The sequence below is a fragment of the Manis pentadactyla genome, chromosome 8 (genome assembly GCF_030020395.1).
Source record: "Manis pentadactyla isolate mManPen7 chromosome 8, mManPen7.hap1, whole genome shotgun sequence".
In the NCBI taxonomy this organism is placed as follows: domain Eukaryota; kingdom Metazoa; phylum Chordata; class Mammalia; order Pholidota; family Manidae; genus Manis; species Manis pentadactyla.
The window spans coordinates 98814270-99967702 of NC_080026.1; the positions used below are offsets into that span (position 1 = coordinate 98814270).

Below are 1153433 nucleotides of genomic sequence, written 5' to 3' on the forward strand. Positions count from 1 at the left end.
CTCATGCTGTCAGAAGGATTTCCCTGGATTTCCCTAAAGGATACTTGGAATTAGAATCTGGAATGTGTGTGTGTGTGTGTGTGTGTGTGTATGTGTGTGTGTGTGTGTGTGTGTGTGTGTGTGTATCACCTGCTTCTATTTCTTGGTACTTTACAACACAGTGTCTAAGAAGAGCTTCTTTTGGTAATACTGTTTTCCACCCAATTAACAGTGTTTATAAATCTGCAGTGGAGTTGATGAGAGTGGGGATTTGCTGAACAGTCTCTCTTATGCCTCCCCTTCTCACCTCTCCTTGAGAGCACAGGCTGCTTCTGTTTTGTCTCTTTTTCTTCTTATTTCCAGTTTCCCTCCTTCTCCTCTTTCCTTCCTCTCTCTCTCTCTCTCTCTCTGCCCACTGTTCTCCCCACACCCATGCTAATGAATGCCTCCTTTCTCTTCCTCTCTCCCCCAGATGCTTCTGAAACTATCACAATTTGTTTCTGCCAAAACTTTTCAGTGTCACAAGAGTCTATTTTAAATGCCATGAAGAGCTATCCAAGATTTACACATGACTCCTAATCGCCCATGTATCTCAAATGAATGTGCTAGAAAAGTATAGAGAGAAAAAGAAAAATTAACATAAATGAAACCCTCAAAGTTATTTCACTCCTCAAACCTGAGACTGAGCTGCTTTGTTGTGCTTTCTTGCTGAGAGCATCTCCGTTACCAAACTCTCTGCAAACTGAAGGCAAGGAGGCTGCCCTGGGCCCCGCTGGTGCTCTGGATGCCCCCGCCCGGCCGGCAGCATGCGCGCCCCACACGGCGTGCAGAGCAGACAGACTGCAGTGGCGTCAGATGCACCACCACCCAGGCAGCACGGCGGGAGCCTGTGATGGAAAGAGCTGGTGTCCTCCCTGTGTGCAGAGGCTGGGTCCACCCCTCACATGTACTGAGGAGATGATTTTGATGTTTGGTGGGAAGTTGGACAAGATGACTTCAGAGATGCCTTCAAAGTGAACCTCTGTGATTATGTTAATTTTTGACTCTTAAGAATTAAACTGAAGTTTAAACTCTTGCTGGAAGAAACTGGAATTCTGCTGTCCTGTATGTCACCTCAGCCAGTCCCTCTAACCACAGAGGCTTTCCTAGTAATCAGCATCCCATCAGCCTCTAGTGGAAATGCTTCCCTCCTCGGGGTTCTACCTTAGCCCCGGACTCTTTTTCAAGTATAAACAGTAAGGCAAATGCCTCCCTCTGAAGTGGCCAAGAAGGTGGGGGCGCTGTCCTCCCAGCACAGCTGCTGGTGGCCTGTGGGCTCAGACGTGGTGTGGCTCTGCACAGGAGAACAGTCATGGTGACCTTGGCCCACGCCCTTCTTGCCTCCCTTCTCAGCGGAGAAGCTCTGTGCTCCTCCCAGGGATGCATCCTTCTCCCACCTTAAAAGCCGAACCAAATTTATTGCCCCTTCTTTCCTCCAGCCAAACAGGTGATTTCTGCCAGGGCAGGAAGAGAAAAGGGCATTGTCTGCTTCTATGTCTGGCTCCCCTTCATTTCATTGAACTCACACATTCCCTCTTCATGTCACTGAAAATGTTATTTATCGATCCTGCTGACAGCGGCAGTAAATAGAGCCCGGGCTGTTTTACATCGCTGATGAGAAGGCAGGCTCCATAACTCATCAGGCCCAATCTGATTCCACATCAGTCCTCTTCCCCTTTTTTCTTCTCTGTATCTCATTACAGAAACAGGAATTAATACACATGGACAGAAGAGAAATGAGTTCAGCAGCTCTTAGGGCTTTTGGGGGAAGGCAAGCATCTTCAGTGGCTCCTTGAGAAAAACTGACGGATGGGTCAGCCTGGTTGCCATCTGCAGGCACGCCCTCATTGAGTCCCATTAGCTTAGCCCTGATAATAATAGACTGTGGGGTCATCATGCATTCGGGCTTGAGCTGAGTGTTGCAGGATTACCGTAGAGCTACAGAGCCCCTCTAAACATTCTTCTGAATCTCAGTGCACAGATACAGGCCAGGGATGCCCATAAGACAAAATGGCTCATTCTCTTGAAATGCCTATTTTTCTTCAAGACTTATGTGGAGTTGACTCAAATGGATGTGAATTTTAATGGGAAACTTCAAAGAAATTTCATTCATGTGGTGAGCCTCTTGGAGCTATGCTCAGGCCCTCAGCGACAGGCAATCACCTCACTCTGGCTTTGTGGCCTTCTCAGAATACTTTCAGAAATGAGCCAACCTACTTATCCTGCTCTTCTGAAAGCACCATCGTTAAATAGGGACCTCCCTTTGGGGAGTTCAACCCACAACAATAGAAGCTGAGTCTACAGTGAGAGGCAGAGTATCAAGTGGAATCTGTGCTTGATGTAGAATAGGAAACCTGAGATTATTTTCCAGGCCCATCCCTCTGTCACTGGATTTCAGGCACATAACCCTCTTTTCCTCAAAACTCACTTTCCTCCTCTATTAGGTGGGGCCGGAGGTATCTGCCTGCCTGGGTACTTGAGAGCATGAACTATGACAAAGAGGGGAACTTGGCTTGTTAACATTCTAGTAAATGGAATTTTTCTGCAGGATTAAAGCACAGAATCATCACTGATTTCTGACAACAGGTACAACGTTGTAGGAGTATGTTCCAGTCCCACCATGTAAGGCACAATTGGTGTCATGGAGAACCTGCGAGTTGAATCCAGGCCAGGCACTGGAGTATTATTAAGTGGGACGGAAAGCTGATTCTGATCGAAGAAACTCCATGTCTAACTAAGAAAATCAAACCAATGTCACCGATGTGGGACAAACCAGCAGACAATAGCAAGAATGTCCATGCCGGCTGTGTGTTCAGACTTTATAATAAAAATCAATAGAAGGGAATCTTTCTAGTGTATGTGAGGCATTGTCCTAAGGGCTTTACCGGTGGTTATCCCCTGTAAACCTCCTAACAAAAGCCCAAAACTTAGCTTCATTTTGTAATTGAAGAACTGAGGCTTAACAAGATGAAGAGGCTTACCCATGATTCTGTAGGGTTTGCACCCAGATCTGTTTGACTTCAGAGCCCCCGGCCAAGAGGCTCTCACAGGATGATGGCTGTGCGGGGACGAGGTGCCTGAGAGTGGCAGAGAAAGCCCAGTTTCTTCCACCTCATCCACTGAGCATTAGGGATCCCAGAGCCCTCACTGTGCCAGTTTCTTCATTTGCAGAATAAAGGGACTGACTTTGATCATCTCAATCCAGAGATTCCAGATACACTTGTGAAAAGGGAAACTAGGCAGATTCAACTTCAGCCTACAGAAGCTCCTGGTGGATTTTGAAGTCTTTATTCCAAAGAGAGTGAAGAAGGCATGACACAGTCCTAAACTAGGCCTTGTTAATCTCTCAGGAACTGATGCCTTTTAATTTTGGAAAAACAGAGGTGGAAAAAACTCTACAAGTCATCCACTGCTTTGATATAAGTTTTTAATATTTAAATATATACATTCAAATGTAAATATAGATATTCATGTATAATATCGGTCTATGTATATGCACACAAACATTTATCATTATTGTCATTGTAATTTTTATTAACCTGCTTGAACTTTAAGCAAACACTCCCTCTCACACTGAGAGCTTCAAGCGCTGAGCACTGAGGCATTTGAAAATCCCAGCTCTTATTCCTTTTATTCCTTTTTTGCCATCTTTAGAAGTTCCTTCTGCTGCTTGTTTTCCATCTATTTCATAGTTCCTAACTTTGCTTAAAATCATTTCTAATTCCTTACATTGAAAAGTGGATTGCAAATGAAGTTCAATACGGAATGTTTTGTACCAAGAGAACTAATGCCCTGTTTTCCCCCCTAATGAATGCCAAAATCATCACAGACCCAAGGCTCATGAATAATGTATATCATCCAATTAAATGCAAATGCTGTTCAGTTCTTGCAAGTGGTATGCAATGCCAGTTCTGGCCTTCGAGTGGGCACTGAGGCTGAGGACTGGAGAAGGGGTTGGGGAGGTTGTGTGGTTGTGTGTATGTGTGCGTGCATGCACATACACATCTGACAGCTAAGACCCCACAACTTGTAACATGCTCATTATGTCCTAGGAGTTAAACTTCCCATGCTTGAGTCCATAAAGAGATGTTTTTTCCAACCATAAATAGAACTCATCTTAAATTTCTAAATCACCAATATTTAATAGCCTAGGAACTCTTGCCTGGTCATGCTGTCTTCTGCCTGTAAAACCATCTACTCTAATTGGCCTTCAGACCCTTCTCCCCAAGCTGGACTGCTTCAGGAGGTCAGCCTCTGGAGGCCTCCTCTCCAAGTAAGCTATAGCCTGGAGGGACTCTATGGGTAGCTCATTGTATTCTTTAGGCTCCTGTTCAAGAAGATCTTCTTCTCCAAGAGATCCAGGCAGCCTTTTGAGGCTGCTGAATTGGATGTGTTCTTAATCTGCCATTGCCGAAAACACAGAGCCAGGAAGACTGCTATCAAGTCACTGCTTTTACACACTCAGTAAAGGTGTCATTTCACAGATCTGAGTCTCAGTTTGCTCATTAGAAATAGAAGGCAATAAACCACAATTGTGGAATCCCCAGGTGTGTGCATAGACTCAAAGTGGTGTTAATCCTGAGGTCTGAAGTGCAAATGTTTGTAATTACCCTCTTTACCTTGAGCATACAGATGTCTTCACTTACAGCTTCCTGACTGGACATGACAAATCTCCTGGACTTGGGCTGGCCTGAGCCTGATTAATGTTGTTCATAAAAATATTCATCCATCAGGGTTTCCATTTGTAGAGTTTAGTTGTGCCAAATAACAGAGCCAGTCCGTGGCTTCTTAGAATTACACCATCTAATAATGAATGCTGGAGACAGAATTTTTTTCAGCCTGAAATCTCTTCTTGTAACTCAGGGCTGATGAGTGCTGCCCTACATTTCTCGATGGATCCAATTTAACACCAGACGAAGCAGTGACTCAGACTAACTTAAATATCTCAAGACGAGTTTCACCTTTTCCTCAGAGGCCGTATCAGTTCAATTGCATAAGTGCAAATTTATTGAAAGTGGTTTGGTGCTTAGCTTTTCTCTATTGGCAGTAATGGAGTTTAAATTTATAGCAGGCTGATGAATTTCAGATAAGAGAACCATTACCTTACAACAACATTAAGGAAAAATATATAACTCCGATTGCTGAACCTCGAATGTGTATTGTTTGAATGAGGGGAGATGGATGAGGTAGGCTGACATTTGCAAATGTAATTCCTTTCCATCCTCACAGTGCTAGCCCAGGAGTTTGAAAGCTTGGCATATTCCAGAAAGGGCTTGGAGAGTTATGCATTACAAGTGCATTATAACAAAGTAGCAGGAGCAGGATATGATCTAGAGGTGAGGGATTTTTCCTTCTCTTTAGTAATGCAATTGGAGGTATCTTTGGCAACACACCAAAGCGGTTACTGGGCTTTGGTCATTCATTTGGTGCTTGTAATGTGTGTCTCTCATATGTTATTTTCCTTTTACTACATGGCTTTGTCTTCCCAGGGAGTGGGACTCTGACACTGTGGAGACTAAAATGAAGGATGCCCAGGACGAGTGTGCAAGACCTCAGAGAGGTCTGGGATTCTCCATTTTCTTGAGACACCTGGTATACAAAAAAGGTGAAATATCGAAAGGTTATAAATATTCTGTGACATTTTTAATTGGATATGCTGAACAAATTAACTCTTTAAGGTAAAAAATAAAATAAAATGCAATATTATTGTGCTATGCCTCGGATAGTCACAGAAGTGATGAAATAGGGGTTATGGACCATATTTTTCCATAGTGGAACATGCTTCTGGCTGTGTGGTATGAACTTCATTTTTTCCCGCATTCTGTCATGCATCTCAGCAATAGTATGAATAACCTCATATGGAGATGAAGTTGAAGTCTAAACGTCTAGATCCTTTGTGGGTTTGTCTGTCAAATAGCCTTTCTGCTTTCCTATTTCCACCCCATTCCCCTAAAGGCCTGAGCTTTCCAAAAAGTTTCATTCTTGAGCAAGTTACCTATTTTTTCTGGCTCTTGTTCTCCTCATCAGTAAAATGCACATGTGTCTGTGGCAGGGGCAGGGAGTGGTGGTTCTCAGTGCTGCAATGGCCCAAGGTGAGACTTCAAACCCAAAGAAAGGCCTCAAGGCCACTTCCTCAGGATGAGAAGCACCCTGGCTGCTGTCAGAGGAGAGTGGCTTCACCCAGCCTGCAAGGAAACCACTGTTTGCAGGGCTTCCTCTGTTTCCTGTTCTCAGGTCTCAGGCCCCTTCTCCGGTTTGGGCTGTGCAGGGCAAAGCAGCCACAGCTCGCCCTAGATGAAGAAAAGGACGTTTCATTGCTATGAACCCCCAACCTCCGCCTTCCTGAGAAAGGAGTGGCTGCGGCAGGAAACCAGGAGGCCCGCTCTGTCATTTTAGACAGTCACCTCTCATCTCGGGCTGCTGTTCTGGCACTGAGGGTGGGGGGGTGTCGCCTTAATAGCACATGTAGGGGACTTTGTGTATGGCTTGCATTCTTCGCTTTACAACACCAGAGGAAGCCCGGCACTTAAAATGCAGTTCGCTTTAAGAGAGAAACCTCTGTCTTCTGTAAAAGATACCAGGGGGATTTGTACAGAATGAGACATTCGTTTCGTAGTTATACACACAGCACATTGAAAGAAAAGGGGCTGAATTGGTTGGCTAGTCGTTTATTTTGAAAAGAACTGGCTCTTAACTGAGCTCAGCAAAGTTTGAATGAAATTGAATAGGCAAACAACTTCATGTTTTGCCAGCAGTTTCTCTCAGCCAACACACAGCTTTTGGGGGGGCCCAATCATGGAGAGGTTGATACTGTCATTCTGGGCTGAAGCAATCAACTGTGATCCCTTGTTAGAATAGCGCAATTGAAAAGCCCCAGACTAAGGTGGCCTTAAGCGAAAAACAGTATTTCAAATGCAAATTGCAGAAGTGTCCAAAGCTGAACGCCAATTACAATTTTTAATTTGGAGTCTTGAAAGCCCTATCAATAACCACAAGTTGTCTGCTTTTTAATGTAAAGACAATGGCACATATCAAAATAATAAAAGTCAAAGTAATAGAAATCACATTCCATTTTGATTCAAGTGAGAGGAAATGAGAGATTATTTCAGTTTCCTTAGTTTACAGATGAAGAAATGGAGGCCTGCAGAAATGACCCCAGTGCCTTAACTGGGGTGTAGATTCCAGCCCCAACCCCTTTTAGTGTCTTGGCTTATAGAAATTGATATCATAGAGCTTCTGAATTAAGGACAGATTACTTTTTTTTGGTTCCATTTTAATTTTTCTAAAAACTCATAAAATATCATTAGAGTGCTTTTTAATTTTTTCTGAAAAGCAGGAAATCGTAAGATTGATAAATAGTTTAATGTGAACCTGATGGCTTGATTAATTAATCACCAAGCTGAGGAACCACTACAATTCATATGTCAATTCAGACTATTTTCGGGAAATGATTTGAATCAATTGCTAATGAAATTGAGAAATTTAGGAGCCGTTTTCTGACTTCCAAATGACAGGGCTCATATTTAACTCAAGAGACATGACAGTTAATGACAACATAAAAAGTGCCATGAATTATTTTCCAGATCATGGGAAAATTACAGCATCTCCCCACTGAAACAGCTCTCAGCTCATCAGCATGAAAATAAACAGCCTTAATCACATGCTAAGAAATCTTGGATGCTGTTTAAAATCTAGTTTCTTTTTTGAAATAAACAAAAACCATAATCCTTAGAAATAATTGTAATATTTTATAACCTTTTTTTAATACAGAATGATAGACGAACCTCATTTTAACTGATATTACAGCTGAAACCGTATAGAAAAAATTGTAGATCATCTTTCTTAGATCTAATTACTTAAAACCCTTCAAATAGGTTGAGTTGAATTTTTCTTCTTTGCTTTAATTGCTAAACTGAGCTTTCCAGTTCTGCTTGTCTTTAAAAGGGCTTGCTTTGTATATCTTTCCATAACTTTTCATTTCCATCCAGACTCCATAATTAAAGTTCCATCTTAGATATAACAAGACAGTCGTTGTGTGTTAATGAAATATCAATGGAAAGTGCACTGATCAATATTTAATCTAATTAAGGTGTATACAAGGCAATATTGTTATTTAATTAACTCAAAACCCCATAAGTAATATATGAGTGTTTAAATTTTTATTAATATATTTGTTAAGAATTTTTAGATCATGCTGTTTTATGGGCTTACTTGAGAGATATGAAATTAAAATGTTTGTCAAGATGCTACTGGAGCAACTATTAAATGTGGTTCTTAATCATCTTAACAGTCCTTAAGGTTCCCGTGCAGTTCTAATAATCTTACGAAGGATGGGAGATGATTTTGCCACAAACAAGGTCCACATGTAGAACCTTTCTGGAATGGTCTTTTGGTTTTTTTTTTATGTTCTTATGCCACTTTGCAAGGATGACATATAACAGGGCTGGTACATGCAAGAAAATTTGAAATATATTCAATACTTTTTAAGAACACTCTATAAAGAGCTGTACATTGCTGGAGACAAAACTATATTGAATGCTAGTATCATTGGATTATTATATATAGACCCATAGGACTTTAATAACACAGCCTCACAAATTTTTGTCTAATTACAACGTGGAGGCAAACGTTGGTGAGACAGTGATTATCTCATACAAAGAACATACTCAATTGTTGAGATTTTCAGACCTCAAAATATGCAGTTACAATATGGGAAAACACTTAGGTGAAGGTCTTGAAACCAAATCTAGGAAATTTGTGCTTAGACATTAATATACGTGGTGCTGTGCAATGTACATTTGCGCTAAGTTAAGAAATAGTGCCAAGTTACAAAGTCAAAGATCTTTTTTAGGGCTATTGCTCATGAAGTTTGTAGTGTTTCATGGTTCTGAAAATCCCACAGGTAAATCTAGCTATTGAACCAGAGTTATACGCTTGAAACTTTCCATCCTATGTACAAGCAGACACTTTTAGAGACACTTGTTTTGGTCCCCATAGCTGTTGGAATACCCAAAAAACTGGGAGACTTTTTTCCTCCAAATAAATATAAAGACCAAATTTGGTGGAATGGTGATTTTATTCCAAAGGCTTCTATTGCTTCCCTCAATCCTACGATTTTAGTGTGGAAAGAATATAGGAGTTACAGGGACAATCTATTTTTCTCTGCCATTCCTAGTTTGTATATCTTGCCTAAATGTTGGAATAGCATATTTATGTTTTTATCTCTGTGAATGAGGGAGTGAGGGGTAACTCATACCTTATGATTCCCCATCTCTCCTATAACAGATAACAGGGTTGAGTCATCATAATTTATATACATCACATGTTTTTCTTCCTCTAGAGAAGGGCTGCAAATGCTGGAGACTACAGTTATGGAAGATGAAAAAAACGTGAAAGGTGTGGGGTAAAGATGTTCCAAATAGAAGTGAACTTTTAAATATTTCTGTGTGATTGTTGGTAATTAAGCCATTGATATGTGCATGGCCAGCTAACAAGAATGGCTGAAAATGATTACTTTCACCTCTGTTTTTTTTTGTTTTTGTTTTACCACAGTTGGAAATATCTTGAGTCCACAATTCCTATTGTATTACAAATCTTTTATAGAAAGATGACTTTTAAGACTAATCAGTTGTTAAGGCAAGTAAGGGAAAGATTCACAGAGCCCTTTGTTCTGTAGGCTCATGTGTGAACCCAGCCTGATGGTTGGGCAATCAATCTTGGAACTACGAGGTACCATGCACCTGTTGGGGGGCCTGAGATGGGGGAACGGGGCCAGGACTTTACCAGCCTGACCACAAAACCCCCTCCCCCATACTGTTTCCTCTTGGAAATGATGAAATGAAAATACTGGGATTTGTTTACTCTTTTCATATCAAAACTGACATTTTAAAGGTTCTTGGCCAATACACAATTAATTTTTAATTTCAAGGAAAAGGAAATTGAGAAAAAAATGAGAACTTTGGTCCAGAGCAAAGAACACAACTGGAGTATTTAGGAGAATTTCCTAGTACAGCTACTCTGACTCGGAGGTAACGGAAGTATTCTAACTGGTCTATTTATTATATTACCTGCAGGTTTTTCTTCCCAAAGAAAAATGACTCTTTATTTTCTCTGTCATTTTGAAGCCTTTCTTTTTTATTAACTGCTTCATTGAGGAATATTTTACATACAAAAAATAATGAATTTTAAATATACAATTCTATGAATTTGGCAAATATATGGTCCTGTAACAGCAACAATCAAGATATAGAAAAATTCCATCATCGCCACAAATTTCCTCTTGCCCTTTTGCAGTCCCCCTTGCTAGCCAGAGGCAGTCACTGAAATGCCTGTTGTCACTATAGTTTTGCCTTTACTAGAATTCATTCCAATGTAGGTCATACAATAGGTAGTCTTTTGTATTGGGCTTCTTTGAAGATTCCTCATGTCATTGATTATTTCAATAGTTTGTATTTTCATACTGCTGAGTAGTATTCCTCAGATCAGTATATTAATCCCACTATCAATATATTAATATGTTAATTCATTTACCAATCAATATACCTTTGGGTTTATTCCAGTTTTTAGCTACTAAGAATAAACCTGATGCAACATTTTCAGAATAGTGCATTTCTTAATTTTGATGAAGTCCTCTTCATCATTTTTTTTCTTTCTATGATTCATGCATTTTTATGTCCTTTCAAGAAAGCTTTGCTTAACTCAAGGTCACAAAAATTTTCTCCATCAAATTTTTCTGGAAATTATACTGTTTGGGTCTTAATTTTAATTCTATGATCTATGCCAAGTTACTTATCATTTATGGTGTTAGATAAGGGTTGGGGTTCATTTTTTCACTATGAGATCCACTTGTTTGGAGCACCATTTCTTGGAAAAAAGATTTTCTTTCTCCAATTGAAGTACCTTGGCAGGTTTGTTGAAAATCAATTAACCATATAGGTGTGAGACTATTTCTGGACTATTTTATTTGATTAAACTATATGTCTATCACTCTATTTTAATTAATGTAACTTAATAGTAAGTCTTGCTAATAAGTTACATACTCCAGTGATCTTCAATTCTGAAATAGTCCTAGCTATTCTGGCCTTTGCATTTCTATACAACTTAGAATCAAATCATCAATTTCCTTACAAATCTTTCTGGGATTTTGATTAAGAATACATTGGCTCTCTAGATTAATTTTGTAAAATTTGACATTATAACATGATTCAAGCTCCAGATGTATGAATACTATGCAATTCTCTCACTAATACTGTATAGTCTTCAACATACAGCTCTTCTACAGATTGTTTTATATTTATCTGAAAATATCTCATGTGTATGATATTGCAAATGGTATCATTTTTAACTGCAGTTTCCAATTGTTGATTGCTAGTGTATGAAATAACATTGACTTTTGATTATTGACCTTGTATCCCACCATCTTCCTTAAATCACCATTAGTGTGCGTATGCTTTTTTAGATTCTTTGAATTTTCTACTTAAATGATCATGTTGTCTGCAACTATGTATAGTCTTTATCCCTTTTAAATCTGTTCATTTTTACTTCATTTTCTTACTTTACTGCACTAGTTAAGATCTCCCACACAACATCAAATAGAGATGGTGAAAGTAGACATCCTTCTTTGTTCCCTATCATAGGCAAAAAGCATTCAGTCTTATGGATGATGTTCACCTGTAGGTTTTTCATCAGGTTGAGGAATTTTCCTTCCTAGAGCTGAGAGAAATTTTAAAACTTAAGTAAATAGAAAGAGATATTATATCATGGATCTGAAGACTTGGTATCACATATCAATTGTTTTCCCAAATTGAACTATAGATTCAGTGCAATTCCAATCAAATTTCCAAAAGACTTTTTGGTAGAAATTGAAAAGCTATTTCTGAAATTCCAGTTGAAATGCAAAGGATCAAGAAATTCTAAAACAACTTTGAAAAAGTTTGCTTGAAAAGGTGGAGGAATTATATTATCCAACTTCAAGATTTATTATAAAGTTACAGTAATCAAAAAAGGGTGATGTTAGAGTCAAAATAGATGAACACTGGTACAGAATAGAAAAAGAGACCCCCACAGATGTGGTTAGTTGACTTTCAAAAAGGAGGGAAACATTATTTGATGGGAAATGAATAGCCGTTTCAACAAATGATGCTGGAAAAAGCTGACATCAATATGCAAAAAAAAAAAAGAACTTCAATTCATATCTTTCAATATTAACAAAATTAACTCAAAGTAGATTATGGACCTAAATATAACACCATAACTACAAAATTTCTAAATGAAAATGAAGGGGAAAGTCTTTTCTAGATTCAAAACTAAAAGGAGAAACCATGAAAGTGATAAATTCGGTTTCATCCAAATTAAGGACTTCTGCTTTTCAAATGAGACTGTTAAGAGAATGAAGAGACAAGCTAGACTGGGAGAAAAGATTTTCAAATCACATATCTGATAAAGGATTTGTATCCAAAATATTACAGAACTCCTAATATTTCATTGTAAGAAGTAATCCAATTTTAAATATGCACAGACTATTAAAAGGACAGAAGTTCCAATCTATATGTAATAGATGTTGTGGAGGAAGAAATAGAGAGAATGCAGGGAAAGCAATATACCAAAATATAACTGAGAATTTCTAGGAACTAACAAAAGACATGCACCCTTAAACTGAAAGAGATGACAAATCAGGACTAATATACACAACACTTATGCTATCTTGAAAAATACACCTTGGGCCACTAAGAGTAAAGAGAAAAATCTACTTATTCTCATATCTTTGCCTCAGAACCTGCTTCAAGAATGTAGGTAACACCTGATTTGTCATCAGCAATATTGGATACAAGAAAATAGCAGAGCACTTGAAAGTGGTGAGGAAATTACTTTGATTCTAGAAATCTATCTGCACACACATTGTCCTTTGAAGGGTGACTGTGGACATAGAAGGTCTATAACTTCAAACCGTATCTGAAAATAACTGCTTACTAGAGGATGAACTACATCTGGAAAGAAAATGAATCCAGAAAGCAGGATTATGTGTGAAGATATAGTTAACAGAGAAATGAGAACCACTTGTTGTTAGTCTTAATAAGTATTTATTATGAAAAATGAATTTTTAACAACTGTGTAAGCTAAAATTCCAGGTGGTTTCCACATGGGCATTGGTGAAGGCAAAGGGAAAAACTGAGGAAAATGAAAGTGGTCTGATTTTTACACTGTTCTGGAGGAATCGTAATTACTAATTAACTGATTCCAGACTATAAAAGAAATAAAAAGTACAACTAATTACAGAAGTACCTCACATAGAGATGGCTCTGCTCATGATGTTTTACCATAACAGCTCTTGAAAACATACCATTTTTTGGACACAACTTTTTCTTTTTTGGTATAATGATGACTTTTTCACCTAAAACACACTAATTAAATACACTCTAAGGTGCAGTATTTCAACATTACATTTTTAAGCAAAGACACATTCACCAATTTACTAGACATACTTTTTAGGCAGAGATGATCATATGGAACAAAATTATTCGGCAGGTCATGATGGTTCAATGAACCAAAACGTTTTTATTTGTGAATATTTGCCAAGGGAGAAGGAGCAGGAGGAGCTTCCTCTTCATCTCTTCAGTCTGTTGAGGATGGATGTTTTTCCTGTATGTTACAATGTGGTTTTGGATGTAGCCTTTATTTTGTTAGATAGATGTTTTGCTGTTCTTCGATTTTATTTAAAATAGTTTGAGTGCAAAATAAAACATGACCTATAAAATGTTACCTAATGGTGCCTCATATCGAAATTACTGAGTATCATAATTCTTCCAAGTGGTAAAGATACCTCAAGACAAATGCTGGGCATAGAAGCCACAGGGCATAAATCTGCAAAGAAGTAAAAAGCTAACCTTTTCAAACAATATGGCTTCTCTCTCACTTACCAACTTTACATTTCCCTGTATGGCCCCGGAAGATGACTGGTTAGCCAGAGACGGGTAAGATTCCTCAAGGGAGGAACAACCTAAGACAGGCACAGTCGCAGGGGGGCCATCAGGTGAGAAATCGGGGATCAACAGAGGTGAGGCTTAGAACCTCACCCCCCTGTTTTGAGAGAAATCTTCTGCATCCATGGATATTTTATTGCCCTGGTCTAGCTCGGATTAACACATAGTCTACAGGCACACACCTGATCATCTACATTTGCCCTCTTACAGCACTAAATTATGTTTTCTACCTTTATCTTGCATCTACCTACCACTTCAGCATTTTATTAAAAAATAATAATAATAATAATAATAATAATAATAAGGGAGAAATGTGGGATTCACATATACATCAAGTATAAAAATCAAACGAATAATCATAATTGACCTGATTGTTTATAGTTCATGATGCGTGATCAAAACCGAAAATTTCTGTGATGACTGCCCTTGTACTGTTCACCATATAAAAACTTATTCACTATGTAAGAACTTGTTCACCATGTAAAAACTTGTTTGTTATGCTTCAGAAGATTGGAGACTGTTGAGAATTAGGCTTGGGGTTGATTAATGATTGTGCGTTGAGTCCCCTATACAGAATTTTATTGTTGTTACCAACCATATGATCAATAAATATGAGAGATGCCCTCAAAAAAAAAATGTTACCTAAGAAAGAGGTGCAGAATAATGACTGCACCTTCTAAGAGTGACCCCTTACACCTCTCCTACACCAGCTAGCACCCATCCTGAAATTTTCTTTGCATTTTATGGTAAGTACATCAATAGATACATTATGTATCTATTGGCTTTTAAATTATCACCTCTATCTTACATAAATTTTTTTGATTTGTTCAACTTACATATCTTTCCCTTTGTGCAAATTGTGTGAGTCTACAGGGATGAAATGGAGCACATCTAATTTTTCCCATTAAAACAGATTAACAGGGGTAAAGAGCTTGCAAGTCATCACTCCTGTCATTATAAGGAAAAGCTGGGCAAAGTGAAAATCAACAACTATTCTTGAACCCATCAGAGAACTGAAGTCATAGGGCAAACTGTGACCAAAATCTGGGGAGACTGGTGCATCCAGAGACATCGAGCACTAGAAATTTTCTCACCTGGAATTGAAGCCACCAGAATCTATAAGTTGTATAATACTTCCTTTCCTAGTAATTTTGACAAATAGCTGTAGACTGAGTGCTAACTAGCTTGATCATGACAAATTCCTGGGGGCTGTAATCAAAAGAGAGCCCCCACACTTTCTTGGGCTTTCCTTCCAGGAACCCCCACAGGTTCTCACAGTGAGGATCTAAGAAAATCTCCTGTGGCTCTGACAAGGGAAGGGGGAAGTCACAGGGACAACCCTCTCGTTTCCTTCTCTATAAAAAAGGCTGTTTAATCTCCAGGGAGAAATACTTTGCCACAGCACAACACTGAAACTTCATCTCACCTGGAGAAAGATATTTCCTTCCCTCTGCAGTCCCTTCTAGCATCTGTATTTCACCTAAGAGGGAAAGGGAAAGGTTAACAAAGACAGAGCTTCAAGGAAATACATTGAAAATGTGAAACAGGGAAGGTGAGGGAAGCTGTCTATCCTCCTTGTGGAGGGACAGAAACACTTGCGAAGTCCACACCCTGAGACAGAGGTCTACAAAAAGGCAGATTTCTTGCCTCGCCCACATGCAACCATCACACCAACAAACCTTCAGTACAGCAGAGAACTGCAGCTGAGAAAGCTGTAAGACATGGACCCCCTCTAAGAGGTAATACAAAGAGAAGCCTTAAAGCCAAGGAAGAAACAAAAACAATGACACTAGAGGAATTTGGAGTCTCTAATCTCTTTAACTACAAGAAACATTAAGCACAGCCCAACTCAGAGCCAGATGAACATAAAAACCCTCCCCCTAATAGGACTGTTTACTGCAGTAGCTATTATTGATACAACATATCAACTTTCAACAAAAATTCAAAGGCATACCAAACGGTGAGAAAAAACACAGTTTAAGACAAAACAATCATCGTGACTGCATCTAGACATGTGAATTAACAGATAAGGAATTTTAAAAAATAGATCAGGAATTGAAAATAACTATGATGAATATGTTAAGGGTTTTAATGAAAAACATAGAAAACATGCAAGATCAAATGGGTATTGCCAGCACAGTGATGGAAACCTTTTTAAAAAAATCAAATGAAATGTTAGAAATCAAAAACAGAAATGAAGAATGCCTGTAACAGACTCATAAGTAGACTTGACACATTCTAGAAAAGAAACAATAAACTTGAAAATAGGTCAATGGAAACGTCACCAGCTGAAACACAAACAGAAAAAAAAATGAAACAATATCCAGGAACTATGGGGTTATAATGTATATAAAATGTATGTACAATTTCAATATCAAAAAGAGAAGACAAAGAGAATGGGGTAAAAGAAATCTTTGAAGTGTTAATAGCTGAAATATTACCAAAATTAATTACAGACATCGAACTATAGGTTGCAGAAGCTCAGAAAGCACTAAGCAAGATAAATACTAAAAAAAAACACCACACCTAGGCATATCACACTCAACACAGAAAACCATAGACAAAGAGAAATCTTGAAGGAATCTAGAGCAAGGAGAAAAACCTTCCCTGTAGAGGAACAGGTACAAGAACACAGCAAGTTATCATATCACAGACCATATCATACCTTACACAAAATTTAACTCAAAATGGATACAGTCCTAAATGTTAAATGCAAAACTGTAAAACTTCTAGAAGAAAACCTGTATGACCTTGAGTTTGGTGATGACCTTTTAGATGCAAAACCATTAAATAAAAAGATGGGTAAGTTGGATGTCATAAAAATAAAAATTTGTTCTGTGAAATACATTAAGAGAATGAAAAGACAAGCCACAGACTGGGAGAAAATACTTGCAAATTACATATCTGATAAAGGACTTCTATCCAAAGAGCTCTTAAAACTCAGCACCAAGAAAACACCCTAATTTAAAAAGGAGAAAATACCAAATACCTCAGCAAAGGAGATATGGAGATGGCAAGTGAGCTTATGAAATGATGCTCAACACCGTGTGTGTCATTGGGGAAATACAAATTAACACAACAATGAAAGATCAGTACACACCTATTAAAATAGCTGAAAAGAAAAAAACCTGACAACTAATTACTGGTGAGGATGTGGAGTAACAAGAAATCTGATTCATGGTTGGTAGGAATGCAAAATGGTACAACCACTTTGGAAACAACTTGGAGGGTTTTATTTTTTTAGATAAAATATTTTTAAAGTATGGTAAAATATAAACATAACATTTATCATCTTAACCATTTTGTAAGTGTATAGTTCAGTGGCATTAAGTACATTCACATTATTGTATAACCATCACCACCACCCATCTCTAGAATTTTTATTATCTTGCCGATCTGAAATCTGTCTCCATTAAAAAATAACTTCTCATTCCTCCTTCCCTCAAATTCCATTCTCCACTGAAAGAAACTAGGGTTTCTAAGAGAAATGACAGTCTCAAAGGTTCAGGTAAGGATATACAGGATAAGCCTGGAACATCTCGTAGTGTCAGAAAATAAGGAAGTGCTAAAAACACACACACATACACACAAAAATACAAACATACAAGCAATAGGATTATGTCAGAGAGACACAGGTGCCAAGTGAAAGAGCTACCAATGGCCAAAAGTGGAACAATGTGAGCAACAAAATAAATAACATGTATTGGCTATAACCCAATATAAATATCTATGAGTCTATCTTGATATAAATAAATTGATTAATTAATTAGAATAGGCAAATCTCCTATACAGAAGAATTCCAAACAATATATGCAATTACTTAGAATTACTTAGAATTAATTAATTAGAATAGGCAAATCTCCTATACAGAAGAATTCCAAACAATATATGCAATTACTCTTTCCTTAAAGAGGTTGATCATAATTCCCCACTCCCTTAAGTGTGGGACGGACTGACTTCTCTCTAAATAGTATAATATGGGAAGATGGGGAGTGGCGGGGTGGGGGGAACTTTGGAAGAGTACTTCACTGTGGAGAAATTTGACAAACTCAGGCATGTGATCGAGTTTAATGTCATCAGAGAGAGGTTGAATTGATAGCAGGTGCACTTGCTCTAATGTGATAACAATGGCACTTAAAAAATTCTGTGGTCTTCCAGGAACTCACAACCTTAGTTTAAGCATGAGAGAAAACATCAGACAAACCCTAAATTGAGAAATATGATACCCAGTACCTGACCAATACTCTTATAAAGTATCAAAGTCATGAAAAACAAGGAATATTAGAGAATTTTTCAGTCTATTGTGTTCTAAGAAATCTTGATGACCAAAGGTAATGTATTCTAGATGGAATCCTGGGACAGAAAAAGGCATTAGGTAAAAACTAAGTGAATCTGAACAAAGTTTGGACTTCAGTTAGCAATAATGAGTCAATACTGGTAATCAGTTTTGACCAAAATACTAATGTAAGATGACTATCTCTGCTCTAGAACATGAATTATTTATTAAAGTCTATAAAAACATGATAAATTAACATTAAGCTTCTATATTCAATCCCACAGAAGTTTAATAAATTCAGTAAAATATAAAAAAATACATTATCTTTCTTTCAGGGTCCCATCATTTCCTTGTGGTCCAGTACTCACAAGCCAAGACTATTGGAGAACACCCCAAACCCAGTCACTTGTACTGTGACGCAGTTAAGCTGAGCTATTGGTTCCTTAGTTTTCTTTCTGTAGAGCTCTGTGAAAGCTTGAGTGTGGGTAAAATGAGAGTTCCTGTGGCCAGGATTATCACCTGGCCCTGGTTAACTAGCTCACTGCACACCTGTGGGCAATTTGACTATATATAAAGAGCTCGGCCCAGTGCTGTGGGCGCGACATGGTGGCAGGGCTGCAAGGCTGCAGGAGAGCAGAGCAGAGCAGAGGCTGGAGTGGTGGCAGCACTGAGGACAGAGCCAGAGGACGGCTGTGCAGGATGGCTGTGCAGACAGAAGGGCCTAGAGGCAGAGACCAGCTTGCTGTATGCAGGCTCGCTCTGAGTGAACGGGATTTTAGTGACTGATCTGCCACCTGGAAATAAAGTTGGGTATAACCCTTTCACCCCAAGAATGTTTTGCTGTCAGTTTCTTTGGTCACATTGAATCCATAGTGAACTTGCCCGGGGCTGAAACCCATTGGCAAGATATTGAGCAACAAGCATTGTGAAATGACTCTGGGCCTTCACTGTGTTTGTACCTTGCTTAATGGAGAAGATGTACTCCTGGAATTGATTCCTAGAATCTCTTTCAAAAACTGGGGAAGAGAGGAAGAAAATGACTCCAAGCAAAATATGTCTGAGGTTTTTCATGGCAAACTCTCTAAAGATGAGGAGAAAAGCCTATTCCTAAGAGGATATTTTAAGAAGGAATCATAGGTTATTGGAGTTAGAAAAAGTCATGGATAAGATCTTTAGACAAGATGTGGAGACCAAACCCCAGAGAGATTAAATGACTTTCCCAACATCATAGTTTGTTAGTCTCAGTCTGCATGCTTCTCACATTTTAGTCTTTTACCTCCTTAGAAAATTTAACCTTTTTCCATACAGCTGTTGAGATAACCTACTGATCGTACAAGCTAAATCAACACAAGGGACATATCTCAGAAAATGCCCCCAAACTGCCTCCCTTTTCATTATTGAAAACCATGAGATGAAAGTCTTTAATAACTCACTGCGCCAGAGGACCATTACTGTCAGCATATACCACTCAGCCATATATTATAGCTTTTTACTTCTCCACACAAAATTGCTTTGAAATTTACATTTGCTATAAAGGATTCAAGTCCATCACTATTAATTTTCTTCTACAAATTATGTTTAATTATCACCTCTTTCCACCTAGGAAGAAACCTCTCTTGTACTCCTGTCTCCATATAGCTCTCAAGAAGAGTTTCCTCAGCATGAATCTTTGATGGTGATTTTATATCCCTTACTTGCCCTTTCTCATCAAACTCACACAGACTACTTAGAGATATGGAAATGAATGGTTTGCCTGGCTCCACATTTCCTGCATACATATGAAACGTGGTCTCCCTAAGCAGGAGAAAAAAAAGGTAACATTTTCCAGCTTCAGCTTATGGACAATTAGCCTAGAAACATTCCATTTTAAGATTCAAAGCAGCTTTGGAAGTTCACCCATGATTGATTGCTTAACAGCTCTCATATCTACTAAAGAAACTTCTTGAAGATTCAGCCATCTTTCTGATGCTTCAATAGTCATCTTTACTTTCCTTCAGTTTGGACCCCTAGACAAAACTAATTTAAAAGAAATAGAGAAATCCAAAATTGCATTTTATTATTTTTTCATTTAATTTCTATGCTTCCTTACAACATGAAATCGAATAAACAGTGTCATGTTTGGAGTCAGAAAAATCAGCAATCAAATCATAACTCTACCAAAAACGTATGCAACTTCAGGCAAATCGCTTATCTCTGAGCCCCTGTTCTCTCAATTTTAAACATAAAGCTATTTTACATTTAATATTAGCATACACTACACTTGACACACTCAAGGAATTCAAATGTTAATTGTCTTTCCCTACCAGATTCAACGAAGCAATTATTTTTCTTTACCATTTTGTTTGCAAGTGATCGAAACTCAACTCAAACTAGCTTAAGCAAAAAAGGAAATTGATGGAATCATATTATCTAGGAAATCCAGGCATGTCTTTGGCTTTAGACATAGCTTTATTAAGTTTCCCAAACAATGTTGTCTCATAGCTCTTGACTGTTATGTCACCTTGGAGTTGTGAACATAAGCACTAACTAAATGGCTGGCAAAACAGCCAGTGTAAGTTACAGATCTTCAGCCCTCTCTCCTATCAGCCCCTCAATCAAGGACACTATCTCCCACTATCTGTATATCAAGTTCAGGGAAGATTCTCATTAGCCTTGTGTGAATCACCCACCCATCTCTAACCCAATCACTGTGGCTATGGTGAAGGGACTATTCAGTTTGGCCAGCCTGAGGAAGGACCTACCACTGTGGTAGAGAGCAAAGTGCCATGATTACATTCCTATCCAGATTATATAAAGTGAGGGAAACTGAGGAAGTTATAGGAATGACTATAGAAATAATATGAAGGGAAAAAATTAAAAATAAAGAAAAACTACAGCTCCTACTGTACAATATTGTCAGTCAACAAATAAGTATTTGGCTTCTTTCTTCATTACCTGATTTCCTTTCCCCCGCTCTAGATTCTTTAGGGATCTACAACCCACTGATTTTGTCCCGATGTATGTTTTATAAATAAAGTTTTATTGAAACATAGCCATACTTAGTCTTCAACATATTGTCTATGGTTGAGTAGTTACTCAACATCAGGGTTGAGTAGTTGCAACAGAGTTCATATAGACTACACTAAATATTTGCTACCTGGCTCTTTTCAGAAAAAGTTTGCCAATCTATGTTCTATATTACAATAATAAAAATAATGAAAGAGACAGAAAAACACTGACTTGGAATATTTCCTTGAAATAAAATGGAGAATTGGTGATAATTTGTATGTAATTTTCATCTATAATCTGTTAGTAATAAAATATGCTAGAAGATAGAAAATGTATCTTGGGAAAAAAAGTGTCCTCCACATAGTAGATGCTCAGAACATATTTTTAATGCATATTTAACAGCATAACCAATCACTAAATCCATTCAAGCTTCCAAATTAGGAGTTATCCTTGTTTCATCATTTTCCTTCACACTCCATGTCATCCATACCCTTAAATCTTCTTAGCTTCACTTTCAAAATATGTCCTGAATGCCTCTACTTCTCTTCTTTCAGCTGACTCCTTAGTGCAAGCCTAGATAATTTCTTATCTAGACTGATACACTAATTTTCTAACTGGTCTCTCTGGTTCTATTCTTACTCATCTCCTCTCCTTAATCCCCTCAAGAGCCAAGAGGGGCCCTTTTAAAAACAAGCCAGTAATATTGCTCCCTTCCCTAAAACCCTCCAATGGCTTCCTTTGGAGGGAAAGGAAAACTTTACTTATGAATTGCAGCTTCTTGTCTTTGGACTACAAGTCACTACATGAACTGGCCCCTGACTACCTTTTAACCTCAACCAGATTTCACTCTAACCCTTCACCCCACTCTAACTACAAAAGGCTTCTTTGGTTCCTAGAATATACCATTCTCATTCTCACATTTCCTCTCCTTCCATCTGCCTAAAATTTTCTGCTCCCATCCCCAGAAATGGCTGGCTGATTTTGCCTAGCTTCAGGAATAAATTCAAAGGTCACCTCTTCATTGGATTAAATGATATTTCCACATAACTTTTATAGAATATAAAATATTATGTGAGTTCTACACAAGGGCATAAAGGGCATATAAAAGTGTAGGCAAAGGGTCTGTTTGTGTTTATACAGAGGATCAAAGCCTAATTGGGCTACCCCGAAAATGAACTAAGATACGATATGAAAAAGAACTTCCAACATCTGCACTCTCTGGAAGACTCATGCCAGAAGATGATCATCAAAAAACCCCAACAAAGATCCATGCACTGCTCCAGCTGTAGATGCACTCATCCCACCAGCTCCTGGACTTGCCATGGGAATGAGGAAGGAGATATCTAAGCTGGCCTGTGCATACAGTAAAACAACAAATTTGACTGGATCTATACTGTTGGAACTCAATCAAGAATTAGGAGAAGTGCAAATTGTAGCACTCCAAAATCTTACAACTATAGACTATTTACTGTTAAAAGAACATAAGGGATGTGAACATTCCCCAGGAATGGGTTGTTTTAATTTGTCTGATTTCTCTCAGACTGTTCAAGTTCAGTTGGACAATATCCACCATATGATAGATAAGTTTTCACAAATGCCTAAGGTGCCTAACTGGTTTTCTTGGTTTCACTGGAGATGGCTGGTAATTACAGGTATGCTTTGGTTATGTAACTATACTCCTATTATGTTAATGTGTGTGTGCAATTTAAGTAGTAGCTTAAAACCTATACATGCTGAAGTTACTCTCCAAGAAGATATGTCAAAGAAATAATCTTCCCATGTTTTCTTCCGCCTGCTACTTCTATAGCTTTTCCTCTTCCTTCCTAATTACAACCCTTAAATAGAATTCGTGCCTCATATCAAATTTACCGAGTATCATAATTCTTCCAAGTGGTAAAGATACCTCAAGACAAATGCTGGGCATAGAAGCTACAGGGCATAAATATGCAAAGAAATAAAAAGCTAACCATTTCAAACAATATGGCTTCTCTCTCACTTACCAACTTTACATTTCCCTGTATGTCCTCAGAAGATGACTGGTTAGCCAGAGACGGGTAAGATTCCTCAAGGGAGGAACAACCTAAGACAGGCACAGTCGCAGGGGGGTCATCAGGTGAGAAATTGGGGATCAACAGAGGTGAGGCTTAGAACCTCACCCCCCCTGTTCTGAGAGAAATCTTCTGCATACGTGGATGTTTCATTGCTCTTGTCTAGCTTGGATTAACACATAGTCTACAGGCACACACCTGATCATCTACATTTGCTCTCTTACAACACTAAACTATGTTTTCTACCTTTATCTTGTATCTACCTACCACTTCAGCATTTTATTAAAAATAATAATAATAAAGAGAGAAATGTGGTATCCACATATAAATCAAGTATAAAAATCAAATGAGTGTTCATGTTTGAACTGACTGTTTATAGTTCATAATGCATGAGCAAAACCGAAGGTTTCTGCGATGGCTGCCCTTGTACTATTCACCATGTAAGAACTTATTCACTATGTAAGAATTTGTTCTCCATGTAAGAACTTGTTTGTTATGCCTCAGAAGATTGGAGACTGATGAAAATTAGGCTTGGGGTGGATTAAAGATTGTGCATTGAGCATTGATTCCCCTATACAGATTTTTATTGTTGTTAACAACCATTTGATCAATAAATATGAGAGAGGCCCTCACAAACAAACAAACAAAAAAAAAAAGTACACACTTCCAATGGTAAAATAATAAGTAACCGGGATGTAATGAATATAGTCAAGATATTGTAACAGCTTGGTATGGTGATAGCTGGTACCTAGAATTGTCATGTATATAAATGTTGAATCACTATGTTGTACACCTGAAACTAATGTAATGTAATACTATGTGTCAACTACCCTTCAATAAAAAATAATTATCTACAAAAAAAAAATATTATGGTAATAAAGGTGATATTCTATTTTCTCTCTGGTTACCACATGCATTATGAGATATTCATTGTGTGTAAGTACAAAGTCATTGACATCATACCCTATTGTTTATGATTTCTCATCTGCTTGTTAATAGCCTGACTTCCTAACATGGCCTTGGTGGTGACTGGGATGATATGAACACAGTGACGTACATCAGGTGAATGACTCTTTTAATGAAACGTAGCAATGCAATATTCATGTATTTACTTTCACAGGCTTTGACTAATTGTTTCATAATTAACTCCAGCTCATCTATTTCCTTCAATTACTGAAATTTTTTGAATTGTTGAAGTTAACAATCATTGATAAATATAGATTTGAAACTGATATGTACTATGAAGATAAGAAACTCTATACTCTACTTTAAAAACTCAATAAAGTTGTATATTTTGACCCAGCAAATGTTCAGGTAATTCAGACAAATATCATCATCAACACAAAAACATCAAGTCTCAAGATTTTTTGAAAGCTTGTGACCAGGAGGCATTTACTGATTTTCTGTTGCAGGACAAGAAGTTTTAATTGACCCTAAATATGACTTTTGTCCATCAAGGGTTAGCATTACATAATATACACTTACATTGCATTATGACTGACCGTGGCTGGTTCATAGTAATTCTGAATATCCATAAGTTAAAATGAATATATTAATGCAGGTGAAAACTAATTTATTAATCCATACCCTTGGGGTACAATCCTTCAGCCAAGTATTGGCTTCCTTACTGAGCATGTTTGTCGATCCCATGTTTGTCCACAAAGATATCTTGAGGACTTGGTCAAATGCCATCAGAAAAATCCAGGTGTAAAGCATGATCTACAATTTTAAAAACAGGCAATAGAGTTTGTCATGATTTTTTCTTAACTGCTTTTTCTCCTCAGTACTCATAAAGCAGCTTGTAGTTTTGATTAAAAGTATCTCAGATACATAGTTTGTCTTGCCTTTAGTTTTTGGAAAACCATATGCTGCCTCTCTCCCTCTTATCATCTTGCAGTTCTCCTCATGTCTGGGCTCTTATTCAGAAGATGTCTTCAAACCATGGGGTAGCCAGCCATGAAGGAACTATGCACTCAGATAGAACCGCAAGTCACTCTCTTACAATCTTGCTGACTATCCAGGGTCTCAGTTATCACACGCTCAGAAACACAGATTCCAGTACAAAAAGCGTTTCCTTTGACCAGAAAGACCACAGGAAATGTGAGTTTATTTTGCACATTATATGCATTGTTATGATGAGGAAGAACTCTAGAAATTAGGAAAAGACCTTAGCCTTGTCAGTACGTGGAATCTGCAGCATTTTCCCCACCATGAAGTTTCACTGGGCAGTTGTCACTCTGACATGAGCGGAGTTCAACATCTCCCACTAGGTGACCACCACAGAGACAGAGCTTCAACTGTAGGCACAGCTGTAGCTTGCTTCATCTGTATATTTCTTAGAAACATGGACCAGTCCTGGGAAGAGAAGAAGAGACTCTCTCAATAGATACTGAATATGGTTTCCATAAATGGATCCAAAGCAAAATTCAGAAATTGTTGGCAATGTTTTCGCCTCACCTCTACTTCCCCTGGTTAATAGCTCTAGTCCCTCTTTTCTCCCAAGGGCTGGGCCACCTTGCTTCTTAATGGTTACCGCAGTTTCTCAGTCACTCCTCCAAATCCTGAACATTATTTTGTATTCCTGATTTCTTTTTTTATTATCAACTCTTAGAAAGGAGCTACTAGAAAATACTGTAAAAACATTTTGAAGGGCCATAATATACATCGCCAGAATGGCATTTCATTTATTCGTCCCGGAAGTGAGACCTCTTGTTGCCATGTAGCTTAGCTGTCAGGACAGAGAGCTGAAGCCAGCTGTATCCATATGATTTTACTCTTTCTTCCAGGAAATTGTTTCCCATTAAGATAAGGCTGTAAACCCAATAAATAACTTCCCTGTTAGCTTCAGAAATGTTCTGAAAACTAAGTTATGAATAATTAATTTGTTCATCTGGATAAACAGACTCCCTTGTCAAAACAATAGATTGTTCATGGGGCACACAGCTCACATATCAAACTATTTTAACTTCAAAGACTTGCTTGAAGATCTTTATCTTGCTGTGTTCACCAGCCTTCAACTATTACATCATATTTTGGCCATTCCCTATCAGGTCTTCACACTAAAGACCTGCCTTAAACCACTTGAGCCTAGATCCCCATACCCCACATATTTCTACCTGTGACCACCCTCTCCTGAGACATGATTAAGACTCTTAGGATAGGTCCTCCCTTACAGTAGAGGATTTAATAAAGTTAGCTTTGCTTAGGCTTCAGTTTATTCTAATGGTCTTTTGGGAAGTCAGCAGTCTCAAAACATCCAACATATATGTATCAACTGTCTTATTTTCTGATACCTTGCTAGGCACTGGGTGACTAAGGGTGACACAGTCCGTGAAATCCTTGGGGATGGGGGAGAAATATGTTAATCAAATAATTATAAATGTATAAATTCTAGTTGTGATTAGTGTTATAAGGGAAAGTCAAGTTTCTGTGGGAGCAAATAGCCAGAGAACATGACACTTAGGGAGAATAAGGATTTTGCATTGAGTAAGTAATGTTTGATCTGAGATATCAAAGATGAATCAATCTTAACTAGGAGAAATTGGAGAGGAAGGGGAAGAGGAGGTGAAAGAATGGAAGGGAAGGGGATAACCAGGGAAAAAGGGGAGAAGCAGGGAAAACAGAGGAGGGGGAGGTTGAGGGGGAAGAGCTGGGAAAGAAAAGAAGGAGGAGGAAGTGAGAGGAAGGAAAGAGGGGAGTCTGAGAGCTTTTCACGCATGTGGAAAATCCATGTGACAACAACTGAAAAAAAAATCCTCTTCTCCTGGAACAGGGAGCAAAAAAGAAAGTGGTGTCGGCAAGTCCAAAGAGGTCAGTAGGGCTGTAGACCAGAAAAGTTGTAGAATTTAACTTTCATCCCTATTATTGCCAACATTAAGTATTACCACATTTTCATCTCTGCTAACTTGATAAATGAAAAAATAGCCTGTTATCTCAATTTTTAATCCTTTGTTCACTGATGAACTTACGAAAAAGAGGCAATTTAACATTTTTGTTTCCTCCATTATAACTTTTCTCTTCATATCCTTGACCTCAATGTATCCATTGAGATTCCTAGTTTTGTAATATATTTGAATAAGATTATATATATTAAGTGCTATTGGCCCTTCAGCATAATTTTTATAAATATTCCTCCAAGCTCTTTTTTTGGCTTTTAATCTTTGCATTATTGTGTTGATACATAGAATTTTATTTTTATGCATTAAATCCATGAATATTTTTGTGATTTTTCCTTTGCTTTTCTGCTTAGAGTCTTTAATCCAAAGACTTCAGTAATCACCTGTATATTTTGAAAGATTTTTATGATTTTTGTCTTCTACATTTAAATTGCAGTATTTCATATCTGATATTTATTTGGGAACATGTCATCTCTTAAAGATCTAAATCCACATTTTTCCCCTTAATAATTTCCCAGTTGTTGTGAGCTGTTTGTTGACTCACCTTTCCTTTCCTTCTCTACAAGTTTTTGATTCCTCCTTTATCATCTTTTTGCTTCCTCAAATACCAGAGTCTGTTACAAAGCCACCTATTCTACTTCATTTGTCTGTTTGTTTATCCCGGGGCCACACTGATGTAATTATCAGAGCTTCACACTGATGTAATTATTGGAGCTTTAATACCTGGCTGCAGCCTGTCCCAGTTCTCACCTGGTTATTCCTCCAGCAGCACTTTAGAATAACAGTATCAAGTTCTGAAGAAACAAATCCTTTTGAAGTGTTAATTTGGAGCGTGTTCACAGAGCCACCTTCTTATATTGGAATGCCATTCCAGACACTTTGTACAGCACATACATTATTTAGCTTACTAATTCAGCCTTCCAGAGCTGTAATTGGAAATACTAAAACCCGAAGACCTCCATCTGAGATCAGCTTTCATCACTTCCAGCATCTGCTTGAGGAGTCTTTTAATTTTTGCTTTCTCATACGTAAGTTGGGGGTCCCCGTGCATTGCAGGAATCTATTGGGAGAATAAGATAATAATGTATGGAGAAGCTTTTGTGGGCAACAGGCCAAAACTGGTCCTAGAGTCTGGAGCTAGACTAGGCCTTCCCGGTGGGGCTGTGACCCCCCAGGTCACATTTGCAGGATGAAGTTTTGTAATTAGCAAATACCTCAATGTTTAAAAGATACCTCAATGTAACTCCTGCTATGAGGTGAAGAGCCTTAAAAATTAAAAAGACAAAGTAACGGTCCCCTTAACCCCAAAGAACTTGGATTTGGGGACACTGAAATTTATTTAAGGGCAGAAGGGGAAAAATGATGGTTACCTACGTGTTCATCCTATGTGAAGAAGAGAAGATTTGTCACAGTCATACAAACAGCTAACAGAAAAGAAGGCCAGGAGTGGACCCTTTAAAATTCAGCTGGTCCTCTCTGCAGGGGGTGGGGATGAATTTCAGTGAGAATGACAATCCCTTCGCTTTTCCTAGATGAGATCTCTCTCCCTCCAGCCAGAGAACTGTTTGCCCAGGTGCAGCCTTACGGGAAAGGCGGGTCCTTGAGAGGCCTCCTGGAAGGCATAGCCACCCTCCCCTCCTCTGAGGCTGGACTCCAGGTTGTCACACACCCCAGCAAGCCCCAACAAGTTAATTTGTAATCTTAGGGGAAAATGATGGTTGCACTGTGTCTGTCACTGAGCACTCTCCCTGCCAGTTTAAACAGCTGATTAGTTAGCACCACTGGAATCGATCGGCATCAGTTCCACCTGCATGCACCCACCAGGAACCACTTTATTGTAAATCAATCATTCTGAAAACATCTCACAAAGGGGCCAGGCTTTGCTAACAAGCCGTCAATTCCTGCTGCCTGTTGGCAGCACCCAGCAAATGAAGAGTGCAACTAACATATATTCAAAAATTATCTCTTCAGGTTCTTTTGAGCCTGGACAGAGGGGTGGAGAAGCAGGGATGGATTGGGGCTTCCTAATGCATGCACATGCACAAGGTTTGGGGTTTATCTCCCTGGAATGAGAGCCAAGGTTTGACTAGGCCCTCCTTTAAAAAAAATGGGCAAAGATGTCAATAGACAGTTCACAGAAGAAGATATACGATGGTGAAATACCTATATCACCACAGATTGACTAAAATTAAAAAGACCGACAACACCTAACATTGGTAAGGATGTAAACTGAACTTCCAAACTTTGTTGGGGAGAATATAAAATGAGGTAATTACTTTGGAGAAAGGCTTGCAATTTCTCATAAGACTAAACATATACCTACCCCAACACCAGCAATTCTACTCCCACATATTCACCAAAAGAAATGGAAATGTGTGCACACAAGGACTTGTACACAAACATTCACAGCAGCTTTATCCATAATAATGCAAATCTGGAAACAACCTGGGTGTTCATCAGTGACTGGAATGGATAAACAGAGTGTGGTATATCCATACACAAGGGCTTCTACTCAGCAATGGCAATGAATTACTGATACACACAGCAACATGGATGAATTTCAAAACCATTATGATGAGGGAGGAAACAGACAAAAGAGTACTAGCTCTATGATTCCATGTATATGACACTCAAGAACAAACAAAACTAATCAATGGTGGGGAAAAATAATAGTGGGTGCCTCCAGGGAGGTGGTGGTGAGTATCAATTGGGATGTGGCATGAGGGGACTTTCTGGAGCAATAGTTAATATTCTGTATCTTGATAAGGGTTCAGATTACACAGGTGTGTGCATATGTCAAAACTCAGTGAAGGATCCACTTAATATTTCTATATTATATTTTACGCAAGTTTTATCTCAAACTCAAAAGTAAGAGAAGTGTCAATAAATACTAAATTAATGATATATGTGTGGAAGTGTCTATGGTAAAATGTATTATTAAAGTCCGCAACTTACTTTAAAATGCATTTTAATATAAGATGGATTAATAACTGAATGGAAGTTAGGATGGATAGATAGATATGACATAAAGCAAGTATAATAAAACCTAAATAGGAGTGGGTAGGTTGTTCACTGTAAAATCCTTTCAACTTTTCTATATGTTGGTGTGGGGAAAATGCAAGCTCCTATGGCCAGGATCCTCACCTGACCCTAAACTACTGATGATGTAATTGGCCTACTGCCAGGCTAAGCCTCTCACACCCTTGGGCAATGAGCTATTATTGACTGAGTCACTATATAAAGAGCTCTGCCCAGTGCTCTGGGCTGAGGCAGAGGTGGAAGTGGATTACAGACCTGCAGATGGCTGGATGCAGAAGTGATCCTAGTGTTCGACCTCCACTGGGAGAATAAAGCCAGGTATAAACCCTTTTACTTCAAGAACATTCTGCTGTCATTTCTTGGTCTCACCGAATCCATAGTGAACTTGCCTGGGGCTGAAGCCCTCAGGCAACACAGTTGGAAATTTTTCATCATACAATGTTGGTGTGGGGAAAGATGAGATGGAGGATCTTCCTTTCTTGGTCAGCACTAATAGTACACACGGGCTTTGTGTCCTGTCTGCTAAATCATGGGTCTCTAAATCAGTCTTTACCCTTATACATTGACTAGATAAAATGGTTAACATTTTGACTATCCAGAAGACAAACCTGCCAGATAACACTGGGAACACACTCTTCAGTGAAAAGTTGTGCAGGAAATATTATAATTTGTTTCTAGGCACCTTCTGCAAAACATGTTCAACTCTTTTTTGTTCAAGAGTTGGGACAAAGGCATTTCATCTTGAGATATTTTCCCCCTACCTTTGTGACTTCTATCTGGATCTCAGTATGTGGGCAGGAAAGCTGGAGAAAACTGTGCTCCCATTCTGGGTAATGGAGAGCTCTATTGTTCATGTTTGGTTGGAAGGCATGAAGGTAATAACCTGATTTTGCCAAGTGTGGTCCAGACAGCCTCATGCAGGAACTGCTCAGCTCATTTGCTGACAGATGATTACATTGTCAGCACTGCATGGCGGAGAGTAATTGTGTGATGATGACTCCCTTGTAAACCTTGCATCAGAAGGCAAAACTCCAGGAGTAGTTTGAGCAGTGGGGAGGAGTGGAATTGGACTGTAAGGGAGAACAGCTGAATGCCTGTGGCCCATCGACTTCAGTGGGGGTTTGGGAAGGCACAGATGGGAGAACCAGCTTAAAGTCACTGGGGAGGGAGTTATGGTAATGAAACATCACAAGTTAATGGTTATAAGATAACATGGTTAGAAGGAACCTTGGATTGATTAGGACTTGGCAGCCAAGGTGGAGCAGAATTTAAGGAGGCAGTCGGTGTGTTGAAACTACTGGCACTGGTGTAGGAGTGAAGCAACCAGCTGCTAAATTTAGCTTTGCCTTGGTTCCAGTCCCAGCTGGCCACTTACTAGCTCTGTGACCATCAGCAAATCACTCCAACTCTCTAGGCCTTTGTTTTACCTTACCTGCAAAATGACTTAAATAATTGCAGCCCATATACGGTTGTTGTGAGAATGGTGAGTGGGGTAAAAAGCTAAGAATAATGCTGCACATGTGATGGTGCCATGTAAGTGGTCATTGTGACTTGAGGCAAACTGCCCTTCCTCTGGGCCTCAGGTAGTTCCTGAGTTCAGTAATACGGTGTTAGTCTCCAAAGATTACTCACTGTTGCTTGGCTACTGTCTGCCCTCCATTCAGGCTGGAGATTATTTTTCTGGGTAAGGGCCCTAACTTACCACAGCAAACAATATAAATTCAAGATCTGAGCAAGTTCGTTTTAGGCTCAGCATTCTTGAGGATTCTTGCAGAGAAATTAGACACAGGGTCCCTGCACTTCTGGGTGGTAATATAACATTTCTAGGCCTTAGCACCCTCTTTTTTAAAACAGGGATAAAAAAGACAGCTTTTGCAGGGTTATTATGAGGATGAGAACAATAGCATAAAGTGCTTGTCACCGTACTTTGCACATAGCTCAATACCTGGTGCATGGCTCAATAAAAGATATATATGTGTGCACATGTGAGTATATATACAGATACACGTATATGCATATATATACAAAGCATCAATATACACTTACATGTAGCTATAGTAATAATTACCATATGTATAGGTATAGTAATAATCATAATTCAAAAACTATACCCAGCTGAATGAGGGTTGCAGATGAATATTTATTTACACATATGAGTCCCTTTTTTTAAGGTGTTTTAGAAAGCAATTTAGAAAACAAGGTACAATTTAGAAAGCAAGGATCCAGCAAATGATTGGTTTACCTGTGTTTGGTAATTCTACCTAGTGGTATTTAATTTTACCTAATTCCATTTAAAAGTGGCATATATTATACTATATAAAGCTTATGGCTACTTAATACCCCCATGTATTTATACTGTTATCATATATGTATCATATATGTGTTATCATACTATAATGATATACTATCATCATAAACCATGACTAAACTATCATCATAGTTTAATGACATACATTCACTCAAATCCTCAAGCCAGCAAGAAAAATAACATGTAATCTTAACTCTACCTATCATGTGTAACCAAACTAAGAACCTGAGGAGATATGTAACTTCACTAAGTCTTTTGTTAAACATGTTTGGTAACCTATCATGCACTCAGAATAGTGTTCTATGTTTGGGGCATAAAGAGGACTAAGACACTATAACTGTGTTTGGGGGGTTAAGATCTAAGTTAAGTAGTATTTTTCAAGGTCCTACCAGATGTGCCCTAAAAGTAAAAGTTTCTGGTTAAAAAATAATATGTGAACTTTGACCTCCTGCTTACTCACCTGGCAGAGATTCACAATACACATGGGTATATTAAATGTTCTAAGAAGTCCTAGAAAAACCACTTTATTTAACTCTGCACTTCAACATTATTTCACCACAGAATCTCTTTGCCAGCAAAACATTCATATTATTTGGGAAATTTGTGGTAGAAAGGGGTAGACCTGAAAACATGTGATGTCCTGTGACAAAGGCTGGGACAGGTGTAGCCTGAGAACAGGGAGGACAGAGGAGCCCAATCTGCCTCATTAACCAAGGGGTCAAGAAAGTCTCCCATTTTTGAGCCAAAGTCATATAGCAAATTATGGAGTCACTGGGATCATCCCAGAGAGCCCTGAACCACACCACAGTGCTTCTAGCAAGAAAAGACAGCCTTTCCACATTTACTCTTTCCACTCAATGGAGATGCTTCGAGAAGTGTGATGTTTTTCAGTTTTCTGTTCTGTTCGGGAAATTCAGCCCTGGTTTCTCAATATGTGAAACAAGAAGGTTGAACGTCGTCGTTTCTAATCTCATGCTGGAGTCGCAGGATTCTGTGACTTGAAGGTAGAGTCTGGGTGGTTTAAGGACCAGTGGCCCACATCCCAGAAGAGCAGGTCATTTCTGTTGGAGCCCTAACCCCAATGCAGCTGACAGGCGAGGCTCTTTACAAAGAGGTTGATCTCATTAATGGTTAAATGTATTGATTTAGCTGCAGAGGATCACAGACTTCTTCATAATAAATACAGTGAAAAAAAACTTCCAGTATAGATTCAACTGTAAGATAGAGTGTGGAACCCAGAAAGCCATAGGCTAATTGCTTTGAAACCTCCACTCACTAAGTTACCAATGGGTAATTCTAGATTATTCTAGGACCTAGAGTTGTGTCCACAGAATCACAAAGAAGAGGCACATGAATGAGTGCCTTGTGGCCACACTTTCATAAGCAGCGCTCCTATGCTACTACTTTCTATAGAGACTACAGTCATATGTTACTCAAACTAGGATCTCTAATCCCAAGGGTCTGTATATATATTCTAGGAGTTAATGCATTTAAGAGGAGATAAACAAATGACAGAGTCAGGGAATATTTTAGAGGCATGCTTGCTCAGTTAAAGTTTGAGGATAAAGGGAAGTCATAAACAGCCACCAAATTTCTGACTTGAGTAATTGTGATTTAGGGGGAAATTTCATGCAGGTTTCACTAATCATGTAATGCAGACATTACCTTAAATTAAAATTGAACATTCCAGGACCATCATTAGTAAAGTATTAATAAAAAATGGGGTCTGATTGTCCTGGTCTAGTAAACAAAGTCTGGATGGCATTCATAACATTCTGAGAGGCTTACTTTGCATTCTGACTTCCTCTGTACTTCTGTACAAAAAAATTCACTGTAGAACTAGATCTGAGGCTCAATCTTTCTATAATTTATGACAGCTTCTATGACTTAGTTTCAGCAAAAAGTATTATCTATCACACTGAATTAACGGTGTACATTTGAATTTTATTGGTTTTATAGTTTTGTTTTAACTTGACTTTCAAATGATTTTGCTTTATAGCTGATAGTTTTCAATCCTTTTGTTGTTTAGCTGAATAAGAACTATATGCAAGATTTCATTCCTAGTTTTGTATTATTGATTTATAGAATAATTTAACATATATATATATATAATGCCTGTCATATGCCAGGCACCTGTTTTAAGTGTATTACAAATATTAACTCATTTAACTCTCATAAGAATGTTATGAATATAGGTATTGTTATTATCCCCATTTTATAGATGAGAGGAGTGAGACAAGAAGTCTAAAGATTTGGCCAAGGTCATATAACTAGTAAATGGCAAATGTGAGATTCAAACATAGACTATGCTCTTAAATAACAATAATTGAAACTAACATGAAGAAGATCTATGAATTTTTTTCGAGTATGTTATTCAAGTTTGAGAAATACTGTCATAGTTAATTTGATTCCTTGAACAGAACATAGAGAAGATTCAGTGCAACATTCTTCTTTTTATCCCAGAGGAAATGTAGGCCCAGAAAAGAAGGGGCAAGTATTTTTTGGAATTATTTAGTAGTTGTTTTGTAATGTTATTCCAGCTATTTCAACTTTATCTGATCTCTTTGATCAGATTGTGAAGAGTCAAGGTCTTTACTATCCTCCTGGGACCATAGGACGGCACTGTCCAGCATAAAGACCTACAAAATTCAAATAGGCTCAAATGAGATTTAGCCCAGCTAGGGACCTAATTGGCTGAGGATAGCCGGCCACATTTCTTTCCTGCCAAGTATCACAGGAAGTCTTTAATACGAGACAGCACTGGCCTGTCTGGGCCACTGCACTGACCCTATATATCTTCCCTTACAACATGCCCCTTCCTTTTCTTGTCCTTTCCCATTGGCCTGGAGAACTCCTACTAAGACTGTAAGACCCAGTACAAATATTGTCTCCCTCCTGATACTTTCTGTGATCCATCAACCTGATTTGCTGCATTCTTTCTGTGCCCTCACTATCCTCAGAATCTACCTCTATTGCTATACTTCTTACACTGCAGTATAATCAACGTTATTTCTATCTCAATGACTGGATGCTTGAGGGGCAGGGACTATGCCCTATTCACTTTTGTCACTCTAGAACGTAGTGTTATGGCTGAATTGTCTCGCCCCCAAATTCTTACACTGAAGTCTCAACTTCAGTATATCAGAATGTCACTGTATTGGAGATAAGATCTTTGAAAGGGGTGGTGAAGTTGAGATGAGGCAGTTATAAAAAGTGGAAGGGGCTCCAGGGATGAACTCACACGGAGGAAAGGCCATGTGGGGGCACAGCCAGAAGGGGGCCACAGGGAAGAAAAGGGTAGAGGCCTCAGAAGAAAACCAAACCTGTAACACTTCTTGCTTAGGCTTGCAGACTCCAGAACTGTGAGAAAATAAATTTCTGTTGTACCACCCAGTCTGTGGTATTCTGTTAAGGCCACCCTAGCAGACAAATACACCGAGTACAAAGCACTCACATACAGGGGGTGTCAAAGACTGAAGTAGACACATTTGGATTTATAATTTATTTCTGTTTGTCTCTATTTTAAAATAAAAGTGACTCGCCCAAGGCCACAGAGCAAACTGGTGAGAGGCTGTGATTAGAAAAACAGGCCTCTACTCATCTAAATCGCAATGCTGCTTTCAAACCCAAATTTATGTGATTACATAATTCAATTTTTTGTGATTTGGTGTATCTGAGGGCCCTCCAAGAAGCACAACGTGTTGGCTTTGACATTATAAACCTCAGAAACAAATCCTTACACCTAGGAGAAGATGCCTGTTTGATATGACTATATTAGGATCCATTAAAGAATAAGGCCACGAAAGTGGAGTGTGTGTGTGGTGGGCATGTGCATGCTCACAAGCCTGCACGGATGTATTTGCATGCACATGATCACATAATGTGATTAATTTGATCAGAATCCTCAAATGTGATTAATTTGATCAGGTCCCTTTTTGGAATCATGATCCCATTCATGCTTTTAGTATGTTCCCAAATTCAATGTCTGTGCTTTGAACAGCAACTATAGACAGGAGGTGGGGAAGGACATAGTAATCCTAAAAGAACATAATAAGAGAGGGAAAATCAGCAAAGGCAGACCTCTGGGCTCCTGGCTGAAGGCTAGGGTAACCATATGCCTGAGACTGCATGCAAGGGAGGCACACTGGAAGGGAACCATGTGAAGAGAGAGGTGGCAGGAGCCATCAAAGCACTTTTAGGGATCTTCCCCCTACAGTGCACATGGCTACATTCTTTGCTGCCCCTTCTCAGACTTCAAATGCAGCCTAAGTCCTATTCTGCAAGCTGTTGGGACTCAATAAGTGTTTGTCGAATGGATGAATGAGTCAAAGGAGCTGATTTAACTGGGAACACACTTTAATGTTAATCTTAGAAAAAGGAGGTGAGTTCAATACTAGCCCGCAGTAGGGACAGCAATTCAGTTACCAACATGAACAGACAACAAACTCGGGCTAAAACGTGGCAACTTCATGGGGCACTTGGCGGCAGCAACTTGTCCTTTCTTTTTGGTCTCTCCTTTCCCTTTCCATCCCCTGTTGACTATTTGTAGCACCACAGCATGGTATCTCGGCTTTCTCATTTTTTTTTGAGTCTCCTCATCACTGTGTGGGCTCTGGGAAGCCTACGTTGGCTGATTAGTCATTTGTTTTCCTTTGTCCGCCCCCCCCCAACTGCTACCCGCCCCCGCCCCCATATCGTTGAATAACTCCTAGGGTCTTCTGGCGAAGGAATTTGGCCTGTGTGAACACCACACAAACAATGAATGGGAACCTTATTTGTTTAGAGCTGGGAAATAGAGTCTGGAAGAAGTTTAAAGCCCTGAAAAGACCAAAGTGTGTCCTGACTCCCTGGTGGTTGAGTAGGTCAGAGAATAAATGTAACCTTGAGATTTCTGGGTCTCTGCAAGCAGGGCAACAGTATTCAGAGCAGAGGATTAGCTAGTCTGTTAGTTAACGCATGAAAATACCTTCGCAATTTTCCCTGCAGGAGGTTGGAGAGGGGGTAGAGAATGGGATTAGTTAGGAGGAAAAAGAACCTTGAGGAAAGAAGGATGCTTATTTTTTGGAGGCAAAGAGAGAGGACAAAGTCAGATGCACATTGGAATCTGTTCTTTGGATGACAGAGGGTAGGATGGGCTTTGATCTATATTTAGTCCCCGAAGCCCAGGGCCGCAAAGCAACCTTTGTTATGCCAGAGAGACTCATGTTGGACACCAGAACAAGGGCAAGAGAGGACGGTGGGAGAGAAGAATTACAGGAGAATGAGGGCACACAGGAGGGGCTGCAGTCGGGGAAGGGGGGCCTGCTCTTTCCCGCCTTTGTGAACACACAGACAAGTCCATCAAACCCGAGGCAGGCTGCGGTGATGAGAAAGATACATAACATGATAGAGCTTGGTAGCAGGCATGTGTGATTGAACAGACCAATGAAGAGATAACATTTGAAAGCTTTACTGCTTGGAAAGCTGTTAGCAAGCTGGTGTCCCCTTCATCATGTTTAATTTTACTTTTACTACCCTTCATTTGCTTTGACGGGTTGATGTTGCCATGGTGCGGTTGGAATTCTCATAAAAGTGCTGTTACCCTTTCAAGATGGCCATTTTTTTCTAGGGTTTATACCACATTTTATAGTTATGTCAGAAGGTTTACTTGGTTTATGAATTCTCCAAGCTCCAAGATTGCTCTCAAAAACTCCGGGTTGCCTTTAGTTCTTGCCATTTAATTTGTGATCTTTTAACAACAGTCACATCTTTGGGTGCTGTCCCAACATAATTAGAAATGCATCTTCTGGCTCACACAAGTAAACAAAGGGCATACAGAGAAACCAAACCTACTTTTCATAGGTTGTAAGTTCCAGAATATATGTAACTGTCTAGTGTGTGCTGCTGAATATTGCACTTGATGCATAAAATGGTAATAAATAAAATAACTATGACCAAGTATGAAGTCTAATGATTAATATCTAAGCATATAACTTGATGACTCCTTTATTTCCTCTCTAACAATTCAAGGCTGGTAAACCATGTAAGAGGAAAACACTCTTTATTAAATCCTTACCAAGAACCCAGGCTTCTCGGTATGAATAAGCTTTTGAATAGGTCTTCAACTTCACCAATTATAGCCTGTTCACTTACTCAAATAAATTTAATTACTCACTAGATCTGTGTCTAAGAAATTTAAGAAAGATGAATTCAAGGCACTATGTACCACCACATTTGAGGGGTAATCTAAACTGGGATTACCCCTCATATACTGCAAGACATATATTGTCAGCCTATATTGCAAAACAATGTGGTAGGATCTGTTATATAATTTCGATGAATTAGAATGTGATTTTACATTAAGATTTGAGGTGAGACATCAGGAGTGTATTGCAAAGTCTGTCTTTCAGGTTTATCCTGGTCCATAATATTTAGTCTATCCTAAATATTTAGTCCACTCCATCACATTGTAAGATCTGAAATGTGGAAGTGATTTTGAGACACGGCAAGCTGCCCATATGTATTGGTTTCCTGTTTGTTCTCAGCAGTTACCACATACTTAGTGACTGAGACAATACAAATGTTTAGCTTAGCGTTCTGGAGGTCAAAAGCCCAAAATGGGTCTCACTGAACCAAAGTCAGTGTCAGCAGAGCAGCGTCTCCCCTGGAGGCTCTAAGGGCGAATCTGGTTCCTTTCCTCTGCCAGCCTCCACGCGCTGCCTGCATTCCACGGCTGGTGGCCCTCTCCCTCCATCCTCAAAGCCAGCAGCGTTCCATGTTCTTTGACCATTCTTCCCCAGTCACATATCCCTCAGCCTCTCTCCTTCTACGTCCTCTCTCATTTTAAGGACTCTTGTGATTACACTGGGCCCAGAGAATCCAGGAAAAATCTCCCTATTTAAGGTCATCTTATTTGCAACCTCAAACCCATCTACAACATTAATTCTCCTTGGCCATGTAAAATAACATATTTATAAGTTGTAGATTATGATATGGACATCTTTGGGTTGGGGGGTGTCTTTATTTTGCCTATCACAGCACCCACTGAAAGTAGCAAGCATGTGAGAGGACCCCTTGGGGCAGTACTGAGAAGACTCACTAATTAGAATTGGACCAAATGACCAGAGGCCAATTATAAGCATAGAGGTTACATGACACTTTAAGGTACAAGAACTGAATCTCTCTAACTTTAAGCTTCCCCACTGGTAAAATGGGTGTAGTAACATTTTACTATCAACAAGCAAGAGTTTTAAAAGCTGCAGAGTATTGAATTATGTATACAGAAAGTGCTTATTTAACTTTTCCCTGACTATTTTACATTTTAATATCTGAATTCTGCTATTAGAAATAACAGCAATATACATCCCTATATAGCTCTGATTATTTTTTATGATAATTTCCAAGTTGTAGTCATACGGGGTCCAATGGTGTGAACATCTTTAAGAATATTGATACCTTCCAAAAAGGCACACAGGTGCAAGTTTATTTCTTGGAGGAAGCACTAGATGGAGCAAACGAACCTGCTCATGCTCAGTCCTTCTGGGTTCCTGAGGCCTATCATGAAATGTCTAGTGATAGGCATTTTCATACATCACGGCCACTAAATGCAAAGGAATCACTCTTTATGGCACTCAAAAAAAAAGAAATTCCAGAGAGAAAAAATCCTGTTACAGTTATGTAGGAGTTTAAAATGCAAATTTCAGTGTGGTTCACAGGTCCCCCCCATCCATGATATTCATCATGTGGTAATTTTTACAATACACATGGACTTTAGAATGGACTTTAGAATCTAACCTCTGTGTGAGATATGGTTCACTTGTACCAATGTACATTTGTGCCAGCAGTGTGCATTCAATGCGTTTATTCAACAAGTATCTATTGAGGGTCAACTATGTGCCATGCCCTGTTCCGGACACTTGTGATGCATCAGTTAACCAAAGATTCCTGCCCTCATGGGGCTTACATTTCTGTTCAATACATGTAGCCACTAAGTATACTGATTGATGCAGGCATTCTTAGAACAAAGCTAATTTGGCTAACCTTGATATTATCTGTGCCTAATTTGATCCATAAATAAGGCTATAAGGAAATCAACTTGAGTGGATAACACACTCCTCATGTATCCTCCACAAATGTGCATTGTCCCAGGCATCCTTTTGGCCGGAAGTAGTGATGGCAATTGTTTTAATTCAACATCATCTCTTTTGGGGAAATGCTCCCCACATATCACCTCTGGTTTTGATGAGGCTGGCAATCCTAAAATTCTGGCCCCAAAATGTGGACGTAGGATTATAATCCAAGTGAAGCTAATCAGAATATCTCTATGAATTTAAATACTGGCTTATTCATAGAAGATGTCTAGGAATATAAGATGTTTGGAGCCATACGTCAATATAGGGGGATCCCAGAGAGGGGGACCCACTGCTGCAAGCCCTGGAGGGACCTTGTCCCCTCCCTTCCTATGGAAGCCATTCTGCCCCATTTTTCATGTAATAAAGTCCCTCCTCCCTCAAACTGTTATCTGGAGCTTAAGGTTGTTAGAGTCAGTTTCTGTTGCTTAGATCAGAACCATAAAGATAGACACTGGGTGCAGTCAGCAGGCCATAACAACCGAAAGAAATTCAATGAGGTTTTAATAAGCACTTCTTTCAATGTGCCCAGAATAAAATCATATAATGGCAAAGTTGTAGGGAGCTTAGTCCTCATCTAATGCAATCTTCTTGCTTTTCAGGTAATTTAGTCCCAATGTGGGAAAGTGACTTGTCCAAGCTGCCACAGGGATTTAATGGTAGATACAGAACAGTTTTATATACTTAGGTCAGAGTAGTATCAACAACAACTAAACTATAAGAGTTACTATTATAAATTCTGAAAAAAATAATACAATAGTATCACTTTAACTACTGTATAGGGAAAGATTCCATTTTTAAGTAGTAGGTATGTAGATCACATATGTGTAGTTGGTAGTGGAAATTGGGGTGGACACCTATAACTAACAATTATATTCTTCCTAGAACTATGATTTTGCTGTAAAAATTGGGACCCTGGCCTCTAATTATCATATGGGGATTGATCAAGTCTTGGAACCCCATTTGTCCTTGTGGTAGATGACTTCTAAAATGTATACTCATGATCCCCACATCCTGGTATTCACGCCCTTGTGTAATCTTCTCCCCTTATGTGCGCACAACTGACCTACTTCTAACCAATAGAATATGGTAAGGTGATGTGATATCAATTCTATAATTACATTACAAAAGATTGTGACTTTTTCCCGCTAGCAGACTCCCCGACAGACTGGTGGATGAAACAAGCTACCGCATTGGAGAAGCCAAGTGGCAAAGAACTGAGGGTGGCCTCCAGTCAACAGCCAGCAAGGAACTGATGCCCTCAGTCCAAAAGGCATGAAGACTGGCAACAGCCACTGAGTGAGATAGGAAGCCAGTTCCACTTCAAGTAAATCTTGACTGCAGCCTTGTGAGAGAACCTCAAGTCAGCAGCCCAGGTAAGCCACATTCAGATTCCTGACCACCTAAAACTGTGAGTTAATGATTCTGTATTCTCTTTAAACCACTAAGTTTTGTGGTACTGTGCTACCACTAGATAGCAATAGATTGCTAATCTAGTCCTTGATGGAGTATAATCTTTTCCCTTCCTGAAAGACTAAAGCTTTCTCCCCATGGCTGTATAAGAAAGTAAGTTGTACTATGGGTTTTGAACACACCAGGCTAAAGGTCCCTATACAAAGTGGCAGGAAGTACATTTGCCCTTCAGGGTCAACCAGCTATAGAGTAGCTAAGGGTTATGAAATGGGGAATTGGGATATGCAACCTTTGCCCACATGCAACGGTTACTATACCTTAGAAGAAATTTCTGCAGGAAAGAAAAGTAAGAATCAAATGGCACTAGTAGGAGAGGGATATAGTTAGTCTCACTTGTGTCCTTAATTGCACATTTTTATTTAGTTTTAGCCAACTGGCATTTAAACACCATTTTAATTATGTTAGCACTGGGAAAGAAGAGTATTTTGTTTGAGTTTCTTGTTCCAACTTCCTTTCTTAATTGTCTTTTCATTCAAGCCAAAGACTTATGGTGGCAGCCACAGCCCAGTTGAAAAACAATCCATTGTATCAGTGCCTGAGCCTCGTAACAGAGCACCTTAATAAGACCAAGTTCTGTACTTCCTGACTACCCAAGATGGATTATGTTCATAGTCCATTATTTGAACGAGGGTATCTGACTTATGGCAAATCTATCTGAAACAGTATTGTAGAACTGTATTTTATCTTTAAGAAATGTATTTGATAAAAGTAAGATATTTACTTCTGTTGCAGGAAGGAATTTAAGCAGAAAAATTTCTCTGTAATGTTTGTTGAATCATATGAGAATGATGAGTGGGAACAGGATAATACATCAACAAAGTAACTTGAAAACCTCAGTTGTATTTTCATTTCAGGAAGAAAGGCTGAGCTACGGGTGCCCTATGGTATTGCATGAAATACTTTTCTTCTTTTTTCCAAGTCATGCATATCACCCAGGAATTCACAAGGGTAGCATCTCTGTTCTCTATTACTTAAATTTGCACAAGCATGCAATCAATTCTTCTTTCCTCTCCTTCCTCTTTAGGGTTTATGAAAAGAGTTGAAATTTACAGTCTTTGAGGATGCCAATCTTTGTTTGGAATCATAGAATCATAGACTGTAAGAACCAGAGGGGACCTCTGAGATTATCTAATCCAATTCTCTCATTTTACAAGTAAGACAATCAAGGCCTTTTAGTGAAAGATCCTGTCTGTGGTTGATGCTTTAAATGACACCTGGAGGCCTGAACCAGAAGAGACCAGGGTCAGGATTCACAAAAAGCAAGGAAATCATGAACACAGAAAAGGAGTTTTAACTTCATTTTGGTTATAATTTTTCTTCTTTCTTGAAAGAAGTTAGATCAAGAATAGAGGGCCAAGGGTAGACAGACTGGTGGCCCAGCCCCTGGGTACTCAGCCTGGCTTACTCTAACTCTGTGACCTTTGAAATGTCATCTGATTTCTCAATTTCTGCATTGGTAAACATGGAGAAAAACAAGAGGGCCAACTTCTTGGGTTGTGGTGAGGATGACATGAGTAAGTGCATGTAAATCTGTTAACACCGGGCCTGACTCTTAACAAGGGCTCCTGAAATGTTTGTGGTCATTATTATTAGCTCCTATTTAGTATTATACCCTCCTGAATCTGCTGACCTTTGATAATAGCAAATCATTTTACCTTTTGGGCCTCAGTTGGGGCATCTGTAAATTGAAGGAATTTCAGTATTAAGATTTTCTTGTCTTTGGTCCTGCTCTCCAGCTTCCGTTCGGAAGCTGTCTCCTTAGCCTTCAGTGGTGTCTTCTATCAGCCCCCAGCTCGGCTGTCTCTGCGCCACAGGACCAGAAGTGCCAGAGGGTAAAGCTTATGGTTGAACCTTCTTTGCTTCCCCTTGGACCTAATACAGTGTCTTCAACTAGGAAGGCCCCATATTAAATCAGCACTTTGCTACTGAATTTTTATTGCTTCTAGAGAAAAGGCAAGCTTGATGAGTTAATGCAGAAACAGAAGATTCTAGCCTAATAACAGCTAAGGACAATTTTCCAGGAGAGTTTTTGATTAGTACCAATAGTTGAAGGAATAGTGGGCTATCAGTGCACATGACGCGGTGGGAAAGCTGGTAGAAGGCAGATGAAACAGGAATGGAACCAAGACATCAACTGGGGATGAACTGAACGATCAGTTTTAATGGAGGGGGGAGTCTATACCGGGAGGTTAGGCTAGGTCTAGTGATAGAGAGGCATACACCAATATTTATTCATTATTTTTAGTTACTTATCCCTGAGGCAAAAGAAGACTTGGTGCTTTAGCTGATTTTTAGAAGTACTTGAATTGTAGTTTTGAGCGTGAAGCTCTTTAGTTAGCAAGCACAGCATGCGCTGAGTGGCCCTCATGTGATTTTTCACCCCCCTTTCTTGTCATCCTCAGCGCTTCCATGACAGGCAAAGGCTTTGAAAGAAACAAAGTGTGGTGTTTTGCTCACTCAAATGGACTGTTCCCTGTTGTCAGAGCTTAAATTTTAAATCATTCTGGTTGCTCAATGTGGAATCCAGCAAAGAACCTTTGTCAGAGAAAGGTCAGAGGCATCTATTAACAGAGAGTGACAACTGTACTTCAGAAAACAATTGCCCTCTCCCAACCCTGCAACCTTCACAGAAGTCTGTAGTTGGCAAGATATTTAACAGCACCTTGCCGTCCATCTTGGTGCTTAGAAGTGTGGGCTGAGACAGTGTAGTGACATCTGGGAGAATAAAGGATAGAAAGAACATTTTAATCTCTGGCCAGGTCAATTCAATGCCATTTCAGAGAACATTTAATTTTTTTTTTGGCTAGCAAGTCTAAGGTAACTGAATCACAACCATAGAGTTTTAGAGCTGGGAAGAGTTCTACCCTCCCCCCAGGGACCAGGATTCTTTGGCCCTGCAGCCAATATTGTGTTCTATAGGGGGGGGTCCATCCTCTATCATCCTTTCTGCCTTTGGTCTCAGTTGGTAGAGAAAGCTTTGGTTTCTGGTGACCTCAGGCCAGGTCAACCAACATGCTGCAGTGGCTTCTCAACACTTGGCTGGCATCCTGACACTACTTGACATGCTCTGCCATCGTGATGCTTAATTGTACTTATCATGAGTGGATAAATCAGTGCACTTCTCTAGACTTGCAGGGCCAGAATGAGCAAAGCTGAGAGGCTTTTCTTGTTTTGTAGATGATGGAGAAGTGACAGGCTCACCCTTCCTAAACAATCCATGTGCAGGAGGCAGGCAGTAGTGCAAAATCTTACACGTTGCATGATTGTAAAAGTTACGTATCTTGATCTGGCTAAGCAGGATTGCAGAAGCAGAGTGACAAACTGCATCAGTAAATTCCCTTCTAAATGTGTGTCTGTGTGTTTGTGCACATGTATGTGAGCATGCTCAGGTTTCCGAAGCCCATCACAGCTCTGCATCCAGAGAATCAAGATGACCAAAAGCTGTGTAAGGAGGAGTGACATGTGGGCTATTGGCAGCCAGGTCATTTCGCTTAAGTGCCCAAGTCAAGTAATCACCATGAACTCCCAAGTACTGCTCCAGATGCCAGTCGGAGTCAAGTTACTGTCCTAAGGGGAGGGGAGGGCCTCTATATCTCCCTGTTTTCTTAGTTCACTGCTACCATGGACCCCTGAACCAGGCCAGCCCCATCTTGAGCAGATTTTATAGAAATCTCTTTTCCCAGAATGGTGGTGGCTGTGGAGGGAAGGAATCTGCTCAGGAGAGCATGTTGAGACCAAGAAGCTGCAACATCTGATAAAATGATGAGGTCCTCCGGGAAATCTCCACAGGCTTGGCACTAGCTCTGCGATTAGTATTGGCCTCACTGGAGGATGCACATTGCCTTTCTCCAGCCTCTTGGAAGGAATAATATATGATTAGGATATTACTCTGATATTGACATGCTGGCATTTCTGCCTTAACAATTTTTAAAGGAACAAATAGGAGTTTACAGAGATAGGGACTTAATAATCCTGGAAGACAGCTGAGGGTGGTTGCAGGCATGCATATTACATTTTCCTCCAGTCTTTCTCAGGTCATTAATGGCACCCCAAGTATGAAGGACAGGGATTGGTACCCTATCTATACTCTGCAAATAATTGCTGGTGAAGTGGATTTTCAATAGCTGGGGTCAGGAATTTCAAGTTGAAATCCTCCCACCCTTGATTTCCTCCTGAAGATTGGAACTTTTTTTACTGCTCCAGTGTGGTACACAGAGCTGATCTGTTTCATAGCACTTCAGTGTCAGGGACCATAATTTGACCTGACTTCTCTCCAGATGTGTACAATAGTAAGTCTTGCCAAAAATGGGCTCACCTCTGTTTTATCCATTTGAGTTTAGACATAGGCACCACAGGCTGACCTCAGTTTTTAAACCACTTTTTAGAGATGTCATCGTCATGAATAATGCACTCAGTCTCTAAATGAGTTTGGGCCACTTCAGGTCACTGACGTGAATTTGCTTTCATTTCCAGTGTGGAGGGGTGCAGAATGAATAAGACACTGGGTTGAAGTAGAATAGAAAGTTTGCAGCTAGATGCAAAGAGCTTTTCTTGTTTACGGTGTTGTGATAGGATCATTTTTAATTTGACTTTTTTTTAAAATGAACTTCTTCATGTTTATGAAGTTTAGAGTCTTACTTCTTACATGCCATTATCATGTATTTGCTTTTGTTAGGCATGAACACTGACCATAAAAAAAATCTTGCAAGAAGACCCACATTATACAAACAATATGAAGTAAACCAGCAGTGCGATCTATTAGCTCTCTACAGTCCTCGCATGGTAGAGTTGTTTGGTAGGACTCAGTCTGAGGGGTTACAAGTTCATGTTTCAAAGGAAGAAAAGAAGATCCTAAAATTCCTGAGAGGTACCCATTCATGGAACTGAGGTGTTTGGAGGTAGCATGGGTGGGGAAAAAATGGGTTGCTCAAAAGAATGTATATGACCTGGCTTCACAGGAGAAAGAAACTAGACAAGCTTGAGCTGATGAATTGCATCAGGGCTGGAATTCTGAACTGGAGAGATGAGAAGAAGGGAAAGCATTGTCTGCACACACACAGAGTTAAGGGCTGAACTGTGTCCCACCCAAACCCCTATGTTGAAGCCCTAATCCCCAGTACCTGAGAATGTGACTGTATTTGGAGATAGGGCCTTTACCAAGGTAATTAACGTTAAACAAGGTCTTAGGGTGGGTACCAACCCAGTACAACTGGTTTCCTTACACGACAAGGAGATTAGGACATAGACACACACAGAGAAAAGGCTACATGAAAACACAGGGAGAAGATGGCCTCAGAAGAAAAATGTCTGCTGGCACCTTGATCTTGGACATGTAGTTTCCAGGGATGTGTGAAAATTAATTTCTGTTGTTTAAGTTACTCAGACTGTGGAATCTGCTATGGCAGTCCTAGCAAACTAATAACACACGTGCATATACACTGTCACTTCTTAAAATTTTAAATGAAAGCAGATCAGAGTATAAAGTTTTACAGTTCACTTTTGCTTTTCATATTTCTTATTATTATGAAAATTTAGAAAGAATTCCAAAAAGTAGAAAGTATAATACAATGAACATTTATGTACCTACTATAAATATTTAATAAATTTTAACTTTTAGCTGTTTTTACTTTAAATCTTTTTTAAGGATTTAAGACATTCTGGTCACAACTGAAACTCCCTTGGTACCCCACCCAAATCCTAGTCTCTCTCCTTCCCAAACTACAGATAACATTATCAGAATGTTTTGTGTATCTGTCCCATGTATATTTTTGAAATTTTAATGCATATACATGTATCCATAAAATTCATATTATGGTTTTATGTGTTGTAACATTTTACATTAATTGCATCCCATTGTATGGATAATTCTGCAAACTAAGCACTTTAACAATTTTTCCATACTGACACATTTGGTTGTGGTTGATTCATTTCATCTGCTGTATAATGTCCCACTGTGGAGTTACACCAGATTTATTCTTATTTACTGATAGATTTTAGGACATGTTTAATTTGTTATTACAAACAATGCTTCAATAGCTATTCTTGAACACATCTGCTTGCACGCATATGTGAGAGTTTATCTGGTGAGTACACTTACAAGTGAACTGCCAAAATACTTTTCAAAGTCATTAACGTAATTTGGTTCCCATTAGCAGTGTACATGGGTCATTTATTTCTTTGTTTCTTGCCAACACTTCATTTCATCAAACTTCTAAGTCTGATGATTGTGAATTATCTCAATTCTAATTTTTCATTTTCCTGATTATTCATAAAGTTGCCTATCTTTTTATAGGAATTGGTCACCCTGTTTCCTCCTCTTTAAATTGCCTATTGTCACCTCAGTCAGGTTGAGTAGCTTTTTCTTATTGGCATGTAGGAGTACACTGTATATTCTGAATGCCTGTAATATTGTCAATTATATATGTTACAAGTATCTTCTTCCTGTTTGTGGATTGTCTTTTCGCTTTTTTAAAGAGGACTTTGGTTAAACATAAGATACTAATGTAGTGAAATGTATCAATCTTTTTCTTTATGATCTATGCTTTATGTGTCTTATTTAGGATATCCTTTTACAATCTTGTAAAAATATTTTTCTAAACGTTTACCTAAAATTTTTGAAGTTTTCATTTTCATACCTTTAATTTTCTGGGGAAAAAATATAAAGTATGAGGTAAGGACCTGATTTTATTTGTTTCCATGTAACTAACCAGTTACCTCAACCTCATTTACTTGGTAGTCAGTCCTTTCCCCACTGTTCTTTATTGGTGCACCTGCCACACACCAACTTCCTATGTTTATTTGCGCTTCTACTACTGAGCTACTCTGACCAATGGTTAATTTTTCTGTCTGTGCACAAATGCTACAGTGTCTTTACAGTTATCATTTTAATAAGACTTATTACTCTACAGGCACATTCCCCCTCATTTTATTTTCAAAATTGGCTTACTTTTGTTATATTTTTTTAAGTTCCATGAAAGATCCCTGTTGCAATTTTGCATTATTTCAGATGGGGTGACAGGCTGAGGGAGGAAGGGAGACCATGCACAGGTGCTGTAAACTCCCGATTTGTTTACGCAAAATATAGAAACTTAACAGAAGTCAAAGGGCTATCAGCATTTCATCAAAGTAACTCTCAGTAACCCAATGACTGAGGAAGAGTGAGGTTGTGGGTAATGCCAAATCTGAAAAATATTAAAATCTTGTTGCACTGCAGTTCCTTTATAATTGAAAATGTTATCACGCCCCCTGAAAACTCAGTGCTTCCATCCAAGGCAGTGTTTGTGGACCGGGGTCTGCCTTGGGATTTGAAAGAAGGCTTACAGCAAGCATCCTTGATCATTTTATTTGCCACGTGCTTTCCAGCAGTAATAGAAGTTGTTTCACCTCACACATTTTAATTGAAATTGCATGCAATTTGTACATTAATTTAGAGAAAATGAAAAATTGCCAGTATTGAAACTTCTCATGAATAAACCCAGTATATCTCTCCATTTATTTAGGTACTTTCATGTACATTAGTAAAATTTATATTTCTTTTATCCATGATGTTCTAAACATTTGTTGCTGTTGGGAATGTTTTTTTAATTGTATTTTTTTTAAGTTGTATATTTTTTAGACTATTTTTGAATTGGTTATTGCTAGCATATAGAAATGCTACTAATTTTTTTATTGATCTTCTATATGACAGTCTTACAATTTCCAATACTTTGTTGTAGGTCTTCTTAAATTCTTTAATGCATGAAATAATATTCTCAGAACAGTTTGCTCCTTCTTCCCAATTCTTATATTTTGTTTCTTTTTCTTCTCTTATTGTGTTGATTAGGAAGCCAATAAAATGTGAAAGAGAAGCAGTGATAGCAAGAATCCTAAATTTGCTTCTAACTTGAAAGGTTTCTAAAGTTTTATCATTAAGTAAGTTGTTTTCAGAAGATTTTTTATAAATAATATGTTATCAAATTAAGGAAAGATTTCTTCATTTTGCATTTTGGTAATAACTTTCCCCTTTTTAAAATCCAGAATGAGTGTTAAAATTTATTAAATTCCTTTTCTGTGTTTATTAAAATGACCATATCACCTTCTCCACTCTTTTATTCTTATGATTTACATAGAGAAATGTCCTAATATGGAATTATCCTCGCCTGGCTTAATATACATAAAAATTAAGATTTCTTGATATATGTATTGATTTCATTTAATAAGTATATGGCATTATATATTACATATTTAATATCTAAATGTATTATTTACATATTTAATATTTCAATGGTAATATGACAGAATACATAGCATTTTCTTTATAAAGAACTGTGCTTGCATAGTTTTTATAAGTAAATAAGATATATAAGTAAATAAGTTAACCATATACATCACATGTACTGATTTTCTTTTTTTCTGTTAAAGTATCATTGATACACAATCTTACAATAGTTTCACATGAACTTATTTTCTATATAAACATGTATTCACACTTTTTTAAAAAAGTGTGTCAGTTTTTTGTGTTTACTATCACTTCTTTGTTTTTCTATTTTCTGCTTCTAACTTTCTTTTGTTCATTTCACTTACTTTGATGTAAGCTCAAAATTTGTTTTGTCTGTCTCACATAGTTGCAAGATTATCTCTTTTATTTTCCATATCTTTTTGTTTTAAAATAGCTTTATATAAGGACATAAGTTTACCTCTGAGTAATACTTTAACTTCATCTCACAAGCTTTTCCTTGCATTATTTCTCCTGAGATTCTGAATAAGTCATACATTTCTTTGTGGTTTCTTCTCTGATTCAAATGTTGAAGTCGGGAATGTTCATTTCCAAACTTACATTTGTCTATTATTTTACTGAGGTTAGGATAGTTAATTTGCATCATATAGATACATTTTAAGGGTGTTGAAGTTTTCTTTTTGTGTTTAGGAGTTCTATTACATCAAACTGAGTGTTTGACAGGAGGTGGGTAGATAATCTGTTATGGATAGTTTAAGCATGATAATTTGCTTCCATATTCAGGAAATAGATATAAAAATAATTTAAAATTGTATTTCCGTTCTTAAAATGTTAAAAACAAATATGCATGATTATAATTTTTAAATTTATAATTTTCATTGAGGAAAGAAGGATGAACAGAAAATAGGGAACAATGTAAATAAGACGCAAGAAAAAGAGATGGAAAAAAAATGGCAATGCAAGATGTTAAACAGAGACACATACCTCAGGAGTCAAGGTAAGTACAGATAAACTAAATGTACTTATTTTAAGAGTGACTGTTTGAATAACAAAAGAACACTCAATTATAAGCAAATGCCTTAAAAGTAATGCAGCGAATTTAAATACAACTATTTGAAGAAAAAGAGTAATCAGGAAAATATCACCAAAAGAAAACTAGTATGTACTTGACAATATTAATAGCATGTAAGTTAATATAAAACATGATTATAAATACAATGACTACAGATAGAAGCAGCAATTAATCAAGACTATATAAAAATCATGAACTCGTGCATCCAGCTATGACAACATACACATATGCGAACAATCATAGTGGAAGATTTCACACAATTTGCTGAGAAATTATCAAATAAAGGAGATAAAAAGTGTAAGATATCATGAACATTTTCTTATGTCATTTAGAGCTTTAATTTCATTTTAAATGTCTCTATAGTTTTACTTGAATAGGTTCTGAATGAAATTAAATGACCCTTTTTCTTCATCACTTAGCATGTTGCCAGTTTTTTGCTTTTGCAAAGAGCATTGTGATAGATACACATCTTGCACTACTATGTTTTAGATTCCTGGAGACCTGAATTTCAAGGTGGTATCATTTTATTTTAGTCTGAAGAACATCCATTAGTATTCAGAGTGCAGGTCTGCTGTGGACAAATTTTTCAGGTTTTGTTTGCCCAAAAATTTTACCCTCACTTTTAAAGGATATTTTCCCTGGATATACTTCTTGATTTCAGCACTTTAAAGATGACATTCTATTGTTTCTTGGTCTTCATTGTTTCTAAGAAGTCAATGTTAATTTACATTATTATTTCACTATATGTAAAACTATAAAATATGTTTTCCTCTTTGTGCTTTCAAACTTTCCCTTGAAATTTTACTATATGTGCTTAGCGAGATGTGTGTGTGTGGTGCATATATTTATCCTGCTTGGGGTTGTCTGTGTTTCTTGAATCTCATAAAAATAGAAGTTTTTAAAATCAAATGTGGGAAATAGTAGCTGTTATTCCATCAGAATATTTTTTTGCCTCATCTTCACTCTTTCCCCCTTCTGAGACTCCTGTTACACATACTTGAGGCTGTTTAATATTGTCCAAAAGAGCCAGGATGCACTGTCACTTTTCCTCAACTTTTGTCTCTGTTTTTTAACTTTGAATAATTCCTATCCATCTATCTGCTTGGCCTCTTTCTTCTATCATCTCCAACTTGCTGTTAAGTACATCTGTTTTTTTTCCATTGTAGTCCTGTGCTCCCTGTTGTCCAATGCTTTATAAACTTTTGTGTTTTTTATACCTATTATTAATGGGAAGGCTAATTCAGTACTAGCTTCTCCATCATAGCTAAAAGCTAAAATTGTATTTTTTTTAATTCTAGAAATTTTATTTGAAATGTTTATAAATTCTGGTTCTCTCGGGAAATTGTCCATCTTTTAATTTATTGTGTCCATCTTCCTCTCTCTTGTCTTGAACAAAGCAATCATATTTATTTTAAAGCCTTTGTCAGCCAACTTATAATGGGTCTGTTTCTATTTTCTGTATTTTTTTGTTCCAGAGTGCTGTCTTTTAGTGTGATAGTAGTTTTTTTAATTGAGGTATAACACATAGAAAAAAAATGGGAAAATGTTAAGTTTAAATTTGATGACTTATCACGTATGTATAATGACTATGTAGCAACTACCTAGATCAAGATACAGAATATTTCAGAATCCTGGAGAGCTTGTTTATGCCTCCTCTCAGTCATTTGTCCTCAAGAGGTGACCATTACTCTGATTTTCTGTCTCTATAGGTCAGTTTTTAAACTTCATATAAATGAAGTAACATTTTATGTACACTTTTGCATCTAACAACCTTCACTTTATGATGTCTTCAGATTCATCCTTGTTGTCCTATGTATCAGCAGTATGTGTTTTTCCCATTGCGTGCATTTTTCTATAGTCTGAATGTACCACATATTATTTACTATTCTATTCTTGAAGAAGACAGAGGTGGCTTCCACCTGGGGTATTTAAATACAGTTGCTATGATTATTCTTGCACGTGACTTTTGATACAAATCAGCTCTCATTTTTCTTGGGTGTATGTCAAAGAGTAGAATTATTGGGGTTGTAATGTACATGGATCTTCAGCTTTAGAAGATATTTACAAATAATTTGCCAAATATTTGTTCTCATCTCTGTGGAACCTGCCCTTTGGTCACTTTCAAATAATCTCATCCTGTGCAAGTACAGCCCAATGCTCAGTCACAAACCTTCAAGGAATCTCCAGACATAGGTATTCCAGTCTTTCTGTGTCTTCTCCAACACCTGATATTATCATTTCTTTTAATTTTAGCTATGCTCATAGGTATATAGTAGTTTCTCATAATAGTTTATTTTGCATCTCTCTGATGACTGATGATATCAAACACCTTTTTATATGCTCATTGGTTCTAGTAATTTACTTATGTTATAAATATATAGCAACAAATGCAGATATGCAAGCTGATACTAACTTCTTCTGAAGAAAGGTTCCTCTCCCCTCACAGCACAGGTAAAGTAGAATTTAAAGTGATCATTTCTCTTGTGGGTCTTTTTTTGGCTCCTCTGACTGTAATTCTGTGATATGAGATGTATACACCTTCCTCAGGGCCTTTCTCCAGTCTTAGTTTACTGGAGAATTACTCCTCACAGACCTCTCTGCTAAAATCCTATTACCCCTCTAGGGGTGACAACGGTAGAATTTTTAAGTAACCCCAGGCTGTTTCTCTCTCTTTTATGCCTGCCCGTGTTCCATAGGAAACACTGAGTGCTCTGTTTTGGTGGGTGCGCTGTTTTTTTCAAATGCAGACTTCCACTGCCCCTCAGGTCTGCTGCTTAGGCCAGCAGCTGAGGCCCGTGGCGCTGGGGTTCCTCCGACATGAGTCCGAGAGTGGTCAAACCCCAGGGGACGTATCCTATCCCCGAGTGGTTTCCCAAAAAATGAAAGGTGAGGATGTAGGTACTTCCTCTGCTTTCCCTTGGGAAGGACTCATAATCCAGCTTCACTAAAGAAATCATCATCTGATAATCTACTTTTGACATTTTTTACTCTCAAAGTGGTTGAAGGGTTTCAGGAGTCATGCTCTGAAAGTCTGCATTTTGGTGAGTCAATTTGCTCTGAAGTTTTATTTCTGTCATATTGTGGTAGGCTGAATAATGGTTCTGGAAATATGTCCCTGTCCCTAGAATTTTAAAATCTTTTATCTTATTGTAATAAAAGAGACTTTGCCAATGTGGTTAAGGATCATGAGATCAAGAGATCAGCCTGGATTATCCAGGTGGGCCCAATATAATCACTAGGGCCCTTATAACGGAAGGCAGAAGGGTCAGAATCAATAGTAGGAGATATGATGACAGAAGCAAAAGGTTGGAGTGGCATGTAGACGGGGCCATGAGCCAAGGAATGCAGGTGAGCTCTATAAACTGAGAAAGAAAGGAAACAATCTCCTCTGGGGCCTCTGAAAGGAATCAGCCCCGCCCACACCTTGGCTTTTAACCCAGTGAAACTAATTATGGATTTCTGATCCCCAGAACTGTAAGGCAATAAATTGTGTGGTTTTAAACCACAAAGTTCATGGCAAGTTGTTACTGTAGTAACAGGGGTCTAATACAGGTATCCTGCTGCATCAGGCAAAATGTCAAGCTTTATATCTTGTTACCCAGACCCAAAATTCCCTTTGAAAACTGGGTTATTTGAATGGTTTGATTAATAGTACACATGGCTTCTAATTACAGGACAGACTTGAAGTACTTAGGAGGGCTCTCAAATTTTATTTCCCCTTGGGTGGCCAGTAACAATACATGAAGACTGAGCATCACTTTTCTGTTATACCTGGTTACAAATAACAGCTCTCCCATTTGTATTAGCCAAGTGACTCTGGAGAAGATACTTCAACTATTTTTATTTCTTTATTTACAAAAGGGGATATCATCATCTACTTTTCCGGATTGGTCTGAGGATTAAGTGAACTTATTTAAAGTTTGGAAACCTTTTAGTTTGTAGTAACTGATTTAAAAAGTATAGCCACTAAATAATATTAAATAATTGATGATGAAATTGAGACATGAAATTCATGCTGAAGTTAAGTTGGAAGTGTTTATTGAGTACTTAATGCTCAGGACAATCTTAGGTGCTGTGGTGGGTTTAAAAATATTTACCCTTGAGGTGGTTACAAGGGAGGTACCTTAACGCTGCCTTGGAGAAGTAATGGTCCAAAACAGTTTTACCTCACTTAGGTGAGACATCTCCATGATTCCAGAAGACAGAGTGTCCTGGTGGAGAGTAGTTAGTTTTGAGATGTCAGTTTCCTCTTGTAGAGAAAATAAAAGTTCCTATGGCCAGGATTCTCACATGATGCTCGGCTCCTTGCTCTCTACACATGTGTGGGCAATATATCATTATTGACTCTGTATAAAGAGCTGTGCCCAGTGCTCTGGGTTGCAGAAGAGCAGAGGCTGGAGTGCTTGCAGCACCCAGGACAGAGACTGAGATGGCTGTGGGGGCAGAGAGGCACAGAGACAGAGACCAGCTTGCTGCATGCAGACTTGCTCTGAAGTGGATGGAATTCTAGCGCTTGAACTGTGAGGATAAAATGAGAGTTCCTGTGGCCAGGATTCTCCCCTGGCCCTGGTTGATTAGCTCACTGCACACCTGTGGGCAATACATGGCTGTTGACTCTATATAAAGAGCTCCGCCTGGGCCATGATACAGTGGCAGGGCTGGAAGGCTGCAGGAGAGCGGAGCAGAGGCTGGAGTGGTGGCAGCGCCAAAGACAGAGGCTCAGGGGACAGCTGTGCGGGACAACTGTGCAGAGAGGCCCGGAGGAGGGCTGTGTGGGACGACTGTGCAGAGAGGCCCAGAGGATGGCTATGTGGGACAGCTGTGCAGACAGAGAGGCCCGGAGACAGAGACTGGCTTGCTGTATGCAGACTTGTTCTGAGTGAATGGGATTCTAGTGACTGACCTGCCACCTGGAAATAAAGTTGGGTATAACCCTTTCACCCCAAGAACGTTTTGCTGTCAATTTCTTTGGTCACATTGAATCCATAGTGAACTTGCCCAGGGTTGAAACCCATTGGCAAAACAACCTGCCACCCGGGAATAAGGTTGGATATAAACCCTTTCACCCCAAGAATGTTCCTCTGTCATTTTTTGGTCTCACTGAATCAAGAGTAAACTTTCCCAGGGCTAAAACCCATGCAAGACACCTTTTCTTGTAAAGAAAGAAAGTGTTCACAGCATATAAAATGTATTTAGTAGTGCTATATAGTAGTATATTTAAAACATTTTATGTAACTTTTAGATAGTTTGACTGGATATAAAATTCTTGGTTCACACTCTATTTTGCTGAATTCTTTGGACATACTGCTCTAATTTGCCTGCTTTTTATGTTATATTTGAGAGGCATGATGCCATTCTAATTATTTTACTATCATAAATTGTTTCATCTTTTATGCCAGGAGATGAGATTTTTCCTTGCCTCTGAAGTCTATTAGTTTTACTGGGATGTATTTTGGAATTGAAGTTTCCAGGTTCATTTTCTCAGATACTTAATGTGAACTTTCATAGGTGGATTCAGGGTTTGTTTTTTTTCTGAAAGTGATCTTGGATTATAATTTTAAATATTATTTACATTACCTTGTTTTTGTTTTTGCCTTCTCAGACCCCAGTTGTATATACAGTATTCCTTCTTTTTCTAGCTTTTATTTCTGCCACTGGTCTCTGCTTTTTTACTTCTTTTCTTACATCATTTTTGTTTTCTTGGTTGGTTTCTGAATATTTCCAGTGTTCCTTATTAATTTTCACTTGCTGCCATTACTTTGGACATCTTGTGATTTAGTGTTCATTTCTAAGATATTTGTCTTCCACTTTTTTTCTGAATTCAACCAACCTTTTTATTTCTTCCTATTTTTGTCCATTCTGTACTTAGTTATTGAATTTCTGATTAGTGCACTTTTTTGCATTCCCAAATGCTTACATAAAGCTACTTAAATAATATGGAGCATTGCTTAGAATTTTTCTGTTGTGTAACTTTCTATTTTCTGGTAGGTATGGGCAGTTTCATGACCTGAGGTGAAGAATTTTTGTTTTATAATTTTTTGTACTAACTCCCTATAGACTTGGGTGTTTTTTCTTCTGTTCATCTCCTAGACTTGGGATTATCTGCAAGATTCTTAGTTCAGTGTCATGCTCTTTTCTTTGTAAAGCCCCATTTCTTTTGTGGATGTTTATTTAAGAGGTGTTCTTTGTGTGCACTCTGACTTTTGGTTTTGGTTTTGTCTTTCAGGATCATAAGTCTTCTCTTTCTGTTTCTATTCCCTTTAATCCCCCAACTGCCAAAGGAAAAGAGAACTTTTCCTTCCTTTTTTGCCTGTATGTCCTCCAGAAGCTATGCCTTTCAGAATCGGCCTCTTTGAACTACACATATTTTAAACTCCTCTCCTCTGGTTAGGGTTCTCCTCTACCAGGAAACATTCTTAATGTTTTCACATTTAGAGTGGGCTTCCCATTTTGGTGGAACTTCTAGAGCAATATTAAGCCAGCTGATAGCTCTGGCTATCGGTGTTTTTAGACTCTGCTGACGTCAAGGCTTGTGGTGGACATGTGAAAGACTGTTCACTAGCATTTCATGTCTTCCTTTTTAAAATTGCAATTGCTTTGAAGTTTGGGCATTCTCTCTCTTCTATTTATGCTGAGGGTGTGGTCTTGGAATAAAAAATAGAGACAGAGACACAGAGGTGGAGGAAGAAGAGGAGGAGAGAAGGTGAGAAGAAGAGGTTACATAGGGAGACACAGGCCTAAGCAGCAGCCATTGTCTTGGCTCCCTGGGAGCCTTAGGTATGTTTTTAATAATTCAATTATTAAAAAACAAAAATGTTTTTTTGCCAAAAAAACCTAGGTTTGCCTTTGGCTGACTGAATTTGGGCTATTTCCTAATGACTCTTTTCATCACATGCCTAGAAAAGCCATTTAAAAAGTACATCTTCATTATGTGCACATATTTTCTTAAATTTGAATGCCATGTAGCCTCTTAAAATCACTTCAAAACATGTGTGTTTATGAATTTATATACATGTGTGTATGCATGTTTATCCATGTTTTGTGTGTGTGAAATATTTTGCTTCTCCCTACTTTAGCTACCCACTCCCTGTGTTATGCCCTTTAACTTGTAAACATCAATCTGTTACCAGTGGAATGTGTTGTGTTTCCCCAATTCGAAGGAAAGAATTCAGTCAAGAGACAGACTTAGGAGAATTTTAAACAGAAGTTTATTAAGCAAAGCATAAGTATACTCTCCATTAGGGTGAAGAGCAGCGCTGTCTGGAAACCAGAAGCAGCCCCACCATTAGGGTTAGGCCGGCTTTTATTTTTTCTTAAGATGGCCGGAAGTCCTGCCCTGCATCTTATGTCATTTGATTGATAGGTTGATTGACAGCTCTAGGTTATATAACCTTTCAGTGTGCAGGCACCTTACCCATAAGTACTAAGCAAAGCCCACAGGGGCCCCAAACCACAATGCTAATTAGATTTAGGTGTTATTTTTTAATGAGTTGGGTTTACTTTTGGACAAGGTCTTCGGACCTTGAGGATGCCTTGTAATCAGGGAAACCCCTGTGGTCTTGGGTATCCTGATAAACTAGGCATCCTTGACTGTAGAACTGGGAACTAAGGAGGGCTTAGGGGTTGGCCAGGGAAGTCTTCCTTGGTGATGGGCTGGCCCTTTTCTCCTGCTTATGTCTAACTAACTGCCTTACTCTAACAAGCCTACTAATGTCCGATTCTTAATTTCTAATATTCCATTCTTATAAGACTTTCTGTATTCCCAGTTCTTACTTGAATAGTTTCTTTGTTCTCATCTGAACTCATCAAGACTTTAGTCTCCAATTCATTGATCCCACCACTCTGTCACAATCCTTTACCTCTGTGTCTTTCCATTCTCTCCTCATGCAAAAAAGAGTCTGTCATCTTTTACTAGAATTCAGAGCTTGCAATCTCAGAAGCATACAGGGTCAGGCAGGAAGCATGAACGAGTGAAACAGGCAAAACAGAACATAGCAAGAATGGGTAGAGATGCGGTGAACCAAATGGAATGCGCTCCATCTAAAAGCATTCAAATGTATAGTTTTAATACAATGAACGAACCAAGCTAAATCTGTCTCCAGGCTAAATTTGTCCATTCACCTCTCACCTTATTTCCAAGTGTTGCTAGCCTCTAAAACCTCAACTTTTGTTGAACTCGCTCTGCTTTCCTCATGTCTGTCTCTAAGTTGCTTCACATTGCAGAAGAAAAAAAAATCATACCATCAGGCTGAGCAGCTTCACTTTCAATACACTATCACATCCTGAGGCAAGCACTCTGCACTGAGCAGCCATCCTTCCATGCGTCCTAGGAAGTTTTCTATTCCTTTCTCAGACATGACAATTTCATGCTTTCTCCTCTTTACAAACCTTCTTATCAGAATGCTTTTAGCTATAGTAATAGAGTTCCCAATTCAAACGGCTTCTATTTGTAAGAAATCCACTCTCTAATCTCAGTTACTTGGTATATCCTGTTTATTTATTTCTTAGCAATCACTTCAATCTACAATTGTTTTTGGGTTCTGCATACTATTTATTTTATTTTCCTCAACCAGAACATAAATTCACTGAGGGCAAAGACCACGTCTCTCTTATTCACCAAGCAGCTCCAGGGTCTAGAATAATGCTTGCCATATATTAGGTCCTCAATAAACAGTTGTTAAATGAAGGAATTAATCAGGACAAAGGTTCAAAAATGCTTGAAATTGTAAGGATGAAGCGTTTTTTGCAGGTAAGGTCTAGGACAGGGCTTGGCAAACCTCTTTCTGAAAAGAGCCAGATAATAAATACTTTCAGCTTTGCAGGCCATTCCATCTCTGTCACGACTATTTGATTCTGCCACTATAGCGTGAAAGCAGCCATAGGTAATACAGAGTGAGTGGGAGTGGCTAGGTTTGGACCATAGTCATAGTGTGCAAACCTCTGGTCTTGGTGAACAGGTCTTTGCACAAACCAAAACCCTCAGCTTACACTGCTACTTGCAGATTCTAAGGAGATTATATGTGCATGTTCATATCACACCTATACTGTGTACTGAAGAACAACCCAGTAGAGTGGGGGAGACTAAGGACCCTAGAGCTAGATGGCTCCATTCAAGTCTTGGCCTGCTGCTTATGTGATTTGTGACCATGGACAAGTCATTATCCTCTCTGCATGTATTTTAGTTTCTCCCTTCTTAAAAATGGGTAATAACAGGATCTATGTCATGGAGATAAATGAGGTAATCTGTGAAACATGTAGAGCAGAGCTTGCACATAGAAAGTACTAGATGTGTGTGCTGAATAAATGTGGACTAGGTCGTTGCTTAGCACTTCGCATACCTTGTTTCATTCCTTTGCCACAGAAGCCCAGTGAGGTAGGTAAAAGTATTAGCCCCATTTTAAAGACATGAAAAGTGGGATTCAGAGAAACTAGGTAAGATTCCTATGGTCACTCAGCTAGTAAGTGTTAGTATTGGGGTTGGGTAAATACAGTTAGAGATTAAAATCTGTGTAAAGAAAGTATGATGCATTTTTCCTAGCCAGTATTGATTAAAAATAAAGATGCCAATATAGACTGGCTTCTGCACTGGTTTAGAAACATAGCTGCAAATATTCTGACATGCTTCCAATCAGAAGGCATCTAGGTGGATTTGAGATTGCTTCAGCCAGTAAAGTACAGTGAAGCAACACTACGTGACTGCCAAGGCTAGAACATAAAGGGCCCCTCAGCTTTTGGCCTGTTCACTGGAACATACTCTTGTAGAACTCTGAGCTGCCATATAAAAAGTCCAGTTATGCAGAGGTTACCATGGTGTGAGGAAGCCCACGCTACATGGAATAGTCATGCACACATTCGTAAATCAGTAGTCCCATCTGAGCCCAGCCTTGGCGTGATCCAAACCCAGAAGCTGGAAATGTGAATGAAAGTCTTGAAGTGATTCCAGCCCCCAGCCATGGAGAAAAGTATGGACATTTAACCTCTTCCCTTCTGACGCCCCAGACATCACAGAGCAGACAAACCATCCCCACTGTGATCTGTCTGAGTTCTTGAAACACAAAAATCCATTCGCTAAATAAAGTAGTTGGTGTTTCGCGCTTTTAAGTTTGGGGTTGCTTTGTTACTATGTTGATAAATAGAACAGCTTCTACCCGGATTTTCCTGAACTATAGTTTAGTTTCCTAAACTATAGCTTATAGTTCCGTTTATTAATGCTGGTCTTCCTTCACTTCCCTGTGGTTTTGCTTTGATGCTACGCTGATAGTCTTCTGAGCCATCCAGCATTAGAAGCAGCTAAGATTTGAACCCAGGAATTCTTCCTTTGGAGCTGGGCTACTGACCCACTAGGTGCTCTACTAGGTGATCTTAAGCAAATCATTTATTTCTTTGGGTCAGTTTCTTCTTCTTAAATGGTGAGCAAAGCCTGCTTTTCAGGAGTGCCATGAAAATCAAATGATACCATAGGCATACAACTGCTTTAAAGGAATTTAGACTTCAGACCTTTGGCATGAGACCTGGGGCAGAGTAGCATTAATCTTGCTGGAGTTCAAGTCTTACATAAATGCCTATTTGCCAAAACAAATCAATAGTGTTGATGCCGCAGCCTTCAGAAGAGCAAGCACACTTCTCACCATACACTGGGGGCTCCTCAAGGGTCTGTGTGTGTGCACGTGTATGTAATTTAATAGCAGGCCAGCCTGGTGATTTTGAAACAACTCAAGTGTCTGACATGAAAGTGAGTGACAGTACTTGGAACGAGGGCCATGAAATGCAAGTACATTGCAAATCACTCAGTTGTGCTGTCAGGGGAATCATAGTCACCATATATATTTTCTTAAATGTAGTTTCCCAGCAAACCTTTCATAAAAAATTCATGGCTGTTACTGACCTCCGCTACATGCTTGCCTCCACAGTTTCCTCTTCCCTCTCAAATATAACCCACACTTGTAATGCGCTTGTGGAAAATGCTGTTGATTGGCTATTGAACAGCTATTCTCTGCCCTTTTCCATTTCTGTCTCCTTTTACAGAGTCCTGAAAACCTACACTTGCCATCCCAGCATCCTATGCAGTGTTCATGAGGAATAAGCAATGTCCTTTGGGAAAGGTCTTTTGTAAAATAATTCCCTTAAGTGGAAATAAGAACACATAGTGCTGGCACAGGCTTTCCCTCTTACTCTTTCAATTACCTTGAATGCAGTAATGGAGATGGAGCTGCAGCAGCCATCTTGTGACAATGAGGGTAACTCCAAAAGTGATACCTGCTCTGATATCTTTGAACCAAACACCTCTCTCTATAAGAAAAGTGGGTAGAAAGTTTTGTAAGCCACTGGAATCATATTTATTTTACTTGCAGATGCAGACAATTCTGACATAAAACTTGTGCCATGTGCAATTGAACTCTTGTCCTAAGTGAGCAGATAACTGACTTCCCCACACCTTATGAGGATGGTAGAAACAAAAGCCCTTGAGTGTAGTCACATGGAGGCCATGCACTTCTCTCTCCCTCTGCTGGACCTTGACTTCATAGGCACCCTCTCCACATCTCCCCAGAGCTTTGCCACTCTGCTATTACAGGTCATGAATTTCTTCTGCCTTGACCACTGCTTCAGCTTCCCTGAATTTCTTTGGTTCTCCATTGTGGTGCTCTCCAATTCTCCACATTGAAGCCATGAAAGACTTTCTAAAAGCAAACGTCCACCTACAGATTCCTGTTGAAAGGAGCATCCCAGTGCTTACTTGTGGAAGTCTGAATTCTTCACCCTGCTGAGACGCCTTCTGTGTCCCTCTCTAGCTTCTCCTCAGCCAGTTCTTTTGTACAACCCCCTCTCCACAATGTTCTCAGCTCCTCAAACTCTCAGCTTCAGTCACACTGAATTTAAAAATCCTCTATCTCACTGTTTTAATCCCTCTGCCTGGGAAGTCCCTCTCACTCCAGACTTCTGTGCTGTAGGTACACAAACACACACACACACACACACACACACACACACGCACACTCTTCACTCCACTCTAGAGTTGTTGTTCCTGTCATGTGTCCCCACAGAACTCTAACCCAACACTTGGAGAAGCAAACACACAATACAAGCAAATATCTTTCTGAGTAAGTCATAAGCTACCTGAGGGCAAGGCCTGAGTGTATCTTGTTCACTGTTGTAATACCAGAGCCCAGAGAAGTGCCTTGGAAGAAAGAAAGGAAAAAAGAGAGGAAACAAGGAAAAAGGGAAGGATATTTCTCTTTATATTCTGGCCTTACTCAGTTCACTGGTTATTGTGGTAGATTATTTCAGGCTCTGGTGTTAGGGTGATTTTCAGTTACTACTGAGGCACTCATCGATTGGCTGACCCAACTGCTATTTCCAACTTCCTTTTTTTAATCCATTTTCTAGCCAAGCCTGGTCATGTGTCAAAGTGCTGACCAATGGCACATGTGAAGAACTGTACTGTGGGATTTCTGGTGGGAAAGTTTTTGCTTTCTTGATTAGGCAATACCATTTTCTCCTTGATCTTCCCACTTTGTTTCTACTGGAATGTAGACTTGATGGCTAGAGCTGCAGCAGCCATCTTGTAACCTTCAGAAACAACCAGGAGAATCATGAAGACTTGCAACAGCTCAAATAATTTGTCTTTTAGTCATCACTTGTCAGGAAGTTTGTATAATTGGGTTTTACTTTTTTTCAATTAGGATTTAATCATAAATATTTTTAATATGTCATTAAATATTTTTCATAAGTATCAGTTAGATTGTCTACATACCATTACATTGAATGAATATACCACAGTATATTTAACCATTTTCCTATGCGAAGGATGTTTTTTCCTGTTTCACAAAAATATATGTGAAAACGTTTTTTCATTTTATATATTATTCAAATTTGAGGAATTGAGCATTACAGGCAATTGTACACTGTGATGGGCTGTAATTATGGGTTGGTGTTTGGATGAGTACTAATTTGAATGCCCCCTGAGTTTCAGAAGATATGAGGAATGGGTGTGGAGCTTCAATGGCTTATATCTATGCAGGGATATATTTTCTAAAGCATGATAGATATCCAAATTTGCCTATAGAGCCCAAGGCCCAAATGAGCCCAGTTAGACATTCCACCTGTGTGATAAGAGTCAGGTCTGGAGACATCTGGGGCTGAATTGGAAAAAGTGTTACCTTAGGAGACCTGTGGCTCCATAGCTGGTATGGAGAAACAGAATTACCCTTGAGAAGAGTCAAGGTGGCTGCCAGAAATTAAATAAATGAAATAAATGGACATAGCAAAAATGGAAATAAGAAAATGAGAAATGGGGTCATCAGTTGGGAAATCAATAAAGCATAAAGCACATTGTGTGGTTGAAGTCTAGGGTGGAAGTCACAGACACCACATAGACATTGTATTCCTGCTGCAAAATGCCTGGCTGCAATGGGGGAGGTGAATGCAAGAGCAAAGGACCCACTTCATCTCAATAATCCTACTCTTCATTTTCCTACTAGTGTTCCAACATTTTTATAATAAAACTATTTCTATATGGAAAAAATAAAGAAAGAATTGTTCTTAATGAAGTAAAGAGGGGATTGCGGAGGTTGGTCCTATATTCTCTGTCCTTCTACTGTCTCCCATGGCAGCCCTCAGGAATGTTCTGTGTTGTCAAGGGTACATAGACTGTTCCATGTCATTCCTCCGAGCAGAGCAGGGCAGGGATAATTTGTAGTTCTCTTTGAGAATCTGTTGAAATCTATTGGCCTGCTCCTTAGAGGAAAAATGTCCATATGCAAACATTCATAAAATTCTGCTGACTATTTCAGAGTTAAGAATCCCACTTTAAAAGCAGGAATGCTGAGATTCAGAGGCCATAACTACCTGTTCTCACTTCTCTACTACTCATTATGCTAAGTGTAATGCTTAGTAGCTCTGAAGTGCTACTTAAGACACTGTCTTCCTACCAATGAGACTTAAGTTGCTTATAGATAATAAGAGTTTAAGATTGGAGATGAAGAAATAGGGAAAACATGACTACTTCGGAGGGCCCTGACTATGCTGAGTGCCTCATATTCCTCTGGGCACCCGAACCAGGTGTTCTGAACCACTATCCTGGCACAATGTGTCCCACAGAATCCCAGTACTCCAGGGAACTCCTCCTCCCCACTGCAGACCATGTCCACCCTCTTTGACAGCCATCACATATTCACTTGGTCCTTTCCTTTCTGAGCCCCATCCTGCTTTTCCCTGCAAGGATTCTACTCATCTTCCCAAGCCTCATTATACCTTTGTGAGGATGAGCTTTTTCTAGCATTGATCTCCATCTGGACCTAGTCCTCAGCTCATCATTTGCTCACAACCTGGGCTCATTTTCAATTGTGTTTCTCCATGGCAAAGCCAAAGAGAGGGATTTGTGGAATAACAGGCCAAGGAAGAAAGAATATCACATAAATTTAAAAAACAAGCACTGAATTTGATAGAACAGAACAAGTACTAATTGAGTTCAGCGGAAGACAAAGTTAAAAAGGAGAGTATAGGGTAGAAGCCACTGTGATGTCTGGATTGGATGGGGCCTTGAAGCCACTGATGTCAAGCTTACCATATATTAAACTCTGTGCCAAATATCTTACTACACAATCTTTTAATCCCCACTATAACCCAAGGGAGGTATTATTATTAGTATGCTCATTTTGTAAATGAGGAAATTGAAACTCAGAGACATCAAGGAACTGACTCAATAGCACTGAGTCAGGATCAGAACCCGGATCCATCTGATGTCAAAGCTTTTACTAGATTCCAAAACATGAGATTGACAGTGTCCAGCACATAGTAACTGCTCTATCAATATTTATTAAATGCCTTTTTGGAGGGGTGGAAGATGGCGGCGTGAGTAGAGCAGTGGAAATCTCCTCCCAAAACCACATATATCTATGAAAATATAACAGAGACAACCCTTCCTAGAATAAAGACCAGAGGACACAGGACAATATCCAGACCACATCCGCACCTGAGAGAACCCAGCGCCTCGCGAAGGGGGTAAGATACAAGCCCCGGCCCGGCGGGAGGCGAGCGCCCCTCCCCCCAGCTCCCGGCGGGAGAAGAGCAGGCAGAGCGGGAGGGAGACGGAGCCCAGGACTGCCGAACACCCAGCCCCAGCGATCCGGGCCGGAGCGCAGACACAGTATGTGCCCAGGGGGCCCTGGATACTAGGGAAACAGGGCAGCAAGAACAGTGAGCGGGCACCGGAGGCTGGGTGCCGGAGGACACCAGAAAAGCGAGCGACCATTTTTTTTTTTTTTTTTGCTGTTTTGTTTTGGTGAGCGCTTTTTGGAAGTCTTAAAGGGATAGGGACCCCAATACTAGGGAAACAGGGCAGCAAGACCGGTGAGCAGATGCCTGAGGCTGGCGCCGAAGAATAAAGAAAAATGACCAGCCACATCTTTTTTTTTTAATCAAAAAAATTTTTTTTAATTTTTTATTTAAATTTTTTTTTTTTTTTGGTTGTTTTGTTTTGGCGGGTGCTTTTTGGAAGTCTTAAAGGGGTGGGGCCGGACACTTAATCCAGAGGTAGGGAATCTGGGGATCTCTGGGCACCCTAACCCCTGGGCTGCAGGGAGCAGGGAGGCCCCTTACGGAGATCAATAGCCTCCCAGCAGCTCCTGCTCCAACACGACTCCACCATTTTGGAGTAGCTGCCCGAGCCAGGCCACGTCCACAGCAACAGCGGAGATTAACTCCATAGCAGCCGGGCAGGAAGCAGAAGCCCTGTAAGCCCACAGCTGCGCAGCACAAGCCACTTGAGGTCGCTGTTCTCCCAGGAGAGGAGGGCCACAAACCAACAAGAAGGGAAGTTCTTCCAGCCGTCACTCGTCCCAGCTCTGCAAACTATTCCTATCACCATGAAAAGGCAAAGCTACAGGCAGACAAAGATCTCAGACACAACACCAGAGAAGGAGACAGACCTAACCAGTCTTCCTGACAAAGAATTCAAAATAAGAATCATAAACATGCTGACAGAGATGCAGAGAAATACGCAAGAGAAATGGGATGAAGTGCGGAGGGAGATCACAGATGCCAGAAAGGAGATCGCAGAAATGAAACAAACTCTGGAAGGGTTTATAAGCAGAATGGATAGAATGCAAGAGGCCATTGATGGAATTGAAACCAGAGAACAGGAATGCATAGAAGCTGACATAGAGAGAGATAAAGGATCTCCAGGAATGAAACAATGTTAAGAGAACTGTGTGACCAATCCAAAAGGAAAAATATCCGTATTATAGGGGTTCCAGAAGAAGAAGAGAGAGGAAAAGACATGGAAAGTATCTTAGAAGAAATAATTGCTGAAAACTTCCCCAAACTGGGGGAGGAAATAATCGAACAGACCACAGAAATACACAGAACCCCCAACAGAAACGATCCAAGGGGGACAACACCAAGACACATAATAATTAAAATGGCAAAGATCAAGGACAAAGAAAGAGTTTTAAAGGCAGCTAGAGAGAAAAAGGTCACCTATAAAGGGAAACCCATCAGGCTAACGTCAGATTTCTCAACAGAAACCCTACAGGCCAGAAGAGAATGGCATGATATATTTAATACAATGAAACAGAAGGACCTTGAACCAAGGATACTGTATCCAGCACGACTATCATTCAAATATGATGGTGGGATTAAACAATTCCCAGACAAACAAAAGCTGAGGGAATTTGCTTTCCATAAACCACCTCTACAGAACATCTTACAGGGACTGCTCTAGATGGGAGCACTCCTAGAAAGAGCACAGCACAAAACACCCAACATGTGAAGAATCGAGGAGGAGGAACAAGAAGGGAGAGAAGAAAAGAATCTCCAGACAGTGTATATAACAGCTCAATAAGTGAGCTAAGTTAGGCAGTAAGATACTAAAGAGGCTAACCTTGAACCTTTGGTAACCATGAATTTAAAGCCAGCAATGGCAATAAGTACATATCTTTCAATAGTCACCCTAAATGTTAATGGGCTGAATGCACCAATCAAAAGACACAGAGTAATAGAATGGATAAAAAAGCAAGACCCATCTATATGCTGCTTACAAGAAACTCACCTCAAACCCAAAGACATGTACAGACTAAAAGTCAAGGGATGGAAAAACATATTTCAAGCAAACAACAGCGAGAAGAAAGCAGGGGTTGCAGTACTAATACCAGACAAAATAGACTTCAAAACAAAGAAAGTAACAAGAGATAAAGAAGGACACTACATAATGATAAAGGGCTCAGTCCAACAAGAGGATATAACCATTCTAAATATATATGCACCCAACACAGGAGCACCAGCATATGTGAAACAAATACTAACAGAACTAAAGGGGGAAATAGACTGCAATGCATTCATTCTAGGAGACTTCAACACACCACTCACCCCAAAGGATAGATCCACTGGGCAGAAAATAAGTAAGGACACAGAAGCACTGAACAACACAGTAGAGCAGATGGACCTAATAGACATCTATAGAACTCTACATCCAAAAACAGCGGGATATACATTCTTCTCAAGTGCACATGGAACATTCTCCAGAATAGACCACATACTAGGCCACAAAAAGAGCCTCAGAAAATTCCAAAAGATTGAAATCCTACCAACCAACTTTTCAGACCACAAAGGCATAAAACTAGAAATAAACTGTACAAAGAAAGCAAAGAGGCTCACAAACACATGGAGGCTTAACAACATGCTCCTAAATAATCAATGGATCAATGACCAAATCAAAATGGAGATCCAGCAATATATGGAAACAAATGACAACAACAACACTAAGCCCCAACTTCTGTGGGACGCAGCAAAAGCAGTCTTAAGAGGAAAGTATATAGCAATCCAAGCATATTTTAAGAAGGAAGAACAATCCCAAATGAATGGTATAATGTCACAATTATCGAAATTGGAAAAAGAAGAACAAATGAGGCCTAAGGTCAGCAGAAGGAGGGACATAATAAAGATCAGAGAAGAAATAAATAAAATTGAGAAGAATAAAACAATAGCAAAAATCAATGAAACCAAGAGCTGGTTCTTCGAGAAAATAAGCAAAATAGATAAGCCTCTAGCCAGACTTATTAAGAAGAAAAGAGAGTCAACACAAATCAACAGTATCAGAAACGAGAAAGGAAAAATCATGACAAACCCCACAGAAATACAAAGAATTATTAGAGAATACTATGAAAACCTATATGCTAACAAGCTGGGAAACCTAGGAGAAATGGACAACTTCCTAGAAAAATACAACCTTCCACGACTGACCCAGAAAGAAACAGAAAATCTAAACAGACCAATTACCAGCAACGAAATTGAAGCGGTAATTAAAACTACCAAAGAACAAAACCCCCGGACCAGATGGATTTACCTCAGAATTTTATCAGACATACAGGGAAGACATAATACCCATTCTCCTTAGAGTTTTCCAAAAAATAGAGGAGGAGGGGATACTCCCAAACTCATTCTATGAAGCTAACATCACCCTAATACCAAAACCAGACAAAGACCCCACCAAAAAGGAAAACTACAGACCAATATCCCTGATGAACGTAGATGCAAAAATACTCAACAAAATATTAGCTAACCGAATTCAAAAATACATCAAAAGGATCATACACCATGACCAAGTGGGATTCATCCCAGGGATGCAAGGATGGTACAACATTCGAAAGTCCATCAACATCATCCACCACATCAACAAAAAGAAAGACAAAAACCACATGATCATCTCCATAGATGCTGAAAAAGCATTTGACAAAGTTCAACATCCATTCATGATAAAAACTCTCAGCAAAATGGGAATAGAGGGCAAGTACCTCAGCATAATAAAGGCCATCTATGATAAACCCACAGCCAACATTCTATTGAACAGCGAGAAGCTGAAAGCATTTCCTCTGAGATCGGGAACTAGACAGGAATGCCCACTCTCCCCACTGTTATTTAACATAGTTCTGGAGGTCCTAGCCATGGCAATCAGACAAAACAAAGAAATACAAGGAATCCAGATTGGTAAAGAAGAAGTTAAACTGTCACTATTTGCAGATGACATGATACTATACATAAAAAACCCTAAAGACTCCACCCCAAAACTACTAGAACTGATATCGGAATACAGCAAAGTTGCAGGATACAAAATCAACACGCAGAAATCTGTGGCTTTCCTATACACTAACAATGAACCAACAGAAAGAGAAATCAGGAAAACAACTCCATTCACAATTGCATCAAAAAAAATAAAATACCTAGGAATAAACCTAACCAAGGAAGTGAAAGACTTATACTCTGAAAACTACAAGTCACTCTTAAGAGAAATTGAAGGGGACACTAACAGATGGAAACTCATCCCATGCTCCTGGCTAGGAAGAATTAATATCGTCAAAATGGCCATCCTGCCCAAAGCAATATACAGATTTGATGCAATCCCTATGAAACTACCAGCAACATTATTCAATGAACTGGAACAAATAATTCAAAAATTCATATGGAAACACCAAAGACCCCAAATAGCCAAAGCAATCCTGAGAAAGAAGAATAAAGTAGGGGGGATCTCACTCCCCAACTTCGAGCTCTACTATAAAGCCATAGTAATCAAGACAATTTGGTACTGGCACAAGAACAGAGCCACAGACCAATGGAACAGACTAGAGAATCCAGACATTAACCCAGACATATATGGTCAATTAATATTTGATAAAGGAGCCATGGACATACAATGGCGAAATGACAGTCTCTTCAACAGATGGTGCTGGCAAAACTGGACAGCTACATGTAGGAGAATGAAACTGGACCATTGTCTAACCCCATATACAAAAGTAAACTCAAAATGGATCAAAGACCTGAATGTTAGTCATGAAACCATTAAACTCTTGGAAGAAAACATAGGCAAAAACCTCTTAGACATAAACATGAGTGACCTCTTCTTGAACATATCTCCCCGGGCAAGGAAAACAACAGCAAAAATGAATAAGTGGGACTATATTAAGCTGAAAAGCTTCTGTACAGCAAAAGACACCATCAATAGAACAAAAAGGAACCCTACAGTATGGGAGAACATATTTGAAAATGACACATCTGATAAAGGCTTGACGTCCAGAATATAAAAAGAGCTCACACACCTCAACAAACAAAGAACAAATAACCCAATTAAAAAATGGGCAGAGGAACTGAACAGACAGTTCTCCAAAAAAGAAATACAGATGGCCAACAGACACATGAAAAGATGCTCCACATCACTAATTATCAGAGAAATGCAAATTAAAACTACAATGAGGTATCACCTCACACCAGTAGGGATGGCTGCCATCCAAAAGACAAACAACAACAAATGTTGGCGAGGCTGTGGAGAAAGGGGAACCCTCCTACACTGCTGGTGGGAATGTAAGTTAGTTCAACCATTGTGGAAAGCAGTATGGAGATACATCAAAATGCTCAAAACAGACATACCATTTGACCCAGGAATTCCACTCCTAGGAATTTACCCTAAGAATGCAGCAATCAAGTATGAGAAAGATCAGTGCACCCCTATGTTTATCGCAGCACTATTTACAATAGCCAAGAATTGGAAGCAACCTAAATGTCCATCGATAGATGAATGGATAAAGAAGATGTGGTACATATACACAATGGAATACTACTCAGCCATAAGAAAAGGGCAAATCCAACCATTTGCAGCAACATGGATGGAGCTGGAGGGTATTATGCTCAGTGAAACAAGCCAAGCGGAGAAAGAGAAATACTAAATGATTTCACTTATCTGTGGAATATAAGAACAAAGGAAAAACTGAAGGAACAAAACAGCAGCAGAATCACAGAACTCAAGAATGGACTAACAGGTACCAAAGGGAAAGGGACTGGGGAGGATGGGTGGGTAGGGAGGGATAAGGGTGGGGAGAAGTAGGGGGGTATTAAGATTAGCATGCATGGGGTTAGGAGAAAAGGGAGGGCTGTACAACACAGAGAAGGCAAGTAGTGATTCTACAACATTTTGCTATGCTGATGGACAGTGACTGTAAAGGGGTTTATAGGGGGGACCTGGTATAGGGGAGAGCCTAGTAAACATAATATTCATCATGTAATTGTAGATTAGTGATACCAAAAAAAAAAAAAAGGGCAATTCCTGTGTGGTAACCTCCAATGAGTTCTACACAAGAGTATAAAGGGCATATAAAAGTGTAAGCAAAGGGTCTGTTTGTGTTTATACAGAGGATCAAAGCCTAATTGGGCTACCCCGAAAATGAACTACAACACAATATGAAAAAGAACTTCCAACATCAGCACTCTCTGGAAGACTCATGCCAGAAGATGATCATCAAAAAACCCCAACAAAGATCCACGCACTGCTACAGCAGTAGATGCACTCATCCCACCAGCTCCTGGACTTGCCATGGGAATGAGGAAGGAGATATCTAAGCTGGCCTGTGCATACAGTAAAACAACAAATTTGACTGGATCTATACTGTTGGAACTCAACCAAGAATTAGGAGAAGTGCAAATTGTAGCGCTCCAAAATCTTACAACTACAGACTATTTACTGTTAAAAGAACATAAGGGATGTGAACATTCCCCAGGAATGGGTTGTTTTAATTTGTCTGATTTCTCTCAGACTGTTCAAGTTCAGTTGGACAATATCCACCATATCATAGATAAGTTTTCACAAATGCCTAAGGTGCCTAACTGGTTTTCTTGGTTTCACTGGAGATGGCTGGTAATTACAGGTATGCTTTGGTTATGTAACTATACTCCTATTATGTTAATGTGTGTGCGCAATTTAAGTAGTAGCTTAAAACCTATACATGCTGAAGTTACTCTACAAGAAGATATGTCAAAGAAATAATCAATCTTCCCATGTTTTCTTCCACCTGCTACTTATATAGCTTTTCTTCTTCCTTCCTAATTACAACCCTTAAATAGAATTCGTGCCTCATATCAAATTTACCGAGTATCATAATTCTTCCAAGTGGTAAAGATACCTCAAGACAAATGCTGGGCATAGAAGCTACAGGGCATAAATATGCAAAGAAATAAAAAGCTAACCATTTCGAACAATAAGGCTTCTCTCTCACTTACCAACTTCACATCTCCCTGTATGGCCCCGGAAGATGACTGGTTAGCCAGAGACGGGTAAGATTCCTCAAGGGAGGAACAACCTAAGACAGGCACAGTTGCAGGGGGGCCATCAGGTGAGAAACTGGGGATCAACAGAGGTGAGGCTTAGAACCTCACCCCCCCTGTTCTGAGAGAAATCTTCTGCATACGTGGATGTTTCATTGCTCTTGTCTAGCTTGGATTAACACATAGTCTACAGGCACACACCTGATCATCTACATTTGCTCTCTTACAACACTAAACTATGTTTTCCACCTTTTTCTTGTATCTACCTACCACTTCAGCATTTTATTAAAAATAATAATAATAAAGAGAGAAATGTGGTATCCACATATAAATCAAGTATAAAAATCAAATGAGTATTCATATTTGAACTGACTGTTTATAGTTCATAATGCATGAGCAAAACTGAAGGTTTCTGTGATGACTGCCCTTGTACTGTTCACCATGGAAGAACTTTTTCACTATGTAAGAATTTGTTCTCCATGTAAGAACTTGTTTGTGATGCCTGAGAAGATTGGAGACTGACGAAAATTAGGCTTGGGGTGGATTAATGATTGTGCATTGAGCATTGACTCCCCTATACAGAATTTTATTGTTGTTAACAACCATTTGATCAATAAATATGAGAGATGCCCTCACAAAAAAAAAAAAAAGTATACACTTCCAATGGTAAAATAATAAGTAACCGGGATGTAATGAATATAGTCAAGATATTGTAACAGCTTGGTATGGTGATAGCTGGTACCTAGAATTGTCATGTATATAAATGTTGAATCACTATGTTGTACACCTGAAACTAATGTAATGTAATACTGTTAACTACCCTTCAATAAAAAATAATTATCTACAAAAAAAAAAAATTTATTAAATGAATGACAAATGAAGCAATGAAGGGGGGATGAAAGGCTTATATATTTGTAATTGAGTTATACATTCATGGTGGAGGGCAGAAGCTTCAGTGGAGTAGGTGATAGCCCAGTGACTGAACCACTGATGTTTACTGTGTGCTTACTATGTGCAAAGGGCTTGAACCCTTCAGGACAATCATCTTGAAGTGAACCAAAGAATACTGAGCATTAGACACTGGCCCTGTATTGGGCCCCCAGGATGGCAAATTATCCTCAAGCATTCACAGCTCAGATGCAGAAGTAAGGCCTGTAACGTACTTCACACCATGCATAGGGCTATCTGGGGATTTAATTTACCTGCTCTGTACTCACCCTCTACAGCCAGGAATAACTCATCAGGAGTTAGATTTCTTTGGCTCGGGGGATTTTGGAGTGATCTATGGGCTTCAAATACAGTAGGAACCCACCCCCTTCCCCTGTTCTCACAAGCTCCTCATAATAGACTCCCATATAACATGAGCAATTTACAGTATAATGAATTTGTTTTATTCTAGTTCATTCTGGGCACTGCAGCCCCTGCCTGCCTTCCTGGTGTTTTATTTACTCCTCAGCCATTCTCATTTTGTAGCTATTCCCTTCAGCTCTCCTTTTTGTAAGGTCATTCTAAGGACAGGATGTCGCAATGGCCAAGATGAGTTGTGAACAAGTGCAAGCCAGGTGTGTGTTGGTGATTCTCTCTCTTCTCTCAGGCTTTCTGAAATTTAGCCCATAAAGAAAAATATCACATGCTCAAGATTTAGTGCCCAAATTCTGATTTTGAGGTCCGTGTCATGCAGATGAATGCCCCTGAGCCAGGCACAACAGAGCAGTTACTGGGAGAGATAAGGTGATTCAGTGTCATACCTCAGTGGGCTGTAACTCACAAGGGATGGTAGGGGGGACATTTTTGTAACCACTAAAATGTGTAAGGCCAGCCTCAGCCCTATATATTGCTGTTTCCCACAATGGTTGTTTCCTGGAAACTCCATCTCTTTCACCACAGGGTGCTAGAGGCATTGAAAATTAGTCAGTTTGCTATACCGGCCTAGTTAACACTTTTGGCAGGGCATTAATACAAGATAATAGTAATCACATTGGTGTTAAATATTTGGAGTGTTAGGGCAATAGCTTTGAATCTCAACCCACTGCATTTGATTAATAGCATTGCTGATGGTGGCACCAGAGAAGATGGACTCCCCAGCCTTCTTGTCCAGACAGTATAAATACCCAGTGCTAAATGCTTCATATATATGTGAATGCAATTAAGATTAGCTTCTAATTGTTTCTGGCACATGTTCTTTAATGCCAGAGCCTTTAAGTCACCATGGTCAAAGGGCAATGCATCATAACAGGTTACAACATCCCTAAGGATTTCTTGATTGACATAAAAATGTTTTTTTTTCCTCCAACTGATTGACACTATGGCAGGTGTGATGTGATGGCTAAGCTTCTAGTTGTCTATTAAAAGATCTTACATAGGGGAGAATGTGACTTCAGTAATTAGTGTCTGCATTGGGGGTTGAGACCAGCTAAACTGTGTATAGTGTTCTTTTGGGGGCAAGGGTACCTTGGGGATGGTAGGACAATTTTCCAGTGAGTCTCTTGGTGAGAACAACTTGAAAATTTTATTTCTAAAATTTCTAGAGTGTCTCTTTATTTTTCCTGGAGGGACCCAAATAGAAAGCAAAGGTTTATGGTGAAGCAACAGGATGAACTCTAGCCAGAAGTAGGACAGTTGCCAATAAGAGAGTTTGTCTTTGTCTCTGTGGAAACCCTGTGCAACCAGTTGGGGAAATGAGTTTACCTTCAAAAATTGGTGCATCTACTTCCACCATCCATTGGGAAAGGGAGATGTTGTGTCTCAAGAACTACAGAAGTCATACCCAAACTGGTGTGCTTGAGTGGCAGATGGGCATCCAGCTGTATTCTAAAGCTTCGTGTACTGGGAGGACAAGATTTCCCTCATCTTCCACAACTAGTCTCCCATATGCCTGCCACTTGCTCTGTACCACTGTTTTGGTCTGGACAAAGGGTCCTCAAATGCATGTTTGTTCATTGGAGTAGTGGAAGTTTTGGAGACAAGAAATCCATGGATCTTCAGCCTGTTGTCCCCTTAGGAACTCCTGGGGGACGAGGCCCTCGATTTCCCCTGTGTCTGGAACAGATGAGCCAGTAGGAGGGAGGAAGCATTATTAGGTAAAGGTGATTCTAACATCCTGGAAAGGCAAACTATCAGGTTTTGCTTAAAAATAACAGCCAGGCCTATCTGCTCTATGTGTTTGCTTGGGTTAGCAGCTGTCAATCTTCTCGCGTTCAAGTTTTCCACCCCACTAAACCAAACAAAGGTTCACAGAGGGTCTGCTATACCTGCTGATGCTAAAATCAAAAGAAGAAAAACAGACTTTTCAAGGGGGTCACCTTGTAATGAGAGAATAAGATATATATACCAAATAATGAATCCATAGAGCTAAAGCATGTGGAAACTGCGTTCAACAAATGATGTACAAGTTCAAAGAGGGAAATGATTCATTTCTCTGGGATGAGAAGTGATCTACAGTGTCAACAAAGGCTTAACAGAAGAGCTGATATTTAAGCTGAGCTTAAAGAATGAGTATGGTTGTGCCAACAGGAAAACACAGTATCTCAGGAGGAAAAGGGGCATTCCCAGCAGGGGTGTGCCTGAGTGAGGGTGTCATGCTCCTCACCCTACAGGAGCAGCCTGGCAAGGCGGAGGGGAGAGCCGCAGCAAGGCCTCCTAGGGGATGTTCATTTATTCTGGAATTGTTTATTGAGACCCTACTGTGTTCCAAGCACTGGACTGTGCAGTAATTACCATGATGATGGGGATAGGATATGGTGTTTCGACTTCTTTTTTTTCCTTTATTCTTTTTCCTTTTTTTTTATTCTATGAATGGGACACTACTATAGGAACTCACTACTAAATTATTATTATAATATAGTATAGATTAATTACATTGAATATATATTATAGATACTATTATATATATAAGAAAGTGACTTACAAGAAAACAGAAGAGTTTGTATTTATAGTAATTTTTCTTGTTGCCAAGAAGAAGAGCTCTGCTGATGTGGGGAAAGAAAAGATTAAGATCTTTAACAGCAATTACATGTAAATACACACACACACACACACACACACATACACACACACTACATATATACTATATCATACATAAATACATATCATATTTTATACATACATATATACTATATAAATATTTATAGTTACACTATATTATATAAAAATACATATATAAATTTATATAAATATTAAATAATATTAAATACATATTTATATATAATAGATTCTCTCAAACCTAATTTTTAGTATTAATAAATGTCTTGTGTCCCATCACTGTTGGTCACCCCCTAGAGTTTATAAGACACTGGTGAGCACTGATCTGGGATATGGGAGAAGAAGGAGAAGAAAGGAATAAAGGTGGCTGTGAAGATTGGCACCGGATGGTCAAGGCCTTTAAATTCCATTACCTTTGGGAATAAGGCACCATTGCCAATACTTAAGCTGGGGGGATGACATCATTACATCTATGTACTAAAATAGAATCCTGTCAATGGATGGTCAGACACCAGAAGGTAAGGGACCAGTTGGGAGGACTGTAAGGTACGGAATGTTGAGGATGTTAGCTATGCCATTGGCTGTGAGGATAGAAAGGAGTGGTCAGGATGGAGAACCATTCATTAACTGAGACCTGATTGGATGTGGAAGGTGCTGGAGCAGAAGGAAGACATCCAGACAAATGCTTAGGTTTCTCTCTGAAGCAAAGCTGTGAACATTGTGCTCTTACTGACATAGGAAATCCAAGAATAAGGAGAGATTTGTGGCGATAACACTGGATACAGTTCTGGACAAGCTGAGTACGATGTGCCTATGGGTGTTCAAGACTATTAAAAAGTAGGAAGTTTTGAGAGATGGATATATAACAGTTAAGGAACCACTACATTTTTAAGAAAAGGTAGGGGAAGAAAAGCCATTGAGAAAAAGACAAATGGTCAGAAACGAGGAACTAAAGGAAGGGAACTAATATTTGTCTAGTATGTATTTTAAGTCAGACCCTGTTAGGGACCTAACTCATGCTATTTCATCCTCATAGTAAGCTTAAAATAGCCTTATCCTGCTTTATACATGTGGTTGAGATGTTTTGAAGTATGAACTGATTTTTTCCTGCAACTTCTTTGTACCCATTAGCCTTTTCCCATGCGGCACCCATTAATTCATAGAATGAATTTTACAAAAGAAAGTAAGAGAAAAAGGCTTTTGCTTTTAGTGCCTAGGACTTTAATTTTCAAAAAGAAGTAACATTAGAGAATTTGAAAACAAAAAGAATTGTGTCTCTGATTTGCAGTTCGAGCCCAAGAAATCAGGAAGGTCTGGAGCAGAAAGGGCACCCTGGTGTGTCCAGCGTGATGTTCCACAGTCAGCCTCCCAGAGCCCCTCTCGCCTTAGCAAGGTGCAGGAGCACCAGAAGGCTTCATGTGAGAGTGGAAAGATGGGGGGAAGGGTCTCAATGAGTCCCACCAAATTTCTTACAGACCTCTAGAGAAAGCCAGGGGGTGGCAGACTGTGTCTTGGACACCCAGGAAGTGCAGGGAAACAGCTCAGAGAGAGGTGAGCCTGACAAATCCTTGGGTTCAGGAATGAGGTATGACTCAGGGGTGACCTGCGTGGACAGACCACAGAAGACCAGATGGGAATGGGCATCTCAGCAGATGTCAGTGTGTCAAGACTCTGACTCATACAGAATCAGGAATCCTCAATCCAAACCTTAGAGTTGTACATGCCCCCCAAGAACAAATAAAGAGCCTTAGGAAAAGAAAAGGGAAACCATTGAAATGATTGAGATTGAGTATTTGCTCCCAACCCCACCTGCAGAATGGGGGTCTAAACACTGGAGAAAAATAAAGGAAGTTATATTTCTTGCACTGGTAAATTTGTGGTCAAAGATTCATATCTGCGATAATCAGTAAAACTACATTTAGGAGTGGAGGCTAAGGTGATTTCCAAAGCCAGGCAGGTAGACAGTGAGGCAGCTTGCATCTGAGGCTAGGGCTGCCTGGCTCCAGAGCCTTTGTGGTTGCCTCTTAGTCCATTTGCAACACACATTCCCATGTTCTAGAGTTAAGAGAAAAATGGTCAGCTTTGTCAGACTTTTGGGTCTGGCCAGGAGGAGATTCCTAACGTTTCCTGCTTTCATTTCCCAGTAGTGCTGAGGGCAGATAATGGAGTAGGTCGGCTGAAGACCAGACCCAGGTCTTCATCTGTAAACCTCCCATTGTTCCATCTACTGCAAGAAGCCAGCACCAAAGTCACTACCTTTGACACAGGAAGGGAAGGGTTAAAATTGGTAAAAACATGAGTTTGGGTGCAAGAGAGTAGTTAAAGGAGTTTGCATCTTATAGTAATTTGTGTTAGTGCAATTAGAAAAGGTCAGCTGAAATGGAGAAAGGAAAGGACTGAGGTCTCTTAAAGCAATTATACAATGAAAATATGCTCTCTGCCAGGAACTGTGCACCAGCACTATTGCAGGTGGGACCTGTGGGCCAGTGTCATCAACGTCACCTGGAAGTTTGTTAGAACCAGAGGTTCTTAACAGCCCCTCCCCCAGATCTACTGAATCAGCAGATCTTGAAATGGAATCAAAAATACATTTTAATAAGCCCCCCAATTGGCTATTATGCACATTGAACTTCATGAAGGGCTGCTATAGAAATATGAAAGGCAAAATTGACCAGAGATAAGGAAATGGATTATGGAGAAATAGGGACCCAGGTGAGGTTGGAAATTATAATCATGTGAAGTAGCCCACCCTCACAGTGATCAGATTCTCCATATGAACTCTTGGTGACAGCTTGGAGATATTCAAAGAGAAGGGGGAAGTGTGGTAGCCCAGAATACATAGAATTGGCTGAACACATGAGCCAAAGGTCAAGAAGACAATAAACCTGAGGAGTCCAAGACAGTGTGATTGACTTGATCAGACCACACTAACTACACAGGTAGGGTGGAAACAGTCCCAGGACAGAGACACCTAATGGGGAACCTTATCCAGGGAAAGGGATTTGCAGCTGCCGTGATGACTGAAGGGCCTTCCCTGCAGTGAGTGATGGAAGAGGTGGAAGGAGAGGGTCGGATACATACGGTGGTTCAAGTAGTTTGCTGCAGTGGGATGAGGTAAGAGACAATGGCAGCCTTTGCCCTCTTATTCACAATTGATTCCAGGCTTTTTCTAATATCACAAGGAGGTCTTGCCAGCAATATAGGGAAATTCCTGGGAAAGCCAGAAAAACAATCCCCTTTCCATAAACTCTTTATTGGTTTTATTCCTTCATGTCTCATCTCCCTTTGCCCTCCTCAGATTCTGGTGTTTCCTGAAAGTGTATAATTCTGCAGTCCTGTTCCACTTCCCCAACTTCTGAAATACAACTTAGCATCAGAATGCAATCACATATGCCTTGCTTCTCCGTGGGATGATTCTTTTTCTTTTGCCTATCTAGAGAAATCATTTGACTCCTCTGTGTTGCGCTAGACCACTGTCTTTAACAACAGTGGTGTCATTTTGATGTGTTCTGTGAGGCAGTGGGTGCTTTGAAGTTGGAAGATAGAACAGACATGGATAAATAGTACTCTGAGCAGACTGCTATTGCACCATTATTGCGAGCAATTATTTCACTGAGTGACACATCTGATAAAAAGCCAGCCACCTTCTTCCAGGAAGCGTCTCCATCGCTACAACTAGGGAGTGGCATCTGATTTCTTTTTTTTTTTTAATAGACAGAAGATTGCTAATTATCTGGCTGGAGCCTTATGCTTCCTCCTTGTTTGGTTCTGTGTCCCTTTCTGTGAGTGGGGGTCAAGGGTTGGGATGCTGGCTTTGGGAGCGAGCCTGGGCTCAAGGCTCTTCCCTGGGATGGACCATATAGTGACCTTTGGACTGGTCCTTTCCAGGTATCCTTTTTGCTTGATTCCTCCTCAGTCTGTCATTATCCTTGACAATTTTCCCTTTCTGGTTGGCAAGGCAGATGTGACGTCTTAGAAGCTTGAACAGCTATGTCTAAGAAGACTTGGCATTTGATGTGCTGTGATTCTGATCACGTACAGCACTAACTAGGTGCATGTCATTGTGCTAAGCACAACTACCAATATTAACTCACTCCGTTTTCATAATAATGATCGTAGGTACTATTTCTACCATCCTCATGTTTTCAAACAGGGAAACTGAGGAACAGAGATGAATCAGGGCCACACAACTAATGGTCAGCAAAGCAAGATTCAAAGACCGTTTGGCTACAGAGCCCACCCAGCTTCCCTCCTGGCTGCGTTATGCCATGTGGAGGGTGTACCGCGCATCAGCAGTGAGGGTGGTGGTGTGGTGTACATAGTGATGAGTTGGGGGCTGAGGCGTTGGGCTTTCTGAGGTTTGCACTGAGATTTATTGCTCAGTGCTTATTCTGGAAGGACAGTTCTTCAAGTGGCTAACACCAGGACCCTGACTACTTGAAGAGCAGCTTCAGTCACATGGGACCCACAGTGTGGGGCCACTACAGCCCAGGCTGGGACAGCTAGCTCCTGGTTAGAAAACTGGGCAAGGGGCAGACCAGATGCACCCACTGATGGGGAGGTAGTCCCATTGCTGGTGATGGTGGAATGGCCCACATGTAAATGAGCCGCTTGGGAACATAGGGCACATGAGGTGAGGCCTGCAGTATCAGGTCAAGAGCTGGGAAGGTTGTTGCTGGCAGAACTTCTCTGGTGGAGTTGGCTGCCTAATGACTGGTCCTGTAGTTCCGACTTTACCCTGGCTCAGTCCATGGGGGATCATTTTCTGAAATTCCTACATTTCTCTCCGAATTTGACATTAGAACAACTTGTCTAGGTAGTCCATATCTGTGTGTATTTCTCTTTTTTCCCCATAAAACTTATTATTTCCTGCTTTAAACAAAGATATCAGGACCTGAAAGTTTTGCCCTTGCCTGATTTCCTGGCATTATGTAAAGACTGTGTGGTTTAATCAGATGGCACATTGATGATAATAACTAAGCTGTTACCTAGAATTAAGGAAGTATATCATTAGCCAGCTTTTCATTATAAATGTGGTAGAATATTGTTATTTCTTTACCTCCTCATTTCATTTCACTTCCCCATTCCTATGCCTAGTTGAAAATTGGGCTTTGGTAAAACTGACTGAAGAGGTATATTACTATCCTAAGACACTTTGTGTTGAAAATATGAAACAAAGGTTCGTTTGTCTTATGGGCATTCTCAATGTCAGTTAATTGTTTGTTTCATGCATGTGCCAGAATTTCCACTAATTTCCAGTATCGATAGAAAAGGAATAATCTAAATAAAGAGCTGAATTTTCAAAAATATTATTGAGAAACCAAAACAAAAAAATCATTGAGTTTCAAGGAGAGAACGAATGTGATTCAAAGCTACATACTGAAACCAAATCAGAGGTAATACATACACAGGGTGCACCAAAAAGTGAACAGACTAGGTAGGTAGAAAGCACAGAAGGATGTGTCACACCAAAGAGCGGGGAAGTCTATTTATCTTTAGCTTTGGGATCTTGAAGCAGGGGTGGAAGTAAAGGTGAAATAGCTATTTGGTAAACAAAAAGAGTGTCTGCCATCAAGAGTTTAGGAGACATCAGAATCCACTCTTCCTTCTTGTGAAACAGTCTATATAATTTTCCCACACTTTGGGGCCCTGTTTTCCAAGGAGGTGTAATAGCCACCCCCAGATCCTGGGGTAGACACTTGATCCAAGCAAGAAGAGGAACATGCATCCTCAGACTTCCTGGAACAATCATGAATGGGAGGTTGCACAGCTGCTCCATTATAAGCCTGGGGCTGCTCTTCGCCATCTGTCCCTGCATGATGGGAGAGCTTGTCTAAGAGTGAAGTCAGCACAGAGGAAAGCAGAGTCTAGGGACACAGAGACAAAATTCTCATGTGTCATTTGCACACCTGGTTCGTGTTGCTCCTGAAGCCATCACTCTGGACTTTCAGGCTCATAAGTAAGGAACTCACTCCTTTTGCTTAAGGTAGTTAGAGTTACATTTCTGTCCTTTCCAAACTGATGTAGAACTGATTTACTCCCTTGAGGCCATAAGAAGATTTATAACTAAAAGTGTTTTGTGTTTCTGAACAAGGATCAGGAAGACGTACACATAACTACTAGGAAATTAACATTTGAAGTTCCAGGGATCAACAAAGTTTTTCTTAAAATGCCAGATAGTAAATATTTTAGGCTTTGTGGGGCAAGAAGCAAAACTGAAGATATTATATAAATACTTATGTAACCATTAAAAAAATATAAAAACCATTCTTAGCTCCCCAGCTATGAAAAAATTAAAAAAGTTAGTTGCCTTGATTTTAGCCTGCCGGCATGACAAAAAAAAAAAATGACGTATCTTACTTTGAATATTCTTTCTGTTCTGTCTCTTAGAAGAAAAAGTTCACTTCATTTTCATTCTCCAAGACCCAGCACAAATATCCCTACTATGGAGTTCCCTGTAACGGCCTAGGCAGGGTCCCTGTTCCCTGTCTTGCTGTACTCCACCACACTCATAATTTTTATTTTATTCCCTCACACACTTTTGACATTTTAGAAATTGTGAAACTTCAGACATAAAAAATGATGTAAAAATATTAAAATGAACACTTGTGTAACATGTGTGAAACAACGCATAACAGTTAGTGCATTACCAATACATTTGAAGCCCATTTTGAACCCTTCCTAAAACACATTTCCTCCCTTCTCTACATGTATCCACTACTCAGAAGTTGGCACCTGCCATTCTGTAGGATTTCATTGTGATTTTATACCATCTGTAATTATTCTTACATACGTAGGTATAACATTGTTAATATGTTTAAACCTTTATATAAAATATATGGTTCTTCTAAAATTTGCTTTTTTCCTTTCCTTTTTTTCATCTCAAGACTGAGTCTGTGAGAGTCATCAAAGTTGATTTATGTAGCTATAGTTCATTAACTTTTACTGCTCTATTGAAATACATGTGATGAATGTACCACAATCTGTCTATTTTCCTGTTGATGGACATCTAGGTTGCTTCCAGTTTGTTTTCCACATGCAAAAATGTGCTGTTCTGGAAATATTGTGCCTGCATTCTTGCATACATCTGTTAGGGTGACTGTCTAGTGAATATGAAATTGGTAGTGTATTATGCATACCTTCAAATATACTGGAGATTGCTATTTTGCTACCCAAAAGTGGACCATTTCCCTTCTTTCCAGCAGTCTATGAGTACTAGTGCTCTAAGTCCTTACTAAAGCTTGGTGTTGTCAAAAATTTTTAAGTTTTTTAAATGGAGAATTTCAAATACACAAAAAGTAGACATAATACTATAATGGACCTTATATATCCTTTACCCAGTTTCAAGAGTTATCATCATACAATCAATCTTGTTTCATTTGTACTTTTATCCACTACCTCTATCATATATCATTTAAAAGTAAACCCCAGAGATAGGCATCACAATCATTTAATCTGTAACTATTTTATTATGTTACAACTGTAAGGAGTTTTTTACAACACAACCACAATACCATTACCATACCTTTAAATGTACTTTCTTAATAGTACATTTCCAATAATGCCATTATCATCATAAAATTTCATAAGTTTATTTAAAGCAGTATCAAGTAAAATCTGCATATTGTAATTGGTTGATATTTCAATTGGTTGATATGTCTTTTACATTTATTTTGGTCTGTAGATTTCCTTTCCATTTTAGTTCTTTTTTTTTCCCCCTGTCCTTATTTGTTAAAGAAATTAGATGTTTTGTTTTGGAGAACTTTCCACAAACTGGACGTTGCTAATTGCTTCTCCCTGGTGTCTTTTGATATGTTTCTGTAAATTGCTAGCTCATTCTACAGACTACAGGATTGGTGCTGTATTTTTCAATAATAATGTCTAGTTGTGTCACTTCTTTTTACTTCAACAGTTGATGTTAAATCTCTAGATTCATTAATTCATTTAATGTTGCAAAATACTGCATTCCAATCCTCTCATTCTTTCTTAATTGATTAGCTGGAATACTTTGATTAAGAGAAATTTCCTCTACTATTAGTTTATTTAGTGATAGGGTTCATATAGTAAAGATGAGATAAAGATGATTAATTGTACTTATTTACCAGTTCTTGAAAAAATGACTTGGTTAGCAACCATCCTTCAATGACAACAAAATGAATTTATTTTGTATTATCTTGAATTTATAATGTTAAAAAATTCATAAAGGCTCATAAATTTCAATATATTTGATGGGTTTCAATCCATTCTAGTTCTTATTGTTTCTAAAGCTCACATTCTCAACTTTGGCTGATGGATCCTCCTAGAATTGGGTCCTGAGTCCCTTTGACAGTTTTGAACTCTTCTTTGATTTCTATTATGACAAAATATCCCATGATCATCTTGTATTTATCCTTACCCAGACTTGGAACTATCTGTTTCCCCAAGAAGCCTTGTTCCTTTCAGTGGGAAATGGCATTTGGAATCTATAATCTGGGAGTTTAAGATTATTCATAAAATATTTAATTCTTGTTAATCTAATGGGTATATAATGATAGAGTGGTATAAATGTATAAAACCTTACTGTGTTTTTTAATTCATTTTACCTAGATAATTACTTAGCTTGAGTGTTTATATTACTTTTGATGATTCGGGTTTCTGTTCCCATAAATTGTCAGTTCATATCTATTGTCCATTTGCTTCCTTTGGATTGTGGTCTTTCTTATTGATTTGGGGGAGTTCTTTATATATTTTATATACCTGTTCTTTGTTAGCTATATTTAAAAAAAAAAACTTCTGAGAGGCTGCAAAAAAGTTGGCAGAGTAGGATGGCAAGGCAAAAGCTTCCTCTCATGTACATACCAAGGAAGTAACTACAGCAAATACAACTCACCCTGAAAATGACCTGAAGACTGCAGAACACACCCTCTACACCTGGTGAAGAAAAGACTACATTAAGAAGGGTAGTGGCAGAGCTGTGATAGATAAGGACCCAAGCCCTTGCCCCAGGCCAGCCCACAAGCAGGAGCGAGAAAGACAGAGCAGAGAGAGGATACACTGTCAGGAATCCAGCACACCTAGCCCTGAGGATCTGCTCCGGAGACACAAGTCCACATTGCATTGGGCTTTGGTGATTAACAGGGCTGGACACCAAGGAGAGCTGGAGCACTGTGGAAGGCCGAAACTTCTGTCATTTGTGGAGGACAGGCATGCTCTGGTGGTCCCACTGAGACCCAACATAGAGGAGGCAGTTGGAAAGATATACCAGAAGTGGGAAGTGTGCCAGAGGGGTAGGTGTAAGAGGGAGCTCTTTCCAAAGGGGAGAAACCAGGTAGACTATACTTCCTCAGCCCTCCTTCAGCCCAACTGGTCCATCACTCATGGGAGTCAGCTCCAAAAGCTCCATTTCCCTCACTGGTGGTGGTGCTTGCCTGTGAATCTGTCCACCTGCCTGGCCTGCTTGGTGCAGCAGCAGTCAGACTTTGCTATCTAGCAGGCAGAGGGAAGACATTTTCCTTGCTTTCCTGGTCCTTCTTCAGCCCACTGGTTGGGAGCTTGTGGGAACCAGCTCTAAACTCTCCAGGTCTCTCACAGGCCTTAGCCCCTCCGTGGGATTCCCCTGTGTACCTGCCCTGCCCAGCCCACTTTGTCTAGCAGCAGGTCACCATTGCTGACCAGCAGGCAGAGGGTGGCCCTGCCCACAACAAATCCTAGCAGAAACACCGCTGTTTTGTAGCACATGAAGGACACATAGAGGCAAACTGTCAGCTGCTGCTGACAGAGGTCAGCCACTGCTGGCAGACAGGCAGAGAAGCAGCCCTGTCCACTACCCACCAACAGCAACTGCAGCTCCACTGCAAAGGAAAATGAGGCACAGGTGAACAAAGAGTCTCAGGATTCTGGGCACCACAGGATACCCACTTCATAAAGCCATTACTTTATAGACCAGGAGGCATAGCTAATTTATCTAATACAAAGGAAGAAACACAGAAACACAGACAAAAGGAGGAGGCAGAGGAGTATGTTCCAAACAAAATAAAAGGATAAAACACCAGAAAAAGGCCTAAATGAAATGGAGATCACCTATCTTCTTGATAAAGATTTCAAAGTAATAGTCATAAAGATGCTCACCAACCTGGGGAAAAGAATTGATGATCTCAGTGAGAACTTCAATAAAGAGATAGAAAATATGAAAAAGAGCCACCCAGAGCTGAAGAATAAATACAGAAACTGAAATGAAAAATATAACAGAGGGAATGAATAATAGATTGCTGGAAGTAGAAGAAAGAAGTAATGTGATGGAAGATAGAGAACAGCAAAGTAACCAAGCTAAGGAACAGAAAGAAAAAACAATTTCTAAAATCAGATGCTAAGAGAGTTGTGTGACAACTCCAAGTGAAACAGTATTCAAATGATAGGGGTCCCAGAAGGAGAAGAGAGAAACAAAGGAGTAGAGAGTCTCTTTGAAGAAATAATAGCTGAAAAGTTCCCCAATCTGGGGAAGGAAATAAACACATAGGTCCTAGAAGCACAGAGAGCTCCTGACTAGAAGACAACACTAAGACATATAGTAATTAAAATGGCAAAGATTAAAGATAAAGATAGATAGAATCTTAAAAGCAATAAGAGAGAGATAGACTTTTCCCTAAAAGGGAAGCTCCATAAGGCTATCAGATTTCTCAGCAGACACTTTACAGGCCAGAAGGGAGTGGTGTGAAATATCTGATGTATTGAAAGGGAAGAACCTACAATCAAGAATCCTCTACCCAGCAAGGTTATCATTTAAAATTGAAGGAGAGCTTAAAAGTTTCTCAGATAAACAAAGGTTTAAGGAATTCACCACCACTAATCTGGCCTTACAGGATATTTACATCTGTAGATGTAAATGTTCTTAAGTCTAAATATTTTTAATCAGTGAAAATAAACCTACAGGAAAAGGTAGTAGACCAATTACTAAGCGAGTATGAAGTAAAAAAAACAAAAGTAGTAAAATCAACAATACACAGAATTATACAAGGTATATACAAAAGATGTAGATTATGAATCTTATACATAAAGAGTAGAAGAGGAAGAAGAAAAAAAAAGTACTTTTAGACTGTGTTAGAAATTGAGTGACATCAACAATATAGACTTTTGTATATTTAGGAAGTTATTTGTGAACTTTATGGTAACCACAAACCTAAAACCTGTAGTATATACACAAATTTTTTTAAAAAAGGAACCCAAGCATAACACTAAAGAAAACCACCAAATAACAAGACTATAAGAGAAGAAGGCAGGAACAAAGAGAACTACAAAACCAGTCAGAAAACAATTAATAAAATGGCAATAACTACATACCTATCAAAAATTACCTTAAATGTAAATGGGCTAAATTCACCAATCAAAAGACATAGTGTAGTAAAATGAATAAAGACACAAGACCCATCTATATACTGCACACAATAGACTCACTTCAGACCAGAAGACATACATGGACTGAAAGTGAAGGGATGGAAAAGATATTTCATGCAAAAAAAATATATAGGATAAAAAAAGCAGGAATAGCAGTACACAGACAAAATTTGACTTCAAAACAAAGAAAGAAACAAGAGTCAAAGAAAGACATTGCATAATGATAAGGAGATCAGTCCAACAAGAGGATATAGAAATAATAAATATCTATGCAATTAACATATGAGCAGCTAAATTTATAAAGCAAATACTAACATACCTTAAAAGACATACAGAATGCAACACAATTATATCAGGGGATTTTAACACCCACTTACATCTATGGACCAATCAATCAGATAGAAAATAAATAAAGGAACAGAGGCATTGGGTGATATTAGAGTAGATGGACTTAACAGATATATACAGAACATTCCACCCAAAAGCAGCAGGATACACATTTTTCTCAGGTACATGTGGAATGGTCTTCAGAATAGATCACATACTAGGACACAGAAAGAGCCTCAACAAATTCAAAAAGATATAAATTACATCAAGCATCTTTTCATATCACAATGGTATGAAACTAGAAATAAATTGCATGAACCAAAAAAAAAAAATCCACAAACACATGGAGACTAACCAACATGCTTCTAAATCATCAATGGCTCAATGAAAAAAATCAAAGAGGAAATCAAACAATACATGGAGACAAATGAAAATAGGAACACAATGGTTCAAAATATGTGGGATGCAGCAAAAGCAGTTCTAAGAGGGAAGTACATAGCAATACAAGCCTACCTTAAGAAACAAGAACAATCTCAAATAAACAATCTGAATACACAAATAAGGAAACTAGAAAAAGAAGAGCAAATGAAACCTGAAGTTAGTAGAAGGAGGGACATAATAAAGATCAGAGCAGAAATAAACAAGATAAAGAATAAGAAAATAATGGGGGAAAAAAATCAATGAAACAAAGGGCTGGTTCTTCAAGAAGATGAAAAAAATAGATAAACCCCAAGACAGGCTTATTAAGAAAAAAAGGACACAAACAAAACAGAAATGAAAAAGGAAAAGTTACAATTGACATTACAGAAATACAAAGAATTATAAGGGAATTCTATGAAAAGTTATATGCCAATAAATTGGACAAACTAGAAAATATGGACAAATTCCTAGAAACAAAATCTTCCAAGACTGACCCAGGAAGAAACAGAAAATCTGAACAGACCAATTACCAGTAACAAAATTGAAATGGTAATCAAAAAACTCCCAACAAACAAAAGTCTAGGAACAGATGGCTTCACAGATGATTTCTACCAAAGATTTAATGAAGAGCTATTAATGGTCCTTCTTAAAGTATTCCAAAAAAAATAGAAGAGAGGGAATACTTCCCAACTCATTCTACATAGAGTCAGCATCACTCTAATACCAAAACCAGACAAAGATACTATAAAAATATAGACCAATATCCATGATGAACATAGATGTAAAAATCCTCAACAAAATATCAGCAAACTGAATTAAAAAATACATCTAAAGGATCACCCATCATGACCAAGTGGGATTTATTCTAGGGATACAAGAATGGTACAATATTCATAAATGAATCAATGTGATACACCACATTAAAAAGAAGGAAGGATAAAAACCATACTAACATCTCAATAGAAACTGAAAAAGCATTTTACAAAATTCAACATCCATTCATGATAAAAGCTCTCAACAAAATAGGTACAGAGGGAGCATACCTCAGCATAATAAAGGTCATATATGACAAACCCACACTAACATCATACTCAGTGGTGAAAACTGAAAGCCTTTCCTCTAAGATCAGGAACAAGATAAGGATGCTCATTCTCATCACTTTTATTCAACATAGTGCTGAAAGTCCTAGCCATGGCAATTAGACAAGAAAAAGAGATAAAAGGCACCCAAATTGACAATGAAAAAGTAATACTGTCACTATTTGCAGAAAACATGATACTATATATAGAAAACCCTAAAGACTCCACCAAAAAAACAATCAGAACTAATAACTGGATTCAACGAAGTTGTAGGATACAAAATTAATACACAGAAATCCATTGCATTCCTATATACTAACAGTGAACTAGCAGAAAAAGAAATCAGGAAAATAATTCCATTTACAACTGAATCAAAAAGAATAAAATACCTAGGAAAAAACCTAATGAAGAAGGCTTGTACTCTGAAAACTATAAGACACTAATGAATGAAATGGAAGAAGACACAAACAAATGGAAATCTATCCAATGCTCATGGATAGGAAAAATGAATATTGTCAAAATGTCCTTCCTGCCCAAAACAATTTACAGATTCATTGTAATCCCTATCAAAATACTAATGACACTTGTTCAATGAAATAGAGAAAAAATCCTAAAATTCGTGGAAACACAAAAGACCCCAAATAGCCAAAGCAATCTTGAGAAAAACAAGGCTGGGGGTATCATTCTCCTGACTTCAAGCTATACTACAAAGCTACAGTAATCAAAATAGTATGGTACTGGCACAAGAACAGACCCAAAGATCATGGAATAGAATAGAGCCCAGATATAAACTCACACATATAAGGTCAATTAACATATGACAAAGGACCCATGAATATACAATGGGAAAAAGATGATCTCTTCAATAAGTGGTGTTGGGAAAAGTGGATAGCTACATGCAAGAGAATGAAACTGGATTACTGTCTAACACCATACACAAAAGTAAACTTGAAATGGATTTAAGACTAAATATAAGACATGAAACCATAAACCACTTAGATAAAAAACATAGGCCCAAATCTCCTGAACATAAGCATGAGAAATTTTTTCTGGACATATCACCCCAGGCAAGGGAAACAAAAGCAAAAATAAACAAGTGGGACTACATCAAACTAAAAATCTTCTGCAAAACAGGCTGTAAAACTCAGTGCGGGTCTGGGGAGGGGAATGTGAATATGAAACTGAAATGCCCTCACCTTGCAGTGCCAGAGCTTGTACTTGTCTTTAAAAAGTAATGATGATGATGATTCCAACTTCTTAACAACAACAACAAAAACTAACGTGTGACCTTTTTACTATTGTTATCATTTCTTTCAATCAAGAGAAATTCTTAATTTTAATACAGTTCAATATATTTCTATTTCCTCAAGTTTTTCTCTTTGTGGTTTGTACTTTTTTGCATCTTGGAAAAGACCTTCCTGAAGAAGACAAGACTCAAAGTGGACATGTGAGGAGACTTGCAGATCCTCTCCTGGGTGAAATGACCATAACTGGCAAAAACTGTCTAAAGAACAGCCATTTCAAGTCTCTGGCATTTGTTCTAAGAGCATACAGTACATGAAGAAACATTTATTCAAAAAAAATCTACAAAATTTTGGTAAGAATAGTTAGCATCTGTGATATCAGAGCCAGGACCCACTCTCTCCCTCTCCTTTCCCAGCTCAGTATGTTGGAAGTACCACTCTGAATTCAGTCAAGAAAATGAGGTTCCCTCTCCAATCAGCTCTCATCTGGGTTACTGTATCTCTCTAAGAGAGGCCAGCCACCAGCATTTCTCATCCTTCTCCAGCTCCATGTAGCAGAGTTTCAATAAGACTCTATTTACAAAAATGGCAGCAAGCCACATTTGACCTAGGAGACAGAGTTTGCCAACCCCTGCTATACATAAATCTACATCACCCTTTTTACTGGGTGCCTAGTACTCCATGGAATGGATGAATAAATTCACTATCCCTCATTGATAGATATCTGCTGTTATTTCAGTTAAAAGGCCTCTTAACCAAGCACTATTTATCAACTAGCTGGGTTAGCTAATGCTTTCTCTCCACCCTTCTGTAAACCGGCTTGCTGCTTTCCACATTGCACTGACATTTTATACCTATGTGCTGTTCTTTACCCCACCTGTCTTGTGCTTTCAGCAGCTGAGTTTACCAGCAGTCCTAAGTTTATTTAAACACATGTACTTGTTATTGTAGTATGCAATTTAATTAAATAGCATGTTAACCAAGGAGATAGAAATACAAAAAGAGATTGTTGATACTACAAAAACAAAATTGGTTCTTTTTGGAAAGACCTGATTAATATAAATTGCTTGGGAAAAAAAGTCTCTGGTATCAGGGAATGGGTGCGATAACTACAACAGACTGATAATCAAAGAGCGTGAGGTGGGTGGTGGTTGTGCAAATGCCCCACATTAGTTCTTTAGAAAGAACAGACCAAGCTGCTACCATTTGTGTGGGCTCAGGTGCTGCCTACTTCCCGCAGGATTTTCAGAGGCTGGTCTGGGTGGGGAAACTGCCTTCTGATGACACCCCATGCTCCCTCCTTCCCCAACAACCTTTCCAGGTCTTGGGGGGCCTGTTCTGATTTTTAGCCTACATACATTGTCAAAGTCTCTGACTATGAAAGGCTAGAAAGCATGAGATTCTATTTCTTCTCCCAAAAGCCCAGTCCATTAACATTTAAAATAGCACCTAAGCCTGTATTTACATTTTGATATCATTCATGCTTTATTTCCTTGGCACACTGTCTATTCTGTTTCCCCTAGTTTTTCTCCCAGGCAGAATCGATCTTATCTGACATTGCAAAGCAGTTAACATTGATTCTGGTGAATGGTCTACTTTGATTTTTGCTACAGGGAGATTTTTAGCACAAATTCACATATATTGTTTTCTCAACAAATAGAAAAATATGTTCCACATTCATTGTGCTGAGTATGCCAAGCCTGCTTTTTTGTAACTCACTGTCTCATCTATTTTATTTGCTTTCTCTGTCACTGTCGATCTTTTCCTAATACTTCATCTTTTATGCAGACTCCTTCCTTGGAGCCGAATTTGGCAGTGGAGTTTGCCTAACTAATGGGGACCATATGCTCTGCAATTACATTCCCCCAACAACGTTCAGATTTGTTAGCAAATATTGGAGAAGGCAAGTTGAGAAACTGGAGTTCAAAACCTGTCAGGAACTGGCACAATCTGTCAGGTAAACCGCTTTTTCTGACCCCTGTGAATGAGTTCTGGCTTCTGCTGGCAGATCAGGGATTTGTTTTTGAAAGTATCTATTAATAGATTGTTCTTCAAATGGCAGTGTCTCTCTTATGTGTTCACAATGGCGTAAAGTCTTTACCCCTACAGATCGATTTTTAATACATGATTATTATCTGTTTATTTATTGGTTCCATCCCTCCCCAGACTGGAGACTGAGGTCATGATGTCACTCACTATCATATCCCCAAATCCCAGTAGAAGAATGTGAACATAAGAGCTATTCGGAAATATTTGGCAGACAATCTCTAGAATACATTAAATGCCAATACATTGTACACATTACATACATATAACTTGAATGGTTTTTCTCCCCATTCCATAGTCTTTCCTTTCTCCAGTTACATCAGCATTAACTTTGGGAGTCCAGCCTCCCTAAAGAGTTCAAAGTCACAGGGTTCTGGGGATTTAAATCGTGGCCCTGAAATCACTTCCCTAATTTTTAAGAGGCCTTTTTTTTTTTTGCCTTGAAACAAAGTTTCATCTGTTGCCCTGTGAGTATGTGACAGAATGAGTCAAACTTTTAGAAGGTTGTCCTGGGTTTTGATAAGCTAAGCAGGAGAAAAGAATATTGTTTCACTGTGAAGATACCAAGAAAGGATAACTAACTTGGGAGCAGGTAGCAGAGGGGAGAAACATTCTAGTTCTCCAAGGGCCGTCTTTGGAAGCCTGCATGCCGGAGCCTACTGCAGGAGCAGGTGGTCCCTCTGGCCATGGTATGGCCCTGAAGGGCTTCTCAGGCACACACCCAATGACAGCAGACCTTCCTCTCCCCCACTGCCCACTGCAGTCCTGGGCTGCCACTTGCTGACTGTCTCCTTGGAGGTGTAGCCATCTGTCTGCACGTGAGCCTCAGAGAGACAATGGAAAGGCAAGCCCATGGCTCCTATCAGGCCACAGGTTCACCTTCGTTAGAGAGAATTACACCAGGCTGGCAGGCCCCCAGGGACTCTGCCACCCCTGACCCTCACCACCCCTAGGGACGTGGGGGTGTGCCACAGAGACACCAGAAACACACATCATTTTAGAACACAAATACATAAATTTTTAATCTGCGAAAAATACAAAATGAAACCATGTACAAGTTATGTACAAACCCTTTTTACAAGACAAGAGAGTAATCACTGGTTATTACAGATGGCAGAGTTGGGTAGATCACTTCAGAGCACCAGCATTTATTCTCTCCTCCAATTCCTGTTAGTCATAGTAATTACTCATAATCATAATGCCAACAATCAAAAGTTTGAAAGACAGATGGATAAGCCACGCTCTCTTTCCTTCATGAACACTTGGGCTGACCACTGTGTAAGTGTATTTTTTTCCTTTGTTCCCTGAAGAAATGTTGGGTGTAGGTTTTGGTGTTAAGGGGGAAAGTTTATCTTCAGCATCTGGTTAGTGGGATGTGGGCCAGAAGTTTTAGGTAGGATGTGATTGGGCCACGTGGGAATGGACCATTTTTAATTAGGATTTCCAGGCAGATCTTGGTTTATGTTTGAAATGTTGCAGCTCTGGTCTAATGTATCTCAGGCTGCTCTTAGCGGAAGGAAGGGATGGGGAGCAGGCTGCTCTGGGGCAGCCGGGCTTTGGTTGAGTGTGGAAGTGGGGCTCTGTCAACCTTGTTGGCACGGTTCCCGTACCTGCAGGCTGCCGTCTCACATGGACCCTGAGTCCCACGTGAGGAAGGCTCTGATTTGCCCTGGCAGGCGCATGTCAGTGCATGTGTACATTTCCATCTGAGATTCTGAGCAGCGGGCCAGGCAATGCTTCCTAACAGGCTCACTGGGGAGCTGGGGTGTCCCTTTCGTTCCTGTTCTGCTGAAGAGCAAGGTGGAAGAGAAGAAACACAGAAGACCTCCAGGGGATAAATGCACCAAAGGAAACCTTTTTAAATTTAAAATCTACCTAGAAATTAATGGCAGTTTTCACCAGGCCAAGAAACCTCCCCCCTCATGCTGTCTGTCCATAAAAGCAAAATGACTGTCGCATTTGTTTGAAGAGCCCTGAAAGCAAAGTTGCCAGTGTTTGTGTCATTCAGTGGGGGGATGAGGGGCAGCAGTGACATGAGCAGGAAGGTGAAGGGAGAGGCCCACCTGAGACCCCCTCCTTTCGAGTCCTTCTCCGGGAAGAGGGCCGGGGGCCTGGAAGTCCTATCCAATGCCCATATCCGTGGAGGCCAAAGTAACACAGAGTGGTGGGCTGACTGCCCACTCTGAGTCAGGCCTCATGACAAGGTTGGGGGATAAAGAGTAATACTCAAAGTCCCTGCCCTTGTTAAGTATGTCCTTTTACTTCTGAGTCACTGTCTCAAATACCCTTCATCTGAAACCTCGTAGATGACCCACCCTCTGTGTCCTAAAGTTCCCCCTTTCTGGCTTCCCATTTTGGTCTGAGAGTATCCTAGATCTCCTATCCCAAGAATGTCTTCTTATTTTGATTCTTTAAGCTCCTAAAAATATGGTTGTGGTCCCCTAACAGTCTTCTGCCAGCTGATCTTCCACACCTGTACTTCTTTGGAGAACTCAGCCATGCTCCTCACTTTACAAATATCACTGTGAGTCTGGCTTCCAAATCAGAACCCTCTCCTCAGCTCTGCTGTGTCCACTCCCTTCGCCTGCAGGGCCTTTTCTCACAGGGAGCTCTCGGCTTCTTCCACTCTGGATGAATCTCATTTCCCAGCTGCCCGTATTCGCTGACTCTCCCTCCAGTCTTGTTTTCTTATTTCCTATTCCACCACATCATTCTTCCCTTGAGATCCAAATTCAGTGTTCCTTTCACAGAGAGCCTTTTCCAGAACCACAAGTCATTGCCCTCATATACCCAACCCACACACCAGCCCCTATTAACTCCAACTAAACTTCTACAACTATTTTGATCCCACCAGTTATTTGAGGAAACAGGTGCTCCACATGAGTGTTTGGCTTGGAAGGTGCATCCTTGAGAACACCATGCTGTTGAGAAAACATGCAGCTTTCTGCGTCTTCTCATGATGACCTCCAGGAAGCACTGACACCTCAGAAGTGTCAATCTAGCAAATGCACGGGCATTGGTGTTCATCACTCTTTGTTTAAAACTTGCAGTGGCTTTCCATGACTTTGTAAATGAAGTCTCAGCCTCTTAGCTTGGCCCTTAGGACTGTCTTCTTTCCAGCCACTTTCATGAGGTCACATCTTAGTTTTCCTCAGCTCCCCTACATGAACTTGTCACCATAGACAAAATGGTCTATGTACAGAAATCACATTCCTATCAGTGATGCATGGCTCATTTGACCCCCTCTCCCTGGAAAACCTTCACGCTCCACATTTTTCAAGTCATCTATTGCCTATTGAAATACCTCCAAAAACTATCAAGCATTGTATTTCTGTATTCTTCTCAACCCATGTAGTTCAATGCAACATCTTTCCCCTTTCAACCTAAAGCACTAACTCTCACCACCATATACAATGCTCCTGGCTGATGGCACTTGAAAATGTAATTTGTGTCCTTTTGCTATTGTTCTTTCTTCCCAGCTCTTTGACGTTTGTCTTGAATTGGGCCTGTCTTTAAACACAAAATTCTTAGATCCATTTTTGAAAAATGAGGCAAAAAAGGAAGGTCTGGTACAGATAGTTTAACTCAAAATTCCTTCCCCAGTCTAACCCCATGAGGCCTTGACATCCAGGAGCCTCCAGCCCTCGGGCTGAAGGACAGCTGCCCTTGAGCACACAGGCTCCCTTCCCTCTGTACTCGTTCCAAGCAAGCTTACCATATGGATGGGAAGTAGGCAAGTATTCCCTGAACTGTCTTATTTTATGTCAGTTTTGAAACTGAACAGCTGGTCTTGCATGAGCTGCAACTCACTAGAACAGTCTTCCCTTAAACAGCCAACATGTCCACCATGGTACAAGCCGGCCAGAGATGGTTTCTACTCACTACTCTTCAAAAATAAATTCTAAGGGCTACCTCACCACCTCAAATGTCACATGATTTAAATGCTACATTATTTCTACTGGATAGAAAGAAAAGATGGCCTTTGGGAACATAGGAAGACTAGGGAAAGGGAAGAAAGGTAATTTTACAGGTCCATTGCAGGTGAAATTTCAGTTCCTCCTGTTCATTCAGGGGGGCGAGTCAAGCCCTAAACAGTGAAGGCCCCTTTCAAGGGCCACAGGGATTGGCAACTTTGCCACCATTCCAGAAGAGGCAAATAGGGACAGAATAGAAAACAGACTATAGGGACAGAATAGACAGCAGACGGATTCTGCACTGGAACTCCATGGCCACGCTGAAGAGATTAGCTTGGTCTGTGATGAGTAAGGTGGCTCTCCTCCCCAGTCAATCGGTTTGATATTCTCTTATTCTCTCCCTTCCTACCTCTCTTCCTCCTTTTTATCCTTCCCCTCCTTTCCTCCTTTACTGAGGTTGTCTTTGATAATGAGAAATAATAAATCAAAATTAGACTTATGAATGTAAGTAGCGAAGAGATACTGCATGTACTAATTGAAGAAAAAAAATCAAATAAATAGAGCACAGGAAATGAAGTGAGATGTAAGACTGGTTACCACCTAAAGCTCAGATCCATGTGCAGAAATAAAAATGAGAAAAACGGCAGGAATCTAGGCATCCTGAGCCTCTAGCTACGTATTGGAAAGTGGGATATGGGTTAGAGATGAAGGGATTGACTGCAACTGAGCCTTGAACCAAGGAAAAAGGCTGGGATGAGATTGAGAAGAAAACCATAGGAACACACAAAAAAAATCTCATCCATGTGATCCAGCAGAATTTCAATTTGGAAATTTGCATTTTGCATCTAAGGAATCTCCAGAGTGTAAAGCAGGGGCATGAACCTAACTGCTCTGTGTCCAGAAAGGAAAATACACACCACCCTCAGGAATATTGCTTAGTCGATGCAGCAAGAAGGACCATTATTCTAGCACAGGACAGGATTCTGTCCACGAGCTTGTTCACATGCTCTCACTCCCTTAGATCATGTCCTCCTAGATCTGAAAGGGACCTTAGAGTCATCTAGATGAATCACTCTCATTTACAAATGAGGTCACTGAGACTCAGAGAGTTTAAAGAGCATTTTCAAAGTACATAGCTAGTAATTTGCAGATTCAGCTCTTGAAACCTCATATTAAACCATAAGTAGGAAAGTTGGACACCTTCACCTTTCACCATGAAAATATCCCCAACTTTTTTAGGCTTTATCACTTGCCCCCTTACCAACTGTAACTAAACAATTCTAATTCCTGTTTATTTAAAGTCTCAATTAAATTGTGTACAAAGTATATCGTAAGACATCCCAACCTTTAGAAGGACAGAGCTTCTGGGTGGGTGATCCTCAACATACCTTAATCACAATCAATGTTATTTAAGGTGTTTATATACTGGTTTGAGGTGCTATTTTAAAATGTAAAATTGCTCAGTTGAAAGTAAAGGTTTTCTGAATGAGAGATGCTGATGCTGATGCTGATGAGTGGGCACTAATGAACGGTGCTCTCTGCTTTCAACAGCCTGCTGGTGAATCTTTGATCCCCAAACCACCCAGAAGTCTTCAGTCTGGAAAGATGGAACCCTAAGCTGGGATGGGAGACCAGAGCTTTATAACATGGACTGTACCAATGATGACCATTATTAGGATTTAGCCAGAAAGATGGATCTGCCACAGTGGGTGGGAGGAGAACTCCCTCAGGACCAGGGAACTCAACAAACAGAAACGCATCAGGACGTGCTGGCATTCCCTTCTGCTTACAGTCTTGTTTCTGTTTTCATTTCACTTTCAACATACCAAGCACCAGTTTTCATCAATGGAGCCATCAACCAGTCACTTTGTATACTTCCTTAAAATGTTTCCTATTTTCTGGCCCAGAACAATCCATTATTACAAAGGTAAAACTGTCTTAGCCATTTTGGTTAAAAAAAAAAAAAAAGTTTAGATTCAAACCTCTAGCCATTGTGTGCATGGAGTTTACACTTCCGCTTCCAGACTGACTTGGTATGGAGCCATGAGGAAAAGAGGGCCGCGGGCATGGGACACTGGCCCTGGTTCCTCTAAGGGAAGATCATGTAGGTGGCCCACATTGCCTGCCAGAGGACACCGAATAATTACAACAAATTCAGAAATGGTTATCAGGAACAAGAGCGAAGGAGACTCTACCAGGGTTCATGAAGGAAAGAAGAGCGTGGATTGATGGGAATGTACTAAGGTGACCCCAGTGCAAAATCATTATGTAGAAAAAGGCCTAGCTTTCAGGTAGGATGTAAAATCATAGCAAGGATTTCACCTCACAAGCCCATGGTACTTCTGTTGGAAACCAGGAAATGTTCATAAGCCTGAATATAGACTGCTGACGTCATTTTAGTCTGCTGAGTAGACTAGTGATTGGTTATAAGAAGTTTTTAAACAATCCAATTGGACATACATTATATTCACAATACTTTTATAGAACTAATTCTACAAAATGTGACGACAGGGTAACCACAGTCTGACAAGTCACTTCAGGAAGGTGCCTACAAGGTGGAAACACGGCTATATTGGCTCTGCAGGGAGTGGACAGAGGTGGGAGCTCATTTTGCCTACATTGGTAATTGGAGTACTTAGTGGACATATATTTTCATGGTGATTTCATTGCTTGACTCTGATTTGATTTGCACTAACATACTAGGTACCCCAGGATCAAGGTTGAAAGATTTGATGAAATAGATATCATGGGATTTGGGTGAATATTTTGGTAAGTTTGGTGTCTTAAGTGTCCACGGGGTACATTTTTTAGAAATTGAAAATCACTGTCACATCCATGCTTCTCCAGAGACCCTGATGATTGTATCAAAGATTGATAATTTTGAAGTCAGAAGACTTGCTAAATTGTTTGGAACATAACAGTTGCCAGGACGACTGTACACTGAGCATGCAAGCGACTGCAGAGCTCTGAGACATGGTAATTGCATCTGATGGCTAGAAAAACCCTTTGACCACCCATTGGAAGTGGCTGATTCATTTTATTTCATTGCTGGTAATTTTCAAAGGCCTTTTCTAACAGTCTGTATTGAGTGCATTTGTTGCTTTCCTTTTGTTGTTATTATTATCTATATTGTTGTAGCAAGTTTGTGTGTTTTGTGCTGGCAACTAAAGGAAAGCCTGAAAAATTAAAATCTGGGCAAAAGTCATCTCCTAGGTTATGGAAACGTTCTGGCTTTTAACCAAATAGTGAGAAGAATAAATGTATCATCATATCCTATTGTTAAGTAAAATTATTCATTGGTGTTTACAGATTTTCAGGCAGAAAGCTCTAAGACTTGAGGAATCAAGAGAAAGTCCACCAGACCCCTCCAAAGTTGAGAGTTCTTTCATGGGTGGTTTGGAATATGAAATGGAAGCATAACAGCATGTAGGAGGTCCCACCATGAGAACTGCAAACAGAGCAATGTCTTGTGCACGTCTTGTCCTCAACTACCACATTCCAGGCCAGCTCACAGCCCTCCTGGTATTGTTAAGAGTTGGTTGGATAAACCTGATCTGGCCATTGTAGAAAAGCTGCAAGAAGGTCTTCCCTTTAAATATATGAATAAAAGGATGAGAAATACAGAATGAAAACTAAAACTACAAAAATATGACTTTCAACTGTGAAAATAAATAAGTTTCCATTTATTAAGAGCTGGTGTCAGTGCAGCCAAAATACACACCCATCCAGGAAATACACCTGCCCCCCTTTTTGCTTCTTTTTTGAATTTTCTAAAATACATGTTTACATCATTGGACCATTTCTAAATTGCTTTACTAATCCACTTCCCTTTGTTACAATTAATTGTGGTGGTGACCATCATTCTCCTCAAAGAAAAAGAGAGAAAGAAGAGAAATACGTGTTAAGGAGTCTGGCCACTTGTTCATTTTGATTTTGCATTGTTTAGATAGAGGGAAGATATTTGACAATGAAAAAAAAGAAAAAATATATTTTCTTTCTAATAAATAAAAATAATTTAAAATGCTAGAGGCTATACATGACTATTTTAGTATGTTCATTTATCAATGAAATCATTTTCTTTTCCAAAATACATGGAAGCAATATTCAAGGCAGACAAACAGAAAGATCTGTCTACTTTATTTTTCTTGTGATTCTTGCTTATCCTAACATTTCCACCTGTGATTCAGCATGTAAGAGGAAGAAAAGTCACATCACCATTTATGAAGTTTGTCAGGCTTTAAAAAAATAGTTCTGGTCTCCTGGGAGTCAACATTCATCTTCAACTTCTCTGATTGGTGGAATCAAGCTGCTTGTGGATTTATATTGGTTGATCTGGTTAGCCATGTGGGTACTCATGGGCTTGATTTGAATGTTTCTGGGATACGCATTATCCGGTTCATCTGTAAACCATTTCTTTTCTGCTAAAAGGCAAAACGGATAGAGAACAAGAAGGAGAAAGGAGAAACTTAATTAGTACTATAGTAAAGCCTTTGGAAAGCTCATTACAAAATGTAAAAAGTAATCAATAGAAAGGGGCAGTGAGTAATTACTAAGAGAAAGACAGTGCACCACAGGGAGAACCCCAGAACCGGAAACATACTGCCACTGCCTGCAGCAAGTGATGTCCAATGGGCCATTGGGACTTAGAAGCACTGTGGGTGGACTTCAGAGGATAAAGAAGGGTCGGAATATGCAGTTTGGCAATGTCCTATGGGTTTCCTTTGGCGGACTGAAAAGCTTTGGTGGGAAGGAGATGCTGAATATATCAAATATTGGGTATGGATATTGTGCCTAAGGAAAAGATTTGTGCATCCATTGACTGGAGTGGAACATCGAGGGACACTGTCCCTGGCGTAGAGCAAGTAATCCAGAATCTTATGCAGGATCTCCTCCTCCCAGATTTAATTTGGCTTTGGATGGAACAAGCATCCTTAAAGTCATATCTCAATGATACCACTCTGCTATTTCTTTTGCAGCCAGTTTTAAGGGTCTTAACATAAGCCCACAGATTTTGCTGGCCCATGAGAGTGAAAATCAGAATAGCAGTCAGTGTTTTAAGAGGATTTTGAGATGGTTTTTATTTCAAGAGAGAAAACTCTGTGTTGGCGTAAAGTTATGAAAAGAATTCCTCGTCACAATATCTTAACCGACTGTAGTAAGGCAAGCTGTTGACAAGGATGCTCAACCAAGTCTTGGCATTTGTTTCCACCCTAAATACAGAGATGGTGGACAGAGAATGCTGAGTCAGGCCATTCAATCTAGGGCTGGGGTGAGACTGGAAATGACCCTAGCATCCTCTTAGCAGTTCAGGGCTATTTTACAAGACTCAGCCCTCATTCCTGCCTCTTTCTAGGATGGAAACTTTCTGGAAAATTGGCCATGTATATATATGAAAAGACTGTGCAAATAACATACTAACTTGGGAATCATATTAGTGGCTTAGGAAAAGAAAAGAAAAAGGGAAAGAAAAAGCTTTTAAGCACACCCACTGTTATAGAGACAATGGCTTATTTTCTTCTGAGCAGAACAATTCATAACTGCCTCGCCAGTGGTTCTGCACTGATATGTTAATAAAAGTTGCTCACCTGGCTTGACAGAGAAGTGCAATTGTGTGTGTGTGTCCCTGCTTGGCTAATGATTTATAAATTCAGCATCTCTGATCAGCTCATGACCACTCTGCTTATTTCTCCTTAGTACGCACTTTCTCTTACTGTGTCAGGAACCCTGAGCCTTCAACGTAAACACTATTGCAGGAGCCGGGCTGTGCCTTGGCGAAAGCTTGCCCACCAGCCTTTGTTCAGCAGCTCAGTTTATCCCCCAAGAAACTTACTGTCTCTTGGATCATTCCCCACTCCCCTCTCCCTGCTCTGGTTCTCTCACCTTATTATAATTAAGTTCACTTTGATTTGAACAGATTGGACCATAGGAATTCATAATGGTACATCTTCCCAGTGAAGCTAACTGATTAAGTGCTTTAAATTATTCCCCCTGACAGAATGATAAAGTTACAATCTGTTCTGAGATGATCTACAGCTTGCCAGACTCCTACAGCTTCTTTCTACATTCATTTATCTTTTTGTCAAGCAGAGTTTTTTTTTTTTTCCTAAGCTTCAATTCCATAGATCTTTTAAAGTCATCAGCACATCTGAATTATTAATGAGGCTTTAGAGGCAAGGTTCCTGATGGGCTGGTTAAAAAAGGTTGTATAGAAATCCAGGACTGTGTACACATCAAAATAATTTCAGCTCCATTTAAAAAACCATTTAGTTCAAGTGTGACATAGATGAACCATTATGCATTTGTGGAAACCAATTTTTTGTGATCTACGATTAAACTAACCTTTCAGAGAGGAGTAAAGTGTGATGGTTATCATGTTTTAAAAGCATTGCCAGGCTGCTGAAACAATTTCAAACTACGACTTTTTCCAGCGGTTTATGTGCAAAGATGATTTTCAGAAGAGCCCAACCCGGCGTCCGTGCTGTTTGCCTGAGCCACCCATAGTTTTGGTCGGGTCATTATGTGGACTGATTTTGCAAAGGGATTTAGTGCTAGGTTGGACATGCCAGGTTGGAAGGGAGAGTGAACTCTGCTTGGAAGGAAACAAGTAGGTCTTTTGGGTGAAAGACCTTAGACAGCTGCAATTTGCTGAAATTTTTACAACTGCTGCAGAGAATAATTGTTCAGAATTTAGTCTTTACAGTTCAATTCAAAGTTGGCATTTTGACCTTTCACGGCAGACAGAATATCAATTTCCTTCTGCTGACGGTAAGAAAGAGGGCATTATTTTCCCATTTAAGTTTCTTTCTCTCTTTCCTTTTAAATTTCTTGCTATAAAAAAGAAAGAAAATATCTAAGCAGAGTAGACCCTGCGTTTTGGCCGTTGAGCTGCCGCACAAGGAGTTGTGCTAAAGCACATCCTGGTGAAGAGGTGAGGTTTCATTATGCCTGTGAAACAGACTTTTTAATCAGGGTGCCTTCTGGGATATAAATATATGTGTTTTGGGAGACTTGGTCAGATAGGATGTTGGAGAAATGGAAATATTTTACTAAACATTTTACTAAAATGTCTAGGGGAAAGGTACTTTATGAAGAGATTCTCCAAAAGCGCTTCAGAGAAACACATACTTTAACGATGGCCAGTCACTTCAAGTCTGACAATGACACTTTGGTTTATTAAATCTTGCCTTCCAAAGGAGAAACTGAGCCAATGGGAGGCTACAAAGTTGGCCATAAGGAAGAGCACTCAGGAAGGAATTCAGATGAGTGCTGAAGTGGTCCAGGATAAATTCAAATCCCTGAGTTTATCTCCTCTCCCTGCCTTATCTCGCATGCCAGAAAGATTTCCAGGAGCTTTATTTTCATCCCTAAGATGAGAAAAGCAATGGATCTGGCTATGAGGGCCTCCTCACTGCCAGAGGAAAATAGCCCCTTTTATTAATAAGCTTCTTGAGGATTCAATGCACTGTGTCATCATTGTGAGTATAATGTGTGACCTGCCTGGAGTTAAGGAAGGAGCAGCATTTCATGGTCAGTGGCAAGCGGGCTAGTAAAACAAGATAAAACCTGGAAAATAACTGCAGAGAAATGCTGGTAAGCGAACTGCCGCTGCCACTGGGAGATGTCACCTGTCCAGACCAACCATGCCATGAGCTGTCCACTACAGACTAGTAATGAGGCACAGGCAAGGAGATGGCATAGGGCACTACTGAAGTCAAATGGATCTGGCTCTCTCACATGCTGGCTCTGAGCAAGTTGTATGTAATTTATCTTAGCTGCAGTTTCTCTTCTGTACAATGGAGCTAATGATCAGAGTTTCCTAAACCTGTTGTTTGGATAAAATGAACTAGGGCTGAGGAAGCACTTACCACAGGTCTAGATACATGGTAAGTAAATGTGAGTTGTTAAGTCTATTAGAATATCAGTAATATTAGCTGGCATCGCAACATGGTGGCAGAGTCCATAGACATTTAAAATCCATTCTGCACTTCCTGGCTGGATCACTCTGAACAAATCCATCCCTCAGTCTGCAGCTTTCAGAAAGTGATCCCACAGCATGTACATCTGAGGTTGTCATGAGGCTTGAATGAGTTAGTGTACATGACGTGCCTAGAGAAGTGGGCCGTGGTAGGCTAGGGTATTGGCTTTCAGTATGAGGTTAGCATTCATGTGTGCCTGTGCTCTCAGTACTAAAGGACTACATAACGGTGTACCACTCACCGATGGTACGTGAGCTGGGGTGGACAACTACAGTATATAAACTGGGTGCTGGCCTGAAGATGGGGATGTGAGAATCGAGATAGAGGGGGATTTGGTTGGGCAATTTTTCACTTGGAAGGTGATGAGAAGAAGGTGTGACCCAAAGTTCTGTCTGGTAGAGGGGTTCAGGGCTGCTCTCCTTGCATGACACCTGTGCCTTTAAAATATTGGCTTTTATTCTATAGGCATCCCACCTCTGAGCCATCCATTGTTACTTTCACCAGTGAGATGGAAGGGTCTAGAATGAGGGTCAGGACTCCCTCCAGCTTTGGGCATCCTGGAGGAGTGGTCTGTCATGGGGAAGGACCCCAGGCCTGGGCTGACCTTACTGCCTAAGTGACCAGAAGCAGAGAAACAGGCTGTACTGTGAGAAATGGCCCCCGTCGCCGGCCCTGTGGCTTGTCAGTGCTGTGGGATTTAGCCTACTCATGTAACTACTCCCCAGAGAAGGGAGCCTTAGGGGGGAGACAGTAATACAGCAACGTATTTGGAATAATTGGCCCTCTTCTCACTGTGCCACAAGCTGAGGTTGAGAAAGGGCTTGAAAGGAAAATATTCCATTTAGACAGAGATAACTGTTGAGAAGAGTCAGCGCTAATGAGGAGCGCAGGCCTTCAAAGGTAACGTGGTGTGATTTCACATCTCATGTTTCTGAAGGCAGTTCGCTGGCATTCACCCAAGGCCCAGGAGACCCCCAGGCCCTCAGTGGACCCCATCCACGCATACTGCTTCCTTTCCTCTCTGTGGGCCAAGTATGGCCATTTCATAGAAATGAAAATCACCTGTACCAGAACCAGAGCAGTTCCCATTTATGAAAAGTGCCTCACTTCTTTGCAACTGTTCACCGTGATTCTATTTGCCTCTTCTAAATGCAAGTCATATAAATGATGTCATTCACCGGGCAGAGCAAACTGCCCCTTCCTGGCCCTCTTCAGTGGCTCTTGGTCCAGCTGACATCTAGAGGGCAGACTTCTCCCTTCTCCCTTTTGGATGGCAGGGGGTAATCCCTCTCACCTCCCTGTGCAATGAGGGTGCAGCCTCCTAGTGGGAGACAGGCAACAGTTTAATGACAGGTGCCCATAGCTACTTCTTTATCATGTTATGACAAAGCAGGGATGAGCTGAAAGAAGCTGATTGAGACATTGATTTTTTTTACCCTGTCTTGCCTTCTACAGGCCCTGAAGTTTCTGCACTCTCCTCTTTCTCCTTCAGGAGCCTGTTGCTATAGGAACCTGGCCGGTTGGTTTAATTGTCTCTATTGGGATGCAGACACCTTTAGGCTTTTCCCATGCTGAAGAAAGAACCAGTCAAAAGGTTTTTCTGGTCATTCTGAGATCTTGGCAACGCTGTCAGGAAGCACAGTCTGTCTCCCTTAACTTGCAAGACTTCTTCCTTCCTAGAAGCTGTGTACGCAGCTTGAGGAAGTGCCAAAGAGCATAGCAGCATTGTCAAGCAGGCACTCATACTTTTTTTTAAAGATAAGCCAAAGGGTAAAGATAATTGATAAAAGGATGAAAGGTATAAACTGTTTGTCAACTTATTTCAAAATATCTGCTGAGCTCTATTGTGGGTACAGTTCTGGGTCATAACCTTTAACATTCACAACAGACTTTGAAACTTCTCCCAATTGTAGTAGAAATCTAACTATATGTACAAGGGGCCAGCTTTCTCTGTAGCCTTTGAACTGGCTTCAGGAAAGGCTGTGGGCAGCAGTCATTTGGGATATCAGCAAATTCATCATCACCTGGATGCTGGGGCTGAAAACTCACTGAGCCTCCTGGTCTACCCACTTACTTAAGGTTCAGCCCTTTCAAAGCCTGAAGCAAATAGGACTGAATGGCTTACAAATTGCTTCTCATTTAGAATGGTGCAGTTCCTAGCTGTTCTTTTTAACACCCATAATTTCTCTTCAAATAATTATTTCACTTTCTACACTTACCTACTTCATTTTTGTTTGGAGTGAGGGGGGAGGGGAGAGACAAAATATGAGAACTTTGTGTGCCTCTTTCCTAAGATGACTGGAAAAGAGAGGAGGAAGTTTGGGGTCACATGGAAAACAACGAGGAAGACTCTTTGTTCTATTGTGGAAAGTATAATACAGCAGTTTTGACTAATAAAATAGAAGTAACAATGATATCTTCTTCATCACTGAATATCTCACTACCCAAGTACTACAGTCAACTCTCAGTTGTGTCCCCGAAGTCCAGGGAAAATCCCAAAATTTCATCTCATGTCACAGTCTGTTCCTGCTCCATTCCCATTACAGTATCATCTTATTAGAGCTGCTAACAGATTGTATATAAAATGCATTTTGGATTTACTTCTCTCTATCTGTTCAATCTCTGGTTGGGATTTAATAAATGTCTGAAAAGCATGTGGCAGGAGAGACCTTGGGTAATACAGAGAATGGATGGTCAGCCCCCAGATGACTGGGTGTAGGCTACCGAGTTGATACATTCAGCTGAACAGTTTTAGTTTGGGTCATACTGATCCAACATAAAGGAGACCAACGCCTTTGCCATTAACCCTCCTGGTTTAAATTAGAAGGAGGATAAAATATTAACTGAGAGCCAGTTTGCCAAATGAAATAGCTGCAAATGTTTTCCAGAAGAGTTTATCATCTGGCATCATCATTTGATTTAGGAGGTCTTGCCAAGATCAACACAGAGATGTGGACAGACTGATGGGACTGGGTTGGGGTGGTGGTAATGGGAGAACGTGAAGAAAGCTGGATTTCTTGATGGGAAAATGCTTTCAGACTTGGAGCAAGGACCAGGGTGGGCAGGAAGGCCACGTGCAGATTTAAAGGCAAGCCAGATGGAGAGAAGTTCCCCCCAAATTACCCAGCCCAAAACCCCGGAACACCAAAACAAACTCTAAGGGATCTAGCGGTAGAGCAGCGGTACAGCCTCATCGCGCTGAGCAATTTAGAAAGTGGAGGAAGGAGGAGAAGAAGGAAGGGAAGAGTAGGGGAAATGGGGAGGTAAAAAAAAAAAGCAAAACAAAATAAATAAAACCACAAACAGAACAATATAAATAAAAATAAACAAACCAATAACAGAATAAAATTTGTAACTCCTTTTTTTTTTTAATTTCACAAAAGTTTTCACAAGGACAACGTCATAGAAGAAAACCCCCAGCAGTGGCTAGGTCATGCAGAACCATTAATTGTCATACCTTGGCCCATTCTATTCATCCTTGTTGCACTTTAGAGAGAGAAGTAAGCTATGTGAGTTTTACAATGCTTTTAAACTGTCATATTTCCTGTTGAGCACTTTAACTGGCACATTCTTATAGTTATAAATGTTCTGTGGGTATAACTTTATAACCTCCTTTGCAAAGAATGCATGGAGAGCTCTTCATGATCCAAAACTGGGGTATATGTGTGTGTACATACATATATACACATATATATGTGTATATGTGTATATTCATAGATATAGATATATATATATAAAGATAGTTATACATAATATATAAATCAATATATATAGGGACAAAAATAATTTGAAAAAAAAATCTTCCACTCCTAGGGCTTCACTATATATGGGTACCATTTTTTCCCACCTCTTTACTGGTCTGAGTCCTGTACTGCCCTGTCTTTGGTGTTGGGGCAGAGGTTCTAACTGAGCCTCACCATTTTGTCAGTAAAAGTGCTTGTCAATTCACACAGCAAGCAAATCTCCAAAACTATCATGCTTGGGAGAACAGGGATTCAAAATCTAAACCCCAAACATTCACCATAAAAACACCTTTTTAGAAATGGTACAGCTGTGACATTTTTCTCCTCCCCTCCACCCCTATTCTGTTTAATGGAATTTTTTAAAGTAAATGTTGCAAATATGTATATATCAGCCCAGGGCTAGTCCAGCCATACAAGAATTTGGTTATATGAACTACTGTACTGCCTAAAGCATGATTTGCATACATAAAACATCCGAGAACTGTTTATTGAAAAAAAGGGCATTTTCCTACTTCTCCTGTCATGCTTATTCACTGTTGAAGGGAAGAGAAGAAGAAAAAAAGAGAGAAAAAGAAAGAAAAAAAGAATGAAAGAGAGAGAGAAAGGAAGGAAGGAAGGAAGGAAGGAAGGGAGAAAGAAGAAAGAGAAAGAAAGGAAGGAAGGAAGGAAGAAAGAAAGAAAGAGAAAGAAAGAAAGAAAGAAAGAAAAAGAAAGAAAGAAAGAAAGAAAGAAAGAAAGAAAGAAAGAAAGAAAGAAAGAAAGAAAGAAAGAAAGAAAGAAAGAAAGAAAGAAAGAAAGAAAGAAAGAAAGAAAGAAAGAAAGAAAGAAGAGAGAAAGAAAGCAAAAGAAAAAAAAATTATAGCAAAATGTGTTTGGCTCATTGCTGCACTCTTCTGCCACATCTGATGACAAGGGACCATTCTCCAGCATTGTCATCCCCTCGCCTATGTGAAGTGGCTATGCTCACAAAGTGGATGACATGGGGCTTTTCCCACTTGGGAACTGTCTCCCACCTTCTGCTCTGAGGTAGCCAGTACCAGGCAGCTGTGCCAGTGCTCTCAGGTGGTAGCTGGCTTTTGTCCTTATTGAGTAAACTGTGGCTGGATCCTCCTACCTTCTGATTTACTCCGAATGTCGGTGCCTGGAAAACATGATCTGCTGCTGGGTTTGTCTTCCTCTCTCTCTAACATGGCCCCAGCCCTTGCTCCTGCCTGGCATTGGGGGCCTAGCTAATAACACAGAGGGGAGTAAAAAGGTCCCCTGAGAATGCATGGAAAAATACTCGCTCTTTCCTGAGCATTATTTATTCTGTACATAAGGTAATTCACCTTTTAAAAGATGTAAAAGTCCCAGGAAGGAAGGCAGTTTTTAATGACTTACATCTGATATTTATGATACATATGGCTTTTCATCCCAAATGTCAAAAGTGGAAGAAAAAACAAGCTATTCATATGGCAGCATAAGGAGACAGAATAACAATTTAATATGCAATGAAACCTCTTTTCCCTTAAATTTAATAACTAGAATTTGCTACATCCTTGAGTACTATTCCTTCCTCCATAGTATGGGTAGAAATGTTCCTCTGAGCATCCAAAAGAAGCTAACTATGGGACAAAAGGCCTTGCAGAGTAAAACATCTCAGATGTTCTCTTATTACAGTTACAAGCAGGTGCTTCATAATCACCTGCAGGAATGGCGAAAGCCTTTCAAATGCTTCACCTCACTTCAGCCCAGAGATGGAAAACAATCCATACATCGTGGGTGCTTTTCGGTTGCTTGTTTTAAAAGAAACATGTTGATTACTCCATGTGTATAAAATTAAAAAAAAAGAAAGAAAGAAAGGAAAATAACAAAGTAAAACCCAAGCACCCCGATAATTCTTTTAAATCAGAAGAAACTTTTCTTCTACCTTAACTCAACTTCCTTCCCATAACTGACTGACATGGATCACAAGCACTCTCTTCTAATCTGTGAACCCCTTCTGCAGTGAGCTATTTATGTCTGGAGCTTGCCTTTGGGTTATTTTTTTCCCCCTAGAATCATAAATAACTTTTTGGTCCTTCTGCTTATTTGCTGTTGTGCTCAAGGGTTTTATGGTGGTGAAATAAAAATGACAACCACATGCACACTATCATACATATGCAAATATGTGTAAAAAAAAGGGGGGGACTACAGGGGAAAAGGGGAAAGTTACTGTTGGAAACACCCACTGGGGAAATGAGTGGCAGATAGTTTCACACACGGTGGTAGTGGATACACATATCAGAGCCGCTCTTCCTGCACGTACTTCTGTTTGTCTCGGGACTCCCGGGACTTGGGCCGGTTCTGTCGGTTTGCTGTGGATGGGATGGAGTGAACGGAGGAGCTCTTCTTGCTGGAGGACTGGGATGAGTGGGAGGAATGGGAGAGGCTGGCCCGGGACTGGCCGGCATTGTGGTCAAACTGCATCAAGCAGAAGATCAGGTCTGTTGGCACGAGCTCAAACTCGTACGGAGGGTTGGTGATGACGTACCTGGACAGGGAAGGCAAAGAGGTCACACACAGGAGGATAAAGGGTGGAGACCACACATCTGTCTGAATCAAAAGGATCCTCAGGTGTATCAGAAGAGCTGGAAGATGGACTTCTAGCTGGTTCAAGGCTCTAAAAATTACCTTCTGAGTTGAACTATATCTTCCTCCATTTAGCTCAACACAGGAGGCCAGCCGTGAGTCCTGGCAGCGATGCTGTTAGCGCCGGTAGTGGGACAACAAAATGGTGCTGCCTGTGGTCTATGTGCCCCTTCCAGTACAATATCAAGGTCATGCTGGTGCATGCAGGAGGTTTCATGTACTGCATATTTCAGTCTGGAACGTTCTGTCAAATCCCAGACACACAGCACAGGATATTTGTTTATCACCATCTAGTGTCTTCTTAGTCCTTCCTCACTGTTTACCTTTTCAAAATCCACTTTTTGAGGATTTTACTAAATGGGAGGTTATGAAATGCCTTCCTGCCTGTCTGTCCGCTCTGTTTTACCTGTTCTCCTCATTTTGATCAGGCCTTCTCTGGTTAACACCTGACCTGGTTTAAAAAATCACTGTTTTATCTATGAAAGTGAATCTCAAAGTGTGGTCCTCAGGCTAGACATATCAGCATCACCTGGGAGCCAAAAAATGCAAAGTCTTAAGCAACCCCACCCCAGGCCTACTGAATCAGATGCTCTGGGCAGGGGATCCAGCAACTTGGGGTTTAACAAGGTTTACAGGTGATTTTCATGCTCACTAAACTTTGAGAACCCACTGGTCTATGACAATTACTCTCAACTGTAATCTCTAGGCATTAAAAAAATTATATTTATTTTCATTCTGGACCAGTTACATCAGAGTAATCAGAGTATTTTTAAAAAGCACCCCAGGTGATTCTAATATGCAAGCAGAGCTGAGAGATCCTCATCTCTATAGCTTTGTTTCCTGAAGTGTATTATGCAAACACAGATTTTGGCAATTCTAGAATGTACTTTTAATTTGGGGCTTCTATGAATTTATTTTAATGCATAGCAAAAAATATAATTAGCACATATAAACTGTTTTATTTTCTGCTTAAGGTGATAAAATTTTCTTAAAATAAATATAGAAAAGTAAAAAAGTGGGTCAATTAAAAATATATTAAGTAAAATTTTGACATCTAAAATATGGCAAAGGAGCCATTCATCTTAAACACTAGCAATATGAACTATCCCTATATTAGGTACCAACAGAATTATCCAAGTAGCCAGAGTTTGGAGGAGATGTTTCTATTCACGCTTTCAGGTGATGGAACTATTCTATAAAGCTTTAATTCTTCCCAGCATTTCTTCATATCTGCTATTAGTAATCAAACAAAAAAGCTTCCCATAACCTCCAAGCTTGGTGTTGGATTTAATGTGGGCAGAGTAATTTGCATGTTGATAGTAGTACACAGACCTCTGCCTTCCAAGTACGGAAAGGAGAGGGCACTTATGTCTCTGTATTTGGGTGGGAGAGCACAGTGGAAGCACACTCACCTCTTCGTGCATTGGCTGGGAGTGCTGAGGTGAGCATCTCTCAGCCGGTAAATTCCAAAACAAAGCATATTATACGTTTTCAGAGCTTTGCAGAACAGGTCACCATAACAACCACCATCCTGGGAGACAACAAAAGAACAGAGAGAAACATCATTTTTATTTGCCTGGAAGTAGAGGTCTGGCCTTGAAAGCCTGTTTTGGTGTCTCCTGAGCTGGAGGGTCTGTACTGAGGGACTATAGCTGAAGACATCAATGTGGCTAACAGCCTACACCCAATACTGCTGATTTTTAGAGATCAGATAATAATGGGGTTTTCCTCTGGTTCTCTCCAGTTTTTCATTGGTAGCAATGAGAGCTCTACAGAGATTGCACCCTTCTCTCACTTTGAGGGAGGGTGTAAAGCTTGAAGGTCTCATATGTATGTTCAGCTGAGGAGAAGAAACTGGCTCTGCAAAATGGTGATTATGTTTAGCCCCAGCTCAGCTGTAATCACTGTGATCTGACTGTGTTGTCAAAAACTGCTTGAGTGATAATTAAAATCACTGTAAGGAGAAAAGACCCCACCAGGTACTATGGTGACAGATTCACCCAGGAAAGGACTGTGTGAAAAGCACAATTTACAGACCTCAGAGATGGTGAGGGTGCAAGAGAATGTGTTTCCCCAGGAGCTGGAGGTCTGCAGGCTGAATAACTGGGATTCACAGTTCTAATCAGTTCACAGTCACCTTCCAAGGGTCTGAGGTCTGACATGGAATGTGAAGCAAATTCATTCACTTGGAAATGCTGGCTTCATGTAGCCAGGAAGCTTCAGGTAGGGGTTATTACAGGAGGGCCACTTAAGAAGGACTTGACTGGGAATAAAGTGACTGCACTTGTGCTTCCTGTCATGGAATTTCCAGATGGGTATCATAACAGAAAAGATAAAAGTGAGCTAAAGCTTACCATTATTTAAAGTCTTTATCCTTTTAGACTTTATCAGTAAGTAAATGGTAGATAAAGAGAGCCATTGATTATGGAAGCTGCATTTCAAAAATGCTCAGTCCCACATAGGTCCATGCTTCCAACCAAACTAAACATACGTCAGCATCAGCAGACATGGAGAAAGTGACCCTTTCCTTGGGTGACACTATTGTTTGTACAATGGATTTATTGGTTTCCAAGACTTGTGGACATGACAATGCCCAGACCCTTGAAGGCATCCTTGAGGTAGTGTTGGGAATAAAGGTCGCAAATGCATACTTCTGCCAAGGCTTGAACCAAGCTGGCTCACAGAACCCAAAGGGAGGCATTGGTCACCTCTGCAGAGGGGGAGAGCGTGGGGGAGAATGCCTGGGTCCAGCCTCAGAAATTAGAAGGCCTCGGTCTGGAATTAGAGCCATTAAAGGATCCATCTGACACACTGTTTAGCCAGAGGTTCTAGATGCACATAATTACCAGCAGTATTTTAAAAACCACCCATGCCCTGGATCATATCCAAATACAAAAACTCAGAATCCTGGGGACTAGGCATGGCCAATAGTGGTTTTTAAAAGCTCCTCATGGGCTATTAATTGCAGCTGGTGTTAAGTAGCCCTGAACTGTGCTGAGACCCTGTGTGCGGAAAGGGGTCCCAGCCTTAGCTGCATGTTGGTGTCACCATCTGCCTCCTGTGTTGCGGTAGAAGGTATCTGTGGGAAGTGAACCCACAGGCTCTGAGGTCAGTGTTCCTGGTGTAAATTCCTGATATAGGGCCAGTCCCCAGTCTCCCTGTGCTTCAATCTCCTTAGAGTATCTGAAAATAGAATGTATGTCAACGGGTCACCTTGAGAATAAAAATGAATGACTACGTGTAGAGCACAGTGCCTGACACACAGTAAACCATGAATATCACCTCTTAGACTTATTTACCATATAAGGTAGAAAAGTTTTTTTTACCATATAAGCCTAGCCTGTCACTGTCTGGCACGCAGTTCAGTCCAACCAAGCTATTCCCAGACAGAGGGCTCGGGTGACCTCTGTGCCGGGAACTCACCCCCAAGTCTGCAAAGGGCCCGTCCAACAGTGCTAACTGGGCCACGCGGCAGCGGTCCCTGTTGGCCAGCGTCTGGGGGGTGCTATAGCCCCCTCGGAGAGCATTTTCCTCGGCGATCAGAGCCTCGAGCTCCGGAGTGGCTCCTCCTGTCACCAGGGTCCGTATCAGCGTAAGAATATTGTCATTGAAGTATGTCTGGGAAGAGAGAAAGAGATGGGGGAAAGTCCTTTAAGTGAACACCCTAAAGTCACGACAACTGACACCCAAATTACAACTTTTCTTGGTACCTTCTGTTTAAAGTTCTGGCCTGTCTCTTCAAATAATTTTATGTGGGAAGTGAAAAGACAGCAGCCTTCAATTATTCCATTCTTTTCTCTCCTACTTGCTTCTACCATGAGAGTCTGACTTTTAAATACCAACCCCAGGGATTTTTCACTAAAAGGCTAAAATCTAAATAGTTGGTGTCTACCGTAATTGTTAGTAAAGATGTAAATACTGCTTTTCCTCCCCAAATCCCATGCGCCTACAAGCAACTTTGGACATGTGTATAAAATGCAGCCTAGGCTGTCTCTGAGGTCCTGTCATGGATGCGACAGGAAGCCAACTCCTCCCAACAATAGAAAAACTTCTTTCTGTGTTGGAATGAGATGCCAGAGCATCATTAAGGGCACATGCTCAACAATTTACCACATGCTTTGATAACAGTCTAACCCAGAAGTCTCTATCAATTAAACATGCCAGATAAATTTATGATGAGAAAGATGTCCTGGTGGGTACATTTTTGGTTTTATTTTTTAAATAGCCTCAGTCATCTGAGGCAAATATAGCTTAATAGAGAATTTTCCCTCTATGTGTACATCTGTCTCACATCTGAAACATAACAGGTCTGTCAGGGACAAAACAATAGGAGTTAAAAAAAATTAATAGGATGTCAAATAAAAGAGCTCAAAGAGACATTTGTCACCCAACCTAATTCAAGAAAAATCTCAGTTAAGGGTCTGCATTCCATTTTCCAGCATTTGAAGAAACTGAACAGGCTAAATCAAATCAAACCACATCTTGGCCTGTGGCTTTTAAGAATGTATGGACCTTTGGGGGCAGGTTAGGAAAGAAAGACAGCTGCAGTTTGACTTCAGCAGTTTCTCAGACAGTTTACCTGGCCAAACAGAGCAGGGAACAAACCACAGAAGGACGAGCTCTCAACCCTGGCTGGCCAGCACGAGTCCCATGGCTTGGGGGAGGTTGCCTAATCATCCAGGACTTTGATTTTTCTCATCCGTAAAATAACCACAGTGATTAAGATCAAGTCTATATGCAAAGAAGTCCTTGAGGACTTCTGAGCTTAGCTAATAGCTGCTAGTGGGGCTGGATTCACTTTACTCCCTGAAATGCTCAAAACACCCAAAGTGATACGAAATTCCAACCGCAAAGGAAACTGTTATTCAAAGCCAGTCAGACCCTAAGGAGAATGTATCCTCTACCAGAGCTCAGACGTGCTCCAGGGCAGATAAGCAGAACAAGGACAAGTACAGGAGGACATGTTGCTGGAGTAGTTAAGGGATGAGAAGCAGGCTGATGGTTTCATGATTTCACCCTTAGTAGCTGCGTGACCTTGGAAAGTTATCATTTGTGTGCCTCAGTTTCATGATCTATAAAATGTAATAATCAGGTGGTTATGAGGACTATATAACTAAGATATGTGAGGCACTGAGGCAACCACTTGGTGCACAGGAAGCCCCGATAAATACTTCTGCCCTGTTATCAGAGACTTGGGGCCTTTGCTCATGAGAGGAACAGTCAGGTAATCCCAACCCCACCTTTTTTAAACTCTTATATTTTTTTAGGGGGTGTGGCAAAGCAAGGCTGTTCCTTTCATCCTTGAATCTAAAGTTCTCAGTTTGCCTCCATTCTAAGACCCCATTTAGACTTAGGAATGGCGCAGGAAAGGTCCCCAGTGGACTGCATCCTGGGATGTGAGAGCAGCAGGAGGACAGGCCATCAAAGGCGTAGTGCAGTGGAGGTTGGCTTGGGGCACATACACTAATATTTCCCGAGGTTTCAGAGGGAAACCCTCTTCCCAACAGTCAGATAACCCATCATTAGAAGCAGAAGACCCCTCAGCCTTATGGCACCTTAGACAAGTGTGTGCTGGACACAGAACTTGGACAACGGCCTTTGCATGATAATTACACTTTCTAGATTGAGACAGAGGGGAGGAGCTCAGCAGCACGCAAGGTAGATGGCAGAACATTCACAACCTTGTACACGGGAAAACAGACCTCTCCTCGCTCAAATGTAGAGAGGAAAAAAGAGCCCATATAAATATTTTAAAAAAGGAAACCACAGTATTTCAGATATAAAGAGAAATAATCCTGACTGGTTAAATAGTTATTGCAAGAAGTAAAGAAAAATTTAGGAAGCGTTTGTATTGGAATCAAAATAATTTTTTTAAAAACAAGTAAAAAGTAAAAGATCAGATGATAAGAAAGCTGACTTCATCCAACTTATCCAATAATTTTTTTATGTAATATTGAAATGAAAATGGATGTGATAAGAAATAACTAAAAGAATCCAATACCCTTTCATAATAAACACACTCAACAAGTTTGGACTAGAACAGAACTTCCTCAAATTGGTAAAGGGCATGTTTTAAAAACCCACAGCTAACATCGGACTTATTTCCCCTTAAGATCAAGAACAAGAAAAGGAAGCCACCTTTCACCACTTCTATTCAACACAGCACCGGAGTTCTAGCAGGGGCTAGGAAAAAATAAAGGTATCCATATCAGAAAGGAAGTAAAACTACCTCTTTTCACAGAGAACATGATCTTGCATTTAGAAAATCCTAAAGAACCACTAACATGCTATTATAGATAATAAATGACTTCATCCAGGTTTCAGGATATGAAATCAATATACATAAATCATTTCTGTATCTATGTACTTGCAATGAACAAGAATGAAATTAAGATAACAAATCCACTTACAATAGCATCACAAAGAATCAAATAATTAGAAATAAATTTAACCAAGGAGGCATGAGACTGGTACACTGAAAACTGTAAAATATTATTGAAAAAAATACAGAAAGTCTAAATATATGGAAAGACATCCCATGTTCATTGATTAGAAGACAATATTACTATCACATTCTTATTTATTATTATTTCTTATCATACCCACTTCAGTTTCAATATCTTACATAAAAAATAATTGGATAAGTTGTATGAAGTCAGCATTCTTATCATCTGATCTTTTATAGTTTGCATAGATACTCTATTTAAAAAAAATTATTTTGATGCCAAAACCAATGCTTCCTAAATTTTTCTCTTGCTTCTTCCGGTAACTCTTTTAACCAGTCAAAATACTCCTCCAAACAATCTATAGACTGAATGGAATCTCTATCAAAATCCCAAAGACCATTTTTAAAGAAATGGAAAAGCTGATTTTAAAATGTATATGAAATTGCCAGCAACCCCAAATAACCAAACAATCCCGAAAAAAAAACCCCAAAGGTGGAGGATTCACATTTTCTGTTTCAACACACCACAAAGGTATTGTAATCAAGATGCTGTGGCATTGACATAGAATATATATATATGAACCATAAGACTTGAAATGAGAGTCCAGAAATAAACTCACATACTTTTGGTCAATTTATGCTCAGCAAAGGTGCCAAGACCATCCTGTGGAGAAAGGATACAGTCTCTTAAACAAATGGTGCTGTGACAACTGAGTATCCACACTCAGAAGAATAAAGTTGGACCCCTACCTCATACTCCATGCAAAAATTAATCAAGAATGGATCAAAGCCCTAAATGTAAGAGCTAGCACTATAAAAAACTTAGAAGAAAACATAGGGGTAAATTGTCATGACCTCTGATTTGAAATTGGATTCTTAGATATGACACCAAAACCATAGGCAACAAAAGAAAAAAAAACAGATAAATTGAACTGCACCAAAATTAAACATTTTTATGCATTAAAGTACACTCTCTAGAAGTGAAAAGTAAACCACAGTATGAGAAAAATATTTGCAAATCTTATATCTGATAACATCTAGTATCCAGAATAAATAAAAACACAACCCAACAGGATAAAGATAAATGATCAAATTTTTTAAATGGACAAAAGACTTGAACAATTCTCCAGAAAAGATATGCAAATGGTCAATAAACTAATGAAAAGATGCTTAAAATACATCATCAGTCATCAGGGAAATCAAAATCAAAATCACAATGGGATACTTCTTCATTATCTACTAGGATGATTATAATCAGAAAGATCATAAAAGTTTGTGAGGATGTGGAGAAATTGGAACCCTAACACATTGCTTCTGGGAATATAAAATGATACACCCAACTAATAAACCATTTGGCAGTCCTCATATGGTTAGACATAGAGTTATCATACAATCAACAATTCTACTCCTAAGTATATACCCTAGATAAATGAAAAAAATATGCCCGTATGAAACTTCTACACAGATGTTTATAGCAGCATTATTCATAATAGCCAAATGGTGGAAATAATCCAAACGTCCATCACCTGATGAACGCATAAACAAAATGTGTTATATCCATGCATATTATTAGCCATAAAAAGTTATGAAGTACTAATACATGCTCCAACATGAATGAACCTTGAAAGCATTATGCTAAGTAAAAGCAATCAGTCACAAAAGATTACATATTGTATGAGTCCGTTTATATGAAATGTCCAGAGGAGGCAAACCTGTACAGATAGATAGGAGATTAATGGTTGCTTAGGCCTGGGGAAGGGAGACCATGGGATAGTGGGAGTAGCTAAAGGGTATGGAATTTCTTTTTGAGGCAATGAAAATGTTCTAAAATTGACAGTGGTGATGGTTGCACATATCTGTGATTACAGTAAAAGCCATTAAGTTATATGCTTTAAATGGGTGAATTGCATGATGTTAATTATATCTCAATAAAGAACTAGTTCAAAGATAACTAAACTTTTAATGGCCAGATTTTTATCTGTTAAAAAGCATCAAATTGTATTATACATTGAAAAATTTGTTAAGTGGGCAGATCTCATGTTAAGTGTTCTTATCACACTAAAAAAATAAAAAGAATCAGGAACTTGTAGAACAAAAAAATCACACACACACACAATCAGTGATGGGGAAGTAAAACTAAGAAGTTTGCCTATATTACACAGAGAAATGTGTAGTAAATATTTTTCTTTTTTCTTTTCTTTTTTCTAAATGAGAAAACAGGTAGATATTGAGGCAAGACAAATAGAGAACAAATTGATAAATAGCAAGTATTTCCAAATAATGCTGTAAACAAAAGTTAAGCAGGTAAAATGAGCACACAGGCAAGGAAACAAATGAATACAACCTGTTCTGACCTGAAGAATGAGCTGAGGACGCAGATCAACGTAGTTCACCAAGTAAATGTGGCCAACACCTAGACCTGAACTAGGTGAATATTTGAATTTAAAATACTACATGAAGAAAAAAGTGACCTAATGCAATGCTATAAAAATAAAGAGTACAAGATCAGGTTAGCCAGAGACTTCTCTAGAAAACTTACGAGCAATGTTAACTGAGTTTTGAAAGGACATATTTATTCCAAGAATTCTACTTGCAGCTAAATTGCCAGTCATTTGTGAAGGCAATAGAAACATTTTTGAATCTGGGTACCTAAGCATTTACTCATTTACTTCATTAAAAAAAAATAGCCAGAAACAAAAATAAGCTTCCTTCAAGATCATCTTAAACTTTAAAAGTTAAAAAATGGGCAATTATGGTTTTAAAATATCAGCGATATATATTAAAAGATGGGATTTAAGAACTGAATGCGAATGTCAAAAGTAATTCTTGAAAGAAAATATGATATAAAACTATCTATTAATACAATAATATGAAACTATTCTTAAAAGTCAGAAAAATGAGGTAGGAGAGAAAAGGACAGACATAAAGGCATGTAAGCCCTGTTCTTACAGAGAGAGGAATCAAGAATTGCTATATTTTTCTAGATGTTAATACTTAAGAAAGTATAGTTTCAAGTAGACTTACAGAATGTCTGGTAACCACTTTTCAATTACCAGTGCCAGTTAAAAATCGCATGGGTAGTTTACACATCTCTAGAGAAAATAAGCAAACAAAATACAGTCCAAATACTAAAAGATGGGTAATAAAAGACACAATTATAGAAGCATTTAAAAAGCGTCATACAAAATTATAATATCGTGTCTTAACATACATGAGTGAAATGATTTGCTAAAATGGCAAAGATTCTCAGACTCATTCAAAAACAAAACCAAAATCAAACTCTGGTATCTTCAGAGAGAAACAGGAAAAACAGTATCAAACAGAAATAGAAAAGTATATTTCAAGGGAAATTTTTTAAATATCACATTAAGCAAGTTAACTTTATGTTGGGCTTATAATTACAATAAAGATATAACTTAATTGTGGGAAAAATACTAGAACTGAAATATAGAAAGCAAAATTACTTGGCAATTATAGTAAAATAAATATATACTGAGAGTGATGTGTGAAATATCACTGGGTTTTATAGCTCACAGACCCAAACATAAAAAAATTAAGGATATAATTAGGGTGATTTAGATTTGTATTAAACTTTGTAATTTTTAGATCGTTTCCAAACTATAATTATGAAAAATATGATTCAATAGCTCAAAGTATAAAATCTCAATATACATAATAAAGTATAAGCTGTAAGTCTACATTTTAAAAATTAATAATTAGAAACAGAAGTAAATATCCCAACATTTCAAAGTTTAAAAAAAATATCCTAAATAACTATAGGTCAATATGGAAATTAAACTTAGAATACAGGGTATTTAAGAATTAAAGATCATTTGAAAATGACATATAAAAATATCACAGATTGAGGTCTAAGCTACAGAGACAAATTCAGAGGCTTAAATGCTCTTATTAAATGTGAAAGAATTACAATAAATAATACTAAGCATTAAAAGTATTGTCTTTTATTCTTTTTTATCTAAGAAAAGCAGGAGAATGAAACAATAAAGCATCAATTAATGAAATAGTGAGAGAATATTTAGTGAATTGATAAATAGAAGAAGTACTTCTTTGGAAAATAAACCCATGACAAGTAAAACTGAAAAAAATAAAATAAAATTATAAGAAACATAGTGTCATCTACGTTTGAGAATGAACCCTACTATTCTGGCATCTCTCTTTAATACCACAGTCAATGGACATGTGTAGGAAGAAGAGCTACCATTTTTCAGCAGAAAGCAAAGTAATGATCATCTGCAGACAGACAGAAAAGATTATGAGGAAAGGAGAAAATCCATGTTCCTTAATATGTAAACTGGATATTATAATGTTATATTTTTTCCAGTAACATTTTTAAGTTTCATATATGTCTAATTACAGATCCAACTAGACTTAAAAAAAATAGATACAATTATGCTAATTTCCTCTATTAACAGTTTGTGGAACTATCCTCCCAGGCATCATAATACATATTAAAGATTTCATAGCTAAACATTTTAGACAAGGTTAAAAATTAGATCAATCAACCAGAATGGACTAATAAGAACCATAGTCTAGAAGTTATAAGACCTTGGTACAGAGGTTGGCAAATATGGCCCTTAAGCCACATCCAGCCTACTAGCTGTTTTTTTTTTTTAAATAAAGCTTTCCTAGGACCCAGACATGCCCATTTACTTATGAATGGGCTTTTGTGCTATACTGGCAGAGTTGAGTAGTTTCTTCAGAGTCTGTATGGCTCTCAAATACCTAAAATATTCATCTGACCCTTCACAAAAAAGTTTACTGATCCATGTCTTAATATAAGGACAGCGTAACACACCATAAGGGAAGAATGACTATTCAGCAAGCAATTCAGGGGAAATTGGCTATCTGGAAAAAATTTTCAATAATATGGTAATGATTAAGTAAATAATGATGTAGTTACATGACTTACATTGTACAGATATTAATACTATGTTTTCAGAGAATATTTAATGGCATGATAACAGTTCTATGATATAATATTAAAATGTTAAAACAGTACCCCCAAAAAATCAAAATCTAAAATTCATGTTAAAAGCAGAGACCTCAACTAACATATTTATACTTATTAAAAATAACTATACTTTGTACCCAAAATTTTATTTAATTCTTGATGATAGAACTGATTCATTTTTATTTTTTCCCACTAATTTTATTTGTTTTATGCATTTTCTACTGTAAATGAATATTTTTTTATTTCTACAAAAGAATGTAAATGGAATTCATACAGCTCAATAGCAAAAAAATCTCCAAAAAAACTGATTAAAAAATGGTCAAAGAAACCGACTAGACATTTTTCCTAAGAAGACATTCAAATGGCCAACAGGTGCAAGAAAAGATGTTCAACATCACTAATCATCAAGGAAATAAATGCAAATCAAAATCACAGTGAGGTATCACCTTATGCCTGTTAGAATGACTATCACCAAAAAGACAAGAAATAACACGTGTTGGTGAAAATGTGGAGAAGAGAAAATTTTCTACACTGTTAGTGGGGATGTAAATGATATAGCCACTATGGAAAACAGTATGGAGGGTCCTCAAAAAAATTATAAATAGAACTACCATGATCTAGCAATTCCACTTCTGGGTATTTATCCAAAGAAAACAAAATCACTATCTTGAAGAGGAATATTCTGCACCCCCATGTTCATTGTAGCATTATTTACAATAGCCAAGACAGGTAAACAACCTGAGTGGTCATCAACAGATGAATGAATAAAGAAAACTGGTATCTATATATATGTACACATACATACATATGCAATGGAATATTATTCAGCCATAAACAGAAAGAAATCTTGCCATTTGCCACAACATTATGCTAGGTGATATAAGTGAGTCAGAGAATACAAATACTGTACAAGCTCATTTATATGTGGAATCTAAAAAAATTGATCTCATAGAAAATAAGAATGGATTGGTGGTTGCTGGGGGAAGGTGAGAAGTGGAGGAAACAGGTGAAGGTGGTCAAAGGATACAAACTTTCAGTTATAAGATGAACAAGTTCTGGGGACGTAATGTACAGCACAGTGCCTATAGTTAACAATACTGTTTTGTATATTTGAAAGTTACTAAAAAAGATTTTTAAATTTCTCAGCCAAAATAAAAAAAAGGAACTATGTGAGATGATGAATGTGTTACCTAAACTTACTGTGGTAATCATTTTGCAATATATACATATATCAAATCATCACAGAAATCTTAAACTTATGTAAAGATGTAAGTCAATTATATCTCTATAAAGCTGGGGAGGGGGAGGGGTGAAGTAAATGTTATCAAATAGTTAAAGGCAAAAAACATTGCTCCAAACAACCTGATAAAAATGTAGCTGAATATTTAACTGATCTCAGGATACCTGATAGGCCTCTTGTTTTTAAAAGTCTATACAAGAATTCACAAAATACGCATTTACGTGATTACACACAAATTGGAATTCTACATACTTCAAAACTACCAAAACACAATTAAAGGGTCTAGGGAAAATGGTAATCAGTGCCTGCCAGAGGGCATGAGATAGCATTTACACACCAGTGCAGGTAGTGCGAATTGGTACAATTGTTTCTCAGAGGTAATCCAGCAATATTTATCAAGAGCTTTAAAAATGTTCATATTTGCTAAAAATTAAGTAAGTTTATCTCAAAATAATAAATTGTTCCTTGTTCAAAGATTTATGTACAATAATGTTTATCACAGGGATAATTATTGTTATAATAAAAAGTATAAAAATCAAAATGTCCCACAGTAGGTAATGGCTACACAGATTCTGGAACATCCACACGTTGCACTCTCATGAAGTCCTACGGAGGCTTTGCCAATCATGATACCCTAGAATGTGACATAATTAAATGCTCTGGATAAAATACTAACTTAAAAAAAAGAAAAAAACAAGATGTAAAACTGGATAATGCCATATTAATCTATCCATCTGGAAGGAAACATACAAAATATTAACATGCTTATGTTTGGGTTTTGGGGATACGGGTCACTTAAATTTTCTTCTTTATGTTTCTGTGCTTTCCACATGCTTCACACTGAGCATGAATAACTTTTCTAATGTGAATATAGTCAATGATTTTTAAACAGAGAAGCCTGTAAATTCTGCTTTGCAATGTTAAGTCTAAGGTCAATGTGAAAGATTATTGTTTTGTGAAATCTTTAGGATTTGACCTCAACGTGTTTACCTTCTGTGTTGAAATCAGTTACACTGAAACAGCATAATCTTCTTGATCAATCAGTCACTGACATTTATTGAGCACCTACTAATCCCTGGGTCTTGGTTTGGCCTGAAATTGTATGCTCTTCAAAGAGTGTGTCACTTTCAAAATTGCCCATCGAAAGGTCGAATTTCAGGGTGGGTCACAGGGTTTGCGAGGTGTCTGAACAACTCTGGAGCACTTAGGACTCTCAACACAATCCTGTGCCCTCGGAGATGGCGCCATATCCCCAATCTGTCTCCTTTGTTCTCCATGTGGGTAACAAGGAGCGGCTCTGAGGATGGCAGGATCTTCTGGACAGAGAGTAATGATGTCCTTCCATCAGCAGAGCACTCTTGCTCTGTTTTGATGCCTCAACATTCAGCTGCAGAGAAGTACTTTGGGCACCATGTATGGGTGTGCTCTTGTGGGCTTGTATCAAGGTCTCTGTGATCCGTGTAACTTGGTGGTAGGAAGACTATGCTTTCCCTGAAAAATGTCTCATTGGTTGTATTGGGGGACACACATATCTTTAGGTGCTCGGGGTGCTACTCACAGAGTGTACAGTGGTTGCAATGAAGCACCAAATCCAGGGCATTCCGCCTAGAAAGTGGCTGTTTCCGAATCATGGGGCCACGTTCCAATAACCACAACTATTCCTTTGGAAGACGTACCCGCTAGAACAAACCTCTGTACAACTCACCTGACCCAGAAGGCAGAGTTCTTGTCTGGGTTAGCTGAAACACTAACTAATTGAAGAATTGAAGGAACACAAAATTCAGAAGGGAGGATTGTCCTTTGAAGGTGTGATCCTTGCCTCCTAAGCTTTTGTCCGGCTAGTCTTTCCTGTGCCTTACCATGACCCTCTGTGCTAGAAGCCTCCTAGCAATGAGGGACTCCTGCACTGACCCTCCAACCCCAACAAGACTAGCCTCCAACAAGTGTTCTGGGCAGAAAGGCCTTTGCTACAGCTATTGCTGCACCAGATTGGGGAGCTTATGAGACCTTCAGGTCCTGCTTCATGCCTGTGTAGCCAAAGAAGAGGGGAGTCCCTCTTTCCACTGCCAAGGTCAGGATTCCATACCTGGCCAGGGAAGGATTTCTTTTAAGGAAGGTGACATGGCACCCCTGGTTATGTGCACCGACTTTAGAATTCGGCTAGTACGGTTTTACATCCCTGCTTTGCCATTCAATAACTGTAACGATGGGAAAGTTCCCTAACTTTTCTATGCCTTGGTTTACATCCATGTAATAGGGCTTTAAAAAAAAAAACAGCTTATAGGAGATTGTTAAATGAGGTACTTTGTATAACTTCTAATGCACAGGAACACTCAACAAATGGTAATTTATAAAAAGAACAACCAACAAGCAATGCAACCAGTTCAGGAAAATTCCCTTCTCCCTGTGCTTGTGTCCTCACCTCTCGTATCAGAGAGCCAGTCAATATCACATGCATGGCACCCTTGGCCTTTACATTTTGATGATTCTCAGATCTGTCCGTAGACAGAGTTAATCTGCATTAGGGAAACCAAGAAACGCTGGGAAAGGACCAGCTGACGGCAACAGGGAAATCTGAGCCCGCAGCGCCATCTAGCCTGCTCTGCAGACGCCCCTCCGCGCGAGTGTCTCCAACACGCTCGAGCATCTTCCTCTTTTTATTTTTTTAAAGTATAATTACCAGAGCTTATGTTTCACAGTTAATGCTGTCAAGCCTTTTAAACTAATTGGTCTTTTATAGAAAATTTAACTGAAAATTAACACATCTTTTAATAACATTGCCTTAACTTTAATGGCACTTTGCCTTTCGTTTATAATTGCTCTAAAATTGTCATTTTCCATGTCATAGCTGCCATTTTTTATATTTGCTCGTTTTCATGGTGTAGATTTTTATTTTTAGTATTTTTCTTTCATGAGGGACGAGGACTATTTGATTTTTTTCTTTTTTTTTTTTAAATCCCCGGCCTGCCTGGACTGATGTGACTGTGGTGATATGTTCCGAGTCCAAAAGAACGTATTCCCATCGCTACGCTGTGGCTGGTGAGAGCTCATGTGTCTCGAGATGGCTGTGGATGGTGTCTTTCCTTGTGAGCAACAGAAATGGAGGCTCTTGAGTGTAATTTAAAGAATAGGGCCATGGAAGAGAAATTTGTTTATGTAACTTCTTTCACAGCACTGACCAAGCACTCACTCTTCTCTTTAAGACTACTTTAAAGGTTTGGCCCTTAATGAAAATACAGTTAAGAGAGTCAATTATGTGGCCAGATGCTCACATTCCCTAGTCTTAGCAATATAAATCTGTTATTTCTGGCAAACAGAGGCCAGATCTATCTCTAATATCTCCCTGATATTAGAGAATAGAACACAGAAACATTGTATATATGTGTGTATATGTGTTTGTGTATAAGTACACACATTACACTTCTATGTACATGCATATATGTATACACAAACATATATAATACATCTACTTCTTTGTAGTTACATTTGATCTTAAGAAATATTTTTCGGGTCTGTGAAAGATTTTCACCTACTTTTGTCCTCATCTGATTACCCTAAAGTGGTAAGCGGTTGTTAATATCATTGTTAACAGTTGGACCCAACTGAGTTCTAGACAGTGGAAAAGACGTGCAAGGGTGCTGGTGAATTGGGTCCAGAAGCTCTAAGTCCTATTTCATGGTCCAGTACCATGCTGCCCATCCTCCAAGTCGTTGCCATTTTCATGAAATGCTAATGCATTGGGCATGCAAACAGCCACCCTGGCGTTGTGGTACAGTGGGCAAAGGAGAGACACACCTGACATACAGCACTCATGGTGCAGCTTCTCTTGGGCTCCTGGTGTTTCAGCAGTGGGGATCCCTCAGTGAGATAGTGTCCTCTGTTGTGCTTCTCAGATACTTAGTGCACTGGCAAAGGGGTCATCTGGATTTTCTCTGCCCTTTCTCTTTATACTGTTATGCATGGCTTTTTAAAATTTTTTCTAGATTAGGTAGACCTACAAACCTGAAACTTCATGAATTATTTTCTACAAAAGTGATGGCACTACCAAGCTGATGCTGGGAATTGATTAGCTCTTATGGTAGGATGCCCCTTTTTCTTCGCAAAAGGGGTTGTCTTCACACCGCTCCTTCGATACAGATGGTTTGGTGTTGTGGACTTCTGCTTGGGAAAGGCTGAAGGAAGATGTACACGACGTGCTCAACATCCTGACTCAGAGGCTGAGTGAATGGCCAGGAGAGTGAGGATGCTGTCTGACCAGAGGCGCTGTAATGCAGGCTCACAAAATTCGAAGCAGGGCTGGTAAGTCTGGTTCAGTGGGATGGACCACACAGGGACCAGTAGGAGTGCAGCAAGCCTGGTGGAATGTAACAGGGCACAGCGCAGGCTGTCACTGAAGGGAGAACTCCTCAGCTCTAACCAACTGTTTCTTTGTGGGGATCTGGGAATCTGCCTTGTGACTCCAAACCAAGGAAGCTGGAGACCCATATTTTAAGTATAATTTTATAGTTTTAAAATACTGGCAACAAATCCCATTAAAAAATAAAAACTTTGGGAAGTGCAGAACTTGTCTGCGGGATGGGTGTCACCCAACTGTGCTCTTCTGAGACTTCTATGAGAGACCATCTATCAGAAGCAAGATAAGTACACATGCCAGTGTATTGTGCTGTTTCTCTTCCTTTTTTCTCCTAAAATGAGCTACACTAGGATGGGATATTGGACAGAAAAATAATCAGGGATTACACTTTAGGGGTCAACTCAGCGGCCCACTGTCCTCCCAGCCAGTGTGCACAGGAAACAGTGGCACAATGAGGATGCTGGTGGTATCAAAGACACAGTGCATCCTCTAACCAAGACTGCAGTGTCTGTCTAACCCTACAACTTGACCAAGTGGTCTTCTGTGCTCAGAATGCTCTCAGTGTGGTGGGTGGTCTTGCCAGTCCGATAGCTTCTTGTGTGTATCCCCTGCCCCATACCCATTACATTCCAGCCACAGAGCCTTCCACGCTCCCTCAGACACACCAAACCCAGCTCAAATCACTTTTCAGCCTTTGCCCTTGCTCTTTCTTCTGCTTAGTCACTCTCACCACAGGTGCTGTCCTCTGATTTCTCAATGTCAGCTTCCAAGTTACCTCCTAAGATAGCTTTACTCTGTCCACCATGGCTAGAACAGGTCCTCAATACACCCATTCAATCTATTTCATGTTCTATAAATCAGTCATCCTGATCTGACATTATTCATGTACTCCTTTACATAGTTACCATAATGTACATAGTCACCACCCTCTAGAACCAAAGTTCAGAAACCACGAGGGCAGCGTCTTCATCCCTCCTCCTCACTGCTGAATATCCTCAGCATGGAAAATGGTGCCTGGCATGTAGTAAGTGCCCAAAAAAGGGTGCTTAGTAATAATAAGCACATATATATAGCTTGTCATGTCCTAAGCATTGCACTCATCACTTTATACCCTCAACTGACTCATCATCTCAACAATTCTATAAGGTAAGTGCTATGATGATCCCCATTCAAAGACAGGAAAACTGAGGCACAGTGAGGTTGAGATGACACAGCCAGTGAATGGCAGTGCTGGGATCTGCATTCAGTCAGTCTGGCTAGAATCCAAGCCCTATCTTCTTTCTAGGGAGGGTCCAGGTGGAACTCAAATTGGGGGTGAAGTAGGGGGAAGTGATGGCTGTGTGGAAAATAAATCTGAATACTCATGTGTTAGTTTCAGCTCTAAATACAGAGAGGCTGCCTTTCATCTTTTTTGTGTATGTGTGTGTTGGAGCAGCAAGCTGGTATCATGCTAAAAAATACATTTCTTAGTTGTGATCTTCTTCTTGGGCCACAGACCCATAAGCATAATTACTCCGTCTCATCATAGGTTTCTGCTGCTGATTCGCAGGAGAAAGCCACGAGGCTATGTCTGTGACATCCCTATCTGTTCCAGGAATGCCTGTGATGGATCAAAACATTATACTTTTAACAAATGAAGCTGTGAGCAGCAGGAGCTGTGTTATGAAGGACAATATTCAGGGACTATTTAGACACATGATTAAATGGCAATTTTGGGAGGAGTGCTTGAAAAAGGAGATCACTGACATCTAAAGAGGTATGTGTGTATGGATGTCGTGATGTTACCTGTAAGCAAATGCCTGAGATGGCAGCTTACTTCTGGCTCCTGCTGCTTGGAGGACTCTCACGTTCTCAGTATATTTTGCTGCCAATGCCTTTAGCTCCTCCTAGTTACTGCCTTGGCACTGCACTAATCTCCTTTGTGTTCATAACTGAGCATTGGTGTGGCATGCAAAGAAGTCACAAGTTACATTGTAGCAGAGGGTCTAGATCCAGGCGAGTCTGTTGAAGGAGACCCAATTCGGGACCTCACTGTAAAACTTGTTCACCCTGGATGATGAAATCAAGGCCTGGGGTGATTGGACAGGCATTTCTGATTAATGATTTGAAAAGTCACTATCAGTAGATTGGTTAAATTTGTCTTGCTTCAACCCTTAACCCAGGTGTATTCACATGATTGTCCAAAAGATCAGATACTGTAGCTGAAGAGTGTCACAGTGCTGGCCCCTCAATAAATGATGTGGATGCTGATAATTATAATGACAGTTCCTAGGTTCCTGACATCCCTTTCACCAGACTGGAAATCAGAAGAAATGCTGTTCACAGACCATTGTATCCATACATGTCTTAACCATCCTCTCCCAAACATTTCAGTTTATCTTTCAAAAGAGATTAGAGATGGCTTAAAAAAAAAAATCAAACTAATTAGATTTCTCATCTGAGTCTCCAAGAACTGACTCTCAATGAATACTATATATACAGAGAGCCAAGCAACTCAAATACAGATGAGCCCTCCACTGCCACCCCATGGCCACTCTGTGCCCCTGTGGCTATGTATAGGTGAAGTTCTTGGGTGCTTAACACCAGTTTTATTGGTTTATTGGTATGAAGGGCTGGCTTCATGGGTATGTGGCTGTGTAGTCACCCCAGGGCCCTTGCACAGGAGGGCTCCACTGTCAGTTAAATGCTCTTCCATCCCCATTTTGAAATTCTTAATAATTCATGAAAAAATGGCCTTGCAATTATGTAGCTGATCTTGCGTGAAATACAATGAATATCTGATATGTAAAAACAATTCTATATATTTAGATTTTAAAATATTTTAATAGAGTATTTCATAGTTCTGGGGAAAAATTGTAAATAGTTTAATCATCCCTTAACGAGAACAGTCTTCTGTAATCTCTGTAATGAGGATCAAAAGTAAAATGGAATTTTTAAAGAGATGAATTACAGAAATCTGTTTGAAGCTGGATTTGAAGACTGTGAGCACTATTACAGAGAAGACGGTGCTGTAATGGGCACCTCCTGTAGCTTCTGTCTTTCCTTCTGGCCTGCTTAAGAACTTTGCCCAAACTGAGCTCTGTATCACTAGCAGGTACAAAGGTTGGGGTCAGTATCATCTGGCCAAGAGAAAGGCCGTGAGCCCTGGGAAACCAGGAGCGCCCTTCTGTGGGGACCACTTTCTCTCCTTCTTGGCTTAGAAAGCAGTGGTGTGGCATGAAGCCCAGTCAACCTTAATTCAGACGGATGTTGTTTCATAATTAGTTTTAAATCCGTAATTTTGATTTTTAACTAAGATACGCTTGCAGTTGGACCACCTTTAGGAATATAGAATAACCTAAATTAGTCGCAAAAAGCTTTATGTTTTTTCTTTCCTCAAATAGAGGTCCTTCTGGGACTAGCTTTAGTGAATAGATGAGAATAATGCATAATTAGCATATCACTTGTTTAACACATTCAGGAGAATAGCCTTTCTTGAGCCCTCTAAGAAATGTAGGTGTATAAAAACTCTCTGAGTTATGTTTATGGTTTTATTGTGTTCAGTAAAACTTTTTCATGGATCCTCTAAAGGTCAGTTCTTATCCAGTCTGTGTATGTTCACAAATTACGGATTTAAGAATTTCAAAATGAAGAGGCTCTTCTATCTAACAAAGGCCCTCAGTGGCAACACTTCACAATCCAGGTTCTGACCCATTCGAATGTCCGCTTTTGCCTTCTGCGATTGAAGACAGGTCTGCTAACCTGGGACCTACTTTTTGATTGTTCATTGTTTTCAGTCTCAAAAGTGAGAAAACAATGCCTCGATTGTTTGATGCATATCAAGTTATAAAACAAACTGAAGATGCTTTTGATCCCTCAGCCTGCCCACATCTCTCACCACCACTCTATTCCTTCCTGCAGCAGAGACCTGACCAGCCTGGCGCTCACATCCGGTCCTCTCCCAGGACTTCCGTCCCAGTGACTGGCCATGACCTAGGAGTCACCCTTGACACTTTGTCCTCTCCCACCTTCTGCTCATATTTAATCTATTCCCAGGTCCTCTCAATTTTACTAGCGACCACCACTCAAATCCATCTGTCTCCCTCTGCCTCTGTCAGCTCTACCCTAGTCCAAACTGTGAGAGTCTCTCACACGGACTTCCTGCTGCTATCTGGCCTCTGCAGTCATGCTCCACATAACAGCCAAGGCAAATCCCTCCAAACATACACTTGATCACATCACTTGCCAGCCTAAAAGCCCTTCAATGCCTCCTTATTGCTATTCAGAAAGGGATCAAAACCATGAACATGTGTTCCGCAAGATCTTACGAGTGCAGACTTGCCCAGGGCTCTCCTTCCTTCGCTGTGGTCCAGCTACTCAGGCCTTCTTTGGCTTCCTTGACATTGTTAGTTCCCCCCCACCAGGCCTCTTTACTTGCTTCCCTTCTTTGAGGAATACTCTTTCCCACAAAATCTCCCCTCTTTACTATTCAGATCTTGACTAAAATAACTGTCATTTCTTTGTGGAACATTGCTCTGATCCCAAGACGAGGTCAAGTGCTCACCTATATTTATTCATAGCCTTCTTTGCCTTCCTCACTCTTGCAAGAATTTACCATCAAATGTTAGTTTGTGTGATCGTCTGATTAACGTCGGTGGCCCCTTCTGTGCTGCAGGCTCTGCATGGTTTTGCTCTGCCCTGTGGCTCCAGCTCCAGCTCCAGCCCCGTGCTCGCAATGCTGGAGGAAGGACGCGCTCCACTCCGGTATCCCACACCCACTCACCGCGCTCATGAGCGAGTCCAGGACACTGACAGCGAACGCCGTCCCGCAAGCAAACGGCTGCGTGAGGTACAGTTCCGTGTCAGGGTCATCGTCGTCATCTTGGTCCAAAAACTGAACATTAGTATCGTTCACTAGAAGAAATGTAAAATAAGAATTAGTTCAAAGGACCACACACAGGCAGCGAAGCCAGAGAAAAAGCAGGCTATTGGTTTAGAAACACTTAAGGCACTGAAAAGGAAAGAAGGCATGGGAGAAGCTGTAGATGGGACTTGGGGTGCGGTCGGTGGGACTCAATGGACTGCTCCTATGTGACTGATCAAATATCTGAGGCCTGGAGGGCAACGAGGTCAAGCAGGCTTGCTCCACAGCAGGCTGCTAGAGTACAGCAGACAGTGCTGGGTAGTCCTTTGGTATAGTTTTGGAATCATGACCGGAAAACACCCTGAAACGCTTTTTGGTAGCCAAGTCCTTTGAGAGATGGACAATTTCAAGGATGAATAGCCATAAGCAGCCATGCTGGGAAAGGTAAGTTTAGCCACAAGAAAAAAAAAAAACAGCAATTTATTGAGAGTGAAAAGCAATAGACTGGGCACACAGCAAAGGCAAATAGCAAGGAATTAACCCACAGGCACAACCCACAGCCTGCCAGGGGTTGGGCCTGGGTAGTGTCCAGGGTCCCTGGTACTGAATCCAGGCCCACACCCTCAGGCCCTATTTAATACAAAAGCAACCCCAGGTGGGATGTATTCCTGGCTGCTTCTGGCTGCTTCGCTGACAAAGACTTGCTCTGCACTCCAAGCTGCATGGGGACACCCACATTCTCCCTTTCCCCTTCTAAACAGCTCAATCTTTGATGTACTTCAGCTCAAGCAGATGCAGTATTTGATGCTGTATTTCATTTCCATCTGAGGATTCCTCAAGGACTCCTCCAGCATGCACGTGCAGACTGATAGGTTGTGTCACTGAGATGTCTTTAACTTATTAAAAATTAAATGACAAATTAATTTCCATTCCCATCTTGGCTTCAGAAATTATCAGTTTTGCAGAGCAAGTAACAGGGGGGAAAGTGTGTGTGGTGGGGGAGGAGATGAGCGCTCATGATTTCTGGAATAATTATCATGCTTTTAGGAAAAGAATAGATGAGGTTTCCTTTTCTGATCCCTTGCTAAATGTATCAGCTGCTCATTTTCTTTCCTAGAGTTATTGTTTTAATTATTTTTTCTGGGGGTAACTTTTTGGATAACTTTTTTTTTAAACTTTTGTTTGTTAACTGTATGAGGCAGAATAAATGATAATAGGATAAAAGACTGGACTTGGAGTTATTTTTAAATGATATCTTGTTTCCCTAGAGAAAGATTCTAATGGTGGAAAATCTTTGCTCTGTTGTTCCAAAGTTGATCATGTCTGGGTCCCTACTGTCTCAGCAGCACTCAAATTACAGGCTGCTGGGTGAAACTAAGAAATGCAGGATCTGACAGCTAGGCTTGAAATCCAGGCTCTGCACTGACTCCCTAGGGCAAAGCACATCATCCTTCTGCACCTCAATTTCTCTCTCTGTAAAATGGGGGAAATGACAGTAGCTCTCACAGGGTTGTAGGGAGAGTCATATAGATTATGCCTGATGAGCACCTTGAGAAATGGCAGCTGCTCTCAGAACCACCTTCCTGCAGTTCAGTGTTCTGTCCACCGCTCCCTACATTACAAACATTTCCAGATTCCCTCTGACCCTCTCACAAGTACATAAGGCCTTGCACAGGGATCCTACTAGAGTTAAGTTGTAGATTTTCCTCCCTTCCCTCTCTTTACTCAAAAGCATGTTGTAGGCCACAGTTTAGCCTTCCTGCTTTGTGAGTCAGAAGATGTGAGCTCAGGATAACATGCCAAGGAGTGTGGTTTTAATTATGCATAATAGCCCAGGATAGCATGTGTATCAACAGCCCAGAAGGAGCAGAGCCTGTTACTTCTTTTCAAGAAAATGGGGAAGGGTTGGTACTAGACGTGGAGGGGGAGTGGTCACAGTTAGTGGGGATGACTCTAGATTCTCAGTAAGCTTGGGATTTGAGTCACTGGGAAAGAACTCAAGGTCCGAGCCAAAGCTGAGTGAAAATCTTGTGTATTGTTCTGGAATACCTGGTCTTGGAGAGAGAGTAGACTGTTACCCAAAGCCTGTTTTTCACAGAACAGTAATAATATGGGTGCTAAGAGGTGATTTTTTAAAAATTACTCTAAAATGTATGTGGCTAAATACAACTGGGAAACAGGTTAAATAGCTTTAAACAAATTTCCTTCTTGTGGAACTTCCAGGAGCCTTTGACCCACTAACATCAATGGGATTTCTCCAAGTAGGTGAAGACTGGGATATAAAGTCTAAAAACTTGTTTGACCTTGAGGTCCTCTGTGTTTTTTGAAAGGCATTTTACTGGGTTGGTGTAATGCAGAATGCATCTCAGAACATGTCGGTAAATAGGAAATATTTGTGGGGAAGCAAAGAGCTGAAGCGTTGGGATGATGGTACGATGCCAAAGGTGATATGACCACTGGAAAAGTAGGACTTAAGGTAAGGCAGAAGGTAAGGGAGATGTGAACTCATGGAAGGGTTTCTGGGCTTAGAGGAGAAATTTGGTGAGGGACACAGACTTCAGGAGATTAAACTAGGCTAACGGATTGTTTGAATCGTCATTTCAGATTTGGGGTACCAAGAAAAAGCCCATGAATTCCAAATGGAGAAAGAAATTCCTGGCAGTGATGGCTATGAAATGCTGCTGAAGCTCCCTGAGATGGAGATGTCTGCATGAACTTTCCGGCCTGAGGTTTGAGCTTCAAAAGCTCCCTGGGTCTCTTACAAACCTGAGGTTCTGAGAAGAGCAGTCCAGAAACCTAGGCTTTTAGCCAACTTCTCAAAACATGAAAAAGACACCTCTCCTACTGTTGGAAACAGAAAATAGTGTGATACTCTTTGACCTGAGTGCATTTGTCCTGATAAATAGCTACATGTACAATAATGTGGTACTGAATGGTGGACAATTTATTCCTTAGCTTCTAGACACCTCGCCAGCAAGATTATTGGGTTAAAAGCCTGCTGTCTTATTTTGAAATATATTCTGGGGCCAAGAAAATGGCATGTTAGTTTCATTTGTGAGTCATTTGAAGGCAGGTGCTCCCCACCTCGCCCCATCCACCCCTCCGCTGAGCAGCACTTTTGCTGTCTCTGTTTAGAAGATCAATCCCAGTTCTGAGACTTGATGCTGATGGGTGCCTTCCTTGATGCTATTAACCAAGTCATGGAGAATCGTGGAAGTGCTTCACAAATGCAGTCTGGACCAGAGCCCTTCATCTTTCTGATAAGTCCACTCTGAATCTCCCAGAAAGGACCCTGGCTAGTGGGGTGGGGGTCAGAGTACAGCGTGTGCCCCAGTGGCTGTTAACCTCATCCATGGCACCCTTCTTGACATCTGGCTTTAGTAAGAAAAGGTCCCCTAAGAGCTGGCTGCATTTATGGTTTCAGAACCGGAGCTTCTGAGAAAGAACCTATTAGGGAAGAAAGGCAAATAAGTCAGAATAAAGGGAAATAAACAGCTGGAGGGAAGGCACCAACTTAGGTTTCTTATCTTAAAATTTTTATATTTCTCCTTTGACTTCCTCTGAGAGCTGTGAAGATGTGTCAGTCAAACTGACAGTGTGTTGGGAGAGGAATAGGAGGGAGAAGGCAGGAGAGTGGGGGGACACACGGAAGAGGAAAAAAAGAGGCCCAAGCCAAAGAAAATGAATTAGAGCAAAGATGCTTTGGAAACAACTGCCAGGTCAGATGGGTATGATCAAAGGTTTACTGATGCTGTGTGGGGAAAAAAATCATTAAGAAAGGCCAGAACAAGACAGTCAATTCCAACCAGAGCCACAAATAAAACACATTCGAAGCAGTGCCATGGGGTAGCCTTTCTGTTACAGCCAGTGAAATAAAAACAAGCTGATGATAGTTGGACACACCAAGAGCAGAACAAAAGGAGATACTGATGGGGAGGAAACAGTGCTTCTTACCCAGTTCAGTTATCATTAGAATGTGCGTTCCACTGTTTTTTTCCTGATTGACTGATACCAAAGGCAACTTGCCAGGTTTAGCTAATTGGATACAGCATTTAAGGGTTGGGGAAAGGGAGTGGAGGAAAGTACAGAAAAAGAAAAGAGTGAGGGAATAACAGAGGAAATGTTCTAAAGCAAAGGGGCCCAGGGCCATAGGGAGTTAGTATGTCTCTTGGGGAGAAGAGTCTCTGAACAGTTTTGCAAATTCACAAATGGTAGCAGGGAGCGCCATGGCTGGTTTAAAAGCTGGATTCTACTGGCCCATGATTACAGCCCTTACAACGCCACCACTTTTTGGAGCAGTATGGCATTCATTGAGAACGGCCTTTGGCTGAGAAGCTCAACTGGGATAGATTAAATGGAGAATTATTACACGTTAGCCCATTGCTTCTACCCAGTTCTCAAAATGGGTCTGACTTACAGCTGAGGCTGTGTACCTCAATAGAGGTGTCTGACTGTAGGAGCCATCAAGTTATTTGCAGCAAAAATCACCAAAAAAAGTCCAGACTATGCCTTTCCTCCTTTCCTTCCCCTCCCTACTTTATGCCCCAATCTCGAACCCATTATCTCAAGCTCCTTTGGAAACAGTGGCCAGTATGAAGGAAACTGTCCATTCATGTCAGAGGAAAAATAGATCAGTTTTCCCTTTGCTAATCTGACATATTGCTACCTATGCCACCCTCCAACCTCCCCCGAAACAAACCCCACTAGAGCCAACTATGCCGACGGAACTAAGAAACAGGCCAGCCTCTTCATAGCCTATGGTTAGAAAAGAGGACAAAAATATCCACTCAAAACTGATATTCACCCCTACCTAGTTCAGTGATGATGGGGATGTTGACCCCAGTCGTGATGGAGGGCTGGCGTAACATCCCATGCACTGGGCTGTTATCTGGAGAGGATCTGTCCATTCCTGGAGGTGTGAACCCTAGTGGGATGGAGAGAGAGAAATGAGAAAAATCAGAGATGTGGAAAATTTGGACATAATGAGAGAACTGTGCCCATGGACAATCCAAAAATAAATGTAGCTTACGCATTATTTACAGGTCAACAACTAGCAGTCCCAGGATAAACTCTGATAGATTGATTTTTAGAAGGACAAAGTAGGCGGCCATTATACATAATTCTAACCCACTTTGATAGTTCCCTAAAAACTAGTCCCTCTACCTAAACATTTACCTCTCTCTACACCAAACATTGACCTGCCTCACAGACGTTTGCTCCCCTCTCCCTGCAGGCACACAGAGAATGGTAACTCCTTGAAGTTAGAGATGGCATGTGACATAGAAACTGCTGTGGCCCATGAAAAGTGATCAGAACACTGCACAGTGTCACTGCAGATTCAAGCATTTGAGCTGCTGCCTCTCTTCCCCGGCCACGGCGACCGTGGGAACATGGGTAACTACGGGAATGAAGGCAGGGCTCTAGTCCTGGGCAGGAGCCCAGACTCACAGAGTATTCTGACTGAGTGAAGGAGCAATCCGTGTTGCTGCAGGACACTGAGATTTGTTGTATTGTTCCTATGACCACACAAAACCTAACCCTTCCTGACTTTCATCTGTGCCCATGGACAATCCAAAAATAAATGTAGCTTACGCATTATTTACAGGTCAACAACTAGCAGTCCCAGGATAAACTCTGATTGCTTATTCTCTTGTCAGTGAGTGACTGAAGCTTGGGTTTTTGACAGGTTCTGGCTAAAGCAAATGGAGGAAATCTGCTTAGGGGCTTTAGGAAGTGTTTCCTTGCCCTTAAAAACCATCACATAGGAAGAGATTCTCTTTTAACCCACTTGACTTTGCTTTTGTGCCTGTAGTGCCTGGAACGTGACAGCCCTCTTGCAACTGGGATGGGCACCAGTTGAGGACAAAGGCAGCTTAATGTTATTGGCTGAACTGAATGATGGAAAGATAGAACTGTCCATGAGTTCCTTAACTAACGAGCCCTAGAGTCCAACCAACTGACATCAGGATTTCTTACTACATGAAATTTATATATACTATATGTAAATGAGATTATAATATATAATAATGAGGTTATATATATTTTATACAAATAATAGTGATACATGAGTGTGTGTGTGTGTGTGTGTGTGTGTGTGTGTGTCAGATTTATGGTAAAAAGTCCTGTGGTAGGGTGGTTTTATATATGTATGGATGTGTGTGTATATATGCATGTATACATATACATATGTAACATATATACACAGTTATATTTTTATATATATTTTTTCTTTTGTTTAAGCCAAATTGAGGAGGATTTTTGCTTTTGTTTTTTTTACCTGCCGCTGAACTCATCCTATGTGATTGGCTACATATTCCACTTGCTTATAGAAGATTCTTGAACTTCCCAGTGTGCCTAACACAGACCTCATAAGGTATATGCGGGCACAATAAATTGGAAAGCAGCCTACCTACTTGGTCTGTGATTTTTTGCAGTTTAGGCTTTTTTAGGTTTCAGACCAAGCCCCAAGTACCTATTAGTATCAGGCTGGCCCAACCACAACTTCAAGTTTAGTAAGGGTGAGAAATCTTCCCAGGTAGGCTGAAAGGCTGCCTCTTTAAGGATGTGCATAGAGACTTATAAAAACAAAGCATTGATTTGCCTCATATATTCATTTGGTGAAAATTAATTTTACCAAGTGAAGTACATGACATGTGGTACCACCAGCCGCGTTTTAGTTGTAAGGCCCAGTTTGCTCCCCCACCTTAGAAGACAGGCAGATGGACATTCACATTTGTTTTTGTTTCTCTTCTTCGCCCTTGGTGGATGGCTGTGTGGGTTGATCAGTGAATCAGGGACTTATACAAAGTCACCAGCTAAGTTTCCAAGGAAAGATTACAAATACATTGTGTGACCAGATTCCTGACTTAGTTTCCAGTAATGTGACAAGGTTAGGTTGATTCTGTCCTTATGATATGGGTGAGGTTCTATCAGGAATGAAATGACAGGTGCTTAATAATTGCCTGTTGTTTTGGAGGTGCATAACGCATGAAATGCCAGAAAAATATAAAAAGGTTTCCCTATTTTTTGGTCTCCTGTGTATAAATTTCATACTATTGAATGCCATACTTCCAGCAAGAAAAAAAAGGTTTTATTTTCTCTTCATTCCATGATTGCAGTTAACTTTATTCTTTATGTTGACATACTGTGCACAGGGTAGGTAATTTTGAGTAACAGTAGGCTGTCCATTTTCTAAACTTTGGAATGTGTGTTTTTCAGCCAACCACATAACCAAGAACATGCATTTTAAATGCTAGCTGTTTTCTTCCCCTAAAATAGCAAAGGGGAAAACTAAACTGTTCTCATCAGAAGTTTCATTCAAAAGCATGAAAAACTGCAAGTGACAGCTGTGCAGATTCAGTGGAGGTGACGTTTTTGAATTTCTTCAACTTGACAAGTAAACACCTTAAATCAGTAATGCTATATGCATAATACATGGCCTATATTTTGACATCCATCATCAAATGCTGACTTGAGAAAATATGGGTTCGTACGTCAAGGAAGAGCACCCATAAAACAGGGAGAAATGCAGGTCACACAGTATTAGGAAAACCGTATTTCATTACAGAACCTGCAACAAACCAAAGCATCCTTTTATTTTATCTTATTTAAAGATTCCATTTTCAGCTGTGAAGAGACTCAACTCCTTTGCATGAAACCTTCATTTAGAAATGACATCTTGCCTCGCAAGCCTACTTCGTTTTGCTTTCATATCCCATTTTCCCCTTCAGTCGCCAAACCCGATTCCATTAGCGTCTGCAACTGACAAGCCATGGTGGGTGTCCAAAGACATCTCTCCATTAACGGTCTTTACTGTCCTATGCAGGGACCCTAAGAACAAGGTGCTTCAGTTGGCAAGAACACCTCGGCAACAGTAATGTCTCTTTTTCTTTTGCTGCTTTTCCAGCCACACATTTTTAAAAGTAAAAGGTGAAGACAAAAGAAATGGGTTCCACCTTTTTGTTCCCACCTTGTGTAGAGTTGTGTTAAAGATGAACAGAATTTTTATTAGCATTGTTTCTTTCTTAGAGGTCCGAATACGGGAACTTTGTGGTTTGAAATGGCAAGGCTGACCCAGATTCCCTCAGTGACCTTGGAAAGAACAGAAATTCAGGTGCCTTCCCTCTGACGGGAGGAGGCATTGCAGCCTCTCATGCCATTTGATGTCATCTACTCCACTCATCACGGCAGCGGTTGATAAAGGGACAGGTCTAAATAGTGTCCGGTCCTGGTTGTCTTGCTCCCCACACCATTATTTGGTGCAGGGGATTTTTGGTTGAATTTTACCTCTCTCTACCTAAAACAGAGCTCCCAGTTCTGCATGGGAAAGCCCTGGCACGTGGAATCCAGGGATCCTAATCCATTGCACTAGAGGAGGATGAAACTGGGAAATGCTCTCTTCATTAGTTAAACTAGCAACTGGGAAATTAATTTTAGAAACAACCACTTATTTTGCCAGAAGAGATGACTTCAAATGCTGGCATTAGAGAGATGGAATGAAAACTCTCAATCAGGAAAAGATTCAAGTTCAATCATCTACAGCCCAAGGCCTTACCAACATGGCCTCCTGATTCTTAGCTGTGTCCGCAGCACTCTCTGCTGAGTATGGATATGGCAGGCAAGTTTGGGCGTAAAAATGGCTTCCAAAGACTATCTGGTGTCCTTAAATTGAAGACCCCTCCCCATTATAATACAATGTGACAGGCTTATGTTACCTGTTCTACCCTTTGGCATCAGGCATAAATGGGCCCAACACTGTCCCTGCTAAGCAGACTAACTCCATATACCTTATGAGAACTTTAGGCCAGTGACTGGTTTTCTATTTCTTTCAACTTTCCCAGATTGTCTACATTATTCTTGGCTTAGAGAGAAGACATGGAGTGGAACAACTAGGAGCGTGGATTTTGAATCCAGATGTATATTGGGTTCAAATCCTGGCTCATCCACTTATTAGCTATGCCACTGTAAGCGTAGCACTGACTCTTTCTAAGCCTCTCTTTCTTTGCCTTTAAACCAGAAGTGTTTCTTACATAGGACAGTTGTAAGGATAAAATGAAATAGTGTATTCAAAACATTTAGTACAATGCCTGGTATGAAGCAAGTATTCAAAAATGTCAACTACCAGTGCTAATATTTACTAGTCACACAATAAATATTTGTGCATATGTACAGCATCCATTGCTATCCCTTCCCTATGGATAAGGAAGTGAGGAAGCTTTTGGTAGATTTTTTAAAAATAATTTTCACATGATGAAAATCCTGGAAAATTAATGGGAAGGCCATGAGCGGTGTGGATATATTTTGGTAGAAATAGGCAAATCAATGCAGTGATTAAAAATAAAGCCCAAAATAAGGAAGGAGAATTTTGGACATAGGGATGGCTAGGATTTTCTTTAGGTATATTAAAAAACTGGCAGCCGGTCCTCATGTAAGAGGTTTTAACTCCTTATGTCAATTGCAGAATCTCTCTGGAGTCTTCTTTTTTCAGACATGATCTTCTTCCCTTAATTATGTAGGGGCATAAACTTTTCTCCTTTGTTGCTAAAGCTCCTAAAATTCACTGTTCTCTACACTCTTTTCCAGCATTTGTGCTCTTGCCCACAAGTGACATTGTTGGGTTCAGGTGAACAAATCTGCAAGTGTCTGGTGTTCTCTTTACGATATTGATTATTCTAGGGGCTAGCAGCACTCAGCCACCGCCTGAGAAGTCACTGGAAGATTAAGTGACCTTTAGTTAAATTAGACAAAGGCATTTCAGTTAGGATGACTTCAAATTGAAGAATTTAACACAAACACTTGGCCTATTACGAGAAAGTTCAAGAAGAGATGTAAGGCAATAAGGATATCACCAAGATGCATAGATACAAGATAGATGCATACATCCATCTGCAGCATCCAACAGGCCCATGTGGTTGTAGGCAAGGAACGGCAGTGGCTCAGACAAGACCTGCCCTATGGGATGAACAGAATAGGGTTCCCGGGTAATGCAGAGGTGAATGCATTAGAAAATGAGTAAGATGCAAGTCATTGTCTTTTTGGAACTCAAAGCAAAGGCAAGAATATTCTAGATCTAGACTGATGAAGATAATTGAGAATGAAGAGGCGAGTTTAAATAGAACCTCAAGAGAAAAAGTAATAGCCAAGATTTACTGAATGCTTACTATGTACTAAACTCTTCTCATGAAATAAATTAAATTCTCAAAACCATCCGGTTTTACAGAGCAAGACACTGAAGCACAGAGAAAGCAAGCAATTTGCCCCAGGGCATACATCTAGGGATTAGCAGATCTCACATTGGAACCAGGGGAGACTGACTCCAGAGTGTCCTCTAAAGTACCAGGCCATCCAGCTTCTTATTATATGTCAGAGCTGTACAGAGGGCTTTTTCCATGGGCCACCTGGTTTATTCCTCACAACAACCCTACGAGTGCAGGGACTCTTAATATTCCCATTTGGTAGATAAGGAACCTAAGACACAGAAGAGTCAGAGAACTCCCTCAGGCAGCCCAGCTGGTAAATGGCAGATCTGGAGCAGCAGCCAGGCAGCCTGGCTTCCAGCCCGAGGATGACCATGCTGCAGGCTGCCTTCCCTCTGGGCGTGAGGGTCTCCCCTTCTCAAGGGCTGCCACTGTGGCACCCGGTTGGGGGCCCGAGGTCTGACGCTTCTGTGTTTTCACTTTTCAACAATGACAGATAACAACTGGGCCCCACTGTTGTAATGCTTACCTTGCTTTGGTAGCATGCACAACTCAGTACATACTATAAATGCTTTATTACAGCACTTTTCCAAGGGGGAAAACACAAAGTACTTTCTAAATCTTCCCTAGTTAAAGCCCCGAGCCTTTCCAGGGAGAGAGGGAGACAGAAATTCTTATCAATCACCTCCCCTAAAATAGATGGGGAAGTGAGGGTAAGTGCCTCCCCAACCTCCATAGATTTAACATAAAGGAATTGGTTCAAATGGTAAGCCAAATTATCTTTTATTGTGTGCATATAAATGATGGTTAGAAATCCATATGCTATGTTAAACTAGGGAAATAAATTAGGTCGAGTCATCTAGGTTTGCTGAGACAGGTATTCAATATGAAGTTGTAAAAGGAAAAGATCACCGTTAAAAATGATCTATAAAGACATGTTAAAATCAAGAGAAACATCTCATATTACATCATCTATGAGATGAATTAAATTTCCTGTTAATGCCAGAAGGGGGAAAAAATCCCAAAGCCAAATGTCACATGAAGGAAAGATCAATAAAAATATTTTGATAAGTAAATGCAATAATGCTATTTAATACATGATTGGCAACCACTGAAACATAAATTATCCAAATTTCCCATTGCTGCTTATGGGAAAATTATGCAGATTAGAACTTGATTAGGCTTATATCATGAGACTCAATTTGGACTTTTAATCTATTAAGCTCCAATAAATGAGGCATCCGAATAGCTCCCCTGAGCAAGTACAGTAATAGCCGCAGCAGTCATTTTTGTAGTATGTATTCCAACAAAATCTTCGGCAGCAGAGGCAAAGAAAATTCCTCATACAGAAGCACAGTTACTTTCTAACTTGTAGGGGGAAAAATCTACACACACAGGCTTGATTTGGGAGATAGATTTTTGGAAAAGTCTGCAAAAGAAATCTGGTCAAGGGAAAACCTCAGTTTAATCTTGTAATAGTTTTTCCTAGGAATTTTCAGTGGCTGCCCACCAAATTGGAGTCTCAGAGTCATGAAGGCCAGGCAGCTGACCAGTAAATAAAAAGCAGTTATTTACCAGAGCAGCAGTTCCTCCTGGCACTGTCTGGAGGCTACACCAATCAACCAATGCCCACGAAGGAGCCTGGGGTGGCGCTGGTCCCCTGGGGATCTGGCAGCCAGTGTCTGTGAGGGGCAGGCAGGAATGCCCCTGCCAGTGTTGTTAACTGCTTTAGACCAAAAAACTCCTGTGCTTGGAGCAAATAACTGCCCCTACCCAGAGCCTGAAAATAGAACTTCAAAACCGGACAAATAGACAATTCTGAGGAACCTAAACCACACTATTAGGTCTCTTTTGTCTCACCAATCACCCTAAGTTAGAAATGCAAGAGCTTGGGAAGTCCTCTCATCAGTCCTGCCATTTTACAGATGAAGAAACTAAGGCTCAGAGCAGAGAGGTTACTGCACCCAAGGTCATGGAGTCAGTTAGTAGCAGAGCCAGGTTGGTCGAGACTGTTATCTGTTCTCCTTCAGATCCTCCCTTGCATAAGGAACCCATTCCACAGTGTTGGGTGGGTGTGCTGAGGGGGAACCCTGTCCCTACCCTGGCCTCAGAAGTGGCACCATGAAGCCAGATAGTCTGACTTCACAGGATAGCGAGATAGTCCCCTGTCATCCTGGACATGTGGCTGGCTTAAGATGGGCCTGTCACCCAAGTTGGGACCAATCCATGTTCTCCCCTGGACCTGCTTTAAAAATTGTTAATGATGCTGTGTTGCAAAGCCAGAAGGACATAAGTATGGGGCTGCTGGTGACCATTTAGCCCCCACCAGGAAGCTACTGAATCAAGTGGTGAAGAGAATGAGACAGAACTGAAGCCAGAGGCACCCCAGGTATATGACTCCCTTTTTATTTAAGCCTTTTTGAGTTGGATTTCTATCTCTTGCATCCAAAATTCTCCAAATAGTACGGTAACCAAGAAAAAGAATCTATGTTCTTTTTTTGGTAAAATGGTCCATGCATGTCTGATTTTCTATAAAGACAAACAACTGTATGTTCATTTAAGGTTACTTTTTTCACTTTCAGTGACCAGGGACAAGACCCAGGTCACTACCCTCTCCATCTCTTCTATTTATAATAAGTAACATCGATAGTTTTAACACTGCTTTTTTTATAGAGATAGTGTTTGATGAATGCCTCAGGAGGCTGACTCTATCCATTGCATACAGTACCTCATCTTTTTTAGAGTTCATGTTTTGGGTCTGAATTAAACCAAGGCAAATTAAACCAACCAACCAAAGTTCTCTACAGCTACTTGGCCATTAACTTTATCATAAGACACATTCGGCACTTAGACAAGCCTCACGCACATGAAACAAATGCATTTGGAAGAGCTGTCTCTCCAAGTAGACAGTCTCTTCAAGTAAGCTTAAAAACCGTACTGTTCCTGGGATCTGTCTCTCAGAGGGGTAGGAGGAAGGGAGGGAGGAAAGGAGAGAGGGAAGTAGGCGGGAAGAGAAGAAGAAAACTAGTCACAACTCAAACACAAGGAGGACTACAGATTTGGGAGGAAACCTAATATTCACCTGGTCTAATGTCTTTGTTTGCCCAGGAGCTCATGGTGTCATGGTGAGTTTTCCACAACTTCTCAATTGCTTTTTACCCCCTCTGAATTCATTTCACAACTTAAAAATAACACATACTCACTTGGGCAATATGAATCAAATTGACTTAAAATTTTAAATACCTTTTGGCCTAAGGAATTTCACTTCTAAAACTATGTGTACAGTCATAATTTCCTTTCATTAAGGACTTGGTTACAACATTTCTTCATTTGTGGTTATTAAGGAGCAGTGCTAAATTGAAAGCAATGTGAATATTCAGCTTTAGGAAACCGATTATGTGAAGAATGCATCCACTAAAAATAATGCAGAAAAACATTTAAGACATAGATTAGAGTCTTTGGATAAAGTATTTGAGGAAAAATACAGGTCATACACAAGTCATAATATGTACAATCCATTTTTGAGGGAAAAATATTTATATCTACAGAAACAAGACTAGTATGTCAGCTTTCTTATGTCCAAATGGTAAAATTATATGGAATGTGTATTTTCTTCTTTTTGCTTACATGGAGATGCTAAGTTTTCTAAAATAAATATATTTCATTTGTGCAAACAAGAAAAAGTGCAGAAATTATAAATTAATAAAATAAAAAAGATGGAAACCTTGAAACTTTGTGTGATCTTTATGGGATGAGAGTGGCTAGATGACATGGTGGATGGACTCACATTGTTGAGCCTTAATGATACTAAAGGTCATTTTAAGATCCCACTTGCTTTGGAACTTGGGGAAACTGAGGTTCTGAGATAGAAGTGACCAGTCAAAGGTTACAGATCAAAAAGAGGGTTGTCAAAAGTTTCCATTTCTCCACTGTTTCAGCTCCACCACTTCATATGAGTCATATTTAATCTCAGAGCAAAGGATGTCAAGGACACACACAGCTATAAAGAGCCCCTGGAAACCTACAGTGCTCAGTAAACATGGCTGAGGGAGGAGCAGTCAGAGCTGGTTCCCAACACAGAAGAGTGGCACTAGCTGTGTTTCATCCCTGTTCCCACCAAGTTTTACCCAGCCCAGCTCCTACCCCTCCTTCACTTCCTCCAGGAAGTTTGCCTTGCCTAACTTCTCTCCCCATTTAGATATTGCATGAAGATGTCTTTTTCTGCACTTTCCCCATTCCCTTTATTCACTCTTTTAAACTGTATCAATTACTACTAATTATGTCCTAATGACTACATTCTAAGGTTTAAATGTTTTTAAAGCATCTTTAATGTTCTCTTTTTTTAAATCTTCATACCTATTGGAATCTTCATTTCCATAAGACACAGACTATCTTAGTGTTTTCTTTATTGATACGATTAATCTGTAATTTCTGGTCTAGACCCTCCCTCTTTGCAGTCACCACAAGAGGACAAAGGCTGTTTTGCCACTAACACAGGATCTTCTTTTTCATGCTTGATCACATTTCTAGTAAACTCAAGGCCTCCTATGTCAGGGAAAAGGTAGACATATACATTGCAAGACAGTGATACCTAGTGGATACTAATAAAACACACAGAAACGGCCCTTGTACTTACTGCTAAGAGTATATACCATTTTGTTTCCATTACATCAACTTTTTTCTCCCCCTTTTGTGAGCATTAATCAAATAAATCCAAAGAGCTCATTAAAGTGATAGATTGACTGAAAATGTAACCACCTTTACATTATAAACAGTTTCTTTATGTCCTCAGTGCTATAGGCTTTGTTTTTTAGTATTTGTCATGTAATTCAAATGTCCTTTAACATTTAAAACACCAAATGCCAAATGGGCCCCAGTTGTTTAGTTTAGTATGAACCAATGGCCAGCGTAGCAAAAACCAGAACTAAGAAATCACAAGCAATCTAAAACATCCGTATCTTAAGGGCACAGAAAATTAAGTAGCTGCAAAAGATGGATTTGCCAAGCGATCCAAGGCAATGCCTTGTGATTCAGGAAAAGCAGAGTCCCGTCACTGACAGCTTCCAGCCAGCTGCCTCTGAAAGGTTCTAGAGACAGGACGCCCGGCCCAATATAGCAGCTGAAGTTCCAAACATTTGATAGTCTTTTAAAAGAAAGCACTGTAAATTTTTTAAGTTTTGAAGGCTCTCCTGTATATATGTTTATGATGGCGCATGAATATATAACTGGAATCTTGAATTTGGGGAGGCCAGGCATTCCCATGCACACATGCAAAAAATCCTCGAGAGAAGAGGTTGGTAAGCGCTAGTTAGGTTTTGAAAACTGTTTATGCCTTGATGAATTTCCTTTGACCACAATCTGAAATGAGCTGTAACGTCATGGATAAGCACTTGAATTATGGAGCTAGACTGCCTGAGTTTGAGTGCTGCCTTGTTCAGTTGCTGGGTTTGTGAGCTATGGCAATTTACTTAAATTCTGTGTCTTAGTCTCCTCATCTGCAAGATGGGAGAATATGTCATGAAGATTAAACGAGGTAAATAATACAGGTAAACTCTTAGAACGGTGCCTGTCACAGAGTAAGCACGTTGTGAGTGCTAACGTTCCTGATGATGGTGATGATAATGGCAATAACAAGTTGGTAATGCTGACAGAGAATGTACAGAGTCAAAAAACATGGGTCAACCCCTAACTCCCTGCAAGAAGAACTTGAGGGATTCAATGTCTTATTCAAACTCAGTTTTCCCATCTGTAAAATTGAGGTGGATAAGACAATGCTCCGAATCCCTTCTGGTTCTCAAAAACCTATCATCCTAATTCTAGGGCATTTAATATAATAATGGAGTCATGATAACTATGAATTTCATTACTCGATATTCAGGAATGACAGCAGAATCATCCAAGGGGTTGTTTTTTCTTAAGGAAGTGGGAGACACAAGCCCTCTCTTCCAGTATCCTTGTACATAGTCGGCATCCGCAAACACGCCGATATATGCATACAGGAGACACACACAAAATGCACGGTACCAAGAGATTCGTGAAGCCTGCACCTCACATCTCTAGGCATGGTATCATATGCTCTCAGGGTGATCCTCCCTCCGGGAGCCCTGCCTCCACTCCACTCCCTAACAGACAACCCGGGTTCACCTCCTGCCCTGTGATCATAATCGTGGCAACTGTTCTCGTCCCCAATGGCTTCATCTGGAAAATGGGGATGACTTCAAGGTCTCTTTCAGCTCTGAGGTTTATGTCTCTTTCGTGAGGCCAAATTTTAAAAGTAAGCTTGTACAGAATAAACTAGCAAAGAGAATCCAAAGGGTCTCTTTTCAGAGGCTCCCACAGCTCTAGTGCAGAGTCTGCCTTTCAATTCCATTTTATACCTTCGCCCAGAGAATGAAATTTCAGTGCCCAAACCAACGAGAAGGATGTACTTTCTCTGAAGTTGCTGTAATAGCCGAAAAGGCCATAAATAACCATTTATTAAACAAACAGTACGGGCTAAAGGAAGAGAAACCGCCACAATTAGGCCCCTGGGGCCTGCAGGCATGGAACGTATCAGTGGGACTCTCTTATAATCCTGGCAATACGTTACCAGTTGTTCCATTTTCTTGACGTTATCTTCATAATCAAGATGCTATCCCAGCCTTTGTGGGCTTTAGAACTATTTTTAATTTTAATTTAAAGAGCAATTAAAGAAAGACAATGGATACTCGGGATAATAAAGTAAGTGATTAGCAGCATGCAAATGACAAAGGCTTAATGATAATATGGTTGGAGTCTCTAAAGGGCTTATGGAGAGAAAGCCCTTTCTACATGTGGTTGTTCAGCTAATGTGTCTCAACCCACAATTACAACATTGCTGACACCATTAACCAGTGAAACAACATCACTTCATGAAATCCTTGTTGCCTCATTAAAGTAGAAAGGGTCAGGTAATTTACCAGCGTTGTATGTCTAGTTTTGTTGTTGGTAATTAGCAAACATTACCCAGCATGGACTCCCGCTGGGAGCTGGAGAAACTTTGTGAAATATTAAAGAGGAAAGTCTTTATATTTCACTGGAAAATTGAAAAGAGATGCAGTAATATTCTCCCTGGCATTCCCTTGCATGTAGGAAAAGGAAGGAGCTAGCTGGAACTCTCTCACTTAGGGAGAAATAGTCCGAATGCATTGGGAAGTTACCGTCCAAATCAGCCCCCTGCATCTGGATGTATACTGGCACATAAGGTCTTTGTTCCTGTTTGCAAAAGAGGGTAGGGTGGGGAGGACAGCAAAATTGCAAGCTACTTTATTGCTCTTACTTAGGTTTTTTGAATTAATCTCCTTGAAATAGAGGAAAGAGGCTATAAAAAGTTTTCTCTTTGGAATGCTTTATGATTTAAATAAGCACCAGAATTGTTTATTCAAAAAGTTAGTTCTATATTTTTTTAAATGTAGAGATAGAGGAAATATATCCCAGGGCCCTGACTTCCTGACTCTCTGCTTCTTAATGAAAGTCTCCATAGACCTTGAACTGAGACCCCGCCTGCAATGTGGGCCAACACTTGGTGTGTTGTCAGGAAGCAAAATGGTACCTTATTCTTTAAATGGAACTTTTGGAACATAAAACACATTCCAATAAATGTGAACAGAAAATTATGAATTCATTAAACTACTTTGGTATCTTGCGCTATATATAATATTTATATTCCGACTACTGTAAAATATGCTTTAATATCTTTAGGCAACTATAAGGACTTAAATATTTATAAAATGGCTAAAGATAAAGTATGGCCCTCTTATTCCTACATACAGATGATGTAAGGCATGCAATCAAAGACAATAACACTCTCTACCCATTTGTCATCTTAAAGGAGCCGATCAACGCGCCATCCCTCGTGTGCCATCTACATAAGAGTTGTTGCCGATACAGGCAACTCCAGAGGAGTTTGCGCCTTAAAAACTACCTAGAGTGCTATAGTTCACAGAAAACAGGGCTTTCTGAAAATGGAGACAAAACAATAAATTTGCAGGCAAAACAGCTCCAAGAGGGGCTTCAAAATACTGCTGTATTTATCTCTGGGACATCTGGGAACAGGAAGCATTTTGATTTAATATTTCATAACATAGAGGCAATTGCTTCCTTGCATGGTATATAATTAATGCTCATAAAAAGGAGGTTTTTCAAAAATTCCTCAGTATCCTAAATACAAACAATCAAACAAACAAATAAATAAGAGACACACCTGGGCTTCCTTTAGAAATGTGGATCAGCCTCATATTATCCAATAAAGAGAAAGCCACCCTGAATTTATAATCACCTGGGGGCCTATTAAAAGTAGGTTTATAGATTAAGTGTGAAACTTCAGTCCTGACTTTCTCATTATTTACTGTCCTTACTTGTCATTAGACCCAAGGTCTGATTGCTTTTCAAAATTCTTCCATTTCTTATGCTAATTAGGCATTAAGAGAACTACATGCACCCACCTTCCTTGATCCCTCCCATGCAGATTCTCCTGGTTTATTTTCCCTACTCTTCCTGGATGAGGGTGGTGTAAGGCTGGGAACCACCTGGAAGTTTGTGAGTCAAAAGTTCATTTCTCGTACACCCCGTATTTTCATAATACCCACTACATGCCTTCTAAACTCTCCAGCAATCACCTTTAGGAGGCTGCCAGTTCCTTGGAGATTTAAACTCAGTGAATCAGCAGCCCTGATATGAGGATCACAGATGGTCACCTTGGGTGAAGAAAGGAGTTAGGTCTGTGCTTCTCAACTAGGGTTGCACCTTTGAATCTTTGATGCCTGCGTCGTATGCCTGGAGTCTTGATTAATTGCTCTGGGATGTGGCCTGGGCCTGGCAAGGTTTAAAATTTCCCCAGCTGGTTATAATGTACGGTTTAGGCAGAAAAACCATGGGGCTAGGTAAACTTCTTGAATTTGAAAGTGAGTATTTCTGCGTACATACATGGGGAGGTAAAAAGAGGGACAGAGAGAAGATCCATCATTTTTAGATATTTAAAGGGATTCAAGGATTTTACCCGAACATCAGGGCTACTGTCACAACCAATTGCTGTAGAGTAGATGTGCAGAGGTCTTCTGTCGGTGAGCTGTCTGAGGCCCACCTTCTCTGCTTCACTGAGAAGCTCCATGTGGGGGCTACTCTAGCCTGTCTAGGGAGGCATAATCCCAGTGGTCACTGTTACTGTTCCAGTTCTTCTTCACTTCCTCTGTAGGCTTTTATAAGTCCACCTCACCTGGATTGCTCACCTCCCAAGGTGTCTTGGTTTCCACCACTATCTATTTTCTGTGAGCATCTAGTGACAAGCAGAATCAAGAGTAACTCTGGCTGCTAAGTACAAATGGGTAACCCTACTTTGCTATTTGTTATTTTGGGGATCCAAATGAAGAAAATGGTAGAACTATCCGATCATAATAATGACAAAAACAGCTCATGTTGCTTGTGCTCTCATTACTGTCCTAGGTACTAAGTGTTTCACACCCATTCACTCAGGCTGCCATGTCTGGTTGTGCAGGTCAGGCACTGAGCAACAAGTCACCTAAGCACTCATATCGTGGACATGGTACAGTCACATATTTGTTACAATATTGTTCTTAGCAGATGGTAGAAGTGTGTTGTTCAGATATAATCAGTATATTATGAGAATATTTCAACAGACGGAAGTAGAGTGTCTTGAGAAAGAAGTGACTTTTTCTGACTGACGTAAAGGTGCTGTATGGACCAGAGAGAGCTCTATATCTCATTTACTTCTCACAGGGATTTGATGAGCCCAGTACAATTTGTATTCTCAGTGAGGAAACTGAGGCACAGAGCAATGAAGTAGTCTGCCCAGGCCTCACAGGCAAAACACTTGTGGCAGAGCTGGCCTTCAAACCCAAGCTGTCAGTTTCAGAGCCCACATATGCCATGGTTAAACTTGACTGCAAAGTGCTATTTCTACAGCCCAGATGCTTTACAAAACCCCTCTGCAGCCATCATCACTTTGGATCCACACGTGGCCCCCCAGGGTATATAGGTGGGGCCACTTTAACAAACCCCATTTGGCAGATGAAGACGTGAAATCATGGAGCATTTGTCTGAAGTCAAATAACACACCACTAACACATGCAGGATTTAAAACCTGGTCCTGTGACCCTACGCAACTGTATCGTCACTCTGACAGCCCGTTTGTGATTCACAGTCCCACAGTGACCATATAGTGATTATGCAGAGCAATGAACCCCAGGCCCCAACATCCCCCTGCCCAGGTGTTAGGACGCCACTGGCCAGCCTGCCGCTGAGAGGGGTTCCATCCCAAGGTAGCCAGGAAAGCACTCAGGAGCCACTCAGAGCTCCCTGGAGCAGAGAGGAGAGATGTTTTCTGCCCTTTATGGAACCTTGGAGGTATCAATCCTACAGCCGCCTCAGGCCTTGGGCTGGTATTGTGCCAAAGTACCCACAATGGGGCCGGTAGGTTTGAGCATGAGGAGCTAGTAGTAAAGGTTAAAGGAATGGGATGATTTGCTCTAGAAAATGCTTGGACAAGTCTAACCATGGCTTCTACTGACAAGTTCAATTTCTTTGATCTTTGTAACCCAGTGCCCAGCTATCAAGGGAATGGAGAGTAACTGAAGCCTGGAAGGAAGGGATGTAGTATTTAATAAAGGCATAGCACTGCTTTATCTCATTTGAGGGCAAATTAAGACAGAGCTGGCTGCAAACAATGGATACTGGGATTAAATCATTTATTTGCTCACTCCACAAACCTCTACTAAGCATCTACTAGGTGCGAGGTGCTATGCTAAGTATTTACATATATTTCTGACAGTTGGTGGGAGTAAGGAGGTCAGTAAGATGATAGAACAGGCCATTCTTTGGAAGGCCTATCCAAGTGATCAGTGACCTCACCCACAATCATTTCCTTGGGTACCCTGAAACCTTTATGCCCTTCAGTTACATCATTGGACACACAGCCAAGTGCACCTTCCTAAACATACTTGGCCTTTCCTACATGCATGCCTTCTCTCTGTAGGTCTCAGCCCCTTTCATCTGCCTGTAGCCCCTGATGATAATCAGACCTATTCTCAAATTCAACTCCACTTCCTCTGGAAGTTCCCCACCCCAACCACTGCAGCCCAAAGCAACTGCTTCCCTCTCCTAACACACTACGTGGTGACATCCATGCGGCACTTAGAGTATCTGGTAGAAAATCTTCACTGGAGATACCTAACAGATGCCCAATGACTACTTGAATGCTTTTCTATAATTTAGGGAATAATTTATACCAGAACATTCCATGAAGTATAACTGAAATACTTAAGGAGCATTCATATCCTTAAATATTCTCTAAATCTAGAACTAAAGTCACTTATAAATAAGTTGGTTTCTTTGCAGGGCCACTTTTTAGAAAAGAAAAAAGATTTTTGGACTTCACATGAGTTTTTGCCTATAAAAGGACAGGTAAGACAAAAATGCATTGGACAGTTGGAGAGGTTTGTTTGCCAGCTTGAGGCTTGCACACTATCTTCACAGCCTGTGGATTAAATTCAGGTCTTAGAAAATTATAAATAACTCCCACCATACATTTTGGAAGGTAGTTTGGAATGTTCCAGACCCCATATTGCATTCAGGTAGTTCCATACAACTTCTTTTACGTAACTATGTCACTTCTTCCCATATATCCCACTAGCTCCATGGCAGCCTGATCATGGAAAGAGCAGCAACATTAACCTCAGGCATATGGTGCAAACCCAACTGATGCTCAGGACAAGAATACTTGATTGATTCATCCTTATCCAGAATCCCATCGGGGGCCTTAGAGAGTCCACGGGATGACAAGACTTCTTGTACTTTTCTCTGATTATACAACGGTACTTTCCTCCCAAAGAACAGCTTGTGTGGACCATTTTCTGATCGTAATGTATTGCCTGAAATCCTAGGCTTTGGGGGCCAGAGTGGTCTGTTCATTCTCATGTACTGCCTTCTATGGAAACTTACAGCTGAAGAGTGGGATAGATAATGAATAGATTAAACCTGGAAATATTTTATATGTTTCTGGACAAAAGAAAGCAGTATCTGGGTCTTTCAAACTTTCCACCCACTTCTAACAGCTGCAAAATCAAATCTATAGCAACAGGGGGAAAAAAAACCCTGAATCACACAGTTCGCAGGGGCAAGCCAAGCAGAACTCTTGCCCTCTCTCCCAACTCTACTCTTGTTTATCTAGATGCTTCTACAGCAAGGAAGACTGGGACCAAGAGAATCCCAGTGTCTGTTTATTGGGATGGGGAGGGCCACAGACCCACAAAACAGAGATGTATGGAGACAACAACGGTCAAAAAAAACGTCAGCCCTTGGGTATAAGAAGCAGTTTAGGAGTGGAGCTGGCATGCCTCAAGTGCTTTCATATTCCCAAATGTTTGTCCCCGGGGATGCTACCATGACCCTTAATAACAGATGTCTAGATTCAGGCCTGATCTCATCAGCATAACACTGTTCTCCTTTAAGGGGCCGATTGATGTGGTGAGGGAAGTACAGGGTTTGGAATCAGACAGCTTAGGGATCAACCTCACGTTCTCTCAACTAGCTATGAGACCTTGGGCAAGTAGCTGAATTTTCCTAGGCCTTGGTTTTTCTCATCTGTGTAATGGAGATAAATAACACCTGCCTTGGCAGTTACTAGCAGGATTAAATAAGATGTTGTATGTGAATGTGCCTCATGCATGACTCACCTGGAAAAAAAAGAATTACCATTTTCAAAAGGAGCATTAACTAGGCACCCAGGCTTTGAGGAATAAAGCAGCTCATGAAAGCCTGAGGCGAGGATGATGAATTCAGCCTCCCTCCATCACCAACCCACATCTGTTTTCTGTCTCTGAAGCTGAGATTTCCTTTCACTGCAGTTGTCCCAAGCTGGGCACAGCCTGAGTGGGGACGAAAATCTGCTCTCTATGTGGTCAGAAGGAAAAGGTTATTTTGTACATTTAAGATGTTTCTTCCCCACATCCACTTCCCAAGGAAAACCCTCTCTTACGGAGGGCCTAGAAACTTCCACCAGTTCAGAAAGTCGTCCAAGGGTCTCAGTCTCTTATTACAGCTATTGTTTCTCCTTGTTTCCTTCACTGGAAATCTATTACCAGCATAGTAAATGGAAGTCTTAAGAGGATCTCTCATGTGGTAAAATATGCTGTGTAGGAAAAATTCTCCCAAGTTGAAGTCATTTAGAAAACAGCTGCAATTGCCACTTTGCTGAAATACATCTGCACCACTGTGCTGAGATTTGTCTTATGATGTCCACAGAAGAAATGTAACAGGGCAGGCCCCTTTCTGTACTTGAGACCTGCTCAGAGCCCTAAGCCAGATTTTCTTTATTGTTTAGTAAGCTCTTTTAATGAAATGTACTACTCTTATTATAGAGGACTCAAAATAAGATCTAAATCACAAACCAATAAAAGAAAATTATTGGGCTGGGTATCTAAAGTTACTACCTAGAGGCTACTCTAGTGTGGTATTTATAAATCTCTAAACAGTTAAGTATAATTGTCTTTCTGGTTTTTGGGACTGAAGCCAACAGCAGTTTCAGTTACAACTGAAGGAAAGCAACGAGCTTTGTGCATTCGGCGGGTAGAGAGAAAGGGCTTCTCCCCCACCACCATTTCAGAATTGAGAGAGAATATTGTGGTAATGAAATGTTATACGGGAGCAGAAAAAATGCTTCCCTGATATCAGGGAGGGAGGGATGAGCATATGTGTACAGGGATGTTTGCAATTGCAAGGGAGCAAGCCGGGTGTGCGGGTGGTGAGGCTGGGGCCGTGGAAGAGGGAGAAAACCGGGAATGGTGGCTGTTGCAGGGTGACAGGGGAGCTGAAGATGGGGTGGTCTGTCAAAATTAATGAAAAATCCAGAGGGGCAGCTGCTCACCTCAACACAGGCAACTCCCCTCCCCATCTTAGCCACCAAGCGCCATTCTGGAAGGATCTGAAACCTTCCATTAAAAGACCCAATATAATTCCAATCCTGCCAAACACCATAGCTCTCCCTATGGAGTAAGAATGTTGATTATCCAAAACACAGATCCCTATGTAATAAAAATACGGAAAATACCAGAGACCCTCAGTGACAAAGGACCACAGAACTCTCACCTCACCTGATTTCCCTCTCACCACCAAGATCATGCCATCAGCTTCCCTTTGGCAAATGGACACACAGTGACAGGATGTTCACTATATTTTTAGGCAGCCTGTTCTGCTCTGGAAATGTCTTCCTTATGTAGGGCTAAAATCTGGTTCTCCTTAACCAGTAGCCATTGGGCCTGGCTTTGTTCAATGGAGCAGAAGATAAAACAGCCTTCTAGTCTGCTAGCCCTGTTCCCTTAACCACTTGGCAGGTGACAGGCTGTCCAAGCAGTGCCCCATTCTGGTCGTCCCCTGGCAGCCTTCTTGCATTTGTCAGCTCCTCCGTTCAAGTGCTCACAGCTCTTGACATGCTCCCTCTCAGCTTGACGAGGATGAACCCACCACTGCACAAAACGGTACCTTCTATCAGTGAGGTTTGTGCAGCCTGTGTTTAGTGATTATTTGAAATGGAATGCTCAGTGCTCTTCCTTACATTCTATCCTGTCTGTTTGTCCCAAAGTTCCAGTTTAGGGAGGTCCTTTGGAATCCTGACTCCTGCCATTCAATAACTTAGAGATCCTAATCTACATGGTCTCCCCCTCAAAGAGAAAACAGAAGTCACACTGTCTTCTCTGGAACAGTAAAAGCAATCTCAGACTTTTGGATGTACCCTATGCACCCAGTCAATGCTGTCTCTCCAAGGACCACAGCCATACTTCCATAGAAAAATGTCATTCCCTACCTGAGGCTCTTAACCTTTGCTGAAATGCAGACAAAGGAGAGCACTGGCTTATATGTGGACAACATTTAGTGTAACTGACTGAGGGTCACAGAGGCTGGAGGAACCGTGGGGAGGGTGTGGGAGGGGGGTGAGCGTTTCCGTGCGTGCTCATGGGCACATAACACATGCTATATGCCTGCTGTGTCTATGTAAGCCACCACTAACTTATGTAACTTGATGGCTATAAAGAGGCATAGAATATAGAAGAATAAATTTGGACGAGATGAGGAAAACCAGGCAGTGGACATCCGTCCTAGTTGGTGACACGCGCTCCTCCCTCCCCGGGGATGTCAGGAACCCAGCTCAGCTTGTGGCTCCTCGGCTTCAACAATGGTTTCCTCCGCCCTTTCTAAGATGCTGCTCTTACTTCTGCCTTTCAACTTTTTTGCCTCATACTCTCCCCTGTGGCACTCCTCTGCTCCTGAATCCAGGATTCATTTCCACCCATCTATCTGCTTTTCATGCCCACCTGGATTTTCCACCACATCCGTGTGGAAATGAACCGTGGTTAAAACCCACCTCTACCAATATTAACTCTCCCACAGCCAGACCTTCCACTCTGCAGGCCTCTTCCCATGAGCATGTCACCAACCCTCTGTCACATTCATGTAGTCTGTGTAACATCTACTAGGTCTTATACTAGAACCTAATGCTCTTTTTCCAGTTCAAGGTTCCTGCTCTCCTTGTGGTTCCTACCCAGGGTCCCTCTTTTTTCTCAGTCACTCCAAACAATGTTCCCAAGACTTCCAGACCCAACTCCCTAAAGCTCAGGTCCAATCCCACCTCTCTTGTGCTTTGAAACATGCTGTAGCGCCCCAGTGCCAAATGAATTATTTAGAGCTTCTAACTCAAAAAAAAAATTTCCTCAATGCCTGGCCCCTTTCCCCTCTGCCTTAGGTCTCCCTGGTGTCTTACACATACCCTGCATTCCAACAAATTGTACTCTCTGCTGTCTCTCAAACACATCACCATGTACCTCTGCCTCCTCTTTTCTGTTCTTTTCTCTAGTTTCAACCACCACTATTTGTTTCCACCTGCTGAAATACCAAGTTTTTCAAAGTGTCCCTCAAAGGCACTCTCTCTTCTTGCCCTCAGTGTCACCCTCCTTAGAGTATAATTCTCTCACAGTAATAAACCAGTGTTCTGAAGCAGTCACACTTTTCCATAAGGAACACTTTTCCATAAGGGGTGTCTTATGCACTGTCTCCCTAGCAATCCCTAGCAACATCTTCAGGACAGGCAGCATGAATCAGACCAATGCAGAGCATAGAACAGGAAAAGGAACAACAGAAGAACCTTAACACCAACATCCAAATTTAACCCAGACTTTGAAAACTACCTGCTCCATCTTCTTAAAGAGACCCAGGCTCTGAGGGAAGCACACTGCTGGCTTTGGGGAGGAGTGGGGTTGCCGTTGAGATCTCATATCTGCCACCTTTCAAAAACTGTCATCAGGAAGAAGGTCTGTCCACTGGGCAAGTAATATCCTTTACTTAGTGCTCAAGACGTTTGCCAGAGACTGACAAATACAGCCAGTTAGGCGGAAGACAGAGCCTGGGCTGCACTGCACCCCCTAATCCCTTTTCTCTCCACTAACAATCTTCAGTCTTGGGAAAACTAATGACTACCCAAAAAACATGGAAGGAAGAAAGCAGACCAATGAGCTGAGCCAACATAATTGGCCTAAAGAAGCAAAGTGGTTTAAAGATTAGGATCCCTAGAGAGCAAGACACCCAGGTTAAAATTATTACTTAACCTCTGTGAGCCTCAGTTTCCTCTTCTTTACCATCAAAACAGTAATCTCCTTATGTCACACACTTCCTCTGAAGACCAGTGAGGGAAGTGGTTCTCAACCCTGGCTGTGCTTGCAAATCGTCAGAGAGCTAATAGAACTCCTGAGGCCCAGGTTGTCTGCAGACCAGTTAAGTCACAATTGCTGAGGTGCAGCCCAGGTGTCAGTATTTTTTAAGTTTCTTAGATGATAACAATGTGCAGCCATGGGTGAAAACCAGTGATCTAAGAAATGCATAGCGTCTCATTGGGCAAAGCGCCTACCACACCATGGCAGCAACACTCATGAAGCATCAGCGCTATTAGTACAGTTGTTATCGCCGGGAAGGCACTGCTTGTGGTGCCCAGATGGGCTTTGTTTTGGGCTCAGAGTCCTCACAGAGAAGAGGTATTTTCAGGTGCAATAGCGCCCATCTCTGCAAGGAATATTTCACTCTCTGAGCTCATCACATATTCATCTCTCTTATAAAACCTGCCACCTCAGCTCTCCAGCCCCCTTTCACTCTCTGGTTCTTTGACCTCATAGGGATTCATATCTTGCTTTGTTTATGGCCTCTCGGTTTATAAAGCGTAACTCTGATTTGACCTCTCCATCTCCCGTCTCAGATCTGGTGGCTACTCATTTTAATATTCTCTCAACAGCTCCATGGAATCCTCTGCCTCATCCGAATCTCCACCCCAAGCTAGAGCCAACTTCTGCCTCTCCTGCTCTTGCTGCCATGCACTGCAGAGAAAGCTGCAGGGCTGTGCTGACCGGCCTCACTGCACCGTCCCAGTTCCAGCCTCGGCGGGTCCTCTGGGGCTCACACGTGCCTTCCCCTAACCCCGTGACGTCCCTTACATGTGCCGCATGGTGTCCGCTGTGAACCTTTACCGCCATCAGTCCCCTGTCCCAGCTGTCCCAGTCCCTTGCGTCCTCAGGGAAAACCAAACTGGCTGCTTCACAGAGAGCAGAAGCCTTCAGACTGAGCGTCCTCCAGCTTCCTCCTCCTCCTCACGCAGCCTTCTGCCTCACCTTCTCCTGCTTCTCTCTGTCCCTCTCTCTATCATTTAACAACTACCCACTGCAGCTTCAAGCTTTCTCTGTGGGACCAAGTTCTTCTCCTTCAGCCCCAAGCCTGTTTTTCCTCCTAGGTCCTCTGCTTACTTAATCACAGGTTACTGCAGCCAACAAATATGGTATATTTGTCCTTAATCTAAAAACCAAAGGGAAATCTTTTCTCTGATGAGATCCTCTGAAATATTCTATTTCTCTCCCGATCTTCACTTACAAGAGTAATATATACGCTCAAATTCTCACCTCCCATTAATACTGCCGAACCCCGAATGCTGGTTTCTGCCGGCTAAAGGCTGTTAACTGTTCTTGCCAAGGTCAACATAGACTTCAGAGGGTCAAATGCCCTGTTTCCTCTTCAGGCCCTCGTATACTTGACTTTCTTGTAGTATCGGGCACTGCTAATCATTGCTTCCTCTCAAATAAGTTCGGCCCAGCTAATGCTTACAGCGTGCCAACTCCATGCCAGCGCCTGTGCTAAAGGCACTCGGGACATGAAGCTCAGCAAGATGAGGGAGAGTCCTGGCCTCTTACAGAGCTCACAGTCTACTCAAGAAAACACACATATCAACAAGTAATTACGATGTAGCCTAAACTGTTCTCTGGATTCTATTCAACTCTCTTCTCCTTTACCTTTCACACTGGTACTTCTACTTCCCTAAATCTTTGCTTGCTGGTTTCTCTGGGAAATACCTACTTTCAGGGCCTATACCCAACTGTCGCCAATGATTTCCAAGCCTATATAGCTTCAAACCTAACTTCATCTCTACAGCAGTATGTTCTTATTTTTTGTTGGATATTCTATGGATAATTCCAACTCTAATGGGCCAGGACTCAGTTCTTTGCCATCGTCCCCAAGCCTGTTTCTCTTCCTGTGTCCTCTGCTTACTTAATCATTCACATCCGCCCAGTAGCCAACCTTGAAACTCATTCCCATCTGCTGAGCCTTGCTCATCCACACTGCTTTCCCATGCAAGTGGCTTTCGATGGCTCTCTCCTGTTTCAAATCCATCTCGACCTTGTCCTGCCCTTGTGGCGGGTATCACTAAAGCTGGACCATCAGCCCTCATCCCATCCTCCTAGTCCCCTCCAGTCATCTTCTTACATGGCTCTTGCTACCCATCTCTTCCCACCTCTAAACCGTATCATATTTTTGCCTGTTATCTTTTTAAAACATGGATTTGATCGTCATCTTCCCATAAGTCCAAACCCTTAGCAAGGCAGCATGTCTAGGCTGTAGAGCTACACTGTCCAACATGGCAGCCACTAGTGACATGCCACAATTTAAATTTAAATTTATTAAAATAAACTAAAAATTCAGTTTTTCAGTCACACTAGCCATATTGTTTATTTATGTATGGATCTTTGTATTTATTTATTTTAATTAAGGTATCATTGATATACAATCTTATGAAGGTTTCACATGAGCAACATTGTGGTTTTAACATTCACCCATACTGCCAAGTCCCCCCTCACCCATTGCAGTCACTGTCCACCAGTGTAGTAAGATGCTATGGAGTCACTACTTGTCTTCTCTGTGCTGTACTGCCTTCCCTGTGACCCAGCTACATTATGTGTGCTAATCATAATGCCCCTTAATCTCCTTCTCCTTCCCTCCCTACCCACTCTCCAGAGTCCCTTCCCTTTGGTAACTGTTAGTTCCTTCTTGGAGTCTGTGAGTCTGCTGCTGTTTTGTTCCTTCAGTTTTGCTTTGTTGTTATACTCCACCAATGAGTGACATCATTTGGTACTTGTCTTTCTCTGCCTGGCTTATTTCACTGAGCATAATACCCTCTAGCTCCATCCATGATGTTGTAAATGGTAGGATTGTTTTCCTCTTATGCACACTAGCTATATTTTAAGTACTAAATAGCAACTCGTCCACAAATGTCACCTCTTCTGGAAGCCTTCTCATTCCTTGAAATATATAAACTGAAGAGCCCTCTGCACTTCTGTATTTCTCACGGTCCTTGTCTCACTATACTGTGATTGTTTATGGGGGTGCCTCTTCCACTCACCTGGGCCCCTCAAGGATAGTGGCTGAATCAAACTCATCTTTGGGTCCTGGGTCTTTATAAAGCCTGACACATAGTACATAGGGTACTCATTTATCCCTCTTTCTTTTCTTAAGAGTTACTCTTATTGGGAGACTAAGCAGGGAGAAACCATAGATGCTCATTTCATGATCTGATCTAAAAGCACGGTGGGAAACTCAATCACAGGCTCCCTCTTTTCAGCTACTGCCTCAAGTGGCTCTCTGAGAATGCACTTTCCCTCCCTCTGCTCACCCTCCCTTCCCAAACCAGACTCAGTTCTTGTCTTTTAGAACCACAGGGAAATAGTCTGGCAAGAGCCACTGTTGTACCAGCTGATTTAAATTGAAATGTTTTCCCCAGATAAATGTGTGCTAAATAATACACCAGCTCTCCAGCCAAAGGGAAGTGACAGGCGCTCTGTAAATAAAGGCACTTAGTTGCTGGTAAAGAGCTGTAAAGTGGTTCTGAGCTGATGTTTGCTGACCAGCAAGAAGCAGCTTCACCTGCTTTATATAATTGTCACTGGAGTCTTGCCTGCTGTATATTAAAACTGCATCTCATAGACCCAACTGTCACATCGGATATACCATCTAGCTTTGGGTATGCCACCTTTCTCTGTAATTGTTTCTGACAACCAGCCATCACATCTCAGATCTTTTCAGAAAGTGTCTGATCCATGTTCCCTAGGCTGGGTCAGTTCTGACACCATGTGGCCTAGAATAGCGACACCAAACAGAAATGCAGAAAGGGAAAGAAGGTTTTGCTGGCCTAGGAGACCAAGTAACATCCAATGATAAGTGTCTGAACACAAATCCAAAGGAAGACTCTACCTTCTCAATGTTAACACACATTTCTCATGTTACATTGTATCATGTTAGAAAAAATTTCCTTAAGGATGCATGAACACTCTAGTCTAAGAGCACACACATTGGTCCTGAGTCCACATATCTGTCTGCTGCTTTCTGGAGAGATGGTAACATAGCTCTCAGGGAAAAGCAAAGGATGGGGTTTCATAAGGACTGTAGAATAAATAATGATGAAAATTGGATGGCAGCAGCCAGAAATCTACATAGGTATCACTCTGGGGAAGTTAGATTTGTTTCCCAAAATGAAAAGAGTAACTAAAATCTAATTTGTACTCTCTGCTTCGAATCCACCTGGAGTGTGGTCATGCCAAATGCCCGGATGAAGGGTAATAAAAGCATCTGAGGCCAGTGAGTCCTCCAGTTGGTCATAAGGATGCCAAGGAGGGACAGTGGCAGAGGAACTCAGTTTGCCCACCTGGCCCGGCAGGCTGGGACAAACCCAAAGGATGAGCTGCGTGGTGAGCAGCCAGAGGCCATCAGTGCCCACCCACTGGGGAGTAAGCAATGTATCATGTTGATGGCCAAGCCTCCTAGAAGGTCAGAGTGTCACCAGAAGAGAGTATGAGAAACCAAGGACAAGACAGAGGCAGACAGAGTAAGAAAAAGAAGGGAAATGTGGGCTTGATGGTCGTACAGCACTGACAGTCATGGAGAGAAGGGTCTGCTTGCTGGTACTGGGGGAGCACCGCTCCACCCCACTGCTGACCAAGAGTCTATGAAAATCGCCACTGGCTACAGACCACTGGCTACAGAGCACATCCTCTGCCTTCCTTTGTGGGGTGTGTGTGTGTGTGTGTGTGTGTGTGTGAAGTACTGCCTTTCTCTCTTCTTCCTTATCTCCCATCAAAATCTATTCTTCTTGCTTATTCCTGTGCTAAAACAGTACAGAGAGGAGGGAAGGCATTTTACCAGTCTGGTCATCATATTGGATTTGAGAAGCTGGGATAAGGTTTATGAGAGCCGGAAGGGACACCTATATCAGCTTCATGTGTGACTCAATATACTTTGAGATTCTAATCTGTAGATTGGAAATCACAGTTACTGAATTGGGAGGGATTAGGCCCATTAGGGTGGGGGAGTGTTTCCTGTCCCTCCTGCTCAGTCCTATCTCCACCCAAAAGGAGCTCTTCTGCTCTGGCGCCTGCCCATTCCCCTTGCTGGTTCCTGCCAGGGGAGGAGCGACTGATCAGGTTGGCCAGCACGTTCACTGGACTAGGTTTCGTGAGTGTGCAGATTTATTGTGCACGAGACACCTGGGGACCCTGTAAGAATGAAGAGTCTTCCCCAGCAGGTCTGGGGTGGGCATGAGATTCTGCACATCCAATAAGCTCCCCAGGTGACGCCCATGCTGGGACAGGGGTGGGAGGACACACATTGAAGAGCAAGTATGTGAAGCAGGAGCTAAAAGGTAGCCTGTCTCTTCCACACCCTAGAAGGCCAGTGTACTGTCTCCGCATACCCTTATCACCTCCCTGAGCAGGCCGTGCAGGAGGCAGGCCCTGGCTCCCAGCCCGCATCTGTGTAGAGAAGAGCTCTCTTGTAGAGCTGTGACATGGTACCCTGCCCTGCAGGCATGGCTGAGCAAGAATACCAAGATTCAGATGTGGAGCTGAGAGGGAAGATGGTGGAGCAGAGAGGTCAAAACAGTGCCTCAGGCTGTATCAGTTAGGGCTGTGTCTGGCATAGAAGCCACTCTGTTCCAAGTATGAAGAAAGTTAGAGGTTGATACAACCATTGGAAGGGCTAAAGGAGCACAAGGTCACCATTAGTCACTTTACTTGTAACACCAAGTGGAAGTTTTTCCTGGGCTTCACCAGCAGCTTCTGTAAATCTCAAGACTCCTGGAGAACCCCACATCCTCCTTTTAGTCCCTAGAAGTAAAGTCAGTGGTTCTGAGACAGTGGCCCTGAGAGCAGCTTTGAACTCACATCTGCCCAGAGTCTGGCTGCAGCTGCCTCCAAAGACTCAAGGCCTCTATTTCTCTGCTGGTTTCCAGATCTTGCTCCCATGCCCCCTTCTCACTGGCAGATGGCAGCCCAGAACCACGCAGGGGAGAGGCTTCAACAGACTACTGTTCCTGGCTTCTCTGCAATGCTGGGCAAATGTCAGAGGACGGGCTGAGTTGACAAAAGATAATGTAACACCCAAGTCCAGGCTGCACAACCAAGCTGAGTTTTATCTTATCAATGAGATGGCACTTTATCCCGGCAGCTATTGTTCTCATGGGCTGTGCTCCCCCTACTGTCAATCAAGAAGGATGGGATTCAGGCCCCCATCAGGCCCCCAATGCCACCCATCCAGTAGACCACATGTGACAATGATCCTACAGTTCATGGCAAGCCTACACAGAGGTGTTACTCAGAGGAAAATGCTTCACACCCTATCCTGCCAAGGCCTTGATCAGTGAGATTGTTTGTTTGGGGTTTTGCTGCACTGTCTCTCTGAGCCTCCCTGATGCCGTCTCTACTTGTAGCTATGTTCCCAGGAGAAAAGGAAAGGTCGGTGCAGAGCTGAGAGGGCAGATGTGTGTCACCTCTTGCTAAATGACTTCTAGTGTCCATATAGTCCTCACTCCCTGAGATCACCACTCCTTGGTCAGCATGTAACAGCATAAAGCTTAAAACCCCCATGCAGCTAAAACAATGGCACAGCTTAACACAGGTCAATGGCAAAAATATATACTAAGGAGAAACATGGGGAATTGTTCAGCCGGCATCTTTTCAAGGCTCTGACATTTAACTGGTGACCCTCGTCATAAAGCCACTGTTTGAGAAGGCTTAGGAGATGGCAATTTAAAGGCTGGTTTATACTTTGGGAAGGCAGCTTATTTTGAGTGTGGGTGTTCAGGTCTCAAGCCTGCTTCCCAGGATGGCAAGAAGAGGCAGCAGATGCCCCTTTGAAAGCCATAACAGCAACTGCAGGTTTCACTGCCAGGCAGGCTGATGTGAGCCTCTTTGAATTACTGAGTGAAGGATATCCCTCTTGCCAGCGCCTGTCCCCCGTAGGCACAGCAGAGAAGTATTATAGGCTGTCCTTACCTTGGGAATTAGCCTGTAAGACCCCGATGCTGTCATCAAACTGCATAGATTTGATGTTGAGTGACGCCAAGATGCATTCCTTGTCCTGCAGCGAAGTATCATCAATATTATTCTGATTGGCTGACAGGATAACGCACATGTCACAGAGGTTGATGTTGACGGCCCTTAAATCAGCCCGACTTAATGGCGTACCCTTTGGCATAGAGGAAAGAAAAAAAAAAAAAAAGCAGAGGCAAAAGTGAGACTGAGGAAGGAGAGGGAAAGGGGAAAAAATAAAAACAAATTAAAGATTGAGCCGGAGCTTTGGGAAATTATTTAACAAGTATCTTTTTTATGCCTTGACATTAAGCTGGCCTAACTACATTCAAGGGAATAGGAGCTGTGTGCTAATCTAAAGGGTAGTCGGTGCTGATGGCAGCATTTTAGGCTTGCTCTCAATACTCAATCAAGCTATTACTAACAAACGAGGGAGAGGAATAATGCCAGGGTTCTACATCTTCTTCCTGCCTGGAAATTGTCTTGATTTAAGTAACTGTCCTGTGGCAACATCGGCTTTCAGAATGTAACAAGGGGGTGGGTTTCCAATGCCTGTTTATTTAATAACAGGTCACTTCTGTCTCAGGGAAAAGACAGCAGCTTCAACTAGACTCTCCAATGCAGCCAAGGGGAAACTGCCAGTCAGCATGGTGTGATGAGGTGGGGCTGAAGGCCCTGCTCAGTTTGCAGGATGAGGGAGGCAGTGGAATTAGTGTTGAGTCTTGCAAAGGGGAGATGGAAAGGACTTAAGCTTCAGGTCATATCACTTTCTTGCATATATTCAGCAATAAAAAAAGAGAGAATTTCCTAACTGCCCAAGAAACACAGGAAAGGTTAAATACATCATCGGATATATATATACAATGGAAGTCTATGCAGCACCTAAAGGGACTGAACCAGCTCTCCACGTAGGCACTGACTTGGAAGGGTCCCTCAAATAAATGGATAAGTAAAAACAAAACAAAAGAAAACAAAAACCATAAGTTCTAGATAATTCGAAAGTACGATTTCACTTATGTAAAAAGAAACCCACAAAATAAAGCTATATATTTATGAATGTCTTTATAAATGTATGTATATTCAGAGAGAAAGTTCAGGAAAAATACATACTAAACTAATAACAGTAATTACCTCTGGGGAGGAGAATAAGATTGGGGGTAAAGGAAAAGTTTGTTTTTGACTTTATATACTTATGTATTGTTTGAATATTTTATAACAAGAACATATTTGTATGTTACTGGTATAATTAAAAATAAATAAGCCAGTAAACAGATTTCTTAAAAATCCCGTAACAACAAAAAACAGTGGGAAAAAACCTGGATCAAGGGGGTAAAGATAGAGAGGCAGGAATACAACCACAGGTAACATAGAAGGGTTAGTGTTGGAGGGGAGGGACATGGCCTCCACGTGCTGTGTGTCCTCAGGAGGGGTCACAGCAGAATTAATCAGGCCATCCGATGTCAGAGCTCCGCAGGGGCCATGTGGCATCATTTTGGAATTCACATCCAGCCACCAGCCTCGCTGGTTCTCCAGCCCACTTCTGCTTTGCCTGTATGGAGACTTGAATCACCTTCAACTCACTGACTGTGTAGGGAGAGGGTTTGCCAACTGCCATCTATCTCTGGATGGCTTCCTCCAGTTCTCCTTCCTGGAGCAGGGACTTTGAGGAGATGGGATTTGGCTGCAGAGAGGGAAACGATCAACCATCTTTTATGACTCACTGACAGTCATGATTCTATTCTCAGACCCCAAAATGTTGCCACAAAGTGGAATTATGGAGGAAGAGGCATTTAGTGCTATGGGGCTGGGAAGCTACCAGTTCCAGGCTCCAAAGAAGTATCTTTTGAGAGAAGAAGGATCTCCTCTTTTCCTGGGATCTCTTGGTACAAAGTCTGACTAACTTCCTGAATCATTTTGCCAGTGCATAAGCCTCAATTGCCTACATCCATATTCTTTTAATTTTCACCTTGTAGGGAATCCAGCAGTAATTGTGATATAAGACAATCCCTGTGCAGTTATATACATATGATTTCAAAACTCAAGAAATACAAATGATATACATAGAAACACCTTGTATTTCTCTGGGTTGGCCCTATATATAAGACACTGTTTAAACAATAAAAGATGTTTAGATGTAGGTGAAGGTCTATTTGGTACAAACATGTTGTGTTAAGCATGCTAAATTTTGGAGGCTTTGAACAGGACCTGCAAATAGGACAGCTTATTCATATATAGGCCGGCAGGTGAGTGCAATGTACAAGGGCATGCCAAAGGAAACACACACACACACACACACACATACACACACACACACAGACTCATGTAGCCCAGCACAACAATAAGCTCTTTACAAAATACTTTTTAGGCCCCAGCCTGTGTGTTCCCAGGGAACCCTGTGGAAAAGCACAAACAGGAAGATAATCATAGACATCTATAACTAAATCTATCATGTCTGAAATTAGCAAGATACATATTTATGCTCTTCTATATATATGACTATTTGTTTCTCTACAGGTGACTATTTTTAACTAGATGTGTTCACTAAGTCAGTGGATTTTTGGCCCAGCATCCAAAAGGTATCTGTGTTTTCTCACTTCCTTAAATATTCATTGAGCACCCATTGTACCAGTGATGTAAGGACAAATGGGAGCTTCTAATGGGTACTACTTGTGGGTAGATTCTTACATGTTCCTTATTGAATTATATTAATTGACTTTTTTTCTGAGGTTCTAGAAGATTATAATAGAAACAATGGACTCCATCTCCAGAAGTGGGAAAAAACCCAGATCCCTTGAAATGTAGCATCAAATCTACGTTCCTCAGTTTTAGGGATATAAACTTCTGAGAAAAACCTTTGCAGGAAAAGGGCTATGTGTGTGGGTTTGTGACATGGAGAACTATACCAAATGTTGAAATGTACAAAACCTAGAATTTCTTGGGAGAGTATGGAAAATACATTGATTAATGAAGAAGTGGTTAGTTACATGACTCCCAGATCATATATCCCATGTCCTTACACTAAAATGTATAGTCCCAAACTGTTGCTTTTAGATTTGGATCCTAATGTTTTAGAATCAAGAATATCAAATGCACATATATGGACACACACACATTGCTGGGATTCTAAATGAATGGGAGGTAGGGGGTGGCCAGCAGAAGGGGTTGGCCTTCCATGCAGCACAAACACATAAAAAACTCCTTTAATACATTTAGTTAAAAACAATGTGGCACAATCAAGATTTCCCCAAACATTAAGAATGTTACAAATAAAATTATATCAATAGTTCTTTAAGTAAATTCTGCTATAGGTATCATAATATTGCAAAGCACTAGGTTTGGATAGGCAAGAGAGTGTTTAGACACCGATACGGTTAATAAACTTGTTACCAGCTAAACTTCATGTCTGATGAGTGACTGAACGTGGCTGCAAAAGGTCTCCTAGGATTAGGATATTCCTAGACAGAGCAGAGGGGAAGTTCTCAGGTCCATAACTAGATGAAGCAGCAGAGGCCTGATCAAAGCTAAAACTCTTATATCCATCTGGGATTTTCTTTTGTGAATGAAAAGAAAAAAGCATCAATAATGTGACCTTGGACTTACAGGCAATATGGACACTTTGGGGAAGTTATGCAGTGTCTCCCACTCCCGTTTGAGGTACTCAATGGAGCCCACAAACACGATGTGCTTGAGCTCGTGGTAATGAAAGTTGCTGGCACGGAGGGGCATCACAAGGTTCCGGAGGCCAATCAGGGCTGAGCTGACATCGCCGAAGATGCAGACCACGACGTGGCCACTCAGAACGGTCATGGCAGCTTCACTTCGCGTCTGCAACAGGGAGGAGCACATGAGCACTGGAGAAAAGACCTCACAGGGTTGTGCGAAGGATGAGAAACACCACTTTTGTAAAGGGTCGAGTAAACATATGCTGAGTGCTTACTAGATGCTACCATGTGCTATTATTTTTATTTTATCAGTGTTATATATGTGTCATATATACTTATAATTTGAGTATATGTGTATATATTATATTGCTATGATAAATATGTCAAAACATATACCCATATACTTCTTTCAGAAAGGTATGCCCATACATACAAGCAGGAGATCTTTCATAATGATTGTCAGGGGTCAAAGAAGAGGAAATAGCAGTATTTATGTTTTTTGAAAAGAGAATTCTTAGTTCCCATGAAATTGTTGACCAAATGAGCTGCTGTTTCTGTCTCTCTTGCTGAGATGTTGAGAAAATGGTCAAAACCTGTGTTGGTCTCAGCTCCAAAATTTAACTTTTGAGTTACAGGCTTATCAATGAGGTTTCACAGTGCCCTGCTGCTTCTGTAGGTAGAACATGATATCCTGGCAAACCATCGCCTACCACCTGTTTTTGTATGGCCATGACCAGTAAGCTAAGACTGTTCCTTGTATTTTTAAAAGGGCAAAAGAATTTAAAAGAAGAATACTTCATAATATGTGAAAAATTATATAAATTCACTTTCTAATAAAATTGTATTGCAACACAGCCAATCTTATTCATTTAGGTATCGCCTATGGCTGCTTTGACAACTACAATGGCAGAGCTAATTAGCTGTAACAGAGACCGTACAGCCAAAACCTGAATTATTTATTATATGACCCTTTCCAGAAAGATCTTGCTGGCCCTTGTCCACTGTTGCCTTGGGGCTTCCAGGGACATGCCTGGAGTGAACCCCAGGTGTAGGCTACTAGAAGACGACTCCCAAACAATAATTAAAAGGATCTAGAGATAGATCAGCAATAGCAACAAGCCCAGGTCTTCCCCTAATCCTAGGCCTGTATCTAAAAGGAGATGAATGAAAGAATAAAAACACTCCAGTTACAGGAGGACCCCAGCTTCCCAGGAAATACAAATGGTTAGCCACAGCTGGCCCTTCGTTCACCGTGTTAGTGGAGAGAAAAACACAGCAGGCCAGTTGTGGGCCTTTCTCTGCCTCTGCTTCTGGTCCAACTCCTCCTGTCATGCCTTCCTTCCTCCCTGTCCACCCACCGCATGCCTGAATGGCCCCATGTGGCTTACAATGCTTTGAGGAAAGCATATTAATGTCCACTGCACATATCAAACTCTGCTGTTTAATCCCTAGAATTGACCAGTGTATTATTGATTGTTTAAATGCCAATATTGCAACTCACGACAATGTCAGGGTTACTACAGTAACCTCCAAGGAGAGGGAGAAGCTAGCTTTCACTCCCTGATTGTTAGAATAAAGCAGGAACTGCCACCATTATTGGTTTCACTCTGCCACAGTACAGGGACCCCTAAGACAGGGGTTATAAGAAATGTCTTACAAACAGTGACCAAGGAAGACCCACCAAGGAGTCATATCTCACATGACTGCTTCATGGAGAAGACATGGAGTTAGCTATCTTGGCTGTGTGCAAGTGTGAGTGTCTGGGTACCCATAGGGGAGCTTCCACCAGTGTGTATCATGTTGTGATGGGGCTCCTAATGATTTTTAATTAACCAGGTCGCCTGGGAGGTTAGCTCTGTTCAAAGAGGCCAAGGAATACAGACTGGGTCTGGAGTAGGGACTGGAAATCTATAACAGAGAGTCTAGGAAGGCACCAGTTAGCAGGGTGACTGAGGCACAATGCTGACCCCAGGAGCTTAGATCTGGGACTAAAATGCCTGTCCTTAGACTGGCCACAGCACCACCACCTGGGAGCCTTGTAAAGATCCCAGTTCCTGGGCCTCAGCCCCGGAGAGTCTGACTCTGCCAGCTTCAAGACCCACCAAGGAAGGTACTCACATGGGTATCTTGTGCTTCCTCTGCATCCTTCAGGATCTAACACAAGCTGGGCCTTAATGGCCTTAAACTATTTGAGGTATTACGTGTTTGTATCCAATAAGACTTCCTTGGACTCTTAAATGCATACGAGACCTTCTACCCTAGATTTGAATAGCACTTTGTGCCTCGCAGCGCTTAGCTTTAAATATATTTTTTCATGATTACATTTTATGTCTTCTATTTAAATGATCATTTCCTCAGGACTGAGGCCATCTTATATTTTCTAACCTCCAAAGCAATTAGAGCCCTGCTCCCAGTGGGTGCACACAACCCCAAAGCCTCTTTACATAGCTGTCTCCTCTGAGCATTCTCATCTCCACTCCAATGTTACTTTCAAGAAGGCTTCTTGGACTACACTGTCTGAATAGCACTCCCCAGGCTCCCTGTAGCCCATGACCCTGCTTTATTTTCTTCACAGCACTTTATCAATCTCTGAAATGTTATTACACATTCATTTGTCTACCTGAAGATATCTTCTTTGCTCCCCCTAGAATACAGGCTCTATAAAAGTGGTCATTGTCAGGGTTTGTACCCCCAGCAAGGAGAATAGTGCCTAGCACATATTCTCTTGTTCTAAAGGTTTTGTTAAGTGATGCTACTTTTCAGATGAGACAACTAGTAATGTACCTCCTTAAACTCTTTCATGCTGGAAGAGGACTTTGGATGTCAGTTAGTCATACACTCCTTAGGCATATCTAGGAAGTTGTTAAAACCCTGGTCTCCAGATAATGGCACCCAGTTTTGGACCTGCCCCAGGAGGGTAACACCAAGCAAAGTTTAGATCACCAGAGCACAAGTGTGATGTATACAACCTCAGGATGTACATACAGGCAGCAGTTTCGTGATGGGAGCTATTGGCACTTCTGGTTAGTGGAGCAATGGCTATTTCCTGAGAATTCTAGCTTTCTGCCTCTTGTCTGCAACTTTCACACCTCTAAGACAGCCTCCAGCACAAGGCTGTATTGGCTCTTAATGTCTGATTCTAATTAAGATGAGAACACACACACACACACACACACACACACACACACACACACACACATTCAGATAAAACACAGAGAAACATCTAGTGGATCAGTGTCCAAAGCCATTCTGAGGAGCTGGAGCCATCCTCTCTTAGGGAGTGTGGTCATGACATCAGATGATAGGATTTTCCTGGCTGGCATAAAGGAGCAGGCCACAGAAATCTGGGGATGGAAGGCACAAGGGAGAAAGGACCCTTCCATCTGAACTTCCTGATCATTAATCCATTTTTCATGGATTAACAAGACAATAAACTGTAGGTAAGCTGATGTAGGCATTAAAGTGTAACACTGTTAATCAGACAAGTTTAAAAAGCAGAACGTATTGTTTTCCATGCTGACATTGCTGGGACAGATGGCAAGAAGCCCACTGCTGCTACAGAGGTGAGGAGACCATAGAACAGGGCTCTGAGCGCCTGCCTTTCTGAAGGGCAACTACGGTGCATCTCTGTCATCCTCAGCAAGAGTACTGTCTACATCATGTGCTAAGGAGGATCACAATATGCAAGACATTGTTATAAACAAATAACAATACAGGTAGCATTCTGATATCTTCATGGCATTTGATAATAATAATAATAAGTAACTTTATTGAGTCATGTGTTTTAGCTTTCAATCCTCACTAAAACCCTATGAGTCAGGGTCACTCTCATCTCTTCTTACAGATAAGAGAACTGAAGTGCAAAGAGGTCAAAGAGGTTAAGTGATTGGCCCAAGATCAAGCAAGCTCTGGCCCCAGAGCCTCATGCAGAGGAATTATGGTACAGCCTGCCTTCCACAATGCCTTCCACATAGTAAGTGATTACCCCCTATTGTAATGAGCCAGTAAATATTTGCAGAGATTGAAAATTCCACTCTTGGTTCATGTTCTGATGAGAGTTCTAGCTGCTTCACTATGTGTCCTGAATTTTAATTATCAAAAATAATTAGGACCAGGGACTGTAACCTTCCACCATCTAGGTAGGAAAACCCCATTCCTAGCAAACGTGGCTTAGGACAGAAGCGGATGGCATGGTTTCCGTGGTTCCCCGCTCACCAGGATGACTTTCTCTATCTCCCTGGGTGCACACCAGTGAAACATCCCGGTAGAGTCATACTTCTTCACGTTGGAGTCCATATTGTCAATCTGATCATTGCCAGGAATTAACAAGGGGTCATGCCTGGGGAGAAAAGGACACGAAAACCTAAGTGGATAAATGTAATAAATTATGAATGGGAAGTGCCCCCTGAGTTACATCTCAGAGGAGATCAAAGATGCAGAAGAAGTGGTTGTGTCACTTGAAAGCCATTCTTCTAGCAGAACCCATCCTCTGAACAACTGCCCCAAACCACTACCACCTCCTGGAAGTGCAGGTGACCTCTGTCAGGTAATAATTCTGCCTTTCTCTCCTATTGCCTGTTTCCTAAAATGGCTTTCACATCTTTTTGTGGATTTAGCCAATCTGTTTATGGAGATCTCATCCTTACTCTCATTTTTACCAGCTATTCAATCTCTCTCTCTCTCTCTCACATACACACACACACACACACACACCACTCAAAGGGTTGTTATTAGCTTTGGCAATGAAGAGGAAGAAATGGGAATAGAGACTCATGCTGACTGACTGGCACGAGGATGGAAAGCCAATTACTTGCTCTTTCTGACTACAACTTGTGACGTGATGCTCTTCACAGTAAAAGCTTTAACAGGCTGCACTTTAAATATTTTAGCAATTTGCCCAATCAGATTTTGCTCTCCCTGGCTGAAGCCCTTTAAAGATTCAGCAGCATGTCACTTCAGAGCAGACTGACTACCAAATGCCCACATCTGGAATACATGATTTCAATACTAACCAACACCCTCTCTCCTGGCCTTGACAACTGTATTTGCACGAACTGTCTGATGACGATTCCCCCCACCTCCCAAGTACAGTGTTCCTTGGATGAGAGCCTCAAGCTTAAATGCATCTTAATAAACTTGTCTTGAATTCTCAGGGCTACATTCACCCTCTCTTGCCTTGTTTACTGGTGGAAAAGGAAAATGTTTCCACTGAGGCCTCCCCTCCAGTGGGGTGGTAGAACCTCACCAATACCCCTAAGAATCACAATAGAATCAGGCAAGTCTAACAAGCTTACAGCATGTGAAATACACTTCTGCATCTTGGGCCATATCCATTGCCCAGATTCTATCTGAGAGTGCTTATATACCTCAGTTTTAGGGAAGGCCATCTGGACTTCCACAACACTGACTACATATAATTAGGACAACGTCCCAGGTATACCTAGCTAGCCTCGCAGCAGAGCTGTCCTCCCTGATTACTACTGTCAATTTAAGAGAGAAAATACAAATAGATTCAAATTCCAAAAATCTATTATAAAATGATTTTACCTTTTAGATTATCTATTGCAAATATCAAAGGGTAACCTATGTTTAGTTTTTAGCATTTCTCCTTTGAAATGTCTCTGATGCTTCTCATTTATATATTTGGAACACAGAGAGTAGGACTGCAATCCCTCCTCCATGGTCCACAGACCTATAATTAAGCTTTTGGGACATCTGCCATGACCCTTCCAGTCTGCCTTCTACCTCCACTTAAGATGGTGAAACTCTCACAGCATTTATCTATCCCTCAGAATTTGCTTTTAGGCAATACCAAATTACAAATACCACGTGGGGCAATCCTGCAAAGTTATCTTCAATAAGCATGCTAGATTACTACAGGAACTGTCAGATATGTCTGACCTTAAAAGGAGAAGAACAATCCACTGGGGAATAGCATCTCAGTAGCTGAGTTGTTGGGAGGGCTCAAGGTGTTATAAACCACCTGACCACCTTTCAAATACTGAACTTGGCCAAAAATGCTAAAATGAAAAGGCATTGCTCCTAAGAACTGGTCACAGACTGGGACAAGAGGAAATTTTTTATGTTTTTGTCCTTGAGGAATTATTAATGAATAGTTTTGCTGATATCCATCTTGGTTAGTGGGTGGACAGGAACACCATAGAGAAGAGGTTTGCAAAAATGACTGGAATGAACTCTTCCCAGTGCTAGGACATATTTTAGTTGCAAAAGAATCTTAGTAAATTTAGACTGAAGCCAGGTTCAAATTCTCTTGCTCTGTTTTTTGGTTAAGGAGGAAGTATTGTCTCAAAAAGGTCTGAGACCTGCTCCTAATACATTCAAAATTTAAAAGATATCCAGGACTATGGTCACATAGCATGAGCAAGAAAGCAAATGATACAGCAAGCTGGCCCAAATTCCCTTTAGAAAATACGTGCTTTGGGAGAGAGGTCCATACATTTTGGTTACCTATCTTTTTGGGAAGGAGTCATTCCTTGGTAACAAGAGCCTCCAACCCTCACCTTAGAAAATAAAAGAAACAAAGCTGAAGATCAATCATCCCTTAATGAGAGGAAAAAGACAACTTTTTCATGTCAAGCCTCATTAACTAAGGTGAGGGTTTGGGGAAACCAGGCATAATTTGACATGAGGGCTACAAGCCATGATTTCTGCTGGACTATTCAGAAGCACCTGAGAAGTCTCAGTGGTATGCCATATTGCACTCCGTACTCTCCATAAACTGAGGTTTACGGAGTTTATGTCAATACAAGAAGTCCAAGTGTTTGCCACTGAGCACAATAACCAGCAATGCTGTGGTCAGGGGAGGCCCAGGGAAAGAATCAAGCCATTGTTGCCATGGTAATGAAGACCTTCAGAAACCTCCCTGAACCAAGTGTCCCCAAATCACTGGTTTACAAAATGAGGAAGAAGACCACTTTCAAAGGCTCGCTGACAACTCCTCAAAGACCACTTAGTTGGAACCAAAGACCAATACTGGATATTGCCTTTCATATCTTTCATATAGCCTGGTCTGGATAATTTAAATAGGAGTCATCCAGGACTTTCCTCAAAGGGTCTGATCTGAGGACAGTTAAAAATCTCTCCAAACAAAGATACTTCCTTTTCTGACCAGTTATGGTACCTTGGGTCTGAACTCTTTAACTCCTTGAATCATCAAAGCAACCAATAAACACAAATCCTCTGTTTGGAGGATACTGTAATGATAAGGACACAGTCCCTAGTCAAAGAGAGAGGGTCATGATATAGAAAAAGAGAGAAAATGTCAATAAATAATTGTGATACACCATAGTAAGTGTGACAGCAAAGTAATGTATAAGGTGGTATGAGAACACCAAGAAGGAAGCTAATTGCCTGGTATTTGGAGAAACAACAAGGATGGCTTTGCAGAGAAGGTAACATTTGATATCATCCCTGAAAGGTGAGGAGGCATCTCAGCATATTGATGTTGATCCACTAGGGCCATTAGGACCCACTCAGAGAAGTGAGGCCCCCATGAGCCAGAGAATGGCACCCAAAACCATGGCTGACACACTGGCTACATCCTGCCTAACAGGAGGAGTATACAACTCAGGCCAGGCACACCAGCTGTCCTTCGAAGTGCAGTGGCAGTCAAGTGCAAGGTGAGTTCACCTGACTGAGTGTGATTGATCGAGAGCATACTAGGAACCATGTGTGGGATTTAAATGGAACGAAACTCATGTTTCCAAAAAAGGAAGAATGTTATAAAAATGGAAGCTTTTTAAAAAAATGACATGAGATGCTTCCCAAAGCAGTGGATTTCTCACCGTTTGAGACATTCCAGAAGAGCTGGGATATAGAGGGGATTTCATGATAAATGCTGGGTGAGCCTAGAAGACCTTTCAGGTTTGAAGCACTCTTCTGCACTGACAGAGAGATGGCTGGAAGGAGTCTGGAAATAACAGGCCACTGCTGGACATCGAAAGGCCAGAGGGCACTGAGCAAGTGAAGAAAAGTTGGTGGAGCAGATGAGAGGAGAAGGACTGAAGACAGATGACTTCATCCTTCCATTAAAGGCTAGAGCTGTTCCTCAGTCACTGGATGTCACTGTCAGGGAGGAAACGTGGAACATGATTCATTCCGGCAACACGAGAGTCTCTAAGTACTTTGGGCAGACAGGATAAATCTCATTTCCATGCCTGTTCCTGTAGTGAATTCAAGTGCCTTAGTTTAGCTTATGCTGCCAAGGGATCTCTGACCCAGGTGATGAGTGAAGCATCGATTGTCCACAGGAACTTACGCTGCTAAAATGAAGTTTACGGAGTTTATGTCAATAGAAGAAGTCCAAGCGTTTGCCTCTGAGCACAATAACCAGCACTTCTGTGGTCAGGGGTGGCCCAGGAGAAGAATCAAGCCATTGTTGCCATGGAAATGAAGACCTTCAGAAACCTCCCTGAACCAAGTGTCCCCAAATCACTGGTTTACAAAATGAGGAAGAAGAAAAGGCTCGCAGACAACTCCTCAAAGACCGCTTAGTTGGAACCAAAGACCAATACTGGATATTGCCTTTCATATCTTAATTATTTTATGCATTTCTTCAATTCACAAACTAACACCAACTCCCCTAAAATGTACAATTAATTCAAGGCTCATCTGTCATTTACCACTTAGCCAATGTGCATGGCTTATTTTAGGGTAACAGAAAATCTGTGAGGTGAGGTGTATCTGCTGTATGCTGTTACAGGCAGAACTGTGTCCCCACAAAGTCTGCATGTGGAAGTCCTAACTCCCAGTACCTCAGAATGTCTTTATTTTGGGATATGGTCTTTAAAGAGGTAATTAAGTTAAATTAGGTCATTAGTGTGGACCCTAATCCCATATGACTGGTGTCCTTATAAGAAGAGGAAATTAGGTCACAGACATGTACAGAAGGAAGGCCACGTGAAGACACAGGGAGAAGACGGCCTTCTACAAGTCAGGGTCAGAAGCCTGGAACAGATCCTTCCTTCATGGCCTCAGAAGGAACTGACCCTACTGACACCTTGATTTGGACTTCCAACCTCCAGAACTGTGAGAAAATATATTTCTATTGTTTGAGACACCAGTATATGCTACTCTGCTGTGGTAGCGCTCGGACACTAATACAACAATCCAGCCTGAATAAAAACGGGCACCTTGAATAAAAACTGTATCAAACATCACTCCACTGAGTGGAGTGTCCTTCCCACTGCCTTTCTTGCACCTTGGTCTCACCTGTTCATTTCATAGAGAAAAGCATCCTGCCGCAAGTTTAGGAATGTAACACCAGAAACACACAATATCTTATTCAAAGAGTTTGGGCCAGCATCCCTCCCCTCCCCTGCACCATCCTACCCCCACACACATACACAATTAGAGCTGCTTTGCCATCTTCTCGCTGGCCTTTAACTTATACCCACATTTGAGGATCCATACCTATGACAGCCCAACACAAAGAAAAGAGAAAGGCTGGGCACTAGCCAGTTAATTGTTCATTTGAAGCAAGAGTCTTTTATCAAATGGAATGTTTTGGGAGTGGATAGCACTGAGGGCAGGAAACCACCTATGTCCTTAGTGACTATACAGCATAGCAGCTCCAGAAGGGCCACTGCTGGCTCCAGAATCAAAATGCCCATCTTCAACTCTTCGCTCATCTAATACTTGCTACATTGTATCTCACCTCAATTTCTTCATCTGTAAAAATCATCGCCATTAATAAACGGATTCAACTTGAGGATTACACGAGTAAAGACCTGTCATGCACTTAGCCTAGAACCTGACATACAGCATGCCCTCAATAAGTGTTAACCACCATTATTATTATCATTCTTTATACTTTGCTTAGAACCCACTCATGGACTGTACCTGTTATAATGGTGAAAGGAGAGAGTAAAGGTAGAGCAGTTCAATAAGAAAGATGCAGTTACTACTACTACACTAATACTATGATGGACAACCACCATGAGTTACACCCTTATAAATGTTGCTAGCTAAAACTTGCCTACATTTTATATTGACTCCTCATGATAATACTTGTAGGTAATTGCTGCCATTATTACCCATTTGTAGGCAGGGGAAACAGAGTGGATAAGTAACATGGCTAATGTGGCACAGATAGTGAGAGGAGATGCATGGCTTGGAACAGAAAGATCTCCTTGATGGAAGCTCAGAGGCGTCCATCCCACCTCCTCCCGCTGACCAGAGGCAGCTGGACCACTGCAGCGCTCCAAGCCACAGTGCCCTAAGCTGCAAAGACAGGGAGGTCAGCATGATTAGCATGTACAAGATGCATAGCCCGTGGGAATAATCAATAGAAAATTATCCCATGAGCCCTTGCCAAGACACTATGCTAAGCACAGCCTCCATAATCAATTGAGGCTGGGCAAGCTTTTGCCACATCCCAATAAATAACGGCTCCATTTAGGAATATCTGCATTTTTATAACAACTGAGGAGCCCCACTGACTTAAATTTTTCTCACCGTTGCTTCTCAAATCTCTGCTCACACCTCCCAAGTCCACAGCTAGAAATTAAGCATGCCTGCCTTCAAATAAAGAATAAAAGATCATTGTTTTGAGGGTTTGCAGAGCAAGGAAAGACATTTGCCATCAATTAATCTCAGGAAGTGAACTAAATGCCCTGCTATAGCAGAAACACAAAAAGCTTGCCTTGAAGACAACTGCCTAAAGCAGAACCACAAATCCCTTTTCCTGTGAACCTGCTGCGAGGAGGCCACTATCACATTTTAAAGAGCACAGTTCCCCTTTGGTCAGGTACAGCAAGGCCCAGTTTTTTCCTGTGGCACTGGGTTCAACACTGGACTTCAGAAATTTACACTAAAGTCCAAGTAAACAAACCAAAAAAAAGTTATTAAGGAGGAAAGTTACAAAATGGTTTTAAAACCTCAGCCTCTTCCTTGCTTGATCTTTGAGACCTCACTTCTCATCACAGAAGGCCTCTCCTGTGGGGACAAGCCCCCCATTTAGGTTAAGGCCCACCCTGCTGTGGTCCCCCTGGGGAATGTGAGACTAAAATGTGGGTGAATTTCTCATCCTTCTGCAGGTTTTTCATCCAAGTGGCAAATACTAATTTATTGAGGATTTATTATAAGTCAGGCACCATAGCAGGGCTATTAGGACATTTCTGAGGTTTTAAAGTTTACTTCAAGTGTTCCCCTTGAAGCTGTCCTTTTTGAGAACCACAGAGATGGTTTTCTCCTCCTAGGAGCTCCTACAGGAGTGAGAGATGCTTTTTCAAGGATAGTAATTTGAATGTCTGGTTCATCCATTAGATGGTGAGCTTCTTGAGAGCAGGGAACTCCCATTTTACTCTTTGGTGTATTTCAGAAACCCAGCAGAGGACACAGTATATGTTCAATAAACAACCAGCTAACAAGAGTTGCTGATGAATGATCTCTAGTCTCTGAACTCTTAAACCAGTCAATGGAAACTCACCATACCTTTTATGGAAATCAGAAAATGTGCCCCGCGAGAGCCCATTCACCTTTGATACCCTGTGACAATTTGTTTTGGGTACAACCAAAGCTCTAGGACTGTTTTTCACTTCATGGGGACTGTATTTGAAGCAAGGCATCCTGGTCTGAAATATGGCTCTAACCAGCCAGGCTGCCTGGAGTGTGCCTGGAGCCAGCTCCAATCAGCAGCAGGACTCTCCTCGATAGCCAATGGTGGTCAACACAGGTGTTTTTAACTAAGCCTCTATTCTGTGCTCCAATGCCAAGTCTGAACACTTTGGTAAGGAGGGCCCCATCACATCAAGCTTCTGTCACGGCTCCGACTCAAATAAGCAGTGGTTCTCAAAGTGTAGCCCCATACCAACTGCTGATGCAGCACGTGGGAGCTTGAGGGAAATGCAGATTCTTGAGCTCAGCCCAAACCTACTGCATCAAGCTCTGCTTTAAGAAAGTGCTCTAGATGATTCAAATACATGCTAAACTTTGAGAACCATTCTTATAAAGATTTACTCAGATGGAGAAACTGTGTGGTTTGAGTCAATCCTATTAAAGTTAATAGCAGTTGGCAACATACAGACTAGAAGGCTATGATTCTATTCAGCAAGGCCGGGACTCAAATCATGCAAGCGGGGATATGGGTATAAAGTTTAAGGAGGTGCCTCATATGTCTCACCTGAGTCCTGGCCCTCCTTATTCAAATGGAGAATTACAGCACTGGGGACAAAAGCACATCCAGGTTACCTGCCTGACTTTCTTTGTGACTCTGGAACTCAAAGGGTTGAATCTCAATACTTGATGGGTTGCATCAATACCACTGGGACGCCACAGTAAAAACTCTCTCTTGCTGACCTCTATTTCCATGAGCTAATCAGCAAATAAACAAACATAAAAGAGCAAATGAACTATTAGTTCTTATAAAGCGCAATACTTACAATTCAGTCCTCTATCCTCCTTCCTCCCCATCTCTTCTTCCACTCCATAAAAAACATGGCAGTTAGTAACTAAGTCCTTGAAATCAATGTTCAAAAATGTCAGATCATTTGAGCCTGGGGAGAGTCTCAGGTGGTCTCCTCAAAAGAGCTCCTATTTGGGTTTTCAGCATCATAAATGACCTGCCTCATTCTGGAGTGCCTTTTATTTATGGGTGTATATTATCTCCTGCTCTTTTGCAAAGATGCTGACTTTTGGATTCTGGCTCCTGCCTTACCTTACCCTCCTACACTGCCTCCACCCTCGCATGCAGGGGTCACCGCTGCTGAGACAGGGCTGCCCACCCTCCTGCCCCCATCCCTCCAGACGGCCACGCCTGGAGCCACCTGGATAAAACCTTCAGGCCACGCCCGAGACACTGCCAAAACTAGAGCTCTTCTCAACTTCTTTGTACCTATCTACTTACATTTTTTCCTGCCTAACAAGCAAACAGTCAAGAACTGCTGCCACCTCATACGTCACCTCTTGTTAGGCAGCCACCATTCTCAGAGGAAGAAGGAAATTACTGCCTTTACGTTGGGAGACAGCTTGGGAGAACTGACATGTTCTTCAGTCCTAGAGGAAAGCGTACAAGATGCTCTTGAAATGAAAGGACAGGATAATGACCCTCTGCTGAGCATGCAATGTGTCCAGGAACCTGTGTCAAATCCACCCAAGCCTTGGTATGATAAGACCCACTATTTCTTTCTTCAGCAGTCCCATGGGGGCCCGTCATTTGCTATCTGTTTGTGCATTAAGAGGTGATCTTACTTAGCTGAGCACCCCTGTCTGCCTTTATGCTGCCCAGTGGAAGGGGTTGTGAGAGTGGCGTTCTGTCCCCAACCCTGACAGGGCTCAGTTCATTGTGCCATTTTCTATTACCAGAGCCTTTCAGACTGGCAGTCCCAATAAAAAGATCCCATGAAAAGTATGAGTCAAAGGGGGAGGGAACGGGATTTAACAAGCAGAGGAGTTTTTTTCACTTAATGATCAGTAAATGCCCAAGAGGACAATCTGTTTTCTTCAAATCATATTTCCCCTCCTATTCATGAAACTCATGTCTAATATTTTCTGCATCTCATGACATGAAGCTCCACTCACAGCATTTAATTTCTGTGTTTTTGGTAGCATTGAGTATCCTTGTTAGCTCGGCTGCGGGCTAACTCTGGTAAACTGTCTACCCAACACATCAGGCATAAATCCTCAGGGCCCATGGCTACTCTATCTCATCCAAGTTCCCTGGAAAACAGGTGAAACATGGACTGTGTCGAGAATGCTGTGTGCCCTTCCTAGGGAGACTGTGCAGTCCGTGGCTGGTCCACTATCAACAGCAGACCCAGGGTGGTTTAGCATCAGCGGACCTTGGCAGAGGCTGCAGCTGGGCTGGACCTTCACTTTACACTTCAGTATTTACATAGCATATGTTTCTGGGAGGCCCTGAAGGAGACTTCTAAACCCTTCCTTACACTGTTACCAGTGATCCTCCTAAAACACAGGTTAAGGAGCTGCCTTCTCAAAAACTTGCAAGGGTTCCCCACTGCCCCTGACAGTGGGTGCCAGCACAGTTTCATGCTTTCAACTCCAGCTATACCCCTCCAGGGACCCCTTGCTCCAGCCACACCAAGCCACTTACTATGGCCTGAGCACATTTCCTATTTCCTCCATTGGGCAGAACAGTGGAGGAGTTAATGCTATGGGCTTGGAAGCTAAACTGCCTGGATTCAGATCTCTCCTGTTAGGGAAGACCAACCAGATTTATTAGACTTGAAAGCTGTGTGACTCAGTGCCTCCATCTGTAAAATGGGGAAAAGAGCAATTCCTTCTTATGGAGTTACCACTAGGATTCAAGGAGTTCCCAGGCATTATGCTCTTGAAATGACACTGAGCACCCAGTAAACAATTAACAAGGGTAGACGATATTACACATAGAGAATTCTCCTTATCACAGAGGGCTAGGTTAGAGGAAACCTCCTTTAGCAGCCAGGCTCTGCCTCCTAAACCAGAGGTAATGGCAGCTCTTTTGTTCTCATAGCTCCTGCTAGTCAGTATCCCCAATTGTCCCTGTTTCATTTTGCCATATATGCATGTCTCCCTCCTACATTAAACTGAGTGTTTTGAAGACAAAGACCCACTCTAATCCATCTTATTTTACATCCCGCAAAACCTGTCCGCACACAAGCCCGTCCGCACACCTTGAATATAGCAGGCTATCCCTAAACATTTGCCAGGTGGGAATCACTCTAAGAAGAGGCATGGAAGCAGGTGACTGAGAGGCACACTTTTGGGGGTTCTATTTGAGGATACTGGGTGAAGGCTCAGGACAGTGTCTGCTCTATACTATCCACCCACTGGAAAAATATCTCAGCATCCAGAAAACATCTGTGAACACTACTTGAGGGTGGCTGTGGAAAGGACTGAATGTGATTATAACCTGGGCAGGGATTTAGGGCATTCATGAATCTGCTTTAACTGTAGTCAAAATGGGGTCCAGTGTACTTTTTTCCCCCTAGAGAGACTTTTCAGAGAGCATTCACTGGATGTGCAATGGGGTCTGTGAGACTCCCAAATTAAGAAGCTTTGACTTAGTTGTTTAAGCCCTCCAAGGCCTTACAATCGAAGGAAGACACAGCTATCCTTATAAGGCACAAACCCACTAACTAGGAAGAACTGGGCACCAGAAGCTTGCTGATTTCAGAGGAAAACTAGGAAAGGTTCCTTAAACCATTCCACATTGAGACCAACAACGAAGGCAAATAACGGGCCTGGGAGCTCCCACAACTCACTCCTCCTCAGGGGGCACGGAGCCAAAGGTCATCCAGCATGACGCAGGCCTGGGGTGCAGACACTCGCCATTTGGCTCAGTCTGGCTGTGAGGGTTGTTTTCTGTCAGGGTGACTAAGAAATGTAGTGCATCAGGGTCCACACACACAAAATGAGGCTGTTCACCTAATGATCGTGCAGAGAGCTCAGTGACACTGAGCCTGATACCAGAACAAAAGGGAGACAAAGACCATTAGTGCAGAGTCCCCATAGGATTTCGTGCTGGCAGATGGTCTGCAAGAAATCCTCACGCAGGAGGCTGTTTTATTTGCAGAAGCCACTGTGGTAAATTAAAGCCCATCCTAACCCATTCTGGGCTCTCTGGTTTCTCTTGTAGCTATTCCTATCACTGCCCATAGGCCACTAAAACCTGCCCACATGCAGAATGATTGATTCTGCTCAAACAGCAAGCCACAAACTCCTGTCGAAAAGCCCACTTCAAATAAGTCATTAGCTTCCTTTATGGATTTTTCAAGTCATAAGGAATAGGACCTGGGAGTCCCATCTTCTGTAGAGTAGAAAGGGAGTGTTTGAAAAGGTGGGGGACCTGGAGAAGTCACAATATACTGCTTGAGCCTCTCTGTTTTCTCTCCGTCAACAAGAAGGATCTAGCAAAATAGGCCCAGACAACCTCGTTGTCAGTGGCAGCTATTCAAGCCAAACCAGACTGCCCATGGGTCCTTCATCACACGCTGGAAGTGAAGGAGAATAGAGAAAGGGCTTAGCACCCTGTCTGGGGTCCACAACAGACAGTACGCAGAGCACTGGGAACATAGAAAGTCATGGTGAAGGAGGAGTGGCTAAGACCTTCTGACATGTCAAGGGACAGTCCCTTCCTGCTGAGCTGCGAATGACCCCCTGGTGGGGAGGGGGCTGGCGGTGTGGCCACAGGGGCAGGCTAAAGGCACCAACACCAGAAACCCAAGTTGTGCCACTTGGCATGTTTCAGCTCCCCGCCTGACCCACGTTTAACAATTCTGATGTACCACGGAGCAGACAGCTCCAACCCGGGATGACTGCCTCCCTCAGCCCCTCTCCAACAGGCAATGAAAGCAAGACCCACTTTGAAAATTCTCCCCCATCATGCAAACTGACATAGGCATGCTTTTCAAAAACCCACAGACAATCTGTTGATCATTACTTATTTACAAAGGCCTTCGGGCAGAAAGTCCTGTAAAAACCGTACTTGATATGGTATACACTAGCTTTTTTCTGCTTGTGGAAAAAAAGTCCCCCCAAGGCTACCTCAAACCATCACTTTCTATTGCACATAAAATGTAGCATGTAACACTGAAGTATTTAATATATATGGTATAATATATCTACAGGAAAGGCATTTGTGTAGAAGTATGTTACCCTGGATTTGGTAATTTGATGTTTTGCTGAAGGCTATGACTTAAAAAAGCTTCCACCTTGTACAGAAGACCTGTCATCTTGGTACCCAGGGGCCAACAGAATAAAGAAGTACCCTTAAGCAGCAAAACTCTGACACAGCTTTGAAGCATATGAAAACAGTATAACGCCTCAGAATTATTATTACTCAAGATCAAAGAAATGAGCCATACTTTACATAGCAAACAGGGACAGGGAATGTGGCTCCAAAGGTTTCAGACTTTTCAGACTTCTCTTTATTTATTTATTTGCTTCTCTAAATTTAGGCAAAAGAAAGTGCCAGGGCTTTTCTCTAGTTTTAATGGATAAAACTATTAGCATGAGACAAGGCGATTACCTAAAGGTGAGTAAGTAGGAAATGAATGCTAGCATGACAAGTCGCATCATAAAAATGAGAAGCTTGGCAGTTGGTGCATTTTATTCCTCCTCATAAACTGTAAACAAGCATGTAAATCAGCAACACCCAAGCAAGACTGAGCAAAGGGGCAGGCAGAGACCAGTTAAGGAAGCATTTAGCAGGAAGAGATGATTATAATGGAAAAGTACATGGGGCTGGGTGAGTTTTCCACCAGAACCTGTGCCCTCAATGGCATGGAGAAGGGCTGCCCGGGTCTACACCCTAGAAAGGTGATCTCGGGGGGGGCCAGGAAGATATGGATGTGTGGGGAAAGAGGAAGGCAGGGGAAGTTGCCATAATTTTATTTCAATAATCAAAGGGAAGAGCGTGGACAGTGGTAATGAAAAGAAAGTAACAGCAAGATGGCAGGTGTCGCCATGAGTGACCATTTAGGGAAAGCAGTGCAAGTCCGAGATGGCTCATGTTTCCCTGAAGGGCTGCAGAGTTAGGATGTGAGAGGAAGTAAGTCCTGGGATTGGCAGATGGATGACAAAAAGGAGAGACGAAAGATAAAGAGGCCACGAGGAGGAGCCGCAGAACTCTTTGAAATTTGAGTTCATATGCCATTTCCTAGAGGAAGCCACCATCAAGACAGAAAGAAGGGAAGCAAGGAAGAAAGGAAGAAGGGAGAGAGAGAAAACACTGTATTTCATAATTAATATTGCTTTTAGCCTGAGCACAACTGGAGTACGTTTGAACTTTGCTTTGGCAAGTCCACGGATTATTAGACTTTTTTTATCAGTCAAAGTCAATTAACAGAAATTTGATTTCAATCGACAGGATCAAAGGAAGGTAATCTTCAGGTTCATTTCCGATTGTGATGATACATCTCACATATGGCCTTCAGTGCAGACAACAGTCCTCGGAGGGGCTCCCGCAGAAAGAGACTTGCCGGCGGCACACTAACCACGCGCGTCCCTCCGATTGGTCGCTGCCGTCATTAGTGCCACGGCTGTTTAGGAACTACACACAGACGGGACACGGTGACAGCTACGACTTTAAAGCCTATGTATTTTTCAAACGGCTTTTCAAACTGTTTTTCATGACAGAATTTTTTCAGCTCTATCATTAACTGCTGACAAGCTGACAGAATAAATACTCCAGCCTTTAAGAAGCCATCTGACGGTCCCGTCCCCCCGACCGCCCCCGCCCCCCCCCCCCCCCCCCCCCGCCACTGGCTGTGGAGGGGAGGCCCCGGGCCTGGGCTGGAAGGGGAGCGGCCAGGCGCCCGGGAGAGGGCGCTGGAGGGGGCACCCATGCAGCCACGGGCCCTCTCCTTACCTCATCAGCTTGGGCGAGGAGCTCGGAGAGTTCCGCATGCCTCCGTTCCGTTGCTTTTTTTTTGGTGACAGCGTCGATGGCTGCTCATCTTCAACTGGAAATACAGGCAGCTCATGAGATTATGAACACTTTGAGGGCAGACTGTGAAATACAGGCAAGATATCAAAGGACACACACGCACGGCTCAGTCACTCACTAGGAATTCACGGCTGTCTTTTAGGACCCAGCGACAGGGGCCAAATGCGTTAGCCAAAGAGGCCGGCTTAGGAGAGGGCGAACGCGTCACCTCTCCACACTCCAGCACTTGCACATGCCCTTTAAACAACCGCGACAGTGTATAAATGCCCTGCTACTAGAAGGAAGAGCAATCATAATTTATCAGCATAAAAAATAGCTAGACATGGGAATACTGGATCATTATTCCTAGAGTTGATTTTGGCTACTTGCTGGGTAAATCCAAGGGGTTTTCTCATAACCAAAATCAGAAATAAAGTCGTACATGAAATAGCAGCATAATAGCTGGTGGCCTGCTGGCTCTGCAAATGAACCAATTTAACTGGTTCCAAATCCCTGCACGCAGAGGAACAGCCTTGGAGAGAGGCAAGGATATGAGGGCCTCACAAGCAATGTTTCTTCGGGACTGGCAACACTGGTGCATGCTGGCTCGAGAATCCCCAGCCCAACTCAGCTCTTGCCTCTCCACCTCCCAAGAGGGTGGGCACGTGGGGCCGAGCGCATGGCATTCTTGCTTAACTCATTAGGACTGGGCTGTGAGCTTAGAGGACCTGGCGGGAGAAGAGGGCCCCGATGGAAGAGGAGGTTGCCACTGAATGGTATTTCTGATAATGGGGTGGGGGGTGCGGAGGGCAGCAAAGGGGATTGGAAACCAAAGGCTGTTTTCCAAATGCCTAAACCACACAGATCGCTAAGCAATGTGAAGCTTCACTCACAAACAACACGGCACACTCTACTGCTTCAAACACCCACTAATAAGCTTTACAGATGTATTAGCCTGCATCATGCCTCCTTTTCAGAGAGCTGCTTGATAATTAGCAGACGTACGCCCAGCCTGTGACCCAAGGGCATCAGCGGCAAAATTCTAGTCCTCCTCTCCCCAACCCCACAATTCAGGCTGAAGCTGTAATGTCAAGAAGGAAAAATAGGATTCCCGGATTCTTATAGTCAACGGCAACACAGACTGGAGGAAGCACCCTCAAAACTCAGAATGCACGGCAGTTACCTTAAATCTAAGAAGAGAAATATTAGAGTGATGACATCAAAAGAAGCTTGACGTATATTAAAGGGGTACAAGTCTTAGGTGGGGAAGAAAATGCCATCTCAGCTACTTGACATTATGCAGGAAGACCCATGCCAGGACATGCACTGTATTGTACTTCCCCGAAAACCCTAAATAAAATTAGCACATTATGATCCCTGGTTCCAAGGGATTATAATAATCCAGCTACCCTCAAAGCCTGCTCAAAGCATCATGCCTGGTATACACCCCATTCTACCGCCAGTCTGGGACTGTCTAAATTTTGATGGACACATGGAAAGGGAGCAAGAATGTGGTTTGAGGTGAGACTAATACCAGAAGAAACAAAGGCAAGAAAACCTCTGCAAATATCACTCCCAGCCTACCCCCAGCCCTGGCCCCCAGAGGCCCAGGCTCAGGCTGCAACCGTATCAGTCACTTAGGGCTCCAGGCAGCAACTGCATGGCTGGGAGGATATCGCATCTTATCAGAAATGAGTATCCACAGCAAATCACACAGAGACTAAACAGCACTTAAGAGATTAAAGGAAATAAATGCAAGCCACATAAATGGTATTGAAAAAAATCACTTAAAGGAGATATGCATCTCTCGGCAAGCAAACAGGCACCCTGAGCTTGACCTGAATTCATCTTCCTTTCACAGGATAGGGGGCCAGGCATCCCAGGTGATAATGGGGTAGAAAGTCAGTGAGACAGAGAGAGAGGGGAAAGGGGTTTGTGTGTGTGTGTGTGTGTGTATACTTTTGCACGTTTCCCATCTTAGGATGGAATAGGAAGTCTTACACTGACTCCACCACAATACCAGGTCACCTTTTAACATGGACCACTTGCGATTATTGTATTCTGTTTAGGGTGATTTAGATTAGTTAAGTAGCAAGATGGACTAAATAATGTGTTTGCATGCTGAGTGGGTCTAGTGAGGGTGAAAGTTCTTTTCTTCTCTATCAAGCCTTCTTATGATTAGAACAATATATCCAGGTCTTCTACACAACGTAGTCTACTATGGCTAGCTTTATAAAGGCCACCAGACATTGCAATGGTTTTGTCCAGTTATGCAGTGAGTCTGGATTAGTTGAGACCTGAACAGAAGTCACTCTCACTGGCATTTCTGTTGGATTCTTTTGCTTAACTTCTGCTTCCCCATTTGTACTAGGCCTATAATAAATAACCCTCTTCAGTTAAGTGCCCATTATCCTTGCACCTTGTCACTGTTTGTTTACCTGCAATGATCTTCAGATAGAAGAGTTGCAAGTTAATGCCTTTTAGCCAGCTCCAGGGAGACACCTTATTCTGATGCTAAAGTTATGCCTCCTCCTATGCAAGGAAACTATTTATTTTCCCTGCAACTCAGAAAGATCATCCATCATAATCATACTGCATTTAAACTGGGATTTGTTCTCTTAAATGAAACTCATGTTCAAAGGTTTCCTCCTACACTCACGACCTGGAAATGCAGATCTGTTCCCTGAAGAGATGGGGGAAAATATCTCCATCTCAAATATATGAATGTTGTGTAATGGAGACCATTACATATGGCTTAGATCCCACAAGAGAAAAAGTGGTAAATTCTTTCTCATAAGTAGAATGTAAAGCATATTTAATTATTATCCCTTATATGGATTCTATCAATTTCTGTATATTTAAAGAAAGCAGATCTAGGAAAACTTTTAGTTAAGCTATAAAATACAATTTTCATTTCATGGAATTAAAAGGGAGACTTAAATTTTCTTATTTTCACAAAAGACAAATGTATTGAAGTAATGGGCCCCTGCTTCATGCCAAGGCGCATTTACACGTTCGTGTTTAGCCTGCTTTTTAGCTGATTACAATACACGTCTGTCTCTAGCATTTTCACTTGCAGCATGCTGTGGAAGCCGGCTTCTTTAAAATACAAACAAGTTCAGGAATCCAATGTGGAATTTTTATAGGAGCTGAACTCCATCCAGTCTCCAAGTACTCATAAAATTCAAGGGCTTGTTTTTGCACATCCCTCAGTATAACACTTAAAGTGCTGTTCTAACTTCCCAGGGCTCGCTTGTCTAATAGGCACTGAATCTAACAGTTTTACAGTTTGGGAAGACTCCGTGCTAGAAAAATGTCAGGCAAGTCTAATGAGGCTTCAGATCCCTGGCTTTGCACTAGCGTTTTATTTAAAGTTACAATGATGTTTTAACATGTTTGCTTATACTTGACTAAAGAGGATTCATTATTTCGATGACATAACCTCCAGACAATGTTCTGGAAATTGATTTAAGATGCGGTAGTAATTCCAACTGCCTTAATGCAGAATCGAACATCTGTAACAACATTTTACTCGACTTTTCACCAGCATTCTGTTTTCAAGCACAGGCAAGGCTATATCTTCCAGAAACACTGGCCAGAACTTGGGGCTTACTTCAAGATGATCATATATTTTACTGGATTTTTTTTTTTAAAGAAATCCCTTTCTTTATTGGCCTAGCCAGCTTGCAAACACGGTGCCAAGGTTACCCATGCCTCTATGTGGGCCCTTCAAGGAAAACGGGGCAACAATTCTAACTTTGGGGTTTCCCAAGTAGTCCAGTGCTGACATGGGATGGGCCCGATGCTCAGCTCCAGCCTGAGGCATGTTCCTTTTTCCCTGTTTCCTCAACAGGGTTTAGGGGAATGATGCCCTTTGCCACTTAAAGGTAAGTTTGTTGGCTGGAGTTAAAAAATAGTTCAAAGCAAATAAACTGGGAAACCTAATAAAAGGCAAACGATCCATAAACATGAGAGGACTGGCTATCTCCATTACCTTATTAATCACCACATCTGGAGAACCCACATCTGCACACACTTAGCAGGTCATTAGTAATGTCATATTCACACTGGAATCACTCAGAGTAAGAGGCATGCAAGTGGCTTGAATGCAAAGGCATGGAGCTAACAGGGCTTCTGACTGAAGTCTTGAGCAAGCGGCTAGTTTTGGAGTAGGGGAGTTTTAATTATTGATTGTTTTTGTATGGTTTTTCTCTGCTATGTTGCTGCCCCATAAGCTAAATGCATGCTGAAATCTCTTTCCTTCACCTAAGCTTAGCATGTTAAGAGAGAAAACTGAGGGGTGCAGTTGTTAAAAACTGGGATGAGTCCCAGAACTCCTTCACCTGGCTCGGTCACAAGCCGAGAACTGTGAGTTGTGTTCTTGAACTCAAATGGGTCTTTGGGATAGCGTGATCTAGCTTCAACCTTGGCTGCCAAACAATAATGAGAAAAGAAAATGGAAATTAATCCTTTGTGAAATTTTTCATTAGAAAAGTTCCAAACTCGCTTTAACACTGAGCAGAATTACAGCTTAAATCAAAATGGTAGTTTCTTTCTCACAGACAAATGGCAGGGTTTTTTTTTCTTTTCGTTTCCCCAATGACTTCTTGAAATTCTTTTTGCTGTGTTATTGTCATCGACATCAGAAGGGATAATATGTCAGAAGACAATCTTGGTTGTACAAATAGTTTTAAAAAACATAGAGCTCCTTCTCTATCCTATGATATACGCAGACACAGAAAACTCAGTTGAGAAGCAAGAGCAGACCTATTATCTCCTGTAGCCTGCTGAAATGCATCCTCCTGAATAATCACTGTATTCTGTGTCAGTGACTCTCCAAACTCTTGTTTTCATCTCAAACCGCTGGCTTGGCCAGGCCCCCTTGGTTGTGACATTGCTGCCTAGCTTCGTTAAATGCCCCTCCTAAGAAAGGGGGATGTGTCACATCTCCTTGTATCGTGAGTGACAAGAGTGAAAAGTAGGTGTGTGTTTTCAGTCATTCAGGATGCAAATATTGTTTTACTAGAACAGAGGGTGAAAAAAGAGGGTGAAATTGCCAGACGAGGAATCTAACAGTGTACTTTCTATGTTCTGTAGGTTTACCAAACTTTCCCCCAAAAGAAAACATGTAAGACTTAATAATACAGTCATTTTGCAATATGTAATTCAAAATGGACAAACCTCCCAAGCCCCAAGCTGACCTGACCGCTCTATAATATGATGGGAAGCCTAAGACCTTCACCAGAAAATCTGCCTGGTTAACTCTCAAGGTCTTACAATGTGGGCACGGAACAGCAGTCCCTGCAATGGAGAGCAGAACGGCACCTGCTTTCTGGAGGGACATTTTTGTCTTGTAATCATAGACTACCGGAGCCCTGGCTGGCTGTCACACAAACCAGACTAGTAGGAAGGTGTGGATGTTTCCATAAGCAATGAAGGAAAAACAACAACAAATACCAGCTAAATAACCCATTTGGTGAGTTTAGCCCTGGCTTTGCTATAAAGGAGCCCTTGACTATTGTTTTAGGATGAATCCTGTAGTGGGGAATGCCCCGTGCCCATGAATGAGCTGAGCAGCTAAGCACAGCAAGACAGGGTAAGCCAGGCATCAGAGCCAAGTTCTCTGCCTAGAGGGTCAGTGAGCAGCTCAGTATCAGAACACGGAGGAGTCCTTGGAATGAGAGTTTCTGGTCTGACCAGCTTGGGACAACATGTGCCACCAAAAAGTTGGGTGAACGCTTTGCCATGCTACCGATAAAATTAACCCATAAAGCTATTTTTTGAAAGATCATGGCAAATATTAAAACACAGATAATGAAAAGATGAATGATCACAATGCTGACCATAATCACATCTTTAACATATCACATACATAACACTCTGCAATTGAGCAACCACTTTATCACATACATTAGCAGGCAGGAATGACTTCACAATGTCTAGCTATGAAATAGGAAACATATTTACTTGCAAAACCTAGAAGATGTAGCTTAAAAACAACCACCACCTGTCATTATGTAAAATGAGGAGGGAAAGGGTCTCCACCTGGCCTGCCTCACCCTAGCACGGCCTGGGGGGCACCTGTGGTAGGCTGAGGGGGCAGGGAAGGAGGGAGAGGCTCGTTGGAGCTTTCTCATTTCTGGCTTTTGTGGAGCTAATAGAAGAATGAGGAGGGAGACTTTAAGGAACAATAGGTTATGTAGAAGCTAATCACAGGGTATATTTCTGGCTCTATTCACTGCCTAGGAAACCTGAATTGTGTAAGTTTTAGTCCATCAACACAGTGTAATGAAAGAATTCAGCTCCTACATAGGAGGGAGAAAAAACACTATATAAATATACTAACAGAATCCACACGACCTGGACGGCAGTGTTCTCTACAGAAACACCATGGGCCTAACAGATGCTCTAAAATCAAACTGGGCGATCCGATGTGCCTACTGAAACTATAGGCTCCCATCTCAAACCGTAGGCCTCAAGTTCTCTGTATCCTGTTCGGAGTCCAACATTCATCAGAATCTCCTGTATCCAGACACTCAGCTCATATATCTTCAGTCAAAACCTGACCTGCTAAAGTAACTTGCCCGATGCTCCGTTCTGCTCAGTGTCCGGCAGGAAATCCCTTCTGGAGATTTGGTTGCCTTTGGCTTTTTTCTTCCATTTTTTTTTTCTCAAAACAGACTGTTAGTTACTATCATCTCATGGGCAAAGAAGATTCTCAAGCAAAGATCACTAGATATTAGCTTCTCAGAGATGAGACGCAGAGATGAACAATGGAATTCTAAAAACAAATACACAACCGAAATAAGAGATGCAAGAATTTCCTTGAATGATTACTATGGAGGTTGGAGACGGGGAAAGTAATAGAAGATGGAAGATAACTTTTACTCCCAATCAAACTAGGAAAAAACATGTACAGGAGTCCAACAAAAACAGCCTCTTCTCAACTTTCCTTTCCTTTTCTTCCTGCTCCTTACTCTCAACACCAAGGAGATGGGAAAGGCTTCAAAGCCAAAAAGTATACCTGAGTCCTTTTTGTAGCCCTGGCATGTGCCGTACCTGTTTGTGGGAGACAGGTTTTGGATTAGGGGTGAAACCTGCCAAGTCCCTGGCACCAACAGCTGCCTTCTTTCTTTTCCTTATTTCTCAAGTTCCCGAGTCACCAAACTATGGTCTGGGACATGATTTTGTAAAGCCCATGAGCTAAAAATGGCTTTTACATTTTTTAAATGGTTGGGAGAAAAAAATCTAAGAATAGTTCATAACACATTAATATAATAAATTCACATTTCAGTGGCTATAAATAAAGTTTTATCAGAACCTGGGTAGTTGTTTCTCTCTAGGGTTCCTTTCGCTCTACAACAATGGAGTTGAGACTATATGACTTAAGATATTTAGCAAAGCCTAAAGATATTCACTAGTTGGCCCTTGATAGAAAAGGTTCACTGATCCCTCCTCTCATTTATCTTCTCGCATTTTTCCAGGTTTCCAGTTTTTGAAAAAGCACAGTACTCTTCCCAATCCACCAAGGCAGCCAAACAATAAAAGAAATAAACATGGAGCCCACTTCATATACTCAGATTTGAGGAAATGGGGAGAGACAGAGGTAGTTTAGTGACTCAAATGTCTCTACCACCCAGCCAGCTCTCAGTCCTGCAAGTCACCTTGCATGTGAGGAAACCAGCAGATGATTGTCCCATGTTCCAACTCAAGTTAAGTGAGATACATCTGCCCTGCACTTTAAGAATCAAGTCAAACCACATCTACCATAAGCAGTTCCTTGAAGCTGTCAGTGTGTGGCTCTAGTCCACCCTGCAAGAGCCTGTACAAGACAACAGATTAACCATTAGACTAGATAGGTTGAAAATATACAGCTTCAACCTTTCCCCAGCTAGCTCAGAGCGATATATAGATGATTATTTCAACCGTCAGCTGCCGCATAGATTTAAACCCTTGCACAATAACTCCCGGATTCATCTGCCCCTTGTCAAACTCGCACGACTTCAGTTGGAGGCTACATGGTGTGGCAGTTTCACTGTGAATCCAGAATGATCCAGACGGCTCCTGTCTCTTTGTTAACAGGAAGCCAAACTGATGAGTTTGTAATGCATTTCTTATCAAAGGTAGTTTCAGAAAAGAAAATGTACCCCATCAGTTTGGCTAGACTATCACATATACTAGATTATGGCCTTAATCAGAACATCTCTGTTATTTTCATGAGGAAATAGATAATTCTGCATCCATCCCATCCCATGAAAATCACTTTATGCCAATGAATTATGTATTTATGAATTTCTAATTATCCTTGAATTTTTTTTCCCCTCTTGCAAAATACTTAATAAAATCATCAGCTGGAGCCTACAAAGCAATGGTGCTTAGTAGATACAAGCATGCTAATATATTTTTTTAAGTTAATGCTGTTCTTTTTTAGCTGTGAGTCTAAAATGATCATGGTGAATAAAGGGATTGTAATTTTCAGCTCATATGTTTAACAAAGACAAAATGGGCTGTAATGGAATTTATGGAGCCTGTAAAGGAACTCTTTTTCTAATATGGTTTATTATCAAATAGATTTGGATTTACAGTAGGATGAATAGGGTCCCTCAGAAACGTATCAAGAGAAAATGCCTGTAAGGTATTGAACACTGTCCCTGGCACACTGGAAGTGCTCATATAAACAGCAACAGCTGCCACTCTTCTGCTACCTGTGTAACCCCTACTGACTTGGGAAATGCAGTACTTAAATGTCAGCATTAAAATCACTATTTATCCTGTCTTTATTTAAAATTCGGATATTTTATTCATCATGGATTTTTTTTTTTTTTTGGCATTTGATTTTCTTAAGTATTAAACTGTCATTTCTCTTGATTACTGAAGTTTTTGGTGTCCCCTTAAATCTGGGGCCCAAGACAAGTGGCTCCTCTCCTCTGTCTAGTCCTGTCCCTGCCCCATCTGTTTCTTAAGGGTATTCCGTGTACTGGTTCAGCCACCCTGCCTGCCCTTACGAAGAAGTTTCAGTTTGTACCTGCATGTATGTCTACATGTTCCCTGTTCACAACTGGACAAGACAAATATAAAACAAGAGTTATTCTTTTGACCACTTCATGCTGTTTGCATGAGATTGTTAAAGAAGACCCTTGCAAGAAAGGCTTCCTTGTGGATTTGCAAATTGTCAGACATCCAAAGGAGTGGAGCAAAGATCATGCCGCCTCAGAAATCTGAGATTTGCCACCTGCCCAGGGTGAGAAACAGAAAAGAGAGAAAGGGTCAGGTTTCTCATGGACTTAATTTCACACCTCACATCAAATTCTCCTGGTTAATACAATGTTGATTTACATTTCTGCTTTGGGGTAAAAGTTTTTATTTGCTTATATGTTTTGACTCAGATGTTACCTCCCTTCTCTTTTTGTTTCTCTTCCCCCTAAACAGATTCAAGTAAACATGACTGGCAGAAACTGTCAATCATATATTCATTTCCATTTTCACTTTGTTATTTACATTTTAAAATTAATGCCTGCCCCAATAATTCTATTTGAAGATCAGTCTACAATCTAACTGTGTATATGTGAATTTTTTTGTCTGCACCATAAGATGTTATGCAGATAAACTGCTGTTAATATCATTATTATTACCAGTTTATCCATATCTTCCATTGAGACAGTTGTGTCAAGAGCCCCCTAGAATTCTAATATGTATTCCAGATGGTGGCACCGATACTTTCCCTGAAACTCAGATAAAGGTAAAAGGTATGGGTTTTTGGTGCAACCCAGGTGCACTCCATGGCCTGATGAAGAATGTTCTGTCAGAACATTTTAGGAATACTGTATGCTTTTAACCTTGGGAGTTAAGGACCAGTTCAGATTGTGATTTTGCACTAATAGTGCATTTAGTATATTGTTTAAGGACAGAGTCACCTTCTAAAGATATTCTTGAACTATAAAATCATTATCTGTATTCTACTATAATTCATTCTCAGACATATCCTGTGCAACATTTTAAAAGGCTAGTGCATGCAGGCCCCTTTCCAGTCAATTCGATCAGAAAACAAGGTGTGGAAGGCAGGAGAAGAGCTTGAAGGGTATAAGGATGTTCTGACCTCACTGTGTTTGGCTCAAGGCTAGACCCAGAACCAGAGCCCAGGTCTGCTGACTTCTAATCCAGATCATCTGCTGTCAGAATTCTGCTCATAAGAATAGCCTAAAGATATGAGTTTCTAGAGTCAGGCCACATGCCCAACTTCCAGCTCTGACCCTTGCTGGAGCTCTGCTTACTCAATACCACAATGTCAAAAGATCTGTGGTTGTCTCTGCTGAATGAATGAGGACACCAGGATTTGGAGATACAGTGGGCTTAAATGGGGCCACACACTGACAGCTGGAAGGCCAAATACTGTCTGATGGGCTCTGCTTGGCACCACCCTGCTGCTCCACAGGACTTTATGTGTAGGTCAAACTTTACATCTGAAAATTGCCCATAAAAATATGGATTTCCAACTTGTTTTAACATCTTGCAGAAACCTGGGCTCAAATTCCAGGACGGTAACTGTCCAATGGGGTAAAAGCTCTCCAGCTGCTCAAATACCCCAACACTGACTACTGTACGCCAGTCACATAGCAGATGCCCCTCTTTTACATCTCTGTCCCTGGCTCCAGCAACACTCAAGTGTATACCATCCCTGAAATAAGGACTGTAATGGGCGATCCTTCTACGAATGTCAGCTCTCACCGAGCATAGCACACAGGCCGTGAAGCCACACTGCTGGGTCCAGACCTGGGTATTGAGAAAATTACCTAACTTCAGTCTTCTTATCTATAAATGGGAGTAATCAGAGTACTTTCCTCATTGGACTGTTTTGAAAATGGACTGAAAATATGAGAAGTGGTTAGAAGAATTCCTGGCAAGCTCTTGATAAATGTTACCTATCATTATTATCTTGGCTTTGAGAAATCAAGGTAATTAGAGCTCTTAGCCATCAGGTCCTTCTTCACAATGCCAATCTGCTTTCTTTTGACTCTGTTATACTCAGATAGGTTCATGCTCTCTCCTCTGCCCCGAGCAACTGCTCTAATACCCAACCACCAGAAAGGGATGAGATTTACCACCGCCTCCCTCATCCTCTGCATCTTGTTTCAACTGTCACCTTTGTCCCCTATTTCATATGGCCCCAATGAACTGCTCAGGTCAAAATAATTAGGCTATGCCAAGTGTCATAAAAACAAGAAAAGCCAGAAAATGGTTAAACAGACCTCAACTGGAGAAGGCTGGGACTATTCACAGCAATAACAAATGAAAGTCAGATGGAAATGTGGAGAAACCCCACTGTTCCCTCTAAATTACAGGAAATCTGTGCTGCCTGATGGTGAGGGGCTCTTTGCCCTGAATTTCTGGTGGGAGGTTATGGGATTGGGGACATACATGTGGGAGACGGTGGGAGGGACAAGGGAGTGATGGGGTAAAGGGGCAGAGACTCCTCACTATTCTTTGCCACTAGGTCTTCCTTTCACCTACCTACTCTTCAAGAAACAGGTTAGCCTGCTTCCTCCAGGAAGCCTTCATAGATGACTCTAACTCTGACATCTCCTAATTCCTTTGCATTATAATTTGTTCCCCATTTCAATGTGTCCTATTCCCCAACTAACTCCTTTACTATAGTTTACAAATCTCTGAATCTCTCATAGTGCTAATCCCCTCGTAAAGTTCTTAGTAAACAGCTTGTAGTTGCCAAAGAGGCAGTGTTGCAGTGAGGAGAAGCACAACCTAGTGGTGAGGAGGCCGGGTTCTAGTCCTGGCTTGGATCAACTGTGCGGCCTTGGCAAGACACTTCCCCTGCTGGGGGACTGGCATTAAGTATAAGGGCCTTTTCAGCTCTGATTTGTAATGGTGCTGGGCTTAATGCTCTCTTCTGTTACTTGACAGATATCACAGAAGCCAGCGTGGACTGAAGGCCTCATAACTCTTCTGCCACAAATAATTATCCAGCACTTCCTAGCAGATGCAGCCCAAAAGTACTACAGAATAGGAAAAGCAGGATTTCTGGTCCAAGAAAAGTAGAATCTAGCTCAGTGGTGATCAACCCTGCCTTTCAATAAAATGAACTCAAGAACTCTACAGAACACAAATTCTGGACTTGAGTCCCACTTCAGACCAAGTCAACAAAAATCTTGAGGGTGAGAAATGGGGGCAGGATATTGCTTTCTCTTTTTTTTCAAAACCTTTTAAGAGAATCACAGTAAGAGAGAACCAGAAGTCTAGCTGAAGAAATGAGGCAATTGCATTGAATATACTATATATATTATATATACTATATATATATTATATATACTTTTAAATATACATATATTAAATATACATATAAAATATGCAAACTGTATGAAATAACACAGTACAAAAGGTGATAATGTCAGCTGAAGGCTGAGTGAAATACCTTAGTAAGGGCTAGAAGTAGTTTTAGACAATCTGGGGTGGTCAGGGATAAAAAGTAAGATGTGAAACAAGCATCTGGTGGATAGAAATGTCAGCTTTGTTCATCTGCATATTCCCAGAACAAAACACAGGGCCTGGCACACTGGGGTACTTAAGCCATGATGCTGAATAAACTAGAGGCAGCAGCAGAGGGAGGAAAGGGCATGCCAGGGAGAGGGGACAGACTGAACAAAGGTAAGGAGGTTGGAAAGTATCAAGCTAGAGAACTGTAAGAAAATCCACTTGGCTGGAGCAAGAAGATTTACTTTAAGGCAGAGTAGGAGTATAAGGGGCAGACAGCGTAAGCCTTTAAATTTAGGTGACAGAATTTGGATAATATTCCCTCAATTCAAATGCTTAAATTCAAAAAGGGCAACGGATAGTTGCATCTTGGCAACGTCTATCAACTCCCCCACCCCACCCAACTCAGCCTACTTTCTTCCTGCGCACTTAAATGTTATAAGGGTCCAAGATAAGATACACACATATGTGCATGAAACTAAAGACGAGAAGGAGGTCTCTGGCAATGGTCCAGTTCCACTGGAGGTCTCGTTTTCATTCTGGAGAGTATATTTGACAGGAAAATAAAGTTATTTAATGCCTTGAAAGGGGGTCCTGTGAAACTCACAAGGCTGCTTCCTCACAGCCCAGCCAGGCAAATCCACCCTTTACACTGGGACGGTTATTTTCCGTCTTCAACTACTCAAGCCGATCCTGTCCCCTGTAAAGAGACTGGAAGGAAAGTCATCAGGATCAAGATTTGACTTTAACAAGAAAACTGATTATAATCAATATTTTGAAAAACATTTTCAACAGAACTAGTGCTTCCTAGTGGATTCACTGGGAAGAAAATGTTTCCCCAATCGTCTACTCTTTGGTTTCACCTAATCAATAACACTTCAGGATTTGCTCTGTCAAAAGCACATAAGTGAATAAAATAAGAATGACGTTATGTTATCTGGATCCTTGAACTGCACCCCCTAGCCCAGTATGCCTTTAAAAAGGTTAAAAATTCAAAAGAAAAAAAATTCCTATTGGACTCTCAAAATTAATGGTTACAAATTTTTAAATTACAAAAAGAGTAAAATACTTGCAGTTGTAATTCATTATAGACTGATAGGTAGCATTTAATAATGAAAAAATTAACAAAAAATTGGTCATCCTAGGAGGCATTTTAATTCTCTTTTGTATCCTCAGTACATCCATTGTCTCCCATTCGGGCCTGTGTTGACACCCAAATGCCCTGTATAAAAGCATTAAGTTTTGTAAAAAGCCAGTAAAGAAAAATGTAGTTGTGTCTTAAAAATATATATATCAGAATGAAAAACAAGCTGTATGGGGACAAAAAAATACACAAAAGAATAATTTTTTGTTTCTTTGCCTCACTGATGCCCAAACTGATGAGCTGATCAGCCTTTGTGTGGGAAGCCTTATTCTAAAAAAGCCCAAAACCTCTGATCCTGTTTGTCAGAAAGTAAGTTCTGCCCCAGTGAGTAAAGCAACATTTTTTGGTTAATTTTGGTTTCTGAAGTAATTTTTGATGAAATAACATCATGCTAAATTAATTTTTTTTTTAACTTCTTACATAAGTTGGGGGAGGACATGGGAAAGGCAGTATATACAGAGAAGACAAGTAATGATTCTATAGCATCTTCTGTGCTGATGGACAGTGACTGTAATGGGGTATGTGGGGGGACTTGATAATGGGGGGAGTCTAGTAACCATAATGTTCAAGTAATTGTACATTAATGATATTAAAAAAAAAGTTCGTACATAGCACAATAATCTAGTACATAAGCTACCTTTATAAAAATGCCCCTCATTATTATCATTAGTTTGGACTTAGTTTGTATAGTGAAATATTTTATAGAAATGGGGACTTGACATACACCAATGATTAGATGGCGGAGGTAACTTAGTTTTAGGGGTGAGAATCTGGTATTGTATAGTTACCTTTTAAAAACAGTAGCATTTATTTAACCAGGACTTGTTACAAAAGAGCATTAAATCAAGCAAGTTGGATTTAAAGAAATATTAGCTACTCAGAGGAGTTGTCTTTGTGGAGGTGTGTCTTCTTAACAAATCAGCAAACTCAGTTTTACAAATTCATTAGAGAAATAAAGGAGAATTTGAAAAGAAAGGGGGTAGTGCCTACCTAGAATACAGCCAGGTAGAGGGTTCCATTTCTAGAAAAGCAGTGCCACCTGCTGGTAGATCTGCATTTCAAGACCCTCTGGGGTTTGCTGGCCATCATCTATCTTGCAATCTATGCATAAATATACAGCAGTATTTCTCAGCTGCTGTTATACATAAGAATTTTATTACCAGTCGACAGATTTCTAACACGCTGGTTGCAGTTTAATAATCCTCTATTACCTGAAGTATGGGTTATATAAAAACCTAGAATGTTAATTGTTGACAAACCAATTCTAATATGTAAAGCACTGTAAGTCACCCAGTAAATATCCAAATAAATCAAAAAGGATAGCTCTTTTCCTCTAACAACATATTATTAAACACCACAACTTGATCACTTACATAAAAATCATGTTCATGCATTTCGATGTACTGAGAAGTCAGGAAAAATGCATCATAACCTTCCTGAGAGCTTTTCCTTCATTTACAAGTTAGAGGAAGATGTTTTTGCAGAGAGTATTTTTCTCTTTCTTTTTTAAAAAAGTACATAAACCAAGGTGCCATTTAGGAATTTTCTCATATAACAAAACCCAAGTATAAATAACTAAGATTACATCTACAAAATGTTATATTTTTTAAATGGCAATAGAGAAGTCATGGAGAATATAAGTCACTGATACAGTGAGCTGAGAAACACTACCTGTCATTTTTCAGAAAAAGATCACACAAAGACGATAGCAAAGGAACATAATAAAAGGGAGAAACAGGAATGTGATAGGTGACTTTGATTATATCTGGAAAGGAAACTGTGAAATAAATTAACACCCAAGCGTCCACGAAAGGCATATTGTAGCTTCACTGCAAGTGATCATTATGCAACAGAGAAGGCTGGGGATTTTGTAAGAACAGAAATAAAGTGTATGCTGTGAAATCTGGTGGTGATAACTAATGACCACACAACTTACAACTCTGATTTGATCTCTAGCAGAAAAAAAATAAAAAATAAAAAGTGCTCTACAGGATAGATGTATGCAATAAGGATAGTATTTTTCACTTAAAACAAATAAACCCCAAATGGGATCAAAGGGTCCCAGTAAATGAAAAATGACAGCTCCCACGATGTCCTGATTTGATCTCAGGCAAAACCACCATGCTGAGTAACACTCCAGAGCCTAGGAGGAAGGCAGGCATGGGTGGAAAATTCGGGCCCAGTCTTGGCACCCCCATCACTGAACTAATCTTCACTAACAAGAAAACCAACAAGAAGCATAGCCCAGCTACCCATCAGCAGGTTAGGCCAAGGTGATGATGTGAAGTCTCAGCACTATAACCAGACCTCAGAGATGGGCTGAGGTCATGACCATCACCAAGAAAAGAAATCGTAGAATTTGAAAGGAAAGAAGTCTGTTCCCCTCTTATTTGCTCTCTGACCTTTCTTCCACCTTCCAAGAACACATGGAATTTGCTATCTCCATGTCCATTTTAGAGATGGAAAATTCATAAGGCAGTTTTAGTGAGATGATGAATGATGAGACCCCACATCACAGTTGCTCTGTGAGATTAGTCCTATTGTTATCTCCACTTTACAGATGAGGAAACTGAGGAATAGAGATGTAGAACTTGCTCAAAGCCCCCTGGTAGTAAGGGATGATGTCTGTTCTGGGCTTGCCTAGATGAAATGAGATTATGTTGGTACCCTGAGAAGTACAAAGAATCATGCATCTCTATAGGGCATTGCTCTTATTATAACATCGATTTCTACTGAATATGCATTTGGAGAACATATCAAAACATAACTGCACCAGGACTGATTTCCGAAGTCCCCAGAAAACACAGAAATCCCACCCCTTCTCTCCCTTTCCCTGCTCTGAGGTTCCCTAGAATTCAGGTTCTAATTGTCAAGGAGACATCTTAGCTCAATGCACAGGGAGGGGAATGGCTTGGGAAACCCCTACTATATAGCAGAGGAAAGACAGGGGATGTCTTCCTATCAGATACCCATCTTCATCTTCATAGAAGAAATCTGTGGAGTGGCCCTTCCAGCAACTAGCCCCTTGCACATTTCACATACCTACCCCAAGACTTCCAGGGCACCTGACCTGAGCCCCTTCCTCCCCCACTTGCACTGCTAACAAGTTTCAGCCCGTCACTTTGGCAGGCATCTCTCCTCTCTGCAGGTCACTGTTCCTCCATTTTCAGTAACACCTGTTCAGGACTTTGGCTTTGAAGCACCCCTGCTGGACGTGTTCTCTCGGTTGGATATGTTACAGGCCACACATGGACATTAGCTCATCTGCACTGAAGAAATGGCCAGATCAACCTTGACAAAATGCAGAGAACAATTCAAAGCCACACAAAGGTAAGAGAATGCTTGGTGCGGTCTGAGAGTTCTGTGAGCAATTGAGAAAGCTCCCTGACCCCTCCTCGTTTTGAGCAGAATAAGAATAGTGACACTTAATAGAAAATAGCCATGAGACACAGCCTTTGGACACCTCAAGATGGAAGGAATTGTCACTTGGGTGCTGTTGGATTCGATCTGCCTACCTCTAGTCAGAGTCAATGACCCTAATAGTCATGAGTAGCCTTAAATGTTTCTCCACTGTCAGGCAGACTGACATGGCTGCCTGCGAACAGCCTTACAGCTCTCTATAAATGAGCCCCTTTTATTACCCGATGCATTAAAATATTTTTTTTGCCACCCTGACTCACAGGAAAATGACGAGGTTAACCAAAATTAGCAAAACTGAATGCAAATATCACAAGTCCTAGATTGTCTACAACATGCTCTTAACATACACACAGATCCTTTGTGAGGTGACATCCCTGTCCCTCCTCATTTGAACTATTGGTGGATTTTTGCCAACGGTGATTTAATTCTGTCTAGATCTACTCTAATTTTGGATCTGACTGAATTCTGTTTCTAGATCTTCTTTCCCAATATTTAACCTTCACAAAGAATATAGATTGTATATCTACTAGTTGATCATTTTCAAGATCCTTTAGTTATATTGTTTTTGTTACATTTACCCCTCTTAATTTTCTTGTAGCCCAGTTCTTTATGTTTACAAATAAATACATCATGCTTCAAGTTGCTTAGGAAGTTTTAGAAAACTTCACTGACCCAGAGCCATCTTGCTTCTGGCATACCAATTATTCTTTTAACTGATCGTTAAGAATCCTATGTACTCATTCTTTTACTCATCAAATATCTACTGAACTAAAATCCTTCAGGCCATTTCCTACTCAGGTATCTTGCCAACACATGAAGCCCAGCCAAAGATGCCAACACGCTACATTTCAGACACTGGAGGGAGGAAAGCAGCCCCTTTGTCCTTTCTTGACTGAGTGCAATCCAGCAGGGTCCAGCCCAGAAAGTGGGCATTAGCCAAAATGGAGATCACTTTAAGGCAAGCAGTCAGCTCCACTCCCAGACACAAGCCCACAGATGCCCCTTTATGCACTGTCAATACATCCTGTGTGGCTTTCTGGGAGCAGTCTTTCTCACTTGACTTATGTCTCTCAGTGTAGTTGACCATCCCTGATGCAGATTTGCCTCAAGAACTTTGGCTCTGAGTTTGCATAAGGTTTTCTCTGTAGCTGTGGGCATATCTGGTGGTATTCACACTGCCACATTGAAGGAGATGAAATAGAGGCCTTCAGGTTTACTAGAAGCAGCCAGGGGAGTTTTTTTCTTGCTGTTTTCCTTGACTAAATGAGATGATCAGAGAAGAAAGGTCACCTTGCAAATCGCCAGACTCATCACCCAGCTTGTCTAACGTGGACATCATAAGAATGTGCCTTCAGAACAAGAATCTATGGACATGCCTAGAACCTCCCTGCAAAGTAGGCACCTTCTAGCTATGTACAAAAAGATCATTTTAATGCTCTCTGAGGTTTCAAGTGTGAGGGTCTGAAAATACTGGATGTGTTTCTGTCCATTTAGATTGCTTTTGGGAAAATGGTTGGCTGGAGAAGCAGAACTCTTGTAAGTAAATACGGGGGTGAAGGGTTGCCTGATCAGTAATTCAACACTGGTTTGGGAGAAAGCCCCCAAGAGAGGAAAGCCCACACAGAGCCAGTGGGATGGGCGCATCATACCTCTCCCCACTTCTAGACGTTGGCATTCTCAGCGTGCATGCCTCACCACCTTGAGGGAATCCAGAACTCAAGAGCTTTTCCATGGTGTTTTAATGACCCTTTGGGGTCAATGGTGTGTACAAATTCTACAGTCATGAATGCTGACAGACACAATGAACACAAAGGTCTTGTGCACAGAGAAATAATAAGGAAATTTGCACCATGGTACTCAGAAAGGCCACACGACTTCCTCGGATTTCATGTGGCAGTACTTCACAGGAAATGTGTTTTATATTTCCAGTGGAGTAGGATAAGTGGTCAAAAACTATGGTGGATTTTGAATGAATGGGATGTGAAGTCCTTTATTACTTTTTCCCTTCATAGATGTAAGGAGACAGGCTGTCTCCCGGAGAAAAGCCTCTTTGCCAGACACAGACTTAAAAAATAATTCCCATGAGCTCTAACCAAAGCTACCATAGGCAGCTTGAGCCAAGACCCTTAGGGCTGGTCCCATGTCCCAGCTGGTGGCCCCACTTACTTTGTTCCGGCTGCCCAGCCTGACCCAATGCCATTCATGCCAGCAATTGACAGCAGCCTGCCTCTGTCCCCATTAACACACTCAATATGTGTATCTCCCTGGAATGGGGAGGATGCTGAGGGAGGAAGACAAGCTGGGTAGAAAAGGGAAGTAGATGGGAAGATCCCTAGGACCAGGGGCAGTGGATGTAACTTGGTCGATCTCCAGTCCCTGCTGACACTGAGGTAAATTCTCCTGCAGTAAGAAGGAAGCTGAGTCCCAACAGGAATCACAATGGCAGCTGGCTGGGTCAACTGAGGAGAATTAAGCTCAATAAATTTAACTAATGGAATTCAACTGCTTCAAAGCCATTAATTAAACTTTCTTTAAAAAGATTTTAACTTTTTGGATTTGCAGTTGGATAATGTCCTTCAGCTGCGGAGTCTTGGAGTCTGTAGATCCCCTAAGTCTTCTCAGACCAGCTCGCTCCAGCCTCCTCCTTCCTCAAGCTCCCCTCTGCTGGTCTTCTCCACGCTCACAGGGGTCTCCCAGCTGCGTCCTCAGCACCAGTCCCTTCTTCCACAGCTGTCCCAGAAGTCTTTCCAGAGACGTCATTTCCCTGGTCAAACACTTTGAACACTTTCTGTTGTATCACAGATGAAGAACGAAGCCCCTGTGGCCTGCCTCTTGCCAGTAACTGGGTCCTACTGATCCTTCAGGGCTCCATTCTGGACACTCCCTGGAACAGGTCTCAAGCTCCAGCCAAGCTGGGTGAGCAGCTGTTCCTCGGGAGGCTCTGGGCCTCCCCGCTGCCGTGCCTTTTCCTGTTAGGCAGAACAGTTTCTCCTGATCTCCAAGGCACATCTGAAATGCCACATGCTGTGGAGTCTTCCCTTGGCTGACCAACAGGAGGCCACCTCTGGATCTTTGCGCTGCCAAGCGCTTTACGCCTCTCTCACAGCACTCCAGCCTTGCCTGAGCTTTTCTTACTGGAATCCTTGTCTTTTCCCCTCCTCCTCAGAGATGTACTGACCTCTTATTCCTCTTCAACTGTGTGAGTAACTGAATTTACTTCACAGGCTGTGGAGCCATCCAGCTTGTTTTCAAAACTCCAGCCCCACCAGTGACTCGCTGCGTGACCCTTGGCAAGTCATTTAACCTTTTTTGTGCCTTCGATGCTTTATCTATAAACAGCACAGTATACAGATGCCTCAGTTTACAGCTGCCACAACTGTAACAGTTCCTATCTCATGAGAAGGATTAAATTAATATTTGTAAAGGACATAGAACAGTGCCTACATGTGGCAAATGCTGTGTTAAATTTAACAATGACAATGTACACACGTGTGTACGTGTACACACGCATACACCCTGCTGTGTTGGCCGAGTACCCTGCATACAGTTAGAGACGAGACAACACTCGTTCTTAACGTGAACCCAAGTTAAGCAATCAGCCATTTCCCGGTACTACCACCTTACCTAGCCTTGGTCCTAGGTGGAGGAGACATACATAATAACAGACCTATCTGGGACATGAGACGATTCTCAGGTAAGTTAAAAACATTCACCCAACCTCAAAGGGGATGGAAATTTTTCAGCAAGACTTAGCTTCACTCTTCTCTCCTCACCACTGAGCACGATCTGTTTATAATCTCCGCCTCTGCTCCATTCTGGAAGTGGTTCTCATTATGCTGTCCCATGCTCATTGCTTCTGCGCTTAAATGTCAGTAGAAGATCCCAAACTCTAAGATCTTTCCCATGAGAATGCTGGCAAATGTCCTGCATTTGTTGGGCCAGATGACACACGTCCATTTTAGATGAAGGAGCATCCAAACTGAAATGATGGGCACCATCTGAGAAGGAGAATCCCAAGGCCGGATTGAGACCACGGGCCGCCTGCTCATCCCCGTCTGGAGGCCACTTGCAGGCAGGATGCAGTGAGCCTGGGCCACCACCCCACAAGCCTCTCTCTGGTGGCTTTACACCATTATTGGTCTGATACTAATTTGAGACAATGCCCAAACTCATCACAACAAATTAGCCACAGACACACAATAGCAATCAACTCAAGGGGCTACCCTGAATGCTGGCTGGGGGATTCCCTGCCTCCATGAGCCACACTCTCCCACAGATGTTTCTAAAAGCCTCTTCCCAGAGGCCCATTTAGAGAGAAATTAAATGCAACTTTGACTTAATTAACGTTTTAAATGATAATGAATACAATGTAGATTCATAGGAGGCATTTACATTGTGTTGTAAAATTGATAAAAATTTAATAACTCTTTGTTAATAAGTTATGTCTCCCCAGACCCATAAAGCCTAAGGCACTGCAAACTCTAATCCAGGCTCTTGGTGCAGGTGGAGGAGGAATGCAGAGATGGACTTGACATTTGCTCCCAGCCTGCTCTAATTCAAACCTCTGCTTGTTCATCAGGACTTGATTTCATACAGTAAAGGTCAGGATTTGGGCTCAAGGCAAAGCCCTGACAAGAAAGCTCAAGTGAAAGGCAGACAGGCCCTGGCATCTGTCTCCTGAGAGAGCGGAGGAGAGGGGGGAGATGGGATGGGAGCAACTGGCCACATCGGGCCTCCGCCATGGAGGTGAGATGGGGGATCAGCGGCCCACTGCAAGGAGCCGTCAGGGTGAGTATGGCGACAACTGGCCACTGTCCAGAGTAAAAATGCAAAGATACTTCCCACATCACCTTGCATAAGGACCTCTGCTGAGCTTACTTGTGGCACGCCAATGTCTTTTCTAGTTTGTTCTTGAATACCCAAGTCCCTTCTTCAAGTGTCGTATCACTAGGAAGCTAGGAAGGGAACTGATTTGAATGTGACAGGGGCATTCAAAGGACCCTCGGTCTTTCCTCATTCTGATCTTTCTACTTTCCGCCTCCCAACTCTGCTTCAAAGGACCTCTTTTGAAGGTGCCTTTCATCCTTACATGGTGCCTCTTCACAATATACTGATCTTAAAGAATTTAGCAATACTTTTTTGGAGGGATGGGGTTGGGGGCGACAAAGTCCCAAAATGCAAGTCAGCTCTTCACACTAAACTGTAAAAAAGAAAAGGAAAGAAAAAAGAAAAAAACCCCAGCTATTTATTATGAATGCAAACCTGGTTTGTTTGGAGCTCTTTTAGAGCTGGGCAATTTCAGAAATTCTTTTCAAAGGCAATTCTGCCCAAACATTACTTTTGCCTCCCGATGAGGTGACCACAGTATAGGCATGTAGGAAGGCCTATTTCCAGTCAACTAAATGTGGCTACCCTGAAATCAAGTGAGAGGCACTGTTTTCTGTAACCTTGCCTGCTACCAACAGACGTGCCCAGAGAGGCCCTCCCAGGGCACTGTTCATCTCATGGAATGATGAGATGGCTGCCTTGGCCTACCTGCCTCCCTGTTCTCACTTCCTGCAATGAAGTGCAAATGGACAGACTAGGAGGTGGTGCCAGGGCTAGCTGAGGAGCTAAAAGCAGAATCCAAAGGCTGCTTCAGTGTTTGCTGTCACTGATGCTGGAAAAGAGAGAGAAAGACGGGGAGGCAGGGAGAGAGCACACCAGCATACACAAGGACATGGAGAAATCACAGACATGGAATGAACGAACTTGAGGAAATGGGGAAAGCTATGATGAAACTGATTTGGGCTGAGTCCCCATTGGCTCTCTTTTTTACTATCGTTCTATCACTGATGGCGGTGTAGGAAGAAAAAGTCCCGGTTTCAGAACCCAGAAGTAAAATAAATAAAACTTGAGGAAGTTCACCCAAAACTATACATCAAAGAAAATAAGATAATTATAGGCTGTTGATTTTTTCAATGTTGCTTATTAAATTAACTCTCCCTTTAAAAGACAACGGAGCCTGTCACCATAGGGTGTGTCCTGTTTTAGACCTTCTCCCAGAGCTATTTCCACCCCTTGCCCCAGTATCTGATTTTATGTACTTCAAAATGCCATTAGTTCACTCAAGTGACTTCAGTTCTATTGACAATGTTAATTCTCTGCCCATACAAACCAAAGGCTACTTGGGATAAGCTGATTTTGTTTATTATCTGACAAGACTCAAGATTACACTAAACTGATTTGGCTATGTCTTCCTTCAACCTAATCATATTGGACTTCTCCTCTCAACTTAACTATTGAATTCAACAAGGAGTTGAATGCCTCCTTGTGTTATATTTATATCCGAAATAAAAGTCATGCACAATTTAAAATTAGCTACAGTAGTTTGCAAAAGGGTGGATGTAATTGTGCAGGTTTAAACTATTAGTAAATTGAAAGGTTGGTGTGAGTGATCACACGTGTACTTTAGCTAAAACTATTTCCAAGTGCAAGTCTAAAGATCTGTTTCTCTTCTAGCACATGATTAATTTGTTCATGCCAGGGTTACTGACAGATTGTGGCCAGCATCATGTCAGGCAGGTCTCAGCAGGTTTGAATCGATAGGGTCCTATGTTGTCACTGCATCATAATTTTAATTGTCCCTTTCTATTAGACTTAGCAATCAGATATCAAGCAAGACTGAAATAACAAGAATCAATTCTGAGCAGAGGAAAAGCACCATTTTACAAAGTCATATCAAGGGGAAATGGAACTGATTAGAACCTAAATCTATATTTATGTGTGTATGCTAGACATATGTATCTTATGTCTGGCATATATTTCATATTTGATAGAATAAGAATATTGCTACTTGTTTAAAGTCTGGGTGCATATCATTCTAGTGCCTTTTAAAAGAGCTGGTACTCCTCAAGGACCAGGCAGGGTAGAAATACAATCAGGATGGTCAGAAAACGGTGATATGTGCCCGGAACCTAGCCTGCCATATCAAACAATCCAGTCTTGCCAAAAATAGAACAGTCTTGTGATGAATCCTTACTGGTCACTACTGGCTTCACTTTTCGGATGCTGTTTTTGAAATATTTGGTAAGCGAGTCCTTCTTGGAAGATCTTTCTGTCCGAAGAGCTTGGCCTTACCTCTTGTGAGTTCAACAGGAGACAGTCATTAGCATATTATGGGAATTAACAGCAACCTGCGTGCAGTAACGGACCGCACCTCCAAGGAGAGGTGCGCTGAGCAGGCGGGCCCTGCCGTTAGAAGGCAGATGTTTAAAACCGTGTGAACACTTTTAATATATTACCACTCCTCTGGGAACTGGCTCCTTTTCTTCCCACTTCAGAAAACACATAATGGGACTCTGCGTTTCAATTTAACGTCCCTTGAAAACGGAAATCTTTCCCCTTGTGAGAAAAAAAATAGTAAGGAGGGAGACGAAAAGCAAGAGAGAAATGAATTCGGCAGTCTACAAAGTGCGCTGGCTCAACTGGGAAACGGCGACCCAAGCAAGCTCCGTAATAATATAATGACCTTTAATGAGTGTCTTGGGAAACGATACAGCCCTAGCATAAAAGACAAAGGGCAAAACCCATCATGGCTCTGCTGACATTAATTCAAAATGATTTTCAGAACAACTAAAGAATGTAAGAGAAGTAATCTGATCCGCCCATCTGACCTCACTTTGATTCAAGGGCCCTTCTCCTGCCATTTCTAATTGTCGAACCCTCTACATTTCACATCTGCTCATATTTAATGAAAAGCCCACTCTCACCACTGCTCTTTGAGCCAACCAGATCTGTCAAATGGGCACCACCCAACCCCACCAGCAGCGAGGAAAGCCCGGGGTTGCTGTTGGAGCTCTGCCAGTGGAATTCTGTGTAGAGATAGACATTTTTTAATTGGAGAAGAAGGGCTTATGTGGGCACATGAAGGGGCTCAAATTGGAATGGATTTTTCTAACTTATTATTAATGGTCAAAGGTGAGTGGACTCACACAGAGATGGATGAAATCTGCTTTTGTTTGATGGAGTGACGACGGCTGGGAGACAAATGAAACAGAGGAGGCAACCCCCAGCCCCAGCCCCCAGCCCCTAGCCCCGAGCTGTCAGTACCAGTTAAGGCTTCAGCACACAGCCGGAAGCTGCACGTTTCCATGGTGGGGCTGATTCTGGAGGGATAGGAAGGACAACACTCTCATGCTCAGGATGTTACTGAGAGGACAAGGCAATCCCCCTCCAAGTTCTCCTCCTCCTGGCCTCCATCAACTCTTGGATTAAATTTCAGAGCTGAGAAATCCCTCCAATTATGGCTTCTCCTGGATAAAATGGAAGTTACACATACTGGGGATCATGGGCCTCATGCAGGGGGCACAGATTTTGCTGTGACTGGTGTGGGTGGCTAGTGCCATAACACGACCACAAAGAGCCCAAATGAGTCCTTCCTTTTCTCCACTGCATCTCTGGCCAACATCTTAGAGTCTAGAGGTTATCTGAAAACAGAGAAATTATGCCTTAGCAGATGGGTAACCTAGGTGGGCAGGTGGCTTCATTCGCTACCAAAAATCAAAGAGATATGGCCAAACTGTGTCACTGTAGCTCATCCCTTTGTTCTACCCCCATCCCCACCCCAAGCCCAGTTCCTGTCTTTGAACCTAATATCTTGCCACATCTCTTAGACAAATTCTTTGTGTGGGTGTGACTGAGTTCACCTTCTAGTGCCATATGACCTAGAGAGAAATTTCCCAATGAGAATAATGGGGTAAGAGCTCATACTGTGGTATCTGCATGAAACACTGTAAAGGAAACGTCTTCCTAGGATTTTAGGCCAATGTGGTTAGGAGAGTCCAAAATCCCTCTCAATACAACCTCTATTAGATATTACTTTTACAAATCAATCCTGTCCCTTGGCACTGTTCTGGAGGAGCAATAAATCATGAATCAGAGAGGATGATTCTCTGGTCCTAGATCTAACTTTTCCAAATGCCTCTAAGACAACTCCATGCACAGATCATGCCTCAGCCATGAACTGCAGGTCCAAACATCAACACTGGGCATGATACACCACTCCCCTGCACACACCGATGTTAGGGCTCCCTCAGCCCTAGAAGCCTCCATGGGTCACTGTGCTCACCAGGCTGATACCTCCTTCAACACTGGCCCAGGTAAGTCAGCAAGTTTTTCATGGGAATAAATGCTCAGGAGCAAAGTCCTCTTCCTCCTTGATGCCTGTGGGAATTAACTCCAGCTGGTGAGAATTTAGTTCAGCCAGCTCTGGATACTTAGAAGGGAAAAGAACAGGTGGCAATTTAGTCACCAATAAATGTGCCAGGTTTCAAGAGGAAGCGATGAAGCACAGAGGGAAGAATTCTACCTCCCAAGCTAGGAAAAATGTGAAAAGAAGGTTACAAGTCTACTTTCAGGCATTCAAGTCGTCAAGTGGAACCACAAGCTCTTCTGCCCTTAGCTGAGGACCCCTATTGCAGCACCTCTATGTACAAGCCAGAGCTTTCAGAAACACCACGTATCAATGGTGTGAGTAAGACACCAGCAAAGTCCATGCTGAAGATGAGGATGAGGGAGGCCGCAGGGACCAGCTACCAACTGCGAGGCCATGACGGGTTATGTGACATCACATCTCTGAGCTTGTGGGCTCATGACCTCAAAGGCCTGCACAACAGACCCCAGGCAGTCACTGAGTTTTGTGTTCACTTGCAGTTTTTGTTGGTGTTTGGGATCATAAATACTACAAGATACCTCAGTTAAACAGGGGGCTGTATTTTTGGAAAAATGTTAGATAGTAATGGACCAGTCCTTTCAATTAGTCATGTCTCTGAGGGGAAGCCCCAGGCTCCACCAGACTACATAGGTTGGCGGGTTTAGAATACTCCTTTCCAGAACAGAGGACACAGTCTGGCACTGGAGGAATGAGATACAAGTTAGAGAAACACACTTTAAAAAAAAAAATTGCACCTGTACCTCCACCCTGTTGCCTTTTGGAAGCTGAGCTCACTGAAAGCAGCTGAACGCCAGAGGGGTCTTGTTCTCTCATTCCTTCCTCCCTTTGCCCCAATCCAATTACAGCCTCTCCCCAAATATTAAGATACACATTTTCACACCTCTGTATTAATATGCTATTGGATTTGCTGTCATATGAATTTCCACTTAAATTTATTTAACTGAGAAAGAAGGAGAACATCACTAGACTGTCCTAACACAGTCCAGCACTCCATGACAAGGAGCCCAAGTTCACAGGATGGGAAGGGAGGCCTTCCCCGGGACATACACAATGACACAGGCTGCGAGGGTAACACGTCACCACATACGGGGTCACACTGGGAAGAGAACATCAGCTTGGCTGACTCACAGAACCACAGCACAAGACAGAGATGATACCACAGACAGCACAGACACAGAAGGGCATGTGTTGGGGTTGAACTTACAGGCACGGAAACTGGTGGAGCAATCATTAACAGAGACAGAAGAAAGTGGGAAGGCTCTCTCAAGGGTGTCCACGTTACCACGCACACGGCCTGACATGCACGAGCAGTCACGCTCAGAACGTCCGCAATCAAAACAACATGCCCGTCTCATTCTCTTGTAGATGGACATCTTGGCTATAACCATGTGGGTGGATGGGAGGAGAGGAAGAGTGGTAGTTAATGGCAAGGTCACACACAGCAAGGCAGCTAGACGGGAGCTAAAGGAATTTAACACAGGTCTTAGTTCACATCAACAGTCTTGACCCAGAAAAAAAATACAGAGTGACTGTTCATCACAGTTTGGTTGCACATCAGAAATAGTAGCAAAAATATAAATTGCCTTTATAGTCCCCCAAGGCTGTTGCATATTATTTTTCTTCCCTAGGTAAAGCGGGTGACCACAAGAAAGGGCATGGCCGGTAACAGTCGGGTTCTCAGATGAGAAGAAATGCACATCATAGACAGCAAAAATGTAACCGACATTTTTCCACTTGCCCAATTAATTCAGGAGGACAAAATGTACACACAGCCAACCAATTAATTGCTTATCTGGTACAATAAATGGTTTTTGCAAGATGCAAAAATACCTAATATGTAGGCTTTCTAATTTCCATTCATTTCTGGGCATTAAGCAGAGCTCGGGACAAGCTTTCATCAGATTAGATACAAAATGATTACATGTTAATATAAAATCTGAGGATGCCTCTGCTGAACTTCCCCAGAGTGAGTTTACATGATGCCTACAGGAATTTAAATTTACCCTTGACAGAACAAATATCCAAATCTGTCCACATAAGAAATGCAGCTACTCAAGGCTAACGCTGTGTATTTGACATTAAAGGCAGTTCACAAATAAGAAATCACTGAAAGCATATGAGATGTTGGTCTATTGGAATGCATTTAGTTACTCATGGGTGTATTTTCTGCTTAAAGCTGAGAGAATCTGAAAACTGCATCAGCTATTTTTCTCCCCATCCACCTAAAATTCAGAAAGCAAATGGGCTATTGGTTAATCATAATTTTTTCTTATATAGCACATATTAGCCAAAACAGATTAAAGATCATGAAACATGAAATAAGAGAATAGATCTCACGTAACATATCTTATTTAGATCTGCATGCAGCATTGATAGTTCTTCTAAAGCTAGTATCATAGGTTCCATACTACCTGGGTACCCAACTCAGGTGCTAATCTACCAAAGTTGCTGGACATCCCTATAGTCATTCTTAAGACCCTTCACCTTTACGCTTCAGGCCAATTTATATTTCAGTACAACAGGAGGCTTTTTGTACCTCATTTGGATGCTACAACAGGCAAGCTTGTTTGCCTAGCACTTAACATGAACCAGCCCACTTCTCTCACAGAAAGGGAGAATTCGTATTTATTCCAAGCATCACAGCCAACTGGGAAACCGAAACTGGAGAGGTGTTATTCCCTGTGCCCAGACCTTCCATTTTAAAACTCATTTTTCCCCCTCTTTTTCTTTGTGGAAAATGGTTGCACTCTTACTTTAAAATATGGCTTGTGGTTTTGCCCTCTTTGAATGTTACAGTCACCAGGAAGAGGGGTTTAAATCTCTCAAATGGGTCAAGTCCTGTTCTAAGACCTTTATGACTTGCCATACAGTATATTTGTCAAGCAGGGGTAACGTTATGATTGTGAAGAACAGGCATTGGGGGAGATGAATGAAAGATCTCTTCAGCAGCAACTCCATTCCCAAAAATTGGCTCACATTTTTAGTGACATGTTCTTTTAGTATCCTAGCTAGTCAGTTCAGATCATCATCATGCAGCCCCAGCCCTGTTCAATGCGTGGTAAATCATTCCTGGGCTCAGCTTTTACCAAAAAAAAAAAAAAAAGTTCTACTATAGCATTTGAATCAGAAGAATTTAGAAGCATGGTGTGAACACCCAGACACCCAAACAGCAATGGTGGAAGTCAAGACAGGAAGAGAAGTCTTCAGTTGAAGACATGAAAATAAAATTATTGTAACTACATCCAGGTTTGGTATACAACTTGTAGACTGCTTGCTTGTTTTTTTAATTCATTCTTTTCCTGGAAATATTGATGCATTATTTACACAGAGGGGGGAAACGAAGATGATTTTTTATTTCACTGTAGATAAATTGTTTTGAAAAAAATTTTAATCAAATGCTGTAGCAGAAGAGAAGCCCATCAAACTCTGAAAAGCTATGCTTCTCATTAGCAACAGTCCCTGGTTTTCATTTCCATACTCCCCCTTTGGGTTCATGTACAATAATAGGATCTGACACATTTATGGGGAAAGAAAGTTCTTCCATACATATACCATCTTTAAGGACAAAAGAAGGGAGGATGGGGTAGAATAAGTTTTGAAATGATTTTGTCAGAGGTAAGCCCATCATAGCGGGTGACTTACACCTCCTATTTGATAAGGGTTCAGGAGGAAAGACAACTGCAAACCATGCCTCTTGGGAACTGTTTGTAACTGTTACTGTTGGCTATTCTGGAGACCATGCATTGTTCTAAAATTTCATATCGTTAGCATGCAGGAACAGGCTGAAACTGGTAATCGAAGCAGCACAAAACCATTTGCTATAAGAAGATTAAATGTTAATTATAAGCAGTCACATTCCAAAGCAGCGAATGCATAAAAAAGCAAACATGCTATTACTCGTCACTCCTTCCCACTCCTCACTTGTACTCTCACACCAAATACAGAATAGAAATCTCAAAAGACACACAAGCACCACCACAAAAAAAAAAAAAAAAAATCAGCAGGAATGATCAATGAGAGGCTCAAAGACAAGACAGAAACAGTTAAAAATGACTGAGCCCCACACTGTGACAAACCTTTGTGAATCACAGTGTCTAGACCCAGGTGCCACCGACTGGGAGGGTGGCTCTCGTGCTCTACTTCGGGATGGTCCATGTTCCCTGACCCCCTGTCAGGTGTCTTCGCCTATACACTTCCAGGTCCACTTTCTTAGAAGGTAAGGCCCATGGTGACCTCCTGTCTGGTGGGGTGATCTGTCAGGCTTGAAGGATGTGTCCCAGTCAGAAAGAGTCTTCCTCTGGGCCATTGTAAGAGTCATAAACAAGCTCTTAACTAAGAACGGATGAAGATTTGCCTCCCTGGCGGGAGCTGTTCCAGAAAATGTGGACACTGTGTAAAATTATACTCTCAAGTCATAAAATAAAAGTACCAAAATTAAATCATGGACCTCCTAATTTGAAAAATATCACCCCTTTTCTCTTTCAGCTCTCTCTGGCTTCCTAATCATTAGTTTTGTTTTAGTGACTCATGGGATATTCAGAACCACTGGTATTTTATTTCCATTTCTCCATGATTGTTTCCTTTTTTAGAGCTGATGTGGGTTAGAAGGTTAATTTTAGATATCAGAATGCCACTTAAAACTCCCAAGGTTAGATTTCAAAGAGCACTTTGAAAGTTTCACTACTTACTTAAAACAGAGGTAAGTTTCTTATCTACTCCCTGGCCCTCTCTCCTTTGGTGTTGCTGATTTTCTTTTTTCCATAGACACCCATTGCTGTCTTCCCAAATCTCAATCGTCCGAAAAGGGAGCTTTCCCCTGGGTTTCAATGGTAATACAAAGTAGATCTATGGGGACATCTAGTGGATCTGTCTGGAAAAGCAGCTAGTTAACAGACCGCCTTTCTCTGAAAGGGGCCAGGAAGAGGACCCTGTGTGGCTCCAAGAATTAAAATGTGTGCTGTGTCATTTCAATTCAGTGGTTCTCTCAATCCATAACGGATGCTTAAGCGGCAGTGAGGACGAAGGAGTGAGAAGTTCTAGGAGACGGTCCTCATGTGGTCAAGAGTGGCACCTTGCAAACAGCATTGGCTCTGCCACCAAGGCCAGAAGAGTAGGCCCACTTCAGCAGCAGTTGGCTGGGTCTCTTCAAAGCCCTGCTGCTGCTTCCTAAGTGGGAGAGGAGGCAAGGGTGTGTCTCTGGAAGGTGTGAATACTGTTGCTATCTGTCCTTCTGTCTTAGAGCTCCTGGAACTTTATGCTCAATTAATCGCCTCCACAGGCCAACTTAACTCTGGGAAAGCAGACGTATAAGCCTCCGGGGACTCAGTTTTCTCTTTGGCCCACATTATAAGGTTTCTGTTCTTGGGCCTTACCACAGATTCAAAGAGGCTATGCGGCTGCCAGAAATTAGGCCGTGCGTCCCACCTTCCTCCACAGAACTCTGTCCTAACAGTTTTATAATTTGAGAAAAAGTTTTTATGTGTTTTCCTTCACCACAAGGAAGTGGATATTCATCCAATATTTCCATTATGACTTTCCAGTACTACTTGTAAAGACAAAATTAAAGTATTTCCTTAATGGACATCATCAGAGATATCTGTTTACTTTTCAGTGTTTAGAACTGGGAGATTTCTCAGACGTACTCTTGAACAACTTTTCCTATATTTTCAAAGGTCGTGATCATGAGAAAGGAAACCTGTAGAGAAGCGGCTGCTGTAGATGTGGCTTAGTTACTGCTCTTTCCTTGCGTCAAACTGACAATCAGCTGTCAAACGCAGGCTCTCTGCTGCCTAGCCCTTCTGAGCCAAGCCTGGAATGAAGAAGGAGTTGGACTCCATCCTGTTCTCAGCACCATCTGCCTCCTGCATCAGCAACCAAATTGTCAGCCAATTTCCAATTGCACAGTCTTAATTTCCAGGGTGGGTTAGAAGGGGCAGGGAAAGCAGTGCTGGACTGAGAGGTGCAGGTGAAGTTTTCCAACTGCTGGGGAAAAAATATTTTAGGTTTTAAATGGAGCAAATTCAAGGGAAGACTGGTGTAGAAGGAAAAAAAATTGCCTTTCAATTCACAGACACTTTTCAGATCGCAACCTCATGTTCAAAATCAATCCGGTGAAGGAAGGATTAATTCCAAGCCAAACTCTGGAGCTGCTCTTCATATGCTCAGCAGCAGCTAAAATTATAAGGAAAAACATCTATGGAAGAAAATGTCCATCAAGGTATAAGGCTGAGGTATTTGTTTGATGTAACACTGGGAATCAGAGAGCATTGTTTCCAGTCCTATAAATGAGGAATGATGTCTTCCCTTAGCAAAATTTATCCTCTTATCTTCTGGAGGAAGAAGATCTTCCATGTGATTTTCCAAGAACAAAAAGAGGGGGCCGCAAAGCTCATTAACTCAGCAGTACAGAGTACACAGAGCTAGTTGGTCCTGCCCTCGACACCATGCTGTGGCTGAGGAAGGCAGAGGAATTTGGCACTAGAGTGGTTTGTTGATAGGCATCATGTTTTCCACCCATTCTGGAGGTAAAGGGAGAGGAGGAGTCAATTTTGGCAGATTTGTGCGTTGAACTGAAGAAGGTCATTGTTTTGTTTTGTTGGTACATTGGGCCTTCTATACCCTCAAACTCTGAAGACTAGCCAAAATCAGGTAATGAAGTTGGCTGCTGGAACGTGAGAGTACCGAGTGCTGAGATATCTTCTCCAAATTCCAGGGCCTCTGGACTGAACTGCCCTGCAGGGTGGGCCTCTGTATGCGAGGGAGGACCCCATGCTTGTGGCTGGTAGAAAGCAGCCTGGCTCTAAGTCACACACAGAAATGCTGGCCCTAAAATTGCCACATCTTGTTGGTTGAGTGGGGTTCTACTCCTTGAGTAAGTTAGGAGTTCAGGGACTTCTTTTACTTGTTCAGACTTCTACATAGCTAATGAAATGGAACTTTCTCCTTGAGCCATCTTTTCCACCTTGAACAAGTAAATGGATCTTCCAACATGCCTAACCAATACCCAGGGAGGAACTGTGTATGTCCTAGGGGATCCTGATTGAAAGAGAAACTTTATTGTAAAGCAAGGGAACTTCATAGACTGTAGGAAATAATTACCACTGTGGAAATACTTGTCTCCAGTAAGGCAGTTTAGATACTTACAGTCCCAAAGTTTGGTGTCCAATTAATTCTCTAGCAAGCACTTTCTCATAGAGAGAGGCAAATATATTGTAAGAAATACATCACTCTCTCTGTAGAATACTTCAACACTTATATATAAAAATGTACATTTTTACATATAAAGTACTGTTATATATCATATATATATCACAACCCAGGAATATATATGTAGCACATGTGCTTTGCTTCAGGATAGGAATTCAAGCTCAAGAGCAGAGGAGACCAAGTATAATTTATCAAAGGCAAAGCATGGCAATGACCCCCAATCGATGAGGCATCGAGAGCTATAGTGGTAATTACCTCAGCCTACTCAGCGTCCCTGGAAGGTCCTGAGACATGGCCTTCAAGAGAAACACTGCTGTCAAGGTCTTATTTTCAAATGGAAAAATAAGACAGCGCCAGAAGCTGGCAAGAGGCTGGGGTGTGGGGTGGATGAACGGAGGGGGTTCCCTGCTCTCAGGGTTCTCCAGCTCCACGCTACTCTGCAGACTGTGTTAGATGAGGGCGTTGGGGCATGATGTCACTGCTACATGCAACACAAATACCAAAAGAGGAAAAAAAAAACTGAAACTGTACAGAAAATAAAAGAAGTTTCTCTTCTAGAGAAAGACAGGGGCACTGGACTCAGGGCTGCTGGGAACCCATTTTACTCACAATATATCACTACCAGAGGGCAGTTAAAATAGAGTAGGGGCCGTATTCCAAGGCAGCAAAGGGAAAAAAAATAAATCAAAAATATGTCAATTATTATAAGTTAAGGAAAATTCCTTCAAACACATCAATTTAGACATGACTTGTCCCCTAGGAGTCCACCCATTGGCAAATGTCTAGAGGCTGGTGGGGAGGAAATGCAAATCATTAGACCAGGTTTGTTATACAGAAAAAGATAATGAGTAAGTAGCAGGTTCTGAGAGCTTGCTCCTTGGCCAGACAGCTGAATTTGACTGTCTTCCTTGATGGAGTGCTATGAAGAAGTGGAAAGAAATGCAACAGTTAACCTATATATCACAAAATTTTCAGAAACGGAATGTCCACACTCGATATTTCTCCACATAGTACAACATAAAACGTTTCAGGTTATTGACTGCAAGTGAATGGGGTGGTAGGGAGGGGTTGGAACAGGAAGACCTGGTTGGAAGGGGAGGAGGCTTAGGAAATTGTAGATAAAGAGCAGTGACTGTCATCAGCTCTGCCTTCATGGAGATGTGACATTCCAGGGTGAATTCTTAATACCTGGCCTAACAGATTTGGACAAATGATGGTGGGGTCAGTTTCCCTCCCCAACTTAGGGCACCAGGCAATATATATTCAAAGGCACAAGAACCCCTTCCCCCCATGAACTATTAACAATTCTCACTCCTAATGAAAATGTCTTTGCAACTAAAACCTATCTTCCTCAATTTCCTAATTTGCCTGGCATGTGCATGGGAAGGGTCATGGTTAATAATTTGTTTTATTCTAACCACCCCTGACACATAATACATTTGCATCCTTCCCTCCGTAACACAGGCTTCTATGGCTTTTTAATTGGGATGAACAATATTTGGACAATTCTGATTGCTACCAAATATTAACCCCACAGCTCAGGCCCTTTATGAGATGAGGAGCCCCTGGGGTAAGGGGGTGGTGCAGAGAGAAGGGAGCAAGACCCTTGTCACAATGGCTTGGTTTTGGAGAGGAATCCCTTTGGCACAATCTGTGCTGTGCATGATGGGAGATTGTATGCTTCACTAGCTGAACCAACTTTAAAGGAAATGAAGAGAATAAAACCATTTCAAACAATTATTTGCCCCTCTCTCCAGGAAGAAGGGAAAGTCAGCTGCTGTTTTCTTGCCTGGAACCAAGATGGAAAAATATCCTAAAGGCCAAGTTCTCATTTCTAGGGACTTAAAACCTGTCTGCTGGATCCCACTGAGGTGCCTCTGAGGGCCAGGATCAGAGCAGGAGTCAGAGAAGCTTTCCCGTCATCCTTCCCATTTCCACTCTGGCCTCCCTAGAGTTTGTTCTCTGTCCAGTCACTAGGAAGAGCATTTAAAATAGGAATTGACTTCATTTCCTTGCTCAAAATCTCCCAATGGCTATATTTATTATAGAACTAAAACCCAAGTTTCTGCCTTCATCTCTCATCTCATCTCATGCCACTTTCTCCCCAGTCCCACCATTCCCACTGGCCTTCCTTCCTTCCAGCACCACAGATTTATTCCTGCCTCTTGGCCTTTGCCTCATTCTTCTGCTTGCCTAGACTGGGTACTGGCTTCAAAGTCACCTCCCAAGGGAGGCCTTCCAAACCTTTCCAGCTAAAGCAGAGGGCCTACATGGCTCCTCACACCCTCCAGCAGTCTCCTCTCTCCCCTTGGCATTTATCTCTTTCTGAATTTATTAATTGCTTTATGGTCATTGTTTGCCTCCATTCACTAGAGTGACGGCTTCAGGAGGGCAGGAACTTTATCTTGTTCATCCCTCCAACCCTAGCACCAAGAACAGTGCCTGGCACAAAGAAGGTACTAAAAACATGTGCATGAACAATCCATAGGTGGATTTCATGGAGACCCCCATGGGACCAGGCTCTTCGGCAAATATCCAGCCATGGGTTATTGGCCTCAGCCCTCCTCTGCATTTCCCACCTCCTCCACTGCAAGAGTTTCCTTTCAAAGAGCTCACCCGCTTGCATTTTACGTGTATTACTCCTTCGTGTTTCCTACCACCTCGGGATGCTATGTTCCCTCTAATGGCAATGACCAGGAAGATGCCTGTATTTGTATGTTCATGACCAACCACGCAGGGCTGGGGTAGACGGCCCGGTGAGAAGGGCCTTTTGAGTTATGGAGTTGGGGGAAGACTGGATGGGGAGCCTTCCTGGGAAGTTGTCAGAATCAGAGAATTCTTACGCCCCAAGAAGTGAGAGTCTCTTTGCCTGAGGTACTGATAAACACCCACCTCAGTAAAGGGCTGGAGTTGGGGGTAAGCGGCCATGGGTGTGAATGGAGACGCCCGGAGCAAAACAGTGGGCCTGAGCTGCCCCCAGATCGGGAAGTGGCCTGAGACAGTGTCTGCAGAAATGGCCCTAGACCACGTGCTCCCCAGGGGTGTTTGTCCAAGAGGCGGATGTCTCCATGCTCCAGCAGAGTGATCACACAGTTACTGTGCCCCCCTTTAGGAGCGCAGTGAGAGAAGCCCTTGGCTCAGTCGGCATAGCTCAGGAACGTACGCTTCTGTCCGGTTTTGGCTTGTGAGAAAGCATTTCACGGGGTGATCTTTCATGACTGTGCTTTTATTCATCAGACCCAAGGTCATCCACTTTGCCCTCCCCTCTCTTACAGAACAATGAGGCCCCTGAGAGCCCAGAATCCCGGACGGCCCCTGGGTGAGCTGAGCCCTCGTCTCGTCTGTGGGCTCCGTGTCATCTCAGCACTCTCATCCTCCCACTCAACTTGGAGCCTTCCTGTTCTCTGTTCGTAAAATGGGATTAATAACACCCCCTGTCAATTACACAAAAGTTACGGTGAGGATCAGAGAAAATAATGGTCATAAGGAGCTTTGAAAACACTGAATCACAGTAGGAAGGAAGGCGTTATTATTGTTTTCTCTAGGGTTGTGAACGATTCCATTAGGCAGGGCAACATAATTACTGCAAAGGCATGGCCTTCTCGAGGCAAAGCCCGCTTTAAATCCTGGTTCCTCAGAAGCTCATGAGTCGGCATTCCTGACTTACCGTCCATCTCTTTCCGAAGAGGCCCCACGGGCGAGCTGCTTTGGAAGGAATTTCAGACTGGATAGCCAGAAGTCACTAGCCCAATCTAGTCTACCCCAAAAAGCAATGATGCTGGAGGCTGGCTAACGAGACAATAGCAAAGGAGGCCAATCGTGATGGCCAAGTTCTTTTCTCGGACCGGTGTAAAGGCATCACAGCTAAAAACTCTGGCTTTGGCACCAAAACTTGCAGTAATCACAAACTGAAAAAGAGTCAGCTCCCATTTGGGAGTCGGAGTCCTCTGACTCAGTTTCTCTTTCAGCCCTAGTACAGCCATCTTTACAGCTGGTGGTCCCCCGTCCAGGGGACATCCCTATGCAAAAACACTCCCTCCTCCACGGTCTTAGCTGCCCTCCTTTTCATACACCATACTTACTATGTGCAACTGCACACATCTACACAGGCATCCCTTTAGTCAAGAAGTGGGGATTCGGCACTAGGTTCACTCCTATGTGTTACATATCGATGGTGGTGATTTTTCATCCTCTGCTCTAATAAAGTGAGGACAGGTATTTATTTCATGTCTCTTTAAACTGCTGGGTGAAACATAAACATATTCAAGAAACCTCTTGATGTTTAGTGTTTCTTTAATAGGAGAAGGAGGAGGGAAACACATTTGGGGAAAAGGAAAGGAGAGAGGGAGGGAAAGGGGTAAGAAACGCTACTTACGCCGTTTGCAGCCGCATTTTTTAATTCTTTTGGGATCTGTGATGTCATCATGACAGGCCTTGCAGTAAAAAAATGCCCTGGAGAAAGAGAATGGAAACACTGACACGTTTCATAATCCACCCAAATGAAATGAGTACCACATTTCCTCCACTGCGGTGCCAAATTAATGAAACACGCCAGCACTAATTTCCTTTCATCTTCTGAAAGGTTTAGACATTTACAGACGGAAATGTTTGTTGCAAGACGGTTTATTTCAAACACGGGACTCTGCGATTTGAGTTAGTGCTTCTTTTAATAAACTTTCATTTGAACAGGAACCGGGGGAAAGGTTGCTGATGTGACACACTGAGCCTGCTCGCTCGCCCTTCATTTTTATGAACAGCACTGAGGGCTGCTTCCCAGAGCACATGGGCCATGAGCCCCGGGCCCCTGGCGGGGGAGTTCAGTACATCTCCGAAATCTCACAGTCTGGTCAAATATATACTAAGGGGGGTGCAAAGGTGACGTTCCACGGTCAGATAAAAGCAGTAGCCTTGTCGCTTTGAAAGCCCTATTTCTCTGCAGTCAAAGTGAGAGAAAGGCTGAGGAGTAAAGTGGGGAGGGAAAAACAGAAGGGACAACACAAGTGGGTCCTCTGCCAAATTCTTTCTGGGACTTCACAGCCTATGTTCACTCCCAAAGGGGCAGGACCAACTCCCATCCCCTCCAGCCTTAAGAACACGTAATAAATGAAGGTTTTCTTCTCACTATGGAGCACAGCTCAGCTGACCGCTAGAATGGGGTGGGCAGAGGGTGTTACAAGGTTGGGTGGATAGAAGGAGATCCAGAGGAAGCAATCAACAAGAAATTCCCCTCCTCTGACTTGGGTCAGTACGTGAGGACGAGGTTCATCGGCTGTGTCAAAGGTAATCCGGATGAGACACAGTAAGATGGCCCAAGCACTCCTTAAAACGCACAGGGCCTAGACCTTCACTGAAGGCCTGTCCTTTCTATACTGGGGGCACTGGGATAAAACTCACACAGCCTTACAAACTTCTGGATATGGGGACTAACAAAATCTCTGGTTTTATACTGTACTTCACCACTCCCAACGTGAAACTGAATACCAGGGATAAACAGGGCCTTTCTTGACCAGGGCTATAAAGAAATACACACAATTCATGACCATTTTAATCCTAGGTTCCTTTTCATGTTTTTCGCAGGATGCATTTATGATCGCACTGGCTGTAAGGCAATGTTAAGACTTGTGCATCTGAAAGAGCTCTTTGCGACCTTGCAATCAGATCCCTGAGTCCCCGAGGACTCAGTGTCCTCACCTGTAAATCAAGGATGTTGTCATGACCTGCTCAAAAGCATCCTGTGCTGGACTTCGCCAGCCCCGGGACTTCAAAGTGCAAGTCCAATGCTCTTTCTAACCTAGGAGCTCATCCACCATCTCTTTAAGTGCCAGTTCTCATCCATGTTTTCGCAAAACATAATCTCATCATTCTTTTCACGAAAGAAGAAAAGATAGCTGATTGTTTGCCCTGAGGTGGCAAAGTGGCTAAGAAGCCAATCAGCGGTGACCTGCCCTGCAAGAGGAAGGACAGGAAAGATGGGAGCAAGTTTGCTTACACTTCCTTTGGCCATTTTCTCCCTTTGATGCTCCTATGCATACTAATAATGACAATAACAACAGCCAACATTTATAGAGCACAGACCATACACCAGGTACTATGCTAAGCATTTTATAAGTATTAATAAATGTTTTGATTCTCAAACAATCCTTTGAAGGATGTACAATTATTATCTCTGGTTTATAGAAAAGGAAGCTGAAGCACAGACAGGTTAAGTGACCTGCCCAAAGTCACACAGCTAAGAATGGCAGAGCCAGGATTCAAATCCACACAGTCTAGCCCCAGAGTCCAAGGTCTTAAACACATCTCTACTAAAGAGATGATGAACTGATAATGAATCTGAATGGACTGTTGAAAAGATAAAGTGTGATTACTTCATGAATTAAAGCTGGATTCTGAAGGGGAAATGACCAGATAGGTAAAGTTAATGAGTGAAATGGGGTGGGGGTGGGGGTCTGTGGTGCCCTGGAGATACGTTCCCCAGCTGGAAGGGGCAGAGTATCTAAGCTCCAGCTGATTTTTGTCAAATGTCGCTTCTTTGCAAGCACCTTGTCTTGCCCACCCATCTTTGCCTCTCTCCTGCTCACCTGGCAAAGCCGCCCCGCCCTACTGTACACCTCCACCTGCCCCCAGAGCTGAGGAATGGAAGCTGACTGTGCTCACTGCCTCACCTTAAGTCCGAGGCCGTGGACTCCAGAGGCCTGTTCACCCTCCTCAGGGTCCACCCCGTGCCTCCTCCTCCAACCTCAGTGCTCTCTGCTCTCCGCTCCACCTCCTCTCCAGCTCACTGCACCCCTTCCCCAAGCAGCCTTAGGCTGGTGACTTTGACACGCACATCATCCAGAAGACCAAATCTATGACCCACAGGACTGCTCTTTAGGGTCTCCTTGTCCTCTGGTTTGTTGCGCTCGGCCAATGGGAGGAGCCAGGACACTGGAGGGTGAGAAGAGACAAGCCCTCCCCACCCCCAGCAAACTCATGAAACGGGCAACATTTCTCTAAAGGACACAGATCCTGCCAGACAGCCTTTCCTGCACTAAACCTTGTTCTCCAGGTTCCAACAGCCCTCCTTCCCCTTGACTGCAGGTCTAGGACTGAGAGTGCCTCCCCTCTGTCGCTAGTGCTGGGGTGCTCTCACATTCTTGTTGGTTTTCCTTAGCTCTCTGCCCATGAGTACATACAGTCCCTTCCTAAAACTCACCTCCCTTTCCCCATTTAAGTGTGCCATCTGCTTCTTGCCAGGACGCTCACTGATACAGTACCCCAACTTACATCTCCAGCTCTCATCTTTCCCCAGAACTCTAAAGTTTTAGATCCAACAGCCTTTATGACTTCTCCACATGTATGTTTAGTACACATCGCCTACTTAACACTACCCAAACCAAATGGAATTCTTACTTTACTAGCACCCTAAACTTGCTCCTCCTCCAGTTTTCCCCCATCTTAGTAAGATCCCAGCCTCCAGCCAATTGCAACGCTCTTAATCTAGGCTCCATTATTGATTCTTCTTTTTTCCCTCATGTCTTATATCCAGTTCATCGATGGGTCCTACAGACTCTCTAAAATATATTCTAAAGTGGTCTCACTTCTCTCCACCTCTGCTCACCCTTCTAGCCCAAACTCTACTCTCTCACCTGAACTATGCAGTATTCTTCCCATCCCTCAGCCTCCACTCCTGCTCCACCATATCCCATCCTCTTCAATGCTGGATGTACAATGGAAAGATCTTTTAATAATGTAAGGCAGACGACATCACCCCCAGCTTAAAACCATCAGTGACTTCATTTCATAACAACTCCAGCCTCTGTAGGAAGGCTGATGGGAACCAGCCCCTCCTTTCTCTCGAACCTCATCTCACAATTCTAGTCCCTCAGATACTCTTTCCCTTGGTTCTCTGAGCACAAAACTATTCCCACCATATCTCTTCTTCCCTTCTGATCTTTGTGTGATGGATTCTTTCCCATCACCTCCATCTCAGCTCAAATGGCACTCCCACAGAGCAGCCTTCACTTACACCCAGTCTTAATCAGTGATCCAGCTGCATTAATTCTTTGCACCATGAATAAACAAAACCGCAATTCTCTCCTCCCTAGAACATGAGCCCAAGAGAGCACGAACTTCCATCCACTGCTCACCACTCTTTTCCTGGCACCTAGGGCAGAGTGTTCTAGAAAGTAAGTGATGAATGCATTAGTATGAGAATAATGCCCAGTAATTCTGGAGCTCCAAGTTTTTCAGGAGAAACAAGTAATTAGAGATTTTATATATAAGATTATGACTTCTTCATCTCAGCAACATTTTTTAAAAGTTATGACTCAAATGAATCATGTCTGCAAGCCAAGTTCAGTCAACAAAGCACCATTTTGTGACTTTTACATTAAAGACTATGTTCCAAGTTTATCTAATAATGAAAATATTTAGTGGCAAGGAGTAAAGGACAAGTGAACAAGTGCTTGTCCCAAAATGACTAGGACTGGAATTGGGTGGTTTCATTTCTCCTAAAACACTGCATCTGAGACATTCTGTGAGCTAGAATCCACTCACTTCTTTTGTTGCTTTTTTGCAGCAGGAGGTGCAAATTCAATACTAGATCATCATAATCTACTTTTCCATTTTTACAAAACTTGTGTAGTTACATACAAATCTCTAAGGTCCTTTCTGTGGTTTTCTGCAGTCTTCATCTATTTGAAATCCCCTAACTGACAGCATTTGTTCTGACACATCACACACCATGGAAAATTACAAGCTGGTGTTGAGGCTGACTGTGTCAGCATGTATTTGTGAATACCATAAAACACTGAAGTGAGACATATTGCACTCCCTAATATAGGAGGTAATTTGTTTTTTGGACTGCCTGGTATTTGTGACATTCATTAGTGAGAGATGCAATAGGAAATAGAATTACACAAATGGGAGCTTCATATTATATCTGCTCTCTGGTAGGGACATGTGATCTATGGTGCCCCATGTCCCCCAGCCCCTGTACGTGGTGCTGAGATGCTGCCTCCAGCTCTTGTGTTTCACAGTCTAGACGTGAGCACAACCCTCTCTTCCAGAGGACCTGAGGGGCTTCCACCCCACACCCCCACTTTCCTCTCTCAGGTGAACCTGGTTCGTGGGGTACTCCTAAAGGACAGTGAGGACCCAGGAGCTGAAGAGGGAGGTTTTCCTCTCTCACACCTGAATAATGGCAATCCTTTCCCAATGTGCAGAAGTAAATTTAGTCATTAGCTTGGTTTTAAGGATTTTTTTTTCTTTTGCCTCTCCACTCCATTTTATTTTTCCTAAAAGCTTTTACCGCTAGTCTGGCTAGTTTGCAAGAGCAGGTGAAGAGGAAGGAGGTAATAATAAGCATCAGTTGTCAAACATCATAGTTCCGTGCTCAGCATGACTTGGCAAATAAGAATGGAAGCTCTGGAACCAGCCTTCCTGGTTTTAAACCTCGGCTTTACTACTCATGAGTAGTGTGGCTCTGAGCAAGGGAGTTAACCAATCTGTGCCTTGGTTTCCTCATATGTAAAATGGGAAGAGTAATGGTACACTTCTCATACTGTTTTTGAGAGGAGTCAATGAGCTCATCAATACCTGGTACCCAGTACTTAGAACAGTGCCAATACAGAGTAAACTCTGCATAGAAATTTGGTAGTATTAGTAAAATTTGGTGGGAAGTGTGGGTTTTAGGAAAGGAAAGACCAGTTCCAACCTGGGCTCTGCCACATGCTTATAAGCTATGTGACCTTGGACAAATCATTTATCTCAGTTTTATAGAGGAAGAAACCAAAGCCCTGAGTGTTTTTAGAAGATTTACCTTTAAGGTTATTTTTAGGGATGGCAATACAGAATGTAGACCCATACATAGCACAGGCCTAGCTTTGAGGAGGAACTTGTTAAATGAAGACAAGAGCCTTATATAAATATAGACCTTCATAATTGGTAGTTTATTTAAAATATTTTATATAACATTATTTTGAGCTATGTAACCTGACCCTGAGTCACCTTTATCTTCTAATAAGTTCTTCCTAGTTCATAGGGTAGAATCAAATATAACAGTATTCCGTGATGCTCTGCAAAGAACCTATGATTTCCTAGGTTGTTTAAACAGGTCTAAGGATACTAAAAGAAATGTCATAAAACATGGAGGCCAGGGAAATCCTGAGCTGCACCTACAGGAGCTTAAGGATTGAACCTGATGACTTCTGGCACTTACCGAGAAGGCCACAGTAGAAGTATAGCTAGTTTAGTATTTCATCTGAAATTAATCCAAACTGTTTGAGATTCCATTTGGCACTGAAAGTAGAAAACTGATAATTCTTGAGTAAATCTGCACTGATAATATTAAGTAAGAAGCACTAGACAAGGAGCCAGCTGACCTACATTATGTTCTGGGTCATCAAGAATCAGAACAACTCTGATTAGCGCTCTGGAACTCCCTTTCTTCCCCTGGAAAATGAAGGAGCAGGTAACCAGTCCTCACGGTTCTAAAACACTATTATTCTAATTCAAAGACGTTGAATTGATTTTGTGACGGGTACATAGAAGCATTTGAAAGCACAGTCTCTTTTCCCTAAGACTCGGCACCGCTCAGTACCAATGGACACGTGTTAAGAAGTTTCGGGGTTACAGCCTTGTACATACTGGAAGCACGCCCACCTCCGTGCATCAAGATGTCTATGGCTAGGCCAGAAAGGAAGGCAGGTGAAAATAAACTCTTACCTTTTAACTTCTTTGGCATCACTTGCGATGAAAAATCCTAAAGTACCTTCTTGGATCTTAAGATGATTTCCAGGATTAATTAATATACTGCTCAGTGAACAAAAAGAAACAAAGAAGACACATTTGTCAGATTGTGTTCTGGATAAAACCTTGAAGGCTACACTGTACTGTTAATTTTATAGGGGGCCCGCTACTCTAACGCTTGGCCTAAAGATCTTGTCTGAAGCCTAATGTCCACTGTCCCACACATTTAATTAGATAATGTCCTCACAAAGCTCTGCTGCTCCGTTCCCAGGCTGGCATACTCCTGTTGCAGAAATGCCAGCAAATCTAGGTTTCAGTACCGTGTTTGTATAATGAGGTTGCCATAGAATAGACTTCTGATTTGAAGCAAAGTTCCTAATAATGTATCCCTTTGGAAACTGCTGTTGATGGTCAACATTGAGTGTTACTGGTTGAATCAAGCTACTGCTACATCAGCCTAACATTTGTCAGATGACAGAGCATTAATGGGACCCCTATGTGCATACAGAAACATATGTGTATACACACCACATGTTACTGCAGGGAATGGTACAAGACACCCATAACCATGCAGAAGCAAACAGAACATCTGCATGACACTGATAAAGACAGGGAAGCGGATTCCATGTGCCGCCTATGTAGAAAGAACTGGACTGCCTGAACAGTGAAAAAGAAAAATGCCAGCCATTAAAAATACTTAATAATTCCACTCCGCTGTTTACAAAAATGTATGGCAGTGTTTGAATAAGGTATGTGTCCAGTACATCCTGATTGGGGCAAGCTGTGATTAGAAAACAACTGTAAATAATCCCTAGAAAAACTTCCCCTGCAGAGAAGTATGAACCTAATATATACATTGTCCTATTTCAGAGTAGTATAAATAGATTAGCTGACCAAGTTGTGTCTGGACTGACAGAAGAGATAAATGTATCCTAATCTAATAGATGGATGAATCAAACAGGTTTAATTTTCTGCAGATCAAAAGCAGAATACAGAAATGTCTTTCAGAAAACAGAGACTGAGATAAAGCTTCAGGTTATTGGACACAGAATGTAGGCACTTTAAATACAGCAATAGAGATAGCAGAGATATTCTTTGATCTGAAAAGCTGCTTAAGGTAATAGACATTTGGAATTAGGCTAAAGGAAGTCCTCAACTGCCTAAAACAATCAAAATGGAGGATGGTAATTAACATGGAATCTTTTACTGCTGGTAAAACCATTCTAGAGAAGTGCTGTGGCCAACAGAGTGATGTGTCTGTAGCAATACAGGAAGGACCCAGGTGAACCTTTGTCCTATGCGGAGAACTCAGAGTAGATCATTATTGCAAAATATATATATAATTGTCTATGTTCACAAGAGCATCCACTATTACCCATAAAAAGACGTGACAGAAGGAAACCAGTCCTGTGTCATCACTGTTATTAACACTCAGTACTAGCAAGAGTCCGAGAAGATTCCACAGGCAATCTTCTCGCAGGGGGGTTCTTATCTTTTTATATTTTCTGTCCTAGAACCACAGGCAGCAGTGAGATTCTTCACAAATCAGGAAGCAGCAGGCCATGCTTACAGCCCCAGCTTGCAACAGGCAGGCTGGAAAGGCACCTCCTAATTATCCCGCTGCCAAGTCTTCACGTGGGTGTAACGGCCGTGAGATTTTTCAGGATCATGAGAAAGGGTCAGAGCCTGTGCAGTTCACATGGATTCCTTTTACAAAGTCATCTAAATGCAATGTTATAGAAAAGCAGAATTCTGGATTCTGCAGAGTTTCTTACCCCCTTTCCTGCAAGGCAGTTCTTACATGCCCTGGCTCTGCAGTCAGAAGTTGGGTCCAAGTTCCAGCATTGCCATTTAGTAGCTGTCTGACTTCAGGCGAGTTCCTAAATCTCCCTAGAACTTGAGTTCCTCATCTATAACATTGGAGTGATGATAATCATAGTCTTTCTTCTGAGGATAAAGTGAGATAATATATATATAGGGCTCAATGCATTTTGGTTGTTATTACTTTTATTATTTGTTATCACAACAAGAGCCAAAAGTGTGTTCCATTTTCAATGGAGCTATCAGATTTTCTTTAGCTGGCCCCATGAAATGGAGCACAGGGTTTTCTTGTCAAAATATCCTCTCCATAAAGAGGTGAAGTTGCAGGGTTAAGAACTGTATACTCCAGAATAATGTACAAGCACATACATGAAAAATTCTGGGTATTTCTGGAATCTAAAGAAGCTAATTTCTTAAAGTTGGAAAAGTCTCCATTTTGATATGTATTCATGAGAGCGCCAAAAAAGCTTCTGAGTGAAAAAGTACTATCATGATTTCAACAATGTCATTCAGAAGGGGAAATGTGACACTCATCCATGTCTTGATGACACCTATGTACAAAACAAGCCTCACACAGAACCCTGTTTCCCTTTTTTACATTATGTGCCTCATTAATTGCACTGCAATTATCAAGTCCACAGTGTCATGCTGGAAATACAGTGCTAGCAAGGTTCCTGTTGATGAAAAGTTTCTTTTCATTTCCTCTGTTCTTTATCAACAGTGAACAGAACTGGCCTACACTACGAATTTGTCAGTCCAGAGACTGCAGGTTCAGATTATTTATTACAGCCTTCAAGCTTGCTTTTGTCAAGTTACTGTGGTGGAGAGCAGCGGTTCTGTGCACTGATGTAAGGTAGATTTGTGTTCAGGTCTCAGCTTCACTGTCCCGTCAATGACAGTAAAGTGAGCAGGTGCACGGGTCAGGCCCACAAACTTAGATCTTGGTCTTGGGCATATGGATGCAGCTAAGCCTCTCTCTTCATCTGTAAAATGAGGTGAATAATCACTGCCTTAGAGTGTTGCTAAGAGAATTAAAGTACATAGTATGTGCCGAGTGACTGCACGTAGTATGTCCTTAATACATGGCCACTGTTAATAATAAACAAGGTTGTTACATCAACTAAGTGAGAGGGAGATCATCTCTCACAGCATCACAGCTATCCATTGTGCCTTTAGTGCTAGTGGACTACCCAGCAGGCACTCTATTGGCGTCAGAAGATCTTTCTACTGATTGAGGTCTCCAAAACATTTCGTCCCTACACAAGATCTGGAGATGGGCTGATTGAACAGGCCTTTGTTTGCACAGAGGAGTATCTCTCTGTTCCGTAGACCATATGGCTGATTGTGTAAAGCATCAAAAGCACCACTGAGGATGTCACTGACCACGTGACTCCTGGATGCCCTCTTGTTCTTTGAGATGGGGTAAGCGGCTTCAGATCTTCTCTTCATGTGAGCTCTGAGGCTGTGTGTTTTCCAGCTAACCAGGTTAGGCTAAGGCAGCCTTTGAGTTGGAATCAAAAGAAGAAGTCCAGCTTCTGAGAATAATGGAGAAAAGAAATCTAGATAGACACATAAAAATGCTTACTGTGCTGGATTCCACTCACATATTTAGGGATCTGGTAAAGAAGCATGTGTCCCTAGTTTCAGGGGACCACTGCATATAACACTCCCTGTGTAAGGGTACAAAGTTTCAAAGACTTTTTGAGGAGATATTTTACATTTTTTGATAGTTGAGACATTACATTTTCTATCCACATTCCAAATGTAGAAAGCTTAAATAAAGTGTTAATCTTCTTTTTGAAAATATAAAAAGATAGGGATCCTAGGCAAAAGTAACTTCTTTTCCCCCCTGCGAGGTGCCTACTACCCTTAGAATATGTTACTGACCTCCTAATGGGAATATGTAAATCTTTCTAAAGGGCTTTGATCTTTTAAAAGGATATTCAGTGTTAAATCTGTTTTGTTCTTATGACTGCCAAAAGCCTCCCTCTGTGTGCATCACTTTAAATCAGTCTCTGGCTCCAGTTTTGTGTAATTCACTAGCTTATCAGAGATAAACTTCAAGATGTGTCATGTGAAGAATCGAGAAAATCTCAAAGAAAAAAGTCCATATATCAATTAGCAGAATTCCAACAGGGACATCTTCTTGGCAGGGGTGGATTTTTCCTCATTTTGAGGAACCTATAAATTATCCTCTTTCTTCTATGACCTTGTAATTTCAACTGAAAACATTCAGTGACAGCTGGAGGCCAAGGGCTGGTGGTCCTTTCTCCAAGGATTCTTGTTCTCTTTCCTTTGCTCTCAGACTAGTTTTGTAAGTAGACTTATTCTTTGGCTCTTTGCCACTATACGGAGCAAATATATGTATTTTCTGCAGGGAACCCGTTGTCGAGTAAAGGAGTGAGAAGCATGATCTTATATTACTTTTGTAAATAAGTTTTTCACAGTAGCCAGCTTAGAGCCCTACATGCCATAAGCACTTTTCAACCATTTATTGAATGAAAACCGTAAGTCACTGGTCTCAGTTTCAAAAGTATCCATCTCTTTCCCTCTCTAGTAGGGAGAACGGTAGGCACAGCTCTTCTTTCAGAGACCAAGCTTACCAAAGGAGCAACCAGGCCTCCGCTGGGGGGTGGATAATAAGTGAACAATCTCCTGGACACAGTAAGCATAAATATGTAAATATAAAAATACATAAATGGCTAGCGACTGGGGGAGTTGGAGCAAATGATTTCAATATTGAAAACACCACTCATTAGAACTGAAATACATGTTCCTAAACATGAAACATATTCACATGGAACTGGCTAGTGGGGCTCAGTCCAAAAGGGAAATGTCCCTGTCTGGTTCCTCCAGGAGAGCGAGGAGCTCCAGGCCTCAAGCTGCAACACACTCCATGACGTATCTCCTCCTGAACTTGGTCAGGTTGGAGATTTGGGACGTGAGGAAAAATGATACATTCCCTTTCTCCACCACTTACGCATAACATCTGGGAAGCACCACCTAGCTTCAATCATCATAAACTTTTCTTGTTTGTTGTTTTGGGAGACAGTAATTCAACTGAAATAGATTTTTTAAAGGCTTTTATCCATTATGGATAAATATGACAGGTGGGTATTTCTCTCCTCTCCCCTCAATTTTGAGTAGGTGTAATGTACCATTCCCTGAGCAATTTACAAAAATATCACTCACATGAGAATATAATTTGTACTTGATAACATATAATTATATCTCTGTCTAGCAAGCTAATGGGACTTCATTGACTATAGCAAGAGAATAAGAGCCATCTAGGTCTTCAGTTCAGGCTCTGCTCAGATGAATCATGTCACTGGGAAGTGGCCTCTTTGACCACACAAAGTCATATACAACTGTCAGTGCATGGGACTTTAAACAAACTGTTTCCCCTCAGAGAGTACAACTGCCCTGCCATTTATGGGCTGTGTTAGGGCACAGCCTACAGAAACTCCCAAATCTCAAATCTTATTGCCTTTCTGGAACTTTTCATTTCTTCTGGGATTTAAAACATATGCTGCTACAGTCCCACACAACTGGACACACACACTTTTACTTATGGAATATATGTACGAGACACAATGTGTATTCCATGCTTCCATATACTTAAGCCCAGTTCACTTATACAGAGACAGCATAATAAAGATTGCTCCCAGATGGTCATATCAAATGACCACCACTGTGGTCCACCAGTGATACAGGCAAGGACTTGTTAAGCCTGAGTCCATCTCAACAAAAATGGCATTTAAAAATACATTTTGCATAAGAGGAAAATAGTAGCCTTATGGGCTAGAGAAGCAGGAGTTCATCTGGGAAGGACAATGCTGGATCTTTGGCTCTGGGAGCAAGCCGTGTCACTTTCTGGCACACTTTAGGACAAGTCATGCCTTCATCACAACATGCCTTCACCACAGGATAAAAGAACTCAAAGGCCAGAAGCCAACAGCAGAGGTGCAACCACTGTGGACCTTTGGAGATGCAAAGTGTTGCAGTAACTTCTCGCAGTTGGATCATATTAATAATACCAAACTGACAGGAAGCCACCTCTATTTTCACACACCTACTCGAGAAGTCACAGAAGAGTCTGACTTGGGAAAGAGTTCCAGACACACACACACACACACACACACACACACACACACACACACACACACACAACAAATACAGACAAGTGACAGTGATTACAACCACAGAGAAAAACAACTCTGGAGAAGATGAACAAGTAGGCATCTCAATAGTATGTTTTCAAGAATACTGCCCAAAGGCACACATTATTGAAAAACTACACTGGAAATATTAACCCAAATAGATACACAAAATAAAAGTTATCAGTGGGGATTTGGTCATGCTTCATGCAACACAAAACAGCATCAAAACAGGGTGAGGCCACATGGTCAAAGCTGAGAAACTTCATAGTAAGACAGATGCCCAAACACACCAGGAAACAATAAAGCCATGAGTTCATCTCAGTAAACAGTACTCATTCATTAGACCAAACATGGCAATCTGGAAGTTTAGTGGCAGGGTTCTAAGTCTGTAGTGAGTACTGCCCAAGGTAGAAAACACACAAGATGGTAACATCAAAGTCAATTTAAGGACAAAGAGTTAAGTGTAAGGGCTTGGTCTCTGTTTTGTGGACAAAAGGACACGAGTTCTGCTCTACGAACTGGAAACCAGACACAGGGAGGAAGAGGCCACCGGGAATGTGGATGTGTCACATAGACAAATGGCACCACAGAGTCTGGTGGACACCGAGACACATCAGGACAGGACAGAAGCAGACACCAAGGGCTAGAGAGAAGCCGTCCTCCTTTTCAACTTTCATAGCATTTTGTTCCCACCATCAGTGCCATGATTGAAAACAGGATTATGCCCTTGTTTTGAGTTTTTTAGGTTTCCTGCAAAGAAGTTAGTGCGTCATAGAAAAGAATCAACAAATCAAACAATAAAAGCAATATCTTCCTTTCAGTTTTTATGTAGTATAGTTGGAGAGGGGTTTGTATATAAATATACATATACATAAATATATATGTATATACTAGACAAGGGAATGAGATCATATATACATATACACATAGATATCATCTCTATCTCCCTGAATTCGTGGCAAATGGTTAGTCCTGTGGTGAGAGGTGAAGATAGAGGGTGAGGTTGGGAAGCAAGTTAACGAAGAGTGCATACCGCTTTCGGCTTCTGCAGAACGACAAGAAAAGAATTTAAAATCAAACAATTTGATAATAAATTGATTGACACCAGAAGGAAAGAAGAAATAAAACCTTTGTCTCAAATTATTTGAAGGATGCACAGGGGAAAACAAGGCTTTTCAACAAAGCATGAAAACAGTATCATGAATAAAAGAACAACAAAGGAGGTAGTTAAACACAGGCTGGAGGCAAGGGGGTGGAAGGGAGAAGCAGTGTTCTCCACATTGAACACCTGATCACTTAGAAATGTGAGGGGAAAGGAAATGGGAAGCCTTTCAATGAAGAAAAAGATCACAGTTATTATCTCAGGGTCAGAAACATGGGTTTTTTCAATACGGATATCATGTTGGATAAATCTCGTGCTCTCTCAAAGGCATGATCCACATTCCCTGAAACACACCTTTTTCCACAAGAACCAATGTGCTTCCACACCGAGACCAAGCCACAGTTGAGGAGTAAAGCTGGCAAGTGCACACAGAAAGCCCAAACAAAGCCAGAACAAGTTCTTTTCGTTCTTCTCTGAAAAAAATGTAAAGACTATCTACATCTATAAATATGGCTTTGTTGAAAATATCTCAGATTTGTGCATTAATTGGAGGCCCATCAAAGACAAGATTTTGTCTCTAGGGAAAGCTCTGAGTTATTTTTTCTTAGTTTGGGGACAGCAGACTCACACCAAACCACTAACAGCCTTTCTCTCTCCTTCTTTGTGAACAAAAAGGTGGCAGGTGGGAGGTGACTGGTCAAGGTTCAGGGGTAGTCTTCTGCCATGACATTATTCCAGAAGGGTTGAGAAACACATCAGCATCACCCACATCTTAACACTTTTTTGAGAGATGCACTGAAGTGATCAAGAGAGAACACTGAATTACATAAAGATTTACTGACTTGGCAACACAAAGAATATCATTTGCAAAAACTGAGGATGTATGTTTCCCCCTACATAGGTACAGGTGAGTATTGGCAGTAACATGGCCAAACAGCAATCCCAGAAACATTCACCTTATCTGTTGAACAGTAAACAGCCAGGATTCTCAGTTTTTTGCAAATAATATTCTTCACTTTGCCAAAACAGAAAAGAAAAATGTATATATACATATTCGTTAACTGCTACTGCCATGTTCTACATGTGGTCACCAAATCTACCATTTTTTTTCTTGCTTTTGGTTGATTTGGACTTCCAAACAGCTTGACATTTGATCACATTGCCTTTGTGAGCAATCTGATCTGGTGATTAAGGTAATGGAGAACATTGGATTGACTTGCTTACAATCCAGTGTTTTTTGGTCATAGAGACACAGACTACACATTTGGAGTCTGGCTTTATTCAGTCATTCATCCAGATAATTAAAACTCCCTAAATGATGGTTTAGGGAACCTTCTAGTCTTGTCTTGCACTCTGCTCAGTTATTAAGGCATATGGTAGAGGGTATCTGTACTCTATACCTGGGCATCTATGGGAAGACTTATTTACCATAGCTAGGACAAACCATGGATATTATTTCAGAGGCCAAATGCCCAAGCATTTCTCAATAAGCTCTCTTTCTTCCAAGACCATTGATAAGACTTGGGGAGCAAAAATCATCTGTATTTTATCTGTAATGCATACAGTGCTCCATCAACAAAATCCCTTGTTAACATGATGCTTCCATCTCCCGGCGAGAACTCATATATTGACTGGGGTGTTATCTATTTCAGCCAGACCCAGACCCTCATCAGTCTGATTTGCACATAATTAAGTACAAAATAAATAAATAAAGAGGGCTCCTGCCTCTGAGCCCAGCTCTCCTGGCTAATTTACATGAGGCTGATGTTCTGCCACCTGGATTTCGGTTGCACAGGGAGAAGCACATATGGTACACAATAGTCTGCTTGTAATTTGCCTATCAAGAGAGCTGGTATCTCCCATCACGGCTCTGCCCCAGGCCTGCTGTGAAGGAGGCCAAAGTCCGCCTACTTTTTGCTCACAGCAGTAGAAAAGATTTTTAGGATACCTGAAAAGGTAAAAAGTTCAAGTTGGCATGATCAGGGGGAGGTGTGTCTGCCTCATCCCTTGCCCCTAGAGAAACACTCTCTCAAAGGCCCAGTGGGGCATGTTATGCCAGGTGGGGCTGGGATAGAAGCAGCACTGTCTGGTTGAGCAATCCTTGAAATGGGCCCTAGAGTCAGGGAGGTGTTGCATCAGGGTTCCAAGCAAATAAATAATGTGTAAGAAAGAAGTGGACGGAGCATTCCAGGTGAATTCTCACCATCGTAAATGTCAGCCGGCCGCAAGGTCACCACAAACTTACCGGCTCTCTCGGTTGGCGGACTTGTACTCAATGGCTATCATTAGGAGCTTTAGCTTCACAAAACACAGCCTGCAATGAGATGGAGAAAGCTCCCAGTCAGTGCTTCTGAAGGGCCAGAGCTACGCGGCAGACGCTGTTAGGACCTTTCCAACTCCGTTAACGCCGTCATTATGCAAGGCACCCTCATACCACAGTCACTGAGCCAAAGGGAGTAGGGTGGGAGCGGCAACCCCCCTCTTCCCCATTAAACCTGATTTCTCGCAAGTGATAAGGCACTAAATGTTCAAAGTGCAAATTGCACTCAGGTCTGGATGTCTAGACAGACCCCAAGCAGGGATTTGTGTCTGGGGATTTATGCTGGGCCAGATTCATCAGTTACTCATTCAGGTAGTAAAACGTTAACTGCAGGGGGAGGGAGGTATTTGGAGCAGCTGGACCTGTTATTTGGATGCCATTTCGGTCTTTTGTACAAATGGCTCATGTTGTTTTTCCGAGCAGACCCCTGTGTACTTGGAATGATGGTAATAATCCTTAGCCTCTAGCACATGAGCACAGCACTGTCACTCCTGGCTCTATCCAAGCTGCCTCTCCTCGTCTGCCCAGTGCTCTCGCCCGCAGCCCTCACTGCTTCGAACCTGGTTCTTTCGTTCCTGCCTCTATGCCTTAACTCATGTGGTCCCTGACCCCTGGAATGCCATATCTATCCTCCCAACCCATCATCCCAGGCCCACGTCAAATCTAACCTTCTGTGCAGGGTTTCTGTACTACTTCCACACTCTGCTTTTCTGTTCTCAGAACTCCTCCAGCACCTAGTCTCCAGCCACATCACTTGGCCCTTAGTCAATTTTATACTGGCTGTGCTTGGTCCCTATTGTCTCATGTGTCTCCTCAACCAGTGCAAGTTTCTTTAAGATTTTGGACTTGTCTGGAATTCTTCACAGTGCTGTGCATGAAACCACAGAGACAGAGAAGCTCAAGCAATGATTTCCACTTACTTGGGCTTGATCTAAGAAAATAATAAAAGACCCAGTAAAGTATTTATGCTTTCAAAGATGTTCAAAGTAGAACTATTTTTCCAGAGTAAAAAAATTAAAAGCAACTTAAATGTCCAATAATCAATAAAGTATGGTATATTGTATAAGCATTCAAAATGATTTTTGAAGACTATTTCCAGGTATAAGATCAACAAATAAAATTATATAGATACAAACATGTAACTAATGTGATACAATTAGCTGGAAATACATACTTCTATATTTATAGAAATACAGGCTCACACAAAAAAATTATTATATACATTATATATTACAAGCTTCTACAATAAGCATTATCACTTATGTTTTAAGGACTTTTTGGACTGATAGACTGAGAAATGAGTAGGGGGTTATTTAGCTCCAAAACATTAAAGGAGAGGAGGTAAGGGTCATAGGTTAGTGCCTTTCTTCATGTTCTCACTTAAGCCCCACAATATCCCTAAGAGGGAGATATTACCCCAGTTATTCAGACTTCTATTATTACCTCTCCTTTACAGGTGATGAACTAAAACTCAGGAAGCCTATGGGACTTGCCCAAAGTCCCCAGCTAGTACCTGGAAGGATATACAACATCTGCATCACTGGTGAAGTCTAATTTGTATTGGGAGAGATAAGCAATAAGCAAATTACAAGCAAATAAATAATAATCAATTTGCAGATGAGGACAAGTACTATGCAGAAAACAAAGCAGCCTGAGAGGATAAAGAATATCTGGGAAGGTGTGTTGTCTACGATGGCCCAGGACAACTATTCTGAGCAAGTGACGTGAGCACAGAGCACTGGAGCGTGATGAGAAGAGGCAGGCAATGGGAGGATCTGCAGAAAGCATTTCCTAGGGAGTGGAAACAGCAAGTGCAAGGGCCCAGTGGCAGGAAGGAAACTGGGGTGTTTGGGGACCAGCAATAAGGGCAGTGAGCCTGCAGCTGAGGGAGTGGAGTCTAGAGTGATGTGATTAGGCTGGGGAGCTAGGCAGGAGCAAGATCATGAGGACTTTGCTAGCCACAGCAGTTTATTCTAAGTGAAATGGGAGGCTTTTGGTTGGTCTTAAATAGAAAAGCAACATAATCAGATATATTGGCCTTGTGGATATACTGATTATAGGTAAAGTGCTGGTAAGGCCTCATGCGTCCAGTGGAAATAAGACCAATTGCTCCTTCCTTCATGTGAGGTCCCTCTTATTACTTTCAACGCAGTCAGATTTCAAAGGACCACTTCCATTCACGCTCATTTGGGCTCTGCCAGTGATTTGCAGGATTTCTGATTCCTGCCAGCAGACTCTAATGACCTGGGCTTTGTGCTGATTATGCAGTTTGCTAAAACACCAGCCCACATATCTAACTACAGCTGGAAAAACGCTCTTCTTAATTTATGTCCCATATAGCACCGCTACCATGCACCTTTTTATGGGGCTGTTACTTCTGGAGCTTAAATTGTTTAAAATATCAGATGGCTTATGCAATATTTGTTGAATCAAATTACCAGATTAAGTGACTGCTTTCTAAAGTAAATATCAGCTAGATGCCAAAAACTCAAGGAGAAAGCTGATCTTAGCACGGAGCGGGAAGAAGTCAATTTGCTGATAGCCTGTGAACAACGGCCTCTCTGATTTGGGACTTGGATGGTTCACGGGATCAAAGATATTAATTGCTTTAACAATCTGATCCTAATGGTGAGAAGCAAAGAAACAGTTCACAGTAATGGTGAATTATGTCTTCCTAGCTACAATACCATTTATGAACTAGATATGAAAAGAAAGGAGGTTTCTAATGCAGGAAAATCAATAAATCTAAGTGGCCTTGTGCATGTTTTTAATTTCACAGGGAGTGGACCAGCAGATGTCTAAGTCCTCTTTCACAACTTTCAAATTCATATCCAAGATGCTTTTCTACTGCCTTATAGAAGCCTCTTTTTAAGAAGCTCTTGACCCACAGCAGGCCATTGTTCACTGGCCAAAGGGGCGGAGAGGAGAGGCACAGAGGGATGTAAACAAAGTGGTATAAGCAAACAGTGCCACAACTATAGATTTTTGGACTCAGGCCCTTCAAGATGGTCTGCTCCTACCTTTCTGATACAGGTGACAAACTGAGGTCCAAAGGGGGGACAGAGAGTTGCTCAAGGTCAAATGGCCTTTACACAGAAAAGACAAAAGTGGATATCAAGCAACTTGTTCGAGGTTAACTAGCTTTTGTGTTGAAATGCCAAAAGTTGAAATCCAGTCTCAATGCAGCATGTTGCACAAATGCTTCTCATAAAAGTGGAGGAAATGAAGCCAGAAGCCCAACATGGAGATGTGTTCTGTTTGTACATGTCAGTACAGCATTTATAAAAACTGTACTGCAGAAAGGGTGTAGAAAGACATAACAGCAGTGATATGCTCAGTGATATTAACAGGTGAGTTCATTTAAAACCTAGCTTCTCAGGTTTCCTTGATCAATCAGATGTGATCACACTGAAGCCATATTCTATATGGCCAAAAGGGACTGGAGCTTTGGAGCACTTACCCCTCTGGATGGGATATGTGCTCTCCATTGTGACACAGTCCCCAACACACCCTATCGTCTCAAACCTCCTCATTCTTCACTTTGTCGCTCACTGCCTGTCTCCTATGAGGCATTAATCTGTCCTCCGGTCATTATCTTTCAGATGTTTGCAAAACATGAATCTTGAGTAATTTGCAATTTACACTGAAAACAGAACTATGTCTCTCTCTGTTAAAATCACAGGTTTTCATTATAGAGTTTTTTGCCACTGAGAATTGACCAATTTCAGGGTGCTGGGCTTCATGCTGCAGCAGAGATCCAACCTCTGTTGGGGTCCAATGGGGAAGAGCAGACTAAGGCGAGTAAAAAGGGGAGCTCGTGTATGGTGTGGTGTGCTAATCAGTTGTTTACTCATCTCTCTGCCCCCTAGACTGAGCTTCTTCAGTGCAAGACATATGCTTTGTCCCTCTGGCATTTTGTAAAGTGAAAGAGCAAGCATTCAATGATTAAATAAATGTCTGAATGAATGGGAAGAAAAATCTCATGAGTCGCTGGAATGATACAGAAGAGTAAAAGTGGTAAACTAGGGAAGTCTAGGTTGAGAAGCCTTGGAAGTGAGTACAGATAAAATAAGATACTTCCTAACTTGTTTGTTAGAAGCAGAAAGATTGGAAAAGAAGGATGTAGAAAGAAGTAACAGTAGCGATATGCTCTGGGAATCTAATTTTTGCCTTCAATCCACTATGCCACGATGTAAGTACAGTTGTAAGATACAGGCAGCAATTTATATCTGGGACTCTCTACAGCTCCTGTTACAAGGGGTTCATTCCCGAAAATATGCCTTCAGACCACACAGAATTGATGTCCTGAGATTAAATATTTACTTGCATCATATGACACCATTTTTTTGGTAAAGTAAAATAAGCTTTGCTCAACCAATCCCTACGGTCATTCTTATGGCTTGCCTCAGTCTAGGGCACCTCATCATATATAGGTCTAGAGCAGGATGAGAAAGGAGGCTTAGGGTGAGGTAGGGTATAAGAAAGAAGAAAGCAAGTCTTCACAATGTGATAAACAGGAAAAAAGCAGCCGTAAGTTAGCAAGAACTTAATTCTTAGCTTCTAAAATAAAATGTCCCAATATGTTGAGTGTAGGAAGTTGCTGGTTGGGAAAATAATTACAGGGGACTAGAGATTACTTATTTTAAGAAAAAAATGCCACTTGTCGCAAAAAAGGTCTTAAGCCAGCAATCTGCAATAAAGCTGTTGTAATAATAAGTTAGATTGCCTTCCTGATAATTATTAAGTAGAGGTCTACCAAATTTGACAACGATATTACACAAAGCCTATTTTTTTTTTTTTTTACTGCCGGCATCATCTGTTAACTATAGTAGTTTCAACCCAGATGTTCTTGAACAAAGGCTCTTAAGAATTAGAGTCCAACTACCTACCCAGAGGGAAATAAATTTTTCTTGCCATTAAATCAGCTCCCTTGACTAGAAGGATTGCTTGCTGATGTGAATGAAGCATAGAAGCCTGTCGTACAGTTTGCACCTTCTAATGTGCTCAGGAAGAGTAGGCAAAGATGTGGTTGGGGGCTGCTGAAGATGGCTCACCCTGGAGTGAAGTGGGTGAGGGCAGAGAGGCAGCCCTCACCAGGCGCCCTCCGAACCCAGCACCACCACGAAGCACCAGCCCCTCTTCAGTCATCCAGAGGGAAGCTGGGAATGTCAGCCTGATGCATGTAATCAGAGTAGATACAGATGTAAAGAGTGTATGTTGGGAAACCAGATCTCTAGAATCTAGGCACTAAAATGAAAAAGATTCACATTTAAGAGCTTTGATTTAAAATGATAGGTTCTCAAAAAGGAAACACCTAGTTAAAGAAAATTTGAAACAGCAGGATTTGTAAGACTCAACACCAAGAAAATGGAAGTGATTTAAAATGATCATGGGGGTGTTGTTCAGATTTCATTTTCCAAGAGCTTTGATAGAGGTGTGATAGGAAGGCTTAGAACACCCCCAGCCTCACACACACACACACACACACACACACACACACACACACAGTCTCCACTAACCTACCTAAGACACTTGAATTTAAAACAATTACAATCTTTGCTATGAACACTTAACATTTGCCTAAAATGTGAATAAATACATTTTTAGAAAGCTTTGCTAGTAGTATTAATCAGAAACATAAAATGTAAACTGTGTGTTTGTTATACATACCCAGCTTCAAGCCAAGCACCTAGCACCACCCCATTTCCAAATGGCCTGCCTCATGACCCCTCCTGTAGAGAATTCTACACCTGCCGCTGCCTGTGTGGCCTTTGCTTAAGGGTCACTTGTTTTTTCACTAGCATATAGAAGGATTGCTGGTCACCTTCTGGGTCCCTGTCCTAGAAATAATCATTTCATAAGTAGAAATATTAATATTCCTATCTGTGTTCATACATGTTCAGTTCTAATTACAATCACCCCCAAATAATTGGATGAATAGAGCCAGTTCTTTGAGGAAAATATTTTTTAAACATGAGACTTGAGCCCCTTCACAAATTCTCATAAAGTGCTCATTTCTGCAGCCTGGCTAAACAAATCTATCGTAATAATCAGGTCTACCACTTCTTTCCACTCTGTGCTCAGATTCAGATGTCTTTCTCTAAAAAGTAATGATTTCACAGAATTCAAGTTAAACTAGCTGTAGTTTTCAGTGGGCAGGAACCCCAGCTTTCTCTAGGCAGTCTTAAATTTTAAGGTTCCTCAAGTGGCTTCAGGAAAGATCTGTTCATGTAAAGCAACATGGGATGGCAGCATGATTTTCTGAACATCTAGGGGCCTTGAATGCTGGTGGGCAATGGATGGAGCCCCCAGCCCCTATACTCCCTTAAACCAGCATAGAAGCATACATGCTTGAAGCTGGGCTAGAGAGAAGAACTCCTGCCCTTAGCACCGCAAAGATCTGATCAGACTCCCCAAGTTACCCAGGCATTAAATATTCCACATCAAATCTGGATTTTAACTCCTCCATCAACTGCAGGGGGACAGAGAGAGATACACCATATTTTAAATATGTCTGTTTGTTCTAATCCCTGCTAAGCTGTAAAACCTCATACAATTAAGCTGTTATATTTTGCAAGTGCTGAACGATGGACTAATATGCTCACAGTGAGACTGAGAACCGGGAACATGGCGTTCCTGCAGTGGCCAAACCTCTGAGCGTGTGGTTTCCTCCAGCTTCTCCTTCCCCCCTCCCTCCTCTCCCCTCTGCCCTCACTTTCCTTCTTGGAGTCAGAGAGGAGCATCCTCACATTTTCTAGTTCTCATGATAAGAACATAACTGCTGTTTCCCCCTGAAAACACTGCATGCCAAAAAAAGAAAAAAATCTGATTTGTCTCCTTCCATCTAAAGAGGAAATTAATTTGCTCCATTTGGAGAGCTGGGCGGTGGGAGAGTTTTATGTGGTACTGTGTGACTCCCAACCTTCTGATTCCCTCTCCCCTCTTCATTCCCTCTCTGAATCCAAACTCCTCACAAGGCACAGCTCAAGTGTCATCTCCTCTAGGAAGCCTCTCCTGGTCACCTCCAGCCTGCCAGGAGCTCTGTCTAAACTGTAACTCTTAGCATCCATCAAACACTTATCAGTGGGTGCTTAGCTCTCCCTGAGGATGGGTATTATTTTCCTTAGCTAGACTGCAAACTCTCAGAAGGCAACCACTGTAGGGAAACAGCATCCTTTATTTGGCATTTATAAGTACTGTTTCTAATCTTTTAATGGGCATATATTTGATCAAAACTAACTACAGCTTCCTCTAGAGATGGCACCATGCCTGGCACACCGGCATACATATCCTCAGTTCACTAAGTATCTCATCAGTTGACTGGCTGGCTACTGATGGCAGAATTTTCTAAAGGGTAGGAATAAATATAATCTGTAAATGCCACAATGGATTTCTTTCTTTCTTGGTGCATACATTATATTCCACGGGCAACATGGTAGGGTGGTGCGGAGGGGAGAAGGGACAGAAGGGAAAATGACATTGGCTAGTACTGAATGGAAGTGGGATCATTCCTATTTCAGAGATGAGGAAACCGGGAGTAAGCACGAAGTCCAAGTTCAGACAGCTGGTAACTATCAAAGGAAGGAAACCAAATTATCTTGTCCCAAATCATATATCTAGCAAGTGGTTAATCTGGGGATTTGACCCCAGACTTTTGCAGCTCCATAGCTCATGCTCCCTGACATCACACAACAACATATTATGGGAATTGTGCAACAACAGGATGCTTTAGTGGAAACATGGCCTCACACTCCAGCCCCTTGATTCCTGAAGGCTTGGTGCTGGCCACCTGCATCCTCCACAGCTGCCTGCTGAGGAAGGCAGGAAGTGGGAAGGAAAAAGGCACAGGTAGCTTTCTGGTGTTCAGAGAACAATGGATGACACCCTCTCTTTCAGATCCCAAAGCTCCTTTTCCTGGATCTTACTTCCACACAGTGCCAGGGCAAGCCAGCTATGCAAAACCAAGAGTAGATGCTCACGAATTGCTGGCCCTTAAAAGGAATGCCCTAAGGGCATCCTGGGGAAGGTCTAGGACATACCCACCATGATCACCAACAAGGCAAATATGTGTCTTTGAGGGCTGCATCCAGAACTGTCCCTGATTCCCTGTGCTTTTCTGCGTTTAACATTTATCTGTTCTCCTAGCCTGAAATTGCTTTTATGATCCCTAACAGAACACTGACCGAGAGTATTAAAGGGCTCAGCACCCCCATGTCTTTCTCCTACACTGATGTGGATTAGGCACAGTGAATGGGGACAGCAGCCAGGGGTTTGCCTGGCATGGCAGAACACAGACGCATTCCTATGTCCCTAGAGATTACAGAATACCTTACATGAAGAAGGAATGACGGTGAGGAAGCTTACACAAAGGCCCAATCAGCTTGTACGATGTAGTCTGTTTATGTTCCTATGATTTGGCTAAAATCAGAGAGAAACATTGCAGTGACTGAACCCACAGTGGAGAAGAGATGTTTCCAGCCTGTGGTGTGGAGAGATGGAGTCGATGGAGCTCCCAATCATCAGACTTTGAATCAGAATCCCTTGACTTGCTTATAAAAACATGCAGGTTTGGGGGCCTTACCACAGATATTAAAACCTGGAGATGGAGCCTAGAAACCTCCCCACTTAATAAGCTCCCCAGGAGCATCTTAATTAGCCAGTCTTCATCAAACAGCTCCTCCAAGCTGCTCCCGACTGCACAAGGCCTCAGCAGCAGAATCCTGGTTCTGAACTCGTCAGCTGGAGGTATGGGAAGGGGCACCAATGTCCTCTGAGTCTCAGTGTCCTTGTTTGTGAACCAAGGACAGTGATATTCATATAAATGTCCCAAGATCATTGGGAGGATTCAGTGAGAAAATGTCAGTAAAATATTCAGAAATGATACTCTATTTTGCCTAAATCAGTTACTATTTTGGGGACAAAGGTGCATCTGCTGGTGATACACATGGTGAAGCCAAAGGCTGGCACAGAGCAGTCAAAGTGTACAGCTGCCATGAGTCTCAGAGGAGCCAAGGAAACCATCTCTCCACTTGAAATTTTTAAAAAGCTTGCCTTGGGGGCCCTTTCACCCCCTTTCCTCCCCTCCTCCCCCATTATGTTCTCATGGGAAAGGACCTCAAATTCCACCCACTTATGCTGCCCCCTTATCTTTTCATAGACTGACCCTCTTAGCCCCTGAGAAAACTCTAAGCTCTCCTGTGGGTGTATCCCACCCTGCAAGGGAGCATTCTGCCAGCCCAGCGAAGAGCAAATTTATTTCTTTTCATGCTTTAAGACGTTACTGGCTGCATATTGTTTTAATGCAGCTCATAATTACAGAAACGGCTCTGAAAATCTGTATATTTTATCTGTGCTTTATTATACCCAGAATATTCTGCAATCCTTTTTCTTCTACATGAACCAGCTTAAAATATATTTTGGCGTCCTTTATGTCATCTTGAAATTGAATAGCCAATTCTTACTGTAATGAAAATACTCACGCGCCAGCCCAGTGATATACAGCTCTACACTCTAATTACAGCTGTGCCTTAATTAACCTGAATTGAAGAGTGTTATCATTAAACTGCTGGTAACTTTGAGTTACAGCTTTTCTTTAATTTAAAGTAGAAAACACAGATAATTAAGCCTCCAGATAATCAAATGCTTGAGGAGAGCTTCAATGTTTGGGGATGTTCCTAAATCTCATTAAATGTCCTCTCTTTATTGATTATTTCTACCTCTGCTGTATCATTGTGTTCAACGAATAATAGCACTAAGTTGAACACATTCTCCCTCACATCAGAAGTTTCTGTGGTTTCTTGTATTCCAGAAGCTATACCGAACAAATTATAAATTCTCTGATAACAAGGTGTGTCTGAGAGATTTTTCTCCTCCTTGAGACATGTTCTAAATATGAAAATCAAAAAGGGAAATATTTACAGCAGCCACTAACATCCAGCTCTTGAACAGCGTCTGAAGGGTAGTGAAGTTTCACACCACCCAAAGGGTCAAAGCTGGCTGACTCACCTGACTATAGGGCCAGGTCTAGGAGGTAAATGCAAATCTGGCTTGGTGAATACATCAGGGACGGGAGAGCCTACACAAAACTCCTCCTTACAGCAAACTGCAACCAGTTAGCATTTGGTAGAAATACAAGGCCTATGTTGACTCAAACGAATTTCAAGACAGGCCAGAAATCTAGTTTTTGTGGGAAATGTCACTTTTTGGAAATATTGGCAAGTAACTCTTAAGAAATTAAATACTACATAGGGCTAATATATGAGTGAAATTCAGTATCTTGGTTGCAGCTTCTAGGGGCAGCAGTCCTAACCCTCCAGGTTAACACTCTTAAAATGAACTGACTGGGCTCCCAGCAGCAGAGAACCAGAAGCAGTGGGAAAGCAGGTTTCCAAGGGAGCCCTCATGTTAGAAGTAAATACTGGCCAAGCCAGGGAAAATCAGTAGCCAAGAAAGGGGGCTTCACACCCTCCCCTGCTAATGCCCCAAAACCACCAGAGCCTGCCAGGCAATGACGCTCTTCTTGTGCTCAGACCACCCCTACAGTACATATAAAGCCATCAGTCACTTTTTTGTAGAGCCAGCTTCTATTATAAGCCCTGAATTCTCCTTAGCTTTCCATCCCAGGCAGGCAAGCTCCAAGGTAGAGAAAATCCCCTGGGACAGCCTCAGGGATTCCAGAACCCAGTGCCTCTGAATGGTTAACTTCTTCCTGTGGCAGGAAGAGAAATGGCTCTCAAAAAAAGGAACATATGGGAGTTACCAATAGGGCATCCATTTTCAGAAACTCCATCCGAATGAATTACCTATTCACTTTTCCAGTCCATTTAGCATTTAAACTTTCACTTACAGACAGGGTGAGACATTTCAGTAAACAACCAAACCATTTCGGATTGCTTGGGGTCTGCGTCCGGGGACAGACAGGGTGCACCTGCTGTGCTCACCGGCAGGAGCCTGCAGGTAAACACCGAGCTACCAGGCACTCTGTCCCCTCTCCACCCTGCGCAGAACAGAAAACTGAGACAGAGGAACCCAAGAGCCCCAGGACCATCCTCTTCGAACCTCCCTTTCCAGGAGGTGGGTCTCGTCAGTAAGTAAGCAGAGAGCACAGGGGAACAGCTCTTCTTCCTCAGCCCCATGGGTTCCCAGATCCCCTGTTTCTTCCCAGTTTTTAACCAGTGAGACTGAGTTTAATCCTTTGCTAAGGTGTTAGTGCATCAGGCATAGTGTTTCAGCACGCCTACGGAGTTTGTGTTTTCACAGGGAACAAAGACCCTGTTTAGCTTAAACCCAACATGAGACTCTAGATTAAATCCAACATCAAAGGCACCATCATCGTGACTGAAGTTTCTTGGGACCCAGGATACCTGGAGCTCCTGGGGTCATACTCCTTAGGTGACCTCAAGGGGTCATGGCAGGCTGGGGCCGTCCCCATGGACTCACATCCATCCTGCTGAGCCAGAACCAGGAGAAGCTAAGCTTCTTAGTGTTGTAACATGGCAGCTGTCCATGTTGCATTTCAAGGCCTCCTTCCAGTGCCACATTTCCTCAGCAAATTGTGAACACACTTTGAACAGTGGCTTCACTGATGTATCTGTGATCTCACTTGATTGAAAGAGAGATTAAAATTCCTTTTATCAAGAGGCTAGCAAGATTTATTGTTGCCCTGGTAAAATTATAGAGATATGGGTTCATGCCACCCTTCACAACTGTGTCTACATCACTGGAGCATAATTCAAGACATTCAGGAAAACTGCAGTTGGTAATTTAGGACAAATGATGGAACCAAGCATGAAAGTCTCAGGACTGGAGGGAAAAGTAGGGTCAGCAGAAATCCCCCAGGCAGGGGCCATGTAATGATCCATCTTCCTGTTCATCACATGAGGCTGAGCCCACAGACACCCTCAGTAATTGTCGAGGGCCCCAACTGTGCTGGGCAGAGGAGGAGTGTCTCTCCTGCAAGGGGCACATTAACTGTCCCTGAGAGCCAAAGAGCATATGGCTGACGGTCACTTACTCACAAACAGTAGGGAAGGACAGACCCACGAAGGCACTGGAGAGATATTCTGTGTACATTTCATTTGAGACTCCTTCTAGGTAGTATTTCTGCCACGTGTCTTCCTCAATCTAAGGAGAAGAATACAGGGAGAAGGTTTAAGATATGGCAGTAGGCTGTGAAAGGGAAGCTTGAGTCACACACCATCTGGTGAACAAATGAATGCACTGGTTATATGATGGTGACCTTCCTCAGCAACCAGGAACAGGACCACATCACCCACATGCTTTCCATGACCCGAAACTCATCGACTGGAAGAAAGTTCCCTCTAAAGTGCTGCTTTTTTAACCTGTATGAATTCCAATAGTGGGGAGGCATGGGCATTCACCCGCGATATTGGCAAGTAGGTAAACAGACACGACTTCTTTGGAGAGCAAAAAAAAAAAAAAACTGTTAAAAAAAATTTTTTTAAGTATATACTTTTTTACACAAAAATTCTATTTTAAGTATTCATGCAAAGAAGCAAACAATATAGAAAGATATATGTATAAGAACATCCTTTCTGTTTATGAAAAATCAGAAATAACCACAAGTGGCATATTTATACAATGGAATACAGAAAAGCAACTAAAAATGATGATGAAAAAGTATATCAGTTCATACAGAAATTATATAAGGCACATTACTAAATAGTATATGTAGTCTGACCCTATTTTTAAAAACATACCCTGTAATTACTGAGTTTGTAAAGCCATAGGAAAATATAGAAGGCTTTATACCAAATACTAACAGTTGTTAACACAGTGGTAGGTGACATTTTTTTCTCTAAAGATTCGTGTATTGTCTGAAAGCTTTTACAACGAGTGTATATAAAACAATGCGACAACACATGTACTTCTACACTGGAAAAAAAAGTAGATTTTTCCAACCTCACCCTGAGTATCACAAGTAGAAGAATATGTAATTTCAGAGAGGTCCTATCCCAGGTTTCATTAAAATGTGGTTTTTTTTCCTAATTAATGAAGTTCATCTGGTTTTCCCAACAAATGCTCTTCGTGTTAGACATTTCTGAAGGCATTTTACATTAGAACTGATCTTTAAAAATTATGAAGTGAATAACAAAAAGAATGCTGAGCCCCGCTGGGGGCCTGGGGATGTCATGAGTTCCCAAAGCAGGCAGACGATGTGGTCTTCGGGTGTCTGAAAGCCGCTTCCTCCCACGGCACCTCCACTGGGAAGTTAGATAAAGAGGGAGAATGAGAGAGCTTCCCAGCCAAGAGGAAGTGGCTCTTTACAATGTCTTGTGCTGATGTTGAATTAAAAGGCATCTTGCCTATGGCCCAATAGATGCTTAAAGTTGAAAGAGACTTGGGAACAGTGAGAAATGCACACCTACCTACTGGGTGATACTCTGTGACACAAAACCCAGGAATAATTTAGAAATAAATGGAATGCTCCCTGCTTCTATGCTATTTGTCTGCTTTGTGTCAGTCTGGGTGATTAGATTACGTGGGTTAACCTCATTAGTTTGAGCTGCTTGGAACCTACTCCCACATTAGACATTAGCTATGCGATGCTGCTGGGTATGGGCTGCATATCTACAAATCGGTCTTCCCCAGAGTAGGGTCTTTAAAAAAAAAAAGCATTCAACCATTTCTACTGCTAAACAGAATGATTTTAAAAATGAACCGCAATGTGTTTCCCTAAACACAAACTTTTTAATTACCCTGAATCATAAGCTTTCAACTTTTTTTTGTCAAATAAAAAACTTTGTGTTTTTATAATCAAGGTCATTCATTCTAACGAATGTGAAGAAAGCCTAGTGCCTAGTGTGCTTTATCAAATTTGAATACAGAATATGTTGAGCATTATATTACCATAATTTATTGATAAATAGGATTGCCAATTATAAATCCTCTTTATGCACAAATAGTATTCTTGAAGTGAAAGAATTCAGCTTATTCTTTAGGCAGAGGCATTCCTTTTAAAATCTGTTAGTTGTGTTGATAATTTAAGTATTACCCTTGATTTTTAAAAATAATGAATATGAACCTTTATCTCAGTTCTTGATTGTTGGTGGTATACCTAACTAATATAGTTTTAATAAGTTTATGTTGTGGTCAGTATTTTCATGCCTCTGTGACCTAATGGAACTACTCTTTAGAACAAATTTTATTGTAGGTTAATCATTAAACTTTTTAAATAAGTAGAAACAGATTCTTTGTATGATAACAGTACTTGTGTTTGTTTTCAACCTAGAAAAAATTTTTGTTTCACTGATTTCACTCATTCATTCAGCAAATATTTATTTAGTATATTATTTTCTTAAGACCTATTCCAGTTGCTAATTAAATCATACTCAAACTGGTATTTCTTTTTCCATATTTTTCTCTTTGCTGGAAATGCACCAGATATGTCTGGCTAAGATATATCTGAACAGATATATCTGACCTTTACTGATTTTTCCCACATTTTTTTTCCTGCAAGTTTGCCTTTGTGGGCTAATCTCAAAAGAACTGAGACATGTGCTAGGAAAAAATATACAGAACGTTCTGGAAAGTAAAATGTCTCCTTCTACATCCATATGTGGATTCCTAGGTGGCATCTACAATGCTAGATATAGTAACATTGGATGGATTAAATAAACACTGAGGGGTTTAAATTCATTGTCATAACCTTTCGTTTAAGATTTCCACATCTTTAACACTATGTCTGTATAAAAAAGCCAACATGTATTTGAAGTTTCTGATAAAGGTGTTCTACACATACACACACAAAATGTAAAAAGAGTTAAGAAAGGTAATTTTTTAAATATTTATTTTAGCACAATTAAATTTTTTAAAAACCCATATGTGTAATGTAAGAACCAAAATGTCAGTAATTATAGTTAATACTGAGACCCTGTCATCCTTGAAGGCAAGATGGACAAGTTGTTGTGGAACAAGGACAGGAATGGGCCGATCACATCAGCAGAGTCCGGGATGAGCACCCGGCCTCACGTGATGTTCTGGCACTCCACACACTCAGGCAGCGCTTAAATGATCACTTCCCATAAAGGTTTACCTTCCTAAGTCTCAGGCACGGCCTCTTTCACTTAACTTTGAAAAAGTCAAAACGAAAGTGCACCCTTCTTTCACCACTGTCAGGAGCAATGGAATGCATTTTTAGGAAAGGAAAGACAAGTATAAATTACATTGAGTTTAAAACACATGTGCTTCAGTGGACTTCAAAGACTAGTCTGAAGAAAAGCATGTAAATTATCTCATTGGTTTTTTATATTGATTACATGTTGAAATGATAATATTTTGGATATATTGGGTTAAAAATATTACTTAAAAAAATAAATAAATAATAAAACACTTGTGCTTACCACAAGTGAAAAACGACAGTGAGCAGAGATCTAGAGAGGGGGTAGTTATTGTCATCATGACTCCTCTTAAACAGATGACCAAACAGAGGACAGAGAGGTTGAGTAACCCACTGAAAGTCACAAAGCCAATTACAAACAGAATTCAGTTTCATGCTCTTGACCACCCTCCACAAGACCACTTGGCAGAATTGCTGGGGTCAATGCACAGGGAAGTACCTGAGGTGCAGGATTTGAGGACAGGGAGAATTTGCAGTGGAAAAGCACCTAAGGGGGAAATGCCAGAACAGAAAGTCTTACAATCTGGAGTAAGACTTTGTGAGCAATAATACTGATCTTGAGATGAGCTGCAAGGAGAGTTCAGGCCTCCTCTCAGAGCATGACAGCATTACTTCTGGTCTATAAAATGGAAACATCCCAGCCTACAACTTCTTGCCTAAAGTAGTAGAGGCTGTTCTCCACATTTGTGTTGTCAATGAATTTTTAACTGTAAGGTGAATACACACTTCTCAGCAGAAAAAAAATGAATGAATGGGACCAAAATGACTTCAGGAAAGGTGCCAAAATTAATTACCAGCCATTCAGCAATCAGCCAAAGACAAAGCACTCCCTGAGGCCACATCTCTCCCGTGGCTGTTACATCGAAGGCCAGCCATTTAGAAGAGCGCCTAGCAAAGATGGAGCGGTGATGCGCTGTGGGTCCCCTGTTCATCAAATACTCACAGGATCTTCCTTGAGGTAAGGGAACTGTGCCATTAGGCCAGCTCATCTATAATTCCTGTGATCTTACTTATCTACACTTCATTCTCTAACTTTCCCACCAGTCTAGCTCAAGTCCCCCAGGAAAATGGTTGTACACCAGTCCATGATGCTCCACCATCAAAGCACCTTCCCACTGGAAGCATCGGCCTTGGCCCTGGGAGAAGTAACAGCTCCCTGATCCCAGGTTCTGCATGTGTTACTAATGGTGGCTTGGTAATGACACCTTTTACTTTTTATCTTTTCTCTGATTAGAGTGAAACTGTGTTTCTCTAATGCTACAGCCCAGCAAATGTGAAGAATCAACCATCCTGGCTGGGGTGTGTTACAACCACTGTGATTTCTACTCCCAGCAGAGAATCTGAATAACCATGTTGATTACTGCCAAATAATCTTGCAAAAGTCCATCCTTACCTCTGGAGTCATGTAAATAATTCCAAAGATTATCATATATCAATCCTTATTTAATTGAAAACAAGTACACTGTTTTAATGCAAATATATTTATATTATGCACATCAAAAATAATGAACTAAAAGGAAATTATAAAAACCAATGACCATTATGTTAATGGCTGCAATAAGAAGAGGTGAGTCATAAAATATACACTAACATTGCCCAAAACTGGTAGTAGGAGGCTACTGTGTTAGAAGATATTTATTGCATTTGCTATTTAAAAAAAAAATCTATCCAAATTCTCAATTCTTCCTCTAAAGGATGCACAGTTTTAAATCATAAAACTGCTTAATAAGAACTAATTAGCTACATCTAAATGAATATTTGTACATATAAATCACACAATACATTGTCACTGTCCTATATAACATGACAGTCTAAAACAGAGTGCAGTGACATGAAATGACCCAACATGTCCTAGCTCCCATAAAAACACAGTTATTCCTACAAAAAAGAGAGAACACCCACAAGAAGTACTAAGTCCTGGACTACAATAAAAAGCATGGAATCAGCATTTATGAGCTTCAGGCTGATGAGTATGTGGCTGGTTACTAAACTGTGTGGAGTCATTTATCCTCATTCCTCAACGGCTTGCTCCGTCACTGTGAAAAATCTGATTTAATGTTGTATCTAATCATTTCTTGCTAGAAAAAAGAATGTAAAGGACAACTGAGTGCTGAGAAGACTTTATCCCTGGGCTTCCTAGTTTCTCTCTCTTCTCCTGTACTTCCCTTTATGTTCCAATGTTAATGAACTCGCCCCAGTTTTTAATCAGTGGGCAAGTGGCTATCTCTATCTCCCTCCCTTCCTTGCCTCAACATTCTTCAGTATAATTACAAATCCCTAAAATCAGCTCATGGAATTAAAAAATAAAACGTTTGCATCTTACTAGCCTAGCTCCTCATAGATGCCAGAACAGAGGACGTCTCACTGCACAGCTTTCTGGGGGTGGAGCAAACAGGTGATAAAGCTGAAACCAAAGGAAAGAAGCAGAAGAGATGGGGAACGAATGGTGATTTGTACGTTTTCAAAATGTGTTTCTTCTCTGTGCCAAATAGCATAACAACGCTGTACTTCCTGGACGTGGACTCAGGTCAGCTGCCCTTCTGTGAGCAGCACTGGATTTCAGGGACCCCATAATGATTTGGCATTCTGCAATTATGGCCTATTTCACATTGCATTTTCCAGAATGTAGGTATAGGATGAAAGGATCTCAGATTTTTCCAATGGCTTCAGGACAATGTCAATTAAAACAAATTATTTGGGATTTGATGGAATGCCAAATAACTGGTTGCTTTAGCACTGAACGAATAAATAAACAACTCCAGAGATTAATTTCAGGTGGACTTGAGCCAAATTTCTTATTCCCAGACTAGTGGGCTGCAGACTATCAAATTTCTTCCATCAGGCTTTATGGAAAAAAAAAATGTGTCCACATGAGGTGTTCAGAGATTAACAGACCACACCACATGAAAAAGTTAGAATATATGGCACCTTCCCTGTCTGCCATATATGTTACCCCAGCCCAGGTTATTTCTGAAGAGGCAAAGAGGGCCAGAGGGACTGAAGTTAAAGGAAAAGTGATGAGAGTTTTTCAAAAGAATTATTATTTATAAATTATTTAAGAAAGTGTTATCTAGGTGGCAGGAGATTGGTACTTTTTTCAATATGTAAATGGTTTCTCTACTCTCCCTCACTTCTCTCCAATGTAGAAAAGATGTTTACGCTTAAGGTATGTCAGACCTTTTGAAAGATTGACCTATTCACTGTCTGTTCAAATAGGACTTTGGTTTGGCAATCTTGCTAATAGTTAAGAACATTCTCATTGGTGCTTCAAATAATAAGGCTCTTAAAATGTCACAAAAAATTATTCTAATCTGGGTAGGGCAAGCAAAAAGTAATGTTCCCAAGCAGATGCTCGCCTGAGGAATCCTCATGAGGATAATTCAGCCCTCAGCATGCAGGAATTTACAGGACAGTTTCCCAACCTATTTGAAATGAGGAAACAGGGTTTTGTTTGTATTTCTAATATCCACTCTTCTGCATACTCAAACTTCTACAAAATCTAACAGAAATGAAATCCAAAGCAAGCAATGAAAAGGCCAGGGATGCAAAGTTCAAGGCCAAAATTTTTATCATCAGATTCAACTGACATAAAATTCATCTATCCAATTGGTCAAAAGGTTTCTAAGCACTTACTCATCCCTTGTATGGATGAGCAGCCGAGTTCCCAGTACCCATCCACGGACTGCACTCACAGTTGTGCTGTCCCCACTCTATCTTACCAATATTCCTTCTCAATACTGTCCCCAAGTCTTTGTAAAGTAGAATTATTCTCAGCTAAGATTGCCCATGTAAATTTGATGGAACTTACTAACAGAAGTTACCCTGAACATAAGAGAGTGGAGAGTAGATTCTCTGGTGTCCCCCCTGAAAATGTAGGTGGTTTTGAAGGCAGAATATTTTATCTGAATCTCTAGTGCCTGGAAAAGTACATGGTACATACTAGGGGCCCAATAATATTTGTTGAATGGATGAAATAATTTGGGAAGCCCTGCATTTAACAAAAGCCAAACTGGGAACTTTTTTAATGCCATGCTTTTGCATGTAACACGTTAATATGAATTGTAAACCTCCAAGGGGAAACATGGTATTTAGTCACAGAATTCTTCATTCCAAGGAGCAGCTCATGGAGATGGGCAATGCCCATTTAAAAACTTTCTTTCCCTGATTTCCCTACCACGGTTTCCCTTGATCCTTCCTTCAGAAATATATCTCGCTATAGCCATTTTCAGTTGTCAAAAGCCAACTCTTTCTACAAAGTCCACACCACATGCTATGTCATCAGTAAGGCCTTTCCTGATTCTCCCAACTTGACGTGCTCTGCTTCACTTTAACGCGAATGCTCCTCTGGGCAGGCTCGGAAGGCTAAGTGAGGTTATCGGTGTGGAATGCTTAGAACACTACCTAGCCCGTAGTAAGCACTCAGGACGTTTTTATTATCATTAGCTACCACCACAGCATGTGAGTCTTCTGACATCTGATGAGAACTACAGTAAAGCAGAGTTTGGAGCAGGAGCCCCTCCCTTATGCACTCAACATGGTATCTTCTAGAACAAGTGGTGTAGTACCTTATAAGGTGCTTATTAGAGGTGCTTAATTAATATTCGTTGAATCGAACTGAGTATGACAAAACTGGAGAGACACAAAGAAATACGCACACATTTTCCAGGCACTCTAATCACAAGTACGGACTGATAACTTGATAGCATTTAGTGTTAGACCATGAAATGAACCAATTCCTGCCTCCAGTGCTAAAAAAGAATTCTGCATTCTTGGGATCCAATAGGAAGCATGTACAATTGGGTCATTTCCAAACTTCCCAGAAAACTTCTTAGTAGGAGCAATATTTTTCTGGGAAATGTTGTCATCATAAAACATTTTGGACTACTTAGCAAGTGGCTTATGATTTTCTAAATTCTAAATCCAATGACTTGGAGGCTTGCATTTCAAAGAAGGAACTGTCAGGACCTGGTTTGTCACCACTGATCTAACTGGAGCCTCCCTCCTACTAGCCAGGAATCCCACTGCCGCCCCTGAAGAAAAGAGCCCTTTTCTCCCAGCCTCAAGACTGCACTGTCTTCCCCATGTGACTCTGCCCTCTGTCTTCTCTTTGTCTTCACTTTTTGGGTTCCAATGTAGAGCCAGACAGAATTCAACATGAAACAGACTGAACCAAGAAAGGGTACCTTTGGCAATTCCATTAATTCTAAATTCAAAACTTGAGGGGAAAAAATAACTATTGCCCAGTTACTTATTTATTTATTTATTTACTTGCTTATTTATTTAGAACTCGGAGAAGAGGAGGAGAGTTAGAAGGAAGAGCATTTGAATAAGCACAGGAATTATGAGATTGCTTTTGATGAGACAAACCACTAGAGAGTTGCCTATCCTTTTGCAGAATCTTCAGTACTTTAGAAAGTTTGGAGAGAATCCTATCACATCTGCTGCTGTTAACATTTGGGATGATTTCTCATGAGCGAGCACATCTGAAGGCCACTTAACAAAAGTCCTCTGAGACTCTGAGTCCAGTGCTTCCCAGACTCTGATGTGCATGCGAACCACCCAAGGGTCTTAGTTAAATGCAGTTTTTGACACCAGAGTCCTAGGGTGGGGTCTAAGATTCTGCAGTCTAACAAGCTCCCAGCCAACACTGATGCTGCCCACACACAGGCCACACTTCGAGTAGTAAGGAGCAGTTCTCAAGGACAGTGAAAAACGTGGAGCAAGTATTCTCCATGCTGCCTTTGAGGACCAGAGATTGAGAAAACAGGATTTGAGTTACAGATGAAAAAAGGATGCTTTCCTTGAGTATCACTAAATATTGGAGCCAGTTACAGAGAAAAGTTGTAGATAATTAAGCACTGGGGTTCTAGAACATGTTTGAGTTTTGTGGTAATGAGTCTAAACAATTTTCAGGGATCCAGATTTATCCACTTAGTCTCTCCCCTGATCTAATAACCCCAATGATAGCTTAACCTTTATTTCAATGTGCGCTGTGTATAGAGAGAACAATGACACAGCTGTATTTAATTCAACTAAAAATAAAGTTTCAGAAAATGGCCCTGATTTGTAACCCTAATGTCCATTCAACTTCCCCATTTCAGGACACAGTGTTGTGTGAGGACAAAAACACTTGCCAACTCAGTCCTGTTTTAATGACAGCAGATTCTGGATACTTATGTCTCCTATCGCTGTACAATACGGCCTAATAAAGTCGAGCCAAAGAGACTAGATTTCATTTCAGAGCAAAGGGTTCGGCCATAAACTTTTGCTTTCTGGCTGAACAGAGCCATTCTAGCGATGAGCATAAATTCTGCTAGTTTTAGGTATCAGGATGACTGGGAAGCCAAATGGGTTATTTGTGAGCCAGGTATCCAAGGCAGAGGCACCCACTTTATGGTGTATTCATTGTTATCTGGAAAATCTCTTGCCAGCTAGAGAATATTTTCACAGGAAGTTAGAAACGACTTCAGAAATTCCCCTCTGTGGCTCCCCAGAGTGGATTTTAGGCCTCATCAAAAAGACATTTGGTTCAGAGATTGAAAGTGGGCAGCCTATAAATTGCCAAGGTATTTAGCTGGGCTTAGCAGTTTCCATTTCAGGGAGGCCACGATCCCGAGTGAAGTAGCAGCATAGGAAATACCAAACCACATGCAGGCTCTGGGTTCAAATCCCAGCCTCACCAAGGGCCTGCAGGCTAAGCTGCATAACCTGTCTAAGTCTCAGTCCCCTAGCCTGCAAAATGATACAAACAATAGTACCTACCTCCTAGGAAGGCAGCTGAAATGAAGTAAAGCATATCAAGTGCCTAACACAGTGCCTGGCAAAGAGTTAATGTTTGCTGAGTGCTTCCGATGTGTCAGGTGCTCTTCTGGTTTAGTCATACTAAAAGATGGCTTTTACTGAGCGTGTACCTTGTAGATAGATGTTCTGTAAGTGTCAGCTATCCTTATAAGTAGTGAGTAATGACGATGGTGATGGCGATGGTGGTGAGGAAGGAACATAGGCCAGTGGGATGTTGGGCCTGTGATACATAGCTTCTTACTGTTCAGCTGCTATTGAAAAAGCCTGGAAAACCACTGATCATCAAATGATCCTCTGGACTGAGGAGAAAAGTAAGCATCTTGAGTCTGTCCCCAAAAGATAGCAGCGTTCTGTGGAGGTCCTTCTTACCCCCTGCCTTTCCTCATAGCCAGCAAATTCACTCTGAATAGATGTCATGATAAGAGAGAAGTTAATTAAGGGAAATGATGACCTCCCCAAACAGGAGAAGGGTCATGTGTGGATAGCTCCTTTAAGCTGTCGTGGGAGGACCCAGCGGGGCCTTCTAAAAGGAGCCCTGAGCCGGCAAAACCCTGGGGGGTAGACTGGAGCTGCTCCTTCTGGTTCCTGGACTTGACTCTAGCTCACATCCCTCAACTGGAGACTCATTACCTCTTTCCTCTCTTATCTCTCATCCTCTTTCCTGGTAAATGGCTTTACTCCTTGCTTCCAGCCTCACCTCCCAGATTGATGTTGAGTATCAAGGATACCTGGCACATCCTTGGTCCACAGGATAGACATGCTAATAAGCTGCTGCTCGTTCACACATTACCTTTAAAAAATACTTGTTCAACGTGTGTTTGGAGAAGAGGCCAAGCACTGGTTGGGAGAGACAAGAGAAGAATGATCACTGGTCAGAGCCCTCAGCCTCTGCTGCCCTCAGCAATTCAGTCCTGGCCCCAGTTTCACATACTCTCCTCAGCAAAAGAAAACCCTTGCAGTTAAGTGGATTCTTCCTTTTTAGAAGGCAAATGAGAAAATATCTGTTGTTATTTGAACAATAACCCGTGCCTCTTGGGAAAAGGAAAGTCATCCCTTCCACCCCAAGTAGTTTACCAAAGTACTTTTTCTAATCACAAACTTTATGCCTCCTGGGAAGAAGATTTCTGGAAGACACATTTTTCTCCTCTTTCTTATATTTCTAGGAAGATTTTAGCATTTGTCATAGTTAAGTATTCCCAGAAAACTGCCAGGCAGGTCCTTGGTTCTGCACTTGGTATAAGACAAGATGAAAGAGAAGACTCATGATGTTCCTGTTTGGGCAGGGAGAGGTCTCTCTGTGGCTCTGTGCTCACTGGTCCCAGGAGCAAGTCCAAGTCCATTTCAGTCCTCCAGGAAGGAGCCGGAGGCTGCTGCTTTCTGAGTTCTCCAGGTAGCTCCTGCCAGTACACAGCTGCTCTCCTTCCATCACTACCACTGCAGGGCTCTGTCCTGGGCAAGGCTGAACTTGCTAGTTGGGCTTTCATGACACATGGGGAAGAATAGCCAGCAAATCTTCATTCACTGCAGAAGCCTGAGAAAAGCCAGACAGATGTACCCAGCTTTCACCTGTATATGCAGATAAAGTCCTCTAGATTTGCAGGGAGGAGACTGGGTTCTTGAAAGAAAGGTTAAGGGGGCTGGGGGAAAACCATTTAGGCTGATGAGCAGTGCTGCTGCCCTAGAAAATGTATTCAGGCAGAAAACTCAGCTAACTTTGAATCTCACCACAGTGAGTTCTGAATCTTCTACAACATCCTCCATTTACAAAGGCGCTGGCAACACAAAATTGTAAGCAACAGAGGGAGCGATACCTTTCTGCCACCCTAGAAGATGATTTTCCGCCACCCTAGAAGATGGTTTTCTACCATGTTCATCTCTCCATCTCCCCCACGCAGTGGCCCAATCCTAAGCTGGTCTCAGTCTCACTTCCAGTGGAAACCCAAACAGTACCACCCACTCTTAGAAGGAAGAAGGCGGTAGGTGCTTTCGTACCCTGGTAATCTTTATTAACAGTCCTCCAGGCTCTTCCATTTTTTTCCAGTGGGTGAATATGAGGCTCAGAAAGGCTGGATAGGATGTTGATGTTGTAAATCAGTCTTAGAACATTCCTCTTCCCCCAGCTTCCTGCCCACTGCACAGCTACCCAGCTTCCTGCATGTTTCAAAAGTGAAGACGAACAGGAAGGGTGAGGGCTGTGCTGGCAAATTCGTGTAACACTGTGGTCCATGGGTATACCTGCTGGGGAGACACCATCCAAGATTTTTGTATGATCAAGTCCAATACCTAATCCAGATTCTGAAAAGGGCACCAGATACTCCCTGAGCCCAGTTCTTTCCTCACTAGTCTATTCAAGGAGAAGAAAAATACCCAGTCACTGAAAGAAATGGCCTTTCCATGGCCAAACTTCAGCTAAAACAAGAAACCAAAAGAAACATCTTAAGGAATCATACTTAATCTTGTCACAATCTAGAAAAAGGAGAAACGGATTAAATCCATTGTCCTACACAGCATCACAATAAATATGGAGGCTAGGAATAGACACAGACTTCTCTTGGCAGAGCTTTTACACACCAAAGTCAGTGGGCACAGAGATCAATGTTACTTTTCAATGGGCAGAAATAACCCTACCTACTAAAATGGTATGGGGGGAAGGGAGGAAGCAAAACCTCTCATTCATATATATCAATTAATTCCATCCACTTCCCACTCTACTTCCCATCCCCCAGTGTATACAAAGCACAGCATCAAGGCAGGACATCTGTATTTCTTTGAACTCGAAGCCCTAATCAGTGGGCTGACATCACTCTTGTTACTGTGAAATACATATGGCAGTTAATGATAAAAACTACAAAAATTATACCCAGTTGAAAGGTTTTATTGCATTCCATTTTTCAAGATGGCAGATGGATGCCTAAATTGATCTCAGCATCATTTTACTGGTGTCCCTAAGTTTCTCTAAATCAGCCAAATGAGTGTAAAGTTGAAACAGCCACCTCACATTGTTCTTACCAGGAGATGTGCAGAATTCCACACACTGCAGCTTGCCATGCTATGCTATTCATAGCATCTGATGAAAAGGTGGATTACCTCAAACTCACTCCAAAGAGAATGATTATTAAATATGCTAAAGGACATGATAATGATGGCACTGCCTCAGAGGGAATATTCTCTCTGGTCTGGCCCTAAATGACAACATAGAATATGGCTTCTAAAGTGATATCTGGGATCCAGGTAAGATGGAATAAGCACATTCTACCCTGTATCTTTCACTGAATACATCTTTTAAATTAGACAGAATCATGGAGGCACTATTGAAGAAGAATAAGTAGTACCAGCAGATTAGGGAAAATGACCAGAATTGGAAGTACCACCAAATCAACAGTGAGTTTACCACCGTCTTTCCTCTTGGATCTAGCCTGACCTCAAGACAGCCCAGGACTTGTAAGGACCAGGATGTGGACAGAGAAAGCTCTAAGAGAAGCTCTCATTCTCGCTCAAGACCAGCAGAGGGAATTCCCAACACTTAGACAGAATGGGAAAAATCATGGTTTTTCTTTTCTCCCTTTTTCTCTTCTACCTTTTTCTTGTACACCTGCCCCTAAGGCGTCCAGTGGTAGCAGTAATAATAGGGTCAATGGAACTGGAAGAGATTAAAGAAGGAAGGAGAAACTTCACTGGTTAGAGGACTTATGACCCCAAGAATGTGGGTGAACAACACCACCAACCAACAGGCTCTAACTGACATTTACAGAACACTCTGCCCAGCAGTAGCAGAATCAAAATTATTTTTATGTTCATGTGGAACATTTAGAAGATAGATCACATAAAACACACTTCAACATATTTAAAAGCATTGAAATCATACAAAGTAGGTTCTCTAATCATAGTGGCATCAGACCACAAATTAATAATAGATAAGAGGAATATCTCCAAATACTTGGAAACTACACAACACACAGTTAAATAATCCCTAGTTCAAAGAAGAAATCGCAAGTGAAATTATATTTTTAACTGAATGAAAATAAAAATACAATATATGAAAATTTGTGGAATGCAGCTAAAGCAGTGCTTACAAGGCAATAGAAAACATTAAATGCTTATATTAAAAAAGAAGAGTCTCAAATCAATAATATAAGCTTCATCTTAAGAAGCTAGAAAATAAGAGTAAAATAAACCCAGGGCAAGCAGAAAGTAAACAGAAAAATATAAGCCAGTAGCTTTACTCATAACTGCCAAAACTTGGAAGCAACCAAAATGTCCTTCAGTAAATAAACAGAATTAATAAACTGCATTACATCTGTGTAAACAATGGAATATTATTCAGCACTAAAAAGGAATGAGCTGACCCACTCACTCCTTCCTTCAGATGGTTTTTAGCTTTCCGCCATTCCCTGTCAGCAAACAGGTCTTCATCTCCCTCCCCTGCTCAGCAGCAGCACTTGAATTGGGTGACAATTCTGAGGAGGCATCGTGTCTAGGGAAGACAGTGCTGCCTGTGGCTTTTTCAGACTAACACACCTTGGAGGGAATGGGGCAGAGAGATGTATTCCCTACCTTTGAAAAATACCTTAACTTTTGTATTGCCAGTTTGGCATGGTGGGGAAACCTAGGACACTGCTTTTACAAATATTGCAAAGTGATTTCTATTCTTAGAAGCTATTGACTTGAATACAAAACTAAGCAGTGTTCATACTGGAGACATTTCTCTCAGGAAGCAACATGTAATAGTGGGAAGGCACTGGGCTGAGAACCGAATAAACCAGTGGAGTTGTGGCCTCACTCTACCACTTCCATCAAACTGTGCCACCAGTCAGTCATCTTCTCCTCCTACTCTACAGATGAACAGGGGTCAGAAATGCCAGCTACTTTGCATTAGGCACATTTCCCAAGTGATATTCAATATAATGCTTATGCATCTAGTCAAATGAAAAATAATGTAAGAAAAATGTGTATCTTATAAAGTGCTATGCCAACTTGTTATAATTTTTAAATTACACCCATTCTATTAATTCAATGGTGGTTCCTTGCTTTGGCCTCTCAGATACACAGATTAGTTGCCTCAAAGTTCTGGGTTTCTCATCACTGTTCTGGGTGTAGATTTATACTTGAGGTCACTTTAGGACAGTGGTAACCAATAGATTTATCAAGGGAATCTGAGATTTTTATTCCTAATGGTCTGATAGCATGCCAAGACTTACTTGAAAAATCACTGATGGTGGGTGGGTGACCACACAACCTAAGTTAGAAAAACTGGAAGGGCGAGCTAGGAGGACTCAGCCTGCGGATGCCCGGATGCACTCAGAAATGCACACAATTCATTAAAGACTAAAAATCTCTGAAAGAGCTCATTTTGATGTTTGCTCAGAAGCTTGGTCAAGATGGCCTTATTTCACATTAGGGACAATATCCTGCCAGCTGATAAGAGTCAGGGTGAGTAGGAGATTTTCAGGGTTTCACACTGAGTCCTGGCCACTGACACTTCGGTTGCCCTGTCCTCACTGGGCAGGGGCTCTGTTTGTAAGTTACATAATCTTTCTATGCTGCCTTCCCCTTTGTTCAGTCTGTGCCAAGAGCCAAATAAAAGAATCCATATGTGATTACAGCTATAAAACCAAAAGGAAAATATTAGACAAAAATATAACATTTTGGGGTTTCTAAGTTTGTTTTACCTTTAATGCTAGGCAGACAGTTTACACAAATCATTTTGCTGCAAAGTAAAGAATAATGAGTTAAATGTGTTCCCTGTCACCATCAATCGTATATGTTTGCCTTTGATTGACCAAACATATATAAGACACATGAAATGACTTTCTAATCATGTTAGGAGGAGGGAAGAAGGGAGAAGGGGAGAAAAATGGGAAGGGGGAGTTTCAACCTTTTTTATTTTATTCAGAGATTCCATTGACATTTTCTGGCAATCTTCTAACATGTTGTATGGGCTTCTCTTCACTAATAGTGTTTGCCTTGAGAATTTGTAAAGGTCTGAGAACTCTTTAATTCAATGTTCTAGAAATTACCAGGGCCAGAGAGGAACAGAATCCCATGTTAATAGTTCATAGATTAATTCTCACTTCATTTCAAATCATTTGCAGGGAAGTTGCTCTGCTTTCAGGGGGGTATGAGTCCTCCTGGGCAGGGTGAATGGCACTGGGGGAGGCAGGCAGAGCGGCTGATCTACTGAGATACAAGTAGGGAGAAAAGATGCACGATTACATTGATCCAAACAGGATACTGAGGTTTAGCAAATTCATTTCAATTCATGGGTGTTTATTTTGATTTGTGAATTTAAACAACATACTGACTGGATTTTCTGGCAGTTGAAATGGTTTATAACCAAATCTAACCAGCCTTCCATGCATCTTCGCCAAGGATTATAAAGCTTTGCATTTCAAGTTCCCATGTGGAGCCAAAGCTCTTTAATTTGGCAAGGGAACAATGTACAGTAGCAAAGGAAGAAGTTATCAGCACCCAAACCAGCCCAAGTTGTAAGTCCTCACTGGCCCTGGCCCCACCCAGCTGTGTGTCAGAAAGGCTGGCCAGGCTAGGCTGAGACCAAGTTATTCATTCATTTATTCAACACACATTGAGTACCTATTATGAGTCAGGTGTTGTTCTAGACTGGGGATTCAGCAAGTAGCCCTAGGCTTCACATTGCTTACACTGCCGCAGGGCAAAGAGGAAATAAGCAATAAATGCCATGGAGGAAAACCAAGCCAAGAGAGCACCTAAGGAAGTGGATGTATGGGGTGTACAGTGGAGGGGGATGACCATTTTCAACAGGCAATTCTGATGTCTTTTCACATGGAACCTTTATTCACCCCATGGAGGCAAGGAAAACATCTGATCCCTTCCTAGAGAATATAGGGGTCAAGTGGGACACTGCTCCCTGTAGGGAGTCTCAGAGGCCCCAGGGACATTTATGAGCTTAGTCACTTTCTCGCAGGTTTTCTTGCATTTGCCAGGAAAAGTATTGAGTCATAAAGCATTCCTTTCTTAGAGATACACCATATTTTGGATTGGAGAATCAACATTGTAGAAATGTTGATTCTTTCAAAAAAACCCCAAAAACGGACCAACACATACACTGTCACCTGACATAAAAAAAAAAAAACCTGGAGCTCCTGGAGTGCTGATAAGTTACTGTTTCTTAATCTGCTGATTACACAGTGTTGAATTTATGAATATTTCACAAGCTGTCCATTTATTAGATGCACACTTTTATGTTTGTTCGTTATACTTCAATTAGAAGTTTGTTTTTAATTCCTTTTTAAAAAATGTAATACTAATGTTTTAGGGAAAGATCTCACTGAGAAATTAACATTGAGCAAAGACACTACAGATCTGATGGAGGGAAGCCATGCAGCCACCTAGGAGAAGAGCATTTCAGCCAGAAGGAACAGCAAGTGTGGAACCCCTGTACAAGCCAAAGGGAGCATGGGTGACATGAAGGAGCAGAAGAGCTCTTACGAAATAAGACCAGTGAGGTTATAGGAACCCGACTGCTTAAGACCTACAGGCCTTTGTAAGAACTTTATTCTGGTGGATGGGACATCATGGAGAGATTTACGCAGGAAGGTGACAGGATCTGGTTCATGCTTGAGAAGGATTATTCTACTACACTGAGGATAGACAGGAGAGAGGAAGGGACAAGGGCAGAGCAGGGAGACCAGTCAGGCTTGTCTCTAGGAGAGAGATGGGGGTGGTTTGGATCTGATAGAAAGTGCAGGTGGTGAGAAGGGCTCAGGTTCTGGGCACATTTGGAAAGTAGAACCAAGGGGATTTCCTGCTGAATTGAATGTGGTGTGAAAAAGAAAGGAGCTAAAGGTTGACTCTAAAGATTTCAGTCTGAGCAACAGGAAGAATGGCATTGTCAGTAGTGCAATGGGAGAAGACCAGGTTTACAAACAAAGAACAGGAATTCAGTTCTACATATGTCAGGTCTCAGATGAGATGAGAGATTCAAATAGAGATGTTGAGTAGTTAAATAGATGATACTCGGTTCAGGGGAGAGACTTTGAGTAGAGATATAAATTTGGGAGTTATCTATATAGCTAGATGAGAGTAAATGAAATTTCCAAGGAAGTGAGTATATTTGTATTGGGAGCCACTCTCCACTGGTGAGGAGTATTTGCAGAAGTCCACTGTCATGACACCGTGGATGATTAGGGTGGCATAGTCAAAGGGTTTGGAATAAGCAGTGGTTTCCCATCTCACTATCTACCTTCACCATGTGTGTTCACTTAGCCAGATAAACCCTCCACTCTGGCGCCATGAGCCTTCTCTTCTGGAAGTAAAAGCCCACCCAGATCCCGGCCTTATCAGCTGCAGCACTGGCTCCGTTCCAGAGATCCTGTCACCTACCTCTCTCCTGCTCCACACAGGGTTGAGGCCTGAGTCTAACATGCCTCCCTCACTTGGATGAGCACCTCTGGTGTGCAGAGCTTACACCCATCAGCCAGTAAGAACTTGTTCGCTCCCAGAAGAACCTACCTGAGCTAATGAACTTTACCTCCTGAATACAGCCATGTTTAATGCCATTTCCGCCTTTAAAAATTTGTTATTTCCTGACTTGTCCTAGCCTAGGCTAACCCCTCACCTGTCTTATGACCTCTGTGCTTATAGAACGGCTCAGAGAGGAAGACTGACAAGGCCCACAGCATGGGGTTGTGCAAACATGTGCCATCTATCCAGATCAGAACAGAAGTTTCCTGAAGCTTATGAGTGCCTCCTAGCCATGAATAGGACAGAATGATAAGCACACTGCCTGGAACGTGGTAGGTGCCCAGGGAATCTCTATTGAATCAAGAACTTCCATAAAATAAACTATGAAAAGCTAAAACGATGACACTAATTAAGGTCCCTCATATCATCTATCATATTTCCTCTTAGTTTACTCAAGGACCCAGAACCAGTTTGTCTGGTCTGACATGCGAGTCTGTCAGTTCTAAGCTTTCTGTGCAGACATGGGTTGCTGAACTCTTATCCCACAGTGTCAGTTTCGGCCACTGGAGGATGGGGATAATAATAATGCCAATTTAGGTAGGGCATTGTGAGAATTCAGTGATATGATGCAGATAAAGCACTTGGCATAGGGCTAATTGCATAGTTAGAACCCAGTGTATTCCAGCTATTATTAAAGATTCTTGATTTATATTTCCAGCTCCTAAACCATGTTTTTATATGTGTATATATGTAAACACACGTATGCACATAAACACAACTCAAAGTAAAAGTATTAAAACAATTCCCTTGGCTATAATTACTGCTAGGACTATGTATTGCTGTAAGTTTATCTCAATATGGTAATAACAATAATGAACACATGGTTCTCATGTCCAAAAAAGCCCACCTCAGCCAGGATACAATCTGAATAACACGGGCCTGATTTCCCTAGTGCTTCCTCATTCAGAAATAGAAACATGTGAGGGAAGAGACTGTGTTGTGATCAATAGTAAGTAACATTTTATCCACAAACTCCAAATCTTGTGAAGTAGGAAAAAAATTAAGTACATCACATACTTTCTCCAATTTCATAATTGATTTATTCAACCAAGAAATAATTACGGAGGGCATGCTATCTTGCAGGCCATGTGCATGTGTATGTGGTGTGTATGTGTGTGTGTGTGTGTGTGTGTGTAGAGATTAGATACTTAAATTAGATTAAGTGCTAGGTAGATTAGCAGATTTAAAACAATTGGTGTCATGAGAATGATTTAAATGTCCTAAGTCTGAAGACTTGATGTAGACTGAAATTTTAAGAGTTAATCACCCTGTAAACACACATTACACCCCCACACACAATTTTTCTTGCTCAAGGACAGCTAATCTTAGTAAGAATAATAAATAGCACAATTCTCAAAAATAGCAGGTCAAGCCCCAAGTTGAAACCAGATACACTGAAGAGAAAGTTAAGTATTACATGATAAAACTCTAAAGCTAAAACAAAACAAACAAAATTAATGGATCTTACATTACATCCAAGTGAGAAAACCACATACAGAGTAAGTGTGGCCACTTATCTGGGGATGAGGTGATGGCGGATAGGCTAGACAAGCTCATTGTCTTGGTCTTTACAGAAGACATTAGGAAGATTGTCAGTTGAACCTGAGGTGGGTGGTAGAAGGTCAGATAGTGGTAAATGATTAGGATGTTCCAAGCCTGGTTGATAGCATAGACAGTAAGTCAGAGGAACAAGGACGTTCACCTGTCGCCCTTAAAGGAACCTAAGAGTGAAAACTGGGCGCTGCCGGACAACATGCTTAACCTGTCTTAGCAATGCGCTGCTGGGCCAGAGGGCACCTGAGTGGCCAACCTGAGCCTCTTTCATGAAGTTACCATGTTTATGTAACAAATCTCTGTATACCAGAATCAAGCATACCTTGAAGGTTAAGTGGAACAAATTAAGGACAAATTGCCATAAAAGTCTTTACAATAGTTAGCATATTTAAAGAATCCATTACTCCAAAAGATGTGAGCTAACAGTACAGAGAGATTCCCCAAAACTTCAGATCAAGATAGAATATCCAAAATAGGAGCTAGGCTTTGGGGGCAATGACTCGGGAACTAGGGTGAGGATCTCTGAAAGTGACACTGCTGCGGGGATAAACAGTACTTCCCCATACTTCCTGGAACCTCGGAGCCGGGACTCTTTCGTGACTCCCATGTACGAGTAGCTCCTCTCTCTTTTGCTGAGCTTTATGGTCCTCTCTCTCAGGCTTGGCTTTTGGTCTCACACAAGCTAAAAGGGGAATGGATAGTCACTCTGCTTCTGCCTGTAATACGCCATCACAGTGTCAGCCTTGTTCTTCTTCTGTCAGCAGGAGCAGAGTACAGTGTACTCTGCAGAATGAAGAACAGGCTCTGTGCCTGCCTAGGGCAAGGGAGAAGGTGAGCTCACATTCTACTTTTGGCTTCCAGAAACACTAAGTGTTCTCAAGGGATCAAATGCTGCCAAAGCCTCACCCCATCTCCCTCCATTCTAACAGGCCTGCCTGTCCGCATGGAAGTGCTGATGAATTATCCACCTAGGACATCGGGGACACTGGGAAAGGAAGCAATTTCTGCAAACAATAATGCATTTACAGATTCTCTTTTCCATCAGCTGCCCCCAAATAAAAATAACTTAAGGCTTTGTAACCCCTGGAAAAGGAGATATACATAAAACACACCAAGGAGAGTGTCCTTATGGTGTCCACGATGGCCTCAAAGAGAGAAGATCTGGGATTTGGAGAGTAAGTGCACAAAGATGATGCGACAGAATGGGGACCAGGTGCTGAAGGCTGTCCCTATTTGAAATGAAAAAAAACATACGAAGGCAAGCCTTCTTATTTCCAGGTCATGTGCTTTAGCAAATTCCAACACAAAGACCACCTGAATGTCAAAATGCATAGTCAGAGAGCTACCTCCAAACAGGGAGGAGGAGTTGGCCCCAGATAGAAATAACACAATAACATGACCTCCAGAGGCAAATGTGTTTTCAGTTAGACCAGGGCCGGCCAGGCCTCTCCCCCAAGCTCTTCCTAAACAGGAACTTGGCAGTGGAATTAGCTAGGCTGGAGGGGATGTCCTTGGCTGCAGAGGTGAGGCCCTTCAGAGCCTTGAGGAAAGTTGGACAGAAGTTCTTTCTCCCTGCTGGTAATAACACCAAAGAATCAGTGTCACATCCATTTTATTAATTTTCTTGACAGGCAGCTCTAGTTTCCATGCAAGCACCACAAAATCAAAACATATGCATGTCAAGTGCCCCATGTGTGGTAGGGTCCTGCCGAGGCCGTGTTACATCAACACAAGGAAGCAGAGCCCAGGTCCTCAAACCACGTGCCTGGTCCTGTGGGCAATTCCCTGCTGGAAGACACTAACAGAGCCAGAGGACATGCAGGTGACAGTTCTTTATCCCGCTCTGGGCTCCTCACGTTGAATATAAGAACCCTGGGAGACACAAAGCCATAGCTGGTTTTGGGCTCATCTCTACGTCTGGCCACACCGACCTCCCTGTCACCTCTATTTTGCCTACATTCAGTTTCAGCCAGGCAGGGGAATAGCGGCCTGAATGGAAGAAGCCATTGAAAGGAATGCAGTGTCCTTACTTACGAGCTGGGTCTGAGCCGGGAGTTCTATGGAGTTGAGATCTTTGGGCACATAGTGAGTTGGATTTTTTTATCAAAGCATCCATTGCTAAAGTGATTGAAGGGACACCAAAATGATTTGTTCTTTTATGTATACTACTGTTAACTATAAATTGGCTGAATAGTATAAATTGGGTGAGTATGGAGGGCAAAGACCTAGAAATATTCGTGCTCTAAATCATACCACTTGCAGACGTACAGCACAAGCACTGCCAGACTTAGTCCATTTCCTGCCTCCCCATCCTTCCCACCCATCCCTCTCACACATTCAGGACCATTTTCCCAGCTCCACTGAGTATCTTATTATTGGTGATGGATAGAACAGTAATGGCAGCAAGAGGCTGGAGATCTCCCACCTTTGTGATCAGAACTCCCAGCCCCCTTTGCAGGACCTCTGGTGACTCATTAACTTCCCAACTCAACCACTACTAGTTCAGGAGGAGGAATGCAGATAAATGAATAACAGGGAAGGGGACTTAAGTCCAGATCTGAGCTGAGGGTCTCCAATGCCAAATCAGGAAGGCCCAAACAAGGCAGGTTTTACTGCACTGGTTTGCCTCCTTCACTGTCTAGACTGAGAACAACGCAAGGGTGAGGACTGTTGTTGTCATTATCCTGAGCACCAGAGCCCTCCCAGCAGCAGGGGCCTGGACCCTCAACCCAGTGCCTGGAAACACTTCTGGCCTAGCGTGTGGGGACAGAGGTAGGTCTTTCTTTGTCTGAGTCGGCCCAGCAGGCAGAGGCCACTTTGGGGACTTTGGGGTGGCTGCCCAGTGAGCTCTGTGGGCTGAGCAGGCAGACAAGGAGATGAGCATCTCCAGACCGCCTGTCTCACGGCGCAAAGGGCGCCGCTGCTGAGGACTCGGCTCATCATTTCACTCTCCATTCAAATAACCATGGCATGGCAGCCCTGCTGGCCTCCTTGATTGTGCAGAAATAAATAAATGAATTATGTTGCTGGGGTTTGGGCTTTAGCACAAACACATGGTCTGTATTTATCCACACACTGAGAGGTCCACCAGCCACTTGATGTAAAAGAACAAGATGATAATTCTTTTCTTTAGGCTCTGGTACCATATGGAATGTATATAAATCATATTTTTGTTTTAACAGCGGAGGCTTTGTTGATAGATAAACATGTGGTTTATCTAAAAAAAAGAGAGGATTGTGCTTTGAACAATCATTTAATGGCTGTGGATGTGCCAAATAAAAATAAAAACATAATTTTGAAAGAAGTTGGCCTCATGCCCAAATCTGTAACAAGGAATTTCTGCTCAACCAAAGTGGTTAAAGCCCGTCGATCTGTTTTGAGTTTAAGCTGTGCTCTCTACTCAACCCCACGACAAATTGAATCCGGGGCTAATGTGCTCTAATAGGACAAGACGTTACCTTTATGAATGACCTCATGGAGAAGAGGTTGGCGAGCATGGTGGAGAGGCCTTGAGCCAGGCAGCTCTGGGCTATGAACCCCAGCTTCAGCTCTGCGAGGCAGATTGCATCATCACCCTCTTTCCAGTTCCAGCTTGGGATGTTTAGCAGATGGGCCTGTGGAAACAGAAACAGGTATGAGACCTGCCTTTGTTAAATGTTCAATTGTTTAAAATCTCCTCTGGGAAATGCAGCATTGCCCAGCTGCTTTGGGTCACCAGACTCATCCTTTCTTTCCTTTGCCTGAGCCTGGTGTTTGGTGTTCTATTCAACTCTTACTACTCATCAGACTCCAGTTTCCCTGAAATGTGGCTTCTGCACCTATGAAGCCCAAATCCTCCCCTCAGGTCTGTCATTTGGCCAAGTAGAGTCCAGAGGGAATTTCCCTTTGTGAAAGACACATCAGCCCATGCTACTAGGATGTCTGGCCAGGCTGTTCGTAAGTTGGCTCCTCACAGATCTCAAAGATCCTCAGGCTCCTCAAAGATTTTCAGACTGTCATTTGCTTGCATCTTTTAGATTTCTTTTTTATCTGCCTTCCCAGTGCTCCAAATCAGTGGCTCCCAAGCTTGAGTGGTCATCAGAATCACCTGGAGGGTTATACAAACATATATTGTCGGCCCCTTCCCCAGAGTTTCTGATTCAGTAGGGTGTGTGATGGAGCTGGAGAATCTGCACATCTAACACGTTTGAGGTGATGCCAGGCTGCTGAGCTGAGGACCACACTTTGAGAGGCACTTCCCTAAATCATCAGGCAAATCACAGTGTAGACATGTTATAGTCTCTTGCAGATGGACTGATTCTCTTCAACAGTTAGGTTACATCCTGAGATAGGAAACCAGAGGCATGCTCACTCATTTTTTTTAAGTGGCATGAAGCACAGAGTCACTGATGATCCATCTGATGAAAGAATCAAGGTTCACAAAATTCTCCAAAATTGGGAAAAGGGGTAAAAACCTAATCAGAAAAGATTTTAAAGGCCTTAATGTCAAGTACAACATTTAGGTCAAAAAAATCAATTATGTAAATTCAAAACAAGAAAACCTAATCTGGCAGCAGAGACGAGGGGAAAGAAAAAAGCAGACTTAACTATGTGGGTGACTAAAACCACAAAGAGAGGCCAACAGTGTGACAAGTTACAGAGAAAGCCGATGCTTGCTTGTCAGAAATTATCTCCACATAGTGGGAGAAGAACATTTTGTTCTGTTGTGAACCAGTCAGGCTAGTTTCAGACTACTTAATCCAGCTGAGACAGATTTAAAGAGGGAAACTGATGAATTGAATAACTTCCAGAGAAAAACGACAAGCACAGGCGAGCTTAGGTTCTGGAAAACATCTTCTGAGGACCAGTTAAGAGAACCAGCGGTGTTTAGCCTGAAGAAGGGCCACGCCTTCATGGAGGCACGGTGGCCACCTCTGAATACCTAGGTGCTGCTGGGGCAGACTGTTTAGGCTTGCCATGCTCCAGGGGCCAGAATTAGGACTAACTGGTGTATATTACAAGAATGCACTTTTTGGACTTGGTCTATAAAGGAACTTTTAAAGATGTAACTTGACTAATAAATGAAAAAGGCTGCCTCTAAAAATGCAAGGTCTTTGTCCCTGAAACTCAGTAAGTGTTTCTCTAAATCGCAGCAGAAAAACCTCTTGTTTTGCAAGGGAGGTTGAATCAGAGCATTCTAGGTGCCGGCTAAGGCCAAGATATACAGCCCTGAAATTACTTTTTCTCTCCATGTATCAGCAAACACAAGCAGCACCAAGGAAGCTTCCCTTCACTTCCAGGCCAAGACATGAGAGTTGTGCTAGGAGAAGGAAGTGGAAGACTGTTGTGGAAACAGAGAGAAAGTCCAATGGCCCCATGTTCTGCTTTCAGAAATACTACTCTTGTGAAATTCCTTCTTGCAAAATCCAGTTCTGTGACAATCTCGTGATTCCTAAGCCAGCAGGGTTTACTCCTGGGAGAAATGACCATGTCATCCCTGAGGAGAGCACAATTAAAACACGACTGTATGCAGGCCATAGCAGATGGTAATTTCTGTCAAGCTGAGTGTCAGAGACCTTCCCCCACGGTGTACCCAGTTCTAGCAACTAGCCCTGCCCTTTATCCCATTTCTCTCCTTACTCCTCACTGGCTTAAGAAACTACTTTTCCCCTTTACTTCCTTAAAGAGCATACAACAGTTTAAATGGAGAAATACTCACTTGCATTAATATCATCTGAGAAGAATGAGGAGAAATTACATCTAAGTAATGAACAAGTAAATCTTTAAGGGTGAAAAGAGATTTGGGTGGTCCAAGCCCCAGAGAGGCACACATAACCTACATGGAACCTTCAAAAAACAAATAAAACATTATATACATTATATAAAGAGCTCATGCACCTCAACAAACAAAAAGCAAATAAGCCAATTAAAAAATGGTCAGAGGAGCTGAACAGACACTTCTCCATAGAAGAAATTCAGATGGCCAACAGGCACATGAAAAGATGCTCCACATCGCTAATCATCAGAGAAATGCAAATTAAAACCACAATGAGATATCACCCCACACCAGTAAGGATGGCCACCATCCAAAAGACAAACAACAAATGTTGTGGAGGATGTGGAGAAAGGGGAACCCTCCTACACTGCTGGTGGGAATGTAAACTAGTTCAACCATTGTGGAAAGCAGAATGGAGGTTCCTCAATAAACTAAAAATAGAAATACCATTTGATCCAGGAATTTCACTCCTAGGAATTTACCCTAAGAATGCAGCAGCCCAGTTTGAAAAAGATAGATGCACCCCTATGTTTATCGCAGCACTATTTACAATAGCCAAGAAATGGAAGCAACCTAAGTGTCCATCAGTAGATGAGTGGATAAAGAAGATGTGGTACATATACACAATGGAATATTATTCAGCCATAAGAAAACAAATCCTACCATTTGCAACAACATGGATGGAGCTAGAGGGTATTATGCTCAGTGAAATAAGCCAGGCAGAGAAAGACAAGTATCAAATGATTTCACTTATCTGTGGAGTATAAGAACAAAGAAAAAACTGAAGGAACAAACAGCAGCAGAGCCACAGAACCCAAGAATGGACTAACAGTTACCAAGGGGAAAGGGACTTGGGAGGGTGGATGGGAAGGGAGGGATAAGGGGGAAAATGGTGCACACATAATGTCGGTGGGGGGGACATGGGAAAGGCAGTATATACAGAGAAGACAAGTAATGATTCTATAGCATCTTACTACACTGATGGACAGTGACTATAATGGGGTATGTGGGGGGACTTGACAATGGAGGGAGTCTAATAACTATAATGTTGTTCAAGTAATTGTACATTAATGATATCAAAATTTAAAAATTAAAAAAACAAAAACAAATAAAACCTTTCCATGCAGGCCTCTCATCTCCCGATGTGCCATCCAGGGTATGAAGTCCAGGCTTTTAGGCCTTGAGCCCCTCATGTCCTCATCTGGTTTGAGTTCCTTAGACATATTGTACATGTTATTACACTGGAAAGTCAGGTTTGTTTCATTTCTCAGGCTTCCACCGCCTCCTTTTTTGGCCATGATTTCCTCTCCAATTGCAGGGCAGGGAGCAGGGAGGCATTCACCAAAGGTGGGGAGGGACATATATATGCATGAAACAAAAATAGGAGATTGGCCCAGGAACTCAAATGCTTTGTTTCTGGTAACTCAGTCCTTTCTCATTTGAGGGAAATTTGGATACAGTGGAAAATGCCAGCATTGCTGCATAAGAGTCTAGAGGCAAGTCCTCTCCTCTGGAGAATGAGACAGCTAGGGCATGTCCCACAGCACCAGGGGCTCCCTCCGTTCTGCTGTTGCACCACTTCTCATCTCAACAAGAAGGAATGCGAAAAAGGCCCTCCTGGGAACCAGGAGAGAGAAATTCCAGTCCCTGATCATCTCACTACACATACAACATTGGGGAATCCACCATGAGAAACAAAGGTCACTTCAGAGAAAACACTTTAACACTACCGCTCAAGTGTAAGAGTTTATAGCAAGAAAGCTCCAAGGGCTTTGTGAATGCCCAAATCTCCTTTGGGCCATTAGGACTTGGCTTCTAGGTCAGAGACAAAGACCTCTTTCTCTACAGCCTGCTGGGAAATTTTTTTTAAAATTATTTAATAGCTAAATCATTTCCAAGATGTCATAAACCATTCTTTCCTTGAAAAGACTCAAGCCATTTACACTGAAGTCAAAAAAACACCCTGCTCTTCTCTCTGGGCTCAGAGATGGCTAGGCTCAAGAGTGTTTCTCTCTGTGAATTCTAATGATACTAAAACAGATCCACTTTAGTCCTTCTAGAAAGCCTATTCTGAGAAACCACAGTTTGGTTCAGCGGGTTGTGACTCTATTTAAAGAGAAGGTGGCCGTTGGCAGTTCTGTATTTTAGCTCACTGGCTGCCAAGTGACCATGAGTTGTACCCATCAGAGCTGCTCCGTCTGAGACAGACCTTAGACCCCACCGCGGTCCGAAGTCACACTGGGATGCTAAAATGCACAGATGGTCAAATGAGGACTAAATGAGATAATGGATGTCAGAGCTCTTTTAAAACCACAAAATATGAAACAAATGTCTGACATTATTATGATGGCAAACTCAGGACCAGTTTTACATAGAGAGAAAGTAGGCAGCGTCCCTAGAATACCACCATCACTAGATCCCAGGGGACTGAAATTCTTTACCTTTTAAGACTGGCATCCAGTTGTGGAATGAACTATCCCTTAGAATATGTTGACAGTGATATAAATTTACACACATGTACCAGGTTGTTTCCAGAAAGCAAGTTTTAATGGATGGAGAACTTTGGACATCTAGTCACTGGTGAAAGGAAGTGCAAGAGAGGAAGAAAAATAATATTGTAAGGGAATGGGAGGAAAAACATTTTGAAAAGGAAGGCGCAAGCACCTTAGGACACAGATCAAAGTGTAAAGCAATGTGAAGACTGTCCATTTGCAATTCTATGAGGGATGAGATGACAAACAATGACCTGTGGACTTTCTCCTCATCTCTAGATGAAAAAAGTGAAATGACTGAGAAAAATGCCGTGTCAAAGTCACTCTGTCCCTTGCACCCTTACTAATCTTACAGGGGCAGAATCTCGTAAGTGATTGCCTAACTCTAAAACCCAAATAGATTGGGTAGTTCGAAATAAAATATGTCTTAAGCAAATAACCATGGACGGTATCTTGTCACTGTTGCTGAATAATTACAATGCAGAGATCTGTAAAAGACATTCAGCTTGCTATGATTATGCGAATACTGACCAGGTACCATCTGGATCCTAGGTCTGCTGAGCGAATTTGAGTTTGACAAAAATCATGTAGGTGAAATCCTCAATTTCTGGAAGATGCTACATCCGCATTCATTGGAAGAAGAAAAGGAACTGACATCCCTTATTAAGCATACAACACTAATTTTCCTCTTCAATCTAAATGCAGCCAAAAATCTAAACAGCTTCAAGCACTCCCACACTACATGAAATTTCAAATCACAAATGAAAGGAGAGTTCATTGCCTCAGGAGCTGTCACCAGCCACAGCCTTGCTAATAAAATTCACCTCCACCTGCGGGGGCTGCTGTCAAAAACTTCTCCAGATTGATGCTTGTGATTTACTAATATCCTCACTTTATCTCTTCCACGACCTTGGGTTTTCCAGAGACAAATAGGAAAATGGACACACAGGACCTTGGGTGCCGACCACCAAGCCCACTGGCTGGAGCACCACATGCTGTGCAATGGAACCACCTGCCGAGGGCTGGGCAATGGTTGACAGCGGGCAGCAAGCTCCAGTGATAGGCTAGTTACCGACAGCAGGCTCCACTCAACAACGGCCTCTGATGGGCCTCCACACAGCAAAATGGGGCCGCAGTTGCCAGCAATTAAGAAATAATGGCATGGCACTGGTGCATTTGGCAGAACAAGGTCTTCTCTGGGGCACCTGACTGCCTATTTTGTAGGGAATATGGCCTATAAGATGGGACACACACTCACTCATAACCTAACAGGGAGTTATTCTGTTCAGACAGGACACCTGATTCCAGGTACTGAGTAGCCTCCAGTTTCTAAGCCTCATTAAGGGTAAAACCAGTTTCATATCAAACAGAGAAAGGTGCCACCTTCCCTCCCCCAAAGCTGTTTTCCTGGGAGTTTAATGGCAGGCCGAGTGAAGGAGCATCGCCTCTGAATGAGGGACTGGACTCCAATTTACTGAGTGGTGATCACAAGGGAAACAACATGGAGCCCAATGTTTGTTTTCTTTCCAATCCCTCTTACAAACTATAACACTAGGAAAATTCCTTTATGTTTAATCTCTGGATAACCAACTCTTTAACTGAATGCAACCATGCAATGTCTCATCTTGAATTTGGGAACACCACATTCTACACCCAGCATTATGTTCCGTTCCTCCCAGTCACCTGGTCTCTGTTAGAAAAGTGCTATGACTTGTCTGAGACACCCTCTATGGCTTGATTGTTAAATCCCTGAGGGCACAAAATAGGACTTCCCCTTTGCTGTTATCCACAGGGGTTAGGGAGGTCAGGTAGAGCCCTGACCACACAGTAGGCATTCAATAAATACTGACTGAAGAAATAAAGCACTGAAAAAAATGAAGCACTTAAGACAAGAAGATGCTGGAATAGGACCTAAGAATGCATCAGTATTTCTGAACCTAGAGGTCCAATAGGTGCTTCCTGAATGAATGAATGGATCAGTACATAAAGGAGCTTCCTTCCAGAGACCAACAGTAAATGAGGTGTTTGGACTGAAATGTCCCAGGGAGGTTTTTACTCACCACCCTTCTTTATCCAGGCCTTTGGATTGCATCAGTATGTGTGTGTGTGCATGTGTGTGCGCGTGTTCGGCAGCACAGTAAAGAGACGACACAGGACTCACATGTGCACCTCCACCCCTGGGACAGGCTCACTGTCCTACCTTGTTGTGATACTGCAGCATCTGAGTGATGATTCTTATCTTCGGATGGTAGTTCTTGATGGAGATCACTCTGAAAGAAAAAGCCAAAGCTGAGGTGGGGTCTGCCTTTCCCTGGGAGTCTGCTGGGAAGACTGAGCTGATGACAGGCACACCTCGTTCTAGTGCAGATTCACTTTACTGCACTTTGCAGATAACTGCATATTTTTAACAAATTGAAGGTTTGTGGCAACCCTGCATCATGCAAGTCTATTGGGGCCATTTTTCCAACAGCATTTCTTCACTTCGTATCTCTTTGTCACATTTTGGTAATTCTCACCTTTCAAACGTTTTCATTATTATTATATTTGTTACGGTGAGCTGTGATCAGTGATTATGACTCACTGAAAGCTCAGACGATGGTCAGCATTTTTAGCAATAAAGTGTTTTTTAATTCAGATATATATATTGTTTTTGACATAATGCTACTGCACACTTAATGGGCTATACTGTAGCATACACATAACTTTTATATGCCCTGGGAAATCAAAAAATTCATTTGACTCGCTTTATTGCAATATTCACTTTATTGCGCTGGTTTGGAACAGAAGCCAAAATATCCCCGAGGTCTGCCTGTCCATCCACATGGACCGAATGTGGGGCCAGCAGCCAGGGCTATCCAGAGGGTTGGCAGGTTCTGGGCCAAGTTCAACTGTTTCGAACCACTGTACCCCGAGATAGTGTGAAAAAGAAACCACAGAATAGCCACAGACTGTTTCCTGGGCATAAAAGAAGAAGGGGTCCTGTGGTGCCTGGGTGATAGTATGTGAGCATGTGGGTCCTAGGGGTGGAGGGTTCTGGAGCAGGGGTTATGTGCTTGCTGCCTGTGTAGGCATCTAAACAAAGAAAGTGCAACTCATGGGGCCAACAGAGGTTTGTAGTCTCACATATCCTAGACACAATTTGCTCTGTCCAGTTCCCCAAGTTAACAACTTCAGACACACACACAAACACACGCATAGGGCACCACTGTCATAAAAATGATTTCTCAGCAGGCGTCTTAGGATGGGATCAATGACTCAGATATCAGCATCTAAATGATGATGTTAATGTTGGTTAGAGAGACATGCCAAGGCCTTCTGGAGGTCACGATCTGGTAGAAAATTCTCCCAAACTGCCCTTAGTCTACAGTCAGTACCAACAATTGCCTCCTCCCCCCAGACCCAACCTCAGCACTTCTGCTACGCATAATAATTACTGTGCTAAAAGGGGAGGGGCAGGGAGCAGAGGAATAGAAACACCTGGATTCCAGTCCCAGCTATTGTACTAATGAAGTGGATGACCTCCAGGAAATCCCCGGGGCACTCTGTGACTGTTGCCTCATCTGGACACGGGGGGCAACAGGACCTGCTTTATTTATTTCACAGGCTTGATATGAGCAGCAAATGGAAGGCCAGATGTGAAAATGCTTTGATATCATTAAAAGCTCTCTCCATGTGTAAGTTATGGTTTTTGTCATTACCAGCTCTGTCAGGGGTGACATTGTACATTTCCTTCTGAGACAAGGAAGGCTAAAGAATGGAATTCCACAGGAAGGCCCACCCCCTAGGCCTAATCAGCAATGCAACTGTGCATTTATCATGACCACCCCACAACTTCCCACCAAGAAACATTTAGGCTTCATCCTTTTTTGTGCAAAGACAGAGAGAAGGCAGCCAGGGAGCAGGTTTGTCTGAAAAGCTACAACTTGTGAATTTAGGAAATGGATCACGTGTAAGACTCTCCCTGCACAAATCCACCCTAGGCTTTTGCACTTGAAGGATTTCATTTTATTTTTGAAAACGTGTTGTGTTGGCCCACGCTCATAACTCAAGGACTTTAAGCCTCTGTCAGACCTCTGAATTCAGTTCACAGCATCAGCCAGTTTTCTGCATTAGCTCATTTCAAATGGATCTTTGACATTTTAATTTCAAAAGGGGCAGATTGATCTCATTAAACTAAGAAGAAAGGAGAATTATACAAATAAGGGAAAGAGAGAGCCCATTTTTAACCCTGAGCTTCCCATTTCCTTTTCCTTCCAAGGCCTTAGTTCTGATTCTGGTCAATGAATGGCTTAATTACATTTCTGATACAACCTCTGTTCAGTAATTTTTATGCCCTGGCATCATGCCAATCACCCTGATAACCTATAAGCCTTCATATTCACCCTATCACAGTCAAGGCTTAAATAAAATATTGTGATTAAAATAAATGCCCATTTCAAAGCTAGTCTTCATTTCAAGTATTCACTTTGGGAGAAAAAAAAAGCAGCACTAGCCCAAGACTTCTCTGTAGGGTCAAAACATTAAGTTTTATCTTTTTTTGTTTCCTATTTGAAAATTTGAAAATAATGAAGCCTCATTCCTTAAAGTTACATTTTACCATTTCAACAGAAAAACTTGGTGCAGGATGGAAATTCAAATTCAAGGAAAGGGCCAACTGACACAGGTTAAGCTGAGGCTGTTCTAGCCACTTTCCAGCTGGGACTAGTTAGGGCCATGGACCCAGGTGTGGAAGCATGCCACCATTCTACCAGCTCCCTGCAGTCTGGCAAGCCCAAAGCTTGTAAGAGTTCATGCATCACCGTCCTTAGACCGACTACGCTAAGCATATCGCCAAGGAAAGGCAAGTATGGAGAGAGCACTGGGCCAGATGTCACCTGCCAGACACAGGACCAGATGCTGAGGGAAGGACTTGCTCATCTGAAATGCGGTGGAGGCATTCCCCCACCTCACCTATGGGGAAGCTCATGTCACTTGGGGCTACTGACTACATTGTAACAATGTAACATTGCAAAGGCAACTTCCCACCCCTCCACCTCAGGTAAATTGCCAGGACACAGTACACCAGGCTGCAGGGAGAGGGGAGTCTTTGTCTAGATCAAAGGTTGGCTGCTCGCTATTAGGCAGGTGTTCCCAGGAATACAGTGGGAGTGAGATGTTTTCTCTCTGTTCATCTCTTCCCCAGAAGGTTCTCTTTACTGTTCCCTCCCAGCTCTCTTAACTATTCTGCAATTTATGCCGGAGGAGAGAAAAATCCAAGGGGCTTTCACTATCTGGGAGCAAAATATCTTAACTTTTTAGACATTCCATAGCCTCGGGATGTCAGGAATAAGGGTCTATGGTTAAGAACAAAAATGGAACCATTTCTTCTGAAATGAGAAAAAAATGAGTAGGAGTAGAGCAGAGAGGGGCCTCAGACAGGCCAAGCCCACTTGCAGGAAAGGCAGTGGGCAGTCTTTTCCAAAGAATACCCCCCATAAGATGTTCTACAAAAAGAAGGGGGACTTGTAGTCAAACAGCTTGATCAATTCTCTGTAGAACATTCTCTTAGAAATTCATACAGTAATAGCATTAGAAGCACTGAGAAGGTTTTCAGTGAAGAACACTATTCCACTTTGGAAAACTAGCCGAAATAAACTAACTGGTCAACAAACTCCTCTTGAGAGGTGGCGGGGTATTGATCAATGTGCTAGAGACACACTCAGAAAGCTCTACCACGGTGCTTCTCAACCTTGGCACTACTGACAGTCTGGGCAGGATGATTCCCCACCGTGGGGGGCCGTCCTGTGATTAAGGTGTGAGCAGCATCCCTGCCTCCACCCACCAGCCGCGAGCGGCACCCAAGAACATCTCTGCATATCTCATGTCCCCTGGGGGACAAAACCACCCATAGTTAAGATACTCAGGCCCACTCCCCTTTAGGGAACCCGATACCTTATTTCAGGCCCGCATGCATCTAAATCTATCTTTCCTTTTCTAATCCTGTCTGAAGTATCTCAATTCTAAGACCAGTTAGAAGCCCTGGCTGAGGTTCCTGAGGGTGAGGCCTTGTGTCATTGCCCTCCAGTCACCAAAGCCTCAGCAACCCCTGGTCGATGCTTGTGACGGATGTGGAGTGGCTGATAGGGCAAAGAAGGTCCCACAGAGATGGTGCTCGCCAGTGCCACCAAAAGGGAAGCCCGCGGGCTACAGAGCGCGGAGCCCAGAACCTTCCCCAGCCGCCCCACTGTTACCTCATGATATTGGAGGCATCTTCTGCATCGGGGTCAGCGCAGTATTTATTGGCAAGGATGAGGCACGCATCTGCTGACTCTATCTAAGACACCAAAAGGAAAAACCACAGAACACAGGCGTATAAACAGCCACGCTTGGTTACAGTCTTTCTCTGTTGACAGCGCTGGGGAACCTGGGGCTTTGCAAGGAAAGAAAAAATAATCCTGAGAGATTTCAGTTTTTGTCAAAAGTGTAGGTGGCCAAGTTCTTGTTATGGTATAAACATTTTCTCTTGTTGCTGTTATAGGATACAACATGGACTTGGTAATTATACTTTTCATTTTCAATAGTCACTTATGAGAAATCTTTCCAGATTTCTTTAAAAAACAATTAATTAAGGCTTTCAGTCCTCTCCCTGCCTCCCTTCCTGAACGTCTGCACCGTCATCCTATCACCCTGATTTTCCCATTTGGGAAATGGAGTTAGGTGGGCCAAACTCCTTCCTGTCTGGTTACCAAGTTAACTGAGTAGTTGGGGATTCAGAAACTTAGACTCCGAGGTCCCTCATCTAACCTTTTTCACATCTGAACTGTGAAATAAGAGGAAATGAGACCCTGCATCAGATAACAGCTCAAGACTGTTTAGTATTCAGTGAGCATTCAGAGATTCAAAGGACAACAAATCTATGTGTATGAAATGATTTGTTACAGATGACCTCAAAATACAACCTACTGACTTATCGAAACACGAGCCAAAAAAGACTTAGTCCTTGGAGAGGATCATGAGTTGTGCTAATAATTGCCTGCATCTAAATTAGATCCATGAACAATAACTATTTTTCTCCATGTTCTCATAAGATTTCACATTAGTCATAACTTGGATCATGTCTGGATAATATTAAGATTAACTGGACTCCATAAGCATAAGAATTCTCATGCTGGCTCAGGTCTGCAATCTGTCCTATTTTGTAATTGTACTTAACAGACCATTCCTGCACTTGGTGGGAGAGCGTGTTTCCTACATGGTATGTCACAAATTGTCTTTAGTTTTCTTTAATAATCCAAAGAATTTACCCAAATCCTTTTAGCTTTTTCGTGTTTGCCAGTTACATCATTTACTAAATTATGTTGCGACCATAGTTAGCATTTAAATGTCAGTGGGTTTACAATATTGATCTGTACCCACTGGCAAGCAAATATTGGACATGCTTACAAAATCTGTATGAAATAAGCAATGTAGCAGATGTCATTTTGCTGTATCCCTTCCCCCGTATGCCTCAGGTGTGCTTTATGAGGAGATTTTTGACTTAGCAGGTTTTAGAAAGATTCGCCCATTGTGATATAAGATAGCAGCATATTTAGTTTTGCACCTATAGCCTTTGGTAGGGGAAGAAAGGAAGCTCAAATTTTTTATGGCCTGGCAAAATTTTATTTTATATTTTATCTTTAAGTTTCCTTTCTGATGTAAGTAATATATTTCAGAGCTACACTGAGTCCAATATAAGTATTCAAGATGGGAATCACTTGATTTAGTATGTTGTATATGAGACTGTAGACTCCATACCACTGGTCTGCTTCCTTCAGGGGCACTGATATTGAGAGAGCCAGCAAAATAAGTTTTGTGTTATGACCAGTCCTAGTAAGGAAAGGCTGGTAGGTGGTCTAGCATATGCCAGCAGAACAAAGTCCTAGCACCAGGGGAAGGGTGATGTCCAGGTTGATAGTATCTGACTTATCTCATTAGGGGTTTGGTGGCGACACCTGCCATCCTCAGAGGCATGTCCCCTTCACCACAGTCAGACCGCCTTTCAGATGCAGTTAAAGCAGAAGTCACTTCTTTCTTCTTACCTTGACTCTCGCAAGATCATGTGGATTGAGGACTGAACCCTGATAAAACTCCACCTGAGTAAAATGTCGTTTGAACAGAGCTTCAAGCTCCAGGTTAGGGGAAATGCTGTCAGGGAGAGAAGAAACAGACATTAATACAACAGCCGTTAATAGTGCAGACTTCATGGCCTCCTTTCTCTAAGACTCGCACAGAGAGAGACCTCTGGGAAAACGCTTTCTCCTTCAAAACAGTCCCCTTACTTACCATAAATAAGAGGCTCAAGAAAAATAAAACCCCAGCCCAGCTGAAAACCAAAACCCCCTGCTCTTCCCTCCATCAAAAGCCTCTTCCAAGCTTTTCCACCTCATGGACTTCTCATCCTCCAGGGCCTAGATCAAAAAACGTCACCTATGAGCAGCCACACACAGAGGTAATTTATTCCCCATACTGTCTTGATTCATGCATGTGGACACTATTCTTCATCCTTAGTGCTGAGCTATACAGACATCTTTCCCATTGAAGGACAAGGATTTAAACATTGGTTGACCTGTTCATTTATTTATTACTACTGCAGAGATGAAAAATACCTACTCTCTATAAGGGACTCTACTAGGCCCTGGGAGGTGATATTAAGTTAGAACCCACTAGGTGCCAAGGACTGAGTGAACCCACACTTACCTAACACTTATGAAGTACTCAGAAATAATAATCACTGTTCATGTTTTTGAGTGTTTACTGTGTGGCAGACACCCTTCTAAGCACTTGACAAGTACTAATTCATTTAAACCTCAAAACAACCCTACAGGAATGTATGCCATTAACCCAAAGCTTTCAGAGGTTTATTAACTGGGCCATCTACTACAACGCTGATACTCATAGATGCTGGGGACACAAAGGCGAATCCTAGCAGTTGAAGCATTAGCAGCTAGCTTGTTGATTCAGACTAAAGCAGTGGGTGGGAAAAAGCAGCTGCCTGTGCAAACCAGGCCAGTCTTCCAGATCCACTGCAAACTGGCCTCTTCCAGGAAGCCTGCCCTGATGGATGTTGTGCCCTAACTGTTGCATATGTGCTCACCCTGGAATGCCCAACCAATAGGAGCATAGACCCTACACACTGTACTTGTCTTGAATCTTCCAAAACACTCAGGAGAGGACTGGCCCCACAGCTGGTAAGCACTGGCTAAACACTGAATTGGGTGTGATGGCTCTGCACCTGCGCTCGTGGACTGGCCAGTTTTTTCAGAACTTAGAGAAGTCAGTGCTAAGAAAAAAGTTCTGGTGCTCAACCATGTTGTCAGTTTGGTATTCTGTGAACAGATGTCAAAAGGAAGGAACTGTACAGAATGTGAGCTTATAGGGAAGTCAACCTCAGTGGGATCTCAGGGCGTGAATGAGTCCTGGGGGTCAGCCCATATTGAGCCAACACCAACATGTGAAGTTTTTCCTTAACAACTTGGGGCAGGGCTGGCCCCATGATGCACCTGTCTTCATAAAAAATAGACAGCGCCACCACGTCAACATGCCTGGGCCTCCCAACAATCCATCCCTGTGCAGAGTAACTTTAACCTAACATGAAATCAGGCAGAGCTTAAAATCTCAACAACATTGAGTGGAGGGGAGATATCTTCCTTTCCTCACCTGAAAAACAAACATAATAAGACCTACTACCTAGGCTGATTATGCAGCCTAATAAATTTTATCTTTCACAATAACAGCTAACATTTAGTGGGCACTTACTGCATGCCTGATACTGCTCTGTGTACTTAAATGAATTGCTTCTTTTCATTCTCAGAACAGCCCAAGGAGGTTGAAACCATTATAGTCTCCCCATGTTATTGGTGTGTAAACTGAGGCCCTGGGAGGTGAGGTGACTTGTTCAGCAAGTAACTGGTTGAGTCAGGATTTAGCTGGAGTACTCTGAGTTCAGAGTTTGTACTTTTACTCCTTCTGCCGACTAAAGGAGAGACTGTAGGCAAGGTGACCAGCACAGTCCTACATGGACAGTCTCTAGCAAAGGCAGCTGTTGTTGCTTTTATTACTACCTTAGAGCCTGCTTCCTCTATGTATGTGTCCTGTGTGGTCGCTATGTTACTCCTGTGCTTGTGAAGAATCCACACCAAACGGTAAATCATTCCACTGTGGACACACTGGGTCACACAGATCCAGATGGCTGAGGGGACAGCAATGCTATGTTTGACCCACAATGAACTCCATTGTTATTTGCCAGAATTGCCTCCACAGACAGAAGCACGGGTCTTGTGACTGAACTAGTGTGTCACCTCCCTTTCCGCTGGTTCCATATCATCCTCTCTAATGAGGCCAGAGGGGATTGTGGGGGATTCAACTCTGCCCTGCCTCCCAACTCACCCCCATACAACCAGTCCCACAGTCACTCAGGGTGTCCCCCTCAGGGTGCCTGGTTGGGTGGAGGGTCTCAAAACAGCAGGGACCCCTTACTTGTGAAGAAAGACGATCTCCACATTGACATCATCCCGGTCCTTGTGCAGAAAGTCCTTCAGGAAGTTGGAAACACTCTCCAGAGTGATGTGTCCGCAGACCACAATGTGCCTGAATGGGAGAGGCCAGTGAGATGGGGCCGCCCGGCACAGACCCGGCACCCACCCTGGCAGCACAGAGGAAGCACGCAGCTGCAGGGAAGCATCTTCTCCTTCAGAGGCTCCAAAGAAGCCTGGCTCCCATCCCCAGAGGGCTGTGAGGCAAAGCAGTGGTGCTGGCAGGTGTTCAGAGACTCCTCGACAGGAAAGGCATATGGCTTCTCACCTGATGCTGCACAAAATCCTATTAAAAGCTCAACCGTTTGGCCAAGTGGTTTTATGCATTTAACAATAAGTGACATTATGCTTGTGCTTAAATGCTGCATTATCAAGTCCCTTGCAGATCCCTATCTCTCCCTTTCTGCCCACAAAGCGTCCTCCTGAGAGATTTACCGAATGAGTCTTGGTTTATGACATAGAGCTTATCAGGTAATGAGATAACAAATCTTGCTGAAACGATGATTTTGTGTGTAGGAAAGCGGACTTTTATCAGGGTGGCTAATGTGCGGCTTGACACATTATGGGCTGTGCTGGCCATAAGCAGTAAAAAGGAAATTTTGCATTTTTCTGCCATAACTCCTCCGACAATGGGGGCATGTAACACTTTACAGTAAGTGAGCATTACTCAGGGCTAAATGGGTGGGATGCCTAGGGAATTGGAGATCATGCTGCAGGCTGTGCATCCCCAGACAGCTGCTTGCAAGGGTGCCTCAGATTTTCATGAGAGCCAGAGGAATTTGCCTCAAGATGGGGAGAAGCAGAAGGGATGAGGCTCAAACTGGTTGCCTTTTCCCAATGTGGTGGCTCCCTGTGAGGAGACGAGTCCTCTTTCAAAACTGAAACCAAAGTCTCCCCAAAATCTTTGGGCTCCTGGACCAATCTGCCTGTGACACCAGATAAACTGTGGCCACTTGGATTTGCTACAGGATCCGTTCAATCAGGAGTAAGCACTTTGGTGCAAGAGTTAGCCCCGTGTCCAAAAGCTGGGAACTGGCTATGGAGATGAAACCTGCTGTCTTCCAGCAAAGATACCATAGCAAGGGGCTCAGCCCAGGTCCCTGTGCCCCTCAGGCTGATGGTGACTGAGGCCAAACCCCTGACTGGGCATTGAGGCATGAGCAGGTGGCAATCAGGAAGCATGGTGATTTCATGGGAAAAATTTAGAAAGGCCAGGTCCCTTGCACTTCATAATTGCTCTCTGCACATTCCAATAAGGCAGAAAGCTCGTTGGCTAGAGGCAGCTCATAATAGGAGGAAGCAATGATCGCTTATGCAATGTTCCATTAGATGCCATTACAAGAGCCTGGCCTTTTGTTGTAATTTGGTGCTTGACTAAGTATGTGAGAATAATGCAGTAAACTCATTGGTGAAAGGATAATGATGCAGAACAAAGAGTAAATCAATAATATGCGTGATACAGTTAATAATATCACCATTATGGACTGTTATTGTTACGGTGCTGCCCTGAGTGACTGCCCAAGCAGAGCCATTGCAGGGAGAGGAGACTGTCAATGGGCTGCCCTCAGAGGACACATTTTAACATGATCACTTTGATCTCCAACCAGTTATCTGCTGGGTTAAGGGAGGTCCCTTGGCCACCCATCCAAATTTTATGCCCCAAACCCATATGACTACTCCCTCCTGAAACATGCAGCATGTCTGAATAAATTATGTTAATTGAACACTTACATACATTTTCTATCATATCTTAAAAAGTTTCCTGTGGCACGTGCATTTATGTGGACAAAACAGGCTGCAAATGAATTTGCATGTCCTGAATAAGATACCTGATTTTGAATTTTCCAAGTGTGTCCAGAAAATGACCAAAAAACAGGCTCTCCCTCCTGATCTGACTTCTCTGCAAAAGATAGTAGGGCTGCTTGAGGAGATTCTAATGCTTTCTGCCCACAAACTTCAATGATTGAGAACAAGGCCAGATGAAGGTGCCAACGTACAGGCCCCTCCACAGGACAGATACGTGGTGGAGCTCTTCTTGTCATACAGATGTGAAAGTAAGCCAGATTTAATTCCCTGTTCTGCTCTGTGCACATTCCAGTAAGGCAGAAAGCTCACTGGCTTCATGTGTGTGCTCTTGGCCAAGCTACTTATCCCCATTCAAAAGGTGAGGGAGTGAGAGGTTAACACCACCCAGCCAGCTTCCTGCACCAGAGTTCTACACCAACATAAGTCTGGTTATCATTCAAAGCTGGACTCAAGTCAGCAATAGGTCCAGCAAAATGCCAGAACATTCATCCTTCCTATCCTGTGTGCAAACAATTGAATGCACATCTGCCAGCATTCCCTCTTCCTCTTCTGAAATCATTCATCTCTAGGACGGACGTGTAAAAAGTGGAAGGGAAGGTGAGTTCACCCTCTTACCTTTGAATCAAAGGCTCAGCCAGCTGATTTATTCAGCCTTAGAAAAAGTCAGGGTTCTCTTAGTTGGAAATATGCTGGGTACATATAAAATATATTCCAATGCAATCAATATTATCCCTTAAGCCTTTAATTAGCTTTCACTTCTCTTAAGAAGTAGACAAATGAGAAGGGAGGGAAAGAAAAAGGATTGACTTTTCTCATTTGATGCCAGCTGTCCAATACCATTCTAGACTATTGAAAATATATATCTTTCAGCTATAGCATGATTTCTGGAGTGGAGAGCAGTCTTTATCAAAAAGGAAGAAAAACAATCTTCCTTCAACGTAATTGGTATTTTTGCTCAGAAAAAGCGAGATTGATTGAAAGCAGATTGCCTTTTTGCCCAAGGAGAGTTATTAGGTACATTATCATGGCAACCTTGGAGAACCCATATTGTTCTAATCTGTCCTATATCTGATTTGAAGATTTATGGCTTCCCCCTTTTGTGCCAATAATCATTTCCCTCCATTTTGTTTCCCGTACAGTGGAAGTTACCAAGAAGCCCACATACTGAAAATGTTTGAATGCAGTTAGAATTGACGGATGGGGAGAGGCCGCCTCTCTAACTCAGCATCTGCTTTAGAAGATCTGCTCCCACCAGCCCATGGCTGACAGAGGCTGGGGGCCCTGCAGGAGTGCAAGGGATGGATGGAGAAGGGGGAAAATTTATTTTCCAGAAATATTTTCAGGACTTTTGAAAATTCCAGATGCAGTCATTTGGGGAACAATGTTTTTGTGAGGAGAAAGCAGAATTTCTTGTATCCTCAATGACTGAAAATATAATTGAAGATATTTAAGATTGAAAGCAGGGTGTGCCTTCCTTGGAAGCAGAGCGATGGTTGCTCACGGTGCATGATTTAAAGAATGCCAAAAAGATCCACATCCAAAATTATCTCAGTCGGGTTCCATGACACCTACAAATCTACCACGTGAGATTCATACCTTGATAGCCCTATGTTAGCTCAGCTCAGACACTAAATAACTCAATAGTCTTGGGCAAGGTACCAATTCTGCATTTTGCAGCAATAAAGTCAGAGTCCCTGAAAGGCTGGGGCTAGTACCTGATCCACGACGTTATCCTGACGATTTATTTAAACAGGTAATACATGTGAAAGGACGAGTAAAGGGCCTATGCCATTGTAAGCATTATTAAACCATAGTGATATCTGTTAATCAATATGTAACAGACATAAATTGCTCTATGGCCCCTGGAACCTCATCTAATCCTCAAACAATCCTGTGTTCCTACTATCAGAATCTTTTCAGATAACCTCTCTGAACCTCCATTTCCTTAAGTCATGTGCCTGACATCCCGCAGCAAGTAAAGTGACTTGTCCAGCATGTGATCCAAGCCCATGATTCTAATTCCCACTAAGATGAAGGTGATACAGTGGAGAGAACAGAGGCTTGAGGATTTCAGCTTCTGCTCCTTCCTGTCAGGCAGGACTGGGCCAGCAAGAGGTCCTTCTGGACACACAGTGGAGGGGTCTTCACTGGGCCAGGAGAGAGGGGACTGCGATGACAGAGATGAGCCTCATTTAAAGCATTATCACTAGATAATGTTGTATCACTAGATTCTGGCTGCACCCGGCCAGCTGGGCCAGTGGGCTCAAGACAGCAAAGGCTGAGTGACGGCAAAAACAAACCAAATTTTTAACTTAAGCCAGACAATCTGGCAAGCCATGGGGCTGCAAAGTGATGCACATATCCACTTTAGACATTATATACCATGTCCAGCCCAGGACCGCCTCACTGGCCCAATGATCCAGAAGATAGATGGGAATCTAAAGGATCCATTTATAATAGAGACTATTTAGTAAAGTTACAGTCTGATGGTAACTAATGCTGCTCCGATCTGTGGCTCTGGATCTGAACTTTATTTGACTCCCGGCCATCTTAACGACTGACTTCGATAGGGCCTGGCCCCTCGGTTCGTGAAAATGGCCAGCAAACCAAGACAATAACCATTTATCAAAGTGTTGTCAAGTTCTGTGAACAAACCTTTCTTGGGATAAACTAATGCTAATGGCTGGATTAAAAGATCCACCTCAGATGCATAAGGAAGCATCTTAAATGCCAAAATAGCAGCAGATGGCATTTTGTGGGAAAGAGTTACTCATCCAGTGTGAGTGAGCATGCCTGGTTTGGGGTAAGAACTCCATAGACTTGGGCTGGAATGAATTAGGGGTGGGTAACATTGGTGTGTCATGGAGCAAGCATGACATCAAGTGACTGAGTGTAACTTAATCAGTATTAGAATAATGCTTGACTATTATAAACTATCAGGGTTAACCGGAAAACTGCCAATTGTTTATCTCATGGCTATACCTTCACTAAATATGTATTGATGTGCTTCTTCCATTATTAACCATCTCCACCTTCAGAACTCTCTTCAATCACTCTACGTCCTTAGATTCTCTACCTCTATTGGGCGAGAAAGGAAAGCTGGAATGCTCAGCTGGGCTGGAACCTCCCTTTCAGAGCCCAGTTCCACTGGTGCCTTTCAGAATAGACAACTCAGAGGTACCGACTTACGGCAGGAGGCATAACTAGAGGATAGAGAGGGGGCCACCGATATAGCTTCTCAAGGCCCCCGTGAATGAGGCACCCAGAGAGCCACTGAAGTTCAGTTCAGCTGAATGCAAACTGAAGTCTATGCGCTTTTTGGAAGACTCTGGTAGTGTTTCTTAGAGCCAGCAGTCCTTGCAAGAGGGGACTATCACAGTGATGAGCTCCCTTCCACATCCTCACATGTATCTCAGTGTCAGACTGGCCCTGGTGAATGTTTAGTCTAGTGTTCGCAATATTTTGATGTGAACACTGAGGCCCAGATATTCAGTGCAAGGTGAATGCCAGAGCAAGGGCAGACCTCCCCCCTGGATGTGATGCCTTCTAAATAGAGAAGCAGCTAGTGCCACTGAAGGGAGCTTGGGCTGGGCATTGGGAGACTTGGTGTCTGTCTGGTGTGACCTGGGGCCAGTCACAATCAAGTGAGGAGGCCCAGCCTGACGGCAGGGATGCTCCTGCCCCAGGCTAGATCAGGCCAGCATCATATCTTATCTAGACGTCTGCAATAGCTTCCTGATTCAGTTTCCTTCTTACTCCCCATGAAAAGCTAAAAGAGCAGTACCACCCCCGCTGAATATGCTAAGGAGCCGGATGGAGGCAAATCCCACTGCATCAGGCGTCACAAGGGCAGAGAAGCCTGAGCTCTCCCCTGGCAGAGCCTCTCTCTAGGAAGACAATGTAAAACGCACTGCTCTGGGCTGTTTATTTTTAAAGATACTATATCCATTTTTACTGGAACAAGTATAAAGAACTTAAAAAACCCATAGCTATCCTGTCACAATAAATCACACAGAGTAAATTGAAAATCCTATACAGCTTTCCCTGAATACATTGTGCTCACTTTGTCAAAGAGGTAGATGAAATGTGGCATATATTGATCTAGATGTCTGTGTAAAACTATAATATTTATATCAAATACATATGCCAGAATCTCTTCTGTCTTTCTGCTGAACCTTCTAATCATGCTTTTCCTGGTCCTATCTCCTCCCAGCACCTCCCACCACTGGTAGCTGCTGACAACACAGGGTGAATTTTAAGAGGGATTTGTCCAGGGAATTCAGCCGCATTTTATCACACAGAAGACAGGGTGGGGGTGGCAATGACCCCACAACCCAAACCACACAGTAGTCAGTACTAAAGGTCACATCATCCCTCCTGCGTTAGACTTGAACCATCAGTGTCCACTTAACTCTCTTTCCAAGACTCTCATGAAAGCTGAGACTGAGGAAGATTCCCAGCCTGACATTCTGTATCACCTGCTAATGCTTCCCTGTGTTTGGGTCATGTCCTTCAGGTGACAATTAGCCAGGTTTTCCCTGAGGCACATGACCCCATTGCCCAAAAGGAAGGCGGCTAATCCAACTCCTGCCTTCCTGTTCCTCTTGTATGGAGAGCCCATCCCACAGGAACTGACTTCCCTGTGGGGGAGATGGTCTTCAGCAAACAAAAGCCAAGTCCAGGCTGTGTGGGCCCCATCCTTCCACCCAACCTTGGGACCTGGCTCAGAACTCCTGAAACTTGCTGTGCTTTCAAGAGCTATCTGTTCACGAATGGACTGGTTGGTGACGTATGCTTGGCTTGGACACCTATGTCATAGTAAATGTAAAAGAAATTTAACAGTTACTTAACTGCAAGCCAATCAGATCATTGGCTGATTCTGCCGTCTCGGATCTACTACCATGTTTCAAGTTTGCAAAAGTTCAAGACATGAAAGGAGGCCAAAAACAAAAACAGAACAACGTGAGCGTGAGCGTGTGTATGGAGCCCACAATGCTAAACCCTGACTTTAACCATTTCCTGTTAAAACAAATGAAAAAACAAAACCAAGCAAACAAAAAAGCCCAAGGAGGTTCAGAGATAACTCCCTACCCGGGGTCACATTTAGTACTTTGCTAATCACAAAGAAAGGAAATGCCTTCTCCCTCCTAGTGAGGAAGAGAATAAAGCAATCATCTTACCCAGCTGTCAATAGAGCTACTCTGGAGGAGACAGGCTGTTTTGCTATTTCCCTAAATAGGGGCAGAAGGCTGAGCAAATAGATCCCAACAGTGCGACAAAGGCATCTCTGTACAACAGAGCCCCACGGTCAAAAGACAGACTATTGGTGCCCCCCTCAGAGACACCGGGGGTCCTGACCAGACCAGACCTTCCTGCACAAAGAGGGTGCATCTTATCCTCTGTAGATAGTCAGAACCTAAACCACCCCAGAGGGATCTGTGTCTGCACCCTCACCATTCCAAATCACAGTTAGACCACCATAATTAGGCCATGCATGAGGAAGGATCACTCATCTTTTGGAACTTGTTACCCAAAGGCAACCTCAGTTTATGTCTTAAAAATAAATCCTGAGAACCTCATTGTAAGACACTGGTTGTATTTACCTGTCCAGCATGTACCCTCCCTTCTGTCAACAGCACCTCATTTTTCATGTGGGAACCACCCCTCCCCCATCAGATATAGTCTTGGCACCCTTAATCAAGGTTCTTTGCCCAGCCTAGCCTATCAGTGCCTTTAATCTTAAATGGAGTGACACAAAGTTCCGGGTAGGAACTGATCCATCCTGATGGCAACCCCATGAAGACCGTCCCTGAGCTCCTGCTGGCTGGATCTCAGCGGCTCCTCTGGCTCATCTCTGTCCTTTCCAGGAGCTTGCCCTTCAGCTTTCCTCTGAATTCCACAAAGTACTCTGACCTTCCCCAAAATCTCTTCTCCTTTTCTGCTTAAGTCAGCAAGAATCCGGGGCTGTTGCCTGTAACCAACGAAGCCTCTCTGACAGATTTGTTACCTTTACTTTCTCACTTAATTCTCACAACAACCTAGTATGCAGGTATTATCAACCCCATTTTGATTTCTTTCTCTCTCCTCCTTCTTTTCCTTCCTTCCTTCTTGGAAGAGGAATTTTTCAGCCTTCTTAAATAAGCAATCCCATAATTGCCCAAATCTCAAATTGTCCAGGCTCTTCCTTGTGTCTCCCACCAAAACCCTTGCTCCTCTGCATCTACTCATCCCACTACTGTATGCCTGGTGGCCTTTGGCCAGATCTAAGTAAGCCAATCCTCCTTTGACCTGGTTCTTCCAACCCTAGATGGCTCTCTGCTCTTCCAGCCCTGAACAGTACCTTCCTGTATTCAGATCAAAGAGGAAATGGCTGATTGTACTTGGTAATGCTGCTTCTGAACAGAGAAGAGAAGATTAAGGCAAAGGTCAGCCACACCCTTCGGGAATGAAGGTAGAAAAAAGGGAAAATGAGTCCAAACAAAGAGTGATTCTTAATTTTGCCTTGTAGAGGAGAGACCTGCTAGTTCTGATTTGCAAAGCAAGCCCCCCCCCCACCCGACACCCCTGGTGAATTATGCTCCGAGGCTATAGAACATGTGCTGTTGGTACTGACCCTCCCATAATGACAGGCAAGTTGACCCATCCTGGCCCATTCCCCAGCCACACCCAAGGGTGTTGCCCCAGCCAGTATAAACTGCGAGGCATCTACTCTGAGTAGGCCCAGTGCACTTCCACAGGCCACAGCAGGCCTCCGGCATCTGCTACACACATAAGAACTGAGAGGAGTCCACAGGTACCAGGGCCTGCTGAGGCATAATACACCACAGAGGGGTGTCGTAAGAGGCAGAAAGGAATGGAACTCAGGGTAGCTTCAGTAGCTTCCCCACCCTCCCAAATCTCTCTTTGCACCTCTTCTATTGGGTCCACCATCAGGTCCACGGGTTCCTAGGTGCAGAAGGTACCCCACTCCTTTGCCCTAAACTACTCCAGTGGGCACATATATCAATGTGACTGACCGAATGCTTTTAGAAGCATTTACTCTGAACTGCTTGCACCCTTCATGATTATTCTATACCTTTGTGATTTTATTGAACAAAATTCCTGTCAAAAGAACATTTTACTGGGATGATGCTCCTATGTAGTCATGCTTCTGTTTAGCTGCCACTGGCTCCTCGGATGGTTCTGATTGGTCAAAGTCTCAGGTAAACCCCAGCAGCACAGAATCACATTTTCCCGCTCGGCATTTTAACCACAGAACCTAGCACAGTGCCTGGAACATGACAGGGCCACAGATTTTTTGTTAGTTGAGCAAATACGTTGGGATGGGAGCTTTCTTAAATCTATTCTATACACTAGCTGGCATTTGCCTTTGAGGTCAGTGGCTAAGGTCATTAAACCTCACAGACATGGGCATGTAGGTATCTCTGAACTGCTCCATGTCCCCTTATGGAGAAGGTATAGGGAGGGGAGATATGATTGCTTTTACTGACAATTGGCCCCACATTTGGGGCAGTCCCTGACATTCTGAGGGTGGGAACAGATCACTGTTATGCAACACCAGTGTTAGAGGTGGAGGCTCCAACCCAGAGAGACAGGGAATCGGGTTTTCATGAGTTTCATGGTGCATAAGCCGCTAACATTTTTTAATAAAAAGAGACACTTGGACTTGGCCAATTTGAAATTTTCCTGATTTATTTTCATTGTATGATGGCATCCTCAGTGGGATGAACCCCAAAACTACAAGGAACTGTTTTGTACAGCTGTAGAAAGACATCTGTCAGAATGAATGACATGGCAGGAAGGCAGAAATCCCCATGCAACTTAGTCTCAGATGGGTACGTTTCTTCTTCAGATTCAGAATCTATCCAGCAAGGATTCACCCAATCAAATGTGAGATTGAGTAAAAAGAATCTTCAGGGGTTATGATTAGAAAAGTCATATTCAGAATTCTTTTTTTTTAATGAAAGAACATTTGAGAGCAAAAGTCTAGATTTGAATATGACTTTATTTTCCAGGTATGTAGTTCATCTCCCACCGACATTTCTATTCCTGTTTTCAGAACAATAGCTGGAACACTTTGATAAGTGTGTGGAAGGGAACAGAGACAGCAGGAAAGTGGGGTGGGGGAGGGGGAACAAGCCTTCATTCCATTAGTATTATCAGGGATTGATTTAATAGGAATCCAAGTCTCTTTAAATAGAGCTTCAAGTTTGAAAAGGACTGAAGATGTGGCTTATGAGAATCCAAAGCAGATGCAAAGAAAGAAGCGCCCACATCCACACCCACCAAAACCCCTCTCGTTGGGAAGGAATACCTGGCATATTACATTACACGATGCAGCATCTAAGGACACTTGCTTTTGGTATCTGCCCCTCAGTTCTGAATTTCAGAAGTAGGCAAGGGGTTATTTTTCCAAAGTATTAGGGCAATCTCATTTTTTTTCTTCCCCAAAAGTTTAAATGCTAATCAAAGCAGAATGCCTAATCAGTCCAAGATGGTCTGTCAACTTGAATTATCTGTTTGTCTTCCTATTTACTGTATCTGTCTGTCTACAGTTCTTCATATCTCCGTGAAGATCAGTTATTGGGGCCTGTGTTTCCTTCTGACTAGAATAGCTACCAGATGATCCTTCCTGGTGATATGTTGATGATTTGCTAATTTATGGCTTTTAAAATCTAGGAATCTGAAAACATTGCTGGGAGTTCAGGCCAGGGAGCACATGAGCCAGGCAACAGGAAGGCTGAATGACTTACTTGTCCAGGGATCTGAGTTTGCATGAAACATAAAGCTTCGGTCACATTTCAACCAGAGTGACGCCTGAGATACAGAAGTCATAAATGACATCTTTAAGGGAGCATCCCTCAAAGGAGCAATCCCCCCCCACACCGTGGAAAAGGGAGAGTGAGTGTTGCCCAAGCCATACATAGATGGGAAAGGAAATGAAGCTCGTGATACTGGGCCCAAGATAACACCACATGAAATAAACCCACATCTTATTCCCAAGTGCTAGGGCCAGGCTTTCTCAGAAAAAGTAGAGCTGGAAATGCTATTGTAGGAGGACTGTCATCTCTGGGAACTAAGAAGGGAGTTTTAAATAAGCTCCGAGTTTGAATTCCCCAACCACTTTGGTGGCTAAATAACTTTATGTGTAGCTCAAGATAGATGTGGCCTACTTGGAGATTCTTATGGGTGTGTAGAAATACATTTATCCCCAGTGCCTGGCATGCAGCAAGCACTCAAACATATGTGGAATGGATGCAGATGAAGGCATGACTCATGGCCATTTTCTGGGTGAGAGGTGGACTACGGGGTAGATGAAGTAAGTTTTTAGTAAAGAAATAATCCCCATTCCAGCACAGCAGATTACAGTTATTAAAAAAAAAAAAAATCTACAACCCCCGTGGTGGGCAAAACCTACACGGGATGGGGAAAAATAGAGTGTAATTTCATGTTAAAACACAACAGCCAGGTCAGAAGGAATAGAAGGAGGTCTCAGAAAGGAGCGAAGGATGCGTGCTGAAGTGCCTATTTCTGATAAAAGAGACACAGTTAAATAAGGATCCAATAATATGGGACCTGGGAAGGTACGCAGGGGGCCCTTTCCTGGTGAAGTCAGCAGAGAGCACTGTTCAGGCAAACAAGAGCCTGAGAGAGAAGGAAGATTCTAAGACTTAGTCCCTTGGAGGTACATCTAAAGACTTATGGTTGGGAGGAGGACTCATGTAATATGAGTTTTAAAGCTTGGGTTTAGCTCCCCTCAGTCTAGGCCATAACAAAGGCTGGGGTAAGTAGTCACTGAGCAGGCTGTAATGTCCCCTCCTCTGAGCAGTCACCTCCCAGGACCACTTTATCTAGAGTAAGTAATCCTTGTTTTGCTTTTTAACAGAATCATTGTCTTTTGTTTTTGTTTTTGCTGCACATATTAAAATTTAAACTTGGCATTTTCGTCAATCGCACTGTAACCTCCATGTGGACAGGTTCCGTGGCTAGCTTGCTCACCACTGACTCCCTGGCACCCAACACAACCCAGCACAGAGGCGCTCAGTGGGCATCCACAGACTGAATGAATGAACTAGGGGACGTGGTAACAGGAATGGATGGTGAGGTGGTGAGATGGGTGACTAACAGTCCTTAGTTCTTGAAATCTTGCTCTCAATGACTCAGTGCTCTTTAAAATGTGAGCATTTACATTAAAGAACATACTAAGTCACTCTTCGCACTTTTAAATGCAAACACATGATGAATTCTGCCACCTCTGTGGCTCTAGGACTCCTTTTTATAACTCTGAAGCCATATCTGAGGTTGAAGGCAGACTGCCTAACTCACTCCAGGAGCATGCAGCCTCCTGAGGGCTAATACTCCCAGTCAAAGCCCTGAGATAAACCCAGGGTGCCCCTTGTGGAGGACTGCCCAGGAGGCGTTCCTGCTCCTCTAATTCTCACTGACAGCTAATAAACTACCACCAGAGAAGCGCTCTGAGTTATGCTGCAGACCAACCAAGGAACTGAAGGGACAGGTGGCTGTGGCTGCCAGGGCAGAGTGCTCTTCTTAAGATGATATGCGGGCAGGCACTGCCCACGAGGGTCTGACAGATTCCTACAATCCACCACGGCTGGTGACCCAGCACATGAACTCCCCAGAAAGGACGGAGCCAGGAAGGGGTCAGAAGTGTTGAAACTCACAAATAAGGCACAAATCTCACTTTGGTCAATGGTCCGTCCATCTCTCCCTGACATCCCTTCATTGTCAGAAGTGTTCCAGAGACAAACAAATTTCTAGGCCAACAAAATGAGAAAAATCAAGGGGGAAACGGTTTGGTTTTGTCCCCTCTCCACCTTTTAGTTCTGGACTCTGGGGCCAGGAAGCTTAGAGGCAATAGGTGAGCGGACGGAGGAGATAGGCCTGAGATGATACTCAAGCATTTCTCTTCCTCTCCAGCCAATGCTCAATGTTCTGGACCCATTTATGGGTAGAATATACACAATAGGATCACTGAGTTCAGAGCGGAAAGATATCTAGAGAGGCACCCTGGCCCAGTGGAGCCAAATGCCCCTGGGTTCAGATCCCACATCTACCCATAGCTTAACTGTGCATCATCAGGCAAGCCACTGACCCTCTCTGTTCCTCAGTTCCCTTACCCACTGCAAATGGAGATGATCATAGCTTCTTCACATGGTTGCTCTGAGGATTAAGAGCTATGCAAGTTTCATGGCTTTTATTACTGTCACAGAGGACAGTCCTAGGGCTTTGGGCTACATTGGTTCTCATCCTTATTTCCAGAAGCATGCAGCACTCTTGTGTCTATGTGGGGAAGAGCTCTGTGGGAAGCCCCAGCACTTAAGCTTCACAGTTCTCTCAGAGCACGGCTAGAGCCATGTTAGGCCATTACAACTATTCCCCCAAGCAGAAGGGGGACCCAGCTTCCTCACCCAGAGGGACCTTTCCCCTAAGTGAAGTACATTCGCTCTCCTGTGCCCTTTGCCTACTCCTTGTCCTCTATCATTCATTCTTCTCTCTGTGGGTCCTCTTGGCATTTGGCTGCCAGGAATCAGCAGAATGACCCAAACCCATCCTATTCTCTGCTCTCAAAAACACCTGGCCCAGGACTGCCTCAGTTTCAGGCCCCAGACGTCCACCATGGGAAATGCAAGGTCTGGATGGCTCCCCAGCCTGGCCGTACAGACCAAGGGGGTTACAGCAAATGGATTCCTCTGTGGCTGATGATTTTCCACGGCCCTTGGCCATATGACCCCGGACCGTGACCTTGTCAGTTCTCATAGGCTAACCAGGAGTGGGCTGAGTCACACGCAGAGAGGAAACCTCTGGGGGAAAACAGCAGGGGCTGTGGGAGGAGGGAAAGCAAGCTGGGATCCCAAAGGCCACGGGAGCCTCACGCCTCTGCTCCCCCACATTTGGGCAGCTTTGACTGTGTATGAGGGGAAGGAAGAGGAGGCAGTGGCCTCAGGAGGCAGGCTGGGCTGCAGGAAGATGACTCGCTTGCATACGACCTGGGATCTCAGTCCAGGAGGCTAATTGTCCCTAGACCTCCAGCTCAGAGGTCTCCTTCAAACCCCTGGTTATTGATTCCCACTTCTGTATTCTTAGGAGCGTCAGTGCATCAGAGTAGGTTAAACTAGGGGACAGCTGACCCACACATGCATGTGTCCCCACATCTACTGCTGGCTCCAAAATATCCTGTGGGGAGTCGAGGGAGGAATACTGACGAGAACCATGGAGTGAGCCACTCTGGGCTCTTGATACACAGTGATGGTGAGGATGTTCTGGGGATATTACATGAAGTGTTTATATTATGCCAGACAGACAGATCAAAACTGAAAATGAGCCGCCAACAAAATCTTCCAATTCTCTGATATCCTGAACTTGGGTGTTGCATAAACAAAACTCCTCAGGTTCTCTGCCTTGTTGTTTTTTTTTTTACTTTAAATAATCTTTGGATTTCAAAGTTGTATGCCTTCATAGCTTTGGGTCATGAGTTACCTTGAGTTCTCTGACAAGCTAATGCATTGTGAAGAGGTTATTTCTGAATAAAACATGTACATGTAAACAGATCCCTTAACTATGTATATTTTTTAATTACTTTCTGGGTGTTTGTTTGATGAAATCCTAGGGAAAAGAGTATATGTACATGTGTCCATGAGCACAGCACATATATTTATGCATACACAAAAACACGGGGCCAAGCATGCTATTTTAAGAGCCTGAACTCTATCTTTCAACGAAGTTTAGCTGCTTTCCCTTTGCAAATGCATTTAATTTTATCTGGAAACTTTTTGACGTTAGAAATAGAACAACTGTAGTTTCTCATTATGTTTGCTGCCAGAACCCATGCTTGGTTGCTCAACTAAAGACCTTATATTGCTAATTACTACCACATGCCCATATCCCAAGCGAAAGAAAACTTATTGATTCTGACAGCCCATTCTCTCAACACTGAATTCCAAATGAAAACTCAAATTTTGGCCAAACATAACATTTCATCAATCTTGTTCTACTGACTGGAAAAACAACATCAAACAAAGGGTGCTAATGGCCCTTTATTACTGTTCCTTTCCCAAGCTTATATTTTCTGATGAAAGATCTAAGTGACCAAAGGGCTTCTTTAAACTACTCAGTAATTAGCTTCTGAACCAGGAAACAAAGCATAAAGTAAAGTGAACAGCCCCAGTGCTGATGACAGCACCTACTCTCTGTCCTAAGGGTCGGGGACACTGGAGACCCAAAGAGAACATTAAAAGCAAAGTGTGCATTTTCATAAAGGAAGGAGGAGAAAGACAGAGAGAGAGAGAGAGAGAGAGAGAGAGAGACTGAGAAAACCAGGCTAAGAGCAATGATAAAGATGACAGAGATGGAGCCCGAACAAGAGCAGCGGGAAGTCTGTGATCTGAAGTCATCAGCCCTCAGGGGTTGGAGCGGAAGTGCCCAGACAAAAACATGCCGGGTTCAGACCAGGGGCGGTGAGTGACCTGGTCCAAGGGCCTCATCTGGGTCACCCATCAGCAAAAGCTGCCAACCACCAGGCCCACCCACACTGGACTAGGGAAACTACTGGGGGGAAAAACTTTCACCTGGAGTGAGAGTCAAGAAATATTTTCAACATATACTTCAGGGCAATTGATTTTACTGGCTTCTTCAGGGGCAGTGATAAGGAAATGCTGGCAGAGACAGTGAGGTGGGGAGGCCATAAAGACAACCCAAGGCCTGGAATGCCTTCTGTTTTATGGCGACCTGTCCACACCTTCAAGGAAAAACGAATAGAGAAGCTGTTTTCCTCCTGGCATGGAATAAATGACCAATGAGAATCTCTAGACTTATTTGGCCTTTTGGAACCAACCAATGGCCCAGAAATCAGAACAGCTTGGTTCTAATCTCATCCAGGGCTGTTAAAATAATAGGAAGAGGAGGGCTCCATTAGAGGGAAGGTGGAGGAACGTGCTGCCTCTATGGAAAAGTCGCCAACTGGCCTCCTCTCAGCCACTGTCCTTTGTTCCTTTAAAAGGAAACTGGTGTCCTGTGGGTAGTTTAAGAAAATGAGTCTCTTTTCCCACCTCCTCATTTTCTGAAGAGAGGACTGGACACCTGAGCTCGCAATGCACTGGATCACTGATGGGAGAGGAGGTTTGCCCCATCCAATATGACCATCAGGCAGGGAAGAGGCGGTGGAGGGAAGTGTTTCACTTTCTCTTAAAAAACACAATAGACTAGTCAAGAGTTCATTCAAAAATGCATGGAGAAAACCAAACTGAGGTCCCCGGCAGGAACCGCCATGACCAGGAGTGGGCACGAGTGGTGAGAGTCCTCGGCCACCGGCTCTGGGTGTGTACACAGGCACACTGTCCTTGAGCAGGACACCGAGGATGTATGCACCTCTCTCGTGGGAGCCAAAACAAACACAATAACTCAAAACAACAAAGACAAACATAGATGACTGCCCAAGAAAAAGCTTTAAAAAAACAAAAGAATGGTTGCTGTCAGCCCTGCCTCCCCTCCAGCATTCTCCGCTCAAGATGGTACCCTGGCAGAAGACAGAGATGGTAAAGCCCCACCATTTACTTAGGAGCAAAACTTCTGGATGATAATGGACCCATCTATGGATACTGATATTGATAAAATGATCTGAGCACAATTTGAAATCGTCCCTGAGAACAAAGCATTCGTGTATGAGAAGCCAAACAAAGGACTCATCAGGAGTAGAGTGTAGTGCCCTGACAAACTGTAAATAAAATATTTCTTGCCCACAAAGAATTTCAACTGAGTAATGAGGCCCTTTGAGGACAAGTTGGTGCCTTCTGGCAAATGAGAACTGGCTCCCTGACGGCCACAGCACTTGTACAGAGGGCAAGGTGACCTTGATCTTGCCCTCCCTAGGACTTGCCCACTGGAGCATGATCTCATGTTATCACTGCATAAAAACCCCATGGGATGGCCTCACATTAGTCTGAGGGGCAAGAAAGTAATCCCTAAGTCAGCTGATGTAAAGAATGAATAAACTTGGTTTACTTGCTTGGGATTAGAACAGAAAATACTGCCCCCATTATAAATGGACACTTTCAGGATAAATCCATTCTGTCTCTTGGAAAGATGGGTGTGGAAGGAAGTTGCGAATGGGAACAGCCTAGGGAGTTGGTCCCTGTGTGCTAACTTCCTGGAGTGATTCTGACATCACACCCCTCACAGAACATGGCCCTTCCCTCAAGAAGCACCTGGGTAGGGTGGGAGGGAGCAGGGTGTCACCACCACAGGGACTCTTTAAAGTCACTCAACCACATCTTTCTGATGCAACTGACTTACTTTCTGCCTCCATGTTTGTTAAAAGTTCCGCCGAATTTATTCCGATTCAGGATGAGAGCAGCAATTTCGGGCACGTAGCGGGCAAACATTGCCTACATGCATGAAACAAAGAAACAAGAGCCAAAAAAAAAATGGCATGCAGAGAGGATTCTACCGCAGCGGAGGCGGCAAAACCTCTTGGCATACTTACTTTCTTCCACTAACCGCACTATAGGAGCCCCCGTATTTCTTGCGGTTTCCTATTAACTCTATGATTTCAGGGACGTAGCTGGCAAACATGGCCTGAGGAGAAGATAGGAGACAGAAGAGAGACTAAAAAGACAGGCCAAAGAAAGGGGAGGACCTTTTCAGAGGGGGGATGCTAAGATCTGAACACACAAAAGGATCAGAACTGCAAAGGTACATATTGATATGTTGGATTCTAAACAACAAAAGCACACAAAGGGCAAGCTCCTGAAAATAAACAGGACAAAACAAACATTAACCAACCTAGACAACTGAAAAAAAATGACAGTCAAGAAAAACACAAAGGAGACGGAAATAAACAAGTTGGCATCTAGCTCTTCTTCCTAAAGAGGAATAAAGAAAAGGGTTGCATGCTGGTAAGATTACACACACCACACACACACATACACACATTACAGCAAAATAAGACCTTTCTTTCTAGGTAAAATTCAAAGGCGAGCCCATGCCTTTATGAGTGATTAAAGATAATAATCACCAAAAGAAGATTAAAGTAATATAAACTTTTCCATTAAAAAAAAATCACTAAAAAGCACAAAAGGTAAATTCAGGAAATCACGTGGGAGGAAAAGACAGCAAGGAGAAACACAAATCTGCCATGTTTTGTCCAACAAACATTGTGCTTGTGGCTGGATAAATGCGTCTCATTGTCTACAGGGACCTCAGGTACCATGGAATGCTTGCGTTAACGTACACACACACATGTACATTTATATACATGTTTAATGTATATGTCATATGCATACAAGACAGACAGATGTGTATGCATAATCCAAATGTGTGTGCGGTGTACATATGGGAAAGCTGTGTGTGAATTAGGATTTTAATCACTTACCTCATACACAGCAAAAACCTCAACTTAAAATGAGCTACTTTGAAAGACAAAACGTAGCAACCACCATTGTGTTGCCAGAAATCTCCCTTGGAAACTACATCATAACCAACCAGTATGATCTGCAATGACCAGAAAGGCAAGTAGGGCAACTGTCTGACTCACAAACAGGGAGGAAAAATATCCCACGTGTCATGGCACAATGGGCTTAGCTGCTAGGAAAACCACAGTGGGCTCACTTGGCAATAGCCACCAGTAGGAGGCCGGTAGGCCTTCCGTCCTCTAACGCAGGGAACCTGCTCTTCAGGTCGGGCCCCAGCCACAGTGTTTGTTGGAAGTTCGGGGAGGGCTGTGAAGGAGGTGGGAGAGCTCCGGAAACCGCAAACCGTCTACCTCGACCGTCAACAGCATCTGCCAGGTCAGATGAGAGCAACTGTCCTTGCAGCATATCAGAGGCTGAATCACATTACTAAGGGGGACAGACACGCTCCCTTAATAAGTGAGCATCACTTTCTTAAGACAATTGTTTGCTCCTGGCTACATGGCTTCCCTGATAAGGACAATGTGCCTTGGTTTCTGGGGAACCAGCATAATACACGAAAGAAATATGCAGAAAAGTTACCATCGTGTTTGGGTTACGTAGCCTGATCGTGACACTAAGGCCATCACTTGCTTCTAAAGCAGAAACACAGTATCAAAATGGAAAGCTTTAAGAAAATGGATAATCGAAAACATTAATGACCATAAAAATCAACATCATAATAAAGAGTTTTTACCAGCCCCCCGAGGATGAAGAACACCATGAAGAGGCGCCCAAGCGTGGTCTTTGCATAAACATCCCCATAGCCGACAGTGGACATGGTGACCATGAGCAGATAGACACATTCCCAGTATGTAAGAGCTTGGTTGTTCTGGAAATTTTCCCATGGGTCCCCTGAATTCTCCACCTAAAACAAGGGGGCAGGGGAGAAAAAAGGAAAGTCAGCCAGGAACACAAAGGCTCCAGCAGGCTGCTTGGGTTTGCGCCTCCTCGTCCAAGATGAGAGCTGCCCTGGGCTGATGCTGTAAGTGAAGGCTCAGAACCTCTTAGCAGGCAGCCGAGCAGCTGTAACACAAACCATGCTGATTGCGGAAGAGAGGGCGAGGAGGTAAGTGTCCCTTGCAGGTTTTATTTCTCATGGTTAAAGATTTGAAGCCAACTGAATTTTAAGGCATTGCCTCCGGCCATGTTTTGCAGCATTGTTTTCCAGGGAAGAGCCACATCCTTGCCCTGCCTTTCTCTGTGAGCTCCTGCTCAGTCTGGAGGGCCTGGCTGCCTCACACACACACACTCCCACAGAAATTCTAGACTCTCCCACAGAGGGCCTCCTTCTCTCATCATTTTGACCAAGAGGAGCCCTGATGGACTTCACTCATTCAGATCTTCTGCTCAACCCAAAAAAATATCTCTTGGAGCCCGGTTCTGCTCTCCCTATTTTGCAGAATGTCAAACAGCTCTACCCTGCCAACTGTAGAAATTTCCCTGGGAGCATCACAGTGAGCTCATGAGAACAATCTGCTCTTGCACAACCCTTTAGACTGAGGGCCAGCAAGCTTCTTCTGTAAAGGACCAGATAGTAAACATTTTCAGCTTTGTGGCCATACAATTTCTGATCTCTCTTAAGTGACAGCTCAAATCTGCACTTGTAGGTGAAGACAGCCAGAGGCAATCCTTAAGCTAATGGGGTGTGGTCAGATTTGGAGAGTTTTGTCCCCCAGGGGGTCATCTGCCCATCTCTGTTTTAGACTTTACAAAACACTTTCTGTCCTCCCAACATATCTGATCTGCCAAGGGAGCTCTAAAGAAGGCAGGAGAAGTACTTTAGATACTCTCAAGAGAGGGACAGTGGGGCAGGATCTCCAGGTGCACCCCAGATCCCAGCCCTACAATACACCAGATGGCCAGTGCCTGTGACCCGCCAACATGGCCCATGTGGATGGCCCACCTCCAGGCCCCCTGGCCCCCAGGCCTCCAGGACCCCAGGACCTCTGGCTTCCAGGACCCCAAGCCTCCAGGCCCCCAGGACCCCTGGCCACCAGGCCTCCAGCTCTGCCTCTGCAGAGAGTTTCCAGGACCTGGTCTCTTTCACCAGTGCTTTTTCTCAACATGCCATTTTCAGAGAGGTTTCCTGCTTAGGGAGAAGGTACTGCACTCAATAGGAAGATGGGGTCACTGGCCTACCAAAGTCCGTATCTGTGATTTTGTACTTGGCAGAATTAGGGTAACTATCTAAGGGTCATTTCAGTCAAGAACTCCATCAGCATCAAGGGGTGGGTGGGGAACCGTCAGACCTGGTAACTGAGTAGGAGCCTCTGCTTCCATCCCAGCCTGTCTTCTTTCAGATGGCAATTGAAATAAATCCCAAAGATAGGTGGACTCAATGCATCCTTCCATCCGCTCCTTATGCAGATAGAGGCTCAGCAAGCGAAGGGGACCTTTAACTCAAAGCTTCAGAGTTAGATGAGGCTCCTTCCCACCATAGCAGTTTGTGTTCCTACAAAACACCCTCTGACAACAGCTGTATTCCAAAAAAGCACCAAAAAGGTCTGCCTTGGGAAGGTAAGAATAGCTTGACTTAATAATAAAAGGCTTTCAAAGAGTCATTAATTTAAAATAATTAACATTGTTGAGATACAAAATAACTTGACAAGTACTCAAAGAAAAGGATCAAAGGTGGCTTTTTGTAAGGGGAAGTGGAGAGAAACTGAGGGATCTGAACATGTTTACTGAGAGATGTCGGTCCAACTCCAACCTTGTCCCCTAGGCCTTTTCAGCCATTTGCTGAGGAAGCACTGCCATCTGGTGGCTCTCTGGTGTTATTGCAGACAGGGCGAAAATCTACCAAAGCCCCCACGCAGGCGAGTTGACAAACGCAGGTCAATAGTGAGAACATTACTCACCATTTGAAACTAGTTTGGGGTAAAAGGGTTGTAAAGCCAAACAACTGTGCAGTTGCTTCTCCTTTTCTTACAGCTGGGCTGAAGTTTATTTCCAGGGAAAAGAATTTCAGGTAATAAAATGACTCAGAGAGGGGCTTGTTCCAGAAAACCCAGAAGCGAAGCACCTTCAAAGATACTTACCAAATGGATGAATCCGGCGGCTGTGAGCCATGTGCTGATAAATATGGAAAGCAGATTCACAAGCTTGATGGAATTACTGTGAAGAAGAGACAACAAGCAAAATCCCCAAGTTAAGGGGCTGCCTTCCAGAGTAACAGCCCACGTCTAACTCCCCAGTATTGCCTCCACCAGGAGGGAATGTCCCAGAAGGTAGCTACGGTCAGCCGGAGCCCACAGGAAGATTCTTTCTGGGCTACCAAAAGGCGTTCCTAAATTAACCCCTCCAATTGTGTTTACATTTTTTTAAATTAACTTTTACTTTGAAAATCTTTGCATCTTTAGAAATTAAAAGAACAGAATTATGAACACTTGTATGACCCGCACCTAGGCTGACCAACTACCATTTTGCCACATTTGCTTAATCTCTATCTTCATTCTCTCTTTTTTTTTTTTTCTGAACCACTTACAAGTACGTTGTAGATATCCTGACACAACCCCCTAAATATTTCATCATTCGACACATAAGAAGGACACTCACTGGGCAACGCAGTCGCGGTACAATTGTCATGCCTAAGGAAACCAACATGAATTCAGTAATGTTATCTAATAGGCACTCCTTATTTAAATATCTTTAAATTTACAGTTTCACCAAAATTAAGTCTTTTGCAGTTTTCCTTTTTTCACCCCAATCCAGGAACTAATCAAGGTTCATGCATTGCGTTTGGTCATTCTGTTGCTTTAATCAAGAAACCTTTCCTCTAAAGGGGCAGATAGTAAATATTTCAGGCTTTGCAGGTGATAGAGTCTCTGTTGCAGCTGCTCAACTCCACCACTGTAGCATAAAAGAGTCTTGGATAACATGTAAAGGAATGGGTGTGGCTGTGTTCGAATAAAACTTTATTTACAAAAAGAGGCAGTGGGCTAGATTAGCCCATGGGGCTATACAGTTTGGCAATCCTTGCTTTAGTCTCCTTTAATCTATAATTTACCCTCTACCCTTTTATGTTTGTTTTTAATGACGTTTAATTTCCTTTAGACCCAGGTCAGAAGTCTTATGGAATGTCCACATTCTGGGTTTGTCTAATTGTTCTCCCATGATTAGATCCTGTTTCTGTCCAGAAAATCTTGCTGTGATGACATCACATCAGGAAATCCCAAGTCAATTAAACTAAGTCCAGTCACTGGGTTAAGATGGGAACACCAGATTCTGCCACTGAGTCACCCATTACCCTTTGCAATTAACATGCCATCTGTGCAGTGAGACCTTGACCATGTGAATATCCTATTCCCCAATGACCTTATACCTAAAATTTTCAGCATCCACCAGTGTTCTTTGAGTGGATCAAGTGGAACTCATACATTTTAAGTGTCCTGTGAGCAGAGGCCTGGTCTGCCTGGATTCTGGGAGCAGTAAGTCCCAGGCACATAGTAGGTCCTCTATGACTATGTGCTGAGTGAACTGGTCTCTTCCTCTGTACTCTTCCCACTGAGCTTCACCCTGTTTGCTCCCACTGGGTTATAGCTCTGTGAACACTGTTGTTTTCAGGTCTCTTCCCTGTCCAAAGTCTCCTGTTGACTAACATACTATGTCTAGACTCTCCGACCACCCTCAGTACCCTTTGAAGTTCAGGCTTGCCTACCTCCACTCTTCTACATAAACTCTTAAAACCTTCATCACAGCCAAACCTAATTACCATGTCTGTCTTTATGCTGTTACTGCACTGGAAGGCCCTTCCCATCTATCCGGGGTCAATCCCCACCTTTCCCTAAAGTTGCTCCTGCCACTTGAAACACAAAGTGACTCCTCATAGTTTTTACCTGCAGCCACTCATTGGTAACTGATCCCACTGTCTTAAGACATCTTTTACAACATCGTTTTATATTGTTATTTGTCTCTTGTGTTCCTAGCTTGAGAAAACAACTCTATTTTCTACCTCTTGCAGCCTCCCCACAGTGGCCTGCCACCAACCACAGGGTGTTCAGCCATTGTTCTTGACTGCATCTCTGCCCTCCCCCACCTCTTTCTCATGGGGAACCAATGGTTTAAGTTCTAAGTGTTTAAGATCAAAGTAAGAGTAATGGCTGACACTTTCACAGTGATAACCACACATACCACTGTTCTAAGCACTTCATGCATATTAACTCATCTGTCCTTCACAATGACTCTTTGAAGGCATCCAAAAGTTAAGAAATTGACCCACGTTCACAGCATAAGCAGCAGAGTCGGAATTTGAACCCAGGCAGTTTGGCTGTAGAGTCTGCCATCTTGGCCACTACGTGGTCACAGCCTGGCGTGTGTCAGAAAGCCTCCCAGGATTGCTAGAGCAAAGCTGTGCCTCCCCCATTCTCCAGGCACAGGAGATGAAAAGGTCAGGGTGCTGACCCAAGTTGGAGAGAGAGCCTGTTTAGACATATTGACTAACTTTGTGACCTGCCACAGAAAGAATGGAGAGGAATCATTCTAAGGATGACCCCTTTCCTGGGGCCCCCACATAGAGGAATGTAGGATGAGGCTGTGGTTGCAGGCAGCCTGAAAGTTCAAGGAGGAGCCTGTCAGTGGAGGCGGGTCAATGGTTCTTCAGTCATTGGTTCTAGGACAAGCATGATGCCAGACCCCAACTTTCCTTTTTCTTAAATCTCTTCGTTCCTATAACTGAGCATAGGAACTAATGGTCTTAGTTTTCCAAAATTGGTTCTGACAATTCAGGGAAAGAAATAAGCAGTTGTTTTTGATTTTGTTTGATACTCATCTTTTAAATACATGGGATGACTTCCTTCTGGCTCAAAAACACACTAGAAAAACAACAAAAATGTCTACTCTGTCTTTCTTGGTCATTTCTAGAGTTACCAGATTACAATAATTGCCTGTAGCAATGGCCAATATTTATTGAGTTCCTATGATGGGCTAAGCACTGTGTTGAGTCACTCATTTTCTTCATATTTTTACCATTTACCCTTTGGTACAGGTATTATCACTGTTCCCACTAACCAGACAAGGAAACTGAGCTTAGTGCACTTAAGCAACTTTCCCGAGAAAACATGGTTGGTAGGTGGCAAGGTTAATACCCAAATCTAGGCCTGTCTGATCCAAAGCCGATTCCCTGAAATAATTTGGAGGCTGCATGGAGAAGCTGCAAGGACCTCTGCTCCTACTGCTCTTTGGTTTGTCCTACTTCTCTTCCTCAAGGACAGCTCCATCCACAGCCTCTGACTGGGGTGGGGTGTCCCTTGAAGGCTCCCACATCTCCCTCTACTTGGGTGGGTGAGTGAGGTGGTACAAAAAATATATGCTTGGAGCTCTAGAAGGTCATCTGCCCCAGAAAAAGCCTGCCTGAGAATGGGGCTGGGAAGCAGAACCGTGACGAGAGCATCTGACCCACTGGATCCAGGATCCCCAATTCCCTCTTGGGCCCCAGCTGTTACCAAGGCCAGTTCCTGGTGGCACCTGCCACTTTTGATTAAGAGCCATCTGCCTACAGCAGAAGGGGTTGATATCCAAAATGCTCTCTGACAACCTAACCACTGATCAGGTCTACACAGCAGGACTAGGGCTGTCTCCATCTGAGACAAGAGGGCAGACCCTGTACCACCAATTATTGTGCCCAACAGTGTGATTGGTCCAACAGCTCTGGAAGTTCTGGTATGAATCTGCCATTTACAAAGACAAGCACAGATCTGCCACATTCTGGCCTTTGTCCCTTTTTTTCCAGACACCATCAGGGGTCATGCTACCACCCCTCTCTCCTCTAGGTAGTTTCTGTAGCTGTGAATGGAGATCACCAACTGACTGAAATAATGTTTAAAATCTTCCATCTCAGCCTCTCCTTGCAGCTGACAGTACCACAGCTCTTGCTTTTCTGTACCCTGGAGCAGCCTGCACAGCCCCAGAAGCCTACTCATTGGCCTTCCAGAATCTTCTCTCCCTGACATCCCATCAGCCACAGAGTGCAAAGTGGAAATATGGCACATAGATAGAAGGCATCCACCCAACACGCCGCATCAAGTGAAATAACCCTGGCAATTAATGAACTCAGCATTGTTCTGGACACACCACCACCGCCTCCCGTTTCCAACTAGTTCCTCAATGGGAAGCTGAAATAGAGCAAAACCCACCCTTCCGCCTACCTTGTGACCCTCTGAGGTGACTCTAACACTGGAGAGTGAGACCAAATGAGGGACAGGTATCCTGTGGCAGAGGGAGAGATCTCAGGGAAGCATGTACAGATGGCCCCTGACGTAGGATGGTCCAAACTAATGATTTTTCAGCTTTACGATGGCGCGAAAGCTACCTACATTCTGCAGAAACTGTTCTTTGAATCTTGAATTTGGATCTTATCCTGAGTAGCAATATGCAGCACACCCTCCCTCGTGATGCTGGCCTGTGGCTGCGAGCTGCAGCTCCCGGTCAGCCCCACAGTCAGGAGGGCAAACACTGATATACTCAGAACCGTCCTCTACCCAGGCGACCATTCCGTTTTTCACTTTCAGTACAGCATTCAACGCATTACATGAGATATTCAACATTATAAAACAGGCTTTGTGTCAGATGACTTTGCCCAACTGTAGGTTAATGTAAGGGATCTGATCATGTTTAAGGTAAGCTAGGCTAAGTAAGCTACGATGTTCAGTAAGTTAGGTGGGTTAAATGCATTTTAGACTGATGATCTTTTCAACTTACAGTAAGTTCATTGGGCTGTAACCTTACTGTAAGTTGAGGAAGATCTATATTGTTCATTCTCTGAGATTACCAAGTTGATTGACATGCATATTGCCGGATGCTTGGAACCTGATAAAGAAAGCACTGTCTCACCAATAACCATGTGGAGCCCTCTTGAGATATTAAAACTATTGGAGTCTCTGAACCTCCTCGTACTTTGTAAAAATAACCTAAAATATGGTGATCATTAATCTCCGAATGACTGTCACAATGATCTTAATAGTGCTTACGGGACCTCTTGCTGTGTGTAGAACATTTAATCATTGTTACTGAAAGAGTCCATATTCAAAACTGAAATCTGATTATTTTTTTGGCATCAGCATCATTACAGATCCCCAGTATTAAGAATTTGCTTTCCAAATTAAATTAAGAATTTGCTTTCCAAATTAAACTATACAACCAGGCAATCACCTATAAGCGCTGTGAAAAAGATGCAGGGTTAATTCTTGGTAGCTTTTCTCTGTACTCAAGAAATACAAACCTTACCGGGTTGTCCAGGGCTCCTTGGGAGGAGGGAGAGGGGAACAGGGGCAGGATTGGGTGCTGTGCATGGCAGAAGAGGCCACTGTAGATAGGCAGATTCTGTAGCCAAGCACACAGGTCCGAGCCAAACATGAACTTTCCAAACAGAAGGTTAGAGTATTTGGAACCATTCAGATTCTAGCCCCCTTCTCACATCGTGAGGGAGGGATGGATTGTGACCTTATCCTGAGAGCCTACTCATCTACAGAAAATCATTTCATGCCTCCCATTACCACTTCTGGGTCCCCATCTCAGGAGTTCTCACTAGCCATTAGATAAGTGCACACTAGTGATACAGTGAATCACCCAAGGGCAGGCACAGGTATCTTTCTGTTCTTGTAGATCAGAGACCTTTTCAAGAACTCCATAGATACTGGGAGAAAGTCTGCCTCTTTCTGGGAGTATAGCTGTAAATCCAGAGCTGTTGGGGCCATCTTTGCCCTCAGTGTATTTAACAAGACAGGCTTTGGTTAGGACTGAAATTGTCATCCACTTCCCCCAAACAAGTGCAAGTTTGTCCCTATTCTGCCTGTATACTGTTTTCCTCTTTGTTTCTGGCTGAGGGTACAGCCAGATGCCAATGACCTTATTTCATTTTATTGTTACCTTTGTTGGACAGATGTAAAATAAAACTGGTATTTGAAAAGGCCATTGGACTATACTACACAAAGATGAATGGTCTGAACTATAAGACTGGAGTGAGGCAAAATCAAGTTCTTGATTTTTTACCCTTTCAGTACTCTACCCCTTCCTTAAATACCTCTGGATCTCCTTCTGCCCTCACTGCCTAAGGACATTCCCGGATACCACCTGCCTGGGAAACTGCCCTGCGGCTGCTCTAGTGGTCTGTGGCCTTAGATGCTTCAAACCAGTCCCCTACACAGTTGGACTAGATCTTTCTAAAGTGTAAATCTGACCACCTCCCTCTCCTGTTTAAATCCTTCAATTCTTTCTTGCTTTCTGAGTCAGAGCCATGGCATCTGAGAGCCTTTGTGATGTGGCCCTTACCTGGACAATCCCCGAGGTCTCTGCATTGAATACTCTTTATATAAAACTTAATCTTGGAACCATTTCTGAGGTCATATATGTAGTACAGTGATTTTAGTTCCCAAAATATCCCCCCAAGATATGTGCATCATGGAATGCTATATGGGAAATAACAGTTTTGTGGTAGAATAGTAGTAAGGGTTATCTCAACCACTGGTGACGTTGGAGAGATTTTACTTTATCCTTTATGCTTTTCAATACTGTTGAAGTGTTCACAGTGGGCATATTGTACTTTAATAATTAGAGGAAACACTAAAGCAACTGTCATTTTTTCGAAGACCTGTTAGGTGACCCATATTTTCACCATCAATACCGACCTCATTAAATGAGAGGTGGAATGACAGCCTTTACACAGAGCTGCTGCTTCTGCTCTGATGTAGAAAAGGTGTCTTCTCGCCTGTGAGTCTGCTCGCCAGTTTGTAGGGCAACTGAGGAACTGCCCGAGCTCAGACAATGACATGGAGTCCGCCGGTGTCCCCTTCAGTGTGCCCTCTTCAGGACACAAGCCCTTGAGGCCCGCCGGCTGGCTGGTGAATAGCCCTGATGCTGTCCCCCACCTGTGATTTGCCCCTTTCATCTGTGTTTTCTCTGTCATCCGGCTCACTCGTTTCCTTTTGCTGCCCCCTTAATTCCCCCTCTCTCTCTGTCTTTTTCTCTCCCCACACCCCACACCCATGGAATTCTCTGCTCTGTTTCTTCCAGCTCTTGCTAAGCAAGGCAGCTGAAGAACAGAAAATGAAACCACAACTTCTAGTCATTATTTCACATCACCTTTGCAATGTCTCCATCCCTACTTAATACAACAGATTGGGGGAGGCGGGGGGGATTGATTGGCCACCAGAGAAAGCCAGACAGAATCTCCTGAAAGGTGATCATGGGGCTCCACCCACCCTCCTGAAAGGTCACCGTGAAAGCACAAGAGTACAGAGGAATCACCAGAAGATCTCTTAGAGTCCAGAGACCTACAGAAACCATAGCTTCCACTTCTCCGTGCTTCCAGATCTGTGCTGGGGTGGAGCTGGGACTGGCCAGGCCCCTGGGGAAAGAATGGGCTCACAGAGTTGCTCCAAAGCCCCTGTGGTTCTTACAATTAAATCAAGTTTTAATCTGTGCCTCGTGATCTGGCTTTTCCCTGCCCTCGACCCTCACCTTCTCTTTGCCATCCCAGAGCCCCAGTCTCCAGGGGAACCAGGACGACTCACGAACTCCTCCAAGTGCTAAGTTCTCCTCTCCACATGCTTTTTGCAGCCTCCATGACTGGCAGTCAGCCCCAACCCTCCCATGCCCAACCCAGCCCTACCAGGATGACATCTAGTCTTCTACAAAACTTACCTAAGGTTTCCCCTTTCCTTGAGTTCCCCACACTCGTGCCAAGCCTGGCTGAATGACTCTCCTCTGTGCCTCCCACCACCAGGCATCCTGTGGGTGTCTCAGCCCCAACCTCCCACCCTCAGGCTGGCTTTCCCTGCTGCTAAGCTGGGACAGCAGGACTGTCCTGGCACCACCTCACTGCTGGTGCAAACCGGGGCTCAGGTCAGGCTTGTGAATGAACTCAGTCACCTGTATGAGCAACAGGAACTGGGACAATCCAGGCTGTGGGGTTGTGATGAAAAGGCCCCTTGGACAATAGGACTTTTATTCAGTGGGAAGCGGGGTACTGGGGAAATGCTTTCTGGGGCTCAGGATGGTAGAACCCCGGCAGCCCGCCACCGCAGGGCTCCCTAGGGCCACCCTCTCTGGTTCAGTCACCTCATTTCCCGGCCGGCTGCTTCAGCCTCAGCCTTCTCCCCTGTGCCATGAACCGCCCATAACTGCAGCGTTACTGGGTGGACCATTCACCAGGACTGCAGTGTATATCCTGCACCCAAAGGAGAGGAATCTTTCCCAAGGAATGGAACACTGGTGGGTTTCTTGGCATAAGTCATTCAAGTGGCTCACCATTCTCTTAAGTCCAAAAAGGATCCACATGGAATACAAAGAAGGTAAGAGCCCAGTTCTCTCCACATTATTCCTCAGAGTAATGGCACCTTTTTAGAAACACTACTGTCAGAGAATTAAAATCCCCCTTATTTATGGGATACACTCAAAGCAGGGGGAGAGAGAGAGGCCCTATACTATGTTATAGAGTGAAGATGACTTCACAGAACACCATCCCCACAAAAAAAGAAAAAAAGTCTCTCAAATACAGCCCTGTGCTTGGCACCAATTCTACGTTAAAAAATGCAGTCTAGTGGAGCAGTTGTGATGTAGGTAATTATGGGGGATTGCTAGCTTTGCTGATAATTTTAATTTCAAGAGTAATATGAGTCCATTGCATAGAAGAGGCATAAAAAAGGTAGAAATGGTTACTGTTGCTCAGAAAAAAATATGAATAATAATAATATTCTCTCTATATTAAAAACATCACATGCTATTAGATGGAGTGCTCACAAATTCTGACCCCAGGGTAAGGACAGTGAAGGGTGGTGACACATACAATAGAAGCTTCCTACAGCATAATAGACTCATTTTCTTCTTAACTTGGCTAATAGAATGTGAACGTACCCCACGTTCACATAGATGAATACTTAGCCAGAGGAAGCCAATTTGGAATTAAACGAACCAAAATAAACAAACAAAAAAACACTAAGATCCAGAGGAAAGCCACTAGCACATCACATCTGTTGGATGTGACAGTTTGGGAAGCTGAGTCCCAGCCTCAGTTACTGGGTAAACAGCACTGAATCCAAGGCACCCCCACCAAATACAGGTATATTCATTATAAATCACAAAATACAGAGGTGTCGTGTTTTCAATTATTTATCAAACACGTCAACCTAGGAGGAAATGGAACATTAGCAGTGAGCTTCTTAAAGTGTAATTTCCTATAAGAGAAATTTATGACCTGTGCTTATTCTCCATTAGAGTGCCTCTAACCTCTTTTATTAGTTTATTCATCAAGGCAGCCTTGGTTTCAGGCCAGTTCTGCAAACCTGCAGGAAAGGGATCTCTGGGGGGTTTTTCCTCCTGGTCCAGTAGTGTTTTCCAGATCATAACACAGTTAACAGAAGCAGTCATGGTGCATTTGGCGGGAGGTTTTTAGGTATTCCCCAAAAGGCAATTCACAGAGCAAGCCCCAGGGACTACACTGGCTATAAAGTGAACATCTAAAATGTACTTGGAAATGAAATGATTTTCTGTTTGCCATATGAGGTTTGTGATTGCCTCCCAAAGAGCACTGCTTCCATTGCTTTTACATCCAGGTTCAATTTCTTATTTAGTGATGTAATAAAGGGGTAATTCAGAACCGGGGAGCAAGGACTTCCCAATCAATGAGCAGATCTGTCCCTCATCCACAGTGTCCCTCACCACAATGCTGTGGCTGACTTCCAAGCAACCCCACTCGATCCCCAAAACTGTCTCTACTCCCCCATATGCACTGCTGTTTCTCTCTCTGCCATACAGTCCTCAGCCCTACAGATGAGAGTGATCCACACCCTTCTCCAGGCTTCCTCCAGATCTCTGGGGTAGAACACTCTGTCTGCGAATAAGAACTCTAACTTTATTGTGATGAAAGCAAACACTCCTAATATTTACAACTTGGCACTGGGGGCTGGAAGGAGGGGAAAATGTGAGAAAGAAAATCTTACCTTGTCTTAAGGATATTCAGAAACTGCAAAATTTCTGAAAACTGGATCAGTCTGAGAGCTCTTAAAAATCTCAAACCTGGAAAGAGAAATGAAATAGAGACCCATTATTTTCAATGAGTGGTTTTAATGTTCGCACTCCACCATTTGATGTACAGCTGCCAGGGCTGAAGGGATAAGAAGTTCTTGCAGAAGATGAAACTATCCTGTACCTTGGACGTAGCCCTTCATTCTGATTCTTGACTGGTTTAATTTCAGCTGGTAAACCGACTTTCTCATTGAAGGAGGCCTGTTTTGAGCCACCATAGAGGAAGGTCTGGCGGGGAATGCTCGTTTTAGCAAGGTCTCTCATTTGTTCATCTCTGATTTAAAGCACTGTTTCTAAGTTACCTAGTTATTTGAGAGGATTTCATCTCGGAAAAATACTGACAGTAGCTCAGGGTAAAGCTCATGGTAAGAGCAGATTAGGAACAAATCGGATAATCTTAAGTCTTTAATTATTTTTTTATCTTTATCTTTAGTCCTGACAAAATGAAGAGTATAACCCACAGTATTATCTGTTTTCTACAAGGTTCTATACTTTTCTCCCAATCAAAAAAAAAACATCAGTAAGATCTCATACACCATAGCTTCAGGGTTCAAAACCAGTATGATCCACTTTTTCTAAGTGTAAAGATAAATGTTTGTCTTTTCTAAATCAGGAACCTCTCTTGAATGAACAAGAAGACCAGGCTTTCTAGGTGGCAGAAAGGAGAGGGAGACGAGGCAGGAAAACACAACCAAGGATTAAAGAAAATACAAATTATTGTTGCATGTTAATAGCTCAGGGTAAAATACAGTTCTGTTGAGATCAAATTCATGACTCAAAAACATTCTGAGTCACTCATGGGGCTTTTTAATGCTTGGTCATCATGCAAGAGATTTGTTCACAAAACACTGATTATCACAGTTTTGAGATGCTTTCAATATCACACCCTCTCCCAAGGGCATTTCCTTTTGCAGATTTTCCAAAAGCATTTTATTAACCATCCTCATGTGCCAAGTGCAGTGCTAAGCACAGAGTGGGCTCAGTTGTTGAGAGGCAGCACTAAGTCAGTGGGCGAGACATTATTCTGCCGCCTAAGTGAGATAGTGAGACTGGAAAGCACAGTGGTGGGAAGAAGAGACCCCAGAATAAGTAAGGGAAAGGAGACAGACCGGAAGTTTTCCTGTAAACTGCTCCACATCAAGCCCACCTAGATTACTCCTAGTTCAAGCCTGAGGTAACAAGGAAAAAATGAACTTTAAGCCCCTGGGGAAAACAGCCCAGGTCACAGGAGAAAGAAAAGGATAATGACTCAAAAGGAAAATTTCTCATCAGAAAGGGGTTTACCTTCACAAACAGAAGATTTTTTTCAGAAAACATTTGCCTTCTATTCTAAATGACATTTATATTACTTTTATTAAACAAGAAAGTACAAAGATGAGAAGGGGTGTTGATGAAATGAAATGGCTCAGGAGCTAAAAACACATTCCTAACCAAACTGATGAAAGGCTGACTTAACACCACTGGAAACAGAACTTTAGGAGTACAAAATTGAGAAGTAATCTCAGAAAGCAGAGAAAATAAGGAAAAGGGAGAAAAAAATAGATGAAATTTAAGAAAATAGAGATGGAGTGGAGATCACAGAGATCCAGACTATGAATAAAATGTCCTCCAAAGGGAAGTACAAAGTACACATAGATCATAAGTAATGGCCACAAACATGACAGAAAAGAACTTTCTAGATACGAAAAATGACTGCGATTAAAAGGCCAAATAAACAACCAGCTCTTAGAGAACAATGCTGAGAAGTAACTGACTTCTTTTTCCTTCAAATTTCAAGTATTAAAATAAATGAAAAAATTAAAATGAAGTGTCAGGGTGGAGAAGAGGTTTATCATTAATGCAACTAGGATCACATTATATTACAGTGACTTAAATGACAGGTGTTTAACACCCAGAATTTTAAGACAAGGAGAGTCTGATCCAAGATTTTTATACCTGATCAAGTATTTATTCAAGAGTAAAGGCCACAAAAAAATGTTTTCAAACATCCAAGGCCTCAGAAACTGTATCATTTAGGCAAAACACTTTCAAAAAAGTTTGCAAGCCTTATTAAATCAGAATGAGTGACAGGGGATAGAAAGCATATTCTAGCAAATTCTGTTGTTGGTCCAAAGCATCCAGCCCAGCCTAGATAGCTGATACTCTAGAACTTATGTCACATATTGCTGAGAGATAAAATAACAAATTGAGAAACTTGCAACTAGAAAAAGACTGGCTGTACTGAAATCCATCAGGGATGTAAGGATATTTTAGTAATGTATTAGCCACTAATGCTTTTATCCTGAAAATCCTGTGTGTGTATACGTGTGTATACACACACACACACACACACACACACACACACACACATACATACACATATATTTATTTATGCTTTTTTTCATTTATGAAAACAAAAATAGAATACAAATGACCCAAACTTTGAACTCAATTTCTTTCTTTTTATATTTGATGCTGTTTGCATCCTGTATGATTTGTTTCTTTGTAGCTTGCTACCTTTTGAAGTGACTCCCAAAAACATAAAGGAATAGGAGCTTTTCTTTTATTTGAGGCTTATGAAAATAAAGGTAGGGAAAAGTTAACACAGCAGCCACAGGTTTTGTGCTCTTGCTAAAGGTAAAGTGTAGCTTTAGCTCTGAGCACTTTATCAATGAAAATAAGCAGGGAGACACTACAAGATTAATAACATATGAAAGAGAAAAATAAGCTGGTTCTCAGGAGAACAGAATGGAGTCCAGAGAGAAATGTCTCCCTGAAAAAAATGACTCTAGGCAGTGCAGGAGCATTCTCAGGGCATGAACAATGCGGGGCGCTTTGTTTACTTGACTGCCCTGTGCTGGTCATTTTCACAGCACTGGGTTTCATTAACGCAGGTGAGTAAACAAAGGTCTACCTGGGTTACAAAAGTCAGTCAACATTTTATCCTTAGATCAAGTCAGGCTATCTAGTGACGTGGCAGCCTGAAGCATGTATACTCAGGCCACAGTTCACGCAGCTCCCTAACTGCTTTCTGGCCTGGATGGCTTGTGGTCTGTCTCAGCACAGCAGGTGGGGTGGGCCTGTTAGAGGTAAACTGGATCAGGCCACTCTTCTGCCCAAAACCCTCCAGCGGCCCATTTCACAGTCAAGGTCCGTGAAGGACCTAAAGCAAGGCCACTCCCGTTTCCTTGGGCCCAATGGCCTCCTCTTCATCCTCTTCCTGTCCCTCTGCTCTGGCTGTCTTCCCCAGGGATCCCTGATGGGTAGGCATGCTCCTGCGGGCCTTGCCCAGGCTGACCTCTGCCTGGAGCGCTATTTCCGGGGTGGCCACACCCTTGCCTGCATCAGGTGTTCAGGTGTTTGCCTAATGCAACTCCAGCAGTGGACCTTCCTTGGATGCCCTATCCAACACTGCAACTTCCCCCGAGTCCACCCCCCAAAGCCCTTTGTTACTCTTGCCTACTTTGCTTTCCTCCTCAGCATGAAGCCCTAGCATCTTCCTTTTTTATGTTATTTACTTTCTGTCTCCGTCTCCACTGTGTCAGCTCTCTGACGGGAGGGGCTGATTCATGCTTTGTTCATGGCTTTATTTCATATGAAACAGTGTTTGGCATAAGGCAGATGCTCAATAAATTCTTGAATTGAATAAATGAATCCAACTTTTGAGAAAGAATTAGATGGCAGAGAGTTAAGAGCAGGTACTCTGCATTCGGAACTCTGAGACTACCCCCCTGCTTACTGAAGGGAAAAGCCACAAGCTCTGGGTGTCCACCTGATAGAGACCAGGGCTGGAACTCTGAGGAATAGGAAGCAGCCAAACCAGGGAAGAGCCCTAACCAGCGCTGTACCCAGACAGAGGCCCTGAAGGAATATGGACAGCGACTCAGATTACCTAAAGGAAGCCAAGAAGAGAGAGGTGGGATGGCAACGCCTAACTGACAAATCATTCATCTGCCTAATATATGCTTATTATTTACTCCATATAATTTTAAATCTTTTTTAATATCTCTGACACCAAATGAGATGGTATATTTCTTCCCTACACATATGTATAACAGTAACAGTATTATACACAACAGTAATAGTAGCATAACTTCATTCAGGTACCCAGACCCAATTCCAGTGTGTATAAGTATGTGGGAGCAGGTCTTCCCACACATATTTACACCAAGTAGTTCTTGAACGCCAGCAGGGTGTTGGAAAACTCAACTCAATTCTGAAGCTATCTACCAGGAGACAGCGCCAGATTCCCAGGCGAAGGGCTCCATCTTACAAGGCTGCCTCCACCCCCAATTCCAGATGCGGGTTGCAAGCCCCAGGCAGTTCCCTGTGCTTCTGACCTACCAGCTGCAGGTTGGAGGTTCTCACGACCTCCCCCTCAGGTTTGATTAATTTGCTAGAGTGGCTCACAGAACTCAGGAAAATACATTTACCAGTTTAATAAAGGATACTGTAAAGGATACAAGTTAACAGCCAGATGAAGAGAGACACAGAGCAAGGTCCCAAGTAAAGGAGCTTCTATCCTTGAGGAACTTGAGGCCTGGCTCGGTGGCATGTGGAAGCGTTCTGGTTCCCCAAGCACAGAAGCTTCCCCGACCAAGAAGCAGGACCCAACAGAGCAGAGCAGGCAGGGCAGAGCTGAGGGGGGAGCTCTTTTCGGGTTTTGTGAGGGCTTCACTACTTACTCAGGACTGACTAAATTATAGGTGATTGGCTGATTCAACCTCCAGCCTCTGCCCTTGGGTGGGGGTGGGTCCAAAAGTCTCTCATTAACATGACAAAACACCCATTTCACCTTTAAGACTCTGTAGTATTGTTTTCAGGAACTGTGGATGAAGGCCAAATATACCTGGGAAATACACATTTGGTCATAAGAATGATCAAATATGTATTTCTTATAACTCATTATATCACATCTCTGAAATAAAATGATATTCTAGGGAAACATAAAATGGTTATAACAGTTGTAAAGAAGAAAATGTGTGTGTACCAAGAAACATGAATTATGCCCCACCAAAGGTACTAGGTCCAGATAGTTTTACAAGTGATTTGCTTTAAATATCAAAAAATAGAAAACTTTTCTATACTGTCTCTGTTACATAATCAAATAATTAAAATGGACTTTTTCCCTGTATTCTGTATTGGTATAGAAAGCTGGCATTACCTGGACACAGGTACTCCACACACTAGAAAAAAAGAGGCAAGCCCATCACACTAATGACTAACTATAAGAATCCTAAATAAAGAAGTAAAAAGCTAACCTTTTCGAACAATATGGCTTCTCTCTCACTTACCAACTTTACATTTCCCTGTATGGCCCCGGAAGATGACTGGTTAGCCAGAGACGGGTAAGATTCCTCAAGGGAGGAACAACCTAAGACAGGCACAGTCACAGGGGGGCCATGAGGTGAGAAATTGGGGATCAACAGAGGTGAGGCTCAGAACCTCACCCCCCCTGTTTTGAGAGAAATCTTCTGCATCAGTGGATGTTTTATTGCCCTTGTCTAGCTTGGATTAACACATAGTCTACAGGCACACACCTGATCATCTACATTTGCTCTCTTACAACACTAAACTATGTTTTCTACCTTTATCTTGCATCTACCTACCACTTCAGCATTTTATTTAAAAAATAATAATAATAATAATAAAGGGAGAAATGTGGGATCCACATATAAATCAAGTATAAAAATCAAACGAATATTCATATTTGACCTGATTGTTTATAGTTCATAATGCGTGATCAAAACCGAAAGTTTCTGTGATGACTGCCCTGTACTGTTCACCATGTAAGAACTTATTCACTATGTAAGAATTTGTTCACCATGTGAAAAAAAAACAAACAACAACAACAACAAAAAAGAATCCTAAATAAAACACTAGCATGTCATATCTGAGACCATATTAAATGAATAACACACACAAGCTGTATGGATGTTGCAGGGCATAGCCAGATCCCTTCTTCAGAGATCATTATTCAACCCCCACTCAGCTCCCAATTCTGATGAATGGCCTCACCCATTACTACATGCCTGCTAGGGGCAGCCCCTGATGACTGGTAGATATGCAAACAAAGGCCTTCTATCTTGCCTCCATTTGGGACAATCCTGAAGGGCCACCCAGCTGCAGAGACCTCTGTTGGATGGGCTGAGGCCTCTGGTGCAGCTGTACCTGAGGTGGAGCTCTCCACCCAGGCCTAGTCCTCTTCTTTTCTCATAGTTACAGACATTGAAACCTACCCAGGAGATGGTATACCAGAAGACCAGGTGTTCTGATCATATATGTGGTATGTTGGAGGTACTCAATAAATGTTCATTTCATTGTGGAAAGCTATAGAATCAAAACAGCATAGGATTGAACCCAACTCAACACAGTAGCCAACAAGAGAAATAGACACAGAAAGACACACACACACACACACACACACACAAACACACACACACACTGTATGGTATTATTGTTATTTTAAATAATTGGTGAAATAATGATGTTGACAATGATGTAAATCTATCACTATTGATCATTTACTATGTTCTATTACTTCTGCATGCCAAAGCCTTTAACTCTAGTTTATTTAATCCATATAACAGAAGAAAATAGCTAAGGATTAATAGATGACATAGCATATTCAGCACACAGTTTGTAAGCAACAGAACCATGCCTCAACCCAAATTTGTCTAACTCCACAAAGCCCAAGCTTGTAACCATTGCCCTGGCACAGATGCTGGCCAGTCAGTTCCAAAGTCAGTACTCAAGTAAGCACTTTCGTTGCTGAGATCAGCTTGCCGAACTCTCCTAGCCATTTGCATTCCTATCAGTATGTATCCCCAGGAGACTGAGTACCATGAATTAAAAAAAGGAAGGAAGGGAGGGAGGGGAGAGAGAAGAAGGAAGGGAGAAGAGAAGGAAAGAGTCCCAATTTGATAGGCCCCAAATAGGAGCTCATCACTGTTTTATTTTGCTTTTCTATGCTGACAAATGAAGTTAACTATTTTTCATATGATTATTAGTCATTTTATTTTCTTATTTTAAATACTTTATAGTGGCCTTTACCTGATGATCTGTGTGTTTATCTTATTATTAATATATTTGAGCTCTTTTATAATGAAGTAATTATATGTTCTATATTATCTCTCAGTTCGTCATTCTTCTTTTAATTTTGCTTTAAGTTTTTTTTTTTCGAAGTCCAACATTTTGATTAAGGTGGGTGTTTTTTTTTAATTCTAAAATGTGTTATATGGTCATATATACCAGTCTTCCTATCATTGTTTCTTTTTAATATTCAAAAATGGCCATCTCCAACACAAAACAGATTTTTTTTAATACATCTATATTTTCTCCTTGTACTTTTAGGGCAGTGGTTCTAACCTTGGCTGCACATTTAAATCACCTGGGAAGCTTTAAAAATGACTGATTCTTGGCTCTCACTTCCTCCCCCCCCATTCTGACTTAATGGGCCTAGGGTCCAGCCAGCAGAGAGAGTTTTAAAGCTCTGAGATGATCTAATGAGCCATCAAGGTTGACAAGCATTGCAGACTTTTTCTGCAAATGAGCAGATAATAAATATTTTCGGTTCAGTCACAACTGCCCACTCTGCTGTAAATGAATGAATGTGGCTGTATTCCAGGAAAATTTTACTCAAATAAATAGACCCTACTTTGCTACACCTGCTTTAGGGAACTGCTCTTCAATTCCATGTGCACACGAATCATCTAGGATTTGTTAACATTCAGATGCTGATTCTGACTTTGATTCAGTGGGTCTGACGCGGGGCCTCATACTCTGCATTGTTAACTAGCTCTAAGATGTTGCCAGTGCTTTTCTCAGAGATCACACTGAGAAAACAAGCCTGCAGGGTAGTGGCTCCCAGATTTTGCTGCCACTACAATCACCTGGGGATTTTAAAACAATCCTGATGCCTACCTCCCATCCCCAGATATCCTAATTAATTGGGTGCACCCTGGACATCAGAATGTTTTAAACTTCCCAGAAAATTCTAAGGTGCAGCCAAATTTGTGAACCACTGGTTTAGGATATCTTTTCTTTTCTTCTTTTAACCTTAACTTACTAGTCCACTTTGATGCATTTATTTATTTTGGTTAATAGTGTGCCAAAGGGACCAAACCTTTTTTTTTTTTCTCAAATAGTTAGCAAATTTCCCTTTACCTGAGTAATCATTTGAGTAATTTAAAACCAGTAATATACCACTAAGCATGCCTCACTACTTTCAGTCAATTAATTTTAAAGAACATACTAGCTAACTATAAGGTAGAAGAAATCAGAAATATAAGAGACAAATTAAAACATAATTCATTCAACTTAAGGTGTTTGGGGGAAAAGTAGTCTTAACAGCAGTAGGAGGTAGATGATTTCTATTTTCGTGCTTATAATTGAATAACCAGAAAATCAATAAAGATTAAAAGTGATAGAAAGCTCCAAATCATTTTATAGGGGCAAACAATAAAACAAGAAAATAAATAAATAAATAAATAAAAGTACTGGCTAATCCAATTAAGAAGCAAATGGGAGGGGAAAAAAGTCATGCATAATTATATACCAATAAAACCAAAAACCTCAGTTAGAGGGGATGACTTTCCAAAAAATATAAACCTTGAAAGCTGATAGAACCAAACTAGAAAATCATTACAGAATAATAATTGTGATGGAAATTGTAAAACTTATTAAGAGCTTTCCCTCGAAGACTTTGCACCTATATCATTTATTATTAAATTCTTTAAAACATCTATATCTTATAGGAATTATAAACTATTCCATAATACAAAAAAGATAGAAAGCTGCTAAACTTGTTTTGTAAAATACACATTAAGCCTGTACCTAAAACTGACTGAAGCACAAAATTTTGAAGCACAAAAGTAAAATACTCTAATCACACTCTAATCATTAGAGATGCTAAAAATTCTACATAAAATGCCAACACATCACATTCATCAGTGGATTAAAATAATGCAGAGCATTCTGGTTCAACATAGCAGACTGAACTGAATGGTTTTATCTTCCCCTTCTCAAACCTCACTAAAGTAATACTGAAGAGGAAAAAAACAGTAAAATCCCCCAAGGACAAAAAAGAAGGGAAGACAGACTAACTACATCATGTCAGAGAAACGTTAGAGAAATGCACAAAATGTTGGCAGATGAAAAGTAGATATTCAGTAGGTAATTAACATGACAGAGCTGAGAAACCTGACTTACATTTGCATAATATATACTAAGAAAAAATATATATCCATAATGGTAACAGAATATAAGAAATCCTTGGTCAATAAATTTTTATGAGGAATTCCACAAAGACTGAGGTTGGTGGAGGTGGTGGGTAGGGAGATCATAGAGAAGAAGGAATCAGCTTCCAGAAGGCAAAATGAGCTGAATGACACTGGGAAGAGGGTGAGGTGGGACAATGGCCCTGATTGATTGGGGTACCAAAAGGAAGCAGCCAGGAGACAGCAGTAATTGTGGGCATTTTAGTTGTTAAAGCAGTATCCTGAGTGAACAGGTGACTCCTGAAAGAAGAGATTGTCTGCACAGCTAGACAACAGTAATTGGACCAAAATGCACAGCTGCATATCCCCCCCCACAGATGAGTTGCAATAAGCAAAGATAGCATGCACATATGGGCTAACAGAAATCTCACATCCAAAAAGCAGCACAAAATCAAGAATCATAAACATTTAAGGTAATTCAAGCGTTCTTTGGAGAAAGGCACATATTCTACCAAACTGACATTTGAGAATACAACATTAAAGGAACAACTTTAGAAAAAGATTAACTGAAAACCATAAAAAGTTGTGAGAAAATGTGTCAACTCAACAAAAATCAACTAGATATCTTAGAAATTAAAAATCTGAACATCAAACTTTAAAAAGTTAACTAAATAGATGAATGGACATAACTTTATACAACCTAGGGGGTTGGACTATCAAACAGAGATCTCTTCATACAAAGGGACAGAGGGGTGAAAAGTTAAGAGACATGGAAGACAGGTGTAGAATTCTTAGCATTTATGTAATTGAGTTTCCAGAAAAAGAAAATAAAGGCAACAGAAAGCAGGAAAAATTCAAATTAATATTAGAATAAAGTTTTCCAGACAAAAGGATAACCTACATTCTCAGGCTGAAGGCCATTAAGTGTCCAGCAGGTTAAAATTCAAAAGACCCAAATCTAAGCATATCATGATGACATTTCAGAACATCAGTGTGAAGCTATAAATGCCTCAATGCAGTGAAAATCAAATTATTGTCACAGTTCCCCTGGCTGCACTGGATGAAAGGAAACAAAGAAAGGATATCTTCATAACTCTCAGGAGAAATTATTTTGAATCAAGAAATATATACTTTGCTATTTGGAAGACAATTAAATCCTCCAAAAAAGTGAGAAGAAGCAATGTGAGAAAAGAGTAAAAGCAAATGATTAGTTTATGTGTTGACTAAGTAATATAAAAAATAGTAATGATAATAGCAATGATATAAAATCAAGATTTCTAGGTGATAGTATATTGAAGATAATGGTATAAAGGAGAGCAGTGGGGGTAAGAAAGATGAGCTAAAATTCTTGTTCTGATTTTGGGGAAAAAACTATCAATTACATATATTAACAAAAAATTTAAGTGTTTAAGTGTCTATATCAAAAACTTAACTTGTTTTGAATTATAAATACAAATTCCACAAATTAGAGGAGAAAAAAGAACACAATACTTTGATCAATCCAACTAAAAGTAAATAATTGAAAAAAGAAACTAAAAGAGCATATTAATTAGAAAATACTATTGCAACAACAAAAAGAGCCCAATTATTTTAGTAATCACAACAAAACTGAATGAGTTAAATTCATCTATTAAAAGACAGAGACTCTCAGATAGCATAAAATAGAATAACATATTTCAGATGCAGGATGCTTCTAAGAGATACACTGACAGACAGAGGAAAGTCAGAAACAGAAGCCTGGATAATGTATACTAGAAAAATGCTCAGAAAAAAAGAGGCAAATAAAGCAAAAATGATATCAAGTAAAGTGGCAGTTACTGTGCAAAATTATTAAATAGTCATATCGCATATTGAAAAAAGGAACAATCCACCAATAATATGTAACAGTGAAAAAACTTTACATACCCAAGAATATATCTTTGAAATATTTAAAGCCAAACCTGACAAGAATGTACCAAACAACAAAAAAGTTGATGATGTCACATCACAATGAGAGACTCTCATATTCATTTTTCTGAAACTAGCCAAAAGTAAGCACAAATAAAGAATATTCACACATTTAATTCCTTGGGACATATTCATGTATATCTATATGAATGGATAGACAGAGAGACACACACATATATTACTCAGTAAGGCCAGGAACATACATTCTTTAATAACAACAATTGAATAGTTACAAAAAGTGATCATGTATTAAGACACAAGAAGTTTCACTAAATTCCAAAATGCAGAAATTATACAGGCCACACTTACTACAGAGTACAGATTTTAAAAATCACAAAAATATAGGAAAATAACTGTATTACATAGAAAATTTAATGTATGATAAAATCATCACAAATCAAAGGGGAGACAAGCATTTGCAGTTATGATGAAGCAAAGGGTTAACAATGGGAAGCAATTTGAACAGTCACCTCATACCATAATTGAAATTTAATTAAAATGAATTAAAATTAAATATAAATAATAAGCCATAGAAAAACTGAAGAAAATGTAATTATATATTTATTAGCCCTTTGAAGAGAGAAGGATTTCTAACCTCTTTAAAGATGTGGAAGGGATCATAAAAAATTTTAAACATCAAATTAGCCATTATAAAAATATCAAAACTCTACATTTCCAAAAAAAAAATGCAGATGATAACCTACCAGAAAAATAATTTAATCAAATATGATATAGTAAAGGTAAATTCTTTGTAATGTCAAAGCATGTATGTAAAACACTATCACTAGTTTATAAGTAGGCAAAAAATCATAAACAGGTATATCATAAAATAGTAAATATAACTAGTAAATAACCATTAGAAATTACTACACTTGGTTGAAATAAAAGAAATGCAAGTTAAACAAAAACATAGTAACATGGTGTTTATTCTATTTAACAAGCAATTTGTTTGAGTTTCACCCACTAGAGATGACTCCACAATGAGACAGTCTTATAATTTGAAGGTGGAATTGTAAATTGATATAGCCTTTCAGAAAGTAATTCTGCATTATAAATCAAACTAATACCATTTATGGTAAATATCCTCAAAAAATATAACAAAATATGAAAAACGTTTCAGAAACAAAGATGTTTATTGCAAAATTTTTCACTATACAAGAAAAATAGAAAGCATCTTAATATCTTAAAAACAGGTCTTCTTCAACATAATCCATCTTCTTTATGGGATATTATTAAAGTTCAAAAAATAATGTAACAAGGAAAATGCTTATACCTTAATATTAAGTTAAAGGAATATGGTATAGAAGGTAGAACGGTGGTTACCAGCCACTGAGGAGAGGGGTAAAGAGGAGTTATTTAATGGGTACAGGTTTCAGATTTTCAAGATAAAAGTGTTCTGGAGATCTGCTTCACAACAATGCAAATACCCTTAACACCACTGAACTGTACACTTAAAAATAGATAAGAAGGAAATGTTTTTTGCCACAAGTGAAAAAAACCAACCAACTAGAAACACTGAAAGAAAAAGTAGGACATAAAGTGCATGTTCTTTATGATAAAGCTATGAAAACCATATGCATATGGAAAATAAAACTATAGAAGAAAAGCATAAAATGATGAGAGTGGTTATGTTAACAGAGGCGGCATTTTGGATTCGTTAATTTTCTCAAGTTCTAAAATGTTTCTGTAATATTAATGTAAAATCTTGATTTTTATTCATAATTTTTGTTGTTGTTACAAAGTTAGTGGCAAGTTATGACTGAGCGCAGATCCTCTGGCTCTGAGCCTTGTGCCTATGTCAAAGATTCAGGAACCTAAGGCCAGTGGCTCTGGGCAGTGAGGACCCCCAACCACTGCTGTCCCTTCAGAGGGTCAAACTTGGTGCCTGGGACCTGAAAAACTAGATTGGAGTCACCCTGAGAACTAGTACCATGGAATGTCAGCACCAGCCAGGTAGACAGGTTAAGTGATTAGGACCTCTTTCTTAGATGGAGGCAGAACCGCTCTGCTGACAGATTGAGGGGCATGCAAGTAAACAGTAAATTATTCGCCTTTCAAAGTCCCCATTACCCCAGGACAGAAAGGACTCAGGAGATTCCTGCAAGCAAGGTTCCACTGAGAAAACACAAAAGCAAACACATCCCAGCCTGTGGTGGAAGCCTGACAGGGTTTTCCAATTTGCTATTTTCCATTTCCTTTAACTCCTTAATCTTTAAATCCAGAAAGCTGAAAGGTTGAAATAAACCTCTATCACTTCTAATCCCTCCACCCCCTCGTAAATCCTGAAGAGTAATTATTTTTGTGGTGTCTGACAAGGTCACAGTCTGGCCTTGCAGCCTAAGAGCATCAACAGAATTCAGGAGTTATTGGGGCAAAGAGGGACAGACACAAGCACGGGGAAGCTTCTCTGTGGGGGAGTCCCCTGCACCCTGCTGCCATCACCAGGTCCCACCTCCCATCCTCAGCTCCAGCACTGACAGGACCGTGTGCTTCTCAGCCCCAGCACAGAGTGAATCGGACTCTCTCCTTCCCAGCTGGAGGGACAAGACTGTCTTTCTTGCTCTCAAATGCCCCTGGGCTTTTGTTCTCACAAAAGTAAGAGCTTGTGTTATACAAGCAATGCTTGCTTGTCTGATCTTTTCCAGTCTTTTCCCTCGGTGATTGTTCAGGTTGCTCTTTCCTCACCTTTGTTCCCAGTCCTGGTTCCAGTCTGACAGATACTAAACATCAGCTGATATTCAAACTGGTCTTGTCACCTTTCATTCATTCATTCATGTGACACATGTGCAGTCAGTGTCTGCTCTACACCATGCACTCTCTGTTCTTTGACACTGAAGGCCCAGGAGTGACACCCCTGCTTCAAGAATCTTCTGTTTGAATAGGAGAGCCAGAAAAGAGAGAAACAATTTTTTTAAAGGTAACAAGTCTTACAGATTTTACCTCTTAGATATCTATGAACTAAATTGTCCTCTCCTTCCCATAGCCAGAGCCATGGTCTACACGCCCTTACTCTAGCTTGACCAACAGCCGCCAAGCGGGTCTTCCTGCTTTACTTTTATTCCTTCCGCCCACCATGCCCCACCACCCAGGCACAAAGCAGCCAACATGATCTTTTCAGACATCAATCAGATCACATTACTCCCAGCTAAAAGCCCTCAGATGGCTTCTATCTCAGTAAGAATAAAATTCAGATCTTTACCTTGCCCTGGAAGGCTTTACATGATCTAGTCTCTAGTCATCTCATTTCCACTCTCCCCATCCTCATTCTCTCCACACTGTGCTTCTGCTCCTTGAATATTCCCCAGTTCATGCTCAGCTTGGGGCCTTCCCTTCCATTCCTTTCTGGAATATTCTGCAGGCTTGGCTCAGTTGACACTGCCTTTTCTGGCCACCTTATTGAGACACCACCTTTACCCTGTTCTTCTTTGGAGTATGTATCCCTATCTAGAGAGTTCATTTTTGCTTTTTTCTTGGCTTGTCTTCCTCAGAAGGTAAGTTTGACTGCAGCTGGCACGCACCTCAGATACCTGGTCATCACTGTGCCCATCATCTTGAACAGTGGTGACTGGCACACAGTAAGTGCTCACTATGAAAATAAACGAATGAATGTATGAGAAACCCTTTCAAAGGAAAAGTAAGAAGACAGGATACTAAGTGAAACCCATGGTTTTACTCGATTACTCAATCTTTTCCCTAGCTTAATAATCCCACCATTTGTCCTCATCTATCTAGCTGCTTTAATATTTAATATTTAATATCACCAATGCTGAATGTTGTAGAACACAGAGTAGCTTTTTCCTGAAGTGAAGGGAGAGAGAATGTAACAATCTGGTGAGCAGGTCTAGGGTCACAGACATGGTGCATGAATTTTGAGATTCCACAAGAAGTCCAGGTAGATGTTTCAGCCTAATAAGATTTTTATGCCAGTTCGAATGAAAAGGACTGACTAGGAGTCACCTATCGCTTGCTTATTAATTGGAATTTTGTTAGACATAATTATATAATGCAGAGGTAGTATGAGTTCTGCCTATCCACATCAGAATCTGCAACTGGGCTCCAAAAGGCCTCCAGTTCATTTTAAAGAAGCTCCTGGTACCACTAACCTTTCTGACTCTTCCTAAGACTGGATCTTTTGGTCAAGACATGTAAATTTACGCCATTTATTTCTAACTCTTATACATTATAGATGCCCAAATAAAATAAAATTTCTCTCAGAAAGCAATAGAGACCAAAAAAAGTCTTCCCAGAGGATGCATCTTATGGTCTCTGCTGGGGAGAAATAACGAAGTACCCCCACACCCCAAGACAGGCAAGGCGACATTCCCATGGCCCAGTGTGAGGACAAAAGAAATACCATGGTTGCCCCTGAAAAAAATATTGTCGATAGTTCCAAAGCCTCTTCTGAGAACACTGACTCACTGGGGATTATTACCACTTAATAAATAAAGCTGTTCTCATCATTTGCCAAGCTTTCCCCAACATTTCTGAAATATATTGTTTAAATGCTTAAAAACATTCAGGAGCACTAGAGACCAGTTAAGTTCATCTAAGGAGAAAGGCTAGGATTTCTGCCTGCCCAGCATCCGAGTCCAGGGAGCCCGCCAAGCAGAGGGCTGTTGCCAGTCCACTGGACATTGCCTGACACCCAGCCCACAGGAGGGTGCGCCTTTCCTGGACAGTCTAGGAATGTGGGTGCCTTGGGGGAACTGGTGCCAGGGCTGGGAGAGACCTTACCCCAAGAGGCGCAAACCCTGCAGCGAGACACCAGCGACTGCCAGCAGTTCTGCGGTCCCTCCTGGTCAGGAGTAGCGGGCCCAGACCTCACCCGGTAGCCTTTACGGAACAAATCCCCCAGGGACTTTCTGCGCTGCCTCGTAGGTTTGTAAACTTCTGTGCCGCTGGGTGGGTGATGGTAGCCCAGAATCTTACTGGGGATCATGGTAGAGGCAGATTACTGGCTGGGCTTCAGGTTCCCTTCAACTCACTCCTTGAACATGCTGATGCTCCTCCGCAAGGCCCTGGAGGAGACTGTTCCTTGGATCCGTCCTGCAAACGGGTCCTCCTGTCTAGCACAGTGTAGCTCACCAGCCTTCATATCCTGGCGGAGCAAGTAGAGACTCCATCCTCCCTCAGCCACCAGCCCATCTGCAAGAGCCCCAGCGTGCTCTGGACGTCAGCCGCAAGAAGCCTCCTCAAAAAGGCACTTGAAAAGGAGGGGGAAGCACTCTAATCCATTCTATCCTACAAGCCGATCAGCTTCACTCTGGAAATTATCACATAAGCTCCTTTGGACATGGTTTAGGGGGAAGGAAGGAGAAAAGGCTATAATTCCTCAAATCAGGGAGCACAGAAATAGGGCAGGCTGCAGTTTGGGGTCCACTGGGCCATTTATTTTCTTTTAGTGATCCTGTCTGATGATTGGAGATTCATAAGAAGGACTCCTTGATAGGATACCGTGCTCAACTAGAGAGAAAAATGGAATAGCCCCACTGCTCTGTCCCGCCTCCCACTACCAACAGAAGCCAAATATGCAAAAAGGCTTTCCAGAAGAAGACAGAAGGAAGCACTGCTGTTATAACTCCTCGGCCCCCTACACTCCCCTGTCCCACAGTTCTCAGCATCTTCTTTCACTACCAACACCAGAGCCTCTTTCCCTCAGGGCACTGAATGTATCGATAGCAGGGACAGAAAGAGGGAAATTATTAAAAATAAAAACAGAGAAACATCTAGATTGCATAAGTTGTAAATCAAGGCTCCCCATAAATTGGCTCCCTCTTCTTTTTCCAGTCTTCACATTGCCTTCTAGCAAAGCTAAAATAATCAGATGGAATTTGCAGACAGAACCACCTTTTCCTCCTCAATGTAGATTAGCTCATTTACCCACCCATGACATACTGAACACCTATTATGTGCCGAGCATTGTGCTGGCTACTGAGTATTCAGCAATCAGCAGGAACAATACAGGTTCAACCTTGATGGAGTTCATGGTCTAGTAGGACAGAGAAGCAATATAAAGATTCTACCATAATTTTAATTAATTAATAATTAAAGCACAAAGCAAGAGTATACGTGGCTTCTATGTGAGCATGTATGCATGTATGTGTGCAGGGTACATAAATGTGCATCTGGATGTGCTGTGCATGGAAAATGTCGCAATGTGTGAAAGGGCTTCACATTAATTCTGAATCCTAATGGTTGAGTAGCAGACTGACAGATGAAAAAGAGACAAACGTTGTGGTAAGGGGAGTTTATTTAGGCTGAGGAAACATCATTTCATATATCCTGAGAGGGAAGAAAATGACCTGTTCCTTACCTGAAGGGAACTCAATGTGTTTAAAATGAAATAACAGATAGGAGACTAACTTTGCAGCACCTGTAGTTCTCTGTATAACTATAGGTCTTACAGACATTCAGAGGATAATGAAGAAATATTAAGAACAACATTATGTCCACAAATTTGAAAACTAAGGGGAAATAGGCAAATTTTGTTAAAATGACAATTTTTTCAAAACAACACAAAAAGAAGTTGAAAATCTAAATAGCCATACATCTGTTAAAGAAATTGAAACTTCAATTAAGAACATCACACGGAAAATTTCAGGTCTAAATGATTTCCACTGGAGAATTCTACCAAACATTTAAGAAGGAAATAATACTAATCATATACAAACATTTTTGTAGAATAGAGGAATAAAAAACACTCCCTGAATTGTTTTATGATGTCAGCCTATGACACCAAAATGCAACAAGTAGCATTATCAAAGAAAAGAAAAGAAAGAAATTACAGACAAATACACCTTAGGAAGACATGCATAAAATGCATACTAGTAAAATTAATCTGGAAGAATATGAGAAGGATAATACTTCATGACCAAGCAAAGTTTATCCCTGAATGCAAAATCAGTTTAACAAATGAAAACCAATAATGTAATTCACCACATTATCAAATTAAAGAAGAAAAATCATATGACCATTTTAATAGATGTCAGAGAAAAAATACAACACCCAATCTATGACAAAAACCATAAATCTCATGTGGTAAGTGCTAAAGACAGTGTGTTACGGCCTGAACAAAGACAAGCTGATTAATGAAACAGAATAGACTCCAGAAATAGACCCACATATATACAGTCAAATTATTTACAACAAATGCCAGTACAATTCCATGGAAAAAGGAAATTCCTCTCAACAAATGCTGTGGGAAAACCTTGATATGTATAAAGGGAAAGAAATGGAGATAATTCTTACCTAACACTATACACAAAATCAGCTTGAGATGAATAACAGACGTAAGTGTAAAAGCTAAATGTGAAGCTTCTAAAAAGGAACATTGCAGAGTATCTTGAGGATGTGAGGTAGGTAAAGATTTCTTTGGACACAAAAGGCACTGACTGTTAAAAATGATTCATAAATTAAAATCATTAAAATTTGAAACTTCTCATCAAAAATGCTGAAGAACATTAGAAGATAAGCCACAGATTGGGAGAAAATACTTGTAATATTCGTATCTGACAAGAACTTAAGGAAATGCAAATTAAAACCTCAGTAAAATATCACTACCTTAGAATGGCTAAAATTAAAAAGTTGACAATACCAACCATCAGCAAGGAAACAGAGCAACTGTCACTGTTGTATATTAACAGTAAGGGTATAAAATGGTACAACCTGTTTGGAAAACAGGCAGTTTCTTCTAAACATACATCTATCCTATGACCCAGAAATTCTATTTCTAAGTATTTATCCAAGGAAAATCAAAATATATGCCCCCTACATCACTTGTACAGGATGTTCATAACAATTTTATTCAAAATAACGAGAGTTAGAAATAACCTACATGTCCATCAACAGGTATAGATAAACAAACTGTGGCATATATCCACATAGTGGAATAGAATTAGCAATAAAAAGGGGAAATCCACTGAGATAGGTATAGATATGGATATAGATATATCTCAACAAGTATGAATCTCAAAAACCTTACTTTGAGTGAAAGGAACTAGACACAAAAAAGAATACCATCTGATTCCATTTATATGATGTTCAAAAGCAGGCAAAATGAATCTATTGTGACAGAAATCAGGAATATGATTGCCCATGGCTTGAGGGATGAGGGCAGTTACTGAACAGAAATGGGCACAAGGAAACTTTTCAGGATAATGGAAGTGTTCTCTATCTTGGTATGTGTGTTAGACTATTTCATACCAGTACATACATCTGTCAAAACACATTGAACTACACCATTACAATTAAAGTATTTTATTGTATGTCTAATATACCTCACTGAAAACACTCAGATGGGCTGCCTCCTGAGACAGGGCAGCGATCTCCTGGTCCCTAGAGGTGCACAGAGGCTGCTTGTACCAACTTGCAGAACACTGAAGGTGAGCTTAATGTCTCAGCAGAGACTGCCTGCTCTAACCCTCTAAATTCCCTCCCAACTTTGAGAGAAAGATTAGGGTCACGAAACCACAGAAACTCAGAGGGATGGCTGGTTCAGCGGGAAGAGCAAAGGACTTGTTTCAGGCTCTGCCATCAGAGCTGTGGGGCCGAATGAGCCATGCGACCCCTAGCCTCAGTTTCTCCATCTCTCAAATAGAGAGTTCAATATCTACTTTACAGATGACTATCCAGATTAAATAATGTGTGCAAAGCCCTGCACGAGGACTGACAGGAGGCTGTTCTCTGCAAATGCTCCTCCACCAGTCTGCCAACGTTCTGGAGCCCAGCCAAACTGATCTATCTCCTGCTCAAGGAATGCCCACCACTAATGGGCAGCCTGGCCTCCTAGCATCAGTGACAAAGCCCTTCCTATCTCCACAGAGCCGGCCTGCCAGCTTCTGCATAAGACCCCACTGTTGCAGTCATGAGATGTGTGGCCTCTGGACCCAGACTACTGGGACTTGGGGCCTGGCATCTCCACTTAGGAGCCACGGCCCACACACTCTTGGGAAAGTTATTCAAACCCTGCCTCAAGTCCCTGATTCTTAAATGGGGAAACTTCTCAAAGGTTTCACCACAAGAAAAGGTTTCTAATACTCATTTTTTTAATTTAAATATTTCTGAAATTTAAAAAATGTTTTAAATTCATGTTCACACAAATGAATCAGGGCTCATCTCTCTGGACATGTATGTACTGCAAATTTTGTCCCAAACTGTACCCATGTTTTACACCCCTCTCAGTATGTCCTACAGTTGTGACCCCAGGTTGTCTGCCCTAAGGAATTCAGTGAGGGTTTTATTTGTCCCTGAAGGCCATGTTGCCAACATGGAGTGCTGTCCTTTATCTAAGTCGCAGTGGGAAATGCCCTGTTCCTTCTCCCCTACATCAGGCTTGTTTTTCTTGGGGGGTGGAGAGTGGTCAGGAAAGTAAAACATGAAAATATTAATCCATTCTTCCAAAAATATTGACCTAGCAGTTAGTGCTGATACAATTGACTCCTTTAGTGAAGTCAATGGATACCCAATTTCCTAGATCCTCTACAAATTGACAGTATATTTATTCAACTACACCTTTTAATTAGGAAGACAGGCGGGATTCTGGACCCAGAATAATGTGACTCAAATCCCAGCTCTGCCACTCCTTGGGAGTGAACATGGTCAAGTTCTTTCAACTCACAGTGTTTCAGTTTCCCCACCTAAAAATGGAAATAGCAACAGTAACTTACCTCATAGGGAGGTTGTGCAGAGTAAGCCAGTATGTCTACAGCTGTAATTACCCTCAGCATATAGAGTCCCTGAGTGTTAGCTTACTATGGATGGGATTACTATGAGCCAGACACTGAGCTAGGCACACTGGGACACAGACGTGACTAGCTCTTGATCCTCTTAAGGGATTTCCAGTCTTGTGGAGCAGCTTACGATCTACAGTTGTATGTATTTAGCTAGATAGCATCATTGTATTTTAGGAGAAGACCCTCACATGAGCCCTTTTTCCTCACTTGTTTGCTGATATCCACAATCCCACCATTAGAACAGCAGCTTTCCACAGTTAAGTAAGGCCTGTGCTTCTGGCATTTGGAGGTGTGCGTTTGAACACTGACTCCCCACCCTGTGCACAGTGGGAACCTGAGCTGATTCTAGAAAACCTGCAAACCTATTACCACATGTAAAAAGCAAAGACTATAATGATACCTCTAAGGGATTGTGAAAATAAATTGATTTAACATGTGTTTTAAAATGCCTAGCACACAGAACATGCTACATAAATACTCACTCATGGTCTCCTCCCAAGTTCCTGCACTTGGCCTCTTTTCTTAGGGTGTCATGGTCTGGTCCCTATTAAAATGCACATCTGCCTAAGGGTCATTTACCCTTCAGTTAGAAAGAGGGGTTGATAGTGACGGAAGAAAAACTATGGAGCCACCTGGGTATGGAGGAAGGGAGCAGGTACAGGATGGAGTAGAAAGGGGCAAAAGGTGAAGCAAATTATTAATTAAAGCCAATTGTACTTGTTAGCAAGTGATGGCCCTATTTTTAGCTCTCAAAAAAGTCATCCAACATCTGTGATTTGGAATGGGAAAGACAAATGTTAAGGCTGAATCTGTGACCAGGTATACATTATTATTTATTGCAGTTTGAATTAAGTGCCTCCAGGTCACCTTCCCACACTCTTACTCTTTAAAATTGGAGACCAGAAGCCTGAGGTATCTGCACAGAATTCAAGTTACAAGGAAAAGCATGCTTTGCTTTAGTCCCTGGTTTGTCTAACCAAGAAAATTTCTCATCTCCAATTAATCTGCCTCCCTCCACCCCACCCCATCTTCCTCCCTCCCTCCAGCAGTCCCTCCATCCTTCCTTCCTCCCCCCGAGAGCAACCCTCTGAGGAACAGAGTCTGTAATACAGCCCTGCATCCCCTCCTCATCCTCCTCCATCACCAGCTAGCATTAAACATCACTGACTTCTTGGACCCCGTACCTTCCTCTCATTTCCAAAGCAACACCTCTGTGTCCTGACACACCACGAGCGATGCTGGAGATGACTGAATCCAACCATGTCCAGTGTCCCTTCCTTTTCCCCAAGATGAAAACCTGGGCTCAGTGAACAGAACTGGAATAATCCTCCCTAATCCCACTTTCCATGCTGAGCCCCAGCTGGAAAGCTGATACGTGGCCCTAAGCTTCCCTCCTGCCTGACATTTGGACCCACTGGGGACAGATGGCGGTCCTCAGTCACTGAAGTCCCCACAGGTTTGAGATTTGATATGTGTTCCCCCATCGACTACAGGGAGCACTTGAATCAGTTTATGTGGTCAAAAACACCCCACCTCACCCCATATAGAGGGATAAGCCAGGACAAGGCCCTTGCCATCTGAAAGTAGAAGGGATGAATGTTACCAGGTACCTGCAGCTTCAGGACAAGAGTAAACCAGGACTAAAGTGAACCAGGAGAGACACCCAGGAGAGACACAGAATTTATGGAGGCCCCTTTGGAGAGGCAAGCCTGCCTTTGCTTTGTCCGGAGAGTGAGCGCCCCCTTAAGGTGTGTACCCTGTGCCTCTCTCTTGCCTCACCCTAGTCCCAGCCCTGGTGCCTGCAAGGAGTCCGTCACTAAGTTCCTCTCTGAAATTGGCTCTGCATTTTCTGTCACCTGTGGCAAAAGAGAAACATGCTAGGTTATGATTGTTGTGAAATGGGGAGACCTATGAAGTCAAGTCAGAGATCAATGTTGCTTCCTAAAATTAAATTCAAGCAGCATTTTTTTGCCAGTAGCTTTGAATAAAGACTGAGAAAAACAGTGAATTATATCTTCAATTACAGTTTACAAAGAAGAGAGGCACTCCTTCCAAGTGCATGCTCTTGATTTAGCTCTCTATAAAGGCAGGAAGCAGAACGCTGATTCTGGGATCAGAAAACCATTTTCACTTGGGGCCTCAGGGGCCAAGGGATTTAGCTATGTTTAATTCTGGTGCTCAAAATTCATTTAAGGAAAACTTAGCGGATGATGATAAATTGTTTGCTTTGGGGGGATTAATTTGCCACTAGGTGCACCTTAGCTCTGTTCTGTTCTGATGCTCGAAATTACCACCAGGATAAACTTGAAGAACCAAAATCAGGGGTTGACAAAACTTTTTTTCTCTTAAGAGCTAATAATAAATACCTCAGGCTTTACGAGCCATACAGTCTCTGCTGAAACTACTCAACTTAGCCACTGAAGCATGAAAACTAGCCATAGACAATACATAAGAAAATAAGCCTGGCTATGTCCCAGTAACACCGTATTTCCAAAAATAGGCAGTGGGTCAGAATCGACCTACAGGCCAGAGCTTGTCAACCTCTGATTTAGGACAGAAACCCTTTGGAGGGAAGAGAGAATGGTGAATTTGCCAACACACGCTCTTTGAAGTTGGTAACATTAGCAGTTTCTTCTTCTGGTCCCTGCACTCATTTTAGCACCTGATACCATGCTGCTTTTATTTTCCTAACTTGATTCAGGTATTTCTAAGTCATTTCAGCCTGGGAACTCCTTGGGTTCAGGGTCTCTGCCTCTCTTCCTTGTGTGACTGTAATGCCCAGCACAGCTGGGCACACTGCAGTCACTTAAAATGATGTTTCCCTTGCTGAATGAGGGTGATTCACATCTCTTCTTTGGTATTCAAGGACTTGGAGACCTTTTTAAAATAAGAGGAGAAAGAATTTCTTCCAAAGGATGAATTGTCACCCCTCCATCGCCCCATGCGCATCATGCTTCTAGAAAGTCCTGAATAAAGCTGTTAGAGGCGTAAACCAATTTGCTCCGGCCAAAAACAAGTTAGCAGCTCCCACTTTGTGATTCCAAAGTCTTGGCTCACATGCTTATCCCAGAGATTTTTACCCATAAACATATGGCTATATAACTTCTGTCTCCTTCATATCCCTAATGTCCAGCATGTGGTACTACAGGCCTTTGTATTTTCTGTCACCTATGGCAAGAGAGAACCGTGGTAGGTTATAACTGCTGTGAAATGGGAAAACCTATCAAGTCAATTCAGAGATCAATGTTATCCTGAAATTAAATTCGAGCAGAATGGTTGTGCCAGACAGTTAAAATATCTGTTAGACAAGACTCTGTGCATTGGACTGCCTAGTTCAAACCCACATTTAGCACTACTGAGTGAAATAAGCCATCTCCAATCGCAGCTTACATTCCTCACCTCAGTTTGTCCCTAAGCACAGGGAGGTCACTGATCTGACTCTGCACGGCAGACTTCACTTACCTGACAGTTTCATTAACCTCACCAGTGTCTGCATATCTACTTTGAGTGACAGGGGATGAGGACTGAAATCTCCATCCTTTCATAGAACCAGTGCAGGACGCACAAAACTATCTGCTTAATGGTCACGTGACAACAGATACCGGCTGTAAAGTCCTTACATTGTATCACCTCACTGATGAAGATAGATCCCACTTAAGCCCTGAATCTGAATCTGTACAAAATAGCTCGTACACAACAGGAACAACCTCAGAAAAGACAAACTGCCGCAAGCTGGTTTCGCCTATGAAAATGCCTGCCAGGACATGATTAATGTGGAAACAAATAAGGTGGGTCACTGCTATATCATTAGCAATAAGTGGATTCTCTCTTCCACTATGAATGAACTGAGGTTCCACAAATGAACTGAGGATATAACTGAACAGCACACCATGTTGTTGCTTATGCTGTTTTTCTATACAGCTGCCCGAGGTGTGGGTTTGCAAATAAAATTAACCCACTGTTATTTTAGACTGATTATTCAATCAGCAGGTAAATAGGCCCTCTTTTTCCATCAGGTGCTTTCTTGTGGCCATTTCACTGACTACATTAGGGGACAAGAGAAGAAATAAATGGGCACAAGTTTCAAACCCACCAAACAAAGGGTAAGAATATAGATAAATGGAGTGACTTAATCAGTAAAAAGTCAGTGTCCTTATTACCTATCTGGTTCTTTTCTGGGAGCTATTAGGGACAGAAACACTGTAAGACATGGTCGCTAAAGAAAACAAACACAAACAAAAATAAAATCAAATGAAATAAAATAATGAAGAACAGCAACTAAGCAATCATAATAATTTACTGGAATACACTACTATGTATAAAATGAAGGTTCCTGTGGCCAGGATTCTCACCTGGCCCTGGTTGGCTGGCTCACTACACACGTGTGGGCAATAGCTTGTTATTGACTCTATATAAAGAGCTCTGCCCAGTGCCCTGGGTGAAACGGTGGCATGGCCACAAGGCTGCAGGAGAGCAGAGCAGAGGCTGGAGTGGTGGCAGCGCCGAGGACGGCTGTGCAGGCTGAGAGGCCCAGAGGCAGAGACCCACTTGCTGCACGCAGACTCGCTCCGAGTGGATGAGATTTTAATGACTAACCTGTCACCATGGAAATAAAGTTGGGTATAACCCTTTCACCCCAAGAACATTCTACTGTCATTTCTTTGGTCACACTGAATCCATAGTGAACTTGCCCAGGGCTGAAACGCATTGGTAAGGCAACTATGAAGATTTTAAGAGTGCTGAGAGCAAGGTCCACAAGTCAGAAATCCATGGATAAATGAAAAACTTTGTCAGTTGCCAAATTAAACTTCCTTTCATAATTCTTAAATCAAAACTGCTGAAAAGGACAGAGAAGACAATAAAAAACAAACACAGAAACAAAAATGTCAGATTTTTTGGAAAAGGGAGGGAGGGAGGGAGGGAAGATCTGGGAGTGCTAGTAGTAGATAATCTCTAATATCCTGTTCAAATCAAATTTTTATAATCATGTAGCTCAGTTGCTTCCAGAGGTCACTCATGAACAAAGAAATAATGCTTTAAAAAATAGCAAAAAAAGGAAAAATTTAAATTATTTCATAAATCTGCATTTTCTGTAGCTACTTTGTGCCCATGAGCAAACACTACTGCATAGGGAACACTGGTTCACTCCCATAAACCTCTTCTGCCTGGGGTCCCTGTCCTGCCCAGATGCACTTGAAAGATGAAGCCCTAGGCTTACTGAGATGCTAATTTCTGAATGATCCCACTCACACCAGGAGGACAGCTTCCCAATAAGATGTTACATCTCAGCGGCTTCACCTTGTGGAAAGATTTCTTTTTATAAATGCTAATTGCAACTCATTAATTAAGAAAGATGTTACACAGGGCAGGAAAATCACAGAGTCAGCGTATCTTGCAATTTTCTCCAGTATTTTTCATGAACCAAAAGCTTCGATCTGATGCATTTGTGTGACCTTAAAGGGCAGTACAGGAGCTGAATGTCACAGCTTCTGACTCAGAGGTCATCAAGGAGCTGATATGGAAAGGGTCTCCCAGTTTAGAAGGGGTCAAGCACCCATCCTCACAGAATTCATGCAGTACTGTGGCTAAGGGTAGACACTTTAAAGACGGGCCTGGACAAATTTATTTCTGTCTCATGTTCAAGACAGAGTGTTATTTTTCATTTTTTCATCTCAGCATCTAGGATAATACCAGGCACATAGTAGGTGCTCAATAAATGAGCTGATTAAATTTAAATCCTGGCTTTATCATCTATAAACTGTGACCCAGGGTACCTTCTGTAACCTCTTGGAGACTCTGGGAGGTGTTTTTTTTTTTTGCTTTTTTTTCTTGTAAAATGGAATACATCAGTTTGGGTTCCCTGGGAAGCAGAATCTAAGCAAGTTATTCGATTGCAAACAATTTATTTGGGAGGTGATCTCAGGAAACACCAGCAGGGGAGGGAGGTCATGAGAAAGAGATGGGAAAGAGGCAGCAATAAAGAGGTCATCCAGCAAGTATCACTGTGGATACAAGGGCAGATTCCCGCTGCCAGTGTGGAAGGTGCACGCAGAGGTGTCTTGCTGAGAGGTGAGGGACTTGAAGATTGATCCATCACAGCTAGCAGTCACCGGTTGAGGGAGCATCAGTTCCCCAGAGCTTACAACCTGGAGGCAGGTCAACAAACAGGCTCAGTGACTGGAGAAAACCCTCAGGCTAAGAAATGCTGATGCAGGCAATTCAAAATCCAGCCACCTGCAGATAGGTAAGAGCCAGGGGTTATGGATGGGACACTAACAGGGCCCACCTCAGGGGAATAATCAAACCAGCCTGGGAGGTTGTTATGAGACTTAAATGGAACAGTATCTGGAAAGGATGCATTATTACTACTGTCTGCATTATGCCTCCATTTACTGAGGGCCACGTCAGGTAGAAAAACACCGCCCCAAGGGTGTCTGAATACAGCATAGGTCCAGGGAGATGCCACATCCTGTCCTTGGAAACATGCACCAGCATATTAAAGGCTCTGAGAATTCTTTCAGTAAAGAAACTCTCTAACTAGCATTTCCCAAAGTTACTTGACCATAGACCTCTCTTTCTGTAATGCCTACCCCCATTCTGTGTAATCCGAAATTCCACAGAGAACATTTAAAGAAATGAGACCAGTGGATTTTAACCAGGAAAGCATTCCAGAATTTTCAGCTCACCCCCAAAATTTTGCTGACAAATACGTTTCCTTAGTGCCACCCAAATCCTCTGATCTCACCTTCTTCCTTGATGGACTTAAACCCACACTGATGATGGGTTTTCATTTCTCAGGCTCATGCTGGTGTTAGCTCACAATTTGAAATTACACTATCTGGGACCCACATGGACAGCTCCTATCTCCAAGGAAGGGCTCCTTGCAATCTGCCAGAAGGTGGATAGCGGCTACCATGTCCCATGCCTTTACCAGGCAGCATTACCTAATGGAAGGGAGTCTCCATCCCAGCTCTGCCACTTACTAACTTAGAGAGATTAAGTAGTCCCAGCAGCATTTGCAGGATGGGAAAATGAGTCTGGAGCACAGGTTGCTAAAGATTGAGTAACTACAGCACAAGGTGCCCAGCACTCAATGAATGTCACCTGCCTTTCAAATTGCCTCCTCTAACCCCTCCCACAAGAATCTTGATTCAAGTTCTTACTGGGTTGCCATGTGAAGAGGAAGTGGAATGATGAGAGGGTAGGAATGTTGCCTGAATAACTCAAGCCACTTAGTGAATATCTGGAGCTGCATAAAGTTGGCTGTTACTTTCTGATCTCCAAAAAGTGTGTGTGTGTGTGTGTGTGTGTGTGTATAAAGATAGATGATACACTTATATACGTACCTTCTGGTAGATATAGATCGATCTAGATCTGTATAGCCACCTATCTATAGATACATAGACAGATAAATATTTTGTTCAATAAACACTTACTGAGCATCTGCTGGTGCCAGGCACTGGCTATGTGTCTGTTTGTCAGACATCTTCCCAGCCTTGAAGGGGTTAAAGTCCAGAGAGGCAGACAGACTATACAAATAAACTCTCAAACATATAAACCTTTACAAATTGCTACAAGTGGTCACAAAGTTAACAGTATTCTATGTGGGACACTTTAAACTATATGGTGAGATTAGGCCTTTCTAATGAGGTGGCAGATCGGCAAAGAACTGAAGGTGAGACGGGGCCAACCCCAGGGAAGCAGGAGCGGGCACCGGCCAACGGAGGGAGCAGCATGTGTGGACAGAGCGCCAGCAAAGGGCAAGGGTGACACCTGGGGTGATGGGGCAGGGGAGGCGCAGCACAGAAGGCAGGAGCCCTCTGCCGTAGACCCTGCAGGCCGTAAGGAGAAGACTCATAGTTTAAGAACAAGGAAAGGCATAAAAGCTTTGAGGAACATGATCAGACTGAAAAGGATTTCAGCTTTTAAAAGACCCCTGCAAACAGTCTTGGAAGGAAGATGAGTGTGAGATTCTCAGAGCCTATTTTCCTGCCTACTACTTACTGATCTCCAAAAAGTATGATTATAATAACAGCAAACACAGTGGGTCGATTAACTTTCTCAGCATTTTTAAATAACTCATTTCATCCCTACCAAACTCTACTGGAGGTGGATAAAGTTGTTCCCATTTTACAGACACAGCAATTGAGGCACAGAGAGCTTAAATAGCTTGCCCAGGCTCACCGGCACCCAGGTGATGGGACAGTAGGCCTCCTAGCAGCAGGGAGGCAGTTTCCCCACTGTTACTGTCTGAATGGAAACAGCAAGCAGCAGCTATGCAAAGAAAGGATCAGGGGCCAAGACCTCACCCTTTAAAATATTTACCTAAGACTCAACAAAAATGGGAGCTCTAGTGCCCAAAGCGAATGTTCCAGAAGCTTGACAAAATGAAAATAATAATATAACTAATTAGTGAAGGAAAAGGATGTGTGAAAAATGTAAATCCCAACTTCACTCCTTTCATACCAGAAAGTTCATCTGTATTACATCAAATTTAAAAACAGAGTTAAGAGAAAATGTGACCCCACCTTCATTATTTTTCTGAATTGTTTTCTTAGTCACACCAGTATGTCTTAGCAGCTAAAAATTACCAAAAATTAGCATTCCTTCATTTTTCTTCCAGTTTTTTTCTGTTATGTTCATATAAACTTAAGTTTAACACTTTTATTTTTAAAACAGCATGTATAAAATGAATTCACTTTACATAAATTTTTGTTTCTCTAACATTCATTTATCTAATGCATAGAAAGATGTCTAAAATGACCTTTACCCGGTTAGCATTATTTTTATGTTGTTTTAGTTTGTTTTATGTATTCTTCTTTGTATTTTTTGTGTTGCTTCCATTTCTTTCAAACGTGTCATTTTTATGAAAGTTATAAGAGGATTGCTCTGAAAAATACGTAATTAAGATATCCAGATTTCTTTTACTCTGTCCCATAAAACATAATCTTCATGTTGGAATAAAATAAGAGCTTCCTTATTTTAGAGGTTTGGATGCTTTTTTATGGTTTCTGGGCTGCAATGTACCAACCAAAAAACAAAGCCCCTCCTCCTGTCCTGAGCTAGGGAGGGCCACTGTCTGGGAGGTTCTGAGTAGGGCGCTGCGCTGTCCTCCAAGCCCCGCTGCCTTTAAAGGGAGCAGAGTCCTGGCACCTCCTGGGGCACCAGTGCAGTGAGCTGTGGCCTCCGGACATCTGCATCACTAATGCCCCAGCAAGGTCCTTCCACTCAGCGATGAGCTGCCTCCCTTTCCACTGCCTCTGATGCCCTGTGGGTCAGGGGCAGGAGGATATGAGCTGGGAGAACTAAGGGTCTGGACTAGACATGCATTTATTCACATCAAAGGAGTGTAAGCAGGTCCCACACAGGGAAGTGATCAGACTATAACAGGCTGAGAGAAAGCAATCAGCAATAACTGGCAAGATAGAGGTGAGAGTGAACACAGGAAAATACATTCAGAGAGAAGGAAGTCCAAGTCAGGTCATCCTCCTCAGGAACCTCCTTTGAGGTAAAAGGGCTGCAAGCAATGAGGGAAAAATGAAGCAGGCTGAGCAAGAGAACAACAATGACCCTCGCCATTGGCTTAGGATTAAAAAACATAATATTTCCTTTGATCTCACAGTAACTCCGTTAGGGAGCAAAGCCAAGATCTCATCCCCATCTTAGAGGTGAGTAGTCCAAGGTCAAGCAGACTGAGAGGCATCCCTGTCTGAACCACAACTGCTCTCTGAACCCATATCCAGGGGTTTATTTGCCTGATCACTGGGCTGTAGGGTCTCCTCTCTCTCTCCCTCCACCTTCTCACAGAAGTGACAGTTGTAGGAATCAGATATGCCCTGCAGTGCCCCCCGTGGATCCTAGCCTGCTCCTAACTCTTACCCTTGCTAGCTTCGTAACAGGGGTCAAAACCATGCTGACTTGAAAAACTTGGTGGAAATCCCATTTATGGCTTCCTAATAAGCTGTCCTGTGCAGCTCCTTCATTTCCAAGGGAGGAAGGATTCCAGGGGAGGTTAAATTTCTTGCTTGGGTTTAATGCAAGTCAAAGTCAAACTTTGGTAGTTGCCCAGGTATAATTTCAAGGGAAGAAGGGTTCAAGGTGACAGCTCTCTATGGGAGAAAGAGCTGGGTAGGATATTATTCTGGATATCGCAAGCTGGCCAACCAATGTGTAATGAGTAATTCTCACACCCCTCACAGAACTGTGCCAATAACCTTGACCAATAGCACACCAACCCTCCTATCAATGCAGGTTTAGTGAAAGACATTATCCATTAAAAATCACAACATTTCATAAACTTCCTGTTGTGTGTTTTTTTTCCCCATGCTTTTCCAAAGCAACTGGCTTGGTATATAAATTGCACTGTGTGCTAAAGAATATATGACGCAGCTGTGAATTACAAGGTCATAATTTTACCAGCAATTTTAGATGCTGCCATAAACCATCCAAGGTCTGAAGAGAGTTCTAATACATTTTGATTTTTTTTCCTAAGCTACCAGAATGGCATTGCTAAGCCAGTTATTAAAAGATACTTCATTTTTTGCTTTTGTTTTAGGAAAACAATAGTCCAGTATTGCTGACTCTTACCTTCTTTATTTTCTGTTATACTGTATCACTGCCTTTTCTCTTCTTAAATTACTGGCCATCTAGCCTTAGATTGATGTTCCCTTAGCCTTCTTGCAAGAAAGATAAGCTTCTGCTGGACTATGAACGAGCGAACTTCCCAGGGCAGTGCAATTTTTGCCTAGGGCTTGCTAAGGGGATGCAGGCATGACCAGGTGGCCCTGTTCAGTGTGACATGGAAACAGTTCTCTGGCATCTTCAGTCATTACCTTCCTGCGCCCTTCAGCCTGAGTTCCACCTACTTCTGGGCTTTTCCTCAAGTTTTTAGGCCCTTGTTTATTTGCAAGTACTAACTCAGTTTCTCTTGCCCACCCTCCCCTTCTGTAGCTAGCAAAATTCTACTTTAGACTCCAAGAACCAAAACAAAAGCCACTTCTGTTGGAAGGCCTTCCCCGGCACATGCTGCTGTGGCCAGAGCACTCGGCTGCCGCACTCAGCACAGTGCACTGCAATTCTTTACCTACTGCTCCCCAACAAATACACTCACAAGCCTGCATCCCATTCCTTTTGCTCGTTCATTCCATATGATTCCATATGAAGGGCTCCTTTTAGTCACTCCACTAAGATTTTACATGGTGCCTGGAACATAGCAAGTGCCTAATAAGTATCTGTTGAGTGAAATAAAATGGAGGGGGGTGGATAGGTGGGTGAATTCCATCTACTGTGCATCTGTAGGAGGTGGTCAAAGAGAAGGACCATATGGGGTAACAGGGATGGCTCTGCTCCAGTTCCCCAACCTTCCCCAACGACCCAGGCTGGCCTGCCTTCCTGGGAGCAAATCCACTCGTTTACTGTCACCACCACTGCAGAGCCATCAGCTACCCCCCATATAAACTGAACTATCCACACTAACCTACTTCTTGGTTCCCCAAAGCAGCATGAGACTTCCTCCCCCTGCTCACTTTTTTCTCTTTTCTGGATCCCCTTTCCCCACATCTCCATTTGAACAAACCCCACCCACGCTTTAAGGCTCAACTCAAATCCCATTCTCCCAGCAAGTGCATGGCATCACATCTCCCTGCTGTCCACACAAAGCTCTGTACTAGCACACATGTGGCTCCTAACCACACACAGTTCACCCAATCTGAACTCACCCCAAACTCACTGGCGGCACTGAGAATGCAGGGGCCTGCGATGGCTCTTATACCACAGGGGGAGTCTGACTGGTGAAAAGGCCGCTGATTCTAGTCCTGGCCATGCTTCCGACTAGTTGTGTGACACTGGGCCAATCCCAGACATCTTGGAACACCCATCTCTGCACATCAAGCTGGGGCAAACAAGAGCACCTACCTCACAGAGTCAATTAGATACAACAGTGTTCACGAATGGTTTCATGGAGATGAATATCAGAGAAGTGAGGTGCATCTTGTAAACAGGCATGAACAGACTCGAGCAGTCCTGACAGGCCCCTGTTTCTGTTAGCCACTGAGGTCCTCCTTTCCTATGTTATATTCCCGTGGCACTGAGCTTCCTTTCAAACTAAAAACTGAACACTCAAGCAGGAGATTCAACAATGCATAATTTTGATATGCTTTCACTCTTACTGTGAAATATACACAGGTTGCTGACACTCTGCTCTTGATTTACAAGCCTATTTTTCTAGGAGGTCCCATCCCTCTAAGGCTCCTTCATCCACTCAATTTGGGCAGCCACAGGCTTGGCATGTACTGTCCATCAATGGAAACTGTCTGCCTGCTCCACAGTCCTTGCCCACATGATGGCCTTCGAGGACAGGTGTGGGGTAGTGAAATAAATAACAGCTGTTTCACTGATGCCTGTATTCAGTCATTCACAGAAAGGTGAGGAGGACAAAGAGGATTTTCCATTTGGACTCATTGGTATATCCCCCTGGCTTTAATATTCGTTACTGCATTATACCAAAACAAGATACCTGATCTGAGAAAGTCAGGCACACTAGATTCTATCATGCAATTACTGTCCTACTAAGTTGAACTCAATTATGGGTATAGATATGTGTGTTTCATGTAATCAACACATGGATAATGTGTGAATTATATCCAAAGTAAAAAGTACATTTGCATGCATTACAATGCATATCTTCTCATGTTTACTCATCAGTGTTGTTTAATGTTTATTCATTCCCATGTTATAGTTACTCATCAAAGATTTTAGGCTTCCATTGCAGACGGTATTTTGAATTCCCATATCTATAACTAGATTAAGCTACTCTAGGTGGAAATTGTATCTTAGATTGCACACGACACCTCGCATGACAAGCACAGTGCCATGATCAACACATTACGTGTTAAATGAATCATTTATTCATCTCAAATTGCAGTCCCAAATTCTCCTCTTTTTTCTCTCTGTTTTTTTTTCAAAGCCTCAAGAGGCATTCTGACTCTACTCAAATTGTTATTGCTTTGCGCCCTGTTAAAGGGACCCAAAATTGGGACTCAGGGTGGCCCAGTTCCAAGCCTCCTCTTATGTAAAGAGAACTATAATCCTCTGAGCAGGGAACTGTAAAACTGACAGCAGCTAAGGGAATCATTTCCCCATGCAGCTAATGCTGTGGACCCAACAGTTCCATAAGCAAATAAAATCTCTCTGACAATTAAGTTGCTGTTTAAGGCCATTTGTTCTGGAATCCCCACAAATACTCTTAAAGATTGCAAAATTGTTGATGATGAAGAAATAGACTACTAGCTAGAGTATAATAGTTTACTGAATTAAGACAAACCAGGAACAAACATGAATGGTATCATACAAAAACCTTTAAAGGATCTAATTTCATCCTACTTCCATTTTTACTAGTATTTTTCTGGACTGTTTTCCATTGTCAAGACAGAAAATAGGGAGTTTCATTGTTTTCTGGCTACAATGTAGAGATAACATGTTTGCCTCTCTTTTTTTTTAAATTATTTTTTATTTTGGTATAATTAATTACAATTCATGAGCGACATTGTGGTTACTAGACTCCTCCCATTATCAAGTCCCCACCACATACCCCATTAAAGTCACTGTCCATCAGTGTAGTAAGATGCTACAGAGTCACTACTTGTCTTCTCTGTGCTATACTGCCTTCTTCCCCATGCCCCCACCTATATTATGCGTGCTAATTGTAATGGCCCTTATTGCCCTTCTCCCTCCCTTCCCACCCACCACCCCCAAGTTCCTTTCCCTTTGGCAACTGTTAGTCTATTCCTGGGTTCTGTGAGTCTGCTGCTGTTTGTTCCTTCAGTTTTTCTTTGTTCTTATACTCCACAGATGAGTGAAATCATTTGGTACTTGTCTTTCTCTGCCTGGCTTATTTCACTGAGCTTAATACCCTCTAGCTCCATCCATGTTGTTGCAAATCATAGGATTTGTTTTCTTCTTATGTGTTTGCCTCTCGTTTTGATCAAGATGAAGACTGGGAAGATGCAAGCCAATGAAAGGAGCTACAAATTTTTTTTCTAAATCTTTCTCTTTAATCTCTAAGGAAGTTTATCTAAAAATCCATTGGCACTCTCCAATGGGCAGGGAATGAGAGTGAGAACTAGCAGAAAGTTTTTGACCAGTAGATAGGCAAATAAACATAGAGATAGTGGGCAAATCACTCCATTTACATTGATTTTCCAATCTGCAAATAGGGAGTGTTTGAAAGATGCTTGTGACATTTGGAAGGTGTAGTCTAGAAAGCCCCAGTTAATTTCAGACTGCTTCACATGCATTAATGAAATGGACTATGGGTTTCTTATTTACTACTCAGTCCTGACTCGTCCTTCAAAGAACTGACCTGCTGAGGATAATGCTCCTGTCTCCTCCCAGTGACTAATCATCATTACAACTGCCAAGAGAGTCTGGTCATACCGACTCTGTTTCCCAAAGTACAGAAGTAAATTTTCCTATTTTACAGATACAGGAACTAAACCCCACAAAAACCTCCAAAGAAGGATGCACCAGGGACCCAATTACTCTCTTCTAAGACATACTCTCCTTCACTATTTTCTGTGTGGGTGATGGCACCACTGATGGGGAGATATCCAAGCCCAAAACCAGTCATTCTAGATTTTTCCTACTCCTTCATCCTCCACATATCCATCTGTCACAAAGTGTCTCAGGGTCTTCCTCCTGAATATTTCTCTACATTTTCCTCTCTGCTCCTTAACTCCTGCTTCTGCCTTACAGAACACACACACTCATGACTTCTCCCTGTAACTCAGAAGTGGCCTCAAGTAGTCCCTTGTCTCCAGCCTAACTCCTCCCAGTTTCTCCCCACATTGTGCTCTCCACACTCTTCCCTGTAGACTACAGGATTCTTGAAGATTTGCAGGGAGACTATTCCAAGATCATCAGACTTGCACATTTCAAACTCCCTCACATAATACTCAAAGTTGTGGCAGACCTGGCCCCTGACTGCTGTGGCTGCCTCTCCAGGGCCCTGTCCTCATCACATTCGGGTCCCATTAAAGACACTGCTTCTGAACCTTTCCTCTCGCAGCTCCTTGCCTATCCCTGGCCATCACTTACTCACCATTCAGGCACTGATGCAACCAACATCATCCCCATGAAACTTTCTTGTCCCTCTAGAATAGAACTGACCATTCCCTTGCTGTGCAAAGCGTAGGTTACTTCATCTATATTTTTATTATACTTATTTTTTTATATGTATCTTCTTCAGTTCGATGCTAAACTGTCTGGGAATAGACATTGTGTCTTATATCTACTTTGTGTCCATTACCTGGTACAGAGCCTAGCCCAAGACAGGTACCCAATAGATGCTTGAACAGATGAATGAATCAATTAATTAAAAATGTCATGAAACCTTTACCATTAACCTACTCCTATTACAGGGTTTGGTACATTATGGCCCATGGGCCAGATTGAGCCTGTCGCCTTGTTCTGGATAGCCTGCAAGCTAAGAATGGTTGGGTTTTTTTCTTTCTTTACATTTTTTAATAATTGGAAACGATTAAAATAAATTTTCATAGAACATGAAAATTGTATGAAATTCAAATGTCAGTTTCCATGAATAAACTGATTCAGCCACATCAACGCTTCCATGCGTTGTCTATGGCTGCTTTCCCGCAACAAAGGCAGAGTGGAACGGTTACAACAGAGACTGTATGGCCCCCAAAGCCTAAAACATTTACAATCTGGCTTGTTAGTGAAGCATGCTGATCCCTATCCTAGAGAATGGAACATGGGCACCCTTATCATTTTGTTATTCGTGCCATTGTTCATTCAACGGATACTGACTGAGTATCTACTATGCTTCGAGGGTTCTGCCAGATTCTGGGGATAAAACCTAGAGCTAAGAAAGATACCTACATGATCGAACTCGCAGTCGGGGTCTGCAGCAAGAGAAAGAGGCTAATCAAATAATCCCACAAGTACCTTTGCAATTATAACTCTGATGAGAGCAAAGAAATGGTAACCCTCCATTACACATAGTTATATAATTATTAAAGATTGTCAAATCAGTGCTCACACTGTACGCGCTAAGGCGGCTCTCTCAACCTCCGGCTTTTTCCATCCTGAGACTCTACCTTCCCGATTGGGTTTCTCTGTTCGACTGACTTGTGCCCAGCTTCTGCTCCCTGTGTGACACTCATCTTCTATAATCTCATCACCTAGAGCAAGGTCTGACACATGGGAGACACTCAGGCATCATCACTGAATACATGAAAATCAATTAACTAGTGACAGAACTGTGGGCAAATTCCTTGGCTCCCAAGTAAAATGAAGGACTCGGTGTGCTCAAGTCCTCCCAGTTTTGCACTCTGCAATTCCTCATGTCCTTCGAGCTGGCCCCCATCTGGCTTTCTGATTCACTCATTTCTGTGGGCATAAAGCAGCCTCCCTCTGCCTCTGCAGCCTGATGCATCGTCTCCTAGACGACACGTGACCCCTGCTCAAGGCAGTGCAGCCTGCACCAGCCCAATCCGGAGCCCACTGCTGACAGACAGCAGAGTGCACCTCGGGATTTCAGCCAAGGTCTGCTCAAGGTCTTTATAAAGGGTGGCCAGACCAAACATAACACCAGCAGAGAACAGAGATGACATGGCTTTATAAATTGGCCTGTTAGAGTTAAGAATCATGAAAGTTTCCTTTCTATACCCATTTTTAAACTGCAACTTCAAGATGGGTGGCTATTTTAACACACACACACACATATATACACATGCTACTGATCATGTTTTAAAGATCCTGGAACATAATGAGCTCTGAAAATCAGATTCCAGGATTACTTCATAGCTCTTTCCCCCTCTGGAATCAGATGTTTTCCTTTGGCATCTAAACCCCATGGAAGTGGTTTGGACAAAAGGACATTTGCACCCGTGGCTCTTTGTTTTCCTTGCACTGTTAACTACCTGGTTCTACAGCCGCCACAGCCAGATAATCAGAGTGCTTCTTAACCAGCCTCACAGGCTCCCAGGATTCCTCTTAGTCTTGGAATAACAGAACCAACTGTGTGAACGCGTTTCCTCCTTAAAAATCCTAAACTTGCCCTATGACACTAGGGCACCGAGAGCTCCCTCTCCTTGGGGCATAGCTCCCACCCTTATTCCAGTTTCTTCCCATCTTGTTTGCCATCTGAAATAAATTTTTTTCACCTTTGTTGAGATGAAGTCCAGCCAAGGAGTCAAAAAAAAAAAAAGACAAATGTCATAACAGAAAAAAAATCAGGCTTTCTCTTCCCTAAAAATGAGCTGATAGCAGGAATGACAATTCAGGATAAAAATAGTCACTACTTTTTTTTTAGCTTCTTTTCATATTATTCTGCACTTGCTGGGCAACCGAAAGCATATCATATGAAAGCTCTATTATCTTCCACAGAAATGACCTCTGGGACTCACCCAGTGGTAATACGATGCTAACTCGCCTCCCAGGAGGAAAGAATGAAATAGTAACACAACACTAACACAGTGCAGTCCTCATCTAAATACTGCAGTTCTGGTTCATATATCAGCGCCGCTTTACTGGGACGTGCGTATGAGTATTATGACAGCACTCAAAGTTATTAATAAAGTTCCTATTACCGTTTAGGTTTGACAAACATATCTAGGCAGAATCTGTGCGTTCTTTCATTTTCTGACGCTGACAGCTTGACATGCAAAAAGGAAAGTGACAGATCCTTCAATATTTCTTTCAAATCCAAAACCAATTCAGTCAAAAGAATCTTACTAGGCTTAAAACGATTATATAAACAATTGAAGACGGTCTTTTTTTTAAGTGAAACAGGTAATGTCTTTACTCTGGAGTCAGGCTAGCGTGCCTGCTCTCCACCTGCCTTGGAAGTCCATTGAGATTTGGTTTCGTACAGAGAGTGGTTTCAGCGCATGCTCAGTCTGAATACATATGTTTACTTTTCAAAACTCTCCCTGACCTGACATTTGCGTTTTTTAGGCTCTTCCACATAATATGAGGACGTTTTGAGGGACATGTTATCTTCTAAGAGCTAAAAACTTAGGGCCTATTTTGGCCAAAGTTAATTAAGTAGGAATCAAGAGAACTATTTCCTTTCCCTGGGTTTCATTTCTACTTTCTCTCACTAGGCGGCAGAAGTGCACAACGAATCTTCTCAGAACAGAGGCTGGAAAATGCAGTTTTGCTGACGAGAGCATTGGGGAGGGTTCTGAGCCCTGTGGGAAGAGGACAGGCACTTGGGCAGGTCAGTCCAGGGGAAAGCCTGTGACATCTGGATTTCCCACAGGTCCCCTTGCGCTTGCCATGGGGCCTGCGTCCCTCCTCTCCACCAGACCAGGGGAGAGAAGCAAAGGCTATTGCCTAAAATGAATAAAAAACAAAATATGGGAATAAGTCCTCAATGTGCACTTTGCTCCAACCTGTAACATTTGAAAAACACATCAGAGTGTTTTAAGTTACCCAAGATACTCATCTACCACATTAAGAACATTTATTTGTTGATCTGCTGTATCCCATTTGGAGTTGTCAGCAGATGCCAAGTTACATAGGCTTGATAATGGCACTGGACAATAGAGGTGATCAGAAGGCAAATCATCTAAGATGACCATTTCCTAGAGAGAAGACACCAGAATTCCCTGTGTCCCAAGCAGAGAAAAAATGCTGCAAACGATACCAGTTTCTAAGGGGCAAGTCACTGCAGCCAAAATAATTGATCTGGAAGGGGAGAATGAAGAGGAGGGGAGAAGAAGGGGGAGGAGGAGGGTGGAGAAGGTACTACTGGACACTGAGAAGGCATCTATATGGCAAGAATCAGACAAAGGTGATCAACAGCCACCCTTTTAAGAAGGGCATTCATTCCCCGGCTAGAAGTAGCCTTCCTCTGGCATGCTTCACTCATTTGTTATCTTCCTGTCCCTGCAAGCCTGTGGGTTTGCAACCTAGGGTGGATAGACCTGTCCTTCCCAGAGTAGGGGAAAGATACCTAGTCATAGTTTAACTCCAAGCCCAGCACAGCAATTAGCACATCATACTTGTTTTAAGGTTTGTTGAGTGGATGAGTAAAAACAGATGGTAATAATAACAATGACAATATTTCATTAGGGCTGAGATTAGGGTAGAGCAAGTGAGATCCCCAGGGGAGAAAATGAAAGGACATGCTCACTTTCAGGGCCACTGCCTCCCCCTAGTTCCCTTTTTATAACCGATGCCAGTTTTGTTTATATCCTTTGTCTCTTTGATACGGCTTTCGAAGATTTCTGCCGTCACATATAAGGGCTAGTCCTGAACAGTGAGTACCTCGTGGTAATTAAAGAGTCTGAAATCACAAAGACCTGAGTTCAAATCCGTGTTGCACCACTTGCTAAAATCACACAGCTAAGGAGACAGTTCACCTCCTTAAATTCTAGGTTCTTTTATTTTATAGGGCTGTTAAGAGGATTAAATGTGATAGGCATTTAAGGAGCTGGGTCCAACAAATGCTACCTTATACATGGTAGCTATAACAATAAGAACAATAAGCAATAGCAAAAGTTAAGATTTTAGTGTATTATTACTATTACCTTTCTACATGATTTCAGAGGAAAGTTCATGCCCAGTTTATCAAAACTGATTAGGAGCTACTGTGTGCAAAACACTGTGCCAGACATTTAGCGGAATATAAAAGAATGGAGCAGCAAATCTAGAGATCAGATCACAGACTTTCTGTAAAGAGCCGGATAGTAAATCTAGGCTTTACGGGTCACGGGGTTTGTCTCATTGCCAAATATGTAGATGAATGGGTGTAGCTGTGTTTTAATACAACTTCATTTACAAAAACAGTGGGCCAGGTTTGCCAACTCCTAATCTAGTTGATGAACCAGAACACGTACATATTACTTATAAAAAGATGACATCAGAAGACTGCCCATGAGTGATTCAGATAATAATGGTTTTAGAAGAGCAATCACAACCGGTCGAGTTCAGGTGAGTAGAGAGGATGGGTGAGCACCTGCTAGAAAGGGCAACTACCAAGGTCATGGGGCGGCGTTGATGTATCTGCGATCGGGGAGGGAGTGGCTGGCCAGGAGTTCTGGTTGGAGACAACAGGAGAGAAATTCACAGAGGCAGGGTGGGGAGGGAGGCTGAGTGGGAATATAAAAAACAAAGACTGTGAGACAGAGTTCTTACAAAAAGGAAGAGTTTGCTGTGCCCCCAATCTGGCGGGGGGGAAGTTGTAAGTGAATGGTACCCTTTGTGATGTGGGTTGCTAAATTCTTATCTGGCCTTTCGAGAGAAGTCTGAATTTAACAATTGCCACATGGGAGCATAGAGATATCATACTGGTATTTAGTAATTATCTCAAGTAATACAATGTATTTTGTTAAAAATGGGGCTCTGTTCATCACCCATCGTTTTCCCTTACTATTGCCAGCAGGCCTGGGCATCTGGCTGTCACTACGTAGGATGACTGGGAGAGAATGTTTGTTAAAATAAACTATGCTGGGGGTGGAGAGGGGTCAGCCCTAAGGGAACCCTTCCCTGGAGGAGTGAGCAGAGGGACTCTATCCCGGGGGGAGGGATGTCAGGCTTGAGGGCAGGGAAGGGTGGGAACTGGGCCTGGGATCTCTCTCCTCCCTTCTTCATCCCAAATCTCTAACACATCTGCTTCCTATTTTCCTTAATGTGTCAATTCTATCCCAATTCCAGGGATTTTAGAAAGAAACATCAAGCCAAACTGGTTCTGGAAAAATAGTAGTGACTAATAAACACAAGCAAAGGGTCTTACTCTCACTAGTAACCCAGGACTTAGAATACCTTAGAATGGGATCATGTATGGGACATTAGAAGTCTTTCTAAAGAGGGCTTCTATGTTCAAATTGAAATGATAATGTGAAATATCACATGCTGGGTGTATCTCAAGATGCAAATGATTCAGATTTTAATTTCAAAAACATGCTGAAGTAAGGGATTACATCAATAAAATTAAATGATATTTTGGTACACAAAAACAGTAAGGTGCACTGGAATGCCAGAATCCTGGAAACTGGCATAACAGCCACCTCTAGAATTCAAGTTCCACCTTGTGCTAGGCTTGACCACTGGTTCCCAAAGGGTGGCCCCAGACCAAAAACATCAGCCATCGCTTGGGAACTTGGTAGCAATGCAAATCCTCAGGGCCCACCCCATATACTGAATCAGGAACTCTGGGAATGGGGCCCAGCAATCTGCATTTTAACCAGTGTGATCCTGATACATGCTACAGTTTGAGGATCATTGTTCTATCCAGAACATGTAGTGTCCATGTTCAAAAGCAACTATCCTCAATCATGACCAGAAAGTCTGATTCAGTGGGTCTGGGAAGGGACTTAAATATTTTTCTTTTTAAGTTTCTCAGGTAATGCAGGTATGTTCCTGATTTAAGAACCACCACTGTGCAGGGCTTCTCAACCCTGCACGTGTTGAAATTACCCAGGGAACTTTAAAACATTCTGGTGGCTGAGTTTCACCCCAGCAGTTCTGATGTTTGGTCTGAAGTATAATCTGGCTAGGGGGAAGTGTCAAAACTCCCCAGGTGAAAGAAGATGTGGTACATATACACAATGGAATATTACTCAGCCATAAGAAAGAAACAGATCCTACCATTCGCAACAACATGGATGGAGCTAGAGGGTATTATGCTCAGTGAAATAAGCCAGGTGGAGAAAGACAAGTACCAAATCATTTCACTCATATGTGGAGTATAAGAACAAAGGAAAACTGAAGGAACAAAACAGCAGCAGAATCACAGAACCCAAGAAGGGACTAACAGTTACCAAAAGGAAAGGGACTGGGGAGGATGGGTGGGAAGGGAGGGATAAGGGCGGGGAAAAAGAAAGAGGGCATTACGATTAGCATGCATAGTGCGTGTGGGGCACAGGGAGGGCTGTGCAACACAGAGAAGACAAGTAGTGATTTTACAGCATCTTACTACGCAGATGGACAGTGACTGTGAAGGGGTATGTGGGGGGGACTTGGTGAAGGAGAGAGCCTAGTAAACATAATGTTCTTCATGTAATGATACAAAAAGAAAAAAAACTCCCCAGGTGATTCTAATATTACTACCAAATATAATATACGCTAATATGTAACTGTATCTAATATACATGTTAGTAGGTGTAAGAATCACCTGGGTAATTTATTCAACCAAATTCCTCAGCCCCCCTCCCCTAAAGAGTCTATAGATTTTGGGTTGGGCCTGAGAGTTTTCATTTCTAATGAGCTCTCAGGTGATAGGCTGGCCTGCAGACCACACCTCAGTGGCTCTGCTCTAGGAGGAAGATGCTTCCTGGTTAGATATCTGAAATCTCCTTTGGGTTGGGATGGCCAACTTTCTTCCCTCTGTTCCTCCTCTGAATTCCTGTACATTTATGATTCTTCCTTATAAATATTCACCCAATTAAATTATCAACCTCTTAAAGGCAAGCTCTATGTTTTCCCCTTCTGGGCTATTCCTAGGAATCAGTGGCTTGCACAGAGAAAGTGTTCAGTTGAAGAAGTGCAGCAGCGTCTCGGAGCTGCCTCCTGGTGCTCATGTGCTTCCTACCTGATCTGCTAGCCAGGTCAATCCATCATGGCCCTGATCTCATCGAGAAAAATCAGGGCATCTATTTTTTGAAGCTGATACCAAGGTAAATATATATCCGGTCATAGAGATATAGGTTGCCCGAGGAGGCTGTTCCAATAACACTCCAGTTGAAGCACAGCCATCTGGGAAGGTTTTGGCATCTATGAAAACCTACCACTGAATTTGTCCCTTGAAGACATTCATTTAAAAATGTTATTTCCAATTTGGCATGTAACAGAGCCATGCAAGTCAATGAGGATTTAGAATCTCTGCTACCTACAGAAGGCCTCTTATTTAAAGCATGTCCCTGGCAAAGCAATATCAAGGGAACACAACCTGAAATCTCTTATAGGGGAATAATTTCTCTAGAAGCAGTTTTAGCTATAGCAGCTACCAGAACAGCAATCAGCAACCTGAAAAAATACCTGGACCTTTAGCATTCCACTTTGCTGTGGCTGCCTTCCTTCGGGGTCCAGACAAAGGAGCAGAACTCGGTGAGTTTATTTCTCTTGCCACACTACCACCAATCTAGTCCCAGAGCTATTATCAAGATGCCTGGTGCCACGGAAGCCACCCCCCAAATAAGCTCAAGCAAAGAGTAGAGCACGTAATCACTAACATGGAACTACTTCAAGATGGACTAACAGCAGTACCATGTCTTATTTTTATTTGTTTGGCCATTTGTATAGAATAAACCAAGAGGCTCAGAAGAGGGGGCTAGTAAAAAAGGGGAAAAAAAGAGTGGTATTTTAGGTAAAAATAAAAAAGGAATTTGGAGGCTGGTAAGAAATAGAAATTGTGTTAACTTAATTTTTCCAAAACATGGAAATTCTTCTTAATTTCCCTTCTCACCTGGGAGTACCAATGAAATTCTGTTGGAGAGAATTTTGTCAGGGGACTGGAGCAAAGAAGAAGCGGGGCTCACTATTTGATCCGATTGGGCAAGACAGACTAATTTTTTTGAAGTGTAACTATTACGGCTAGTCAATTTTACAGTTTGAGAGACAGCATAATAAAGTACAAAGGAACATGGACCTTGGAGGTAGATTGCCTGGATCAAAATCCTGCTCTTCCTTTTATTTACTATGTGACTCTTATCAAGTTACTGAACCTCTCTTGGCCTGTAAAATGGGGCTAAAAATGGTCCCTATGTTATATTATTGTTTAGAAAATTACCTGGGATAATTATAAATTGTACATGTATTTGCACATACATACCTATATGTAATATGAACACAGCCAACACTACTCTGGTTACAGAAGCACTTTCTCTTTTAGGGTGTCCTCTCTCTCCCTCTCTCTGTTCTCAAAGACACCTGACCCCAAAAATGGTGGCCACACCTTTTCTTTTATTTTACTGTTATTATTTGAAATAAAACCACTGAATACAGGGAAGGGTTGACTTGGAAGGTGTTGGGCTTACGGAATCTAGATATCCAGCCATATCAGGTTGTAGACATGACCTCGGGGGGCTCTCGAAGGCCCTTCCTTCCAGACCTTGGGCACTGGGACCAGGAACCCCTTTGAAGGGGGGAGACGGTGAGTTCAAGCTCACAGTGATTGAGTCAAGTCAAGTGATCAGATGCTAATACCTTATGGGAGCGCACAGTGAGCCTAATCAGATGCCAATACTTTATGGGAGCGCACAGTGAGCCTACTCCACCCCACTAGCCACAAACTGCCCATTGGAGCCATTTGTCTCCCTTCTTTCCCTCCGGTTTACTTTTCTCTCACTAACCGAGCAAATTCCAGGATAGTCCTGTAGGGGGAGCCAGAAACCTTTGCTTTGAGAGCCCAAAAGGCCATGGCAGCAGCAATAAGAGACCAGAGGAAATAGGGGTTAAAGCCAGGCCCAGGGTCTCCGTGTTGTCTTTTTTTTTTTTTTTTTGTCTGCAGAGCCCTTAAATAATGTAATTTGGGTAGGGTGGTAGGAAGTTTCATTTTGATGGTGTGCTAATGATCTCTCTACATCTGTTCAGGTAAGAAATTTTCTTCTTCTCATAGACTTTTTACCATTGGTCCTTGCACAAAAAAATCACTTCAGTAAACATTTGTTAAAATTCCACTGTTCACAAGATGTGCAAAAAATAGAAATTCATAGTGTGTTCTGTCAGAAGACACACTCTGGAGCAGTGTGGTCCAACAGAACTTTCTGTGATGATAGAAATGTTCTGTACCTATGCTGTCCAAGATCACAGCCACTAGCCACATGTGCTATTGAGTACTTAAAATGTACTAATATGACTGAGAAATGGAGCTTTTATTTTATTTTGATTAGTCTACATTTAAATAGCCAAATGTGACTAGTGGCTACCACATTGGACAGCACAGTCCAGACTAGAAACTCCTGCCACTTGAAATGTGGTCCCCAGACCAGAAGCACAAGCATCGCCTGGGAACTGGTCTAACTGCAGAATCTCTGGGTTCACCCAGACCTACTGAATCATAAACTACATTCTGACAAGATCTCCTGGTGCTTCGTATGTACTTGGAAGCTTGGGAGGCACTCATTTATGGAGAAATTAATTCAACATTCATAGTTGGAAGCTATATATAAGTGATTCTCATCCTGTCTGCACTTTAGATGCAGTTGGGGCACATTAAACAATGCTGAGCCCAGGTTACCACCTCCCAACCCAGAGACTCTGATTTAATTGTTTGTAGGTTTGGCCTGGACATCATGAGTTTTAAAAGTTCTCTGGGGGATTCTAATGGACATCCAAATTTGAGAACCAACCCAGTATTATCTAGGACAGTGGCTCTTAAAATTGGGTGAACATCAGGATCACCAGGAGGGCTCGTATAGCAGATTGCTGCACCAAACTCAGGGAGTTTCTGATTCCTTGAGTCTATGCTGGGTTGAAATAATCTGCATTCCTAACAAGTCTTCAGGTGACACAGGTGCTGCTGGTCTGGGAACCACACTTTGAGAACCACCAGCCTTATAATTTTAAAAGCATAGGCTCCAGAATCAGGCTGACCTGGGCTGAGTCCTGGGTCCACCATTCACTACCTGGGAAAGTAACCTAATCCCTAAACCACAGCTCCATAAATGGCAAAATCAGGCTAAAGGTATCTACTCATCAGGCATCTGTGAATATTAACTGAGATAATGCCTGAGATGCTGACTCCAGTGTCTGCTCTTAATAAGCAACCATAAATATTCATTATTATCCTTATTGTGTGAAGACTCATTCATTCGCTCAGTAAGTACAACCATATGTGCAAGGCACTGTTGCAGGAACTGGGGACACAGCGAAAAAACAAGACAGTGAAGGTTCCTGCCACACTGCTGTCATGGAACTTGGATTCTATCTGATAGCATAAAACAGACTGGTTATTTTGCTCTTACAGCACTAGTCAAAGAGCAAAGGAAAAAAGATCAGGAAGGAATTCAATCCAACTGGGGGAATGGGAAAATGTCATACAGGAGGTGGAGTTGGGGCTGTGTATCAAGGGGGAGAGGAATGCCAACCAGAGAGGCAGGGCAGAAATTCACCCCTGACTCAATGCAAGGGAAGACACAGGGGGCCAGATGCAACTAGCAGCCTGGTGGACCTGGGGCAGGAAATCTATGGAGAAGGGGAGGCTGGGAGTCAGAGCTGTGTTCCTGGAGAAGCCCAAGAGGGGCTCCCTCCACTCTCTGGCCAAAACACACTCTGTTTTTATATTGTTTTGTGTTTAAATCTCAATACACTGAAAATCACTAATGTCAGGAAATGGAAACCAGCCAAAGGCTTTCACTCTTGATTACCCTTACCAAATGCAGAGGATAGTCAGCCTAAGATCCAGATATTAACTTCACCTCACCTGCTCAGGGAGTAGCCTTGAAGCCAGACGCCCTGTGAAGTGGATCAACAACAGAGAGACTCCAGAGGCTACAGCTGATCTCTAAAGAATGACCACTAAAAGGCAAACAGGGTGTTCTGACCCCAAACATTGCTCTCCTTGGGAAAACAGGGACATACCATCACCACCTGCTCACCTCATTAGCACTCTAAAATTCCAGTTTCTCTGCTCTTCGAATACACACCAAAAAAAAAAAAAGCCAGAAAGCAATGAGTTCCAAGGAAAGAGGGCTTTGGAGAAGGAGATAATGCAGACCTAACATGTTCCCCTCAGTTGCTGCAGCCACATAGGAAGGGACACGCAGACTTCAAGGTGACTTGGCTTAAGAGCCACGGACAACAGGTACATCTATCTAGTAGTTCACCTGTTCCCAAGAAAAAGAAAGAAAAAATAACACTACATGGAAATGAGGAGAGGGGGGGTCTCGGGTCCAAACAAGATTTCTTCCTGCAGATAGAATGGAGGTCCCTGTGGCCAGGATTCTCACCTGGCCCTGGTTGGCTCGCTCACTACATGCATGTGGGCAATACATTGCTATTGACTCCATATAAAGAGTTCCACCCAGTGCTCTGGGTGACACGGTGGCATGGCTGCAAGGCTGTGGGAGAGGAGAGCAGAGGCTGGAGTGGTGGCAGTGCCAAGGACAGAGGCCCAGAGGATGGCTGTGCAGGCAGAGGGCCCAGAGGACGGCTGTGTGGGCAGAGGGGCCCAGAGGCAGAGACTGGCTTGCTGCATGCAGACTCGCTCTGAGTGAACAAGATTTTAGTGACTGACCTGCCACCGTGAAAATAAAGTTGGGTATAACCCTTTCACCCCAAGAACATTATACTGTCATTTCTTTGGTCACACTGAATCCATAGTGAGCTTGCCTGGGGCTGAGAGTCATTGGCAAGACACCTCCCATACAGGCTGGAAATGATGCAGGGTATGGAGGGCCCTGAATGCCTCCTAGAGCTTCTGGACTCCAAAAGGCTGTGCAGAACCACCATTAGAACACGAGTGTGGGTCCCAACTCTAACTCTTCCTGGCTCTCTGACTTTGGGCAAATTACTTAACCCCTCTGAGCCTCAGTTTCCTTTTTGGCAAAATGGGAACAATAATATTAATACCCCTTTTGGTAGGCAGAAGAGTGATCGCCCAGAAATGTGCATAGTAATCCTGTCAATATGGTATCTTCACAGGGCAAAAGGCAATTAAAGTAGCAGACAAATTAAGGTTGCTAATCAGCTAACTTTAAGATGGGGAGATCAGCCTGGATTGTCCAGGTGGGTCCCTGATGTAATCACAGTCCTTAAAAGGAGAAGAGGGAGGCAGAAAAAAGACAGAGGTGATGACAGAGAGCAAGGTCAGTGAGATGCAGCGTGAGAAGAACGCAACCCATTATCACTGGCTTTGAGGAAAGAAGAGGGGGCTGTGAGCAGAGGAATGTGGGAGGCCTTGGAAGCTGGAAAAGCAAGGAATTGGAATCCCTACAGCTTCCAGAAAGGCACACCGTCCTGAAGATACTTGCATCTTAGTCCAGAGAGACCTGTGTCAGCTCCTAGCCTACAGAACTATAAGATAATAAATTTGTGTTGTTTTCAGGCACTCTACTTGAGACAGTTTGCAGCAAGAGGAAACCAGTACATCCCTCTGGCAGGGCTGTGAGGCTGGGGCCTGCACACAGAAAGGACACTTTCTTACCTAGGGTATTATCATTCGTGGGCACTGGCTGCCCTCCACACACACGGCAGGCTCGGCTCCCTCCCCTCAGGAACGTGCAGCCTCCATTCTGCCCGTCTCCCTTCTTCCTGTCTCCAGGTCACCACGAGCCTCAGCTGAGCCCCGGCCTCTCAGAAACCCCTGGCACTCCTCTGCCCACACGAGCTCTTTCTCCTGTGAGCTCCCACAGCCCTTACAGCCCGTACCTGGCAATTTCGGACGTAATTACACAGCGGGTAGTGTTGCCTTCTGTTGCTGCGTGTGTGTTTATTTTGGTTCCAAAACTAAATTGAAACCTTGGTCTCAAACAGGACTATGTTTTGTCCTTTTGTTGTTGTTTTTAAGGACCTGTACTTTTTTTTACAATCCTGTTTTTATCACCTTTTGACACAAAAAGGGACTGCCTAAGGCATATATTTATAAACAGATATATTAAATCATTTTAATTGTCTTGTGGCTGGACACGAACTCATTTTTCTATTTTTTAGCAGTCTGCTGATCGGTCTAAAGTCTAAGGTCCAAGGCCAGGTCTAACACAGGCTAGAGAACCAAGTTTCAAGTTTTTCTTTTTTTTTAAGTGAAATATAGTTAATAGGCGATATGATACTGGTTTCAGGTGTATAGCATAGAGATTTGACAACTATATACATTACTAAATGCGCACCCTGATAGGTGTAGTTGCCATCTCAGCTAGTTTTTCAAGCACAGTTCAACGACTGTGACTCCTTACCATCCCGACTTCATCAGCGAAGAGGGCCTGCTGTTGGCAATCATAGTAAGGCTAGAAAAGAGGGAGATCAAGCATGTTCCTCTCACCCCAGGGCTGAGCACACAGTAAGTGCTCAACAAAAAATGGTTGGATGACTAAGTGAGTGCATTATTATTTTTCTCTACTCTCTACTTTTAACTACACAAGATGACTCTCAACGAAACACATAAATAAACACAAAGAAGGTATGGCCCATTGACCTATGAGGGCGCAGGGGCTGAGGGGAGAGATAAAGTTCCCAAGAGAATGAGACAAACAGATAAAAGAGCTCTCCCCAGAGCATGTTATAAAGTCTCAAAATAAGAATCATCTCTCATTTCAAGGTACATTTATTTTTGTGAGGTAGGACAAGGAATTTTTGAGAAAAACAAAAATGAATAAGCTGGTGTGTGGGAACATGAATTAAAATAAGCAGCGACTAGCTGCCTGCCGACGTGGATGTCCTCATGTCCCGCTGCCTTATTTTTGGTTCCATTCTGGTTTGTTTTCTTCCCTGGCACTTTAGGATATGATGGGTAGGTTAGAGAGGGAGGCTGGGGTTGATCATTAAGCTTGTCCTGGTACAAGGTACTTAGCTCACATTACCTCGCTGAATCCCCACCACAACCCCAGGTGGTGAGTGCTATTCTTATCCCCATTAGGCAGGTGAGAAAACTGAGCAGGAGACAGGTAAAGCGACCTTGCTCCAGGAGATGGATGAGCAAGCGGCTGAACCAAGAAGCGAGCTGAGCTGGTGGAGCCCAGAGCTCGGCTCTGGCCCGCTCTGCTCTATTGCCTGAGGGTGTGCAGAAGCCCCCAGGCTCTCTCCAAGGCACAGCAGGTCTGATCTCCATGCTGCTAAGGTATCCTGGCCTCAGGAGACACCACGCTGGCTCTACGTGTTTCCCTGGCCCTGGCAACTCTAGAAACTGGAGGCGGGCAAGGAGGAGTGGGAAGGAAAAGAGGAGACGGGAGGATGTATGTTCTTAAATAAGACCTCTTCCCCTCCCTCCCTGCCAGCCTGAAGTGAAGCCCTCTGTGAGTAAGAAGAGATGGAAGGGCACCAACACAAAGCGGCAAAACCAGCTAAGTCATCCCACCCAGGCCTCAAAACCCCAAATCTAAAGGTAGGGACGGAGGCAGAACAGAGCATGAGTATGGACGTAAAGTCAGAACAAACCTGGGACAAGTCACCCCTTCCGCCACTCCCAGGCTATGTGACCCTGGACATCGTCACCCTTTCTGAGCCTTAGTTTCCTTATCTGCAAAATGGGAAAAATAGTTCTCCTAGCTCAGAGGTTTGAGTACTAAGTGAGTTCATGTAAGGAGCTTATCAAAGTGCCTGGCACATAGTAGAACTGGAATAAATATAAACTGTGACTGTTACTACATTGTCAAAAGCACAAAGATAACAATGAAATCCAGGAAATAAATACTACACTATGCAACCATGTATTAACAATCAGAAACCAAATCTAGGGTGGATTATGCCCTGGGAGAGGTAAGGGCAGGGGGCAAGGTGTTCATTTTGGTTTTTATCCCCTGTGGTGCCGGCTCAGCACAGCCCTCTGTCTCCTGTGGGCAGGAGAACTGGGATGGACCTCAGTTTCCTGCACTTACCCCAAACGCCAGCCAGGAGAGGCAGTACCTTTGCATTTTCCAAAAGGAGCATAGCACTTCCTGAAATGCCCCATTTCATGGGACTGTTCCTTCTACTCTGTAAGTCCATACCTCGCGGGAATGTGCATTTTATCTTTGGCAGCTCATTGGTACAATAATTGTTGCACGATGTAATAATCCATGTATTAAATCAGACACAGGGACCTTCCTGAAATATTATTTTACTGGATTCTCTTCCATAATAGGCAGACTAGTTTTGGATCTCACCCACAGGGCTTAGTTACCAAAAACCAAAAGCATTTCATTAAAGGGGCTTTCTGCTACAAGAGAGAGAGGCTATTTGTTGTTATTCTTTCATTGCCTGAAATAATATTGTTGGTCTACATTTTCAATTTCACCAGCACTGATGCTTCCTAGCACACTATATAATTTACTTTTTTATTAGGTTTGTTTTTCTTTCCTGTCCCTCCCCCACTGCAATTTCAGAGGGTAAGACATTGTCTGTTTTATTCACTGTTTTTCCTTATCATCTGAAAAAGTGCCTGGCATATAGTAGGTGCTTAGTAAGTATTGTTCAATTAATGAACAAACTGAAGTAAATTTTAGACCTTTTTTTTTAAAAAAAATCACAGCTAATGGGGGGAGTCTAGTAACCATAATGTTGCTCATGTAATAGTACATTAATGATACCAAAATATAAATAAACAAACAAATAAATAAGCAAGGTGCAGAAAAAAAAAATCACAGCTGATGCAAAAGTGTGTCTCATTACTCTTCCCTTTCCTTTTTTTTCCCCTTTTTCTTTTTGCTCTGATAGATTTTCACTAGATCAGAACATCTGAAAACCAGGATTAAATCATGCATGAAAAGCCATGGATTTTTAACACATTCTCCTGACACTAAGGGGAACATTTCACTCCAGCAAGGAGATGGCTCCACACCCTTGCCTGGGGTGAGACCTTCTGGCTGGAGAAGAGGGATGTCTGCACCCCAGTCATGAAGGGGGCTCCCCAATCAGCTATGACCACAACAGACCAAGACAGATGGACCCTGACAACAACTCGATCCATGAAGCAGGAGACCTCATAGGGAGCATGAGGATGGTAATTTAGTCCAAACCTCCCATTTTCAGATGGGAAAACTTAGGGTCCAGAAAAGCACAGCGGTTGTTCAAGGGCACAGAGTAATTAGAGAACAGCCAGAAACAGAAGGCAGATTACTTTCCTCCTTTCTTTCCTCTTTCCTTTTTTTTTTCCTCTCTCCTTTTTTTTTCCTCTCTCTCCCTCCCTCCCTCCCTTGCTCTTTCTTCATACCTTGTCTATTTGTTCGGTGGCTTTTCGGGGGGGGGGGGGGTGACACAGGGTTGGGGGAGTGGTTATTCACAACAGAATGCTTGAGAAACAGCCCTGGCTGGCAGCCCATGTGTAGTTTTGACTCAGGAATACTGGTGATTTATTTTCGCTAACTTCCCAGTCCTGCCCAACAATCTAGATCCCAAATTTTCCCAAATTTCCCAGTAATAATGCAAGGGTCTTAGAGACTTTTGGAGCTGAAAGAACCTTAGAAATCATGGAGCCCAACCTTTATTTAACATTTGAAAGACAATAGGCTGAGTGAAGAAAAGTGAGCTCCCTTGGTCACAAAGTCATTTAACAGCTAAGCTGAGGCAGCCTGAAGCCTTGGTCCTAAGCACATTTAGGTCACACTGAGGATGCTTCCTGGATTTGTGTGTGACTCTGATGGTCTCATCATACTGGCTAGAAAGCCCAATCTAAGCAAGCACATCTCAGATCAAGAAAGAAAACATTTCCATTGAGCAAGTGAATATAATTCTAATAAGAAAACTAGAAGAAAATAGAATCCTTATAGGATATACACATACACATAGAGGCACACACATATGTATGTGTGTATATGATTATTATATACATTATATATAAAAGATGCTTATTTTTAAAATATTAGACACTAGGTATATAATAAATTCACAGTGCTAGCAAGGAAATCAAAACTTATTGCTAGTGCAGCATACCTTGACACAGTATTTTTGAAAAGTTATCCATCAATATCTATATCAACTAAAATATACATATTCTTTAATCCATCAAGTCCTCTTCCAGGAACATGGAACTATCTATAAAATTGAATTGTAAAAATATGTGGATGAAGGTATTTATTAAACCATTTTTTTATAGTAGAAAAAGAAAACCAGGTGGTCCATCACTAGGGTTATAGCTGCATGAACTGTGATACAACTTATGAAACTTTATTTAACTGTCATAAAATGAATAGCTATAGAGATGAAGGGATGTCCACCATTTACTAGTTATTAAGAAAACCAAATTATAGTGCTCTCTGATGGATACAATTATTTCGCACAGGGACCCCCTCCTCTACAGCACTATTATATGTACACAGCCATGTTTGTTTGTGGTGGAATAGCATGAAAGGAAGATGTCGAAGCCTGTTAACACTGAGCATCCCAGGAAGAAGGCAGTGATGGATGCAGGGTGAAGAGATGATTAATAACTTCTTTACACATCTTTGAATGTTGATACAGACTACAATACATATATATATTACTTTGAAAAAATTAGGTTCAGATAAAAAATTTCTAAAAATAAAGACAGAAAAAACCCACAAATAGTCTTTTGAGTCCCATTTCTGCCTCCCTTCTACCCCTATAGGCCACGGCAGCAGGAATATTCTGAGAAAAGTATTCAGAAAAGAGAACCTCAAAGCTATCTCTCCAAGTCTTTAGCTGCCATGACCACCCTCTGCGCTCGCTACTTTTCCCACCAAATTGTCTCAGTTCTGATACAGGAAGTGACCTGCCAAGCAGAGACAGGAAGTGACATGCTGAACAGAGACAGGAAATGAGATGTGAACACAGAATTTTAATACAGGCTTGATCTCCCTTGAGGTGATGGGTGACCCATGATGCTTTATTTTATCCTGCCTTACAAAGAAAGTCGTAACTATGAATAAACCATGCAGGACTCACTCCTCATAAAATTAAGAACAGATAGAAGCTAACTTCAGCAGGCAGGCCTCCTGGGACACTTGAACCAGCTACTTGGAAAGTTAGCCTTGTCCCCATGGGCTTCATTGTCCAGTTCTAACTCCAAGTTGAATGAAAAGTGATAGCACCATGAACACAGAGGTGCTGGCTCTGACAGTGATGACCACTAGGCTTCCACAAGGATAAAAACTGCATTATCTGCAGCACTGATGTGCAAACCCCTCTGGGATAGTGCTCCAAAGAGAACTGTCACCATCAGCTTGTAGGACCCCAAGAGTTGTTCCCATTAATGCACAAAACTTTCTTTCTGTAAGGACAGCCCAACCCTCGGACGCACCCTAGATTCTATATTTCAGCCACGGCTCAGGAACCTGTAAGAAGAAAGGAAGAGAGATTGACTTACCAAGCCAACTTCTGTTCAAGTACACAGACACGAACACTGGGGGGACTGTGAAGAAATCTACTACAGAGTTCACTTCTAGCCAGAACCACAGCTTGTCATTGGCTGCAATAAACTGGGGAAAAGAAAAGAGAAAAGAGAAAGAAAAAATGAGGAGCTTAATGATGGCATTCTAACTAGTCTCCTTTGCCAAAGGGTATGTTTTTGTTTTTCATGGGGGCCTGGAGGGACCTAATATGTTATTCTCATATCTACACCAATCACATGCTACTTTAGTCTTAGAATTCAGATACAGAGCCTTTTCCAGAGAGTGGCTATATGCGGTTAGCTTTAGAGAAAGACCAGACAGTATATTTTTCTGTAGTTTTCAATAGCATCATAGAGAAGTTTGAGTAATCTCACCCCTATTAGACCCTCTAATGTAAATATAACTGCAACTAAAGCATATATATGCATTCATTCACACACACACACATAAGCAGGGTCTAGTATAAATCCCCCAAGCCCCAAATTCTGCCAATCTTCCCCCTCAATTCAACCTTCATAGTTGTTTTCTCACAGCTAAGTGAGCACTAATAAACATAACTCCTAGAGTAGAAGGTAGGTTTTTTTCCTATTTAAGTTAACAGTACATTCAGGTTCGAATAGAGAGATGAGAAACAGCCAGTCAATAGAGATATTAATAATTATTTCAATCTCTATTTCTGCCCCTTGGAACAAAATTCACATGGACTTCAGAAAAATGCTGAGTTGAGGAAAGGTTTCTCTCACAGACTGAAAATCAGAATGTGAGTCTGTTGTGTCCCCTGGAAACATGGGGCTTCATCTTGCTTGTGAGAGACGCTGCTGGGGGACGGTCCCTGGGTGCACGGCTTGCGTGCCCCACCGTGACACTGAGCAGTGCTGCTCAAACTTACCCGCAGGCCAAAGTAGAGAAGGAAGAACACGTTGAAAGCCATGTCGATCTGTAATGTGAAATCTTTGTAGAAATTCTGGCAGGATTCTATTGGGCTAGTAGACAGGGAGAAGAAAAGCAAGAGGTAAATGGCGAGCATCGTCAGGTCTCCCACAGTGCCGTGTGGTGGTGGTGCTCGGGGCAGACAACAAAATGAACATCCCAAAATAAAACCTTTGGTCTTTCTACCCCCTGTGATAATCAAGCAAGCATTGCCAAGGGGGTCTTTCCATTCAATTATTCAGTCTTTTGGGTTTTTCAAATTTGTTTTTATAATTTTATACACACACACACATATATTTATACTATTTTTATCATCATTCAACAGCTGAGCCAAGAATCTAAAGTGGATCATGCAGACACCTTGAAGAAAGGACAAGCAGGGGAGACCACCAAATTCCTTAGTTTCATATTAACCCTTAAAGAGCTGACTTTTTCCTTCAGAGGACACGTACCAAACATCCCAGGCAAGCTGTGGAGGCGAGGATCCTGGTTGATGTTCTGGCTAGACTAGGTATGGGCTGTATGTGTAGCACGCTGACACAGGAAAAGCAGCATTGTCCCACCAGTAAAATTCAAGACCTTTAAGCCCAAATGTTGAAGCAGTACTCTAAGGGTTAATTTCTCTTTTTCTGGCATGCAGGGTAACTGGCTTTGTGTGTGTCAAGCAGCCAATGCGAAACCCCACCACACTCTACTCTAAGAGTAGGCAGCTCCGAAGGGGACCACTATACAAACTGGTGCATGGCTTCCCCGTGCTTTCCCATGTCAAACTGATCAAAGGATCAGAGTGTAAGTTTTGTGCTGGGTGGGAAGCAGGAAGGCCTCACAAGCATCTCAAAACAGTGAATGAAAATTCATAGTTTACTGTTATCTGTAAGCAAATGGTAACACTCAGGCCAAGAACAGAAAGAAGGTGAGGTGAGGGAAAGGGGAGGGAAATGGGGAGAAGCAAAAATACTTTCCCCAGATGGGAAGCAATGTGGACCCCCAGGCCAGTGCAGGGCCAACTTAAGAAGTGCAGGATGGAGGGTTCCCCGAGTATCACCACTTTGGAAATCACTGTGTGCAATACCAGTTAGTATAGTGGTACTTCCGTGAGGACAATGCTTGGGTGTTCAACAGGCAGGAATCTGCGCAGTACGGGATTGCAGGGCCCACTCAGAGGCATGGTGGGCCCGTCTGTGGGACTCTCGGGTCACATTACATGCATCAGATTTATGCATTCTCCATCTCTGTTACAAGTCAGACATGCCCTGGTCATCTCCCAAATTACAAATATGTGGAGAAACCTCCAGACAAGCATTAAGAGTAATGTACATTTGCATTTACAAACTAAGCGGACTGAACAAAAAACAAACACTGAAAGACCGTTCTTTTATAAAGGAAAAGACAACTGCTCATGATAGTTACTGGTGGAGTTATTAGTAGCATATTTGGGGGTCCTGTGAGTACCTAGCTCCCATTTATTCCCTACGGTAGGGAAGTGGGAGGACAGATGGCATGGAACTTGCTTAGTCTGATGCTGAAAAGCGACAGAGCAAAAGAAGCTAAGCAACCCAGTCTGCCACTGCTCTTTGCCTGCTCTCTTATACAAGTCATTTAAATGAAAAAAGGAAAATCTAGGCTCAGAGTTAGTAAGTTAGTACGTCACATTTCTGTAATTCCTAAACCATGACAGTGTTTTGTTTCATTCCAACATGACCCACAGGTGTCAGAGTTTTTAGCTATTCTAGGTGCAGTGACAAGAATTACATGAACTAGGTTGACCAGAAATCCACTGCAGATTCCAAGGGATGAAGAGACAATGCATCTCTGTAGTATGTAAGCCACTGGTGTGAGGTACTACTTAAGATTAGGTGGTGTGTGTGGGTGTGTGTGGGTGTGTGAGAGAGAGAGAGTGTGCAAAGGAGTGAGGATGGGGAGCTCTGTTAGTAAATATTGCGCTCATGTCTTCACTGGTGCCAGCAGCCACTTAGCTGTGCATTATAAACTTGTATTCATCGAGCTTGATGTGCACACAGTCAAGGGGACAAAGAGAAAGTCTTGGTTCCCAAGTCTATCATGGTAAATCCACTCTCACTTCACTAAGGCTAAACAAGAACCTTACTGTTGGGCTCATGATAGTTACTGGTAGAGTTATTGGTAGCATAGTTGGGGGTCCTGTGGGTACCTAACTCCTATTTATTCCATAGCCTATGTGGTTAAATTAGTAATAACCTTGAAGTACATCTAGCAGGAAAAGTATTTGCTAGGTTGTGGAAGAGAATGGAATAGCGAGGGAAGAGATGTTAGGCCAGGACCACTGAGGATATTTCGGTTCAATATAAATGGAAGCAGATGTTCAGAAGAGTATAAGGGAGCAGGTTGTAGCGACTTCTCTCCATTGTTCCTTGTCATTTCTGCTGCTCCACGCTATATTGCCCATACCCAACGGCAACAGTGAGAGGGCCTGATGCTCAAGGACACAATTGAAAAATATACCTCAGCAGTACCTCTGATTCACAGAGAACAACACACAAACCACAATAGGCTTTTTCTCTAGTCCTCCTTTCAAAAAAATTAGAAATGATTTAATCATTGCTTCATATCATTCCTTGAGTCCTAGATTTGAGCTGAAATTATAAAGGGAGTAAATCGTGCTGCTGGTGCTGGCAGTTTTTCCTGTGGCTGCAGGTCCCCAATAATATGAACACACTCTGCTGAGAAGGAGGAGGAGAACAGAAGCAGGGAACTGGGACAGAAGGACACCAGCCCCTGGAAGCCGGGTAGTGATCAGACCTTCCCAGCTTACTCCTGATTGCCGTGAGAGTCTGAGGAGAAAAGTCCTGCCTGGTATTCTTAAGTGGCAACAGAACTGTTTATCTGGATCACCTCCAAGGTAAATCCTCCAAGGGCCATTAGTCCATGGACTCACACAACCAGAGACCACAGGGCGGATATTTTAAAGTCCCATCATTTCATTCCTCAAATGGAAACACCCTGCAGAGAAGTTCACTGATCTTATAATAAGAAAATACATAATCCAACAGCAAAAGGTTGGCCATGGCAGTCAGAATTTATTTTCCTCCCAAAGAGACTTTATGTTAATGATCAACGCTCACTGTAGGATGGAGAATGAAATATAGAGTTCTCTTCCTTTTTGTATCAAATAGGAGCATGCCTTGTCTAGATGCATGGAAGTTTCAAGAGCTGGAAGAGAAATCACTTATTTTAACCACAAAGGAAGGTGATTCTGGATTACACACCTAAATGGGGATTGCCATTCTGATGAGGCATGCCCCCGTAAGAGTGGGCTTTGTATGGACATACATTGCCAATAGTAAAAAAGAAGTGGAGTTTTAAAACTAAACTAAGGACACTGGTTCTGATCCTGGTAGTAGAAAACTGGCTTTACCTAATTGTTCTTGTTTAACTAATGGCTTCCTAATTGGAGGATACAAGATACTTGGTAAACTAATGACCTATTCATTCCTTATCTCACACAGTCCATGGATCAAGTATGATACTAAAACTCTAGGCAAATTTAGTGTTTTGGCCAGGACTCTGAGACTGGGGCACCCTCAAAGGAACCTCAATAAAGAGCTGCTTCTTATGGGACAGAAGTTCAAGTGCAGGACAGAGGTTGAAATAAAAACTCTTGTTTCCTCTTGACCATCAAATAAGCATATCCTCAGTATGTAGAGGTCTCTATAGAGGAAAATGAAACTCGCCCAAAGTGGGAAATATCTCTCTTTCTTCATCTGTTTAACAATACGATACCCAATGAAGGCCCATGATGAGAAGATCTGACCATCCTTCCTAAAGACGGACTTAAGAACTTATTTTTCAAAGCATGAGGCATGCAATGGCTACCCAGGCCTTTGTTCAAAGGGCAGGGGGCTAAGGACAAATTCTCATTTCCAGCAGTTGTTCCTTTGGATGTCTGCATCATCTCCAAGAGGGAAGTAATTGCCCTCTCTTCTCAGCCTGGTGCTTTCTGAAATCTGTTTCCTAACTCCCTGAGTCTGTGTGTCCAACCCAGTGAAGCTATTTCTCCAGGACAATGGTTTTCAAAACTTAGCATGCATCTGGAGGGCTACTTAGAACATTGGTGGGTCCCACCAACCAGAGTTTCTGGTTTAGTAGGTCTAGGATGGGGCCCTGAGAATTTCCATTGCTAACAATTTCCCAGATGTTCCTCTGCAGACCCAGTTTTTTGAGAACCACTGCTCCAGAAGAACTTTCTTGCAACCACATGCTAATTACAGGTGTTGCTGCTTGATAAGATTCCCATTCAGACCTGAACAGAGATGATTCAGCGTTTGAGCCTGTCCCCAGTAACCAGCTGCATACCACTTAACTAATTGCTGAGATCAAGGGGTTGAACATAAATTTTCAGTTTCAGATGTGAACACAGGGGAAAAATTTAAGACCATACAGGAAGTATGACTATGTATGCTTCACTAATAACATTCCTATTAACAGAGAGGGCATGAGGAGCACATTTTTAGTTTAAGATTAAAAGGAAAATTGGTGAAATATAGAGGGGGAGAGGTTATGGAGACCATCATTTATTTAGAGATAAAAAGTGTTAAGGAGGAACAAGAATAGCAAACATCCAAGATTTAATAAATAGATGCCTGAGAAGGGAAGAGATGAGCTGAGGAACAAAACAGCACTTTGTGAAATAATTTCCAACATTTAAATTCTCCTCGTTCTTGTGGCTCATCCTTTTTTTAAATTGAATGGAGCCTTCTCAATTCCCACCAGGAGTACGGACCCCCAGAGTTCAGGCCCACAGCACTGCAGTCATGAATCATTACAATAAATTTCATGATTCCAGACTCTTCTCCCAGTCTCACCTCTGCATTGTGGCCAGATTAATTTAATTAAAAGATGTCGTTCATCTGCCATCATGGTTCCCTTCTGCCTCTTACATCAATTCTAGGCCTGGCTGTGAAGAACCTGAAACGCCAGCCTCACCACCTCTCCCATTATGTTTTCTACTGTGCTCCAGGCTAAGCTCTTTGCTTCTGTGAGCTTGTGCCTTCATTCTTTCGTGAATGTGCCACATGTATTCCTAATTCTAAATCTATGCTTTTTCTGTGGTCTCTTCAAATGCTCCTTCCTCTTTGTGTTCAAACCTTTGGCAGATTTCAAGGCCAACAGGAATATGCGGCTCAGCAAATCTCTTGGGCCTTCACTGATATCTCCCATCTCTGAATTCCTATAACATTAGGAGCAAGGAATTCTAACCTGTCTCATACTGTTGACTCTTACTCAATTCAATATCACCATACCCAGCAATAGTATAGAGTTTATACATACTATTACATTTGGTCCTCACAGCTTGGCAAAAAATAGATACTTTGTTATAATCCCTGTTTTGCAAACGGAGAAGCAGAGGCTCAGAAACCTACCCAAGATCATGTAACTAAGTGGTGAAGGTGGGACAGAGACCCAGTATTCTTTCTGCCATACCACTTTACCCCAGATGAATTGCAACAATCTTGGAGTGGTAAAAGAAGCATAAGATGTAATATCCGCTATCCACAGAGACTGGCATGAAGCTTATGCAAAAACAATGGGAGTTGACAGATTTATGGAGGAGGTAAAACTGCCCTAGGAGAAATGCATGTGTTTGTTGGTGGTCTGGGAAATTTCAGAAATAGCTGACCTGTCCCACCTGTGTCTAATCCTGCTCTGTAATGACTGTATTGTGGGACATTACTAATCCCCGGGAGTCCTTCCTGAGACTCTGAGTGGTAGTGGCATCATGGAGCCTGACCCCATTTGCTGAAGGTAAGTTCCACTGCTTATGGAAGAATAACTCCTAGTTCTCCATCTGCTTAAAGATGGGTGACCCTCAAGATGCCCTAATTTCCCCTCAGTCTCTCATATTCTAGCAGAACAAGAATGAACAAAGTAATGGGTATTTAAATAATTTGAACACTTCTAATTATGGACCAGGCAATAAGTTTTGCATCCATCCTATTCCATCAAAATATAGAAAATGATGGCATCATATAGTCATGGGTAGTACAGAACCTATCTGCAACCAAAAGGGAAAAAATCAAAGTGACTGAGGTTTTCCTAGTAATGTCTGGATATAGTGGATAAGCAAAACGCCTCAGGTTTCCTGCATACAAAACAGGAGTAAAGCACCTGGCTCATCAGAATATGAGACCAAGACATATTAAAAGGGACCCAAGTCTTTGCAGTGTACTCCAAATTAGAAATCATTGTTATTATTCATATAATTTTAGGTTTCAGAAAAATATCTTGCCAGCTAATAGCAATAGCCACTTAGTGTGAATGGCATGATACTAAGTAATCATGGAGAATGCAGTAATCTTTACGGAGACCATTGTCTTCTAATCTGGACAGTATCCCAGGATTGCCCAGGAATTAGACTGATCAAAACTAAAGGTTTTTTATCCTTAGCTTTTCTTAGTGCCCCCATTATAATTACCTTGCAGAGTTATGTACTTGAGAGCTTATCTTTCCAATGTTGGTGATTTAGGTCTTGACAGTGGGTGGGGAATATATTCAGTAAAATGGTAGTATTTATTAGTTCTACCATATAGAAGCAAGACTCTTCTGTTCGCTATCATTATGACTTTATCCCAGAACATCTTGGAGTAGTTATCTTCTAAGAGGTTGTTATCATTGGTGGGTCAGTTTGTGTTTAACCGTTAATCAATTCTAATGATACTAACACCAAAATGGGCCTTTTGTTTTATCTTAAAACACTTCTCCTTAACCTTGCAATGGTTCTAATGTGAATAGAAAACACTTTTGTTACTCGGCAGTATTGATCTATCATGATCCCAAGCCAGCCAGTTAAATGGCTTTGTTGGGAAGTCTTCAGGGTTTGTGTCAATAAGTCTATTCATCTTCCTGCCAGCAGCAGGCTTCTAATTATGCCTCTGCTCAGTTGATAAGATGTGATCCAATAGCCACAAACATATGCCTCATTGGGGTCACATTAAAATGAATTAGAACAAATGGAGAGGTGATACGGAAACCTGCATTACTCTTTGGAATCCTATGTACTCTGTCTTCTTGAGTATTGAGGGATAAGGGGAATCCTGGAACAACCAGAAAGGTAGATTTCAGAGCAGTCTTATGGCTCAGGGTGTCTACCTGAATAATTAGTCCTGATAATTACACATCCTTCTCAGAGACAAAGAAAATGACACAAACTGCTGATGGAGAGAATAAAATACGTCAGTTCCTTACACACTGGATTTCTCAATGAAACACACAGATTTGTTTTCATGAAACTCAGATGGTAAAATCCCTGTCAGTTTCTTATGGAGTACTTCTAAATGTTCTCAGAAGACTTCAATATCATATCTGAGTTTGGAATCTCCTTTGTATCTTCATTCCATCTTTTCACCCACTAACGCACCCAAATAAGTAAATCAAAAGAAAATGTGGGCATTGCAAGTTGACTTCAAGAGCAATTAGCAGTTAGGTAGTTTTAGAATCTGATAGAAGAGTTAAAAATCTCAACTCTCTCCCTTACTAGGTGTATAATCATGGGAAAATAATTTGACCTCTCCAAGCCTAGGTTCCCTCACCTGTAAACTGCAGATTAGGATACAAACATCAAAGGCTGTTGTAAGGATGAAATTGGGCAATGGGTAAAGACTAAGCACTGAACATGTGATAGTTATTTTTCAAACTAAGGTAATAACAACAGTGGTAATAAGAACTGTAGAAGAATGCCAAACAAGGCAATCATGCAAATAACCAAAAAGTAATAGAATCAATTATTTCACACTTATTTTTTTAAATATGTCTAGTTGATTGCCTCCTTACCAGGTGCTGCAGTGTAACTCAAATGCCTGATTGGATGTGCAGAAAACTAACATCTGGTATGATTCTGTGTATTCAACCATTAAAGGTGGGTAATATTAAAAGAGAAACATTGGGAAAATTATATTTTCATAAAAGCAGCTACACGGTCTCGTAAATACTAAATAATTAAACAAGATTTCCTCATAGAGAAAGCCAAGAGTCACTTTAATGAATGACCACAAGAGGTTGTGTATTCTTCTTTTCCCGGGTCTTCAGCAAGGAGAGAGCTTCATTTGCCTGGTTGGCTTAGCACGGATCTGGAGGGAAGGCAGAGGGAGGAACCATTCATATTTCTTCTAAATATCTCTTCCAATTCTACGTCCATAAGATTATGTATTTCTTCACTGTTGGACTCCTGGAATGATGTCCAAGACAAGCTACCCACTAATACTTGTTTTCTGCAGCTTGTCCACAGACTACAATTATTTCAATCATAGTTGTTACCAGAGTAGAATTAGTGTTCATATTTGCCAGCAACTTTTATGTAATAAATCAGAGTTAAAGTACTACATAAAAAGATCTTGCCAAATGAGTACTACACTTCAGTTTTCACTGAACTGCCTGAGGAATCATGACTGACTGCTTCTTATTCTGTCATTTCCATATCTCCACTGACTCTAGCCATCTCTTTTTTTTTACTAACTCTTATTTCCCTGCTAGAGGGATGTGATGGACTAGATAACCAAACAGCACTTCAAGCATATACACTCACTCACTGATATTACAAAACAGACAGAGTTCCTCAAGGGCAGGCTCAGTGGGCCATGTACAGGTTTGGGTGGTACATGTGGGTGGGCAGACACGGGCATGTATCTACAGCCTTCCAGCACAAATCTATGCCCTCTACCCAATCCCAACCTTACTCTGGGACCATCCACAAAACAGGATAGGTTGAGTGAGGAAATTAGAAATAGGGAGAAGGGGAAAGAGAAAAAGTCCCAGGTCCAAATGGAAAGCAAGGAACCCAGACACAATACCTGGCACGGGGAGCAGTGTGTCTAGCCCTGTAGGCATCCTCCTCTCATGCCTATGAGACTTAGACCTGTGGAAGCAAGAATGGGCATTCATCCTACCACCACCTTCTGCCTGCTGGACATTAAATGCTGCCATGCATCTGTTAAGAGACCCATAAATAATTGTCTATCTAGTAATAACCACGCGGCAGCTCTGAGACTGGGGGGAACAATTGCCAGGTGTCACTGTTTCCGAAGGAGAGAGCAACCACAAGCATGAAGCCTGGGGCCGCAGTTTCAAGGCACTTTCAGCTCAAGCCTTCCCAAATAAGAAGCTCCGGTAATTTCACAAAGAATGCTAGAGGCTCCTAACAAAAATCAAGAACCTTCTATTTACAAAGACTGGCCGGGTATGGCCAGGTTGAGCAGGTGGGTTAGGATTCTCACAGTATTAGCTTTCAAATCCTTGTGGGACCTCTTAGGGCTTCTACTGGGTTCAGACTTCAGAGTTCTTCTGTTTGAGCCTTCTTCTCCAGAGGCGTTTGCCTTGGATTCTTCTAGGCATTCCCTGGTCACCTCACTAGTCTTCTATTCAGCTTATGTCCTATGCCCCCATCCTGTCCTCCTCCCTGGCTTTAATGTAATCCTGACACACCTGGACAACCTGACCTTGTCAATGCCCCCTTACTATGGATCTATCTGCAAGGACTTTAAGTGCAGAGGCCAAACAACTGACTCTACAACCAAGCTCAGCCTGCTCTGGGTCCAGACTGGCAGTCTCATCAGCTGGGGGTAATGAGGGTGCACGACACAGACACCTTTCCTGTTCTCTTCCATAAACTCCAAATTCTGCCAGCAGCCTAAGAGATCTATTACAGTCTCAACACTTCTATCTCCCAGCCACATCGGGGCCCAAGCACACAGTGGTACAGCATACAGTCCCCTCAGTGGTCTCACTTCAAGAGCTAGAATCACAGGGATTTCCAGTGCTGATGACCTGCCTGGTACCATTTTGGGAGGCCTGAAGGCATCTGGGAGAAAAAAATAATTATGTAAAGAAACAGCTGTTTCATTTACCTGCTATTCCACTTGGAAGAACAAAAAATACTGCCACATAACAAATACACTCACCACCAGGATACCAGCGTTCCAAAGTTAAAAGTTACATATGAACTTGCATGGGAGGCTAAAGGACAATTCTGATAGCTTTTCCTGAGGTTACTGTTTTGTTGAGAACATTTTTTTTGAAGGAGGCATAGAGAAAGACCTGGTATAAGTCTTTCTGACATCTGGCATAGAAAACAAGTATACCTTTATTACACAAGGGAGAAAAATAACTGGCTTAGCTCTGTCTTGGGCCGACAGCAGAGGGGTGGAGGTTTTGTAAGTATTCCTATTTAGGAGTTTTGTTGAGAGCCCAGCAGCCTCACAGCCAAAAAGGAGAGTCTGAGATGTTGCTGATTAGGAGTCATGAGTCTGCTGAGCGCAAAGCCGGAGTCACTCCTTAGGAATGCTATGAGCGACCTGGGCCGTGGAGACCAACACCGCCACAGAAAACCAGATGGGACAGCTTACCTTTAGGAACAAATTACCATTGTTCACAGGGAATGTGGTAATGACTTGCCAAATCCTATGATTATGCCATCATATCTTCAAGCGTACACTCTTTATTTTCTTCTTAACTACTTGTTAGGAAAGTAACTTATCTCCTGGAGCATCTCTTTTCTTTTCTTTTTTTTATGATTATTCGTTTGATTTTTATACATGATTTATATGTGAATCCCAGATTTCTCCCTTATTGTTATTATTATATATTTTTTTAATAAAATGCTGAAGTGGTAGGTAGAGAGCATCTCTTTTCTTTCATTATTTTTCTTTCCTGCTTGCTTCTGGTTAGCCCTGGAACCCACTTTTACTGAATTTGTCCTGATCATACCTTAGAAATAATAGCTCTTCCACCACATCCATGGTGTCCATTTGACTCTTGGATCCAAATTTACTAAGGAATCCATGGCTACTTGGGGTAGCTTCTTTTACTTTGTTTCCTTCTTCTTACTTCTATTGCTATACCTTTGATTTTCTTTAGACTTGTTTTCCCCATCACTGCAAAAATATCTCTTGAAGGACCCAGGATGCCCCTAGGAAGCTGATTTCCAGTGATTTCCTCCTTTGTCTGTGTGAAGGGATCCATTTATCTCCACTCCATGTTGGGTTTCAGAAATCCCTTTATTTTATCCAGAAACACTGTTTTTCTGAGAAAGAGAAATGGGTCCCTTTACTGAAGAACCTCACAAAAGAGAGTCCTTTGTTTCCTTTATCAAACCCAGTGAGGAAGGCTCTGGTAAAGTGAGAGCATTTCAATGTGCTTGTCAGGACACTCGTGCCGCATGGGTTGCACTTAATTCTATCTAAGCTCCTTTCAGAAATGGAAATGGCTTCCGTTCAAAGGACCCTTATACTGGTTACCAAAAGAACATGTTATGAAATTCTAAGCAAAGTCTATTTCTGTAGGGTGAATAGGATATGTATAATAAAATAGGGAAGAAAAGAAGTATGGGAAGAGCTTCAATTTACTAAATATCCTCCAGATATGTGGAAATCATGATTCATGAGGAAAATTAAAAATAAGACACAAAGCCTTCAATCTGTGTTGCTGTGACTGCTTAGAGCACATGTTCATCTAGAAGACTCTGGCAAACTAGTACTCCCAGGAATTCTCGAGGAACCTTACTCCTATCCTAGGGTTATCAGAACTTGTGAATGCCCATTCATCCTCTTCCTCAATTTACAGCCAAGGTATGGTCTAAAATGTAAAACACCTATTTATGTGAAATAACAAAAAAAAATCCAGTAAGAAAAGAGATCCTAACAATTATATTCTATAAAAGTCCATTCTGAGAATAAAAGGGAGAAAAAAGAAAAGGAAAAACACATTAAAAAAGAAAAGCAGTTTTAAAGAAAGTCATTAGATGGCCCTAAGACAAAAAATATTTAAGGAGAGAGAATGATCACAGTTAATAATCAGCAATGTAGAATGAAATGCCAACATGCATCAATGAACATAGTATTCCTTATGGTACTAACATTTTATATCTTTTAAAGTTGAATCAGTGGTATTCCAGTTTACACAATAAACTAAGACAAAAGCCAATGATGGCATTTCCCAGGACATTTTGCTTAAGAGGTGTTTTTTCAGTATATATTTAGATACTTACTAGATATAAGCAAAACCAAACTAGATAAGTGTTCATTCAGAAAGATGTGATACAGTACCATAATACTGGTCACTTTGGGCACATCCATGCACAGTTGGGAATTTGTAGGACTGATCATCCGGTAAGTTGCTGCTGTAAAAACTCACACTTGCTTCTAAATTCCTTTTCATTAGCCTTTGCACAGCATACACCCAAAACCAGATTTCTCTCTTTCCCAATGTTCTAGTCTTGAGTTTTCAAGAGACAGAGTGGACTTTGTGGGTATCACGTCACAATGGGGACCCACAAGGATGTCCAAAGAGCACCCTAGAGCCCAGCACTTCAGTGTATTGGAATGCTCGCCACTTCAATTCCATGCATGTGCCCAGTACTCACTACATTCAGGGCTGGGTGCTGGGGGAAAGCACGCAACATGCATAGGCAGTGCAGGACAAGGATCTGGGTGACCTGGAGGTGACAACCAAAAGGGTGAGCTTGCATCATGCAGTGACAACCACAGCTTGGCCTCAGCTGCCATGCAGAAAAGACCTACATCAAAGAGTCTGCAGTGCGGCTCCTGGGTAAGAGTTGACATGAGAGAGGTGAGTTACTTCAGCAATGAAAGACACGGGCAGAAAAATGTTCAAACCACTATAAAGAGAACACTGTACAGAGCACTGGCATTACACGCAAGGAGAGGCAGCTTTGAGGACAAGGAGGGGAGAGACAGAGGGAAGGTGTGGACAGAACTGGTCGTTACTCTGATGAGATGGTTTCCCTGGGCATCCTTTCATATGCATGTCTTTTTAGAATTGCATCAATGAATAACCTCATTCGAGTCTTTAATATCAACCATAATTTTTAAGATGCTTTGAAAATTCAGAAGCACCAAGGCATTCATTACATAAAGATACACACCATGTTGTCCTGTGGTTACAGTTCGTTAGAGAAGCAGAGCTGAGCTGGTTAGGTAAATAAGAGACAGTTAAGTGCCAACACCCTTCACACTTCAGTTACAGAGCTCATGGTGACTCCCAGGCATAACATGGTGTTGAAGAACCCAATGGTCATGAAAGCTCGAGAAGGTGCAAAGGGAGGTCCCACTATACAACTACAACCCCTGAATTTAAACCCACCCCTGAGGGTGGCCATCATTTCTTCATCTCAGCATGCATGGCAGGTCAAAAGTGAGTGTACCACATATACCTTGACCATTTCACAGAACATTAGTTAAGGTGAGATTCCCCAAAGGTTTTTTTATCACAATCAAATAATCAGCAAAAAAAAAAAATTAAAGTTCTGAAAGGAAAAAAATACTACTGACTCAGCAGGAGCCCTCCAAGCTCCCCTCTGGTACCAAGGCCACAAGGGCTATCTGAGACAAATGCTTTCCCATGAACAGCCTACGTAACATCACATCTGCTTTCTTTCTTCCTCCCTCTTTCCCTCTTGTGATCTCTGACACACTGAACACAACTCAAAGGATGGTGGGGTTGAGCTCACGATTTCTCCCTCCTGGTTCTGGCTGGACCTAGTGGGAGGAAAGCAGACACTCCTCTTAAAATGTTCTCCTGGAGCTCAGCCTTCCCCTCCCCTGCAGGTGTGACTGCAGCCTTGAGGGGGAACTGAGGCCCAGTATGAATGAGCAGGGCACTATCTCAACCTGATATGTTCGGTGAGAGCTGAACACACACCAGGACTCGAGCACCAGGAATGTGGGATGAGCGTAGCAGAGCAGGAGCACAGGATTCCTCCCAGCACCACCTGGCTCACGCCTCATGATGCAACTGTTTCTGCTCAGTCACAACTTATTCCCATTATTGATTGAAAATTTAAAAGACTTAAGTTGAATGACATGCTTTCAAAAGGATTATACTTGTGAATGAAAATACAATATTGTGTACATTCACTCAACAAATTTCTCCAAGTTTCTTCTTCTGTGATAAGTACTATATTATTAGTTCTAGCAATATAAAATTCAATCAAATATGGTTCCTGCCCTAAGGTCATTTTCTCTTTAGTAGAGGAGTCCACCCAGATTTTAATTCCTGGAAGTATATATATATGCAAGAGAGCCTTGCTTCAAAATTCTACCGACTATCCTGGATGACATGGGCATGTTACTTAATGTCTCTGTACCTCAGTTTCCTCATGTATAAAATGCAAGTAATACCTACCTCCCCGGGTTGTTGAGAGGAATAAATGAGTTAGTAAATGTTAACTGTTTGGTTAGTAGCTGGCACATGGTAAATGCTATGTCAGTTTTAGCTATCGTGATCATTAGTACTTAAACGCAGGTAAGAAACAAAGGGCTCTGGAAGCAGAAGATGGCCTCTGCCACACTTTTGAAGTAGATCTTGAGTGATAAGTAGGAATCAGTCAGGGAGAGAAGGCAGGAGAGGTACTGGAGCAGAGGCATAAACATGGGCGGAACTTAGAGGCACAAGAGGACACCGTGCATTCTGGGGATGGAGGGAGGCTCCACACGATGGGAGCCTACCTGTGCCATAGGACTGGCAAGAAATAAGGCCAGGCAGGAGACTCTGTGCCTTGGCAGCATGGCTAGTCTTTATTCTCCAGGGAACAGGCAGCTTAAATACAGGAGAACGATGCCATCATCTTTGATTTGCAGGAAGCTAACTTTGGTAACAATATGGAGAAGGAACTGGAAGAGGGGAACACGGAAGCAAAGAGGTCAATCAGTCACATTAAATTCCAAAGGAAAAAAGTTGTCTATGCAAATACTAAGATGAGAACTGTGATGTAGCACGATTCAAGTATCCTACTATCCCGGAAAACGCCCCTTCCAAGGCCAGATGCTGCTGAGAGTTCTTTAGGGAGGGGATTAGGCCCACGGTATCACTGGGGCAGTTGCCTCAACCACGCAGGTACTTCTCCTACCTCAGCCCTCCACCCCTGTTGCAGTCTTTGTGACAAAGTTTTGAAACGATCCACCCCATTAAGCAGCTATTCTCTCTGCTATCTGAAAGGCAGTCTCTAAATTAGAGTTAAAATCCACATACACTGGGCACATTTCAGAACTTTGAATGTACACACTAGACATATGCCAGCAATTACAGACAAATTATAAGTGAACACACAGAGGCACGTACAACACTTTCTCTGCCTCTACTTTCCCAGCTCATTTTCCAAAGAACTTGGCTAGCAATGCCACCAAGCCATGATACTCAACTGCCTCTTAAATGTTGACCAAATCCTGTGTGTACGTAGGCACCTGTGAGCAGCATGAAATGGTTTTCCTTCAGTTCATGAGAAACCCATTCTTTAGGGGTTTAGACAGCCTCAGATCCCAGAGCGTTGCCTGAGAATACAAGTTCTAGGGAATATAGCGTTTTTTTGGTTGGAGTCCAAACAGCAAGAAGGGAAATGCCATTTTTGATAATGAGCTTTGTCTTCAAAAGCTTTGTCTTCACTACCACGCATGCTTGATGCTCACTTAGCTCAGATTCCAAGTAGAAGTATGGGTGGAACTCTGGACTCTCAGCTGATGAAGCAAAAACAGGAACATTTTGTTCATATACTGCTGTGGCCATGTGGCCATACTTCCTTGGTGGGTTTTCATGTGTTCCAAATCCATTCTAATTCAGAGTTTCCATAATGCCAGGACAAGAGTACAAATGCTGACATGGGGGAGAAATGAACCCTCTTGCACTTGGACTCGTGAAGAAGAAAGCACAATGAACTGAATTCATAGTAGGAACACAGACTGATATTCTCTAAAGTGACTGCTACTGTGCTGTGAGCTGACACTCCAGGAGATGGGCAGGCAGCAGGCAGGCAGCTGTGGGGCAGCCACGGGCGCACGGCCTCATCCCAAATGAGAGTGTGATAGGTCTTAACTAAAGCTGAAAAGAAGCCATCCAAACCAGGTGGCTGTTATCTCTGCTGAAAGAAGGAAAGGGCAAGTTTGTCTTGTCTGGTTAGAATGCAAATGACTCTCAGCTACCTAATGCCTCTCCCTTTCTCTCCCAACTGATTAAAAAGATGGGTACCCAACAAAGTAGCTTTCCCCCTTCCACTCTCCCAGTAGGTGAACAAACATTACATGCACAGGACCCCGAAGAGGTGACACAGGAAAGTAGCATCAGGGCCTCATCACCTTCCCCAGGTCGCTTTCCTGGACCTTAAAAGATGGAAACCAAATGGGCAATGACAAGTGAAAGAGCCCCTGTCCCTGTCCCCAGCATCTTTCCCAGCAGCTCAGTAAGTAGGTGTGTCTCAGCTGCTCCTACCAAAACCTGTGCTCCTGCTGAGAAACAGTGCTGTGTGCGCCTCCACACGTATGCATCAGGGTGAGAGCTCAGACGAGTGTAACGCAGGAAGAACAGCTTTTCAGAAAACAGCAAGCTGACAGTGTCATCAACAGAACTGACCAAGGTTTGATATTTTTATTCGGAGAGGCGATAAAGAGAAAACAGGGGGTTTAGAAATCTGTACACTGTTTTTCAAAGTAGTCAACAAAAGATTGTTTTTAGCTGACTGTAAGCCTCAATCTAAGTCACTGTGACATTAACACCATTTTACAATTCATTAACATGACCTTATACAAATTTTGGTGTCTATTTTTCTATTTGGTTATTGCTTTCTTAAAAATGTAGTTTCTTGCAAGGGAGTTTCTTTGTGTTGATGGAAGAGTTCTACATTCTGACTGGGGAGAAAAAAACTTAAATCTACCTGTGATAAGATGTCCTCAAACTATACAGAAGAAAACTCTGAAAAGAAAACCCAAAAAATGTCTGTAACTGAGTAGAATATTGTGCCAAGGTCGATTTCCTGACTTTGACCATGTAGTATGGCTATCCAAAATACAAAAATCCAAAAGTGTTATCGCTGGGAGAGAGGAACAGAATGTTGCTTTTGCAACTTCTTGTGACTCTTAAACTATTTCATAATTAAGTTACAACCACAAAATCATCAGTTCCTTTTCCTGCATGGTTTTACCTTAGTTAGGTGTCAAGCTAATTATTCTATTTGTGGTGATATATCAGCCTCAAAAAATATAGAAAGTGATTTCTTCCAAAAGTATTTATTTGGCACCTGTTCTCTGTATAGTACTTTGTTTGATTCCAAAAGGTACAAAAGTGGTAGAAGATAGACTGGAAATATGAACAATATTAACTGCCTTGCTCCCTTTCTCGGAGGAACACTGTTTGAACACTCGGAGGAACCAGAGGTGTCATTTAGCCACCCATGCAAATTCTCATAGACGGTCTCTCAAGACAGAAACCGCTGTCAATAAATGCAGGGTATTAAGGTGATAGGAAGCTCCTGGAATTAACCCACACTAATCTCCTCAGGTTAAGCAGAGGTCAGGTAACAAGCTGTGTTGAATGATGCTACTGATGTTATAATGACCTTGCCACTCAACAAAAAGCTGGTCCTGGACTAAGCTATCTTTCAGCTTGTCTTTTCAGCCTCTCTCTTTCCCTTCCCAGAGCTCAGTGCTCAACATACTAAGAAGCCAATCACTGATACCTCCTTGATTAGGATACAAGGTGATACTGAGAAATATTTTGATTTTTTTTTTTTTTTTTTATTGAAGGGTAGTTGACAACAGCATTGCATTACATTAGTTTCAGGTGTACAACACAGCGACTCAACATTTATATACATGATAATTCTAGGTACTAGGTATCACCATACCAAGTTGTTACAATATTTTGACTATATTCCTTATGCTATACATTACATCCCGGTTACTTATTTATTTTACAATTGGAAGTGTGTTTATATATATATATATATATATTTTGTGAGGGCATCTCTCATATTTATTGATCAAATAGTTGTTAACCACAATAAATTTCTGTATAGGGGGGTCAATACTCAATGCACACTCATTAATCCACCCCGAGCCTAATTTTCGTCAGTCTCCAATCTTCTGATGCATAACGAACAAATTCTTACATGGAGTACAAATTCTTACATAGTGAATAAGTTACATGGTGAACAGTGCAAGGGCAGTCATCACAGAAGCTTTCGGTTTTGTTAATGCATTATGAACTATACACAGTCAGTTCAAATATGAATATTCATTTGATTTTTAAACTTGATTTATATGTGGATACCACATTTCTCTATTATTATTATTTTTAATAAAATGCTGAAGTGGTAGGTAGATACAAGATAAAGGTAGAAAACAGAGTTTAGTGTTGTAAGAGAGCAAATGTAGATGATCAGGTGTGTGCCTGTAGACTATGTGTTAATCCGAGCTAGACGAGGGCAATAAACATCCATGTATGCAGAAGATTTCTCTCAGAACATGAGGGGGGAGGTTCTAAGCCTCACCTCTGCTGCTCCCCATTTTCTCACCAGATGGCCCCCTGCGACTGTGCCTGTCTTAGGTTGTTCCTCCCTTGAGGAATCTTACCCGTCTCTGGCTAACCAGTCATCTTCCGGGGCCATACAGGGAAATGTGAAGTTGGTAAGTGAGAGAGAAGCCTTATCGTTTGAAAAGGTTAGCTTTTTACTTCTTTGCATATTTATGCCCTGTGGCTTCTATGCCCAGCATTTGTCTTGAGGTGTCTTTACCACTTGGAAGAATTATGATACTCGGTAAATTCGACATGTGGCACGAGTTCTATTTAAAGGTTGTGATTAGGTAGGAAGAAGAAAAGCTATAGATGTAGCAGGCAGAAGAAAACCTGGGAAGATTGATTATTTCTTTGACATATCTTCTTGTAGAGTAACTTCAGCATGGATAGGTTTTAAACGACTAATTAAATTGTGCACACACATTAACATAATAGGAATATAGTTACCTAACCAAAGCATACCTGTAATTACCAGCCATCTCCAGTGAAACCAAGAAAACCAGTTAGGCACCTTAGGCATTTGTGAAAACTTATCTATGATATGGTGGATATTGTCCGACTGAACTTAAACAGTCTGAGAGAATTCAGATAAACTAGAACACCCCATTCCTGGGGACTGTTCATATCCCATATGTTCTTTTAACGATAAATAGTCTGTGGTTGTAAGATTTTGGAGTGCTACAATTTGCACTTCTCCTAATTCTTGGTTGAGTTCCAACAGTATAGATCCAGTCCAATTTTTGTTTTACTGCATGCACAGGCCAGCTTAGATATCTCCTTCATCTTTCCCATGGCAAGTCCAGGAACTGGTGGGATGTGTGCATCTACACCTGTGACAGTGCGTGGATCTTTGTTGGGGTTTTTTGATGATCATCTTCGGGCATGAGTCTTCCCGAGAGTGCTGATGTTGGAAGTTCTTTTTCATATCGTATCTTAGTTCATTTTCGGGGTAGCCAAATTAGGCTTTGATCCTCTGTATAAACACAAACAGACCCTTTGCCTACACTTTTATATGTCCTTTATATCATTGTGTAGAACTCATTAGAGGTCACCACATAGGAACTGCATTTTTTTTTTAATCATTAATCTACACTTACATGACGAATACTTTGTTTACTAGGCTCTCCCCTATACCAGGTCCCCCCTATATACTCCTTTACAGTCACTGTCCATCAGCGTAGCAACCTGTTGTAGAATCACTACTTGTCTTCTCTGTGTTGTACAGCACTCCCCTTTCTACCACCCCGCTATGGATGCTAATCTTAATACCCCTCTTTTTCTGCCCCCCCTTATCCCTCCCTACCCACCCATCCTCCCCAGTCCCTTTCCCTTTGGTACCTGTTAGTCCATTCTTGAGTTCTGTGATTCTGCTTCTGTTTTGTTCCTTCAGTTTTTCCTTTGTTCTTATATTCCACAGATGAGTGAAATCATTTGGTATTTCTCTTTCTCTGCTTGGCTTGTTTCACTGAGCAAAATACCCTCCAGCTCCATCCATGTTGCTGCAAATGGTTGGATTTGCCCTTTTCTTATGGCTGAGTAGTATTCCATTGTGTATATGTACCACATCTTCTTTATCCATTCATCTATCGATGGACATTTAGGTTGCTTCCAATTCTTGGCTATTGTAAATAGTGCTGCGATAAACATAGGGGTACATTGGTCTTTCTCATACTTGATTGCTGCATTCTTAGGGTAAATTCCTAGGAGTGCAATTCCTGGGTCAAATGGTATGTCTGTTTTGAGCATTTTGATGTACCTCCATACTGCTTTCCACAATGGTTGAACAAGTTTACATTCCCACCAGCAGTGTAGGAGGGTTCCCCTTTCTCCACAGCCTCGCCAACATTTGTTGTTGTTTGTCTTTTGGATGGCAGCCATCCTTACTGGTGTGAGGTGATACCTCATTGTAGTTTTAATTTGCATTTCTCTGATAATTAGCGATGTGGAGCATCTTTTCATGTGTCTGTTGGCCATCTGTATTTCTTTTTTGGAGAACCGTCTGTTCAGTTCCTTTGCCCATTTTTTAATTGGGTTATTTGTTTTTTGTTTGTTGAAGCATGTGAGCTCTCTATATATTCTGGACGTCAAGCCTTTATCGGATGTGTCATTTTCAAAGATATTCTCCCATACTGTACGGTTCCTTTTTGTTCTATTGATGGTGTCTTTTGCTGTACAGAAGCTTTTCAGCTTAATATAGTCCCACTTGTTCATTTTTGCTGTTGTTTTCCTTGCCCGGGGAGATATGTTCAAGAAGAGGTCACTCATGTTTATGTCTAAGAGGTTTGTGCCTATGTTTTCTTCCAAGAGTTTAATGGTTTCATGACTTACATTCAGGTCTTTGATCCATTTTGAGTTTACTTTTGTATATGGGGTTAGACGATGGTCCAGTTTCATTCTCCTACATGTAGCTGTCCAGTTTTGCCAGCACCATCTGTTGAAGAGACTGTCATTTCGCCATTGTATGTCCATGGCTCCTTTATCAAATATTAATTGACCGTATATGTCTGAGTTAATGTCTGGATTGTCTAGTCTGTTCCATTGGTCTGTGGCTCTGTTCTTGTGCCAGTACCAAATTGTCTTGATTACTATGGCTTTATAATAGAGCTTGAAGTTGGGGAGTGAGATCCCCCCTACTTTATTCTTCTTTCTCAGGATTGCTTTGGCTATTCAGGGTCTTTGGTGGTTCCATATGAATTTTTGAATTATTTGTTCCAGTTCATTGAAGAATGTTGCTGTTAGTTTCATAGGGAGTGTATCAAATCTGTATATTGCTTTGGGCAGGATGGCCATTTTGACGACGATAGTAATTCTTCCTAGCCACGAGCATGGGATGCGCTTCCATCTGTTAGTGTCCCCTTTAATTTCTCTGTAGAGTGACTTGTAGTTTCCAGAGTATAAGTCTTTCACTTCTTTGGTTAGGTTTATTCCTAGGTATTTTATTTTTTTTGATGCAATTGTGAATGGAGTTGTTTTCCTGATTTCTCTTTCTGTTGATTCATTGTTAGTGTATAGGAAAGCCACAGATTTCTGTGTGTTGATTTTGTATCCTGCAACTTTGCTGTATTCCGATATCAGTTCTAGTAGTTCTGGGGTGGAGTCTTTAGGGTTTTTTATGTACAGTATCATGTCATCTGCAAATAGTGACAGTTTGACTTCTTCTTTGCCAATCTGGATTACTTGTATTTTTTTGTTTTGTCTGATTGCCGTGGCTAGGACCTCCAGTACTATGTTAAATAACAGTGGGGAGAGTGGGCATCCCTGTCTAGTTCCCGATCTCAGCGGAAATGCTTTCAGCTTCTCGCTGTTCAATATAATGTTGGCTGTGGGTTTTTCATAGATGGCCTTTATTATGTTGAGGTACTTGCCCTCTATTCCCATTTTGCTGAGAGTTTTTATCATGAATGGATGTTGAACTTTTTCAAATGCTTTTTCAGCATCTATGGAGATGATCATGTGGTTTTTGTCTTTCTTTTTGTTGATGTGGTGGATGATGTTGATGGACTTTCGAATGTTGTGCCATCCTTGCATCCCTGGGATGAATCCCACTTGGTCATGGTGTATGATGGTTTTGATGTATTTTTGAATTCGGTTTGCTAAAATTTTGTTGAGTATTTTTGCGTCTACGTTCATCAGGGATATTGGTCTGTAGTTTTCATTTTTGGTGGTGTCTTTGCCTGGTTTTGGTATTAGGGTGATGTTAGCTTCATAGGATGAGTTTGGGAGTATCCCCTCCTCTTCTATTTCTTGGAAAACTTTAAGGAGAATGGGTATTATGTCTTCCCTGTATGTCTGATAAAATTCCGAGGTAAATCCATCTGGCCCGGGGGTTTTGTTCTTTGGTAGTTTTTTGATTACCACTTCAATTTCGTTGCTGGTAATTGGTCTGCTTAGATTTTCTGTTTCTTTCTGGGTCAGTCTTGGAAGGTTGTATTTTTCTAGGAAGTTGTCCATTTCTCCTAGGTTTCCCAGCTTGTTAGCATATAGGTTTTCATAGTATTCTCTAATAATTCTTTGTATTTCTGCGGGGTCCGTCGTGATTTTTCCTTTCTCATTTCTGATACTGTTGATTTGTGTTGACTCTCTTTTCCTCTTAATAAGTCTGGCTAGAGGCTTATCTATTTTGTTTGTTTTCTTGAAGAACCAGCTCTTGGTTTCATTGATTTTTGCTATTGTTTTATTCTTCTCAATTTTATTTATTTCTTCTCTGATCTTTATTATGTCCCTCCTTCTGCTGACCTTAGGCCTCATTTGTTCTTCTTTTTCCAATTTCGATAGTTGTGACATTAGACTGTTCATTTGGGATTGCTCTTCCTTTTTTAAATATGCTTGGATTGCTATATACTTTCCTCTTAAGACTGCTTTTGCTGTGTCCCACAGAAGTTGGGGCTTAGTGTTGTTGTTGTCATTTGTTTCCATATATTGCTGGATCTCCATTTTGATTTGGTCATTGATCCATTGATTATTTAGGAGCGTGTTGTTTAGCCTCCATGTGTTTGTGAGCCTTTTTGCTTTCTTTGAACAGTTTATTTCTAGTTTAATGCGTTTGTGGTCTGAAAAGTTGGTTGGTAGGGTTTCAATCTTTTGGAATTTATTGAGGCTCTTTTTGTGTCCTAGTATGTGGTCTATTCTGGAGAATGTTCCATGTGCACTTGAGAAGAATGTGTATCCTGTTGCTTTTGGATGTAGAGTTCTGTAGATGTCTATTAGGTCCATCTGTTCTAGTGTGTTGTTCAGTGCCTCTGTGTCCTTACTTATTTTCTGTCTGGTGGATCTGTCCTTTGGAGTGAGTGGTGTGTTGAAGTCTCCTAGAATGAATGCATTGCATTCTATTTCCTCCTTTAGTTCTGTTAATATTTGTTTCAGGTATGTTGGTGCTCCTGTATTGGGTGCATATATATTTATAATGGTTATATCCTCTTGATGGACTGAGCCCTTTATCATTATGTAATGTCCTTCTTTGTCTTTTGTTACTTTCTTTATTTTGAAGTCTGTTTTGTCTGATACCAGAATTGCAACACCTGCTTTCTTCTCTCTGTTGTTTGCTTGTAATATCTTTTTCCATCTCTTGACTTTAAGTCTGTGCGCGTCTTTGGGTTTGAGGTGAGTCTCTTGTAAGCAGCATATGGATGGATCTTGCTTTTTTATCCATTCTATTACTCTGTGTCTTTTGATTGGTGCATTCAGTCCATTTACATTTAGGGTGATTATCGAAAGGTATGAATTTATTGCCATTGCAGGCTTTAAGTTTGTGGTTACCAAAGGTTTAGGGTTAGCTTCTTTACTGTCTTACTGTCTAACTTAACTCCCTTGTTGAGCTATTATAAACACAGTCTGATGATTCTTTATTTCTCTCCCTTCTTATTCCTCCTCCTCCCTTCTTCATATGTTGGGAGTTTTGTTGTGTGCTCTTTTTAGGAGTGCTCCCATCTAGAGCAGTCCCTGTAGGATGCCCTGTAGAGGTGGTTTGTGGGAGGCAAATTCCCTCAACTTTTGCTTGTCTGGGAATTGTTTAATCCCTCCTTCATATTTAAATGATATTCGTGCTGGATACAGTAGTCTTGGTTCGAGGCCCTTCTGTTTCATTGCATTAAGTATATCATGCCATTCTCTTCTGGCCTGTAGGGTTTCTGTTGAGAAGTCTGATGATAGCCTGATGGGTTTTCCTTTGTAGGTAACCTTTTTTTTCTCTCTGGCTGCTTGTAATACTTTGTCCTTGTCTTTGATCTTTGCCATTTTAATTATTATGTGTCTTGGTGTTGCCCTCCTTGGATCCCTTGTCATGGGAGTTCTGTGTACCTCTGTGGTCTGAGAGGCCATTTCTTCCCCTAGTTTGGGGAAATTTTCAGCAATTATTTCTTCAAAGACATTTTCTATCCCCTTTTCTCTCTCTACTTCTTCTGGAATACCTATGATTCTTATATTATTCCTTTTAGATTGATCACTCAGCTGTCTTAAAATTCTTTCATTCCTGGAGATCCTTTTATCTCTCTCTGCATCAGCTTCTCTGTGTTCCTGTTCTCTGTTTTCTAGTCCATTAATGGTCTCTTGCATCTCGTCCATTCTGTTTTGAAGTCCTTCCAGAGCTTGTTTTATTTCTGAATTCTCCTTCCTTAGTTCTTGCATATTTCTCTGCAAGTCCATCAGCATGGTTATGACTTTTGTTTTGAATTCTTTTTCAGGTAGACTGGCTAAATCTATCTCCCCAGATTCCTTCTCAGGGGAAGATGTAGCAGATGCTGAAGCTGTCTGGGTTAGTCTTGTCTGGATCATATTTTTTTGCCTTTTCATGTTGACAGGTGCTATTGACTGTCAGCTGGGAGGGCCAAAATTTTCACTTGCTGCTGGCCTTTCTTTACTGGGACAACTGCGACCCCTAGTGGCTTGTGTTGGGTAATTGCGTGTAGAGTGGGTCTTTGTGTCTTGCCTGGCCGGAAGGGAGAAATTTCCCTTTCTGTGGGCGGAATTTGTCTCAGGCTGCTTCTCTGCTTTCGCAGCGCCCGGTGGGGGTAATGGATGGGGGGGCTGCTTGACTGTTTGCCTCCGTGAGGGGTCTCAGAGCTGTTGCCCAGGGGGTTAGTGCACCCGGTTTTCCCTGTAATTTCCAGCTGCTGTTCTGTGACCTGGGTTGTTTCCGTCAAGCTGTTAAGTCCCTGTCCCTTTAAGACTTTCAAAAAGCCCCCGCTTTTCTTTGTCACAGGGGCATCAGCTTCAGCACCCGCTCTGAGGTCTTACTCCCTGTTCCCCCAGTATCCAGGGCCCCCTGGGCATGTACTGTGTCTGCGCTCTGGCCCGGATGGCTGGGGCTGGGTGTTCGGCAGTCCTGGGCTCCGTCTCCCTCCCGCTCTGCCTATTGTTCTCCCGCCGGGAGCTGGGGGGAGGGGCGCTTGGGTCCCGCCGGGCCGGGGCTTGTATCTTACCCCTTTCACCAGTCGCTGGGTTCTCGCTGGTGTAGCTGCAGTCTGGCCACTGTCCTGCGTCTTCTGGTCTCTCTTTTAGGGCTAGTTGTGTTTGTTGTATTTTCAAAAGTATATATGTTTTTGGGAGGAGATTCCCACTGTCCTACTCATGCCACCATGTTGGCTCCGCCTCCGAAATATTTTGATTTTTAAAAAAACAACCAGAAAGGCCTCAAGAATGAATTTATAATTGTAGGATTTCAGGTAATCTGTTAGGAGAGAGATATTTTGGAGTATAGCAGTCTTTGTAACATCCCCCCGCCAAGGCACCCAAAGGTGGCCATCCAGTCTACCTACTAAAATACTGCTTGTCCTAAGCAATTCTATTGGTCAAGGCCAAAATTAGGTGGTAATTTTGCCTTTCTGTGCAAATAAAGTCAAGGTCAAAATTAGGTGGTAAAGAGAGATCCTTAGAATGCCCAAGAGCATGCCAATTGTTTTGTTGTTCTGAGAAGCTCCCTCTCCTAGAAACAAAAGAAAAACGGAGAAATGTGCAAAGAATAAAATCTCCTGGAATTGAAGCCTCACGAATGAATATCCAGGAAGAGCCTTCCTGAAATAGGAGATGTGACACTGCTGTCAAACTAACACTGTTATTACCTACAGGTGGCTTGGGCTTATAAGGAGTCTGAAACTTTGACCTTTGTCTCGCCATTTAAGGGGTAAACAACTAGAACAGCTTGAACTGGAAGCAAATGAGTTATTCAAACCACTCCCTGCAGAGCTGGGGAACTCCTACAGCAAAGAATAGAAATAATTTTTTTTAGAAATTGCTTATAACCAGTGGAAGACAGAAGGGTCACAGAAATATCTGGCACCCATGAGAATGAACATCAAGAACCAATGGGCTGCTGAACCCCCCCTTCTGTTTCACACTCATGATTTTCCCTAGAAACCTCTTACTCATTCACCTTTGAACATGAAGCTCAGTGGTAGCTTCCTCCAGGAAGCCTTCCCTGATCCTCCCCTCCCCTGAAGGTAACAAGCCCTTTTCTGGGTTTTCCTTGTCTTCATAGATGCATCTATTGTGGCAATCATCACTCAGGCAGTAGCCATTTGTTTGCTCATCTCTCTCCCTTCTCTGCTAGACTGTGTGCTCCCTAAGGGGAGGGGCTTTAATTGTGTGTGTCTGTGTTCCCACTAGGAGACAGGGGAAGAGCAGGTAAATTAAAAGATGGAGGGAGGAAATGGAAAGATCCGGAGAAAACAGATTATAATCCAACAGCACCAAGATGAGGGGCCAAGCTTCCTAGAGAAATCCATCTTCCAACATGACTTCAAGTGGCCCCAGGACTCTATAGAGATTGAGAACTTAAATCCTTTGACAATGCCACCAGCTACGAAATGACTACAATCCCTAGCGGATGCAAGGCCCTCAGAGGACTGATGTATGGACTTCTCTTGTGTCCTGGGCAAGTTACAATGATCTCAGCTAGGTGTGTGCGGGGAAGATTCTAAGCCTCAGAATGGGAATGAATGGTCCTGGAAGATTCACCCTCAGTGAGGCCGTCTGATCTACTAGCCATGAAAAATGAAACCCTGAGAGGGTTATGGAGATTTTGAGTTCCATAGTAAGAGGATCTCCACCAGCATAATGGACTTCCCTGCGTCATTAGGTATCACAAAACCAAATGCCTAAGGCCAAATTGAAACACATTTCTCTTAAACTAATGGATACATATTTTTCTCTTCATATAACGATTATCTTCCATCACTGGGAGGCCAGGATGGAAATAATACATAAAAATAAATAGAGATAATACATAAAGATAGTCTTCCTGGATATAAACCCATATGCTCTATTGTCCAAATAATGCTGAGTATAATACATTCTAACCTTCAGAAAACACAGTAACATTTCATGCTGCCTTACGCAGAGGAAGACGGATCCTAGCCCAGTTTGTACTCCATGCTGCATGTATGGTGAAGGTTCCATGGGCGACCGTCTGACCCCAAGCATTTAAATCACTTAACGTTAACTGTCTCTTTACTTTGTCCTCTCAAATCAGCATATATTTGGATAGTGGCCTCCAGTCATCACTCTCCCTTGGTGTTAAAATATTAATAAAATATCAGGATTATTTTCTAAAATTGTATGAAATTGTAAAAATTTTCAAAGTTGTCACTAGATTCTGAAACACCATGCTCTGTGTATGCCATTTCAAAAAGACTATCTGTCCTTAAATGTGAGCTAACTAACAATGGAGAAGCAAAGAAGGAAGTATGCTCGTTATGAGTAGCAACAAAATTGTGTGACTCAAAACTCCACTTTTGCTTAGACGCAACTACGAATAACATGATATCACAGTGGGAACAAAGCAAAACAAAGCCACTCAGTGGGCCTATGTGCCAATGAGCCAGTTTTACCCTAAGGAGGGAGACGACTAGTTTAATTTAAAGCTTAATAGCAACCTCATTACATATAAAATACTTTTCCTCAGTTAAAAAAATTATCTAGTTGTGCTAAGGCAATTGAATTTATAACAACATCATTACTGTTTGAAATTTAAAAAAAAATAATTTAATGTCATTGCGGCCTAACTCACTGTTAATTCAATGAAAGAGTTTTTTTTGAATTATCAACCTGACATTGAATTCATTGTTTTTCAGCATAGTAGTTTTAAAATTCACTGAGTAGAGTTGTGAAGTTTAAATTACTTAAAATATGACAAGTGCTTAGACAGTTGCTGGCACCTAGCAAAGGGCTCATTAAATGTTTCCTGTTAATGTTAAATGTAAAGCCACGAACCAAGCTTCTGTCAGCTTGTGGCAGATCTCCCTGCAACCTGGACCTTCTTTGCTTGTATGAAATACTGCAGGTCACTCTCCCTCTTGCTTGCTAAGCTCCAGCCACACTTACCTTCTTTTTCTTCCTCCAAATCCCCAAGGTTTTGTCTATCCACTGGAAAGCAAGCTCCATGAAAGCAGAAAACTTAGTTGTCTTGTTCACTGCTCCACCAGAGCCTAAACTAGTGCCTGGGACATGGCAGGTACTCAATAAACTTCACTAAATGAATAAAAAATAAGTGGAGGATCCAAGGAAGGAATGAAGGAAGGAAAGGAGGATTCGAGTCCTAGAGCTCAGCCTCAGCAAAGTCTATAGCTAATAACAGTTTGCTAGTGTTTCCCTTGTCAAACCATGATTATTAGCATGCGGTTCCTCCCACCTCAGTTCTTATGGATGTATGACTTTTGTACCCACATCAAAGAATTTTCATCTCTCTTATCCCAACATAACAAGTCCCTTGATGATTTAATGTTATATAATATGTGCAACTGAAAAGATGTTTAACATCTAATTTTTGACTTACATTTAACCACATACTTCCTATCTTAGTTGAAGGCAAAACAGAACATTTCCTTGTCAATTGCTTTTCTAGGTTATGTGAAGAAGAAACTGACAGCCTATCCCTTCTTAATCCAAAGCTCTTCTTCTTATGTACATTAATAAAGGAGCACCTCCTAAATAAATTGGAGCCCACCTATGCAAATCTCCCACACTTTAAGTGTGTTTACAATGATGAAATTGTCCAGGACTCCACAGAGATCAGCATATAATAGGGTGTGTAATTTTGGAGTTAAGAAAAAGGACTCTGGATTCAGACCAGGGGCTCGAATTCTGGTCCCAACTGGTAAGCATGTGACATCACGCAAGCTATTTAAACTTTCTGAGGCTCCTTTTCTTCACCAGTCAAATGGAGAATATCACAGCAGGGCTACTGAGTAGAATAATAAGTTTGTAAAGGGCTTATCTTTGCACATAGTAAGTTCTTCATCAATATAAAAACTGCTAACAGGCCAAGGGAGAGCAAATCAGAACAGAAGTCAAAATCCCTTAAGGATAGCTAGCTAAGCCAGCGATAGACCTTGCAAACGTCTGACAAATATTGGCTGAATGAATGGCAATCTCCTGGTGACTGGCTATGTGGCAGCCCTCACCTGCCTTCTCTGCTGATGTCTGCCCAGGTTGTGTGGCGCTTCTCACACTTATGGGATGCATTTTATCGATTGTCTTTCCCCAAGCCTATTATAGGCCAAATTGCAATCATACCATGGATGCTTAATTAGGGAAGTGCCTCTGTAAGACTCTCATGCCTTTATAAATCAATACTTTCATCTCTGCATTGGCATTTCTGTTTAGAAGAGCAAACCAGGAGTGGCCAGCTCTGGGCTGAGAATCTAGAACACGGAGTATAACAGCTCCACAAGTTGACTCATTTGTGTAAACTGCTTAGGCCTCTTTTTCTCCCCTTTAGACAATAGCTTTGACTGCTTCTTATCAGCACATCTTCCATTTCACACACTCCACTGTCTGACAAGAAAAGTGGAGAGTGGAAAGCCACACTGTTTTGTATGTACTAAGCAGCAGCTCAACCTTATTTGATTCAGTAGATTTTTTGGAGATGAGGAGAGAGATATCTGGCTACAACAGCTCCAGTCCAACACCCTTTTCTTAGTTCCAATTGCAAAGGTTTCCTTGCTTAAATTTCCAACAAAACTTTCTACCCTATCCTAGGTGCCACCTTCCATAGCTGCAGGTTGATCTCAGTAGGCATTAAGCCTCCATGCAGAAATGAGTGCCCATTATAGCAGAGCAAAAAATGAGACATGCTCCTGGAGCTACGGCGAAACCAAAGGATGGAGAATATGCCTAGACAAAGGGTCCTGAGCCTCCACTGTCCATTCACGGGTGTCCATAGACAAACCCACATAAAATGCATCCACATGACTTTGTTTTAGACGTAAAAGCACTTTTTCCCCCTTATTTGTGTACTTTGCTCATTTTTAATATACAAGCAAGAGCTCACCAAATACACCAAACCCCCAATCTGACCCTCAGTAACACTGAGACTTATTTTTACAGCAGTGTTAACTACACATACCAGCCATTATGTGTACTTTTGAAGTAATCCTCATCCTGTCAACCGCTGTAAGATCCCAGGGCAGATGCTGAGCAATTCTGGTGCTCAGCGGTTATGCAGTACGTGGCCCAGCCCAGCGGGTAATTTTCCCTAAGTATAGATGTGCTTAAATGGCACCTACCAATTATAACTCTTTGTAAGAGCACAGATGCGGCAGGCCCACTCTCCCAGATGCGCGCACGTTCCCACCTCCACAGAGCGCTGTCTGCCTCTTCCCTCTGAGCACTCGGTGGCCCTTTTCCCAGGCACTGAAGAAGCCAAGAAAACCAGGACCAGTGCAGTTTCTCTGTTCTCGGCTCTGGCTCTGAGACCTGAGCCAGAGAAAATCTGCTCTCAGACAAGACCACCCTTCTGGGATGACTGTAGAAAAAACTGGTCACCTGCAATACAGCCCCAAATTTCCACCTGTTCACAGGCCCCATTTCACAACTACCCAACAACAGCCCAAGACAATTCAAATGAAGCACGGTAATATGACGTTTATTTCACGTTCCAAAGGCCACAGTTTCTCTCCTATTCATTTTTGGTCTCACAAATTTAGTCTTGAAGAGAATATGACAGGCTCCTTGCCATAAAGTTCTGGCTTCAAATAACAACCTCAGAAGGAATTTGAGGGACAAACCAAAGGTGAAGGCAAGAAAACGTCAGAAACACCAGGTTAGATCAGCACTGAGGTTGAAATAATAAATCTGAATTGTCGTAGCACTGATTCTGAGCTCCATGTTTAATCATACTGTACTATTTTTAATTACTAAATGTCAAACGTGTTATATATTCTCCTCTCCTCCCGCTGCCTCTGTCTCCCATCAATCTCCTGGGCTCTTTGCTCTCTCCCCTTCCCCCTTTGCTTATTATGGAAGTAAGAGCACGCTGCTCTTTGAGGTGTGGCCAAGGCGGAGCAGGATTCTTGACTAGGACATTCCAAATTCTTACCACCATGCTCTGCTGGGGGAAAAATGAAAGAGAACTTTGAGATAAGGTGATTTCCTGCCGTGACACTTCAAGATCTGTCCAGATCACATCATTCCTTTCACTTGCTAGCTATTTCATACACCTTCTTCTTTTCTTGTTTTCTTTTCTTATTTTTGGGGCAACTGCCAACAAATGCACGCTTTTGGATTTTGAGTAATTTGTAGTTGACTATTATTTATTTGTGCAATTGGTGTAATTAAATCTAATTACAAAATTGGTGAAAGACTGAGTAATCCCATAATTAGAATGTGCAATAATAACTGTTGAAATCCCATTGTTATGACGTGCCATAATACAATTATGATGTGCGACAATGTGGTATAATTCACAGGGTGCCCTGCAAAGAGGGGAAGCAGCGCTAGTCGGGCATGTCTGGAAGGCAGTCAAGGCTGGAGACCTGGAAAGTCACTTTCGGCACCTAGACATGGGTTTCCTCATTCGCCTAACCCTCCACATCTACGCTCTGTGCGAACCAAAGGCAGAAGCAGAGGAGACGTGAGGAAGGTGCCTGGGGGGCAGGTGCACCCATGTCTCCAAGACATGGTCCCCAAAGCACCCAACCTGAAGACACAGAGCAGGGGCTGCAAGGGACAGACTGGGATTTCTGAAACCTTTATTCCTACAAGTCAGTTTTACATTTGAATTTGTAATCAGGGCAAAAGAATCACAGATGCTCGCACAATTACAAGTGGGCCTAATGATTACGGATGGGGACACAGTTCCTGGCTCACAGTCTTCCCCATCTACTCCACCTCTGGTCATCTTCTTGATAAATGTGACACACATGAACTACTGAGAATGCTGAACTCTTTTGGTTCTGTGTTCTGCTAATTGTTCATGACATTTCCCTTGACTGCATGATACCCACCCACTTCCTCGGTCAGGCTCTGGACCAGGTCAGCAGCAGCTGCAATATATCTGACACCCCATTCTCCAACCCCAGCCTCTGGGCTTGGGCTTACCTACTCAAGAGTTCCCCATCAGCCTCGTTCTCCAACCTCTAGGAAATCTCCAAATCCTCAACCCTCAGCCAGCCATTTGCTCCCTGGCCCACCTCACAACCCTCCTTGTCCAGACGACTTTCCACAGTCCAGCATTATCATCACCCCTCCGCAGCCACCCTCCATCCCTAACAAAAGTCCTCCCCATGATGGACTTAACTCTGCTCCACAGGGGCCTCTGAGCAGCTGGAATTCCTGGATCAAACCACGCAACTGAAACGACTGGTTTCACTTTAAACTCATGATCTCACCCTGCGAACAGACACTCAGTGCTGACTGGCAAACTGCTATTTGTCTTGAATTGGTTTGCTTTCCAATTTCCCAAGGCTACTATTTCATAGTTTCTCTTCTCTCCTCTGACCTCCTAGGCTTTTTCTGTACCATGATGTTCAGCTGACGGCCTCACTTCATAATGTTATTAAAAATAATGCACAAAATCAGATCAAGGGTCACTCTCTTTCCAACAGCAGCCCTCCCAGCCTGCACTCACACGCACCTGTCCCCTCCTCTTTGCCTCCTCGGTCCGTCCATGGAATGAGTTTCCTTTCTCCCTCAAAATGCCACACCTCCAGGGATGCTCTTTCAGGCTTGTTCTGTCTGCTCTCGCCATTCCTCTCTCACTACTGGTGCACTAGCAACAAAATATAAACTTGCTCAGTATCTTCCATTGTATAAAACAAAAACCTTCCTCAATGCCACATACCACTCAGATACTTGCCTCTTTCTATCTTTATAGCCAGATTGATTTCCAAAAGAGCCGCATCCCTCAGTAAACCTCACCCTGGCCCTTTCCCTACTACTGGATATGTCTGTACTTGTCAAAGGCACTGACGATTCATGCAGCAAACGCCACAGGTGACTCTGGCTCCAGAGTGGCTTCCCTCAGCAGCGTGCAGCAGTGGACCACTTCCTCCTCTCTGAAGCACTCTCTGCCCCAGGCCCCCACCATCCCACCCTCCCAGGCTGTGCTCTCTCTGTTCCCCACCCAGGCTACTCCTGCCTTACCCATCCTCTATCCTAGGCCACTCTCTCCTCTTTCCCACAAATGATTCCACTCATTCCCATGAATTCAAATCCTCTTTGTATTTTCTAAAGTATGACTCCAGCGCAGACTTCCCTCCAACTTTTGGGCTCTCAGATCTAACTTTCTTACTTGCCTTTCCTCCTCCATGTGTCATAGACCTCTCAATTCAACATATTCATGACAGAAATTTTAATTTCTCACCAAACAACTTACCCCCAATGCAGCCCTTCCCTTCTCGGTAAATGGCACCACCATCAACCTGTTAATCAAGCCAAACACCTAGAAGAGCCCTCGATTCCTCCTTATCTTTCACTCCACTCTAACCCATCAGCAAGTCCTGTCCAAAGTGTCTTTCCTCTTGAACTTCTCTATGCCATCCTACTAGGTCAAGCCACTACCATCTTCTGCTTTACTGACTCTTCTTTTATCTTTACATTACATGATTACAGAGTGAAATTGGTTTTGTATACTTGCCTACTTGTTTTATTTTTGCTTTTTTATTGGCCTGTCTACCCCGCTAGCCTCTAAGTGTTGCCTGGTTATGTTTACTGGCTTCTAGCAAGCCAGCACTGATGAGGTAATTAAGTTTCCATTGAATGAATAAGTGAATGATGTTGGTATCTGTAAGCTGCAGAGTATGTACCCAGGAATCATAAGAGTCACTACAAAAGCTGGAGCCAAAGCAGAACTATTAGTCAAAGAAGCTAGACGTTCTTTAAGAAGTTAAACATGGACATATCACATGTTATGGATTGAATTGTGTCTCCTCAAAATTCATATGTTGAAGCCCAGCCTCCACTGTGATGGTATTTGGAAACAGGGCCTTTGGGAAATAATTAGGTTCTGATGAGGTTATGAAAGTGGCGCCATCACAATGGGGTCAGTGCACTTATGAGAAGACGCAAGAGAGTTTGCTTCCTCATGCCCTCACCTGCCTGCCATGTGTGGACACAGGAGAAGGTGGCTATCTGCAGGACGGAAACAGGGCTCCCACCAGAAGCCTGCCGTGCTGACACCTTGATCACGGACTTCCCAGCACCAGAACTGTAAAAAATAAACCCTGTTGTTTAAGCCACCCAGTATAAGGTACTTTGTTATGGGAGGCCAAGCAGATCCATGCAACACTTGTGCACAAATGTTAATAGAAGCATTATTTGTAACAGACAAAAAGTGGAATCAACAACTAAATGTCCATCAACTGATGAACAGAAAAACAAAATTTGTTATATTCACATAATGGAATACTATTTGGATGAGGTACTAATATATGTTGTAACATGGATGAACCTTGAAAACATCATGACATTCTGCAAGTGAAAAAGTCCAGTCACAAAAAGCCATGTTTTATAAGATTCCATTTATGTGAAATGACCAGACTAGGTGAATGTATAGTGACAGAAAGTAGATTAGTGGCTGCCTAAGGTTGGGAAGATGGGGTGGGGGTGGGGAATGGGGAGTGACTGATAATGGACACAGGGCTTCTTTTTGAGGTGTTGAAAATTTTCTAGAATTAGATTGTGGTGATGGTTGCACACCTCAGTGAATATACTGAAAACCACTAGACCATTTTAAATGGGTAAATATTATGGCATATGAGATATCTCTCAAAAAAGCTGTTAATAAGAAAAAGAGGAATAAGAGGAAACAGAAGAGAAAGAGGAGGAGAAGTTGTACATTATACATGTAATGTATATCTACGGGCTCACCTTTAAAATATAAATACTCAATTTCATTGAATCTAAGTTGCTCTCAATAAGAAGATGGGTCACTATTTTATGTACCACCAAGAAGGAAAACACCTGTCAGTTATAGCTTTAAGAAGCCATCAGTTGTAAACACACTTCTTGACTTTGGAAATGTTACAATTTTTAAAAAGTTTTGTATCTCAGAATGAAAAGAATGAAATATGTTTGATTTTTTTCAGTTCTAAGCATCAGGTCCTGATGCCTTCTAAATAGGAATTATTTCTTTGAAGGAATTCCTTAGCCATGAACCCATTTATAAGACAAAAGAATCAACATTTATCAAATGAGTACTGTAAGCTGGACATTGGCTTTGCATGTAAATTTGACTTTGAATACATCATCCACTTAATCCCCAACCTCTAACCTTCAAGACAAGCATAATGCTCCTATTTTACAGACAAGGGCATGGGTTATAGAAAGGTCCCATAGTTTAAGTAAAGAGCAGAGCCAGGATTCTGAGCCATATCTCTGTCTTCACAATGCGGCAGAATCACGAATGCCAAGTTCGAGTGAGAAATCTTGCGAGCACAGGCCTTCATTATGCTTTTTTCATGAACCCTATTTTTTCCCTGTATCGGCTATAGGTATATAGATGCCAGATCAATCACATCATCCCACCCCCCCCACTTTTTCTTGGTCACCTCCTCCCAACATCAACTGGTATATATTTTTTAAATGAGAACTATGATCTATATGTGGAGAGTTTTCGGCCACCCCTGAGATCCCTACCTTCAGTATGTGGGTTTGCTATGAAGTCTTCAAGAGCTGCAAGAAGGAAAACGCGGAGATACTTGAAGACGACACAGACAGAACAAAATGAAACATGAAAAACAAAATGAGGAAAAAGTGGTATGAAGGGCAGGCACACCTCAATTTATGCTGCAGATGTTTTCCTGAAAATTATGTGTAGATCAAATTGATTTATAAACTAAATCCTATTGTAAATTCAACAAGAGCACTGTGATGGAAGCTTGTGATGGAAACTTTTATAATGAGAAAATCCTTTTGTGCTCAGAATAGCCAATTTCCAATGTCTGGTTCAAATTCAGTTTTCTTTTTTTTCTTCTTTTCAAGTGAGGCTCACCTCACTTACACATTCCATAGCACCTGCCCCCAGGCCCTTGGCGGGCAGGAATGCCATGAGACTAAAAAACTTTTTAAAGACTTTTAAAACATGCCTATCTACTCTATTTATAACAGTCAATTCCAAAAATGCATTAAATACAATGGGATGCTTCTCAGAAGAGGGTGAGGAAGTGTAAGCCCCGGAATGCAATTCTAAACCTCCACTGGAAGTGGGGCAGGAGGCTCAGAAGAGGAGAGTACATCCCCTGGGTTCCCAGAAGCCGTGGGCCCTTCTCTCCGGACAGCCGAGGGGTGACCGAAGTCAAAGGAGCCCAGTACCCACTGCCAGATGACCCCCGTGGCCTCCTTGCACACACAAAGCAAGCAGCTCCCTGGTCTTCCTGTGTGGTCACAGGCTGCACAGTGGCCATCCACATGGTTTTTTAAAATCAGAGGTGTTATGTATTTTTTTAAACCTGGATTTCCAGAATCACTTGAAAAAACAGAAGACCTGAAAGCTTTGTGCCATGTTCTCACTGGGAATAAAAGCTGAGAAGGGTCCCCTGCAGGCCAGTCTCCCCCATACGGCCCACTCCTTACTGTAGTATGTCCAGCCTGACTCCAGTGGGCATTTCCACTTGAATCACCAAAGAAGGCCCTTCAGAGAAAAGCCCCACTGTGTGGCTCAACCATGTCAGCCCAAGGGCAGCTCAGCTTCACCCCATCCCACAAAGAGCCCACCAGTATCCATGTATCCATGATTGCGACAAGGTCCTTTCTCTACTATTGGGCCAGTTTTCAACACTGATGACACTACCTTTCTCCTTTTTCGAAAAATGTATTACATGTTATTTTTTAGATCCATCGCAAATTCTTTCTGGTTCTCTGGTCTTGAAGTGCCTGCCCCGTTCCCTTCATCTAGGGGCAATCGTTACTCTGTATCAGTGCCATCCCCAGAATCAACACTGGAGTCGCATCTCTGGAACTTGTGCTTCACAGCCATGCCTAATAAATTAATTTTGCCCTTTCAGACTACAGGATGTAGCAAGGAGCATTGATTCTTTTCTTCCTACTTTCCATCAGCATGTTGGAATAATCTTGATGTTATTCTTCTAAGAACCTAATATGTACATTCTTTTCTCTGAAGCACTACTACCAGTGAGCTGGCACCAGAAACAACATACAAAGGCACGGGCACGCGGGTTCACTGTGCTCGAACTGGGGGCAGTGGTAGAGGCACAAATCCTACACCCAGGCAGATCCGGTGTCTTGGGTGGTAGGGGGCATGCTGCCCTGGGCCCCATATGCCTGGGCAGTAAATGAAGCAAAATAGGACATGGGAGGTAAATATCAGTATGTAAACCTCTCCCATGGTAAGGTTTCTTAGCAACCTTAACTCTTAATTCATGCAGGAACCGTCCCGATTCCCCTGGTCTGTTTCCTGTCAGTGGAGTCATGACCCGCTGCTGCCAAACAGACTGAGCAGGAGTACTCTGCCCACACTCTTTCAAGCTCATTATCCTCACGACAACCCACTTATGATCAATTCTATTCTACAAGCGGAGAACCTGAAACTGAGCGTTTAAAAAACAATAACTAGGTTTCCTCCAGGGCACTGTTCTAACCCTCGAAACATGTCAGGCACTGTTCTATGTGTTTCATATGTTGATTCAATTACTCTTCACAACACCCTTATTTGCACTATGATTAATGTTATTATCTTCCTATTACAGAATGGGAAAACTGAGGCACAGATAGGCGGTTAAGTAACATGCCCACATTCACCTAGCTGGCGGATGATTTAGCAGAATTTGGACTCAGGCCATTTGACACTAAAGCTGGGCTTTAACCTCTAGGCTGACTTGCTCAAGGTCACACCACTGGTCATGAGAGCACAGACAGTCCACCCCATGTGGTCAGAATTTAGAGACCCAGGAGCAGCCATGCACTCTGCAGTCTCTCTAGACCACCGTGGGGCCCAGTCTCCGCAGCATCTCCTGAGACTGGCCAACAGGCTGGATGCTCTGCCTTCCCTTGGGGGAGGCTGGAAAAATGATTCCTTGTCTTACTTATTTCTAAAATCTCAAATTAAAAACTTCAAGTGCAGCAAATAGGCCATAGGAAGGAATTCTGGGCCATTCTGCTCATACAGGGGGACGACTCTAATAGTGGTCTCAAAGGGTCTTCTCTAAACACAAGGAACAGAACTCGTATCAATTATCTCTCCTGGTGAGTTTCAGACAACATCTAGTTTGGAAATCTCAAAGTACCCAAGCTCCTGGACCTAATCCTCCTTACCCCTTTAGCCATATATTCCAGTTTTCTTTTGAAGGTCTGCCTGAAGACATAAATGACACCCAAATTCATGAAGCCACCTATTCTGTCTTTTCACAGAAACTAGGGATGCTGGGCTCTGAGGAGTCCCTAGTAGTCACTGACCCAGCCACGAGCACCTGGGTCTTACTAACAATGGCCCTGGGGAACACACTAAAATCATCAATCACTCACCCCCACACATCTTAATAGAGAGTTGATAGGTGGAAGGTTTATAAATCAGGATGAGTCATTCAGTTCACCAAGGGAAAAGATAAATAAATCAACACTCCAATTAATTTTAACATGAAAAGAAAATGCTTGTGAACAGTGCTTCAGCCAAATCCGCAGGGTCTGAACTATCTTAATTATTCACAATGCAAACTGCTTTTACTGCTTGCTGGATAATTCCTTAATGCCTGCCATCCTGCTTCCTCTTCTCTTCACTCATCTTTTCTCCATCCTCCTGTCTTCTCATCCCTGTTCTTTATTCCTGAAGAGCCAAAAGGAAAGATCTGGAAATGGCCTTCCAGGCATCTAATCTTCTTTTTAAAAATGTTAACGGATCTTTTACTTTTAATGAACTTTTCAAGACCCTAATTCACTTGATCTGGAATCCCTGGACTCCTGTAGGCTTAAAAATCCACAGATGGATTCAGGAGACCCCCTGGACTTCCAGACATTGTATGCAGAATTGTGGAGCTGGGGTGTGTCCTCACTCCCCACCTGCCCAGAGGTCCAGTTTTCGTAAAATTCTCAAGGAGGTCTCCGTCCCCTGCCACCTTCCAAAAAGAGCATTAAGCATTTAAGAACTAATCCATACCTGCCTAAGCACTGCATCACAGGGACATTATGATACAGAATGGGAGATTCTAGACTTTGGAGGCAGACAGAGATCTGTCAAGTTAAAATTCCAGCTCTGCCACTTCTACACTGTATGAATTTAGACAAGTATCTTAACTTCCCTGATCATAATAACGACTTCATCACAGGATTACTGGGTGGTTAAACAAAATAATACAGGAAAGCACATAGCATCCATATACTGAAGGGGCAAAATGAAAATGCTCTCTACAGGAGAAAGGAAAAGGTAGATCTAGGTTCATTAGCAATGAACTGCTCTCCTGTCTTTGGGAGGTGCATCTCAGGCTTCATTACAGGTGAAGGTCACTGTTCCACAAAAACAGTGGGGTTGGCATGGCCCCTGGGAAATTCACAAGAATCAGATATCGGAGCACTCTTTTTTGAGTATCATATTAGATTATAATCCTTTTTATGGATCTCACAGTGAAATGCCCAATCTGAATTAAAATAAACCTCCCACCCTCTGCTTCCCCACCCAGTCTACCCACTATCCCTTACCCCCAACATAATATGATAAGCGAGGTCTAAATGTTTCAATTATGTAAAATTCAAGGTTGCATCACTGTAAGAGAACTAAAATGACCTGAGGGAGCATGCCCAGCCAGCCACCTGGTGTCCTGCTGCAAGACATCTCCATCCCAGAAGCAGCCTGTTTCTACCTGGGCAGGCCAGTTCTGGGGTAAATACCAACAGGAGGATTCTAGACCCTCTGGCTGCTCGGGCTTCCAGGACAGCATTAATGATTCCAAGAACATCCTGCTTAGTCAGCTCCTGCTTTATTGGCTGGACTCCAGATTCCAGGGAGATAGGGCCAGGCAAACACTGGGGTTCACAGGACCCTACACACTGCATTTATGCTTCCCAAGGCAAAATGGCCAGAAAAAAAGAAACTTTAGCTCAATTAACTGAAACTAGGTAGGGACTGGAGCTAATTGCCATTCTCTACATATCTGATTTTACATGATGAATTGAATTGTGGGGTGAACTGCCTTTAAAGAATTATGCCATTTCCCTTTGGCATTAGAGAACTATAATTTGGAAGCCATTTGTAGTGGCCATAGTTTTTCTCACCAAACCATGTTCTAACAGAGACTGTTGGTTTTTCAAATGACATCAATCCACCCACTTGCTCACCTTGGTGCTTCTCAGGTGATCGCTGCTCATCTATACTGTCATCTTTAAAGTCTTTATTATCAGCTTCACTCCCCACTTAGAGAAGCAAGTTAAAAACAAAGTGCAGGAGAGTTAGAATGTACCTAGGATGAATAAAAAATGAGAACCACATATCCCAGGTGGACTATTGGGATAGAAGACTTAGGGCCCGAAACCCAGAAGGCTGGAGGGTCACTGCCAGGACTCATGAAGCTCACAGGCCACAGGTCCATTCTCTCCACCACAGGTGTTTTGCCCTTCCTCCTGGCTCTGACTGGCTGCCATGCCTCCTTTCCTTCCCCAGTCCTGGAAGGTGGTCTCATAACCAAGGATCCCTTCACTAGGCAGCACAGTTTCAGAGAGCACAGGGTCAAGGAGGGCATAGGCTTACCTGGTTACCTGGCAGAGGTCATGAGCAAAGGGGAGAGGGAGGTGGAAAGTCTTGGTGGTGCGTAAAGAACCAAACCTCCCAGCAAGCTAGAGATCTGGGGCAGTAAGCAAGTACATAGGAATCTTCACTGCTTGGAGTATCAGAGAAGTTTCAGAACAGAGAAGTCCCTGAGCAAGCCAACTGTGCCTCTCCCAACATGAACTTGGTGGCTACAGAAGGGTTTGGAATTTTCCAACCATTTCTCCACAATTGGCCTGTTGCTTAAGTTGGGGCACAGAGAAAAGATGCTTTCCATGAGGGTGGTGATCTTAATCTCTGTCTCTCTCCTTTGCCATATTTGCTGAATATCCAGGGTGTTACAGTTCCATGGACCCAGACACACTCGGGGTTCAGCTGATCTAATTAGCTCCAGATGTGTCTGCTCCAAAAATAGAGAATTAATTATTCTAATTTCTATTCTAACCAATAAGGCATGGCCTAGGCCCATGGCTCATAGTCCCAGATTGGGAGAGGAGCTGTGTTCCTTCTGAACAGTTCCTAAAAGGCCTTGCACCCCACCTGACTGTGCCTTTGAAAGTTGTATTCTTCAGAGCTGAGCACATGGATGTGAATGTGCTTTACTGCATAGTTTCCAAGTCTCCGTGGATCCACATGGAGAATACTGATGGATGCGCCTCCTTTGCAAAGGTCCACACACTACACGAAGGGCTGTGGGCAATTCCAGTGCCCAGAGTCTCAGCCCAGAAATCAAGAAAGCAGAGCTGCTTCTCATCGATGCTGAAGATCCGGACCCAGCTCCAGCATCAGCTCCCTAGAGCAGCTTTTCCTTACCCCACTGAGGTGCTCACTCCTGCCCCTTACAGGCACCCTGCCCTAGGCTCCCCTCCACTGATGCAGCAATTTGGAACATCTGTCCCTGAGCTGGAGCTCCTGGGATTCAGATCTTGGTGGTGCTGCCCATTACCTATGTGATCCTGGGGGAGATCCTTAGTTTCTCCAAACCCCAGTCTCCTCATCTATAAATGAGGATGATGGCAGTGGAAAGGTTCAGATGAGTGAATGAGAAAAAGCTTAGGTGATGGACTAGAGTTACTAGAGCACAGGAAGTCCTCAATATACTTTCATCACTGTTTTTGTTACCACTACTATGACTTGTCAGATTCCACGTGAGACTTTGAGCTCCTTGAAGGCAGGAAAGTTTCTCTGTCCTCCCCTGTGGCCCCAGCACCCAGCACAGTATGTGGTGCAGGATAATACATACATGCCTAATGGATGAATGAATGATGTCAACCCAGTAAGCGGTGCTGGACTACTGACACTCAGCTTTCCTAGGCAATGGTTGCCTTACAAAGTCCTCCCCTGCAGTATCCTCAGAAAGGGGAGACTGTCATAGGGCATGTCAGGCGGAGAGGTCCTGAGCATGGCAGGAACAGGCAAAGGCCAATGGATGGTGCAGCAAAACAGATGAGCACTGGTGCTGACCGATGGGTGTTCTTGGGCACATGCACTTCTTTCCAGCCTCAGTCCGCCCCTTGTGTGTCTTAAGTAGAAACTGGAACTCTTAGGAAGATGGGGTTATTATTTCAGGAAAAACAAGATGGGGAGGAGGAGTATGATCTCTCTTTCTCCACCTGCCCCAGTGGACTCTACCAAGACTAAGAAAACCAGCAAGTTCTCAACAGGCACTCCTTCTGAAGTCACAACAGAAGACAACTGGCGTCCCCAGTAATTCTCTCCCACTGATCTGGGAGCCAGTTCCTCCCATTACAGGACCTCAGTGTGCAGTGTTCCACCCTGCCTCTCTCTGAACCCATGCGGCAGGAAGCTTGTGACATGCCTGCTGCCGGCCACAGGCCATGGGCAGCTCACAGAGCTGCCCTGCACAGTTGGACACTGTGTAATCATCACTGGAGAGGTGTTTCTGTTCCTCCTCCTGTGACCTCAGGAGGAGGTGAGGACAGGGAGCTGGCAGGCAGCCAAGAAGCCATGGTGGCCACATGCCCACATGGAGGGGAGTAACAACCCTCTGAAGCTGGCACTGCCAAGGTCCCATCTGCATCCCAGACAGCACCAAGGATCCCCCTGCAGGATCATTACCTCACCTGGGCCCTGACTCAATAACCCCGTGATGCTGTAGGCTGAGACCCCAGGATCTACTTCTAAAAGGGTCTTCCTGCCAATGTCCTGGAAGCCTCTGTTGCCAAGTGATACGTGACCCTCATTCAGGAGGCCTACTCTCCCGGAATCCAGGGAAGGAAGGGGGGCTCTGTACAGCTGGAAAAGGTGTGCTTGAACAGACCTTTCTGATTTTAGACACAGTATTTAATATCTTATTTGGAAATGCCAAATAATATTGGAGGAGGGCATGCTATTTTTATGATTTTTCAGGAAGGGTCATGGACTAATAAGAGGTTCGGAACATTGCCCAGAGGGTTCTTACCCCTGCTGTGTGTACATATCACAGTGCTATTTATAACTGACATTGTTGCCTCACTCCTAACAGTTATACATGGAAACAACATAATAATTGAGAACCAACAGATGTACACATCCCTTTAGCTTACCTACTTCTTCTCTCAGATCTAGAATATTCTGGACTTTCAGCAAAAGCTAAAAGCTTTTTAGCAACAGCTGAAAGGAGCTGACCAAATGCCCTGTATAGAAACAAAGACCCCTGTCCCGATTGTCTTCCCCCGGGAGACTCTGACACGTCCTGGCTTGAGAACCCAGCCGACTCCTTCCCCAGGCATCAGATGCGACGGGAAGGCCCCTGCAACCACAGACATTTGTCAGGGTGATTTGGTGCGGTTCAGCACGGAAAGCAATTTCTTACTCAGAAAATCATTTATCATGGACAGTCTGTCGAAAACAATCTCATTTCAAACCCTTCTCAGAGCAGAAAGAACTGACAACTGGCACGAAGTAATCTACAATGTGGCCATGGGGGCTCATTTATCTTCCCCTCCCCCAGCCCAGGACTTGATGTTTTCAGGAGAGAAGAGGAATAAATCACATCGGCTCTGAGGAAACCTGTTCACCCCTATAAGAGGGGCGTCAGATAAAAGTGGGGGGCCATCGGGATGGTCACACACTCCTGGGTGTATAACTGGAGATGTTTTATGGTCTCCGTTTCACTAACAGCCTGTAGCCAAAATAACTTCACTATTCTAAAAGAGAGGTGCACTTCCCTCATGACAAATAAGGTCTTTTTGTACTTTTGGTTCATCATAAAACCCAGATCCTTCTACTTTGGGAGTAATTAAGGAAAGGTTTACCTCTTTTTTTATATAATCTGACTTCTTTGCCTGGGGCAGTATTTCCTTTGCCACACCATGGCATGGAGTTTATGGCATATTAGATAATTATTTTGTGCATGCCATTTCTACTCCTTGGAAACAGCCAGAAATCAAGCAATTTGGAGAAAAGCAGAGGATGAAAAATTTTCCCTATTAAATTCCTGGCATTCTTTTTTTTTTCCTGAAATTGGTTACATAGGAAAAGTGATCACTTTCTTTACTGAGCATCTGGCTGAACCCAGACTCCAGTTCTGAGGTTCACCAGGCCCCAGAAAATGCCTATGACTTTCAGAATGACATCATTCGCAAGCTCTGGTCAGTGACTTGGAAGGTCCTGCCAAATGCAAATTCTGGCATAAATGCTATACTTCCTGGGAACAAATAAAAACCAGACTTATAGATGGGCAGCTTCTGCCAGTTCTCAGGAAGATTCACCTTATGATTGTAACAACTTTGCTTCTGAAATAAATCACTATTAGAGTATGACATTTTAGGACCTAATTGTCCCCAAACTGTTTTCGTTTCACTGTCATTACCAGGAGTCTGAAATTTTGACTTTGAAAGTGTACATGATTTCACCTAAGAAAACTGTAGGGATTACAGTTAAAGGTATGGGCTCAAACCCTCCTTGTGCCAGTTCTGGGCTATCACGTTAAGTGAGTCACTCTGATCGTCCTGTGCTTCAGTTTCCCCACTATACAGTGCGGGCTGCACTGGTACCTACCTTGTAAGCTGCTGTGAGGATTAAATGAGGTGACCCTTTGGAGGGCTTAGCACAATGTCTATCACAGTGTAAGCACTCAATTAAACATTTTTTAGCAAATCCTCCGCCAGTGATAAATTAAGGGATGGGCCAACTCTCAGATTCCTGGGAGCTAATCTGTAAGAGATGACCAGAAAACTAACAAGATGGTAAAACGGGATTTTTGAGGGAGAGTAGTTATCATATTTGATCAGGAAGGATATTTGGAAAAGTCACTTGTGGGGAAGGAGATCTCTGTAAGGACAATTTAAAAGACCAGTGGGTCTCTGAACTGCTCAGGCAGCTGAGGAACTTCTATAATAGCTTTCTTCTTCCTCCTCTTTCTCTTCCCCTGCATAATGCTCAGTCTCTCCAATGAATAAATATTTCACAAATATAGGAAGACTATCAACTTGAAGGCATACAAAATGATTCACCTGTCTTGGCATCTCCTTGGTCAAACCATGCTCTGAGCTAACTGGACACTGGCCCTAAATACTCTCACTGTTTTCCTCATTATTTAACCACCTCCAGCAATCAGAAATTCTAGGTTGGCCACTGGTAGTCACATGTCACTCCTCATGAGGCACCTACCCACAACCCTCACTACCATCAGGGCCAAACCCCAAGGGACGAGGGGACCTCGGGGCTCAGAGTGAGAACCAGCACTGCTTGAGACAAGAAAAGAGAAGTCCACCATGAAAGCCACATCACTGTGACTCCCCAGGGGGTGTTTTTGGGAGGTGGGGCTGAAATTCTTATGTAGGGATGCACGTTTACATCATTAGCAATACAAATAGTTGCTGACTCTCAAAATTAACGAAGCAGTTTGTGGCCAAGAGTTTTTCGTTTTTTTAATGATAACAAGGCCATGTTCTGGAAGGAACATGGAGATTAATAACCACTCCAAGTCCATCCCAAAGTATGGACATAATGGGAAATAAACAAAGATGGATCAACCACTCAAGAAAGCTTAACACCAAGAGTTAGCTCAGTGTATCTTCCCAATTATGTCATGCAGAGGCATCTCCCTCACCTCATTAACTGGTATACACATAGAACAAATATATTAAAATTGTAATAGTAATGTAATCAAGCATTATTTAGCAGAAAATCCACTGCAAAAAAAGCATTCTATATGATAAGGTCAAATAGCAAAAATAATAAAAAGAAGTATTTAAAAGCAGATTGTTTAAAATTCACATCTTTCACTCTACTTGTATTCATCATCGAGAAGGAAGAGCATTTATTCATCCTACTGTCTGCCAGGCACATGCTAGGAAGTTACTCATTTCCTCACCTCAGTGTTAAGGCAAGTGGTACCATGGCCACTGTGTACATGAAATGACTGACTCACATAGATTGTAACTAGAAGTGCAAGGTTACACTCTTAAAAAGAGGCAGACCTGGATTTGAAACCCAATTCTGTCTGAGTCAAAGTCAATGCTCTTCCCACATTGCTAGCCCACACCTAGAGCTGTGATGGTACGTGGAACAAGTCCCCTGACATGAACCAGGGTGGGATTCACATGCTGACCATGAATTGCTTTTACTCTAGAAACCAAAAACAAAGAGTAGTGACCATAGCAAAAGAAAAAAAAATCAGAAAAGAACAAGTGCTGGCAAGAATATGGATGAATTGCAGTCTTTGTACATTGTTAGTGGGAATGTAAAATGGTACAGCTATTATGGGAAACTATTTGGTGATTCTTTGTATAGATAAACTGAGAATTATCAGATGCCCCAGCAATTTTACTCCTAAGTATATAAGAATTGAGAGCAAGATGCAAATAAATATTTGTGCAGAAATGTTCACAGCAGCATTTTTCACAATAGCCAAAAGGTGGACACTGCCCAAATACTCATCAACAGATGAATGGATAAACAAAATGTGATGTATCCATACAATGGAATGTTGCTCAGTCATAAAAGGAACGGAATACTGATATAGGCTACAACATGGATAAACCTTGGAAAGAGAATGCTCTGTGACAGAAGCCAAATGCAGAAGGTCACGTAAGTAGAGTTCCATGTATATGAAACATCCAGATGAGGTAAAGCCATAGAGACAGAAAGCAGCCTGGTGGGTACCAGGGAAAGGAGGTGACTGCTGAATGGCTACAAGGTTTCTGCTTGAGGTTATGAAAATGTGTTGGCACTAGGAAGAGGTGAGAGCTGCACAACACAGTGAATGTTCTAAATGCCACTGAATCATACACTTTAATAGAGTTAATGGTTGATTTTATCTTGTGTGAATTTTACCTCAATTTAAAAAAACAACCAAGAGTTGTAAGTGTAGAAGACAATTTCACAACTTTCCCATTCCACTCTGTCTACTGTGGATGAGGAAACTGAGCCACATAGGTCTAACTGCCCGACCTGGAGTTATAAGGCTGAAGTTCTGCTGGCAAGGTAGGGGTTAGAGATGAGCCCTCTGCCAATTAATGTAAGGCCCCCAAGGGACACTGGAGTAAAAGGAGAAAAACATCAATAGGAATATACATATATCTTCCTCAAGCATATGAGCACATGTCAACTCCTGACTCTTGTGCTCAAAGCTATGGTTCCTGGGAAGTCTTTCTCCACCCCCACCCCAGGGACAATGCCTTGTTTCTATGTGATCACGAGTCATGGAGAACTAAGCATCATGGAAAACCCTTGACTGCCCACAACAGAGCCATTTACATGTTCAGGAGGAGTACGTTTCATTTGCTTCTGTTTGAGCAGAAGCAGATAACCTCACACAACAATCTGATTACTATTTAATTTCCATAGCTCGTTCATTACTGAAGCCATACTGTCTCAAGAGAAGGACCTTAAGTAACTCGAATTTTCCCATGCCTGGACTGACAAATACTTAGCCTGGGCTTTAGTTGGGACCAAGCAACTGGGGAAATCATGGTTACTTTATCCACTTTTGCTGATACTATCAAAATCCTGAAATACCCAACACCTTGAAATTACATTGTCCCCTCTTTTACTATTTGTACATGTGACAGGGAGAAAATTATGCTTGATGGACATGTTTCAGACACACAAATCCTTGAATAGATACTTATCTACTTGCTCTGATTACTTGTCTCTTATCATTGAACAGTTAGCTTCAGCAAGAGAAGTCATGAGGCAGGAGGCACATTCTTTCTTCACTGGCCTGGCTTTCTGAAACATGTGGTTTTTAAGTTGTTGCTTTGCATGCATGAGAATACATGTGAAGATACAGTGGGTGTATTGCATACGCATGTGTATAATGAATATTTCTTCTTGTTGAAAGGTACAGTGAAACTGACGATAACACTTCTCAACCCAATTCTCCAAAGAGTTTGTAGTATTTAGGTCTAAGCCTCTTAGACACTAAGCCTCTCAACATTTCTAAAGATCTTAACTGAAACTCAGTTTGTCTAGGAGGAAAATTCCAGTCATTAAAGTCAACAACCTAGAAGTCACTCTTGATTTTTCTTTATTTTCAACTAAACAGCTTGTTCTGTCTGTGATGCCTCTAGCATGTGCTCACCACCTTCACTGCCTCCATCCTAGCCCAGGGCATCATTCTCTCAACTGGGACTGGTGAAACAGATGTCCGATATTCTCCTTACTTTCATCTTGCACCCCACACTTTATCCTCCACATCACAGGCAAAATGACTTTTTTGATAACAGCTTTACTGAGTTATAATTTATATACCATACAATCCAAACCACTTAAAATATACACTCAATGGTTTTTCAGGTATTCACAGTTGTGCAACCATTATCACAATAAATTTTAAAATGCTTTGCTCAACTCCAAAAGAAACCCTGTACCCTTTAGCCAACAATCCCAAATCTTCCCACCCCTGCAAGTGCTAAGCAACTACTAATCTATTTTCTTTCTCTGCATATTTGCCTTTCTTGTACATTTTGTATAAATGGAGTCAAATAATATGTGATCTTTTGTGACTGGCTTCTTTTTCTTGACATAATGTTTTCAAGGTTCATCCATGTTGTGGCATGTGTCAGTATTTTGTTCCTTTTTATGGCCAAATAATATTCCATTGCATAGATAAATTACCTTGTGTTAATCCAAGTGTTCATTGATAGGCACTGAGGGTATTGTCACTTTTTGGTTATTGTAAGTATTGCTGATATGAACATGTGGGCACAAGTTTTCTGTGGACATATGTTTTCTTTTCTCTTGGGTATGTGCCCAGGAGTGGGATGGTACATCTTATAGTAGGTAACTCTATACTGATTTTTGAGAAATTGCTAGACTGCCTCCCAAAGTTGCTGCACCATGTCGTATTCCCACCAGCAAGGTACAAGGGCTGCAATTTGTGAACATCCTCATCTTTGCCAATACTTGTTGTGTGCTATCTTTTTTAATATAGCCATACTAGTAAGTGTGAGGTGGTATATTTCACTGTGGCTTTGACATGCCCTTCCCTGATGACAAAAGTGTTGATAAATATCTAACTTTCATTCATTGTTTAGTTTGGTTGTGTTTTTATTACTGAGTTGAAAGAGTTCTTTATGTATTTTAGACACAGGTCTCTTGCCAGATATATGATATGCAAACATTTTCTCCCATTCTTTGGCTTGTCATTTCATGTCTTGGCAGTGTCCTCTGAAACACAAAAGTTTTATATTTTGTTGAGGTATAATTTATCTACTTTTCTTTCGGAACCATACCTAAGAATTAACTGCCAAATCCACTGTCACAAAAGTTTAACCCCTATGTCTTCTCCTAAAAGTTTAATAGTTTCTGCTTTTACATTTAGGTCTTTGATCCATTTGGAGTTAATTTTGTATATGCTGTGAGGTAAGGGTCCATCTTCATTCTATTGCATGTGGCTCTCCAGTTGTCCCAGCACCATTTTTGAAAATACTATTCTTTCCCCATTGAATGATATTGGGACCCTTGCCAAAAAGTAATCAACTATATAGATGTATGGGCTTATTTCTGGACTCTCAATTTTGTTTCATTAATCTGTATGTCCAAAATGGCTTTTTAAAAGCAGAAATCAGAATTTATTGCTCTCTCAGTAAAATGGCTCAATCCCCAGCACAAGTGACCCTCTCTTCCAAGGGTTCTTACTGGGAGGCCCCAGATTCCCAAAATGCCCTTGGAAAATATTCAGAGAGCCCACGGACTTGGAAGAGAAAAACTACATCTTCACTTTTATTAACCTCTAACTCAAATTTAGCATGTCCTTTAATTACAAATGTAGGCAACAAACTAGAATAGTATTAATAATACAGCTGACTTTGTTAGCAATAAAGCCCCAGATATTTATATATGATTACAATTGATGCCAATATCTCAAAATATCATTTACATTAATCCTACTTCAAAATTATAGGGGTGTATTAGAACTGCTGCACTTGATTTTGATGATAATGCACTGATCAAGAAGCACACATACTCTATCATGAATTTGTTTTTCATATTCTGGTAACTGTGTTTCATCATAGTTGATTTTTCTACGATCCAATGTTTTTATCTTACATATCGTCAAATCTTCTAAGAAGAGGGTCATAGTCTTCACTAGATTCCCAAAGGAGTCCTCAGCACAAAAAGTTAAGAAACGCTGCTTTTCCTATTACCAGTTTTATTTTCTTCCCAGCACTGAGCATCAACTGAAATGTTATTTATTTATTTATTGACGTGTTTATTATCTGTCTCTTTCTGACACTATAATTGGTAAGTACCCAGTGATTAAAATAGTGTCTGCTACATAATAGCCATTAAATAAATATTTATTTGGTTAATTACTGAATCATCAGTCATTTTCTAAACAAGAGATAAGTCATCAGCTCAATGAAAATGAACACTACTGATACCAAGTAAACGATGTATAATTCATACTGAAAGTGATTTCGCATTTATACCATCATCATCAGATAAATGTCAGTATGCCCTATGTTCTGTACTAAGTCCTTGATGTGTAGGATCTCATTTACTGGTCTCAGTACTAAGGAGTGGCAATTATTATTATCCATATTTATAGTTGTGGAAACTAAGGCTCAGAGAGGTAAATTTCTCCCGAAGGTCACACAGTTAACAAAGGATTTGCAACTAGTCTACCTGCTTCCAGAGTATCAGTTTTGAGCTATAGCAAAACACTTACAGGAAAAAAAAAAAAAAAAAAAAGGAATTTCAGAGAAAGAGAAGAGGATTTTTCTTATTGTTCAACTGAGAAAGCTGAGATCCTATGAAGTTAAGAAATACGCCCTAAGATATATTCAGGGGAGATTTCCAGAAAAATGTTCTTTCCATTGTCCTGTTGATGAGCCACAGCAGGAAAACCCCTTAGCAAAAATACAGCAGACCTGGGTGCTAACAGATTGCCTCCTATGAGAGGATAAATTTCTGAGAAGGTTTGCTCTGCAAGCATAATTAATACTAACAGGCATTAACTGAAGTCTGTTCTTTCCTTTCCTGGGGTCCAGCTTGCTTCTCTAAATATTAGACTCGGCCTCATTCAGGACATTAAGCACTTCATTAAGCTGAAATCCAAGTTAATTTGATTGCACAATTACAAACTGTCCCTGACTGGAGATTGTCTCATTTGTCAGGTGGCAAGGGGGTAGCATGGCCTGTGCCATGCCAGATCTGCATTTTATCCCCAGCTGGAGGGATCAGTGTTTTCTGGCTGTGACCTCATCAAGCCATAGAGGAGGGCAGTTAAGTTGGAGCAGGGCGACAGACGTTCTCCTTACTAAAGTTGCCCAGGGCACCAGAAGGCCCATCCATCAGGTCTGCAAGGGAAGAGGGCACAGGAAGCATCCTGGTCAGCTGCAGACAGCAGCAAATGGGGTCAAACCAAAGACCCACTGTGCCCAGGATGGCTCACACACATGGGCAGTAGGCATCCTGGTGGCCCTTTCCTGTCCCCGTGCAGTTTCACTTCACCAGCTGCAGGCTCACGGGACAGGTTGTTCAGCTTGGGTATACACAGAGGCCCAGGAGATGGATAAACCATGTTGTTTTCAACAGTGATTTTGCTGACAGGAACAGACCCTGCAAAGACCAGGCTTTGTGAAGTCGCATTTCTCTCTCCTCTGCTGTTCATGCACGTGATGAAATGACCTCCTCCTAGTCCTCTCCAGGAGACACCCCTCCTCGGCCAGCCCAGTCCCTGGACTGACTCTGCCATATAGATGTTAACCTTGCCTGAAGAGGCCTGGCCTTGGAATATCATGCTGATAAACATCTTTGCCTGGGTGTCCTGTGTCAGCCAGATATTAACAATGTGATAGGTGGTGGTGGGAGAGCTTAATCTACCAGAGAGTCTGACAGTGTGAAATACGGTGGGGACTTTCAGTACATGGTATTTGTCAGCCTCCAAAACGGCCGGAGACTGAGGTCGACCACCTGGGCAGTACCCAAGGTTATGTGATCTTGCACCAATAACAACTCTGAATGCCAAGGTCTGGTAAGCTTCCCTGGTTGGTAATACTGCTTGCAGGTTGTTACACATGGATGCTGAACAAGTAAGTCTGTCTTTGACTCCACAGGGAGAGAAAAATGGGAGCTCCATGCTTGTAACTTTCCTGGATATGCCCTATGCACCTCTTCCCTCGGCTGATTTTTATCTGTATCCCTTCCCTGTCCTAAACTGTGAGTACAGTGGCTTTCAATGAATTCTGAGATCCTTCTAGCTATTTATCAAACCTGGGGGTGGTTTGGGGAGCTCCCTGAACTTGCAGTTGGTGTCAGAAGTGACAGTCAGTGGTCTTATGACCATCCTCCCTACTCCCTTCCTCCATATTATCTAAATTCTACCTGTTCCTGGGACCCTAACTCTGTCTCCATCCCGGTGGACGCCCTATATTACTGCAGCCCATAGAGCATGCTCTCTTCTGGACTCAAAGCTAGGGTTTCTCAAACTACTTTTGCACAAAGCCCACAGAAGGATATGTATTTTACATCACGAACCAGTACACACATATGTTTATGCAGTATATATAGCTCTATGTATAAAAAATAAACAAAAGTTTCATAAAATCACACTTATCTTCTGGAGCAGTATTTTTATCTAAGGCTGTTCAACCGCATCTTTTCAAAATGCTTGTTGCAACCCACCCCACTGCTTTCACAAACCATTAATGAGTCGAAATTTGCAGTTTTAAGAAGCTCAGGTCTTGTCCACCACCTCGATAATTAATCATGTCACTGCTTTGCAATACATCTTGCTTTTATTTCTTAACTTTAGTGTGTTCACATGTTGTCTCTCTAAAGACCTCATTAAGAGCTTCAAAACAAACCTCCAAAGAACAACACACTAGTATATTCATTTTTTTGGCCACTTTCATGCTGGGCACTGTACTAAGAGCTTCTTTGTAATCCTTTCCACACGCTACGCAAGGTAGATATTATTACCATCCCTCATCACCATGTCACACCATTTCACAAAGGCAAGAACCTATAGCTAGGAAAGGTTAACAAGCTTGCCCAAGGACAGCCGACTCTGAAGTGGCACAGCAGGATTTAACCAAGAAAGATCTGATTCCGGATCCTGCTACTGACTACTAGGCAATGTTGCTGTCTTCCTAACCATTCCCACTCCTGGCCAGAGCCTCCCAGCTGACCCTCAGCCCCTCAGTGAACAGGGCATCGCCAACACATGAGTGCATAAGACTGGTCTGGGCAGCTCGAGCAGGAGGACGCTGACAGATGTTTCCTCTTCAGCCAGTGCACTTTTCAAGCAGGAGTTGGTGACCTTCTGCCCGAACACAGCAGCCTCAGGCCTGTCTGTTACGGTTCCCCTCACCCATCTCAGGGGAGTCTCCTCTTCCGGAACGCCAGTCACCCCTGCCTGCTTCCCTTCTACTCCGCCTTTCCGGCACCAATTAAACTGTCACAGTTGGCTGGCTTGGAGACAGGTGGGCAGGAAGAAATCCAAGGGAAGCAGGGAGATGCGGCTTCTCTGGCAAGCTGCTCTTCTGCTTTCTGTCAGACTGGACTGAAGACTGGTCAGATGGGCCCCCAGAGGCCTCCAGGAGCTCCCCAGCGGTTGGTAAGAGACACAGCCTTGTGAAGAAGTGGCAGTTGCTCACATCTGTTTGGGCACCCCAAGGGTGGCAAGGTCCTGGGGCTGCAGATCTGGGTCTCAGATAGAATGATTTCAGCCGGAGATTATCTGCAGCCATGAACCGCAGCCCAAGGAGGAAATTTTCCTCTAAAAACAGGTGCTAGTCCAAGTATAAGAGAAGCAGAAAACTGAGTACTTAGATCATGCCCCATAGACCCAGCTCCCCTTACATACGGCCTTCAGTGTTGCCTGGTATTCCAGGAAGAGCTGGAAGCCTAGGGCCTCCTTTCCTAGTTGCATTAGCATTGCCCTACATTTTCAAGATTTCACATGCACAGTTGGGGAGGGGTATGACCACTCAAGGAGAAAGAACACACTGCAGAGAGACTCACGCTTAGAGATGTTCTATATGCCAGGAGGGGGAGAGTTTCCAATCAATCATCAATCTCTGCTTAACCTTTGGGAATGAAGACTGCCTTCTGTCAGCCACATTATCTTCATGGCAGAAGAGACAGGAGGGAGTGAGCAGATAAACCAACCCTCCAGAGCAGGAATCCTTAGCTCAGGGTCCATGGACCGACTTAAGGGTCCCAGCAAACAAAACTCCTAGAGCGTTCATCAAATTCCCAAAGGGGTGCTTGACCCACAAAAGGACCACCACCACTGGTGATCTACACACATTGCTTCCTATAATTTTACTTGCTGTAGCTACTGACTATTACTCCCTCTCGCCTCCTCCAAGCACATGTATGTGTGTGCACAATAGACACACAACCAGGCAATGCCCCCTGCTCATCTATCCCTGGCCTCACCATGCACTTGTAACAGATTGAGTTCAGAAGCACTGACAGGCTGTATGGCTGCCCCAGAGCACATCTCAATTATTAATGCTGCTCTTTACAGACCTTGCCCTATTATTTCTGTTCATGTTATCATGAAGAGGGCAAAACCTTAATGCACTCCTCGCCCACTTCCTCCCACTGCTGGAAAAGCATGTCCCAGGTAGAGTCATCTAATAAGCATCCGTGTTCTTCACCTTTCTCTACATACCACTCCTGCAGCCCCCTCTGGGGCATCAAAATCAAGTGTAACTCAAACAGGGCCATGGGTTCATTTCTGCATTTCCTGGAGGTAGAGGAAGGAGGAAGAGGTAAAAACACCAGCTCTCAGAGAAAGAGACAGGGCTCTCTGCCTGGGCATGAACAGGAGCAGGAGGCAGAGTATCTTTGTTAAGAAGGACTCATGCCTCATAATAGATTCCAACATCTAATAGGTAGGCCCTGAGTCCTACTTACAGATTCTTCCTTAGAGTGTCATGATAGGTGAAAGGTGGTGTGAGTATTTGCCATTTGGAAACCTGACTGATGAAGTGGCTCTACTTGGAATCAAGAGTTATTATAATGGAAACGCCATCTTTATCCTAGCTCTGAAAATATCGGAGCTCTATATTCAGGCAGAGCCTAATGCTACCGTAACATTCACTGTCAGATTTCCATGTGAAAAGTGAAAGGTCAGGAGCTGGAGATAGAGCTTAGACTTAGGACCATATCTGAGAAGAAAGGTCAAGAAATGCTTGTGAATGTGCTTTTGAAGGGACCACAGCATGAGAACTTCACCAGTATATGTTGAACCTAATGCTCAGGAAATTGTGAACTTTAAGGTTGATGAAAACTATGGCCAGGACTCATCTATGTTATTAGCTCATGCTTTTATACACCAGAAACTTACACCAAGTTTCATATAGTATCCTCATTTAGCAAGTAAGTCAGAAGACAGTTTCCAACACTTATCAAACCTTACACAGCTAAGATAATCAACTCTGTTTTGGTCAAGTCAGTACACGGCAAAACAGACAGATTTGGGCCTCTTTTCTTATAAAAGATCTGACAATTTAAGGGGGTTATATTCACTTCCATTTATGTCCTGGAAAATACACTCTTGTGACTTAGCAACCATGTTTAAAAAGCTCTTGCAGTTCTTAAACAAACAGAGTGTATGTTTATGAGGTCCTAACGACATTATTTTCAGGGATGATGTAGAGTTGGTGACATGCAGCTTTGGGATTTACAGTAAGTCATGGATGACTTATCGATGTGGCATACAGTATTTGCCTAGAAAAAAGTAGACATTTACTGAAGTGGTGTTTGAAAATGTGTTTGATGGAAAACAAGCAGAGCACATAAATACCGAGGACTCCTCATCGTGGAAAGGGAAGGGGCCTTTTTTTTTTGGGAGGCCGAAAACTAAGAGTTAAGAATATTTTCTGGTACTCAGGGAGCACAGCTAATTCAAGACCAGAAAGAGGGACAGTTTAGAATAGAGACTGAGGACGGGAGGCCCACATCTGGCCTGCAGAGGTATTTTCCTTGGCCTGCAGATTACTTGAGAATTTTAGAGTCGTGGACATACTAAGTGGAAATCCAACATGAAAGCACAATTTCCTCTCTTCTTTTTGAAACATGGTAGATCTGGCTGCAAGAGTCTGCATCCCTGCTCGAGGACAATCAATCAGAGCTGGGAATCCACATCAGGAGCTGGGACCCCCCACCCATTTCGCTTCTCACCAGGTCCGCCACCCTCCTCTCTAACATCTGCCTCCCCTGTCTACTTGAGCTTGCAAACCCCAGTGCAGGAAATGTTATTTGTCACTGGGGTACCCTCAGTGAACAGGTCTAACAAAGCAACCCTCATTTTCAGATATAAAGATGAACAAAGCACACGTTTCTCCCAAAACTTATCAGAAAAGCAAAATTATTCAGTTCTTTTAAAACGGTTGACATATCCACAGGTGCCATATTTTTTAAGTGCTGGATTGCTGAAGTCAGTATTTCCCAAAGCCAAGTCATAAGACATGGTTTGAAATGGAATGCTTATTTTTGTTTTCTCTTCTGAAACAATTAGGCAATGCTGGGAGGGGTGTGGTAGGAGGCATCTGTCTCTGGGCATGTTTTTCTTATCTGTGAAAATTTCCAGATGGATGGGACCCACAGGAAGGGAAGAAACATGGCCAACTTCCCATCAGACATGGCAGACAGAGTGCCTAGAGCCCACTGTACTTCTAGCAACCCACAAAAAATGGCTTATTTTAAATTCTTTAAAATCAGAAGAAAGAAAGAAATGTAGTATTAATGACTATGTAATAATGCGTCCAGCCTGGATTATATTCATCTTTACATGAATGCAGTCACGAAATATAATTTTTTAATAATATATATGAGAAAGGGACCCAAGGAGGTGCAAGTACACAGATCCACGAAAATCACAGTGAGGCTTTGCAGGAAGATGCTGGTCTCCAGACGAACATCCCATGTCACGCTGTGGACACTTTGTCAGCAGCACAGCCTCACTTAGCCAGGGCTCTCCTCCCCACCACAGCCCTGGGTGCTCTGCACGTGGCAAGTTCATAAACAAGGTCCCTGAACACACATTGTACCCTGACCCTGGTTTCGAAAAGATGGTGCCTTTCAGCCAGCCACTTCTGGCAATTTCTAAATAGAAGCGTCTGAAGGTTTTCATCATGTACAATTGGCAAATAGGTATTACCACTACCAGGGACAGCTTGTTTTCTGATTTTGTGTGCATGCGCGCGCGCACACACACACACACACACACACACACACACACACACACACACACACACACACACACACACCCTCCCTTCTCCCAAATTCTGCAAATAGTGTCCTGTGCATCAAAAAGTCCCAAGGGCATCCTTGGTGCAAGGGATTCTATTTTTAAACCACAAATGACTCATCACTTGACCGGGGTCTCCCCAAAGCTACAATTTGTCAGGCTGTCAGGAAGAAGGACAAGAGGAATAGAAACAAAGACAGAGGTCACATCTCCATTCCTGTCTGCTGCCCATAAATCCATGATGAAGCTGCAACAGTCCACACCACACTTCAGCACAACCATGGTTGTGTTAAGCAGGCGCTCTACCCTCGTGTTTGGATTAAACTGTCCTGAGCTCTAACCTTTCTCTCCAGCTGGCTCATACCCTTATCTAGGCAGTTTCTGCAGGCACATGTGGCCTTGACTTTAGGTAGAGGACCAGTACTGTACAACAGGAAGGCAATCAGCCTCTTGTGGTGAAACACCGTGCTAACTGCAAAAGACATAACAACGGGGACTGCAAAGGGAACACATGTTCTTGCCCCCAAACAATCGTTCTTTGAAAAGAGGACAGAGAGCTAAGACAGAGTCAAATAATGCAAACTTTCTTTTGAAATTCTGCAGAGTTGTGAGGAGAAATAATTCATTCTAATTTTGGAAGGTAGAGTAGCTATGGATTTACAGACATAGTTATCAAATAGTGTTTCTACAGGAGAAACAAATGGGCAGTTGGGCAAAATGTCCTCAAAAGTTATGCATAACGAATTCCAAACAAGCCACATCAATGTATTCAGCCTTGTTAACCTCTCACAACAGAGTTGAACTCCTACCACCCCCTCAACAGTACAGAAAAAGAAAAGAAGAAAAAAAAAAGGTAGCAGGATCATAAAATCATGGAATTCAAGGCCAAGGGGGATGAAATAAACTAATCTCGAGCACCCACCTGGCTGGACTTGATCTTTTCCATTATTTCCACCAATAATGATCTTATCCACTATTCCAAAAATAATCCACTGGGATTATCTTTCTTTTTTCCATGGCCCTAAATTTTCCCCATGATGGCAGCCTGACATTCCAGAGTAGGTGTAACAAAAATCACTGTTTGCTTTGCTTGCAGTGGATAATATTTTGCTAGCACATCTTTGTTCATTTATTTTATTTAATAGAAACCCAAGTGATCCAGTAGGGACTCCCTGCCTGGACAGGGAGGGAAGAGCTGACTTCTAGCTCTGGCTAGTTGGTTCCCTGGAGCGGGTCACTTAGCATCATTCCCCAGGAGTGGCTGCTGAGGGATAGGGAACACCGGCACCAAATAGACTCTGAAGCCTCTTCCAGTTCTGACATTTTATTCTGAAATTGTCTTTTGCAGCAAACCCGGAAGGTCTCGCTCCATCCTCCCTCCCACTCCTAACATAATCCCTTTGTTCCCCAGGAAATGCCAATGATGAGCAGTTCCCTTGATGCTTCTGGATGCCATGGCATGGGGTACCTATGTGTCACCGCACAGCGAGGAACAGGCAGGGGAGCCGAGCCTGACCCAGTGAGGAAGGGGCAGGAGGAAGAGCACCTACCCTCAAGGCACACTCTCCACCTGTCCCCTCTACCCGGTTGGTACCCAACTGGTGAAACCATGGCAGTCTGGGAATCTGGGTGAGGTAGATTGGTTGACTTAGGCTTGCTCCCATGTCAGAGAATCAAGTGTTGCCACTAAAGGTTAGATTCTGAAAGGGGACAAGGACTTCCCATTGGGAGTAATTTACTGCCTCTTTGCCCCTAAGGCATCTCCTCTCCCCCCATCCCTCAGTGGGCTCAGCTCCTCTACCATCTGACATTCCATTCTTTCAACAGCTGCTGGCTCTCCTGCTGGGTTCCCTTCACAGATGTGCAGTGCTTTTCTGAACATCCTGCCCTTGAACTTTCCCTACCCATAATTTTCCAAACCAAAGCCTAGCAATAAAAATGTCAGTTCAGGATGGAGAAAATTGAGGGGGAGTATTTAAAAAGGAAAAAAAATAATAGGGAGATGCTTTATATACACAATGCTTTGTGTTGAATTCCTCAACAAAGGTTAAGTGCATGCCATGATTTTTCAAACAGGGCATAAAGGCAGATGGCTGGTACAAATTTCTCAGAACATTGCCTAGAAAGGCCAGGTCGCATAAAGGAGCTGGGCACGGTATAAAACAGTGAGCTTTCTCTCTGCGCCACAGGCAATCCAGCTGTTCTTGCTGCAGTGGGAGGGGCCATGCCAATGGCGACAGTGGAATAGCACCCACAGTACTTTACAGTTTACAGAGAAGGTGATCTGTGCTGCCCTCTCAGCTCTGCCAGGTGTCTGCTTCCAGGCTGGACACACAGGGGCACTGGATCAACACCTAAGTGCACAGTCGGTAGGAACAAGACTGGAGGAGGAGGCCAGATACTTTCCATTGTTTCAAAGTCCTCCATAGAAACCTCTTTTGGACCAAACTCACCTAAAGTCCATTGGTTTGATAATCCTTTTTCTAGGCATATAAAGATTACACAACACAAAGTAAAACCATAATAAATTGACTAAACTCTGCAACTCTCTAAAGAGAGAAACTATCTGCTGGGGAGCAGACCTCTTGTTATCTACTTGCGTGTGCCAACTCACAGGCACAGAGCACTAGGTAAGGACGGGGAGGCAAAGGGTCTTTCTATGGAGAGACCTGAAATAGAAGGGACCCTTGAGAGACAATCACCTTTCTGTGTTCTTTGCTGACTTGACCCTGTTCCATCACAAAATCCTGCCACTCCACTAAAATTAAAGGGAAGAGAGCCTTATTAAACCATAACCTAGGAAGAAATGAATCAAGGATCAAATGGGCATTACATAGCACCATCCCCTGTACACATCTCCCAGGCCCTATGGAGACAGCGGTGACAGGACCCTGACTGCTGACTTGAAGACTTGGCCCCAAAGGTGAAAAATGGGGAGATGGAGAACAAATGAGAAAACAAAACAGATGCATTGGCAGGGTGAGGTAGGCGACCTCTCGTTCCTACATTTCACTCGACCCACTGGGTCACTTAAACGCTCTTGAATTTCACTTCATTTTTTTTTTAATTTTTTAATTTTTTAATTGGGGTATATTACAGTATAATGCACAAATTTTAATGTACAGGTCAAGAAATTGACATGTGTATACATCATGCAACCATCATCTAGATCAAGATATCAAACATTCTCAGTAATTTTCTCTCTCCCTCACCTATTTCGCCCATCCCCCCACACCTTCCTCTACGGCTACCGCCAGTCTGTTTGTTCATTTGGTTTTTCAGATTCCTCACATAAGTGAAACTATGTGATATTTGTCTTTCTCTGATTTATCTCACTTAACATAATACCCTCTAGGTCCACCCATGTTGCTGCAAATGGCAAGACTTCATTCTTTTTAATGGCTGAGTAATATTCTGCTGTATATATGTACCACTTTGTCTTTATCCATTCATCTATAGGTGGACACTTAGGTTGCTTCCATATTTTAGCTATTGTAAATAATGCTGAAATAAACATAGGAGTACTTATATCTTTTCAAATTAGTGATTTTGTTTTCTTCAGGTAATGGAATTTCACTTCTTGACACTTGGAAGAAAGATGCCTTTAGACCTGCTGGATTCAAATCCTGGTTCTGTGACTTATTAGCTACATGGCGTGGGGCGAACCTTGCAGCTTCAGCCTCCTTATCTGTAAACTAGGAAAGGCAGTAAGATATACCTACCAAATTGTTAGGAGAATTCAATGAGATGGCACATGTTCTGTATTTTAAATTGCTTAGTACTGTACCTCACACACAGCCCCTAATCAGTAAGTGTTAGTTCCCTCCACCTACCTTCCCCTTCTGCCCTTTTGAGATTATTTAGGCTGAGGGACTTGAGACCCAGCCGTGTGAAGACTCAGGTGGGTAAAACAGTTTGGTAACTGGTCAGTTCTGCTAAAGCTCTTGGGCATCCCCATTTATGTCAATGGTGCCAGTTTTATTATCAGAGGCTATGGAAACACTCTGGTCAATGTCTATTGCAATCTTGAAGACAGTTTTCCTTAACCACACCTAACCATAAGCAATTTTACATGTGGGAAATAGCATTATCACACTGACAATATCTCATATGAATGAAGAATATAAATGAATGAATGGGTGAAAAGATAAAATTTTAAAGACTGGGGGAAGGCTATTTTCTCATTCTAACATCACTGATGCTCTAGAATCCTGTCCTTGGTTTAGATGCTCTCCAAAATGTGTGCAACTATTCCCTCCCCTTCCTAATGTCCATATACCCCAAACAGCACTGCTGATACCAGAAGCCACAAGCAAAGACTGATAAAATCAGCAAGCAGGCACCCCCTCAGTGTACCAGCAATTTTGGAGCAGATAAAGTCATTAAGGAAAATTTTAACAATGCATAACCTTTCAGCTTTACTCTGCTAACAGCAGGCAGCTTGCCTTTCAGAGACATGAGTCTGCAAGGCAGTCACCAGTAAGCAGGACTTGACCTTCATTTTCAGCATATGCATCATTAAATATTCATAATCCACATAACTGTAGCATAAAGTTTAAACATGAATCAAAGCAATAAATATCTCCACACAGGCAAGTCATCCTGTCCAAAAATGCCCCTGGAAAAAATGCAAAAACCCCAGGGACCTAAGCCTCTCTCCCTTCCAATTTTCTCTTGAAATTCCAGAACCAGCAGGAATGGCTGCAATACACAATCCATGAATCCAACCCTCACACTGACATCATTGGGTCTTTTTTTTGTGTGTCTATTAAAGAATTACTGTTCCTATGCCAAAGGGAGGGAAATAGACAGGGATGGGCCAGCAGCGGTGACATTATCACCCACAGTGTGTCTAGGGCACTTTTGAGTTGGTCGAACAATATATTTAAAAGCTTTGCTTCTCAGAATATCAGAGTGCAGGGGAGAAAAGGGGCAGCATAGGCATCAAAAGGCAACAGAACTAGGAGCTGGAGTGGCATGTGCCTTAAATTGGGCACTTTTAGACCTGCTGGATTCAAATCCTGGCTCTGTGACTTACCAGCTATGTGGTGATAAGAAGAATGGAATAGAAATGGAGTTCTTTTGAACAAGATCTGCCTCATGTGGCTAATTTAGTATCTTTTGGGCAATGGGATGACAGTGTGTGGAAGGCTTAATGCGCCTCTGTGTCTGTGAAGGAATTGACATTTGTGTCTATCCAAAGACTTGCTGGAATGTCTCCCTCTGCTTGGGTGTTTCTGGAGTCTACCACTGGGATGATGATGTGTAATTTCAACACAGTTTAATGTAATTGTAACTGGGTTATTGTAACTTCAAGAAAAGTCTAAAGCTCTCTTTCCAAGATGCCCAAATGGCCAGCCAAACCACCCGTGTGTAAAATCAGTGACAGTTTTGAAAGAAAAAGATGGATTAAAAAAATTTACAATCTGCTTCCTTACCCACTTTCCATTTGCATGTTATGTGTGGACAGAATTTCATTTTATCTTATTTACTATACTTGGTTACAGTTTGTCTAATGTTTTTTTTTTTTTTAGCCTTGGGAGCCTTATCATAAAGATTATAGATTCTACTTGAATTCTTCCCCTTACTTAATGGGAGCATGCCTGCTGGCTTTCAGCAGAAGACGGTAGACTACTTCATATTGCATATACTGACTGTCACCCACAAGACACTCACTGGTCCTCACAAAACAGAACCATCTGGGACACAGCTTGAGAACCACCTGCAGTGACGCAAATCAAAGTGGAAAGAATTACATAAATAAACATAAGGTCTTCTTATAAGCAAAGTCTCACTGTGCCCGACCACAGTTTGGTGACAGAGAAGAAAGACTGAGGTTAGGACCATCCTGAGGACAATCTCTGTTCTAAGATTTTTGGCATTTTTGCTGAGAAAATCTGAGAACAGGACTGAAGGTTCATCCTTGGAAAAGACTCTCTACAAATCCATAAAGGAAACCAGAACCAGAGAGGACTCCCACGCCGGCTTTCCTGAGGCTTAGCAGAACCATAGCTAAATCCAGAGGCCACTGGGGGTGGAGCCTAAACACCGGGATCTACAGAGCAAGAGACCGCCTCTTAGTAGACTCTGTAAAAAAGGACACAATTCAAATCCATCTAACAAGAGCATTTTATTTCTGAGAAATACAGAGGAGCAAAAAGGGTGAGAAAGGGAAAGAAGGTGCCAAGGCTGCCGTCCTTCTAACCGATCACCACACTCACCGCCTCCTAAGGGTTTTCTCTGTCTGGGGCACACAGACTACATGCCTGAACCCACTTCCCAAGCTCCAGCGCGGAGGTGGGCAGGGCACACACCCATGACATGGGAGAACGTTCCTCACTCCTGGGGAAAGAATGCAGAAGTAAGACTGGAGGCTCTAGAAGATCTTTGCTTCAACTCAAATATGGTCCAGAATTATTAAGAGTAGACATTAAAAAGGGGCTTACCTTCAGTGATATACCAATTAGAGTTTTCCAAACTTAACAAGGTTTTCTCTTTCTTGGTGAGGAAGAGCTGACAGAGAGCACATGTGGAATCTGATGTCTTGGAAGACTTTTAAAGAACCCTCCACATGAGGTGGATGAGGGCAGCCTCTGATTTTCTCACACTTTGCTAATCCCCAGAGAGATGTGATTAGAGGAGATGTTTTATTTGTTTCCCCTGACATGACATTTTGGCCTTGGCTCCCAAATGCACAAAATCTTTTGGCTGGTGACCAGATACCTCTGAGAAATTCAGAGCTTAGGTGTGCATGAAATTACCACCATCCTAAGCACAGAAGAAGAGTGCTAAGCTCAGAATTCAGGCACACCAGGGCCTACACCAACAGGGACACCAAGCAGTTTCCTAGGCTCAAACTCTAGCATGCAGCCATACCAGGGATAGAGTTCAAAGAGTTCAGTACACTCTCACAGTGGACAATTCATGAAAAGAGCTCAATGCTGCTGTCCAGTTGTCAAGTTCATATCACCACAGAAAGCCAAGTCAGTCCAGCTCAGCTCCAAATTCCCAGTTACAGTCAGCTTCAAGCTTGTAATAGAATAGTTGGAACAATGATGTACCCAGAGGTGACACTTGCAGGAACCAGAGCAGAACTGGCCTCCATCTAGCAGCTCTGCTCAGTGACTCTTCAGCTTCCTACATAGCCTTTCCCGTCTGTCAACAGACCCCCTTCCAGGCCCACCCTAGAGCACCAGTTCACATCACTGGCACCCCAGGGATCCGCATAAGTGTGCACTCTAGGAATTCTCAGGTGGCCATGGGCCTCCCCCTCTGGGAGTCATCATGAACTCCTCCATTCCACCTCCTTACCTTCACAAGTGGAGAAGCACCAGTGAGCGATGCTTCAGAGGAACATTCAGTTGGCAGGTGCAAAAAGTTTCATGCTTTCTAATCTGACCTCCAAAAAGATTAAAGCACTGGAAACTCTAATGAGAAAACGACTCCACGACCACCCTACATCCATGGCAAGAATGGCTCTGACCTATATTGGTTGGACACTGCAACCCTCCCAGAGGTTACAGCCCCCATTAGCCTGTTGACATCTTCAGGGCCAATACTCCATCAGCAAACAACTATTTAAAAATAAGTAAAACCCAGTGAGAAGACTTGACCTCATCTATGCTGCCTCTGTCATACGCCAGCAGAATCACAGTAACCCTCCATGTGAGAGTTTGCTTTTCTGTTCAGAAATCAGCACAGAATCACCCTGCCTTCCTCCAAGAGTCTTCTGCACTCAGGACGCTCTTGCAAAGGGTAGTGTTAAAGTGAATGGAATGATCAGTGTAAAAACTCATGATTGTTTTAGAAAAGAGGGCAAGACCATGTTTTGCATACTCACTTCGACGAATCTATGAAGTATATCACAAGCGCACCAATGCTGAGAGCAAAGACTAGGACAACCTGCAAAAGAAGAGAAAAACATCATCACTTAAGAGCTGAACACCAGGTTTTTTGACATAGGCAGCATCTTGGAAACAGAGCCGATCTTGGGTTTCTGGGGCCTGCTTGGACATCTAATCCCCGTGATGCCCGCACATAACACCGTGACATCGGCACCTGATGTTGCCCTGGGCAGCAACCTCGCTGCTGACCAACAGAGGTCAGGGGAGTCTTTCATACTGTATGGCCCGGAGTTGTTATCCAGTCCAGCTTCTTTGCAGCTGAAGTCAATGTGCTTCAGTGGGAAAAGAGCAGGTAAAAATCTCAGAGGATACAATTTTTCATATTACCTGTTTCACAGGCCCAAAGGAACTCAAATAAGAGAATATTAATCTTTATCAGCTTTGCTGAGGCTTAATGTACACACCATAAAACTCACCCATTTTAATTGTAAATTCAATCAATGACTTCAAGTAAATTTACCAAGTTGTGCAACCATCTGCGTGATGCAGTTTCCAAATGTTTTCTTCGTCCCAATAAGATCTCTCATGCCCATTAACAGTTAATCCTCATTCCTACCCCCAGCAATAGGCAACCACTAATTTACTTTCTGCCTCGATGCAAGAAATATTAATTTGAAAAGCACAAATTTACTGCTTGTACAAATGCATGTGTGTGTGCGCACACACACATGTACTGGTGTAATACTTCTCAACTATTTTGAAAACTGTTGGATAAGGGAAGCCAAATTAGGTAATACATTATGCCATTTTATGACGATCCTTGTTCTTTACGCTCTTCACTCAAAGTTAATCACCACTGATATAAAAGACAGTTTTGGCATCTCCTTCAAAGGGTACCTGTCACACTAAAGTCCACCAAATGAATATGTAGCAGATTAGGCTGATATTGACACTTCGGTCCTCACTCAACATTCTTAATTTGTTTGATTTATCACAGAGGAGACCAGAGCACCAAAAAGGATGTTTGAAAATAAAAGAGAAACCAAGAGCCAACAATTGAACTTGAGAACAAACAGTAAATACCAGTATCACACGCAATGCCAGGAGCCCACAAATACCTCTAGACATGCTAACATCCTAAAGAGACTGCAGACGGAGAGGAGCTAGCAGAGCCAGTCTCCTCAGAGCATCTACACATTGGCATTCCTCTGGCATTGGCTGGTGGATAGAGATGAATCCCAATTTATGCAGACTAGGCATGATCAAGCTGTGTATGTCTGTGTTTGTATGTGTGTCTGTGTGTGAAAGAGAGAGAAAGAGAAAGGAAAGAGAGAAAGAATCACACACACACATCTATATTGTGTGTCTGCCAAAGTGGCTGATAGAAAATGACATCTGCGTATTCATCTGAAACACTGCAAAACTCCATGGAGCTACTGTGCAAGGATTGTGGACTACACAGTAACAGACTGACAATTAAAACAACTGGATACTGTAAAAGGATTATACAGTGTCATGGCACCTGATAAATTCTCCTTATGAAACAAACTGTTAAAACAATACACCATTAATTTTATTCTTCCATTTTGTTCTAAAACCTCAAACACAGTCCAGTTGAGTCCCAGGAAACTCCTGCAGTCTGTTGGTAATTCCCATGCACCCAGTGCTAATCCCCTGGCAGGCTCATCTCAGCCTCTCTCCTAACACACATTCATTTATTCATTTTTTGCAAAGTTATAGACAAAACAGTGAACAAAGACATAAACAGGCCTCTGATTTTCCCTTTATTATCTGAATGAGGCAGCCAAACAAATAGCTTAAGATTAATTTTGATCTGTACGGCTATTTCTGAGATGTAAGCAGTTAGATCCTGGCCCTGACCTCATTCTCAGAGGCTGCAAAGAGAAGGGGTGTGGCCTCTTCTTCATTCACAAACAGATGATCCAAGACTAATCTCTGTCAATTTGGCTCCGTGTGTCTGCGAATGCTGAGCTGCTGCCAGAGCTGGGTATAGGAGCCTAGAGGGGAGGCGAAGGGGGAGGAAAGGTAAGATATGCTTGCAAATGACATCTCTATCATCCTGAAATGATCTCAAAATCTAAGTTCTCATACAGTGGTGATGATTTCCCAGCCTTGGGGCGGCCAAAGTAGCTGACACTCCTTTGTCCCAGCTGCCCCTACTTGGCCTCTATGATGCAATAAAAAACGTGCCCCTTAGTTAAGTAAATCCTCCAGTGACAGGAGGGGAGGTCTGGTGCTAGCCTCCTACGATGCAAACTCAAATAGCAGCATCTCTCTGATAAGGTAAGGGAGGGAAAAAATCCAAGAGGAAAATGACCTCCAAAGACCCCTGGAACTGAAGATTCTGATGAGTGGCTTTGCGTGTTCACATGCTCAGCCAAAGGACTTTCTCTCAATGAGGTACTGAGTATCCAGACTGTCCCACCCACCCCCACCCCACCCTCCAACTACCTGCCTCCAGGCATGAAATTATCAATGGGGAGAGCATCTGCTTTAGTGTTGAGGCAAAGGTGCACGGTGAGTTTTAAACTTGCTAAATGGCTCTTTATCATGTCAGGCTTGATTACACTGCCAACCTGGATCCAGGTGCTGCAGAAAATGAATCAGCTCTTTGGATATGGCCATGAAAATAGGAATCCAACAGAGATTCATCTCCTAGCAAAGCACTAGTGTTTTCTCTCTCTCTGTCTCTCTCTCTCTCTATCCTCTCTCCATTTCTCATCTTTCATCTCTAGCTCTCTGGCAAATCCCCCATTGTCTAAGAACCTTTCTCTAAATATGAAAAAAGTCCAGTCCAACTATGCACAATGATTAGATTTTAGCCTAAATGGTAATGGTTATATCATAGAGCAGCTCCAAATAATCATCTAAGTACTTATTTCACATCTGCTATGCATAAGGTCCTAGGAAAAACAAAAGAAAGAAGTCCACTTGGAGTCATAAAATAATCTTTAAAATGAACCTTACGCTATTACGGAATTAGTGCTCAATTATTTGGTATGGGTATAGTTGCTATATAATAAGCTACTGATTAGGTGAAATATACATAAATGAAGGAGTTAGGGAAGAGTAGGAACAAAGGAGCTCTAATCTCAATATCCTCTTTGTTCTCCAAGTGTCCTTTGTTCCTACACAGTATCACTACTCTAATATCCCTTCAGGAAGAGGGAGGGCCCTTGGGAATCCTTGCATGCGCTCCTGTAGTCCAGGGTAAGGGGCACTGAAGCCCAAGGGACATGGTGAGGTGAGGCCAAGAAAAGCATAAATCTGAGACGGGACACCCTCACCCTCCAGCAGCTGCGTCACAGAAGACCCCTTACAATGACCACGCACTTCACAAAGCACGGTGGCAAAGAAGAGCTTGTGAACACAGTCCGACGCAGGGGGTAGAGTGAGTGTCCCCTCTCGGCACACCCCGTGCTAACTACCTCTCACTAAGCCTCTGCAGCCTTTCTCACTTTTCACAGGCTCACCAAATCACCTTGGCTAACTTGCATGGTGTTAACTGCCATATTGTTAGGTTTACTGAAAACACCCATAGGTGGTGTGGTGATACTAAGCACTGAGAGATATTTACAGAGTGCCAGGTTCCTGAAAACAAAAAGCAATTTGATAAATGTCATTGGAACAATGGTGCTCTGGAGTCATCTATTTTCAAAACTCCAAGATCAAACATGACATGTGTTTGCACAGAAGAATGCCAGGAACAAAGACACAACAAACACACATATGCAGAGTGTATTAAAAAAAAAATGTCCCTAATACCCAGCCCCAGTGTCTGGGGATAAATGGAGGACAGAAAGAGGATATCCACAGCCATCTTCATGATGGACATTCCAGAAGGCCCCAAAGATCTTCCAAATGTCTCAGAAAGTTCATAAAATTGGGAAAGAGTGCGGCAAAGCACAGAATGTGGCCCCTGAGGTCACTGGAGCCCTCCGAGGAAAAGACAGATCCAGTGATGTTAAAACAGAGGCAGATGAATCAGGAAAGTTTGCCTGAACTAGAACCTGGTTTCAAGTTGTTGGATTTATGCCCAAATGCTTTCAGTTGACAGTTGAAGCTGCACGGGCCTGTGGACGTGGACTTGCAGCAGAGCCTCCCAGAGGCGGCCACCCCTGGAATCCTACCACGAGCTTTCCTTTGAACACCTAGATGCCTTCATCCCACCCTAGGACTGCTGGGTAAATCAAGACCTTCCTTGATTCCAGTCAGACACTTGACTCTTACCACCTTTATAGCCAGCCAGATTTCCCAAAGACATGGAGAAGAAAACTGGGCATCTCTATTTTTAACAGGCTGCTCCAGTGAATCTGTCGTGTGGCCAAGAATGGGAGTCACTGAATTAAAGCCATTAGGGGAAACCACTTAGCTCAAGTCAGAGATTAATTTACAAATGTCGCCTTAACAATGAGCCCATTAGGACATATGCATGAGGCCTGCAGGCTTCGAGAATCGTGCTAGGAGTACTCTAAAAATTACAGAGAGGAGGATGAATTCATTCTCTCCCAGGCAGGTTTTACACATTCTGCTCAGCTCATAGCAGAATAAACGACCCTAATTAATGATTCGGCATGTTTGACCGGGGCGTAGCCAGCTACTGGCAACAGCAACTCCTCAGAAAATGGACAATTTTCTATTTTTAATCCCAAAGCCACCTGATTTTTTTTCTTAAGGTATAATTTATGTACAATAAAATTCACTACATAAAAAAAAATAGACATGAGAGACTCCCAAGGCAAAATAATCTGAGGACTTTTGTTTATGAGATAACGTCATCCCAGCACCCAACTTAAAATGTTTCATCTGGTGAATTTAACAGCTTCAACAAACATTTATTGAACTCTTAGGCACATGGCCCAGAGGGAGAGAGAGGGAAATAGAAAACTAAAATAGTTAAGTCAGGCCTGGTCTTTGCCCTCAACAAGCATGAAATCCAGAAGTTTAAATTACTCAGAAGTCCTTTGTGAATTTAGTCAATGCTACACCTATAAAAATAGACACTTCTGGGAATTGCAAAAGAGGGAGAAACGAGGTAACACCACCCCCATTGCAAACTTCCAAAGGGAAAGGGCAAGAGGAGAATGGAAAAACGGAAGAAAACAGGGGAATTCCTGACTCTCCAGGGCCCTATGACTGACACGTGGCAGGGAGAGCAAAGGATTCCAGTAGGGAGACCTGCCTGGATTTGAACTTCAACTCTTCTCAAATAAGCAGCATGCTCTCAAACACATAACTTAATTTCTCCAGGACTCAAGTTTCTGAATCTGTGACATGGTGGGATTGGAACAGATGATGATCAGTAAGGACCTTGATAGGTTACTGCACCTGTGAAAGAACAAAAAACCTGTTGGCTGGAAAAGGCAGAGCTCTTCTATGCCAACTGCATGCCATTGGTATATAATTATAATTCAGCATATATAATTAATTATTACAGTTCAGCATGATGTAATGATTAATTATAATTTAGGCAATACTATGGATCACTAATGTGTGTCAGAGAGGCTGGTTTCTTTCATAAAATCACAAGTAGGAACTCCATGGACATTTGGATTCATGCAGGAAGGATCCTGTGAGCTAGTCTCTACTTTGTAGCACTTAGCACAGCAACAATTTTACATTTCTCTGTGCAATCAGAATAATTCCTCTCCTCTTCTGGACTGCAAGTTCTGTGAAGACAGAGTGCATGTCCATTTTTGACTTGTCTCTAAATTCCCAGAAGATAGCAAAGTATTCCTATCAATATCTGTTAAATAAATGACTATTTAGAGAGAAGACTGGAAAATGAGTTTGGAAACTGGGTGTAGTGAAAGCAAGGGAGAGCTGGAAAGACATGCACCCTCCCTGAGTGAGACTCTGGAGTTTAAAACCTCAGAGGTGAGGCGCAGTGTCCTGCGCTGGCAGGAGCCAAACGACACCTGGCTAAATTGGAGGGGGGCTGCAGAGCATCGTAGCTGAGACCAAGGATCTGAGATGCACAGGGGTTGTTAGAAGAATCACATGCACAGCCTGGAAGGTGATGGCTGCAGCTGCTGTTGAGAGCAGAGCCAAGGATGGAAGCGATCCTGAATAGTGGAGGAGTCTGGAGGAGGCAGGCGAGGGCACTGGGGAGAGCAGACCAAGCCGGGATTTAGTCCGATGGCGGAAACCTCAAGAGAAATGGTTTTGTAGAAGGATGGAAGAGGCAACGGAGGGCCAGAGGGCCCAGTGGTCCCTAGGAGCTGAAGAAACAAGCCCCCTCCATAGAGAGAAGTGAGGGAAACTACATCTCTAGGAAAAACAGGTTAACCTAAGGTGGCAGATATCAGGAGGGTTATGTGAATAAAAATTAGAATCAGGACTGGGAATCTGTGGAAACAAAGTGAAGCACATGTCACGAGAAGGTGAGGCACAAAATAAAATAACTATAAATCTATATGCAATACATGAATATACATGTATGTATGAAGTGTACACACACACTAATATTCCACTAGTTAATCACAAATGCTGGATCTCTATCAATAACTGTTAACCAACTACATTCCCAGCAATGTGCCTCTGTCAATTTTCAAATGAGGTAATTTCAATACGACGATTGATAAAAAGGAAGCCTGGGAAAATAAAAGGGCTCCTTCTAATGTAAACTACTAAGAACAAGTTTATTATAAATCACACCTCTGCTGGTATACAGACAAATTAAGTACAACACTGGGATTTTTGTGGACGGCAGAGGAAAATTTGGCAAATATAAAGTATCTGGATTCTTCTTGGTTTTTCTTTTATGTTTCCCCAAAGAAGAACCTGGGGCACAAATTATAAATCAACTGCCTAATCTCTTCCCTTCTGAGGGCCCTGTTGACATAACTCCAGGGCACAAGCTGTGTGCTCTTCTGCAGGTCAGTGCTCCCCAGCTGCCAGGAAGCCATCATCTATCTCACATCCTCGGTTTTGTTGACCATGCTCATCTCATTTTGCACAACTTAAAAAAAATGCACAGTTAAATGTGTTCCTCTAAGACCTCAATTTATTAAAACTGAAGTAAGAGATTGAAATGGTGGAAAGCAATTGTCACATTAAGTCAGAAAAGTTTCCCAAAAACCTGTGTCCTTCCTGAGTCAAGGTTTAATGGCACTGAGATCTTACATCATTGCATCATAAAACTTAAAAGGTGGGATTTTTTTCATATTTTTACCAATGGCACTAGAACTGATGCATAGACAAGCAAGATGAAATCTTCCATTCAAGGTCTAAAGTTTGAAAGACCTTTCCTGTCTAATTATTGAAAAATGTATGGGAAAAAGTTCCATCTGCTAGTGGAGTTCCCAGTTTCACAGCTAACGAGCTTTTTGAGAAATTGTCTGGCTTAAGTGTATGTAGGTTTGGCCAACTGGATTTTTAATTTAATTAGGTTTATAAGAGGAGAAACTTCTACAGCACTATCAGGTCACAGTTGCCACTTACTATCACCAAAGACTAAATTTATGGCCATTTTTGCTCTACCTCTCAAATCCTGCTGCTCTTACAGCATATTAAAGGCAAAAATGGAAATTAAAAGCAGGGACTGAAACAGATACTTGAATACCCAAGTTCATAGCACCTTTATTCACAATAGCCAAAAAGTGGAAGCAACCAAAGTGTCCATTGACAGATGAATGAATAACAAAAGGTGGTATATACATACAATGCAATACTCAGCCTTAAAAAGTGAGGAAATTCTGACATATGCTACACATGGGTCATGAACCTTGAAGACATTATGCTAAGTGAAATAAGCCTGCCACAAAAGGATAAATATTGCATGAGTCCATTTATATGAGGTACGTTGAGTAGCCAAGTTGATAGAGACAGAAAGGAGATTGGGGGTGCCAGGGTGTGTAGGAAGAGAGGAATGGGGAGTTAGAGTTTAATATGTATAGAGTTTCTATTTGAATCAATGAACCAATATCTGGAAATGGATAACGGTGATGGTTGTACAACACCGTGACTCTGCTTAAGCCACTGAATTATACATTTACAAATGGCTAAAATGGAAAATCTTATGTTATGGGTAGTTTATCACAATTTTAAAAATAGAAGGTAATTTCTGAGAACCTGCAAGTAGAACCCAGCAGTATATTATTTATATTACAGAACTCAAAACATAATCAGCTTTTCTCAGAGTGATATAATATCTCTCCTTTCAATAGCCATGAGTACCTCCAAGAAACTTGTATTACAGGCAACTGACTCTTCCTCTCTGGGATATTTGATCTTATCCTTTAGTAACATGGAATTTCTGCTTTATTTTCCAGAATCTATCCCCATTAGCCACAGAGACCTACGTGGGTCTCCACCTTCCCCTTCTACTCCCATCCTCACCTACTACATAAAGTGGGCTATGAATTTCTTAGGGATCGGGGATTCTGACTGAAGCCAAAACCCATTTAGTCTTTTGGTAACTATAGCTAAGGTCCCAGATATGACTGGGAGTTTTAAAAGAATATGCCCCTTACCACAAAAAAAAAAAAAAAAAAAGAAAAGAAGGAGGGAAGGAGGGAGGGTGTTCTTGGCTTATAACCACTTTAAAAACACATGACAATTTTCTCTAGAAGATAGTGAAATAGAGAGCATTTGGTCTCCAAGTCTAAACCTCAAGGCCAAGCTGCAGTAATGACTTGATCACACAGTCCCTCAGTGAGTTACTGAGACTTTAAAGTCACCCCTAGAAACAATTTAAAATGTCCATCTTCAGCAGTAATGATTTTGCTACCAAAAGTGTTGCTTTTAAAAAGGGTTGTCAATGTACTCTATGAAGTAGTGCCCCCAAAGCTCCTCAGAATCAAGGGAGTTAGCCGAAGATGATAAACAACCATGCCTCTAACAATAGGACTCTGACACCAGCATTGACCAGGCTTTAGAATCAGTCACCTGCCCCACTCTGGGCTTAACCACGGATGTGGACATCCACACAGTTGGTTCTGAAAGTGTCACTCTGCTTTCTCCACTATAGAACTGACTGTGATCATAACAAAGGGGTTGGCCTTGGCCAGCGCCATCTGGGATGAGAATGAACCTGGCAAGCCCCTTTGTTAAGATTTACAGTCGGTTGAAATCAGGGTCTCCAAAGAGAAGGCACTAGCCTGTCCGCTTCTGACATCTCTCTTTCTCTCACAGCAGAGAAAATGGGATTTTGTTTGTTCGTTTTTAACTATTGAATTCTTACAGATAAGCGACCCTTCATGAAGGAAGTAGAAAGCTTTACAGGAAAGCACCCTCGTGCTGACAAATTCCCACTCCCACAGCCTGGATGATCAGAAGGCAGGGGCAGCTTCACGGACCTCAATACCTGTGATTATGGACGTCCTGAGCGGGGCAGATGCCCCAAAAATCACTGCCTTGCTGCTGATTTAGAGGTTGAACAACAGCCCCAGCTACTGCCCCAGTTCCTGTGGCGTCTAAAGAACCTCTCTTTTCCCCAGGGATGATCAGAAGCTAATAATGCCTCCCAGAGTAACTGCAGCTCTGGCTTCCTGGAGACCGACACTCAGAAAACCACAAGCTGCACTTTCACGGGGCACGTGCCGGTTGGGGAATGGGAGCATGGTCAGCTAACACAAGCTTTCCAGCCTCACACTTACCTCAGAAACAAAAGAGGAGAAAGAGGATTGACTATGGAATGCAACTTCTTGTCTTTTTCAGGCCATCTAAAAGGGGGAGGAGCGAGTATGTGCCGGAGAGTGCTCCTTCATACTTCAGCGCCTCTGACAGGCGGACCAAGCACACAGCGCCTCAGCAAGGCAGGGGCCAGAACACATGGCAAGGACATTGTATTTCCTATGTTTAAGAGCTTCAATAATTTGATAGCACTCTTATCAAGAAGGAATCAGAACTGAGGTAGATGTCCTTTACCCTTTTGCACACATTTTCCAAGTTTGCAATTTATATGCAGGAAGATCCATCACCTCTCCGTGCTTAGGGGCTCTTATTGTCATAATCTGGCCATGCATTTTAGGACAGCCCCAGCCTAACCCCCAAACTCCCCTCCTCGTCCACTCCATTAAAATGATCTTCATGCACAATAACTCATTCCTCTGAACTCTTTGACCATTCTGTGGTTATCCATCCATCCATTCATTGTACACAGTTGCTAAGTGCCCACGATAGAGACTCTGGGTCAAGCTGGGATGGGATACCAGAGTTGGAGAAGAATGCCCCTGCTTTCTAGAACTTGAACTCTAGTTTTCAGTCTTGTGCAAAGCAGGATGACAGATGCCAACATGAGGTTCCCAGCACCAGAAGTACTTTTGAGACATTTATGCCCGTCCCTCACAATGGTTCTCACACTTGTGTATCAGAATTAGCCGGAGGGCCTATTAAAACACGGATTGCTAAACCCTACCTCAGAGTCTGACTTAGTAAATCGAGCTGAAGAACTTGTAACTCTGACAACTTCTAGGTGAGGCTGATGCTGGTGGTTCAGTGAGTGTATTTTGAGAACCACTGCTTTCATAACATTTTAAAAGTTTATCCTTTCAAGATATTCAGTCTTCTTTGGATACAGGTGTAAAAGCGTTTTAAATAGGTTGTCTTAGGTATGCACTATTTGGACAAAATTCCCTCAAAATATCTCTAAACTTCGAAGGCTTCTGAAAGAGAGAAAACTGGCTAGAACTCAATGTTGAAATATTATTCAAAACCATTTACATACTCCAGTTCAATGAGCTAGATGATGTCAGCAAGATGTTTTGGTTTTGTTTTTAATTAAGTTGATATATCTTCTCCATAGGAAGATAACTTGTGTTTAGATATGATACCATTGCTTCCTAATAAAACTATTAAAACCCCCACTTCTGATATGTAGGCTTTGAATTCTGAAGACATACTTTGCTCCAGGATTATAAGACTTGTAACAGTATGGCTGAGAAGACTTTGGTTTCCAAAGAATCATAAATACCACAAATGGAAAATGGGAGCTCACCATTAAACTACTCCATTCAGTGTTGGAAAGAACAGTGTTAAAGAATAGCTGCCCACATGACTTCCAAAAACAAAGGAACCAAATTTTATACCTCTGCCCATTCTTCCCAGACATGTCTAAGACAGAGGGAGGACAGACCAACTCCCTTTGTTCAGGCTCCACCCTGTGCAAGAACGTTCTGGAGTGACTTGGCTTCCCTGTGCACTCTATTGTGGTGGACCTTTGTGAGAATGCAGTTTGCTTGGCACATTCTCCCCAGTAGTGGTCGTGTTTGTCACTTAAAGTTGCCATTCGAGATATGGTTTTAGATGGTATTTCAGCAACATAGCGTGGGAGAATTATTTTTACACCTTGTTTCTCTTTCTTTTTCCTTTCCTTTTCTTTTTTCTTTGTTTCTTCTATTAAAAAATCAGGCCATTCAGAAGCAGAAAAAATGACAACTCTGAGACTTCCCTGACTACCCTCACCCATTGCTCTGTTGAAGGGGCCTCCTGAAAGACCCTGAGTAGACTTTATCAAAGCACTATTATAACGTTGTCTACTGTAATCACCAGTTTTCTTCTCAGTGTCTTGGCTGTGACCTCCTTAAGTGTAGAGAGCACATCACTCATTTCTGTGTCCCTACCACCCACTCACTGGTTCACTCCCCAAACATCTGCATGACTACCACATACCAAACTTTGTGTTAGGTCTGGATATAGAGCCGGAGAGCCAAGGAGGGTCCCTACCCTCATGAACCTTACAGTCTAGAAGAAAGGCAGACATTCAACCAATGTCACACCGGCAAGTAAAAATTGTGACATGGCGGGAGGACTCTGAAGAGAAATGGAGAGCTTTGTTGGCTGTGGGTCCGAGGGGGATGCCTTGAGGAGGCAGGATAAGACAGGGTTAACTAGAATAAGATGAGCATTTCACACACAGAAAAGAGGCCCATCTAAAGCTTCTTAACCACTGTCCCACTGATGTTTGCGGGGTGAATGGAGGGACTGAGATGGTGTCATGCACTCACCATGACAGGGTGGGTAAGGGCTGGGGGAACACTGACTGAATTAAACTGAAGGCAGATCCACCATTCTCAAGATGGAAGATGGATCTCCAGTCAGAGGGTAGAAAAACTGGTGCACGGAGACCTTAAATGTCTTACGCCATAGGCAGAGCTGGGCCACATATCTGGGTTTAACTCCCTGCATTTGTTCTTTTAATCCATGACACCAAAGCTATCTCCTGAATTTGGGGGCATGAGCCCATCAGTGTCCCCAGACCCTCCCATCACACTTTCCTTGATGGGAGTCTGTTGAGTTCCATCAGCTTTCTGTGGGTTCCGTTGTGGAGAAGCATCAAGACTGGAAGGTTTTCTTAGATGGCACTGATAGCAGATCCCACCTCCACCACACACCAAAATGACGGCGCAAAAGGCATGTCTTGATTTCACTTGTCCACCAAACGATAAGCAACTTCTCTTATCTCCAAAGAAATTATTTATTTACTGGTTTGTTGTACCTATTGTTGGCATATTTTCCATTCTTATACCCCATGATGGGAAATTCTTCTACTAAATCCAATTCTACAAGTAATAATCATTCAAGATTATTTCCTTTGAATTTTATATTAACCCTCTTTCTAGGCCCTTTTAATAACCATGAAGAATAATGAACAAATCTAAGTTGTTAGTGATTTAGTACAATGATGCTGCTGTCACAGTGTGTGCCTGTGATCCACTGGGACCGTTTGTCAAAAATTCTGTGTTTTGTTAAATATCTGTTAAAATTTTCCAAATATTCTGAGTCCAAAGGCTTGAGGAACGATTCAGACATCTGCATTCTCAGCAAGCACACCGTTCCCCCATTCTCTGTAATTCTGACATATTTTGAAAAGGTCCATTTAATGCATCAGTTCCTCTATGGGAAGGAGAACTTAGGAGTTTTTAACACCAAGATCACCAAGTGACACCCCAGAGCAATGACATCAGCATCTCTGGGGGTAGAAGCCGACATCAGTATTTTTCTGATATATCAGAAAAGAAAGCTTCTGAAGTAACTGCAATGTGCAGCCTGGGTAAGAACCACAAACTACATGTACAAGAAGACCGAGGTCACCTGGGCAGTGAGTGAGGAATCTTAAGGCAGAGGCTGTAGAATATGCAAGAACAACCAGGGGACTGGGTAAATGGAAGCCCAACATGGAGAGTCAGTGGTCTCTGCAGGCAAAGTGGGGAGCTACCTGGGTCTCCAGTACCTCCTTGGCTGACACTGGGCCTCAGTTAACTCAGTCACTGAGGAGCCCCACCTCTCCCCTCCACCACACACATACCGCTCCTTGAAACCAAGGCCAGCAGTGAGGCTACTGCATGCTGGACTTCTGGGGGGATAGAGACGGTGTGTGAAGACTAGGACTGAGTCTGGGGCCAGCACTGATTGTGCCATTTGCTGCCACCTGAATTTTGGTAGGCTGAGTTGTTTTGGCAGGCTCTTTCCTGGCTCTGTGGGGTCCCTTGAGCAAGTAGAGCCATCTTAATCCTGCTCCCTGGCACCTCTGGGTCCAGGTGCAGGGTTTGGCCCTCAAGCATGAGGATGAGTGGACAGCTGCTTCCTTCCAGTGGCAATGCAGGCCTCAGCCCTTGCCAAGAAACAGGCAAGTGCAGAAGGCACGGGTGGATCTGGCTCAGAGACCCCCTAAATCCAACCAAATCCATATCTTTTTGAGCAAAATGTATGAGTCCCCACAAACCTCCATCTCATGGTACTCCATTTGTAAAACTATGTAACAATAGCACTTGTTGGTCCCTGGGGAGCAGAAGGAAAGTGGCAAGGACCAGGGACACGTGACGGACTGGTCATGAGGATGACCCCTCAGTGTCCATCAAAACCACAGTAGGTATTTCCTCTGTGTTCAAGACCCCCAACCAGTGGCATAAGGGTCAACTTCAGGCCAGTCCTGTCCAAGAAACAGCATTCAAGCCACATTTATAATTTTAAATTTCCTAGTAGCCACATTAAAAAAAAAAAATTAAGTGACATTCATGTTTATATTTCATAATTAACCCAATATATCCCAAACACTTTTACTTCAATAAGCAATTAATAAGGAAAGTTATTAATGAAATACTAGAAACAATCTTTGTGCCCAACCTACCCACGGCAGTACGTCTTACATAAAGCAAGTCATTGCGTTTAGTGAAAATGAGTCCTACTAAAACAACAAAGTTGTGTTTAATAGAAAAATATTTTATATTGCTGCAGTTTTAAAGTTTATATTGAAATCAATGTTATATGAAATCTGAAAACTCAGCTCCTCACTTGTACTAACTAGCTACATTTCAAGTGCTGAATAGATACATGCTAGTGGCTACCATACTGGACAGCACAGAGAGAGAATAATTCCAGCTTTGCAGGAAGTTGTTTGGGGCAGTATATCTCTAGACCCCTTAATCAACTGAAAAGGTCCCTCTTCTCTTTCTACCAGTCCAGAAGGAGGACCCTTTGAAATGTCCTGAGTAATGTGCACGCTCCCTCCTCTCATGAAAAGGGCTAGAACTATGTACCCACACACTTACCAGCCATGTGACCTTGAGCAGATCACTCTCTGTGCCCTGGTTCCCACATATGTCAGAGGGGAGTAAGAAGAGCATCTACCTCAAAGAATTATAAAAATTAAAACTTAATATTTGCAAAGCACTCAAGACAGAGTCTGCCATGTAGTAAGTGCTCTATAAATAAATATTAAATAAATAAATTTACAGCACGATGGCTGTTGATTGGGCACTGAGCACACTAATATCTTTCATTCCAGAATGATCTTACTGGAAGATGCCAAGAAAACCTCTCACCTATGAACAGCTACCAACATTGTGGCTGCCAGTATCGTTCACTGATTAACTCAAGAAATATTAACTGAGTTCTTGCCTTAAGAAAAGCACTGGGACCCCACACCTTGGGGGAAAAGAAGCTCAGATAGCATGAAGTATTCCAGAATGTTTGTCCCTTTCCCATCCCTTAAATCATACTCCCCCAGTCCTCCAATGGAAAGACAGAAAATCATTCCTTTTGCAGTTTCCCTCTTACTCAGGCCACACGCAGCTCAGGCCAGCTCCTCACAGAAGGCCATCCTGACTGTCCTTCCTAAAGGTGTACATGCACACAGGTGTACACAGCACCACTGTCCCCTCACGCTCTCTCATTTCCTTCAGTGACTTACCATTCCCTGAAATCACTTTATTTATTCACTTCTTTACTTGCTTGTCTAACTTCTAGGGAAGATAAAATCTGTAAGGACAGACACCTGGTACATTTGGTCCTTGCTCTGACCCCCAATACCCAGGTCAGTGGTTGGAACATAGTAGGTATTTTATATAGAATTGCAGGATGAATGAATGCCCTCTTTGATGTATGCATTCCTTTGCTTCTCCTTGCTTCATATTCCAAAGCACATTTTATTTTTTACATTTTCAGGAGATACTATCTCACACTACTTGATATAAATGGTAAACTATTTTTGTGTATATGTCTTGTCTCCCAAGCTGACTACAAGCCCCTTGAGGCTGTGGTCTGAATGTTGCACTCCTCCTATGGCCCGCTTAATATTAGCCCAGCATAAGGCACATCTTCAACAAATACCTGCTGAAGAATGATGAGTGGGAAGGACAGAGTCCCCAAATTAATCTTCTTAGTCACACATAGTGGACTTATGTCTACAAATAATAATTTGTAAAATGATGTAAATACATATATATACACATACATCTATTTGTGTGATATGTTTCCCATTCTAATTAAATGAAGCTATTTTTGCAACTATTTTCCAGTCCAAGAGTAAAACTGTAAAGAATAATACTAAATGTTTGAACATTAAGTTGGTTTTCTTTAGTCAGATGGCAGTGTTTCAAAAAAGCTTTGAGTCATCTTTGAGATTCTTTGCCAGGGCTACAGCCACTACATTTAAAATGGCACTTAATCTTAGTAAACACATTTCTATTGCAAATGATTTGTTCCAATAAGGCAATTCCTTGGCAAAGAGCTGCCATTTCTTCTAAACCCCCTACCAAGAAGAGGTGCATAAAAACATTATAAGCACCAGAGATAAGAAAGCTTGAAAAGTTCTCTTTATCAGAAGTCACCCAGATACATTCCCTAAGGGGGAAGAAGGAATTCGTTAACCCTCTTCCCCCAGTTCGAATCCTATGGAACTTAATTTCTGTAAATATTTTCTATAAGATAGGTGTAAGTAAGTTCTCAAAGTTTAAAATAAAGTGAGCTATTGGCATGAACATACATCCGTATTTCCTTTCTCTCTCTTAGTCTCTTCCTCCTGTCTCCCTCCCATTCTTCTTCTCTTTCTGCCTTTCTAAAGCAAAAATTAGGAGATTGGTCACATGCAAATATATGTCCTATTTCTATAAAAAGCTGGGTTCTGAGAGATTAAGCATACAGACCAATCACTTGAAGTGGGGGAAAAAAATCCCATAAAGGTTAAATTAGTTTCTGATGTACTTATTACATGAAGGGTCTATTATGATAAGCTATTATACTTGCAAGAAAAATTGAATTCACATTTATGCAACTCATCTACTCCTAGAGAAATGCAGATAAAAATTTTATGGCAACCTGAAAAGGTTTGTGGAATGGATATAAAAAAGATCAATACTCTAAGATTTTAGTGTCATATTGAAACAGTAGAAGCTCAAAGCAAGGGCTCAATTTCCAACAAAAAAGAAAAGTGAGTTTATCCAGTGAGCAGAGGAGAGAATGGTCATTCAGGCGGGGGCAGTCAGGGAAGGAGCTAGTGAAGTGTGGTTAAGCTATGAAGGAATAATAGGTAGAATATCAAGGGTGGAAAACAGTCCACTTACAATTTCATTTATTCACCCATATTTATTGATATCCTGCAATATGCTGGACAACATTCCTAGCCCAAGGAATATTGCAGAGAAAAAGGGACAAAGGCCACCTGTGCAGCTGAGAGACGTGAGAAGAGGACTCTTTCTAGAAAATAGTTATAACAACACATGCACAATCTGATGTTTGCATGTACGTACAAGAAAGAGAGGGATTTATTTTTTCTTTTCTACTGCCTTCTCCTTGAATCTTGAAAGTTTTCTGTTATGATGACCTCTAAAATTGCCTGGGGGCTTTGTGAGATTTGCATTGCAAACAAGGAGCCTCCCTAAGTCTCTCATTTCCTTTCTCCCTCCCTCCCACCATAATTAATAGGGATGCAGTTAATGACCATGCCAAATCATAAAAGATTTCTTCTGACTCCTTCAAGGGTGCCTGTCTTGATGACAGCCTGCAGGTACAGCCAGCCGTGAACCACACTCTATTTATAGGCTTCAAACCCAGTCAGAATTTGTATCACACATGACCAAAAATGCAAGCCTCCCCCAGGACCCAGCATCCTAAAGGAACCTTCTCCTCTTCCCCAAACCTGCCAGAGGCAGTGAGGATACCCACAGAGTTCCTCCCAGAGACGTGTTCAATCAAGATCCCTTCTCCCACCTGCAATCAAGGAACCTAAACAATTACTGAGCTAATCATTTAAATGATGCTACTGAGAAACAAAGCTGTTTTCCTTGTTAAAAAATGTGTTTGCTGTCCTGTCCATTTATCTCTTTCGTTGGCAGTGCTCCGTATTAATTTATTGCCCAATGAAGCGCAGACTAGCAGGGTTGCTAAACCATGCCTAGGGGAAGGCCCACTGTTTCACCCTAGCAAAGGCAGCCTGTGAGCCAACAGCACAAACCCAGTGCTCTGGGCATCACAAACCTGTGCTGACTAGTCCTCGCTCTATCTGCTGCCCAGAGACACAAACAGGAGGCAGGTGTACAGCTTTTAGAAGGATGCAGGTGATGAATAATTACTGATTGTCAGCATAAATGGAGTGATTTTCACCTGTTAGCCACTGCCCTTGGGTTCCCTTTCTATTGGATGGTGCACCTCACTGCCACAAGTGATCTTGTGGTGAGCTTTGGAGCGGAGAAGCCAAGGAGGAAGGTGATGAGGAATGGAGAGGCAGGTGGGCCTTGGCCGGCCACAGTGTCTGCCATCCCAGCAGATGTTCTCCCTCTAGATGGAAGAGTGTGCCTGTTGCTTCCTTTGCAATTCACAGTTCACGATTAATCATAAGGTCCCTGTTAAAATGTGTGCTTCAGCCCAAACCCCAGAAAATGATTATCTTGTGTGTAGAAGGGCTTATCACCTGCAACTCTCTTTCATGGATGGTCACTGGAAGCTTGTGGGTAGTCAACGACTTGGATAGCACATGCTCCCTTTTTGGAAGGTTTTGACCTCAGAGAGCCTTTACCAACAGGAAGTTCAAGAGCAAAGGTTGAGGGAATGGCCCTGGGTGCCAGGATTCCCTTCTTACCTAGCTCCACACTAGCAGGAGGTTCAAAGGGGTGAACCCAGGAAATATGGGCCCTTATTTGGGTATATAACAGTGAAGGAGGAAGTCTTCTCAAAGCCAACAGAACAGCGCACCAAGGATGATTCCAAAGATTCAAAAATGGCACTGAATGTTACCTCCAAGAAGGAAGCATCAAGGTCATGTAGTCCTGGACCTGCATTTAGGGGAGAAAACTGGGACCCAGTGAGGAATCGATTTGTCCAAGGCCCTACTGTGAGTCAGAGGCAAAGGCAAAATTAGGAGGATGGATGAGAAAAAAAGAAGAGAAAAGCCCAGAGGGTCTGCCTTCCACCTGCCATGGTCCCATGGCTGTCCCCTCAGAGAGGGCCCAGCTGGCCAAGCCACTCTCAAACACAAGGCGTATAAAACCAAAGCAATCCCCACAAAACAGACAGACACCCTCCACTCCTGCAGGAAGCTCTCAGCAGGCTCCCTGGTCTCCCGTGAGTATCCAGCAGAAGGGCGAGAGGGAGGTGAGAGGAGCACACAACGCCGCCACCGGGAAGGGAGGGGCTGGGGGGCCCAGCATCGCCCAGACGCCAGCCGACTTGTGCAACCCCTCCTTCCACTCGTCTTATCAAATGGTGGGCTTCTGCTGCCTTCCATCTGGTTACAAGGGTTGCTGTGGTGAAATCAGAGGACAGCATTGTGACAAAGCCACCAAGTGTGCAGAAAAGGTCTTCAGTTCACTAGAGAAAGGGAAAAATGTGCCAGTGGGAGTCCACCCCATCTCTGTTGCTTGCTATATTCCTTTCTCCTCTGAACCATGTTTCAAATGGTACCCCACTATGTGCACTGCCCTCACCCCTCTTCTCCACCTTCACAAGTCCTAGCAGTCTGTGGAGATCATGAAGCTTCTCCTTGCCTCTCCTGATCCCAATGACATTGTCCTCCTCTGAGCACAGACAACACAGGAACCATGGCCTCTGGTTAACCACACTGCTTTTCAGAGCAGGCATAGCAGACGTGCACAGACTTGGTGCCTGGTATGCACTTTTATTTAATTCAATTAACACCACCATAAGAAGACCCCTTGGGAGCTGAGGCCAACCTGTGTGTACCTTCCACCAGGGTGCCTGGAGTGTGCTCTGAGGCCACCTGTACTGGAAGCTCTGGACGTACAGATGCCTGGGCCTAACTGCAGACTTGCAAACTCAGAATCTGGATCCAGACTTAGAGTAACTTCTTTGGGGTGCCCCCTATAGCAAAGGTGTACCATAGACATGAGATGGCACTCACTAACCTGGTACTGTAACCACTGATCATGGAGACGTAACTAGGATTCGAGTCAAGGGACCTGGTTTGAACCCTACCTGTATGGCCCCATGGAAGTTTCTTAATCCACTGGGCTTTAGTTTCTTTACCCTTAAACAGACATTGCAGGTCTGTGGCTCACAGATGTGAAGTTTCTCACATAGATCCAGGCTTAACAGGTACCCAGTTAGAGGTGTTTGCATTAAGAGCAATGTCTGTGCAGGATTCTCACAGGTTGATCCCATAGCTGACCTGAACAAAATCTGCATGGGGTAAGCATCAAAAGGCTAGTAATCAGACCTAGGTTGGGAGTACACTAATAACGTAACAATTATATAATAACCTAATATAATCAACATATTACTTATTATATATTAAGTTAATAATGTAATATTAATAGCAGCAAGCATATATATGGTACATATCTTGTGATAGGCACTATTCTAAATATTTTATTTATATTAATGCATTCAATCCCCACAAAACATTTTAGGAGATAAGTATTATTACTAATATCCCCATTTTATAGCTGAGAAAACTGAGGCCTGGGGCTTTTGGGTCATTTGCACAGTGTCCTGCAGCAGTAAATGGCACAGAGCTGGGATTCTGATAACCACCACTGCCCCCTGAGATGTCTGCTGGCTGCATGGTTAATCCCTTCTCTTTGTTGTCTCTGCCCTGGGATCTGTCGAGACATGCTCAGTAAGTCATTCTCGCTTTATAGAGAGCTTTGCCTTCCCCTAGAAAAAGCCCTCTTTCCCTCAGGGGAGGAGAAGAGGAGGTGAGAAGCAGTTAACATGACCCATTCCATCCACTGGCAGGGTTTGCAGGGCTGTGTTCCAGGCCAAGTCCTAACAAGGATGGGCATCCCTGGGCCTTCACTCCAATGGGCTCAGATTCCAGGCTCCTCACAATGAGGTCGACTGATGCAAAATGCAGAGATGGCACCCTGGTAGCTTTTCCATAATGTGGCTGGGCCTAGGATGGGGGCACTGTCCAGCTAGCTGATGCATTTTTTAAAACTTCTTAATGATTGATGCCACCTCCCCTGGGAGAGGATTTAGCTGAGAAGACGGCACAGCACATGCTAACCCATCAGGGAAGCTGAGACAGACCACAGGGCAGACACCGGCCCCCAGGATCTGCCCTGACAAGTCACCTCCAGGGACAGCAAGTTCTCCAAACTGAGTGGCATTCCTCCTGAGACGCATTCTCTGGACTTCTGCAACCACTAAAAGGGCCCAGATCCATGGAATGATCTTACTTATCCATGGAACTGGCTCCACCCCCCAAACTGACTCAGCAGATCCCTTCTGCCTACTCCCACGGCACAAAACTGGGTCCAAGGCACCATCATGTTTCACCAGATTATTACACTATCCTTCCAACTTGTCTTTCTGCTTTCTACATTTAACCCTAAGCACCACAGGCCAATGGGAGAGTGCTGATGTTCAAAGCTTCCTGAGAAGTCTACAGTTACCTCCATGAAAATGGCTTTTGAGATCTTTCAATTTCTAATAGCACATCCAAGGAAAAAGGAATGCTGATGATGTTTCCTTTCCACCCAAACAATTAGAGGGTAATACCATCCATTAATCAATGCCAGGAGCTGCCCATTTGGCTAAATCATACCATGCCCACCCATTCAAAAATGAGCATGGCTTGATTTTCAAGTCAGTCCGGCTGAGTATATGTATATAACCAGGGTGCTCTGGTGTAAACCTTTGTTAAAATCTGTGTAACTTAGCGAGTCTTTCAATACCATTTGCATTTAGGAAACTGGAAAGAAATTTGCTCAGTACCGACAGTAACTCTGGCCAGCTGCTAGGTGCTATAGAGGACAAAAGAGAAATATAAAATATGATTCTCTCTTTTAACAAATATATATGTCTCATGGGGAGACAGAATGAATATCCAACAAATAGACCAACAATCATATCAGATTGTATATGCTCAAAAGCAACTACAGGAGAAGAGATACTAAAAAAAAAACCTTAGGAACTGAGAAGCAGAGATCAGTGTGACTAGAATGGCTGGATAATCTATCAGAATGTAAGTACCGCGATAAAGGTGTGAAGCATAACTGAGTCCCAGCACTGTGTCCTGGAAAGCGAGAATATTTAGTGCCCTGGGCTTGAATGCTCCTCTGCCCTGCACGTACTAGAAAATAAGAGGGCAGCCTCATTTGACTATCGTAGAGACTTGTCATGATGGTAAAGACAAAAATAATTTTCCCCTGCCCTATTGGTTCACCCAAGCAACTCAACAACTGAAGCGAGGCAAATAGGATTTGGTGTAAAATTAAGAATTGGGTAAACATGAAGAATCCCATGACTTAATCTGTAAAAGAATATTATCTCGGCCCAAGTGGGTAAACTGAGGGATAGTAAAGTCATTAAATTGTCACAGCTAAAAGGAAAAACAAGTCTTCCAGCCACTACTGGCCACCCCAAAGCTAGTCTACTTTGTGAAGTAAAGTGACCCGAGTACACACACTACATTGCAAATGCTACAGACCTTCCTATATAAATGGCTGTTTCTTATAGAGTGAAACCATACATGAAGAGCCCCTTGTGATTAACAGGAAAGGTGTCAATTCTAGATGTGCGGATCAGAAGCGTTCCCACACTTCTTTTTAGAAGCTCTGGCATTTTCCTTTCCGCCACCTGTAGCACTGAGCCAATAGGGCCGAGCCGGGCAGAGCCAAAGGACTCCATTAAGTTTTGACAAGACTAATTTTGGATTTAAAGCAAATTCTGTAAGACAACGTGATACTCTACGACACTTAAAGTAATTATTCTATCGACTATTTACTTATACATGTTAAAGGAAAGAAACTGGGGTGGGTGTTTTAGGCTTTTCTTATGACAGGTTTTTTGAGAGTAAATAGAAAAATCCCAAAGCAGCCACTGTATATACTTAATGCCATGGTGGAGGCCCCACCTGCTGCACTGGAAATTAGTGGTGGGAAGAGAAAGAGATGGAAGCCAGATCTCCCCAGGGCATTAGAATCCCAGCAGGAATACAGGGCAAGGCTGAACAAATTAATAATACCACTTCACAGTTAACTGGTACCTTTCATTGGGGAATCTCAACGTACTTTACAAATAATACTTATTTTCCTGTCTCACAGAGGCAGGGAGATAAATGGCAAGCGCAAAGGTCACACAGGAAGTGTGCGATGATTTTAAGAATAAAATCCAGACCTTATTCCCTAGTCTCTGGTCTAACAGATCCCTCCCCTCCCCGCCTCCCAGTGCATCTCACCCTTGCTCTTTCAACCACCTATGGCATCTTTGAAAACATCTAGATTCTTATTCCTCCACAAGAGAACATCACATACCAAAGACCACTTGGAACCTGAAAGAAATCTTGTCCTCATCTTGAAATCTCAACTGGAACAACAAAAGCTTATCTAAGTTCAACAATGTGATAGAGACGCCACAAATCACCAAAGCAGGAGAAAATGTTGGGTTGGTTAAATAGGATGGATTTTCAGACTAGGAGGATACCTCTTTGGGTTTTCTGATTCTGATTGTAGGGCAGCTATTTTACAACTCTGTAAATTTTATTTACAGACATGTTAGAACTCAGAAGTGAACTGAGAGAGAAAATAAATGATAGCAAAGCAAGTAATTCTTGTCCGTAGATATGTAAATTCTGTCTTGTCTAAGAATTCAGCTGACACCCGCTCCGCTTGGGGAAGAAAGAGCTTGGCCTCCATTTGCACATTCATTTGCATATATTCCAGATCTATACATGTGTCTGTTCTTCTGGTTATAACATCTGCCTGGTTCCCTCATTGATTAAGAAGTAGATTAAAATCTTTAATATATGTCACTTTGATATCTAACAGTCATGATTTTACCCTTTCTGTAAAAATTATTTTTTAACACCAATTTCAACCTCAGAAATGCTCTAACCCAAAGTTAGAAACACAGATGGGAACAGCAAGAGATGTTAGAACTCAGAAGTGAACTGAGTGAGAAAATAGGTCGAAAATTCCCCTTGCTCATGACAGAGCTGTGCACAAGGTAGGGAACATTTTTCTTACGGAAACAAATCCATAAATTAGAAAATACCAGTCATTTTATACTCTATCTTGTCACTACCCAAATCTTGTTAATCTTGTTAACTCTTCTAGAAGGCATGTTAACTGGGCCCAAGACCTCAGCTCTGACAGGTGCCAAAGACAGGGCAGCATGTGATCCAAAGAACGGCCAGAAGCCCTGACAAAGCTTTGTTAGGAAAAGGCTATCTCCTCCTCTGGATGGACACAACATGGTCTGGGGCTTCTGGCTTGGTGAGAGGGACACAAACTGCATTTGAGCCCTTTCTTGTATATTCAACTGGGTATCCTTGGGCAGTGCTCAACCTCCACAACTGTCCCCAGTAGCCCTGGGTAGAAGAATACTCAGAGTCCGAGACTCAGAACCATACCAGGAATGCACAGCTAGAGGATGGCTGTGAGGCCTGTGTCCTGCCTCACCTGGTCTAGACCATTGAGATCTAACAGGATTGAAAGCGATTACTGACACCTATGGCACCTTGCCCCAACCACACCCAGGAACTAGTAACTGCCACATGACGGGATGCTTTTTCAGGAGGTCAAGAACTACCTGAGCAGCAATGACAAGGGATGAAGTACTGACACATGCTACAACATGGATAAACCGTGCAACTAGTATGCTAACTCAAAGAAGCCAGGCACAAAAGATGACCTATTTTATAAGTCAATTTATATTAATGTATAGAATAGGCAAATCTATAGGAACAGAAAATAGATTGGTGGTTGTCTAGGACAGGGGATTGGTGCAGAGGATGGAGGAGCTTCGCCAAGACACCCGGAGCTGTGCATCTGGATGTGATGGTATGGACGATGATAAGGGACCAGGAGTTCAAGCAGGGAGACCTCAGTATAGGTTTACACAAACTTTGCCTCATTGTGATGCTTTAGTCTCCCAACTTTTACTACTATCCTTAAAATACGCTATTAGAAACTCATTTTTGGTTGCTACCACAGCCTTTCTTCCCATATTTCTCCTACGTTCATTCCATCCCTTAGATTCTTCCCCTTACTCCCTCCCTATTCTTTTTCCAACAGGATGGCAGGAGAAAAAAAATCTATGCAGATTTGGTCCCTGCCCTTGCCCTGACACCAGGCACCAGGCTGCTTCCCCTCTGCAAGCTCCAGCCACACTGGTCTTTCCTCAGGCTCAGGTGTGCCTCTGTCTCCCCACAGGCCTTTGCAAATTCCCTCTGGAGCATTCCCTCTGACTCTCCTCTACCCATACCTCTCTCATCAGATGAGGCCTATGTGTCCTTCAGAGCTCAAGCCAAGTGTTGCTCTGGGAAGCCTTTCCTGATCTTTAATCTACTGGCTCTCATATCACCACTTCTTGTGTGTGTGTGTGTGTGTGTGGCTGTGTGCGGGTGCGCACACACACACACACACACACACACACACACACACACACACACACACACACACACGGCCACACACAGAGCAAGTATATTTAAATCCTGTAAGTTAAATTTACATATTGTAGGACTCCATTGACTAGATGATGCCCAGAGTATCAGAGGAGGATGGATTTCTTCTACAGACAGTTTTGCATCCATGCTGCCCTTCTACCAGTCACGACTACCTCCTGTACCTCCCAGCCTCCAGTCTGCAACAACTAAGAGCTAGATAGCCTGGTAAGAAAACACAAGTGTCTGCAAGACCTGCAGGACCCCTGCCTCTGAGGCCACATACATTTCTACCTCTAGCAGGATGGACTTCTCTACTTTTGAGGTCAGACCAGGAAGGGCCAGAATTCCTGTGTGGAAGCATGTTTGTGGTGGGAAACACATAGACTTTGGAGCTAAGCAGGCCTAGGTTTAAATCCCAGCCCTTTCCCTATTTGTTGGTGTTCCATTTTACTAAGCTGTGATAATGGAGGAATGAAGGGAGATAATGAGTGGGTGTGTATGTATTACCTGCACCTACAACACAGTGAGTAGTCAGAAAATGTCCGTTTTCTTTTTTTACCTATAACTTCTTTATCAGTAATTTCAACAAGATTTCATTCCTCTGCTTCCAATCTCCAGGCTATCTAGATAGAACTTAAAACCACCTCCTTATTGCTTGATGAGGAGGGTGGAAAAGGCAGGGTTTCATTCCCAGATCAGCCAGTCCTCTGCAGCCTGGTAGTCCTGCTGCCCGGGAAGAAACCGCAGGGGCGCCACAGTCAGCCGGAACGGTGCTTAGCAGGGCAGTGACATGCAGATGTACAGACTGACAGCTCAACAGGGATGGCCACTCTCTCTCTCTCAGGTTTTTGATAAATTCCAGCATATGCCAGGAATTCTATGGTCACTTCACATACTTGACATGTTAGGTCACAATCAGAGGCCGTGTCAGTGAGCATTCAAGGAGGATGGTAGAGAGCTGTATTCCTTGGCATGGAGGGCAGAGCTGCAGAATGTGGAGGCTGGCAAACACTTCTAGCCACTTAAGTATTCCACAAATACTCACTGTGTGCTCAGCACAGAGGCAGAAGCTGGGGATGTAACCGTACCAAAAACCCAGACAGTGGCTGCTTTCAGGGAACTTAACAATTGATCAAGGGACGTAGACACTCATCCAATAGTCATCCAATGAGTGAACCCAAACCGAGATAAGAGTGTGAAAGAACAGAACACAATTCTAGGAGAGCAGCTAACAAAGTAACAGGGTGAAGGGAAGTTTCCAGAGGGCAGCCCTTGAGTTGATATCTGAAGGACAAGTCAGTGCTACCCTGATAGAAAATATGCAATGGAAGGTAAGGGAGATGAGGAGGGAAGAAAGAATTCTTCAAACAGGGGGCACAGCATGTGCAAAACCCAGTGACCAGGAAGAACACGGTATGTTGGAAAACCGAACAAAACCAACATGACTGAAGCCCAAACACCAAGGAGGAAAGTGAAACTCAGGGCTTGGGAAGAGGAGCAGGAGTCCCAATGGTTCAGGTGAGGTGACTGGACTGGGTTACAAGGCATGGATAGAAGGGGTGCACCTTGCTGGAAATACAGCCCCCACACTAAGCAACTAAAACTAAATTTCCTGGAACAAAATCCTGCAGGCCTCTGGGAGAGCAGAGTAAAATGCAATTGCACAGAGGTTGAGACTGATCACTGATAATTTTTTTCCTTAAAATGGCTGTGATGCAGGCATATTAAAATGTAAATATTAGAGCGGAAGCAAGTCAAACACGGCACTGTTTGGTAGTCCTCTTTTAGGGGACCCTCTGTTAAGCTGAACACACTGCACTAAGTGGCAGCGTTATTTCTCTGTAAATACATGTAATTGCCTGTTAACGAAGTCTCAGATGAAGGTTATAACTAGTGATAAACATGCATTTACTTCTCATAATATCAGAGAATGGGACTAGCATTAACAACCTGCTTTTTTCTAGTTTTCTCATGAAATGGTCTTAAATGGACTCATTTATCATGAGTTTCTGTAAGCATTAAAAATTTGTACAATGAGTTAATTATGTTTTTGGAGGTTTAATAATATCTACCAACTTAGGAAATATCCTGATGGTCTTGAAATTTAGCCAGAATACTTACAAAAAATGAGTAAGTGCTTTCACCTGGGCTGAACATTGTGTATATTTATAGACAGTATATATTCCCTACAATGGTCATGCTAAATATGTAAGAATACTGCTGATGGACTCTAAATCAAGTCTAGCTGCAAAAAGACCCCTCCTTTAAAGTTCTGAAAACCTTTACAGCAATGTATAAATATTGGCATTTACCCAAGCCAAGCATTCCAAATACAAAGGCTTTGGTGAGCCAGATTTTCTGAGAAAGAATAATAAGATCTAATCATTAATGAGCAAAGTAGGGACTGCCAGAACATCCATCAATCTTATTTTCATCAGCATTAGGCAAACAGAGAAGGGACAGTGAAACAGAGGTGAAAATTAAGATGTCACATGAGGATTGCATATGTCTCAACTGCCTAAATTTAGATTGGTGTTTTCTCTCTCTCTTTTTTAAATGTTTTTCTTTTTCCTCACTAAAAATTCAATTTGCAGACAGATAGTAAACTGAAATGACTAGAATTTTCTCTTATTCTATTTCCCTGGTCATTTGCCTTGGGGGGTGGTATCAGGTGTGAAGTGGGATGTGATACAAGAGTGAAGTGCCAGGCTCTGGAGTCAAATTGCTTGTGTTCAAATGCTGGCTCCACCCCTTACCAATCATGTGTCCTTGGAAATGTCAGTCACCACCTCTAAGCTCCAGCTTCTACGTCTTTAAAAACAATAGAGCTTGTATAATACACATACATCTCATGAAGTTATTTGGATGATTAAATGAGATATATGAAAACTACCTGCTCAATCTCTGTAAAGAATAGCCATCAGCGTTCCTCTGCTGGAAATGGAGGCAGTGTTTTACAAGGCTATGGAGGAGCCATCCCTTCCTGCCTCTTCCCCAATCAGAGCACCTACCGTCCCCTAAGCCAGGGTCTCTACTTGACCATCCCGACAGACAGCAGGTTATTACTAGGGTCCACCTGCACAATTAATTATGTAATATTTTTTCTTTAAACTGCATCCTTCTTAATCTATCTCTTAAATTGTACTGTATATTTATAATAGAAAGCCCATCTCACTTGTTATAACTAGAACATAACCCTAAATATATAGCAAAAAAGAAAACCCAGATAATTTAGATTCTACCTTGATACTGTTACCCCAGCAAAGACTGAGAGCCTGAGACTTGTGGCTGATTGTCCCAGTTTAGAGAGGCATTGACGATGGGGCAGAACCAAACAGAGACTTTCTCCCCGTGGAAAACAGAATAAAAAAGGAAGCAGAACCCTCTCAGCACGTGAGTCTGTATCATCTGATGCTGGGTCAGCTCATCATCGAAAATCCTGGTAATCCCCATCCCTCACACTGTCATTGAGAGTGACTTCTGTTGCCAATTTGTGGCAAATTGTGGGGTTTTATGGATAAACACAAATAGTGCTCCATGGAAGCAAAGAAGATTTCCAATATTCCCTGGGACGAAAGGCCACCAATTAATTCTAGCTCATTCATTTCTAAAATTGCAGAGTGAAACATTAGAATTCATGAAATTTACAGACCTGTGAATTCCCCTGGCAAGCTGCATTGTTATTAGCTAATCAGTAAGTCTTTGCAAATGTGACTAGAGATGGTGTGTGTGTGTGTGTGTGTGTGTGTGTGTGTATACTAGGGATGGTGTGTGTGTGTGTGTGTGTGTATACTAGGGATGGTGTGTGTGTGTGTGTGTATACTAGGGATGGTGTGTGTGTGTGTGTGTGTGTGTGTGTGTGTGTGTGCACATTACTTAAAGTTTATGAATCCTTAGTCAGACCCCCATCTTTCCGGAGGTTAGTTTCTAAGCTAATAGTTCATACCTTCCACCTCTGTCTATAAATTCCTTTGACCCAAATACTGCGTGAGTGCACCAGTACACACGTCCTTTAAAATACCCTAAGCGGAAAGCATTTCCCATTGAGGATTAGAGTAGACATGTAATCACGTTTCATATTGAGCTACGGCCTTCATCCAATACAAATGCCACATTTGCTTAGGAAGGGTGTCTGTATACCTTAAACAGCAGGGGAATCAAGAACCATTTCTTGAACCAGCCCGCTCAGCAAATCTGAACTCATCAGCCACAGACCCAGCTAATTCACGCTTCAGGGTTTACACCACTGTAATAAGATGAATAGAAAGGCAAGACAAACACGTGGAGGAAGTCCCTTTCCTATGTGTACAATCAACTTCTGCCTCTTCACACTCAGAGGGGCAAACATACTGCACAGCCAAGCCAGAAGCACCCCACAAACCACCCTCTCATTCCCAGAGCCTGCGCTCGGAAAGCACAGACTGCACACCTGCACAGAGAGGCTCTGAGTTGGTATTAGTTTCTCCTCTACTACTGCCAGTCACATCCACTTCTGCAATGGTAGACAAAGTTGCCAAGTCCAGAGAGTTGATCCGCAACAGGAAATCTTAACTTGGGATCCTAAATTTGACTACAGATCCCTCTTATGACAATGGGAATTATCTGATTTGTGGGTTGAGCAAAAGCCAAAACTTTAAACACCATCTTCGCATTTGTAAATCAAAGGCATTTATGTAATAGATGGGAGTTGGCATGAGTACCATCTGCAAGGAGAGAGACAGAGGTCTCCTGGGAGGGAGTGGGGTGCTGGCAGGCTGAGAGCTGAGTACGGTGACACATGTGCAAGCTGAAAGTGCACCAAGTGTTTTCCCCACTCCCAGCACCTCACACGTCAACTCAAAGGGCTGACAAGTCCCTATATCACTCAACAGGCAGGCAGCAAACTCCCAGGGCAAAGGGAGTTAACACTGCCTTATCTTGAGCTCCACTATTAACAAACTTGTCATCACTAAACCTAGTTGTTAGTCACTGGAACAATTGGATGGAAAGAGCGAACACCAGAGAAATAAGGTGACCCAGATGGGCTAGCTGAGGGGATCAAGTGGTAATGAACTCTGTTTCTCTCCTGGTCAGTGAACAAACAGTTCTTGCTAAGCAAACATTCTATTCACTATGAACTACTCCACACCCATATATGGTGGTCATTATGCAGATAAATAAGCACTGCGAAAATACAGTTAACACTAAAACTGTACTGATGTGAGTGACAGCTTGCTCACTTCAGTAACTTGGTTTTCTTGATCTGAAAATTAATTACTGTTGTCCAAGGCAATCGAGATTTCCAGGTAACAAAGTGCCCCGCAGCAGGTTATACAGATCACCAGCTTTCTTCTCCAAAGCCTGAAGAAAGGGATTAAGAGCCAGAGCACCTCTCCGCCTTGGTTCTGCTACTGGGACACCAAACCTTCATAAACCTCAGATTTGTTCTCTATAATGTGAGACCATTAGCCTGATCAGCCCTCTCAACTTGAACATGGCAACACGCTAGTAGAAGAGTTCAGATATGGAGTCCCCAGGTTAACTTACAATGAAAAGCTCATATTTGTTGACTGCTTTATATACACTGAGTAATCTTCACATGATCCTGTGAAGGAGACACTGTCATCCCATTTTACAGATGGGGAAACCAAGGCTCAGGAAGGTCGACAACTTGCCCGAGGGTCACCCAGCCATCTAGAGGCCAAAGTGGGATTTGGAACCCATGTGGTCTGGCTCCAGAGCCCTGCTCTTCACAGCTCCGCTCAAATGCCTCTCATAATAGTCAGAGCAGCTACCAGTTTTAGCCAATTGATTACTGTCCACTAGAGGGGATAGGAGGCTTAAGAGAAAAAACTATTCTCATCCCCATTTCAGCATGTGCTTTTTGGGAGAAAAAGAGATGCAATTACATAAAAACAATTTTGTGTCTCCAAAGTGAACACCACTCTCTGGCTAGACCAGAAAAAAGGTTGACTGGCATCTGGTGACCAGGCTACAGGGCTGGTTCCGTCCAGCTTAGCCACGGAGTCTGTGCCTCCTTGGTGCTTTGAGAAAGATTGCTGCAGCTTGCTGGCACTCCTTCTGCGTGGCCCAAGACCTGTCTTGCAGCGGTGACGATCCTGGGCCTGAAACAGCTGGGAGGATCCTGACAGGCTTATCTGCTCCAGCTCCCTGGAAGTCTCCTGTTGCTTGTCAGATGGAGATCACTAAACCAATTTTCCCAATCACCTCCTTGGCAGGGACCACACTGGAGCAGTTCCTTTTCCACCCTGCAGCAAGCTGTCTCTCCCCTGTGCGAACAGCTCCATCCTCCCGGCAGACCCCAGCCCCAGAGGCATGGGGCTCCCCAGGACGTTAATGGGATTCTTGCCACCACAACCATGTGTGGTCAGCATGAGGCAGGGCACTGCAGCTCCAGCCCACTTGGCTAAGCGGATAATATTCTAATCATCAGCAGGCATCTGGAATTCCAGCCAGCCTCCCTCCAGGACTTACACCTGCACTTATGCAAGAGAAAAGATAGCAGCCAGAAGTTACCAAGAGCCCACTAGGTGTCAGTGTCTGGGACAGACATGAAGGCCTCAAAGCCACCCTGTAGTCCGTGTTGCCAGTTTCCTAAGATCTTGTCTTGCCAATGGGTTTCAGCCCTGGGCAAGTTCGACATGGATTCAATGTGACCAAAGAAATTGACAGCAAAATGTTCTTGGGGTGAAAGGGTTATACCCAACTTTATTTCCAGGTGGCAGGTCAGTCACTAGAATCCCATTCACTCAGAGTGAGTCTGCATGCAGCAAGCTGGTCTCTGCCTCTGGGCCCCTCTGTCTGCAAACACAGCCATCCTCTGGGCCTCTCTGCATAGTCATCCCACACAGCCATCCTCTGGGCCTCTGTCCTCGGTGCTGCCACCACTCCAGCCTCAGCTCTGCTCTCCTGCAGCCTTGCAGCCCTGCCACCATGTCACACACAGAGCACTGGGCGGAGCTCTTTTTATAGAGTCAACAGCCATGTATTGCCCACTGTGTGTAGTGAGCTAGTCAACCAGGGCTAGGTGAGAATCCTGGCCACAGGAACTCTCATTTTATCCACAGATCTCTTTTAAGGAACCATTCAAACTCTTCCAAGCTTGGACAACAAAAGGAGTAAATTAAATGATACAGACCATCCCAAGGGAGGCATATATCTGCTTCGATTAAAAAAAGCCCATAAGAAAAGGCAGCCTCAAAAGGTCACATACTGTAGATCCCATTTATCTGACTTTCTCAAAAAGACAAAATAATAGTGAGAAAACAGACCAGGGTAGCCATGGGTTATAGGTGGACAACAAGAGTTTTATGGGATAAAGGAACAGTCCTGTATCCTGATTATAGTGGTGGGTATGTTCAGGTATGCATGTGCAAAAATTCACAGAAGTGTACACAAAAGGAAAAAAGTCCATTTTACTTTAGAATGACTTAAGGAATAAAAATGTTTAAAAGGCTCATGAATAAGTTTTTCTCCAGAGGATGACCTTCACATCTTCTAAACTGGATCATATTTAGAATAGTATTGATTATCCAATAAGAACTTCAAAGGAGTAAAGTTAAAGCAGCGATTAAATGAAATAACACATTAAAGTGCTTTTAAGATAAAAAGGACATGGAACATGTAATAGGAGTGGTGGCACCTGGAGAAAGAAGTCAAATCGGGCTTTACAACCTCCCACTAGAGGAGGGTCTGAAAGCCGGGCCACTGCCCCTTAGAACCACACTTCCCTCGTGTGTGAAAAGGTGATTCCTGATGGGCGAGGATGTTTCTTCACACACTTAAATTCCATTACACAATTACTTAAATGCACAGGCCTGTAATTGGGGGTTGGCTGTTTTCCTTCAACACACAAAATATGTCAGGTTTGTCCTTTAAAACTGAAAGCACTAAGGTCATAAATGAAGTCTGACAAAAATTCTGCTCTTATGGGAAATTCTACTTTCTGACAGCCCTGATGGTGCCTCTGAAAAAGAAAAACACAACGACTGCTTTTGAAGAGCAGGGGACAAAAAGAGCTAACCAGTACTTTTCAAAGTGGGGAAAATTCTGTGTCATCGCCAGCTTGACTAAGCCCAGTTCTGTGAATTGAGAGGGGAGAGGTTACCTGTTTTGAAAGCCTGCAGCATACTTTTCCATCAGTGTCTCACGAGGCTGACTAGGAGTGGCAGCAGAAAGTGGACCAGGAGATTCCATGTACAGGATGTTCCCCAGATGTACAGAGTTCTTTAAAAAGCACCCTTCACTTGCATCATATTAGCAATTCGGACAGAAATCTTGCAAAGTGAACGCACACACACCCCACCCCACCCTCCTCCCGAACCACAGCTTCTCTTGCATTTCTTTCCCGTGAATTTAGAGCCTGCCCCCATGGGATATTACCCTCCTTTCTGAAATTCAATTAAAGTAACTTCCAGAAATGCCTTAATTACAGGTCCATGTCACTGTTACCTTACAGGTTTTAAATAAAAGTTCCTGGATGAGATTTTCTGTAATAAAAGGCTGAGATTTCCAATAATAAAAGGCACTTTAGAGAGCTTTGGTAAAGCATCAGTCAACCCTAACATTTCAATGGAAAAAAACGTCGCAGCTCAAAATTCAATCCTCGTGCAAAATTCCTGGGGACAAAACAGCAAAGGCACCACCTCAGCAGAAAGAGAGAAGAGGGAAAAAGGAAAAAGAAAAGCATGTACTCCATAAATTACCCACATAAATCAGCTTAGGCAGACTACAATTTTTTTTAAGAAAACCTTGAAGGAAAATTCATGGAAAACCCACAATTACTCCTGTAGATGGACAAAATATCACAACGAGAAGAGTATGTATTCATAAGTGTCCAACCACCACTTTTGCTCCAACCCAATTCTTCCATGGAAGAAAATCAGCAGGAGGAGAACTGAAAATCAACATAGAGGCTGGGATGAGCCCTGGCTGGGATAGGGATAGGGGACACCTGGACTGTTTGGGGAAAAGGAATGAGGAAGGAATCAACATTAAATGCTCCACAGGTGCTGGGGATTTACTCGGGTGGTGTGTTTCCCTAGATCACCCACCAAGGTGTCTTAACTCCACCTTCCAGACAAATAGAGGGTCTGATACCCCCAGGGTCACCAGATAGGGATCATGTGGAATGCGGAATTCAGCTCCAGTCCCTTAACACCCTGAGGCCGTGAGTGAATCGGGGCACTGGGAAAGCTCCCAAACGTTACAAATTTTACAAGTGAACAAAGGAATGAAAGTTTAAAAATGTCATCAAAGGAATTCCTCAAGTAACGTAACCCTGCATATATAAAAGCGTTGGCAGGCTCAGATTAAAGGGCTCATTTAAGAGTGTTATTTCCAGAAGAAGGAATCCTTCTCCCTCCCCCGGACTACAGCATCAGCATTGAGAGAGAGAAGACACCCCGGGCTCAGAGCGGCAGGGGCCCCAGGGAGTGACTGTCAAGCCCAGGCCTCAGAGCTCCTCCCTCTTAGGCATTTAACAGGGGTGTGGAGTGGCATATTCCGTTCATTCATGTGAGCAATTAATTCCTCACTGAGGACCTAGGAGGTGCCCAGGATTGGAGACATGCTGGGCAAAGCGCAGGAGGCCTGTCATTGCTTGTTCTCTCTTCCCCACCTTGGCCCTGCTCTGTTCCTGGCCACAGGGTCCGGCCCACAGACCATTTCCCTGTGGCACCCCTGCCAGCTGGCTCACTGCTGGGTTTAGCCAGTGCTTGCACTGGGGGAGCCTGGAGAAGGAAGGAAGGGAGAAGCCCGAGCAGGCTTTCTTCGTCTCTCCAGCCCTCTCTCCCCCTGGGGGATGGCTCCAGCAGGTTGGCTCCCCTCCCTTGTCCCTCCAGGCCCAGGCTCCCTTCTCTTCCTAATCTCTGTGTTTCCCTAAGGTGGCCTACGAGGTCTTTCTACTCACCCTAACCCCAGGTACCATGTCCCCCATATTAAATTCCCTCTCTTGAACCACCCTGGTTTTCTGACTAGGCTCCGGACCCCACAGGCATCGAGGAGGACAAGCCAGACTTCTGCCCTCTCCGAACTTGACATTCTCATAGGGAGAAACCAGGGGCAAGAAAACAATCAAATAAACAAACAACAGTTCCTGGTTGTGTTAAGGATTATGAAGGAAATTAGCAGCCAGGTAGCAGGAGCAGGGGACGGCGGGCTATGTCAGAAGGCATGGGGACATCTGCCTCAGATCTGAGGAATGCAATGGTACCCGACCATGGAAGGCCAGCAGAAGAGAATTCCGGACAAAGGAAGGAGCAGGACAAAGGTGGGCAGCCAAGAACTAGCTTGCAGTGCCTAAAGAGCCACAGGAAGGCCGGTGTGGCCGACGCAAATGAGCCACAGGGTAAGTGGTGCATGATGGAACCAGATGGGCAGTCAGGAGCCAGATCGTGCCAGTCCTTGGAGGTCATAGTGAGGAGTTTAGAATTCACCACTGATTTGATTTACATTTTTAAAAAATCACTTTGGCTAATGTATAGGGAATTTTCCTTACTGTCCACAGAGGGAGTGACTCTTAATCCCCCTCCCCCGACTAGCTTCCCAGTCCAGATATGTCACCCCATCTGAAAGGGCTAACAGAGAACCAACCATCCTCCCAATCAACTTGCCAAAGGGGGACAGAAGGGACAACCACAGCTCCTGCAGCACAGCTTCTGGGAGACACTCTGGTTCCTTCGATAAACGTCCCATCTTGTTCTGAGGCCGAAGGAGCGCAGAGGCAACCACATGTAGGCATGACAGCTCCGTGACTCAACCATGATAGTACCACCCCCCCACCAACCATCCAGAAGGGTTCCGGTGGAAGACCCATGCAGAGCAGCATGACTGCTGCATCCCACAGGGGGTCCCCTGGACCGTCCAGACTTTCATTTCAGGACCCTGGCGGTCAGAATCCCCCCTCCTGTGCCCCTAGTCTACCAGAAACCTGCAAGTTTCCACACTTCCCTTTGCTTCCCAGTTCTCTCTCTGCTCCATCAGTGGCCCCGTTTCTCATTTCCTCAAAGTGACAAATGGATGCCACCAAGCAAGGCCAAGGGAAACGAGAAAATAGAAATGCAGTTTCCCCATAATGCTTTCTTCCCTGAAATGCTACAAATCTGGCATTTAGATTATTTGCTCCTTTAATCAGAATGCCATTAAGAAATCTCTGCCAGGTTTCTGTACACAGTTTTTCTCTAATGAAGCATCAAATCTCTTTCACAAACAATAGCTGTGTCACATCCAAGTACTCTGGCCCCAGCCAGCGTGGCCGCAGTCACTGGCAAATGCAGTGAGCCTCCCAGCCCTGCTCCTCCCAAAACCACCTGCCACCATGGTACTCAAATCAAAGTCTTGACACCGTCTGGCTCCAGCAACTAGGAAAGACAAAAGGAACGGGTGGTTTTCAAGCAGACACTGTGTTGTTTCCCCAGCATTTGACACAGTATCCTGGAATGTGACACTTCATGAATATCCTTTTGAGTGAACATGTCCATCCTGGTTATAACTCGGGGCCCAGGTCCATGGAAGCTCACCCAGCAGAGGGACTTCTCATCCTGGACTTTGCCCCCTGAGCAGTGAGGGTGGACATGGTCAGAGACAGGGCTCTGATGAGGTACCCCAGGGGCAGTCAGCACTGAGCATGGCATTTGGCCATACCCAGGCACCATGGTCTCCAAGTGTGTTGGTGTATTTCTCTTAGAAGGCGATGAGGTAATAATGATCAACGTTTAAGATGCAGGTAACTTGGAACCTGACAATGCCACTCACGGGAGTTTGCCCCATAGACATACTGGCACAAGCGTGCAAAGATAGATGTAAGAAAGCATTTGCTGTTACATTCTTTGTTGGAGGTAAAGACTGGAAACCATGATAAGATCTCTGAATAAGTGGTTGGTTACATATATTTTGACACATCAATGCAATGGAAAGATATGAGCTATTAAAAAGGTAGGATCCTGATAGAAACAGATCACTAAAAAATATAGTAGAGTGAAAATGAGCCATCATTTGTTTTTAAAAAAGAGGAAGTTACATATATACACACACATAAGTATGCATATATGGTTGTATGTGCATAGATTCTTAATGGAAGGATACACTCGTAATTCTTAATGACCGTTTTCCCTTCTAGGCAAGATAAATGGAGGACTAGAAACCAGAAGTGAGGAGACAATTTTAATTATATTTGTATATGGTCCATTCCTTCCTTCTTCTCTTTCTCCCTCCCATCCTTCCCATCCTTCCCTTCCTTCCTTCCTTCCTTCCTTCCTTTCTTTCTTTCTTTTGGCAAGTATAAAATATACTTTATTTCCTAAAAGTAATTTCTTAAAAGGCAGATGCAATGCTCCCTGAGACGTGAGTGAATAAATTAGAGAAATCACTGACTGGAAGTTGAGGTGGACAGAGTAACGGTTCCCCAGGGATGCCCACCTCCTAAGCCCCAGAACCTGTGAAGGGTACCTTCCATGGCAGAAAGGATTTTGCTGATGTGATTAAGGATCTAGAGATGGGCAGATTATCCTGGATTCCCCAGATGGGCCCTAGATGTAATCTCAGGGCCCTCATATGAGGGAAGCAGGAGGGTCCGAGTCAGAGAGGGAGGTGTGACAACAGAAGCAGGGGTCAGAGTGGAGTGAGGAAGGGGCCATGAGCTAAGAAATGCAGGCAGCCTCCTGAAGGTAGGAGGGGCAAGGAGACATTCTCCTCTAGAACCTCCAGCCTGCTGACACCTTGACTTTAACCCAGGGAGACTGATTTTAACTTTTAACTCTCAAAACAGTAAGATAATAAGTTTGTGTTGTTTTGAGCCACTAAGTCTGTGGCCATTTGTTACAGCAGCAATTAGAAACTAATACAGGGTTATGCCTTTAAAACAGTCCAATTCATGTGTCGGGAGAGGGACAATCAGACAGGCTTGCCCCAAACTGTGGATCATCAACCCTGACTGATACCTCTGCTGGAGACATAACAGGTTTTCCGTAACACTGTCAGTTACAATAAAGTCTGATGAATGACAAATGTCTCCCTTAGACAGTTCGATTGCAAAAGAGCCACCATCCCCAGCCCCACACTGGGGTGAACTCAGCATCCATCTGGCCTAATTTCTACTCTCTTAACAGAATGGCATCTCTACTCTAGCATGTGTCAGTCCCATTTGTCAAGCAGGCAATGCGGCAATGGGGAGGAAACAGATGAGAGGCCCTACCTGCCAACAAATGAGGGCTATGAAATGTACGAGAAATGTCTAGGGGGCTGATGTGGAGAGGCGCAAAGTGCTTTCTGGGGCTTTGGAGAAGCCACTGTGAACCTGAACTTCCTTCTGTGTTTGAACTAGTCACCTGACTGCACCCGAGACATCTAAGGAGGATGGAGACGTGTTTCATTGCTCCAGAAGTTAGGACCACCACCCACTGCGAAAACTGACGACCTAGTCCCCATGAAGAAGGCTTTGCTGAGATACAGAAGAAACTCTGGCAGGTGACATTTATAACCACAGCCTTTCTCCGGCTTCTGGAGAACCACAAAACCAGGACAGAGTCCCACTGTCTGTTGTCCCAAGGAAACAGCAAACCAGGTGGCCCTGTCACACCCGACATTATGCGACATGGAACCCAAATCAATGTCTCACCTCACATTTCATCTGCAAGTTACAATTCTTAGGTATCTTAAACATGAGATTACTAAGGAGCTAAAGATATCACAGCAAGAACCTCAGTGCAAACTTTACAGCTACTTGCTTCTGCTTGGGGAACACAAGCCTTGTTCATTTTCTTTTATTCAAGAGACAGCTTTGCCCACTTCCCTGGGGGTCATGCGTGTATACAGTGCTGCTCCAGTGAGTTCTAACTCATTGTCATCATTTCATTAAGTCAAAGAAGATTAGTATGTGAACTCATTGTGTAAACTGTAAGGAGCTACACGTCTGGTGGCAGGCCTAGTAAAGCCCCCAATACAAACATAATTGATTTGGCTGTGCTCTAAGACAGATGGTACAAAAGAGACAGCCTTTACCTGTGAAGGGAGGAGGAGGGACAAAATCAAACACACTTCCTTCTTCAGCCAGGTTACATCTGCTCTCCCATTCCTTGGACTCTTTATTCCCAAGTTCTGAACATCACAGGCATAGAGAAAAGACGTCCTTCATTCCTTGGATTTCTCCTGCCTGGATTCCAAGAGGGAAGCCCAAATGAAGAGACCTGTGCATAACTGCCCCACCGTGTGAGTGCACATGATGGTCCTGGAAGCAACACCAAATCACGCGGACGGCCCTTAGGACGGCAGCTGGCATCCATCCCAAGTGCTTTCAGCTTCTCATGTCCTCCCAAGGCAGGTCCTTGAAGTTGTCAAGAAACTAGCAACCTCCTGCTGTATAGCCACACTGGGTTCATAAATCATACCATAAGAATTCAATAATAACTGTAACCTAATATGCTCGGCTGAAACAGAGAAAACTTGTCAACAAGGAGAGCTGAACAGCCACAAGTGCCCCTCCGAGAGTCAGAGGGAAGGGATTTATCAGAGGGGTAACCAGAACCATCAGAAATAACCAAGAAGCTTATTAAAAATGGATGTTTGGGCTCCACTGCAGACATACTATAATGGGGAAACGGGTGTACTCTACTGAAAAAAATCCTCAGAGGATTCTAACACGGAGCTGAGTTTAGGCCCTACCACATCAGCAGCTTCCCAGAGGTCCCCTAATTTAACAACCCCTGCCTTAGAGCCAGCAGGGCTAAAGAGAAATGGCCCTCAGCATCTGGTGATGTTCTTCCCAGGGCCCACTGGAGTGATGGCACGCAAACCCACACCCAGACTGGGCTCCCAATGCAGGGCAGGAGGGCAGCCTGGGAGAGGTCTTCATTGTGGACCCCCGGGGTAGGGGCTGGCCTGGGCAGAGATGCTCCTGGACACCCACCCTACAGACACCTAAGGGATCTGCACCTTCAAATGTCAGATGGGCCTCCCAGTATGTGGAAAAATCAGGCATTCTGTGGAACCACTGGCTTTGTTATTGCTGATGTTCTCCACACAAACCTGTTCACCAGTGCTGGCTTTATGGTCACAGTTTTACTACACGGGGGAGCTCGGAGCCTATCTTAAAATGCATTTGCATAACCAGCAGACTATTTTAATTTAGGTTGCATGCTGAAATGCACTTGACTTCCGGAATGTGATAGAGATGGAAAGAGTTAAGACCACACCCTCTAACATCCCCACCCACCTCACCTTACCCCCAACTTAATGCTGCCACTCATGTCCCTCTTCTAAACATAATTCCAATGCCAGTCAAATGCTGCATGTACTGATTAAACATTCCCTCCCAACTGCAACTCGCCTCAGGGAGCAAGATTTTAAGGCTTGCAGTGAGGGTCTTAAGGAGGCTGCTGCTCTGACAGCCCAAATGAGCAGCAAAAAGGACCTTCCCTCACCAGGCCAGTGTCTGGATTTCGCATCTGGCCCACGCCTGGAGCTGTGTAACCCTGGCCATCCTCCAGTGAGCGGCAAATTGTTATTTCACATTCTGGGTCCAAATGGATGCTTCTGAGAAGTCGGTGTAACCCATCAAGCTTTGGAAACAAGTTTAAGTTGTTTTTGTACTTTCCATTACCCAGCTTATTCTGGAATGCAGCTCCTAAGAGGTGCAGCTTGCCTTCCCATCAAGGAGCTTAAGAAAAGAGAAAATAAAGGGGGCAGAAATTGCACAAGAAAGACAGGGTTCAGGAATTCAGAGCCGTTGGATTCTGTGGGCCCCTGTTCCATTCCAGCATGCTTGCAGGAGCAAACTGCCATGGGAAGCAGAGACTTTCATACTGGAAGCGCAGCATCAAAGGCCCCCATGCTAGAAAGTCCTCAAAATCCTTCTCCCTAGTCCTCTGCCGTCAAACAGGCCCACTAGAATGATTCTTCGTGAAGCTGTGCATGAGAGGCGCATGAACCAGCAGAAGTGGCGGGGAGGCCCTGCTCCCAGCCCAGGGCTCTCTCGGCCCAGGCACAACAGCTCTCCTCCCTCGGGCAGGTCTCCACCCACCCACGCTGAACCTTTGCGGAATGAGAAGCACCCACTGAAGTTCAGGGCCTGGTAAGGGACTCAAATGGGATTTCATCCCCACTCAGGGCCTCACCCAGGCACCCTCATGCAGGGCACAACAGAGGCAGCTCGGCAGGATGCCCCAGCTCTTGGGGGATTCAAGGCCCCAGTTAGAGGAAAGCCACCTCCCCGGGCTCTGAGAAAGTGGAGCCTTGGCTCTGACTACATTTTCTAGGCTAACCTCTGAACACCAAACTTCAAATGCCAATTCCATTGCTGACAAGCTCTGTGACATTAGCCACATTATTTAACCTCCCTGTGCCTTCAATTCCTCCCTAGACAGGGACAATGGTAGCACCTGTTCCATAGGATTGTTGTGAGGATTAAATGAGTACACTGATGTAAAGCACCATCTCCTTATGTTATTTAGGTCAATTCCAAGAGTCACATCTTCTAACGTATTACTGTGAAATTAAAATATATCTTATGATCAATGCCTATTTTAGTTTGTATTTAGTATAGAGTTTTCTCCCTTTATCTTCCAGAAAAACAGTTATTAAATCAACGGTGTATCTTACTCATTGATGTATTTTAGAGTCCAAGAAATTTGATCTTTTAATTAACTATTTAATGCCTCGCAATAAATGCAATGTTCACGACTCCCTTCTTCTTGAGGGAGCAGGTGCCATCCTACCAAGCATCTCCTTCCTTCCCCAGACCCTCCAGACCCCCCTCTAGACTCTCAAACCCAAACTCGGAGGAGGCTTGCTGGGAGCCTGGTGGTTCCCAGTCCTGACTGTTCCCTGGGATCCTAGGGAGCTGGGCCACCCAACTGGCTCTGATTTAATTGATGGAAGTAGAGCCCAGGCATCTGGATTTTTTAAAGCTCCCAGAGGATTATAACATGCAGCCAGGACTGAGAACAGTATTGTCCCCCTCTCATGTCTGCATTTCCCCCAAGCTGTATAGCTAACAAGGAGCTGGCTGCCTCGTCCTGAATTCCAGGAGAACCGCAGCCCATGCTCACTTAGGGGGCAGAACACTACAAAAAGGAGAAGTTCTTCCTCAGGCAGGGCCTTTGGTGTTTAGAGATGGGGGTAAGGCCTTCAAGGCAATTTTAAACTGGGAAATGAGGAAACCTACCTTAATTTGATCCCTTTTTCCTAGCCAGCTAAACTCAGATATCTGGACATTAGCCTATTTTGAATTTTTTAGAAATATTTTGACTTACAAACAATCTCAGTCTTGAACCAACCATGCTGAGAATGCAAGGTAAGTTTTATGCTGACTTGATTCCATAAGAAATGGGGGGCAGTAAGGATCATGGTCAGAAGCAAAGTTCTTCAAACATTTTAGGCAACTCTGTTTCTAGGTAAACCAGGTCCACTTCTAAGGTAATTTTCCCCCTTTTTCCTTTTGCATCCACGCCAAGCTCTTCTCTTCATTGCAGTCCTTGCTTCCCCTCTGTTTTCTACTTTGGGAGACACACTTCAGCAGATTATAAACATAACTCATTTCACCAACCACAAAGATGCTACCCCACATTGCAAAATTAGTGTGAGCTGGCTTCAACTGCAATTTAATTGACCCCCTAGAGGTGGTGCGCATATACCTCCATGTGTATTCAGCATTCAAAATTATGTGATTGGCACTAAATGTTTAATTCTCTGAGAAGTTGGCAAAAGTTGCACTAGGAAGCCAAGATGCTTTTAATCACAATAATGGGAACATCCCACAACCCTTCCGACAGCAGGATTCCAAGGAACCTGGGGAGCATGGTGGCAAATCAAAGCCAATTAAGGCCAGGCAGAGTAACTTCTCATGTCAGACTCCAGGGCCCAGGAGCAGAGTTGCAAAAGCCAAGTGAAGAAGCGCACACCTGTGCTTACTGTGGGCCAGGAGTCAGGTTGGGCCACTTACGTGTATGATGTCCCTTAACTTCCTTCTCAGAGTCACAGGGAGACAGGGGTAATATTCAGGCTCCCACAAGGTCACAGAGATAATAAACAGCAGACCTGCGATTCAGCCCTGGTCCCTCTGCCTTACAAGTCTCTTTCTACCAAAAGGCAGAGCAACTTGCTCCCAGCCCACAGATGCAGACCCGGGGAACTGAGTGCCCCTCTGAATTCCAGAAGCCCTTGGTCGAGAATTCTGTGTTTTGCATCTTTGTACTGCCCCTCCACACTTCTCCTTAAGCACTTAACTATTGCTGTCCCGTGAACAATTCTATGTTCAAATCCCAGTCCCACCATTTACAAGCTGTGTAGCCTTGAGCAAGTTACCTGACCTCTCTGGCCTCATTTTCTTCATCTCTGAGATTGAAATAATACCTGCTATGCTAGGAACATTAAATAAGTTTATTTATGATGATGTATAGAATAATGAATATGAATGGGCTGCTCAATCTCGCCATTACCCCTCTCACAAAGCTCTATTACCCACCCTTTTCGAGGCTGTGAGTCCTGGAAGTCTTGTTTTTCTTTTATCCCCTCAGGGCCTAGCTCACTGTAGGTGCTTAATGATCACTGTCTCATAATGGATTCTGAAGCCTACTGAGGGCATTTTCCAAAACCACCAGGACTTCTGACAAGCTCCTACTACTTAATCCAGTCATCCACTTCCCCGCCTGTAAACCCCATTCCAGAAAAATCCGTAAGTGATGTCGGTAAGGCTAAATTCCATGTTGCCCCCAGCCTCTACAGCCTTCCAATGTGGGCCACAGCGCCACAGTCCCCTCGTGCCATGCTCTAACCTTACCACTCAGTGTGGCCGGCCGACCAGTGGTGTCGGGAGCCCTGGGAGCTGGCTAGAAATGCCCATTCTTGGGCCCCAACCTATGGACTCACAAGAGCTGGGGCTAAGGCACAGAGCTATTTTAACGAGACTGCAAGGTAATTTTTACAAGTTGCAAGCCCTAGCTCAACACCCGGACTGCACATTAGAATCCTCTTGGAGAGATTTAAAAATACTAAGGAGCAGGACCCATTCCTAGAGACTCTGATTTAATTGATGGTGGGGGGCAGCCCTTGGGACTTAAAAGTTCCCTGAGTGATCTAATGTGCAACAGATAGAAACAGTTCTCACCAGCCTTCCTTAATCCTCACCGCCCGACCAAAATGTCTTGGTCACATTCCTTTATATCTGAGCAGCTGGCTCCTTAAAATAGATGTGGTCCCTGGGAAAATGCACAGTTCTAGTTTTAGTGTATAACCTTGGGCAATAAGAATTTTTAACACTTATGCAGTACCTACTGTATTCCAGCAACTATTCTAAGTATATGTTTACCCAAGAGTTTTATCTATTAACAACCCTAAGATACAAGTATTAATATTGTGCACATTTTATATATGAAAAAACTAATGGACAAAGAGGCTTAAGTTAACTTGTCCAGTCAAGCAAATTCCAGATGTTGAGTCCATGGAGTCTTGTTCCAGGGATACTATTACCCATTAAATCGTACTGTTTTTCTGTATTAGCAATGAAACTGAGTGTTACACTCATTGCAATCTATTCATTTCCAGCCCCATCTATTGACTTTAAAACATTAGCAGATTTTCGTATTAAATTAGCTAGTTTATTATCATTTCTGATCTTCCAAATGGAGATAAGACTGGAGGATGACAGATGTCTTCACGTCTTGACCCAAAGGAGTGACACACATGAACACTTCAGGCCAATGCTAAGGAACAGCAGGACATGTCGATGGGCCACAGGACTACACCGTCCCCTCAGGTCACACCTCAGCTGCTCAATTTTCCAGCTCATGAAGCTGGACAACCTCACTCTTCAGAAATAAACGAAGGGGAAAATGGTCGAAAAGAAAATGGAAAAAGAAAGAGTGAGGCCGCAGTTTCTCCCTGCAGGCATCTTCCTCTGCTAGGGAGGTCTTTGAGACTCACTGAGTGTTATCAGCAAGGGTTTGGAAAAGTATTATCCTGCCATCTGTTATTGCTTAGCAATAGCCAATAAGTACGTCTCAGAGACACTGAGGTTTCTGGAGATGATCCCACTGAAGTCCCCCCTCCACAATGTCACACCTCCTGTTTTCACCTCCATAGGAGAGGCCAAGTACCAGGGTTTCCACACACTCTCTGCCCTGATCCTTGAGATCTTAGCAGGGAGTCCCTGAGACAGGGAGCGGGGAACTCTGGCAGCCAACTGGAATGCTCTTCTTGTTTGCTTGGTTCTGGCAAATGGGTCTTCCAGACAGAATCAGTGTGTGCTGTGATGATAAAATGAGTTGGGGAGATCATCTTGGGGGTGAATGGTCAAAGAAAAATTTGCTTTTGTCTTAAGTCACTCAGAGTTAAGTCACAGCTGCTAGCTCCCTGATCTTGGTCCTTTCTGTCCCCCTGAGTAACAATCTTTGGATTCAAATACTATACCACCTTAGGCCCCTCAGCAGGGGCCAGGTGCATATATTATTAGTGGCCAAAAGCCTGTGGCTGGGCACTTTCTTAGACCCAACAGCTTTGCACAACCCTGAGTAGGGGAAAGTTCTCCCAATACACATTAGATTCAAACTTGGAAGTCAGATTTCAGATGATTACAAGATTTAAAAAACTGAGATTTTATTGTTTGCACAACTAAGTTTGGGAATGAGTCACCCACTACCAGTGCTGTGGTTATGGATTAACTCACTGTCCCCTGTTGCCCTGGGTCTTTGTCCAGGTGTTTTTCCTTCTCATAAATCCCACCCATTTGGTTTATCTTTCCATCCTCCAGGTCTGGCTGCAGTGAGTACCATGCCTCTCACAAAGCCCTCTGTATCTCCACCTCTCAAGGTTCTCTCCTCTCACTTTCACCTATGCAGCTCAATTCATAAATTATATTCCATGTTATATCAACAGTGGCATTTTTCCTTAGAGTCACCTCACCAATCAGAGAGCAACTCATGGAAGGCAAAGCCCATGACATCATTTTATCTCCCCCTATGCTAGCAGAGGGCTGAGCTCACAGCAGACACTCATTGAGTCCTAGGGCGACAGAAGGAACAGACCACTGCTCAGAGCAAGAGCCTAAACTTGGACTCAGAATGTGCTCCTTGGACGGACAGGTGGGGCAGGGTGGTCCTGACACTCATGCTCCTTTTTCCAACAGAAGCTGAGCTTTTAAGGCCTCCAAAGACTTGCAGGCTTGCTGCAACTCAAATGCAGCATTAGAGGAAATGTCATGGCCTTCCTCCTCTAACTGCCCAGAGAATTCATCTACTGGAGACTTCATCTGGTCAGAGTGGGTGCAAGGTCAAGCACAACTCCCACAGCAAATAGTTAAAGCACCTTCTCAAAGACAAATCCAAACAACACCACTCTAAAGAACCTGCCCTCCCATCCCTCCCCCTCCGCAGTTCCAGCCTCCTGTCTGATGCAGACCCCAGAGGTGCCTAATTTATCAAGACACCTGAGTCTCCAAAGAGACCTCAGAGATAGAGCATGTGCAGAGAATACAGACTTGAAAAAGACGTGGTACAGGCAGAGGTTGGCTTACATCCACAACAGCCCTTTGAGGGGCTGCCCCAAACAAGGGGAAGCCCCCAAGCTGGAGAGCACAGCACTCAGCCAGCCTTTCAGGAAGCAGGTCTTTCCAGGACCAGGCATCTGCTGCTATCTGGGGAAGGCCTCCTCCTCTCTCTAATGGGTCTTTAAGAGTCTGTTCCCTAGGGATCAATCTCTGAAACACTCAGAAAAAGAACAGTCAACACTGTTGAACTCTGTGATATGCTTTGCATCTGTGTTGGTAAAATGATGATAATAAGCAACCATGATAGGCTTCCTCTGACTCAGAGAAAATGGGCAGAGGGAGGCAAGGACCATATGCACCTTCCTCACGCTGCACACTTAGGGCCCAACGTCAACACAGGATTGACACTCAGTAAATACCAGCAGAAAATATACCTTCCCATTTTAGAGATGAGGAAATTTCACCGCTCTAAACTTAAATTATTTTTCCAAGGTCACAGAGCAAATTAGAACACTTGAGCTCTCATCCTTTATCTTCCATTTACTCAAAGTCCTGTGTAGTTATGTTTTTGGAGCCACAATAAGGTTGAGAAGGAAGAGGACACTAAGGGTAATATCTGCAGCTAACACACTCAAGACTGATTATATGCAGGCACTACAGGCCCTTGTGTAACTCATGGAATCCCCACCCTATAATACAGGTATTAGTATCCTCCCCATTCACAGGTGAGGAAAATGGAGCCCAATGAGTTTGAATAACTTGACCAAGGTCACTAGGCAAGGATGAGGCAGAGGCCACACTACTGAGAGGTAGCTAAGTAGTGGTTACATAGGTAGTGCTGCCACAGGCTGCCTGGGTTCAAATCCCAACTGGGGCTTGACTTAAGATCCCGTGCATTTTCCTACTCCATTCTGTTCTTCTCTTGCCAAAGGACACTGAAGTTCAAGGCCCCAAGGAGGAAGGTTCAACTGGTGACAGCTGTTTAGGGAGCTGATATCAGACGTGATATTAAGGCTATGGACATAATGTGCTAGAGGAATGCTTCCCAGACTTCACTCTGCCCACCAACCAGCTGGACAACTTGCTAAAATGCAAATGTCAGGCCCCACCCCCAGGGTTTCTGAGTTGGGAACCTGGGGTGGAGTCTGAGAATCTGCATTTCTAATACATCCCCAGATGATGCTGGCCCACAGGCTATACTCTGAGTAGCACCCCCTTCAAGAGTATTTGCACCAAACTTCTCATTTCACTAATGCAGAATCTGAGACCAGAGAGGCTAACTTGCCCAAGGTCACCCACTGTGCCAGGTGACAGACTTGGGACCCAGTGTCCGATTCTTAGTTTTCACTTTGTTCCCACTGTACCAGGCTTTTTTGGAAGCAAAAATCATCAGAATCATTTTATTACCTGCAATTCTCTTTGAGTACCAAGTGCTTTTCCAAGTTCATCTCCTTTATCTTTATAATCAACCTTCGAGGTTAGGGACAGTGGTCACGATTTATAGAGGAAGAAAGGGAGGGTCAAAAACTTAACAGCAATCACAAAAACTGGCACAAGATCACAAGCTGAGGGGTAGAGCTGGAGTCCACCCAGTTCTGTCCAATCCAGGCCTCCTAAAAGCCCTCAGAAGGGGAGCTCTCCCCACCAAGTGTTGAATGAAAAATTTTGCACAGCCACTTAGCTTATAGGAAACAGGGGCATGAAGACTAGGGTAAAATTAAGATAATAAAACAGTGAACAATATTTTTTAAAATATTTTTCAAATTACATCCAGGAGGATAGCTAGAGAAAAGCCTTCTGAGTCCCAACCACTCAAAGACTATTTATCGTTCTCTTTCCAAAACCTTTCAGGGGTTAAAGGCCTAGATCCACATGTCTGACACCACAGCCCTGTAAATTTAGTCCCCAAGAGTCCTGGCTCTCCACAAACAAAATTAATAGCCTGCAAACTTTAAATGGGTGATTACAATCTATAAAGCAGCCCATAAAAGGACATCATGGGGCTTCATATTTATTCTCTCCCTCTGATTTCCACTATAAATTTGCTCTGTTTATGAGTTGAAACAGTTTGTTCTGCTATGCGCCTGGGCATAAAGCTCATCTAAAGATGGAAACATCTGGCTGAGGGGCCTGGAACTCATTTCAGCCTCAGTGGTTCCCTGGTCAGTAGGATACACAGCAGGGACCTGTGAGGAAGCTATGGAAACCCCAAGGACCCACCATCTCTGCCAGCATGACCTGAATCCTGCTAAGCAGTGTGCTTTATGCTAGGTCTTGAGCAGTAGCCAATACGATGGGAGTGGTTTCTGCCCTTGGGGACCTTGTGAGTGGCTGGAAGGTGAACAAAAGAGGAAAGACAGACATTATGAATCAAACAACAAAACCGTCACACATAACATATTAGTAATTCACAAGTTGCCACAAAGGCCAAGTACATCAAGCTGTGAGGTACGGAATGGAAGCAGCCATTCCCGGTCTGCTGAGAATGATGCCCATGAAGGATGAAGAGAAGGGAGCTAAGCAGAAGTTGGGGGGCATGAATGGAGAGGGGGAGACATTTCTGTAGAGGGACCCACATGGGTAGAGTCGGTTGTTTTTTGTTTTGAAGTTACTTTATGAGGAGCACATAGACAGTAAGGAAAGTTCAGGAGTGGACAATCCATGATAAGAAGACTGGATTTTCCTCAAAGTACAATGGGACATGTGACGAGTTTTAAAAGGCAATTAACATGATCAGAAAACCTTTTTAGAAATGTCCCCTGGCCACTGTTGGAAGAATGGATTTGATGGGGAGGAGGTGACTAAGGGAATGTCAGCATTCTGCAGTTAGTGATGGCAGCCTGAATTAGGTAAGAAGCGAATGGACCAAAGGGACGGACACGTAGGAGGTCAGACTGACTGGGTTACTGTCAGCCTCTGCGTGGGCTTTGTTGGGGCTCAGCACAACTAAGGGCAGGGCACTGAAGAGGTGCACAAGAGCTAAATGGCCATCATTCACTGACTCAGAATTTGCAATGTGCTTTGAATCCAATCTCATTAGCCAGGGTCGCAGCTGGAAGCGGCTCAGCAGTCAGTGGTGGTACTAAGTCAAGTGGTCACCTGTCCAGGCCCATGGCACATGTATGGCAACCCAAGCAGTTCTCAAGCCAGAGGGAACTCTCAGCTTGCAAAAGGGCACATGAGGTAGAACCCACTTCCTTCTATTTAACCCAGGCTCTGCTATTGCCTTAAGCTCAAAGTTCATCAAATGTGGGGTCAGCAGAGGGGACATGGCCCCCTGCACTGGGTGCATTTCCCAGTAGGCTGTGCAGGTCCCTGGTTTCTCCCTCTTTTAAGTTGCAAGGATATTTATATCAGCCTGATACATATCTCTCCCACTTAGGTTCAATTTATAACCATAATTTATACTGTCTTTATAGTTGTCTAATAATCACACACTCATTAGTCACATTTCCCAAGAAAACTTTAAACCACTAGTACATGGGCACAATAGACCCAGCAGCATGATGCTCCCTGGGAACACTACCTACATAGCAGGAAATGGAATTCGCTGACGTGAGAGAAGGACATCTGGGCTTGGAAGAGAAGGAAGGACAAAGGGATGCTAAATAAACAGAGCAGGGTGAGCAGGGGAACAGGCTCAGAGCACAGTGCTATCCACAATTGTCCCCCTGCTCTGGCCAAGACAACTGTCACTCCCCAGCGATAGTGGCTTCCTTGAGCATTTGATCTAAACAGAGGCCCCCAACCAGACCCAGTCATTCATTTTCACATGCTTTCCAACCTGCGTCCCATGCTGAGTACAACCCAGATGAAATTACTGCCTGTATCTGGAGCACAATCACAGGCCACTCCTCTCTGTCTCACCCACTACGGAAGGAAGACCCTGCTCTCTTACTCTCAAGCATTAGCTAGGCTTACGGAAATGCATCCCCATTTCTTAATGCCTGCTGTGATTCCAGGTAATTCCTCTAAGTGCACTATTAAATCCCAGCAGCTGTTCCAGATACCAGCAAAGAAGAAGCCTCCAGCTGCTTCCTTGTCAGAGCCCAGGAAATGAAGCAGCCAGCTGGCAGTTTCCCAGCACAGATGTGGCCACAATGACAGCCTGAGGGGTCATGTTATGCTTGGGTCTCTCCACTACCACACATACCTGTTCCTGTCCTAAGTCCTCTTGGGCGCCTAAGGCTACAAGGGTCAAAATGAAAGCCATTTTCCCCTGTGATACTCACACAGTTCCTGTTGAAAGCCCTATGAGTTCCTGTTGAAAGAACCCAGAATTAACACTGAGCCCCTGCCCACAAAACAGCCCCACATGCTGGAGAGCTGCCAACGCCACTCAGCTAGTAAGCAGCAAAGCCAGGACTTGAAACCCAATCCTGTGAGTGCCAAAGGTCCATACTTCCCTATCCTACACTGTCCTCTGTGGCTCTAGGAGCCACTCTGTGTCCCTTACCCAAAGGAACCTGGCCATCTTAATGGTATTTGCCCCACCTGGGCCAACCACATACCAAACCAGTGCACAGATGCCATTTTTGTGACCAAAACTTTGTTTCCTCAATGGATCCAACCTTGGCATCTTTTTGTACCTGTTACTTTCCTTATTTAGGAAGTTTTTTTCCATGACGCAATGACAGAATGTGCAGCCAGCAAAGGGGATTATAGATACACATGCACACACAAACACACAAACATTCATCCCACAGCCTCTTGGCCTGAATAAACGCCCCCCCTCCAGATGTTTTTGTGACCCAGGCACTTGCTTCAAAGGCTGGCCAGCACCTCCCTGACAGCAGAACAAGTCTGTCTAAAGAACTTCCATTTGAAATCAAGTCCTTTAAAATCTAAGCCAAGCAAAGTATCTAAACAACAGTAAAACTTCACCCTCCCAATATGTGGCTTAACATTAGCCACCTTCTCACCCGCCTAGGTGGGTTAAAAAAAAACACCAATGCTTGTTATTTTCCCACCATGCCAGTCCTGGTGAGAGGGCTGGGTGGGGACCTAGACAGGAGACATCACCCACACTAACTTTTTGGCTTCCCTTTTCCCAACTGGTGCATGCCATCTCCAAAGAAAGTGTTTTCCTGCTACCTGCTTCCCCTCCAAGTGACTCAGCAAGCATGTACAGGGGTACAAGGTGCTGCACAGGGTGGAGTCCCGACGCTGTTCTAATTCCAGGCTCAATGAAAAACCTCAGTCATGGGGTAATGGACAAGGAGCCTAGGCAGTGAGTCAGGAGACTGAGGTTCGAGACCTGTTCTTGGTGACTGGGATGGCCCAGAGCAAGTCCCTACCCCTCTCTGGCCTCAGGGTCCTCATCTATGATGCTCAGGCGAGTACTCTGTGGTGGCTCAACCCAGCCAATGTCTCCTTTGGCTGTGCAGGAACAACCTTTCCTCCTCTTCCTTCCCTCCTGGATAAAGAGTGGAGGGCATGAGGCTTATGGGTTGACAGCATACAGGCTTAAAATCGTATTCATGTATGAGGCTGGATCTGAGTTGTATCTTCACTGACGGGCAAGGGGCAAACATGTGGCACCAACAAAGATGGAGAGACCAGGATTTGCTTGGCTGCTGGGAAGGGACCCCCAGGGCTGACACTTTAAAGAGCAAGCACTGGTAAAGCCAGACAGGCCTCTAAAATACTGAAACCTGTGTACTGATTGGCAAACAGACAATGACCAAGCCCCATGAGTGACCCCCCAGCTACCCCAGTCCCCCACCACCCAACAGCCCCAAAGGTCAATGCCTGGGGTCTTGATCCAACAGGTGCCCCTGCCATGGCACCGCCAGGCCAACCCAGAGAACACAGCACATTTGTTGAGCATCACTAAATGTCAGGTATCTTGTCAGGCACACTGACGTGTATTACTTCCTATAACCTTCACACTAACCAAATCTTCAGATCAAGTATCTAAGTCTCAGAACAGCTGAGTGACTTGTCCAAGGTCATTTCGCCAGAGGACATGGTAAGACTTGACATTGATGACAGACCCAAGTCCATCATTTCATAAATTCCCAGCTGCCTGTGAGCAGCCTTGGCCCAGACACATGAGCTTGGGAGGCAGCGGGAGGAATTTGGCCCTGCTATGAGGAAGAGGATTTTAAGATCAAGACTGGTTAGACAGTGGAACAAATTATTGTGAGAGCTTATGAAATCACCTCTTCCAGAGAGTTTTATAAACAAGAGTGATTAGAATAGGCCCGGAGGCAGAGGAATGGATGAGATGACCTAATAAGGCCCTTCCCAACTTCTGAACTCTTTGGTCCCACATGAACAGGAAAGCCTATTGATTTTTAAAGCCCCAATTTAGCTCCTGGAGGATTTAGGAGACTTACATATGTCTAAAAGCAAAATAAACTTTGCCATTTTCCTCCTTCCTGCAACTTCCACTCTTCGTTTTAGATTTTCTTCTGGCAGGTCTGACAAACAGAGCCTTTGCAACCAGAGCTGCTGTCAGTTCAAAGTTTAGAACTGAAGACCAGAGCCTGCCCAAGGCTGATCTCTTCTAAAGGACATTCTTAAATCCTGTTAGGAAGAGTCTCTGGCAGGGGAGAACTTGTAAGTAAGCAAAAAGAACAGCCCACTGGGCAAGTCCTGTGCAACTTTCCTTTCTCTCAGAGAACTTGTGTACTTTCTTTCCTGGCAAAGATGGCAGTCCCAGAGCCCCGATCAAGGCCCTGCAGCCGGACCAGCAGCCGCTGTCAGAGGAGCACAGTCAGTGGGGAAAGGGGAGAACAGCCTGCTCTCTGGTTTCCATGGCAATGGAGCCCGTTCCTCTTAGCTCCAGGGAAAGACAAGGACACCCAAGAGAAGTCAGTGGCAACTAGGGAAAGACAAGTAGCAACAGGCCTTGTTTCCTCGCAGCCCAGGCAGCTGCCACCCCACATGTTGACAGTTACGACTCTCACTGACCTCAAGCAAGCCATGGCCAAGCTCTAGACCTCGGTTTGTTCCTCTGTAAAAGGAGAGTGCTGGACTAGACATGCTCCTGCAAAATCTTTCTAGCTGCAATGTCCCAGGATCCAATGGCTTGTCTAACCAGAACAGTCCCTGGGAGTGGCCTTGCCTCGACTCTGCAGTCCTGAGTGTAAAGTATATAAATAAGCATGACATTCTCAGAACTAGGATCTATTTGCCTCACTCAGAGACCTAAGCATCACTCCCCATGCCATACTCTCTCCTTTGCAATGGCCTGCTCTTGAAGAGATCACCTCAGTGCACCATCACACACATTCCCAAGGATGCACAGTAATAAAGACAAATCTGAGATATCCTGCAATTAAATGACATAAAGGCTCAAGAATGGGGGAGTTCCTGATTAAGGAAAGTTAATCAGTCAGGGGTCATGGGCCCCAGCTAGCCAGAGGCTCTGTGTTCCCAAATGAAGTCATTTCAACAGGTACCTAGAAGGTCCCCCCAACCACTGTATCCCTCATATTTACCAACCATCCCCAGCTTTCATCCAACAAGCAATCCAGGAGCCTTCCTCATGGACTAACCACCTGGTCCCAACTTTCCCTGCTTCACGTTAGCCCACCTTCCTTATCTATAGCCAAAGTGAATTTAAACAGGTTGCTTTCTTTGATATCCCTTATAAATGTGCCCTGTTTTTTGAGTCTGGTTGAGATTGTTTCTGTTAACTGGGCTTACTACTGGTGAAGCAGGAACTTCCTGACTCAGGACTCAGTTCTTTTTCTGGCTGCCTGGGTAACAGCTCAATAAATCCTTTCAGTTCAGAAATCTCTTAGTCTCTAGAGTTTTTGATTTGTCAATGGATCTTGTAGGGTTCACTCAAGCCACAGCATGGTGGTGAGCTGGAAAGTCATGGTACCCACCCAGCCACGTGTATGCACCTCACTGATGTGACTGCATTAACCTTCCGGTGTACACAGGTCATGGGTACTGGTGCCTGCTATGACCACTCATGTAGAAACTCAAGTGAGAAGAACCTCAAAGGAAGTCGTTCTATCTGACGTGAAGAGTGCTGGGGTAAAGTGACTGCAAGGGGTTACAGAAGCCCCTCAGGCAATGGGTAAACGATGAGCAGAAGCAGGGAGCTATGAAGTCCAGTGGCCCCTTGGGTGTGGGAAAGTATCTGTAAATCCTGCCGATGGGCCAAGTTGGAATTAGGGGTGCAGCATGAGAGGAGGGTGGAGAGAAAGGACAGAAACGTGGATGAAGAACGTCAGAAGGTTTACTAACACAGCGGTCCTTCCAGGGCTGGCATAAGGGGAGAGAAGGGCAAGTACAAGCTATTGCTCACTGCTGGCTTTTGGGGAGTGGCAGGGGGACTGGAGGGAAGGGGTAATGGCCTTTTCTGAGGGCCAGGTTGCCACCTCGCCCTCCCCCTGAGCCTGTTGGAGGGCATGACTGTTCCTGGTTTAGGCATGAAGAGGAGCTCCTCAGAGCCATGGAGCAGCTGGTCCTAGTCAGCCAGCTGCTCCTTCCCAGGAGTATAAAATCTAGCTGGGGACCAAAATAAATAATCATGAGGAAATTAGCACATGATTCTAAACTGACATGTGGCCACCCGCCCTACTGTCCTCGGAAGTCCAGCAGCTCAGGAAGGGTCAACATGTGCAGAACATCTGAGGGAAGCTTCTCTTCGTGCGGTAGCCTCAGGGAACAGCCAGCCGCTCTTCACCCCTCCGGGCCCAGTTCCCCTCTAACCCACCTGGAAAACAGAGCATTTCTGGGACTCAAGTCAGCAGCTTCCTTAAACTCTAGCATAAAGCTGGTCTGAACATAAGAAATCTGATTAGCTCCCAACACTGAGCAATCTCATTTTATTAGTCCCTGCAAGTCGGCCCACAGGATTAGCGGTCTGTACAGGAAACTAATCGATATACAACAAGTAATTAGGGTTCCTGATACCTCTGAGAGGGCCCTGGAGGGGACAGGGCCACCACAGCACCACCAGCCTTGTTTTCTAGCATATGTTCATTTTGAATTTGGTGTTTATTAATGGCAGCGTGTTAAATTCTCTGCTATTGGATCAACTCTTAGGGCCAGATACTCTGCCCAGGAACAGAGAGAATGCACTGGAGATGAAGTTCAAGGGTCCTCCCTCCCTACGGAATGGGCTGCTGGGACCCTTCCTCACAACCCCAGGAAGCTTAATTAGTATTTTATTTACTATACACCACCATGGCCTAGCACCTGGAACAGGGTTAAGTAATGAATGAAATGAATGAGTGAGTGAATCAATGAGTGATTAATAATAGATGGTTTTCAATCAGTCAACAACTTTATCTGGGAACCTGCTGCACATAGAATTTTAAACCCTAATATTATAGTAGTGACTGACATTAGATTCACAGAATTGGGGGATTGAAAGGGGATCTGAATGTAAGCTAATCTGGTGTTTGTTTAAATGAAACCCATTAGTGGATCATGAAATCCCTCAATCTAATAATGGTCCTGACCACCATTTTATAAATTAAATGGGAATGGTATGGCATGAAGAATAGATCAGAGTACACCCCGTGTGGTAAGGGTAAGCGCAGATAAGACAGACTTGGGTGTGTGGGGTATGGATGTGGTACTGGGTGTACCTGTCCTAACAAGTCCAAAATCCACTGATGAATCCAACATTCACCCAGTGATTTCACCACTTTAGTAACCCCACCTGGGTCAAGGGGTTTTCCGGTCTTTTTGTTGTTTCTTCCAGAAACAGTCTGTACAACATAAAGACTGTCTGGCTATGGGAATGGCACCACGGTTCAGAGCATGCCACACCACACACACACACACACACACACACACACACACTCTCTCTCTCTCTCTCTCTCTCTCTCTCTCTCTCTCTTTCTCTCTCTCCAAAATACAGTTTCATGAAGCAATACTTACAATGTATGAGATGCACTATTTTATTTTATTCTATTTTACTTTTTAATAATGTTTGTGATTACCCATTAAATAAATATCACAAGTTACTAATTCACCATGGCCCACAGTGACACTAGACTCGAAGGTGTCTAATACTCTGAAAATGGTACAGTGAGGTTCTGGGAAGAATTTCACATCAATCCCATTTCATTCTGTTCAGATGCCTGCCTATGTGTGTCTATATGTTAAGATCATTGCCTGAGCTGGAGCCCAGCTGCTTTGGGGGCCCACAGAAGAGTGGTCACAGCCTCCTGCTTGTCTCTTACTGTCCCCGTGTGCAAGCTCATTGAGAGAAGACTGTGTGAGTATTGTACAGAGCACACTAATAGCTATTGGAAACACAACATTTTTCTTGGTTCTCTTGCTGGTAACAACATAGCAGCCATCATGTGTTTCCTCTTAAGATTTGAGAGCAAAAGCATTTTGAAGATTAAAAGTTTGAAGTACAGTTTGAATGGAGATTTTTTTTCCCCAACCCAACTTGGAAGAATTTGTCTTTGGAGAACCAACCTAATCAAATAAAGTAGAATCAATTTACTAGAGACATAATCCAACTTGCATAATTGTCCTGGCTGGTTTACACCACAGCTGTTCACAAAGACATGGTTCATTAAGTGATGACTTCATCAGACTCTCCCTCACTGGGCTGCAATTCTTTTACCCCACACCACCAAAGAAAGGCTGCCTCCATTAGTAAGCAGCGTCACCCATCACCAGTGCGGTCATCGAGGGAATTTATTTTTACGGCACTCTATTAACCAAACATCAACAACTGCAACAACTGAAAGCCTTCGTATTTTCCCCAGTGGAAAATCCCATTACTAGATAATCACACTAGACTATTGGTTCCCTGTGGGCAGGGACCACATCTCTTCATCCTTCTATTCCCGGTCCTCAGTAAAGTGCCTGGCATTTGGTGGGTACAAGATAAATGTCTGTTGAATCAAGAAGAGAACATCTCCAATGTGGGATTCCTCGAGGCTTCACAATAGCAATGCATAGAAATCTCGTAGCACCCTGGTTGCAATGAACATTTGGTCTCAAATCGTGTCCCCTTCCTTTCTGGTTTGTTAATTTTCCACTTGACTGAGCCAAATTGTCCAAATTCTCAGGAAAGCAATCAGGACTCTCAAAATCCCCCTCTGGCTGACAGAAGTTTCAGCAATGCCGATTTTGCTGTCTTCAAACTCAGAGGCACACTTAACCCCTCTGGGTGTCAGAGAACATGTGCCAGTCTCAGGCTTCCTGAAGAACCATGCTGCTAAAAGAGGCCACCAGAAGCTGGGCTACAGAGAAATGACAATGACCTTGTAAATTTCCTGAGCTGTAAGAAGTCAGCTATTTGGTTTATGACGCATGGGGAGGAAGACTCACTAAAAAACTGGCAGATTTATGGCTTAACTAGTTTAGACCAACTCAAACTTATTCAAACACAGATGGCTACCCTCACCCCAGAGTTTCTGGTTCAGGATTTTGCACCTCTCGGAAGATCACAGGTCGATGCTGCTCCTCCAGGCACCTCACTTTGAGAAGCACGGGTTTAGCCTGCTGATTATAAGCAAGGCTCTGGAGCCAGCTGTCTAGATTGGTTTACTATTCTGTAACTTCAGACATGTCATTTAAACTCTCCCAGCCTCCCCACCCCATGACGCCAAGAGTCACAAGAAGGCACCAAGAGCATCCTTCTCACAAGGTTATTCCAGAGAACATACATTGTTTAACAGGGTGCTTGGCAGGCAGAAAGGGTTCAATTTAAGTTAACCACAGAAAGAAGAAAGGCAGGAGGACAGTCTAATGGAAAGACTGTTGGGTAGGGAAGCCAGACATCCATTCTAGTTCTAGCCCTGCCACCACTGCTGTGTGATCCTAGACAAATGGCTTCCCCTCGCTGGAATTCATGTCTTCATTAGTAAAATGAGGCACTAGAGATTTTATAATGGACTGAGATGCCTTTGAGCTAGAAGCTTCCAAAGCCCTTTGCCACTCCACCTACCACTCAACACCATACCTGGGTTCAGCCTCTCCAAAACACGCCGTGCCACCTCAGGCTTCCCACTGCTGGATCCCCAGCAGGACAACTCCAGATGGCCTGGGAATCATGGCCTGGGGGCTCCTCCTCTGCCCCGGAGGGTCCTCCAGCTTGCCTGCATCCCACCTGACTCAGCTCACATAGGCTAAGAGGCCCACGACCTCAGCAGCAACACTTGGAATCCTTCTTGCTGATGCCCTACTGCATGCCACCAGGATTTGTTTCTCTCATTAGCAGCCAGCTCCACTCACGCCACTCATTGATATTGTGATTATACTCTAGACTGAAAGATATGCAGGATTCATGGAAGTGTTTAGAGGGACAAGTATGGTTTCATCAGGAGCATGTGGACAGGTATCGGAGGGTGAGGCACACACTCTCAGAGGGAGAAGCAGGTCTCAAATTTATTTTCCTAGCCCAGTTTAGGCAAGGGGACCTTTGGAGGAAGTTAGGAGTCCAAATTCCACACTGAACATACAAAACTCATTCCACCCTCTCTATTTTCATTAACTCCATCTCAGCCTGCTGCACCAGCTTTCTGCTAACAGCTGATGACAGGGAAAGTCTCTTGTTGGCACAAAGCCACTGTGCATTTTGCTTTTATCAGATACTGGCACAATTTCCCCATCAAGGAAGATAAATTTGAGGTGATATTAATAAACCTCCAAATGCAGATATCAGATCTGGCTGGCACTCTTAATGATCCCATCAGCAGCCAGCCATTTCCAGCCTGGGGAGCCCAGAAGTCGGTAATTCTATGGAGGGCAACCTGAAGGCAATCTTCTTGTCTGGCTCCTGCAGAATCCTGGAGGCAGCACCACAGCCCACGTTCTCCACTCTCCACTTAGCGCCCCACAGGCGTGGGCTGTGTGCAGGGGTGGAGAGGCTGTCCCGGGCCAGAGAGAGCTCCCCCAGTGTCCAGCACACCAGGTCTCAAGCTCAGGCCAAGAGGAAAAAGCTCCACAAGGCAGCAGCTGGAGGTTAAATTCTGAGTAATTAACATGTTTATCCATCATAGCGGAATTGTTCCCCTGAGAATTCAAGTGTCATTTCACTGCGCCTTCAATTCAGGAACAATTTTACCGTGTCTTGACAACAACTATGAAGTGGGGAAGGGGCTGGCAGCTCCTTGGCACAATAGGAGGGGGCAGAGCTTCTACCTAAAGCAGACATTGTTACTGTCTGCACTCTTCCTAAAGATACAGGCACATGGGGACAGCTGGGGTGTGCTTTCAGCCCCCAAGACCTGGAGAAAACAGCCTGCAGCACCTGACTTATGAATCACGGCCAGAGGAAGAGAAGGGACTGCACGTCACAAGAGTTGGGGACGCTGGAGCCAGGCCAGCTTCAGGCCTGGAGGTGCCACCTACCAGCTCTGCCACCATGGCAAGTTACTTCTTCAACTGCATATATAAAATGGGGGTAATAATATGAGTCTTGGACTGAGTTCCTCCTAAGAGCAGTCCTGAAGGACAAGGCCTGGTGCAAGTCATCTATGTGGAGGAACATTCAGGGAAACACCATGATGGATGGGGAAGTGAGCTAGGGAAAGGAGGACAAGTAACAGGTGCATTGACAAGTCAGTTATTCCCTCCAGGGCAACTGGGGCTCAGACTACCCAGGGCTCTCCAAGGAGGGTGTCACTGAGGGTGAGGAGGTTGGGTTACCTATTCCACCAACCCATCCGTCACTGCTAGAGGCTCACCGCTGGGGGATTAACTCTCCAGCCCTTCAGGCCTGCCCCTCATGGAGACCTCTCACCTTCAGGAAGGAGAGGCAGGAAGCCACCTGTGCATATGAGGTCCATCTCCAGGTTACCATCTTCAGGATCCAATTTCAGCCAGCCATGGGGTATGGGCAGGGCACTGGGAACTTCTGCTTTGATGCAGGTAAAGGACTTGGAAGAGTGCCTGTTCATTAGCGAGCCCCCCGCCCGAAAGGCCATTTGCTGTCGGGATGATGATGATTTCCATTGCTCCCACTGGTCTCAGGAGGACAAGAAGACAGGAACCATCCAAGGATAACAAAGGCTGTAGTTGATGGAATGCCCCTCCTCTCCTAGCACTGTGGCCCCACCTCCCAACACTGCCTGCAATGGAGTCCTGCTGGGGACGGACCTGCCTCCCCTCTGCGCCCCGGGGCAGGCTCAGAGGAAAGCCCAACAGCTGAAGGTCAGCGATGGCCTGGCATTCAGAAGATGGGGGATTTGGAGGAAATACAAGGATTCCTAGACTGCCAGCCTCCTCAAGGGCCCCTCTAAGAGTCTGGGGACCTGGAAGCCACAGGTCAGTTCCCGAATAAAACCACATAAAGTCCAGTGACATTGATGAAAGATTACTCATTAGTGAAATGAACAGTATTTACTCACCATATGTCTTCCTGGCACTGTGCTAGGCACTGGGGATGCAAAGGTAAATCAGATACTAAATGTAGCTGGGAGAATTGAGAAGGAGGGAGGAGGGACAGGAATGAATGGTGGGAAGTAAATATCTCCTTGCAGAAGGGCAACCAAGTGGGCTCTTGTCTACCCATAGTCTTCCTGTTCTGTTCAGGGCTCTCCTCTATGTGGCCGGCCACACCTCCCACTACTGATCCTCCAGCCCCCTTCTTTCATTCATGTATTGACACAAAAACCTGTATGTAGTGGTTATGTTTCTGGTGGTACTCCAAGACCTTCACAAAATATTAACTCACATCAGCCTTATGAGGTTTTATAGAGGAAAATGAGCACAGAGAGGTTAGGTAACTTGTCCATGCTCACAAAGCTAGCAGTGGTACAGCACCAGGAGTATAACTACAATCCACCCCCTCCACGCCTGACCCCTATCCCGCCCCTACCAGAGCCTTCTCTGCCTCTCTGCCCTGCCAGAACGTGAAACCCACTGTAAGCGTTCCCTCCCTTGGAGCCTGGCAGCCCCGACCACACAGCCGTGGGGTCCTGCATAAGCTGCCTCACCACGTTTTATGTTCCTCATGCATGTTTTTAATCTCCCTGAGGAGTGAGACCATATTGTCAATTTCTATGGATTCCTAGAACATCATAAATACTTCAAAATAATAACAACTCCCAAGCTCATCCACACGAAGGCAAGCTCCATGAGAGCTGAGACCTTTGCGTTTGTTTGCTGCTGCATCACCAGAGTCTGCAGGGTGCCTGGTACAAAAGAAGCGCTCAGAAAATACTGCTGATGAATGAAAGAGAAGACACATTTATTTGGCCTTCATTATTAGCCAGGCATTGTATCAGGAGCTCCATATATTCTATTTCATCATAGGGATAATAGAGGGGAATGAATGATGCCAATAAATAAGTGATGAAGGAGCAAGCAAATGAGTGGACAAGGGAAAGAAGGTATTCCAAGGCCGGCATATTCCTCATCCCTCACTCCTCACAGGCATTTCACTCCCTGCCTGCCATCCAGCCATCTCCTGGCCCGGGGCTCCTATACTGGTGGAGTCACTCTCCAGAGCCAACATTCATCAGCACAGGCCAGAACGGTGGAGGAAGCTATCTACAGTCCACTTAGAGAGCAGTTGATGCCTCTGTTCCATTAACAGGCTTAGAAGTCAAGGTGCGTGCAGAGTGAAGAGAGTTGCTTTTCCAAGTGAAGCGAGCCCTGGCCCACCCCATGTCATCCTTGGCCACAGGTCCCAGCAAGGCTAGGAAGGCAGGGAAGAGTCAGAAATGTACTCCTTCGTTTACTAAGTCACCCACAAACATGCCTCAAGCAGTTGAGCACCTACTGCACTAGAATAGCTCTGGACTCTGCAGAGGACATACATATAAATAAGAAACAATCCTTGACCTTGAGGAATTTATAGTCTATAAGGAAAAATAACAGGCACAATTAACTCAGATGGCAGCCATCTCTGGCTTATCCAGGGCCTGAGCCCATGTGTATAGCCTCAGGTTTGCCCTCAATGACTTATACCCTGAATGTAGCACTTGTTAGAGACCCTCCCTCCTACCCCCACCTTCACCCCACTCACAGGTAATAAGGAACACAGTCTGCTAAAGATTTCACAGGTAAGGTGGAGAAGGGATTTAAATCACATACTTCATGGCAAACAGCTCTAGTAGGAAGCTTTGAGTTCACCTCAGTTCCTTCTAGGCCATGGCACAACCAAGAATTATAGCCCCTTCCTACATGGTCCCTTCAGGTAGAAACATGGCCCTGAGAAGCTGAGGTCCTTCACTCTCCTTGACCCTCACCCTCCCACTAAAGGGGGCTTCATGCCTATGGGCATCATTAAGGATATTCACAAATATTCTAATTCTTTCCTCTTTCTGGGCAATTGGTAGGATATATTCAGTCTCCTTTAAAGTTAACTACAGCCGAGTGGTATGCTCTGGCTAATAAATCACAAACAAAATGATGTTTGCCATTTTGGGACGGAATCTTTCAGCCAGAGTGGTGCAATATTGTCTTGGGCCAGGATGATGTTGAAAGCAAACAGCAAAATGGAGTTTCCATCAGTGTGGTTCACTGAGTGCCTTTAATAAAGAGCCTTCTCTTTCCTTCCCCTGCCTTCTGTGACTGATATTATACACGTATGGGGCATAAAATAAACCTTTCTTGTGTTATGCTTGTTGGGATTGTTTGTTACTGCAGCATAGCATGGCCTTACCTGACTGACACAGCCTCTTTGATGCAGAACAATTCAGCTCTGCCCTGATCTATAGGCACCTTGTCATACGTAACTAACTCTGGCACTCACCAAACAGAAAAAGGTCCTCCAGGTAATAGAATCCACACACTGCAAAGGCCATTTATGGCATCTTCTAATAGTTGAATATCTCCTTGAGTCTTATCCTCTCCCTCAAGAGACTCACCAACACATTTTTTTCCAAACAAAATGGTGGAGACTCCAAGAGGAATTCTGGAGAAGGAACTTCTAACTGGCACCAAAGAAACACTCCAGGAGAACAGCAGATGCCAAAACAGTGAGGGCACAGGAATAGGAGGACTAATTTGGACATAAAATGCCTTCAAGAGTGGGGGGAAGGTATCCCCAAACTTCAGGAAGCCTTTTCTGAAAGAAAGGAGAGGAACAATTCCCTAAGAATCAAATCTCAATGTGGCTCTGAACTCCAATGCTGAGCTTAGGAGCCCAGGCAAACTTGAAGGAGGAAGGGCCCTGGTGGCTTTCAGTGCCCTGCATTACTGAGCCAACCCCTCTTGCCATACATCCGAGCCTTGGTAGGCCTGCCCTCCCCACAGCAGAATGCACCAAGGTAAGTACTTCCTGATTTGGACCCTGCCTCTTTTCTCTCCTCTTCTTACCTGACAACCCCACCACACCTGAGGATAGCAGACAGATTACATGACTTACATCTGATATGCTATGACTCCAGCCTAAGAGTTATAGGAAAACCCTGCCTGCAGCTCTAAAATGTTCAGGAAGCCGGAATTTAATCAGAATAAATCAACCTCTTAGGACCTTAAGGACACACCAAGGCAAGCATTCATGGCCTGAACAAATGCAGACCTCTCATCACCCAAACCCACTTTGTTGTGTGCATCTAGGGTCAGAGCTCTTGGGTGGGCCAGGCCTCCACTACAGTATCCTGCTGACACTCACCCTGCTGTGCTCTGTCCTAAGCGGATCATCTTCCTGTTTCACATCCCCCATCAAAATGCAGCTGAGTTGCATCCCATTCTCTCAGGAGTTTTCTAAAGGAATTTCAAACTTATGTTGTTAATGACTTACTATTTTGCCCTCCCCTAGGAACAAGGTGTTTATATGTAATCAACCCACTCCTGGGAATGATAATATCTTTAATGTAAAGACACATTATTTTTGGTGGAACTTTTCAGTCTATAATGAATCATGATGGACAGAAGACCCTATGGTGTCACGATGGACAAAAGACCTTTTCTTGAGTACTGAGCCCTATATGTTATTCTATATACCACATATGCCAAATAAGACTTTTGCACACAACTCCCAAAGTACCATAGAAGTATCCATTCTCAAGTAAGTGACTTTTGCCATTGCCAATGGAGAAAGGATCAAATTAGATACCTCTGCTGAGTAGGAAAATTCCCCTAAAGAGGAAACCACTTCTCCCAGACAGAGAAGCATCTTTAAGAAACCAAAGTCCTGAGAACATTGTCAGTGAAAACACATAAAGGTCACAACTTCTTATTAATCAGTTAAATCTCTGCTAACGTCCCAACTCATCCAGCAGATGAAGTAATAAGAGATTTACAAGCTGGGTGTGTTTAAATTAATATTTGTAAATGGCGTGAGTGTGTAATTAATCCTTTCAAAGAACACATCCATGCCAGATCAGGCAGTGTTGTTACTGTTTGCCCCTGCCAATAGGTCTCTGTTTTTAATTGTTTTCTGGGAGGAAGACTATTTAATTCCTGAATTTGTATTTTTTTGTTTGTTTTCTTCTGTGGTTCAAAATAACCATGCTCTTTCTGCTTCAGTAAATCATTACCGCAGCTTAAAAGGGTTCCTAGAAAGTTCTGGTTCCATTTAGCCCTTCAGAGGAGAAGCAATCTAAAATGCCAAGAACCCGAAGCTTCATCCACAAGGGAGTCTGCTTCAAAACAGTATCAGCTGCATCCATCAGGATAGGCAAGACTGTGCTGCAGTAACAATGAAACCCTGAAAGCCCAAAGACTTAACATTTCATCATGTATTTCTCATGCAAAATCACTTTGAGTCTAGTGGCTCACCAAGGTAGCTTCTTTTAAAGAAATGACTCAGGAAGCCCAGTTAGTTTTCTCTCTTGGTTCTATCATCTCATCACACAGCCTCCGTGATGGCCATGAGAGGGCGAGGGAGAGCATGAGGAGGCAGGCGGGGGCTTTTCACTGATTCAGGCTGGAAGAGACACATGCCATTTCTGCCCATAATCCACTCAACTGCAAGGGGCCTTGTAAGAGTGGGAGAGTCCCTGGTCATTGGTGTTCATTGGTTATTTGGTTTCTCTACAGTAGTTATCACTTTGCAGTGCTGGGACACTTCATCATGTTGTTATCTACTTAGCAACTCTTGAATTCCAGTCCTTAAAGTGTGTGCTCTAAGTTCACAATGAAATCATCACCAGAGGTGACAAAGGGATACACAACACTGTGCAGTTCACCGGGTATGTTAGCACAGGTGTGCTTATTAGAGTCCAAAGGTTTCTTCTTTTCTCTTTGTCCTCTGAGTATCTCAAGAGTGCCAGATGAAACTACTTCCCATGTTTGGGGAAAAGAATAGAGAGAGGAGAGTCACCTTGTGCTTCTGATGAGAGCCTTCCTCCTCAAAAGTAGAATAAAAGTTTTTAGGGTGGAGGAGGGAGTAAGAAATGGCCAACAGCACTCACACTGGGAGATTTCATTGCAGATTTTCCTCTGCCTGGGAGATGGTAGATAAATGAGATCCTTGTTCCCAAACACTGGAAGGAAGACTGGCTGTTAAGAACATATAAACTCTAGAAATTCTAATTTGGTCAGTCTAGTAGTATGGAGCCCAGGAATCTGCATATTAACAACCAACCCCAGGTAACCCTGATACACAACCATATTTGGCAGCCATCACACTAGAGGAAAATACAAGGAATCCACTAGTATGAGGATTGACTTATTCAGTCTTAAAATAAGGGCCAAGACCAAGTAATGGATTTGGACCAAACCAAGATCAGCAGATTACTGGACTTTCATTAACATCTGATGGAAGGCAAAGGAACTGAGGCTGGTTTTCATTTGAGAACAAACTGGTACTTCAAAGAAGTAGCTGGTCCCCATATTTGGGAACCAAGGCTCCAAGAGTTGGATTTCCTGTTCAGTGACAAGAAGAACTCCCTAGAAGAATGTTTGGAGGCTTGGAAGAATGAGTTTAAGGTGGGAACAAATTCTAATGAACAAAACTTTTGCCAATGGTAAGCACTGGCTTTTCCATCCCATGCCAGTCTGGGAACCCACTGTGACACAGGCACACAGATGGGTTTAAAAGAACAGGATTTGCTCTGGATCTGTGGTTTGCCCTCCCCAAGAGTGATGAGCCCCATCACTTGACAAGAGCATAGCTTTGTGGCTAGAGATTTACTAGACCTACTGAGCTCCGAAGGGTGATACATAATATGTAGATAGCTTGGGAGCTGAGAGTGCTGACTGAAGAAAAGTTTGCATAATGCATATAGGAGTATTTGTATGTTTTCCACTTCTCTCTCCTGCCTTGCATATTACTATAAACCTTAGAGGTCAAATATCATGTCAGGCCTGTGGGATCTACCTCTTGCTGCAGAGTGAGGGCTGGGGCAGGGGGATTCAGGGATGTTCCAGAACTGAGACTGGGTTCAAAAGAGTACAGCCAACATTGGCCCAAGCTTGTCATGGGTGAGGCTTGGAGGCATTTTCTGAAGAGAACATTCTATGAGCTTCTGAGTAGTCCTGAAATAGATATTCAGATGTTGAGTTGCCAGATCTAGTTTGGGCAAGATAAGAGGGTAAGAATGTCTTCTCTAGAGATTCTGGGGATAGGGTAGGAGTTGAGGTAGGAGTTGTCCTTCTCCAAAGCATCTGTGTCTCCATCATGGACCACTGCAGGCTACTGAGTGGATGACGACCACACAGCAGGGTGCCCACAGGACACTGCCCACTCTGCAGACTGACTCATGCCTCCTGCAGCAGTGGCATGGCAGCTTCAGTGTCAGGCAGATATGGAGTCTTCCCACTTCTGCCACCACTACCCTCCTGAGAAAATTCTCAAACCCTTTCAGTTTCCTCATCTATAAAATGGAACAACTAGACCCACTGCACTGGGCCCTGGTAAGAATTTAATGATGTAACACAATTAAAGAATCCAGCCCCAAGCCTGGTATAACTTGGAGCTGACTAGGAACCTTCCCTTCATTCACCATGCTGATTTAAAATGCCAAGACTGCAGCCTGGCCAGACCTGGCCAGACCACTGAGGAGGAAAGACAATAGGAAAACAGAAGGCAAATCAGGATGCAAATACCTCACTGTTGCAGTACAATAAATGGACTCACCCTTTTGCTAAATGTCAAGTTAATATTTCTCTTGGCACTATCTGCATCCCTCCCCTCCATCCCCCCATGGTGAGCCTGGCCTTCCAGAAACTGGCCCTTCAGCAGCCACCCTGCCTCAGCTCTGAGAAGTGAGGCAGACAGGAGTGGTTGGCACAGAAAATGCAAACATGCCTGGTCTGAACATAGAGGGGAAAAGCCTTTGTGTGGAGTGACATCCCCTGACAGCCCTGAGCTCTGGCTGTGGGGAGCTCCAGGCCTCGGGCTGCAGCTTGGTCAGCTGACCATGTCAGGGAGTGGCACTAACAGAAGTTCTCCCTGTCCTGCTCACAGGCAGGAAACAGGCAAGGACAGAGGATGACCTTCAAGACCAGTTATCCGCGGGGACCTTGTGCTCGCCTGCACTGCCCAACAGGTCTGCTTGCCTCCAGGCCATCCTCCACAGTATCAGCCGGGTGTCTTCGCAATGGATGAGCTGCCCAGGTCACTCTCTCACTCAGAATTCCTCCCTGACTTCCTCTGGCTTTTAGGATAAAGCCTAAACCCGTAGCAAGCCACAGAGGATAGAGGTTGACCCCATTCCTCTGAATTTGCACAGTTCCTGGAGTTTGCCCTTTTCCCAGCACTTAACACCCAGGATGATGGTTGCCTGGTTTGGGGTCTTCTCCCCCATTCCTTGTGCAGGGCCTGTGTCTGTCACCACTGTCTGCCTATTCCCACCTTGCACAGGGCCTGAAACAGGGAATATGCTCAGTAATCACTGGGAGGTCATTTGATCACTCCTCAGACCACTCTGCACGTTCCCTGGACCAACTTTCCAACTTGTTCACTCCAAAAACCATTGAGGTACTCCTTACTCTCTGGAGTATTCTCCCCACATTGTTTGCTTCCAATATTCTAGTCACTCTAATCAGTTTATCTCAAGGTCCCATGCAAGTCTCACCATCTCCATGAAGCCCCTACACACTGTTTGTTTGTTTTCTAAGTTTCTATTGCACCTGATGATCTGCATCCCCCATGCAGAGCTTCATAATGGAAGGCTTTGTAATAGTTGCTTAATGTCTCTGAATCTTATCTGTAAGCATTGTTAATAAAAGGTTTGCCACAAGTTGTAAATTAAGACACAATACTTATAAATAAAGCACAGTGCATGACACATAGTAAATGCTCAAAATACATTTCTTCAACGATGACAGTGATGGCAATGGTGATATCTCTGTTTTATATTGCAAACCCCAGGTTGTCAATCCCCTCTTTGAGGGAAAAGACCACAGCTTACTTTGTCTTGACCAACTTTAAAGCATATAGCCCAATGCTCTACCCTTGGCAGAAGCTTTACTGGAATTATTAATACTATTGATGCCACTGATACCAATCCAGTTTTCAAGTTTGACAGCATAGGGCCATGGAGAGAGCACTGAATTAGGGGTGAAACATTGACTTATTCCTGCTTTCCACTCTGGGCGTCAGCTTCCTCTGATGTATAAAAGTGAGTTTTCTAGAAGGACCTGGGGTTCCATCTAGTTATGATATTGCACAGATATGATTCTGTGGTTATTAATGAGATGTGTTGACACCAGAGTGAGCCTACCCTCCATCCATATGGGTGACCCGTACCCAGTATACCTTGGCACACAAATGCAAGCACGCCAGTGAGGAAATGATGAAAAATGGGTCTTATGTCAGCAGCCAACCAACAGAACAACAGTCTTCACTGCAACATGCACATGTTTTCTGTTTTAAAGGTTTCTCCAGGCAGCATCATGGCTGATATTCTCTCTCCCAGTATTAGGTTAGCAGCCAATATGGCAACAAAATGATCCAGACTGGAGGTGCTTGTTGACCCTTCCATGTGGCACACCCACATTTGTTCTGGGCCCATGCTTGATGACTCCTCAGGCAACTTCGCCTGCCATCCCTGGCTTCTAAGGTATCACTACCCTCTTGCCCGGGTAAGCCTGGATTATAAGCAGAGCAAGGGACTGAGTGTCAGCTCCTATCAAATACCAATCACATCTCCTACATCTCTGCTCAGAAAAGGTTATCCCTCTCTTTCCACCCTGGGGACTGCACAGGAGTGAACACGGGATGACCCTGAGGTCCAGAGTGTGGGCTCTGCTCCACTGCCTATGGTCTAACTGGGTTATCTTGAACAATTTATTTTTATCTTTCTGTGCTTCATTTTTTTCATCTATAAAACTACAACAGTTATCCACATCGCCTAGGACTGTTGTGGTTGTGGGGGTTAAATAAAATAATATATGCAAAGAAAGCAGTCAGGGCAGAGCCTGGCTGACAATAAGCAATCAATAAATATGTATTGTTATCCCCCATGATACCATCATCACTTAATGACACTGAAGGACAGGTAAATGCTTATTTCTTTCTTTGATTTTGGCACTAACCACACTAAAGGACCAAAATCTCAGGCAGGTAGGCTGTACTATAAGGCAAAGGGTCAAGGCTATAAAGTCCCAGAAAGACCAGGGAAAGCAGAAAAGGGCCAGCTATCCTTAGAATATTACCCTTCGAAAATGTTTAAAGCATTATGCACTCTGATTATCAGTGGGCATATACTCAGACAGTGCTTGTGTGACTTTCTACAAGGCTTAGAAAAATGTCCTATGGAAGATAAAATTAGTCGAGAACACAAGCATAGCTCAACTCTATGTTTGCCCACTCGGACACCCAGGCTCCTGTCCGTGGTGCTGAAAGAGACAAGTGGACAAAGGCTGATGGGAAATATGACTTCTAAGAGATTGCCAAGGAGGAAAGACACAGACTCTGGAATCATGTTCAGATAAGCATAATTATTGAGAATAAGTGTGTTTTGGATTAGTACTTGGGCTTCCCTACCTATTGTGCTTCCATTTCTAAACTTATCATCACAAGAACCTCATAATGTATATCAGAGTTAATACAAATTACTCGGGGAATAATTGGATCCCCTCTGTTGGCCTGGATAATAAGAAATTGAACAACATGGACTTTCTATCCTAAAATGAGTTAATTCTTCTACTCTCTAATTCACATACTAAAAAGACATAGTGGAGAATATTTATTAAGAGTGAGGCTCTGGAATCAAACTGTCTGGATTCCCTTCCTAACTCCCCACTTATAAAGAGGTGCCTTTGGGCAAGTCCTTTCACCTCTTCAGGTATCAGATCATTCATCTATAAAGATGATCATAAAGAAAGTACTCAGTCATAAGGTTATTTTAAAAATTAAATAAGATACTGCACCTAAATCACTTAGAAAGTACATGTATCATAGTAAGAATGCAGTAAGTATAAGTACTACTGTTATGAATATACTTTTCTTTGTTATTATTGTTCCAAATCAGATGTAACAAAGAAAAAACCTTTTCCCCACCTACATCTTGGTTTGCAGAGATACCCTTCCTATCCCTCTGCTATCTATTGCCTCCCGAGCAAACTGTGGAGAAAGACCAAGTAAGAGATGAGGAGAGCTTATTTACTCACCCACTCACTGAGTTCAACATAAAAAGTACTCAGAAATGTCTTAAAATGGGAGACAAATGTCTTTGAAAACTCAAAGGTCACAGTTCCCTTAAAAGCCAAGGATAGCTTAAGTGACCTCAGTCCATGTCACAACAGAGCCACTTTCGGCCTCTTGCTCAGCCATGCTTGAGGCCATCCCCCACTTGCTTCCCCATCACTGCATCACCCTCCAGAGGAGGCCAGCAGGCTCATAAGACTGACACAAGCTGTGCAGGTCACCAAAGCCAAGACCTCAACTGCTTGGCTCCTTCAAAGAATGTCCGGTGTTAGCTCAGTGTTCCTAGCCCATGACCCAGAACTCCAGCAGTCAGGGTCGAAGACAAGCAATGATAATGACTCCATCTGATACAGAACTCACAATACTTCCCTGAACACTGCCAGGCACCTTAGTTCCTTCAGTCCCCTTAGCATCTTCCAAAGCAGGCAATTAGTGCCACACAGCAAAGGGAACAAAGGTTCAGAGATTGACGTGACTGGCTAAAAGTCACATAGCTGCCAGTGAATGGCGAATTCTGGACAGCCAAGGCTGGCTCTTCAGGCTTCAAGGTGAAGTAGGGAAAGCATGTAAAAGCAGGCAGGGAGAACTGAATCTCAGCCACACCATTTACGAGCTGCATGACTTTGGGAAAGTGACTTACGAGAACTCAGTTTCCTCACCTATAAATGGGAATAGTATCTTCCATTCAGGATGCTGAAGGTTGCCACAGTGACATGGGAAAAGCACTGAGCCTACACTCTGGCACAGAAATGTGGTTAAATCATAGTTACTATAGTTATTACCAGGCCAGCCCAGTTCTCTTTCCAATGTGCAAAGACACACGGAATCAGGGCTCGGATAAGCAGTAACATACGCTGGCTTCAAGCAAATGCCAGTGTCCTACAGTCCCTTTCCCCTTCCCCCTCTCTAATGTACCTGCTAGTCACATGCCTGAACCACACAGAGCTCAGTTATCAATATGGCTTTCTGGAAAACTTTTAAAGCTCACGCTGGCCTGGCCCACTTCTCTCAGAATAATCCCAGGCTCCTAACACTGACCAGCAGCAGGTCTAACTATGAGGAATATAATAACTAATAACTTAGAAAGCCCTGCATTATATAATAGTGCTTTATGATATACAGCCATCATGAAAACAGTGGGTCAATGAAACATATCCATTTCCATAAACAATCTTCCCTGTCCTGACTAGCTAGAACCAATAAGGATGAAATGATGCTGAAGAGGGAGGCAGTGAAAGGCATTTTAAAATTATTGATGTTCAAACAACACTAAAACCCTCATTTTTATTGAATAAATATGGCAATGATCAAGAAGACGAGTAGATAATCTGTACCCTTCCCCCAAATTGCCCTGTGGAGCACTGCAAAGCCTTGAAGAAATAAATACTGGATTATCTGCTCTTCTGGCTTTTCCAGGCTGCTACTTCCTTGCATTTAGTGGATAATCAAGAGACGTCTGTAATTAATTAAATGATGCCGTGCATATAGATGGGGTACACTCAAGGCTACAAATATTCACTTCACCTAGTACACTTTTCAAGGCCTAGGAAATGCATTGAGGGACAAGACACAGTCCCAGCCACCAAGGAACTCACCATCCAGTGTGGGAGACAGATTATAGAGGAATCACAGAGCACTGAGGGGAGCCAAGTGCTTGGGGCTGTGGGAGCACAGAGAAGGGGCACTTCCCCTGAACACAGCATGTAGCTCAAGGTCGAGACCTAAAGGGTGTACAGGAGATGGCCAGGGGAGGGAGGAGTGAAATGAGAGGAAGTCACTCTCGATCAGGGAAACGCTTGGGCAAAAATCCATTTGTCCCAGGGCTTGGGGACCTCAGTGCAGCCATAGCAAAGATGTAAGGTGGTGAGCCGCAGGTGATAATCCACAAATGCAGTGAGTCCCAGTCACCTACACGGTGTTGTTCTTTGCTTGCACAAGAGCTGAAGCAGCTCCCGGCTGCTGCCACCTTCTGCTGGCAGTGCTGGTTCCAGGTGAGCTGTTCTACCCAAGGGTTGTGGGTGATTTGGTGTCTCCTGCAGGTTCAGCCCTGAAACCCCATCTCCCCACCTGCTGCTGTAACCCTAGCTGCCCCTCCACCTGCCTCCCTGGGTGGCAGAATGGACAGCCCTGCCATCTGCTTCCCTCCCCAGAGCAGCAGATATGGGCACCGGGGATTTGTGGCTCACCAGGCAGAGCAAGGACAGTTTTAGAGCAACAGGGAACTTTGAACACGTCTGTGGGATGGTAGCAGGGAAGCCAGAAAAAACAGGTGAGGGTATGAAAGGAAAGGAAACTGCAGATGCAAGTGGCTCTTGGAAGAAAGCTGTTTCATCAGCCTCATCCCAGCTTCCAAATTTCAGACAAACTCAGCAATGAGCCTGTGTGTTCACATAGTTAAAGACAACTTTTCTAGTTTCAAAGGTGAAATGAATAAAAAAGAGGTTCTTCTCTCTTTAACTAAGTGAGGCCCTTGCACAAAGAATGCAGGCTCACCAGCTAAGAGACAAATGAACTCATGTTTTCATTCTGCTTCCTGCCTGGAGCTCCAGGACAGCCTCACGAGGTCAAAGTTGGTCTCAATTCTGCCAGCGAATTCCAAAAGGCAGAACAGCACTGGCATAGATGGTATAAAGCAGGATGTAGTCCTATTGCCTTGGACTACCCTGAACAGAGGGCCTGTTGGCACTTCTCTTAATGGACTAAATGGATGAGACACAGCTTGTATCAAGAATGGCCTGGCAAGTAACCCACAGTCCTCTCAAACCACATCACTACAAACCAATCCCATGCTTATAATTCAAAAAGAAACTTTGTGCCTAAATTCAAACTACCACCTGCATTGCAATCGCAGGGCTTTTAGCCTTCAACTCATTTGGGGCTCAAAATGATAGCTGGAGCCTCATGCACCCAGGCTGCTGAAGAAGTGTCTCCCAAGGCAACAGCTCAGTACATCCTGCATTAGCGGAAATTTCAGATGAGATGCACTTGTGTTACCTGAGAACACTGTGGAGTGACTCTGCAGTGGCTCAAGTGCTGCTTAATTAAGGATCTGTTTTAGAGAGGATGTGAGTGTAATGTATAATTGGCACATTTTTCATGCTTCTGAGACCAAGCTGTGAGCTCCTTGGGAGGTGGAACCCACTTTCATCTCACCACTGCTTGAAGCACATAAGAGGATTTCAATACATGTGTTTGTTGAATGAATCAACGAATGAAAGGAACACGGTATTAGGCACATTACTGAAACACTAGGATAAAGTAAGCCCCAAGTGACTGACTAAGCTTCTCAGGCATTTGATCAACTGCCATTTTACTCTATGATCCCCTAGGGAAGATTCACAAGTCACCCACCATACCCCTTTTCATTTGCCTTGTTTTTGTCCACACTGCTTATTATACCATGTGACCTGCAAACATTTTACTTGGAAATGTGTTTATTTTCACATACTGTGTAAGGTCCAAAAAGCAGAGATTTTTTTTAAATCTCTCTCATTCACCACTGTATCCCCATTACCTAGTAACTGGCCCCTCTCAACAGTTCACTAAACATTTTAGGAGAGTTTGAATCATAAGATTTTTTAAAAATTGCTCCATTTCTAATTAGAAATGACTGAAGATATTTCTGCTCCATGTACCAAGGATCTTTATATGTGTAAATTAATCAAACAATTAAGATGTATTTGAACACTCTTATTTTAAGAAATGTAACCATTCCATCTTGCATAGCTTTCCAAACATCTTTGCAATTTGGTCCCAATATACCATTTGAGCTTTTTTATATCAGCAGCAGCAGCAGCATCACCATCTTAATCACCACAACCATTAACACCATCACCATCAGCAGCGACAATTACTGAAAACATTTATCACTGCCTGATGAGTACAATGTTTTGATGATAGGTATTTGGGGGCCATAAAACAGATAGGATGCTGAGGTCCCTGTCCTCAAACTTCCTGCCTGTCTGATGGAAGGATTAACACATACTTACATATGAAACATATACTGAGTGTCCAATGAGAGGTTAAACCAGTGCTGTCTGATAAAAATATAATAATGCAAGCTACCCAGGTAATTTAAATTTTTCTAGTGCCCACATTATATACATTCAAAATATTATTCCAACATGCACCCAGTATTTAAGAATTTTTATCAATGAGATATTTTACATTATTTTTTACACTAGTTTTTGAATACATATATGACACAGCACATCTCAATTCACACTAGCCATATTTCAGGTGTCTAATAGCCACATGCAGCTAGTGGCCAGCATACTGGACAGCTGAGGAATTTTCGGAGTATGGAGGTGAGGATGACCTTAGTGGGCACTTTCTCTGGAGAAAGCCCCAGGAGGGCCACCCTTCCTCCTTCCCTTCTTCCTCCTCTTTCCTTCCCTCCCTTCCTCCTCCACCCACCCTTTGGAAGCCAGAACAAGGGCTGCGGGGACGCACAAGTATCTCAAGAAGAAAGCAAACAAAGAGAGTGCCTAGTCTCACCCACTGAGAACCCCGGCTCCACCCGACCTCTTCTCTTTATTCCCTTAGGCATGTCAGAAAAGGCAAAATCCCATTCCAGCACTAATGAGAGATCTGGGTCTTTGCCCACAAGCACTAAAATAAAATTCCTCTGATCTCAAAAGAAAAGTACATCCAGGTTTTCGGCAACCCTAGGGACTTAAGAGTTGTTCTCCACCTTTGCATGCATCAGACTTACCTGGAGAGAATTTTTAAAGTAAAGGTGCCACAAGCCTATACCCCCAGATTCTGATTCAATGGGTCTAGAGTGAATCCTGGGGAGTTGGGCACCTTCAAAAGGCTCCTAGGTAATTCTAATGTGTGTCTAGGACTAAGAAGTGCTGGGCTGGGTTGTAGGGATGGCAGAGTGGTAAGGAAAGAATTGCCCGTTAGGTATAGATGCCATTATCCACAGTACTGAGCATTGTACTTTATATACATTATCTCATTTGATCCACGTTATAAGCCCTATGAGACAGAGATCTCTAGCCTATTTTAACAGGTGAGGAAACTGAGGTTCGGAGAGGCTAAGTAACTTTCCTAGGGTTACACAGTTAGCAACTGGCAAGGAAAGAAATTCAAACCAGGTCTGACCCCAAAACCCACACTCATCCCTCCTTATCAGCCCTTGTCTCTCCTCATTACCCATTATGCCCCCATCACCCCAGCCCAATCTTGGTTCAAGGTGAGAAACTGCGATGGCATGAGAAGATGAAAATAACTACGCAGGAAGGGGATTGATTGGATGGTGGGGGATTTGGGAAAGAAAAGTAGTGGATGCATTGGGGAAAGAGAGGCATCCTTCCTAAGGGGCCAGCAGTTGCCAGAAGAATTTTGCATGTACTGAAGAGACTGAGCACTGAAAGAGCACATGGAGGGAGGGGACAAATACTAATAACTAACCTTGTTTGGTATCATGACAATAAAGTAGTGATTAGATGCCCCAGAAAAATAATCATTATCTGGCTTCCACAGGGTGGAACCTGCCTTCCTTCGTTAATGGATAGACTGGGAAGAAGGCCAAAGAATAGAACAGAAAGAATAATAAGACTGTAAGGAATGATATGCCCTCTTCCTTAAGTACTTACCATGTAACATCACCCAGTAGTGAAAAATTAACTCAGTACTTTAAAAAAAAAAGGAAGAAGTGGACAGAGAGAGAAGGAAGGAAGGAAGGAAGGAAGGAAGGAAGGAAGGAAGGAAGGAAGGAAGGAAGGAAGGAAGGAAGGAAGGAAGGAAGGAAGGAAGGAAGAGAGGGAGAGAGGGAGAGAAGAAGGGAAGAAATGGGAGAGGGAAGGAGGGAGGGAGGAAGATGGATCTGGTAATACTGAAAGAGAAATCAGTCTTGCCTGACAGTATTTAAATTGAATGTCTGTGAGCATGGCTCATAATTCTCAGTGAAAGTAGAAGCTATTAAAAAGTCGATGCACAAGATTAAAATTTAGAATGCTATTTTAATAATACTGAATTCTACTCAATTTCAAATGACTGTCATTTTTAAGCTCTACCAATCTGAGAACATTTGTTGGATGGTGTTGGGAGCCGAATGACGGGGAGCCTGAACTTGGCAGGTCCAGCTCAACTGATACAGCCGGACAGGAGATGGGCTCTCATCCTCCAGGAACCAAGCTGACCAGGGGGATGGGCTAACTGTGAGACTCTTTACCCGTTTGTCAGATGGGACTAATAATATCTGCCCTACAAGTGGGATGAGAAGATGAATGAACCATTGCCAAAAGCAGAGCACTATGGAAGCCAAGAATGCATCACGCATCTGCCCTGTGTGGGGCCTGTGCTAGGCCCCTGGTTGACAGGCTACCTCCTCCTGGAAGCTCCCTCCACCACACTTCCCATTCCTAGCTTAGGGAGTCAATCAACAAGCCATTAGACTAATCAGTGCTAGGAAAGAGGCATGCATGCCCAGGGGACTCCAGAAGTCTCAGTCAACTCATCTTTCACCTTTAAGGGACCTACCACCCTGAGAGACTGGGATTTTGTTATGTATACCAGCACTGTGCCTCATTTATAGTGCATAGCTCCTCAATAAATATTTGTAGGTCTTTCATTTAACATGGTCCTTGTCCTTTGAAGGTTTGACTTTAGTTGGGGCAACAAATAATTACCCAACAGCATAATATGAGCATTCGTGGAGAGAGAATCAGAGTGCTCCATAGAGAAAATAGAAAAGAAAAAACTCCTTGCATGTGAAAAATCAATTAATACCTTCATCATTTATTATTATCATTGTAGTCATCCTTAGTGCTGTCCACAAATATCTCCTGCTCTTCACATCCAGGGCACAGGGCAGGATTCCCTTTCCCTGCTCCCCCTGAAATCAGGCAAGGCCACATAACCTGTGATGTTGGCCAGTGAAATATCAACATATGTCATGAGTCACATTGTCAGAAACTTAAGGCGCTGTGCACAGGTTTCCACGTTCTCTCCCTACAGTAGCAATAGTGGAAGCCCGTGTCAAAATGAAAGCTCCAGGGAAAGAAATGTAGGCCCCAGAAGCCTGAGTTCCAGCATAAAGCACAAGGAGCATGAAGCACGAGCAGGGAACAGCGCTTTATTGCCTTGCCTACTGGATTTGGGGTTTGTTTGTTACTGGAGCCGAGCCTCAGTGATACAGTCATGCCCACAAACTCTGGCAAAGTACCTGGCCAGGAGGAGAGTGAGAGGAAGCAAGGAAGAAACAAGCCTCTCGTCTCCCTTTGGTCCGCCTCTCTGCTGCCTTCTTTCAGAGACATTCTCCAACAGGACACTCTGAAAAGATCACTCAATTTCCAAAAGCCCCCCAGGTAGGAAACCCAGATTCCTGCCTTTCCCATCTCATCTGCTGCCCTAGCCTGTGATGAAAATGCCTTCGTGTCTTATGGCAACTGTGCTAAGTATATCAGGGCTGGATCCCTGGCTCAGCGCCTCCTCACAGCCAGAACCCATGGAACAAACAGGCCTCCATTACCGGGATGGCCCCGCCTTAGTCTCCCTCAGCTCCCCAGTGAGAATCCTCAGATGTAGCCAGGGTCCATGCAGGCCCTAAACCCCTTAAGCTCCTGCTGGCCCCACTGCCTAGACATAAGGACCTCTTTCTCATTTCTGGGTCTTCAACGCCTATTCCCATTCCGTCTCCTCCAGAGAGTGCCACTATGGGCTCGAGTCCATTCTGTTCTACCCATCTGACACACCGCCATCCCCTGTCATAGGAATGGTGTCACCTCACACATCTGGGCACGTCTGGTTTCTTCAAAGGAGGAGTGAACCTTGGAACCTGGATGCCTCACTCATAAAATGAGATCAAAACCACCTGTCAGGTGAGATGATGTACCTCAAGTTCTTGGTACATAACAGCTCCTAAAGAAACATGAGATTCCTCCCAGCTTACCTTCTCCACAAGAAGGTCTGAGCTTAGAGGGCAGGGCCTTTCCCTCCCCAAGGAAACCCAGATGTGCCCCCAGAGATGTCTCAAATGCATATGTTCTCAACGGGGGCACTATCTCCTCCAAGGGAGCGGAAGTTGATGTTAGGAGTGGTGCAAAAACATCTTACTCCTCTATGTAAAAGCAGATACACATACAACACAGAAACAGAAACCCAGTGTATCTGTGATATTAAAATTTAATGGGGCTGGAATGGGGAGAAGGGGGTGATGACTAAGGGAAAAAATGTTTGACAAGGCTCCACAGACACGCGACAAGGAAAATCAGTTGAGAAACACCAGTCTAATGCTGCCTCCAATCAACAACCAGGCAGCCTCCTTCAAGCCCAGCTCAGCTGAGCCTCTTATCACCTGTCTCTCACATGTCCTCTCTCATGTCTCTCCCAAATCAATAAAATGGTATTTTAGAAAAATCTGTCATATCCACATTCATCCCTCCTCCTCCCCTCCCCAGCCTCTCTGCTCCTTCACCGATGTAATCTGCTGCCTCTCCTGAGATGCAAAGCTGGCTGCAGAGGAAGCAGGCACTGGAGAGCTAAGAGACTCCCATCTTGGTTTGCCAGACATGACAGACGTGGAAGTGTTCCTACCCACCTCCAGCCGCAGCAAGGCAGCAAGGAGCTGAGCACCCCTGCCTCCCCCGCCACCACCCTGCTTCCCTCAGAATGGCGCCTCAAGTCAAGGCTTATCTGTGCTTCCACAACAACTAAATGTCACCCTGCCGAGGGGTGAGGGTTGCTGGGGGCTTCGGGCTTCAGCCAGTTTGTTAGCACACAGCAGACACTGTAGGCTGGCCCACCCAAGGTGGATTCCCAGCCTGCCTGTTTGAGGGGCTGCAAGATCACCTTCTGGCCTCTCTTGCAGCTATAGGGGGCCATGTGGTATGCTCTGCAGGGGAGGAAGTCTGATAAGAAAAGAGAGGCAAAGGCTCAGCCTGATGTTGCCTCTCCCTTTTCCTCCTACCTTAGAATCCACACAAAGTCTGGAGTGAAGGAAAAGCCAAGAGAATCTTGACATTAGAGGGCAGCTTTACTAGTGCCAGCAACCTCCCTCTGTCTAGTCTTTTTGTTAGAAAAATCTTTTTCCCTGTTGTTACCCTAAAGCATCCTAACTAATGCAGAGGTCAGGGGTGAGATGCTTTATACTCCCCCATCTGCCTTCCCCGCAGTCCCTCTGCAAACACATTTCTGTTACAAAGAGAATGCCTTCCGGCTCTCAGTGCCTGGGAGGCAGGAGGGCTCAGAGGCGCTCTGCCACACTGACCCATGCTCCTGGGGCATGGCCCCTCTGCAGGGGGTAAGCACATGGGCTTTGCAGTCAAGTGGACAGGGTTCTAATCCTGACACCCCACCAAAAGCTCGTGACCTTAGACAAGAAACTTGACCTTTCTGAATAGCCACTATTTTTACTATAAAGTGATGTTAAGGATAGTACTTAGATCATAGTATTGTTGCAAAGATTATATGCAATATAATACCCAAAGTGCTTTTCTCAGTGCCTTATTTGTACTGTGTTCCACAGCTCTTGGGACGATTTTCTCCCTTCCCTTCAGTGAGTTTCTGTCTCATTGCCTGACTCTTTTTCTAAGAGTTTTCTCGTTTCCTGGTCTCACTCTAGCTCTCACCTTCTCCATCTCTCTGTGGGTGTCTCTATCTCTGTTCGGCTTTTTCTCCCTTCTCCCCCACTCCCATTCGTCTTCACAGTGGAGGGATGTAGCAATTTGCCTGGTTTGCTCCAACTTCTGAAGCTCTCCTCTCTTGCAGGCACAGCACCCAGTCCCTGCACACAGCTCCTCCCGGAGCCCAGGCCTAGCCGCTCTTGTTGCAGCAACTGGACTCAGGGATGCAAGCGGAACCCATGGGACCCTGAGCTCCAAACTTCACTTCAGTGGCCTCCCTCAAGACTGGGGCTCCCCAAATGTGCCCTATGTCCCAGGAAGCCCAGCAAGGGCAGTCCCAAAGGAGGAAAGGACAGGAAAGAGCCCTGCTCCATCTCTGAATCCCGTATGAGACCTAAATGCCAGTGCTTTCTGGGACGTCATGACCCCATCCACACAGGGACTCTCCCAAGCACGCTGAAGCCACCCCTGGGAATTCAGCGGGGACAGGAAATGTGTCAGCTTTGAAAATCAACCAGCAAGTAACTCCAATGAAATGGCTGAAGAAAGGTTGGTTAGGTCATTTTTCAGAAGACATCTCCCAGGTCAAGGGAAAGCCCTCCCCAGGCTCCTGGTCATAATTCTCTGGACATGAATCCCCAGAGCCTGTTATGTGCCTTAGTGACTTCGAGGAAGATGAGAGAGGAGGTGTGGCTTCCTGTGGGAATAGGTGGCTGAAGGGCTTTCAGTGGAGAAGGGATGCGCTGGGAGGAAGGGCTCTGCTGCCCCCTTACCAGGAATCACGCTCCCTTTAAGACTACACTTAGCAGCCCAGACTGAGGGATCTGGAAGGAATCACAGGATTCCTTAAGCAGAACTCAGAACTTAGCATGGCTGGGGACAGTTTCCTCTCTCAAGAAGCTTACTGCCCCAAATGGAAAGCAAGACCTACGCCCATAACACTAAACCACTGGGCAGACACTCCCCTCCAACTGCCTCCGGGGCCTGCACAGTGCCCCAGCATCCCCCGCGGTGAGGAAGGCAACTCACCAATAATAATTAACAATGGCCAACACTCGCTAAGCATGGCTCTGTGCTGGCATTGTGCTCTAGTGCCTTCCATGTGCTAGCAGCCCTGAGGGACATACTACCCTTTTTTTATTTCACAAATGGGGAGATGAAGTCCCACAGGGTTACATGGTCACATGTATATGCCTGAGGTCACACAGCTACTGAGGGGCAGAGATGTGTTGGACCTCTGGGGCTGCCTTTTTCATAACAACAACAGTAGTAATAATAGTAATATAAAAAATATTTGTGAAATAACTTTTTTAACAAAAGAAAACCTATGTAGCATTTACTATATGCCAAGCACTGTTATAAGTGTTTTACATACATCATCTTATTTAATCTCACACCAACCCAGGGAGATAACTACTATTATTACCCCATTTTACAGATGGAAGTAGTAGCCCGAGGAGAGTCGGTCATTTGCCCAAGGCCACAGTGATTCAAGACCCTAAGAGTGTGAATTCAGGGCTGCTCACTGCAGCGCCAGCTCCCTGCGAGCCCTGGATGCAATCATCCCCAGGAGGAATCCACTCAAGCCACCTCCAGGCTCAGACATTCAGGCCACCTTGGACAGGCCACCGAACTGACATTTCCTCCTTGGTTGCACAAAATGTGAAGGGTGTTATTATCACAGAAGCCAAGGCTGCTTGCAAACTAGAGGTGACACAAGGTAAACTCATTTCCTTCCTGTCAAGAGAAACTCAACAAGGGTATAATCAGAGGCTAATGCGTGTGCCTGTGATTGGGCCGGTCACAGGGGTGGCACATAATAGAACAAGTTCTCCATGCCCAGGAGCAGAGCAAAGCCCCGTCACCGCAAGTGCCACTCATCCGGTCAGCATACATCAGTTTTTAATAACATTATGGAAATATTGCTGAAGGACTGAGGGAAGGACAGAGCCTTGAGGGCTGGGCCTCCCAAGCCTGCAGAGTTTCAACCTTGAGAAAAGGACCTTCTATCTTCCTCCAGGTCAGCTGCTTTTCTCAGAAACTCCTCCGCTAGGCTGGGTAGATTTATGCCTCCTGGGTGCAACTGCTGGGGTTTGGTGTGGCTGCACCTTTGTGCTGAAGGGACCCCAGGTGAGCAGTGGGGCCAGGTCTCTGGGTTACTGAACGGGTTCCCAGGGGCCAGGCAGAGGATAAGCCCGCTCCTCCCCCATCAGTTGGTAACAATGCAATATTTATCTGCTCCACACTTCTGCGTGTTTACATATATTAACTCACTTAGTCTGTAATAGTACTGCTTGCTACTCTCCAGGTTTTGTAGGTGAGGAAACCAAGGCACACATGAACTCACACAGGGTCACACAGGTAGTATGATGTATGTAAGCCCAGGCAGTCTGGCTCTGAAGCCCATCAGCCTAACTCTACCGCCTCAGTGAGTCCACCCTTTGCTGAGCCCTGAAGAAGGGGACTGGAGATGGGAGAAGTGATGGTGTGGGAGGGGAGGTACCCCCCTGGCAACTGCATCCATTCATTCACTCACAGTTTTTTTTTTGAGGTGCTATTAATTTTTATGAACAGAGGAAAAATTACCTTGACTAGACATTGGGGTTTCTTTTTATTTTATTTTATTTTATTTATTTATTTTTTGTGTGTGAGGGCATCTCTCATATTTATTGATCAAATGGTTGTTAACAACAATAAAATTCTGTATAGGGGGGTCAATGCTCAATGCACAATCATTAATCCACCCCAAGCCTAATTTTCTTCAGTCTCCAATCTTCTGATGCATAACGAACAAGTTCTTACATGGAGAACAAATTCTTACATAGTGAATAAGTTACATGGTGAACAGTACAAGGGCAGTCATCACAGAAACTTTCGGTTTTGCTCATGCATTATGAACTATAAACAGTCAGTTCAAATATGAATATTCATTTGATTTTTATACTTGATTTATATGTGGATACCACATTTCTCTCTTTATTATTATTATTTTTAATAAAATGCTGAAGTGGTAGGTAGATACGAGATAAAGATAGAAAACATAGTTTAGTGTTGTAAGAGAGCAAATGTAGATGATCAGGTGTGTGCCTGTAGACTATGTGTTAATCCAAGCTAGACAAGGGCAATAAAACATCCACGTATGCAGAAGATTTCTCTCAGAACAGGAGGGGGGAGGTTCTAAGCCTGACCTCTGCTGATCCCCATTTTCTCACCTGATGGCCCCCCTGCGACTGTGCCTGTCTTAGGTTGTTCCTCCCTTGAGGAATCTTACCCGTCTCTGGCTAACCAGTCATCTTCCGGGGCCATACAGGGAAATGTAAAGTTGGTAAGTGAGAGAGAAGCCTTATTGTTTGAAAAGGTTAGCTTTTTACTTCTTTGCAGATTTATGCCCTGTGGCTTCTATGCCCAGCATTTGTCTTGAGGTGTCTTTACCACTTGGAAGAATTATGATACTCAGTAAATTCGACATGTGGCACATTCACTCACATTTTTATCAGCATCTTCTCTGCACCAGAGACTCTTCTAGACACTGAGGATACAGTGGAGTACAAACAGACAGGAGATCATAGTCTAGTGAAAAGACACCAATACCATATACACACATAAATATGTCATAGAATAGCAAATACAATCACAAAATAAAGCAGGACATCAGATAGAGTGACAAGGGCAAGAAGAGGTGCGGAAGTTATTTCAGAGAGAGGAGACAAGTTAACTTTAATAGAAGCAGGCCTAGCCAAGGCTGAAAAGTTCACTTGGTAGAGGATTCAAATGCCATACAATATAGGAAGTAAGCAATCCCAGGGCCCTTGAGAAGCCTGAGTGAGAGACCCATGAAGGCTGGGGCGTGGCTCCCCCCACCCAGCCTGGGCCTAGACGGATGGGGGCTCTGCCATCCTGCTGTGTGCCCAGCCTCCTGGGAAACCGCCACAGGGAGAGGGAGCAGCTGGAGCTGCCCACACGGGTGCCTCAGCCCACAGGTCATGCCCATGTCCTTGGCTTCCATGTTCAGACTCCCCATAGAAGCTGGGAACCATGCAGGAGCAACTGGGACGTTCGGTGAACCTCACTGCCTCAGCCACAGGCCCAAAGGGGACACTAACGGTGATGCAGGGATGCGTGAGGACTCACGCCCAAAGAGGTGGAAACCAGCCAGTCTGAGGGCAAAGTGAACCATCTATAGCAGAGAGTTAATAGCTTTTTCCAAATGCACGGCCCTTAATTTCAATTCAACAAGGTGAGGGGATCAGGTGAAGGAAGCCAGGTGAAAAGGAGGATTAATCCATCTATCAAGGACCTTTGGTACTAAAACGTGAAAAGATGAATTCATTTGTGAATGATAATGATTCACTACCGGGAGAAATAATTATCCTGAAGCTTGTTTGGCCCCAGAATCAATCTTTATTTAACTGTATTTATTTTTGGCTGCTCATCCTGCTTGCCTCTCTTGGAAACTCAAAGAGTGCTTTCTTTTCCTCTCCCTCTCTCTCTTTTTTGGTAAATTCCAAAGACTTGCTTATTTCAGAATGGTCTGTGTGTGGGGTGCATGCTTCTCTCCCTTGTCCTCTCCATGTGTTATAGGTCCTCACCCTTACTCACTCACTTCCCAGTATTCCCTTTGTCTCCTTCATAGCACTTACCAATACCTTAAGCTATATTATTTGTCAATTTACTGACTTTTGATAATCTGGCTCTTCTACTGGAATTAAGATGGGTAAAGTGGGGACCTTGCCTGTCTCCAGTGGCTAAATTCCAACACCAGACCAATGAATAAATGAAGAAAAAGACACTTACAATGAACAAAAAAGACACTTATAAGGAACACATGGAGCTCTTAGTCTTTTTTCATCCTCAACCTCCATTTATTATTACTAATTATTCCCATTTTATAAATAAGGAAACGGAGGCACAAGAGAATGATTAAGTAACTTGTTCCAGATTACAAAGAGAGTAAATAAAACAGCCAGGATTTGAACCCAGGTGTCTGGTTCCACAATCCGTGCTCTTTGGACTTACGTATTTACAAAGTGATTTGTAGCTGAATGGAAGAATATTGAATGAATGGCTGCCTTGATGCTTTCCTTCCCAGGGTTATTTGTTGTCGGCTTGTGCTGGACCCTCTATATGCCAGGCATGGTCCTAAATTATCTATACATACTATTCAGTTGGACACTTGCATCTAGCCTGCTCTGCCACCTGCCCTAAATCTGGCACTTTGAATCATACCCGATAGTTCAGGTCAAGTCTTTCAGCTCTCCCTTGGTCAGGGGATACCACTCTGATCAAAAATCACGGATTCAGTTTGTTCAGAAAGAAAAAACATACCAAAGATCCAGGAGGAGGTACTTCCTCCGAGAGGCATGTGGCTGACCTTAATAGGTCCAAAAGACACACACCCTCTGCCCAGAAATTGAATCCCAGAGAGATGATGGGTTTCAAAGCTGTGTGCAACTTTCAGCCCAACGGACAAAGGCAAAATAAATAGCCTGGAGTACCAATTGCTAGATGCTAGGATGGAGGGAGAGAAGAAAGAGAATAAGTGCTTTTCCTACTAAATTGGCTCTGAGAGTGGAGATGAACCAAGATATCATGATGCAGTACAGCTTTGACTCCCAACCCAGCACTCCCTCCTCTCCGCCATGCTGCTCCTTATCCTGTCTGAGCTGAGTGTGTGGTTCTGCCTGACTGCATCCATCATAGCTGCATGCCCATCCTTGAACACTGCCTGGCACACAGAGGGTGCTCAGTAAATGCTGACTGGATGAATGAATGAAGGCTCCCCCTTCCCTCCCTGCCTGGGTCCTGCTTTCATACCCTATCCCCACAAGTGCCCAAGGGCACCTGCCCCATCCCCTTGGGCCCAAGTCTTGGACACATTCATGTGCTGACCAACCTTGGATACCTATTCCCCTCCTGCACAGGGATGCTTGTCGGACACTGAGCCAAGGAAGGCAAAGTAAGTGCACCCTGGGAAAATGTGCTTTAATGGAGCAGCAGAACCTGTTATTCCCCATGAGCAACCCTGACATTCAAGGGTACTGAAGCAAATGTCATTCTCCCCAAACTGTGGGTCTTCACAGACTCAGGCCAGTGCCAAGTGATGCTCCACTGAGCAATTCAAAGCCCAATCATGCAAAGCCAAGCGTGCTTTCACGTCTGGGAAACAAAACCATTCCAACTGCTAAGCACATCCAAATCAATACTCCCTTAATAACCCACCTTGCTTCGTCCCCCAGACTCTGGAAGTCGACTGGGTGGAAAAGCACATAGTAATCTTGGACCCTCCCTTGCTTTCCTCTCACCCCCTCCTAGTGTCTAGCATTTGGAACCTTGGGTCATCTCTTTTGCTCTTGTCCCTCAGGCTGAAGGGCATCTATAGTTTCAGAACTGTTAACTAGAATTTGTCTGGAGAATTCAGATAGGAACTCAAACACTCTATTGTCCTACAACGCACTGGCTTTTCTTCCCCAGTCATCAGGAAGACTGGCTGAGATTCCCTCAGCTCATTTAGCAGACAAGTATCTCTGCTGGTCACCTGGACTGCTGAATAGGTAACCGGACTGTGGGTTTGTTGTGTCCTGTCCTGTGGCACAGACTCTAACCCCCACCAAGCACATACATGTGACTGGGCCACCATCTCTGATGGAACTGAGGGACCTACAAGTGGAGTTGGTCCATTCCTACTGGCAAAATAGCATTAAACTTCTGCCTTACTCTCCTGGTTCAGGAACACTGTTCTCAAGCCCAAATGTCGGTACCAACTTGCGACATGATTAAAATGTCCATTGCCGGACTGCCCAGCTGACCAAGGAACATGGCAGCGTAAAAACCCTGCATACCACCTAGCACTTGGCTCTATAGAAGAGGAATGAAAAAGGTGTTTCTGTGGAGTAAACCTGCCAGGTTTTGAACCTCAGCTTCACAATCTGTGGCTTATTGACCTTGGGCAAGTCACTTATTTACACAGAGCCTCAGTTTTCCCCCATCTGAAAAATGAAGAGCACAGATCTCCTGGGTTTGTGAGGCCTGCATGAGCTCACGCATGTAAAGCAGCCAGGAACAAAGCCTGCTGCAGAGCATCAGGATGAGCTGAGACTTGCTGAGCACTAAAATTATATGCCAGGCCTTGTGCTTGATCCTTGCTTACCTATGTCATTAGTCTCACTGTACCTACTAATTCAGATGGTTATTACCTATCTCTATTCCACCACAGAGAAGACTGAAGATCAGAGAAGTCAAGTGCCCTGCACAAAGGCAAGGAGCTAGAGAGGAGTGGAATTAGGATTTGAACCCAGGATGCACGTGAAGAGTGTCTCATACCAGAGCTGACACCAAGCCCGTGTCTATGGGTCCTCATCAGGGGCTGGTTGACAGGCAGCTCTATGGAGATGCTTGGGGATCGTGGACTTGGAACCCGAAAGCCTGGCTTTGAGCCCTCTGTGTATTGTTTGACTTAGGACTAGTCCCTTTACTGCTCAGGTATGCTTCACCTTCCTCCACCATAAAACAGGGCATCTGCATTTTCCTTCTAGAATGTTGTGATGCTTAAATGAAACAATGGTGCTTTGCAAAAAAAAAAAGTAGGATTCTTATACCATCCTATGCTCTATGACATGAAGAGAAGACATTGACACTACTTAGTACAGTATCAAAAGCTTCAGTAAATAATAAATGATGTTAAGAATAATAATAGCTAATACATAAAGAACATACTATATTTCATAAATCGTGCTAAGAGTTGAAATAAGCATTTAATCATAACAACACTATGAAGTAGGTAGTATGGTCCAAAAATATCAAATGGAAAATTCCAGAAACAAAAACAACTCGTAAGTTTTAAATTGTGTGCCATTATGAGGAGTGTGATGAAACCTTATGCCATCCTGCTCCATCAGGCCCAGGACGTGAGTCACCCCTTTGCCCAGCATATCCATGCTGTGTATATTACCCACCCGCTAGCCACTTAGTAGCCAGCTCAGTTATCAGATCTACTGTCATAGTATTGCAGTTCAAGTAACCCTTATTTTATTTAATAATGGCCCAAAAGCATAAGAGTAGTGCTCCTCAATTTGGATATGCCAAAGACAAGCCGTAAAGTACTTCCCTTAAGTGGAAAGGTGGAAGTGCTCGACTTAATAAGGAAAGAAAAAAAATCATATACTGAAGTTGCTAAGATCTATGGTAAAAATGAATCTTCCATCTGTGAAACTGTGAGGAAGAAAAAAGAAATTTGTGCTAGTTTTATTGTTAATCTCTTACCGTGCCTAATTTATAAATTAAACGTGATCATAGGTATGTATGCATATACAGGAAAAAGCATAGTATATTTAGGGTTCTTGGTTTCAGGAGGCCAATCGGGGCTTTGGAACATATCCCCCACGATAAAGGGAGATGACTGTAAAGGCAGAAGGAGGAGACAAGAGAAGAGTGAAAACCCAAAAGAAAACAGTCCTCCATCCTTCACCCTATGTCTTTTGCCCTCCAGCCCAGGTCTGTAGAAGTACGTCTGTCTGCAGACCTGGACATCCACAAGCCCACACTGAATGGAAGGCCCATGGAGGCCCCAGCAAGGGATGGGCCCAGGGAAGTGAGTTCAGTCTGGCACAGTCCTGGGCCTCTCAGAGGCCCCAGTCAGAGCCTGCTGGGAATCAATGGCCTTTTTAAGATAGGTGTAACATTCACCAGGGCTGCTTGAATTCATCTCTGTGGGAAAAAAGATTTTTATGTTCCTGTGCTTATCCCCAACAGGCTCCAGAAATATATTTCTGTAATTCCCTTAGCTGATAAGTATGAAAAAAGAGAATATTGAATATTCCAGTAGGGATCTGACAGAACAGGGGCATGTATATTAGCTGCTGAATTTCCCAATGACTCCTAGAAATTGCCACAATTAAACCAAATTAAGCATTTCCATTCCCAGGAGAGCGGCGGCTGTTCTTTAGGGTGCATCTCTGCACTGCTGGCCTTGCAAAGGAAGGTACTGGAATTCCAGCCAAAAGCAGCGCCTCATTCCTGCTCACCCTCTGAGCAGATCTGAAATCTGGTGCCAGCCTCCCTGTAGCTAATCCCTAAATCAGGAAGACTTTTCATAAAATTGCTAAGATTGTACTGACCTTTCAGGAGGAGTTCTTCACTCTGCAACTCACTTTCTTAATACAATCCTTGGAATTCTCCCCTACCCTCCCACTGGCTGGGCAAAAGGGTAACATCACCCCCATCTTTACCATAGGTATGGAGTCTCAGAAAGTTGCTCCCAACCCACAGGGTGAGTCAGCAAGGAAACCAAGTTTAGCAAAAAGCTCAGTTCCTCGCCCTATCATCTGCTTCCCCTATAACTGATCAGCAAGTTCTTTTGCATATAGACTCAATCTGGAAATCATTAGCAAAGGTCAACACAAGAAGCCACAGCTTTGGTTTCTCTGGTTTCAGGTTCAGAACTAAAACAGCCATGACATTTCATAGAGTGTGTCAGTGACTGTCTCTGAGACGGAGGTCAGCCATTCCAACTCTCTGAGCCCACAGTCAATATTTATTTGGGAAATCTTGCTGTTGGCCAATTTTTCTTAAGCACTTTCATCTTCCAGTCAATCTTACATAGATTTATTCTCTTACTTCTCTTGGTACAGGGGCCCTTGGAATCACAGGGGAAAGGCAAGCAGAGAGTTAAGAAGGAGGAATATTTAATATTTGTTGGTCTGGGGTACCATGTAGCCAAAGCTAACACGCACAGGCTGCCTCCCTCCCCCTTTCTCCTTTATGCTAAATGCTGTCTAGCACAACTTTCTGCAACTTTCCTCTTGGAGGGAATATTCTCTCTGAGCTGTCCACAGGTGGCTACTGGGCACTTGAAATGTGGCTAATGAGACTGAAGAGCTAAGCTTTTCATTTAAATTTAAAAAGCCACACGTGGCTAGTGACTACCATATTAAACAGTGAACTAACCTATAATCCCAGGACCGTGGAGAGAGAGAGAGTGTGTGTGTGTGTGTGTGTGTGTGTGTGTGTGTGTGTGTGTGTGTGAGATTGTGAGTTAACAGAGTGAATACTGCTCTTTCTACCGTAAGCACTGCTGTGCCAGCACCTAAGGAATGTGCATAGGGAGGTGACTGAAGTTCTAGGCTTCTTGTTGCTCTAAGGTCTTATGAAAAGAAATTTCCTTGGCACTCTCTCTGGGCAGTACAAGTAAACATCCATTAGGAAGAAGAGCACATTCAGAGAGAGAAACAACAAAAGGTACAGACACATTAGCGGCAAAATAAAGATGCAACCTTGTAAACTGGTTGATAATTCAGAAGGTGACAGCTCTCCCCGACTCAGAAACCCAAATGCCAAATGGGAGACATCAGTCTCTTCACATCCATGAAAAACAATCCCCTGAATGCAAAATGAGAACTTGGTGACTATTTCCTGATCCGGCCCTTTGTATTTTTCATGAAGCTTAAAGGAGATTAATGGGACAATCAGGATATTACCGATGAAAACACATGCATTTCAAAAGAGGCTGTGACAAATGGCTGGGATGCCTCCACGTTGGAGGGAGAGGAAGTGGGAATGAGCCCTGGACAGGCATTCAATCCTCCTGTGAGAGCCACTGAATAGGAGAAGGAGACCCATTCGTGAGAAGCTATGAGGTCCAAGAGGACAATAATGGCAGCAAGCACTCCAGAAATGATAAAGCTCTACTCAGATGACTCACATTCTTATTAAGCAGTTTGATCAACATTAATTATTATTAATAATGCCTAACATCTATCAGGTTTCTGCTATATGCCAAAGAATATATATGCAATGTCTCCAAGGCTTACAGCAACCCTACAAGATTTATCTAATTATCTCCACTATAATGTTTACTAGATGCTGTGCCAATTGTTTACCATACATTAACTCATTTAATTCTCACAAAAACCCTGTAATGTTGACATTATTCATAGCCATATTTTGCAGATGAAATAATTGAGGCCAGAGAGATAGAGACAGTCATTACTTTCCCAACTAAACTGGAAGGCCAAATGATAAGAGGAAACATCCGAAAATAATCCCTTGAATGGAAGATTAGAACTTGATGACTGTTTCCTGATCCAGGTCTAGTAAATGATGGAACTGGGATAAGAACCCAGGCATGGCCCATAAACTGCAGAGTCAGGATTTAAATTCAGGCAGTCTGACTAGTCTGCATTCTTTGCCTCCATGCCATATTGCCTCCATAAAAAGTGAGAGCACCAGAACTTGAGACCCAGGCCTACCTACCTCCAACTATTCAGTCTTCCCCAGAGCCACCCTCTTCCACTTAAAATCCACATATGATCGGCCACTTTTGGCTAATGGCCTTGGATATTTACACCTCTCATCAGTGCAGCATATCTTGGGAAGCCCCATTTTTTTGCAATTCCTAACTTAGAATAAATCTAGCTACCTCAGTAGGAAGGAGAAAGTGGTAGTCTTAGAGTTGGGGACAAGTTTTAGAAAATACTGGGTCAGATTTTTTACCCTCTTTGAAGAAAGCAGATCTGTAAAAGGCCTACGAGATTGGTTGCCACAAAGGTTCTAGACCATCCTGGGTGGTACTCAGGCTGTTGTGCCCAGAGCATCCTGGTGTGTCCACAAAGTCCACTGTATCCTAAGGGAAAGTGGATGTCCTTGGATGAAGCCAAAGCAAGCTTGTACAGAGGATGAACTAGGGAGAAAGAACAGAGAGGGAAAAAGTAGTCCAATGGCTGGAGTGTCCAAGATCAATTCTAGATTGAGGTACCACAGGTTGAGTATCAAAGGTTGTGAGTGACAGGTATATGCCACCTTTATTACTCAAAAGAGAGAATATACGAACTTCAGTGCTGTAGTGGCCATATCTTCCAGGACTTCCTAGCATCCATTGTCCACTTTTGCCTTCCATCAGTCCCCAAAATTCCATTTGGGGACCTCTGTGGTTCCAGGGAAATGGAGCCCACCAATATATTCTGTCCCTGCCACCAATCATTGGCTCAGGGTTAGGCATGCAACCTAAGCCAATTGAATCAGAATGACTCTCTGTGCTTGGGTATCTTTTTGGCAAATGCAAGAATCTGAACTAACACAAATGTATCATTTTGATCATCCAGTAAAATAACAAGGCAGAGTCCAAGGTGATGTTATATGCCCTGAAACTGGCAGCTTCATCCTCATATGAAACTCATGTATTACTCAGTTAAAGTACATATTCCCTCTGCACCACACCCATGTGGGAAACTCCTACTCACTCATCAATGCCTAGCTCAAATGTCCCTTCCTGCCTTCTAGACTACACTCAAGGAAAATTAATTACTTCCTTCCATTTTATTTTTTACTCCCATAGAAGCACATTACTCATTCTTTTATGTAACTATAAACACATAGCAAATTACAGGCTGCTAGAGGGCAGAGAACATGTCTTATGCATCCCTGTATACATCAAACCCAGCACAAGCACATAGAGTGCTGGGTGTTCCAGGCTGCATAGTCTCCGACAGGTCAGGTAACACTCTGTTTCCTCTCCTGTAAGCCAGGGCTAAGCATATATCTCAGCGATTGTTCAGTCAAAAGATGACCTAACATTCATAAAGCATACAACTGCCTGATACATAGTAAGTACTCAATAAGAGACAGCTATAGGTTTTTAATAAAAACTTGTTCAATGAATAGAATGAAAATTGTTCAGATATTAAATTCAGATGGATGGATGGATAGATGGATTTTTCTAAATCTCCAAAAGCTATCAGCCCTCAACTGATGGCCAAAATTAATATTAACCTTACAGGGTGGAAGGGATTCCTTACCTCTGTAGCTGGGGAAGAAGTGTGGGCACAGAGCCTGCCCTGCCCTCTAGATTAGGCCCAAGTTGGTAAATTAGGCTCCATATGCCCTTCCAACATCTAGGAGCCAGATGGCAGGAGGACCACATGAACAACTGAGGAACTTTACAGGAAACCAAACAGGAAGAAATCACCTAAGAGGATCAGCTGGCAAACACAGTCACCCCAGGGCTGGCCCCTCAAATCTCCCTGATTAAACCATTGTCACAGTGGATAGCTATTGCCTCTGCTTGTCTATCACCCACTGCCCCGTCTGGTAACAAAACTCTCCCTCACTCTCAATCCTTGGGGTTCAGGAAGAGCCTTATCTCTACCCTCCAGCTCCAGGAGGGGGTGAGTCCACCAGATTTACATACCCATCTTCCTGGCCATGGTGACGGTTCCAGAATGAGCATATCAACCAACCTGTTTCAATGAGAGTCAATTCTGGAAATTTGGTTGGAACTTCTGTATATAAACAGGAGTGGTCTTTCCACTGCAAGCTAAGGTTACAAGTGATTCTGATAGGCATTTGGCTCTGTTGCAGGACCTGCCGTGGAGAAAGGCTGCCCACGTATAAAACCAACACAGAAGAAAGTGGAGGTGTGAGATGGGAGGAGAAATGGAGTGAAACAGTGAAAGCCAAAGATTTAAGAACATCACTCTACTGCCTGGAATCAGCTAATCTGAAGCCAAACCTGACTCTGGACTTTTCAGTTACTAGAGTCATCAATTCTACTACCCTCCTTTTTGTTTTTTGCTTTATTCCTTTGTTTGTTTGTTTTGTTTGAGCAGCTTGAACCAAATTTCTCTCACTTGCATACAGAAAATCCTGGATGATACATGAAGTCCCCCTGGTGAGTCTTTCTGTTAACAGATCCTCGCTTTGCATCCTGACACTCATGGGCTTTGGAACAATCATTCTGGCAGCATTCTCTGGTGGTTCTAAAGCCAGGGTGGGGAACTGCTGAGAGAGGGTCGGCTTGGCGCTGCTTAGGAAGACCCCCACCGAAAAGGAAAAGATAAATTCAGCTTTGATTTCATGATCTTGTTTTGAAGCTTTCATTTGCACTTTATCTTCCTCTATTCCCTTGGTTCCTCTCTAGCTGAATAAAGAACCACTTTTTGAGCAAACATCTTCATTGTTTATCTAGCAGAGCTTTCCTCTTTATTGGAATATGCGATTTATTTTTAAAATTAAATATCTCTAGAGGTGCAGTCATTTAAAGGGAAAGCTAATATTCCTTAAACTTTTGTTTCCTATCTACAAACTAACATTTTATAGATTTCAGAATCTTCCACAGTTCTGAGGAAGGCCCTCGGCTTTACTGCTGATTCAGATTCTCTTCATTACTTAAAACAACATGAGAAGGATTAGTCACAAATATAATCTGGGGGAATGAAGAAAGAACAGCCTAGGACTTCAAATGTCAGCTTAAGAATAGCATAAAAATAAAAAGCAGCATGAGGTGAAATGGGCTGGGGTCCCTAGAACATCGAGTCACAAAGTCAGAGTAGAGTTAGAGGGAGATGGCAGATGATCAGATTTCAGATATAAAGAAATACTTTATATCTATTTAAATGTCATATTTAAAATATTCCAGATGCCTTTTTACAATTGAAATATTTAAGCACAAGCACAATAAAAGAAAAATATATACGTAGAAGGCTCTTTTAGGGATGGAGGCTTAAGGAGGAGCAGTGAGAATCAGCTAACACCCCTCAGGACTCCCTGCAGCCCAGCTGAGGCCACAGAACTGGTCCTGTCTCCACGCCATTCTCCATCCTCCCACAGCTGCACAGTTCTAGCTTAGCTGTGGTTATGCTAATCAGTTGTCCTTACAGGGGGCTTTCAGAATTAGCCCAGTATTTTTCAACTAGTGGTCTTTTAGAAGAATACATAGTAAAGAGGACTCACCCAATTGGCTTGTCTGTAGTAGATCTGGTTAAATATATTTAGCCATGTCCTTCTCCACTTTCTCAAGCCCAACCATCAGGGCAGGTTGTTATCTATAGGCCAGTATCTCCCCCACCCTCCCACCTGACACACAGCACCATGACCTAATAAATGAATGTCTCTCTTCTCCCACAACACTGCTGGACTCGCCTCTTCATTTTTCTCTCATAGGCACCAGTGATTTGGCCCTCCAGCCCATCCTCTCCCAAACAAGCCCACAAACACCTTTCAGGATTATTCCGACAGGACCCACAAGGAGGGAATGATAGAGTATTGAAAACTAGGATGATTTTAGAAAAAGGAAATGTATATATTGCAGTAAAATATTTGCAAGGTCCTCATGCAACTCTACAGGAATGTGTGCCTTTGTCTTCTCATCCTCATCCTTCTCTTTCTCTCTCCAAGTTTCGCTTTAGAAGGCATCCTCAGTCAAGTCTTCCCGCTCTTATAATATGGGCCGAGTATCCTCAGTTTCCTCTTAATACTAAAAACAAGCCCCACTTTTGTGTGTGTGCCCACACCATTTCCCCAAGCTCTCACTCCAGAAGATACGAGGGGCCAGGTGAGGCACTTCCTATAGGAAGACTCATCTGTATTCCCGAGGAGGTGATGTTCTATCTGCTTTTCCCACTTGTGCACATGATCAGCCACCCAAACCCTGTTCCAAACTGGAGAGGCTGAGATGTGCTTACTGTCTGGCAGGTGCCTACAACCTGCAATTCTGCAGTGAGACCATCCTTCACATCTCATAGGCTCAAACCTTCTTGCTCAAGTCCACTGGGTATCACAATGTACACAGGTCCCATTGGTTCTGCACCGGCAGTGTGGGAGCATGGGCCGGCAAGAAGGTGCAGGAAGGTGTGCCCAGCAGGACAAAGGGCAGGCCACAGAATGGGGAAATGAGGGTGTGGTATCTGAACCCCGGGTGGCAATGACAGAGCTGCTGCTGTTCTATGTGTTTAAATGGGTGCTGCTTATTTGAATGTGGCATCTGTCAAGGCTCCGTGAGGATGACAGATGTCTCTCTGCTCTAGGAACAAACAACACAGCCCTGTGGGGGTGACAAAAACAGCCTCAGCCAAACCAGATCAGAGAGGTGCAGTTCTCTGGGAAAATGAGAAGACAGCCATGTAGGAGTTCAGAATCTACCACACACCTGCTCCCCTAAAAAAAGTGTGTTCTCATTATGAAACCTTAGAAGGTAGCTCCAACTCCAGGAACAGGTGTGTGTGAACCTGGGTGGCCTCATTCATTACCAGATGAAACTCTCATTCAAAAAAGACCCGAGGCCCATCCAAGAAAGGGCTCCCCAGGTACTCACGTGACTCACAACGTGAGCTCCAATAGGGATGTGGGCTCCAGCAGTAATGCTGTTGAGCCTATGGGTTGAGGCCCCACCTTAAGTCAGCCCAATTCTGCACCTTTCAATTACATAAGCCCATAAATATTTGGTTCACTTCTACAGCTCCAGCACCTAGGACAGCGTCTGACACATAGTATGGTGATTTGTTGGATGAATAAATAAATGCCAAGACAGGGAAAGGCAGTGGGAAGCAAAGTTATGAAAAAGAAACAATTCAGTAGAGCCAAGTGATAATAAGAACTAATAATATCAACTACAAAGAAAGAGAAAATGATCTAAATACACAAAAGTATAAACTCGCTGGCTATGCTGAATTATGCCAGTGCTCTTTAAAATAGTCCATGGGCTTAACTATGCACAAAAGAAGAGACAGTCACTGTAGGCTTAAAAGAGTTTGTCGTCTGGTCTTGGAGAATAGGAAGAAAAATAAATACAGCAGTAGGTAGACTACAGTGTAACAGATGTTCCAGAATGAGGTCTGGAGCAGTCAGGGAAGGTTTCCCAGAGGAGGTGACAGTGAGTGGGCCTTGGAGGAAGACTGGGGACCTGGGAAGAAGCAGGATGGCTAGTGTGGGTAGAGAGGACAGCTTCCAAGAACTTTCCTGTCTGTGGGCCCAGGGACCATAGAGCCGATGAGCTTCCCAGCCTTCCGAAGATGGGGAGGCTCAGCCCTGGTGAGCATGAGGCTACGCCCAGGCTGGGAAGCCTTCCTTGTTTTGGTCTCTGTCTCAGGGAAGTAGACGGTCAAGTCTAGCAGGGTGTTGCTCCACCCTGACCTCTGCAGTACCAGGGAGAGCGTTCCCGGTCAGACCACTCTGAAGGTAAATACTTCCCCGAGCACCCATGCAAATGGCACCCTTTGCACATCTGAGGTCTTCAGGCTCCTCTTCCCAACTGTGCCTCCTTCTCATCTTCCCATCTTCCTCCCAGATATGTTTCTCAGGCCTCCAAATGAAAACTGAGAGAGAAGCTGTGAGGCCGCTTTGCATTTCCTTCATGCCCAGCACTTGCCAAAGCACCAGCCCAGCCAAGGCAATCTCAGAGAGCCAGCTCTCTGCAGGCACAGTGAGTGCAGCAGGGAGGGCCAGAGGGCCAAAGCACTAGCGCAGTCAGGGGCACCAGCCTGGCCACTATAAGGCGGAGGAGTTAGAATGACCTGGGGCCCTGCTGACTCTGGGAAGTTTCTGAGTGAGTGACCCTGGGGATCTCTGAATTCATATGTCAGAGCACCCCAGATGGACAGAGCTGGGCTTTGGAATCAACAAGGTGTGGGCACAAACCTCAGCTAGGTAGCCTGCCAGCTGTTTGACTCTGGGCAAGTCACTCAACCTCTCTGAGCATTAATTTCTCATCTATAAAGTCACTATAATGCCTGTCTTGCAGGGATGTTGTTAGGCTTAGATATAATAAGTTTAAATTTGCTTCTGGCACAAAATAGACAATGGGTAACTGATAGCACTTTCACTGTTACTAGTATCATCATCATCATCACCATCATCAACCAGGTGAGACATAGCCCAGACCAGGCTTCCCTATGCTGAATCCAGAGTCCTCTGCTCTGGCAGGCAAGAATGAGAAGGTGGGTCCAGAAGGAAAACGGGCCACCAGGAGTCCCAAGCACCATGCACTCCCAAACACACCTTCCTCCCAGGGAGCCCACTGTGCCACTTCCCTCCCACAACATGGTGACTGGCTGACCTCTAATTTGCTTTTAGCAAAGAACAGGAAGGCAAAGCAGGAGAACACAGGGACTAATGAGGTTCCCAGGGCTCAAAGATTAGAGGCAATAGGAAGGGTGTTTCCAACTAATTGCTCCAACACCTCCCACTGCAACTACAGAGTAATTACAAGGAGGGGGTGACAGCAGGAGCAGGAGGGGAGCTGGAGGGGCTGGTGATCCAAGGCACCAGCTTTTAACAGGAGCACTGGCTCCAGCTGGGAGCGGCCCAAGGGACTTCCTGTGGCCAGGCCAGACAGGGAAACCACTACCCATGGCTAGCCTGTACGGTCCACTTCGTGGGGCAAGAGCTTCCCCTGGCTACTGTGGGGCTCTAACAAGCAGGGATGAGACAGCTTCCACGTAGAGCCGGGCAGGGGGCAGGACACCCAGGCAGTTCCTCAGCCATGCAGATGGAAGCTGGTAACATGGGCTCGGGGAACGCATTCTTGCCCAGCCCAGGCAGACGTGGCCCACTTCTCCATTCCCTGGAGCCAGGCTCAGGGTCTCCCTCCACAGGCTTCTGGCAGTCTGGCTGCCTGTTAGCACCTCAGCCTTCTCTCCTTGCTCCCCCTCCTCCCTAAAGACCTCTCACATCCATTATCTGACACAGGCTCCCAGCAGGCAGGCAGAGGGCAGGCCAGCAGGGTGGGCACGCTGACCCTGCTTCACAGAGGAGAAAACAATGGCCTGCTGACAGGTCAGAGGCAACCCTGGGACCCTCGCAATCCAGGGCCCCTTCACTGCACCCCCGCCAAGGACAATGACTGAGCCGCAGGACACATGCCTGGGAGGAGGGCGTCACTGGCCCTCTCCCCCCACACATACACACACAGGAAGCTGTGGTAGGCTGTGAGCTAATGTGGAGACAGCCAGAAAGATTTGCGTGCAAATATGGTTCTACTGTGTCTTTCAGTCCATTAGGACTGCTATTATAAAAATACCATAGACTGGGTGGCTTAAATAAACACCTCACATTTATTTCTCACAATTTTTGAGGCTGGGACGTCCAAGATCAAGGCACTGGCAGATTCTGTGCCTGGTGAGAACCCACTTCCTGGTTCACAGATGGCCATATTCTCTGTGTCCTCATATGGTGGAACTGGCGAGAGTGAGTTCTGGGGTCTTTTATAAGGCACTGATCCCATGAGGATTCTACCTTCACGAACCTAATCACCTTCCAAGGCCTTACCTCTAAATACCACCACACCAGGGATTAGGTCTCATACGGATTTGCAGGGGGACAGATATTCAGTCTGCATCAACCCCTTCTTTCCCATGGGCCTCTGAGCCCTTTAGATAACTACTATGAGCCTCAATTGCTCTGTTTAAAAAATGAAGGAGCATCACTGGCAAGGATGAATGGGATGGCCTGAGGGAAGGGCAAAGCCCGAAAGACAGCAGACTCTCGATAAATACTAGATTCCCCATGGCTGGACCTTCCCCACCGTCTTGTCTCAGACCCAGCTGCCCAGCTCACAGGGCAGCCACAGCCTTGTAGGAGCCACTGCCTGTCTGCCTGAGTTCCCTCATCTTTCCCTGCCATAGCCCCTCTTTTTAGGTAGAAGGGAGTCTCCCCTGGGTGATTAGCTCATAAAGATACACATCTGTCAAATGGGCCTCCCTGGCCACTTGCTTATACAAAGAGGAGGAACACAGCAGAGAGACCCTGCTGCTCTCTAGGCCGTGCTACTCCACGGGGCACATGAGGAGAGAGGACATATATCCCCCAGAAAAGTTTTTACAGTCGTCCTGTCAGTGGGAGGGGAGAGATGTGGCTGCTTAGCTCGAGCCATCTTCCAGTGGCGATGGTTCCCAGGAGCCCCGAGGTGACTAGGGCGAGAGGCCAATGATTCCAACCCTTGTGCTGTCAAGGTGACACAATACTGAGAGCAATCTGAGTTTCTCTAAAACTTTTCTGAAAAATATATGGTGAGCTTCCTCAACCCAGGTTATCCCAGCTGACACCATTCTCTGCTCCTCCTCTAATCAATAATGGAATTCAATTATCAACTTGGGATCTCAGTTCAGGCCACAAAACTGACTGTTTCTGGATTCCCACACCTGGGGATTCTCAGACCCAAAGGCATAATGGGAAAGTCTATGGTTTTAGACGGGCAGAACCCCATAGACCACAGAGACTCCAGCATCTATGAGTCTGTCCATAGCTCCAGAGCAGGGACCAGAGTCAGGAAGAACCAAAGATACTCATCAACAGCCACCCCTGCCTTCTGCCATAAATATGGCATCTGTATTCTTAGTAACCTTTAATTCAGTTCAACTTCATCTAGTCCTAACAAACAGAATTACATTGCCTCCTTGCTTAAAACTCTTCTGTGGCTTTATGGTGCCCATAATATGAAAACCACTTCCCATGGCCGGCAAAGCCCATGTGCTCTTGTTCTTCTCTTCTGTCTCCTTCCAGCTAGGCCCTTCTTGCTCACCACACTTCAGCCTCCCTTGGCCTTATTTTTCCTTCCTTGAGTCTGTGCAGCTCTTTCTTGCCTCAGGACTGGACACATGTTCTTCCTCCCTTCTGTCCAGTTACTTCCTGTCCCCATTTCTGGTCTTAGCTCAGTGCTGCCTCCTCAAAGACAACACCCCTGACTACTCCCCAATGCCAGTCATTCCTACCCTCTTCTCCCTTCTATGTCTTCTACAAACAGACTTATCAGTATGAATGATTATACATTTCTGTGTTCATTGTCCTCTCCTGCCCCACCATGTAAGCTCTATATAGCCAGAAACAATACCTAGTTTTCTCTAGCAGCTTGCATAATGTCTGATGCCTAGAAGATTCTCAACAAATCTTTGCTATATGACAATTTATTCATTCAGTTCTTCAATGTCCTCATTCATTCACAGAGCTTCCATGAACCATGAATTAAGAAACCACTGTCAACTGAGCGCTGTACTGAAGGCCGTTAGCTTATTTATATTCGTAGTTAGTAAGGTTGCCACTTTAAAGTGAGTAAATCCTGACTCCAAGAAGCTCAGTCACTTACAAGTCATGGAGTCAACACGTGGCCAAAGTAGAGTTGGAACCTCTAGCTCATAACTTGTTGTTTTCTCCACCAAATGACATAAGTGGCAATCCCCTTGGTGCCCAGGCTGAATGGGTACAAACTCCTGTGTTGGTCCCCAGCCCTCTGGCAGCCAGGATGAGACCCAGCATGGCATCACTCCTCCGCCACAGCAGACAGGGCTGCTTAGGCAGTGAAGTCAATTGGCATGTTTACCTGCCTCCGATTAAACAGAGTCTTTACTTGACAGCAGTAGCTGAAATAGCTTGGGATATAAATAAATAGGAATTGGGCTAGATCTGAACCAGCTTTCAAAACTGACGCCTCTTCCAGTGGAGCTGCACAAGATCCAATCTGCCCAGAGGGAAAAAAGGGGAATGAGGGAAAAAAGCCCTTCAGTTTCTGTGGCATTTTAACTGAGGATTCATTGAGGCTGTATGCAGCAAGGAAGGTAATTGCCAAGAAAACTGAGGTGCAAAAGGCATCTGCATAAAAGAATCAACTAAGATTACTAACCAAATGGAACTCTAACCAATCCTCCAAGGGCAGTGGCACTTGGAGCAAATGAGATAGGCATCACACCCCCCACACTCCAACCTAGGAAATAGGGGCACCTTGTCCTGGACACCTCCTGGCTCCTCTCTCTGCCTCCCTCAAAGGCATTACAACCCACCCCAAGGCAGGCAAGGATAATTCATGGACATGATCCAGTCCCAAGCTCTGAGGAACCCAGATACCCTTTCCAGGGACCTTCCAGAGATGAGGCTTCAACTGACTTGTTCAAGATCTCTCATCAAAGTAGCTGTTGTCTAAAGCTGACTGAAGTCCAGAGGTTCTCACTCTAAAGAACCCCTCATTCAACACTGGAATTTCATGCACAACCTCCTTTGGTTGTGGGCAGAGGAAAGGCAATTAGGAGTGGGTGATACTATGGCTTTCCGTAGACGCGCCACTTGACAAAGACGCACCCTTCAAGCCTTCACTGTGTACTTGAACCTACACTTGACAGCCACATTTTTTTTTCCTCCCTTTACTCTTTACCTCCATCTAGACTTTTCTACTGCCATCTTCACCCTGGTGTGTGAGCTTGCAGCTGACTCTCCAGAAGAGTTCTCAGAACCTATTTCCTGTGCTTTGTGCTCCAGGACAACTTGGCATGCCTCTCACAGGGATCTTGGGCACTCTGGTGGGTAAGAACCAGCTTCCTCTTTGTTCTTTCACTAACAATTTCTATGACCTTAATCTCCCACGGTCTCAGCGATATTACTTGCAAGACAGAGAGAAGAACCCCTGCCTAGGATCCCACATAAATGTACAGTCTTGAAAGAGAATAATGTATAAGAGTTTTGAGAAAAAATAAAACTCTGACAGACTGTGCTGAAGTGAATAATTCAGTGTGCCTTCCTAAGGATCCTCCTAATTTTCATAGTTAGTTACAAGGAAGCATTTTGCAAACTGTCAGGCACTGACAACTGATGAAGTGTTTGTTCAGGTCTTTTGCCCATTTTTCAATTGGGTTGTTTTCTTGCTGTTGAATTTTAAGAGTTCTTTATATATCCTGGCTATTCAAAGTCCTTCATGAGATATGTGATTTTCAAGTATTTCCTCACAGTATGTAACTTGTATTTTTCATTCTCAAAATACTGTTTTTCCAAGGTTGAAACTATAGTTAGGTTAGGTATTAAGTCTTGGATTGCTGATGTGGGGCTCCTAATATAAGTAACCCCATTTGGGGCTTGTTTTCTTTTTAATACCCTATATAACCATTTTTTGAGACTGATCTCCAGCTTGCACACTGAAAAGGCCCTCTAAAATTTCATGGCACTTACATGAGGCAAAGAAAAGTTTGCGTGTGAAATGAAATTGTTAAAAGTCATCAATAAAATGTCTGTATTTAGAGTAAAAAAAAAATACTATTTTTCACAGAGTAAAAGCTTTTAATTCTGATGAAGTCCAATTGATCCACTTTTCTTTTATGAATCATCTTTTCGGTGTCATGTCTAATAACATTTTGCCTGACCACAGGTCACCAAGATTTTCTCATGTGTTTTCTTCTAAAAGTTGTATAGTTTTTCATTTACATCTGTGGTTCATTTTGAGTAAAGTTTTGTATGTGTGTAAAGTTAAGGTTAAGGTTTGTTTTTCACCTTTGGAGGGCCAATTGTTTCAACTCCAGTTGTAGAAAAAGACTGTCCTTTCTTCATTAAATTGCCTTCATACCTGTGTCAAAAAACAATTTGCTGGTATCTGTTGTGGGTAGTGTTCATTTTTTGGACTCTCTATTCTATTCCATTGACCTAAGTATCTATTCCTTTGCCAATATCATGTTATCTTGATCACTATAGCTTTCTAAGTCTTAAAACCAGGCAGTGTGATTCCTCCAAATATGTTATTTTCCAAGTTATTTTAGCTACGGTAGTTACTTTGCCTCCCCACATAAATTTTAGAAATTGGCCTATTTATATCTACAAAAAGTCCTGCTTAGATTTTGATTGGAATTGTGCTAAACATACAGAGGAATTTGGAGAGAACTGATGTATGTACTGATGAGTCTTCCAGTCCATGAATATGGTATGTCTTGCCATTTATTTAGGTATTCAGAAACTGCGTTTTAACAAAATTCCCAAGTAACTCTTTTACACTTCACAGTTTGAGAGGCACACTGCTCCAGAGTGGGCAACACAGTGAAGTCAATTGGGAAGATTTACAAAATATGGATGCCTGGGTTCCACCTAGACCAACTGAATAAAAATCTCTGAAGATGGGCTTAGGCACTGGAAGTTCTCCAGGTGATTCTAATGGCAGCTAGCTGTGAACCCCTAGTCCAGACTCAAACAAGGGCTTCTGGGAATCTGGACTCCCATGGCTCTGGCCCACCGCTCATTGTCAATCTGATAAAGGCCATTGCTTCATTGCTGCTTAACCCCATTGACTGCATAACACTATGATTACCTGAGAACAGGGATTATCTCACTGAGAATTTTCAAAGACATTTTGATTGACAGATTTAACCGAAGTCTCTGTCAGTCCAACACAACTCCTGTACTTAAGGATTGCCTTCCCCCACCCAACCCAGTAAACTACAGCAAGATTCCAGAAGCCCATCTCCTGTCTTGAGAATTCTCTCTGGAGTTTACTGCAGCAGCAGGAGACTGCAGATAGACAGAACGTGCACACTCAAGAGAAACATCCAATTGCGTGAGTCTGATCAATAAGATCTGTGATTCAAAATATTTGTTTGGTGGCAAGAGAACATCTTTTGCTTTCATATTCACCTCTTTCGCCTGCTGATTCAGAGGTTTAAACAGTTCCATATTTTAGAGAAAAACCCTCTCTAATCATCACTAAGGGCTGAAAGACATTTTTCAGTGTCTTTTTCTATGGCTCACTGGAAATGTTAAATGCATGTCTCAGTTATAGCAAGGTGGGGCATGACATATTGGCCTCCAAAACCTGAACGAATTGAATACTGCCTGAAGACAGCTCTGTTTCTGCTGTCTTTAATGGATTTTGGAGAAGAGGAACTGATGTAGATAAAAATGGATGTGAAACTTGATGCTTCTGTTTTGGATGTGCACCAACCCCAGACAGCCAAAAATAGACTCAATCCATCCATATTTTTCTTTGAAGTTGCAGGTTCTTTGGGGGGTTATTCATAGAGGCTAGAAGGAAAAAAAAAAGATAGAAAAACAGCAAAAGCTGTGTTCTAGGCCTCAATAACAGCCATGCTGGAATGCCCATGTTTTAGACATCCACAAACCTATTTCCTACAAGAAGGTCTCCCAAGAATGATGACAACACATCCTTGTCTGCAGGGCTGCCAAGTTCATTCTCAACACTGCTGCCACTGCCTATCAGAGGACACATCTCTGATTCCTAGCTCTACATTTGAAGCTTAACATTCAAAGACTTTTAGAATCATAAAATCTCAACATACAAATGTCTCAATTGCAGAACCATGGCATGCTGAGGGTGGACCAGGCAAGCCCTGAGGTTTCCTGTCTTGCTTTTACATGAGAAGATGGAAGGGACCTATCCAAGGCCCCACAATAGGTTAGATACAGAGCTCAGGGAGGGACTCAGTATGGGCCAGAAGAGGAGTGGGATCCATGGGAAAGGGCTTGGTCTTTAGAATCTGACTGACCCGGGTTCCAATACCAGCTGTGCCACTGACCAGTGCTGTGACCTTGGCCTTAAACAGGTCCAGTCACTGTACTCTCTGCCTCACAGGGCTAGTTGGACAATTTGGAGGATTAGTGAGAATGTGCATGGAATGCCTGACATGTGGCAGATACTCAGGAAACACAGTGACTTCTATAACCCTGGTCACAATTCCCAGTCCAAGTGCTCTTTTCAGTCCCGCTATATGAAAACCCTGAGCCATTCCAATAAGCCCATGTTAAGGGTTTTAAATCACCTGCCTTCCTTGAAAGTACAGACCAACACCACCCAGGCTTATTTAAATACAGCGAAGAGAAGAAACTGGATTTGTACTGTGCCCCCAACCCTGAACCAGACACTTTGCTCACTTTCCTTCATTCACACTCTGTTCTGGTCTATGGTTTGGGGTCAAGGTGAGCCCTGCTCGGTATTAACTGTGACCCCTGGCCACAACTGCACGCGGCCCTGACCCAGTGCTGCTCACTCCTGCTCAGTTCTCCGGTCAGCACCCCCATCCTCCCTCTGCCACCTGCCCTTCAGTGGCCACACTGGCTACAGTAAAGTCACAGGCTGGAGCCCCACAGATTGCACATCTATGTCTTGACCCATGGAGTGATTTTATTTTATTAACTTGGTTGAAAACATGTAAAAAAACCAGTAGACTTCATAAAAATGCAGATTTCTGACTTCCCATGAAAACTCATAAACCGGCCAAATGGCCACAGTGAGTCAAAGGGCCAAGGCAGCTGCTCCCTCAACTGGGAAGGCCCTCACTCCACTGACCCAGGGCCACACCAGGTCCTCTGCACTCACTGCATGACCTTCTCAGCCCCTATCAGCGTCTGAGTTTTCAACCATTGATACAATATGGACGTTTTGGACTCCCAGTTCCTCAGTTGGACACTCAACACCTAACCATCATACCTATTCAAACTCTGCTCCCAGGAGCCCTGGAAAACCTCTCTGCTCTAGGCCTTGGCTGGGAGTTATTCCTCTGCTTCAAATGCCCTCTCTGCTCTTGGCTTACTCAACCCAATCAGGAGCATCCCTCTCCAAAAATTCTTCCCAAACCCACAGCCATAAGGAGCTCTCCCTCCCCCAAAGCTTTGAGCAAACAGCTACCTTCCTCACCTTGCACACTGGTGACTTTTCCTGGGCATGTGGCCTGTTTCCTCTGCTAAACTGTGAACTTCTTGAGTTCACCAAGTGCTTATGCTTGTTTGCATTCCCCAGAGGGCAGCCATAGGCTTTGCATATAGAAGGTTCTGGACAAAAACAAATTGTTTGGTCAAGAACTACCATCACTCAGCTAACGCCTGGGCTTTCCTGCCTCCAGCCCCAGTGGTCTCCACTCCATCCCTTTCCCTCGTCCCAAATCCACCAAAGACCCCAGTCCCGTGAAAACACTCCAAAAGGACAAGGACTTTTTTCTGTTTCACTGATGAGTATCCCCATCTTGTCCCCTCCCTGCACACACCCTGGGGTCTAACACAGAACTTGGCACATGATAGAGGCTCAACACATATACATTAAATGAAAAGCACCTGATTTTTTATTCCTACACTTTTGTAAATGCTGTTTACCTGCTTCCTTTTCACCAAGTGCTCAGATCTGTGGAACTTGGAAATTCCATATCTAATGTTTCTGTCTTGGTCCTTTTTCTCCTCCCTTACCCTGCAAAGTAATACCTCTCTCAAGGTTCCTGCAGCACTGGGCTCTTGCCTGTCATAGCCATCACCAAATGGTGAGGCAGTTCTCTGCACAAGTCTTCCCTCCAGTGGATGTCAAGTTTTCCTCCAGTGTCGGGACTGTGTAACCTTCCCATGTGCTTGCCCAGTGCCAAGCTATCAATGGGCATAACCAGCCCACAAGAGAGGTATTATGATGTTCACTTTGTCAGTGGGGAAATGAGGACTCAGGTTCCATGCATGTATGGGGAGAGCAGAAAGAGGAGGAAAGAGGAGTGGATTTGGTATGAAGACTTGGTTCGCAATCAGCTTTAAAGTGCTAAAAGGGTAGCATGTCTTTCCAATGTCATATTTGGGGCATTGTTTGACAGCCCACCCAAGAAATATTTCATTATGTAGGGGAAAGTGCAGGGAGGGGACAAGATGGGGATACTCATCAGTGAAACAGAAAAAGTCCTTGTCCTTTTGGAGTGTTTTCACGGGACTGGGGTCTTCGGTGGATTTGGGAGGAGGGAAAGGAATGGAGTGGAGACCAATGGGGCTGGAGGCGGGAAAGCCCAGGCGTTAGCTGAGTGATGGTTTGACTTGTTGTTTACTATCAATTAAAGGCTCAGAGTCTGTGAAGCTGCATTTTTATGTGTGGTGTTTTGCCCATAGAAAATACAAATGATTTCTATTCAATAGAAAAGATAAGCCCAAAGTTTATAAGTTTTATATAAAAGTTACCGTACTGCAAAACTTTATTTTTCTATCTAATCTAGTGATCTTATTCCAGTGTTCTTTCTCCAGCGCCCATATAATTCCACTTTGTTACCCTGTTGATTGCCTCATTAAGGCGCTAAATACAATTTTTGACATGTGCATATTCTATATTTGTATGAGTCACATTTTTAACTTTGGGGAAATTATACTTTGACACCAAGCCTGCCACCAACTCTGAGAGTGTGGGCAAGTCTCTCCCTCCTCTTCTTCGGACTACGTTTCCCCACTGATAACAGGGAGTGGATCTAGATGAAGAACTGCAAGCCCCAGGAATCTCTGATTGTAATACAGTCTTAAATGAACCATTTCCTTATAGCGTTAAACATCTTATGGGTTTATCCTCAAAAATAACAACAATAGCAGTGGCTTACACGTACCCAGTCCCAGGTATCAAGTGCTACCCCATCTAATTCTCACATCGTGAGGCAGCTGCTACTGCTTCCAGTCCCATGCACAAGTGAGGTTAAGACAGCTGAAGCATGGTATTTTTTCATCAGGAGACACCACACTCATCCCTCCATCCACATTCCCTCCTGTTCATCTCTTCACCCGTCCACTCTTCCAGCCAACCAGCTAATACAAAACAAAAATGGTTTCCACTTTCACTCTGGATCCATCCACCCGATCCAGAAATGGCATTTAGAAGTGGTGGTGATTGCTTCTAGCTGGTAGGTCCAGGAAGACTTTTAGAAGAGATGCCATTTTGAGCTTGGCCCTGAAGGTTAAGCAGGACTAGTGAGAGAGAGGGCACGTGAGCATCCTCGGCAGAAGGAACTACCTACATAAGGGGACTGAACCCCTTGGTGGTGGCAGAAAGGGCCAGAGGTAGGAGGACCAAAAGCCCTTGCAGAAGGCTACTGAGAAGGCTGTGGGGAGAGTGGATGGCAGCAGATGGAAAGAGATTGATTGGTCTTGATGGATGTCAATACCTGACTAAAAATCATGATGATAAGTTTCCTTGATCTGCTGCTTCTCCACACTCACCCAGATCTTGAGTACCATGTGAAGTAGTAAATTAGCAGAGACAAATCCTTCCCCTGGGGCCCTGATCTGGCCAAGGCGAGGCACGCCGACTACCAGACACTGGATAGTAGACTCGCAGGAGAGACAGTAGACACGAGGGAATCTATTCCAACCTCTAGCCTCTCTTTCCAAACATGTGGCCCTGAGCTAATTTAAGCTAGAATGAGCTCACTTTGCAAGCAGTTGTCACAAGGCGCTACATCAAAAGACTCCCGAGGCCCAAATATTTAACAACCAGAACAGTCCTTCCATCCATCAGTTTGGTAATTCTACCCAAGAAAGAAAAAAAAAAAGCTATTGGGGTTTCTTTCCTGGCCTGATCATTTCTTATAAACATGCCAGGGCCATTTGCGGCTCACAATTCACTGCTCTCTAAACATTTACACATTTCTCCCTCTTAACACGTCCTTGGCCATTTGATTAAGTGGTAGGTCACAGGGGCTGGACGTCAAGGCCTTGGAACCTTTGGGGTTTGTCCAAGCCTGCCTTCGAACGGCTTCCATGGCAGCGTCCCGCTGGGAACATGGGAATCACTGGACACCTTCAGACTTGCCGATGCCTTAGTCTGCCCTGCACCTCCTCTCAGAGGTGCACGAGGTGGAGGAAGTACAGATCCCTCAAGAAGGCATAGACATGAGGGTGTATTACCAGCTGGGCAACTAGTGGGCAATCCAGTGGGTTCCTTCATGACCCTAAGGCGGAGTGGGTGCCAGCATCTCATGACACCGTGATTGCCAGAGAGGAATTCCCAGAGAAGTATCTCTATTCAAAGGAAGGAAGCTGTGCCAAACTTCCTGGACTGCAAGTAAAATAATCTCACATGAGGCCTGAATCAGGGCACACACAGCACCCCTACCTGTTGGAACTGTGCAGTCTCCTAGGACCAACGGGACTTTTCTAGTGCAGCAACTAGAGAACATAATTACGGTCAGCTGAGAAAGGTCATGGTGAGGAGGAAGCCCTGTGGGGTGGAGAAGTGGGGAAGGCTTCCTGGAGGCAGTGTGGAGAAACGGCATCACAGGTAAGGAATGGCCAGAGGAAAGGCCCAGAGGTGAGACCAGGCCTCGCTGTGCTACTTAAGGGGACTGAACTCCCATAATCACATCTCCAATTACAGAGGTAATTTTGAATAAAGGAAAGCACACAGCCTTCAGAATTGGACCTGGGTTTGAATCCTGGTGCCATCCCCTTCCAGCTATGTGACCCCTGCCAGTTACTCAACATCTCAGAGCCTTGCTTTCCTCATCAGCAAAACAGGGTGCTGGCATATAACTCATGGGGTACCAAGGCGAGTAAGCAGGCTCTGTAGGACCAGGTACAAGCCTGGGTTATGGAACATTACCGGAACAGCTCTCCATGCTGGCATCCATCACGCTGGCACCTGAGCCACAAGACTGCAAGCTCTTTAAAGACAGAGATTAAGCCTTTCAACTCTATCTTCAGGGCCTTAACACAAGCCCCTAAACCATGAGAAAACCCTAACAGACACAGAACCCCCTTCCAGGAAGGACTTGCTGCCCAGCTGCTGGGAGGGCTACTGGGAGCTTCTTCAGGGCTTGCTCAGTGGCAGAGCGCTGCCTGGCCCAAGGTCATGCCCTTTGGGGCAGCCCGCCTTTGAGTGGAGCAAGAGAACAGAGACCCATTTCAGCTTGACCCCAGACAACACCGGCAGACTGCCTCTGCACCGTCTCATGGCAGTTCCAGCTCCCGCCACCGGGTGGCTGACACCACAACAGGCCTACATCACAGCTCAACCTCCATGCAGTCCTGCCTCCTTCCCCTCGTCCCATGGACGTTGGTCCCATGGACACTGCCCTAATAAGCACCTGGTAAAGAAGATGTGGTACACATATACAATGGACTATTACTCAGCCATAACAAAGAATGAAGTCTTGCCATTTTTGACAACATAGATGGACCTAGAGGGTATTATGCTAATTGAAATAAGTCAGGCAGAGAAATACAAATACCATATGATGTCACTTAGATGTGGAATCTAGAAAAAAAACCAAATGTACAAACAAACAAACACAATAGAAATAGACTCATAAACACAGAGAACAGTCTGGTGGTTGCCATAGGGGAGGGAGATGGGGGCAGAGATGAAATACATTAAGGGGGAGAAATTAGTAAAAATGTTTGATATCTTTACCTGGGTGACGGTTACATGAGTGTGTACACATGTCAAAGTGCATCAACCTGCACTCTAAGATTTGTGCATTTTATTGTATGTGCCTCAATTTTTAAAAATGAACAATTAAAAAAAAAGCCTCCTAGACACTCAACTCTGCCTCAGTCTGTTTCCCAAGAGCCACACCTGCCACAAATCCTGTATAATTGACTGAATAAATGCCAGACACCAAGTTCCCTGCCTGCGAAATCCAGCATCACCCAGCCCCACGTGCCCAGCCAGGCTGTGGTCCCGGGTCCTCAGTGTTCTCACTGGAGACCAAGGTAGGCAAAATGGCATGTTGGGGGCGCTGTGGCCACCCTGAGGACCACACCTCCGCAAAGGCAACTCTTTCACGCAGGGAAATCAGGCAACCAGCTGTCTTCTAACAGCGGCTGGGAAGTCCCAGGTAAAGGCTGGGCTCTGTACACGGTCTCCACCACAAAAGCTGCCAGGGTCATGTTGCCCAGGTAGCCGGGACAGTCAGTGCTGGCGAGGGGATAAATGAAGCAATGAACACACAAGAGGGAATCCTGCCATGGGACAGCATTACTTTTTTATGCCAAGGGTCACTGAGGGCCTTGAGTGGCTCAGATAAGCATAAATGATGAAGGATGGTCACCTCAGGGCATTATCTGGACAGTCACCCTGAGGGAGGAGGAAGCTCCCACTAATATCATAAAAACCAGAAATATTTTTTCTAGAAGACAAAAGGCTAATTTCAAAATAATTATTTTGTCAACTGCTGCATATGTATTTTTTAAGGAAATTCAAAAAATCATGAAATGTTCCACTTTTTAAAGAAGAGTTGGAACATTTAGACTTAAAATGCCAGTTAAGTTCTCTCTGGCAGTGAGGTGAAGAAGAGGGGGAGCTGACTGACCCACTGGCACAGCTGGGGCAGCTGGGAAAGAAGGGGGCACTGGTGAGGTCCGGGCTAGGCCGTCCACAGTGCCGTCCAGGCAGCCTCCGTGCTTCATCTGGTGTCAGAGCCAGCTCACGCTGTCCCCGCCTGCAGCCGCCTCGGGGGAATGGCATTCTCTACCTCAACCCCCACCTGTTTTTCTCCCCAAGTGAGGAGCTTGCTGAGATGGACCTGCATCTCCAGCACACCCATCTAATCCTCACAAAGGGCCTGCCCCCTTCCCCAAGGAACTGCGGCTGGGTCTTCCCTGCCTGAGGATGGGAGCTCCTGATTTTACAGGAGGGAAGCAGAGGCCTGACAGGCAGCATCAACTGAGACGGGTTGCTCGTGGGCACGGTGGAAATGACCTCTTCTTCAAAGGACTTCCAGAGAAGGCTGGTATCTATGTCATATGCCCACTGTTCTACAGGGCACCCCAGGGTGTTCACAACTCCACAGGGCCTGTGAGGGGCTGTGGGTGGAGCTCCAGCCTCCCCCAACCCCAGCCCTATAACCAAAGCAGCGAGGTTTTAGTCACTTTAGAGACCCCTGGGCCCTTGAAGCTATTGCCTTCAAGAAGCTCCTTGTCAGAGATCCTCGGAGTACAAGCCATAAGGCAGACCACTCAGCGAGCTGTGCAACCCTCAGCAAGTTGCTCAGCCACTCTGAGTCCATGTTCCCTCTTGCATAAAACAGCAATTTTAACAGTGCCCGCCTCCCAGTCTGGGAGTGAAGATTGGACATGACAGGGCCCATTATGTACCTCACCCTGTGCATGCCTCACAGTGAGTTCTCAGTAAATGGGAGAAGCCACTGTAGCCCATTTTTTCTTTAAATGAGCATTTGCCCTTTTCAGCTCCTGGAGAAGATGAGCTTCCAATCCTAGGGATGAAGCCAGAGGGGCTTTATTTCTTTTACTGGGTTCAAAGAAGTGCTAAGCATTTAAATGGCTCAAAACCTCAGGAAATAAGCCACAGCTCTGAAAGTGCTCTGTCCTCATACATCCGAGGCAACACCAGTCACCACAGCCCAGGTCACTCCTGGAGCCAACGGGCCGTGAAAATAAACTGCAAGGACTCACCCATCCAGGTGGAAGGGTTCCACAGGGACCCAGGCATGGTGGCTCATGTGTTTACACCTGCTCATCGCCCCACTGCCTCTCTCCAGTGCCTGAGGTTTGGGGCAGAGGTGTAGCTAGGAAAAGCGGAAGACCCTTGCTATCATCTTGACTCTTAAGAGACAGAAAGGAGAATCTATCTCCTCTTAAACTGAGGGTCAAAGAGCTCGTGAGCTGAGTCCATAAAGTTCTCCATTCTGTTACTTCAGCACTAGCAGGGTGTCGCCCTCCCACCACATGCATTCAGCGGAAAACCATGGCTCTGGAGTCTGGAACCTAGATTAGGCCAGCTGTCACCACTGACATGCTGCACATCATCAGGCAAGGGACGGAACCTCTCTGATCCTGTTCCCACTCTAAAGACAGACCTTAGTGCCAGGCGTCACTGCTTCATGACATTCGAGCTGCTCAAATGTCAAATAAGACAGTGCACAAGAGAACACCTTGACATGTGAGAAGCACCCTATGCCAGTACAAAGCACTGTTATCTTCATTATAAACCAGCTAATCTATGGTGACCACTTGGCAGGAATGATATGAGGAGGTAATTTCCATGATTGCATGGACTATTTGTATAACATTGTAAATGACAGCTCTTTGCCCCATTCTCTGATTCAAATTAAAAGCCTCATTCCACGGCCCCTCCATGTACATGCGTTTTCATTGTTCAATTACATTCACCAAGAAGAGACATCAATGACACCCTTGGTAATTGTCTGGTTTCTATTCAGAAGTTCTTGGTTCACAAACATCATTTCATTTGATGTTTGGGGGAATAACAAGGCTTTCCCCTGACACTGTAGTTAGCAAACAGTGTCTGTTCAATGATTTCTATGTAACATTGAGTAATAAATAATCAGAAAAGACAACAGCCAAGTTAAGAACTTCTCTACACAACCAGTTAACAGAACTAAGAGCCTTCCTCACACCCCCATCAAGGACCACTGCCCAAACAGGGAATCAGAATATTCTACTACTAATTAAGTAAAAAAGCAATTTGATGTTACTATAAAGAGAGAAGTACTAAAATTATCATGAATTTTGAAAGTAAAGCATGAACCTCTCTTCTATTCAACAAGCAGTAAGAACATATGTGAACTCTTTTTCATGGGCATTTAAAGGGATACTAGTAGGTACAGAGAGAAAAGGGAAAAGTAAAGAAATCAGCTGGATAAACATAGAGGAGGAGACAACATGAGTGCTAGAAAAGCAACAGAGAGAAGTGACTGAGAAAGGCATCTTAGGATGCGAACGTAGAGGGAAAATCAGACATAGGCAGGCGTAAGAGAGAACAGTTAACCAACCAACAGTAAAATGAAATGAAGAGAACCTGTCATAAAGCAATCTCTAACTTTGGGAGATTCTCACTAGAAGTTTTAAAGCTACATTACAGATTTACAATTACAAGAGTTAAAGGTCTGTGACCTCTTGGTAACAGCTTCCTTAATGAGGTGAAATCACATCAAGACTACGATCTGCTCTCAAGCAGCAGTGGCTTAGCCCTGCCCAGTACTGCCATGCTATATTATTTTTCAATATAAAACATGTCACGTCTACGTGGGGCAGTATTTCCATCAGGGCTGCCAGCTTAGCCCCCAGGCTTACAGTCCTCACCTAAGGGTCCACAGAATGGGGATGCACGTGGTACCCACCTCCTTGTAGGGTGATGAGGATTAAAGAGGTAACATAGGGAAAGTAACATATAAGTGTATATGGCACTTAATAAATCTTATCATTTGTCATTAGCTGCGGTTAAAAACAGTCCATCTCATTGGGAGAAAAAGAATGAAGGTATATGTATAGATGAAATTAAATTTTGTTTTTAACTTTATATCACCTGAAAGTTCCTTCTTTATTAGGCAGAAGGTATCTTCCTCACTTCTATCCTCTTCTCATGCCCACCACGAAGAACATTCTTCAATTTCTACCAGAGACTCTCACACCGCATTTCCTTCCTGCCTCTTGGTTTCCGCACTGAGCCCTCCAGCTCAGTGGGTGGCCCTCCCACGAGTCTTCTTTAGGAAGCCCAAACTCTGATTTTGAGAAGCATTTCCTTTATTTCAGGTTATCATTCAGCCCATGGTTCCACCGCAGAACCACTTCTGTTGCCTTCCTTCATTTCCATTCATTTACAAAGGAATCCTTTCATCTGGAGCCCTAGCTCGGCTCCTTTGAAGAGTCTCCTCCTGCACTGCTTTCTTGCTCAGCCTACCGCACCAAAGCATGCAGGCACATCTCAGAAACTGGCAGAGGCTGTTCATCCTTCTCTCCCTCAGTGGCCTACCATGCACCCTTCTTCCCTCGAATGCACTCATGAACAAGCCATAGCTCCACTTGCAGCTCAGAGCCTAGCACAGAGTAGGTGCTCAGATGAGTGTCTGTCTTCACAGCTTTGCCTCTGGCAGCCCTGTCACCTGAATTGCCTGCTCCTCTCTCCTTAACACAGTGAAACCCTGCTAGTCCTTCCTATGTAGGATATCTTCCATCTTAAAGGAATGGTGCCCCAGGTACCCACCCTGCTTCAAGTGGTATGGTGATGTGAAATGACTCTTTTACTTCGAAAGTGGAAGCACAGAGCCCCAAAACATAGGACCTTTAAGAAAGTCACTATTACAGCATAGTCCTGGCCAACTCTATGACTTTCTGATCTTAAGAGTCCCTTCCAGGGTGGGAATGGCTTTCCTATTTCTCTCCAAGGGACTCGGAATCAGACAACCAAAGGAAAGCTAACTTAGACCAAGACAGATCCATGAGACTGAGTAGGTTCTCATCCACTCCTTCAACAGATGCATTCATTCAGCACCTAGTGTGCTCCAGAAACTAGATGCTAATGATACAGCAGTGATCCAAACAGACAAAAATATCTGTTTTTATGGAGCAAGTATAGATTCTAGTGAAGAGGGTAGAAAACACATGATAAATAAAATGAAAAAGCAAATGTATACTATATTAGCAACTATGAGTATTATAAAGAAAAATGAAAGATACAGAGGACAGGAAATAGTAGTTTGAAATATTTTAAATAATCTAAAGCTACAGAAGATAAAAGGAAAACTCCCTTAGAAAAATGTGATATTCAACACTAATTCGCTGTGTAAATATGGGCACATCCCATGTTCCCTCCAAGCCTCAGTTTCCTTCTCTACAGTACTCACTATAGTACCTTCCAGCACTGGAATTCCATTTCTCAAATTAATAGGTAGCAATTTGAATTGTGACTAGAGTTTGTTGAGACCTAATGACCACAGTCTATTGTTCAATGACATCAAAAATATCCCCAGATTCCCTGGAGGCCCCACCATGTGTGCCCTTGGTCCCAAATAATTGTGAGGGCAATCACAAATTCACTTGTGACTTTACTTTCTTCAACTGTTGACTTAGAAACAACTGTAAATCCAGGCCTTCCTTTCCCTCTGATACACTCAAGACACCCTCCTGGTAGGCAGGAACCCCTACAAAGGGTCATAAAGTGGGTGCTGGGCAACCTGGCTTCAAGCATCTGCTTCTCCTGGAGCCACACAGGTGAGCACAGCAGGCGCAAGTTCAATTAACTGAGACCTGCCCTGATGAGGTGGCATCCAACATACCTTTCCAGTTATGGATCTCTCTTTTCCCTCTTCATTTCCCACAAAACTGATACAAGACTCAGGAGAAGTCCCTTCATCTAGGAAAAGTCATCTTGGGACCTTCCAGGGAAGAAAACCTATCCATTAAGTACTCATCACCACTTTTGATTAAAAAAGCTCCCTTTGCGGTGATAACTCTGCATCTCAGAGTCGGCATGCTGCCTGCCGAAGGAGCTGCAGTGTGCAGACTGGGGAGGGTCTGGATACTCTGGAATAGCCACTGGCCCCCTTACAGCCCCTAATGAGAGCTGATCTCCATTAGACTGACTTCCTGTGTGCCAGACACTGTTCTGAGCATTCTACATGTGTCAGCTCAACTCACAGCCCTATGAAGTAGGTGTTACTGTTATTCCCATTTCACAGGTGAAGCAAATGGGACACAGTAGAGCAGCCTGTCCAAGTTACAGAGTTTGTAAATCGGAGAGAAGAGCCCAGACCCTGTGTTTAACCACTAATGGTCCAGGGCAGCAAGAAATAGAAATTTCAGAAGAAATATAATACAAGCCACATATGTAACTTTAAATTTTCAAGAAAGCATGTATTTTTTGACATGTAAGTGACTGACTTACAACTACAGATAGATTTAAAGACCAATAATATTCTAAGTGGGGGAGGACATTTTCAAATTGCTTTCACCTGCAGCGCACATACACTGACTTTCCTGTACATCCTCCTTAAGGTTCCTCAGCTGCCACTTCCTCCTCTCCTCCTCCTTCAGAGAGCTCTGGTTCTGTTCAGGGATGCAGGTAACCCACCGCAGGACACCCTGGCCCCACTCCTGAGGAGACCTAGTTAGTCTGGGCCAGGCAAGGGGTCTCATTCCTTTGCCAGCAATGAGTTTAGGGCCAAGCATATGACTCCGTCCTGGCCCACAAGGTAAATGGGGAGGTGTCCTGGGGCATCTAGGAAAAGGGTCCAGACTCCTAAGGAAGAGATCTGGAAGAGATGTTTCTTTCTCACCAGATGTCTTTCTCTTGTTGCTTTCTTTTAATTGTGGTAATATCATAATATAAGATTTACCATTTTAACCATTTTTAAGTAGTTCAGTGGCATTAAGTACATTCATATTTTACAACCATCACCACTATCCATCTAGGAGGCACTTTTAAAAAGGAAAAAGAAAAAGGTGAAATTAATTTTAAAAAGGTAGTTTATTTAACTTAAATTAGGTTCTTGATAGATTGTCTAAAATATTGCCATTTTAAGATGTAATCAATATAAAAATAATTAGTAAGTATTAATAATATTTTGCAGTCTTCTTTTTGAACTACATTTTACAGTTTTGGCACATCTCATCTGGACTGGCCATATTTCAAATGCTTAATAGCCAGCTGGGGTTAGAGTCTCCCGTGCTGGACAGCCCAGGTAGAGAGCTTCTCAGGCCTGTGCACACTCAGCCAGCTCCTGGACATCCCCAGGGGAGAGCAGCAAGCCATCAGTGTAGGAAAGCTACGTGCATCACCGTCAGCTCACCAGGGCAGTCTGTGATTCACTGCAGGGCCCTATGTGGCATCTGAGTCTACTGGTTCTAAATCGGCATCTCTAACGCCCCCAGCCCGGGTATTGCAGTCAGCACGCTTACAGACAGCAGAAGGTCTGGGACCCAAAGGGGAGCTTTTCCTGGTGGGACAAACCTTGTGCCTCTGGCCACCCCCCCTGGGGGTCCACCTCCAAACTGAGAGAGTGAGCTCAGCAAACGGGGTACAGGCAGCACCTGCGTAGCCACGCTGGAACTCCCGGGTTGAGCCAAAAATAAATAAATGCATGCCTACATAGAAAGAAAGACGTGTGTGCGCAGGGTTGAGGCAAGCAGTGGTTACCGTGGAAACCAGCCAGCCTCACTGGAGACTTTTCCCTGGAACCTTGATCACTTGGTGGCTGAGGAAGCCCAGGGAGAGGTATTGTCCCTGTACCTACAGAAATCTTTCAAACAGGCCCATTATGATGAAAGTGGATCAAAGAGGGAATAGTTACAGACATTTCCCGTCCACCTTTTGTCCCTGGTATTACCCAAAGGAGAGGAAATTAAACCACCTTTGTCTGAGAGAGAAATGGCTACAGCGTATCAAGGTACAACAACAGGGGTCAGAGGACCCCAAAAAGAGATGCAATGGAAGTGCCTAACTGTCCACCACGGTAAATGTTTGACTGGCAAATGGTTACGGTTTCAGAGGCTCATTACCTGCCCAACCTGACTTTGAACCCACCCTGTACGGCAAGTCCCTGGTTTGATCCTCTCCCCCTAGAGCCACGAGTCTTTGGGACCCTCCAGCGTCATTCTTCCGCATAGCCCTTCATCCCCTCACTCCTTATTGAATGAGAAGCACCATACCACAGCAGAAAGAGCCTGAGCCATGGAGTCACAGGAACGCAGGTTTAAACCCCAGTGCTGATATTTTGGGGATATATGGTCTTACCTGCTATTTAAAAAAAATTACTTAGATAAGTGACAAACATACAGTTATAGTCAACATGTTCAGAGTTACAACTCTGTTTCTTCCCCTGGACTGTGAGCTTCTTAAACAGCAAAAGCTTATCTCATCCCATTTTGATCAACAAACACCAAACAGACTGGTACTCTCAGCTGAGTGAAGAAATTATAAAGTGCTTGCTTTCACACGTATTCCCATTCCTCCAACCCCTCCCCCCCTTTAAAAATTTCATTCTCACAGCAATCTGGTTCAGGATTATTTTAGCCCAGTACAAGAGAAAGGGGATTACGATATTAAAATATGTGTTTCCTATTCTCAAGGCATTTACAATTTACTGTATATGTTTACCAAACAATTTATATAATATTTAGTCTGTGCCAAACTGTTCTAAGCCCTTTATAAACATTAGCTCATTTAATCTTTATAATAATCCTATAAGGTAGCGACTATTATTGTATCCTGTCACTGGCACAAGGTCACACCAGTGCATGAAAGAGGAGAAGCCAAACTCAGCCAGGCTGCCTCTGTGGCCAGTGCTCTCAGCCACTTGGCTGCTGCCCTTCATAGGGCACAGAGGTCCCCCGCATAAGTGTATATGAAGAGTGCACAACAGTGCTGGGTTACAGACACCCCCCTGCATCTTAAAGATGGGTAGGATTTGAACTTACAGAGTGCATGGGGGAGAAGAGTGGGAAAGGTGGCTGGAAAGAGAGTGGAGGCCAGGTGATGGTGAGCCTGTCTATTTGCATGACAAGTTTGGGCTTCAGGCCATGGGAAGCTACTAAAGGCCCCTGAGCCATGGGAGAACCTAAGCAGAGAAGGCTTTGAGGCAGATTCATCTGGCAATGGCACGCAAGGGAGGAGATGCGGTACATGGGGAGAGTGACACAGGGCTGTTATAATAGATGAAGGAGGAGGTCATACGGCCTAAACCAGGACAACGGAAACAGGAGCATGGGGGACTTGGCAACTGCCAGAATGTCTGTATCAGTTTCCCACCAAATCATTCAAATCAGAAACAAGTTCCAGGGAGCACTCACTAGACACTTTCTCGGCCACCAGCACGGCACACAGGCTCCTTACGGCGCCGGTTTCCAGAGGAGAAACAGGGCTGTCTCTTGAGCCCTGCACAGAAATGCAGGCTGAGTCTTTCCCTGTGTGTGGCTGGTTCCTGAAGCCATGATGGCAAATCCAGTCCTGCCAAAGAACCCTGGCCACCTCAAATGTGAAAAGACAGCCTGGCATCTCCAACTGCCGCCCTGCCTGTTCTATCACCCTATCAATCACAACCCCAGAATCTAAACCCAGCTGGTCTTAACAGCTAATGGAGCTTTCTATTCCAATTCCCATCACACTGGAAAGGGAGGAGCAAGAATTGAGGAATGGATGAAGAGACTGGGAGTGAGTTATGGCCCAAGAATATGGCTTGTCAGCCTTCTTCCAAACTCTATGAATTGCCCAGAATCCTCTATCCAGCCCCAGTTTTGCATAAAATCCGATTTCAGAATGAAAATAGATGCCAGGGTGCAGGCGTCATTGGTAGACTCATAAAACTGGTAGAGAGAACTTCGCTTTGACAAAAGCTGGATTTTTCCTTATTATTTATCTATCATATCTGAAGCCTTGGAATCCTATTTTCATCTTGATGGAGGCAATAAAATCTTAGCAAACTTTTATGGCTCCCAGGATGAAGCAAGGACTCTGCCCTGCTCCCACCCTGCAAACTTCCAGACTTTTAAATTCAAGTCAGGGCAGAAACTGCTTTTGGTCAGAAGCAAAACGTATTTATCTTTGTAAGCACAGCCATTAAGATGTGAACATGAATACTTGAAGAGATAAAACATTGAGGGAGAAAACAGGAAGAAATAGAAGGTGAGGCTTCTGAGGCAAGAAAGGAAATGATGACGCATCAGCCCCCACAGACAGCATTTTTCAAGGCCGAGGGAGGGGGGCACAGGGAAGGCATCTGCAGAGATGGGGAAAAGGAACCCCGGAAGCGGGAGTGGGCTGAGAAGAAAGCTTTGTAGTGGGAAGGCCGTGATCAGCATGCGCTCTGTGCTACGAGAGCTTTGCAAGTGGACCTAACACATGGGAAAATCACATTTGCATTTCTGTTTGTCTACAGAATCACTGCGGGTCTGAAATCCTCCCCCTTTGCTTCTCCAAACACTAAAGAAAGTCTCCAGATAGGAAAATGTGAATTCAGACTGCAATATTTTTAAAAAAGAAAAGAAAAAGGAGGCTCATATAGGAAATTGATTACTTTCTACTTCTCTGAGAGCTAACTTATTGGATCTGGGGTATCAAATACTAATGAGACAGGCAACATGGGTTTTAGCCACATGCTGCTTGGGAGTGACTATGTGACCATGGACAAGCCTGCTTAAATCACATATAAAGTGACCTTTAAGGAAAATGATCTAGAACAGAGATAGCTGTGGCATAAATAACACTGGTACTGCCATCCTCCAAGCCATCGTTCGTGGCAGGAATCACTAATCGATCACAGCATTCTACAGAGCAGGCGCCACCTGCTCTTCACTGCTGAGCCTTGAATCTTCAGCAAAGCATTCTCAGTAATCACTACCAATTAATCCGAGTGCACCCAGGAGATGAAGCTCATTCGCCAGCCTATTTTCTGATCCTTGAACACCAAAGCAATAAAATGCTTTACATCACAGGTATTCTCACTACAAATACCCTCCACTGAGTTCTTCCTCTTTTACCTCCTCCTTGGCCTTTTTTCCCAAATCTTAGCAGCCCTGGCTATGAAGAAAAAAACTGGTTTCAGGATCTTTCACTGAAGTCCATGTCTGAAGCTCTGAAAGTGACCTTGTGAGTTTTTCTTGAGCCTCTTTACCTTAGGTTCCCCCAGTTCTGCGAAAAAGCTCCTCCTGCGGCCAATTTCTCCTCTACCTACCCCCTTAAGGAGTTCATCAAGGTAGAGAATTCTATTCCTTTTCAAATGCTTTGAGATCATGTAATAGAAGAGAGCCTAGGGAAGTTCAAAAAGACATTTAATTATTATCCTTGGTTCTTTTGAAAATTATTAAAGAGCCCAGAATTAGACATTCAAATTTCCTCCAGATCCTTGAGAACAAACAGTTTACTTTTAAATGGTTTAATGTGTCTGTTTAATGTACACAAAATTATCTTTCAGGAAAGCAGATTGTTTTTCATGTCATTTGGCATTTCTAAAATATACCACCTTTGGCAAAAGGATTGGGATTCAAGGTCTGACAAAATCTACAGCAGAAATAATTAGCACCAGAGGCTGTGTCTGAAAGAGAGTTAAGTGAAAATGAATCTGGTTACTTATTTATCTCTGTTCTCTGTATCTAGACCTCTCCTTCACACCCAAAGACAAAGAACTGCATCTTTCAGGGCTAGGAGCATGGTTTGCCGAATTGCCTCTACAAGGTTTGTTTGCTGGAGACAACCTGGAGCCCCCAACCCAGTAACTCCCTCTGGGCCAGGCTGCTGTGGAAACCTGCTTCAGACCTGAAACTTTCTGGGAAAAACGACCAGATAAACCCCCTGGTTTGCAAAGTGGGCACAGGTCACAGGAACAGTGATGTTTTGTAATTCAGCATCTAGTGAAGGCCTCAGTCCTTATTCCCAAGGATATGAGAGTCTTTGCTCAAATCATGTTAATTAAAATTAGAAATATTTGAAGTAGCCGGTTGAGGGCTTGCTATGGTTGTTCTTCAAGTACATCTAAGAAGTTCACCTAAAATGAAGCTTCCTTTCAGGAACTTCTGCAACACCAAATCCACTAATCGCCCCCAGCATTTCACACCCTTGCTATAAATGTGGGGGTTAGCGTGGCAGCTCCCGCTCACCCTATGGGTACACTACCTTGCTCCAGAAATAAAAAATGACTTTTGCCACCGTAATGTTTCCTCAGTCTTCAGCCCCTCATGGATGCCTCTGCCTCCTTAATTTCTGTAAATATGCCTCTTATGAAATGTTTGTAGGTACCAAGAGATGGAGGTGCTTCTGCCTCCAAGAGGAATAGGCTTTAAGGAACACAATGCAAACAGCAAAGGGCAGGGGCCATACGTCACCAGTGTCTCCCTAGGTGCTAGCATGGTTAAGTTAGAGCATGATCCCCTCCACCTGAAGGTGGCTCACGAATGGGGAATCCAAGACCAAAATGGCTGAAAACAAGCCAACTTCTCCAGGGAGAGCCTGGCCCTTGGGGATGTGACCCCGCTTCCCAAGGCATACTTCCACCCACCAACTCAATAGGCCCTGCTCCCCCTGCAGATGCTTCCCTCCTCTGCATCTTGAGATCCACCTGGAAAAGGGTCCAGAAGGAAAAGAATCACAGATGAGTGAGAGGCAGAGGCTAATCACACAGGGAGAATTTTAGATTTTATTTTAAATGAGAAACAGAGCCAAGGGAGGGGGCCATGCCGGAATGCTTCCTGACTACAGCCTGCTTCTCTCCAGTTGCTCTGGCAGCTGAGAAAAGGACAATCCTTTCTCCTTTTGCAGCTCTCCTAGTGTCAAGCCTATTGCCAGGTGCACAACGGGTCTGGGGTAAACTCTTGCTGCCTTTGCTGATTTGGGGATGGCAGAAAGAATAAGAAAAAACAGAAACAATTTGGGCTGCAAGGGAACAGACTATTGTTACCCTCTCACTTTCTCCATGGAGACACCAAGGCCTTGAAAGGGAACTGACTTATCCAAGGTCACCAGAAAGGTTATGGCAGAACCATGATAAGAACGCAGGTTCTGCTGATCACACTTCCTCAGGTGGACGTAAGAGACTGTCATCTCCACTTTCACATCCCAGATAAATCTCAAATACTGCCCCCAACCCACAAGGCCCAGAGAGGCACACTGTATGACCTCAGGTGAGAAAACTGTTTTCCTTCTTTCTGATAACCTACACTTCCTTCCTGGAGAGTTCTAAGGTGACCAGGAAACCAAGCAGCCCACTTCCCGGCTCAGAGGGAGACGAGAGCCTCATGGCAGTATCCCCAGGAGCCCACGCACGTGGCTGTGGGATTAAGCAGCTCCTGAAACAACTGCTTTCCTTTGTAGGAAGTTATTTTCCACCCCTGGGGCAAAGGCCCAGGCAGAAGGTTCGATGAGCACCCGGCTGATATAATTAGCTCTGGATAGATCTAATGTGACACACAAGGAGAATGGTCTGGACTCCTTCCAATGGATTCCAAACCCCACGCCTTCCTGTGCAAGTTGGAGCCCAGAGGCTAACAAACCCAGCAGGTTCGTGTGGCAGCCAGGGATCCAGAAACCTATGCTCCCTGAAAAGCTACCTTTTTGAAATTCGGCCTCTGTTTCCAGCTGTTTTTAGTGCAAGCAAAGCCTGAGTTTAAGGGAGAATGGAATGGAAACAGGGTCTTCTCTTTCTCCTTTTCAGTGAGCTGTTCCCTATTTCCCATAGGACAGTCGCTTCACCAACAGCCACAAAAAGGAAAGAAAAACAAAGATTAAAAAGAGGAATGAGGAAAAGGTCAAAATTAAGCCTCTTCCTAATGTAGTCTGGGAACAGTTCTAGGAAGGTTATAGTTTCTCAACCCTTCAGATTTATCCACTGGATCCTGGGTTCTCCACAGGTACAGGAAACCAGGATGATGAGTCCATCTACTTTCTGGATTAACCCACCTACAATAAACAAAGGTGGCCCAGAGGTCGGCCCGCCCAGCGAGGAGGCACACACAAATACAGGTGACCGTCAGTACCCTAGGGAAGATCTCTGTCCCCACAGGCTGACGAACTGGGAACGAAGCTCCCACCCAGACCCCCGGCTTCCCAGCTTCATCGTGCCTTCCATGTGAGCACCAGGCCAATTTCATGAACTAAAATTAACTGGATCAGCAAAAAGATAGCCCAGGTACTTAAAAGGCCATGGTGTATTAACTGAGGTTTTGAGTGTCCTAATTCCTTAAGAAATGCAGAGAAGCAATTGTCCTGTCCCGGTTCCCTCACTACTCAAACTAAAGAACATTTTTTGCAGTATAATTTTGAGGGCAAACAGTGGATTTCTGTTGCTGTCATTCCCCTGAAGTAGTTGTTTTTCTGGAAAAAAGCCTCATTCTGGACCCAGACCCTAAAAATGGGGCTTCTAGTGCACCAAATTGGGATGTTTGAGCCTGTCGGCACGAGTCAGTCTGCCTCCTCCTAAACATAGCCTAGTAAACTAAACTTGGAAGCATCAGCTTGCGTGTGGTCCTGAGTGTGACTTTCCGAGCACGTGCTCCCTGGCAATGACAACGGCTGGTGACTTCGGCATCCTCATCTCTATTTTTGAGCATCTCTGCTAAACAATCTTCCTCACAGCTGAAATGGAGGCTCTAAGGAGAGTCTCAGTCCACCAGAATATTTTTCTGGGAAATAGGGGCTGCTAAACCATCAGCATCCTGGGAAGGCCCTGGAGGAAAAGCTGGGTAAGAATATTCTCCCGGCCCAAGATGGTGGCTTCCATGCATAGGCATTCCCTGTCCTGCAAAGCCTCCAGGGAGTGGGGGGTAACCAGCTTTTACTGGTTGAGAGGGAGGGAGGGAGGTTGCGGGGAAGGATTAGCATGACATTCTTCATATAGACACACTTGCTTAGGCCTCTAGGGTCCAGCAGCAGAAACACACAGGATGTGGGATCAGGATCAGAAGAGTCAGGCTCCCAGGCCTGTCCAGCAGCTGACGGACAGGTGACAGACTCTGATTGATCACTGAACTACTTCTTTGCCAACCGAAAACACTGCTGCAAATTGCAAGCCTAGCATTTTCATTTTCAACACTTTGGACAATTTCACTTTGCAGATTCTGTTAGAAGAACCAACAAGTGTCCAGTGTCCTGAGCAGCCCCGGACACCTAATCAGTGCTCCAGGAATATCTGAAGGAATAGATGAATTAGCTCAGAGGAGATGCCTTGCATGTATGTACAGCGGGATCTATATCCTTATCTTCTGGTGATTTAGCACACTTTCCCACAATTCTTCCAATGGATTTGTGCTTGCCACCCACCAAAATGGACATTAAAGACCCACCTCACACTGGTCTCACATGCCCTCTGAAACCAGCTCCATGTCAGCTGTGCCTGACACCCACAGAGGACTAGACATGGGGACCACAGTGAGCTCATGTGACGCTCTGTCCACAAGACTCATAGGTCACCCTGCCAAGGCCTGTTCTGTGACATATGCACCTCCAGTGTACAGCTTCCAGGGAGAGCCCAGCCGCTCTCCAGCCCCCTGCCAGTTCAACGAGGCTATATGGAGTGAGAACTTCCAGGCTGACTGGACAACGGTGAGTCATGCCAGCAGGCGCCAACTTCAGAAAAGACAGGGCCCAAATTGTGTGCATAGAGCAAACACCATCAACTGGCTGGGCCCAAACCAGGGCTTGCCTGGAATACTTAGACCCCTTTCAAATGCCTGTATAACCAGAGAAAGCTCAGTACTCTGAGCAGACATCTGAGTTTGGTGAGGTCGGCAGGCTGCTCCATCTCCATTGCAGGATAGGATTTATTCTCCACTTCTTACCCCTGTGTGTCTCTACACCAGCCCATTTCCTCCACAATGTGGCAACTGGGCTCCCACAACAATAACAAAAATAATAAAAACTCATGCTCATTAAGCACGAACCACGTTAACAGGCACTATTACAGACATTTTACATGTGCTGACATATCAAATCCTCACAACATTATGAGGGAGGGACTATTATTATGCCCACAGAAAAGATGGGAAAACTGAGGCACTAAAAGATGGAGCAACTACCCAGGGTAGAGGCCCTGGAGTCTGGTGGAGCTGGGGCTCAGCAGGAGACTGCAGGTACCGGGTCCCTAGCCACCCTACTGTACCAAGTATAGCAGCCCTCCACTGTCCAGGGCCACAGCTTCCCTTCCCAAGGATGCATGTCCCAGGGAGGGACAAGGAGCGGGAGCTGGAGATCAGGGTGAGCTAAGTGCTCCACCTATCCTCCTGTTGGTTCCAATCAAATGAGAAAGAGACACAAGGAGACAACCAGAAATCAAAAGAGAGTAGGAGCACTTCAGATGATGCTGGTTTAGTGACGGGCAGGGCGCCTGTCTCCCAGGCCAGACAGCAAACGGAAACAGAGCAGAGGCAAGGGTGACTGGCAAGGGAAGGCCCTGCAGTGCTCTGCCTTCCTCATCAGGCACACACTGACTGGGCGCTCCATTTGGCGCTGTGCACTGGGGACACCAACAAAGGTATGTGGCCTAGACAGATGGATGAGGTAGGAGGACAACACAGGCACCTGCTCCCCCAGAAGCCCCAGGAGAGAGACCTTCCACCAGAGCCAGGAGGCCTCGGGAGCCAGTGATCAGAGGCCGGGATGAAGCACGCTGCTCCTCAGCCAAGAGGCTCTTCCTCTCTCCAGAGCGACTGAGGATTGATTTCTGAAACGCCTTCTTTTTCTCAGAAGCAGTCAAAGGAGCCAACACACCAGCTAGTAAATTTAACAGCTGCTCCTTACAGAAGGCGCTGCAGAGGCCGGCGCAATAGCACGTGGCCTGCAGACCAGCCATGCAGCCCAGCTGCTGTGCGGGCCTGAGCCTGGGGGTCCTGCATTGTAGGGACAGACTCTGGGATGCCGTGAGCTTGGGGCTGACTGCACAGGATGCAGGCAAGCAGGGGGAGACAGACTTGGGGAGTGATGCTGCTTCAGAATGCCAGACATATCCCACTGACCTGGGGAAGGAGAAAGCCAGCTGGGAACCTGGTATGGAAGTTGGGGCCCACCTAGCTCTGGCCTCTGCTTCCCCATCTCTACAAATCATTTTGCTGAACATGTGGAAGCAAACGTCTGTTCTCTATAAGAGGGGGATAGACAGTACGTCTTACCCATTACCTTGCACCACAGGGAACTATGGCTCAAGGCCATTGGCCACTTAGAGAGGAATATTGACAGTCATAGAGCAGAAGGGGAACTTGATGATCTAGTTTGGGGCTGGCAAACTTTCTCTGGACAGAGCCAGACAGTAACTCTTTCAGGCTGCTGGGTATTTCGGACTCTGGATACTACCCAATTCTGCCATTGTGGCATGTTGCAAAAGCAGCCACAGACAGTATGTAAATGAGTGAACATGGTGGTGTCCCAAAAAAACTTTGTTTATGAACACTGAAATTTGAATTTCATATAATTTCGTAAGTCACAAATATTCTTCTTTTGATTTTTTGAAAAACCATTTAAAAATGTAAAAACCACCCTTAGTTTGTGAGTCATACAAAACTAGGCAGCGAGCCAGATGTAGCCTTTGGGTTATAGTTTCCTGATTCCTGGGCTAATTAAATGTTTCCCAAAGTGTGTTCTTCGCAGTGTCCATGGGGGTTAAATGGGGAAAGGGTTCCATGGTGAAACAGGTATGGGAAACGCTGGGCTAAACAAAGTCTCTCTGCTTTCTTACCGCAGGGCTTCTTTGAGCCTTACATGCAGATATGCACTGGCAGTCTATAAAAGGGGATGAGAAATGAAGACTTCCCAAGTTCCAGGGAACCATTTTTATCCTGGAGCATCTCCTAGATCTCATTTTCTGTGGAACCTTATCAAAGCAATGAGCATAAAGTCTGACCAACTGTCAGCACCAGCACCACTAGGTTAGATAATGCCGTCTCCAGGGACAGGCAGCTCTCTACCTCTGGGGGTACCTGCGGGGCTCAGTGACTTCTCTAACTCCGGTTTTCCCACCTGGTGATGCCTGGTCACAAATAACTAATTGAGTGCATCTTTCATCAGATGAAGACAAAATTTCATGTGTAATAATGTAAAGAAATACCGACTTTAACTTACTGATTCATATCCAAAATATAAGCTGTGCACAGGATAAAATGAAGAGCCAGTATTAAGCCTGCAGGAGAATTATTACCACATGGTTACTTTAAAAGAAGCCTCACATAGGAGAGTTAAAATTTTTAAAAAACTCAAACAAAATCTCAATTTACTCCCAAGTGCACAGACAGCAGGTCTACCTGGTCACTATGGGGACATTCTTACTAAAAATACAGGCCTGTGAAATCTCTGGGATTTCTGTTACATAAGGCATTTGTAGGTAATACTTGAATTTTATGTAGATTTGCCTAAAATGTAATAATAATTTAAAAAGGTGGGGTTGAGAGCATAAAGGAGAGGAAGAGCAAGATGGAAACGTGAGCCGTGTGTGTATGCCACCAGGCACCACTGATAAAGGAAAGTAGAGGATGCCAATGAGAAAAGTCACCAGCATCGTGAGCCAGCTAAAGGGGGAAATTAAGGCAACAAATATCATGTATTTGATTAAGTGTATGCCTCCGTTTTGTTCAACTGGTCCAATCTAATGTGCAAACAGCACAGCAGTGAATGGATCTATTTAGCTCTGTTAAACCAATAGGATTATTTCTATCTGAAAGGCATATTTGATACATATTATCTTCTGGGCTCCAGGAGATAGGACAGAATGGTCCACACTATGTATATAATATTAATGCGTAATGCCACATGTGCAGTATATTTAGGAAGACAAAGGGAAAGGCTGGCGTTTCACTTTCTCCTTACTTAGACAAATCATCTCCCAGACAGTAAAGCAAGTAGCATATGTTTTCCATTCTTGGATTAGATGTGTATGCTCCTGGAGTAATATTCAAATGTAGAATCACAGGATTATGGAGGGAATAAATAAAAAGAAAAATTCTAAGGGCTCTATCTTTGCTCAAGTAGCTGATAGCTGTATTGGCAAGACCAGCCTTTGCAGAGAAGCATAAAACACTGACTCTGTAAAGGAGCTGAGGTAAAGCCCAGGCAGTACAGACCCTGACTACGCACTGAGGTGAGGCCATACTGGGCCACAACACAGTTTTCCTCAGGAGACAGTCATTCTGAAATCAATGTGGAAACGCATATGAACATTCAGGAACAGATTCTAACGGAGATGGTGTGAGTATGTATGTGTGCTGTAACCTTAGGAAATTCCTTCCGAAGGAGTTTCTTTCAATGTCTGTCTTTCAATTTCTTTATTTATAAAATGAGTCGAACAGACCAAGTGTCAGAACATTATAGTCCATGAAACAAGTCTGGGCCGCCACCTGTTTTTGTAAAGTTTTACTGGAACACAGTCACACCCATGTACTATCTGTGGCTGCTTTCAAACTACAACAGTAGAGTTGTTGTGGCAGAGGCCCTATCTTCTGCAAAGCCTAAATATTTATTAATCTGGCCACATACAGAAAAACTTGCCAACCCTGAATTAGACTATCTCTAATATTGATTTTCTCTTATAATTCAATAAAGTACAACCAAAGGACACAAAAGCCTATGCTGTGTTTTTCTTTCCTCTTTATTTATATGCCTTATCCTTAGAAAGATTTAATCTGGCTCACAAAAGTATATGAAGCACATAACCACATACATGTAAAGTACAAATACAAAAGTAAGGAACTCAGGGCAAAGGGAAATAAGACATGTGCAGAGGAAGCCAGAGGATGTGAATACATAGAATGCAAACCCTGAGACTCTGTGTATTTTCAGTGGGCGAAGAGCTTGGCTCCAAGCAGCCACTACACAAAGGGGGTCACAGTCCCTTTCCCAATTTAGAGTGTCCCCTGAAGGTCCACCAGGGAGGACCACAGCAATCCCTGATATAAATTACTATTTATCCTCAGAGTCTGTACATAAAGCAGATGACACAAGAAGCAGAGAAGCAGGTCCCCAACAATACCCAAAGGGCCGGGAAATACCTCAATGGCATTTGCCACTACACTGAAATGCCCCTCGGTGTGGGCCAACTCAAATCCCAAAGTGGAATTTATCATCAGTTCTCCCAGTATATTTCCAAATCTGGAAAAAGATAAAGGGAACAGAAATGTTTGACAGCCTAGTGTTTACTTTGATGTCTGCCAGCCATGTGCTCTAACAGAAGACTGTCCAGTCTTGCTGTTTCTGTGAAGCTAAACCTAAGCGCCAAGGTGAGTGTCATGGCAAAGAAAGGCTATTCTGAGACCTGAAGAAGGAATTTTTATCACTTTGATGATGAAGCTCTAGGTTTGACTATATATAAAAAGTACAGGTGAATTGTGCCTACTGTTGGTCATTTTTTACATTGGGCTCTACAACTTTGTATCTAGCTTATTAATACAAATAAGTATTACCCTAGATCTCTGTGGCTCTCTGCTTTTTGCCCAGTGCCTAGAATAGTGCCTGGGACAGCTGAGAAATACTGACTGACAGGATGATGTACTCATCTGAGAGACCCTGGACAACAGGGGAGTCTCCAGATACGCTGAGGTTGTCTTGGAGAATCCGTCCCCACCTGGACTTTACCCACAATGCCCCAGCTTTGAGACTCACCTGTGACAAAGAGACAGGTGAAAAAGGGGGCCCAGGTGTGGAGGCCAAGCTCCTGAGCTGGGTGTCAAGGAAAACAAATTAAAAATTGAAAAGGGAAACTCTGAACAGCTGGGCGTCTAGTCTTGCTTTGGTCCCACTGTTACTAGGATAAACATTTGGACAGCACAAGACAAACACAGCTCTGGGGTCCAAGCAAGCAGAACTGCTTTCTCTGGTACACTGAGACTTCAGTGTGAAATCTGTTCCTTGCTCAGGGCAAGTACCTGCCTTCTCCTAAAGGAGCAGCCTGTTCTAAAGGTACCCTTTGGAGCTCTGAGATTCTGCTCTCTGCACAGCAGGACCTGCTCCTCCCTGCATGCACCAGAGCAGCCTGGGCAGTATTTTCTCCAAGGAGACCTGCAGAGAGCAACTGGCATCATGGGCAGGAAAGGAGGCCCCAGGCAGACCATGCTTGTCCGTGCAAATGTCAAAGAAGCAGGCGAAGCAGCCTCAGGACCTAATTGGCTCAGAGACAGTAAGGTCCAAATGTCACAGCCAAAGTGACAGCTGGCAGGGGCTTAGAAAAGAAGAGGCTATCTTCTACTGGAAAGTAATCATGCAGAAAAAGCACTGGATGGGAAGTCCAGAGGCCTACAGGTACTAACCAGGCTGGTTCTGTTACCTTGCTGCAAATTCTTGGGCAAGTCGCTGCTGTTCCTGTAAAACTGAGATGAATTCATTAGTAGACTAACTTGCTGGCTTCCTGTGATGAACCCCTACAACACAACAGCAAAATGGGAGATACAGAATGGATACAAGGTCCTCACCCTTCAACCAGATCCTAGTGTGTATTCCCAGGATGGTGCCTGGCTCTAGATAATGCTCTAGTTAGTATAGGTAATGTTATAGCAGCATCGAAGTGCCTGCTGGGTGCACTTAGCCTGTGAGTTCTGCTTGCACATGTCATCCACGTCCACCTACCTGCCCCTGCCGCTGGATTGAGCCCACCAGGTCCACCCCAGTAATATGTTAGTGTCTTGTCACAGCTGCCAGGGGCTCACTATCCTAACTCTCCCAGCAGCTCCGAGCTCCTGCCTTACCAAGTTGGTCTCCACTTGTCCACTTGTATTTCTCTCTGCACAACCACCAATCATAATACTCCCTCCTTCAAAAATCTCCTTTTCCTAAAAAATCAGTGCAAATGCTTAAACTTGGCATCTGAAAACCTGACAAGCTGTCTCCACCCACCTTCCGGTCTTACTTCCCCTCAGGTGCCTTTGTGTTGGCCACCTGGGCTGCATTCCCCGTGTGCCAGGCCTTTCCTCTGCTCCTGCTGCCCCCTTACCATGACTTCCTCTCCTTTGACTTTCATTCTAGCTCCCATTTCAGAACTCGACTCAGATACTTTCTGTTCTATTAGGTATTCTTCTCAGCTTCTAAAGCTTCTCAGCTTCTGACCATGAAGTGGTCCCTTTCTTGTTTTCAAGCTCAAGTATGTTTTTTTTTTGATATCTTCTGTGTCATCACGCATGTGCTTACTTCCCCTTGAAATGGAAGTTCCAGCTCAAAGGCTTTTCTCCCTGTGAAGCCCTATGAAGGTTTCCTGATTCCTCTACTTCCCCCTTCTCAACCTCCCTCCTGACATACGCACACACTTGTACTCACAGCATTTCTCCTCCAGACATCCCTTCGACAACTTCCGTCCATGTTGCAATGGAATTAGTATCATTGCCTTTTACCATAGGACTGAGAAAGCACCTGGCCCAGAGTTGCTGCTCGGCAACTCTTGGCTGATGCTGATGAAGATGATCAGAATGGTCCACAGTGGCCCCATGGAAGCAGCAGCCAAACTGCCTGCTGTTCCTTGTCCACCATCGCTACCGTATGTATGGAACGCACTGCCTCCATTTCTTCCCATGTGAATGCCCAGATCCAAAACTCAACCTCCTGAAGTTGCCCACATAGAATCTACTCATGGACAACCACAAGGGAGAAATGGAGACCGTACTGGAGACCCTGGAGGGTGGACAACGATGGTGGACACAAAGCACAGCCCACAGTGAGCCACCTCCACTTCCTTGTGAAACACGGTGTCCTGGCAAACGGGGGTGTTGGTCGCTCAAGGCCTGTCTCACCCACAATCCTTGCAAAACCAAGAGTTCATGAGGCCAATCAGAAAAACCAAGTTCCATATGAGCATACCAGAGAGAATGCAGTAAATGCCCAGAGAAGGAGTAGGATGAACTCTGGCTACTAACGGGGCGAGGACTCAGCCTCACCAGAAATAAGGTCACATAAACAGTGCTCCAAGCATGCGACCAGGCAGTCTCAGGTGGCTATGATTGCCAATGAGTATGACTGAGGATTTCCACCACGGGCAGGACCCAGATCAGGGCAGATCAGGAAGCTTCCCTCAAAAGGGGTTCTCTCGGCTCGGCAGCCAGAGGACAACAGCCCGATCTCCAGAAGGCCAATAAAGACGCACACAGAACACACATACTGAGAACTCCCTGGATCCTGGCATTCTGGGGCCCTCTGTGAATTCTAAGCACATGTTTCTTTGCCTCTCTTTTCTCCAAGATTATCAAGCTGTGTGTGTGCATGTGAATGCATGCGTGTACCTATCCTGCCAGCAGAGAAAATGCTCCACATCCTCCCCAGTGGACCCTCTCTGCCCCTCCCACGGGCCAACTCTGCAACCCACCCCCACAAACCACTAACTCAGATGTGCCCAAAGAACCCAGCCTCTCCTCCATGACCACACATAAGCACTTGCCATTCACCCCCAACTTTCAATAACCAGTGGCCTGGAGAAGACACAGCAAAACATCACGTCCTATAAACAGAGGGATCATGGACCAGATAGCAGACTTCCTCGTGTGAGGAGGGAGTTGGAGACTCACCAGGACTCTGCCAGTCAATGTCTGGGCAGATATCATCACCCCCGCCCAGTCTTTCACGGAGGTCATCCAGCCGACCTCGGCTGCCACCGCCTCCTCTTTTTCATCCACTGGCTTGAGAGTGCCATCCGCCTGGCTCGAGCCATTGTTAATCTTCTGGGCCTCCTGACAACAGAGAGAACAAGGGTTGAGACATAGGGACCAACTAGGTTTTAAAAAACACAACCTATCCAAAATAATCAAAGCCAGAAGCATCCCAGCAGCGGTGAGAAATGGCTTGAAAGCTCAGGGGTCAGAGAGAAGGATTATGGCCTTGATAGCTTTTTTTAGAAGTCTTTTTTAAAAAGAGTATTTTATTTCCTCTTAAAATGTCTTTTTGAAAGAAAGAATGAACGCTTCTCTTCCCATTTTAAAGAAAAAATGCCGCAAAGCTCAGGAAGGCAAGCATCCTATCTAGGATCATGGAGTGGCTCTGAAGGAGGCGAGATCAGCACGCTGTGGTCTCTACCTGCCCACTCTTTGAACCCTTCTCACAGAAGCAGCCTCTCTTTTCTTTGGAAATCCTGTCTCCTCATCTTAGTCCGTGTGGTTCAAAAGTAACTGAGGTCCATGCTGGGAATGGAGACTGGTCAATCGGACCATTCCATCCCTCTGGCACTAGTGACCAGTTCAGGGATGATTGTGATCCAGGCCAACACAATACAACTCAAGCCCGGGACTTTTGCTGGAAAGAGTAGGAGAGAAAATTCTTCCCTGAGGATGCAGCCACCACAGAGGAAACTAGGAGAAATGACAGAATGCTGCTTCATTTGAACACCTGAGTCTAACTGTGCCTGAAATTTACACGAGACCCTTTTAGTTACAGAGACAATAAATTCCCCCTTTGTGGCTAACAATGTACCTGAGGAAATGAGGCTGACCTCACCAGATAACTGAGCCCCAGTGGGGCCCTAAAATTGTACACTTTTGCACACAATGTGTCCTCTGCCTGAAACACACTCCTCCCACAGAGGGCCATGGCTTACTCCCTCACCTCCGTCAAGTCTTTTCTCAGTTATCACCCTTCCAATGAAATCTTCTCTGGCTACCTTTAAAAATTCCCAACTCTACCTCCCAAAAGCATCACCTTTCTGCTTTACTTTTCTCACAGCACTTCAAACCTCTAAGATACTCTGCAACTGACTTACTTATTTCATTTACAGTCCACTTCCCCTAACTTGTATACCCTGAGTGCCTGGCATATAGTTGGCTCAAGAAACATGAACAATGCACGTATGCATAGAAAGAGTTCTGAGTATTGGCCCTTACTGACTACAGAGCCTGAGCTTAGCGTTGCAAAATAAAATACAGGACACCCAGAGAAATTTGAATTTCAGGCAACCAACAAATACATTTTTAGCACATACCTCAAATATTGCATGGAACATAGTAAAAACGTGTTATCGAAAATTTAAATGTAACTGGGCCCCCTACTCAAATACCCACTGAGATTATTTTTGCAGATATATGTATAAAAAGGTGCCAACAAGTTACGTTCATCATTTAAAAGCCTAGAATTAATTAACAAACCAAACAGACACCAGGGATCATTGTGAACTGAAGTAAAGGGGGAATCTCTGTCTGCAGTGAGTGGGGGTGCAGCACAGAGAGGAAAGCAGGGCTGGAGGCACTGGATGAGTCACCCCTTGGGGACTTGCAGGCAGGCAGGAAGCTGCTCCTGCCACCTGATTCTTCCCTTCCGGCCTCCCCTGATTCTGGGAAGCTGGGAGGAGAGGAGCACTGCAACACTGGGCGCTCGTGTTATTTCCAAGTGTATTGGCCCCATGGAGCTAGAACAGTCCAAGAGGAGGCCTGGGGTGGTGGGGGGAGCTGCAGGGTGGGCATATCAGGAGCTGCCTGCTGACATCTGTGGAGCCTGCTTCCCAAGACACCTAAGGTGGGTCTCCATGGCCTGTTAGGATCCTGGGTCTCAGCCATGTGGAAACAGCACAGAAGGGTATCCTAGAAGAGATGGAGTCCCTAATCCAGGGGCAGCCTTAGTCACTGAAGGTGGAGATTGAGCTCTCCTGCCCTGCAGGACGCCTGTGTAAAATGGGGACGATATTGCAGGCCCTATAGACATGGGTGGGATTAAACTGCCCAATGGCACATGATACAGCCTATTAATTAGTCCCACCACCTCCTGCTTCTCCTTGTGCCACAGTGGTTCTCAAACTCAAGAGGGCATCAAAACCATCTAGAGCGCTTGTTAAAACACAGAGTGCTGGATGCCACCCCAGAACCTGCATTTCTGGCACATTCCCAGGTTATAGGGAGGCTGCTCATCTGGAAACCCCGCCTGGAGAACCGCTGCTCCTAATCATACTGGCACAGCGTGGTCATCCCTACCCTGATCTGACTTGGGACATGGAACCTAACCCCCAGCTCTTTCCCAGCCTCTCCCTTCACTCAGGGACAGAGCCACCTCCTTCTTTCAGAACTAGAGAAAGTGGGTTGGACAGAGAGGAGGTTGGGGTAGGAAAAAGGCTCTCAAATCAGAGGCTCCAGTGTTTCCTTTGGAGCAGTGTCTCCCAGGAGCTGGTCTATGGCCACAGCCTGATGCCTGGAGGGCGAGCTCTCTGCTTCTGGGGATGCAGCCCTGGGATGCAGGCTCCACAGCCACGTGGCAGACCACGAAGGAGGGAACTGGCATGAAAAGTGCTGGGCGGCAGGGAGTCCTCCTAGTCCCAGTAGTTTCAGTGCATCAATAATTCAGAGCAGATGAGGTATATGGCAGATCACACCCTCTTACCAGCCCTCTTAACTACTGTTTTACAAGGCATTCATTATTTTAATTACTTTATGATAGGCAAGGAAGAACACAGACTAAAGAGAGATAATGCCCTTGTTATTATTTGCTTACACTAGATGTTGTGGGCTTAATTACCATGTGTGGGAGGCAGGACCGGAGGAGTGGTGGGGAGAGGGAGGAGCCGGGGAGCTCCACAAAGCCTGATGCCAGGGGCCAGGTTAGCGATCCGGGGCCTGGAGGGAAAGCCTCTGTCCGCCTCTGACCTCACTCTGGCCAAAGCATCTCTCACCAGGAACAGATCTAAACCCATCCTCTGTAGAAAAGGGGGCGCAGGCCCAGAGAGGTTATGGCCTTGCTGGGGACACACGGCGGGAAGGAGAGGTAAGGAGCAGAGCTATTACATAGTGATTGGCCACTGTTTATCTAGAACTTAGTGCCAGCAACTAAACACTAAGTGCTTTCTATGCACCATCTCTCTTAAAGCTTAAAATAAATCCCACAGGCATGTGGAACCCTCATTTTACAGAAGGGGCAACTGAGGGCAGGTATTTCTCAGGAGAAGGCACAGAGCTTGAGAGCTCAGGCTGGACACAGAGCCCACCTGGGCTTCGGTCAGCTCTGCCTCTTCTAAGCTGAGCCATGTAAAAGCTGCCACTTACTCATGAGACCCGGTGTCTTCTGTGTAAAATAGGGACAAGCATGCCAACCCCATTACAGTGGTAGAGAAGTTTACACGATGTAAGTGATGTGCAGCGCTTGGCATGAGGCTTGGCAGTTAGAGATGCCAAGACAGAACACCATTGACGGGACTTGTTGCCTCCAAGGATATTCAGTTCAAGTGGCCTCACTTCATGGACTGGTGGCCCTGGGAGGGACCCCGGCCCAGAGTGAAACCTCAATAAATATACAGAACAGAGGATGAGTGAGTGTAAGTTCTAACAGCTATAACTTTTCAACTAGGCACTGGGCCCCGGGGGGTAGGAACCCACACCTTCTGGAAGGGTTCCAGCAGGAGCCATGTGCATATCCAGGCCAGGGCTTCCCAGCGAGCCCTGGACCAATGACCTCCTAGATCCTCTGAACTCCATCAGATCGACCTCACATTTGAGACGAGGACACTGACCAGGGACCAGAGAAAGGCTGCCTCCTGGGCCCCTGCACATTGTTCTCTCTCCTGGGCCCCAAAGAAAACCGCTTCGGGCAGCTGTAGCACTTCGTCTGAATGGCGAAGTGGGCATCCATCCATCCCCGACCCTCCCACTTCCCACTGCAGAGAAGGATGTGGCCACTCCATGGGGAGGACCCGCGAGCGGCTCAGACAGGCTCCCCCTGGTGTCAGGAGAGACTTGGTGCTGATCCCTGCTCGTCCTCCAGGGAAGTCGGAGAGAAAGACAGACAGAGTGTGTGTGATAGAGAAAGACAGACAGAGTGAGAGAGAGACAGACAGACAGGCAGAAACCCTGCTAGCTGCAGGCTCCAGCTACCTTAGCCTTGGGCAGGCCACCAAAGAAATGGAGAAAAGGGCACTTCGGGGTGTGTCCTGCAACGTGAAGGTCTGGCTGTACATGGCTACCTTGTCTGAGGCAGCTCAGTCCGGCTTTAGAGGCCACTCTTCCCTCCAGCCCTGCCCTCACTGCCTACCAGTGTCTGAGATAAAACAAGCCACCACTGCCTCCTGGGGACAATACAGGATACAATCTAATCTCAGTGCTCAGACTAGAAGGCAGGGAGGGCTACAGGGCCAGGGTACAGGTACAGGAGCCTGGGGGACACTGGAGAGCAGAAAGACTGGCAGTCCCCTCCGACTGTCCAGGCACACAGGCAGCCTCTCATGGGGCTGGCCCCAAGCACATGGCTGCACCCCTTGTCTGCCTTCTCCCCATTTCTTTTAGTGTTCCTCTCAGTGACCTCCTGCTGACATAGCCACAGAGAGCCTTGCCCCTCCTTCATGAACTGTGGCCAAGGGCCTGACTGGACCATAGTCACCTGGTGCTTCTACTCAGAGCACACATCTGTTGGGTGTCTGGGCATTTCCCCTGAATCACAGGAATCAAAGGCCAAAGCCTGGGAAGGAACCTCAACAATCCCTGTGGATGCTGACCCTCCTCACTGACAGATGAGAACACCAAGGGTCTGGGGAGAGGCCACGGGCCCAATGCCCCCCGACCCTGTCAGGTAACCACCAAGCCAAGACATAAATCCCCATAGGGCTTTGTTTCTCTGACCTCTTGTTGCCTTCCCAGTGAGATGGTTTGTCTCTCCAAATCTAGCCCAAGGGGTCAGTAACTACCCATCAGTTCCTTCTGCTGCATGGCCTGCACCCCAGAGCCCTGGTACTCCTGGGACTGGCAGAACCTCCACTTGGCCTGAAGTCTGGATGTGAGGCCATGATAGGTTGCAGTCTTTCTTGTCTTCAAAGGACCCGGCTTTCCCCAGTAGTGGGAGCAGCCCTGGCCCAGGTCTGGACAGAAAGCCCATTCTAATCCCAGGGCCCTGCGCCCCCAATCCTCAGGGTCCAGGCTCTCTGTCTTTCATCCTTCCTGAACTGTACCCAGTACACTGGGAACTTTGGGTTTGTGGTGTGATAGGAAGAGCTCTAAGACAGGAAAAGCCTGCTCAAGTCCAAGCCTGGCTTTTCTGGATGGCCCTGGACCAGTCAATTCATCTCACAAAGGCTCTTCTGTAAACAGCAAGAGCACTGCCTTGCAATCTGGTAAGGAGGACCACAGCACTTGCTGAAAGTACCACCTGCCTTATGAAGGTGTCCTCTGGTTCTGAGCAAGAAGAAATGCTGTGGGGAAAGGGGTCCTGCAACCCAAAGCCAGGCCTCACAGAGCATGTGGCTCAGCTCTCAGATCCCCACCTAGCTGCACCTTGCAGGGGAGGCCCGTTATCCCCCTGTGACACAACAGGATGTTGACACTGCCATGTCCTGTCAGGTGGCCTGCCATGCTGGCCACACCCTCCCTGTGAGCCGCACTACACCTGCTCTCTTCTAGCTGGCCTCACTCACCCACCCTAGGAATGGTCGCCTGGACACCTGTCAGGCTGAGCCCAGTGCTAAGGCAACCCTGGATACCACACCTGCTGGGTGCCTGTATCAGGAATGGGGGCCAGCCACCGGGAGTATCACAGAGTCCTCTTGCTGCTCCCTGCTGCGCCTCCCCCAGAAGCTCCAGGTCTGTTTCAGCTTTAATTGCATCTCAGTTCCTTGGACACCAGCTCCTCATTCCAGATCTGGAGCAGCAGTGATCATTTGGGAGTAAAACTACTCTTAAAAGAATAAGTCAGATAATGTCACTACCATCTCGACACCCTCTCTGGCTTCCCATCCCACTCAGAGGATACGTCACAGTGTTCACACAGTCTGACCCACCCCATCTGTCCCATTCCTGCCACCATCCTACATCACTCGCCCACTCACTCACTCACTCCAGCCACATCGGCCTCCTTCGTGCTGCCAGAATGTCCCAGGCCCACCTCAATCTCGCAGCTGATTGCACCCCCCACCCTGCCCGCGATAGCCCATGCTGCTCCCTCACCTTCCTCAGGTCTTCATTGCCTTATTAGTGACTGCCTCCCTGCCCACCACCCCCACCCCCATTGAAATGACAGCCACCCCATCCTGAACACCCCCATCCAGGACTTTTTCTTCCTCAGAGCATTTATACTACCACATCTGGTAGCTGCAAACTTCAATCATCTTTTATTATCTGTAAGCTCTATGAGGGAAAGAATTTTCCTCTCTTTTGTTCATGGCTGTATCTTCAACAATGAAACAGTATGAGCTCAGAGTAAGCACTTGATACCTCTTGGGGAAGGGAGGGAAGGGGGTTGCAGCAAATGGGAAGTCAGGTCTTGGCATGCACAATATGTAGAACAGATTATATGACTAGTTAGTAGTAACGATTATAACACTGGCTTCCGTTTTTGAGCGTCATCACAGAAGCTCTATGAAGTAGGTGCAAGGGCACTCATTTGCAGATGAGAGACTAAGTAGCTGGTCCAAGAAGACACAGCAAGAATTTAAACTCAGCTGTCTGACACCAAAAAGGGACAGTACCTGTCCTAACATCTTCCCAAGGACAATTTGAGAAGCAAATGGGACAATGTGTACACAAAGATTATAGGCTGTTGCAAAGTGCCCATGAAAGGCTTATTATCATTATGAGCATTCAATTTGCCCCACTTCCAGGTACTGTGTGTACCTCAGAGACCCTTCTTCAAGGTCCCTGGTGCCTTGGGAGGGCAGTTAAATCAAGGATAGAGGAACACGGCTCTTCTCTCAGCCAAGAACCAGCTTGGAACTATAAATTATTCTTCACAGAGCAATGCGAGTTGTAAATGAATGTGGCTGAGCTGACAGGCTGTGAAGTCCTTCTGCTAAGCATCAAGATTCCCTATGCAGAAGCCACCAAGGAAGACGGGGCTTCGCTCGGTGTTGGTTGCATCCTTGGAGGGCCTTGAAAGGCAGTCCTGGGGAGTCCCACAGGCTGAGATGCCTGGGGGTTGAGGGGGAGGAAGGTGGGGAACTGCCTCTCCTAATTCCTCTGGGGCCAGAGTGGGGAGCTCTGGAAGCACCTCCTGTTCCCGGAAGTCCCATGCCTGGACCCTCTGCCCAGGGCTTTGGTACCATGGGACATTTCCTGAGCACCCAACTTCCAGAAAGCTGCAGGGAAAGGAAGGACCAGGAAACCATGTCTGTCTCTCCTTATTTCACAGTCTCACTCTGTCCCCAGATTTCCCTGGCCAACATCAGAAAGCTGTTTCCCCCAAAGACTACATTGCCGGATTCTACTTCTGAATTATTCCTTCAATCTGCCTTGAACCGCCCCCCACCCCTGCTGTACTCACCCCATGCCCAGCAGCAGCTCCCTGCTTCTCCCTGCCCCACTCATCCATCAAAAGTGACCAGGCAGCCCTGAATACAGCTGCCCTCAGCTGACCACAGGACAGGCATTTCTCCCTGCTATTAGGAGGTTGGTGGCAGGGTGAAGAGCTCTGGGCTAAAAGGTAGGAAGGCTGCATTCTTAATGTTTTTTTTTCATGGCAGTGAATATGACGTTCTGTGGTGCTAAGACCTGGTACCAAGTTTGGCCTAAGACCCAGAAATGCCTGAACTTCGATACCTATAAACCCATGGGGCTTCCAGTACCTCCATGCAGGCCACTGTCCTAGGAGTTCTGCCTCAGGTCTTCACCAGGCCTACACTGCTATGCAATGCCCAGCCACCACCACTTCTTCCAAACAGACCAAGAAGAAATCCCACCAGCAGCCTCTTTCCCACCCTGGGAGGGTGGCCCAGCTGTGGGGTTCTCCCAGGGACCGGTAATACTCTGTATTAGGCATAGGCCGATTACCTAAAGCAGCTACAGCAAATAAAGCATAGTGGGACACCACGAGCTGGGATTTTCCTGGTATGAGTTTCTAGGAAGGGAGAGGAGGGAGCAGGTGGTCAGCCTCACACTCAGGGGTGGGGGAAACAGGGCAGCAGAGGACCCGGGCCCTACCTGGAGTCAGCACAACTGGTTTCTCCCCACCATCCAACCTCTCCTGGCAGGTCAGAGCCTCCCACAAACCTTGCAGCCCTAGCTCCAACCCCCAGGACCCCACACGCTCAAAGAGATGAACCCACCCAGCAGCTACTGAGTTTGCTAAGCACAGGCTATACCTCCAGGGAAGGGAAGGGGAACAGTGTCCATACATTCAGACCACATTAGCTGCAAAAGAAGCTCAGGCAAAGACAATTGCTCTGGGATGTCAGCAAACCATCATGTTTACTGGGTCTCTCTGCTGGTGATAAGGTACTTCATCATCACAGGCATTTTTAGCTGTCGCTTCCCAGGTACACTGCCCAGATTCTCACTCCTAGGAGCACCCCCGTGCTGTGTGTGAATAACTGCTCTTCATAGCTCTTTGTGGGGGAAAAAGGTGACAGCATAAAAAGGCCAGGTGACCTTTAACAAGTCGCTTACCACCCTTTTGCCTCGGGTTCCTTGTCTCAGATTCAAAGGGACTGTGTAAATGCTCCCCAAGGTTCTGCTAGTTCTGACACCACCCAACCTCAAGGTCTGGATTGCAAGTCCCTCACTTGCATGCGTCCCAGCAAGTACAAAATGCTAGGGGAGGCCAGAGGTCCTTTCTGGCTCCTCTCAGGGCCCTGCTCTCAGCTGCTCGCCAGTCTCCCAGGGACTGAGGGGCTCAGCTGGCCCTCAGGAAATTCTTGCATCTACAGACCATGTTCTTTACTTGGCTGTTTTTCACCATCTTATTTAATCCTCACAACAAGCCTGCAAGGTAGGAATGTTACGAGGCACAGAGAGGATGGGTAATTTCCAAGATCACTCATCTCATAAATGGCAATACTGAAATTTAAGTCCAGTCTATTCTAAGACTATAGGCCATGCTTTTCTTCTAATCTCTGCTGCCGCAGGATGGGCAAAACATACAAAGAAGAGATGAGAGCTCCTTATAAAATGTTGTTTATTACTATTACTGTAACAATCATCGTATGCCCTATGGCTCCTAAATAACAGAATTTTGTAATATAGACTTCTAAATCTGGTTATGATCAGCCAGGTATGGATAGGGAGTTAGAGCAACAGCCTAGGGGAAGGGGTTCCAATTTGGGAATAGAATGATCCATTAGACATAATGTCCCATGGAGAGATGTGTTCTCAACATGGCTGCTTAAAATAAGTAAGTTAACCCCAAACTTTCAGGACTAATGCAAACATCACAGCCAATATACCACATTTACAAATTAATGATCTCCTTCTTCAGCTGCCTTAATAAAATGAGAACACATGAGTGATGGCCCATAGTTCACTATGTGGGCCTCAGAGAGACTTGGATTCACAGAGCCCTCACCTCTGATCCCTCAGCCAGAGTAACCTGGACCGTCCCAAGTCAGCCCACTCACCTGTAAGGACATGGTGGCTGAGCTGCCAGTCTGCAGGTCTGCCTGGGAGAGGGGCTCAAGAACCACCCAGACAAGAAAGCCATCACAGGGCCCAGTCAGAAGACAAAAATCACATCTGTTTTCCAGTTGAGGTAATTACGCCAGGCACACATGAGGCAGGGTGAGAGTGCATAAGGATTAATAATGGATGAAATTTTCTAAATGCCTTGTGTTATCTTAGTCAACCCTGTTAATAATATTACAAGTTGGGCACTATTATCCCCATTTTAAAATTGAGCAGCAGAGTCGCCGAGGCTCTCTGTACGGTCTCTGGTTGTCACAGTGACTGTGCAAACCCCACTGAGGCCCACGAGCTCAATACAAACCATTTTTCCTTGTGGGAAGAATCCTGCATTTTACGGGAAGGCAATCTAGCATGACTCCTTGTTTGAAGGAGAGCATGCAAGTCCTTTCAAAAGATTTTTTTAAATGAAATGAATTTCAGGGTCACAGAGCTATAGAGGTCAGAGCTGCAAGGGGCCTAAGAACTTGTTCAGTCTGATTCCCTCCCTTCAGAAAGGAGCAGCTGAGGGTCACGGAAGGGTGGGGTTCTTCCATGAACAAAGAAACACAGCTTGTCCACACAAGAGACTGTGCAGCGTGAGGATGCGGGAAGTCCAGGCATGGGCGTCTGGAGGCCCGAGTCTGGCTCCCAGCTGCCGCTTTTACCAACCATGAAACCTGGAACAAGCCTCAGTTTGTTCACTGGAAAAACACACTTACAAATACCTTCCTCATAGAGTATCTGTGGGGATCAATGTTGATGGTGAATGCAAAGCAGCTGGTGAGGGCTCGGTAAATAGCAATTATTATTAGCGAAGTGCCAGATATGCACTTCTATGACCTTAGACAATGACCTGCCCAAGGTCCCACAACTAATAAAGAGCTGATCAAGATGTGAACCCATGTTCCAGACAGCAAACCTCATCTCTGTCCACTTCACCAGCGTGAAGGCCAAATTTGGTTTCTAGTTGAGACAGATTAGATATGAGTAACTAAGACCCACAGGATATCCAAACCCTCATTTTCATGAAAGGAAGCAGAAATCTCCATAGCACAGCCAAGGTAAGTTTTATGACTCAAGTTAGTGAGGAAAAAGGCAAATCAAATCAAACAAGGATGGGAACACAGTTGGGAGACAACTGAAAGTTACACAAAGATGAGTTTACATGTTTGAGAGACCAGATCTATGAGGTCATGGGCTCTCCCTCTCTCCCATCTTCTCCCACCTCCTGAAAAGCAGCCCAGGGCAATTTGGAATGTCCCCACTTTCAGAGAGGATTTACTGGGAAGAAACAGTGAAGTGTCAAGAGGGGAGAGATGCAGAAGGAAGGGAGCCCTCACCACCTGTGGATCAGGAAGAGGATGTGGCCCCTGTGGGGTCCCGTGCTCCACAGCAAAGGATCCTGGGAGGTTGGCTCACAGGCCCTCTGCATGTGGCGCCACAGAGCAGCACCGCTCCAGGAGGAGCGTGGAAAGGAAAAGCAGCCGTGCAGTGTAGCATGTGTGCCCTGAAAGACAGCCAGCACCCCTCCCCGGGGAAGAACTGTCCTTCTCCTTGACGTTATGTCATCACTGCTTTGTTGGGTTATCAATATGCCCTTTAATGGAAATGACAGTGGCATCTGACAGTTTCTTTCTTATGTCCTTGCTTGTCAAAATGAAAATCTGGCAACCCTCTGATGTTCTGTTTCTTAAGGCTTAGTTAAGTTTTCCGTGAAAAGTCTAGGAACTACTCACCTAGTCCTCATTCTACTGATGGGAAGTTAAAGCCCAGAGAGGCCATGCTCATAGCCCGGGCACCCCTACATGGAGCCCAGGGTGTGTCTGTCACACCAGTCGGGGACCAGGAACAGGAGGGCTCAGGGGATAAAGACAAGGTCCGCAGGGGTCCAACAGCTCAGTTAGCACCGGCCCAGAGTGCAGGAGAGAAGGCAGGCCTCAGTGTCCAGGCTGAGGCCACACCAAGCACCCTGAGTTCCCAGCTTCACTGCCAGTTCTGATGCCCTCGCTACCACTACAGCAGGAGGAGCACAGAACCTAAACAATCTCCCTGGAAACAGCACAACTGTTGTCACTGCCCCAACCCATCCCTCAGGGCAAGTGGAGAGAAAGAACTTAGCAGCAGACTACCAGGAGAATGAAATGCTTGTAGCTGAATATTGCCCCCCAAGTCAATACTGAGACAATAGAAAGACAGAAGCAACACGGAGCAAAAAGGTGATACCTTGTGAACAATCTAAGTAACAGCCCAACGCCCCAAATGAAACCCATCACTTCCATCCCCTTAGCTCACTGTGCATTTCCTCATAACACCTCCCACGACCTAACATGATACCTGGGTGTGCTTGTTCTCCATCAATGCCCGCTAGAGTGTAAGGTCCAGGAGGCAGGGGCTTGGCCAGATCTGTCCACTCCACATCCTCAGCCTGGAACAGTGCCTACCACATAGTGGGGACTTACTGGCGTGGTGGAAGAATCACGGAACAGATTCTGGCTTTTGTTTGGTTCTTTGTTTTCACTCTACTCATATTTTCTGGAATCTCAAAATCCTCTCCAGTCCCCATGGCCCACAGCACAGAACTCGAAGTTCTCCAGGCCTGATCTTCAGACCTGCCTGCTGCCCTCCCCGCTGCCCCCTGAGCCTGCCCTCCCCCCAGACTTCTCTTCCAGGGCTTTGCCCTCCTTACCTCCGCACCTTGGTGCTAGCTGTCCCCACTCCCAGCATGCCGTCTACCTTGCCTTCTAGCCATCTTCAGTTTTCTTGATCAAATCCCAGGGGCCCAGTGAGGTCCTCTCCCTGGCGACCACCCCTGCAGCCCTCTCTTGTCTCAACTCCAGTGCCCACAGTCAGTTCTTCTCACTCAGCACTGGACAGGCACTGGCTGGCAGCCTCAGGTGTCTTTCTATCCAAGCAAGTCATTGTCCCAATTAGCCTGAAAGCTCCTTGAAATCAAGGTCCATTTTTTTATACCCAGAGTGTGTGGCATACAGCAAGTGATTAATAAATACGTACTGACTGAATAAATCAAAACTCTGCTCAGTAGGTACTGTGAAAGCAAGACCTCTCTCAGGCTAAACCGAGCCAGTTTCCGTGACTTGAAGCCTGAACCAACACTGGCTCCCAAATTGCTGTCCCTCGGTGCACCTACATTTCCAAATAGAAATCCCAAATCCCAAACAAGATCAGATGTCATGGGGCTTCTGAGAGGCACATGCCTCACCAGGCATGTCAGTCAAAAAAAAGATGAATGTTCTTGTTTAAAAAAGGATTTGTCCCGTTCCAGGAAAATTTCCACCGTGATTTAGGGCCTAATCCAGAATGCTCCTATAGACCTCACCAGCTCAACATTTTTGTGCCTCTCCCATCTGCTGGAGTTGGATAGGGTTTGGCTCAAAAGAGCTGTCACTAGTAGGCCATCCCCCTGCCTTTCCCAGTGGGCAGCAGGACTCCCATTCAGGAAACCAAGGCCTAGCAAGTCAGAGACCTCAGGGAGCAGAAAGACGGCCAGGTCACCAGGCACACAGATGCACTCAGGACCAGCACTGCTAAGTGCCACCCAGTGTGGGGGCCCAGGCTCTGACCTCAGGGGCTCCACAGAGTGGCCTGGCTCCCTCATTCTACATCCCCCTCTGGGGACCTGGCTGGGCTCTAAAACCTCGGCTTCCTACAGTCTTGGGTCCCCACAACCCTCGGTTGGATCTAGGTTTCCAATGCAGCAGCCAAATACAAGAGTCCAGACTGGCTGTTAATGTGAAAGAATAACAATAATTCAGCAGCCAGAGGAGAGAAAGGGGACCTCTATTTCTATCACGTTCAGGCAACTACTTCTCTTTGACCTTGTAGATCCCCGAGGGGAGCTAGGAATGGCAAGACCCCAGCACTGCAAAGCCTCATCTCTTCTTGGCATCCCTGGATCCCTCAACCTCCTCCCTGTGACCTGGGACCCCTTCAACTCCAATGTCGGGAGAGACTTCGCAGCTGTGAGAACTTTCCTTCTTGAAGACAGTTTTTCCAAAATTATATCAGGTTTCCTTCCATCCCAGCTTGGCAGCAGGGGACTCTTTTGCCTAACATGGTTGAGGAATGTCTTAGAAACTAGTGTGATTCAGTCTGGCTCCAGATGAGGTTTTCCACCCAGACAGAGCACACTGAGTGTCTGGACGTGTCGGCTCGCTACCCCAGGGGCACCCACACCCTAGACCTCGGTCAGGAGGGTACGCTGACAAAGTGGCAGGTCCTGCTCAGAGCTGATGTCAGATACAGAAAGCAAGCTAACAAGAAGCCAAAAGGTCTTGCCCACACACTTGCAGACACAGAGGCCTCCCTCCCTACAGCATCCCTCTCTTCCCCCCAATTTCCTGATTTTGGAAATCTAGTTGTAGTGCATGCAGTATAAATATTGAAGAGCTACTGGGGGAAGTAATTCAACAACTGAAATCTCAAAGGGTACAAACCTTTCTCTTGGAAGAGATGGTAAAGCCTCTCGGGCTTCTCTTCAAAAGGACACTGTATTTCTCCTCATGCATGTTTAGATTAGCCTCCTTCTACAAATACAGAATCTAACTAGAGGGGTGCCCAAGACAACTTTTAGAAATTGTGTAAAAATGTCTGTAACCTGAATATCAGCTTTCCTAATGAATTATTACTGGACTGCAGTTAGCTCTACCACACTCTCCCCTGCAGACCCTCAGTCTCCCCTGGACAAAATTAGAAGCATGGTATTCCTCCCTTACGACTCTATCCACCACACCGAGGGGGCTGCACCGGATGGGCGCAGGATGACGGTAACATGAGAAAGCAAGCTTCTTTTAAATCTCAGAATCTTCTTATTTTAAGGATCTAACAACCACAATGAGAAAAGAGCCCTGAGGGACAGGGGCCCCTGCCTGAGCACTGTGGTGATCACCTGAGCAGGCATCCTGCAGGCCCCATGTTTCCATGACAACTGTCAGTCTGGCCCCTAGAATTCATGGAGATGGGCCCTCCTTCATGCAGGCAGCTCTGGAAGAAAGATCACATTGCTGCCTTAATCCTACATCTCTGTTTCTCCTCTCCTTCTGTGGCTGATTTTGTCGCCAGAATCTACACAGAGATAGTTGTTCAAAGATTTCTTAGCATGGATACATCAAAGGTGAGAAGCCAGCCAAGGAGAAGGGACACAGGGAGAAGCTTCTGTGCTTACTGGTAATATTCTATTTCTTGACCCATTTGGTGGTTACACAGACCTTCTCATGATCAGTCACTTTTTTGGACTTTCATGTATATACTCTTCTGCATATTTTTATTTTATTATTTTTAAAAGGACTTTTAAAATTAAATCAGTCAAACTGTTCTTAAGGGACCTATCACCGTCACCTACATTTATCAAGTATCTCTGGCACCGGACAGAAGATTCAGACTGCAAACAACCCTGTGTCACAGTCCTGGAACACGAACCAGAAAAAACTTCATTGAAAGTCACTGGTCTCAGGGTACAGTCAGGAGGCTGGCACCAGCCAGAAGGAGAAAGTTAAAGCAGAGGTCAAAGGCAATTAGTCACAGTCATAGGTTGAATGGACTAGAAACCCCAAGGGGACTTGTTGATACAACACTTTGCTATTGGCTGGGGTTCAGGGTTGTGCCTATAAACAAGGTCATGGGGAGGAGAATGTGTTTTGTGGTTTGTACCTGCCTTGGGAGGTCATAAAATAAGGCCCTGGCCATCAGAGAAAGAATGAGCCTCCCACTGCTCTGCCGATCTACTCCTAAGAGTTAGTCATGGTCTCAGCCCCGACTGGGTTAAGATGGCAAGAACATTAAGCAATCAGGAATCTGGGTCAAGTTTCCAAAGCAGACTGGGAGCCAAAGGAACACATCTTTACTGCCCTCCATGAGCCTCCACTTGTCACTCATTCCAGCCACACTGCTCTCCTACCCTTCGCTGCATGCACTTCACACTGTCACAAGTCCCCCATTTTTCCCAGGTTGGATTAACAGCTCTCCACCGCTTTTCCAAATCCTACACAATCTTCAAGCTGCCTCCACCATGAAGCCTCTCCAGACCTCTTAATTAGAATTAACATCTCCCTGTGGTGTTTGCTCAATTTACTCTGTCCCCTCAGAGTGTTACCTGCTTCTCTGGGCACCAGCCCTCACTACAGCTGAGCACTGTGGGTACACCCACCCTCCCCCTAGCTAAGAAACTGGTGGTCAGAAACTTGGTCTTATTAATTCTTGTATCATAACTAATTAATTATTGAATATATTTTACAGAATATATATATTCTTATTAATTCTTATAACTATAGAATATATGTATGTGTGTATGCATTCCCTCATCTGCATCTAGCACTACACCTAATGGGTAGGTAGTAGGTGTGAAACAAGTAATCCATGTTCATTAATAAGTCAGAGGCCAAGAGCATGTGGGCCCAGCACCTAGGAAACAAGGTTCTTTAGATGTCGGGGCACACACAGGGCTTGGCAGCAGGGAGTGAGCATCACAGAGAGCCCTGACATGCCAACTACACTCACTTCTCTCCATCCCCACCTTCTCTCCCCGGATTCACTGCTGCACTCCATAATTCTGTGCATGGTATCCACTCTTGCTCCAGGCCCCCCTCCATCCTCTCTACACTGAAGCCGGAAGACCTCCCAATTTAAATCGCTCCTATGGTTCCTGTGCTTAAACTCGTCAATGATTCCCCATCACTCTTAGGTTGAAGTTCAAAATCCTCAGCATGGCCTTCAGAGATGCTCTCGTATGTCTGGCCTTTGCCTGGCATCTGACCACATGTGGAACCACCCATGGCCTCACATTCCTTATGCCCTGGCTAAGTTGGACTTGCTCCCATTCCTCCAATGAGTGGTCTTCCTTTCTGAATCATAGATTTGTATGTACTTGTAAGAACCTTCTCCACTCAGTCACACTCCAGACTGTCTACTCATCCTTAAGATCCTTCTCCAGAAAGCCTTCCCTAATGCTCCCTCCACCTCCACCACCACCATTAGTGAGGCAAGCCCTGTAATTATGTGTCCCTTGCACTTCCTCCCATAACACTCAAAGCACCACAAACCCTTGTTCAGAGCCTCTCCGCTCTGCTGGGCCAGGGGTTGACAAACTGTCCTGTAAAGAATCAGGTAGTACACATTTTAGGCTCTGTGGGCCACATGCTATATGGTCTCTATGGCAACTACTCAACTCTGTCATTGTAGCAAAAGTGGCCATAGACAATATGTCAACAAATGAGAGTGGTTGCGTTCCAATAAAATTTTATTTATGGACACTAACATTTGAATCTCCTATCATTTTCATATTTAAAATAAATAAAATGTCCTTCATTTAAAAATTGTTTTCAACTATTTAAAAAACGTGAAAACCATTTTTAGCTCACAGGCCATACAAAAACTTGGCCCCTGGCTTGTTGCCTGCCAGCTCCTGCATGAAACTTTAAGTTCCACGGAGAGAGAAACTATGTCTTGCTCACTGATGCAATCCCCCTGCATGGGGCCTGTTTCTTAGAAGGTGATCCATAAAAACTAGTTGAATGCCACGATACGCAGATGTGAGCAGCATTTCCCAGTATGTACTCTGCAGAATGCCACTCCAAAGGGATGCTCCATAAAGGACAGTCCTTTTATCAAGGAAATTTGGAAATACTACTGTTCCGCTTCCTGGAAACTTTGAATGTTCAGCGAGTGCATAAAGCATATCAAAAGCTCAGAACTAATCAAGGAACTTGTTTGACTTAGACCAACACAAAATTTCCCAAACTCATTTAACCAAAGAACTTTCCACTTCAGCCTCAAACATCTAGCAGCAGCTCCTGGCAACCCCGTTAGAAAGTACTGCAGTGAGGACAAAGGGTAAGACTCAGAAGAACAGTTCTCAAACTTAGAAGGATGGTTCTGTGGCAGAAAACATGGTGTTGGCCCACCTATAAAACATCTGAAGGTTTTCAAGTTCACACCAACTCCCTGCAAGTAGCCAGCCCTGGGTTGACAAGGATCCTATCTATAAGCATCAGAATCTCCTGCCTTATTAGAGACTTGTTAAAACAGAGATTGCTGGGCCCCACCCCAGAATTTCTGATTCAGTAGGTCTGTGGTGGGGCCTAAGTACATTTCTTGAAAGTTCAGCTGATGCTGATGTAGCTAATCTGGGGAACCCACTTTGAGAAATACTGATCTAAAAAGGGACCTTCAAGGAATAAACCTTCCAGCTGAGGTTTCTTCCTCCTTCCAAGGACCTGGTTCCCAGGAGAACCCCGACTTGTCCGCTTCCTTACACTGGCAGAAGAAACCGACCCATCTCTCCAACATGAAGGCAAGGCCCCTATAATGGGCTGCACTGTGTCCCCCCAAAAATATGTTGACGTCCTAACCCCCAGTATCTGTGAGTGGGACTTATTTGGAAATAGGGCCATAGCATATGTAATCAAGTGAGCCCTTAATCCAATACCACTGGCGTCCTTGTAAAAGGAGGAGAGGGACACGGGGAGGAGAAGGCCACATGAAGTCAGAAACACAGGAAGGAAGCAATGCGACAGCAGAAGCAGAGACTGTGATGATGAGCTGCAAGCCAAGGAGCACCAGGATGGACGGCCACCACCAGACGCTAGAAGAGGCAAGGGAGGCTCCTCCCACACAGGTTTCAGACAGCATGGCCCTGCAAATGCTTGGGACTTCCGGCCTCCAGAACCGTGAAGAATAAAAGTCTGCTGTTTTAAGCCTCCCCGTTTGGGGCGGCCTTTCCCTCGGACAGAGCGCATCTCACCGTCACAGGAACGAGACACACACACAGCCCAGACGAAGCTCTGGCCAAGCCTTAACATTGGTGGGTGTCTGCTTCAAGGGCATGACAAACCTCAGATCTCTGGTCCCTTTGTCATCTCTACGTCCCTGCTCACTGGTGGGTGTCTGAGCTGCGGTCTCTCTTTGGAACTTAGGTTATCTAATCAGGAGGACATTTTGTTGGATTCCTGCCCCAGGACTACTTTTCATGAACAGCATGTGATGACTTTTTTAGTCTAAAAGAGAGTCAATGAATATGTTATGGAGACTTGGCTTTCCCCCATCCTGGTTCCACCGGTCCCATTTCCCACTGGGAGATACTTGCAAAGTCCTTCTCACTGACAAATCATTTCTTCTCATCTGGGTCTGAGCTAGAAGTGCCTTCTCTAACCAACACGGAAATGGCTAAGCAGTAGATATTTTCACAGTCTGAGCACCCTGGTTTTAGTCACAAATTATTCCCCTCTCCTTTTGGAAAAATAAGATGTATAATTTTTATTCTCAAAAGAGACATGTTATGTGTCCAATACTTTAGGAAGAAGCCAAGAAGAGACTGTGGACACAGCTTGTCATTCTGATGGGGAGAAAAGGGACTCCAGGGAATGGGCACTGTGTTTTCTAAAGTGCAGAGGCCACAGAATGAAAAAACAGAACCAACCAAACACGTTCCCTGCCTCTCCAATACATGCTGACATGGGTGTGAACTTGACACCCTTCAGACGGTTTACAGGTGGGCTAAGGCCATGTATTCTGCCACAGCAGATTGTGTTTTCAGGATGCTGCCTACCATCCCAAGGCCCCTGACAGCTATGAGGGGGGGTCCAATCTTTTGAGACAGGTAGAGCAGAGACACCCCTGAAAATTAAGCATTCCTTCCCTTGTCCCCTCCAGGGCCACATTGAGTTTCAAATATCCAGCCAGTCATGAACAGCACATTAGTCTCTGGCCAGGAGAGTGGTCTTTCAGAAGAGCCTCAGCTCAGCCCCTGACTAGAGCTGAGAATTAAGCTTGGCAGAGGAATAACATGCTGTCAGAGAGCATGGTCCCGGGTTACAAATTTGCCGCATTTCATGTTTGTTTTGTTTGTATTAAAATCTAATTTGCCATGCAAACTGGAGCAGGTTAGTAAACCCTTTGAAACCTCAAGTTTCTGTGCTATTCGATAAAAATAATAATATATGCTTTGCAAGGGATTTGTGAGGATTTTGTGAGATGTTGGATGTGTCTGGTACATTACTACTGACATATAAAGCACTTACTATAGCCGAGTACAAATTAAAGTACTGTATGTGTACTAACCCTTTTCATCCTAATACCTCCCATTCTGCAGATGAGGACCTGGAGACACAGAGAAGTCAAGTCACTTGCCCATGGTCACACAGCCAGTAAGCAGCTGAGTTTAGCCCAGGCAGGTTGGCTATACAGCCTGTACTCACATCACAGGGAATTGCCACTTCCCCACAGGGGTCTCTGAGGTTAGAAATGAAGGTTTTATTCATTCATTCAACAACAATTTACCTATGTACCACTCATACAGGGAATGCTCACAGTAGATTCTCAGCCTCTCCTTCTAGGACTTAAAGATCTATCAAGGCAAATTAGACAAGTGCCCAAAACTAAATAAAGGGATAATATCACACTATAAAGGAAGACAGAGCATGAGAGACCTGTTAAATGACAGGACACAGTCTTTGTGGAACACGCTGATTTCAAGAAGGAGGTAGGATTTCTGCAGCACCTTAAAGGATGAGAAAGGTTTTGACAGATGCACCCAGCATGACTCAGTCTAAATTAGGGCCCCTTTGTTCTTCTTTCTCACACCAACCCCTATGTTTCCTTTGCTGGACACTGAAGTTTTCATTTCACAGGTATTGGGAGATTTGTGTGTTTAATGTCACTAGACACTATTTATTTATTCATTTGTTTAATGTCACATGACATTTGTTTAATGTCATGAGCCCAGGAGGAAAACAGTGTGCTTCTTGCCCATGGTCACACAGCCAGTACACCCAGGGCCTAAGGCCAAGGAGACACATAGGATCTATTTATTGAATGAATCAATGAATGAATGAATAGGTAAGTGTTGGTGGGCTGGTGATTGCTTCCAGAAGGAACAAACGTTCCATGGAAAGACACTGCCCAGACCTACCACTGTAGTAATTCCAAGTCTTTAGTTACCCTCACCTGAGTTTTCTCTCCTGGCGGAAGCTTTTCCAGTCCCTTACCCCCACCTTCCGATTCCTGTAGTGCTCAGGTTTAGGCTTATGAGCATGGGCAATACCCCAGCCCTGCTTTCTCTTCCCTGTTGGCTCACAGTGCTTGGGGGAGACCTGGGTATCCAGTGGGCACTGAGCACAAATCCACAGGTGGCATGTGGCTGAGAGCCCCGCTTTCTTGCTGTCCTCATTTATTCCCATCAGTCAAGTACCAGTCAGTACACAGACACCCTGAAGGTGTGAGTCTTGAGGTCAATTCCCTTGGTGGGGCAGTGTGGGCAGCCCTCCAGCCTTGCCCAGGCAGCAGGACTTCTCCTGCTGGGCATAAAGTGAGATTGTTAGCTCCCTAATGCTGAGGCAGATGACTAAGAGCCCTAATGATTCTGGCAGTTTTTGAGGACCTTCCCCCAAAGGAAGGAGAGTGTTTAAAAATGCATGAGTCTCTGCTGGGCTGGCTATCCTGTTTGGAAGCCTCTTTAACACAGCACTTCAAACAGGGGCCTGCACTGGTCACAGGCTCTATCTCCAGGCAGGGCCTGGCTTCTGAAACTGAGAGTGGATGAGCCAGGGATGGGGGACAGCAGGCTGCCAGCACATCAGACCTCAGCACAACCAGACAAGGCTGTCTAGGGGCTGAGTAGCTACAGGAGACATCAGGAAACCAGGTCTCCCAAGTGGATGTCTGAGTCACCCCTCAGGGCAGGCTTGGGGCACTCCACAAAGCCAGTGCTTCAAAACCAGTCTTCTGCCCAGTGGAGAAGACAGTACCCTTTCTCAGGACCAGGAAAGCACCTAAGTGGCCACATCTTCAAGAGGAACATTGGCGGCAAGCCAAGGACAGAATATGTCCTCTGGTTCAAGAGCACAAGCTTCAGAGTCAGATCTACCCGGGTCTGGGGCCTGGCTTGGCCCCTGTTTAAACACTCATTTCCCCATCTGTAAAATGAGTATAATGATAACTATTTCACGGGATTACGGGACACATGTGGAAAACCATGTACAGTGTCTGGAATATATTTATGATGAGAAATAGTAGTTATAGATGACCATGGTAAGAATATTGAATGGAATAATCTTCAAGGCCTGATCCAAGTCTTGCCTTGGTACAGCTTTCTGTTAGGCACTCAAATAAAGCTTATGTGATTTTTTTATATCATACACATGATTATATGATGGCCCCCTGCCAGGCATTGTTCTGAGCTTTCTATATATACTAGCTCAGTCCTTGTAACAACTTTATGCAGTGTGTGTGTGTACCATTATTGTGCCCATTTTACAGATAAGGAAACTGAGGCACAGAGAGGTTAGATGATCTACCCAAGATCTCAGAGCTAAAACAGGTTGAGCTGAGATGAGATATAAACCCAGGCAGGCTGCCCTGCAGTTCAGCCTCCCTGCAGCAATGTTGCACTGCTCCACTATTATTATTGCACATATTGCTTATTAATACAGCCTCTTGTCTGGTTGGGCAGAGCTGCTTTCTCTGACTGGAAAGGAAGAACCTTATGGACCAGCAGGGCCCTCCTCTCTAATGCCTTTGAAGCCCCAAAAGCATCTAACAGAGCCTGGCTCAGAGTGGGCTCTTAGCCAACCCTTGCTGTCAGACCTGCCAAGACGTGCTGTGTCCTTTCCCTCCTTCAACCCATCCCCCAGCAGAGATTCAAAGAGCAAGCACTGCATGCCTCTCTCTGGAGCACTTGCTGCACGCCAACTTCCCTCCAGGGCATTGCTTTCAAACTTGACCTCCACCAAAAGTAAGAAAATACGCTTTACATCGTTACACATATACCTCTAGTATACAAGTAATTGCAACAAAGGACTCATGAAACAATACCTAACCTTATTACAAGGGATGTACTTTCATGGCTTTTTTCTTTCTTTCTTTCTTCTTAGCATTTGTTGCAGCTGGCTAAACTGATTCTGCAATCCACTTATGGGCTGTGGCCACGGCTTGAAAAATTCTTCTTGTAAGACTTCAGTTCTAACATATGGCACATGCATTTTCTGGCCCAGTGCACGGCAATTTTTTCCAAAGGAAGAGCTAGACAGCCCTGTCTACAGCATGTGAGTACCATGGTGCTGTTGCAACCTGGACAGACCGTCCCCTGGAGCCCTGACCTGGCTAGAGCACTGAGACCAAGGAGATTGGGTACCAGCTGGGAGCTGGGGAATGGATTCAAGTCAGCACTCATGGGAGGCACCAAATTAAGAGCATGGCTTTAGAGCCTGCTGGAAATGAGTTCAAAGTCTGACTCTGCTATTTACTAACTTTGGTGGTTCTTAACCTCCCACAGGCCTCAGCTCCCTCACCTGGGTTTGTTAGTATCCACTACACGGAGCATCTGAGCAGGCTAGCTGAGACTCAAGATGCACTCAGAAAAGTGCCTGGACTCTTAATACTGAATCAGTGCTGCCCAGCAGTGGTAGGAGGTCCCTGCTGCCCACTCTTAAGTCTGACCCAAAATCTTATAAGGGTCTTCCCTCCTCCTCACTATATCTTCATATTTACAGATCCTGCAACCTTCAGAAGAAATAGCAGCACTCCCTAGCACACAGTTAACACTCAATAAATGTCTGAACCAATTAAGCAAGGGCCTGGGTTTCCAATAAGTCATCCATCACTGAGTGTTTCATACAGTCCCCTCCATGGCCAGTAGCCAATAAAGTGTGTTGCATAAATTTCACTCACTCAATCCCATATGATATCTCTAGACACAAGACAGTGCTCCCCCGCCTGCAGATGGGAAAGACAGAGATGGAAACTCCCAAGACGGTTTCCCCAGGCCCTCTGAAGTTACAGTAGGTGACAGAGCTGGGGTGGCTGAGCCTGCTGATGATTCCTTACACTAGCTGCCAAGGGAGAAGCAAGTTTCTCATACCTCTAAAGTTAACGAGGCCCCCTGTGATGAGAATACACACAGGATTGATGGGGTGGAGGGCCGGCAGGAGAGGACCTTCCACCTTGGGCTGCACCATTCACATGGCTCAACGGTGGGAGAGATACAAGAGAGTCCTTAGAGAAAGCATCCCTCCAAAGCCTAGAGAAGGAAGGGCAGTTCACACAGTGTTCCTCAAGACGTGGCAGGCTGATTTCCCTGAAGGTGTCCATGGGAAAATTCATTTCAGTGAGAGGTTAATTAGTCCTGACAGCGCCTTGCTTCAGATATAATTGCACTGGTCCCATTCAGGTCTCTGTGGGTCAGCCTTTAACAGAATTTCCATTACCTATTGTGTTTTGGTTACTGGAGAAAAATGTGTGTTTGGACAAGTGGGGGGCAGGGCAGTCAAAAAGAAGCATGAAAAGCTGGAATACCTTGAGTGTCCATAAAAAATATCTGTGATTGTACAACTTTATAAACATGATGAATCTCTGTGAGCTGCAGATTCTTCTTGGAATCTCAGCTGTGTCTGCGGGAATGGCTCCTGGCAGGCAGTTGGTTCTGAAATCTAAGTTTCTCAGGCAACAGAGTAAAGTGAGCTCCCCCAGCTTGGCTACTGAGGGTGCAAACAAGACCCAGGAAAGGGTTCTGGGTTCTTCTCCCCCAGCCACCAGCCCTTCTGCTACAGAACACCAGACCACACTTACTGAATGAATGGATATACAGCTTCTGAGTCAGGAGTGTCCAAGCATGTGTAAGGACAAAGCAGAATGACCTGCCCACTCCTGCCTTCCGGACAGCAGTGACATCAAGGGCCAGAGTTCCCCTCAGGGCAAACTGGTATACCAAGTCAAGGAATGTCACTAAACCACCTAATTCCCCAACTGTTAGATCTGGAAGGGCATTTTAGGAGCCACTAGTCCGAGATTTCTCCATCTGGGCACTGTTGAGTGGCCTCTGTCCATGCCTGCACTTGCACTGCCCGTGCTGTGGGCATCTGTCCTGTGTCTGAGGGATATTTAGCTGCATCCCTGGCCTCTATCCACCATGTGATCAGCACTTCCCTCCATCTCTAGTTCCAACAACTAAATGTCTCCAGATTATTGCCAAATGTTCCTTCAGGGGCAAAATCACTACGAGTTGAGAACCACTGATCTAGACTAGCAATTTCCAACATAGATTTCAAGGAATATTAGTTCAGTAAACTCCTCTATAGCACAAGGATTCCATGGCCAACTAACTTTGGCTATCATGCATATTGTCACCTCCTGTGGTGATTCCCCATATTTAGTACACTAAAGGGCCTGAGAAGGTCTGCAGGAAGAAGAAACCTATTTAATAACTTTGTTTAACCTAGTATTTTGTAAACTTTCTCAAACCCCTTTATTATCCATTTACATCTTTCAGAGCTAATGTTCCAAAGTACATATCGTGAGATTTTTCTATGTGTATGTGCAGGCACAGTATAGCTGGCAATGCATCTTCCCCACTGGCCAGAGGAGTGGAAACAATAAGTCAGTTATGTTTCTAAGTTCCTTTAACAGATGCATAGCAGAGCCACATCTTGAAGTCTGGAGTCCTGGTTCCCAGTCTACCTCCTCCTGCACAAATAATTTGGACATTATCCACAATAAGATAGGAGTCTATCTTCTCACGACCATGTCACAATTCAGTTCTGCCAACACCATTCAGAACCTCCACCTGGGAAGCTAAAGCCAGTAAAATATCAGCATGAATATTCTGCAGGAGAGCAAATAGAGCAGGCACTTTCTGCAGGCTGAGTCTAGGAGAACCTCACAACACAGAGCACCATAATCACAGGAGGACACAGGGAGACACTACCCAGTCAACATCACGCCCATGTGCACCTCAGTAGCCCACCTAAGTGCAATTCCCTCCAGTTACTCAACCTGACTTATTTCTGTAGCCATACAATGCACCATTGTTTTTGTGGCTGGCACAAAGTGGGCCTCAGTTAAGTTTGATGGAAGGAACAAAAGCCAAAGCCTTGGCCATTGACAGGCCTTGATTAAAATTCACAGATCATTAATAATACAATAAAAGCCTCCTCACTCCTCTCTGCCCTCCCTCATGATTCACTTGGGTCACACTCCACCCTTTCCAGGCTGCAGAGAACTACTCTGGACGGCAGCTGCCTTCTCCACTGAAGTATTCGCCATCCATCTCTGTATGCGCACCAGTTGCAAAGGATAAGAGATCAGTTTCCAGCTCAGATCAGCTGGCCCAGTGCCCCTCCTAAAGGCAGCATACCAAGGTACCAGTTTCCTGTCACTCCAGGCCCAACCACACCTAGTGACGGTCACTTGCTCTCCTTAGAGCCTCAGCTGCCAAGACCAAGCACGGGAGGGGCCCTAGATTGGCTCCCATTCTCAAATTGCAAAACAATCAAAATAATAAAGAGAGGGAAGCTGTCGGTGGTGTGACATTCTACAGTTTTGCATGGGGATTGAAATATAATCATAGTTTGAAGCCTCGGGTATCCCAAGGATACTCTTTCAGCCCTGGGGAGCAGAAGAGGACACCAGGGGTAGCTCCAGGCCTTTGTGACTTTCCAAGCAGAAGGGTGTAAGGACACAGAATTGGGGAAGGGTCTAAGCTGGGGGGCAGGCCTGGGGCCCCTTTTCCAGTTTTCCTTGGCTCCAGCCAGTCTGAGGAATACAGAGGTGACCACAGGCCACTTAACTCAGCCCCAAGGCAGCTGCAACCAACAGGTGCCTCAACAGCTGCACCATAAATACCACAGCAAATGCTGGCTATCTGCAGCTTCCCCCTGGAGTCTGCGCTGCTAGAAAACTGACAGCAAAGGTTTCAGAGTCAGGGACCCTCAGGATGGAAGAAGCAGGCAGCAGGCCTCTCATTTGTGGGACACTGAGAGGGACTGAGAGAGCCACCTCTTCACTCTTTCTTTCCCCTTGCCAGCACCTGTAAGCTACAGGGGTAACGTAATGCCTAAGGAGAAGCCAAAGGGACTTTGCCTCCTTGAGGTTCTTCTTGCTTTGCACAAACCCCACACAATCACCCAGTGTCCTTTCACTCAATCAGCCCATTTTTCTTGGCACTATTCCAGGCACTGGGCATATGATGGAAGATAAGACAGAAGAGGCCCCTGCTCACTTGTCAATCTTATTCCATTACAATTCCTTCCTCATAAAATCTAAAACAAGTGGTTGCCCTAATTTTACTTCCTCATTTCACAACTGAGGAACTCAAGTGTAGTCATCAAGTGTCAAAGTCACAGAACTTGAAAATGGGAAGAGGCCTTGGAGATTAGCTCTGGCGTCACCGTTCCACGAGGGAGCAGACTGAAATCCAGAAATAAAGAGACTCACTCATCTGGCCCAAGTCCCTTCACTGGCCACTGGGAAAATGGAGTCACAGGAAAGTGAAGGGCCCCAGATATCATCACATGGGAAGGTGGTGGCCGAGCAGGGCCCAGAAAGCAGAAAACCCAAAGGCCCCCACTTTTAACCCAGTATCTTCTCTACCTTGTCATTTTAAAGCTAGGACATTCTGATACAACTTAAAAAAACAAATTGTTAAATTTTCAACTTTTTAAAATCTCAGGCAAGATGCAAAAGAGACTGTGCTATCCTATACTTGGGTGGGACAGACTCACAGAGGGGGAAGGGGCAGGACGGTGAAGAAGGGGAGGGTCAAGAATGATGTGAGGCAAGGGATTGAGTAAGGGTCATGGAGGGGTCAAGGCCATGGATAGAGTAGGGTCAGAGGTAAGGAAAGAGCCCCAAAGTCTGTTCTTAATAAGAAGGAAGCCGTAACTTCATATTTCAAAACTATGGAAGGCCAGGGGCTGGGGAATCAGGCAACAATCATTATGTCTGCTGTTTTTTTCTGTTTTTGTTTTGTTTCACAAAAAAGTGATTTTTGACAGATCGTGTTTACATTGCCAATGCACACCATGGCATCAGGCAGAATTTAGCACAATGTCTTAATTGTGCCCAGCACAAACCCCAGCTACAAAGGTAGCAGTGATGCAATCAGAGCCGCATCCGGCCACAAAATGCCTCCCATTTGGGAAGCTCAGCCAAAGTTTCATGGCACCAACATGTCATTGCCTCAAAGGCGTCCCTCCCTCACCCAACAAGGGCCTTTGCGCCCACTATCACCAGCTAGCTCTGGGCTTCCTCTGCTCTCCCAACCACAGCATGTGCCCCTTGGAGGTCACACAGGAAGGCTAGCCGCAGGGCTGAGTTGCCCTCTGGGGGGCTGGGGCTTAAGCACACTCTGCCTCTTCTGCAGCAGGACCTGTCTCTCACCTTCTGGACATGTTTCCCATGAAAGAACCGCCTGCTAAGAACCCGGGCTGTACCAGAGCAAATATCCTTCCTGCAGCCCCGGGGAAGAACGGCGGGCTCCTGGCAAGGATCCTGGGTCTGGACAGGGTGGAATCAAGACAGAGGTGACCCGAACCAGGCAAAGTCATGTTCTGGAGAAGCAGCCATTACTGAGAACCCAGCTCCCCACATACACCTCGAAGCCATTCTATGCCAGCTCAACCCCCTCCTCAGGGAGAGGCTGATCTGTCCACGCGAGGTGTGCTTTGGGCCATTAGGAGCCCAGGGTGAATTCTTTTGCATGAAGACAGTCCCCATTCGACAACAGCAGTGTCCCCAAAGCCCTGAGAGCCTGGGCCTGTTGGTTCTCATTCCCAGCCCCTGGGCCCAGTGCAAGGCTGCTGAAAAGCAGGTGCCCATCCATCTGTGTGTAAAATTGATGAATAATAATCATATGCTAAGGTCCCTGTGCAGGTGCAGGATGACAAGAATGAAAATAATGCTGCCCCTGCTTTCAGGGACTTTTTGGCTGGTGGAAGTTGCCCTGAAGTTATTTGTCAGTGGCGAAGTCAGAAAGGGAGTCAGGGCAGCAGTTCTTGGACTAACCCAGGACTCCGTCAGTGGCTCTAAATGTGCTATTTACACACACCATGAACCTCACCCTACCCGCAGGCCCCCTACACTATAAACTACTTAAGCTTTTTCTTTAAATGGGCTCATATTTTTTAATTAAGAAAACACATCTTAATGAAAAATTACAAGTCCACCATATAGGAAAAACTGCTATTATTTATGGAAAAATGGAAATTAACCTTCAAAATAAACATAAAGCAAAACAAAACCAGGTCACAAAAGTCCAGCTCAATGCCACGGCTGGCAAGGGCCCTCAGCCTTAGGCTGGCTGTGCCTTTGTTCAAAAAGGACATGAGTGAAAATTGAGAGGTTTTCAAAACATCAAACCGAGACTTTCTGAGATAATCAGAACTGGAAGAAAACTGGAAAGAGCCTCCCTTCCTCCTGTGGTTCAAGGTCTTGTCTACATCATGAAGGCATGTGGCACACTACCCATGGAGTGCCCCCACACACTTGGGGAAACCCAAAAGCCTAAACAAACATTTCTGTCCATGTCGAGATTCAGTAACACTTACGTACATGACTTAATGTCAGAGAAATCAGGCACAAGGAAGACAGACCTTGCTCAAACAACATGGGGATCCTGGCTGAGTTAGATTTCCAAATTGTGTAGCCCCCCTGAAGGTTAATAAAGCCTATGGTCTCTGGGTTACAAATGAGGACACAAAGACAGAGAGGGGAGAGAATGCTCCCGGCTCACCCAGGGGGCAGGGACACAGCAATGAACTCCTGGTCTTCAACTGTATCACAGGACCCAGATCCTGAGGAAGAGGAGAGCTTTGCTCTCATTCCCCATCTTCAATCACAAATGAAACTCAGCCACCTGACCCCCAAGAAACAGAGAGAGTGATTCCGTTTTGGCAGGTGCAGAACATGTGTGAATCGGGAAGGGAAGACCAAAGGAGACACCCAGACCTCCCTGAGAGCTGCAGGAGGAGGTTTGCACGACAGCAGTGCAAAGCCCATTCCTGAGGAAATGAGGAGCCAGCCTTCACCGCCACACAATCGGGGCCCAGCTCCGACGGAGTTCCCAGAATCCCAGGTAGGGCTGGACGAAGGAAACCGAGCAGGTAAACCAGAGGCTGGCCAAAGTCAAAGACTGAAACTGGAGTTGACTGTTTACATTACAAGAAGGTTCTTCATTCTCCAAGAGCAGTCCACTGTAGTCTGAGCTTCCCTGGAACACTTAAAATGTTTGTTAACAGATTATTAACTCCCTGGCAGGTTCTCAAGCTCTAAAGAAAACTTGCTGAGAAAGGAAGGGGGAGGGACCTGGAAGCCTGGCTCTGTTTGTTTGCCAGACTTTCTGCTAAGTGTTTTACATACAGTATCTCATTTAATTAATCCTCCCAGCAGGGTCAGGAATGATCATCTCCATTTGATAGGAAAGGGAACTGAGCACAGGGAAGTAAAGTAACTCACCCAGGGTCACATAGCGACTAGGGCACCAAAAGCATGGACTGGTTCCAGCAGCGTACAGCATGGTCTTTTCAGGGAAGTGCCATGTGCATTTTGTTATCACCGGGTACTGACATATGCCAGACTGGGACACAGCTCAACAACTGTGTGAAATGAACATACATAAATGCTAAGAAAGCCACACATGGTAATGATGACTGTGTCAAACTTAAAACTTAATGACAGGTCAGATGCATCAAAACAAAATTATCTCAATGTACAAGGCTAGAAAGGGAGAAGATTCCTGGTTCCTAAAACTCCACCATTCCAGTCCTATTTCTTGACACACACACACACACAGACCTCTTCAGCCAAAATATTCTACTTGAGTAGACAGAAAAGCAAGGACTAGGGAGGTATTTTCAGTTTATTCCTGAGGCCTACCTCCTCCTGCCTGCCTTCCAGGATCTGGAACTTATCTGGCTGGCCAGACAATGAAGCAGAGAGCTCCGTTACAAAGGGTGAGGCTGGGCTGCTTTCTGAGCAGAATCAGGAGACAGTACCATCCAGGAGATAAACTCTGAGGGTAGGAGAGAAGCATTGTGTCACCTAGTAGTTATCAGGTGGGGAGGGATGGAAGGAAGGGAAAGGGCAAGGAAAGGGATGGAGGAAGTCAAGAAATGGGCCAAAATATATTGTCAGTGGCACAGGACAAAAATACGAATAGTTTTTCCTGTGACTTCAAGCATTTAAAAAAGCCAAAGACAGAGACAGCTGCTGCCCTGTGCAGGTGGGATCGTAACTGGTTTTTTAAATGTTTTTTAATGCTCTTACATAGTTTTTACAACAGGTAAAATTTTGGAGTGAAAAAGTGTAAGAACATTCATGGATAGAAAAGTCAGGATGACTCACCAAGGAGAGATTGGTTTGTGGTTATTTTATAAAACAGTGTTACCTACAGTTATCCCATCTCCCCAGGGCCCCTTGAGACCCCAGAGCCAAGGCCCACCGATAGGCTGTCCCAGACCTGGGGGGTATCACAGAGTTTGAATGGAGCTTCTGATGGGAGGGCCCAGATGCCACAAAGAGAGGGTCCACAGGACACAGAGGCTGGGAGATCTGCAGCAGAAGCCAGGACCCTGCTCTGTGGATAAAATGGGTGGCCTCAGGAAAGACCCTTACCCTGGTGGGCTAGTGTCCACTTCCTCAAAATAGGAGTCTGCATTACCCAGGGTGATAGACTCAAATGCTGTGAAGAGTTAGGCTGGGAAATAGGACTGAAAGGGCCACCAGGGACTACTATGCCCTAACCATGTGCACAGGCCAAGGCGGCAGCTGCCACTCAAATCTAGACAATTGTTCGGTCCCATGCTTTCAGATCAGTAGATATTTTTCTTTTCAAGAGAAGTCAGAAATCTATACTTCCACATGGACTCTCTTAATTCTTCTGTTGGCATCTACTTTTTTAAAAAGGTGAGCACTCTGAAGGTGACATAAACCCTGGATGTGTTCTCTAGGTTAGAGGTTCCAAAACTTGCCAAGAGGAGGATGTCAAGCCTGCCCACACTCTCGCCCTCTGCTTTGTTACTACACAGCACAGGTGTTGCTGGCCCTGCACTGTTCTGTCCTAGGAGACTGACAAGAGAAAGGGTGATAGCTTGCAGGTGGAACTCACTAAGTCAGATGCTAGAGTGGGGATGAGCTTCTGCAGAGGTCCAAGTGGGCCCCATCTGAGGTTCCCTGACCCCAGAAAAAGGTGACAAACTACCTGGATGGACCATGTGACTCCACCTCCAAACACAGGCTGTGAGACTGGGCATCTGAGTGTCCTGCATAAGCCTGGCAAGGTGCTTCCAGTTCAGAGCTTCTCTAACTTCAGTGAGCACAGCACACTGCTTTTCTAACAAGCTCCCAGGTGATGGGGCTGCTCCTGGTCCTCGGACCACACTTTGAGAAGCCAGGCAACATACCTAATACTTTCCAGGATTCCTCCAGCCCTTTCTCTCTCTCCCTCTGGCCCACAGACAAGTCCCCTCTATCCCTGCATCCTCTCCCCTCTCAAGCTCTCCTCCCTTCTGAAATCTTATATAGTTTTTACAACAGGTAAAAACTGTGCTTGCTGCCTTGGCTTCTCCACCCACCCGCCTCTCTGTTTAAACACCTTCCTCTGGCTTCTCCTCCCTACCCGACCGCAAGCCTAAAACTCTTCTTCCAGGTTACTAACAACCTTCAGATTGCCTGATTCAACATCCTCCTCTAAGATTCTACCCAAAGCTCTCCGCTAACAATGACACAGCTGATACCCATCAGTTGGATATTAATGGTATCAGACATTGTCCAAAGCCTCTGCCTAAGAAGCACTTCAAAAGCATTATCTTCCCACCCTATGCTATGTTCTATGATTTTCCCCATCTTTACAAATGAGAAAATGAGGCTCAGAGAGGTTAAGTAATTTGTCCAAGGTCACACAGCTAGAAAGGGGCAGAGCCAGGATTGCCTACCCAGGCAATCAACTACAAATCTCACTCTTTCTCCCCTTAACATTTTTATTTTAAAAATTTCAAACACACAGCAAGGTTGAAAGAATTTCACAGAAAACACCCGTGTATTCATCACCTAGATTTTACCATGAATATTATTACATTTTACTAATTTATCACAAATCTATCCAAAAATGGTCACCTTAGGTTCCATTTGAAAAGCAGCCTGGAAAACACTTTCAGGTATAGCTGGGATTTTGCCGTTTCTGAATTAGAAATCACATAGTATCTTCTGAAAGCCTTGCATCCCATTCCCTCCCAGGATGCGGTGGGGTTAGGGCAGGCAGGGGGAGATACTGCTCTGTGCACATCACCACACCACATGTCGCACCCAAACTCTGATGTCTGCCCTGGACAAAGCAGGGAGGGAGGTATTTGGGAATAGTTCACCACCTCGAATTACCTCCCAAGCCCCGAAGGGTCTTCCAAAGAGTGTCTAGGTGACAGCAGGAGGGGCAGCCATGCCTATCTTCAGGGGCCTTCAGCCTGTTCGGGTGGGATTTTACCTGATGCTCTTCGTTATCCAGCTGCAGGTGGCCTTAGGCTCCATCACCAGGACCAGAAATGAGGTGAGGGTTCCTGTCCCAGAGCCTCTCTGTGTTCCCCAAGGGGAGGCCATTCCCGAAGAACATAATGTCAATGGCCCCCCTGGAGTCTTACAGGGCGATGGCATCACTGCCAATCCTAGCCCTCTGCTCCATGGAAAAGGTGTTCAACCATGAGAGACCAGCTTTTTCTTGGTGCCTTTTGCAAAAAAGAAAGACCCCCCAAAGGAGCATAATGTGAACAGAAAGGCGTTGGTGCTCTGGGGGCACTGGACTGTCAGTCCTGCCACCTTAGCTCCCCACTACTTCCTGCTACATGACCTTCAGAAACCCCCCACCATCTCCAGGCCAGAGCTTTCTCATCTGGACAAACGACACTACACCAAACGAGAAGAACACACCAATATGACCTGTTCACTGTGTCTGAGACAGTGTCCTGGGGCTGGGTGGAGAGGCACAGGCAGAGTCAGGATCTCAGCAGACAATACATGGCCCCGTTTTAAGCTCTTGCTTTACACATACTAACTCGTCGAATGCTTACAACAACTCTGAGGTGGGTACGATTTTTAACCACACTTACAGGCAGAGAAACTCGGGTAGAGAGAAGTTAAAACTTTCCAATAGTCATATGATCAGTAAGAGGCAGAGCGAGGGTGAAATGCAGAAGCCAGCTGGAAAGCCCAGGTGGGCGGCCACCACACATCCCCAGCTGCCGGAGGAGCCTAAGGCCCTCGCTCTGCCCCAAGAAGGCTCAGGCCAGTGGAGATGGAGGACAAAAATGAAGACTTAAATGCTGATGAAATATTTAAATAACTCTTTGAGATAATAGTGGGGAAGATACTGCCAGGCAGAACATGATTAATTGCCAAATAAAAGCGTTCAGACAGAATTGCTCTAAAGGTCCAGGAAAAAAAAAAAGTAAGATCAAATCGAGATTAGAGGAAGCCTGGGAGACTGAACAAGAACTGGCTTTTGCAGAGTGAGCAGGATTTGAACATGCAAAGAAGTGAGGGAGCATTGCAGCAAGAGTCAAAATTTAAAGAGGCAGCCCCATATCTGGAGACGTGGGGAACCTCGAATGACTGAAGGAGGCTTAGGAGAGCAGACATCTGCAGGTGATCTACTGGATACACTAAGGGATTGCAAGGGGGAACCTGATGAATCAGCACAGGTACTGGCCAAGGAAGCTGTGTGTCTTGACAAAAAAAAAGCGAAGGTTAAGGTCATGATACACTTCAGAAACCCAGCAGAGAGGGAGACAGCTGAAGTCTTCAGTTGGGCTTCCTCCTAGGGCTGCTTAGAATTCAGCCCACTGTGTCATTGGGGAGGTCAGCAAATATGATCCAGAGAGCCTCCAGGGTCACATCTAGTGAACAGAATTTTTTAAATGCTATGTTTAATCCTTCTGTTGATCAGAAACACACTGGGAAGAAATGAAGCATGAACATCAACAAGAGCCTCTCCAATCGCTCCTCTCTCCTCCTATTAGCCACGCAGCGACCCTGCAGACTCACCATATGGCCCACCAGCCAGGTGGCCCCTTCCATCCTGGACAGGTGGTGCTACTTAATTATTTGGTAGCTATAAATAGAAAAGTTGGACAACAGGCTGAGACTTTTTCTGTCTTGCAAACAAAAATAGGGTCCCCAGCTGACAGACTGAGGAGCACAGGGTTTCACTCCCTCTATCCAGGCTATTTTCCTTCCAGGTGAGACAAGCCTAATGCAGCTTCAGAAACGCCCTGGGTGTGCTGGGCACCTCTCCTCTCCCAGCTGAACCAGCTGTGGAGATTGCTTGGATACTCACAGTTTTTAGAGAGGACCAGGGGGTCAGAAAAGAGATCACCCAGGAAGCACAAGAGGCCCATCTGCTTTGAGGTGTCACCTTGCCCTTGAGGTCAAGACCTAGCTCAGTCACACAGGGCCTTTCCTACCTTACCACCTACTGGGCCCATGTTCTGCCATCACTCCAGCCCCATCTCACTCCCAGGCAGTGTAGCAGCTGTCCCAAGGAGCGGATTCTCTGACCCAGAACAGGGAGGGAAGCAGAGCAAATATTGAAAGGCAGGAACATCTGTTCTGGATTCCTGGTGCCCACAATGGTAAGCCTGGCACCCAGGGCCCCCGTTCCCCTCACCACCTGGCCTTCAAGGAGCTATCACTCTAACCCACTGGCCTCCCCATCCTCCCAGATAGACTTTTTGCACTCTTCACAGTAGCCTTCTCTTGCCTTATTTCCTAAGCTGTCCTCCTACCCCTCACAACTCCAGTAGGGACCCAAGTCTGAAGTTAGATGAGCCTGGCTTTGCCTTCCAGGTCTGCCTCTTTGCTAGTTGGAAGAGCTTGGTCAGGTGGCTTAGTCACTCAAAGCCTCAGTTTCCTCAGCTGTAAAATGGGCACAATAATGGGTTTATGAGGACCACAGGAGAGAGCATGGGAGGGGTTTTTCCTGGAGCCCAGCACGTGGCAGCATTCCTCATGGAGTGTCACTGGCAGCTTTTATCTGCATCCTGCCCACATCCCTGCATGCACTGGACTTGGCACATGTTCCACGACTGGCTGGTTTCTTTCCGTCCTCTCTTCCACCTTCACATCCCCAGCAGAAGGCCAGGTGACAACAGGAGTCTGCATATTCAACTTCTGTACTTGGAGCTCTTCTTCCTGTCCAGTGTGAATCTGAACACATTTCTCTAAATGTCTGGCACCTACCGTGTACCCTCTGTCATCACCCCTCTTCGCATCCTGCCTTGGGTGCCCTCACTCCACACAGGTGGCCAAGGTGCAGGGAGAGCCCTCTTCCCTAGTGCACATTTGCTCTTCAGCTAATGTGTTTGCTCAGTGACACAGATACCACAGCAGCAGCCCGGGACTGCCCAGGATCCAAGGATGGATGGTACACACACACACAGATGGGACACCAGGGGAGAGAACGAGCCCCTCAGGGTCACTAGTCTCCCACTAAGGGGCTAGACTGCCTCTGCATGCAAGTGTCCCCACAGGAAAGGTCTTCTAGGAGGCCCCAGAAGGCTTCTGGAACACTGCTGCAGGCAGTGAGTGGTTGTTTCTTGTGGTCTTAAGAGCCCCTGCATTCGCATAGTCTGCAATGACACCTCCCTCCTTCAGATCCACCACTAAGCCCCCTCATGAGCATTTTCAGAACCACTTATGGGTTGTGGCCGTGACTTGGAAAATTCCTTAGAGAAGTTCATCTGGGCTGGGCTTTGTGGGGACAATGGAGGACAGGGTAAGACTGTCTGTCAATCAGAGAGAATGACAGCCCTTGTGAGGTGCAGGGAACACACAAGGAATCAGGCCTGCCTGGCCCTGCACTGGCTCTCAGGTGGAACATGAAAGGACCATGCTTTGGAACCAGAGACGGGGGTCACATCTTAGCTGGGTATTTCACAGCTACATGAATGCTGGTGATCCATTTAACCTCTCTGAGCCTCAATTTCCTCATCTGAGAAAAGGGAGGGACATGCTTTTTGCAAGGGACTGTTTTGAGAATTACAAGAATATAATTTAGAAAGGTGACAAGCACATAGTAGGGGCTTGCTTAGTGTGGCTGACAACTTGCCAGCATGAGGAATTATTATAGTGACTTGCCCAGATTTGTACTGCTCTGGGGAAAGGCTTAGTTAGTCCTAAGAATACCCAATGTTTCAACAAAGTAAATTCTCCAAGGGTGAGCAGCAGGGAAGAGAAAGAGACCTTTTCTCTCTCTTCTCACAAGCTTCAGGCAGCCTGATGTAGTATGGTGTAGGTGGCCAGGCAGCTAGATCCTTAAATAGCAACTCATGTCTTTGATTGGAATTAATAATGAAATGGCACCTGTTAGCTGGCTTGGATCCACCTTGATTTGCCATATGGCAATTATAAGCCCTTTCTATCGGCTGGTTGCTGAGATGTAAAGTGCCATGCAGTATGCCTCGGTTGTCCCCGTGACGAGGTGGAGGTGCCCTGGGGTGATCACCAGCCCCGGTGTTCCCAACCGCTCCAGATTATCCTGGGAGCTTCCCAGATATTCCCAAAGGCCCTAGGACTGTCCCAGTGAGCACTGCTGAGCCTGGAGGAACAGCTGGGAGCCTGCCTACAGGTAAAGGCTCCCCATGAGCCAGAGGCAAAACAACCCCCCACACGAGTTACTGACTCCCTGTGGCCACTGCGGTCGCCATGGCCTTAAAAAGCCTGGCTGGACGACACAGGGAATTCTTGACTTTGGCCATGAGCAAAGGGGCCACCATCCCTGTTATTTCCCAGGTTGGAGGCAGGACCTGAAGAACTACACAGCCCCCTGCCATGGTGTGAGATTTCGCTTCTGTCACCCCAATGGCAGCTGCGTGAGCGCCCACGAGCTGCCCGAGGCTTGCTGCAGACAGGCCTGAGTGCTGGAATCCCAACAGCAAAGACCACCAGCGGTATTTAGAGGTGGGAAACAAGCTTTGTCCAGGTTCAGAAAAGCCCAGGGTGGAAAATGTGTCCAGTATCTCAGCTTTCTATCAAGGCAAGCTCCAAGAACATCTCGTGTACTGAGCTGATGCAGGTCCCGTGGCTTAGCTGAGCTGTCAGGGAGCTCAAAAGAACAACCCACCTCTGGCTCTTCTAGGGAAAGATATGATATATTCTCTCTCTCTCTCTCTCTCTCTCTCTCTCTCTCTCTCTCTCTCACATACACACACACACACACAATGCAAGCACATATGGGAAAATAAAAAAATATGCAGGTCCCTATGGTTGACTTGTAGATTTAAAAAAATCAATGAATGACCAATTTCAACAAGATCATTTAGTGAAAATTCCTAATTAACGATACCTTCAGACACTTCTATTACTATACCTGCAGCATAATTGTTATTTTAGCTGTGCAATATTTCCTAATAGAACCCAGCATTGAGGAGGGGTGGGGGGAGGACCTGAAAGCCAAGTTACACACCAGGTAGAAACTAGCACAACTAGCGGCCAGTGATCCGGCTTCTTGACTGCTGATACGGAATAATTCTGGAGACTCAATCACAAGGGCTTGCTCCAGGGACCTGCTTGCTGTCCACAGATGCCACAGCAGTCATCAGTCAAGGCCAAGGGAGGTTAGCCATAAGCAGGCCATGGGGCCACTCTGTCTCAGCTGCTTTATCAAATCCCAAAATGCCAGGACGACACCCAAGCGGGGCCTTTGAGGACACTTGAGAGGAAATCCAGCCTGGTGTGATGGGAACTCAAGGCATGGCCATCATCAGCCAGGTGGCAGCATGGGCTGGAGAGCCAGAGGAAGGCAAAAGGCTGGAAATAAGAGCAGTCGGTGCATGGGGACAGGGAAGACACCTGGGCAGTAATGCCAGTGTCGGGAGAGAGCTGGCCAGACCCAGGTAACCTCCTTGCACGGGATGACACTTCAGCATTGATGTTCTTTTCCGAGCCCCTGCTGCCTCAAACACTTGGCTGAGAAAACCCCCTGGAGTACCAATGAAGTTCCAAAGAGGCACTGCCTGCAAGTCCCCTCAGCTTGGGGACCATCTCAGACATCCAAACAGACCAGCCGTCATGCCAAAGACCAGCCTTGCTTCATCTGAGAGGCTGCAGAACACACAGCAAGTGCATGCTGCTGGTTGGCAGCCTCCCCGAGGGAAGGCGGGTCAGAGAGCGGCCCCTCTGCACTGGGAGTTGGGGGGACTCTATCTGGATCCCTGCACCCCCATTGGAAGAACTGGGTGACCAAGCGCAAGGAGGTTCTTAAGGTCCTGGTCAGCTGCCCTCGAAGTCACCTTCACTTCCGTTAAGGAAGAGCCCTGAAAATCCATGCTCTGTGCAGGAAGAAGCAGATAATCTCTCCAACTGCCCAAGTCAACCTAGCTGGAGGACACGGCGCAAAGGCCACTCTGGGTCTCTTGGGTAGACTCAGCACCAGGTTGGCTTGGCTTGGTTTTCAGAAAGGTGGTGAGAAAAACAGGCTTCAGAGGGTGGCTAGAAAGCAAGTAACTGTGAAGGTTACACACACGGGTGGCCCCCTGGGCTGTTTCTGCCAGTGTCTCTGCCCAGACACATGCTTGTCGTACTGACTGTCGATTACAATGGACTCTTTTCCTACCTCCATACTTTTGCTCACACCGTTCTGCTCACCGGGAAGTTCCCCCCTCTTCCTCTGTGACTGCCAAAGCCCAAGGTATCCTTCGGGATTCAGATGGAACTCCAGCCCCCTCATCAAGCTGTGCCTGCCTCTGGGAGTACCTGGCCCCACCCCTGCGCAAGGAATGATGTATTGCCTGGGTTCATGCATCTGGTAAGGGTCAGCCTCAGCTGCATGGAGGGGCTTCATCCAAGGTCCCTCCCTTCCTGGGAAGGTCAACATCAGGTGGCAGTTTAAGGTGGGACTCTAGAGGCCAAAGAGATCTGCTCCATAGGACAGCAGTTACCCAGGCTCCCTGCTGGCTGGCTGAGGGTGGGAGGGACCTCTGCTCTGCCCCTCTGGCCACTGCTGCCTCTGCCCCTTCTTTCACAGGTGTTGATCCCTAATAAACATCCTGTGCCCAAACTCAGGTCTGTTTTTGGAAGGCCTGGTCTGCACCAGTTCCCTTGCCCTCTGAGTATTCAGTGGTTGGTCATTATTATTACAGCCCAAGTTTCTCCCACTGAAGAGGCTCAATAAACATTTGACAAACAGGTGAATAATGTAATGTTTCTACTTGTGAACCAAGTTCTCACAGAGACTGTCCCTCTTCCAGGCACACTCAGAGTCGCTGTCCATTGGGCTGGCAAGATCACACCCACACATCAGAATACCATTACAGCAAATGCCTGCCTCTGGCCCCCTCGGAATCTCACAGCACACCTGCTCTTTCATCTCACACCTGTGGCCCTGGAGACCCCACAGGAGATGCCTCACCCTGGATATTTCAGATCCTGGGATCTGGAAGAGTGGTTCATTGGGTCCTCAGCATTCTAAGTGATGGCTCAGCTTTGTCTGCCTGGAAGGTCAGCATCAGTGCACCTACTCATCAGCAGTGCTGCCACTAGGTGCAAACAGCCTTGCTCACCACGGCACCTTACTCAGAATGGCGCCAGTGCGGTAAATGTTAAAAAGCTTGTAATTAGAGATGCTGTTAAAACAACCCAGAGCTTAGTGTTACTAAAGATATTTGCAGAGTTTGGTGCAATATAAATAGCAGGGTTTATGGTATCATGCCTATAATTTTTGAGCAGGCTGACATTCTAAGGGGACACTCAGTGAATGCCCACCCAAGCTGGGACTTCTCTTGCTTAATTCTTGTCCTCTAATGTCAGAGTTCTCAGGCGCAGTAATCCAGGGTGTGCCATCCTAATAAAGAGGTGATGATATCCTGCTACTCAAAGGACCTAGCCAACAGCCCAAGGACACAGCTGGAGCTCAGTGGAACAGCTGCAGCTCCCAAGCTGCCGGAAACACTGTCTCCTGCTTGGGAGCTCACAGCGTCATGATTCTACCAGCTCAGACTGAAAGCAGTCTTGTAGAGAAGGGCCAGCATTCATCAGAGTGAGGGGACTGCTTTCTAGCAGGACTGCAGCCTGACTGTGGATTACACATCACACAGAGAATAGCAAGCAGTCATTGAACAAAGATGTTAATTTTAACAGTGCCTACTCCTGGCCGGGCCCCTTGCACACATCCATTTCATCCTCACACCATCTGACAAGGCGATTGTTGGCACGCCTGTTTTACAGATGGGAAAACGTTGACTGCATATAATTAATAATTAATCCATCATCACACAGCTAAGCAGCAGCAAAATCTAATTCAGGTCTACCCAATCCCAGTTTGGCTCTAACAGGGCTTATTTCTGAGCAGAGGAGGGAGGCGGTGGAGTAGGGAAGACTTTGATTTCTCACTCCATGTACTTCCGCATTGTTTTAATCTTTTATAAAGAGCAGGTCTTCTTGATTAATCTTTTAAAATTTGTTTTAAAACAATTTTTAAAAATTGTTTTAATCTTCAAAACATCAAAAAGAATTTGTGGAAAGAGAAATGGTCCTATTTCTATCAAAAAATTGAATCATAATTTGACAGTATCGACCAACAGCCATAAAAGTTTCTGTCTTTGCTATAATAATTCCATTTCTGGAAATCTGTCCTGAAAAAGATAAGTAAAGAGGGGTAAAATTTTACATAAAGATGTTGTTATTTTGAAGTGTTACTTTTAGTAACAAATAAACTAGAAAAAAACTAAATGTCCAACAGAGAACGGAGATCGGACATCTTCAGGATGGACTAGGGTGGTGCCATTAAAAATATTTTTCAAATATCAGCAACAGGAGAAAATGCTCATTATGTATTTCTGGGTTTAAAAAGTATCAAGTAAGTCTAACTACTCACATTTATAAAAACTAGCATATGCTAGTTTCCAACCATACACACATAAGTTTATTATTTACAAAGCTTCTTTTTTAAACTTTAAGACACCCTATTAGTAAGAGGATGTTCTACCTCTAATAAAGACCTTAAAAATGTTAGGATTTTGCCAGTCATGTCCTGCCCCAGAACCCCGCCCCCAAAAAGCTCACAGTGTCTTGCATCCAGGGGAGGAAACGGGCCACCCTAGACGCATTACAAGAGGCCAGCTAACACACTGTCACAAGCCCTTAATGGCTTAGCCTCAAACCCCAGCTGAAGTCACTCCCATCAGCCCTAGACCCCTGAAAAACAAGGATAGCTTGACCCAGAAGCACCCCAGAATTAGAAAGGTAAGAACTTGCCTTCATTTTCACCCTGAGCAATACACTCAATACTGGCTGGAGGACATGAGGCAGATAAAAGGAACCACTGGATTCTGAAGGTGATCTGTCCCCCAATGAGAGGTCACATCTGCTATGTGCAAAGCACTGAAGGGGTCACAAACATGACCCAGACCTGGACCTGGTACTGAAAGGAGGGTATAGTCCAGGCAAGGGGGTTAGAGGGTGTATAACTAACTCAAATCCCAAGCAGAAGGTGACCAGAGCCCTAGCAGCAGAGAGATGGATGACAGAAAGCTGTGGTTCAGAGGCAGGAGCCTCACTTCCAGCCTACAGAACGAGGACTGCTTCCAGAAGCAGCGGCATGTGAACTGGATCAGAAGTCTGGGCGTATTCTAACAACGGCCAGGGGTCCAGGTGTGGGCAGTTTCTGCAACGTGTGGACCACGTGTCCAGTGACTGCCCTCTGCTTAGTGGCAAGGCTGCCAGCCATCGCCACACAGGGCATAAGGTGCCTGTTGTTTTTCTCCCCAGGGCATATACTTCAATTACAAGCCACAGTAAACAAAAGTTTGTGGATAGTCACAAAATGGTTTTTGTTTTTTTTTTAATTCACAAGTCTTTTCACCACAGGAAACTAGACCTAATATGTATTTTCCATCAAACATCCCTGGCTCTGATTAAACTTTCCATTAGATGTCTCCTTCCCACCAAAATATTGCTAACAGCAGTGAAATTAAAAGCACAGATCCTATATTTTCTCAACTGCCCTGGACATGAGCTGGCATTCCAAGACAGCAAAAGGCTCTGTTAATAAAATTCAGCAAAACTCTCCCCTTCTCCCTACTTTCCTACCTGGCTACCGGAAGGAGAAATTTACCAGACTCTCATCTTCTCGCCACTCGCCGCTGCCCCCATTCAGTCTGAGCCCCACACAAAGGAGTAAGACCAGCCATACCTCATGTGGTTACCCAGACCACAAGCAGGACCCCAGAGCAGGTGCAATGATCACACGGAGGGGGTTACACTCCCAAGAACAGGGAGTGAGGCGGGTGCCCAGGGAAACAAAGAATGGCTGACATCCAGCCAGAGCTCTCCTCTAGATGGAGTTGGGGGCTAATTATTGGAAAAGTTTATTAGAGAGTGAAGCAAGTGGGTTAAGTTAATTGGAATGGGAAAGACATTTTAATGGGAATGAGGAGGCAAGATGATGATTTATTTATAATCAACAAAGGTATATCCTTCCAGCTACTAGGATAAGTATACACTTTAGAAATGCATGAGGAAAAGCCTCTTCAGATAGCAGAGATGAGGCCAGTAAGGGGAAGTCCTGCCAGGGAAGTCTCTGTCTCTCCATGGGAGTGACATTGCCAAAAGAGCTGTGGGCAGCTGGCCGCCAATAACCCCAGCTGTAAACTGGGGACTGAATAATCTCTAAGTTCCCTTCTATAAAGGGGGTCTTTTCCAGGAATCAGCATTTAGCCTTATTGCTTCTGGAATGTTTTCTTATCTCAACACAGGGACAAAGAAGGATCCTTTGACTTGCATCTGATCTGCTGTTTTGTTTTGCTGATTTGAATTGAAGTTCCAGTCTCTAAGGAAGATGATGATGAAGATGTTGGACAATGTATCATCTTGTTTAAGGGCCTTCAGAGCTGAGTTCAAACCCAGGATTTGGGAAATTTCCTGAATTTCTCTGTAGTTTCCTCATCTGGAAAACAGGGATGATGGCACCTGCCCAAGAGGGTTGCTGTAAAGATGAAACCTGGAACAAAGGAAATCCTGGTATGTAGTAAAAACTCATTGCCATGACTTAAGAGTAACTCCCAGTAAAAAAAGGCCCACAGGTTGATATGGTTCCTTAATAACTGGTGGTTCCAGCTTGACCTGTCTATCTGGAGCCCAGGCTGGCTCCCTGCATCTCTAAGGGCTCAAAATACTCAGCTAATTACTGCAATCAAAAAATTATTCCCCAGAAAAAGCCACACATCATCAGAATGGAGATTTCAGAATCCACCTTCTGACACCTACTGAAAAATGCAAGAACGAGAAGTTCCAGAATATTAGAGGCTATTCAAAGGCTCTGCAAAGGAATTAGCAGGAATCGGACTTACCCCCACTCCTGAAACAACTAAATAATCAGACGTGACATTTGAAACAAGGATCTGTAGGCAATGGAGCTCAGGCAGGGTCGGACAGCAAACCCTGAGAAACAAATGCGGTGAGCCCAGGATTGCTCTAGCCTCCAGCCTGGGAAGTGTCCAGGCCACAGCACAGGAACAGGGACCTATGAAGAGCCCAGGGGTCTCACTGCATTCAGGAGATGAAGCTGGGATTCCAAGGAGGACAAGGAGGCCAGAGGTGGCACCAGAGAGGACAGGATTGGCCAGACAACACTCTGGAGATTAGCAGAGGGGCCCCCTTGACTTGTTAGCTAAGTACTGATCAGCCCAGGCATGTAAGGAAACTGCCCACGATGGGAAGAAACAGAGAGAACAGCTCCTGGAGCTCACACGGGGCTACAACAGGTCATGTCCCACCAGCCAGAACTGAACACCTCAGAATTGTGGGGCACCAGGTAGAACACTGTTATGGGCCAAATTCTGTCCTCTCAAAATTCTTGTGTTGAAGTTTTAACCCCCCACTGCTTCAAATATGACCATATCTGGAGATAATGGCTTTAACTAGCTACTGAAATCAAAATGCAGTCATTAGGGTAAGCCCTAACCCAATATAACTAGTGTTCTTTCAAGAGGAGACTGGGATATAGACAACACTGAGGGATAATCCTTCTGCTGATGTCCCGCCATCTGAAAGTCAAGCAAAAAGGCCTCAAAACCCTACCAACACCTGGATCTCAGACTTCTAGCCTCCACATAGGTGAGAAAATAAATCTCTGTTGTTAAGCCCCCCCAGCCTGTGGTATTCTGTTATTGCAATCCACACTGACTAATGCAGGTACTCAGACTGCTATCGCCAGTTAAGGCAGCTCGGGTCCCACCTAATAAAGCTTAAAAGCAAGACCCAATCAAACCATTTCCATGCAACTTCACAATGTCTCAAAACAAAGCTCTAGAATATTTATAGTACTAAAATATCCAGCACCCAACAAGGTAAAATTTACTATGTCTGGCAACCAATTGAAAATTACAAGGCATGCAAAGAAGCAGGAAAAAAAACAACACATAATGAAAAGCCGATCAAAAGACTCCCCCACGGCAATTCTGCAATCATATCCACAGTGTATTTCAAGACCTCACCGTAGAAGTCACCTGGCCCCTAGAAATGCGTTTTTTAAATGACTCTCCAGTTCCCTGTAAGAGACTTGGTCTTTTTCATTCTAAAGAAGGCCATTCTAGGTGGAGAAGGCAGAGAGAAAAAAAAGAAATGCTCACTTTCCATTTTGTTTCTCTGCCGGCTAACAATGCCACCTTTCCCAAGGAGTAATACTAACCCATCTCGTTCACATTCCACCTCTGGGCCTATTATTTTACAGAGGTCTGTGCCTATCTTTAGCCATTTTACCAATTTTCATACTGTGGTTCAGCCTTCCTGAACATCTTTCTATCAGTCCCCTTCCTTCCTCATTCACAGGGTCTGTGAAAATCAGAGCTGATCAGTGACTGCTGCATGTGAACACGCTCTCTTCATGTGATGCCCTCACCCTTTCCTTCTTCATGTGGGGACTAATGATGTAATTACCGCATCAGTGGTACACACTTGAAATGCCGTGGTGAGAGCCTTCCATCACTCCTGGGCTCTATTCTAAGGTCCTCATATGAAGAGCTGTCTAAAGCAACCTAGAGCAGCAAGAAATCCACAACAGGGCTCAAGTTCTGCCAGGCTGTGCTTCACAGTTAGCCACCCATGTGAACAGCACAGCCTGCAATTTGTCCAGAGCATGAATCTTCCTGCAGTGAGGGCCCCTGAATGAGCTGCAAGGCCCCAGGAGAGTGGATTTCCATGGGTATCTTACACCCATCTGCCTTAACTGTCTTCCTGTCACTGCCACGTTAATCCTCATTCCTAACAGTTGTAAGGGTCTAGACAATACACCAGTTTTCATCAATAATGCATGCATTTAAGCAAGCATTTATTGAGTACCTACTATGCACCTAGGCAGCACTTTCAAACCCTGTATCCCTTTGGAACCTCCCTCCATCACTAAAAGGTAGGACAGACAGGTGTCATTGTTGCTATTGCAGAGGTGAGGATGCTGAGGGCTCTGAAAGAGCCTAAATAACCTGCTTGAGGTCATGTAACTAATGAAACAAGGAACGTGAACCCAGGACTCCTGGAACCCAGTCCTTCGTGGACACATCTTGCTCACTGCAGTCACAGAACTAAACTGGTCACAGTGATGAGCCAGAATGTCCACTGCCCTCCCTGCCCAGCCCACTCCAGGCCTCCTCAGAAATTCCCATTTTGGGTGCTCCTTTGCAGTCCCGTGGAACAGTGACTTCTTCCTCCCAGACCATTCACATCTGACAGGCTCCTGAGGAAACTACAGTAGCCTTCACCTGCCTTCACTGCTGAGGTGATTGGGGAACAAGAGCAGGCCTGAAGGATCTAAGATGAACGCAGGGCACGAGGCCACTGCATGTTGTGACCCTCCACCCTCCTCATGAGTTACCCCCAAGGGTACTCCATCAAGCCTGACTTGCACAGAAGGCCTGTGCCTATGGAAGGGCAGGCTGGAGAGGTGACTGGCCCCTGGGCCAGTGCAGAGAGCGCCAGAATTCAACTCCCTCCCCCATCACTGCTGTGCTGGGTGGAAACTGGGTCAGAGCAGGCCAGCCCATTCATTTAATCCAAACTCCCCCCTCTCCATTCAGCTTTTAGTCTTCAGAGCTTTCAGTCCAAGGAAGTGCTATTTTCCTCTGCAGAATAAACAAAATAAATTAAGCCTGTGCCCTTTGATCTCAGGGCTTTTGTGCAACCGATGGACTGAACAGAAACAATCTGCCAATCCTCCTGGCATCTCAGAGATACCAAAAAATTCAGCTACTGTTTCAAGAAGCAGAAAGCCAGCTTCTAGCCACCTGTTAGACACCCTAAGAATGGAGCATGGCTAAGGAAAGGGCACTTTGCCACCCATGCACCCACTAAAGCAAGAAGAGCCTTCACGAGGCATGGCAGGGCCAGTCAGAAGAGCCAAAGACTGTAAGGCAGGAGCTCTTAGTCGGCTTTAGGCACATAGGCCCGTTTTGGGTTCTTTTTTTTTTTTTTTTGCTCTCATTCCCACCCCAGGGCCTTTGTACTGGCTCTTGTCCCCATCTGACATGCTTTCTCTCCAAATCTTGGAATGCTGACTCCTCATCCCTCTTATCTCACCTTAAATGTGACCTCAGAGGAGAGGATTTTCCCATCAAAAAGAGCTCCCAAACTCAACCCTCATCACTCTATCCTATCACCCTGTTGTGTTATCTTCTTGGCACTTTTCATCCTCAGAAAATATCTTGCCTGTGTTCTTGTTCTCTTATTTATTTTCTGACTTCATCTCTACCTACCTCCATGACAGCAGAGACCATCTATCTTGATCAACATGTCTCCCCAGCAGTTAGCAAAACACCTGGCACAAGGTAGGTGCCAGGCATGCGTTTATTGCAGGAGGCAGACTGAATGAAGAAGCGCAGGCTTTTGTTTCCAATGCCACCTCTGCCTGCCTTGCACACTGTGTGGTACACTTAGACCGGGATCCAGAGCAAAGGCATGGCTGCCATGGGCCACAGGCGCATGCTGCAGGGAGGGGGTCTGCGTGCCTAAGATCAGGGAAGCTACCCAGAGGAAAACACACAGCTGGTTCTGGAGAAGCAGAGAGAAGAGAAGGGACTTCCCTAATATGCTCACTCAGCCAGGACAACTGAAGGACCACAGCCAGTTAGCAGAAAGGACCGTAGGACAAGAATACATGCACCTATGGGTATTTCTCTGAGCCCTTAGATTTCCAAAGTATAACGCTTCATGTTACATTAATTGCATTACCCATTAGGCCAAATCTTTTGGTGGCCAAAGAGTAACTTGAGAGTCTGAAGAAAGATACTCTCTTTCTAGAGAAATGCATGCCCATTGCATAGAGACAAAATAGTGCCTACAATCCCTAGAGGTACATGGACTCCCTGAAGCTCAGGCTCCAGAATGAGAACATCTCATGTAAAGGCTCCCCCATGCTGGTCGTTTGCCTGCTTGCCCTCAGACCAGTCTTGACCCCTCCTCTACAGACTACTGCCCACCATTCCCTCGCCTCTGCCTTCTGGCCAATCTGGCCAACAGTAATACAGGAATAGGACTGTATCCTTCCTATAAGAAGGAGGGAGAAACCTCTCAGCCTCTCTTCTCCTCTCACTGCTTTGGGTGGTGTCTGCACAGGGGCTCTACCACCTCTGGGTCTTCTGCTATCCCCAGGGAGTCGCTTCCTCTGTGGTCCTGCCCCACCCAGAAGTTCTTCAGAGGTTTCAGCATCATCAGATGCTGCTGGATCCTGGGCTGCAGGACCCAGCTCTTCCCTGTCCCTGTGGCCCTAGGATGCCAGCAGCTTCCTGCTATTGCTCTCCGTTTCCTGCTTAGCTTCTGATCTCTTCTGGCACTTTTACTCCGAGCTCCCCACGTAGACCCCTTCCACAGCATTGTCGGCATGAGCTCTGGTGTCCTGATGGCCCCTGATGGGTCGGCCTCCCTCTAGCATGGGCATTCGGGGAGGCTCTTGATCTTCTGGGAAAGGCCAGTCTGAGCTGAAGGAACAAGCCCCTGGGAAGTTCAAGATGGACAGAGCTAGGAAAAGCCACACTGCCTTCAAGTGCAAGGCCCCCATCCTGTCCAGTTCCATTCCAGGAAAAAGCTAAAAAAAGGAAAATCCTCACAATCACCATCTAGTTGAACTGTTTACTGCCTTTCTGTGGACAAGGAAAACAATGTGAGGCTCTGAGCAGCCATCAGCTAAATCGTGCTATCGCTCTGATCAAATGGCAGCTGGGGTGCATTTTCCCAGTGTTCCTGCTCAGCAGATCATGCTAGCTCCTAAGTGCACTCCACCAAAAAGACTTCCGTGCACAAAGATGGCGTCAGGGCACTGGCATCCAGGGCAGCCAGGAGGGCCAGGCCTGTAGCATCAAAGACCCACACCATCTGGCTTCCATCAGCCCTGAGCAGGCATCCTTCCAGGCAGGGAGAGAATGCAGCTGCGCATCGCTCCTTGGGATGGCGCCCTGCGTTCTCACCGTGCTCACTCTTACTGGAGAGCCCTGTGTATGAACTCCCTTCCAAGCGTTCTGTGAGGCAGGCAGTGCAGGCACTGGGCCAGGGCTGCAGGCTGAATCATCCTCGCTGAGTACTTGAGGCACAGAGAGGTTTAGGTACCTGCCCAAGGCTACACAGCCGCTTTGAGCTGGATTAGAACCCAGCCTGGGCAGGAAGTGACTTCAACCACCCTCCCACGACTTGCACACACAAATCAGTACAAGCCTTAACACCCTGTGAGGTTGGATTCCCCCAGACACAGACCTAGGTGGGAATTTCAGTACAAACTGAATTAATTTGAAAGTACTAACATCCACCCTTCTCTGGACCTAAAAAATATCAATTATCTTTGGCTTAAATGAATAGTTTACTTGGATGGCATTCCAGGGAAGAATCAGTCGGGGAGTAGGGAAGGTAAGGAATTCAGCGCAGGGGTTGTTAATGGCCAGGACACTGCTGTAGACGGCAGAGGCTCTGTCCAGCTGGGGACTTCCAGTGACGGAGGCTGCCCTGCTCAGCGTGGCAGGCACCAGCTCCATCTGGCTACTCAATTTAAATTACTTAAAATTAAAAACTCAGTTCCTCTGTCTTACTAGCCATACTTCAGGAGTTCAAAAGCCACATGTGGCCGGGAGCTACCGTATTGGACAGCACAGAGAATGTCTCCATCAGCACAGAAAATTCTATGGGCAGCTCTGGTGTAGGCTGTGCCTCAGAGCTGTGCCACCTGAGCAGCCAGATTCTGGGGTGTGTATACTCCCGTGGGGGTCTCTAATAGGGGCTGCTCCTGCAGGCCTTGACCCTGGGCATTCCCAGCGGTCCTGGCTGCCTTTGCTACAGGAAGCGAGGGGGCAGGGAGGGCGCTGACAGGAGGAGCAGCTGGGAGGAAGGAGAGTGCTGAGAGACAGGGACCGGAACCGCACAGACAGCATCTGCTGCTCTCGCTAGTCCTCCCTGCACATAATTCTCCGCTCTTGTCGAAGACCCTCTGGGTACAGGCATTTTGACAGCTCCTTCCTGATAGAACTGTGGCCCCAGAATCCTCTGGTCTGATGAAAAGCCATTCTTCTATCCTGAGCAACACACCATAAAAGACACAACCCAGGCCTTCCAAGCAGGAAGCTAGAATACAGACCACAGCATGTGGCAACTGTACAAACACTGACCATAATCTTAATGAGGAAGTCTTTATGGAGAAGCCCTTGTGAGCACTGCCCAGACTAACGGCAGGCAGGTGTTACCTCTAAGAACTGTCTAGAGCTTAAGAGACACAGTTGGGAGGCTGAGTATCCCCAACAAGCAGGCCACCAGACTATACACATTCTGGCAATCCCTAAAGCACATCACTGCTCTGGCCAGAAGCCTGGGAAGGCCACAGTAACACTCCAAAGCTTTGCAGCCTATCCTTCCTCCCCAGGGGCCTGCTCTCAGTACAGCACAGTGAGAACTCAGGCCCTCTGGACTGTGGGGCTTCACATCCCATCTCCTACTTCCCAACTGTGTGGCCTCAGGCACATAGTTTGATATCTCAGAGCTTGAGTTCTTCATCTGTAAAGTGGACACAAAAATATCTTCTCAATGGGGCTGTTACAAGGATTGTAAGTCCATATCTGAAAAGCACTTAGAACAGTGGTGATGAACTTTTTCTGAAAAAGGCCACATAGTATTTTAGGCTTCGTGGGTTACATGGTCTCTACTGCAACTTCTTAACTCTACCTGGGAGCCCAAAGTAGCCATAGGCAATACAAAAATAAATGGGCATGGATGGTCCAATAAAACATTATTTGTAAAGTCAAGGTGTGGGCCAGATTGCCCTGCAAGGAACTTCTTAGAACAACACCAGCTCCTATCTTACAGCAATACCTGTAGTAAGGGCTACATTAATGTTCAGAGTCTCAATTCAGTGTAGTCTTGGGCTTAACCAGACTCCAGTACTAGATGGTTGAGGGTGCAGGTTGCAAGGCAGGGTAATCTCCCTGCCAACTAGCAACTGTCCATGTCCAGGAGCCTCTACCCTTGACTTAGGGCTGGGCAAGGCTGTCCCTCCTCTGGATGCCCTTCACTTCCTGCCTCAGCTTCTCTCTGGGCAGAGTACAAAGAAGGTCTGACCACAATGGACAAGTCTGCTGTGCTTCTGAGCCATCACACATCCAGTGTGGGGCCAGGCACGTGGATGAAGTGGACTTAGTCCTATTCAGTTTTTCTTCCTCTCCCTTCACCTGTGAGTGCTGTCCAGTGTCTTCTGTGCAGAGGGGGCGTCCAGGATGGACCCAGAGGCATTCCTCAAGGAACACATCCCTGTCCCATCTGCTCTTCAGGGTTCGCAAAGCAGCCTAACCTGGGGCTGTCTGGCCTCCCTACTGGCAGTGGGCTTCACAGAGTCACAACCCAAAGCACATTCACAGACACACACACACACACACACACACATACAAGCATATGCACATACATAGTGCACACATGCACAGACACACAGACACAGAAATACTGGCATTGCCACATACGCCACACAGGCATAAACACACAGGCACCCATATTCACGCCAACAAACACAGACATACATGAACACACAGGTATATAAATATATAGAGATACATGGACACACTGACACATAAACACACACATGGACACACACATGTACAGATACAAACACATATGTGCACTCATATATAAACATGCTAAAAGGTATAATTACATAAACACAAATATGTATATGTATGCTCAAGCACACACCCACACATAGACACAAACACACACATGCCCAAATACTCATGTGGACCCATATATACATACACATGGGCACACTTACACACATGCACGTGCACACATACACATAGCCTGATGCTTTCTTTATGTTTTTACTTTTACACATGCACAGTATGCTTTCCCAGAAAGATGCCTAAGGTCCCTGACAAAGGGACTGTGTTCTGTTGCTTCCCATCCCCACTCCGAGCCTCCAACATCCTGCCTGGTACCTTGAAGACACCGGTCCTCATATTTAATTAGTGGAAGAATGAATGAAGCTGCCACATCCATTGGCCTTAGGTCCAGGGGCAGAGCTTGGATAAGAAGTGCTGGCCACTGACCGTGTCACCTCTGAGTTTCTTCCCCAACCCAGAGAGAGCCCGGCCCGGCATGGGGACCACTCTGCCTCTCATGGGCCTCCTGGCGAAGTGTTGCTCACTAACACCTCTGCCAGAGTGGAAGAAACAGTGATGAAACTCTAAGTCAGTTGGCCAGACTTGTCTGGGGCTGGACTCAAAGGTCTCCCTGGGGTGGGGAGGGTGTGGCAGAAACCTCTGGCTAAATTAGCCCCGGCAGTCTTCAGCCTGCATGTGTATTTTCCAACTGAAAATTTTATTTTATTTTATAAATAAAAGCCAGAGAGAGAAGCTCACCCTACCTGAGGGTGACATGAATCATGGGTCATGGTCCCCACCTGGCTTCCCCAAAGACCAGCATCTTGCAAAACAATGGCCCAGAGAACGAGTCTCTGTCCCTGGGTGGCCTGGGAAAATGTCCCTCTTCATGGCCTCTCTCTCCCCAGCAGGTTGGCAAAGGGCTTCGGAGCACTATTTCTCGGCCCCACAACCCAGCACTGCCCAAAGCTGACTGTCATCCACTCAGGGCCTCCGTGTTTCCACCACATCTACCAAATGGGGTGGTTAATCTCTTCATCCAAACACTAAGGATATGGCACCAAGGAAAAGGACTCTGATCTCTGGTGGGCTGGGAGTGAGGAGGGGGCCACTGCAGAAAGCCAAGGAAGAACATTCCTTGCCGACACCTCCCCAGTGAGCAGAGAGGAGCTAGTCTGCAAGGTAAGTAAATGATGGAGCATGCTCTAAAATACCAACTAGGTCAGCACTCAGGGTGGCTCATCCCTCCAAGACGGAGTTAATTCCAGCATTCAGATCTCCATGGACAGTGACAGTGAGCCTAGAGCAGCAGGCTTGTGAGCTGGAGGGCCTCAGAAATCAGCTGAGACATGACGCTTACTTCAACACCCAGCAAGATGAAGTAGAAGAAAATGGGCCTGGGAAGCACTGGGGTGGCAGCCCAGGCCTTCACAGCACCAGGGAAAGACAACCCAGGAAAGCGCTGGGGGTGCACAAATCAGTAAGGAGAGGCTTCACACAGGACAGAGGAGCCCACTCCTGCCTGATCAGGCTGCCAAGACCCAGCCTCCTAGCTTCAGAGAGCCACTTGCTTCTCCAAGCAAGGTCCCCAAACAAGCAGCATGAGCATCAGCTAGGCCCTTTCTAAAACTACCCAATCTCAGGCCCCACCCCAGACCTCCTGATCCACATTCTCACAAGGTCCTCAGGAGATTGCTGTGCACACAAAGTTTGAGAAGCACAGGACTCGGAGTCAAAACCCCTGAGTTCTGCCCCAGCTGTTGTCTTCAACTTGAGGTACGATTTTATGACACTCAAGTGTCCTTCTGAGGGCTGCAGTTTCCTCACCTGGGCTGGGGAGCCAGTGAGTCTTGTTTCACTCTCATGGGTCCCAGGAGGCTCAAGTCAGATCCTCCACCAGCAAGCCCTTGGGGAGGTGGGAGAGCCCTTTACAAATAAATGATTCCATTCTAGCAGGCTGTCCCCTTCCCATTTCTTGATGTCATTAGGGCACAGCAGGATATGTGGAGATGATCCTTGAAGGATACACTGAGGTCAGGAAGATGGCCTCCTAATTCCATTTAAATCTTAATGACACTCAATTTTAAAAAGGCGGGAAGGAATGTTTCAAAAAAAGACACTATCTTCTGCTAATGGGGAAGCAGCAAATCCGAGACATGCTAAATAAGCTGGAGCAGTCCATCTAGAAATCCCAGGTTGAGCACTGTTCCTTGCCTTGGGGCAATTCACTGGTACCACCACTAAATTCCCATTTGAGATATGAGGCTTCCCAGACTGAGAGAGGTTAAGCGAGTGAATCAAAGTCACACAGCCAATGAGAGGCAGGGCCAGGACAAAGTGTGGGGCTCCCTGCCTTCTAAAGCAAGCTCTCTTCAGGACATGAGGATACCCATGTCCTTGAGAGCTGTCTTGCCTGAGGATTTCAGCCCCAGGCAAGTTCACTATGGAGTCAATGAGACCAAGAAATGACAATGGAATACTCTTGGGGTAAAAGGGTTTATACCTGGCTTTATTCTCACGGCGGTAGGTCAGGCACTAGACCCAAGCCTGCATCCAGCAGTCCGCAGGCCAGTAATCCACCTCTGTCTCTGCCTCCACCCAGAGCTGTGAGCAGAGCTCTTCATATAGTGACTCAGTCAGTAATAGCTTATTGCCTGTGAGTGTGGAAGCAGTAGCCTAGCAGTAGGCCAATTACATCATCAGGTAGTTTAGGGTCAGGTGAGGATCCTGGCCACAGGAACTTCCATTTTACCCACAAGAGCCAACCCAGACTGGTGTGCAGACAGGAAGCAGAAAGCCATTCTAATATTGGACTGAGTTGAACAGAACTGAGAGGATAAATCTGTCATGGGAGGAAATTACATCACAGAACTCAGATAGCAAGTTTCTAAATTATTGCTTGTTTCATCAAATTCACTGCTTCCCTCCATTAGCTCCAGCAACTGAGCTGCCCAAGCACCTGTCTTCTACATAAGATGGGACTATGTGTAAATCTACAGAGGGTAGAATAAATTCTGAACCACCAGCAGGTGAGAGATTAGGCACACCCAGAAGGAAGTGCACAGACACACTAGTAATTCAGATGTTAAGCTCTGAGAAGGCCAGGCCTGTGTCCTTCTGGACCCACACCTGGGGCCTAAACAGTCTCTGATCACTCTGGGAGCAGGAGGGAGACGCCTGCCGAACCCGGGCACCTTGGCCACAGCTGGTTTCTGGGAGTTCTGCGAGCAAACTGCTTGGCCCTCTTGGGCTCTGGGAAGGGCTCTTGGGCTGGAGATTCAGCTAAGTGTAAAGCTGCTAGCCCCTGACCCAGGGGCACCCGGCAGTCTGCAGCTACAAGGGCATTTTAAAGCAAATGGAAAGAAAGGCATCCCCTCCATTCTGGCTCTAGGACACCTCTCCTGTCTCTGGAGCTGCCTGACTTCTCCCAGGTCTTACAAGGCATCATGGTGTCATGGAGTTGAAGAAGACTGAGTCTGAATCTGGACTCTGCTATTTAGTAGCTGTGCCTACCTTGAATGAGTCACTTAAACACAATGAACCTCAGATTTCTCACATGTAAAATGAGGATAATAACAGTGCCAGCCTCAGAGGGCTGTAGGGAGGATTAAGTAAGATACCATATACAAAGCATCTCATTAGTGCCTGGCAAACAGCAGGCATCTAATAAGTGTTGGCACCCTCCTCCCCTGTGAAACAAACAAAAAGTGCTCAGGGGTGGGTGCTTCCTGGGAATGATCTCTTCCCTCATATATTATTAAGAGTGGGCCAGTCCCTGCCAGATTCCTGTTTCTCTCCCTCAGCCACTGCACAGTGACAAAGGGTTGCCCACATCGTGGTCCTGGGGCTGGGCATCCACACTCTGCCTCAGCCTGTGGAGATGTCTGTCCATGGGATGCTGGGAGGGAAAGGACAGACCCAAATCCTCCTGGCCAGGGAACAGAGCCACCCCAGAAAGTGCTCATGGCAGGGGCTCAGCCTGCAGGAGGGGAGAGGGCCAACAGACGCACACCCCTGACAGGAACACCAGGAGCCAGGAGCGACCTCAGCTCCTGAAGGTGGAGGCAGGTGACCCACCCGCCCCTTGCCCAGAGCTCCCTGCCCCCCAAAGCCTGGCTGCCCATGCCCCAGTCCTCACAATGCCTAGGCCAGGCTCCTCTCACAGCGATTCCTCTCCTTCCCCTGATCTCCCCAGCTAGACAGTAAGCGCCCCATGGGCAGGGGAATGACCACTGTCGCTGTGGCCCTTAGAATGCAGTGAGGGAGCCCAGGTCTCTGTCTGCCAGTTAGCAGTGGTGCTTGGGCAAACCACCCACCTCTCCAAACCTGTTTCTTTAGCTCCAAAGGAAGACTGACTTAGCCACCCCCCTTCCTCACAACCATGCCCTGAGAAACTACTGCAAGCCCCATACTGGGCAAGACCTGGAAGTGCGACAGTGGAGAAGGCAGGCAAGTATCCCTGTCCTCAAAGAGCTTGTACTCTAGCAATAGACAAAGACCAATCAAAGCAGACAAACATATTACATATACTACAGATGTGTTAAATTGTCATAACTTCCAAGAAAGGAGGCATTACATTTATAATCAGTCATTGAAGGCTTCAATATCATGGAGAGGGTAATGCATGAGACAGGCTGAATCCAGCTCCAGCAAGACAGTAATGAGCCAGAAAGGTAAGAGAGGAGAATTTGAGCAAATAACCCTTCTGTGCAAGAGAGTCCTGTATGCTTTGACATTCATCCACAGACCTGAGGACAAGCATATGATGTCACACGGAAGGGTGATGTCCAAGGGGAGGGAAGTTATACCCTTTGATTTGAAAGCCCTAGAGAAAGAGATGCCTAAATACTCTAAAAGAGAAAGGGAGGAAGGAAGGGGAGAGGGATGGAGAAGAGCAGAATAAAGGGAAGGGGAAGGAAAGGCAAAGGAGAAAAAAAAAGTACAGAAAAATAGAGGGAAGAAAAAGAAACCTGTGTTGTGAAAACCCAGCTGGAAGAACACGGAGCCTCTGCCAAGATTTCCGTGACCTCCAGGCCAGACCGTGAAGGACACCAAGTTATGAAGCTATTGCCACCTCTATTTGGTGTGCATCAGCACCTCCCATGCCTCTTGGCTTTATATGTCCATCTGTTAACAGAAATCTTACATCACAGAGGCTATTGCTACACTGTTGGTAGGGCAGGACAGATTCCACATCAAATAACTACATTTTAATCAACACTTCCTTCTTGATTGCCTTTTTTCATGATGGCAAGTCCATCTCCCATGCAGTGGTCTGCAATGATGTTGGCTGAGCAGCACAGCAGATGTAATATTGAGCGATCAGACGACCCCAAGGAGTTTGGGGACACCAGGGACGATCCAATAGGGTTCCAGACTGTGCAGTTTATTTGAGCTTCATATTCAGCCATAGAACCGGGTGAAGTCCTCTCGGTCACAGCATCAGAGCCGTGGGGACACTGGGAGCTGCCAGAGCCCATAAAGATCACCTTTTACTTTAACACCTCTATTTGCAGATAGGGAAGGGTAGCTCCAGGCATTTGACCTTCCCAAGGTCACAGCTGCTTCCTGGCAGAGTTAGATGAGAACTCAAGTTTCCAGACTTGGGAGGAAGCAGGGCCCAGTAGGCCAAGACCAGAGACTAGACAGACCCCAAGTTTCAGAAAGGCTGTCCCAAGGGGGCAGGGAGATACAGGAGGCCACTAGGCCAATATGTATATTCACAGAGGGCCTCGAATTTAGACCTTGACACCAGTGATGTCTGATGAGGTTGTATGTGAGTACATCCAGAGACGCACTCAGAGAATGGGGAAACCGTACCACTGCCCAGCAAAGTTTACCCTTTTCTCTTGTTACCAGGCCTCCTCCCTGGTAGTACATTAAGAATCAATATTTAGTTTGCATATTAAGTAATTGTTCTCTGAATAGCATAATCATATTATGTCTGATTTTTTTCTTTTTAAAAGAGTTCCTTTATTTAATTGATGCAAACATGCAAAACATACCACAATTTTCATAGCCCTGCTTTGGCATTTGTTCATTTTTATTTTCTTCAAAATGCACAGAGTGAGGGGATTCTGGAGTTAGGCTGACTGACTTCTAACCCCACTGCTGTGTGACCTCAGACAAGTTCCCTAGCCCCTCTGTGCCTGTTATGGGCTGAATTGTGTCCCCTTCAAAAAAAGTCATATTGAAGTCTTAACATCCACTATCTAGAATATGAAAAGCTCTGCCAGTCACCCAAGGATATGACTGTATTTGAAGGTAAGTTCTTTAAAGAGATGATTAAAAGGGGTTATTAGGGCTCTAATCCAATGTGCCTGGTGTCCTTCTAAGATGAGGAAATTTGAAGGCAGGCATGCAGAGAGAGGAAAATGTGAAGACATAGGGAAAAGACGGCCATCTACAGAGGCCTGGAACAGACCTTCCCTCACGGCCCTGAGAAGGAACCAACCCTGCTGGCACCTTGACCTTGGACTTTCGGCCTCCAGAACTGTAAGAAAATAAATTTCTGTTGCTTAAGCCGCCCAGCCTCTGGTACCTGTAACGGCAGCCCAGCAAACTAATGCAGAGCCGCTCTTTCCTCCTCAGGGAAATGCAGGCACTGAGAGTCCCCTCCTCACAGAGCTGTGTGGAGCACCCAGTTCCTGGCACTTAGTAGGTGTCCAATAAATGTTTCTCATACTTCTTATTACAAACAAGGAGGCTTAACCCAACCTGGTCTTGACAAACTATTTTATCTTTCTCTGCTGTATGAGCAAAGAGACGTATAGTGAAAGCAGAGAACAGTAACTGTGCTGGCAAGCCCCAGTTCCACAACTTTCCATCATTCCAACAGCCCCTTCACCTAAATACTTCAAAGCAAAACCTTCAGAATTCCCAGGGCTGCACATCTTCATCCCTCTGCTCCTCACACTCATGGGCTGTCACTCCCATGCATCCCTGTTTCGGGATCTGCCTGTCAATCCCCACGTGCCCCACACATACACACAGACACACACACACACACAACACCTTCAAAGTCCCAGACAGGGAGCCTGATTATCCTCCAGCAAATCAAATTTAGACAATGTATGATGCTGCTCTGGAAAAGAGGTGATAGAAAAACATCTGGGGCCATCCAAATCCCCAGAGTGTGGGAATCAGAGGCCTTCCCCTTCAGCTACTGGAAAGGGAGGATTTGCAGTCACGATGGTCTACTCTGAGGGGAGCTGGAAGGCTGATGAAGCTCTGAATAGCTCTGCCGGCCACCCAAGGATATGACTGTATTTGAAGATAAGTCCTTTAAAGAGATGATTAAAAGGGGCTATTAGGGTGCGCTCTAATCCAATGTGACTGGTGCCCTTCTAAGAAGAGGAAATCTGAACGCAGACGTGCACAGAGAGGACAATGTGGAGACAGCCTGCTGAGAACTACATGCCTCATCCTCAGTTTGCCTTGCAAAGGGCCCCTGAACATATCGGGCAGCAGACAGGACTCCTGAGGGCCCAGAACAAGTTAATGGGAGGTGACGGGAAACTTCCCGTGGTGTGTAGACTCACTTAAGGCTGACTGAGAGACCGTGTGGGACGACAGGCCAAGAAAGGAAGGGGCACAAAGACATTCAGAAACCGTTAAGGCTTCCAGAGGGATCCGGAGGGACCCGGAAGTTTGGCCAAACGGAGAAAACCCCAGCACTTTGCTGTCTCAGCAAGCAGCATGAGACTCCGCGACTGTGGCTGCCTCCAAACCCGTGTGGCATTGCTGATTTAAACTAAGGTCGTTTAGAAACGCAGCAACTAAAGCTGCTCTGACTGAAGAGAATTTTAATTTGTTAATGGATTTCCCTACTGATGATGGGGGGAAAGGTAGCAATTCACAATGGGTTTGAGGCCAAACACGGGGCCACACAAGCCAGGAAGTCGCTGAGAGCTCCTTCGTCTTTCTTCAACTGCATCAAGAACAGGCTGTCTGGGGATGCAGATTTTTTTTTTTTAATCAGCTAATAGCAGATGAAGACGCAACAGTGCTGCCAAGGTTCTATTAATCCCATCAGTTATGGTGAGCAAGGAGGCAAAGGTCAGGTGCCTACTTGTGCCTCTGGCTCTCTGAGGGATGTAAGATTTGGGGGCGGGGGCAGAAACCTCCAGGGCCCTCTTCCCCACTGGTCACTGATGGTTTGGAGGGAACTAGGAAAGAAAAGCCGATGGAATTCTCTGTTCCCCGTGCCTAAAGAAGGCCTTAGATATGGGAATATATTCACTTACCCCACAAATGATAACAGACTTCCTACACTACCCATGGCTACAGTGAAGGCAGACAGGCCCTGACCCTGCCCTCACGGAGCTCAGCAATGCTTCTGAATAAGTAACCCAAGGAGGTGATGCCACAGAATCATGGCATCAAATTCCCTCACTGGGCCTGTTGCAGAAGCCTTGTGGGGGGCACCCCCCTGGAGTGTCCACTTGGACGAGGTGTGACTCATGAGGAGAGCTCCACCCAGAAACATAAACCAAAGACCACACACCTTATCCTGAGCGCCCAGAGCTGCTGGGAGGCTCGGCCACGGCCCAAGGCCCCTGGGCAGGGACTCTGGTCAGGGAGCGTGCCAGTGCTCACAGAGGCTGCTCTAGGGTGAGGACAAAAAAGACAAATCCAATTCCTGAATCTTATTTTTAGCTTCAAGCCAGGCAGAAGAGGAGAAATAAGCCACTCGACTATAATCCTGATCATACTGAACAAGTAATTTAATCATTTTTAAAAGCCTCCCCACAGGATTTGCCATCTCGCCAGGGTCTGACTTGGGAAACTCTCACCTTAGTTCAAGCAACACAGGTTTCTCCAGCAGAGCCACCCAGAGCGAGCTCCCTGAGAAGTGCAATTTCTAGGCATTTGGGTGTCCCAAAACTTGAGTTCTCCTGTTGGGTTCCTTTAGGTAATGTAAGCACAACTATACCAGCCGAGGAGGTGGGCAGGGGGAAGCTGGGCGGGAGCGGGAGTGGTATGAGGGCATTCCTGCTCACAGCGCAACACCCATTCTGCCCAGAGAACACACACACACATGCACACACGTACACGCATACCACATGTGTGCTCGCACACACACACTGTTCTCTTGCCTTTAATATAAAACAGAGAATTTTCAAAGGAAACAAAGAAAAGGCAGTATTTAAACAGTTGGCCCGGTCCTACAATGACCTTTGAAGTATCTTCTAAAGTGTCTGATTTTCCCACATCTGAAAACTAATTTACTTCTTTTTGTTCCACTGTTATTGTTAGGTACTAAGATATAAATATCCGTGTACACAGAGGCAGCTTCCTACTCCTTCATCTGCAACATCTGCGGAGAACTTTGGAGCTTGCGTTTATTCACAGGCATCATCCCGTTTCATCCTTAAACCAAGGGACAAGGAAGGCAGGACCCAAGGAGGAGAGGAGCAAGGACACTTGCTCAAAGTCCCACAAAGGGTAGTTCAGCCACAGAGCTGTGTCTCTGTAGTGTGAAGTGTGCCTGATGAGAGCCAGGGGACACAGGCTTGTACAGCGCACACCCCTGCTCTCCCCTGCAGGGGCACCGGCAGCAGGGGCTGAGGGATCCACCACTCCCAGGCTGGGCAGGCTGGGACGTACAAACCACAGCTGCCCAAATGCTCTTTCCCCGAAGGCCACCACCAGGGTGCTCCGGCTCAGCCCCCACACACGCTGCACGAAGCCTACATCTCTCTTCCCACCAAGCAAGCACAGGTGCATGCTGAGTGATTTCTTTTTAGAAGAAGCCTGCTTTCCCCAAAACTTTTCAACAAAGGCCAGCTAACTACAATGTGCCAAGATTTAACTGGACCCAGAACTATAGCTGTCCCCTGAGAAGGTCCTGGACCCAGACTAAGCATTCACATTCCTCAGAAAAGAAGGGGGAGCTCTATCCAGACAGGAGCTGCTGGCGACTAAACTGGGCCATCAGCCTGGAGCAGCAATGGCTGACAAGACCTTCAGCCCTATTTTCAAGATCTCTGAAGAGCTGCCAAATGGTTAACATATTCTGTCCATCCCCTAGGGTGGACCCAGACCAGCAGATGGGAGATTTGGAAAGAAGAAAGCTCCTTCTGAGTTTCCTAGGAAAGATTGGGCCTCTTGAACAGAAAATGAGTTCCCTGGCCTTGGAGGCTTTTAAAAAGAGGCTGGATAGTCCCTCGGTGGGGATGCAGGAGCAGTGACACAAGCATCAGTTGGAAGAATGGGTTGACAGGAGCTTTCAAATGTCTTCCAGCCTTGACAGTGTCTGACTGGACAGAATGAGCACAAATGCCCCGGAGACCTGCTGGCCACCTGCCTGACAGGCTCCCCTCTGGGCCTAACGTAAGACGCCCACAGTCCTGGTCCACATTACATCCTGAATGAGGCATCACCACAACTATAAATAGGGCTCTTGGAGGGCCAACTAACATGATTATTCGGATCCGCTTCACTCCCTAGAAGGGCTGCCAGCTCCCTCCTCAGCCCTGCCTGCATCTGGGCAGGCGTGGTCCTCCCAGCCTCCCTCCAAGCAGGTCCATGGAGCAGTCACCATGGCATGAATGTGGTGGGTGGGCACAGCGCCGCTGCCCCCTCACTAGTGTCCCAGAGACATTGATTCCATTCAGGGGTCTCTCCTGATCACTCCCTAAGAATCTGATTGTTCAGATAGGGTCAAAAATGCAAATGCCTACAGGGGCCAAACAGCAAAAGGTATAAGTCAGACACAGGGTGATGTGAGAAGCAGGGTCAGGGGCTGAATTGATCCCCCAAAATGCTCCACCATATGTTGAAGTTTTAACTCCCAGTACCTCAAAATGTGACTGCAGTTGGAGACAGGACCCTGAAAGAGGTGTTGAGTTAAAATACCAATCTGACTGGTATCCGCCATTGAAGAGGACATGAGGACACACACAGGGAAGCCCACGTGAAGACATAGATAGGAGACAGTCAGCCACAAGCCAAGGAGACAGGCCTCCAAACAAACCAGCTCTGCCAGCACCTGGATCTCAGACTTCTAGCCTCGACAACTGTGAGAAAATAAATGTTGTCTAGCTCCTCAGTTTCTGGCATTTGTGGCCACAGCCCAAGCTACTCATGTAGGGAGTGTGATGCATGTCCTGGCCAGAGGTTTTAAATTCTTTTTTTCCTGTCTCTCAAAGATCAGCCAAACTAAACAGAGCCTGGACCTCACTTTCACCAGTGTGTGACCCCTGACGGAATTTCAAGGGAAGAAGGCCAGTTGGGGGTAGAAGAAAGGGCGCTGGGCTCCTGGCCAGAAGAGCTGCGCATCCCAGGCTATTTTAATGAGCCACGTGGCCTTGGGAACTCCTCAAGTATCTTAGCCCACATCCCAGCACCAGGTAACAGAAACAGGGTTCCTCCAGCATAACACTGTCTCCTCTCAGTCCTAAGGCTTGAGCACCTCACTCAGCAAGAGCGGCTTTAGGGACCATGCACAGATGGGGGAGACCAATGCAGGCAGAGCGGGGCCAGCATGGGAGAAGCACACAGAGGCATGTGGTGAGGCTGTTGGGCTATTTCTCAGAGCTAGAAGCTTCAGTTCCTGTCCTGTCCTTTCTTATTCCTTGGCCCACTGGCTGCTTGGCCTCAGGTACCTCCCTCCCAGTGCCTTGAATCTGTAAATGAGATTGAGAGAGCATAAGTGCCATGTACCAGTAAAACATGCTACCATGCCAAGCACACTCCCCACCACTAGTGGACAAGAAGGAAGGGCAGACATCCAGTGGTTTCTCAGGACTGACATCCACGTTGATCAGAGTCCCCATGAGGCGACTCCCCAGCAAAGCAAGGTGAGTCTTTGATCAGAGTTGGAGCTGGAGCACCCATATTGCCCCCACCACAATCCTGGGCCTTAAAGATGCTTTAGGACGGTGGCCTCGTGTGGGATGAGGCAGTGAAGAAATTGTACTGCACCTTTTCCAAAGGATCCGAGCAAGGCTGGCTGCCAGTAAGAAGATCCCTCTGCATGCACAGTGCTTGGCATTGTACCGAGAGCTTCTCCGATACTCCCCCCCAAGTATTATTACCATTTCACAGATAAAGAAGCCAAGGCCAGGGAAGGTTAAGCAAGACAATGTGGTAGAGGTGGAAAAAATCACAGGACTTGCTCTTCCCTTGACCTTGAGCAAAGTAATTTAGTGTCTTGTTACCAAATTACATGCAAATGAAGTCATGCAGCTAGCCCTGGCAGAGTCACCCTGTCATCTGAGGGTTCCCACTCAGAGCACACTCTTACCACATTTCATGGAATCAAATAATTTAGAACTGGAAAGGCCCTGGGCAATCACAGATCCAACATCCACAGTCCTTACAGGTAAGGAAAATGAAGTCCAAAGAGTCCCTTTTTTAGGGTCTCACAGTGAGGCTCTGGCCAGGCCAGGATCAGAGCCCACGGGGTCTGTTCCTTAGACTGCCCTGCCCTGTCCATTTGTCTTGAAAATATTCCTCTTTAAAAAGGAGCATACCACAAAGACGAGGTCTTCCTGCACATTTGCTTTGGGTTGTGACAAGAAGTTTCCAGCCCTACTCCCGAAACTGGATCCTTCCCCCGGACTGCATGCTGCTGGTCTCCTGCAGTGACTTTGAGCAAAAGAGCAAATGTGTCAAGTGCTCCTCTCACAGGATAAGGCTGCTGGGAGCAGCTCAGAGGACTGGAATAAGAAACTCTAATTATTAAAAATCTCAGAATGCACCAAAGGACAATTTATAATTAGCACATGTCAAAAGGCCATCCCCAGAGGGGAGATGCATTATAAATCAGAAAATAAAGATGGTCCAGAGAGGGACTGGAGAGTTGGGCTCTTTGGCCTCCCATCCCTCCCTACAGCCCTAAATCCTACCTACCTCCCATCCCTCCATACCCCACTCCCTCCCGGTGCTAGCCTCTCCTGTGCTGCCTTGCCCTGAGCACCCAGTATAGGGACCTCTGAGCTCCAAGCCCTTTGCTCTTTGCAGTGGGGGCACTGCCATCTCCTGGAAGGCCTTCTGCACAGGGAGAAGGACCCAGTTCCCTGTTCAGGACCCAAGTCACCTCTGGTCTTGAGCTGGTTAGAGGCCTGTGGCCCCTGCTGTCAGAGGCTGCAAATAAAGATGTAGTCAATAGCCTCTGTAGGAAAGGAAGCCTCCAGTATGTTGATAATGTCATCGTCTGCTGCACAGGTGGCTGTGCAATGGCAGCCTCACAGCCAGAGCTGCTCTTGGGATTAAAGCTCAGGGCACTCCCCTATCCTGAAGGGGAACTGGGAAAGGCCAGTGTGGAAGGGAGGGGGCCTCTTCCTGTTTCTTACTTGAATGCATGAATGAATGAATCTTCAGCTGACTTAAATGCCATCAATATTTTCTTGAGCACTTCCTGTGTGTTAGTCACAGTACTTGAGATTGAGGAGGAAAAGTAGTCAAAGATACAGCACTAAGTAAGACATGACTCTGCCCTAGAGTAATTCACATTAGTACAAACTCAAGAGTTAATTTTTTTTTCTTAATTTTAAAAAGCAATACCAAGAGAACTGGTACCTGGAGGCAGGATACCTGGCTTCCAGAAAAAGACCCTAGCTGTGGAACCTGCCTCATGCAGATCATTTATCTTCCTTGAGCCTCCATCATCTGTTCCATGGAGATAATACCAACCTTGCTAATCCCACTGGTGTTGCTATGGAGAACACATGATAAAACATAGAGACAAGCCCTTTGGGGAAGTGCTTACAATAAAACTTGGTATCATTACATGAACCAATCTTCATTCTGGCTACTGATAATAAAAAGGGCACTTGTGTTTTCCCACATTCACTTACTTTACTCAAGATGGCACCAGCTACTTGGATAAACATCCGGGGAGTAGAGAAAGGCAATACGTCAGGCCACCATATGTCTGTGCTTACCAAGAAGCCTACTGGATGCTGATTTATTTTCCCCTATGGTGTTGCCCACAGGAAAAAGAATACATCGCTGCCTAAGAATGACAAGAAGGTCTTATTGCAGGAGCAAATGAACTACATTGGTTTGTTAGTGGCTGCTAGGAGCACTGTGTTAAAGACGATTCTGAGCCGCGCCGTGGCTTAGCTGCAGACTGCCCCAATAGATTAAAGATAGCTGTTGTGAGTAAGGGATAGGAGGTGGCACTTCGTCACTTACGACTTAGATGACACTTCCACCCAACCACGGTCCTTGTTTACACCTTCACAGTTGTATCCCCCTGTCATTCAAAAGTCATCTGAGTGTTGGTCAATTCCCTGAACCAAACTCCTTCTATGCAAACCGTTAAAAATTAAGTTCTTTGAGCCAGCAAAACTAACAGCATGACCCCAGCAAGAAACTTCAACCCTTAATAAATTAGCCGGTCTCTCAGTCCCTGTTTAAATGTGTTCAATCACGTTACATATAAACTGAGGACCTATCTCATAAATTTGTGTACCATTATCTGGGGTCTGTTGAAAATGGGCACTATCACACAAAATCACCTAATTAAAATACCCCACAGGTGCCAGATACCCTGTGGCCTTTACTTCTATGGCATGTTTTAAAAGTCTTTTGCAACTTTCTGCCTTTGACACTTCTCAGGAGTTTATCATGGGCTTCATCTCCCATTTGTCCAAGACTTGCCTTGCTCAAGCTGTAAAGAGGACTTCTCTCTTGGCATATCAGCATTTGGTGAAGAGTCTTACTTCTTTGGTTGCTCTGCTCACAGTTTTCTAAAACTCTAGTATGTCTGTGTTAATTCCAGACAGAGCTAGGCCACAGTCAAGTCCTGAACTACTTAAGCAAAAAAAGAGCTGAGCAAATGAACACTAGGATCATGACCTAGAGGGGAAGAGAACAGGCAGTGTCCAGGACCAGCAGCAGCAGCCTCTGAGCCCCAGGAAGACTCCAAACACAAATGGCCTCAGTGAGTCATCAGAGAAGAGGGACCCTTACATCTGCAGTTAGAACCACAGACTGTTGGAGGCAAGAAGCAGCTTGGAACCCATCTAGTGACTACAGATGTAAAAACAGAGGCCCAGAACAACTAACCTGCCCTCAGTCCTACCACAGGAGTAAGTGACTATAAATAACAGCAACACAAAACTGTGTATGTCCTTAAGTAATTGAAAGATGTGCCTTTCTGCTATTTCAGTTGGTGTCCTCCTAAATGTCCCATAAGATTCTCAATACCCAACTCTTGTCTAAAAAGTCTTGCTCTCTCAGGGGTAAAAGCCAAGTGTCCTGTACATTTCAAGCATTCAAAGTTTAAAAAAAAAACACATAAATGAGGTAATAGATAATTCTGCAGAAAGATATTCAGTGCAATTCTATTTATAATAGCAAAGACAGAAAAAACCTAAAGGGGAAACCTAAGGAAAAGGGGTCAGTATTCATATAATGTGATATTAGTCATTTAAAAATATTTTTATACAGTCCCAATAACACAGGAAAATACTGATAATATGATGATGTTAAGGAACAAAGCAGAACACTATATTACACATACTCTATGAGCGTAGCACATAAAGAAAAATGCATGGTAACACTGGGAGAAAATAAAGCAAAACATGAAGAGCAGTAGAAGTTTCTGTTGTAATTATGGGTGTTTTATTTCTGTGTCTGCACTCTTCTGTTTTTTGCAAATATTGTACAATATGCCCAAAGGACTTTAGTAAGCAACGGGAAGGGACAAAGAAATAGTAAAGAATATTCACAGATATTATTCCCCTCTATTGGGATTTTGAAAGAAACACGGAATTTATCTCTTTTCATGTAAAGAAGTTAACAAAACAAAGAGACACAGATGCTGAGTGAGGCGGCAGGCTCTCCACCCTGTGCCCAGCCGGTCATTCCCCCCTCTGGATGGTTGTATCACAGAGCAGATGCTGCCTCAGGACATGGGAACTGCTGCTCCTGGGTCTTGTCTTTGAGACCAGTACAAGTCGTGTGACCTTTCACATGTAGCTCTCCCTTGTTTCCCTCAACAGGACTGGGAGCTCATGGGGTGGAGGAGGGCATCCCTGCCTTGTAATTCCTTGTGCCCCCTACAGAGCCAAGCCTACAGATCAGATTTTTTCAGTACTTGACACCTCAGGTCTCAGGAAATACTTGCTCATCGACCCACTGATTGAAAAGATTAAAGAGGAGGATGGTCCCAGTGCACCATGGCCTTCAACCAAGACCGAAGCCCACACACCTCCTGAAGTAGCCACTAGCTTTGCCGGCCAAAATACCAATGTATGTCAACCGTGAGGGTGGCATTTGCTTCCGTGGGTCTAAGCCACCAACCATCAAATTGCAGGGCACTCAGACATCAAGATGTGTCCCTCACTTCCCACCAGACCTGGGCTGGCCCCAGGCCAGTGACAGGGAAGGCCCTGCCTGTGTCCCATCTGACCACAATTCCAGCTTCTGGCCTGCAGAAGGGTCTGGCACAGTGACCCAAGGCTCCAGCAGGCAAATCACAGTCACCAAACCCTAATCTGACCAGGTCCGATTAATGACACTCCCTCTGAAACTGCAGCAGAGCAGATCTGCCAGCTGAGCCAAAGGTACTCAGACAGGAGCAGGTTGCATTTTACTATGCTGTCAAAGCACACAGGCAAGTAAGGAAATAGTCCCTTCTCTTGCAGCAGGAAATTCAGCAAATGCAGGACTGGCAAAGAAGATTTTTATTTAAAACTGTACCCTGTAAGCTTAAACTTGCCCCAGGGGTGCTGCACATTTGGCGACAGTGGGCTATGATTCCCCTGAGTTCTTGTGAAACCACAGGGACCGCTGGGGGCTTCTCCAAAGTGCAGGCCCCACCCCCTGCCCTGCACAGGCCTCAGGAAGCCTCCCTAACAGCCCTACCACAGCAATGCCAAGTTCCATGCATCTTTTTTCTCCCTGTATGATGACACATAGTGCATATGTGTTATTTCCCCCATGAAAGCATGTTTTCCTTACCGTCATGGTCAAACAGCTTATACTTCCTGCATTGAACTGAAGAATGGGCCCAACAGCCTTGAACTAATGACTAAATGAGCAGGTGGGCTTGTTCATGGACTGCTCGGTTGGTAATACCAAGAACTTTGGGCAGCAGCCTATGTAAGTATATCTCCCCCCAAAAGCCTCTCCAAATCCAAAGAAAATCATTCATGATATTGTAGAAATAAAGTAATAATGATAGTAATAATTACTTAGAACCTTCTGGGTACAAGGCATTTGATAGACATCTAACACAATCTTATAAGTAAGATATTATTATTATTATTAATTATTCCTATTTTACAGGTAAGGAAAATGAAGATAAGAAGACCATCCAAGGTTGAGAATATTTGAGTTGGGATCTGTGGGGATATTTTACAGGCTGTAAAGGGCTGCTGGTCTTAGAACTTCCCTCCCTGACCACAACCTGGGCGAAGTCCAAAATTCTGGTGCCTAGAGAGTCAGTGACGACACATGAGCAGGGGGTTCCCACAGGGCTCCAGCTGTTGCCGGGGACCTGACCAGGCAGAAAGTAATCACCCTGACTAGCCTTTGCTAGTGCTGAGAATACAATTTCCATCCTTCAATTTTGTTTAATCAAAGCAAAGAATTCATAAAAATGCGCTGGTGTTCATTTATCAGGCAGATTAAATACCCGATAACCCTGCAGTTTAACTTTTTATGGCTCAGTGTGTGGCGTGAACTGATCCCAGCAAGGCCATTTACTGTCCACCGGATGGAACAGCGGCCAGCCGAGGTGGCTGGGAGCAGAGGCGCAGCGGGGCTCTGCTCCAGGCCCACTCATCCGCCCTGACCACAGGAAGACACTCATCTGGATGCCTAGGCCAAGGGGCGGTAGCTGCTATTTTCTAAGTTCTTAAAGAGAATCCACAAAAAGGAAAGTGACTGTGAGGAGGCAAGCTGAGGACCTCACATGGTCAGGGAGGAACCCCGGTGACCCAAAACACCCAGGCCTCGGGAAGGGTGACAGCCTCATCCTCTCTTTCCCAGGTCACCTAACCACATGGTGGAATAAGCTTCCAGAAAAACGTGTGACACAACATAAGGGTAAAGTCATACCACCCATCTCCCTGCCAACTAATGAGCACCGTGGGACCCCTGCAGGCCTCTCACTGTCCCTTCCAGCGACACTCATGGTCACACAGGCCTCCCTTACAGCTCACGCCAGCCCTCAGGAGCCCGGGGAGTCTGCAGAGAAAGAGAAGAGTGTGGGAGCAAGAATGCTTCACAGCCTCCAACGGTTCTCTCCATGACTAGAGAAGGTCTCTCTCCCAGTCCTTTGATTATCTATGAAATAAAATTCCTGCAAATTTTTTCTCCTCTACCCCAAAATGCTCAAATTGCAGGCAGCATGCTTTCAATCCCTGAACTGCTCAAACCTGCCCCACTCCCAGAGTCTCTCCCTCCATTCTCCCTCTTTCCTTTCACACACACACACACACACACCTTCCTCTCCACCCACCACAGAAAGAATTGGCATCTAAGCATTCAGCTGATACCGGGTCAACATCCATCTAATTAATTTGTTCAAGGGTTTAGAGGGGCCAGGAGAGGAGACTTTGCATTCCAGCAGCCAGCAGAGACTTCTGTTTTAATTTCTTTTTAATTGGCTTCATTGCTAACAGCATATCCGAAATCTCTCTGCTCCAGCCCTTTTCCCCTCCTCTGCTCCCTTCCACTCTTACAAGGGAAGTATATCCAGGCAATTTGCTATAAAAAGTACAGAAATGCCACAGAAGAGCCCAACTCATTCTTCCCACTGTCCTTATTCATCATTAGCCTAATGAGAAGATATGGTCGTGAGATTAGCTCTCACTTCATCAATGTGTGGCTCACTGAGGCAGGCGACCAGGAGGAATGCAATGTCTCCCCTCCACTCCCAGAGATAAGAACTATTGCCTCCAGATGGTAAACAGAAGGGTGGCAGGCACTCTTCCCCTGAGATCTACTCTCTCTCTTCGGCAGATACCTTCAGGGGCCCTCAGTACTCTCAGGAGAAGACAGAAACCTTCCAGCAACCTGTACTGGCTGGCGCGGGGCCTCTCTGGTGATGGATGTGTTGTCATTGGACATTGTAATGGAAAAAGTAGGAGCGTGTGGGGAAGGGAAAGCTGTGTGCCCATTTTCCTCATTTAAGAATCTGGTGAAATTATGAGCAAAGCTTATTTCCACACTTGGACAATTCGTGTTGCAAAAACAGCACTGAGACACTTAACGGGAGGAGGCAATTTATTTGATGTCTTGGCACGGCCACCTGAGCAATTATTGTAATGACAAAGGGACATGCTGGACAGTCACCACCACTATCCCCTCCTCCAGGAAACAGATGGAGTTTTCATGACTTGCAGTTGACATTTTAATAAAGCATCAGCATCAGACCATGGGGGGAAGCAAGTGGGGAGCTGAGAACAGGATCTGGCCTAAGAGGATCAGGGTGGGGGATAACAGAAATGGCATAGGAAGAAAACAAAGTGATTCTTCGGGCAAAAAAGCCCTTGGTGACGCAGACTGCAGTTGCAGCAGGGTGGGATTTCTGACTATCTTCCATCATTTGGGAGGAGGGGAAGCATTTTCAAGAGGACAAAGTAGGAACCACCTCAGTAAATAACTGTGCAGAAATTTCTCACATTTGGTTGGTAGCTTACAAGTTATGAAGCACTTTAGGCACCTTATCTCATTTGATCCTATTAGATGGGTGCTGTTCTCCACATTTTATGAGAAGGAGACAGGCCTGTCCAAGGTCACAGAGCAAGTGAGGAACTAGGAATCAGACATTTCTGGGCCTCTTTCTCATAGAAGCTGCTAGTACCCCATCACAATCCAATTAAGGAGAAAAAGAGTAAGTGGTACTGTTAGGCAGAAAGACAGACAGGATGAAAAGAGGTTGGGGCCCACCAAGAACTCAGGGAGTTAATCAGATAAAGCCAGAGAGCCAGGAAGGACTCACAGAGTTAACACCCTTTGGAATCTGAGTTCATTCCACATGCTCTGAATCTGGGCTGACCTTGAGACTTGCTCGAGCTAATGCAAGTGAGATAGGGCAGAGACGTGGGACAAGCATCATGATTAATTTTCCTAAAAATGTCAAGATATGAATAGCATAGAAAGAACAGGAGGGACTTATCTTAAGGCTAAGATTCCATTTTAATAGCAGAGAGTTGGAAGTTAGCTTCCTAACATGTTCTTTGGTAATAATCTAGCAGCCTATCTTAAGGCAAGGCAAGCAGTCTTAAGCTGATGTTCCCAGCGCTTGGGGGTAGCCACTATCTTGGAGAGGAACAGGAAATTTATCCTACCGAATTATCTAGAGGGCATAGTGGAAGTGACATAATGTCTCTCACCGGAGAGAGACATCATGAGACCACAAGAAAAGCCTGTGCCCAGCAACCCCCACCCCTGCCCTTTGCCCATTCTTGAAAGCCTTAAAGAACAAAATCCTAAGTGTGCCTCCTCGTCTCAGGTTGCCTGCACTTCTCCTTTCCTGGAGTACGTATTTTTAAAAGACTTCTTCGTGCTCAACTTGCTACGTTTTGTCTCTGCACTCTTCCAGGGGTGTCTCTGTCACTTTGCTATTTCATTCTGTTTTCCATACTTAAGGCACAAGTCTTCACTCTCTGTCCTACTCCAGATAAGTAGGGAGGCTACCGAGTGCCCTGACTTGAGCTTGCAAGTTCCCGTCAGTGAGCTTCCCCTTTTCTCTCTTTATTCAAGCAAACCTGCCTTTGTCTACCTTGACTCTGGCCTGTTCCTCCCTTGGAGCTTCATTACCATGTCTCTGCCCTTTGTTGCAGAGAGGACAAGAACGGAGGAGAACAAACTCAGCCCCCCAACAGTGCGAAATACCAAACAGCCCCTGTATGCTCTGCCTGGTGCTAAGCGCTTTACATAAGTTATCTCTTATTTTAATTCTCGGACTATGGTGGGAGAGCGGTGTTATAACCCTCACTATTCATAAGGGAAAACGGAGGCTCAAGCGTCGTTAATAACTTGCCTAAGGCCACAGAACCAGCAGGGCCGATCCAGGACTCAAACTCCAAGCTCCTCACATTGCACCCCAGTCAGTCTCTGTTTTCCCTGGGCAGCAAAATCACCTGGAGGGCTGGTTAAACCAAGGCATGCTGGGCCCTAACCCCAGAGTCTCTGATTCTGAAGGTCTAGGGTAAAGCCTAAGAATTTGCACTTCCAACAAATTTCCCAGGTGGCACTCATGTTGCTGATCCAGGGACCTCACTTTGAGAACCACTGCTTTCTGTGACACTGCCTCCTATTACACATCAGCTAACACGCTCATCCTGTTACAGGTGTGATGAAATAAAGTGTACAAAGCATGACTGCAGGAACTGACCTACATTCCTGCTGCACAGAGCCACTCTCTTGAGACATGGTACCATAAATTCCACAAATCAAGTACACATCATCCACAGAGACATCAGTTAAACATCCACCGAGGGATGTCCTTAGCCAATTTACACTAAAACTCACTCTGTTCTTCATCTGGACCTCCCCTTGTTGAAAGTGATTCTAACATCTATCCTCCAGTCAAGAAATTTCATGGTCATTAAAACACCTCTTCTCTGGAACCATAGAGAGCACTTCTGGATAAGCAGTCCCCCATCAGTGAACGGCCCCATGTGTATGCGTGTATGTATGTTCATCAGAAGCCACACCCAACACACCCAACTACTATTACATGCAGTATAAAATATACACAGAAATAGTCATTTTGAAAGATGACAAAAGTAAATAAAACTGATGTTTTAATAGTTTCTTCCTGTATTCCAAAGGACAGTTTTGTACATCCCATTTTGGAAATTGCTGGTAAAGAATTCAGTGTTCCCACTGAACGCTGAATCAGATCCCACGTCCAGGATCCAGCCATGAGAACGTGTCGACTGTGCGCTTGCCCCTGCTGGAGAATCCCCATGCTCCATTCACTCCACTAACTGTAAGCCCCTAGAGTGCACACACTGCCCCTCAAACTTGTCCCCAAAGCCCTCCAGCCCAGCATGAGGGCTCCCTAAGAAGCTTCTGCCAAAGCTTCTCAACTGTAGGGGTCATTTCTCCAACAGAGGAAGAGAAGCATGCAGGAACCCAGACAGAAGACTGCAGCTGCCTCTAAAAGCTGCATCTAAAGGTGAGAACAAGTGGCTAAGCCTCACTCCTGGAAGCTGCTGAAGGAGACCGTCCTGGACCAGGAGTCAGAGAGCAGAGATTGTATCGGCCTCCGCCAGTGACAATGGGTGAGGCTGGGGCACACTGTGTCCCCACAGGCACCAGTGTCTTTGCCTATCAAATGAGGCAGAGGGTGACCAACCATCCTGGTTTGCCTGGTTTGACTCAGGGGTTTCCCAGGATGCCAGGCCTGCTATGCTAAAACCAGGACTGTTACAAGCCAAGCAGATGGTAGGTCACCCTAGGTATGGACCAGGTACCTGCTCTGGGCGAGCAGAGTATTTTAGTAACCGCTCCCTGACCTCTGCTGTAAGTGTCCTGAGAAAGCAGGAGGGAGCCTGAGGCCAGTGCCCACTCTTCAGGGCTTTGCAATCCTACCAAGATAGGGAGAGAGAGTTAACAGTAATAGTAATAACATACACCCTACCCCTAGCCCTGTCCCCTGCATCTTCCTCCTACCCCTCACCACCAGCATTTCGAGCAGGACAGCAGAGCAATGAACCCAGGCTCTGGGCTGTCACTGTTCCCACAGCCTCAGTGGTCTTTTCTTAAAATGGAGCCAAATATACCCCACTTCCAGGAGTTGTTCTAAAGACTGAATGAAGTAACAATGCAGAGTACTTCTGAACTGTGTCTGAGAGCATGAGCTTCCTCAGTACTGGCACTTCTTAATGTCTCTTGACCCTTTTCAACTATTATGAATCTCAGGTATGTTTAAAGACAGGTGCTCTGCACACAGGAAGGGTTCCACGAGTCTGGGCTATTACAAAACTTTGTTATTGGCAATGGGAATAGCAGGCTTAGTTCTGCTCCTCACTCTCCTGAGGCCAGACAGGACAAAAGCAAGGGCGTGTGAAAGAAAAGTCACAGGGAAGCCAGCCCCAACGCCAGGCAAAGCCCAGGGGTTTCTCCTGACCCTGTTCAGTGCAAGTAGCAGACCTCTCCTTTGTCAACTTCCAGGTGGAACTCAGAGCCCAGAGCCACCACCATGCAGGGCTTTCTCCCCTCCTCAGCCCCCAAGATTCTAAAGGAAGAAAGGTCTCAAGCCTCCTTCCCCTGCCACAAGGGCATGTCTTCTCAGGCCATGGTAGGGCCCAGCTCAGCTCAGCTCAGCTCAGCACCACTTGGGCTCTTGGAAATACCCTAAGACCATGGCAGGTTTCAAGAACCCCGGCAGGTCAAAGTGCAGCAGCAGCCCGATAAACTCAGGCAGCACATTGATGCTGGGAGCAGGGAGGGCACCTTCCTGCTCAAGCTGGTCTCCACCCAGGTCAGCCCTAGAAGGAGACCTACATAACGCACTCCAAATCAGCCCCCACAAACACCTGGGCCTGAAATTCCACCATGAGACATTCACTTCTTTAATACTGTATCTGTTCGTCCTGCTATATGTTGTTTAGTTGTTTCCAGAACTGGAACACATTTAAAAAAGGAAGACCAGGATTCATCTCAGTATCTGCCCTTAAGGATCTCACACGTCAATAAGCCACACAGAAGGGTAACACACAGACAAAGAGACTTTACTCATCTTCAAAGGGATTCTACCAATTGCCCCTTCTTCCTACCTTTCCATTGCACTTACAACACAACACCCCAGTAAAGGTAATTAGATTCATTGGTAATTGTTTTAAATATGAAGTTTCCTCATTGTATTGCGAGTTTCTTGAGGCTGTTTTTATCTTTTTATCCCCCAAAATTGGTGCACAGGACATAGTAGGTATTCATTAAAGATTTGTTTAATTAATATTTTAGTAAAAGTACAATTGAAATACACAGCATTTGAGAACAGCAATAATTTAAGCCAATGGCTCTGAGTGTGACCCCAGACCACCAGCAGCATCTAAGAACTTGTTAGAAATGAAGTCTTGGTCGCTACGCTCAGACCTATGGGGCCAGGAATCCTGAGGTTGAGGCTGGTTTCTGTTTTAACAAAGCCTCCAGGTAAGGCTGATGACCACTCAAGTTTAAGAACCAGTAGACCTTTGCCCATTATCATCAGATACTTTCTGTGATACGGAGTTACTGTGCTCATTTCTTTCATGTATTCACTCAACATGCCCTTACTAAACACTTACCCAACAAAGGCCAGGTATATCCTGTGGTCCTCTGGTGGCCCATGGATGTCCACAGGGTGGCACGCAATGTGCTGAACCTCTGAGCAGTTACCCCTGAAGACATTCAAAAGCTGTTACCTGTCAACACAGAACCACTGTGCTGAGGCCATGGCCAGCTGACTGCCCTTCAGGAACAGCCGTGGGGATGAGCACCCCTAGCAGGAAGCTGCTCTAGGGAGAGGGGACGGATGGCCTGCTGACAGCCAGGAGCAACAAGCATGGATCTGGGATGGGGAGGCAGAGGAGATGCGGCAGGACAGCAGCCTGCCCACCCCACTGTCACTGGCTATGAGCCCTTGACCTCTAACTGCTTTGGAGCCCAGTATCTGGGCCAGTGAAGAAGCAGAGCTGCAAAAGGTACAGGACTAGGTGAGCCTGAGAAGGCCGAGCAGAGGGGCCAGCATCCCCTTCTCACCTTCCTCTTCTAAACAAAGGGGCTGGGGTCCTAAGAGCTGCCAGTGACTGAGCCAGCTGGCTTCAAGGCAGCTGTGGGTGCATGCCCCTGCTCCTGTCCCCAGCTCTTGAGCTGACTGCAGCCACTAAGCTCCAGCCTCAGAGGCAGGCTCAGAGCCCAGGGACCACGCAGGGTCAGCACTTCAGTCCTGAAGGTACTGCAGCCCAGCCACAACCCATGCAGTCCTCAGGCCCAGGCGGCAGTGTTCTCTGGAAACCAGTGGGATGGAGAGGACACTCTGCTCCTAGTTCAGGAGAAAAGTTGCCAGAACTTCCCCCAGACCTGGTATTTCAGGGACACGGCTCCCTTACTGACACTTCACCTGAACTATTCTCCAGTTATGAAAACAAACACCCTGGCTCCTTCTCAGCTTACAAGCCATCTCCCTTTAACCCAGTGTGACAACTGCATGCCAGCACCTAGGGATGCCTGCTCATGTCTCAGGACTACCTGCCCCGTTCCACCTTCTCCCTCCAGAAAGAGGGGCCCATGAGTAATGCCAGAAGACCCATGCAGGAGCGGAGAGGTCCCATGGCCTGCATGGGATCTCAGGGCAGTGGGTAGAGGTCATAGACTTGCCCGGTCAAAAACAGGATATGCAGTTACATTTGAATTTCAGATAAACAAGAAATAATGTATTAAAATAGTACGTCCCAAATACTGCAGAGGACATAAACTTCAAAATTATAATTTATTTATTGGAAACTCAAATGTAACTGGGCATCCTATACTTTCACTTGCTAAATCTAGCATCCTTTCTCTATCAGTAAACCCAGCATAGGGAAACCTGGCTTTCCCAAAGCAAAACTTAGGAGGGCAGAAAAGAAAGTGCCTTAAAAGTGATAAAGAGTAAGACCCCAATAATATCATTAAAATTGGTGATGTGCTGCTCAAAATGAGAGAAAGGCACCAGAGCTGGACAAAGACCTGGCCTCTGGTTAGTGGCCTCAAGCTGGGGCTCCCAGTCCAGCTCAGACAAGCTGGGTGATCATATCAGCAAGTAACTTTCTCCCACCGCAGGTCAGTTCCCACATCTTCCGATCAGGGCAGGGTTTCTCATCCCTGGCACTATGAACGTTTTGGTTCAGACAGTTTTCTCCTATGCAGGCTGCCCTGTGCATTATTAGATGGTGAGCAGTGGCGCAGGCCTCTACCTTCTAGATGCCAGTAGCCTCCACTCAGTCAAGCCAAATATCCCATTGGGGTGGATAAAATCATGCCTGGTGGAGAATCATGGGCTAGAAGATGGTATGCCCTGATGTCTAGGGTCCCTTCCAACTTCACCTGTGAATTTGTGGAAAGATTCCTCTTAAATATCAAGCCCCCATAATGAATGTAACATGGGATGTGACTAACCAAGGTTTGAGTACATGTAAACTTTTTAAACGTACCCCCAACCTCACCCTGACTCGAGCATTCAGAAGTTGCCTGACTGGTTTTCAGCAAGTGGCTCTAGCTTTTCAATGGCCATACAGACAGCAATGGAGTGATAATATTCAGAAAGGAAATCATTCAAGCATCACTCTGACTGAAGGTGCTGGTTACCAGATCTTCTCAAGCAAACATAGTTTTTATTAGTTTAATACTAATAATACAACCACTATTACTAATACCTAAAATGTGTGGCACGCCTCCTACACACCAAGACCACAAAACACACTTCAAATCTGTTAAGCCATTTAAGCAGCACAACCGCCTTTGGAGGTTGGTGCTTTGCTAATTCAAATTTAGCAGTTGAAAAACCAGGTTCAGAGAGGTTAAGCAATTTTTGCACAAGGTCAGAGTCCACCTGACTCCAGAACCTGTGGTCTTTCTGTTACATAAACACTCCATCCCATTCAGTTCCCAAAGGGAAAAGGAAATTCACTTCTCCCTGGGCCTTCATTCCAGGCAAAACACCATGGGCTTTCATCTCCAGGACCCAAATCACTGGAAACCACACGAAACCAGCAGGCATAGTAAGGCAGCCAATGTGTTAAGGGTGCATTTCTCTTTCTGGACCACACAGAACTGCAGGCCCCATGGGGCTGCCACATACATGCCGCATGCTGACTTGTAAATGTTCCTTGACCTTGCTTTTTAACCTTGAACCACTCTTTGTAACTCCAGTGCCTATCACAGAACCAGGCCCACAGTTGGCACTCAATAAATGCTCACCAAGTGAATCAGAGCATTCTTCCATTTCAAGTTAGGAACACTGAGGCCCCTGTCTTCCTATGCAAGTCATTATCTAAGGGAAAACCAGCCTGTGGCCCTCAGATTCTGTTTGTCCTGCATCCCAGATTTCCCCGTAGTGCTGATTAACTTTGTTTCTGTGACTTGCTCTAAGAATACCCACATTTCCTTTGGTATTATAAGTAGATGGAGAATTGATTGAGTGATCCAGTTGCCTGGTAGTCCAAAGGACTGGCCCATAAGACCACTGAAGAATTTCAGAACCTCGGCCTGGACCAAAGGCTTGGCAAACTGTCTGCCATGCCTTCAGTTACTAGGGCACCTTGAGGAGGGCTGCCTCACTCTTCTATGGCCCAGTTTTCCCCTTGGCTGGCACGCTGAGCAAGATTCCCCCCACGACATGCTATTATTACCTGGCACACCCAGGAATGAGGCCACCACCACAATGAGGACACCCCGCCCCCCAAGATTCTTCAAAATTCTGCTCCTTGGGGCAGGACAACCAGGCAATGTAGGGCAGCAGCTGCTCCAATTTGCCGAGGACTGGGGGGTGGAAGAGGGCATGGAGGGGTTGAGCTGGTAACCACAGCTCTGGGACACCCAGTGACGACAGGAGGAAACACAGAACAAAAGGGCACCAACTGTGGACCTCACCCTGGGGGAAATGGCTCTGAAAAATCACACACACACACACACTCCTGGGAGTCTAATTTTAGTAGTCATTTGCTCCAGCAAAGCACTTTGCAAGCAGTTATTTTGAGAAATGCTATTAGCCCCTGGTTATTTTTAATGGCCCTTGTGGAACAGGCATTTATGACATAAACAGCAGCTGAAAGGCAGTCAACTAGGAGCCTTGGATATGCCTGGGGTCTTGGGCCAGTCCCTTGGGATAGCCAGTGGAGGCACTGGGCAAGCATCCCATGTGCCCAGCTGGTCCCTCCCTTCGTGACTACTGCTCTGTTCACCAGGGATGGGCGGCAGGATCCCAGTGAATGAGAATCCCTCCCGTCTATGAAAGCCAAGCTGCTAATAATCCCAGAGATTCAAAATGATCCCCATGAGCCTTATATCCCTCAGTGCCTCCCCTGCCCACAGGTTGAAAGCCACACCTAAAATCCCCCACCAACTTCCCAAACCCTCCTGGAGCCCTGGCCTTCTTGCCCTCTGCTTTCCCACCTCCTCCCTGTTGCCCAAGCTGACCCCCTCACTTGGACCACCCTTCTCCCCATCTCTGCTAATCCAGCCCACCCTGAGCTCCACACCCCAAATGTCGATAATAAAAGAGCTGCATAGCCTTGCTGGCACTCTGCCTTGAAGAGCTTGCATTTCTGGTCACCTGTGTGTACGTGTTCCATGTCTAAGGAACTGTTGCCATTTCTTGAGGGTTTATGATGCACCAGGCATCATGCTAAGCCCTTTACAAAGCTCAATGCATTCTTCTAAGGGTCCTAGTTGGTATCCTCATTATTCCAATTTTAAAATGAGGAAACTAAGGTACAGGGAAGTTGTCCAAGGTCTCATCAGTGGGTGGAATCAAGGCCGTGTAGTATGGTAGTTAAATGTATTTATCAGGGGCCTGACTGCCTGCATCAAACCCCAGATCGCACCTTGGAACTTCAGCTACTTTCTTACAACTAGTCTGTGCCGTGGTCTTGCCCTGGGTTCTTGGGCAGACAAAATGAGTTAACACTTGTAAAGCCCCTTTCAAAGTGCCTGGCACCCAGCAGACACCATCTGTGGGTCAGCTCTTATCACTGCCATGGAGGTGGAGGGGCCAGAGTGCTTTAAGCTAATATTTACTAGGCACCTACCATGTGCCATGCACTATGCTAATGCTCGTGAAGACCTTATAAAAGTTTACAGAAATTAAGTTAAGAGAAATGAAATCATTTGCCTAAGGTCAAAGCTAATAAGTAGGGGTTTGAGCTGCTAGTCAAACACAAGCCTGAGTTGTAACCAGAATCCTCTGCTGGCTGTCTTGTGTCTGAAAACAGTGATGTGTCTTCACATTCCCTGCAGCTCCTGCCACTGGGTCAGGCCCTTAAGCGGACTCAATACCAACTCTAGGTGTCTGGCGAGGCTTTCTAAATAGGGGGGCCCAGGCTGCAGATCAGGAGCCCTGCCCACCCCCAAGATGTCCCTGGCTTATCACCCCTTTTCCACCGGACTCCTGGCAGGCGTGGTGCTTGGAAAGCAGAGGAAAGGCAGAAAAACACTTGATGGAGCCTCACGGAAGTCCAGGGCCTGGTGTTGAGATGGCAGTGAGCTGCCCAAGCGAACCCAAGGCCTAAAGGTCAAGAATTTGGGACCGGCTGGACATGCCACTGTGTGCTAGAGAAGTCCAGAATTATAAGGCGTCAAGTGTGAGCTGGAGGCAGGATGGCAGAGAGAATGTAAGCCTGACTGAGCAAGTACATGTGGGTGAGTTATGTGTGTGGCTCAATTTTAGGCACTAGGCAGATTTGTAAAGCTCATCACCCTCCTAGAGTTGCCTGCAAAAGAAAGGCCACACGTTTAACACCATGCCCATCCATCAGCACGGGGCGGGGCAGACAGGGGTGCCCAAGCCAGCCTGGGCATGGAGAGGTTATCCCTGTCCTGAATGGCTCGTTAGCAGATGGTCTTAGCCAAGGGCACAAGATTGGTCCCTATGGAACACTGAGGGCACCGTCAAACACAGAATTCTGACATGGGACCAATCAAGATATCACGTTTCTTGTGAACCTACTAAGTGCCAGGAGACCCCTGTGTCTTGCTTTGTTTGTGAAACATTCAGCAAATCACTCCATCCAGTCTTGGTTTCCTACCCTGCACAATGGGGATGGATACTGAATGAGGTGAAAGGAGGCAAGATTTGGGCAAATGCTGGCTTCCTTTGTGCAAAGATAAGCAAGACACAGAGAGGACTTTGCCACTGTGAGCTTGTAAGAAATACAAAGGGGATGGACTGGAACATTTGAAGGACGATAACCATGATACAGGGCTGAGGAGATAAATATACAACCATCTGTGCCACTCAGTAGCATGGGATATCCACGGCGGAGGATTCTGAATACCAACGAAACTCACTATGTTGCACTTGTTGGCCTCTGCTCAGTGTGTATCTCACCAACCGGACTGTGAGCTCCCCAGAAGTCCCAGTCTTCACTCCTCACCCCTCCTTAGCTTAGCACCCAAGGCAGGATGGGGCTCAGGAAACTCCTAAGGAGGCTCTTCCGGCTGCCTGGTCTGGCTCAGCACAAGCATTCCCGAGCAGGAGCAGCTTCACCTGCCACCAAACCCCACGGTTTTTGGCAGGGGCTGGTCAGGCAGGTACATGGTGAGAAAATGGTGAAAAAAGTCCCCAGAGACAAGCTATGAACTGGCAACCTCTGCCCACCAACGCTCCCTGGATTCCCTGCAGCTTAGAAAGCAGCTTCTGCAGCCCATCTGGGGAGCGCTCATCATAGTGGAGCTCCTCAGGGTTAGGACGTCATCCACAGCATCCTTTGCTATCAGGGAAGCAGTTTTCCAGGGAGCAGAAGCATGGAATTTGGGAAGCTTGATGGATTCTCTGCCAAGGCCTGCCTTAAAAAAGTACCCCAGGTGGGGTGGGATGGCTTAAACAACAGAAACGCATGGTCTCCCAGTTCTGGGGGCCAGAAGTCTCAGGCCAAGGGGGTCAATGGGGTTGGAGCCTTCTGGGGACTGTGGGGGAGAATGTGCCCCGGGCCTCCCCCTGGCTATCAGTGGTATGCTGGCACTCTTTGGCGTTCCTCAGCTTGTAGATGTACCACCCTGATTTCTGCCTTCATGTTCACATGGCATTCTCCCTGTGTATGTGTCTGTGTCCAAATTTCCCTATTCTATAAGGACACCAGGGCTACTGGATTAGGGTGCCACCCTAATGACCTCATCTTAATTTGACCTTCTGCAAAGACTCCACTTCCAAATAAGGCCACATTAACAGGTACTAGGGGCTAGGACTTCTGTTTCTTTGAGAGGACATAATTCAACCTATAATACTTAGGTTCCCTAAAGAAAAAGCAGTTTCCAAAAAAAAAGCCCAGTTGAAATTGCTAACATTACTAATACACTGGGACAGAGTCCCTAGAAGTAGGCTAGACATCTGAAAGGATTTCCTGGCTCCAGCCCAGCCCAGGCCTCTGTGGCCTACATTGCCGTGAGGGACTCCTTGCCATTTGCACAGATGTTGGTCTGTCTCCCTTCTACACCTCCAGCACCTGTTGTTGACCTTGAATCTTACTGTTTCATCACCCACCATCCTACCCTACAGCCCCTATGGCTGCACGCTGCCTAAAGGGCAGAATACAGTCTACTGCTGGTACCTTATGCACCCCCAGTGATATGTGCTAACAAGAACATTAGCCAACAAGTGCCCCTGGCTTCTCAGGCCGTTTTCTCATTTGTAAAAGGGAGAAAAAGCAAATGCTTCATCCATCCACTTCCAGACCGTTCCCTGGAGGCACCCACAAGGAAGTCCACCGGGAGCCCAAGTCAAGGCGGGCACCTAGGGGGCTGGCACACATGGACAAAGGGGCTGTGTTCTGGAACCAGCCCAAGGGGTGGTCAAAGGAAGGAAGTGGCCCCACATTATGCAGAGGGATGGAAGAGACCATCAGCCCAGAGACAGCCACCTCCTTGCCTGAGGAGGAAGCAGAGAGCTGCCGGGCCACCTCTGTCTCGCTCCCTGTGGTTGCTCATGGACAACAGCCAGTCTCTGGAAGTCATCCTGCCTGGGACCCTGGCTGGCACCAAGGCTGGCTGAGACCATCTGCCAGAGATTCTCAGCAAGCATCAGTCTGATAAAGTGGCAGAGCTCTCCTCGGAGGCCTGGAAGCCACAGCCACAGAAGGAAGCAGAAGGCTCACTTGGGTGTGAATGGCCTTGGCACTTAGTCTCCAACAAAGGTTTCCTGAAGACTCCCTCGCCCACCTCTTCTGCCCTGGCCCCAGGGCCCTTATAGCTGTACCCACCTGACCACACAGCCAGGCCAGCCCTCAGGACCATCCGGGACTCCACATCCTCCTCTACCACCGCACTCACAACAAAATCCTATCTAGCTGTCATGCTTCTAATCCAGATTCTCCTCACCAGGGGACAGGCCTTCCCGGTAAAAGAGTACTTCATGGACGTTACAAAGAATTTCTAGGAGAAGCACCTTCACGGAGGAGATCTTGAGCACCTTGGCAGACCGGTGGATGACCAGAGCTAAGCCATATTTATCCACTTACTTGACTTCACAGTAGCACTGGGTGGGAGCTGTGAACATTCCCATTGCATAGGTAAGGTTACTGACGTTCAGAACAGTTAAGGGAGTTTCCCAAGACGGCTAACCAGGAGCCCAACACCTCCCTCTACACCACGTGGACGCAGTGTTTCCTACTCCTGTTGTCTGTTGGCCATCCTCCCCTGATGTCCTATGAGTGCCTCAAACTCTGCCTCTCCAAAGTTCAACTCACTGCCTCTCCCTCCTCAAGCTTCCTGCTCCCCTTACGCCCCCGACCCCCAACCCCCGACCTTGCTATTCTGTATTCTCTCTCTTCACTAGCTCATCGCCACCTACTCTGCTGGCAAGGCAAATGGAAAGAGCGCTGTCCCCCAAGGTCTTTGCAGGGGCCAGTGCATGGCAGCAAGCAACACCTTAGAAAGTGTGAATCTCAACCTTACCTGGGGAGTTAATCATTGATCTGAATGTGCCCTCCTTGGTTTTCTGTCCTAGCTCTCATTGGAAAAACCCTCCAACCTCACTTAATACATTTTCGGAAGCAGCCAGTGCTTTATTATCCACTGTCATTTATCAGTAATCAAAGTCCAATGGGGAAAGATCATCCTTTCTTAGCCTGGGAATGAAGGCCATTTACCTATCACATGTGATGCCTCTGGAGTGTCAGGTACCTTGATAGAAATGGCTGTCCATCAAGTAAACCTCAAGGATGTGACCTTGCCCAAACCAGACACGAATGGATTTGGAAGCGATTCACCAAATCCACGTCCCTTGAGGGTCAGTGAGCTCACACACTCACTTTATTCCTGACACTGTTTCTCTTACCTTCTGACAAAGAATCAATGTCACGTTATTGCATCCATCCCTGAGTTCCAGAAACCTTCATATGGACTTCTAAAACCCAAGTTCCCAGCCTGAGATTATATGATATATAAGAAGAGCTGGTAGAGGACCCACTCATTATTATAAAGTCTCCAGGGTTCCCAAAAGAGAGCTTATTTTTTTTCTAACTCTGTACACAAAAGTGAATTCAAGTAGATCAAAGACTTGAATGTAAGACAGAAACCATAAAACTAAGAGTCTTAGAAGAAAACATAGACAAAAATCTCTTAAACATAAGCATGAGCAATTTTTTCCTGGACACATCTCCTTGAGCAAGAGAAAGAAAAATCAAGAATGAACAAGGAGGGACTATACCAAACTAAAAAGCTACTGTTCAGCAAAGGATACCACCAGCAGAACAAAAAGGCAACCTACAGTATGGGAGAACATACTTGTAAACGATTTATCCGACAAGGGGTTAACATCCAAAATATAAAAAGAACCCATACGCCTCAACACCAAAAAAACAATTAACCCAATTAAAAAATGGGCAGAGGACCTCAACAGACATTTCCCCAAAGAAGAAATACAGATGGACAATAGGCACATGAAAAGATGCTCTACATTGCTAACCATCAGGGAAATGCAAATCAAAACCACGATGAGATATCACCTCACACCAGGTAGAATGGCCACTATCCAAGAGACAAGAAACAACAAGTATTTGGCAAGGATGTGGCATGGCAGCCTCCTGCACAGTTGGTGGGAATGTAAATTGGCACAACCGCTATGGAAAGCAATATGCAGGTTCTTCAAAAAACTAAAAATAGAAATACCATTGGACCCAGTAATTCTACTTCTAGGAGTGTACCTCCCCCCAAAAATAACAAAATTCCTGATTCAAAAAGATACATGCATCCCTATGTTTATCACTACAATATTTTGAAAAGCCAGGATATGGAAGCAACTTAAGTATCCATCAATAGATGAATGGATAAAAATGTGGTACATATACACAGTGGAATATTATTCAGCCATAAAGAAAAAAGAAATCCTGCCATTTGTAACAACATGGATGGATCTAGGGGGCATTATGCTCAGTGAAATAAGCCAGGCAGAGAAAGACAAATACCATATGATTTCACTTACTTGCAGAATATAAAACAAAGCAAAACAGAAGGAATAAAACAGCAGCAGACTCACAGACACTGAGAGAGGACTAATAGTCACCATCAGGGGGGTGGGTGTCAGTGGGGAGGGAGAGGGGGATAAAAGGACACAAAAAATCTCAATCATAATACAAGTTGGTCCAGAGAGAGAGGTACAACATGGAGAACATAGTCAGTGATTCTATAACATCTTCTTATGTTGACAGATAATAACTGCACTAGTGGGACTGAGGATTTAATAATGTAGGTAACTGTTGAAACACTGAGATGTTTATTTGAAACCAATGTAAGAGTGTACATCAATGATACTTTAATTTAAAAAGAGGGAGAGAGAGCTCAGTTTAGCCTGACCTGGACCACCAGGACCAGTGCCAGAGTCACAGCATCTAGGGCTGCAGAGACCGCATCCAACTCCACGTGCAACCCAGAGGCTCCAGCCTCCTGCCAAGACTTGAGGTCTGAGATGGGAAGGAAGGCACAAAGCAGGAGATGCAACTAGTAAGTGAGCAGAGAAGTCAGGAGGAAGTAGTGCTCGTCCCCACCCCCAAACTCATGCGCATGGGCAGTACCGGGTCAAAGGTCCTACTTGGAGGGAACTGTCCAATTATGAGTCACCATGGTGACTCGAGCACAGGCTGGCAGCACCTTCCCACCCAGACTCCTGTTGACTTAGCCAAATGAGTACAGCAAGCCTGAAGCAACAGCTCGGGAAGCTAGGGATAGATTCCATCCCTGTGCCAGCAACCTCAAAGAATCTCTGGAAAAAAAAAAAGGAAGAAAGAGAGAAGGCAGTGAGGTCCCTCAGGCAGCCTTGCTCTGCGAGAAGCAGCAGAATGATTGTGCAACAAGGCGCAGAGGCTACTGAATTGCAGCATGTCACAGCCACTGAGACTGGGAAGACTGGATGGATAGCAGGCCCAGCATGGGGCAGGGGAGCTGCACACACCACCCTCCCTTTTGTCACTGAGGATCCATAGTAGTGTGTGTTAGCAGCAGCTCTGGGAAGCCCCAGGGGTCACATGGCAGATACACCAAGGAGAAAACTGGCTGGGGATAGGGGCTTGTCCATAAGACAGCAGGTGGCAGCTCCAGGAAGGACAAATCCAAGCACAGTTTGTACCTGGCATGGTGGCCAGGTCAAAGAGCCAGCCAGATGCAGTTGGCTCATGGTGCAATGGGTTCACCAAACTCAGGAAGAAATATCACAGGCATTAAGTTTCCCTTCTGGAACTCCTCATGGCTCGAGCTCGCTCACTCGGCCTTACAGTTAACTGGATCATGTAAGACTTAGTTTCACCAACCAGTGCTCTGGTGTAAGAGCTAGGGGAGCAGTCTACCAGCAGTGAGCAGGAAGGAGAAACGGCCCTTTCTCAGCCTGGGAAAGGGCCCCTGCAGAACTGACCCTCCCTACTGAAGGGCAAACACTGTCCATATTCATGGGTGAAAAATACTAAAACTTCCCACCAAACCTGTGAAAGAATTCACAAACACAAAAGGCAGAGAACATAGCACCCAAAATTAAGATGAGATCTGAGAAAAAATTACTGGTGAGAAAGGCATTATAAATTCCATCATGGCCAAGAGCACAGGCTCTCTTGCAAAACTGGCTGACCTTGAATCCTGGCCTCAGCACATACTACGTGGCTGAGGCTGAGCAGGCTTCAAACTCCCTGAGCATCTGTTTCCCTAATCTGTAGAGTAAGGACTCTCAAAGCACATGGCTCTCAAACTTGTTCTAAGGATCATATGGCATAATGCACTCATAGTAAGTGCTCAGGAAATGATCACTCATAATAGCTGATGCATCGAGAAAACCTCTATTCCATGTCTGCAATAAAAGTCAAGAGTACTTATCTCTGAAATGAGATGTGTTCACAAAGGATATTCCAAAATGAAGAGTAAGAAAGATATAAGCAGGAACATTGTGAGGCCTAAGATAATAGGTTATACAAAAAGATGACAGATATAGAGGACAGGCAGCCAATTCAAAATGAACTGAACTGAAAAATTATGAAAATACAAGAAAACTTTCCAGGACTGAAGACAGACCTGAGCCTGAAAGTCAAAGGCTTACTGATGACTGTATGTATGTATGTATGTATGTATGTATGTATATATTTCATGATGAAGAAATACAAGCATCCAAAGAGATGGCAGATCATCGATGAAACGAAAAAAACTCAGGCTGGTTTCTGACTTCCCTGCAAAACTCAACAGGCCCAAATCGTTCACATTGAAAGAAACAAAGTGCAATAAATCAGAATGAGTTTTTCAGGGAGGTTACACAGGTGGGAAGCTATTCATATTTATGACAAAGACATTGATCAAAATAAAGAATTCAGTAATAGGAGATGCCTGTGGTAATAAAGATCTAGCAATGAATGCTAAGGTCCATTAGGTCTACATAATTGCTATAACTGTAACATATCACAAAAGAAAAATGAAAATTAAAAATAAATCCTCTTATAGAAAACATAAAATGCAAAAAAAAGTAACAATAATACAGTAGAAGTTTAAAATGTCAGCATATACAATAAAAGTATGAATGTGATATTACAGGAGCAAAGGAATGAAAAGAAGGAAATGCTTACTGTTGTTTACCTAACACAGGAGGGAGTCAGCAGATGCTGTTTCACCCTGTAAACTAGCCATTAGCAAAATGCAGTTGAAGAATATAAATACCTGAGATGAAACACAGAGAGAGCTAACATTCCAATTAGCTAGAGAAAAGTATAAAAATAAAAAATGGTTCATTATAGCAAGATAAAAGAGACTGCAAAGCAACATAAAAAAAGAAGAAAGTTAGAAGGCCAAAATGTATGCACTTTTTAGAATAAAAAATACATAAATGCATATCACATGCATACATATAAAAGGAATAAGGAGAGGTTGGAGGCATTGCTGTCTGGACCAAGAGAAATTCAAAATGAAAGATGTTAGACAACTCAAGAGGTTTTGTATTGATAAGGGGTATGATCCAAAGTGAATGTCTATGAGTCAAAGACTTTATACAGAGTCTAAAAGGATCAAAACATACAACAGAAATCATCAAAAAAATAAAAGGAGACAAGTGAAACAAATAGAGTAGCAACAGGAGAGTTCATCAAACTGCGATTGCTTTTTTGTAAATTAAATTGGCCAAAACTAAACATGATTATGAATGACTAGAAGGATGGCAGTCACGGCAGGAGGATCCAGCCCTCTTGTTTCACAGGGGAGGAGGCTGGCTGGGGGAAGACGGGCTGAGAATAATGGTTCCCAAAGTGTAGTCTCTGGCCCACAGCAACGGCATCGCCTTGGAACTTCTTAGAGATGCACATTCTCGGGCTTATGCCAGACCCATCCAGGATCAGGAACTATAGGGGCATGGGGAGGAATGCAGCCTTGCAGATGGTTCTGATGCAGGTTTAAGGCTGAGAATCATTGATGCAGTGACTAAGCCCACAGGTTCCCAAGGCCAGGAGCAATCCACTCCACTTAGTCATTGCTGGGTGACCTCAGATAAGATGCTTAACTCTCTGTGCCTAATTCATCTTTCACAAACTAAGACTGCCTCCCTCTTGATAAGGCTGTGAGGAGGGATGAGATCAAACACCTGCAGGGTAAGCACTCACTCACAGCTCTCACCCTGATTCAGAGATGCACAGCAGAGCCTACTCTGAACTCTACTGCTCTCCTGCCCCCCATTGCAGTAAACTTCCTGTGTCCACTCCTCCAGGCCTGTGCAGGGGGATGTGCTGACCCTGACAATCAGTCAGTGCCAGCTCATGGTTGGTTCCTCACCTGCTGCTTAAAGCAATGCCATAAACCCCTCTCTCCAGCTGGAGCAGACTCTACGTGACCACTGAGCTTACCATCTCAGGGCCTCCTCCCCATGCCCACATCACCCTCCATTACCACCTCCCAGCCCCAGTCCTCCTCCCCCTGAAGAGTCTGCAGAGCTGGGCAGACAGACCCTGATCCCCGCCCCTCGTCTCTGCAGAGGAGAGAAAGCCAGCACACAGGGGAGCCCCAAACATGTCCCAAGACTCCACCTTCAAGTGCCGAGCAGGCACCACCACCCACATGGGGAGGGAGCAGGGGCAGCAGAGGCCTAGGCCCCATAGCAAAGGCTCTGTGTGTCTGTAAGCACTCCAGGGTCAGCTGTGTCCTGGTTAAACGTAAATGTCCCAAGAGGCGAGAGACAATTTTTCCACCCATAAAGATGTAATTCAAATTTGAGATGTGGCAGAAATTTCACTGTTGCTGACTGTGTGTCATCACAATTAGATCATGTGCTTAAGCCTTTTAGAGCTACAAGTGCCCAAGGAATCAACCAGTGTAACACCTCATCTGGAAGGTGAGATTCATGAAGCACAGAGAGGCTTGGGGCAGCCCAAAGGGCACACAGCAGAAAAATCTAACAGAATTAAAACACATATCTGAGAACTCCAAAAGAAGCTTCTTTCTCCTACATCGGGTTGCCATGGAACAGCAGCTGCAGCACCTGGGAAGGGAGAAAATGTCACGAAAAGAGAAGTTTCTACCTGACACTCCCACAGATAATCGTGCTCCTGACACAGGAAATGGCTCTTCTTTATACCACTTTTCTTACATGGAGAAAACACCTCCTGTGTTGCTTCATTCATAGTTACACGTGCTTAGCAGGGAGACTGAGGCTAGACCACTTGAGTAAGATGCCTCTGAATCCTTCTCAGGTTACTTTCTCCACTCAAAATGCCTGCCCCTGCTCCTACCTGCCCAAAAAGCTCCCACATTTCAGGCCCTTGCAGAGCCCGCTCCTCCAGGAAGCCCTCTCTGCAAACTTCACCTTACCCTGGCCTTTTCCACCAGGATCTCCTAAAGGAAACAGAGCTCTAGTTTCACCATACAGCATCCGGCTTGTCCTCAGACTTCCAGCTGTGTCTGATCTGGAAGGAGAGGATACAGGCCCTACATCTCTGACACCCCATGGACACCAAGAGAAGGCCTAGGTCTGTCTGATGACAAAGCCTGAACTCACACCTCACCAAGTTCAAATTTCACCAGTACCATTTACCCACCCTGTGTGATTGGGCAAGCCGCTTCAACTTCCTGAGCCTCGGTTTTCCTACCTGGAAAATGGCAATACCTCCCTCCTAAGTTTCTGTGAGGATTAAATGAAATTACATGGGTACAGCTCCAAACACTCCCAGAAGACATTAAATAGAAGTTGATACAATAAAAATGACAATGGTAATGATAATGGCAAATACCACTAGTGTCCATTTATCCAAGACCACTTGGCAACTCTGTATCAAAGACGTGTAGAGAAGTCAGATCCTTTTTGGTTGAAATGTTGCAGATGTATCAACTCCAAACCCTCTAGGTCAGGGGAGAAAGGGTAGGGTGATAACAGAGTTCTTGGTTTAAAAAACATAAAACAAATTCCATCTTCCAAATAAAATCTAACCTAGCCACCCCAAGAATCTCAGAAAAGCATAGAGGATAGTTCAAAGGTAAAACCATCTCTTCATCTGAGGCATCAATGCCTTTGTTTTTTTCTTTTTGAGTAATGAATATATAGAGTATACAAGGCATATAAGACATCATCCTGGGGGGGATGAAGTTTGTTAGAGCAGAATGCCCAGCTCACATGCACCAAACACATAAATGGCAAGATGCAATTGAGCATATGATTCACTAGTAAAGAGTTAATGATTTCATAACTAAAAGTAATTACTGGCCCAGGTAAAGCAATCTACCTGGAGAAGAATCACAGTGGCCTTCCTAGCAACTGATTTCTTGATGCCCTCAAACACTATTTTAATACATGTTGAGGTGTTTTCTTTCTTTCTTCCAAGACTCAAAAGAGTTAATTCAATCCCTTAGAGAGAGCACACTCACCTCTCTCCCAGTAGCAGTGGCTTAGAGAGAAAGATCATTTCGCTTATGTTCTAGACACATCTATATGTGGGGACCCCCACTTGCCCACCCAACTGGGGTATTCCATGAGACCCAGGGTTTAGCTGTAGACTCCTGAAGAAAGATTCAGAAATGCCTAGTCGCTTTAGTTCAAATTAAATTCACAACATTTTAGCATGTACCTTTCTCAGAGATTCTGAGTGCCTGTCTGCCCTCAGGTGTTGATGAATACACCTCCTACATCGGGTCACCCAATCCTGCCCCAACACCTACCAAGCTCCAGGCACTGTTCCAGCAGGCAGGGACACGGGGGTGAATCAGGCAAGGCTCTGCCTGCATGGAGCTGGCCTTCCTTAAACTGTTTCTCCAGAAATCTAAAGAAGTGAACGACTGGTCCACTGCAGGTTGGAACTAGGGTGCCGTGGGATTCTCTGGTGCAGAGGGGTTAGTGTTCTGTCGTTACAAGGTATCAAACACCAAAAAACTTTGCTGTAGGTCTTCTATGTTGTCATTACAACAACCTTCTGCATCAAGCGTTTACTCATCTAACAAGTCAGGCACTGAGGATGAGAGTGTGTGACTTACCCAAGGTCACACAACTAGGCAATGTTCAGCATGACGGAAGGTGGTTGGAGCACAGGCAAGGGGCAGCAGCAGAGGTTACTGGGACATGGCACCAGAGGGTCTCTCCACAAGGGGGCACAACTGAGCAGCATTGTCAGCTGAAGTGCTCCCTTGCTTTGGTTATATTGTCATCTGAAAAGAGCATGTATCCCACACCAGCCCCCAGGGGCTGATACTTCACTAGCCGTGTAACTTACCCCACATCGTACTTTTCACAGTCTTACCATGTTTCCAGCATTCATGTCTCTCCTCTGGAAAGTCAGAGCATGAGCGTCCCTTCCCCATTGTCCTCACGATACAGTGTCTATAGGGCTGGAGGGATTCACAGCCTGCCCTATGCATTCCCCAGGCAACCTCTAATCAGAGTCTACACCCTGCTGAAGATTGGCCATGGGGTGGGCAGGCGACGATGGCACACTGGTAACCAGGCTGGGGAGATGGGAGCGGGGACTAACCTAGCCCAGATCCTTGCACACTTTTCCATCACAGCCCCTGAAAGTAAGAACAGCAAACACCCACCTCCTCCCTCTCAAGGACAGCCTGAGCAAGCCTTCCCCAGGCAGGAAGCTTCTCTGAAGTGCTACATTTCATCTTTTTAAATGTATACATACTTGCATTCCTCCCTATAACAATGACTGAATATTAAAGAATATTTATTCCCAAACCTTCAAGAAGAACTAGTTCTCCAATGAAACAGAGTCATGTTTACATGGCATTCCCTGTGCAGCCCTGGACTGTGTACTTCTAAAGCTGGGAAGCATGGATCCAGGAGACCCAGGTCCCCTGAGATTCCATGACCATCTGTTCATTCATACCACCAGCCCATTGATTCTTAGCCCAGAGGAGCCCCAGATTAGCGCCAGGCAGCTGAGTCAGCAGGTCTCAGGGTAATCACCTCTTCCACCTTCTCATGAGTCACTAACCCACTGCCCCTTGCTCTGTGCCTGGAAATACACCAGCATGCTCAAGTGAAGTAGCACCTGGCTGCAAGCTGCTCACCAGCAAGAACCAGTGCAAGCGAGCACAGGGCAAAGAAGGCAGGGTGAAAACAGATGTGGACCACTGCTGGACACCCTCAGCCATTTGTGCATTTGTTCATCAAATACTACTGCATATTTGCCATGTGCAAGGCACCACATACCCTACAAGACGGCCACTCACTGGTGAGTCAGAGCTTTACAAGAATCAAGGAGGTAAGACTAGTATTCAGGAAACTCTAACAGAATGTACAAATACTTCATGCTATAAGAGAGGGACTGGGGGAGGAGTATGCTGGTTAGAGGAAGGAGAGGTTACTTTTAACTGGGAGCATCCTGGAAGAGCTAGATTTGGCCCCCAGCTATGAAAAATTAGTGGGATTTAGGTGCACAGACAAGGAAGAAGAAAGGACAGAATGAACAGCTACACAAGGCAGGAAACAGAGGTGCATGGACAGGGAGTAGTTTTGTGGGCTGATGCCCAGGGACAAAAAAGGGAGTGAAGACAGGGAAAAATGACGGAGATCTTTGAACACCACAAAAAAGATACTCAGACTTGTATTTTCCTTTAGCTAATGAGGAACCATGAAAGAGTATTTCAAAAAGGAAAGTGAAATAATCAGATAGCATTTAGAAAGTTTAACTGGGTAGTCAGATGTATGACTAATCAGAAATGAGTCAAGAAGCCAACTGGAAGACTACTGCAATAGTCCAAGCAGGCCACAGTGGATGCCCAAACTAGACAAGTGGTGGCCACAATGGGGAGGAGGAATGGATGCAGGGAACGACTAAGGGAAAATCACTAGGATTCAGCAATGGGCTAGAAAAGGAAAAAGGGAGTCGATCCCAAAGCACACCGCCTGGGAGAGATGAACTCTGTTTTCCCATTTCCTCTTAGGAAATCGTAGCATACCTCCCATTTCCTCTTTGATGAATTCAGCCTCACTGTCTCCATTCCTTTTTGGTGAAAGTAAGCCCACAGGCTCATGCATACAACTAATTAGACCTTCTTCCGGAAGTTCTAAAACCACTAACAGTGAGCCTCCTCAGAAGGATGTCAGGCCCATGACTCACCTGTTCCCTCCCATCACCTCCATATCCAAGGGGTACAGTTCAAGGAAGCCCCAGTCCTCTGGGCATGTCCTTTCAAGAACAGTCCAAAATCAAAGGGAATATTCTCAAGATTTCCCACACCGAGGACACAGAGTTATGTTCCCAAGTACTGTGTGTGTGCGTGTGTGTGTGTGTGTGTGTACACACACACACACACACAGAGCTTTTGAATATGGACAGAGAGAAGAAGGGAGAAGGACACAGGAGGAGAAATGGAAATAAAGAGTTTTTCCTCTGAAGACTTCAGCTCCCAGCCAGACCCCAGGCTCCAAGTTCTAAAACCCTCCCAGCACCCATCACGGGGTTTAATTCCAGAGGAATAGACCCGTCATTCCAAACCTATGTTTATGCTGCTGGCTCAGAAGAGAACAGTGCACTATTTCCTAAATGGGCTAGAGAAAGCAAACACTGGTTTCTACAATTCACAAAAAAAAAAAGAAAGAAAGAAAGAAAGAAAAGCAATTTTTAAAAACAGAAAATGCTTTCTTTGCAGCTTCTAAAGATTTTTTCATTCAAAAGATAAATGGCTATATGGAGCACCACAGGAAAGTATATATCCTTGCAACTTATTTTCACTCCCTATCGAACAGAAGAACGTCCATGAGAAAGCAGGTGCTGTGTTCTCACCCCTTAAAGTGTTTTACCCGGGTATACTGGAGAAAAGCAACACGGAGATGGCTTTCGAATGTTTTCCCCCTGACATGAGATCTGAGGGCCAAATCAGGAAACTGGGTGAACCCCACCTGAGCAGCTCATCAGACTGCTGACACCACCCCAGCCCAGAGCTGGACTGACAATCAGCCCTGATAAAAAATCTCCAGACTGGAACTACAGCACCAATATCAAGGGATTATCCCTGAACTGGCTGTTCTTTCCCGCAGGCAGGCTCCAAATGCCTAGCTGGCCAGAGAACTAATCAGTCCTGTCCTGGCTCACTAATCAGAAGCCCACTCACTGCCCAGGAGAAAATGCACAGGCCGAGACCCAGCTCTGAGATCTGAAGGGACCAGGCTGCTTTTCTCTTTCTCTCTATGCATCCTCTAGGCTCCATTTAGGGAACCTAATGGGAAAAGACACTCTTTCTCACACACTTTTAGTGAGACTGCATGAATGCTGCATGACCTTTCTGGAAAGCAACTTGGCAATATAGAGAGAGACTCTTAAAAACATGCACATTGTGGCCTAGCAAATTCCACTCCTAGGAGCCTGTCCTAAGGAAACAATCTGTGATGTGAATAAAAATGGACATATACAGACTTTAGCTGTAGCATAGCCTGACACAGTGAAAAACCGCCAATACTTTACAGGACCAACAACAGGGAGATAGTTAAACAGATTGCAGTGCATCTACTTCAGAAACTAACATGCATGATTAAAAAGCATATTTTCAAAGAACTGTTGACAAAATGCAAACTCTCTATATATGCATTAAATATGTAGAGAAAAGATCGAAATGAAATATATATAAATATTAACAGCAATCATCTCTGGGACGAAATAGTTGCTTTCATTTTTATACTTTTTAAAAATTGTGATAAAATACACACAACATAAAATTTCTCATTTTAACTGTTAAATGTACAGTTCTGGGGCATTATTTATATCCACATTGTTGTGTAACCATCAACACCATCCATCTCAAGAAATGTTTCCTCTTTCCCCAGCTGGTACACTGTACCCATTAAACAACTCCAGAGCCCCCAGCCCCCAGCCCAGGCGACCACCCTTCTACTTTGTGTCTCCGTGAACATGACTACTCTAGGTGTCCCATGTAAGTAGAATCCTACAGCATGTGTGGCTTTTGTAACTGGCTTATTTCACTTCGCATATCTTCAAAGTTCATCCATGTTGTAGCGTGTGACATGTAAAGCTGAATGAGAGTCCAGCATATTCATCTATCACACTTTCTCCAACCATTCTTCTGTCAATGGACACTTGATTTGCCTCCACCTTTTGGCTATTGTGAATAATGCTGCTGTAAATTTAGGTGAACAAATATCTCTTCAAGTCCTTGTTTTCATTTCTTTGAGGTAAATGCTAGGTAGTGAAATTGCAAGACAGATGATAATTCTGTTTACTTTTTAAGCAACCGCCACCCTGTTTTCTGCAGCGGCTGTACTGTGCTACAGACCCACCAGCAATGCACAGAGGTACCAATTTCTCTATATCCTCACCGACACTTGTTACTTTCTGGTTTGGGGATAATAGCCATCTTAACTAGTATACATTTGTACACTTTTCTGCATTTTTGAAGTCTCCTTACCTGGGGGGGGCACATGTGACATTTATAATTACAAAAACAATACTGTTTTTAAAACTATGTTGGGGGATGGTTCAAGCCCCCCTCTGCCCTTCACACGACACATCTTCTCACAGCTGTAACCTGAGGGTCTAGTCCTCTGTTCCACAGTGGCTCCTGTCTCCCTCCCCAAGTTCCATGAAGTGATACAGAAAGAGGAAGTGAAGAGATTGAGGGCTCACTGAGTCCTGGCATACAATCCCAATTCTACCACTTACCAACTGTAAGACAAGCAGTATCACGTCTTGGTGCCTCAGTTTTCTCATCTGCTAACTGGGACTAATGGTATCAACCTTTACGGTTATAGGGCCTTGCACTCTGCCTGCCATACAGTAGGGATTTGACAAAAAATGATTCTACTCATTTCTGGAATTGTTCGTGGTTTCTGCCACAGGAAGGAGCACAGCATACCTACTAGTGCAAAACTGCTCAATTCATTGATTGAAATTCATCATTGTGCAGATGCCATCTGTCCTCCTATGCGTGTGGCACTGGGGCTGGATTCTTGCACATGGCCACCTGCAAGTAAGCTCACACTGGTCATCGTCCAGGAGACAAACGAAATGTGGGTCCCAAGGGCTCAAAGGAGAGCAGCACAATTTGCAAACTCCATGCTGCCACCAAACTGGCTCTATAAAGAAGGGGGCTGGTATGGGCTGAACTGTGTCCCCCGCAAAATTTGTGTTGAAGTCCTAACCCCCAGTAACTCAGACTGTGACTCTTTGTGGAGACAGGGTCTTTAAAGAGGTGACTAAGTGAAGATGAGGTTACAAGACACCAGTATGACTGGTGTCCTCAGAAGAAGAGGAGATTAGGAAACAGACCAGCGAAGGAAAACCATGGGAAGACACAGGGTAAAAGCAGCCATCTAGAGAGCCAAGAAGATAGGCTTCAAAAGGAAACCCTGCCAACATCTTGATCAGTGTCCAGGACTGTGAAACCATAACATTCTGCTGTTTAAGCCCCCCAGTCAGTGATATTTGTTATGGCAACCAGAGCAGAGCAGACTCTGGGCTGAGCAGACAGGGCTCCCAGGCACTGCCCTCTGCTCACATCCCAGCACCACATCATGCAAGAAACAGGCAGGAGGCTTCCTGAGATGCCACAGCTGAGGCGAGATGAGTGAGCAGCTCAGGTTGCTATTGTTAGCCCGGCTACATACTGGCCAATGGACAGTCAGTGCTACTCTCTGAACCTCTTGTTTCTTCCTCTCTCTCCAATGGGGCTGTGTAAGGATCAAGACAGTATATCCAATCTAGGCCTTAGAATCCAAGCCATGGTTTCACTATTAACTCTCACCAGGTTAAGTGCAGTAGCTTCTTTATAAGTATGTCTGCCTCTACTCCCTCCTCACATGCTGGCCTCACTGCTGCAAGAGCAAGCTTTTAAAAATATTAACCTGATCACATGCATGGCTGCTTAAATCCCTCCAACAATGCCCCACCACAATAAGAAGGAAATCTGGACTCCACACCATTGCCCAGAATACCCTACAAGAAATGGCTCCTGCCAACTCCTACCCCTGAATTCTGTTCAGAATGGCCTTTTGCGATTTTGAAATAAGGCAGCTTATTCCTACCTCAGGACCTTTGCACTAGCTGTTCCTATTGTTCCAATGCTCTTCCCCTAAATTCCCTCCTGGCTGGCTTTCTCTCAGTTCAAATGTCTGCTCTTCAGAGACAGTGTCACCCCTCATAAAGAAACATGCAGTGTCATTTCATGCTGTTGTCTTCCTAGACATTAACAACAGCGTCTCATGGCCTCCCTGACAGCAAGCTCCACTTCTGCCTGTTCACTGCTGCTTTCCCACCCCTTGTCCTGTGCCCAGAAGGAGCCCAACAAATATGTGTGGCCTGCTTTGCAAACTGTAGAGTGCTGCATAAATATAAGGAAGTGCCGCAAGTACCCAAAAGAGCCAGCCAAGTAGTTCAAAGAAAACAGGATGAAAAGGGGGCAATTCAGGGTGCACATGGAGGGACTTCAAATGGTAATTTAAGAAATAAACCAAGCAACCCATTTTCTTAAATGTGTGAGGCTTGTGGGCCAGAGAAGCACAAACCACACTGACATTTCATTTATTCTCTGCAGGCTTTATCTGCTCTGCCTAGCCATAGGAACCACATCAATTACAGCGGCTGCAGTCCTCCAGGAGCCAGACAGCAGAACTCCCTCCTTGGGGGTGGCCTGGGAGGGGATCCTGGCAGGGCTGAGTCACCCTCATTGCATTAGCCCTCCCTCCTTCCTGCATCTGGGTCCTTCTCACTGCAGCGCTGCCTGCCCCAGGGCCTGCACTCCCACAGCAGCAGACCTGTGATTCACAGATGGCCCATCAGTCCCTGTGCCAGCAGAGTGCCCCCTGAGCCTATCTTTAGAAGTTTCTCAGGCTGAAAAATCAATTTACCCGCCTGGCACCTGGGCCTGGAGCCTCCCCGCTACATCAGCGTGTAGCAGTGTGTGGCTTCCCCCTGCTATACCAGGCCATGCTCATCATCTGGGGGAGCAGGCAGTGCCACCTCCAGACTTCTGTGTGCTGACCTGCCCTCAGAGCTGGGCTAGTCCTTACCAGAAGGCGCAGATAAACAGCAGACCTTGGAAAGTACTGGCAAGGGGGAAGCAAATCACTCTGTGTCCTGGCTGCCCAGCTGGCACACTCCCCAGGTGTTTCTCTGACACAGAACCCACGTATGGTCCCATCAGAGCATCTGGCCCAGGTGGTGAGAGTCTGGTCACCTCCTCAGAGCATGACTAGAGGTAAGAGACCAGAAGAGGACTCCCTACTTCTGTAAAGACTCAAGGGCCAATTCCCAATGGGGTGCCACCCATAGCTCACCCCACCCAGGCTCCCCACTTTCTGGAAATGCCAGAAGCCAAGGGGAATCCCATGTTATGGGGTAAGAAGGAAGGGGTCGCCGTCTCATTGGCCCCTTACCATATCAGTGACATCTTCTTGCTTTCTGTGAAGACTCACAGAGGGCCTGGCTCACTGAGTAGACTGGCATGAGAGGGAAGTTGGGGAGGGAGAGAAGAAAAGCAGACCATGGCCGCACCCCTGCCCTCTGCACCCTTGAGCTCTCTGTGCTCAGCCTTTGAGATTTCCAAAGGACTTCTGATCTACCTCTTCATCCATATCTCGATATACCATTTTTACAGAAGACAGTAGATGCAGCCTCATCTTTCAGAAATGCAGTCTATGGCTTGCCCACCTCCACCTGTCCCCATTATTTCTGACAGACAGTGACCCACCTCCACCTGTCCCCATTATTTCTGACAGACAGTAAACTCCAGCTGTCCTGGAGCAAATAAAAAATAGAGAGGGGGCTCCCACCACTGGCTTGCAGATGAGAAGTGAGAATGACCCAGAGAGTTTAGGCACAGCAGCCATCCCTGAGAACTGGCAGAACAACCCTGTGTTTGTTTTCTTCATTCAAAAAAAGGGGTCCAAGCTTATGTGCCCACGGGAGACAGGTTGCCACGGGAAGTAAGGAACTCTGTTTCCCAATCCTCCCACTCTGTAACTATAAGCAAAGGACGCAAAACAAAACACTAAGATGCCCCGGAGGCCAATCCAAATGTACTTGCTGACCCCCAGTCTGGTCCCTGGGCAAGGAAGCGTGGAGTGACCTCTCTGCCTCTCCCAGGGAGGCCTTCCTGGTCTGCCTTGCAAACAGCAGCACTGGCCAGAGGGTGAGGCTTGACAGAGAAGCCAGGCAATTTGGCCCCCACCGCATTGAGGAGGGACCCAGGGGGAACCAGGAGGAGCAGGAACAACGTGCACCCGGTGCACAGGTGTCGCAGTGGCAAGGTTTATGGAGGGGCAGGAAGCCGCACGGCTTGCCCGGATGCCAGCTCAGCTTGCCAGCTGAAGTATTTGGGGCCTGTCTTGCCTCTCTGCCCAGAGCAGAGCACCAACACAAGAGTACACAGCACTCCTGGAGCCCCCTGCAGCTGGGAACTCCCCCGCCGTACACCATGCGGGTGGCATTTCCCAAATCCTCATGTGTCACCCCTCTGCCTGCAATGTCTCTTTCTTCTTGCTTCCTCTCATTCAAGGCTAATTTATCTCCTTCCTGAAGATTCGGCTCAAGTGTCAGCTTCTCCAAAGGGCTGTCCCCCACACAGGGCCCTCTTGCCAGCCCCCGGGCCACCAGCCCCAGCACATCTCTCTCGGGGCACTTACAACAGTCACACATGTGGCTGGCCACCTCACTAGCCTGGCGCTCATGGAGGGAAGGGCTGGGTCTTTCCATCCCGTTATCCTCAGCAGTCAGCACAGACATCTCGGAACAAAGCAACAGCTCTCTGCAGAATGGAACCAAGCAATGCATCAAGGAGCAAATGTTTTCAGAACACAGATTGATGCCAGGCACCACGTGAGGGGCTCTGAGGTTAGTATCACACATCCTGGGGCTATAGTCTTTTGTCGGTAACAGATGTTTAAGAAGCACCCCAGCAAGGGGACTGTCCCCAGCTCCCCACCCCCACCCCTAGCCCACCCACCAGCCTTCCTCTGCTCCAGCCCTCCTGGTCTCCACCCTTCTCCACTTGCAGTGCCTCTTCCCACTATGCTCTAAGCAGACACCTGCTCGGATCTCACCTTGCCGTAGAACTTTTCTCGCTGCCCTGAATAAAAGGACACTCTCATTACTTTTTCCCTTTGCCTCCCTTATTTGTCCTGTTGCACCTATACCCATCTGACTTACTCCATTTACTTAATTATCCTGTTGATGGTCCACTCCACCACCAACACATAAACTGAGAAATCATGACCTGTGTCTGCTTCATTCTATGTCACACGCCCATTACCAAGGGCAGTGCCTGACACATCACATGACACAAAAAAATGCTGGCTAACTAGATGAATTTAAGGAGGAGGAAGTAAGATCCTTTCAAAAACCTCCACATCTGTGTCAAGGCCTCCCATCCCCCTGTGTGCCCAAGAGGCAGCTGGGACCCCTGCCCCTCCTCCTTTGTTATCAGTGAGCAGGACACCTGAAGAACTTTCCAGTTCTCATGCCTCATCACATTTCTGTGGCCCAGGTGCCACAAAGCAGGTTAAGAGGATATGATGGTGGGTGCCATGTGAGGAGAGTTGGTATGGGTGAGCACCTGTGTGTGAGGAAGCACAGAGTGTGAGCCAGGCGTGGAAGTGTATGGACACAGTGAGTGGGTGAGTGTGAGGAGTTTGTGGGCAAGGGCACGTGTGGGAAAAAGGCAGGGGTGAGGTAAACACACATGTGTGGGTGCATAGACGTGCACACATGTATGTACTCGTACATATGTAAATGCAGGGAAAGTGTGCTGGGCTTCCTCTCCCTGGAGCCAACTGGCTGGAGACACACAGGTGGAACAAGGAGGGTGCTGCCCTTAGATCTTCAACAAGCACCCCTCCCTCTGTGTCCTGCTGCCTGACCTGTATCAAGCCATATCAGAAGGAAGTAGTAAGACTGGAACCCGGGCCTCCTCCATTAAAGAACTACAAGGCATTTCCAGGGCCACAACCAGACAGTCAAAACAGCCCAAAGAAAACGCAGGCCAACACCAAGCACAGGTGCCACAGGCTCTCTGGGTGTGGAGTCACCGGCATCCTTCAGAAGAGGCCACGCTCCCACTGATTTTGCATCAGGTCCAAACACAGAGATCTGGATTCCCTGGAGATTCCAGAAACAAGCATATGTGTAGTATATGGACACTTTATTATTAGCTACACATCTAACAAACATCGCAGCTTCTGGGAACAGCAAGGCTTGGAGGCATGATGACCTGCTGGCCTCTCGGCTGAACTGGGATCCTGGGGCAAGAAGGTGTGTTCTCTGCCAGCCCCGCCCAGCAAGCTCTGAGACAAAGCACAGACACTGAAGGGTGTTCCCAGACTCTCCCCCTGCTCCAGGCTCTGACTCTGGCCTGTCTCACCGCTCACCTCTCCTCCCACTGTCCACCTTGCTCACTGGGTCCAAACAGCTCAGCTTCCTTTCATTTCCTTATCTGACAAGAAGGAACTGCTCATCAGTACCTCACAGGCACTATCATAGGCACCAGAAACATTGTACATGCAGAAAAAGACAGTAAACCATACCAAAGAAACAAACGCAAGGTATGTTGGGCAGTGATAAGTGGCCTGGGAGAAACAAAGCTGGGGGGAGAGGCAGGAGCGGGGCAGTTACACAGAGAAGTCAGGGGAACTTTCCAGCCCCCAAGCACATCCCCTCCCCAGAGGCTCTGCAGCTGCTGTTCCACATTCCTGAAGCACTGTTCCCCCAGTAGTCCTCCACAGCTTCCTTTTCCAGGAAGGTCAGTCTTACTCCACTCAGTGATCACTTCCTTAGAGAGAACATGCCTCCACATGGCCACCTACATAAAACAGATGTCCTGTCACATTCACATCACTACCCCTTAGCCTGCTTCATTTCTTAAAAGCATTTATCACTGTCTGAGGTTAAATTATTACTCATTTACTAGGTTCCTATCTCCCCCACTAAAATATAAGGTCCAAAGGAGAGGGGGTTTAGATCTGGCTCACTGCTCTATCCCCAGCACCTAGAATAGGCGAGACCACAGCAGACCTTGAGTCCTGAAACGTCACAGGCCTTAGGCTACGTGATGCCCTCCCCAGGCACCCTTTCTTACATGCTGTTGGTGGGCTGGGCAGCAACCAGTGAAGTCATTAACACACTAGCATGAACCTACCACTTCTCTCTAGGGACCACTTAAAAATCTAAGGCAATGCATGGATTTTTGAGGAAGGGGACTGAGGAGAAGGGAGAAAGCACCTGGGTGCTAGTCCCAGATCTGTCCCCAACTTCAGGGCAACCTCAGTAAGTATCTGTTTCTTTATGGTTTACAGCTAAGAGGGAGCTCTGTGGTCACCTACGGCTTGGGGATTCCAGAGGGAGGGAATGGATCAATTACAAGAGGAGACAAATGTGGCTGACTCCTCACACTGCCTGTCAAGGACAAGTTTGTGGTCTGAGTTCCCAGATGGCTGGTGACAAGATGGTAATAGAAACAAAATGGGAAAACTCAACAACCGCGGGAAGCCTCACGCGCTTGTATTAATGCACACTGAGTGAAGATCGTCTCCCCGTTGCTAAGCACCGGCTGTACACACACGGTTACTATTAGAAAGTTAATCATGGAAAATGCTGAGGTCTCTTTCCCCAGCCCGGCATCTCTAGGCTCCACACTACAATTTCATCTTCCATATAATGTTACCGGACAGTGCTGTTGGCTCCATCCACTCCCGTGTCCCAGGCCTCTATGACCTTTCCGTTCCCTTCAAGCCACATGCCACATCATCCCTGCAGAGCTCTAAGACGCGCTGGCCTTGGCCCGCACCTGGCCCAGACAAGCATCCTGACATTTTCCATGCAGCTGCAGCAGCCAGCAAAATGCTCAGGGGGGATTAAGACAACTTGCTCCATCACCAGAGTTGTGCTGGGAAAGGGAAAAACAGCATGAGCCCCACTGTGGCTGCTGGCACTACCATACACCATCTCTACCCAGAGATGAACAGTCAGAGCCAAAGCTGCTTCTCCATCCCTAACTCGCAAAGCACGGATTACTTCCCACCTCACGCTTTCCAAAAGATCAGCAGAGACGGGAGGCACGTTTGAAGGCCAGCCTCATAAAAGGCTTAGTACCTACGTGTCAGTCAACATCCCAGGGAGCAGATAATTGATTTTTTGTTTTATATAATTTGTGGGCACTGGTTCCCATTCCATTAGCCTGGATAATCGAGAGGAGACTGCAAAAGAGCATTAACATCCCAACCAAGGTCACACAGCTCCCTCCTGCTGCCTCCCTAACCCAAAGACTGTGTTACAATGGCTTTTATTAATAATCACAGGAATAATAAATAATTTGAGTTCTTACGAAGCAAAGTGATTCTCCTGTCACATCAACAATTAAGGCCTTCCTTGGTGAAACACAGAATGGGAAATATTTCCTAAGGTTCACACTAGCAATCTCTGACAGTGGAAGCCTTCTGCTTGATGACACCAAAAAGGAGAAAAGGGACTTGCTTGAAGTGTATAGTGTGAAATCTCGGGCTGGCTTGTGTTGGGTTCCCCGTTCCACCAGCTGAGTGACCTTGAACACGCCACTTCACCAGGCCCCCACGTCACACAGGGGCTAGTGAAGACACAGCACTAGATGTGCTCAAAGCGCTTGGCACAGTACCCAGCACAGAGCACATTCCAGATATTAACTCCTATTACGATAGTTCCTACTAATAACAACATCTCAAGTATGAAGACATGCTCTCCTTGGTTCCCCTGCCACCCCAGGAATGGAGATGGGGGTGGCGTGTCCTCTGCCAGCACTCAGCCTACACATGGGCAGCACTAGTGGCTGCCCCCCACCACACGGCCCTCCGGATGAGCAGGGGACGCTGCTGGTCACCCCCCACCACACGGCCCTCCGGATGAGCAGGGGAGGCTGCTGGTCACCCCCACCACACGGCCCTGCGAATGAGCAGGGGAGGCCGCTGGTCATCCCCCACCACACAGCCCTATGCTTCTGGGAGCCAGTTCACCCCAAGCCTACTACTCCCTCGCCCTCCTTTGTGTCCTCAACTGCGAAGAAAGGGCACCATTGTCCCCATTTTAAAGAGACCACCTGTTAGGCATCCAAGAGACTTTCTCCAGGACCCTAAGAAAAAGGCGTAGATGAGGCCCCCATGTTCGCATGGGCACGATTTCCCCCAATAACCCTGACTTCTGGAAGCCATTGAAATTCCAAACTTTTCAGTATCGTGATTCCCCCAAAGTCCAAGAGCTTTGTTTCTCATTCATTTACTCAACAAACATTTACTGAGCACCCACTATGTGCCAGACTCTGGACTGGGCACATGGGATACAAGTGGCAGCCAAGACAGCCACGGTCCCTATCTTCCCTGGGACTTACTGTGGGAGGTGAGCAGACAGGGATCAAGTAAACAAGAAAAATAATTACAAATTGTGATAAGAGCTAGGAAAGAAGCTAACAGGGTACTAAAATGACAATAACAAAATCACACACTATAACATTTTACTTATATGTCTATATGTTGCATTTACTATGTATTTTCTATCTCTTTCTAAGAGAACTAATCCCCTCAAGGGCACCGATTTGTGTCTGTTCACCCTTATTTGCCATGTACCTAGAATAATGTGTATGGATGCACAGTAATATTTGTTGAATGAGTGTTACTGAATGGTCAGGAAGGCTTCTCTGTCCCTGTGGCTTTAAGCTAAGACACAGCAGATGAGAAGGAGCCAGCATACAAGCAGGCAGAACAATGGTTCTAGCCACACTGAACAGCACATGCAAAGGTTCTGAAGTGTACTATAGCTAGGCATGTTCTAGGTGGACAGGATTCTAGGGGCAAATAATGTCCAAGACATACTGACACCTTTATGTCACCCTCATCCAAAAGCAACCTTTTAAAAGCCATGGGAGACACCATCTGCAACTCGGCACACCTCTCTGAGCTGCATCTCCCATCTTACACTTCAACATTCTTGCTCTCATCTGGTTTCCTCAGTTTCCATCCTGGTGCCTAATTCCTGGGGCAGCAAAGTGCAAGAGGAGAGGCATGCACACTAGTGCTAGGAAGACAGGATTTCAATCCCACCCTTGCCACTTACTTGCTCTGTGACTTGAGGCAGTCACTTAACTTCTCAGTGCCTCAGTTCCCTCCTTTGTAAACCATAGATAACAGAACCAAACCTGAAAGTTGCTATAAGGATTCGATAAGTTAAAGGATATGAAGCTCTTAGCTCAGTTCCTGACACACAGGAAGTGCTCAATAAATGTGAGCATTATCATTATCTATTTTAAGCATAGTCATTTTTATTATTATTAGATTCCCCTTCTCTACGCAGCCCCTTGGGAATGATAACTGGGTGAATGAATGACATCCACCCCCATACCTCATCCAGATTCCCAAACACCAACCTCTCCTATCTCGGGGATGGTTATCAGTCAGACTGCCCATCCAAAGTCCCTGCTCAATACAGTCATTTCTGGGGATCCTGAGAGGAATCAGGGCTTCCTATATGTTCAGTGAGTTACTTCCAACTGGCTCCTTGGAGCCACCCCTAGCATCTTGGGGTACAGTAGGGGGATTCTGTGATCCCACAGAGGGGTTCTGCAAATATTCCTGAGACTTGGAGCCCCCCAGCTGACATTCCTTCCTTTATTTAACTTTTTAAAAAAACACCCCCAAATGTTTTGCCTTTTCAAATCAACTCTCCTCCCCCTCAACACCCCCCACCTTCCCCCAAATCCCCAGTAGTTTCAAAATTGAAAAGCTGTTGGGAACTGCATTTAAAGATGCTAATTTAAACACAAACGTCACAGACAAGGCAAGCTGCAATTGTTTTCTTAGCAACGGCCCCTCACCCACACCTCCCAGCTGTCGCTGCCCAGGAGCAGGGCTTGAGTAAGCTGAGAGGGGAGTGGGATATGTAGGGAGCAGATTTGGGGGGCCTAGCTTAGGACCTGCTTCCAGCCTCTACCCTCTGAGGACCATCTCCAAAGGTTCAAACTCTGCCAAGCTGCCAATTGCATGAGAAATGCATCTCAGAGCAACCAACTGTTTAAGTAAGGCCATGTATCACATTGGGAACTTACAGAACTGCTAATGCAGAGAGTTCTAATTTCCTTTAATAAACTCCAAATCTCCCCTCTGAGTAAGCTTCATGCGTTACAGAGCAGGTCCTACTCTCAAAGCATAGTAAGACTCCTTTTGCTGTTGTTCACATCATAAATGTAAGCATGGGTCCCCTCGAGGGGCAGAGTCACATCTCCAAGCAGCAATGTAAAATGTCCCCTCCTCCACACAGTCCTCCTGGATCTCCACTCCCTACCTTCAGATGGTGATGATCCCCCCAACTTTCTCACAGTTCTTCTCCTATAGCTCCCTTGCTATGTAACAAGACCACAGTCAAGCTCATGTACATTGTCCCCCTTAGACTGGCACATTCTTGAGAAAAGAAGCCATGTCTTACTCAGCCTTGGATCTTGCCTCCACTGTGCTGACACCACGGATATACACACAGTCTCTCCCAGAATGCCTGGCACATAGTAGATGCTTAATAAATCATTATGGATGTTAAGGTGAATCTGTTTATCAATGCAAGAGAGGTGTTCACCCATTTGAAGGAACAGTAAAAAAGAAAACACTGGTATTAAATAAGGCTGCACCCAGTTGGTCTCATTGGTAAATATGGCTTTTCATGTGTTGGATTTGCTTAAAATGGAAGTTTACAAATATACAAAAAGACAAACACAGAAGCTAAGACATAGGACATGCAAGCCAGGTAACACCCATGTGAGAGAGAAATCCCCTGTTTGGCAATGTGCACAGCAAGACGGTTGAGAGGGGGAATGCTACAGTGCAGAATCCTCCTGAAAGGATAGACATGTGCCTTGTAGCTCCACTTGAGTGTTTATTTCAAGAAATTATGAAAGTATTCTGTTTCCTGATTTGGGTCTTGGTTACATGTGTGTGTTCAGTTTGCATAGATACACAGACTATAGAATGTTCACTTTTCAGGATCATATTATAGTTTAATTTAAAAAGTAAAAAATAAATGCTTAGAAAACATGAACTTCATCTTCACTGAAAATTAAACAACCTGGCAACTTATTGTCACTGTTCAAGTAAAATCAATGGGAAAATACAGTTTGTTTTACAAAAATTCAGCTGTTACCTCCTATAAAGTAACATACGTCTCCATTGCACAAAGGCAAGGAGCAGGATGATGTGAGATGTCCAAGGGGAATGTGGAAAGCTTGAGTAATAAAACAGATGTGGGGAACTTTCCACTGGCATGACAGGAGAAGCTTGATGGAGTTTGCCCTTCATCCCCAGACCTACTGGGCCCAAGAATTCAAGTATTCAGGAGGCCAAGAATGCGCAAACTACACTCTCTCAGAATAATAAGGCTACTCCTTTCTCTTCTGGGAACCTTCAAATGTTTTGGAGTTTCTGACAGTCTCGGGATCACACAGAAACCAGAGCCTGATTTTAGAAATCTCAGCACGGTGGTATGTGTGTGGTGTTCTGAGTTCTGAATGATTTATAGCCCTGGTGACTCAGTTCAAGAGAATAAAACAAAGATGTCAGCTCTGAGTTGCTTCTTTTTGCTTTATTTCAGGTGGCACCTAAGGACTGAGGGGTGTGGGTTTAGTTAGACACGAGCTATTGCACACCCACGTTTTCTGTAAGCAACATCAGACCATAAGGGACAACCAGAGTGAGAGAGGGTTCTGCGGAGTGCCTCGGAGGGTTCTGCGGGAGGCAAGAGGGGGGCACACTCCTCTCAACCCCAGGGCCAAGGGCAGTCACGGATGACCTGCATGGATGCGAGCTCCGGCCTCCCTCCTCACACTGCTCCACCACCACTACTGACTCCCTAACCAAGTCAGGCCCAGATGTCAAGACCACGGGCCGCAAATGAGACCAGACAAGTTCATTCCCAGGATGGCAGGTGGTTTAAGATTTTTCTTGGACAATTGTTACCATGACTTAACTTTATAGCCACCTTGTACAGGTTAAAATAAGATGAAACCCATATTTTCTGAGCTTTGTGCAGTTTTAACTGATGCAATCTGCATTTGCATCTATGGAGCACCAGTTGTGTTCCAGACGCTGTTGTGTAAGTCCTTGGAGTCAGGTGGTAAGAATATGAAAAATGGGAACTCTCCCCAGAGAAGAACACATACACAGCTCTGGCTACACCCTCATAAACTGGAGCTTGTTCTCCTGTGGATGCCTTGAGGCTTCCTTACTGCACTTCTGCTCATGACACCCAGAGAGTGCAGAGTTAGACACTCAGTAGTTGGTCAACACATTTACTGAATGACAGGCCCTGCAAATAGTTTCTAGAAGCCCTGCCAACATTTCCCCACCCTGGATTCTGGTACACTTCCACAAGCTGTGTGACATCAGCCAGAACACCCCCAACCACCCGCCATACCCACAGTTGGAGCCTAGATTCCCAGGTGGATCGGGTGACTCTGGGCAGGCCAAGATTGGGGACTCAGGTTCTTCATCTGTAAAATGAAGGGACTGGAGTGGATCAGCTCTACTCTCCCTTCCAAGTTCCAGCATTCCTGCAAATGGGAGCTGCCTTTTGATATCCATGGGTGCGAGACAGCTAGACATGACCTGTTCCTCTTTCCACCAGTTTGTTCAGGTCCCTTCCCTTTCTCTCCAATGCCTCGGCCCTCAGGTAAGCTGAGCCCATTCCCTCACCAACTGCTGGGTTCTGTCTAGTCTATACCAGAGGGAATTCCCATTCCACTTGCCACTGACTGACTTAAGGGAGGGCAATTGCCCTGATTCTGGTCCATGAGACGGGTAGACAAATTGCCAGGGGACTTCTGGGAAAGGTTTCCTCTCTATATAAAGCCCCCACCAAAAGAGATGGTCCCCACTCTGCCTGTGGACACTTCCATGTCCAGATGTGATGCCTGGACCTGCTGTAGCCATTTCACAACCATGAGAGGAACCAGATTTAGATTTAGGATGCAACTGTCACTCAAGAGAGCTAAGTGGAGACACAGAAGGAACCAGGGCCTCAAACGCCACTCAGCTACTAAGCCATTCACACCAGAGAGCTCCCACCCTCACCCTGGCCTCTACTTATGGGAGATACACTCCTGTTTAAGCCAGTTTGATTCAGTGTCTCCCATTACTTGCAGCCAAAAGCATTCTAACTACTACAGTGGACCACTAATTTGAAAAGAATGAAAGTATTCTGAAACACATTTAACACTAAAGCTATACTATACACAACTGACTCTTCCTTTAATGTCTAGGAATATGCTTTAGGACACCATCTGGATAGATGCTACCCTTGCATATAAATCCCTGACATCCCTTCTGTTTCTCCCTCATAAACTAAGAGCATCCAGATATTTATACTTCATCGGTGCTTGGTTTCTTCACAAATGCAAGTGGCCTACATATTCCAAACAAGAAACAGGACTGACTTCCCTTCTCCATGGAAACAATGGGCACGGCCATGAATTCAAGCACAAGAGCAAGAGTCAAAACTGGCACCTTGAAGGCAGGCACAGTTCTATGTTGGATCAATGGTCCTGAACTTTCAAAGTTGTATTCATTTTGTTCTACCTGGGAATGAGTCCCAAATTCCTCAGTCTGCTTACTAATTGAGATAGGTATCAGCAAAATGTCAGGACAAGACACAGGTTTCCAACTCTCCACCCCTCCTAACCTCCACCAAGGTAACAAAAGAAACAGTAATTAAGTCAGTGAGCATTAAAAAGTGCTTCCATGTGTAATAAAAAACCTCCCATCTTACAGGCTATTTCCTCTTTAAACCCTTCAGGGGCATCGTGTGCAAATATAGTAAACAGCATTAGAGGGAAATAATGCTGCACATACTTGTGGGAGCACATCATGTCCCTTTAAGAGAAGGTCCACTGTTCAGTTCCATTCTAGGCCAGAGCTCCAGTTTCAAGCCTGCAAGCCTATGGTCCCCTTACTGCCTCATACAGTATTAATATGACCCTGGCACGCTCCCAGGTTTGCACTGTAAACCATAATCTCGGCCAACTCCCACAGGACAAACTGTTTAGGGCTCTCTCTTTGTTTCCCATCAGGCCTTCCCACCTCCCTGATGCCAGGCCACCCCTTCCCCAGGGTTCCCCACCTTCAGCCTCAGCCAGGAGAACACACATGGCTTCAGCAAGCAGTTAATGGCCTCAGCATGAAGTGTCCTCTGTGGGGGCTGTTTATACACCAACAGAAGAAGCAGACTGTCCTGTAGGCAGTCGCAGGTGGGGCAGGGTGGGAGGGCCTCAGACACCAGACCCAAAGCGCAACTCAGGAGCAGCTCTGGAGCCTGGAGGCGCCGATGAAGGCCCCAGGCTGGGGGGTTGCATGGGTTTTTCTCAGATCTGCTGAAGTTCTCCCTCCCCGCTCCCCCCATTGACTAGAGGGCATGGTCTTTCTAAGAGGACATTTCTAGGAGAGCCCATAAACGATTTTCATTTGTTAAAAGGGAGGAAGATCAGGTTGGGGGCAGTAGGGGCAGGGGGAAGGAAGGTGGAGAAGAGGCAGGGTGAAAAAACAACAAAAGGGTGGGGGTACAGCTGAGCAGGCCCAAGTCAGCCCTCAAACCCAGGGGCTCCTGCAGGCTTCCTGCGGCACACACAGCCTCCCACCTCAAGTCAGAAGGCCTCCTGGGCTCAGCCTGTGACCTCGTGGGCAGACACTGACACCTCCACGGCATCAGCCAGTATGTTAGGGAAAGACCAGGCTCTGCAGACAGTCTGTCTGGGTTCAAATCCCAGATCCACGACTCATGAGCTGGCCCTGGGGATGATGTTTAACTGTTCCATGTCTCAGTCTCCTCAGATGAAAACTGGGAGCAAGAGCAGCACCCACCTCCTGGGCTTGCCAGGGAAGAGGCAAGAGTCTGCCATGGCACATGGTGATTGTTAAGTCCGTTTCTCAGAGCTTGTACCTAACAGTGCACGTGAGAAGGGCATGGCTCTGAGCAGAGGGTGGAGCCCAAATGTACCCTCCAGAATCCAGCAATTTCCTCAACATGTTAAACACAGAATTACCATATGACCCAGAAATGTCACTCCTAGGCACATACCAAGAATAAAAAGCAGGTGTTCAAACATAAACTTGTACACAGGTGTTCGTAGAAGCACCATTCACAAGAGCCAAAGGTGGAAACAACCCAAATGTCCATTGGCAGATGAAGAGATCAACAGAATGTGGTATATGCACACACCGGAGTACTGCTTAGCCACAGAATGGAAAGAAGGGCTGACCCATGCTACCACAGGGATGAGCTTTGAAAACTGCGCTAAGTGAAGAGGAGCCAGATACAAAAGGCCACATAACGTATGACTCTACTTACAGCAACTATCTAAAATAGGTCAATCTATGGAGGCAGACAGTAGGTCTGTGGTTGCAAGGACCAGGGAAAGGAGGAAATGGGGAGTGACTGCTAATGGGGATGAGGTTTCCATTCGGGGTGATGAAAAAGTTCTGGAACTAAATGACAGTAGGTTGTTCAACACTGTGACTGTATGTTTTTAAATGATTTAAATGGTTGATTTTACAGCATACATATTTTACCATGAGCACAAAGAATCTAGAAAAGGTGCAGTGTGCAGACCTTTCTCCTTCGGGACCTCTTCCTGCTGCTGGGTTGGGAGGACAGAGGAACCAGGGCAGGGGCTGGGAGCTGCTGGCATGCCAAGTCCCACTCCTGTGCCCTGCCTTGCCTGCTCATGCCCACACCACATGGCCTGTAGTTCTCGTGCATGGCACACTGTCTTGTCTGGACCTTTCTTGTGCTATTTCCTCCACCAAGAGCATGCCCGTGCCCCCAGAGCACCCGGCCTCACTCCCTCGTGCCCCAGGACCCTGCTCAGGCCCTGCCTACTTTTAAGCCTTTCCCTCCAGCTACCATTTCCTAGACAGGGAGGTGGCCTCCTCTGGGCTCTCCGCGTGGCACCCTGCACGTACCCTCATCAGAGCACCGTATGCTGTGCATTCCCAACGGAGCTCCCTCCCCTGACTACGAGCGTGTTCCCAGGCAAAGGCTGTATCTAATTCACTTGCGTCCCGAGAACCTAGCACAGAATAATTACATGAATGAATGGATGACTTAAAAATGTAGATGATTACCTAGAAGGCATGAGGAAGGAAATAAGTAGCATTAATAAGGAGATTCAATTCCCAGATAACCTAAATCCACCCCCACCCCCATGCCAGAACTTCCTCAGGGAAAGGACCACAAGGCCAAGCCCGCAGGGGCCAGGCCAGTTCAAGGCACCTGAATGAGCCTCCATCGGGAAAGTCGTGGGCCGGGGGGGGGCGGCGAGGTCCTGAGCTCAGCTTAGAGAAGAGGGCCTGGGTGGTCCCAGCCACGCTGCAGAGGGAGCCAGGCACCAGGCCTTCCCTACCTCTCATCTCCTTCAAATCTGCAGAGGTCAAACCATCTTACAGACAGCAGCAGGCCCTGGTCACATAGCAAGAAAGCAACACTGCGGGCACAAAACGCAAAATGATTTTAAAGTTCATTTCTCCTTTTCCCACAGAATCTAAACAAGTGGGCTCTCCAATCCTGTCACCCACAGGAGTAACACAGAAACACAGGCTCTGCCAGTGAGTGGACCCTATGGTACTGGCCTTACACATCTGAGCCCAACTGGGTCCTGTGGTAAGAACACCCTCCGAACAATGAGGCTCTCACCCCCAATGGGCAGCAGGGCGGGGAGCTTCAGGAAAGGCACAGGAACATTTGTCTCAGCCGCTGCACTATTTGTATGTCTTTGAATAAGTCTTCACCTCTCCAGGTCCTTTTTTTTTATGGTAAAATATTTTTTTAAATCATCGAAGTCTAATATAAAATAGCATAGATTGTTTGCAAAATCTCTCCTGGCTCTAGGGCTGTAAATCTGTAATGACTTTCCCTAGAAGGAGCTGGAAAAGTGGCCACCTTGCCCAGAATTACTTAGCAGAGTTCATGGCTGGGAGCAGAGAGCATCCCTGTCGGGCTGATGCAAGTCACAAAGCTGAGCTCCTAGTAACCTTTCCTTTTGATCGACTTACGCCAGTGCCCCACACCTTCCCTGCACCAGGAGCAGACGGGGATGGGGGGCACACCACTGCTGCTCCAGCCACGCATTCCAGGTGAGATTTTTAGTATAACATAGCTCAGCAGTACCCAAAACTCTGTCCAACTTGCCCTCTTTCCTGATTTCTACCATGTCTGCACAATGAGCACTAAGATTCACTGCACATTATTCTTTAAATCGACTTTCAATTGTCTCACTTTTTAAAATTAGCATTGTCCTGAGTAATAATATCTGTGAAATCACGATTTCTCATGTGCTAGTTCTATTTTTTCACAGATGCATTCAAATACACAACTATAATAAGAAATTCATCTATGTCCCACCTAAAGGCACCCCACCAGTGTCGGGATGCTGCAAAACACAGTATTCACTTGCTTACTCTTTCCCAGCAAGTCCCTTAGTCAGTGCTGTTTTAGAGAAGGTAAACTGAGGCTCGGGGAGGGTAGTGTTTAAGGTGACAGAGCCCAGAGCGCCAGGGCTGAGCTTCAAGCTCGGGTGTGCTGAATTCCAAATCCCAAGACTTTGCCACTTTTGTAAGCATCCAGCTTGTCTACAGGCTACAGGGATGAATAAAAGTCAAGAGACTGTAAATAATGCTGACGACCTTTATCACCTATTCTACTTAATCCTGTCCTAAGAACTTGAGAGTAAGATTTTCCATGATAATCTGAAACAAGAGTAATTCATCTATGCATAAGCAAAGCTGACAGCCAAAGCACTGGAATGGAGAGGAGCATGCTCACAAGCCCAGACCCATTAGCTCCACGGGCAGGTGCCCCTCACCCCTACCAGCAAGGTCACAGTTTATTCCCCATCTGGGCACCGTAGGGTTCATGCTGTCCCAATCCAAAGGCTGCACCATAGGCCCTGCCAGCCCTTCCAAAAACACACAGCTTAGTCACAAGGGATTCTGTGCGTGCATGTGATTCAGCACACATCCATCCAGCCTGCTGGCAAAACAATGGTGAGAGCACATGGGGTCAGTGGTGGCATCCATGAATGCAGGAATGGCCAGGCCTTCACACACCAAGCCACCAAAGAAAAGGGCTTCTATCCCAGCCTAGAAAATGTGAGAACTGAGAGGGCCAGCGCCCAATGTCATCTGGTCTGACCGCTGGTAGGACAGCAAGGGAAAACCTGAGTCAGGCAATGGGCGAGGGACTTGCCCAAGGACACTCAGTGGTGTCAGGCCTGGCCTGAACAGAAGCGTCCCTGTCTCAGGCAAGAACCTTAGCCCTGACATCATACAACTCCTGGCTGAGTCAGCATCCACAGGTACAATTTTTCTCTCTGCCCATGTTGAGTGGAGGAAATTGTCGATGACAGAGCTATCCCCTAAATTCAGGAATCAATAAAGTAGAGCGCCCAGTTGCCTATATGAATTTAATGACAACAATAACAAAGAAAGATGAAGAGGAAAACTACTCAGCTCATTATCCCTCTGAAGCATTTTCCAGTAACAAGTCAATATGAATCCGAAATAATCTCCTACAAACAGTAGCAATTGGAAAGAAAATGCACTGAATTAGTGTTCGGGGCAAGAAGAGGTTTACCATGCATTTCAGCATGATGTGAAACCCCCTGTGTGTCTTTCGATATGTCGACTGCAGAAGGATCCCCCAAGCAGATATGTACTAACAAATCACTTGACTCCAACAAGATGCTTCCTCTTGATGTGTGGAAAAGGAACAGATTCTCTCCTACAGGTCAATGGGCTCTTTAACTATCTGCCCAAGTGAGGAGGGCAGAGGCTTCCAGAAGATAAGGGACTGACCAGCAAATGAAAAGAGAGATGTGCCCCATACAAAGCATGCCCTCCCTTGGTGGGAAGAATCTAGGGTCAGTATATTTCTTCCCAGATCTTTTTTTTTTTTTCCACTCATGTAAGCCTGGAAAATACCTCCTTCCAAGTCTTAGCCACCAGGAACCAGCCATTGACCAAACCCCACTCAAATGAGAAAACGTAAATACTAAACTATTGCACAAACTGAGTATCTTCAAGGTAGATGTCAGGATTTCCTTGGTGTGTTTCCATCATGATAGTGGCAATGGAGATGGTGAGGTAGTTGCATCGTTTACAGCAGGATTTTAGAATCTTTGCATTCGTACAATCTCTTGCTTATTGATAAAGCAAAGAAGACATAAAGAAGCAAATGACTTTTTGAAAGTAACTCATTTGGTCAACAGTAGAACAAAAACAAGAATCCAGGTGGAAAAAATCTAGTTTTTTTGAAGAAATCCTTCCCCTGACTCTATGGCACCATGACTTCTGAGCCCAGAGCATCTGGGTGATACAGAAAGGTATTTCCCCCCCTCTGCCAAGCCACTCAGTATATGTTCTTTTGGCAATTGAAATCATTCTCTTCCCTGGCTCTTCCGCCATCTGTAGTTAATTAATTCTATAACTCTAATTAATGACTTTCTCCTGTGCAAAACAGCTCTACTGTTATGCTTGGGGTAGACACAGAAAATGTTTAAAGATATCTGTGGACTGAACGCATGTTTGCTTCTGATGGATAAACACTTCTGCACTTACCAAACACGGCTGGCCCTCCACAGCATGACAGGCCTTCTCCTTCTTTACCCTAGGGACTCACTCAGGGCTGCGAATGTGCCCACCATGCCCTAACAAGGTCATGTCCCACATCCAGGGGATTCAACAAGGTGTGACACAACCCTGACCTCCCAGCAGAGAGCCTGAGGGGAGTCAAGGCAACCTGTGGAAGAGGCTGCCTGACCTGGTGGAGAGGCACCCAGGAAGGTGGAGCTCACCGGTCCAGTTTCCCATCCCCATTCAATGGTTACATGACTTTGGACAAACAAGTTAACTTCTCTGGGATTTGACTGTTTCATATGCAAAAATGAGACAAACAAAAGAGGAAGAGCTTCCCAGGACTGGGAACATCCAGGGCTAGGAAAAGGGTTTCTAAGGATCATAATCCCCTTGTGTGCAGGAGCCAGTCTTTTTTCCATATCCCACCCCCACCTTTTTTGTGCCAGGCTCTACCCCTGCCTCTCCCTTCCTCCATCCCCCATTCTATAAGATTCACCCAACCCTATGGAGGGCTCACTCTCCCAGCCACTGACCTTCGAAGGTCCCGGTGAAGAGGACCAACTAGGGTTTCTCTAGCTCTGACAAAGGAGGGTAGATTTTCCTCTGCTTAGGCTTTGGTTGTGGGACAGAATCTCCTGTTGCTTATTGATAACTCAGGGCAGAAATGCCAGAGGGATGAACTGCAGGAGAGTTATACATATAAGGCTGTTCTTCCCACCGCTACCTATGGTGCCTGTAAATCCAAATCTATGCAAAGCATCCATTTCCCCTAGCTCTGTGCCTGAATATCCTACCCTGTCGAAGGGTAGGAAAACCCTTCCCTCTATTGCTCCATGTACCCTAGGGCTGGCCCACTGTGCTGCCCGGTGCTGGCCTCAGGGCTGGCAGCTCCTGCCAAGGGCACTTAAGCCAGGAGACTGTGTAAGCCCAGGCCAGGCTGCCCTTCATCAGGGAGTTACCAGGCTTTCCCCAGCCTTTCCTGGGCATGGCAAACAGCCAGCCCCATGCTCCCCTAGAAACCTAAAGAAATCATCTTCAAGAAAATTTTGCGTTGCTACCTTAGTTATAAAAACAAAGAGTAAAAGCAGCCTAAATATCCCCCACTAGACAAAGACTAAGAAATAGTGATGTAACAGTACTAAATAGCATGCAGTCATAAAAAATGCTTATATACTTATAACAGCATAGAAAATGTTTGTTATAGTAGTGGGAGGAGGGAACATAAAAACTGGATAAAGAGTATAATCATAGCTAAGGAAACTGAAATACTTTGAAAATATACAAAGTAAAGAGGCTTGAGGGAAATATACCAAAGGTAACCAACAGGTGTCCCTAAGTAGAAAGACCACAGACAAGGTCCCTCTTCTATATGTTAATATATATATTTATAACAGCAAAATATAAACATTACCTTGGAATACATCTTATTTCTCATGGAGAAACATACACTCAGAAACATACGGGATCTTGTCATCAAAAGATCTGGGTTCTAATTTCAGGTGTGTCTGCTCTGTTCCCAAAGGCATGTGACCTTGAGAAGTGAAAAGCCCCTTATCTATCTCACCTACAATCTACACCCACAACCTACAACCTACATCTACAATCTATAACCTATACTTAACAACCTGCATGTACACCCTACACCCACTGCCTGCAACCTACATCTACAATTTATAACCTATACTTAACAACCTGCATGTACGCCCTACACCTGTACTCTACAGCCGATGCCCACAACCTAAACCTACGTCTACAACCTACACCTATCAGCATAACCTAAATCTACAACCTACAGGGTCGCTACATCATGTGTGGGAATCATCCAAGCGCCAGTCTTCACATGAAGATATTATATGAAGGTGAGGCATGAAACTGTTATGATTTCTTGAGATCTACACACACATCCACACCCCAGTACAAACACATACATACTCCAACAGCAGTTCGTTAAGTGGATCTTGATTCCAGAAGGAAACTCTACCATACCAAAAAATTCCTATATGAGCTCAAAGTCAAAATGGCCACCATGTGTCTCCTGTTCATTTACCCAACACTTCCCAGGGCCTATAGGATTTGCTTTGAGAAGTTTATCACCTTAAAATATAGGTAGAAGAAACTTTAATTCAGTTATTAAAAAAAGACAAAGGGAAAAAAGGAAAACACTGGCAGGTGCATTTTGTGTAATTATTTGATTTGGTGATGACTCTTGTCTAGAGAAAATGACTTAGAATTTTCCCTCAGCTGAGGGCACGGTAGCTGGCATCTAGGAGCAGAAGGAAGCCACTACACCTCCTTGGTAAAAATCAAAAGGCACAGGCTTTCCCAGGGGGCTTACATCACACCATAGTCTTCCTTCCCAGTGTTGTTCAGAACCACAGGAGAGAGTACCTCTCCTCTCTCTAGCAGATTCGCCACAGAAGTCCAGACCCCGTCTCTTCTCCATCTAGTTGTTAAGTGAGGAAAAGGCTGAAGACAAGCTGCGGTGTGACCCCTGGATTCTGCCTCCCCTTGAAAATGGATTTGAATTCCAGCTTCCCTACATCCTGGTAAGTGACTGTAGACAAGTTCCCTTATCTCATCAAGCTTCAATCTCCTCAGTGGTAATAGTAATACTAATACTCTTTAGCACTTAGAAAGTGCTAGACACTAAATGTAAGGTCCTTACATCTAAGAATCATCTATTCCTTGCAACAGTGCTATTATGAGAATAGGAGTAGGTACTATTACTACCACCCCCATTTTACAGATGAAGAAATGGAGGCACAGAGAAGTAAGGAGCTTGCTGAGGGACCCACAGCTAGTTGGCAGTAGTGTGGGACTGAAACCAGGTGGTCTGTCTCCCGTGCCCTTACTCTAATAATCTGTCAATTGGAGGGGAAAACAATGTCCATTTGACAAGGTCACCATCTGGACTTTGAAAGCCAACTATCTAAAAGGCCACACTAGGTCCTCAATAAACAACAGTATTACAAGTTTCTTCCCCATACAGCTAAACTCTGCACCTTCCTCCCAACAATCATCTTGACAATGCTTCCTGCTGGCTATCAGAAGGATGCTTAATTCAATGTAGCCAATCACTCGGAGAAAAAAAACAAAACTCAAAGTTGACTGCATAGAGTATAAGGTCCTAGGGGCAAATGGTGTGTCTTACTCATTTCTGAGCAATTTGGACAACCTAGTAGTATAATGCCTGGCACAACCTAGTAGTATAAAGCCTACCAACACTCATTCATTTTCCTTCAAAGGTGCCCATTATTATTTTACATGATTTCCCGTAGACGACCCGAAACTTTAACTGGATATCACAGGTTCTGAAATCTCCAAGGTAACACACAGAACCCCAGAGCTGGAAGGAGCCGTGTCACCTAACTCCAACACTCGTAAGATCTTGGGGTTCTCTCTAGAACCAAGCTTCTCTTCTATCACTTTTAATATCGGTGACAAGATATGCCCTCCTTCTGGTCCAATCTATGGCATGCCTCACCAGATGCCAACTCAGGGCATCTTCTCTGCCACATGGGCCACTCTCTCAGCAGAATCAAGTTGAGTCTCGGTGCCCGAGCCTTGCTACAGGAGAAAGCGCACCTCCCCAGCACCCCTGGCCCCACTCTCCCTAAGCCAGGGAAAATGCCAGAACAGGGCCTGAGACATGTGAGCTTACTTAGAAAGTGTCTTCTGTGCTAAGGTCCCCCCAGGATGGCAAAAATATAAAAATCACTCAGAATTATTTCTTCTGACTTAGAGCTTCAGAATCTACTTCATGACAACTGACATCTTTCCATCTCTCCTGCTTCCCATCTCTCCCTCTTCCTTTCTATTCTGCCTGTAAGAGAAGAAATAATTTATTTTAAAAAGCCTACCTAACACTGAGAAACTGGGAACAATCTCTTATTAAGAATATAACAGCTCCTAAGGAGCCATTAAGAGTGCCGGTGGCAAAGCTGGCCCCGCTGGCCCCACATCACCACAATGGGCCGTTCAGACCACAGAGCACTCCTGCCCCTCCGCTGCAGCGCACGCGCTTTATGACTCCGCCTCACTCTGATGTTTTGCTGGGGCTTGGCGGGACGCTTCTGTTATGATGATGGCCGAGCAGGCTGCTGGCAGAGTGGGGCCTTTGTGGAGGCACTCTATGCATACACACACACACACCCCATACTCATAAACCGTAAACACATACTCACACAATTCTACATACACACAATCCCCACCCTACACACATACTAACACACACTCTATACACAGCTATGTTCTGCTTACCTACTCTACACATATGCTATGCCCTGCACCCTACCCACATGCCCACACATACTCGCACTCTCATCCTTGGCCACCAGCACCCAGGAAACCCCTCTGGTTTTGTAGGCCATGATATTCAACCATGTTCTTTGGCCACTGAAGCAGCCCCATATGCCCTTTCCTCTGTCCCCTTCCAACTCAACAACCTTGTTGATATCATTATCCCTAAATGGACTCTTTAGTTAGCCAGACCTAAGTTTGAATCCCAGTTTACCAGCTGTGCAGCCTTAGCAAAGTAGCTTAACCTCTCTGAACTTGTTTCCTCATGTGTGTCTTAAAGAGCATTAGTACCCAACCCCAAGGCGATGAAGCCAGACCTCAACAGCCAGCCAGATCATGAGTCCCACATCTATGACCCCCAAGTGCCTCCCACCCTGGTCCTTCCTCCATGGACCCACTGGATCTTCCATGACCTAAGGGCTAAAGGGTTAAAGCCTGACCCAACAGGCCTCTAAGATCCAGCTCCAGTGCCATTAAAAAAAAAAATTCCAATCTGATTGGTCCATGCCTGTGACAGCTGGTTGTTAAGATGCTAATGAAGTGGGATACTGCCTGGGAAGTGATTAAAGGACCTGGCACGGGAGTATCTACTTAGTACAGGTTATCTCCAAGGCTGGACTGCTCTGACAGCAGGTCCCTCCTGCTAAGCAGTGACCTGTCTTCCTTGTGCCACCAGCTATGGTCCTGCATCTACCTATGGGGCTAAACAGATTCCAATTAAGGTTGATTGGTTGAGAAGGGCCCCTGAAAAAGGCCGGGGACTCTGAGACTTAACACTGTCCATATACCAGCTACTCCCAGCCTAAGAGAGAAGCAGATGTCCCCAAGGACCCCTCTTCTCTTAACTCTCTCCCCCTCCAGAGCCTGCAAGGCCTTTTCTCATTTGCCCTTCCCAACTTCCCCAGGAGGTAGCAAGGGCAGGTGTTACTTTGCATTTTACAGATGGTGAAGCACCCAAGTCAGATGGCTTATCCAAGATCACACAGTGATGGAGATGGAATTACAACCTAGGTCCCATCTCCTGGCCCTAATCCACTAAAATACCTGCAATTCTAATTTTACAGGGTGGGAAAGGTGAGAGGCCTGGGAGGGAGAAGTGAGCAGCCTGGGTGGGGGAAGTGAGAGTCCATGACTTCCCAGATAACAGATTGTGGAGGTGAAGAAAACCAAACCCTGGGGACCAGAAACTCTATCCTCCCAAGGGTAGATCTGGGAGATGCCTTCAAAGATGGGACCCAGTTCTTACAGAGTCCCTTGTCCCCAGAGGTCCAAGCTCCTCCTCCTGCTGGCCTCTGCTATTTCCAGAGCCCATTAGAGGCAGGCAACGCAGGCACTGGGAAGCCATGGGTTGGATTCTCAGCACTATCACTCTGTTCTGAGCTCACTCAGTCTGTGGGCACCAGGCATGGGCTTCGCCCCCTCTCAGAGTATCTGCACCGCCTGTCTTCAGGAATGCTGCAGCCGCTGAGGGAAAACAGAGCATAGCTCACTGCCAGCCCAGCCCCACTTAGTAATCTGCCCTTTGCATTGCCGGGGGAGCAGTGGGAATATAGCTTCAGTACCTGATGGTACATCTAAAAAAAGTCAGCTGAGGGGGCCCACAAACTCCCACCTGTCCTCTCCCACCCACCACTCCAGGAGAGTGGTGAGGAGCTGCTGTTTCTTTTTTCTCCTACCCCAAGGAGATCAATATGTTGTGCAAAAACATCTCCATCCACCAAAGCTCTACTTTACACCTACCTCCATCTGGACCATTCCTCGTAGCATTTCGCTATTTCACCAGTAATTCCTCTTAGAATCATCATGATTGATTTCACAGCACCAGGTTGCCTCCTGCCCAGCTGTGCCCCAGCCAGGTGGAGCTGAGCAGTCACATTCATGCTCAGCCCACAGGAGCTTTGGGCCAGGGGGTCAGAGCCACAAGGATGCACACTGGCTTTCAGGGAAACCAGACAAGGCAATCTGTCAAGGTTGGGATGTTTCAAAAGGGAAGTACAGCTTGGTATCCGTATAAAAGCTGCAATTAGCAAACAACTACTACGTGCTAAGAGTTTTGCAAGACTTATCCCATTGAATACTCAGTGTAACATTTTACAAGTGAGACAACTCACATGAAAAGATGTCATCATTAGCCCAGGGACAAAATGCACAGGACACAGTGCTCTTTCCTAAAAGGCAGGCCCTCCTTGGGGAAAAACTGTCACTATTCTGATTAGAATTTTTTCTGGACAATTTTCATAATGTTCATGTTCCTGATAACATACTCAAGGATAAAAATAATGTTTAGCAGCTCTTTGGGTAAAATAATGATATTATTATTAATTGTAGTGTTGGCAATAGCAACAGTAATACTACTGAGTGGAAATTATTGTGCATTTTAATGATTATCAGGCACTATGCTGGATACTTTACATGCAATATTTTATTAGTAACCCTGTATCACTTCCAATATCCCTAGAAAAAAAAATTCGATTAAGTATTTATGTCAAAAATTTAAGAATCAGTGGGAATGTAAACTAGTTCAACCATTGTGGAAAGCAGTATGGAGGTTCCTCAGAATGCTCAAAATAGAAATACCATTTGACCCAGGAATTCCACTTCTAGGAATTTACCCTATGAATGCAGCAGTCCAGTTTGGAAAAGACAGATGCACCCCTATGTTTATCGCTGCACTGTTTACAATAGCCAAGATACGGAAGCAACCTAAATGTCCAACAGTAGATGAATGGATAAAGAAGATGTGGTACATATACACAATGGAATATTACTCAGCCATAAGAAAAAAACAGATCCTACCATTCGCAACAACATGGACGGAGCTAGAGGGTATTATGCTCAGTGAAATAAGCCAGGTGGAGAAGGACAAGTACCAAATGATTTCACTCATATGTGGAGTATAAGAACAAAGCAAAACTGAAGGAACAAAACAGCAGCAGAATCACAGAACCCAAGAATGGACTAATAGTTACCAAAGGGAAAGGGACTGGGGAGGATGGGTGGGAAGGGAGGGATAAGGGTGGGGAAAAAGAAAGAGGGCATTACGATTAGCATGTACAGTATGGGGGGGGCACGGGGAGGGCTGCGCAACACAGAGAAGACAAGTAGTGATTTTACAGCATCTTACTACGCAGATGGACAGTGACTGTGAAGGGGTATGTGGGGGGGACTTGGTGAAGCGGGGAACCTAGTAAACATAATGTTCTTTCTGTAATTGTAGATTAATGATACCAAAATAAAAATAAAATTTAAGAATCATCACTAAAATGATAAAACATGACCTATAGCTCATGAAATAGCAAAGGAAAAAAGGAAACTGTCCATTAATATGAAGCCAGAAAGGTGAAAAAAGAAACCAAGAAAAGGATTGGTAAGCAGAAACCTGAAATAAAACAGTCGGGGAAAACTCAGAAATTGTATCTGTGATTATACTAAATATAAAAGGATTAAATTTATCTATTAAAAGACAAAGATTATCAGACTGGATTAAAAATTGAACAAAATTCAATTATATGATGATTGTAATAGGCATATATAAAATAAAACTTTCTAAAAGGTTGATAATAAAGAGACAGAAAAGAAAATATCAGGCAAACACTAACCAAAAGAGAACTGGTGTAACATGTAATTAATATCATTCAAAACTAATTTGAGTTCTCAAAACAACCTTCAAAATAGTTCAAGGTGGATTTGAAATCCTTACTTTGCATAAGGAGACTGAGAAACAGAGAAGTTAGGTCACCTGCACAAGGTCACACAGGCAGCAGGAACAGAAAGAGGATCCACACCCAGCTTTCTATTACTCCAAAGCCCATGCTCTCAATCACAACACTCTATTGTTCCAAGCAACATTACTTTGGGAAATATTTAGTGAGCAGAAAATACATGTTTCATAACCAAGACTTGGAATATGAGTAAGAGAAATGGAGAAAGACATGAATCAAGAAGGAAATAAAGAACAACTGACTCATCTCAATCCCAGAAGCTGATTAGGGAGAACACCTAGGGGAGCTCTAAGAAACGGCAGTGATTTAGGCCCCACCCCAGATTAATTAATGCAACATGTTTAGATGTGAAGCCCAGGCATCGCTATTTTTAAAACTTCAAAAGTGGTCCTAACATACAGGCAGTGTTGAGAACAACTTATCTATTCACAAACTCAAAAACAAAAACAAGCCTGCTAACAGATATATGGTACTTTAAAGTCACTGTGGAAAGCAGAAATTAGATGACCCCCACCTCATCCCTCCTACCTACAGGTCTAAAAATAAATAATTAGACTAAGAGGAGATATGTGACCCCTTCCAACACACAGTTAGGGGAAACCACATCTGGAAATATCTGGGAAAAGGATTGACAGATCCCCATGCTAGTAATACCCCCTCCCTGATTCTTAAGGAGAACAAAATGAATCACAGAATCTTAGAGGTGGAAAGAATCTTATAGGAAACTTAAAATGGATCCTACACTTGGCTGATTGTTAGAACTGCCTTGGAAACTATAAAAATATAGATTTGTATGCCTCACCCCTAGGGGAATCTAATCCCATGTATCTTCCCCAAGCCTGGGAAACAATATTGTTCAAAAGATACTCAGTGGTTTTTGGAGAAAGATGGCTAAGTGAAGCCAGATCACAATAACTCTATGTTTTAATACATAATTAAGCAAAGCCAAACTAAACCAAAAAGAAAAAAACAGGGAAAGGAAAGTGAGCAGAAATCAAACAAGAAATGGCACCAACATCGAAAGGGGGAGACCTGAGGCAAATTTGGAGGAACAGGATTTGGCATCACTTAGAAGGTTCCTATCCCCACCCATCCTCCAGAAACATTACTGGTAGGGCCAAAATCCTGAGACTTTCTATTAATTACTATCTATTATTTTACTGCAATTACTACTATTTGGAAAGAAGCAGAGTATGGTTGCATTTTTATGTTTTTCCTTTTTCCAACCTGTTAGGGACAGAGTTGAAGAGATAAATTGGAAACTACTAGGAAGAGAGCTGTAACACAGCAGTATGAACAATTAGAGACCCCTTCCACAGAAACATAGGCTCTGGGACTCAAAAATTAATTCAGGGAATCATCTAAATATCAAGGGTGTCCCCTCATGGAAGACAGTACATCCCCCATGAGTGGAACGAACCTCAGAGCAGGACATCTAACAAAATCTCAGGAGCACAGCATGTAGTCCTATCCAAAAGGACACACAGCACTGAGCTCTGACCTTCCTCCATCGCCATGTTCCTACAATGACCGCAGGCATCAGAAAGTATCTCAAACTGCAGCTCAGATACCAAGGCAGAGGTTTTAGGTTAAGTTACAAAAGGTGTCACAGAGCATTTGCTCACAGTGTCAAGCAATTAGAAAGGTGAGACAAAGCTATCCAAGTTCAGCATAAGCAAGATGAAAAATATCATGGCACACATGTACATATACTACAAGGAACTCAGCACACAGAGAATGAAGAGCTCTGTCCTAAAGAGAACAAAACCCAAGAAACAGGAAAATTCCCACAAGTGCTGAATGATTAATGCTGTAGAATTCATCAGAATGTATATTCACAAACAGGGAAGGTTAATTACATAGAAGTTAAATGAAAGAAAACAAACTGAAGACCAACATAATTCCATTTCAGATTTTTTAATAAATCAGAGACAGGAAGAATACAAGTGAAAATTGAGTTCCTAGAGGAAAGTCTTAGGACTAAACAACTCTGGGACTTGTTAAATTTAATCTACCTTAATGTGAAAACAACGTATTACTAAAATAAGGAAGAGGTAGGAGGTAGGAAAGAATAGATGAACACTAATTTCTTCATCTTTTATAGTATGGATTCAAAGGTCTAAAAAATTGAAATTAGCTGTTCACAGAAAATAATGACTCCAAACTCTTAGTATTTCTCATAACTTTAGTGAGAGCTTTTTAAAAATAACTGTTTCAGTGAAGAAATATTTATCCAGAGCTCAACACTTCCTTCAGATGTTTCCTCTTAGAAAATAAAGCAAAGTAAGTTAATACTCTATTAAAATCAGGATGTAGCAGTAGATGAATGGATAAAGAAGATGTGGTACATATACACAATGGAATATTATTCAGTCATAAGAAGAAAACAAATCCTACCATTTGCAACAACATGGATGGAGCTAGAGGGCATTATGCTCAGTGAAATAAGCCAGGCAGAGAAAGACAAGTACCAAATGATTTCACTCATATGTGGAATATAAGAACAAAGGAAATACTGAAGGAACAAAACAGCAGAGAATCACAGAACCCAAAAAAGAACTAACAGTTACCAAAGGGAAAGGGACTGGGGAGGATGGGTGGGAAGGGAGGGAGAGTGGGGGGAGAAGAAAGGGGGCCTTACGATTAGCATGTATAATGTGCGTGGGGGGCACGGGAGGGCTGTACAACACAGAGAAGACAAGTAGTGATTTTACAGCATCTTACTATGCTGATGGACTTGGTGAAGGGGGGAGTCTAGTAAACATAATGTTCCTCTTGTAATTGTAGATTAATGATATCACAATTAAAAATATTAAAAATTAAAAATTAAAAAAAAAATCAGGATGTAGAGTGTGATCTTATTATTCTAAAATTATTCCTGTCAATCTACAATCTATGTATCCTTCCAGCTGTATACATCCATAGAAAGATTCTTTAGTGATTTTCCCCTACTGTTCAAGCTGGTTATTTCTAGTTAGTGAGATTTTGAATTATTTTTAAAATTTCTCTCAGAACACTGCTATCACTTGAATTATGTGCAGTGAATATTTTCAAGCACAGTTGTTATCTTCGGAGGAAAAATTCCCAGGCAGTTGAGACAGTCACAGCTAAGTCTGAGGACCAATGAATCCAGCCCAGAAATCTGCCTCCTAAGTCTCCCCCAGAAATCTCCATGCAGCACTCCTGAAAAGCCAGTCCCTGCTAGCCACAGCCAGGGTTACCAAAACCCCCAGTGTGGACAAGGCACTTGCTATCGCCCAAATGTCCCATCCCACTTCAGGGCAACTTTAATTTTATAGTATAGCTGATTTTCTTACTACTATTACCCTTGCTATTGTATCTTCTAGCAATACCTACTTTTCATTGAATTGCCTTAACTATGAGCTGATCATATTCTTCTAGATTCTTCTTTAATCCTCAGAGCAATCTTATGAGGCTATAAAATATTATTACGGTTTCCCCATTTTTCCAGTAAAGACTGAGACCCAGAGAAGTGACTTTTCCCAAGGCTCCACAGCAAGTACCTGATAGATGTGGGCTTCAACCCACATTCCAGTTGACTCTAAAAGTCCCTGTTTTTAATCAAAATGCTTTGCTAGGTTAAAGATCCTTCTTTCTATAACTTTTAGCCAGTGGCACTTACTCTGCTCTCTGGGGACATACCAACAAGGTCTAATGTCTTTCCATATGGCATTGCCTTCTAACACAGGAAGACAAAGCTACATGACCCTCATCTGCCCAGCCTTCTTCCTCCCAAGGGATCCTACATCAGGTGCAAAAGATGTGGAAAAAACCTGCCTTCTTTTCTCTGTGATGAAGTCACTGAATAATAAATTTAGATGGAATGATAAGGCTTCCAAGATGTTGTTATTTATATGCTATCATTTAATTTCCACTTTTACGGAGTTCCTAATAGTAGTTGGGTTCCCTGGGAAAATCTCTCACAAGAGTTTCATTCCACAGACTACTCAAAGCTCTCCAGGTTAATGGACCACGTAGCAATGTGGAAAAAGTAATTTATATCTGGCACAGAAGTGTATTATGTGAGTTTTAAATTTATCTTCATAATTATATTTTTCCACAGACTCATATTTAAATGAGTCTCTGCTCCTCTAACACACTCTGACTGGCAGGGAGGGGAGGGCAAGCAGCAGGAAAACACTGAGTAGATTTTCCAGCAAGTGTGACTCGTCCCTACACCATCACTGAGGGCTCTCTGGTCTAGGTGGCAGCTATGGGGTTGGGGTGGAGGTTTCTCTGTGGTTTGTAAACTCCTTGACTCTGATTTCCATACACAGATGCCACAGCCTATCTAGCCAGCTCTGTATACTGCCCAGCATCTCCTGTGCCAGGGGCCACAAGGCAGCTGGAACACATTCTCCCAGGATGGCCCACTTCCCAACAGGGTCCTGTTCCAGGGAAAGATTCCACTGCCTTGGTTTTGCGCAGAGGGCGGCAGGCCTCCACCAAAATGCACACCTGTGTTGGCAACGGGGCCATGGAACAGGGCCTGGAAAACATGGCTTCATGCCTCAGCAGAGGGACCAAGACCCAATGTAGCTCAGCCCAGACTGCGTCAGGCTGCTGACCCCACTACCCTGTCCCTCAGTCCTCTTCGGCGGTGTCCTTGATGTCACCTCCAAGTCCCAAATTTCAAGCCCCCCAAGCCCCTCGGACATGTGTGTTCCTCTCCACTTCCTCCTGGCTTTTCCCCAGACAACATCTGAGCTCACTTGTCCCCACCCATCTGTCCCTTGCAGAGGGGAGACAACCAACACTACAGCCCAGAAAGAACCTCTGCAGGAAATCAGTCAAAAGCCAAGCACTAAAATTGCATTTTCTCACTCCCTCCTCATTTGGAGGGAAGTCTGTGTGGGGCTGGCTGTGATCTCACAGTCTGCCGTAAGTGAGAGAGCTATCTCAACTGCCTCCTCCTCCTCCATCCCCTCATCCGGCCCTCTCCATGCCTCCCAGGCCTCCCTCCTCTGCTGAATCCCCAGTTACTGTCTCCCGCTGGCTCACAGTATACCAGGGGCACCCAGCTCCACTGAGAACCTCCAAAAAGGTCTGGCCCACCTACCAGAAGGGTAAGCACTGCCACGGCCCAGCAGAGGTATACGGGACACAAGAAGCAGGGGATGTAGACTGGGTTTGGACAGAAGGTTCCCCACCTATGGGAACAAGAAAGGAACATTTGGTCTTCAAAGACCCACAAAAACGGTATTACAAGGAAAGGGGCAAGAAAAGTTCCTCACAGGTAGCCCGAAATATGCAGAGTCCCAGGCCACTCCCATCCCCTTCCGGAAAAGTCCACACAAGAAGGTTACTCCCCAAGATTCTCAGACATATGTCCCACCCCCTGGTGCTGTCTGGCCCCCAGACTGGCTGGTTTCCAATGGGAGAGGAAGGGACAGGCTGACTCTCAGAAATGCCTGTTTACCATGCAGGAGCCTGTCCTTTTAGGCCTCCTTTGCATTTTAAAACATTACTGCTGGCTAGTTACTTGTCAGAGAAACACAGGGACAATCGCAAAGGTGTTGACCCAGACCTGGGGACTTGAGCCAGACCTGAATATTACAACTGAATGGGCACCTACTATGTGTCAGGCACTGTGCTCAGTGCACCGTACACCAGCTTTCCATCAGTCCTCCAGTATTAGTGGCGATGCTGTCATCTCCTTGTGCAGGTGAGGTCTGAAGCCCAGAGACGTTAAGGAACTTACCTGAGGCCGTTACAAGTAATGGCACATGGCCAAGACAGAAACGTTGTCCCAGACACCATGATCCTCTACCACACAAAGTGTTTCCCCCAAAGAGCTCCCGTAGCTCCACACAGGAGCCCAGCCCAGCCTGGATGATCCTTCAAAGCAGAGGAAGAAAACGCCTCTGTCAAAATGAAAGATGTTAATAGCAAGAGTGTTTAGCTGCGAGTGTTGGAATTTCCATAAAAATCTCCTTGTGTGAAGATGAGCTGGAAAAATCATGCTGAATCTGCCTCTTAGAAGCCAGCACCTCCTGGAATCCAGACATCTATCCAAGCCTGTGAAGAGCCCCACTGCTTCCCCGCCGACCTGCAATCCCCGCCATGAATTATTAAGAAATCATGTGGGTGTGGTGGAAGGAACAGAACTGGTCAATTCTATTTCACCCTACCCGCTAAACCTTAAATATTATGCCCAAGTTCAGACAGCCCCTTCCTTTCATTTTTCTTGGCTTGAAGAAGGCAGGGAGGGGGTGTGGAGCCAAGAACCCAAGAGTCTGAGCATTTACAGTAACCCAGCCTCACCCAAGACTAGGTCCTTCATTCAGGCCCACCTCTGCATGGCTTTTCCAGACCAACTGGAATTTGGGGTGAGAGCCAGCCCTTCCACCCACAGTAAGCCTTCTGCCTGGAAGGCACATGTTTCCAAAACCTCCAGGCGCTCTCCTGAGTAGGTACCCTCTGAGAAGGGTTGTGAAGCAGAGATTGAGAAGATAAGTCAACATTAAAGTGTCTTCACCATGGATTATCTAACTCAGGCAATACCCCAGACCAGCAAGGAAATGGCTGGGCCCAAAGATAATCATTTAGAACAAGGGTCAGCAAACTAAAGGCCCACGGGCTCAATCTGGCCTGATGACTGTTTCTGTAAATAAAGCTTTATTGGGACACAACCATGCTCATGCTCATCTGTTAGGTACCGTCTACGGCTGATCCGCACCCCAAAGCTACAGCTGAGTAGTTGCAACTGTATGGCTCACAAACCCTAAAAAAAAAATTTGTAACCCCAAATTTAGGAAATTTTTCAGAAGAAGGTGGGTCTATTTCTTGAGCTTTTATTTTTTTTAAGGAAATAGTATATCTAGAATGTATTTGGTATAGTCTTGCATGGAGGGAGAAGGTTGGGGAAAAATGGCTTTGATGGGTCCTACTAGCCCCACAGGAAGCCAAAAAAGGGACAGGGTACCTGGTACAGATGACAGATATCCTAGTTACAGAAGGCCAATCTATGCACCACCTTCAGGAGACTAAGCCAATACACCTAATGCGACCATGCAGCCTCACCCGGCACCTACATCCAGAACCTGGAAGCCTTATGTGGGCAATGCATGCTTCAGGACACACAGGAGTCTACTCCACCCCACTCAGCTCAGAGCAGAACTCTGTCCCTTGGCAGGATTTCATGCAGAGAATACCACTGGTCTACAAGCTCTAGAGCATCCAACTCCAGCATACACATGTAAGTGCAAGCAGAGGGGCCTGGGCAGCAGGGTAGCCAGGGGTCCAGGAAGCTGACCTGTTATGTAGCCCACCTATTTTTGAGCCCCTGCTCTCACCTACCTAAGGGCATGACTCTGGATAAAGGCAACAGCACTTCAGGGCAGGAGCAGTGGACCAGGACTCCAGAGACCTGGGGGCTCATCCAGGCCTGCTGCTGACTTTTGCAACTAGAGAAGACTCGTAGCATGTTTTAGACCTCATTCTCTTCTGCCAAATGGTTAATACTGCCTGCTATACATAACACACAGAGCTCAGTCATTCAGCAAGTAATTATTGAGCATCTATTACTGACTAGACATTGTTTCTAAGTACAGTGGCAAAGGTGGGCAAAAGCCCTGCCTCATGGAGCTTATACTCCAGGGCTGGGATGGAGCCTAATGAATGTATGCAGGAAAAAAACTGTGAAAAACCATGATGGTCTACACCCATTCCAGTGGTAGTGATATTCTTTCCCCTCAGGGCACTTATGGGCTGGACTCACACACAGAGCAGACCTGCTAGGAATAAATCATGGACCAAAATCATTGACTGGGAGCCATTCTCAATGCCTCATGCATATTTACCCTACAATCACAAGCAGCTATCGGCACTAAGGCAGGCAGTACGAACATACACTCTCTACAAACAAGCAAGCTGGGGCGGAGAGCAGGGAAGCTATTTTCCCAGGATTACACAACTAGTCAAAGGCAGAGCCAGGATTGTGACCCAGGCATTCTGATACTAGAGCACGTGTATCTAAGCACTACATTAACCCTGCCTCTACTGAGGACACCTAAGTGCCCTACCCCTTTTGGTATCTCCTATGCTGACGGAAGGTGTTGAAAGTACTGTGTTGTACCCTTCTGTCATGCTTTTGAGGAGTAAGATCACGTTCCTCCAGGCTGGGAGGAAGTGTTCAAAGTGAGGATGGGCAGCTCTCGTTCCCTAATTCAGTCGTCGAGGAAGAGGACAGCTTGTCTCAGGAGAGCTATAGCCTTAAACTGACAATAGGCTGGTCCTTGCATCTTCCTCTCTGGGCCACACTTTCTTGGACATGGATTTCCAGGAGGGCAGCTATCTAGCTGTGGGCTGCAGAGCAAGCAGTGCCCCTGCCCATGGAGGCAGGCCAGAACTAGGACACTGGCAGGGGGCTTATGAGTTAAGAGGGGTGAGCTATATCCTCTAAGGCAGTTATCTGCTTCCCCTTATTTCCCTTTTGCTATCTCCAAGTTCTCAGTAAAGTCCTGTTTAAATGCCCCAGGCCAGATGACCAACACAAGGAATCAGGGAAAGGTTAGAAAGCCATACACCCAAGCTTGGGCCACCATGGTTAGAGGACAAGGCACCCCCTTAAAACTAGTATCTTGGTGGTGGTCCTAATAAGTAAGAAATTCCCTTCTCTTGAAAGGTGAACTTGGAGTGAGTCAGGGACACGCAGCTAGCTACCTCTTGCCCACATGGAGTATTTTTCCCCACTGCCATTGTTGGAGAAAGAGAGTGCTAGTTTATTCAGGGAGATAACGGCTTCCCTTTCTGAGGGGAAGATGCTGAAAGGGGAGAGCAAATGGAATATGGAGGAAAGGTGTACCACTCTGGGGCTGTGCAGAGACTCCCCCACCCCAGCCATCCAAGAGACTCTCCCAAGCCAAGCTATGAAGCTCTTGTCTGGTGTGTCCAACACAAGGGCCAGGGTAGAGCAAAGGAGAAAGGAAAAGAAGGCAGAGACAGAGCCCGTCTGGGGAAGTCCTGGTGTGCCCGGTCGGGAGGGTGGACCATGGGAGAAGATGGAAGATGGGCCCCGCCCGCAAGCCAGATCGGATCATCTCTCCCCAGAGGTGCCCATCTGATACTGGTTCTGGTTGGCGCCTTCTCTTTCTCACACCCGCAGTGTAGAATTCAGCATGTCTGGTCCTGAGAGGTATCATAGCATCCAGAGCTATCTTCATTCTGTTGCTACAAGCGACGGGAAACCTCGGGGGCCTCAAGCTCCCCCCGCGATGTCACACTGTTCCCTCTTTCCTCACCTTCTCTCTTATCTCTTGGATTAACATATTGCTGTGCCATCTACACAGCTGTCAGCCCACCTGTCTTAGCTCTGCAGACCTCATGTAGACCCAGAGAATGTAGGAATTGGAAGGGGCCTTGGAAAACATCCCCGAGCAGGCATCTCAGACTCAGGCATGCCTCTCCCCGGGACCAGGCTGTGTCCAAGCAGAAACAAGGCTGGGGAAGGCCAAGAGCAGATGTGCTCATTCTGAGCACATTTTCAAAAGTGGAGAAGTTTTAAGGTAAGATGTTGACATCATTGTTGAGTCTGTGAAGGCAAGATGCTAGAAGCAGCACAGAATAAGACTCTGAGACCAGCAGAAAAAGTAGCCCATGCTGCACCCCAACCCAAGCATAGCACAGGCCCTGCTCCCCAAGCTTTGCCTCCCAGATATAAGGCCCCCACCAAGATGCTGGAGTCAGGGGTATACAAAGCCACACAGCCACATACTCATGGACTATTAAGATGGATTCAAAGATGCAGGAAGAATATCATTTGTATATTAAATAAAGCACATAGATCATGACATGACAGCAAAGATCTGCACAAATTTGATAAGTAAATGTTATACAGAAAGTGGGTGACTTTGGAATTTCTTCCATATTTTAAGGAGAGAGATGGAGGAATGGCTCATTCACCTTTATTTTTCTCATCCCTTAAAGAAGTTCAGTAGAAAATTTTCAACAGTACCAAGTTTCTTTTTTGTTCCAGCTTTATTGAGGTATAATTGACAAAGAACACTGTGTAAGTTTAAAGTGCCACACTGAGCACCAAATTTCTAATGGCCTCATTTTACGGATGAGAAAACCAAGATGCAGAGAAAGGAAAGAGCAGAAGCTGACTGGATTCCAAGTCCCTGAGCCCCGTGATCAGTGCTCTTTCTAGGAAAGTATTAGCCAACCTCAGGGGCCCCCTAAGAGGCAGGAATTGTTTCCAACGCAACTCATGCTGCCCAGTGACTGGGGCAGCACACTCACAGATGCATCCTTATTAAATAGTTCTGATGAGCACGGGGATGCTGTGAGATTCCAGCCAGGCGTCAGCTGATGCTGCAGCCCCGATGCCTCAGGGAAGACCATCTCTCCCCTGAGCACGGCATGTGTAGTTCACTGAGACCCTACCATCCAGGCTGGCCTGCACGTCTATTCCAGCACTAAGATGGCAGATGTGCACCCAGAAGTCACCCTCTCCTCCCTGAGACAACTCTGAGAGGCTGATTCCACAAAGGCAACACTGCAGTTCTAAGCTGGCATTCACCTGCACAGTCCAGCCCCACTGAGAGGCCAGAAGTGGCAGGCGGAGGTCAAGTGTCAGCAACAGCCAGAAGCCTCCCTGAGCCATGGCGGGAAGACATGCCCAGGACAGACCCACCTTTCCCAGGAGTTTCTGGAACCCGGAGGGATAAAGAAGGGTTTGAATGCAGAAAGCTGGGAGACTACATGCGACAAGCGAGAACCCAGACAGGAACGAAGGGTGGCAGGAAGGCCAAAGGTGTCCTGTGGGTGGAGTGGCCCTGGGAGAGGAGTCCCCTGCTTCTGGAGAAGGCAGCGCATGCAGTGGTTAAAAGTGAGACCTCCAAGGGTTCAACTTTCTGACCAGGTTCAAATCCCAACTCCTCTGTTACCAGCTGTGTAACCTTAATAAGGTTAATTCTCTGGGCCTGTTTTCTCCTCTGAAAACAGGGACACTAACTGCATACATGCGTGGTGGGTGTGGGGAGGACTAAAAGGGTTAATATAGGTTAGGCACCTGGCATTCTTTTTTGGTTTTGTTTTTTGTTTTTTTGTTTTTTATTAAGGTATCATTGATAAACAATCTTATGAAGGTTTTACATGTGCAATATTGTAGTTACAACATTCACCCATGTTATCAAGTCCCCACCCCACCCCATTGCAGTCACTGTTCATCAGCGTAATAAGATGCTATCGAGTTGCTACTTGGCTTCTCTGTGCTATACTGCCTTCCCCATGCCCCCCCTCTATATTACGTGTGCTAATCATAATGCCCCTTAATCCCCTTCTCCCTCCCTCCCCACCCCTTCCTTTGATAACCACTAGTCCCTTCTTGGAGACTAGGCACCTGGCACTCTGAGGTCACAGCTATTATAGGTGTCCACGGAGGCATCTGCCTACTGGGTAGGTAGCAACCCATGTATGCATATGGTGCTGCTCTCTGTTCCCCTTCCTGTCTGCAACGTCAAGTACTGGGGAGGCAGATGTAGACACAGATAATCACATACAATTGCTTTTATTTACTATATATTTTATTTTTTGTATTAATTATATATTATATATTTTATTACACATCACTATATATAGTTGCCTTTATTTTTTCAGCTTTATTGAAGTAATATTGACAAAGTTGTGTGATGTTTAGAGTATACATCGTAGTGATTTTAATGTATGTATACACCATGAAAGAATTCACACCAAGGAGTACTGGTATTTAACCCTCCAGAGGGCACAGTTTTGTTCTTCCTGCCTTTGTCACAATATAAATGACTTTCTCTCATTGTGGACACCACCACTGGCCTAGCTTCCCAATGCAACCCATCTCGCTTAAGGAGGCAAAAAGGTAGGAAGCTGCTTCTGCATCGCTACCCCCCAAACGGCACAGACATGAACATTTCAGTGACAAAAAAGCAAGGCCAGTTTTTCTCGGTATCATTCTCTTATTGAGTGGAATATGAAATCTAAATCTTTTTTCATCTTTTGTCCCCTTGAGACTCTATAAAGCTAATTCTTTTCTGAATTGTTGAAAATGAAGGCCATCAATCTTTTAAATTCCTGAGTTGGCATAAATAAATGGCTCTTCCCACTGCCCAAGCCTTCCTCTCCCACTAAAGTGAGGACAAGGACCCTTGGGAGATGGCTCACAGAGAGCAGGGGCAGGTGGCACTCCTGCAGTAACTCGTAGCCCCCCCTCCACCGGGCCCCAGGTGAGCACAGGTCCAGAAGTGTGCCCACCCCCTGATGCACAGTCACCAGCACTCACCCCCCGTACCGTGAACCAAGCTGTTCACCTATAAGGCACTGCTGGCCAGGACCTGAGCATCCCATGGGTCAGCAGTGAGCCTGCCTGTGGTTTCTCAGGAGCATCCCACTCCTGGAAAGTGGCTGTGATCTCAGGGCCACTCCCAGGGAGATACCTTTGCCAGAGGCCAGAGTGTCCTGTCAACCCCACCCCTGGTGCCCAGTGTCAGCAGCAAGCTGTTTCCAGCACCGGGAAGGCAGGCAGCCAGATGAGCTCAAGGCAGGCACAATGACACAAGGCCCCACCTGAGCGTCATACCCCTTCTCCTGCCTTCTCCCACTGCCTAGTCACTGAGTAGAGTCCAGGGGTTCTGAAGTGTAAAAGGCCATCAGAATCCCATGGAGAGCTCATTTAAATAATACAGATTTCATATACCACTCCTGGATATTCCAATTCAGTAGGTCTGGAGTGGGCATTGACTCTTATTTTTTTTAGATTCCAACAGGTGATTCTTGGGGCCATGATCCAGAACCACTGGTCTAGGCCACTTGCTACAGAAAATGGAAGGAGAACCCCATGGGACCCCTCTGTGGGGCAGTACAAGCTCTTCAAAGCAAGCTGAACAATTTCCTTGGTGCTAGGTCAGACCCAGATGTTCCACATATGGGGGCAAGTCTGCTGTTTCTTTAACCCTCTGAAAGCCCAGCAGAGAAACTATCAAAGTCTTCTCTGAGAACAAAGTCCCCTCTGATGAAGGGAGGAAGATTACAGAAACTGCTCCTGCAATTTGAAAAATAAAGACCAAGAAAGGGTCCAGAAGAAACTTGGCCTCCAGCTAACAAACCCACATACTGTCCGGGGCCTTCCTGTTCATGCACAGACTCCTGCACTTGAAAGGCCCTGACTTCATGCTCACCCCACAAAGCCCATGCAGTCAACCCTCAGTGTGCATCCTCTGGGACTAGGCATTTCCTGGGGGACTAAGGGAAGGTGATAAATGAGGAGGATGCCAGAACAGTCAGTCACAGTGGAGAGGGGGAGGTGGCACTGACCTCCTACTAGCTTCTCCATCATATGAAAGTGACCTCCCTTCTGAGAAAAACCACCCCTAGTGGGAACACTATCTACAAGACCCCTTCTCTCAGCATCTCTTCACACATATTTGTGCACACACACAGGCATGCACACGTGCACACAGGTATACACCACAGAAACGTGCAGCAGACAAAGAATTCCCCTGATTGAGAAGAGCAGAGCATTTATTCCAAGGGAGTAAGTTGGGTGGATGTGGAAACAGAGATGGTGAGATGTGGCTGACAGCCTTCCAGGAAAGAATCAGCTGGGCCCTCATTGGCCCCGAGTGACTATATGATTAAGTTACAAGGCCTTTGGTGCTTCCTGGGACTTGACTTGAGCCCAAATAAACCTTTATTGATAAAGGGTCATTTCTGACTATTATAAGAAGTAAATATCCAGGACTGAAGACCCCATGGCCAGCAAACAAAAAACAGAAATGTAGATCTTGGAGAAATAACCTGAAAATTAGAATCAAGGAATCGCTAGCCTCCCTTCTAACAGAAAAAAAATTTCATTTCCTAAAATGACACTTGAGGGTCACATGTGTTTTCAAGCTTGTCTTTCTGAGCTGCATGTAAAAAAACAATTGTAAAACTAAGTTCTGATAAAAATCAAATTAATATTCATATTTGAACTGACTGTTTATAGTTCATAATGCATGAGCAAAACCGAAAGCTTCTGTGATGACTGCCCCTGTAATGTTCACCATGTAACTTATTCACTATGTAAGAATTTGTACTCCATGTAAGAACTTGTTCGTTATGCCTCAGAAGATTGGAGACTGACGAAAATTAGGCTTGGGGTGGATTAATGATTGTGCATTGAGCATTGACTCCCCTATACAGAATTTTATTGTTGTTAACAACCATTTGATCAATAAATATGAGAGATGCCCTCACAAAAAAAAAAATATATATATATATATACATGCACTTCCAATTGTAAAATAAATAAGTAACCGGGATGTAATGTATAGCATAAGGAATATAGTCAAAATATTGTAACAACTTGGTATGGTGATAGCTGGTACCTAGAATTATCATGTATATAAATGTTGAATCACTGTGTTGTACACCTGAAACTAATGTAATACTGTGTGTCAACTACCCTTCAATAAAAAAATAAATAAATAAAATAAAAATAAAAATAAAAATAAAATTCAAAAAATTCAAAAAAAAAAAAAAACACTATGATCCGATTAAATTAAAAAATCTCTGACAAACAAAAAAAAAAAACTAAGTTCTGTTAGTTCAGCCAAAAATACCACATGACAAAAAAATCCAAGAGCTTCTTGTGAGTTTAAGAGAGTCCTGTGCCGAGCGTCCTGAAGCGTTCTAAGATCCCAGCCTCCATGATGGAGTTAAGAATGATGTGTGAAGCAATATAAAAACATAATTTTCCATTTGGCGCAGAGAATGTGGCATAAGACTTTGGAGGTTAAACTAAACAGATAAAAAGGGAACAGGACAGAGATACAAACTTAGCTACTTGATGTCCCTTGCACACATATATGCCTCATGAGGGCAGCATCTACAGATGAAGTTAGTGCTGGAAAGGCCAGGAATCTTGGCTGTATTTTGGGGCCTCTGGTTCTATGCAAAAATCTACTAGGTAAATCCCAATGCATTATTATAGCCTTGATCATCACTGTTGAAGAACTGACTCGAGGAAACACTAGCATTCTATAAAGCAGCGGCAGTAAAATGCAGGCTTTCAAAAGCTTTCCGAGCTCCTCTCAGAAGACTGGAGAAGAATCCAGAGTGGATACACAGTGTGGCCACAGAGAAAGAGCTTGGGCTTGAGATCAAGGTTCTAAGCCACTTTCTACCACCTACCAGCTGGGGGACTTTGGGCAAGTCACTCAACTTCACTGAGCCTGTTGCTTCAGCTTTAAAAATGTAATTACAGTTTTCAAAGTGATTGGGAGGAAGTATATTATAATTCAGTTATAAAAGTTATAAAACTGCTCCTATAGAATCTCCATGTCGATGGTGATGAAAACAATCCTCGATCATCTCAAAAGCCATGATTATGCTACATCAGGTGGAACCCAGGACCCTGGAGATATGGACCAGATCCACCCAGAACTGAGGACGAAGATGAGCGTGGATCCCTGAATCACTAACATACCAGCCAAGTGCCCCACGCCCAACGCCAGGGAACCGTCTTCCATCAGCACCCAATGGTCATGCCATGATGATGCACATCTGTGAGCCAAAAACACCCTATGAAAATAAAACCACTGAGGCATTTCCCCAGCTCCAGCCTCCAGCCCAACAATCACAGGCACGATCACACTCAGTGCCGAAAACCCATCTCCTACGGGCCCTGCCAGGCCGAGACTGAACATAACCGAGGCAGTCAAGCATGTATTCTATTTGGTGGTCCTACAGCTGTAATAGTGGTTGGAGACTAATATAAATAACTCACTCTGATAATTTTGGCAATTAAAGAGCAGGAGATGGGTGTGACATATACTGAGCAAAGAGCGGCACAAGAGGCAGGTTTCTGAAAGGTAGGGACAGCTATGCAAGGAAATTAACTTGACTAACTTGTAGGGAATCAGGGGCTCTGGGCTTATTATTTCAATCTTGGCAGCTGCCAATCACTGCCAAAAGGCACTTTAATCGTCCCCCAAAGCTTTCAGGAACACTATGAAGCAAGACCCGCAGTCAGCCGGTCCATGTAGAGCTCACGAATTTGAACATTCTCCAGCTGGAAGGGCAACAAGCTCCCCGCTCTACAGCATGTGTCCTGGGTAGGAAGGATGTGTAGATAAAGACAATCCCCAGCCAGCCAGGGGTGACAGAAACAGGTCTATAATATTAGCCCAACTGGGTTTATGAGAAACAAGGGCACAGTTCAATCCTGTTTATATGCTTCATGGGAGACTCTTGTGCAGTGACAAAGAATATAATTCTCATCCTCTTTAGGGTTTCCAGAGATGAACCAGAGATACAGAAAACACAGAACTAATGTGCTGTTAGAAGAGAAGCTATGTGATTCTGGGTCCCCTTTCCTCATGTTTTCAACAAATTTAAGCCATCTGGGCAAGTTAAAGAATTCAGACTGCTCAGAAAGTCTTTTTTTTCTCTTTATACCATTTTCTAAGCAAGGAAGCTAACACCCCAGTCTGGAATTGTAGAAAAACTGCACCAGTTGAATAAGGCATTTAGCTGTACAAATTATAAGAAATGCTACATAACAGCAATACTAATTAATAATAAATTATTTTCCTTCACCTTGAACCAAATAATATGCAAAGCTTTTGCAAGTTTTCTGTCTCATTTGATCTCATAACAAACCAGTGAAGTGGGTGTTCTTCCCACCCCCCAACGATGTGGATAAGAAAAAGGCTCAGGAATGGGTTCTCGCTTCTCCAAATCCCAGCTGACTCCTGGAATGCTCATAATTCTGGTCTTAGAAAAATAAGACCACAGGTGGAAAGACACGCCTCACAAGTCAGGTGAGACCAAGGTGGTACCTCCCCTGGAGAGTAGACTCCCAGGGGCAGGGATGTGCTCAGCACCACTCCTGACTGGATAGCTCATTCATCAGATCCATTTGAGCAGGATGACACAGGATTTAGTGGGCAGAGGAGAACAATCCAGGCCCTGGAATATAGCAACTGAGAACTCTGGCCCATGGTTGACTGGGTTAAATGCAGTGCCGGGAAGTGCCTGAGATGACAGGTGTCCTAGTGAAGAAGAGGCCAGGCTCCTCGCCACTTCCAAGGAGATAGGCTTCCACAATAAATTTGGTATCAACCTTGCACCTTTTTGCCCACAGACCTGCCCCTGCCATTCCAGAATGCTGCTGCAGCTTAAGGAAGGTCTCAACAGCTGTCCTGGATTTCCAAATAAGAGCTCTGCCTGTCCAGATGGAAGAGAGCAGAAGGCACAAACTAAACCCAAGAAGCAGAAGCTTGGAAGCAAGCATCAAACAGGTGTCTTGACATAGAACCCTGGCAGAGTCCCCATTTTCCAGGCCTCGGGGCCTCCCTAAGCAATACCACTTTTTAAATAGTCTTTCTTTCTTTAAAGTGGTTGTGGTCTATCAGCCTCGGGTGGGCACAACTTCCTCATAACTGCGATAAACATTTAGGCCCTACTGCTATGCTAGGAAGGCGAGTGACTGACCAGTGGCCATATACTTGGGAAGACCTGATGGGTGATTTTGCCTGGGGGCTTCAGCCCCAGAAGGCTAGTCACTCCATGCCCAGGGCCAGCCCAACCAGTTGCCTGACAACACTCTGTAGGTGTTCAGCCCGCCCTCAGCTGGTCCATAATAGGTGGGGCCTAATGGTCTCTTGGGACGACCTAAGGCAACAAGGCACAAGCCCAGGGCTGAGATCAGGATGTACACACTGGGGCAGGTCTACCAGTTAAAATACTGAAAGACTTTGTACATATTAGCAAGTAGCTGCTGCCCTGAACCCCTGCATGCCCACCACTATCACCTCAGCCCCCACCTGCAACCTCAATCTTCCCCATCATCCTGCAACTTAAGAGCAGACAGCTAGTGCAGACAGCGGACGCTCTGGAGGATGCAGCTCCAGGTCTGCATGGGTGCCTAGGCTGTGTAACTGTGACACGATGTGAATACTCCCACCCGAGTGTGCTCAGCTGATGGTGCTGCAGCTTGACCCACAGGGTCCCACTGGTGGGAGGGTTAAAGGAGCCCACTGTGCTGGGAACCAGGTGAGATCACCCTATTCTGTTCACAGGGTGAGGGGGGTCACCCCCAGATGTCCTTCAGCTGAGGCTCCTCCCTTTGCACTGGGACTCAGGAAGGCTGGAGGAGGAACCCAGCCCTACACGTGCTTGATGTCTATGTAAATACCCAATTGTTTTCGAGGAAAAAGAAAATGAAACAGAAGCAGCATCTCCTGGTTCCCCCTCTAGAAATGGAAATCTGGTTGGTATAATACACCAGCCATTTCACACTGTCTCGGCCCACAGGGAGGCCACTGCTCCAGCCAGCGCTGCCCCACCAGAATCACAACATGCCAGTCTTCAAGGGCCCTCGACTATCAGTTAGCCTGGGGTTTCCAAACTGCAGGTCATGACCCACTGGCAGGTCACAGAATCAGTTAAATAGTTCACAGTCTGCATTTTTCAACTGACAGATAAAATAATGTAACAGCATAGAAAACAGTATTTCATACTGAAAGGTACTACTACATGAAACGTCTGTTTAATTGTGTACTTGGATGTGTGTCCTGGCCTGAGAAGGAAAATGCATCTCTTATTGCAGGTCTCAAGGAAACACAGTTTGAAAGCCCCTGACCTAGCTAATCCCATGCTACCACTGATGAGGAAACTGGAGCTCAGAGAAGCAGGCATGGGCTGTTCAAGACCACTAGAGAGTGTGGAGCAAGGGGATTGGTTTATCGTCCACACGGCCTGTGCCCTTTTCTAAGCGCTTGGTCGCTGCACGCAGGTATCGGGTTTTCTGGATGCCAAGAGCTGCACTCAAGTGGTCTCTTGGGTGTCTGTGACTTTCACCAGCAGACTAAACCTGAGCTCCTGCCTGACCCTGACCAGGAGGCCCTGTGGGAGACCTACCTGTCAGGGCCTCCCAATTCCACAGCCAGTCTGAGGGCCGCGTGGTTGGGCCTCAGCCTCTACTTTGAGTGCCTTCCTGTGCCACCTTCAAAGTCCCTAAACACACCAGCAAACTGTAGGGCCACTGGACCCAAGGGGGCCTCCCTCAAGCTGAGGGTCCAGCAAGGAGCTAGAGCCTCAAAAGCTACCTCTGCTCTTCAGGCAGCCTTCCTGTCTCTGTAAGTGGCCTGCCCCTGGGACCAGGGCAAAATGAGGAGAGTGTGTGATTTCTGAGAGCCTGGACAGGCTCCTTCTGATAATGTAGCAAGTCCCATTTTTGTCACTTACAAATAGTATAGATTCTGAAGGAGAGACTATGAAACTACGTAAAAACACACCTTTTTTTTTTCCCAACAGAACCTGGTTAGATAAGGGCGGACATTCACTAAAAATTAACTATTTGTCAAGCGTTGTACTAGGGGCTTTACATATGTTATCTCACTTGATGTGTAAAAAAGCCCTATGATACCAGTGCTATATACTAATATCATGCACACAGAGCTATTGCTTCTACCCTGTGTGTGCTACTCTGTGCATTTCATACATATGATTTCATCTCACCGTCTGCTCCATACAGTAGGTGCTACTATAATTGTCATCTTGCAGGCAGTGAATTATGGTAACAAGAGCTACATGACTTGCCCAAGATCACACAGCTAATAGGTGGCAGAGCCAAGACCTGAACCCAGGGGTCCAGGTTTCAGAGCCCACCCTCGTAACTACCTCCACCCTGCTGCTGCTGATCAGCTCCATTTTCAGGTGCAGAACAGAGGCCCAGAAAAGGTCAACTGTCTGTGCTGACTGCTCCCAGAGACCGTACCATACACCAGGGAGATGGTCAACATATTTAATGATGGCAAAGGCAGGGCCACGACCCCCAGTATGGACACAGGCCCAGGCTGAAGACCCTCCACAGGTGCTGGACCTTACGCCTTTAGTAGCTGCTTTATGGGGAGGTCCAGACACGTTCAGGGAAGAAGCCAGAGTGATGGAGACACACAGAGCCCAGGGCAACGGCAAGATTTTCCATATGTTATGTTATCAGTGTTGACTACTACATTCAGTCCAGATAAGAGACAGCTACAGCTTTGAATTCTAGTTTATTAATTATAGGATTGAGGAACTGAAATTTTACCAAGGAGAAAACCGAGGTTGCTACATGAAGCATGGCACCCTGGGTCACACCGCTAGTTACATGACAGAGTCCAGATGAAAAGTGAGGGCACCCAACTGGTGCTCTGAGCGTTTGTTGATGCTGGTTTGTCTTCTCCATCCATGTGAATTCTGCTTAATATATATTTGCTGATGCACATGTCTAGATCCTCGCCCACAGCTGGTAGGCCACACCCCGACAATCCTGGGATCCTGAGAGAGATGCCCAGCTGCCCAAATTTCCACCAGTGACTGTACCGGTCTCATGGGTATTCATATTTTTTGAGTAAGCACCTGAATTTTGTTTGACTGATGTCAGCATCCATTGGAGGCAGCTTCTAAATTTAGAATTAACATCCAAGGCAGTCTGTTGCCCCAGTGTACACTTCCTCCAAAGATGTTGTCAGAAGGGGATTCAGGAAAGATGGCGGCGTGAGTAGAGCAGCGGAAATCTCCTCCCAAAACCACATTTATCTATGAAAATATAACAAAGACAACCCTTCCTAGAATAAAGACCAGAGGACACAGGACAATATCCAGACCACATCCGCACCTGAGAGAACCCAGCGCCTCGCGAAGGGGGTAAGATACAAGCCCCGGCCCCGCGGGAGCCGAGCGCCCCTCCCCCCAACTCCCGGCGGGAGAAGAATAGGCAGAGCGGGAGGGAGACGGAGACCAGGACTGCTGAACACCCAGCCCCAGCCATCCGGGCCAGAGTGCAGGGCGCTCGATACTAGGAAAACAGGGCAGCAAGAACAGTGAGCAGGCACTGGAGGCCGGGCACCAGAGGACATAAGAAAAGCGCACGACCAATTTTTTTTTTTTTTTTTTTTTTTTTTGCTGCTTTGTTTTGATGAGCGCTTTTTGGAAGTCTTAAAGGGATAGGGACCGCAATATTAGGGAAACAGGGCAGCAAGAACAGTGAGCGGACACCGGTGGCCTGGCGCAGGAGGACACCAGAAAAGCGAGCGCCCTTTTTTGTTATTTATTTATTTATTTATTTTGCTGTTTTGTTTTGGCAAGCGCTTTTTGGAAGTCTTAAAGGGATAGGGACCCCAACACTAGGGAAACGGGGCAGCAAGACCGGTGAGCAGAGGCCTGAGGCTGACACCAGAGAATAAAGAAAAACGAGCGGCCACCTTTTTTTTTTTAATTTAAAAAAAAATTTTTTTTTTTAATTTAAAATTCTTTTTTTTTTTTTTTGGGTGGTCATTGTTTTGTTTTGGCGGGTGCTTTTTGGAAGTCTTAAAGGGGTAGGGCAGGACACTTAATCCAGAGGTAGGGAATCTGGGGATATCTGGGCACCCTAACCCCTGGGCTGCAGGGAGCAGGGAGGCCCCTTACAGAGATAAATAGCCTCCCAGCCGCTCACGCCCCAACGCAACTCCACCACCTTGGAGTAGCTGCCTGAGCCAGGCCACGCCCACAGCAACAGTGAAGATAAACTCCATAGCAGCGGGGCAGGAAGCAGAAACTCTGTCTGCGCGCAGCTGCGCAGCACAAGCCACTAGAGGTCGCTGTTCTCCCAGGAGAGGAGGGCCACAAACCAACAAGAAAGGAAGTTCTTCCAGCCGTCACTCGTCCCAGCTCTGCAAACTATTCCTATCACCATGAAAAGGCAAAGCTACAGGCTGACAAAGATCTCAGAGACAACACCAGAGAAGGAGACAGACCTAACCAGTCTTCCTGACAAAGAATTCAAAATAAGAATCATAAACATGCTGACAGAGATGCAGAGAAACACGCAAGAGAAATGGGATGAAGTCCGGAGGGAGAACACAGATGCCAGAAAGGAGATCACAGAAATGAAACAAACTCTGGAAGGGTTTATAAGCAGAATGGATAGGATGCAAGAGGCCATTGATGGAATTGAAATCAGAGAACAGGAACGCATAGAAGCTGACAAAGGGAGAGACAAAAGGATCTCCAGGAATGAAACAATATTAAGAGAACTGTGTGACCAATCCAAAAGGAACAATATCCATATTATAGGGGACCCAGAAGAAGAAGAGAGAGGAAAAGAGATGGAAAGTATCTTAGAAGAAATAATTGCTGAAAACTTCCCCAAACTGGGTGAGAAAATAATCGAACAGACCACAGAAATACACAGAACCCCCAACAGAAAGGATCCAAGGGGGACAACACCAAGACACATAATAATTAAAATGGCAAAGATCAAAGACAAGGAAAGAGTTTTAAAGGCAGCTAGAGAGAAAAAGGTCACCTATAAAGGAAAACCCATCACACTAACATCAGATTTCTCAACAGAAACCCTACAGGCCAGAAGAGAATGGCATGATATATTTAATACAATGAAACAGAAGGACCTTGAACCAAGGATACTGTATCCAGCATGACTATCATTCAAATATGATGGTGGGATTAAACAATTCCCAGACAAACAAAAGCTGAGGGAATTTGCTTTCCACAAACCACCTCTACAGAACATCTTACAGGGACTGCTCTAGATGGGAGCACTCCTAGGAAGAGCACAGAACAAAACACCCAACATATGAAGAATTGAGGAGGAGGAACAAGAAGGGAGAGAAGAAAAGAATCTCCAGACAATGTATATAACAGCTCAATAAGCGAGCTAAGTTAGGCACTAAGATACTAAAGAGGCTAACCTTGAACCTTTGGTAACCACGAATTTAAAGCCTGCAATGGCAATAAGTACATATCTTTCAATAGTCACCCTAAATGTTAATGGGCTGAATGCACCAATCAAAAGACACAGAGTAACAGAATGGATAAAAAAGCAAGACCCATCTATATGCTGCTTACAAGAAACTCACCTCAAACCCAAAGACATGTACAGACTAAAAGTCAAGGGATGGAAAACATATTTCAAGCAAACAACAGCGAGAAGAAAGCAGGGGTTGCAGTACTAATATCAGACAAAATAGACTTCAAAACAAAGAAAGTAACAAGAGATAAAGAAGGACACTACATAATGATAAAGGGCTCAGTCAAACAAGAGGATATAACCATTCTAAATATATATGCTCCCAACACAGGAGCACCAGCATATGTGAAACAAATACTAACAGAACTAAAGGGGGATATAGACTGCAATGCATTCATTCTAGGAGACTTCAACACACCACTCACCCCAAAGGATAGGTCCACCGGGCAGAAAATAAGTAAGAACACGGAAGCACTGAACAACACAGTAGAGCAGATGGACCTAATAGACATCTATAGAACTCTACATCCAAGAACAACAGGATATACATTCTTCTCAAGTGCACATGGAACATTCTCCAGGACAGACCACATACTAGGCCACAAAAAGAGCCTCAGAAAATTCCAAAAGATTGAAATCCTACCAACCAACTTTTCAGACCACAAAGGCATAAAACTAGAAATAAACTGTACAAAGAAAGCAAAGAGGCTCACAAACACAGGGAGGCTTAACAACATGCTCCTAAATAATCAATGGATCAATGACCAAATCAAAATGGAGATCCAGCAATATATGGAAACAAATGACAACAACAACACTAAGCCCCAACTTCTGTGGGACACAGCAAAAGCAGTCTTGAGAGGAAAGTATATAGCAATCCAAGCATATTTAAAAAAAGAAGAGCAATCCCAAATGAATGGTCTAATGTCACAATTATCGAAATTGGAAAAAGAAGAACAGATGAGGCCTAAGGTCAGCAGAAGGAGGGACATAATAAAGATCAGAGAAGAAATAAATAAAATTGAGAAGAATAAAACAATAGCAAAAATCAATGAAACCAAGAGCTGGCTCTTCCAGAAAATAAACAAAATAGATAAGCCTCTAGCCAGACTTATTAAGAAGAAAAGAGAGTCAACACAAATCAACAGTATCAGAAACGAGAAACGAAAAATCACGACGGACCCCACAGAAATACAAAGAATTATTAGAGAATACTATGAAAACCTATATGGTAACAAGCTGGGAAACCTAGGAAAAATGGACAACTTCCTAGAAAAATACAACCTTCCACGATTGACCCAGAAAGAAACAGAAAATCTAAACAGACCAATTACCAGCAACGAAATTGAAGCGGTAATCAAAAAACTACCAAAGAACAAAACCCCCGGGCCAGATGGATCTACCTCGGAATTTTATCAGACATACAGGGAAGACATAATACCCATTCTCCTTAGAGTTTTCCAAAAAATAGAGGAGGAGGGGATACTCCCAAACTCATTCTATGAAGCTAACATCACCCTAATACCAAAACCAGGCAAAGACACCACCAAAAAAGAAAACTACACACCAATATCCCTGATGAATGTAGATGCAAAAATACTCAACAAAATATTAGCAAACCGAATTCAAAATACATCAAAAGGATCATACACCATGACCAAGTGGGATTCATCCCAGGGATGCAAGGATGGTACAACATTCGAAAGTCCATCAACATCATCCACCACATCAACAAAAAGAAAGACAAAAACCACATGATCATCTCCATAGATGCTGAAAAAGCATGTGACAAAGTTCAACATCCATTCATGATAAAAACTCTCAGCAAAATGGGAATAGAGGGCAAGTACCTCAACATAATAAAGGCCATCTATGATAAACCCACAGCCAACATTATATTGAACAGTGAGAAGCTGAAAGCATTTCCTCTGAGATCGGGAACTAGACAGGGATGCCCACTCTCCCACTGTTATTTAACATAGTACTGGAGGTCCTAGCCACGGCAATCAGACAAAACAAAGAAATACAAGGAATCCAGATTGGTAAAGAAGAAGTTAAACTGTCACTATTTGCAGATGACATGATACTGTACATAAAAAACCCTAAAGACTCCACCCCAAAACTACTAGAACTGATATCGGAATACTGTACATAAAAAACCCTAAAGACTCCACCCCAAAACTACTAGAACTGATATCGGAATACAGGAAAGTTGCAGGATACAAAATCAACACACAGAAATCTGTGGCTTTCCTATATACTAACGATGAACCAACAGAAAGAGAAATCAGGAAAACAACTCCATTCACAATTGCATCAAAAAAAATAAAATACCTAGGAATAAACCTAACCAAGGAAGTGAAAGACTTATACTCTGAAAACTACAAGTCACTCTTAAGAGAAATTAAAGGAGACACTAACAGATGGAAACTCATCCCATGCTCGTGGCTAGGAAGAATTAATATCGTCAAGATGGCCATCCTGCCCAAAGCAATATATAGATTTGATGCAATCCCTATGAAACTACCAGCAACATTCTTCAATGAACTGGAACAAATAATTCAAAAATTCATATGGAAACAACAAAGACCCCGAATAGCCAAAGCAATCCACAGAAAGAAGAATAAAGTAGGGGGGATCTCACTCCCCAACTTCAAGCTCTACTATAAAGCCATGGTAATCAAGACCATTTGGTACTGGCACAAGAGCAGAGCCACAGACCAATGGAACAGACTAGAGAATCCAGACATTAACCCAGACATATATGGTCAATTAATATTTGATAAAGGAGCCATGGACATACAATGGCGAAATGACAGTCTCTTCAACAGATGGTGCTGGCAAAACTGGACAGCTACATGTAGGAGAATGAAACTGGACCATTGTCTAACCCCATACACAAAAGTAAACTCAAAATGGATCAAAGACCTGAATGTAAGTCATGAAACCATTAAACTCTTGGAAGAAAACATAGGCAAAAACCTCTTAGACATAAACATGAGTGACCTCTTCTTGAACATATCTCCCCGGGCAAAGAAAACAACAGCAAAAATGAGTAAGTGGGACTATATTAAGCTGAAAAGCTTCTGTACAGCAAAAGACACCATCAATAGAACAAAAAGGATCCCTACAGTATGGGAGAATATATTTGAAAATGACACATCCGATAAAGGCTTGACATCCAGAATATATAAAGAGCTCACACACCTCAACAAACAAAAAACAAATAACCCAATTAAAAAATGGGCGGAGGAACTGAACAGACAGTTCTCCAAAAAAGAAATACAGATGGCCAACAGACACATGAAAAGATGCTCCACATCACTAATTATCAGAGAAATGCAAATTAAAACTACAATGAGGTATCACCTCACACGAGTAAGGATGGCTGCCATCCAAAAGACAAACAACAACAAATGTCGGCGAGGCTGTGGAGAAAGGGGAACCCTCCTACACTGCTGGTGGGAATGTAAGTTAGTTCAACCATTGTGGAAAGCAGTATGGAGGTACATCAAAATGCTCAAAACAGACTTACCATTTGACCCAGGAATTGCACTCCTAGGAATTTACCCTAAGAATGCAGCAATCAAGTATGAGAAAGATCAGTGCACCCCTATGTTTATCGCAGCACTATTTACAATAGCCAAGAATTGGAAGCAACCTAAATGTCCATCGATAGATGAATGGATAAAGAAGATGTGGTACATATACACAATGGAATACTACTCAGCCATAAGAAAAGGGCAAATCCAACCATTTGCAGCAACATGGATGGAGCTGGAGGGTATTATGCTCAGTGAAACAAGCCAAGCGGAGAAAGAGAAATACCAAATTATCTCACTGATCTGTGGAATATAAGAACAAAGGAAAAACGGAAGGAACAAAACAGCACCAGAATCACAGAACTCAAGAATGGACTAACAGGTACCAAAGGGAAAGGGACTGGGGAGGATGGGTGGGTAGGGAGGGATAAGGGGGGGGAGAAGTAGGGGGGTATTAAGATTAGCATGCATGGGGGGGTAGGAGAAAAGGGAGGGCTGTACAACACAGAGAAGGCAAGTAGTGATTGTACAACATTTTGCTATGCTGATGGACAGTGACTGTAAAGGGGTTTATAGGGGAGACCTGGTATAGGGGAGAGCCTAGTAAACATAATATTCGTCATGTAAGTGTAGATTAGTGATACCAAAAACAAAACAAAACAAAACAAAAAAAAGGGCAGTTCCTATGTGGTAACCTCCAATGAGTTCTACACAAGGGTATAAAGGGCATATAAAAGTGTAGGCAAAGGGTCTGTTTGTGTTTATACAGAGGATCAAAGCCTAATTGGGCTACCCCGAAAATGAACTAAGATACGATATGAAAAAGAGCTTCCAACATCAGCACTTCCTGGAAGACTCATGCCAGAAGATGATCATCAAAAAACCCCAACAAAGATCCATGCACTGCTACAGCTCCTGGACTTGCCATGGGAATGAAGGAGATATCTAAGCTGGCCTGTGCATACAGTAAAACAACAAATTTGTCTGGATCTATACTGTTGGAACTCAACCAAGAATTAGGAGAAGTGCAAACTGTAGCGCTCCAAAATCTTACAACTACAGACTATTTACTGTTAAAAGAACATAAGGGATGTGAACATTCCCCAGGAATGGGTTGTTTTAATTTGTCTGATTTCTCTCAGACTGTTCAAGTTCAGTTGGACAATATCCACCATATCATAGATAAGTTTTCACAAATGCCTAAGGTGCCTAACTGGTTTTCTTGGTTTCACTGGAGATGGCTGGTAATTACAGGTATGCTTTGGTTATGTAACTATACTCCTATTATGTTAATGTGTGTGTGCAATTTACGTAGTAGCTTAAAACCTATACATGCTGAAGTTACTCTACAAGAAGATATGTCAAAGAAGTAATCAATCTTCCCATGTTTTCTTCCGTCTGCTACTTCTATAGCTTTTCTTCTTCCTTCCTAATTACAACCCTTAAATAGAATTCGTGCCTCATATCAAATTTACCGAGTATCATAATTCTTCCAAGTGGTAAAGATACCTCAAGACAAATGCTGGGCATAGAAGCTACAGGGCATAAATATGCAAAGAAATAAAAAGCTAACCATTTCAAACAATAAGGCTTCTCTCTCACTTACCAACTTCACATTTCCCTGTATGGCCCCGGAAGATGACTGGTTAGCCAGAGACGGGTAAGATTCCTCAAGGGAGGAACAACCTAAGACAGGCACAGTCGCAGGGGGGCCATCAGGTGAGAAATTGGGGATCAACAGAGGTGAGGCTTAGAACCTCACCCCCCCGTTCTGAGAGAAATCTTCTGCATACATGGATGTTTTATTGCCCTTGTCTAGCTTGGATTAACACATAGTCTACAGGCACACACCTGATCATCTACATGTGCTCTCTTACAACACTAAACTATGTTTTCTACCTTTATCTTGTATCTACCTACCACTTCAGCATTTTATTAAAAATAATAATAATAATAAAGAGAGAAATGTGGTATCCACATATAAATCAAGTATAAAAACCAAATGAGTATTCATATTTGAACTGACTGTTTATAGTTCATAATGCATGAGCAAAACCGAAAGTTTCTTTGATGACTTCCCTTGTACTGTTCACTATGTAACTTATTCATTATGTAAGAATTTGTTCTCCATGTAAGAACTTGTTTGTTATGCCTCAGAAGATTGGAGACTGACGAAAATTAGGCTTGGGGTGGATTAATGATTGTGCATTGAGCATTGACTCCCCTATACAGAATTTTATTGTTGTTAACAAGCATTTGATCAATAAATATGAGAGATGCCCTCACAAAAAAATAATAATAATAATAATAATAATTATTACTGCACAGTATTTTGTCAATGTTTTTCAGTCTCATCTTTTTTCTTAAAACCTACTCTATGTAGTACTGTTTTTATGCATTTTTCTTCTTGATGACATAATACAGTCTTTCATACACCTCAGGCACCAATAAATGTTTTTGTATGAAAAAAAAAAAAAGATGTCAGAAGCAATAAAACTGACATGCATAGAATAGCTGCTTCATAACTGAATCATACTGAACTGTAAAACAACAGCAGATCTCAAACAAACAAAGCTTTAACCATAATGCACCTTGAAATTAACTACAGTAGTCAAGGGCTGTCCAGATTTTTTTTAGTGAAAATTCAGAAGTGTCCCCATTCCTATTCTCACTTGCCAGTGCAATTCCCCAGACCTGGCACTTAACACTTGTCACTCCCCAATCTAGAGCATTAGTAATTGGTCGTGTGGGGTACTAACCTGCACTTTAGGGGATAAAACCACCTTTGTAGAAGCCGAAGCTACTATTAATTTTAATCACCTCCTCCTTTGCCTATTCCAATTAGTTGCTTACATTCAATCACACATGTCTCTCCTGTACTGGGCATATCCAGGTGTGCCAGAAGGAACAAGGCACCTTTCACAGAGGACATCCTATCCAAGTAGGCACTGTAAGTAAATAGGTGGGACTCGCAATTGACAATTACACTCAACAACATCTTATCGTCCCTTGCCAGAACACATGGAAAAAACTTACTCTTATGCTCTGAAATTTTCCATTCTTGATCTCAGCCCAAAGGTGACTTTTTTATTTTTAAACTTGAGCAAAAAAAAAAAAGTTCAACTATTTTTGATTCATGCGCAGGCTAAAGAAACACACTTTGTTCTTGTTAAAGCAAGGTAAGATTTTTTTTTTTTTTTAACACATAGGTAGCTCAAAGGGCTGAGCTTCAAATGCCAAACCATTCCAACTAGCTGGTGTTCACAGCAGCACCTTCGCAAGGCCAAAAGTGATAGCCAGAGTGAAAGAGGGGGAGCTGGGATTGCACTTTCTATATACCTCGACCCCCGTTTCCACTAAATACTTTCAAGAACTCCTCGAATTCTGAAGTTTGTAAGCTGGGTGGTTGGGCCTGTGGTTTTTCCTCTTCTCTAGGTAGGAAGTGATGGGTCACCTGACTGCCTCTGTCCCTAGGCCCTGTCACCTGCTGTGTTCTTGTCCCTCCTATCCATCCAGCTCTCCCAACACATGCACTCTATTTCTTCCACTCTTACTCCATCTAGCTATTCCCAATGGAGGAAGAGGAATGGAGTGCCTGGATAAGAAGAATTTTAGGAGTACAAATCACCCTTTATATAACCAGCCCAGTTACCCCCACATCTCCCTGCTCCTTAATGAATCCCCTGGATATCAGCCACAAGGTCTCCTCTCCACTCTCCCATGCTTCCCTTATGTATATCCTGACACCCACTGCAGGCCCAGAGAGAGTCCACAGTGACAGGACTTCATCCATGCGTCCTTCGTGGGGCTGTGTACCATACACATGGCAAGTCCCCAGGCCCCAGTCCTGGCTCTGCCACTTACTGAGTGCCTGTGAGCATGCTGCTTACCACCTGCAAGCGGGCCTGCTCATGCCTGTCCTGCCTGCCCTGCCTGCCCCACAGTGTTACTACGGGTATCAGGGGGAAGGAATCACAGATGAGACGTGCATTGGGATCAGAGCTCCATATAAACGTGTATTGCTATTAATATGCACATAGTGCAGCATGGTGTGGTAAGTTCCCTTAGGATAAAGTCCAAAGTCCAAGAGAGCCTGGCAATAAAAGAAAGTGAATAACACCAGGCAGAAAACAAGGTGCTAAAAGAGAAGGGCAGAGGCTGGGATCAATAGGGGATCAGTGAAGGGCAAGTTCATAGTAACAAAGCAATGAGTAAAGGCTTACTGGACGAGGAGGCCTTGTACATGTCCTGGAGTGGCTCACCACACTGCTCAAAGGTGCTTTCATACATGCTTCTACTCTAGATTGAGAGCTCGTCAAGGGCAGGGGACCTGTCTTGTATGTCTCAGCTTTCCCAGCATCTTCCTGGCACCAATTCACTTCATAACAGATGAGTATTTAGTGACTGAAAGAAGGAACAGAGCCCTGAATGACCAAGGAACTTGGACACCTGGGGGCGAAGGAGGGAATCCCCAGGTAAGAACAAGTATGTCCTGCGGGGTTCCAGGCAAACTATAGGCCAGTCCAGGTGGAGTGGGGTCCAAGGAGGGCAGAGGAGGAAGAGCAGGTTGGAGAGGCAAGCAGGGGGTCTAAGGGCAGAAGCCTTAACTTTGGGGTAGAGGAGTTTGGGCTTCTGAGCACGCAGGGGAGCAAAGGGAGTTCAGAGTGACATCATAAAATCAGTATTTAAGGAGATAAATCTGGCAGCTGTGTGCAGGACAGCCTGGAGAAGGGAGTGCAGTAAACCTGGCAAAGCCGTCAGGAGGCTGCAATAACTCAGGCAGGTGGTGAGAAGGGCGGGCCCCCACTGCCTCCCCAGCCATCACACTGCTGGCAGCTCCTGCCTCTCCCACAGTGGGAGGAGCTCCATCAAAGGGCCACACTTGGCGACTGTCCTCATTAGACTGGACCTCAAGTGTCCTCCAGTCCTCCCACCCCACGCCAGCACCGGCTTCCTGGAAAGGGCTGCCTTCCCACTCCTGAATCCCTCCAGAGCTGAGCCAGTCCATTCTGGGGTGGCGACTCCCATAGTACGCTCTCCCTTAAAGGAGCTACAACAGTCACGAGGCAGCTGGGCCGGGAGGCAGGGGGAGCTTTCACTGCTGAGCGTGTTTTCCCAAAGTGCTATCTTCTCAACAATTTTATAAGGTAATATGTTAATATGACATTAAGACTAAGATAAAAAAAAAAGGAGAGAAAAAGCATGAAAGAAAGGGGCCTCTCAACCCACATTCAAACAATGCTGAGAAGTAAATCCTGGTGGTTAAGAGCTGGGGGGCCAGGAGCTCTGACGTCAGACTGCCTTGATTGCAGTGTAGCCCCTGCCACTTACTAGCCTGTGACCTTGGGCAATCAGACTATTTGTGAGCCAATTTCTGCCATCAGTAAAATACTATTAATGATAGTTCCCAAACAGGGCAGTTGAGAATTAAATGGTTGATTGTACAGCACTTAGTGCCCAGCCTGCAATTGATAGGGAGCCTGTAACTGGTAGCTCGTAGGGGTACTAAGCTAGATAGAGGTTGTCTACCTCCTGAGGCTTAGAAGCAGCATCCCCCACCCCTCCCCCGTCCCCAAGTCCCCTGCTCTGTGACTGTCCCAGTGTAGGTGCATAGATGTGGGCCTCCCACCCCCACTGGAATGCCAAGATGAAAGGCACCTCCCCTCAGCCCTGGTTCTCTTATCGGGGACACACAGAACAAGCTGATGCCTCTTCCCCATTACAGACCTTCAGATATGGAAGGCAGCTGCTGCATCCCCACAAAATAGTCTCTTCTCCAAAATATTTCTTTTGTGTTTTGGTCTCCCTTCATTTCTCTTACATTCACCTGCTGCACAGAGATTAGGCAGCAGAGATAGGTAAATAAGAAGAAAATATTTTGTAAATGGAATAGCAAAAAAGGGCCTTGAAAATTATTGCCTGGCCATGCAGTCCATGAGCTCTGAAAGACTCTGCAAATGGCACCCCACTGACATGAAGCTTCAGGCCTCTGGGGAATGTCCAAAGCGTTCCACCCCCCGGGAGCCCTGTTCCATAGCAGATGGCTCTCCCTGACGTCCCAGGGGCCCTGCTCAGGTCAGCCACCTGAAAAGTCCCACAGCAGAAGCACTTCTCGCCATGCATGAATGCTGTGGGAAACATTTGAAAATGAAGTTTCCAATTACTGCTGGCATTTCTGGAGTGTCCTGCTGCTGGCTGCAGCTGTCCCTCAGAAGGCCAGTGACGTCATCCACAGGCCCTGACCACACTGAGTTCCAAGGCTGGGCTGGGTCCATGTCACTGGGGAGGGGGGAACTGCATTTCCTCCAAAAGCCGGTACCACTCAGGTTCGCTGCTTCCCTTCCTGGGTAGAATTCCATTGTCGCGACTTAGACTCACACCAGGAAAGATCCATTAGCCATTCTAAGGTCCAGGACAACCTCATTCAACAGCTTCTAAAATCTTACTGTGTGCTAAGCATTGTCCTGGGTCCAGGCCAGTGTAGACAAAATCTGCTTCCCAAATTCTCACTGCACTCACTTACAGAAGAAAAAAAAACGGTCTTATATTCATGGGCTGGAGAAAGGGAAAAAACAAGGGAGACAGAAGTGGAAAGAGAGAAAAGGAATGAAAGAAGAATGGGTGGGGAGAAAAATGAGAAGGGAGAGAAGAAAGCCACTGAGCACCTCCACCCAGGTACCTCTCCCATGCCCTCCACTCCCCTCTGTTCAGGGCACTGGGCCCAGCATGGCATGGCAGGTCCTGCCCTCTGGTAAAGCTGACCAAGAGGACAGGGCACAGGATGCCTGCAGGGAGATGTGACGGATTGAGCCCAAGCCTAAAGCAGAGTTCAAACTCAATGCAAAATTCAGACTTCCCAAAGGCTGGGATTAGACTAACTGGGGATAGGATTTGGAAGCTGTGCCTGACTGCGGTCTATACCTATCACCATATTAACCACATTCAAGCCCCTCTCAAAGTAAGAATCCTCCACCCCGGGATGGGAGGCTTGTCTACAGCCTTGCTACCCAGGACTGACCCCTCTGCTGGGGGCCTGCCTTTCATCCGTCATGGCTGAAATTATAATTAAATCATAATTTCATAAATTATAGGACCCTTCCCAATGGAGAGGAGGTAGAGAACATGTAGTCTCCAGAATCAAGGGAAGTAAAGGGCAAATGGACATCAAGACCCTTTCAAAAACTCTCTAATTGATCCTTCAGGGCAAATCTGTGGGATAAAATTACACAAGAGGAAACTGAGAATCTGAGAGTTTAAGAAGTAGTAACCCACCCAGGGTTATACAATCATTAAATGAAAGCTTGCCTGGGTCTCACATCTGTTTTGTTTGTTTCAATACATCACAATGCATTCAATCCTGCAAAACTATGCAAATTAATTGTTTTAATGTTGTCTTTGAAGTGTTCTTATTCAAAATTGCTATCTTAATGTTTGTAATAAAAATAGCCTGTAAAAAAAGTACATGCCTAAAGATCATACTTTGATCATGCTGAAGATCATACTTTGAATTCCAGTTATTATATTTCTTTTGGTTTTTCTAAAAAATATCCATAGATTTTTTAAATTAGTGTTTCTTGCTCATTTTTTAAAAAACTTTTTTTTTAACATTTTAAATATATTACCTATTCAGTTGGTCTTACATCTGAAGACTTTGGATGTCTGATTCTTCTATTTGTTGTTTCTACTGACTCTCACTCATGGTGACTTGTTTCCTCACCTGTTTTATAATTTGAGGACAAAAGCTCATGTTTGAATGGCTGGGTTTTACCTTCAGGAATCTTTCTATGCCTGAGCTATGATTATGACCCTCCAGAGAGAATTTTTCATTTGATTCTGACAGATATTATGGGGATGCTAGCAACCCAAAACTACATTGGGTTAATTATGCAGCTTGAGGTGCCCTGGGTCACACAGGTAGTATAAACTCAACCTGAGCCTGCATGAAGGCAGATTATGGTTACAAATTCTCACAGAACACATTGTTTTATGTTCCCACCGCCAAGACAAAGTCAAAACGGATAAATTCCTTAGTCTGCTCCCTTTGCCCCTCTATCCCCTCACAAGGAGATCTGTGCTGGACCACTAGTTCCCTGAGGGTGCAATCCCCTGGAGGGACTGGCTTTATGCAGGAATCTCATTTCCAACTTCCCACCAGGCAAGGGCCCAAGGTCTGGTCTCCTGGGGCTTCATAAAGGTCACACTTTCAGTCCTGGCTTAAAGCCCAACACTGCCTCAGCCTAATTTCTTTTTAGACATATTAAAGCATCTTTCTGGTCCTGGATCTGTGCCCTTTCCTGTACCTAACTGAAGTCTGGATATGCCTTTCTCTAGCCTCAGGAGCCCAGAATTCCCAGGGCCCACTAAGGCAGAAGCTATAAAAACTTTGAAATTTTAAAGCCTTTACTGGGGAAGAAAACAGCGGCAACAGCAAGGTTTTAATGACCTACAAGGCTAATAGCAACAAAGAAATGTGCGTTCCAGTGTATGCTCAGCGATCTCTATGAAGGGGCATCTGAAATATTATAGAGAAGGAAGAGAAAAGAAGATGAAGAAAATATTCGAAGAAGAAATATATTCAAAGAGGAAGAGCAGAAGAGATGTTAAAAGAATCTACAAAGAATGCAAAGACATTTCTTTCTCTTTGGCTTGGTTATTCCTCATCTGTGGCAGACCCAAAATGAAAATGGCACGTTTTCAGCCTACACACACATGAGCCTTCATTAAAGTTGGAAATGAGTGCATCATTACAGACTGCAAGACCATGCCAAACACCTTACTTATATACTGGCAGACCATAATAGTTTCCAAAGTCCTTTCAGAGCCATCACTCATAAAAACCCTTTGAAATTCATCTGATTGCTGTTAACAGTCAACTTTCTGATCAATGGTCCTCTGCACTCTACCATCTACCACTCTTCTCAAAAAAAACATCCATTTATTAATCGTAATCAATAACACACTCACAGGCTAGAGCTGCAAAACTTACCCAAAACCCTAGGGCTAGATGTGTCTTAGAATTCCAACCATTTCAGATTTTAGAAAACTTATCAAGTGAATCTGTGGGGTTTGGGCCACACATCATAGGCACATACACTACAATTACCACAATGACAAATCTGACTTTGGGATAAACTGGATAAAGACCATCAACAGTGTCACATCAGTTCAGGGCAGGTTTGCCCCCATGTTAATTCTGTAAAAACCTTCATGTTTCAAGACAAAGCTTTAGGGATTCTGGAATTGTGAACAGGGGTTTGTGGACTTGGATCAATGAGTCCCCTCTCAAAATACCTCACGCTTAAATCCACCAGCCTGAAACTCCCTGGGACTCAAGTCTCAAAATCTGTGGTCTGGTTCTCAGAAGAGGGCAGGGGGAAACACTGACCAGGAGAGCAGCAAAGCTTTACGGCGGGTGATGGGCAGAGAGAGCCCGGCCAGGCCTGGGAGCCACCGGTTCACAGGCATAAAAGCCACAGAACATGTTAGCAAATATTTCCAAAGAAGTTCTTAGCAAAGTCTCAGGTATAATAGCAGGGCTGGGGCAGGGTGGGTAGTGGCAATCAGTACAACTGGATTCTAGTCTCAGTGTGTGACTAAGACATACATAATGTGTAGCAGAGCATCAGCTTCCTCCTATACAATGTGAGAGAGGTGGACCATACCAGTAATCTGCAAATGGCAGGATTTAGCAGGATTTAGACCACTGATTAATCATGAAATCTATGAGTATGAGCAATATTTTTTAAATAAAATGAATTAAACACTATACATCATCTGGCCCAAATGGTAAAAACAGATATTATTTCATGAAGTTTTGTTTCAGTGAGCTATCAATAGATACACACACATATACACATATAATTGGTACACTATTTATATATGTATACATACGGGTGTATTTATATATACATATTATTTTTTAATGAACACATAATATACAGATATACACAAAATAGTGTGCTTCTTAATGTAGGACACCATCTAAACTTTTTAAAACTTACTTGCTATATGTTATCTTGTGAGTCTTTTATAACAATATATACTGTGAATTACTTTTTCTGCTGTTACATAATCCAGGCACTTTGTTAAAGTCATCCCAGACTAAAAATCAAGAAAAGGTTTTGATAAACCCCTTGTTTTTCAAGATGTGCTCTAACAGTTGGGACCTGACTTCTAATTTTGCCTCTACTGCTTATTCACTGTGACCCCCTAGTCACATACCTAATCTCTGGGCCTGTTTCCCCATTTGTGAAATGCAGACGTTGGCCATGGCAGACCACACAGGAGCAACTGCTCATGTAAAAGGGGAGAAACAATGACACAGAGCTCATGGGGTAGTTGCGAGGATCACATGAGATAGTACTTAGAATAGTGCTTTCCTTGCACACAGTAAGTGCCATATAATCTCATTTTTAAGATTGGATTTTATAATTACTATCCACATCTGGTGTTTCATGATGATTCTGAATCCAGCGTTTACAATGCACAGGCAGCCTGACCCTGTAGTAGGAGCCAACAGTTACTTTTCAGGAGCCCCTAGACCCTGGTGGCTGCAGAGCCTGCAACTGGAGACCATAACCACCACCCATTTTCCTGCCTTGCCTCAGCACTTGGAAGGCCTGGCTCATCCCCTCAGGAATTTACAACCAGAACTCTGTGTTTGTTACCCAGCTTCCTGGGAGACGGGCAGTGGCATAGCAGAGGGATTACTTTGGGTAAATATTTCTCTAAACCTCGTTCTTGCCACCACCAGTACTCAGAGCCAAGGGCCCAGCTCCCCAAAAGCTCCACCTTTCTCATCCAAGGGAGCCTGGGATGATGCAGACTTCACTATCTCTCCCACACAGAGTGAAGGACCCCACTAACAGTGGGCCCCAGAATTAGGCACTGGCAGCAGACAGTGGGCAGCATAAATAGGGAATTTCTGAACTGGGCTCTCAAGGAACTAGCAATTTCCTTCTCTAAAGCAGAGCTGCTGCATAACACAGGGTATCATCTTTATTGCGCTTTGTACCTGGATCAGTGAGCCACCAGTTTTCATTCCACCTGAGACCACAGTGGTACCCAACCTAGCCTCCCCCAGTAAAGGAATCTCAGCCGGGCCTTTACTCAGAACCCAGCCGGGGCACAAGCACAAGACAGGGTGCCATGAGGCCCAAGAAGAGGATCACTAACAGCAGGAACGAGAAGACTCCAAAGAAGACTTGGCCTCCGGCCTGGGGTGTCTCAGGACTGCCAGCTGTCCACCCTCTAAGGTACTGGCCCCATCCTCCAGGTGAAACACTTATATCAGCCTGGAGATGCTGTGTGCATGGCCTGCAGAAGTCAGACAAGAAGAGGTGTACTAACAATAAGCACATAACGTTTAACAGTTACTATACACCAGGCATTATGCAAGTGCTCTATAGACATTAACTCATTTAATCCTACCAAATGCCAAGAAATGCTCATTTTTATGCCCCATTTTACAGATAAAGAATGGAGACTCATGGAGAGGATTACAGACAGCAGCGTGAGAGGTGAAACTGACGCTTCCTCCTAAAACCGCATATAATACGAAAATATAATTAATACGACTAATCCTGAAAGAGCAAAAGGAAAGAGGGCTGCACCAAACTGCATACACCTGAAGAAGAGAATAAACCTCAGGGAAAAGGGTAACGTACCAAAGCCATGGCCCAGCTGGACTGAAGCCCTTTCCCCACCCCAGCTCACTGGCCAGAAGGAAGAGAAACAGAGGGGGGAGGGAGTGGAGGCCTGGGACTGCTGAATACCTAACTCTGGAGATCTGCTCTGGGAGCACAAACCTACATTTCATGGTGCTTTCATGGTACTCTCGTGATTAGGAGCTTGGAAAGCCAAGACAGGCAGAATACCTGGGGACACTGGGATTCCAGCTGCTTGTGGAAAGCAGGGATCCATAACTGGCTACTCTGGGACAAAAGAAAGGCAGGCAGTCTGAGAGACTTCCTAACAGCAAGAGGGCTGCTAAAGGGGCAAGGATTGCACAGAGCTTACTGCTCAGGAGAAAGGACAGGTGGACAAAATTGTCCAGGTGCACTCTGCCAAGTAGGTTGGAAGCTTTCATTATCTTCAGGTGCTCCAGTTCCCTGGCTGGCGACATAGCTCCAAGGACCCCCTAGGTGATGCGCAGCTTACTGTGCCTTTCTTCCAGCCAGCCTCACCTGGCTCACAAACAAACAAATCCTACCCTGGCATTAGGCCAGCCAGAGGGAAGCCCTGTCTACAGCAACTAAAAATGCAAAACACAGAGGCTTATACCTGTGTGCTCGGCCCACTGGTTCTGGCAGTGGAGACAGGCATAGCAGCCGGGAAACAGGAAACAGCTCTTTCCTCCCCCCAGGCACCAATACCGCTCCCCTGTGACCCCCAACATTGCCTAAGGGGCAGAGCAACTCCAGAGAAAAGAGCTTCTGGGCACTAGAGGGCAACATATATGAATATGAAACACCAAAGAAACCTGGTTCATTTTCTATCCCCTTTTCTCTCTCTACTTCTTCTGGAATGCCTATGATTCTTAAATTATTTCTTTTATATTGATCACTCAGCTCTCTTAAAATTCTTTCATTCCTGGAGATCCTTTTATCTCTCTCTGCATCAGCTTCTCTGCGTTCCTGTTCTCTGTTTTCTAGTCCATTAATGGTCTCTTGCATCTCGTCCATTCTGTTTTGAAGTCCTTCCAGAGCTTGTTTTATTTCTGAATTCTCCTTCCTTAGTTCTTGCATATTTCTCTGCAAGTCCATCAGCATGGTTATGACTTTTGTTTTGAATTCTTTTTCAGGTAGACTGGCTAAATCTATCTCCCCAGATTCCTTCTCAGGGGAAGATGTAGCAGATGCCGAAGCTGTCTGGGTTAGTCTTGTCTGAATCATATTTTTTTGCCTTTTCATGTTGACAGGTGCTATTGACTGTCAGCTGGGAGGGCCAAAATTTTCACTTACTACTGGCCTTTCTTTACTGGGGCAACTGCGACCCCTAGTGGCTTGTGTTGGGTAATTGCGTGTAGAGTGGGTCTTTGTGTCTTGCCTGGCCGGAAGGGAGAAATTTCCCTTTCTGTGGGCGGAATTTGTCTCAGGCTGCTTCTCTGCTTTCGCAGCGCCCGGTGGGGTGATGGATGGGGGGGCTGCTTGACTGTTTGCCTCCGTGAGGGGTCTCAGAGCTGTTGCCCAGGGGGTTAGTGCACCCGGTTTTCCCTGTAATTTCCAGCTGCTGTACTGTGACCTGGGTTGTTTCCGTCAAGCTGTTAAGTCCCTGTCCCTTTAAGACTTTCAAAAAAGCCCCCGCTTTTCTTTGTCACAGGGGCATCAGCTTCAGCACCCGCTCTGAGGTCTTACCCCCTGTTCTCCCAGTATCCAGGGCCCCCTGGGCATGTACTGTGTCTGCGCTCTGGCCCGGATGGCTGGGGCTGGGTGTTCGGCAGTCCTGGGCTCCGTCTCCCTCCCGCTCTGCCTATTGTTCTCCCGCCGGGAGCTGGGGGGAGGGGCGCTCGCGTCCCGCAGGGCCGGGGCTTGTATCTTACCCCTTTCACCAGTCGCTGGGTTCTCGCTGGTGTAGCTGCAGTCTGGCCACTGTCCTGCGTCTTCTGGTCTCTCTTTTAGGGCTAGTTGTGTTTGTTGTATTTTCAAAAGTATATATGTTTTTGGGAGGAGATTCCCACTGTCCTACTCACGCCGCCATGTTGGCTCCGCCAAGAAACCTGGTTCAAACTAAAACTATGAATACAACACGTGAGAAAGACTCAAATGAAATCAACCTCATGAATCTTCCTGAGAGGGGTATCAAAATAAAAATAATTAACATGCTCATGGAGGTACAGAAAAATATTCAAGAACTCAGGAACGAATTCTGGTCAGAGATCCAATCATTGAAGAGCACAATGGAGGGTATTAAAAGCAGGTCAGATATGGGGGAGAAGACAATAAATGAAATAGAAATGAGAGAAGAGGAATACAAAGAAGCTGAGGCACAGAGAGAAAAAAGGATCTCTAAGAATTAAAGAATATTGAGAGAACTGTGTGACCAATCCAAATGGAACAATATTCGCATTATAGGGGTACCAGAAGAAGAAGAGAGATAAAAAGGGATAGAAACTGTCTTTGAGGAGGTAATTGCTGAAAACTTCCCCAATCTGGGGAAGGAGATAGTCTCTCAGGCCATAGAAGTGCACAGATCTCCAACATAAGGGACCCAAGGAAGACAACACCAAGACATATAGTAATTAAAATGGCAAAGATCAAGGATAAAGACAGACTTTCAAAAGGAGCCAGAGACAGAAATAAGATCACATACAAAGGAAAGCCCATCAGGCAATCATCAGACTTCTCAGCAGAAACCTTACAGGCCAGAATGGAGTGGCATGATATATTTAATGCAATGAAGCAGAAGGGCCTCGAACAAAGAATACTTTATCCGGCAAGATTATCATTTAGATTTGAAGGTGGGATTAAACAATTTCCAGATAAGCAAAAGCTGAGAGAATTTACCTCCCACAAACTGTCTCTACAGTGTATTTTGGAGGGACTACTATAGATGGAAGTGTTCCTAAGGTTTAATAGCTGTTACCACAGGTAATAAAACCACAATAAAGAAAGTAGAACAGTTAATTACTAAGCAAATGCAAAATTAAATCAACTATCACCAAAGTCAATCTAGGGATAGAAAAAGAGTACAGAATATGATAACTAATATATAAAGAATGGAGGAGGAAGAAAAAGGAAGAGAAAAAAAGAACCTTTAGATTGTGTTTGTAATAGCCTATTAAGTGAGTTAAGTTAGACTCTTAGATAGTAAGGAAGTTAACCTTGAACCTTTGGTAACCACAAACCTAAAGTCTACAATGGCAATAAGTACATACCTATCGACAACCACCCTAAATGGGTGAATGCACCAATCAAAAGACACAGTCACTGAATGGATAAAAAAACAAGACCCATCTATATGCTGCCTACAAGAGACTCACTTTAAACCAAAGACATACACAGACTAAAAGTGAAGGGATGGAAAAAGATATTTCATGCAACTAATAGGGAGAAAAAAGCAGGAGTTGCAGTACTTATATCAGACAAAATAGACTTCAAAACAAAGAAAGTCACAAGAGACAAAGAAGGACATTACATAATGATAAAAGGGTCAATCCAACAAGAAGACATAACCATTATAAATATCTATGCACCCAACACAGAAGCACCTACATATGTGAAACAAATAATAACAGAATTAAAGGGGGAAATAGAATGCAGTGCATTCATTCCAGGAGACTTCAATACACCACTCACTCCAAAGGACAGATCAACCAGACAGATAATAAGGAGACAGAGGCACTGAACAACACATTAGAACAGGTGGACCTTACAGACATCTACAGAACTCTGCACCCAAAAGCAGCCGAATACACATTCTTCTCAAGTGCACATGGAACATTTTCAAGAATAGATCATGTATTAGGCCACAAAAAGAGCTTCAGTAAATTCAAAAAGATTGAAATTGTACCAACCAGTTTCTCAGACCACAAAGGTATGAAACTAGAAATAAATTACACAAAGAAAATGAAAATCCAACAAACACATGGAAGCTTCACAACATGCTCATAAATAACCAATGGATCAATGACCAAATAAAAACAGAGATCAAGCAATATATGGAGACAAATGACAACAATAATTCAATACCACAAAACCTGTTGGATACAGAGAAGGCCATGCTAAGAGGAAAGTATATTGCAATACAGGCCTACCTCAGGAATGAAGAACAATCCCATATGAACACTCTAAACTCACAGTTAACAAAACTAGAAAAAGAAGAACAACTGAGGCCCAAAGTCAGTAGAAAGAGGGACATAATAAAGATTAGAGCAGAAATAAATAAAACTGAGAAAATAAAACAATAGAAAGAATCAATGAAAGCAAGAGCTGGTTCTTCGAGAAAATAAACAAAACAGATAGACCCCTAGCCAGACATACCAAGAAAAAAAGAGAGTCTACACAGATTAACAGAATCAGAAATGAGAAAGGAAAAATCACTATGGACACCACAGAAATACAAAGATTATTAGAGAATACTATGAAAAATTATATGCCAACAAACTGGATAACCTAGAAGAAATGGAGAACTTTCTAGAAAAATACAACATTCCAAAGCTGATGCAGAAAGAAACAAAATCTGAACAGACCAATTACCAGGAAAGAAATTGAACTGGTAGTCAAAAAACTACCCAAGAGCAAAATGCCTGGACCAGATGGCTTCACCGTTGAATTTTAGCAAACATTTAGTGAAAACCTAATACCCATCCTCCTTAAAGTTTTCCAAAGAGTAGAAGAAGAGGGAATAATTTCAACCGCATTCTATGAGGCCAGCATCAGTCTAATACCAAACCAGCCAAAGACACCACAAAAAAAAGAAAATTTCAGACCAATATCCCTGATGAACATAGATGCAAAAATACTCAACAAAATATTAGCAATGTGAATTCAAAAATACATCAAAAAGATCATCCATCATGATCAAGTAGGATTTATTCCAGGGATGCAAGGATGGTACAACATTCAAAAATCCATCAACATCATCCACCACATCAACAAAAAGGACAAAAACCACATGATCATCTCCATAGATGCTGAAAAAGCATTCAACAAAATTCAACATCCATTCATGATAAAAACTCTCAACAAAATGGGTATAGAGGGCAAGTACCTCGACATAATAAAGGCCATATATGACAAACCCACAGCCAACATTATACTTAACAGAGAGAAGCTGAAAGCTTTTCCTTTAAGATGGGGAACAAAACAGGGATGCCTACTCTCCCCACTTCTATTCAACATATTACGGGCATGGATAGGAAGAATTAATATTGTCAAAATGGCCATCCTGCCTAAATCAATCTATAGATTCAATGCAATTCCTATCAAAATACCAACAGCATTCTTCAATGAACTAGAGCAAATCATTCTAAAATTCATATGAAACAACAAAAGACCCTGAATAGCCAAAGCAATCCTGAGCAGGAAGAATAAATCTAGGTGGATTATGCTCCCCAACTTTAAGCTCTACTACAAAGCCACAGTAATCAAGACGATTTGGTACTGGCACAAGAACAGAACCATACACCAATGGAACAGACTAGACAGCCCTGATATAAACCCCACCACATATGGTAAATCAATATACGACAAAGGAGCCATGGACATACAATGGGGAAATGTCAGCCTCTTCAACAACTGGTGTTGGCAAAACTGGACAGCTACATGCAAGAGAATGAAACTGGATTATTGTTTAACTCCATACACAAAAGTAAACTCGGAATGGATCAAAGACCTGAATGTAAGTCATGAAACCATGAAACTCTTAGAAGACAATGTAGGCAAAAATCTCCTGAATATAAGCACGAGCAACTTCTTCCTGAACTCATCTCCTCGAGCAAGGGAAACAAAAGCAAAAATGAACACATGGGACTACATCAAATTAAAAAGTTTCTGTATGGCAAAGGAGACCATCAACAGAACAAAAAGGCATCCTATGGTATGGGAGAATATATTTGTAAATGACATATCCAACAAGGGGTTAACATCCAAAATATATCAAGAACGCACACGCCTCAACACCCAAAAAGCAAATAACCTGATCAAAAAATGGGCAGAGGATATGAAGAGACAGTTCTCCAAAGAAGAAATTCAGATGGCCAACAGACACATGAAAAGATGCTCCACATCACTAATCATCAGGGAAATGCAAATTAAAACCACCATGACATATCACCTCACACCAGTAAGGGTGGCCAGCATCGGAAAGACTAAGCACAACAAATGCTGGCAAGGATGAAGAGAAAGAGGAACCCTCCTACACTGCTGGTGGGAATGTAAGCTAGTTCAACCATTGTGGAAAGCAATATGGAGGTTCCTCAAAAAACTAAAAATAGAAACACCATTTGACCCGGGAATCCCACTCCTTGGAATTTACCCAAAGAATACAACTTCTCAGATTCAAAAAGACATACGCACCCCTGTATTTATCGCAGCACTATTTACAACAGCCAAGATATGGGAGCAACCTAAGTGTCCATCAGTAGATGAATGGATAAAGAAGATGTGGTATATATACACAGTGGAATACTATTCAGCCGTAAGAAAGAAACAAATCTTACCATTTGCAACAACATGGATGGAGCTGGAGGATACTATGCTCAGTGAAATAAGCCAGGCGGAGAAAGACAAGTGCCAAATGATTTCCCTTATTTGCAGAGTATACCAATGAACCAAAACTGAAGGAACAAAATAGCAGCAGACTCACAGACTCCAAGAAGGGACTAGTGGTTACCAAAGGGGAGGGGTGTGGGAAGGTGGGTGGGGAGGGAGGGAGAAGGGGATTGAGGGGTATTATGTTTGGTACACATGGTGTGGGGGGTCACAGGGAAGACAGTGTAGCACAGAGAAGGCACATAGTAAATCTGTGGCATCTTGCTGCACTGATGGACAGTGACTGCATTGGGGTATGGGGGGGACTTGATAATATGGGTAAATGTAGTAGCCACATTGTTTTTTCATGTGAAACCTTCATAAGAGTGTATATCAATAATATCTTAATAAAAAATTAAAAACATAAAAATTAAAAAAAAGAATGGAGACTCATGACTGTTCACTTACATGACTCCAGGAAGCAACAGAACTGCAATTTAATGCCAGGTTTAAAAACCTACACTCTTCACTGCCACACAGCACTGTCTCATCAAAGGCAGGGAGGGACCTGGACCAGAGCTCTTCCAGGACCAAGGCTGCCATGCAAGGCAGTCACTCCGGGCAGACTGTGTCTCGGGCTGTCCTCATGTCATTTCACACAATAATAAATCACAGTTTCACTGCACTCAAGATAGTAGGCTATTCTAAATAATATATACATATAAATTACACATATACTATATATAAATATACAATTATGTAATAGAATAAGTATATATAATATGTAAATCCATATATAAAATAAAATTTTATATATATACACTCATTTAATCTTACAATATCCTTATCAGACTGATTATTAAGACCTCCACTTTAGAGATGAGAAAATTGAAGTACAGAGAGTTTGAGAAACTTTCTCAGGGACTCAATGCTGTGAAAAGCCAGGTTTTGATCTCCAAATGCCTGGTTCCCAAGACACTGGCTTCCTCTGATTAACCTGTAAATCAAGAGCACAGTTCAAAGCTTCTAGGAGCTTCCTCTGCCCAGTCCAGTGTCTGAAGCCTTTGCAGGCACCTTGATAAATGCCTACTAATAACCAAACAGGTGTCTCTCGCCCTATTTATAGCTCCCAGCATGGCCAACTGGCTATAATTAGCACTGCCTCCCCCAGGACTGGAGCTAAATTAAACCAGTGGGATTAGAGGCCACCAGCTTCAGACAGTGCCTCTGGACATTCCAGCAAAGAGCACTGCTGGGACATGGGAGGAGTCTCCACCAGTGAGCCTCTCTCTTGGGTGCTGCGCTGATCCAAAGGATTTCCCAAAGGCCTCTACTGGCCTTATCTCAATTCTGGGGACTGATTTCTCCTGGCATGCCCCCAAAAAAATCAAAATGTGAGTGATTCCTTTCTTTGAGAATCAGAAGACAGAATTCTGGTCCTAGCTCTGCTTCTGATTTACTCAGTGACCAAGCGACTCAACTTCTCTAGGTTTTACTTTTGCCTCTTGAAAAGAAGACATCAGATGGGTCCATGCTGACGTCCCTCCCAGTCATTTCACAGAAAACAAAAAGGGGCTGCAGGTTAAGTCCTGTGGTTGAGATCAATGACAGAAGGCTCTAGAAAAGGGCCTAAGGGAAGGAGCACCCCACTCACTCACATGGGAGGGCTCTGACGACAGCCTGATGGGTTTCAGGCTGCTGGTGCTGGGGCCTGCCTCACACCATCTCCTGGGGGCTGACATGGAAATAGGAAGCCATGGCTCCAGAAGAGCTCTCATCTTTCCTTCTTGCTCCAGAGCTTCCAGCTGCTCGATGTTCCTCTTTGAGGCCTTCCTAGCCACCTTATGTACATAACCTCCCCTCCATTATCCCATCCCCTCTTACAGAGCACTGATGAAGACTAGAAGACCCTTCTGATGTATGTGTTAATGTACAGCTGCCTCCCCCATGGGATGCAGTAAGCCCCACAGGGACAGAGCACGAGTCTCCGGTCTAGTCTCCACCTCCGGAGTGCAGGCTGGACACCAGCCACTCCATCCTCACCTGCTGACTGGTTGAGCCGTTTCCACCACAGACCCTGCTTCCTGTCTGCTGAGCTCCAGCTCCAGCTCTGGAAACATCTGGGCCTCTCCCTATTTTTCCTACCCACACAGTGAGTCCCAAAGCGGAGAGGCAGTAAACTAGAAAGGCAGCTGGGAAGACCTCCCGGAGTAGGTGATTTCTACAGGGATGAGTTAGTGATGTATAGCCAAGGAAGGGGAAAGAATGGAGAGAAGAGAAGGGCAAAGCAAAAGAGGCGGCAATGTCCTGTGCAGGACAGCGAAGCAGCTGGGAGTTCCTAAGAGCTTAAACAGCAAAAGAAGTGAGGTGGGGATGGGGAGGCAGGCAGCAGTGACAGAGACCTTTGATGCTGTGCCAAGAAGCACAAATCGAACCTTCAGTTTAGGTGTCGGCAAACTTTTCTGTAATAACCTGTGCACTCACTCAACTCTGACACTGTAAGGGAGAAACAGCCATACAAGATACATAAATGACTCTACATGGCTATGTTCCAATAGAGCTTTATTTAAGGACACTGAAATTTTAATTTCTCATAATTTTCATGTGTCAAAAAATAATATTTCCTTGTTTTTTTCCAACCACTGAAAGATGTATAAACCATTCTCAGCTCATGGGCCACACAGATAGAGGTGGTCGCCAAAGGCACCACCCAAAGAAGTTTTGAAAGGTTTTAATTAAAGGAATGATAAGATCCAGGTTATTCTCATTGTCTCTTGTGCTGATGGAGATGGGAAACCAATGTGCGTATTATTCTAGGGGCCAAGAGAACAGGCCATTCCGCCAGCCTTTGGAATAGTTTAGATGAAAGACAGAAGAGACCCCAGCAAAGGAAATGAGAGTGAGACACAAGAGACTCCCCCTAGAAAGGGGTTTTCATTCTAACCCACTAGGGCAATGAGCCAGGTGTCTTAGGATCTTTCTTATCAAAGTCAGGGGCCACTGCCTTCTAGAATGGCAATTAAATTGAATGTAAACAAGCATGCAGAGTCTGCATTTGGTTAACAGGCCTTCATCCTAGCAAAGCAAATCTATACTAACCACTTTACCTCCCTACAAATACCTAGCTAAACTTTCCTTAAAATGCTATTTTAAAAAAAAGGCAACTCAATGTCTACAGTAATGTTATTGTGCATACAAAAGAAAATATCCTCATTTGTCAGAGGGGCATACTAAACTTTTCTGGGTAAAATTCCATGATGTTAGTAACTGACTGTAATATATTTCAGCAAATAGAAAACCACACAGCAAAAACAGCCTCCATCTCTGCTGGGCCTCCTCCAGACCACAGCGTGGGGAATGCAGGGCACAGCTGTGCACACGGGAGAAGCTGCTTGCTCCCTCAGAGGAGCTATCTGTGCTTTGCAAAAGCAGAAGTCCCAAGCTGAAAGCAGGTGGAGACAGGGAAAAACATCCAGAACTTGAGCTGAGCCACTGCTGAGGGCCCCTTCATCCTCCACCGTCCTTTGCCAGTGGTGCATAAAGAGTCTGTATATTTCTGACAATGCACTTATCAAAGCTAACACTCATCACGCCTCTGCCATGAGGCCTAATGTTTTGCATGCATTATCATCTTTTTAAACCTCATGACAAGCCCATTAGGGATATACTACTCCTAGCTCCACTTTGCCGATGTAGAAACTGAGGCTTAGAGCACATCCTGTGCAGTTATGCACTTAGGAAAGACCCATGCTTGGTTTTGTGATCTGCTGTCACCATCTTCAAATTCTTAATAATTTCTATTACCAACAGAATAGACAGAAGTTTTCAACTACCCAGAGGCACATGCCACTTGACAGGTAAAAGAGGATTTCAAAGGGGATCAGAGTGTGAGGAGGGGTGGGAAAGAGCCAGGACAGAGGCCAGTTGTGCAAGCTGTTGTCGTTCTCCCATATCCAGGCAAGAAAGCCTGCCATAAAAAAGACAGTAAAACCTCTTTTTTAAAATTCAGCACACCAGGAGACATGCCCTTGGGATACAGCTCTGAGGTTCCACTTTTTAAATCTTCCAAGGATTGAGAAGACTGGCTATTTCTCCAGCAAGATCAAACACATCTCAACCCAGCCCCACCAGGGAAAAGAGGAGTGCATCCCCCAGGTCGTGGATGCCATCACTAACACTGGGCTCCACATGGGGCTCTGGAGTTAGTGGGCCTGGGGTTGAACCCCTGGCACTGACACTGACTGGTGGACTGGCCTTAGCAGGCCATTTCACCTCCTTGTACCTCAATTTCCTCCTCCGTAAAACAGTAATTACAATGCCTGCCACACAGGGTTGTTATAAGATGTAAACGTGTTAGTATGTGTGGAATAACAGCATAACAATTGCTAGCCATTAATACTAGTGTCATCTTCAAGCTGGGATGCAGGAACCTGAAGAAACGCTCCCTCACCAGGCAGCAGCCTCTGCTTTGCCATACCCTAAATCTCTCCCCTCTGGAATCCCCAAGACAAGAAAGCAGTGTTGCCCTCTTTTGACCAACTGCCAGGAAGCATCTGCCCTCACCAGGACACTCATGAGGGGAACTCACAGTGCCATACTCCTCACTCCTCTGGGGACCTTCTTGACCTGTGCGGCTGGGGCCTTGGCAGACACCCAGGTGCTCAGTTCCATATTAGCTTCCAGATGAAACTTCCGGCTGACTTTATTTAACAGACATGTGACCAAAGTATGGGGCAAGCAGCCAGCCAGGAAGGCCTCAGTTCCTGTGTGATTTGTCTGCACCTATGACCCGCCATCTGCTCCACCTGCCAAACTGCAGGGCACAGTTGACAAGCAAGGTGAGATAACCGCCGCGTGTCCACCCCCTCCTGCTTCAGTCAGCAGCCCCACAGGCCTCCAACCATCTCTTGGTTACAAACAGTGCTTGTGGCTCGAGGGCTGTCATGACTAAAGGGCGCCCCTGTGCTGAACTCCCAAGCTGGGCCGCTCTCGCCGACTCCGGCTGCTCAGAGCCTGGCCCACGTCTCCTTGGTCCTGACCGTTAGCTTCTCCTTCCTGGGCTCCCAGACTGGACTTCTCCCTGGCCAGCTCCCTCCTGGCCTGACCACAGGCCATAGCTGAGTCCACTCTGAGCAGTGGAAGATCCGCAGAAATCAGGTCAATGGATCACTGGCCCAGTTTCACAGAAAGATGGATGGGGACACAAATGGCCGTGGAATCCGGGTCCTGGCAAACACAGGCTCAACAAAGCCTGGGTGGGTATCATTTCTCACACACACACCGGTTCAGAGGGCACCATCTCCAGGGACTTGTCTAACACCAAGAAGAGAGTCGAAACACAAGAAAAAATTACCAGAAAATGTTTGACCTTTGGAGCCCATGCTGCTGTAATTTTCTAAGATCTGAAATCTGAGTAATACTATAACCAGTTTCATGACAAAAAGCCCATCCTTGAGGGAAACTAGTCCACCCTTGTCTGACCAATGACTTTACTTTCCACACAGGCCAAGCAGGGTGGAGGTGAGTCCTTGGTTTGAGGGCAGAAGGAAGGGGGAGGAGATGGGGTGTTGACTCTTTCTTCTTTGGGGCTCTCCCAGAGACAGCCCTTCCTTACCACCTACCTTCCCGACCTCAAAAGTCAGAGGCCCACCCAGCACTCCAGACCCTGAAAATTTGCCCAGAAAAGCCAGTACTGCCCAGTACTTATGGCCAAGAACAGCACGGCCTCTGCCTCCCTTCCCAGCATCCCCTCCAGCCCTGAATGCACACTTACTCCCACCCCAGAGACACCACGATCCTTCATTCCCTGCACACTCCCCCGGCCCTTTGTTCCTGCCCTCCTCTCACCCTGAAACACCCTCCCTAACCTTTTCCAAGCTGTCCCTCAAAACCCAGAAGATGTGATCGCTCCCTCCCTCATATCTCCATAGCCAATCTTTTGTACTCAACATACACTTACTGAGCTCAGACCACATGCCAGACAGATTGCAGGAGGACGGGGACCAGGAGGAGTGAAGCACATCTCTGCTCTCAATCTGCTCACAACTAAGGGTGAGAAGTGGCGTGCACAGTGCGACAGCCAAGACCACAAGGTCCAGGGTCAGACTAGCGGGGCTAAGCCTCAGCTTCACGACATCCTAGCTGCATGAACTTAAGCAAGTCACTTAACTGCAAGCATCTCAGTTTCCTCTTCCATAATTTGAGGACAACTATGGTTGTACTTCATCAGCTTGCTGTCAAAATTAAATGAATTAGCACAATTAAGGACAACATTTATCATACTCAATCTCCATAAGGAGGGAAGATAAATTGGCACGGTACACTGCTTAGTTTTGTACCAAGCTCTCATCTTATTTCTGTCACTAGACTGGAGATCCATGCACATATTCGGCTCTCAAAAAGTGTTTGTTAGGCTGCCCTGGATGTGCTCAGCATATTCTCGCCTTTTCCTATTCCTTTTTATCTCTTCCATCTCTGTTTGTCTATAATATATATATTCTTCAAGGATGCACTTAGATGCCACCCCCATAAGTAGGCTTACCTGCTTCATGAGTTCCCAGGTGCCCTGTTTTTTATTTCTTTGGCATCCAAGAACACAGTCCTCCCCACCCTTAGTCACACCCTTCCATGTAGGTGTACCATACGCTCCCATCAGACTGCAAGCTCCTTAAGGACAGACTGAATTCACCCATGATTTTATTCTTCAGTGCCAAGCCTCTAGTGTAGAATGATTACAGCTGTGCTATTACTGGGGGCAAGCCCACCAAAACTCCCTTCTGAAACCCCTTGCTCACAAGCACATGGGCCAGAATGGCCTTCTAGAACCTCATTGTTATCAAAAGTAGAGACCAGTTTGACCAAGCACACTGTGTAGCACAATGAAGCTGAATGTCCAAATCTAACGATGTGTCTACCAACCCACATATTCTATCCCTTCCACATAATAAAGGGCCCCAGTTTTAGTCCATCATTTTTCTGAAATCAGTATGGAACACTCTCCACTTCCAAATCTGAAAGCAGTCAGTTTCTAGTCACCACTGGACAGTCTCCATGCCAGAACTTTCTTCATTTGACACAGGACCACTGAGCTATTCCCACCCAGGCTCTTGGCTCTGGAAACAATGAAGGAAGACTGATTCCAGCATCTAGACATAGACCGTATTGTCTCATGTTTGATGACCACTTCTTGTGCTCCACAGGAAATAGGTCCTGGATCCCGCACAGGCCACCCTCCTCTGTCCACATTCGTAGAAGCACAGCCAACCAGTCCAGTTTCTGGTAATAGTTTTGTCCCATTTCATGAACAAGCAGATGTAGTAATAAATTACATGATTTGAGCCCTCATCAGTAGATAGTAAATGTTATTGTTTATTAAAAAGCTAATAATCCATTCAATTTTTTAAATTAAGTAGTAAGTCCCTCTCATAATAAATTGAGATAGTTGAACAAATATTAATGAATTAAAATCATGAGGGAGATAGGGAGTAAGTTCTAGAACCTACATTTTTTTTCCCCACATAAAACATTCTGGTAATGAAACAATAGGAGAAAAAAGTTTTTATCTGCATGTCATCAGAGCACTTAATTCCCAAAGCCAAAGTTCCCACATATGCTTAGCTGGCTATAAATTTCTAAACAAGTGCAGATAAATTAATTCTTCTAAATCAGCCCTCACTATTGACTCCCAGTTCTGTTTGTATTTATTCTATTTTGTATTGTTTTATCTTGTCCCATTGCAGACTAACAATTTTCTACTCCAGTTAAGAAAGAGCCCTGACCAAAACCCAGGTTTACAACCCCGATGGGTGGTCTATGCACCACTCTCTGCTCCCTGCTTAATAAAATGACCGCATTCTCCTGTTCTCAATAACCTTGCACAACGGTTCTACACAAAGCACTGTTTGAAATTACTTTTCCTGAACTATAACCTTCCTGCCATATAACTGGAAAAGAGACTCGGGGCCTGAGCGCTGTGTCTGCTTGGGGACTCCACACCAAGGTTGCACCGTCACACCCTGAAGAAGGCAAGGAGCCCTTTCAGAGGCTGCACAGGGCAGGCTTGAGTAAACAGGCAGTATAACTCACTGGGCAGAGATGAAACGTTTCCACTTCTCTCCAAGCATCTTAAATGGGAAAGGGAGACTCATTATACAAGTTAAACCCTCCGCTACATTCTCAGTGTCCAAACAAACTTCTCCCTGGCAGCATGCACTTCCACGGCTTTGCATTCTTGGGATAAGCCAAAGAGGGGAGGAAAAGAAGAAGCCTTTGTGCATGTGCCTAAGAGAAGAGTAAGGGAACAGAGAAAAGATGTGCGAGGGGATCTGCTTGGTGAGTGATTCTCGGGGGGTTCTTTGTGTCCAGGATGTTGAACAGCTGGAGCTCTAAGGCTGCTTTAGCAGAATCCATGGAAGGCACACGTCAGGCCTGCTCCTGAGAATCATCCCCTGCTCTGAAGGGCCCGTTTTGTTTTCCTGGGCACTTCCATATCTTGTATGGATCAAAAACCAAACATTCACTGAGTGCCTCCCAGATCAGGCCTGAGTCAGGAAGACAATCTCACTGACAAATAGTCTCAGAAACCTAATCTTCATATATACATAGATACTTCACGTGTATATATATGCTTAGACATATTATTCTGGAAAAAAAATGAGACAAAGATCTGCCCTCGATATGTTTCCAGTTTGTTTGAAGAAACAAGAAAGAGTCCCAGAAAAATAACTACTACTGCAAAGCACTACCTTAGCTTAGTGCTCCTCAAACTTTTGCCAGAATCATAACTACATAAGGAACCTAATTCCAAAAAAGGGGTCTGCATCCCACCCTTGGAAATGCTACTTCCATGACTCTGGAGGTCTGGGTTATGTTTTTTCCACAAGGATTAAAAATCCACACTGAGCAGCAAATGAGACCGTCACTCATGCTGGCCCAGGTCAAAGGACTCCAGAAAGATCAGACATAAGGGGGAGCTGCAGATGGCAGAGAAGAAGAAAGAGGGAAAATGGGGGTGGGCAGTAGGGTCCAAGGCAAAGGTGCAGTAAACTTGTGGCAGACATCATTCAGAAGATTCTGGATGCAGCAGCAGGTTGCACTGGAGGAGTGAAAGATGAAGACAAGCAGGCCAAGGTCAAAGTAAGGAGGGTCATGAATGACAGGCTGAGCGTGTACTTTAGCCTGTAAACAAAATGGAGCTGCTGAGAGGGTGGTGGCAGGGGAGCAAGTGAGTTTCAGAAAGAGGAGTCCAGTGCTAAGCTGGATTAGAATGGTCAGGAAGGCCAGAAGATAGGCCTGCAGTTCTCGTAAGATATTTCAATATCCTGTTCTATCCTCAGTGCAGATCGATGAATTCAGCAAGGAAAACAATATTATCATCTTTCTATAGAGAAAAAACTGGGGCACAGAGTGAGAGTGGCCTGGCAGTGGGATGAAAGCTGGGGCAGCCAAGACAGCCAGCCAGTGGCTCCGGTCCTGCACACTCATCTCTGACAAACTGACCCACTGCATTTGGAACCCAGTCAACATATATTTAGAACACCTTTTATGAGAGAGGAACAGATGATGCAGATATAAATGAAACTCCATTCCTGCCCCACAAGGAACTCACCTTCTAGTGCAGAGGCTGGCAAACTTTTTCTATAAAGACCAGATAGTAGCTGTGCAGGCCACCAGGTCTCTGTAGCAGCTACTCACTTTCTGTCGTCGTAGTGCAAAAGCAGCCATAGCAGCACATAAACAAAGAGCAGCTGTGTTCCAATAAAACTTTATTTGCAAAAACAGGCGGTGGGCCAGACTGGTCCTGCAGGCTGTAATTTGCTGACCCCTGAGCCTGTGAGTCAAACAAACCTGTACATGACTACTTATAAAATGAGAAAGATGCATCATAAATAAACCAACTTTGGAGCACAGAAGAAAGAGTGAGCAATTTGGTCTGCCCAGGGGTAGTTGAGGAGGTGGCATACGAGCAGGGCAAGTCACTTAGCCTTTTAAGGGCTCAGTTAAAAAGATGGCATTGAGCCAGAAGCACACTGACATCTCTCTTGTTCCAACATACTATGATCTGGATGACATATTGCCTTCCTGGCCAGAGCCACCCAACTACACAAATAATGTGGCCTCTCCCAAGATCCCCTCACATCTAACATCAATTTTTTAATGTCATTTGAACAGAAATTCCTAAATGATTCTGGATGTTTGAACACACACACATGTAAACATTCCTACCATCACTGTGTGTTAAGTCCAAACATAATTTCATGATTTATCTCCCTAAAGGCTTTCTCCCTCCTTCACAGAATTTCTCTCTCCTGCTTCCATCTGCTACCATAGCAGATATTCCAGTGAGACTCAGATGTTTTACTTGACCAAGCACTGGTCTCAAGAAGAACACAGAGCCAGGAAGAAAGCAACGGTGGCCACACACCTCATCCACCCCCGCTGAGCTGGTGCCAGACGGGAAAACAGAAATAGAGCCACGGAACCCAACAGCAACACCTCAAATGGTGCCAACAGGCAGAGAGCAAGGCCCAGGCAAATAAACACATTCAGACAGCTTGTGCAATGCAGGACACATCTAGGCCTCAGAGTGACTTCATCCAAACCAGCCAAGGTCAACTCCTGTCAAAGGCTTAGTCAGCCTCCCCTTCTGGGGGCTGAGAATCTCCTGGCCAAGACTGCTCCCAGTACCAACAGGGCCAGACAAGGCCACAGAGAAACCAGAGGCCAACAGAGCAAAGGCAGGCAAAAAATACCCACAGATTACAAGTGGCATCAGCAAAGCAGTTGTGTGACTCAAGCCCCACCTCTACCTGGGTAAATTTTACCCCAGGCTTGACCTCCTCCTCCAAGAGGCCCTCCTGGCTTTTGCTAATTGGCAATGTCCTATTTCTCCACTGAGCATCTAGAGCAGTGGCTCTCAAAGTGGATCACTGAACCAGAAGCATCAGCACTACCTGGGAAACTCACTGCAAGTGCAAATTCTTGGTCCCCACCTCCGATTAAGCGAATTAGAAATTCTGCAGGTGAGATTAAACAATCTGTGTTTTAACCAAGTCCACTGGGTGACTCTGAAGCAGGCTCAGGTTTGAGAACCGCTATCTAGAGCCCAGACTCTCTTCCCACCTGTGTGCCCGGATTCCTGGTCCACAGCGAACATAAATTCATTTCAGAGCCAGGATCCCAGGAACCCATCAATAACACCCACACCTTGTTCAGCACAGGCTTCCACAGCAAGCACATGTTCAGCTAACATCTGGATTCTGATAATCGTGAGCTCATACAGCACCGCTGGGTATAAAATCACCAAATCTGAATGTTGGGCGAGGCTTCAGGGCCCATCCAGGCCAGCCGTGCACCCCGGCTCTGCCAGACCCAGCTCCTCTGGCTTTCCCCCACTTCAGGCAGAGGCTCTGCTAACGCTGGGGAGTTCTCCACCTCATCTGTTCACTCAGCAAATATTGATTCAGCGCACAGGAGCCAGGCACCGGGCAGGGGCTGGCGCACACCCGCAAACCAGACAGGTGAGGATGCATGCTCTGATGGGGCCAACAGTCGGGATCAGGGAGAGGCGTAGTAAGCACCGCATAAAATCAGTGCATGTCAACCATAAAAAGACATCAGACAAACCCAAACTGGGAAACATTCTACAAAATTAACTGAACAGTGTTCTTCACAAATGTCAAAGCAATGAAAGATAAAGTCATGTCACAGATGGAGGGCACCGAGGAGATGCGACAGGTAAATGTGATGTGGGGTCCTGGGTTCGTCCTGCAAAAGAAAAAGGACTTTTGTGGAAAAACTGGTGACAATGTAAAGTCTGTAGTTTAGTGAATAGTATTACACCACCATTAAAATCCTGGGTTCCGGCGGTGCCCTACTCTGTGGTTATCTAAGGTGTGAACATTAGGGGGAGCTCAGTGAAGGGTAGACAGAAAGTCTCTGCAGAGCTGCACCTCCTGCGTGTGCCCTGGTGGCCAGCAGCCCCTGGAGAGCACAGAGTACACAGGGCAGGTGGGGCCTGATAAGGACCAAGGTCAGGGGCAGGGACACTTCCGCCTTCCTTGCTCTGGAATTTCCCTCATCTCCTTTTCTTGCTAGCAAACTACTTCAGTTCCTATCGTCTTCTTTCTTGGACCCTGTACCCAAACATCTGAGCTTCTCCCCTAACCAGTGTCCAAGTGTGACCTGAAACCCACGCAATGGAGCTCGCAGTGGGGTCAGTGTGAGTGAGCAGGCATGAGTCAGAGCTGCAACTCCACCTAATGACTAAGGGTAAATGTCCCACCCAAAACCCCTGGTTTCCAGCCTCATCACAAAGTAGTGGGCACCATAAGCCAAAACGCAAAAAGACAGCTCACTATAGACCTGAGAGTCTGAAGTTCTGGGTTCTCGGACGTCAGACAAGCCTCTCCCCTCCAGGTATTAGTTTCACCATCTATAAATGATATGCCTGGATTAGTTAATCCCCAAGACTCTTTCCAGTACTAACATTCCATGATCGTTAAGTATCAAATGAAATTGCACATGGTAACTGAAGTTTCGCAGTACAGTGTAGGGCAATGGTAGCAGCGATCAGATAGATCTAGGGTTTCCTACCCCAAATGAATCACCATGATGGCACATGACAGTTGTAACTATTAATATAATAACACCTTACATTACAGAGGTGCTTTTCCATTTACAAAGCATGATTATTCGAATTATCTTGTGTGATCCTCATAGGAACACAGCGAGAATGGTAGGAAAGATGTTATTTCTGTTGCACAGAATACTTCCTCAAACCAAGGAAGGGATAAAATAGTGACCATGCAAAAAGAATGTTCCCAGGCTGATGGACTCCAGGGTCCAACAGTTCCCTGTTATGTCTGAGTTTAATCTGTTTGAGGAACAGCCAGTACAACACACTTGTCAAGATGCAAATGTAATCTACAGTTTGTTAAGATTTTCTCCTTTTGTTAAGACTTTGTACTCCTTTTCTCCAACACCTAGATTTTCACTCCTGACAATAAAGACAGTGGGGATCGATCTCTAACTAGTCAGACAGGTTAGGTGATCTGATCACAGTGTCAAATGTCCTTATAATGGGGACAGACCAGGCCAGAAGGGGCCAGAAAAGGGATTAATAATCCATCAGGAAAGTTAAAAAGGGCTAAGTGAAAGACAGTTCACAGACGTAAAATAGAAATAGTTCTTAAGCATCCAAAGAGGTGTTCACACTTACTCATGAGAAATCACCACAAAATGAAAAGCAATGAGATACATGTCCCCCCGTCTGACTGACAAAAACCGAACCTGTGAGATCTGTGTGGCAGGATGCTTCGGGAGAAGGCATTCTCCTACCCCACCCGTGGAAGGGGGCCGCTGGTGCCTCCTGGAGGGAGGTCAGCTTGGGAATATCTACCAACATATAAGCAGCAAATCCCTTTTGACTCGGTGGTACTACTTCTAGAAATCTACCCAACAGATAATCCTTGTACATGTGCAAAAAGACTCATGCACAAGATTATTCATTGTTTGAATTGCAACAGATGGGAAACAGCCTAAATGTCCAACAGTACAAATCACACAAGTACATACAGCTATTAAACAGATGAGAAGTCAGCTTCAAAGTTTACAAGGTCCTGCTCTGGAACACCACGGTGGGGAGGAGGGCCACGCAAGCAGGCACACGCCCACTGGGATTCTACCAGCATCCACGTGCACCCAAGATGGGACATAACGAGGAAACCTTATCCTTAACTACAAGGGAACACGACTCAATATTTGACAAGGTGTGAATCTCTGTCCGTGTAGCTCCTCGCTGCTGGGCTTATTTTAAGCATATGGAAAATTAGCCATAATGCAAACAACATAGCAACAGCTGTGTTTTCATCTTCTCAGCTATCCTGACGTCACAACAATCAAACACAGGCTCCAAAAAAGAGCAAATGCTACTGTTCCCAGCAGCATGCTCCAAATGGCCACACACCTTCTCACTACATGAAGGATTCCAGAACTGTCCTTTTTTGTACGTGTGATAGATTAGCTATTGAGCAACTTGGGGACAAAGCCGGCCTTCTGAGACTTAGCAGCAGTTCTCTCATAAAATGGGGCTATAGCCTTGCTGGAGAGAAATCTAACAGTATCTACTAAAATTAAATATACACGTGCCCCTTGACCTAGAAATCCCACACACCATCTAGTATATAGAATAAAAGCACCAGAATGGAAGGCAACATACAGAAAGACATTTATTAAAGCATTGCCACTGGGGAAAGAAACAACCTAAAAAATATTTGACCATCCATTAAAAAAGAATGGCCAAATCAATTATGGTGCATAAATATTTTGCAATCATTTTTTAATATGGGATTTCTATGTATAGACCTGGAGGAGGGTTGAAATGTTTTTTAAATAAAAAAAGAAAGTTGCAAGGAAAAAGTACAAGAAGATCCCCTTTCTTCACATACCAAAAGCCCTATCCATTGCCCACAAGACCCAACACCATCTTCCCACCTCCAGTTTCTTCCCCCTCCCTCAGTGACTTCATTTCCTACTTCTTTTCCAGGTGACAGAGCAAATTACCAGGCACAACTCGGCCACAGGGCCTTTGCCTTACCCTCAGTCTCAATGTTCCTCCCCAGAGATCTGCATGGTTTTCTCCCACACATTCTTTGGGTCCCTGTACAATGTTCACCTTCTCAGTAAATGAGGTTCTTACCTCCTCATTCAGAATTACAGAGGCAGGGTTGGTGAGGCCTTTTTCCTGCTTTATTTTTCCCATAGCACTTGTCATTGGCTGGCACACTAGACATTTCACTATTTCATATTTCAACCCCCTAGACCGTAAGCTCCATGAAGACAAAGACTTTGTCTCTCGTTCACTGCGGCATCCCCAGCATCTGGCACAGTGCCTGTAAATTCCTACTGAATGAATAGGAAACCTGTTTGCACATCTTGATGTTCACCTGGAGAAATGAGTGGAAGAATCTATACTAGGTCTTAATACTGGTTGGCCAAGCTGAAGGAGAGAAATGTACGGCAGTAGAGAGCAGTCAGAGAAGATTATCTATTTTCCTATATTATTATTCCACCAGTAGCAATGAACACATTCTTGCTATCATTGCTGAAGAAGTATTTAATCAAATTTTAAAAAGCAAAGATGTAAATTGGACTAAGAGGAAGCCAAGTGGAGGGCAAGCAAGCCAAAAGGAAGAGAGAGGGAACCCAAACCATGGCCAGCAGACACATGACCCTCTCTCCACCCCTTGCATCTCAGGCCAGGCGCCCTCAGAAGAAAGCCAAATTCTCCCAGCACGACAAGAATAAACCTACTGTGACGACAAGCTATTGCTCATAGAAGAGATGGAGCACATTCTAAACCAAATATAAAGGCTTCTAGACCATCCTTCCCCGCAAGCTCTGCCCTTCTCAGAGACGGATAACAATGGACAAGACTAGCCAGTGGAAGCGGTGATGTCTGCAGAGACAGGAGGAGTGCAGCGGAGGGAAGAGCACTGACCTGGGAGGCCAGGGCCCAGCTCTGCCTCCTTTCACACTGACCTTGGGCAAGATCACCTTCGCCTCACTGAGCCATAGGTTTCTCCTCTGTAGAAATCAAAATAAAGGGTCTGTCTTGCCTCAGTGGGCTGGACATGTATGAACGTGCTTTATCGCACTCTACAGCTGTAAGTTAGGACACAGCTGCCTCCATGGCTGTCATATGGGATGATATCAAACCAAAGACCCTTGGTTCTCCTCAAGAGGTTTTCCAGTTTTGCAGTCGTTCTGTTGGTCTGTGAGAAAGCCATGCATTTCTGTACTTGACCTTTGGCCACCTGGCTGAACAACGCTGGTTGTAATAATTTATAGATTCAGAGTCTAGGGTTTCCTCTAGCAAGATGATCATATCACCAGCAAATAATGACACTTTGTTTCTTCCTATCCAAGGCTTGTGCCTCTCTTCTCTTTCTCCTGTCTTATTGCCCAGCTCAGACCTTTGGTTTAATGTTGAATAAGAGAGGTGATAATGGGCATTCCTGAGGTGTTCTTAACTTGAAGGGAAGGCATTTCATGTTTATCTATTAAGAATAACATTTGCTGTAGACTCTAGTAGCTATTTGTTATCACATTAAGAGAGTCCCCTTCTGTGCCTCATTTGGGATGTTTCCTCATGAAGGGCCAACTGGAATACATTGAACGCTTTTTCTGCAATTAGATCATCACAAGGTCAGCCCCACTTTATCTGTCTTAATAGAGGACTGCACAGCACTGGCCACCACAACTTAAGGCTGACTCTATAAGTCAAGTATAATAAGGCCTGTGACCCTGGACATAATCATGTCATCCTACCTCAGCCTTCAGAGGCCTCCTGATGGCTGCCTCCTCTCTTCAACCCTGTAACTCCTTGGGCTAATTTCCCCCACCTCCATCCTAAATGCTCACTGGTCCCTAAAATGCCATGGGCCTTCACCTTTATGAAAAGGATGTCAAGGCAAGAGAAAGTTCACTGTCAACCCATGATCACATCATGAAAAATCTTCCCCAGCCTGTCCTGAGGCAAGTAGGCCAATCACATCATTTTCTCAACACAACAGCACCTCACTTCGGTGTAAATACATCAACATCCATCTTGGTGTATTCTAAGATTCATGTGAACCCAAAATGGAGGGGTGTGCCTCGAGGGTGGTAAGCTCCCCACTCCCAGGAGTATTTAAATGGAGGTGGACCTGCCCCCACCATATAGTTGCAGAGGGTATTTCTACATGGAATGAAGAGAGGCCCAGGTCTCCTTATCTATAAAATGAGGGTAACAGACCAACCAAAAGGAAGAGGAGGAGGACAAGGTGGTAGACTGAAGGATCAAGCAGGAAATAAGACTTATTGAGCATTTCCAATGACTTTACACATATTTCCTCATTTAGTCCTCACAATAGACCTTTAAGGAATTACCATACATAGAAAAGTTACTACAAAATACACACACCCCTATTCAAGGTAACAGAGTCAGCAGGTGACAGAGGCCAGGTGTGCACCAAAGGCCTCTGCCCCAGTCCTTGTGCTCCCTCCAAGACACCACTCAGCCTCCTGCTACAGGGAGTGAAACTGCTTGTTAAACTACCTAATGCAGTGACAGCCACAGAATATCCACTTAATGATTCTCCCCAGATTGAGAGGGTCAAAGGTCCCTCCCACTGAGCAAAGGCTATTTTTTCCCTGTCATCTGTGAAAAACGGGTCATCCTGACCCTTCACATACAGGAAGGTCTCACTGTGTGGCTTTAATGGACAGCCCTTTCCACCTTCTCAAAATATATTCAGAAACATGATCTCATCTGAGCTTCACACCTCTGAGAGGCAGGGACTTGACAGAGGAGGTCACTGAGGCCCACACGTGAAGGTTCTGCCCAAGGTCCCATGGCTGGACTAGCACGCTCACACCCAGGAACACCAGGGACCATCATTATTCCATCCCAACTAAAGCCTCAAGGGTACAAAGAAAGGACGATCTCAAAAATTTCATCATAGAGCAGAACTACAATTAAACCTAAGTTCAAATCCAAATTTGTCCTGTTGTTTAGTGTGTGATATGCACTCCATACCTGTTTGGTGACATAAATGGGGATGCAGTGAGGCCATGACTTGACCAATCAAGCACAAACAATGCCATGGCCTTAGACTCGGACCAGATGACCCTTACACCCTTGGAGTACACATTTTGCTCTCCCTTCATAATCTAGAAACCAAAATGTCTATTGGCAGCTCACTCCCACCAGCCCCAGGATGAAGCACCTCCTTTGCTTGGTTCTGACCCAGAAGGTAGCAGGCCCTTGGAGGCCACAACTTGATGCCAATGGTCTGTTTACCATCAGAGGTCATCACCATGGTGCCTTCCCAGCCCATGGGTCCAGAGCATCAAGGCCAATTTGCTTGCTAGTGACTCAACCAGAAACCACGTGGACAGCTAAGCAACCTCTTGGCCCTCAAGGATGTGGCCAAGGTCAACATGGCCAAGGGAAGTAGCAAATTATCTGGAGAAAGAGCCAGAGTATGTAGCACTAGCCACAGCAATGTTTACGTCCAGGCAGTATTGAGCTCTACACAGAGGACATAGTATAGCAGGAGCCTAGCCCTTGCTCCTTTCTTTATAAGATCCATGCCACCTAAGAAACTAACCTTGCTCCTCAGCAAAACTATACTACAGGGCACTGAGAATGAGCCAACCTTTATACATTTTAACAGCCCAGTTGATGGGAGAGGCCTTCTGAATGTATTCCAATTCACAAGGCACACAAAATTCACCAAAGCTGGATGGCAGAATTTGATGGCTCCCATCTCAACCCAGGCACTGAAGCCCGGATTGGGAGAGAGATGGATGCCCGCGTGGTGGTAACCTTCCAGGTTCTGATGACTCTTGTAGCTGTTGTAGACAAAAGTACTCAGAGCAAAGACCAGAGGCTCACTCCTATAGCACAACATGGGATCACAGAGGCCCCATGTGACATGACGCCATCGATACCAAACGGCCAGGGCAGGCAAATCAGAGACCAAAGCAGTCCTGTGGCTGCCAAGGCTGAGGAGAGGAAGGAGTGGGGACTGAGCTCTCTGGGTAAGAGGTTTTTCTGGACTGATGAAAATGTTCTAGAATCAGATCATGGTAATGGTTGTCCAATTCTGTTAATATACTAAAACCATTTTAAAAGAGTAAACTTAACAGTATATGAGGGTTATCTCAATGAAGCTTTTTTTTTTATCCTGATGGTGGAGAATATGTGAGTATAATGGTCTAAAATGAATGCACAAGTTAGGAAGTTCTTCCCTACCCCACATCTTGCCATCTGTCACCCCTGCCTGGTCCCCATTCCTCGGTTCTCCTGACAGTCCTCCAGCAGTGGGACTGCTATTGTCCAGCGTGCAGCAGGCCCCCATCCCTCCCATGGGCTCAGGGATTCGAAGCAACCACAGCCGGCATGGGAACATTTACAGAACAGCCCTGGGAAGCACCTCTGGGAATATTCATTCATCTGCTGGAGCAGCTGGCTGCTTTTACCCAAAGCACAGGATGGGGAAGGATTTGAAACCAGAGACAGCCACCTTCCTTCTCAGAGAAGCTGGAGCTGGTAGGAAGGGAGACCGCGAGCCCCAGAGTTGATACCACGGCTGTGTTCCTCCAAGCCGTGTCAAAGGAAAAGTACCGTGTGGGGCTCCAAGCATGACAGACTTCAGAGGAAAACAAATCAGGCATAAAAACTGCTAGAGGTTCCATTAGCAAGACAGAGAAAAAATAGGATTCCCACATCCCCTTGTTGCCCTCAGGGCCCCTCATGCCGCTAAAAATAAAGCAACAGGCCCTGGTATTTGTGATGCCAGTGTTCTCAGGAGTCCCTGCAGAGCCGGCCTCCCTCTGGGCTGCCTTCCATTCTCCTTGCCCCACCTTTCTCCACCACGGCAGCATGACTTCCATGGCACAAGGGGGTGCAGCAGGGAGTCCAGAGCAGAGAGAAATGTTTGCACGGATCATGAAGCTGGAATCGATTTCCTCCTAATGTCTTACGTCAAGGATGTGGCACAGGCTTGAGAACCAAACATGCAGACAAGTGCTGTGTCTCTTCAGGAGAACAGGGTCTGAGCATCTGCTTTAGTGTGGGTTGGGGGGACAGCAGGGGAGCCTCAGGTGAATTCAATGATAGAAATTCCACCCCCACCCTCTGGGGTCCTGGCTGGTATTTAGGGGAAAGAGTCAACAGTGTAGGGGGAGGGGTAAGAGCTGGGGCAATATGTCAGCTTGAACTCTCACCCCACCCTCCCGCTACACAGCAGGAAGTACCACATCTTGCTCTTTCCACAGACCCGCCACACCCCAGGGTACTGACCCATGAAGAACCCTAGTCTTCGGGGGAGAGAACAGCCTCCAGATCAATATAGCTTGGCGATCACGGGCACAGACATAAGGCTGCCTGGATTCCAATCCCAGCTCTGCCACTTACCAGCGCTGTGACCCTGGACAAGTCACTTAACCTCAGTTCTCCATTCTAAAATGAGGATAATAATGTTCCCTACCTCACAACGTTCTGAAGCTCTTACAACAGTGCCTGACAAACAGATGTGCAATAAACGCCGGCTATTATCTGGGACCCACTACCAATGTCTGTCCAGGGAAGCTACTGGCATTGGGTACCAGGCAACTCTTAACTGTCTGCAGCTGCTCCGCACACAGCAGGATGCTGACTCTTCCTGGCCGCTGGAAAGTAAATGCTTGCAGCGCTCCTCCTGTCCAGGTGGCAATCAAAATGGCTGAGTGATGAGGACAGGATTCCAACCAAGATTCGTCTGGCCCTCAGCTCATACCTTTGGCTATCTACACCAAAACCCACAGTGGGCACACACAAAAAAAACCTTTCCCATCAAGGACAGCAAGCAACAGGGAAACAGGAACTGAAAAATAAAATAATAAAATTAAACAAAATAAAATAGGCCTCTTCAAAAAAACAATCAGCAGGCATGGCATATCTTAGTTTTTGAAAGTTACCAAAAATTGCCCCCATCAGGCCCTTTGAGATCAACATATGTTGGAACATAGAAACCAGGCTGTCATTCCCTTCCTAGATATTAGCCATTGGTTCTCATCAGAAGTGGGCAACTGGAAAACCAAGGTCCTGAGGTTTGCTCTGAGGGCCTCAGGGTCCCTGGAAATCCCACGTCCTGCCTTCCCAGCCCAGCCCTCCCCATGTCCCTTCCATTCCCAGGCAGCTCCAATACCCACCATCTGCAACTGTGGCCCAAAGACGCTCTGGAAACTCTCAAAGGCCTGGCCCGGCTGATCTGTGGCTCCAAGGAGCAGTGGGGAACAGCCCCAAGACAGAGCACAAGGGAACAGCCATAAAAATCCACAGTTCTAACAGCAGAACACCAGAGGCTAGAGCAAAGAAGCGAGCAGCTGGGCTCCCCATGAACCACAGAGGGATGTTGCCTCCCTAAAACTCCACCCAGTTGCAGCCCAAGGACATAGGATTACAAGGTCCTTAGAGGCCACCTGGAAGGAGAGACACTTCACTGAGTACCCACTAGCTGCCAGGGACTGCATAGGATGCCCTACTTGAAGGAGGTCAAGTAGATAATGCAGAAAAGAGCTGGCAACCTGTCTGTAGCCAGGGAAGACTCTAAATGGTATCCTTAACCTTTGCTAAGCCTAGAAGTGCTCTGGAAAGTTGGGCATGACTCCCATCTTTCACATGGGGAAACTGAGGCTCTGGGAACTTGCACAACTAGGAAGTGACTGCCCTGGGCTTCAAGCCAGGTCTGTCTGTCCAAACATGGGCCTTGCCCACCTCCCTCTTTCTCAATTGTTCCTAGAGAGGCTGGGTGACAGGCTGTCAGGGATGCTAAATGGGGCCTGGCAGCTCTCAGCCTCTACTAAGTGCCCTCTAGACACAGCACATGTCATTTTCAGAGCATCCTCCCATATCTGCTTCAACGGTCCCCAGCAGTGTCTGCCACTCCATTTGTGGTAATCTGTCACAGCAGCAAAGGAAACTAATACCCACACTCAGTCCACCTAAGAAGTCAGGGTGCTTGCTCCACACGTGGCACTGTGCCTGCCACTCCCTAGAGGTCAGTGGTGAGCAAGAGCCCCACCCTGCTTCCTAGAGCTGGTGGTTACCCTCCCTCCTCGGGTCGCCATAGGCTGGAATGTGCTGCCATTCGCCTCTAAGTCCTCGCCAACCTTGTAGCTTCCAGCACACTCTCTCCATGAAGTTTCGCTGGGGCTTTGGAAGACCTCAAGTGCATCCATCCCTCTGCACATTGTTCCCCACCCTGGGCCTGGGCCTGGACCTGGACCTGGGCCTCCTCTCCTTCAAGCCTCACTTCTGCAGAGAAGCCTGCTCTGGGCCGTGCAGCAGATGAGGAAGGAGTCCTACCATATCCCATGGTCCAGACCCATGTGCGTGTGCACGCATGTGTGTGTGCATGTGTGAGAGGGACTATGTTTCATCTTGGCCCTGACAAAGGATTACCCAGCCCCGTAGGCAGGGATCTTGACTGCCTTGTTCACTCTGGAATCCCCCGCCACTTTGGTAGGCACTTTCATTGATTCCCTCAGCCCAGAATGGCTTCATTTAGCATCTCTACCAAAACATGCCTTTCCATCCCTGCTGTGGTACAGGTCATGTGGTCTGTGCCAGGTCCTTCCTATCAACTATGCAAACTCCCTGAGGGCAGGAACCTCGTCTCCCTAGCTGTCCACGTGACCCGACACAGCAGACTCACAAACACTAGTCTCTGTAGCTCCTACTGGTAAGACACCGGGTGTTCATCTGAACAAAGCCTACAGACCCTGAAACGTGGCTGACACAACATATAAAGAGAAGGAACATGAAGGTCTTTGAATGATCAAATTTTTCTTTAAAAAAAAAAAGAAAAGATAGCTGATCAGCACCCCCACACCTGAGTCAGAAACAGGAGAAACAGGAGAAAATCTGGGCTCAAGTTACAAAAACACAGGAGATAAAGCCCCAAACAGAGTCCAGTGCCTTCAGGTTGACTATCCTTATGAGCTTCAGGCAGTGGTCACACCTTCAGGACAGAAGCTGCATATAAAAGTGGGTCCCATGAAGGAGGAACCATTTGGGAAAAGCAGAAAGAGGGTAGAAGTCACCATCATCTCTAATTAGCCATATGTTACCCAGTTCCCACCCTCAGGCCCCCCACAATATATTCCTCAGCCCAGGGAGTGCTGTCCCCAAATCCCATCTGGCCACTTCCCCTGTCAAGCAGTTCACAGCTCAGTGACCCCCTCCTCAGAAAGGTCTCCCCTGGCCACCCACCAAGGTAGCCCCCTCAAACACCCTCAATTGCTTTTCTCCATTGTGCCACTAGAAATTACCTCATTCATTTATTGGTTGATTGTTGATATCTGCCCTCCCCATGCCACTCCCTACCCAGCCCTTTTCCTTGCTGCTCTCCCAGGGCTTCAAATAGATGCCTGGCATTCAGGGGTGCTCAAGAAAGTAGAATGAACCTCACTGTGTATATCCCAAAGTCAGTGGGCTACAGCCACAAAGCCCCAGCCTGTGGCTCCTGAAAAATCAACAGAGAGCCCATCTGTGAGTCTCTCTCTCCCACTCACATAGAATCTCCTTCTTCCCCAGCCTGACCACAGCACTGTCCATTTTGTGTTGGGAATGGAGAATCTTTGAGGTCAAGCACAGCAGATTCCAGTCAGAAACAACTCATTGGCTAAGAGAAAGAAGCCAGACACAAAAGGCCATGGATTGCTTGATCCCATTTGCATGAAACGTTCAGACTAGACACATCCACAGAAATAAAAAGTAGATTATCCAGAGTCTGGGAGCAGGGGACATGGGGAGTGACTGCTTAACAGTTACAAGGCTTCCTTATGGCATGATGAATATGTTCTGGAATTAAACCCTTTAATAGGATACATTTTTTCTCAATTAAAAAAAGAAACACTCATTGAAAAGTGCCATGGAGTGGTCAGTTCTGCAGGCTCTGGAGTCAGACTATCCAGGCTCAACTCCTGGCTCAAGCCACAAGCTGTGTGAATTCAGGCCAAGCGCTTGGCCTCTCTGTTTCCCTGTCTTGCCATCAGTCTCCTTGTTTGTAATCTGGGGTAATAACTGTGTCAACCTCACGAGGATGTTGTGAGAATTATATGTGACCATCCTGTGCAGGGAACTCTGGTTGATTATTTTCCAAACATCTACCTTTTCATTCCTTGCAGAGCATGTTATCCACCTGGGGATGTTTAAGGTTCAGAGAACACTGACCATACCCCCTGGCTTCAGCCTGTACAATCAGAATGAGCTTCAGGACCATGCAAAGAATGCTGGAGCAAAGGTGCTTTATATCCTGCCAGCCATGAACATAACAGCATGTGCCTTCTGGAGCTGTGGCAGCCATCTGGGAATCCAGAGGCAAAGTAGCCTCAGGATGAGGCCCCCTATAAAAAAAAAAGTAGACTGGAGAGACAGAAAGAAACTGGGTCTTTGGAGACATCATTGAGCCACTGGATCAAGCCTTACCTGAAGTCACCCACCTTGTCAATTATACAAGCCAATGATGTCTTTTAGTGTTTAAGCCAATTAAGTCAGCGTTTCTACTACTTACAATCAAAGGCATCATAATTGATTCGGCTATGTCAAGTCCTTCACTGTGGCTCTGGAACATAATGAATTATCTATTGTAATTTTTTTTCAAACTTCTCATATGCTATTCACCAAGGTCAATATTCACACTGATGTCTAGAGATGAACACTCTTGGCTTAAAACTGGATATTGGCATATAGCCATATAATCCAATCCATGTCCCTGTGTTAGCAAGCCACAGACAACTTTACCAAGTTATCAGCGCACAATCAGGCATTCTGCGGGGTGATTTACTGTGTGCTCAAACAAACCTAGGAAAGCAAGGGGAAGACTAAGAGAGTAACAGGGCCCTGTGATTATAACCCAGCAGAGGACTTTATAATCCAATCTGGAAGGCAAGATAAAGGTCCACAAAATAGGGAAGCACACATTTGCCTTATTACATGATTTAAGCAATTCAACAGCAAAAGCTAAAAGAGTTTGAGGAAGAGATGGGAGTCCTGGTGGCCTTCTAGTGTCTCCTGACTCCCTCTGCTCCCACACATGAGCCTATCCAGATCCAAATACACTCCCTTTGAGAATGTATGGAGCAAACGGCATGCCAGAGCCCAACACCAGGCCTCCTCCCCACAAGCCCCAAAGATAATGTACACATTCCACGTACACAGCCAGAGACCCAGGCACAGTCCAGTACATGCTTACTCATTTTGTGTATGCATACAAAGCTGGCTAAACTATTCAAGAAGTCCAATTTCTCTAGATCCAATTTCTTTTCTTCTCCACTCTTTTCCTCCCAATGCAGTAGGAATGTGATGCCTGAAACAATTCTTCAGAACCCAGGGGCAGGTGGGGAGCCTCAATCCAGAGAAAGAAAAATGTAAATGATGCAAAATAGATCAAGATACATGAATATTCATCCTCTTCTCCCTTATGATGGAAACCAGACTTACGGTGAGTTTACTGAGTTCCATTTCCGCTGAATTCCTCAGAGCTCTCATGGCCCACATCTCATCATTCTGCCTGAACACAGAATGCAACGTGGGGTTCTTGCCTCCAAGAACTGCTGGTTACACGGGTGCATGTGTACGTAAAAGTTCAGCAACCTGCACGTTTAAGATATGTGCACACCCTGTTATGTATTTAGACCTCAATTTTAAAAAATAAAAGTCAAAGATGGGCAGATTCCTTCTCATCCTTCAAGTCATGTTTCAAATGTGACAGCCTCGAGGAAGCCTTCCTCTCTTCACCACCAAGAATGAGTCCCTGCCTCCTTGCCTTGCCTGGAACACACATCCCCAACACAGCACATCGCCCCAAAACAAAACATGAAGGTGTTTTAAACTCCCAGTGAAGAGTCTCCTAGAAGCCACTTGCACCCAGGAAGTCAAAGCTGGGGCTGCCGAGTCATTTCTGAGTCCCCTGCACTACATGGAGGTATACAATAGGTGCTAAATAATTGCTTATTGTGGCAATCAGTTATGAAGAGTCTAGAACTCTTGCCCCTTCAGTAGTGCTGTAAGTTCTCAAGGTCTGTGTCTTCCACTTCTTGGGGTGCCTATATGACCTTAGGGCAATTACTTAACCTCTCTCTGCGTCTGCTCCTGAACACCACCACCTGCCCTTCCAGGTTGCTGTGAGAATTGTACTAAGATGCACAACAGCCAGCTCAGACTATGACACAGTATAAGCTCTCAGTAAATGGCAGCTCTCCTGCCCCAACCTTCCCCCACTCACAGTCCAGGGTTTAAAACTCCCCAGAAGCCCAATAAGCCCTGACTGGCTGACTGAGCAGCCCCACCCGTGGGTGCTCTGTGCCTCCTTAATGAACTCAAAGCCATCTGGTGCAAAACCAATGAGTTTGTCTCAAATCAGACCCAGTGGGGGACATGAGTAAAGCAAGAGGCCCATGGAAGCCTTTATGCCGACTGCATTTGTCCACCAAGGGGCCTTCCTTACAGGAGGCTCAGGCTGCAGCCCGGCTCCCGCGGCAACTCAAGTGCACACTGAGGGTTAATTAGCAGGAAACAGATGCCATGACTCACCTCTGTGCTCTTATTCCCCGTGTGCAGAAAGAACCATAACCGCTCTATTCTTTGACAGGATGTTTGTGTTCAAGCTAAAATTGCCTTCTCTGTCCAATTTGCAGCAATCAGTTCAGTACAGGGGGATGAGGAATTTAGCTCCTCTCACGATGGCTGGTGGTTGGCCTGACAGAGGCCCCTTCATGAGGGGAGTAGAAGGAGATGTGGTGGGGTGGGGAAGAAAGGAAAGAATTTGTCATTTTATCAAACACAGTGTGTGGAAATAAAATGTGTCATTTTATCAAACACAGTGTCCGACACTTACACACACAGAGCACACAAAATACCCTTTCTTTGGGGGAAACTGGGCATGAGGCACGCCAGGACCCCATGCCAAGCCACTGGCAAAGGGAACGGGGGCGGGGGGAGGCTACCTTTGCGGGCCCGCCCTGGGCACCGCACCCTGCCACCGCCCAGGCCTGGAGGGGCGCCTTGTCTCCTCGGAGTCTGGGACCTGGTGAAGGTGGCCTGAAGGGCTCAACCTCAGCTTCCAGAGATAATTAAATATCCTCAGCTCTCAAAAAGCCACAGACAAAAAAGAGATTCAGTGCTCAAAATATAAATTTAGTCAGAGTGGAATATTAGTCAATTCATCAGCAAGAGTTTGTTGAATGCCCATTTGTTCATTTACTCTCCACTGTCTACTAAGGGCCTACCCTGTGTTCTGCTGCCTGTTGGCTTTGGAGATACAGAGGTAAATGAAGCCCGCGGCCCAGGGTGTGCCAAATCCTGGAGGATCCTGAATTACGAACTTACAATCTAGCCGGAGAGATGGGCACATGAAGCATTGTGGAATGTTCCGGGCTCACTCAATCCCCCACCTAACATAGCACTTTGTGTGAGGCAGGCTCAACAGTGGGCTTGAATGTATCTGGTTCTCCTAAATGGCATCATTCACCTGGATCCATAATAAAAATGCTGGCCACTACATATTGAGTATCTCTCATTTGCTGGGTAAAATTTTCGCTATGGCCTGCGTCCTACTGCCAAGGGAAGCTGAGGTTTGGGTAGGGCTTACAACTTGCCCAAGACTGCGCGGCGTGTCAGCGGGAAGGCAGGAGCTGACCCTCGTGCCCAGACTGCATGCCCCTCCCGCCTCAGCACACGAGCACCCATGTCTGTCCCTCACCCAGTTCCAGCCCAGCTGCGGGCTCCCCCAGGGAAGCAGCGCCATGACGATGCCCCTGGGACCCTCTTCGTAGCCCGGTCTGGTGTGGGACAAGTTGCTGATGAGCAAATATTTGCTTAACTAAGGCACCGTGACAGAGTAAGCTTGAGATAAGAGTGGGTGGGAGGTGGGAAAGAAAGATGATCCGGAAGTCTTCCTGGAGGAGTTCAGTGTACAAAAGGATGTTTTTGGTGCCTTAGAACACATAATCCCCAGTAGAGGGAAAAGTCTGAGGACAAATACCAGATGTTATGTAAACCTTACAATGGGCACCTGGCCTGCCTCAGTGTGTCAGAGCAGCATGTATTCCAAAGGTGGAAAATTAATAAGCATAAGCCCACCCAGGCAGGGAAGCCAAGCCTCGAGGAGGCCCTTCTTTTGGTCCTTACAGCCCAAAAGTTCCTCCAGTCCACTCACCACTCACCACTAACCAGGCCCCTGCGGCATTTACAGGACAGAAGACAGATGGGCCCACTGGACTCAAAAGCCTCTCCACAGCCCTCAGCCTTCTGCGAGAAGTCCTTCCTCACTTTCCACCCTTTCGTCCTCCCTGCGGGTGTCTCCATTTGCCTGAGGTTGTAGAAGGTAGGTGGTGCAGGCCAGAACATTTAGGAGCAAAACCAAAATGCTTACAAAGACAGAGGGGATTTTTGGAGCTACAAACAAGGGACTCTTGGAATCCCATCATCCATCCTCATTTTACAGGTGGGCAAACTGCAGCCCCCTCCCCAAGAATCAACTGTGTTAGTGAGGTCTCTTGTACCCCGAAATTCTACCTTTCCCTTTCTCTCCATTTGCCCCCTTCCTCCTCCCTCCTACAGTGGGTGGGCATTGGTGGTAATGTGGAGGTAATGGGCAGGGAGCATCTCTGACCCAACTTTACTTTTCCCCTAAGTTCTGCTTCCAGATACAGTGTCTCAAGGAAAAGCCACCACCTCACTGTTGCCAGGCACTCCCTGCTGGGCCCTGACTACCATGTCCCCTCAAATGACCTCCTCCTCCTCATCTTGGAGGGCACCCTCCCCAGGGCTGTTGATGGAGGACAGGCGTCTAAAATAACCTCATCCTACAGGACCCATCTATCAAGTACCTAGGAGGAGCTTAGCACTCATGGTGATCATCTCACTTAACCTGCACAGAAGCCCTATGTGGCAGGTATTTTTAGTACTCACATGTTACTGGCAAAGAAGGTGAGCTTGGAGAGGTTAATTAATTATCCAAAGCCACAGAGCTAGTGCAAGGCAGAGCTGGGATTGGAGCCCACCGCTGTCTGACTCCAAGACTAGGCTATAAAGTTCACAAGCCTGAATTTAAGAGACCAAAGTTAACATTTAAAATCAGTAGTGCTCGTCTGCAGTGGGGAGGAGGAGAGGGAATGACACATTTGCTCCAATGCAGCCTAAACTCAAAGCATTTCTGGAATTTTTATTTGGAAATCACCTACAGAGGTAATTTACATGCCATCCAGACCTCCAGATTCAACACATCATAATTACACAGTTGGGGGACCAGAAATACCTTATCCACATTGGCTTCCTCTCATATTCATTTTATTGCCTGTAAACTACCTCAGACAGTTGCCTAAAATCAAATTGACTTTCAAATTCTGAGGGGTGTCACCCCAGCATCATTCAGAGGAATGCACTGATGCTATCACATGACTGTTCCCAAGGAGAGACCCTCACTTGCCAGGTAAGGATGAAACCAATCGTTCTTTCAATCTTGCATCCAGTCGAAAAACATTTTGTGATTCTGGAAACTGTTACAGGTTGCTAAGACGATAGAGATAAACATAAAAGTCCCTGTACTCTTGAAGCCTTCAACATGGAACAATATTTTAGGCAATTTTTGCAGAGGACCTCAACTGACCCAAGCACCGCTCATGCAAAGATGGGCAGCATATAGTCCTAGGCTGCAGGAATGCCACATTTCAGCCAGAGGGCAGGCATGCAGCCATCCTTCTGGAAGCAGGATGGACTAGGAGTGGAGAGTCATGGAAGACAGAGAGACTGCCTAGGAGGTCATGGCCATGGTCTATGTAGGAAAAGAGTCAATTTCCCAAAGGTGGCCAAAGTGAAACAACACGAGGGATAGGTAAGACAGACGGAGGGGGAAAAATCAGCGAGAGCGGTATTTTGATCTGGCTGATGGTTACATGAGTGTATACATGTATGTCAAGCTGTACACTAAGATTTGTGCATTTTACTGTATGTACCTCAATATTTAAAAATGTTTTTAATAAAAGTTAAAAATAAATAAAAACAAAGCGACAACACTCCTATAGCACTTTTTATGTACCCGGTGCTATTTTAAGCAGTTAACACATACTCTCCTCCCAACAACGACATGAAGTGATTACTGTTCTTAGTCCCACTTTCCACATGAGTCAACTGAGGCATAGAGAGGTTAATCAACTTGCTGCAGGTCTAAATATCAGCAAGCAGCAGAACTGCAATTTGAAGCCAAATAGTCCAGCTCCAGAGGGCAGGCTCTTGATAGCGACACAAAACGAACTAGAACAAGTGATGATGTCCATTTGGACTCGTGAGTCGGGTCCACTGGGCTTTAGGAAAGCAGCCACGTTATTCCCATTATTACTCATGCCCAATCCCCTTTGTCTCAGCTGTGAACTCTTGAACTTGCTCCACTAAAACATGAACTCTGAACTGGGTGGAATGGGCTCAAGAGAAGTGGCATTTCCACGCGTGAAGCACGTCACCACAGGGAGGACAATGGAGGGGCCGGGGAACCAGCACTGCCACCATCCCCCTTATGCTCTGGATGTGCCAGACAAAGAGCCACCTGTGGTCATATTCAAAGTGGGAGAGAGCTGAGGGGTACATGATGCTTTCAAATCATAAGGAGGAGCTCAGGCTACTGCTGTCAATTCACCCCCCTATACCACAGTGGAGAATAAGGTAACCTGATAACAGCCAAGATGCCTGTGTTCTCTTCAGAACGTGGAGAGAAGAGGCCATTAAGCTTCTTGATCCCTTTGTTCCTGAAGGTGTTTATGTAGCAGAATAGCTTACAAGCTGAAGGTAAAAACAGGGGAGAGTTGAGGGAACCCCAGAGTAGCATAGGAAGCAACTAAGAGTTAACACTCTGGAACCAGAAAAATCCAGGGTTCAAATGGAACCCTGCCACTTACTAACTGATGTTCCTTAGCTCTGTGCCAGAACGACTGCAAGTGTAAGTGCTCATCTCTAAAATAGGGATAATGGTAATACTATCTACAACATAGGCTTTTTGAGAGGATTAAGTGAGATAAAGCATGTAGAGAGCTGAACGCTATGCATGACACCCAGAAGCACCCAGTAAATACCTGGCTATTATGGATCATGGTCATCGTAATTATGGCAGAGCCAGTGCTGCATGGCAGAAGCCCTCACCGCAGTTTCCCCCAGTATGGCACTCTGGAGCCTCTTCTGTAGTCTCAGGTCCTCCAAATCCATTTCCTACTTCTCCTGAGCATACTACCTCATTTCCCAGGATCCCTTGCAGTTAAGGTATCATGTGACTGAATTCTGTTCAATGGACCATGTGGGTGGAAGTGACATGAATGACTTCCAGGACTAGTCCCACAAAACCACACCTCATGATCCTTATGTGTCATATGGATGCAGAGGACTTGGCAGGACCTTCAGTGCCCCCAGAAGATGGCAGGTTCACACAGGCGTAAGGAGCCAAGGTCCCTGAATGACTGCGTGGAACCCCACCCCACCCACCCCACCACATCAATGGTACTTTATATGAGCAAAACATAAACTTCCACTGTATTAAGCCACTGACATGCTGAGGTTGCTTGTTATAGCAGCTGGCTTAGCCTAAGACACATAATTAATCAAGGCTCAAGATGGTCCCTGTTAACTCACGGCTTTCATGACCACTGTATGCACCATGGAGTCCAGATACCATAATATGGGTCCCAAAGAGGTATTAGCAGCTGTGGCTGATTTGGTGTGATAAGCACGAGGAAGAGCCAGCAGCAACTCAAAAAAAGAAATGGAAGGACCACTAGACTAGAAGAAGCAGGACAGCTATGGGCTCTTCATGAAAATAGCACAGTGCGGTGGAAAGAGCATGGGTCTTGAGGCCAAGCAGACTGGAAGCCAGATCTGCCCGTGATTTGCCTAGGCAAGTAAACCCCATGAGCAAATGTGGGTGAAAATACCTGCCTCCATATTCTGTGGCATCATGTTGGTATTCTGAAATCAGCCCTGGGGGGATACATTTACACCACAGGAACTGAAAAATGCTACAAATAGGGGCTTTCTTCGTAGAGATAAACACTAACCAGCCCGTCACTGGATAAATGGGAGTCAGCTAAGTGGAAGGGGAAAGGGAGGAGAAGGAAAGGGAATTACAGGCAGAGTGGATAGCATCTGTGAAGGCCCAGAGGCACAAAAACAAAATGTCTAATGAAATGAAGGAAATCCTGTACATCTGGATACAGAAAGCTTGGGAAGAAAGCTTAAGAGGAAGCCAGAGAAATGGGCATGAACCAGCTCTTATGGAAGGATCACAGTTATTTGTTCTAGTCTTCTATTGCTGTGTAACACATCATCCCAAAATACAGTAACTTAAAACAATCATTTTATTTGTTCATGATTTTTAAGTCAAGAATCCAGGAAGAGAAGAGCGGCTGGTTTGCCTCTGATTTGTGCCAGCCGTGGGTGGAAGATCCACTTCCAGGATGGATCCTTCCCGCCATGTCTGGTGCACTGGTGCTCCTTGGGGAATCAGTATCTCTTCCCTCATGTGACATCTCATCATCCAGGACCTCTCTATCTAGCCTGGACTTCTCACAGTGGTGCTCAGAAGGCAGCCACACAGTGGTCATAGGGTAGTCAGATACACATAGGTGTGTGTGTGTGTGTGTGTATGTGTGTGTGTCCTTACATATGCTGGCTGGCTCCTCAAAAACCAATATTCCAAGAGGCCAAGAAAGAAGCTGCAAGGGTTCTTCTGACTTTGTCTCAGAATTCACAGTCATTCCAACCACATTCTACTGGTTACCACCGAGTCACAGAGCCAGGCCCAACTCAAAGGTGGGGGCTACCCAAGAGCATGAGTACCAGGAGCTCATTGAAGGCCTCCCTTGGAGACTAGCCACCCTATGACTGATCAGCCAACACTCACCACCCATTCTCCAAGACCACCTGGAGGAGGCACAGGAGATCAAAAAAGGAAAACAACCAGCCCTGTCCACAAGAAGCCCTGGAGGGATGATGCTCACACAGGATGCGGGGGACAGAGTGGGGAACAGCAGAGGAGAGACCTGACTTGGGTGGGTAGTGGCTTCCCAGAAGGCAACACCCCCAGCAAGTGAGCTAAGCCCCAAAGGACAGGGATGCAAAGTGGAGGGCGGTAAGGGAAGGAGTGGGCTGTCCCTGAGCTCACTCACGCCCAGCCTTCTACCACATGTGGACCACCTGTGGACTGGATGGGGCCACCTCCACATCTTCCAGTACAGGCATATTGCTCAGTCCTGGGCACTCTGCAGGGATGATCAGTCAACTCCAGAGCCAAAGCAGCTCCTGACTGTGCCAGCTCGTCACCAGGCCCGTGAACCTGCCCAACGCACCAGGGCTCCAGGAGGGGCAGTGGATTAGGGACCTGTTTACTCTGGCTCAACTTCCTCACCCAGAACCAGCAGGCACCACAACCGGGAGAAAGGCCAGTTATGCAACCACACACACAGCAGCCTGCCAGCCTCAGGGACCCAGCCTGGCCGCCAGGCCTGGTAGTAGACTGCTGAGGCTACCAGGCAGTCCTGGGCACCAACTGCCATTTTCCACATAGGCATAGGATGCTCTGCTGACAAACACCTGGGGACAGCAGGGGCCATGGGAGGGAGCTAAAAATAGCACAGCTGGCAATGGAGAGGCCTTTTCCAAATCCTCAGTCCTATTATTCCTCATCCATGGGCCCTGGGGACACACAGGCTGGCACCCAAGCATTCTGCCTTCTCAAAGGCTTGTGCTAAGAATAAGCATGGGGCCTGGGAGGCCTCCCACATCACATCAGGAGCCACTCCGAGGTCACAAGTATGGAAAGAGCTTGTCCTGGGGGCTGGGCCCGCAGATGGGCAGGCTGGTGCCTTCACACCTCCACTGCCCCAGGGGGCGCTCTCTGGCCACCGCCTCTCTGAGCAATCCTCCGGGTTCTCCACCTTTCCTGAATCTCAAGTTCTTTAAGTTTCCCTTACTTATTTGACCATTAATAATTACAGGCCTTATCATCTCCATAGATGCTGAAAAAGCATTCGATAAAATTCAACATCCATTCATGATAAAAACTCCCAACAAAATGGGCATAGAGGGCAAGTACCTCAACATAATAAAGGCCAGATATGATAAACCCACAGCCAACATCATACTGAACAGCGAGAAGCTGAAAGCTTTTCCTCTGAGATCGGGAACAAGACAGGGATGCCCACTCTCCCCACTGTTATTTAACATAGTACTGGAGGTCCTAGACACGGCAATCAGACAAAACAAAGAAATACAAGGAATCCAGATTAGTAAAGAAGAAGTTAAACTGTCACTATTTGCAGATGACATGATATTGTACATAAAAAACCCTAAAGACTCCACTCCGAAACTACTAGAGCTAATATCGGAATACAGCAAAGTTGCAGGATACAAAATTAACACCCAGAAATCTGTGGCTTTCCTATACACTAACAATAAACTAATAGAAAGAGAAATCAGGAAGACAATCCCATTCACAATAGCATCAAAAAGAATAAAATACCTAGGAATAAACCTAACCAAGGAAGTGAAAGACCTATACCCTGACAACTATAAGACACTCTTAAGAGAAATTAAAGAAGTCACTAACAAATGGAAACTCATACCATGCTCTTGGCTAGGAAGAATTAATATCGTCAAAATGGCCATCCTGCCCAAAGCAATATACAGATTCGATGCAATCCCTATCAAATTACCAACAGCATTCTTCAATGAACTGGAACAAATAGTTCAAAAATTCATATGGAAAACTAAAGACCCCGAATAGCTAAAGCAATCCTGAGAAGGAAGAATAAAGTGGGAGGGATCTCACTCCCCGACTTCAAGCCTCTACTACAAAGCCACAGTAATCAAGACAATTTGGTACTGGCACAAGAACAGAGCCACAGACCAATGGAACAGAATAGAGACTCCAAACATTAACCCAAACATATATGGTCAACTAATATTCGATAAAGGGGCCATGGACATACAATGGGGAAATGACAGTCTCTTCAACAGATGGTGCTGGCAAAACTGGACAGCTACATGTAGGAGAATGAAACTGGATCACTGTCTAACCCCATACACAAAAGTAAATTCAAAATGGATCAAAGACTTGAATGTAAGTCATGAAACCATAAAACTCTTAGAAAAAAACATAGGCAAAAATCTCTTAGACATAAACATGAGTGACCTCTTCTTGAACATATCTCCCCGGGCAAGGGAAACAAACGCAAAAATGAACAAATGGGACTATATCAAGCTGAAAAGCTTCTGTACAGCAAAGGACACCATCAATAGAACAAAAAGGTATCCTACAGTATGGGAGGCTATATTCATAAATGACAGATCCGGATAAAGGGTTGACATCCAAAATATATAAAGAGCTCACACACCTCAACAAACAAAAAGCAAATAATCCAATTAAAAAATGGGTAGAGAAGCTGAATAGACAGTTCTCTAAAAAAGAAATTCAGATGGCCAACAGACACATGAAAAGATGCTCCACATCGCTTGTCATCAGAGAAATGCAAATTAAAACCACAATGAGATATCATCTCACACCAGTAAGGATGGCTACCATCCAAAAGACAAACAACAACAAATGTTGGCGAGGTTGTGGAGAAAGGGGAACCCTCCTACACTGCTGGTGGGAATGTAAATTAGTTCAACCATTATGGAAAGCAGTATGGAAGTTCCTCAAAATGCTCAAAATAGAAATACCATTTGACCCAGGAATTCCACTTCCAGGAATTTACCCTAAGAATGCAGCACTCCAGTTTGAAAAAGACAGATGCACCCCTATGTTTATCGCAGCACTATTTACCATAGCCAAGATATGGAAGCAACCTAAATGTCCATCAGTAGTTGAATGGATAAAGAAGATGTGGTACATATACACACTGGAATATTACTCAGCCATTAGAAAAAAATAAATCCTACCATTCGCAACAACATGGATGGAGCTAGAGGGTATTATGTTCAGTGAAATAAGCCAGGCGGAGAAAGACAAGTACCAAATGATTCCACTCATATGTGGAGTATAAGAACAAAAGAAAACTGAAGGAACAAAACAGCAGCAGAAGCACAGAACCCAAGAATGGACTAATAGTTACCAAAGGGAAAGGGACTAGGGAGGACGGGTGGGAAGGGAGGGATAAGGGTGGGAAGAAAAGAAAGGGGGCATTACGATTGGCATGTATAGAGTTGGGGGGGCACGGGGAGGGCTGTGCAACACAGAGAAGACAAGTAGTGATTTTACAGCATCTTACTATGTTGATGGACAGTGACTGTGAACGGGGATATGGGGGGGACTTGGTGAAGGGGGGAGCCTAGTAAACATAATGTCCTTCATGTAATTGTAGATTAATGATACCAAAATAAAATAAAATAAAATAAAAAAGAATTACGGGCCCTGTACTGTGTTTTTAATTTCTCATATATTATTCCAATCCACCTAGAAAAGCCATCCATGTGGACATGTGGGCTGTGCACTGCACAATTCTGGGGGCATCATTCATGGCTATGATGTGAACGGTGCCCCTGGAACCATGCAGTGCATTACCAGGGAAGCAAAGATGTCTTACACAAACATATCTCTCAGAAAAGGACAGCCATGCTTACTAATAAAGACTCACAGACTGACCAATTTGTCTCTTGCTTCCAAATATTCTGTGCATGGGGTTTGGCAGGCATAAGGCCACAGTGCCCAATGGTCTAGAAAGAAATCCATATTGTGATACAATAATGTATTTCTGGGCCATGGAGGTGAAGAGGGGCAAGGGATCGATCTTTCTAAGGCAAGGGAAGATTCATAACACTGAATGAATTACCACCACCTTCTTCTCAGTGTGCAGATTAAATTCTCTGTCTCGCAGACATCCAAAATACACTTTATTTGTAACAGATCAGGGAATTCAGATATATTTATTTGCTTTTCATAGAATTCCAATTCTTTTAATAACCCAGTCTCAGAGTTTGAGATATGAACAAATAGCATGTGGGAATAATAAGACCTCATTCTGCCCCAGTACGCTTAGGTTCATAGTTTAATGATAAGGCTTTGCTGGTGAATGTCAAACTTTTCCATTCCTCCAGGCTGTTCTGCATGTGTACATGTGTGCACACACACACACATATACACACACAGCTGAAATTTTTTTAAGCATGCTTGAATTCGACATCCTACACCTAATATCTCCTGTGTATATGTTAATATTAAAAAGTGTTTTTATCCAAAACTTCAAGGAAGAGTGATACTCAGAAAAGTGACCAGTATTTATTCTATGACCCCCAATCTTCCTCAGCTTAGGGATATGGTACATGTACCACAGTTCATAAAGCACAACTATGTATTACCTGATGTGAATCTCATAGCAGCCTTAAAGTTGTGCAGTGAGCAACCTGCACAACTGTACACAGCACACCTGCCACCTTTGTAGAGAAAAGGAGATCATCCCATTTTCCAGCAAGGAAAACCAAGACTTAGAGGGATTAAAAAGACTAGATAACCTTCAAAGTTCCTTTGTATTCTGATAGTATATAATTCTCTGAACTTGTCCAAGGGATCTCACATCTCATCTAGGGATGGTACCTGAATCTCAACATACCACTCCTCTTTTCAGTCCTACCTTATGTCCTCACAGGGGCCCTCATTCTGTACCAGGGAAGAGTTGATTAGTGCTGACCTGCCACTCCAGGAAGTGAAACTGCACTGTCCACCTACCTGGGTTTAAACCTCACTCTGTCCCTCATTTATGCATCACCCTGGGCAAGTTACTTAATCTCTCTGTGGCTCAGTTTCCTAATCTGTAAAGCAAGGAGGACAAAACCACCCACTCTGGGTTATTGTGAGGATGAAATATTACATATGAAGAGCTTAGAAACTACCAGGCACATAGTAAGCACACAAAGTTTGTTATCAAAAAAAAAATTATTCTCTCTACACCTCAATCTTCTAATCTGTAAAATGGAGATTATAAAAGTGTTTACTCCACAGGATTGTTCAGAGAACTAAATAGCATCATGAATATAAGAAGCTTAAATCAGTGCTAGAAGCATAGTAACTACTTGAAAAAGTTTGTTACTGATTTTTTTCCCTAAGAAGTCAGTTAGTCCAGTTCACAAAATCTTCCCAAAACAAAAGCACTGGTAAGAGCAGAGATCAATGCTGTGTTGAAGGAGGAAGATAAAAAGACTAAGAGAGTATCTGAGAATCCATTGCTGTTTTCTAAAACAGGTGATACGGTATGTTAGAGATTAGAGGTCTTTGTTCTAAATTAATTCTTTCTGAGGTAGGGAAGTTAAGAGAAGCGTAGGTGAATGGCACTGGTGAGGTAGGGAGGACAAAATGGGTCTGGCTCGCTTGCTGGTTTCTCTTTTTACCATTAAAATTGTTTTAAAGCCCTGCCTAGCATTTAAATAGCATCATCCCTGGAGATAGCTGTTTCACTTTCATTACAGTCTGTGTTCACACAGTACAAACAGAAACCTTCGTGATTTTATTAGTTTCCATGCAACTCAGGAGAGATCTGCATGATAGCATTTTGGCTCCTGACTTAAAGAAGGGACCAATTAAAAATATAGTGTTTGCATTGCCTGTCACTGAAAAATGAAAAGGTTCCCCAAGTTTTAAAAAATCCCTGTCATATCTGGTTCATGACCATAAATCAGCTATTCAGTAATGTACATACAGCAACTACTGTCTAAATTTTTAGTTTATTTTGTAAGAAATACTTGCAGAATGTCTGTAACCCCCAGTGAGAGTTAAACAACAAAATAGAAAAAAATCTTAGGAAATATTTTTGCCTGGGCTTCATCAAGTCCTACACAATCACCAAGTCACTCATTAACATCCCAAAACTACCTGGGGCTCTGCGGCTCTGCAAAGTGTTAATGTAATGTACCTGTGACAAGTTAAAATGCAATGCGTGGCCCTGGTGACTGTATTACCATAATCTAATTGATGTTATGTTACCTAAGAGACTATTCTGTAATGTCCAGTGTACTAGCTACTTACATTGTTGGGGGGCATTTTATTCAGAAGTTGTTGAGAGTGTGGGGACTACCCCTTAGATACCTGCCCTTTGCCACAGCAACTCTGGCCCTCTTACCCTCCTTTTGGCGGCTGGAACGCCCCACGGGACTGGACTGAGTGGACATTCTCACTCTGGGGCTGCCTTATGGGGCGAGTTAAGGAAAACCATCGAAGTAAGCTGATTTGCATGGCCTTCTCTTTAATCAGATGTTTCTTTTTATGTCCGACCTCAAAAAAGCCAGACTATCATAGCACAGTATTTATAGTCTATAATCTAAGACATTTTCAACCTTTCCTCCACGCCAAAAATTAAAATTAAAATCTCAGTAGTGGTGTGGGTATATCCTTAGAAGAAATAGCAGAGTCACAGAAACCTATCTGAGGCTTTTTTTTTTTAATGACAAGTTTGATGGTAATTCCAATGGGGGGGGGTGTCCCCAGATTGTAATTCTTAACTATGCCGCCACCTCATCAAGGTCAGTACTGATGTCTTGAAGACATATCAATCAGATCCCACTCTAATAATGGAACCAGAACTGCCCACTGCCTTGAATAATTTAGTCTAGGATTATTTATCAGGTAAACATGATAACTTTGAAATTTGATTGAAGGCTATACATTGAAATCACTGAATCAGAAAGCATGTTATACAGGAGGCAACTGGGGCCCAGAGACAATGACTTGCCTAAGACAACAGAGCTGTTCATGTGTCAAAATCAAAACGTCAGCAGCCTTTAACTTCACTCTAAGAACAGACACCATGAAACAGACTCCATGGGCAGGAAGAGAGTGGTTCTGTCTATTCTTCTGCCCTCAGTGTGGGTTCCATCTAAATCAAACCAGGCCAGGCTGGGCACCTCTCACGGGACTGCCATGTACTGATCCTTACAGGAAAAACACTAGCTGCCCCACTGACAAACAAGAAAACCCCTGCTGAAGAACATCGGGGAAGAAAACATGCCCAATGATAATGGGGATCATCTCCAGGTGGTGGGATTTGGAGGGATTTTTTTCTCCTTATTTTTTAAATTTTAGTAGTGGTAAAATAGACATAATGCAAATTTTAAAACCACTTTTTAAGTGTACAGTTCAGCAGTATTAAGTATACTCACATGGTTGTGCAGAACTTTTCATCTTGCAAACTGAAACTCTGTACCCATTAAACAACAACTCTCCATTTCCCCTCTCCATCCAGCCCCTGGCAGCCACCACTCCACTTCTGTCTCTATGAATTTGACTACTCTAGGCAGCTCATATAAGTAGAATCATGTATGTGTCCTTTAGCATCCAGCTTATTTCACTTAGCAAAATGTTTTATGGGTTCATCCATGTTGCAGCATGTTTCAGAATTCCCTTCTTTTCTAAGGTTAAATAATATTTCACTGCACATATATACCACATTTGTTTATCCTCTCATCCATCGCTGGATATCTGGGTTGCTTCCACCTTTTGGCTATTATGAATAATGCTGCTATGAACATGGGTGTATAAATATCTTCTTTTGGATATGTATCTAGAAGTGAAATTGCTGGATCATATGGTAATTATATTTTTAATTTTTTTGAGGAACCAATACACTGTTTTCCATAGTGGCTTCATCATTTTACATTCCCACTAACAGTGCACAAGAGTTCAAAACTTCTACATCTTTGCCAACACTTGTTATTTTCCATTTTTTTGATAGTAGTCATCCCAGGTGGTGTGAGGTGACCTTTTTTCTCAAAGGCCTGTCTGCAGTGCTCAGATTTCCTGCAATGAACATATAGTGTACTTACAATTAGAACAAAAGTACAAAACACTGAAGTTGAAAAATAAATCTTAAGGAATGGATTACAGATTTAAATGTAAGACCTAAGACCATAAAAATACTAGAAGAAAACATAGGTGGTTATCTTGACTCTCTGACATCAGTTTTAGCAATAATTTTTTTGGATCTGACACCAAAAACAAAGGCAGCAAAAGCAAAAATAAAAAAGTGGGATTATATCAAACTAAAAAGTTTCTGCACAATAAGGCAACCTACAGAATGAGAAAAAATATTTGCAAAACATTTATCTAATAAGGGGTGTATATCCAAAATATATAAAGAACTCCTACGACTCAGCAGCCAAAAATACAATCTGATTAAATAAGGGCAGAGAATCTGAATAGCCATATTTCCAAAAAAGACATACACTTGGTCAACAGGTACATGAATAAATGTTCAACATCACTAATCAAAATGCAAATCAAAACCACAATGGTGTTACCTCACACCAGTCAACAGTGGTTAATGGCAACAAGACAAAAAAAGAACAAGTGTTGGTGAGGACATGGAGAAAAGTGAACCCTTGAGCACTGCTGGTGGGAATGTAAACTGGTACAGCCACTGTGGAAAAAAGGGTCCTTAAAAAATTAAAAATAGAACTACCATATGATCCAGCAATTCCACTTCTGGGTATTTATCCAAAGAAAATGAAAACTCTAACTTGAAAAGATACATGCATCCTCATGTTCCTTACAGCATTATTTACAATACCCAAGATATGGCAACAAGGACATAAGAAAGCATAAAGAAAATGTGATACATATATAATGGAATATTATTCAGCCACAAAAAAGAATGGAATCTTGCCATATGCTATAACATGGATGGTCCTTGAGGACATTATGCTAAGTAAAATAAATCAGGCAGACAAAGACAAATACCATATGATCTCACTTACATATGGAACTTAAAAAACAATCTCAAAGATATAGAAAATAGATTGGTAGTTGTCAGAAACTGGAGGTGGAGATGAAATTGGTGAAGGGATTCAAAAGGTAGAAACTTACAGTTATAAAATCAATAAATCCTGGGGATGTAATGTAGCATTGGAACTATAGCTAATAATACTGTACTGCACATTTGAAAGTTGTTTAGAGCGTAAGTCTTAAAAGTTCTCATTACAAGAAAAAAAAATTCTGTAACTGTGTATGGTGATGGATGTTAACTAGACTTGTGGTGATCATTTCACAATATATATAAATAGCCAATCATATAGTACACTGGAAATTAATATAATGTTGTATGCCAATTATTACCTTAATACAGAAAAAAAAAAAAAGAAATCCTATGGGGAAAATAGGATTACACATGAACTTAAGAAAAGTATGTCTTTTTTAAGACTGAGGAAAGTCACCGACTTCGCCCGTGGGTTCAGCTGGAGACACCATTCCAATACCCTTTAAGAATCTTACCACCTGATAGGCTATGGCTGACACAAACACAAGAGAAATGACTATAATTCATAGGTAGCTAAAACAATTCTTCTAAGCACTGTGGGGAAAGTACTCCCAAATGTATAAAGAAGAAAAACAATGCACAAAGCTGTTGCCAACTAATGTTGGTCATGAAAATCCCCAGAACTTGGATAAACTCTTTCGTCTTTCAAATCTTCCTCTAAGCCTTAGAGCCCTTAGCTCTGAGTCCTCCACTTGGTTATCACTGGACGTCCACTTTTCCCCCTTTCAGACCCAGAAAGGGTGTACATTCACATAAAAGGAAAACAAGTTAATGCAGCCACTTCTCCCAAGAAGCAGATTTATGCTCTCATATAACACTCACAAAAAGAAGACCCCAGAAACCCTTACAACCCCTAGCATCTGGGCCATAGGGCCACACACAGGCCCCATGCTATCAGTTAATTAGACAGCATTTTTCATTTGAAAAGCTCAACTCTTCCAAAAGCAAAATTACTCTTTTCACTGGGCTTTATATATAACACTTCACTCCTTGGGGGGGGTGAGGTCACTTGTCATGATTTATCCATTAAGACAAAGGTGAAGGGACTAAAACAAAATCTATCCAATTATATATTTATCCAGCCTCAAGCTCCCAGAAAAGAAATTCTATCCCCCTTTATGTGAAGACCTCCCTCTACCTCCCTGCCCTCCCTCATGCTCTGGTATGTTCTCTGTTCTTGCTCCTTCTGTTCAGTAAAATCAGTGAAATGGCAGCAGTACCTAGAAGCCCAGAGGAGAAGAGATAAAACGAGTAGTTGGGAGGAGCAACCCTCAGTTCTAGGGAGCAGCTTTAATTAAAGAGTGCAAACTCCAGTCCACTGTGTGTTCGCTCTCCTTTGGGGGAGCCACCACCTGGAAAGCAGAGTCCAAATTGGGCTTTTTCACCAAGGATCCACACTCTGCATCTGGCTCCTTGGCCTGGCCCCAGAATCACATCTGCTCTCGGCCAAGCCCAGCACTACACTGTGAAGGAAGCTAAACTTTGGAAGCAGAGAGCACGGGATGAAGAGGCGAGTAAGTGGCCCACGGAAAGTCAGAATCTCCACACATAGCTTCTAACAAGCTTCTAATAGGTCTTGGAAGGGAAACTACCAGGACCAACAGCCAGGATGGGTCATTTTCCAAACTTTGGGGAGTGGGGCGAGAGGAAGCCTCACCACCCAGGGACATTGGGAAGTCATGAGAAAGAAAAAGAAAGTGCCCTGCGGGGAAGACACATTAGTTAGGGGCATTCTATGCCTCAGCCACATTGCCAGCAATCTAACCACCCAGCTCTGGGCCTTCATCCACCAAGAATGTGTTCTGTGTGTCCCCAAAATGACCAGAATAAAAGGGGGGCTACTGCAAGGAGAAAGATCTTTCCATTCATTCTAAGGTGGGTTTGTCCCCAGTGGAAGGTGGCCTCAGGAGATCATAAACACCCCCATCTCCTCTGATGATGGGGCAGAGGGCTCCCTGCACTGGCACAGGGGAGGAGGTAGGGCCTGGGCCCCAAATCCCCTTCCGCCACTGTGACATGGTACTTCCAGGTGCTTCTAAACTGTGAGCTCAAGCCCCTATTTGTTGTCCACTAACCAGCAAACTTCAGTCCCTCTGCTCTTGGACTTGGGAGGAATCACAAGGAAAGAAAGGAAAGGACAATGAGCAGAAGCAAGAAGCAAGAAGGCTTTCCTGCTAATTTCCTTTGAAATTCAGAGTCAACCGGATCTGGGTGAGAAAACGTGGTAGAGAGGCCAATGAAACAGCATAAAGAATACAAAGTAAATGAGATGTTTTAAATAATTTCCCTTTGGGCCAAGTAAAGAAGCATTAGTCATACAGGTAATGAGATCTTATAGGGAGATGATTCGGAGGCTTGGCTTGATGACAACATTAAGTATACCCATTCTGGACCCGGAGCGTCAATTACATTTCCAAATTGGCAATTAGACACAGTGTCCCAAAGACAATACCAAATAATGCCAAAAACAAAGCAAATTCCATCTTTGAACAGTAATTCTTTTGAAGCTGCCCATCCTGTCCTCTGACTGACTCATCCAACCTCTCAAACAACTGCTCGTCATCAGCTAAAGCCTTGGTTGTCCCTGGTCAGGAGAGACCTGGGTGTCATGAATAATTAAAATCCAGGAATGACTCAAACATCGTTTTGTCACAAATCAAGCCCATCCCTTTCACCCAGAGTTTCTCTATAGGTTCTAACAAATTACTCCAACAAAGCAACAAAATATCTTTGTACCTGCTACATTGGGTATCCCCCCATCCTCCAGCTGACCACTAGGGAAAAGGGCCCTCCCAACATATACCTGCGCTTGTATTTATATGCCTCAGTTCCTGCACTCAAGGGGTTTGTGCATACCCCATGAGAGAGTAACTGGTTTTCTCCCTCCTTCTCTACCAAATAAAGTCAGAACTGGATCTTAGGTTTCCTCCAGCTCTTAGCTCCGTTTCTGGCACACCGCATGCACTTACTATATAATGAAAACAAAAACAACAAAATAATAATACCGTAAGATTTTTTTGAAGAGCTACTGTGTACTAGGCAGTATGCCAAGCGCTTCTGCATTTTGGCTACTGAAGATGCTCTTGGTTAAAGTTTATTCCAGGTTCTCCTCTTTGACAATGGAACAACACAAAAAGCATATCTCAATGAAAAGTCCCTGACAGTGTGAGCTGTGAAAAAGCTTGCTATGATGAAAAAAGGAGCTCCTTTCAATTGCACCTGCTGGAATTCTTGAGAAGTACAAGTTGGAGGCTAGCACAGCACAGCATCACACCTCTGTCTCTCCCCACCCCGTGAGCAAGTCTTGAGCCCACTCCTTTCAAGTGGAACCCTCCATACAGGAAGGCCCACCCAGGTCCCCATGAAAAATCAGGCTGGCAATTTTGCTGCCCACTGACTTCAAACACTCCAGAAGGAGTGGCCAGCAGCCAGCTTCCTGGAGCATCACCACAGGGCAGCACTGGCTACACCACGAGCCTCTAATTTTGCAAGAAGGTGGTTTGGCTGAGCTGCCATCCTGGGCTTCGGAAAGCCTCCCCCCTTGCAGCATGACCAACTGGCCCACACATTGACGGGCAGCATGCAGACACACCCTGTACATCTGCAGGAGCTGCTCCAGCCGCCACACCCCAACCCCAAGCCAACAGCACTTGTAGAGCAGGCACGGAATGATCAGCCATGGCAGCCGGCGCCCACACTGAACCGCTGCACCTCGGAGAATGTTGAACAGGGTTTTCTCCACCTGGCTGTCCTGACACAGTGAACCTTCCTCTTCTCACCCCTTCCTACTGCTGAGGAGCTGGGACTGTCCATACTAAAAAATAGGTATGTCCTCAGTGAGGCACTGACTGGAGGCTGCGGAACGGACCAAATCCTCAGAGTGTGGCCTGCACAGCATCCCTGTCTTGTCAGAAATGCAAAGTCTCTTCCCAGCAGCACCCCACTCCCTACCACCATGCCCTCCCACCTCCCAAACCCCACCCCCCACTCCCTGAATCGTAATCTGCATTATCATAGCTCCCCTGGTGATTTGTGTGCACATTAAGGTGTGAGAAGCCCCAGAGCTAGATGGATGCTTTCCCCAGCCCTTGGAGGTGGACATCGGGTACCTCAATTGAATATTCCTTGAGCCTTCTACCCAGAATGCTAGGACACCACTGCCTATGAGGGTAGAGCCCCAAGTTTCCTTCCCTGTGAGCCCAGGGCCAGGATTCCACCCACTCAAGCATTTCAAAAAAGGAGACACTCTTGATCTGCTCCCTGCTGTGCACCGAAAGGCTATAGAATTTCAGAGGTCCTGCAGGAGGCCTGACCTTGCCTAACCCCAGGCATGTCTCCATGAAAACCAGTATTGTCCACAGGGCTAGGGACCTACACAGCACAGCACAGCCACAGCCACATCACTGGAACCACAGAAGCATCTCTCCAGGGGCTTCACAGCTCCACAGTCCCAGGAAGGTGGCATGGCTGCTGTGATTTGCAGTTCACATGGCCACTGCTGCTGTGACTGGGGACACCCCTGCTGCCCACTTGGGGAAAGAGGTCCTGGCATTGCAATCCAAGGCCAGGCTGCCTGCTTCAGCACCAGGCTTCTCTCGCCCTGGTGAGAAGCAAGCACTATTCCCTGCTACCAGGCACCCAGCAAATGTCCCATCCAGGGAAGAAGCAAGTAGCAAGGCAAAGAGGGGGCCCCATGTGTCCTTACCCCTTGAACCCTTTCTCTCCCAGGCCAAACAGTAGGGAAGCTCCTTTCCTCCTGATGCATATTTGGACAAGGGCCCTGGGCACCCAGACACAGAGCCAGCCCAAGGCTTCTGGTTACCAGTGTCCTCCTAGTAAGTGCTATAAAATGGGGCTAATGAGAGTACCAATCCCATAGGGCTGTGTTCTGTTACGATCTCTAATATACAGGTGAGGAAACTGAGGCAAAAGCAATGAAGTCTTTGCCCAAGGCCACAAGCTGACTCGGGTGCTGCCCGGCAGGTGAGGCTGCTAAGTGAGCACAGTCAGCAGTTTCACCAATTTCCCACCACAGGACTTCTCCAGCCTGTGCTGTGTGACCCTCCATGGGGATGCTCAGAAATGTCGTAACTCACAATTTTTTCCCCAAGGTAACTTCAAGGGCAAGGTGTTCCACAGAACACATTTTGGGAAACACTGCTCTGGGGACCGCCCAAGTAAAGTTGGTCCTGATACAAGGCACCCTGGCCAGGAAACTGTTACATTATTAAGGGAACAGATCTGTGAGCTCTGGACTGAGTACAACAGGGATGGAATGCACCCCTTCTCAAGGTACGACACTGGCCTGCCAGGCCTTCAGCCATGGGGCCTCTCTTCCTGCCCCATCCCAGTCTTCCGGCCCAGCAACAGCCAAGAGCCATGAGCCCAAATCTCCATCTGACCCTTACTGGTTATTTGATCCAAGGACAATAGACGTCAGAGTCTAGAGGTTCCTTTTGGCTTGAAAGTTCTATTTGTTGTAGTCTGTGTCCCTCTGGAGCCAAAAATTCGAGGAATCAAAGGGAAAATAAACTCCTGCCTTATGGAGCTATGGTAGCTCCCGTTTACAGGAAACCTGCTAAGTAAACCAGGCATTTTCTGGGTGCTGTATGTCCATTACTGCTACTCCTTATAAGAACCCTACAGCGCAAGAATCATTAGGTTCTTTTTACAGGTGAAGAAATCAAGGTTGCCAGCCAAAGATGCTCTGCCAAAAAGTGTGAGACCCATGATTTGCATTGGGGTCTCTGACTGGAGAGTCTCCACTAAAGTGCATATTTCCATAAAAAGAGCCAGGAGCAAGAAGCAAAAGCTCTCTGGGCAAGGAAGGTCAGCTGGAACTGCCCTGTGGCTGGGACCTGAGAGAGCTTCTCCAAAGGCAAAAGGAGAATCTGAAGGTCATCGATGCAGCCAATCCCCAGGAGGAAAGGAGGCACCAGGGCCAATCTGGAATCAAGAACTGGAAGGCCCTGAAGCTCCAGCCCTGATTGGATGTGTCAGGCCAGACCCTGGGTAATTACCAAGCCATAATGGGATCTGATATTTCTATTAGTCACGAGTCTGACAGAAAAAAAAATGTGTTGTTTTCTCAGACAAAGCTATGAAGAAAATACCTCAATAATTTATTACATGCAGACCAGCCTCCATCAAGCCCAAACTTCTACAGCAAGGACAGCTCAAACTGAGAGCAGGAATGGTCTATGCCTGGCCAAATGCAGGCCATTCAGCAACCCACAGCTCCATCAAGAAGTTGGCCTCAGTTTCCCAAGACTAACTGAAAGAGATACAAACTGTGTGCTGGAAGAGGAGAAGATGGGAGTAAAAACACATAAGCCCTCCAAGGCTGCACTCCCAAAGAAACCGCAGGACACTTGCAAAATCTGTTCTAGAAACTTCACCCATAGTTTCTCAACTCCTTCCACCCACTGACACTCAACCACAGAGCAGGAAGGGACCCCAGAACTCACAGAATTCAACTCCCACATATTAAACACAAGGGAAGAGAGACCAGAGAAGTCAAATGACTTCTTCAAGGTCACGGCCCTATCTGGGCTGCTGGAGCAGCTCCCTGTTCACTACAGGCTATAACTGGATGGGACCTCAATCCTTGATGGATTAGTGAGTACAGAGCTTTGATAAAACCTAACAGAAGCAGCAATAATGAGAGAAAGTACAACCAAGAACATAGTACTAGAATGATTGTGCCCAAGTTCCCAACAGGGAGAAAATGTGATTACTTTTCTTCTTTCTTTCCTAAAACAAAATCCTCAAACCCTTCTTTTCAAAATAGTAAAGTCATTCACCACTTGAAATCCAGAGGCCAAAATTACTAACAACAAGATGCCTCATGATATGCACATTCACAGTCCCAGGTCCCTTTGATCAAAAGGCATGTACAGTCCAGAGGCCAAATGCTGGTGATTCTGGAGCTCCCTGCTGGAACCTATCTCCCATGGAATTTGCAGTCTTCCAATGGACTCCAGCTCCTAGGCAAACCATCCTGGGACTGAATGAAGGTAAAAGTGAACACACTTAAGGACTGGTAGAATTCTGTGGAAAAGCAGCCTCGATTTGTTTGGGAGGGTTAGCCCTAAAATGATTATTCCAAACTTAAGCCAAATGCATTCTTCGTACAGCATCTCAACAACTACCAAATACCTGGAAAGTAAAAAGAATGAAGGGCAAAAAAACCGTGACTGCAGTAAAAATACAGACCTTGCAGTAGAAAGAAAAGCTTGTCAAAGGCCTAAGTTACTATTTTGAGGTATAATTAGCTGGCTACTCATGGTTTAATGAACAAATCAAGGAGTAGGTATTAGAAGATTCTGGGCCTGTTTCAAAGTGGACTCTAATGGTATCAAGAGTGACCTGATCTTGTTGTGCACTGGCCTCACATCTCCCCAACCAACCGCAAGCATCTCTCGTCCCAGGTTGATTCTTTGTAAAAACTTCCAGTTATGTCAACTCAGCAGGCCTTGGAGCTACAAAATATAGCCAAATATATAGAAATTGCCAGAAACCTATTTTCTTGAGGAAACCAGCAAAAATTATGCTGGGTCATCATTTAGGAAAGAGATTCTTTATGTGAATGATCCAATTAACATTTCCTCACAGGCAGTGCAGCACCCCTAACGTACCCTGAGAGTAAAAAGACTTTAGAAGTTGTGTTTCAACACAAGAAGTTGTGTTGAAAAATCCCAAGATCACAGAAACACCAAAATGTATTTTGACTCATTGAAAAAAGTTTTCATTTTGATGAAGATTGCCCCCGGTTCCTTAAGGATAAGGAGACTTAAAAAGTTCACCAAAATCACTCCATCTAGAGAACATTTCAGATGTGCACAACTATGAGCTATCTTTCCCCTAAGGGCAGACACTGACTCTCAATAAAGGAAAAAAAAGTCCTCCAGAACTGAAGACTGTTGGGGAGGAGGAGAGGGAATGTGTGATTAATGAAGGTGCCATGAATAAGCGGTTGTTAAGTAGAGGGCTGGGCAAGGGGCATGCTCTCAGGGTCTCACCCTTAGGATTTTGCTTAATCTGATGGCTTCTCTGGAACATGGGAGGTTTTCCACCTTGGCAAGTAAGAAGAAACCTCTATGGCTAAGAAGGTAACTCCAAAAAAAGGTGGCTGGCCGACATCTGGAGGCCTCCAGAGAAGTGGGAGAGGAAAAGAGAGGAACGGCTCTTATTTTTCTCCCTTATTTCCAACACACCAGTATTTTCCAAAACACAAATGTGCTGCCACAAAACACAGCTGAGCTCCAGCACCCAACCCGGTGTATAATTAATGACAGGAGGGAGCTTAGGTTCAACCTTGTCTCACCCAGAGCCCTTGGCGTCCCTACGTCCACCGGTAGCAACCTGGGAGGCTGCTACAAGTTGCTGTGCCCTGATGAAGTTTGAGGGGTCCTCAGAATCACTTTACCAGAAAAGGTGTGAACAATCTGACCAAGACCTGCCTCTTCCTTGCACGGGTGCCCCGATTCCCCTTGGTCTCCCCTCCCTTAGAAATGCGGGCGCTGTGAAGTCCGCTAGGACAGGAATTAGAGAGCAGCGTGCTCACTCTTTTTTTCCTGGTTTTCCTTTTGTATTCTGCGGTTTTCTATGGAAAACTGTCCCTGCCCCTCACCTTCAGCCAGTGGGGGAAAAGAGGACATCCCTAGGGACATGGCAACAGACCAGTCAGCCTAGCAACCATACATAAGGTGTAGTGAGCCTCGGGTGCTGGTGGGCGTCTGCGCCAGGAATAGCTTAACCGACAACCAGCCACCCCAAAAGCGTCACGGAGAAGGCTCCGCGCAAAACGGCGGCCTCTGAGGTTCCCGGGTGGACCTCCCAATCCAGCTCCCCGCTGCTGGTGGCATTTCCCGGGATCTAACCAGGGTGGTGTGGGGACGAGAACACAGAGAACGAAGCACTTGGTGGTGGGGGGGTATTATGTTCCACTAGAATGGGAAGGATGGAGAGGGAGGTAACATCAGATGCGCGGCCTCGCCACATTCCTAAAGTAGCAGCCTCCATGGGTTGCCTCCCAAACTGGGATGCATCTTCAACTTTCTCGACCCCCCATCCCCGCCTCGAGATCCCCCACTTCCTCTGGCCATGTTCGTCCCCCGGGATTCCCAAGTCCAAGAGATTTCCTCCCTTGCCCGGAGGATTTTCCCTTGCTGCTGACTCCACGAACTCATCGCCCCAACAGGTTTCTGAAGTGCGGGCTGATGTGCTCCCCCTCGCCCAAGGCAAGGAGCCGAGCCGAGCCGCAGCAGGTGAGCCGGGCGCAACACGAACCCAGTGGCCCCCCAGCCTCCACGCTGCCCGCGGGGTTGGCTCCCCCTACCCGGCACCACGGCATCCGAGCGGCGCGCGTCCCCCACCCCGGCCCCAGCCGCAGCCGCAAACAACCCCACAATAAACAAGAAGGCAGGATTGGGCGTCCGCGTCCCGGAGCGCACCGGTTGGGGACAACTCCTCACCCAACGTGCGCCGCCCGCTGCCCCAATCCGAGGGCGCAGAGAGAGCAGAGCGCAGGGGAGGCGGCGAGGGGACGGCGGCAGGGATGGAGGGAGGCACGGCGCCGCGAGGAGCAAGGAGGTGGGCTGCAGGGGGCGCCGAGAAGCGGCGGGGCTGGCGCAGGGGGCGGGCGCCCGGGCGCGCGTTACCTTGGTCTTGCCCCCGCAGTGGCAGCAAACGGTCCACAGGTACTTGAGCGTCCGCCAGAGCAAGATGATGAAGAGGCCCCCGAAGAAAGTCACCATGGAGGAGGCCAGGAAAGCCCACCACATGCGCTGGCCCCGGCTGTCGCACGGCACCTCCATGGTCACCGGGATGATGAGCGCATCCATCTTGGGCTCGCGGACCGAGGACGAGGAGGAAGAAGAGGAGGAAGAGGAGGAGGAGGACGCGTCTAGGCTGAGATGGTTCGCGTGGATATTGCTACTCATTCTAAGCCTGCTGCCTCCGCCGCCGCCGCCGCCGCCGCCACCATTTGCCATAGCTAGCAACGGGCGGCCGGCGCGGGGGCTCGGGGGAGCTCCTCCCGCCGCCAGCGCCACCCAGAACACCCATCAACAGCCATATTGCTGCTACCGCCGCCGCCGCGGAGCGCGGGGAGGGGGGAGGCGCCTGGGCTCGGGGCGCTGTGCGCGACCTGGCGGGGTGCGCGGAGATATATACTGCGAGCCGCCGCCCGCCCTCCCCCCGGCCGCCGGCCCGCCCGCCTGAGGGGGAGGGGGCTGGAGCGCGCGGGAGCTCCCCTCCCCGGCCCGCGCCCCGCTCGCCCCGGGCGCCCAGAGACCGGGAGCGCCGCTGGCTGCCCGCGCCCGGGTTCTGCGCGGGCCCCCGGGCCCGCCCTGGCTCTGCGCGCGGGCCCGGGTGTCCGCCCCGCGCCGCCCGCCGTGCGCCACGCGTGTGCGCTGCTCTCCGGCCGGACCCCTCCCCTCGCGCGGCCCGCGCCGCTAGCGAGCCGCTCTTGGCTTGTTAGGCGGCAATTCGCTAATAATGTATAAGCAGCCCCTCCCCCAGGACGTTCGCGCGGCTGCGCTCGGCTCCCACTCGCCGCCCCTGTGCGCGCCGGGCCGCAGCAGGTTCGCCGCGTCTGGCCGCCGAGCCGCAGCCGCTAGCCCGTGCTCCCGGTGTGCCTGGACCGCGGCGCCACGCGGCTGAGCCTCCGCGGCCTCCGCTCGCTCTGCCTCCTCCGGCTCCTCCTCGTCCTCGTCCTCACCGCCTGAGGCTCTTCGGCGCGCGCCCCGCGTTCCCCGCAGCCGCCAGGAGCAGCAGCTGCAGCAACTGGAGCCGGCGCGGGCTCAGACCGCCGGAGGCGGGAGGGGTGGAGGCTCGCAGCGCCGGTTCGCCTCTGCTCGGCGCCTGGCAGAGGGCCCGCAGAACCCCTCGGCGGCGGCCGGGTTCGCACCCCTGATCCCCGCTGCGCAAGTAGAGCGCCCCAAGCCCAGACGCGCGACTCGGGGCCTCGCTCCAAGGTGCTACGCCCCCCCGTTGAGCGCCCTGGGGGTACCCGATTGGGATGGCGGAGGGCCCGTGGCAGGCCGTTTGTTCCCGACGGAGCCCCCAGTGTGGAGAGGAGGAGTGATCAGCTGTCGAGCCGATGCACAGGCGGGATGCCACAAGATCCCGCCGCGGGGAGGGAGAAAGACCCTTCTCTAGGATACACACCCTAGCTCGACCCCCTTTCCCCTAGTTCCCTCTGCCCTCCCCCATTGCTAGGCGCCCCTAGAGTGGTTGGAAAGCAGGGCCAACTGGGAGGCTGGCGGGGGGTCTGTGGCCTTGACAGCAGCATATGGTTTTTCTGCCTTTTCCGTATTGAGTGGCAAAGGCTGTCTAAGAAAGTAGGCAGGGATGGGCGGGGGTGCCTGGTCTCGGGCACAGTGCAGACTCTGGTAAGCAGTACAGTTCCCCCAAAGTCGCTCCCCTTTTATCTAGCCACAGACTCCATCGCGTGAGGAGGGCAGCCCTGAGATGGGATGCCCCAGGCTCCATTCAAGCCCACCTTTCCCCATTAAAGATGGAGGAGCTGGGTGTTTTCAGCAACCTCTAGCCCTCCACCTCCAGGGGAATCCCCTCTGTCATTCTCAGAAACTTCACTTCATCTGGACACTGCCCTTCCTCCTGCTACCAGCTGGACCACAAGTTTTCCCAATGCTAATTAAAAGGAAGATGATCGCACTCTCCCCTCAATATCCACAGTGGCTTCTCCAAAGTTTCCAGCTCATTAGTTTAAGCCTAATTGGAATTCTCAGGTTCCTTTCAGCCCTTCCTGTGGGGAGAGCCAAGTTAGCATCCTTCACTGTGTAGGCTGGTGCTGTTTCTGCCTGAGCCAGAACTCAGCCTCTTCCCTTGAATGGAGATAGAAGGATGTAGGTGCAGGAGGAGGCCAGGCAGGCCAGTTGGGCAGAGTGCTGTTTGCAGCTTCTGTTTCATTCAAAACACATTTATTGTAATAGTGTAGATAACTATCAAATCACTATGTTGTGCACTATGTTGAAAACAATATAATGTATATCAACTGTACTTCAATAAAAAAAATACATCCATTACAAAAGAGTCAAGGCCAAGGTCAAAGAGGAAAATGGAATGCCATAAGAGTTTTTCAAAAAGTAGCATGTAAAAGGAAGCTACAGACAGTATTTTCCAGAAAGTAAAATTGTTTGTCATCCAGATAGTATCTGCAGCCTCGTCCTCTGTGTGCAGCAGCCAGTCCGAACATATCCCTGCCACACCTGTCCCATCTGTGCAAAGGCCCTGGGTCTTTTCCAGCTCAGGGGATACTGACCCCAGAAGTGCTGCGGAGATGTGCAAGAAGGTAACTGTGACCTTGAGGTTATTTGATTTATTAGCCTTCTAAATGGCTGTACTTTGCTGCCTTTGGTCCTCAGCATATGCAGGGAAAGTTAAGGATTTTCCTTAAATGGGGCTCAAGATTAGAAATTTAAAAATAAAACACCCATAACATAAAAAAAGTAGCAAAGTATAGGACTGCCTTCCCAAGGGCATATGAAACCCCCTGAATGGATTTCCCTCCCCTGCAAAATTGAGCTTCTGCAAACCAACAAATCCCCTCCAGGCCTTCCTAGACAGACTCCACAGCCTGAATTCCCCCCAAAACACCAGTCTGGGGGATATCAGCAAGAGGTTATAATTTGCTGTGACTATTTTCATCCCAGCTACGGAGTCCCCAGCTGTGTTTCTCCACTATTATCACCTTCATCATCTCATCCTTCCTGAGGGTGCTCAGAGACCATCACCTCCTTCTTCCCTGTTCATCACCCCTGCCTGTACTGACTGAAACTTTTAGCAACTTCTCTGTTAAATAAAATCCAGGCTTACTCAGGATTCATCAGAGACCCTCAACTGTCAAAGTCAATGTCTTACCATTCCTACAATCCTGTCCCTCACCACCTCCCTGAAAGGCACAACTAGTAGGCACTGAATGAGACAGTGCCACCATCTACCACCACCCTCCAGAAATAGATCTCATTAAGCCTTTGTCCCACTCTCTCCCACTCCTTCCTTGTCACCCACAAACTCTGCACCAGGTTCAGAAAACTTGGCACCTGGCCTCAATTATTGAAGAGGTTCTTCCCAGACAGGATGGAACCTCAGGCTTAAAAGACAACTTAGGTATCTTTCATTCATTGTGTTTCCTCATTTGTAAAATTGGAATAACAGGAATTGTCCTGCCTACCTCAAAGGATTATTTGTAAGGATGAAAAAGAAAATATATAGATCTTGTTTGGAACTACTGTGACCAAAAAAAACCCGACAGCTAAACTCCACCTAGATCTGATTCCAGAGCCAGCACTAGTGTGTGTGCATGCACCATGCCATGGAGAGATGAGCCCTGACAGGACTGTTGTGCCCCGTTCCCACTTTGCTGTTCTGCACCCCCAGACCCCCCAAGTTGAGATAAGAACTGAGGCAAACTGCCCCTGCTCTCTGCTACAGCCAGAAGGCCCAACACCCAGGCTGTGGACAGACTCCAGGGCATGGCAGAGCCACTCCCGCCTGAATGGGCTCTGTGAACCCTGACGCTCACACGCACTCATTGCCTTCCCACTCCCTGGGATGGCCTCACACAGAAGTGTGAAGAACATGAAGAAGCACCTACACATGGCCCCAGTGCATTATTTCTCCTCTCATAGGTGTGTCTGCAGACTGATAATTGAGAGCCATTGTACAAAAACTGAGAGCCTAGGCAAAAGAGGAAACTGCAATCTTCTTCGCTCTAAAAACAATACAACCACTCTTTCTAAGTATATTTATAAGTTTCACAGAGGGGAGGGCAGCATCTTAATCATGTGAGCATGTGCCTACGGCAGCTATCAAAACAAACTAGAGTTTCAAGTTTCCGAAGTATTTTAATCTGAACAATCCCAACTGATTTAAAAGAAATGAATAAAACTTAAGTGCATATACATACAAACTAAAAAAAGCAGAGCAACGAAAATAATAGCCAACGAGAAAAAAGAAGCTTACTTACCTAAATGCTGCCCCAACGTCAAAATTAATGTACACTGGGTTTCATTTTTCTTGGGCCTGGATCCAGTTCCAATACTCCTGACGGAAATCTTGGTGATTTTGCCGTGAAACCCGACGGACTCTATAAGTGATCTAGCGCCCCCTGGTGACCCCTTATGGCATTATTTTGTGAATGTTTGAGAAAGGGGCTTATTAAAAGTCAGAACTTTGATATGAAAATTTCAGAGGAAAGTGCTGCTGTAAAAATCTGCAACCACAAAAATATTAATTATCCAGTTGTTAGTACTACTGGCATATAAAGTGTTCTGATAAAGGAGACTACCAGAGTTCGTGTTACTATCATGATTTGATGACAGATCTTCTAAGCTGTAACTCCCATTAGTAACCTAACACTACTTAAATTACCACTCTGTTCTCTTCTAAATAGCTAATAGTATTATTATCTATCCCCTTCTTTCCTTTCCCTGATCTTCATAAACTCTTTGTGATGCAATAAAGGGCAGTAGCAATTCTATTTTACAGGTAAGGAAACTGAGGCTTAGATCTGCTGGATTACTTGGCATAACAAGAGTCCCTATATCTTTGGAACAATTTGTCTCTGATTGATAATGGAGAATGATGATCAAAGAGGCTCACGCCTTGAAACTATGCCCAAGAGTCTTTAAGTGCCAAAAGGGAAATTTGGTCCTTACCATGGAGAGAGGGACTCAGAAATAAGCTTTGAGAGGCTTGTTTATTATAAATATTAATTTTATATTTATGCTTACAAGAATAATTCAGATTCATAGGAATTTGGAAGATAAAATTTTCATAAAAGAATATAAAACCACCTAGAATTCCACTACCCACAGATAACCATAAATATTTTCATATATGTCTTCTGCACTTTTTTCTTGGGTGTGAATTTTTACAAAATAATGGTTAGATTAAACACTTAAATTTTATGTTATCTTACTTTCCCTTAACATTAAATTGTAAACATTTTTCTCCATGTCATTAAATATCGTGGAAAACACTTTTTGAAAATAATTTAATAACATTCCGTTAGATGACATAAATACTGCTGACATTTAGACTATTCCAAAACTTAACATCTTTTTAAATAAATCTGAAAGTATGTATAAATGATTCATAGTAGTCAAAAAGATATCCTTTATGAAGAACGAGATTTTCGCTGACATTCTCCCACCCTAGACCTAGTACCTATCTTCCAGTGAGGTGCGTGTGCGAGCAAGCCTGGCTGTAGGATACTGCCCAGCCTTGCCCTGCATCACTGGCTTAATATCAGCCAATTCTAAGTGAAGAACATGTGGGCCAGGACATGGCACAGACAGAAAAGTTCTTCCCTTTTCGTACCCATCAAAGCCAGTGCCTTTGGGGAAAACAGTTTCCTTACTGTCCTCAATCACTGTCCCCAGTGCTAGCCAAGATACAAACTTGCAAGAACATGGTCTTCTTTCCCCTAAACAACATCCATGGCCGGGTCAAAGTAGACCTAACTCCTGGACCATTCCCCAGTTACAATTGGTCTTCCACTTGCGTGCCATAGGGCTTCCAGAATAACAATTCTGCAAACTGCCATCTCCCTTTCATCTCTGTGATCAGTGTCACCCCACTGATAGGAAGGGCAAAAATTAGCTCGCCCTTTTTACTGTTGGGAAAAGAAGTAGCCAGAGGGAAAGAGATTCTCCTTGGTACTTCTTCTGACTTCCAGACTAACAAACCTTCTAATCCTGTTCTTACAGGGACCCTGGTTTGATCTCTGAAAAAGCTCCAGCTCAAGATCTGGGCAGCCTAGGGCTCAACTCATCCCTCATGCTCCAAAATGTTCTAATGCCTACAGTCATAATAGCGACTGTGCAGATGAGCCAAAGACTTAATCCTGCCTCTGCCTAGTAGCTCTTGCCACATTTGCAAATAAAGACAATGCTGATATCATCCTTCCCACTTTAAATCCTCTTGAGAATAAGAAGAGTTGAGTCAAAAGTCAGACACCTTTGTGAGTTTCATTTCATTGACTTCCAGTGGCTCCCTTGGTGTCCGCTTTTGGCATAATGTTATCCAAAGCAGGATCCCTTCGTTTCACACTGACAACTGGCCTCCCTTGAAGTCACATCCCTTCTTCAGTGTTAGTATCTATCCCATAGTTGTCAAGTTTTCTGTGTTGCAAAGATGAGATAATAATGTAATAAGTTAAGAATCATAAACTGTGGAATGATTGGGAGAGGTAAGACCATCTGTGTGAACCAAGAAATCCTGCTTTTGCAAAACTTTTGCAAAAATATGCAAGACAAAAACCCAATATCACAATATCCTGGGAGTTGCAGAAAAACAAGCCATAATGGGAACACAGACCAATGAACTGACTGCCAAGTTCAAGAGCAAAGGTTATTAAAAGCTTTAATGGAAGGAGCTTGCCCTGTTTCATCAGAAGAATGCTGTTAGATTTTCAGACTGTATGGAACACCATTCTAGGAACACTGGCCAAGGAGGAGAGGTTGGTTCTCATCACATGCCAGGACCTGAATCTTTGAGTCACCCACCAAGAGGGGTTTTCCCAGTGGATTTTATATGGCTGTCCTAATCCAGAAAGGGAGCTGTGCCAATTGCCTGCCTATTCTAGCAAGTCCAAAACCCAGAGAGGAGTGACCTCTGGTTTCTCCAGGTACTGAAGCCACTGGTGCTTGAGGACATCCATTGAATGCCTCAGCAACTCTCCCTTCCCAGGGACTCCTGACATGGGCTTACATGAGCACAGACTTCAGCTGCTTCTAGAAAGACACCTCACATATGCAGCTGGGGCAGAATGGACTGTGAGAGGCAGACACTGCCAGGCACATGGCTGAGACTTTGCTTTTAGAAAACCTCCAGGAGCACCAGGACCCTGTGCTAAATGTACTTTCTGCAGGGTGCTATGCTGGATTGATGGCTTACAGAGACATCCTTTCGGTAACCTATAAATCTCATTTTGTTCTTCCCTCCAAACAACAAAACCGAAAGCCGTAAGGTGAACAAGCCGCCCTGTCCTGGGAACTCCTGGGTGATGGACAGTCATGGACTTAAAGCTTTTTATTTGACTTGCTCTTGGCTATTCTATCAAGATCTGTCTTGGTGACACTATACTGAGATGGATTGGTTGGTTTGTATAAGTGGCTTTTATTTCAGAAGGTAATACATATTCTGTTTTAAGTACAATGGCTCACATGGAAATTCCATCCCCTTTGTCATTACTATAGAAATTCAATCATTCATCATCTAGTGGCCCACTGAAATGACTTTCTATTAAACTCAGTGGGGAAGACAGTTGGAGTCAGAACCAATGTAAGGACTGAACAGAATTAATTCCCAAGTTGTGCTGCCCAGGGGGCTCTCTCTGCTCTCTCATCCATGGGTCTTCCAGAAAGTCTGGTGTCATAGCGTTACCTGGGGGCTGAGATGACAGGCAGAGGAACAGCGTGTAGGCAGTACATGCTCATCCTTCTAGGGCACCAATAGTCATGATTAACCCCTGAAGAGGTCAGAGACCATGGGGGCACTTTACATGTCCCTAAACTTAATGCAAACATTTCCCCAACTCTTAGATTGCCTTCAAAATTTTTACCTATGGTCATGCTGCCTTTACTGTTACTTAATATTTGTCTCCAATTGACTCATTTTATTTACTTGAATTTATTTCAGAAAGAAATTCTGTAATACTACCTTCGTAGAAAACCACCATTCCCATAAATAGAAGGTAAATAAATGATAAATTAAAAAGATTAAAAATATATATACAAATAACAAATAGAAGGAACATGGCAAAACAGACATAGTAAATAAAAACAGTGTCACCAAATCAGAACTTAGTGTAGTCAAGTGAAGGCCCTCACCCAGAGGCCAGGACCCGTTTGTTGAAAGGAGAATTGGTAAATGTCACAAGGGTGTTACAGGCACACCAACTATGTTCATGGCCACTGGCTTGAGAAAGAACTGAAGAGGTTACAACTTTTTCATTGAGTGCCAGGGTCAAGTACGAACTATAGTCATTTTCTGCACCACCTGGTGTCACACAGTTTATCCTTTGAGAAACACTGTTCTTTCCCACTTGGTTTAGTTCTTACAGGATCCCATGAAGTAAGCATTATTACCCTCACTGTTCAAATGTGGAAACTGAGGCTCAAATCAGTTAAATACCTTGTCCAAAGTCACACAGAGAGCTGGTGTTGTTCGAAGGCCTTTCCACAGTGTGGGGAAGTTGGGGTTCCTATGGCCAAGATCCTCACTGACCTTAAACCACCTGATGATGTAACTGGCCTGTTGCTAGGTTACTGCTTCCACACCTTTAGGCAATAAGCTATTACTGCGCTGTACAGAGAGCTGGCCCAGTGCTCTGGGCGGAGGCAGAGACACCAGTGCTCGACTTACCGCCGGGAGAACAAGCGGAGTAATAAACCCTTTCACCCCAAAGAACGTTTTGTTGTCAATTTCTTTGGTCACATTGAATCTATAGTGAACTTGCCTGGGGCTGAAACCCATTGGCAAGACACAGGGGCCAGTGGCCACCAAGCCCTCTGGTCCCTCCCTGGACTATCAGAACTCTACTGTTGGAGGAAATTTGAAGATCATTTGTCTGATGTTTTCTTTTAAGAAAGGAGGAAAGTGAGGCTTGGTGACATTAATTAACCTGCCCAAAGTCTGTTCACCAGTGACTGAGCTGAAGCTAGAATCCAGCTCTCCCCTTTCCTTATCTGGTGCCTCTCAAATACCACCTGGCCAGCAGATGGGCCTGCTGGGGACCTCTTTCACCTGCTGGGGTGAAAGTTCACCTGCTGGGGGTGAACTTTCCTCACTACCATCCCTTCTGCTCCCAGCAGGTCTCAGAAATCCTTTCTTGCTGACCTTTCTTTAGAATGCTAATCTGGGCCTTGTAACACCCCTGGAGCCATTTGCCCCATTGGGAGCTGACCACCAGGTGAGCCTCTGCTGTGGGTCAGTACAGAGGACCTCAGAAGTCCCTCTGGCTGATGGCAGGCACCCAGGGAGTTCGCCCTCATGGCATGTGGGCCTCCGTGCACCCTGCAGGGCCCACAGCCCAGTTAGCCAAGGAAATTCTCCCCAGTGAGGGACTTTAAACTCAGCAGGTGCATTGGGCAGCGCAGCTCCTCAGCCTCTCATCAGAATCCAGACGCAGCCTGAGGCCAAGACAGTAGATTTGAAGAACCTGTGGGGATGGCTCGTGGGTTGCAGGCAAGTCAGGACCTTTCAAGACCACAGGAGGCTGGTGGGGGTGAGGGAGAATGGCAGGAAAGGGCGTGGTACTGCCCCTTTAGAAAGCAGGCATTAGGAGGCGGAGCTGTGGAAAAGTTCACAGGAATGAAAGTATGAGGCATGGGAGGGAAACTGGGAGATCAGAAAAGGAGAGGAAAGAAATGAAATGAAAAGTTGAAGGAGAGAGAGAGAGAGGGACAGAGAGAACTAGAAAGAAAAGAAGAAAGAGAAATAAAAAGACCCAAGACACAAAGAAGACGAAGAGACACACAGCTGCCCCAGTGGGTTGCCTCTCCTGAGCTCCACTTCTCTGGCAAAGCACAGGCAGGTGCAGCTGTAACATAAAGGGGTTCCCAAGCTCCAAAGCTTCATCAATAAGAAACAAGTCATTTCCCCTATAAAGGAAAGACACAGAATCCTGGTGGCAAATTCCTGGCTGGTGAACCTTCCCCCACCTTCCCCTGCCCCACCCACTGCCCAATTCCTGTCACTCTGGGCTGTCTTCTTTCCCAGAGAGGATAGATACTCTAGGTGCTGGGTCTGCCTGAAGAGTGCAGATCTGGGGAGACCCTACAGCATGGATGTTCCAGTCTATAAAGTCTCAGGGTTTGCGCTGCCTGGGGGCGAGCCTGGGATGTGTGTGTAGGAGGTGGGACAAGGGAAGAATCCCTTCATTATGTATTCTGTTCCCATCGCCAAGATGAGGATTGATAATAATATGATGCAACAGGACCAATAGCGAGAAACTGCCACGCAGCCAGGAGAGGCTCCAAATGGCCAGGCAGTGACTCCATGTCACTATCATCAGCCTGGAGTGTGACATGCTTCTTGAGAATCCCACCAAACCCAGCCTCCTAGCCAGAGAGAGTGGTCAGGACGTTGGTCTCTCTAGCTGACTGCTTTAAAGCCAAGCGAAGAGAGAGTCTAAACCTAACATGTCCTATCCCACTTCTCCAGGGCTCAGCTCCTCAAATCCACAAAAGAAAACACATTATTTATTTACTATTTATTAGGTCAATATTTATTAAGTGCCCATGTGCCACATGTTTTGTGCTATTCACAGCTCGATAAGGGAGTCTTCCCATCCGCAACAGCTCTCCCCACCACCCTGTGGGGGGGCCCTGGCAGACCTACCACATACATTAAAGCATTTTACCTCACAACCCACCAGAACTGCTGGTTCAGCCCTGAGGTGATTACATGTTCTTTCTCTGGAGTCTGACAGAGCTGGGTTTGAATTTCAGCTCTGCTCCTCTGGCTGTGTGGTATGGGTAAAGTTTCTTACTTTCTCCAATTTCAGTTTCCTCATCTGTATAGTGGGAAGAAGAAAAGTGCCTCCCCAGTGAGTTGTTATGAGCATCAAATGAAAGAATACAGATAAAGCTCTTAGCACAATACTGGCACATAGTAAGTCTAGACTTCTTACAGTCCTTTGCTATTGTTAATAAAAGCACAGAAGGGGTTAAATAAGCCTATTCCCACCTTCTCAGAGTCTCCATCCTGTGAGGCATACAGGGAAATACCTCCCTCCACCCCAGCCCCATATTACTCTCACCTTCACTCCCCTATCTGAACCCAGGAATGGTGGTATTCTTGTTTACTCATCTTTTTTGCTGTTCTGTGACATCTCCCCTGTGACGAAAGGATTGTTCTCTTCTTTTCTCCCTCTCTGGAAGTTTTGCTCATTTCTCTTCTCCCGTGGTGAGCTATATTCTCCTGTCCCAAGAAAGTATGCCTCAACAACAAGGAAAATCTCACAGATTCATAAGCAAAAAAGCTTGGAGGGCATGTGGTAGAGAAATAGGTCCTCTTCCAATAAAGTGGACGAAGAGATTTAGTTATCTTTTAAGTTGTCCACATCATCAATGAAGACAAGTGTTTTTTGGTCATCTAACATGCATATGATAGTTTACTAATTGTGGGGAAAAGAAAGATACACATCTTCAACTGACAATGGGAAGGCTTCTTTGGGACTATGAAATCACAATCCAATATTTCAAAACCCATGAAAAACCAATCACATCATGAGCAAATGTCAATAGGTAGAAGGAAACCAAGATCAGACAAGACTGCCAAGAACTTCAGGTATATGGTAATATGACAGAGACCATAAGATTAGTGACTTTAAATTATTAAAGTATAAAGGAAGGAAATAGGGAGTGGAAAAAAATTAAAAATGGAAAAAACACAATCAAACCAAAAAGAATATACGAAAACTTTTTTAATGGCCTCTGAAATTTTAAAATTCAGTAAGTAGGATAAATAGCAGATAAGACATGGTTGGCCTGTAAGAATTAGGCAAATAAAAATAGATTTAACCCTAAAGAATCAACTCCAAAACTACTAGAACTAATATCTGAATTCAGCAAAGTTGCTGGATACAAAATTAATACACAGAAATCTGTTGCATTCCTATACACTAATGATGAACTAGCAGAAAGAGAAATCAGGAAAACAATTTCATTCACAATTGCATCAAAAAAAATAAAATACCTAGGAATAAATCTAACCAAGGAAGTGAAAGATCTATACTCTGAAAACTACAAGACACTCTTAAGAGAAATTAAAGAGGACACTAATAAATGGAAATTCATTCCATGCTCTTGGGTAGGAAGAATTAATATTGTCAAAATGGTATCCTGCCTAAAGCAATCTATAGATTCAATGCAATCCCTATAAAAATACCGACAGCATTCTTCAACAAACTGGAACAAATAGTTCTAAAATTCATATGGAACCACAAAAGACCCCAAATAGCCAAAGCAATCCTGAGAAGGAAGACTAAAGCAGGGAGATCTCACTTCCCAACTTCAAGCTCTACTACAAAGCCACAGTAATCAAGACATAGTACTGGCACAAGAACAGACCCATAGACCAGTGGAAAAGACTAGAGAGCCCAGATATAAACCCAATCATATAGCGTCAATTAATATACAATAAAGGAGCCATGGATATACAATGGGGAAATGACAGTCTCTTCAACAGCTAGTGCTGGCAAAACTGGACAGCTACATGCAAGAGAATGAAACTGGATTATTGTCTAGCCTCATACACAAAAGTAAACTCAAAATGGATCAAAGACCTGAATATAAGTCATGAAACCATAAAACTCTTAGAAGAAAAAATAGGCAAAAATCTCTTGAATATAAACATGAGCAACTTTTTCCTGAACGCATCTCTTCAGGCAAGGGAAACAAAAGCAAAAATGAACAAATGGGACTACATCATGCTAAAAAGCTTCTGTACAGCAATGGACACCATCAACAGAACAAAAAAGATATCCTACAGTATGGGAGAATATATTTGTAAATGACATATCCAACAAGGGGTTAACATTCAGAATATATAAAGAACTCACATGCCTCAACACTCAAAAAGCAATTAACCCTGTTAAAAAATGGGTGGAGGATAGGAGTAGACACTTCTCCAAAGAAGAAATTCAGTTGGCCAGCAGGCACATGAAAAGATGCTCCACATCACTAATTATCAGGGAAATACAAATAAAAACCACAATGAGATATCACCTCACATCAGTTAGGATGGCCACCATAGAAAAGACTAGGAACAGCAAACGCTGGCGACAATGTGGAGAAAGGGGAACCCTCCTACACTGCTGGTGGGAATGTAAACTAGTTCAACCATTGTGGAAAGCAATATGGAGGTTCCTCAAAAAACTAAAAATAGAAATTCTATTTGACCCGGGAATCCCACTCCTAGGAATTTACCCAAAGAAAAGAACTTCTCAGATTGAAAAAGAATATGCACCTCTATGTTTATCACAGCACTTTTTACAATAGCCAAGATATGGAAGCAACCTAAGTGTCCATCAGTAGATGAATGGATAAAGAAGAGGTGGTACATATACACAAATGGAATACTATTCAGCCATAAGAAAGAAACAAATCCTACCATTTGCAACAACATGGATGGACCTAGAGGGTATTATGCTCAGTGAAGTAAGTCAGGCAGAGAAAGACAAGTGCCATATGATTTCCTTCATTTGTGGAGTATAACAATGAAGCAAAACTGAAGGAGCAAAATAGCAGCAGACTCACAGACTCCAAGAAGGGTCTAGTGGTTACCAAAGGGGAGGGAGAAGGGGATTGTGGGGTATCATGATTGGTGCACATCATGTGTGTAGGGTCATGGGGAAGACAGTGTAGCTCAGAGGAAGACAAATAGTGAATCTGTGGCATCTTACTACACTGATGGACAGTGACTGCATTGGGGTATTGGGAGGGACTCAATAATAAGGGTGAATGTAATAACCACATTGTTTTTCTTGTGAAACCTTGATAAGAGTGTGTATCAATAATACCTTAATAAATAAAAAAAAAGAAACCTAAGAGCCAACAATCCTATAGCATATGGGCCTTTTTAGGGATCCTCTACAGACACCAGAGAACTTAGCATCATAATTGATCCTCCTGTTTAGAACCCATTTGCACTGATAATTTGTATTGCGCAGTTCAGCCCTGAAATCGTCTTTGTTTCATAGTGAGTCTGAGTCTAGTGCCTCCCTGTTTCCCCCACAGCACTCAGCTGAGCCCCTAATTGGTGTTTAGATTGTTTGCTCTAAGTTATGCACCTAATGCCATTATTCTTAACAGTTTTTAACTTTTGGACCCATTTGGAAAATCGATGAAACCTATAGTCTCCCACTCCCAGGGGATGAAAAATCAATGCCCGCTTGTATATATACACAAAACTTTCAGTTTTGCAGATCCCCTGGAGTCCAGCCACGAATCCCTTTTGGTTAATAACTGCCTCAGTGAGATTATAAGAAAATGTATTACCCTGAGAGAGTATGGTAGGCTATTTAACCAACTTGAAAAGATTAGGGTCAATTCATGTGTGGCCATCTTAAGTGGCCCAAATGGGCCAACTCTCAAGAAAAAATACACCCCATAACCTGCTATTGGCTACATGGATCCTGCTCAGTGAGTGCTTGCTTTATGCCAACTACCCTCCTGGCCACAGGGGATACAAACTAGAGGAAGACCCTGTCCTAAATCCCTAGGAGTTAAAGAGACATACATAATGACTTCATTACAGCATGGCTGGAGCCACAGGTGGGCCATGCAGCGGTCTGATAGAGACACTGGCAGGAGGGGGCATAAGGGAAGGTTTCCTGGGAAAGTCTCAGTGGAAAGAGGACCTGGTGTTTGCTGGCAAAGAACTGGGAGAGCAAAGAAGCATCTCTGATGACAGGAAATTAGCAAAGATCCAAATGCATGGAATGACACGTGTAGGGATCTCCAAGCAGGTTGGTATCACCAGAGCAGTGGTTCTCAATCAGGGTGGTGTGCACTCCCACGCAGGGACATTTGGCCCTGTCTGGAAACATTTTGGGTTGTTGCACCTCAGTGGTGTTTCTACTGGCATCTATAACAGAAGCCAGGGCTGCTATCAAACATCCCTCAATGCACAGAACACCTCAATGCACAGAAGATGACACAGACTTCTGGCCCACAGGCCAGCAGTAGTGAGAAAGCTGGCTCTGGAGGCCTGAGAGTGAAGATGAGTGGTCACCTACATGAGCAGCCAATACACTTGTAAGCTTGGAGCTGTTGCCATCAGGCTCTGCCTTCTCTAAAGCAGTGAAATATGATGTGCACCACTTTAGCAGAAGAAAAGAGTAGGAGATATCTGCCTCTGTGCAGTGGAAACAAATTCTTGGAGCCACCTTGACATCTGCACTCACACCTTAGTTATGTTTGCTGGACAAGCTTTCTGCTGTCCTCAGCCCCCACTGGAAGTAACCTGGGGATCATGTTGGAGATGATTTGCACACCCACCCCAGGGGGCAGCAGTAACCCAGGTTATTTGCGGGATTTGGTTTGCCTGGTTAGCCCATAGTAGGACATAGGAAGTAGAATTTGGAGATCACCAAGAATTAGGCCCTTACCAAGGGCCACCTGAGATCAGACACAACCACCAAGGACTTGAAAATTCTCTCTGCAATCCCAGGAATGGCTCCTTAAGGGAGCTGTAACTGTGTCTCTACAGTGACTTCCAACTCTAGGAATATAGGAACAAGTTCCTTCAGACAGCTGCCAGGAAGCAGGCTGGGAACTTTACATAGGTAAGGTCAGGAATCCATAAAATCATAGCAGCAGCATCTTGCTGAGGGACTTACTGAAGGTTGCTACAGGAAAAAGAAACTACCCACAGCCTGGGCCAATGGGAGCAACCTCTAGCTAATGTGCCTCTAGCCGGGGCAGTCCTCGGGCCTCGCCAACAGCCCATCCTGGAGCAGCTTCCGAGACCTGCACAGGAGCCAGTGTTTCCATAGCTTCTGATGAAGACCCCCCCATGGGGATGATCAGAAAAAGGGTCTGGTTTCAGGGACTTTGTTTCTCAGAGTTCTCTCTCCATCACTGCATGTACCACCTTTGACATCTATGTGGAAAGTATGGTTTTTAACTATCCATCCCTGAGAGGTAAAGCCAATTCCCCACCAACAAACTTAATCAAGAAAAGGTCTAGAAACTCTGAGAGGAAACTTGATTTAGCCAGGGAGACTTGAACTATAACCTCATGCTCAGATCTGGATGGAAGAGATGCCCTGAGGGGAGATGACATTCTGAGATACCTTGGCTGCTGGCTAAGGCATAAAACAAAAAACACTACTTTTTCTTCTTCCTACCCTAGTGCCTCACCCAAACATGCTAGGCCAACTTCTGGAAATCAGTTGAGATGAGAAACACAGAATGCAACAAGGCCATTTATCCTGAAACAAACTGGTCCTTCAGTTTCCACAAGACATCCTATAACTCACCCCTCCAGGGAAGCACTTGCACATCAGTTGCCTCGCTCTCTGGGCACAGAGCACCATTAACTTAAAAAATGGATCAGTTGTTGTAGGAGAGACAGGTCATCAGGCATGGTGCTGGGAAAAGGGTGGTTTGGGCTGCGCTTAATGGAAACACAATGGGGCACTTGCAGGCTGCGAACTTCCCTGGTGGACTCTTTTAAAAGGCTGCTCCTTCCATCTGGTAATCTCCCCAGGGGCAGACCCATGCCAGGGAAACAGGGAAATGCAGCTGGAATGTCACTCTGCCGAACACCAGCACTTCTGCTTCCCAGCTTTCTCTCAACTTGAGGTCCCTTCTCTGAAGTCACATGAGGATGGAGCCTGCAGCGCTACCCCTGGACCCTATTTTAAAAAATACTGCGATGTAATTGTTTTTACAACCAAATTTTTGTTTGACTGTTGGGCCTCCTCTGAAGCCATATAATTACCTGACCCTATTTGCAGGTTTAAGCACATGGCTCTGAGGTGGTCTGAACACAGGAAAAGGTTTTGTTGTACATACGTTGCCTACATTGCCTTTGTTGCCAAGTTGTTCATAAATCATTAACCAGTTTAAAAGTCATGTGCCATAAAAATCTTCTTCTGGGCTCCATTCAAGGAAATGGAGCCAGCATGGTCCTGGACAGATATTACAGGAAGGCTAGGAACCACTGCAAGGAAGCGTTGTGCCTAATCATGGCACTTGTCCCCATATTGCAGGAAAATTGTGACCAAAAATACCTCCTGAAGACAAAATGACCACATGGCCTGAGGCAGACTGGAGGTGTCAGGTGTTTGGTTTTTTCCAAGGATGGCATATAGAAAAAGACTGTTGAAGAGTTGAGCTTTCCTTGGAAAATGGCCATGTCAATGCCAGGGGATGCTGTGGCAGTGTGGAAAATAAGTGAAACTCTCAATGTAAAAATATCTACCACTGGACAATGGCATGAAAGGCAAGAGCCACATGTGGCAGCAGACGGATCTGGGTTCAAATACCAGCTCTGCACATTTTGAGAAGTTGGCCAGGGACAATCTAATTAACTCCTTTGACTGAGTTTTCCCATTATAAAAATGAAGATCACTATGTAGTATTCTATGTACGGATCATAGATTATAGATATGCTGTATTTAAAATAGCATCCAGTGAACACTTGAGAAATGGTAGCTGTTAGGGTATCATTATTATAATTGTTTTCTGATTAACTCCTTATATCTGTACAGTGGCTTAGAGTTTGCAAATGGCCTTTCTAGCCATTCCTTTTTCTTTTTTTTTTAGAAAATCTAAGTAGGTAATTTATTCCTACAATTAAAAAAACAAACAATATACAAATATGCAATGAGAGTCAAGCTGCCAGTTGTCTTTCCACCTACTCCCTTGCTCACTGTTGCCCCTTTCAGGCAACCACTTTCTTTAGTTTCTTATGTATCCTATAGTGTTTTATGCACATACAATACACACATATTCAGGTGTTTTCCCTTTTCTTACACAAACGTAGTATTCTGTTTCTCTATTCTGTTCTTTGATGTGTGTGCCTTATAATAAATCTTCACTGTATGGACAGATCCTCCTAGAGACCTTTCCACATTAGTACATAGAAAGCTCTCTACCCTGCCTGCTCTGCCCCCAGCTACACGCTCTCACAGCTACCTTGTGTTCCATGGCAAGGCTCTATCAGTTTCTTTAACCAGCCCCCTCTGCGTGGACATGTGGACTGTTTCCAATGCCAGTCTTCTACTGTTCCTGACCCTGCTGCTGTGAAGACCCTTATCCACCATTGTTGTGTATGAAAGCAGGCACACTCTTAGAAGAAATAGAATGAATTGTGATGAGATCATCAACTGGAGGGGGCATGAGCATCTTGTATTCTGATTGATAATGTCAATGATTCCCATTGGGATTGCACCATTTTGCACTCCCTCCAGCAAAGTATAAGAGCATGCAATCCCTGTTAGCTCTTTTCAGGTTTCTTCTGTTAGCTACCCCCTATGTATCCAAATTTTATACCTAGCCACTGTTTTTTTTCTTTCTTTTACCATTTTAACCATTTTTAAATGTGCAATTCAATGGCCTCAAGTACATCCACAAAGTCATGCAACCATCACTACCATCCATCTCCAGAACTTTTCATCATTGCAAACTGAAGCTCTGTACCCAGGAAATAACTCCGATCCCCCTTCTAGCCAGCCTTATTGTACACGTGGCATGGTTTGAGGGGAACCAAGCCCCCTTGCCAAGCCCTCTGATATGTTCTCACTTGCTTTCAGAGTTATAACATTCTTTTAATAATAAAGGAACAAAGACTTCCATTGTATTATGAGAAATCAGCGTGGTAGAGAAAGTCGCCCTGGAAGAAGAAATAAAAAATCTTTAAATTTCATATAAAACTGGTGAATAACTTGTTTCTATATGCAGCTTTCCATGCAGGGTGGGATGGAGGATGCTGGAAAGAGGAGCAGTAATGGTGTATCTCATGGCATGTGGGGTAAGGGGCTCAGAAAGGGAACATTGGGCCAAATGATATATTTATCTTACTCAGCTAAGGATGAGGCCTAGTCATCACATACAGAGGGAGAATTAATTAGTGCCCCCAGTGAGTACTGTGTTTTCTGAGCCCTGGAGTTCTGTTGGCACCTCTCTACCAGCACCTCCCTGGCCTCAGACTCTCCAGCCTTGTTAAGATTCCTCTTTCTGAGTTCCAAACTTTCCAAGGACCATAAGCCAGAGGCGTTAGGGGACAGGGAAAATGAAGAAGGTAGCAGTAAAGAGAAGGGACACAAACTGAGATCTGCAGTTTTAAGCGCTTAGCAGAGGGCCTGGCACCCAGTAAGCGCTCGGTGAATGGTCTGCTGGTACACACAGATGACAGCGGTGATGATCGTGGTGGTAGTGAACGTCCTCCAGTCTCAGCTACTTGGGTGGCTCAGCTCCCGTCTATCACAGGTGTTAACTTCCTTATTCTGACCTGCACTCTGTCTCTCTCCAGCTCCCATCTGTGGACCTTAATTCTACCTCTTGGGTCAACCAAAATCTGATTACTGTCCGAGACATACACACACGTGTCTGTGAGTTACAGAGAGTGCTGATAGTCCTTTCCAGCATCTCTGCCTCTGATGTCTGAATATCCCCCCATCCTTCACACATCCTTCATGAAACTCGGTTTCTAGGGCCTCATCAAGTGTTTTGACAGCTTGAAACAAGGGAGGCAATGAGAGAGCAGTTCCTGTCCCGCGAGAGGGAGATGCAATACAGCTGAGCAGCAGGGAGGACTCGATGGACCCAGAGACTAAGGGAACAGGAGGAAACACTGGGGTCTCCTTGGAGCAGAGGCTCAGAGAAATGTTTCTTCAGCCCTCACTCTGGGGTGGAGATCTGAGAGGCACCAGTACTGGGCCACTGGCTGGCTTAGCCCTGGGCCTAGGGCTGCCAGAAATGGATAGGGCTCTATACCTGGCAATTCTGTTATTTACTTTGTATTTCTGAGGTTTGCCTCATATGAGCCCTTCCAAGTAGAGTATTAGGGAGGCTCCCAATGCCCTCTCAAAGTTACCCCCTCTGTCTTTAGGTGGAGATGTGATGACTTTGAACTCCACATCCCAGATGCCAAGTCCAAGCTTGACCATAAGATCTCTCTCAATTCCCTGTGATAACCTAGTAGCAAGGCAGGACAGAGTAGAGCGGCAACATGCCATTGAATGAGGAGGAGACACCCAATTCAGTTTTACCCTCTTCCCCTGAAATCTCTGTGAACTTCAGAGCCTACGGAGAGCAACCGCATCGGCACCAAAATCTACCAACTGACAGCAGCTAATAGGTTGGCAGATCCCTTGTGTTGGATTCCAATTAGATTATATGTATATGCATATTTTTTTTAGTCTTATGTGATTTTTCAGCTCAAATTATCCAAGTAGACGTTCACTGCTGCAACTCAATAACTTAATTTCCTAAACATTCACTCCTTCCTTTCCATTGAGAAAACCTCCATCTACTATCCTTCCTCCTCACAGCAACTCTTTACTTCTAAAAACCTCCCCAGAGCAAACACCACATCAACACCCACTTCTCTATTAAGCCCAAGAGCAATTTGAAGACTGAAGGCAGAAGTGGCCTTTGATACGTAGAACACAGCACCAAGAAAGAAAGGTCACGGCTACTGGTGCCCCTCTAAGGGAGGCACCACACAACTGAGCAGAATAGCAATCACTGGCTCCCTACTTCTCCCAGTCTATTGACACAGGGCCACACAGGCAGTTGCAAGATGCCCGGTCAGTCTGAACAGCCCCCATTATATCATCAACCTGGTTACTTATGCATGCCAGCACAGATGGGGCCTGGGAGGGTTCACCTGCACAGTGTAGGGATGTAGAAGTCAAGTTCAGGCTCTGTTTCTTGCCTCAGCCCCAGCTGGAGGATATGTGTGGCTGTAGGTAGCTGGCCTTGCCCACTCCCAGTCTGTGGCTACAAGTTCTTCCCAGCCAAGTACCATCTTCATGGATGGTGGGCAATTTCCCTTCCCATCCACCTTCTTTTTCTGTTTTGGATGGTACTGACTGCCTAAGTTGGCCCTTCTAAGGCAATTCCACCTACTTTGGGTCAGACTCCACTCCCGGCTTGATGAGCTTCCAAGATAAATGCCGAAGCCACAGGATGCTGGAGAGCTGCCCTTGCAGACAATTGCCGAACAGACCTTCAATTAATTTCTCGGGTTGCTGTCAGGACCTTCAACTTGGGAAGGGAGCTCCATGTCCAAGCCTGGTGGGGCACCTGCCTGGCATCCTGGGTGGACATTTAGGATGTTGGGGCCTCTGTACCTCTGCCTTTCAAAATGAGAACCAGTTCTCAATTCCAACACTCACACACACAATAAGAACAAAGCTTATGAATTCCATATATTCCCTAAAGTCAAGAGTCAGAATGAAAGGGAGGAAGAGAGGCAGCGAGATAGGCAGAGACAGAAGCAGAGAGCGTAGTGATGCTGACCACAGAAGCAGAGAGGACAACCTTAGAAGGCTGGCTCTGCTCCATCTGTCATACTCACACCCTCACCAGCGCTCACCCATCTTTGAACTTCTGTCCCTTCTGTTCCCCAGCACCTGAGGTGGTGCTAGGCTTTTTATATAAGAAGTTGACAGTCAACTTGGAAGATGGGCCAGGGAACTTGCTTTGAGGCTTCAGTTGCATATTAAACACATTGTTGTGATTTTTAATCAACATTTATTTGTGGTGATTGATACAAATGACCAGAGTGTTCCCCTTGCCCAGCACAAGCTCCATTCCAGTTGGTCAAGTCATTCTCTTTCCCTTCAGCTCATCATATCCACACCCATGCACCCAGCTCCTCTCCCTTCCGTCCCCTAACCCAAACTTTGCACAGGCCTTCCAGGCTCAGCTTCTCAATGACGCCCATTTAAAACACCATTCAATGAATACCACTTACTTACTTGGCAGCTGAGTCTGGTATCTGGATGGATGCCAGCCATTGCCTTACAAGCCCTGAATATCTTCAGGACTTTACAGTTTGCAAAGCTTTCATACTTAGTATCTTATTCAACTCTCACAGCAACTATTTATGGCCGCCAGGAGAGAAAAGGTCATCATCCCACCTTAAAGGTGAGGAGAAAAACAGGCAGGGCATCACACAAATAGATCTCATGGCATCACACGAATAGAGATGAGACATACAGACCCAAATTGAAACCCCACTTATGACAGTTATTGCTTTGCATGAGCTCAGACAGGAGTAAGGCTCAATTTTCTCATCTATAAAATGGGACCATATTACCTATCTTGCAATATTTTTGTTACATCTAGAGAAAAATGATATTTCAGGTACCTAGTAAAGTACATGGAATAGAGTAGAACCCCCTAATGGGGGTAGTTTTGATGCTGAGGAGGAGGAGGTTGGAGGTGGTGGTGGTGATGATGATGACTATACTAAACCAAGACGTTGGTAGTGGTTTTTTTGTATAGATAATCATGGCTAGTTCATTTAAGAAAAAAAAAGATTCAAGTCCTTTCAAATACTCCTGGTGAGCACTTCATTCTTCTACTCTAGGGCAACATGTTGGTTCTGCAGAAAACCCACTCTAAAGCCAGCAGCCTGACAGGTGCTGAATGCCCAGTCAAGACCACATTCCCCTTGCTCAGCCTCACTCACCATGTATTCAGGTCCAGGCACTTTTCCCCAGCAGCCAGTAGTTCCCATGTAATTGTCCCCAAATTGCTCCTGGTGGCCTTTCGAGGCAGGAGCTCTTCACAATTAGTCCACAAATCAAGATGTTGAAAGACAAGTGATTATTTGGGGGAATTACTTGTCAGCGAGGAGATGCAGCTCTGACAGGACATAATACAGGCTGTGTGCTAATTACAATCAGCAAGATGCTATCACATCATTTCTTAATCCACAGCTCATTAGGCATTCCAGCCTCAGCTCCCTGTCATTACTGAGGGCTTGTAACAATGTGCAAAGAAAAAGCCATCTCAAATGAAGACGATTTAAAGACTGTGGGGACCACCCAAATGCAGGTGGTCAGCAAGCATCTTCTCAATGAGCCTAATTTTGTCTTGGATCCAAAGTACAGCATGTATACCTATGAGGGCAGGCACACCCATGCACACACACACACAGAAGCAGACACTCAGAGAACATCTTGTGAAAAATATCCAAATGCCTTCTCCTATTTCATTTTCTTTGGGTTTTTCAAAGCAACTAGAAATTATGCCTTGAGATAGGAAACCAAAATGCTCAATCAGTTATTCAGTATTTCTTGAGCACCTGCCATGTGCCAAGCCCGTGGTAGACCTGGGGGTTGGGGCAGGTAACAAAGAAGAAGAACCCACGTCCTCATGGGCTTGTAATCTAGTTATGGAGAAAGGCTCCGTGCCCAAAAAACAAGGGGAAGCAGGAGGAAATGAGGGTATAATCACATTCTGAATGCTCCTGGCATTCTGGGCCTTTGTCAGGAGAGGGAAGGTGCGGAGATGTGTGTATGTGTGTGTGTGTTGTGTGTGTCTGTGCACTTGAGGAGGAGGGAAAATTGCAAAGCAGTGAAGACCCAGAGAAGGATCCTGAATATTGGATAAGATGAGGGGTGAGAGAAGGGGGCACTGGTTCAGGCTCTTAAGCAAAGAGTATAAGGTGATAACAGGAGTTAAAGCATTTTTGAACATCAATCCAGGGGCTCTACCCAGATTCTTTGGAAACCTATTCTTTCAGAGAAACTTCAGAGTTCATTTAGCCTTCCAGGGTCTTAATTTCCTATAGAAGGAGAAGTAAAAGGGAGTTAACTGGGGAGGTGGAAGTTAAGGGTGTGCTGTGTGTGTGTAAGACTTGACAAAAACATGATAGATCTTTATAATGCTACCCTGATATTCTTGTTCTTTGGGGTAAAGAGTTGGGAGTAAAATGGACAGGGGTCAGGAGGCTAATCATGCCCTTGGCCTTGGGAAAGTTTAAGGGGAAGATGGCTTAAGATAGCTCCCACAATTTTGTTTTATAACTTTTACCTTATCTTCCAATTTGGCAGGGCACTTACATGTCCATTATTATTCTTGACTAGGGATTTGTCATGCTTGCTGAGCGTGTACACATTTGTGGATCACTTATCACTGCAGTTTAAGGGGGCCCAAACTCCTATGGGCAGTGGTCTCAGATTAAGTCCCTCAGTGTCCATCCCATAAGTAAAAGCTCCCGCTTTCATCCCACCCCACCTCCCAAGCCAAGTCATTTTAGGATCTAGCCACTACACTGGGATTAAGGCAAGGCAGGGACCAGAGTTGGTTTCAAAGTGATATTCACCAGGATATTGGAACCACTAATGGAGATGGGGGTGGCCAGCCTTTGGAAAAATAATAACCCCTGAAGATTTTCCACCCTGATAGTGAAATCGAGTCGCCCAACAGCAGGTTGCCACTCGGGATTGCTGCTCTACTGTGCTTGTTTAGAGGAGAGAGAGTGATACCTGCAGGCCTTGTACCAAGGCCAGGGAAGATGGAAGCCCCCCAGCAGTGCCCCCTCTGAGCCAGCATCAAGGCAGGCTGTGAAGGCCACTGAGCGCCCCAACTTCCCGACCCGCAGACCACCTTGTGGAGCAGTAGGCAGAGGGGGCCCCAGACAGTAAGGGGTACTGGAGACCATCCTGCCAGCCTGTCGACCACCTGGATACCCAGAGGAGCCATTCCTTCTCCAGAGACAGCATGGAGGCTTTCAGGTCTCCCAGAACCCTGTAAGTGGTATAAATGTCTGCAGAGGCACAGGAGGGGGGATTGACATGGTGTAGGGAGAGGGGGAAGTAGGGTGGGAGGTCAAGCACTTACCTGTAACTGACTGAAAGGCGTGGTGGGATCAGAAGCCAGTCTGGGCTCAGGGAGGGGGGTGAAAAACTAGCTCTATTGACCTCACCATTTCTCCAATGTCATCCCCTTAAGGGAACATGGCCTGCAGTATTGCTGACTCAGAAGTCACCCTTTCTCAGAGCCTAGGTTTAATCCCTCTAGTCTCTCCTTGCTGCCAGACCAAAGTGTTTGCTCACACCTCTCAGAATCTGCTGCCTCCTGTCTGCCTCCCCAGGGACCATTCACATGCCTCACCAACTCACCTTCAGGCAGCCTTCCTGATTGCATCCTCTGGTGCGACCCCGCGCTGCCACCCTGGACTTGTCCATATGCATTAGACAGCACGTTCCTGCAGGAGGATGGTGGCATGCAGTGGAAAGAGCTGGGTGTTGCAGACCCCCGGCCTCGAATCCCAGCTATGACACTGGTGACTGGACAGCCTTGTGACCCTCAGCTCTCTGAGACTCTGGTTATGGACATCATCGCAGCTCACTCTTGAGTTGTGGTGAGGACTAAGTGAAATATGATGTATGTGAGGTGGCCGGCATCCGGCCAGGCACATCATAGGAGCTAAATTATTTTTCTCCCTTCGGAACATGGGCCCTTGAGGGTAAAGACTGGGGCTCTTGTTCTCCCCTTTGAGTCATCTCCAAATAGCTAGAACATGAGCATGTGTGCATGGAGGGCTACCAAGTACCCAGTGACCAGTGCTCAAAGGTCTGTGCCACCCTCTGCAGGACCATCAATCAAGAGAAACAGACTCAGCTCCAAGAGGTAAACGTTCCCCACTGTTTGGAGGGGCTCTAAGACACCTCAGCTCAAGCTGTTCATCTGGACAGTGGGTTCAGGAATGTCCAGCTGCCACCCATCTCACCACCACCCTCAGCAGCCCCAACCTTACCCCCACTTTGCCAGACTCCCACACAAACCTACCCTTTGCTGGCAGGGGCAAAATCAGTAGCAACTTCTAGTGGACACAACTTCCTTCATTCACTTCCTTCTTTCCCCTCAGTGTAATCACTTCTCAAAAGTCACATTTCATTATCAAGATGGAAAATCTTCAGAGCTGCTTTCCACAGGATGGTCAACTGAGCAGCAGTACGCCCAGTGGAAAGAACCAGAGGCTATGACAGAATCCCACTCTGCCTTGCATTAGCTGAGCAATTCTTGAGCCAGTTGCTTAACTTCTCTGAACCTCTTTTTCCCTATGTATTAAAGGAGATTTAAGAAGGAAAAGTTTGCAGGGGTTTTAGCGAGAGGGTAAAGCAAGTTAATATCTATGAAAGGGCTTTGTTGCCAGAAAGGGCTGTAAAGATGGGGAGACTATTAGAAAGGATATTTTTTACAGGAGATAACAAGAGCCCATCTGGTTATGTCCTTTCACTGACCACATGTTGATGGTATGCTTCCTTAGTGACAGGCAGGACACTAGGTAGGGGAACAGCAGGGAACGAAAGGACCTGTTTCTGTCCTGGAAAAGCTTCCATTTAGTTGCGGGGACAGTGAATGTATCCTGTGCTGTGTAATCAGTGCTAGGAGGGATCAAGCAGGTGGGGATTATGGAGCTAAGATGGCAAGGTTACTATAGCACAGAGAGCGGCCAGGAGGGCCTTTCTAGCAAGAGGTTGAAGCCTGCCCTTGGAGGCCGCCCATTGCCAACTACCCCACTTCCTCTGGGAGAACCTGATGGCAGCCAGCAGATGGCAAAGGACCCCCTCTAAGGGTTCTCGGGAGCAGGAATCCTCCATCAACATCATTGTCAAATGTTCTGGAAGTATAAGCCAGTGCAATTACATAACGAGAAAAATAGGAGGTAAATATATTAGAAAGGAGGAAGCAGATTTAATATGATTTGCAGATGATATGATTATACATCCAAATCAACTGAAAAGCTTTAGAAGCAAACCCAGAATTGAGTTAGGTGATATCTTCTTATCCAAACCACAGACAGATAGATAATATACTGGAAGAAAAGACCTCATTAATAACAAGAAGATAAAATACCTAAGAATGAATGTCACAGGAACTGTGCAGGATCTGTATGAAAAAAACATTAATCCTCCAGTGAAGAATCTTAATAACATGTGAATAAATTAGAAGACAAATATTCTTGAATACAAAATGTCAGTGTTGTAAAAGTTTCGGTTTTCCTCATTGAAAGCAATTCCAGTTAAAGGATCAACATAATGTCTTTTGACTGGACAAATTTATTCTAAAGTTTATCTGGAATAACAAATATATGAGGATGGCCAGGAAAAAGACAAGGAATAGTGAAGATATATTTCCTCATCAGATATTTAAAAGTGTTTATTATAAATGGGCAATAACAAACACCTTGGCACAGTACACTAATAGACCAATTCACAAAACAGGAGAAAGTCCATATATAAGCCCAAATGCACATTGGAATTTGGTAAATGATAAAGGTGTAATTCAAATCAATGATAAAAGTAGATTATTCAATTAAGAGATTTGAAATAACTGCCTAACCATTTAAGGGGGAGGTGAAACTGAGCTGGAAACCCACATTATACCTTACACTGAAATAAATTATAGATGGAGCTGAAATTTTAATGAAAAACGCAAACCTTAAATATTCCAGAAAGATACATATGACTTAAACAATAATCTTTGGGTAGGGAAAGTCTCTCCAAGCACAATAAAAAACCCAAAAATCAGTTTTTTAAATGAGACCATGTAAAAAGAATTATAAATCTACATGATTAAAAAATAAATAGCACAAAAAAGGCCAGAAAACAAACACTACACATATTGAATGTATGATAGAATAGGCTGCTTGCTAGTATCTTGCATACTACTTGGAGGAAGCTAACTACTATTTTTAAAAAGATAAACTCTAAAATGCATAATGGATCAAGCCTTCAATTAACAGCACAGAACAGAATGTTTCCTCTCATCTAAGTCATCTAGCAACCAGACAGAGGTCTTGCCAGCTTTGACCCTGGGCATTATGGAGGATGGTTGAGAAACTCTAATTGTCTAAGCTGGCAGGAGTATGTATCATCCATGTTCACAACACACTGGCCAGAAATCAGTCACATCCTATGGCCCTATTACTCTAAAGGGGACTGGAAAATGCCATCCCTAGCAGTGACCTCGTCCCAAGGACAACTCCACACAATGAAAAGGAGGGCACACATTTATGATGAACAGTTAGCCATCTCAGCCTCACTGTGAATGCATGCTGCACATAGAAAAGCAAAGGGCAAATATTATTAAGTTAAACAGAATCTCACAGATCTATTTAAAAAGACAAGCAGAGCAAAGGATATGAACTCACAGTTCATAGAAAAGAGCAAATACCCATTAAACAGAGAAAATGCTGAAGTTCACACAAAACAAATCAACAAAAATAAAATAAAGTAAAAGCAAAGGTGAGGTAGCACTTCTTATTTATCAGACTGGTGAAGATTAAAACATTTGGTAATATTTGGTGAGTAGGTGTGTATTGCACACTTTTAAATATGATAGTTGGGAGTACAAATTAGTGCAAGAATTTTGGAAAATAATTTGCAATATCAGTAAACATTTTAAATGCATATACCTTTTGTTTGGCTCAACAACTCCACACTGAGAAATGTGTCCTATAGGTGTATTGGTTAAAGCTCATCAAGATTTATGAGTAAGGAGGCTCATTGAAGCATTTTATATATTAGCAAAAAAAGCAAATGAACAGACAAAAATTAGAAGCAATGTCTATGTCTACCAATAAGAATCATATGGTTTAAGACATCTGGTACATCTATACAATGGATACTAGACAGTATATAATAAAAATGATGTGGAGCCATTTATGCTAATATCAAAAGATTTCTGAAATACCCAGCAGAAGCTCCCTTAATCAGTCTCCATCTAACAAACTTACCAAGTCATCTGATGCACTTAGTCCTTCTGTAAAACACACAATCAGTGACAGCGGCCCGCTCTCCAGGATTCCAAGGTGAGTGGCATGCTTAGCAGGAGTCAGCTGTATTTGTTCCCAAACCTACTTATGCCACTTGTCCTTGTTAATTCATAACTAAGTACCACAAAAAACTAATTAAGCAAGAGTACAAAAATGAGAGTCATTTCTAGGAAAGCTAAGGTGAATGCTTTGGAAATGCTCAATAAAAGCAAGTTTCTAAAAAACAGTGAAATGATGTCAAAAATAGGTGTGAGTAAAACAACTTCAAAAGATGGTGGGAGAGAGTAAGAGTTATCATACCTTCCAAAATGTCTTTAAATTCTCATTTCACACGAAAAGCTGAAACTGCAAATGGTAAATAATGCATATGGCTGTGGTTTTCTCTGAAAGGAAATGCAGGACTCAGTTAGCTGATGCACATTCCAGAGAAGAATCTTAGCCCCACATAAGAGGTTCACCTGCTGATAGCCGATGAAAGGAAGGATTCGGTGACAGACTTTATAGGAGCAATAATGTTATGGTTGTTAGGTTTATTTGTTTTAAAGAACACTTATCTTTTAGAGATGCTGTATTAGTGTGGGCTGCTGTAACAAAATACAGTAGACTGAAAGGCTCAAACAACAGGAATTTATTTCTTGTAGCTCTGAAGGCTGAAGTCCAAGATCAAGGTGCCAACAAGGTTGGTGCTTGGTGAGAGCCCTCTCCTTGGGTTACAGATGGCCACCTTCTCCCTGTATCCTTACATGGCTTTGCCTCGGTACACATGGGCAGAGAGAGAGAAGAGACAAATTCTCTGACGTGTCTTCTTATAAGGGTGCAAATTCTATCATGAGGTCCTACCCTCATGACCTGATCTAACCATAATTATCCCAAAGGCCCCTAATTTAAAATAACCACCACACTGGTGACTAGGACTTGAACATACGAATTTTAGAGGGACACAGTTCAATCCATAGCAGATGCAGACTGAAATATTAGGGATTAGTAAAATTACATTTAGGATTTGTTTCAAAGTAATAGCATGTTAGGGGGACAGATACAGATGAAACAAGTTTGCCCATGGTTCAATAATTTTTTTAAATCTCTCCAGCCAGGTGCTGATTCAATAATTTTTGAAACTGGGTGATGGGCACACAAAGGTTCATTACACTATTCTCCCTATTTTGTATTATGTGTAGGTTTTCCCATAATAGAAAGTAAGGAAATTTTGCCAGACTAATACCTGCTCATGTATTAAAAATGAGTGCAAAATATTTAAAGTATGTATATAAAATTTTTATAATTAGTCTCTTAACCTGCTCTTTAACCAGCAGTGACAGCATCAGCTAAGAGGGCTTCAGTAACATCATTAAAGGGAAAATAAAAGGGTATCAATCCAGTACTATTATAGTACACTTAAATATGCTAGTAATAGGCATCTGCAGCATATTTAAACTTTACCCCAACACTCAGGCACAAGAAACATGACTTTTTAGCACCTTTCTGAAACCAAACTTAATCTGTTCTGAGTCTCCATCGTGCAAGGATGATAAAAATGTTAATCTCAGACATTCTGGAACTATTCATCCCACTCAGTGAACATTCACCAAAGGAAATTATTGTTCTCCTCCCCACATCGTCAAGACCACAATAGGACACTGCAACCTCCCTCACCCTCGAGCCAGACGGCCGGCACCTGTGTCCTTCCTCGATTCAAACTCCCAAAAAGCAGCCTCCTTGCCCATTTCAGGGGGCATGTGCAGAGGTGACCTGGGCCCCAAGGGCTGGACAGGGCCAAGTCAGGACTTGCTGTTCAGCTGTTGCGCAGGGACCTCCCAGACCTCATTCTCCCTGCACGGGCTGTGGCCTCTGCGCAGAGAGGCAGCTGAGAGAAGGATGCAGCGCTAACCTGCCCGAGTTCTCAAGGAGTCTGTAAGGCTCTTCAGGGACCACCCAGAGAAGCCCCTCTGCTCCTGCGTGTCTCTCCCAATTACTTTCTTTTTTTTTAACCCAATTTTTTTTTTATCATTGATAATTTAGTAAAGTACTTTTTGGCTTCACAACTTAACTATTGGAGATGTCATGTGCATCTCCAGAATTGTAACCAAATTTGGGAAAACCTCCATCAAGTTTCCCTCATGTAGCAGCTGAAAGTTGTGAGGACATTTCTTTCTTAAGTGTACAAGTCAGTGGTTTCTGTTGTGTTCCCATTACCTTTCGAAATGTATTTCTTTGAGCCTCTAGACTGTGACTTCTACGGGTCACTGATTAAAATGCTGATTCCTTAGAGGAAGAGGATACAAGGCCATCGTCTTTTCTTGGAAGTAGACATTGGTTTGCAGGTGCGAAAGATGACAGCTAACAACTGCTTATGTCATGTACTATGTGCCATGCTATGGATTCAAGATCCTTCCCATCACATATTTCGTCTTCTTTATAATGCCGGGGTGTAGGGAGTCTTACTTGCTTTTGGAACGCGAAAGGCAGTTACTCGGTTGCATGTGGTGTGCCTGGGACTCAAACCCAAGACCACCTGGCTGCATAGTTCACGTTGTGGGCTGCGGGCCCCAGGGCCATGGGCAGTCCATAGTTCAGGCAGTGGGAGTTTGGACGACCCCGCTGCTGGGTTAAGCACAAGACCCCTGAGAACTTCTCTGGGACACCTGGGCCCATCCATATTTTATCCCATTTGATTAGAAAGTGTCCATCTTTGCTTTGTCTTACACAGTGAACAGGACCATCTCACAATGGGCAATAATGTATTTTAGGATTGTCGAATTTAAAATAATACATGCCAAGAAGCCCTTTTACCATGCCTGGCCCATCGCAGGTCTTCTGTAAGTCACAGACAATACTATTATTGTCATTGTTCCCTTTCTCCCACTCCTTTTCCTTCCCCTCCTCCCGGAAAGCACTTCAGACTGCAAAGGTTACCTGGCTCCTCCCTGCCTCCTGGCCAGCCAATTTGGGCTGCTAATGAGCAGATGTTCCCGGGAGATCAGAGGAAGTGGAGAGAGAGGAGAGGCAGAGACTCTGGCGTGGGCTCCCCTCCAGGGGAGGCACCCTGCAGGCCTTGGCCACCTGCTGCCATGGAAAGAACATCTCTTCTACAGTGCACAGCTGGAGGCCTGGCCTGGTTCTCTGGTTCTTCCATTCGTTGGCTAAAAATGTTGGCTTAGTTGAACCACTTCCCCTTGCTGGGCCTCAGTTTCCTGCCTGTGAAATCGGAGGGCGGACTAGGTAGGATATACTTTCCTTTTCAGCCCTTTCATTCAACAGCTATTCCCTGAGTTCCTACTGCGTGCCTTGCCCTGGCCTCAGCAGTGGAGCACAGCCATGAACAAAACTCAGCAACTTCTATAGCTTTTATTCTTCCTACCTAATCACAACCTTTAAATAGAACTCGTGCCACATGTCGAATTTAACGAGTATCATAATTCTTCCAAGTGGTAAAGACACCTCAAGACAAATGCTGGGCATAGAAGCCACAGGGCATAAATATGCAAAGAAGTAAAAAGCTAACCTTTTCAAACAATAAGGCTTCTCTCTCACTTACCAACTTAACATTTCCCTGTATGGCCCCGGAAGATGACTGGTTAGCCAGAGACGGGTAAGATTCCTCAAGGGAGGAACAACCTAAGACAGGCACAGTCGCAGGGGGCCATCTGGTGAGAAAATGGGGAGCAGCAGAGGTGAGGCTTAGAACCTCCCCCCTCATGTTCTGAGAGAAATCTTCTGCATACATGGATGTTTATTGCCCTCATCTAGCTCGGATTAACACATAGTCTACAGGCACACACCTGATCATCTACATTTGCTCTCTTACAACACTAAACTATGTTTTCTACCTTTATCTCGTATCTACCTACCACTTCAGCATTTTATTAAAAATAATAATAATAGAGAAATGTGGTATCCACATATAAATCAATTTTAAAAATCAAATGAATATTCATATTTGAACTGACTGTGTATAGTTCATAATGCATTAACAAAACCGAAAGTTTCTGTGATGACTGCCCTTGCACTGTTCACCATGTAACTTATTCACTATGTAAGAATTTGTACTCCATGTAAGAATTTGTTCGTTATGCATCAGAAGATTGGAGACTGACGAAAATTAGGCTTGGGGTGGATTAATGATTGTGCATTGAGTATTGACCCCCCTATACAGAAATTTATTGTGGTTAACAACTATTTGATCAATAAATATGAGAGATGCCCTCACAAAATATATATATATATATATATATATATATATATATATATATATATATATATATATATATATATAAACACTTCCAATTGTAAAATAAATAACCGGGATGTAATGTATAGCATAAGGAATATAGTCAAAATATTGTAACAACTTGGTATGGTGATAGCTGGTACCTAGAATTATCATGTATATAAATGTTGAATCACTGTGTTGTACACCTGAAACTAATGTAATGTAATACTGTTGTCAACTACCCTTCAATAAAAAAAAAAAAAAAAAAAAAAAAACTCAGCAGGCCCTACCCACTTGCAGCTTAGCAGAAAGCTCTGGCAGCCTCCGTTCTTGGAGTCTGAGGGTACTTAGCATGTTTCTCCATCCCCAGACTCCGCCTCAGAGGCATTTTCAGAATCTGATTTTAAGTGACAGGACTAAAGGTGCTGAGACCAGCCTATGATGGTCAACCCTCCCTTTAAGGGGAGAAACCCAAAGGGCATCCACAGTTCTCCCCAGTCAGGGAGAAAATGTGATCAAACCCGTTAGTCCCCTGCTCCCTGCCCTCCTCCCTCCTGAAGCTTCCAGGAGGCTCTCTGCCCTGCCTGGGGATGCTGACCAGGCAAAACACAGGAAATAAGGTTCCTGACCCATAAGCCCTTGCCACAGCCATGGGGGCACTGAGAAGCTGCCAGGAATAGGGGTGGTTTCCCATGAAGACACAGGAGAGGGCAGCAAGAGGACTGGAAGGAAGGAACCCTGGGAGGGTCAGCTTCAGGGCATGAGGTCATGGACCTTGCAGGCTAAGGATGACCCTGTGGGGACAGACAGATGGTAGAGTGTGTCCTGAAGGACTTTCTTGCCTCCATTCTGATGGTCTGGCTAACTTGCCACCGACCCAAATATCCCAAGCCTGCACCAAGGAGAGTGGACCCAATGAGGAAAAACTGTGACAGCCAGGCTTCGAAGCCCAGGAAGCCAGCTCATGCCAAATTCACATCTGCTTCCTGCCCATTGCAAGGGGCCATATAATAGTGGCCAGATTCATAAGCACTGTGGTCACATGCCTAGGTTCAAATTCTGGACCTCCCACCTACTCACTGTGTGATCCTAGGCAAATGACTTAACTTTTCTGAGCCTCAGTTTTATCACCTATAAAGAGGAGATGATAACTATTAACTTCTAGCTCATGGGGTTGTTATGAGGATTAAATGTATTTTTATAAACAAAATGTATAAAATATATACACGTATATCTAAAATTCCATTTAATCCTCATATGTATTATATACAAAATCCTCATATACATCATAATCTATCTACATATATATATGTAACTTAGAACATAGTCATGGTCACCGCATAATTGCTGTTATGTGGTTATATTATTATTTCTTCATGAATATAATCCTCTGTTCTGTGTAGCATGTAAAGCTTCCCTATTTCTTTCACATTTATTGCCTCAAACATAAATCTGTATACTTTAATCACTCATCCACTAGAATATAAGCCTCCTGAGATCAGGGAATTCTTTTTTTTTTTAATTTTTTTATTAAGGTATGATTGATATACACTCTTATAAAGGTTTCACATGAAAAAACAATGTGGTTACTACATTTACCCATATTGTCAAGTCCCCCCCATACCCCAATGTAGTCACTGTCCATCAGTGTAGTAAGATGCCACAGATCCACTATGTGCCTTCTCTGTGCTACACTGTTCTCCCCGTGATCCCCCACACCATGTGTACTAAACATAATACCCCTCAGTCCCCTTCTCCCTCCCTCCCCACCTGCTCTCCCACACCCCTCCCCTTTGGTAACCACTAGTTCCTTCTTGGAGTCTCTGAGTCTGCTGTTATTTTGTTCCTTCAGTTTTGCTTCACTGTTATACTCCACAAATGAGGGAAATCATTTGCCACTTGTTCTTCTCTGCTTGGCTTATTTCACTGAGCATAATATCCTTCAGCTCCATCCGTGTTGTTGCAAATGGTAGGATTTGTTTCTTTCTTATGGCTGAATAGTATTCCATTGTGTATATGTACCACATCTTCTTTATCCATTCATCTACTGATGGACACTTAGGTTGCTTCCATATCTTGGCTATTGTAAAAAGTGCTGCGATAAACATAGAGGTGCATATGTCTTTTTGAATCTGAGTTGTTTTCTTTGGGTAAATTCCTAGGAGTGGGATTCCCGGGTCAAATGGTATTTCTATTTTTAGTTTTTTGAGGAACATCCATATTGCTTTCCACAATGGTTGAACTAGCTTACATTCCCACCAGCAGTGTAGGAGTGTTCCCCTTTGAGAGCAGGGGATTCTTAATTGTTTTATTCATGGCTGAATCCTCACCTAGAACAGTGCGCGGCACAAAGTAGATGCTGAATAAATATTTGTTGAATGGATGGATGAATGTATTCAACAAGCATTTGTTGAAAGCCTATTATATGCCAGGCACTGAGGATTCAAAGGTTAAAAACTGTGGTAATTGCCCTTTGAAAAAGACTTAAATCGGCTGGTAATTCACTTAGAAAGTGATGACATGCAGAGCAGGGGTTCTCAGCACTGATTTTTCCCCAGGAGACCAGACCCAGCCCAAGTGGAGATGGTGGCTGTGCAGCTCAGGGGACCTCTGGGAAGGCTGAAGGGAAGGAGGAGAGAAGAGACGGGTAGGCACACGCCCTTGAGAATCACTGTGCTAGTGTACTCTGTTGGAAGCATGAATATCTATTGTCTACGCGGTACTATTATAGCTTGTGCTTTGTTGTTACTATTGCGTCTTAAATGAACTGGTTCCACATTGCCATGGAATCCTCTCTGCCTTCACCTTCTTAAGTCTATTTTGGTCTGAGCTTTTTTATATCATCTAAAACAGACTGTCCCATCTTACTGTGCTCAATTTAGTCTTCATATAGGAGGCTTGAATTAATCCATCTCCCTTAGACACCATAGGAGAAAATGGTGAACGAACATGCTTTTCTTCCCCCAAATCATTGCTTCTCATCTTTGTTCTTTGGTATTGTAGATAAAGCAGTGATATGCAAATCGAAAGACTTGGGTTCAAGTCCAAGGTGTGCACTGGGAAAATGCAAATAAAACCCCAAGGAGGTACAATTTCATACCCACTAGGATAGCTAAGACAAAGAGGACAATGATGAGTGTTGGTGAGGATATGGAGAGAACCTGGGGCCCTCGTACATTGCTTGTGGGAATGTGAAATGGGGCAGCTACTGTGATAAACAGTTCCTCAAAAAGTTAAACTTAAGAGTTACCACATGGCTTGGCAATTCCACTTCTAGGTATACATCCAAGAGAAATGAAACATTTGTCCACACATAAACTTGTGCACAAATATTCATAGCAGCATTATTCACAATAGCCAAAGAGTAGAACCAATCTAAATGTCTCTCGACTGATGGATGGGTGAAAAAAACTTGGCATATCCACACAATAGAATGGTATTATTCAGCCATAAAAAGGAATGAGGTTCCCATATATGCTACAACGTGGATAAAAGCATTAAGCTAAGTGAAAGAAGCCAGACAACAAAAGGCCACATATTACATGATTCCATTTCTGTAAAATGCCCCAAATAGGCAAATCCATAAAGACAGAAAGCAGATTAGTAATTTCCAGGAGGAAATCCACTTCCAAAATACATCTGGTTGAAACACGGTCATCTTATTAAGCCCTACCACACCCTGGGAAGAAATAGAATTTTATTTAGAAGTCACCAGGGATTGCTTGTTTAAAGTATTCCTTACAGAAACCCTTCCTGGGTAAAGTGCATAATTACCAACTAATTTACCTTTCCTTCCTCCAGCATAATTTTCATGTTGAGACTTGCTTCAAGTCAGGCAGTGCTGTATTCTGGCATGGGTGCTGTGCCTAACAGGACATCATTGTGCTGACCACCTGCTGAAGAAATATTTCAAAGAGCTTTTCCAAGTTCTAAACAAAGCACCAAATGAAACCTGCTTCTCTGACTGTCTAACTCTCAGTGATAAATTGGCTCCCACCCTCTCCACCACCCCTTCTTTTGAAAGTGCCCCTGAACCAAATCAAATAAGGACAGGCTCCATCTCAGAGGCCTGAGTAAGGAGGCAGACAATAATCTGTTAATGGAATACTATTTTTCAAACCGACATTTAGCCTACGTGGAGTTTTCAGTGCAGCCAGACTAGGAAGTGGGGAAGATGGGGGTTGGGAGGGGGCATGGAGAGACTCTGAAGAGAGTTGGAGACAGAATCCCGAGAGGGAGGCGGGCTTTCCTGTGGGGCTAGCAGGCGCTGCTGGTGGAGCCTCCAGGGCACCGACGCAGCCCTAACCCACCTGCCTCCCTGACGAAAGCCCACCTAAGAAATCATTCAGGCATGGAAGAATCCCGCAGGATCCTGTAGGAGCGAGGTTGGAAGGAATTTCGCAAAGGACTCTAGCAATTGTTCTCCCAACACCTTGCTTTGCAGGTAGCGGAACAGAAGTGAGGAGTATCTTCCCCAGGCCACATGAGGCTGCAGAGAGGACTAAACAGTCAAGGGGCAACTGGTCCCAGTGACTGGAGTAGCACCCCAGCAGGGGGTCTGCAGATGGACTCACTCCAGGAGAAAGCTGTTCAATTTTCAAATCATTCCCAGTCCTTCTGATGATCTTCAGGAGAAAACATTACTTGGAACGAGTCTCTAGCATCTCTCCAACCTGCCGGAGACAATTGGATCTAGGCCATGCAGCAGGGAATGATATCCAGCTAGGATTTGATAACACTGTTTTAGTTCATCGTGATGGGGGTGTATTTTTAAACATTATCTTCATGTGTAACACACGATTCTGGCTTTCCTTTAGGGTACTAATTTCCAGTTTTCTTTAAATATGTATTTGTCCAAAAGAGTGAATTATTTAAAGAAAAAAATAGTATATGAATAATTAAATGGGTCACAGATAGATAAAAATTCTGGAAGATGGTACAGGAATGGAAACATTAATCTAGTGCAAACCAAGTTGTGTGAACTGCCATTCCCCCGCTAACACACACAGACACATGCACGCACACACGCACACACACACACACCATCCCTGCCAAGTGTTCATCCAGTCTCAACTTGGCTATTGCTACTGACAGAGGGCTTACTACCTTTCTACTGAGTTCCTACCAATCTATGGTTGGACAGCTCCAACTATTAAAATTAAGAAAGCATTTATTTAATAATATTAAATCCCAATAATAACAGTGCCCTACTCCTATTCCACGCCCTATTCCTGCCTCTTGCTGAATGGGTAAGATCTGACCATCCTGCCTGGCATATGTAGGGCTGAGCTGTAGGTAACTGGTGCCCACTATAGGTTACAAACCCAAGTTTGGTGACAGTTGTTTGATAACTCTGAGGTCCCAGCTGGATGGAAAGTTTGCTCTCTCTGAGTCTGTGTCGGGGTATAGGGAGCAGAAAGGGTCAGAGAGGCAGGCCTAGGGGCCTCCTGCATGGACAGGCTTGAATTCTGAGGCCACGGAGGGGAAATCCATGAGGAGAGGCTGGGACCTTCCTGAACACAGGCCTCGAGGACTTCCTAATTTCCTGTGGAAGCCTCTGATATAGAGTATGGAGGCCCCTGGGTGAGCCCCCAACAGTCTCACTCACACACACACACACACACACACGTACACACTCTCTCTCTCTTTCTCATTCACTAATAGATCTGCCCAGGAAGCAAAAAGGTCTCCCTTTCCACATCTGACTCTGACCGACCATTTCCTGGCCTGGACACCGTGCATTTTCAGGGATATCTGTGGTCCTCCTGCTGCCAGCGACTCCCTCGACAGGTCACCACTCCCGACTTGCTTCCTTCCCATCAGCTTCAGGGCTCTGCCGCCTCCGGCAATGCCTTGGGCAGCTAGCTCCCATCTGCATCCTTCCTGACTGCCCTCCGGCCCCAGTGTCCTGAGCTGCCCTCTCTTCCCCTCCTGTGATCCAGGTCTCAAGGCCCTTTCCTTTCATCCCAGCCTCGCTGCCAGTCAGTACTCAGAAGCGAGCATACCCAGCAGACAGCGGGAGGTCACAGATTTTCCACAGAGGCCCCTCCTGCTGGGTGTTGAGCCCCCACCCCCTTTGCTGGCCCAGGAGGGCTCAGAGCACTGTGATGTGACATTTATCCCTGTACCCTCCTCCCACTTCCACCCCAGCAGTCCTCTTCCCTTACCCAGGAAAGGTGAATTAAGGTCATTCTCCAGCAGCTCAGGAGCCCCTGGAATCACAGTTCTTGTCCTTCTACCTGGCTGTCAAAATACCCATGCCTTTCTGGCCACCCCCTGGGCAGGTAGTGGGAGCAGCTGACCTGGGGGCAGGCTATGAATTTTTCCAAGCCGTGGTGATAACATCTATGCAAAGAGGTGTATTGGCTTTTCCTTCTTGACCGTTTTTTTCACCTGATCTGAAACAAAAAGGTAAAATGTGGCTCCTTACCCCTTTCCCAGAATTTTAAGCCAAAAGTAATTTGCAGCTTCTGCTTTCCAGCTCAGACTTGATTCAAATCTCCTGTAATCCCCACTGCATGACAGTGCCACCAGCAGCCAACGGTGTGGGTGGTGTGGCCGGGAGCAGCAGCCTCTGAGCCAACCCTTCTCTGGCAGTTCCTTAGAAGGGGACAGCCTCTGCTCTCCTTGCCCATTTCCATTCACCCGGCAACTGTGCAAATGGTGGCAGAAAGCCTACCCCGGGAATGCCAGTCAGACACTCCGAAAGGGACACAGCAGCAGTATGTCCGGCCCAGTCCCAAGTGGTCAAATATATTCAGAGGCAGGCAGGCCCTCTGCAAGTCACCAGAGACAGGGTCTATTCTGTGTAGCTTGCTAATGTAGAAGCAGCAAGTGAAGTGAAGAGGTGAGAAGATGGAAATCAGTCCCAAGACTCTCCCGTTCTCCCCAGAGGAGCAAAAAATGATGCAAGCTTTCAGGGACCCTTGGCAATGCCAATCAAAGGCTTTCATAAACAGGCAACTTGGATTTATGGTTAAAAAGCAATCAAGCAGCAGTTGCCTCAGGGGCTGGGGAGTGACATTGACTGGGGTAGGGCATGAGCGTACTTCCGCTGATAAGATTGTTTCCAAATTTTACCTCATAAGAAAAAACTGTAAACAGGTATTAAACTCTCAAGCAGCGCTTTCTAATAGAACCTTCTGAGCAATGGAAACAGACTTCTGCTTCTCTGTTGTCCAGTACGATCCTCAACAGTCACTACGGCTATGGAGCACTTGAAATCTGGTAACTGAACGAGTGCAGTGACACCCAAGGTCCCACAGATCCTCACAGCCCTATGGCCGAGCAGGGTGGGGCTAGCTTCTCATCAGGGACCAAGACGGACCCATGGATACGGGTGGTTAAGGGACTCCCCCAAAGTCTCACATAGCAACGAGTTGGCCGAGGTCAGAATGCTCCGAAACTGAATTCTGTGGTGTGCACTTGTTCCCCTCACACCTCAGAAGGAGGGAAAAGCCTTAGGTTTTTTGATGTACAGTATCATGTCATCTGCAAACAGGGACAGTTTGACTTCTTCCTTACCAATCTGGATGCCTTGTATTTCTTTGTTTTGTCTGATTGCCTTGGTTAGGACCTCCAGTACTATGTTGAATAACAGTGAGAAGAGTGGGCATCCCTGTCTTGTTTCTGATCTTAGGTGAAAAGCTTTCAGCTTCTCGCTGTTCAGTATGATGTTGGCTGTGGGTTTGTCATATATAGCCTTTATTATGTTGAGGTACTTGCCCTGTATACCAATTTTTTTAAGAGTGTTTATCCTGAATGGATGTTGAATTTTGTGAAATGCTTTTTCAGCATCTATGAAGGTGATCATGTGACTTTTGTCCTTCTTTTTGTTGATGTGGTGGATGATGTTAATGGATTTTCTAATATTGTACCATCCTTGCATCCCTGAGATGAATCCCACTTGATCACAGTGTATGATCCTCTTGATGTATTTTTGAATTTGGTTTCCTAATATTTTGTTGAGTATTTTTGCATCTATGTTCATCAGGGATATTGGTCTGTAATTTTCTTTTTTTGTGGTGTCTTTGCCTGGTTTTGGTATTAGAGTGATGCTGGCTTCATAGAATGAGTTTGGAAGTATTCCCTCCACTTCTGTTTTTTGGAAAACTTAAAGGTGAATGGGTATTAGGTCTTCTCTACATGTCTGATAAAATTCGGTGGTGAATCCATCTGGTCTGGGCGTTTTGTTCTTGGGTAGTCTTTTGATTACCGATTCAATTTTGTTGCTGGTAATTGGTCTGTTTAGGTTTTCTGTTTCTTCCTGGATCAGTCTTGGAAGATTGTATTTTTCTAGGAAGTTGTCCATTTCTTCTAGGTTTTCCAGCTTGTTAGCATATAGTTTTTTGTAGTATTCTCTAATAATTCTTTGTATTTCTGTGGGGTCCATCATGATTTTTCCTTTCTCATTTCTGATTCTGTTTATATGTGTAGATTCTCTTTTTCTCTTAATAAGTCTGGCTAGGGGTTTATCTGTTTTGTTTATTTTATCAAAGAACCAGCTCTTGGTATCATTGACTTTTACTATTGTTTTGTTCTTCTCAATTTTATTTATTTCTTCTCTGATATTTATTATGTCCCTCCTTCTGCTGACTTTAGGCCTCATTTGTTCTTCTTTTTCCAGTTTCAATAATTGTGACTTTAGACTATGCATGTGGGATTGTTCTTCCTTCTTTAAATAGGCCTGGATTGCTTTATACTTTCGTCTTAGAACTGCCTTTGTTGCATCCCACAGAAGTTGGGACTTTGTGCTGTTGTTATTTGTCTCCATATATTGCTTGATCTCTGTTTTAATTTGGTCATTGATCCATTGATTATTTAGGAGCATATTGTTAAGTCTCCATGTGTTTGTGAGTCTTTTTGTTTTCCTTGTACAATTTATTTCTAGTTTTATACCTTTGTGGTCTGAGAAGTTGGTTGGTAGAATTTCAATCTTTTTGAATTTACTGAGGCTCCTTTTGTGGCCTAGCATGTGGTCTATTCTGGAGAATGTTCCATGTGCACTTGAGAAGAATGTGTATCCTACTGCTTTTGGGTGTAGAGTTCTGTAGATGTCTGTTACGTCCATCTGTTCTAGTGTGTTGCTCAGTGCCTCTGTGTCCTTACTTATTTTCTATCTGGTGGATCTGTCCTTTGGAGTGAGTAATGTGTTGAAGTCTCCTAAAATGAATGCATTGCATTCTATTTCCCCTTTTAATTCTGCTAGTATTTGTTTCACATATGCAGGTGATCCTGTGTTGGGTGCATATATATTTATAATGGTTATATCCTCTTGTTGGACTGCCCCCTTTATCATTATGTAATGTCCTTCTTTACCTCTTGTTACTTTCTTTGTTTTGAAGTCTATTTTGTCTGATACAAGTACTGCAACACTTGCTTTTTTCTCCCTATCATTTGCATGAAATATCTTTCTCTATCCCTTTACTTTTAGTCTGTGTATGTCTTTTGGGTTTGAGGTGAGTCTCTTGTAAGCAGCATACAGATGGGTCTTGCTTTTTTATCCATTCTATTACTCTGTGTCTTTTGGTTGGTGCATTCAGTGCATTTTCATTTAGGGTGTTAATTGAAAGATATGTACTTATTGCCATTCCAGGCTTTGGATTCATGGTTACCAAAGGTTCATGGGTAGCTTCTTTACTATCTAACCATCTAATGTAACTCTCTTATTAAGCTATTATAAACAGTCTGATGATTCTTTATTTCTCTCCCTTCTTATTCTTCCTCCTCCATTTTTTTAATGTTAGGTGTTTTATTCTATATTCTTTTGTGTTTTCTTTGACTGCTTTTGTGGATAGTTGATTTTATTTTTGGCCTTTAGTTAGTATTTGGTTGGTCTACTTTCTTTGCTGTGGTTTTTTCCCCTTCTATTTAGCCTTAGGAATGCCTCCTTCTAGAGTAGTCCCTTTAAAATATCCTGTAAAGGTGGTTTGTGGGAGGCAAATTCCCTCAACTTTTGCTTGTCTGGAAATTGTTTAATCCATCCATCAAATTTAAATGATAATCGTGCTGGATACAGTATTCTTGGCTCAAGGCCCTTCTGTTTCATTGCATTAAATATATGATGCCATTCTCTTCTGGCCTATAAGATTTCTGTTGAGAAGTCTGATGATAGCCTGATGGGTTTTCCTTTGTAGGTGATCTTTTTTTCTCTCTCTGGCTGCCTTTAATACTCTGTCTTTGTCTTTGATCTTTGCCATTTTAATTATTATGTGTCTTTCTGTTGTTCTCCTTGGGTCCCTTATGTTGGGAGATCTGTGGGCTTCCATGATCTGAGAGATTATTTCCTTCCCCAGCTTGGGGAAGTTTTCAGCAATCATTTCTTCAATGACACTCTCTATCCCTTTTTATCTCTTATTCTTCTTCTGGTACTCCTATAATGTGAATATTGTTCTGTTTGGGTTGGTCACACAGTTCTCTTAATATTCTTTCTTTCCTAGAGATCCTTTTATCTCTCTCTGCCTCAGCTTCTCTGTATTCCTGTTCTCTCATTTCTATTCCATTAACAGTCTCTTGTACCTGATCCAGTCTGCTCTTAAGTCCTTCTATAGATTGTTTCATTTCTGTTATCTCTCTCTGGACTTCATCTCTTAGCTCTTTCATCTTCTTCTGCAGGTCCATCAGCATGCTTATGACGTTTATTTTGAATTCTTTTACAGGAGATTGGTTATATCTATCTCACCAGGCCCTCTCTCTGGGGTTGTCTGAGTGATTTCTGACTGGACCAGATTCTTCTGCCTTTTCATGGCGATAGAAGTGGTTGCAGGCAGGTAGCATGTGTGTCAGCTGAGAGAACAAAGTCCCTTCCTGCTTGCTGGTCACCTTGCCCTTCTCTGCTGCATGTGTCAGTTACCCGCACACTGGGAGCAGTTTCTGGGATAATCCCGAGCTGCCATAGGCAGGGCCACCCTCAGGCTGGCCTAGAGTACTGCGGGGGTCGCCAGCACGGTAAGTGTGTTCTCCTGTGAGAATGGTGCCCCTTCATGCCTTCCAGACCTTCCTCCAGCTTCCGCTGCATGTGCCAGTTACCTGCACAGTGGGAGCAGTCACTGGGATAATCTCCTGAGCTGCCTTGGGTGGGGCAGCCCTTGGGGTAGTCCAGAGCCCTGTGGGGGGTGGCAGATGTGTAGGGTGTGTTCTTCTGTGTGAACAATGCCCCCTCGTGCCCTCCAGACCTTGCTCTGGCTTTCTCTGTCTGTGCTGGGCAGCTACACACCGGCAGCAGCCTCTGGGTCTCTGTTGTTAGCTGCATGCTGGGAGGAGACTTGGTGTGGTTGCTGTGGGTGGGGCTGCTCTCTGGCTGCTCTGCAGCTGTGGCGGGTCAGCTAGTTTGCTTGCAGCACCAGCCGGGGGGAATGAATGGCAGGCTGCTTATCGCTGTGAGGGACTTCGGGGCTGGGTTATCCCCCAGGGGGTTGGAGCTCCTGAAGTTCCTTAGGATCCCCAGCCTGCTGGGCTAAGTGTGCCAGGATGATTTTGTCCAGCTTTTAAGCCCTTGTCCCTTTGAAACTTTTAAAAAGTGCCTGCTTTTCTTTTGTCCCAGGGGAGCCAGCTGTGGGGACCCACCCACCCTTTCCATCTTGGATTTTACTTTTCTGTTTCTCTAACATCCAGTACACCATGCAATGTGTGTCTGTGCTCCCAGTGAAGATTAATAGGGCTGGTTATTTAGCAGTCCTGTCCTGCCACTCCCTCCCCACTCCAACTCCTTTCCTCCCGCTGGTGAGCTGGGGTGGGGCGAGTGCTTGGGTCCTGCCGGGTCACAGCTTTGTATCTTACCCTTTTCATGAGATGATGAGTTCTCACAGATGTAGATGTAGCCTGGCTGTTGTACTGTATCTTCTGGTCTCTCTTTTAGGAGTAGTTGTATTTGTTGTATTTTCAAAAATATATATGGTTTTGGGAGGAGATTTCCACCGCCCTGCTCACACTGCCATCTTCAGCTCCTCCTATCATTGTTATTATTAACATTATTACTACTGCTGCTGCTATTATTTATTGAGCATTGTAAATGACAATGCTAGAAGTGGAGCTCATGCCAGGGGCCAGTTGAGAAGCCAGAGGAGAGCAGAGCCCTGATGAATCAGAGCTGACCTGGAGCTGCCTGCACTCAGGCACAGGGAGGATGGAGTTAGGAGTGCGCTCTCTCCCCGCCAGGGCAAACAGCTGAGCTTCACTCTGCACTAAGCTCTGAAGTGTGTGCCCTTAGAAAGGGAGTATCTTTTGCTCATGAAACTCCCACATGAAAAATGTCTCCTGCCTGAGCTGATTAGGGTGATGAGTCCTGAGGACCAACACCACCATATTTAACCATCCATCTCCTTCTGCCCAGAAAGTAGCATGCGGGCCCTTTCTCTCTGGAGGCTGAAATCAGGAGGGGAGCTTTACAGGATCAATTAATGTAGGGAAAAGGGATTTCAGGGCCCTCCTATGTTCCCACCAGCCTGTCAGGATGGGAAGATGGAAAAAACAATTCCTAGTAAGCCATGTATATGTGTGTATATACATGTGAGAGAGTGAAAGGGAGAGAGTCTACATTTGTAGAGTATCACACTCATGAGCTAATTTGATCCTTATAAGAACCTGAAAAGGCATGTCTTTTTTTTATTCCTATTTTTTAAGAAGAGAATTGCGTCAGTGAGGGTCTAAGTGATCTACCCAGGATAAGTTGTATTAAATCTTGTGTCATCAGCATTCCATCAATTATTACATGTCCTGAAAGTTCCCTGAAGGGACCACCTTTAGTCAGAAAGGGTATTGCTGAAGTCACAGTTGGGTGTATGTCCAGGAAGGTCCTCCTGGCTTCATTTTCCTTGGCCCTATGCCCAGACATTGCCATTGTGCCATCCCTCTGGAACAATGTTCCCCAGTTGATGGACGGCATTTTCAGTTCAAGTGGGCAGACCATTGTAGAGACCCTTCCAATGCTAAGCACTGCACCTGGGGCAGGATGGGGGTGGGGGAGGATATAGAGATGCACAAGATGTAGAGGCTGGCTTTGCAAAGGTAACAGGCATCTAGGAGCTTAGACACCAGAGCTGCAGACTGAGTTATTATTCATGTCTACAATTGCGGGAGAACAATTTGTTGATATGCTGGCTGCAAAGATAATGCTTTGTAAGTTTAAGTGAGAGTCTGTGTGCTAATTATGGTACTAGGTACCTTTATGGAGTACCTCCTGTTTGCCAGGCCCCATGCTGACCACCTTACATAGCACAGCCTCACTGAAGGCTCACCTTAAATGATAGATACCTTGTGAAATAGACACTGCCATCATCACCATCTTACACATGAGGAAGCCAGTGCTTGCCAGAAAGCCACCCTGCTCAGCTCCTAAGTGGTGGAGTCAGGATTTGAACCCAGGCAGTGCAATTCCAGAGTCTCATGCTGAACTATCAGTGTAGGTCTCACACCACAAAAGACCCTTTCCTGAGCCTGTGTATATCTAATACACATTAATTTTTTGTTTTGTCAGAAAATTTTCCAATAGATTTATTGATAAAAATCTGCATATAAGTGGACCCATACAGTTCAAACCTGTGTTTGAGGGTCATCTGTAATCAAGATAATGGCAATACACATTGGTAGTCACTCATACACATCGAAATTTAAGTGCATTTTCAGATATAGTATACAAGTAGAACTATCATTTAAAACTCATATGATTAGCTTTAGCCACAAGGCATAAATAAAGTTCCTCTTCAACTAGTTTACTAATCCCCTGTCTACCTCAACTGAAGACTTTGGCCATATGTCTGTCCAAAGTGGTGACATACATCAAATAAACCAAATCCTTGTCTATTTGAGCATACAGAGGTCCCAAGCGGACCTCTTGGTCTTGAACTTCATTGTTGCATTTTATGGCCAGTTCAGAGGGCCTCTATCCTGGACGTCATGCTGTGCCCAGGCCATAATACCTAGGAGGGAGGGCACTGGGGCTTGAAACAGGGCTCTCTCTTTCAGCAGCTGTGTGTCCTGGGGTAGTCATTTCACCTCTCTGTTGCCTACTCTCATCTGTCAAATAAGCTCTAGAAAGCTGCCCTGCCCAGTGCAGCAGAGATGACACCATAGCAGATGACTCCATCATTCCAGCAGAGAGGCTTGTTGGTGCACCAACGGATCCCAGCTCCTTCTCCACTCCCACTTCCTGGGCCAGAGTGCTGGTGGGAAAGTGTGGAGAACAAATCTGGGGAAGTATACAAAAAGTATACAGCGTAATCTAATTTACTAGTAAAATATGAGATCTTTGCCATTTGAGATTTGGAACCAGGCTAATATGTCCATTTCTGTTCAACATTGTACACAAAGTAGCTGGTGCAGTAAGGCAAGAAGGAGAAATAAAAGGTATAAGAATTAAAAAGGAATTAGGAACAGATTATTGATTGCATACAGAGAAAATCCAAATAATGTACAAATAAATTGTCAGAATTAATAATGAGTTTAGAAAGGATGCTCAATAAAAGATCAATATACAAGAATCCATTGCATTTATAAATACTAGCAATGAATAGCTATATATATAACCTAGGAATTAATCTAACAAACTATAGGCTTGCAGAAAACAATGAAACACTATGAAGATAAATAAAATAAGATGTAAATAAACAAAGCTATATACCAGGTTCCTGGATTAAAAGCCCTATATTTTAGAGATATAAATTCTTCCCAAACTCATCTGTAGACTTAATGTAATCTTGATCAAATCCTAATAGGGAATCAAACCTGGGTGGAGAAGTAAATCTGCCCACAAGGGTAGACTGTGGCAGCCATGAGTGTGACCTGCAGACCTCTAACTATAGGGAGGGTAATTGACAAAGGGCCCATTTAAACCATTTAAAGGTTGGAAAGACAAACCACAGAGTGGAGTGGGACATCTTTGCAACATATACCTGATGACAGAATCATATCCAAAATACAAAAAGAACTCCTACAAAACAGCAAGAAACAAACACTCCAGTAGAAAAATAGCAAGAGTCTTGAGCAAATGATTCACAGAAAGAACTCAGCCCCATTCATTATCAGAAAAATGCAAATTAAAACCACAGTGAGATATCACTACATACACACAAGAATGGACAGGAAGTACAAAAGTACAGAGACTGAAAAATATACAGGAGTTACAAAAATGTACAAATGTATACTGTTTGAACTGATGAATCCAAGTGTGGGTGAGGATGTGAAGCAACGAGAACTCTCATACTGAGAACAGGAGTGTAATTCTGATATGACTACTTGGAAAACAGGTTGGCATTGTATACTATAATTGAAGATAGGCATAGACTAGAATTCAGCAATTCTACTTCTAGATGGAACAGAATGCATTTCCATAGCAACATGATTCTTATAGTCCCGCACTGGAAATTACTCAAAGTCCATTAACAGCAAAATGGATAACTATATTGTGGAAATTTTATACAATGGCTAACTATACCAAAATGAAAATGTAGCACACCACTGCTACATGTAAGTATATGCATAAATTTCTCAAATACAATGTTAAGACACACATTTAAAAAAATACACACAGTAAGATTCTAGTTATAAAAATTCAAAATTAAGCAAAATTGTATGGCTAGGGATGAGTACATACATGGCAAGATTATAAGGAAAACAGGCATGGTTACATAAAAAAGTGGTGGGTTCCTGAGGGAGAAAGGGAAGGAAGTGTGAATAGGAAGGGGTGTGAAGTGGGGCTTCTGGGATGCTGGCAAAGAGTGATAATTACATGTGTGTTTGCTTTATTATTCATTGACCCTTAAAGGTAGCTTGGTGAACTTTTCTGAATGTGCGTCAAACTTCAAAGTAAGTAAATTTAACTTGGCTAATTGGTTTGGCAATGAGAACTGGCTTTGCCATCTAGGATATTTGGTGGACATTGTGCAAGGTTTGGAGGAAAATATGTTTAAAGCTTGCGCTGAGACAAAAGCATTTCATCAAAAATATTATGTTGATAAGGGTAAATTGAAACTTATGTTTGGATTTTTCCCCACTCTTTATGTGAATATCAGTTCAAACAAATGTCCTCTGTAAAAGAATGAGAAGGTAATTAATAGTCATTTGATAGGTCTTGGTACAGAGCCCTGTTGGTGTACTTCCCAGAAACCTAGAACGTGAATGACTCTAAAGACTAGGATGCAAACCTTTGCAAATCAATGGTTTCTAATTCTTTCCTTTCAATAAAACTAAAGGAGGACTTAGTCAAACAACTCCCTGATAGAATGTTAAAAATGGTATTTGATGCTATCTCATAATGTAATTTTTAGCATGTAACTTACAAAAATTTCAAAGACTTATATGGCAATGCTATCATAAAACATGTCCTATTCCTATTTGCTTGTTTAGGTGAACAAGGTTTCCTAGTGCTTATAAAAACAATTCAATAGGAAGAGAAATTAGCTGAACCTTCCTTCTTGCAATAAGTAATATTGCAAAAGTAATACTTTGTAATACCACATTAATTTTTTAAAAGTAACAATAGTATTGCAAAAGTGGTCTCATTCTTGTAATAAGTAATAGTCAACCATGGATAAATGAACTAATTAATTTTTTAAATGCTCAATTCATGTTATTAGGAAATGGATTTCCAATTTTTACTTATATATTTACTATTTATAAAAATTTAGATTTACTTATATAGTTTTGTTCAATTGTATATTTATTAAAATTGTAATATAGCTCAGTCCAGGACAAATATTCAATCTTTGGAGACATATGGTCCCAAGCAATAATTTGTGAATTATTTCACAAGACGTAAAACCCAAAAAGATTTTAATATGTGTGGATGTTTGTGTGTGTGTGTATAACTTTATTGCATAGAAATAAGAAAGTGATCTGTGAAAGACTTTCAAGGATAGACTATGTTAAGATGAAGTTCTATAAGATACAAAGAATAGGAATAATTCAAGAAGAAAAACGATCTGAAATTTGACCGTTAAAGATTTTGTTCATGTATTTTTAAATAAATGATGGTATCAGATTACTATGAAATTTCTATTTATTTAAATACATTTAAAGTGACATGACAGTTTTTAGAATGTTCACAGTTTCAGTAAGTCAGAATTACATCTTTGCAACTATTTAAAGTTATAAAAAATTTTAGGTATCAACTAATTTGGGGTTCTGGAAGCAGACCCACTGTGCTCTTACCTTAGATTATAGCCTCCAACAGTTTCAGGACTAAAGGTAATAGTTTACTCCTTTATTTTATATATATCAAGATTTTTGTAACTCAGAAGCAAAGAGTTCTCCTTATTGGAGCCTTCCTCAAGACCATACAGATATATGACCCAATTCAGACCTCTGAGATACAAAGGTAGGTTGGGCAGATGATGTGGGGAAATGTTTCCCTGCTTCCCCAAAATTCCTTTTACTCAGATTATAGAGAGAACACGTGCATCCTGTACCCACCTCAGCCCGAGCTTCAGGAAGAAGCCAGCACCAGCACGGAGATGGAGCTGAGAGAAGCACAAAGGGACCGCGGTGCCAATACTTGCCAGGCTTCAGACTTTCCAATTATAGGGACCACTATACCCCCTTTATTATTTAAGCCAAGATGGATTTTCTTTCCTTTCACTTGGTTGCTGAAAGCATCCTAGCTGACATCATTCCTATTCAATTTAAAAGTAGGTTTACTTAACCATAAAACTCTTAGAAGACAACATAGGCAAACATCTCCTGAATATAAACATGAGCAACTTCTTCCTGAACCCATCTCCTCAAGCAAGGGAAACAAAAGCAAAAATGAACAAATGGGACTACATCAAACTAAAAAGCTTCTGTATAGCAAAGGACACCATCAGCAGAACAAAAAGGCATCCTACAGTATGGGAAAATATATTTGTAAATAACATATCCAACAAGGGGTTAACATTCAAAATATATAAAGAACTCACATGCCTCAACACCCAAAAAGTAAATAACCCAATTAAAAAATGGGCAGAGGATATGAAGAGACAATTCTCCAAAGAAGAAATTCAGATGGTCAACAGACACATGAAAAGATGCTCCACATCACTAATCATCAGGGAAATGCAAATTAAAACCACAATGAGATGTCACCTCGCACCAGTAAGGATGGCCAGCATCGAAAAGACTAAGCACAACAAATGCTGACAAGGATGTGGAGAAAGGGGAACCCTCCTACACTGCTGGTGGGAATGTAAGCTAGTTCAACCATTGTGGAAAGCAATATGGAGGTTCCTCAAAAAACTAAAAATAGAAATACCATTTGACCCGGGAATCCCACTCCTTGGAATTTACCCAAAGAATACAACTTCTCAGATTCAAAAAGACATATGCACCCCTGTGTTTATCGGAGCACTTTTTACAATAGTCAAGATATGGGAGCAATCTAAGTGTCCATCTGTAGATGGGAATGGATAAAGAAGATGTGGTACATATACACAGTGGAATACTATTCGGCCGTAAGAAAAAAACAAATCTTACCATTTGCAACAACATGGATGGAGCTGGAGGATATTATGCTCAGTGAAATAAGTCAGGTGTAGAAAGACAAGTGCCAAATGATTTCCCTCATTTGTGGAGTATAACAACAAAGCAAAACTGAAGGAACAAAACAGCAGTGGACTCACAGACTCCAAGAAGGGACTAGCGGTTACCAAAGGGGAGGGATGTGGGAGGGCAGGTGGGGAGGGAGGGAGAAGGGGATTGAGGGGTATTATGTTTAGTACACATGGTGTGGGGGGTCACGGGAAGACAGTGTAGCACAGAGAAGGCAAATAGTGACTCTGTGGCATCTTACTACACTGATGGACAGTGACTGCAAATGGGGTATGGGTGGGGACTCGATAATAAGGGTGAATGTAGTAACCACACTGTTTTTCATGTGAAACATTCATAAGAGTGTATATCAATAATACCTTAATAAAAAAATAGGTTTACTTACATTATCTTATTTCATCTTAAAGTGGTCAAGAGTTATGGTAGATGAGGAAATTGAGAGCCAGAAATGTAAAATGATTTGCTCAAGATAACATGCTAGAAAAAAGGTGCACAGAAACGGGACTCAAACCCAAGTTTCCTTACTGAGCTCAGTGCTCTTCCCACTGGGCCACACCCCATGTGAGGCCCGCCAAGCAGAAGGCATTCTGATGACTCACAGGGGCTGTCCACACTAGAGACGTCATACCAGGGGTGCAGCCAAGACTGTGGGGCCAACATCAAAGAGGGTCGGGGCTATGGTCTCCCCTGGTCAGGACCCTCAGAACTGGAGCCCCAAGCCCAGGGGATTTGGATGGGGACCCTGTTTGCTAATGGAGCGACCCCTGGAGGAGCCAAGGAGGTGTTTCCAGAGCAGAAGGACCCCAGAGAATGGTGACTAAGGAGATTGGGAGTGAGTCTGGTGAGAATACAGGAGCGTGGGCCTGCAGGTAGGCATTTGTAAATTAAAAGCTGTAATGTTTGTAAGTTAAATATTCTGAGAACAGGAGCAGAAGCAGCATTCAGCCTCAGGGTACCCCTGCCCCAGGCCACTCACTGACATTTGAAGTTCACCAATGCAGGCCAGTCCCTTACCTTTACAGTTGAATACAATTCCCACCTCACCCCTCACCACCTCTGGGGAGCAGGGAGCTATTAAGCATTTATAGTCATTTATTCGTTATTACAGTTGGGTAATCACTCCTTTGCCAAAAGACAGGGAGAGTGAGTCTCGGGCAAGACACCAAGCATCCTCGAGAGGAAGGGTGTTGTCTCCGTGGCGTCAGGATCACCTGCTCTCTGGGGTTCCTTGCAACTGCCCCTTGCCTGACCCGGCCCAGGACCATCACTGTTGGCCTGGACAAGGGGCCAACAAGCTCACTAAGCTAGTCTGATGCTGTCCCCTCCTACCATTCCTCCTCATTCGTCCCCCAGCACCTGGAAAAAAGATGCCAACAGAAAGAAACGATTCCATTTCCACCTGCAGTTCTCAGGCTCTTTTCCATCCCAGTACCTGCTTCCATATCAGGGGCCAGGGCTGGGGCAGCTGGGTTCTGCTGTCACCGGGAGCGGACGGCCCCAGGCTGAGGGCGGAGGCCACAGCTGCTGACTTGCCCTGGCTCTCTTGGGGACACTTGGGTTTCCAGCTTCCATTAGGCAGAGGGCAGGAGCAGGAGGAACAAAATGTGAACTGGCCTGTCACCTGGGAGACATCCCCACCACCTGCAGGCAGGTGAATGACACTGGCCACATCAGCTCAATACAAGGGACGGTAAAAGCCAGCAAAATCTCTCCGTGCTTTGTGGGACAGAGCTCAGCGGAACGCAGCAGCCCTGGTTTTGCATCCGGGCTCTACCACACCAACTGGGACCTTAGACAAGCTACTGAAACTACCTGTGTCTCAGATTCCTCTGGATTCGTCTTGGAAGAGGAGGTGATGATCACCGCACTGCCTCACCGAGCTCTTCAATGAGATGATACACAGGGAACACTTGACACCAAGCACCTGGCATTGTCAGTGCTTGTTAAATGGTGGTTCTTATTTTTACTTGTCTTGGGCCAGGCAGAACGGCAGGAGACAGGAAATATTGGAAAGAGAAGAAAACATAAATTGTGGTAAGATTGCACAGGCATTTTGTGAACACTAATAACATGGAAAAAGTATGATTATCAGACCTAGATTTGGGCATGCAAGGAGTATAAATAAGGCTTTTCAATTAGATCTAAGGATCCTTCAGGGGCCCTCACAGAGTTTGGGGCTGGAGTCTACCATTACTGCTTCTGATACTTGCGCTGACTCCCCAAGGTAGAGCATCCCCACCACCAAGTGGGGTTTGCAAAAGCCGCTCTGGGTTCTGAGTGGCCCCTCTAGGACTGCCCTCTCCTTGGGGCTAAGAACTATTGCCAAAGAGAATTAGTGGGTTTGAGTCCCTTCAGAAGTTGGATCTTGGTGCTACCAGGTCCCAATCTTTCCCATTATCGTTAACCAGCTTCTCGCTCTCCTTCTTCCTCTGCCCTCTGCGTCTCTGCAGCCCACTTCACTGGATGGATCAGTAGGGGTCATTTGGGTGACCTCCTCATTGACAAAGCAGTAAGGACCAGAACAGAATCTTCCAGGTTTGTACATGACCCTGGGTTTACTGGGGGCTCACCCTGGTCTGGAGAGCCCAGGACAGCATTCAGTACCCCCAGTACCCATGCGCTTTTCCATGTGTAGATGGCTCACAAAGGCTCATAGATAAGTCCCGGGCATGGTTCACGTATGTAAAGCCCCAAGCACAGAAGCTGGCAAGCACTGATAAGAAGCAGCTATTGTTATTATAGTCACTGTCGTATCTCCTGTCTTCCTGCCATCTCCAAGTCATGCTGGGTGTTAGCATCTTGTTTTACAAGGGGAATCTAGGTTCACATGGTCCCTTAAGGCACTCTTTCCAAACCCTGCAGCTAGTAATAGCACAGCAAGGCCAGCACCCTGGCTTCCAAGATGCCGCCTGCCACCATCCACAGTCCTCAGATGATGAGATGCTGGCCTGGCAGGGACACCTGTGAATCTCCACTATTAAGACCCATTGTAGTCCTCACCCTCTGCCAAGAGGAGCTGCCAGACCCTTGAACAAACAGTGGGATAAAGAGAGAAATGCCAGTCCCCCAGTGGCCCAGGGATGTGAGCACTGGGAACGCATCCTGTCACTGCCTCCTGCCAGAGATGTAATCGGAGTCCCCGAATGAAGAAGGAAGGGATGCCGACCCAGCCAGGCCCCTGCTCACCCTGCCCAGCTGGGAAAACCAGTCATGCCAGGCCCTGTGCAGGACCCATCGCATTTTGCAAGTGGTGTTTCACCAGGCATCCTGTGGGTACTTAATTTGGGCCCAGAATGGGGCTTGTCTGTCTCCACCACCAAAAGAAGTGTGTCCTGTAGAGGAATAGGCCTACCTCAGCAGAGCCATGTAAGAGGGGACAAGGAGAGAAGCCAGGGCAGAGCCCACCCTGCCAGGCACCTCTACCCCCTCCCCACCCTGTGCAGACAGGAGAGTCAGCAGAAAGGAGCTGCAGGTCAGAGTCAGAGAGCTGTGGGCACGGGCTCTGGAAGGGAGGCACTTCTCAGAGGGCGCATGGCGCCACCTCTTGGCCTCTAGCCCAGGACCTCTGACCCAGAGCTCCTCTGCCATTGTGGGCACAACTGGGCTGACTCATATGGATACATGTTTCCTGTGGAGAGGTTGGTAGCTTTTATTAGATTCTGCATCCTTCTGCAGGATACTGCAGATCACATGGACAGATGGAAATGAGACCTCCACCTCCCCAGGCCCTGGGCCCTGCGATGGGAGTCACAGGAAAAGAGGAGACAGAACCAGGCACTCCTCCCGAATAACAAGGAGTCTCTGAAGTCCAGTGTCTAACTCCACCCCTCACTCTTAAGCCTGGCTAACTCCCCCTCACATTCAGGCCTCTGCTTAGGTGCCTCCTCTTCCAGGAAGCTCTCCTTGATCTTCCATGTGTACTTCCCCACTGCGGTACTTCTCACACCATCTGGAAATTGCTTTCAATTGTTTCCCGCACTAAGCCTCAGATCCCACTGAGGCATCAGGCTTTGTCTGTCAGGTTTTCAGACGGACCTTAGCCACCTGCCAGGGGGCCTGACATATAGCAGCACCTGATCAAGCAGAATAAGTGAATGAATGAATGAATGAATGAATAGTAGTCTTAAATTAGGTAGCTTCCAAATGCCCCAATCTCTGAGGAGGGTTCTACATTTTGTTTTGTAAGAAAACAGAGCTAGAAGGGAACCTGGGATCACATAGTTCATTCCTGCCAGTTTACAGGTAAGGGGAGAAGCTGGAGTCCCAAAGGAGGACCAACTGGGTGAGGGCCCAGGGTGTCAGGTGCCTTCTGTGTTAGGAGGGCGTGGAGGACGCTGACACCACCAGGTCTGAGAGGCGGGTGGAAGCTCAGACCTATTCCATTTTCTGAGGAAGTACAAAAATGGAGAAATAGAATAACTGGCTTACAAAAACGATGGCCCATCTTAAATGTTCATATTTAACAACTGTAGTTGTTTGGGCCTTGTGTTGGGTACCCTGTCGGGGAGCTCCCGCACCATATATACACCTGATTTGGAGATTGTGTCCCAAGTCTAAATTTGAAATCCTTTGTGACTGGAGACCTCCCAGCCCCACACACATCCCACACCCAGGCTGTGACAGGCTTCTGCTATTATTTCCCACTGTGTACATTCAGGGTGCTCAGAGCATTGCTGCCCAGCCCAGGGTGGCCCAGCTCCATGGGTGCTGCAGGGCTGGCAGTCCCCAGCAAAGCAGTATGCCCGAGGCCTCTGTGCACATTAGGGTGGGGCTCACGCATGGCCGCACTCTCTGCTACAGTCTGGCTGCTCCCCTGGGCCTCTCTCCTTGCCTTCTGCCCCACAGGGATAACTGGTGCTTCTCCAGGTGGGGGTCCTGAGGAGGCCTGGGGCTTGCCTGCCAGCTCTGAGCCACCGCTGCCACTCCGGGGGCCTCATCCGGCCTGCAGACTGGCGCCATCGTCTGGTAGCCAGCGGAACTGAAGTGCTCCCTTTGTCCCTCTTCCCACACAAATTTCCAGTCCTGGGGCTTTTCCAGAGTGCTGGCCATGTTCCCTGCCCTCTGGGAGGGAAGTTAAGCAACAATATCTGCCACACAGAACTTACCGTCTGGTTGGGGAAACACGTCTGGCTAAAGGAGCACAAAGATGAACAAGTCGAAACACCAACCAGCAGAGGATAAATTTATAGGCAAACAGGCCGGCCTGCCTGAGGGAGGAGGGGAGAGAAAGTCAAGTGGGAAGGCCTGGCTGAGGCCCCCAAGATGCACAGCTCAACCCAGACTCAGTCTCCAGGAGAAGACGCCTCAAAGACACCTGGGCTTGGGTGCTTAAATCTCAGCTCCTCCAGAAGCCTGGCGCGTGGCCTCCAGCAAGCTACTGTTCTTCTCTGAGGCACATTTACATTGTAAAAGAGGGTTAAAAACACTTACCTGGCTATGTTGTTGTGACGATTAAATTAAATAATGGATGTGGAGCACTTGACATAGTGCGCAGAATAGAATCTATTGTTCAAAGCAATCCGTAATTATAGGGAACCGAGGCTCAAGAATGATTAATTTAAAAAATATAAATTAGAGCAGATTCAAGTTCATTCCTATAAGAACATCCCTCTTGGTTCTCCCTTGCACTCTTGAGTAGAAGAGAAAAGGGCGGAGTGGCCACCCGCTGGGGAGGGAATGGCCCACAGCTCACCACCTATTTTACTTAAGCTGCAGCCCTGGGGAGACCCTGGAGCAACGACACCAAGAGCTGTGCAGAGGGCACAGCACAAAGCCAGCACCGACTGCCTGGCAAATGCTCTGTGTTCTTTACCTACACAAACCCGTTGAATCCTCACAACACTGTGAGAGCAGGTGCTATTATTACCTCTACTAGCCCAAGGTCACCCTGCTTCTCAGTAGCCAAACTGAGATTTTAGCTGGGCCACCTGGCCTCAGGGTGTGTCTCCCAGCCACTAGACAGTAACTGCCTCTCTGATCTGGGAACTATATTCATCCGCATTTCTCAGATGAGGAAACGGCTGTTCAGAGAGGTGAAGCAACTTTTGCAAGGTCACACAGGTAGTCACTGGCAGAGCTAGAATAGTCATGGTTATGGTCTGTGATTTTCAGTCACTTGAGTTTTCTCTTTAATGCAACTTGGGACCCACAGTAAAAGCCAGCCCCTCTCCAGTAGTGGGGATTGTAAAAGGGGAACTGTTGGCAGCTGTATCTCCCACCACGAGGCAGAAGCTGGTCTCTGGTGACAGTGCAACCATCGCACAGAGAGAAGCAAAGATGAGACTCTGACAGCAGATTCAAGCCCTGGTTTCAGCCGTTCCTGAAGACCAGCAGCATGCTTCCCTTTTGAAGATGTGGTTGTTCAAATTCAGGATTTGATTCCATAAGCCAATATATATTCCCCTGTGTCCCCAAGGTATGAGGTGGGTATCAGTCACTTGCAACCAAAATGGGTTCTTGCAGAGAAAGAGACACAGCAACAAGACACTGAAATCCAGAAGAATCACAGAGAGGCAAGGAGAAGTCAAGAGAGACAGAAAGAACCACAAAGGCCATGAAACTGGACAGGGCCATTAGCCAGCTCCCAGCCCCCAGTACTGGCCCGTTGCTGAGCTTGGTTCTCCGGCCTCGGAATGCCCCAAACACTGAGATGTGCGCTTTGGAACGTTTACTGTTCAGAGTGCATGTGAGTTTCACAGCCTTTCCGAAGTCTACGTGTAGACACACATTTGCACCAATTTCCCTTAGAAAAGGCTCACTTCCAATATATCTTCACACCAGCTAGAAAAACTCCCCACTCTTCACACCCCACTGCGTGCTCTCCCTGAAAGCCTGTTCTTCCTGACCCAGGACACTGCACCATGCCAGCGGGGCACTTCTGTGAAGGCAGATGGCATTAGCTCAGAGCTGAGCCTGCCCCAGCCCTCTGGGAGGCAAGGCTGTCGGTGAGTCAGCGAGGTCTGTGCTGAAGCATGTGGCCCAAGGAACCAAGATGACTCCCCCTCTGCAGACTGCTCCCAACCTGACCCAACAGGCACGCACCAGGCAGGCCTCCCCAAGGCTGCTGTTGGTCAAGCATGTGTTTTAATTTAGCTACAGAAGAGGAATAAGCAAAGAGAACAGAACAATCGTCTCCTTTAGAGATAAGGAGGTTACAGGACTTCTCTGAGGCCACCCATCGTCTCAGCCAAGCAGCTGCCACTGGGGCAGGGCTTCTGGTGCTCGGTCCAATCCTGGTCCAGGCAGGACTCCGGTCATCCTGGAAGCAAACCCGAGCCATGCTCCTCACCTTCTTTCTCCCAGCACCCTCCCCTCCCCACCACACACACCCATTTTACTCTCAGAGCTCAGAGTAGGGAAGATCGGGCTTCATTTCACCACTCAGGCATCTATTGACTCATTCATTCAGAGTGTGCCGGGCTGGAAGGGACTCTACAGGTTACCTGATCAAATCCATTCCACAGTGTCAATTGGGCTCTTTGGTTCTAAGGAACAGAAACTGACTCTACCTGACTGAAACAAAATTTAAATAAAAAACAAATTCATTTGGGGAAGATGGGGATGCTCACAGAATTGAAAAAAGGCAGAGGACTTGGGTCCCTGACAGGACAGGCTCCAGGGACCTTAGGAGCAGGAACCCCTGGTAGTCTCTCGAGGGTCCTCCCCCTACCCCCCCATCTACCCTGACTCCTCTGACCGCATTAGCTTCAACCATCTCGAGGACTTACTAAAACACAGATTGCTGGACCCCACCCCCAAGGTTTCTGAGTCAGAGGTAGGACTCCAGAATTTTAAGTTTGTGACAAGTTCCTAGGCCATGCTAGTGTTCTTGTTCCAGGGACCATACTCCGAGGGCCACCTCTCGGGAAACCTAGCTTGGGTTGTGCGCCACTCTTAGCCAGGGAGCCTGGGGCATGTTGAGAAGTAGTCCCACCAAGGAATCAGCAAGTCCCGCAGGGCTGCCCTCAATAGGATTTCTAAAACAAAATCAGGATTCTGTGACTAAAAGGGGGAATGGATGTTAGTTAGGCAGGAGAAGACACGTGCTATTGAAATATCTGGGGAAGATTCTCAGGCTTCCCTGGGTCAGTGGGTTAAATATCCCCCAGTCACTTCTGCTGCTCTTCACGAAGCGCACTGATGACCCTCCTTGCAATCCTGAAGGAGAGCAAGCTCTCCCTCTATCAGGTGGGCAACGTGTTTACGATAAGCCCAGCATCTGACAGGCCCAATGCTTTTACTGGCAATACAGAGGAAAAAAGGCAAACACTGTCCCAACTCTCATAGACTCTCGTGGGTAATCAAAATGAGACTTAGTTCTACAGATAAGGTCTCTACAGCATGCACAGTGAGGTTATCACTGCCAGCTCCCTCGTTCTGGTTAACATGCCTCTATTAAAGCAGCCTCAGATGACATCAGGATTCTCCATACGCCATATTGTACTATTAACTTCTTACCGTTATTCAAAAATAGTCAGTGAGCATTTACAGCGCATCCAGTCCTATGCTGTACAGGAGAAGCAAGAGGCTGGTCTGAGCTTCTTAGCAGCTGCCGTTAACCTCACTGAAATGTTGGTTAACTGGCAGCAGACAGGATCTCCAGATCCTGAGGTGGACACCCAAGGGGTCATCATCACCTATCCCATTAGGAACATTTGGATCCCCTGCATCAGCAGAGCCCATATTGAGAGGTAGGACCCACACCCCAAGCAATCTGGTATCACATCTCTATGGTGCAACATGTCACCTGGCACTTGTTTTGGGCCTCCCTCAACTGCAGCAGATGGGAGCCAACTCTGTCCCTCTCTTTAAGGGGTTTATGAATGGTCAACTCTGAATCAGGTCGTGGGGGAAGAGCTAAAGCATCAAAGAATTCCCAGCTGTCAGGATCCTTAGCAATCACCTTAGTCCAACCATCTCACTTAACAGAGGACCCTGGGTCCCAAGAGGTGAAAGGGTTGCCCAAGTTCATGCCATTGATAGATGACAATTGGGATCCAGAACCCAGGCCCCCTCTTTCCGTAAAACCCAGGGTTCTTTCCACTACACCTCCAGAAATAGAGCTGGGTGAGGCAAGGGATAGAGAGAGAAAAGAGGGCACATTTTGCTCATGAACCAGCCCACTGAGGAGACACAAAGGGAAACAGTGCCAGGAAATGCACTCTATATATCACCAAGCAATTGATGCAGTTTAAGCAATATATTAGGGGAAAATCCTTCCATTCTGTAGTGGAAGAGCCTAAGACAGAGCACTCTTCAGAGCAGCTGGGCAATGGAAAGAGAGAACAGATAAAACTCAGAGCTTGAAAGCTTTTGTTTTACACTTCCAATGTCAAGGAAGTGAGACAAGGAAGCTAATTCTCAGGAAGACAGGGCACTGGGGCCAAACGTGTTAAGGAGATCTATTAGTCAGATGGTCCAGATTCAATTACTCTAAGAGGAAAGATGGCCTGTTAACCAGATCTGCAGAAGGAAGGAACCGAGGACTGCCTCTTCAAAGCCACAGCTACACCCAATGTGTGCAGAAGAACTAGAGAAATGGTACATGCCTGGGTGTGGAGCATCTGGGCAGGTGAGAGGAAAGAAGACACCACCTGATTTCATGCTCAGTGTTTGGAACAAAGGGATGGAGCATCGTGGGTTAGTAATAATAACAGCTAACACATGTGTAGTGCTTACTACTTGCCAGAAACTGTTCTAAGCACTTTGTAGGTATTAACTCCTCACGGTATCACTACAAGGGAGGGGTGCTATTACAATCCACATTTTACACATAAGTAAACTTTGTCACAGTGGGGTTGAGGAGGTTGTCCAAGGTCACACAGCTAGCACAGCTCAGCAAGGACTGAATCCAGCAGTCAGGCTAGCAGCGCCTAACCACTCTACTGTACCAGCGTTGCTGATGCCCCCAGCAGGCCCTTGCAAAGCTTCAGGTTCCCCAGTACTCTGGCTTCTGACCTGCCATTTGGGACCTGCCCAAGCGTTCCAACTTGAGCTGTTTTTCACTGATATCCCCAAGTACTTCAATAAATTCTGGCAATAGTTTTTTTCTTTTGCTTGTTGAATGGAAAGCTCTTACATTAACCCAAACCACAATGTTTTAGGTTTCTTAAAAGGTATGGAATCAGCACATCAGTATAGTGCAGAATGGCCACTTGTTTTCTTCCTACTTGTTTCATAACACCCATGATGCAATGAGGAGCTGCACGTGACTCTAAACTCAAGGAGTGTCCACCTCTGTGTCGCAAATGAGCCCCAAGAGTGAGCTGTCCCATTTATCAGCCCTTCCTAGCCTGGCACCATGCTAGTCACTAATGGGGACACAGTGGATCGCATGTGATCTCTGCCTCCAGTGAATTCAGTCTCCTGCAAAGACCAAGTGCAGAGGACAGCCGCAATACCAATGGTGAGTGGGACCACAGAAGTGTCCAAATGCTTCAGGACCAGAAAGAAAGAGAACCTAGATCTTGGGAAAACAGCAGGAAAAAAGGCTGAGCAGGAGAGCGTGATCTAATTGTACACAGCTAGCAGGCGGGACAGTCTCGAAGAGATGGGGAGACACTGAAGACTCAGAGTGGGAGTTTATTTTAGAAAAATCATCCTTCTAGATGCATGGGAGATGGTCTGGAGGGGAGAAGAACCACAAAGAGGGCAACCAGTTAGGAGACAACTGCGGAGTCCAGGCAGGTGATGAGGGTTAAACCGAGGCAGAGGCACTGAAGATGGAAAAGAGACAACGAATTTGAGAAAAACAACCAGAGGTAATACAAAGAGGGCTTTTTTCTTCTGTGGGGTTCACCCAGCTTCAGATTCATTTGCCGTAAATGTAACTTTGGATCAGACTGATTATGGCTGAAGAATCATGGAGACCTGGTTTTTAGGTTAGGTCATTTCAAGATTCCAGGAAATGCAAGTTGGACCAGAAGATCAGAGTTCAGGTCATATCTGTCTGCTCTTGAGTCACTTGCTTCCTCTGAAATTCAGTCTCATCTTTGCAAAGTGAGAATCACCATGCTTCCGTCTGACCTCTGAGCATCAGCTAACCTGGATGCCAATATTGTCTCATCTATTTTTTTTTGAGAGGGCATCTCTCATATTTATTGATCAAATGGTTGTTAACAACAATAAAATTCTGTATAGGGGACTCAATGCACAATCGTTAATCAACCCCAAGCCTAACTCAACAGTGTCCAATCTTCTGAAGCATAATGAACAAGTTCTTACATGGTGAACAAGTTCTTACATAGTGAATAAGTTCTTACATGGTGAACAGTGCAAGGGCAGTCATATCACAGAGACTTTCGGTTTTGATCACGCATCATGAACTATAAACAATCAAGTCAGATATGATTATTCATTTGATTTTTATACTTCATTTCTATGTGAATCCCACATTTCTCCCTTATTTTTTTTTAAATAAAATACTGAAGTGGTAGGTAGATGCAAGATAAAGGTAGAAAACATAATTTAGTGCTGTAAGAGGGCAAATGTAGATGATCAGGTGTGTGCCTATAGACTAAGTATTAATCCAAGCTAGACAAGGGCAACAAAACATCCACGGATGCAGAAGATTTCTCTCAAAACAGGGGGGGTGAGGTTCTAAGCCTCACCTCTGTTGATCCCCAATTTCTCACCTGATGGCCCCCCTGCGACTGTGCCTGTCTTAGGTTGTTCCTCCCTTGAGGAATCTTACCCATCTCTGGCTGACCAGCCGTCTTCTGGGGCCATACAGGGAAATGTAAAGTTGGTAAGTGAGAGAGAAGCAATATTGTTTGAAAAGGTTAGCTTTTTACTTCTTTGCAGATTTATGCCCTGTGGCTTCTATGCCCAGCATTTGTCTTGAGGTATCTTTACCACTTGGAAGAATTATGATACTCGGTAATTTTCGATGTTGTCTCATCTATTTTTAATCTTTCCTGACAATTACAACGACAACATTGGCCTCCACACTTCACTGAGCACTGACTATGTATCAGGCACTATTCTAACATGCAGTGATTCATTTAATCACAACCACCTTAGGAGACAGGTACTATTATTATTGTTATTCTACAGATAAACTGAGGCAGAAAGATGCAGTAAATTGCCAACTTCTCAAAGACTGTGGCAGAGCAAGGATGTGAACTCAGTAGAGCCACCACCCATAACTGCCTAACTGCACACCCTCCCTTACATATAGAAAGCCGAGGCTCTGCCTCCTGAGGCCCCCTCCTCCCTTGCATTGTCCCAGTACCTTACTCCTTAGTCCTGCTTCCCTGCATCATGGGGATAAAGAACAAGTTCAGCTATCTGCTGCCATTGCCCGACGCTGCCACAAGGTGTCGCTATTGAAAGCCAGTCCTACAAGTTCCGTTAAGGTGCTCTACTGATGGCATGTTCTTAGTGGTTCAGATTCCTGTTCAAGCTACAATGGGGTCCTGCACTGGGACTCAGAGGCTTCACTTCTGTAGTTCTCCCCCACATGCTTAGTATTGTTCCTCAACTCACAGTGGGAGCGGGAAGCTCTGCGATCAGTGGGGCTTCCAGCCCCTTGTTGGTTCTGGACCACCAACCCAGACTCTCCTTCCTAGTGGGTCCCTTCTGGATCTTTTGGGGGTTCTTTCCTACCAGATGCTGGGGATGAAACCATGCAAACTGACCTCACCAGGTCCTCCTAACTTCAAGTTTCAGGAGAGACTGAATTTGTGCTTTAACTGCCTTTACACACAGGATGCCCTCCCTGGGCAACCTGTGCAAACTGGCTCACCCACTCTGAGACTGACTACTAAAGGGAGAAGCAGCATTTTCTAAACATGTACACATACTTAAAAAAAACCCAAAATGCCTGTTGTAACTTTTTCCCAGGATAATGGGTGTCAATTCCTACCCATACATAGCTAACAGGGGCTTAAGTGACTACTGTCTGAACAGAAGCCTACTCCGGAGTATGCAGTTCTGTTCACTGACATGTAGAGGTGATAGGAGCTTCTTTCTCTAACTATGAAGAGGCGAATACATACTGTACGGCCATTAGAAACCCCTTCCCATGACTGACTTTAGGACAGGCCCAGGGGCCTTATGGAGTGTCATGAAAGTTTCTTTGTGAACTTAATTCAGAAGGATGATGTCGTTTTATGTCCCAGGCAGAGAAAATTAGAGGCTAAAATCTATTGTAAACACAAACCCCTTCAGAAGTTGGAGGTCCCAACCAATCTGCAAGAGCAGGAGCATGCCATGGAAAATCAGATGGATCCTGAAGTATAACCATGATTAGCACAGCCATATTTAGCAAATAAAAATAAAGGATATCCAGTTAAATTTTAATTTCAGATTTTAAAACCCAGTAATTTTTAGGATAAGCATGTCCCTTGCAACATTTGGGAGGTACTTTCTCTAAAAAATAATTGGTTGTTTATCTGAAATACAAATTCAACTGAGCATCCGGTATTATAATCATAAACCCTAGTTCTGAAATAAAACCATCATCAGAAGCAAATCCAAATCCTAAGAAAGGAAAGGTCAAAGATACTTAAGAAGTCAATACTTAAAATTTGGCTACCAAACACACACCAAACTTTTACTTTAAAGTGATGGTTCTTAAGCCTGACTACACATTGGGATTAATTAGCTAAGAAATTAACAGTACAGATATACAGATGTCTTTGTTTAATATGAAAACCCAGGGGGTATTTGTATTAAACTGTTCTGGAGGTGGGACCCAGGGGTCGCTAATGTGTAACTAGGGCTGAGGACCATTGCTTTAAAGTGGAGAACTGTCTGTTCCTATTTTGTAGAAAACTCTTCTGAAGTGGTGAAGAAATAAGACTGATACACTTTATTTGCAATAACTCATAACTTATTAAACTCATAACTCACAGTGAGTTCACACTGACAACAGCATGGAATGGGGGGAGGATAAAGAGGTAGGTTGGCCTGCTGGGAGTTCCTGTTATCAGAATAACATTTCTAATCATAGTCTTTGTCCTAGTAACTCCATTTTAGAGAATAAATCGTAGAGAAATATTCAGAAGTCCAAACAAATATTTATATGCAGAGCTGCCAATCATACTATAATAATGAGGAAAAATCATAATTCCTATAAAAATCCAACAGGAGTGAAATAAGCCAGGCGGAGAAAGACAAGTACCAGATGATTTCACTCATCTGTGGAGTATAAGAACAAAGGAAAAACTGAAGGAACAAAACAGCAGCAGAAGCACAGAACCCAAGAATGGACTAACAGGTACCAAAGGGAAAGGGACTGGGGAGGATGGGTGGGAAGGGAGGGATAAGGGCGGGGAGAAGAAAGGGGGCCTTACGATTAACATGTATAATGTGGGGGGGGCACGGGGAGGGCTGTGCAACACAGAGAAGACAAGTAGTGATTCTATAGTGTCTTACTACGCTGATGGACAGTGACTAATGGGGTATATGGGGGGGACTTGGTGAAGGGGGGAGTCTAATAAACATAATGTTCCTCATGTAATTGTAGATCAATGATACCAAAAAAAAAAAATCCAACAGGAGGAAAATGGCTAAAAAATTTTGATACATTTATGTTGGGATGTGACAAAGTCAATAAAAGCATTTTTTTTCAGAAAATATTTAATTATTGGTGAAAATACTGGTAATATGATTTTAAGAAATAAAAGCAGGATATAAAAATGCATATGCATTAGAATTCTTATACTTAAACACACAGGAGAAAAAATACATGGTGAAATGCACCATAACATTAACAAATACTTACCTCTAGCTGGTGGAATTCCCAAGGCATATATTTCCTCATTTTTATTTTTCTGTTTTAGTTTTCAAAATTCAATACAATGAACAGATATAACTTATATAATTTGGGAAATCAAAGTTTCTTTAATAAAAATATTTCTTTTAAATGTTAGTGTTAAGATTTTTAATTCTCCATTATATCAGCTCATGCAAATTTCATCTAGTTTCTCATTGCATCTTCAAAAATCCCCCATCTCTGGTGGGTTTGCTCTTCTATCCACAATACCCCTATGATGAAAGCAGCTTCTCACTCTCCTAGAAAAGGCTCTTTATGGCCTGGAATTTAATTCACTTCATTTTAAATTCTTTGCATTCTCAGTTCCCTGATGGGTTTTAGCAAAATGGTTTTGTAGCTCATCCAGCTTCCTCACATTGTTATAGTGAAAGTAATGGTCTCTTGCAATTTTCTGCATCTTAATTGTATTGGAAGCCCAAATATTTTCCAAAAAGGCTTATTAATTGAAAATATGGAGAGACAGGGCAAGAATAAAGCTTCTGATATCTGTATACTCTGTGATTACCCATCTCCTCTCCATATCCAGGATCAAATCATGCTGACTTGACTTGGGGAAACACCCTAGATCACAGGTGAGGTCAGCATCCCTGCTAAGAAAGCCCAGGAGGCCAATGTGTACCCAGCGTCCACTGCAAGGACAACATCTGCCTTTAAAAAGCCACCTGTTTTAAAATGGGACTTGGAGGAAATGAAATAGAAAACAATTTACTCTGATTTCACCAAATAGGATTTCTGATATCATTTTAAATGCCCTTTATCCTTATTTCAATACATTTCCACTTCTGAATCCATGCTGGGCTGGACCCAAATCCAAAAGCCAGTTTCTCTGTCAAGGCTGCTGAGTCTGAAGAGGTAGTTTCATTTCCTGCTCGCCAAGGGAGCTAGAGTTTATGCTCACATGAAGAACAGTAGAAAAGAAGGCTGACACAGAGACCCTTTGCAGCAACAGTTCTTCTGAAGCAAGAGAGAGTCCAAACCTGGAGCACAGACCTTTCTCCCCCAGAATATTCAGTCAACTGCTCCAGGTCTTATTAGGCAGAAGAACACAACTGATAAGTTCAGTAATAAGTTACTGTTAAAATACATACTTAATTGGTTTTAAATAATCCCAAACTTCATGGTCACTAAACCCTTATTAAAATTTGATGAGGAGGCACAATGGTGGCAGCCACAGCTGAAGGTTCCTGCATCCCCAGGGCCTCCTAGGAGCAATCGGGACTGCAAAAGGAAAAAAAAATGGACATTTGTAGAACAGATGAAGCAGTGCTTAGAAGGAAGAAAGAAGGACTAAAAACACTCATCTAAGCTTCCATATTAAGAAAGTAGAAAGAACAAAGAAGTTAAACCCAAAATAAACAGAAGAGGAAAATGAAGGCAAGAATAAGAATGAAATAGAAAATGAACAAGTAATAGAGATAAACCAATTAACCTAAAAGCTGTGTCCTTTAAAAATGTAACAAATTTGATAAACCTCTAGACTTATCAAGAAAAAACATAAATTACCAATACCAGGTGTTAAAGAGAAGACACAGCTACAGGTCCTACGAATGCTATGATAGAAAGGAATAATCGAAGCAAATTTATGCCAATAAATTTATCCACATAATGAAATTACCTATATAAGAGAGGCAAATTATAAAAACTGACATAAGAAGAGAGATCATCTAAATGACACTGTATCTATGAAAGATAGTTATATCACAATTTGAAAAAAAAAAAAATCTTTCACGAAGAAAGTACCAGTCCAGATGGCTTCACTGGTCAGGTCTGTCAAACATTTAAGGAGGAAATAACACCAATCTAACACTAATACTTTCAAAAAAGAGGTAAAGGGAACACTTCTCACATCATTTTATGATTCCAGCATTGTCCTGGTAAGAAAAACAAATTTGCAGAAAACTATAGACTAGTATCTCTCATGAACATAAGTCCCTAACAACACATTAATAAACGGAATCCAGCCATATTAAAAAGGGTAATCCATGTGACTTACTGGGGTCTCTCCCAGGAATGCAGAGTTGGCTTACCACTTGAAAAATCAGTGTAATTCATGACATTAACAGAACAAAAAGAGGAAAGTAATGTTCATCACAAGAGACATTAAAAAAAGACTTAACAAAATTAAACTGTTCACAATTAAAAGAAACTCTCCGCAAAATACCGGAACAGTAGAGGACTTTCTCGATCTACTAAAGGTATCTCCAGAAAACCTACAGCTTTTGTACCTGCATCTCAAAAATAAAACTAAACTGAGGGAGAAGAGAGAATTGCCTACAAAAGGAACAGGAATTTTTTTAAGTTAATTCTAGGACTACAGGAGACCAAAAAGTTGTATCTCAGGATCACAAAGCTGCTTATGATGCTGAATGCCCAAGAAACGTCTGTAGATAAAAAACCCTTGTAAGGGTCATGAAAGGCACATATTGGAAGGAATAGCAAAGAGCCAAATGGCAATAAATTACTTTATATTCTTAACCCACCACACAGATTGAAAAAAAACAAATTAATGGGTAAGTTGACAAGAACGCTTATCCATCCTAAACGCCAGTCACACCATTCCTCTCAACTTTCCTCCAACTTAACAAGAGACACTGATGAAGCTGCTCTTGAACCAGACTATTGTGAAAATGAGAACAAAAGCAACATATCTGTAAAAGAGGTAATTCAGAAAGATGTCTGAAGAACTGAACAATAAAGTGATGGTGGAAGCAAGAGCCTGGACACAGCAACAGTCAGCCAGACACTAGCAGGCACAGAAGCAGAAGCAGTCTCGTGTAGCCCAAGCAGAGGTCAGCCCTTCTGGAAGGCAAGCCCAAAGGCACAGCAGCAACGCCAGCTCAGCAGGAAGTCAGGACAGCAAGGAGGGGGAAAAGCACAAGACACAAAATTCATGAGAAGCATGCAGGCACCGAGGTGGAATTGGAAAAAACAGTCCACTCTCTGACCCCCCTAAAGAAACAAGAAAAAGAAGTCATAGAAGATCAAGATAAAGGAGGAGAAAAATGACAAAAACGAGAAATCTGTCGTGGTGTAAAAGGATATTTTCTTTTAATGGCCTTCATTAAGCCATCTGTATTGAATTTTGTTATAACGTAAAGAAATTCAAGCCTTGGAAATAATGATATGGAAAGCCTGTCTGCACTTAATATTGCCAGTTCAATTTTTACATCAGAGGTTTATAACACAATATTTTGTATAAATTATGAATTATGACCATGTAACATAAGAGGTTTTGTTAGGGGTGAAGTTTACTTTACTGTGAAACTTTCATAGTTGAATTTTTCAAATCATGGCAAAATCTGGCAAAATCTGACATTAGTTCTAAAATATCAGCAGAATGATTTGCTGAATTCATTATAAGCCTGTTACATCATTTTTTATTACAACAAAAGCTTTCAGTTAAACTTTCAAAAAAAACACAAGAACATTACACTTAATGATGAAAGACTGAACCATTTCCACCTAAGATTAAAGGAAAATAAAGGCAAAGATATCTATTATAGTTTCTATTCAATATTGTATTAGAGTGCCATATGACAAAACAAAATAAGAATTAAAAAAAAAAACAAGCATACAGGTTAGAAAGAAAGAAGTAAAACTCATTATTTGCAGATGACACGAGAATGTCTATGCATGTAGAAAATCCTAAGAAATATAAAATGAAACTACTAAGAGGAAAATTTACAAAAATTATAAAATACCAAGTCACTAAATCAATTGTATTTCTATATACTGATTAAAAAACTATTCGATACAGAAGGATTAAAGATGGTGGCATGAGAGGAGAGACAGAAGCTTCCTCCTAAAACTGGATACAATTAGAAATTTTAATTGGCGCAACTAATCCTGAGAGAACAACAGGAAAGAGGATGTGTGAGAGTGCACACACCTGGAGAAAAGAGCAGACCTCAGAAAAGGGGTAACATACCAGAGCTGAGGCTCCAGGGGACCCTAGCCCCTCCCCCACCCCAGCTCACCTGCGGGAGGAAGACAAACGAAGCAGGGAGGGAGTGGAAGGCTTGGGACTGCTGAATACCTAGCTCGGGAGATCTGCGCTGGGAGCACAAACCTACATATCATGGTGCTTTCATGAGACTCGCATGACGACCGGGTTGGAAAGTTAATACAGGCAGAGTTCCTGGGGAGACTGGGATTCCGGCTGCTTGTGGAAAGCAGGGATCCATATTGAGCTGCTCTGGGACAAAAACTTATACCTGTGTGCCCGGCCCACTGGCTCAGGCAGTGGAGACAGGCACAGGAGCCAGGAGGCTGGGAACAGCTCTTTCCTACCCCCAGTACCGCTCCCTTGCGACCCCAGACATTGCTTCAGGGGCTCAGCAGCTCCAGAATAGAGCTTCTGGACACTAGAGGGCGCCATATGCAAACATGAAACGCCAAAGGAACCTTGTCCAGAGTAAAATTGTTAACACAACTCCCGAGAAATATTTAAATGATATGGATCTTGTGACACTTCCTGAAAGGGAGATCAAAATAAAAACAATCAACATCCTAATGGAGGTATGGAAAGACATCCAAGAACTCAGGAATGAATTCAGGTCAGAGATCCAATCATTAAAGAACACGATGGAGGGTATTAAAAGCAGGTTGGATACGGTGGAGGAGATAATAAATGAAATAGAAACTAGAGAAGAGGAATACAAAGAAGTTGAGGCAAAGAGAGAAAAAAGGATCTCTAAGAATGAAAGAATATTGAGAGAACCGTGTGACCAATCCAAGTGGAACAATATTCACATTATAGGGATACCAGAAGAAGAGAGAGAAAAAGGGATAGAAAGTGCCTTTCAGGAGGTAGTTGCTGAAAACTTCCCCAATCTGGGGAAGGAGATAGTCTCTCAGGCCATGGAGATCCACAGATCCCCCAACACAAGGGACCCAAGGAAGACAACAGCAAGACACATAGTAATTAAAATGGGAAAGGTCAAGGATAAGGACAGACTGTTAAAAGCAGCCAGAGGCAGAAATAAGATCACATACAAAGGAAAGCCCATCAGGCTAACATCAGACTTCTCAGCAGAAACCTTACAGGCCAGAAGGGAGTGGCATGATGTATTTAATGCCATGAAGCAGAAGGGCCTCGAACCAAGATTACTTTATCCGGAAAAATTATCATTTAAATTTGAAGGAGGGATAAAACAATTTCCAGATAAGCAAAAGCTGAGAGAGTTTACCTCCCACAAACCATCTCTGCAGTATATTTTGGAGGGACTGCTATAGATGGAAGTGTTCCTAGGGTTAGATAGCTGTCACCACAGGTAGTAAAATCATGGTAGGGAGGGTGGAGCAGCTGATTGCGAGGCAAATGCAAAATTAAATTGAGTATCCCCAAAGCTAATCAAGGGATAGAGAAAAAGTTTAGAATCTGACACCTAATATATAAAGAATGAAGGACGAAGAAAAAGGAGGAGAAATAGAAAAGAATCTTTAGATTGTGTTTGTAACAGCATACTAAGTGAGTTAAGTTAGACTCTTAGATAGTAAGGAAAGTAACCTGGAACCTTTGGTAACCACAAATCTAAAGCCTGCAATGGCAATAAGTACATGTCTATTGATAATCACCCTAAATGTAAATGGACTGAATGCAACAATCAAAAGACATAGAGTCACTGAATGGATAAAAATACAAGACCCATCTATATGCTGCTTACAAGAGACTCACCTCAAACCCAAAGACATGCACAGACTAAAAGTCAAAGGATGGAAAAAGATATTTCATGCAAACAATAGGGAGAAAAAAGCAGGAGTTCCAGTACTAGTATCAGACAAAATAGACTTCAAAACAAAGAAAGTAACAAGAGATAAAGAAGGACATTACATAATGATAAAGGGCTCAGTTCAACAAGAGGATAAAACCGTTATAAATATATATGCACCCAACACAAGAGCAACAGCATATGTGAAACAAATGCTAACAGAACTAAAGGAGGAAATAGACTGCAATGCATTCATTTTAGGAGACTTCAACACACCACTCACCCCAAAGGACAGATCCACCAGACAGAAAATAAATAAGGACACAGAGACACTGAACAACACACTAGAACAGATGGACCTAATAGACATCTATAGAACTCTACACCCAAAAGCAACAGGATACACATTCTTCTCAAGTGCAAATGGAACATTCTCCAGAATAGAGCACGTACTAGGCCACAAAAAGAGCCTCAGTAAATTCCAAAAGATTGAAATCCTACCAAACAACTTTTCAGACCACAAAGGTATAAAACTAAAAATAAATTGTACAAAGAAAGCAAAAAGGCTCACAAACACATGGAGGCATAACAACATGCTCCTAAATAGTCAATGGAACAAAGACCAAATTAAAATAGAGATTAAGCAATATATGGAAACAAATGACAACAACAACACTAAGCCCCAACTTCTGTGGGACACAGCAAAAGCACTCTTAAGAGGAAAGTATATAGCAATCCAAGCATATTTAAAAAAGGAAGAACAATCCCAAATGAATGATCTAATGTCACAATTATCGAAATTGGAAAAAGAAGAACAAATGAGGCCTAAGGTCAGCAGAAGGAGGGACATAATAAAGATCAGAGAAGAAATAAATAAAATTGAGAAGAATAAAACAATAGCAAAAATCAATGAAACCAAGAGCTGGCTCTTCCAGAAAATAAACAAAATAGATAAGCCTCTAGCCAGACTTATTAAGAGGAAAAGAAAGTCAACACAAATCAACAGTATCAGAAACGAGAAAGGAAAAATCACGACGGACCCTGCAGAAATACAAAGAATTATTAGAGAATACTATGAAAACCTATATGCTAACAAGCTGGGAAACCTAGGAGAAATGGACAACTTCCTAGAAAAATACAACCTTCCAAGACTGACCCAGAAAGAAACAGAAAATCTAAACAGACCAATTACCAGCAACAAAATTGAAGCGGTAATGAAAAAACTACCAAAGAACAAAACCCCCGGGCCAGATGAATCTACCTCGGAATTTTATCAGACATACAGGGAAGACATAATACCCATTCTCCTTAAAGTTTTCCAAAATAGAGGAGGAAGGGATACTCCCAAACTCATTCTATGAAGCTACCATCACCCTAATACCAAAACCAGGCAAAGACCCCACCAAAAAAGAAAACTACAGACCAATATCCCTGATGAATGTAGATGCAAAAATACTCAACAAAATATTAGCAAACCGAATTCAAAAATACATCAAAAGGATCATACACCATGACCAAGTGGGATTCATCCCAGGGATGCAAGGATGGTACAACATTCGAAAGTCCATCAACATCATCCACCACATCAACAAAAAGAAAGACAAAAACCACATGATCATCTCCATAGATGTTGGAAAAGCATTTGACAAAGTTCAACATCCATTCATGATAAAAACTCTCAGCAAAATGGGAATAGAGGGCAAGTACCTCAACATAATAAAGGCCATCTATGATAAACCCACAGCCAACATTATATTGAACAGCGAGAAGCTGAAAGCATTTGCTCCGAGATCGGGAACTAGACAGGGATGCCCACTCTCCCCACTGTTATTTAACATAGTACTGGAGGTGCTAGCCATGGCAATCAGACAAAAAAAAAAATACAAGGAATCCAGATTGGTAAAGAAGAAGTTAAACTGTCACTATTTGCAGATGACATGATACTGTACATAAAAAATCCTAAAGACTCCACCCCAAAACTACTAGAACTGATATCGGAATACAGCAAAGCTGCAGGATACAAAATCAACACACAGAAATCTGTGGCTTTCCTATACACTAACAATGAACCAACAGAAAGAGAAATCAGGAAAAAAACTCCATTCACAATTGCATCAAAAAAAAAATACCTAGGAATAAACCTAACCAAAGAAGTGAAAGACTTATACTCTGAAAACTACAAGTCACTCTTAAGAGAAATTAAAGGAGACACTAACAGATGGAAACTCATCCCATGCTCCTGGCTAGGAAGAATTAATATCGTCAAGATGGCCATCCTGCCCAAAGCAATATACAGATTTGATGCAATCCCTATGAAACTACCAGCAACATTCTTCAATGAACTGGAACAAATAATTCAAAAATTCATATGGAAACACCAAAAACCCCGAATAGCCAAAGCAATCCTGAGGAAGAGGAATAAAGTAGGGGGGAATCTCACTCCCCAACTTCAAGCTCTACTATAAAGCCATAGTAATCAAGACAATTTGGTACTGGCACAAGAACAGAGCCACAGACCAATGGAACAGACTAGAGAATCCAGACATTAACCCAGACATATATGGTCAATTAATATTTGATAAAGGAGCCATGGACATACAATGGCGAAATGACAGTCTCTTCAACAGATGGTGCTGGCAAAACTGGACAGCTACATGTAGGAGAATGAAACTGGACCATTGTCTAACCCCATATACAAAAGTAAACTCAAAATGGATCAAAGACCTGAATGTAAGTCATGAAACCATTAAACTCTTGGAAGAAGACATAGGCAAAAACCTCTTAGACATAAACATGAGTGACCTCTTCTTGAACATATCTCCCCGGGCAAGGAAAACAACAGCAAAAATGAGTAAGTGGGACTATATTAAGCTGAAAAGCTTCTGTACAGCAAAAGACACCATCAATAGAACAAAAAGAAACCCTACAGTATGGGAGAATATAGTTGAAAATGACAGATCCAATAAAGCCTTGATGTCCAGAATATATAAAGAGCTCACACGCCTCAACAAACAAAAAACAAATAACCCAATTAAAAAATGGGCAGAGGAACTGAACAGACAGTTCTCCAAAACAGAAATACAGATGGCCAACAGACACATGAAAAGGTGCTCCACATCGCTAATTATCAGAGAAATGCAAATTAAAACTACAATGAGGTATCACCTCACACCAGTAAGGATGGCTGCCATCCAAAAGACAAACAACAACAAATGTTGGCGAGGCTGTGGAGAAAGGGGAACCCTCCTACACTGCTGGTGGGAATGTAAGTTAGTTCAACCATTGTGGAAAGCAGTATGGAGGTACATCAAAATGCTCAAAACAGACCTACCATTTGACCCAGGAATTGCACTCCTAGGAATTTACCCTAAGAATGCAGCAATCAAGTATGAGAAAGACCAATGCACCCCTATGTTTATCACAGCACTATTTACAATAGCCAAGTATTGGAAGCAACCTAAATGTCCATCGATAGATGAATGGATAAAGAAGATGTGGTACATATACATAATGGAATACTACTCAGCCATAAGAAAAGGGCAAATCCTACCATTTGCAGCAACATGGATGGAGCTGGAGGGTATTATGCTCAGTGAAACAAGCCAAGTGGAGAAAGAGAAATACAAAATGATTTCACTCATCTGTGGAATATAAGAACAAAGGAAAAACTGAAGGAACAAAACAGCAGCAGAATCACAGAACTCAAGAATGGACTAACAGGTACCAAAGGGAAAGGGACTGGGGAGGATGGGTGGGTAGGGAGGGATAAGGAGGGGGGAGAAGTAAGGGGGTATTAAGATTAGCATGCATGGGGGGGTGGGAGAAAGGGGAGGGCTGTACAACACAGAGAAGGCAAGTAGTGATTCTACAACATTTGCTATGCTGATGGACAGTGATTGTAAAGGGGTTTATAGGGGGGACCTGGTATAGGGGAGAGCCTAGTAAACATATTATCCATCATGTAAGTGTAGATTAATGATACCAAAAAAAAAAAAGGCAGTTTCTGTGTGGAGACCTCCAATGAGTCCTACACAAGGGTATAAAGGGCATATAAACGTGTAGGCAAAGGGTCTGTTTGTGTTTATACAGAGGATCAAAGCCTAATTGGGCTACCCCAAAAATGAACTAAGATATGATATGAAAAAGAACTTCCAACATCAGCACTCTCTGGAAGACTCATGCCAGAAGATGATCATCAAAAAACCCCAACAAAGATCCATGCACTGCTACAGCTGTAGATGCACTCATCCCACCAGTTCCTGGACTTGCCATGGGAATGAGGAAGGAGATATCTAAACTGGCCTGTGCTTATAGTAAAACAACAAATTCAACTGGATCTATACTGTTGGAACTCAAGCAAGAATTAGGAGAAGTGCAAATTGTAGCACTCCAAAATCTTACAACTACAGACTATTTACTGTTAAAAGAACATATGGGATGTGAACAGTCCCCAGGAATGGGTTGTTTTAATTTGTCTGATTTCTCTCAGACTGTTCAAGCTCAGTTGGACAATATCCACCATATCATAGATAAGTTTTCACAAATGCCTATGGTGCCTAACTGGTTTTCTTGGTTTCACTGGAGAGGGCTGGTAATTACAGGTATGCTTTGGTTATGTAACTATACTCCTATTATGTTAATGTGTGTGCGCAATTTAATTAGTAGTTTAAAACCTACACATGCTGAAGTTACTTCACAAGAAGATATGTCAAAGAAATAATCAATCTTCCCATGTTTTCTCCTGCCTGCTACTTCTATAGCTTTTCTTCTTCCTTCCTAATTACAACCCTTAAATAGAATTCGTGCCTTATATCAAATTTACCGAGTATCATAATTCTTCCAAGTGGTAAAGATACCTCAAGACAAATGCTGGGCATAGAAGCCACAGGGCATAAATATGCAAAGAAGTAAAAAGCTAACCTTTTCAAACAATAAGGCTTCTCTCTCACTTACCAACTTTAAATTTCCCTGTATGGCCCCGGAAGATGACTGGTTAGCCAGAGACGGGTAAGATTCCTCAAGGGAGGAACAACCTAAGACAGGCACAGTCGCAGGGGGGCCATCAGCTGAGAAATTGGGGATCAACAGAGGTGAGGCTTAGAACCTCACCCCCCCTGTTCTGAGGGAAATCTTCTGCATACGTGGATGTTTTATTGCCCTTGTCTAGCTTGGATTAACACATAGTCTACAGGCACACACCTGATCATCTACATTTGCTCTCTTACAACACTAAACTATGTTTTCTACCTTTATCTTGCATCTACCTACCACTTCAGCATTTTATTAAAAATAATAATAATAGAGAAATATGGTATCCACATATAAATCAAGTATAAAAATCAAATGAGTATTCATATTTGAACTGTTTATAGTTCATAATGCATGAGCAAAACCAAAAGTTTCTGTGATGACTGCCCTTATACTATTCATCATGTAACTTATTCACTATGTAAGAATTTGTTCTCCATGTAAGAACTTGTTTGTTATGCTTCAGAAGATTGGAGACTGATGAAAATTAGGCTTGTGGTGGATTAATTATTGTGCATTGAGCATTGACTCCCCTATACAGAATTTTATTGTTGTTAACAACCATTTGATCAATAAATATGAGAGATGCCCTCACAACAACAACAACAACAAAAGTACACACTTCCAATTGTAAAATAAGTAAGTAACCGGGATGTAATGTATAGCATAAGAAATATAGTCAAAATATTGTAACAACTTGGTATGGTGATAGCTGGTACCTACAATTATCATGTATATAAATGTTGAACCACTGTGTTGTACACCTGAAACTAATGTAATGTAATACTGTGTGTCAACTACCCTTCAATAAAAAATAATTATCTACCAAAAAAAAAAAAAAAAAGAACAAAGGAAAACTGAAGGAACAAAACAGCAGCAGAATCACAGAACCCAAGAATGGACTAATAGTTGCGAAAGGGTAAGGGACTGGGGAGGATGGGTGGGAAGGGAGGGACAAGGGCGGGTAAGAGAAAGGGGGCCTTATGATTAGCATGTATAGTGTGGGGGGTGCTGTGCAACACAGAGAAGACAAGTAGTGATTTTACAGCATCTTACTATGCTGATGGACAGTGACTGTGAAGGGGTATGTTGGGCGGACTTGGAGAAGGGGGGAGCCTAGTAAACACAATGTTCTTCTTGTGATTGTAGATTAATGATACCAAAAGAAAAAAGAAAAAAAATCAAAACAAGTCACAAGAGACATAGAAGGACATAATGAAAAGGAGTCAATCCAAGAAGAGGATATAACCATTATAAATATATATGCACCCAATAAAGAAGAACCTACATATGTGAAACAAACACAAACAGAATTAAAAGGGGAAACAGAATGTAATGTATTCGTTCTAAGAGACTTCAACACTCCACTCACTCCAAAGGACAGACAAACAGACAGAAAATAATTAAGGACACAGAGGCACTGAACAACACATTAGAACAGATGGACATAACAGACATCTACAGAACTCTCCACCCAAAAGCAGCAGGATACACATGCTTTTCAGGTGCACACGCAACATTTTCCACAATAGACCACATACTAGGTCACAAAAAGAGCCTCAGTAAATTCAAAAGGATTGAAATTGTACCAACCAACTTCTCAGATCACAAAGGTATAAAACTAGAAATAAATAGTACAAAGATAACAAAAAGACTCACAAACACATGGAGGCTTAACAACATTCTCCTAAATAATCAGTGTATCACTGACCAAATTAAAACAGAGATCAAACAATATATGGAGACAAATGAAAAACAACAGCTCAATGCCCCAACTTCTGTGGGATGCATTGAAGGCAGTTCTAACAGGGATGTATATAGCAATCTAGGCCTATTTAAAGAAGGAAGAACAATCCCAAATGTACAGTCTAAATTCACAATTATTGAAACTGGAAAAAAAAGAACAAATGAGGTCCAAATTCAGTAGGAGGACAGACATAATAAAGATCAGAGAAGAAATAAATAAAATTGAGAAGACTAAAACAATAGAAGAAATTAATGAAACCAATGTTGGTTCTTTGAGAAAATAAACAAAATAGATAACCCCCTAGGCAGACATACCAAGAAAAAAAGGGAGTCTACACACATAAACAAACAGAAATGAGAAAGGAAAAATCACTACAGACACCATATAAATACAAAGGATTATAAAGAATACTATGAGAAATTATATGGTAACAAGCTGGATAACCTAAAAGAAATGGACAAATCTCTAGAAAAATACAATCTTCCAAGGCTGACCCAGGAAGAAATAGAAAGTCTGAACACACCAATCACCAGCAATGAAATTGAATCGGTAATCAAAAAAATACCTAAGAATAAACCCCCCCAACCAGATGGCTTCACCAATGAATTTTATCAAACATTTAGAGAAGACTCAATACCCATTCTCCTCAAAGTTTTCCAAAAAGTCGTTCTATGAAGCCAGCAACATTCTAATACCAAAACTAGGAAAGACACCACAATAAAGAAAACTACAGACCAATATCCCTGATGAACATAGATGCCAAAATACTCAACAAAATATTCGCAAACCAAATTCAAAAATACATCAAGAGCATCATACATCATGATCAGGTGGGATTCATTCAAGGGATGCAAGGATGGTAGAACATTCGAAAATCCATCATCATTATCACTGTATCAATAAAAAGGACAAAAATGCTCTTGGGTAGGAAGAATTAATATTGTCGAAATTGCCACCCTGCCTAAAGCAATATACAGATTCAATGCAATCCCTATCAAAATACCAACAGCATTCTTCAATGAACTGGAACAAATAGTTCTAAAATTCATATGGAACAACAAAAGACCTCAAATAGCCAAAGCAATCCTGAGAAGGAAGAATAAAGCAGGGGGAATCTCACTTCCCAACTTCAAGCTCTACTACAAAGCCACAGTTATCAAGACAATTTGGTTAGTGGCATAAGAACAGACCCATAGACCAATGGAACAGACTAAAGAGCCCAGATATAAACCCAAGCATATATGGCCAATTAATATATGATAAAGGGCCATGGACATACAATGGGGAAATGGCAGCCCCTTCAACAGCTGGTATTGGCAGAACTGTACAGCTACATGGAAGAGAATGAAACTGGATTACTGTCTAACTCCATACATAAAAGTAAACTCAAAATGTATCAAAGACCTGAATGTAAGTCATGAAACCATAAAACTCTTAGAAGAAAACATAGGCAAAACTCTCATAAATATAAACATGAACAATTTTTCATGAACATATTTCCTCAGGCAAGGGAAACAAAAGCAAAAATGAACAAATGGGACTATATCAAACTAAAAAGCTTCTGTACAGCAAAGGACACCATCAGTAGATCAAAAAGTCATCCTACAGTATGGGAGAATATATTCATAAATGACATATCCAATAAGGGGTTGACATCCAAAATACACAAAGGGCTCACACACCTCAACAAACAAAAAGCAAATAACCCGATTAAAAAATGGGCGGAGGACACGAACAGATACATCTCCAAGAAGAAATTCAGACGGCCAACAGGCACACGAAAAGATGCTCCACTTTGCTATAATCATCAGAGAAATGGAAATTAAAACCACAATGAGATATTACCTCACACAAGTTAGGATGGCCAACATCGAAAAGACTAGGAACAACAAATGCTGGCAAGGTTGCAAAGAAAGGGTAACCCTTCTACACTGCTGGTGGGAATGTAAATTGGTGCAACCATTGTGGAAAGCAGTATGGAGGTTCCACAAAAAACTAAAAATAGAAATACCATTTGATCCAGGAATTCCACTCCTAGGAATTTACCCAAAGAAAATAACTTCTCAGATTCAAAAAGACATATGCACCCCTATATTTATCACAGCACTATTTACAATAGCCAAGATATGGAAACAACCTAAGAGTCCATCAGTAGATGAATGGATAAAGAAGATGTGGTACATATACACAATGGACTACTCAGCCATAAGAAAGAAACAAATCCTACCATTTGCAACAACATGGATGGAGCTAGAGGGTATTATGCTCAGTGAAGTAAGTCAGGCAGAGAAAGACAAATACCAAATTATTTCCCTCATTTGTGAAGTATAACAATGAAGCAAAACTGAAGGAACAAAATAGCAGCAGACTCACAGACTCTAAGAAGGGACTAGCCGTTACCAAAGGGGAGGAGTGGGGAGGGCGGGTGGGAGGGAGAAGGGGGTTGTGGGGTATTATGATTGGTGCACATGGTGTGTGTGGGGTCATTGTGTAGCACAGAGAAGACAAGTAGGGACTCTGTGGCATCTTACTACACTGATGGACAGTGACTGCAGTGGGGTATGAATAAGGGTGAATGTAGTCACCACATTGTTTTTCTTGTGAAACCTTCATAAGATTGTATATCAATGATACCTTAATAATAAAAAAGAAAGCAAATAGTAAAAAAAGTAAAACTCATCTTTCCAGGCCCATCCCTAGGAGTAGGTGGGGGGCCAAGGACTTGGCATTTGAAATAAGCATCCTAGACAATTCTGACTCAGGAGTCCTCAGACCACGCTTTGGAAAACTTGCCCTAAGTGGACTTTGACATTAGACTTTTCCTCTGGATCAGAATCAGGCCATGATTGTCCACCTGTTAAGAGCCCTGAGATGCCCTCAGGCTCAGGATTTCCAGTTCAGGGCTGAGATGACACTGCAGCTATCATGGCAGACGGTGATTTCCTCTCTTCAGAGAGGATTCCTGGGTTTTAATCGCAGCTTCCATGACTCTGAGCAAGCTATGCCCCTCATCTGTGAAATGCAGTTGAACAGTTGCTGCCCACTCAGCCTTTCTAACTGGTCAGGACCAACGGAAAGTTCTTCAGTAACGGTCCTCCGGCAGTTGTTAGGCTTGGCCCCGCCCATGTTGCCAGGGCAACCAGGCCTGCTGAGACCGGCGCGGCCTCGCCCTGTCAGTTGCCAGAGGGAGGAGGTCCAGTGAAAAGAGGACGACGGGGAGGAAGAGCTCACAGATGCGTCCTCTGGGGTGCTGCTCTCCTCCTCGAGAAGGAAAAAGGCTTGTAGATGGAGAAAAAGGGAAATGGCCAGTCCCTTCAAAGGTTTAGGGAGCCAGGGCCTCAGGCAGGAGGCTCCTGAAGCTGTTTATAGAAGCTGGTCCGAAGGAAGCCTTAGAGCTGTCGCCGGGCCTGGAGGGAGCGGCCATCACAGGCCACTGCTGAGGAGAACGTCCTTCTGCTCCTTCCCGAAGAGAAGAAATCTGTGCTAACAGGGGTCCCCAGCTGGGGGTGCGCCCAGGTTGCTCATAACAGAGTAGACGGAACGGCATGGGGGATGATGAAATGCAGGCCCAGCAAGGCTTCAAACTGACCTATGTGAATATATTTAAACACAACAGAACCAAAGCTTGCTAACACAACATGGGGCTGAGGGGAATCAGATAGGAAAGAGGAAAAGAGAGATAATAATCCCCAAGAATTAGCCTGAGTTTCTGGAATAAGTGCACAAACTGTAGCTCTAGGCCTCTTGGCAGAGAAGGGAGAAGATGGGTGACATCAGGCTGACTGGGAGAAGGAAGTATCAGTATCAATTTTTCAGAAAAGGAAATTGATTTCCCAACTCCTGAGCAAGGCAGCTTCTCCTATTTCTTTACCCTTGAAATAGAGATTCAGCCTCCATAGCAAAAGGAACTCTTACTTCAAACAGATGAGATGAGGGGCTCCAAATCAAGGAAAACGAGGAAAACTTCAGCTCAAAAGGAAAAATGAGGTTGACCAGCAGCTATTGCCTTGAAGCTAAAGAAACAATTTCAGAATCCCACCACTTGCAGGGCCACTCCTTGGGTTCTCTCCCTTGATTCTGTCCATCCAAGGCAAATATAGATTTGGGTTTTTTTTTTTCTATTAGATTTTACCAACTCAATTCATGGGCACAGACAGGGACTTAGAAACGAAAGCATAAGCAGTGAGTGCTCTCCTAGAGCTGGTGAGCCCTGAAGAACAGGCAGGGTTTGGAAAGACCAAACAAAATGGGCTGTATGGCAGGCTGAAGAAAGAGGGAAGATGCCAGAGACCTGACAGGGAGCCAGTAAGCGGGCAGTCCAGCTGGACAGGGACTCTGCCCAAAGTGCAGGTGTAGAAAGGAAGGCTAGGAATCAGCTAGTCATAGACGGGGGAAGTCTGGAGCGGTATCTGAATAGATTTCACTGGTCACGGGAGCCATGGGCATTTTGATTTAAATGTCATTGAGTGACTTGAATAAGAAAACATTTTAGGAAATGAGCGTGGTTGTATTGTTCAAAGCAATGAAGCAGGAGGCTTTTTATGAGTCTGGGCTTGGGTGATAAGGGCCTGAACTTAGGTTGTAGCTTTGTGGAAGTAAAGGGAAAGAACCACCTTGATGGGCTTTGATGATTCAGAGACCAAGAAGGTTAGGACTCTAAGGTGACTGAGATTTCTGCTGAGCATTAGAGAATGGCTGCGCCATTATGAGCAATGGGAAAGCCAAGGAGGAGGGCAGACTTGGACAAGAAAATAGAAGAGGAGGATTTTAGACTTTTTGGACGTGAGGTGTTGGAAGAACTCTAGATTTTGAGGTTGTCATCTGCTACCTGGGGCTTTAGCAATGGGAAAGTCTCATTCAGTAATCAGACCATTAATTTATTCATCCATTCAACACACATTTGTTGGTAACCTCTGGTGCATACAGCCTTGTGTTTGGCGTCAAAGAGATGTAAAAGATCAAGTGTTCCTCCCTTTGAAGAAATAAATTTAGGATCTCAATAGAGAAGATACACAGGTTAAGTAGGCAAGTAAGGCAGGCTCTGTTTTGTGGAGAATGAGTGACCCTGAAGTGGGGCACTTTGCTGTGATATCTGTCACCCTGCTGTTGTTCAGGAAGTATTTGACTCACCTGACTTGCCATCACCATGTGGGTATCCCTTTAGTTCTCTGCTCCACCCATGTTCCTGCCCGAACAACAGACCTGTCTGTGGACAACAGTGTTCCCAGGGGCCAAACCTGTACTCCGGTCAGGGATCCCTGAGTAAAATGAGTGGTAGAGACATTACAAGTGATGTCAGTTCACAGAATGGGGAAATCCCCATGAGAGGAGGGACAGGCAGAGTAACAATCTTGGAGGAGCGAGTGCTAGATCTGAATCCTAATGGTTGAAGGGTTTGCACCAGTAGGGTGAAGGGGAAGACACACCTGCCCTAAGAGAGAATTGCCAGACTTTATTACTAGAAAGTACCTGATACTGGACAAATCGTCTTCAACCCATAAAACCTCAGCCCCTAGGAGGAGGAGGAAGCCTTCCCAGTGACAGCTATAGCCAAACAGGCATGACATCTAGGTTCCTGTGACAGCTCACCTGACTGTTCTTGGGCTGCATCCCCCATTTGGGATGACTGCAACAAGAAGCAATCATCTCAAGCAAGAAACTCCAGAAGGCAAAACAAGAAGTAGAGGTGCAGACAGCAGGAGCAATAGGCCCAGGAAGGAATGGGCGGCAACTCCCCAATATTCAAGTGAATCCAAAGCCCCAAATTCTAACTGACAGACATTTTCTTAGCAGTGAGCTGACTGGAGCTCATTTCTAGTACCTTAAAATGAACAAAGGTGACCTCATGTAAGGTTTTTTTTTTAACTTTTATAACTGATAGATGTGCTCCAATTTCTTTGCTGCTTAGGACCCTTTCTTAAACTTTTTATGTATGTGTGTACTACACACTTTTAAATGTAACACACATTTATTTTAGGCATTTCAGATCAGAATCGCCACTATCGAGGGCAATCTGAAATCCACAGGGCTTGATTTTCCTCTCAATTGTCAATCAAGCAGCATGGCCTCACACTTCCAATAAAAACCTGCTCACTGCATGCCATGAAACCTCCTATACCTGAGAGATGGTAGTTTCCCCAAAGATGTTGAATCTAGCTGCCCTTACCCTCAGCATCCTCTTGGCTGCCTTCTGTCCCTTTAGTTTTCTTTACCTACCACGAATAAAGTGAAGACAGGAAGGGTCAGAAGAAGGAAGAAGTACCAATCAAATTAATTTTGCCACGTATTCCCACACAGCCACTACAACATGATGTCAAGGCTGTGAGTAGGATGAGGGCTTGTGGTCATTCCCATAAATGGTCATGCCCTCCCCTATATTGATGGGCAGATGGCCCATCTGGCAGGAAGAACGTCACTTCTTGGTCAATGGAATGGGACTCTCTGCGCCTAGTGCTGAGTAATCCCAGATCCATCCACCCTGGAGTACGGGGCTAAAGCCCCAGGGGCTTTGCCTGTAACCTCTGTTGCCAGTTATCCACGAAGCTAAGCTTCTTGTCCTGACCCCTGAAAACTTCTCAGACCAGTGACTCCTACCCTCCCTGACGCAGGGAGAAACTGACCACACACTGAAAGCTTCTCCCACTCGGAAACAGAAAGGGACCTTAGACAGGAAAGGGGACTCCTTTGTTTATTATGAACTATTTCAACAAACTGAAAACAATGGAGGGTGAAGGCCCACACACCCCGTACCTTGTCTGGCACATCCTACTGGTTCGTTAAGAATTCGTTTACTCTTCTAGTTCCTATCTTTTTTTTTCCCCAAAAAGTAAAATGCTGCTGATGCCCACAAGGCTTTTACTCTGGCATCAGGGCAGACAGGATAACCGGAAGGCTTCCCGCAACAAAACACCTAGAAAACACTGGGTACGGTTTTTTTCTAGAACCATAACTTTATGGCACAGCTGTGCTTGCAAGAAGGTAAGGGAACCCCCGGGGGCCGGAGCACCAAGGGAACTGGAGAGCACCGGGCAGAGGCAGCTGCCATAGCTGCCCCAGGCTGCCGGGCATGGCGCTGCTCTGCTGGGGTTCAGGAAGCTGCTTGGCCTTCAGTGCCCACAGAGGCAGAGGAGACAGAAGGCTTTGGCCACGCCGGGGGGGGGGGGGAGGTGTCGCGACTAAGACACCCCTCATGGACACACATGAAACTGAGACTCTCAGGAGTCATATGCTCAGATAAAGGGGAAATCAGAAAGGTTCACACAAGAAGACAAGGGCCTCTATCTTAGCCTGGGTTCTGGAGAGGAAATTCTCCTCAGAGAATTATTAACAAAGGTCTAGGACTCAGAGGCTTTGGCGTTGAAGTATACATTACCCTCATAATTTGGGGAACTCAAAAAACTGACAGTGAGCCAGGCATATCCCCAGGTTACCTGGCATAAGCCAGTGAAACATCTCTGAACAGGACCACCAAGCCAGGCCTCACGCAGGTCCTACATACAAAACTTTGCTCAAAATGACCTCATGGTCCAGGAGGTAAGGCACTTGAAACAATTTGTTCTCCTGTCTTGTTAGCTACAAGGTCCTCCTGTGGTAAGACGCCAAATATTCTTATAATGCAGCAGAGTCTCGTGTCCCCCTCCCCTATCCCATTCCTTCCCTAACCACTAAATCCTTAATTCCCATGCATTATTTTATACTTGAACTACACTGAGTGAATGCATAAACCACATATATTTGCAATCCCGAGTTTATAAACAAAGAAAATTATGCTCAGTACAAATGCCTGAGCCAACTCATGTCAGAACCACAGCTAGAATATAGCCTGTGGACTCCTGGGCTCCACTCGTTCCCCATCACTGTTTTGCTTCTTTCTTACAGACAATACTTGCAATATTAAAATTAGTCTTCTCTCAAAATATACCAACTTTTGAGAGAAAACACCCGAGAATTCAGTTTGTTTTCAAAACTGTGACTTGTAGCTGCCGCCATATGCAGGCCAGGGTGCAAGGCCACGTGACAGACCACCCAGCATGGGCACAGCTGGGGTTCCCAGCGTCCATGCCCATCTCCTGCCTTACTTGGCCCCCAGTTTCCAAAATAGCACTGAGCCACGGCTTAACATCCCACAGCCACCCTCATGCCAATGATGCACTGGCCCTCAGTGCCTCTGAGGGTGTGGATTCCTCCTCTGGTGTAGACACATCTCACCTGGATCCCATGGCCTTAAAGACCACTAGAAAATTCATCATCAACATTCCCTAAATAAGGTAGTGGAGAAAGCAAAAAGGAAAATCTGGGCAACACAATTACAGAAACTACAGTCCCTGGTTAATATATACAAATACAGACATAACAAGGTAATAAAAAACAATGATCTCTGAATGCCTAATTGTTAAAAGATTGTCCATTAGAGCACAGTTTATGTAGAGGACTGGGGATAGAGGTGTGTCACAATTACATTCCAAACCCATTCAGGGGAGGAAAAACTACATGTGGTCAAGAATGACCAATGAGGATCTCCTAAATCACCCAAGGCTGAAAAACCCAGGGGTGGTGGGGTGATAGCAGGACTTGGGGAAGAAGAGAGCATAAATTCAGAACCCTGTGTTTTGGGGGAAGCTCATTGCTAAGTGAAGTGCACATTCCATAGTCTCAACAGAGGGCCAAACATTCCCCATGACTATGTGTAGAGATGGTGGACACTCCTAGCCCTGTCACCAGACGGCCATCAGTATATCAAGGACAGAGCCCATGTCTGATTTAATACCCTTGTATCTTGCACACTCAGAAGAGAATCTGGCACACTGTCAGTGGTCAATGAAAGTCAGCTGAATACTGCATCACTGGGCAGCAGAGCAGGGTCAGCCCAGAGGCAATGGGTGACTCCTGTTCCCCTGGCCCTGTACAACCTGCAAATCCCCACCTCTGCAAGTCCATGTACAAGGCAGGCAGGTGGGAGGAGGAGAGAGAGCCTGAGGTGGGGGAGGCTTTGAACCCTCTACCCAGAGCTACAGGGCCGGCAGTCCAGTTGGAGACCCTAGAATGGGTGTCTCACTGATGGCAGCACCCCTCTAAGCTCGCACATCCGCACCCCTCCCACGGCTTACATTTCCTCCACACTCTTTTCAACTACACGTTACTCCTGCTGTTTGCTACCAACTGATCCTCTAGTGCAGATTTCCTCCCACCCATGATGGACTTTTCCATGACTGAGCTGATGGCACTATGTGCTTGGATAGCTGAGGCCAGAGCACAGATGTTCATGGGGAAAGAGAAGGCCTAGAGCTGCTGAAATGCAGTTAGGCAGTGTCACCTTGGGTGCCCGCTCCTTCCTACTCCAAATGCTGATGGCAGAGTGATGTCCTGGCTGGGGGCCTGCGGCCTCAGCCTGGGAGAAGCACCGCAGACCCCATCTCCTTTGCCACCATATTATATGTCATCTACTACTGAGTCCTGCTAGGTGATTATCCACTTGCCATTGGACTTGGCCCTTCCAACCCAAAGAGCACCATGGCTCTTCAGACAGGTCTTTCAAAACAAGTTTACTGATCCTGAAGCTAGAAAGACCAGGGAGAAAAGGAGGAAGGGATAGAGCATTTTTGAATTATGAGATTTGGAGAAAAGCATTAGCTCTAACATGGCCTGAACTTGCTGAAACACAAATCTGACTGTGGAGGTCCCCTCATTGCTGTGAAATCCTTAGAGTAGCTTGCAGGGGAAAAACCACATCCTGCCACCATTAATTATCATGCCTTCTCCCTTCTACAACCTACAGTCCCACCATAAGAGCTGGCTTATTCCTGAACCCACATGCCCCAGCCTTTCTCCCTGCACTGTCCCCCATCACCAACCCTCTGCCAGAGCCACTGGCTGTGCAAGCACCCCCTCCCAACTCATCCCACTCCTCACCCAAGACGTTTCAGCAACCCTGTGAAAATGTCTAAGAATGGCTTAGGCCAACTGAAGTAACTGTCACCACAGTCAGCATTCCCTTTTGATGGTCCTTGTCCTTGGGGTTCCCTGAAGTGACTTTTAAAGAGAGAAGAGGAGACACAAGCCATTAAGGCTGGTCAGTTCTAGGCAGGCTGCTGCCCCAGGGCATCAGAGCAAAAAGACCTGTCTCAAAGGGGTGCCTCTGACCAAGACATACCCGATTCACAGCGATCCCTTTCCCCTGACAAGCAATTCACTACTTTATCCTGTCAGTCACCTCAGCCCTTGGGTCCCTGTCCCAAGTTCAGCACAAATGGAGCAGGAGAATAATCTCAGATTTGGAATCATCCTTCATGCTCAGCAGAGAAATAGGGAAAAGCATCCTAACACAGGCAGTGGTGGCCTCACAGAAGGGCGCTGTCACATGAGGAAGACGAGTGGGCAGGGAGCTGCCTTGACAGCTCTTCCATGGTGCTCAGGCATCAGTGCACAGCCACTTGGCATGCCCTTGTGCCCACAAGACTGTGAGCTCCTTGGGACAGGGGCCATGTCTTATTCAACTCTGTACCCCTGTGTCTAGCAGGTGTTCAATGAGTGAAAGCCATCAATGGCACTTGAAAGGTCCAATTAGGAACCAGTAAGGGTGGGAAGAAGAAGAAGGGACTTCTTTAATCATCCAAGTACTCACCATCAGGAGGATTGAGTCAGATCTCTGGATTTTAGAGACGATGGGGATTTAAGTGATAAATTACAATCCACTCCAGGATGAAGCCCAATATGGAGACAGGCTAACTAAGAGACTGGACAGAGGAACCTGTCACTTCTGTCAGTCACTACCAGAGACACCTTTCATTTCCTGTCCACTTATCTGAGCTCCCCCAGGTCAAAGTCTATTTCAAGCAGGCATTTGCTGGAAAGCCTACCTGAAACCCGCACCCACCATTCTCTACCTCACTAAAAGAGCTCACCTTTGTCAGACCTCCTGCAGCCTGGTGCCTGGATGGCTCAGTCAGATGTGTAGACAGGACAATTTTCAGGAAACAAAACAAAATCAACAACAAATAAATAACCAAGGAATTCAGTGGTCCCCTTATTTTTTGTTTGAGAATCTCTTTTCTGCTCCTGAGATTAAAACCACGTTCTCCTCATCCATTATCTCCTGCACAGATGCCAGCACCAGACTGGGCAGATACAGTCTGCAAAAGTCACCCCACTGCCTGAGCATAAAGCCCCCAGGCCTCTGTCTGCAGTGCATTATCCCATATGGGAACCTCCTATATGCAAGGGACCACCATAAATCCCCATTCCCTGTAGAAGAAAAAGGCACCTTCTAGATTTCTTCTTTTTCCAAATGACAGTGCTGGTTAACATATCTCTTTGTAAAGTGAGGGGTAAAGGAGGGGTAGCTTTAAATCCCAGCTTTATGACTTTGTACATATGTGATCCAGGGTCAAATCATTTGTTCCCATCCTTGTTTTCCTTGTTTATTAAATGAGGGTAAGAAGCAGTTATTTTTTATTATTAAAGTATCATTGACATGCAATCTTATGTTGGTTTCAAATATACAACACAGTCGGATCAGGATTAAAGATGGTGGCATGAGAGGTGAGAAAGAGGCCTCTTCCCCAAACCACGTACAATAAGAAAATCTAATCCTAAAAGAGCAACAGGAAATAAGGCTGTGCCAGACTTCACACATCTGGAGAAAAGAGCAGACCTCATTGAAGAGGGAAATGCACCAAAGCCATGAACCGTACCCAAGCCCTTCCCCCACCCCAGCTCAAAAGCTGGAGAAAGAGAAATGAAGCAGGGAGGTGGTGGAAGCCTAGGACTGCTGAACACCCAGCCCTGGAGATCTGCTCTGGGAGCACGAACATACATTGCATGGTGCTCTGGATTAGTGGGGTTGGAAAGCTAACACAGGTGGAATACTTGAGAGACTGAGATTCCAGCCACTTGTGGAAAACAGGGATCCACATTCAGCTGCTTTGGGACAAAAGAACGGCAGGCAGTCTGAAAGACTTCCTAACAGCGAGAGGGCTGCTAAAGGGGCAAGCATTGCACGGAGCTTTCTGCTCGGGAAAAAGGACAGGTGGACAAAATAGTCTGGGGGCACTCTGCCCAGCAGGTTGGGAACTTTTAGGAGCTTCAGGCACTCCATCCCCCTGGCTGGCTAAGCAGCCCCGAGGTCCCCCACTGTGACACACAGCCTGCTGTGCCTTCCTCCTAGCCTGCTGGCACCAGTTCGCAAACCAGCAGTCACTGTGCTGGCATCAGGCCAGCAAGAGGGAGGCCCCTCCTATGGCAGCTACAAACTCAAAGCACAAAGGCTTACACCTGTGCGCTAAGCCCACTGGTTCTGGCAATGAAGACAGGCACAGCAGTTAGGAAGCAGGACACAGCTCTTTCCTCCCCACAGGCACCAGCACTGCTCCTCTGTGATCCCCAACATCACCCCAGGGGCTGAGTAGCTCCAGAGAATAGAGCTTCTGGGCACTAGAGGGTGCCACATATATATATGAAACATCAAGGGAACCTTGTTCAAAACAAAATCCCACAAACACCAGAAAAAGAGCCAAGTGAAACTGAACTCAACAATCTTCCTGAAAGAGATTTCAAAATAAAAATCATAAACATGTTCATGGAGGTACAGAAAAGTATTCAAGAACTCAGGGTAGAATTCAGGTCCAAGATTCAATCAGTAGGGAATGCATTAACTGAAATGAAACATACAGTGGTGAGATTTAAAAGCAGCTTAGATATAACAGAAGAGACTGTAATGGAATAGAAATCAGAGAACAGGAATACAAAGAAGCTGAGGCAGAAAGAGAAAAAAGGACCTCTAGGAATGAAAGAATATTGAGAGAACTGTGTGACCAATCCAAATGAAACAATATTCAATTATAGGGGTACTAGAAGAAGAAGAGAAAAAAAGGACAGAAAGTGTCTTTGAGGAGGTAGTTGCTGAAAACTTCCCTAATCTGGGGAAGCAGATAGTCTCCCAGGTCATGGAGGTGCACAGATCTCCCAACACAAGGGACCCAAGGAAGACAACACCAAGACATATAATAATTAAAATGGCAAAGATCAAGGATAAGGACAGAATATTAAAAGCAGCCAGAGAGAGAAAAAAGATCACATACAAAGGAAAACCCATCAAGCTATCATCAGATTTCTCAACAGTCCAATTTTCTGGCAATTGTAAAACACAGATAATAAAATGTATTAACACTAAGAACTAAAATATGCCCCAACAGCCTGGAAGGGTTTGCTTTTTAAATGCAGTGTCATGAACATTAGTGCATGGGTTTTGTGGCATATATTTTCACTGTTATAATGCATCATTTTTTTCCTTTTCCTTTTTGATCATTTCAGATAACTGAGTTTGCTAGGTAAAAGAATCTCCATCTGAAGTAGGTGTTGCTAAATATTTTCAACTGTGATATAAACTAGGGACAAAACACTTAAAAAAAATTTAAAATAATGGTATAAAAATGTTCAAGAAGACCTGACCCTGTCACGGAGATAAAGGGTGAGGTGTTCTCGGAACAATATAAAGAGAAGGCTCTTGTACGAGCAGTGAGAGCATACTCTAGCTCCAGGCCATCAGAAAATGTCACCTGGAGGCTCTGTACTAGAGTGTCAACATTTATAAAGGAGAAGTCAAGGAGGGTACTTCCAGAGGTATGATAAGAACAGCAGACAGAGGTTTAAGACGTGGAATGAGAATGCCACACACACACACAAAAATCCACTGTCAATTCCTCCTTTTCTTTGTATCAGAGGCATATATGATTTTCTGAGTTCTTTTCACATTTGAACCCTTCATAACAAAAGCACATTTATTTTTTTTACTACTTTGAAAGAAGGTCAGCATAGTAATTTTAAAAAATGAGGAATTCAGTTTTTGTCTATCAAAATTTTAAACTGCATACCATTCAACCCAGAAATTCCACTTCTGGGCATCTATTCAAGGGAAACATTCACATGTAGATAAAACAGTTTGCATCACATTCATGGTGTTATATGGAGGAAACATCCATCAACAGTAGGGGAATAAGGAACTAGATTAGGACACAGCCAAACTCTTGGAGCACTAGGCATCAGTGAAAAAGCAAAGCCTTCTGCACTCAAGCCCCTACGCCTATGCCAAGCACAGGTCTGTTACAACCGGGGGAGCAGCAAGAAGCTCTTTTCTACCCATGAGCAACTGCAGATACAAGGTAGATTTCGGCAACTGTGAGGAGAACCAACAAAGGCTGAAATCCCCCAGTTCCAAGGCCCACATACCCAGAGCCTGCATAAGACTAAGGAAGGATGACCCAGGACAGCAGAAAACCTCATACCACTCCCCATATGAACCTGGCAGCAAAGGCAACGAGTGACCGGAGTCTGCTGCTGAAGGAGAAACAAGCGCATGGAGACACCCTCCATGCAGCAGTCACGCGGGGACCTCTGAAAGCCAATGGTGCAGTAGGAATGTAGAGAAAAACCCTCTGACATCCCAGAGCCCCTCCATCCCCAGATCCCCTTCTCAGCACAAGCTAACAGCAGCCCACTGCTAAAGGAATTGAAGTCTGTGATTCCCTGAGGTACTGACATCACTAAAGAAATAAAGTAGCTCATCTCATGACTGCATTGATTCCACCCTCCATACTAACAACCTACAGAAGAGGTATGCCTGTTTCTGGGCATAAATACTGTTTATCTCAGTCTCTTCTGTTTTTCTAAAATGATGTCCAGCATTCAATATAAAAAAATGTCAAGACATCAAAAAAGATAAAACAGAAAAAAGCATTCAAAAGTTGTGGGATAACATCAACCCAGCATTTGCAAATCAGTCTAGAGTTGCAAAAGGAAAAGAGACAACAGAATAAATATTTGAACTAATGATAAAGAATTTTCTAGAAGGCAACAAACCATATACCAAACCCAGACACCTCAGAAGACAATGGAATGACATTTTCTAAGTACTGAAAGGAAAAAGCATCCAAACCTGTCAACCTAGAATTTTATAACAATTAAAACATCTTTTGAAAATGTGAGGTTCATCAAAAACTTAAACACAGAATTACCATATGACCAGCAATTCCACTCTTGGATATACACCCAAAAGAATTAAAGACAGGTACTCAAATACCTGTAAAAGAATGTTCAGAGCAGCAATGTTCACAACAGCCAAAAGGTGGAACAGCCAAATTCCATCAATGGATGAACAGATAAGTAAAATGTGGTGTATCTATACAACAGGACATTATTCGGCCATAAAAGGAATGAAAGCTGAACCTTGAAAACATGTTAAATGAAACAAGCCAAACACAAAGTACCACATGTTGGATGATTCTATTTCTACAATCCAGAGTAGGTGAAACCACAGACACAGAAAACAGATTAGTCGTTGCCAGGAACTGGAGGGAAGGGGTAACAGGGAATGACTGCTTAGGGATGAGGAAAACATTTTGTAACTCTAAAATAGTGAGTTTCATGCTATGTGAATTTCACCTCAATTTTTTACAAAAGACACATAGAAAATTACAGACAAAATTATATAATTCTCTGCTTTAAAATAACTATGTCCAGGCACGTTAAGCTATATGGCATAGAGCACTAGGAAAAGATACAGCTATGTCATTAATAGATAAGTTACCCACCGAAGTGGCTTAATAAACAGTGGCTCATTTAAAAATTACTACAAAGAAAACATGATGAAAAAATTCACAAGTATAAAAGATGAAAGGCTTTTCATACCATTAAAAGCTGAGAAAAGTCATTGTTATCAGACCTACACTACAAGAAATAAAAAAGAAAATGCTTCAGGCAGAAGGAGTGTGATACCAGATGGAAACTTGAATTTACACAAAGAAACAAAAATGCTAGAAACGAAAATAAAGGAAATTATTCACATCAGTTGCAAACAATTTACAATTTACTTATAATCAAGACTCACTTTAAGATTCTTTCCTCACTGTTACCAATCCTTTAATCATGAACTTTGCCAGTCTCTGTGTCCTGTCTGCCTTGAACCACTTGAGCCTAGATCCAAAACTTTACAATTAGCCAACTTCTGGATTTCCCTTTTTGAGACATTGGTAAGATCGCCAAAGTGATGCTCTTACTGCAGTGAGTTCACAAACTTAGTTTTGCTTTATTAAAAAAAGAAGAGAGCAAGTAATACAGTATATACAGTATGATCCCATGTACATGTAAAAGACTCCATGCATGTAAACACACTGAGGAAGATCTGGGCAGGTATGCAGCAAACCCTTACCGCAGTCACACTGGGAAAGGAGCGTGCTGAAGCATCTGGAAACAAAGGGGGACTTTTGCTTCACACTATATTCTTCTGTGTTGTTTGAATGTTCTACAATTAGCATATTACTATCTCTGCAATTTAAAAATCCCATTTCAAAAATAATTAAAAACTGAAGCTCAGACCATACTGATAATGAATTCAGAGGTGTATGTTTGACTCAAATGTATCATGGGTCAGAAATAATTTTTGCCTGGTCAGTATAACCTGGGCAGGAAAGTGTTTTTATTTTTACAAAATGTTGTCCAAGTCACAAAAAAGCATAGGAGTCATAACCAGATTCTCATTCAGCCCACTGGACCTCCGGAGAAAACTAGCCAGTGGGGTGGAAGTCTCACCCCTACTGCGAAAAGGCTTGGGGAGGGAGGCAGTGGAGTGCCAGCCCTGCTCTAATGCTCTGGAGCTGAGTGCAGAGGACACCGGAGCAAGGCCCAGCCCCAGTCAGAGTCCAGCTGCAGCAGGGAGATCCTACTCTCCTTGGCCAGACCAAACTCTGAGACCCAGTCAACCTCTGAGCAACTGTCCCATGACCCCAACTCAATGCATCCCAGTCCAGGCCAAGAGACATCACCGCCATCATACAAATGCCAGTCACTCTATCCAAGGAGTAAGCAGCCCAACCTGGTAGGCGACCTGCATCAGCTTGGCCAAGGTTCCTCCCCAGACTCAACCCTTAGGAGGCCGATTGCTCCCCTAGTAGGTGACTTTTCATGATCCATTTCCCCAAATCCTGTATTTACAGATGGGAAAACTGGGACTCAGAGAACTTGGGTGACTGTCAAGCTCACAGTGATTCAGAGGCAGAACCCTTTAGCACCGATTCCCTTGGCTTGAAAAAAAGAAGAAATTCTTGCATCTAGAAGGGGTTTCTGTACTCAGAGCAATACCTTAAAGCCTCAAACAAGAAAAAATTTGAATTGTTTACTCAGTACACGTACCCTAAGCTAATTCCCCCGACTGTCCAACAAGCAGTTTCACCAGGCTTCCTAGGAGGCTGGACAGCTGTTTCATTCTCTCAAGAAGGCCACCTTGGGGGGAAATGCACCAACAATCCTTTTTGCTGCCATTTCTCATACTTCCTAAAGACTTCACTAAGAAGTCATTCTAGTTCTCATTGATAAGAAATAGGCACCAATTGGCCAGCCTAGGCTGTGATTAATAATCTGTCTCTTAGGCTCTGACACTAATCTAAGGCTCTTCCCAACAGGACTCATTTTCAGGGACCCAAATATACATTTCCAAGAAATGTGAAAAATGCAGAGAGGAATCTGAAGTCTGCACCATCGTGGGTTACCTCTATGGAGGCGGTCCTGCCCTGGGGACTGGCAGACCTAGAGAACAGGTGGAAGGGCCCCACAGCCAGGGTGAGGGCCCACCCACTTATAAAGAGCCATGAAAGAACATCTGGGGAAGGATCCTTTGTGATTCCCCCAGACTAGTTCTGTATGTGTAGGTGGGGAGCAGCAACCCAAAAAAAAAATCCAGCCAGGAATGGGACACTGGGTTGAGGGAGCCAGAACTGGGGACAGGAGGCCCAGCCAATTCAGGGGCCAAGAACAGCCCCTCCTGGGGGTTCAGTTCCTTGCTGCACCATGAGACAGGTGGCCAGGAAACCCTTCCCCATACTGAGCTGAAGTCTCCTTCTGGGAACTTCTCTTCCTGGGGCTGTAGATGGATGGCCCTTTAGATGTTTGAAGCCAGGCAGCATGTCCCCCCAAAACACATTCGGATTTATCCTCAGGGTTGGCTGTAAGGCTGACCTGTACAAAGCTTTCAAAAGACAGCCACAGGCACTCAGCAAATCTGGTTGCTTATATGTTACCTCTATGCAAGCCTATGGCCTGCTCTGAGTTCAGGGTGACAGCACATTTTGTAGTGTTTTCACGGAAACCTAATCCTGACCTGCCTCCCAGATTAGCAGGCCAGCCCAGCATCTATTCCCCTCAAGTTGTCCAAGAACCCCTGGAGGTTGCTCAGCCTGGTGTCCCTGGTCTCCTGGGGCAAGGATAAGGAAGCAGCTGCAGGTTTTAGTTGCTCTTGCTTCTGCGGTTTCTATACAGTGTTGCTGACCACTTTCCCCAAACACTCTTGCGCACAAGTAGGATGGTGTTCTTGACAGCTCAGATCCTTACTGAGATGGCAAACCAGCACCGTGACTGTATGTAAGTCGGCTACTCTGTCTTGTCCTCAGAGCTCACCTGGGGGCCAGCCAGGGCCCTCACCATGCCAAAATCTCCCTGGACATTCTCTCCTTGCTGTGGCCCCTGGCTGCCAAGGCCTAAGACTAAGAACAATCCCAAGGAAACTGGTCCCCCAGAGGAGTGCACACGGAACCACCCCATCCCCGGCAGCTTGGAGTTTATTCAAGACCCTTTACCCCCTCATCGGCAGGGCTGCCCACTCACCTCACATGGACGCAGCTAAGGGGGCTTCTCAGGAGCATGTCTCCCAAGGGAAGTTCCTGACTTGGGCTCTTGTCAGCACACACAAGTAGCAGGATACCTGAAAATTGCAACTTGGTTGATAAAACATTTGAAAAATACATCTACTCCACCAGCTAACCATCTACATGTCTTTATTTCCAGCCGTCCCTTTCGGTTAAATTCTAAAACACCTTTCTTGAAAGTAATTCCTTAAAAGGACTTTTAAGAAGCCTACTTCTTAGTGATTCTACAGCATCTTACTACACTGATGGACAGTGACTATAATGGGGTATGTGGGGGGGACTTGATGATGGGGGGAGTCTAGTAACCATGTTGCTCATGTAATTGTAGATTGATACCAAAATATAGATAGATAGATAGATACATAGATAGATAGATAGATAGATAGATAGATAGATAGATAGATAGATAGATAGATAGATAGATAGATAGATAGAAAGAAAAAAGAAAAAAAAAGAAGCCTACTTCTCTCTCAGTCTATGGTGTCCACACTCTGGAAATGAATCGTCTCCACTTTCTAACTGCCTCTGGGGCACGGACTGGAGGGTAGGGGGGAAGAGGGCATCATCATGCTTGGAGAGTTCTGGAGATTGGGCCACAATTACTAGTGCATGGTATCATGGGGAGTAAACAACAGGCCCCACACATGTCCCTGGCCTTGCCCTAGTGGCTGACGCCAACCCTGCCTTCATGTTGAAAGTGGACGTTGGCAAGGCTCTCAGGCCTCCAGGCATGGCATTAGCCAGCCAGCACAGAAACTGCCCTGAGCGCTCACATGCCCTTTGGGTAGAGCATAAGGAGGCTGGCAAGGCACTCGCTATCCCTGCCCAAAGGATTCCCACAGCTAAGCACGACTTCAGAGCCCATGATCGTCAGCAGGACTGGCTGAGTTTGAGGAGATGCTCCAAGTCCTGCTTGGGTTCCTCATTCCTCTGGCTTCCCCTGCCCTTGACAAGGCCTTGCCGGATCAGCACGTCCACCCGCTTCAGCAGACACTGGTCCTCCTCCCAAGCCTGGCCCAGTCACCCAGGTCTGGGCTGGGAATGGCCTAGCAGACATTCAAGGAGAGGACTTAAGAGCAGAGACTCTGGCATTGCCACTGATTAGCTCTGTGACCTTAAGCAAGGTTCTCAACCTCTGTGCTTCAGTTTCCCCATCTGTAAATGGGGATAATAGTATTTACCAAATAGTGCTGCAAGTTAATAAATATGAGTACTTAGGGAAGTACCTGACACAAAGTAAGGACCTTAAAAATATTACCATTACTATTACTACTACTTCCACACCCCTTCACCCCCTCCAGTTAGCTGCCCATGGCTGCGCCATACAACGAGTCAAAAATCTATGGTTCAGTGTCTGGAGACCAGAGAGACTCACTCACCCTAAGGATCCCACCTCTCTTACACTTCTTCCTGTCTTTTGGTACAAGCATTGAGATGCGATGGGGAGGCTGTACCTGGCCTCAAGATGCCCACAGGCTGACCCCACAAGTCCTGCAGTCACACTGATATCAGAGACACAGGGAGGCCACATCTTCTATGGAGTTGCAGAAGCCCAGCAGCTGAGAACTTGGGCAAGTCACTTTCCCTCCCTGGCTCAGTTTTCTTACTTCTAATTGGTAAGTCTGGGACCAATCTCCAGTTTTCCTTTCTTTATGTAGTGACATTTTAGGATGTGGCTTCTTATAAAAAGTCCCTGAGTTACCTATGCATCTTTAAAATCCACAAAACTGAAATAGAATAGAGACTGTGGAATATGCCTGACAGAAGAAGAAACCCTCAGCAGATGTGAGGGTTTAAAACCTGAATGAATTAAAATCACAATCATAAAAATGAAGTTCTCCAAATAAATGGGCTGGTTTTCCAGAAGACTGACTCTCACTTTTCTAAAGCACCCAAATTAAAAAAGCTCAAAACCAGAGAATGGTGGAAAACAGCTTTAATGTTTTCAGCAACCCCCTCACCCTCTTTCAAAGCAAATTTTCAGGAAAGCTGAGCAACAAACTAAATTTTAAAAAGAGGTAAAAAGGAGGAAAAGCACAAATTTAGGTGGTAATCTACTAAGGAAAGCACAGAAGGCTGGAGGCTCCCTCCTTGGAGGCTCCCATGTGCCCACAGGAGGGGACTGCATGGGATTGGGCTCTGGGCTGACCGTGCTTGGCTCTCGACCCAAACTTTTGTCCCAGGGATGCTCATTGCATGGTTATCGTTTATATATTTGCAACTCAGATATATTGTGTATCTGTGATAGTTCCCAGTAATAAGATTTAAGAGCAGCAAACTTGGGCAGTTTTAATACCCACTGTTTCCTGTACACTATTTCTTGTGTGCAAAAAGCACAGCTCCAGTCCCCCCTTGTTTTACCAACATGTCGTGGTAGTAGGGAAGATGAGCTGCTTGATCCCCTTCAAGAGAATCTGCTATTGAGTACAGAGTTCCGCACAGACTGACCACTTTTAGCTACTGCTCCTGTGAATCCCAAGGCCATGCTTCCCCTGGGCTGCTGCCAGGCAGTGACTAAGCACAGCCAAGGTACTAGTGCTGGCCTACTCCTGCCAGATGCAGGATTCTTCTCAAGGAGTATTTGTTCAGTGCCATAGGCCTGGTGGAGATTTTCTCAGAACTGCACTGCAGTCTGCAGCTCTTGCTACTCAGTCCTTCCTTCCATCTTTCCCTTCACAGGAGTCAGACCTGCCTACTTCCATCTGAAGGTTTTTCTGTACACCCAACTCCCTCCCCCTTTACCCTCCACAGGAGTTTCCTCCAATAAACCTCTTGTATGTCTAATCCCATGTTGGCATCTGCTTCTCAGAGGACCCAAATGGGTACCTGTGTTAGAAGGCTTTTTCCCTACACATCCTTTGCAACCATCCTCAATGAATGGTTTTTGTATCTCTCTTCATATGGGAAAATTTAGCATTTTCCATGCTATGAAATACTCTTCAAGTTGGGCTTCTGAAATGGCTGCATGATTACACATTATGAATGCACAATTACTTACCTTATTTGAAGACATTTAGAGCCACAGGGGACATTTGTTATGTTTGAAGCTGCCCAGTATCTTTGAATACCCATTTGGGAAATTCCCCATATTCGTGGGTCCTGCCTCTCCAGGCTGAACATCCAAATCTGCTTTCTCAGGCTCTCTTACAGCTGGAGAAAAGACAGGAGATGCTACCAGACACATCTGCCAGAGAGCTGCATTAGAACGAGCAGGACTTCGTGTGGGACACACTCTCTATTGACGGCAGTGTCAGGTGTTTGGCTTGCAGCCAGTGGTCCCTGCTGGTTCCTCAGCTTTCAAAAGCTTTGTCTTACTAGTGGGTAGGGGAAGTCACAGTCTCCATTATAGAAAAGGAAACTAGAAAAAAGAGGAGTGTTTAAAGTGGCTCACCCATCGTTAGATCCAAAACAGTAGCTGAGGTATTTTGACTCTTGATAAAAGGGCCCCAAAATTATACACCAAGTGACAGATCAGTCTCTGGGAAGCCAAAGTGAAGTCAGCCCCAAAAGCAGTAGGGGTGTGGGGTGCTAGAGGAGGCACTGGCTTTATGTGGCCTGTTACCAGGGCTCTGGACACAAGAACTTGGATTCAGAGCCTCATTCTCTTGCCTGCCTGGCTGTGTGTCTTTGGGCAAGCAACCAGCCTACTTCCTTTAATGATTCTACTATTTCTTTGAGAGTAGAATTGGATAATGCTTTTAACAGCAGAACTACAAAAAAATAAATCATCCATGTTAAATAAATGATGGTTCACCCATCCACTTTGCATGTAGTCATAAAAAGAATGATGCACACCCACATGTTCTGATAGGGAAAAATCTCCAGCACTAGGTGGGGAAAAATCAAGTAGCTAAGTATGATTTTCTCTAGGTAAAAATAGGAAGGGGAGTACACGTCTGTTTTTGGTTTAAGTATAAATTGTAATGGTGAACTACATACATAATTGTAAGTAGACCTGAGAATAGATCAAAATAGACTCCTAAGAATGAGGGTAAAAAGTTCAGTTCGTTTTTCTATGATGAAAGCTCACGTACTCACCATACATATGTAAAACTACATTTTCTAAGTTGTGACATCTTCGCTATTTCAGAGGAAATTACATTAGACATAGCATCTAATGAGTTGAGTTGCATTACAACATATTCCCCTATACAATGCCATTACACCCTAACATCATAATTCCCTAATATCGTTTCATCCCAAATTCATATTCAAATCTCAATTGTTTCCAAATCTCTTTTTTCTTGTATTTGGTTATACAAGTGTCAAGGTACCTTTAATCTAAACATCCCTTTATCCATCTACCCCCACAAACACTTTTTTATATAACTGAAGAAATTGGGTGATTGTCTTGTAGAATATTCCTCACTGTAGATTTGCCTGATTGTTTCCTCCGTCAACTTCCTGTGAACCAGCAGCTGGATTTAATGGCCCAATGAAGCATTTTTGGCAAGAACACCTTGATGGGTGATGCTGTGCCCTTCATGTTGCATCTCATCATAATGGCTAGTGGTTCCCATTTGAGAGACTAAATATACTAACAGACAACAACCCAGGCATATATAAAAAAAGGACTTGGACTCAAAATCTGCAGCCAACAGTTCAGGAAGTCAAACCACCCGTGTAACAATTGGTCCCAAATGGCCAAGACTTACTCAATACCTGCCAACTTCCCTAATTTTTGTCCTAGCTTCCAGCTTGGTAGGACCAACCAGATATGCAAACCCAACCAATCACATAGGATGCCCCACTGCTTGTTAGCATACGTGCAAGTTCCTCATGCCAACAGACTTTGATCGGAGCACATCTGAAACCTTTCCTTTTCCACTATAAAGCTTTCCCTCCCTTACCTGTCTTTGAATCTCTGCCAAAGGCAACTGATGGTGTCTTACTCCCCTGCTATAGCAAGCAGGAAATAAATAGCCTTTACTTGTTCCCATTTTCAGGGTCCTTGTTTATTTCCACAATTATTACTGATGTTAAGTGTGCATGCAGTTAAGGTGGAAATTGCCAGGCCATTCACATTGTCAAAGACAATGGAACCTAACTTTTCATTTCATAATACCTAGCTATACCCTTTGCGTGTTTTGCCATGTGCCTGTATATGTAAGATGGTTTAATTTTTCATCTTGAATTGACTTTAATCTTAAATAAGTGCTTCCAAGTATGCAATTTTAAGTTTGGCATATCTGGCTCAATGTTTTAAAATGATAGGACTTGGCCCTCTTTCATTAAACATGTGGTTAATTACAATGATTTCATAAAATTGAGTTTAATTTGAACTTGAATAAAAGAATTCTACAATCGAACACCACAAAAAAAATAAAGAACTTTCACCCAAAGAAAATGTGAAAGCATATGAAAGTCACAGTCTAATATATGGCACACCGTAGAGGCTTTGCAAACACTAGGGCCCATTCCCACAGCGGAGCACTTAGCGCGTGACCGCTGGGGGCCAGCCCTTTCTCCTTTCAGGTTCTTTCCCTTTTTCTAAAACCACATTCCCTGATCTCAACAGCCTAAGAACAGGAAACAAGAGTAGCTCACATAGCCCCGGGGATGCCCACCATACACACCCCCATGCCAAACACCTATCCCAACCTCTGGCCACTTTAGCAGCACCTCCTTTGTCAGGGAAACAGGTTTCCATGTGATGGGATTTGAACCTTGTGCATATCTGATGTGGGCTTGTATTTTCCTGCCTCTGGGTGATTTGCCTGAGTCTCTGCACTTTCGGTCTCAGCTGTAAAACACCACCTGCCACCACAGTGTTGAGTACAATATGGAGAAAAGGCTACCCAGGATTTCAGGTTATGGGAAGAAAAGTAAGATACAGAACATGGTGCTCCTTTTGGATGAGAAAGGGGGTTTTCGTTTGTGACTTAGCTGCTATCTGCAACAGGAAGCAGTAGGGCTAAACTGATAAAAATGTCTTACCCTTCTGGGATGAGCGGTGGCATGAACCAACTCAATGTATACATTTTTATCTTTTCTACTTTTGAAACAAGAAAAAAAAACTATTCCAGTTATATCTGATCATCAAATCCTTCCAGAGAAGCCTTCTAAGCCAAGGGAGCACTTTTAGTACCACGCAGTGGAATCCTGAAATCCTTTTTCACTCACCCCGACCTCCTCACTGATGTGTCTCATGCCATGTCCTTTCAGGCACTAGAGAAGATAGACCTCCACTGGGTCTTGCAGAGCCATGTGAGGCCCACAGTGGTGAAACCACACAGAGTCCAAAAAGCCTTTTCGCCCCTGCACTTCCCACAGATGTCTGGGCTCATGGCAAGGGGACACACACCTCCCCCACTGTGGGCCTCTGGCTTCTTTTCATCTCTGCAATTTTTCACCATAGATTGGTTCAGTGGTCACATCTATCTCAATTCACTTGAGGGCACTGCATACATCCTGGGGGATGTCTTCACTGTCAGAGCCCACATGCTTGATCCTACCACCTGATGGCAGTGGCAAGCCTGGATAGCTTCTGGTGTCCTTTCCAGGGCTTTGCACCCAGCACATGATGGTGTGTGCTTCTTCTCCACCAACTGGCTGCTATGGAGAGATCAGGATACCTCTGGGGGAGAGTTCAACCACAGTGGGGGCTTCCTGTACCCTGTCTACTGCAGCCAGGAACAGCTGACTCTCTGCCACTTGAGGGACTGCAGTTGTCCCATCCCTACATGGCCCATCCCTGTGTTTGCTAGGCATGTTCAGCCACTTCTGGACTTGCTCGGCTAGGTCCTTTCCTGAGGACTTGAGTGATCTCACGATGGCCATTATGAGGACCGGAGCCAGGGTCACACACTGACCCAGTCAATATTAAGGACAGAGCTGTAAGTGATGAGACTGCCGACTCGGTCAGTTCGTGCTCACAGTTAGACACCATGAAGGCCATCATCCACTCTGAACGTGATCAGCACGGGCAATTATCTTCTCTGCAGATCAGACAATGCCAAGGAGTATATTAAGAGCATGTGTATATACTGACACAATTCAGTCATGGAAACCTGCCATCCTGAGCCGCTTCCTGTACAGAGTGGCTGTTACAGTGACTTTTGTTGACTAGGTAAATGGTAACCATCCACCTTTTTATGAACACCAAAACCATCGGGAGTGTCATATAATCCATCTACTACACAGCATAGGAAACCAAGCCTGCTGTTACAGGGTTGAAGGATGGACTCCAGTCAGGATGAAGCCCTGCTCTGGAGTGGAGCCACCTGGCTTCTCCTCCTTGGGCTGCCGGGGAAATGAGTGTGATCAGCCTGTGAGGGACCCAGGGAAGTTCTTGTGGGATGGAAAATAGGGTAGACATTTTGACTGGTTCCATCCTTGCCTGTTTAAGGGCCAATTACCTGGGCTTTGAAATAAGGAACCTGCCTTCTGATATGCAAAGGTACACACATGGATACACACCTTTCAGATTCAACTCTGAGATTTTTGGTTTTAAACAATCGTATTCCCACAAATGAAGATTACCTCAAGCAGCAGCCTCCTAGAGAATCACCTGCTTGGTCTAGTCCCTGAAACATGTAGAAATAATAGACTATTTAGGATGTTATAAATTTGTAATTTAAAAAATACATTGATTTTTTAAGAAGGGTGTTTAGAAGTTATAAAATGTTATAAAAAGCATTTTGATATATTTCAAACACAAAAATGTGAAGTTACTGTACTTCAAGGACAATGTATACTTGCAAAATGCAAAAGTTAGACATATACTATCTAACTCTTAGCAGATAACCTTAATAAAATTAAGCTGTTAGCCAAAAAAGAACCACTGTCATTTTCAGCAAAATATCTTGTGATTTTAGATTTATCATTTTTATTATTTCCATGAAGAATCAGTATCAGCATGCATTGTTCCTGAACTCAAAGCAGCTTTTGACTCCGCTTTTCCCATTACAGCTCTGAGATGCGCACCAGATGCCAGCCACATCCCCTGATGTGCTACCATACCTGCCAGTCTGCGGTGGGAACCTGGGGCCCTGCCACTCCCTTTCATCTCTGCAATTTTCGGCACCTCTGCCCACCTTTAACTGCCTTGAGGTATAAAGTAGCCGAGATGGTTAACTTCTTGAGAGCAAGCAGTGTCTGTGAGAAGCTAAAGAGAGCAACTCCAACAGGCACAGGTCTGCTTTGATCCTAAAGGTAACATGGCATGAGGAAAGGGCTTAGGCGATTCACTGGGCCTGCCTAAAGGCTGGATGTCCTTATCTTTAAACTATGAAGTATGCACTAGAAGCTACTATGAACTCTGCTTAGAAGCTTCTATGAAGATAAGTGTATAAACACAACAACAAACTAAATCTGAATGCCCATTTATTGGGAACTGGCTAAGTTTTTGGTGAACCCACTGTGATGTTCTTTGTGATGTGTCGACTGGGCTAGTGTATAGTCCCCAGTCATTACATTAAATGCTAAGCTAGATGTTCCTGTGAAGGTATTTTATAAATGTGACTAAAGCCCCTAATCAGTCAACATCAAGAGTCGGGGAGTATCCTGGATTCAATCAGTTGAAAGGCCTTAGAAGCAGAAGCTCTAAGGGGCCTTAAAAGCTGAAACTTCCCTGAGAAAAAAAAAAGAAATTCCACCTGTGGACAGCAGCTTCAGCCATACCTGTGGAGTGTATGCTGCTCACACTCCCTGCAGAGAATAGTTTCAGTCTGTGCCTGTGGACTCCACCGGCCCATCATCTTCCTGACTAGCAGCCCTACAGATTTCAGACTTGCTTAGCCAGGACCCACAACCACACAAGCCAAATTCCTTGCAACAAATTTTTTATCTACCTATATATCATATTGGTTCCTTCTTGTTCTGCCTCTTTTGTGGAAGCCTGGCTGATACATCAAGAACTAGAAGGGGATGCTGCTTTTAAAAGGAATGAGCTCTGTGTGTGAGGTCCTTTGATGACCCCAGTGAGTGTAAAAGAATAGTAAAGAAATATTAGAAGGTACAAGGTTTACTACTGGGTTGAGGAAACAGATTGATACATAAACTTAAATTTGCTCCTCTATTAAAACAAAGTGAATACAGGCAAAAGATTTATTTTAAAAAGACATGAATCTTTTTTTATGTAACATCTACAGATGTTACAAAGAACATCACAGTGGGTTCACCAAAAACTTAGCCAATTCCCAACAAATGGGCATTCAGATTTAGTTTTTTTAAATGTGGGGCAAAACAGAGAAGCAACAACCACAAAATCATTTTAAAAGCTGAAACACAGATGGACCAGTGGAAAATTACTTAGCAGACCCCGACATGCCAAGTCCTCAAACGACAGAGGCAAAAAGCAAGGAATCTTCAAATACAAGGAGCTGTGGCATCATTACTTCTAGAACTTTGGAGAGGGTGGCTTAAATACGGAATTCAGGAAGGCTGATGAGTAACAGATTCTGATTCTAAGCTCCAGGGCTACTTCGTTTCCCTCAACTTGAGAAATGTTGGGGACTTTTCTACCTGGAGAAGGTAAGAAAGGATTTCTGGACTTGGGGATACCAGGCACAGATCAGAGAGCTTGTACCAAACTGAAAAATGAAAGGATTGAGTGGCTATATGCCACCATGTTCCATGCTGAATGCAACCTTCTTCCCCCAGTGGATTCACAGATGCTGCCAGGCTGGACCTTCCAGTCAGGGGAGGAAGGACCCCTTTGGGGAACCTGACCATCTCCTGAAGACAGACCATGCCTGAGATTCCCCAATGAGCAGCCCAGCCAGGCTACCCTACAGAGAAACTCAGAGTATCCTACCCATCTGTCTGGACTTTTAAATCCCCATGATTAATCATTAGGAGAAATGTTAAGGATTGTGGACAGTCACATGTGATGTCACCCCGAAGTGAATCACTAGACCCGGGCACCAGGGAGTGATACCACTAGAAATGATATCACTGGAAGTGAGATCACCATAAACAGAAGTGACTACACCAGATATGAAATCACCAGATATGAGATCAGTCTGGAAGTGACATCATTATGAGCTTGTGTATATTAAGTGGTGCTCAGAAAATAAACTGTATCACTTGTCTGCCATCAGCAGGCAGTGAACCTCCTGATCTCAAGCTTTGGTTTCTGTGTCTTTATTATCTCTTTCTCTGTGTTTTCCTCAAGTTCCTCATTCCCACTCCACCCAGGTTCAGCCGGTTTGTGGAGCTGGTCTCCGCAAAGAATTATCAGATAACTGAAGTTAAAGCCTCTAATGTGCAAGATTGAGAACAAGACAAATAGAGGAAAAAAATAACTGGGAGGAATTAGAATTATGTGAGAAGAAAATCTATACTATCTTCAGATAAAAGAGCATATTCATGAAACAAATCCAGAAAGATAAAAAAAGGACATTCAGGAAATTAAGAGTTCTTGGAAATTTAAAAACATGACAGCAAAGCTGAAAAACTCAATAGAAGGGACTGAAAGATAAGGTTGAGTGAATCTCTGTGGAAGAAAAACAAAATGACAAAATGATGTCAACTGGAGACAATGAATGGAGGGACCCAGTCCAGGATGTCCAACACAGGAGTAACTGAGGCTCCAGAGAGAAACAAGCAGCCGCACAGCATTGCTGATAAAGTCCTTGCTGTTCTGGCTCTTGGGATCTATGTATCCACTCCCAGGCCTCCCAACCCAGATGTGCCAACCTATAGGCAATGGGAAATACAAACTTTTTCCTTAATCCATAATTTTTCTAGAAAACCATGCTAAAAGAAGGTAAACCCAGTTAACTTCCTGTGGAAAAGAATTCAGATCAGGGGTTAACCCCTTTTCCTCACAAGTGGCACAGGAAATAGGAGATCATCAAAGGACAGAAGAGGAGAGCCAAAAAAATTAATTTCCCAGGAACTTGTCCAGAGAAGTAGAGGAGAGGTACCAGGATGAGAGCTGGCCCCAGGCCTCGAGGGCAAGGAGTCTGGTTTGGAAAGGGGACTCAAGGCAAAAATGTTAAGAGCTTTTAGCACCAGTATCTCTGCCATCTTCATGTGGCTTGGTTAAGGACAGAGTGTCAAGGTGACCCTGGCCCAGATTCTTATTTCTGCTATGCTTGTCATGACATGAGCTGAACTTTCTGCTCTCCAGATCAGCTGGAGAAATCAGGATTTCGTCCCACCAAAGTGTCCATCTTTGACTTACTGCTGAAATTCAGAGAACAGCTGTGGTGTGCCTGACAACACAGGAGCCCAAGCCCTTTGGCTGGACTTCTGCCAGACACTGAGGACCTGATCTGTGGATAGTAATGCCACATGCCCTGACTATGGTGGCCCTACTAATTTCAGGATTCATTCAAGTTGTTGCTCACCAACTTCTCCAGGAGGGACTCTTTTAAACTCCCAAAGAAGCTGAGGTTCACTCTGACCCAGAGATTGACTTCAACAGTGGCAACACTGTTCCTTCCCCACACAGTTAAGTTTGTGCTTGATGTCCAGTGTCTTCAAACCTGAGAACTATATTATTTCAAGATATCTCCATCGGGAGTAAAAACAGAAAGGCAAGGAAATGATTACCCCCCAAGTCAGTGCTTGCTTTGGTGGAAAAGCAGAGAATCCAACTGGGTTAGGCATAAGAGGGTCTCTGAGGTAGTAGTAGGATTCTGTTCCTTAAAGACAAAAATGCTGTCCATTTCTTACCCTTTGTACTGTGCATTTATGTTACACATGCTCTTCTGTAGTACAACACATTTCACAGTTGAAAAGATATAAACTCATAATAGCAAGGAGAACTTGAGGGGGAACCAACAAGAGGCCAGAGACTATACTCTGGAAGGTATGAGCAGGAGAAAGAGTATGGATAGATGAAATAAGATCAAGGAAACCTGCAGATTAGCACAGCAGCAGAAGGGAACAGTCGAGAAGGCCCAGCTATCCAGTGCTCAGCCAGGGAGTCCATCCCCTACAAGAGGATCATCATTCCAACGCCAGCCATACTCCCTGATCCAGAGTTTATGCTCGGTCTGTGCTCCACCCTCCGATTCCTTGTAGTTTTCTGTCCTTGGCATCTGTGATCCAGGTGGCCCTCTCCTGCTCTGCGAATCCCAAAGGGGACGGCGACGGCAGCTCAGCTTCCCAGTGCCAGAGTCCAGTTGGCCAGCTGCTTTGTTCAGCCTCAGAGTTTTGTTTCAGCCACAGAGATGCCCAAGACTTTGGACCAGTGCTTTGGCTCCTACCCCAGACCCTTTCAGCTTCCCCTCTAACGCATTACATGTCAAGGTTCTCCTCCAGCCACAAAAAGTCACGTGTGCCAAGGCTCCCAGAGAGGGGTTTTTGCTCAGCCTCTGCAAGGCCAGGAGGGAAATCCCATTCCATGCCCTTATCACAGATGTCAACGTGGGAAGGGGCCTCAGAGATCCAGTCTGCACTGTCTGAAGGCCAAGACATTGAGGCCAAGAGAGCACAATCTGTCCAGGGCCTCATGGCTGGAGCTGAAAATCTGCCCTGCCTTTCCAGAATGATCTGAGCCTGCATGAGACAGACACCACCTTGGGGCACAGACCTATCGGCTGTGGACTCCCTTCCTCACGCTGGTGTCTGTGCGGTTTAGAGACTAGTGTGAATCCTCTCTCAGGGCTGCCTAGCAGTATATCCGGGGGCCGCCTTCAAGGCCTCAGTGCACACGGGAACAAATGGTGTGTGAGCTCAGCAACTTAAATGGCCCTCCAATTTTAAAAAAGATAGTGGTTTTTTCCTTATAATTATAAAAGAAAACCAAGTTTCCTACAGAAAATAAAACACAGAAAAGTCTAAAGAAGAAAAGTCACAATACTACAAGCACAAACTGTTGAGGTTTTGGCATCAAAACTGAGTTCTTGGAAAGAAACTGTTCTTTAAGCAAGCAGCTGCCACCCCCCTTTGTCAGGTGGGTGACAAATCTATGTCGTAGCAGCCCCATGGCTGAATACGTGTGGGCAAAGGGGGTGCCCAGGGCCCCAGCCAACCACACTGGCCCCCACTAGCTCTCACCAGCCACAGCCCCACACAGTTCTGTGACTCGGCAGCCACAGGTGAAGCCAAAACCGCAGGCCTGTAGGGGGATTCCACCCAGCAGGCAGGACCCGGGGGGCACTAATCCCCCTGCGGGCTGGCCCCACCACAGCATGAGTCTTTTCCAGAACATTCTGCCCTCAAGCTCCAAGCAAAAAAGAATAGAGGAGAAAGGCTCTGCTCTCAGCCAGGCCTCAGGATGTTTGGTGACTTCCTGGCCACTATTCCCAGCTTTCTCACCACCCTGGAACAGACTTTCAGGACCAAGCAGGCTGCTCCAGAGAGCCCTGGGTGGTATCACAACACAGCCCGCATGTCAGGCAGGGCCTTCTTCACCCCGGGGGCCTGATCTAGGCCTCACCAACTTCCAGTCAGGGCCCTGGCTGAGAACATCAGGGGATTCCGGTGTCCTCAGCCCAGCCCAAACCTACAGACTTGAATGTGAGCACCTTGAAGGCAGCCTCTGAGTCTTACACAAATCAGCTGCCCGGCTGTGAGCGACGCTGACGGATAGAAGGATGTGTGGACAGATACATGGCAGGGAAAGAAGGGCTCAGAAAGAGGCTGATGCAGCTGGTAAAAGGGGCCTCTGATTAGCATGAGAGCTGGACTAGAACCTCATGGAGCAGCCAGTTCCAGCTACCCGTCTCCAGGTTAGGAACACAGGGAAGCTGAGGGAGCAGAGACGACGGAAAACAAATGAAATACAGGGATCTTCATCAGAAGTTACAGAAAATGACCTTTATTTATTGTACTAAAGTCTGTTTATAACTTTTGATACAAAGTAATGTTTTAGTACAGAAAATCCCAGTCTGCCAGAACAGTACCTGTGCACACTGTACCTCCCAGTCCCTGTGTCTGCGACTCAGAGCAACAGCCCCAGGGGGCCTGGGGTTAAGACCTGCAGACAGCCTCGTTTGTCTCGGTTGTCTGAGCTAGAAAACCGGCACCTGTAGAACAAAGGGCAGCACTGATGGCTGCAGCATGTTTCTTTTTGAACAACTGTGCAAGAAAATATATCCCTTTTTAAAAAATGTCAATATGGTTAAACTACAATCTAGTGTCTAGAATTACAAAGAATAAAATGAAATCGAAGATTTCTTGGTAGTAAAATGAAATGTTAGGAACAGTTTTAAAATATAGGTCCTACCCCAGTGACACACGGAGCCCGGTACAGTACCTATTATTAATAGGATGCACAGTTTAAGGAGGAACCACATCAAATCTTCAGCCAGAGACATCCAGCATCAGAACTGGGGGGGGGGTGGGACAGGGCAGGGCCCAGAGACATCCTCACTGAGTACTGTTCGAGCCATGAGTGCTCTAGCCAAGACCAAAAAGATCCCAGTTTCTCTTTAGATTTTTGACAGTGAGCACACCAATCAGTATCTTTTCCCTAAGAGCTCTCAATTCAAAGTCTGAAACACGAATGTTTTCGTATCAAAGAACTGGTGTGCCTGCCTCACTCTACAGTTATAAGAACTACTCTGCAAAAATTACACTGATGAAGGCCATCACTATTTACAGAACCTAAAGAGGACCCAGTGGCATGTGTCAGCTCTAAACACCTTGCCTGGAGCTAGCTGTGTCACAGCGAACCCATGAGACTGACGCCTGGACAGAACGCTTAGAAAATAAACGCAGAGAAGAAATGAGAGGACGCTGGGGGCAGGTAAGAAAGTCTGAGAGACGAGTTTCTAAGACTGCAAAGTCGCCTTCCTTGGTACAAAGGGGAGAACACTGCCGCTGGCGAGTCAGCCCCACAAAGGCACTGGTTTCTTAAAATCTGCAGTCACGACGTCCTTCCAGGAGAGGGGCCACTGAGGAGCAGGAAGTCTGTCAAATCTCTGGTCCCACCGCTAAGAACCTCACAAAGCAAAGCAGCTGCCAACAAGGTTCCCACATTGTTTCACTGAAAAACACCAAACACCGAAGCAACACAGGGGTTGATGGGGGCAGGGGCTGGGCCCCAACAGCATGAGCCGTTCAAGTAAACATAATCAAATACTCGGAAGAGGCTTGTAAACTTGTGATCTGAAAGGTTCTCTTTGCAGCATTTCTGATCAGCTGGCTAAAGAAAGGTTGCTGTTGAACCCCTCTATTAAAAAAGTCTTTTGTGTTTCTTGTCTTAAAGCACACGTGTGAGAGGAATACAGTCTGCTGGCCTGGGCCCGGATCCCATTTATCTGTGGTCCTCTGTCTACAAAGGAAGTGCTTCTGGAGTCCTTCGGCATGGATCCTGCCCCTTTGTGTTTATATCAAGACAGAACTCCTATTTTTAGTCGCTAAAAAAGCTGGGCCAGGCATTTACACTGGTGACAAACTGCAGTCATTTCCCAGCACAGCGCTCTTCTACAGTGGGCAGGCTGGAATCCACAGGACTTTGTTTTGTTCTTGATTGACCATTGCCAAGATCTGAGTGCAAATGCTTGACAGGGCTCCTCCTTGGATGACTCCTGCAAGAGAGCCCCCCAAACACACACATCATTGAGCTCTGAGTTAGACCCCAGGTTTGAGGCCAATAAATGCACCTTTTACTCTATGTCTTCCTGCTTGTTTTATGCTAGTTGGTCCTTCTGTCCCACTACTACCCCACTCTCTTCCATCAGCAAGAAACTGGGGAAGGAAAAGGAAATTAAGAGTTAAGTGCAAATCACTCCAGCTTTTTATCTGTCCCTCTGGTCAATTGCTCAGTAGGATGCAGAAAATACAGGCTCCAAATGAACGGTGCCAAATTTTGCCAGGCTCCCCTGACCCCTGGCATGAGGAAACACTAGGATTTGACCACTCACATAAACCACCCACCCCCACTGCATGCCCTAGCTGGTGCTTGCCTAGTCTTGCAAAGGAAAGTCCAGCAAGTCAGAAAGCAGGTGAGGGGGGTATTGTGACAGTCCAGTTGGCAATGGGATTCTAGCGGGAAACAAGGAGAGTTTAAGGAGCCGGGGCATCCCATGACCCAGAGAAGATTTGCAGCAAAGATGACGGCATTTCCGCAGCTATGACCCAGCCCTGCCCTGAAGGCTTTCAACACAAGTCCTGCAGACGCTAGACCCAGGCTCTTGGTGTACACTATGGACAGTACAGGAAGGAAGACAACCTGTGCCCTGGCTATTTGCCACATGGTATGTACAGACTCTGACAGGGAGCGTTGAGAAATTGCTATGGAAATACAACAGAGTAATTTTATGTCTGTTGAAACTAATAAAAAGTCAAAGCTTGTATTTGTAAGTTTTGGAGTTGTAAATTTTCATTTCTCTAGTAGTAATGTACTCGGCTAAAATACTGTCAGTGATGGACTGGAAATGAACGCACACACAGATAGAAACACCACGGTTAGTTTTGGGAGACCAACTATTGCATGAGAAGCCCCAAACTAGATCAACAACACCCTCTAGAAGTTAATTAAAATTCTGTTGTGGCCTCTCTGTGACTATGGTGTTATTAACCCTCCTGCAAATGACTGGTTATGAAGAGGTTAAAAGCCATGAAGTAGAAAGGAGGCAGTAAATTAAAGTCATGTTTATCTTGGTTTGCTTTGTTTCAAAGACCAGTGATGGTAAGGTCACAGCTTTTGTTTACCACACCTCATGGCAAAACTGGACTGCCCTGCAGGATGCTGAGGACAGAGAGCCACAGACACCACTGCCACCCTGCGGGCACAGGAGCCCTGGAGCTACAACTCACGTGTGCTAGGAGACAGACTTGCCACCGCACAGGAGGACACACAGGCAGAAAAGGCCGGGCCACGCCCCAGGCCAAGCCAGTGACCTTCACCTTTCAACCTGTGAACCTGCTGACTCTACAACCAGAATACCTTTAATGAAAGCACTAATGATGGCGTTCGGGAGGCACCCAGGAAGTGTGGGCTTTTACCACTTCCAAGGAGGACATCTTTGGGAAGCCTGTTTCCATCTCCACTGCCTGCCCCTCCTCTCTGGGCTGTACGCACACCTACCTGTGAAGTACCTACTGTACTCCTGCTCAATCTTCTGAGCTGTCTCAAACTGCTCTTTGGAATGTCTCTGAGTCACTTTGTCCTTCAGGTAGATAGGGTCTCTCTGCTCCCTGTTGGGACACCCAGGGAACCAGGCTGAGCCTCTCGCCTCCCCAGACCCTCCTCTTTCCTTCTTTTGTCTAGAGTAACAGGGATCTCCACTGCCACAAGGGCCCCCCACTGCCACAAGGGCCCCACCCATTATAAAGCACACCAACAGCCGACAGGCCCCAGGGGGAGTGCTGGGGAAAGGAGGAAGGTGGACGCATGAGTACATGCACACAGCAGATACCCCAAAGTGCAGGCACCTGAAGCTTGAGGCCCCCACAAGAGGCCCATCTCAGCCTTCCACCCCGACCCCTGCTGCCTGGGCATCTCAGCCCGACCCCAGCAAGACCCCAGGCTCCCCACAAGGTGCCGGTCACCTACTTGATGTGTTTGGCGCTCTTGTAGTGGATGAAGATGACGACAGGGTAGATGTGCATGTGGTGCAGCCGCTCGATGGCATGGGGGGCGATGTCCAGGAGGCAGTGCCGGTTCTGAGGGGGAGGGGGAGGAGAATGAGTGCCGGGACCGGCACAGGGGTTGCTGGGCCTCACAAACACTGCAGCCCTTTGGAGGACACCTCCAGCCTTTCTCTGCCACCCCTTACTCATACCGCTCTACCTTACTGCATAAAATGAAAACAAGAGGTTCTACTTAAGAACAAGGCAGCAAGACCAGTCTTTCATGAAGACCATACCTGATAAACCATGAAGAAACCGTACTCGGGAAAATTTCCGCACAAGCTGTCAGCTCTGATGGTGGTGAGGCTGGGAGCCAGGGCCCACCCCAAACTTCCTTTCCTGACTGTGCCCAGGTACTGGGGACTTCGCAAAGCCCTACACCAGTCCAGACTCAGAAACCTAACTTCTGCCAGTCTGAGCACATGAAGACTCAGAGACTCTCAGAGGGCCTGTAGCAGGGAAAGGAGGAGTATGTCTTTGCATGGCTGTGACTAAAATGTGTCTCAAGGTCTCCTGGGCCTCAGGGCCGAGCGTGAGCCAAAGGCAGGCCATGGGCACTCTGCCTGTGGTGCTCCCTGGCCCACAGAGCTCCCCTGAGGGGCCCAACCACTGGCAGTTTCCTGACTTCCCAGGGCACCTCTGTCTGGAGCTGAGCACTCCACACTTACAGACCTAAGAAGCCGCCTTCATTCAGCAAGGGGGAAACAAACAATGCCCAACAAGGAAAGCTAGCTAACCTGAGAAAGAAGTTTCCACACCGCACAGACTGCCCCACTTCTCATGCTACCTAGCGGGACTTCCCCAGTACGTTCAAGAGCCCAGAGACACACAGAAGGCTCTGCACCCTTTCAGAGGCAGGGGCCCTGATGGCAGCTGTGCACCCTGCCCCCAGAATAAGGCACACATAAAGTTCTTCACAGAGGCTCAGCAGACATTCCGGGTCCCTGTCGCAGAATTCCCCGTGAGGGGCACTTCCTAGAGTTCAAAGCTCTCATCAGATCCCCTCAGATGGGGAGAGGGCAGACATGCACAGGGTGACTCCTATACACCTGCCTGGAACCAGCTTCCTATCCACGAAAGTGGAGCACACTGAAGCAACGGGGGCAAGCCCCAAGTAGGCTGACCTGGAGTAAAGGGGCACAGGTGAGCTCACTGAAGAGAGGACGGAGGTCCGAAGGCAGAGGGGGTCCAAGCCCAATGGTTAACAGGCACCTAACCCTCATTTTGAAGCAACAGGTACCTTCTCTGTGATCTCCTTAATAGAAGCCACTGTGGTCACGTCAAAATGGCCACTCCTCCGCTTATAGTCGACAAACAGGCAGTCTTTGACACCGCGTTCAATGGCCTGCTGGGAGGCCTTCATCACCTCTGCAAAGCACAGACACAGGAATCAGGATGCCTCCTGCACTGTGAATGTCGTGGCTCATTCTGGGCAAGGACACTGTGCAGAAGAGCTGTTAGCAGCTCGATGGTCCTGCTGCCCTCTCTTCCAGAAAGAACCAGATCCACATGCTGCTCTGACCCATCAGGATGGCTCTGAAACACTGGGATCCTGCCCAGGAGATGGGTCAACAGGGACACAGAGACAGACACAGCCCATCAAGCACAGGGGGCATCCCTTACCAAGGGGGCACCTGCAGAACTTGCCAGGTGCCTCGTTCACCAGCATTTCCTTCACCACGTCCAGTAAAGGCCCCAGAATCAGGACGGGCCTCAGAGATGTGCAGTCCACCTTCTGGACCCGCTGATAGGCAAGGCTCACTGAATCTGAGGGAAGAAGGGGGCAGTGTCATGGGTCCCTGCCTAGAGTGGATGGGGGGAGGGGTGGGGGACCCACTGCTCCCCTGACCTTGCTCACCCCAGGTAGGCCCGCCTCCTTCACAAATCCAGAGCCAGGCTGGGTGACCAGCTTGCCCCAGTTTGCCTGGGACGTTCCAGTTTTAGCGGTGAGATTCCCACATCCTGAGCACAGCAGGGCATGGTCACTCCTGGAGCACAGCAAACCTCTGAGGTCTGGCAGGTAGAACCTCCCCTACAGACAGGTGTGGAGATGGACCCAGACTTGCCCACTGCAGGAGGCAGGGCTGAAGTTCCCACTTCCTTGCCCCTTCCCACGGGCTGAAACAGATGGGATCGGCACTGTGCAACCATGTTGACCCTACAGATAAGGACAACCCTTAAAAAATGGCAGAGCTACAGGACAAAGAAACCTGGGTCCCTGGATGATCCCAGAACAGAGCTGCCTCCCTGAAATCACACACCAGTGCTCAGACTTTTACATAGTAGAGAAATCAACTCCCTATCAAGTTTCAGCCACTGTCATTTGGTATCATTACAGCGGTCAAACCAATATTCGAATTGATAATGTAGCAAACCTCCCCTCCACCAAAGAATGAAAAATTCTTGAAGAAAGAGATAATCTAGAAACCAGCACAAAGTATCTGCTTGGCACCTCCCTGGTCTCAGCCAGTGCCGGCATCTCAGAAACACTTTAAAAAGAACATGAAGCAGAGTCCTTGCCCTTACAGACCTCACACTCTAACCAGGGTCTTGAGACGGAAGCGGGTGAAGAGCAAGACAACCATGCAAGAGGTGACTGCCCTACCCAGTGGTGAGAGATTCAGGGCATGGCAGGAGTTCATGGGCATACACCAGGCCGGAGGACGAAGAGGGCACCAGGCAGGTGCAGGAGGCAGGGGGATGTGAGCCGCCACTTGGCAGAGCAGAGGTGAGGGCAGACCAAGGTGGGCTTGAGAGGGAGGCTCAATCAGAGGCTCCGCCGGGAAGGCCAGTCTCCACGTACAGTGGGGTAGGGCGTTAAGTTGAACACACAGCAGAGTGCGAGGTGCAGCCCTGACTCCAACAAAGACTGGGTTCATGGGCAGAATCAAGAAGGAGGTGAACATGATCTCTTCATCTCTCCTCTTCCCTCTTCCCACATCCCCACCTGTGCATGTATGTTTCACTCCTGATGATTATTCATGTACATCTACATGGCTTTCTATACAGCATTTCTCCACTTGGAACGAGCTGATCTATTATTAACAAAGCAGGAGGAAGGTTTGGAGCCACGCTCACACCCAGGAACCCTATGCATTTTTGACTAAAGGCTCTGAGCAGCCCTAGGGGAAGAACTTCCTCTGAGAAGAAATGGACACATCCCCTCTTTTGAAAACTAGAACATTACAAATAAAGATAAACATCCTCTTTGACACCTTTTCTCCAGTCCTGGTGCTCACCAGCTTCCTAATAACCCCCATTATGAGCTGGAAGTATATCCTTCCAGATGTTTGTTATGCATGTTGATTTTATGTGCTCAAAAAGACTAGAAAACATGTTGTGTATAGCCATGTGTCCAACAAAAATGAGATGATACTGTAAATATTCTGCAACTCTTTCACTCCGTGTGATGTTTCTGGAATGCATCCCTGTTAATTCATACTGACTCCTTTAATCCTTCTGAATATCTTGCGTGTGTACCATTACATCTGTTTATCTGTTTCCCTGTGTATGGACATTAAGTCACTATTCCTTCAACTTAAACAAGTATCATATTCTCCCCTAATGACTATTAACATTCCATGTTGTGGGGTAACAATTTAGAAGACTTTTATTCCTCCTTGAACAATCTGCTTTGTTGAAAATCCTGATAATTACAGAATCACAGGGCTACAAAGCATCTCCCAAGTCATTAAATCCAACCAGCATCAGAGGCCCAGAGAAAATATAAAACTCCCTGGGAAGAGTAAACATATAGACATATTAGAATGCAGAAGCAATGTAATATAAGTGTGTAAATCATTTTCAAATCTGGTATAGACATTAAAAACCAAAAGTAATTATAAATCTATGCTAACACATAAACAATATAAAAAGATGTAACCAGTGTCATCAATAACATAAAGGGGAAGTACACAAAGATGCAGAATTTTTATGAGACAGACATGAAGTTATCACTTTAAAGTGGATGGTTAGAAATTTAAGATGTTTTACGTAATCACAATGTTAATCAAAAAGAAAATACCTATAAAATATACACAGAGAAATGAGAAGGAAATCAAAACATACCACTACAAAAAAAAAAAAAAGGCAAGGGAAGAGAAGATGAACAAAAAAGCTACACGACAAACAGAAAACAACAAAATGGCAATAGTCTTTCCATATCAGTAATTATCTTAAATGTAAATAAATATCCTATTAAAAGACACAGATTGGCTAAATGGTAAACAAACAAGAGCCAACTGCATGCTGTCTGTAAGAGCATCCCTGTAGATCTAAGGACTCACATATACGAACAGTAAAATATATGAACACTAAAAGGATAGAAAGAAGGCAACTTAATGAAAATGGGAACATAAAGAGAGCATGAGTGGCCATAGCTGTGTAAGACAAAACAGATTTTAAGACAAAAATTTTAATAAGAAACAAAGAAAAACATTATATAATAATAAAAGGATCAATTCTCCATAAAGATACAACTATAAATATATATGCACCCAACATTAGAACTCCCAAATATATTAAATGAACAATGACAGAACTAAAAGGAGAGATAGCAACACAATATTAGTAAGGGACTTTAATACCCCACTTTCAGTTATGGAAAGAACTGAAGATCAATATAGAAACAGCACTATAGGCCAAATGGATCTACTAGACATATACAGAACACTCCACCCCAAACAGAATACACATTCTTCTTAAATGCATAAGGAACATTCTCAAAGACAGAATACATGTTAGACCACAAAACAAGTCTCAAGAAATTTAAGAAGAGTTAAATTATACAAAGTATCTTCTCCAATTGTAAGGAATAAAACTAGAAATCAATAGCACAAGGAAAACAGGAAAATCCATAAATATGTGGAAATTAAACAACTCACTCTTAAATAACTAATGGTCAGAGGAAAAAAAAAACCAAAGAGAATTTAGAAAATTTCTGGAGACAAATGAAAACAAAAACACTGCCTACCAAAACTTACAGGATGCTTGACATTGAAAAACAAGAAACGTTTCAAATCAACTACCTAACTTTACTCTTTAAGAAATCAGAAGACTATGCTGATAGACAGTGACTGTAATGGGGTATGTGGTGGGGACTTGATAATGGGGGGAGTCTAGTAACCATAATGTTGCTCATGTAATTGTACATTAATGATACCCAAAAAAAGAAATCAGAAGAAAAAAAAAAAGGACTAAACCCAAAATTAGCAGAAGGAAGGAAATAATGAAGACCACAGATAAATGAAATGAAGAATAGAAAAACAATTAGAAAAAAATTGATGAAACCAAGAATTGGTGTTTAAAAGATCAACTAAACTGACAAACTCTTAGCTAGACTAGTTAAGAAAAATAAGGAGAGAAAATTTGACTAAAATTAGAAATGAAAAGGGGACATTACAACTGATTTCACAGAAGTAAGAAGGATTTTAAGAAACTATTCTGAGCAATTACATGCCAATGAACTGTATTACCTAGAAGAAATGATAAATTCCTGGAAACACACAACTACCATGTGTGAAGAAATAAAAAGTCTGAAAAGACCTATAACAGGTAAGGAGATTACAAGAGTAATCAAAAATCTTCCCAACAAAGAAACTCCCAGGACCAGATGGCTTCTTCACTGGAGAATTCTACCAAACATTTAACGAATTAACACCAGTCCTCCTCAAACTCTTCCAAAGAATTTAAAAGGGTGGAACACTTTCAAACTCATTCAGTGAAAAACTACAGACCAATATTGCTGATGAACATAAATGCAGAAGTCCTCAGCAAAATACTAGCAAACCAACTTCAAAAGCACATAAAAGGATTATATGCTGCAACCAAGTGGAATTTATACCTGAATGCAAGGATGGTTCAACATATGAACTCAATCAGTGTGATGCACCACATTATTAAAATGAAGGACAAAAACCACATGATCATCTCAATGCAGAAAAGGCATTTGACAAAACTCAATACCCTTTCATGATAAAAAATACTCAACAAACTAGGAATAGAAGGAAACTACCTAAACACTATAAAAACCATATTTGACAAGCCCACAGCTAACATCATACTCAACAGCAAAAGAGTGATAACTTTCCCTCTAAGATCAGGAACAGGGCAAGGATGGATGTCCATTCTCACCACTATTACTCAACACAGTGCTGGAAATCCCATCCAGGGCACTTAGACAAGAAAAAGAAACCAGCATCCAAATTGGAAAACAAGTAATAAAATCATGTGTTCACAGATGACATTTTTTTTATATAGAAAACCCTAGAGAACCCACAAAAAGAAATTGTTATAACTAATATAAGGATTTCGGCACGGTTTCAGGATACAAAATCAACATGCAAAAACTCAATTGCCTTTCTATACACTAATAGTGACCAGCCACTAACCATTCTGAACAAGAAATTAAGAACACAATCACATTTACTACCGTATCAAAAAGTACAGAATACTTAGGGATGAACCTAACCAAGGAGGTGAAAGACCTGCCCATTAAAACTACAAAATGTTGCAAAAAGAATCCAAAGATGGAAATAAATGAAAAGACATAGTATGCTTGTGGATTGGAAAACTAAGTGTCATTAAAGTGTCCTTGGGTGGGGGCAAAAAAAATAATGTCCGTACTACCCAAATGCAATCCTTATCAAAATTCCAATGGCATTTTTCTGCAGTAATAGGAAAAAAAGTCCAAAGAATCTCAAGGGACCCTAAACAGTTAAAACAATCTAAAAAGCATTTGGAGGCCTAACACGTTCAGATTTCAAAACATACTTCAAAGCAAAGGTAATCAAGACAGTGTGATACTAGCATTAAGACAGAGAGAGAGAGAGAGTAAGTGAACAGAAAGGAGAGCCCAGAAATAAACCCCGTGTAAATGGCTAAATGATTTTTGACAAGGGTGCCAAGAGTACATAATGGGAAAAGAACACACTCTTCCACAAATGGTGCTGGGAAAACTGCATATCCACATGCATATGGAACATTCTCGAAGACAGAATTATATGTTAGGCCACAAAACAAGTCTTAACAAATTTAAGAAGAGTGAAATTATACAAGGTATCTTCTCTGACTCCAAGGAATAAAACTAGAAATCAACAGCACAAGAAAACAGGAAAATCCACAAATATGTGGAAATTAAACAACGTATAAAATTTAACTCAAAATGGAGTAAAGACCTAAGTAATAAGACCTAAAGCTATAAAACTTCTGAAAAAGCTTCATGACAGTTGGCATGGGCAATGATTCTTGGATACATCCAAAGCACAGGCAATGAAAGCAAAATGGACAAATGGGGCTACACTTTAAAATTTCTGTGCATCAAAGGGAACAATCACCAGGGAGAAAAGGCAGTCTGTGGAATGGGAAAAAACATCTGTAAATCACACACCCGATAATGGGTTAATATCCAGACTACATAAGGAACTTCTACAGCTCTACAACAAACAAATAACTCGATTAAAAAATGGGTGAAGGATTTGAATAGACAATCCTCCACAGAAATTATACAAAAGGCCAACAAGCACATAAAAAAGAGGCTTAATATCACTAATTAAAAGAGAAATGCAAATCACAACTTTTTTGTCCCAGAGGCTGTGGTTTGCCAGCAGCTATCCTGACGATCAGTGAAAGTGGGCCATTAACAAGTGTGGGATTCATTCCACTTGCTGGGCCTAAGACCTTAATTTAAAAAATAAAGAGAGAAGGACAGGAGGGAAGGAGGAAACCCAGTGCCCCACCTTCTGTGGCTCACTGCCACCTCCACATCTTGCCCGCCTGGGGCAGGGGACACACGTTCTAGGGCAGTGGACACAACTAGGGTCCCAGGAGCAGCATTCCCAACAGCCTCTTGCTTTATAGGACAAATGCACCCTTTCCACAAGGGTGATCTACCAGGGGAAGTGTGACACTCCCTGATATGCAACTCCAGGCCTGGGTCAGTGCCCAGTGTGGAGAGGACCTTGTAGAATCGTTAATGGACCAGTGTGAGGCCAGAAAAGGCCAAAGACCTACAGCGGTCAGTGGCCTTTGGTCACCACCCAGTAGCCTGTAACAAGTCAAAAATAAACTAGAAGCAATGCATTGAGCAGAAAATGCTTTTTGCCCACCCAATACCCATCCTTTTCTCCTTACTATAACAATCTCTCTTGCTGAGGCTGGCAGTGAGCCAGCTCAACCCTGCCTTTTCAGCCTCTCTTGCAGATCTGAGTGGCCAATAACAGGCAAGCAGAAGTCGCTGAGTGGGGCTTCCAGGAGAGCTGTTCAGAGAGGCACACTTTGCCCTGCCCCTTCTGCCTTCCTGCTACATGAATATGGTAGCTAGAGCGGCAGTGATGTGTGGTGACCACGGAGACTTGAGAATGGAAGCCATACCCTACAGATGGTCCCAATCCAGGAGCCTACCTCTAGTTACTCTGCATGAAAGCAAAGCAAACCTCTAACTGTGTAAATCACTAATATGAGGCTTCTGTGATCAACAGCAAACTTAATCCTGAGAGTCTGTTGGAAAAGCTAGCTCAACCACTTGCCTTCAAAGAATGGAATGGAGTCGTTGGAAAAGGTGTCCAAGGCAAGGAGGTCTTTTCCATCTTTGGACCCACTGCGTTTGTGCTTATGTTTTCTCCGAAAGAAGGATCTGCGTGCAGCCGCCGACAGTGTCTTCGCGGCGCTGTTGTCGCCTTTGCCTTCCGACATGCTGAGCCTCCTGGAGAATTCTTGGTCCATCCTGCAGTCACAGGGGTTGGTGGTGCTGGCAAGGGCCTTGGGACCATCTCCCGCCCACCCCGACTCCAGGCCGCTCCAGTGGGGCTCTGCAGATCTTCTGGCTCCTCCACCCACCCATGCCACGGAGGACCCCTTGGTGCCACTGCTGTGGGGGCACCACAAACACCAGTGCTGGGGAAGCTCTCAGAGCCGGCCAGTTTCTACACCCAGGTGAGTGTCAACAGGAACTGGTAAGACAGCCTCCACTTGGCGACATTACAAGCTATGTGTCCTGCCATCAAAAGGAATAGAGTCTGATACATGCTTCACAGGGAAGAAACCTGAAAACATGCTAAGTGATAGGAGCCAGTCACAAAGGACCACATGCTTTATGATTCCATTCACATGAAAGTCCAGAACAGAGAAATCTACAGATACAGAATGTAGGTTAGTGGCTGCCTAGAGCTAGGAGGGGAACAGGGAAGACATAAGGACAAGAGGGGAGGTAAAAGGGGCTTCCTTTTGAGTTGATGAGAATGCTCCATAACTGACAGTGGCAATGCAGAGCACTGGCTTGTGCTAATTAACACTAGCTCTTTGGACAAGTGATTTTGGCAACAAAACATACAGACAGAGAGGGTGAGATGAGCAGCAAAATGTACCCCCCAGTCGCCCAGGACTTGGCCCTCATCCTGTGTGATCGCCCCACGGGTGGCCCGGCCAACCCCCAGGCCCAGCCATGGAGAACACTTACACATATTTGCTGGGGATCTGCCCACGCTGGATCTTCTGGGCATTCTCATCCAGCTGCCAGGCCATCCAGGACCCAAATGTGCCCTGGGGCAAGGTGTCATCAACGTAAAGGATGTCATCTTTTTTAAAACTCAGCTCATGCTCCACCTCTGCCAGCCGATCATACAGGGCCCTGGCCCGGGCACAGGGGGACAAAGGTCAGGAGGCTGCCACCGGCTCAGGATGAGCCCCACACCTTGGCATCTAGGTTCCAGAACAGCCTCCTCCTGTTCTGAGATTTCCCCAGACTATGATTAGGACCCATCTCTCCCCATCTCCCCATCTGACAGCTGCCAAAGGAGGGAGCCTGGGCTTTACATAACTGGACAACAAAGTTGCCTTTGCTCCCCAAGACAGGGAGCTCATGGGAAACAAGGGCTGCTTCACACCCATCAGACAGAGAACTTCTTGCCAAAGGCCAAAGGTCCATCTCCCTTCCAAATGGGTTTTCCCATTTCCCTTGCTCCCCCGAGTAAAGGCAGATAGCTCCTGAAGACTGGACACTCCCCAGGATGGAACATGTCATCTCCTGCCAAGGAGGGGTTCCCAGAGACAGGGACCCATACCTCATGGTGCACAGTTGATCAGTTTTTATTCTTTTTGTGGCCTCAAATCTTAGGGACATGAAGGAAGCTATGAACACCTCCTAGAAAATACCTGACGCCTGTCCCCACACCCATGGTACTTTCATACGAACTGCAGGGCACTGAGGCACCTTGGTGACCCCACATACTGCACAGGGATCTGCAGACCTGGATCAGAGGGACACCAGGAGAGGAGTGCACTCCACAGGAAAATGGGGCTCTGCAGCCTCAAAACCCCCAAGCCACAAACCCTTACGAGGGAGTCCACCTGGCCCTGCAAGCCCTTGAGGGCTTTCTTAAGTCATAAGCACCGTACCGTGAGCATATGCTTTGAGGCCCAACTAATGACCATCTTGGCCCACCCAGAGGCAAGAAACAGAGACATCCACAGGAATATTTTCCACCAAAGACCTTCCTCTGGCCCTGAAGCCCTGGAGCCCCTGGCTACCGGTACCTGATGTAGAAGCTGTCACCAGGCAGGCCCTTGACCTTGGTGAACTCCTCGGGGCGGTACTGGACCTTCAGGCGGACGCCATCCTTGGGCTTCAGCATCTCCACGTAGACCTCTTCCACCGTCTTGTTGCGTGTGTCCAGACTGCCGTACTGCCAAGGGACAGGGGACAGGGGTCAGAGAGCAAGAGCCAGGAGTGGCCTGGACACCCATGAGGGGTTGTGGGATAAAGTGAAGATTCAGCATCCCCTTAACTGGAAATCCACCTGCCTTCCCTCCAAGGTGGGACCAAGTCCTCTTCCCTCGATATCATCTCCCAGAAGAAACCCTCTTGTGTCCCCCAGCACATAAGGGCTACTGGAAACACGGCACCTCATCTTGCTTACACTACTTGCATCTTCCATTACCTAGGGACCATCTTCTCCTTCAAATGGGAGACCCAGGGAGAGGAGATGACATTCCCCATTTAAGGAGAGTCCTACTGCTAACAAGTGCAGAGCATCTTTCCTCTGGATGCTGGGGCCCAGCTGCACCCTGCCCACCTCCCTAAGACCTCCCTAGAGGGTCTTGGCAGCACTCAGAGCTGAAGGGTCACCAGGTAAGAAGCTGTGCTTCTCTGCCTCCCATGCCACCTGACACCACGTCAAGGAAGCCTGACACGCAGACAGAGAGTGGCCTAGCCAGCGGCCCAGTGCTCAGAACTCACCTCGAGGATGAGGTCCCCTGGCGCAAGGCTGTCAGGGCCCTTAGCAGTACTGTCCTCCTCTACCTCAGCCACAAACACCCCATGCAGGTTCCCACCACATAAATGCACTCCAAGCTCCAGCTGGGACTTCTTCATGAAGACAATTCGTGGCTCTGCAGTCTTCTTGCTGGCATCTCCCCCCATCCTTTCGGAAAAGAAAACGAAATTCCTTAGTCATGCACAAGACGGGAGTAGGGCTTGAAAAGGACTGAACAGTGGCTCATGCCCTAACCATTTTCTGCTTGCTTCATGGAGTCCATGAGGTCTCAGAACCACAGGGAGCCGAGAGGTGGTCCCTTCATGGGCTCTAGTTCTAGGGGCTTAAGTTTTAGGGAGGATGTTGAGGTCTGACAAAGGTGAAAAGGCCCAGGTCACAAAGCCAGTAGGGAACAAAGTGGAAATCAGTTCCCCTGCTTTTTGGCCCAGCTGTCAACTGCTTGCCGTGCCTTGGTTTGTGTTTCCCAGCGGGACTGAGCTTGTGCCTCTGGCTTCATTCCACCCAAGAAAAGTCGGAGCCAGTCTCACTGTTCAGAGAACAGCTCACTCAGCAACTATTTACTGAGCAGATCTATGGCCCAAGGGCTGTGCTAACTCACAGAAGTGGGGGGCCCCTTGCCATCAAGGAGCTCAGGATGCACCGAGGGAGATGGAGATGTTAGCAAACAAACTGAGTGAAGGAAACGGGACCCCTATAGACACAGAAGAGGGGATTACACGGGAGGAGCCAGCATGAGCGAACACTCGCTGCAGGTAAACTCCAGCGCACTGATCTGGTGCAGTGCAAGCTGCGTTCTGAGTGAGGCCGGTGCTTGGTCAGGCCCCTCGAGGCAGGGGAATGGCTGTCTAGGACTTCAGAATGACTGCTGTGTGCTCTGGCCCACGTGGCCTTCTCCCACTCGCCCTCCAGCTCTCACATATGCCCTGCTCCTCCTGCCCACACGAATGCTGATCCCTCCCCCTGACTTCTCTCCCCGCCTGCCCTCTGCGTGGCTAACCCTGCTAACCCTGCTCACCCTGAATGTCCTGATATAGCTGTCACTGCTCCCCACCACACCCCCCCTCACGGCTCCATCTCAGCACGTCAGCTCTGGGGCACAGCCTGGCCACGGCTCTGTTGCCTTTCAAACCCGGAGCTCCTTGGGGGCAGTACTGCTGTTGAGTGGGGGATGGCTATGTGATGAGTAAAGACAGAGAAAAGTGAAGGAGAGGAGGAGGAAAGAAAGAAACAAGCAGAGCTAAGAACAAGTCGACAAGAAAAGGGGAAAAAAGCAAGAAAGGGCAGGACAGAAGGAGGAAACAGGAATGATGTGCTTTTTACCCCGAATCCTGACAATCTGTAGCACAGGGTGATACCAGTATCCAGTGCCCACACCCCTCAGAGGATGTGCCTGGGACACAATAATGACTTGCCTGGCCCACCCCACTCAGCCAAGGTGCAGATGGAAGGCTCACAGCACCCATTTGCTGACCTGGAACTGGAGGTACTCTGCTTGGCCAGGGGGGTGCCAGGGGCCTCATCCTGCTCCATCAGTGGGTCAATGACAGACGGATGCTCTGGGGTGGTGGCACCACTGCCCTGGAGAGTGGAGTGGGTGCTGACAGGGTCCAGATGGGAGCTAGAGATGGAAGACAGGAAGAATAAGGAGTAGCATGTGGCCCTCAGCCTCCTGGAGCCAGCCCTTCCCCAGAGTGGCTGGGGCTGGGCTGTGCCCAGGCTCTGCACCCTGAGCCCTAAGAAGAGTGGACAGCACCTCAGGAGCCTGGACTCAGGTGATCCATGCTGCAGGATCTTCCTGTCCTCCCTGCCCTGCCTGTCCTCACCATGGAGACCCCTCCAAAGGGGCAGCCTTGGAGACACATGACACCACTGTCCCCTGTCCTCTGTTTACACATCTCATCTCCCCTTAGCTGAGCTGTGTATTACTTCAAGGCAAAGGCATGTCTTCTCCTTCTCTCATGTGCCCTGCAATCCACAGTTCATGGGCAGCCACAGGCAGTGCCTGCACATGGACAGAGGGCCAGGCCACTGAGTAAGAAGCTGGCCCACAGGGCCTCAGCTACTGGTCACCACACACCCACACACAGGGCTTCCTCCTGCAGCCATCTGTGTCCACACCTTATTTCAGGAGCAGACACCCTCCCCGTACACATTGTTTTCCCCACACCCAAGGCTGGTCCACTCTCCTCTATGGCAGCAGGATGCCCAGAAATTGCAGCTGCACCCTGGGCCTCCCCGAGGTGAGATGCTCCTGCCACACCCATCTACTCCCACAGCCCAGGTGGCCCCCATGGAGGCCCAGCTCTCACCTGGACCGGGAGTGGCTGCTGAGCTGGTGCATGTGTGGGTTGTACTGGGCCAGGATGGTGATAGTGTCGCAATTCTGCCCGATGATGAGCCGGGCCTGCTGCTCCGTGGCACTCCGCAGGTTTATGCCATTGAACTAGGAAATACCCAAAGCAGGCTCAGTGACATGGTAGGGGCTGTGGATTTAGGGAGCATTGCTTTTCTGAAGGAAGAAGAGGAGGGACAGATGGAGTGCAAAGGGATGGCTCCACTTACCTCAAGTAACTGGTCGCCATACTCAAGGCCAGCTTGGTGAGCAATGCTCCCTCCAGTCACCTTGGAGACATAGACGCCACCCTTCTCTCCACTCACGATGGAGATGCCCAGTGGCTCCGAGCCCTTCTGCAGCTTGACATGGCGTGGCTCCTCCACATAGGGCCTTGGAAGAGAGTCAACAGTTTTGGGGACTTGAACCCAAAGGAAAGGTTTGGGGAAGGTTTGAGGTCAGGCATGCAATCAGCTATGCAGAAAGGGACAGGGAGCCCTGGCTGCCCCTGTAATGGCACAGCTGGATGGGAATATGATGGCCTCCCCTTTGTATGACAGTGGTGCACATTCCTGCAACTGCATGCAATACAAACACAACACTCCCAAATGGACACAGAAGCACCCAGTCCCAAAGACACAAAGAATGTTCCATGTGATCTATAAACACTGATATGCACAGGGAAAAAGCACAGATTTTCATAATGTAAGAGGAGTTGCCTCACAATGTGCAATCTACAAACCCCATGGGGTTTCAAGGTGCCCTCAGAGGAAAAGAAAGGGCTCCTGGGAGGATGGCATTCATCCAAGAAGGGTCCATATAAAGTATCAGTTTTTATATTTACCAGTACACAGGGAGATGTCAAATGATCATGGAAATTAGGCAGCTGCAAACCCAAGCCATTAAAAAGGGAGGAAGTAGGCTAGGAGCAAGGCGGCAACCATGCACTTGCTGGCTCAGGGAGCGCCATCCACCATCCACTGCACCGTGGGCACGAGGGGCACAAGGGGGCTCGGGTGGGGGCCTCATGTTAGGCCAACCTCAGACTCCTCAGGGAGGAGAACCTGGGCCTGGCGGCCACAGGCAGTCTCAAGAGTGATCTGTGGCGGTGGAGACATCTGGAAGGTGCAAAAGGTGAGAAACAAGAGAGGACCGCTCAAAGAGGAAAGACAACCACTGACTCCTGGACTGCAACAGACAGACAGCCAGACAGCCAAGGGACAGGGAGCTGTCCTATCAGGACAACACTTCACACTGCCCCAAGCTCTTTCCCTCAGGACAAAAGTGCAGCCAAAGCCCAAGGGAGGAGCCAACCAGCCGGAGAACCAGCTCCTCGGGCTCCCAAGAGCACATGGGCAGGATGGGTCCACCTAGTGGACGGTGGACAGAGGGCCACCCAGAGGCCTGGCAATGTCCCGTGCTTGGTGGGCCTCAGGCGGGGCCCCACCACTCAGGGTGCAGTCCCCTGGGCATGCTAAGACTAAATCCTTTTTGACTTGTCCTCCTCCTCCCCTGCCCTCCAAAATGCTGTCCCCTTACCAACTCACCGGCTCTGCGCTGCCATTCTTAACCCTGCAGCTCATATACATCGGTCCCTGGCCTGCACCCTCAGGCACTTCAAGACTTAACACATATGAGAACACCCCGCAGTACAGTTGTAAGAACTCTTATCGAGAAGCCACCCCACCACCGTCCTCAGACCCCCCAGCCTAGGAGGGCGGCACAGAGGCCCCGAGTCGGAAGGAGGCCAGCCCGCAGGTGTGGGCAGAGCTAACCTCTCTGGTCTAGAGCTCCTCAGTCCCCATTGTTCCACCCTCTCCTCTGTTCCACCTCCAAAAATACATTTATCTCAAAAAGGAGCCAGTAACTGAATCGTAGTAATAGCCATACAACAGAATCCATGAAGCTGTTATGAATGACACGGTCAAGATTTACTGACACGGAAAGATGTAGAGGACATACTGAGGCACGGGAAGACAGGCCAGCATCATTCCATCTTTATAAACCTGTACACATAGTTACGTGTCTATTCATGCAAAAAGAGGTTTCCATGGAGGACCTTACCAAAATGTTAACAATGCTTTCTAAAAGAGAGCATTTGAAGTGATCCTTACTTTTTCATCTCCTGAATGATCTACATTTCTTACAAGGTGCACAGAATAAAGCTGCTTTGTAAAAGAGGTTTATAAAATACACGTCATAAGATTACAAATAGCTTAAAGACAATGTTAAGGAGGAAAAGTTCATGTGTATAATAAAACACTCATTTAAATTACATATATCAAAAAGTTAACAGCAATTAAATCTAGCTGATGAGATTATATGTGATTTTTTCTATTTTTCTCATTTTTCCAGTTTCCTACAACAATATAGAACTAGGAAATACCCTGATCGCCACATGAATCAGGAGAAAAGGGACTATTTTCACTAGGTAACCCATTCTTCAGCCAGGCCCCACACATTACATTTGACGCACTCTTCAGGTCACAAGCACTGTGAGGGCAGGAACCTCTCCGTACACCACAGCAGCTAAGGGGATGTCTGATCATATGTGACAAGGCCTTTTCTGCTTCTAAGGAACCCACTTCATTTGGGGGAAGATCGTGCTTCTCAATGACCTGCGCTGGGGTTAAGTAAAAGAACCCACTAGCCGCCCTTGCTGCTGCAGGCTTGCATCCCTGTATCACATCAGGGACAGTCACGAACATTTTTGTATGAACTGCATGTGACTCCCCTAAAGACCCATGTGCACTAGTGTTTAGGAATATTTCTGTTCTCCAGTGAATACTTGCTAGGTTTGCTGTCTTACAGGTTCAGATTTTCTAGTCAAATGAGGTTTTCTTAATGCAGGGCCCACCCAGCAGGTCCCTCTGTGGCTCAGAAGCACAAGGGCGCTTAGCTTCCCAGACTTGAGTTGACAGGGGCAGCTCTATTCCTTTTAAAGGATTAATTAAAGACAAGTTCAAGTTTACTCAGATCTTCTGAAGACCTACAATCTAGATAGAACCTCTTAAATATAAATGTGATCTAGTATCGTCTACTGTGAAGAAAACATCAGGGGAAGAGGTGTGCACAGAGCTTGTGGCGGCTGAGATGGACTCCTTAGAGGAGGCGTACCGTGACTAACATCAGCCTCAAGTTACCCTAAAATCTCAGCAGAGACTGGCCTGAATTTTTGAATGAACCAATAAGAGCTAAGCTATGCACTTATGCTTTACATACTTTTTTCCATGTGCATTTCATTTCAATAAAAAGCTTGGGGTGAGGGGTGGGAGGGCAGACAAGCAATGCAGCTCTGTTCTAAAGCTACAAAGTGAAGGACAGGAATGAGTTCTGATTCCAAATAGGGTAGGCCAGTCAACAACCACATGAACATAGACAGATGGTGCAAATTTATCATTTCAGTTTTATCATCTGTAAAATGGGGCCAAATAATGCTGCTGCTACGGCTCATGGGTTAAAAGGATTCCATGACTTGTACACCAGAGTGCCTGACACCTAAGCATTGGGGAATGGTGCCCACCATCACTGTCAGGCACCGTGGCTGTAGCCCACCCCCTCCCGGGGACACTTGGGGGGAGCACACCTGCTCCTTACTGTGCCATCTACACATGCCCCGCCTCCTGGCACCCTGTGCCCAGGATTTACTAGAACCTACCCCTGAATGCTAGGCGACCCAAACTAAAGCAGCCTTGCCCTGGGATCAACTCACTTGCAACTCTCCAACTCCCACTGCTTCTACCAACCCTCCCCTTCCCTCAACCAAGCCCTGGCCCACTGCAGGGATGCACCGTCCACCACTGCACACTCGGCCCAGGCCGTGCTCACCTGTCCTTCCTCCACTCTCCGAGGGCTGTAGGGTTGATGGCGATCCTGGGCAACGTGGAGGCTGAGGTCTGGGACTGGCTACAAGAGGACAGGGTGTCGATGTTCAGGGGTGACTGTGGAGGCGTGCTGCATTCAGAATGTGACAAGGAACCTACAGAGAGAGGTGCGGGGTAACGCAGGTCACAATCTTGCATGTCAGTTCTCAGCTAGCCAAGACTGAGGGAGACACAGTCCACGCACATGGCCTTGAATTCAGATGCTAGGCTCTGTATGGCCCTTCTACTCCCCACATCTCTAGGCTTAGGGCTGGGCTCAACCAGAGTTTGCTGAGTGGCTGAGATGATGAGGACAGTATAAACTATGCCCAGGCACTGCACCAGAGGACAGGGTGAGGCAGCAGGCAGGGAGGGGAGTGCTAAGAAGTTCTCACCTCTGTCAGAGCCCACAACAGACCGGGGGTATCTTGGTGTCAATGGGATTTTAATGCGTTCTGTCTTGAACTGCAAGTTGCTTGAAGACCCTAGGGTTCCACAAGGCGACAAAGCTTTAGGCCTGTGGTTAAACACCATGCCTCACTCCCTCACCACCACCCTACTCATCAGGAACGACATACATGCAAAGTGGGGCCCTGCCACTTATCCCTGAGGGGGCCTAAATGTGGAACAGCTATGAAAAGCAGATAGTTAAAGCCCAGTATTTGAATATGCTACACAGGCCTAGACTATTCCAGAACAGGATCACACAAATCTCACTCCTCGCCCCAGAATGGAGATGGTAAGTCAAGTGACAAAGGGGACTGCTTGCCTTTTCTCCACAGTGCTGCAAGCAGTCCCACCAGAATCTCTTTATGAGTAACTAAGAGATTCTAGGCTGGGGTGCATTTAATAGAGCACTAATAGCACTATCAAATCCCCCAGGATGACCAAGCAGCTCAGGGACAAGGATAAGGCTCCTGGGCCAAGGGATCACCTGGAACAGCCACATAACGACTAGGGAAAGCTGGAGAGACGGAGGCCAAAGGAAATGGCTGGAGTGGAGTGTGGTGGCAACCTCAGCCCTAGGAGGGCACAGGGGCCCTTGTGGGCTGGCCCCCAGGAGGTCTGGGCATGAGGATGCAGGTGGAGGTGGCAAGAAGGTCGGTGGCCCACTATGGGGAGAAGGTTCCAGTGGCGCAGTTACCAAGGCGGGCACTGGAGGGCAGTGAGTTGGACCCGTGGGAGGCTCGCATCTCTGAGTAGTCGCTGCAGGTCCTGTGGCTCAGATCCAGGCTCAGGCGTCCCTGGTGCTGGACACTGAGAGAACCAGACAGATGAGGGGCTCAGGAGGAAGACCAGGGCCAGCCACGGCTGCTAGGGAAAAATACAAGTGACGGGACTGGGCCAAGTCCGCCAAGAGCTGCAGAAGGGAGGCCTGGAAGCCACTCACTGTCAGCCAAGAACAGAGGGCTGCCCACAGTCATGCTTGCCGGTGGCATCCGCACAGAACAGAAAGGGCTACACAAGTAGAGTGGGAGAGGCATAGCCACTTCAGCCCTGGGCTGGGCTCACTGAGAGGAAGGGCCTTCTACAGGGAAAAACAGGATCTGAACCCTGAGATGGTGGCGGGTGTGGGTGGTGGTGCTGGCAGAGAGAGGCTGGATGGGCTCTAAGGACACTGAAAGGGACCCATGCCCCTCACTTAGGAGAGCATGTCTAGGAAGCCAGAGGACAGAGAGCCCAGCGCTCATCAGGTCAAGCTGGCCTGTGGTCAGTTCTGGCGATGTCCTTGTGTAGCTGTGTAATGAGGCTATGTCTCTTCCTTGCCTAAAGCCCACTATACTCAGAACAAAAGGCAAACTGTATCACAGCTACAGGACCGACCTGTGCTCTCCTTCTGACTAACTGTGCCTTTGCCAAGAACCCCCACTCCTCACACCGTCCCAAAAGCCACCACACTTTCCTGAGGTGCCTAGGCTGCGGCATCTATGGCCTCCTTCCTGGGGACGCCACCCAGGTCTTGTGCAGCTGGCCTCTTCTAAGCCTTCTGGTCACAGAATCCCCCAACCACAGGGCCCTCCCCACCCCTCACCCTAACTCTCCATCCTCTTCCAAGGCACAGTCTCCCTAGTCCCCCTGTTTTACAATCTTCAGAACTACTCAGCTCCACCTGGTGTCACTCTGTTCATTGCTTCTGTCTGCCTCCAATACTTGAAAACAAATGTCACGTAAGAGGAAACATGTCTGTTTAGTTCTCCACTGTGTCCTCTTGGAACTAGAACAGTCCAGAGCATATAGAAAGCTCTCGATAAAAAATTATCAAATAACTGAATGAACGTGTGACCTTGAGCTAGTCCATTCACTCTTTTAAGGCCCAGTTTCCTCATCTATAAAATGGACCCAATAATAGTCCTCAGCTTATAAGGTTGCTGGGCTGATTAAATGAGATGATGCCTAGAAACGTCTGAGCTCAGTGCCTGACACGTGAGCACTCAAGCATCAGCTGCCATCACTACCCTCCTCTGAATTCCCTTACAAGTTGCACACCAGTGAATGAAGAGAGCATCCTAAAAGTTCACTCCCCCTGGGATCCCCAAGCTGCTAACCAGCCCCTTCCCAGCTAGGCAAGGAAGCTTCTCTACCCATGAGCCTCGTTATGCACCAGGGGCTTTATGTCCAGGAGGCCTTGGGCAGCTGGGGTACAGGGAGATGGGGTGGTGACTTCACATACCTGGGATGCAAACCCTGGGGGCTGACCTCTCTGGGAACAGGTGGAGAGCTGCAGGGGCCGACCCTGTGGCTACGCACGGTGTATATGGGGTTCCTCAGGATGGAGCTTACGGTGGTATTCGGGGTCATACTCCGGGGAACAGTGCCTAGAAATGGGCTGAGTGAAAACAATCGCTCCAAAGCACCCAGCCAGCCCCGGACCTGTGTGAGCTATTAGCATTTCACTATCTGTAAAATGGGAGACCTCTATAATGTTTCCTATTTCTCAGGCTACTGTGGGGAGAAAACACTCTGAAAAGCAAGAAATGTCACTGATACAAGACTAAACATCCCAGACAGGGCAGCAATCACTAGTTCTTTAGACCTCTGGGTGAAGGACACACAGATTCTCCTTGAAATGACTGCCTCCACTTCTACTTCTCCTCTCACTGGGCAGCTCTGTGAGCCCACATCGACCCTCCTGCCCAGTCCTGCCCAGCTGACTCACCCACAGATGCCCTGCTTGGGTAGAGTGGGAGGTTGCTGTGCCGGCCACAGTGCCCTGGTGAGTAAGGGGACCACTCCTGGAGCTCTGCGGAGAGCTCTCCACTGGCTGGGATGCACTTCTGCTCCTGCAGAACCAAAGGCAAAAGGCAGTGGCTAGAAATGCATGGGAATTTGCAAATGGTTTCTGTCCCCTATGCATGAGCTCCTCCCACCTAGACAAATGAAGTGACAGTCAGGAGAGGCCACTGCTCATTCATGTTATCTTACACACCTGGGAGGGAAGAACTGCCTTCAAAAATACTCTGGAAGAAAAGCGCAGAGAAAGAATCTGCTCTTTCAAAGGAACAGAGATTATGCGTGTAGAAAGTAGAACACGTGTATGCATCAGGCACATACATGCAACAGCACCTCAAAACCCACACAGGTGTGTGAAGCTCTTTGTCTGCAGAGAGGATCATGGATTTGTGCTCCAGCTCACAGCAATCTCTCCCACGTGGAAACAACTACAGCGCCCTCCAAAGCAAGCCAGCCTGTCCTGCTGCCAGCTAACAGATTCACGGGGGCTATCTTGGTTCCCTAAACCCTTCAAGGCAGGTCCATGTCACCTGGTTTTGTTGAACAACCTCAAAGCTTTCTGTTGAGTAAGTAAAACAAATGCTACACCCAAGAGTGCTCCTCTCTTGGTGTCATTCCCCCAGACATGCACACCCCACATTACTTTCCAGTTTCCTAAGGAGGGCTGCACCCTGCTGCACCCACCCCCCTGCCCCAGCCCTTCCCTCAGGTAGGTGCCAAGAGCCAAACAGCAAAGGAGCCAAGGTAGGCATGAGCCTGGGGACGTATCAGGACAGAGAGGGGTGTTCTCCTGGTCAACTCCCCACCCCGATGCCTCCACCCCACCCCCCGCCCCAGGGCTGGGCTCTACCTCCAGGAACTGAGCAGGAATCACTACTGGGGTGAGCTTGGGCCGATAACTGGGAGCAGACTTAGGCCGGCGGCGCTTCTGCCCCAGCTCGTCCATCTTCTGGGAGGTGAGGTCCTCATCACAGGACTTCTTGGCAGGCAGGCAGGAGGAGTCCCCGTCCCCTTCAGGATAGTAGCTGGAAGCAATGCGGACCCTGGCCTTGCGATGGGGTGAGGCATGCATGGGCTCCCCAGGGTCCCCAGCAGGGGGCAGTGCACCCGGGGGGCTGGTGGATGGGGAGCTGCCCACCAGAGTTGCCTCTGACTCTGAACTGGTTTCCAGCCTGTGCTGGAACTTAATGGAGTCGCTCCTCCTGGGAGGTTTTGGAGGTGTCAGAGGTCCTACCCTCTTGGAGGGCTGGGGGGAGTGCACAGGCCCAGGGCCTGGGAGCAGGTAGTCTATTTTGGGGGGTGTCTGGGGACGTTTGAAAGTGTTAGGGTCAAAGATAGACTTTCTTTGCTTTGGCTTCTTGTAAACAGAGAGCTTCTCAGGCCCTGCCGTGGAGCTGAGTCCGGCCTTGGGCCAGGTCCCGCCACTGCTGGCGCTCTCGGGGTCTGCCTTATCTAGGGGGGGCTCTGGCGCCCCACAGGGGCCCACCTCAGTCTCAAAAGGCAGCAGTGGTTGCCGGGTGTGCACATCCACCAGCCCGTAGCCACGTTCCCCAGAGGCATCTGAGCGGAAGGAGCTCAGACTGCGCTCTGAGGCACTGGGACAGGCCTGTGGGGAGACTGGGAACGGTCCCCCAGGGAATGGCTTGTGCAGGAAGGAGCTGCTGCCTCCTGAGGGGCTTGGCTCCTTCCTGTCCTCCAGCCTGTCTGTGTAGAAGATGTCCGTCTGCGTGGAGTTATTGTGCTGCAGCAAGTTCCGTTTATTCTGAGCCTGGACCTCTGGGCCATGGGCTCGGAAACTCAACATCTTATCAGAGTCCTTGATGTTTTCAAAGATGTTCTGGCCACTCCATGAGGAGCTCTGAGGGAACACCTAAGCAGGGATTGCAGGGCAGTGAGAAAGAGAGCGGGCAGGACCACAGACCCTGGTGCTGCCACTGGATGTGCCCCTGCGGTACAGTGATGGTCAGGAGTGGGCCCCGTGGACACCCCAGAAGAGAGGCAAATGCACACACATGCATGCATGTGCACACAGGCACACTCTCCTTGACAGCTGAGGTTTTCCCACAGCCTTGGCCGCTGTGAACCCACAAGAGAGCCATTAAGTTCTCTTTGACTTTGAGCGCTTTCTGAAATCACCTGCACAATGCCCTGTATATTTTCTTAAACTATCACATAAAAAAGTAAAGATCCATTACAAAAAATACCTATCTTGAGTACATTCACATAATGGAGTATTATTCAGCAATAAGAAGAAACAAGTCACCAATCCACTGATAAAAAGACATGGAGGAACTTTAAACACACAGTGGTAAGTGAAAAGAGGTCGGTCTGAAAAGGCTACATCCTGTCTGATTCCAGCTTTAAGACATTCTGGAAAAGCAAAACTGTAGAGACAGTAAAAAAATCAGTGGTTGCCAGGGATTGGGAGGAGAGTGAAGCACGAGGATCTTAGGGCAGGGAAACTGTTCTGTATGACACTATAATGGTCGGCACATGGCATTATGAATTTATCCAAAGCCACAGAATAGACATCACCAAGAGTGAATCCCCATGTAAACTATGGACTTCAGGTAACAGTAATATATTAGTGTTGGCTCATTAGTTATAAGCAGTGACTAACACAAGATGCTAATAACAGGGAAATAGAGTGGGGGAAGATGAGAACTTTCATATAGGCTCACTTTTTTGTAAACCTAAACCTGCTCCTCAAAAGAGTGTCTTAATTTTAAATTAATTAATTTTTTTAAATGTCTTAATGAAGTAGGTGTACCTATTTTTTTCGACCTTCTATTATAAACCTTTTCAACAGTGCAGGAAGAGTTATAGAAAAGTGCAGTGAACACCCATAAAACCACTGTTTATATTCAACAGTAGTTTACCACATTGTCTGTTCCTATCACTATTACAGAAAATATGAAAGTTTCAAATAATACATTTCACCCCTAACAACTTTATCCTGTACTTCCCCCAAATAAGGCCATTCTCCTATATAACCCCAAAACCACCACTACACCCAGGAAAATCAACAATCTCCCAAGATCATCTAATTATTCAGTCCAGATTCAAATGTAACCCACTGCCCCCAAAATGGCCTTCACAGCTACCTCATTTATCCTTGTTTTTAAAACAGGGTCCAGTCAGGGTTCACACACACTCTGGACTGTATAAACCAACGCCCTCTTTCCAAGGATCCCAGTGACACATGGAGAAATAGTTCAGGTCCTGGAGAGGAGGCTTTCTCACCCTGCAGATGCTAAAAGCAGAGCCAGTGCAAGAAGGGGCCCTTACCTTCAGGAGGGAGAGGGTCAGGGAGTCCTGGCAGCTACGCAGCAGAGATTCACACTCATTCAGAGACTTGTTGTCCAGTGCAATTCCATTGATCTAGGGCCAAACGTAAGACCTATCAGGCCCACCGCCAGGACAGGGGCTCTGTGCCTGCCAGCTGTGCTGGACAGTGGGCCCGGTTCCGTAAGGGGTCTAAGTCTGGAGTTGGCAAAGGAGAGAGAGCCCCCCACCCCCACCCCCGGTAAGGCTGGAGGAATCCAGTTAAAGGGCTTCTATTGCAATGAAACACACAGCCTTAAAATCACTCCTGGCGCTTGTTGGACTGGTATCAGAACACCAAGGTTCCCGGGGGAACAAGCCAGCCCAGCCCTGCCGCTTCCTGCCATGTGATGCTGGACCATGGCTCAGAACTTCCTCATCCACAAAACAGAAGATGAACATGTGTGTACTCCCCAGAGTAGGGAGGAGGCTGAAATCGAGACAATGGCATGAAAGGCCTCTGCAGCTGGAAAGTACCGTGTGAGAGGAATCATCTTCACTGCCCATGGTTCTCACAACCCCCATGCCTGAATCTCTGCCACATCTCTCTAGATGTGCTCCTATTTTTTTAAAAAGTACATGTGCAGTAGGTGAATGGTTAGACTGTCATACCATGGACTGTGACCAGGCAATGAGAAGGGACACATATCGGTACACCCAGCCACATGATGGGTCTCAGGGCACCAAGCTGTTTGGAAAAGCCAATCCCAAAAGGTCACATACTTTGTGACTCTACTTATATAATATTCTTGAGATAACAAAACTACAGAGATAGAGAACTAGGCAGTGGCCAGGGGTTATTAATGAGAGGAAGCCGGTTGTGGGTGTTACTATAAAGGGATAACACATGGGAGATCTGTGTGATCGGGGGGGCCAGTTCTGAGTCTGGGTATTCTTTTTTGGTTACCTAAAATGTGATAAATGACAAGGCGCTATACACATATACACTGCCTGCCAGCTGCCTGGTTTTAATAAAACAGTTATGTAAGACATAGCCATGAGGGGAAACTGGGTGAAGGGTACACAAGGCCTCCCTGTACTATCTTTCCAACTTTATCTATTTTTAATGTTATAACTGAATTATAATTATTTCTGTAATTCTTTCAAATTCAAATGTTAAAAAATATGTACAGCATGATTATTTTGGACTCGTGAGTTAACTTGTTCCTTTATAACTTCTCCACATTTAAAATTTTTCACAGTGGACATAATGCTTTTAAATTCTGGAGCCCCCCACCCAAAATCCAAAAACCGCTGGGAAAGATATGAAGCAAAGAGCACCCCCGCATATTGCAGGTGCGATTGAAAAAGCGAGGACCTCTTTTGGCCATAACGAGGAAGATCCTATCAATATTAAATGTCTATGCTCACTGATCTGGAATGTCCCCCACCCCAGTAATTCACCCCATGGCACAGTCCCAGGGGACCCCATGGAGGGATGCAGCAGTAGCCATGCAGCATCACTTGTAAAGGCAAAGACACCCTGACTGTCTATCAGGGAGACTGGTTAACAGCTTGGGCTGCTGGCACGAAGGAGCATGCAGCTACTGAAATGACCCACACAGATTTAAGGATGCAAATACAGAAGAACCTCCAGGGTACCCAGTTAAAAACAAAAAACAAGATGAGCAGCTGAGTATATTATAATCCCACCTAGGTTTAAAAAAAAAAGGGATATAGACATATTTTGAACATTTCTGGAACAAGGCACCATAAATTGTTAACAGTGGTTGCCATCAGGGTGGGAACTAGCAGATGGGAATCTAGACCCAGAGAAGGATTAGTCACAGTGTCTTTTGCATGACAGGAATTCAGTGTTTATGCTGTGAAAAAGTGTATGACTTCAATTTTTATAAGTTGGTGAGAAGTAGTAAATGACCACACCCTAAGACTCGCAATCTCACACCTTCTCGGGGGTTTGGTCACCACGGACGCCATTAGGTGTCCCCAAATGGCTGTGCACACAGGTGGAGTTCATGGCAGGGCTGTTAGCAACTGGAGAAACTGAAAATCATTTATGTCCACCAATGTGGACAGGATTTAAAGTACAGATAAGCAAACAACAGAACACCATGGGGTGGATAAAAATGAGCATCGACTTAGAAAGATATCCACAATGTAGAATGCAAATTAAAAAATAACATAGGATTACAGAATTTTATTGTTGTTAACAACCATTTGATCAATAAATATGAGAGATGCCCTAACAACAACAACCAAGAAAAAGTACACACTTCCAATTGTAAAATAAATAAGCAACCGGGATGTAATGTATAGCATAAGGAATATAGTCAAAATATTGTAACAACTTGGTATGGTGATAGCTGGTACTTAGAATTATCATGTATATAAATGTTGAATCACTGTGTTGTACACCTGAAACTAATGTAATGTAATACTGTGCGTCAACTACCCTTCAATAAAAAAAAAAAAAAATAACATAGGATGATTCCATTATTGTATTTTTAAACAAGCAAAACCCAGAGACCTATAACTGTGTAAACAGATTTCTATGAGCACTTATGGTCTGTCTGGGGGTTCATCTTCCAAGTGGGGCACTTCTGTCTTGGAAATAAAGATATTTAAAAAGAAACAGATATAATGTTTAGTAAAAAAGGTTTTTAAAAAATCACATAGACACATCTTTTTTAAAAAATTGATCTAAATATACATTCATGTGTAGAATAAAGGCTGTAGAAAAACAGACTTAAAATGTTAATAAAGATTACTTATAGGTGGTAGCAGTAAGAAAGATTCTTATTTCCTTCCTAAACTTTTTCTGCATTTCCTGATTTTCTACAGAATATAAAAACATCAGAGAAAAACAATCATGTTTCAATGTTCACATTAGAAGAACAAGGTGAATATAAAAACTCTGCTCATTACTTTTGTTCAAGCCTCCCAAACGCAATTTGTCTATGTGCAGCAGACAGCCCTGGCTCTGACCCTGAGACTTACCGCCACAATCCTGTCCCCCACGATGAGGGATCCTTCTTTGGCGGCCGGGCTTCCAGGCGCCACAGCTGCAGCATACACTCCATTCTCCAGACTGATGCCACTGTCTGCGAACCACAGAGCAGACCAGAGTCCCAGTGAACCCCTGTCCAGATCACAAGGTCCTCCTCCTGTGAGATAAACTTATAAAGGGGGTGTTGGCACACCTGTCCATTCCAGCACCCACCCAGGTCAGACCAGCCACGGGCTCAGTCATGTCTGCTTTAGTGAATCAAACAGAGACAAGCACAACCCAGGGCCAGATGGCCCCCTGCCAGGGAGGCATAAGCATTGCATTTAAGTGGCATCCCTAGGAATGAGAGGCACCTGAAAACACAGGTGTCCCCTCTGCATCAGCAGGGGGCACCCTCTCCACTTTCTACCACTGCTACCTTTCTGTCCACTCAGGTTGATGTGCAGCGGCGTGACCACCTTCCCGCCCAGGGACTTCCTCCGCCGTACCACCATGTTGATGGCCCCCTCCCCATTGAGGAGAGCCTTGATGGCCTGCTTCTTGTCCTTGTTGATGAGGTCCACGTCGTTGATTCTTAGCAGCCAGTCATTGACCCTGAGGAAGTGCACAGCCAGGTTAACACCCATGCAGGCCTCAGGACTGACCAGTGGGAGGCTCCACCCATCTCATTTGGGGAGACAAAGGCCAAAAAGCAACTACCCCACATACACATTCAAAAAGATTCCCTCGTCCAGGAGGGTTAAATGGCTAAACTCACAGATGCTGGAGCCAGACTGTCTGGGTTCAAATCCTGGCTCTACCACTTACTAGCCATGTGACCTAGCCCCTCTGGGTGTCAGTGTCCTTATCTGTAAACTGAGGGCAATAACAGCACTTACCTCACAGGAGTGTAAAGATTAATGAATTAATTATAAAAGTGTTCAAACTAGTACTTAAGTAGTAAGCACTTTTTACTATCTATTTCCTGGGATGAGCATGCAGTGCACACTCTATGCTCCCACACACAGCGCCTAAGCCCTTTCCTACCCAGGAAAGCACATGGCAGCACAAGGTGATGAGAAAGATCAGATTCTGAGGCAGCTGTGAATCCGTGTCCTTTAACCCTGTCAGCGGTTGAGCCTGCAGGCCTTAGTGAGTCCCTCAGACCCTGGGGTGCATTCATTTAACTGCCACCTGGCTCTCCAAGAACTTTGCCCTGGGTCAGAGGGTCCCAACCTCCCTCCAGAGCCTGAGTCTCAATTCTTACCGTAAACGGCCATCAGCAATGCTTCCTTTGTCCACTTTAGTGACGAATATGCCACAGTCCCCCGGCAGACACGGCTCATTCATACCTTCTGCCATATCAAACCCAAGGGCCTTCAAGTCAACATCCTCCTGTCAAAGCAGCAATGGCAGCTGGCTTTACAAAGCAGTGACAGGCAACACACGGCTCTCAAAGTCCACTTCTGACGGGGCACTCGGCCCCCAGATGACACCCGTGAGCAGCTGCAATCAGCCCCTTCAGGGCACTGCAGAACATGACCCTGCCAGTGTCATCCTGGTTGCTGTGCTCCTCCCTCTGCCTTCCATGCGCCGTGCCAGCATCCACTGCAGGGGATGCAGGACACCAACCTGCTATGACCCTACTTCCACAGTATAGGGTAAGGATGTATTTGCACCCGGGCAGGAAAAGCCTAACATCCAAACTAGCAGCTATGAAACCAGGGACACTTCAAGAGGGCCGTCCTCTCCCTACCCCATCCAAAGTCTTCTTGTCGGGAAAGCAGGGTAAAAAGACATTAAGGTAGCTTACTGTCTCTCTTTCAAACTCTACAACTTCGGTTTCCCACTCCATGGAATCTGTGTCAATGGCCGAGTCATGGGAGCTGTGGGCCATCAGCTGTCGGAACCGGGCCTCCTTCTCCAACTGGGATTCCATCTGCTCCCTGTAAAAAGAGAGAGCCACGGCAATGGCCCTCTGGGAGGCAGAACATCCCCCCCAAGTTACAGCTTGGAAACCAGGTGAACCACTTATGAAAGCTAAATGGGGCTCTTTCCCCCTTGAAATGCATGCCACCTTCCCAATAAATCAGGAACATTAGGCTGAGGCTTCTTGGATCTCAGTGGGTTTTCACAATAGGTTTTTTCAAGGAGACTCGGAAATTCTTCCCAAATTTATCCAGAGGTTTAATGCAATTCCTATGGAAATGCCAGCAAAATTTTTTGTAGATGCAGACAGGACTATTCTAAAATTCACAGGAAAAGGCAAAGGGTTTAGAATAGCTAAATCAATTTTGAAAATGAAATGTGAGGAACCCCACTACTTGATTTTAAGACTTTTTATACATTTACAATAACCAAGACAATGTGGAACTTCCAGGAAGATAGACACATAGGCCAATGGAACAGAAGAAAGGACCCAGAAATAGCCCAACAAAGTACAAAAAGTACAAAAGTGTTCAAGAGAAGAAAGATATTCTTCAGCTAATCATGCTGGAACAGGTAGATAATCCATGGCAAAAAAATAAATTTCAACCTAAACACCATATCTTATCTGAAAATTAACTCAAAATGTATCACAAAGTTAAATATAAAACTATAAAACTATAAAACTTTTAGAAGAAAAATACAGGAGAAAATCTTTGAGATCTAGGGCTAGGTTTAAGTTTTTAGACATAACATAATCCATGAAAAATTTAAAATAAATCAATAAATTGGACATCATCAAAATAAAACAATGTAAGCTCTCAGAAAAAAACAATTAAGAACATTAAAAAAAAAAACTCAGAAAACTGGTACAATCCCCCAGTGACTTGCATGTAATACCCTTCTACCAACACCTGGGCCCAAATGACATTTCCAATTCATCAGCACTGCGCAGTGTGGGCTCCCGGCACACTCATTCTGTTTCCGGCTCAGGTGGTCATGCTCCCAGGTGCACACCTTCGTCTGGGCTGTGTTCTTACTGGCCAGCTCTCAGGTTCCAGGCAGAGCTCCAAGGCCACCATCCTGGGACAGCAGCCCCAGCCCCAGCTACCCCGTGCCGCCTGAAGCTCTGTATTTAATGCTCACCATACTTGTCTCATCTCTCACCCACTAGGACATGTCTATTGCTTCTGCAGACTAGGGGCTTCCTGGGCAGCAGCATGGACTCCCCTCACCAGCACCCCTCCAGTTGGAGTACTTAGCAATGAGGAGGTGCAAACACAAATGGGCTAAATGAATCTGAAATTTGACTTTCCTAGAAGTTCCAGGCAATTCTACCTCAATTAAAATGCAAAACCTCCTCCCCCATGGTCAAGCCCCCCAAGGGTCCAGGCTTTACCTTAATTTGATTCCATCACTTGCTAGACCCAAGGTGAGTCCTTGGAGAGTTTGTCACTTTGCCTCTTAACCCCTGAGATTTTCTTTAAAGCACAAGCCCCAGCGGTTCTGGGTTTTTGTTTAATAAGGGAAGCTATTTGTCTTATGTCTGATGTTGTTGAATGGGGAGGAAGGAGAAGCCATCACTTGTTTCTGAAAAGTGTCAGTCAAGCAACTGAGGCTTGCACACTCACACGCAAGAGCTTCCCATTGCCCACCCCAGCTTACTTGAGCTCCTTAAGCTCCCGGCTGACATCGTTCTTCTGTTTGCGAGTGTCGTCCAGGCTGCGCAGGGCCTCAGCCAACTCGCTCACTGCACGGTCCCGCTCCCGTCTTAGGTTGTCACAGAGTGTCCTGGCAGAAGGGGCAAAGAGCAAGGTCACCATGAGGGCTGGCAATGGAGGATTCACGACCTGCAGTAGATGGTCCTGGAGACCCTGCTCTCAAACACCCCAGGTGCCTGCCTCACCCCCAGATGCACAGGAGTGCTGGAGAGTCTGGGGGTGAGACTACCCAGACCAACCCTATCGAGGGACAGAGGGGACACTGAAGATCCAGGAGAAGAGACACCCTCCACATCCAGTTACTGGGCAATGAGCATCAGGTTCCCAACAACCAGCACCCATCCCAATGCTTTACACTTAATGTGTCTATAGTTAATGACCACCCACCTGCCAGGTCCCTGAGCTCCTGTAGCTACCACATGCCTCCTAACTACCCACATGCAGGCCTTTCTGGAGCTGTACCCCATTCCACAAGTAGACTGAGCCCCCATTCAGGCAGGAATCATGGCTCACACGCTTGCAGCCCTGAGCTCTCTGCAGGGGCAAGTACAGGCTTGACAACTTCACTAAAGATGGGAGCTTCTGGGAGCCCAGGACCACCTCAGCCATTCAGAGAAGAGGTGGGGATAGGCAGCCTGGCAGCAGAGCAGTTTGTGCCCTGTGCTACCTCCAGGACTGCATCCTGTCACTGGATGGACCCCAAGGGCTGGTCCCCACCTCTCCATGACCCCAAATCTGTCTCCTATCCTGAACCCTCAACTCCTGACAGCCTAAGTGGATATCAATCTCTCCTCCAAATGGCCACAAGGGATCTTTCAGAAACTCTCCACATACAAGTCCTTACTTGGCACCAGAACCACACAGCCTCTCCTTGCTCCACCCTAGCCAACCATCAAGGTCCCCTTCGGGGCTTCCCTTTCAAGGCCCTCACAACCCGCCCTCAGGACCCTGTCAGCCGCCTCACCTGCGGCTCCCCAGTGCAAGAGCTGCTCCAGGTATGCCCACGCTCCTGCCTTGCCCTCAGCGACCCACACACTTTTGCTCATGAGGCTCCCTCAGGCTGCAGCACTGTCCCCCTTCTCCACCTGCAAGTGTTCCACTCCTGCTTAAGTTCTAGCTTAATGGCACACTTTCTGGGGAACCCTTCCCACCAGGCATGCCCCCATCACAGCTCTGACTGTGGCCCTGGAATTCACCATTCATGAATCTCCCTCCCACACTGCACTATCTGATGAAGCTGCCTGAGGCCCCCACAGTGCCAGCCCTTCACAGGCACCACACATGCCTGGGAGCCTGGGAGGTTGTTTCTCTCCTTGTTCAAGGGGCCCTAAGATCCTGACATATAGCAGGTACCCAATTAACACTGACTGAAAGAAAGCATTTCTGACGTCAGTTCCATCAGAAGCCCCCTAAGAAAAAAGCCTGGCCTTGGGCCACTTCACAGGGGTCTCAACAGGGCACAGTGCATGCTCGGATGACCAGCATGAAGTGAAAGGGGAAAAAAAAAGACATTATGGAAAAATCTAACACTGTAAGGCGAGGCTGGGGTTCGCCTGTTGGCTGAGAAGGGGGAACTAGGTCACTCCCACCTTAGCTGGACATGTGGCAAGTGATTCCAACCCTCCCCACAGACCCAGTGCGTCACAGGGAGACCTGAGCTCATGCCAGCCTGGAAGAATCCCATACCGGATGCTGTCCCGCTCGGCCACGATCTTGTCCCGCTCCTGGAAGGCCCAGTCCCGCCGGCACTTGGCTACATCCGCCTCCTGGAGGGCTTCCTTCAGCTCCTGGCACAGAGCTTTGCACTGCTTTCGAAGGATTTCAGCCTCCTTATTGGCTCTCCCAGCATCCATTGTCACTGTGTCTTTGATCTGCTGGGGGTGAGGGGCAAGCAGAGGGCGAAGTTACTAGGCCTTTTGGCCCTAAAGTGCCCCCCGACCAGTGCAGGGCTGCGGCTGAACTCTCAGGAGCTGGAAGGAAGGAAACCCTGGGACCCCAGCTATAGCCCACCCCAACAAACACCGCAGTGCCTGCACTCAGGGACTACATGCCCCCCGATGCACTCAGACCCTAGTGACACTAGGTGAAGGTCCAGCCCAAACTTTTCTAGCCCTGCATGGAGCCTGGATCAGAGCCCCAGCCCTTCCTCAGCCACAGTCTCAGGGGCCCAGATGAATGCCTCCTCTGGAGTGCTTGTTCCAGGCTCCACCCGGCCACTGCATGGTTTTTATGTCACAGAGAACCTACCACACCTCTCTAAAGAGATCTCGTGACAAAACATGACACCAGGCCCAACCGCAGTGAAGGGTACAGATGCTGGACATAGTAATTCCCAACCCTCTGTCTCTGCACTGCTGTTTTTATACTCTGGCATACTCAGTTTTTTTATTTTTATTTTTTATGTGATCCTTTCTTGACTGTAGCTAAAACAATTTTTAATCACAGAACTTCTGAAAATCATGTCATTGCTTTTATCATACTTATTGGAAGGTGATTACTCTTTTTATCAAAAGATTGAATTTTTCCCTTTTCCATACCCTTTGGTTGAAAAAAATTTGTCTCTGCTAATGAAGTAAGCAGATATCGATTTTATATGCTTTTGAGCTGTGTAACTAATATTGGGATAATTAGTTATTAGCTTGACTATGTCACTGATAAAATGGCAATGGGTATGACTATTAATTCAACAATATATTTATAATGTCTGGGAATATGTGGCTATAATTGTGCAGGAGAAAATAATTTGGCAATGTTTGCTAGCTTGCAAAAACCTAGTGCAAGAGCTTACCTATCTAAGTGTATAGTGAAATGAAAAGAGCATTTGGACTGACCTTAGCTTCTGGCCCTGAGACAGAGTGTGGGTATGTGGATTGCAGGCCCCTATCCCATGGAGAGCCCTAAATCTCACAAGATGACTGGCTGGAACAATGACATAATACCTAGGAGTACCCAGCACTGCAAGGACTCAATAAGGTCATTTATATATTCTATTTTTACTGTTATCATTATCATTATAATGATTGCTGAGAGAGTCATTCATGGAGACACCAGGCCAGAATAAGGCAAAATAACTTAGAAAGCAAAACTGGAGCTACAGGAGATAATGAGGCAGCACAGCAAAGGAGGAAGCAAACAGAACCCATTCTGGAAAATGAACCCCAAAAGCAGTAAGGAACAGCAAGAGCAGGGGGACAGTTCTTTCAGGAGCTAACTCAGAGACCATGCCAGAACCTGTGGGGGACACATCTTTCTGCATCAGCTTCCTCACTGATAAACTGCAAGAACGTTACCTAGCAGTGAGGAGGTTACATTAGTCAATGTCTGTAATAGATCATGGCACACAGTAGGTCCTCAAAAGACATCCTTTTGTTCTTGCTTCTCCCTTACTAAGTTATTTTTAAATCTGAAAACACCAGTATTTTTACTGCTGAAGTTCTATGTATTTTAGTTTGTTTAAAAAAGCTGACATCTGTACTATGAAAAACTATATGCTAACAAATTGGATAACCTAGAAGAAAATGGACAACTTTCTAGAAAAATACAACCTTCCAAGACTGACCCAGGAAGAAACAGAAAATATGGACAGATCAATTAACAGCAATGAAATTAAATCAGTAATCAAAAAATTACCTAAGAACAAAACCCCTGGACCAGATGGCTTTACCACTGAATTTTATCAAACATTCAGAGAAGACCTAATACCCAACCTCGTTAAAGTTTTCCAAAAAGTAGAAGAGGAGGGAATACTTCCAAACTCATTCTATGAGGCCAACATCACTCTAATACCAAAATCAGGCAAAGACACCACACACACAAAAAACTACAGACCAATATCCCTGGTGAACACAGATGCAAAAACACTCAACAAAATATTAGCAAACTGAATTCAAAAATACATCAAGAGGATCATACACCATGATCAAGTGGGATTCATCCCAGGGGTGCAAAGGTGGTACAATATTCAAAAATCCACCATTATCATCCACCACATCAATAAAAAGAAGGACAAAAACCATATGATCATCTCCATAGATGCTGAAAAAGCATCTGACAAAACCCAACATCCATTCATAATAAAAACTCTCAACAAAATGGGTATACAGGGCAAGTACCTCAACATAATAAAGGCCATATATGACAAACCCACAGCCAACATCATACTTAACAGCGAAAAGCTAAAAGCTTTTCCTCTCAGATTGGGAATGAGAGAAGGATGCCCACTCTCACCACTTTTATACAACATAGTACTGGAGGTCCTAGCCACGGCAATCTGACAACACACAGAAATAAAAGGCATCCAGATTGGTAAGAAAGAAGTTAAACTGTCACTGTTTGCAGATGACATGATAATGCACATAAAAACCCTAAAGAATCCACCCCAAAACTACTAGAACTAACGGAACTCTGCAAAGTTGCAGGATACAAAATAAATATACAAAAATCTATTGCATTCCTATGTAGTAACAATGAACTAGCAGAAAGAGAAATCAGGAGAACAATTCCATTTACAATTGCATCAAAAAGAATAAAATACCTAGGAATCAACCTAACCAAGGAGGTGAAAGATCTATACCTGAAAACCACAAGACACGCATGAGAGAAATTAAAGAAGATACCAATAAATGGAAACACATCCCGTGCTCATGGATAGGAAGAATTAATATTGTTAAAATGGCTATCCTGCCTAAAGCAATATACAGATTCAATGCAATCCCTTTCAAAATAGGAACAGCATTCTTCAACAAACTAGAACAAATAGTTCTAAAATTCATATGGAACAACAAAAGACCCCAAATAGCCAAAGCAATCCTGAGAAGGAAGACTAAAGCAGGGGGGAATCTCACTTCCCAACTTCAAGCTCTACTACAAAGCCACAGTAATCAAAACAATTTGGTATTGGCACAAAAACATACCCATTAGATCAATGGAACAGAATAAAGTGCCCAGATATAAACCCACACATATATGGCCAATTAATATTTGATAAAGAAGCTATGGATCTACAAAGGGGAAATGACAGCCTCTCCAACAACTGCTGTTGGCAAAACTGGACAGCTACATGTAAGAGAATGAAACTGGATTATTGTCTAACCCCATACACAAAAGTAAACTCGAAATGGATCAAAGACCTGAATGTAAGTCATGAAACCATAAAACTTTTAGAAGAAAACATAGGCAAAAATCTCTTAAATATAAACATGAACAGCTTTTTCCTGAGCGCACCTCCTCGGGCAAGGGAAAAAAAGCAAAAATGAACAAATGGGACTACATCAAATTAAAAGGCTTCTGTACAGCAAAGGTCACATCAGTAGAACAAAAAGGCATCTTACAGTATGGAAGAATATATCTGTAAATAATGTATCTGATAAGGGGTTAACAGCCAAACTATATAAAGAGCTCACATGCCTCAATACCCAAAAAGCAAATAACCCAATTAAAAAATGGGCAGAGGATCTGAACCAGACGCTTCTCCAAAAAAGAAATTTAGATGGCAACAGGCATATGAAAAGATGCTCCACATCTCTCATCTTCAGGGATATGCAAATTAAAACCACAACGAGATACCACCTCACAGCAGTAAGGAGGAACATCGAAAAGACAAAGAACAACAAATGCTGGAGAGGATGCAGAGAAAGGGGAACCCTCCTACACTGTTGGTAGGAATTTTAACTAGTTCAACCATTATGAAAAGCAATATGGAGGTTCCTCAAAAAACTAAAAATAGAAATACCATTTGACCCAGGAATTCCACTTCTAGGAATTTACCTGAAGAAAACAAAATCTCAGATTCAAAAAGACATATGCACCCCTATGTTTATGGCAGCACTGTTTACAATAGCCGAGACATGGAAGCAACCTAAGTGTCCATCAGCAGATGAATGGATAAAGAAGATGTGGTACATATACACAATGGAATATTATTCAGCCATAAGAAGAAAACAAATCCTACCATTTGCAACATGGATGGAGCTGGAGGGTATTATGCTCAGTGAAATAAGCCAGGTGGAGAAAGACAAGTATCCACTGATTTCACTCATTGGTGGAGTATAACAACGAAGCGAAACTGAAGGAACAAAAACAGCAGCAGACTCACAGACTCCAAGAAGGGACTAGCAGTTACCAAAAGGAAAGGGGGTAGGGAGAGGGGGTGGGAGGGAGGGAGAAGGGGATGAAGGGGCATTATGATTAGCACACATCATGTAGGGGGGTCATGGGGAAGACAGTATAGCACAGAGAAGACAAGCAGTGACTCTAGAATCTTAGTATGCTGATGGACAGTGACTGCAATGGGGTATGGGAGAGTGACTCAGTAATATGGGTGAATGTTGTAACCATAATGTTGGTCATGTGAAACCTTCATAAGATTGTATATCAATGATACATTAGTAAAAAAAAAGCTGACATCTGAAACATTTGCATCTTGACCTTCCCAAAGCATTACATGCTCCGTGAAAGTTCCAAATCAGACTTTCCAAAGCACTCATACAGAAAGCTCCCTCTGTGCCTCTATAATCCCTAGGAAACACAGGGGACGTGACAAGCGACAAAGCGAGAATCTACTGAAAAGTAACTCCGACTCTAGCTCAAAGGCTTTCTGAAGGAGGAAAACACATACAAGAGAGGAACAGACACTGCTGCCTCCGCACTGCGTACCTTCACCTTTAGTGATAAGAATGAGGAGGACAGACACACCAAGTGCACTTCTGCTGACCCCAAGCTCACTCTCCATGGCGGTCAGAGACGCAGCCTCCACTAAAGCGTATCCAAAACGATCTCAAAGGTTCAGCCAAGAGACAAGGATGAGGGAGACAGAGAAAAATACGTCAACTCAGCTTACAACTAACCCTCATCTCTCAAGTGTAGAGTCAGAAGCAGCTAGAAAAAAAAAATGTGCACAAAAAACATAGCTTAACTCAAAAGTGATGGTGACATGCTCTGCTAAGAACTCACATTTCCCAAAACCAATTTAAATTATTTCAGTTTTTACCTTACTTTCATGCATGAGTGTTTGTTTTGTTTGCTATTTCTTAAAATCGAATTATTTTTATTAATTGTCAAGAACTTACTATAATACTAAGTTTAACAATAACATTTTTTAATTTGCATTTTACTTGGCGGTTTGTATACATTAACAGTTTTATACTTGAAATGTGTTAACATGTGGTTTTATTGAAAGGTCTTCTACTTGGCCCTGGATAATTATCTCCAGCTGAGGACCAGAGGAGGCGACCATGGGAGGGACCTAGGGGAACTAGGCAGCTCCCACCCTCTCCCCCCGACTCCCTTTCCTTCCCACTGGGTGTTTCCCTCCCATTGCTGGTATTCAAAATGAATCCATCCCCAAGATACCATTTCCTTATGAGAAATACAAGAAGTACAATACTTAGTTTTACTGAGAGAGGAGAGGAGGTAACAAGGTGTCTTAAAAGGGGAAGCAGAACCTGGGACCTGAGGTCCCTCTGCCGGATCCCAATCACACCAGGGAGGAGCTCAGGCTCCAGGCAGTGACTGCTCCACATCCACCACTGGGCGAGCTATACCCAGATCCCAGGTTCCCAGACTCATGCCAGGGCTTCTTCCTCTACACTGTGCTCCCCAAATGTCAGCTCTTCGTCACAAAAGTATCCCCTGAGATCTCCTCTGGGGGCCACAGGCTGGGGAAAAGAAGGGCTGGTTTTCCTAAAACACATGCCCAGCCCAGGCATGAGGCCGACGAGTAAAGGCCCATGGGCTGCAACTCAGCCCCCAGCAGGCGCAGAGCGCATGCCAGGGCCCCAGGGGGGCTGTGCTCCCTAAGCACACCCGTCTGCGAGTCAGAAAGCATCTCCTGATATCTGTTCCTGCCTTGTCCTCTACCTCCAACAGGGCCTCCTCCCTCACACTGCCTTCTGTCCATCAGCGCTGAGCTGAGCTCCTCGAGCAGGGCTGAAGCTGGAGATACCACTGCAGGAAGGCAGTGACACCAGAAGCCCCTGCTGGTGCATCCACTCAGGCCACTCAGGTTACCAAGTGACCAAGCTGGCCTTTCTATGCGACAGGGGCTCTGTCAGAGGGGCCTGTCTCAGGAAGCGACTTGTTATCTGGAAGAATTTCTGTGATGGGCAGCAGCGGCTCGCAGCTTCCAGGGGCAGGAACCAGCTGCCCCTGGCTGCTCCTCCATCTTCCTGAGCCTGCACTGAGCCTGGCAGGCCAACGGCCAGAGGCTGGGCCAGCAGCCCCCGTGAGGGAAGCCCTGCAGACATGCCCACTCAGGGAGGTGGGGAGCAGGAGAGAGGGCAGAACCGACCTGGTGGCCAGAGCACGGCAAAGACTCTGACAGCCTCCCCTCTTGGCCACTACCTACTCTGGAAAAAGGCGACGAAGAAGGGAAGAGAGTAAGAGAGCGAGAGAGACTAAGGTAAACAAAGAGGGAGGGGCAAAGAGAAAGGAGGAGTGTGCGGGGGAGGCACCACTTGTCAGAAAGAAGAGAACCACTCCCTTGGCTGAGCAGGATGAAGGCAGCTGAGATGGGGAGCTTGCCTGGCTGGAGGTCTACCTCTGCTGACCACCCCAGGAAACAGCTGCTCAAGAGGGGTGGGGTCAGTCCCCAGGGCCTCATCAGGCCCCAGGAAGATTAGACCCCGCCCACACCTCAAAGCTGAGATGCCCCGGCCACAGACCAGCCTCTTCTGGCCTAGTGGGGGGTGGTCTTATCTGAGGAGCCAGACAGACCCGAGAAGGAACTGGGGCTTTCAGCTCTGAAAGCAGGCAGGGTGGGGTGACTCGGCTGGCAAGCAGACTTGACGCCAGCCAATTCCCCCTGTGAAGGCCCAGGAACCGGGCTCCAGGCTAAGGGTCCGCAAGAGTGCTGGGAGCAGGCTGACAGGCTGCCACTGGAAGCCAGACCTGCAGGAAGTCAGAGGTTCTCCGTGCTTCCCTCGGCTTTCCATGCTGCTACAAACAGCACGGTTCACATCTCCGATCTCAAAACACCTCTGCAAGTGGGAGGTCCTATCACGGGCTCATCTATGCATTTAACATGTTATCCTGGACTTTTTAGTTTAGTGGCACACTCATTTTCAAAGTTTTCTTCATCATTTTTTCCCCCTAATTTCATATCAACATTTTCCCAATAACTAAGCTCTCAGATACCAGAATGTGGAAATAAGGGGATGGTTTCTCCAGGACAATTACCAAGTTCTAATATATTAGCTTAGCTTATTCAAAATTCCTCATTGTCGTCTTTTAAAAATGTCATCCAAGTAATATTCCTTTTCACAATGGCTTTCGCCTTGACAGCCTGGACCTCCCTCTGCGGCCCCTGCCGCCCAGCCTAGAGCTGGGCACTGCGCTGAGAGCTCGGCGGTCACCTGGGCCGCGCCCAAAGACCCAGCCGGCGCACGGGCCTGAGCCCAGGAGCCCTCGGCGCTGACTCAGGCGGCGCCCAGTCCGCCCGCGCGCCCACAGCCTTCCTCCGTGCCTCCTTCCCAGAGCCGGGCGCCAGCCGCCCGGCCGCCCACCTGTCGCAGTGCCTCCATCTCCTCGCTCGCCGCCCTCTTCTCGGATGTGCTGCTCTTGAGCTTGGACTCGGCCAGCTCCACCTCGGTCTGGAGCTTGTCCAGCTCGGAGATGACCTGGTCGCGCTCGCTCATGATGAGCTTGTACTCGCTGTACACCGCATCCCGCTCCTCTTTGTACTTCTCCGACTCCTTCACGGTTTTTGCCTGTGTGGTCCTCAGCTCCGTCAGCTCCGACTGAAGCAGCTCCATCTCCCACTGCAGGTCCTTGTTCTGGGCTGTGGCCTTATTCAGCTCATGGTGGATCGCCTCGAACCTGGGGAAGAAAGGCAGCCAGCACGTGGGGGGGTGGGCTCCTGCTGGGTCAGCTCCACTGTGCTGGACAGTCAAGCATGAAGTTTCAAGTGAGGTCATTCTCTGCACCCCCCCAAGAGAGAAAAGTCACGCAGTACCAGTGCCCCTGAACCTGGAATTCTTCTCAGCCTTTTGCGATACCACAAGTTGAACTGAGGTCTTCATGCCCTCTGTTCTATTACAAATAACAGTGTGTTTCTCCCACAGTCAAGCTACACTATTATAAAAAAGTAAAAATGAAATGATGTGAGAATCTCAGTGTAGAGATCATTTAGTCTGACTACCTTATGTTACAGATACAGACGGTAAGGCCCTGACTGTAGGCGATGGCCCAAAGTCAGCAGGTTCACGTGAGAGCACAGCTTGGTCCTTCCAGGTCAGGAGGCACCTTCCTGAGGCAACCCTGCAAATCAGAGCCTGCAGCTCCAGAGCAGCATTTCTCAGAGTGTGTTCCTTAGGACACCAACCCTGCAAGGAATTCCATTTTTTAAAAATGTGTGTTCTCTGATGACTGTTTGGGAAACACTGCACTCTAATGTCTCCCTCTTGGAGATTCCAGAGCACAGGACCAGAATGAAGGTTCTGAGAATTCCTGCAGTGCAGACACCCATCTATGTGCAACCCGGCAACTCCTAATCCTTTTTCTACCCAGGGAACACTCTTCGTATGATACCAATGAACACTCCAGGGAACAGGTGTTCTGTGGGAATGTACCTTCACAAAACACTGTGGGAGGGCAGGGGCCACTTCCCTACAGATTATGTACCTTAATAAAAATGACATTTTAGAAGAAACAACGCCTAGGACAATTAACTCTCCTATTTGCTAGGTGGGTGACTGACACAACAGAGGCTCTCTTAGAGACCTAAGAAGCAGGAAGGTCAGAACGCACCAGAATTGTTCAGATGGGAGAAAAGAGCACAACTCCCAAGATACAATGTGCGCCAGGAAAATGTTTCCAAGAGAGTTTCTGACTGTAAGCACAATCACTGCAGGCTCTTTTTACTCCCCGAAGCAGCTGACAGCCTTGCGGATAACCACAAGCTCAAGGAGAGTGGCCTCAGGCAAAGCTGCACTGGGCCCCCTGGCTCTTCTCAGGGAGCACCCTCCCTCCTGGCGGGCTCCTACCTCCGCAGGGAGAGGGCGCACTGGTGCTGCAGCTGGATGGCCGTGTCCCTCTGCTGCGTCAGCATTTCCGTCTGCTTCAGCAGACGCTGGTTCTCTTCCTCCAGCTGCTCCAGGCGGCTCAGGTCCGAGCTGTGGACGGCCACTTTCTCGCTGTACCTCTTCCGCAGGGCATCATAGTCCTTCTTAACCACCTCCAGCTTGTCCATGGCTGTGTCGTACAACTTGTTGAGAATTTCTGATGACCCATTGTGCTTTAACACCTGTGGGCCAGAGAGGCACATGTATCAAGGCTCCGAGGACAGGAGAAAGAATAGGCTTACCGACTCTCACCTCCATCTGCTGGGAGTAGGACTGCTGGCAAGGGGAGGCCACACCCTCTGGCCTTTGGGAATCTTAAGGTCTGATTCCAAAGGCCCTGCAGTTCCACTGGGTTGACTCATTCATTCACAAATATTTTTTAAGTGTGCAGAAAAGAGTTACCATAGCAGGCCTGAGGGGTCTATCCTTCAAAAGGCCTGCCTGCAAGTTGACCTTTGGCTGGCATCTGGGAACTTGAATGGGGAACAGTTAAAAATAAAAATAACTATGCTAATATAAAAGTTTCCCAAGTGGTAAGAGGGGTTCTGCACGCCTGGACTGGAAGAACAGCATGGCATAGGCTGAACAGCCACTTCCTTGTGGGAGTCTGGAATGTTGGTGCCTGCTGGGCAGAGGGTGCCTATGTGGGCAGCCTCCAGGAAAAACTCTGGCTAGGGGTATCTCGAGGATTCCCCTGGCAATAAAACTCACATGGGCTGTCATGATTCAGTGCTAGGGGAATTATGCACGCCCTGGGTGACTCCCTGAAAAGAGCCAGAGGGCCTAGGGCAGCTTCGCCTGCACCTTCTTTCCTCTGCACTTCACCCAATGGACCTCTTCCCTTTGCTTATTTTGCATGTGTCCTTTTGCTGAAATAAATTTTAGCTTCTGAGTATGCTGAGTCCTGTGAGTCCTCCTAGCGAATCACCAACCGGGAGGCAGTGTCGAGGGCTCTCAACACAAGTACCTAGTATGTTCTGGTACTGCTCTAGATGCTGCTGATGCTGGCTTCTGGACTATGGCTTCTGGATCTTTTATCCTGATGGGAGGACATGAACACACAGATAGACAGAGATAGGTAGGTAGGCAGACAGGTAGAGGGATAGAGAGAACTAAAAAAGTAACTTCAGAGCATAAGAGCTATCAAGAAAACAAAAAATAAAGTAGGATAATGTAGTGCAGAGAGACTCTGAGCAGTAGAGAAGGAGGCTGCTGAAGAGTCTAAGGCCTGAGAAAGCCACTCCAGAAAGGTAGCTTCTGAGCTGGGATACAAACGAAGAGTGGCAGCCAGGAGCACACCTGGCAGATGGATGAGCAAGTGCAAAGAACAACCTCAAGGCAGGAACCACGAGAAGTGTTCCAGGCACAAAGAAAAAACCGGCAGGGCACAGTGACCAGAGCCCAGTGAAGCAGACTGGGATCAAAAGGAGGCTGGAAAAGTGAGCAGAGCTTCCAAGCTCAGAGCAAAGACTATCCTGAGGGAGATGGGAAACTGTGAGAGGGTTTTGAGCAACAGAGCATTTTACTCTGAATTATAGGTACTGCAGTCCAATCAGGGTGCTATTCTAGAGAAAACAAAATGAGTTAAGAGGCTGTTGGGGCCTGCTGACTTCTGCTAGGACCTCAGAGGATCTGAGCCCTTCGGTAGGTCTCTTCCCATCTCTGGGTTTTAGTTTCCTTATTCCTCAAATGATGGGACTGAACCAGAAAAGCCTGCTTAACTGTCCCAGCACCAGGAGTCCAGGAATCACCTGGCTTGTTCAGTAAGGACCCTGAGTTATCAGATCTTTGCAGTCCACAGAACCAGAAGCTGGGACTACTAAATATTCCATTTGGAGGGAGGGTTTGCCCTTAATAAATATGACTCTCAAGAAAGAGCTAATTTAAAAATCAGAATCACAGAGACAAGGAACGTGCGTGTGTTCCCCTAAGACCTAAGCATTAGCTTGTAGGACTGCAGACTACTGGAAAGGAAGAGCATCTCAGAGGTCAGCTCAGTAAGGACTTCTAGTCTCTTTTTTCTTTTCCTTCTCTTAGTATTTAAGCAAAAGTCTTGCCTTCAAAGGAAATCTTATAAGGACACCAAGAGACAAAACTCTGAAAAAGCAATGCACAGGCAGTTTAAATCTTCACTGTTTTAACTGTAAAAACTGTGAAAGTGTTTCACTATTGCAGATCAGGGCTACACACTGAGGAATAGTCAGAAAACAGCTGACAGAGCCCCACCCTTTAAAATAAAAAGAATAACTTCCCAACAGAAAAGCAGAGCAAATAATGTAACAAAATTTTCAGTACCCACCACTTAAGTAAGCTCTAATTAATCTTATTCAGTCTCAAATTGCTTTCCAAAGAAATAAAATATTCAGGTGTTGCTAAATCCCTCAATTCACACTTCTTATATCCCATAGCCCTCTTCCCCTCCAGAATTGTTACCCTACATTCCCTGCTGTCCATCTCCATGCACAGCATTTATACTACTTTTGCATTCATAAAAATTTCTAATGGTATCATACTATCTATGTTCTTTTTACTCAATGTTGCTTTGGAGATTTAGTCAAGTGATGGAGGTGGTATTTCTCCAAATGAATACATAACACGTTCTCCTTGCATTGTCTCCGTACCATTTAACTGTTCTAACCATTTAAAACATTTTTAAGTATACAATTCAATAGTGTTACATATTTATATTGTTGTGCAACCCATCTCCAAAACTTTTTCATCTTGCAAAACCGAAACTCTGTCTCCATTAAACAACTACTCCTCATTCCTCTCTTCCCCAGCCCTGGCAACCACCCTTCTAACTTTTTGTCTGTATGAATCGAACTACTCTAGATACCTCATATAAATGGAATCATATAGTGACTACCTTCCTGTGAAATGATTTGTTTCATTTAGCATAATGTCCTCAAGGTTCATCCATGTTGCAGTATGTAACAATTTATTTCCTCTTTAAAGATGAATGATATTCCACTGTCACATGTACTGCATTTTGTTTCATTGATTCATTCACCAAAGGACATGGGTTGTTGGTTTCTACCTCTTGATTATTGTGAAACAAGATTTTTAAAAAAGTCATGCGAATCTCACGGACAAGAAATCTGATCTCTTCTTTTTAACTTGCATTTCCAATTACTAGAAAGACCAAGCAACTCTCCTGTTCACTGACTATATACATTTTCTCTTCTATGAACTGTCCATATCCTTTGACTTTCCTTCCTTCCCTCCCTCCTTCCCCACCTGCCTTTCTGTCTGCCTTTCTTTCTGTAGGACTTATTTTTTATTTCCAGGTATGAATCCTTTCATTACATTTTTTACAAATATCTTCTCCTAATATGTGGCTTTTAAATTTTCTTTTTTGCAACGTTTTTGTTATACTGAAGTTTCACATTTTAATATGGTAAAATCCATCAATCAGGTCCTTTAGTTTGTCATTTGCTTGTTTTGAGAACTTCCTTTCCTGCCTTGAGATCATGAAGATACCCTACTATTATATTTTCTAAAAGATAATACTTTTTCTTCACACTTAATCTTTAAACTACTTGGAACATATTCTTTTGTATGTGCAAGGAGATTATTCTTTTCCATAAACCACCAGACAAATGAGAACTGGGGCCAAGTGCAAAACAAACTAAGGGCACCTGAATTTATCCAGCTGCAGACAAGGAGGCCCTGGGGGCCACTAGGGACATCACCTGATGCAGTGCCCACCACTGAGATGTGGGAACTGTGTCCCACAGGGGAAGTGCCCACACAGAGCCAATGGATTGCTCCCTGGACTTCTGGGTCAACCCACATATGGAAAAGGTTGTTTCTACACTGGATTGCTCTAACTTGTGAGCAGTATCTCAAACATTCCAGTTAAATATCAGATCAAATGTTTTACTCTCTGAACATCTCGTAAACAAGGTGAGAACCCACTGGCTCCAAATGAATCAAGTGATTTACTGCAAAACAAGACCCTGCTGAAATTCCCTGAGTTCCCCACTAGGTGGCAGCCCTGGGCAGACCAGCTGAAGGCTGTCAGGCAGCTGTCCGTCCCACTTTCCAAGCTTCATTACACCTCATTTTAAAGGTGGCCTTGAAAGACTCAGAGACCTCCATCTCAGCCTTGGCACATAAGAGCCACAGTAGAATCTGGAGTCTAGAATCTGGTTTGGTCTTTCTTCACTGGAAAACAGTCCAAAATGCCCTAACCATGAGGGGCTGAGATCTGAGCCTACATGGCAATCCCAGGACAATTCAGGGCAGAATGAATCCCACTGCCAGGATGGGCCACAAGTTCCCTGTGAGACAGAGTTAGTAAGGAAAAATCCTGGAGCAGACGCAAGGATCCTTTCCAACTCTGGTAACAAGGCGGGCTTCAGGACCAGAAGGGACCCTGGGGAGACCAGGCTGAAACCCTGTGCTGTTTTGGTTGTGGGTCCACCTTCAGTGAAAACACTGCAGGAGAAAGTCTTGCTTATGAGCCAAAATCCACTTTCTTCATCTTCTCACTTCTCATTTTAGCCTTGGAGTCCCATAGAGTCATCCTTTCCCTACAGGGCAACATTGAGATACTCAAAGATGCTCTCACAGGCCCACACACACACACACACACACTTGTCAACTACAAGCAGGGCTCAGATTCATGCCTGTGCTAATATAATCAAAAGCCTCTGAAAAAAACAGGGGAAAATCATGGCCACAGCTGACTCCAGAGAATTTAAAAACTATCCTATTAGTGTAGAATTCTTCCTTTTATCATTACATTAGGTTCTTATTAGATATTTTGACATGTGCACACACACACACACACGAGTAGTATGTACAGTTTCCCAGCCAAGCCAATGGAAGTCTGAAAGCATGTTCACATTTGGCCTGGAATTCTAAAACAAGGCAGGCAGTAGACTTCTCATTTCAGGCAGGCAGCGGTCTTTGGAGATGACTCCCTCTGGCCTGCGAGGAGAGGGTGGAAGCAGTGCAGGCGAGGCACAATGTCAGGGTCTGGTTCCATCCACACAGCAAGACAGCCCACCAGAGAACCGCCCGCATCTCCACGCTAGCCAGGAACACTCATTCTTGCTTGGCTTCTCTATGACGCATACCCTTCAGAGACTAAGAAACCCCTTTCCTGGGTATCTGGGAAAAGAAGTCAACTTTCACGAATCACCAAAGAAAAAAGTATATTTAAAGACAGGGGACAGGGTCAGAAGGAGGAAAGAGATGTCTCCTGAAGCCTTATACGTTTCCCAAATAAACTGTCAGAACCTACAGAAAAAGAAAAGCATTGCCTTGGACCTGACCATTTTACCTCTTAAGAACCAAACTTCAGAAAACATGCACAAAGGAACAGAAAGACATAGACAAATGTGCCCAGCAAAACATTATTTGTAACAGGAAAAAGCGTAGACAACCAAGATTCTCAACACACACAGAATGTAGTAATAAATTACTGACAACTAAACCATGAAATATCTTGTGGGATGTTCCAAATGTACAGAAAATATAAGTAGTCCCATAATCTATCGCAGGGTTAAAAAATAAAAGGGCGGTAGAAAATAAAAACAAAGCTTCCTGTGTTAAGTCTGACAGTAAATGTCAACAAGGATACATCCCAAGTGGTTCACAGAGGTCAGTCATCCCCAGGGAGTGACACTGGGGCTGAAATGGGGTGGGTGACTCACTGTTTGAAGTTCTTTATCTTTTTTAACCAAAGAACATGCATCCTTGCAGTAAAGAGAGAAGATGCAAAAACACCCTCTATGTTGCTCCTCCAACCACGCTTGGCAATCTCTGCTCAAGACCCCTTGGGCAGTCCTGACACACCTTAGAAGCATCCAGATGGCAAGTTCTGAAGGAATTACCCCAGAGATGGAACTGCACGCTGGGACCCTCCCCACCACCGCCCTCTCCACACAGATACAGACACACAACACTACCCAGTCTGCTGCTCTCAAGTGGGAAAGGCCCCAGGCCTGCGGCACCCCTCCCTCTGGGGCTGCCTCATTTCCTCGGAGATAAATCATGCAGAGGGCTGGGAGCCCCACAAATCCCTCAAGCAAACATGCAAGTCAAACAGCACCATTTAACCCGCAAGGGCCTCTTCAAGTTAACAAGGCGTGGGAGGCACCCGGCAACAAAACCAGCCTTGTCCAGCCTGGCCAACCTTTGCCCTCAGGCGCTGCGGGGAGGAAACCTGTGGCCACCCCCGTGTCCCCTACTTCCTCTGTTGCTGGCCTACCCAAGACTAAGCTTCCCACAGCCCAGGCACCCACCCAAGGCTAGGGAGAGCAGGTGGCCCTGGCAGCTCAGAGATGCACCCCCTGCCCCCACCTCAGTGGCAGCCAGGCCTCCTCTCCTAGGGGGAGCCTGCAATAACACTTGCTAAGGGGCACCCGTCCAGCTAAACAGAAGTGGGGAAACTCACTGCCCATTGTAATAAACTCCCTCCTGCCAAGGTTCACAGCTGGAGGAAGAAAAAGGAGAACACAGAATTAGATAGCGGGGTAGGGGAGGCCTTCCCGCATCATTTGTGGGGAGAATAGAAAAAGGGATGATGGAGCCAATCTCAGTGTGGATGTTTGTGCAAGCTGTGAAAATCCTAAGAAAAGTCAGAGAACAGGAGGGGATGAAACTTTATGCCTCATGAGGGCAGATTTTCTTTTTTTAATGACAACTGGAGGCTTTTTTATACTTTAAGGTATAAATCACGTACCACACAATCCACCCTTCCAAGTGCACAATTTGGTGATTTTTTTGTATATTCAGAAGGTTGTAAATCCACAAGGTTGTATAGCAACTATTTCTATCTAATTCTAGAACATGTTCATTACCCCAAAAAGAGACCCGTCGCCATTAGCAGCCCCTCCCAGCCTCCCTCCCCAGCCCCAGGCAACCTACTGCCTGCTTTCCGGTCTCTACGGGTTTCCCTTTCCTGGACTTCCCATAGAAATGCAGTCACCATAAGTGGTCTTTGCATCTGGCTTCTTCCATTAAACATAACATTTTCAAGGTGCGTCTACACCGTAGCAGGTGTCACCACTTCATTCCTTTTTATGCTGAATATTCCACTGTATGGGATATAACACATTTTATTTATCCATTCATCAGTCAATGGACATATGGACTGTTTCCACTTTTTGGCTGTTAGGAATAGTGCTGCTATGAACACTCATACTGCGGCTTTCTGTGCAGACATATGTTTGCAGTTCTCCTGGGTATAGCCCTATAGAAGTGGAATTGCTGGGTCATCTGGTACTGTGCTTAACAACCTGAGGATCTTCCAGATCGCTTTCCAAAGTGAGTGCACCATTTTGCATCTCTCCCAGCACTGTATGAGGGCTATGACCACCCCAGAGCCTCCACGAGAGCAGATCTTAATCCAGCCTTTGTAGGACGAGAATAAAAACAGTAACAACAGCAAACCTTTATTGAGTGCTTCATCCATGCAGGTACAGGGTGCCACTGCTTCATATGCAGTGTCTTTTAATCTCCACGACAACCAGGAGACAAGCTAAGCTCACGAAGAAGCTCTTTTCTGCCACTTTCTAAAAGGTGGTAGATTCTAAATACTGAATACATAGATACAGATATATAAGGGGAAGGGAGAGAGAGACATGGAACTAGAGATGAAGTGTGGGGCAAGGGGTATACTAAGACACTCCCTACTCCATCCACTGAGACTAAGATGGAGCTGCAAACATATCTGAAATTACGAATCTCTCAAAGAAAAATAAAATTCAAACTAAACACCAAGGCAAAAAGGTTAAATGAGCCAAGTTTAGATAAGGGTGGAAAAATGTTAGCAAAACAAACGAGCAAGGAAACGAAGTGGGGTGAAGGCAAAGACTGGGAGGGGTAGCCTGTCATCAGATGGGGGCCACTGCTCACAGCCCCAGTCTGGAGAAGGGCACAAACCCTCAGCAGGGCTGCCCCTCTCGGGCAGCCTCCATGCACCGTGGGTCACTGCAGCAGCCTGTCCTCACCTGCTTCATGCATGGGATATCTCCAAAGGATTTCTCTTGGGCTAAAAATGGTCTGCCTCTAAAAAACTGAAAAACAGCAATCTTAACTGCTAGGAAGCTCTGTGACCATGCAGAAGGAAGGGTCTCTGCAGGGGGAATTGAACGCATGCAACTGGTACTAAACCTGTGCCGGTACAACACTTTTTCCTTGCTATTTCATTCCATCCTTGAAGCAGCTCTCCCAGAGAACAGCCCACCCCCAGTGTGGAACCATTGAAAGGACAGGGGAAGGAGAGTGGAGAGAGCAGAAGCAGTTTCTCCGAGATTATGCGGCAGGGAGGCAGTGGGATGCCCCACCTGTGTCTGTGGAGCTTTCTGCCCCAGGCTGGACTCCTGCTGCCCTGGCCGGCATCTACCTCCCCCTCCCGGCAGGGCGACATGTCCACTGCCAAGGCTCCGTTGGGAGGCCCACCAATTTCCACCCCCAGCCCTCATCCCACACTACCAAGTCCCCTAAGCAGAGGGCTTGTGAAAAAGACACCACATATTCCTCTCATGGTCACTCACTGACTCTGTACTGGGTATTTCACATGAAAGTCACTAAATGCCAGAGAAAGAAAATAAACAACAGACGCAAAATTTTCAACAGAATACAGTTTATAATGGGAAATACTGAAAAGAGCCCAAGGGTCAGTAAATAGGGGACTGGTTAAATTAATTACCATGCTCCTATATAACTCAATACTCTGCCGTAGTTAAAAACAAGGAAGTAGTCTCTGTGCCCAAAGAGAAGCACATGATACTTTCAGCAGAAAAACAGTGTTAGCAACTAAATGAATGGTATGATTCCATTTGGTGAAGTAAATGAGTAAGATATAAAAGGTTCTACCTACACAGATTAACATCTCCGACTTCCCACTAGTGCACTCACAGCAGTTGTTTCTGTGGAGTGAAACTTCAAGTCTACATTTTAAAAATGCTTGTATTGTTTGATTCCTTCATTTTGTTACAAATGCGTATGAATTTTGCAATAAAAAAACAATGGTCTAGAACAAAAAGAAAACCCTGCCCTTCCCCTTTCTGAGCCCTTTAACCTACAGCCTTTAGGGGAGGCAGGGCAGGGCATCAGAGCCTGCAGGCCTTGGGCCAAGGAGATGAGACCTAGAGGAGGGAAGGCATGAGGTGTAAGGGCCACAGAGGGTAGAAGGGGACGGTGTGGGAAAGGGGGCACAACGGCGATGGCAGCAGGGCACTCGGGAGGCTGACCAAGTAAGAAAACAGACTAAGACTAAAAGGAACCAGGTCTCTCACTGCTGTACAAGGGAGATACAAAAATTGGAAGGGGAGAAAACTAAAATGACCCTATGGTACTGTAGTACTGGATTAGAATTGGAAGTGTTAGTGCGAACTTATGGTTTTCAATATATATGTTAAATATTGAATACATAGATACAGATATATAAGGGGAAGGGAGAGAGAGACATGGAAATAGAGATGAAGTGTGGGGCAAGGGGTATACTCGGATACTCCCTACTCCACCCACTGAGAGGACCTGGGAGCAGTGATACCTCTGCAGCTATACACATACCCAGCATTCAGAGCTTGCTTTTTAATATTACTCTCTACTAAGAGGATGTCCAGGGCTAGGGTGGGAAATTATAAAATGAGCCTGAACATCTTGCGCCAGAGAGCAAGAAAGCGCTCACAGGGTGAGGAGGACATGTCAAAAGAATGAAGAAGCAAGCTTGGAGGGGCCTCCCCGGCCATCGTGAATTACAGCCCACTGAATAACACCAGAAAGCATGAGTCTCAACAGAGACAGACAGGTAGGTAGGTAGGTAGGTAGACAGACAGATAGGTAGATAAGAAAAGGGGAAACAAGCAACTTTACAGTGGAGAAGCCTGGAGACACCACCTTAGTCCAGTGATCCAAATGGACATCATCAGTAACAGGTCCCATCCAACCAAGTCCCAATCAAAGGGATGTGCATAAGTGGAACCGAACCATGAGGACTGGACAGATCCAGATTGAGGGCCATGCTACAAAATAAATGGCCTGTAACCTTCCAAAGCATCAAGGTCATACAGGTCAAAGCCTGAAGAACTGTCCCAGATTGAAGGAAATCCAAGAGACAACACACCTAAAGGTAAAGCTTTATTCTGAACTAGATCCTTTTCCTATTAGATACACTATTGAGACAATTAGCAAACCTAACTGGGGTCTGATGATTAGATGGTATTGTGTGTCACACTGACTCTGTGATGTTGATGTTTGCATTACTGCAGTATAGGAGAATATCCCTATTTCTAACAAGTACACATTAGCATGTTCAGAAGTTATGGTGCATCAGCTGGCAATCTACTCCTGGATGATACAGGGGAAAAATTCTTTGCACCGTACCTGCAACTGTTGTGTGAGTTTCTAAATTTACAATTCTAAATTCACAATTAAAATTTTTAAATTGATATTTAAAGAAATCAGTGAAGATAATGTCATGCTAAATTATCAGATGAGTTCAGACTGTCACATACCAGCTTTGTGTCCAGCAAGCCCGAATCATCCGGCTTTAACTCAGGGAAACATAAATGATTCTAATAGGGATGAGGTTCTCTGCTTAATCAGACCTAGGCAGCAGTGTTTGCAGGACACCCTGCCAAGTCATTGGGACTGCCTTCTGACCGTTTATGGACACAGATCATGTCATCAGCCCTTGCTGTATCCCTGGGCAGCCCAGGCAGTTCCAGTCTGAAAGCTACAAGAGAAAAACTGGCCAGCATCACTCACAGCAAGCCACTGTGCACTGGGCTACTCCTCAGGCCTGTCAATGCAAAACAAGAGCTGAGCAAAGGGAAGAAACTGGCTGGATTGCAAGTTAGCAAGAGCACAGGCCACACTTCCCCAAAACACAGTGATGATGACTACTCCATCTCCTATCTGCACCAGGTTTTAACATGCCCAAGCTTCTCACTATCTGTAAACTCACATGGAAGGAGGCTACAGACCTCCAGGCCCCTAGGCCAAGTTGAATTCATGTTACACACTGCACGGGCACCTCCTCCTTGGTAGCGCTTGCAATATTCATAATGACAGACAGATCTGTGAGATTATTTGATTAGCATTTGTCTCCCATTGGACTTCAGAGTCCAGGAGAGCCAGGGCTGAATGAGTGTCTGCTCACACAAGGCAGAAACTCCAAATATCCATGCTAAATGACTGCATGGATGTGCGGGTGGGTGGGTGGGTGGATGGGTACATGGATGAATGGATGGTGGGTGGGTGCCAGAGATGGATGGGAGTGGACCAGCCTGGTCCACCTTCAGCCACCCAGCCTGGCTCTACCTGCTGCTGCTGGGCCCGGAGGTCCCCGATCTCCTTCTGGTCCTCCTCACGCAGCCGCTTCATGTCCTCCCATGACTGCTGCAGCAGATTGCGCTCCCGCAGCAGCTGTCCATTCTCCCGCCTCAGCATGTCCACGTCATCCTTCAGCTGCGTCTGGTCGCTCAGGAGCCGGCTGTGGAGTGTGCTGAAATTCCCCCCCACCCACAGTGAGCCACAGCCAGCCTCAGCCCCCACCCCCAGGCATCACCAGCCCCTCCAGGTCCCAAGACAGCCAATCAACCAGAAGGGAGCCAAGGGTGGCCAGGCCAGCAGCATGCAGAGGCAAGCCAAAACCTGGTATAAGCCAAATGCTGAAAGGCCCAGACCGCTTTTTGAAAACATGACACCAAAAAGGGCACAGGTATGAAGGCCAAGGAAGGGAGATTAAGTCTCTTCCTGGTTCGGACCTGGTACTTCTGAGGCCTGAGCAAACACCAGCAAGTGGGCAGGCAAATACCCTCACAGGGCAACAGGAGATCAAAGAGCAACAGGTCCCATCTACCTCTCCTGCGGCAGAGCTTCAGCAAAGCCCACAGACAATGACTCAGAAGCCCGGTGACCTGCCTGGCCCGTGCCTCATGCTTTCAGTTACTTTCTACCTACTGTGCTTCTGGAGCTGGCCATACATGGTGTAAAAGTGGTTCTGCACTTTGTACTGAAAACTGAGGCCCAAAGGCACAAACCCACTTGTAGAAGGCCCACCTGCTGTGCGGCAGAGGCGGGAATGGAACCGAATCCCCCTCCTAACCCAGGAGTAAAGAAGGGCAAGAGGCAGCTGGTTGCATGGTTGCTGGGAGCCCCTGCCAGGTGAGCCCCACTCACTGGTAGAAGTCGGTCTCCTTGGCCACCTCCTCACACCTCTTCAAGGCGTTGGTGTGCTGGTTCTGCAGGCTCTGCAGGTCAGACATGGCCCGCACACACTGGATCTTCAGCCTCTCATAGTCGGGATTCAGCCTATGGTAGGGCCTGGCCCGGATGGCAAATAGCCTCGTGAATACAGGCCCCAGGATCACACTGATAAGCAATGTCTTTCTCCTGGGAAACCATGTCCTGGGTCACTCCAGCCCAGCAGTTCCCAAATACTGGTCTCCTATGCACCACAACCACCTGGTACTTATTAAGCTCAGATAGCTGGCCTCACCCAGGTGGACAGAATCAGAATACCCAGGATGGAGGGCTTTGGTTGCCTAAAATCCCTCTGTGAGCCCGGAGATTGAGAAAGGGCCATCTTGTTCTCTAGGAGCTTTCAGGAGACCATGCAGCAGGCCTACATGCACACACAACGCCCACCAGAAACCTGTGATGAAGTTTCTCCTCTTTTTAGAACAGTGATTCTCAATGCTGTGTACACATGAAAATGCCAAGGCCCAGACCAATTACGTCAGCATCCCTGGGGGTAGGACTCAGACATCAGGATTTTTTTTTTTAACTCCCCAGGGGATTCCAGTGTGCAGCCAAGGTTGCTAAGAGTGGCCAGGAGCAATGGTTCTCAAAGAGGGATGAGAAGACCAGCAACATTCATACCCCTTGGGAACCATTAGAAATGCAAATTCTCAGGCCAGCCCCAGACCTCCTGAATCAGACACTTGGGAGGACGGCAGGGAGGGAGGGCTAACTAGTGATTTGTGCTTTAACAGTCTTCTGGTTGATTCTAGTGCATACTTTAGAGCAGGTGTCAGCAACCTTTTTCTGTAAAGGGCCAGACAGTCTCTGTGCCACTACTCACTCTGCCTTGGTAGCATGAAAGCAGCTGTGGACATTATGCACTCAAAGGCACCTTGTCTTCACTGGCCTTTCCTTTGTGCCACCTGAGCGGGGGGCATGTCCTCATTAAAGCAACCTTAAGGAGCAGGCTTTGCAGCCCTCATATCAACCTAAAGGAACCTTCCTCAGGACAAGGGGCACACCACTGATGTTCCTAAAGACAGTTCCCCTCACCTCAGAACCCCTACCAGTATCCCCCAGAGGGATAAACTGCACTGTGTCCCTCCACCTCCTCCATGAAGCCCTCCTGGATCAAACAAGTAGGTAAACTCTCTCTCTGCTCCACCCTCTGGGTATCTACCCTTCTCTAATATCTACCTCTAAATCCCAGCAAAAGAAGCAATCAAAGATTTCCCTCAAAATAAAAAGAAGCCAGGTGGAATATACCCTCCTAAAACATGTATATGCAGGGAACAATTAATGTGTCTACAAATCACAGAGAGATCCACTCAACAATGAGGCAGGCTGGGGTCTCCTGGGAGACAGTGGTGTGTGTGTTTGTGTGTGTGTGTGTTCCACACAGATGGATCACTCAAGGGCTCAGCAAGGGGAGCAGACAGGGGTTAAAGAGGGATGAGTACCGTCTCGGGACTGCAAGGCAGAGGCCTTGGGAGAGGAGTAACAAGCCCAAGGCCACCCAACCTACCAGCGAGAAGGTGAGACTAGGCCCCTTCACTGCTGCCAAGACTACCCACCAAAGATCATCTGCAAGGCCGGTAGAAAGACTGGGAGTAGCTGACGCAAACCAGGAGCTCAGAACAGTGCCTGGTACCTGGTGAAGGCTGTTGAAATGTGAGTTCACTTTATTTTCCTCCAGCCAGGCACCACCAGGAAGGCACCGTCTCTTTCAGGCTCTCCTGCCACACCCCAACACCCCCTGCCCCCCGCCCCAAGCGCAGCAATGAATACCAAATATGACGGACACACACACGCACACACTTCTCAGTCCTTGAGTTGTGTGATTCAGGCCACAGGCTCTGATTCTGATTTGAAGGGATTATAAGAAGCCTGTGTCCCCATCCCCCAATCCAGGCCTGCAGGGAAAGCATTTCAAAGGGAAATAAGGGAAGAAACAGGCAAGGGGACACCCAGGCAGTGCAGCATGGACTGCCCCTCCCCCTGCCCTGGTTGCTAAGGGTAAGTGCCTGAGGTGAGCAGATGCTACTGCACCAGGAGAGGAACCCCCGTCCTTCCGGCCTGGGTAGGGGAGTGGGCACAAGCACTACCTCTTGTCAAAGGTGGTCGCGTGAGTAGAGAAGGCCAGGCGCTTGCGCAGTTCATTCCTCTCCCGGGTCACGAGCCGCAGCTGGATGGAGAGGTTCTCCACCTTCTCATTCATTTGCCGGTCAGTGAGGAGCGGTGGTGGGGAGGGCGCCTTCCCGGTGGTGCCTGGCGGGAGGAAAATAAAGTGAGCACACATTCAGACAGCACTCAGCAGGCACTGTTCTGAGCTCTTGGCTCGCGTCAGCTACTCCCATCTAGCCTACCAGGTGGGTCCCTTGGCATCTACCACTTTCACAGATGACAACATGGGTTCAGAGAGTCTAAGAGGTGGAACTGAGATCTAAGCCCAAGCAGTGTGGCTCCACCACCTCTCCACTCACATACCCACTCTCCTGGCCCTGGCTGAGGACCCTGAGGCCCGCCACTCCCTTTCCAGCCAGGCTTTGACACCTCCAGATGGAACTATTTTAGCCCTCATCCTCACATCCTTGCCTAGTCTGGAAACACCAGCTATCACCTACCCCTGGGCATGGGGAGCCTGAGCCCTGAGCCCGGTGGAAGACGGCCTGAGGAAGGAATGGTTGGAACCAGAGAAGCTCCTGAGGAATGAGGCAGCAAAGCTGGGGCCCAAGGACTGTGCCTCCGTCCACCCCTAACTATGGCTGGCCACTGCATACAGCTCTCTTTTCTAAGCCATCCAACTGCCTGATGGACATGCCCAACCAGCGCAGGTGTGCAGAGTAGGAGGCGGCTGTGAGGGAGAGCCACCCACGGTGGAGGTAAGTATGACCCGATGCAGGGAAGTCCTGGGGCCTCATCACCTGTGCCCAGCACTGGAAGTGCCCTGAAGGGAACACCATGCTTTATGCTGTCACTAAGGAACAGCAGCCACCACCCGCACCTCCTGCGACAAGATCCCAATCTGTTGGTAAGAAGACACCGCCTTACTTAAATGCCCAGGAGAAAGAGATGAAATCCATGGTGATTTTATATTTCACTTTGTCCACATGATCACCTGATAGCTCCCCTAACCTTACTCAGATATCCTAGGTGGGGTCACAGGCTCTCACAGCAGCCATCCCATTTTGTGGATGTGGTCCTGAGGCTGACTCACCCCAGGAAACACTTATTTGTCTCCCCAGTCTCCCTAGAATGTGCCACGGGCAAGGTGTATGTCTTCTGACTCTGTGGCATCTGATCACCACCCCTCAGAAAACTGAGGCCCGGCAAGGTTAGGTAACGGACTCAAGCTTTCACTAGTAGCAAGCAGTGCCCTGAGGTGAGAGCCCAGGCAACTGGATTCAGAACACATGCCCTTCACCACTGTGCCCCGACATCTCCCAAACGACAGCCGTGAGTAGCACACACTTCATGCCTGGCAGTTTTTGAAATGCTTACCATACATTATCCCACTCAATCTCCTTAAGGAAGATACTGCTGTTATTCCTATTTTACAGAGCAGAAAACAAAACCTTATCAGGGTTAAATAATGTGTCCAGGTCAGAGCCAGTAAATGAAAGCCCTGAGATTTGGCCCTCCCTCTACCTTCCTGACCCCAAAGCCCAAGGTCTTAACCTAAAAGTTCACAAACTTTTTGATCTTAGCACCTCTTTACACTCTCAAAATGATTAAGGATTCCAAAGACCTTTTGTTTATATGGGCTGTATCTATCTGCTGATATCTACCAGAATATAAATTAAAACTGAGAATCCTTAAATGTCTACTAATTTTAAAATAACCAAAAACCCATTACGTAGTCGCATAAGATTTTTATGAAAAATTAACTACCTTTTCCATTTCAAAACCAAAAACATAGAAGAGTGGCATGGCTTTGCATTTCTGTAACACTGTTTGAGGCTGGATTAACAGAGACGGCTAGAGTCTCATGTCCATGCAGTACCGTACACCATGCATGGAACCTTTAGAGAACTCCACTCCGCAGTGGGGTGTGTGTGAGGATGAGAGTGGAAAGGCCAAGTGCCATCCGAGCATCATTATCAAAACAGTTTTGACCTCATCAGCCCCCTGAAAGGACCTCAGAGACACCAGAACATGCTTTGAGAATGGATGCTCTGTGCTATAATCAAAGTCCAAGTATCAGAGAAACAGCAAATGTCAAGTTTTGGAACTGTAAAGCACCACCAGGCCCAACAACCTGCCTCCAGGGAGCTGAAGAACTTTCACTACATTTTACAAATGAGGTAACAGAAAGATGCACCTCTTAGCTTTCACATAAGCTGGAGAGAGAGGCAGCAGAACACAAGCAGGGGTCAACAGACCTGTCACCACGCACAGCCACGGCTTCCTGTCTCATCTCCAGGAGGATGAGCCATCTGCTTTGCAACTCTGAGCACCTGGGAGCAGCTGATCATGCAGACAATGAACCAAGTGCTGCCATTTACCCAGCAAAACCCAGGTGCTGGGTTCTGTGCTAAATGCACTCCATCCTTACTTCATTAATCCCCGTGACACCCTCCCAGGTAGGTATGTGCTATGATCACCCCCTGAGAAATGACATCAGAAAGACTGCACAGCTAGGACACCAGTGGACCGCCATGCAAATTTGGGTCTAACACCAGAACAAAGGCCTTAACCAACATGCTACACTACCTCCCTACAAAAGGGCCTTCCTGTTTCCCTTCCTCTGCTCCAGTGGTTTGAGCATACATGAATCATACAAAAAGTAAGACCACCCAGGTTTGAGAATCATCAAATGCAGGCTCTCTGACTTAGGGGAAATGCTGCCTAGGTATGCCTCTGTCCTTCCACAGTAAGGCAGGCCAAGAGGGCGAGAGGGTCACAGGGAACCTGAAAATGAATCCCAAGATATACTAAGCCAGGAAGTTCCAAAATAACAGCAAGTATTGAAGAAAATCCTCTTTATTTACTTGCACCTCATGGTTCAAAGACATTTTGAAAACAATGCAGTCGTGCCAACTAAATGGTTGCTAGAATCCCCCAAATGGCCAGCCACCCAGACTGAACTCTTCCACACCAAAGGACTGGCCACTTCACAGCAAAGCCCTTCTAATCTCTCCCCATAAAATTATTCTCTGAGTTAAAATCTGTCTCTATTTCTCCCACTGACTCTAGACCTAATCTTCTATGGGTGACAAGGTCCAACTACAATTCTTCTTCTATGCAACAGACCTGTGCTTGAAGATAGCTGCCAAATCCCTTAATCACTACCAGAAGGGCTAAAATGACGAAGTGACACCACTGAACATCAGCAAGTGTGCAGGGACCCTGGAATTCTCAAACACTGCTGGGGGGAATGTGAAATGATACAGCACGCTGGCAGTCTTTTATAAAGTTAAACATGCACTTACCCTACCACCCAGTAATCCCACTTCTGGGTATTTTTACACAAGAGAAATGAAAATTTACATTCATGCAAAAACCAGCCCATGACAGTTTATTATAGTACATGAATCAACAATAATGTTACATTCATACAACGGAGTACCACTCAGCAGGAAAGACGAATGGACTGACACAAACTACCAGTACACACAAGAGCTGGGAATCTCAAATGCCCTATGCTAAATGAAAGATACCGGACTCAAAAGCTACTATGTGATTCCATTTAATACTTGAGAAAAGGCAAAACCTCCGGGGCAGAGAGATCAGTGGTTGCCAGGGGCTGGGGCTGGAAAGAAGCAAGGCTCGACTACAAAGCCACAGAAGGGAATTTCCGGGGGTCAAGGCATTTTGGGGGGTGTAGTGGTGGTTACATGACCATACGTGTTCATCAAAATTCATTGAACTACATACCAAATAGGACAAACTTTACTGTATGTAATTTATACCTCAATGGACATGACTCTTAACAGTAAGCTTCTGGCTGCCTACAGGCTCTGGCTTCTGGACAGAAGCCAAGCAGCAGCAGAACATGCTGAGCAAACCAAAGCAGGCTCATCTCCAGCCCAGGGGAGCCAGAGCCATCAGGAGACACACAGTCCCACACCCTGAAACACCAGCTTCATGGGAGACCCTATAAGAGATGCACATCTTAGGCACCACCCCCACCAAGATCCACTGAATCAGAAACCTGGGGGGTGAAGCCAGCACTCCCTCCAGGTGACTCTGATGCCTGATAAAGTCTGAGAACCTCTGGTCTGGACAAGCTGCATTTGCTGACCAGACTGGCTTTTTTACCCTTTGTTTTATTGGTCCAGTAGCCACTGCATTTAAAGGCATCACCCACTGATGAAATACAGGGCCCCCTGACTACGGAAACCCAGGAGACGCCCTCCTTGGTCTAGGTCCTAGTTAGTACTGGGCGGCAGCTCAGCCCTCCCAGGACTTCAGCATGGAAGGCTAGATTCCAGCAGGGCAGCTGCAGCCTCGCCCAGCACCCAGACCTGCTCCCAGATCAGCTACTTGCTCGTGGATCTCCGGCTCAGGGTCTGCTTTGCAGAACCCAAACCAAGCTGGGCAATGATAGTTTACTGCTTCCTGGCTGCTCCTACATCTACAGCACAGTTCCTAGAAGGCCCAACTCGAGGGCCACCTCCTCCCTGAAACTTACTCTGATGCCCCTTGTCGGAAACAGCTGCTCCTTCCTGAGCTATTAGTTTCCTTCGGTTTTTTACAGGGCAAATGGCAGTGGCTTAACTCCCTGGTGCTACAGTCTGAATACTGGTGTCCCTCCAAAATTACTATGTTGTAATCCTAAACCCCAAGGTGTGATCTCAAGAGATGGGAGCTTTGGTAGGTGACTTGAACATGAGGATAGATCCCATGGGAATGGCATTGGTGCCTTATAAGAGGGACCCCAGAGACCTCCCTAACCCCTCTACCATATGAGGACACAGCAGGTAGATAACCGCTTGTAAACCCGGAAGTGGGCCCTCATAACACTGAATCTGCCTTGATCTTGGACTTCCCAGCCTCCAGAACTTGAGAAGCACATGTCTTGTTTCTGAGGTGCCCAGTCTGCAGCATTCTGCTGTAGCAGCCTGGGCAGACTGAGATACCTGGCTCAGACTATAACATCAGGGGCTGGGCCTCTCTGTGATCCCTTTGGGCTCCGAGCACAGGCTCCAAAGAAGGTGCTCCCGTTCATCTGATGAACTGAGAGAAAACAAGGCCCTGATCCAAAAGACCAGAGAAGGAAGGGTCACAGGACATGGGCAGTCAGGGTGCGGGCTTGTCTCAGGGATGACTCACCCCACCTTCCCCTATCAGCCAGAAGCTGTACTTTCAAGGTTACCTTCAGTGGGATATCAAGGAAGCCCTCCAGCTCCTTCTCCTACCAACAAGGCAGGAGACCTCTCTGTTTAATAAGAACTCTCTCTTGTTACCTCAATTTACATGAAATTTAAAGCTCATTGTATAAATGCTACCTAAGAATGTCTCTTAAAACTTCCCAGTTATCCAAGATAAAAGGCACCTGAGAAATTAAGTCAGGATGAATGGGGAGGAAAGAGCATCAATTGCCTGAAACGAGTGTGCATCCCTCGGCAGATCCACGGGCCAGGTGGGCTTGGGGAAGACTTCCAAGAAGCCACATGCACTTAGCTGATGAAAACTGTCTAGAAAGGCCTCAGTAGAAGGCCACCGTAATCTTCAAGGCTGTTGATTAGCAAAGGCGTGATGAACTGTTGGTAAGGTCAAGCTGGAGAGCTGACACAGGAGAGACCACCAGAGGACGTAACGCAGGCCAGCGAAGCTAATCAGGCTACCAGCTGTTGCAGAGCACTATATCCAATTTTCACCTACCCATTTTCTCTTATTCTAACTATAACTTGCCATTCTTTTCCCAAATGCTGTTTGTTAGACAGATGTAAGTGGAAAAGTAGAGGCTGAATTTTTTCCTAAGACCTTGCCCTTGGCCTTTCCTAAGTTCATAGAGAACAGCCATGAGCAAACAGGAACGGCCAGCCTCCAGCTGCCTTTCCAGCCGCCTTCTGCCAGGGCTGTGGTGTGTCCACGAAGGCCAGGAAGGGAAGGGCCCTTCTGCCAGCGGGTGAGGCTGAGCCAGGAGGAACTCTCCAGCGGCAGTGCCGCGGCCTCGCAGCTAACCTCGCCATTCATTCCACTCCAAGGGACTGGTCCAAGCCAGCCACAGATATTCCAGTTCCCTTGCCACCAGTAAGGACAGGCCAGCCCACCTTAAGCCAGGAAGACTGTTAAAGGTGGATGTGGGACCTTACCCTCGGGGCTCTTGATGCAGCAGGTATGGGGTGAAGCTTAGGCACCTGTGTTTCTAACAGGTACCTGAGTACTGCTGGTCCAGGCGCACATTGCAGGAGCCATGCTTTGCACGCAGGCAAGCCAGCCAAGTGTGCTCAGATTGAAGAGACTGCCGAGGGATTTCTGGGGAAAGCTTTTCACTCATAAAGAGACTAGAGGAGACAACTCTCTTCATCCTCGGCACCATCTGTGATGATGGAGATATTCTTTTATCTGCTGTTCATTATGGTAGCCCCTGGCCACAGGTGGCTATTGAACATTTGAAATGTGACAAATAGGACTGCTGAAACTAGACATTTTAATTTTGTTTTCACTTTAATTAATTTGAATTTAAACAGTCACCTGTGGCTAGTGGCTCCTATAGGACACTGGAGGCCTGGACACTATCAGCTCTCAATGGGATGCCAAGAACTGTGGCCACAGGTGCCCTGCCATCAGCCTGAAGGGACACGGTATGGCATCACAGAGCCACAACCCAACATGCAGCCCCAACTCCATTCTTCTTACTATGTGAGTCCGCACAATTCATTCTGTGTAAGGCAGCGAGCACAGGTATCCCCACTGCTGCAGCCAAGAGCCTCTGGGCCAGTACAGGACCAGGACATTCAGGTCAAGCCACAGAGAAATGGGGCTCCTTCCCCAAAGACAATGGCAATTGCACACAAAAGAACGAGAGGAGCACAACTTGGCTCCTGGTGAATAAAGAGGTTTTGATCTGAAGGGGTGCAGCCAGGTCTTTCAGGTTCCAGGCTCAGACAGCGAAGGCTCAGACTGCTACCGGAAGCAGAGCAGAGCACTGCTCTCTGCCTGCCTGCCCGCCTGCCTGCCAGCAAGGACCCAGGAACACTGGCGAGAACCTCCATCCCCAGGGCAGAAGCAGCTACAGGTGTGTGGAGAACCAAATGGTGGGTCACTGACAGGATGCTTCTTCCAGAGAAGGCAAAGGTCCAGTGGCAACATCTTCCTACTCCTGCTTGCAATGTCACTATTAAGAATACATGCTGTGCTGTTCACCATGTAACTTATTCACTATGTAAGAATTTTTACTCCATGTAAGAATTTGTTCGTTATGCATCAGAAGATTGGAGACTGACGAAAATTAGGCTTGGGGTGGATTAATGATTGTGCATTGAGTATTGACCCCCCTGTACAGAAATTTATTGTTGTTAACAACTATTTGATCAATAAATATGAGAGATGCCCTCACAAAATATATATATATATATATATATATATATAAAAACACACTTCCAATTGTAAAATAAATAAGTAACCGGGATGTAATGTATAGCATAAGGAATATAGTCAAAATATTGTAACAACTTGGTATGGTGATAGCTGGTACCTAGAATTATCATGTATATAAATGTTGAATCACTGTGTTGTACACCTGAAACTAATGTAATGTAATACTGTTGTCAACTACCCTTCAATAAAAAATAAAAAAATAAAAAAAAGAATACATGCTGTGGTCTGAGCAATACTCTCTCTGGAGTCCCCTTTTAAAATGCAAACCTCCTAGAAAGGTACCACTTTATGCCTTGAAGTGTCAATGTCAATGTGAACTAGTCTGTCAAATATCTGTGAGATCACTGTACCTTTTTCCAAGGGGGAGCAGGGAGCTGGGAAAGGATGAGGCATGAGAGGCATAAAAAGGGCACTCAGGGCTCTACCAGGTCCCCCCTCACAGCTTCACTCATGCTGACTGCCCCACCTCATGGGCTCCCTGAGAGCCAGGCCCATTTTCAAAATTCCAACAGTCCCACATCACATGAACATGAAGGCAGAGTCTAGGGTGATACACATCTGCAAGCCAAGGAACATCAAAGATTGCTAGCAAAATGCCAGAAGAGAGGCACGAGGGCTAGAACAGACCCCTCCCCAGTGCCTCCAGACCTCCTGCCTCCAGAACTGTGAGAGGACACATTTTCTGTGTATGTCACTCAGTCTGGGGCACTTTGTTATGGCAGCCCTAGAAAATGAGTACAGTACATCCCTACCGGTACCTGTCTTACTGGCCTGACCTCACTAATTGTATTTACTTCCACTGTCTCCTCCATAGGCCCTGAGATCCACAGGCATAGGGACGACCTCTGCCTCCCTCACCACTCTATCCCAAGCCCACTTCAGGATACTGGATATAATTCTGTGTTAGCTAAGTTAACATATTAAAGCTCTGCCCCTGACTAGTTCTGGAATCTCTGGCTGAGACAGACTTCCCTTCTCTGTGTGTCAATTTTCCCATCTGTCCATATGGAAGAAAACAAAATAATTGGACCAGGCGACCTCTGTGAGCCCTTCCAACTCAGAAACTCCAGGGCCCACCACTGAAGGTGTCTCTATCCATCAAGGTCATATCAAGGCATCGGAAACCGCACTAGGGCACCACACTAAATACAGGGCACGTGACACAGGGAAGAGGTGTGGGAAGGCAGGGAGACTGAGACAGCCTTCCTGATGGACTTGCCACTCCTGTCCACAAGGTAACACACTGCCCCAGACTATAAAGGATAGTCCCAACAGGGACCCGTCTCATAGACGTGGTCCGTGAAGTACTACAAGGCCTTGGGTAGGGGCACAACAGGCTCACTAAGAAGTCCCACACCCTGACAAAGTGAAGAAATGGCAAAACGTATGTCCCCCCAGCACCCACCTCCCTTTTAACACCAGAGCCAGATTTCTGCCCTTCTCCATTAAGAGGACATATTGCTGATGACAGAAAATGTGAATGGAATCAACAGAAGACTCCATGAACCACCTACCAGGTGAGGGCCAGCTTGCTATCTCATGAATCCAGGGCTGCCCTGGCCACCCCCCGGTGTCCTCCAGGAAGGGGGGCACCCAGAGAGTAGTACTCACCCACACTGCTGAGGGAGCCGCTGCTCTCTGAGTCTGAGGGCATGATGGACAAGACGCTGGAGGTGGAGCCTGAGGGCAGAAGGAGACACCACGTGTTACTAGCCCCGCAGGGGTCTCTGGGCTCTGCCCCAAACCACTGTCAGAACAACGAAGCTTCGGTCAATGCCAGGCTGAGAACCAGTGGCACACCAGAGACTAGAAACCGAACCCGAGAGGCCAGGCAGGGGAGGTGCAGAGGTGCAGAACCTAGACTTTGGTGTTTCTGCCTGGCCTTCCACCCACCTTCCCACCACCCTCCTGCTCTGGAGACCGATCTAGGCATGGGCGGGGGGGAACTTGGAGTCAGTCAGGTGGCTTCTTGCTGGGACAACTGAGGAAAGGTTCAGCAAGGAAGCAACATGCCGCAGATTAAAGTGGGGACTGGCGATTTCCTACAAATCCTTATCAATATGATTCTGGCTTCCTTGCAGAGGGTAACAGAGCATAAGTTACACAACTGTGAACTATGTGTTCTTTTTGCCTGACTATTTAGCTCTTAGGTTCTAACTGTATTCAAACTTAGTCCTCAATAATTGACTCAGGGACTGCCCCCTATTAAAAGTTACCCATAAAAATAGATTCAAAAATACAGACTACAGACTGGTGGTTCCCATAAGGGAAGGAGGATGGGTGACATAGGTGAAGAAGAAAAAAAATTAGAATGTTTGATATCCTGAACTGGTGATGGTTACACAAGTGTATACACATGTCAAAAGTCATCAAGCTGCACACTAAGATTTGTCCATTTTATTGTATGTACCTTAATAAAAAAAAAAAGAAAAGGGAAGATTTTTTTTTAAGTTACTAATAAAATTATGACCAAGTACACTGTTACCAAGGCCAGCCGAGGACAAGCACCACATGCCTTTTTTTTGGTCAACACTTAATATTGTGACTCCTGGTTGTGGACCATGATATCATTTGACTTTAAGTATTTTCAAAGCAGGATATTACCTGCCTAGTGGCAGGAAAAACCTTTGGGTGAAGAACACAGTTTCTGAACCCAGCTCTTATCCATGTGTGAGTAGCTGGGTCATGCTGAGCAAGTCTCTTCAGTTTTCTGGAACTCTGTTTCCTGGTCTATAAAATGAAGGGGGTTCAATAGAAGAGGAGGGAATACTTCCAAACTCATTCTCTGAAGCCAGCATCACTCTAATATCAAAACCAGGCAAAGATCCCACCAAAAAAGAAAATTATAGACCAATATCTCTGATGAACATAGATGCAAAAATGCTCAACAAAATATTAGCAAACTGAATTCAAAAATACATCAAGAGGAACATACACCACGATCAAGTGGGATTCATCTCAGGGATGCAAGGATGGTACAACATTCGAAAACCCATTAACATCATCCACCACATCAACAAGAAGAAAGACAAAAACCACACGATCATCTCCATAGACGCTGAAAAAGCATTCGACAAAATTCAACATCCATTCATGATAAAAACTCTCAACAAAATGGGTATAGAGGGCAAGTACCTCAACAAAATAAAGGCCATATATGACAAACCCACAGCCAACGTCATACTGAACAGCGAGAGGCTGAAAGCTGTTCTCTTAGATGGGGAACAAGACAGGGATCCCACTCTCCCCACTGTTATACAACTTAGTACTGGAGGTCTTAGCCACGGCAATGAGACAACACAAAGAAATACAAGGCATAAAGATTGGTAAAAAAGAAGTCAAACTGTCACTATTTGCAGATGACATGATATTGTACATAAAAAGCCCTAAAGATCCACTCCAAAACTACTAGAACTGAATTCAGCAAAGTTGCAGGATACAAAATTAACAGACAGAAATCTGTTGCTTTCCTATACACTAATGATGAACTAGCAGAAAGAGAAATCTGGAAAACAATTCCATTCACAATTGCATAAAAAAGAATAAAATACCTAGGAATAAACCTAACCAAGGAAGTGAAAGACCTATACCCTGAAAACTATAAGACACTCTTAAGAGAAATTAAAGAGGACACTAATAGAAACTCATCCCATGCTCTTGGCTAGGAAGAATTAATATTGTCAAAATGGCCATCCTGCCTAAAGCAATCTACAGATTTAATGCAATCCCTATCAAAATACCACAGCATTCTTCAACAAACTGGAACAAATAGCTTTAAAATTCATATGGAACAACAAAAGTCCTCCTACAGCCAAAGCAATCCTGAGAAGAAAGAATAAAGCAGGGGGAATTATGCTACCTGACTTCAAGCACTACTGCAAATCCACAGTAATCAAAACAATTTGGTACTGGCACAAGAACAGACCCACAGACCAGTGGAACAGAATAGAGAGTCCAGATATTAACCCAAACATATATGGTCAATTATATGTTTTATGGTCAAGTTCTATCAAGCTGTATGTCCAAAGGAGCCATGGAGATACAATGGGGAAATGACAGCCTCTTTAACAGCTGGTGTTGGCAAAACTGGACAGATACATTAAGAGAATGAAACTGGATCACTGTCTAACCCCATACACAAAAGTAAATTCGAAATGGATTAAAGACCTGAATGTAAGTCATGAAACCATAACACTCTTAGAGAAAAACATAGGCAAAAATCTCTTGGACATAAACATGAACAACTTCTTCATGAACATATCTCCCCAGGCAAGGGAAACAAAAGCAAAAATGAACAAGTGGGACTATATCAAGCTGAAAAGCTTCTGTACAGCAAAGGACACCATCAATAGAACAAAAAGGCATCCTACAGTATGGGAGAACATATTCATAAATGACAGATCCGATAAAGGGTTGACATCCAAAATATATAAAGAGCTCACACACCTCAACAAACAAAAAGCAAATAATCCAGTTAAAAAATGGGCAGAGGAGCTGAACAGACACTTCTCCAAAGAAGAAATTCACATGGCCAACAGACACATGAAAAGATGCTCCACATCACTAGTCATCAGAGAAATGCAAATTAAAACCACAATGAGATATCACCTCACACCAGTAAGGATGGCCACCATCCAAAAGACAAACAACAAGAAATGTTGGTGAGGATGTGGAGAAAGGGGAACCCTCCTACACTGCTGGTGGGAATGTAAATTAGTTCAACCATTGTGGAAAGCAGCATGGCAGTTCCTCAAAAAACTCAAAATAGAAATACCATTTGACCCAGGAATTCCACTCCTAGGAATTTACCATAAGAATGCAGCAGCCCAGTTTCAAAAAGACATATGCACCCCTATATTTATTGCAGCACTATTTACAATAGCCAAGAAATGGAAGCAACCTAAGTGTCCATCAGTAGATGAATGGATAAGAAGATGTGGTACATATACACAATGGAATATTACTCAGCCATAAGAAAACAAATCCTACCATTTTCAACAAAATGGATGGAGCTAGAGGGTATTCTGCTCAGTGAAATAAGCCAGGTGGAGAAAGACAAGTACCAAATGATTTCACTCATATGTGGAGTATAAGAACAAAGAAAAAAACTGAAGGAGCAAAACAGCAGCAGACTCACAGAACTCAAGAATGGACTAACAGTTACCAAAGGGAAAGGGACTGAGGAGGATGGGTGGGAAGGGAGGGATAAGGGGGTGAGAAAAAAAGAAAGGGGGCATTACGATTAGCATGTATAATGTGGGGGGGAGGCACAGGGAGGGCTGTACAACAGAGAGAAGTCACTGGAGGCTCGGCACATTACTTCAAGGAGGATGCGACTTGAAAACCCCGTTCAGTCCTGCACTTGATCCCAACAAAAAATGAATAGTAACGTTCAATGAAATACCTCCTATATTTCAAGCGTGATCCACACTGTTCATCTTGCTGTCCATTCAACATCTCTACAGTGATTCTACAGCATCTTACTATGCTGATGGAATGGGGTATGTGGGGGGGACTTGATGATGGAGGGAGTCTAGTAAACATAATGTTCTTCATGTAATTGTAGATTAATGATACCAAAATAAAATTTTTAAAAAGCACAAAAAAAAAAAGGAAGGGGGTTCAGCCAAACAGCCTATCAGGTCCTTTCCCCTGTCCCATATCAGTATTACAGCTTCCACTGAAGAACAGAAATTGAAGGTGTGCTTTGCTTATAAGACTACAGGTGACACAAAATTGGAAGGAAGAGCAGACTGACTCAGACTAAATTGAGAATTGAAAAATGTGAAACATGCAAAGGTGGTGGTCAAATAAAATAATGGGAGGAAGGCAATGTTTTGTCCTTGGGACCAAGAGAACTATACAGTGAAGCAGTATGCATCCTGGGCAAAGTGGCTGAGCTAGAGATGGGCTTTTTTTAATAAAGCCTTTGAACAAGCCTTAGGGCTTTTGTGGTAGAAAGCAGCCAAGAACTCATGAGATCTGGGGCTCCAGGACCAGAAGCATAGGGATCAAATGTAAAAGTTGCCTCCCATCTTAACTCTGGACTAGTTGCCTAATACCTGCACCCCTCAGAAGGGAAAGAATGGAGATGAAGAGAGGGGCAGAGAGGGAGAAGACCACCGGGGGACAAGAGAGATCCTGAGGGGAAGGGGAGGGTGGGAAGAAAGGAGATAAAGGCCACGTGGCAGGCAGAATGACAGCCTTGATAGAGAGGTGTGCAGGCGAGCTGGCAGGTATGCCCACCAGAAAAAGAGATGAAAGGGGAGAGAAAAAAGAGAAAAGAAGAAGAAAGGGATTTGGGTAATGGCAATAACCTGGGCAGTGGCCAGGAATGACCAGTAGCCTCTTTAAGGCATTTTCTGAGAATCTAAAGAACCTGCAGGTATTCAGCTTGGATTGAAAGGATGACGCCAGGCAAGTGTCCTGTTTCAAAGAGGACTGTCAGAAGGGATTCAATTTGTTCAATATGGCCTCTGGCAGCAGAAATGGAAACAGCGGGTAAGTGCTGGAGAAAGCTGTGGGTCAGGATGGCTGAGCCATCACTGCCGCCTGGTCTGAAAGACCGGGGGGCGGTGGGGGGCCGCCCACAACAGGCACAGTCAGTCCACAGGCAGTGCCCCGACACCTGGCGGGGAAGTCACAGGAGGCTCGGCACATCACTTCAGGGAGGGTGCGACCGGAAAACCCCGTTCAGCCCTGCACTTGATCCTACCAAAAAATGAGTAGTAACATTCAGTGAAATACCTCCTATATTTCAAGCGCAATCCACACTGTTCATTTTGCAGTCCATTCAACATCTCTGCATTTTTGTCTCAACAAAACAATAAGCATCACAAATTTCTCAAATCATCACTCTTCCCGTATCATAAACATTAAGCAGTGCATGAAGATCTGTGAAATAAAGTCAGATGCAATTCAGGCAATCCATTGATATCTTCAAAGAATAAGAATGCAACACAATGCGTATTTTCTAAACCCAATCACCATTTCCTTAATTTTTTTTTCTGTGTGGGGACCAGCAAGTCTAGCCAGCTGGTATGTTGGTGGACTGTTTTTGAAAGACACCTACTCAGAAAAAAATAGGCACAAATAAACTCTCCCACTCACACCTCCAAGATCTCTGAGCTCAACCCAATCCTGCTTGCGCCTTGTGGCTGCGCTCCGGTAGAAGCTCGCTCCCCGCAGCAACGCCAGGCTTCTTCCCATGATTGGCAGCAGTGAAGTCCCATCTTCCAGTAAGCCACCCCTCCCCTTCAGATCATCCCTCTCCTCCCCCTTGGCAAGTTTCCACTGTTAATTAAACTTGGCAGACACCCTTCTCTCTCAGCCCACCTCCCTCCCTGTCTGGAGGAGTCAGCTGGCCAACCATCACATTCTGTTTCTCCTCCCTGTCCCCAAAGTCCAGCCCGAGTTCTGGGGCCTGACCTGGGGACAGAATGACATCTCTATCTGCATCTCTGGGCACCATCACCCCCCAAGTCAGCTGGCAGGGCTCCTGGGAATGGGGGCGGGCTGGGAGCAATTAAACTTGGACAGGGCCCAGTTTTTACAATGTTCCCAGGGCCTTAGACGTCATCTGGGGCAGGGGAAGGGCCCGAAGATGGCGTTGTCTTGCTCATGCTTTGTCTCTTTGGCTATTGTCGTTAAAAGCCTGTGTGGTCAGGACTGTCGGGAAAAGCAAAGGAGTCACTCCCCCAAAGCCACATGGTGCCCTTTCAAAGCGGGTGGCTTCTGAGGGGCGGACGACAAGCGTCATCTACCTCTGGGGTTTCACAATAGAATCGGAGGCCAGCAGGAGTCCAGTCTTAGGTGCGTGCATGCCCCTGCCCTTCCCAGCCCCTCACTCTCAGCCACAGGGGCGCGTTATCCCAGTAGCTGCCCTACCCTGAAACCTAAAACACTTCACCTCGCCTGGAGCCCCCACTCCCTCCCCATCTCCCCGCAGCCCCAGGCAGCAGGGCACTGCCACTCAGGACAAGCCTACAAACTCAGGCAGGTCTGTGCAGAAGTCCTGAGAGGACCTGGAACATGCTGGGTGATCTGGAAACATTTCCAGTAAAGAACAGCAAAGCTTGAGCCCAGGCTTTTGTGGACATGTGGACCAGACAGGGACACAGAGGGGTCTTCACTGCCATAGGAGTTATCTGGGACCTCGAGGAAATGCAGGTTTTGATTGGGCAGATTAGGGTGGAGCTTGAGACTGCATTTCTAACTAGCCCCCAGGGCATATGTTCCACAGCCGAATGAATGCATGCAGGAAAGCTAGGCTGGCAGGAGTCAGCAGGTGGGATGCAAATAGAGGCTATAGCAGAAGCCCTAGGAGAGAGTCCCACAGGCAAAAACTCTCAACTCTCAGGGACCCACATTGTCTGCGTCCTTCCCCAGAGCCCAGCCCCTGCTAATTGTGTTTACTCAGTGACTCAGCCCTATTGGGTCAAAGAGACCACTTCAAAAGAACTTCCAGTAAAATCACAAGTAGGACAAGGAATGCCCCAGCCATCCAAGGCCCCCTGGGGGTGCTCAGGAGAAACTAGAGCTTGTCCCGTAACATACTCGTCCATTCACCTGGAGCTTCTAAAGGCCCCAGTGACTCACGCTTCCTCCCCATGAAACTGGTGAGGCACTGAAGGGACTTGTTCCAGCCTTAAGCCAGCATACAGAGTCCTCCCTGCGCTTCAGGAGGACGAGGAGAAGCTGACCTGAGACAAACAGCTCCGGGTCACTGGCAGAACACACAGCCCCTGCAAGCACCCCAGCAAGTGGAAGGAGAAGGCAAGCTGCCATCCTTGGGAGCTCTAGTGGGGAGGGGCAGCACGGTCCCAGGAGAGGAGTCACCACCAGGCTGCCCACCCCACCCTGGGCCCTCCCCTAGCTCACTCACGCCTGAGGAACCACAGCCGATGTGTGGGTAACTGAGGACACTCAGTCACTCTCGTACTTGCTCGTGCCCAGATTCCTGACATGCGCCTGAGCCCTACAAGGCACTGGGACAGGTCTGGTAGAAAGAAGACAAGCCAGAGGCTCAGGACGCTACTTAACCTGCTGTGAGGCTCAGCAGAGCTCCGTTCCCCTCTCTGAGCCTCAGTCCCTCAACTGTAAACAGAAGCAGTGATGACTAGAACACCCACACTGGCGCCAGCCAGCTTGGGTTCAGCTCCCAACACTGCCACTTAGCAGCCAGCTGTGTGCCTTCAGCTAACTCACTCAGCCTCTCTCTGCCTCCACATGCTTATCTGTAAAATGGGATAATAGGAATACTTACCTCATAGAGGACCAACTGAGTTTATATGAGAAGGGCTTGAAACAGCGCCAGGCACAGCCAGAGCTCTAAGTGTTAGCTGCTGCTGTGTGGTCAACCCAGACCTTCCAACCCTGCCATTCTCCATCCCTTGGTTAACTACAATGAAAGCTGTACGAGAGCGAGAAGGTCAAAGAGTCCACGAGGACAAACTGCGGGACTGTACAGCACTCACTAATAACGCTAATAGCAGCTAACTGACACTGAGCACAGTTACGTACAGGATGTGCTAAGCACTTTGCACATGTCTCAGTTAATGCCCACAACAACCCTGAGGTTTTTACAGAGGAGGAAGCTAAAGGTTAGAGAAATTAAGTGACTTGTTTGATTAAGGTCATGGTAGAGCTTAAGGGGACAAACATGATACAAACCCAGGCAGTCTAGCCCAAAGCCTGTGCTTCTGATCCCTACATACAACGTTGCTGCCCAGCTCTGAAGGTGGGAGAGCAGTTGGGAAGACATCATGGAAGAAGGGGCCTGGAGCTGACCCTGGAGGATGGTGATCTTGGACAAGCACCTGAGAAGCCAGTTCAGCGGAAGGAGACACAGCCAGAACCTGTTCCCTCACTGTGCAAGGGAGAAATCCCAGAGCAGGGCCTCCCAGCTCGGATCCCTCCAGAGTGGGCTTTGCTGCCTCCCTGCCCTCCTCCCCTCCTGAGAAGACACTTGACAGGTTTTGTGAGCTGAGTCAGGCATGGGGACCAAAGTGGGAAAAGAGAGAAGGGAGGACCAAGGATGACCCTGCCATGTGCTGCTGCTTCCTGCCCCACCCCCGCCAACTCCCATGCCCCTGTGGGTGCAGAGCCAGGCCCTGAGCACCATCACGCAGGAAGCTGAGCTGCAGAGATAAGGAAGGAGGCAAGAGGGTAAGAGTTCCATGCAGCGGCTGCCTCTTGTGGAGCCCACCTCCCCTGCTCCTAAGGACATCCGGAGGAGCCAATTGGATGGGCTCCTTCAGCTGCTGAGAAGCTCCCGGGCAGAATCCCTGACCAGCTGGCCACACCCTTCCTAGGACCAGAGCCCTCTCCTTGTGAAAACATGGCCCAGGGCTATGGACACTGAGACCAAACTTGGAGGTTGACAAGATCCATTATTTCAGAGGCCCTGCAATAGAGCAGCCACAGAGACTGGCACAGCAATTAAGGAAGTCCTGCTTCATGCACCCTACATGCCCACCTCAGGGTAGTAAAATCACCTTCTCCCTGACATGAACAGGGAGACTGACAACACAGAGGCCTGCTGTTTCGGGTCAGGCAAATATTCACCCCTTGTGTGCACAATCCACCCCCCCAAGGTATCAGATTTGTAAGGTGACTTAATATTAGTTTCCCCAACTGGGATACAGCTGTAATATTCTCTGCAAAGTTTTAGGACAAGAATAATGAACTTGCTAAAATATCATAGTAATGATGCTTGTTTCCCTCTTTTAGGGGTCAACAGAAGGACCGGCAGTCCATCTTTCAAAGGTGAATTGGGGGTGTTCATTTCCTGGAATGTCAACCTGGAGCATTAGCCTCTGAGGTTGCAAGTGCCATCTGCGAAGGGGGTAGCATGAAGGACGCCTGCTGCCCACGGCCTGCCTCTTTCATTCCTCAGTCCCTTTGGCTGGACCCTAGGGATCATCTCTAAAATGAGGAACCGAACTACCTGATCCTGAAGAAACTGTCAGATGTCAGTGTTGTCATCGGTGATCCACCCCTCACCTCCTGCCAAAAATGCCCCAAGATGAAAATATGGAAAAGGAAGGAAAACAAAGCATGCAAGCCCAGAATTAATCATTCAGTGTCATTAAAATTAAGATTCTCCTCTCGCTACTTGTTGGACTGTTTTAGTTGTTGTAACCCCTGGCACAAAAAGTTAAGATGGAAGTGACTTCAATTTCCAGAGACTAAAACAGTCAGCAGCCACAAAGTCTGCTTCCCCTCATCTGCTGGGAAAGGCTCCTGGAGGCTTTCGGATCAGCACGAAGCTGTGCCTGAAGAAGGTCACCCCTCTTTGGTCATCTCCAAGTCAGAGGGATGTGGGTAGGGGCAGCAAGAAGAGTGGTGAGGGAACTGGGACCCTCAACTCCTTGGCCCGGTGAGAACACCTCTCAGTTCTGACTTTCCATCACCAAAAACAAGCCCTGCTTTCCACTGTCACCTCCTATCCAGGTGGGGTGACACTTTTGCCCCTAGAAGGCACAGGAGGAGGACCAAAACATGGTCTGGTGGGCTCCCCTTTAAGGAGGCCGGGCCATCATTTATGCCCTGGAGGATGGGGAGGAGACTGGGACAGGTATCAAAGAGTCTCCTACTAAAATGCAATGATATAGGGGGACATGTTTATCATCAGAGAACATGGCCAAGCCTGAGCAGCATACCCAAAACCACAGCTCACAGCTGCTACCCTCACCATAGCTCATGCCCCTGACATCCAGCAAAGAGGACACACCCAGATGGGACAGGACCCAGAGTAGCACAGGCACCCAAGGGGCCAACCCTCCATGACACTGCGGTCAGACATCCCAGGGAGGGTGCGTCTGCCCTGGAATAAAGTTCTGACCAGTACCAGAAGTCAAAGGGCAGGAACAGCTCTGCAAGGCGCCTGGCATGGCCGGCTCCCTCCCGATCTCAATCAGACCTCCCTCTGCACTACTCAGTAAAGGGCAAAGAGGCTACCTCCTCCCCGTGGGTTGCAAATACAGCAGGAGGCGGGTGCTGCCCTCCACCATTGCAGGCTTCTGGCACAAGAGTAGGCTGTGTGTCCTTGAGCAAATTGCTTCTGCTTTCTGTGCCTCATTTCCTTGTTTATAAAATACAAAATATGATGGGTTAGGAGGACTGAGTAAAGATAGATACAGCCCTGAGCACCGAGCCAGATGCACATACAAGCGCTCCACAAATGCAAGCTCTCATTACTGTTACCTGACTCTCAGCCCTGAATTTGCAGTATTTGAATATGGCATTTGAATACAACATACCTGACCCCCAACCACAGTATCCCCGCCCAGTATTTGAATATAGCCCTGTACCTTTGTTTTGTTTGCCTTTAGGATAAGGAGGCTGCCTCTCCCCTTCCATCATTCTACCCAGCCATGGCCAATTCCAAGCCACCCACTCTTGTTCTCTGAGTCAAACAGAACAAGCCAGAGTGCTCACTATGTGCCTGGCATCACACCAGGCCCGCCTGGACCTTCTGTGGTCCTCCTCACCACTGACACGTGGGCATCGGTCAGCCCACTACAAGAGATTTAGTGACGGAACTCTGCACAAGATACTAGCTCGTGGTAGGTGTGTCTGCCTCAGGGAACACAGAGACTATGCGTTCACTAAATGTTTAGTGATCACTGTGCTAGAAGGTTCTAGGGATGCAGCAGAGAAAAGAACAGAGTCCCTGACCTCATGGAGCTACATGAGTAGGGATGAGGGGAGAAATAAACCAATAAACAAATGCAAACTGCACTAGGTAATAGCACTATGAAGAAAAATACAGCAGAGTGAAATGGATGGTGACTGGGGCTGGGTGGAGAGGTAGTGTGAGTGAACAGTGGTCAGGGGCAGTCTCTCTGAGAAGGTCACATTTGAACAGAGACCTGAAGGTAGTGCAGAGTGCTGGAGGAGGAGGGTTTCAGCTAGAAGAACAAGTACAAGGGCCCTGGAGTCAGGCCATGCAAGGAGGGCTGTGGCCTGGGTAGAGCGACCTGCAGGAAGATGCAGATGGGGTCAGAGGGGCAGCAGGGCTGACTCAGGCAGGACCTGTGGGCCACAGAAAGGACACTGAGTTTTACTTAGTGAGATGGGAAACCTCTGGAAGATTCTGAGTAGAGGAGAGACATGGTCTGACTTACCTGTTAATAGGATCACTGGCTGCTACACTGAATACTTTCCACAGGTGGAGAGGGTGGAAGCAGAGAAACCAGTCAGACAGCAAATGCAGTAATCCAAGGGCGCTATGCTGGTGGCTTGGACCATGGTGAACAGAATGGGGCTGGTAAGCAGTGGGAATGTTTAGGAGAATATTTTGGAGGTAGGGCTGAAAAGGATCTGCTGACAGACTAAATGCAGAATGGGAAAGAGAGAGATGTTAAGAATGACTCCAAGGTTCTTGGCCTGGAAACTGGAAGGCTGGCCTTGGTCATCACTGAGATGGGGAACCCTGCAGGAGGAAGGGAGGTGGGTGGGGAACCCCAGGCTGTCTGAGGTACCTGCAGACACCCAAGTGGACAAAGTGATAGGCAACTGGATATACGGTCTCAAGTTCAGGGTTGAGGCTGCAGCTACAGATATAACTTGGGGATTGTCAGCATATGCTTAAGATTGAAAGCAAGCAGGTTTGATAGGATAACCCAAGGAGGGAGTGTGAACAGGGAGGGCAACAGAGAGGGCCAAGGAACAAAGGAACAAACACTGAGCATTCAGGTCTGAAGTTTAAAAAGAGGAGTCAACAAAGAAGACAGAGGAGGAGAGGCAGTGAGGCAGGAGGAGAGCCAACCTGCCACATAAAGGAACTGAACACAAAGGCATGTGGTCAGGGCCTTAGAGAGGTGCTTTGCAGATGCCCAGACTGCTTACTGGTAAAGGTGGTGAAATGGACATCCAACCCTCCTGACTCCTGATCCAACTGTACCTGTGCTCCACCTACTCTCAATTTCCATGGGTTTCAAAGAGACTGATGGAAATGAGTCAGAGTGTTAGGATGAGCATTAACATACACAAGGCACCTTAGATATTTTAGCCCAAGTTTTTCTTTAGTGTGCTACCCTACACCGACCACTCACAGCAGCTAATACTTATTGAGTACTTATGCCAAAGGTACTGTTAACATGGATTATTTCATTTAATCCTCCTAACAACCCTCTGAGAAGTAGACTATTAACTAATTTTCTAGAAGGAGAAATGTCGGCTCAGAGAGGTCAAGTTAACTTGTCCAAGGCCACCAAGCTAGTAAGTGGTGGGTAAAGATTCAGCACAACTCTTATCCACTAACCCTACAGTACTTCCTTGCCAGTAAGATCAGAAAAACCAAAACTCACTGGTTCCCTGTCCCAACAGACAGCGGAGGACCCCTGCTCCAGGACAGTGCTCAGGCAGAGACAGGCATCTAGAAGTCGTAACGGATGGTTCAGTGACTGATAAGGAGCTGTGCCACAGAGTGGCTCACGGGCCAGCATTCAGCACTGTGGCCAAGGTTACTTTTTCCAACAAGGGGAAAGAAGAAAGGAAGCGTGAAAGAAGGGTTCTGATCATCTCTGCTGCACCTCAGCTGCCAGCCTTGTCCTCTGCTCCTGGCTTCATGCCCACCAACCTTGTCACTCCTCTGGCCCTCAGCTACCCTTGGTCCACCCAGGGAAGACCAATACAATCTCTCGAATAAACTAGATAAGTACTTCCATCCTGGCTTATAAGGCAGCAGGAAACAGAATGCACCAACGGGGTTTTAGAAACCTGTTCTGATTCTGATGCTCAGACTGAAAGCAGAAGAACTGTAAAAGCCATCTCTCTCTCACCATCCCCTAATACCATGTCACTCCCCATATGGCCATTTTCCACTAATCTCAGATCAGGGTAAGCTGAGAAGTCAGAGGAAATGATGGCTTGAGAACAGCCCAAGTCTCATGGTATGAGCTGGAAAGTGGGCAAGGACATGCCACCCCAGGCTGGACAGGTCAGAGACACAAAGGCCAAAGAGGGCAACTGCAAAGGAAAGGTCTCATCTTCATCAGCCACAAGCTGCTATTTCTGCCCCCTCTTCCTTCAACGGCATCAAGACCAGCCTCCTCACCTTTCTGCATGGTGCCTTGCAAATCACTGACTAGCAAAGTAACTCAACCCAGGACTCCAAGATCACTAAGAACCACTTGCCTGCCCCCTCATACCCAATATTCCTGCCTAGCTTGAACCCCAAGATCCCTGCCACAGGGGTGGGAGGTCAAAGGGACTCTGAACAGTGGAGAGAGCACAGGATCAGGAGCTAGATTGACCTGGGCTCTCCATGATTTGACCACCTACTAATGGATGACCAGGGGCAAATAATTTTGGGGGGCCTCAGTTTTCTCATCTGTACACTGGGACTATAAAATGTCTTCATCTGTATTTCACAGATTGTTATGCCAAGCAAATAAAATAACATATGTTGAAAGTGCTTGGTAATTGTAAAGGAACTGCTCACAAATGTTATGTTGTAACCTGCTCAGGAGACCCAAGCCTCTCGCTGTTCCCCGACTCCATTGCAAGTCTTTCCCAGTTTACTTCATTCCTCTACTCTTTACTGCTAGCCTCTTCCCTTTCAGAAACTCCTTCTCCTTTTTTTCTACACATATTCAAAGCACAAAACAGTAACAACAAACAAGGAAATAAATTAAAAAGCAAGGGCTTTGTTAAGATGCCAACATTACCCAAAGTGATTTACAGACTCAATGCAATCCCTATCAAAATCCCAATGACATTTTTTGCAGAAAAAAAAAAAAAGATCCTAAAATTAATATGGAAACTCAAGGAACCCCAAATAGTCAAAACAATCTTGAAATAGAAGGATAAAGCCAAAGGACTCACACTTCTTAATTTCAAAACCTACTACAAAGCTACAGTAATCAAAACAGTGTGGTACTTGTATAAAGACAGGCATATAGACCAATGGGCCAGACAAGAGAGGCCAGAAATAAATCTTCACATAGATGGTCAAATAATTTTTGACAGGAGCCAAGATCATGCAATAAGGAAAAGGCAGTCTTTTCAAGAAATGTTTCTGGAAAAACTGAATATCCACATGCAAAAAAACAAGTTTGGATGCTTACCTAATACCATATACAAAAATTTAACCCAAAATGAATCAAAATCCTAATAAGTTAAAATTATAAAGCTCTTAAAAGAAAATACAGGGCAAAATTCATGACATTTGATTTGTTAACGATTTCTTGGATATGACACCAAAGGCACAGGCAACAAAGGAAAAAATAGATATATTGGGCATGATGAAAATTTTTAAATGTTGTACAACAAAATACACTATCAAGAGAGTAAAAATGGCAACCCACAGAATGGGAGAAAATATTTGCACACCACATACTTGATAAGGAATTAATATCAGAACATAGAAAGAACACCTAAAACTCAACAACACAAAAGACCTGATTCAAAAATAAGCAAATAACTTGAGCAGACATTTCTCCAAAGAAAGATATACAAATATCTACTCAGCCCATGAAAACATGCTCAACATCACTAGTCACTGGAGAAATGCAAATCAAAACCTCAATGAGATACTACCTCACACTCCTTAGGAATGGCTACTATCAATAAACCAGAAAATAACAAATGTTGGTGAGGGTGTGGAGAAATTGGAAGCTTTGTGCACTGTTGGTAGAAATGTAAAATGGTACAGCCTCTGTGGGAACTAGTATAGTGGTTTCTCAAAAAATTACAAATTGTGTATCACCATATGACCCAATAAATCCACTTCTGGGCATATACCCAAAAAAACTGAAAGCAGGGCCTCAAAGAGATATTCCTATACCTATCGTCACAGTGGCATTAGGCACAATACCTACAAGGTGTAACCAATACAAGTACCCACAGACAAACAGGTAAGTAAAACGTGATGTATATATACAATAGATTATTCTACCTTTTTAAAGGTAGGAAATTTGGACATATTCTACAACATAGATGAATTCTGAGGACATCACGCTAAGTGAAATAAGCCAGTTATAAAATGACAAATACTGTCTGATCCATCGGTATGAAGTATTTAGAGTAGTCAGAATCATAGAAACAGAAAATAGAACAAAAGCTGCCAAGGGCTGGGGTGGAAAGAAATAAATGTGTTATTCTTATAATGTGTACAATTTCAGTTCTGTAAGATGAAGAGTTCTGGAGATGGACAGTGGTGATGGTGGCACATTATGAATGTATTTAGTACTACTGGACTACATATTTAGAAATAGTTAAAATGATAAATTTATGTTGTGTATTTTATCTCACCCACAAAAACTGGGACCAAAAAAGAAAGTGGATTTGGAAAAAAAAAAAAAAAAGCAAGGGCTTTATCTCTCTCCCTCTCCATTACAGTTATCTAAAATCTTCAGGGTGGTCCAGACCCCACGTAGCTTCACAGAAACCAGCAATGAATTCCTACACACGAAAGCCCCAGCTCCTCAGCCATGGAGCTCAAGCGTGCCCGAGGTTTCTGAGCACAGGTATACAGAGGGCAGGGAATGGGCTTTAGGACACTGTCTCCAACAGCTGAACAGGGAAGAGAGAAGAGGGAAGGCCTGGAAGTAGAGAGGATGGTTAGGAAGTTCCTGCAAGAGCTCCCCTGAACCACTGGTCAAGGGGTACAGCTGGGAGGGGACACAAGAGTCTGTGCAGAGGATGGGATGAGGGAGACTGTGGGTGGGAAGGAGAGGAGGAGGATGCTGGGAGGTGGGCTGGGGGTCCAAGAAGATACTGCAGGTAACATAGGCAGAGAACTGCAAGAGGCTGGTTAAGAGGGATAATGATATTGTTGAGACTTAGGTTGAATGTACTAAGGAGCATCCCTATGCAGATGGCCTGTTGACGGTCAGAAACTAAGGAAAAAGTTTTGGGATAACGTACTCCACTTGGGAGTCATGCCACAGAACCTGGAGGATGTGAGCAACAAATCCAGAGTCACTAACTGGTAATGTGAAGCCCCTGACAAGGAAAAAAGTGAGAGAAAGGGGAGGGCCTGACCTAGGACTTCCTGAACAGCAACCACACAGTTAGTATTGTTCTTGGCATATGTAAGGCAAAATCCTGGGACATACAACCTGGGAGGATAGGAGAAGGAATAAGAACTGCTGGAAGAGACACATAAGAGTCACAGAAGCACCACTCAGGGGTACAGGAGGAGCATGAGAATGGAATCTCTAGAAAGCAACAGTGTAGCAGTCAGAGGGGCTGGTCTGCGCACCAAATGCCGGGGTAGGACACGCAAGGCAAAGAAACATTTCATTTGGTCCTCAGGAGGTCACTGATGCACTTCCAATTAACTAATAAGGCAACTGATGGCTTTGGTTTCTCCATCAGAAGTAAAGAGCCTGGATTAGATCAGAAAAGGGAAGAGGTTCATGGTGAAAGAACTACCATGTACTGTAACAATGCCAGGAAAACTGCCCTGTAAGAGTGTGAGTCCCCACCGGGGCTCGTTAGAAGAGCCCATGATGGATCAGTGACGTGTGATGGATCAGTGACATCTGCTGAAGACAAGAAGGGAGGCATGAATCACTGCTAGCTGGATGGTTTCTAAGGTCTGGTCCACCCACAGAAACACTATCTCATGGTGTTCATTTCTTAGCAAGCTTACTATAGTTAATTACTGATTGGACTTAACTCTAAAATCCTGTTTCTCCAACATTCTTTAAATGATGGGGACTGAAAGGGCCGTCAGGGAAAAATAAGAAATGACTTCATATATTCTTTTTTTTGAGGCCCCAAGAAACAGAGAGTGTAAAGAAGAGTCTGGCCCTTGGTGTGTTGGTGGGGGTGCTCTGGGGGGCTCAGCCCAAAGCAGATGGTTTTCCCTCCAAGAGCAGCCCTAGGACACTTTAGGCACCCTTCCTCCTGAATGAGGGACACCGACAAGTTCATCCCTATTTACACAACGCTTTGTGTGGATTTTGAAAAGGTGACCTTCAGAATTCAAGGGAAAGAATCCATTCCCAAAACCACAGGGACCTTTTACAATGTTTTACAAAAAGGACAGTTGTAGGCACTCAACTGCAGAAATCCACTTAGTTATCAAATGTTCACCTTGGTCACGCCAGAGCAGGGGTGAGAGGTTTCTAAACATGACCTTGGGCTACAGACCCACTGCACCAACACACTCAACCAGTGAGTGTTCCTTTTGCCGGTCATCCCACCCTCACCAGATAAAGGTGAAACATCTTGAGCATCCTTCTCAGTAAAACCCCAAACAGGCTTCCATCAAGTTCCAGTTTCCCACCTATTTCAGCAAATCCAGTGCTCACATTTACCTTCAACGTCAGTCCATAACCAATCTTACATTTCAACACTCAGAAAACAGACCCATCCATGGTCATTCCTTCCTCAAATGTAGAAAGAAGAGCTCCTCCTACAGTACCCCAGGCAAAACTTGGTCACACAATGTCTTCAAATTGCCCCAAGTCAACCCCAGGAAATGGGAGAGGAGATCAGAGAAGTATTTCAAAAGCACAAAGGGTTGTGGGTTATCTTTCGCACAGAGACAGCCCTCAAGAGAGAAAGCTGATCCTGAGGAACAAGAGGAAAATATTTCACTATTTCATGCAACAAGAAAAAAACAAAATCCACATCCACAACCACCGAGTATAGCAAATGAAACCAAAGTGCACCGACCTGCAAAGATCCCAGTCTCTTCCTGGTCCTGGTCCCTGGTCCACTGGCCCTCTGCAAGAAGCCCTGTCTGTGGTTGTGCCCAGCCTCCTTCCCCGTGCACGGGAAGCCCCCCAGCCTGCATCCCTGTGCCTGCTACCCCCCACCGCAGCACAAGGTGAACACTTAGCTAGAGCCTGGAGAGTAAGTGTTGGATCCATGTTTCCCAGTTACCCTTTAGCTTCCCTGGAGCTTAAGGGGGCACCCCAGACTGCCCAGCCCTGATGTTTTACAGTTGTCCAGAGTGACCCAGGTCACTCGATGAGCAGGGACAGTATCAAAGACAACTTCAGGGCCCATCACCACATAACCATGCATAATAGAAATGGCTGCTATGAAGGGCTGAACCTCCAAAATTCCCATGTTGAAGCTCTGACCCCTGGCACCGCAGCATGGGGACTGTTTGGACATAGGGTCTTAAAAGAGGTGATTAAATTAATATGAGGGAAGTAGGGTGGGCCCTAACCCTTATAAGAACAGGAAATGTGGATTCACACACGTGCATACGCACACAGGGGAAAGACCATGTGAGGACAGAGAGAAGACAGCCATCTATACACCAAGGAGAGAGGCCTCAGAAGGAATCAGTGCTGCTGACACCTTGATCTGGGACCTCCAGCCTCCAGGACTGTGAGACAGTCAATGGCTGTTCTGTGAGCTACACAGACTGGTACTTAGTTGGAACAGCTACCACACGGACAGAGCTGCTACCCCGCTGAGCTCTGTGCAGCCTTGTCTCAGACAGACATCATCCACAGTGAAAGCGGTGAAAAACTGTCAAATGAGTATGTGATCTTACTTAAAACTCACAGCACTCCAGATGAGAGGTATTCCATTAGCCCCAAGGTACAGATGAGGACCCTGAAGCTTGAAGAGGATGAGAACTAGCCCTAAATCATTCAGCTAGACTTGGAACCGGATGCACCCACCTCCAAGCCCTGCAGCTCTAGCTAGCGCTGGGCGGCCTCTAAGACAAACCCTGCTAGCTCAGCCGTCCCCACCCACTCAGTCACACTGCAACCCCCATGACCACTATGATACCACTGTGCCTTCTTCCCCAGCCTTGGCCCCCAGAAAATACTGAAAGGAACTCAGACTTTCTACTCTAATGTTATAGTTCTGAAATTTTTTCCTGTCTGTTTTTTCTTTTAAATGAGCATTGCTTTGATAATCAGAAAAAAAAATTCCTAAGAAAAAAAAACTAACACAGTTAAGGAATTCTGTAGAATCTTAAGCCTGTAAGCAAGTAAATAAGTGATCAAAAGGAATATATTTGTAAAGACTCTTAAGAATAAAAAGGGAAAAATAATACAAGCAGCCCTTACCAGTGTCCCATCAGCTAAAATGAGACATAAGGGACTCCTGGGGCAGAAATAAGAGTGTCACAGCCAATAATTCCAGCCAGGCCAACTCCAAAAAATATCTATTTTTAATAGCATGTTCCATTTCATCACATTTCAGAAAAACAAAGAGCAGACCTTGAGGGGCAGACAAACAGACTCCGAAGCAACATGAAGCACGTGTGCCCGCGACAACTGCCTGTGGCCAGTCAGTGACTGTCATCTGAAAAATTCAGATCTCTAGTAACAGGGCTCAGACACAGAGCCACTGTCAGCAGGCAGCCCAACAAAGCACCAATTTTCATATTTCCTAGGGCCTGCAGGGCCCCCAACTTCTTAGTTTAAATGGAAACTGTCAGACAGGATTTTGTGCAAATATGCACTTTCCTTGGGGGCAAACATTCTAAGTCTACAACTTGTTCTTTCATTTTCGGAGCTTTTTGTCCATGGCGACTACATCAAAGATGAGAGAGGCGGGTGAGGAGGGCTGTCAGGAGCACCAGAGAACAGAGCAAATACAAAGTGCAGGAAGAACCAAATGAATTACTAGGAGGCAAAAATGCAGCAGGAGCTTATTTGCTCAGCCCCTCAGGGTCAGTCACAGAGAATGACCACAGCTGGGTCCAAGTGAGAAGAAACAGTGCCCCGCCTTCTCCTGCATGGATGTCCCAGTCTGTGTTAGCACATTTCCCTCCAGATGACTCGAGGTCCTGGAGAGGGAAATGGTATGAAAGAGATTGCAAAAAAAAAGTTGTTTCAAGGTAGGAAACAACAAAACTATGATGACAAAGGAAATAATTCCCATATGAACAGGATTAGAAGGGACTAAAAATATCATTAATATTTATCAGGCAAATCTGTTGGATATAGTTTTAGTTAACAGTACCAATTCTTCTGGAACCATTTTAAAAGGCCAGCCACTTTTTCATTCTAAGATCATTCACTGGAAACTCTTAAAATAGCATCAAAAGACAGGTAGGTATGTGCCCAAATCTATGTTTACATCAGCCCACGCTGAGCAAGTGGAATTCTAAAGCAAGGACACCTCTAAGGACTATCCCAGCCCCTGTTACTAAACACATCTTCCTCTCAAGTTTCATGCGTTAAACGTAATTAAACCAAGTCACCTAATACCAAGTTCCTCTGAGGTGTGTGGTCTTTTGTAATGTGTGGTGTGTTTGGGAGGGAATGATGGAACGATTCCCTCAGGATAACTAAGGAAGTAGTGGCAAAACTGAAACATTCAAATCTCCTCAAGTCTCAGGAACTCTGTGTTTGCACCTCAAGGAGATGGGGTAAAAACCTAGCCATGAAGAAAGGTCGCGATCCACAGGTGACCTCCCAGGTTAGGCCAAGCAGAAGCAGCAGTGAAGTTTCTTGATACAGGCACAATAAAAACACTAGAAAACCGTCTTCAAAAGCAACCAAGAGAGATCAGCAGGCCCGGCAACTCTGTGCCCCCAGCATCAAGAAAAATGGGGTCTCTTGTGAGCCTCCCAGCTCCCAGCTGGCTGCCCTGGGCCCCACCCAGCCCGGAAGGGTTCTGTGCGCAGCCACCTCACCCATGCTGATGGCCGCTGTGTCCACCAGTTCACCACAAAGGCCACTTGATTCCCATCAGTGCCCAGAACAGTGGCTCAACCAGTTGGCCCAGTTGGGGACTGTGGTCTTGGTGGATGGTGGTGACAAGAGCTGGCTGTGACCTCAGCAGACAATTAGCAAGGCAGTGTTGTGTTACCAACCACCTGCCAAGCTGGGACACTGTGTAGGATTCCACTTCCAGACCCAGGAAAGAGTTAGGCAAATCAGTTACAGGCTATTTCATCACCATCCCTTTCCCTGTGCACAAAGTACTGTATCCTGCAACCCTGCAGGTGCAGAAGAAAGGTGGTTATGAGGAGGAGTCTGGAACTTGTCACCTGAGTAACCTGGGCAGGTCTTGTGGGATGGGACACGGCGTATAGCCCTCCAAGGGGGTGTCTGTGAATGTGTGGGGCCACAGTTCAGTGGACACATGACAGGGAGGAGCACCACCAGCCCCCTGGTGGGTAGGGGCCTAAGACAACAAACTTCTTAGAAGTGCAGGAACATCTAAAACCCAACAGCATCTGCTGAGACACGCTGAAAGCCAGTCCCATCAACCCCAGCTGTTCTAACCACACCTGAACCACCACATCCAACGGAAAACCAGACAGAGTTGGAAAGCAGGAAGAACCAAGAATGGCAAAAAGAAAAATAAAGTCTGGAGGAACAGACTACTGTCTTTACATGCCCCAAGAATGACGGTAAGGAAAAGAGTAAACAGAGATAGATTAGGGCCAAATTTCCAAGAGATAACAAACCGGCAGGATTCGCCAATGAGAAAGGCAAACAGCTTCTCAAAGGGGGTGCAGCCACCTGGGCTGATCCTGAGATGCAACAGGACGACCAGCCACCAGGCCCACGGGAGTCTTCAGTGACCTGACTCTGCGACCCACTCAAGTGCCCGCATCCCCAACCTGCCTCCACACCCCCTCACACTCATCATTTCTCTCTCTCTACTGCCATCATCCCAGTGATACCTCTTACAGCTCAACTATTTCATCCACCTCCCAGCTTGCCTCAGGTCCCTAAGGTCCCTGAGTTGCCACGTACCACTGTGGGCAAGGCCTGTAATATCCCTCTGTACCTCTCTTCCTCAGCTACAATGGCTTGGGAAGATTCAGGGAATAACAACTATAAAGCATCTCAACATAAGAGTCATTTCGGCTACTGGAATGTGAGTGAACACACCTCCTGAGGGTACTTCCCAGAGCCCAGCTCTGTGCCATCTCCAAGCTTCCAGGAGTCCCTGGGACAAAGCCTGCCTTGTGGACGGTATTCAAGAGTATTCAAGGGCTAGGCCCAGCAGGTCCACACCCTCCCACCTCTCCCTCCCCATCACCCAGGCTTCTGACTAAAGGGCCATGTGCTCATCAATCTCTGCCCATGACTACGTGTTCCTACCTCCACCATCACCAACACCTCCACCAAAGTCGTAGCTACCCCTTCAGGCCCAGCTTTAAACGGGACCTCTGCAAAAAGCCTTCCCAGATCCCTCCATCTGGAAATTGCCTGTGCAGCTCACTTGTATGTGGCAAACTCACCTTTCTTCTCAGTGCTTCATCTTAATGACATGCTGGTTCACTGAAAACCTTGCTCTCTACAGAGCTGTAGGATGTAGGGACACTGCCTTGGGAAGCATCATGGCTCACCACTTGGTGATTGTATAACCTTCACCAAGGCCTCTAGCATGAGGCCTGGAAAGGGGGAACCCTGGGGGCAAGGGCCCTCTCAGCCTTCCCAGCCCTGCCCCTTCCTGCAGCCCAGCTCAGCGACTTGGGCCCACAGTGACTACCTCACCCTGCCCCCTAGTCCATATTTGTGGTGCCTACAAGTCCCAGACTCAGGAAAACAGGCACACCCACAGGCCAGACATGGCCTTAGGGACCAGGGATAGTGGCTGCTTCCCTGGACACCCCAGTGAATGGAATCACACCCAACCTGGGCTCAGACCTGGAGCAGCACATCTGACATAGGTCCTCAATCCCTCCCTACCCCAGTGACCCATGACCAGCCTACTGGCAACAGCACACTGCCATAAGCCAAACCAGCTCGTAAGAAAAATATTCCCTGGTCATACAAAAAAAATGTATTTAGCCCATCAGAGAATGAGTGACTGTGAAAAGATAAACACGTAGAACACAATAGACTCCTCCCTCTCCATATGACTTAGGAGCACTTTAGACATAAAAATTTTGGTTGATGCTAGGTGTATTTTAACCCCCAAGGTAACACTGTTTTTACTAAGAGTCACAGATGTAAAAGACAGAAGAAACCCCAAAGATCAAGTAGTCTAACACACACCCATCTGACAGATGGGGAAACTGAGGCTCCAGCAGGGTCAGGATTGCCTTCCTCTGTATTCCTAGAGCCCCACCATGCTCCACATGCATACCCCAGCTGTGCACTGTGTTAGTACTTACTATTTACAAGCTGTCTCCCCCACCAGACTGTGAATTCACTGAGACCAGGGTGTTTTCTCTTTCATCTCTACAGCTCCAGCATCTCTCACAGGGCCAGACAACCACAGGTGCTCAATAAACCAGTGCTGAGCAAACAAATGATCCACAGAAATGCCAACACCACACAGTCAGGGGCAAACAAAGCTGAATCCGTAGCCCTGGCTTCCTGCTCTCTTCTCAGACCGATGCGGTAGGTGCTGGACAACTGTGTGAAGGACACAAACCTCAGCAGGGCAAGGTGCTTGTGTGCCGCAGCATTAGGGCACCGGCCCAGGGGCCAGACCTGCTTCCAGCCATGCCTCTGATGCTGGCACGTGGGCCATGAGGCCACAGGAGCTGCCCTCCCTGAACCTCAGTTTCTTCCATTCTTAACTGGAAGCTAAATAATCTTCACCTTTCCTACTTGCCAGTATAGGAAAAAGGAGAGAGAAGGAACACGCACTGAAGACCACACATGAGTGGGCAGAGCTCCCCAATAATGCCACATCTCCCTTGTCCACCAGCTCACTTATTCCTCCCGTAACTCTGGTAGGCATCAAGAACAGACATCATCAGCCCCACTGTACAGATGGGAAAGCAAGGCCCCGAGAGGCCATGACAGTTCTTGCAGTGCCCCTGGACACCCAGGTGCTTGCTCCTACTCCAGCAACTGTCTCCGGCCAAGGGAGGGGCTCCAGGAGTGCCTGCCCCACAGAGAGCAACACCCACCAATCCCCCATCTCACCGGGCAGCAGCTTCCAGCTGTAATTTGCCAAGAACCCATGGACTCCACAGGGAAGCACCAGCTGTGAACCATCCCAGGCCTTGTGGCAGGACAAGTCCAAGGAAGCTCAGATGGACGAGCGAAAAGGAACCACACCCCTCTGTCCTAGAACTCACTGGAGACACCATTCCCTGGTTTTCCCGTTCTCCCTAGAAGAAACCTTAACAGCTGATGGAGGGATTAGAATGGCAGTTCTAAACCGCACCTGCCCCTGGACCTGAGCTGGAGACACCCCTTCTTCCACTCCCCACTGTCTTCTCTTCCTGATGTGTCCATCCTGGGTCCTTCCCACAGATGGGCTGACCTCTCTATCCCTCAGGCAACCAGAGCAAGTAGACAAAACCTGTTTCTAAACCCCAGGCCACCAACCAAAGGCTTTCGTACAGAACTGCCATGGTCTCCCCATGTCTACTGCAGGGTGGGTAAGGTCTCTCTCACTCACTCAGAATCTGAATCCTAGCCTGTGTGTGTATAAGACCCGTGTACTTACAAAAACTGCCAGGTATCTGCGAGGATGGTCAGTATCCCAGAGGGGTTACCCGTGTGAGCTCTGGAGCCACCTGCCTGGGAATGCCAGCCCAGGCACGTTCTGTGTGACTCAGAGCACCTTCCTCAACGGTTCTGTGCCTCACTTTCCTCGTCCATAAAACAGGGATAATACAAGTACCCACCTCTCAGGGTTTTTGTAAGGATGAAATGTGATAACATTTGGCACAATGGCTGGCGTACAATAAAAGCCCCATTTTCCCCCATCACAATGTTAATAGGGCTGCCTCTGGGATTTTGTGTGCTTTTCTTTTTTCTTCTTCATTAATTGAATTTTCTACATGAATGTGCTTGCTTTAGTGTAAGCAAAGAATAAAGGGTGTGTGTGTGTGTGTGTGCATGCGTGCGTGTGTTGGCCTAGGAAGAACTCAGAATCGTGTCTGTGTGTGTGTGTGCGTGTGTGTGTGTCAGCCTAGGAAGAACTCAGAATCGTGTGTGTGTGTGCGTGTGTGTTGGCCTAGGAAGAACTCAGAATCCCCAGTGTGTGTGTGTGTCGGCCTAGGAAGAACTCAGAATCGTGTGTGTGTGTGCGTGTGTGTTGGCCTAGGAAGAACTCAGAATCCCCAGTGTGTGTGTCGGCCTAGGAAGAACTCAGAATCCCCAGTGTGTGTGTCGGCCTAGGAAGAACTCAGAAGCGTGTGTGTGTGTGTGTGTGTGTGTGTGTGTGTGTGTGTGTGTGTGCGTGCGTGCGTGCGTGTGTGTGTGTGTGTTGGCCTAGGAAGAACTCAGAATCCCCAGTGTGTGTGTCGGCCTAGGAAGAACTCAGAATCCCCAGTGTGTGTGTCGGCCTAGGAAGAACTCAGAAGCGTGTGTGTGTGTGTGTGTGTGTGTGTGTGTGTGTGTGTGTGTGTGTGTGTGTGTGTGTGTGTGTGTGTGTGTGTGTGTGTGTGTGTGTGTGTGTGTGTGTGTGTGTGTGTGTGTGTGTGTGTGTGTGTGTGTGTGTGTGTGTGTGTGTGTGTGTGTGTGTGTGTGTGTGTGTGTGTGTGTGTGTGTGTGTGTGCGTGCGTGTGTGTTGGCCTAGGAAGAACTCAGAATCCCCAGTGTGTGTGTGTGTGTCGGCCTAGGAAGAACTCAGAATCGTGTGTGTGTGTGTTGGCCTAGGAAGAACTCAGAATCGTGTGTGTGTGTGTGTGTGTGTGTGTGTGTGTGTCTGTGTGTGTGTGTGTCTGTGTGTGTGTGTGTGTGTTTTTGCCCTAGAATGCTCAGGGCAGCCCCAGACTTTTCTGCTCCCTCATCTCCACCATACTTCTTCTCCACCTCTGCCCATCCTGTAAGATTCAAACCTTACCTCACCAGAGAAGCCCTCCCTGTGGACTCACACTATACCCTTCCCTTTCAGGAACACCGCCTTTCCCAACCACTGCACTCCTTATCGGGCGCTTACCCACCCCAGCACAAGCCTGTCTTAACACCAGTCTCTGACAGTTCCAGGAGCAATGAGCTTGCCAATCCCCCAGATGGATGGTCTTGGGGGCAGGACTGCTTCCTTCCTCTGCAGTTTCAAAGTACTCACCTGAGTTCTCTTCATGGATCCTCACTGCAACCCCATGAGCGAACAGGGGTTCAGGGAAGGGAAGCGATGAGCCAGTCTCACAGCTGGACTTAAAGCCAGTCTGCTCAATTCCAATCAAGGACTCATTCCCAATACTGCCTTCCCAAGGGAGGCATCGGGCGGGCCCTCAGCTAACAGACCCTAGCAGCAACCAAGCAGCCTGGCTCCGTAGGGGCACAGCTGCCCTGGCACCTCTGCGCCCTCTCGCATCCACCTCCAACTCACAGCTCCATCCTTCCTTCTTCCTCTGCAGGATCTCCGTCCTCCCCTGGCCAGGCTTTGGTCCTCAGCAGCCCTCTGCAGCGATCAGCCCTTCTCAGGGTGTCCAGAGCTAAGGAGGCCAGTAAACCCCCCTCCCCCACCAACTAAAAGGGGGAGGGACAGAAGAGGGGTTTTTTTGTAGAAGATGCTAATGGTTTTTCTCTGTTTGATGTCAAATGACCTATAACACTCCTGGCAATGGTACCTTTGAGCCCTGGGTACTTAAAAGAATTTAGCGGGACAGTTTAAAATGTCCAGACTTGGAGGTGTCAGATTTCATAAACCAAAGAAATTCAGAACACATATGCAGACCTCAAGACTGGGATATTGAAAAGGTCTCTCATTGTTCAGACCACAGATTCTGTAAAGGGTAGAGAGCTGATCTCTCCCAGGACCCTCCCGAGTTTCAGGAATTCTCGGATTGCCTATGCGGTACCTATCCTATGTATGAGCATACTACATACATGATGACAATGTGTTCTGACAAGAATATGTCAATCATTATCAAAATTTATAATCCATTTTTTTAAATAACAGTAGCATAACAACCAAATACAACATGTTTAAGAGAGCCTAAATTTTTTAAGTCTGTGAAAAGCCTGTTTAGGACAATTAGGGAGACTTGAAATGGACTGGATAGTAGATGATGTTATTTTATCAGTACTAAATGCCCTGGGAATGATAACGGTGGTGTGTGATGTAGGAGCACATTCATGGTTCACAGATGATACACACTGCAGTGTTTAGGGGTGAAATGTCCTGATATTCACTACTATTTTCCAAATGAATCAGGAAAATACATATATATGGAGAGAGTGGCAGAATGAAAAAGCAAGTACGGCAGGCTGTTACCTATTGGTGAATCTAGGTGGAGACTGTACAAATGTTTATTGTACTATTCATACTTTTCTGTGGATCTGAAAATTTACAGAAAAAAATAGTACCCATCAGAAATCTGTTTAAACCAGAAAAATTTAAAGACAATATAACGGCTCATAATCCCACTGCTCTGATAATTCCTTAAAATTGTTGCTATTTACTGAAACCATAAAACCCTAGGAGAAAACACAGGCAGTAAACTCTTGAACAACATCAGAAAGTTTGTCTGGATATGTCTCCTCAGGCAAAGGAAACAAAAGCAAAAATAAACAAGTGGGACCACTCTACACAGCAAAGGAAACCATCAACAAAACAAAATGGCAACCTACTGTATGGGAGATCATATCTGCCAATGATATGAATCTGATAAGGGGGAGCCTGAAGAAGAAACTCATACAACTGAACACCAAAAAACAAAAAACCCAATTAAAAAACAGGCAAAGGACCTAAGTAGACATTTCTCCAAAGAAGACAAACAGATGGCCAACAGGCACATGAAAAGATGCTCAGCATCACCAATCATCAGGAAAATGTAAATCATGATCTATCACCGCACACCAGTCAGAATGGCTAATATCAACAAGACAAGAAATAACAAGTGTTGACGAGGATGTGGGGAAAAGGGAAACCTCCTACACTGCTGGTGGGATTGCAACTTGGTGCAGCCACTGTGGAAAACAGTATGGAGGTTTCTCAAAACACTAAAAACAGAAATACCACACAACCCAGCAATTCCCCTTCTGGGAATCTACCTGAAGAAAAATGAAATCACCAATTCAAAAAGATATATGCACTCCTATGCTTACTGCAGCATTATTTACAATAGCCAAGGTATGAAAACAACTGACATGTCAGTCAATAGATGAATGGATAAAGAGGATGTGGTACATATATATACAATGGAACATATTCAGCCATAAAAAAAGAATATTATGCTAAATGAAGTCAGTCAGTCAGAGAAATATGAATACCATTGTTTTCACTTGTATGTGGAACGTGAAAAACAAAACACAAATAGACTCATAAACTCAGAGAATGTTCTATTGGTTTCCATGGTGGGGGCGGGGGTGTTAATGGTGAAATAGGTGAAGGAGATAAAGAGGTACAAATTCCAAATCATAAAATAATTTAGTCATAGGGATGGAAGTATAGCATAGGGAATATAGCTCATAATATTGCAGTATCTTTGTATGGTGACATGGTAACTATACTTATCCTGATGAGCATTACATAATGTATGTAACTGATGAATCACTAAGTTGTTCCTTTGAAACCAGTATAATATTGCATATAAATTATATTTCAATAAAAATTGTAAAAAATAGTAAAATAAAATGAAATTATTGCTATTTAGGTAATGCTGTGTGTGTGCAGCCATGTTTTATCTACCCAAAAGTTTTTTTTCTCTTAATAAACTAATTTTTTCTCTTAACAAACCCATGGTTAGGCAAAAAAAGACTAATAAAGAAAAGTCTACTCTATCATTTCTTAGTGGTAGAATGAATATATATATATGATTCCCAAAATGAGGGCCTGTCCAAAGACAAGAGACACGGGAAAGAAGTTTGAAAACATTCTACCAAAATATGCTCATCCCTTGCCTGTGGGACACCTGCTGATGCTGGCATTTCCAGGCAGAGCTCTCCCTTCCATCTCCACGGCCCACAGACAGCAGAGCCCTCTGGGGCTCCCTAGAGACTTCTGAGAGCCCTGTGACTGCCCACTCTGGGTCCAGGAGCATGGGACCCCCCAAGACTACTCATGAAGCAGCATCTTCCTCCCAAGACCCTCAGCGCTCCAAGGCACCAGAACAGCCTCCTCCATCAGCCACTGATAAACATGGGTCACAGCCGGTCCTATGCTTAGGCTGACAAAGCCTGCATCTCTCCCCTCACCTGTCCTCCCCAGAGGCCTAGCCTCAGTTTCCTCCTGTCTACTCACCATACTACAATTCCCAGGGACTTTGTTATTCTCAGGGAGGGAAGAAGCGGAAACAAACTGAATCCTGCTGAATTGTTTATTAGTTGCTCATTGAACACCTGTCCACAGAGGGGAGGCTGGTGACAAGGTGCGGGATGCAGAGGTGGAAGAGCCCTCTGCGGAGGCTGTCCTGGCAGCAAGAGGGGAAGGACTGGAGAGGCAGAGGCACCCAGGGGCAGGGACGGAGAGAGCCTGCACAGAGCCCGCCATGGGCCTGGTTATTAAAGCCAGGAAAGGGCTTCTGCCAACAGTTATCTTTTAATCCAAACCCCGGGTGACACCATCTGGCACCAGCACAGGAGCAGCTCCTGAGGGCACACAAGTCACGAGGCTGGGCCCTGGGTCTCTCCCTTCAGGCCGGGGCTTGCCCCATGCTGCCGAGGAAGTGCGGGCCTCTGCCCCTCTGAGGCCTGGCTCCAGACAGGCCCATGCACGCCTGGGAGGGTGAGGCTCCCAGGCAGTAGGTGAACAAGTGGAGGAAGCTGCCCTGCTCTGCAGGGTCACCAAAAGCTGGATGCAATGTCCTGAGAAGCGAAGGCACTGGCCCAAGGTTGCCGAGCAGGGTGGCATCAAGCCAGGATGAGGGCGCAATCCTAGGATCTTCTTTCTACCCAGATGTGGCAAAGAGGTTTGCAGCTCACGAACAGCTGTTATCAACTGGCTGTGGCACACCGCCTGGGATTCTGGGCTAGAGGAGTTCTGTGGGCAGGATCGGCAGGCAAGGGCATCCTGACTGACTGGTGAGGAAGGAGCAGTACTGCCCCAGACACGCCACCCCTCGTGCACTGTGACAACTCATGGCCCAGCCTGGAGTTATGGCCCCACCTGTAGGGCTGATTTCTGAGGTCCCTGAAGTCATTTGGGATACAGCAGCAATATTCTCTAAGACTCAGTGGGCCTGATGCCCAGCCCCAAACAAGGGGCTGACTTGGTGCCTGCCTCTGAGAACATCCATACCTCACCCATATCTCAGGTCCCAGTTCAAAAACCTGCTCCTAGAGGATCTGCAGGGGGAACACAGTGGGGTGGAGGGGGGCCAAACAGGAAGTCTCCAGGTTGGCAATGATAGGCAGCAGGTAACCTGTCTTCTTAGCAGGACGTGAACTGCCCTCCCCCAAGTTCCAGAGAACCCAGGCTCAAGAGGACATCACCTCCAAAGGCAGCTGTCCCATAACCCCAGGACCAGTTCTCCCTGTGCAGTGCTCTTCTTGTGGGCAAAGAAATCTACCAACAGCAACTGGAAGCTGAAACTCCAAATTCAGTGGTCCCAAAGACCACCCCAATCTCCCACTAAAGTTCAGTGAGTATTTTGTATTCCAAACACCAAGAGTGAAATCTTGATTCACTAGCTTGGGACTCTGGGCAAGTAACATCCCCTATCTGCACCTCAGTCCCCTCATCTGTACAATGGGCACAGCCACACTCCTCATCTCTGGGTTGCTTAGGCAACCAGTGGTCAAATAAATGTTCCTACAGCTACCACTGCACCACACCACTGCTACTGTGGCCATTCCACAGGCTCTGGCTCAGCCTTCTGTCCTCTCCTGACACTATTCCCACTTCTCAGCACCAGAATTGCACTTGGCAGGAGTCCAGTTCTGTAGCCCCCACTAGAGGTAGCTGGCTCACTGGGGACACATTTCAAACCCTAGCCTCTCCTCCCCAAATCTCTGCCTGGAGCTCAGGCAGGCCGTCCCAGCAGCCCACCAGTGCTGGCAGACCAGAAATACAGCAGGGGACTGTGACAGGGAACAATTCTCCTCACCCCTCCTGGTCTTGGCCCATGTCCCTAGTCTCACCATCCTAAACCCCCAAAAGTACCCTCCAGCAAACCACCAAAGTTGCCTTAAAAACATGTAAACACCCACACACATAAATATAATCTTATTAACTCCATGCTAAAGTCAAGAAGTCTCACTCCAGCACTGAAAGGAAGAAAACACATTTATTGAGCATCGATTCAGTGCCAAGTTCTTGGCTATACACTTCATATGTATTACACCATTTAATAACTCCCTCTGAGGTTGGTCTTATACTGCATCTCACAGGGGAAAAGCCAAGGCTCCAAAATACTAAGCACCTTGCCTAAATTGCTCAGTTCAGAAGTGCCAGAGGCAGACTTGCAGGCCAGGTCCACAGCCCAGCCTCTGCCGCCCTCTCCAGCTTGTCTCCTCCAGGTCTTCCTTGACCAGGCCACCATGCAGCCACCACAACACCCATAGTTACCCACCATGCCTGGCTCCTTCCTGCCTCACTGCTCTTCTCTAGGCTTCTCTCTCCAGCCTGGAATGTACCTTCCCACCATAAGACAACTCCTACTCAGCCCTCAAAGCCTGGCTCTCAAGGGTATTCAAGCTACCTCCTCCATGAGACCACCCTCAGCCCGACTCTCCCTTCCATAAAACAAAATCAGTCCCCTCCTTGGATGTCCTTCCCAGCGCCTTGTTCCTAAACACACTAGAGCACAGTTTACCAGTACCCGAGCCAGAGACGCTGTCCTGCTCCCTAATGTAGATCATTCATTTTAATACCAAGGCAGCTCAGTATGCTTGCTGGAGTAAGCGAATGAATGATTGCCCTTCTAGACTTACAGACCAGGAAACAGGGGACAGTTAGAGGCAGAGCTGACCTTTGCGGGGACAACTGGTAAACAGCGGGCCCAGAGTAGTCACCTGAAGATTACACCTGGCAAACAGTTCATCCTTGACTGGACACACCTGAGCAACCCCACTAGGACTACCAACTCCACACTGCCCTCACCACCACGTTAAGAAACACCACCGTCACAATGAGGCTATGGTGAAAGGCAGTGTCTGTGATTTCTGGGAGCTACACTGCCCAGGATCCCGGGGCCTCACCACCTCCTGGCTTTGGCTGGGAGGTCACACAGGGCTCAGCCCCCAGCTTCCTGGCACTCTCACTCCTTGGCACAGGAAGTGGCGACCCAGGGGTAGGAAGAAGCAGCTCTCTTTCTGCTGACCTGGACAGAAAGATGCCAGGACCTGAAGGGGCCCCGGCTAATGGCACCCTGCTCCAACAGTTTATCAGCCCAGGTCCCTTGGGGAAGAAGCAGAAAGAGAAGCTATCCATCCTGACCCACTTTTCCCAGAGCTCCCTTCCAGATCTGGCCTGGCCCAGTGAGATCCTTCTCACCTTGTGACATCAGTAAGAGTAACACTCACATACATATGCATAAATAGAGCAACTTTGGCTTATCAAAACCACTCTGGGACTCCCAATTTACAGACAAGGAAAACAGCACCCAGAGGTAGGTCCCTGACCTGTGCCCTTGTTACAAACATCACAGCTCTCCCTCAGATGAGACAGACCAGACATGGTTTCTCTGCCGCCCTTCCCTGGGCAGGCTCAGACACCGAAGAAATGCCAGGCACTGGTGAAAAATATTGATGTGGAGACCAGCCCACCGCCTCTATCCCCTGGAACAGAGTGCAGCCCAGGAATCTTCATTTTTCGTAAGGGGAATTCCCAGGTGATTCTGAAGAAGCCACCTGGAAAAACCTATGAATGACTCAGAATCAATGCCATCAGCCTGGTAATTTGTATCAACAGTCTTAAAAACATCCACACCTTTTGACCCAACAGCACCACTTCCAGGAATTTATTCTGAGAAAATAAGAAAGCGCACAAAGATTTATGCATAAGAGTAGACTCAGGGACACTGAGAAGTGACTAGTGGTTGCTGAGGGGGAGGGGGGAGGGGGAAGGGGATAAAGGGGCATAATAATTTGCAATCACATTGTAAGTTGGTCATAGGGGCGGTAGTACAGCATGGAGAATATAGTCAATGATTATGTAACATCTTTCTATATTGACAAATAGCAACCACACTAGAGGGGGTGAGGATTTAATAATAATAACATGGATTACCTGAATCACTGTGTTGTATATTTGAAACCAACGTAAGATTCTGTATCAACGATACTTCAATTTTTTAAAAAAAGGATATAAGGATATAATAAAAAGATTTACACATAAGGATACTCACTGCAGCATGGTTTATACTGAAAAAAATGGAAAAATCTCTGAATCTCCAATCAAGGGGAACCAATGACACACATCTTCATAAGGCAATAGTGTAAACCTTTTTAAAACGATTCCTTTAAAACTTTTTTTTTTAATTGTAGTGGTTATTTAGTACTCTGATTAGTAAGATCTGCAACTTAATTTCCTTTTGGTCTACCTTTTCTAAATTCTCTACAATAAACATGACCAAGTATATAGTATTTTTTTAAAACAAGTCATTTTTTGTTTTACCTACCAGCACCAAACCTACAATTTGAAGCCCAGTTCAGTTAGAACACAAACGACTGTAGATAGCATCTACTTCCAACGTGAACATGATACAACTCCCTTCCTGACATGCCTGAAGTTCCACTTGCTGCATATGTCCTGTAGGCAGGGGATCATTCCCTTCCCTAAAGCAGCAGTTTCTGGCAATTAAAAAGTTATTCCTTATCCTGACCAGGATTCTACCTTCCTGAAGCTAAAATCCCACCTTTCTAATCCCATTTGTAGGACATGGCATCATAAACTCAATAAACACACAGAACAGAGCTGTTTTTTAATTAGCTGACTTAAAAATTGACCACCCGTATTTTCCCACTGAGGCCAAAGAATGTGGGTTTTTGCAAGCATTCCTGACGTATATTCACAATGCCATATTTAAATCCAGTGTTGTTCACCTCCCGCTCCTCACAATCATCTAGATTATTAAAAATACCGGGGTCTCTACTGAGTCACTTGCTCCATGAACAGGTGCCCCTCCCCTCTCAGTGACTGTAACAGTGTGGGTACTTTCAACTGAGGCCATTTTTACGTGAACGATCTGCTTGAGGTTGCCAGCTCAGCCAAGCCACACAGATGCCACACTGCCAGAAGCTGAGCAATCAAGCCCAGTGAGACAGGAGCAGAGAAGGGGCCCTTCCCTCAAAGACAGCAGCAGGACAGAAAGGGATGATTCTTTCCTCCCTCTTAAGTATTTCCTTTTATTCTCACTCTCTTCCCCCATTCCCACAGGCAGCTATTCTTCTGTGTGCTATCTTTCTGTGTTCTTGCTCTGTTTGTTTCTGCTATCTTGTTCTGTTTGTATTATTTATTTACATAAGAGCACAGGATCCATCTCACTGTCCTTACTTCTGCACTGAGCACTGTGCTTTAAGATCCATCCTGTTGCCGTGTGTCACTTGGTGCTGCTGCAGTGCACTCTGGGCACACCTCCACCATCGCACACATCAGCTCTCCCAGAGCTGGACGCCACCTCATATGGAACTTCCAGGGACCTCTGTGAGAGCCGGAGGGATCCACACGCAAGAAGGGGACTGCAAGGTCAGGGCTCTGTGGGCGCCCTACCGGAAGCTCTAGGACAGCTGCCCCAGCAGCAGTGAGCTCTGCATCCCCACACCCTGTTACCCATGGACATCATCCAGCTTTCTAGTTTCTGCCAGCCTCAGAGGTAGAAAGGGGTAGAGTTCATTGTGGATTCTTACCAAACCTGCCAGAACCATGCCTGCCAGAAGAGCCAGAAAGGCACTTGCCACAGTGAGCGTCAATGGCACTGAATGGAAACAATTACTCATTAATAGAAGTCTCCACAGGGAGATCGCACTGCCTTGAGATGTCACAGTGCACTGGAGCACAAACACCACAAGCTGGCTTGCCAAAGGCTGAGGGCCCCGGCTGCTCTGGTCAGCAGGCAGAGGCTGCTCCCAAGAAGCCGACTGTTCTGGGGTGAGCAGTGACAGAGCAGAGCCCTCACACCACCTCACTTTTTTACTTGCAGTCACATGGTCCTACTACCGATGACTAGTAAGCACAGCTCATACCACGTGAGGCTCCTCATGTGACCTCACAGCACCTGAAGCAGTCTATACCTGTTCAATGAGTCCCAGCAAGGTCAAACTGCTCAGCAGGTTGCTAAATGCTTATGCTCAATCTCTGTGCTCACTTGATCAAAGACCAGGTGCCAAGAGTTTGCAGACTAGCACTAGTGTGTAGACCACACCCTGCGTGCAGGACAGAGTGGGGGAACAAACCAGCCAACCTGCCCAGGAAGGTGGCACGTAACGGCCATGGGACTGAGGTACTAACAGCAGCACGAGTAGCAGCGACGCTTACGCAGTACTCACTGTGCGCCAGGCACTGCTCTGAGCACTACAAAGAGTAACTCCCTCGATCCTTACAAGAGCAGGTCCTATGACTATCATTTCACAGAAGAGGAAACCAAGGCAAAGGGTCTGCCCGGGGATTGATCTCAGTTCTTGGCTCAGATACAGAATCAACCCCTCTAATAAACTGACTCCCAAAGTGACCTGGCCTTCCCCACCTGCTTCCTGGCTTGCAAGATTGGAGTATGGACCCCCAAACAATTTGAGAAAACACAATAGTAACAAAGCATTGTGTACGATAGAAGCACCTACAATCTGCACAGCACACAACCTTCTCTGTATATGTGACCATTTCCTTGGACCACCCACCTATCCTGTACCAGCTCCGGGAAGGAGGTAGTGTCACAGGGCCCATTAGAGAGATAAGGATATGGCCTGGAGAGACTAAGCGAGGTGGCCCTGGAGCCACAGCTAGAGAGCAGTCACTCACTCCTCCCCAACCACCTCACTGCGCAGTCACTCCCTTCTCCTGCCCAAAGAGGAGGCCAGCAGACAGGACAGCAGTCCCAGAGGACTCCTGGACTCTGACTTCTAAACGTCCCAACTATAGATGGGAAGTTTGGCTTTCCAATCCATCTAACAATATAAAGAGAAAGCTAATCAGATACCTCAGCAGATTCTGCAAAGGCTGACCAGTCACTCCATCCTCCTCTGGCTACAGCACTCTCCCAGCCACACTAAGTCTGCCCACTCTCCTCTCCAGCCCCATGCTCAAGCAGCCCCCAGAGAACCAATCCCAGGGAGACAAATGGAAGCAGCAACCAGGCGTGCCCTGTGCCTTCCAGAGGTTCCTAAGCCTGACCTCATTCTCCCCAGTGCCTGCTGACTGCACCTCCTAAGCAGAAGCCTGGAATTCCCTTAAAGACCCACTACTCACAGAATGGATTCTCTCCGGTCTCCTACCCTTGCTCTGCACACTACCTTCAGCAGGCTTGCCTTCTTCCTTGCCCCACTCCAGTGCCCTCCAGCCTGACAGCCTTCTAACCCCACCCACTGGCATCCACTCTCCTTTAGATGGCCTTATCCACTCTGCAAGACGTGTACTGCTGGCCACCTGCTCCTTCAGGTTTGGACTTTCCAATAAGACAATAAACTCCCGGGAGGCAGGAATCATATTCTTTGTTGCCCTTTGAGTATCTTATAGATTTTTACAAACAAAACACCTGCCTCTTGCTTTAAACCACAAAATAGGAGGTGCGGAGTAGGAGGTGAATAAGCTAGGATGATTACTTCCTGTCATTTTCTAAAAGCTCCAGAATAGAGAGAGCAACTAAAAAGGAAAAACAGCATACAGATGAACAATGGCACATACAGTCCAGCTGAAAGACCAAATCAAAGCTGGGCTGTTCAGTATGGGTCTGTGGCGTCATTCAGAAATGACGCCGATGTCTTCCTCACCTTTGCACATGCAGCACTTCCCAGAGCCTCGTGCAGAGCAATGACCAGGCACGGACAGATGGACAAACAGACAGGCAGATAAAATCTGGGTCTTAGTCTGTCTGGGCTCCACCCTAAGGGCTGTGTGACATCATGTAAGACACTGTCTCCAGTGAGTTTTCACAAGAAGCCTCAATAAGAGGGAGGTTGAGGGCAGAACAGTAAGCTTACATGAAATTCCACAACTTCCCACAGAAAGTAAGGACAGTGGGTCACTATTTTGTTCTCTCTTCCTGCGCTCATAAAATGGGGGAGAAAATATGACAGGATTTACAAAGGTGGTCTGCCGTTTTCTTTCAGAAATGAGTTAGGAGGACAGACAGGCATATATACACTCACATATATAGCCCCTAAATTCTAAGCTGCTTTGGTCTCAGCTATATTTCTCAGGAGAAGGACCGAAAACCAGTCCATTTTGGTTTTATTTATTTTGTTTTGTTCCTGATTCCAGTTCCCACTGAGGTTGGCCATGGGAATGGGCCCCCATGCAGTGTCCACGGGGCCTTTACCCTCTTATCTATTAAAGCCTTTTTCACCTGGGGCAACAGACTCAGTGGCATCATTTTCCTGCTTGAACTCTGTCCTATGACTAAGCAGGAAGAAGCCACAGCAGTCAGCACTGGAAGTTTTTGCTGTTGTCACAAATGGAATGAGACAAGGAGGTACCTACTGCAACGATAGACCCATTCTCTGACTCAGCAGTAAATTCAGATGTCACGTCCTAAGTCTACATCCAAATAGTGTCCCCTGAGTGGACAGGTGCTCAGAACACATCTGCTAAATGCATGAATGTTGTGACAAGAAAGGGAGGGGTGTCCAAGACTCAAAGCCACAGACATATCAACGGGGACCTTCAGAGGATGGTCTGGAGGAAGAGCAAATGCAAGCTTTATAAAGAAACTGACAAGTGCCCCAAAGCTGCCCAGCCTCTCAGCAGCTGGCAGCCCTGGGCAAGTTCATGAACCTCTCTTGGACTAGTATGCCCATCTTGGACTAGCGTGCCCATGCAAACACCAATTGCATGGGCTGATTAAAGATTTTTTTTCAATGGTCAGGAATGAGAAGCTGTAGCACAAGTCCACGGGCTGTGAGGCCCCAGTACTTGCTCCCCCTCACTGCAAAGGCTGGTGTCTGCAGAGCCAGGCCCCAATCAGGAAAAACCAGCCAAGGCTCCCGAGACTCCCCGCCCAGCCTGAGGCTGGCTGAGATGCCTTGGAAGGGGCCCCAGCCTGGGAAGAAACCTGGATCCTGGGTCCAGCTCTGCCAGTGGCATGCTATGAGATCCTGGTGGAGTCCCTTTGTGTCTCTGGACTGCTGTTTCTCATTTGTAAAATAAGCAGTTTGGGCAAAGTGGTCGCTAAGATCCCTTCCAGCCGTGATACTCAACAATCTTAAGCTGCTTAAGACACATAAACAGGAAATGAAAGTTCTGGCCAGATGAGAAGAAAGAGGTTATCCTGACTAAGAATTCAGGTTGAAGAGGTTGTTATCCTTTTTTGAAAGAGGAATTCTTACATCAAAATATAAAAAAATAATTTCTTCCCATTTGTTTCGTCATCAAATCACTATTGGCTGGACAGATTCTCACATGCACACAGCAGATTCACAATGGTCAAAACGATTGTACAAGAAGATTCATTTGGGGAACCCAGGCCATCTTAAGGTATCAGAGAGGTGTCACTCAGACAAGGAGCCTGAAGTTGACAGAGAGGTCTGAGTCGCCTGAGTGAAACAGGCCACACCCAGAAACACACGGGGGTGGGGGGCCCCCGAGAACACACCCTAGCTCGAGAAGACCACCAAGGAAGCGGCTCAGAGCCTCAGACGCTGCTGCATCCCACACAGGCAGCTCCGTGGACCCCCGCCTATAGGCTGCATGCTGGAGGGGCTTATTTATGCATTGTTTATGCATTAACTGCTAATAGTTCTCTTATGCAATGTAAGGGAAGGGCCAGCTAGTGACATTTTTTTTAAAAAAAGGAAAATTTTTCAAAAAAAGTAACCATTTCCCACTACAAGGGATGCCATCTGATAGGGTTTCGCTCTGCTCCTTCCTACATCACTGCCTTGGACAGCAGAGAGAGTTTTTTTTTAATCAGTCACATTGTGATCATTTGTCATTTTGAAAGCACGGTTCATGCCAAAAGTAAACCTACAAATGTAATAAACAGAGGAAGTAGGTGAAGACAAGCATCTTGGGGAAACACAGCCGCACCAAAGATGGCCTCTGGGTCCACCTGTGACTCACCAACCCAACTCAGGCTTCAGATGACTCTTCTCTATCAGCATGGGGAAGCACCTTAAAACAAAAGCATCCAAGCCAGTGGTTTTCAAACAGTGTTCTGTGGAACCCTAGAGAACCATGGGGAACCCTATGGTAGTGCTTCAGGGAGACCTCAAGGTAAAGAGGCAAGTTCCAGGCCTCCACACCTGGTCACCCAAGCACCTCTTTGCCTATTTTATAAATCTGGTTTTCACGTAAGAGTCCAGTTAATGGAAGAGGTTCCACAGCTTAAGAAAATTAAATCATAAAGGACATTTACACTTCATATGTTATTTCATATTAACTGTTTATTAAATAAAGTTGTTTAGTGTTTCATATTAATCGTTTACAACAGCCCTGTGAGGAAACTTCGGGTGAAGAGGTTTTCGGCCCTACTCCACAGCCCATTCTCTGAGTAACCACCCTGTGCTCACCCACTGACTCTGGGGCCTCTCGGGGCAGGCACGTCACCCCCCAGAACAGTCCACTCCACAGCGGGATGGCACCAACCATGAAAACTAGTTTTCCTTTAAACCAAAGGCCTGAGGAAGGGAGCTACCAGGGATTATAAAAGAGACTCAGAAGGCAACATCAACTAAATGCAGCATGTGAAATCCTATTCAAATCCTGATTTGAACAAACCATCTATAAAAAGGCATTTCTGAGGCAAGGAAAACTGAGCATAGACTGGGTATGAGATGACATTCAGAAATTATTGTAAATATTGTTGGTTGTAAAAATGGTCTCCTGGCTAAGTTTTTTTTAAAGGCCTTATCTCTCAGAGACATTTCCTTAAGTATTTATGGGGGAAGTGATATGCTGTCTGGTATTTGTTTTAAAATACTACAGAAAATAAAAGTTGTTGGAAGAGCTGGGTGTTCGTCATATTACCTTCTCCATCTCTGCATGTTTGAAAATGTTAATATAAAGTTTAAAAGGAAAGGAGGGAGAGAGGGAGAAAGGTCCTTCCTTAAGTTGAACTCAATTCTCCCTCCCAGTGTCCTTCCACCAGTCAGCCCATGTTCAGCTCTGCGGGGTCAGAGAATCGGGTCTCATCGCTGCCCTGTATCCATCTGAAAACAGGCATCCAAGTCCCTCTTAATCTCCTCTCCTCCAAAATAAACTCTTCCCTAGGTCCTTTTGGAGCCAAACTCCTCACAGCTCAAGGTAATGACCTCCTTACACTGTGGGCTCCAGGACTTCCCCCTAACTCCAAGTGTGGCCTGGGCCATGTGACACTCCCCACTCCAACACAGGCAAAACACTGGCTCTCTACTGGAGGGCAGGCCTCCCCTACAGCAGCAGTGGCACCTGCAGCTTGTGCTCACCTCACAGAAATCTCCTCAGTCTGCACCAAAGCCCTAGGAGGAAAACACTATTACCCTTTTACAGATAAGGAAAAAGCAAGCAGGAAGGTTAAGTGACTTGCTGATGTCACACAGCTTAACTTGGAAGAGCCAAGATTTAAATCCCAGTCTGTGGGGGTTCCCCAAGACTGGGTTCAGGATGCTCAGCAATCTTAGTCTGGCTCCAAACCCACCCATGCTCAGGCCACCTGGCTCACTCATGTGTGCCCCCCATCTTCCCAGAAGTAACTTAACACTCTCAGGGCCATGATCGCCTTTCTGCTCCCCAACCCAGCACCTCCCTGGGACTTAGGAAAAGACTTTCCCACCTTCAGCCAGTCCCAGACCCACAGTCACCAAAAATGAGGACAAGCATCCTTCTAAGGTGCCCCGGGAAATCCTGACTGTGGACTAAAGCCCACACTGCTCACTCAGACCTAGATAAAATGGCAACAGATTTAACCATCTCAAAAAACAGCCATCACAAAGCTAAACTCCATTCCTGTTGAGCCATACTGCGGAAACTGAGGCCCAAAGAGGTCACATACCTTACCAAGGCCACACTATTAAAACATCGAGAAGTCCCAGAACTTACGACACATCTAAAAACCTACAGGCCCCAGAACCACATGTGCCTATTTTGGCTGTCGTCATAATTTAAAAGAATGGGAATGTTTGAGGTTTTGTTGCCCCAAGTGAGAGCTGGGAGAAAAACTGAAAAACGGTAGTATACACGGATGCTCCAGTACTGTGCACTAATGCTTACATTTCCCAAAAGTGCCCTCTCAGGGCACTGATGTTGCAAGATGCTCAATGGAAAAGGATTTTGTGGTCAGTCAGTCTGGGAAACACTGCAGAGTGAACCCATTCTCGTGAAGTCACAAAGTACACTGGCTTCTAAGTGCTCCCGGGAGGCTCCTAATAAAGGACCCTGTGTGACCTGCTCAAACCAGCGCCATGAAATGCTCTGACCACAGAACCCTTTCATCAAGTAACACCATTAACATCCCACCAAACTAGAAGGTATTTCCTTGGCAAGTGATGTCTCGGCCTTTCAAAAGAAAATTTGATAGCCATTACCCTGGATTCAAGACTGAGAAACCAAATCAACCTTGAATGGGATAAGGAGTAAGCAGAAATAACTAACATACTTCAAGGCCTTGGGGAAAGGCTATCAGCCCCGCAAACAAGAAGGAAATGTGTTAACATCCCTTGGCTGCCAGACTGGAACACTGCTGAGACTGTACAGTTAACAACTTCTGGCCTCAAAAGAGTCACAGATGACTACTGAAACTAAAATCTTTCTTTAAAGCCCAAAGGGGCCATCTTGAAATGTTCCAAACTGAGTTGGGGGAAAAAATACACAATTTTTAGAAGTAACAAGAAAACGCTGGAACCACTCAGCCCTGGAGTCAAGCTGCTGTAGACAGAATGGATTTCCTTAATCAACACTCAAAGCAAACATTATGATAGATCCTCAAAAATTAAACACAGAATTACCAATTAATTCCACTTTTGGGTATATACCCAAAAGACCTGAAAGCTAGGATGCTAAGAAGTATTTGCACACCAGCGTTCACTGCAGCTTTCTTCACTACAGCCAAACGGGAGAAGTAATCCAACTGCACAACGACAGAAAATGGATAAACAAAATGTGGGTTGTGTATGTATGCAAATAAATATGCAATAGAATATTAATCAGCTGAAGGAAACTGACACATGCTATAACATGAACCCTGAAGACATCATGCTAAGTAAAATAAGCCAGTCACAAAATGACAAAGCACTGTACGAGTCCACTTACACGGGGTACCCAGTGCAGTCAAATTCAGAGACATGGAAAGTAGAATGGTAGTTGCCAGGAGCTGATGGGAAGGGGAGAATGGGGAGTGATTGTTTAATGGATAGAGTTTCTGTTTCGTAAGGCGAAAAGGTTTTGGAAGTGGAAGATGGTGATGGTTGCACAATGACGTGAATGGACTTAATGCTACAGAGTGCACACTTAGAAATGCAGTAAATTTCATGTATATTTTGCCACAACAAAAATAAAATAGGAAAAAATGGTTCAAATGGTAGATTTTTACACACACACGCACACTCAAAGCAAATGGGTTATGACCCTTGGTGTGAAATGAACATCAAGGTCAGCAGTCACCTCACAATTATCCACCCAGGATTTTGAGTTGGATGGCCAACATGGGACACTCCAAACATCTCTGTTTGGTTTAAAATGTTTCTGTAGCACTTTCATGGGACTCTTTCTCAAAAAAATCAATAGAGACACACAATTCAGAGATATGCAATCTGTCCCAGGCGAAAGGTGAAAGATGCAATGCCAGTCCCCAGATCAATCCCATTTAAAATTCTTCTCTGCTGAACACTGTTGGCATCCCTACTGCACAGCCCTCTTGCTCTACGTCCAATATTTCTATGGCTCATGTCCTCCCAAGGTTATAGGAAATAACTGAAGAGCCCCTTACCCAGGCCTGCAGAATGCATAGGTGGTTGGAATGAGGAAAAAAAAAAATCTAAGATAAAATATTTCTCCTATGCTGTTTACTGTTTCAGGAAATAGAAAGCCAGAGTATCAAAAATCACTCAACACTAACACTAAATCAGAAAAGAATAATCATGGCACAGAGCTGGAAAGAAGCCTCAGAAATCTAGTCCAACCCTATCACCAAGCTTCCTTGGACCTAAAGCCACTTTCAAAGTGCTGAGAGTCCCACAGGACTAAACAACTCCTCAGTCAATGCTAAACTTTTAGGTTTATTGTTGTACTGAAGGAAAACGCAAACCCTAGGTAGTTCAGCGGCTCATCCAAGGTCCAGATGTTGCACAGTTAGGAGCAGATCCCCATCCAAGACTCTTCTGAGGATGCCAAGCTGACATTCAAATTACAAATGTGAAAGGGAAGGCCTCTTCAATCCTCCAATGGGCAATGTGGGCACTCCACATGGCTCTTGGCAGCCAGCCCCACCATGCCAATACCTGATGGGTGACCTTGGGAACTTCAGACACCAATGTCACGCCACCTGCTTCCATCACAGATATACTGTGGGTGGTAGCATCCACATGTGCATCTGGGACTCACTCTAGCCATCCTGCACCCCCACAGCCTTCTGTCATTGAGGTCACCACTTAGGAATCTGCACACATTTCTGAAGAGGACCTTGACTAACACAGGGACTCACCACTCAATCTACACACAACTGACTAGTCATCCATTCAACAGAAATTTACTGAACACCTATCTTGGTGAGGCTCTATTCTAGGCATTAGGAATACAACAAAGTATTTGGCTCATGGAGATTACATTCTACTCTTGGTGACCCTCAGCCATAGTAAAAGCAACCCTGACATCTGTTCAGCGCAGTTTACAAAGACCTCTCATATAACTTCAGTACTATCACGAGAATCCCAGGCTTCTGGTTCTAAGGCTGATTCCAGACTTCATTGTGTGCCACAATAACAACACGCTCCTCCTTTTTTCTTACTACTGATTGTCAAATAGCATAGTTAAGTAGTTATTGTTTTAATTATTTTGTAGAGTAGGAGAGAAGCTCAGAAATGTTAATTGCCTTGTTCAAAGTCTAAAACCTGGTAAAGTCTGACCCCCTCTCCCAACCACCTCACTCCAGCAATGACCTCGTCTGCTAAGTGTATCATTATAGCAAAGACAGGGCCACATGTCGTGGACATTCATCTGTTGTTTCACCTGCACATCCTTTCTACTCCTCTGCCCTTGGAGAACTGCTTCTTCCCAGTCTGAAGGACCATATGATACTACCATGGGCTGCCAATCACAGCTTCTCATCACACACCCTATTTACTGGGTCCACTACTGGGCCACTCTTAGTCCTCTTGCCTTTGCCAAGTGACTGGGCCTCACCTGGACACATGACCTTCATCAGGCCAAGCGGAATCCTTCCATAAATTTTCCTGCCTGAGCTGAGAGGATAGGGCTCCCTTTATTCTCTAGTCAGAGGCTGTAAAGATGAAGAGGGGCCTGAGGATATGTCCCAGGCGCATGGGAAAAGCCACAGCCTTCAGAGATCAACCATCCAAAGGCCAGTTTCCCCAACCCCAAGGCCTTCGAATATATAATAATGTTCTCTTTTCTGCCTAATACGGTTTGAGCTAAGTTTCTGTTGCTTGCAATAAAGGTGCCCTGAACTAATACAACAGAGGGATCAATAAAATCTGCCCTTCTCTTAGAAACCTCTTTTCAACCACTACTTCCAAATTCCTCCACCACTTCCTCTCAAATAACACAATTAAAAGAACCAAAAGAAAACTACAATGGTTGGAGCTTTTACTTCTGTCCCTGTACCTGACCCTCCGGGGCAGCGTAGATGAAAAGGTGGCTGGTACCCAAACGGAGCAGGGAGAGAGAACAAAAGGCCCAGGTAACCTCCAATGAATAATAAATAATCCACACCTGACAAACAGTAGCCAAGTGAATTTGTCCTGCTGAAAAAGACTGGCAGGGTTATTTCTTTTAAGAAAAAAAAGAATTGCCCCAGCTTTAACTTTGGACAAGTGTACAATGTCTAAATCGCCAGTGCCATCCAAACCTCTCGCACAGCCTAGCCACTGTGGTCCTCCAGATTATCTTTGCATGCATCCCCGTCCACCCAGAGTCAATATCGATCCCGGGCTCTACTCAGGCTGGCCTTATTTCCACAACCTGAAAACACACCATCCCTCTCGTGCCTAAGCCTCTGCTCTTGTTGTGTCTGCTGTCCAGAACATCCTCCTCCTTTCCCTCTACATGTTCAGATGGCTCCATCAACAGCCAACTCGAGCTCTGGTCCTTCTGCAACACCTTCCACGGCTTCTCCAGCAGACACTGCTGTCTCTATTCTCTTAACTGCAGTGAAGCCAAGTCGGCCAGCTTGCTAGGAAACTAAAAATGCTGCAGAGGGGGGATGAGAAGGAAGCATTGAGCTCTGAGCACACCAGAAAGGGCCAGTGGAGAAGCTGTGGAAGGTGTTGCAGAAGGACCAGAGCTTGAGGCGGCTGTTGAAGGAGCCATCTGAACATGTAGAGGGAAAGGAGGAGGATGTTCTGTCTCACTTTTCCCATTTGCCTGGCATAGAATAGTTTGGGGAGCCCTCCACACCAGATGGTAATTAGAGCCACTAGAGATAGATGAGAGTATGTGGGGAAAGCACATAGTATACAGAGTTTTAAAGAAAGGAAAAAACTTGCTTGTACGTGTACCACTCAATTGCTCTGTCTCCTTACATCACTCCCGAGTGTCCCATTCCCCCAACTGGACGGCAAGCTGCAGGCTGGAATCTCATCCTAGCACCATCTCAGTCCGGGTCAAGCATGGGATCAGGCACTTCAGTTCTCCCCAGTCATATTCTTCCCTCCCACTGGCTGAGGCAGGCAGCCTAGCACCCTTAGACCCAACTCACAGATGAAGACACGGAGGCTCCCAGCCAGGAAAATGCCTTCACCCCAGGGGCAGGCAGCCAAGGAGCAACAAGTGAGAAAACTCGGATGTTAGTAACTGAATCAAAGACAAATAAACAAAGGACTGAGTGGTCTCCAAGTAACCAAAGAAGATCTTTGGTACAACTATGGAAAAAATACAATAGATCTGAGCCATTTAGAAGAGAACAAGAGCTCTCTCCTCTCACCACGACCAGCGGGGCAACGGTGATAACTTATTCCTTACAGATCCACGCATCCCATAATTCCACAGAGTTCCCGATGCAGGAAATAGCTTGAAACTGTAGTAAGAAGGCCTAATCAGGTAACAGGAAAAAGTGCCCCCAGTCAGGAACACTGGACTTGGCCTACACTCGGGCTCCTGTCTGCCCTGTGACTTGTCTGTCCTCTACCTTGCAGATGGGTGCGGAACACAGAGAAGACAGCACTCACCTGACTGGAGCTGCCACAGAATTGAGTGAGATGCAGAAATACACATGAGGTCAAGCTATAAAAGGCTGCCAGCAACGTGCTGTCAATCCTGGAACAGACGTCTCCCCACACCCCCAAAATGAAACAGCCTTCTGTGTTTCTTAAGTCACCTTCAAGCCCCTGGCCTAAGCATGGTGGGTTATAAACATCTGGGGCTCTGAGAATGAACACAAAAGATGGTTTTAACTTGCTCACTTATCCTGTACCACCCAGGCCAGTTTTCACCCAGTTGCAGGCCCCACTTTGGGGACTGCCAGCCATCATTTACCTGCAGCACAGCAAACTCCTACAGTGCAAAAGTGCCAGCCAGGCAATGGTCACTCTGGACCAGGAGCCTACAAGGGGTGTGGATCCACCAAGAAGTCCCTAACGGGGTGATGGCAGCACCTCCAACGTAGACATGGTAACAAAGGGCCACCCCTTGATGCTGTGATCTTTGAAAAGCCAGCTGGTTCCTCTCTCAGGCTTCCACAGGGTCTTGCACTAAGATCGACGTAGAGGCAAAGCTGGGGAACTGCGTGCAGAGTGGAAACTACTGGGGAGAGCAATGGGCCAGGATGCAGTGCTGGATTTCCCTGACCTTGGCGCTTCAGACAGGTGCTTCCATCCCTTCAACTGGAGTGGCTCTTTTATGCACTAAGCTAAGGGCTCTCTGGCTAAAAGAAGAAAAAATGTTGGAAGCTACTGTATAGTAATTCACCCTTTACAAAGATCCCAACACCCTATTATTTACTTGCACAACATATCACCCCTCTCCACCAAAAGCTCTATCTTGCCAGACCAAATGCTAATCAATTTTTTTTTCTAAAATATTAACTAAAATGAATTTTTAACTTGCCCTTGAAAATGATTTTTCTGAGAATTTCATGACCCTCTGCAAAGCCATGGAATTCTACACTTCGGTAAAACTAGGGTCTGAAACCACCACCCTCAGGGATAAAATCCAAACCCTATTCCACCCCTTCTTTAGAAGTCACTATCGGCCCAATGAGACCCCACCTTCTCCAATAAGCATGGAAAAGGCGGGGGCTTAATTAATTGCAATTCACCCTATTTCAGAGATTAAAGCTTGCGCTTTTTCAAACACATCTCAATAAGAACTTGAGTCTGCACTCTAACGGCTGCACTTCCTTGAAAACTTCCTCCTTCAAAAATATAAAGATAGAGACAATTAAAAAGAAAAAAAATGATGAGATTTCCCTCTGTCCTTCTCCTCAAGGCCAAATATGATAGGCCTTCTTGGCGATTCCCAAAACGCAAACCCGGGAGGGGACCAGCCTTGCCCAGCAGCTCAGGTATCATTGGGGGATGGTCGTAACTGGGGGGACAGAATGCAGCTTTAAAGGACGTAAATGCTCGAGTCAAAACCCAAAGTGGAGAGAGAAGGGCCACTAATGAAATGCTGTGCTATGTAACCAGCAGGTTAGTCTTTTTGTTTGTCCACTTCCTTCATTATAAAGTGAGGTTGAGATAGTCTCAATATACATCGGAACTGTTACCAAGAACAACTTATAAAACTGTAAGTGAGGCTTTTAACAGCTAAATAAATGGGTCTCATCAGCCTCTGGCTTGCACGTTGCTAAGGGCAGTTTGTCAGTCCTCTCAGTTCACTTTTAAAACAAAGGCAAGACATAGAAAAGGTGGTGCTTGCTGCTTCCTGGCTCCAAACATGTTAAATAAAACAATAAATCATAATTGAAAACTACTGGTGCCCAATACTTTGAGCGTTTTAACCACTCTAAGCCAGAGTTTCCTCTCTGGCAAAGCAGCAACAGCTCACAGAGTGGTAACAATTAAATGTGAAAAAGCAGAGGACCCGCCACAACAGTTGGTGCCTAATAAATGCTGGTTCTCTTCCTTCCTCAGGGCTATGACTTCTTCCCCTTCCCTGTTTAGGAGGCTGGCTTTCCACTACGCCCCCAGCTGTACCCGGTATACACAAATACTCACAAACCCGAAGTTCTCCACCCAGGGGAACCAGCCACCAGCCCTTCCCTCCTCAGGCAGCTAAGCACCATCAAGGAGGAATCTGAGCCCCAACAGTCACTACTAGGATTTTCCCATGGTGCAATGCAACTTCCCCAACTTTTCTAAGCCCAGTTTCCAAAGAAACCTAGCAGGCATTGTGCATAATCAACCACAAATCTGGACAAGGAGACACACCGTGCTCTCGGCAAAGGAACTGAGAGAGCCGGAGTGAAAAGGTCCCAGTGGTCCTGCAACTGGGTAGCAGGGACCAAAATTCAGGAATATGGTCCTGGCCTAGGCTCCATTCTTCTACACCGTTATCACTGATTAAAGGCTAGCAGGGGCTCCCCAAGTACTGGTGGATAGTGAAGAGCCTTAGAAAAAGGACTGGGGAACATCACTCCGAGGTCGCCCCCGCGGCTGGACCTGGTTACCTTGGGAGGACCCTGCTGCCCTGGCACCTGGGAGGGTCAAGGCCTGTGGTGCACAGCATCGTGCACAGCAACGGCGGGGCTTCGGGCAGGAAGGGTTAAGTAGGGTTCCATGCAACGCCCCCTCCCAGGGGGCCTAAAGTAAGGATGGTTCTGCCCGACCGGCCCTCGAGAATTCACCCTCGGAGACTGGAGGGAGTCGTGGAAGGCAGGTCTGAGAGGCCGGGACGGGAGTCTGACACTCACCCGCGCCCTCGGCTGGCTGCGGCGGCCCCACGACGCCGTTCAGGTAGAGAATGGGCAGCAGGTGAGGCTGCGTCTTCTCCAGCGCCGCCCGCAGGTCCTGGAAGTGGTCTCGCTCCTTGGCCAGGAGCAGCTTAAGCAGCAGCTCCGCCTTGGCGCCTCCCGCCTCCTCGTCCAGCTGCCGACGCTCGCCGGGGCTGAGCGCTCCCGCGGCCTCGAGCAGCCCGAGCACAGCCTCCACCTCCGTCATGGCCTGGGCTAGGCTCTGCTGACACTGGGCGAGCAGCTCCCGGCGCTGGGGCTCCATGGTGGCGGCCCGCCCCGCCCCGCCGGACGGCTCCCGGGCTCCCCGAGGCCGGCGGGAGCGCGAGCGGGCGGCTGCGCCGAGGGGCCCCGAAGCGACTAGGGGCGACGAGCGCCTGGGCTGCAGCCCTAGCGCGCCGGGGTCCGCGAGGCCGCGGGGGCCATGGGCCGGGGCCTGGGCGGGCTGGGGGCCCGGGCGGCGAGCGGCGCTCAGCAGCGACCGCCTCCCGGGCTCAGGAGCGCAGCCATGTTGGCTGCAGCGGCGGCGGGACTGGAAGAGGAGGAGGAGGAGGAGACGGAGGAGGAGAAGGAGGAGGCGGAGGTGGGGACGGCGGCCGGGGCGCGCCCCGAGGCCCGGCTCCAGCCGGGCATGCTCCCCCTCCCCCTCCCCCTGGGCGCGCGCCGCCCGCCGCCCGCCGCTCCCCCTCCCGGCCGACGGGAGAGCTCGCCGCGAAAGCCCGGCCCTGCGCCGCCCCCCAGACAAGATCACAACTCCGAGCGGAAAGTAGCCAAGGCGTGTTCGCCAGGCCCCCGACGGCTGAGGCCGGGTTGGCGGCCGCCTCGGCCCGGCCCGGCCCGTGCGCCCCGGCCCGGCTCTCCGGGGCCCCGCGGCGGCCGCCCGCTCCGCCAAGGCCCGAGACCAGCCGCAGCCGCCGCAGCCGCCCGCCTATCCCTCTGCCCTCTCGCCTCGCCGCCGGCGGACTCTCCGAGCGCCCGGGCGGCCGGCCTCGAGGGGATGGTCGAAGGGGAGGGGTCCCCACCTCCCCGCCCCCGGCCCGCCTAAAGGCGGGGACAGCGCGCTAACTGGCTTGCTCTGCGGGTCCTCGAGGCCCAGACGCTGCGCGGGATGCGGGCCGCAGATTTAGGGGAACCGCGGGATGCAGCCAGCACCCCCAGCCCCCTTGGCCAGGCAGACGGCCACCCCCAAGCTACTGGAGACATCCTCAAACAAATCCCTGCCCCCAATCCAGGTTCTAATCTGACACCTCGAAAATAAAGCCTGGAAACAATTGGGGGGGGCTCCCCTAAACTTGGACATCTCCAAATTAAGACCTTCGAATCTGTGAGACGTCCCCATCCCAAGTAATTTACATAATTTCCCAACATAATCCCCTAAATCTCAGTTAATTGCCATCTTTCCCCTAAACCCTATTTGAGACTGGTTGGTCCTGAGAGCCTAGAGGGGTTTGGATGTTGGGAGGAGCAGGGGTTATGTTGCGGGATGAAGAAGAGAGTGGTGGGGGTCTGCGGTGTAGCCTTTGATCTCTTTGGCGCTCCCCCCCTAGATGTCATCCCCACATTCTAGCTAGCTTCAGGAGAACAAAAATTAAGGGGCTACAAAAACCTTGTATCCTGATGCCCTCAATGAAGATCTACACTCAAGCTCCAAGTTCAAGAACGTCTTCCATTTATAGCCATTTGAGGACCATTTGAGGACACATACTACTCAACCTTTGGGCTGCAGGAGATCCTTAAAAGCCTGAATTCCAACTGACTGTTCTCAGTAGCACTACCACACTAGTATAAAGTGGGATCCCTGGACCATTGCAGTGTGTGTTGGAATGAGTAGATCTCATTTACAAGCCCTGGGGGCCACAGATGCTGTTTCTACCGACACTGACACCCCCCCACCACTACCACTTCCTCTCCTCACTCCCAAAAGCAAAGTTCTCTTCAAGATTATGCTTCTTTAAGCGGAGGAGTTCTTTTAATTTAATGGAAACAAGCTCTATATATAGATGTTTAGAATAAGAGAACCAAAATTTTCACTTCAGTTTTGGATTTCCCTTTAAATAACTGCAGGATGTGAGAGCAAATCAATTGCCCTGTCTGATCTCGGTTTTCTGAGGAAAACACGGTGGAAAAGTATATTCAATCAGGGGTTATTAGCCTTGGATTCATGAATAATAAGCTCAAGGGTGTCAGTGAAGCTTTTGAAATTATCTGAACTGTTTTGTTACACATATGTATTTCTGGGATGTGGGTTCATAGCTTTGATCAGACTCTTTAAGGCCTCCATAATGCAAAATGGACTCCAAAATGGTGTCCTAAACTCTTTTAAGAAGCCTCACTGCTCAGATGTCTAGGCTTGACGGTTGAGCGATGTTCTAGGTAAGGGGAAGGCTGGTTATTGCATAGTGACAAGAATCTAGACAGGCTCCCTATATGTCCCTAGCTGTCCCTCCCTGTCCTGCCCCTGAGAGGTGGGTCCCCCTTCTGGCCACCACTTCCTTTACAGCAACTGCAGAGCCTAAATCATCATCTGCAAACGCTTCCGCCCTCGGGACACAGCTGAAGAACAGGACCTCTGTTCTTAGCTGGATTAATTAGGAATCTAGCAGGTAGGAGGAAGGTGGAAGGGGGGAGTAAGAGAACTTGGAGACTAATTTGGTTTATGGTTAGAACCAACTGTGCTTAAGTCCTGATCTGAAGGGTACCTGAGACAGGAGGGGGAAGGAGGGAGGCAGAGAAACGGTCTCCCATTAACATCTTACAGAATGGTGGGGAGCATGTATGTTTTGTTCCTGTAAGCCTTCCTTGGAAGCAGTGAGGAAGCCCTTTTTCTAAGAGCATTTTCTCCCAGGAGCTATGCAGTGATAGACACTACTTTCAGCAAACCCTTTATTGGAAACTTGGGTTTTATGTGAAACATAAATTCTGGAGGAAATGGTTTGCCTTATAAACATTTTCAGCGTGGGGATTCCTTTAACCTTGGTGTGACCTTGTATTTCTGTAGCATTTTATACCCCTCAGGGCACCTTCCCACACACTGTCTCCTTTGTGTCCTATTCTGGGTTGAATTGTGTCCCTCTGAAAGATGTTCTAGCCCTAATTCCCAGTACCTATGAATGTGACCTTATCTGGATATAGGATCTTTGCAGATGTAATCAAGCTTTAAAAAGTCATGTTGGATTAGGGTGGGCCCTAAGCCAATGGCGTTCTATAAAAAGAGGGACATTTGGACACAGACACACACAGAGGGGAAAACCATGTGAAGACGAAGGAAGAGGTTGGAGTAATGCATCTACAAACCAAGGGGACTCCGAGGATTGCTGGCCACCACTAGAAGTTGGGAGTGGGGCCTGGAATGCATCTCCCTCAGAGCCTGAGAAGGAGCCCACCCTGCAATAGATGGACTTCTAGTCTGCAAAACTGGGAGTTACTTCCAGTTGTATTAAACCCCCCTGTTCATGGTAATTTGTTATGGTAGCCACAGAAAACTAATGCAGCCCCATCACAATGGGGAGGTATGAAGGACAGTGGTGGCACCCCATTTTGCAGGTCACTCCATCACCTCACTCTTCTACTGACTAAGAATTTCTCTATAGATTTACCCACTTGCCCTCCTTCTTCTAATCTTGGAAAAAGAGGGCCTCTCCTTGAGAACAGCCCTCTCATGCTCTGGATATAATCCCTGCATCCTGCACACACGCACTCACTCACTCACACAAGGTCTCCCTCTGCTCTGGCTAAGGACCTCCCTCTCCTTTGTCAACAAACAGGCTTGGGTTCCCCCATTCTGAAAAGACCCCCCTCGCTCTTTCATGTCCCCAGGAAAGAACCATTGCCTGACACGGGGACCTCCGCATGCTCCTAGACCACTCACTCCTTAGTGGGGGGCTCTGAAATCTGGCTTCTGAGCACAACTCCCCACAGAAAACTGCTCTTCCTACATTAACATGTCCTGATGCCACCCCAAGGCCTTTCCTTCAAACCTCCAGCATCTGATCTGCTCTGCTTCAGCCCACCCTGAGAACTCCTGCTCTCCCTCTAATCCCTCCCTCCTTCACTGGCTCCTTTCTCCCTGCACCCCCACCCCCCCTTGACTCTTCATTCCTCTTCCCACACACCCTCCATCCTAAAGGGAAAGGTAAGAGCTCAGATCCAATGCAGACATTGACTGTCTATGTATCCCAGGGCTATTAACTTTTCTGAGCCTCAATTTCTGCATGTCCAAATTGCAAATAATCACCCTTTGGTAGAATTATTAGGAGAATTCAATAACAAGACTTACACAAAGCCCTAGCACAATGCCTGGTACCTGGTAGCCATGTAAGCCCACTTATTGGAGTGCTTGACTAAGCAACTTCTGCAGTCAGGATGCCTGATTAAATGCCAACTTTGCAACTTATTAGCTGGGTGATGTTGGGTAAACCTCTCTGTGCCTCAGTTTCCTCATCAGTAGTATAGTGATATCAATAGTAGTATCAAAGTACTTAGTTCTCAATCAGTGATAGATATCACTGTTCTTTTGGCTTCCACTCTTTCTGTCTGCATGTAGCAACAGGTTTTGAGCAGATGTTTCCAGGGTCCTGAATGAAACATTGTGGATTCCAGCTAAAAGGCTTCCATTTTGCATATATTCAGATGGTGAGGGCAGGGGCCTCTTCCTCCTTGTTCTTTGCTATATCCCCCTAGCACTAGTGCCTGGCATGTGTTAGGCGCTCAATAGATATTTTTAAATTAATAAGTAACAAGTGAATGAATGAAAACTAAACAGTTTTGCTTTAAAGCCCCACTTCAAAAATAATATCTGCTATAAATGGAAAGATGGGGAAAGGAAAGTACTTCAAATAGGAGCAGCATCAGAAACAAATTGAAAGAGGTTCACATCTCTCTCAGATGCTCCAGAAAGTGGGTAACAGATTAGGAGCTCAATACAAGTGCCTGAGCTCTTCTAAGCACCAGGAGCCCTACTCTCTCCAACCTTGCCCTGCTACGAGCTTGGCCTACCAGACCCTGCTAAAAATGCCCCTGCTCAGAAATCCATGCCTGAGCTAATGTCCTGAAGACACAGCCCCCTCCAGCTTTTGCAAAGCACAGTCCTGCTCAGTAGCATTAACCCTTTGATTCAGAGTGAATTCTTCACATTTCAATTTAGAGATTACCCACTTTAGGAAGCCAGACATGCCTTACTAACCTCCTCAAAAGGGCTCAGCGACTCTTTTCCTTGCTCTCATTGTAACTTTTTACCTCCTCTTATTTACATTTATCAATGTGGATTATTAAAATCGTTGGTTTACTTCTCTATACACCTGTGTTAGGCAGAATGGCCCCCACGAAGATGTCCATGCCTTAGTCCTCAGAACAGTACCTGTGAAGTATGTTATGTTACATGTGTTAGAGGGACTGTGCAGATGTGATTTTTAAAGTTACAGACTTTAAAATGGGGAGAACAACCTGGATTATCTAAATGGGCCCAGTCTAGTCACATGAGGCCTTAAAAGCAGAGAATGTTCTCAGGCTGGAAGCAGTAGAAGAGGAAGTCAGAGAGATTCCAAACTCGAGATTTGACTTGCTTGTTGCCAGCTCTGACATGCAAGGACTCACATGCAAGGACCAGAGCGAGGCTCTAGGACTGAAGGGCAATCCCCACCTGACAGCCATCAAGGAAAGAAAGGCCTCAGTCCTGCAATAGCAAGGAACTGAATTCTGCCAACAACCTGAATGAGCCTGAAGTGAGTTCTTCCCAGAGTGTCCCTATTAGAGCCCCTCTGGCTGACATTATGATTTTAGCCTTATGAGACCCTGAGTGGAGAAACCAGTTGAGCCAACACAGACCTCTGACCTACAGAGCTGTGAAGTACTAAATGCAGGTTGTTTTAAGGCCCTACATTTGAGGAAATTTGTTATGGGAGCAATAGAAACTAACAATCCCCAAAGACTGAGCTCTGTGGACTATAGGAGCAATATCAGCTTGTTCACTGTTAAACCGTTGGTACCTTCCTTAGTGCCTGCTGTTTGGTAAGCCCTGAAAAAAAGCTCTCTTGTTTGAAGGGATGGAAGCATACTCTCCCACCAGGACTTGCTTTTAGAGTAGATATTTATGGCATCTTTGAAAAACAGAATCCAGTTCTCTACCAGCAATTGGAGGGGAGGTTTTCAAATGAAGACACCCAGAAACAGGGCCTTCTTTACAGGCAGAGTGAACTGGGGCCCTGGGAACCTCTGACCCTGAATTTTATGTTCTAACAGATAAGCACAGGTGATCCCTGAAGAGGCAGATCCCGGGTGCTCCGCTCCACATGTGCAGCTCCTGTGTCAGTAAACAGAGCTGCCCGTGAGAGTGTATGTATGCAAGAGTGTGAGGGCATTGTGGGTAGGAATCGAGCAGCTTCAGTGTGAATGGGGGTGTCTGTGAATACAAACTGCACTAGTATGGACACTTGAATGTGTGTGAGCAGAGAAGCAATCCCCATCTCACCCTAGAAATTGCAGGTGGCCCAACATCCGAGATGTGACATTAAAAGGATTTCCTTGAAGAGTTCCTTAAAAGAATGAACTTCCCTAGGATGCTGAAAACAGAATTCTATTTTTAAAATGCCACATTTCACACAACTTTCTAGGAATCCTATGACAATAAAATGAACTCTACCTGTTTAGAAAAAATTTAGCTTACACTTGGCTTCTTGGTAGCATTTCAAATCATGGAGACATTTGTCTTCCAGACTACTTTTGTTCTGAGTTCAGGAATAGCCCAGAGGCAAATGCTTGATGATTTTAAAACAGGGAATCAGCAACGAATATCTAGCAACGAATCTTGCCCAGAGTACCAGGACAGAGAAAAATTCTGAGATCAGAGATTCAAAGCATTTGCGAACCTTAAAAAGGATTAATTAATGATTAGCAATTAAATACAAAAAATAATAAACAACCATTTAGTAAGTGCTTACTTGTGTGCCCTGCACTAGGTTGGCCCTGAGGCTACCTACCTCGTTTTGCAGATGAAGAGCTAAAAAGTTGCTTTTCCAAAACCACACAGTCAACTACTGTCAGAACTGGGGTAAGGATTCAAGTTCACCACCTAAATTCATTTCTCTCTCTACTGGACCCCATGCCCTTCTTTGAAATCTTCAACTTCAGTTTTTTAGTCCCTCCAGTACCCACTACCTGTAACAACTCTGCAAGGCTTCTGCCCCACCTCCTCACCCTTTATATCTCCTTCATGTTAAAACCTTCCTAAGGTGTGTCTCTTCTCCCGAAACCAGTTTGTAGACCCATTTGGAAAGGATCTGATACTGTGGGATAACACCTTCCTGGTTACTTCTCCCAAAGGACTGACAGTTTGACACCAATGAGGCTGAACCTCAGGGCTGAGCAGCTGTCCTGGTGAACACTAGTGGGCCAATCCTGGCCGGCCTCATTTCCCATCCATGCCTCACACACTGTAGGCTTTGCCTCTTCAGAACACAAGACGCTTACTCAAGAGTTTTCACCATCTTCCCAAAGCCTAGAGGGCAAGGTGCATGCAGCTCCTTAGCTCCACATCCACGGCTTGCTGTCTTCTAACTGCATCTATTCCACGGAACCTGCCCGCACCCCTCCCCAGCCCCAGTGCTCCAGGGATGGACCCTGTCTGACTTCCCCTTGGAGCCCATCCTCCTGGCTCCTTTTTACCTATCTACACCCTTCTGCTGACCACAGCTTCCCCTCCCCAGAACTTCAGATGTGTTTATGCCTTGAATCACTCTTCCCCCTGTTGCCATTATCTATTACCTTGCATTGTTTGTGCGTTTCCTTGGGATATGTTTTGGTGCCCAAACACACTGGGGACAGGGACTTGACACAGTTATTTATTTCACAGGCCTTGGAGTATAACCTATGATAGCAGAGGCCTACAGTAGACGCTTCAGAAATACCCGAGGATTGAAAGCACTAAGGTGAGGGAAAGTGGGGCAGAGGGGAGCTAGCACCTTTTCTCCTTTAGGTCTCAATTTAAAGATTTAAAGTCACTTCTTCAGAAGCTTACCTGGTCCCAGCATCTCCCCAAATTATCAAGTTTGGGTGTATTCCCTTTGAACAGTAATTTTCCTTCATGGCACTCATCACATTTTACATTATATTTTGCTGTGACCCTGTGTTTAATGACTCCCTCCTACTGGACTATAAGCTCCACTGAACATGTGTCTGGTTCACCTCTGTATTCCAGCATCCAGTCTAGTCTGCTGCACGATACAGGCTTAAAACTATTTGTTGAAGGAATGAATTAGAGGAGAGTAGATTCCCTGCTTCTGGTGCCTATAATTATGCCCAGAAGTCTCTAACAGAGCACTGCCATCTCTCTAGTTGGGACTTCAGACTAAGGGAACCAATATCTCAGGTTACAACAGCCCTAGACACAGGAGTTACGGCATTCCCCCCTGCTGAGTGCCGAGTGCATACCCTGCACTGGGCTGAGTGCTTCTCCTGCAACCCTCAGGTATTCTCTACTATTCCCATAGGCAGTACAGGCAGCTCCATTCTACAGATGAAGGACCTGGACTCAGCATTCCTGCCCTTCCCAGCCCTACTAACTGTGTATGTCTCCCATCTTACAGGGGAGAGAGCCTCTAGCACCAGGGAATGGCCCAGAGGCCTCAGAAGAGCTTTTGAAAAATGCATCAAAACTACCTGTACCTTGAAAGTAATGAAATCCAGCTTCAGGAGAATGAGCTAGAAATCAACAGCAGTCCTGTCTGTGCAGGCACATGTAAATCAGATGCAAATAGACCCATGGTCCTGGCCAGTTGTAAGTGGTAAAAATAACCAAAGCCAGAAACAGCATTCTAGAAGGGACAGTGCAGCTTGGGAACTCCAGTTTGGGTACATCAGAAATTTGCCTGGGCATTCTATAGCCTTCTAGAGCATTTTAAGTCCTTTCACACACACTGTCAATTGTTTCTCCCCTCCACTGTGTGCCTCTAATTCACACAGAGGCTTGGAGAAGTGAGTCAACTTGCTCAGAATCACAAAGTTGGAAAGCGATGGAATCAGGGGTAGCATCCACGGCCTTAGGAACAACTCCCTAGAGGAGTCACCAAAGGCTGCTCCCTCTATGCAAACCTCCTTTGTGCAGAAGCAGCAGTTGGAGAAACAGCTACCAGATGGAACACTGGCCTTCAGTCACCAGCCGGGAGTCATCCAGCTTGCTGCAGTTTTCCTGGGGTTGTTCCTTGGTGGGAGAGCCCGGCCCCGGGAGGCCTCCCTTAGGGGAGCATGGTCACCTCCACGTCTCTGCAGAAGCAGGCTATAGCAGAGGTAGCTGCCTGAGTGCAAGGCCATGAAGACCCTGAGAGACTGACTACACAAATGGACTATGGCCAGATCTTATATAAAAACAGCCGTCTGACCCACAATCTGAAGCAAGCAGCTCATAGAGCCAGGCCCCTATCCTACAGCAACCAGTGCAGGAATCCAAACAGCAACCCCTAGAGCAATCAGCCCCAAACAGCCAGGACTTCATAACTGACAGCTTCCCTAATTTCAGCCTCCGCTTGCAACTGAAGACCAGCTAGATAAAGCCAAATATGCTCCCCCAAACCCCACGAAGCACAACCCCATGAAGTCGTCTCCTTTCCACTATAAAACCTGACCACTTCTCTGCACGCCAAAGATCAAGTGATGGTGGCTCACTTGCCATAGCAAACTCAGGGTAGGTGTCCTTTGTTTGTTCTCCTTTGGGGGGTCTTTGTTTATTTCCATACCTCCTAGTTGGTTGGTGACTAAGTTTTCTTACCTGTGAAATGGGATAATAATTCTGAGCATAAATCTTCTGGGAGGAAACTGCCTTGGATTGTGGGGGAGCTCCTGATTTTCCCCTACTCCCTGGACCACATAACCCACTTCCTTCTTGTTCTGAGCACACCTAGGTATATTCACATGTCCAGTTCCCCATTTTCCTCAAGGGGAGATCCTGAAGCCCAAGGCAGGAAAAGTGCCTACTCACCCAAGGTCCTCTCCCCAGAGGCCTCTGAAAAACCAGTCCGGTCTCTAGTTTCTCTGCCCTGACTCCCAGACTCAGAAAGCAAGCACGTGAGTCTTTTCAGGAACTCCACAGGTGTTGGCATATTGTTGAAACTGAAGCCAGCTAAAAAGAGCCAAACTGCTCTCTGGAGCTTCCCAGGGCAGCCATAGCCATGGCAGCTATAGCCATAGCAGCTTCCCAACAGGAAAGGCCAGTCATGGCCTGTACAGGGAGCTCTGCCCTCCATGGGGGGTTTTCCTCCTCAGTTTCAGGGTGCCCCACCCAGCCTCTCTGAGCCTCTTTGATTCAGGGAGGTTGGCTCACTCCAGAGAAATCCCTTCTGCTTTCCTGAGGTCTGCTCCACCCAAGACTGGCCCCACCTTCTCACCACAAGACAAAAGCAGTGGGGACACAATAGTAATAGTTAACCATTCTTTTTAGCACTGTGCATGCACTATTTTAACAGCTTCATATGTACCAACTTTTAATCCTCAGAATAACCCTCTGATGTACCGACCCTTGTTAGCACGTCTGCTTACAGATAGGGAAACGGAATCACAGAGAAGCCAAATGATGTGGCCAAGGTCACAAACTAGCAAGTAGAACGTCAATGAAAACCCAGATCCAGAGAGATGAACTCTTCACGACCTTACTGTACCACTTCTGAATGTTCTCAGCTGAACACAAATAATTAATAGAAGATACTTTGAGATGTTCCAATGTTGGGAGCAAGATTCTATTTACATTTCAGAGAAATGCCAAATTCTCTCTCATTCACTCTTAGATCACTTTGGTTCCACAAACATTCATTAACCCCAAAGAGAGGGCTAAGAGGACAAAAATGAATAAGGCCTTCTCCACCTTGGGTCTAACACTTTTCTGGAAATGAGGAGACCAACCTGCTAATTCCCCACCAATCACTGTGGGCCTCCCAAATGCTGAAATATATCTTACAGTTCAGGAGGGAGCAGAATGCACATGTCCCTACACAATAAGCGTGACACCAGCGAGGACAGGTTGACAAACAGATTCCTGGGTTCCAGCCCAGACCTGCAAGGCCAACGCCATCCAGGGAAGCCACCTGAGAACCTGAATTTTTAACCAGCACCCCAGGGAGTCTGGGAAACAGTGAACCCAGAACATGGGACTCTCTGCAGCCCCTTCCTAGGGACAGTAAATGCAGCCCTCATTTTAAGCTTGGAGAACTTCACACTGACTTGCATACCCGCCCTAGGTCCTAACCAAAGCTCTTGGAGTGCCTCCTACTTGCCGTGCCAAAAGGTAAGAGAGTCACAGCTACAGGAAGCCCCTCCTGACTCTCAGATAAATCACCCTAAGCCACCTAAAGATAGAGATGGCTGCCACCTTATGAGAGCCCAGACCCTGAAGGCACAGGGCCAAATAAGGCCACATTGTAGGAGGCTTGTCTCCCCACCTAGACTCTGAACTGTAGGAGGGAGGTCTCATTTGTTCATCTGTATTGGTTAAGTTGCCTCCTGTTGCCCCCTCCCTCCTGCGACACACTTGGGGGACTTGCAGTAATTGTCAGCTGAATGAATAAATTAATGACAGAGGGAGACAGACGTGTTAACAGCTCAGAGTAATTCAAGCAGAATGGAGTAAGTGCTAAATGGTGATGCAATGAGTCATTATTGCTGACAGGGAAGGAAGAGGGGAAAAGGCATTCATCCTCTCCCCTGCACTGTCAAAACAGAGTTCTAACTCCCTCCCTTCGCATCTCTCTCACATGCAGAAGGGAGTAGAAAGTACCTGTGTCTGCTTTAAAGAACAATGCCAAAGCAAACTCCCATATCATCACCCTCTTTCTTGTCTAGAGTAAGAAACAGAACCTTGCCGGAACCTCAGAAGCCTCCTGTGTTCCCCGCCCCAACAGCCCATCACACCGCTCTCTTCCCTTCATCCAGCCTCTCTCTTGAATCTGGTGTGAACCATCTCCTTTATAGTTTGGCCATGAACATACTTACCACTAGACAACACATTGTCTGGAGTTGCCTAGTTTTTAATTTTCTGTGGCTTCACGCTTTCTTCCATGGCTCTTCTTCTGTATAACATGACTGAGTTTTGCCCATTTCGATGCTTGTGGTGGGTCATTCCTTCTTCCTGATTCTCCAACCATTACTAACAATGCTGCTGTACATGACTCCTAATACACATGTGCATGAATCTCTTTAATACACTTAAGAGGAATTGCTGGGTCACAAGCTATGTGATTTTTAACTTTACCAGGGAATGCCTGTTTTCTGAAGTGGTTTGCTTGCTTGCAGGCATGCTCACATGGAGTTCTTTTTACTCAGTGGCCCTAGGGTGGTCTCTCTAGAACAGGTCTATAACACCAACTGAGCTTCTTTGGTTTCATCAGGCTAAAAGTCTGGGGGAAACTAAAGCAAAAATGGTTGTGAGGTCCCCAAAGAAATAAGCCCAAGGCTTATTGGCTATTGTGACAGTGAAAATTATATTTTGCTGTAAGTGACCGAAAAAAAAAAACCCCACCAAAATAACAGCAGACTAAACAAAATAGGAATACATTTCTCTCCCACACAAATGAAGATAAGTCAGCTATCCAGGCTGGTACAGTGCCCATAGTATAGGTCCCCCCATCTTGTTACACTCCCCTCTGCCCATGGCTTGAGCTGCTTAAACTCCCAGAAGGCTGTTTGAGTCCCTGCCATCACACCCATATTCCAGGAAACAGGGAGAAAGGAAAAGAAAGTTTCACCCCTTTTCTTTGAATACACTTTCAGAAAGCTATACAAGATACTTCCTCTCATATCCCAGTGGCCAATCTTAATTTCATTGTCACAACTAGCTGCAATTGACACTAGGAAATGTAGTTTTTTAATTCTTGGTGCCCATATGCCCAGCTAAAACCTGAGAGTTCTATCATTAAGGAAGAAGAGAAGATGGATTTGAAGGACAATGAACAATCTCTGCTAAAGATGCTCTTGCTTGGAAGAGCAACTCCAAGCAGGTCTGCCTAATACCCTCACCACACAAACATCTATGTCCCACAACACAAAATGCTGGAGAATAAACTACATATTTAACAAGGCCACATCCTTAAGTATTGCAAGCTATATGTCTGTTCACTTAGGACACGTGGTACCTGCATGATCAGTTTTAAAGTCAGTTTTCTTCCCCCATTGTAGTCTTGTCTTCCTCCTCTCTGGGTCCTCTAGATTTTTTAAGGCTAGGGCCTTTCTCCTAGGTCTCCCCTAAAGAACTGGTACTTAAATCCCCTTTGATATATAAATGTGGCACTGAAACACAAATGGGATGAGCCTAGAAGCCCATACATCCAGCCTAGATAAACAAACAAACTCAAGTGCAAGCAAATCCAATTCTAATATACCAGAGCTTCTCTACCTCAAAAGCCTTCCAAGGCTCCTACCTGTTAGAACAATATGACTAAATTCTTGGCTGTCCGAGGCCCTTTGTAATCTGACCCTGACCTACCTTATCTTTAACTACAACCATTGCCCAACACGGACCAAAATATAATAATGATAAATGATGATGATAATAACGATGATGCGGACACCGGAAGTTACTGTTAAGTGAGTGTGTACTATGGGCCAGGTCCCATCTTAGGCTATTGACATTCTCTCATTTAATCCTCACTGCACCCTTACAATGTGGGCATTTTTGCCATTTTATAGATTAGGAAACCAAGGCTGAAAGAGGTCAGGGAGTTTTCCCAAAGTTTAAAACTGGTGTGATCCCCAGAATTCTGTAGTCAGGTCCAACCCTGCTCACCTCCAAGAGTGCAGCTCAACTGTCCTTTTCTCTATAACCCACCATCACCCCCACACCTGAGCAAAATGAAATGCTTCCCCTTCTGTGCTCCCCTGCGCTGTGTTCATTCTTGCTCATTGCACTTTCCGACAAACATTCAGCAGGTTGTCAATGGACACCTCTTACCCGCCAGAGATTGTGTTGTATGGCTGTGTTCCTGTCTCTGCTCAACCACAGCTGGGTATGCTGGTTGTGTTTCTTTAAATAAAAATCTGTTTAATTCTTATTAATTTTGTTAAATATGCATTTAAATATTCATAAAATTTACTCCCTTTGCCATATATAAGTGTACAGTTCAACAGTGTTAAATATACTCCCATTGTCGTGCCACCTGTCTCCAGAACTCATTTTCATCTTGCAGAACTGAAACCCTGTATCCATTAAAAAACAATTCCCCAGTCTCCCTCCCTATAGCCCCTGGCAACCACCATTCTATTTTCTGTCTCTATGAATTTGACTACTTTAGGTATATTTGACTACCTCATGTAAGTGGAATCATACAGTATTTATCTTTTTGTGTCTGGCTTATCTCACTTAGCAAAATGTCCTCAAAGTTCATCCATGTTGTAGCATGTGTCAGAATTCCCTTCCTTTTAAGGCTAAATAATATCCCATTGTATGTATATACCACATTTTGTTTATCAATTCATCCATCAACAGACACTTGGATTGTTCCCAAATTTTAGCTGTTGTGAATACTGCTGCTATGAACCGGGGCATACAAATGTATCTTGGAGACCCTGAAGGACCCTGCTTTTGGTTATAAATCCAGAAGTGGAATTGCTGGATCACATCCTGGCCAACATTTGTCACTTACTGTTGTTTTTTTTTAAATAATATTCATCCTGATGGATGTGAGGTGGCTTACTTTGTAAAATGCTTCTAAATGAGCACAGGCCCTGGCATATCAGGTGTTTATGGAGCAAATGAATGAATGGATTTGACCACAAATGGATGAGGTAGTTTTGTTTCCCAGGGTTGGTTTGATGAGGAAATAGACTCTTGATAGGCTGATGTCTTGTCTAAGGTCAAGAGCCTGAATTTGAATGGTTTGACTGTAAGACTGCACACTTGCTAGAGAACAGAGGCTTTCCTTTGAGCCCCAAGGGGTTTGTTTCTGTCTGCCAGGCCCAAAGGCCCACCCTTGGTCCTCTTGGTGAGCAGCTTTGGGCAGGGAAGGGGAGGCAGCCCCTCTAGAGTCACCTCTCCAACCTGGCTCCACCCTGCACAAGGCAAACAAATCCAGGAAAAAGATGCAGCTGGCATGCAAACCCCAAGGCCCCAAGGCCCCCCAGCTCACTAGGGATGCTGCAGGCTTCTGGAGCCTAGCCAGCTCCCCCCTCCCACTCCAGTGCTCAGTGGGGCAGTGCGAGTCACATTTCAGTAATACTTCCAGGCCGATTTGAAAGCGGAAGGGAGCAGCCACTGCCATATGAGAACTCCTCTGGATGCCTGCAGGCTTATGCTAGGCTGAGTCACTTCCTCACCTTAATTCTTCCTAATACCTTCCTTTTCTTTGCAGCTTTACTCTAGGCACCACTGTTTGGGCGTGGAATGTCTAGTGAAGCTGTGAGGTGGGTCACTGAGCTGACTGCCCAGATATTACAAACATGGCCATGACTAGAAATAGAGGATGTGAAAGGTGGGGTGTGGGGATAAAAGTAAAGCCAGGGTTGTCTGCGGGCTGGCGAGGAGACTGAGCAGGGGCTGGTGGAGGAGGGAAAGTTGCAGAGGCGAGAGTGGAAAGCCGTATCTGCTTTGCATTCCAGGGAATTCCATCCCATGCCACCTTCGCTGGAGAACACAGCTGCATCCTGAAGGTCAAGTTCAAAGGTTATGTGCTGTGCACCAGTTTCCTAGATCAGCCTATTTTTTGAAGGACCACTGTTGTGCCTTTTACCTGTATGTATGTTTTATTTCCCTGATTACATTTAGGATCCTGGATTCTTTGCATCTTCTCAGCATTGTTTCCTGTGTCTGCCTGCCTCAGCTTGTGTATTCCAAGATAGGAATCAGGGGAAAGTTTTAATTTTTATTAGTTACTCATTCAGTAGCCCAAGGAGTCAAATGGTGCAGGCTTATGAAAAAGAGCCGTCTCCCTCATCAGAGATATACCTCTTCGATTATTTTGGCTCATTCTTTTGGCATTTACCACAATTTCCTAAATAATGTCATTTTGTTACTACATCATGATGTTTCAGTTTTAGGCACTATTGTCTTGCCCGCTTCACCCATCCCCTCACCCTTCCTGGTCCTCATATCTATTCACTCCAATTTTCCATGTTTGTGTCTGTACTATTTTTGGGGAAATTTCCTCAACTTTAGCTTCCTTCCAGTTCTTCAATTTTTTTTTATTTCTGATATTTTAAATTTTTATTAATTCCTTTTGCCCATTGAATGTTTCCTTTTTAAAAAGCAGTAACATTGTGTTCTTGCTTTAGGTTTATATGTACATATATATAATATCTATATAAAATATTTCTATGTATGTGAATGTATATTTGGTAGTATTGTGCTTTTGTTTTAGGATGTGTTATATTTTTAAAAATATCTAAATATATTAATGATAAATTTTTTTATTTTAAAAATTTCTCTTCTTGCATAAACCATTTTCTCTAATTTTGTTCCTCTGTTTATTTTAGTCTCTGCTTTTCATGGTAGAAGCTCCCATCAGATGTCAGATGATGTTGGCTTTCTGAGTGGAGCCGCTAAAAAGTCAACTGAAAACTCCGAGCACATAGGTGGGAGATTTCTGACTGCGTACTTTCCTGCAGGGTAATCTGGCTAAGCTGTTCCATTGGTGAACCTCTGATGTCAGCATCCTTAGGTCTTTTTCTTGGGCTAGTCAGATTCCCCAAATTATATCAGCCAGCTGGAGTTAGCATCCTGGGAAATGAATGACTGAAGTAGGCTTGGGCTCTACACCGTGTATATGAATGTTTGCTTAACCCCAAGTGTTAAGGACAGAGCCTGTTATTAATTTACTCCAGTATCCCCTAGAGATCCTCTGGTTTACTTTCTCCTGAGAATAAACTTAGTCTTACACTAATTGTCCAGATGGTAGACTATGAGAGTGCATTTGGGGTGTTCTTAAATTTTCCAACAGTTCTCTTGTTCTTAGCCCTACCTTCACCCCTTATTCTGGCGCCATCAATTCCTGAGCCTTTTGGAGATAGCAAGTAGTAAATCTTGTTGCTTTTCGCTTCTACCCGGGCCAATTGAGGATCCAACTGTCTTGGATCTGCTAAGTTAATTGCCATTCATTCATTTGTTTTCCAGCTTCCAAAATTGTGTAGTTGTATTTTCATCTCCATTCCCATTCCTAAGGCCTGACTCCCTGTGTTGGTGGATGGCCCTCCTGGAGCCTCAACCAATAAATAGCCTGAGGTCTGCATCAAGGGGTCTGCCCCAATGCTTCCAGCACCAGGCAGCCTCTGAAACCTAGACTCAGCTGTCTTAACTGCAGAGGCTGTGCTCTGCTCTGTTCCCAGAGTCTTGCCCTACGCATGGGTAGTTTAGGATCCAGCCAAGCCTCAAGGGGAATTTTTGAATAATCAACTTGACTGTTTTAAAATACAATATATTGATTTACCTACAGTAAAATTCACTCATTTTAAGAGTAAAATTAATAGGTTTTGACAAATGCAAACAAGCATGTAACCATCACCACATTCCATAACCTCCAAAAGCTTTCATGTAGATTTTTGGGGCTCCTTCTCTGCATCTCTTTCCCCCTCTTGCCTCCCTCAGGACACACACACCACTCCCAGCTTCCGTGGCAGCCTTGCACTCAATCTGTTTTTCCCACCCAGTGAAGCTGCCATTCTCTCCTGGGACATTACTTTCCACAGTTTAGAAAGTGTCCTCAGGGTGAATCATGAGTAACCATTCTCTTCTTGATCATAGCTCTGTACTTGTTGACGTCTCACATAGGTGGAGTTGTTTAATGTATTTCCTCCAGTCTCTATAGCTGCTCACACAGGGGTCAGGGAAAGAGAAATGTGATTCCAACTACTCCATCATATCTGGAAACAGATGTTTTAAAAATATCTTTTAAATACACACTTTATACATTTTCTTCACATGCTGGTTAAACCAGAGAACATGCAGAAAAGCCCCTGCCAGTCTTCCATATGGCGATGAGGTGGGGAGCCTTGTGTCCAGAGCGCTCCTGGGCTCTTGAAGTGCATCCAAAGATCCTGCTAGAATGCATCTCAAGACAGAAGCTAGTTGCTCACTGGGTGGCCTCTGGCCACTCCTGGAGAGGCAGGTGTTGTGATTTTTACATCAAACACTTGGGAAGCCTAGTGATATCAGAGATGAAGCTAGATTTTTCGGTTCTGACATTACCGTGTGCCCTGGGAAAGTCAGAACTACTTTGGCCCTCGGTTTTCTCATTTACAAGCAGGGAGAGTAATAGCAAAGTCAGAGGATGTTTTTAAGGGTTAATGACATAGCATTTGATATATTCAGCAGGGTGCATGCTACAAAGCAAAACCCCTAATGATGGTCGTTGATTATTTTTAGGGACATGAAGAGGTATTTTTTGTATCCTGTTAAGTACTTTGTGAGCAGCATCTTTTGGATAGCCCAGCACCTAACCCCTGCCTTCCTCTATTGAGTGAAAGTCTTTCCTTGCTTCCCATTCCCCAGAACAGGAATGAATGATTGACCCTTACTATCTTTGTGCCCTGGTCCCTGGTGGCCAGCGTGACCAGCTGGAAGGTCCTGCGGAGGCAGAACGGGGAGTCTAATTTTGTCAGTGGGGGCTAAGGCAGCCCCAGGCCCACTAGCATGGTGCCCCGGGGCCCATCCAGAGCAAGCCAGGGATTGTGAGCCAATGCTTCTCTGCTGCCATTTACCCTTGGCTTTGGCCCGTTTTTTCTCATCGTGGGTTTCCAGCCTTCGTACTGATTCTGCAAGCTGCCTGTTAGGTTTCTAAAAACAAAACTTCTCCGCATCATTAGCTGGGTTTGGTTTCTTGTGACCAGGACCTGTAATTCATACACTTGATACCAAAGATGAAGCAAGTTATCAAAAATGGCAGTGATGTTCATAATGCTCATGGCATGGGACACAGGGGGAGCACACCTGCTCTCCTGGCTGCTCCTGTAGTGAGGAACAGGCCACTTGTGAAAATGAAAACAAAGAGTCGGCAGAAGTTGAACCTTAGGAGAAAACAAAAAGAATTACAAATGTAAGCGATAGCATTTTCTCCTGTCATACATTAGTAAATGTGCATATATACATGTTTGTGTGTATGTAATTAAATTATAGCTGGTGTGGGCAGGGAACCAAAGTGTTCCGCCTCAATGGCACTGAGTGCTCAGCCTCAGCCAGTGCCAAGGGAGTCCAAATGAGTGTCACCACATTATTAGGGGAGAAACACTGTAAAGATTGCTTCCTACCGCCTTCAGCAGTTTTTCCATAAGAGGGCAACAGTAATTACTCCCAGGTGTGTGGATTTGTTGGAAAGCAGGAGTGGACTGTGCCTTTTAAAAAAAAAGTTGTCATACAATATACCTAACATAAAATTTTACATTTAAACTATTTTAAGTGTATAGTTTAGTGGCATTCAGTGTTATTGTACAACCAGTCTCCAGAACTCTTTATTTTGCAAAACAGAAACTCTGTGTCCATTAAACAATACCCCAATCTCCCCTCCCATTAGGCCCTGGTAACAATCATTCCACTCTCTGTCTCTATGGATTTGACTACTGTAGGAACCTCATGTAAATGTAATCATTCAATATTTGTCTTTTTGTGACTGGCTTATTTCATTTGGCATAATGTTCTCAAGGTTCATTCGTGTGATAGCCTGTGTCAGAATTTCCTTCCTTTTTAAGGCTGAATAATATTCCACTGTATGTATAGACCATTTTGTTTATCCATTCATCCATTAATGGACACTTGGGTTGCTTCCACCTTATGGCTGTTGTGAATAAAGCTGCTGTGAACATGGGTGTGCCAAGTATCTGCTAGCCCCCTTTAAAGAGAGCAGGGGTAAGAGGGAGCTGGTGGGGAGGAGGGACCCCAGAGCAGCCACTAGTGGTTGTGTGACCTTGGGTTGGCACTTTACCTCTCACTCTTTTAAAACAGCTTTATTAAAATATCATTCACATGCCATACAATTTAACCATTTAAAGTATACAATTCAGTGGTTTTTAGAATATTCAGTCATGCATCTGTCACCACAATTTTAGAATATTGCTGTCACCACAAAAAGGAAATGCATACCCATTAGCAGTCACCACCCAATCTCCCCATGCCCCCAGCCCTACGCAACCACTAATCTACTTTCTGTCTTTATAGGTTACCCTGTTATGGACATTCCTTTAAATAGCCTCATTTACTACATGGTCCTGTGTGGTCCTTTGTAAATGGCTTCTTTCACTTGACATATTCTCACGGATCATCCACATTGTAGCATGTGTCAGTACTTCATTCCTTTTTATGGCCAAATTTTATTCCATAGTATGGATGTACCACATTTATTTATCCATTCATCCGCTGATGGACATTTGGATTGTTTCCATTTTTGGGCTATTATGGACAATGCTGCTATGAACATTCCTGTACAAGGTTTTGTATTAGCAGATGGTTTGATTCTCTTGGGGGTATAACTAGGAGAGGAATCGCTGGGTCATGTGGTAAATCTATGTTTAAAACCTTCTGAGCAACTTCCAGGCTGTTTTCCAAAGTGACTTGTCATGCACTGAATGTTTGTGTCCACCCCACACTCACACGTTGAAGCCTAACCCACCATGTGATGGTACTGGGAGGCGGGGCCTTTGAGGTCATGAGGGCGGGGCCCCCCTGATGGGACTGGTGTCTGTACAAGAGGATGAGACACCAGAGCTTTCTCTCTCTGCCAAGTGAGGATACAGCAGGGAGCGGGCAGTCTGCAAGTCAGGAAGAGGGCCCGCATGAAGCACTGAATATGCTAGCACCTTGTTCTTGGACTTGCCAGTGTCCAGAACTGTGAAAGAAATGTCTGTTGTTTCAGCCACCTTGTCTATGGGGTTTTGTTGTAGCAGCCTGAGCTAAGACACAGCTCAACTATTTTACGAGTGTGTATGAAAGTTCCAATTTCGTTGGTCTTTTGATTACAGCCACCCTATTGGGTGTGTGGTGGTATCTCACGGTGCTGGTTTGCGCTTCCCTGGTGGTTCACCTTCCCTCTCTTGAGCCACACCCTCCCCCTCTGCTAAGACAAGAATCTAGAGGTTCTTTAAAGGTCCTTCTAGCTTGACATTCCAAATTCTGTTTCCTTTTGAACCCTGAAGGTGTACTGCTGTGGATGGGGATTAGAGAGGAGGAAAAAGCAGAGAAGAGGTGTGACAGAAGCTCTCAGGAATTCTAAACAGCCACAGTTACAGGACCTCAGAGCCATCAGGACTTTTGCCTTCAGCCAGTCCAGGTGAAGAAACTGAGGCCCAGAGCGGTGGTGGTTACCTAAAGTTTTTCAGCATGTCCACAGCCAGTTGGAGAGCCCAGACTTGCTAAGGGGTGCTGGAGAACCCTGGGTTTGATTCCCATTGATCTGTATGACTATGGGCCCCTTTCGGAACCAGTTTCCCCACCTGTGTAATGTGTTTTGAGGATATAAAATTGTTGGCGTAGTAAATGCTCTGTAAATAAGTGATTTAATTCTAACTTTGGAATATTTAATATTTACATGCCTATGACAAAAGAAACTCAACAAACAGTACACCAAAGAGCATACAGTGAAGAATAAGTCTCTTTCCTCCACCCCCTTCTTGCAGGCCACCTCTATTATTGGTTTCCTTTCTTCCCCTTCAGATACATTCTGTGAGCACAACAGAAGTTATTTGTCGTATGGGACCCTAGAGTTGATGGAGATCATTAACTTGCCTGCCTTTCTAAGCCGGTCTTTCCCTCTCTGCCCATTTACCCCCCTTCTCCTGCCACTACACAGAACTGTGGGGCTCCCTTATTTGTCCAGCTCCCCCTTCCCAAGCCCCATCCACCTGGTAATGATTTCCTAGAGAGTCTCCCAGGGGTCTCCATGGGGACGTCTCCTGCTCCACTCTCCATGGCAACTCTTCAGGTTGCTATGGTGACACTTAAGTGATTATTTGGAGACCCTTAAATAAATCACCCACGGTGGTATATGCTAGAAGTGTTTGGCTCTGGCTCTTATGTGTGGGGCCAGGGTTGGGGCCCAGGCCTGCAGGCAGAAATGGGAGGAGTGGGGGAGGTGGTGGTCAGGGCCCATTGCCCTTGGTTCTAGTGGTGGGAGAGGCCCACTCTGGGCAAAGATGGAATTAAGCCTTCCAAGAAGTGGTGTGAGGACAGGAAGCTGTCAGGCTTGTGTAGTCCCTGAATAGAGAGATCCTGCCGTGAGGATACCTGTAAGAGCACTGTGGGCTCAGAATGAGGGGCAGCTGTGAGGAAGTTGGAAGGCAGTGAGCAGGGATTCAGATCTAGGCCTGCTGGACTCTAAGGCCCCCAGTTCTTGATGCTAAGTGCCAAGAGGGAATTTAAGATGGAGTCCATGCCTCCAGTCATTCAACCAATATTTTTAGAGCATTGTCTACATGCTAGGTACTGTGCTAAGCACTGAGGAATAAATCCAAAATACCAGTCCTCATGGAGTTTAGATTTGACCGGGAGACACAGCAAAATAAACAATTAAAATACATAGGCTAGCTGGGGGTGTGTTAGGGAAGGGGGCTAGGGAATGCCAGGATAAGCTGTGACGCACATTGCCACAGGGCTTGGGACCCTTGACGCAGTCATAGGGCTCACCTCTGGGGACAGTTGTCTTGGGACAATTCCCGAAGGGGAGAGGGCGCAGAGCAGCTCCTTCCACATGTTCTGGTGGTACAGCTAAGCAAGTCAGTCTTCCAGCTTCCTGGATGCCTCATAAGGCACACTGAAGCAGACACACATGGCTGAGAGTGTCATCTCCATTTTACAAATGGGGAAACTGAGGCCAAAGGAGGGAGGAGGCATGCCCACGGCAATGCTGGCAGGCAGTGATGACTGGGACTTGAGGATGGTCTAGTCCAGGCCCGTTTCTGCCAGGTAATGAATTTATTGTTAAGTCTGCAAACTCGTTCCTACCCTGAGCACTGTCTTACAGCGGCTGAATAGCTTGTCTTGGGCACCTGGGTGCAGTCTCTCTGGAGCATCTGGTTTATTTCTGATGTCAACCTCAGGTGGTTACAATATGCTTCCTGACTTACATGTGGTGTTGGTCAGGCCTGTTCTTCAGTGGAGCAGATTGAAGGGTGCAGGGCCACGATTCTTTTAACCCCTGGCAGCACTACGTCCTCCAGGAAACGGAGAAGCTTGAGATTACAGGCCCACAGAATGTGTACTGGTAGGAGGCTTGGGACTTTCTACACTAGGTCCCCTCTGCCTTTTCTGAGTGTGGATTATCCACCTTCGGATAGGCCTTGGGTTTGGGTCCAGGTTAAGAGGCAACAGAAAATGACTTCTAGCCAGTTTAAGTCCCAAGGTGTTCCCTGGAAAGGTCCTTGGACAGTGGGTGGAGAGGCCGAGAGGCCACCAGCTTCAGGAGGCGCAGGGGCCCAGGGGCACTCTTTGGGGCCTGTGCTCTCACCGATACCAGCAGTTTCTGGAAAGGATGCGACTGGACTCCTGCTGGTGGCCCTCAGCCTGTGAAGGGTCTGGCTTTCCCCTTCCATAGGGCTTCCTGTGCACTCGTCTTCTGCCTGAAACACCTTTCCCCTTGTTCTTCTCACCCTTCAGGTGACAGCCTTGTCACCCCTCACAGACCGTCTCAGGCTGTGCGTCCGAAGCAGGTCTCCCCGTTCTCTGTCACTGTAGCCATCTCATCCTTGGCTCTTAGCATAGTTGTAATTACTATGTCTCTCCTACTAATTTGTGCTTTCCAATATGAATACAATGGCCACTAGCCACATGTGGCTACTGAGCATTTGAAATTTGAGATGTGCTGTTAAGTGTAAAACATGCCCTGGATTTTGAAAACTTAGTATGAAGAGTAGAAAATATCTCATCATGATTTTTATATTGATTACACACTGAAATATTTTGGGTATGCTGAGTTAAAGAAAACACATAGTTAAAATTAAGTTCACCATTTAAAAAAAAATGTGGATAGTAGAAAACTTAAAACTAAGTATGTGGCTTGTACTGTATTTCTGTTGGGCAGTGCTATGACTAGATTCATTTCACAAGGGGCCACGAAAAACCATTTACCACTCTCTACCCAGCAACTGGTATTGGGGTAGGACATTGTAGGTGAGCAAAAATCAGTGTTATGTATTGAATGAATGTTTGACAGTTACATTTCCATCAGCCCAGAAACATTCTGAACAGCCTGCTAAGGGAATGTGATCTAACTTAATGTCAGTTTATTAAAAAAACAAAACCCCAAACTCACTCATAGAATTTGCAAGAAATGGAAACGGAAAACGAAGGAGGTCAGGCTGCTGAAGAAGTTTCTTGTGTCCACCCATCCCAGCAACATTGCAGTTCCAAGGGGCTTAGGGGGATATTTTGACCTTTGTCAAAGAAAAAAAAGAAAAAAAAAAGTCCTGGCATACCCAGGGCAGAGACAGAATTGCTCTTCACTTCTGTTTCTGTTTTTTTTTTTTGGCTAACAGAAGCCCCTACTTTTAGCTAGGAAATGGCCATAGAACCCAAATGGTATTTTCCAGCTTCCCTTGGAACTGGGTTTGGCTAGTTCTGGCTGAGGGGATGTAAACAGAAACATCGAGTAACGTTTGGGAACTTTCCTTCAAGTCAAGTACTGCACCTCCTTCTCCCTTTCTTCTGGCTATAGTGCCTGGAGTTTAGGTGGTTGGTCACCTTAAACCCCAGGAATGGGGACACGGCCATGACCTAGGGCTGGTGGCAAGGAAGGCTCAGAGGGACCTGGGTTCCTGACAGCTTAGTAAAACTGCATATCAGCTCCAGAATGACCCTTATGGTATTTTTGTCAGAAAAGAAAATCTTAATAGATTTTTGGCACCTTAACCTGGTAAGGTAACAATATTATTCCTCTTGAATATCTGGTGCCTACTCGCTTTATGTTTATATAACTGAAGGGACCACTCAACGACTTTCAGAACAGAATACCCATGGACTTTCATGAACAAAGTCTGCTCCAAGATGACTTAACTTCTTTTCATCAGATATTGATTAAAAAAATGACAATACCTTCAGAATGCACAAAATTAGAAAGGTACAATACAGTGAAAACCAGTCACCTCCTTCCTCTATCCTTCAGTCATCTAGTTTCTATCCCCAGAGGCAACCATTATTAAGTTTAATATATTTATTTGCTGATGATGACTTTTAAATGGCAACCTCTCATTTAAAGAGAAAAAAAAAAAGAGTTCCACCTCATGGGACACGCTAATAAACTTACATAAACACACCAATATCCATTATTTCTCTATAAAAAAATCCCTGACTTATTTTGGTCTTATTACCCACAATTTCTTTTTATTTTGGCATCATTAATCTACAATTACATGAGGAACATTAGGTTTACTAGGTTCCCCCCTTCACCAAGTCCCCCCCACAACCCCCATTACCATCACTGTCCATCAGCATACTGAGATGCTGTAGAATCACTACTTGTCTTCTCTCTGTTGTACAGCCCTCCCCGTGCCCCACCCCCACATTATACATGCTAATCGTAATGCCTCCTTTCTTCCCCCCCATATCCCTCCCTTCCCACCCATCCTTCCCAGTCCCCTTTCCTTTGGTAACTGTTAGTCCATTCTTGATTACCCACAATTTTTAAATGAGATCACATTTACTTAACAGCCCAAACTGAAATGTTCAAGCCCTCAGCCTTGAAGGCTGCCAAGCGTCAGTTCCCTCCCCTAGCATTCTTCCCCCTTGGTGTGGATTACTTCCTGGGGTCTACCTACTGAGCACACAGTGGGACAGGAATTATGTCTAAGGAGGTCCAATACCCAAAGCCACAAGGACAACTCCATCTGGGTGAATTAAAAAGGGCTAGAGGATTGGGTTTTAGTTGTGAATTCACAGACCATGTTTTTTGGTAAAAACAGTGAGAGCCACCATAATTGCAAACACACTTGAGTGTGTATTGGGCCAGGCACTATCCTAAGATCCCATATGCATAATTATGTTGAAACCTTACAATGACCCTATGAGTTAGGTACCACTAATAACATTCCTACCGCATAAATGAGTAAGGCAAAGAGAGGTTAAGTCATTAGTTTCAGATCACCAGATAGAAAGGGGAAATTGGGATTTGAATTCTGACCATCTGATCATAGAACCCAGACTCTTAACCACAAGAGGACCCCATCAGATGGTAAGCCCTATGCAAGCAGGGACTTTCTCTGAGGGCCCAGCACACCACCTGGCACAGAGCAGAAGCTTAACAACTATTCATGGACTTAAATGCCCACTTATTAACACCGCGTGTTGAGGGTAGGAAAGGATGGTTAGTATCCTTCCCCAGCTACTTCCAGCAGGCTTGTGTCTTCTGCTTGGGGCCCACCCTCTAGAATCTAAACCCAAGGGAAGGAGGCCAAATTAGGGGCGTGGAGGGCCCCGTAGGGTTGGAACCAGAGGACCACACTGGCTCAGAGGGACCTCTCTCTTTGCCCCTGTGAGACCTGATGTACCGAGCCTGCCCACAGGAGCTAGGCCCTTCATTCTGCAACTGACCCTGGACTGTGCTGGGCACATTTTTGCCAAGTTTGATCTAGAACCTCTTTGCTCCACCTCTTCTGCTGAAAAATTTCTTTTAGATGCATTAATATCTGAGTTAGCTGTTTCATTTACTGCTGTGGTTATAGTACCTAGAACAGTACCTCGGACACAGTGGCCCTTATTAGTTGAATGAATCAAAGAACAGTTAAGCTAAGCACCTGATCCTGGACAGGTGGCACTTCTAGGGAACAGGCTTCAGAAACAGTGCATCATGTCTCATGGGGTTTGAATGAGCTACATCACAGGGGAGGAGCTGGGTGCTCACTGTTGTCCGGCTAGTGAGAGGAGGGCTTCTGGCAAGGGACATCAATTATTTTAGGAGTTAGAGTCCACATGTATCTCAATCACCCTGTTTCACGATTCACAGGGATGAACTGCTGTAGTTGTACATATGGCACGTTTCCCTCATTTGAGTTTTGGTTGAAAAACGGTTCTGTCAAGTGACAGTAAAAATCAAGAAAAATAATCATTACACAGTGTCAGGTTCAATCAGACATGAATCAGTGAGAATGAATACACATGGATAAACCTTGAAATAGAAACACATAATTTAACTCTGCCACAGACACTGGGACTCCAGAATGTGTCTCACCCCCCAAGTGCTGAACAAAGCAGGGGGCTGTAACTGAGTCAATAGCTGTTTTAATCCCTTTGTACAAAAGATGTAGACAGAGCACAGGACTGGACAGATCACTAATCAGAAATATGTATCTGCTGATGGATGAGAATTTGAATGTGTTTTTCTTATTTCTTCCACATAGGCCCAGAGTAAAATCCTTAACTACTGAGCTCACTCTTGAGAATATACCGGTATCTGGTGTTTTGAATTCTGTTTGCATGAAGTCCAATGCCAGGACAGGGCAGAAGATCACATCTGGGAGAATTTTAAGGTGCACCCATGGAGCACACACTGGGAGCAGAGGAAGGTTTACCAGCCAATGCTGCCTATGCCAGTGGTCCCAGCAGGCTGAGTGCCTTGAGGACCAGTGCCTGCAGGCCACATGGCTTCTCACTGGGTGGTGCACTCCTCAGCAACAGCTGTTCTGAGTACCACGTGTTGATCTAACCCCGACCCATGTCATGCCCACTGCAGCCACACAGTCTCTCAGATCCACCTGCACCCAGGGAGTGTGGCTCAGGCATGAAGCTCCCGGTGGTGCCAGTGTCTTTACTCACAGCTGCACACTGAGGCCAGTCTCTGCTCCCCCGTAAGTATGTGTCACACACAGAGGAAGGCAGGCAAAGGTGGGCACTGGTGTTCCCTCCCGCTACCCAATCTCAGCCTCTCCTGGCCCTCCCATGTATTCCAGTAGCTCTGGATCTGACCAGTCCCGAGGCTTACTTCCCAGGCCAGTTTTCAGGAAGGCAGCTGTGTCGCTCTGTGGTTCTCTGCAGGTTGGTGAGGGAAGGTGGCACCCGTGGTGACAGCTTAAGCAGCAACCCTGATAAGTGTGTTAACAGACTTAATCCTTTGTCTTGAACCAGAACAGCTCAATTCAAAGACACAGGAAGGGGCTGAACATCAAAACATGGCATTTCTTCATATCACTTTTACCCTAAAAGAAGTTCATGAGTCAACTTTATGGGTGTAGGGAGACCACAGAGCCAAACTAATTTTAATGCAATTTTAAACCAAAAATAAATCAGGTAAAGAATTCTGAATTAGGAATCATATCAGTATGGGAAAAGCAGCACTCATTCTAACACAAACCCAAAGACCTACTGTTATACTAAGCACCTTAACAGCATTAACTCAGAACTTGGGAAATTACAGAATGTCTAAAGAATGTAAGTATAATTCTATAAAATACTACTTGAGTTCTTTGAGCCTCCTGATTTTTCTTTTACCATACCTCATTTCTTTAATCACCTAGGCCATCTTTTCACTCAATAATCACCTCATACCTCTTTGGTTTGGGCTGTGGTTTCTTCCAGAGGCTTGAAGCAATGAGATAAATTGGCTGTTTCATTTCAGAAGTAGACCTTCTTAAGTGCATGGAGCCAGAAAGTAGAGTCTAAGCCCCACTTTTCACTGTCTTATCACTCTCAACTAAGCAGCCTTGTTGTTCCAAGGCCCCTTGGGGAGGAAGAGCCAGAACAATGGACAAGGCTCAGGGCAGGGAGGGGAGGACAGGCTCCGTAGAACATTCTCCAGAGGGAGTAGAGCTATAGCCATCACCATTTCTTCTCCATGGCCATGGCCATGGGCCAAGCCTATGGAGGGAAATTGGCACAACCAACCATTGTCTCCAGAAGCAAAACGCTTCTGCTCTCTAGAAACATGCTGTGTACATTTTTTCCTATGTCGCACAAAACCCCTCACCAGCTTTGAAAAAAACCACCAGTGAGGGTGCAGTCATTGGCAGAAGCCCAAGGAGATGATTGAACACGGGTTCTCCTGCAGTGTGCTGCTGGTCCTCCTCACAGCCTGACATGCGCTTTCTATTGTCACAGGAGACTGACTCTTTGCGGAGCCTGCTATTGCCAACTGGGGGCACACCCAGCTCTAGCTGACACCCCCACACCCACGTGGGTATCCTCCCTGAGGCTCTTTCACCCCTTATAACCTGTGCCTGTCTGTACTCAGGAGGGCTCCCCCTCCCATTGCTGCCCCCAGGGTACTTTTCAGACCGCCAGCTCTGCACTTCCCCTGTGTGCTCTCTGGCTGAGGGAGGCAGGGCACGCACACAGAGACCTCAGGAGGGGTGTGGATGCCACCCAGGCAGAGACGGGGGCCTGAGCCAGCCTCACCATCATCTCTGTGTACACCGGCAGTCCCCACCTTAGCAGGGCCCAAACTCCGGTAAAGCTTCTACAGGCCATGAAGAATGGGTTTGACTCTTGTCACAAGGAAGAGTCCCCCCATGGAGTTAGAAGTAGACAAAACAAAAGGGTGGCCAGGGGCATCTGTAAAAGATGTTTCAGAGCAGCCTGGGCCTCACCGGTTTCAGCCCTGATACAAATCCTCGATGGTGCCATTTGTTTAGCCAGTTTCTCCAGTGATGTTCCAGTGCTGGCTTTCTTGGTTTCTACAGCTTCTTGGCTTCCAGAAGTAAAAACAAAAAACAAAAAAACAAAAACCCAACAGACACTCCAAATCCTTTAAACTGAACAAATAAATAATAATAAGAATATTTACATGAGTATGTCACATTGCTTTCCAGCATGACCTGATGAATGGAAAAATCTGGAAAGTGGCCTCTCCCTGGCTCGTGGTCAGGGTGAACTGCCCCTGGGAGCTGATGGATAGAAGGGTGAGGTGGGAATAAGCAGAAATACCTACTTGGGGCCTCCCTCTAAATCCAGGGAGGCAGAATGGGCAGAAAACGCTGCACTGTCTGTAGATTAATTAGGTTTCAAACAGACAGACAAACCTCAGTTCTCCCAACCAGGCGCTGCAGAGAGATCAGGTTACTGGATGAACTGCTCCCGGGGACGCTGGAGGCCTTCTCTGACTGCTGGCATGGTGGCAACATTAGAGTCTCTGTCCCAGGGAATACAAAGCTCTTGAGTCAGCTGCTGGCCTTGAACCCTGTTCCAGACAGGACCAAGAGCCGAGGTCAGGAATGGTGCCCTCTTCCCTGGACTACGTGACAAGAGGGATGTGGAACTCATTTGTGTCGAAGATCAGGGGCCTCCTGGGAGGGCTTGGGTCCCTATCGGCCTTGTGGAGCAGCTTGAACAGCCCAGTCCCAATGTTCATGGGGATCCCCATGATGATGCACTCGGACACCCCTGAAACCAACCAGAAAGGAGATTAGAGAGCTTCACAACACACGGTCGGGTTTTTAGGACAGACTGACTGCTGACTTAGGAGTTAGAAATTGTGATTTGAGTTCTAGGTCCCACACACTTCAGCTGGTCAAAGTGGGGATGGCGGCCTTCCCCCTCATCTATCAGATGGAGGTGACTGCTCCTAGGTGGGCAGAGGGAGCTCCCATACCTGGGGGGGAGGGCGGTGCCTGCCCCCAGCTCAGCCGGCTGGAGACTGAGCCCAGTTTTCTCCATGTGAGCCAAAGGCACTCTAGGTATCACCTTGGCTAGGGCTGCATGTAGACAGTAAGGATTTGGAATGATGCTTAGGAGACCCAACTGTGCCACCCGGGGTTTCCTTAACTTAGGGCCTAGAAAAAAAGCAAACCACAGGACTGTATGTAAGCAGATGCAAACCCCTTGGAACGAGCAGCAGCAACTTGTTACCTGTGCTCAGGTGTCGGGGCTAAAAGACCCCTGAGCCTTGGAGACCCACAGCTCTAACTGGAGACACACAGAAGGCAGGGCTGCTTATAGACTGACAGGGGCCAGGTGAGGATGCAGACTCTTCCTCCAAGCTCCACTTCAGCTTTGTGAGACCCAAAGATTAGGTCTTGCACCAGACTTCTGGTTCTATAACAAACGTGTACGTACTATATTCTGGGCTTTGTGCTTGTTGTTGAAGCAAACCACCAAACTCAACTGGCCCATAGTGATGGCTGACAGAGGAACAGGAGGGGAAGATTTCAAAGTGGCGTGGGGTGACTGTGCCAGGCCGCATGGAAGGCCCCGGAGCAAGCACCCCTGTGGCAGGGTTGGCCACTGGGTCTTGTTCTATTGTCCAGCAGGATTATTTGCCAAGCTCTTACTTTTGCTTTGGCCTCCTGTCTCTTGTCTCAACTCTGCCACTTTTCTTTCCTCTCACCCTTCACTACCTTAAACGTGTAATTTCTCCTTTCCTCTATCTGCAACCTGTGTTTCTTTTAAAAGGATAAAGTTGGTCTTAGGAGCAGAAAATGGGTGTATACTCTGACTGGGGCCCACCTGACTGTCACCTGTCTGGCAAATCCACGTAAGAGTAGGAAGGGAGACAAGAAATGGCCTCTGGGAAGCAGAGCTCTGGTGGTGGGGACTGTGGCTGGGCTTGGAATCCCTGGTTGAGCTGCTGAGGGTGTGAGCCTGGGAAGGCTCCTGAGCCTACCTGCCCCAGCCTCTCACAGGCTCCCACCGTGGGCCTGCAGGGTCTTGTCTCGGCAGGAGAAAGGCTAGAGTGAAGTGGACACTCACTGTAGGCCTTGGAAGAGCCGGGTGGCAGCAGGCACGACTTGTGACAGTTCCCCTCATGCTCCCTCTTTCCCAGACCCCTGTCAGAGATGCGCTGTGTGGCAGGACATGAGGCCGGTACAGGTGGGCTCGACAGCAAGCAAGCTAGTTCCCTCCATCTTCTCCCTTGTGGAAGGGTTTAATACCTACACCTCACGCAGGTGCTGAGAGACCAGCATATAACAGGCCTGGCACAGGATTTTGACAAACATAAATGGCACACCAGCAGCTCTTCCTAGGGTCAGGATGGCAAGAGCACCTGGTGCTGCCCCTCCTGTCAGCCTTGGCATCACACAGAGGATGCAGAGTGGCCGACTACAACTCCAAGGGCCATAAAGTTCCTATGTACCCAGGGCCAATCTTCCTTCTTGGACCCAAAGCTGTCTGTACTGGCAGAGAAACTATCTGTACTGCCTCGGGGGATGCGGAATGCCATAGTCAGTTCCAATTCTGTGACCTGTGATTTTATTCTTAAAACAAAAGCTCTGCCTACTTAGTTTCTTCCTGTCCCAAGAAGCCCCAACCATAGTCTAAGTCCTAAAGAAGAAAGGCCTTTGGTGGTACTCCTGGGAATAGCAAACCTACCACACACGGAGTCCTTCTGCCCAAAGTAGGCAGCGTCAAACAGATGGTCAGCTGTCTTCTCAAACGAGGCCAGCATGAGCACACTCTCCTTCATCTTGGCCAGGCCAAACCTAGTTATGCCCAGGACTTCACCCTGAGATGAGCGAGAAAGTCAGAATGGCACTAATGCCATGGACAAAAGCTCAAAACCAAACCACATCCACTGTGTCCTCTCGATGGAATAACCACAAATCAGGCACACAGCTGTTCAGGTCACTGTCTCAGGTTCGAACAGGATCCTAACAGCTATCTGGCCCACCTATGTCCCACTGAGGCCGTTAGTCATTGACAACGTGGATTCTGACACTCACAACCAGGTGTCGCTGGAAGAAAGAATTAAGAACTGAGAACTAGAATTAAGAATCTAATTTTTAAAAAAGTACTTCTGAAGATGTTTATTATGGCTCAAAGAACTCAAAACTCAACTTAAAAGCCTCAAAGTAGGGACAAAGTTAAGTAAATTTGGGTGCATTCATTCAAAAGAACATTGTACCACCATCAAAAAAGGATAATTATAAAAATTATTATATGTGGAAAATATAATGTTAAGTAAAAAATCAGGATAAAAACGGCACACCCATTACTTACTGAAACTATGTTAACATGATATAGACTAAGGCTGGAAGGGAAGAGTTAAAAATGACAGCCTTTACTACAGTGTGGTAGCAAATGGGTCACTCCCCCTACCTAGTTCCTATAACATTGTGATATGGTTCAGGTTGTAGGGGAAGGATCATGAACACCTGCTGCCTCATGGCACTGCAAGAGGGAAGACATTTTGCGTGAAAAGAGAAAAAAACCCCCAAATAACCAACCTACACCCCTCAGCCTCCCAATTCAGATCCTGTCACCTTATCCTTTACCTGGAAATTGCCACAGATGAAGTGTGATGAATGGGTTTAATGGGGTTTAAACGTCCCAGTTTGCCACAGAAATCCCTGGGCTTTTAGCAATGGCCAGTTTTGCTTTATGATAGAATTCCTAAGAACGTTCTGCCTAACACCATGAGGTTGCAATTTTCATACCGGACTTTGACCAGAACATCCAACCAGAACCGCCCAGCTTCAGTTTTTAGGTGATGGTAACATGTTATTTTCTATCAACAGTGGTCAACACAGCTGTGTAGTCTACACGTCTTAGAAGCTCAGTAGCTTCGTTCTCCAGAGACTAGGTCTCCCCCACGAACCTTGTAGGTCATCAGGTCAGAAAGCAGCATCACGTGCCTCCTGTCGATGCTCATGCCGTGGTTCACCATCGTGTACTGGATTTCATTGATGATAGTTGTCCGGGCAGCTTCGATGCCCAGAGTTTTCTCCACCTGCAGAGGGCCAGGATGAGTGGAAGCGGCCGTGTCTGGGATGCTACTGTAACTTCTCTCTGCCTCCCCTGCCCTGGAGGTTCACAGCAAACCCTGTGCCCAGAATTGGGATTTCTGGGCAATCTTTAACATTAGACCCAGAGCAAATGGCAGAGCCAGAGAAGTGTGCCAGGAAGCAGCTGAGGACTGGCAGTGCTGACAGAGGATGACTGTTGGGTGACCCTGGGCATGAGCTGTACCTCGTATGTGTTATTGGAGGTGGTTCGGGTGCCCTTCACGCCGTGGGTGGCCATGACTGCCCGTAGGTTATCACCCTCCACCAGGAGCTTGTACTTCTCCTTCCCACTCTGCTCGTCGATGTGGATGACAGCTCTGGACACTTCTGGGATGCCTTGCACGACCACCTGGACCCAAAGACACAGGAGGCTGGAGACCCCGCAGTGCCCATGGCTCCCCACAACCCTGCAGCCTCAGAACCACAGTGGCCGGGAACTGGGAACATCACGCCCTGGGCTTGTTGCCTTGACTGTCCCGTTTCCCTATGGTGACTACCAGGAACATACTAAACCTAAAAGTTCCTGTCACTGTTTCAGGGGTCAGGGAGGAAATGGAAGTTTAAGGGACTGTGCCCCATTCTACCATCAGTTTTATGAAAGAATACAGAGAAATCTAATAGGCAGAGCTGGTGAGGCTGTGCTCAGGGAAAAGAAAAAGAACTGATTCTTTGAGGATGTGGCAAAGAAGAAATGAAGAAACGGGGAGCCACCCTCAGTTCTCAGTGGTGACAAATTTCTTAGGGTTTCCTGATACCTGGGTATTCAAGTCAGAGGTAAATGTAGTCTCTGTCTTTACAAATCTCCAGGCATTAGGCTGGGTGGTGCCAAAGAGGTGCCTGTACTCTCACCTTGGGGAGATCCTCTTTCAGGAACTGGAGCACATAGTACATGGAGCTTTTGCTGTTCTCTCTGGGGGTGACACACACCACAGCCTCACCATGAACGGCCACGTCGCCGGGCTTCACACGGAGCTTGGACATGCAGATGGAATACCGCACCGTCTCAGCGTTCACCTGCAAGGTGGGCCACACACCCAGGACATTACTCATGGGTTTGGAGGCTTCCAATTCAGTGTTTTTCAGCCTTTTTTTTTTTTTACCATTGCCCCTCTAAGCAACTTTATTTTTTAGTTACTTCACCCCCTCATTAATCTCTCTCCTTACTATGAAATTTGAATATCAGAGACATATTGTGCATTCATGCACTGTACATATATCTGTGCTTCACTCACAAAAAGATTAGATATTTCCCCATGACCCCTCTCCAATGAACCAATTTCTGCCTCACTGGAAATGCATGCTCACTTCAGAGCAGGCCCTGAGGGAGTTCCGGGAGGCATGAGGTTGGAGACCAGGACAGTTAAAAGTGTCCATGAGGCCTCCCCTTACCTGTCCTCACCATGCCTGCCAGGGTGCTATAACCCAGCTCTTCTGGTAAAAGAGCTGCAAGGCAGGTGGCCATAGCCAGGCTAGAGCAATTGACAACCTGGAGAACTGGCGCCCGATTTTGGAATCAACAGTCATAAATGGGCAGACAACACATGAACTTGATACTTGCAAGAATGAGCTGACAATGTGTTAAGGCTGGTGTAGATTTTACCTGCCTAAGAGAAAGAGGAAGATGGTGGAAGTTACCCAATTTGCAACCCTGCCTCATTCAGTTGTTACAGTACAGAAACACCAATAATAGTAAGCTGGTCAACCCACCCATCCAAAGACATCTGCTGAGCCAGCCAGGCACTGTGCTGGGGGCCCACGGATGGGATGGGCAAGATACAGCGGGCCCTACAGTTCTGGACACTGTACTACAGTGGACAGAGTCCACTGGACACTGGACACTGAACGGCTTACTGTGGCCCACACGACATTGCAACTAATGTCCCATGTGTCTTTAGATGGCAATGTTTGTGTCAGGGTCAGGTTTACAAAGAGAGGATTTAGGTTTAGGACAGGAGACTCCACAGTGCTTCCTGAGCTCGCTTAGCTCTTGCTCTAGTTTATTAGTGCCTGTCTGGGGACTAACAGAGAATGACTTCCTCCACACATTTAATTACGTGACTCACTTCCAGTCTCAGAAGTCTGATCCGTTCCAGGGAGAGCTTGACGAGAATAAAGCAATCATCAGGAAGAAACACTTCTTCGATATACTCTGAAATCTGCAGTGTCAAAAGATCAGAGCTTATTAGTCACTTTCCCCTTGCCTAAGAGCCTACGCTGCTGGATTTTTTCTTTTAAGGACACAGACTGGTGTGGACACACTAACTGGTAAATCCACCTCCTTGCAACACTGCCGATCCGTCTTGTTGTCAAGAGGGACTTTTTACCTCTCCCAAGAGGGTTTTCTCAATTCTCCCTTTCACCAGGCGAGCATAATCTGCATCGGCATCCTTGTCTAGCTGTGCTGTGATGATTGGAGTGCTATGTACAGTAAAGGAAAAACGATTTCAGCACAAGGAATGAGCCTGTTTGAAGACCACTGCGTTGCTAAACCTGGGTGCTATTTAGAATTGTACCGTTAAAAGCACTGGTAATTTATTGGGTGTTTACTGGTGTCAGGCATGCTACTGAGGGCTTCACAGACATTCCTACTGAGATTGACTATTTCTAGAGCTCATGAGATAACTACTCTATCAGTGAATGAAGTGACTTCCAGAAATTTCTTCCTGCCCAGGTGAACCTACCTCTTCCTCTGGTCCTAATAAGTAGTTATTTCAGTTCTGTTCCCTGAGTAAGTTGACCCTTTGTGTATTACAGCTTCTTCCATCCCTCTCTTTCACCCCCATTACCTCTTTGCCAGGACACCCCCAGCTCCTCCAATTACTCACTATCAGCTTCTGTCCTCCCTGTTGCTGAATACATGCTCCTGGGAGAGATCTGACCACCCCAGAGGAGGTGGGCAGAGCTCCTGCCACCCTGGACATCTACAGTTGCTGTTCTAGAATCAAGTGCAGCTTGCTTCCATTAAGGCTTTTGTCACCATTTTGTTAGATTATTGGTGAATCATGGTTTTGTAATAGAATACATTGTAATGTATTTCTTTTCGAGTCTCAGATCACCTACAAATCCTATCATGAGATCACCTGGGAGCCACAGAATATGAACACAGCCCCAGTGGTAGACTCACCAGTCAGGCCTAGTTAGGCAGGGAATAAATCAAAAATTTGAAATACATACTTACACACTGCTAAAAATTTCCATCATCGTTTATGTTGCTGTCTTTCATGTGGCCTGTGGCCATAAAGAACCACTACTTCAATTTGACTGTGCCCAGTTTCCACTTATTTTTTTCCTTGAGTGGTTTACAAAACCAATAAGATTAACATAAATACATCACCCAGAGTGTGAAGTACTGCCAACTAGAGCATCACATGTAACTAGAGTACCACTGTTTCTCAAGAAACATGACAGGCAGTCTGAAAATCAAAGGCAAACAGAGATAGGGCACCTGATAGCCTTGGAAGCATTGATGATCTCTTTGATTCGGGGCACACCAAGGGTGATGTTCATGGAGGCTACACCCGCAAAATGGAAAGTCTTCAGGGTCATTTGGGTGCCTGGCTCCCCAATGCTCTGGGCACAGAGTGCACCCACTGCAGAACCTGGCTCCATCTGTGCCCTGGAAGAAAGGATACACATGACAAGTCCAGCAACAGCTGGGGAGAGGCTTCTGATTATCTTCTTTCAACAGAAAAAATACATATGCTTTTAGGGACAGGGAGGAATTGGCCACAAGCCCGGCTATGCTTGTGACAGAGGAAGGATGTGGCACCATCAGCATTAGATGCAGACGGGGGAATGCGATGCTCAGAGGGGTCTGATAATGACAACGAACACAAGTGCGGCTACTTGTGGTCAGTGTGTTATGGCTGAGCCCACATGTCTACTGCCTGGAGATGATCAAAGAGCTCTGCTAAGAAATGGTACTGCAGGCAGGCAGAGAAGTGGGCACCTGCCAGATATACTGATAGCTTCTCTGTGGGGAAAAGACACTTGGAAATTTCTTTGCAATTATTTCCACATCTTGGAGCATGCAGCCTAGCTGCCCACAGGAACCTCTAGATAAGAGGTGACGGAACCTGCTCAAATACTGGCAGTGAGTGAGTGGGGCTGGGAGGACTTGTACCTGAGAGATGAGGGGAGGCACATGAGAGGCCCATGTGACAGCCCACCGGCTAAGGGAATTAGCATCCCTACCTCATGTACTTGTCCCTACAGGTCTCCAGGAACTTTTCTATTTGGGTGGGGGTGATCCGGTCCAACTGGTACAACACACGGGGCTGGGAGAACAAAAGCCAAGTGCAGTTAGGGCCAGCAGCACCTGAAAACATCCCGTGTCCGGACATGTCTGGGAGGCCGTTACCTCTGTTGTGCCGTTATCGTTGATGCCGTACTTATCTCTGGTTTTCTTTATCTTCTCTGAAACCCCCTTAATGAATTTTTTTATTTCCTGAAAGATTACACAGCAAGCATCAGTTGTTTATTTCTCAGTAATTTGGATGACAGCACTTGTTTCATAAACTTCAGTAATATGATGAGTTCATCATAGTTTAGTGATAGCTAAACACAAACTATAAACTATATATAAATAGTTCTACTACAAAGTGTTTCCCTAGGACTACACCAGACCATCCACATCCTGGAAACATCACTCACTGGTTTGGGTGTTTCTAAGGCCTTTTAACTCCAACAGTGCTTTAGCAAGAGCGCATACCAGCCCCTCTCCCAGCCCTGCTATAGACAACCCCTACCCAGCACGTGGGGGCCCCACCAGGCTAATTCCTTATATCTGCCTGCCGCTGTTTCTCTTCCACTCTCCAGGCCTACCACGGTGCCTACAGTCACACAGCTCACAACAGCTATAACTGAACCATTTATATGTTTAGTCTCCAGATCTATTTTGAGAGTTTATTTTGAAGTTATGATCAGTTTAAATACAAGCTCAAGCACAGCTCTGTAGACACTACATAGGTTTCAAACACATGCCTTCAGCTTGCCTTCATTTCCAAGGCAACACTCCCCAAACCTTGCTTCTCTCTCTCTGACCCTCACCTCTGTATCACAACACCCCTGCCTCCTCTCACTCTCTCTTCCCAAAACACAATCTGCAAGGATTCCTGAAAACCACTCTCAAAGCTAGGAATGAAACACCAATATATCTGCTAATCCCACTGTATTTAAGAACAGCACCTCAAGCCCTGGGGTGATGAAAAAATGGAACAAAGAAGGTCAGAAGTACTTCACGGGGAGGATCCACAGGGCAAGGTTAGAGGCTATGGATCTAAGTTTCCTGGTACCAAAAGGGGGGAACCCACCTGCTTTACTATTTATAGTATCTGTGAAGTAAACCCAGCCTTGAGGTTACTCCTAGAACCAGGTTTGACATCCCGAGGAGTTCTTTCAGAGGCTGTGCTGTGCCTCAATGAGCTATGCCTATCAAAGTCCCGCTTCCAGGCAGTTGCACATCACGTGCTATGGGGCTGACTCAGAGCACTTCGTGGGTGAGCTGAGCTGAGGCTCATGCCATGCAGTAGAGGCAATCCTTTAGAGGCGCTGTAATGCAGTCCTTGGGACTGGCAATCAGCTCCTCTGGGTTGATCCAGGGGGGTTTTGAGAATATGGGAAAGAATGGATAGACTGTACTTCCTCTCAGCACCCCTCCAGGAATATCATTTCCCTCATTTTGGATAAACCAGGGTGGCAGTGAGCTTGACTGGCATGCTGGCCAACTGCAGGCATTCAGCTGCTCTGCGTGGTTGGCAGACGAGAGATCCACACACATGGACGGCCCAAGGGTGGGCTGTGTATTGTGGTGGTGCAAACCTCATGTGGTCTTGTTTCTCGACTCCAAGGCAGGCTGAGACCCCAAGGAGGAGAGCAGCATGCTCTGCCCAAGTCTACTCAGCCTATATCACACAGCTGAAAATGTCTGTGTTTTGTCTAAAACAAATGTTTTAAAGCAGATTGAACCAGCTCACTTTTGCAAAAGTAAAATCCTATCAGACTCCCACAGAGAGCTTCACACTTAACAGCACTGTTCTATCCTAACCTTACCAAATTAAATCTCTTCAGTCTCCTATAGCCCACCTTGCAATTTCTAGTTATTATGTGTTCTGATAGAAAAACATTAAAACTTTATGTTCTTCAAAACAGCAGCAGAATCACAGAAACCAAGAATGGACTAACAGTTACCAAAGGGAAAGGGACTGGGAAGGATGGGTGGGAAGGGAGGGACAAGGGCGGGGAAAAAGAAAGGGGGCATTACGATTAGCATGTATAGTGTGGGGGGGGGCATGGGGAGGGCTGTGCAACACAGAGAAGACAAGTAGTGATTTTACAGCATCTTACTATGCTGATGGACAGTGACTGTGAAGGGGTATGTTGGGGGGACTTGGTGAAGGGGGGAGCCTAGTAAACATAATGTCCTTCATGTAATTGTAGATTAATGATACCAAAAAAAAAACCCAAAAAACTTTATGTTCTTATGTTTAAATAGCCTTAGCATCTTGTATCCACACAGTCCATGGCGCACGGGCCCTTCCCAGTTAGCCACTGCCTAGCTCTGTGGGACCTCCCTGTGATGGGCACAGCATGGCATTAGCCTCATCACTCTAGAGCAGAGGGCACCGAGGAGCTCAATGAGACTGGGGCTTGGTGACAAGCCTCCCCATGAAGTCACATCTTTCTCCAAAGACTGCTCTTGGGGCAGAGGTTTCTGCAACGTCATCTTAGCCCCCTGAGAGTTTCCAACCATCTACTGGAACCCAGGTAACAAAGGGGCTGCCTGAAAGGCCCATCACACCCTGGCTATCCCTTCTTCTGACTGCCCTTATTGGCCAACTCTACTTGCCATTGAGTAAGTGTGGAAACACACAGAGGGTTACCGTGCTGCTCTGTCATCATTCTACACAGAAAGGACACTTAATACTTTGTGAGAACTTGAAAATTCTCGAGACTTTTTTAAAAGAGAAACTCTCCAGGTTTATTCAATAATCATGAATCTGAGACCACATTTTCAGATATAGTCAGTTACTGCAAACTGGAGGAAGAAAGCACGGAAGGCTAGGGCAATGGAGCGGTCTCTCCAGGTGGCTGTGCCTGACAAGGGAGAGTGTTCAAAGGCAATCACTGCCACGACTTTTTCCCTCCATGTTACTCAATGTGAAGAGCCTCTTTTCACACTGGTGATTTCCTCCCCCAGCCTACTTTCCTAGCTGTGGTTATACCCTGTAGAGCAAGGTCCTGACAGCCCCTCGGCCCAGACGTTGCCATCCGACTGCCTGGTATAAAGGGCTGCCCCACCTGCTGGCACAGGGAGACCAGAGAGAGCCTATCGCTGGCAGACCTGGGGGACTTTCATCTGTGAGGAACCTGGCATACACAAGGAGTAAAAGAGCACACACCTAACACCATTCCCCAGCTTAGGCAATGGAAAGCTGGCTTTGCTGATAGGGATGACTTTCCTTACACAAACTTTAGGGCAGACTTTTTGAAAGGTTAAAAAAAAAAAGCTCATTAAGAATTCAGCAGAATCAACCCATGCACACTAGAGGCAACTCACAACATGGCAATTGGCAGGCAATTAATCACATGATTAATCAGCAGTTAAATTCTCACACACACTCCACAGCACATTTGTGAACATGGACATCAAACTCTGCAGGCCAGGAGCTGCCTCTGTGGCCTCAGTTCTGGCATGGGTTAGGGGCTCAGCGGCTAGCCTGTGCTGGCCAGTGGATTTTAAACCCTCTCAGCAAATGCATTCATCAGTCTGTGAGCCACTGGAGGGCAATGACATATTTGGTCATCACCTGTGTCTCAGGATCTGCAGGGTGTGTGACATACTGAGGGCTGAATGAGTGCTCACTGAATAAACACATATTGCTGGTCAGAGTCAAAGGCAAGGAAGGAACCAATGCAAAGTGATGAGGAGGGAAGTCAAGTTTGCCGGAACTGGGACAGAAACGTGTTGCCACTAGTGCTGGAAAACAGCTGCAGTTCTACTGGGTTAACTCCCTTATGCTCAGCTTCACAGCATGCTAAGGGTATTACCTCATTGTATTTCTCATAACCTGTTTCAGTTAAGGTCTTTGAGGATAAACAGAAAAATAAACAAGTAAATAAAATATATATAAAAACTAAACCACAGTTCTAATTTGTTAGCTTAAAAAAAATCTGGAAAAAAACCAAAGGCACTCAGCTAAGGCCTACTCTTGATTTTGAACTTATTAAAAATCTCAGAGTCTTTCACCTTTCACACCTCAACATATGAAAGGGAAAAGTGAAGAGCTTCCTTAACTAAAACGTTTCTAGTTTTCCCTTTACTGTTTCAATTTTGGATATACTGCAAGGGATCCACTCCTGCTGATTCTGTGCTGTATCTGAATCACCCATCGGTACACAAAGGAAACCATTTACTGATTTCTGTTTCCCTTTGCTTTTGTTCATAACCATGATTATAAACAGGAAGGAGCTGTTTGTGCAGGTCAATGAAATTAAAAAAACAAAAACCAAACAAACTGAGAAACTGTAAGAGGATATCACGGTAACAGCTCCCTGGAAGAAAAAGGAAGTCTGACTCATTAGATTTCTGCTCCATACTAAATTAAGAGAAGGAGCAATTTAAAATAATGGTATTAAAATACCATCACTACTAATATGAATTACTGGGATTCAGAATGACTGAGGAAAGTTGGTCCACAGAGTATGAAAGTGGGTTGTAGGGGGTTCATAAGGATAGGGTTAAAAAAAACCAGTTTTCTAACTAATGCATTTTCTTCCAGCAGGGCAACACTTGGATGAAAGAAATAAATCAAGAAAAACATGAGATAAATTCTTCATGTTGGCTGGTGAGATTTTGCCTAGGCCATTCTTGAATTTTATAACAAAGAAACACTCTTACAAACCCCGCAGCCCTGGCTTGTACAGTTCAGCTGCTGCGCCTGGCCAGCAGTCTCCTGTGACAGCCAAGCTGGGCCGTACCCGCCGCCAGCGCAGCTCACCTGCAGGAAGCTGTCCTGGCAGCAGAGGAACTCGTTCTTCTTCATGATGGACTCAGCCGTCAGGATCAGCTCGTTCTTACTGAGAGCAGGCTCGCTCTGACACGGGAAGACTGCCTCAAGGATGAAAAGGAGACAGTGTGATGTGTAGGGGCGGCAAGAGGAGGGGCAGAAGTAAATGAAAGAATTTACAAGAGACAATGACCCTACTCAGAGTGAGCTTCAGCAACCTGTGATGTTTTTGTTCTTTCAAAGTCAATTTTAGACTCTACCTTAACATGAAGGAGAAAACAGGATAAGCTGATACCCCATTTTACACAAAGACTTCTCTGCTAGTGAGTGAGTATTGAACCATTACTCTCCAACCTTTGCCCTACCCCAGATATGCATTTAAAATATAAACTGTTGCTTTAAAAAACCTTAAACATCTCAAGAGTGAAAATACTCCCCAACTTCCAAGCTCATGGATGTCCCCAAAGTTTTAGTGGCTGCATGTTACCCTAATGTGTGGATGGACCTTTATATACTAGACCTTCTACTGATGGTTTGCCTCTGCTACAAATGATGGAAAAACATTCTTGGCACTTGAAGATCATTTTTGTAGAGTGAATTCCTATAAGTGGAATTGCTCGGTCAAGATACCTACTCACCTTTAAATTCAGATCAGTGCTGTAGAACTACCTTCCAAAATGATTTGTTCTAAATTATATCCCCAGTTAAGTATGTGAAATGTGCCTGCTTCACAACATCCAGGACTTTTAATACTGGCCTCTAATACACTTTACTAGACAGAGAGACACCAAAGCCCTCTTCTATTGGCATTTGCCTGAACAAATACTAGACTGAAATTGAAGAGTGTTTTTCCCTTCAATACTTGGGAAAATAATGTGCAGTGACACAAAAAGAAAAATACTAATCCAGTGGTTGGGTAGAGGTAACTGAAACATTAACTGTGTGTGATATGCCAAAGGGTACCTACATTCTAAAGAAAAGCCTCGAAAATACTCTAACCTCAGATATAATGCTAAATCTTACTTTGATGTTGTCCAGAACCCTTTTAAACTCCAAAGGTTCATCTTTTCCCTCCATAGCTGCAGGATCCAAGCCATCTCCCCCATAAATGAACTGGATAATATCACCTGTAGAGCTTCGGACTGTCAAGTCATATTGTGAACAAAGATCTTCAAGGGACTTTACAAGCCTTCTCTAAAAGAAAAGGAGAGGAAACAAAAGCTCAGCTATTTTGAGAAGGCTAGTCACATGTGCACAGATGAGATCTGCAACTCTTAAGTTTCAAGGTCACTAGCACTTAAATCATATAAAAACATTGTATTGGCAGTTCCTTAGAGTCCCCAACCCCAAGAACAAGCCCAAGAGTGCCTCTCTAGCCTGTGCAGTGGGATTTAGAATATGCTCCAACCTCTAGTACTTCAGTGTGTTTTAGAATATATGCAATTTAAACCCCTTGCCCCCAAAGGACTCTGCAATCACTAACTGCTTTCCTGGGCTGCTTTGTCTTCCTGCTCCCTCTCCCAAAGGTATAAATTAATGCAATAGCTTTGCATTTCTAAGCATAACTTAATCCAGGACTCCTGTGGACTTCAATATGAATTACAGAGGATCACGTGCAGGCCCTCTTCTGGGACACAGGGGAAAACAAGAGAACAGGAACGGCACTGTGTGTGAACCAGCAGGCAGCAGCTGTTTCTCACATCAGTTTATGAAGAACCTTCTATCGCAGAACACTCCAGCCAGCAATGTAGTGGTGGCTCAATAACTACAGAGAAAGCAAGCTTCCTCTAGGCAACTTCAAAACAAAAATCCCTCATGCCAGAACTCATGTGTTCTAGGTTAACACATTGCTCTGGGAAAGTCATATACTCTCTACTTCAAAAAGGTAGAGGGGGAAGAAAGAAGACATTCTAGCAGGAGTGGTACAAGCACTTCAGTCTGCTGGGTTTTTGATGAAAGCAGCACACTCCCAAACTAAAAGACAATTTCCCGTCAAAGGATGATTGAAAGGGAGGTATCAGTGACGACACCAGAGGTATAGAAGAGGTTACGGAAATAGGTATCTACTGACTCAAGTTCATTCTTACCCTCATCAACCCTGTCTGTTCTGGCCCAATCACTCACATCTTTGATTGGTCAGTCCTGTCTCCCAGCGTACAAAGGGCCATACAAAAAGCCATAGCAAGTTCAGGGCCAAAAAATAAAGTGTTAACTTTATCAGGTGTTCTAAGTACATAAAAACATGGAAAAAAATTTCAAAAAACATTGATTATGGAATACAGAGTAGAGATGAAAATTAGAGACTGAAAAGAAGTCCTTCCCTTGTGGTCTTATGAAAGAACAAAGGTAGGGGTGGGTTTTCACTCCTCTGCCATTAGTGGTACTTTGGTGGCAGTCTGGGAAGCAGAGCAAGGGACACCCTCTAGTTCAGCCCTGTCCTCTTGAGCCTATTATCCCAGAATTGTACATACAATGGAGAAAGAGCGATCCCTCCCAGTGTCCAAACGCCCCTGTGGGCACTAGAATAGGTTCTTGGAGTTAATTAGGATGATACTGGTTATGAGTTACATGAATAGCTGCAAAGTGAGAAGTGGAGTCCTCTCAATAATCAGGAGGTAGGCACTGTCACTCCATCTTCAGGTATGAGGAAACAGAGGCTCAGCAATGTTCAGTGACGTGTCCCAGAAAGCACTGCCAGTCCATGTTCTCCTATAATACCATGAGCTTTGGTACATGTGGTTCTGACTTGTCTTGATTGAGGTACACAGGACAGTTTGGAACATATACCTTTTTAAGTTGTTTCTTTCTAGGGCACCTGCATTTCTCATTTTTTCCTTTTAAATACCAAGACCAAATACATTATAGTTCATGTACAAAATATGCAAACATTTAGTAGCCAAACTCTGCAGTGCCCTGTCTTGCTCCACTGCTTATGGCCTACATTTCTTCAAGTTACCTGCATATATCCTGTTTCAGCTGTCTTTACAGCTGTGTCGACTAGACCTTCCCGGCCAGCCATTGTGTGGAAGAAAAACTCGGTTGGTGTCAAACCGGAATAAAAGCTATTAGCCACAAAGCCTTTGGCAGCTGGGAGCTAAAGAGAGGTACGGAAAATGAAAAATCAAACAAGAAAACTTCAAGGTCCACAATTCCAAAACCTATTGAAATCAGAAAACGCCCCACCTTTAGACTATAAATACCTGGCCAATGCACTCTCATGAAGTGGGAGGCTTTCTATGTCCATTCTTTTATTTTTTAATTTTTTAAAATTTTGGTATCATTAATCTACAATTACATGAAGGACATTATGTTTACTAGGCTCCCCCCTTCACCAAGCCCCCCCCACATACCCCTTCACAGTTACTGTTCTATGTCCATTCTTAAAGGAGAAATAATTTGGCACAAACCATCTTTACTAGAGACAAGGAGGGGGAAGTCTGAGCCAGGGCTGTAGTTGGTGTTAGTAGCAAGCAAGAGGAGCAGGTGAGGGAAACTGAAGCTTGGCCTATTATCCTTAGTATAGGCAAGAAGTTAAAGACCTCAGAGGGCACCCTGCTGATGGCAACAGCTTGCCCATTCCATGGGAAATGACTCCTTCAGGACATTCTTCCTGTGGGTCAGGCCTCCCCAGTTATAGACCTTATAAACTTACAAACATTCATAACCATTTCTTGCTAATGTTCTTGGGGTTTCATTTTAGGGCATTGAAAATGTTCTAAAATTAGAGTGTGGTGATGGTCACACAACTGAGTCACTCAACTCTACACTTTAAATGGATGGATATTATGATGGATATTATGAATGTGTCTCAATAAAACTTTTAAGAAAAACACACATATATAAACACAATGTGAAACAGTCAAATGGTCTTTATCTGGATAGGTCTGTGTTCCTTCGAGGACAGTCTAGATGGAAAGGCCAACCTCTTGCTTCCCTTGTTAAACCCTTGTTTAAGCAGCAGCTGGTGTACACATAGGCATTTCTAGGCAAGCACAGCTCTCCTGCAGTCGAGCACTGGTTCAGGGACTGAGAAGTCTGGACTCCCCTGGCCTTTCCTTAGTCAGGCTACTCAGAACTCTGAGCTGAGAGCTGGTACACAGGCAGGCACCACTCCAGTGACTACCTGGCTGCTGGGCCTCTAGTGAATTCTGAGCTCAGGCAGAAAACCTGAATTGTTCCTGGGGCTATCTGTTACAGAGAATATCTACTCTCAGTACAGTAGTCCTATCTTCCCAGGAGGGCTGGACAGAAATCCTGTAGCTCCACAGGGCAGGAGCAGCTGGGGCATCTATGCTTTAATGGGAGTAACAACTGACTCCAAATCCAGAATTTACTGAGCGATTAAATCTACTCTACTGTAGATAAAACAGTTGTCTACCTCTGAATCCCAGAGAAATCCCAGTATAGATTTTCTTTTTCTCCTTCCCAGCTTACATTAGCACCCAGTCCACAAAGGTCAATGGAACCCAGAAGTCATTTAAAAACTGACTTTGACAATTCCAGAGAGAATCTGTAATTTCCTGGTCATTTTAGTGTGGTTCATACTATCACTATTTAAAAATCCTTATAATTTTATGTAAATGCCCCCAAAACAAGCATACAGATTGAACTCATATATGAGTGAACTATACATTTTGATCACTTAGGGTAAACTGGATGGGAACCTGAAATCCTCCCCCTTGGAGAGAAAATATACAAGAGGGCATTGGTCCAAGTTTTACGGCTACAAGTTTAACAAGGCTCCTTCTACATGACTCAGTTTGGGTGAAAGAGGGGATACCTCTGAGCAGTGGCCCCACTTTTATACCACCTCCAGGAGTTGCTTAGTTGGCAGCCACAGAGCTTCAATTACTCTCTTCTGCACTACTGCTGGTCATCCTTTAGGGCTTCGCCTGAGCCACTACTGCTTACCTTTGAGTGTTTTTCAAAGTGAGGCAAGGACCTGTTTTCAAAGCCATCTGGCACTCGAGAGCCACTGATGGCTTGCTGTCCCACACAGGCAATCATCTGTGATATGTTAATGAAGGAACCTGGGGAAACAGGTCAGGAATGTAACATTCATTTGCCTAAATAACCTTAATTCAAGTGCAAGCAGATCTGTGGGATAAAAGAGGAACAAAACTAGCAGAGCCCCTTATGCTGTGGTAAAGGCACAGAGACTCTGGTAAAGGACAGTGTTGGAAACATCATGGGGTAGAGCTGTCAGTAACCCAAGAAAGGCAGAGTGAGGTGCAGAGGTGCTCAGGAGCACATGAGCACTTCAGAGTCAGAGGAAAGACTTCCGGGTGAGTCTGCAAGACAGCAGCATATAGGCTGGACTTTCAGAGGACATTAAGATTTGGACATAAAAAGGGTGTAGGGAGGTATTCCAAGTGAGTAGAGCAGTGGGAAGCAAAGACAGGAACGAAAAAGGGGGGTACGTACCAGGAGCAGGAAATAGAATACTGGGGTGGAAGTCAGCAAAGTTAGAATTAGACTTTACTCTGTTAAAATCATTTATAGAAATAGGAGAAGCATGGAAGTATGAAATGTGAGTGCAGTACCATGAAACCTAATGCTCTTAGGTCTTGGTAATTATGAAATTAGAGCATTTGGCCACATCACTAAATACAGTATTTAAAAAATTCTTAGTTTTTTTTTTTTTTATTAATAAGACCAAGTTGGCTTAAAGCACCTTTGAATTAAAAATTCCACACACATTATGAACAAGTTCCTTCAGAGAAGTTAAACTTCCAAAAATGCAAATAGTTCTCTTTCTCTTTATAAATGTATCTTAAAAAGATATGCCCTTGTTAAACGAAAGGTCTGAAGTCATGACTCTTATAATCTCTGGAACAAAACCAGCCAGCCCACATGGAGACCAGAGTGACAGCAGTGGCCGGAGAGCAGGACACTCACCTTTAGAGCCACACAGAGCCATGGTGAGGGGGCTGTTGCTCTTATCCAGCTCTCGGAGGCAGGCAGTGCCAGCGTGATCGCGGATCACAGACAGCTCCTTCAGGATCAAAGCCTAGTGGAAGAAAGGGAGACGTGTGGCGGGGTCTTCCTCACTGGCTCTGCTGACTGCAAATGCTCAGTCTGACATCTTATGAAATTTGAAAAAAACATAAGATATCAGATTTCCAATAGATAAACGTTTTAGAGCCTTAGAGGACCAGGATGCCCTATCTGCAAAGACTCATATATTCCACAAGGTTCTAAAATCAGTGTGTTAAGGTTGAAATGATTAGTAATAAAAATCCTTTAAACAGCCCATAAAATAGAATGCACAGCACTTTGTGTATAACAATACACCTGTGTAAGTATTATTGGGAATATACACACATATATGCCTAAATAAATATATGAAGTATATGACTTATAGTATGTAGTGAAAGCCTGTACTATTTATAAAATTTGTCTTTCGTTATCTTGCGAAGCACACATTTGAATTTCTCCAAGTTATGTATGCGATGAGGTGACTCTACAGAACATTCTAGTTCATGAGCTCATCCACAAGTTGTCATTCCCCAACAGACAACTTAGGATGCTCACATCAGTTAGGAGTCATGGTCCCACTAAAAATGGCTGCTGAGGCCTCAAGTGGTTTTCTAGGTAGGCCCCAGGGAGAAACAACAAATCCGTCTCTTTTGTTAAGACTCAGTGAAATTAAGAACGAGCTAATGGTGAATACTTCACACAGCTTGGCTTTCTCCCTGCTTCAAAGATTCATTTCATCAGAGAATTTCTTACTGTTTATCCTTTCTCCCACACTTGAGTTTAAGTTAAATCTCTGAGACATGGGCTCCAGTCGGGGCAGAAGAGAGCCAGGCAAAACCCTGTGTGGTCAGACAGCTGACCTGGGCTGCTTCGGAGAGAATGTAGGACGACGCTTGCTGGTGAAGTTCTGAGCTAACCTAGCCTTAAATGTTGAGGGTGGCAGTCTACTGGTATGTAACTCTCAGACATGAGTTTTCCCTCTCTGTATCCAAGTATCTTTCAAAGACCATCCATTCAAAGAGCTATGGTGCCAGTCCCTATTCAAAGGATGCTGCAAATAGGGAAGAAGTACTTTTTTAAAGAAGGGGCCTAAGTGTGACGCTGGGCCAGGAGCAGCCCTCTGTGGCTAAAAGAACAGGTGGCCATGCTCTCACCACCCACAGCACAGAAGCTCGAAGGGATGGAAAGGATCTGACTGAAAGCCCTCTCCTCATTAAGCAAATGAGAAGACTCACAAGCAGCACAGGGCTGACAAGGGCTAAAGCAACTGCCTTTACCTCCCACTCCTCTCTGCTGCCTTTTCTTCATGCCTAACAGCACAACCCTATGAAAATGACCCAAACAGCCAGACTCACCTCCAGAGTCTCTTCTGCAGTGCAACCAGGCTGCTGCTGCAGCTTGCCTGTATTTAGGGCTTCGATGTACTCGTCACATTTTTTGTAGCCAGCATTCAGCAACTCGTACTTGGCCTTTAGCAGCCCTTGGCCGGGTGTGACATCACCAATCCCAATTGAGAATCCACGGTTTGCTGTAGGACAGTTGGCAGGTAGAGCAGAAAGAGAGAGCCATAGATATTAGTCGACCTACTACATGGAAACAAGTTTACATGTTCAGAGAATCTGTCACAATTCAATTAAGTAAGACTTTACTGTATCACTTCCTAGGGAGTTATACAAAAATGACTAAGACTCATTGAGATCTGTCAGAGGCCTTACAACAATAGAAGGGAGCAACTAATGTCCCCAGCTAATTGTAACAGAAAGCACACTGGCATTAAATACTGAAGAGCAGCCTTCAAAAGCAAGTGATGGAAAGCGAGCCATCTGACTTCTTGTTCTAAGATGGCATCTTAAAGACCTTTCTTCTCTCCACCTCTGTCTTCAGAAATCATTCTAAAACACAGAGAATAAGAAACAAACGTAAGCCCCCTTTGAGGGAACTATGCCCCATCAATGATCCTAACACTAATAAATGTAGAGAACAGGAGGATGGGAGGTGCTTGACACTTAGTAGGGTGGGGAAGGGGATACCTAAAAGTGACTGTGGAAATGAGCACCAAGGAGCCTGGGATGGCCCAAAGACAGCTCAAACTAGATCTCTAGCTTCTGCAGATGCTGGAGATGATGTAACTGCGGGAAACAGGGAAACGTGGTGAAAAGTCTTAGAGGAATGAGCCCCTATGCCCTTACCTCTGTGGGAGACAGGAGTTTACTCCAAAATAAATGGAATTAAGAGAGGCTCTGGACTGGGGGATACTAGGTATAGACAGATGGGGATGACTGGAAACCAGGGCACTGAGGGGAAGTCTGTATATTCCATGGCTGAGATTCCTCAGCCCCTTTCCCTGCCCAGCTTTCCAAATCCCGGCAGCCAGATCCCAGTCTTTGGGTGGGAGACTGAGATTGGAAGATATGCCTTTGGAGAAACCAAGCCTCCCTAGAGCAAAGCATTATACTGACAGGAGTATTTGATATAGTTCCTCAATTAAAAAGCTGGCTTCCAGTTCAGTCACAGAACTGAGCGATCAATCAACCAATAAGCCCCACTTCCAGTATTTTAGTGCCTCACTCCTAAAATATGAATGGATTGCCAGAGACTGCCAGACATTTGAGGAAGTTTTCAACATAAAAGACAGGACAACAAGTGCACAGAAAAATGAAACTATCAGGAAAGAATAAACTCATGGAGTAAATAAAATAACACTATGGAAAATATTCTCTCTAAACATGTATCTGGGGATCAAGGACAAAAAAGTCTTAAGAAAAAAAAAAAGAACTACCTTCAAATAAAGAACAATGAAAAATATGGTTGGAAATCAAATATATGACAGTAAAAATTAAAAATCAGTAGAAGAATACACTTTGAAAGATAGAGTGAATCCAGAAACAGAGAAATGGAAAACAGGGAAACAAGACAAGAAATCAGAGAATCAGTCCAGGAGCTCTACTATACAATTAATAGAAATTCCAAAAAGAAAGAGTGGAGAAAGTTAAGGAGTGGAAACTATCAAAAAATAATAGTAAACTAGAAAATGTCCATGACTGAAGGACACATAGTCGCAGATTAAGAGTTTATATAGAATGCCCAGCACAGCACAATGAATGAAAAAGACCCATACTGAGGGTGTACCATTGTGAACTCTTAACACACAATAAAACAAAGAAAGGATTGTCAAAGCTCCCAGAATGAAGAGAGAATTCAAATATAAAAATTTGGGAATAAGAATAGAAATACACCTTAATAGCAAGTCTGAAGGCTAGAACAGAGTATAGCAATACCTTCAAAATTCTGAAGGATAATAATTTTCAATCTAGAATTCTATACCTAGGCAAAGAATAAATCAAGTACATGTGGTGAATAAAGATGTTTTCACAGTAATGCAAAAATTTCTTGACCCATAGCATGCTCAAAGCCTGTACACACAAAAGAAATAGAACAGTGCACGGATAGTAGGAAAACACTGAGTAACCTGGTAGGGCTGAATCATGGAAGGCCCACAGGGCTACAGTAGGTGTACAGGTACCATGGAAGCATTCCATGAAGGGCCCTATAGAATGACCCCATCCGATAGGCAGTAGAGAGCTACTGTAGATTTTGAGACTGAATCAGTATCAGGTTAATTTCATTAAGGAAAGTGAAAATGATTTAGCCTAGAATAAGTCTCCTCTTCTCTGTGTGTATGTGTGTGGTTGGGGGGGATGAAATGACAGTAAAAGAACAAAATAACATAAACTCCTAAAGCCCCAACAATTACAGCAATAAAATGAGGACGCTGAGACACTTACAGAGGTAGACAGGAGCCAGCCTTGCAAGCCGTGACATTGCATCGGCAGCTTCATTCTGCCCCCAGTCTCGCAGCAAAATGTAAAAAATATTGTTTTTGGATCCTGATCCCAGTGTTCCTTTGTCCATGCTGCCACTCATCAAATTGCTGTTCTGGATAGTAACGTCTGAAAGGATAACAATGTTACGCATTTAAACAGACAATTAATTTAGTATTTATTAATTGGCTTCATTCCAAAATGAATTTGAGGTGTCTGAGAAATTATGTTTCCTGGTTGAAAGTTAAAGCAGAGCAAATAGAAATTCTCTTTAACTATATTTTTTTTTTGAAGGGAAAAAAAGAGAAATAGAGGGACTTTTAGAAAACATGAAAGATGCAGCTAAGTTTCCTTATAGTCCTAATTCTAAAGTGTATTATTAAATCCACATTCTCCACATCATGAACTATAGATGACAATATCAAGTACTTGTCATTTATGTCAGAGGATTATTTTGAGCATCAGATGGAAACCGTATAGCCAAGTGTTTTGTACAGCACTTTGCTATTCACCCATGATATTGACAACTAACACGGGCACCATCATGATTAGCCTATACAACAACAAAATGAAATTTCTATTTAGAAAGGAATGAAACACAATCTAAAACAAGAAGCCAAATGTTGAAAAGAACAGAGAGCATATTTTCAAAGGAATGGTTATAATACTGAAGAAAACCAGTGCCCTTTAAGACATTTACTCTTCATGACAAGACAGTAGATATCCCAACCATCAGAGAGGCTCTGCATTTCAGAGCCTGGGGGTCCATTTCTTGTCATCAGGCCTTGCTAGCAAAGCCCATTCCGAACCAGTGCACTTGAAGTAACATGATGGGGAACTGCTTGTTTGCAGTCTAGGATGAACTATGGAGTTCATGCCCAAGAGTAAATGCTAGCTGAATGGCATTGTTCTGTGGACCATAGTTTGGGTTGAACTAGTCTGATTCTAGATGGCTTTAAATGAGGCACTTAAATCTTCTCAGCTGTACCTGATCTTCATGTTATTAAAAAACCTGTTGACCAGCAGCAGAATCACAGAACCCAAGAATGGACTAACAGTTACCAAAGGGAAAGGGAGGGATAAGGGTGGGGAAAAAGAAAGGGGGCATTACGATTAGCATGCATAGTGTGTGTGGGGCATGGGGAGGGCTGTGCAACACAGAGAAGACAAGTAGTGATTTTACAGCATCTTACTACACTGATGGACAGTGACTGTGAAGGGGTATGTGGGGGGGGACTTGGTGAAGGGGGGAGCCTAGTAAACATAATGTCCTTCATGTAATTGTAGATTAATGATACCAAAAAAAACACAAAACCTGTTGACCAGGAGAGGCAGGTAAAAAAAGTCTTTCAGTTACACTTTTTAGTCACACTTTTAGACAATGGACACATTTTAGACATAAAACAATAAATTATATGCCTTAAATAATGAGATCCTTGTTGATTGCAAAAAAAAAGGGCAGAATAAAAGAAACTGCCTTTCATTATAACTGACAGAAACTAGTCACTTAAGACAGAACACATTTGGAGAATATTCTAATCACTGGGTCATGTATCTAGATTATCTCAAACTTTTAGAAATCACACCTGAGAAGAGAAACCACAGCTACATTTCCCTGAAGAATAAACTTCCTAGTAAGCCCTTAGAGGAACATTGGATTTGCTTGTTAAGTGGAGGTGGTCATTGGCCACCTGCTTTTCTGCACCCTCTCCCCATCCCCACCCTGCTGCACCACCCCCGACTGCTTTAACTCACAGGAGTCATTGACACAGAGATCTTCTCCTTTGCCACAGTACTGTTTGCCCTTGGTTCGGAGGTTGGCCCTCACTGGGTTGTCATCACTAGGTCTGAGGATGACACTGAAGATCTGCTTTCCCGTCCACAGGGTGACAGGCTGAAGGACGAGAGGAAGCCAGAGCATCAGCTGGCTGAGCCTGGTCTCCCCATCACCCTTCATCAAGTAAGACTGTAGTTCACATGCAAACTCAGCAGCAGCACAGGTACATTAAGTCCACGTGTGTGTACACACCTTGTTCCTGCACAAACCTTTAATATGGTGGGTGGTGGGAGGCGAACTTTAATTTTCTCATCCTTGCCGACCAATATGGAAGCAATGATTTGGCAAGCCTTGGCTCGGTCAAAGAAAGTGTCCTTAAGAGTGAGGAGATAGGCACCTAAGAATGTTAAAACACAACGCAAAGAAAAGCAATGAAATTGTGAGAAACATCACATGGTTTCAGTTTTAAAATAGATTATAACTAAGTTAAACATACAGCTATTTATCGGCTTTCTCCTCTAACTAGAATCTAAGCTCCACAAGTAAACGTACTTCATTTTCCTCACTGTCCCATCTCTGGCGCTTAGAAAAATGAGAAAAATGTCTAGTGTATGGTAGAAACTCAATAAATTATTGATATAATGAATAACCAACTAATACAAAATCTCTCAAGTGGGTTCACAATCAAACTTAGTAAACAAACAACAGAATTTAACACTGGCAATTAAATAGCTTTTCAAGTCATCACATAAATCACTGTGAATGAGAATCAAGACCCAGTCTCCTTTCAAGTGAATTTAACAAACTCACCTGTTAGAAAATCCTGAATAGCAGCAATTAGTGGTTCTCCATTCCTTGGGGTTACAAGATTTGCTTTAGTCTGAAGGAAAAATGAACACAATTAAGCTAGCCATCCTTGGATGCATGATGCAGTCCAAAGATCTGCACCACAAAAACTTCAAGCTGTCTGGCATTAATAAAGAGCAGAAAAATGAGGCTGAGAAATAGAGGCCAGGGGTCTTAATCCCAGCTTTGTCATTAACCCTGGTTCCTTCATCTGTCAAAGGGAGAGGAAAAAAATGTCAGCAAGACTGATTATTTTCTCTGGACCACTTACTAGAAATGAGGATGTGAGGTCGAAAGAATGATCTATGCACCGACTGTGGGAGCACAGAACAAGAACTCGTCATGGTCCCCAGCCTCCACTGGCCACTGAACCATCAACCACCTTCTCTCTCGCTACCCACCAATACCCAGCACAGCACTCACCACAACTGCTACAAACATTGAGGCTTAGAAGAAAACAGGCTAGGTTCTTGTTACTGCAGGTATGAGTGTACCACGGGGACTTGGCACCTGCTGCTCCTCTGCCTGGATTGTTTGCTGATAGTTACCCCACTTACGTTATCACTGCTTCCAGAACTCAGCTCCAGTATTACCTTTCTAGTGGCTCTCCTAAACTATCCTAGAGAAAACAAGACCCTTCTCATTCTCTTTTTTTCTTACCCTGCTTTATTCATTTCTTCCTAGCACTTATCACCACCTGACATATTTTATATTTGTTTATTCTTCATCTCTCTTCACTCAAATAGGATGACAGCAAGAACTGTGACTTTTGTATTCACTGCTAGAAGAGTGTTTCACACATAGCAGGTGCTCAGTAAGTATCAACTAAACCATTTTAAAAGGTTGTTCAGTCTGAAGAAATAACTCAAAAGAAGAAAGACTCCGAATGCCCAAAGATGGCCCGTGCAGGATTTGTCCTCATTGCAAAACAAGGAAAATGCTATGCAATTCTCAACAACGGAGTGTAGACGAATCAGGGTGTGTTAGCTTGGTGACATACTGCAAGGCCATTTTAACCAATAATTATGAAGACTCTATAACAAATAGGGTATTTATATATATTAAGTAGAAAAAACGCATTATAAACCATGACTACAACCGTGCTACAATGTTTGAATAAATAAGAAGCAATGTTTTAAAAAACTGAAGACCATAGTCTGTTTTAGCCCCATGAATTTCTTAGAATTAAGTAAGTACACAAAATACATGATACATTAAATACTTTATCAGAAAAGGTATGTCAACTTCAGGCATGAAGATCCCAGGCGAGGGCCACAAACGCAGCCCCTCCTTCCTGTCCCCACCAAATCCTACGGAGTTCAACAGATTTGCTTGTAGAACTTAATTATGTTTACTTTAGACTCAACCCTAACACTTTAAACCAGAACAGATTAAAAGTACCATATCAGAAGGGTAAAAACTGTCTTTGGAGGTAAGAACACTTAGAGCCACAAGACATATCAGTTCATAATACAGACAATCAGAATGCTGGAAAAAAGAAAAACCCAAGCTCTAAAAACTCAATGGTTTGGGGCCACTAGATTTAGGAGGGAAGAGCCCCGCAAAGTAAGTCCCATGTACCACTGTGTTATGGCTGGGTTCAGGAGTGAGCAACAATTAGAGCTCAACTGTAAGCTCCTTAAGAGCAGGTGTCTGCTTTACTCATCACTGACCTCTCACAGCATCTAATGGGCACACCTTAATTGTTGCAAAATAAAACAGTGATAAGAGTCATTACAAAATGATTATGTATAGTGTGCTGTTTAGAAGACAAAGCATATAATATACTTTAGAAAGGTTTCCATTCAGAATGTCCAATAAAATATACTGGTATTTAACAAATCTTTCAAAGAAAATCTACTTATACAGAACATGTTTTCCCATGATACTCAACAGTCACGGTATTGCTATATCCTTGTCTTACCTTTTCACTAACTGGTGCTCATATATATATTTTTTTCCTTAGGAACCCAATTTACAGGTCAGAAGATACCTACTCCATTCAGCTCCCCACCTGTTACAGACACAACTCACTTACATAGTATGGGGTGTTCTCAAACAAGTCATCAACCCCTTCGCCTCCTACCAAGGAGCTGTTAGACAGAAGTGAGGCTGTACACCCTACATACCCCCATCAGAACAAGGGCCTCTGCTTTAGCTTCTTCTGTTTGAGGAAGATGAAGGTTCATTTCATCGCCATCAAAATCCGCATTGTAGGGTGTACAGACACACTCATTAAATCTAAAGGTCCGGTGGGGCTTGACCCTGGCCTGTGGAACACAAAACAAAACAGAAGGACTTCGAGTCATTTATTCTAAGGCTTCTTAGTTTAAAAACATTAAAAAATGGCTTCTTGGAGAACTGGACACTTTTACATAAGGAAATACATTTCCAGTACATTCTGTCATGTGATAGATGTCACTTGTGGACTCATTCATGTAACTTTATTAGATAAAAACAATGAAATGAATTTAATACTATGAGGTAAACACCAACATAGGAAGGTGTCACATGAAGGGGCTTCCACTGGCCAATGATGTCAAAGGATTAATGGCGAAAGTTGATTAAAACACACTGACTAAATAAAAACCCATGAGTTTACAATGACACTGAAAAAGGGAAAGGCATAACTAATAAATAAACCCAAATCAACCTAGCTAGAAGAAACTGTGTGCCAACTTTTTACTCCCCAAGCTGACATAAGGGAGAAAGGATTAGGCATTTATGTTGCCTTTCCTTTATGAATTCTATTTCTGGGTATGTGAATAGCCTTAGTTAACAAGGGAAAGTTCTCTATTACAAGAATGCTAGGTATTAAACGTGAAAGGAATGATAAGTTAGAAAATCACCATTTTGCAGCCCCAATGAAATACTATAGGCAATGATTATAAATGGATGACACCATTAGAAAAAAGGTTGATAAGGAACCTTTCAAGAAGGGAGGCACCAGGCTGAAGCACCTGAATTCCTAACTTTCTTAGTGGGGCAGCGAGACAGCATGTGTCTCCTGAAACAAAGCAAGAGGAAGCAGCCAGCAGCACTTACATGAGTTATTTTTGCCCAAAAGTTGAACCGAATCTGGTCATGCTTTGAGAGCTGACTTCCAGTTTACAGAAAGAATGAAGAAACATTTAATGCTACACACATTCAAACTGAGAACAGGGAACATTCTCAGGACAAATGACCTGGTTTTTTCCAACAATGACATTGAAATTAGAAAGGGGAGGGCTATTTAGATCAACAGAGACTGAAGACATGCATCAACTAAATGTAATACATAGACTCTACATCCTGATTTGAACAAACTACCTGCAAAAAGATTTTCTCTTGGGGAAATTGGAATATGGACAGGGTACTGGACAATATTAAGGAAAAACTATTTTGTGAGGTGTGATAATGACACTGTGGTTGTGTGTTTTACAGAAATAAACTGAATACATATGGAAAAAGACATGGCACTGGGCTCATCAAAGGAAAAAGGGAGAGAAAACGGTGGCAAAATCTTGAAAATTACTGAATAGAGAATGGGAATGTGTGTGCTCATCACAGTATTCTTTCTACTTCGGGGCATATTTGAAAATTCTCAAGCAAGAAAATTTCTGTTTTAAAACATGCCAAAGCCAAGCAAAAATTTCCAGAAAGGACAAGCTTTTGTTTGCATCCTAAATCCCTATAATCAAAAGTGCTTTTTTGGTATTTTCACCAGTAAATGAAGTGACTGATGTAATGTCTTCCTAAACTATCGAAATTTGAATCTAGAAAAACACTACCTTAAGAGCCTGTTTAAACACCATTAGCAAATGCTCATGGATTTAACAGTTTTGCAGGTAGAAGAATTTATGAATATTGAACAAATTAAAGTTGTATCTCATTTCCATTTTAAATCTCTAGAAAAAAGAGCTACCAAAAAAAATATGGTTTAAGGTCTTAGTTGGAGCACTATTGCGAAGAAAAATCTTTTATGTATTTTAGTTCCTTAATTAATATGCTAAGTTAAATCAAGTTCATTTTCTGCCATATCTACTTTACTGAAGTTTGTGCATACACATGTGTATATACTTTTGTTTCCAACTGAAATCATGCTAGTCACTTTCATACTGATTTTCAAGTACTTCCTGTTTTACTGTTGTATATGAATATTACATTATAAATATTAAGAACACTGAAGGGAAGCTTGAAATTTAAAAGTTTCACTCAAACTAAAAAGTGGAAGAGAGGAAAAATAAAGTTATGAAAATTTGAGATTACTGGCAATTTTAATTTTAGATGTCTGGAATTCAGCATTGCACACACAGCAAATTTCCACCCCCAAAAAATAAAAGTAGAAATCTCACACTCACCAGATGCGCCATAATGCTCAACTTGTGCAGCGAGGGCTGCCGATTGAACAGCACCACATCTCCATCTATGAGGTGTCTTTCTACAATGTCCCCGTACTTGAGCTCCTGAGCCATCTTTTCCCTATTTCCGTATTTCAAAAACCTTAACATATAATAACAAACATCATCTGTGAGAACAAAGTTCCCTCACCAAGTTTCTCCCTCTATGGATCAGGATCCAGTCCCTAAAATAATCTAATTTCATTGGATCTAAGATGCTTCTATAATCCAGCAATTAAACTATGACAGATTGATTGTAAAACACATCTTAATTTTAGAAATGTCAAGATGTAAAAAGACTGTGTCTTAGAATCACAAATACAGTAATAAATCAGCTGCTCCCACAAGGCCCTGTTGATGGTTTTATCTCATGTTTCTTATGAGACAAAGAGGCACTGGTAATCAGTTCATCTCACTGTGAAAAGCCAGAGTTGGCAAAATGAATGCATCCTGGGTTATGAGAATACCATGTAAACCCAAGAGCCCAGGTGACACAGAAAATTACCTGATTTCAATCCCAATGTGTGTTGTCTACCTAGATCCAACAACGTTAAACAATAGGGAACAAATGAACACTTTGTGTATATGCAGTGAGCTAACAAAGCAAATGACATAGCTAGGCTCTCTGCAATTTAAACAAGTATTTTCCACTTAGTAAGATGTCATAAACCCTATATTTTGGACTCCATTCTATGGCTGAGTATGGTGACAGTAAACTTGGTCATGATAAGGTAGTTACATCCAACTAGATTGGGAAAGCATTACCTTTTCATCTGTGTATGTCTCTGCTGAATGAAATTGGCTCCAGGGTGAACTTCAGGGCCATTACGGACCAGTTTCCTCAGAAAGCTGATGTTTGCTTTGTTCACCTGCAGGACCATAGTAAAATTACAATGAGATACTGAATTGTGTCTCAGTCTCTACTTCCCTCATGTGAAGGAGAGAAAGAGAGGAACATCCTGCTGCATGGGGTCTTGAGTGTAACAATGGACTGGCACGGGTACCAGTCTGAACTCAGTCACTACTCACTGGGTGACAGGACAAAGTTCTTTACTGGCCTTTGGTTTCCCCATCTCTAAAATGAGTGGCCTCGACTGACCTGGAGGGACTTCACAGCACATTCTGTTATCCCTAAACAAGGTGACAGTTCCATCTGCAAGGAATTTACCACATGTTCTAAGGTTTAAAACCTGTGACAGCAGCACCATGGGCCCTGGTCTGCACTGTCACATCCTGCAGCCACTTGGATGGGAGCCTCATGGACACCATCTCAGAGAAGGAAACTCTGGATCATTAGTAACTCAACTGAGGACACTTTACACAAACTTCACCAGAGCATCTATGACTTGGGCTAATTTTGGATCTCAAGGACAAAGCCAAGCCGATCAACATCTTCCTGCTCTCAGGCCTTGGAGTTTCTACACCTCAGTTAAAAAACCAAACCAAACCACTTTACACTCACAATGAGTGTGAACTGAGTGTAAAGTGAGATGGCCTTTCTGGTTCTGCATCAACAGCTTTAAAACATTTAAGTATTTGATTTAGTGATTCTAAGGTTTTAAAAATAATAATCCGTCCCAAGAAAATTAACTATGTATGGTATTCCTCAGTTAACTTTAAAACATGAAGTATGAATAGAGAGAGATGTCAAAGATGATATTACTTGGAAAAACAAGTTACAAAACATTATGTTTAATGTATATATACATATAAAGCCAGACATAATTATGGTTGTATTTGTTTTATAATATATGATGATGCATGTATGAAACAAACTGGAAAAATACACATGCTCACACACACCAAACTATGGGTTGGGTGGGTTACTGGGGACTTTCCATTGTCTGTTGTTTGGAATTTCAAAATATAATGTAAAAGACTGGATTTAAAACAAAGAACCAAGCAACTGAATGGTACTTACTTTCTCAGGAAAAGTTAGAATTTTGGCCACATGAACTGGCACAGCTACCTCATCAATCCGGAGGTTGGGGTCAGGTGAGATGACTGTTCTGCCAGAAAAATCCACTCTCTTTCCTGAGAGATTGCCTCTGAATCGACCTAAATAAATAAAAAGGTGTCACTGGTCTTCATGGCACATGTGCTGTTTGGGGTAATACGGCCAGAAAGACCAAGGGAAGTCTGTGATCACCAACAGATAAGATGGACACACACTCCAAGAAAAGGCAGTAGATGACTGTCTCCTGCACATTATTTGGAAATGTACCCTGTTTCCCCTTCAGGCGCTGGACAAAACCCCTGGTCCATTTCTTAGGTGCCATGTTGAGGGGTATGCCTGAGAGCTCGCTGTTAATGTAGAGGGCACACTGCAGCTGTAAGAAATCCCAGTCTTCCATGATCATCTGGGTCTTAGCTCCTGATATCCGATGCTAAAAAGGAGAAGAGAATGAACAGAAACAAGTCTGGTCAATTTTTCTTGATCTGAAGCGTTTGCAAAGATATGCTCCGAAACTTAGGGCCTCGAAATGCCAATGGGAAGCACTGACCTTTTTAATGACATCATTTAGGAAAATGATTTCTGTCAATTTCATTGTCAGATCATCTTCATTGGTGCCTGACTTCAAATCACTCACGACAGAAGGCCTGATACACAATGGGGGCACTAGAAGTCGTGTGAGAATCAAATCGGAGGGCTTTCCAGCTTCTGGGTTCATCAGAAGTAGAGGGACATCTTCAGCTGGGATTTGTTTAAATAAATTCAGAACTACTAAGGGATTCAAGTTTTCCTATGGAAGGGAGGAAAGGAATGGAGATACATGTTCATTTTCTATAGCGTGGGCACGGGTCTACTTCTCCATGCTTTCTAACCTATCTCCCACTTAACTCAAGTTAAGTGTAAGTGATGACAGAGACTTCTGTTAATAACATGCTATGTTACAAGAGCCCTAAAAGATGCACGCCTTTTATTCCAATTATTAAAGACAATAATTCCACTTTCTTAATTCTTCCAAAGGGTATGATTTTGGAAATTCACACAAAGATTCAGCTATAAGGATATTTAATAAAGCTGATCTTAATAGAAAAAAAATGGAAATAACCTACAGGTTACTGGCTAAGTAAAATTATGGTATATCCATACACAGAAAACTATGAAGCCATTTAAAAAAATGACACTACAGATGTGCAGCTATTGTCATGAATGGTGTTCACAAAATATTGGTAAAGGAAATATGGATGTGTATGATATGATCTCATTTAAGAGGAAATGTACATCTAGAAGAGAGGAAAATGGAAGTTTATCAAGGTGTTAACAGTGCTGTCTTTAGGTAAATGGAATTAGAACCTTTCTGCTTCCTTTTTCACATTTAACATTTTTGTAGTGAACTTCTACTGCCTTTGTATTAACTCCATTTGATAGAAGTGCTATGCTGTCACAACTTACTCAATAGAAGAACTATGCAAGTTATCAGATATTCAAAGATCAAAGGTTAGAATGGTCAGCTTGTGTCTTACTCCTGCTTACTGAATTTTCTTGGGATTGGAAGGTTGTGTGATTGATGATGTATGTTACAAGCAGAATTTGCTAAATGTAACTTAATGAGAAGGGGAACAAAGTTAAGAAAGAAATGTCTGAATAGCTACTGCCCTGCCTCAAGAGGAAGTTCCTGTGGTCCTGCCCATGAGGATACAGCAATGGAGTTGGGGAGAAGGAATCCTACTAGAGGTTTTCCAGTCTGGGTCTCTGCCCACAGGAATTCTCTTTCTCGGCTTCCCTGTCTCCCGGCAATGGGCACCTCACTGCCACCTGAAGCAGTCAGGGAGGAAATCTAAATCCAATTAGTTAGTTTTAACTAACACCAGGAACAGGAGGAAGGCCAGCTGTCACTTGCAGTCCCACCGACAGAACTTCATGAGAACATATTGGCACTGAAGGCCATCCAGGAGGGCAGGAGGACTGGCAAGAATCTGGAAACCAGGTCTTCGCAAGAGCAGTTACTCAAGAGTGACGTAACAACTGCCTCTCAAGAGGCACATGGAAGAGGCTGCGGACTTACTGTTATGTACCAGAGATTAGAAATCAGGGACCAACAGGGAGAGAGTCAAGGACTAGGTTTTGTACAAGGCAAACTATCCTAACGGTGACAGCTCTCTAGTGATAGAGTGTGGGCTGCCTTGGGTTGTGATGAGATAGCATGGCTGGAAGTCACTGTCTGTGGGGACGCTGGGGCAGGCATTTCTACCTGGTGGGGAGACAGGATTGATGTCATCTATGGAGAGATAGATGCTTATCTGCTGGATCACCAACACCTGGATTTGTATTAAAATTGGGAATGGATACACATTAGTCTTCTGGGGGTAGAGTCGAACTCTTGTCCAATTTCTAAAGGGTCTGTGTCTCAGAACAGGTCAAGCACTAAAGTTCTAAGGCCTCTTCCAACTAGTGATGCTGGGCTACCCTGAGGCAGGGGGCCCACATTCCTGAAGTTAAAGGGGCAGGAAAACACGTCAGGACATGAGATGAATGAGATGCACAACAATATGCTTGCCTGTCTGCATGCTGCTGCTCTCCATAAAGGTAAGTATTACTCAAGGATGCTTTGTTCACTAGGTGACTATGGAGCCCTCTCTAGGGAAGGGCCACTCGGAATGAGGCAAATGGTGAACTTGTGTTTTGCTCCCTCCTTCCTTCCCCAGGTGGTGTAAGAACAACCAGGACAAGCTGATGATCTCACAGGATCTGTGACTGTTGCAAGCACTTCAAAGAGGACCTCAGAAAAATGGATCTTGTTACAGACCAAGCTTGAAGCAGAAGAAACTAACAGAAATACCAGGCTGAACCCAGGCATTATATGAAACATGGATAATGTGCATGTGTTTGTGGGAAGGGTAAGCTCAAAGTGGGGTCCGGAGAGCAGAGGAGGCTGCATGGAAGAAGCTAAGCGAGGGGGATTCTGGTGAGGAGGAGGGGCAGAGCAGAGGTTTCCCTAAGCTGAAGGGACACTATGAGTGCAAGCATACACGCAGGCAGGAGGAAACCTCCTGTCTTTATCACGACTGTCACAATCACAGGAACATCGTGGCAGTGCTAACTACTACCCTAATTGGGTAACACGCTCTAAGCACTTGCTATGTACCAGGCAGTGTGCTGCTCTTATAATCCCTGTTTTATCACTGAGGAATCTCAAGTCCAGGTTGGGAAATGTGTCTGTCTTAGAATGACTAAGAGGCAGAGCCGGGCTCTAATCTCAGGTCTGTCTGGCCCCAAAGCCAAAGCTCTTAACCACTAGCCTAAACCACCTCTGGGCTGTCAACCTGGGTAAAGTGGGGCAGGGGTAGGGTGGACAAGAAGGTGTTGGTGGTGGGTGAGCGCCCTGAGAGCCAAGCTCGGGGAGCTAGACAAGTGACTCTTAAATGAGAGGGTGTACCGCCTGTGCTGAGTCATGTAGGAGGTTTTTCCAAACACAATGCCTCCCAGGCCCTAAAGGAGAACTGCTGCTACTGCAGAGAGTGTGGAGCAGAGAAGTGGTCCTTGGTGAGCAAGGAGAGTGGCTATGGGTGCCTGGGAGAGAGCTGGCCGGGAGAGAATGGTGGTGGGATGCCAGGGAGGCTGATCTGCGAGCAGCAGAGGCTGCCAGTAGGCTGCACCCGAGAGCCCAGGCACCCGGTACACTCACTGACCAAGCCTGCTGGCCAGGCTTCTGACCACTTTCTACACAGCAACCAGCTGGACAGTGTCCCACCTCCATGGCTGTAGAAGGACACAATTAACTTTTTTAGCCTACACCATAACTCTCTCTGCACTAACTTAATTCTAACTGCCTTGAAGATATTTCCACTTGAACGAATGAATCATTGATGCCCTCTGTTCCCATTTCCAGGAGAGCTACTATTTTTTGAGATTACTCCCTCGCACACCCACTTCCACAGTGGTTGGTCATCAGTTCTTGTCCATTCTTTTTTTTTTTAGTACCTGATGACTCAGTGAAGTTTTATTATGTTTATATTTTACTTTTTTTTTTTTTGAGAGGGCGTCTCTCATATTTATTGATCAAATGGTTGTTAACAACAATAAAATTCTGTATAGGGGACGCAATGCACAATAATTAATCAACCCCAAGCCTAATTCTCAACAGTCTCCAATCTTCGGAAGCATAACAGTTCTTGTCCATTCTTGCTGCAAACAAAGATTCTGATTCCACTCTCAGTATCCAGCCTTAGGGTCTGTTTTCTTTTTACCTTTTTTTCCACTTCCAAATAAAGGCACAACTTACATATTAGTAAATTGCACCTATCTTAAAGAGTAGAGATTGATACATTTCTACAAGAATACACCTGTACATACATATAGCATCATTCAGATCAAGATAAAGAATACTGCCATCACTGCAAAAAGCACTGATACTCCCTTTTCCAGTCAGTACCATGCCCTCACCCCAAAGATAACTGCTCTCCTGACATCTCATTATGGATCAGTCTGGCCTGTTTTTGGACTTGATCTAAATGTTACCATACACTGTGCACTCTTTTGTAGAAAGCTGCTTTCTCTCAGCAGGATTGTGAGAGTCAGCCAGATTATGTATGTCAGAAGTTCTTTTCTTTCACTGCAGGGTAATATTTCATTTTATGGATCAGTGAAAACTTGCTTATTCTTCTGTTGACAGTCAAATGGGCTATTTCTAATTTTGGCTTTATAAAGCCACAGTGAACATTCTTGCGGACATGCAGTCATTTCTCTTAGGTATATACCTGAGAGTAAAACTGCTAGACTGTATGGTAAGTGTAGGTTTAACTTTATAAGACATCACCAAACTGTTGTTCTAAGTGGTGGTGCCACATCAATGTGTGAGTGCCACCTGCTTCAGATCTTTCCCAGTGCTTGATTTTTAGGTTTTTTACACTTCAATTTTTCTGGAAGGGTGTGTGTGCATATAGTTTTAATTAACACTTCCCCGATGACTAATAACATGGAGCAACTTTTTACTTATTTATTGGCTATTTGAACATATCCTTTTGTGAAGTGCCAATTCACTTCTTAGAACTTGGGTGACTTTTTTCTGACTGATTGGTAAGAATGTTTCCCATTTTTTGTAAAAGAGAGTCCTGTGTCAGATATATGATTTGTGACTATTTTCTCCCAGTCTGTGACTGGTCTTCCCACTTTTATAATGGTACCATTTCATGAGTAGTCAGGGTCTTCTAAGATTTTGTCATTTATTTACGATGTCCCTGTCCTGCTCAAAACTTCTGATGGCCCCACACTGCCCAGAGCAGGATGCCCTCTACATAGTGGCCTCAGTTGTTGGCTTTTTTCTGGCAGAGGCCTGCAATCCAATGGCCATGGTGAGAACTCAGTCCATCACATGCTGCCCTCTTGGACAATGCTGTCCCAGGGGTTGGTGTGAGAACTACCTGAGGGAATTCATGCACAGAACTTGGAACAGTACCTGTCTGTAATAGCACTGAATGCAAGGTGCTTTTAGTAGTGCCTTGGGCTTTCAAACACAGCCTCAGATTCAGAATGAGCCCAGACATTGCCACCTAGACATGCTAAGCTCACTGCCCAGACTCTTAAATCCCTACTCAGGTTTAAGGACCAGATCAAACCATCTCAGATCACAGTCTTCCCTAACCAAGTCCGAAATGACACCTTCCTTCTAATTTCCCTTTGAACTTACTGTCTTTGCCATTCATGTAACGGTTAGGACTCTGCTCGATGATACTAGTTATCATTTCACAGATTAATGACATAAGACACATCTGAACTGCGGGATCCTTGAGAGCAGACCCATTATCTTATAGTTCCTGATGCTCCCCCACAGGTCTGGTAAGAGTTTGGTACTCAGTAGCCACTTAATAAATCTGCTAATTTTGTAATATCAATTCTAGACAATACTATGTGAATTAAATACTAATCAAATTCATAGCAAGACGCTTCATAAAATACTTGTTAGGTTTGTGCCAAGTAATGGGAATTACTACACCTGATTATTCATGTGAAAAAACAGGACCTCCCAGTTTATGCTCCATACAGCTACAATTTTACAATAAAAATGTAACATGCTATGTGTACAATTAAAATTTGTTAGTTACAAGGCCAGTCCACATTAAACTTAGTGCTCAGTGTTTGTCACATGAGGTATTGCTGGAGAGATCTAATGTCATTTGACTTCTCATTTTGAAAGAAGGTGTGTATATGGGGTGGGGGGTCACGCACAACGTGTGATGTCAAGGGAGGCAAGCAGAGGATGGGCATGCATTTTCAGGCTCACCTGTGCCCTTCCCAGCAGCGGCTCTACTTCTTTGTTATGCTCGATGGCTGTTTCAAAAGACTGAAGGAAATTTGATACAATAGGATCCACTACTTTTTTGTTGGTCTTGTATTTCTCATGAATTATCTTCAGTAATCCACATTTCTTTACAGTACCTATAAGAGTTAATTTATTTACTGAAGTTAGAAACACTCGGTTCCTGGTGAGGCTGGCCTGAGGTTGCAGTCTGGTTAATGGAATTACTGAAACTGCCATACTAATGAAAGATGAGTGGAACATTTCCTAACAGCATCAGTTGCTAGGTGCTAAAGCCTAATTTGTAAGAAAAAAGATGACTTCAAAACACTGCAGAAAGTTAATAAACTAAACAGAAGAGACAATGGGAAGCGCTATCACTAAACCTTTTACGCATTCTGCTCACCATTAAACGCGCCACAGTGATGGCAGATGTTTTTCTTTCGGCACTTGTCAGAGATTTTCTTCTTCAGCCCTCGCTTCTGGAGGTAGGTCAGGCCGGGCCTCTTTAGATAATCCAGAAACTGCTTTTTCTCCTCCTGGGACAGCATGATGTGGCAGCAGGCCTTGCAGATCATCTTGAAAATTTAAAAATTAAACAAAACAGAAAAAAGGATAAGAAAAGGATGAAAAAGTCTTTTCTTTTAAAATGCCTCCCCCACCCATGACCCAGGACACTTAACTGAGTGACCACATGCACACACCTACAGGAAGATATGTATAGAGAGGCAGGTGATGTTCACCAGAATGCAAGCTGTACTCATAGCTGGTTGGTAGGATTTTTGTTACCTTGTATTTTTATTCTTTGTGCTCTTTCATATATAGCTTTGCTATTTTTTACAATGTGTACCTACCAACTACTCAAGGAGAATTAAGGAGTAAAGAATCCTCAAGCAATTTAATGCACTGCAAGACGAATTATGTGTTTAGTATAAAAAAAACTTCCCTAGATGTATCCCCCATCACTCACAACTCCTAAGCTCACTTCAGTGTCCTTGATCAGCAACTCCCCAGTTTATACTTTGGAAATGAACACATCTATGCCTACCTGTAAGATGCCTATAACTGCTCTGAAGTAGCCCACGTGAAAACATGGCAATTCCAAGTCAATGTAGCCGTAGTGGCCCAGACAGTCGGCCAGGTTTTTCCCACAGGTCTCACAAGGCCGGTCCTTCTCACTGGTACCCTTTGGATAAAAACACACCCTCTCATCAATGCAGACACCAGATAGGAAAGTGGGACCCAACCTCATAGGTGGGCAGGTGACTCAGTCAGAATCACCTGGAAAGCCACAGTGTATTCATATCCAACTGACCCAAAGCTGGAGGCCCTGAGATGTGCAGGGAGAACATGGGAGACGGGAAGAAGACCTTGCTTCTTCAATCTGTTAAGTCACTGCTCTCATCAGGAAGTCAACACGCATAACTGGGAAGGGGCAGGGGGCTTACCATCCTATGGTCAAGCACCCCGTACAGCAAGGGGGCATGGTGGTTGTCCTGGCTGTACAGATTCTTACTCACAACCTGGATGTGTGCCTGCTGGCGCATCTCCTCAGGTGACTTCATTCCAAAACAGATGTGGCTTCTGGAATGGAAAGAAATAGGGGAGCAATTACATCAAAACCACTTACCAAAATGGCAATTAAACATGTGACCCACCATAACCAATTTTATCCTTACAACTCTCTACAGGCTCTGCTCCTCCATTATTCAATGTATTCAACTCTCTCCCATTTGACCTTAGTAAACAACCCTTCATCCTGCTGGAACCATTTCCACTGTATCAAAGAAACGGTGCTCACCAAGGGCACCCAGGTTACCTGCTTTCTGCTAAATCTAATGAGAACATCCTCATTTTCTCATTCTGCAGAACTGGCAGGTATCTTCCCCTCCCTATTCTGAAATACTTTCTTTGCATGGCTTTGGTGACACCATATACTCTGCATTTTCTTCCCCTCTCTGGCTGTTCTTTCTTAAATTTCTTGTGGTATCTTCTACTGTCACCCCTTAAATACTGGCATCTCTCCCTACCTAGGGTTACAATACTCATTATTTTCTTTTTATTCTATGCATTCCTCCTGAGTAACTATGTCACTCAAGTATATGTTGTCATCTGTCTAATCTCTATCTGTAGGCCAGCTACTCACTCGGATCATATATGTACCTTTCTATGAACAGCTACACTTGGATGTTCCACAGGCGCCTCAAATTTGACACATCTAAAACCGAACCCAATGCTTTCTCTCCCAAATCTGTTCCTTTGTTCATTTTCCCAAGAAACTGGGAAGGTGCCAGGTATTGTTCTGAAGGGCTGACCAATCCTGCCAAATTTACACACTAAAACCCTCTGAAATCCATTTCCCTCAGATGACTCTCCCACCCTAAGTAGGCCATCATCATCCCCTGCCTGGATCCTTGCAGTAGCCTCCAAGGTTCCCCTCTTATTCTGTCTCCAGAGAATCGAGAGATCTTTCAAGAGAATACTATCAAGGTACTCTGCTGCTTAAATCTCTTCAAAAGTTCCTCACTGCCTGCAAGATGACTCTGGAACACAGATTCAAATTTGCTGCTTCCTTCTCATTATTCACCCTTTCTCTCTCTAGTATGTTCCTTAAAGAAAGCTGTCTGGTCTGCTTTCTTCTGCCTGAACCCCTTTCCCATTAGGTTACTTGGCTTACCCAACGTTGACTTGTCTACCTTCTCCAACTTGATTGGCAGTAAAGCCTTACTCATGTTGTATCTTTAATGCCTATCACTGCCGTAGCACACAGTACCTTTCTCAGCAACTGTCTGCTGCAAGAACAACTGATTTGTTTTTCCATTCTAAGCACTAAGGAGAGCCACGGCCTATAAACAAGATCTTTAGGAGAAAACCCAGAACAGCAGCCTCATTTCTGAGACTGCTATCCATCTGCCTGTGGTGCAACTTTCTAGCTAGCAACTCCATCCTTTTAGTGAGCTAATGTTGCCTCTCTGCTAAGTGCTCTGCAGCAAAACCATAATTAGACACAGCCCCGCCCAAGATTGCTCCCCACGCTGCAGTGGTTACAAGATTCGCTGAAAGTAAGGTGTCATTGCTTGACTTCGGGAGAACTCGAGTTTCCGCCCAAGGCTCACGCCACATGCCGCCTTTTCCGCCCAAACCCAGGGATCACCCCCAGCCTACAGTCCTCGAGGTATTGAAATGCCCTTCGTCTGATCAATATTCTTTAACCTATCCTAATACTTGTGAGCTCTGCCCAATCCTTCCGCTGATTCCTGACCTCCCCTTCCACATGACCCTCACCTCTGACCCTTCGAGACCTGGGACCCCGACCTCAGACCTCTCATCCCACCCTTTGGCCATTGTTCCATCTTACATTTTCTTGGCCACATCCGTCTCTCGGAACTGCTCCTTCACCATGGTGACGGCTGTCGGTCACGTTCCTCGAGACTCGGGGAGTTGGATTAGAGAGAGACTTCCCACACCTCTCCGGGGTGCTTCTAGACTCATTAGCATACCAGCAGCATCCTCTCGGCCACCGTAGAGAACCCCATGTGGCCTCGTCGTCTTCCGCTACTTGCCGGCGCGTCTGTCTGTCAAGAGAGGCATCAGGCACGCCGCTTTTTGCCTTCTCCCTACACTGCCATCTAGTGGCACCTCCTCGAAAGTGTGCCGAGGCCTGCGTTGTATTATTAATAAGTCCCATTTCCCGTCCATTTCTCAGGTCATCTGACATCAGCTGAGAAACTACCACCTCTTGCCTCGGGACTTTTAGACAACCAGAAAGCCAGCAACTGCATAAGATGGAAAATCGTCATTATTAACATCAATTATTAATAATAATTAATAACAATTATTAATTATTATTAATGATTATCTAATGAAAGGCAGAGGATTAAAATGAATCCGCCCAAGGAACAGAGGGCACCATCTGGACCACCCACAAAGGAAACGGACAGGGCAGAAAACACGGAAGCGCATGCATTTCCAGTTCACAGTTACTTTGAAAAAGACGAGAATTAAATTTATATTCCTGATTGCAAAAACAAAAGCAGAAACTGTCAGTTTAGAGTGAAAAGTGAGCCATGGTGAGCGACGCAAACAAGAGGGGAGAATAGGGAGCGATTGTTCATCTATCAAGGAAACGAACTGGTTGCTGATAATCTGTGACAATCTGTTACTTGATCCTAGTGTGACATCTTAGTGCATGAGACTAGCAAGGAAACCACACCACTATAGGACTCTGTACTATAAAGCCTGAAACTTACTTCTTTACTATTTGTAAGAAACTAAACAGAACCCAATAAACTGGTTCAACATCTTTGAATTTTAAGAAGAGATGCTATCTCATTTTCCATGGATGCCACCAGAGCAAAACACAAATGTCACAGACAAAAAGCAAAGCATATCGTATTTCACTAACTTATTTCATCAGTTAATCACTTAATATATCTTTGGAGTAATGCTGATAATACTATACCAACAAGATTTGATGAATGACTTATTATCTAAAGGTTAAGAACAAAGGTTCTGGAATCACAGTGCCTCCATGGGAGTCTAGGGACCACCACTCAAAAGTTGTGGAGTTGAGAAAATTACTTAACTTCATTGTATCTTAATTTCCCCATCTATAAAAGAGGTAATAGGTGCCACATTTCTTAGAGTTGGTGGGAAAATGAAGGTAAAATACTGTAATTAGAATGTAATAAACACATGACAGTCACTCTATGAATAAGAATTATTCTTACTCTTAAGAAAGTTGCCCTTAAAGCCTGCACCCTGGTCTCCTGGCCCATTGTAACTTTTGGGAAGTTCTTTCCTAATATCTGTCATTCAACATGCATGCTTCTGTTCTTTATCTTTACATGTCAGTTTCACTTTAAACAACTAACATTTCTAGATCAAGCAAATAGTCACTAAAAGCTCAGTTTTGTACGGACTCAGATTTGCAGAAAGACAAATTCAAGAGCTTTTTATTTTTAATCAGAAAATCACCAGAGAATCTCAGAAAAAATAATACTTAGCAATAAGTGAAAAAAATGGTCAGTTTTGCGGACTGGAACTAACAAAGATTTTGAGTCAGGGTTTCTGCAGTTCTACCTGTAAAAGGAGGAGGCTGGTAGCGAGGATCTCCTAAGACGCCTTTCAGCTTTAACAAACTCTAACTCGGAAGATCATAAAAATTATAATTAGGTTTTCCGGAATTTCACGCACGGACAATTCAAAGTAATGAATTGAACTGAAATTGAACGCAAGCTTGCATAAACCTACACTGCCCAAGAATTCCGCCTCCGGAGTGGGCAGTCCAGAACTCCGAGGGTGTGTTATATAAGGTTCAGCCCCCTTTTTCTAACACTTTCAGTCAGGCATTGGCTCAGTCGGCCTCGCAGTCCAGGCCACGCCCTTACGTTGGCGCCGTCCGGGGTCCTTCTTTATGCATTGATATGATTGGTCGGCGAGGAGGGTCCTTCTTTTTCTCCCTGCTGCCTGAAGGTTCGCCGCCGTCATGGTGAGTCTCCTCGGACCCATTCAGTCATCCGTTACATATCCAAGCCATCCTTCGTCCCGCGGTTTCGTCGTCTGCGCTACAGCCGCCCGAAGTCCTGTTGCTCTTACCTAGCCGTGTCTGACGGAAGTAGGGTGACAAGGGCCCTGGAGCTGCCGGCGGGAGTCCGGGCTGCGCTGCTCACCCCGACGCCGGGTTTCAGAGTCCAGGGCCTGGGGACAGCGGCAGCGGCAGCGGCAGCGGCAGCTGCGTTTGTCTGCTTCGTGGAGTCCAGTGGATTGGGTCGGGTGGGGTGAAATACCTGCAGTCCCAGGTTGGGTTAGGCGGCTTGCAGGTGATGGCAGCCCAAGAGGTGAAGAGGGTACCGGCAGCGCCTGAGCGAGTTGCGGCGAGTGAAAGCTCTCTCATGTGTAAGCGAGAATATTGTTAGCCGAATGGATCCTTTTGTTTCACTTTGGAGAAACTGGCGCCCCGAGAAGAAAAGCCTCCAAAAATCTTGCCCTAAGTCTGTAAGGTTCAGCCCCCTTTTTCTAACTTGCAAGTCATTTTTTCCCCTGGGCGTTTCAAGAGTTGACTACTGTTAAAGTCACTTATTTTCGAGTATTTTTTCAGATTGAAATTTAGCAGTGTATCGCTGCCATGAAAGTCTCCCCTCTTTTTTTTTTTCAGTCAGCGTAAGCATGCCGAATGCCCGCGTTCCTTAGTTACTCATTGTGTAATAGAACTCTTGGCCATTCAGGAGAAAATACGGTTTTCTTATGGTCTGTAGAGTTGTACAGGTAGTTAACATGCAGGCACTGCAGCGTTTGTGGCAATATGCTATAAACACGGTTGAAACTATAACATTTGTATAAGTCATGGTAATTTTACCATGGAGAAGTGGTTCTTATACTGGCGTATTTTTGCCTCCAAGGGGACAGTCTGCAAAGGAGACATTTTTGGTCACAACTAGGGAGTAGGTATGCTACTAGCACCTAATGATCAGAGGTTAAGGTTGATGCTAAACGTCCTAAAATGCTCAGGACATTTTCCACAATAAGAAATTAGTAGTGCTGAGGTTGAGAAATCCTGCCACAGAGTTACATAGCAAAGCGAAGTAAGACTTAGCTTTAGCTGTTGAGTGCATTTTCTTGGTACTGAACTTATGTGAGTTGTGTCCTGTGAGTTAGGCACTGTGCTAAGTGGGTTTGGAGGAGATGGGAATTGGTACCTTCTTTCTGTTCATTGAAGTTTTCCTGCCGCTAGCCTAAAAGGCACTTGTACATTTGAAATGTAGCTCCTGCAGCTGAGGAATTGCATCTTAAATGTTAATTAAAATTATTATTCACATATGGCTAGTGGCACCAATGTGGACAGTGCAGTTCTAAATGTTGGAAAATCACGGCAAGGTCTGGAATACACCGTTGAGTAATTTAACTAGTGTGTCATGTTTTTAGAACGACACAGTAACTATCCGGACCAGGAAGTTCATGACCAATCGACTACTGCAGCGGAAACAGATGGTAAGGAAGGGCACATCAGTTTGATTAATTGTTCTTCACTTTTAAAGATGTATTTTTTTATTACATTAATCTTGTTACCTCTTTTTAGGTCATTGATGTCCTTCACCCTGGGAAGGCAACCGTACCTAAGACAGAAATTCGGGAAAAACTAGCCAAAATGTACAAGACCACACCAGATGTCATCTTTGTATTTGGATTCAGAACCCATTTTGGTGGTGGCAAGACAACTGGCTTTGGCATGATTTATGATTCTTTGGATTATGCAAAGAAAAATGAACCCAAACATAGACTTGCAAGAGTAGGTGCTCTCATTTGTTCAAGAGCTGCTGAAGATTGAGTTTTTGAATAGTTTTGTGGGTGCAGTGGAATGAGAGGCAGCAGTCTAGGTAGAGACAACATACAGACCTAAAGAACTTGGAGGGGGTTAAGAGGAGAGGTTCTTTAATAGATGTGCAGGTAGAGTGGGGGGGTTTAGAAGTGGGATCTGGAGCACGTGACATTTGAGCTGGGTCTAGAAGGGCAGGTAAGTAGTACCTGTGGAGATAGGAGCTGGAAGTAGGGAGATGAATTTGGGAAGGGTAGATTGGCATAAGACTGAGATCCTTAAAACCAAAGGTCTGAGTTGATTTTGTAGGTGGGTAGGACCCATGAAAGGATGATTTTCTGAGCATTAATGAACTGTATAACAATGGACTGGTCAAAACTGGCTTCCATCAAAGATAGTAAACTAGTGCACAGATTACTTTTAAGTACTTCTTGTGTCCTCGTTAACTCTGCTCTCTGCTGTTGGATAAATCTTCCCATACACTAATGGAGGGAGATCATGGTGATGTGGATAGATAAGCATGTCTTCTAGCTGGGTGGTTTGGGAGGTCTTGCTGAGGAGTGACATTGAAGTTGAGATCGATGTAAAGGTTTGGAAGCAGTGTTCTAGGCAGCAGGAACAAGTGCAGAAGTGGGCAGAGAGGAGATTAGATTGGAGTGTTGGGTGAACATTTGTTTCCTTTGCATTTATTGTGTATGTACTGTTTCTTTAATGACCTTTCCTGTTATAGCGCAAACATTAAATGGAGTTGGTAAGTTTTGATTTGGCAGTCTGCATTTCTTGAGCTGTGACTTGGTTAGCTTCCCTACCAGATGAGTGGTTGATGAGTTGGTGTTGGCATGTCACCTGTATGTACTCTCTACTTCAGCATGGACTGTATGAGAAGAAAAAGACCTCAAGAAAACAACGGAAGGAACGTAAGAACAGAATGAAGAAAGTCAGGGGGACTGCAAAGGCCAACGTTGGTGCTGGCAAAAAGGTATCGTTTCAGGGAAAATAAAACAATGGCAATTGCAGGTCTTTAGTTTCTAGAGAAGCGGGATTTTGTTCTCTCAATAACCTTTCTTAATGTTTCTTCTTTTCCCAACTCTTCTGGAATACAGAAGGTAACGTGTTTTTGAGAAGCCACAAAATGTGGTATCTTAACATCTCACTAGAGTAGCTTCACCCACCCCTTGTCAGCTCACAGATAAGCACAATTTGGGGCCACATTGGTTCAGTGATCCTGGTGGGCACCTTGCAAAAGCCCCATCAGGAAAGGTGTTAATTTTACTGTTAATTGGCATAGACTCTTATAGGGGGAGCAGATACAGTTCCCCAGGATTTAGCATATTAAAGTGAACAACTGGTTTAAGAGGCAGTTGAATCACTGTGGCCCATTTTCCTGGCGTGCTGGACAGGCAACTGTGATCTCAATTGCTTTCCTCTCCAGTTAGCCAAGACTTAAGTGATTTTAATGATTAGCAGCTTTTTACTAGCTTTGCTAGCTAATTATAAATCATTGAATGGAATTAAGGTGTGGGTTGTTAAAATTAACAAGTAATCAAGTTTCCTGTGAACTTCTTTTTTGCCTTTTCCCTCTACCTTTCTTGGATTTCTTGTTCATCAGAAATGAAGTGTCTAGCAGGTACTGAGATTGTGAGCACGGTGTGGGGATGCATCACCTTCACTGAATTTGCTTTGATGCTTTGCATGTTGGCTTTTGGATCATAGAATTTTATATAGTGTGGTCTATTATACTTCAATGCTTGGTGTTAAAATGGTGTATTATGAGCAAAGGAGAAAAACTTTTATTATAAATCACGTTTGTTTTGGAAACTCAAAAATGCATGTTATGTTATGAAGTGACCCAGTGGAGGAAGGTGGGTACCCTTCTAAGTAGGCATCTTTCAACTTGCACTTGGGACATGCTGTGTCCCAGAGAGTTACGTACCCAGGAAATGGCCTTAGTTAAACACAGGGCTTGGGAAGGGGTCCAGTCGTCATGAACATCTTTCTCTTGGGGACCTTGGAGAGACTGGATGATTTCTCTGGTAGCTGATCTAGGAAATCTGGCAAACTGTCCCAGAAGCATCCACTTAAAGCTGCCTTGTATCATTTCATTGCTTTTTATTACTTGATCTCTAACTTTCCATTTGATACCTTTTTTTTTTAATTGGAAAATTTGAGATCATTGTATATACACATGGTAAATGATGCTTTGTTTACAAGTAATTTGGTCAGAATGGTCCACTACCCTGCTCTAAACAGATTTCTGCACATTGAGCATCCTGAATCAGTAACAGGTAATGTAAGTAAGAGTGGGTTGGGAGTAGTAGGGTTTTTGAAACACTGGTGGTCACTACCCTGTGTGCTGCTTTAGCCATGACTCCCTGTGGGCCAGGCAGTAAACTAGGTGTGCCTGCCCACTATTGTAACACACTGACTTCCCAGTGCCATGGAGTTAAGGTAATGGGCACACTGCCAGAGCAACTACTTCCTGCTTAGAACCACTCCGTTTTGTGAGGTTTATATCTGTTGATAGAAGTTCCAGATGTTGCCAAAACATTCAGCCAGTATTTGTCCTCCGAACTAGACCTGAAGGACATTTAACACAGTTTTCTTCCTTTAGCCTTTGAGTCCCATGTGTTAGTGCTCCATGGTGACATGTGCAGAGGCTGTCTGCGCGGACCTGAGCCACCGCTACTCCTGCTTCAGGTTGCAGTGGTGCATTTCACTAGCACTGTTCTGAAGAGCTGACTGGAGAATGAATGCATAAATGAGCATGTGTATTCTTTGGCTCAGAAAGGTCAGGCATAGTAATGTTGATCATAATTTAGTTTTTGTTTGGAGGTTGGAATTGGCATTTGTTCTTCGGTGTGATAGAGTTGTTTTGAATTAAGGGATAAATAGTATCAGGTTTGAAGAGCAATTGAAGCATTTTTACTTCAGCTAAATTTTGCTTCTTTTTAAATACTAATTTGCACTACTTCGGTGGCTGTGAATGGTGGCTTTTGAAGTATTGAACTAAGGTTTTAGGAGACTTGATGATTTATAGCGCTGTCCTTGAGGTTAAATTAGACTCGTCTGGGATGATTCCCACGTGTGTTAGTGGTGCTAGTGTGCCCAGCATCGTGTTGCTGGGCAGAGCAGAGGGGCTGAGGCTCAGTGTGTGTACTTATCTGTATAGAGGGAATGACAGCCTGGATTGGCACTGCTGTTCGAAAAAATCATGCTACATTGTTTGCATAAGAACCATAGTAATCAAGCAAGGTGTTCTCAAAATTGGAAGGAATAAAATCACTGAGATTGTCGAAGGAGTGCTCAATTGAAAAGAACAAAACAGTCATCTTTAAGGTATCTGGTTGCATGCTCTTAAATGCAGATTATTTTGGAGTTTGAAAAGGGACTATTAATGAAATGTTTCTTTTCCCTCTTCCCCCTCCTTTCTCCCTTCCCTGCCACTGATTCAGTGAGCTGGAGATTGGACAACAGGTATAATTCAAAACTTTTCACTTAGATCATTAGACTCCTTGATTTACTCATGAAGTAATTTAAAAGTAGAGCATGTGAAATAGATTTTGAAGTTGATTTGCAAATGCTCTCAGGAGTTGTAACCTCTTAAATATTGATAGTGATGTGGCTTTGTTTTTAAAATGTAATACTTCTCAATTTTTGTTTCATTCATAACTTGGATGTTTATTTCTTAATGTTTGTCTTGTTATGATCACACAAACTTAACCATAATTCTAGTTTACTAATGTTTGTTTTGCATGAGTGTCATTAATTTTGGAGTTTGTTGAAGAGTTTAAGCTTTACTTTTCGGAGTTTTAAAGGCAGTTACTAACTAATTTTTTCTTTTTTGATTCACAGAAGGAGTAAAGATTCTGCAGTGACTATCTGTGGTGATTGCAGATTTTTCATGAGGATTAATAAACTTGAGAACTTTTATGTGTCTGGTTGTTTGAAACTTACTTGAAGTTTATTGGGAGTGCCACAGTTAGTCTGCTGTTAACAGCAGGTTAAGATTGCTGCCCAAGTTCATATGGTCCATTATGCTTTCTGTGAAAATTTGGTATTATGGGATGATGTCTGTCCTTTCCTTGAATAGCACAAAGATGTCAGGTGTAGAGTATTAGCAATACACCTAGGGATTGTGTCAGGCTGACCTGGTAGCTCATGTTAATACTTGCCTTCAGTATTGTTGGTCGTCTCTGAAAGACACTTCAAATCTGAATTTCTTTTTGGTGTTCCTAGAACCCCACATAGTCATTATTGAAAAAATTATTTGCTGGTCTCAACAGAAATTAAAATTACTAGATCACATGTTCACCATTTGTCTGGAAGTAAATAGGATCAGTTAAAATAGTTATTTGTGTATTACAGGTTTGTGCTTATGGGATAAATAAGTGGTTTATTATGAGGGAGGAATTTGAAAGAGGCTGTAGAGTAATAAAAATTTGGGTATGGTAACTGGTAAATCTGATTGTACATGCTTTTTATGAAACATTGAGGGTTATTTAGTGCTACTTTTCCAGATGCTGATTTTCAGATTGGCTTTTATAGGCATCAGGGTTGAGGATCTGAACCTGATCTGTGGTTTATTGGTTGGTTGTGGGGTTGGGAGGTTGAGAAGAGGTTGCCTTAGGGTTACTGTATAGGTTGAGGTGCCTTTTGAGAGGATAAAAAATGAGTTGGTGAGCTTGGGGTGGTTTTAAGGGTTTGGGTTGCCATTAGGAACCATGTCAGTGGATGAAATGCTACAAAGAAACCTCAAGAAGCAGAAAACAACGGAATGACCTGGTAGGTTGGGTAGAAAGGGAATCCAGGAAAAAGCTGAAAGCAGAGGCATATGAGGTTTGCAGGAAGGGATGTGTCTTGCCAATTGGTTTCAGCTCCGATAAGTTCACTGTGGATGCAATGTGACCAAAAGAAATGACAGTAAAACGTTCTTGGGGTGAAAGGGTTATACCCAACTTTATTCCCACAGTGGCAGGTCAATCACTAAAATTCTGTTCATGCAGAGCGAGTCTGCATGCAGCGAGCGGGTCTCTGCCTGCATGACCATCTTCTGGGCCTCTGTTCTCCATGCTGCCACCACTCCAGCCTCTGCTTTGCTTTCCATGGCACCCAGGCCACTGGGCGGAGCTCTTTACATGGTCAATAGTGTATTGCCCACCCGTGTGTAGTGAGCTACCCAGCCAGGGCCTGGTGAGAATCCTGACCACAGGAACTTTAACTTTATCCACAGGATGGTAGTGGAATATTTTGGAGAATGAGGTGAGAGGTCTTGACTGAGGAACTGCAAACTGGAGGGTGGGCTGTGAATAGGTGAGTGAGCTGAGGGCAGGTTGAGTGTAGTTGCTCCACTTGAGGCTGCTTAGAGGTTGCATACTCCAGTTTGGAACCAGTGGCTCTGTGGGTTCTCTTTGTGCTCCCAGGAAATAAGATGTATGGTCTGCTTGTATGGGGGAGAATGAAGAAGTGGGGAATTTAGACCCATAAGCTTCAGTTTTCACCAAAATGGCTATTACCTGGTGTGGAGTGGAGGCTAGGTGGCACTTGTAAATTGAGCAGTGTGTGGAGACCAGAGGTTATCTGTGGTGGCAAACGTTGCAGTAAGAGGTGCAGTTTGCTGTGACAGGCGTGGAAGCGGAGGACTGGTTGGTTAGCAGCCTGCAAGTGCAAGATGCCAGGTATTTCGGTGGCCCGGGCAGGGCAGGAGATGAAGTGGAAGTGGGTGCAAGGAGGGGTGTGGTTCCAGGGACAGAGGTGTTGGGATCAATGGAGCAAGAACTGAAGGGCAGGAGGTAGTTTTCAGAGGAGTCCTAGGGGTTCATGAGATGAGAGGGTACAGCTGCAGGGATCCTGAATGAAGGTGAAGGTGGACATAAGAGTGCATGTGAAGAGGCTTTTGGGAATGCTCAGGGAGGGCAGAGTTTGCAGTCAGTCAATTTGGAGAAGGGAATTGTGATTGATTTTGGTTGGGCTTATTTTTCCAGGTGAACTGCTTGGGAGGTGGGAACAAGCAGGCACAGCTGTGGGACAAGGTGAGACCAGTTATGCTGCCGAAGAGGAGATGAGATTGGGGAGGGAGCAGAGTGTGCAGGTAGGTATTTTCTCAATGAGAGGGAACACCCTTGGTGACTGGTGGCTCCTAGCAGTGTTTTGCACAGTGTAATTATGGTAAGAAATTCTGTTTCAAAAATAAACCAGGTGGGCTGCAAGGTCACAGAGGTATGACACTTGTGTTTGCTGAGGCTTCGTGGGTTCTATGGCTCTGTAGTGTGGGTTTAGGGAGGGAACACCTCTCTGCACTTCTCATTTGTCCTCCATCTACTCACCTTTGAACTTTTGTGAGCATGTTGCAGAAGTGAGACCGCCCCCAGAACAATAGTGTCCACAATCTGGTTGGGAGTTTGGGTACAAGTGAGGTGGGAAATGAGACTAGAGGGGTCAACAGGGAACAGCTCAGGGAGGAGGTTGTAGGCTAACGACTTCCTTGTTAAATATTTTGGTTGAATAAAAGGGAACACTGGAGAATTAGATGCTCAGCAATGGATTGCATGGCCATGTCACATGCTGAACTACTATGCATGGGAGGTACTTAAGCAGTTGGACTGCTCATCATGTATGTTGGAGAGAGGTTTTTTGCAGGAGGTTTGAGGTTGAGATGGTATCCAAGCAGTCTAGCTTGGTGGGAAAAGCAGTAGACCAGCAGTCAGGAACCTAGTTTCTGATCCCTGCGCAGCCACTGCCCAGCTGGGGCTAGTGGATGGGCAAGGAACTTGCATTTTCTGGGCTTCCACTTCCCTGTGTGCAGAGGAGGTACAAGGTCTAGATGAGTAGTTCCCAATCCTGGCATCTAAGGGATTGTTAAAAATACAGATGCCCAGGCCTCTTGCCCCATTTCCTGAGTTACTAGTTCTGGGTGGCACCCAAGCGTCAAGTTTTAACAACTTCCCAGGTTATGCTGTTGATCAGCTGGGCCAGGGAAACTGGATAAAGGATCTCTCAATTCCCTTTTATGTCAGAATTGCCGCAGGAGACATGGTCTTTGTCCTCGAGAAGATGGCAAATGAGCAATAATAATACTGCTAGTATAACAGCAGAGTAGCTTACATTTATTGAGTGCTGTCTGTGTGCCTGTAAGCCTGTTGCACAAGTAAAAGGTTTCTCCTGCTATCCAAAAGTAAGAGTGTTCTTTGGAAACCTTTTGTAAGCCAAGATGGTGTAAAGCAAAGAAACAATTGCCATTAATTTATATGGAAAGATCCTCGAGTGTTCCCAGACACCCCCAAAATAACCTCTTTCAGGCTCTTCTGATTCCTTGCAGCTTGCTAAGGGATGCACAAAATAAACGGAGCTGAAGCACATGCTCACAGGCACAGGTCAAAGCTTGCAGTGGTGTGATGCTGAGATGCTGGGTATTTTCTGGGGAAGGAACTTGGGGCCACTCCTACTGCCTGGGTTGTGTGTTGCCTCTAGCAGCTTGCTGCACAACAAATACTGAATGCTATGCTGTTTTTCTTTTTCCCTTTATTTGTAAAAGTGAAAATTTGGATTTCTTTTGGTTAGTGAAACAGGTAGGTCTTTCATAAAAGTGAAGTGTAATGTGACCTTTGGAAAAAGTGGGGGATACCTGTATCTTGTTTACCTGTTTATGAGGCTCACAGAAGTTAAAGAACTTGGTCTAAGCCATACATCTTGGACATTCTACGATAAGTGGGGCCATTTGTGGAGCATTTCACTAGGGAGCTAGAATTTGTGCTGAGCCTTGACGGGTGCGAAGAGAGTAGCTAAGGCAGTGGTTCTTCAAAAATGGTTCTGATCAGGCTGCATCAGCGTTGCCTGAGAATACTTAGACACCCCAATTCTTGGGCCCCACCTAAGAAATACTGAATCAGAAACTGATGGTGGCCCCCAGCATTCTATATTTTAGTAAGTCCTCCAGGCCATTTCGATGCAGGCTAAAGTGTGAGAACTAGAGGTAGGGTCAGCTGGAGACCAGGATGGCAGTGTGATGGACTGCCCTGATAATAGCCCTTCCCTTTGGTGGAATAAAGGGGTCTGACGAGCCACATGGACTCCCACGAGGGGGCACTGTGGGCACAGGCTTGGCCGCTGCCTGCTTTGTAGTCACAGCTGCTACCCTTGTGCATGCATGAAAAAGCCTGATGCCACATCAACTGGAGAGGTCACTCTTTCTTCTCAGAGAAGGTCTAATGGGGGTGGTAATCTTGTTTATAGGATTCGGCCCTCATAGGGAAGCTGAACCTGCAGGGCTTTCTGCTGTTCACATGTGCATGGCCATGTCTACTCACCCGTGCTGCAATGTCTCTACAGATGCAGTGCAAACACCATTCCTCTTTTGTAGCTGCCCAGCCAATGGGCTTGCAGTTTCTTTGGGAGGAAGAATGCTCGAACCCTGGTTCTGGTTCAGTGTTCTCCCTAGAGTGCCATCCCTCCATCCAGTTCTTGGACAGATGTGCGGGGGCCAGAGTCTGGGTTATAAGACCTGTCTTCAAGCCATAGCTCTTCCCCAATCATACTCTGTGATCTCAAGTCAGTCCCCTTTTTTCTCTGAGCCTTAGTCTCCTCTGTAAGGTGGGGGAGTACCGCGGCAAAGATGAGTTTCAACATTTTTTCTCTCCATGTACAACATTCTGCCCCGGGGGGCTGAGGAGGAGACAGACTGTCCTCCAGGAATTCAGAGTGCAGGGCAGTTGGAAGCCTTGCCGCACAACATCCGTCTCCACAGTGGTTGCATCTATTTACTTGGTGTGAGGCAGTAAGGTGGAACCTATCAAACTGGAAAGTCCAGATATGTACAGACATCAAGGATTTGCTACAGATTTCTATTCTGCACTTCTTCGAGAAAGGAGAGACTTACACCCTGTTCTCTCAGCTGCAGTGTGTATTTCTTCTGAAAATGCATTGCCTCAGAGGGAGGGTCTGTGATTGTGGGGCTTTGGCATTCACCTCGTTATTCCAGACATCGGTGTCCTACACCTCACAGTGACTGCTGACCCAGTTGAGTTCTGCCTGAGCAGTTGGTCTCTGGAATTGTGTTTTAAGAGAGCTGTAAATGTGCACATCACAGAGCCATAGGGGATTCAAAGGGGTCTGGTCCAGCCTTCTGCCTCCTACCACTGATGATAACATTCAGAGTTTGATTAGAAATTGCCCCATCCATAGGCAAATGCCGTCAAGCTGCAGCTGTCCTTGTGGAGAAAACATGTTAAACCAGATGCTTCCTTCCATCAGGCTTCCTTGGAGAAGGGAAGAAAGGCTCTTCAGTTGATCTGGCACCTCCATTTTGCATGTAGGTGGCGCTGCATTTTCTTGTGTTATGGATAAGGGCACTGAAACAGAGAGGTCAGGTGGCTCTCCCAGAGTCCCTCAGCTCATCCATGGTTAGGAGACTGAACTTTGGTCCTCTTCATCTTGAGCTCACTCCCCTCCTGATATCAAGTGAGCCATTTTGCTACTCAGAAGCCATTTCTTCCTTTTTAAAAATATTCTACACTTAGGTGTTTTTTTCATTTTACTGAGCTGTAATTGACATGTAATATAATAGTTTAAGACGTACAGCATGATGATATATCTATATGTAGATGTAAGTGATCAAACATCCATTAACTCACAGTTAACAAATTTATTTTTTCTTACGAAGAACTTTTAAGATCTACTTTCTTAGGACCTTTCAAATATACAATACAGTGTTGTAGAGACCATGCTGTACATTATATCCCCAGGGCTTACAAGTGGAATTGTATGCCTTTTGACCACCTTTGCCCATTTCCCCCCCCCCACAACCTCTGCCTTTGGCAACCACCAGTCTGTTCACTGTTTTCTATGGGCTGTTTTTTTTAGATTCCACCTAAAGGTGAGGTCATACAACATTTATCTTTCTCTGACTTAATTCACTTAACATAATGCCCTCAAGGTCTATCTGTGTTGTTGCAAATGGCAAGATTTCCTTTTTTTGTGGCTGAATCATACTCCATTGTGTATATATGAATATCCATTTATCTGTCCATGGGCATTAAATTGTTTTCATGTCTGGGCTATTGTAAGGAATGCTCCAGTGAATGCAGATATCTCTTCGAGATAGTGATTTCATTTCCTTGGTTCTATACCTGGGAGTGGGATTGCTGGATCATATGGTAGTTTTGTTTTTAATGTTTTGAGGAACATCCATACTGTTTTCCATAGTGGTTGCACCAATTTACTCACCTGTACACAAGGGTTCCTTTTTCTCCACATCCTTGCCAACCCTTGTTATTTTTTGACTTGATGACAGCCCTTCTGTGAGGTGATATCTCATTGTTGCTTTGATTTGCACTTCCTTGGTGATTAGTAGTACTGTGCACCTCTTCATGTACCTGTTGGCCTTTGTATGTCTTCTTTTGGAAAGATGTTTATCCAGTTCCTTTGCCCACTTTTCAATTGGGTTGCTTTTGTCTTTTTGGATTCTGAGTTGTATGAGTTTTTTATATGTTTTGCTTATTAGCCCCATATCTGATATACGGTTTGCACATGTTTTTTGCCCATTTTCTAGGTTATCTTTTCATTTTGTTGGTAGTTGCTGTGCAGAAGCTTTAGTTTGATGTAGTCCCACATGTTTGTTTATGCTTTTGTTGCCTTTGTTTTTGGTGTTAAGTCCAAAAAAAATTATTGCCCAGACAGATGTCAAGGAATTTACTTCTTATGTTTTCTCCTAGGAACTTTATGGTTCAGGTCTTCAAGTCTTTAATCCATTTTGAGTTGATTTTTGTGTATGGTGTAAGGTAGAGGTCCAGTTTCAATTCTTTTGCATGTGGCTGTCCAGTTTTCCCACCATTTTCCTTCCAATTTTAAGGTTACAAAGAACTGCAGTGTTGTCTGGATACTTTGCCATGCTGTTCAGCTCATTGTTCTGTGCTGTCTTGCAGAGTGTCACTCATACAGAAGTGTTCCTTGTGAAGCTGAGAGGTGAAACGTCTACTGCTGGGGTGCCCTGAGCTGGCTTTAGATGGTGTGTTACGTAGGAGGCCTTCAGCTGCAAGTAACTGGGAACTCAATTTAAATTGCCTTGAACAGTGACATTTTTTTGCTTACTTAAGAAGCCATCCAGATGTAGAAGGGACTTCAGAGCTGATGGATTGCAGCAGTTCAACAGTATTGTCAGGACCCAGACATTTTCTCTCTCTGTCTTGCTGCTCACAGTGTTGGCTCCATTCTGAAAGATGGTTGTCAGTTATAGTGGGGGCTAATAGGGCTGGGACTGGGGTGAGGCAATGAGATGCCTAGGCTGTGAAATCTTATGAGGTGCTCACGTGGGTGGGGTACAAATACAGGGTTAGCACTCTCATGATCCCAAGACTGCCACCCCTAGTCCTGGTGCTGGGCCTAACTGTGCCCCTCTTCCTGTTGGTGGGAGAGAGATGCCTCCTTGCTTTGTTTCAGTTACAGTAGGTTAAACTGCTGTAACATAGGCCCCAAAATACGATTGGCATAAACACAACACACCATTATTCCTAGCTTTCTAATAGAGTATTCCTGGTCAGCAGGTAGCTTTCCTCTGGACGTGGTGATTCGGGAATCCATATTCCTCTATCTTGTGCTGTTGCTGTCTTTAGGGCCTCACGGTCACCTACATCTGCCTGGTGGAATGGGAGCAAGAGGTGGAGGAGAGGCACCCATTCTCCCCAAAGGCCTGACCATAAGTCTGCCACTTCATTTCTGTTCTTATTCTGCTGGCTGAGACTTGGTCTCTTGGCACGCTTAATTGCAAGGGCTGCTGGGAGATGTAGTCTAGCTCTAGCCTGGGCATAGGTGGGGAGAATGGTTTCAGGGAACAAGTGCTAGTCTTTGCCATTACAGGAAGAAAATGGATGCTACCTAGGGACTCTTTGACAAGAAGCCTCTCAAGCAAAAGAGGGAATGTAATGGAAAGATGAGAGGTGTTTAACAATCAAAATGCAGGCAGTGCTGGCCACCCCCCTGGGACTGGGAGTGGAGAGTATTCCAGTATTAATCAAATCTTCTCTCCTTCCCTTTGAGTACTCATCTCATTCTTCGCAGGCTTTCTTACTTGCTTTCCTCTTTCACACAGCTACCAGGCCAGGCTTTGGGCTTCCCATTCCAAGCATCCAACAGCAATTAGACTCTGCATCCTACTTGTCGCTTCTTGGGAATGAGATGCTGACTGGCCCAGTCCAGGAGAGGGTTCTCCTTCTTGTCCTGCCAGCTCATGGAGCCTACTCTGCATTTAACTAGGGCTGAGGGAGCACTTGCTGAGAAGGGTGCAGACAGAGGGCTACTGATGTGTCCCTGGCAGCTGTCCCCATGTTGCTTAAACTTCTGCCTTCTCTCCTTGTCATTCTCAGACCATTTCATGTTGCTACTTCAAAAAGAAGAAAATAGCTTTATTGAGGTATAGTTCACATACCATAGCGGGCTTCACAGAGCTGGGCAACCATCACCTAATTTTTGAACACTTCATCGTGCCAGAAGAAACCCTGTGCCTGTTAGCAGTTGCTCCCCATTTCCTCCAACCCTGGGCAGCCCCCCAACCCTGGGCAACCACTAACCTACTTTCTGTCTCTATAGATTTGTCTATTCTGGACATATTTATTTCATATAAATGGAATTATGCAGTATGTGATCTTTGTGATTGTATTCTTTCACTTAATGTTTTCAAGCTTCATCTATATTGTAGTGTGTATCAGTACTTCACTCCTTTTGAAAATACAGCTTTATTGAGATACAACTCATATACCATAAAATTAACCCTATAAAGTGTACAACTCAGTCATTTTTTAGTATATTCAGAGTTGGGCAACACACATGCTATCTAATTTTAGAACATTTTCATCACTCCAAGAAATAAACCTCTTACTCAATAGCAGTCTCTCCCCAGTCTCCCTAACCCCAGCCCCTGGCAACCACTAATCTGCTTTAAAGGCTCTCTTTTTTTTAGCCTATCCTGGAAATTTTATATAAACGGAATCATACCATGTGTATGATTTTTGTGACTGGCTTTTTATGCTTAGCATAGCAGTGTTTTCAGGTTTCATCTCGTGGCATGTAGCAGTACTTCATTTAAAAAAATTGTCAAATGATATTCCATTGTATGGATATACTATTTCTCAGTTGATGGACATTCGAATTGTTTCTACCTTTTGGTTATTAGAAAAATTTCTCTGCTTGTCAACATTATGTGCAAGTTTTTGCATGGACATACTTTTTCATTTCTTTTAGATATATACCTAGGAGTGGGATTGCTGGGTCATGTTTAAGCATTGCTGTGTTTAACATTTTGAGGTACTGCTAAACTGTTATCCACACAACACCATTTTATCTTCCTGCCAGCAATGTTTGAGGGTTCTAATTTCTCTACGTCCTCATAAATACTTGTTATTGTCTGTACTTTTGATTTTAGCAATCCAAGTGGGTGTAAAGTGGTATCTCATTATGGTTTTGATTTGCATTTCCTAGTAAATAATGTTGTTGAGCATCTTTTCATGTGCTTATTGGCTGTTTATATGTATTCTTTAGAAAAATGTCTAAGTATTTTGCTCATTTTAAAATTGGGATGCCTTGTAAGTGTTCTTCTTGCATTCTAGATATATGTCTCTTACCAGATATATGGTTTGTAAATATCTTCTCCCATTCTGTGGGTTGTCTTTTCACTTTCTTGATGGTGTTCTTTAACAGGCAAAATTTTGATGTTGAATTTGCTTCAAGTTTTGATGAATTGCAAATTACCTGTTTTTTCTTTCATCACTTGTGTTTTTGATGTTGTATCTAAAACCATTGCCTAACCCAAAGTCACAAAGATGCCTGTCTTTTCTTTTATGAGTTTTAGCTCTTAGATTTCAGTCTGTGATCCATTTTGAGTTAATTTTTAAAGGCAGGGTCTGACTTCATTCTTCTGTATGTGGTTACTCAGTTATCCTAGCACCACTTGTTGAAAAGACTAATTTTTCTGCATTGAATTGTATTGGCACTCTTCTGAAAAATCTGTGGACTATGTTGCCACTTCCTGGATTTTTTGTCTTTGGAAACTGCTCTCAGGGCTCCTGTGAGACTTGTAATGTAACAATAATCCCTTCCTTTGGTCGAGTACCTACTATTCACTGTGTTAGCCACATTTTATATATATATTGTGTTCTCCTTTTTTTTGTGGGGGGGTGACTATATTCTCTATGCTATACTTTTATCCCTCTGGTGACTAATTTATATATGATTGAGATTTTGTGCCTCTTAATCCCCTTTACCTATTTCACCCACTGACGCCAGCTGTATGTGCTCTCTATTGTTTTCACAGCAATTCTGCAAGGTGGGCATTATTGTCCTCATCTTAGAGATAAGCAAATTGAAACTCAGGATATTAACTATTTGCTGAGGGTCCATTCAGTAAGTGGCAGAGCTGGGCCTTGAACTTAGGTCAGTGAGGCTCCAAGGACTGGGTTCACCCTTGTGCTGTGGTTCTCTGTGCCCAGGAGGCCCCACCCAACTTGGGTGTCATTTCTGGAGATCTTTGGGGCCAGGACTACCCACATACACGTGTGGCAGCGATTACGGCCTGCAACCTAAATGTAGGTTATATGATTTCACAGCGTGACTTGGATACTAGGAAAAAAAGCAGATTGTTGGGTCCAGCTGCCTCTGTAGGAAGTGGACACCTAGAGTGAATGAACGGAGGGTCCAGTTCTGCCCTGTCAGACCACTTCTGGGGAGTGTATTATTTTGGGAAGCCACGAAGTGGACTCCATTCGGAAAAGAGTATCAGTATGGTAGCCTGTCCTCAGATGATGGCTTGTGGGGCCTGAACATACTTAGCTGGGAATAAGCAGAGAGCGGTGCTGTTGGTCAAGGGCTATCATGGGGGGAGAAAGGTGAGATTAGTCCCAGAGTATGGGAAATAATGGCAAAGTGGTTTGGCTGGACAGAAGGAAGTTTTTAAAACCCGAGCTAATGGAAGAAGGCAGGGGCTGCCTTGGGGAGTAGTGGGTTTCCTGTCACTGGTGGTGTACAAGCAGAGTCTGGCTGCTTGCTTTGTGGCACTGCCATAGGGATCTTTGGGCCTCCTGTGAGGTGTAGATCTGGGGGATTTTTTTAGGGTTTCTTTTGACTCTCAAATACTGTATGTTGTGGCTTCTGATTTTACAGGGGACTTCTGTCCACACAGCTGGAATTGCTCCCAGCCCAGATCTGTCATGTCTCACTGATCCCGAGGGCTAAATTTGGAATTTAATAACAACACGTTGGATTTATGTAGCCTGTTTCCTTGGAGGCATTTCATCTGTTATCCCATTTATTCTCATAACATCCCTAGGCAGAAGGTGAGAGCAGGCAAGAGAGAAGAAGTAACCTCTGGCTTCTTCACATCCTGAAGGTGAGAGGAGATGGCTGGATTAGGAGGAAGCCATGGGTGGGTGAATGGCCTGGATCACAGCCCCTCTGGCTTGCCCCCTGCACAAAGAACAGGTTGCCCAATGGATAAAGGGTGCCTCTTCCTGGCAGGAAGCTTGAGTCTTGGGCACAGTATATGGCTGCTCTGATTCCATAAAAAGTTTAATACGCATCTGCTGTGTGTAAGGTTCCAGGTCAACTGTCAGGAGTGGGAGTAGGTGGGCATGGAGGTGAGCAATGAAGTCTGAGCCCCAAGGAGAGGTGAACCAAGGTGTCCACCACACACTGGCTTGCAGAGGGGAAGGTCCAAAGGCAGAAGGAGGGCTTCCTGGTAGAGAGGGGATATGAGGTGAGTTTGGAAAGAGTCCTGGAGAGAGCCCTGGACCTGCAGTCTAGGACTCAGAATGTGAGTCTGAGTTAGGTAGTTTTCCTACCTCCTGGCCATTTAATCTGTGTGAAGTTCTTAGCCCCCAGCTCACTTTCCCCAGGGGGAGGGCTTGCATAGGGTGCCCTTTAAGATTCTAAGCCTATGAGCTGCGTGCTGTGGCAGAGATGGCTAGAGAGCCTAGACATGCAGAGGAGAGACTGGGGACAGCTCAGGGAAGAGGCTGCTGGAACCGGCTGTGAAGGTATGAGCAGGGATGGAAGGGAGGGTTACCCCAGATGGCGGCTCTCCTTGGCCAAAGGCAGGTTGTCTAATCCAGACCACTCTGTTTGCCCCTCCTACCTCAGAGTCCATTGGGCATTTGGCTTCTAAATCCCTCCCAAGCTCTTTCCTTTCAAGTCTTAGTGTTGTATTTTAGGCTGATCTTTGGTAAATGCTCAGCCTGCAGTGGAGACACTTGGCTGGACTCTGGTTGCTGCTCATCTTCCCTGGTACCAGACAAGGGAGGGTGCAGAAACCCAGGGCCACAGACTACAGACCTTACAATTTTGAGGTCCCTTGAAAGTCATCCAGTACTACTCCTTCCCCCTTATGCAGGGGAGGGAATTGGAGTTGCAAGCATGGGGAAGAATTTTCCAGGAAGAGAGAAAGGCAGGTGGCAAGACTTGGAGGAAGGAGAAAGCTGGTGGGTTCGTGGAAGGGAGAAGAGCCAGGACTGGGGAGTATGTGGAAGAGTGGCTGGAGGGGTGGGTGACCTGGACTGTTCAGGGGCTGTTGCAGGTGTTCAGGTCGGCCTTTACCTGGAGGACAGTGGGAAGCCACTGGAAGATTTTAGATAGAGGAATGGTGCCATCAAGTTTGCATTTTTACAAAGGGCATTGGCCAGAAACCAAGTGCCTGGTAGTCCCTGCTTCCCCTACTCCCGTTGGTCTTTCCCACCTGTGGATGGCAACTTTGTCCTCTGGTCAGGCTCAAAACCATGTAAACATCCTCCACTTTCATTGCCATGTCCAGTCCATCCACACATCTTTTGGTGTTTCAAAATATATCCAGAACCTAACTGCTGCTTTTACCTCATGGCTCCTATGGTCTTAGCCTCTACCTGTCCTGATCACACCCTAGATTTCTCTCAGTGTTGCAGCTGGACTGCGCTGTGAAATTAGAGTCCAAAGAGATAGCTTCTCTGTTCAGAACCCTCCAGGGGCTGCACATTTCACTCAGTGGATGCCAAAAGGTTCTCCATGATCTACTTGGCCCGTGACTTAGCCTTCCACAGCCCTCCTGGCTACTTGCTCTGCTCCTCTAGCATGTTAACCCTGCTGCTGCCCCAGGACCTTTGCCCTTGTTCCCTCTTCTCCCAGCTAACCTCACAGGTCATGCTATCCCTTCCTTCTGGTTTTTGTTCAAGTGTTATCTTCTCAAGGATGTCTTCTCTGACCACCTTGTCAAAGACTGCACCCTCCCTCGATTTCCTTCCCAGCTTTGATTTTTTTCTCCTCAGGATTCACTTCTATTATATTCTTGTTTACTGATTATCTTCCTATTATCAAAGAAGCTTCATGAATTCTTTTTGTACATGTGTCTGATTTGCTCATTGCTGTATCCTCAGCACCTAGAACAATACTTGGTACTCAGCATGGTAAGTAAATACTTGCTGGATTACTGGCTGACCTAACGGCGGTTGTGTGGGGAGTGCATTGGACTGGGGAGAAGGACTGGAGTGGAGTGGGGAGACCAGTCAGGATGCTATGACAGAATCTTTGATAAGAGATGATGGGGGTTCTTGGGTCTACAAAATAGGAGCTCTCCCCTTGCTGTGACACATGAACAGTCAATTCAAAAGTGCTTTTAGGGTTAGTTTGACTGTGTGGGGAAACTGAAGCCCACAAAAGGAATTCCCCTCTGAGTTAGGGACAGAACCTCACCCTTCTGTCTCCCAGATGGTATCTTCTCATTAAGAAATACTCTGGTCTCTGTTGTGGAGGGGAGCTAACTCAGCTTTATTGGCAGTGACTGAGAGGGGTTGCTAGTGCTCTTGATGGCAGGTTGAGGACCTGTCATGGTAACTGAGGTCACGTACAAAGTGCTTCTCTCAGTTGCAGTGCTTCTCACCAACCTTGGGGTTGGTGAGTAGGTATAAGATGACCCCGGCCCAACACTGCCAGTTAGGTTGGAACCTGAGATGGCTGTTTAGCAGTTTGTGGAAAGACAGATCTTGGTGGATCTTCCAATTGCCTCTGCAAACATCTATTCTATCCCCCTACCACTGTTCCCACTTGTTTTTCTTGTGGGGGGCGGTAGGGATTGGTGTTCCCTGACCTAAGCCAGTAAAAGTTTGGTGTCCATTCCAGCCATAGTGATGGCTTGGTGATGGGCAGTGAACCAGACCTAAATCAGTCAGTGTCAGTCCAAGTGACTGACAGAGGTTGTACCAATTGAAGTTGGTGGGAAGGCTTCCATTTGGTGGTTGGGAAGAGGTCTCCTCAGCTGCAGGTGGTATCATGTGCAGATAAGAGACCTGGAACCACCGTGGACATTTTGCTACCATGCAGGAAGCCAGCCTGAGGACAAAGTTGAGATTTGGAGCAGGGCAGAGCCAAGAGAAAAGCAGAGAAACCGTCAGAGCCCTCCTCGAGCCTCCCTGAAGCACTTTTTGACCTGGACTCCAGTTATGGAGGCTGATAACTGCTGTCTGTTGTTTAAGGTGGTGTGAGTTGGTTTTCTATCATGGTCATTGAAGGGAGCCTAACTGATATGTGGTTGATAGGCAGTGATGCAAGGGGGTGAGTGTGGATGTCAAAACCAGCTGTGGCTTTTGCTGGAAGCCTCCATAGCTCTGCCCAAGTGCCTGCTCTTCTGAGAAGCCTTCTGTCCCACCAGACCTGCAGGGTAAGTGCCAAGAAGATGCTCTGAGCTGGTACTTCCTGAAAGTGGGTTGGTGTGGGCTGTCCTGGTTTCTAGCACTACTGGGACCATGGAGGGAAATCTGTCTTTTTATAGAGTCACTGGCTTTTTAACTCCCCATCCCCATGTGGACCCAGGCCCTCTTGGGAGGGTCTCCCTCAGAAGGGAATGCACTGGTCCCACCTCTGCCAGGGATCTGTGGATCTGACTGTGTAGGCTTCTCTGAGCACTTGCTGGACCACAGGTGGCTCCGTGCCATCCCCACGTGCAGAGTCCTTTGCCTTTTCTTTGTCCTTGGATGGGCTGGTGACCAATTCTTTATAATATATATATAATATAACCAATATTTATAAATGCCCAAAAAAACATGAACTTGTGAAGAAAACCAATTCTGCTCAAGTATGTTTAGCAAAATATTACATTTATGGTGAAGTACCACATATGATTCTTTGTTAATGTAGTAGCAGTATCTTGTGGCAGGTCTAATATCAACTATAATTCAAAGTAGTAATGGAGAGTATAAAAGACATTTTGAGGTATCTGTAACAGCTGTGATGTTATATGAAAATATCTGACAAAGTCACTAGAACTGATCAGACTACTGGTATTTGTTGTCTACATTCATAATGAAAAAAGTTAGACATTAGTGAAATAAAGATGCAATTCTTTTCCCCACCCAATTTCCTGTCCCTCCTGTATTCTGTCCATGGACCCCATGGGGGGATGTCTATAGACCCCAAGTTAAGAACACCTGAGTGACAGCTGTTAAAAAAAAAAAGCAAAACCCCTTACTCACATGTATACACGCACACTCATACACATTACCTGCACACCTACTGGGATCTTTGGACCTGCACACAGAGCCACAGAGACCACTTCTTACCTCCCCAGGTAAAACAGCTGTGCATGTGTGTGCATGCATGCATACATAGCTACAGGCACACCTAGAGAGACACTGTATATGTATATATGTACACCAGTACAGCTGTGCATATCTGCCACAGAAGTGCACACACGTGTGGACAAACACATCTCGCTCTGTATCCAGAACCTTCTATATAAACACAGGCACAATCCTATGTCCCAGGCTGGAGGGATGTGAGCAGGGCCCTGAGGCCTGGTGTGGCCGCTGCATGGCAGCCATGCACCGGCAGAGGAGGTCAGGTTTATGCCATCTGGACACCACCACCTAGCCCCCAAGGCACCAAGGAGGCCCAGTCCAGAAGGGCGAGACTTCTGTCTAATCCACTTTCCCAGGGTGCAAACCAAGGAGCCAGGACATCTCCAGAGTCTTCTCTCCTTAATGAAGTCCTAATATGTCCCCTGATGGGTGATGGGGATTTGGTTGCTGTCTCTGTGCCACTGTGAGCAGGCCACCAGGGAACTGTCAGCTTGGGTTTGGCTGAGCCCATGGGGGCAGTGGGGCAGTGGGCCCAGTATAGTGCAGGGGTGTCCTCAAAGCAAAGCATTCTTCATTGGTAATGAACATTATGTCTGCAGAAACTAATGGCCCAATCTCCTATTCAGTTTATGTAAAATAAAACAGGCCATATGCTGCTGCTTTCAGAGTTTGGGTGTTTAAATTAAATGTTGTTTAATGAATATTCAAGTCCATTTGCTCCAAAGTTGTGCTCAATGTGGTGGCGGTGGCTTTCATTCCCCCTCCTTCCTCACAGCCCCCTCCCTGCTCCAGTACCCAGGGTATTAAGCCATTAGAACGGGGTGTGAACATCCAGGCATCTGTCTTCCAACCGAAAGTTGGATATTAAAATGCCAGAGCAGATGACAGTATAAATAAAGACATACAGTGAGAGGCTCGTCTGGTTATTTTTTTGTTTGGTAATTAAGACTGAGGAGGTTTTGACTTAAGTTCTATCTTACTGAGAAACAGAGGTGGGGGGCTAAGAGCTCATCTTTCTTTTGCCCGTTAGCCCAGAGAGGGGCTTCCACATTGACCTCTGCTTCTGTTTTTTTGACAAGAGTCAATTTGGTGGCATGGTTTTATTTTTCTCTAGTCATAGCTTTCTACTGAACTCTGTCAAATTACCCTTAACATCAGCTGGAGTGGAGTCCATAGATTTATGGTCAAAACTTCTCAGCTCATCTCTGAATTGAAACTCTCCCCTTGGCGCATTGTAGCCAGACCTGTAGTCAGATCAGGGCGGGCGGTGGTGATTATACGCCCCATTTCTTCCTAGACACTCTACTCCATGGCCTCCTTACACTGCTGATGGTGTGGCTCCTTCAAGACTTCCACCTTCAGAGACCTCCAGGGGAAAGTGGTCGCCATGACCCGTGTTCATGTGCATACCCAGGCTCCAGAGAACCCGGGTCAGCTTCATCCGGGCATTCCCTCCCTAGGTTTTGCTCCTCTTTCAAAAAAGTATTGTGGTGGGGGTGGGGGGCTGCAGATTATGCAGCTTAGCAAGCACCCATCTGGGGAGGGAAATGGGCAGCCTCCCCTTCTCATGAGCAGCCTCCGTTTCTATGAGTGATTCTCTTGAACCCCTCTTATTAAAGCAACATGCTCTCTACAAGACAAATTTCTCCAGTGGCCCTCTTCTGTTTCTGATATAATACACACATGCACAGAGAGAGAGAGAGAGATTGAGAATGTGTGTGTGTGTTTGTGTAGGGACCATTTAGGGCCTGATTAGAAGCTGGTTCAATTTATTCTTGGTGAAGCCCTTGGGGCGGTGTCTGCTGCTCATGGCTCTCTTTAAGATAGTGATGCTTAAAGTGTCCAGTCTGGGGACAACAGGAAAAATCCCAACTCATATCCCCTTGCACACACTGAGAGAGAGGGTTTGCATATGATTGGAATGATCTCAGGAGCATGAGGAAGATTCCCATCCTTCTCTTACCACCAAGCCACTGCTCAGCCCAAAGAGTTCAGATTGCTCCCATGCCTCTATCACCTCCACGGGGAGACGTCTGTCACCAGCCTTGAGCTCTCTCTGCAGCTCTGTCTCAACTTGGACATCATACCAAGTTTCAGTATGCTTATCTCTCCTTTCCTTCTCTTCTCCATAGTCCAAATCATTGTTTTCTCTGTATTAAGAATATGCTTAACAGGCACTTACTTGGGCACATACTATACACCAAGCCCTCTAATAGATGCTGGGGGTCCAAGTTTGACCAGGGGTGGTACCTGCCTTCATGGAGCTCTTGGCCCAGTGGGGGCCATATATCTAAGGAGAGACTCTTGGTCTGAAATGGGAAGAGCTAAGGCAAGCACAGGGGTGGAGAGCTCAGAGTTTATTTCACTAACCTCGAAGCTCAAGCACTCAGGAAGGGTTTCCAGGAGGAGATGACCTTTGAGCTCAGTTTTGAATTGTAGTGACTAGTAGGGTAAGAAATATTTGAAGGGAATAGGGACACTGAGAATAGAGGTGTGGGAGCATGGAATAGCAGGGGGTGCACTGAGAAACTGAAGCTGTTCTATGTTTCTGGGGTCCACTGAAGAGTGGTGAGAGATGGGCTGGTTTCCTGCCTCTATTCCTGGACCTCCCTCCTGCCAGTCTTCCATGTGCAAGGAGTTGTGGCTAACTCCACTTCAGTAAACCTTTGCCCCTACCATCCATCCACTGTAGGAGGCAGGACAGGCGAGGTGGCTGATCGCATGGTATCTTCCCACTTTGGCATCTGCTACCAGACAGTCATGTCTGTCCTATAGAACCATTTGAGGATGGGAGGCTATTTGGGGTAAGGCAGATCCCAAGGCCAGCCCCTGCACCCTGACCCTGACTTTCTTCTGGGCTCAGCTCTTGGTCTGAATTCTGAACCCTCTTGATCCTTAACTTCCCTTTGCTTTCTTGGTTCCAAGTTTGTTCTAGAATCTGGCTCTCAGATACAACCTGGTGCCTTGAATAGGAAGCCTAGCTGGAGCCATCTCTTTTGGCTTTGACATTTTGCATGACAGGACACACCATCAGAGAAAAGGACTCAGGGGTGGACCCCAAAGTATGTCTATAGGTCCCTGCCTGGGCCAGCTTCCACAGCTCATGGCCTCCACCTAACTGTCTAGGAGGAGTGGGACCTTCTAGGTGAGGCCAGCTTGGAGATTTTTTCTTCTGGCCTTGTTGTACATGTGTGCGTGTGTACTGAGAGCCAGTGTCCCAGCTGAGAATCTGTTCTTGGGTCTCAGAGGAAGGGGCATCCCTGCCCTCTGGCCTGGTTCCCGATCATCTACATGTATGTTATCCACAGTGGGAGCGTTCTATCCTGGTTGGATAGAAGTCCTGGTCCCAAGTCCATGCCTAAGTCTGACTCTCCCAGGTAACAGGTATGGACTCACAGAGTACATTTCCTTGATAACGAGAGCCAAACAATTCAAGAGCTGAATGTGCTGTAAGGAATCCATTTGTTTCCTTCTTGTTTCATTCTTCCAATCTGTGCCAGAGCTTTTGCTGAGAATTAGAGGATGAATAAGAGACAGTTCTGTTCTCCAGGGGTTCATGGTCTAGTGCAGGCTGGGAGTGGGTTCTGTGGTGTGTGCATCCAAGACAAGGCATCACAGCCGGCTACCTCTGCACGATGAGGAGGGCTCATCCATCATAAAACACTCATTTAGTACCAACTTGTTGCCAGTCACTTACAATGAATGGACAGGCAACCTCTTCCAATATTTTAAATTAAATGAATTATTTTGTTGAATCCTTTCCAAACCATACAAGTCAGATACTATCTCCATAGATGAGAAATTTGATGAGACAAGTTATTTGCCCTTGGTTACAGAGCTAGTAAGTAGCAGAATCAGAATTTAAACCCAAGTCTTTGACTCCAGATGGCTAGTGTGGCTAATGATGCAGTGGCCTTGAGGGGTTATGTTTTATTTTATTTGGTAGAGAAGACTCTCAGTTCCAGGAGACCAAAACAAGCAATCCGTCATGTTGTGGTTATACTGAAGCTTCCTCAGTGAAGGGCATAACTCCAGGAATATTTTACAGATCTCTTATCTCTAAAGACAGCTGAGCCATGATGCCCTGAGTTCGGGGGCAGCCTAATTTGTGTACTGCCCAGAAACACGGGAAGTCTTTGTAGGCCTGTGGGGCTTGGGCTCCTGGGAAGGATGGAGAGAAGGACATTAGGAGAGTGTACCATCAGACCCCTTAAACCAGGGCCAAGAGACACCCCTGTGTCTTGGTGGATGCCCCTGGGGAGTCATCATGGCCATTGCTGTGGGTAGGTATCATTGGGTCACATGGAATGCAATCCATTCGAGCCAGCTCGTGCACTGGGTGGAGGGCAGGACGTGGTTATTAGAGCAATAGAGAGATCTTTGGATGGGAAGTGAGGCCATTTGGCTCATGGAAACCAGATCTGGGTGGCCACCAGAGAGTGAGGCAGCTTCTTTCTGTCTCTAGCCTCCCATCTCTCTTGTGCTGTGTGGCCCTTGCTCTGTGCCTGTCTTTTGTTTTCCTCTCTGAAGGCAGGATTCCTCTGTTTACTTATGGATTTACTGCTCTGCTCAACCCCCTCCAGCTTGTTTGCAGGTGGCTTGGTTTGTTGTAGGGCCAGCTGTGGCTGTGACTACACAACCTTAAATGCCCATCCCTTCTAACTTGGTCCAGATTCTTGAGAGAGAAAATGTGATTGATCATTGGTTAGCCAGTGATTGTCCTGAGGACCTGGATGTTCTGAGGTCAGGTATTCATCTCTGGTCCAGTCAGAGACATACGGTACAAGAGTGGCCACTCAGGCTGCCCCTTGGCTGGGGCTGTGAGCAGCATGCTTGCACTTAAACACATCTGCCTCAGACTAAGGTCAAGTCGAAGCCTGTCTCTAGACCATGACCAGGAGAGCAGAATCAGGCTCAATTTCTTGTGGTCTGGTTTTCTCTTAGTGGGCACGCTCCCTTCTGAAGCCTGTGAGGAGGAGATTGTACCCATGGGGAGGCCGGCAAGATCACAGTTTACTGGGGGTTTCTATCTGACTTAAGTCATCACGAGCCCATGAGGGAGGGAGAGCACTGTAGGAGAAAACATATCTGCATTAGTCAATAATCTAATAATACAATTTTCTGAGTATCTCCCATGTGCCAAGCCCTCTGCTCAACATTCTACACAATCTCACTGAATGCTCATAACCTTGCCCAGAAAGGTGGGCCTGATTACTACCATCACACAAATGATGAAACATTCATTTGTTCATTAAGTATTTCTTTACTTATTACTGGGCACCAGCACTCTCCTGCCTGATGGGGATGTACTGGTGTATAATGGCCGACATTACCACACAATAACCAGATTAGAGACCACGCAGAGGGATTGGTATATATTTAATCCCTTTCGATCCTCAGAACAACCCTGCAAGAGAATTTCTGTTTTAAATCCATTTTTCAGATAAAGAAGCTGAAGTCCAGAGAGGTTAACTTCTCTGTAGGAGGTCATACAGCTAGTAAATGGCACTGTTTGAATTTGGTCCCAGACCCAATGGTCTCTTATCATGCAGTCCACAAATTCTGGGTAAAGTCAGAGCTTGCTGGCCAAGGGGTGGCTGGGAAATAATGTTTTCAAGGCCTTTGCCTCAGCTGGTTTCTTTGATTTTTGAAGGAATGATGTGGAGTGGGGTTTCTGGGTATGCCCCCTTACCTTCCTCCTCCATTTATAAAGCTTCATTTCTGCTTTCTGGCCCCATTCCTTTTTTTCTCTGAGTGGTATTCCCCAATACAGGTCACAAAGATTCTTGGTCTCCACTGTCGCACCATGTGCTATGGTCTGAATGTTTGTGTCCTCCTGCAAATTCATGTGTTGAAACTCTAATCCCTAAGTTGATGGTATTAGGAGGTGGGACCTTTGAGAGGCATTTATGCATCATGAGGGTAGGACCCTCAAGAATATCCTTAATAAAGAAAGCTCCTTAGCCATTCTCACTATGTGAGGATGAAACAGTAAGTCTGTGACCTGGAAGTGTACCCCCACCAGTGATGCCTATGCCATGATTTTGATTTCTAGCCTCCAGAACTGTAAGAAATAGATTTCTGTTGTTTATAAACCACCCAGTGCATGGCATTTTCTTATAGTAGCTCAAATGTGCTAGGACACTGTGTATGTATCTTGAGAGCTTCATTGGTCCAGCTGGCTGAGCAGGCCATGTTTGTGACTGCCCCTGTGAGCCATTTCCCTTGTGCTCCTGCACACCTCCCCTCTGTCAGGGTTATGTCTTAATTAAAAAAAAAACACACACAAGCTCTGTGTATGTGTGATAGAGAGAGTGTTAGAATCAGAGGAGGCCTTAGCGTCATGACTTTTAATGGGCAAAGTGACAAGGTGACCATTCTTAATAGACTATCACAGCTGGGTCCTGCTACACCCATACAGGTTTCCTGCTTATGGGAAGGGCAGCTATGTTGAGGGCCACATGGCAGCCAACTCTCAGAGCTCAGCTGGAATCAGGCAGGGCTGGAGGGCAAGGGCAGCATCCCCTTTGACTCTGGGGATCCAGGAGCCTTACACCTGTAGGCATCGACTGGCTTGGCTGGCTTTCTGGGACTCGGGTGAGAGCCTTCTTCCTTCTGCCCAATTGCCGCCCTCACTGCTTAGAGAAGGAGCTTCTAGCTGGGAGTTTTTAACTTGGCTGTGAAAACTAACTGCTTGTGTTACAACCAACCCAGAAACCACCTGTGAGAGCTTTGATGAAGGAACGGTCCTGTTTTGACTGAGCTGGGAGACAGAAGACCCTGTAGTCCCTGTTGGCCCAGGACACCCATTCGAGCTGAGGAGAGAAGACATAGTGTCAGAGCACTGACCTGGAAGGAGGACGTGCTTCCATGTCATGGAAAGAGCATGAGTATGGGAGCCAGGGGCTTGGAGCCAAGTTCTAAGAAGATAGTAGCTAATAATAACACACAGCGCTTATTACGGGCTGAGCACACTCTTAGCATCTTACCAATTTTAATTCATTTAATTTTCACAACAATCTTAAGAAATAGGTACATTATTGCCTATAGTTGATGAAATTGAGGCACAGAGAGGGTAAGTGGCTTCCTCAAGATCACATAGCCAGTTAGGGGCAGAGCAGTCATGAGCTGTGCTGTCCTGCCATGTGACCTGGGGCAGGCCCCTGGCCTTCATTCACTGGGGTAGCTGGTCTCAGAGCACCCTGCCTGTTGTCTGCTGTGTTTGACACTGCAGTCTGGCCTAGAACACTCCCAAGGGTGTGGGATGGGAGGGGTGAAGCTCTCTTCCCAGGGGTGGGGGAGCGGGGGGCAGCCAACATGATGTCATCACCAAGCTGCGTGAGCCAGCCTTTCCTGGTTGATCACACTAGTCATTAATCCCCATGTAAAACAGTTTGGAACCAGGCTCCAGACCCCATAGTTGCTGCCATGTTTTTACACGCCTGATAAATGATTTTGCTGGAAGAGGTGTGAAGGGCATCTGTGCAAAGTGGTTATGAGCAAGATTCTTTAAGACCTTTTTACGCATTCCTATCCATTCTGAGGCTGCCCTGGGACTGAGAATTGAGAATGCTTGCTGCATTGGGAAGCTGTGCTCTGAAGGTCTTTGGTCTGGAGTCAGAGGAAGCCTGTACGGTCTTCTCCCGGGAATCAAAGAGAGGGAGGGCCTTGGAATGCTGCTTACTCCATCTTTTTCACTGAACATGGGGGAACTTGGGTACAGACAGTAGAAGAAAGTGGCTCAAGGTTGACCAGCATTAGTCCCAGTGCTGGGACCCTTAGGGCCACACCTGGCCTTCCTCCCTGCCCAGCTAATATATATGGAACACTTGTTACAGGGCTTTGCCTGTACTGTCTCCATACCAACCTAAGGAGGTGGGTGCTATTAAACCCATTTACAGATGAGGTGAGGAAATTGACACCCAAGTGGCAGAACTGGGCTTTGGCTCCAAATACTTTCTTATTTTTCCTTGTGCTTCCTTTTAATATTAAGACTTCTTTACATTTTTTTTCAGAGCACTTTCTCTTCCATGCATAGGCTGTCTGGTGGAAATAATTCCTGAACCAACAATCAGGATGGCCAGTTCAACCTCATCCAGGCCAGGTTCAAATCCCAGCTTCACCACTTATTAACTATGGCCTTGAGCAAATTGTGCAATTTTTGGAGCCTCAGTTTCTACACTGTAGATCGGAGATCATGTCTAAACATAGGGCATTTTTAAAGATGAAGTGAAAAGATCTTTGAAAGGCACTTATGAAAACAAGTAGGTAAGTAGCCACTAAATTATTATTATTAATGATGAGTAGAGCCAATATTTGATATTAGATCTTATCCTGAAAGTCTAGAATTAGGTTTGTTGTAACAATATGCTAAAGCTTTTGGCTAATTTCTGAAGAAGGAATGGCTTTTGTGATTTCTTTTACTAAGGTCTGTGGTAGGCTGAATAATGCCCCTCCAAAATGTCCATGTCCTAATTCTGGACCCTATGAATATCTTACCCTACAAGGTAAAAGGGGCTTTGCAGATGTGGTTAAATTGAGCATATTGAAATGGGGAAATTATCCTAGATATCTGGGTGAGTCCAATATGATCACAAGTGTTCTTAGAGAAAACAGGAAGGCCAGAGTTAGAGAAGCAGATATAATGATGGAACCAAGTTCAGAGATACAGAAAGAGATTTAAAAATGGTTTGCTGGTAGCTCTGAAGATAGAGGAAAAGGCCATGAGCCAAGGAATGTGGGCAGCTTCTAGAAGTGGGAACAGGCCAGGAAACATCCTTTCCTAAGGCCTCCACAAGGAATTCAGCCCTGTCAGCCATCTGGACTTCCGACCTGTAGAACTGTAAGGTAATAAATTCATGTTGTTTTAAGTCACTGAGTTTGTGGTAATTTGTTACAGCAGCAATAGGAAATCAGTACAAGGTCCATACTTAAGATTTCCTATTTAAATTCTATAGGCATTTATGAGCATCTCTTCCAGGCCAGGGACTGTGCTAGGAATGTCCTACTAAATGTGTTTCTGTAAACAGTGTGATGGGTGGTGGGTGGGTGCAGAGAATGTGGGCTTTGATGTAGAAGATGCAAGCGGGAATCCCAGTTATACTGCTCATTCACAGTGTTGATCATGGGCCAGTCACCAGACCTCTTTGAGCCTCAGTTTCCATATCTGTAAGAGTTTAACACATGAAAAATACTTGCCATGGACCTGGCATTCAGTAGCTTATTACCCCACACCTCTCTTCCCTAGGAGAGCCCACTTGTCTTATGAGAGCAGATTCTGGGGGTTGGGGTCATGTTCAGTGCATCCTGTCTCTGAAGCTGTTTTGGGGTGGGGTCAGGCAGTGGGGGAAGAACTCAGGCCAGGGCTTTCCAGATGTGGAACCAGCAACTTGCTACCTTCTTTGTTTTTGTGGCACCCAGGAGTTATGACCGCCCTCCCCCAGGACCTGGCCCACAGGGCACGGGAGGGACATTTGGCTCAGGCCTCACACTGTGAAGGGCTTTGGATGTGGACTTTTATTATCATTCCCCACGAAGTTGCATGTACAGTCGCAGAGCCCACTGGTGGGACTGAAAGAAAAAGGTGTGCATCTTGCAGTCCTGACCTGGCCTTTACTCCCTGTAGCGCCCCGTACTTTTCAGGAATACAGGCTTTATTTTATGACTAGCAAAATCACATTGCAGTGTGCTTTGTTTTGGGTTGGTGGGTTAAAACAATATTTTGGAAATGTGTACACTGACTATTCCCCACTTTTTCTTCCTCCCTTCTTCCCTTCGTCCTTTCCTCCCGCCCTTCCTTCCTTTCTTCCTGCTTTGACAATTCTTTATTTTTCACTCCACTCAAGCTTCAAGAAATGGAAGTAGCCTGAGTTGATCTTAACCTCATGAAGACTTTGCCTCCAGCTAGTATCTGAAAAAGAAGGAAAAAATAAACAAATATCCAAACTTCCTGCATTTGAATAGAGGCACTCCCCTCGGAAGCCTGTCCCCCTCGTTATCTCCTGTAGTGCTCCTAACAGCTCTCTGAGGGAGGTATTCTTTTTCCACTGCTCTAATGTTCAACCATGGTGAACAGGCAAGGGTACTGGATGTGCAGACTGTACTGCTGAGCCCATAGTTTTGGCCTTACCACTAGCATGCATTGGCTGGTCAGGGCTGGTGTGCACTGGTACTGTCTTATTTGGATCCTACTCCTGATTATCCCCACTTTACAGATGAGAAAGCTCACATGGGTGAAGGACATGTGCCAGGCCATGCAGCTGAACCCTGCCTCTGACTCTGAGATCCCGTGAGCTTTTCCCTCCCAAGCTGTCCCTCTTTATGGCAGGTTAAATCACGCTGGCTTTAAAGACCCTATTACAATACCTTGGTTTCGTTTCTTTTTACCACCTCAGAAGCGGCTGTAAAAATATTAAAACCAATTGCCATCATCTTTCAGACCGCTGCGTTTATGAGATGTAGCTTTCAAATGAATGGAAATAATCGGAAACTCCCTCCCCGTTCCATTCTATGGGGGCATTTCAGATTTATACAATATTTCTGAAAGCTCTTATAATAGGGCATATGCACTTAGGGCATTAATGAAGTCGGCTCAGTGCTGGCTGGTCTCATTTCATGGAGCTAATTGTTAAGTGTTTTGCATACTTACAATTGAACTAAATTATTCCAAGCTAGCTGGTTTCAGGAAGTGTTAATTATATTTCAGTAAAGGAAAATCAAGGCTAAAAAATCATCCACTTAGAGCTTATCTATTTATGAACATCTCATTCTGGAGATCTCAAACATATATTTTAATGCCATGTGAATATTGAGATTAATATTTCTTCACCAAAGAAACCTTTATTCCTTCTTTGAATAGGGCCCCCCCATCCTATCCTCCAGCTTGATTCAGCAGCCTAGTCTGGAAGTTGAAGGAAGCCTTCTTTGTATTTGTGGCGCCTTGAATATTTAAGCTGGATGCCAAGAACAGCATTAGCTCCATTCATCTTGAGACCAACTGGCCTTCTGTAAATGATATTAAGTAATTAATTTATGGGTCCTGCACGGGCCATTTAGGACCAAGTGCTCCCTTGCTTCTGGGGTTCATTTTTGAGGAAGTTGTTTGGACAGGAGTTTTCACCTGGGACGTGGGTTGAAGAAGCTTAGTGTCCAACTATTGCCACTCAGGTCACAGGACAGGGCTGGTGAAAAGGCGCCTAAACTGCATGCACTGTCCACTCATACTTCCCTTCTCATTCATTGGATTAGAAGTTCTGAATGAATGCCTGTTAAGTTCTCCCATTTTCTTTTGCATCTGTTGCTCAATTTCTCTTCTATTTGTTTTTAACTTTCTGTTCATTCCCTCATGCATACATTTATGCGCTCATTCAGTACACACATGTGAGCTATGCAAAGCCTGTCACATGAGAACACTGGACAATGGGCTGGGCATGGATAGCTGAGCAGGAAACCCCCATCCTCAGAACTCTTACAATACATAGATAGACCAGGGCATCAGGACCATTTGGGGGCCTTCTTAAGACACAGGTGCTGGGCCCCACCTCAGAGTTTCTGATTCAGCAGGACTGGGGAGACTGATAATTTGCATGTCTAACAGGTTCCCAGGTGAGGCTGATGCTCTGGTCCAGGGATCACCTCCTGTGAACCACTGCAGGAGACTTATGAGACTAGGAGGTTACACCCTGGGACCATCTTGATTTGCATCTAAATTTGTATACACTGCTATCAGAGATTTCTTTTTTTTTTCTTTTTTTGGGTTGGCAGATGAGAGGGGCATTTTTTTCCAAAAATAAAGTTTTTCCATTAAGACCATTACCTTATCTCATAGACGATGAATAAAGAATAACCAATATGTGTTGAGAAATGGATGTCAACTGGTTAGTTGGGCTCATGAAGTAGCTGCACAATTGCCCCTGCACACAAGCCTTCCAGAATGAGATTCAGACCCACACTTGTGCCAAAATGACAAATTGCTCCTTTGCAGAAGCCTCCAGGGATGCATGTATGTGGTATCTTTGGTAGAATTAATATTTAAATATCACTGATACAAATGTCATTCCAGTGTTACATCTACATGCATCCAGGTCTACTCAAAGCTTATGTATGCCTGGCCTTGGTATTTGGGCACTGAAGAAGGCATGGTTAATTTGGAGAGAGAAGATGAGGGGAGGTCTGAGGGGTTGCTGAGGTGACAATTCCCCTGAGGTTTGAAGGGTGAACAGCAGTTTGCTGGCATTGGAGTGAGGGTTGGGTGGAGAACCTTCTGGGCAGTAGGAACAATCTTTGCAGGGCACAGAAGTGAGAAAAAGCATGGCTTGTTCAAAGAGCACAGAGATGGGGTGCAGACATTGCTGCATGACTGTGTGCAGGCGGAAAAGGGAGGAAGGGTGGGAGACAAGTGGATTACAAAACCTTTGACTGTTAGGCTGAAAAGCTAGACTTTATTCTGAAATACAGGTGATAGAGGACCACTCAGTATTTTATAGTCACGGGACTGACTGAAGACTGCTGTTGGGTGGGGGTGGAATTACAAAAGAAGTCTGGCAGGGCTGGGAGATGAGTTGACAGGTGAAAGAAATTAAAGTCAAAGCTTCAGTTCCTCAGCAGTAGTAGCCACGTTCCCAGGGCTCCTTTGCCACATATAGCTATATTGAGCGGTGCACATAGAACTTCATCCTTGCAGAATGTTCTGTTGGACAGTTCCAGTCTAGAAGGGAACAATGGTGTCTGGGTGGGCATATCCCCCTGTATCTTCTATGGACTTCTTATTATAGGAAGGGAGGGATGTGGCAGAGGTGGACTAGAGCAGAGCCCTAAAAGTGCAGGGAGTGCTAGTTGCACAAGTTCAAGGATGGTATGTAGGTGGAGCTGAAACAGTGCTCAGGCTCCTCCAACAGAATGTTGAAACAATGGGAGTGGTGGGACAAGGCATAGTCAGTGGTGGGAGGAAAGGTAGCTCCAGCTGTGTCCCAGAAGCCAGGAAGGACAGTGTCAAGAAGTGGAAGCCCATTGGTGAGCCAAGCAAGAGCAGGGGTGGTCAGGAGACTCAACCTGGGCCCATCAGGTCCTCTCCTGGAGATTTGAATTGGGACACAGTGATTAAGTCCGTTAACTGTGGTAGCTGAGTTGGAAGGTCACTAGCTCAGGGGATGGAGCTGAGGCTGCCATGTTTGGGAGGCCACAAAGGCTTTGTGCAGGAAGATAAGAAGCCTGTCTATGGAGAGAAACATAGCAGGTGGATAGACGGAAAGGAAGAGGCCCACACCTGAGACAGAGGCAGAGAGAGTAGGGCTCTGATGATCTGCCAGTTCTTATGAGGTCTTCCCTTGTCCCTGTGACACCTGGACATCTTCAACTACAATGCTGCCTCCACCTCTAACCAAGGGTGTTTCACTGGATTTCCCTTTCTTACAACCCTGGTATCGCTAAACACACTGACTCCCCACTGCTCTGCCCAGGACTTGGCACAGTCCAGGTGCTCAATCAAAGCTGGTTGAGCTGTTGAATTAGTGCAAGATTTGAATCATGGACAGGACTGAGATGAACAGAGGGAAGGAGAAGGCCAAGGGTTGCCTCTTCATTCCGCCTCCCACCCACTGGAATGCAGATGGAAATACTGAAGACAGGCAACTAACTGAAAGATGTTACCTTCTTCCCTCAACCCTTTGGCACCTGGGATATGGTGTCCTCCTTCCATCCTCCTTCCAGAAGCTACATGTGTGGCTGGCACTGCTTCTGATGTCTTCCCTTGCATCACCGCACTCTCACATCAGTTCAGGTGGCGGTTTAGAGCCAATTAAAATTTATAAGCCACAGGTAGTGAGTGAAGTCCCAAGGATTAATTTGCTCAGTGGAGTATTAATCTGTGTAATGTCACAGGCACTCTTTCAGCAAACGCGGCAAGATGGAGCTGGGGACACATATCCCCTCCCGTGTTTTACTGTAAATGCTCTAATTGGTCCCACTGGGCTGGCCTAGGGTGTGGCTCCGCCTCCTCTGAGCTCTGTGAAAGGGCAGAGTCAGCTATTTGGGCCTGAGCTGAGCTCCCCAGAACCCAGCTGTCCTCTGCTACTGAGCAGGGCCCTCTACCCCCTCCAACTGGCAGAGATGTGCCCTCTCTGGCCAGCAGTACCTCTGCTCTGTGCTTCCTTTCCACCCTGCCCCTGCCTCCCCACCCACTCCAAAGGCAAGGGAAGGAGCAGTAATCCCACCAGCCCCCAGGACTTGCCACTTTCTAGGGCCTTGTAATTAGAATCCTTCTCAATTAGGAGGCAGAGTGAATCAGCGTCCAGATTAATAGTAATGGCAGTGACCACCTATCCAACCAGCCGCCTGCTCGCTAAGGCTGCCCAAAGAGCAGAAGAGGGAATTTACTAAAGCTAAGGCTGCAAAATTAGGGCTCCATGCTTGGTTGGATGTAAACCTGTCCATTAGGCTTTGGTGCTGGGGTTTGGGACACCTGGCTTCTAATTAAATGTCTTCCCCAACCAGAGCCTGGCTCAAGAGAACCTTATCTCCAGAGCACTTGGTTTCCTTCTGGAGAATCTTAACTTCAGAGTTGTAAGTCAGAGTAGTTAATGACGCTGGTGACCCTGGAATCCTGAGGTGCTTAAATGGCTTATCCAGAGAGCTAGGGAAAGGTGGAAGGGGGAAGCCACTTCATACAATGGCTAAGAATTCTGGCTTCAGAGCCAGATGCACCTGGATTCAAGTTCAAGTTCTGTACTTAGCAGCTGGATGCTGTTATGCAAATTACCTAACCATTATGAACCTGTTTCCTTATTACTAGAATTCATGTGAAAGTATCTACCTTCCGGGGTTGTGTGATGTATATGAAGTGTTCAGCAGAGTGCTTGCAAATAGCCATTTTTAACAAATGGTGGCTGTTATCATTATTGTTAATAGTAGTGATAACAGTAAAAAAAATCTACCCTCAGGTGTCCTGAGCCTTAGTCTCTATGCTTTTCTCTCCCTTGGCCTTTCTCAACCTCACCTGCCAGAAACAGACCTGCCTTGTCAAACTCATCTGTGCATTGTGATAGGACAGTGGAGGGGACAACTGTGAAAAGGACACATTTGTGCTTCAGCATAAGGGATTATTATTACTAACAAGTTAAGTCAAAAGGCTCAGAATTCTCCAGGGATGACTGGCTTGCTCTGATGATACTGGGGAGAAAGTACAGGACAAAAGTTCCTGTAGGCTTCAGAGGATTCTGATGTTGGGGTGAGCATTAGTTCAAGTTCACTGTTGCCAGCAACAGAAATAGACTCTGTCTGGTTTAAGTAGGAAAGGAACTTGTTGAAAGAGAATATGCCATATCAAAGCATCAGCAGGAAAGCTGAGGAACCAGGATAAAAGTGGCTGGGTACCAGGACCACAGTCTGAATGCAGCTGCAGGGCAGGCTTTGTGTGCAGCTGGTAATGTCTCTGTCCTCACTGTGATGCCCTGGGCACATAGGAGCTGCCCTCCCTCTGGGATGCATCCTCTCTGTGCCGCTTAACAAGTCCTGAACATGTGGTCCACTCTTCCATAGTAACATACTGGACTTCAGCTGCAAAGAGGAGTAGGGAATACTAAACAACTGTCAGAACTGGGTTGTTTTTCTGAATTAGGAGGAAGGGTCTGCCTCTTGAAGACTCATGCAGCAAGAGGACTCAGTTTTGGGGAAGCCATAAAGTGATGTATGTCAATAAATGCTACTAAATTCCCATCCAGTGGACTATGAGGATTTTTGCATTGACTAGTAGCTCTGTGCCTCCTGTTGTGTTGAGAAAGGGACTTGGACTCCTGGGAGTTGAGGCCCAGGCCTTGAGATGAGCAATGAATGACAGGCTGCTTGGGAGCTCTGGGGTCGGGGGTAAGGAGTGAGGGAATCAGTAATGGCTGGACTAATTCTTGCTTTTGAAGGTAGCTGGTCAATACGTTCAGGTCAAGGGCAGGGTCTGGCTGTCTAGGGAACCAGTGAGTGAGAGCCAGGATTACAGCACAGAGGGAGAGCCTGCAGTGCGGTCATGTTGGGGGGTGCCATGCTGCCTTTCTGGGGTCATACTTGGGTTGGGATGCCCCTCCTCATGGGCCCCACTCTGTATGATGTAGGGTGCCTAGTGAGGAGGAGACTGGCTGAAAAGGCCCTCTTCCTGCTCTGACAGCATAGCTTGTGTCCCAGACTTCACCCCCACTCCCACCCCAAATTCCCACAGTGGGTGATCACCGTGCTCCAGGTAAAGGAAAGGGAGCTTCCCATCACCAAATGATAAGGACTCTGTGATATTTTCTGGTTGTGTCCCAAAGTGTTGAAGCACTCAAACATCAATAAAAAAATGAAAGCTAATCTTACTCACACAGCAGAAAGAAGTAGTGCAGCTTGGTTCAAATCACGGGTGGCTGAATGGCTGGGTAGGGGGCCAGAACCCACACAGCCCTCCTGCAGCACCTGAAACAACACCATGAGCCCTTAGGACAGTGGTCCTCAAAGTGTGGGCTTTGTATCAACTTCAGTATTTTCTGGGAACATTGGAAAATTGCAAATTCTCAGACCCCATTCCAGACTCCCTGAATCAGAAAGTCAGGGTGGGGAGCCCAGCACCCTGTTTTAACAAGCCTTTCAGGGGATGCTGATGCTCGAGTTTGACAACCACTGCCTTAAGATTTTGAGGAGATATTCTCCTTCTTGAAGGGCCTCAGTTTCCCCATCTGTAAAGAGAAGTTTGAATGCTTTTTTTTTTTTTTACTACAAATTCGAATAATTCCAGTTAGTGGAAAAAGCTGGGTTTCTCACTCTACTCTGTTATCAATTAGCTGAATGTCACGGGTAAGTCACAAAACTGCTCAGGGCACAGTTTCCTTATCCTTCAAAGGAAAGGCACTCGGACGGAATCATAGAAGAGGTTGTACCTGGGATAGGGGCATGGATTTGGTTGGATGGCTTCTGCGGGCCGCCTCTGGGCCCCAGTATGTGCCATGATGTGTTTGCAGGGTGCTTGCTGCAGCACTGATTTTCAAAGCACCAGGCTGGCAGTGTTACATATCAACAAATAGGACACTGGTTAAATAAGTTATGGTGCATCCATGCAACAAAATATTCTGCATCATCAAAAAGAATGAGGAGAATATATATGGGCCAATGATTTGGGCCAATCTATCAGATACAGTAAGTGAAAAAAGCCAGGGTAGAGAACAATATGTATAATATGCTGAAATGTGTGTGACAGAGATATAAATATGTTTGAACATATGTAAGACATCTCAGGCTATTGATGCCTCTTGGAAAGGGTGGCTTAGGGGTTGCAGGTGGATGGGAGCAAGACTTACTTGTCATTTCATCCCCTTTGGTATCATTGAGTTTTTAAAGCACATACATGTACTAGTCAAAAGATGGAAATGCAACATCTGAGGTGCTAAATTCACTGGTGTGGTTTCTCTGGCGGCGGTAAGGTGGGAAGCTCAGGGCTATAGGGAGAGCCCAGACATGGACAACTAGGAGAGTCGGCAGGCCCAGGGAGGCTTGATGGGTCTGAATTAGGCAGTGGGGGAAGCGTTGTGGAAGGACAGCTACAGCTGGGATCAGCAGTCAGGGGAGCAGAGGAAAAGGAGAAGGACAGGATGGGACTCACACTGCTTGGTGGCCTCTAACAGGCCAGGCAGTGGATAATTCAGAATTTCAAGTGAAAAGAGGAGTCCAAGGAGTCTCAAAAACCATGGGACACATCCTTTCAAAAAGAAGGGGGGATGGCCAAGTTCACAGATGTCAGAGGAGGTCAGTCTGTGGAGGGCTGTGGAGACGTGGCTAGAGCAGGCAGTTAGGAGGCCACTGGCAGCCTGGTGTGGTTGTTAACATCTGGAATGTGATGGTGGCAAAGCAGGACTGTAGTGGGAGGCAGGCAGCTGAGGCTTTGCTCATGGGCAGGGAGTGGGCGCCCAGCACTGGTTCATTGCTTGATTGATTCTGCTGCTTGAGCAACACAAATAGCCGGAAATGTAAACACTGTCAGATCCTGCACAGCGCCTCTTGGCATTGCTAATTAGATCTGCGATGATTCTTGCAAGGGCGCAACTACCTCACACCCCAGTTATGGCTGAGCTATCTGAGCAGGTCTGCTCAGAGACTGCCCATCAACACCTTCCCCCAGTTCTCCTTAAGAAATGCCGAGAACGATCACCCAGCCCCTGCCTCCTGGTCCTGCCTTTCTAAGGCACCATTGCTTAGGTATTATTAGTTAAGAGAGGACTAATTTGTGTAATGGAAAAGTCATGGAGAGAGAATGCGGTGTAAATGTTAATCGTTTTTTTAACTTCACATTATGTGATCCGTTAACATTAATATTTAATTTGATGCAGTCAAAAGATTAATGCTTGTGTTTATTTCTAAAAAAGGCAAGGATGCTTCAGGCTGCTTTTCAGCTTGGTTGAGCTTTGGGAAAAAAAAAAACCCACCCAGAAGAAATGTATTCATGCTATAATAATACAAATACCCTCTCCCCCACCCGCTCTCTCTCCTCAATTCCTAAAAATAAGCCGCGGGGTCCTAATGGGGACACTGATTAAATATTCAGCTCTGTAATTTATGCCCAAGTGAATCCCAACAGGAACCAGGGGCTCTGGAAATCTGTTGTGAAATAATTATCCTGAATGACATTGTCGAGATGGTCTGCAAGGGTGCTGTCAATAATGCATTAGCCCAAATCTGTTTGAAATACAGCAAGGAAATTACACGATATTCATGGGAACCTGAAAGAATTATCAGTAAACAAATTTAATCAACTTGATGTTATGCATACCACTCAACCTCTTATTATCTGATCATCTAGGTTTAGAACACGCCGGGGAATTGAATGACGTGGGATATGAGGCTGAGCGTGCGCGCACGTGTGTGTGTGTGCGTGTATGCTTGGCAGAACCAGCCTCAGGTCCCAGCATTTCTCCTCCTTGGCTGCATTTCATTTGCATTTTCTCTTGGTGTAATTGTTGGCTGCCAGCTCATATCTCAGCCTGGCTCCTGAACTCTCATTTTTCCCCCCAGTGTCAGAGCCGTGTTTAGAAAAGTCAGCTGACTGCCCACATGTCCAGATGACTCTTTTTCCCCTCTGCCTTCCAAAGAAGTAGTGGCTGTTCCTGCTATTGGGCTGAGAAGTAAAGAGGTAGGAAGGAGACGAGAGTTCTTGTTAACTGGGGCGGTATTTCTTGGCATAGAATAAAGAGTCCTAAGTGAAGATCTGCCACTAATTTGCTAAATGATCTTACATTAGTCCCTTCTCATCTCTGGGCCTTTGTTTTCTCATCTGAAAAATGGGTCTTAGGCTGAGTAGACTGTGTGACTGTGAAATCTTGGTAGATGCTCAGTAGTATCTCATTTGCTTGGATTCTGCTCTTTGTCCTCTAGATGGACAAGGGAAAGGGCTTTCTCAAGACCAAATGGCAAGTTGGAGACGGAGGCAAGGTGGGAACTTGGAGATCCACTTCTCATGAACACTCTGCCCCCAAGTGAGAACACTGCTTTTTGTCAGTACAAAAAGCCATGTAGAAAATTTCGGAGTCTTTATTTCAGAAGTGAGCCCTAGGTTCCACGTCAGGGGCCTTGGGTTGCATTCCTGGGTTTGTAAGTCCCTTTTTATTTCCAGGCCTCAGTTTCCATATATGTACAACAAAGGGGCTGGATGAGGTGACCTTTCAGACACCTCTTATTTTAGCTTTGACATTTCACATTGTCATCGACTTTCTAAGTTCAATTGGCATTGGCCTCATACTCTGAGGAAGCGGGGTCTAGCTTCCATTTCCAGACTGTAACCTTCCCTTCCTCTAACTTCTCTGTGGAGTAAAAGTACATTATTGTTGTACTCATTGCATTGACCTGCTGTGGTCTGTGCCCAGGACCAGGCCCTTTGGGAGCTGGAGGAGGATATGCTCGTTGAGTCTTACTTTGTGCCTGGCCCTGGGCCTGGTATTGGCATAACTTGATGGAACTTGGGATGTTCTACTTGGGACCTAAGTAAAAGCCAATTCATTCAACAGCTTCTTCCTGGGCACCTACTATGGGTCTGTCCCTATACTTGGCATTGTGTAGGATAATAATAACATATATGAATACAAACTATGTATAAGCACTAAACTAAGTATTTCAAATGCTTAAGACCACTGTGAAAAAGACTTTCCCATTGCCTGGGAATGGGCCATCATGAAGTAAAGGTAGGGATAAGAGGCAGAAAACACCTGTATTATAAAGAACACCAAGATGAGAGGTACAGACACCCCTCCAGAAGCTACTGAATAGGCTTGTCTACTTCCACCCATCACTGCAGCCCAGACCTTGGCCCCACACTGTCCTAGCCTATACAAATGGAAGTCTGCATCTGGTGCTGTTCCCTGTGGGAGCCACTAGCCCCTAGTGGCTATTAAGGATTTGAAATGTGGCTAGTCCAGATTGAGATGTGCTAATAGTATAAAATACATGCTGGATTGCAAAGATTTAGTAAAATAAAAGAATGTAAACTGTCTTGTTCATAATTTTTATATGATTACATGTTGAAAAACATTTTAGATATACTGAATGAAATAAAATATAACATTAAAATTAATTTCACCTGTTTCTTTTTGCTTGTTTTAATGTGAACTAGTAAGAAATTTAAAATTATGTATGTCTTACATTAGATTTTTATTGGAAATAGAAAATTTAAATATTTCAAAGAATTTTGAATCAAATTATCTCATGGGAGGAGTAGGGAGTACTAGGAGGATGGTGATGTGGCCTTCCCCTCCCATTTCTCATGGGGCAGGCTAGAGACAGGAGTTTGACCCCACCCCATGTAATGGGTTCTAAGAGATTATCCTCACAGAGATGGAGGGGTGCTGGATGAAGTATGATTGGCTTCTAATTTCTTGTCTTCTTAGCAGGGAAATTGCTGGTCTGCGCTTCATGCTTATTTGAATGGGGGGAAAAGCTAATTACAGAGTTTGATAGGCAGAATGCCCCCCTACAAATATGTCTACATTCTAATCCCAGTAGTCTTTGAATATGTTATCTTAAATGGCAAAAGGGACTTTGCAGATTTGATTAAGGTTAAGGACCTTGAGATGGGGAGATTAGCCTGGTTTATCCAGCTGGACTTGAGAGTAGAGAACCTTTCCTGGCTGCCATAAGAGAGATGAAATGATGGGGATGACGGAAAAAAAGGCAGGAGAAGTTAGAGGTGTGAAAGGGACTTGGCTTACTTACCATTGCAGGTCTTGAAGGTGGAGGAAGGGGGCCATGATCCAAGCAGTGAAGATGGCTTCTAGAACCTGGGAATGGCCAGGAAACAGATCCTCCCCTAGAGCCTCCAGAAGGAACTCAGACCTGTTGACATTTCCTGCAATGAGACCTGTGCTGGACTTCTGACCCACACTATTGTGAGATAATACATTTGTGTTGTTTTAATCCACTGTTGGGGGTAATTTGTTATGGCAGCAATAGGAAATGAATGCAGAGAGAGGTACTGGAGAGAGGGTACAGCATTTGGGAACAATAAAGTTCTTGAGTTGCTCTTGAGTTGTGTGGACATGTTGGAATACAGCAGATTGGGCCTGTGGCATCACAAAAGCACACACTAGCTTTTGGTGGCACCTTTCCTGCACCTTGGGAGGTGTCACTGCCTCTCATTAAATTCTTTCAGTTCAGATTCTCCTTCTGACTATGGGGAAGGGCTTGGGGGCAGGAGTGGGAAATGTGTGTATGGGAAGCACTTACTATTTTCTCCAGTAGTTTAGCTATTCAACCATTCACCTATTAGCACTGACTTTTTGCTGGAAAGAGAGGAAAAACATGCAGTGGCTGTGTTTCATGTATGTTATCTCACTTGATCCCCATTGCAACTTTTTGAGGTGGATATTATTATTATCCCCATTTTTCGGATGAGGAAAAGGAAGCTTAGAGAGTTTAAGCCACATATAAGTCCAGACAGTGAGAAGGTGACAAAGCTGGCATTCAAACCCCCAGTGTCCACGCTCTTTCAATTCTGAGAAGCTGTCTTGGTTTTCTGTGTGTGAGGTCTGTGCTAAGCAGTGCAGGGGGAGGTGGGAGGATTAGCACTGACTGGGTGTGAATCTTGTCATCAAAGCCAGCAGTTTATTAGAGGAGCTGTGACAGTGAGTGAATGACTGTAACGCAAAGTAGAAAGCACGAGTATCCTATGTATGATACTATGCTTCGGGATGCAGGAGCAAAACATGAGAATTCCAGGGAAATCTCAAAATGGTGGTAAGTTATTCTTAAGACTTCCAATGTTCTTCATTCTCTTTGCTCATTATTATGCATAGCTAAAATTTTTTTTTAAGAAATAAATATAAAGTTAGTAGAATAGAGCTATGGCCTGTAGTGGATATTAAAACATAGGAAAATGCCACTGGACACAATTGGGTAGTGTTTGAATAATGTAACATTGAGATCTCCTAGCAAGATTAACAACATTAAGGAATTTCAAAACTTGGTATTTCTTGGAACACTACTCATAGGATTTATGTAAATATACTATGCATGTAATCTTATTAATATTTATCTTATTTGCAAGAATAACTCACTGTTAGCAAAAAGGGCATCAAACACATACCGATAACATGACAACAGCTATGAGCAAGACCGACTTACATCAACCCTACCCTGCAACTCTGCATTTCAACGTTTTTTGCTCTAGTTTTGACTTGACATTGGCTGATTACTTTGAACCAGTAATGTCTCTATAATGAGAAGCCTTAATTCTCACTGGAGAATTATGATACTTTCTCTTGTTTTCTGGATTGATTTTTCCTGGGAGTTGAGATTTGGAAAAACATTTAAATTTCCTAAGGACTAACAGAAAGGGACTTCTGAATGGCTACATTGGCCTTGAGGGAGGTACAGACATAGCTAGAGGATTAGAGAAAGTAAACATAATGGGCAGCTGTAGGACTCATGGTAGACTTCCTATAGGAGCTAGCATTTAAGCTGGGGTGTGAACAGTGGGCATGATTTAGAGATTAGAGGTGGGGGTAAGAGTGGGGAGGAAGGCATTTCAGGTGGAAGGCACAGCTGAAGCAAGGTAAGACTGAGAAGATGAAATTTGGGGATATTCAAAGAAGTTAGATTCACCTTGAGCAAAGAGCTTGTGAAAGGGGGTGATTGACAAGAAGATTGGAAGGTAGAGTGGAACTAACCCCTCAGGGAGCAGGGTAGGGCTCACTTATCATTTGCATCTCCCTACCTTGTAAAGTAGGTGCTCCAGGGTTGTTTGTTTCTATGTTATGATGAGGAAACTGAAGATCATGAGTTAAGAGACTTGCTAAGATCACACAGGTAATAAATGGTAGAAGCTGAGCAACATGAACTCCACAGAACACCCAATCCAATGTGTTGCTTATCTCGGAGCACCTCAGAAGGCTTTGGAATGAAGCAGTTTTGGGGATTTCTTAAATGTCTGAGTTGAACTGATGTGTAGAAATTAGAGAGATTAGATTTTGGTTTAATATGAGCAAACATTTTGAGAACCAACAGGCTTCTGTAACAAGTTGTTTAAATAACCTTTTTGTGGTTTGACTATCTAATCTATCATCTATTTATCTATCTCTTACTGATATGAATTCACAGCTGATCATGGTTCCCTCTTCCTTTGGCCATAAGGAAGTTTAATGTCAAATTCGTGGCTCTATAGGATGGGATGGTCTGTTTTTCTGCATGCTAATCTTATTCCTTGTTTTATTTCTTCCTGCCCTTTTACCCTTTGCTGTTCATTTTATCCTTTGGCACTGGACATATTCATTCAAGCTGCCCCACATTGGGATATAATTACTGTGTCATTGGGCACAGAATGAGAAATTGTAACAGTCAGATGTGCAAAATGGTGTAATGTGCTGCCTTGTGAGGTCATGAGCTCACTGCCTTCAGAGGTGTGTAAGAAGAGACTGGAGGACCATTTGGTTAAAAAAATTCCTTCAGTTCCAAGATTTTCTAATTATAAGAGCTGGAAATAGGTCATTCTTTCACTGCACCCACTGGTGCCCATAACAAAATCCTGCAACAAACTGCACCCAGGTGCCCATAACAAAATCCTCATCCTCTTACAGGCCTGGGGTCCTCTGGCTACACAGGCTAATGAGACTCCGAAGGCTGGGGATGCCGGCTGCCTGGCACTGGGGCAGTAGTGCAGATGACATTAATAGCATGTGACTAGCAGTGGATTGATTGAGTAAGCAGATGTTAAGGTTTTGGCTGATAATGATTCATTACTATTTGGGAAAAACCTGATAGGGATGCTCTCACTCCAAGAATTAATTAGTTTATGCTTCATTGGTCATATTGAGCAGAGTGTAAATGGCCCTTCGGAGTACGGAGCTCTCCAGTTAGGGGAATTAGCATTCCTTCCACCCAGCAGGATATTGGAGCAGTGAGCTTCCTTCCACGGAAGACCAGGCAGAGGAGGAGGGGTGGGACAAGGAGACAGAGAGGCATGCAGCCCTGATGTTTGCTTTCCCAGCATTCATCCCCCTTCCTCTTCAGCTTATTATTTGGAAACGTTCCCCTTTGCCACTCTCAATCCATGCTGGGTGGGGCTCCTGTCCAGCTCAATTTGGATAGGGGGAGCAGGTGACCAAGGCTGGGCCAATCAGTGTACTGCATTGCCTGACCACAGTGATTGGATCAGGGATGTAAATATGTGACCCAATCACATACCATGTGACTCCATAACTTATTTCCTGGGAATATAGGGGGAGCCATTCTCTTACTTTCCTCAAACGGATGTGAGGTAGGATCTACAGCAGCCATTTTGTGATTCTAGCCCCTAAGCCATTGAGTCATGCCCAGCATTTGATCCTCCGCAGTTGGTGCCACATGGAACAGAGATGACTGTCCCCACTGTCGCCTATCTAAATTACAGACTACAAGCAAAACTAAGACTTGTTTTAAGCTACTAAATTTGTACTGATTTGTTACATACCAAGTAATTGGAATAGTTCATTTCCTCTATTTTGGATTATAGACTAATCTTTCCTTATTGCAAACCTGATTATCTTACTCCTCTGCCCAAAAAGTCCTTAAAGCTTGCTGGTTCAACATCTTTGCTTGGTATTTAAGACCTTTCTGGTTTTACCACTCAGGTCTCATCCCCCTGACCTTCCTCTCAGGAATCTTGTCCTGTCACACAGAACTGCCTGTGGTTCCCTAGACAGCTCGTGCTCTCAGGCCTGTGTCTTGTGCGTGCTGAGCCCTCTGCCTGGAGTGCCCGTCCTGTGCCTGTTCGATGATACCTCCATGGAGAAGTCCCTCTCTTCTCTTTTCTTTTTCTTGAGGTCCTATTAGTCGAATCTTGGACCTCTTAATCACTATATTCTTTCCTTCAAATATTTTTGTTCATTTGATCCTCCCCAGTTGGTGCCACATGGAACAGAGATGTCTGTCCCCACTGACACCTATCTATATTATAATTGGATTATGAACACAACTGTAAGCCAAAAAATTGCGTAATTTAGGTTAAATGGACAAATCCCTAAAAAGACACAAACTACCAGAACAGACTTAAGAGAAATAGAAAATCTGAATAGACCCATAACAAGTAAAGAGATAGGTTTAGTAATTAAACTTCCCACAAAGAAATTAGCAGGACAGATTGCATCACTAGTGAATTTTACCATATATTTAAGGAAAAACTAATACCAATCACATATTTAAAGAAAAATTAATACTAAATCTTTCCCATGTAGCAGAATAGGAGGGAACACTTTCAATACTTTCTATGAAGCCAGATATCATGTAACCTAGATACTAAACTGGACAAAGACATCACAAGAAAATAAAACTGCAGATCAATATCTTTTGTAAATATAGAGGCAAAAATCTTGTGCTAGTCAAATCCAGTCACATATAAAAAGGACTTCATGCCTGATCAAGTGGGATTTATTCCAGGAATGTAAGGTTGGTTAAACATCTGCAAACTAGTCAGTGTAAAATATCATATTAGTAGAATGGAAGGCAAAACTTGCATGATCATCTCAAAAGACACAGAGAAAGTCCTTGACAAAATCCAAACAAACTTTCATATTAAAATCATTCAACAAACTAGGACTAAAAGATTTAGTGAGGTGAATAGTGTCTTCCCCCCACCCCCACCCCATATATGTCCATAATCCAAAACTTGTGAATGTTACTTTATTTGGAAAAAGTGTCTGCAGACATAATTAAGGATATAGAGATGAGATCATCCTGGATTACTCCGTGGGCCTTAAATCCAGTGACAAGTGTCCTTGTAAGAGACAGAAAAGACACAGAGACCCCGGGAAGAAGACCATGTAAAGAGAGAGGCAGAATTGGAGTGATGCAGCTGTAAACCAAGAAATCATCAAAAGCTGGAAAAGGCAAGAAAGGATCTCCTCTAGAGCCTTTGGAGGAAGCATGGTCATGTGACACCTTCATTTCAGACTTTAGTTCTCCTTAATTGTGAGAGAATACATTTCTGTTGTTTGAAGCCACTAAGTTTGTGGCCATTTGTTGTGGCAGCCCTATACATTAGAGACCTCTCTCAACCTAATAATGGGCATCCATGAAAAACCCACAGTTGGCGTCATACCTAATGGCGAAAGACTGAATGCTTTCCCTCGAAGATCAGGAACAAGACGAAGATGTCTGCTCTTATCACTTGTATTCTAGCCAGGACAGTTAGGCAAGAAAAAGAAATAAAAGGAAATCCAGCTTGTAAAGGAGGAAGTAAAACTATCTTTATTTGCAGAACACAAGATTTTATATATAAGAATTTTCAAAATTAAAAAAATCCTATTAGAACTAATAAACTAGTTTGGCAGGCATGCAGGATACAAGATCAAAATACAAGAATCAATTTAATTTCTATACACTAGTAATGGAGAATCTTAAAATGAAATTAAGAAAGCAATTCCATTTACAACAGAATCAAATAAATAAAATATTTAAGAATAAATTTAGCCAAATAAGTGTAAGATTTGTACACTAAAACTATAAACAACTGTAGCAGAAAGAAAGAAGACTCAAACATACAGAATTTCCCTGTTTTGGATAAGTAGAGTTGAAATTGTTAAGATGGCAATACATACAGATTCCGCAAAATTCCTGTCAAAATTCCAGTTGACTTTTTCCCCAGAAATTGAGAAACTGATCTTAAAATCCATATGGAAATATAAGGTGCCTAGAATAGCCAAAAAAGTCTAGAAAAAGAAGAACAAAGTTGGTGGAATCACATTTCCTGATTTCAAAGTGTACTACAAACTTACAGTAATCAAGACTATGTGGTACTAGCCTAATGATAAACATTTATATCAATGGGATAGATTTGGGAGTCTGGAGACAGAGTTCAGCAGCTCTGAGAACACACAGTGGTCATTGAAGGAGACTATGGCAGATTGCATATCAATGGAGGATTAAAGATGGCAGTGTGAGAGGTGAGACAGAGGCTCCCTCCTAAAACCACATAAAATACAAAAATATAATTAATACAACTATTCCTGAAAGAACAACATGAAACAGCACTGTGCCAGACTGTATACACCTGAAGAAAAGAGCAGACCTCATGGAATGGGGTAACATACCAAAGCTGTGGCCCGGCAGGACACAAGCCCTCCCCCCACCTCAGCTCACTGGTGGGAGGAAGAGAAATGGAGTGGGGAGGGAGTGGAGGCCTGGGACTGCTGAATACCTAACTCCAGAGATCTGCTCTGGGAGCACAAACCTACATTTCATGGTGCATGCCTGGTACTCTCATGATTAGGGATTTGGAAAGCTAAGACAGGCAGAATTCCTGGAGAGACTGAGATTCCAGCTGCTTGTGGAAAACAGAGATCCATATCCGGCTGCTAAGGGGAAAAAGAAAGGTGGGCAGTCTGAGAGACTCCTTAACAAGGAAGCCCTTAGCAAGAGTGCTGCTAAAGGGGCAAGGATAGCACAGAGCTTACTGCTCAGGAGAAAATTGTCTGGGTGCACTCTGCCCAGCAGGTTGGGAGCTTTCATGATTTCCAGGTGATCCAGCTCCCTGGCTGGTTACGCAGCTCCAAGGACTCCCTCCATGATACGTAGCCTACTGTGCCTTTCTCCCAGCCAGCCCCACCTGGTTCGCAAACCGGAAAACCCTACCCTGGTGTTAGGCCAGCCAGAGGGAAGTTCTGTCTACAGCAACTACAAACGCAAAGCATAGAGGCTTACACCTGTGTGCTTGGCCCACTGGTTCAGGCAGTGGAGACAGACATAGCAGCTGGGAAGCAGGAAACAGCTCTTTCCTCCCCCC

The 1153433-nt window shown here is 44.5% G+C and overlaps 4 protein-coding genes and 1 long non-coding RNA gene across 52 annotated transcripts; 2 read left to right on the forward strand and 3 right to left on the reverse strand.

The window, feature by feature from the left end:
• The first annotated feature begins 41802 nt into the window (after positions 1–41802).
• Positions 41803–52028, forward strand: LOC118933904 (uncharacterized). Its single transcript, XR_005033277.2, has 3 exons — positions 41803–42071; positions 49956–50044; positions 51232–52028. It is a non-coding gene; the product is annotated as an uncharacterized LOC118933904 (long non-coding RNA).
• Positions 52029–101684: 49656 nt separating this feature from the next.
• On the reverse strand, positions 101685–804193 carry KCNMA1 (potassium calcium-activated channel subfamily M alpha 1). Of its 34 annotated transcripts, none has more exons than XM_057506035.1 (31): positions 801550–804192; positions 581200–581361; positions 446686–446747; positions 381392–381485; positions 380478–380589; positions 325599–325674; positions 315705–315780; positions 313361–313531; positions 311700–311791; positions 294339–294449; positions 291902–292007; positions 290075–290157; positions 286045–286114; positions 279056–279211; positions 255615–255724; positions 243527–243595; positions 234175–234261; positions 227846–227922; positions 194347–194433; positions 189947–190040; positions 175834–175957; positions 171557–171781; positions 167921–168113; positions 138878–138991; positions 138022–138102; positions 133987–134117; positions 115637–115831; positions 113626–113744; positions 111891–112115; positions 109318–109346; positions 101685–102305 (listed from the first exon to the last, which is right to left on the reverse strand). In XM_057506035.1, exons 1-31 carry the CDS (start codon positions 801880–801882, stop codon positions 102151–102153), a joined length of 3819 nt encoding a protein of 1272 aa, XP_057362018.1. In that variant the 5' UTR covers positions 801883–804192; the 3' UTR covers positions 101685–102150. The 34 variants fall into 34 exon arrangements, with proteins under 34 accessions (XP_057362018.1, XP_036784435.1, XP_057362035.1 ...); XM_036928540.2 differs by lacking the exons at positions 138022–138102; positions 194347–194433 and adding exons at positions 217469–217642; positions 224080–224088 and having other exon boundaries at positions 801550–804191; XM_057506052.1 differs by lacking the exons at positions 138022–138102; positions 194347–194433 and adding an exon at positions 217469–217642 and having other exon boundaries at positions 101685–102302; positions 801550–804191.
• Positions 804194–912562: 108369 nt separating this feature from the next.
• Positions 912563–1031555, reverse strand: DLG5 (discs large MAGUK scaffold protein 5). Of its 8 annotated transcripts, none has more exons than XM_036928664.2 (32): positions 1030619–1031554; positions 981382–981450; positions 972327–972489; positions 970159–970302; positions 969298–969481; positions 957937–958196; positions 956458–956770; positions 948644–948831; positions 946902–947027; positions 945124–945256; positions 944578–944705; positions 943750–943925; positions 943322–943425; positions 940328–940420; positions 937890–938909; positions 936966–937089; positions 936480–936624; positions 934953–935065; positions 934204–934293; positions 933774–933924; positions 930176–930338; positions 929923–930056; positions 929085–929231; positions 927577–927760; positions 926874–927022; positions 925798–925968; positions 924869–925065; positions 917967–918110; positions 917584–917711; positions 916267–916376; positions 915799–915908; positions 912563–914296 (listed from the first exon to the last, which is right to left on the reverse strand). In XM_036928664.2, exons 1-32 carry the CDS (start codon positions 1030920–1030922, stop codon positions 914193–914195), a joined length of 5769 nt encoding a protein of 1922 aa, XP_036784559.2. In that variant the 5' UTR covers positions 1030923–1031554; the 3' UTR covers positions 912563–914192. The 8 variants fall into 8 exon arrangements, with proteins under 8 accessions (XP_036784559.2, XP_057362043.1, XP_036784560.2 ...); XM_057506060.1 differs by having other exon boundaries at positions 912563–914456; XM_036928665.2 differs by having other exon boundaries at positions 948644–948828; positions 1030619–1031553.
• A 28701-nt stretch (positions 1031556–1060256) lies between these two features.
• POLR3A (RNA polymerase III subunit A) lies at positions 1060257–1101855 on the reverse strand. Of its 3 annotated transcripts, XM_036928700.2 has the most exons (32): positions 1101654–1101855; positions 1099744–1099879; positions 1099344–1099481; positions 1098702–1098873; positions 1098281–1098435; positions 1092557–1092796; positions 1092277–1092439; positions 1091974–1092110; positions 1090818–1090921; positions 1090014–1090155; positions 1087803–1087943; positions 1085638–1085707; positions 1085097–1085224; positions 1084806–1084944; positions 1083015–1083179; positions 1080585–1080757; positions 1079149–1079260; positions 1078162–1078280; positions 1076207–1076344; positions 1074274–1074444; positions 1073242–1073355; positions 1072292–1072327; positions 1068603–1068689; positions 1068437–1068519; positions 1067688–1067858; positions 1066567–1066660; positions 1066306–1066398; positions 1065092–1065256; positions 1064427–1064591; positions 1064056–1064187; positions 1062831–1062963; positions 1060257–1060904 (listed from the first exon to the last, which is right to left on the reverse strand). In XM_036928700.2, exons 1-32 carry the CDS (start codon positions 1101695–1101697, stop codon positions 1060756–1060758), a joined length of 4209 nt encoding a protein of 1402 aa, XP_036784595.2. In that variant the 5' UTR covers positions 1101698–1101855; the 3' UTR covers positions 1060257–1060755. The 3 variants fall into 3 exon arrangements, with proteins under 3 accessions (XP_036784595.2, XP_036784596.2, XP_036784597.2); XM_036928701.2 differs by lacking the exon at positions 1072292–1072327 and having other exon boundaries at positions 1101654–1101854; XM_036928702.2 differs by lacking the exons at positions 1098281–1098435; positions 1099344–1099481; positions 1099744–1099879; positions 1101654–1101855 and having other exon boundaries at positions 1098702–1098836.
• A 1910-nt stretch (positions 1101856–1103765) lies between these two features.
• On the forward strand, positions 1103766–1109544 carry RPS24 (ribosomal protein S24). Of its 6 annotated transcripts, XM_036928736.2 has the most exons (7): positions 1104203–1104292; positions 1105220–1105285; positions 1105374–1105583; positions 1106479–1106589; positions 1107220–1107237; positions 1109063–1109084; positions 1109463–1109544. In XM_036928736.2, exons 1-5 carry the CDS (start codon positions 1104218–1104220, stop codon positions 1107223–1107225), a joined length of 468 nt encoding a protein of 155 aa, XP_036784631.2. In that variant the 5' UTR covers positions 1104203–1104217; the 3' UTR covers positions 1107226–1107237; positions 1109063–1109084; positions 1109463–1109544. The 6 variants fall into 6 exon arrangements, with proteins under 6 accessions (XP_036784633.2, XP_036784631.2, XP_057362046.1 ...); XM_057506063.1 differs by lacking the exon at positions 1109063–1109084 and having other exon boundaries at positions 1107220–1107259; XM_036928737.2 differs by lacking the exon at positions 1107220–1107237.
• The last annotated feature ends 43889 nt before the right edge of the window (positions 1109545–1153433 follow it).

What these genes read in the sequence shown, in the direction of transcription:
- POLR3A (XM_036928700.2), bottom strand. Translation starts at nt 1,101,697, where the DNA reads ATGGTGAAGGAGCAGTTCCGAGAGACGGATGTGGCCAAGAAAAT. An exon ending in CGCTGCTGGGAAGGGCACAG is followed by an intron (nt 1,092,797 to 1,098,280) that starts GTGAGCCTGAAA and finishes TCCCTTCCATAG; the next exon opens with GAAAACTTGAATCCCTTAGT. An exon ending in TGTAGGGACAAGTACATGAG is followed by an intron (nt 1,067,859 to 1,068,436) that starts GTAGGGATGCTA and finishes CCTTTCTTCCAG; the next exon opens with GGCACAGATGGAGCCAGGTT.
- RPS24 (XM_057506062.1), top strand. Translation starts at nt 1,104,218, where the DNA reads ATGGATCCTTTTGTTTCACTTTGGAGAAACTGGCGCCCCGAGAAGAAA. An exon ending in TACTGCAGCGGAAACAGATG is followed by an intron (nt 1,105,286 to 1,105,373) that starts GTAAGGAAGGGC and finishes ACCTCTTTTTAG; the next exon opens with GTCATTGATGTCCTTCACCC. An exon ending in CCAAACATAGACTTGCAAGA is followed by an intron (nt 1,105,584 to 1,106,478) that starts GTAGGTGCTCTC and finishes TCTCTACTTCAG; the next exon opens with CATGGACTGTATGAGAAGAA.
- DLG5 (XM_036928664.2), bottom strand. Translation starts at nt 1,030,922, where the DNA reads ATGGAGCCCCAGCGCCGGGAGCTGCTCGCCCAGTGTCAGCAGAGCCTA. An exon ending in TCCGGGCCCAGCAGCAGCAG is followed by an intron (nt 958,197 to 969,297) that starts GTAGAGCCAGGC and finishes TCTGGCCCACAG; the next exon opens with GTGTTAAAGCACAATGGGTC. An exon ending in GTTCTGCAGGTGCCCCCTTG is followed by an intron (nt 917,712 to 917,966) that starts GTAAGGGATGCC and finishes TGTGCTTTGCAG; the next exon opens with AGGTGATGAAGGCCTCCCAG.
- KCNMA1 (XM_036928540.2), bottom strand. Translation starts at nt 801,882, where the DNA reads ATGGCAAATGGTGGCGGCGGCGGCGGCGGCGGCGGAGGCAGCAGGCTT. An exon ending in CATTGACTGGCAGAGTCCTG is followed by an intron (nt 446,748 to 581,199) that starts GTGAGTCTCCAA and finishes CTTCTTTTGCAG; the next exon opens with GTTGTCCTAGTCTTTGCTCT. An exon ending in TCCTCGCCCAAGCTGATGAG is followed by an intron (nt 175,958 to 189,946) that starts GTAAGGAGAGGG and finishes TTTTCTCCCCAG; the next exon opens with GCATGACCCCTTGTTAATTC.